Below are 1,116,120 nucleotides of genomic sequence, written 5' to 3'. Positions count from 1 at the left end.
AGGCTTAATGTTAAAAATGCAAAGAAGTGCCCTTGAACACTTAAAAAAGTGTTGTCTTTACCAAAACAAAGAACTCTGCTTAGAGAGTGTGTGGGTATTGGGGGGGGAATATTTCTTCAAAAGTAGAGAAAAATTCTCAAAGACAGAGAGCAAATTTCTGCTGAAAATGAGTAATGATGATGTTGAAATAGAAGCCCTTCATAGAGAGACCTTGAGCACACAGGGAAGATTCAGCACTAGGACAGTCCAAGCAACCCCTGCCAGTGGATTTACAGCGGTCCATTTTGAAGTGTTTAACCTCGGGCCTGGGGAAGGCTGGCTCCGGGGCAGCGGGAGCCGGGGGTGCGCTGGGTGCCGTGGGAAGCCGCGGGGCTCAGCGGGGGCAGCAGTTTCCCCAACATGGAGGCAGGCGCTCGGGGTTGTGCAATTGCCCGTACCTCCCGCAGCCCCCCGCCCGCGGGTACCGTTTCTCCCAACCGCTCCCGAGAGGAGGGCATTTTTGCACTGGAAGAAATTCCCCCTGTGCCCCTTCCCTCCCCCACCGTGCCGGCGCCTCGCTGTTTTAGACAGGCTGAGAGTTGATCCTAGTACGGGGGGGGGTGTGGGGGTGAGAATTGCAATGAAAGAGCGGGGGGAGGCCGGTGTGCTCTGCAGCCCCTGGCCCCTCTGGGATCGGCTCTTCCCAGGCGAGGCGAGGAGGTGGGGGCCGCTCTGCGCCTCTGCAGCTCCGGGAGGGGTTTGCATTGGACGCCTGGGGAGGGGGGGAGGTTGCCTGCAGCCCCCCCCGCCGGCCCCTCCTCCTCTCTCCGGCGGGAGGGGGGCTTGGGGGGCGAGCTGCAGCCCGGATATTTGGGGGAGGGGGCGAGCGCAGCCCCACCACCCCCGTGTGCCGCGGGCGGGGGCCTCGCTGCCGGCTCGGCATTGGAGGATCGGTGCTGGGGAAGGGGGGGACTGCAGCCCCCAGCCCCCGCGGGCGGGCGGGGTGGGGGCCGGCCTGCTGGCTCTGGCTGCTCTTGCATTGGCGGATGCGGGGAGGGAGGGGGGCAGGAAGCGGGGGGGCAGGGGGAGCCCGAGTGGCTGGAGGGGGGGGGGGGTCTCTATGAATAGGGTGGGGGTCTTCACGGCCAAAGAAGAGAGGAAAGTTTGCGGCGTCGGTGGCGCGGGTGCAGCGAAGCGGGCGGGGCCCGGACCGGAGCCGGCGGCGGCGGCGGCGCTTGGTGGGGGAGCAGCAGCCGGGGGGCCCCCGCTGGATTTTTGTAGGGGGGGTGGTATCGCCCCCTCCTTCTCCTCCCCCCAGGGGTGAAAGTGCAAGAGGAAGTGCAGCCGCTGCCATCTTTCCTCCGCTCCAAACACACAGGGACGGACGGAGCCGGCAGCCCCGGAGCCGCCGCCGCCGGAGCCCCCCTCCCTCCCGGCTCGCTGCAGCCGCGCCGCGCACGCCCCTTCCCGCGGCGGCCTCCGCGGCCGCAGCGCCTCGTGGCGGCCGGGCCCGGGCGGAGCTCGCGCGGTCGCGGCGGCCCCGCGCGGCGCGCGCCCCTCGGCCGCCCGAGCCTTTTGTCTCGCCCCCCCCCGCCATCCCCTCGCGCTGTGCAGGGAGCGCAGCGCGCGCCGCCGCCGTCGGCCCGGGCAGGGGCGGGGAAGGAGGAGGCGGCGCGCGCCGCCCGGCGGCCGGAGAGCGCGCGCCCCCTGCGGGCGCCAGCGGGGCGGCGCAGCCCCATGGAGCGGGTGAGCGAGGCCGCCGCCTGCGGCCCCTCGTCGGGCTGCTACACCTACCAGGTGAGCCGGCACAGCGCCGACATGCTGCACAGCCTCAACCAGCAGCGCAAGAACGGCGGCCGCTTCTGCGACGTGCTCCTCCGCGTGGGCGACGAGAGCTTCCCGGCGCACCGGGCGGTGCTGGCCGCTTGCAGCGAGTACTTCGAGTCGGTGTTCAGCGCGCAGCTCGGCGACGGGGCAGGTGGCGGCGGCGCGGAGGGGGGCGCGGCGGAGGCGGCAGCGACCGGCGGGGCTGCGGCGGCGGCCGGCGGGGCCCCCGGGGGCGGGCGGGAGCTGGAGATGCACACCATCAGCTCCAAGGTGTTCGGAGACATCCTGGACTTCGCCTACACGTCGCGCATCGTGGTGCGGCTGGAGAGCTTCCCGGAGCTCATGACGGCCGCCAAGTTCTTGCTGATGCGCTCCGTGATTGACATATGCCAGGAGGTGATCAAGCAGTCCAATGTGCAGATCCTGGTGCCCCCCGCACGCCCTGACATTATGCTTTTCCGTCCGGGGGCTACGGACCTTGGCTTCCCTCTTGACATGACCAACGGTACCGCTTTGGCACCCAATGGCAACGGCATTGCTGGTATGCCTGAAGATGAGGCCACGCGGGCTGCGCTCACGGCTGCACAGTCCTCCCTACCTGTCCTGCAGGGTGTGGACCGCCTGCCCATGGTGGCAGGACCTCTGTCCCCACCGCTGCTGGCCTCGCCCTTCCAGAACGTTGCTGCTAGTGCCCCCACTTTAAGCACCAAGAGGGGCAGAGGGCGTCCCCGTAAAGCCAATCTCTTGGACTCCATGATGTTTGGTGCCCCGGGGGGCCTGCGAGAGGCTGGTATCCTGCCTTGTGGCCTCTGTGGGAAAGTATTCACGGATGCTAATCGTCTTCGTCAGCATGAGGCTCAACACGGGGTGACAAGCTTACAGCTGGGCTACATAGACATCCCACCCCCAAGACTGGGTGAAAATGGTGTCCCTGGTCCGGATGACCCCGATGCACCCCGGAAAAGAAGCAGGACGAGGAAACAGGTGGCCTGTGAGATCTGTGGCAAGATTTTTCGGGACGTGTACCACCTGAATCGGCACAAGCTGTCGCACTCTGGCGAAAAGCCTTACTCTTGTCCTGTGTGTGGCTTACGGTTCAAGCGGAAAGACAGGATGTCCTATCACGTTCGATCTCACGATGGCTCTGTGGGAAAGCCCTACATCTGCCAGAGCTGTGGAAAAGGCTTTTCCAGGTAAGAGAGTGCTTATAGGGACCCATAGAGACAAACTGAGACCTAGGAAGTTGTCTTTCCTATCCCTTGGGAAAGAAGAATGATTTGTACTTAGACATAGTTTGACTGTTCCATTTTAAAACGTCTCGAGAAATGAGACTTCCATCATTTCCGCTGGGATGCTATTCTACAATCTCTTGCAAGGGTTTAAAAGTAATTAAGACAGAGGACTGGGAGTCAGCTGGCTTCTGGGTAACATTCCCAGCTTTGTCCCAGGCTTGGTGTATGCGTGTCCTTGGGCAAATCAGTTAGTCTCTCCCTCAAATGACTCTTCTGTGAAATGGGTATTGAAATAATTACCTGCCTCACACAAGTGTCTTGAGACTACTGATTTGTTAGGTAGTTGGAAGGTGCTGTTGAAGTGCAAAATATTAATACATCTCAAGATTATTATTTTTCTCGTATCCATTTTAAATTTTCTTTTTCTTAACTTCCCTTCATTTCTCTTAGTTCGTAATGTTTTTTATCACCCAAATGTGAAGGAAGAGGTGAGATTTCAAAGGCTGCAGCATCAAGTGTCTTTTAATACATGATCTTTGTGTCCTTTGGGTTTACATCCTTCTGAAGGGGATCCTGTTTCTGCCCTGCAACATACGTAAGATCCGTGCATTTAATGTTGCTGATTTTTTGTTTTTGCTGTTTGTGGGAGTTTATAAGTAGTTTGATACACGTAGTCGTGTTAGCAGTATCTTATAGTCTGAGTTTATGAATTTGAAACTTTTTTGGAGGTTTGATGCTCGCTTTGAGACTAGAAGTAGTGGGGGGAGGGGGATGCACTACGGGTTCCTTTTGTAGCAGCAGTCGGTTTTCTACAGCAGTTGGTGTGCTCTAACAGGAGGAAAGGAATTGAGACAGGGAAAGAAATCAAAAGGCTACTAGGGCTGGAATTGTCCCAGATACAGAAGTGTAGGAATTGCACCCCTGGTAGCTCTCCTTTTGATAAAGGGACTTGTTACTGGAATACATTAAGAAAATCTCCTTTTTTTTTTTTTTTTAATCAGCATTATTAGGGATTAATCTACATAAGGACTGCACGTTTAGTGATGGAAAGTCATAAAATATTTCAGCTGTAATTAGAAGTGGAACTGTTTTTCTTATTACAGTACTACCTGGAATTGTCTGCCAATTTTTCTTATTTTTACTCACCCTCAAAGATTTCTGCTGTTGCTCATGCAAGGTTTTTGTCAACAAGGGAAAGTGAAAGATATATACTGAGATCTCATTTTTCCCAGCGGGTTACTCTGAAAAGGCAGGGATGCTGTTACAAAAGTAAACAAAACAATGTCTACACATCTTTGTAACGTCCAAGTATGAATGAAAAGTAGCGACGCTTTAACTTGCAGTGTTCAGTCGTAGGAGCAGCCAAAGGAAGCTGGAAGCGCGATGTCGAATTTTAGTATCCTTTCCTTCACTCAATGGCGCAGCACGTGAGGTTGCTAGGCTTGAGGTACCTGGAAAGACCCCCAACCAGTCTTTCCGGTTACACCGCTCCAGCCCACTTGCTGAAGCATCAGGTTTAACAGCCTGACTGCAAAGTTCAGTCTATTTTCTCCCTGCCGTGCGTGAATTCCATCCCGCGCCCTCTCATTGGCGCAGCTGGAAGGTTGGGGGAGGAGAGGGTGGGGAACTTGTTTCCAAGCAGTTTTGGCCTCATACAATGAAAAGCTTTCTTCCCACTAGGAGAAACTCCCACCAGGAAAATCTGCAGCTATTCAGTCCTCTCTTTTTCAAAGTAGGCTTTACTGATTGTGAAGAATGGTCTAACTTTTCTCTTCAGTAATAATTTGCTCTTCCATTGCACCTTCTAGTGGAGACCTTCAGAGCACTTTATTTGTATTGATGCAGTCTCCCCACCAAGCTGTGAGTTAGGACAGTATTTTTTCATCTGGCTGGTGGAAAATATGTCACCGCAAGAGTTTAGTCAGTCTTTTTGCACAGAGGTGCTTAAAGTTGGCTGCTTACATCCATGTTTGGGACATAAACAAAAAGGGTCTGAATTTTCAAATATTCAGCAACTGTAAATTAAAGTGCCCTGACTGTCAAGATCTAAATAGGATTTTGGAAGGAGGACGTGCAGGCTTGTAAATTGTAGCTTATATTTCCTGTTTTCTCTGATCATTCAGTCATAATTTCTTCTTGAGAAAATGCTGCCTTTTTAGCAAGTTGGAGAGGGTGCTTATCAAGGTAGGGTCCCAGCTGTTGGTAATCTGGTTCTTGGCAAGTTAATATTGCTACATTTGTAATAGATCCACCATTGGGATTTTTTTTTTTTCTTGTTAAAATGGTGAGTTTATTTTTAGTATTTGTTTTAAGTGTACTTATGTGTATTTTCTTTTAAGGCCAGACCACTTGAATGGACACATCAAACAGGTGCATACCTCAGAGAGACCTCACAAATGTCAGGTAGGAGCTGGAGGGGTTTAGAGTGATGTGTGGGGAATCTTTGGCATTGCATTTATGTGTGCAGACAATTTTGAAGCATCGGTAAAAATGCCATGTATGTATGAATTGGGATAAATATTTGTAAATATCAGGGTTCAACAGTGACAGCTGCTTTACATCCTTCCTGTCCCCATCCCCTAGTGTCATCTGCAGCTTTGGTCCTCTTACCTCCCTCCCCTTCTGCCAGATGTTCTTCCCTACTGCTCTATTCCAGCCTCACCCTGGATCTCTTACCCAGCCACCTTGTCCCTGGGTTAAGAATCAACTCTAAGCCTTTTCCTCTCCCCCCCCCCCCTTTTTTTTTTTTTTAATTGCAGTTGTTGCCAACCAGAGGCTCCAATGCTGACTTCATTTTTTTTCAGAATAGTTTCAAATAAAATTGGTAAATTACCATTACTTGCCAACATACTATTTTTTTATGATATAGCCTTTAGAACATTGCCCTGAGCAAAACTGGAAGCTTTCTTTAATCCCAGGGACAGTGTAAATAACAGCATCACTGTATCCTTTGCAATAAAATGTCATAACATTGCATATAGTTTTTCACAGTTAATAAATTATTCATTAGGGTTTAAAATATAAAATCAGGAAATATAGTTTGCAATTCATTTGTAGAGAGATTTAAAAAGTGCCTGGAAGTATTAATTAAAATCAAAGTTGAGAAGCAGCTTCCACGATCATCCACTGCCTTCACATAGTTGTTGGGCAGACTTCTAAAACATTTCCTGGGCTAACATGCTTGGAGACCATGCTTGATCTGTGAAGAAAGATTTCTTTATTTATTTTAAGAAAGTTGGAGCAAGATCATTTTCAGTTTCTTTAAAGGCAGTGAAAGTTAGAGGTTTTTTTTTTCTTCTAAAATTGTTAAACACATTTCATGACCGTAGTGTGTCTTACATGACTGCTGCCTCCTGATTGCATTTTTCTCCCTCGTATCTTGACACACCTCTCCCATGTTTCCTCCAAATTCTGAGTTTTGAAACATTTTGTAACTTTAATAATCCAGTGAACAGTTTTTCCAGACATTCAGAGCCATCTAAAGGTATCTGTTGACCTCCATGTGATCTGTGAAAGCCCAGCACCTTTGAAAAACAGGCTGTAGAGCCTTCACATTGACTTAACTGTATATCCTAAATACAGCCTTAGATTGGTTTTAAGTTTCTTAAGATGATTTGGGGGTTACAAATTTATATAAATTGGAAAATTCCACTCATAAAAAGACTTCACAATTTGGGGATAACAGGGTCTGGTTGGATGAACTGAAGCTAACTAAATTTTTTTTCCATGAGCTTGTATTTGTGTGGAAGTACAAAAATTAGTAAGTCCTGAAATGAACAAAACTCATCAGTCTTTTGCCAGTTGATACCAAGGTTACTGAGTGAACACAGTTTATGAATAATGGTGATAGATATGAATTGTTCTTTGCCAGCTGATACCTGATATTTTTTTATAGTTTTTGGATTGATTTAAGATTAACATAAACTCTGTAAATGTGACTCAGAGGATACAGTAAGAGGGAGAAAGTCAAGAAACATGGAAGCTAAGATTGTATAACCAAGCTCAACTTCTGCCTCCTTGCACACGTTTTGTGATTGCAATTTCTAAGGAGTCTTCCTCATTGTATGTTGAAATGCTGTAACACTGTGTGCACAGTTCATTTCAGTTAAAATGTATAGGCTGTTGGTCACAAGCATCAGCCAGAGTTGAGGTTATCTTTCAGGACTGGTTTCTTCGTGGTTAACCTGATTTTTATTAAGTTTGTTCTTGTCTTTGCTTAACCCTGCAAAGTTAATTTTTTGTGAATCTTGATGTAGAAATTTTATTCAAGAGCTGTTGTGTGTCTTTGCAAAAAATGCTTCATAATATCCTGTCAGATTTAGAAAGTCTTGTTAAATATGCACAAGTCTGAGATACGTGACACAGACCACTCATGCTGTCACACTGAGAATGTGTTTCAGATCTGAAAGTTGAAGCATAAATGGATAAAGTTTTCCTTGTGGTTATCTCATAACCAGTAGCACTTCTGTTCCATTACATGTATCGAAACACAGAATCTGGCCACTAACAAGGAAAATAGCTTAATATTGACATGTTGTTTCCCCATTTTCCATTATCTTTTTCCATTAATTGTGTTTGGCAAATTGGCTCCTTGTGAGAGCAGTCTGAACAGCATTCAGCATCCTTTTTGAATCTGTTGAGAAAATTCCTGTTATTGTCATGCTTTATGTTTACTGCAAAAGAGAAATACTCTGTCAGTAAACAGAAAAGCTTTCCAGAATCCTCTATTGTAATGGCATTCTTGGAAGCAGTGCTCTGTTATGATTTTAAAGAAATTCACTGGCCATTTACCTGAGCCCTCGTGTCTTGGTAAACCAGTGTATATCTACTGTTTTGCTGATGTGGCATCATGGTACAATTTTGGCCTAACAAAATAAAAGTGTGAAGGTGTCAACCCAACTTCAGAATAAATAAAATGAAGCTATGAGGAGCAGGGCAATGGTAGGCTGAACATCACTGCAACAACTATAGTTTTCAGTGCTCAGCATGTAATCCTGCACTCATCCCCTAAAATAATGGTTGTGCTTCACAACCACTTTGTTGAAAGCCTCCTAAGTTCCAGCACCTGTAGCACCTGATGCCAGACAAAGACCTGATTCCAGCTTTTTCATTACTGTTAAAATAGACTCAGAATAGGGAAAGCTTCCATAAAGCCAAAGCAGCTGAGAAATCGGATCAAAGAAGTTTCTTTGGTCTCTGGATCTTTTCCCTGGATTGTTGCACTGGTGATTTTTCATTATTATTATTTTTAATGACAGTTGAGTTCTAGTGGTAAGAGAAAAGTAGTTCTCTGTCCATAATGGTATAGTTTAGCCAGGGGAAGGGGTGAAACTGGGTTGTTGGGTTTTTGAGCGTGAATGGTATGAAAGTTAGGCTGCAGTTTGGAAGGAAATGGTGATCTGAAAATCTGTGGATGTGAAAGAACAAGGGGAGAAAACAGAAGTTTGCTCCTTCTCAGAGACCAGAGACGTGTTCTTCTGGCAACTTAAATAAAAAAGAGAAAAATGCAGGTTAAATTAAAGCACAACTTTTGACAAGGAAAAAGATATCTTTATTTAAGTAAACCTAAAATTGGCATCCCCAGTCCAGTGCTTTTCCCATTTATTTCAATGCAGAATGAGTTTCTTCCTGTCCTAATTTCTCTTACTTCCTGCCTATTAGCAGGAAAATGGCAGCCACCATGGAATAAGCTCAGAGACATCCACATCCATAGAAAAGTTGAAACTTCAAGAGGTATTTCTTAAACAATGTTTTTTAAACTTTATATATATTCTTTTTGATCTATTTATATACCTGTGCAATGTTGATAGGAAAGCACTGGAGAGTTTTCTTCTACAATTAACAATTAATGATAAATACTTAGCACTCATTTAGCACTTCACGTCTTTTGTAAAATAAATCTTTTTTTTAGCTCTATACCTTTTATAAATATTAACTATTTGAATATTAACTTTGGGGTTTTCTTTAAATCTAGTCCTGTCTCCCATTGTTATGATTCAGCTAAACTGGTTCTTGCTTTCTCCACTGGACTTTTTTTTTCTTTTTTTTTAAGCTTCTTTGCAGTTATATTTACTATATGGCTTATCCAGAGGTGAACTTTGCACAACTCTGCAGCAAGAGTGAGAAATCAAACACAGCAGCTATTATATTGCCTTTCCCTAAGCTTTTAACTTGATAAGTTCCATATGGGACAGATAATAGTTTTACTTCTGGCATCCTTTTACTTAGGTGGTTTGTCTCTGGTCTGCTTCATCAACTAATGCCCTCCTAATGCTTTTGTATGGACGCTCACTGTGGCTCAGTGTTTTTAAACTTATTGATGATGGATCTCTTCGCTGTCGCCTTTGATTGTCCAGTTATGTATCTTTAATTGATATCCAGCAGATTGATAAGTATCAGTGCTGGAATCCTGCCTTCTATGAGTGTTTACCTCTAATTACATTTTAGTAAGTGAAAGCTGCATCTGGTTTGCTCAGCACTGTGTACTGAGATTCAAATTAAGAGAAATCCTTCATGCTCAAGGATTTGCCTCTTAATCTTCACTACTTGTGATTTATGAATCCTTGTCTGGTGAGCTTAGTTAAACTGTATCACAGGAATCCAGATAATTTTACTGTTATCTTTTTAAGTTCATGAAGTCCTGATCCTCTGAGGTGCCAAGTCTTGTGCTCACTGCAGAGTAGCCTCAGCTCTGTGGGAGTTTACCATGTTTAAGCATCTCACAGGACTGAAGGAGTGTAAAGCCTGTTGAAATTCATAGGTACTTTTCAGCTGCCTTCAGTGTTTTTTTGATTAAGCTCTTGATTAACTGAATTATATAAAATTATATGGTTTATCCTTTTCTGTATTATCACTTTCACTTATTTGAAGTTATAATTTTGTAATTTTACTAGGATTGTTACTATAGCAAGTCTATCTCTTAAAACAGTTTTTTACTTACATACTGATGGTTGAAAACACATGATATATCCAGTTCCCAAGTCACTTAATAGTCTCATATTATCTCTTAGGGGGTTCTGGTTGTACATCTTAGCTGCATTATTTTCTCTGAAGGTGGTATAAACAAAACACTGTACACTCTTGAATGCCACTGTTGCCCACTTGGCCTGATCATTCTGTTGTATGTTTGCATTTGTTTTTCCTCTTGAACTTGTGAGCAATGGTTTCAGACTATATCTTTAATGACTTTTACAGTGTATTGCTGGTGATTTATTTTCCTTCACGTGTTGGACATAAAGCAAGTCTTTGAGAACTTCCAGGCTGTTGTAGCAGGCTATACACCTGCATGCCTGCCAGTTGGTATTATTAAAAACATGGGAGGGAGCCTTCACTCATGGATTATGTCTGGGGAATGGGGAAGTAGAATCAATATCATCTTATGCCAAGTCAAGCTTCTTTCACAGTATTAAGTGGAATATGATACCTTGATCAGGGAGGGGTGAGTTATAAACAGATTACAGTGTCATGCAGTTATTTTGATACCTGCTCAGTTCTGAGGCTTCACTTCTGCTGTTTGTTTGCACTGCAACTGTGGATGGCTTCTTTACTGCCTTTTGTCATATGCTCATCCCAGACAGTTCTCTGATGCTTTGTTTGTATATCATCCTGCTCCTAAGGGATTCTGTGTGCTGAAGTTAGATTGATCAAAGAGTGAAATTTAGGAAGATAGGAGAGAGGATGTTTTGAGTGGCCTAAAGTGTTTGTAATGACTCAATGAAATTGCAGAATTTACTGTAAATGGAATAAAAGTGGTTTGTGCTATTTCTTTAAATATTACATAAAGTTTTAGTATCTTCATCCTTAGAGAGAAGCTAAGGCATTACAGCTCTATCTTGATTTAAGCTTTACTGTCTGTAGTATATTAGAGTTGCTTTCTTTCTTAATTCTTTTGAATAGTAATATCAATCACATCTTGTGCAGTATGTTGGTAATTGGAATGTTTTATTTGTGGGAAAATGGCTCATGCATCATGTCATTTGTGTGTTTGTCCAGAGTCTAAGGTATTTACTCTAAAGAATACTACAAATATTCAACAATATCAGTGCTTTTAGCAGAGTTGATGAGTCACATGGTTCTCATTATACCTGCAGACTTGTAATGCTTCCTTTGCCACTCGTGACCGACTGCGCTCACACCTAGCATGTCATGAAGACAAAGTTCCATGCCAGGTGTGTGGGAAGTACTTGCGAGCAGCATATATGGCAGATCATTTGAAGAAGCATAGTGAAGGACCAAGCAATTTCTGCACTATCTGTAACCGAGGTAATGAAGAAACTATTTTTTTATTTCAGTGGGCTGGGACAACGCTTGAGGGAAGCTGTAAGGCTCTGTGACTGTCTGCAACAGGAGGAGGTTACACCACATGCGTGTTCATATTCTTTGCTTTTCTTATTTAAGGCTTAACCTTGAAACTGATGGAGCTGTAGGTCTGCCTTTTTCCAAGGCTGATAATTCCTGAAGAAACTCAGTTTAAATGTGAAGCAAATTAGTTCTAGACAGCTTTAAGTTATTTGCGAAATAGCCAGATCCCTACAAAATAATCGTGATATGTTGCCTTGCTGCTATTTGACATACATTTTTTTTGTTTTCTATGCCTGGTTAGACTTGCATTCAGTTTGAAAGAGGAATCTTTGAAATATACACCAAACTGAAAATTATACACTGTACCACAAATAAAAGAATTCTACTATACTACATCAATCTTGCTTAACCTCCTGGTGCAGCAGTAGAGTCAAGATGCTTCTTCCTCTTAACCCTCTCTGTATTAAGTTACATTTCTAAAACAAATTTTTTGAAGAGCATTAGAAACGTACTTTACCTTTATTTGTACAAATCCATTTTATCATAGAATACTCTGAGTTGGAATTAACCCATAATGATTATTGATTCCAACTCCCTGCTCCTTGCAGGACTACCTAAAACTAAACCATGTGACTTAAGAGCTTTTGAAGCTTTTCCATTTGTTTGTGGTACTCTTCAATTGAAGAGAGTGGTAAATTTAGGATTTGTGGCATGTAAGGCAAGCTCAAAACCTGATTTTTATTAGTGTATTTGTTTTGAATGATTAATACACAACTTCAGAATACATTGTTGGCTCACACTGCAAGTGTAGGAAGAGGTCGCTGCTGTGTTTTGAGATCTTGTTTTTTCTGATGAGTTGCTTGTTTATGATGTGTGTTTCCTTTTATAATTTAAGAGAAGTGAAATCTTTTGAAAGAATGAATCTGTTTTATATTTAATGTGAGGATTTTCCAGGGAGCTTTTGGATGATAAGGAGTTGATCAGTAATGAGAGACATTAAATTGCAAAGGAAGTATTTCCAGTAGTTGAACAGTCTGTGAGGTCTTGAGAGTGATGTTAACAGTTTGAATGGAAAAGGCGTCTAGGTTGAAAAGCTTCAGATTCTGAAGCTCCAGGTAGATGGTGCAAAATGGAAGTTTGGCCTCCTTTTCAGCTGAAGGCTCATCTTCTGAAAAATTGCTTAAGCTTATCCTGATTCTTTTTGTGGTAACAACATGGAAGACACTATTCAAGATCGAGGTGCTATCCTGCTCTCCTTCAGTTGAACGTGATGCCAATCAGAAACTCATGTTGGTCGGGAGGAATTGTCTTATTTCCAAGATTTACAAGCTTGAGTTTCAACTTAACTACCACTGGATGTCACTGCAGCTCTTTCGAAATTCAGCCAGCATGACAAAGATCGATCTGGCATTTAAACAATAAAATGACTAAATGGTTTACTCACACTTTACAGTTTTAAATGTACAATGGAAATTTAAATAAAATACACGCCTCTCTATAGAAGGAGGGGGGACCTGTAGTACCACAACCTTTAAGAAACTACTTTCTTCTTATAATTTTGTGTATTTCATATGTGTTGTCAGAATTTAGTCTGTTATAAATTTCAGTTTACATCAGCACTTAGAAAACATAGTTAATCTGCTGAATTATTCTTAACTATCTACCTAGTGTTAAAATGCATAGGAAAGCGAAGTTACAGACTGGATTTGTCAAACAACTGTGTGATTAATTCATTGTTATATGTTGTGAATTTTGATTGTAGATTCATGTAGATTCATCCATGACAGCATAATTTTTAATCCAAAGTGTTCTAGAGTCAAATTACAATATTCAGTGTTGTAAATAGGTATCTTTTAAAGGGTAGAGCCTGGTAAGATGAAGTCTAGTGGAAAATTTCTGGATTAGAAACATTTATTTAATAGGCTTTGGTGCAGTCAGAAACTACCCACCATCCCCCTGACTGTGACTGTCCCGTGGTTACGGTGCTTGTGCAGTGGGATTTTGTTTAATTCTGCCCTCAGCTAACAGGCTGGTGTGTTTTTGAACTGGAATTTGACTAGTTCTGATATAGTGATTGTCAAGAATACTTAGGCTGCTTGTAGAGAGAATTTTGGTCCTTGGCCTACCAAAAAAACAAAGGACTGGATGAAAAGGTGACTCTTACCCAGGTGAACGTTCCTAGTGTTAAAGATGGAGTTTAGAATCCCTCAATTTATGCCATCAGAATGAGGGCTCTTCCATGGAACTTCAAGTGTCTCATGTTCCAAGAGTTTAATCTATTTAGAAGGTGGCAAACTCAGTACCTGGCTGAGAGCAGTAGGCACTGGTTTACCACATCATACATGTACCTGTTTGCTGATTTTATTTATTTATTTACTCTACAAAATGATAGTATAATGTCCAAAAATTACTATCTGTCATTTGTTTTTTTCCAGGTTATTTTCTTACTTACAATCTTTACGCTTAGCATATTTATGGAAGCAATTAAATCTTGTTTAATAAGGGAAGCTGTACAATGTTGAGGGTTTTTTCTGCCATTTTCTGAGTTTGTTTAGGATTTGTTTTTTTTAAAAGAATTCATCTAAAATGTGCTTAGGAAAACGAATCCTCAATCCTCACTTTTTAAGACAAATTCTCTTTAATCAGTTCATATAAAAAAGACCTGCTCCTGCTTTATTGTTACATAAGCTAGTACCGTCGTTAGGAACTTTATTTGCTTGTGTGGGCTTTTTCAAAGAATTTAAGAGATTAATGACTATGGCAAGTCTGGAACTGGTATTTTGTAATAACATCTGCAACTTGGAAGATTCATTTTCTGTTTCAGATGCATAAGCATTGTTTGTTTCACAGAAATCTAATTAGTTAGGAAAAGGGTAAATATTCCAATCACAAGTTAGATTTTTTTTTTTTAACAATAAGATGAATTCTTGGATATTCCATGGTGAATACAGAGTTGTTTAAAGAAAGACACACTCTCCAGATGTTCCAGTGAAATCTAAATCAGAATTTTGTTAAAAGGAGCATCCTGCAATTATTTCTATAGTCTGTCTCCTTATCTATGTTATCTAAGAGATCAAGGAATAGGTTCCATTTATATAGAGCAGGTAATTTCCTCTCTATGCATATTTTTTAATCTTAGTTCCTCTAGTGTGAAGAAATAATCTGCTTTGCAAAGCTGATAAAAACGTATGGGTAAAACAATAAATACATTCCCTGTTTGAAAAACACTGCCACTTTATCCGCTGCATTAGCCTGACTCTGTTTTTAAAGAGATTTTTTAAAAGTGAAGGATTATTGTCTGTGTATCCCCCATCTTCTTAGGACAGGCATTAATAATTAAGGTCTGGTGGAAAAAAAAAATGGCCAGTGCTGAGTCGTTCAGAAAAAAAAAAATAGGATCAAAACAAACCAGAAAAATCTCACTTTAAACAGTTTCCTATGAAACAGTTGGCATTCTTACTGCTTTGATGGAAGTTGATGACTCACATGTTCCTCTGCCAAGTGCATAAAGGGGAGCTAACACACTTTGCAGGCAGTTTTTGTTATATAAAAAGATACACTCTACAAGTAGAATTGCAGAGTTCACAAAAAGCACTGTAAAGCAGAGATTACAACTTCAGTTTTTCCGGTGTCAGTTGCAGTACAGAAAAACACTGAATTCCTCTGTGTAGTCCTTTTTTACCAGTTGGCAGTGAGATTTTAATGCATTGCCACATAAAGAGGCTCATCTCAGCATGCATGTGGTTATTAGACACATTATGACATAAGAGAAGTACGTTCTAGTTGGAAGTTCACCATTATATCTGTACATTGGGTCCTTTTCTCTACCAAACACTGGTTCTTTCCATGTGTACAGTGAATTTTTGGTACTTGGAAAAAATATATATTGTGACCCAGTGAAGTATTCAGTCCAACATTTTGTGTCTGAGGGTAGGTATTGCATTATTTCAGAGGATAATATCCTTACATTAATTCTCTGGATGACTTGACCTGGGTGATTCTGCTCCATTGTATTTTGAGAATTACATGTTCTTGTTTTCTTCAGTTGTAATGTATCTACTTTTCTGTACTTTTCAACTCAGTTCTACAATTCTACAGTTACTCTCTCATGTTCATTCTCAGCAACCTGCCCTTTTTCCCTTTCAGCAGGTTGCTGTGGAATTGTCTTGCTCTGAAGATCCTATATGTATAGTTCTTAATAATCCCTGAATACACTTCGATCCTGACTTCTAAGAAAAGTCTGGGTAGAGTGATATTCTGTTGGATAGGCACAGGGAATTCCAGTGTAAAGCCACTTCTGTTATTAAATTCAACACCTGAAACTAACAGCTGCTGTCAGAAAATCCACCCCAGAGAGCTGTGCCAGTATTGGTTTTGCATCCTTCCTAATATATTATTATATATCATCAAATGTAAATGCAGTATATCACTATAGAAATGGCTTTACAGTAGTGTATCTATTCCTATTTAAAGTGAAGCATTGGTATGAAAGTTCTCTTCCAAGGGTTTGTGCTGTAAATGCTGTATTGGTTTTAAAAAAAACCTGAGGTCTTGGGTTTTCTCTATCCAGAAAGGGAATCTGGAGCTCTGTGTCTGTGATGGTGAAACTTGTGTTCTCAGTTGTTAAAATGTTTCTAACATGAAAGTGCCATAATATTGATTTCAAAATATGACAAAATTAAGAGGGTTGTTGGTAGGCTTACCTGTGTAGGAAGTCTTTCAAACACTGTCCTCCTTGTGCCTTGTATGTGGTCCAAATGTACTAGTACTAATTGCAAATGTTATTCAAGTCTGAATTTAGAAATATTACAAAATATATGTGAGATAATTTATTGCATTAAAGAAAAAGGCTGTATTTGTGAGACTTCAAAAACAATTTTAAAAAGCTCATGAAAAAATGTAAAAAACTGTTTTGTTCAGAAATCAGTTGTTTGAAATACGTTTTTAATTTCAGTGAGTTTGGCTTAGAGGTCAGAACTAACAGAAATATTGAAATTTAATTTACTTTTTTTTTTTAATATCAGACAATATATGAGTTTTAATATGTTTTTTAAAAGTCAGGATGAGCTGAATGAAGGAGATACTTTCAAAAAATTACTGTAGAATAAAACTGTATACCTTAAAAACTCAATACTTTTTGTTTTCTGCCTTCTAGTAGCCACTGTAGATGCTAGAAACCGAAGGGGAAAGCACACTAAATATCAAAGAGGGGTGTTACTAAATGGCATTCCTTCAAAACTTAACAGTGTAAAATAAACTCATTTGAACTGTCTTTCGAAATATTAGCAGATGATGAAGGGCTTTTTAATTAATGTAACTAAAATAGCACAAAAATGGTGACAAGACCTGGGTGCCCTTTTGTATCATGTCTCTTCTGCCTTTTCCAGAAAGCTTTGTGTCATCTGCTAATTTTGCTTACATGGGATTTGTTTCTCAAGGAGGCTGTTCTTTCATCATGGCTTCCAAAAAGCAAATGAAGTCTAATGAAAAGTATGCTTTGCATTCATTGTCTGACAATGTCTAGGAGTCCTACCTGAGCATGTTGTAGGTAACCAGAAATCAGGGTAACATAATGGCACCTTTGTAATAGGGAGCAGGAACAAGGGAAAGATTAAAAGAACAGGGAAGGCAGATGTGTGTCTTTGCTGGTGGCAGGATCTCATCTCCTTTTATCTTGTTTAGGTTTCTCCTCTGCCTCCTACTTAAAGGTCCATGTTAAAACCCACCACGGTGTTCCCCTTCCCCAGGTCTCCAGGCACCAGGAGTCCATCCCGAATGGGGGAGCAGCATTCCACTGCGTCAGGACCTATGGCATCAAAGGTAAGAGACTCACTGCTCTGCAGCTTGCTGCTTTGTGCAAAACTTTGTGTTGTGGGAGACTGGGCTGGGCATGAGAAAGGGGAGGGAAGAAGGTCAGCAAAACCACTGGAGAGATTCTTAGGGAGATGCTTAGGGGAGAAATCACACATCATGGCATAGTATGCAATACCTGTCTTTAGATAGCAGACTTGAGAAGTCTGAGGGAAGGAGATGGGCATATAAGGGTACGTGAATTTTTGGCAACTTCTTTGATTTTAGAGATTGAAAAAGCCACATTTAGTATATCTTGACCATCTTCCCCGTAACAGCCAGTGTTTGAATTTTGCCTGAGGGGTGCAGATTCTTGGCAGTTCCGCAGTCTTGCTATGTTTAAATCTCATGTCAACCAAACCATGTTCCTGATTTTCCATGAAGGAGAAGGGAGCCACAGAATTCAGTTCATAAAGGTTCTTGAGTGGTGAAAGCAATATTCATCCTCAGGCTGTTGAGCAGACATAATTAATCTGTAGTTAAACTTACACTTTTTAATGCTGTTATTGGGGAGGAGAGGTAGGGGGTGATAATAGTACTGTTACTTTTTTTGGTTTTTAACTTGGATTTAACTTCTGGGGAAGAACAAAACCAGAAAAGAGATATTGTAAGAACAGCTAAAGAGTATTTAGATTCTGAGTATGTAAAGCTGTGTGTTAATCTATGCAGAATAGCTTGCTTTTTGTTTCTTGGTTTGAGCTGTCAGTATTTCTGGTGAAGCTGAAACATCAGAAAATTCTTCAAAACCATGTTTGTCCCCAAAAGTCAGATTTTTTCCTTCCCAGGAGAACACAGCAAGTTGGATTAAACAAAGTCTTTGCCAGCAGAAAGCTACAGTTGTGTAGTTTTTTTTCTGTTGAAGTCGTAATAGAGTTATTACAGAAGCCCTTTGGTTTTGGGTGGTGTGCTGACTTAACAAGAGATTTGCTCCAGCTCAGTGGTGTATTGATTTCATGCATATCCTGTTTGGTTTGTAATGCCCAGCCCAGAGCAAATCTGTCTTTTGGGTTGTGCCAAGTGGTTCTTTGGTCTTTTAGAGTTAATAGTAGATACAGCTTATTTGTATTCACAGACTTGTTTAGGGAGTGAGCCTGGGTTTCCCACGCTCATTCATATGCGCTGAGCAAAAAGTGTGGACAAACTTTCTTGGCTTACTGCCAGGGGAGAGTGGAGAGCACTTCCAAACATACCAATGGCTTTGCCAGGATATGTATCCAAATGACTTAAAATAGTGTCCCTAACCTCTCTTCTGTTTCACACTACAGTATTTACAGATGGAACAATTTCAGATGGTGAAGTTAACTCCTAACAGCATTGCACTTAGGCTGTAAAAAAGAGTTCCTCAGAACTAGTTGCAGTAGCTCACTGCTCTTTTTGCTGAGTATTTCCAGGTTTCTTCACATCTTGCCGCAGCATGTAACACTTAATTAGGTTTCTAGAGTCTCTTCCAAAAGTATCAACAATGTTTCAGAAGAGTGGGAGGGACTTAAAAATTGTCATTAAGTCTATCCTTTAAGTCTATCCTTTATAGTGCTTGAGGTATAAATGTTGCGAGACATGTTTGGGGTTCAAGAAAGTATTATATAAACCAGAGACCCACTATGGATGCATTCAGTATCATGACAAATCCATAATAAAAACCTGGATGTTGCTCTAATAGCAGCCTGGTGGTTTGTAAACAGGACCTATGGTCAAGGGCATTAGAATATGAGGGATTGTGATGTTAAGTGTGTATCATTCTGTCATGACAGGCATTAATTAAATCAAGTAGGAACCAGTGTCATCTATTTGAATGCACATTAAGTAATTTTTTTAGGAGATAAGATTCTGAAAGCTTCTCTCTTTTCTTTTTCCTGTAGAAGGCCAGAAATGTTCACATTCGGACCCGATTGAGAGTTCTGATTCATACGGAGACCTCTCTGACACCAGTGACCTCAAGACTCCTGAGAAACAGAGCACCAATGGGTCCTTCTCGTGTGACATGGCAGTCAGCAAAAACAAAATGGAGACAGAAGGAGAGAAGAAGTACCCTTGTCCTGAGTGTGGCAGCTTTTTCAGATCCAAGTCTTATCTGAACAAACACATACAGAAAGTTCACGTCAGGGCCCTTGGTGGCCCATTAGGGGACCTAGGTCCTGCTCTAGGATCCCCCTTTTCACCCCAACAGAACATGTCTCTCCTGGAGTCGTTTGGGTTTCAGATCGTCCAGTCAGCATTTGCATCATCCCTAGTGGATCCAGAGGTCGACCAGCAACCGATGGGGCCAGAGGGGAAATGAGATCGGTCTGATCCTAACAAAGCAAAGCAGCAGTCTGGCTATAATGATGAGATGCTGTGAATGAAAGAGGAAATAATGAAATTGGGTTCTATAGCTGAGGATTTTTTATTCATTTTAGCTTCCTTCTTTGTCTCATGCCCTACCCCACCTTTAAACCTTCACTGGGGAGAGGGAGAAAATGCTTCTTAGCTGATAAATTACAGAAGATGGTGACCTTGAAAAGAAGACATGACCTAAAACACCAAATGGAGCTTTAGAAGCTGCTGCTGGCTTTTTGTCATGATCTTCTAGAATAAACAGAAGTTGCCAGCAGTGATGTGAAAATTAGACAGTCCTGGTGACTGAGGCACCTGGGGAGCTACAGCTACAGGGAGCTATGCTTTTGTTCTCTCTCTATTCCCCATCTTCCCTAACCTACCCCAGAAAAACAGTAAGTTTTAAAAACAGACCCATTATTGACCCATTATTGAATATAATATTAAGCAAAATGCCCCATGGTACCTAGCAGGTCACAATGCAGTTGTCCTTTTAAAACCAGAAAATGTAAAGAAGGTGAGAGAATTTGAACCCCTTCTGCTATTTGTGAGGCTGTGAGTGCTGCAGCAGGACTGAACTGCTGAGGAAAATCACCACTCAGAACAGGTTTTTTTGTTACTTTTAACCATTAAACTTGTTGTCAGGTTTTAATTCTCTATTATTATTATTTTAGGACCTGTTGTAGTGAATTGCTACTGAAAAGCCAGTCTAAGGCAATACACAGAGCACTCTTAAAGCAGCAGTCACATTAGGGTTAGTATTATTTTTTTTTTTTAGATGTACCATAATTAATAACTTGGCTAGTTGATTGTTTTAAGTCGATGAAATACATAGTTTTATGAAAAAAAAAAAAAAGGAAAAAAAAAAAGGAAGGAAAAAAATACCATTGCAGTCTGGTTGACTGGTGCTCATTTTTCATGTGGGGACCTAGGGTATAAACACAATCAGCCTTCGGGTTAACACTATGTACCACTGACTTGTTTAGTGTGAATAAACCCAGGGGTTCACAGAGTGATTTTGGTTTAATTGGATTGGACTCTATTAAAGAAGTTAGTATGTTACTTTGCATCCCCTCGTTTTGTCTGGTTTTTGAGCAATTTAGCCACCTGTCCAAGAGGTGTGCAAATGAGAGCCAGTAATTAAGACATTAATCCCTCTCTGCACTGTACTGTATTCTCAGTGATCTGGGCTTTTTGGCTACAGTCGTGCTCTCCTGATCTGCCTCTAGTCAGGTTTGCAAAAGCCAGTCTAACTCCTTTCTTGTCCAAAAAGAAGGGTTTCTACTGTAAGAGATGGGAATTGCAAGCAACATATTTCTAAGGAAGAATTGATTGCAAAATGCAAAGAAGCTGGGCTCTAGGATGTTGGGAGGTTCCTCTTAATCTGAAAATACCACTTGTACAGAAATTATGCCCTTTCTTGGCCCTCCCTTTCCTCCCTTATAACTTGTCATGGTCTTTATGTACCAAATCCAGGTATAAATGTTGTTTAACACAGGGTTAGGAGTTAGGAATATTCTGAGTTATAATTATGGTTCTGCTGTTGATGCTCAAGGTCACACTGGACAGGTCACTGAATTTACTCCTTAGTTTCCTATCTGTAAAGAGCTTTCTCTGCATCACAATTGTTGTGAGGGTTAACAACCAATGGTTTAAGCAGTGATTTGGTAAGCTAAGTTGCTCCGTGTACTGAATGTTTCTAGAAGGGCCACTTGGAAGAGCCCAAGACCCACACCAAATGTGCATTCTGTGAAACAATAGCTGTCTCCATCACTATTGCAGTGCTGGAACAGGATAGGCTACCTCAGGGCAGGACCTCCATCCTCTGCAGGAGTTACATCTGTATCAAACATGAGGGTAGCCACACACTGCTGTTGTGCCACAACTTGCTTTGCCCAGGTGCTCCTAATCAAAACCCTGCAGCTAGTCCGTAACTGAAATAAGACACATTCCTGTTTTTTTTTTTAATGTTAGAATTATAAAGCCTTTTGTAAATATAAGGATTTTTTGAACGATGTTCTAAATTCTGCAGACTTAGAAGCCCCAGTTTCTCTCTTCTGAGAAGCTACTTTTGTACTTGCTCTCGAGTGTTATAAACCAAGGGTGAATAATCAGTGGCTTTCTCTTTATAGCACCAGCACTTTCTAAATTTGAGAGCGTGTTGCAGTGGACTTGATGTTTTGCTATTAATCTATGTTGGGAGACTGAAGAACATATTCTTCTCCATTCATCTTCCCCCAGAATCCCTGGAATAGGTGTGAGTCTCATTTAGAAGGGGAAAAAAAGAGCAACAACCAACCCACTTTCCAAGTAAAGCTTCATGGAATTGCTATTGCTGTACTGGTAAGCTTAGTTAACAAGTAGAAACAGGACATTTCAGAAAGGTAACAAAACACTTTAAAATACCTCACAAATCTAGACCGTGATGAGGCAACCTGGTAAACTGCCAAGCAAGTTGAGATAGAGCAGGCTTTCCAGTCAACATAACTCATTGGGATTAGCAAATGCAACTGCAGTCACTCTGATTTAATAACAGCTTGTATTTAAGCCACCAGGAAAATTTGGGTTGAATTGAGAATGTATTCAGAAAGAGAAGTTTGTGTCCCTAATATTCCTACATGCACTCAAGGACGGTGCACTAGTCATAAAATTCAACTCCAAAAAACAAGTCTAGAGTATAGGATATTTTCATCCTACATTTATCTCCACTGGCTGTGTTACTAGTGGGTTGAATTTTGGCCATGTGTATCTGGGTTTAAAACTGAATGCTACAGAATCTGACCTGATGAAACAAATGAAAAAAAGCCTTGAACTAAAAAAAAAGCCTACTAAAACACTAACTGTGCATTTTGCTTGTCAAAGAAAATGCTTACTAAGTTGTCATGAACACATTGAATGAAAGCTACTTACTTCTCAGTCTAGTGGACAGAGAAACAATTAGGCAGGAAGTTAATCCTGAAATGGCAGTTCTAGATCATCCTGGTGTAAATGGGAGAGATTTGCACCAACACAAGAGATTGGTGCAGACTAGTGCCAGCAGTAGATTGGGCAGATCTTTGGCAGTGGTGTGTTTTCAGAACTTTTTGCTTCTTTGGGGCTATATTGTTTTGTTTGTATAGTAATTTAATCTACATGCAAATTCTTTATATTCTGTACTTTGGGAAATGTCTGCTTCTTATAGAAGAGAAGGCAGTTCCAAACAGAAAACTCAGCCTCACAAGTTCAGAGTTCAGAGGGAAATACTTAACATGCCCTGAGCTGCAACCTCACTTAACTTGTTTCCATGACTTTTTTTATTGACATGTAAGTGTATAGATAATGGTTCTCTGTTTTGGCCAGCCCTCCTTTCCTTGTCATCTGCTTTGGCAGAACTGCAGTCCAATGTTTGAGTCAGTGCATTTCTCTGCCAAGAAGGGAACTTAAGTTCATACACATTTTGATAATCAGAGCTGTAGTCTTTCCTTGTATTACAGGAGTCCTGAAGCCCCTCCACTGAGGCTCATACTCCTTTGTATTAGGTATGATGAAAACATCTTCAGCCATTTATAATCTAAACATTAAAGATAGACAAAATAATCAATGCTTTTAGGTAAACGAGTGAAATAAAGATGGACTAAAAACCTCTTTGCATGCATGCTTAAGTGTTGTGTTGAAAGTAGGGCCACAGACTTATCATCAGGCTTCTTTTGCTGCCTGAAGTAATTTCTTTATGTACTGTTAATCCTCAAGAAATGCAAGGCAGAGCAATTTATTGTGAATGTACTCCATACTGAGTTAGATGAAGTGACATTACCTTGCATTTGTCATGTGCTAGATGTGTGCAAACAGGCTTATTAGTGTGGCTCACCTAATGCATGGTAACATGGTCTGTGTGAGCCCTCAATCTGAAGTGATTTGCCCATGATGACGTGGGAAATTGATAGCAGAACCAGAAATTGAACGCAGATTTTTCCTTCTCTCAATCCAGTGCCTTAACTATAGTAGGGCAAAGTATTATATGTTGGGGAAAATTATTGTTTTGTTTGGTTTTTAAAGCCTAGAACTAGAAGATGGTGTGGAGTTGGTCTTCCTGCCAATCTTTTCAATAATTGTAAATGCCCAGTCACAATTTTAGACCTGTTTGAGTGCCAGTGACTTAGGGAATATTTGTTATTTCCCATATATTCCCTGAATTATTGTTCCTCCCTCAACTGCTGTCAGCAGTAAGGAATGACTTGAATAGAAGAGTTGTGTAACTGAATGTCTAACTCAACTAATTGAATTGATAGTATGAAAGCTAACCTAGATTTTGTAGGCTCTGTTGTAATTTTAGTGTCTTGTTTTTTCACTAAATCTTTGTTCCTAGAAATCAGTATCTGAATTTATGTCTTGAGTCTGGAGTGGGGTACCACTTTCAGCTTTAATTTTTTTTTAAGGTGCTTGCTTGAGGAAGTAGATGCCAAAGTAAACTGCAAAGAAACTCCAGACTTCAGTGTTGGAAGAATGAATGGGGAGCAAGAGCTCTCTTTGGGTTTCATGAGAGATAAATGGACAAAGTAAAAAACAGCTACCAAAATTTTAAGTAATTAAACAGGAAAGGTTTTTATAACCCACAAAAAGGATCAAATATTTTCAATTGTTCAGCATGGCAGAAACTCTGAGAGCAAGTGCCAAACAAACCCATGAAATGTGTTGGCTTTTTCAGCATTATGAATATACCTTAACAGCATTATGAATATTTTAATGTAAATTAAGCCAGCTTTCTACCATTCACCTTTTGCCTGGGCACAGTACCTGAGTTTTAATTGAATAGAACATAAGCTCACAGTGAATCTTTGAGCTTATGCTCTCAGTTCTACCCCGAGAGACAAAAAAAAAAAAGAGTAAAGAGGGAAAATAAAACAAACAAGAAACAACAACATAGGAAAACTTAAAAGGGAAAACTGATTCTGGAAGATTCCCATGTCTCCTGAGAGAGTCCTGTTTTTTATCCTGAACATCCTTTTCAAAACAAGATCCTTCAGCAGTTGTGAACGAGCCTTTGGGACCAGATTTGGCTTTCAGCCCAATCTGCTGCTCCGTGTCCCTGGAAGAAGGCAGAGTGTTCTGGAGCACTGAGCCTGGGACCCAGAGGGAGGCAGCTCCTGAGCTGCAGCCTGAGTCCATACTTACTGTTGCAGTCAGCAGCAGCAGCACTGGCAGAATTTCTTCCTGCCTGCTCCCTTGATGTGTTCACCCTCCATACATTCCTGTCCTAGTGTGGTACCTACTCAGATGTGTGCAGCTCTGCAAATAACTGTTAGCTATAAAACAAACTAGAGAACTATTTGGCTGACAAGAAAACAAACAAACAAATAAACAAAAAAACCCAAACAAACAAAAAAACACAACAACCCAACTTAAATATATGCAGTGACATAACTGCAAAGTGGTGCAGTAGAGGAGCAGGAAGCCTGGCTGTAAGGGGTTGTGGTGATGGCTGGAATGGTTACAGCATGTTTGTGAAAAACCACAGCAGTTTGCTCTGTGGCAGCAGATACTGACTGGCTGGCTGTAAAGAATTAACACCTTGTGCCATCTCTAGCCTCTTCCTGTGTTTTGTTCCCATCTATAAAATTGAGATTATAACCATTGGGTAAGAACCTTTCAAGATTTGATTGACGTGCCGAATTATGTTGCACAATTGTGCTGCTGAGCTCTGCTACAAATGTTTGGCGTCACTGATTTCAGGTGCAGTGCAAAGTTAAACATTTGGCCACATTTCTCCTAAAAGATGAAATATTTAAATTAATTTGAAGACTGCTTGGCACTATTGATCTGCTCTCAAGGTTTATGTAGCTTTTCCTGGGTGGCCTCTCTACTTGTATTGCCATTTTGGAGACCTGGAAGTGCTCTGAGCTGAGATGTGCTGAAGGAAGGAGGTAACTGGTGTCTCACTAATGTTCCAGTGACTCAATCCCAGCTCCTGGGTTCCATGTGGACCATGGAGTCACTTCATGCAGCCACTGGCAGCCATAAATGCTCTTGACCTTCCTGCAGTCACATAGTGAGCTTGGTAAGTGCTTTTATAATAAATCAGTCTCATGCTTGCTAATAGCTTTTTGGCTGCTGTGTCTGCAAACTGGTGCCTTCTCCAGGCAACTTTTACATGTCCTCTGCAAAGTTGTCAGACTGACTGCTGGCTCTTAAAGAATCAAACAAGCCTTGCTCTTGGGCTCAGAATTTCTCTTCAGTACTGTTGTAATCTGAAAGTTTGCTGCAATTAGTGTAAGAGAAAATAAAAGGCTGTTCTCAGATGTCCTGTAGAAGTGAACAACTGAAACATGAGTGTGGGATGAGCCAGAAAAACTGGCATTTTTCCCTGGCTGCACGCCATGTGGAAGAGACAGTGCCTTGGAAAGGAAGGAGCAGAAAAGTTTGCCATTGGCTCTGATGAATCCCAATCCTGCTTCTACTGAAGTTGTTGGGAATCTTCCCATTGTCTTCAGTGTGAGCAAGAAAGGATCTTAGGTGAGGTTGGATGACTCTTTCCTTACTTGAATGAAGTCTCTTGCCTATTTATGGGCCTGCTTCTATTGAAACCGAGCCTGTTTTAGCCTTTTTGGGTTCTTAGGGACCTGTTTGTATAAAGCAACTTACCTACCTATCTTTTTTTTTTTTTTTTTTTCTATTGTGTGTATTTTTTGTATGTTCTGTTGGAAGGTGAAGCCTCTGTAGAAGGGGATACAAAAACTGATTTTTAAATAGTAATAAACCAAAAGAGAATTAAACTCTGCAGGCTGCATGCATTCATTTCCTGGAGACAGAGAGCAGAAGCCATGAGTGACCAGAGACAGCCTGTGTTTCTCCTATCTCAAAATCTTGCTCTTTACAGAGAGAGTTCCTGCCTTTGCTCATCTCCACAGCAGGATATGAAAACCCATAGTGTCATGTGCAAGTTGAAATGTTGTGTATCAGGATGGCCTTATTTTGAGTAGAAAATCCTTTATCTGGGGCTGTGCAATGCGATTTTTGTTTACATTATTTTAATATAAGTGGATGAAGCAACAAGTATCTACGTAAAATTTGGTTTTCTGATCATTGAATACCTAGAAGGCAGTGAAAAAACCAACAAACCAGGATATATAAATACATTTTTGCAGTGTTTCTGCCCTGGCTACCGGTACTAGGTCAGTAGAAAAATGCACTGTGATCTAACTCCATTATATTCTAAAGAAATAAGTGAAGTATGAGTGAACCTTTGTTCCTTCCTGGGCTAGTTGCATCCCTCTTGTGTTTGAGCCCTGACTATCTAAAAGAATGGCAAACTCAGGACCAAAATAACAACAGAGGTTTGCCCTATTCTGTAAACATACTTAAGGAACAGAGTCTTTGCTTTTGTCAATAGATGTAAAAAAGTCCAGGTGCATACAGGAATCATGGAAAAGGCCATGTCTGCATGTCTATGGCATGTGTGCAACCCAAAGAGAAAATACAGAGGTTTGTCTTTCTACACAGGAAAGAAAGAGTGGCTTCCCAGAATAAACAACTCCTCCCACAGCCTTCAGGCAAACACCTGTGGAGGGAGAGTTCTTTCACAGTACCTGTGCGCCAATGGTTTTATCTGCTTTCAGGTCAGCTAAGAAAATAAAATCCAGAGGTGAGAGCTCTGCATTGTAAATGTCTGTGAGTCCTGCGCTGTTATGAGGAAACACTAGTAGCTCTACTGAAAGGTTTGGTCTCTGCTTCTCTGCTCACATGTTGAATTACAAAGAGGTCCATTACAAGATGAGTTTCTGCTCTGCTTTTGTGTTGATGACTGCAGTCCTAGTCCCCAAGCCCTGGAGAGATAAGAAAATACATGTTTGGGGTTTTTTTTATGTGTCAAGTTTATAACCTTATTGCCTTGCTGTTGGCATGGGGTATGGGTTGCTTGCTTATAAAGAGTGGTTGTGCTGTTTAGACATGGTGTGTTTTCCACAGGAACTGGAAGTTTGCATATTGAAGTGCAACTCTGTAACCTCATGCTTTCCACAATGGAATCTAACTCTACCTTTGATAATATTCCACAATTATTGAAGTCCTAAGAGCAGAATTGTGGGCTATCACTTCAGTTTGACTGTGAAATCTGCTTCCATGGTGAGTGAAAGGTTGGTAGAAAATTAATAGTCCATCCAATTCACTGGAAGTTAATATGAACATATATCAGAACAGAAGTATTTATTCCCTTAGACTCAAACCCCAGGTGTTTTGGTGCAGCCTTCTTCATGTTTCTCATGTTCAGATAAACCATTATTTTTAGATAGACATTTTCTAGCAGGAATGAATGTTGGTTTATCTGGCTGCTTAGCTTTGCTAGTTACTGTTGTGCACAACAGTGACTTAAGAAAGATACAAAGGTATCTTATACCTTAAAAAAGCAAACAATCAACACAATGCATTCTATTTTTCTTCCTGCATCAGTGGTTATTTGTGCTTTTCATCCAAGTCAGCACTGCACATGTGGAATGAGAACACCTTCCATGCACATCCCTCTTCATAATTCCTTCCCCTTGAATACCTTTTAATAAGGTATGTATTGCATGTCTGCAGCTTTCAAAACACTTGCCAGACATGTAATCCTTTCTGCATCTGTGACATCAGTAGTATTGTCATAGGAAGCTGGGGCAGAATCTTGCCTAAGATCAAATAACAAATCAGTGAAAGAATTTAGTATAAGGCTTTAATTCTTGACTCAAAGACCTATGTCTTCTCTGAGTACTTCACAGTATCTTTCAAAACAACTTCCCTTCCTCCACCCTTAACAATGCTTGCTCTGTTTTTTGTCAACAGCAGCCTCCCTCTGTAGAAAAAAAAATAACAAAAAAAAACACAACAGTGCAAGTGGGGCCTGAAACATCTTTAGACAGCTGTACCTTTTCCCTAACAATATTGCTGCAGTTTTGTAGTATCCTTGCCAGGAGACACACCCATTGGATAGCAGGTAAAAGCAGTTGTGGTCTAGATACTCATTTCAGAAGACTCCAGCAGGGAAAAGAACTAAGGGCCACGATCCAAGCCAAGGTCCATTACAACAGCCACAGTGGGCCAGTGTGAACACAAATGTCTGTGGGCTGATGGGCCCATTGAAGGCCCATCTGAGGGAATTGCAACAAGGCACAAGGCAGTTTGTGACAAAAACGACAAAGGAGTGTTGCTGTTAGAGAGGACTCCGCGTGTGAAATGTTTTAAGTTAGTGATTGCTGAGAGTATTCAGTGCTAATCTCTTAATTCGAGAAAAGTGTAGCTGCAGTGCCTCTTCCCCCGTAAACAATAGGACCCAGATTGCCCTCCTGAGGCCTCTATCCTTTTATTACAGCCCACACAGAAAGCTCATATGAGAAAGCACTCTGAGTTAGTAGAGCAAACTCTGAACCAGTCTGAACCAGTTCAAGTATCACATATGTTCGTTTTGCTTTTGCAGACTTCCTTCTTAGTCCTTGGAGGCTGTGGCTGGCATTTACTCGGCAATAGCTCATGCTGTCAGATTGAAGGGGGAGGGGAAGCCTCTCCTTGAACATGTCAGCAGGGGGGTGCAACAGTGCACACTGACTCCTTTGTAGTGACTGTCACTGTCTTGATTTTTGGTTATACTCTGCTCAGCTTCATAAACTCAACATCTGATCCTTTTATTCCAGCCCTGATGTTTTTCTTTTATTTGGATTGTTTCTAGGTTATTGTTACTTACAGAAGGCTTTTTACAGGTGAGACCCCCAGTTATTTTCATGATACAGACAGAGGCAGCAAAGGAGTAAAAACACCTGCTTTTGTTGGACTTGCAGGTACTTAACAGTGTTTCGCAGCCCTTGATGCTTTGGGTTTTTTAAGCCTTATGCACAAATTGCTCTAATATTCTGTTCATGGTGGAGGAGCCCTCAGAGTGTGCTGTCTTCATTTTCAGGCACCACAATTTATGAAGGAAGCACAAAATGGTTTAGAAAAAATAGTTTTACCAGAAAAAAAGAAATTGAATAATTATTTTGGTTTGTCTAGAAAGATGAAAGGGGAAATTATTGGAGCATGACACATGCCCTTGTACAAGAAGGGCAATGGTGAACTTTTTCCATTTTAAGCCATCCATGTTAATTTGGCTAGGAAAGGACACTTAGATTATAAAATTGATTTTGTTTACTCCCCTCAGTATCTTGTTTAGTAAGCATTAAGTATAAAGGGTGTTAGTTCTTCCATAGGAGAGCTTAGATGAACTTCTGCCTGGGAACTCTGAACATACTTGGTTGTGGCCAGAGTACAGTGGGTTTGGTGATGACCTGTGGAGTCCTTCCAGAGCTGTAGGTCTGTGGTTGTCTCCCTTTGCACAGCTGTACTGTATGTTAGTTTCCTTGTATTTTTTTTTTCTTTTAAAAAAACCCTCTCCATACACTTTGAATTTTTCCACAGGTGAAAAAGTAGAACAAACAAACGAGAAACAGCAGTTGACAGACAGGAGAGAGAAAAAGCAGACGTTCATTCTGGAACCTGTATAAAGTAAACAGCAGAAAGGTACCAGCTCACAGCTGAAACTGGTTCACACTGAGTTTAGGGAGGACACTTAACATCCCCTTTTCCTAAAAATAGTGTATATTTCCTCCTGTTAAGTATCTGTGGATGTGTCTATTTGCTGTGGTACTTGTATGTGTATCTACATGTAAACTATGTGCGGTTGTAGTTGAAGAGCTAATAATTTACTTACAGTTTGGGTAGTTACTTTAAAATGAAGTTCTAGGAAGTAATGTCAGGTTTAGTCTCTAAAAGTGTAGCAAGAAGAGCAAACCTGTTCCCAAACAGCAGAAAGAGCAATTGAATCTGCCTTTGACAGCTGCTACCTGGCATCCTATTTAACTTAACTCTGTGCAACTGCCAGGCATAAATCTTCCCTCATCCTGGAGAAAGCTAGAGATGAAAGAGAAAAAATTATGCTTAGAAGTCAGTCATGAAAAATACTTTGATCTTTACCATTAATATGAAAGTTTGTGCATTTCTCCCACATTCCCCATTGTCCTTCTGTGGACTAGAAATTCCGATTGTTTGCTGGAACTTGGCTGGGTGTAATGAAAAGCGCAAATTTATCTTGTTATATAACAGGAGAGAGAGAGAGAAAGAGAGAGAGAGAGAGACAGAGAGAGAGAGATAGGAAGGTCTGAGGTTTGTTTCCACAGAGATTACTGCCCAGCCTTCAGTTCTTGGATCGGTATGTACAGGAGGAGGTGCTTTCTGTGCAAGATGACATGGAAGTCTTAGTTAGTCTCATGAAATGAGCTAAAATAAATTAATGGTACAGCTTGATAGCCCTCTGCAAACTGTTTTGGCCAGACTGTGCCTCTGGATGCATGTATGGCTCTGCAGCTTCTGACTGAATGGAATTTGTCACATAACATCTCTTATGAAGAGCTATGACAAGCAGAAGGCCTGATTCAATAGCCCTTATTAACAATTCTTTCTCACGCCAGTTAGCCTTGCCTTCACAGAGAGTAACTGAAGAGCAGTAGGAGGAATGCAGTAATTGAGTATCAGTGCAGACAATGAGCATAATGCCAGAAAGCAGACAGCTGATGTTGGGCAGGACGGACACACACAGTTGGGTTTTTTTTTGGCTTTTTGGTTGTTTTGTTTTGTTTTGTTTTGTTGCTGTTGTTTTGTGGGTTTGTTGGGGTTTGTTTGGTTTGTTTTTTTGTTTTTTTGTTCCAACCTGCTGCAGTTTTTTTAATCTGACATTATTAAACTAAATTTACTGTAGTGGTAAATCATATTGTTAAAGCATGAATCACAAGTGCTTAGGCTTATGGTTTCGTTTTCAGTGGTAGTGCTGCTTAATTTACTTGTTTTCCTCATTACTTCTCTGTCATGCTGGTACATCTGTCTATCTGTGGCTGTGTTGTGGACTGGATGCAGCAGGTGACCTGGCAGTAAAGGGTTAAAGTGTGCATGACCTGGTAAGAAAAGGGCAAAAGTTGGGCTGGATCAGCACCTTGAGCCTGCTTGTCACACAAGTACCTGTAGCAGCCTGAGAGAGGAGTGCCAAGATGGAAACATCTGAGAGGGGAAGGGAAGGACTGCTGCTCCAGCCAGCACTGCCCCAAAAAATGATTCATCAAACACTGAATACAACGTTCAGCTTCCTGGCATAGAAATACTTTTTATGTGTTTAATGGTTTCCATGTGATTTCAAAGCACTTTTAAGAGAAGGGAGCTCCCCTGTCCTCTTCTGAGAAGGAAGGTTTGATTGTACCCCATGTAACAGAAAGGAAAGGAAAGCGCACAGAAGGGAAGCAGGCAGATTGGCCAAGGTCAGAAGGAGCTCTGTGGGAAAGCCAGAAATAGCATCCAGTGCTGCAGGCCTGTGCCTTGGCTACAAACCCATCAGTTGGCCCAGGCTATCTTTGAGAGCTTGTTTGCAACCAGACCAAGTATTCAGCTGCTTGTTTTTCACTGGTGTCAAACAGAAACGTTGCACTCCAGCAGCTTGTGTAGTCCCTGGCATTGCAGTGTTGGGATACCTCTGCCTGTTTGGAAACATAAGTACCTATTGTAGCCCCTCTGAATGTCTGCAGGGAGGCTTTATCAGGTGGCTGCGTGCCTGCAGTCTAACTCTGTGAAGCATTTTCGGGCTGTTTACTTTGTTTTTCTCTAAGCAGGCACAGCTTTTAGAGAACGTGGAGTAGAAGGAAAGCAATCGATTAGCAGGGGCGAGAATGTAAACCCGTACTGGGGAGGTTCTCAGCTCCCGTGGTAGCCTGTGTCCCCCCCCAGGCACGGTCCGTGCATAAAGCTAAGGGAACCCCCCAAGGAGAATCAGGACAGGGATTTCAGTCCTTTGTGGTGTTTCTGTAGGGGCGACAGCAATTTTAGGTCCCTGAAGACAAACGCTTTCCCTGCCACAGACAGAGGTTCAAGCCTGGTTTCGTGTCGGGATTCTCTTCTGGCTTTAGGGGCCGGGAACACGGAGCTACGCTTGGGGAGCGTTTCCCCGTGTTTCTCTGCAGCCCAACGGCCCCGCGGTACCGCGCACCCATTGCTGCGCCCTGTCCCGGGGTTCCGGGGGGGACGGGATCCTCCGCAGCCGCGGCAAAGCAGCGGCAGGTTCCGCGCTGCTCCCAACCCTGCCCCGCGGAGGCCGCCCCTTCCTCTGCCGGGGCTCCCTGGCGAGGTCGGGAGCCGCCCGGGGGCGGGCAGCGGCAGCGTGAGGTCCCGGCGGCGGCTGCGAGGCGAGGGCGGGGGGGTGAAGCGCAGCCCGGCGGTTGTTTACTGCGGAGGGGGGAGCCGGGGCAGGGCTCGTCGCGGCGCCGAGCGGAGCTGAGCCGGGCTGAGCTGCGCGGCCGGGCTGGCGGCTGCTCTTCGTCTTCCGCGCCGAGGATGCTGCGCTGGGGCCCGCGGTGGGCGGCGGGGCTGGGGGCCGTGCTGCTGGGCTCGCTGCTGCTGGCGGCCGCCCGCGGCGCTGAGGGTGAGTGCTTTGTTGTGGGGGACAAAGGCCGGTCTCCGGGGGACTGGAGACCCTCTGGGGAGAGCGGGGCGGATCGGCCCCGCATCCGCGGAGGTTACGCTGGGGAGCGGCGGGGGCTGCCCAGCACGCCCGCATGGCCTGGCCTCGTCTCTCCGCAGAGTGCCTCCGCGGCAACGGCGCGTCCTACCGCGGGAGCCGGCGAGTGGCCTCCGGCGGTGCCCCGTGCCTCAACTGGCTGGCGGTGCGGAGCGGGCCCGGCGCCGCGCTCCCGGCAGGTGGGTCCGGGGGCCCAGGAGGGAGCGGGGGGTGCCGGGGGCGCCGAGGCCGCGGTGGTCCCGGCGCTGACGGCCCGGTACCCTCCAGCAGTCGCCGAGGATCACAACAGCTGCAGAAACCCGGACGGCGACGCCGCGCCCTGGTGCTACATCCGAGGCGCCTCCGGGGACCCCGAGCGCAGACCCTGCGACATCGTCCAGTGCTCAGGTAGGAGCGGCCGCAGCGGTCACCCTTGTCCTGCTCCCGGGACACTGCCTCCTGGGGCTGGGTTTGTCACCAGGGTGGGGTCCCCCCATGGCACAAACAACCCCAGGCTATGGCAGCACGTACTGTTCCCCTCTTCCCCCAGGAACGGAGTCTATCCTCCAGCCCTCGCCTGTGTGTGCACATCTGCCTCCCAGCTGTGCCTTGCTTTGCCCCAAGAGTTATTCCAATAGTAAGAGGAAAGGCCTGTGCAAAGCCTTGCCCCCCTGCCCCATTTCACTACTCACTCTAGGGCTCTAATCTGTGTTGCAAAAGGCTGAGGTCTGGACATGTAGAAACTGCAGAGGTGTTGGTAGACTGGGGGCATGTTTCAGCTGTCTAAACAAGTGTCCTGCTGATAAACAAGTGCTGGGGTGAATTTGGGTACAGGTGGGGGGAAAGAACTTGGAGAAAATGAGAATTGAAGGGAGGACAGTAAGAAACAGAAAACCCCAAACACTGGATTCCTCTTGGTTAGTCAGGATGAGGAACAGATTGCCAAGAGAAGAACTGTAGCTGAAGCCTGTTTCAGGGTGAGGAGATGTCAGAACTGACTGAGGCTAAAATAACTACTTGTTTTTTTTGAACTGTTTAATTATTTCTGAGCCCCTCAAGATTTATGCACTCCACTGTCCTTGCATGTAAGCACTTCTCCCCACACATACACCCTCCCCTTTTCTTCACTCATTTTTTTTACTTGCTTTTCCCTAAACATGAAGCAAAGCAAATGTTCTGCTACCAGGATCCTCACTCAAAAGGGTTCTGCATCTTTGGGATCAGGAGTTACCTGACCTTTCAGCCAGTGCACCACTTGCATGTTTAAGGGGTTTGGCTGGTTTTGTGTCTGAAAGCAGGCACCTTTTTACTGTAGTTGTGTCCTGCAGCTCCCCTTAGTTCAGCCTTTCTGGCTGACCCTAATGAAGTCACTGTGCAGTGCAGGAGACCCTGATTTCCTGTCTCTAACCCCCCTTCTGTACTGCCATTTCACATTCCACTGGGGACTCAAAATGGCTGCAGATAAAAAATCCACACTGAGTTATTGCCAGCTGTGGGGCCAGATCCAGGTGGAGAGTTTTCAGGTGTGGATGCATATGGTCCATAGCATTACCGAAAAGTAGATGTTTTGTCTGGAAGAGGTAATAGAGGTCTCCTTTACACTGTCATAGCTTCTACTGTGCTACAGCTTTCATTTTAACTTTGTCATGAAAGAAGGAACTACCTTGAAAATCTTTCAGCGCTGTTGATAAAAAATCCATAGGGCTGGGAAGGTGTCTGTGCTCTGAGCATCCATCCCTATGCAGCTTTGTTTGGGCTCTGGCTGAGGGGGAACTTGCTGAACTTCAGTCAGTAGCTGTGCTGCATGAGGGGTTGCTCTTACTTAGCCTGTGCATCATGCTGGAGGAATTTGTTACATGGCTGCAAAGAGGGGCTGGGTAAGAAGAATGTCCCCAGGTTGTTTTCACACCACCTGGAGTCTCCTTCTGTCAAACCTTCCTGTGTCAGGAAGATTGAGGCAGAAGAGAGATAAACAGGCTCCTGGGAGATCTGGGATGGAGATTTTCATCATCTCGTTTATGTCTGTTCAGCATGATTGAAGCTGCAGCCTGTATATTGATCTGCACACTAAATGAAGTCATTGTGCATCCCCTGGACTCATGCCCTGAACCTGGGTTTTGTTCTACTGTCAGACTTCTGTCTTGTCTCTGGAGGTGCCTTGCACTCTTAGTTAAATAGGTTCACATCAAAGGAAAGTGAGGGGAGGAATAAATTTCTTATTTGCCTTGGTAGGATTTCGGGCAACAGCTTGAAAAGGAGCAAGTGTTTGTCAGTGTACTTTGAAGGCAGTTCAGTGATGCCAGTCTGGTTCTGTCCCACTCACAAGGCACGTGTTGTTTAGAAGTAGTCATCAGTGCTTCATATTTTCTGTGTCTCTTTTCTCTCAACAGATGTTGCAGCTGCCACAGCCCCAGGTCCTACAGCAGAAGCTGGTGTTTCTGAGGAGGTCGACCAAGTGTTTGAACCGGCTGATACCTTGCCCTCCCGGAGCGAGGCAGCTGCTGTACAGCCTGCCATTGGGATCAGTCAGAGAGTGCAGATGAACTCCAAAGAAAAGAAGGACTTGGGGACACTAGGTACAAACCCAGGATCATGTGCAGGATCATGTGATGGATCTATTTCTATAATTCTGGCAGGATGGATTTGTTTTGAGGCTCTGAAAGCAATGCTATAGCTGGATCCGCAGCCTCTGATTTTGCCTCTTTCTTTTCTCACAGGGTATGTGCTGGGACTGATCATGATGGTGATAATCATTGCCATTGGAGCTGGCATTGTCCTGGGGTACATCTATAAGAGGTCAGTGGTAATTCTCCTTTGTCCAAAAGCTGATGTGGGCATGAAGCAACATGTATAGGGCAAGAATGTCTGAGCACCTGTAGACCCAACCAGATCCCAGTGAAAAGGCAGATAGAAACACGTGTCTGGATGTTGTGCAAGAGTTTTGCTTGTTGCACTGAAGAAAGAAGTATTTAAGAGTTAATCCCATTCTTCTCCACTTCACCCATCAATGTGGTATTACATCCCATCTACAGTTTCAGGCTGCCCTCTTTGTTTTTCCTTTGTGTATGTGTGTGCATGCGTGGCTTGATGTGGCTTCCTCAGATGCATCCAGGAGAGCAGAGTTTTACATAAAAGCTGGAGAGTGCAGATCCTTGCTGCCCTCACAGGAAGTTTATTTCTTGATCAGAAGGAGAACAAGCCTTCTGGTAGACCACCTGTTCCCCTGGTTTCTCTAGTCTAGCTAGCTTTAGAAGAAAAACACTTGGCAGATTCTTTGCCACTTCTGCATTGTATCCTATGAAGCTGATCGAATAGCAGTACTATTTTGTTACGAGCAAAGTTCATTTTACCAAAGCTCCTGTATGCTTCAAGGTCAGTTTTGATTCACAGTTTGGTTCTGATTTGTTTTGCCACTTCACTGTCTTGTGCAGAAATGTTTCTGTAGCTCAGCAGTGTTTGAGGTTAGTGGTAATAGCAAGCAGCTTAGTTGTGACAGACAGGGCAGGATTAACAAACAGCAGTGAATGTTGCTGCAGCAAGTGAAGGCCCAGGCTTCTTCCTCTGGGAAGGTTTGTTCTGTATTTTGGCTGTTGGACAGCAGTTGGACACAACCAAGCAGAAGGAGCTCTTTCCCAAGTTGGGACATGTCCTTATGTAAGTGTTTATAATAAATGCTGACAGGAAAAAAAAAAAAAAAAAAAGAGGGAGGAGTGTTACATAAGGGGCAAAACACAGAACGCTGCTTGTCGAGGAATCTGATTCGAGGTGTCACTTCAGAGAATGCTGCCTTGTGTGCTGGCAGCAACAGCAGCCACTGCTGCACGTTTGTAGGCAGCTTTGAAAAGCAGCCAAAATGCTTAGGAGCTGACAGGAAACCCCAGCAGCTCTGCCTGGTCAGGATCACAAGCCTCAGGAGCAGTGAGTGGTGCCTGTCCCACCTCTCTCCTGTCTTTGGAGCAACAGACCAATGTAGAGCTTTGTCCAAATGCAGCTTTGCTTCTTCCATGCCAGAGACTCACAGCAGGGCTGCAGTGCAGGTTTACTGTCTCTGTCTCCTTGCCTTGCTGACAAACATGCCTTGTATGTGCAAGCTGGCATGTTTGGGTAGGTGTGGTGAGAAACCTTTAATGGCTTTAGGAGCTTTTGGTATACACAGCTTTTCTGGAGACAACATGCTATTAATGTCATTAATTTTTAAAGCCAGGCAGTTGTTCCTTAGTACAAATTACAGAGGTGTTGCTTCCCTTGGTAACAGGCTGAAGAGTGAGGTAGGTTTGAGGAGCTGGTTGTGGTGTGAAGCTGTGAGCTGCCATGGCAGAAGGCAGGGCCAGCTCTGACGTAAGCTTTAATACTTCAGGCCTGACTTAATTTGCTGCACAGGTTTGTTTGCTGCAACCCAAGGCAGAATCTTTCACCACCTCTGGTATTTGTTTCTATCAGATGAAGCAGCTTCTGGAAGCTCCTTTCCACAGCAGTGGGCTACACCAGGCCATGCTGTGGGACTATAAGGTATAAGGAAACATTTATCAACTCCATGGTTTGAAGAAGCCTGACTTTACAGCCCTTATTTAGCTGTAGCAATGTCAGTGAATAAGCCAGTTTATGAGGGAGGGACATACTTCACTTGGCTGCTTGTTTATAAAGATGCTCACATGGGGTCCTCTCTTTACAGTAGGGAGTGTTTCTGGCCTTTTGTGTGTAGCTGAAATACCTGTTTCTTACAGACCAGAGTCCCTCTTTACTATATCACCTTCACTGGGACTCTGCCTCCAAGCAGTGGCACTCAGCTCATGCACATGTATGTGTTATGTTTTTTTTTTTTAATCTAGGGGAAAAGACCTGAAGGAAAAGCATGAACAGAAAGTTTATGAGCGTGAAATGCAGCGCATCACACTGCCACTCTCAGCATTCAGCAATCCTGCCTGTGAGCTTGTAGATGAGAACACAATCGTGGTGCACACCAACCAGACACCAGTGGAGGACACACGTGATGGCAGTGGCCCCCTCATGGGGCAGGCGGGTACTCCTGGTGCCTGAGCAGCTCGGGCAGGAGTGATACAGGCTGAGCAAAGCCTCCAGCTTCCCACTGTGAGTGCAGGGGTTGTGTGTGTTCATTTCTATTTTGTTTTCTTTTTGATGAAAGCCAGGTGAAAGTGATGCAGAGAGACAGCAATGGGCTATTCATCATGATCTGTTTGAGGGGCACTGTTCAGTGCATGACCAGCTGGGGACTGGTGTGGTGGACCCTGCTGCTTTCTCCCACCTATCTCCATGGTGTGCCAAGGAGCTGGGAGGGATGATGGGCCAGGCTCACAACTGGACACAGATCCCATAGTCTGGAGTGTGGTCTTGGCTTCCTCTTCTTTTGTTCCTTTCCTATTTAATGGTGTGCACTGTTACTTAATTTTCAGCCTGGAACCCCAGGAGGGAGCAGTACTGCAGGGACTGAGGGGAGCTTTATGTCAGACTTAGCTAGATAATTACACTCTGATTATAGTTCCTGTCTTTCTGCATTAGTGGCTGAGAGCTGGATACGCTGTCCAGAATCCTGCTACTGGATAAGTTTATTTCCAAGGAAGAGTTTACTGAGGTATGGCTTTAGTCAGGAACAGTATGTTAACCCCAGTGTAAATTTGGAAAAACTCTTAAGCTCTTGACAAATCTAGGTCTTCCAGGACTGAGGCCGCATCTCCATTCCCCTGTGGTGCTACATGCACAGCCACAGTTGTAGGTGTCCAGGTGGTCTGTGCCTCCTGCTCACTTACACAGATCAGGAGACCAAAGGCCAGCAGTAGATGGTTGTGGAGGGAAGGAAACAAACTGCCCTTCAGTTACCTACAGCAGGTTGAGCTCTGAGGACAGGTAACATCCTCTTCAGAATTCCCATGGCTTTCTAAAGAGCCATCTCTGGACAGAGTAGCCAAGCCAGCTGTGGAGGTCACTCTGGCCGTGATGCAGCAGCTCGGAGCCAAGGGCAGGACAAGGCAGCTGCTCGTGCAAGATCTCAGAGTTCCATCATGGCTCTTGGCCGAACCTCCTTCACACACACACTCAGCTTGTGCAGCAAGACTGCTTGCTTACACAGCCTGGCCCTATTAGAGAGGTTTTGTAACAACTTTTATTAGCATTTCAGGGAGTTTGGAAGGGATGGTTGCTGCAGTGTCTCCCAACTGGCACCGAGGCAAGGCTAGTTCAGGGAAACATCCATCCCCACCTCTGGGGGTTCAAGCCATTCAAAGATGTTTTTTAGCCATCTGCTTTATAGCTGTGGGCCTAACAGGGAGCAGCACTTGGCAGCAGGGGTTTTAGTGTTAACGTTTGATTCAGAAAAGGGAAATGTTTTATTTTTAAATGCCTTTGAATACCATTTCTTTGTAAAATGTTTTAAATACCTCATTATGAGAAGGTGCAGATTGTGCTACCTTATATTAAAGCTTAAAAGACAAATGCTCTGTACACCTGTGTGGACTGTGGCTCATCTGTATGTTCCTCCTGCCAGAGCAGCATCCTTTTTGCCAGAGCAGCATCCTTTTGCTTGTGGCAGACTTCGAACTGAGAAGGGAAGATGCTTCAGTTTGCCAAGCCCAAAGGTAAATCCCTACAAGCAGTGCCTCCACTCACCAGCACAAACAAGGGGCACAGAACTTCTCTTCTTGCAGCCAGCAGGTAGTCTTGGACTGGGACAGTGTTCCTAAGCAGCTATAGGCTGTGCTACCCAAGCAGGCTGGCCCATGGGAAGAGGCTCTCAGTCACAGCCCCTTCCTGCACTGACACAGGTCAGTGCTGCTCAGCAGCAGCTTCCTCCCCTGGGACTTTGCTTGGGAAAATGTCATGCAGACAGAGCACACCAGGTTACAGGAGGCACTGACAGAGCTAGTATTTTCATTCAGTTGTTAACCTTACACGCCCCTTGAACTACGTATTTCAGAATACAAGGTTTCCAAGAACAGGCTTTATTTTTATCCTGGTTCAGAAAAGGAAAATGGAGAAAGACCCCATGTTGTGCTGACTCCTGTCCACCCTTTAGAAAAAACAACAACCAAACAAAAACAACCAACACGACAACTTCTTCCCTTTCCATCACTTCAGGTACGTAGTACTATAAGAGTACTTGCACTGTGTCTCTGTAGTTCTGTTAACTGTGGGAGGGCCCTCTGGCTCAAGAAAGGGAGTTGTAGATGTTGCTGTTTTGTGGCACAACAGAAACCCGAGAAAGTGACAGCTTCCTGCTTTCTGTAACACAGAAACAACAAAATCTTGTTTCCATAGCATGTATTTACTGCTTTTTAATTTAGTTAGAACATGGAGCTGTGCAAATCACAGTTCATAAAACCCACACACCACCCAGGACTTTCCCTTTCAAGGGTCCCCTCACAAACCAGCGTGGGAGGGGAAAAGAAAGGGCAAATCCTATTAACAATCCTGAATCCACTGGACCCAGTTTAGAGAGGCTCCTCCACTGAGTCACAGCACAGGGAGTCCCCAGTGTTTCTAAAACACCACCACACAGACTAAAACCACCCCACACACACCTTTCTCAGGTGATGGCTGGTCCCGTGTTATTTTACATAATACTTGAAACTCATGGGTAGGGGGAAGAAATCAAAGTAACAGCAAAGACTAACACCCATTCCCCACCATTCAGTACTGAAGGGAGGAAGAGGAGAAAGAGCACACTAAAAATCCAGTTAAACCAAGATGTTTGAGCCAGCTTTTTCAGTTCTGCCAACCACATGAACTACTGCAGCAGTAGCTTTCTTCCTTCTACTGCTGAGGGAGGAAGAGAAGTGCTGGAAGAAAATACACCCTCACCCACCTCCCAATGACTCCAAGCCCTTTTTTCTCCCCAAAAGCAGGGAATGACCCTGAGGAAAGTTTCTGCTTGGAGAATCAGCTCAGGTGCTGCAGCAGCAGCTGCAAGAAGGACCTTCAAAGGAAGCAACTTGCACAGCCTGCAAGAAAGGATGAGGTAATGGCAACTGAATTATTACTTCTCCAGCTGCCACTCCTGGGAGGATGGGGCATTCCCCAGCACTTTTCTGTTCATGACCAAGTCCAGCCTTTAGGCAACCATGGGTATATTGCCCTTTGCCATTGTCCATGCACAAAGTCCTTTGGCTTTCTTAAGAGCACCTTCTGCCACCCTTTTTATAACCTTACATCCACAGGCCAAGAGCTTAAGCAGCTTCAGCACTCTAGGGGTGTCCACAGCCAGTGCCTAGTGCAGTTCTACACATTCAGGTTCAAATACTTTCAACTAGGTTAAGGTTTTTGGGCAGGCAAATCTCACTGCAGGCTCAGGGTCTGAAGATGCTTAAGTGGCTCATTTGCTGCCTGCTTTGTTTACCATCAGGAGGGGCAAGCAGAGCTCAGTCTTAGTGTTTCTAGGCAGGCTTTTGGAGGTATTCAGAGACAGAGGAGGAAAAAAAACCCACAAAAACAAACCAAAACAGAAATTTATACACTCTTCCCCACAGATAAGGTATTTCAGGAGAGCTGCCCAATTCCTGGGGCTTTTCACTCCCTCCTCTGATGCACATTGGAGGCCAAAATCTCAGTGGGTTGTTCTGAAAAACACATGCACAAACATACACACACACGCTGTCCTGGTGGGGCCTTCTGCCAGATGTCCAATTTCCCCAGCTTTCTGAGCAGGGCAGTCGCTGGGAGAAGCAGTTCCAGAAGTGCTGGTCCTTGCTGAGGAGAGTCTCCTATAGCAATTCCCTCCCTGGCAGGCAGGCCAGGGTGGCTTCACAGCTTGCAACCAAGTTCTAAGGCACCACAGTAAAGAAGCCTGAAAAGGCCAGAGAAACATTTCTCTAGCTAAAAAAAATAGTGTTGAGCAGCTTTCCTAGGTGCAGTTGGCAAGAAACAGCCCTTTTTGCTTCTGAAACATGCCAGAAATCCACAGTGGATCAGGATGTCCAAGAGGAGGGGTGCTGGGTGGGGAGAGAGAGGCAATGCAGCAAATGCACAGCATGGTGCCCCATTAATGCCCTGGAAGTGGCTGAAGTGCATCTCCCTCCCTGTCACTCATCTCAGCTCCAATGGGATTGGTGCAGGCAGCAGGATGGGCTGACTAGGTTGTGTTTTCAGGTAGCTTGTCACGGTTCAGTCCATACTGCACACTCACGTTGTGGTCCAGCTCCTCCAGCTCAGATGGAAGGGGGATGGCAAGTTCTCCCAGGTAGAGAGAGAGAGCTTCAAAGGAATCTTCCAGCTTGGAAAAAGGGGGCCTAGAAGCAGTAGAGAGGAAATGTGAGTGGGAAAGAGGAAGCAGAATAGCTAAGCCAGTTGTCTCTCCAGGCCACTGTCCCATGTACAGAGCTGTGAGCAGGGACATGATCCCTCTGCATTCAACTTCCAATATTGCCAAGTTCCCTTCTGTCTGGGCTGCCCATTTTTACAGGAATGACCATGCAGGTCCAGCTCTTCTGGAACCCACTTGGCATCAACACTGTTCTGAAGCTACAAGTTTCACAACTGAAATAAAATTAAGTTTTCACCTTTCAAAGCTGCTGCCAAGGTCTGCCCCTACTTCTTCTATGTAAGAAGCCCTGAGCAATCACTCCTCCTTTGCCCTGTCTCAGAAATGGCTTCAGAGACCTCCACCATATACAGTAGTCTCTCTTCCAAGCTGATGACTCTTGTGTCATGTGGAAGCCTTTGAGCATTCCCACAGAAGGCTGGACTATAGCCCTCTTCTACCCTCTGTGCAGACCAACCCTTCCACTAAAGGGATACAGACAGATCCCCCAGGTTTACAAAAAGGGACCCCAGACACACCTGCTCTCTGGTTCCAGTCTGCAGCAAATAGCAGCCAGAGGGAAAAAGGCTGGAGGACAGTCAGCAGGAACAAACTTCTCCCAGAACAGCTTGACATTAAGGCCAAAATCCAGTGTGCGTGGGAGACAGTCAGGATCAGCATAAACCTGGCCTATGATCTAGGGAAAAATGAGAGGAGCACTCAAGTACAGCAACAGTTCCAGAGTGTTAACAAACAGCTTCAGCATTGGGCAGAGGCTCCTTCAGTGTAGCAAGGTGAAAGGGAAAGAACAGAAACACTGTTCCTCCTTCCCAATCGGGCTGGTTGCACAAGGGAATAAAAAAGACAAACTTCACATGAAAATTCCAAGACCTGGTATGGGGCTCCTACTGTGAAGGAAGGCCCAGATGCCTTTTCTTTCTCCCCAGGGTCTCCTTGCTAGAAGATACAGGATGACGTGCACCTCCCAGAGAGCTCACCAGTGTCTCACTGCAGGGTCAGCTACAGTGCTTTATATGCTGCTGGAGATGCTGCAGCCCCACTTGATTGCAGGTAATCACCACTACCTGCATCACCATCCCATCTCTCCCCTCTCACACAATCTTACCACACCACCAGCAAAGCTCCTCTGTCTACAAAGCCTGTCCTAAACAATGCTGTGAAGTCAATAGCATCACAAATTCCGAGTTGTTCTGTTACTGGCAGATGCAGCCCTACCCACAGCCAAAGGGCAGGGGTGGAGAGAACCACCATAACCAATGCCCAGGACATGTCAGGTGAGAACTGGTAGCAGAAAGGGCTGGGTGGAACAGAGAGAAGCCCTGGCCCAGCACTCCTAAGTCCCAGTGCTCCCCACCCACCCCGCTGAGGTGCACTCACCCGCTCCAGCAGTAGGGGACTCCCAAGTGTAGTAAGAGGGAAGGAACCGACAGCAGAGAGCTTTGGGGTGATGTGGACTCAGATAAGGTCAATATCAATTCAGACTCTCACACGGGGAAGAGTATTAGGTTTAAAGCCTCATTGGGTGTCACAAAAAGGCTGTTATTTATAACCACCCAGGCTTTTCTATGCCAGTAACTCAGCAGGACAACCACATCCTGAAACCAGACAGTGGAACGCCCATTATGTATTTTGGCAGGGTAGTTTTCTTATCTGAGTGTGTAGCTTCTTTTGTTAACATCTTTATTTTGCTAACAAGGAAAATGTTCATATGCTACTACTCCTTTGTGTTTTTTCTAGATGAAACAGTTGGTTCAATCATGCACACAGATTTTTCAAGTTCCTAAATCTATCACTCACAACCACAATGTTCTCTGAGAGAAGGGCCCAGTGTAAACAGAGCTCCAGATGAGGCCACAAAGAGTTATGCACAGATATCTTTTTTGTCCTCTTAATCAAAACTTTGAAGATTAAATTGTGCTGGTCTCCCCTGGTGTTCCTGTAACTGCTGCATTGTATGTACACAGAACACCTCTATTCATCTCTATTTCCACTGTCTTACACACCTTTTAAGCTGAAAATACCTCCAGCTTTTGAGTGGTGCTCTTTGTTCTGCAGATGGAAGAGCCTGACAGGATGGTAAGACCGTGCATTGGCTCAGAGATAAACTAAGCCAACAGACTTAGGGTGCAAGCTTCATTAATCGACCTGCAAAGAGGTTTCAGTTTTTCCTTTGAAGTGCCCTCCACAGAGGAGGCCCTGAATTTGCTGAGATTATACAGCTTATTGTTCTTTTAATGAGGTATTGGAGAAAGAAAAAAGTATCACAGTTCTAGGGAATATGTCTAGTTTCAATCAGAATTCAAAGGACTTTTGTAAAGATTCTCTCAGTCCAGGAGGAGCCTCTGTATTTCTTTCAGTCCAGGAAGAAACTCTCTCCAGGACCAAAAAGTTACAAGACAGTTACCTTCCTTAAAGGAACAGAGGCAGGGTAAGCTTGTTAGTCACAGGCTGCACACTCAAGCCACAGAGAACTGGCTGATACACTGTGCAAGGAGATGGCAATGGGGAAGAAATCCATTAAAGATGCCATGAAATGTCCTGGTCTTACCTCACAGAGAACAATCCCAAATGAAAAGATGTCCACTGTCTCATCATAGCTCTGTCCTGCAAGAAACAAGCCATTCAGGTCTGTGAAAGACAGTTCCATATCCAGCTATTCCAGGAGCTGCCAGTCCAAAGCTTATCTAATCCTGCTCCCTGGCAGGTTCTAAAACAGAAGACAAAGAAAAGCTTAAATCTGAGCAGGGTCAGTTGTCCCAAGATGTAAACCAACTGCATCTTCCTATACACTGCCATCACATATTTTAACCCTGCTTCTTTCTTCTGCTGGGGGATTAAAGGACAACACACAGAAGAAGCCTTGTGTATGAGAGGTCTGAGCAAATTCTAGGGATAACTATGGAAAGCTTCTGCCCATTCCCATCAGCTGCTGTTCTAGTGCATCTCTACAGTGCACTGAGTCAGTGCTCAGCTTCCCCAGCAGCCAACAAATGCCCAGTCCTTGCTGCAGTGACTGCAGGGATAATAAATTACACACTAGCAGCACTTTCCATCTGGGAAAGCAGCCTGGCTCCAGCATGCCATTATCGGCTTACAGACACACCCCTCCCCAGCCAGTATCTGGTAAACAGCCTTGCTCTCAGAGGTGATGTCAGACTATGCTCGTGCTGTTCTCCTGACAAGTGCCAGGACTAAGACAGGCTCTGAGGAGCTGCCTCAGACTCCAGAAGGGCCTGTAAGCCTTGAGAGAAGGAAAACTGAACAGCACACAAGAAAGCAACATGGAGAAGAAATGAGATGGGGGAGAGAAGCCAAGTACTCCCTTCCCTGGTGGACTATGTTGGACAATACTGATATCATAGCCAGCCAAACTGCCCAACCTGGTCAGACAGACCTACCCATTAAGAGGAAAGTGTATCTATTGTATTTCACCCTCACCAACTCCTGCAGGCTCAGTTTTTCCCCTAAGGGACACAGCTCATCCTTAATGCAATTGAGGGCTGCATACCTAAAACCAGATTTCCTTGTACTTGGACAAGTCCCACCCCACTCCTGAGGCTGCAGCAAACCTGGCAGCAGCTGGCTTTCCCTGGATCTACACAACAGCACACATAAGCCTTACCCTGTAGTTTAACAATGCCCTGTCTCAAGGGGCAGTTCCAAAGCATGAGGCTATAACAGAAATTGATCTCAGGTTCAGTCTTATTTCAGGCTTCTTTTGTCTTCCCTGTTACTGAATCACAGCAAGTTTAGGTCTATTGCCCTCATGAAGAATACTGTTACGAAGCCCAAAAACATCATGTGGACTGTCCTTCTTTGGAGACTTTCAAAACCCATCAGTATGCACTTCTGTGTGACCTGCCCTAGGTGGGTGATCCTGCTCTGGCATTGGGGTTGGATTAGATGATCTCTAGAGGTCCCTTCCAACCCCTAACATTCTATGATTCTATGATCACCTCAGCTGGCACAAAGGCTTATCAGCTCAGGTACTGCAAGAGAAGTGCAGCTAGGGTGCCTGTGTGTATAAATAAGCTTGCATGTTAGCAGGTCTAAAACCACGGGCTCTAATAGGTTTGATTGTTCCTAGGGCCCAGCAGCTTTCAGTAATCCCATCATCCCTGCACCTCGTCTCCTCACCCTCACCCTGGCATCGGTGTCTCACCATTCAGCATCTCTGGGGCCATCCAGTAGGGGTTGCCAACCACCGTGTAGCGCTTCTTCCTGTCACTCTTGCGTAGGGTTCGTTTCTTGGCCGATGGCTTCTCCAAAGTGGGCTTTTTTCTCTCCTCCACAATCAGCCGAGACAGCCCGAAGTCAGCCACCACCACCGTCCTGTCCTGCACACGGGAGTCAGTACGAGCTGCTGATTCCTCTCAGCTCCCTCCAGGAGCCAAGAGGCTGCAATTCCTGTTCACTGCCAACTACACTGTAAGGGCAACTACCAAGGGTTTCCTGCAGCTAGAAGGGTGTAGCAAGCTGCCTAGACAGGTGTAAGACTTCCAATTCATGATCCCAAGTCATAATTTCCTCTCTTTACTGTCTTATTTCCTGTGTGATCTCTAACACTGATCAATTGGGCTACACTTGCCAGAGCAAACCTGGACCTTTTCTTTCAGACATTCCTATTCTTCTCCCTGGCTGGAAGCTAAATTGGACTTTCACCCTGGGTCGTTTGAAGCCTACATGTTCATCTCATACAAACAAGGGCAAGGCTTGAGGAAGTGAAGCTACAGAAAAATCTTGTGACCTAGCATTTAAAAAAGAGCACACACATTTGCACACACCTGCACACTTGTCTGAATCCTGAGTGCCAATTAAAGAGAGTCACCAAGTGGTTAAAAGAATAGAAGCAGCAGTAGAGAACATTTCATAGTTGAGATAAAACAGAGCTGTACTAACTCTCTTAACAACAGTTGTTAACAGGAGATGCTACCACAGGAAAGGGGGTTAGACAACAGAAATAAGAAACAGTGAAAGCTACATCAGTCTGGAAAATCCTATGTGAAGATGAATCTCCCTTGTTTAGGGCACTAAAACCCTCTCTGAAATCAGATCCACCCTGACAGAAGAGGGAACATCATGTGGAGAAAACCAAGGGAGGCAGATGACAGGGAGGGGAGCAGCATGCTGCAGGGAGAGGTGTAGCTCACCAACTTGATTAGGCAATTGTGTGAATTCAGGTCTCTGTGAATGATGCACATGGAGTGCAAGTAAGCCTGGAACAGAGGGAGAAAATGTGGTGTTAGGGGTTCTCAGGTGACTATGTCCCTTCACATTTACCAACCTCAACAACCAGTTGCTAATAGTCAGGGAGCATCCACAACACCCCTCATACACCACCCTGCTGAAGCAGCTAACCCTGGAGGTTTGCTCTGTGATGAAGGGACAGTCCAACTCACCATTCCAGAGGCAATTCCTTTGGCAAAGCTGACCTTCTGCTGCCAGGGAAACGGGTCCTGAAAGACAAGTCCTCAATGGTCAGGGACTACTTACCAGTCAGCTGGTGACAGCAATTGCTCTGCAACAGGGACTCTTGCAGCCATCAGAGAAAGATGATACAGCCCCAGGAAAAAGGCGCTTCCTGCCTCAGGCAGCAAAGAAGCAGCTTTTCCACACAGCTCCGAAGGAGAAGACTGACAAAAAGCCCCATAAAGGCTGATACAACAAACAACAGTCAACCTTGTTGAGTGGAAGCCTGCCAGGCTTCCATACTCACTGCATTGCGGAGGAAGTCCTTCAGGGTGCCTCCCTCAATGTACTCTGTGAGGAGATTCAGCTTCTTGTCTTTGTACAGTACACCAATGAACTTCAGCACATTGGGGTGATCCAGACTGCGCATCACTTTCACCTGGGAAACAGAGACATCCCGCCCCAAAGAGAATGGAACAAGTCCTGACAGATCTGCTCTGTGGTGACAAGCACTCCAATGCTGGAGGTCCCCTCCAGGGATCACCGAGTACACTCAAACTCCGACCTTAGGGCAGTCAATCAACTGTTGCCTCTTCATTTTCACACTGTGCAATTAAACTGATCTTAGCTTTCAAGAAGCACACCCTTGAGTTTTGATGGATTTTAAGAGACAGGAGCTCTCCAGGGCAGCTATCTGGTCTGTACTGCATGTGTCAGGGCTGCACAGCAGTGTCAGGTGTTCATGGAGCTGCCTTAGGCAGCCACCAAGAACATAATTCATCTTAAATACGGTAGGAGTCTCAAATATCTTACTGATATTGGCCCTCGTCACTTGTATTTATGCACAAGGCTCAAGGGATAAATCCTTGCACAGCTTAATTTGTCTCAGACTTAGACTGCTTTTTGTCATTGAAAAATTAATGAACTGGGAGCTGAAGCCACGTTTATTGCTCAGTGTGAGTGAGTCACACTTCACTGCAGCAAACATTCAGTTTGTGTCAGCTTTTCCCCATGTGATGTCTCCCTCCTCAGTGCCTTGATTCTTGCCAGGTTGCTGGCATGATCACTGTCTCTCTGGAGAAGATGGAAGAGAGTTCCACCACACTGCTGGCTCAGAAGCTTTTTGAAATCTTGCTCTTACCTCTGTCAAGAAAGTCTTCTGTGTTTCCTCATCACAGCGAATCAGCTCCTTCATCACCATCACCTTTCCTGTTGCTTTGTGAGTCACCTGGTGGAAACAGACACCACAACTACAGGCAAGGTTCAAGAATACATAGCTCCAATGCTCTTGCAACTCCTCTGAAAGAGAGGGTAACATTCCTGTCCATCCAGAGAGGAATACAGATGGGAGAAAATTCAGACCCCAGGGATCTCTAGAAAACTGCAAAAAATTTCTCCTCTCAGAATTCAGCAAAGATTCTGTATGCAAAACAGCAGCTATGCAAACCTGACAGAGGAACATACCAAGAGATCAACAGCATCCCAAGAACCAGAGCTGAAGTCTCCCTTTTAGGTAGTGTAGGGCTGAGCATGCACACAGGCTGTCAAAGCCTCTGAAGGCATCAGTTCCATAATTGTGCATGCCTCAGTTTTCCTTACAGAAAGTATTGTCCCAGCATGATGCTCACATTTTGTACACCATACCAAATAACTACACTCTGTATCAGCAGAGGAATCAATGTTCCCTTGCATCAGAAACCAAACCACCCAAAACTACATTACTACATGCTTTGGTTATATGGGGACTCTGAAGCCTGATGGCTTCTGATGAGCTTTTCAAACTTACTCATGTGCAAGTGGAACTGGGACATACAGGCTGTTCAGTTAAGGCAGCAAGCAGTTGTTTTACCATGCTCCTTGGGAGCAGTGCATTGCTACCTGCAAGGAATATCCCAGAATGGTGGCTAACACACAGAAATACCCCATAAACATCAAATAGTAAAGTTCCTGGATCTTGACATGGAAAGAATTTCCAGTTCCTGAAGAGCTGTTTGCCTGTATTCAACTAGTTCCTGGCATTTTGCTGTGTTCTAGAGGTTTCTTTTAACCAGCTCTGCCTTGCTTGCATGAGTGAGTAGAAGGGGTCTAAATTCTGATGAGCAGGTTTTCCTAGAAATAATCTCTCCTTCAGTTGCTTAACTCGGACAGCTCAGTCTTCCTAAGATTTCCAAGTAAGTAAATAACTACCTTCTCTCTAGGAATAGAAGGGAGCTATTTTGACCAAATACAATACTTGTTGCATTAAAAACAATCTGAAGCTCAAGAAAGGTGTCACTTTTGTGCTTCATACCCTTTAAAATAAAAGGCCTTTCAGAAAACCTCCAGAACTTCAATCCAGAGCACAAGACCCAATTATAGCATTTAGGAAGCTTATGAACTCTTGCAAATACTAGTTCTGTTTGGAACCATGGGACACAGCAAGGCTGATATAGGTAGAATACAAATGCATGGAATAACACAACAGAAGCAACAGTATAATACTCTTCTGCTCCCATCTGAAATCAAGCACCCATATACAGTAGCGAGCCAGGGAACACTAGACATTTCAGCCAGGGACATGAAAGCCAGGGACATCTAATACCCAATGACAGAGGGAAGTGAAGAGGCAAAGACAAGACAAGGCTAAGTGGAATTCTTAAGCTGACATAGCAGCAAAACTGATACAAGTGTCATCATGAAACTCTAAGAGGGCAATTAAAACTCCCAGAGCATGCACCAGAACAGGATGGCTATGGGGTACTTGGAGCAGAAAAGAAACGCCTTTGTGCCATTAACTGTGGGGACGCAGATGACAAAAGCATGCGACAGAGGAAAGGTTCTGCTTACCTGGACCTGTTATTTCTCTATGAGCAGAGGAGAAGAGAAATATGCTCATTAGTATAGATCAAAAGCATTGGATTTGTAGTACTGGCTTCACCACCTCCCATGGAAGCATGAGATGAATATGGTGGCTGGATGCCTGAAGTTTACACAGGTGTAAGGAGAGAAGTCCTATCACACATGGTGGATGGCAGCCTGAGGATTTGAGACTACACTGCACTGAGGAGGTCACAGCACCTTGGTAAGGCAGGGGAAGCTTCCCCTTTGATGCTGTCAGGGATGCCAGGACAGGAGCTGCTGAAGCACCCCCAGTGAAGACATACAAGAGAATTGCTGTTAATGGAGATTTTAATTGTGAAAGCCATGCAAGACTTGACCACTACCACCACACTGGCAAGCCATTTAGGCTCTGCTGGGGATTCAGAGATGGTCACTACATGAGCCTGGCAAACCCCCAAGCATGCCATACTAAGTGGGTGAGAAATGCTGTACTGGGGAGATGAAGGCACCTCTTCTTAAGAAAGATGCCTGTTAGAGCAGCATAGCTTTTTCCTCATTCTCCCCACCTCATCCAGGTGCTTGCTGTGACACAGGCACTATGGAGCTCTAAATCTAATTCAGGAGATGAGTATGTATGGCCAAGGTCGACATTCAAAGGGGACAAAGTCAAAATCACCTGCAGCCAGAGACACTCATGCTCAGGACATGGAGCAGAGAAATGGATCTCACTGAGCAAACCAGGTGAGTTCCAAGACAGATCACTATCAGCAGGGCAAAGGCCACCAAGGCAGCGGCAAAGGATCATGAGATAGGCAGACCGTGCTGTAATCAAAGTAAACAATGATTGTTTGGGAACCTCTCTCACCTTGATTGCTTGTCCAAAAAATCCTTTTCCTAGTACTTCACCATGGATTAGGTCACAGGGCCGGAAGATTTGCTGGGAGCAGCTAGAAGAGGAACGTAGGGATTCAGAACGACTGATGTCACGGCTCAGAAGGAGAGGTTCCTTTGGAGAACTGGGGCCAGGAGACTTAGAAATGCTGTTACTTCGCCTACGAAACAAAGGAGACAGGAAGATCAGGGAAGCTGCTAGGAAACTTTTGGTCTAACGTGTCCCATCCTCAGCTCCTAAGGGACTTGCTTCTAGATGTGCTTCAGTTCTCTTAATATTTCAAAAGCCAGGTGCTCTCCCAGAACCATGGAAGCTCTTTACAAACCTAGAGCAGCTTCCAAGTCAGAGCTGCCCAACACCACCACTGAAAGTGCAGGACCACTTTCAGCCAGAGATGGAGGTCTGCAAACAGGAGGAGGAAGCGTGAAGATGCAGCACCTGCTATCTCCAAAGACTAAAATACTGGTAAATTACTAACTGAGCAGCTGAGTGCCCCAGTCTAGGAAGATAAGATTGCTCCCAAATCCCAGGTCTCAGCCATATTCCCCTTAAGGACGCATTCTTCCCCAGCCATTAAAGGCTGGTAAAAATCTGACCTTTACATTTTCTAACTGTAAAACTTGGTAGCTTTTCTATGTTGAAAGTAGAGCTCCTTATTTTCATTAAGGGCAGTTTACCATCCTGAAAGGGAATGGAGAGTACCTGGCAACAGCAGAATCTAAAGCTCTCCGCTGCTTTCCAATGGTTTAGACCAAGGCTACCTCAGAGCTGAGCCATGTCTTTCTGCTCACTTGCAATCCCAGGGCCCAGGCACAGAACAGCCCAGCCAGGTAGCACAGGGCAAAGACAAGCTAGGGCAGAGGCTTCCAAGCCTTTACCTGAGGGAGCGCCGCCGGAGCGTTCCTTCCAGGTTCTCCTTGATGTCCAGAGGAGAGAGGGAGCGTGGGGAGATGGGTGGCTTGATGTGAGTGGGAAGGCGGGAGTCCAAACGCAGCCGGTCCAAGCGCTGCGAGACGGGGTCGTGCTCTATCAGCAGCTGAAGCGTCTGGCTTGTCTTGCGAATCAAGTCCTCCACCTGCCACCAAACCAAAGGACAGGATGAGAGCAGGCAGGAGGAACACAAAGGACAGGAGATAGAGGAGAAACAGCAGAATGCCCCTCAGGAATCAGAGTAGGGAGTTCAGTGAGATCAATCCATAGCTGTGGTTTAGTGACATGCACCACAGCTCTCTACCAGACAAACAAAGCTAGCAACACAGTTCCTCATGCTACCCAAATCCTCTTATTTCTGGTCAGCTACAAATGACCACTTTTCCTCTGAGAAAACTCTAAAAACTTCACAAGCTGCCATCCTGAACTGTGCTGCAAAAAGCAGCTTTGCAAAAAGCAACATGGAGATTTATCCATCTATTGTGCTTCTAATGTTCTCCTCAGCACCAACAGTAAAACCCTAGCATACTGAAGGCAATGGTGGTCTCACTACACTCTTGCAGCATCACCCAATCTCTGTATAAGGCATTTACTTGTAAATACAGACATCAGATACATTTTTTGCAATACATGAGAAGTCCACACAGCCTCCCTGTCCTCTGTACACAGATGCACAGTTTTCTTTTCACCTCCCTTCATGCTTGCCACAAAATCAGAACTGCATCCTAATTGTGTTTCCATCTGTTACGCTTTCCCCTTCAGCTGGAAGGGGTAGCAAAGCTTGTCTTCATGTTTATTCCTACCATCAGCATGAGTACAACGGGTGTATACACACTGTGTGTAGGGTGGGAGAACAAGTGCCATGAAACAGAAAAGCTGTAGGAAGGCAGATGAGAAGGAGGCTTCAAAACAGAACTCTACCCACCTCCTCCACCTGTAACGTACGAATAGGAGCTCCATTGATCTCCAGGATACGATCAGCAGGGTGGATGGCATTTCGGACATCTGGGCTGATGTGCATCCTGTTAACTCTAAACATGGGAATTATAGTGTGTGTGGGAAGTCAGTTTAGCCCAAAATTATAAAAAAACCATTTGATCTCTGATGCATCCCTTCATATCAGCACTCTGAAAAATGCTAATCTACCAACACAGGGAGCTACCATTAGACCAAGTGCTGAGCTGGTTTGGGGAGAGCTCTTCATTTGCCCAATGGCAAAAATTGTTAGTCCATTACAATTCACCAAATGTTTTCTGTTCAGTGAAGGAGTCAACACTCAGAAATAAAGTTATCAATTAAGGTCATCACAAGAGCCAAATGGAGACAAACACAAATGGCTATAAACCAACATATGTCCTTGTGCTGAGACAGATCCCTCCAGCTGACAGAGCAGCTGACAGAACAGCAGCACCGTGGAATTTTTACCAGCTCCCTCTGCACAGACATATACTTTGCACACAATCTTGTCATACTCACTCTTTCACCTGGACACCAGTGGCATAGCTGGAGCAGCCACCTTCAACAGACACAGAGAACCCTCTCTTGCCATCAGTAGCTGCTGGCATGGAGATGAGGGTCAGTGTATAAGGCAGCTGCTCACGCAGAGACTCGGTGGAGTGTTTTTCTATCATCGGTGTCAGCACTATCTGGTTATGGCATTTTCCACTAGAAGAAGAGAAGAAAGACATGATGGCAGTGTCCTATCCCTCCCTGCCAAACTCACACTTCTAAAGTTCACTCACTGACCACAAGCTATCATTTTTAGTGCATACTCCTTTCCTCCCTCCCTCAAAAGGCAGTTTCCTGGCATTCCTTAGTGTAGCATTCAGCTGAACCGCACTGAGCCAGCTCAACACAGCTTAGACACCCAGCAGGGAGCAGCTCTGTGGCAAAGCAGGCAGCTCCCTCTTACCAGTAGAGAGTGGAATGTTGCACCAGAGCGTAAGTGTCCCCATCTTCAATGATCACTTTGCAGCTCATACAAGCAAAGCACTCGGGGTGATACTTGTATTCACCAGCCACCTACAGAGAGAAAGGGGAGTAGCTTAGCAGGGCCAAAATCCATCATCAGAGGCAGCTACTGCTTTCTTCTCAAATTAATATACTAAGTCAGATCACAAAGTGGCAGCTTTATACCTGAAAGTTAAATTAGCCCCATTCTGAACCATACCTTTCCTGAACCCCATCCTTGGTACCTTGTTCACAAAACTTCTCTGAAACAAGTATGTCAACATGCAAAGCAAAGCTTGTGTCCCAGGAACCTCTGCTATATTTGGCAGCTGCTCAGCTATCCAAAATAGTTAATAGTCTGCTGCAGACTAGTAAACAAGATATTAAACCTTCCTGTTTGGTTGCTCTTGGCAAGATAACTAACTTTACGCCTGAATTAATAAAGCTGAAAGAGCTTTTTTTTTTTTTTCTTTTGGCAGACAGGCAATGCACAAATTCAGATACTTTACCAGCCAGCTGACAGGAAAAAAAAACAACAGCGAGCTGAGATTGAGGCAACAAAATACCTTTAGAGAATATTTTTATGCATGGATCTCTTTTTCTGTTTTCCTTTTAAGAACTTCCCTTACCAATGGTATTTTGCAAAGACTTCTGCAGGGAATGAGATATTGTCTGCACTTTGCTCATTATTCCCTTTGAGGTAGCAATCATATTACTGAGTACCACGCTGCTTTTCTTTAGGCACTAGAAAAACAATGGTTGTGTTTCATTCTTGACAGTTTTAAAGGTTAAATATTTGCAAGGCTGTGACAAGAAGGGTAACATTTAGGTGAGCCCCATATTGTGCAGGCAGTGTTCAATGTTGCAAAGAAATGGGAGCTAAAACTACTTCAAGACACCATCAGCCAGAAAATCACTCTGGCCACAGTCCATGTGGGATGTGAATGGCAACCTTCCCCAAGCCAGAACCTGCTGCTTATCCTGAGCTGAGAGGTTTGACTCTGCAGTGCAGTGGAAAATCACCCCATGGAGACACAGGCACTGTGCTACAGAAACTGAACAATGTCCCCTTAACCACCTTCCTCTTTCTCATGCCTGTACATTTCAGCACCTTACTTTCTTTGTTCATATGCTTCAGATCCTCACAACCCTCTCCTTTAAGAGTTATCCCCATTCAAAATTAGCCTCTTATCTCGAAGATGTGCACATTAGGTTCCTTTCTAATCTCTGATTAGAGATTAGAGTAGCAAAAAGACAATTACCTTCAGTTTATTTGGTTATCTGAATAGCTAGGGCAACTCCCAACTGAGTTCAAGGAGCTGAAGACAGCCATGTCCTGTCTTTAGAGTCCTTACCATTACAGGTCCAGTCATCAGCAGAGAGCAGCCATGGCAGGATTCCCCAAACTTCCCCCAGTAGTCTTTGTGACAGTACAACTTTCCATCCTTCTCATAGTACCAGTTAGTGAGGGGATCCTGACATTCAGAGCACCTTGAAGGAAACGAAGGAACAAGGCTCTGGTTGGCAACAAGTCACAGATCAATGGAAAAGCTCCTCTTCCACATGGAGAAAACAGATGTTCAGCAGAAGCTCACCACCAGCTCTTCTAGCTATGGATGTACTAAACCTCCCAATTTTGCAATGCTTTTTCAGCAGAGAATTAGCACCAAATCCAAGGGTTTTAAGGAGAGGTGGTATCAACCGATACAAAGGAAAAGACAGGCTTCCAAAGCGTAAAATAAATCCATTGGTAAGTTTATAAATTCTGCCTTATAAATTTTGCTCCTCTGCTTTCTTCCTCTTCCTGGACACAAGTTTCCCACTGCAGAGTTTCCCAGCACAGACAGCTCAGTTACTTTCCTTTTCAGTGTTCCTATAGCATCACACCATTGTGCCAGAGCACCTATCTCCTCAGCCACTTTAGGAAAAGGGATGAAGAGGCAGGATCCACTTCACTATGCAACACAAAGCCAGTTTTGCACCACCCTTTGTGGAAGGACTTTATAGTCTTCTATAAGTAGACCTCTCTCCCAAAAGGTCAACTGCAGCATTTGAGGGAGAGTTTTCAAAGCAGTTCATCTTTTGAGCTCCCAATACTGCATCCACCAATTAACTGTAATGAAAGTCTTCCACCTCTCCCCACCAACTGCTCTTCCTTTCCTTCTGCTGATGACAGCACATGAGGAAAAAAACCCAACCAATCAACCAAAAAAACCCCAAACTGTTTCTTGAATTTCATGAAGGGAGTCTCAATATATTTTACCTATTAGTGCCAGTTTCAATTTCAACAAGCAACCTTTATTAATCCTCTATCCACACCCCTCCAAGAAACAACACCCCTTAAAAAAATAGAAAAAAAAAAATGCAGCAGTTCTATAGCAGGTATTATTGTAACAAATCACAAGCAACAAGCAGAACCCAGATCTTCAGGCTTCCTGAACACAAAATACTCCTGCCTCAGCAGGATGCACTGGGCAAGGGAGTTTAACATCTGCAGCGTGAAGGTGTGACTGATGGAGAGGTAAGACACAGAGAGCACAGTTGCATCACCAAAGACTATTCCATTAGCCCTGGGCAGCATGTTCTCAGACTTGAAGAGGAAAATTAGTCTGGTATTGACCATTTCTAAGTGCAGAATCCAAGGCAGGTTAGTCACCAATAACTGGTTCAAAGAAGCACCTCAAGGATCAACGCCATGTATGCCATCAATGCCGTTCCCAAAGGTAGAAGGAAGAGTTTGTCCTGACCCTGACCCGAAAAACTGCCCATTACCACACTGGTGGGGAACCAATTGCACCAGGGTGGGGGTTTAGGTGGGCATGTGCCTTCCTGGACCACAGGCCTCTCCACAGCCCCAAAGGCACTCAAGTCAGCTTGTGGCAGCGGAGGTGCACTTTTTACATGCTCCCAGGTCTAAGGTGAGAGCTACTGTTGACTTCACCTTTCACAAGCTTCCCAAAAGTGTGTTTGTGCCAAAGACATTCCTTGTAAACTCCATCAGCATGTAACGAGAGTGATGATATGTTAAGCTGGTCGTGCTCCAACATGGAGAGTTATTTGCTCCATCTCAAGAGACTGCAAAGCAACAAGGTGAAGTTGCTTGTAAGCAGCGTATGGTTTTAGGGGAAAACACACCTCATGAGGTATTTAGTGCCATACCCTTCCCTCAGGAAAGTTACTCCTTCTAATGTACTTGGCTTTTGTAGTGTTTGTTCTCCCAGCTGGAGAGCTTCAAATCCTGCTGCTCCCCCCTCCCCCTCTTTTCCTCAGTGACAGGAAAGAACTCTAGCACGTGCAACAAGTTCTGCCAATTTTGTCTGAGGCAGAGGGAGCAGTAATTTAACATTGCTATTCGTGGTACCTGCATCATTACAGCTTCAGCCTTGGGGCAGTGTGATGGTTACACCCTGCTCATGGTATGCAAGAGACCTAGAGGGCATTGCAATGAATTCTGCCTTCAACCACTGGCCTTTGGCTTTCATTTGCAGTAAATACCCCATGCTGGATGATCAAGTAGGTGAGTGGGAGAAAAGAGCAAGTGGAGACTAACAGCAAAGATTTCTATCACCTTGTGGCAGGAACATCTGGCTCAGCATGGGCAAATCAGATCCCTCAGACTTATCCAACTTCTGCCTGCATGCCTGTACCAGTGTGTGCTCCAAGAGTGATTACATCTTCAAACAGGGAGTTGTGACCAGACCTGCACTTGGGATACAGACAGCAACACTGGAGACTGCTCCACTAGGACTTCAAGACTTGGCTTTTTCTCCAAATTCTCTCCAATCAGGTAGGTTATTTTATATATTTAACATTTTTAAGCACAACGCCTTCCCTTCCTCACCCCTCTTCAATTTCACCTTCAACCACTCCTTTTTCTCCCTAAAAAAATTTAAAATTTCTGTAAGAGCAAGACAACAGTAGCCCTGCTTAGATAGGCTCCAGAGGATCATGTACACTTGCCTTTCCTTTGCCTTTCCCCTGCTTATTCATGGTCTGATTCCAACCTTACTTTGATTAGTTTGCTTCCATCCGGAAATAAGCAATGGTATCTAATTTGCAACACACCCATAGCAAAATGAAGGTAAGGGGGTGGAGCCAGCAAGCAGTCAGTTCTTTGCTATGCAGTTAAACAAATCTGGGCAGGACAAGTCTACAGCTTAAGGCTCAGAACCCCACCCTGGGCAGTGAGGCAACAGGAACAAAGCAACCAGCCCCAAAGAGGCCAGATGCTGCTAATGGGTCTAACTGGCCAGTAAGAGGACATGGCTGTGGCTCACACTGCCAAGCAGGACCTTCTGTTACTTACCACGCATTCTGGAATGTAGAAAAAGGCTTTAGCTCTGCCAGGCATGGAAAACTGACAGCCCACAGGTATAGTTTTAAGACTGTTTCAACAGTTTCACCCTAATGATAAAGGCGCCACATGATTGTTCCACGTGCCTTTATCATTGAAGAGCTGTGTCAGAATTTTATCACAGAAGATGCAAGAGTTACCACTCCTTCCTTCCCCTCCTCACCAGAGCATGTGCCATTGCAGCACTGCCATTGATTGTCAGGGCTCACAGCAGCTGAGACAGGAATACAACCACTTCTAGAGGTATTAAGCAAGCTAATCTGTCAGTAACCACAACCAAAAGAAAGGAAGACTTCTTGCTCCTCTGCCTTTTATAGATTAGAAACCACTAATCTTCTCCTCCATGATTTGCTATTCTTATTACAGAGTAACAAAGCATGGTAATCAAGTTTCGTGGAGGACTGGTAACAGCCATGCTCAATGTGCTTCCTCTTGCTGCCCAGCCAACATTTTCAGAGCTGCAGAGCCCTGCTCTGATTATACAGTCCCATACTTTATGATTCTTCACTTCCCAGCCTTGCTTATAAAGAATAAAATAATCTGCCTCCCATAGCCATCCTCCAGGAGCTGCAGGCAGCATCTGGGTGCAGTGTTCAGCCCTGATGTTCTGTAGCACAGCAGGTGAAGAAAGGGTTCACAAATCGCTGCTTGATGGCTATTTGGTTTTGTGGGGGGTGGTAGGAGGATCAGGTCACAACAGGTAACCAGCCTGGTTTTCATCGAGATGGAGATTCAATTGATGTGGCATCTCTTTTACATCTAAATGAAAGCCAATACCCTCATGGAAGCAAAGACTTCCCTGGCACAGAGGAGACAGATTCCTTTGAGAAGGGCTCATTAATAAAATCCACCCCCCACACACACTGTCAGGCTAGATCAGTTAACGCTAGACAGGCTCAAAAGAGCTGTGGTTCCAATTCTGCAGGCAGAGCAGGGGAGAGGACAGTCACGCAGACAGAGCTGCAGAATAAAACATAACCCAGCCTGTAGCTAACCCAAAGGCTTCTCACCCCAACTTAGCAGAAGGGTGTGGATTGCCAAGAGAAGAGACACTAGACAAGGAAGAAATGCTAGAAGACAGACTAAGTACTAGAAGACAGTGTTTAAGCTCTGATTATGCAAAACCATTTCCACACAATTAGGAGAAGGTGTATCTATGGCTTAGCATGATGTCCTACAAATACTAGAATGAAAGCCTGCTCACATTCCTTCTTCTGAAGGCAGATGCTGTTTCAGAAAGTAGCCTAAAGAAGCTTAGCAATTGCACAGCAGTATTTATTCCTATCCTGGATTGTTTTTACAAAAGACTCCTTCCTCCCAAATCAGTACAACAGTGTGTTTGCAGGAACAGGATCAATACTGAGCAAATCTGAGTGGAGGGGAAGAGGAGGGAGACAATGAAACTGCAAGCCTTGCCTTTCCCCATCCATTCACTGTATCAGCACATCAGCATCAGTCACCATCCTGGCTGTGTTCACCCCCACTAAGAATTTTCGCTATGGAGCTGTAATGCACTCAAAGCCTTATTCTGTAGCTTTCATCTTTCTCAAGCCTCATTTGTTTCATTAGAGCAAGAATGGTTGTTAATATAAACAAAAATATCACAGGAAAAGAATCCTTTCCATGTTAGGGGAAGTGTGCTGCTTGTCTCTAGTTACCTACAAAGTACCTGATTTCTTTTCTCAAACAAGATTAAGCCCTGCCTTACTGCAGTGCCTCACCTTCCTGAGCTCAGAACAGCACACCTCACCTGCCTCACCCTGCCCCGTGCATAAGCACAAGCAGCTTTGGAAGAGACAGAAGCAAAGCAACCTTAGCAACCTCATTCCTCTGGCAGTGGAGCAAAGCACAGGGGCACAGGGTGAAGTGGCATGTGTAGGTTGCTCTGGAAGCGAGCCGGCTTGCCTGGGCTATGCAGACACTGCCTCACAACACAGGTGCTGTTCCCTCATACCAGAGAGCTGCAAAGAGGCTGGTAATAAGAACCTTCCCTGTCTCCTCCTCAGAACAAGACAGGATCCCAGTTTGAGGCCGGCTGTTCCTGGCACACAGGCACTGTACCTCATTCTTCCTGGCTTGCACAATAACTACTTAGGACACCATCACAGGGGGAAACAACACTTTAAAGATCCACTGCTAATCCTGCACAACACTTACCGAAAGGGATCCTTGGGAGCGAAGTAAGCTGGGGCAGACAAGTAACTTCCCATCTTCAACACTGGATAAACCGGCTCAGCCACAAACTTGTCCAACTGCCTCTGAACAGCTCTGTTCTGCCAACATGGCAGCAGCCAGTGCTCATTTACTCTTGCGCTGATTCAGACACTTTACCTCTCTTTGAAGCTGCCCAAGGAACGCCAGGTCTCGAGGCTGCTCATTGCTTTTCGGATTTTTCCTGGCTCCCATGGCTATCACCATCTTCTCCTGCACTCAGCAACAGCAGCACCCTCGGGAAGGACAGAAGAGCTGCCCACCGGGCTAGCTGGACATGCTTCTGCAATAGTTCTTGTGAGCTCTGCTGCCTGCTAACTATTGTCAAGTTTTCCCTTCTCTGGTTCCACCCAAGGGTGGGAGGGGAGGAGGAGCCATTGCAGGAGGACAGCGTGTGGCTGTAGAGGTTGAATAAGCTCTACTTCTTCACGAGGGGTGGAGCTTTGATCCAAAGAGGGGTTGCGTTAGGAAGTGCTGAAAGATAGCAGCTATTACTAAAGCAAAACCCATGGGCATAAACGTGAAACTGTTCCTTGCTGCAGTGGCACATTCTGATGAAGATAAGGAAGGCACAGACTGCCAAAGACAGCAAGACACATCAAATTAAGATTTACTACATACCTTCCAGACTCCCTCAGTGAGCAGGGTTATACTACTGTCACAGTGCCTACAATCTGTTCATCCTCTTGCAGGAGGTAACTCAGTGTGCTTCATCCAAGGAAAAATCACTTTCTTTCCAACACTGTTTTAACAGAGATCATTGCAATAATTTAACCTAATCTTCATATCCTGAGTGGAAGCTGAGACATAAATCAGCACAGACAAGTACTCTCTCCTGCTTGCAGCACATGTAGTTATATCATTTTGCTTGCTCTGAAGCCAAGCATGATCTCTAGTGGCCTAATCAGCTAAAGCTGTTCGCAAGACACTCATAAATGCAACAAACATATGCTGCTGCACTGAGTCCTCCCATTTTTTGTACAGTCAGCAAAGCCTGGCATGCCTGAACACAGCCTGAAAATCATGCTATGTTCCAGAGGCAAGAGTACTCAAATGTGCTTTTCCTGGAGATGCTCGTCTCAGCTGGCACGTTGTTCAAGGGACGCTTGGGGCTGGGACAAGGCAGTCTTGGCTGCTAGTCTGACAGCTGCTGTTGAAGCAAGCAGAAAGCCAGGCAGCCCTTTAGGTTGTTTTTGGTTGTGTTTTTTTTATTTAGTTATTTTTTATTATTTTTTTACTTCTAATAAGCAGCAACCTTTCTGAAAAAAAATATTAAAAATCATCATTTTCACCCCATTCAGTGCAGTTCCTAAGCCTGGCTGTAAAAGTGCAGTGAAGCTTAATGCTGCAGAGCCCGATGTGGTTGTCAGTTCCAGCACGGGTCTAATTCCTTCTGACATTTCACACAGCTCTACTGGAAGCAGCAACACGGTGAGTCTGTGTCTAGGAATGCACTCTGGTCTCCCACATTCTCTATGTGTTGCGTGCTGAACATGGGCCAGCGCTCATAATCCAAGGCTTCCCTGGCTATCAGCACCACCCCACAACACAGACACACCACCAGTGCATGGCAGAGCCCCTCCCCTGACCAGTATCACCTACAGACAAAAGCTTTTCCCCACAATTCTGCTGCCATGGGCTGAACTCCCTCCAAGGTGATTCCACGTGACCTCATAAATCCCAGCGCTTCAGACAAAACCTTTGAAGATTTGATCCACAGATGCGATAAGCAGCCAGCTAGTCTGTGAATGAAGCCAGCAGATAAAGCCCAACTTCAAAGTAATAAAAACCACCCAGACAGCAAAGCAACTGGGAAGGGATTTTGTTTGAGACTTCCTTAAGGCTAAAGGACACATAGTCAAATGTCTATTTAAACAGGAAACATCAAAATGATTTTGCTTTTGCAGCAAGCCCCAGCAGCAGCCAATAAGTTACTTTTTCCTACACACAATTCTCTTGTTACTTCTTGCCTTTTTTATTGTCTCTATGACCTTTTTGAAAACACAAGTGCTCTGATAAAAAGGCTCTGGAAAAGGTGTTAATGTGTTCGTACATTCTAGGTCTGAATTCCTGCCAGAATGACTGTACTTCAAAAATGCTGATAAACAGGTGTGTGTGGGGGGAACCTTTTCTATGGCATTTTTATTATACCATCTCTGAGGGCCAAAATGCACTGCAGCATATTTGTTTTTCACCAACTTAAGCCAGATATTAACACCTTCTCTCCTGCAAATGCTGGCAGCATTTCCACTACAAACACGTAGCTATCACAGGGGTTGCTTTCCTCACTATGGCTTAGAATTGCATAAGTAATTTTTTCCAGAAATAAGCCTGAAAAATATAACTAGCAAATAAAAAGGAACAAACTCATAACCTCGATAATAACTTCCCATGAAATTTATTGCAAATTGAGTCTCAGACATTACAGGTTTATCCCCACAAAAATGCATCCCACAGCTCCTGTGATACCCAGGTGATCAATATCCTAAAGCAGCTGGGGTTAGGCTGGACACCCTCACTGTCACATAGGCCATGGTGTCCAACAGCATGGCTACAGAGAGGTGCATTGCTCAGCATATCTACCAGCCCCAAGACACACAGATTTATGATGGCAGAGAGAGGCACTGGGGTATTTTTGGGACTGGTACAAGCTGGGGAAGAGGCATCTGCTTCATGCCTGAAGAATCTGCAGCCAGTCTTTGTTTCGGCATGGGCGCAGTTTGGAGGCTTTCCAAATACTTCAGTACAATCCCAACACCTCCTTGTATTTCCAGGGCACTTACATGTAACACGTGCTTTGCTGCTGTTGAAAGACAGAGTCAGCTCCTGACATCAGCTACTGAAACTAATACTGTTTTGATATGCACATACCTCTGAGTGAAAGCTCTTGAGTAAACTAAAACGGGCAGTGAAGCTCATCTCCATTACTGTCCAAGCAGCAGCAGAACTTCTGACTAACAGTGTTGCTTCCTCTGTACCTAACACCACTAAGCACAACATGAGGACTGAAACAGAATTTTTATCTCCACCATACTTGCCTGAATGGCTGCAAACCTCCCGAGTATGTGCAGGCTGAAAAGTAAACCAAAGAAATGCAACCTATTGAAACTTCGTAGATTACACAGTTTTAGAAGCAGTGAGTTCTGATCTGTAAATGCAGCACAGATGGCAATAAGACTAGCACTTAGACCTCTGCATCTTCACTCACTTCCTAACTAGCTGCTTTTAGTCTGTGCAGATCACTAAACACCTCAGGGAAGGATCCTGTCTCACTCATGTGGAAAGGCTACCACACACTGGGCTGTGTGAGTAATTCTAATTACCTTGATATCAAAATGCTCTGATAACAATGCCCTAAAGGACAAGCTGTGCAAGTCTGCAAGTCACCAAAAAAAAAAAAAAATTTTTTTACTGGAATGCCCAACTCCTCCTTAAACATAAACAGTCTTCATCTATGTCCTGCAGCTGATAGATTTCCCTGAGGAATGTGGCCACATCAACCTGCACAGTGTTTCTTTGTTCCTCTGGATTTTTAAACTCCTGAACAGTCATGGTGATCTGCATACAAACAGGCACTTAGCAACTATTTCTCCCATAGCATGCTGGTGAATTTCAATGCTGATGGGTACACCATCAAAGAGACATTCCCAGGAGTCTGCAGGATTAGTGGAAAGAGCTCTCACCTCTGAGGCCCCATCATTAGCTTTCTCTAACTGCCAGAAACTGAAGAAGACTGTGAAGAGGAGATTCTTGTCTTCCTGCTTCTACTATAATTCAGCTACCTTCTGTTACCAAATTCTTCTGCTCTCAAATTCAGCTGCTGTGTGTACAAGCCTGGCTGTGTTAGCAGCTGAAAAGCTAAAGCAAGATTTAAGGCATCAAACATCCACACCTCTGCTTACATTTCTATTTGTCAACGTTTGTACATTTGAGCTTCATATCCTGTCACTGTAGCTCTATTTGTCCCCTTGTCCATGGGGAGGAAGCATTTCTGGAAAATCAAGGCCTATGCCAACAGTTTGAACCAAAATAAGTGATTGAAAGTCTAAAAAATAGTCTACGAGAAAAAGCTAGAGCCAGGCTTGCTTCAGTTTAGGACAGACTGATGAAAGACGAGATTGCTGCTTTCAAACAGGAAAAGGTTACTTGACTAACAGAAGGGGGAAAATGCTTGTTTTCCATGTCCATTGCAAACTTGATTAGAAGAAATGGATTTAAATTTCAACAAGGGGAATTTCTGAAGATAGCAGGCAGAAGCTTCTAACACTAAGGGTAATTCAGTGCTTCCTGACATAGTCTGGGAGACTGAAAACCTACAGTGCTAGGAGATTGTTAGGTGACCACTTTCTTGATCATTGCTAAGCCATGGAAATTATTTTCAAACATAAGATGAAGTTTACTAGATATCCTAACAACGACAGAAAAAAGATTTAGAAACCACCCACAGTCATTGAGTTTATCCTGCAACCCTCAAACCAGGTTTAACTATGCACACTCTTCACACAAGTGTGCCTGGCTTGCCTTCCCCTGCCCCCCAATCAAAAAAGAACCAAAGTGATTCACTAAGTTTTGATGAGCAAAAAATATTTCTATAGCACCCAAGATATGCCATTAAATACAGAAAAATTACATCTTTGTAAGACAACCACATCACAAGAGCTGGCAAATTAATTGTGTGTCTCTTTCTGTTCAGTAGCCTGGAGCTTAGGGCATCCCATCGGAGAGCTAATCCAGGTCTGGTTTGCAACTATGGACAACTGTCACACTGCAGAGAGTGCACAATGGCCAGGAGACAAGGGAGGCTGGTAAGAGTCTACTTTTAACCTTGTTCTGCTACTAGGAAACAGTCAGGAGGAGAATTTGTTTCAAATTCACTTCAGAACACCAGCAGGAGACAGAGCCAGGAGCTCCACACTCTGCCAAAATGGTTCCATTTTTTCAAAGTGTTCATTTAGAGGAACCCACCTTCTGGTGGTTACAACACTCCTTGTGTTTTAGTTTCTAGCTCCAGTAAAGGTTAACAGAAATTGAAATGGAGTAACACATTCAAAAATAGTGCAACCACCTGAGCCCTACACAGTCTGGCAGGTGAACTGATTTAATTCTATATAAGGCAGTTTTTATTGTGGTTAAACAAATACATTTTGGTTTATTAGTTTAGATTTTTTTTTACAAGTATAAACAGCTTCTGAACTACTTCAAGACTGCATTTAATTTTAGCCAGTATATTTTACTGAAAAGTAAACTAACTGCTTCAGTTACTTAAACATAATAACATAATTCCTGATCAATATAGAAAAATGTAGCATGTATTTAGTCAGGTATCAAGAGCTTACACTTTTTAGTCATACATTACTTATATTATTAAGTCAGCAACAAATTATTTCATAATATGATTTTAAAAAAACAAACACAACAGAAAGCCATGAGAATTTTCCCTGAGGTCAAGATGCATTGCATATGCTTAAAAATCTGGTGTATTAAGCAAAAAGGAGGTATTTGTCCAAACTGAATTGATACTTTCTGGTCACCACCATCCCCAGTGGTTTAGACCTGCTAATGAAAAATTTTGGAGTCATACAAAATTTCTCCAATTTCCTTTTCCCTTCCTGAAAAAAAAACAAGATGAACTTTTCTGCTCTTCAAACTCCTGATGATTTTCCAGCTTTTTATTAACGGGTTTTGTATAAACGAAATAGTATCTTTTAAAATCTGTACCTGTAAAATCATCAGTAATCCAGCCCCTTCAGTAACTCCCGTTGAAGTTTTTCTCTGATGTGGTGGGTTTGGCTTTTGTTTGAGATTTCTGCAGCAAACCCATGTTGCTTGACTACTTAAATTAGATTCACTTCATAGACCATAGTAATATACATCCTCTGTTATTTCATGGTTAGGAAGGAACTGGACCTCAGCTGTCTTCCTTCCTAAAAAGTTCTTAAGCAGCCCACTACAGAAGGAATTCATACCACTGTTTCCAATTTTTTTTTTTTTTCATATGGATCCAAATGCATTTTCCACCTGGATGTTTTCAACAGGCTTAATCTGAATCCATGGCTTTCAAATAATCAAAACTGGATTTTTAACAAATACTGTGTCCACGAGATTAAACCTGCAGCTGTATCTGGGTCTTCTCATCCCATCCTACTCCAATTCAAACATGCAACATCTCTACAAAAAGAGGGAATTGTCTTTAATTTCATTTATCAGTGGGGGAAAAAAACAAAACCACAAAAAACCCACAAACAATGGACATCAAAATACCAGGTATCAATACTTTATTCAAATGTGTAATTCAAGGCAGTATCTTCTATTTTGTAATATGGACAAAAGTTGGACTGAAAGCAGTAAGAACTGAATGCCATAGGTCAAAAAAAGCTCCTCCAATAGTCCCCTTAGGTAAAAGTGATCCAGACCTAATAAAAAGGTATTTTGCCACTTTTCTGTTTCCCTTTCTTGATTTAGTGTTTGAAGGTCTGTGCAATCTGAGTTTCAAATCTAGTGGAACTGTGTATGAGTGAAAAGCAATGACCTTTGGAAGCATATGTGATCTCAACAGAATCCAGAGGCACAAAAGTACATTCAGAGTTAATTCACAACAGACATTATGACACAAACATCTAAGAAACTTCCTCAGCCAGATCCAACCCATCCGATTCAAGCCTAAGGACCAGCTGGCCAAAGAACAGTTTAAAATATCCAAGATGCACTAAGAGGGATTTGCTTGTCCCTCCAAGCACAGCAAAGACAGGTTTCAGAGACAAAGCTCCTGTACATGCAGTTTGAGGAAGGAGGGAAGTGACCAAAAAACTTAAATCCTCAGAGACATGCATGTACGTCAGCTGCTGCCAGTGCCAAGCATGATCAGCAGCCTAGCCTGACCAAGAATAAACAGAGCTAACGAGCCTGGAGGGGTGCCAAGCAGCATTACAGAAATTATGTGCCAGGCCAGGGAGTCAGCTAATCCACAGGAAGACTGTAAAAAACACTCCACAAGAGCTGCCGGAACTCACAGCTACCAGCTGCCAAAGGCTCTTACCCTCAGAGCCTTTTTAAAGTTTGGCTTTGGGACATGAAGCACAAGACTGCTGCTCAGCATGGTTTAGGGATAACAGAAAAGGAGGAACAGAGTGCAAACTGGAAATTTGTTTTCATGTACAGTCCTACTCTGGAACTGGGAAAAAGGGAAGGGCAGCTTCCTTTACTGCAGGTTCCAATTGTTCATTCAGCATGGCAGCCCAGCTGGGTGCCAGAGCTCGCCAAAAGCACAGCCTGAGAGAAGCTCATGAGCAAATGCAGTTATTACACAGCTCAGGAGAAGCTGGTATCTTTGGTTGTATAAACAAAAAAACGGAAAAAAGCCACCAAACTTACATTAAACAATATAAGCTATCACATCAAATTCTCTGTAAAGCATCATGAGGGCAGGATTTACCCCCCTCAGCTGTTACCCACCTTGACAGCCCCAACAGCAAGAAGCACCAAGATATTTGCAAATCAAGACCCACAACAGAAATACATTCAAAGGCAAGAAAGGAAGACTTGCTAGCACACACATCTTTGGGTTTGGTTACTGGCAGAATCTAGGGAAGCTTAACAACAGGATACTAGCTCTTTAAGGAGGAGAGAAAAATAAGATTAAGCCAAACTGACCCAACATAGGTAAACATGAATACTCAAACCAACAGAAACCCAAAAGACTGGGCTTTTTAGTGATATAAAGCTACAACTGTGATTATCAACATGTCATTGTAACTAGCAGCATTTTCCTAATCAAAAGAGCTAGCACTGCTTTGACAGCATGACATGATTTAATTTTTTTTTATTTCACCAATAACCACAACCTTCAAGAAAGTTGGGGGATTTGGTTAGGTTGTTTTGGGTCTTTAAATAAAGGCAGTACATGCCTATCTCAGCACAACAAACATTCCTCCAAAGCCACACTTTGGTTTTCTTTTCCCCCATTTGCACTGACAGGATCCAAAACATTAGCTTCTCTAAATCCAGGGCTACACAGAGCCCAGTATATGCTGCAGGTACTCAACACTTCTCAAAAACACAGGCCCCTTCAGGATCATGATTCTGGGGCATGAAAACTGGAGCAAGTATTCATGAAACACCAACAAGAGGCAACACTGCTACTACCAGGAGGAAAAACATCAGAGATCCTTTTTGTCCTAACCAATACTATCATCATGCAACAGATTTCATAAGTTTGTACGTCTTAGTTGTCTGAAAAGGAGAAAAAGCAGAAGGCAAGATCTCCCTCCCCCACATCAGCAGCTTTCTGCAACATCCTGGTATCTCCCTTGTTCCCATCACATTTGGAAAAAGCAAGAGGCTATCCAAATTGCCTGGGCACCACTTTGGAATGCAGCTGAAGACAAACACGCAACCCCTGGCTTCTGCCACCAGCAGTCAGAGCTTTCACGTGTGCTTCTCTGCAGCCCCGTGTGCATCAGCCCTGCCGGGCAGTGCCAGCAAACCAGGGCACACAGAGATGTCAGCAAGAACACCCTGTTAATGCTGGTACTTATCCACCAGGTTTCAAGTCAGTTGAACAACCCAGGGGGGGCTTAACGAGCTAAAGTTTTACCTACCGGAAACAGGAGACGTGCCAAGCTTCGTTAACCGTCTTGTAGAGGCGCTGACCAGCAGCGATGCTGTCCCCGCATCCCTGACATCTCCAGACCTCTTCACCTGCACGCAGGAATAAAGTGACATATAGCAACCATTTTACAGAGAAAACACAGATTGCTGCATCCCAGGTAAAGAACAACCTTCAATTATACCGGAGAGTTCAGGCAATCCCAGGAAGACTGCGACCCCCGAGAGCAGAGTTCCCAAACTGAACTCTGACATCTTATATATAATTTCTTTTTTCTCCAGACATAACATCACCATCTGCTCCTTCTCATTCTGCAGAAGAAAACAATACGGCTTTGCACAGAGAACAGCTCAGTGACAGCTATGCTAGTCTTCAGGGCAGAGATTTCAGGAAGGATGATTGGTCTAGTGTCACAATTCCCACGGAGACCCACGCGAGCCCAGGAAGCCTGGCTGCTATTTCCCCCATGCCACTGACTCAGCACATAACGTTTGCACTCCTTTGTATCATTAACTGGATTTCCCAGAACTGAAAGAAAGGAAAGGCAAACTTTATTCAGTAGAGAACAAACTTGACTTCCAGGAATTACACACTTGGATGAATATTCCTGTAGAGACTCTGCAACCAACACCAGATTACCATCAGATTTCAGAAGAGGGGTCGATGCTACTGGCCTATTGGCCTACCAGAAAATACTTGTAATAGTTATAATTCAGTTATAATAGTTTGTGCTAGAACTGCCATAAAGCCCCAGAGAGAGCTAGTTATTTAGATGCACGCAAGCTAGGAAGAACAGGATGCAAATTCATGCACAAAGAGCATTTGGCACACAGATAAATGCTATCCAAGATCCAAACAGCTGTGTGGACGTATTAAAGAGTCCTGGATCTGGATGAGCACAGGATGGCGTAAGGAAAATGTCACATAGCTGGTCAGACCTCAAAACTGTTTCTTCCTGCTACCAAAAGTTTACATGCAACAAGGTTGCATAAGGAAAGAAGTGCTCTTAGAGAAGGAAAACCACTAACCACGGACTTCCATTTTCCAAAGAAGGTTAAAATTCAGTAGTTGCTCAGGCAAGTTGTTACTAGAGTTAAGTTCCTTGAAGTTACACAAACCAGAAGGTGTCAGCTTTCTATGCACTTTTAGCCCACCGTGTAAGTCAGTGACAACATTTAAAAATAAACAAGGTGAAGACATCTCCTTGAAGGTTTTACACTAACAGCTATTTTGGAGAAAGAAACCTGTTGCTCAGCCACAAGCAAGCACCACCCTCACCAGCAGACTGGCAGTACCCACAAAGGTCTCCATGCAGGCTCCAGGGCTAGAACAGAAGCCATTCAAATGTGACATCTGGTGTAAGTAGGAGTGGGAGTGTGTCTGGGCCTTCCAGATACCTGGAACACCAAGAACTGCACCTGACCTCAGATCTGCACAAGACAGGAAGAGTTAGGAGAGTCTTGGCAAAAGCTGGCACTACCCATACAGCAACATGCTTTTCGGCACAGCAAAGAGGCTTGGGAATAACGGGCAGCCACACGTGCCTGTGCCTCCAAGCACAGGCAGCTGACAATCCCTTCTCCATGCAGCCCCAGCCCTAGAAGTCAGCTGGACTTCGAGAAAACAGCCTGCAAACCAGACTCCCTGCAGCTCCACCTCCCCGATCAGTGCCACAAGCACAGGATGCCAACGTGAACACAGACCGCGGAGCCTCTGTAAGGAATTTAATGACCACAGCTGACGAAAAGCCACAGTTTTTCCTCCAGGACCGCGGCACGGAGCTCTGCCCGCTGGCTCGGAGCTGCGGGCACTTCCCGCTGCGGAGCTGCAGAAGTTGAACTGTTCCCAGAAAGGCCGATCGGCTCTCGGACGGAAACGGACAGACCTATATTCCCCCGAAACCGCTCGAGCGTCCAGGAGGAATGACGGAAATGAAAAAAACAGAGCAGGAAACGGTGTGAAGGAAAAGCAAACGGACGCGATCAATGTAAGAGGTCTGTCCCGTCCCCCAGGACGGCTGGAATGCTAGAGGCGGGCAGCGGGGAGCGGCGGCAGCAGCGCCCGCGGCGGGAGCGCGGGACCCCGGGACGGGGCCACGGACCGGCCCAGCCCGCCAGGCGGCCGCGCTAACGGACCCGCGCGGCGGAGCCCGGCGAACTCGCGCCCATCCCCGCGGGGCTGCCGGGGCCGCAGACCGGCGGAGGCCGCCCGCCCGCCCGCCGCTCGGCTCCCCGGGACACGGGGTCGTGCTCAGCCAAGCGGCGGGCTCGGAGCCAGCGGCCCCGCACCTGCCGCCCGCGGAGAAGCCCCCGCGGCCTCACCTGGCGGCGCCTCCATCCCGCGCCGGCCCCCCCGGGGCTCTCCCGCGCCGCCGCCGCGGAGCGCGCGCCGGGTCCCGCCGCACCTGGCCCGGGAGCGCGCCCAGCACGCGCCCCCCGCCCTCTTCCCCTCGCCGCTCTCCCAGCGCCGCCCCGCCCCGCGGGCAGCCCCGCGCCCCGCCCCTTTTCCTCGCCGCCGGCCAATCGGCACTCCGCCCCCCTCACGGCCGCAGGCCAATCGCCGTGCCGCTCTGCCGCGGCCGTCCCGCCTCTTCCGCGGGGAGGACCAATGACGATGTGGCCCCGGCCCCGGCCCCGCCCCTCACGTGCCGCGGCGGGCAGCGGGCGGGCGGGCGCGGTGAGTCCCGCCGGGTCCCGCCGCCGGGCCCGGCCCCGCCACGCCGGCTGCCGCCCCCAGAACGGCCCCGCTGAGGGAGAAGCGCGGCCTCCTCCCTCCCTCCCGCTGCCTGCGGCCCGGACCAGCAGCGGGCTGCTGCAGGTAGGGCTCGGGCAAACACCTCATCACCTCCGCCCCGCTGCGAAGCGCAAAGAAAGGGCAAAGCTCTCCGGTCAATGTAAAACCATTTCTTTTAATTCTAAATCACTTTCACAACAGTGAAAATTAGTGAACGGTAATGGTAACGCACGGAACAAGCCATCACGGGCCGTGTGCAGTCTCGAGTACAAGGGGGGAGGTGGTACGATACAAAAAGCACACCAAGAAAAAGGCAGGAACGGAAGCGTTAACACTGTCACGTTTCTGCAGCCATCTCCGTCTAAATCCATTGTGTCTCTCACCAGTAGATGGGGAAAAAAAACCAACCTATTAACATTCTGTATTTTAAAACGTGTTAGTTAAATCAGTTTCAATACCTCTTGAACCTATTACAGTCACTTTTCTGTCCTCTTTATCGGAAAAAAAGGCTTTAAAGGGAAACCCTGCTCCTCCCTGCATAGCCTCTGCTCTTAGCAACGGAGTTTCTCAATACAAAAAAGAAGGAAAACTACCCCTTTTGCTATCACATGAAGTCTGCCTTTCCATCAGCAGGTGGTGCTGCCTGCTCAATTAACTGAAGTCAAAACTCGCTGCACTAATGCCAGTCGCTTAGCAGAACGCAATCAGTAGCCTCTCCTAGGAAGGGTCCCAGTTACCCACTTCAGCATTTGAGAAGAACCATATTCAGAAGAAGTTAAGCTCCTCAAAAGCGGCACACAACAACCGTTGAAGCACCAGTTCAACTGTTTATAGTTGAAGCAAAAATTTCTGCCAGATTATCTTTGAGTCAGGTGTAAGTTTGACTAGATGTGGCAAAACACTGCAGCAGCTTTGCAACACTCTACTTGCCAGATGGAATTTTGGAGGTAGGCAAGTTAAACTTCAGTCATCCTCTGTCTTGATACTAGAAGTGAAGAGTTCATAATTACAACAATTAAATAAGGTGTCCAGCCCAGGAACCTCATCCATACACTAGAAAAACCCTAACTATTGAAACAGGATTTCTATGAGTTGATTTGTTTTGTCAGTTGTCTATTGCCAGGGATGTCAGAATATTCATCTTGCAGAAAGTCATTATGACTACCAGTGATCTGAATACAAATAAATCTAAAAACAGTAAGAAAAAGTGGAATTACCCAGAGGAATAGGAAAACTTTCGTTTTGCTAGGGAATCTTTCCTCTCTGCTGTTCGGAAGGAATCTACACAAAACATCAGGTGTACTCTTTAAAGCTGTAACCCAACAGAATTCCAAAATGGCTACAGAGTGCCCACCTGCTGAAATATTTCCTTCTCAGCACATAAATGGTTGCAGTCTCCAGCACTTCAAATTAATATCTTTGGTAGACACTGTAGAGACTCTGGCTATAGTCCTTCCACTGTGGCATTGGGGTAACTGCATCTGCAGTTGAGAAACTCAACCAAATGTTCCCTACTGTGCCATGTGCTAGCAAAGACAGGATCTCATTTTTCCTCCTGTGTAATTTTCCGGTATGACAATTTTAACCTCAAAACTCAGGTGCCTTTTGTTCCTATCCCCATACAAGCTGATCTCAGATCTGTAATAGGATTTTATTTGGAGTACATGACCTTGCGGAGAAAGTCTCGAAGCCTTGGGGAGAATAAATGTAGCTACAGTGACAAGGCTGTGAGGGGATTTTCCATGAGTGCAGCCACAGGCTGCTGCACAGACCCGAGGAAGACAACACTGTTTTGTCAGTGAGGAAAAGGGCTGGGTGAGGCCAAGAGGGGCCTTGTACTGTTCAGCAACCCACCCAGATCCGCAGCAGAAGAATCTTCTAGTGTCTGGCTCCAGCAAATTCAGGCTTTAAAAAAAAAAATGCAGCATAAATTTGTATCCCTTCTTCTAACAGCCATTAGAGCTGCTGCAGGAGGGGTTTTCCATCACGCCGGGAAATAACAGGAAGAAAATAAACCAGTCTCCAAACCTGGTTCTGTTTGCATCACGTGCTGTGCCCAAGGAGTCTCATCAGGGCTGCAGATGACTCCCTGAAGAAGGCTCGATGTTGATGTGAAGACATCAAATACCATCCGCAGCTCTGGCAGATCCATCGTGGTTGCCAAGCATGAGATACTGATCACACTGCACAAGTTTCCTTACCTGCCCGGCCTGCCTTGGGGCAGCTGTGTGTCACATAAGCCTGGTGTCACTGATTGGCACAGGATTCCCAAGCAGCACTCCTTTCAGGAGCAGAGCTCAAGGCTAGGCCCCCCATGGTTTGTGGCAGGACAAGACCGCTGAGCTGAAATACGCTTTTGAACCAATGTTTAATTTCCAACTCTGGTGCAAAATGTGAGACTCCTCGTCGTGCGGTGGCACCACCAATTCCTGAAGCCCACAGTTAGCTATGGAACCAGACACCAAGAGGTTTAAAATGGGATGGGGATGCAGTTTGTAACTGTTTCAGTGGCCCTGTTGGCCATGAATATACAGAATAATGGAAAAGATTTATGCAATCAACAGCCAGAACATTATCACCAGAGCCACAAACAGGAAGAGACGGGATAGGAACTGCTCATCCACATATTGAGGAGTCCCTGGAACAGCTGGAAAACAGGAAGCAAAAGAAAAAAAACAACAGTTCAGCTCCTTCCTCTTTTCCAGAATCATGTATATTCTGAACATAGTACATTCACAAATTGAAAGATAAACAAGGAATCTTCTTGGTGATAAACTGTTGCTATTTCCTACCCTCAGACTGGCCAGCCATACTGGAAAATCAGAAGGAAGACTTCCTGAAGCAGGACTTGTGGTAAGCCTGCTCATGACTAATAGCAGCAGGCAGCTCCAAGTGCTAGAGTACACACAGGTCTGCTCAGAGCACTTATGGGGATGGTGCTGAGCCAAGTTCACAGCTTCCTTCACTGTTGACTGCTGAGCTAAGTTCACCGTTGTCATCCTAAAGGAACTTCACCACCACTACCTGAGAGCTCCTCCCCATAAAGTTGAGACATCTCTGAATCAGGAAATGGTAAAACAGTCAAATCTGCATGTGTAACCTCAACCAAGAAAATAATTAAAAGCACACAAGCTCTAAAGCTCAAGCTTTGCCTCTATGGAACTGCTGTATTGAATCCACAGATGAAAAACAGATAAAGGAGTTGGTTAAATTACAGCTGTTACAACAGCATATATTTACATACTCCTTAGCTCAGTCACACCTCTGCACAAATTTTCAGTGGACAGTGAAGTATAGATCACAGGCAAGGTAATTTGAGCTAAGGGCAGCACAGGTCTTTGGCACGCAGGTGTGAGATGAAGGATATGTTTCTGTTTCTCATCATTCCTGTGCCATATGACAGTGAAGATGATGTGCCAGGCACAACCTTTCACAGAGGAAGCTCAGAAAATCCTGGGCAGTAGGTTTTCTTGTTCAAAACAGGTAGACTCAGTTTGTGGATGGGGAGGAGGTTTTCTGGGGATTACTTAATTTTAGGAGAGCGAGGCCACTACGTGAAGTAACCCAACTATTTTGTCTTTAAAACACTGAAATTATTTCACCAGCAGGTTACTTCCTGTGAAATATAGATACCGTCTCCAAGATAAATTTCTGAAAAAGGAACCATCTCTCAGTATTTTGTGGTACAGAGCACCAATTTAAATTTTTCCTTCTCATCTTTCAGGAAATGGCCCTTTCCTAGTGTTTTCAAAATATGGGTTTCCTTCATACTGACTCATTTATTATTGTTATTATTATTATAAACTGCAGTCCAACTTGTCCCATTTTTCAGAGGGAGTCCACTGGAGTAGTAGAGCCGACATTTGAATTAAAGGGAAGAAGTCTCCAGTGCCACTAGTACAACAGCTGTAAGCCACAGACTATGTTCTCTACTGGGTGTTGTCCCTCATTCTGTGGCTCTATTTACAGTACTGATTTACTTTACTCTTCAGAAAGTTTTGTCATTTAGCAGGGTGCTTGTTTAAAAGCTACAAGGGAATTTGTAATACATTTGTTTGTGACAGGACTCATGGAGAAGACAGGACACATGGTACCTGGAGGAGGTCGCCCGTCGTTTATGTTGAATGCTGTTGCAAATATACCAAAGGGAAATGCCCCAATTCCAAAGGACATTTGAAATCCACCATCGCCAAACCCAAAGCCTTGGAATCCCTGGAGAGAACAAAGCAGAAGAGAAAAAAGGTACCAATTATTTAAAGCCTATTTCAGAGTATTTTTATAAAAGTGCAGCCTTTCCTTCTTACTGGCTTTCCTGTGGCTGAAGGAGCATCATGCTTCCTGGCAACTTCCAGTCTACCACACTATTGATAACTACCTCCTTAGTTCTCCTGGTTTTAAAATGTTTCACACAGCAGCAAACTTGCCAGAGAAACTCAGAAATGAGAGAAAATAAGAACTAGGAATGACAGTTTTTGCTTAAAGGCCAGAAATTAACAAAAGCATTTCTGTAACGTTTCTCAGCTTAGAGTAGTATACATCTGACAATATATCAAAATCAACATTACCAATTCTTTTGACAATGTCTTAACAATGTATTAGTAATTCTGTATTAATAGCTATTAGCCATATAACTGTAAGATGTACATTGTAAAAAAATAATCTGCGTGGATTTTCATTATACATGTGCATCATTTAAACCTTCAGTGAAGTGCTAAATTGGCAGATACAGTAATCTTGGGCAGGAATGAAAGACATAAGGAAAGGAGGAAAAAATTAAGAATTACAATGCAACAACATTGACCCCTATGGGATCCAGACTGAAATACCACATCAAGTCAAAAGAAGTCTGAATCTAGATGTATCCTATGGAATAAAAGCTGTGTTCTATTGGAGAACCAGCTGTGTATCATTCTAAGTAGCTGCACTGTATTTAAAAACTGGAGAGCTCACAGTTGTCATGTTCTGTGACCCAGCAAACTGTCCTCTCATCTAAGAATTAAAACAGTGACACCAATTCTGAAAAACCCTCTGGGTTTTCAATGGGAGGACAAAGATTATTTCACTCAGATAATAAAACCCAGACATTTCTGGGTTGATCCTTGGTTTGAGGAGTTAATCTTTTGACTATGACTCTTCTCCAGCATTTTGCCATTAACCATCAGGGACAGAAAAGCATGTGCATGGCTGGTCCTGCACCTGTAGGAAACAGGAGGGCAGCACCACTGCTGCTGTGTCTTCACACCAGGCTCCTCTGACTTAAGGCAGCATCAGCTAAAAGGTTTAACCAAGGTAGAGCAGCTGATTTAATAAGAAGGCAACTCCCTAGTGAGACAGAAGAACTGAGCTCCCAATACATTTAATAGAGAAATGTTCCTTAATCACACCCAGCAGAGTTGTTTGCTTGAACCATGAGGTACACAAATGCTCTCCAAGGGCCCTACGCTGAGTTACATGGAAAGATGCAACTGTTTCATCAGGCCACGCTCACTGCCATCATGCTGAGGAACACTGGGGTCTGTCCTACTGGCTATTCCCATGGCTGTTCAACCTATGCCAGCTGCTGTTTACATTCACTATATGTAATCTCAAAAAAAACCACAGATCCCTCTTCAAATTAACATGTGTGCAAGAGATACCTACACTCTTTTGCTTGTAATGCCATGGTACACTAATATCTCACAGAAATGCTAGAAGCATGTGTCAGTGCCAAAAAAGTAAGTTTCCACATGGATTATATATTTCCATGGCAGGTATCGTTTGATGGAAATAACTTCCACAACGAATTTTCAAAGGAAAGTGCTTCTTATATGGAGAACGTTCAAGTACGAAGAACATTTCCAATGATGCCACACGGGTCTTTTTTCATGAAGCACTATTCAAGTTAGCCCCTTCTTTGAGATGCTGAACAGCACTATAGGAAAGGAGTTTTCTGCCACACTGCAGCTATCAATTATTCATGAGCAACCTACTGGGGATGAGCAAGAAATACAAGTGACAGATCCTCACACAGATCTCATGCACACATTATGTCCTCCAGGATGAATAAATGCCACCATTAATAAAACCAACTTATCTGCTGGGGTTTTATCACTCACCCCTCTGTTCTCTGGCTCAGGTCTCTGTCCTTGGGGTCGTGGTGGAGTTTTCTCTCTGCAGGAAGTTGTGAAATTAGCTCAAGTGCAAGAAAACATGACAACAGTATCTGCAATAGCCTGGTTCACAAGACGGAGCAAACAGAGCAACTGCAGCAGAGCTGGAGGTAGATGACCCAGCTGATGAGCCTTCCACATCACGTGGCTGAATTCAGATACTGCACTTCTGCATAACGAAGTCCCACTGCAAAGGCTAGAAACTGAGGGCATCAACATTTTATATAAGCTTCTCCAGCCAGGCAACATTCATTGCCACCTGCCACTTGTAACTGATAATTAATCCACAGTTCAAATTAAAATAATTTGCCAGTTGAACAAGAAATAAGGTGTGCAAACCCAGGCCCTGGAAAAGCCAGAAATATTGGGCAGAAATGTCAGTTTTATTTGTCTTTTGACAAAGTATTTCCAATTGTGAATGCAGCACTTTGATAGTTTCAGCTTAAGACCTTAAACTAAAGTTTCATATTTAGCTTTCATTAAAAAATAGTCATATTTAGGTGTCTTACCTGGGGTCCTGTTGCCCAGTGCTACCTCTTCCATACAGAGGAATAACTTTATCTCGACTGATTCCTGCTTTGCATACAGGACACACTTGCCTGTTTGGTCTGGTCTCTAGCCACTAAAAGAAACAAAATTGTAAGAAAAGTAGTAAAAGACCATGAAAACAACAACATGCAAACCTCATCTGCAGCCAGGCAGAGAGACTTTGGCAATTTCTCAGCCATGGAGCAAAACATTTTACTAAGTGTCAAGCAGTCTCCGAAGTGGACTTAGCATTCTGGATGTTGTTCTGGTATGATCCACTTACTGATGTGCACACAGTCAGAATGGCACTGGAGTAATATATGAAGAAATGAACTGTCTGGTGTAGAGAACCTCTTTTCATCTATCTCTTCTGTAATGGTACCACAATGTAAAACATTACATATGCAAAAAGAACTCTACTCTGCACTTAAGCCTGCAGACTAGACCCCTATGAACTGCTGACAGTAATTCTACCAAAAGTAGGAACATTTAGTGTTTAAGAAATTCCAAAGTGGGAGGCAAGTGGAATAGAAGCTAAGTTTTGGTTTTGCTGAAGGAGCAGATTGCAAGGTGTTGCACGTGGAGTTGCATTAGCAGGTTGTGATTGCTCTGGAGAGGAAGGAGCACAGCTGAGAAGGGTGGGATACTCCAGAGAACCAAAGGCTTTATTGAGCAACAGGAGCTGATGAAAGAGGAAGTAAAAGGAAACATATCTTACCTGGTGTAAACAAGGCCAACTGTGAGCATTCCCAGGACAATTTGTTCACAGAGCAGAAAAAGAAAAAGAAAATAGAGTTAGTTACTGACAATTCAATCTGACAAATGTAGAACACAGCTTGGAGACAACAGAATCCTGGAATCCAGCTAGGCCAGTTCCATAACCTCCCATTAAAATAATTTTTGGAAGCACAGCCCAAGCCTCATCTCCACAGGTCTTTTCAGGTTATGCAATCTAACAAAGTTGCTAATGTGATTCTCTGCATATCACCTTTGATTCCTGGGTCCTCATCCACACCAAAGGCCCATACAGAGGCTTAATTAATCTCAGCGTTTACTATACTGATTTTCTCTTATAGCATGAAAAGATAGCCCTGAACTAAGCTGCAAATGAGGAATATGTTAGTAATGAGACTTCAGGATCTTGAAATAAGTCACACAAAGGACATTTAGCTAAAACATCAGCCACATTCACAGAATCATGGAATAACTCAAGGTGGACAGTATATCAGGTGGCTTCTAGGTATGCACAATTTAGAAAAGAATTTAGGTCTGCACAAGATACCTACGCTAGACCAGACAGGACAAATAAAATAACACACATAACCAAGCAGTATCAATGAACTGTCTGTGCAGAGCAGCCTGTTTGTTTGCTTTTACAAAATAATCCAGAAGTACAGGAAGTTTAAGATGCAAGAAACTGACTCCCTGGAACACAACCAAAGGAAAACAGTTGAGAAGCAAAACCAAACTGCTCCTGAACCAAAACATGGTCCTTACTCATTTTATACAAGACATTTTACTATACATCTAGGACTATGAAAATCATAGTGTTTTATGTGATCAGAGATACACAGTGTTCTGGTCTATCTGGGGGGGGCGTGAGTACCTACCAGAAGAGATGTCCACACAAGCTGATAACTGCATCCTTGGCAGTGTCTAAACAGATGTTACATTCAAAAGTGTTGTCCTGATTAGTATTGTCCCCAGCACCATTACTGCTACTGCTGCCACTGGTCCCTCCAGTACTGGAGTTCTTTGTTGATGTAGAAGTTGTGGGTCCTTTGCTTGCCATCCTCAAGAGCCACCCAGACACAATGTCAAGAAAATGTTCCTGTTGGAAGCCTAGCAGTGAGAAAGGAAAAAAACCCAACAAACCAAAACAACTTATTGGCATGATAGCATTGCATTCTTGTCCTGTTCCAATCTGGTAGTGATTTATCTAAGCAGCACTTGAATCCTATTGTTGATGGTTTTAGTTTAACATAGCCAAGAGGGATCTTTTTTTAGAAACTAAGCTACTTTACAGTCCCGTAGTGTGACCTGGCTGATTATGTGACCTGTATTTTTAAGTTACTGATAAGGAACTGAGATCTACAGCCAAGATAAAAAACATTGGGTTTTCTCATAAAAGTCATGAGCTATAGGAAAAGAAGGAGCTCACTCAGTCATACATGCTCTTCTAAAAATTCAAGGCAAGTTGTTAAATAGGATTTAATCAAGAAGCAAATCGCAGCTTGGACAGATTGACTTAGTGCACAGTTTTAAGTTCAATGTTCATTAGCTTGGAATATTAATGATAATAATGACAAGCAAAGGTGGCTTAGTTCTTGATTTGTCTCCCTCAGCAATATATCACTGCTGTCACAGCAGTGTGTTGATATGACTATCAAACATTTCTAGTACTTTCAAACGATCAAATATTTCTAATCTAGTAGTAATGCACAAGTACTAAATTTTTTCTTTAAAGCGATTTAATTTTACTTACTTCTACATCTGTAACATCATCATATTTATTAAAGAGCACAATTTTATTTCAGTAGCAACAACTACATTCTAATTCTTTGTTATGCAGATTCCACGGTACCTAAAACTGAGACTCAGCACAAAGCATTTACATTTCTAGAAACAAATACTTTTACCAGTACAAGATTTTAAAGGCAAGAACTAAGAGGGTTTCAGCAGTTACAGAAATCAATTTACCAGAACAAAAATGTTTAAGATATTCCACTGTGCTTTCCATGAGATTCTAACATCACATTGCTGCTGGAGGGATAGGAATACTTAGATAAGGTTGTGAGAAAGAAACAGGTGATATTAACTTTTTGCAAGTGTACAAACAGTTAAGCATTTTTAGAAGTCAACCTGAATTTTTAAGAAGCTAATTTCTTTGCAGACTTACCCCACAAGCATTAAGGGCTTTCCTTAGTGTTCCCTCTCTGTAGCAGTGCTGAAGCACAGGAGCAGGGCAGCAAAATAAAACCTCAGTATCTCTAGCTGTTATTGTCAACAGATTTTTTCATACAATCCCACTGCACGGTCAAGAAAGCATCACACTCAAGCCTCATGAAGGTTTTGCAGTAAAGACACTCACTTAACAGCAAGTGAAATAGATTTTTGCAGAGCTTTTTCACTCAGTTACATCATTTTTCACAGTGTCCCAGAAGGGCAGCTTTGTATTCAGATGCTGTACTTCACCATACATTGCTTCAGCACTGCTGACTCTTAGCATTTCACACCATGACTTCATTTGCACTCAGCCACAACGCAGTTCATTGTACAAAATTAAAATTCCTGTTAGTTCAAGGCAGATGGAAATGCTGCCAGCCCACAAACTGTACACTAAAGACACTGATTTTTCACACGTCCTTTCTACCAGAATCTTCAGCCTATCTTGCTTAGTGGTTTAATGCTTGAAAACTTACCAACTTGGACCTATATATATATTTGCTGGGAATAATATTAACAACAAGAAAACTTTCTTAAAACTAGGGAGGTCAACACACTGTAAAAAACACTAGCATAATTTTCTAGAATGGGCATAAGAAACATCTGGCTCTTCTATCTTAGCACATAACACAGGAAAAACATGTCGAAGAGGCAAATAAATTAATTTGTGTGTCCCTAAAACCAATGTGGGAAAAAGATTGTTTTTTTTCCAAATTACATTCTGTGGATTTAACACCAGTAATCTAGAGACTCATCAAAAAGATAAAATCTGTATCTTCACAAACACCTACTTAAAAACCCCTTAGCTTTTAGTACCCATGAAAAATAAATAAATCATTAAGTTATGAAGAGAGATGATAGAGAAATCTATAGGAATATCAGTCATGTAATAGAATAAAGATGACTGAGACAGAAGAAAGATCAAAATGATGTAATGCGACAGGCACTCAATCTGTTCTCCTAGAAGAAGGACATTCCTTAGTCTGTACTGGGACACTCTCCTAATTATTTCTCCATAGGCTAATTTGGCCTGATGACCTATTAGATATAACCAATTTCAAATATCAAAACACAACAATAAAAATGATAAATCTTATCCTGAAAAGCCTTCTCAAAACACTTGCTCCTGTCCATGGAATACTGTTGAACACAACTAGGTCTACAACAAGCACTACTGGGGTCTGTGCATCTGCAAACCACATTGTCCACAGACAAAGAAGAAAGCATGAAACAGCATCCAGTGACTAAACTTACATTTGGTAATTATACCTTGTGTCATTTGTGAGCATAGCCTGTGAAGTTTAACTGTAAATTCAACTTGTTCTAAGCGTAGAACAAGCTCAAAATTGTTAAAATGTCACTTGAACTACTTAAATTCTACGACAAAACTTTTTAGAGGGGAAAAAACCTAAAAAACACCCAACCACATGCTAAAACAAACAAACAAACAAAAAACTACCAACACAACAGGCCAAACCAACCCCATCTTCATTTTGACTTAGAGTTCAGAAGGAAGACAGTGAGTGCACTGGGATATAGCAGGACTTCTGAGGTTAAGTGAAACAACTTTGAGATGCCAGTCCAGGTTTGCTAAACCCTTATCATTTAGAGCAGGTCTCCAAATCAACCCTACACAAGAGTAGCAAACAATATGTGAGAAAGGATATTGAAATCAGCTGCAATCTAACTGCAGCATTCAAAGATTGCATCTTTTTTCTTGCTTGCTTCTTTGCTCTCTAGATATTTACAGGAAAACAGTTATCTTTGTTAAGTAAAAATGTTTATATTAGCTGCTTACTTCTTTTAAATCACTACCACTATGATATCCCAACAGGTTGTCCTGAAACTGAATGAATCACTGGCATTTACTACATCCACAAATCAAGAGTGGCAACAGATGAACGGTTAAGAAACAAAAAACCCATTTTCAAGTAGTGTTCCTAAATAAAAGAAGTCTGGTGGAGCATGAAGACAACATGCAAGTGAAGATCCATGTTTAGGGATCCAGCACAAATCCCACTGGGCTGTGTAAAAGACTAAGCATGGCTGAAAGTGGACCTCCCAGAAGCAGATAGCACACAGGGACCTGAAAAGCTTCATGACGACTGATAGTACAGGAGGTCCATGAAAGAAGTCCAGGTAACTTCTATGTACTGTGTGTAAATACTCTGTATAAGTCTCACCAACAGGCAATAAGAAATTAATTTTACTCAAATACTTTAAATACTAAACCTATAAATCTAGTGGGAGAAACTGCACACCAGGAAAATGCAAGCCCAGTGGTGATCGTAAATGATCACGTTTCTGAACTCAGCAAATTAAAAATGACTGCATTTGCCAAAGTACACTGACCTAACAATACAAGAGAAACACTTTGAGACACACAGGGAGTGTTTCCACCATAAATGAAAGCATACAAAAATATCCATTGGAAACACAGCAGGTGAACAATAATTCAACCTAAGACAGAGAGGGAATATAAATTAGAAGCTAATGTCATCTGTATGAAACAGTTGTAGAATACATGTTCACAGCACTACAACATTAGGATGCTTAAAGTATTTACTTTTTAATCTTCTTTCATGAGCAATTAGAAGAATTTCTAGTGAGGATATGGGATTCTGGCTAGTTTCTTAATGAACCTCAGTTTATTCCTCTTTGTGGTATCTAGCACATGAAATAAAAAGAAGAGCATTGTTGGCTGAAAAATTCCACTAGAGACACTTTTCCATATATCTTTCCTAATGAATATTATTTTATCTATGATATTTTTGTCTACTGAAACAAAGAATCCCAACCTGGTTTGATTCTGAAACAAGTTCTGATTTAGTTTCTCAACCTCCCACTCTTTAAATCAAAAGGAAAACTTGTCAGGTTTCTTTTCTTATCACAACAGTGACAATGTCATTTTCAGACACATATGACAAATGTTATAAACATTAGAAATTCTATTTAAATCTAAAAATATTACTCAGAGTTTATATAAATAGGCCCACTCATTAGCTTAACAAAAATCTGATTCTCAACCTATTACAATTGCCTGGACTTCAAGTAAAACTAGCAGGTAACCTTAGTTGGTAACTGTTAACAGTGTCTAGAAGAACAACATTTACTTCTTGACAGTCACTTTTAGATAGTCTTAGCAAATCCACAACTAAAGTCCTACTGTTAATCATTAAATACACATTTATCTCTCACTACCTTTCCACTCTATTCTGTCCCTCAAACATGTTACATTTTAACGCCTCAGGAACATCTTCTGAGTTAATGTTTTGCCTTCCTGTACCCCGGACAGCATCGTGCACCTGCTTTTTAGCATGAACATGAAACGTTCCCAACATACAAGCTGGTATAACCACTTGGTCTTGCAAAAGCAGCCATTTGCCTTACAGACACACGTGCCCTTGCTTGGCCTCATTTCAGTAATTGGGATGCTGCAACATGTGTCTGTGTTGCTGCTGTCAGGATCAGAGAGCCCTGCTGAAAGGCTGGCCTGGCAACTCCAAGGATTCAATGTACCTCACAATTGCAAGACATGGTTACAAACTATCCAAAAAAAAAAAAAAAAAAAGGAAGCGGTTAAAGTAAATATTATTGGTTTTTAACCCTTCTGTAAATGTATAATAGAGACTCTGAGAAAATGCTGCACAAATCTTTAGACAAAGATTTTATCCTCTTACCTCATAAAGTCCAAAAGAAAAAAAAAAAAAACAACCAAGAAAGAAAAGTGATGCAAGTTGGGTAATAACTGCCTGAGCATTTTCCTGGTTTGAAGTGTTATGTAAAGGTTAAATGCCCTTTATGTGGCTAACCAGGTTAGCAGCAAAATGTAAAAATGAAATTAAACAGGCGAGTTATGACGTGGTTTTAAAAAGTAATAAGCAATTGCCAGGAGAAAAAAATACTAATGGCATGTACCAGGAGCTAAAGCTTTGCGGCCAAACCTACAGCCAGACATTTACCTAACGCGAAACAGGCGCTTCTCCTCGCACCGGGTTCAGCTCCGCCGCGGGGCGCGGGGGGCCGGGCACCAGCGGGCCCCGAAAAACGGGGATTTCGGCGAAAATCCCCTGGCAGGCGGCGCCGGGCCCTGCGCGCCGCGGCCAAGCCCGGGCCGGAGCTCCGGCAGCGGGGCCCGCACGCACCGGGCCTGCCGGGGCGGAGCGCGGCGGGACCGGGACCGGGACCAGGACCGGGGCCGGGCTGTCCGGGGCTCCCGCCGGGCCCCCGCCCCCGCCTCGCTCGTTTCGAACGGCGGCTCCGGCCCTTCCAGCGGCCCCCGGCCCGGCCCGCTCCTTTCGTGCCTCGGGCCCGGCCTCGGCTCCCCCCACCCCCGCCACCAGCCGGGATCCGCTCGGCTCGGCTCACCGGCGGGTCTCGCTGCTCCGCCGCGGCAGCCCCGAGCCGCTCCCTGCCAGCGGCCGCCGTCACCTGACCGCCCGGAAGCCCGGCCCCGGCGGAAGGGACCGGCCTCCCCGCCGCCGCGCCGGGCCGCGGGGCCGCGTTCCGCCTCCCGGGGCCCCGTGGGAGCGGGGCGCTGCGTCCGGGGGGCGGCGGTTGGCGCTGCCGGGCTGCCCTCCCGGGCACGTCCCGCCGGTTGCCTCGGCGGGGGGGGAACCGGTTCGCTGCGAACGGCCCGGGCTGTCCCCGCACCCTGCCTGCGCGCTCCCGGGGACTGTCGGCTCCGTTCCCGTTGCAGTTTTATTGCCTCTGATCGCCGTGAGGTGTTGCGGGGGCCGTGCCCAAACACCTGCCTCTGAAGAGAGCAAAAGCTTCAAGTTCTCACCGGCAGCAAATGTTCGGCCCAGGCAGGGGAAGAAGGAAGGCGACAGCTTTGAGGGAAACAGATTGTTCAAGTGCGTGTGCAGAACGCTGGGATCTGAGCAAAGGAGCATCCCCAGGATGGGAACAGAGCTCTAGGAAGGTGTTTACAGCGCCGTGGGAAATCACAGTGATGGAGAAAGGGACAGAAGGGAGGGAGAGGAGAGGACATGGTACTTGAAGGAGAGGTCAGAGCTGAGAAAGGTGACTGGTGAGTCACCTTTGAAGGGTTTTGTCTTTGCTCTGAGGACATGGAGGCAGAGGACAGTGCAGAAGTGCTTGTTTTGTGCAGTGGAGAATGGGTGAATCCTAAACCAAGGCCTTTCACTAAAGGCAAGTCTTAAGAGGGAGTAATTAAGGTAAGAAGGGGAGGGAGGCTAGTGCTAAGGGAGCCTGTTAGAAAGAGACCAAGGATATTGTGAGGCCTGTCTGCTGACTGAGGTGGCCTGAGACTACACAGCTCTAGTGTGAAGGGTTGAATGCAAGCCAGGAACTGCTTAGCAGTGTAAAAACCCTGCTGTACTGAACCTTCATACAGTACCATGCAGCCTTGGTGAAAACAGGTCAAAGGGGCTGTCCAGCAGCCCTGTTGGAATTGCCATAAGGGTTGATACATCACGCTGGAAAATTTGTAGTTAAGGTGAAGATGAAGATGGTATCTGAAAATGATAGGGCTTATGGCATCAGAACACATGTTGAAAAGCTGTCCTGCCCACACCAGCAGTGTGTTTTCTAGCAGTGAAAATGTCTCTGACAAAGCAGGCTGTCTTATTTTCAACAAGACAGTAAAACAGCACAGCTTGGCACAGCTTCAGCATTCAAGCAAAAATTTGACATCCTAGAGTAGTATCAGATTAACACGAAGTTAACAAGGCCCCAGAGGTATAAATGGTGTCCTCCGGGTGCTGATTTAGGACAAAGATAACCTGAAATTTGTACCAACTTGGACTAATCACCATGTATGTCTACAGTGAAAAGAATTTCAGTATGAAAAGTAAAAAAAGGTTGATTTCTGGCATTATAATAATGGGAATGAGTAATGCTCAGAACAGCCTTTATTGTTTGGGTATCATGCAATAACTAAATCAATCTAAAAAGAAATACAGTGACTGGCATAGACAACATAGCCAGAGAATATTTTCACTGCTCAGTGATAATGTTTTATTTATGTTTTAAGTCTCAGAAGAATGTAATGACAGGATTGTGCATTTCTATAATGACTTATTTACACTATTGCTGTTCCACTTCTGGCAAGTGTTTTCTTTTTAAAATGAAAAAAAATCCAGAGACAGGCAATTAATAAGATTGCATTAATTGAAAGGGTGGCCTACAAGAATAGAATGAAATTTTTAATCTGGTTTACAGCTAAGGTTAATAGGAGGGGAACAGACTTACTTAACACAGTAGGTCAGCTGGAGATTACACATGGAACACTCAGATTTACTCCTGCTGGCAAAGAATAACTACATTGAATAGCAATAATGAGTGATGCAAGAGAATACTTTCCTTACCAAAGTTAAGAAATTAGCTTTCAAAGAGCTATAAATCACATGCATAGTGAGGATTGAAATATAATTTATATTATGTATATTCTAATGGTGATACATGGACTATTCTTCAGTGCAGCTGGTAGCCAGTAATAGCTAAGAGTCAGAAAAACTTTGTGCCCTGGTTGTCAGTTAATTCTTGTGGTATGCATGAGAATAAATCACTTCCATTTAGTCACTTTTTCATTATCTAAGTCATAAGATTGTCAAGCATGATGTTGATATTTATGGTACACACAAACCCCCTCCTAAAATTCTTAATTACAAAAGTCATACATATACCAACAATCCAAATCCTTGAACCTCTTATCAGTATTTTGTTCATCAGTTTTCCCTGGTTTACTTACATTTTCAACCCATTGGTATCTTAACTCTATATTAAATCATTAAATTCCCAAACAAAATTTGGGAATAATCTTCCTTCCTTGAAATTTCCACGCAAAAGAGTTCCTATCTGTCTGTGGCCTTTTGCCTTTCTTTGCAAGATTGCCTTTTTGATGGCAAGATCCATTTCCAAGAGCTGCTGCTCATTTCCCTTCTCTGTTTGGAAAGCACACCCAACAGCTATTTCTGGCACATGACATGTTTTTGTCTGTTGTTTTTTTTTTCTGGATCGTATCTCTGGAAACTGCCATATTTCAAAGAGCAGGCCCGTAAGCACACTGAACTTTGCCTGATCTGCTTCACTAAAACGTGCTTTGAAGCATCTGGTGCTTGACATCTGTGGAGGCAAGTAATCAAGATGAAACACGGTTGCAATCTGTTCTAGAAATCCCTGTGCCTCCAACAGCCCGTTAGAGGGAAATGGCCAGAAGAGTGTTGTGAAAACCGAGATGAAAGATCTTTCAGGGCGAGTTGGTTAAGAGCTCTAAACAGAACATCACCCATCCAATCTTCAGCTTGTTTTGAGTGGAAGATTTAATGGCTTTTTGGACGTCAGTTTGTTATCCTTGGAGCTTGTCATTCCTTATATATGGACAGAGCAGTTGTTCAGTTTTGGGCACAGGAAAGACATTGAGGTGCTGGAGGGGGTGTGGAGAAAAGCAACTAGGCTGGTGAAAAGCCTGGAGAACCAAGTCTTATGAAGAGCAGCTGAGGGAACTGGGGCTGTTTAATCTGAAGAAAAGGAGGCTGTGGGGAGACCTCATCACCCTCTCATCTCACAAGTAAATAGTGATGAGACAAGAGGGAATGGCCTAAAGCTCCACCAGGTGAGGTTTAGGCTGGACATTAGGATTTTTTTCTCTCTGTAAGGGTTGTCAGGCATAGGAACAGGCTGCCCAGGCAAGTGGTAGAGTCACCATTCCTGGATGTGTTTAGAAGTCGTGTAGATGTGGTGCTTGGGGGTGAACGTGGTGGAGCAGGGTTTAAGGTTGGACTCGGTGATCTTGAAGGTCTTTCCCAACCTAAATGATTCAGCGATTCTCTCGTTCTTTGCAAACACCAAGCGATACGGGCTCTTTCACGGAGAAGCGGAGCAGCCGCCGTGGGAAAGCCCGGGGGGTGCCCGGGGCTCGTGCCGCGGACACCTTGGGGGGGCGGCCCGGCCGGACTACAGCCCCCAGCATGCCCCGCGGCCGCCCGCCGGACTACAGCCCCCAGCGTGCCCCGCGCGCCTGCCGCGCCTTCAAGATGGCGGCGCCCGGGGGCAGCTCGGGCCCGGACACCGACACCGACTCGGACGGCAGCGGCGGGGCGGCAGCGCGGTTCCGGGAGGCCGCCTGGGACTGCGCTGCGCAGGCGGGGCCGCGCGGCGGTGAGGGGCGGCGGCCGGTTAGGCTCTGCTGGCGGCGTGTGCTGCCCGGTGCGGGCCGGGCCGTCCCGGGCCTGTCCCGGGGCAGGCGGGGCGGCCCCTGGCGCGGTGCCGGTGTCAGAGCCGGAGCGCTTCGGGAGCCGCGGCGCGGGGTCTGGGGCTGGGCCCGGCCGTGGTGTCGTGCGGGGCCTGCCCCGGGCAGGGGGTCTGTGCTGCGGCCTGGCCGCTGGGAAGGCTCTTTCCCCTCGTAACTGTTGTCCCTCGAAGGTGGGCGTGGATTGTCTTTCAGGCATGATTCTGTGTGCTGTAAAAGTACCTTAAGGAGGAGGGATGAAGGAGGACCTGGTCACAGGTTTTTTTTAAACTTGCCTGTACTTTTTCCTTTGTCAGGTGGCTTGAAAAAGGATGAGTTACAGCCTGCTCAGCCTAGCCTGAGGTATTTCTGCTTCTGGTTTCAGACTTACATTTCACTGAAATAAAAAATAATGCATATTCTATTGTTCTGCTTAAGTTAATGCCTTGTGATACTTCCTACTTGACGGGCCTGTTCTGTTTTAGGAAGCAGTACAACCAAAATCTGAAATTATGCTTAAATCTGAATAAAAACTAATAAGTTCTTAAAGTACATTTCTCATCCCTCATGTGACAGGGGAATACAGAAGTTGAAAACTTACTGCTGCTGCCAGTTACAGCATTAGTTCCAAAGTGTTGGAAATCTCCTAGCTCTGCAAGTGTCTCATAAAAGAATTAGTACAGTTACATACAAAAATAATTATTCAACAAATGTTGCAATTGCAAAGCCAAGCACTAGTCAGCTGGGAAGCAACACCTGGATTGGGAGCCTTGCATTGAGCTGATGCTGACCTTCCTAAGTTTGCAGCATTTCTGTAGGTTCAGTTTCAAAGGCTGCCAAGCAGGCAGCTTAATAAAATCCTCTCTCCTGGGACAGGTTTTGTGGCAACATGCACAGGAACTACATGCAGGAGAAGGGATGTCCTGACACAATTTATTTGCTTTTGTAGGGAGAAAATTAATCCAATTACTAACAATGAGATGGCTAAATAATGTTTAGATCTCTCTTGGGAACTGAACTGTTACTACTGAGCTGTGTTCTGTCTTTCTTAGCAGTCTTCCCTATCAAGTATGAATTGATTACTAGAGGGTAGGAGATTTTACAGTCCTTAATCTCCTGTTTGGGCAAGAGCACCAGATGTTACTGGCCTTCAAAGAAATAATAATTATTCTCATTTTAAACAGGCATGAGGTGAATGGTCACAGTGAGGATGGAAATGAGCTACAGACAACCCCAGAGTTCAGAGCACATGTTGCCAAGAAACTGGGAGCAATGCTGGACAGGTATTGGCAAGCAATACTAGAAAAGTTTGCTCTCTGGGTCAAGTACACTGAGGCTTTTGTGAGCTAAACCCAGGAAATTCTAGATCTGAGCAGAACCTGGATATGGGAGAGGAGTTGTTTCTCTTCTTATCTCCTTCGTTTCTGTATTTCATGCAAACTTCCAGTATTCTGTGAACTAACCTGGCCCATGTGCTGTGCCCCTGTGGTGAAAGCTCCCTGTGCAGCACGACCTGTTTCCATTTACCTCTGTGGTGAATGGGTTTTGGGAAGGAAAGTAGAATTTGGATGCCTGGCACTTCCATCATTTAAAGGTTGGCATGAGAATCTTTTACTTACTCTTACAACCTAAGCCAACACCTGATTGAGGGTTGTGGTGGAGTGTGCCTCTGATGGTGTCTTTATTGTGTAAATGTGGCCCTGGACAACTAGAATTCCTTGTGTTTAGAGTTATCTTTAGAAATGCTGCTTTTAGGTCATTCTAGTGGCATTCTTGCCAAGGAGAGAAGGCAATGGTCTGCTCTGAAAGCAGGGAGATAAAGCAGCTTCACCAAGAAAAAAGTAACAGTTCCCTGCAGTCTTGTTTCCCAGAAATACCCCACTCTAGCTCAGTTTGCATAAACCTTGTCTTAAGGTCTGACTGAGGCTTTCTGTTTAGTTTCATCACTGTCTTGAAGGACTCATCAGAACCTTCACAAACGTCTGTGCAGCACTCTGACTCTGGAGAGGATGGTGAGTTCTAGTAACAGCCGCTTTGTGTGTTAGTTAGATGAGGATGGTTGGGATGGATCCTGCCTGTTGCTTTGTACACCCAACTGACTCATGAGCACTTGCAATAGATTGATTTCTGTTAAGAGCCTGTAAAGGCTGTTACTTTGAAGCTGTGACCTCAGCGCCCTAACTCCTCTCAGTCCCAAATAATTGCTGACAAGCACTATAGCAATCCTGTTACAGCACTGAGGCTTCCCAGGGAGACTGCTGTTGATTGCTTTCAGCTCTCTGTTATATTGGGGCTAAAAAACTCCCTTTTACATGTTTTAGGTTTTCGCCTCTTCTCTTCCTCTGTCCCGGGAGACACTGGGAAACCAGAGCCTGGCCCTGCGAGAAGGAGGAGACAGCCATCCAGCTCCAGGTGAGGTGTTGTCAGCTGCTTTGCTCCTGAAGTACTATTGCACCCCACATTTCAGAGGCAGCTGGGACTCTTGCAAGGGAAGAGGAAGCTGGAGAGCTTGAGAAGTGTGTATTTATGACTCCTGTGTTTGACTAGGACAGATTTTTGGGGGGGGTGTTGTGTTTTGTTTTGTTTTTTTTTAGTGCTGGGAAACTAAAAATGTTTATGGGAGATTTCTTTCTCCTCCTGCGTAAAGAACACCTCAGCCTTTAAACTGGTTAAATGGTAACTTGTACAGGAGTCCCAGAGTTACTGGGTGTTTATCAGAAGGTCTCATCTCATATCACTCTTCTGTTTGTGTTTTGGGTGAATTGAAGGCAAAAGTGTAACATAATTTCCTTCCCTTATGTTACCTTTCCAGTGACACAGACAGTGACCAAGAGTGGCAAAGGTACCAGGAGGCTGCTGTGTCAGCCACAGACATTCTGAAGCAAAGTGCTTTTCCTGCACTGTCCCAGGATTCTAGCCAGGATCCGAGTCAGGGTTACGTAGAGCACCACCATAAAAAAAAGAAAAAGAAAATCAGGGGAGAGAATAAAATTCAAGAGAAAATAATAGACCCAGCAGAGTGTGACCAAATCAGCAGAGATTTGCCGCGGTCGGTGTCTGCAAATGGACAGTATGAGAGACAGGACAGCAGTGAAACAGAGGACTCAGTTGTACCAGCAGCTGTGAAGAAGAAAAAGAAGAAGAAAAGAGAATGAAGATTTTACTCTGAAAATGACAGGTGATTATGATGGATGAAGGATGCTGGAAAAAAAAACAAAAACAAAAACCAACAAACAACTACCAAAAGAGTTGTTGCAGATGAGGGAAAATTAATTGGCGAAGCTTCTGTTCTAAAAGCTCAGTGGCCTGAGAATCTAATAAGTGATTTCCTGTGTTGCTGGTGTCCCTTGGGGAAGGGAATGTTCTTCTGGCACAGCAGTTATCTATGCTGCTGCTTATGCAAACCTAGGGTAAAAGGATTAACTGCTGCACACAGACTTGGTGGCAGAGGGATATACTCAGAGCTGCAGCCCTCCTGATCTGTTCCTTCACATCAGGAAACCAAATCTTGTGTCCTGGAGAAAATGTATGATTAATTGAATTTGGTTTACATAGCAACAGGTGATCAACTCCTCTTCTTCACCTCCTCCTAGATGTCTACTAAGAATAACTCCAGCCTGTGGGAGACTTATTTATCAAAAGCATCCTGTCAGATACCAGGGCCCCTTTATTTTTTTTCCTGTGATCATAACAATCTGTTGTTGAGACCTGCTATGTTACTAATCCCTCAGTAATCTGCATCTCTCCTGGGCCTCTGCATATAAACTGTGTGCAGTGAGCTTATTTCAGAGTTGTTATCAATAGGTAGTTCTGTTCAACTTGATGCCCTTTTAATTTTTTTAATGTATAGTTATTTTATGGCATTTGTTGCTATTAAATTCTACTACACTATCAGTCTTAATTTAATTTAATTTGGCAGGTTTTATACAGCAGTGCCTTCCTTGCTGCTCTCAGATGGCTCCCCCAGCAGGGGTAATGGTGGCTGAAAATGGCTCTTTAGTTGCTTGGTGATTAATGCTATGATTGCTACAGGGAGGACTTACTATCATTTACTATGACTTTTGTCTCTATGAAATGAAGTGGGTTTGGTAGTTTTCAGTGTGACACTTAATCTATTTATACTTTAGCTCCAACATTTGAGGAAAGTACTCGTTACTGGATAAATGCTCTCTTTCTGTCTCTTAGATTGTTGGATTTCAGTAGCTCTAACTCATTTTCCCTGTTCAGGAGACCAGAAGGCTAGACTGGAGAAACTGACATAGTGAACCGTTGGTCTTTTAGTGTGGGAAAGCCTAAGATGTTTTCTTCACTACTGGAAGATCCTTCCTGTTTTTTAATAAAGAAAACACATTTGGCATCCAAAAATGGAAAGGCTAAGTAGAAAATTGGCTTGTAACCTAAGTGGATGTGCCAGCAGAAGTGACTTCTCTTATGGCCAGTTAAAACTTGAGTGTACTGAAGCTAGCACCTGGAGTTTCAAATTCATAATGGTCTAAAAATTATCTTTTGACTTGTTTTATGATGATGTATGCTAACTGGAAGTTATATGTATTGGCAAATGATGCACATGGGAGAATAGGAAAGAAATCTATGATAAAATTCCTCTGAGAATCTAGTTACTGAAATTAGACTCTGAGGGTTGATAGTATTTAGAGGAAGATCTTATCAATGCAAACTTAATGGACGTGTATAATTTTGAAATTTCTAGATAAGATAACTGAAGAGTTTGCTGTTGGGCTTCTTTCTAATTCTCCTTTTATATCTTAACCTTCTAAGAGTCTTGAGCATTTTCTAGTAACAAGGATTTTCGTCCATTTCACAGTTGAAAGAATAGCTCTGTTTTGGCCACAATGACAAACATTTGTCAATTAGGGTTTTTTAATGACTGGCTGGTGTTGTATCAGTGATGTGAAGGTTGAGAGTAAGTAGAGAAGAGAGGAATAATTAGAAAAGGAATTGTGTAAATAGATCTTTAGGGCTACAACCTTCACTTAGTGCACTTAAGATTCTTAGACCCCAGGGTAATCATTTGCATATCAAGAACTACAGAATCTAGCCTACAGGGAAGCAAGAATGAACCTTGTTCTGTAAGAGGAATGCAAGGTGACATCTTTATAGAGAGCAGCTAAAGGAACTGCTGCTCTGTGTGGAGCATGGGACCCTCCTAGGTGCTGTGCAGTGGCAGGGACTGGTGGCAATGCCATCCCCAGGCTTGTTAGGCAAGATGCACATGGTGAATGCAGAGATCTGGAATCATCTTGCTGCTGTTAAACTTTAATTTCTGCATTTAAAACAAAGCAGACCTATATAAAAAATAACCAAACCATTTCCTCTAGGATACCATGATTTTAGAACAGGTCATTTTTAACTGAGAATGTTTGGTATTTTTGTAGTGAATTAATGGATTTGTAGCTTGTAGTCAGTGATCCCATACTGACAGGTTTGTGCCAAGCCATTCCTGAATCTGTTTCATGGTGATTTTCACTGCAGTCAGGAACCAGGTTCTCTTACTCTTGCCTCCAAGATACTATTATTCCTCATAGCTACCACTGGAGTTTCTTTAAAGCAAAGGAGGTGAAGTGCTTTAAAGAGGGTGTCCCTTCTTTGCCCACTCAGCTTTGTTCTTTCCTGCATGGTTTAGTCTGGTGTTGCCAGGTTTGTAGAGACACAGCTTGGTGAAGGCTGAGCAGAATGAATGTCCCACCCATGCATTTTTGTCATATTGCATTCAGAATGCTGTCCTGATGAGATTCCTTCTTGGGCAGCCACAAAAGGAAGTCTGGCCATTCTAGGCTGGCTTGTGGGGTTTGGGTTTGCTTGGCTTTTTTGAGGGCAGTGGATTTTAGCAGTGCCAACATCATCTTTCCACAGCTTCTGTCTTGAGCCTGAGACATCTTCCCTCATGGAGGCAGCTGAGCAGGGGATTTGTAGGAGGCAGCAGGGGCTGGAGGTCAGCTGAGCTCAGCAGCCTTTCCTTCCGATGGAAGGCAGTGGTGACAATGATGGCAAAGACAGTTGGAGTGGCACCTGACAGGTTGGTCATGGCAGTCACCCTTGAGCTAGCTCTCTGGATTACTGAGTAGAGGATGCCATCTGCGTGGAGATGAAGGTCTCGATGACATTGTGAGTGGATGGCAGCAGCTGACTGTGGCTGTTGGCGGAGTCAGAGCTTTGGTACAGCACCAGGCTGCTGGAGGACACTGTCAAAGGCACAGACAGAAGTTAAATACAGATTTTTCACTGCAGTCTCCTTATCATATGTGCACAACCTAGCATTTTCAGCATGACTAAAACCTCCTGGCACAGGGGCATGACTCCTCTTTCTATTTTGTGTGCCATTATATACCTAGCTCAAGGGCAAAGCTAGACTGAAAGCATTGATGGCATCAGGGAGTTCAGATTTGAGGATTCTACTGAATTGTTAATGTCCTGGGAACATTAGAACTGGGAAGATCCAACTAGAGTCTCTTAACGAGGGAGTCTTGGGCTTTTCAACCCTGAACATTGCCTGCAGGGTTGGTAATGCATGGACAGTGATTTTTGTCAGTATTACCAGGATATTTTCCTCTCTAGATTCTGTAGAAGAGTACCATTTCCATAGTCTGACCTTGCACAGCTTGCACAGCCTGTGCTCTGAATATTTTCCTTGTGTCAGATTTTCAAACACAGTGGTAGAGAATGGTGAGCCCCAGTTGCCATTTTCTGTCTGGCTTTTACAGTGATGGCAAGAGAAACAAGCAACATGTGGTTTAAGATAGTGGTGGCTGCTGCTCTTACCAGCAGGGCTTGAGGTGAGGCGAGGGCCTGGCTGAAGGTGCTGGATGGTTGTGTCTTGGTTCTGTAGATGGATTGTTGGTGCCTGTGACACTGGTGTATGCATCCCAGACTCTGTGTGAGTCTCTGAGTCAGATGTGAATGCCTAGAGAAAAGAAAGTTAACAGTGCCTGGTTTCTACATCCCTTCTAACAGGCATGAGAGAAGCGTGACCAGGTGCTGTGTCCAAGGAGATTAAATCCTCCTTGATAATGCAGTGAAGCACTTGCTCTAATGCCTCCAGTATTACAGCTGGTACCAGCAAGATGAGGAGATAAGAAAGATCATCCTGCTGGGATGGCATAGACCACACATCCAAAAACTCTTGACAAGCAGGCAGACTGGTGCAGTTCTAAAGTGGGGGAACAAAGGCATGTGCTAAAGGCCATTACCTGTTTAGTTGGTGTCAGGTTGGTCAGGGCGCTGAGATTGGCTGTATCTGTTATCACCATGGTTTGTGGTAAGAGGCCTGTATGTGTGTATTGGGCCACTTCAGACTTGGGGCCGTAGAGAGCTGTGCATGAAAGAAAAAAAGATCATGTGGATGCTGGAGCTTTGCATGAGACTAGTTTGGCTGAGTTTTCTCATGCACATGGACCTGCTGCCTGTCTCTGAAACAGTGGGAGTGGAGGGACAGGGAGATGAATGCAAGACAAAAATAATCTCATAATGAAAGCAACAATAATAGAAGAGGAAAATGGAGTGTTGCAAGTCCAAGGACCCAGCAAGTGCCCCAGAACAGAGTCTTTATTTTTTTGTTTGCCTGGACAAATGAGTTCATGTTCTTACCGTGAGGGCTTTGTATCTGGGCCATGGTAGCCATGAAAGGGCTCTGGTTGATGTGGCTCTGGACCTGCTGCATGAGGGGCTGCTGGTAGGATGGGTGCAGTTGCTGGGAGAACTGGACGGGCTGCAGGGTAGTGAGGCTGCTCCCCATGCTGTTTATGACAGGTACACTCTGGGGCTGGGTTGAGGCCAGGCCTGAAAAACAAGGGCTGATGACAGCAGTGTCACACACTATGGGAGGAGTGTGACTGCTCTCCGCTAGGGGTGTCTGAAATAGTCATCGTGGCAGGCCTGTTGCTGCAGGGTGATTTCAGGTCCTGCTTTTCAGGTGTTTCTTTTGCTATCTGTGGATACGAACAGATTTAATGCCTGTGAAAACAAAGTGGGAGTGTGCAAAATGTACAATGCAGCCAGGTACCCTAAAACTGCCTCTGACTCCCAGTGTTTGTTCTGTGCATATCCTTGTGTACCACTATAGACCACTTTCCAGTTTAGTGATAACCTGATACCGAGTTCCACTGGGGAGGCCATGCTCAGATGTAAACTCAGAGCATCATCTCATGTTCATTTTAGTTTGTTATGAAGCTGTTTGCAACAGAGAGAATTATGCTATGTCTGCCCAGCCATGGGGAACAGAGTTTAAGCTCATTTTGCTTGGGCTGCCAAATTATGAATTTTGGACCAGTGAGAAAGGTAGAAGGTTTCACACTTTCCTACTCATTTCCCATGGCTGTCCAGACCCTGTTCCTGTAAACTGGCAAGTGTCTCCATCACTCTCAGTATTTTTTTTGTTTGCACAAAATTACAATCCATATAATGATCTTGAGTATAAAGGAGGGAATGGAAACTAGTCTACATCTATCATCATGGAACAACATATGGCCTCTTTTCTCCTGGGAAGAAAGTGTAAAAGGAGAGTATACATTTTATTTTCCTTTAACTAATGAGATGCACTTTGGCAGTAGACTAGTCTTGAAAGGAATCTCATACAAGTCCAGAAAAGCTGTCCAAGTGAAAAATATTAAAAAATAGTAGTTTCTGCTGCCATTTCCAGAGGCATATGGTGCTCTTTGCAGGAAGTTAGAACAGGATGTTTTGTCTTTCAAGTACCATGAACATGGTCCAATTTTCATAGTTTTAAGGAAGTATTAAATTTATATTTGGGAGGATCCAGAGCAGCAAAACAAAACATTGGCACAGGAATAGATTGCAGAAGTCTGTTGCTCTTAAGATGTGGGTTTGTGTGCAACTTAATTCTAACATGAATAAGGAACATCTGCCTCTCGATTCCAATGGCACCTGTAAGTAGTGCTGCTGAATATTCTTAGTGTTTGTGACAATTTCCCCCAGTGTGTATCACTGCCAACTTAGTACTTTTGTCTCTGAAAATGAGGCAGGTAATTCTAACAGTTACAGGTAGCTCTTTATCAGAATCCTGGTCAAGCAGAGTTGTTACAGAACACTACTCACCTATCACCAGGGTGGAGGCACCGGTGTTGGTGAATGCTGGTGCTAGGGATGAGGTCTCACCAGCTCCAATTGCCATGACACCTGGCAGTGATGCCATGATGAGGTTCTGAGTTTGCTGGCTCAGTGGGTGTGGATTTTGCTCTAGGCTGTGCAAGGCAGTCAAGGTGCTGACAGGAGGGAGAGTTCCTCCAGAAGCTGAGACCTGTATGAAGTGGAGACCATGAAAATACCACATGCAGAAGGTTGAGTGTGGTGAACCCTGAAGTTGTGATAAACATCCTTCTCCTTCCTGCCTGCTTTGGCCATTCACTAACTAGACAGACATTGTCTTGTCTGCAGTTTCCCTGTGCTCATCAATTAACTGACAAAGGTCAGCTGCTGAAACACTAAGAGTAAATCGCTGCTGTTTTAATTCTTTCATATTTAAGAAATCATAAGGGCTTTAAAAACAAGAAAGAGGTTAGTCGCACTGCATTCTCTATGGCAAAAGTTTATCTTTCTGAGTGTAGAAGACACTGCTCAGTGAAATTAAGAGGCTTAGGTAATTTTACATAGTAATGTTAGCTGCAGGATTCAGGACAGAATCCAGGAGTTCCTCTTTTCTAGTTCACCTTCTCTTTTGAGAACTGCCTGTAATTTCCCTTTTGCCCCACAAGTCTTTTTAGTGGCCAGTGAGCTTTCAGACTGCAATTTTAGAGTTGCTGAAAAGTTTCTTCAGACTTTTTTCCTCACGCAGTATGTTCCTCAGGCCACATTACCTGGCATTTCCCTGCTGTTAGAAAGGAAATGTTCCTTTTAGATAGAACAGGACTGTTCTCTGCTTGGGTGTCTTGCTGATTCAATCTGTCATTGAGAAATGTATTAACTTGACTGCTTTCTCAGCCTCTAAAATGAGCCATGTAACCTGTGTCTGTGCTCTCATGGGGTTCTGAGTTTGCATGGCCCTCTGGAGACCTGTGGTTGGAGTACTATGGAACAGCAAAAGAGCATTCTAATAATTTGGCTGATTGAGAAAGTTCAATGTTTTATACTTTTTTTTTTTTTTCTCCCCTCAGAGAGAAAGCTGTAAGGAATCTTTAGTAAGAGTAAGCATCCCAACAAGGTGGGACAAATCACCTTGATACCAATTTTAGAAGACAGCTGTAGAAGATTTTCAGCACCTCATGAAAGATTTTTTTCTTCAGGAAGAGACCAGAAAGCCAGCAAAGTGAGTGACTGACAGGATTTAAATCATACCAGTTTATAGTGAACTTAACTTTGGCTCAGAGCAGTTTGCATTAATGCAAACTTCTGCCAACTGTTTCCCTGTAAGCAAGGGAGCCTGTGCAAACTGAATATGGACAGTCATGTAGTTCTAGTGCTTCATTACTAATGATGTGGGAAAAGGTGTAGTCAAATCTCAAAAGGAAATTTGCTTTGAGAAGGCAGATTGGTGTGTAATCTAGACATCCAGTACATGTCTCCATGGAATGTGCTGCATATGGGCTGCTGGGCTTAATTTTTACAGGCAAGATAGATGTAAGTACAGGTCTCTGTTCTGTTAATCCCACTGGTGTCTGATCAACTATCTTGAGATGTGTAGAGCTCAAATGACAGTTAAAGATGAGATTATGAGAATCTCATTGGGGAAAGGAGAACAGAGTTTCCTGGGAAGAAGGAAAGAATGTCACAGCTTGAGCTCTGTTTTTTCAGCGTAGACTGTTCTGATCGATTTTAAGGAAATGGCTGTCCTTTTGCTTTCATGCTCTAATCCCTGCCCTCACCAGCAGTCTGGAGGGCACATGTATCTCAGGACTGCTCATGTTACGTTGTAAGTGCAAAGTTAGTTCTGTAGTATCTCTAGAAGAAAGTGGCTTTAAGAGTACTCTAGGAAAAACTATTTCCACATAGTCCACAGACTTCCACATGTGACCACAGGCAGAGGGCCTGTTGTCCTCCAGTCACCAGAACTTAAGTATACATCACTTACCAGCTTAGTGTCTGTGCTCAGTAGATTCTGGCTGGGCTCCAGTCCAGGGGGAGAAACCTGATGTAGGATGGTTTGGGTGGTCACCATTGAGCTGTTCGCATGGTGGTTGCTGCTGGAGGACTCTGCCTCACTGGCTGGCTGCTGGTTGTACCTCACCCCTGCATCACAACAGGAGGGAAACTGATTGTCAGAACAGATAAACTGAGAAACTTTGGCAGGTGCTAAATTCAGTTTCCTTTACGGGCACCTTTTGATGTTTGAGGCAGAGACAAGGTGGGCAGTAGGGGAACCAGGAGAAAAGGCATTCCTGCCACCCTGCCCTGGCTTTCCTCTGTAACTTGGCACAACTTCTTCCTCAAATACTGACTTAAAGTTGTGTGTGCTCTGCAGGGAGCGAGCAGGGTTTGCTAGAAACACCTCTGTATATAAGGTGTAGAGAGCAGAGAGTCTTGGCAAGATCATCTCTTCCCAGAGTGAGAACAATTACCAGCTCTGGCTTATGAAGCTGGAAAAGCTCTGCTCTTTTTGGATGGAGAATGACGTTTCCTGTTGCCTGAAAACACAGTGACAGAGTCTGATCGTGCTGATGTGTATTGGAAAGGGTAGGAGGCACACACATGAGTGGAAGGACACAGAACCTGCTCATGATGCCAGGCAGTGGATGGCTCCTTGGAAGGGATTACTGTGCCAGCTGTGAGGGAGTGCAGGATGTCATAGATTAAGGAATGAGATTTAGCAAAAGTTTGGTTACTGAACTCTGTCACCTTTGCTATTCTAGCCACTCTACTCACGCTGGAGAATGGTCTCTTTGTCACCAGTAGCTTGCCTTGTAGCAAGTCTGCTTTTTCTACCTGTAGATTCACCTCCTAAAAGGCTGGACATGGAAGGTAGTTTTGGTGTCTGAGTCTGGGCAGATTCACTGGTGTCTCTTTCAAATCTCCCTTCAGTTGTTTCTTACCGTGAACTTTGCTGGGTGAGAGAGCAGATGGTGGCTGGAGGGAGGAGGAGTTGTGAGGAGTTAGAGGAGGGGCAGAGGTGGGCTGTGGCCCGCTGAAGGTGTCCATGGCCAGCTTGTGCCGGAAAGCCTCCTCCTTCCTGCGGTTGGCAAACCAGTTGTAAACTCTGACCTCTGTCACCAAGTTCGAGCCCAGTCCCTGGGCCTGCGATGGGGAGACACCTCTCTGGATACACTCTGCTCTGTGGGGGAAAGCACAAGGAGAACCTTGCTGAGCTGGGCTGAGTCAGGAGGAGCGAGTCAGTGCACAGCCCCAAAGGTGCTGTGGTCCGGCACACTGTGTGGAAGGGCCGTGCCAGGTAGAGCAAGACCTGAGGCCTTCTTGATCCTCTGTAGCCAGTGAATGCTCAGCTGTGGTGTTTCCTTCAAATGTGGCTGGTGTCAATGGTGTCATCCACTGCTCTGCTGTTGGCCTGCCTCTCAGGTGCTAGCAAACACCAAGAGCACAGAGAGGCCGTGCTGTCCCCCTCTTCCAAAGACACCCATTTTTACCTGTTGCACTCTTCCACCAGTGCCTCTCTCTCTTCTTTGCTGGGGTTTTTCTGTCTCTCATAGGCTTGGAACAGGATCTGTTGTGAGGCAGGACCCCACTTAAAGCGGTTTCTTCTTCCCTTCTTGGTGGGCAGGTCATCTCCCATGGGCTCTTCTGTCAGGATACCCTGGCCAGCATGTGTGAATTCTGCAGGCACAAAGGGGCAAGGGAATTTGCTTTCTGGAAGCATTTCTAATATTTCTGTCTCCTTGGTTGCCTAGCAGGCCCAATGCAGCTTAGCCTTGGAGAATATCTCCTACAAGACAGAGGGTTGAATCTAAACGGGGTGGAAATAAAGCTCCATAATCTGCAAAAACTGATAAGATGTTCCTAGCAGGACCATATTTACCTGTCCTTTCTCTTGGATTTCTGCTCCTACCATGAAAGCAAATGCAGGAGAGTACAGAGTAAGCACAACTGGAGTCCTGCTTTCCAAAACCAGCCAAAGGCCAAATGTCTCATTTTACTTGCAACTCACCAATACAAAATTAAGACAGACTCCAGATGGGCCTATGAATGTAGAAGTGCATGCTGCAGGGGTGGGTTCCTGGTGGGTGCCTGCAATGAAGGGGCTTACAGGACACGAGGTGATAGCCCACACTAGTTTTTTGCAGTGAATGCAGCAACTTGCAGCTTTTTGCAGCTAGAGGAACTGTTGCTTTAGCTGAAATTGCAAAAGTACAGTTCTTGGGCAGAAATTCTCTGTCATCTGTCCACTACACTGCTTTAGTCTAAGGCTGAGAAAACTCCCAATTGTAAATGGAGATCATTAGTTTCTCTTTATCCAAACAGAGGGTGGGGTGGGTGGCTGCAGGCTGCTTCACAAGGGTGTTTTTCCATGGTACCTGGTTCACCTCACCACTGAAGAGTGGCCCAGACTTCTCTAAGCTTCCTGCTAAACATGGCTTTTCCTTCCATTTTCACTTGATAAAAATGGGGATTTAAGGACTTGCAAGGGGGAGCAGAAGCCTTTCTAAAACTGAGACAGGAGAACAGTTGTTGCCATACTTACGCTGGGCCACCTCTCGCTGCTTGCGGACGTACCAGGTGTAGAGGGCTGCCCTTTTCTGGGTCTTCATGGGAGTGCCCTTGTTGAGGTGTTGTGAGAGGTGAGACTGGTTCAGACCAGTAGTGTCCACCACCTCACGCTGAGGGATGTTGTGCTGCTGGAGGTAGGATTTCACCATCTTGGCTACTCGCCAGGGATCCTCTCTGGAAGGAGCAGAAAACACTTCTCAGAAGAGAGAGATCTAACACCTGGACTCAGCAGACTTGGATGCCAAGGAAGTACACCAGTACCTCCTGAGGTGTGCCTTGCATGTCAGTCATCACCATTGCCTTTGGTGAGGCTGGAGTGTTAACTGCCTGCAAAAGGAAAAGCTGTTCCTCAGTGTGGTACCTTGTTCAGTTTTGACTCTGCATTCAGGGTTTAAACTGCCTGGTATTAGTGCTACATCTTTTGCATTTTGTTTCTATCTTCCTTTAAACTGTACTCTGTATGTACTTTGATCACCCTGTGGAAGGGGACTCTTGTTATCAGGGGAACTTCCCAGTACATTCCTGGTCTTTACTGTCTGTGCTCATTTGTACACAAGGTTTTGGGCTGTTCTGTCTAGCAATTGTCATCTCTAAGTGACAGAGTGCTGACCAGTGATGTGAGCAAGACATGGACCTTTCTGCTGGGCAGCAGTGTGAATGTAATGCATTTCTGCTTCTAGTGAGAAAGGGTACAAGGAGGGAAGTGATGTTGCATTTCAGTATCCAGTTGGATGTTCTGTGATTACAGATCTCTCAGAGTTTCTCTCTCTCTTCCCTTTCCCTACATAACTTTTTTTTTTTTTTTTTTTTTTTTTCTCTATCCCCCTTTTTTTAAAGGCATGGGTGCTTTGGATAGGTCTCTTTAACTTTCCAGGAGAAATTCATTGTGATGTTAGGCTGAACCTAGCTCATGCCCTGATTCTGGTTCAGGTTGGGTTGCCTTGCAATGATTCAGGAAATGGAAACAGCCTTTCATTATACTGTGATATGACAGTGATGTAGGCCTGTGTATACACCAAACCATCCAGGGTTATGTTCTTGCACATCTGCCACATGTAATCCAAATGCATCCAGATCCACTCAAAGCTTCTAAATGCAATAAAGAACAACAGGCAAACCACTGATTTTTCCTGTTGCCACCCTTCTTTGAGGTAACAACTGAAGGAATAGACCTATTTGAGACCTACTCTCAGAACTCAAAGCTAATCTGATTCAGGATTTCATAATGAACACGAATCTCTGATTTTTAGGATCTCCAATTAGAATACCCATTAAGGTTCCTAAGGAAAATAGAGAAAACACAACTCTGACTTCTTTGTATGTATTGATTTCACCAGAGCTGAAAATCACAGTAGAAATAAAGGTACGGAACAAGACAGTCTAGATACAAACAGTGCAGGAGCCTCTCTACAGAACCCCCCCCTGGTTCCATTCTAACAAAGAGCATCCTTCTGCCTTTTCTATGTGGCATGTCTGGTGGAAGTGGTTTGCATGCTGTAGAAATATACTGGTGACACATCCAGTACCAGCATCAAAGGAGCAATGCGGGGGGAAAAGGTACATAGGATTGAGCAGAAACTGTCACAAGAGCACACAGGTCTGAGCTGCAGGCAACAAGCTGCTGTTCATAGCTTTGTTGACTCAGGAGGTTGCCAGAGACTGCAAAGTGATAAGGAGGACAAAGTCCACACCTGTTCTCTCAGTACAAACACCCTTATCTCTTCCCCTGCAGCCTCTCTCCCAGTGGCTGGGTAGTCCAAGGAGCAAGCTTTGCTGCAGTTAAAGTGTGACAGAAGCAGTGTCAGTTACAGCTTTCTGAAGGACCTGCTTTCTTAAAATGGGAACATTGTTTCTCTTTCGTAACTGGATGCTTGCTATAGGGGTTTCTGTTTTCTGGCTTTTTTGCCTTAACCATCCTTGTTTTGCAAAAGCCTCAGATTGGTCTGAACTTACAAAATATTTTCTTTCCTCTGTGTTTTTTCCTTTTTCTTCTCCTGCTGTCCAAACCAAGAACCAATCTCCTCTCTGCGAATTGTGATAGTCTAGCCAGCACTTGTACACTGAATTCATGACACAAGTTCCTATACAAAGGAAGAAAGGCTCAGACTTGGAACATCTCATCTCAGTTTTGAGTTCTGGCTCAGGTGGGAAGAGGAAGGACTATGTTATCACTGATGGAAACCTCTGTTACATGTTGATATCCTTCCTGCACCCCAATCATGAGGCACTTTTTTTCCCCCTGTTGAGATCCTGACTTCTTTGTGGTAGGTGTAAAATAGGAAGTGCCTGTGAGTTTCTTTTCACAGTGGTCAAAGCACTTTGGGTTTTCTGTATTATTTTGAGACAAAGAGCTTTGTGAGGCAAAACAGTGCAGGGGAATCTTAGTACAGGATGATTTCATAGGGCAGTTGTATGAAATCCTAGCTGCTCTGTATATTGCCAGAGCACCGGCTGCAGTGTCAATGCAGCAATTCCTTTTGGCCTGAGTCTACATCACAGAGCAGGTGAGGGCAGGTGGGCAGCTGAACCCTCACATGAACCATTGCCCAAATACATAGTTCCACCTGCAGAGCCTTCACTGTTGACTAAGACATGATAAGTTGAATCCTTCACTCTCTCACTGATGGTAAGACCATCATTGACTCTCAGAGGGTAGGATTTCACCCTAAACCTAGTTGTTCTGGTTGCAGTTTCGCTAAAATCTCAATTGCTTCAGGGAGTCTAAACTGCAGAGATGGGTCTGTTTTGCTTGAGATGTCTTTCTCAATCTCTTAAGCCTGTTTTCTGCTTTTTAGCTTCCCTTTCTCCTCAGATGCAAGCTGTCTCCCCATTCCTCTTGTTCTTCATGGTCTACGCTCTGTCTCCAAATTCTTCTCACACAGTTTTGCTTCCTTCTTCCCAAGTCTTGCTCTTCTGCTGTCAGTTGATTCTTGCCATCTGAGCATAGCCCCTCTCCCTGGCTCATCTCAACCCCAGAGGCCTGGGTCCTCTCTCCAAGCCAGCTTCCCATTTTCTTAGTTCTAAGGTCATTTTTTAAGGGCGTTTTCACCTCCCTTTTGTTACCTGAACAATAAGTAACCCAGGTAGTTAGTTATAAACTCAAAGGGAACAAGAGGCTAGTTGATAATTTATAGCAACATCTCAAATTTAAATGGAAAGTAAATATCAAGTTGTTAGCATTAAAGAAAACCCATTCCAGAGAGCTAGAGATGTAACATTCAGGGGACCTTCTCCCTCCTTCACTCTTCCTGACTTTTCTCTTTCTTTTTCCTTTGTTCCTTTCTTTCCCCTCCTCTTCCTCATTCTCTCTGTCTCTCCTTTCCTCCTTCCCTGTTCTCAGATCCTCAGACAAGAGAAGCCTTCACTTCCTTGAGGTGGGTTCTGAATTGCTGCTTTGGACCAGACCTTACTTAAACAGAGGTTCAGAGCTGTGAAGTACTCAGGACCATCCTCTGGCCCTTTCCTCTGGAGCCTGATGTCAGTGCACAGCCTGGAGCCGGGCTAGGCAGAGAGCAGGGAAGGTAAGACCATCCTGGCAGGGTTCCTTTCCATTGAACTTGGCCTGGTTTGCACATCTTGGCTTATATGTGGAAATGAAAGGGGTGTGGCAGCTTCATCTCCAGATTCCCCAGCTAGAGCCCTTCTAAGACACCGTTTACTTGGGGAAAAGACTGAACCTTTATCATGACATCTTTGTTTTCTTATTTCCTCACGGAAAACATGCTTTTATCCCTGCCTTCAGGGGAAATCTGTTGCTTATCTCGATTTCTCTCTTTCCTAATGGAATTTCACCCCTTGCCCTGCAGGCGAATTGTTGCTTTGCCTCTCTCCATTTGCTGTACCTGCAGGAGTATGATCTCTCCCTTCCCCCAAGGTAGCCTCTCTCTTGCCTTCTGCTCTGGGGAATATTTGGGAATTACTCCACACAGCTCCATCTCCCTAGTGTGCTATTTATACTTGATACGAGATGCAATTCATTTTCTGTGTGGAGTGATCTGGAAAGAATGTTGTTACTCAAATTGTAAATTTATGGAAGATCAGTGAGACAGACTGAGGGACAGAAAGGAAACCGTGTTAATTCCTCACCAGAGAAACCTTTGTCTGAACTGGCTTTATCAGGAGGCTTTTTTCTGTAGGGGCAAAAATATAATCAATGGCCACAGGTACACCCAGTCATGTGGGTGTATCTTGGCTGCATCCTGTTTTACTCAGCTTTAACTAGTGCTTTCCAAGTGGTTTCAACTTAAGTGGACCTGTGAGGACACTTCAGTCTCTTGGTGCTGTCATTTTTTTTTACCCCTCCTGGAAAGCCTAGCAAGGGGCACTTTCCTGATTCTACTTTATAAATAATGGCTGCAGTTACCACGAAGACTTTCTTGTATCATTAATAGTTGCCCACAAGTAAATCTGTCTGTTAAAATGTGGTCTACAGTATTAGACCAGGAATTGCTAATAATTCCCAAAGAGACTCCGGCCTATGCAGAAGGGCCTCCATTTGGCTTCTGGATTTGAAATCCTTGTGTAGATGCTGAAATAGCTTTGCAAGCATTTAAGTTTTACTGTGAATCCCTGGGCATGGAAATTCCTGCCTGCCTTCCTTTTATCTGTTCCAAGGAGTGACTCCTATTATAGACTGTTCTGCCCTGTCTTACAATACTTATAGTACTATTTTAAGGACATTGCCTTTAGGCATCTATTAATGGAAAAGTTTGTTCTTAGAAAAAGTTTCTTAGTAGGTAACAACCTGTTTCAACCCCTGTTAAGTGGTTCAAATGCTTAGAATAGATTCTCAGATGTACAGTTGTGGTGTTTTGTTTTTTTGGTTTTTTTTTTAAATCTTTGACCAGAAACTTGCAGCATGTCAATACAGGCTTCCTACTATTTTAATTTTACCTTGACTAATTTTAACTATTATATTCCTCTAAGTACCCTCATAATTTTTGGCTGAAACCAAGGCTTCTGGTCCCCTTCATACTGTCCTGAATAGCAGAGGTGAATTGCTCTGCCCTGTAGTACAAGGGATTGATGAAAGAAAACTCTGAAGTTTCAGAACAAAACGTTGCAATTTAGACCCTGTACGAGGCTTAGGAGATCCTAGTTCTTTCCCAGTCCTTTCTGTGCTATCTTAGAGTTTTAGGTAGATCACAGAATCTCTCTGTACCTCAGTTTCTGTTTGTGGAATGGGAATGTTGTTCAACTGACTGTCTAGAGAGAGATGTGAAACAGTTCAACAGAAAGCATTAATGTCCTAGGTTTTCAAGAGAAAGGTTGTTGTGCTGAGACAGGGTAGTAAGCACAGGGAAGATTAGCAGCAAGCTCCTAGAAGGGCAAGGAGGATCTGAAACCAGAATTCCTGCTGAAGTGAGGGTGGCAGGAAGGAATTCCCTTCATCCGTGTGTCTGTTCTTAGATCACAGCGGATGGCACCTCAGTCCTGTTGCACCCATTCATTACAGAAAATGGGACAAAGCCAGCTGCTCGTCTTCAGCTTCCATGGCTTCCTTTCTGGAGAGATACTTGATAAACCATCAGAAGTTAATGATCAAAAAGCTTATCAGGGTCTTTTCATCTATAAATTTATAAGACAAAAGAGAAATAATAAAGCCATTGGATAATTAGTAACTAGCCAGGGCCCGCCCGGTGCCACTGGGCTCAAACTACCCCAAGACCTGTACGCAGACTCAGGAAGATGAGAAGGAGACAAGGATGAAGGGAAGAAAAAAGTGGAAGCAAGAGAGAGAACTGGCCAAGAAGATAACAAAATGGGAAGAACAGCAGCAGAGACCAAAGTGAGGAGAGAAGGGAAATATGTAAAAAGAATAGGAAAGAGATAAAGGCAAGAGAAGAGGCTAAAAGATATGACAGAGCTGGAAGTGGGGAAGAGATGAAAGAGCCTTACTGGGCCGGAAAGAAGACTGAATTATTGGGAATGCTTTCCACACCCAGGTAAGAGCTGATCCAGTGAATTTTCCTCCATCTGGTGCTGCGGAGTCATCAACTCCTGATCTGTTAGGGAGCTTACTTCTCCAAAGTATTTACAGTGAATGCTACCTCTTGTCATGGGATTTTTTTAGCTCTCACCTTTCATGGTTAGGATTTGAAGTTTTCTTCTTGGTGTTACACTTTATTAATTTCCTTTGCATATAAAGGGGAATGATCAGAAAGCCTGAGAAATTATCTAGATGGATTTTAGCTTTAGTGAAGATGTTAAGTGCAGATGTTGCTGCTTCTTTTTGTTGTCTGTCAGCTTGTCGTTTCAAAATACCCCTGAAACAGATGGGCAAGAATCTGTTTCTGGTGTGATAGGCAGGATGGACCTGATCCTTTCTTGGACAAACCTCTTAGGCTGCTCACGGAACTTGTATCCCAGCAAGAATCCCAAATGGGAATCCTGGTGAATGTTTCTTTGAGTCTATGATGAGGCTTACTGGTTCAGGGAACTTTTCCTGTCTTTTGATCTCAAAATTGCTTCTATGCAAAGGCAAATTTGTGTGGCAGTGAAACCTGTCATTGTTGCTGCATAGGTACTTGGTAGTTGTGACATGGAGTGGATGGCAGAAGCAGTGTTCTGCCCAGGTTTTAACCTCTGCATATATTTGGTGTGTGCTCTTTTCTACAAGAAAAATCCCCACTGAAGTCAGGAGAACTTTGCACTCATGAGAATGTGAAGAACAAGTTCTCTTGGTTTGTCTTTGACCAATAATCTGTAGCAAAACCCAGTGAAAATAACAATATTATTCTCCATAAATATAGCAGGGAAGCATTACAGCTTCACTTCACCATATGTCCTCAGGCAAATATAGCACCAATTCAGAGTGACCAGGGATTTATTTATTTTTTTTTCTTTTCTGATGACTGAAATAGTGAATCCTATTAAAAAATTAAATCCTAAAAACTAACATTCAGTCAGAGAGATAAAAGTTGTAAAGGCCTCAGTCTATTCTGAAGCCTGATGATATAAGCACTTCAAATATGTAATCAGGCTGCATGGCTCCCTTTATGCATTTTCAGTGAGATAAAAAAGAAGATTTGAGCGTTTATGAAGAATTTGGGGAGTGCTTTGGGAGGCTGCTAACCCTGGCATGGATGAAGACTCTGCAGCTAGATCAACTGGGATTACCGGGGACACTGAGTGTAAGGTGAAAGGAAAAGAGATTTAGAGGGAAGAGTTGCAAGAAAGCAGCAAAGAGGAGCAGCAAATCTGTCCTTACTGTAATAGTCTTTCCACCACAGCCTTCTGGTGAGCAGCCTCTTCAGGGCTCAAGTTTTCCAGCTCCTTCATTATTGGAGGGGTAAATTCCTCCCCGTCATCAGAGGTTTCATCTTCCGACAACCTGGACTCCCCCATTCCATTGGGGAGGTTGGGGATGTCAGGACAGGGCTCCCCTTTCTCTGTCTGGAGGGCATTGATAGCTCGCTGACTTTCACTCTGGAGCACGTAGGGTTCCACTTCGCTCAGCGCCTTGATCAGGGTCTCCTTGGTTAGCCCAGACTCCAGCAGTGCTCCCAGCAGCTCCACTTGAAGATGACTCAGCTTCGAGACCATGGTCTTCAGGCTGGTGTCTCTTGGATTTGAATTTCGGGTTATCCTGCTTCCAGCTTCCCTACACCATGTTCCTGAGGTAACACGCCCGACTGTCAGGAGAGTGGGCACAGCACAGCCTCCCGCCTTTACACCCCCAAAAAAAAAAAACAAAATACAAAATTGAGCCACTTCAGACCCCCCACGACTGTCCTGAGCCAGTGCTGATAAAGGGACCCTTGGCTATCTGTTTACATTGGAGCAATGTAAATTCTCCAAGGTTCATATTTATCTGTGTGCTTAGCAAGTTACTGAACTTTGGACTTCAGCACTGCAGCAGCAGTTCACAAAGTGCAGAGGGAGAAAAAGCAGGGGGAGGGGGAAAGGGAGGGAAGCAGCAGAGAGAAGGAGAGTAAAATGAAGGGGTAGAAGGTCTGCAGCATGGAAAAATAGGCTGTGGAAAAAAAAGAGGAAAATTAGGATGGAGAAATGTGGCTTATTTCTGGCTGCATTAATTTTAGAGGAGACAGGTGGTGGAGTAGCCATAAGGAAGAGGTGTGCTTGGCTGTACGTGGTTCAGAAGGTGCTGCCATTGGAAGGTTGCTGAGCTTCTCAGAGCTCTGGCAGTGGTGAGATTCAGCCAGACTCAGCCCTTGCCAAAGGCTTTGGGCTGAGAGAAAGCTCTACTGGCAGCTTCACTAGTCTATTTGCAACCACCCAGCAGAGAAGTGTGACCACTGGGTGTGTTATCAGTGTTCCCAAGACTCACAGGATGTTCTGGAGTTCCAGTTGACTTCTGTGGCAGAGCATCAAGTATTAAATTACTTTTTCACTTCTGACTTTGGCTTGTTGGGTGTCTTGATATGCAAATACTAGGACCTCCATTATAACTTGCTATGTTTGTTGCTTAATTGATGCGCAGGAGCAGTGCACCCACATAATTTTGGGGCTTAAAGGGCTTGGGCCACTGAGTGTGTGCTTTAAGGATATGGTAAGGCATAGCCCTGGGTGTTGGTTCATGCTGAAAGTCCCTGCTCTATCATCAATTGCCCTGCTGCTTCAGAGAAGTGCTCTGGGCAGGCTTGTGGTTCCATTGATCACCTACATCCAACCCATCTTCATACCAGCCCTGCTCTAAGGTTCTGCTCCCATCTGTTGGGTGACCTCATAAAACACACTTCCTAGCTCAGCTGGAGTCATTTAGTGCCATTCTTAGGGATTCCTTATGACTAAATTGTCTTTTCTGGTCTGAAAATGTATAACTGAGTCTCTCTACTTTTAGTGGCTAAATCAGGGAATAACTTGATATGCATGTGTGGACTTGATGATCCATGAGCATCTCATGAAAATTATTCCTCTTGTGTTATCAACAGGAGAAGGATTTAAAACTGTTGTCTCAGTGGAGGTTTCCTGGGAGCAGTTACTTGTCTCTCTTTTTACACTCCCATTAAGCCCAAGCTAGGAGGAGCCTAACAGGACTGAGACAATGTCCCAACTGTCCCAAGACTGCTGCAGAGTGACCTTGGCCCCTGTTTTCCCTTCGTGGGCACCATTAGCCATGCTCCCTGGGCCCATGCGACAACATGCCAAGTCAGCAGATAAAGGACAGAGCTCCTTTGCAGACTGGACCTTCTCCTCCCTCCAGCCACAGGGACCTGCAGGGCTGCTGGGCTGACCCTTTCCACTAGGACTGGTTTTAACTGCAAGGTTTTGTTTCAGGTGGTGGCTGCACCCAGTGCACCAGGTCCCCTCGCTGCTTTCAGTTAAAAAAGCTCAGGTGGATACAGAAGACTCTCTTTGTATGGCTAAAAAGAAGTAATGATGTGGATACCACATAAAAACATTGAATGTAAGACATTTTATTGTGAACATTAATGTAAGACATCTTTAGTTTCTAAAGATTTTTCTTTTCCCACACTCTTAAAGGGTATTTAAAGAATAGCAAGCATTTTTTTGGGCATTGTTCTATTAATGTTTGGATGCAATTTCCATGCATTTTATTTTTTTATTAGTTTTCCTAATTTCCCCTCCCCTAGGTGGACATGCCAACAATACTGGCTGATGACAGTAACTGTCAATTGTAATTACAGAATCCAACCATAACATGTAGTGTCTGCATGATATGTCCTTATAACTCAAGGACTTTGCAAAGAAAGACAACAGGTTGTGGATCTTCTGCAATATATGACAAAGAAGATTCTGTCATACTGTTGTTTACTTGTGTCTGTCTTTGACATTGTGATTTATTTTACCTAAACTAAGATGGAACCATGGTTTTTACCTAAAAATATTATCCAATCTGTGTTCTGTTAGTATATACACCTGTTGAATGTTTAAAGGAGGGTGGGGACACAGACTATTGAGTTGAGACAAAGAACAGCAATATTTGTGAGGGGAAACTGTAAAGAGAAGAAAATATAGCAACAAATTATCTGTCTCTATTATGTGGTTTCAAAGATTCTTTATTCACCCAGAAGTCCTGTTGCTGTTGCTTTTGCTTGCCTTGAAGACCTTCAGCTGCAGAGGCTTTCAAAACAGCCTGTCTTGAAACCAGTGAACTCTCAAGTCCATAAAACAAACAGATGTTCATTTCTGTTATGTTAGGACCTCACTGAATGCTGCAATTGGATGCCATGTGGAGAATCCTTAGATGAATATGGAAACCTTTCAAATACAGAGGAGGTAAATATTCTCTACTGCTTTATCCTGAGAGACTTTTTCCCTTGGTCTGTTAGAATTGTCCATTTTAAACTAGAGGAGCCTGGACAATTAGCAAAAGGAGAAGTAAACTTCGACACTGTCAACTTTACCTTCACTCCCAGCTTGTGCTGGTGAATGATTCAGCCCTCCCTTCAGTATTCCAGAGTCTTAGTGCAGGAAAACCAATGAGCTTTTCAGTGTTTCTTAAATGCTGTAAGATCCTCGCACTCAGACTGAACTTTTGGGAAGCAAAATTGAATTAACCAGCACTCCTATTTTATACCCTGGCACTAAGGATTGCAGGGTATTTCTTAGATAATTACAAGTGCCACAATATACAGTTGTGAAGTACTAAGAATAGCAGAGGTCAGGGGTGGAAGTTGCAAAGATTAACCAGCTAGATTATAGTTCTAGTAGTACAGCAAGAGCTAAACTGTAGAGTGCCATAATACAGACCACATTTTTCTGCACTTGGGTTTTGCCTGGAGCATAGATCTTTGAAAGAAAAGGATTTGGTTTTGCTTAGGTGTAACAAATGTGGGTGAGGCCTCTTAAATTCAGTGCTTCGCTAACAAGACATGAGCAGCTTTAAAACACTGAATTCTTCAGTTTAATAGCAGGTGTGCAAACAATGTTACATTAAGAGATCAGTTTGGATGCAGTAATCAGAAGAAATTAAATTTTTATTTTAATGGCAAGCTTAATAAAGATGTTTAAACATATTCAACTACTTTGCATTGTCCTGTGTACACTAAGATGCAACTTCTGTTGCTTGACCTTTGCATTTACCAACTAACCCTACTTCTTTTATTAATTTATTCCTTTCTCCTGAAGTAGCCTATGGTCTGGTAACACTGTGTGACAGCTATCTTATAAAACTGGGTTTCTGGCATTCTCCAGCATCCTTCCAGGCAAGGATGTCTTTAATGGAATTCTATTTTATTGGTAAATAATAGTCTGTCTTGATGAACCCTTCTGATGTAAACCCTTCACTATTACATGTGATAAAGTAGTTGAACTGTAGATTACTTAACACTGAGAATAAATGCATGAAAGTGTCAATGGGTACATAATAGGAATGTTGTTATTATATGAGACTTAGTGGTCTGTGTTCTGCTTATTACACTAGGACAAAACCAAAGTAATGGACAGCAGTCCTGTAAATAGAGTGGAAGGCAGAATAGACTCCCAAAGCCTGACTTCTTGTATCAACACCATTTTAACCTTTGATGTTTCCATCATTATATCCATTATTAAGTGTACATAGTGAAAAATAATTTGCTGGGATAAAACCAGTCTAATGTGGCTTGAAGGAGCATAGAGAGAAGGAAAAAAACCTAAATATATTTATGATAAAAGTGATATCAGAGGGAGTCTGTATAGTTCCATTAATACAGTGATAAAATTTCCATTGGCAAAAGAAACAGAGAAATGGTTATTTTAGTAATTCTTTACCATTTGACTGTTCTTCCTGCTGAGACTGTTAAATGCTTTATTGGCCTGAATGATATTAACATCATCCCTTCCTTGAAATGCTAGAGCTATTATTACAACATTCACCCTTATTTCTGAGGTTGGGGAAAAAAAAAGCTACATGAGTACCAAAAGTGATATTATCTGTGCATTGGGAGATTGGTCCCAAATGGCACATTGGGAGTGTGAAAAATGTGAGATAATTGTGATTTATATATTGTTTTCAGAGGGTTGGATTTCAGTTATTTGTACAAACCCCAGGCATCTCAGTGGGAAAGGACTCACTTAAATACAGTTTTAATGTTCCAAATATATACCTATTTACATTTTAGTTTAGTAGTGTTTATTGAAAATGCGTGAGTATAATAGAAAATGTGTGATTTTACAGAGAAGGAAGCTGGGTTTTGATTTTTTTTTTTTCTGGTGGTGCCTCCTTCCCTGTTTTCAGTAGTACAATCAGAAGCAGAACAACCAGAACTTTCAGAGCCAAGGGAGCAAGGTTACCTTTGACTGAGACACTGGAGTAACTTGACAAGTTTCTTCTTACCACTGTTTGTAGGAGTCAGTTGCATTCAGAAGAACAAATGTTTTATCTCTAAAGACAACATTAGTTAAGCTTTGGGATCCTCAGTGAAACTCAGGCTAAGGTGTAACAACCATTAAGAACTGGCCTGGATGCAGAACTAGGAGACATGGTGTGATAATGCCACAGGGCATGATGGATTTGAATTATAGGTGGTCTCTCTACATTCCTTTTCCTGTGTGGGGAAACAGGACTGCATCCTTCTTCATGGTCATCCATCTGTCTCCCCCTTCACTTACTCACTGTTTCTACCATCAGGGTGAGGATGAGATTGGAGAGCAGGAGCAGCTCTGCAGTTCAGTTAATGAAGGAGTTTCCCACTAGGTGGTAGTGAAGAGAACCGTGTCACACTTACTGGTCAGTTCACATTTTAATTATTTTTATCGAGGGGACTCCCACAAGAATCTTCCAAGCAGAACAGCCTAGCAAAGCTCTGAACTATACTGTAAAAACCTAATTAAAAATGTTTTTGGTTTTGCCTTCCCTTTCTGCTCATTTCCATGCTATTTGTTCCTCCCAAACCCAAGCAGGGTTGACAACTATACCTGTCACATCCCTTCCTGAAAGGTGATTTGACTACATGAAGCTATTTGGGTTCTCTTTCCACCTCCATTACAGCAGAACCAAGACATGGTTAGCTAAATGTCATCTACTGACATTTAAGCAAGCTGGAGATGAGGACTCTTTGTAGCCAGTACTTTTATCTGATTTTTCTCCACCACACTTGGCTCTGGGAACTACCCTTCCAAACATAAGAAGAACAAAATACTTTATTTTTGTTTACTGCTAGTTTTGAAATACCTTGACAGGTCTAAGTAATGCATCAGTCTACATCAAAGGTTCCAGACAGAACAGGTATTTTGGAAGGACTTTGTAATGTCAAAGCAAACCACCAGTGAAATTCAGAGTAAAGCTCTCTTGCAGGTCCAAACAAAGACTGTACAAAAGATATGCTGAGAAAATTATCTGGGGAATACAAGCAGTGCTCCAATTTGCTGTGAGAGCAGATGCTGGGTCTGCAAGGAGGAATGAATTTCTCCTGTGAATTCATCCCACCACTATCCTGTAATGATAGAGCAAGCTTGTGAAATAATTTAGGAGTCTAATCACAAAGCCTGAGATGCTGAAAAAATGTATGCTTTAATTGCTCATCAACTATAAATCATTTATGCCAAATTAATGTGCTGGAAATTCTGCAAGACTGAGAAATTGGAAGCTATTTCAATAAGGACACAAAGCAGGGATATAATTTCATAGATACCAATATCAGTTTAACATCCTATTATCAGGAGAAAAAATAAATTAAGAAAACTTTTTAGTACCAAGACAAGGCTGAAGCACTGATTTATCTTTCCCTGCACTGATTCAAAAGGATGGAGAGGTTTGTTTTTCCTCTTACATTTGCTCTATCATAATCTGTGAAAAGAGGAGAATAATCAGGCATCCCAAAGGCACTGGTGTTGCACCACAGGAGAGGGAGGATTCCCAATGATTTGTCCATTTTGTAATTGTTACTGTAGATTTTTCTGCTGTGCTGAGAGAGAATAAAGGCGGGGAACCTGTGCAAGTCCCACCAGGAACTCTGAGCAATTTCTAACAGGATATATATGTGGGAACACTGGTATTTCCACCAAAAGTGATCAGTTATGCTGTGGACCCCAAAGCTCAAGCTTTTGAGTATGACTTGCTCCTCTCTCCTTGCATCGTATCCACCAAAGCTTTCCACACCTGCTGAGGTGGGCACCAGTCCTGCACATGGGGTACAAGTTGGAGGGAAAAGAGCTGTATGGTCAAACAGGGGAGGAAGTTTTTCAAGGTAGCCCAGCCTCAGCTGGATAAGACAGTCCACCTGGCTGCCATGACTGACCCCAGCAGGGATCCCAGTAAGCTAGTCAGTCACAGTACTTTCAGTATTTCCACCTCAACAGTTGATAAATCCGATTCTCAAAGAGATTTTAGTAAGTGGGTAGAGGGGTGATTATGTCAGGAGCTCTAAGGTCATTCCTGTCCACAAGGCCAAAGGGCTGTGGAAAGCAGGATTTGGATCCTGAGGTGTAACAACCACCCTAATCACTGGTTTTCAATGCATAAAGACAGATGCACATGGGGGTAGAACCTTAAAATTCCAGCACCATCATACTAAAAGCAGCATTTAACTGAAGCACCAGAATCCCAGGCGTTCCCTCTGCAGTGCCCCAAGACTTCAGGAACATGCTGCAGTTTCCTCTTTATGGATGAAGGAACCAAGCTATCAGAGATGAAGTGAGCCACCCGAGGCTACACAGCCAACTGGTCACAGACCTGAGAAGAAATGAACCATTCCTCACTCAGAATTCTGTGTCGTGACTACACACCAGCCCAAGTTCTTTTCCATTTATGAAAATAAACAAGATGGACAAAAAGGGAGTAATTTATTCAATCCACTAATAGAAATAAACTAGAGAGGGCTCCAAATGCCATTATAGAGGCATCTGGCATCTCTGTAGATGCAATGAGAATGTCCCATTAATTTTTTGAAAACTGTAGCAAAATTACATTAAGGCATAGAATTTCTCCATGGTGTTTTTTTTTTTTTTTAAAAACAAATACCTATTTTTACCAGACCCGGGCATTGTTCTTCTGTTTATATTTAATGCAGTTACATCATCTCCAACTGTACATTAAAACTGGCTCTTCTCCCTCCCACACCAAAAGGAACAATGAACTAGGCAGCACAGCTGGGCTGGAACAATAGCTCTGAAGACCACAAAGCCCCACTCGCACAAATTGCTACAAGTGAAGTAACAGGAGGTCAGGGTTACTCAAGTGAACAAACCCACGGCACCAGTTCTGCTTTGGCAGAGCTATAATCAAGGACTGAGGATTTGGCAGCAGCACCAAAGAGCCCAGAGAGGAGAGACAAGGCAGGATCGACAGCCACCAGCCCCTCTGCCTGGGGCTTGCACCGTTTGAGTTGGTAATAGCAGGAAGAATATTAGTATTTGGTCAAAGTATCTTGAAAGTTATTTTCCTTCCTTAAAAAATATCTCGAGCATTTGATCGCATTTATTTTACTGGCTGTATTTAAAAAATAACCCACTCAAAGACACAGCAATCTCCAGAAACGCGCTGTGAATGTAAACACTGGAATTTACGAATTATCCTGCTTGACCTTTGCATTTACCAACTAACCCTACTTCGTCAGGAAAACCCACCACAGCAGCAGCCCAGCGGGGCCGTGCTCGGACAGTCCCACATTCCTGCGGGATGGCAGGAGCCAGCGGCCGCTTTCCCGGCCCCGCCGGCCGGAGCAGCCCCGGCGGGCAGCGCTGCGCCCAGCCCGGCTCCCGCTGGGGTCCCCCGGGCCGAGCTCCTCACCCAGAAGCGCAGCCCCTGCCCTGCCCTGCCCACCCGGCGCTGCCCGGAGCGCGGCCCGAGGGACGCGGCTTCTGCCGCTCGCCGCAAAGGACCGGCCGGTTCGGGAGCCGCGCCTCCCCGCCTGCAGCCCGGAGCAGCTCTAACCACCCGCCCGCAGCTCGGCTGTTACCGGCGGGGAAGCCCCGGCCGCCCCGCTCGCTCCTCCAGCGGCCGCTCCCGGCGGGGGGGAAAGCGGCTCCGAACCCACCCGCCCGCCCGCGGGGCTGCGGCGCGAGGCGCGGCCGGGCCCGACAACCAGCGCCGCCGCCGCCGCCGCCTCCCTCCCCCGCAGCGCCTGCGCGCGGCCGGCAGGGCGGCACGTGAGGGTGTTGTGGGCACGTGATCCCGCGCGCCGCCCGGCTCCGCCTCCCGCCGTCCGCGAGCGCGGGGACGCGGCGCCGCCTGGCCCGGCCCGGTGCCCGCCCGGCGCCTCCGCCCCGCCCCGCCCGCCATGAGGCCCGGCCGCCGCGGGCGCCCCAGCGCGGCCCTGCCTCGCGGCTGCTGAGCCTCCGCCACCACCATCGCCCTCTCCGCCATCCGCTCCCCGCCCGGGCGGGGACCCCCCCTGCGCTCCCCTCCCTCCTCACAGCCGCCGCCATGTTGGGCCGCGAGCCGCAGCGGGGCCGCCACTGAGCCCCGGAGCCTGCCAGGCGGAGGAGGAGGCGGAGGAGGAGGCGGAGGAGGAGCCCGGGGCCCGGCCGCCCCGCACAGCCCAGCCGGCCGGCCGCCCAGCCGCAGCCATGGCGGAGCAGACCTACTCCTGGTGAGCGGCGGGGCTGAGGCGCTGCGGGCCGCGGGGAGCGGGCCGGGGCCGGGTGGGCCGCGGGGGGGTCCGGCCTGGCTGCCTGCCGCCGGGCCGGGGGCCGGATCCGCAGCGGGGAGGGGGCGCGGCGGGGCTGCTGCGGGGGCTGGGGCCGAGCAGGGGCCGAGGGGCTGGGGCCGGGGGTTTGAGCGCGGCCGAGCGGGAGGGATTAAGGGGGAGGGAGCGGGGAGGCGGTGTGAGTGAGGGGTGGCTGGTGTGTGAGGATCCCCTCGGCTGGCGGGCGGGGAGCGGGAGAGGATCCTGGGGAGCGGCTGTCATCCTCCTCCGTCCCGAGGGCTCCTCAGGTGAGCTGGGTTTCTGCGGGGCTGGAGCTGCTGCCCCGCCATCCGCCGGGCCCGCGGCGGGGCCGGTGCGTGCTCTGGGGCTGTGAGGCGGCAGGTGATCCTGCCTCCAGGGAGAGTCGTGTCGGGGGATCGGCGGCATGTGTGTGTGTTTTCACCTAGTGACAATAGGCTGGGTGTGTGTACAGGAAATAGAATGAGGAGGAAGAGACCAGTTCCTGTGGGAAGACATGAAGTGCAGCAAATGAAAGTCGAGGGCATTTTTTTCTGTGTCCTGACACTGTCTCGGGCCTAGCTGGCAGTGGATCAAGTTTGGTTCCTTAATGTGATTCTGGGTTGTTTTTTTTTTTTTGTATTGTCACGAATCACAACCAAAATATCTCACATAGTTTACCTGCATCAGTTCTATTGACCTGGCCACTGCAGCAATTTAATTGTGAGACTGCATTTTAAATCCATTCCAGTGATACCATCCGGAGTTGTTTCTCTAGATTATTGGTTTTTTTTAAGTTATGATATCCTTATTAAAAAAGGCATTAAACCTCAGCTTTTATCTTGGTGTGTGCTGAATGTGGAGAAGGAATTGAATATGCAAGAAATATTCCTATTCTGAATGTTTCTGGAAATCTTCCCTGTTAGTTTTTCAAAACTTGGAACTTGGAGCTTTCTGTTCTGCCACATGTTGAGGCTATGACAGCCCCTTTTCCCATCTTCTCTCACTTCTCCATAAAAAACCAATATGTTGTTCATCTTCTGCTTTTTAGATGTTCTTACTGTGTTCCAGGAGCTCGGTTCAGGCAGTGGTCTTCTCTGCTTTAAAGCAACAGCAAAAAGACAACTTAGCTGTGTGTTGGTAAAGATTTAGGCAGCTTTATGTAGTTCAATTAGGTGTGTCTAGTGAGCGCTTGTCTTGGTGTGTTTTAATTGCAGAATTAAATAATACATTCATAAACTATTCTGGGATGTGCCAGCTTTCTTTACAAAAATAAAACAAAATATCAGTTGTACATTATTTTGATCTTTAACTCTCTTGTATTTTTTAATGTCTTTGCCAGAGTATTCTAAGGGGAAGGTTCTTAAGAGAGGCTGGAGCATTAACTCTTCTTTAGGTTGGGTGTTTTAGGGGAGTGAAGTTGGGATTTAAGTTGTTCTTCACTGCTTGCTGGGTGGATCACAAGAACAGTGGTTCTTTCTTACAGTCTTGAGGCTGTAACAGAACAAGGATATAAAGCTTAGGTCTCTGTATTTTTGCGTGTCTGATTTTGTGTTGTATTCACTGATGTAAAACCCTCAGATTTTCAAGGTTTCTGTCACTTTGCATTTTGACCCGTGATCAGCATTGTCTGGGAGCTATGGGAAGGGCAGAAATCCAGTTTCAGACTAAGGAGTCCAATAATTTATGTGCCCTTCTCTGTGGATGCATGTTCAATTACTTATATTTCTAGCAACGATCTTGCAATTATTTATTTTTAGCTATGGTAATGCAGCCCAGCATAAAATTGGCTAGAGCTTTAGTGCTTTTAGGAAAAATGCACACGTTGTCCACTGAGGAAATGGGTACTTCTGTACAGAAGAGTTGTACAGAATTGTGTCCAGCAATTAGTGCAGCAGCAGGGTTTGGAAGCTGGCAGGTCACATCCTGCCTGTTTGCTGGACCTGGTCCTTCTCCTCTGTTGCAAAGGCTGCTTTCTCAGAACAAGTGCTTTCTGTGTTCCTTGCTACAGTGTCTAGCTGCTGTGCAGGTACCTTATTTGACATCATGTAATTTGACATTATGAGAGAGCCTTTCACCTACCTATTTTTGTATAGATAAGGGTTGGTTCCAGACCCCAGCAGTGCTTCCCTTTTGTTTGGGAGTGTAAGGCTTGACTGTGCCTCTTTTTGTGCATGACTCTCATTAGAGAATCACTGTAACTTCATAAGATATAATCAAAATTTGGGTTTGATTTTTTAAAAATTGTCTTGGATGAGTTAGAAATACCTTGTAAAAATGTACCTAGAAGCTGGGATTACTGGACATTAGTGTTGTCAAATGTTTAAACAAAATAGGGCTTTTTTCAGTAATTGACATCCCGGTTATGATGGTATTTTAAAGAGATTAAAATAAATTATCAATTTGCTTTATTTATTGTTTTGTAAATACAAGTCTGAGATTTAAGAGTGAGTTTATATTTTTCTTTTAATTACTAAATGAAATTGATAGCAGTTACTTTCTTTTATCAAGATACTGAGGATGTACTGGGAATTTTGCTGGTGAAACTGAAGACTGTAATCCTGTAAAAACTAATTTTAATGTGAAATATGGGATAAGCGCCAGATGGAGATGCTCTTTCAAAGCATATGCACTTTTTTAAAAAAAGAGTGTTTGAATAAAATGCTTGTCAGTAGTGAGCAGAGAAACTTTCTGTCAAGTACCCGCAGCAACAGAAGGAAGGGATGAGCACTGTGTATTCTGCTGCTCCAGTCTGTGAGCCACACAGGAGCACGACTGCTGCATCACAAGGTTGCTCAGGATTTTCTAGATTAAATGAGAGCTGAAATTACTTTTCTGAGAGTGGACTGGATTGGGAGAGGAAAGAGGTTGGGGGATGCCTGTTTTCCCATTGCTTCTTATCTGTGCTCCAGCAAGGAAAGGGGACTGGATAGGGACACAAGTTCCTGCTACAACAGAGGAGGGAATAAATATGGGAAGAGCTGTTTGCCCATCACCAACGTATACATGAGTAAGAGGTTAGTAAATGCCAAGGATTCTATCTTTAGGCACCAAGCTGTTTGAAGTATTACAGCAGATGCATATGGAAGCACCAGGACCTACATCATGGCTTCATGAAGTCCTTGGTCTTTCCTTAATTTCTAGCACCTTGTGCTGAGATTTTTTGCCCTGGATCCTATTGAGAGAGCACAGCAGCATGCATATCTTGTTTATCTTCAGCTAGTAGGTGTTTAGTGTTTTTCAAGGCCTGATGTAACACCCCCTCCCTTTTTACTGCTGTCCAGTCTGCAATAGAGGTTGCTTTGTTCTTTTTTTGCCCTTTGAATGCACAAAAAGATTTTCACAGCTTCCTTCATATGTGAAGAGAGAAGGAGATTTCTACACCAAAACCAAATGTATTTTAATTTTTTCCTTTCCCAGAGCATTGTATAAGAATAATATAGATTGCAATGCACGTGTGTGTTGTTAGGGTGGTGATTAGGACACAGACTGGGAGGGTAAGCTAAGAACAAAAAAAAAGAAGACTCTGTATTGAGTCACTAATCTTAAAACCAGCTGAACTCCCTGTTAAATGTTTTAATCAGCAGAGTGAGTCTTGTATTAGACATCAAACGTTTGATGAGTGAAATGATGGTATATTTAGAAACCTCTATGTTATGCAAAGGGTGTGGAAGTGAAGTCTAATGATGTGTCAGAGTAATCAATAAAGCTACTGGGCTCTGGAATATGTGTCAATGTACCATGCTATGTTATCTTTGCTCCTGAGAGAATTCAGATTGGTTGGTGTTAAAAGTCTTTCTAGATTCAGAGGTCTGAGGATTTCCTTTCATTGCATTTAAGCATTTAATTCCATGAATTCAAATACAGTCTCATCCAGAAGATTTGGGGAAGTGCTTTTAAATCTTAGTTGGCTGGATTAGATGTGTATGTGGGAGGGCAGGGAGTAAGAGAAGCTACAGCTTGTTGATAGAACTTGTCAAGTACTAGTAAAATAATATTTTGCATTCAAGATTTTTTAAATGGCTTTGCTCAGTTTAGGTTGAGAGACCTTAACTGACTAATTAAGGTGTTTTGAGGATGGGAGGCAGTTACAGCAGAGAAAAACAAATAATTCACCTAAATTTTAGAAGAATTGTACTTTTTAGGTGACAGATTGCAAACCATGTAGATAAAATTCTGTTGTGAGTACTGTCTAAAATATTTTCTGAAAGCTTGGCTTGCAAACCTGGAGTTTGGCCTTTAATCTTACATTTTTCAGGAACTGAAATTACCAGCCATATTCCGTTTTTTTGAGTGTTAGAAGCCTCCTAAGGACAAAGATGAATGTGTGTGAGTATCTGGCATCAGAAAAGTGACCTAAACCTCAGTAAATTTGACAATATCAGGTTTATAGTTAATTTGTTTGTATTTCAGTACCAGTCTCACTTCACTTGTTTGTTATCCTCCCTCTGGCCTTTGCTATCTCAGGCAGTGTGTCATGTAGGCAGGAACTCTGTCTACAGACTGGACTGAAAGACAAATAAGGCAAAGAGCACAGGATTAGTTGAAGTTTATAGTTACTTGAATGTGTATATATATATATATATATAATGACTCTGATTAGCAAAGGGGAAAAAAATTCCTGCTTCAATGCAAAGGCTGCACTTACTGATATATTAATAATTCTGTAAGAAAAATTTTAAAGTGAAGAACATAAATCAGTGTTTTCTTGGAGCTAGTGTGCAGTACCTATTTTAATTAAGATTTCTATCAGTTCTGTTAGCCTTTTCAGGATGTTGTGGCAGCAGAAGTCAGTGGTTCCTTCCTTTTAACCCAGTGATTAGAGAACTCCACCAGGATATAAGAGATCAGTTCCATCCCCCAGGGTTTCTGACCTTGCATCTCTCCCAACTTCCAGGGGAGTGCTCTCATCACCAAACTGTGTTATTTGGAGGCTGAGTTTTGTGTGTCCATTTAAATCTGTTTCACTTCATATAGAGTACTGTAAATATTTGCTGGGCCAGGAAGCAGTCCTGCTTTTCTGCCTGAATGGTCAAAATACTCACTTGGGATGGGCAGAGACCTGGGCTCCACTTCCTGCTGGGATAAAAATGTCATTCTGAAGACTGAAGGGGCTGTAGTCTGTGGGGGGAGTTCAGGCTGGTTGTCTGGAGATGAAAGTCTAAATTCCCAAAACTGGAGGTAGACCTGCATATGATTTCCTGTGTCTTAGGTGAGCCAGCTGTCAGGTGTGTGGATCTGCCTTTTCTTGTGTTTTGTGTCAGGCTCAAGGAACCTGAGAGCATCTCTTTCCTTTATTGAAGGATGTGATGGCTTATTTTGTACACTATGGGATTTTGGTATGGGTTTAGCAACCTCATGCTGTTGGAATTTGAGGACTTGTGTGTGGACCATCAGACAGACCCAATTATTTGGCGATAGTAAGTTTTTCTCAGATGTATTTTGCTGAATACCATAGTTTTGCCTATTGGATTCACATGCTGAAATCTCTGTCAATAATTGTTTATCACTGAAACGCAGTGCCAATAGTGTGTACTTACGAAACCTTCCTAGAATAAGTACTTTGAAACATATCATGCTTTTTAAAATGCAGTTATTTTGATTTCCTAAAATTTGGAAGAAGAGCAAAACAGGTTCTGTTCTGGTATTTTCTTTTTATTTAATTATTTGGGTGTTATGATGTATCAACATCTCTGGCATAAATGCCACCTTTGTTGTAATCTTTATTGCCCTCTGACATTTTATGTCTAAGATTATAATATACTAATATACTCCAAGATTATAATATACTCTAAAAGCAAATAAATGACACAGGCCATCTAGACAGTCTCATTTAATTCCGGTGACATCTGAGTAAAGTTTCCAGGAAGAAACAAGGCTGGAATTGGCATAAAAAATAATCATTGTGCACATTTACTTTTTGGTGCTACACTTCTTTGGTGTAAATGATTAAGATAAAAATTTGAAGTGATTCAGCCAGTTACGTGAGTTGAGTGAAACACAGGCTAGTGTGCTAGCTGAACTGGATCCAGGCAATCAAACTGACTTTGAAAGGTGATGATTTAATAAGATAAATGGAGCATACGTGTCATTGCAACACTTTCTGATCCCCTTTTTTCCTCTTTATTTCTTCCAAGGATGCTGACACTGATGATATTTTCTCCTGCATCTTTCACAAGGGGTGTCTGTGCTTGAAGTACTCTGATCTACCAGACCAGGGTTCTGCTCTTCTGCCTCCCTACAGAAACTCAGCTCTAATGATAAATTAAATGTTTTTGTCTCCACCAGAACCACCAGGATGAGATTATCCTGGAACTGATTAATTGTATACCTGTTGGGGTGTCATTTTCATTATTAGATTCTGTTGAGTATTTCTTTTTAGGGCCGGATCTAAGCCCCAGGTCCCAAATGTCCTTGGGTAACCTCCATATCTGCATGTCACATTAAGTGGCATGGCATAGACAGGGGTGTTAGAAAGTAAGAATGTTCTGCTGTCTTTTTGGAAAGATATTCTGCAACTGATAACTAATCAATGAAAACATTTTTAATATCCTATGACAACAAGTATTCAAAATAATAAATATATTTAATGAGACTGTGCTTATGCTCAGCTTGTGTGGGAACAGGGTTTAAAGACAGAATGACTTTCAGGATGTCAGAACAGAGGTTCTTTAAGATCATCACAGCTGATGTCCTGAAGTAGAGGAGAACACACAAAGAAAGATTTTCTGTGTTGCACAGTCTTATGCCTGACATGCCTCCCTTATTAATTACTGAAGTTGGAGAGATACAGTAAAAACTTGCTGTTTGTATATGGTAGCGTTTTCCCTAACCAGAGGCATCTGAAGAGAAAATTATTGTGTTTGACTCTCATTTCTTCTCTCCTTCCTTTAGAAAATGGTCTTTTCTTCTGTGTCTGTCAGGTTTGGATGTTTTTCCTTTACTTCCTGTAGCTAGTTCATAGGCTTTTGACCCAACAAAGTATTTTCCCATGCAACTCAAGACTGTGAAATTATTCTGTTCCATTTTTACAACTTAGACACGTTCCTGCAGGCGTCTCCACAACAGAAGAGGTGTGGGGGAAGCGGAAGGAACCCACGAGGTTCCACCCTCTGTTCACACACACAGTCTCTAGCTTTAGGAACCAGTTGGCAAACCTACCTACAGGAGTAGGTTTGAATCTAGATTATTCTTCAGTCCAGCTGCTGAAAGGAAAAAAAAACAATGAACACAAATGTGCTGTCCATTATGAAATACTGGCTTTTAAAGCTGAGCCCCCTCTGGTCCTTTGTGTTATAAATCAGTTCTACCTGGTCAGTGCCGCTTTCTGTCTTGAAAGCCCAAATTTACTTCTTAATTCCGATGGACTCTGCTGGTTTTGGACAGTGGTATCTTTAAAAAGTCCTTTGGTTCCTCTGGTAACTGGCCAGAAGATAACTTCTAATAAATTGGCAATGATACATAATTTTGAATAGCTTTAAAAGTTTGGCAGAAGTTTACAGAGACCAATAGAAATGTTGAGAGTTGATAGTGTTCCACAGAATCATAAAAGTTGGGGAACTTTTTGCTTATGCCTTTTTCTTATGACAGTTGTACCACAAATAGCAACTTCTTGCTAGGATAGCAAAAGCACCATACAGGTGGTCTCAGCATGTAAACTTGGTGCGCCTGTCTGTACAGCAGTGATGCACAGATAGTTTTGCAGGGGGTTTCTCCACAAAGGTCACACTAATAGCAACCGTATAGCCTCAGGGTTTATTTTAATTTCAGAACTGACTTGTATTAATAAGTCCAGTTTACTCCACTTGAGATAGCCTAGCTTGGGCAAGAGTGAGCATTACAAAATGCTTGAGCTCTGCAGAGGTGCCAGGGGCAGGTTGGAGGTGAAGGCAGCAGCTGAGCTATGGCTGTCTCTGCTGCTGGTTGGTTCTGGTGTCTGTGGCACTGAGCAGTCTGCCTGCCCTTCTGTTGGATAGTTGGCCCCAATTTAAAACTCGATTTAAAATGATTTAGGAACTTCTTCAGTGATTAGAAATTCAACAACAAATTCTGAGTAATTATAGTCAGAATCAACCAGCTGTTACTACAGATAGTTGGATGGATGACACCAAAGCTGAATGGTAGGTTGTTATACCAAAGACTATGATCTGTGTCAGACCCATTTGGCAAGATAAAAAAGGTGTAGCATGACTTTGACTTATTTAGTCAATGGGAAGTCCGTTCTCCAGGTGGCTGTTAGCTAAAGGTGAGGTTGGTGAAATAGCAGGAGGCAAAGAGAGCAAACAGAGCTGGATCATATGGATTTCTGTAGCCTATATTGCAGAGTGGGGAGGTGAGGTTTGTCTGGGGCTTGCTTTCTAGGTTTGGTGGCACAAGGTCATTCTGGTCCTTTTTGGAAGTTCGAATTGATGGTCTGTTCACTGGAGGAAACATGATCTGCTGTGTGAGCTCTTTTCTTGAGGTGGCTGATCCTGTACCTTCACCTGAATAGCTGCTCTGAGAAGTTATCACAAAGAGCTGAAAGCTCTCGTGGGGAATATTATGATCTCTGCAGGGTTTTAAAGATGAAGAGTGGAATCTAATTAAGCTTTATGTTGAAAATAGTTTAAAGAATGCTTTTTTTTTTTTCTTCCCCTCTTGAAAAAGGAAACTTTAAAGCTAGATAGTGGAGAGCTGGTGGACTTTTTTTTTTTTTCCTGCTAACTTGATGCCTTCTAAAGCAGATGCAGCTGTAAGCAGTTACAGATGGTACAGAACAGAAAGAACCTCTTCATCATACTTAAGAGCCTTACAAGAACCCGAATGTTAGTTTTCCAACTAGTTATCTGTATCTTTTTTTTTAATGTTTTTGCAGATGGAACATAAAGAGCTACCTTAAAGCTAAATCAAAAGATTAAAAGTATGTGCCATAAAACAGAAATACATCTCTGCAGGGTGCTTTACTGGAAGAATTTCACAAGATTCCCAAAGCACCCTCTCTGAAGAACGTTCCTAGTTTTTGTTGTTGTCAAAACCAAAGGTTTTTAGATATTGGGGCTAGAATTTGTTGAAAACAGTCTCCATCTGTCCTTCTGCTGCCTGCTTTTTGCACATGGAACTGAAACTGCTGCCTTAAGCCTGACACTCAAGTGTACTAATGAACTGTGCTTCTCTAGCAGGCAGGGTGTGAGGCAGAGATCAGCCCCTTCCCACTGTCCCAGGACATCTTCTCCATCTGTGTTTATCGTGGTGTCTTTAGCTGTAACGTGCCCATGTTTCTTACTGTTCAGACCTTTCTTTGAGTTTGCTTCTCTCTTCATTGGAGGAAGCAAAACCAGGGAGCCTCTTTGGATGGGCTGTATTTTGTAGTTTCATGTGAGCTGAATCCCCTCTCTTCGCTTTGTGCAGTTTTTATTAGTCACATTCAGTTCAGAATCTAACCAGCCATCATCTGACGCATTAATATGTCTTGATACAGACCTGGTGTGATGAAAGCTGCTTAAATCTGGCTGGACAGACTGGCTGCTCTCTTGCTTTGACTCATACAGAAATGTTCTTTTAACGTTGTCACTGAAGGTTCGTAGTTTGGTGCTGATGGTGTTAACTCATCTTTTTATGGAATTTTGATGAAAATAGTGTTTAATTCCACCCAGGTATGTCATAATGAAGTGCATATCATAATGCTCTTCTGTGCAGCTATGTCAGCTCAGCAATAGCTCTCAGAGCTGCCCTTTCTGTATGACAAGGTCGTATTGATCAATTTGACTTTGATTTTGGCTTGTTGGTTATAAGGCCTGATTGTTAAATGCTTTGATTAAACTATTAGTTGTTAGTTTTATTTTTGGATCTGACTTCTGAATATGTTGCTAAAAAGAGTTTGGATTTCCAAGCACATAACCAATAAAATACTGGCCTAAGTGTCAGAGGTGGGAGATGTGGTTTTGTTTTTAAAGTAAACAGAAGAGTCAATAGAGATGAAATAACATCGTCTTTTCTGATTTTAGTGATGTAAACAAAGAAACATTTGCCTCATTAGGGAGCCTACTACATTTTGTTACATTAAAAAAAACATTAGAGACAACTAAGGTATTCTGCATATTTGTAACTTAAGTATGGGAATTGCAGAAGTTAAGCCTCAAAATGAGGAAAAAAAAAAACAAACAACTGAGATGGAAAGCTGCATTTTGTGTAGGAAGCAATGCAGTGTTCATTCACATCAGTGTCCTCAATACCTAAGAGGGTTTTGTAGTGTCTTTGTACATTAAGTTTTTCATGAATGTTCTTCCATCAGTTTGGCCAGCTGTGTTGATACCTAGTTGTTGGAAAAGGTAGAGACCCTGGGGTCTCTGCTAGGATATCTTCCTGGGACCTATTCTAGGATTTAATTTAGTTTAATGAATTCTTCCTAGTGTAGTGCCTGTGGATGTGCATGTTAACCTTTTCTGTAGCACTCGTGGCCGAAACACCTGTATCTCACATCTCACAGATAAACCCGTTTTGTATTTCTAGTAAAAGTATTCTGGAACTTTCTCGATCTCTGCATGACTCTGGAGCTTCAGGTGTTGCATTTCCTTTAGAAGGAGACAGTGACTTGCCAAAAAGGTGGGATTTGCAGCATGCTCTGCTGACCAAGTTCTGTTCTGCTTGATCAGCTCTGTCACTTATAGAACAAAACTTTATGAATGTGAATAAACACCTTTTATTAGGTCTTGACTCCACTATTATACTCCAGATAGAACAAAGTTAGTGGAAGTCCAGAACTGGGCAGACTTTATAGTGCTCCGGGGCAGTTTGCTTTCCTGGAGTGAAAGCTGTCCTTAGAACCTTGGGATGCCCAAGAAAGACAAGGAGCAGGCATGGAGTGAGAGCCACAAGGCAAGTAAGTTAAGGAGGAATACGCACAGAATGTTTTTAGGTAATACCTAGTGAGTTAGGCCACTCAAGATGGGCTCTCTAGTATTATGTATGTGTCTCGAGTGAAACTGTATACAGAGAAGAGGATGAACTTTTATCTTCTGGTTTTGGCTTCTGGCTGAGATCAAACATAGCACTGAGTACTGGCATTCCTTTGTGTGCTGGTTGGGAAACCTGCAGTACTTCTCTGTGTTATTTGTGTTGCTTTGGGTGGAGATACTTACTTTGGTCTGGACATTTTTTATTTAATCTGGTACCTGCCACTCTGCATCCCATAAGTCATATTACAGGTTTTTTTAAGATGTATTGTCTTTAATATTTAAGTATACTTTTTGTTCAGTGTATTGTTTCCTGTCCAGACAAAGCTGCCAGAATGGTAACACATTTGTCTTACAGTGCTTTACAATATGATTTTCAAGGTGAAGTCATTTATTAGGTCCTCAGAGGCAATAAACCCATCCTGTCTCCAGTGCTGGATTACTCATGCTTTTCAGCTGTGGGCTGCCTGGTTGGCTTTTGGTGGAGCAGACTGAGCAGTCACTTCAGCTCACACAGCTGAGACACTTTGGCAGGTGTCTGTCTGGCCACCGTGGCTGTGCAAATTCTGCACTTGCTGGGGGGGGCGAAGGACACTCAACACAGCAGGGCTGGTGTGGGGCTCTTCCCTTGGCACTGGGATTTCTCTTGCAGGATGTTGCAGGCTAAATGTACAGGAATTTCCGTGCGCATCCTGAGAGTCCTCTCTTTCTGCCACATAATCTGTTTTCTTTTTTCCTTGCCCTTTTAAACTTCTTGCCTGGCACTGTCACAGCCACAATATGCTGCATATGATTGAATGTTGATAAATATGGCTGGGATGATGTGCCTGGGTTGAGCTGCTGTTTACATGAACTGAGCCCTGGATCTTAAGTCTGGTCCTTGGGTAATAAGGCTGGAGAAGGGTGATACTGATCTATTGGTTGTACAGGGTGTTTATCTTGAGCAACCTTACCCAGAAAAATGCCTTTTCTGGACCAGGATGACTTGACACTGCCTGGGATGAGGTTGAATTGCATTACTAGAAGACAGGATGTGTTTTCTTAAGTTGAAGACTCAATTTTCTGGAACCTTGTTCAGAAAGCTTATTGCTTCAGTTCTGGAAGGCACTAATATAGTTTATTTTCACTATGGTGAAGTGTCAACACTTGTTATCCCTTGTTAAAATAGTAGCCTTGAATTTACTGTTTATAGTTCAATGATTGGAAGTTTTTTTGTGATAGAATTTTTCTGTGCTATTAGGAGACGTGTTGTTGAATATCCTGTATCTTGGTACTGCTAGAAAAGGGACAGCTTTGGATGAAGAAGATTCCAGAACTCCATAGCAATTTATTAATAGGATTTATATAACTAATTTGGAAAGGCTGGAGTGCCATGGTCTTTCAAAATTTAAACCTCTTTGTTGAAGTGAGATAACAGAATCTCCTGACCCCACTGGACACTGAACAATGTCCCCGATCATCTGAAGAGATCCAATGATTTCTCTGGCTTGAATTAATACATTTGCTGGGAATTTATGCAAGAGAGAGGAAAAAAATTAATAATTTAAAAATAGGTTTAGGAATTACGTGAATTCATGATTCTTGGAAGGTATGGTGCCTTATCAAGGGAGTGATGTCCCATATTATTTCAATGCAAACTATTCAACACTTTAAGCAAGTATTTAGGTTTTCTTAAGGGTGTAGACATCTGAGGACAGGAACTGCAAAATGCTCCCTAATGGAAATTCAGAGTGCTCTGATTTGGGGCACAAATATTGCTTTGAGTAGTTGATGTTTTGTACATCAAAGTGTCTTTGGTATATAGTATGTTGTGATATTTTTAGAAATCAATTATAAGTGGATGTTTTCTTCATGGTTGGAGCTCCTCAATCTTTTCCCATGTTTGTAAGTAAGCTTTTTTTTCTCCCCCCCCTTCTTTTTTGGTAATAAAAATCCTACACAACTCTGTAATACCATTTGCAGTTTTCATCATAAAAGTCATTATTTCAAATCTTCATATTATGGTATAAGTGTACTAGAGGTGTACTAGAACTTGCTTTTCATTTTGCAAGTAGGGAGGTGACTAACCTGTGTTGGGTTCCTCTCTTCCCAAGAGGAAAGATCACGTGAATGTGAAGGTGTGCAGGGTAAGGTTCAAAGAATGTGTTGTATTTCTGCTCCCACGTGATTAATGGTGTGGTTCCTGATTCCTCCTACAAAATATCTGCCTTAGCCAAGCTGTGCTTTCCCAGCTGGGAAGTAACAAAAACTCTCTTAAACAGAGAAGAGAGCAGCTGAGAAGCCCTGAACATAAAACTGTGTTGGTCAGATTTAAGATCCGTGTTGTTGGTTTCATGACACAAGGAGAGAATTGGAAGTTCATGATCAGCAGTTTAATGGCAGGGTAATCACTTATCTGCTTTGCTTATTAATAAGCCGTTGTGTTCTGTACCAAGTGTCATTTTCACACTAAGACATACTCCATCCCTGGAGTTGAAATGGGAGTTATGAAGCCAATGTGTGCTCCTGAGCCTAGATCCTCCATTCAGTGTGGGGTGTAGCCATCAGACTGGCATTTTGTCTAAGCAGCAGCTTTGCATTGCTGTGCTGGAGCTGAAAATAGTTCTGTTATATCGTGTCTTGGGCTCGTTACTGTCTCAGAAAACACAGGCAGTGTTACCAGTCACTAGTCTTAGCAAAATAATCCCAATATTAAAGGACTCTGCTAAAAAAGAAATTCCGTGTTAACTAGTTATTAAAGTTGTTGGACAGTTAGCTCTGGCAATTCTGTGATGCTTTTTCTGGCTTATTTGTTTATTCTGACACTTCACATTGTTTGGTTTATTTGCTAATTATAAAGAGAAATACTTCTGCTGTTCTAGAACATCTTCTGTTTTAAGATGCCAGAAACTTGAGCTGTCTCTTGTAGTGTCACTTGACTATTCCAAGCTGGTTTGAAGGAAGAATGACTCTGGAAGCATGAAACCTAAGTTGATTTTAGATTAAATAGCCTGATTGCACAAAGTTTAGGAAGAACTTCTATGCTTTGAGGCATTCACTTGGACTGTTTTTTGTTTGTTTTAGGAATTTGTAGTTGTTTGAATTCATAGTTCCATCATGTGACTGATGCTATGGGATGGGAAATATGTAATCAAATGCTGCAGACACCACTGGTTTGCACAACTTGCCTATGACAGTTGTCTGAGCATTAAGCAAGGGACTGTCATGGATGTGCCTGAACATTTCCAGTTACTTATATTTCTCATAGTTCACCATGAGGAGCATCACAGCATTCATGTAGCTGTGTTATATTTTTCACTATTTTTCAATATTATCGCTATTTCTCTATTACCACAGCAAATAATCAGTGCTGCTAATTAAGGCACTGTTAAAATTGCACAGAAAGGTGGGCAGGGAAAGAAAACAACCTACTTATGCTCACAGGGTCTGTCTCACAAATCTATAGAGCAGTTCTTGCTAAGGGAGCTCACAGTTTACAAACGGAAGCATATAACCTTCTCCTTGATGGTAGCTGTCTATGGAAGGTAGAAAGCAAGAGCCATGTCTTTTGAGGATCCTGGCTTTGTCTGGGGCATATGGAGAGATGTGGTTAGGAGAAACGTTTTGTCCCAAACTCTATTTGTGTTCCCCTAGAAATGCATTCAGAGAGTCCCCTCAGTTCAGTGGTGAGGGCCCAGGTGTTCCCTAGGACTGAGCCCTGGCAGTCCCGTGCTCAGCAGGGTCTTACACAGGTCTAAGAAACCAAAAGGAGACATCTTTGGAATGGTAAAATGAATGGGGAGCTATTGTGGAGTCTGGGAAGTAGGTAATCAATCCAGAAGAGTTCAGAGAGGAATTAGGAGGCCTATTTGAGGTATGTGTTAAACACAAGAGAAATAACAACACTCAAGAAAACTGGTTGCCCATGTCTATTAATGACGAGTCCAAAACTAATGGTGGTTCTGTGGCTGCGTCTCACAAGCCAGATGTGCTACTTCTGCCTCTCTTCCTCCGGTTACAAACCATAGGAATTCAATTCCATCTTGTCTGCATTGTGGTGGATATTTTGTATGCTTTTTCCTGTCTTCAGAAAAACTTATTAGTAATTAATGTTTAATACAAAACATTGTTGTCGACATCAGAGTGAAGGATGTCTCCTCTGTGGTAGCTCATACTGCACCATGTCTGTGTCTGGGTAGTGTTGCCATTGCACACCTCCTGCAGGACAAAACGAGATGCCTTATGGTACAAGTGAAAGTGCTTTACTAGTGTGGCTTCTTAGTAAAAGACACTGTTAGCCAAGGACCTGTGTGAGTAGATATTTATCCTCCTTCATTCCTGGGAGAGCAGACACTGTGGTTGATAGTTCCAGTTATGTGAAACAAGATTTCATGTAGATTATTTTGTCTCTGGAATCTGTCATTCCCCTGCTAAAAGGAATTGATAAGCAAATAGGCTTTCTAAAATGTGAAAGAAGCCTAGAGCAAACTCTTTGTCATCACATTCCTGTTCACATCCAGCATTTGCCTTCCACAGAGCTCCCAATATTCAGTGCTGTCTGTGGTTTCCCACGGGGTTGCTTGGGTGAACACAGTGAGAGCTGTTGAAAGAGAAAAGAATGAAGACTCACTTAATCATCACTGGGTGAAAACTATTTTGGGCTGTATTTGTGTTTTGTGTGTAGTTTTCCAAAATCATACTGGTGTCATTCCAGTTTCTTACTGTCCCAGTAAGTTATTTGTCAGAGAAAGAAAATACCAACTATTAAACAAAATGTATGGTGATTAATTGAATTCTTACTCATGTATGTTTCAGAAATTATGGGGTTGTTATTCACATGTTAATTTTAAACTCCAAATTTAGGACTGCATAAATAGCTGAACAAAATGGAGAGACCAGAGGGTAATTGCAGCCCCTCAGCAGAAGCCTACCTCTCTGCACTGACTGCATAGGGAGGGTGGTCTTGCAGGTTACGTGCTTGAGGTGCCCTTGGTAGCAGGACTCCAGTAACCTCTGTGTTTGCTACACCACCATTTAACTGAACATCTCAAACACATCTGTAGAGAGCTCAACAGCTGGGGGCAAAGAAAAAGGAAGTGTTCCCATTCATCTGCAGAGGTGCCTGAAACCTCTACCCTGACTGGCACGGTCTCTGAAGCATCTCCTGCAGCATCACAAATGAGTGTGAGCCCTAGGATGTGTGCCCTGAGCTCAGCTCTGTGTGTGCTTAGTATCTTTAGCACTAGTTTGTGGTTGAAAATCTGCTTTCCAAGAGTTGTACTGTTATAGTAACTTCTGGAATGATTAGAGGAAAACATTTGGACAAACCACTGCACTTTGCTCCTTGTGAAGTGTCAGAGCAGTTTATGCCTTGTCATCAGGCTCTGCTCGTTTCCAGAGTAGAAAACAGAGAAGCCTGAAGGATGAGATGGGACTTCAGGTGTGGTTCATGCCTGCACTTGGGGCAGCTCCTCTAGGCACACTTTAGTCCATCCCTGGAACAGCATCCTTCTGGGCTGGACAGAATCTGGTCTGGATGGTCTGGGATCTCTGATGTAAGTCTCCAGCAGACACCTGGATCTTCACGGTTGGAATCTGGGGAAGAACAATATTTAATAGATATAAATTCCAAACTCCCTTCCTTTTTTTTTAACCAGAGGGTTTTGATACTTTCATACAGTAGCAGCTGTGCAAAAGGGACAGTTGAATGTCTGGATAGTAGGTGTTGGTACTTGTATGTTGGCTGAAATCACTTACGAGAGTGTTGTGGGTTTTTCCCTAGCTTGGGATGAATTTGAGCAAAGCTGTTTTTTCAGGTTTTTTTCCTAATAATTTACCACACAGAGCATGAGTTTTTTCCAGCTAGATGTTACTTATTAACTTCAAATATTAAAATTACTTTTTGTAAGTCTGGAAGCAGCAGCACATTTCTTCTGCATTCTGTAAACTTTTGGAACTGGTGTCTGTGAGTGAAATGTATTTAATTTGCTTTTCTGTCTGTGATGGCTGATGAAAGTTAATAACACATCAGTTAAGATAATTTTCTCTCTTTTGTATTTCAAAAATACAAGACGCAGTTGCTTATGCATAAAATCCTAACTTAAAAAGTTCCCCAAACACCAAGAAGTAATGAATTAGTGTTTTAAAAATAGCTTAACATTTTGGTAGCTACATCCTTACTGTACTTTGCTTCTTATGCAAAAGTAGTTTTCAAATAAAATATTAAGATGATGAAGTGATGTTTTAAAATTGTCAGTTTTACTTTGTTCAACGCTGTATATTCAAACCTGAATAATACTGTGCAAATGAAATGCCAGTTTAATATTGTTATGGACTCAAGATTGCATATAGTTTTCAGTTACAGGAATCCAAGTGACAAACTGAATGTGATTTATGTCTAAATTTAGCAGGTTGTTTATATGTAATACTTAAAAAACGCAAATATGTTTGAGTCAGCTGTGTCATCTTGCCACTGTGTTTTTTAGAGGATTTTTTTCAACTTTTTCTGGAATTGAGTTTCTCTTCCTCTAGTTCTGCTCCGAGTGCTTTTGCATGTTGGGTGCTTTGGGATTAAAAGAGCTTTCCAGCTTTTTTTTTAACTCGATTATTTTTGGGAAGGTTAAACATCTGGATGTTAACTACAAAACCTTTTCCAGGAAAGCATGTTGTTCCTGAGCAAGAAATACCAGCACAAATATAAATGCAGCACAACAGAGTGTAATCTCTGGCTTTCCAGGGGGCTCTGGTATTTTCAGACTGGTCTGTTGCTTAAAGTAACTCTGAGGATTACAGGAGGATATTGGGAGGATTTACCTCTGCAGTATTTTTGTAGTTGTCTTTGAGACATGGGATGAACAGAGCAGGGATGAAACCAAGCAGGGGTGCTGAGCCAGAAAGGAAAGAATGGTTATGGGGGACATAAGAAATAAGTTGGTGATGTTTCCAAGATGCTGGGTGTTTGCATTCTCACTGAAAAACAAGTAGATTTTTGGCTGAGAAAGGTTAATTAGTAGAAAAGTGTTCTCTATCAGTGAGAAACATTTTTCTGGATTCAGAAAACACAAAAATGTTGCAGATACAGGTAGGATTTGGAGAAGAAAACTTAGGTTGTATGTAATGGTTTTAGGTGTCCTTACACATTGTGTATGGAAAAAAGCTCAGAAATGTTCTGAAAGTTAAATTAATTGTGTTTGACTGAAATAACTTTGTACAGAGCTAGACTTAGGTTTTACTTGAGCTGTCTTACAGCCTGGGTTATACAGAATACTGCTTTAAAAATGTATCCTGGCTACCTGGCTTGAAACTTGGATGGCTGGAACAATAGCCTTGTGCAAATATGCTAATGTGTTTTGAAATTCTAAATTTCAGCAATATTGATTGATGAAAAATGGCATTTGCAGCTGAGGGCTATTTCCTTCCCATACCAGTTTCCAGGTGATGCTTGGACAAAAGCAACATTCCCTTTTAATTTTCTTAATGCATTTTTACTGTGATTTGCTCTACACTTTTTTCCCCTCAAGCAAGAAAACTTAAAGATGTTCAGATTTTATTTAGTTACTGTACTGATTTTCTAATATTGTTGATATGATGGTAAATGTGCTTGTGGTGAGAGACTTTTTTTTCTTTTTTTAACTGAGAGATGGGTGTTTTATGTACTGCATGAGGATTAAAAAACCTCTCGTTTGTGTCTTGAAAAGCTGACGTCTCCACAGTTGTATATTAACTGGTTTAATAAGAGATGGCTCCTCTCCACAAATAACTGTTTCATTTTAGTTGTGTGTGTTACGATAGCATGAGGCTGTTGCTGAGTTGAAAAGACTTTGTTCATTTGAAATGCTCAAATCTGATCATTCACTTTAATTTGTATTTTGTTACTTGTTACATATCTTACATGAAAATGTGAATTGAAGTAGGTGCTGAAGGATCAGCATTTAGCCTTCCAGCATGGAAAATTTCCTGGAAGGCTAAGTCCTCTCCTATAGCATCAGCAGCATGTCTTCAAAACCACATAGTGTTTGTTTCTCAGTAGTTGCAAGATGCCAGGCACATATTAAGTCATTCTGAGCCTGCTGGTACACGGACATTCATTCTTATCAAGCCAAGTGGTTCTGTATTTTTCCTGAAAGTATTCAGCTGTTAATTCCCTAATCCTTACAGAAATTATTTTAACTTATTGTAAAAAATAGAGACTGTTATTTCAGTGGGTTTCAGGATTCATACAGAAGTGTCAATTCACACTTTTCAAAGCAATTCTGTTAAAGATGGGACAACCAGAAGTTAGTCTGACCTGTGTTTGAGTTTTCTTTTCGTCCATGTGGTTGGAAGTGTAGTGATTTTTAATAACACCTGAAAAATCTGATGTGGCTGCTCCTGGCAGTGCTGGATTGGACTTCTGTCTGGGTTAGAGTTCTGTTGAAGATTTAATCTGACTCTGCTGTAATATTTAATGAATACCTAAGTAAAAATGTTGTTTTAGAAGTGGATCAGTGCTCTGATGTGTTCCAGTTTGTCTAGGGTACCAGCCATTAAAGGAATACAGATTGAATTAATGAAATAAAATGTTACACTAAGTGGGAGATGTGAAGTTACCATCTTGGGTCCTTTTGCTACAGTGTGTCAGTTGTATATTTAGGATGACCATTCCAAATTAATTTATGTGCTGTGAATAGGAGAGAACTTACCTTCCTGTGTAATGTTATTTTGATGCCTTTGCATAGAAGCTTTATTTTTAAAAGGCAAACATTTTGACCAATAAAAATAATATTTTTTGTTTAATTTGAGATATCTAGTAACTTTTGAACCTATTTACCCCTGGGTTTGTGGAAATATTACAGACTCATCCTCTGTGTTGTCTGACACTGGATTTGGGGTGTGTGTGTGTTTCACTTCTATTTGTAGAAGGATGGTACATAATTAAATTACTATACTATCTCTGATAGAACTAGTTAGATTTTCAGTTGGGCATAATTTGATACTGGTCGAATACAAATGTCACTTGGTCCTGTACAGGAGGCTGTATGTGCTTCAGTTTGTCCAGAAGGTTTATGTGGTGCAATATTGAAGCCATGACAGCTGCTGTTGTCAAAGTTTGCTGTTAATAAGCCTGGCAACATTCCGAGGCTCAGCATGTGAGGTGTCTGTAATCATCTGTCTGAACATTATCGTTTAATTTCACTTCTTCTGTTTAGAATGAGTACAAAAGAGCAGTAGGACACGTTCTCCTTCTTTTTCTTGTTTCTCGGGACTGAAAAGAACGTGTTGGATAATATGTTTGGAACAAGTCTGTCTGTTTGGGTTTTTGTCCCCACCTCCCACAGAAAGCACAATGCATGGAAGTGGAAGAACTGCCATCTCTTGTGCTGTCACCAGCCTTCATCTGGCTGTGGGGACATTAAGCTGAAAACCAACTTGGATTTCAGAGGGAAAAAATTATCCAAAAAATGGATCAGTTTACTGCTTGGTGTTGGGAAAGAATGTGAATTGCCCTTTTGCTAGTAACACAGTTTTAGGACATTTTAATCTCATAGTTCCCCCATTTGGTGTTTCCTTTTGCCTTTGTGCTGGCTTCCCCCCTTGCAGTGTATTTTTCTAGGCTAAATAAACTCAGTTCTTATCTCTCCTAGTCATCTTAGAAGCTCTTTTCTACACTCTTTCCAGTGACAGGCTGATAATTCTGCTCACACTAAAGCTAAATTCACACTTAAATACCAGTACCTGCCTTCCCCTATAATAGTCCTCCCTCCTTCTGGTGCTGTATTTACTGTGTGTTCTTAGAAAATAGGATTAAAAAGAAGAGAAATGAAGAGAAGGCCTCAGGAAAAATGTGACTACAGAAGTGTCTATCCAAAATACCTAGTATTAGTAGGCTCAGTAGTATGGGAGAATCATAGTGCTCATAATGTAAAACCTTAACTGACTTCTGTTCTAAATCATATGCAGTTTTAACAAGTTAATTGCATTATAGTCTGTTGATATGCATTTAGTGCCATGGAAACAATTGAAGCTGAAGTTGTTTCCTGGCTTCACACTACCCTGAGTCACTGAGCCTTTGGCACAGGTACCTGGAGACACGCAGCACTGAGTGTTTGTGTTTCTTTGTAGTGTGTCATTTTGGTGCTTTCTGCTAAGAAATCTTCCTGTCATAAATACATGTAGTGCTCTGGTTCACTTGTTTCTGGTTTTTTCTGTGTTAAGTAAAGTAGCCATTGATGCCCTTTGATTAAGAGACTGTGGAGTGTGTGGTGTGCTTGTGGGTGTGAGAATTTTAATAAAGAGTCAGTGGCTTGTATCAGAACAGGAGCAAAATCCCAGTTTTAAGCTTCATTTCCCCCCATCACCACCTCAGTTGTAACTGAACTGGGATAATGGGAAATGTGTGTTCAGATACAGCTTTGTGCCTTTTCTGTGGGTGGGATCTGTTCAGCAGCACATACCAGTAATGTAGAGCCTAATGATATTTGATACTTGAGGTTTTTTGCCTGTTTAAAGGAGTTTACCCTTTGTAAAGAAGTTTCCTTGCGTTTGCTTTCTGAAAAGCAAAACATGGTGCTGTTCGGTTCTTTAGAACTGTACTTCTGGTTTTGTGAGCAGCAGTGCATTATTCTTCTACAAATAAAGTACTAGAACCATGAAATGTTACGTTGCAGTAGTACGGAAAACCTGGTGTGAGATTTTACTTAAAGCTTTTCTTTCTAACTACATGTAAGGTTTGGGGGTTTTTTTGGGTTTTAAAAAATGTTTTCAACTCCTTCCTTTTCACTTAAAGTAGAAGGGGTGTTATTTTCAGTCAGTGCTTCTGCTTCAATGAAGAAATTAGACATACTTTACATTTTCTGGGTTCAGCTGCTGGTCATTTCTTAACCCACTTGCAGCTCATTTTTTGCCCACTAGCACTTTTTTTTCTTCTATTATCAGGAATAACCGTGATACTTTCTGCTTCTGTTAATGTGTCTTTTGATCTTATTTGTATGTTTGGAGGATGGAACAGTTCATCTTACGTGTTTGACTTTTGTGTGTGTCTGCCAAAGTAATCTGATACTGTTGTAGAGTTTTCAGTCTACTACAGGCCTGAGAAGTGTTTTGTTGTTCTCCAGATGAACCAGTGTGGAGCTGAAGACTCACCATCCCCCACTTTTCTAAATTTAGAAAAACTTTAAGTCTGTGTGGCACAGTTTCAAAGTACTTGTATGTCCAGTATGACCTGGGATTGTTTTGGTGCTGTGGGAATATGTGGGAAAGAAGGCTGCTTGGGGGTGGGGGGGTTGGTGGGTTCTTGTTTTTCTTTTAGTGAAAACATAAATTGTGTGTGTGTGCAAGATGCTTTTACAGGACATATTATTGTCAGTGGTTGTATGTTAATTGTTTGGTAACAGCTTGCAAAGTCAATATGAATCTCTTAATTGTGAGACAGTGATGAGATACTTGCTCACCACTCTTCCTGGTCCAGATGGAGCAGCAGTGAAGATCAGGACAAATGTTTCATTCCAAATAATGAAAACTTCTGCATTTTATCAGCTCGGCCAACTTTCAGTTATGGCTTAGAGTCCTCTGAGATGCTGTTGGCTGAAAGTAATAACTTGTGCTGTAGTGCCTGTGTTAACAATGTTGAGTCATAATATGTTAACAATGTTGAGTCATAATATAAATTGCTTGTCAGCATTTTCACTGCCGTGGCATCTGACCCTCCCCAGAACAGACCTTCCTGCTCCTGTGAGAGCAGAGCACCCACACTGGGCTCATACCCAGCCTGCTGTGGCTGCTCCCTGCCCAGCTGTGCCCGTGGGGTTGTGGACATCTCCCTGCAGGGCTTCGGCAGGGCTTTGCTGCTGAACAGGGATTATTGTGCAGAGACTCTCCTCGTTCTTCAAGCAGTAAATGCATCCTTTTAGATTATTCTAGTCGGTGAGCTTTTCTGTTAAGTAGCAAAAGGCTCACAGAGATCAAACATAGATGGGAGCCAAAGTGAAGACTTTGGGGAAGTTTTTGTCTTCTTCCTCTAACTAGAGTAAGTGCCATAAAATGAAACCTAGCACTGAGCAGGCTTGTGTCTAATGCAGAACTGTACTGCCAAGTGATTGCAAACTCTGGGTTGCATGTAGGACTGGGATATAAACCAATCTCTTTATAACCCAAGAAGGTCTTAACTGTCAAAATTGCAGAAAACTTTCCTGTGCCAGGGATAACCACTGACATTTCCAGAAGGCCCTTCCTGAAAGCACGGTGTTGTTCGGATCACGATGAAACTGTCTAGCATAAAACTGCAGACAGCTTGCACAGTGGTATTCTGTAGACTTAAATTACAGTAACCACACCCTTTTTTTTCTGATGTGAAAAATGCTATTTTTGGAAAATTCATACAGTTGAAAGTGGCAATTTAGATAGAAGAGCTGTTTCAGCAAAGCTTTGGAGTAGGCTAAATATTGGACTGACCTTTGCAGAGTTCACTGGTTTGCTGGAATCTGAGAATTTCCATGAAGAAATATGCTTGTGGCTCTGGCGAGAGAGGATCGTGCATAATAGATCTTGATTTGACCTCCTCTCTTCTCTGTCCTTCCCATCCTCCTCTTGATTATTTGTGTAAGGTGGAAACTTTTTCAGATGAGGAAAGTCTTCCTGTGTGGTCAGTTAGTTCTTTCGGCTAAGCAGCAACCTCCTTGCTTTGTCAGATTCCTCATACCTATTTGTATGTATATTTTCGTGGCTTTATGTTTGTATGTTGTTCTGATATCTGCTGATCTTAATTCTCTCACAAAAGCATTATAGTCCTGTTGTTTGGCAGTTGATATGGTACTACAGCAAACCTTGAATCTGTCCTCTACAGTGCACTGCAGTCTGCTTTCCATTTATAAACTGTGAAGACAGTTACAGACCAGACAATGCTCTACTTCGTTCAGCAAATGACTCCTACCTCTTTCTTTCATTCTCATGAAACATATTTTTAACATTCCGGTATTTTGGCCCTTGCAAATGCAGTAGGGCTACTTTTTGTACCTCCCTGAACAGCCTAATATTGCATGTTAATGATACTGGGGCTTACACGACAGTCTCATCAGGGGCTGGCCTGAGCCTCAAGATGTGCTGTGGTCAGACCGTGCAGCTGTAGCAAAGCATCTGGAGAACTGGGGGTTATAAAAGGGCACAGGTGCTCTAAGGGCTCATGTGGACAGATAACTTCATTGTAGTTGTCAAGAGATGGATTCTGCTGCATGCTGCAGATGTAGAGATTACTAGTGACAGCCAGTCTGGAAGGACTGAAATAGCACAAAATCCTGTGGGATGTTGTCAGAGATCACAGCAACTACAGTACTTGTGGTCTGTTTTGAAAACGAACTTTGGAAAATCAGTGCTAACCTGTGTAGAAGGTTAGTTAGAGGGAAACAGTTTTCTTTATATTATCTCCATAAAGCTCCTGGAAGGGTCCCACCTTGTCCCTGGCCAAATGTTGGCTCCTTTTGTCTGTCACACCTGGTAATTGTGCAGCTGCTGACTGGGATGAAAACCCACTTCATAGAAACAGTAATTTGGCCAGGTCACCTTGCTAGTTTGCTGGGGTAATTTTTCCACCTTTCTTCTATTCCTGCCCATGAATAAAATAAGTTTTATTAGCAAAACCCAAGCTAATTGTAATAGCAAATGTTTGAAAAAGGAGGTTTTGTTGGCAGAGCCCTATTAATGCTGCTGAAGTCTGGGTTGAGCTAACTTGAAGTGCCTAAAATTGACAGTGGAGGGCTGGCCTGCTAGTCTCTCTTGCCTTAGAGTTTTGATTTTCAAACCAACATAGGCAAACCCCATCTTAAGCTGGAGTCCTTTAGATTTATTTGTCAAGAAGGAATAAAAGTAATACTTGTTTTAAAAAGTAAAACCAGGGCCGTGCCTTGGCTCAGCAGTGAGCTGGGCTGGGCTGGGCTGTAGTGGGATGCCAGTGTTCTGGAACAAGTTAGCTGATCTGCAGCAGCTCAGTTAAAATAAACATGGCACGATTAAAATACAAAGTTGAGTAAAACATTCACTACTAACAGGGTCTGTGTTTTGATATCAGATGTGTTTTTCCATATATTCTTTTTCAGTTTAACTCATTGAAATTATAGCTGCTAGCTTTTCTTCTATGGGAATTCATCATTGCAGACATTATTGTATGGATATTCTGTTCACATTTAAAAAATAGTAATTGCAGTTTTTTATACTCGTGATACAGTTTCAAAATCTACTGGAGAGGATTCTTTGGCTGGTGGTGACATATATTTGGCAGTAAAGGCATATTCTGTTCTTCATGACAACTGGTGTTTTCTTCCATTCTTTGATTCTTTGAGAAAGAAAGAAAGAAAGAAGGGGAGGTTCCCAGGTCTTGGTTTGTTTGTTTAGGGTAAAAACTCAAGCCCAAACCAAGTCAACCAGCCAACCCTCCTTAATACAACAAAGAAAAAAAAAAAAATTGTGTTTAGGTAAGAGGTGAAAATTCTGTATCCAGGCTCCCATTCAGTCTATGAATGGATAGTATGAAATAAAAAAGCTTGTATTTTCTGCTCCAGTGGTGTCAAAGACATTGGATATATTTTTTGTTATTTCTTTTGGTTCTGGCTACTTAATACTCAGACAGATATGTGTGTCCAGTACAAGGTATCTGAAGATGTAATTTTCACTGATTGCAGATTTTGCTCCCAAGTATCCTGTTTAGCTCCAGCAGAGTGGTGGGGAGGTCAGGAGCTGAGGATGCTGTTGGCTTAGGGGCTGTTCTCTCTTGGTTGCTGCTTTGACTGAGCAAGGTGCTGCTGTGCTTCCCTGCAGGCTCTGCACTTGTGCTCCTGCTCCTGCTAGGGAGTGAGTTGTGTGCTCCAAGCTGAGTGGGAAATCTGGAAGTCTTCCAGTTACTGTGATTCTTAAACACTGTGAAACATGTAATTCTTTGTTCTGTTGGCAAGCAGTGGGATGAACCAAAAGAGTAGCTCAGATAATGTTATTAACAGAAAATTGCTTTGTTTTTGCAAGATTGTGTCTCCTGGTGCTTTACTGGGCCTATGCTGCAATTTCATCTCAGAATGAGGTCAGTGGAATGTTTTCTCTTAGCATTTTAGTTGTGAGCTTAGAATTTGGATGTTTGGGAGAGTTTTAGGAAAGTAGCTTTCTGAAAAGGATAGAAGAGGGAACTGAGCTTTTACACTGGATGTGTGTGTATGTTTATATATATCTATATATGGTATCTAATAGTGTGAAAATGTTCTGAGACCTCTGGTTACAACTTTGAAATGCTGCCTGAGCCCTAACCAAGTCTGCATAGGATAATCTGGTTTTCCTGGGACATCTCAAATTATTCTTTTATTCACTTTAGAGTTGCTTGAAGCTGTTGTTGTTTTTTTTCTGGTATGATCCATGTTTCCACACATTACTCTGACCTTATCTGCACGTGACAATGAGATGAAATTGTAAGCTTACTTTAGAAAACATGCTATTCCTTTAACACAAGTGAATTCATAGCAATTTGCTTGTTTTTCCTATGAATCACACTAAAGAATGTGTGGAGATGTTTACAGCTGTGGGTGCCATGACTTGACGCTTAAAATTATACCTTTAACTGTTACACTCAGATTTAACTTTGGTCTGGCAGCAAGCCTAATGGGGGCTCTTAAATATGTATATATCTTGCACATGTAAGGCAGTTGAAAGAGGCTTTTTAGTTATACCCTTGACCTGGAATCCAGTAAAGGAAAAAAACAGTATTGGTTTTACCTAGGGAGTGAGTCTGCCCCCCAACCAAAATGAATATTTACACAATTAACTGTAATTGATCTTTGTGTACATAGTGTTGCTCTTCTTCCATTGGCCCTAGGGCTGTGCTCTGCAGTCCTGCAGTTTGATTTGTTCATCCTAATAAAGGATGCTACAGTGATAGTTCACAAATGCCTTGCACTGTAGCATCAGAAATGAATTGCTCTTAGCAAGAAATTGTCCTGATCACTGTGTTCTCTCACACTTCTTTTAAGGCATAAAATAGTAGCACATTTGGAAAGTGCAAGAGGCAGAGTCAGGAAGACACCTTCCACCCGAGTAAAATACTTTTGTGTGATCAAAAGCAAACAGATGCGTAGGGTCACTGTGGTGAACGTTGGTTTCTGTCTACAGCAGAGCTCAAAAATACAGGGATGGGGCAGGGGAAGTGAGCTGCAAAATATTCTTAAACTTGCCTTGGATTTACCAACCAGTGTTTCTTGACTTGCTGATTTTCTGTTGTGATAGCAATCACTGATGTAATAAACACTAAAAAGCTTTTGAAATGTATTAAAATACTGAAGAAGGGGAAGGTAGAAACTTCTTCCATCCTTGATTTTGACATTTAACACCAGATTTCCAGCAGAAGTTGATTGTGTGTTGTTTGTTGTTTTTTTCTGTTTCCCTTTGAAATAATTGACTGCTGAGACAGGACCCTCAAATGAATGTTTGCATTCAGCAAGATTTGAAAAGGAAAGTAATAGGGCAGGGAAGGAGATGCTTCCTTGTCACCTTTCCTAGTACCTACTTATGAGGAGTTTTCTTCTGAATACAATGCAAATTGGGAAGATGGGATACATGTTTTGGTGGGCATGGGTTATTGTCAGTTACCTTATTGAGGAGGCAGTGGTCATTAGATAAAAGTGATATTTGAAATGTAGATGAAGAGTACCATATTTATCAAATAAATAGTAATGGCTTTTAATGTGGGCTGAAGAGTATTTGAAGTTTACTTTGGTCACTTCTCAAGCAACCACATCTTTCAGAAACTGAAATATGCAAGTAAATTCACATGTGGATCCGGTTTACCCCAGTTATCTCTGGCATGAGGCTCCCCATGAGTTTTGAAGGACTTGTTGTATAGGAGAAAATGTATGGACTAAAATTGTAGTCAGAAGGACTTACATTCAGATGCCAAGGAAAGTCCTCTAATTTCACCAATGAGTGTTTTGAACAACAGGTGAGGTAAACATCTCTCATGACTGATGGATTGCCTTTCACCAAACTCAGATAAAATTATAACTCTGTGAATTAAATAATCTCCTTACATTTCTGTAAGTATGAATTTCTGTGATTCTGTGCTAGAAGTCTGCAAGTTGTAGATTTGGTCCCATTAAACACAGTAAAAGCTCTTCTATTTTAATCCATCCTTACCCTGGCCTATCTAGCATGCTTGCCTTCCCTGTAGAGTTTTATTTTCCTCAATCTTGAAAGCACTTGGGTATGTTGGTCACTGATAAAGAAAAATACCTGATGAAATGCAACCTTCTCTCATTGTGTGAACTTCAGTGAAGTTAGTTCATCAACTGCACTTTTCAAGTTGATGTGATTTATTTGTTGCTCTAATGTTTGCATTCTTGTATATGTTCAGCAGATGCAGGGGGAGTTTATCTTGCTGCTATTGTAGCAGCTTTTGTACGAGAGTTATTCATGTCCGAGGCCCTCAGTGTGCATTGCTGTGGAGACTTCAGTGCACAGGCTTCTCAATTCCACTCGACGGGTTTCTACACAATAATTTATCTTGCACCTGGAAGTCAGGGGGGTGGTACTTGCTACTGAAACATGGAGGGGCTGAATTTCTTTGATCATACATTTAGTAGGCATCTGGTGCAAGCAGAAAGAGGTTTTTATTTCAATTACATAAAACTTCCCTTGTCTCTTAGGCAATAGTTTTGGGGTACTTAAGGCAATGGTGCCACTGAACAGTCTTTCCATTTTGTTTTTATGCCCAGAAACAGGCCAGATCAGGAATCTGAATTGCTTGAGAAACCTTCCCATTCATTTTCCATTACCATTCAAGCAGACAGGTCCCAAATCAAGTTTTCCATGTGGTTTTCCAAAGGGTTGTACTGGCACGGAATGAAGAAAGAGAATAGAGGGTGGCAGAAGGCAAGAAGTTGCTTCTGTAATGGCAGTGTTGGCTTGTGGTCCATGGCAAGTTGGTGATGCAGAGAGGAATGCTCTGCACTGTCATTGGGAGATGGGTTTTGGTTCTGAGTTTTGTTGTTCTCCGAGTCTGCACTGAACACGGTGACTTGTAGATACTTACGGCTCAAGCCGGAGGGCAAAAAGAAGTTCCTCCTGCTGGTTTGGAAGGACAGTTGAAACTCTTCTCAAGAAACTGCTTATCTTTGGTGAGAAGGAAGAGCTGGAGCATGAAAACCAGTGCTTGAGTTGTCTGGGTGATTTTCTTGAATGGAAGTGCAAAAGAAATAACAAAAACAGAGAAACTAAAAAGTAAGTAAATAATAGGAAAACAGTAGGACTAAAAGAGGGGGATTTACAGAAATGTATAAGCAGGCAGAGGTAGGGCGAATGTTCACAAAGACAGGTGGGCTTGGACCTGTCATGACAAGGGAAAAGAGAGCTTGACCTGCAGCTACTGATACAGAGACAAGCGTCTGATGCAGTTGCAAGTGTCTCTAATGTAACACCATTACTGTTGTTGTTGCAGCCTTCCATAGCTGGCTACCATCTTCTCTAGCTGGAAATGAAGTGGGTCTCTGTTCCCTTGGGAATACAGAAGTTATTCATGTTTTCCCAGAAGGGAGAGTGCTGCTTGGAACGCCAGCTGTGACTGGAGTGGTGTGTTTTGCAGCGTTAGGGTTTGGGAGGCGTGGAAGTGGTTGTGTGTCACAGTGGCTGGGCATCCCTGGAATTGTTCTGTAGGTAAAGGTCCATGGAGCAGTCTGTGCCAGGCTGGAGAGCTCGCTGCTTGGATTGTTGTCTGGACAATACTTTCACTGTATAGCTGTAGGGCTGACACACAGAGTATGTTATAGAACAGTGCTGGCTGTGTCTCTGTCTTGGCATGTCTCAGCAGGCTCTGTGTTGTAAGCACTTGCTCATGAAGCTGCCAGAAATAGATGCCTAATGGCAGAGAATTTACTAAAATTGATCTCAGCCCTGTCAAGATGCAGGTTCAGAGAGATCTTGAGTTGTAGAGAAGGCGTTGGGGAAGTTACCTCTCACTGGCTGCTGAGAAAAGGAGCTTACACAGAAAAGTAAGGCATTGGTGTGTTTGGTTTTATGAAGTGCTTGGGTCTAGTTATTAGTTTCAGTTACTTCTTGACTGAGTTAACAAGAGTCTGTCTGATAGCCCTATTAAATAACTAACTTCTAAACCAGCTTGCTTACATGGATGTTGAATTTCAGGTGTGGTAGAGTAAGAATTCTAAGAAAATATACTTCCCTGAGAAAATAATTGGTGTCTGTGTTTTGAGCAGTGTTGTGCATATATACTGGAGTTTAGGAATGGGCTGGCAGTTGTTCTTATAGCACAGAGAGGAACTGCACTAAAGTCCCTCAAGACAGCAGTCTCTAGCCTGGCCTCATCCAGTATTCATTTTCAGAATGAGAATGAAGAATAACAATTTTTTCTTAATGGCTTGCCATGGAGTAAGTACTGAGAATTGCTTCTAAAATCAGTATTTAAGTCAAAGGACAATTATGCATGGGCTTGTGACAGGCATTGTCTGTGCATAAAATATTTCATTTGACAAAAGCACTTGGTACCATCTTGGTAGAAGCAAGATGGTTTCAATTTTACATGTGCAGTAGAAGGCTGGTTACATGTGACTGAACAAAGTCTGCTCCACCTTCTGAGAAATGCCATTAGTGTGGGGCTTTGTTTCTGTGGTGGCTGATCCCATTTCAGGTTTGGCTGTGGCAGAGTGCACTCTTGCATACATGAAATATGGTTACAGGAGAAGCCAGTTGTATGCATATGGGCTCTGCTGGACTTGCAGAAGGTCATTTACATTTCAGTTAAACCTACAAATGGGCTTGGAGATGACTGTCTGGCATTTAGAATAGTACTGAAAACTTTGAAGTAGTCATACTGCTTGATCCTTCTGTGGGATGCTGTCATTTCCTCATTATCTCTAGTCTGGATTAATGCATTAGAAAGTGTTTATTTGGGATCAAGGGTTTTTAGCCTCTTAATGCAATGTCCAGTGGTTAGGATTTCAGGAAGCAATTCTGTTTTCAGGTTTTATGCAGTAGCTTATAAAATGTAACATGTTAAAAAGATGCAGGCTTTCATTACAATGAGATTCACTGCAGCATTATGAAGTTATTCTTGGAAGTTTGTCTTTGGGCTACTTGTGTTGGAAACTTGGGATGGAATCTGGACGCGCTGGAGCTGCTTGCACGATTCCTGCATCCAGTTAGTCATCCTGTGTGTGTTTTGCATTGCTCTTTTTCCAGCTGCCTCAGGAAGAAGGAAAGTGTGACTATTTGTTTCCCCAGACCATCAGTGTGATAGCAACACTGAGGATTTTAGCATGTCCTGCTGTAAGATCTCTATGGGGAGAAGTCAGGAAACCCCACAGGTCTGCCATGAGTTTATAATTACACCATTGCCCTTTTCTTGTGCTGGATGGAAGGACTTTAATTCTCATTCCTCCCTTGCATGGAATCAGCAGAGAGCTGTCCTGATCGTTGCTGCAGCCTGGCAGGAGGGTTAATGGCCTATTAGATCATCATTTAGAAGGGGTTTGTATGTATGCAGTTTCTTTTCTCAGTCTTTAATACAAAACTTAATGGATTAGTACAGAGCTTCCCCAGGATCTGCATATCATCCTTATTTTATCTGTTTTATAAATCATTCTAACATTTACAACCTTGTTTTGGCTAATGTTTATTAACTATGATGAAATGGCATTTTAATTATCATAGCTTCCAAAGTTGTCATTGAATGATTAATTATGTAGAAAACATTGTTCATCTCAAAAGTGTTTGCCAATTTACGAAGATATAATTTTATGAACATCAGTTAATAAATTTTAGTGCAATAACCCTGGACATATTTAATCTCAGTTGGAATTCCATTAAATCATTTTGCTTTTCTTATAAATTGGGAGTTCCCAAATATTCTTTTAATAGATCAATTCTGCTATTTATTCTCAAATCCAAACAGGATACAAAGTATCCCTTTCCCTTTGTGAGGGAATGCTTCTCTCTGAAATTGAAGCTAGTAGCAGGACATAAAACTAATATGCTGATCCTTAAGCTGTTTCTTTGTGGTGTGTGCTTAGCTGTAATCATTGGCTAAAAATAGTCTGCTGTGAGCTGTGATGTGTAGAGCCTGAACAGCGTTTATATAGACACTGATTGCAGGTGCTTCCTTACATACTGCATGTATTTGCAATCCTGTAGATTGATCTGTGTGGATGCTTTTAAGAACTCTGTGCCAGAGCCTGGAAACTAAAGGCCAAACATGACTGGAAAACAAACAAATAAACAAATAAATAAAAAGCTTAAGAGCGTATTTGTGTTGGCCAACCTTGTGAGCAAATATGACGGGTTTTTTTCATTTTAATGTGGGGCTATGTTGAAGTTATTTATGGTAATTAGGCAAAGTAGTTTCTCATTTCTTAAGAGCTTATTCCACAAGTATAGAATTTAATCTAGAAGAGGCAGTCTGTTTTTCAGTGATGTTTAACACTGAATTTCCATCGTACAAGGTTCACATTTGTGTTTATATATTTTAAAAAGCATTTTTAAGTGTGTGTCTAATGATTTTGGTAATTATATAGTAAATTTCATAATCTTCTCTAAATTGCTTTTAAATTGGGAATGGGATGAGTGATTCTGTAACTGTCTTGTATAGTTTTTATTTGTTCAGCGATATTTAATTTGTAGCCATCATGTAATTCAATTATCTTCATTCCATCTCCACAGCCTTGCTGAAATGAGGCTTTGCGGTTGGTGTTCAGAAATGTTTTGTTATCTTTTTTGTAGCATGAGATGAACACAGTTAACATTGGGCAGTATTCCTTTCCTTTTCCATTACTTTAGCACAAGTTGTGGAAAAACTGTTGGGAGCTGTAGCGTGACCCCCAGAGCCTCTCCATGTCTGTTGTCCCCAGCCAGCCTGGTGTCCCTCTGCTTGGCTCACTCCACTGTGCCAGCTGTTTTCTCCTTTGGGCTCCCCAAAACTGTTGGCAGGATTTGAAACATGGCTTCAGGAGGGATCAGTTTTGGCAGTGATCATTTCTCTTGACTTGCAACCTGTCATCTTCTTGTTGGTCCATCGCTCAAGGTCCCCCCTGAAGGTTTTTCTCTCCTCTGGTATATCAGCCCCACTCTCCAGCTGGCTCTCAGCTGGGAACTTGCTTGGGTTGCCTTTGATCCCTATGGCCAGAGCAGAAGAGGTTTCAGTGTAAGCTACAGAGTAGGGTTTGGTCTGTCAGGGATGGGAAAAAAATCAGCAAATACTAATATTTATATTTTGGTGCTTTAAACACAAAGGTATGTTGCTTCAGGAAATCAATCTACATCTGATTTTTAAGCCTCCTGCTGAAATGTCTATTGAGAATCCTGTGTCAAATGGTCTGCAATATGTAAAAAGGCAGAATTGTGTGTGGTTTAATAAATACATATTGCAGTTTGTTGTGAGATTTGGGGGTTGTTTTGCTTTGTCTTGTTTTTCCCTGAACTAAGTGAACCTTGATGGCCATAGTGCAACTTCACTTCTATCAGTTAAGATGTGAGAGGTCTTACAGAAAACAGGTTAGTGCAAGGTTGTATTAATTGCAATTGAAGGAGTTTTAATGTGGCTGAGGGAAAAAAAAACCTTGACTGCAGTGAGTTCAGGATAAATTACCATGAGGCTTTTGAATTGTCCTGTGGAGGTTGTGCAGGTTTTGCAAGCTGTGGTCTTGAATATAAAAAGTTAATTTACAAGCTACTGGTTTGATATTCCTTGATGATGTGAGAATTTTGGAGAAAGCTGCCATAAAGATTTGTCATCCAGTTCTCTATTTGTATTGTAATAAGAAAAAGATTTAGCAAATGGCACTGGAGAAATGGACACTCGTGATCACACACCCACTTTCTTTCTCCTAATTCCAGGGCATATTCCCTTGTGGATTCCAGTCAAGTGTCTACCTTCCTGATTTCTATCCTCCTCATAGTCTACGGCAGTTTCAGGTAAGATTTTCCTTTAAGGTTCTGCAAAATTTTTATTTTTTTGAAAATGTGGCAACTGACTGAATGCAGTTTTGTTTCACTTTTGTTTCACTTTTATCAGACTGATGACTAATGTACATGAATTATTTCTTGCTTCTGAAAGAAAATGGAAAAAGAAGAAGAAGCAGCTTGCAGGGGTTTCTGAGAGACATAATTGCATGTCAAGTTACAAGGACGTATAAGATAATTTAGAAGTTAGTCCTTGAAGACAGCTCTGTTTGGGGGGTATATAAGGAGAGAGAGGCAGGAATGGAATGTTATTGATAGTAGAATTTTCTATATAATGTTTCAGAGCTGGCTGATTCAGCATGTTGTCATTGTGGCTACAAACAAGTCCAGTAAAACTGACTCCCGAGTCCCCGTGCTGTTCACTTGAGCGTGAGGAACAGCGCGGTCAAGAAGCGGGAAACACAGACAGAGCTGATCCCAGCAAACTGTCTGGGAACTGCTGCAGGATACACTGGAGATAAAAAATCACATTTGCTCCATTTTAGGAGATTTGAGTATAGTCTAGAGAGAAAACAGTTGTCCCTGTCCCTTTGGTCTTGGATCTTTTACTACATAGTTTGTTTTAATGTAGTGGCACCTACAGAATGAGGTTCATACTGACACATGAAAAAATAGTTAATCACAGCATGAAAGTATAATTTTCTTCAAACTTTAAGTACAGCATCCTTTTCTTTCTGGTTCTTGAAGAACACTGCTTCATTTAAGAAGTCTATCATAAAAGGCCATACGTGCACTATGAAGTCTCTGAACCCCTATGAGTATTCCTGAAATAGATGGTGGCCAGGGTCATACAGATGATGTAAGTTGCAGCTGTAAGGATAAGAGGTGTTAAATTGCCATCATAAGTTAATAAAGTCATATAGCGAAAGATCCAGTTTCTGGTAAAACTGTCTGTTGTTGCTAGCAAATATTAGGTAACAGCACTGCTGATGGAATTAAGATAGAAGGCTTAAGGAATTTAGAGGTGATGAAAATAAAAATTAAAAGTTTGTATTTGCTCAGCTTTTTTCTTGAAGTTTTTAGTCAGTTTAGCGTATAAAGAACTAATGCAATTTTAAACTATTTTAATTTCTGCAAATTTATATTAAATATGTACTTTTTAGTTGTGTAAGAAGTAACTATGCATCTAGCTGCAAGAAGCCCTAACATTTATTAAAACTCAGTTGTGAAAGCATAATGCAATATAAAACAGCAGGAGTGCTTGAACTTAAATTACCTGCTCTTCTCAAAGCTCCTTGCTCTGATAAATCTTCCCCTGCTGTTTGCCATCCTGTTCCTGTCTACACATGCTCTTTTGCCATCTTGTCCTACATCTGACATTTAAAACTGCTCATGAAGCAAGGACTGCAAACTTCAGAACAATCTGACTGGGTGAAGTGGTGGTGTGGTGATGGATATAAATCAGTTGAGGAAATGCCCTGTTCAGTCCACTTCTTTCCATGAATCCTGAGGACCCTAAGATGCAGGCTATTACAGACCAAGATGGGGTCCCACAGTTTTATAGTTAATTTCCTAATTAATTTCCTATATGTAGTTTTCTTTAGCAGATGTCTGAGCTGAAACCTGCCATTACAATGGTGACTTTGACAAACTCCCATTCTGTTAGGTCTGCAAATGAGCTCAAAAGCAGTTTTTTTACAGAGAATTATGCAGTGGTACAAAGGGGTCTAAGATACAATTAAGTTATTTAAGAAATTCAAGTGTGGTAGTAAGTTGCAAAACTATATAAATCTGGAAATTCCTAAAGTAGTGAAATCAAAATTTCTGGCAAAGTGGGTGGATTTTCTTAGAAAAGTGACTTGCCAGAAAGATGAAAGTTGTGGCTTAAAGAGCTCGTGCTCAAATGACAACAATGATGTCTTCACTGAGATATGAGTGGTTCATCTCAAATGGAGCTGTTATGAGACAAGAAGAAAGCAGCACTCCTTAGCTAACCTTCATGTTGCAGAAAGTGGGCTTGGTTTCTGATGTTCAGTCTGAAAAGAAGCCAGAAGAGTTATTGTGAATGTGACTTAAACAGGAGTGCAGTAATAGGATCAGAAAGAATTGGGTGGGTGAGTCATTAGGATAAAATCCATGTGTGTGGTGGATCTAATCTAATGCAGGAGGTTTCAGGGAAGCAAAGGAAACCCTTGGTCCACTGTCATTATTCTTAAAAGCAGCAGTTGGCAAAAACCAAACCAAACAAAAAGACCCCAAACCTTTGAGATATATGCCCATGGGTGAAGTCTGCATCCAGAAGGAAGTACAGCTTATAGAGTTCAGTTCCCATGTCTCTTAAGATGAACGAGCATTTCCTTCCTGCATTTGTGCTGGGTCAGGAGTTTAAGCTTCAAGCCCTTCTGAACATCTCTCCTATACACATTCTGACAGTCTCTCCGTCCTTGAACTGGATAGCCTTTATTATTCGCTCCTAAAGGGGCAGCTGTAATCCTTTAAACTGTGAGAAGCTGTAAGCTGGAGCATGCAAGTGTATGTGTTAGTTATGGGTTCTTAAAGAGGTGAGCGAGCTTGGTTTGAAACAGGTTGTTTTCTATGGGTTCTTGCAAGACAACCACCTATTCTTGTCCTAGTGCTTCTCTGTGAGTTACATGTTGGAGTTACTCTGGAGGCAGGTAACAGTTAAATCTTCTTCTATCCCATCACATATCCAGATAAGGCCTGTCAGCTTATGTAAAGCCAGATTTAACCCAGAATCTACCTGTTCAAGTATTTGCTTTTAAACCAAACCAAGAAGCATGGGATGAAACTGGTGTCTTCTGTCTCTAGGCTTTGGATTCCTACGTGTGGAAATAGAAAAAGTTCAAATTGTGTCCTTTATGACTTGACATTTTCAGAAATCAGGGTACATATTTCACAGTAAAAAGACTCTGCTTAGAGTTCCTAAGCGCCTACAGCTGCAGCGCGGCAGGGTGGAACCTTCTCACGGAATGTTACAAAGGTTGTCTGCATGTGCACACCAAATTAATGTGCATGGAAAATACCTGCTGAAGGTGAGATCTTCTTATCAGAGGTGTGGGACTCAGGCACTCTTGCACCATAGAAGAAGTGAAAACATTTTTACATGCACTTTCTGCTGTTGTTTCCCCTGTTCTTACACCCACTCCAGGTCTGCATTGGAACTTACCTTTTAATCTCACAGGAACATTTTATAAGCAACCATAGCAATGTTAGAGCACACAACATGTTGTAGGCTGTCTACAATATGCAATGAGATTTGGTTGAATTTGACTATCTCAGGTCAATGACTGATTCTGATTGTAATGTTTTATTTAGAGCAACTGAAATCTGGCAGTGCTGTGGGAACCCACAATTCTCATAGTCCCAGGGCTGTTAAGATGGGTGACTGTCTTCACTAAGTAGAGCAAGAAGGAACTTCTGCATCTGCAGGCAGCTCTGCAGATACATGCTTGCTTTCATACCTCCTCCGTATTCTCCTGCATAGTTTCCTCAAAGTGTTCCTGCAGTGGAAGTGATCCATCACTGAATCTGAACTTCCAGGATAGTCATGTGCCAGCAGCTTACTCATCCTTTGGTCTTGCTGTAATACCAAGTGGTTCCGTATGGGAAGCTGATCCAAGTTGCTTTGGAACACTGTGTTAGAAATCCTACCAACTTCAACTGTGAGGACCTACAGGAGAAGCAACTTGTAGTTTATTGCCCAGTGGGAGGTGCTGGCTTAATTTTGCCTCTGGAAGCACAGGAAAAACAAAAGCAAATGTTTCTCAGCCTGTGATTTCTTTACAGTCCAGTAGTTTTGAGCATATCATGTTTTACAATATAATTTTTAAATTTCTTGGAGAATGTTTTCTTGGAGGATGTTTTAGTGATCACTTCTCAATTGTTTTATTATGTTACTGATAATACGTAGCAGAGAGAAGAGCCAAATCATAAAACAAGTGGAGATTATTCAAAAGTTGTCTTGGATCAGCAGCTGTGTTGCTAAGTGAAAGTAATTTCTTAATTTATTCTTACTTTGGAGAAAGGATGTTTATAGGTAATAACTTTGTACTTGCAGTGAAAGGAGAGGGGCTGAAGTTGTTGATGAGCAGCAGATCTAACTTTCTCTCCAGTTTTATATGCTGGTAGTCATTGAAGGATGAGTTGCCTGATACCACTGGGAGAAAAATGGTGTGAAGTTCTTGCTAAACTGCACTAATTCAGAGAGGAAGGAAATGCTGCACTGAGAAAACTATTATCTTCTTTGGGTGAACCTTGGATCAAGTCCTAGAGGCTTCTCAGCCTTATCTTGCATTTTTATAGCTTGAGAGGAGGCTACAATACATTATGGGAAAAAGGAGGTGTGAATGAAAGATAAAGCATCCCAAATGAGATGCAGAGCAGGGACATCTTTAGAAGAACACAATAAGAACAGATTAATTTGTTAGAACTTCATTGTTCTCCGTTATCCTTGCATATGTGATATCTTTTTAGTTGATGATCCATAATCCGCATAGAAGTACTTTATGTCTAAGGTTGAAGTTTCTTCATATTTTGCCTGAGCCCAAAAGCTTTAATATCATACCACTATTTGGGAGCACTTGGATAACAGAAGCAGAAGAAATAAACTTGTTTTCTACTGGAAGAGCCTTTTTCTTGTTTTTGTTTTATGCAGTGGAACTGCTTAAGCCCTCTTTCTGTAACACACCAGACATCTCTTGATACTATAGACCTGTACGTGCTTGATTTCAGGTGCTATGAGTGCAGCACAAAATTGCTTACCTGTGCCTCACACCTATATGCTAAAGTGAGCAGGGAACTTTAGTACTTAGGATTTGTGGAGAAGATTGTGGTGTATCTTTTCCTTGTCTGATAAATGAATAGAATTTGTTTACTTTGCAAAGTTCAGTTACAGCTCAACTTGAAAAGGAGGTTAATGCCTGTTGACTTGGAAGTTGTATTGAAATACCTGGATGCTGCTGCAGACTTAAGCCAGGAGCTGTACACTGGGAGCTGTACAGTGCTTCTGGTGGTTCTCTATAGCTTATTTGAATAAAGAAATATGCAGCTAAATCATAGATAACATGCATGTATCAGAATGAGAAACTACCATGGTAAACCTGATTGCTAGTATTTTTATGAAAAACAATGTAGCATTTAATGATAGAAACGTTTTCTAGCCAAAACAGACCTTAAGTAAAATCCCCCTGTTTCAGAAGGTGAGGCCAAAATTTGTTAAAATATAATTTAGAAGTTGCATTAAAGTCAAAGACAGTAATGGCAAAAGGGGTTGAATATTGTGCTATTTTGGAACCTTTTTCAAGTGTATGTATCAAAATGAAAAGATGAGTCAATTACAGCTGAGCTGGGAACATTGGGGAATACTGTAATCTCCTGTGGATTAATTAAATTGTATCCATTTGTGCTATTTATTTGGAGTTTCCTGTAGTCATCTGTTCTGCCTTTATAAAAATACACTTACAGTTACTTTCTAGGCTTTGCTGAAACTTTCAATGAAGCAAGACATTCAGCAGACATTTACTTCTAAGCTAGTTTTGGCCATCGTTCATAACAAGATTTAGAGGAAGGAAAAAAATGAAACCAAATAGTGCAATTTGAATGAAAAAGATCAAAATGAGAACTTGGAAAGAGTTCAAATACATTAGAGTATTGAAACGTTTGTTGCATTTCCATCATGTTCTACACTTCCCAGTAATGCAGCTGAATATCTTTGTTGTGGTTGGTTGTTAACACCTACCAGTTCACACTATGGTGACCAGTCTCACTGTATCATCTGAGTGATTTGGTGCCTCATCTCTACCTGATGTAATGTATGTATGGTGTTTTTTCTCTAATAACCATGATTAAAGGCCTTTTCAGGGAGAGGGTGCAGTGGTAGCATGGTAATGAAGCTGTAGCTGATGAGCCAAAATAGGAGTTCAAACCTTGCCTGTTAAGTTTGCTTTGTTTCCTGCAGGTCTCTCAACATGGACTTTGAAAATCAAGACAAAGAGAAAGACAATAGCAGCACAGCTGGGTCTTTTAACGGCAACAGCACCAATAACAGTAAGGGTTAGCTGTACTTCTTACCTTTCTTTCCTCACCTTGATGTGCTCCATCTTCTGCTTCATTTGTCTGTGTGTTTCAGCTACATGTGTTGTAGGTCCACCTGGTACGGTGGAACTATTCTGTCTACACGCTTACCCTCCTGCTGTGCACTAATCCTGCTCTCTAGTTCATGCCAGTGGGAGCTAAATTTAAAACATCAGTGTAACATTCCAATAATGCATAGAAACTGCATGCTGCACCCTTTGCCAGGTTTTACACTAAATGGCAACAGCTTAATATTTTTTAAAAACACTACACAGTTATGAGATGGGAGTGTAATTTCTTTTTGTCTGGAGTTTATCACTAGGACATATTAGCCAGCCTGTGAGAAGTGAGAGATCTCGGGGGATGCCAGCAAGGGTATAAGGATGATTCAGCTTTATCAATAGAGAAACTGAAGTCTACAATTCACATGGATTTGGGCAACTCATTTGTAATGGAAAAGAAAGTATGTGTTTACACACAGTCTGTTCAGAATGGGGTGTAACATGTCAGCTCCTACGTGGTCATTATCCCCTCTGTAACCTATAAATAGGTTCCAGGTTTGGCCATTTGAGACGCAGTGATTTGCAGGTAAAAATGTGTAAGTGAACAGTTAGACTGGAATGTGTTGTACACAATGTGCTGTCAATTCATACCTAGGTTCATTTTTAGCAATATATATGGCCATATTCTGAGAAAAGGCTCTAGAATGAATAGTTTCCAGAAGTTTATAAGACAAGAGTGAGATATGAGCAGCCCTGTGCATGAAATGCTGAATGCTAAGGTTGCTTCTCTTAAAGTAAGAAATACAGCTTAAAAATTATAAAACAATAATATGTAGTATGTCTTTTCCTTTTATGCCTTCTTTTTTTAATACAGACTCTGGAAATATACACAGTAGTCAGAGCACTGTTTCTGCTGACAACACAGAGCAAAGAGGTTGCTATGCTTGGTGATTCAGCAATGAACAGTTGAGGCTTTTGGCATCTGGGAAGTAAGAGAAGACAGTTTGGGGATGGGGAATAAGCACATTAAGGGGATTAGCTGTCAAAACGATCAGAAATGAAATTAAGAACTCTGACATTTAACACTCCAGGCACTAATTCCCATCTGCCAAGGTGGTTTGTAGTGTGTTGTTTCTGGGGTTTTGTTTTGTTTGTTTTTTCCCTTGGGAAGCTGAAGGGCATGTGAACAAATGCTCTTTCTCAAAGCAGGAGGAACTAGATCCAAGTTACAGATTAGAACACAGGAATTTCTGTGTCTTTGCACTAACACTTGACTATCTATATTGTACTTTACCCTTTTGTACCAGACCTCAGTAACAGAAATGCTAAGTGACTTGATTCTTCTGGTTTTTACTTTTAAATTGGACTGTGCTACTTATGTTTTAAGAATAATAGATCTGTGACCTGAACTAAAAAATGATCACACAGTGCAAGAGGCAGGGCTTCCATGCTCATTGTTAGCTTTTCTTTTGTGAAAATGGTTAAAATAATTACGACAGATACTAAGTTGTAGTGAGTGTATTTCACATATGTTTGAAGTTTTTTGACATACTCAGATACACTGATAACTATGAGCTTGTGTAGGTAACCTGTTATTTAGACAACTTGCCACTCTTCCACAGAAAAAACAAAATAGACATTCTCACACAAACACAGGATGTATGTATATATTTACTTGTGTGTGTCTGTGTATATGTGTGTACAAACATATGCACAGATGTTCTGCTTGATAATCTAAAACCTTATCCTTAAAATCTTGGGACTGGTAAAACCTTTTTTATACAGCAGCGTCTTAATTGCTAGGTCTGAGTCTTGTAATAATTTTTCATTAGAGACATTTTGGATACTTCTTATCAAGTGACCACTAGATGTTACTCTTATTTTAATGCTCTGCAAGTATGTTGTGTATTTCAAATTGGTTTACTGTTTATGGTTTCGTTCCCCCTCCACTTATGATCAAATGAAAACACAGCTACAGAGACTGGTTAAGTATTAGAATTTGTGGGGATAGGTGGGCTTTTCAAAGCCTTATCCTTGTCAATTTTGTTAATAATTCTAAAATCTCATGGTAGAATATAGTAAAAAAATATCCTGTCCCGTTATTAATACCCCTAGGAGTCACACTGCATGGTTGAGGTGAGGGAAATAATCAGAATAAAATACTTCAGTGTCATTTTACTGTTTAAAATGGCTTCCAGCTATAAAATATGAGCGTGAATTTCTGTTGTTTTTTTTAGCATAAAAGACTGTAGTGCATGCTGAACTGAGCTGGTAGTTTCATAAACAGGTAAATGGCTTGGGTGGATTTTGAAAACTGCCCTTTATTGTTAGGCTTGGTGTTATCTGGTGATTGCAATCAGTGATACCATTTAAGTGCAGGGTGGCCTTCACCCAAGTGGAATTTGAGGCTGTGGCACCCTTTGTATGAGCTTGGTCAGCCTAACACCGTCTGCAGCTCTGCTGCTGATCAGGCTCTCTTTACCTTGGGCTGAGAGGTTAAATACAAACTTTTATATGCTCTGTTGAACATGTTGCTCAGGGTAAAATTAAGCAAATATACAATTTCTATCTGATTCCTAATCCCTAAATACTGTTCATTTTTGTAACTTGTTATTCATTCTATCTATGACACAAGAAAAAAATCATACATTTTCTTTCAGCTTTCAGTTGCTGGATTCTGCACAGCAGAGCTGCTGTTGCACGCACCCAGGCACTGTGACCTGCAGTTTCCCTGGAGTGTTTCTGCACAGGCTGCTCTGCTTGGTTATGAGAGTGCAGGAGGATCTTGGAGTGAACATCTGTTGTACCAGCATTGAAATCGAATGTATTGTCAGAGTCCTCAATTGTGTTGGTGAGGACTGGCTGTCAATATGTGTGTGGTAAGAAATAGCAAAAGTTAAATGTCACTTACTTTCTCCTGCAGGTATTCAAACCATTGATTCCACCCAGGCGTTGTTCCTGCCGATTGGAGCGTCTGTGTCTCTCCTAGTTATGTTCTTCTTCTTTGATTCAGTTCAGGTTGTCTTCACAATATGCACAGCAGGTGACTAAGTTTTCCTCTCTTTATAAGAACTGGAATAGAACAGAAAACATGGCTATAGTTAAAAATTGTTGATAAGAACTATAGTACACATCACAGTACATTTAAAATAAAACCTCATTGGGTTTCTCAGTTGTATTTACATGTCTCTGTAGATATTAATAAGTGACAAGTATTATTTGATAAGCATTTTCCACGTAGAGATTTGCTAAACCTACTGAACTATAAATTGCCAGAGATTTGAAAGATGCTGGATATATTGTTTTACATGAAGTTCACTCATTTATAAATCAGTGCTCAGAGCTCTACATGGTATTTCGTAACTCAGGTACTTTGCAGGAGCACAGCATAACTGGAGCTGCTATCCAGAGACTTCTTTTTCTAGTTTAATTTTTGGTTTTACTGTTAGTTTTTCTTTGTTTCAAGGCTACTTCTGGTCTCACTAGCATTTTGAGTATTATTATTTTGCACTGCTTGAATTTAGAACAAAAATGAAACTGCTGTCTGCAAATAAATTTTAAGTCCTCTGATTCTGTTTATTATTTTTTACATCTTTTTGTTTAAGTAAATATGAGGACTTTGATTTTTAGAAATTTTGGCCTTTTGACCTTTTTACAGTTCTTCAAGAGATCAGCTGCTGTTCTGGCTAGCAAGATTCTTCCTACTGCTCCAAATATGCAGCAGCTTCTAAAAATTGTACTCCTCAGTTCACACACTGAGTCTGTGGAGATTTTTAAACCCCTAAATACCTCCCATCCTCTCCTAATTCATGTATATGCAATGCAGGCTTTTCATTCATGATTTAACTCCTGAGCTATGCATCCTCTCCAGCCTCTTAAGCAGGGCTGATGTTGATGGATGAAACCTAAATCTCTGCTTTTGACATGAGTTTTGAGACTGCAGTCTCTGATTCTGTAGGCACAGCCCCATAGAGGTCTGTTGAACACTGCTTTTAGAACTTTGACCTATGACATGTATGTTCTTTCCTATTAAAAAGCGCTATTACTTCAGAGAAATTCAACTGTATTCTAGGTATATACATGTTAGAAGGGAGGATTTCTGACAAAAGACAGATCAACATTTGTAACTTTATTTGTAACACACATTTGTGGTGTGTAATTAGACAATATTGTGTCAGCTGGGACTTGCTGCAGGTTCAGGGGGACTGAGTCTGTCTGGATCGGGGCACTTGGGTATCATCACTCTTGGGCCTGGTTTCATGATACTTCTGTGTTTTTCCTTGGGCTGGCACCCAGGGTGTCATTAAGCACAGGGGACTGATCCCAGAGCCTCTATAATGCAAAGCTTTGTTAGAGGCTGTACAGCAGGGTGTGGATCCCTGCTGGATTTGGGGACTGGGGGACTTGGTCCCTCTGTCCCCTGAAGCTCAGTCTTTTTAATAGATTTTAGAAGCTGATATGGGGGGGATTTCTACATTACAGCTGATGTCTGGTTTCTTAAAGCCCTTTTAAATCTTCCTCCCTCAAAGATCTGTCTTTCAGGGAAGAGTCAGGAGCAAGGGTAGGTACAGCAAACAGCCAAGGCCAGGACCAGCTGCTGAGCAGAGGGCAGAGCTGCAGAGTTGGCGCGTTGCCTGCAGACAGGAGTTAAGCCAAAGGATTTGCCAATTGAATAATAGGTATTGAGACTAGAGGGAAGAGGATATTCATGACTGGCAGCCTGGACAGTCTGGAGCGAGTTTGAGAGTGGGTACTTGTGGGCACTGTATGAGTGTGACTACAGTTGAATTATTCTACTCTTTGAATTAACCCAGCTTTGGGGTGGTGGTGGTTGGGGATCCCAGGAGAGGAGATGCAGGGTTCCTGCTGAGAAGAGCTGGAGGGGAGGAAGGGGAAGGAGAGATCCCAAGGGCAAAGAGGCTCAGTTTGGGATGAGGAAGGGTCAGTCCCACTATGTTGGAGGCAGAGTAGAGAGCAGGGCAGGCAGGCAGCGAGGCTGGCAGAGCTTGGGGCAGCAGGGGACAGGTTTTGCTGGGCAGCATTCTTGGCCAAGCACAGCTGAAAAGGTTCCTAATTCAACGTGTGCAGAGTTGCCACATGTAAAAAAGTAAAAAAAAACCTGGAAGGAAAAATTATAAATACCAGCAGTTACTAAATATTTTTACAAATGTGTGGGTGGGATAAGTATGCTTGTTAAAAAAGAAAATGTTTATGGAAATTGTCTATTTGGATATTTATGTAGTTTTATTGTCCTGTTTTCAAAAGCTTGAAACACTTGATACTTTAAAAAATTTAAGTTGGCAGCTAGTGAATATAACTTAAGTTGTACTGTGTTTCAGTAATGAATAAAGGGTTTTGAGTGAGATGGAGGAAAAAACTGAGCTAAAAAAATATCCTTTATTATGCTGACTTAGTCTGTGTCATATGTTGAAGATTGTTAAAAGAATCTTGGAACCAACCAGGCTGCAGTAAATTATTTTCAAAGACTTTTTCTTGTTGACCTGATGATGAATAGCTTTAAGACTTTTTTTTTTTTTTTTAAGGTTTAGGAATGGGGTGTTGCATTCCTCAGAGCTTTTGTTTTGATTGAAGTTTGAAAGGTACTAACAATAGAAGGTCTGCAGCAAACCTTGGAGCCTTTAGCTGCTCTTGCTTCAATAATACTACAGCTTATAATAATAGGACATTGTTGCAAGAGCTTTTTCAAATTGGAGAAGCTTGTTTGTGTACTGTAGAAAGTAGGTTTGAAGATACTAATATTACCTTTTCTTCTTTTTCTAGTCCTTGCCACAATAGCTTTTGCTTTCCTTCTGCTCCCGATGTGCCAGTACTTAACACGGCCTTGTTCACCTCAAAACAAGTAAGGGCTTGAGAAATCTTTTCCTTCTCTTCTTGTATGTTATTTTATTCCTTCTAATGAGAATTCTTAAACAGAGTCTTTGGTTACAAGCATTAACCTCAGGGTTTCAGGGCTGATGTTTGTGCATATTTTTTGTGCCAGCACCATGTTTCCATTTGAAACTAGGAAGCACAATTTCTGCAAGTCACGCAGGCGTGCCAGCCTGGGAACTGGGGTACCATGGCAAGGGACTAGATTTCCCAGCAGTGGTTTTTAAAGAAGTTTTGCTTATTGTGGCTGAAATTTCAGAGTTTGGGATTTGGTATCAGATTTTACTGTTTGTTAACACTGGACTATGGATTTTAATGGTGTCTCTTTCAGAGAGTGTAGTGACACTGGTAAAAATTAATGTTGCAAAAAGCACTATCTTAGGTGGCACTAGGAAACAGCATTCATGGTAATAGTTTCAAGATTGCTGCCAGGATTTGCAGGGTTGTTTCCATCTCCGTAGTTCAGGCTTTACACACATTACTGGAATGTAAGGAAAGCTTTTATTTTGTTGCTCTTTTGGTACCTATTTGTGGCAAAGGAACTTCCTTTCAGTTGTTCTTGGCATCTTTCATCAGCAGTTGAGCCTTGTTCCAACAGTGTCCGTTTTCTGTTCTTTAAATGGAAACATAAAGTCTTCTAGCTAATGTTTATGTGTTGTTCCTAGGATTTCCTTTGGCTGTTGTGGGCGTTTCACTGCTGCTGAGTTGCTCTCATTCTCTCTGTCTGTGATGCTTGTCCTTATCTGGGTCCTAACTGGCCACTGGCTCCTTATGGATGGTGAGTATGTGAATTAAGGGATTATACTGCTGGTTTGTGCCTGTTCTGACATGTCCAGTCACCTGGTGATGATTGGTGAAATTTGCTAATATTAATGGCTGGCTGAGTTGTAATACTATGTGGTAGACTCTTTGAAAACAACTGCTGTCAGGAACATGCCAGGGTAGTGGCTTGGATGCCTGTTTTTCTGGTTTGTGAAAGCTTCTAAGGAAGTGCCAGAACACTCATGATACTCTGCACCTCTGTGGCATAGGGTGAATCGCCAGTTTTTGTTAAAGATGTGTGGAGACAGTGGTTGTTTATGAATCAGAACTTGATCTTAACAACCTGGTTAATTTTTGCTGTGCATCTTCTTGGGTTTTGGTTCAGATGATCAAATAATTTGTTGTAAGACAATTCACAGTAGCTGGTAGTCTTTGATCTCTTTGATGCTTGCTAGTTAGGGTGGTGAGATGGGTGAAGCTGGCAGGCATCCAGCTGGCTTGAAGGTGTGATTTATTTATTTTTTTCATGTGGGTTGAGCTGAATTCACAGCTTACTCTTCCAAAAAGGAGCTTTCCTCCTCTCCTCCTGCCTTCCAGACCTCTTTTGCTAGCTCTGGCACTCAGTTCATCACATGGTAAACTGATTCAGCTCACTAGAATGGCAGCACACTTTTTTGCCAGGCTATTTTTCTGCTGCTGCAGTGAGATGAATCGGATTATTGTGCAGTCAGGTACGTGCAAAATTTGGCAAAAGGTAAGAGGCAGCATGGTGGGATCTGAGAGGATGGGGTGGATATCATAGTAAAGGGATGAAGAGGCAGCCAGGAACATGACCTCTGTTTCCCAGTAGTGTGGGGCAGCTAAATTGGCTTAGAACATCTCATGAAATGGCAACTTGAGGTTGTGATTGCTGGAGGGAAAATAGCTGGGACAATATTACCTGCCCCCAGATGGTTTGTTGCAACAGAAAGCATACGTCCCATCAGCTTTCCATCTCCTCCTAAATGAGAGACCAGCAGTTGAAAGCCCTTAGCACTAAAACCTCTCAGGGCACCTTGATTAATTATTTTGTATACAGGCATTATGTTTCATGGATTATTTTTATTGCTTTAGAAGTTCCTACTTTTCATACTTGTTGTATGTTAGGGAAAACCTTTTAAAGTACCCAGATACTACATTAAAAAACACAATGTTGTTTGCTTTATGTTAAGCAGAGTAGCTCACCATAAAATCAGGGGTGATTTTTGATCTGCAGTAGCTACGAAGCTAAGTAGAGTGTAAAGTGTGGATTTTGGGGCAAAATCTGAAAAGACTTGTCTACACTTATTGACAGAAGCATTTAGTTAAAAATAACTATTTTGGTGAGCACTTCAGTGTGAAATAGTGGGCTTTGAGGTAATGAATCTGCTGAGTACAGAACTGTGGTTTTGGGTTTTATTTCTCTTGGTGTTTGTTTATGATTTACTGAATTGTGTTGATACTGTCTAGCTTTGGAGTATTTTATGTAGTTTATATTAAGGGAGCTTGTGCTATATCAGTAGGCCTCCTGTTGTCTGTTCAAATCCAATTAAATCAACATTTGTCAGTGACATTGAACAGGGAACAGCATTTATTTGCCTTCATCAGGGAAAAAGACTGCAGTTTTAGTCCTTGGGCTGTACTGCTGCCAGTGGGATCACTTCATCTCTGCCTTTACCTTTTGCTTCTCTGTAACTGAATACTTGAGACCTCAATTAATCTTGTTTTGAGGGAAATGTGGGCAGTTAAGTACTGCTCGGTAATATATGCAAGTGGAGCACTTGCTTCTTTTAAGCCAGTGCCTGCCAGCTGCTGGATGTGCGGAGATCTAGCTCCTCCTCCTCGCTCCTGTGGGATGATCTTCTGTTTCACTGTTGGCAGAAAATGAAACAGATGTTGTGAAGGTGCTTCCCATCGCCTGGGCCGGCAGTTGGAGGGCAGATGTTGCTTCTCAACAGTACACCTCGATTTTGTGTGTATGGTTCGTTGTTGTGCAGTTGATTCTCTTAATGAGACACTATTTCTACTTTAGAGGTGAGAAAAAGGAGGGGAAGTACCTTATAGTAATTTCCAGTCCTTACAAAACCGAGGTATGGCAGTTCCTACCAGAACAGTCTTCATTGCTCAAACACTGCAATTATCCTGTGCACAGTAGTTAGTTGAACTGTTTCTAAAGCCAGAGACATTCTGCAGGATAGAAGGGCAGATACTGTCACCATGGGGTGGTTCTGGCATGTGCTGATGTACATTTCTAGGTCTTGAAATGCATATTTCTCAGAGTGGATTGTTTGATGACAGAATAATCAAGAATGGTCACTGCCCCCTGGTAAAGCCTGCTAAAAGGTTTCCTAATTAGTGGACATAGCTGGAGATGTACAGTGGGAATGCCACAGATGTATGCAGTCTCTGTAGCTGCAGACTGAACTGGATGGTCATGGATAACCCAGGAACTGCTGCAGACCTTAACTCCTGCGGCAATCAGCAGAGGCTACTTCATGACTTGTATTCATACACCCACTCTTGAAAATACACTTTTGAGAGTTTTATAGGAACATGGTTAGATGAGAACTTCAGTACCTGTTTCTTTCAAAGGTCAACCAGCAGCCTCTGGGGGAAGTTTAAGCCTTGCCAGCTTTGTGAATCGGACAGGGCACCACCAGCACCTTGGTGGGTTCATCTCTTCTGGGCACAGCAGTGCAGTAAAGCTGGAAAATGCACTGTGTCCTGAGAGACTAATCACATATGCAAGCATATTCTTAATCCTCAGAATATCCTTATTCCATAGTGAACATGCTTGCAGGAACTGCAGAGTTAATTTGTTCTGTTTGAAGGTTAACTCTTCCAGTTAGCTCCTTCTTATCCAGCTCTGTGGACCCTCTACCCAGTAGTTCCAATCCAGAGCTACTGTTTGTGTGGCTGTTTTGCCTTTTTTCCCCTTTTCCTCTTTTTTTGTTTTGTTTTGTTGTGTTTTTTGGTTTTGTTTGTTTGTTTGTTTTTAATGATTTGGGAGTATATTTCAGTGGAGATCTGCCTTATCTAGTGTGTGAACACCATCCATGAGCTTTGATATGGGTGACTTTATTTCTCATATGATTTCTGGACTTTTTCATTGGGTGAGGAAGCTGGCCTCCATTCAGAGAAGCCTATTGGTTTGACTGCCCTTTGGCCTGTATTACTCATACTTGCTCTCAGGCATTCTTGCTTCCCTTCTGTTTCTAAAATTGACCAGTATTTCTTAAAACTGCATAATTACTATCATGTGTATTTCACTGTCATCTGAAGGAATTCTTCCCATCTCCTTTTCCACCTGGTATTTGCTTAGTTTGATGAAAGTGTCTTGCCCATCTGCCTGTGTTCGTTTCAGCGACAGAGAAATGGAGGATGTGAAAAATAGACAAAACTTCATGCTGGTTAAACTATTTCCACTTCTACTTAATTATAACCTGGAAATCCTCTCCTATATATAGTCTTGCTTGAGCTATTATTAACACTGGCTTTGGAGAAAGCTCTTTGATATAAGACAGACTGTTCCCTTGTATTTGCTCTTCTGCCAGAGGAAGTCTGTAACTGAAGGTTATATTGAATTACTGAATGTATTTCTCACTGCTTTGCTGCGTCAAATTATTTAAACCTCAGTAATTTGCTTACATTTTATAGCTAGTTACAGTTATGCAGCATGATTTAAGGTACATTTTAATCTGAGTAATCCCATTACTTTGTTAAAACTGGCAGCTGTGACACTTAGTGTTGTGCCATACTTGTCAGTACTCAAAAGATGAGGTGGGTTTGACAGAGTTGCTGCTGGGACAGGACCCCCAGGCATGACAAGCTGCTGCCTTCTCCCTTGAACCTGCATGGAAATGCTTCCTTAGTGTTTTGATGGAAGAATTCCACATCTTTCTGCTGCAATGCAAGTGTTAAGGTGATTTTAGAGTTGCATATTTATAGTGTGAGAATGAAAAGTTATCTTGTAAGTTTTGGCCTGTTTTAAGTTGTAGTGCTGGTGAGCATATACATAATGAATCCATTTTCCCTGCAGTTTCAAGTCAGTCAAAATAGGGTTGTAACTTTATTCATTCTGTGTCATTAGAGAAATACATTTTGTTTGCAAATGTCTGCATACTGAAGTGAAATCTGGTCCCAACAGGGCTCCATTATTGCTTGTAAATATGCTGATGTCATACATGAAAGTTGATTTACTTTTAAACTGGTTTTTTTGCTTTGGTTTTTTTTTTACAGTATCTCTTTAGGTATTTGCTTAGAACCAGTTGAAATATATTTCACTGTCAGTTGAGTATCTGTAGTAGCTAAGACTAGGCTTAAAGAAGCAGGAAATCACACAACTGTGAAGACTGGGAATTTTTTGTTGTTTGTTTTTTTTTTTTAGTGTAACATTTTAGTTTTCTACTGTAACAAGATTCCCCTTGGAGCAGAACTAACATCTGAGCTGCAGCTTGTGCAGCTTATTGATCTGGCTGAAAACTTACCCATATTTTTTTCCTGTTGGTAGGTGGTCTTTCACATAGATTTTGTTATTGGGAAATCCCTGTACACCTAAATGATGGATACATCATAGAGTTTGAGCAGTCTTACACAATCTTGCTTAAGCAGAGAATTATTTTGAGTGGGTTTTTGTCACGCCGTGTTCTAACATGTCACGTACCCATGAGTGAAGAGTCCAGGATTTAATTATTTCATGCATTTACTACAAAACCTCCTAATAGTAGAAAAGGAGAGGTTTTGTGTCTGGGGTACAAAGACTTGAAAGTTATCTTGTTGCTTCTGCTTTCATCTGGGTAGTCAGTGTTTTATAGGGGAGACAGAGTCTCTAGGACACAACACATGGAAACATTTCTTTGTGGTGGGTAGCGGAAGTTGAATGGAAAGGGGAATTGTGCCTGAACAAGCATTTCTGCTTCAGTGGGGCATGGGTTGCAGTTGGCTACTAAATGTATTTTGGCTTTTCTTAACTCTGATAAGAAGAAATTCACTATCTGGAAATAGCAGACAGTCATCTAGTGCATGCAGTGCTGCACAGGTACAAACAGAGGCTTCTTTGGGATGTTTGAGGGGGGGTGTTGACTTGGGTATTTTTGTTTCTTTTTGTTTTGCTATTCTTAATGAACTAATTATGTGCTTGCATTTTGTAGCTCTGGCTATGGGCCTGTGTGTTGCAATGATAGCCTTTGTTCGGCTGCCGAGCCTGAAGGTTTCCTGCTTGCTACTCTCTGGGTTACTAATTTATGATGTCTTTTGGGTAAGTGTTTGGTTTGGTTTTGCTAAAACTGTTTTTATCCTTTGGATTTGTTAATTGGCCTTGGGCCATTTTTACATGAAATGTACTAGTATGAAGTTGATGAAATCTGGCAAAGCCAGAAGATCAGCTTCATTGCTCCATCCTGAGTCCTTAAAGTCTGCAGCAGGATACAGAATGATTTCCAGGCTAATCAGTTGACAAAAGTAGAAACGTGCTTGGATTATTTCAATTTTGGGATATTATTTAAGAAAATAAATTGGACCTCCAATTTTGAAAGCCTCACTGAAGATCAGAACAAGCATTTCCTTGTAAACACAAAGCTTTATCCACACTTGCACAGGCCGCACATGCCGACTTCTGATTGGCAGTGAAATCCACAAAATAGGAATGCAGACTGATTTACAGGCAGTAAGGCTGGCCTAAAACCTTACCACACTTTTACAAAAAAACAGACAGAATATATATTTTTTTCCCTTTTTATAACACTGAGCACAGATTTATAGTACTGCTTGCTGATACCTCTGCCAGCCAGTTTCCCAGAGCGATGAGCTGTAGTGTAGGAGCCTGTGTAAACCAAGTGTTGCATCATTCCACTGTGAGTGAGCATCGTACTTACCTCTTCTCTGCTTTCAAGCATTCTTATATTTTCAGTATCCTGTTACCTGCCTTTGTAGTCTTGGACCACCTACTTGTAGTCCAGACTAATCCTTTGCCAAAGGATCACTATCTATTATCAATATCTTGATATAAGAAAGTATATTCCAGTTATTATTGAAGATTAATAGTGTTAAAAAAACCCTATCTGAATTTTTGAAATACATTTTGCCTTAGCATCATATATACAACCATATGTATATGGAAAATGTGGACAATATATTTTCTCTTCTTGAATAAGCAAAGGAAAAACACATGTATAGCTTTGAGTTGCTATATAATTGCAGTCTTTAATTTCTGATCATTTCCTTGCTCCACAGGTCTTTTTTTCTGCCTACATTTTTAACAGCAATGTTATGGTGAAAGTGGCCACACAACCAGCTGATAACCCCCTTGATGTTTTATCCCGGAAACTTCACCTGGGACCAAATGTGGGTAGAGATGTTCCCCGTCTGTCGCTGCCTGGTAAACTTGTATTTCCAAGGTAAAATCAACTGTTCTTCTACTGTATTATGTAAGAAAAAATTTCCCTCCCAATACTTTTCAGTAGCACTGATTTTATTGAAAATTATCACCTTAGTTCCTTGTTGAGTCACTCCCTCTTCATGATACAAAGATACATAATGAATAGTCAGGATTGGGCACTTTGCATTTGCTGACTCATAGCATGCAGAAATTAGCCTAATTAGGTTAAAAGTGGCCTGTTAAGAACAGGATATGCTTTTCAACATATGTGTGAGTTCCACAGTTTAATGAGTTATATTGTAGGATTTATGACTTAATGCTTAAAAGCAGGAGACATGAGGTTTATTATAGATCAGAATAGTCTTGATTACTGCATAATTCCAAGTGACTGGGAAGGTAGTTAGAAAGTGATCCGAGCAAGGCTTACCAGGTAGGTGCTGTGTTGGAGGGAGAGGATTCCACATCTCTCTCCTGCAGGGATTCCTTGATGTCTCAGATTTTGAACCAGATGTGCATAGGCCTGGTGGGGCTCCACGGGGTCAGCAGTTATGCAGCAGGTTATGTTGGCATATTTACTTGATTCTTGTTTCTTTATTCATTCTGTTTCATTCTGTTGGGATGCTGAAATTACAGAGATTAGGAGTTACTTGTCGGCAATGATAAAAACAAAATCGCTCACTTAATCAACTTTATGATAACTTGATTTGGCTTTGTTTTCCTGAAAAATAGCTTGGATTTAAGATAATGGACAATTTTAGTTCTTAACCTACTTAACAGTTGGCTCTTTTTGGGAATCTGGCAAGACTATAGTTTGTATGTGTTTTGTCTGAATAAGGCAAAAGATCTGAGGAGTCTATAAATTTATAAACTTACTGCCTTGTAGTAGTGATCTATGTACATGGGAATGAAGGTGCAGTGTCTGTCTATGTTAATCAAACAGTTTGATAAAACAGTCAGGTGGTACCTCCCATCAAAGCTTAGAAAAGATTGGAGATTGAAATACTGAGTTGATGGAAAGAAAAAATCTTCAGTAGCCAGCATTTAGCTTCCACTACATAAAAGTTGACCAGTAGAAAAAAGGGATGTGCAAAATGAAGCTGAAAACCAAACTAGAGGAGTCTAGAGCTTGTCACATTGTGTCTTGGGTGTGAATCTAATTTCAGTTCCTTTCTAGTTCCACAGGCAGCCACTTCTCTATGCTAGGAATTGGAGATATTGTGATGCCAGGTCTTCTGCTGTGCTTTGTCCTGCGTTATGATAATTACAAAAAGCAAGCCAACAGTGATTCCTGTGGTGCCCCAGGACCAGGGAACATCTCTGGACGGATGCAGAAGGTCTCTTACTTTCACTGCACACTTATTGGATATTTTGTAGGTGAGTAATTAGTTTAATATGGATAGCTGCTTAGTGAGCAGGAGTGGGATTATTGTAGTAGGTTTAAGAGATGATGAAAGCAAGTGTAAAGAGGCTTTGAGAGAATGCTTGATTATGTTATTTTTTAATCCTCCTCTCTTTGGGTTTCATTGGCACGGCCTAGGGAGAAAAAACCCTCCTACAGTCTTCTTTCTAGGATTCTTTGTTTGCTTGTGTTTTATTTAAAGAATGAAAAATATTATCGGTGTATTTTTGTTAGCAACTTTATGCTTTGCTTTACTAGCATAGGTGGTGTCATAGCTCATACCTGGGTTAAGGGAAAAATACAGGAGTTTCTAAATGGATAATGCTGTGCACAAGTACATCTAGGTACTTCATCTAGATAATTCCTGCATTTTTGTATTCTACTGTTAATGCGTAGGATCCTGTGACATTTTAGTACATACAGAAAAACATAAGTAGTAACAATTGGAATGCTCCTCCCTAACATGAAATAGGTTTTTCCCTAAGGTTAGGACATGGGTGTGCATAACCTAATCTCCTACAGTCATTCTGAGGATGAAAAGGGAAGATAATTTCCTACCAGAAGCCTTTCTGCTCCCCTGCTGTCCTCTTTCTCCCTACATTCCCTTTGGGCAAGTATCCAGGAAAAGCACTTCTGGTGTGTACAGTCCTTCCTCTTGGGCGGCTGCTTCTCATGCAAGCGCCTCAGACTGACAGTCTCAAGAGGTACCAGGACTGGAGCAGCACTTCAGTGTGGTGCATTCCACTTCCTCCCCTTAACCTTTTGTTGTGTTTGAGTTCTTCTTAGCTTGGTCTTCGGGATTCAAAAGTGGAGCAAGTGGCTCAACACAGCCTAATACTAAAAGAGAGCAATTTTTCACTCTTTGGCTTGTTTCAAATGTTTCCAGGGAAAGCAAAGCACAGATAAGTGACTTTTCCACTGCTTATCTCTTAAAATGGTAGGAAAGGAGACACATGTGGATTGAATTATTAGAATATCCATACGCAACCTAAAGATAGTAACTTTTTTTCTTTTACAGGTCTATTAACAGCAACAGTAGCTTCTCGTATTCACCGGGCAGCCCAGCCTGCCCTACTCTATTTGGTACCATTTACTTTATTGCCACTCCTCACCATGGCCTATTTAAAGGTAAGCAGGGATTATACCTTCCCAGCAGGAAGCTCTGGGCTCAGCTGGAGACGGGTGCAGTGTTCTTGCACTGGGCAGCAGTTCTCTGGGATGATGTGTGTCCTTAACTGCCCTGGCCCAGCATTAAGGTACTGCTGCTGTAGGGGTGAATCTTCATTATGGAGGGCTGAGTAGCCAGGAGAGGAGTTCCTAAAATAGAAGATAATTCATGTACATAAAGTACCAGTAATTATAAACTAACCAGATTCTGAAGTATTAAATGGCGTTTTCATTAAATGAGTGAATTTGTTCCCATTCTTTCATGAAAGAATGCATGTACAAATGCATTATTTGAACAGAGGTTGGAGGGGCAGATTCTTGCAAATCTCTTTCCAGCCACTTGTTCTGAACGGAAATCTTAGAATGTAACATTTCCTGCTACAGGGCTGTTGCTGAAGCATTCATCTAGCATTCTGCAGAGCAGAGTGTAAGGAAGGACAAGATTTTCCACCTGCATAAATATTTCCTTCCCATTTTAGGTACAGCTGCTACAAAAATAGGACATTCTGGCCTGAAAGGGAAAGGGGTTTGTTTTTTTTTTAACTGCCTCTATTGTAATTTGCAAAACAGTTGAATAGATTTGCTTTAAGACACACTTGGAATTATATATGCATTTTAAAATCTGAATTGCAAATGGTCTTTCAAGTTTCTGAGGACATGGTTCTTCTTCTGTTTTCCTGCCTAGGGTGACCTACGTCGCATGTGGTCTGAGCCTTTCCACTCTAAGTCCAGCAGCTCCCGTTTCCTGGAAGTATGATGGAACAGATAGAAAGTGACCTGAACTTCTGCCTTGGTCCTTTTCACTTTAACTTGTGGCTTTGTCGTCTCCTAAAGCTGGACTGGCTGGTACTTGGGAAGGTACCAGTTATGGGACTTCTATGAAAGGACTTAGTATTAAAAGGAGGAAAAGGAAAAAAGCTAAGATCTTGGAGCTCTGTGTGACTCCGTGTCTCCCTGCAGATGTGGAATTGGGGACCCTTTGTGCAACTGCAGTCACTTTCCTCTTTTCCTCACTCGGATGGATTAGTACCAGACTATTACCTTTGTGAGAGAGGAAGAGACAGACTTGAAACTGAAAACGGCTTGAAGTCGTTCAAAAACTTATGAACACTAAAAGAATAAACGGTTAAGCAAACTGAAGCTTCTTCAGAGAACCCCTTGTGGACATTGGGACCAGTTTCCTGCTGGACTTCAGTTTTGAAAAGAACTGAGACAGAAGGTCTTCTGTCACAATATTGGGTTTTTTTGATTTATTAAATATTTCCTGTGGTGTGAGGTTACTTATTAAATCCACAGACATTGAGTGACTTCTTGCAGTATACATATAAAAATTTGTTGTAACAAGTTACATTTCCACCCAGATGTCATGTTGCAGTGAAAAAGGGCACGATTTTTATACATATATATATACACATATATAGATATATATATGAATAAATAAAAAAGGAAAACCTGCTAAGATCATGCTGTGTAGCAGACAGGGGCTTGCTGTAATTTTTAGCATGTAGAGCAGTTTACTATGGCTTTCTTGTATATGGATCTACAATGAGCTGCTGTTTCCCCCCCCCTCCTACAACTGAACCTGCAGTTTAAAAAACAAGTCTAGTATTTGTACTGATTACACTCATGGACTTCAGGGTTTGATTTTGATCAATGTAGCAAACTAGGGAAGAAAAAAGTTCAAACCCAACCCTGTTTGTTTGAGGGGGGGGAGGGGGGTGTATTTTCTTATTTTTGTTGTTTTTTTCCTTTTTAAAATTTTCTTTTTTTACAAACAGCTCCCTTGCAGGTTTTTAGTAGTTTCTTCTTGACCCAGTGCATGTATTATAGCAGCAATTGTCTTTGTGCTTTCTGATCATAGTAATGTATCACTTGTAAATACATTTTTTCTATTTTCTATTTTTTTGTATTTTTGGCATTTTGTTCCATTAGTGTGCTGTATTTTTTCCATGCCCCTGCCCCTTGGAGAAAAAAAAAAAAAAAAGGAAAAAAGAAAAAGAAAACTGTCCTTGACTGTCGTGACTGGTTGGAGTTTGTGTTGACTGTTTTGTACCTGTAGCATGTTAAAATGTGAATTTTTCACTTTTTTTTTTTTTTAAACAAGAAGTTCCAGTTCTGTTATTTTATTGACTGAAAGGCTCCCCTGAGGTAACTAGAACCTTAGTCCTTTAAAATACTCTGCTAGATTGGGTTTGGGGAACTGTCCTGAAAGCTCATAGCTCTTGTTAGTTGGTTAGATGTTGGTAAGAGGTAGTTGAGTGGAAGGAAAACAGGAATGTTTAAGAATGAACCTGACTGAACAGTAACATTCCTCTGAGGTACAATTTCATGACAACAGGTAAGGATCCTTCAGAGAAACATCTTTTCTGCTCTGCCAGATGTTACAAGAGCGTATTTTAGTGCAGTAGAAAATTTGATCCAGCCATGTGTGTAGTGTCATTAATTAACATCTCCCTCTGTTCTCAGGCAGGTCTGTCCCTGCTCCCAGGCAGAGGGGCTGATGAGGCTGACACCTCTGAGCTGGCTGTAACAGATCCAAGACAGGAAAAACACCTGAAGAAGCTGCAAGGAACAGCACAGCCCTTGGGGGTGGGAGGCTCTAAGATTTTTCAAGTGTGCATGGATGGGTGTGGCAAGGGGGATATTGTGACTATTTTTTATTTCCCCCCTAGTTAACTATCTTTCACTTAGTTGAAGGCATTTCCTCCAACATGTGCCTGCAATGCTCATCAGCAGGAAACTGTCACTTTTTAACAAAAAATCTGTTTTTCTATACATAGCAGGTGCTAGGTCCCAGACTTGCAGTCAGCTTGGTACAATAGGAGGGCATCAGTTTTCAGCTACATACCTCAAACTTGAGGTGAATAAAATATTGAGGAGGGTATTCAGAGAAAGAAAAAAGACAGTTTTCTGTGGTGTGGGGTTTGTTTGTTTTGTTTTTTTCCCCAAAAAGGTTCCAAGGAGTGGAATAATATATTTAGATCCAGTTTGCTCCCACTTCCATCTAATAGTAATGCCCAGCTCAGGTGCTTTTGGCTTCCTGGCAGTTCCCTCCTGCCTTTGGGAATAAAATAAAATTACTTTCTGTTTGGCAGTGGCATTGTTCAGTCCCTGCTGGGAAGGTGTGCCTGTGAATGATCTTCTAAGCTTAAAAAGGATTCTGAAAAAAGTTCTAGAAGTGCTAATTGACAAATGCTTAGTGAGAACTAATTTAGCCTTCCAGAAAAAAATCCTAGCCTTTCTTTCTAAGCTGTATTGCCCTTCTGCACACTGTGTGACCTTCTGACTTAAAATGAGGTAGGAAACTGAGCTGTAACTGCAACATTTTTTTTCTGAACCCACAGGTAGTGCCTGCTGCAGAGCTGAGTGCCCCGCTTCCCCAGTGGAATCTTGCATCTGCCAGGTGAGCAACAGTTACCTGAAAGTTGTTTGCTGCCCCTTCAGTGTGGAACAGCAGCTGCCACTTGCAGGAAAAGGATTCCAGTGCTTGCAGAGGTTAACTGAAGTGTAACTGTTCTAATTACAATGCTATTACCATTTGCAGAAGGAGAAGCATTCTCCCACTTTAAGTTAAAGCTGTAAAGCTTTATCCCACAGCTCTCCCATCTAGAACAACCTCAGCATTCAGGGGATTAGAAACAAATTCCTACCTTGCTACTCAACTGCTGGGCCCTCTGTGCAGATGCACCTTTTGTCCTTGTTTCTTCAGTCTGGCCAACTACATGTCCTCTCAGCTTGAGGATGAACCTGTACAAGCTGCTTTGGGTCCTTTGGATTTCCAGAGGCCATCAAGGGCCCAGGGTCTCCTGTGCCTGTTTGGTCTGGTCTGGTTGTTCATACCTTCTTAATGTTTTGTTAACTCCTTAATAAACCAGTTGGCACAAAGACCTGCAGTGAGACCGCCAAAACCCTTTCTTCTGAAAAGTAGTCAGAAAAAAATATTTTTAGTAATTGTTTGGCTAACATAAGCCTTCTTACAGGAAGGTAAAAATATACTGGCAAAAATATGATGTACTAGAGCATGTTTCCAGCAAAGTTACCAGGACAGGGACCAGAATTGTAATGTACAAACCTGTTAACAACTCAGGAGTTGGTTTTTGGCTGTGTCTTTGGGAGTAGTCAGCTCAGAAATTGTACTGTTTGTATTTTGTAATTTCCCTAAGGTCACACTTGTGTCTTGCAAATATGAGTTCAGAAATGACCAGGGGTTGTCTGGCCAGCCAATATGGGTTAAGTGTAACAGAAATGCAAGCTGGTCATTCTGTGTCTGCCTTGGAAGCTGTCCAACCTGTGCCCAGCCTTGCTGCAAGGCCATCCCCTGATGCCTGAAGGCTCAAGAGCACACCAGGGTGGCCAGCACTGCCCCTGCCCACTGTGTGACGTTCATAAGCCTTTTGCTGAGATCAGTGTTTCTTGTCTTGAGTAGGGAAGTATGGGATGTTCTGTGAGGGAAGGGGAAGAAGGTATTGAGGCAATTAGGAAACATCTGAAGTGGCTTCCCATGCTCAGTACTGACCTCCATGGAAGGGGAAGTGGAAGGAGGGCTCCCAAGTATTTTTCTTTTTATACAAGTAGCAAGTGGGTGGAATTTGAAATTAATTTTTAGCTAAACAGTACTAAATTACATTATTCATTCAAGTTAAAACACTGCCACCTTTTTTTGCCTCTATTTCATGTCTTCTTCCTGTTGTTCCTATAGGCACTTTGCATTTTTACTTCAGGATGTCTTTCAAATTTTGCATTTTTCATGCTTTCCAAGATCCCCAACATAACCTGAATGTGTGGCTGTTGACAGGTCTGTGTGCCAGGCTCTCAACTCAGGTGAAACAATTTTAAATAATTTGTCCTATTTTTCTTAACTAACAGAAAAGATGGGTAGAGGAGAATACTCTGGTGTGAAAACACTACTACAACAATTTCAGCTGATTCCTGCAAAACATTTTATACACTGCTTGAACTTGGGAGGCTGAGCTAGTACATCTGTTTTTTTCAAAATGGTGTGAAATTGGTTGTGAGCCCTGTCCTGCTGTGCTCCAAGAAAGGCAGATGCTTCAGAAAGTGATCCAGACTCCAGGCAGCTCCTAATTCTTGGTGGGGGACAGGCCAAAAAGGATGTGGGCTCACGTCTTTGTTCCCAGGAAGGTTAAGTATATCTCACCTGTGTGCATTGAACTGTGACAGCCTAGAACAGCTCTTCTCTTCCAGTCTACAGATGGAGAAGTAACTTATCCTTACTCTGTTTCCTAAGAAAGGATTCTAGTTAGAATTTCCCCTGCCTCATTCCCAATAGTCTGCCTCATAACCAGTTTTACCGTACACTTGGAGCATTGAGGGCAAAAAAGATGTCCTTGAAAAATGTGGCTGTGGCTTATCTCCTTCCCTGCTTCTTGATGTATGATCTGATTTCCCTGCTCAGTGGTACGACTTTGCAATGGTTGAATTTGTAAACTGATAAAAACTTTTGGGTTCACCTGTAAATAGACCCTTTCTCAAAGGACAGCCTGACCCTACCCATGCCTAGCCAGGTTAGTACAGTCTGGGGGTGGCTTGTGGTTAAGAGCTCCCTGTTTAATGCTGCAAAACTTGTTTGTGTTCTGCGCTTTCAGCAGTTCTCTTCTGCAGCAGCCCTGAGGAGCAGAAGTACATGCTTTACAGCCAAAATTCTCTCAGCCAGCAGCAGTGAGGAGTTAGTATCTTGCTGCAAAAAGCCACTCTGTGCTCTAAGAGCTTTCGGGCAGGCTTAGTGCACAGCTGTGCTGTTTACCCCAAAGCAGTGCTGTGTGACAGGTTACTGCTTCTCTGGTTACTCCTCCTCTGGACCTGTGACAGCAAGAAAGTTATTGGAAAGCTTTTGTTTGAAAGACTTTGCACCGCTAAAGCATGTTTTTAGGTAACAGCAAAATGAAACTCCATTAGAGTATCTTCAGATGTTCCTAGGCTCAGGAATCTGGCTGGCATGCTGAACCCATGGTTTCCTTACCAGCTCCACCCTTTCTGTAATTTGATGATGTGCAGTGTGATTTGCTACAGACTATGGCAGAGGTGCAGCATTCAGCAAGTTAGCAGCAAGTATGCAGTTGCAAGCCAGGTAAGCTTGTACCGATGGCAGAACTAGCAAGAAACTTCTTAAGGAGGCACATAGTGCATGATCCAGGCATTCCCAAAAGCAGGCTTGGGTCACAGGTGCAGCAGCAGGGCTCCCCCAAGAGCAGGTAGTTACTTGATGATGCACCCCCTCCCCATATTCTCTGAAGGTCCACAGGGGACTTGGTACATCTAGTTTGTAGGTTCTTCAGGTGTGTTCTCTGGCAGCTGATGCCTTCATGACTATTCTGTCCCTTAGGTCAGCCATGGTGCATGTATCTGGAGAGGAGAAGCTGCAGTCATTCAGAGTTGGTAAATTAAGGAGCTGTGATGTTGCAGAGGCACAGTCTGAAAGCACTGAAGATCCAGTAAAGCAGAGCTAAGAGCAGCAGCTAAAGGAAGAGGGGAAATACTGCAGCTACATGACTGACTGCTCTGGGTCACTGGGGAGTCAGCTGGACCTCAGCATACAAGCTCAGTGAAGATGAGCACTGAACAGGAACTCTGCATTCCTGAAGTCCTCACTTCCTTGCAGCTAGTGGCCCTACAGCTCTTGTTCTAGCTGAGTGGTTGCAAGAATTAGCTGTAAAATAGTATCACTTCCTCCTACACAATCATAGAAACCAGCCTTCAACAATCATCACAGCAGTGCTATGGCTGAAATCAAGCTAGAACGTGTCTCTCACCCCTACAGAGGTCCTCCATAATTTACATTCACGGCCTTTAGAATGGATTTCCAGTAGAAATACTCCTGTTGAATTCACTGCCTGGCTGTTTCTGTTAATCATTAAGCTTGTAAGAGGAGCAAGGAGAAATTTCAAGTCTGGAAGGCTTTGCCCTGATACGCAGTTGCCCTCCAGTGCCCTGCAAAGGGATTATTTCTGTTGCTGGGATGAACACCCACTGTGCCTCAAAGCGCTGTCTGACTGGTGAGTGCAGGTCCTGCTGGTTTATGCTGCTATACTGTGACTGGAAAAAATATTCTAAATTAATTGACATTTGCATAGGAAAAAAAAAAAAAAGGACTGGTGGTCCTTTTAAAATCAGGTTTTATTTGTCTTCTCTGTTTTCTTATGTGTAGTAGAATCCTCTTGGTTTTTCTTTCCACAGAAATTGAAATAAATGGCACCACAGTAAAAATAATCTTTAGTGTACTCATCATTTGGACGAGAGGGCAGGCCACACAGGCTGTAGCCTTAATTCTCTCCATCTTTTCCTGAGCTTGGAGCTTTTCTTTTGGCTGTTGAATCTTCTACAAGTTAATTTACTGCCGAAGGTAACTGACTGAGGCTATGTGCTACTGCTAAATCTTCTGGTAAGGTTTTTTGATGTCATCTGTTCATTGCCTAGTTGCTGCCCAAAACATGTAGATTAAAGGCTGTTACTGCCATTTCATGCACTCTTTCCTGTTGGGTAGTTGTTGATATAGTAAAAGCAGCTTTGGGAGCAGAGGTTTTGTGGTGGTGGGTTGTTTTTTTTTAATCAAGTCTCAGGCATTGTAGATTTTCTGTCCTTTGCTTTTACACCTACATTTTTTTAAGTGCATGAGCAGGCAGGCTGCTGGGCTCTACTGGCCAAGACTGAGAGGGTTTTCCTGACCTTTGTACATCTACATAGACAGCCTGTACAACATTCCCTTTGTGCATAATTAGTACCTGCATTCTCCCGCCTGGCTCCTCTCCTGCTGGAAGTGGGGAAATGTGCACTGCTGCAAGGACTACCTCAGCACAGCCTGTGTCCAACTGGGAGCATCTCACACCTGAAATTCATTGACATCTGATCAGCAGAGGCAGTGTAACCTCCAGCCTGGAACAGAGCACAGGGGTCAAGTGTCTCAGCACCTCTAATTCTGGCACTGGTCATCAAGTACCATGTAGTGACAAATCCTTGCAAAACAAGCAGTAGCTAGGAAGTGCGCAAGGATAGCTGCTGACTTCACCAAACAGCAAAGTCATTTTTGCTGCTGCCAAACCAAAACAACACTCTGGTTTAGGAAAAGACCTACACTCCCCTACAAGGACAGGGTGCCTCCTCCTACCTGCACTTACAGCCATCACTTACTAACCTAGATACGGCCTTCCAAGCACTGTACTTTGTCCAAAGAAGAATCAGCACATTTTTAACAAGAGGGTTACTCATTGGTGAGGAAATCTTCCATCATTAGCCTTGTTTGAGAGGGCCAAGATTCCATCGCTGGTGTTCTCTGTTTCAAGGCACTCTAGGGCAGTGTCTGGCACTACTCGGCCTCCTCAGCCACGGTAGGCCTTCAGCAATTGACCTGCTATCACCAGTCTTTGGATCTCACTGGTGCCCTCATAGATCTCAGTGATGCGAGCGTCGCGGTAATGGCGTTCTGCTGGCATCTCTGTCACGTAGCCCATCCCGCCCAGGATCTGGATGGCCTGAAACAAAGGCAGCAGGTTAGAAAGGGAGCAGGGTCAAGGAGTTTGTTTTCCACAGCCACCTTAAAAGGAGCTAAGCCCACTGCAAGCATAATTCGGGTAGGGGAAACACCACCTGCGGACAGAAAACTGCAGTCCATTTGCAGGGAAATAAACAGGATTTGAGCTGGGTCAGAGCAATACTGATGTCCCAGACAAGGAAGACTTTAATACAGCTGCCAGAGGCCAGCATAAACTCCTGCCCACCTCCCCCTACCACCACCCACACACCCCCACCCCAGTCCAGGAAGATGGCTGTGCTAACCAGTCTCTGCCATAGAGGGTTTGTTTGTTTTAAAAAATATAATTCTAATAAATTCCATCACACCTTCCCCAAGCATTTCTTGTATGCCAACACAAACTCCCTTTCAGCATGCTGTATATCAGAAACATCAACTGAAATAGTTACCTGATGAGCAATGGCTGTTGCAGCTTCTGATGCAGCCAGCTTAGCCATCGCTGCTTCCTTTAGGGAAGAAAAACATCACTGAGGGTGCAGCTATCACATAAAGGAACACCTCACCTGCATGAAGAGCTAGAACACTCACAGACCAGCTGTGTGGAGAGACAAGCCTAATCAGGGGTGCCAGCTGAGAGCAGCTACCCCTCTCCCCTGTGGCTAAAACCAAGACTGGGCTCAGCAGGCTGCCTGAACATAGACGAGCACAGCTGTGCTGTACTAGCAGTTTTCCTGCCTTGGGCCTGTGCCCTGTGGTATCACTGCTAAACAAATGCAAGGTTGGAAATACCTTTGTGAAGGGCTTCCCATTGTCTTTCAGCATAGCAGCTCTCCAGGTCAGCAAGCGCGCACCCTCCAATGCCACAGCCATATCTGCTAGCTTGAACTGCAACGACAAACACAGCTTCTGTTCCAGGTGGCTGCCTCTCTCCCACCCCTGAGGCCAGTATTGCTAGAAACAAGCACCTCCATCCCAACAATCAATTTTAACCATGTTTGAAAACAAAAATTATCACCCAATTTATACCAGACAGTGCAAAGGATGCTGCATGCCTGAAGCCATGCCCAACAGCTCAACACCTTTCCGCCAGCTATGTCCAGAGCTGCCTCGTCTGCCTAGCTCATACCTGCACTGCCTGTAGCTTTGTGATGGGTGACCCAAAGGCCATTCTCTTCTCAGCATAATCCACAGCACAGTCCAGAGCTGCCTGTGCTATGCCAAGAGCCTGTGAGGCGATACCAATCCTTCCTGCATCCAGAGTTTGCTGCAAAAGACACAAAATAGGTGTGTTAAGTCAAGTCACACTTGATGAAAAGCAGTTCAGCTGCAGGTCTGCACCTGCTGGGAAGCTGCTGTACCCTTAGTGTCCTCTTGTAAAAACCTCCTTGATTCAGAATATTCCCAGTTTCGCAGGAATAGAAAGCTATAAAATTTACTAGGCACTGCAGAGAGGCATGGGGTACAAGAAGGAAAGCAGAAAGAGGTACTGCTTCTGGCAGGGTTGGAAAAGAGGGGATGCAAAATAAGGGAAACAGCACAGTGAGGAGCACCTGCTCTGGAAGGGGCTGAAAAGAACCTTTCAGCTACACCCCTGGCTCACAGCACAGCTGATTTTACTTTAACTGGAAAAAACATGGAAATCCGGTCAGTTTTCCTCTTTGCCCTCCTAATTAGCACAGGCACTGAAGCAAGCATTTTCAAAATTACTAGTGTATTGAGTCAATAACCTGACTTACCTCAAACACCTGCCCATTAGGCTTTTAACTGCCTCCCTGTTTCACTATGCACAGGAAGAATTTACAGAGAGTGAGAAAAACCTTCATCTTCTCAGTCCTGGGCTGAGTGTCTTAAAAAAGTGGCTGGTGACAGGTGGGTTCTCCTACTTGTGGTATCCACAGAGCTCAGCCATTTTCATAAAGCTAGGCCAACAAAAGGTGTTTTGCCACCCCCCACCCCAAGAGAGCAATGAGCACTTCCAAGGGGGAAGCACAGCACTGCAGGGAACCTGCTGTTCCACAGCTGCCTGGCTCCTCCTCAGAAGTCACACATGTGTCCTAACTCAGATTTCTCCTTTAGACATTACCCAGAGGTTGTCCTAGGCCTCCAGGACAGCTTTCCTCTAACAAAGTATTTAGGGAAAAATGCCATATTTTCGCTCTATCTGGGGTTACAAAATGGAGAAAAAAGAGAGCTGGAAAATGAGAAAAAATCACAATACATGATCCCTGTCGACACCACCTCAGCAGCATCAGCATTCCATCACCTGAGAACCACCATTAAGTCTACAATAAAAGTGCTGTCAAGGATCTATGGTAAATTAACCATCTAACTTTATGAATGATTTCTCCCACACTGGCAAGAACGGTCAACTGCTTAATGTCACACAGCACAGTTTGTGCTAGCAGTTCTAACCAAAGTGATCCTAAGTCTGAAAATGGCTGCAAAAATGGCAGGCTTGGGAACTAGTGCTTTACACAACCACCGCTGCACCTTGATCCAGCTCTTACCATGGCAATCTTGAAGCCCATTCCTGGCTGCCCCAGTAGGTTTGCCTTGGGTATCCGACAGTCCTCAAATATCAGGTTGGCAGTGGAAGAGGCTCGGATTCCCAGCTTGTCTTCTTTCTTCCCTAGTGACAGCCCAGGAGTTGGCATGGGAACCAGGAACGCACTAATGCCCTGCAACAAGACCCAAACTCTTAGGAATGGTGCCAACTTTCCACTTAACTGTCAACAGGCTTCCAAACATTCTTCATAGAAGCCACATGTGTAGGTACCAGAAGGGAGGGGAGAGCTGCAGCATTACAAAGCCAGCACACATCAGCTTCTCTGCTCATTGCCTACACAGCTCTAAATAAGAGTCCCCAGAGCCTTTTCAGAGTGTCCCCTGCACAGCTCCTTTACTCCTGGCCCTTTTTTCCTGACTGACCCAGATGAACGCACCTTGTGCTTCAGGGATTTATCCGTAGTAGCAAACACCACACTGGCCGAAGCGTCCCAAGCGTTGGTGATCCAGGCCTTGGTGCCATTCAGAACCCACTGGTCACCCTCCAGGCGTGCCACCGTGGATGCCGCCCCTGCGTCACTGCCATTTCCTGAGCAAGGCACCAGAAAACAAAACTCCCATCAGTGGCAGCCTGCCATCAGCTCACAGCACCTCTTGCAACTGCAGTAGTGCCAGCAATGTCCCTCCCAGAGGGCCCAAAACAGGAAGGGGAAAGGCTCATGTGTCTACCATGTGGCCATCTCCAGAGCTCTGCTCACAGAGGGGATGAATATTTTCAACATGGTCCATGGAGATGGCAGTTGATACCATAGACATTGTGACTTCATTTACACAGAATTGCCATAAACCACCCTTATGAAAACTGTTGGGAGTTTGAGTGCCCTGAAGTCCATTCTAAACCTAAGGAAAGAAGCTACCCTAGGTTCTCTGCAACTGGAATAGTCACATCACCTGGTTCACTAAGGGCAAAACAGCCAATTTTCTCTCCACTGGTGAAGGGCGCAATCCACTTGTGCTTCTGTTCCTCAGAGCCAAACTTGAGTATTGGCCCTAGATACAGAGACTACAAGAATGGAGAGTTGAGTTAATGCCTCTTGAAAGTACAACCAATCTAGTAACATCCAAGTGCTCTACAACACACCAGAACTCCCCACAGGAACAGATCCCATTTCTCCCATACGCCCCTCTCCAATGACCTTGTGCCAGCCTTGGGTCCACACCCATCCCTCACACACAACCTGAGACACTTACATTATTGACGCTGACAATGACACCCGTGGATGCGCAGCCCCTGCTGATCTCCTCCACGGCAATGGAATAAGCCAGGTAGTCAAGGCCTGCTCCTTTGTACTCCTCAGGCACATCCACAGCCAGCAGCCCTAAGCCACCCATCTTCTTCACCTGCACAGAGGGAACAGAGCAGTAAGATCCTCTGCCACCACCAGTGTCCCAGCAAATACACACAGACACATGGAGACAAAGGTAGGTCATAGCAGGGCTACACACTGGAAAAGATGCACACTACTCCTGGTGAAATGGGAATCTGACTATACAAACTGGTTAAGTGTCCCTAGGTCCCAATGATGTGAACAAGAGCTGGACGCAGTCACTGCTGCCCAAGACAAAGCTCTAGCTTATCTAAAGAACTCTCTTCAGTACCAGGAAGGAGGGAGCCTTTTGATGGTGAAATAGGGAGATGCTGATAAAAAACATTAGAGCTTTACCTTTGAGTCTGCTGAGCTTCAGCCTAGGACTGCACAAGGAAAGAATTTTACAGCATGAATGACCCACAAAACAGTTTGCAAGAAGGTGATTTTTCATTCCCATTGAAGCTAGGTCTTGCTTCCCACAGAATTTAACTGTTGGTTACATTCCATATTCCACCCCACGTTCCTCAACTGGACCCCTGGCTTCTTAACTGTAAGCTCTTCAGAGCACTGACTGTTGCATTCTGTTTTTCTTGTTAACATTTGGCAACGTACAAGGGAAAAAACAAACTTTCCTCTGCACTTGTATTTAAGATGTCAAGCTTTTGGCTTGCAGAAATAAGGGTATTACTAGCCTCTGCTTGCTTTAAGCAGAACCAAAAGGAATTTTCAAACAAATATTTTCCCTCCTGTATGGGCACCCAAAACACCAGTCTTGCACATCAAATCCAGAGGATGAACAAAAGGCACCAAAAAGTTCTATGTGTGTTGCTTACTAAATGCTTCACATTTTTAGCTTCACACACACAAACCTCCATCTGAAAATACTCAAAATCAAATGTTACATTCTCAGGACAGTGAAGTAAAAAGGACAGTGTTTTCTTCCTTAGCATATGACTTTCCTGGCTATCTTCCTTACTCCTTAATAGAAAGAGGGGCATATGACAAAACCCGCATGGCTCTGACTGTGCTTACTTGGAGCCTTTTGGCTAATATAACAGTATTCATCTTTCTAGAGCTTAGTATTTCATTGCAATGAAACAAGTCAGTCTACTCAACACAGCAGAGACTATACTGCTGTGTCTGGTCTGCTTTCCACAAGTCACAGGTTTGACTGGAATCTCAGTTTCTTCACAGCCCTAGAGAATAACCAACAGGCACCTCCTGTCTCCTGATCACTTCACCATCTGAAACACACTCCGGTCATTTACACTTCCTCACTAAAAACCATTTTTATGGTTATGTGCAGTCTATAAAACTGTTTCATTGATTTTATAAGTCAGTTGTATTAAAAGCCCACAGGAAAGTCAGCAAGAGACCTGAAAATTCAATAGTTCTAGAGCCAGATACAGAGATACACAAGTAATGGTAACGAGCACAAAATGTCCTGTGGCCATTACAACCTCCACACTCAAAGAACTCTCCCACCAGTTGGTCTAAACTTCCATTTTCTGCTAAGCCAGAGCTTAATGGACATTTTGTTTCAGGCCCAGGTGGTGCTGCCCCTGCAGCAGAGGGAAATCAGGCTCCAAACGAGCCAATATGGCTCTCTCGTACACACCTGCTCGGCTGGGAAGCGGTGTTCTTTATCCAGCTGAGCTGCGAGAGGCATTAGCTCCTTTTCTGCGAAGTCCCTGCACGTTTGACGAAGCATCTGGTGTGTTTCTGGCAGCTCCACTGACTGGTACACCGTGTGCAGTCTGCGGAGGCACCCAAAGGCCAGTGCTGAAAGGAAGGAGAGGAATTAAGGGTCACGGTTTCCCTTCGCGCCTGAGAGAGGGGACACCCGCAATGGGGCTGGGGGCCTTCCCGGAGGGATGTTCTTCCCCCGGCACCGGGCTCGCGGGACCGCAGCTGGTGCACAAGCGGGCCGGGGGCTCAGCTTCAGGGCGGCACCGCGCCTGAGGAGACCCACCTCAGGCCCTGAAGGACACAGGGCCGCGGCCCCCCCGGCGCAGGCCGCAGTCCCTTCCCACCCCCATGGCGTGCCCCGCGGCCCTCCCCACCCCGAGGAGCCGCAGCGGAGCGAGCCCGAGCCCGGCGCCCTCACCCCTGGCGGCTCCAGCGCCCCGGGCCAGCAGAGCCGCCGCTCTTCCCGCCGCCATTCCCGCCGCCGTCGCCTGAGGGGAGCGAAGAAACAGCGCACGCGCCAGCCCCGCGGCCAGCGCCCCCCGCGGGCCCCGCCCCCCCGCGCGCGGGCCCCGCCCCCCGAGCGGCAGCGCCGGTGCGAAAAGGGGGTTCCTTTATTTATTGCTGGTGACAAAATAACCTGGGTACAAATACAGCGGCACCCGGCAGCCAGAGAGGGAGCTGGCCAGCCCGGGGCTGAAGGGCAGCGCCAGCCCGGCGGCCACGGCCCCGAGCCCGTGACATGAGGAGCGCCCGGCGGGGCAGCAGGGAGCCCAAAGGCCACACGGTGAGGGAGAGAAACTGTCCTGTGTCAGCGCGGAGAGCCAGGCAGGCGGAGCTGGCGTCTGCTGGTGCTTGTAGTGCCTGTGCTGCGGGGAGAAAGGCGGTGACTCGGCCAGGCAGCCGTCCCTCAGCCGTGTCCTCAGGGTCCAGCTCCGGGGAGAGGGCAGTGTTGGAGTCCGAGGGCTGCACCCCACACCAGGACACTCTGGGAGAGGGTAGGGCACGGTGGCTGGATGGGACAGGGCAGCCGGGCAGAAGGCAAACTCTGGGAAGCAGCTGAAGAGGACATCATGAAGCACAGAGATGAGAAGTAGAGCTACCATGTTTGGACCCTTCTGCTTCATCATCACCACCTCCCTCATTCACTTCTGCCTCCTTAACACTTGTTTTATTCTTCCTGAACACTCAGAAAAGCAGAATAAACATCCTCAAGCACCAGAATGGAGGCTGCTGCTGCTTCTCTGCAGCAAGAGACACTGAAAATCCTAAGGAAAATACACAAAGGAAGACACTTGCTAACAAAAACAGGACAGGGAAAGAGGTACCCAGTCCATGCAACAAGAGATGACCTTCCTTCACAAGGTGCAATATGTATCCCTCAGTCAATCATGGAAATAGCTGTCTGGGAAGCTTGCTTGCATGGATTCAAAGCACTTGCCTCAAAAATGTGAAAAAGAGGTCCTGGTCCTAAAAGGACAAATACTGGAAAGATTTAACAGGAGTTTGTGGGCTTGGTCCCTTTTTTGTTATAACAGAACACAGTAGGATCCATCCCAGCTCTCTTTCCAACTCAGCACATGACCTGAGAGAAGCTGTCTGTGCAGATCCCTCTTCCCTTGCCCACACTTTCAACAACACTGAAAGCATCTCCGTTGTGTTCAGCACCAAGCAAGGATGGAGCATCCACGCCACGAGGATGAGATCCCATTGGAATTTCTTCCTAACTCACTGATACGGGTAGATTTGACCCATGATTAAAGCAGCAGAGCACACAATCCACATTTACCAATGACATCATCCCTGCCACATAGAGACAACACTTTATAAAAAGCATCTAAGAGAAAAGGAATCTTAGGGAAGCGGCCAAAGTGGGGACAGGAGTTTGGAAATCCCTGACTTTTTGGATTACAATCAACTTTTTCAGTGCTGCATTGCCCTCTTGTAAGGCTTGTTTTTTTTTTCCCCCTGCAGCATGCTTTTTGGGCAAAGACCTTCTAATCTAGCAAACAAACTCAGCTAGAAACTGAGGGGTGCTGCCTGCAAGCCTTTCAAATCTGCCTCCAGTTTTTCTTGTTGCTGAAGAGCTGATACATTCACCGATGGGAAAGCAATTGCTTCAAGGCTTTCTCCTCATGACTCCTGGCAGAGGTAAGGCTGGAATCCACCTTCCCGTAAGCACCAGATGCCTGACACTGGGCTGCGTTCTGCCAAGCAGCTGCTAGATGGCACCCGCAGCCCTAAACACACCCCAGCCAAGCAGAGCTGCTCGCCGGCTGCTGCCAAAGGCTCACACAAGCTGTTATTTGCCCATACAGTAATTTCTGTTGCTCATTCTGGCAACAGTATCTTCCTTTTAAGAATCTATGCAGTGACATGGAAAACAGATGGGAATCACTATGCTCTTAAGACAAGCAAGAGCTTGCTTCATACAGAAAATGTGAGAACAGGAATATTTAAAAGGCACCTGGATTTATACTACGTAAATTCAGCTCAATATGCTAAAATTTCCCAGGGAATCACTAGCAGGCTCTTCAGACACTATGCTGAGCATCTCGGAACACTTTAGGATTAAAAACAAACTTCCAGGAAGTTCTGCCTTGGCCCAAACAACTATGTGTTATTCCATCAAAATAAATGCTTCCCACCTCACCATCATGGCACAAGGCCTTCTGACAATCAATGCATGAGACATCTCAAGCTCCACCTTAGCAGCTTTAACTAATTTTGAGATATAAACAAATTTGCCTTTGGAGATGCTGGAGGGGACTGATGGTGGCAGAATTGTCCTTCATTTTTCAACCAGGCAGACCTTGCCCCTCCACATTCCCAAGACATTTGTTGTGGTTGGCTCAAGATTAATGCTCCACCCAGAACAGGTCATTTGTTGTGGTTAATCATAATTAAATATCTTCCCAAGAGCTGGAAATTCTTTCAGGGCTGCCACCCCACATACTCTCACTGCTTGCCCTGATGCCAGCTGATCTTCTATGCCAAAGTTAACATCATTAATCTGTGAGGTAAGGGCAGTGGTTTCTATTGCTGTCTGTGCATGAACTGCCTCCAGGCTGTGATCCCCACTGCACTTTATCTTGCTAAAACATAAACTACACCAAATCTTACTTAATGCAGCAGGTAACCAGCTGTATCCACCAAGGAGCTGGACTGCAACTGTTGCAAGGAACAAGTGGAACCAATACTAGCACATCTCTAGTCTAGACACTACTGGTCAGTGAGGGGGCAGGAAATATGCCAGTCTTGGGAGCCAGTGAAATAAGACAGAAAAAGGTTTTTTTAGCTGAGATTTTGCATGGTCAGGAGCTGGAAAGACATGGGTCTCCCCTTCCCTCTGCATGACGCTATTTCCTATCGCCAGATCCCAAACCCAGCTCTGAAATACACCCTCTGGTCTGGCAGTGACTAACTCAGCAGAACTTCCTAAACCATAAACAAGCAGCTAAGTAGGCAAAGCAGTGAAGGGAGCTCAACTAAAAAACTCTGTCAATTCTCATGCTGTGAGAGTCTCACTCTGTAACAATGAGTGATTTGACCTGGGAAACTTTTAGCTACTAATACCTCAACAGAAAAAAAGCAAATGAGCTGATAATGCCACTGTCTCTTCTTCCAGCACCTCTGACAGATCATTCAGGTGTAAAAGTATAAAGAGATTGAAGCCTAGGAAGCTCTGCTTCCTACACATTTTTTAAAGTGATTTTCCACATTCTGCCTTTTTAGTCTAAGCCCCACTAGACCGATGCCTCTGCTCCACCCCAGCCAGACTGACAATACAGTCAACCTAAAAAGCAATACATTCTCCAGCAAGAGCCAAAATTCCTATATAAAAGGAAGGAGGAGAAATGGGAAATATAGCAAGATTAACTTCAGCTCTAAGGTTGACCACTCAGCTCCAAAATTTGACATTTTGCTCTCATAAGCTCAGAAATACTATCAGACTGACTCAATGACCAACCTGGATAAAGCCACTTTTTTCCCCGTCTTGTATCTCCAGTGAAATCTCTGGCTAGACACACATCAAGCCGTTCTCGGGGGCAGCTCAGGCCCCTGGACGCAGAAGGAAGGTTCCTGCATTGCTTAGAAGTTGAATTAGTCCCTTATTTTATCTTATCTTTCCCCCTGGAGAATATTGAGATGCACCCTAAAAAGCAAGGTCAGCCATACTACAAACTAAATCACTGTGCACTAAAAAGATGATCTATCCAACTGAAGAAGAGATCTGCTCTTTGGGCTTCACTGGCTACCTGAAGGGGGAAAATTTCCTGCTAAGATATAGCCTACCCAAACAATCTGACCTCTTGAAAGAGGGTAGTCACCCAACAGGTGAAACATCAGAGGCACTAAAAGTGCAACCTAACTATAAAGACTGTAACAGCAAGAATTTACTAGCAGTGCCTCTGATCCATGACCTAACCAAGGTACCAGAAGGTGATCAGAAACAGAGAATGAGAGGCAGTATATGTTGAGTGTCAGAAAAGCGTTGCAGGGAGATTTCCTTTGCTGCCATGAGCTGTCGTCTTTGCTTCGTTTTCAGCTTCATGCAAGGAGAAAAGGTTTGGCAAGAAGCCTTGTTGCACGAGACAGCAACTCCAGTCCTCCCCTGGAATGGGTAACAGCATCACAGCATCCAACAGACACAGAATGGTTACTGTCCTCCATTGTAGGCATAGTCGGCCTTGTTGTGCATAATCAACTTGTTGTCCACAAAGTAAAAGCTGTCTGAGCGGGTCTCGTATGGATTTTCAACCATCAGACGGACTGTGGAAGAGAAAGCTCAATTACATTCCAGAGCCTGCCACACTGCACTGGCCAGCACAGAGAGTGGAAAGGACTCTGCCGGGTTTACCAGGCTGGTGGCCTGTCCTCCCCAAGTAAGAGAAGCAAGCCACTCAGCTGAGCATGATCCAAAAGCTCTGGTCTGCCCCACCCTGCTCTTCCTATTCACAGGACAAATGGTGTCAAAAGCAAACAAACAGGGATGGAGTGATCTCACACAAAACAACCTCAGAAACTGTCAGAGCCACCACTAGAGCAGAGCAGCAATCACATCTGTAAGCAGAGAGGTAGCAATTTGCAAATGAAAAAGTGGTGGCACTCCTCACAAGTACACAGGCAGGGTACAAACTCTGCACCTCCTCCTGCACCCAGGCAGCCACATGGGCAAGCCCACATGTTCCTGCTCTATCCATCCCGAGGTCAAACATACCCTGTGCAATGTGTATTTGCAGAGATCTTGGTTGGCTCAAAAACATACCTCTCTGAGAAGAGCCAGCTCTGTTCCAAAGCAGGAGGCTCAGGCCATAACAAGCAAGTGCTGAAAAGAGATTTGTGGCTACCAAGAGAGCCCTTTTTCAGAGTTTTATTATCTTCTGAGATACACTGTTAGGCATCAGGCTTGTCAGCCTTGTGACCCTGATCAGCTCTTGCAGCCTGTGACTTGGCAACACAGGTTGTCTTAGGCTTTCATTTTCAAAGAAGAATTTGCAGCACAAAGCTGTAGTTCAGTCAAGATTACATGCAGCTTAAACAAGGAACCTGTTATCTATCTATTCTTGCCCCCTTCATCCCAGTCACAGCTTCTTTCACAAGTAGAGAGAGGGAGAAAATGAGCATATGCAGACACACAAACAAATATAACTCAGTGTGGGGAAAGGAAACACTTACTAAGGTCTTCTGAGAGCTGAGGGAATTCATAGATGTGTTCACACGTGTTCCTGCTACTGGGGATGCAAAAGCCAAAATCAAAGTCGAAGTTCTTCAGCAAGCGATCTCTGAAGTAATGCCTCTCGATCATCCGGAAGTTTGATACTGGCTTTTCTCCCACTGTGAATTCCACTCTGTATGCAAAAAGCAGGAAAATACAGTTAAAACAAACCTCTCTTCCTATTGGGAAAAACAATGCCTTGGACCCAGGGCTACACAAGAATCCAACAGATATTCCAGACAGACTGGTATTTGTTCTGTAAGATGGGTTCTCTGTAGTCTTGGACTCAGATTTGTTATAAACTGTCAAGCGACACTTTGTAAACACCTGATTCTCCCTTCCTTCTATGAAATCATACTCACGTTGCACCCACAGTCCGAAGTCGGAGAAACGCTGGGGTGAACTGGTAGCGAACAAAGCGGCCTGCACTCGTGTCCAGCTCACTGCTGTCATCTTCATCCTCCTCGTTGTGCTCTACAAAACACAACAGCCCAGAGTCATTCTGCTAACAGTGTACACCTAAGGTGCTAGTGGGTGTATCAGGACAAGCTGGCTATGCCTTGAGTTGAAAGGTGGGACTGAGCTGAAAGGAGTTTAGTAATTGGTCTGAGGCTTATACTGGCACTAAGTAATAAAGATCTGCTAGGGCAGGTGTCCCTGCCTTGGTGGCTCTGGAGCTGAAACCACCCTCAACCTCACAGGATATCCCCCCTTGCAATTGCCAAAGCACGTGAAAGAAACTCTGTACCATAACCAGCCAGCAAAGGAAGATCTGCCATTGATAGTCCTTCCTCATCTCACAATAATCACACTTTTATGACAAGCTTCTCAGCATAGGTAAACTCAGTCCTACGCTTGAAGGAGAGGAATTTAGTCACCAGGACATACTGAAAGACCTTTCTGCTTGGTTTGCACGGGTCCTGCAGTGCAACTTCTCAGCTCCCTGGGTTTCTCTACCCTCCCTCCAATGTTAGCATGACATACCTGAAGCAGATGGCTTTGCAATTTCAAACAGCACTGTTCCAGTTTCAAGGTCCCGGATCTTAAACCTTGTGAAGTCGATGTTGTAAACGTTGTCTTCAGGTTTGCATAAATAATCTAGAAGGGAAAAAAAAAACCAACATAGTAGCATTTTTTTCAAAATATCACTGAGCAATTACCACAGTAACTTCTTGTTTTGCTAACCCCAGACTGTTAACATACATACTGCAAGTTGTTTTGCAGAAGCTTCAGGAAAGCGAGGCAAAATTGAGGCTCCAAGAAACAAAGGCACACTAGGTGCCAGGTAGCACAGCAAGAAAGGGAAGGGACGGGGCCAGAAAAGCAGGGATGAGCAACTCAAGAGTAAAAACAAACAAAGCAAAAAATTAAGAAAACAATGATGATTTAAAAGCAAACAACCAAACAAAAAAACCCCACAACACCCAACAACATCTCAAACTTTCTGGAAGTTGTAACAAAGCTGCCGGCCGCGGCACAGGGCGCTGCGCAGCCCGCCCGGCGCGCACTGCCCGCCCGCCTCCACCGCCGGGGCACCGGCCGCCGGCGCCCACCGGGCCGCTGCAGCCCCGCCGCCCCCGGGGCACGGCCAGCCCGGCCCCGCCGCCCCTCCGCCGCGGCCCGAGGGGGAGGGATGAAGCAGCGCCGGGCCGCGCGCTCCCCCGGGGCCCGCCGAACGCCCCCATCCCCGGCCCGCACTCACTCTCCGTCACCCGGCACAGCCCCAGGACGTGCTCGGGCCGGACCGTCTCCAGCGCCAGCAGCTCGGACTCAGTCCACGGTGGCAACGGCGCCGCGTCGGCCGAACCGCGCCGCCCCCGCAAGCGACTCAGGGCCCCCCCGGTCCCCGGCGGCGGCTTCTTCTCCGGCCCCGCCGCCCTCGCCTTCGAGCCGCTCATCGCCCCGCCGCGCCAAGATGGCCGCCGCCTCCCTCGGTAGCTATGGGAGCGCGGGGCGGGCCGCGGCGGGGCGGGGGCGCTGCCTGGCAACGCGGGGCGGCCCCCGAGCTGCGCCGGGCCCAGCGGCTGGGGCGGGACCGGGCACCGCGGAGCCCCGGGAGGCCCCGGGCACCGAGCACCCACCTGGCCGGCGTCCTCGGGCCGGGGCGGCAGCGCCTCCCTGCCGGGGGTGGAGGCAGCGGGCGGACGGCAGCCGGGCAGAAGCGCTGGGAGTCACCTGGGGAAAAGAAACACAACACCCAGACAAAACCACCCACCCCTGCTGCTGCCCCCGGCGCCGGCAGCACCCCGGAAAGCAGGAGATCAGCCCCGCGCTGCGCAGCAGGGGCACCTGGGTCTCCCGTTAATTAAATCACGGCCAGAATCCCGCAGCGCAGCAGGTTAATTACAGAGAGCAGGTGTCCCCCAGAGAGCCCTGGTCTTTTTAGAGAATGGTGACAGGCACTATTCAGGAAGCAGCCACGAGCCAGCGAGGTATCAGCAAGGGGATGCAATGGAGAGCACACCCCAACTGCTGTCCCTGGGGAGCTGGGACCCTGACCCGGGCAGGGGCAGTGACAGGACTGTGTGCCCCGAGGAGGGATGCCCAAGGAGCACCTGTACCCTGCCCGGCTCTCCCAGCTGTGCCACTGTCACCCCCACCCCGGGCCCCCTGTGAGCACACAGCAGGGGGACAGTGGCAGATGTCAGATGAATCTCCCGACCCTGGCAGGAGGGACTGGGGAGGTCCCATGGGAGCATCACAACGAGGAAAGGACACAATTCTTCCCAGAAGCGGGGCAGCCCACCAGCCTGCAGTAGGCACTGAAGAGCTGCTAAGAGTCACCTCCAGCCATTCAGGGAAGTGGAACAAGAACAAGAAACATTTACATCCTCTTTTCAGACTCCAGCCAACATTCAACAAGCTCAAGATGACTGGAAGCAGATCCAAAGCAGTGCTTAGTAAAGTCTGCTGCTGCTTGTAAGCAGCATGTGCCTGCTACTGCCAACCAAATGCTATTTCAAACAAGCCTGCCCGTGCCAGTGCTCCCAAATCCTCCATGGTGCATCACGTTCAGCCCTCTAGCCTGTGCCCTCAGAAAGACAGACCAAGGATCCAGGCTGTCCAAGGTGCCTTGTCCCCCAAGAGCAGGCACCTAGAGGAGGAAGGTGCCACTTTCTCCGGGCTCCAGCTACAGCCCCTTCTAACCGCCTCTGACGCCATGTCAAGCCGAAATCGGGGCAGCCTGCAAAACCTCACAAGGTAGATAAGATCTCTGGTCTTCCTGATCCGAGCAGCAAGCATCAACAAGGTCCACATCAGCACTTTTAAGAGGATGTTGAACCCTTCAGCTTGCACATAATCACCCAAAACAACCGGCCAGAGAACAGCAGAGCCATGCGGGAAGCAAGCAGCAGCAGGGAGAGGCTCCGGGCTGCAGCCGCGGTGGGATGTTCAGCTGCATCTGGGCACAGGCTGCAGCCCCTGCAGTGCGGGCAGGAAGGCAGAGGGGGCTCCTCCACCGCCAGAAAAGAGGGACCACCTCATCCAAGTGACAATATAGTTTTGTTTATTTTCCTTTAACACACTGCTGGTTAAAACTGCCAGACAGTAGATTTCAGAACATTCCCTCAACCAAGCATCCTGGGGAAATTAAAAAATAAAACCGCTACTGTGTACCAAAAATAAAATAACCCACCCCCACACACATCTTTTCCCCCAAACTAGTCCCTGCAAAGCCAATGCAATCAGAAATAGGCATCTGTGCTTTTCACCCAGGGCCCAAGCTTGCTGCAAAACAAACAGAAAAAATGTCACTGCAAGTTGTTAAAACACAAAGCAATGGACAGTAAAATAAAAAGTCCTCCTGAAAAACTCTTTGTACTGGCAGCAAGTACAGATGGAGATTTCCCCCCACACTGTTTAGCCTTTACAGACAACTTAGACCTGCAGCGTACAGTAGTCTGTGACACGCCCTTAATGCAAGCAGCACAGGTCACTTCCACACATCCCAGCACTAAGGAGTACTGGGACCATCTGCCAATGCTAAAAGCTGCTACAACCATGGGATTCAAACATCACTGTCACCTGCCCAGCAACTTGCAGTTCTAGCTACTGCCTCCTGGCACAAAGCACAAATCCTTCCTCTGCTCTGGGACTGCTTCACTAACCTGGCTGTTTCTCAAGGGGGAAAGCCCTAAGCACACAAAAACCCCATAGAAACCATGACAAAAAATCAAGACCCCCCACTTGGCAGCAAGTTTCCAGACGCAGCTCCACTCAAGTGCCCTAGCTGAGGAGCTGTTAAGTGTGACAGAACAGCCATTGTAGCAGAGGCAAGCACACCCGCACTGCATGTGACTGGGAACAACTCCGGGGCAGAGATCCCACATTTCCTAGGTTCACACTCTCCCCAGTCAAACTGGTTCAAGCTGTACTTCGCCCCTTGCCTTGAAATCTCCATCACACAAACTCTTTAGCTGAGACCTTTGATGTTTGCAAAAGATTATTCACATTTTCTAATCATCCAGCACTGTTGCTAGGAGGGAGAAAAGCACTTCTGTCTTGTTGATTATTTTTTCCCTTTTTTTTCTTTTTTTTTAATAGAGCACTTTTTGGGGAAAAAAAAATCAAAACCTATCCATAACTTGCAGTAGTGTTCCACTGATCAGCCTGGGGACAGTGCCACAACATCCCTCCCCCTCCCACATCTTCCCCCCAACCTAGTCTCCAAAAATAGTATTTAATATACAGCAATAAACTCTGAGCAAGCCAGAGTCCCGGAAGACATGGACCTGCTTTCACCTCTCCCATCCAGCCCAGCACCACTTCCCTGTGGGTGCTACTATACTCCTGGGACAAATCCATTTGGGATCCAAGGTGAAACACACGAGCCCCAGCCCCGCTGGGCAGCGTGTGAAGCAGGGGTGTAGCACAGGAGGCCTGTTAATGGAATCACGTCTCTGAGCCTTCACAGCTCCAGCCTGGTGTTGTGTTTGTGCCATCAAGAATACTTGTCTGAGCCTATTTGAGACTAGCCAGTGAGGACAGACTGGTGGAACCAGGCTGATGTTCAAAAAAGCATCCTTGAATTGTATTAGACTTTGGCATTTGTTGTGGAGATGCAGAAGAGCCAGTAGGTAAATTATCTCACTGCTGGCCCAGCTCCCACTTCTCTTGGATTCTCAGCAAGGATATTTCCCTCCCTGCCACGTAAGTGCAAGAAGCAGACAGATCTCTCCCACATTGGAGCACCAAACACAGCCTGAAACACTTGGTGCTTCACAGCTGTTCAGAATCTGTCTCACATCAAGGGCTGAAGCTGCTCTGCTGGTCCTCTCCCCCCTCCTGCTGTTTTCTGTCCAAGACAGGCCTGTTCAGCCCAGGCTTTGTTTCTGTGACTGTTGCAATCCCATTTCGATTTATAAGGAAGACCAAGCAACAAAGCACAGGTTTCTCCTCCCTGATCAGACCTAAAAGGTGTGGGGCAAGCCCTTGGTGAGTTGGGGGGCAGGACCCCCCAGGCCACACACTGCACACAGAAGCTGTAAACATCACACAGCTACTAGGACCCAGCCATGACTCATTCAGCTCTGAACTGCAGACACACAGGCACCAGACTGTCTGGAAGTTCTTCATTCTGCCTTTGGGAGATTTCTGGGGGGGGACTGGACCTGAAGGAGCTCTTCCAGTTCTTCTATGCCCTGCTGGGCCTTTTTCCCATTGGTCTCCAGGGCTGGAACCAAAGATACTTGCTCAAAGTTCAGCTTTGACCTCCAGAGCTGGCATCCAGGGACAGTGATACAGTCCCCAGTTGATCACAAGGGCAGGGAATGCCTGTCCCTTGGGGAAAAAGAAAAACAATTCTGAAGCTCCTTAAAAAAAAAGAAGCTTCTTCAAATAAGACTTTTATTCAAAGCCTATGAGGAAGGCACCAAAAAGAGACAGGAATTAATTTGGCTTACTGCCACCTGGGACACTCAAAAGGGTCAGAGCTGTTGTTTTAGTCACACACACACACAGAAGGGGAAAATGGCTTGGCTAAAAGGTACAGAAAGGAGGAGCTGATGAGGGGGTAATTAAAATAGGTTTTGGAACCACTACCCTGAGGCTGGATCCAGGCCCAAAACAAGATCAATGGTGTAATCTTCCTTTTATGAAGTGGGAGCTTTAATAAATTGCCTTATCTTCCCTCTCTGCACAACTGCTCCATGAATCAAGCCAGGGTCTGCTCTGACCCAGCTCCCCATAGGCTGCACAGGGACACACACCTCATCTGCCTGCTGCTGGCTGCATACACCAAAGCACAAACAGGCTGCCTCTGCTCTCTGTTAAACACTGTCTTGGATATTTCCCCAAAAACCTGTGCTGGAAAGCTACAGCCAACCCAAACTCTCCCTGGTCATGACCAGGTACCTCATTACACCCATCTAGCTGGCTTGCAGATGCTAGACAGATGACAAGGGGGCCAGCCTGAATATGCAACTTCCAGTGAGGTGCTAACTCCTTATCCCTTAACATCCTCTGGTGTTCTCACATACTTTGTTTGAAGGGTCCTTCCAAGGCAAACCTGGATCAACATGGAAAACTGTTCATAGCACCATGACAGGGTCAGGAACCCCTCAACCACCAGCTTTGTAGTGACAGAGATGCATAAAAACAGAGCCAAAACAACTAAACTGTAACCACAAAGGAGGAACTATTCCTCCTCCCTATTCTTATTCAAATAAGACCAATCCATCTGAACCCAACAACTGGAACACAACAGATGACACCCTGCACTGCTTTGCTTTAGGGTGGATAATGGCACCAAATGGGTGGCCTGGCTGCCAGGAGAAGCAGGGGTAAACTATCCTAGAAGTCTTGCCTCCAACATCTAAATGCACACCCTTTTTCTCATGCTATCCAAGGTGCAGAGATTACTGGGTGAGCCACAAGAAGCCGAGTGATTCCTTGCTCCAAGGATGCTCAAATAAAAGGCCTGGAGGAAAACGGCTCCTGACAGAGAAGCCTACTTTCAAGCTCAGGTTTTTGCTTAACAAATCAGCAGTTTATGCTTCTCAAAACTGATAAGATCTAAATGTCTCTATGCTCCAGTTAAAGCAATCCCAAAAATACTGGAGAATCTCTGCAGGCACTGCCACCAAACAAAACAGAGCTCGTTTTATAAGAGTTTTTTAAGTACTAGGATTTTAACAGCAGCTAAAAGATGAAGGAGACAACTTCAAGCTCACCACCTTTTCATCCTAAGGTTTGTTCTTAAGATCTGCTTCCCCTCCTTCTGGTGTGGCTGGGGCCCTCTTGTTTCTCACAAACTGGCTGTTACCACTCATGGAACTGGAGCGGAGGTAATTAAGGTCCTACTTTTTAGCTCACAGAATTGAGGTCAGGCCTATAGCAGTGATGTATGTGATCAGAGAGGTGAGGCTCAGTGCCACTGCTGCAGAGAGCAGTGCTTTGTCACCTGCCTCCAGCCCCTGTTCTGGAGCTGAGGAGCTGACAGCTCCTTTCACAGCTTGAAGGTTTGGAGAAAGTGAAGGCTTCAGCTTTTTGGGCAGAGTAGAAAGGCTGTTCCTTCAATTTCCTTTCCAGAAACTAGGGAATTCTCCTGATCTTTTTCAGACAGGCAGAGCCACTGCAAGGGATCAAACACAAAAACAACCACTTGGAAAACTTGGGCCCAGGGACCAGCAGCTCTGGATCAGCAGGCACAGTGAGGGCTTTTGCTCTGCTCAGCCTGTCAGGCTGGCATGGGCTCTGCCTGTGGAAACAGAAACCTCCTGCAGAAATACCCCTGGGGAAAGAGGATGACCTTGTCTCCAGCATTCTGCTCACTTCCAGATCTCTGGAGGACAACAAACCACCTTACTCTACCATACTGACATGATGGACATCTGCCTCTTCACCACAGTGCCTTGACACCCAAAAGGCTGAGCTAACTGCAGACACCAACCAACTCCACTGCACTTCCCATTGCTGGCAGGCCTGGATCCTGCAACAGGGAAGAAGAGCTCACAGGGAGCATCCACTCTGTTCTACAGCACAGGTTGTTCACATTCCCAGTGCAGGGAGGGAAGCTAACCATTGGGAAAGCCAAAGAACAAGTCCAGAATCATCTAATTCTCAGCTTCTTCCAAAGGAGAGGTCACTTGCTACAAAGGGCAAAACAAGGAACTGGGCTTAACATTATACCTTTGAAAAGGAGATCAAAGGAAACAAAAGCCATAATCAATACAGAAAACAAGTGCATCTGATCAGATGCTAACAACATCAGCCTTTCACAGGCTACAGCAGAATCCCTCTGCAATGGATCCAACATTACAATTGCCAAACTAGGAAAGTCTCTCCCAACTGGTGCAGCAAATCAGGCCAGATAAATGCCTCTGCTCCTGGCACAGCTGGCACTCTTAGGAGGGGAAAGTCTCCACAGAGGCTGAGCAGCTAGCTGGAGTCTTGGTATCTTTATGCAGCAAGTACCACACATTGTGTTGCACACATTCAGGGAGATGCAGAGCCAGGCTCCATCCTCCATAGTCATTAGTCACCCAATGGCACCACAACACCTCCAAGCTCCTGGACAAAATGTGTACCCAGGCCTGTTTTTAGGAGCTGGTTCCCTGCTTAAGGAACTGTATTCCATCCAGCAAAGGCAGAGATCTTGCAGCACATGACTTTCTCTCAGTGTGGGATATGGCCCAGGACTGCTAACATCAGCTTCCAACAGCCCCATACACTGAGAGCCAGGACTCAGTTTACTCTTGGATGCCCCAGGGAGGACTGGAGGCTGCACATGGTGCGAAGGGGAAGGCAAGGGCCTCGCTGCTTGCTGGCAGGGGGAAGGTAAGCTCCCTCTTACCTGGACCTGCTATTCATTTCAAATGAATCATCTTTCTTTTTTTTTTTTTCTTTTTTTTTTTTTTCCTTAAATTATGAACATAATGGAGAAATTGAAAGCAACTGTGTTTGGTCCAACTCCTTCCCTCCCAGCCCCTTGGCTGATGCTCTGTGGGGCTTGCTCTCACAATCGGCAGAGGCAGAAGAGGGTAGGAATGAAGACACCAAAGGCCACCAATATAGGAAACATGAGGCTGCTGTTGTCCGAGGCATAGGGGTTTGGTGTGCGTGGGCCTGACTGAACCCGGTTCTTATTTGCCTGTTTTTTAACACTGGAGCCATCATCATATTCATCTTCATCATCATCTTCCTCTTTTTTCTCCAGACCCGGGTGCGGCTGCAGCTTTGGAACATCTGTTGGATGAGACAAAAGGTTGCAAGGAAGCAGGATGTAACCTGGGTAATCACCCAAGCCACTCCATCCCTCTCTCCCAGGTCTGACATGTGCACCAGCAACAGGGCACCTGACACCTGATCAACACCATGGCCAGAGCACCCCAGGAAACAGGAGCAGCCTGGCCACAAGTAAAGCAAATTGATGCTTTGGTCAGAGAGGGGACCTGAACCTCCCTTGTTCAGGAGCTAGAGGGGCTCTAACTCCAGCACACAGGGTGATGAAAGAGCAAGGACTTTACTAGCACTCCCCACTGCTATCCAAAGGAACTACCTTGTCCTCGAGCTGAGGAGGCAAAACAAAGCTCCAGGTAACAAACACTTAACTACTAGCTAAAAGATCTCTATGAAGTACTTGTCTCTAGGGCTGCTGCTCACATCCAAGGCCAGAGGGAATTTATCTATAGCTTGTAGCTGTAGCTAAAAGCTAAGATGGACCAGACATGTTCCCTTCTTCTCTACCTGTATGCAGGAAGTCCTGAATCAAACTGATTTTTCTTATTCCAAAAATAATGCAACTTCATGCACTTGGAGGAGTAGGAGGACACTACACACCTACTTCACTCTGTGGGAACTTGCTGAGAAAGAATTTTGGCAGAGGTGGGTCAGCAAAAGCTATGATCTCATGGTCTGAGAAGCAACAGGCTGCTCTCCAAGGGGGAAGAGCCTTCTGGCTCAAAAACTGTGCTTACCTTCCACTGTTCCTTGCAAGATGTATAGGGCACAGATTTTTGGATTGTCATAGTAGCCCTAGAGAAAGCAAAGAAGGAACTCAGTGCTGCAGCTCTGAGACAAGAAATATTCCCCTCACCTCTCCTCCCCCAGCACACAGCTGCATCACATGGCTGGGGAAGAAGGGGAAGAAGTGCATTACCTTTACAAACTCAATGTGGAGCTTCCCTGTGAATGTGGAGACCTCTCCCTGGACACTCAGTTTCCCCTTTTTGATACTCATGGGAATGATTTCATCATGAGCTGTGCTGTGTCCAACTCTGTCAAAAATGTCCAAGTCCTTCACCACCACGTGGCCATTCAAGCGAACATCAAACACCTTCAGGGTGGAAGAAACGTCAGTGTGTCAGAACAGATTCAAGCATGTGACAGTTGAAAGGGGAACAGAACAGGAAAGGTCTCTGTTATGAACCCAGGACCAGAAAGCATCGCAGCAGGCACTGTCCCACCACACACACTGCACTCCCTTGGGAAGGATTCAAAGTCCAAAAGCAGCCAAGTAAAGACACTGAAGCATTAATATTGCTTTCAAATACCCCAAAATCTGACTTCAGCTTTTAAAATAACCCCTACATCTGCTGTTCAGAACTGGGGACAGCACAATTTTATTCTGGTTTACTCATACTTTTCTTTCACAGCTTTCTTCCACCTGCTGGCCGAAGAGCTGCTCCTGCCACCCCAGGGTGGCTGTGGCACACCACACCCTAGGGAGTTCAGCCATTTCTAACTAAGAGCCTGCAGCAGAGAAGAGGAAACAAGCTGGTGAGGTACACAGGGTTTGAAGGAGGTAAAATGTTGAACTGCTAACCACATCTGTGAATTCAGAGTGAAAGTCCTCCTCAGGCTGTAATGACTCAAACTTCACTCAGCACCTGGGAAATCCCAGCAGAACCACATGAAAGAAGAGGAACCAAGGATGCCTCAGCCCTTCAGTTTAATCTGAGGCTGCTTTTTGCATCCATTCTGTAAGCCAGCTCCACCAGTTCTGCTCCCTGAAATACTTCACTGGCAGGAAGGCAGCACAGTGCTTAAGGAGCAGGGCTCTAAAGAAGTCAATGGAATCAGAGGAAAGCCAGACTAAAACACTTCTCCCCCAATTTATCACAGGGCTTTGAGTTCTTTGTGATTCTGCTTCCACATCTGTACATGAGGGATTTCAGAAATGGACAAGGATTATTCTTCTCTAAAGAGCAGTAAAGAGGGCTGAATTTAACTCTGTGCTTTCAGGATCAGTTTGAACCAGTAGCAAGTCTTATTACATTTGTAAAAATTGTTTTGAGTAGGTTACTTAACCCAGATCACTTCCCTGATTCAATCTGTACAACACTTCCTCCAGCACAAGCATGCTGTGAGACAGGGAACAAGCATTCAGGAAAAAGACAAAAGCACTTCTCAAAGCCAGCCCAGCCTAAACAGATCATAAAATTCTAGTGCTAGTTATGTTTAGCTGCACATTTGCTTGAATACTTTGTAATGCAATTTTCCAGGCCAACTGTGTATCTGGAAGAGAGCTCGAAGTGTCAGAGCCCATGGGAGCTCCAGGAACAAAGTTAAGCACTAGTGCCCTGCTTCACTCCCTTCTCCAGCATGCAAAGCAGCAGAGGCAACCTGGACATGAACAGGCTTAGCCAGGAACTCGCATCAAAGAGACAAGCAAGGAGTTGCTGCTTACCTTCTGTTGTGACTGTGCAAAATAGACCTCTGCAAACTTCAACACCAGCACATAGTCACCCTCCTCTTTGATGGGAACTTCATAGCCAAAGGTTTCCTCATTGTAGCGCTCAGTCTGGTACAGAATCTGATCCTCCGCGTTGGACCGCAAGATCGGCAGCTTCATCCCGTAGTCAGAAGCTGGGTTTCAAGCAGAAAGCAGAGGAAGGGTTAATTTCTGAGGCACACGGAAGAGACACTTCAGGTGCTTAACCCCCTAAGTGGCACTTAGGCCCTGATCAGACCTGACTCCTTTCCTTGCTCTGACCAGGAGGAGGCACTACTGGAGCAGAAGCAGAGGCAGCCAAAGCCCCAGAACCCAAGTCCTGTAGAAAACCGGGTCTGCACCTGATGCAGCCTAAGACACAGTAAACTCACTCGCACGGTTTCAGAAAAAAGAGTCTGTTTCACAAACAGGGCACAGAGTGAAAGGGTTTGGCCGTTGACTCCTGCTTCAAAGATGAAAAACACCAAGAAAATTTTTACATTTTCAAATTACAAACTCTCTGAGTACAAAACCAAACAGTGTGGGACTGACTTGACTCATTCATTCAACAGATTTGAACTTTGCCATTGATGGCATCGGGCTATAGAGACTCACCCTCCTCAAATGAAAACCTGGGGAATGGCAGAAGGATGAAAAGCATTTGACATATTACAAAACCCTTTCTTCTCACCACAGCCACACAATACCTGCTAGCTTGAAGACAGGAAGAAGGAAGCAAGAAAGATACACAAGGGTCTCAAGAGCATCAGCAGCTCCATCAGCTGCTGTTCTCACAATCACCCAGCTGAAATGGGCACTGTTTGCAGGCATCTGAACAGCCCCCTGGGAAGGGCCCAAACAACATTCCCAAACAGGACAACACCTGAGAAAAAAACAGAAATCATAAAATTTTGCCTCTTCTCAGTCATTGTTTCACTACCTCTACAGCAGCCCCTCAGAACATCTTGACTTGACATTTTATTGCATCAGGTTTACTGTACAAATGCAATCTGATGCCTCCAGAGCTCTGAACCAAGGAACTCTCCAGCTAGGCTGGAGCAGGAGGGAAGACTGTGGCCAGCATCTTCCCACTGGCACTGCAGTCTGGAGAAGTTGATCCAGGCAAAGTTCTTTGCTGACATTTGCCACTTCCACCCCCATTTCCATGGGAACAGACACTGCATTGGCCAAGACAAAGCAAGAACTAACCCGGCGCACGTTGCCAAAGATGGAGCCAATGCAAACGAGCTAGGGGAAATTAATGCCACTGCTTAGGCTCCTGTTTCACACACAGATATTAAGGCAATCTTCTGCTTCTCTTTACCACTCAAATCCAGGTGCAAAGGCTAAAGACTCTAATCACCAGAAATACAGAGGGTGAAAAGTTTAACCTGTCCTCCCACACAAATATTTCTGGCCAGTTACAGATGACAATGACAGCAAACCCAGGACTCCATGGAAGTCAGCTCCTCTTAGAGGAAAACTTGCATATAAAGAAAGGTCTTTAATAGCCAAGAAGGTAATGTGAGAGGGAGATCTGTCACCTGCTGACATAGGTGTAGAAGTGAACTTGATTTCATGGAGCACTGAGAGGCAGCTCACCCAGAGATGAGCACTGTGCATTAAGATGTGACTCAAGCCTGTTTGGCACCTGGCTATTCTGTAATTGCCATCAGCACATTTTGTCCTTTAGGGCACAGCACCTGAACTGAGGCTTGGGGGGGGAAAAAAAAAAAAAAGTTTTAATTTGCCCAACAGCAGTACAGCCCAGAAACACTATCCCTAGGTCATTTCCTCCCAGTCAGCCACATATTTCTGCTGTAGACATTACATGCCTGTCTACACAGAGGGGAGCCCAGAGTAAAGCGTAACAATGGTGCAATAAAAAGCCATTGATGGAAAAGCAGCTGAGAGCTCAAAGGGGTAAAGTCTCCTCTGCTGTGCCTGGCACTGCTGGCTGAAGCAGGATTACTGGAACAGCCTGCTGTTCAGAGGAGACACCACAGGCTTTCCCCAAAGGAAAAACATGTCGCAGTATACTCAAAAAAAGACCCTTTTTTCTCCTTAGCTCAAAAATAAATTGTTCAAGTCTACAAGGACATTGTCCTTCAAGTCACACATGAGAGGTCTGTGAAGGGAAGCTGACCTACAGCAATCACTGCACCTTGTGTGACAGGGGTACCCACTTCCATGGAGGTGAAAAACACCTAACAAACAGCAATAATATTTAAATGTGACACCCTCTGTATCCATTGTGCCCAAATGGCTCTCCATTCCAGATGGCACTCACACAGGCTGAGCAATGGCAGTAGTAGCTGAATGGCACAAGACAATCCTCACCATCCTACATAGAAATAGTGAAGGTTAGACAGAAAAGTTAACAGACCACTCATCTCTGCCCTCCACCACTTGCTTGTAACTGACAGGAGTAGCTCAGCAGAGCTCACTTTTCAGTGTCTGCAAAGCAACTAAGTTTTGGTACACCAATTATCAGAAACAGGCAAAATTCATACAACCCAAGTGCTTCAATGAAAGCAGGAAAAGGCAACCTAAGTGCAGGTGTACCGTTAGTTCTCCATCCTGCCTCACTGGCAGACAGAACCTTTGATTTAGTAGTTATAGCACCTGATCATATCCTATCTGCCTCTACTTCTGCTTCTGTCCCTGCCCTGCTCCTCTGCCAGGACTGGAGCAGACCAGCCTGCTCCGTCTTCCTCCTGCCCAGCCCCAGCACCGGGGCTCCCTGCAACCGCCTCTCCCTGCTGGGACCGGGCTGCCGGTCACGGGAATCACGGGAATCACAGGAATCACACCGCACGGGGAGCGATTCCGCTGCGCAGAGCAGGCAAAGCGTGTCCTCACGTCACGGAGAGCACGGCAGCCTGGGCTTCAAACTGGCAGATCTTGCTGTGGAAACTGGGGTCTTCCAACGGAAAACGGGAAAAGAGGAGCCAGGCGGCTGCATGCGGCCGGTTTGGCAGCCTGACCGCTCCCGTCGCCTTTCCAGCCGAAATTCCACGCCAAACCCTGGAGGAGCGACTTTCCCTCCGGCATTACACAACCCCGCAGCCCGAGGCCGGGAAAACCCGCCCGGAGCCCGCAGGGCTCGTCCTGCCGCCACCGGGGCCCAGGGCCCGCTCCGCCGCGGGGACGGGGCTGCAGCCCCCGGCGGGGGGACGGCTGTGGCCAGGGTCCCGCAGGTGACAAGTGCCGCGCGGGGGGCTGGGCCGGCGCTCCCCGCGGGCCCTCACTGTCCCCCGGGAGGCTGAGGGAGAGGAGATCTCGCCTGCGGGCCTGCCCGGGCCGCCGCAGCCCTGCGGGGAGACCCGCGGACCGTTGGCGGCGGGGCTGGCGGAGGCGGGACAGCGCCAGGGAGACGCGGGTCCCGGACCCCCGCCGACACGGGCGGGCCCCGCCGACCCCGACGGAGCTGAGAGGGCCCCGGGGGCGTCCACCCCGGCAAACCCCCGGCGGGCCGACCGCGCGGCACCGGCGTGTCCTCCGCCCTCACCTCGGCCCACGCGGCCCTCCAGCGGGTCCTTGCGGAAGTGGATGCCGTTCACGTCCACATGGGCATCGCCGCCTGCATTGACGGCCCAGATGACGCTGTCGGCGAGGCCGCCCGCCGCGCCCCGCAGCAGCAGCAGCAGGAGCAGGAGCAGCGAGGGCGGCAGCAGCAGCGGCGCCCCGCGCGCCCCGGCGCCCACCATCTCGGGCTCCCGGCGCCGCGCCCGCCCCTTCCTGCCGCCGCCAGGGGGCAGCCCACCCCGCTGCCGGGGCGGGGCGCGCCTCAGCCAATCGGCGCGCCGGAAAGCGAATATTAATTATCTCCCCGCCTGCCATTAGGCACCCGTGGCCCTTCATCTGCATATTCATAACGCGCCGAGCCAATGGGCGGCGGGAGCGGCTGAGCAGGCTCGGTTGAGAGGCGAGGGGACGGCGGAGCGCTGCGGCGCGAGGCGTGTCGGCGGGAGCGGGTCCCCGCCAGCCGGGAGTGCCCGGGGCCGGTACCACCCGCTCGGGGGGGGGAGCGAGGACAGAAACCGGCTGCCCCAGGACGGAGCAGCGGGGAGGGACGGGACTTCCCGCCGCGCCTGCAGAGCGGGGACGCAGCCCGGCGAGCAGCCTCCGCGCCGGAGAGAACAGCCCCGCCCCCCCCGCTGCCCGGCCAATCAGAGAGCTCCAGCGCGGCCGGTACGCAAAGCACTGTGGGAAGGCGGCGGGAAGCGGGAAGGCCGCCGGGTTGCCGGGGCAACGGGCAGCGCTGCTGCAGCACCGGGGCGAGCGGCTCCGGGACCGGGCCGGGCCGGGCCGGGCCGGGCCGGGCGGGAGGGGCAGGTCGGGCACGGCGCGGCTTTCGGGGGAGCGGCTGGGAGTGGAGCCATCGGAGTGGGAGCGCCGCTGCCACGGGGGACGGCGCCTCGCTACATCCCCGTCGTTTTGTGTCCGCCGCGCTCTGAACAGCAGCTCCCGGTACCGATTCCCAGCCTTATCAAAACCCGCTGTTTCCCGTTCGACCCTGCCGTAGCGTACGGGAGAAGGCAGCTACCGGCCTGCCCGGTAAGGGGTGAGACAGTGACTGCAGCAGCTTCGGACCACAATAATCTGCTCGAACAGTAAAACAGCCAACGAAAGAGGCAGGCTGGGAGGGAACCCTCACACTGCCGGGGCTTCACGCTGTGCTGCATTGTACAGGAGTACAAAAGATCCTGGTTTGTTGTGTTTTGTTTTTTTTTTTCTGGAGGACCCTGGTGAGGTCTTGGGAGTGCTGGAGTGAGATACCACAAAATGGAGATGGATGAAACTCACTCACTACGAGGGGGGGAGGAAATAACTTAATGTTTGCCTCCATGTGTGCCCTTCTGTCTCATGCTGGTGTTCCTCAAAGCCTCAGGTGGCAGCCAAGCCTTGTGTCTGCACTTCAGTCACCAACTGCATTAGCAGGGGCTGTTCCTAAGTACCAATGATGCTTTCTTTGGTAAAGGCCTCTTAACCAGACACAGCCTTGGAGAAGTGATGGGCCATTAACCACCCTGCTTCTTGACCTTCTCTGCCCAGGTTAGAATGGCCCCAGAGCACGTCCCTGCTCACATCGTGGTATAACCAAGCCAGGGCAGATGTGGCATTGCTGTGTTCCCACACCAGCAGTGCTGCCAGGAAGGGCTTCCTGAAGCTGCATGGTGGCTTAGGGAACCACATTCAGAAAAGCAGTGTGAAACACACACACTTAGCACCTCTCCAGATTAAACCACCTCATGCTGGTTCCTGGCGAATGGTCTCAGTGTTACAGAGCCCAGCCCTGGCAGCAACTGATCAAATCCAGACTAATCTCCCATACCCCTGCTGTGTTTGTGACCTATTGGGTGTCCCCCAGGTTCAGTTAGCAAAGGAGTGCAAGCAGCCATGGCCAGAACAATGCTGTCCAGTTGGCAAGGCTGAGGGAGGCCTCGTTAGAGCTCATTTGTACTGATTCCAGATGATCCTCCCTAATCTGTCAAGATTTCTCAGCTTAAACTGAGATGTGCTTGGGTCAGAAGCACAACTTCAAAGCACATAAACAATTTGTGTGTCACCAGGTTATGGCCGTGAGTTACAGAAGTGAAGTGTGAAGAGGAACAGTGTGAATCATCCACAGGCCAAAGAGACTGCAGGGTTGATGCTATGAACAGCAATGTCTGTGAGTGAAAATCCTTGTATTTCTAGTCCAGAGACCCACCAGGGCAGCAAAGGTCCTGCTGAGGGCCACAAACAGCCCTTTGAGTGTCCAAGTGGGCTGAGGCAACTGGCTCCATTGGCTGTGGGTCAGCAGAGCCCTCACAGGTCTCACACACACACAAAATGGCAGCAGTGAGCTGCCCATGAGCAGGAATTCAGACATGAAGGGATTTGATAGCTAACATTTAGGTATAACCAAGACAGGTCCCTCAGCCAAAGTGGCCTCTTTGGCCCCAGACATGTATAAGGGCAGCTGGGACCTAACCCTGCTCATCCCCTGCTGTGGGAGTATCACCAGGGGCTCTCGTGGCTGTGCCAAGACTGGGGTTCCTGTCAAGGGCTCCTGGGACTCCTGCACATCTCACAGCAAAACACCAGCAACTCTTCATTGAAAATAAAGGGTTTCCTTGAAGAGTTCCCCTCCTCGAACAGAGGGCACAACCCCTCTTTTTCCCCTCTGTCTGAGGACTTGGCCTTTCTAGCAGGCAACACACCAAGCACTTTTGTACCTCCTCTGCCTCCCTAGTCAAAGTATCTTCTAATAAGTACCCTGGATGATTATTTCTCAAGAATCAGCAGCCCATCGTGAAGCAAGAGGGATTAACTGAGCTGCAGTGAGTGAGGAGGGATAGTGGCTGTGCTCATCTGTGTGCAGAAGGAGCACTCCCCTGGCTCATGGTCTGGCCACAGCTGCTGGCAGAGGATGGCAGATGAGCTGCGATGGCCTGTGTCCATCGTGTCCTACACTGCTGCCCCTGGATCACTGAATTGTCACCAACAACTTGATGCCAGCTTGTGCTCCAGATGCCAAAGGCTCTGTGTCCTGTTACTAATCCACTGAGCCATCAGTCCCTTGATGCAGGCTGGATTTACACCAGTAACCTACAAGTGAAAGGCTCAAGGCTGTCTTCTCAATCCCTTGATCTCTCCCTGTCCCTTGGCAGCTGTGACCAAATGACTCTTGGTCTTGAGTCAGTCCTGCCTGGTCTACAGCCCTGATCATTCCCAAATGGTGTGGAGCACATGTTTTGAATATCGGGATTTGAGATGTCCAAAAAGAGCAACGAAGACATGTGGGTCAGAAGCAGACCTCATGGCTAATGAGACCTCTAAGAAGTCAAAGTGAGCCACCCCCACTGCCTGGGCCAGCTTCTGAACCACACAGGGCTATGGGGATCAGGTGCCCAGAGGGGACCAGCTCTGCCCTGCCATGTGGAGCCATTTGGAAGCCTCCCTAGTACTGGACTGGAGATGAGGGCAAAAGGATTATCTCTGGAATTAGATTATTTAGATTGGAGCTTTAATCTCTGACCCTGTCTGCACAAGAAAATAGTAAAACTCTCGGATTATTTGGGGTTTGTTGTGCAAGTTAAAACCAGCAAGACATCCTGCTGGAAGAAAAAAGAATTAATGCTTTGGAGACCTGCCCTGTCTGACCTGTTCACTGTATCATGGTGAGACCTGGCAGAAAAGAGCTACAGGTCATTTGGCAGAGACCCAGCTTTCCTTGGAAGTAGCTGTGGCTCCAGGGCTGCCTCTGCAATGACACAAAGCTGTCCTGCAGCTGCCCTTCCCATAGCACCGGTGTCCCTGCACTTCCTGGGAAGACAAACACAGCTCTGCCATGGTACAAGCACAGGGCCCCACCCAAGTGAAAATGGCAGTAGTTTGCAGAGATCATCCCCAGCTGCTGTGACGCTGCGCTGCGGATCAGTGCAGCCTCTAGAAATGGGTTTACAATTTACAATAAATTAAGGCCATGTCCTGCCATCTGCCACTGTGGGCAAATGATGCAGCTGCTCGGCGCAGGACCCGGGAGGGAGCAGGCAGAGGCAGCCACCGTGCCTGTTGCCACTGACTGTCCCTCAGGCTTGTGCCTGCTGGCTACAGCACAAGGCGTGTGCCCCAAGTCCCCACCGGCCCCTGCAGCAGGCACGGCCGCTCTGCTGCACACAGGCAAGCAGGGCAGCTCCCCTGCTCTGTGCACACATACCCTTCTTCCTCAACAGGCTCCACTGGAAGTGAAGCACGTTTGTGTACAAACGCTCCCTTTGCCAGACACAAGCCTGCACAGGTCTCTCCCTCCCCAGTATTATCCTAAGTATCACTTACCAAGACTCTGGACTCTGTTCAGTTTATCACCCTCATCTCCTAAGCACAATACAGCTGATGTACCAGTAAATATGGAGATCTCTAAATGTCCTTTTTCCAATTTCTTGGCTCACACCCACGTTACTAAGACTGGACCAGCTCCATAGATACACACACCTAGTTTACATAAACCTACTTGCAAACAAACTCCAGTGCTGCTGCACTCCCAGGTACCTATCTGCACTCCCTGCTTTTATGTGTGCACACACAAACCTTCCCTAGTGCACACACCTGTGCAAACACAAGTAAACACACACAAATACCAGGAGAAATAGAGTTTTGCCATTGCAGGGATGTCAGCCATCACTGAAGCTATGCTGGTTGGCACAGCAACAGGAAAGCAGAGAGAAAATCCTCCTTTGGGACATGGATCTGTGAACCCCGAGAATTTGAAATGGAACCTGGGAAATGAAAGATTTGAGATAGAGGAAGCAGGAGGATGTTGGTCTCTAATCTCCCAGCTGGAGTAACAGGGCTATGAGGAAAACAGCTCCCAGTCATTCTGAGAAACACACAGCAATGATGAAACCAAGAAGAAATCAGTCCTGACAATTGTAGGTCTGGCAGAGTAAAGGAAGGGAGCAGGAGGTTGGGAGGATCTTGGGGAAAGGGAAAAGACGATGAGCATCTGATGTGTCTGGAAGCAGCTCGTAGTGCCCAGAGGCTGCTGTTGTCACCGCTGCAGACGTGCAGCATTTTGGTTGTGAACAAGCTGGAGAGCAGGGCACTGCTGCACAAGGAGGCTCCCGGCCAATCCTCAGCACCAACAGTGTTACAGCTCAGCTCCCACAGCACAGCCCCCACTGTGCATACGCTCACAGTTGTGTTTGAAATGGTCTGAAAAAGGGGAAGTTGGCTATTGCTGCCTATCCCCCTCCCACCCAGCTCCCCTCTGTGCCCTCTCTCCTATTGCTCATTGACACTTTCCTGCCCCCCTGCAAGGCAGGGGGATGTGGAGGTGGGGACCCGTCACACTGCCCTCACCCAGAGGCACCTCCAGGCCCCTTTTCCAGGAGGACAGCAGGAGGGAGGGCAGAGCCCTGCACAGGCTTAGTGGGCAGCAGTGACTCTCCTTCCCGCAGCAAGGACTTGGCTCTGGACCCTGGTACAGACACTGTGGTGGCCTCAGCCCTTCTCCCCCAGCCCAGCCACCACCTCTCACAGGGACATCCAGGCTTCACATCATTTCAGCGTGCATATTTATCGCTTTCCCCCGCAAGACATGTATTTGAATTTACTCTTGGTAAACATAACCACAGGAGATGCATAAATAACTCCACACAGATAGACACACACACACAGACAGCAAACACGGACACAGTTCACCAAGGGAAACCAAGAAGTGCAGAGCACGCCCTGAGGCTGCCACCAGTCCCAACAGCTTTGTTCTCATCCACCAAGCCAAGAGGGTTTCTCCTGCTCTTGCTTTGCAGCAGCTGATGGGAGAACAAAGCTGGGGAGGAGGAGTCTAAAGTTGCAAATATCCCATGAAAGCATCATGGCAAGTCTTGGCTCTGCAGTTTCCTGCAATCATTTCCAAGGAATGGTTCCAGTTGTAGGAAGCTGCAAGTCTTTCACAGTGTGAAAGGGTGGAGGGGCAAAGGGGACCACCATGAGGGAGGAGCAGCAGGTCATCTTGTAATGTCCCAATTGCAGCCAGCCGATAAACCTTCATGTGGGAACATCGGGGCTAGATGCTCCATCTAGGTCCTCTTTTGCCCTCTCTAAGGTGCTGATTCTTCTTTAGCTGAGAATTGTTTTCAACGAGACATCATGCGAACAAACTCTGCAACCAATGAGAAAAAAGATCCGTGAAGCAGAAGGCATCCATGGTCCCTATCCCAGCTCTCTGGGATAGCATGCAGCCAGGGTGAAACTGAGAGCCCACACGCTGCCAGCAGGTCTGTGCTGCTCTGTGACTGGCCCTGGAGAGCTCACACAAAATGAGCTTTAATCCTTGCATTAGATATGGTGACATGATCCCACTAGCAGGTCAATTAATTGCCTCAGACTCCTTCCCAGCCAGTGTTCAGTCTTTTTTGCACAAGCAAGTCCTTGTGAGACACTACAGCTGAGCACAGTGTGATTTCTTAAGTCAGCTTGCCACTTCACAGAGACACTAGTGTGGGACAGCACTAGTGGTTTGGTAGGTACCAGCATTTTTGGAAAGAAGAGTTTAATTTGCTGAACTTCTTGTTTATAAAGATACAGGTTAACTGGATCCCTGGATCCAGGATACCCTGGATCTATTTCTTCACCACTCTGCAGCTTGTGAAGTCAATTACAATTGTTCAAATTGAGTGTAAATGCCATCGAATATAAACATGTTTTCATTCTGCACTTGAATTGCTAAGGAACTAATAACTGCAAAGAAGAGGGCAGTGTAAATTATCCCCTTGGCTTCTCCTCTCCTGTTGTTGGAGCTGTCCTTTGACAATGAATGCAGTAACTCACAGAGAAAATGATACTGGGATAGCATTTCATGTATTTTAGCTGTCTAACATAATTCAGTTGTGGGAAACAAGGAGAGCTACTGTCATGTAATCAGCCAGTGCATTAGAACAATTGCAGCTACCAAATACTTTCTAGGGAGACACTTCACTATTTTTAGCATTTTCAAAGCTCTCAGAAGCTTCAGTAATCCTGAGGACTGAGATTCCTTGTCATGCACGAGACCAAGGAATGCCATTGAGCAAAAAAAATTCTGTAAATTTTATTTTAATTCCACAGCTCCTGTGTTTCATTCACCCTTTGGATTTGCCCTAGGAAAGCAAGCAGTCTGCCATGCTCTCACACCTTCCAGCTCTTATATCCTCTTAGCTGTCTGATATCAACGGCTTCCCTTGCCAGAAACCAGGAGATCCATTAATATTGCTCCTGTCACAGCTAATGGCTAGGATAGCAGCCTCAACACTCTTATTTTTCCAAGTCCTTCTGGCATGAAAAGTGGGAAAAGAAATTAATTACCCTCTAGGATTTAACATGACACCTCTAGATCAGATATCTGCAGTCCTAGTGAGCACATCTGGCTCGTGCCCATCTTCTGGCAAAATGGCAGAGAGATTCTCTATAAATGCAGATAATAAGGTGGGCCAGAGGACACGGATGGTGCAATGCATTCTCCACACCAATCTAGCCTCTTCACAGCTCTTGTAATAGATTTAATATAAAGGAAAATGCCCTATAAAAAGGATGCTGGCGTAATATGTGTATACCAGAGTCTGCTTCACTGTGACAGGGCATATCTTGTACCATGCTAGAGTTATGGAGACCCAGCTGAAAATGAGACGTAGCAAGAGATGATACACAAATGAACACTTCAGCTGAGAAATTCCCTGTGGGGGCCAATGTTCTCCATTTTCCTCAGCTGACTAGGTTAAGAAAAAAGTCTTGTTTGCTTTTTTCTCCATACTTCAGATGCCAGGGCCCCAAGCATGCAAATCTTCCCTTCCGCTTCCACCTCTGAGCCGAAACTCTGACTCATCCCAGAGCAGATGGACAGGGAGTGTTCATCCCCTCTCACCTTCAAAATCCACACGCCCATCTCCATTCAGATCCACATCCCGGATGATCTCCTCAATATCCCGATGGCCCACCTGCTGCCCTAGAAGCTTTTTCATGGCTTCTCGCAGCTCACTGGTGCTGATCTCCCCATCACCATTGGTGTCAAACTGCAAGTACATTAAAAATACCAGCAGGGGAAATGCAGTTAATGGAAATGGATCTTGCTCTGGGTTGGATTTTGTATTGTCCTGCTTCTGAGTGCTCTATTTTTCATGCAAGTGTTTTGTGTCCCTCCTTCTACTCCTTTGGGTGCCTTTTGGATCCAGTCTGTCTTTTCTCCTCAGAAATCCCTCGTAACTGCTCTCTCTGCATCAGCTTTCCTCTTCCTTGGCTTAGGGTTCCCTTATCTTAGTGACTTTCTCTGCTCCTCCCTTGTTTCATGCCTCTCTTGGCTTTCTCTCTGTCTTCCACTGTGCTGCTCTCTCCTCCTCCTCTTCTCTTCCCCAGTGGGTCTTCTCTCTTTCCTGTCTCCTGCTGCTCACCTTTCTGGGGGGCACGCGGTAGGGAGCACTCACCTCTCTGAAGGCATCACGGAGCTCTTTGACACCAATCATGTCTGCAGTTTCTGCTAGAAGCTTTGGTCCCATCAGCTCAACAAAATCTTCAAAATCCACATGGCCACCCACTTGGGACAAGATGAAAGATTGTGTGTAAGAACTCCATATGTTACCTAAGACCAGCACTCACTCTGCACTTCTGTGTGCCCCAGAGAGTGCTTGGATCTCCAGGAAGCAAACCACAGAAGGTGCAGGATAGTGGAAGGAAAAGCAGAGGTAGTTTTACACTGACTCTCTATTTTCTGGATTGTGGGCCAGGCAGAATGAGGCCAAGCTATTCCACCCTAGGCTGCCGTGGACTGTCACACCCTTATGGAGTCATGTACTAGGTATTAGAAGCTTGATCACTCTAGTGCTTAGAGCAACCTCTGCTGTGCCTGTGCCAAAGTGCATGGCAAGGGCACAGCATGATGTTCCTGCATGGCCTGGGCAGTGCCCTGCAGCAGTGACAGCCTTGCTCCATTAGCAGTGGCTAATATATGTCCAACTGTTTATTCATTGTACTAGTCCTTTTTCTTGTTTGTCCCCTATCTGAAAGCTGGCAGTCACACTCTCAAATTCCTACACACTTGTGTGCCAGGGTTATCAGCTGCTTTTGTGCGTGACTGGTTGCATCTGTCACAACTGTTTTCCTTCCCTTGACCAAGTAACTTGTCCTTTTTACATCATCATGTGTCAGAAATAATGTGCACTAAATATCCTTTTTTCGACCTGGCTGAGAGTAATACCCTGCAGCGCCACAGACAAGAGAGCAACAAAAAATGATGGTGAAAGACATGGGGGACAAACACAGTTGCAGTGAATTGGAATTGTCACATTTTTCCATGACTCCAGCAGATGCCTCTATTTGACACTGCCAGCACAGCTCGCTCACAGCCCATCCCCAGGCACACAGCAGATCTATGTACATCCACAGCAGAGGGAACAGCCCATCCATCACCCACTCTGACCAAAGCATCTCCACCTTCCCAGGCTTGCTCTTCAGTCTGACACCAGCTTCAATATGACAACATTCACAACCTGTCTACCTGCCCGCAGCAATTTTATACCTGACAGCATAAGCACAAAGGACAACCCTTACACACACTGTTCCCGGACAGCACAGTGCACACAGTCCCTTTGTCTGATAAGCAAGAAACAAAGGCATCAACTGCTAAGGACCACAGATGAAAAGGACATAATATGGACCAAAAATGAGAACAACAAAAAAAGCAACCAAGGAAAAGAGACAGCAGGAGCCTGAGAGAGCCCGAGAGAGCCTGAGGCAGTGATGCAAGGCAGAGCAGCAACAGGGAGGCACAGCAAGGTGGACATTACTCACGGTTCATGTTGATCTGCTGGGAGAGCTCTATTAGCTCCATCTCAGTAGGCATGTAGCCCATGGTTCGCATGCAGTTCCCCAGGTCCCTGCAGTTAATAAACCCATCCTTGTCTTTATCAAATTCTTTAAAGGCTTCTCTTAATTCTGTGGGATTAGATTAAAAAAAGAACAATATTGTCAGTGACAGCTTGAAATACCTTTTCCAGGAAACCACCCCAGAATCAGCAGCCCTTTATGAGGCCAGACTCCTTAAGATACTCTGTATTTTCCCAGCAGATCTCCCTGCAAAGAGGCAATTACTGGAGAAACATCAAGCTCTCAAGCAGCACTGCTGACCTTTGCCTTACAGGAAAGCTTTCTTGGACTACAAGTGCCAGGGATTGATTGTTTCTAAACCACGCTCCCTAAAGAAACTGGACGCAGTAAGTGTTCCCAGCTTTTACCCCTGCACTATAAGATACAGCACTCGTTGTAGGGATTAGCACATAAAACAGCTTCCCTGGAGCTCAGTGCTCTGTGACGCTTTCTGTGGGAGCTGGGGTGGACAGCAGTTCCCTGACAGCTAACATCCCATTGCTTTACTTATCCTCCCACCCTGAAGCACCTGGAGTGGATGCAAATTCCTTCACAGTCAGTACTCTTGCAGTTTTATGTTTGTTTTTTTTTTTTTTTGCTGGCGTTGCCAGCAATTATTCCAGTAATTGTCTCCCTTGATTTGCCCCAAATTATTTTGCCCCATAGGGATTAAACTGGAAGGGCCAGCCAGCAGGCTTTTGTTGGGCAAGGAGAAAGCTGACACAGAAGGAGCAACAAGTTTTACCTTCAATTTCTTCTGGACGCAGCTCTCTATCCTGCAAAAAGAGAAAATACTATGTTAGAGCTTGGCACAAACATAGGTTCAGAATAGCACTTGTTGGTGCAAACAGTTCTGGGACAAGTCAGAAGGTGAGAGAAGAAACAAGAAGGTGATGACATGTTTAATACCATCTAGCTAGCAAGGCTTCCCAGCTCTTGTCCCCAAGAGGGCTGGGTGGCAGCCTGCACACTTCCCTGTGGAAGCTCCTCTCCATCTCATCTGCTGGGCAGGGGGTGACAGGTGCTCCTCCAAAACAGAAGAGATCTGGGCCAGCACAGCCATATGTGTGGCCTCCCCACCTGATTTTACTATGACCTTCATGAAGCTCCGACATCATTCTCCAGCACCAAGTCCTGGAGCAGAGACTGGCCCTGCAGCAGTTGTGATCTCCTCTAGAGCTCTGATTCTATTTCCTACTGCAGCTCCCGCTGACACAGACAGATCAAAACAGCTGGAAGCAGTCCCTGTAACCAGCAGGTCTGTGCCATCATCTGCTTGGATCGCTGCTTGATCCTTGCCTTCTGGCAGGACAGACACAGCCACGAGCTCTCTCACAACCCACATCCCAGTGCCATCTCCTACAGTCAGTCCCCCATTCCCCCAGCCTCAACTCCTTCTACAAGCATTTTGAAACCAGGCATGGGGGCAGACACAAAACACAGACATCATCAAGGTAATGTACAAACAAAACAGGACAAGGATTCACCATGTTCAGGAAAGACTGCAACTTCAAACATCCAATATGAATTTCCTGGAAGAAGGGGAGGGTATAGAAGAATATAGGAAAACTCCAGCACTGCACCAAGAAGAAAAGATGAGCATGGAAATGCACTGCTTCCTGGTTTAAATGCCCTTTCTAATTCCTCTCATGGCTCCCAGGCAAATCCAAAACATCTGAAAATTTGGAAATAGAAATGAGATCTCTTTTGCTGTCTCACTCTTGGCTTTTCCCCTCAACCACAGGGAGGTTCTCCTTGCCTTCCAGGTGTCCTCCAGCCCCACCACACATCCCTGCAGACAGTGCCCTTGATCAGTTTGGGAAGGATGATCCTTTGCTATTTAACCACAGGCTCCTCTGGAAACTAATGGTGGCTGCTCAGAGTGCATAACAAACTAGGACACACACTGATTTATGTCTGTGCAAAAGTGGGCTGTGCCAGAGAAATGACCAGCTTGCCACTCATAACCTTCCCAGAGGCATCTCTGTGCTGGATGGAGCTGTTGGAGCACACTGGCTCTGCCATTTCATCCTTCACAGACCTGGTATTTTCAAACATGTCATCCCATTTGTTCTGCTTTCATCAACACCAAGTAATAAAACAATTCAAACTCCTTAGACCGGATGCAGGAGGCAGTAATTCCCTCCTGCCTTAGATAAAGTAGCAGATGGAAACCACCCCTGGTCAGTACCAACACCTTGTGCACTTCCTTCCAGAGCTCACAACCATTAACCCCCGGGTAGCGCGGGCAGCTGGGTGGTGATCAGCACCGCACTGAGCAAAGGGCACCGTGACTCACCCCTGGTAACTGCTGTCTTGTCAGAGGGGCTGGGGTAGGACCCAGGCCTTCCTCCAGCACATTGCCATGAGACCCTCCTCCTCCTCACTCCCTGAAGACTCCATTGCAACTGACATGACTGACACATGTCAGAAATGGGGGCTTCAGCACCAATTTTGCACACCAAGGCATTTGCGTTTGCAGGGCTCTTATCTTTGCATATGCAGATTCTACCACCAGGGAGCCACAGACTGTGAATGCAAAAGGAGGAGGAGGGTTTACGTCCCTCCAAAAATCTGACTCAGGCCATAACTAATGTCATGAAGAGGTTTTCTGTTTTAAATTTGAAAGAAGATCTCCTAAAATGATAAAGGAGGAAAACTGCTTGGGAAAAAAATGTGCTGAATCACTCTAGAGCTTTTGGAGAACATATGGAAAGAGGAATAAAACTGTTCAGAGACTTTAGATACGAGCAGAGGTGACCCTCAGAGAGTCCATTATATGTAATGGTCTTACTCTCATTTCTATCTGTTCTATGTACAATAAATCCTGTTGGTCTAGAGAGTCAGTAAAAGTAAAGCTGTTTATGAGATACAGTTACTCTACATCAGGGTAGTTAAAGACATCACTAATCCTATTTTGGAGACTTCTGAGGGTACTGTGATTTCCCAGGGCCTCAGCAGGTTGGACACCTGTCCAGCTGTAAGCCTCTCACTAGGGAGATGGACCTATCTCCTATGACAGGTAGCTCTGTGCATGCCAAAGTGTGCTTGTGTAAGAGTGTTGTTTTGTGTTTTAGTGAACTGGTACAAGGAATATGTGGTCACTTAGTGGATGAAGGTTAGAAAGAATAAAAGCCCTTTAATCAATAATGACAAATAATGACTCTTTCATGGGTTGCTGGTTGAAGAAGAGGCTTCAGTAATAAAGATTTAAGTGTTTCCTACAGCTATAAATAACCATATCAATGCACAAGTAAGACAGAGATTTCTTAGGGAAGGCAAGAAAGCTCTGACTCAGGTAATTCGGGTGAGTTTTATTTCACCAGAAGAATATGGAACACACTGGGTGAATATCTGACAATGCTCATATTCACTCATACATATCTATTAAATATCGGTTAATCACATTTTTATGCATAACTTTAAATTAATTTTATTGTAGGAACCAAATGTTTATGTGCAAAAACGTGTTTTACTTCTTATAAAGATACAATACTGCAGTGTGTACTTATGTATATTTAACATGTCCAGGTGTGTATCTTTGAATTTACATACAAACACCTATTTTTATTGTTTGTATATAAATGCATACCTTAGATGCATATGAACACACAGGCACAAATAGGTGTGACTGAATGGAGAGATGCTTCTGCTATTTATCTCCATGTGTGTGGGGGCATTTGGTAGCCTGAAACTATTTGCAAATATGAGGACAGACTGATGTGCTTTGGTTTATCTGGCTGGGATTGCTGCAGTGTCAGGCTGTGTACAACAGCGTATAAGAGACTGTGTTTGGGTATCTGAGGAGGCAGACGTGTGCTTCTTTCTGCTGGTACTAGCGTGCTCACTGTGAGCTGACAGGAACAGTATCAAATATGGGCAACTCTGGGGGACAGCTCGTTCCCAATATGGATGCCTTGATTTGCATTTAAGTGACTATTTAGGCCTTAAATGCTAATCAGAGCCTCTGGGAATGAGATGCGGATGTCTTGCTGGAATAACATCTTAGAGCACTGGACTCCTCCTGAGTCCACATAATTATGTCAGTCCTGAAGTCCTAAGTCCTGCTCTTGAGTCCTTCTGATTATGCCTACTTGAGTGTAGGCTTGGATCTATCTTCCATAGCTGCATTTGTAGACTTCCCCTTTCTCAGTGGTTAGGCATGGGGATATCTCTGCACATCCTTTGGATCAGATATTTCCCTGTGATTGTATTTGCACTTGGAGCTGGAGTCAGGATGCTCCAGGCCCAGGGCTGGTGCTTACAGAGCTCCATGCAGATGGAGCACATGGGCAGCTCTGCACTCCCGGCTCACATCCACGTGGCTTTGTGCGTATCTCACCCAGCTGGGTGTAACTTACGTACAGGCTGCCTGTTTTCTGCGAAGCCCTTCCTCAGGAAGATGCATGCTGGCCCCAGCAGGTTGTGCATGACGGCGCAGTTCTGGGCCAGCACCATGAGAGGACCCTGGTACTCGCAGGCCGACGGCCCCTCTTCGCTGGTCTGGACAGCCTTATAGCACGTCTTCTCCTCATGGCGGATCTTCCCAGCCAACGAGCAGCAAGCAAACAACACAACAGAGGATGTTACCTCCCCATCTTGCCCAGCCGTTCCTCTGAAGATTTACTGAACCGCCTCGCAGAGACTTTACTGCTAAATTTCCTTCATCTGGTCCACGTTGCGTCCCCCCTACCGGCCTATTAGGATTTGTACAGAAGCAGTAAGTCCAGGAGTTCGCTTTCAAAGGCTGACAGAAGTACAACCAACCAGGAGAATTTTGCTTTGAAATGACATCAAACCCTCAGCACTGCTCACATCTCCCCAGACACAGCCCAGAGGGCTCCCACTATCAGCCCCAGAGTTAAACCATCCCTTGAGTGAGCTGCAAAGGAGGAGCAGGTCCTGCCCCAGCAGTACCTGTGCCAGCCTGTGGCCAGGGCACAGCTGCTGGCAGGGCCCTGCAGCCAGGGCATCCCCAGGATGCCAGGCAGAGCCTGCACAAAACCCGCCCTTAGGTTCAGCTCTGCATTATGTTACAGCAACACAGCAGCACATGCTTTATATTATTATTAGAAGGCCACTTACAGCATCGGATGGCTCTGCCAACTGCAGGCTCACACTCCCCATGCCACTTCTAATTAGTTACATCCTCAGGGTCTCAGGCAGTTACTGCACTGGCCCTTTCTAATCACTGACAGTCCCAAAGCACAGATCATTTTTGTCCATTTGCATTCACACATTTTCCTAAGTGTACATGTCCTGCTAAGCTAGGGCTCCAGAACAGAATCCAGCACTGGATTTTATAAGGAGGCACTGCTTTCCTTTTATAGACGTGCATTTCCCTGGCTCTGCAAGAAAACTCTTATCCTGATATTCCCATGCAGCTATAAAAAGCCAGCACAACCCACAGGACCCTTAATTTTATAGAATAAACATTAATCATGCATCAGATTCCTCTTCAGGAATGATTCTACTTTTACAGACAGTGCTCCCAGGGGTGATCAGAGAAGTCTGTCAATTGTCATTGTCTCTATTAACCCTTTCCTTAAAGCCCAAGGTGCTTTTCCAGGCTAAAAGACCACAAATACACGCACTCCCCATTCACGCTTATCCAAGTCTATTGTATCTACTTGCTGTGTCTGCCATGTGCTATATTATCACACACTTGGTTTGTAGCTCACATTTTTGTACACAGTCTTACACTAATCTGCTCAGGTATAATGTCATATGAATATCAAGCATCAAAACAAAAACAACTCAAAAAGCAAGCCATGGAGAAAGAAAATGATAAAGCAGAAAATAATTCTCATTGCAGTCATGGATGAGGAAGAAATACATCTGATTAAATGTGACACATGGGGCGCTTGTCCTTAAAAACCTGAAAGATGAGCAACCATCCACAAATGGCATATTACTAGCTCAGCTAAATGCCAAGGCATCTGTGTTGAACTGCACAGCTTCATGGTATCAGTGCAATGTAATTTCAAAATTAGCAGCTTTATTCCTTGGCACGTTTTCCAGTTTAATATACTGAATAATATGAACCGCTTAAAATAGCCCACATCAGTTCTGTGTTTAATTCCACTGAAGCCACATGAAAGATCAAAGGCCCCACAGCCCCTAATCCCTGTCTGCTGACCCTTCCAGTCAATAGCATTTACTAGCAAGCCACGCAGCAGTTCCACAGAATGGTCATCCCTTTCTTTTCCTGTGTGGACAGAGATTGCCAGTTTGAGGAAACAGTTGCCAAAGGGCCACCAAGGATCCTGACCAGACAACCCGATGCAGCACCAAGACAAAAGGTGCACGTTTCAGCTAGACCCCACAGGGGATCCCTGCCCCACTCCGCTGCTGCGGGCAGGATTTATGGCATTTGATGTTCCCTCTGCCTGCACCCGTCCAGGTCTCTCTTGCAACGACCTGCACAAGGTCCTTCCATCACATTCCTCCTACATCCTGGCAGAGCCAGAAAGGGAGCTGTGATATGGGTACAGGGTAAATTGCCTGCCCGTTACAGAGAAAACGGCAATGTGCACGGCAAGGAAAGGCAAGGACAGGAATGGGGAGCTCAGGCTTTCCCTCTCCCTTCCCCAAGAAAAGGACCACTACTCTCCCTGGCTGACACTGGCTGTGTCAGACCAGCCAGCTGTTCAGAGTGAAAAGACTGGGCTGATTTAGAGATGTCTGTAGTGATGGTATGGGGTGGAAAAGCCAGAGACCTGGATGCCAAAGCTTTCTCTTTCTGCATAGCAGAAGTGCAACAAGATTCATGTCATTTTCCTGCCTGCATGTCAGAGGGACTTTGCAGAGCAACAAGCCCAGAGGGGCCTCTTCACCCCAACAGCAGTGCCTCTCAGAGGGAAAGGCAGCCAGGGTGGCCACTGGGATCATGGGGGTACTCTGTGACAGTGGGGAAGTGAAGCTGCCAACAACAGACATGGAGACAAAGCCTGAGCATTGCCACTGGAACAGGCAAGGTACCCCGGTGTCAGCTAGTCCCAGACCAAACCAGCCGGTACCTGGGAGTGACTCCCAAATTTTGGGTCGAAATCAGGTATTCGAGAGCTCAATCTGTCACCCAAGAGCAGCTTCCACATGTATCGTCTACAGTCTCTCTACCATTTCAGCAAAAGGAGTCTGCCCAAGGTAAAACCTGAGAAGACAGACCAGAATGATAAAACAGCCAAGTGAAGTTGTGCAATGTTAAGAATGACCTGCAAAGTCTCCACTATAATCATGTGTGTTGTGATCAAAAGAACGGCAGAGCCCCAGGATCTGTCAGGATGAGTGTTCAAGGCCTTAATTCATGGCTTCCTGCATCAATGTCTGCAAAATTCTCTAATTCAGCTTTGCAAATTTCTCTTTTTAGTCCTGCCATCCTAGCCCTTCTAACTAGGAACAAAGTGCATATTTCTAAGCAGCTTTTAGGAGTGAAAGTATAAACTACCTAAAAGATTGATGACACAGAGCTTATAAGTTCTTGAATTCATTTTGATTCAAGCAGCTTGGCCACACATCAGACTTTTATTGCAATTGCCTTGATCATGTTGAGCACAGCTCCAGCCAGCTCCTTGTACTGCAAGTTGGAGGTGACATATGAGCAACAAGGTTGTTTTTTTGTATGTGCACATTTGGGTAAACCTGAGATACTTCTAGCTCTCCCTGAAGGTCACCCTGACCTAGGGCTCAGCACTGCCTTCCCTCCTTGAGTAGCCCAGCTCCCCCGCAGCAGCTCTGTGCCATTACTGGTTTTGTTTACAGCACGTGAGATAAGAAGAAAACTGTGTTTCTACACAGAAGAGGCAAATCTCTGTCCAAAAGAAAATCCCTGCTAGTGAGGTACTCTCCCCAACAGCTCCCTGCCAGGGGAACTTTCCTGGGTGGCAAGGTCTCCCGGGTGAAGCATCCTGATGGCAGTGCCATTTCACTGTCAGACAGGTCTCCACAGAGATAGCTCCTCATTGCAATACTTCTGATGCTTAGCATAACTTTGTCACTTATGAGGAGTGAGTTGCATAGCTTTTTGCTGAGTTATTAGATTTGCAGCAATGCTAAGTGTGAGCCGTGTGGCTGACAGATACACAGTGCTGCAAGACCTTCCTCTGTCAAACAAGAAGTATTTCTGAGGCACGTCATTCCCATTTCATCCTTGTCATTAACAGCAGAATTGCTCCCAAATCTAATTTGTCCTGGGAACATTGTAAAACCTCAGAACAAAGCAGACTGCAGGTTGAAGCCTAACAGACCACCCATGGCAGCTTGCAGATGAACTCCAGCTGGGCCCAAGCATATAGACACATGGGTTGTGCTGACGTGTGGCATGATGCACGAACACGCAGCCAGGGCCTAATGTATCCACTCACAGAGGCACGGATAAACAGCTCACTGAGAAAACCACACTTCTACACCCAAACACATGCCAACAAACCAGATGTGTAGATATGTAAGATGGAAATACATAAAAATACACGCATTTCTACATATAGACTTCTCTGGGGACATCCACCAGCAGGTACACACACAGCACCACAGAAGCAGGGAGATGGGTGTGATACAAAGTCCTCCCCTAGACACTCACAACCAACACTGCACACTTGCTCATGCACCTCAGCACGTGTATCTAGAGACAGAACAAGCTAAGGACACACACACACTTCAGGTGGGCTCATGAGGTGTGCGTATAGTTACACGCCAACACGAACATGTACAGACACACGCCCACTCACATGTACGTGAATATATTGTCCCTCCAGAAATGACACGCGGCTGCACTGATGAAGATACCTCTCGACTGAAGCACACGCACAAACTCACACATATAAACACGCATTCAGATGCCTGTACAGACCATGTGTGCCAGCACACTGTGCACATCGACCAGCACCAGCTTCCATGTACCCAGCTCTACACACACGCACACGGAGCAGGACACAAGCCTGCTCCTGTGCATGCATCCACACACGTTTAATTACAGGCATGCTGTGGCACCCAACATCCCATGCATGAGCAGCACTTACAAAAAAAGTCTGGAGAAGAGAGCTGAACCTTTCATACACATCTCTGTGTTTCTCCCACCTCCCATTCCCATCTGCCCACAACATCACCCCTCCCAAGAAGCAGGGCTGGAAATGCACAGTGCACTTTGATTCAGGGAACATACCTTTTTTGAGAGGTTTCTCAGTGGAGACTTCACACAGTTGCCCATAATATGTTGAGTCTGCCTTTCCGGTGGACTTGGTTATAAAGGAACTGAAGCAATTGATCCCATTAAAGGTATTCCTTGGGAGCAAAGCAAGAAAGGCAGCGCCAGGCAAATCCAAACAGCTACTGCCTGCTGGGGCTTCCCTCTTCAGGGAGCTTTTTCTCTCTCTGCCTCTCTCTCCGTGTTTTTACTTTATGTTCACTTTCTTGAAGAGATGAAGCAGGAAGGAGAGGGAGGGGAGAGAAACAGACAGAAAGAAAGGGAGAGGGAAAGGGGGAGAGAGAGAGTGAGAAGGGGAGAGAGAGGGAGGCGGATGTATAATCTACATCAGATTAATGTTCAAATCCCTCCCACCCTCCTCAATCTGCAGGCAAGATTGTTTCACTCATGGTAGAGGGCTGGTTCAGGAAGAATTAAACAGAGAGGCACGGCAAGAAGTGATTTCAGTGATGAGTTCCGTGAATCCAGCTAGTTTGGGTCCCCTGTCGCATCCCTACTTGCCCCCCTTCTAACTCCTCTCAGCTTTTCAATCACCAGAGAGCTAGACTGGCCAGAAGGCAATCCACTTAGGGGCTTGAAGCTGAGTCCAGAGCTTGTTTCAGAGCAGAAATGGACCATTTATCTGAGTGGGACCCATTTTAGCTTATAAATGCCAGCAGACCTAGAAGTTCCCTATGCTTTTCCTGCCACAGTGGAAGCAAGCCTGCAGCAGCAGTCCAGGGACCCCACAACACTCTCAGCCCCAGGATAGTAATTTTTAACCACAAGGGAGAGACCTTGAGCCAGTTTTGAAATAAAGTTTTTCCAGCTTTCTGCAAGTAGAAATCAACTGGAGGTTTACCTGCTCAAGTCTGCCAAAGATGGGCTCACACATGAATCCTAATCTGAACAGGCCCAGGCCAGATAACGTGAAGCAAAGAATTTGGATGTCAGATCCATCCATTCCACTTCCAAGGATCCCAGTCCTGGAATACGTAAGAGGTTCCTAAATGTAGAGCCAGCTCTGAATTCTGGACTTTAGACCTGTTGTAGTAACAGAATAACCTATGACAGAAAAGGGATGAGTACCCAGTACATGCTCCTCTGATCTCAGGCTGAAGAGCATTCAGTTTGAAAAGAGATTTAAATTGCATTAGAAATTCACCATCACATCCAATAGGATCTGAACAGGACAGTGAATGCACTCTTAGCTATAAAGCCTCCACAGCTCCATCTCCACAGTGATAAGAAGCCATGGTATGATGAGCTATCTCCTTCAAGAACTGTGAAGACCAAGATGACACAGATCCTACACGCTGCCTATGCAGCAGGCTGGTTGGACACTCAGGTGTTCAGCTGAAAGATTTCACAACTTTCCTTGTGAGGGTGGTTCCAAACAAAAAGCTTTTCAAAGACATAACCCATGGGCTGAGTATTTGCACCACATGGGAGTTTTTTTGTGCAGGAGCCAAGGACTCACTCTTCTGGCAGCTTTAGGGTTGTAGGACAAAGAAGGATGAACAAGCAGTGTCAGAACAAAGCAGGGATTTCTCTGCTTCCACCCTAATGGTGCTGTGGCAAACTAAGTATGATTGCAAGGTGAATCAACAGTTTCTTTAGAGCTTAGTGTCTTCTTCTACCTGAGGAGATGAGTTTAGGCTTCCAAGCATAACAAGAGCCAACAGCTTCTCCAGTTGCAGCCAGAAGTGCATGACCAAATGGGAGGGTGTTTTCTTGCTCTTCCTTATACCAATCACTTCCCAAAAGTGAAGGCAGTGGAACAGCCTCCTCTCAGATTCCCTCAATGCCTTCTTCACTGCATAGGCTGGGAAGTAGCAGCACAAAGGCCAACCGGTCTGCCAAAGCAAGAAGCTACAGTAGTAGATACTGGAAGACACCATTTGTACCCAGGACTGAGAGGGACAGAGGGGATAGTGAAGATCTGGTCTGGAAGATCTCTGTAGCAAAGTCCATCTGTGATGGGCTGGGAAGTGAAACTGTTCCTAAACTGGGCCTATCTCCTGCTGTCACAGTTTGAAGACCCCTGACACTAGGGAAATACACAGTCATGTCCTGGGGGCTGTGCCACCCCTGAGCCTTGCAGCAGGGCACTTTGCAGGAGGATACTGAAACTCCCAGCTCCTCTCAAGGCTCTTTAGCTCTATTTCTCTTTCCTCTCTTAAAGCAGCTAATGGGAGGATGATCTACCAAAAGTGCTGGTCATTAATAATGATCTCTGTCAGCTGGAGCCATTCTCCAGGCTCCTTGTTTGTTGACAAAGTGCCTTGTCTCCCTTGAGCAGAAGCTGCAACACAGTGAGCAAGGTGCCCGGGCTCCTTCCTGAGACAAACTACTCCAATTCCAGAGCAAAGAGGAGAGAGAATCACTGTCCTGCTGCTAATGAATCACCCCTTGACTGGCAGCACAGAGGCCAGGAACGCCCTGCAATTAAGAAGTGCCCATCTCATGCATCCTCCCAGAGACAGGGAGGGGAGCAAGGGAGTCAGGCTTCTCCTGCCAGGATAATCCATCACAGCTTCCAGACTGCCATGGGATAGCTTTTAAAGATGGCTGTTGAGCGTGTCTTACAGAGCTCTAAAAGCCTCTCAATAAAAGTTGAGATAGTGACACTCTAAATATTAGCTTGTGCTGGAGCACTCATAGCCAGCCACCATGGCACCCTGCCATGTTTGCCTGCTCTTGCTTTTCTGCCCTGCAGTTGCAGGCAGCTGTAGGAAACATGCAGGGTGAAGTGAGAGGGCTGAAATCTGCTGCCAGACTTGGCAGAGAACTTGCAGTCCAGGAAATGAAGACGTGATAGGAGCACACTTGCACCAGGCTTGCAGTACACAGTCCTTCAACTCAGCAAGAACTTTGGCAGAGCCGCAAGGGGCCCTAGAGACACAATCATAATCAATTTCCTTATCTCCTTATTTACCTTGAATCTCTTAAGAGCAACTGAGAAGCACATCACAATGTAGCATACAGACTCTGCAGACCTCTGAGGAGGAAAATCACTCTCTACATTGAGATCTTGCTCCCATCACCACCACAGGCAGCTTTGAGACAGGCAGGAAAGTGGAGCTGGCAGAAAGGTCATTAGAAGATTAGGTTAGAAGGAACATATTTTCTCCCTTCCTCCAACTGAGGCTGCTGTAAGAGAACAGGATGCTGAGAATAAGTGTGTCAAAAACATTTGTGTGTAGGTGCTGATCTGTGGGTATGCCTATATCTGGGGTAGTCAGTGTGCATGTGGGAGGGCTGCACATGCATGTATACTGGTTTTCCCACACTGTTCTTTGTGGCAATCACACTGTTCTTTTAAGGTCTGGGGCTCTGTTGTAAACTTTCTAAAAATCAGTAAGAGTAAGAATTTTGTGTAATGTTACTCTTGCCTATGTGCCCACATCCCTTCCTCTCCCCAGAGGTCCAAGGTGGAGAGACCTCAGTGGATGAGGTTTGGCACAGAACAAGGTCTCAGCTCATGGGAAACAAGCGTTTGGCACATTGACCTGAGCACAGAGCCGGGGGGGAGACTGGGTGACTTGGCATTGAACAGGGAGTGATTTAGGTAGTTTAGAATGTCTGTATTTTTTAAAAAGCAAAAGTATTGTGCTTTGGGCTGGCACCTTTGGCAGAAATGCTCATTTCATAGGAAAATGTTGGATCCCACCATAGCTAATCACTTGGCAGTTGCCAGAAACTTTATCCAGTGGCAGCAAATACCCAAGAGCCACAACAGAAACAATAAAAGTCAATCCAATACTTCAGATTGCTTATCAGACTGTAGCTTTGCTTGGCAAAAACTCCGAGTAGAAGTATGGATTTGTACAGGGAGACGGTTCACAGGCCAGTCCTTCAATTGCTGGAACATTGTATCAGGTGGTTGTTCTCAGCATAAAACAAACACTACAACAGAGCACTGTCCAGTAGTTTTGGGGGTTAACCTCTGTCAAGGGCCTCATTTCAAAGCTCCGCACTGCTGGAACATGCACTGGCACTCTGAACTTTTGGGACTGGCTTCCCTCTCTTCTTCTGCATCAGGCTCCCAAGTGCTTTTGCTGCACTTTGAGTTGTGTGTTCTGACCTCAAATGAACCTTGCATGGTTCCATATTCCAGTCAGAAATGTACAGGTTCATCTTAAGGGGAAGCACCAGCAGGTATTGGGGATGCAGTCCAGATCCTTCTCTGGGGGAAGGAATATTTCTGCAGAGACTTTGGGAACTTTCTTTGCTGTCAGCTGTTCCAGGAAGAAAGTGTTGCTGACTCATGCTGTGCATAATATTCTCCTCCATTAGAGCAATTGGATCATACTCAATCACAAACAACAGAAAGGTTATTAAAAAGACCAAGAATATTTTCCATCCCTCTCAAGGTAACAAGGCCTGGACTGTCAACTTCTGTTTAGAACAGCTTTGCCTGTAATTAGCTAGCTTTATTCTGCTTTAGATGAAAAGAGATGGGAATGTGCCATCTCCTGACACCTTCCATGCAGATCTGGTCCATGTATTGTGCACTAGAACATCCAAGTACCTGCACTAGAGATGTGTTGGCCAGAACATGTGTTGTGGATATGTTCTGCTTTCAAGATCATTAAGGGGCTACAAAAAGACAAATACAAGCTTGACAGCCCAGAAGCTGCTGTGACAATGCATGCACAGTACAAAGATCATTTAAAATGAACCTTAAGTGGTCCCTTCACTTTGCTCAAGAGTATGGGAATTGTGAATCACTCTCTGTCCGTCTGGGAATACTGCAAAAGCAGCTAATTCTGTCCTGGCTCCCTCAGCTCCTTCAAAGTAAAAGGGACAAGAGGTGAGTACTTGGCTGGCACGCGGAGGTGCTACAGAAAGTGTGGCTCATTATTAGTTGAGCAGAGGCCTGGCAACCAGTACATACCAAATACTCCAACCCTGCAGCACTACACGAGACACACCACCGTAAAAAAGAAGTCTGCCTCACTCCTGTGTTAAGCGAGGATATGACAGCACCTTTCAAAAGCTCAAACTGCATATCTCAATATGACACCTCTGGCTATATCTCAGCACAGGTGGTAACAAACTACCTAAACCCTTATTTCCGCAGAACACAGAGGGACTGCTGATGGTTTTCTAATTCCTTTTTTCTGCCATTGAGATGTGATGCCTCACAATGTTACATGGTTGCTTGTTGCCTTCCAAAAGCAAAGAGTGTATTTAATCTCTGTGGAATGAAGCAATGCTATACATTCTTTCCAAAGATGGTTGCATGGAGAAATGGGTGGAAGAAACATTAGAATATTGCTAATTACTTTATTCATAGATAGTACTAAGTTCATGGTCTTACGCTGGTGCAGAAAGCTACTAAAAAACTAAATATGACCATACAAGCTACAATAGCTGTTTGACATTATTTCTAAGCAGGCATTTGATTGAAATTGGAGAATTACTCAAGTTCATTGGCACTGCTGTTGCTCTCTAAGGTCACAGGAATGTCAGAGGATTATTGAAAGGGAGCCCAAAGTTAGCAGGGCATCCTTTACTGGATGCACACCATCTAGCTGCTTATTACTGGAAATCAATACCACTCATGGACTCATCAGGGAAAAAACAGTCACTGAAGCTGCGATGCTACAAAGAACCACAGCTAATTCAGCTGACAAACCTGCAGCCCAGCCACTACATCTAAAACTAAACTCCTCCCTGACACTTTGTTCAAACTCAATATTGCACGAAACAAAAATCAAGGCAGTATAGGTTGATGGAATGCACAGTGGAGTCATTTAAGTGATGATTGATTAATTAATTATTGAAATATTTTCTTCTCTCAAAAGGTAAGTGGAATGTAACCAGGTTTGTGTATTTCAGTGCAGTAGATCTGTGTATTTCATGAACAGAATATTTAATAGATGTTGGTTTATCTTGGTTTTATTTTTATGTCTTTCCATATCCTTTTAAAACAGATTTGTTTAAAAAGTAAATCACTGACAAAGATCAATGCTTGCTGGTAGACCCACTGCAGGCAGGAAGCTCATCCACTGCCCCTCAGTGGTTTTGTATGTCTGGCTCCCACCCCTCAAGCTCTTTACAAGCAATAAAAAGTGATAATTTTTCCTCCAAGCTGAGAAAGGGGGGAGCTGAGTGGATATGCTCAAGAGGAACAATGTTTTTCTGTGTTTGTTACATACAGAAAACACATCAGATGCACCTTGGAAGGCATGGCAGGTGTCAGCAGGCAGGGTTGTACAACTATGAAGACTGCTTTAAGCACAGGCACACATATGCATGTTCAGAGGTGGCTGCATAGCCACACAGAACACTCAGCAGAGGCTGCAGGTGTACAGGCTGTGTGTATACAGACAAGACGTTCATACGAAGGCTCTTTATGCCAGGATATATGCATGGACATGGGCTGTGCCAACACATGCAGGGATGCAAGCTGTAGGAGCCCCACACAGGTACCTGTGAACACACACCTGGCAATCAGCGGGAGGCCTAGACCGCCTGTACCTCGGGAACCGCGGGGCTGCCCTCGGCGCTGACACACCCACCGGGAGGCCCGGGCACCGGGCAGAAAGGCCAAGCCCCGGCGGCTTGGGCAGAGGAGTGCGCCGGGGAGGGCCCGGCCGGGAAGGGCAGCGGGACCGGGGCGGGCCGGGCCGGTAGGGGGCGACCCCAGGCCGCGAGCGTGAAGGGACGGGACGGGACAGAACGGAACGGGGCCGCGGGGGCACCTGAACGAGCCGCTGTAGCCCCGCTGTCCCGGGAGAGCCCCGCAGCTGGCCCCAGCACGGGACAGCGGCGGAGGGAAGGGGTGCGAACGGCTGCCCCGACCCCAGTCGGCCGTGGCAGCAGCTCGGAGGGTATCGCTGGCTTGCAGGAAGGTCACCTGCAGCCTCCGGGACATCCTTCCCACGTCGTGCCCGTTGAAATCCCCTTTTGGGGTCAGAACAAGCCTTCAGAGGTACCGTTAAAAGAGCAGAAAAAGTCGGGGGAGGATACAGTGTTTCTTCTGTTTTTCTTGCCCTCCCAACCTGTGCACCCCCGCATCCCACCAGGGAGCTAAGACTATGCAACAGGGTCAGCACCACTGCGGCAGGTGGTCCTTTTGAGCCACAAGTCTCCTCATTACTGTGCCGATTTTACATGGTAATTGAGTATCTGTTAGAGCCTGTCCTCAGTGTACCACAAGCCCTGACACGCCACTGCGTCACTCCCTCTACAGCACGGTACGAGAACCTGCAAACCCAGACTTTCACCTTCACCTTTGCCAACCCGCCGTGTGACACCTGAAAGTTTCAGTTGCTGGCATCACAGCTCCAGCGCAGCCCAGCATGCTGCAGCCTCCCACTAGTACACGAGGGCAAATGAAAACTGCCCTTGCTAAGCCATTAACCACTCTCCCTTGGCCAGGCTGGCCAGGGCTCCTCAGCTCTCCACTGGCAGAGCCCCAAGTGTCGCCCTGATGTAGTGACTGCTCTTGGGCAAAGCTCCCATTAAAATCAGCTGAAGCCAAAGCCATTGGAGGAAACAAGGTCACCCCGCAGATGAGGAGACCAGAAGGGTGAGAGGCTGGACAAGGTGCTTTTACTGTACTTATTCCTGCCTGATTTAGAGGAGAATGTTTTAGACACCTGCTTCCCACACAGGCAGCCTTGGGACACATTCTACCCCAAAACAGCACCACTTCTGTCATCCTGATTTGCTGTAAGGTCCATTCAGACCTCTTACGAAGAACTGAAGCCCATCAGGAAAGGAGGATGGAGCAGGACAAGAAAAGGAAAATTATACAGGAAATGCAGAAATATCCCTTCCCTATTTTAACGGTAATGTGGATGCTGACACTAAAGCAGGAAGAGGAGATGGTACAGATAGGAGAGGCTTTTAACTCCCTGTACAAATAGAAATACAAAAGCCCCTTTGGCCACAGTGCTAACAGCAGAAGCCTGTAAATACTTAATGATTCCCTACAGCATTGTTTGTCCCCTCTGATCCCATTGCTACCAGAGGCAATTGACAGGAAACTGTTGGGGAATCACTTCACTGAAAAATTAAACAGACCGGCAGGGTGTGAAAGCTAAACGGCTCTGAAAACAGTCAGGTCTCACATGGCAGGATCACTTGCAAATTAATATTGCATAGCAAAGGCCTGGAAAAAGCTCTTCTTAAAGATGCCAGCTAGGCCAAAGCTATGGCACAGGAGGAATGATGCGAGAAGAATGGGCGGGTTTCTGCGCCGCAGTGCCCGTACAGCGCTGTGCCCTGAGCCCAGTGCGAAGCTGCTGCTGCTGCTGCATCACTGCTGCCCAGGGATCCTGTGGCCACAGAACTGTTGCGTCGCCATCCCTGCTGCCACCACACTGCTGCCCCGGTCTCTGTGTTGCTGTTGCTATTGTCGTTGCATTAATAAACTGTCCTGCTGCCACCTCCCCGCCATCCCAGCTGCCAAGGGATCACTGCTGCTCTGCGGAGATGGACGTGCAACTGCTCGATTCTGCGCTGCTGCTAAACTGTATCCTGTAGCCACACTATAGGCACCACAGGACCATCCTGCTATTGTGCTCTGAGGGGGTGAGAGCGTGCTCCTTTTTGCTCCACTGCACTTCTTTACCACTTGACCACTCCATCACTATCCTGCTGCCAGGCCAAAATTAAATGAAACATCCTCCCCACGCTCCCCTCTCTTGCCACTTTCCCACTTTGCTGCATTATCACACACACATCTCCTGCCAACTACACCCGTGAGTCACTGCACTGCTCTCACAGTGTGCACTGAGCTACCCCCGCTGCAGGGCCACTTCAAAACACTGCTGTCCCACCACCACAGGCATCACGTAACCAGCCAGTACTTTCACTGCACTTGGTAAGTCTGTGGTGTTGCCCTCATGCTAGCTCATGGCCGAGCTTCCCAAACTGCAGCATACTGCTAACTCCTCCCTGGCTGCCTCCTGCTACAACGGGACGGTGCTCTTGGATCAGCACAGCCCTTTGCTAATATCACACCATAAGTAATCACTGCTGTGTAGAATAGCTCCCATCTGGAATATTGTATTACTACATCATTAGACTGCTAAACTCTTCTGTCGGGCTACACCACTACACTATTATCACACCCGTGCACTGCCAAACTCCTACCACATGGCACCAGTATCACGTCTCCGTTCTGCCACGGGATTGCGTTACCACAGCACCGCAGTGCCAGGGCTGTGTTCCCCAGGCACTCGGCACTGTGCAGCACTGCATGCAGCCCAGCATAAACTCCCCAGCACAGTGCTCTGCTGCTGCCTTGCTGACCCAGCGTGCAAAGATGTCATTAGACTAAGATGACATCCTGGCTTATATGTCATTACACTACCCTACATTTATTAATTCATGTACCACTCAATTACAAAATGGTAAAATGCCCTAAAAGGCTATCATTGCTTTATTGTATTAGAACATTATTGCACCATAAGCCTAATTAATAAAATATCACTGCATCCTGTATCCTGGCAGTATCTTAGCATTCTCTTGGTGTACACACCCACAGTGCACTATATTGCTGTGCTGGTTATATAAACACGGCACTTCTGCTTTCACTCTGTCTTTTTTTTTTCTGCACAGCTACAAATCTGTCTCCCTCAGACACAACCCTGTAGTCCTGGGCTGCTCCTTTTTGCTGTTACTGCAATAATGACACCCTCTGTGAAGTCATCCCTGCAATTTTTTCTGTGTATCTGATTGTACCACTGTAGTGTCTGCATTTGTGACCACATCACTGCACCACAACAGGGTGATGATGTTCCACATCTGTAGAGCTGGGACAAGATATACTGGTGTGGCTGGACCACCATGCTGTGCTGCTGTGGTTATGCTTCACTGTGCTCCTCTCTTTCTATGTACTGCAAAATTACTGTTTTAACTGTTCCACAGTGGGCTGTGTGGGTTGGAGAGAAGTTCTTGTATTAAATAGTCTGCTGAGCTGTTGCTCTCTTCTAATTACAGTGTGGAGCATACTGGAGTTACAGCACTTGCAGCCTTACACTGCAATCCTGGATACTTCTGCATCTATGACCCTGCCTCAGCCCAGGCTGCAGCTTGGGCTCCTGCAGGTTTAAGTTCTTGTCTGTCTCAAAATAGCACTCACATTTTTACACAATGCCTAGCATTTCTTCCTTCACTCACAGAAACAAAATTTTCATAATTCAGTTCCATGACAGAATTTACAATTTTTATCCTTGGGCCTTTATTAATCTCAAAATGCTTACAGCACTACAAAAAATCTTCATATCTCTCTTATTGTAACCAGGTGTGTATCCTACATTATAGTTTCCCTTCGTGTATCCACAAATCCCCTGCACAGCCCTAAAAACCTGTCCTAAAATCTCAACTACAGGGTTGTTCTCTCATAGTTACTTCAAACAAAGCAAGTGAGAGATTAATACAGATAAAAATAGGAATAAATAATACTGTGCACTAAAAGAAAGATGTTGCTGTTTGTTTATAAGCACTGGTGCAATGTACCCAGTGAAAAGATGAAAACTACACTTGTGCCTGTCTCTTTTCTGTAAGAGCCATTGTTCAGTAGTGCAATTAAATTTTACTATGCTTATGGCTTTCAGAAGTGTCCTACACTGGAAGGCAAGCAGCAGAGTGGGCACAGTAATGATGCCATTCAGGTAAGGACCAAGTTCAAAACCAGAGAGGTTCTGCAAGTAGGAGCCTTGCCATGGATCTGTTTCCATTTCTGGCACTTTGGGGACACACAGCTCCATTGAATTAAAATCTTGTCTCAGATACATCTTCTCTTTCCTCAGAACTACAGGTATAGCACAAGTCAGAGCTGAGCCTATGGATTTCAAAGACTGGTGCTGGAATATTGCTTTTTATAACCCGGCAGAGCACCAAGCCGCTCACTAGGCCCTTCCTTATTACTACTACAAAATTCTAATCTAGACTTCTGCTACACTGTTGGCAAAGGGAGGGTAACACTTCTTCGGAGTTAAACAAACCCGTAACATTGATAACTAACAGACTGTCAGTGAGGATGCAAAATTGTTGAGGAGAACAGATGTGCTTTGATTTTTCTCTGGAGAAGTTGGGAGATGTAGACAACACTTCCTCATTAAACAGGTATGAGTGCATCACCTCCTTCCACCCAATTACATAAATTCTCCTAATTCTCTCCATAATCTTAATTTGAATGGGCACCCTGAAAAGCCTCCTAAACCTGCTTTAAATAAATAAATAAATAAATAAAATCCAACCAAGAACAACTAACCCCCAGAATAATGATTCAGTTTTAACAGATCACTTCCAGGGTTGGAACTTAGCTGCCCAGGCTAGTGGCTTATATCTATAATTGTGCTTCTGGGAGATTGCAGCCACATTAATCTTCCTGGAGACTACATCTCCCAGTAACATCCCTAAACGGCTTTAAAAGAAAATTTTGAGCCTGTCTCCCTCTGCCTTTTCGTTTTTAGAGGGTAGCCCTGTTGGATAATTTCACTACCAGAAGCAGTTAAAAGCGACAGCTTTGTACCAAAAGAGCTTGCAAACACTGAAAGCATCTGTTCCATCCTAACATAGTGACTGGGAAGGCTTCGGAATTGGGTCAGGATTTTTTTTTTGTCGTTCTCCCCACTACCTTCTCCTGATGGCTTCTGCCATCAGAAACGATTCATATGCTGATTGTACAGAAACGTACCATAAGGAGATGTAAACAAATAGAGCAAAGCAAGGCGGGGAGCCAGAGATATGGAATCTAATAAATAAATACATTTTAAAAATCCGCTTCTCTGACTCTCACCCTCAGCAGGCAGAGCCACAACTTCCCCCGGCGGCAGGGAAAGCACCGGCGCTTCCCCCGCCAGCGCCCCCGAGAGCAGCACCCGGCGCGGCGGGCGAGGGGGTTGGTGGCCCGGGGGCTGCAGACAGCCCCGACCCGCACCTCCGACCCGCCGCGAAGTCCCGCTCGGGGCCGGCCCCGCAGCGCCCCGGCGGTGCCGCAGCACCGGGAGAAGTTCGGCAGTGCGGCCAGGAAGCAGTGCATTTACAGCTGCGGGGAGCTCCGGTCCGTGAGCTGCAAGAGGAGTGGGCGCGGGGGGGCAGCAGGAAGGGAGGGGGCGAGAGGAGGTTTGCCCCTTACCTGGCCAAAGACCGAGCTGAGCATGGGGTGCAGCTGGTGGAAAAGGGGGTCCGCTTCCACCGACCGATCGCTGCCGCTGGACTTGGTGGAGTACTTGCTGCTGGATTTGGACAGAGGTGAAGCGCCCTCCGAGAGCTTCAGGGACTCTCTGCTGGACCCCTGCCTGTGACTGAGGAAAAAGTCCTCCTCTGCCTCCTCCCCATCCCTGTCTGAGAGCTGATGCTGGTCCTGGGGGTGACTGTGGCTGGCGTGCGGCGGGAGGTGGTGGTGATGCCGGGATGTCCGCACCGGTTCCTTGCCGCTGCCTCTCCTTAGACCTCCTTCCGCCGGCTCCGGCTGGCTCTCCCCTCGTCCATGTGACAGCTTCCCCGCGCCCCTCGCTCCGTCCTCCCCGCCGCCCGGGTGGCAGAGCGGCCTGCGGGCACTGGGCTCCCCGGGGAGCGGCTCCTGGCTCTGCTCCCTCCCTGCCTGCCCGCCTTGTCCTCTGCCGTCCCGGACGCGGCTGCCTCGGGGCTGGGGCTGGCCGCCTGCTGCCCGCCGGCTCCCTGTCGCCTTCAGCAGCGAAGTGCGGGACTCGCTCTTCGCCATGGAGGAGCCGCTCATCGCGGGGCCGCTAGAGCCGCATCCCCGGCCGGGCGGAGCGCTGCCGCTGCGGGCAGGGCTGCGGCGCGCCGCTCACGGCATGTCCTGCGGAGACCCGCTTAAATCCCGCACCGCGGCCCATGTGACAGCGCAGACAAAGGCCGCGGAAGGGGCGCTTCGGCGGGGGCTGGCAGGCACCGTCCCCCCGCCGGGGCTCCCCCCGCGTCGCCGCCGCCTCTCCAGGTGAGCCGGGGCCTCCCCCCCCGGGGGCCGGCTCAGGCCGGGGCGCGCCGGCAGCCGAAGCGCCGCCGCCGGGAGGTGCGGGCGGGCAGGGCCCGGTGGCCCCGGGCCCGGCTGGGAGGGGGACGGCGGAGCCGCAGCCCCCGGCGCGGCGGCGGATCGGAGCCGCGGGAGCATCGCCCCCGGCGGCGGCGCGGACGGGGAGGGCGGGGGCCGTGTCCCGGGGGCGGTGGGGTCGAGGCCGGACCCCTGAGGCTCCCGCATCTCCCCAGGAAGGAGGCTGGTGCCTCCGAGGGCAGAGCCGGGAAGGCGAGCACCCCTTCCCCGCGGGGGGACCCACAAGCACCACGCCTGCCCTTCAGAAGATGCCTCCTCTCCAGCTCCGGGACCAGCACGCTCCGGGTCCGGGGCCCAGCGGGGCGCTGCCCCTGGTGCTCAGCCTGCCGGAACGGGGACCACGGTGCCCACCGGCTCCATAGATCAGGACCTATACGTCTTGCCGTTATAACTGAGAGAATTCAAAGGCTTGTTCCAAATCCCAGATTTCCCAAAGTTCAGGACAGGGGGATTGACACTTAGTCACTGCCGACATAGCCCACAGGGTAAGTTTTGATCCAGCCTTTGAAATGGACATAAGAGATTTTTTAGGGAACATCATAACAGGATCTAAAAACAAGGGAGTTTTTACCTAAAAAGCTGATTACTTAATTATCTGTGTTTGATTACAGAGATGTTAAGTGGCAACAGGTGGTTCAATAATGATGTTCTGTTTAAAAACAGTAAAAGATAATGGTGTCAAATCAGACATATGTTCCCAATGAGGAAAGGGCCTGGCTCCTTCTTGCTCATCTTCAGACAGTGATTGTGCCTCACTGCCAGACTTGGATATCTCAGCAGTTTACGTACCCAGAAAGATGAAGGTGTGATTATCACATAATAAGCTTACTCATGCTCACTCTGCTCTTGCTGGCACATGCACAGCAGTTACTATGTGATGACACAGTCTTCTCTGCAATAACCCAAGTGCAACTTCCCTCTGCAGCCCAGGGTGCCACTGCAGCAGTGCTGCTGTGCCCCCAGCACTACAGTCACACATGCTGGTCAGGGCAAAGCTGCCACGGAAAGAGAATCACACTGCAGCCCTGGCTCGGTGCACTCTGTGCCCTCGGCTGCGTTATAAGCACCAGATGTGCAGCAGCTGTGTGCAGTTCCTGCACAAGGTGCCCTCCATCCATCCTCAGGGTGGCAGAGAGGAAAAGAGGCTGGTCCCTCTGCACCTTTTCTGCTTTGGATGCTTGGCAACACCTGTAATGGGGGCTAAATGGGCTGTTGAAGGGGATTGTGGTGGGGATATTTTTCAGCAACAATTTCTTGTTCATATCAGCAGTGTCATATCAGCTCCTAATTATAGCCACGGTACCTTTTTGAATTGTTTTGTTGTTTGATTGTGGATTTTTTTTTCAGAAGAGGTTGCTCCTGTTTGATGTCAGCAGTGCAGAACCACTGCTCATGGCTGGATGAACACAAGCCCTGGCTTTCCCTGCTGCAGCTCCATTGCTAGAACAGTGGCTGCTGCAGGGGTCCCGCTCCCAGGAAACCTGGAGGTAGTAGGAAGCTAAAATGAACATTTCTCAGAACCTTTCTGTCCTGAGGAAGTTAATTCTGTCAGGATGTAATACTGCTGCTTAGAGAAGTTGCCATTTTTGGAGTTGCAGCTGGTGCTGACAAGGCATTGCTGTGAGGAAGTTCACACAGATAAGATTATTCCTGTCTAGCCTAACCAAAAGGGTCCTCATCCTCCTTGGGGTCTTTTGAGCTGTTCCTGAGAACTGTAGTGACACTGCTGTCTACAGGTTGTAACTCCTTGCATCCATCAACTGAGCACTGCAGAATTTGGAGCAGATGCTTTGTGAGAATGGACTCACTAGCACACGTGTGATTCATCACTTTGGAGACCACTTCAGGGATCAGGGCAAGAGATGGCTTGACTAACAGAGGCATTAACAACACAGGCAGGGGCCATGTTACAGAACGAAGCAACAAAGCAGCAGCTGAAGAAACTATGAAATGGGACAGAGTGAGAGCAGAAACCAGAAACCTGGCTGTCCCTGACACCTGTATTTGGGTTTCAGCTGGTAACAAACGCTGGCTGCTCAGAGTATCTGGAGCGCATCCTCCTCGCAAATTAATTTTGGAGATTCTTCATGTATCTCCTTTTCTAGACAAATTAATCTTGGGACCACAGTGGCTGCACAGCATCCACTGCATACTAACGAGCTAGCTATTATGGAGCCAAATGCCAGGGAAAAACAGTGCCTGGCTGAAGAGAGAAGCACATAATTCCAGCACGGCTGAGCAGTGAGATGCACAGGGACTTCTCTCCAGAGAGAACATGGCTCCTCTTCCATCTGGCAGCACAAAAGAGGACAGGCCCGAATCCTCGAGACACAAAGATTGTATTACATAATATGCACGCTTGCTGCCTCCCGAGATGGAGCTAAGTCAAAACTACCTGTGTAATTCAGTCAAAGGCCAAGCCAGAGGGGAGCTGTGCTTCCCTCCCCAAACCCAGAGGATTCTGGAGCAAGTGAGTAGCCTGGGGCTGGCGGGAGAAGGTGGATCCAATTCCAGCTTGCAATGACAAATACAGCTCTGCCTGCAAGTGTAAAATTCTGTCTTTCCTTAAAAGTGCTATCAGAAACCATGTGTGTCAGCACGAGCATTTTCAGGGGAAGGGTTTGTTAGATTATTTTTTTACTTAATTTATGTGGAAAAAATTTTTGGAAAAAATTGAGAACACTGCTTCAACAAACAGGGGGCTGCATTGCCTGCCCTGAACTTGGAATAATGTATTTCAATTTCAGCTAGAGGCAACAGCCCAGAAAAGGAGTCTGAGAGTGAAATGAATATGAACTGCCTGTAAAAAAAAATCTCCATCAAGTTGTTGATGGGAAGGCACAAAGAGTCTGTAAAAATTTTTGAGCAGTTTTCTTGGGTGCTAGTTTCTTAGTCTTTATTATTTCTCTCAACTGCATTTGCAAGAACAACACTGTCTGGGGTAAGTGTGATATCATATAAACAATCTGCCAAAGCAAAAGCACAGTAAAACCTAAGCTGGACTGGCTGAGAATTGGGATACTAATCAGGAATCTGTACCATAAGAAATGAACTAGTTTATGGCCTCACCTTTCCCTTCACTATGTTTCTATCACTTTTAAAGGGTTTCAGAAACATGGCATGTTTCAATAGTCATAAAGATGCCAAGTATCAGTCTTCTGGCATATTGCATTTGGACAGGCATGTGTCTGCCTCCTGAGGAAGCAAAAGCACTGACAGCTGGAGATTCTGTTTGCTTGAAGACTTGGTATTGCTCTTCAGGTTTTACTCCACGGGAGAGGAATAATCCCAACAGCATTACAAAGGCATTATTGTTCTGGCTGTAATCCCCGTGCTCAAATCCACCCTGGTTACTTGCATCTTGATTGCAAACAGAGAACTTCTCTTTGTATTTGCCAGGATCAGACTGGCAGATGCACTCTAAGTCACTGTTTTCTATGGTAAGCAGGGAAAGGCTGCAGTCTGTTATAAGCCCATAGGAATGGGAAAGGAGGATGAAGGGAATGGAATAAAAATAACAGTCCACAAGAGGAATGTATGAATTACAGGAAAAACACAGTTGGAGGAAAGAAAGACAACAGAGGTAAGGGGGTGAAAAAAATGTGTAGGGACAAAGGTGAAACTCCCCATACACTATCACATAAATACACAGGGCTGAGCCCACAAAGCTGGCAGTGGGAAAACAGTTAAGAGCAGTCACCAGTGTGGAAGAGGGGAAGTATTTCCAAACAGAAACAACAATCCTTTTCACTATGACACTCTGTGAGGGCACAGACCTTGGCTTGACTCTACAGCTTTATGTTGCGGGCATACTAGAAGCCAGTCAGAGCAGAAGACCACACAGAGATGATGCCCCCAACTCTTTCTTAGCTTGTTAAACCAATGTGAAAGAAGATTCAACAGGAACTCTGCTACTCAACAGGACAAATATATCTGAGGTCCCTGAGCTTTCATGTGTGGCCCACCTTTAGCCAGACTCCTGAGCAGAGGCCCAACCTTACCTTCTCCAAGCATGTAACAGAAGTAAATAATTTTCCTGGAATTACTCCTCACCCTCCCTCCCACAGACCCTTTTTGATTCTCAGTTTTCCAGTTCACACGGCTAAGAATACAATTAATTAAGCTGATATAGCTGGCTCAGCATTGCAGTTTTAGTGCCCATGGCTGGCAAACGTCACCTCTTTCATATCACACATCTCTGTTGCCAAACTACAACCAACTTCACCGTTACATCTATGTAGAAGGTACTGCTCTACAAGAGGTGAACCACAAGGCAGGCAGGAAGCACATTGGAGATCTGAGTACAAGTTCTACGAAAAAAAACACCTCTTAACATAACTGAAGCAAAACTGACATGGTTTTCACAGTGACAGTGGTCCCTCTCTCCATTTGACAGTCTTAAGGCATAAAATGCTAATGTGCCAAATAGTAAGTAGCAAAGGAATGCTCAATTGGTTGGCTTACATTCAGCTTACATTGAGAGCAGCAATTACTACATGAAGGAAAAATTAAATCACTTCATAATTTTCCACTTTCAGATAACCTGAGCTCTCTTAGATAAGAGCAAAGCTTTTCATGAGCCCATGCAGATGTTTTACAGTCACAAAAAACTTAGGAATGTGATGGAGTGATGTCTTTCTGACATAAGATCTGGACCACAGGATTATGGCTGCTTTTTTAGAGGCAGGTGGACTCTTCAGCCTCATTAAAAAGAATCCCTGATTATCAGGTAAAAAGCCTGCCTTTTTTTTTTTCCCAACTTGAAACATTTAATCTTTGTGAGATTAAAAAAAAAAACACCAAAAACAAAACAAACCAACATTCATTTATCATCTGCCTAAAGAATTAGTTCAGGGAATAGGAGGGAAAGAGCAGCACTGAAGGCCAGATACTTGTGGTTTGAGTTAGAAATAGTCTGGGGAACGTAGTTGAATAAATTGCTATTGATTGCTCACTGCCTGGTAGCCTGATCTCTGGTCAGTCTCCTGGCAAAGAAAACTTCTGTATATTTTGGGAGAGTGTTACTTTCCAATGGGTAGTTGAGTATTAACGTGTATCGGGATGATGATACATCAGTTCTCATATTCTATCCTGCCACTACTGATGCACCTGGAAAATCAGAATAAAAGTAGCTGCTGCTTTTAATCCTTTGACATCTTCACTACCACCAACTAAAATATGAGCTATGTCACGGAACAACTCAGTTATACAATATAAACTCAGTTATACAACAAACAGGCCAGAGTATGAAATAGCTACAGTGAGTAGAAATTCATTTGGGATCAGCTGGAGTGAATCACTCAGTTATCTCCAGGGCAGCTGTTCTCTCTCCATAGAGCTGCTTTCTCTCAAATAGTTTATATAATGAACACTGATACTGGTATATAACCAGTACAGTTCTGGTAGCAGATAGCTCCAGGGAGAGGGTGGGTTTGGACATCTGGCTTGTAACCAGAAAGGAAGCTGTATGAATTGCAAAATATGGTCAAGTTTCTATTAGCAGCCAGTAGTTCCTTTCAGATGAAAAATTATAGCCCTAGAACTGACACAAGAGAAGAAGGTCAGGAACATGTGGTCAGTGGAGAGAGGACACCTTGTTTCAGTAGCAGAGCTGCTCAGAATTCCTGTGCAAGCATTACCACCTTCCTGCTCAGTCAGCAGGCTGGCAGAGGGAGTGGGGGCAAGATGCTGCCAATGACCAGTGTCATTGGCACAAGAAACTTAACAAAGACACTGAGGATTCCTAATCTTGAGAATTTTTAAAAATCTTTTTGCAGGAATTTAATAAAAGAACTGGCATCCTGAACAAATTACAGTTTAGGTAGTTACATTCTGCCTAAATTAACTTTTGCATAAAATAATTTGTCAATTCTACAAATAAGTTAGTTGCAAAATGCTCTTATATCTCATTTCAGAGGGGTGCTACATTTTGCTAGTTGATCTAACAACACCTCATTAGAACAGTTATCAAGTTATATTGAATAATGTAGGGTTTTAGTCATTTCCAACCAATCCTGTTAAACAACTAGAGAAGCATTTCTATTTAATAGTTATTAAAGGATCACATTAACTCGTATGGAATGAGTAGCTTTATCTCATGCAGTGGCAAAAACCAGCTTTGCAGTTTTCAGGCAGGCAGCAAACACTAGTGGATGAGCAGGGAGCTGGGTATCAAAGTAGGAGCTACTGACCACTCTCACTGCCTGGGATTTGGTTTGAGTCACTGAATGCTACATTCTGACATCTTCTCCCACAGTGAAAAGTACCTGCAGGGGCTTGAGGTTTAATGCACTAGGCCTTAGTTTCTTTCCATGTGAAGTGCAGGCAGTAATGCCTGGTATCCAAAGGTGTTCTCAAGTCTTTGGATTTAAGAATTTCTGTTCAGATGCACAGTAGAAAGTGTTGTGGGCTTCTGAGAATCATTTAATGTAGGGAAGCTGGAGAAAACAGATTTTCTGTTTCTGGATGTGATTTCTAAATGCACGTGCTGGTATATCCTTGATCTTTTGAAGTGGGATTTAAGAAGAGGTTCATATTTGCTGTCTCAAGCTTAAGTTCACATCTCTTCTTTATCTGCTTGTTAATAACATCAGACTCTACTAAAACTGTTTGTTTCCTGCATCAGTTTACTAGGAAGGCTCTCTTTTTACTCTCTGAACTTGTTCAGTCTGAACAATTTGTCTAAGCTGAATCAATCTCCTGAAGAAAATCTCCTTAAGACAAGCAAACATGACGGTGCATATTCTAAACATGCCACTTTGTAAGTTTTAAGGTTCACACCTAGTGAAATATATAAACATTGGGAAAAGCTGGCAATTGCCTGAAATAGCTGAAACAGTGTAAGAGGAAAATAGATAATTATCTGCAATGAGTTAAAATCTTAGGAACCACACTTCAGAAAGGCTTACTATTGATTAGTAGTAAAGTTGCCCCCTCTTCCTTTTCAGTGACTTTCTGGGATATTCACAGTGAAGAAACAATTCCCAGCTTCACAGATTCCAAGTGCTCTCATCTATTTACCTGGCTCAAAACCAGCTTTTTCATAGTAGGATCTTACCAGCACTGGCAATTTACAAAATATCTAAGTTCTCTCCATTTCCTATAGCTTCTTTCACTTTCCAGGTGATTGAAAGCTGCAAACAAGGCTCCTAGAAGACTTAATAGAGACTTTGCAAACTACATCATTTAAATCTGTACATGAGAGCAAGTCATACTCTTTCTAATAATATCAAATATTTTAAAATACACATTGACTGAGCTTAGACATTTGAAAAGTATTGTTAATTTCTAATGAGTCTGTGCATTAAAGGCATGAGCACTGATAACAGAGTAGGAAGATCAAACAGAGGTTTTTCTTGACACTCCAGCTCTGAAGGACTCAAGTGTGGATAAGTCTGTTATATAAGACAGGCTTCTGAATATCACTGAAGTGCTTCACAATTAAAGTGGAATATTAATAAAAGACTTAAACTGAAAACCTGCAGCTATTAGAAGGATTAGGACTTTGCAGTGGGCTAGGGGACTACATACAATGTCAAAGCCATCTTCTTGGCTGTGATCAAAGGCAGAAAAGGCTCTGGCAGAAACAGCATTTTGGAGGGAGGAGAACAGATCTGCAGTGTCACATCATCATGGCCATTATTATTGTTGCAGTTGTTGTTATTATTATTGTTATTATTAATTATATTAATAATTAATTATATTTTACACAATTAATTGTATTAATAATTATTAATTATAATTAATATATAATCTAATAATAATAATGATAATAATAATAATGATAATAATAATAATAGCAGCAGCAGCAGCAGCAGCAACGCCAACAACTCATAGAGAGATTACAATCCACAGCAGCAAAATACAAGAAACCAGGGTGCAGCCTAGAGCTTCTCTGGCCCAGCAATGTGACCCCTGGCAGTGGGTGTCCCTACAAGAAGGGAAAGACCCCTGCTCATGTACCCCCTGTGGCTGTGCTGGCTTTCCTGGGAAGAGCACTGAGAACAGAATTCACACTCAGTGCATTTGGCTCCTTATATCTGTGCACTGGTCAAGAATTGGCACAAAAGTTCAGATGGCTCAATGCTACATAAACAAACTGGGGTTTACTAGATTTATTTTGTAGAGATTGCTTTTGGGGGAAAAAAAAAAAAAAATCAGTCTCTTCAAGGAAGTTCCCTACAGGGTATTTCCTTTGAGACCCCAGGCCATTTTCCTGTGACTCTCATGGGAATAATTACTCTGATAACTTTAATTGTGTTCTACAGAAATATCATTTTGTAATATACTGTAATTAGGTAAAGAGTCTCAACTGCATTCTGAATATGCTTCTTATGAGGCAGCCTCCATTTGGAAGAACCTAGGGACTGACCCCTCTGCTAAAGTACCATTCCCACACTGTGCCTTCTACAGCAGGGACTGCACTTGGAGCATGTTCTATCTCAAGCCATAGATAGGGCAACTGTAAATTGTTCAGTTGCCCAGGCTCAGAAACAGGGACTAGGCAAAAGCTTTCATTCTGTTAAGTAGGGACAGCTGGAAATGTGTGATTAGTAAGGAATAACTTTTAAAGCAGTTTGAGTGGAGAGGGATTAAGGAATGCCATATGGTATCCAGAGTAAAAAGATGCCAAAGAGTGTAACTTTAATGGAAAATAAGAAGTTACCAAGATGCCCAGAAGAGCTGAAAGTCTGGAAATACATGTGTATGTGCTAGAAATCTATGTTTATCTAAAAGCCATGTATGCCAGTAAAAAGGAAGACAATCAGAAGCTTTATTTCTTTTAATACTAAATGTTAATGCATTTGAAATATTTAAGAGGTTTCAGTCAACTCTGGCAGTGAAAACCCCTTAAAAATCCATATACATTATGAGATACTGCACTTCACGTAACAACAACATGTAAAGATTTGGGTGGGGTTTTTTTAGGCAAATATAAAAAAGGAAAGTGGAACTGAATACATACATGTACCTGGCTGATTCTTACCTTTTAAAAGATTCCAAAGGGGTGTCTGTCCTGAGATTTTTTCTGAAAATTCAAATTACGGTCTGTACCCTTATTAGGGAATTTGCTTTCTCTCAAAATGTTCAAGACCGATAGAAGGTCAAAGAACCACCCTATGGCAAACATCCAGGCCAGAATTAAGTGTAAGTCAGATCTAAACACAATGAAAACACAAAACGTACCACACAAGAGATCTGAGAGAGAAAAGCATATTAAGCTCAAAGATAAAATAACTTAGAATCATACACACACTACGACAACCAAGATGGACCAAGAAAATATTTGGCATATGCAAGAAGACACAAGAAATGTCATGGAACAGCTTGGCAAGTCTTGCAAGCAGCAGCAGAGCTTGCACAGCATGGACAAGGTCACTGCATTGCTACCTCAGGTAAACTGTATAGGGGGAGAGCTCAGCATTGCAGTGACAGATGAATATGCTATCAGCTGGAAAGGAAATGAACCATTTATTAAATTGGATAATGGCACACAAGTGAGTCTGAGGCTAGAAGCAGTCATATGTGCTATAAAAAAATCCCAAACCAAACAAAACCAACAACCAACAACAACAAAAAACCTCAAACCAAAACAAAAAAACAACAGAGAGAACAAGGGATATCCAGGTAAAATTTAGAGATTACACTGATTAGCTTGTAACCATTAAAGGATTATAGAGACTAGGAAGATGAGTAAATAGGAGACTGCCAAACATTTAAGGGTAGTGGCTACAAGCACTATTTACTGTGACAGGGACACAGCAAACCTGAGACTAGAGCAAACGGCAGCACATGTAGCAAGGCTGGTACAACATGAAATGCAAAGAAAAGCTTGATTCTGATTTTCCACCTGAAAGATGCCAGCTGTATCCCTAGGTTTCCAATGCAGGAAGGTTTATTGGTGCAAGGGCCACCAACTAAGTAAAAGACACATGAAGTGAAAGAAAAAACCCAACATGATGCTTTCTCAGTGACAGTTTTCTGTCACTATAGAAAACTTCTACTCCCCATTATCCTCACTCCAACAAGGTGGTGGAAACCAGTATTAAAATAAGTTAGCAGTTATTGGCAAATGTTGTTGATAAAACTAGTGCAGTCAGATATTAATATGTATGTAACATTAGATAACTTGATCTGCAGCAAGTAAATCCAATGGGTATCCAGCTGCATTCACAACTCATGCCTTTAGCAAAAGGAACACTGGTGACTTAGGAAAATGTCCAACCAAAATATTAATAAACAGTATTAATAACACATAAGTGATCCAGAACATTGGCTGAAAATATAAAGCATTTTAAAAACACATTTACCAAGTATCTGTCTACTACATTTCTGTGGTGACAAAGCACGCAGTTAATTAATCAGTTGCTTCTGCTGTAAAATCTCCACATTTTCTGGCAGAAAGACAATACAGAAATTTAGGAACTGTTTTTTCTCACTTCTGATTCAATTTCTTATTGATCCTTTGGACAATGTCAAATATATTTATTTGTTTTACAATCTAAAGATATGTAAAAGGAGACTTGTCTGTACTACTGCTGTAACAATTAGCTGAAGCTTTCAGGCTAGTCAGTTCTTAAATTAGTGCCCTCTTCTATCTTGCATAATTTTATCAATGAAGTTCAAAATTCATTAACATTTCAGTTTACTGTCCCTGGTTCAAAAGCTTGGGGATTATTTAAAAGGTTGAAATAAATATGCTTGTTTATTATATGTATACATAACAAGCAATAATATATTAACTAGGTAAATAAATAGTCCCTGAAATGCTACTACTGTATTTACAACTAAAAGTTCAACATATGCTTATGTATAATTTTGAGTATTTATAACGTAAGCTAATAGTCTCTCATGCAACATATTAGAAAACCACACTAATAAAACAGGTCTTCTCACTTGTAGAGAATGTATTTAACAAAAAAAAAATGAGAAATCAGAGAATCAGAATAGGGAAAAAAGCTGAAGTTTAACAAACTGGGATTTTGAAATAATAAAAAGAGACAGATAAAATGGAACGAATGTGCAAGTTGCACTTCGTAGTCCCTGGATCCACTGGCTTTATAAGTATGACACAACACACATTTATGCTGAAAATCAATAGCTCTAAACAAATATTCACAGGAGGCTGCGGACACAGGAGGTTGACCTAGGATACAGGCAAATGCTGAAGAGAAACACACAATACATTTCCAACTCCAGGAGCAAGATTTTTTCCTTGCCTGAGCAAGTGACAGCTTGGTAGCAGTTATAATAAGTTGAAAACTTAATCTAGATATGGTATCACCATGTGGGTTTAGCACACCCTAACAACAGTAGTTTTATACATTGAGAGACATCATCATCAACTTCATGCCACACTCCAAATCTTTCAGAGAACAATGAGGATCTTTAGCATGGTTATAAGTATTTGTTAGAGCCACGTATCATAAAATGATTGCTCTGTTAATTTTGATGATGATGATGATGATTTGGCTTGGATAGAAGAGTGACATATTGAGCATTTAAATAATTTAGCCTCCCAGAAATAGGAACTCTATGGGAAAAGCCCAGCAGAAGCACATGGTGGGTGAGCAGCTGAAATTCTCACTGATTGCTGAATGTTATGCAAGCAGAGCCCTTGCACAGTTCCCTGCAGTGATCTCTGCTGGCAGGAGAGGCTGGAAATTGTAATAAAAAGCAATACTTGTGCATTACAACAGCAGTACAGTGCATTATACACATGTTCAAACAAGATGTCAATGTAAGAGAGTGCTGATTACACAGACAACACTTCAGTCACTAACCCCATCTCTGCCTGTGGTGTTGTTTCCCAGCTAGGGCTGGGGAATATGAAAGTTTTCCTACAGTTATTCCCCTCAATTTAATGCTATTCCTGGAAACACAGTCTGATCATATTATTTGAATCCCCACTTGCAGCAGAAGCACTGATCTAGTACATTGCATCCTGTACCCCTCAGAACATCAAATCTTTTATGGGTCCTCCTGTGACCCAAGAGCCAGGAGGGAAGCATGGGAGGAACCATCAGCAAGAAAGCCCTAAATGAAGAAATTAAATACGTTTCCCCTGGAGAGGAGGCTTACTGGAGTGTAACGAAAACAAGCCCCAACCCTCCTCCTCTGCATGCGCACACACACACCCTAGAGGCTTTTGCAAAGCCACAGGAACGGAAATAATTTCGTTTGAATCCATCAAGCATTAAAATCCGTTCGCTGAGGGATTGAAGTGAAAAATGAGCTGGAGACAGGAATTAGAAGCTCACCGCCTGGGCTGTCAAACAGGATTTTCCCCAGATAGAAAATAAGCAATTGCAAATACAGGGAGGTAAATCCTTCCAGTCTCTGGCATGTATGCACACTCTTGGGTTTTCCCTCCTGGCCCTCTCAGTTCTGGGTTCATGCAGCCACACTTGGACACATCTCCTTGTGCACTCTCTGGCCACGGCACCCACCCTTAAAACCCCTTTCCAGGGGTCTCCTCAAGAATGTCACAAGCCTTGGGCAAAGGGGAGTGGTGAGACATGCAGGAAAGTTGGCTGCACTACCTATCATATACTCATGGGTGCCTGAGGCAGCTACTGAAAGGATAAACCAACAGTTCTAAGAACCACTTTATCCACTGTGCAAAATTTGCTGAAGAAAGAGACAAGGAGCAAAACTGACATATAGTTATAATCACTGCACATCTTATTTGACCACTCAAAAAAAAAAATTTACCCTCCATGCCCCTGAAATATGGTCTCTTTCAATACCAATACAAATATCTCTGCACCAGCTACATTTTGTTGCTGTTTCAGAGGCTTATTTGCAACCATAAGAGCCAGAGGTCTACTTTTTCAAAATGAGACTGAGATTCAGGAAAATAATGTGGCAGCTAGGGAGAGTTGGGGCTACTGTGCAGAGGCCACCTCCAGCCCAGATTATGAGCTAAAGCACATTCACAAATCTCTGTAGTCTTATAACTGAACTTGGAGAAAGAAATTATCATCACAACATTGGTTTTATGCAGGGTAGAATTTCCCTTCAGTTGGTTGCCAGAACTGAAGGCAAAAATTACTGATAGTACTGCTTCTGTATGAAGATAATAAACACAACCCACTCTAAAAAATGGCCATTATACCTGAGTGCATAGCACAGTGACACAGGAAAACCAAGAGAAAGAACACCAGAAAACCTACAGATCTACCAAAATGGCCTTAACAATGTGCTGAGACTTCATACTCATCAAACTGTACACTGGGGAGCCAAGTGTCTACTTAATGAAGAAGGGGAAGCAAGAAATAGTTAGAGAGAAGAAAAAGAGAAGATGAAGAGCCAAATATGTAGCATTTAAGCTACGAGAAGAAGAGACAGAATTACAGGAGCCAAGGAGCCATCTAACTGCAGCCCACAAGACACACAAATTGGTTTAAGGACAGGGCATAGGTGGAGCAAGAACAAGGTAAGCATTTATGCAACAGGATCCCTGGAGCTGTGTGGCTTTGAATTCAAAAGCCACTTAAGAGAACAGAACTTGAAGAAATTTAGTTTAACATAAAATTCAATAATTTTAATGTATGTTAATGTGCTTCAAGACAAAGGCCTCTGTTACCTAGATACAAAGATGTATTTGTTCATAGTAAATATTTTCTGTAACGCATGCTGTCCTCTACTGTTGTGTACTATACTTTCCTAGTGTTCTGTGACTCTCTGGTAATAATACTACCACTTAGGTGGTGTTTCATAGCTATAGATCACACTGTGCTTAATCCAGGGGGTATCATTATGTCTGTTTCACATGTGGAGTCATGAAAGCACCTAAAGATTAAATGAGTACATGGAAAGATTGGAAAAAACAACTAGTTTTATAAATTATAGTGTTGCATATAAGAGAGACCTCAGGAGGTTTAAAAAGGACTTGCTGGCAGGAAAAAGACCGTTTGAAAACACTCATTAAAGTAGTTCATGTTAATGGCAAGTTAGGGACAAAAATGGACAAAGAAAAGACAATGTGACAATGCTATGGCCACAGCTCAGAAAGAATCAGTAAGAGCCAGCTCAGCAGCTACAGTCAAAAAAGTTTTTTTCTTCACACTGATGATATCCATTGTTGTCTCCCTACTCTTTGAGGAGCTGATGAGTTATCAACAGTATCCTACATCAGGACCAGAGCACTGAGCGGAGCAATAGGCTTGGGAAAAAGGGCTAGCTGAAGTCAGGGGACTTCAGCTGGCTACAACATTGGGGTGAGGGTTGATCTATATCTGGAAAGTCTTATGTGCCATCCCCATTCTGTCCCCCTCCTCCTGCTTGAACATGCTGCTGCACTGAACCTGAAAGGTCTGGTTATAAATAGCTTCTCCCTGCAGCTCCTCAACAAGCCACTGAGGCGGAATGAGTCATCTCTGCCGGCTCCATGGCCCCCCCAAACCAACTGCGTCAGGTTGGGAGCAGGGCTGCCAAAATCAGTGGCACACACTGTTCCCTCTCAAAGGGCAGTGGCCTTGGGGGACAGGGCCACTGAACAAACTAGCTCTACTCATTACTCATAAGAACCCAAAAGCCTCATCACTTTGTGAGTAAGAATAATGTAAAATCCATTGAGTGTTGAGAAACTGACACTGGCATGTCAGCCCCCTCTGTCCACACCATTATCCATTACTCCCTGGTTTTCAGCTGGAGCTTCTAACCCATTAATTGGTTTGTTATGGAAACAATTGAGGGGATCTCTGAAAATGAACTTCTCATTCTACTTAGAAAGAACTTCTCCTTACCAAGACTTGCTGACACTGTTCAGTGAATGGACCCAACAAGAAGTAGGCAAGCTGACAAAGCCTCACCTCTAGGAGAGGAGAGCTACCAGGCACAGCTCTATTTCCTAGGAGGAAAGATGATGAAAATTTTCACACAAAAAGTCAGACTTAAATTTGCTTGTTCCATTGTGAGAGAAACTCACCCAGGAACTGCATCCTCCTCTAAAGACAATGCACAGAGCTGTAGAAAACTTCTAATCCAATCGCAGGAAAACAGAGTTTGATTTCCTGAACTTGCATAGGGCTTCAGGTGTCCTAAAGGTTATTCTAGTGATTTTTTGGGTTTTTTTTTTCATGTGGGCTTTATTCAGAGGCAAATGGAGCTCTCCTGAAACATGTCCTTTCTCAAGCCTAAGACCATAAAGATAGGTGTTTCATGAACTTCAGAACAAACACCTCTGTAGGTATTTATTAAGTTAAGTTCTAGTCAAGATAAACACACCAATTTGCTGGGATTAGCAGTGATTGGAGAGGTTGGGAGTGAGTATTTATGGTGGGGAAAACAAGGGAAACCAATGCTGGGTTAAAAGGAAGGAAAATAATAACAGGTATGGGGGAAAATACAAAGTTGATTCCAAAAGCAGGGTCTGGAAATGAGCACCACAGTTATTAAAAAAAAAAAAAAAAGGCAAGACTTGGAGATAGAAAGTGAGGAAGTCTCCTAGTGCCACATTTCTTCAAAATAGGGAGTTTAAGATAATGTGATCAAAGTGATTCTGTTATGTTTTCTGTAAACTAAGTTTAATGGCTCAAGTCTTGTGTGAGAAAGGAAGCTCTGGACAACAGGACACAAGAACATCTGACACTTCAGCTGAAGCCAAACCTTAGCAAGTAGAACACTGAAAAATAAAATTCAGACATAGCTGTTACTGTAACAAAAAACTGGAAAGGCTGATGAAGTTCCCCACAGAATAAAAAGAGTATATTTCGTTTCCCTCCATTTGTCAGTGTTCAGTAGTGCTGACAAGAGCCACAGTCTTCAGCTATAGTGCCTGTAGTTCTGCAAGTGCTCCCAATCACTGCACTATATGACAGCACAGGGTGTGTTTTCTTTTGGGTCATGCTGTGATGCAAAACAACATCAAAGCCTGGCAGAGGTTTTGCTACCAGCAGAGGTGATACAGCATTGTCTCAATGGAGGCAAAGTGTGATGCAGTTTTACATGAGCTGCCTTTTCATTTTCCCTCCAGTTTTTAATTAATCATCAAATAAACAAAGTACATCCTGTTAAAAGTTAATAAGTTTGTTCTGATAGAGCTTTAAAACTAACCTACTTCAGAATTTTTTAAGTTCATCATGTGTAACCTCATCATTTCTATATTCACGTTGTGTGGGGATATTTTCTCTTTGATGAATTTTTTTTTCCCCAAACAGTAAGAAGAAAATTAGGCACATGGGAGGCAAGAGCCTTAGTGAGGGTTAAGGCTCTGATGGGAGCAGGGAAAATACAGACAAAATACAATTTCTTGCTTTAATTATTTGTCAAGGCCAACACATCCCAAAACAGCCTTTCAGGACCTGAAAACAACAACAAAAAAAACAAAACAATTCCACCAACAGGTGTCTGGATTGTCCCAACACTGTAAGGCATCCTCTTGTTACTACACACAGTGAACTTGGAAATTAAAAGATACTGAAACCAATGCAAATTAAATCACTACTGATGGGAAGGGATGAGAACACACACACACACATATATATAGATATATATATATATAGTTATATATATATATAGCTATATAGCTGCTAATAGCTGGAAAAGCCTGCCATTTGCAATAGTCAAGAAATGAAAGGGAGAAAGTATCTCTGAAAGTAGGTCCTTCTGTTATTTGCAGGATCTTATCTATAACCTTTCTCACCTGAAATCAGGTACCTCTCCAACATCCAGGTCTGTTTCATCCTCATCTATGGCATTCTTTGGCTGCTCTAAGCACAGGGAATTCTAGCTCCTAAAGACAAAAAGTGAAGAAACAATTAGCCCAAGTGCATCCATGCTACCAACTACAATTGGTGGGTTATCTGTCTTTTAGACTAGGATCGTTCGAAGTATTATACTATTTCCCTAAAAAAGCAGGTCTTTTCAAGGCTCTAGAGGCTTCCTGCCAAACTCTCCAAACATTTATACAGACTTTCCTTAAGCATCCCAAGGGAGTAGATTTTCTGTGGGACTTAAACTTCTCACTCAGGTTGTGCTTTTTCCCAGGTCATCCCATGAAAAGCATGGTATACAAAGTGAACAGAGATCAACAGATGCTTTTCATAAGCAAAATGCCCTTGCAACAGACAGAAATTCATGCTAGTCAAGTCCCAAATGGACACTTCACTTGAAAACTGATGAAGGAAATATTTTAATGGAAACTTCAAGTAATAGGGGAAACAGTTAAAAAAAACCAAATTAACTTGAAGCAGTTTTGGATCAGAATAATGCAGGACTCATAATTCAACTCTATTTTCCTTCCTTTCTCATTTCTGACCCACTGGATCCATCCCTTTTTCCCTTCTGCCTCATTAAGCAGACATGTAGATGAAGTGGCATTTTTCTTAAATTGCCAAGTAGCAGGATTAAGTTGTGTATATGAATAGAAGAAAAATTCTCTGATGGAACTAAAAAGTTAAGCACGGTAGTCAGCTGCTGATGCCCAATGGCACATCCAGTTGCTTGGCCATGCTGTACAGGAAAATCCATGGTTGAGGCACGGTATCAGCCTACCCAGTTACCAGCAGGATTTTAGATAACAACAGGGACACAAGCATTCCTATCTGCTGTCATTGTTGCTTAGCAGAAAAAAATGTATTCCTTTTAGGCTGTCCCAACATTTCAGTTTCTCTTAGGACTCAGTTTAAAAAAAAAGAAAAAAAAGAAAAAAATTACTATTCCACTGTGGATAGGAATATGGAGGAGGTCACCATATGCATAGGATAAATAATCCTCCAGTTGCAAACTTTTATCAGTCAGTCACCATCATCTGGTCTGTGGGATAAAAATGTCTCAGGTACTGTGCACTCAAACATTAGAATTGTCCATCTCATTTACAGTGTTTACTGCTGTTTAGCATGATCAGCCATGAATTATAAGGTGATTTTTTTTTTTTTTAATTCAGCCAATTGTCCTTTCCTTTTTTTTTTTCCTCTTTTTCTTTCTTTCTTTTTTTTTTTTTTTTTGCACTGAAGCTGACCCTCCTGTCCTGTCCCCCAAGCAGTCTGCAGTACTGTGCATAGATGTGGCATTAAACTGAAACCGAGTCCAAACTTGACTTTTCAATTTCTAGAGCTCTGGAAGGGAATGGGCAGGAGGTAAGAGCATCCCTGAGGAAGCAAGCCTCCTCCAGCAGAGCTGCTGCAACAGCAAAGCTATTAATAAATGTTTGCAATCTTTTAATCATTCTGCTAAATTGCCATCATGTTCTTGCAAACCCGTAGTGTGTCAGTGCAGCTGCCTCCTCCTGCCTGCTTCCCCGTGTTCGTGCATGTGAGTGAGGGGGAACATCAGGAACATGCTCAGATCTGAGGGCTGCTGCAGCGTTAGAGGGAAAACTATTTTGACAAGTGACTTTTTAAAATCTTCCCTATTCCAAAGAAAGCAGCCCTATTAGTTACAGCTCTAAACCATACTTTCACCTGGTTTTCCTTCTCCAGCAAATCCTGCCTGCTCAATCCAGACACTAAATTCTTCTTCATGAAAATGCCACGTGACCTGCCATGGCTTGGGACCCGCTACCCAAGAGGCCAGGTCTCTTGTGACAAGTTGGCACTGTGCTCACAATCAGCTAGCAGTCCCTCTGGCTTAAACAAAGATTTTCTCAACAAAAGAACATTTTTGTCTGCTTTATCCCACCCACTATGGAGTTGATAGCCACTAGGATACAAGACAAATGTGTACTGCTTTTCAGGCTCTTTCTACAGGGTCAGTTATTCAGAATGTAAGTGGACTGGAAAGCTGTGATCCTATTTATGGCACGAGATAACACTCCAGGATAAAAAGGATTAATACTTTCAAATAAATTGTCTATTTGCCTCTTCATGTGCCTAAAATGTATTCATAATTGTCCAAACTAGGATATAACAGACAAAGCCACCAACTAATGTCATGGTGGAGATCAGCTTAATCCTTTGTCTGTTCCCTCCTCCAGCTCAAACTCTCATCTTCATCCTAATTATAATAGCATTTGAAATTATCATGGTTTAAAAAAAAGATGCCAGCTTATATAATAATCTTATTGCTTATTAATGATTTCAGAAGGGAGAGCAAGTTGCCTTGCATTCTGGGAATTATGCAAACTAAGGCTGAGCCATACCTTGCTGGGTTCCACCAGTTTCTTATTTGGAAGCCTGATGCGTGAGGATTACCATGTAATAACAGATGTTAAGGCTTTTAGTGAATGACAGGCCTGCCGCACATACTTGAACAAGAAGACATGACAGGCATCACATTTCACAGTGGTTAGCCTTGGGCACTTTTCAGAGGCAGAAGCCTCGAGGCACAGCGACTTTAACCACCCCGCAAGTGTGATAATCCCCAGGACAGCACAGCCCGAAGTGTGATTGCTGTGCAGCATGGGAGTTTATGAATAATAATAAAGAAAACATCAGGCTGGATATTGGTGACATGGCACTGACAGCCAGAAAGACAGTCTGTTGCATATACGATCCTTAAGTCCATTACTTAATCTAAAGTTACTTATACCCTGTCCTCTAAATATCACCTCCTCTATAAAGCTATAATGTGTGAAAGACACTAAAGAACTGAACTGGAGATTTAGTATCTGCCCTTCAGTTTCCTGTATTTGTCATCAGCATCTTTCTGTTGGAGAATACAGGGTAGAGTAGGAGGGAATGTGAATGGGAGCAGGAGCTCTGTGTGCATGCTATAAACTGCTGCATTTTTATTGAAAAATGAGCTTCAATTTAAGGTGACACCATCAGTCTCTGACACTAAGAGACTATTAAAAGACTAATGAAGCTGCTTGCCCCCACACTTACAGAGAAACACCTGCACTTCCCAAAAATAAAAGAGCTCAGTGTGTATAATTTAAGTAAATTAATTAAATAAAATTATTTTTAAATTATTTTGTTAATATCTGTCATCTGACTCACAGATGCTGATCTTACAATACTGGGTAACATAATAATAGAGAAATATAATACGCTTTTTCAAGCAATAAGTTAATCTATGTAGCAATATACACTAAAATGTTGAGAGCTGAAATTGAAAGTATGTTTTAGGGGAACCTAATAAACACTCAATAATAATTTGATGCTTTCTAAAAATCCTTCATCTTACAAAAAATAATTACATAATTATTGCTTAAATAGCTGTCCCTCTGCCACAAGCAAAGCTGAGGGAGTTTTGTTTTGGCCAAGTGGCTGGGGTGGGGAGAAGGATGGAGATGAGAGTCCAAGTTAAAAGAATCAGTCCATCTCCTAGAGACTAACCATCCCATGTAGAAAATTTTCCATGTCAGCACATTTAGAAATAAATGGGGATGTCATGCAGCCAGCGCTGGGCATTAAGTCATGATGCTGGGAGTACCATGTCCTCTGCTAGCCCATCAGCAGTGTCTGATCTTGCTGTTTACCCTGAGAAGTCCCTTAGGTGCCTGTCATGTTGTCAACAAAGAGAAGCCATGCTGTGCAAAAACACTGGCTCCTGTGATACCACAGGATGAATATCTTGCTACCTCTACACATCCTACACAGTCAAAAAAACAAATCATGCTTAACTGGCTCCAGCTTTGTTTTCTGACACACAAGCAGGTACTGGGTTTAAGTCCCAGTCCACAACACCACTTACTGATGCATCTCACATTCTGTCTCTGTGCCGTCTTGTACCTTGCTGGCTGGAAGAGTGGCACCTGGCTTGGCACCGAGACACAGGCAGCCCAGGCTGCTGACATACAACAGGCATATGCTGAAATGTGGGGAAAAGTGAGCTCCCTTAGGAAAGATGGAAAATGAAACCAGATGCCACCAGTACTGAGAGAGAAGAAACCAGATCTGATCCTTTAGATGACTTGATGGAACCTGCTCATGTTCAGAGGCAGTAGGACCAAATTCAGCTCTAATTAAGTCACTAAGGTTACAGCACGATAAACATGATCTTTTAAGCATCACAGGTATGAAACAAGGACAGAGAAGGTCACATAGCAACAAGAGCCTAAGTTCCAGCATGAGTACTATGGAATTTTACTGAGGTGGCCTGAGGGACATTCCCCAGGTCAGTTGCCCCCACATCCTGTCACTGTGGCAGATGCCATCAAGCACTGCAAGAAGGTTGCTACGTTCATCACCAGGACCTTTAGCTTGGGACCAACCAGCAGCAGGCTGAAGTTAAGTCGCAGCTCAAAACCCCGTGCCCTCAGGGCAACTGGCAGGATCAGCCCAGCAAATGCAGCAAGGTATTTTTTAGTTTGCTTCTGTCTTTATGATGCAAAGTGACAAATATTTACAGTCTCTTTGAGTCAGGTACAAGAACATCTTTAGAAAAAAAAATCAACAACAACAACAAAATAAAAGCAGAAAGCCCCAGCAAGGTTCCCGTAATAGGTCAGATGCTTCCAGTGCTTTTTGTCATCTTCAATCTATAACAACCCCTGCCTCTGGAAATCTGTTTGTATTTACTGGTCTTTGTGAGCACCCCCAGTCAGCACAGCAGAAAGAGAGTTGCTGTTGATTCTCCTCACCCGAAACTGCACTCATACATAGCACCCTGCTCTGCTTTTGAGGGACTCTCACTTACTGTGCTGGGCAGTGGGATGCTGCAGCTAAAACTGGACCTAGGCAAGATCAGGCAGGTGGGGAGGTCTCTGCCAGAGTGGGTCTGGCAAAGAGTTGAGACCCATGTGCTCCAACTAGGCAGTGACTGGCATTCTCTTTGCACCGAGCTGACACCAGTACAAGCCGAGACCCTGCAGCTGCCAGGGGGAGCCCGGGCCATACCGCGCGGCTCCACCACTCCCCCCTTCCTCCCTGCACGGCTCATGTAAGGTTGCTCCAGGACGGCTGTCCTCTCTCCTCAGTGCCACAGCTGCTGAGTGACGGATGCACTGGGAAATGTTTTTCATTGCCTCCCTCATTAGGGAGACAAGTGTTCTGTGAAGACATCTCTGATCCTATGCTGCTCTAGGCCTCTGGAACTACACTTAAAGTCTGCAAAGAAAGGACTGTTCAGGATATGGCAACACAAGCAGATACATCTTACTGTAAAACAGGACCCTGTCTTGATCTGCACATTGGGAATTCAGTGGAAAGAAAAAGCAGAGAGCAATGATCTGCAAGACAAGCAACACTAGGCACATCATTTTTGTTTCAGAGTAGCCTCTACATTGACTCATAAATGAAGAAGGCCACTCAGGGGTAGTCTACTTTTATGCTCTAAAAGCTGCTATTATCTTTATTATATTATTTAAGTGCTTAATAACTCCATAATTTATTTGTAACACTCTTTGAAGTAGAAAAATATTATCCTAATTTTGTCAAAGTGAAACTGAGAGCTTAAGGGCCAGACTGATAAGCACATAAAGGCACCCAACTCCCACTGACATCAAAGGAAGTTATGCACCTAAATATTTTCAGGATTTTTAATTAACAACAGAAATCAGTGGAGCAATTAGGAATTTTAGGTCTCAGACTAACCCATCTACTGATCTTTATATCTGAAAGTGCTCTGTCCTTGTAAAAACTTTTTTTTTCTTTTTCACCTTAATTCAAGTATTTCAGCATAGCCTCCACTCTGTTAGACAGCTCTACTGTCTGTACTGACCCACAGATGATGTACTGGTTATGAAAGAGTCACAGGTTGTTTTTTCTCTTTTCCAAAAGCTTCCTTCCCAAATAGGCAAGCTCAAGGATTTGTTTTGGTTTTGTCTTGTTTGTTTCTAAAACATTCCCCTTGTTTTACCCCTGGTTGTTCCAGAGGTTTCTGGAAGAAAAGCCTTGCAGCAGCATCAATGACAACCAGCCTTACAAATCCTATCTTCTGTTTAAGTGCCATTCAGCACAGCACAACACACTTTGTCCTGTCTCACCAGCATGCTCTGAGATCTGTTATGTCCAAAAACCCAAGTCTCAAGTGCTGGCTGGACAGTGAGCGAGACTGAGGCCATTCCTGAGTTTATGGCAGTCTGTGCCATAACGTTATAGAATATTGTATCCCTCCCTCTAGGCAGCAAGAAGTTAAAATCCCATTAATCCTATTGGATTATTTGCAAAGAAGCAATTTTTCAATTACACATAATTAATAGTAATTATCTTTATCTTCAGAGACCAGAACAAAGAATAATTAATCCATTTTAACATCCCCATTAATGAGGTATTAAGTATGTTTTTTTTTACACAGCAGATTACATAGTAACTTATGTGGCCTACCATTCAGCCCGTGTTCCCTAATGCAGAAAGGAAAGAGAAAAGAGGCTCCTGAAATAACTAGTTTTTGCCATAATTCAATTAACTAGTTTGGAAACAGCTGTTTGTTTCTTGCAGCAGCTTGCTGCAAATTAAGTGTGCTGCCCACAGATCTCCTGCACATAGAAGCAGTTTTACTATATTTGATAATTAACAATGTTCAAGTGGACATTTTACTGTTTTTTTTTAACACATATCTGTGAGCAAAGTATTTGTAATTATTTCCATTGCAGAGAAGGAGAAAATGAAGCTCAGAAGTTTGGGGCCAGCTTCTCACTTGGCACAACACCTTTTTGCACTGCCCTTCTCTCACACTGGTTTTTGCTGCACAGGAAGAGATGACTCCTGGTTCCATGCTTATTCTCAACAGCACATGTCAAACTCATAGACACTCGTGCCCTTTATCAGATCTTTAGATCTGGCTTCAATCTTCCAAAATGGCTTCCAATTTTGATATCTTACTGAAAGCTCACCTTACAACACTTTAGATGTCTCTCAGAGCACAGTCACTATTAATGTAAGCTGAAATTTCCTGTTCTTGAATGTTAAAAAAAATAATCAAAGAAATGTGAATTTACTATGTTGATCTTAAGTGAGTAGTCCAAGATCACACTGCAAGTCACTGAAAGATGCAGAAACAGAATCTGTTTCAAACACGTGGTTTTGCAAGACAAATATTCCACATGGCAGAATGTCAGCAAAGATGAGGGCAGTGCTGCAGGCAGCACACGAGGCAGTCTCTGGCTTATGACAGCTTGGGTGTCCAGAAAGCTTATAATTAGAGATTACATGTTCAGGTGATAAAAAGGAGAGCATTTATTCCTATATGCATTGATCTGAGAGATCCTGAGCCCAAAAGGGGGGGAGCAGACAAAGACAGAAAATGGGAGAGTAAAAAGCAAGGGACTGAAGGGAGAAGGAAAATGTCCCAAATGTTAAATTAAAGCATCTGCTTGAAAGGCTCCAGGCCAACATGCTCAGAGAATGCACTCTTCTGTTTCAGTGACCCTGTGAAGATAAACTGCACAAAAAGCTTCAGGCAATATCAGACAGAGGATTTAAGAAGCCATTTTAATTTTAGCCAGATTGTTTTGTATTTTCAACTGTGGGGTTATCTGGGGATGCAATGTGCTTACAGTGGAACAAATTGTAGTTGTCACCCCAACTCTGCCACCACACCTGGTGGCAAATCCAGTTCTGTGCTTCCAGGGGGAAGCAAAAAACATGGTTTTGGCTACACAGGGAAGATCAAATCGCAGTATCATAAGGATGGAGTACCAGTGCATCCTAATTTTACTCCAAAATGTAATTACTTGGCTGCTTTATGCATGAGCAACAACCTATACTCCAACACAATATGCATTAATACCCTGGTTCCCTCTACTCTCGTTATGTTTTTGCTCTGTATCTCCAAAATGACAGCTATTTACTATGAAAAAATTGTTTAATCCCCCTGTGCCTCAGGTTCCTCATCTATAAAATGGAAACATCCAACTTAAAAGGAGTGCAAGGAATCACTAACTGATGTATATTTTTTCAGTGAACACATTTGCTGGTAATTTTAATTATAGCAAATACATACAGACTCTAAGAGCTGGCTGCATACAATAAAACATATGCATTAATTACAATGCCTATTGCAGCTTATTAGCACAGTTAGTTCTATACAACACAAATGCAATCTAACCTACAATCTGGAGAATATGAATGCCATATAAATCCAAAATGAGAACCTAGATCTTCAAGCCTGTAGTAAAATGTCCAATCATAAAATAAAATGGTAATAAAACCAACCTGGACTGATTGGGAATAACCCCCCCACATGCACACTAACACATGTAACAAACACAAGCTGATAAAATGAGACCTCAGTATTCCTCCTGCACCTCCCTAGCATCACCACTTTATTGGACAATCATTGATGAACTCTCACACTGATAAAGAATCTTCTATCCAAAATCCTCAAATTGCTTTACAAATTGTCTCTGATGTGTATAGACAGTGCACGTTATTTCTCCCTGTCCTACTATACTCTGTCCTCCATAATTTCTATTTTATAAGCTATTCCGAGGCCACATTGTCTCTCTGAGCCTGCAGGAGAGAGATCCATCCTCTCTCTTGGCAGCTCCCTTGACCCCCTCTTCAATCTCAATGGCATTTTCTGATTTTTTTTTCTCCCTCCAATCTTTTCTTAGAAGACAGTTCTTTCCCACCTTGCCTGTATAACTCACCATCACTTGCGACAGTTCCTTGAATCACTGACACTGGAATCAATACAGCAGAGCTGGCAGAGGACGCTTGAGAGGACGTGGGAAAACAAATGCGAAGATGTTGTAACCTTTTAGTCCTGTGCTGCCAGCTCAGCACACTGTGTCGCCTGACTGGACTCACACAGCTTGTACTAACAAGCATTCCCCTACAGGGAGCTGTAGTGGCTCAGGGCTGTTCTGTGCATCCTCCAAACCAGTAACAGGGAACTAAAGGCAATATCCTACATGAAATTAAGCAGGATAGGGCTCTCTCATAACACTACTCTCTCTTTGCACTGTGTCTCTCCTAATCAGTCTTCTGAACCAAAAACTGAGGCCTTTGCTATACAGAGGGCCCAGCCTGTAGGATGCACAGTGCACATGTCCTATTGGATTACCAGGCAGAGTGCACTCGCATGGCCTGCTTGTCAGACACCCAGCTGCAAAGGAAAGGAAACGAGGGAGGGCATGAAGGAAGGCAGCCAGAGCAGCACAGGACAACCTGAGCCCAGTCAGAGGGCAGGATGGAGGATGCCACTAGAAAGACAGGGGCAGCAGGCAAATAAATATATCTTGGCAGGCACTCTGGGAGGCTAAGAGGCACCTCACTGCACAAAGAAAACCCATGGCAGTATGTTTGATGTTGCTCAAAAATGTAAGAATAGCTCATCACCTAGGAGCTCACTCTATTGACAAGTGGAACAGATGACAGCTAGATCCCAGTTTGGATATTAAACCACAAAGCAATACAGCAAAGATCAATGCAGTCTCTCTCACAGAGAAAATGCTTCTGTCTGCATCAGAAGCTTTCAAACTTTCCCCAGTTGCTGTGTTCATGGCCCAAAAGAAAGGTCTCTTAGAAAGACCATACTAGACTTTGTTACTTTTTTCTCCCGAGGCAACGAATACACTGCAGTTCTCAGGAAAACATGACTCAAAAATGTGATCACAGTTGAAAGAGAGAAGAGTTAACAGAGAAAGGGAGAGAGCAGCGCAGCAGGCATCTATTTCAGAGGGCAGAAGTTTATCACCTAGGACAGGCTTTCCACCCGGTTTATCATTGTTTTCTTTGTCTAGAATGAAGGCTATTGAAGAAGAGGTTTCCACTCTGAATTAGCAATGAGTTCCCACTTAATTTAGAGTGCCTCAGCCCTCCTGTGTGATTTGGCTCCAGGGACCTTGGTGAAAGTGCTTCTCCTGTGAGCTACCTGCTGCTGGGCACTCACCTCGCATTCAGGTGCCCATCCCACGTCTGTTCCCTCAGCCCCACCTTCCCCTCCACCTAGTTTATTCTTGTACCAGAGAACTCTCTGCTTCCCCAGATCACCTGTCAGAGATCACAGCTTTGAGAACGACTACGGAAATTATTTTAAGAGGTGGCTCAGCTTGGCAGTTTTCTCAGCTGTTGTAACTTGCTGGACAGTTAGTACACACCCCAAAAAGCCCCACACCCGGAGCACGTGGAGCTGTAAACACTGGAGCTCAGTTTTATGAGGCAACCAAGGCAGAGAGAGCCTTTCCAGGAGCACAGGAGGGACACTAGACACTACCAAAGCCCTCAGACCGGGCTGTCCTTACCCGCGGCTCCAGTCAGACGAAACAGCGGGGCGCCCCGCCTCCATCACTTGGAGTTTTTGGCACTGGGCAAAGCGGGCTTAGCCAAGGTTGCTGGAAGCAGCAGGTCGGAAAGAGCTGATGCCAACTGAACTAGAACGTCAGGGCCGCCCGGGCCGCCCCCTCAGCCGCCCCCTCAGGGAAGCGACGAGCCGCGCGCGCCCCCCGGCGGAAAGCGCGGGAAAGCGGCGGGGTGGCCGGGGAGGGGGGGAAGTGCGCATGCGCACCGCCCGCTGCTGAAGGGATGGGACCGCGCTCCAGCTTGAGGCCGGAAAGTCCTTCCTCTGTCCCCGCCCCGCACGGCGCCCATTGGCTGCGGTGCCGGGGAGCGCCGCGCCCATTGGCTGAGCGCAACGTCCGTCCGGAGGGGCCACCGCCGCCGCCATGGTTCGCTTCAAGAACAGGTGAGGCCGGCGGGGCGGCCGCGGGTTCGGGTCCTTCCCGGTCCCGCAGCGCCGACTCCGCGCTCTCCCGCAGGTACGTGCTGTGCGAGGTGGTTTCGGAGGACCCGCGGTGCCGGCAGTGTATCGAGGACCGCGCGGTGGGCCTCGCCGTCAGAGAGGCCATAGGGCGGGTTCACGGGGACTACGGCCTGGCCTGCTGCTCCATCTCCTTCACAGGTGCCGGCGGGAGGCCCGGGGGGTGAGGGGGCTCCTCCCGAGGGCCGCGGCTGAGCGCTGCGTGTGTGTCCCCGCAGTGAAGTACCTGAACGCCTACACCGGGACCGTGCTGCTGCGGTGCCGCAAGGACTCGCACCAGCTGCTCTGCTCCGCGCTGCCCTTCGTCAGGCACCTGGAGAGCCGCAGCCAGCGCTACCCCTGCGCCCTCCGCACCCTGCACGTCGGAGGTCGGCTGTCCCGGGGCGGGTGGGGGGCTCTGGGGCCCGGGGGGAGGCAGCGGAGCTAAGTCCCACCCTCCGGGCCTCGTCTGACCGCCTCGGGTGCGGGACACGGCTCTTGTGCCACCAACCGAGCAGCTTCCAACAGCTCTAATGAAGAAAAGTGCACCAGCCCTCATTAATTCTCCTTGAGTCTTCATCACATTTAACACAAAACTAGAGCAGCAAACATTATCTTACATTATTTTCTTTTAAAAATATATTTTCAAAGTATAGTATCATCCCCTGTCCTGAAAATTAACCAATTGGGGCCAAGAATGGGCACTACATGTTAGAAATTACCATTCCATGTGGGGACATGAAGCCTACAGGCCCTTAGCACTTACAGTAATAAAGTTGTTGTCTGGGGCTTTTGTCATTTGATGCAATGGTCTTCAAAAACATACAGTAGCACCTTGGAAACACTTGGTTCTGTAGATTGTTACATACTGTTCTTGTGACTCCTACAGGTACTATAAGAACATGTCAGAAATTTCTAATTCAGTATAACAGAAGGCAGCTGCTGATGTTGTTGCAAAACTGTACAAATGAAGGTGAGTTCCTCCAGCTGCTCTCCTAAAACTTGGCCTCAGTTCCTGGGGGTTTTGTAGGATATGCTGGGCCACTTCTGAATTCTGAGAAATGTTCCTTTCTTTAGAAGTTGAGGATATTCCAGCATATGTGAAGGGATCAAGTAATGACTCTGTTGCTCTTCATTGCAGAGGAAAGACGGTGTGTACAGAAGTCCTTGTTGAGCTGTTGCCTTACAGAAGAGCAGTCTCAAAGTGGTGATGAAGAAGATGATGATGGCACAGAGACAGACTGAAGGTTACTAGTTAGTGTTCATCCCTGTCCTGTACTTGTGTAATCAAGATGCTACCAGTTGTCTTCCATGCTAAGCAAAGCAGGGGACAGAAAAAGCATCTGCTCAAGTTTAGAATTCATTCCTCAATTCCAAGTGTTCTCAAATATATTTAAATATGAAATAAAAACCCCACTGTTTTAATTAAGGAGGTAAATTGTCTGTTTCACTCTAGAAATCAAAACCACCTGCACTCCTTGGGAGTGTAGCAGCTCAATGTGATCTTTGTGCTGAGAAGTGATCTTAAGCTGTTGGCATGGACAAGGAATGTAGTTGTATTCCTTCAGTACAGAAAAAAGCCTGTTACTGTTTTTTACACTTTGTTTTTTGCACCTGTGATCCATCTGGGCTATCCATTGGTTTTGAGTCACAAAAGCACCAGTTATGTACACAGGAGCAGAGGTTATCAGGAATGCAAGGCAGCAAGGCTCAACTCCATCCAACTCATAAAACTCATAGGTACAAGTACTGCTTAGATATTTATTAAGTTTACACTGATCAGTTACAGGAAAGTAGCATTGCTGGTATTATCTCCTGAATCCATAGGGAACCAAGATACAACCTGGACATGCTGTCCTGTGGAGACTGCCCCTGCAGAAGGGACAGTCCTTGCCCACATCACTTCCCCTGTTCTAGTGCCTGTGAGGTGAGTTACCAGCTCCAGATTTTCTGTCTCTCTTCCCAATGCAAAGAAAGGTTGATTATAAACATGTAGAGATAATAGAACACAATGGGTGCTGGTTAGACACTAGTCACTCCTGTTCCATGGCTTTAAATGACTGTAACAAACAGGAAACAATACTACTGTGAGTGCAGGTAACTACATACTTAACTCTTTGTTTCTTAGTTGCTTTCTCTGCCCTCACCAATAATTTTCCAGTGTGTGTGTAAAGCATTAACAGCAAGATATGTTACTACCTTCAGGCATCTTGACTTAAGTTTCTTTGCACTCTCTTGACAAGCTGCACTGTCTTTCCATCAAGTGTAGTTAATTGTGACCAAGTGTGAAGTCAAGCTGCCTAAAAGGATGTTTTGCAAGTGTTCCCTCTATCCTCCTGTAGCAGTTGAAGCATTCTATCCCTCTCCTTCTTCCTGGTGTGTGAGGTGCACTCTGGTGCTAGCTTCCCATGTGCACACTGCAGTGCTTTGAGGAAGCACTTGGACACTATGGAGCCTGTTACTTTGAAATCAAGCACCAATGTGACCAACACAAACAATTTCACTAGGGACCCAAGCAGTGACTTCACCAATGGTGCAGGAATCCCTGGCTCCAGTCTCAAACACAGCTTCCATGGTCAGACCAGTCAGTGTCAAAGGGGGAGAGCACAGCCACTTTCTGAGCCTTTGCAAATGCAGGCAGAGCAAAGGTGCAGGTGGGGCTGCAGATCACAGCAGACACCCCTCAGTCTGGCACTGTTAGTGCCAGCTCCCTGGCATGAATTCTGTCAGTAGGAAGGTAAGAATTGAATCTGTGCAACTAAGTGGTATGTGCTGATATGACAGTCCAGGAAGTGTGCAGTACTGTAAGTGCATGTGCATACCATTTATTGCAACTGTTGGCCTTGACTGGTACATTACACCTAGAGTTCATTTATTCAAAAAAATCCACACCACTTAACTCATTAGCTCAAATCAAACCACAAGCAGTGCAGAATGTGACCACCCAAAGAAAGAGCAGGGAGGGGTCCAGAAGAGGCATGTCCATAGCCAGAGGTGCTTAGTGCAGATCAGCTTACATCCCAGAACCAAGCAGATACAGGCCCTTAGCCCAGTACAAGAGAACCCCCTTTCTCACTGGGGATAAAAGTTATCTATAGACTCCAGCTATCAGTTGTTCTTCAAATTCCAGAGCAGCCAAAGTCAAAACATCATTCAGGTAGCTACCAAGAGCCCTAGGGTGGAGTGTTAATTCTACATAATCGGGTTACAAAGAATGTGTAGCCCATAAGTGGCAAAGAAATAGTAATTAAAAAAAATAGCAGCCTCACTCACCCACATTAAAACATATTTGAACAACTGAGAAGCCAGGAGGTTCCTTCTACCACTAGTGCCAGTATGCATTTTGAAATACACTAATTCAAGAGTCACTTCAAAACCCAAGTAGCCAATTTCTGCTTTACACTCACCTCAGCTTTGTTTCTTTCCAAACCAGGAGAACAGGAGGAATTCTTGCTCTTTAGAAAAAGAACAGATATAGCAGATAACACTCTAAAGCCAGGAAGCTCTTTTGCCCACTTCCAGTGCAGTGGAAACCAGCTTCACAAGAGAGCAGTTTGACAGCTTTACTGAAACAACACTACAGTCACAGTTGGGTGGATTTCTGCTCATGAATACTTCTGGGAAATAAGGGCTCTCTGCCCCTTCACTTAAGTGATATTGCAGTATTCAGGCAGTGCCACACAGCTGTGAAGACTTTCATACTGTTTATTAAGCCAAAAGAACTGACTTGGCACAGACTAGAAGCCTTGGCTGATTTGTCTCTGGGTTGTTTCTTTCAAAACTTTGTTTCAGTATAAACTGATTAAGCAGTTGGAATTAAAAGATCTTACTTCAACATATATGGTCATGGTTTCCTCCTGAACCCCCTAGAAGCCCTGGAAACACAAGTTTAATCTGTTCAAATTTAAATACTTAAACTATAGCAGCAAAACAAAGCAAAATGAAAAGAAAACCAGGAGAGGAAACTTGTCTTGAATAGCAGAATCACTTTGTGTGAACAACAGAGGTGCTGAACAACAGCTTCTGCTTCTGTTTCTTTCTTTTCTTGCCTCCCTTTTCCTCTGTGAAGAATTAAAATGATACTGTCATTTCTTCCCATGGAACAGGAATATCACACAGAAATTATAAATGCTCGTCCCTAGCCTTAATGACTTCTACAGGTCTGTGACACTTCCTATCAACTCACTGAGCACCAGGTAATTAAATTTAACATAAAAACTACTGCAGATAAACTCAGGGAGACTCCATCACATCTAAACCACACCTACAAACATGCCCAAGTGATTCTAAAGTTGGTGTTACAACTGCAGATCCTAGGACTGCAAACATGCAGCACTTTGCCTTTCAGGCAAGTATTGCTTTCATCTATGACCAAAACCCACTACCCACTGGAGCTGAAGCACTACAACCTCAATTTCACTGAACATCCCAAGCCCTCCCATCCAACTCTCTCCATCATTCAGTGCAGAAGCCAAAGCTAAAAGTCAGAACTGAGCATTATAAATTAGTTTCATCAGACACCATCAGATTTGAAATTTCACCTTGACATTTTGGTCAGTCTCAAGTGGTAGTTCAGCAGCTCAGGTATTTTTAGTTTAAAAGTGCATAACCTGAACTTCTTTGAGATAAAACTTAAATTAAGCTCCAGCAGAGATATGGCAAACATTTTTCAAAACCCATCTTTGTCCTAACAGGATTCTTTGCTAGTTGGAGATCATCTCAGCTCCCACTAAGAGCTGCTTTAAGCTAATAGAAGCCCTGGTCAAGCTGTTCAGAAACCACAACCTGACAATTTTCAGAACTGTTCTACAGCCAATTTTTGGTCCCCAAAACTGCTCTCTCACTTCTCCCAGAGGAAGAAGGGGAAAGACTTTACTTTTTCACTTCAGGAACTGTCGATGCCTCCCCCTTTACCTGCTAAAGGGTCAGCTGTGGACGGTTTGTCCAGTTTCAGGAGGGCTGCCTCGATAGCCTGGCTAAAGGAATTCTGGAAGCTGGGCACAGGGATTCGGTCAGAGCTGTCACTTTCTCCATCACTATCCACTGGCACAGGGAGTGCCAAGGTGCTCTCATCTGAAAGAAGGAAAGGGTCTTGAGAACCAGAAGGCTGTATGAAACTTTTGCAGTGCAAATGCCTCTCTACACTACAAGTGTTTCTTGGGACATTACAAGATTTCTTAGATTTAGATGCATGGTAAAGAACTTGAAGTAATACCAAATTTTCTTACCTCTTGTCTTTGGAGCAGGTTTGGGCCATGTTTCTGGTTTTGCCTTTCCAACTCTCAACATCTATCAAAAGAATTGTAAGATATGATTAAATCCCATGTACTAGAACAATCCTACATAGCCCCTAAGTGGCAAGAAAACCTAAGAACCCCTGCAAACACTCAGTGTTGTCTCCGTAAGATTTATCCAACATTGTTTTTGTGGAGGAAGCAATTGTGTTCTTGGACTAATCCCCAACTAAGACACAAGTAATTCTGACAAGACTTACTCTGCTATGTGGCTTACCTGGGCAAACGAAGGGAAGGGAGACTCTTCTTCTAAACTCCCACAGAGCAATGGGCTGGCCTGGCTGGCTGCAGGTGACACTGGAGTTGGAATAGACTCTACAGAGAAAGCAGCAGGTAATTAGAGCCAGCTACATTTGGCAGAGACACTCATTATATTGCTTATTAGGATGAAATAAAGTTTTATTATTTTATGCAATTTACCATTTTTATCTCATCAGTTCCATCCATTAATCACATAGAGAGACCTCTCAAACTCACTCAACCTTTTCATTTAAGGACAATTTAAGTTTGGGGGTTTGGGGCTTTTTTGTTTATTTTGGGATGTGTAGGGTTCTTTTGGGAGAGGGTTGGTATTTTTTGAGAAAAAAATTAATAATTTCTATTTCATATTTTTATGAACTGCAAGATAAAACATTTGGTAAAGCATCACTGGACAACAATGTCACTGAGTACTCTTTTAGTATAACATGGTGGGGAAGATGGAGAGGGTATAAAGAAAAAAATGCCAGTATCATCTTCCTGGCATACAGACTCTTCTCTTTTGGGGGATTTTTTTTCCTTTTTTCTGCCTTAACAAAGATTAAAAAGATGGTGTAATTACAGTGCAAATCTCATATTGTCAAGTAAATCTTGCATTGTGAAGCGGAGGTAGTAAAAAGCAAACAAAGGACCAGAATGTTTCTTAGCCATGACAGCCTTTTGTGTATGTGCTGTGTTTTTCCAGATGCTCACCTGTCTGGAACACAGGGCTTCTGCCAAGAGGAGACAGACAGAAGCTCTGATGATCAATGCTGGTAGTTTCTCCAGGGCAAGAGGTAAAAGCAGGAAACTGCTGCAGATTCTCCAAAGCAATATGGACCTCTGGATCTAGAAAGAGGTTTCAAATTAAAGCACTACACAATGTGGGGGAGGACTGTCAATATGCAAGTTGTTTCAGAGTCTAGGAGGTGCCAACTCAACATGCTTTCCACTCTCTCTTTCACAGACCAGTACAAGCCCTGCTGCTGGATGGAAGCAGTTCCTAGGCTTTTTTTTTTTTTTTTGCTTCTTCACTTTTCACTCTATATAGTGATTACTATAAAAACAGAAACTAAGAAACTTGAGGCCTGTATACACCACAGAGATAGCTGTGCCCTAAAATGCCCTCTGTCTCTCCCATAACATGCGAGTCTGAAGCAATTGTGTAACATCATTGAATATCCTGACCAAAACAGCTTATATTTTTCACTCCACAGAGGTTGTTTCTAATACCTTGTAATCTTTCTCTAAGTGCACGCTGCAAACTAAAGGCTTTAGAGCTCATCCTGTAGCTCAAGGCATCAGCTCAGCAACTGCAGATGACTGGAAACCCACCAGTTATGCTCAGTCATGACTTACACTTGCCCTGTTTCTTGTTTTCCTCCATCTCAATCCTGCGCTCACGTCGTCGTTCATCACGCGCTTTCTTCTGCCGCAGACGTCTCCTCTTTTCAAGGTCATCTAGGAGCAATGCAGCATTGGATGTGTAAAAAAGCCACACCAAGATTTAGGCAATGTTTTCTCCAGCTTTGAGAGCAACATACTCAGTTCTAACGCATTAGTAACAAAACATGCTTAGCAAACAACATAAGCCCTTTTAAACAGCCAGGCTTTTTTATTCTGTGTGTAATTGTTGTCTATAAGAGAGTGAACTGGGGTTGTTCTGTCATCAGGCAGCTGGTGCAAGAGAAGCAAAGCTGCTCCGTGTGTTCTTTCTTCTGCCATTATGGGGTAAAAATGACTTCTCCTTCACCCTCAGGGATATGTGACTAGAAAGGCAAAACCCACCTGAAAACAACTCTAAAGTCTCCTTAGAGATGATGGGTGGCTTCAGAGCCAGTTCACAAATGCTGAACTCGCAGGTCAGGGGCAGATGACAGAGGTAGCGGTGACGCTGTCTTATATCCTGATAAAAGAGCAGATATGTCATCACAACAAGGCCTAAAGGCTGTCACAGTGAGGAACAGCTTATGGAGACAGAACGCCAACCATTTCAAGCAGAATACTTCTTCAGGTTAAGATGACCATCAGTCTAGTTCAAGCTACTGTCTTACATGATAAAAGAATTTACTTTTTTTAAGACAGCTTTAAAAACAAACCAATCTTAAGCTCCCAATTCTCTTACTTCTAGACTTACTACCTTTAAAAAAACAAACAAACAAACAACAAAGCTGGACTGCAGCCTGTTTACCAAAAGCAGCACAAGGTGCTGCACCTTGCACAGATTAGCACACCTACCCATGATAGTAATGACTTCCTGTTACTAAAGAGAAACGAGTCTCATCTGTCTGCTACAATGATCAATCTGCTAAAATAAGGGCCCTTAATGAATAAAAAGCTAAAGTAACTACCTCTGTCATGGAGTAGCCAGTTATCTCCACTACAGCTGCAGTTATCTTCTCTGGACTCTTCTCCAAGCTGCCGTATTCACGAACAAGGCATCGAACGTTCACAGGGTGAAGATACATACACTGTCCGTCCTCCGCTGTAAGATAAGATACCATCACCTGTTCTTTGTCTGTTAATTTCTAATACCCTTCTCCCCACCTCAGTATGTTCTCCAGTAATAAAATTAACCCTCCTTTCTGAGTTTCCGTGGGACTTCTATTTCACAGGGGTTAGCTGCACCTAATGAAGTGACAAACATCTTCCTCAAAAAGGATGCCAATTGCTGCCCCTGTATTTCTAGGATTTCATTGCACCAACCTTGATAGAAATAGTAAAAAGGAGAGCTGCTAAGATGTCCGCTGCTAGTTGTATCTTTAGATTCCTGGTAGCTTGTTTCAGCTGGATGTGATTCTTCTGTCATGTTCATATCAGGTTCTGCTATGGTGTCCACCTCAGGTACTTCCTCTTCATCCAGCACTGCCTCTTCTGCTTCCACAGGAGGTGAAAAGGAACTTGCCATATCTGAGCCAGGCTCCACAAGCTCCTCATCAAATGCAGAGAGATATTCCACACCACACTATCACAGCAGAAAGCATACAGTTAGTACCACACCAGCTCCTTCAAAAGATCTCTGCAAAAATCTTTGGCATCAGTGCACCATAATCATGCCACTTGGCACCACAGCATCAGTATTAACAAGAGCTGCCAGAGTTGTCACCCACCTTTTTTTCTTGGGCAACTACAGGCTCCACAGCCTTGGAGCTTTCTAGGACCAATTGTTCCACAGCTGCATTGATTCCAGCAATGTCATTTTTTTTATCCTGGTCAGTAGAGAGTCTTGTTTCTCGCTCCTACAGGCCATCCAAAAAGAAGAAGTTTCAATTTTCTATTCAAACCAGGAGACTATCACCACAGTTATTTTTAACCTTAAAGTATACTTCAGGTTTCCCTAGTTCTGTAATTCAACTTTGACAAAGAGTGAACCTTGAACAGAGGCAAACTCTTTCTTGTTACTGGAAAGCACACCCATTGTAGAATGCCTAAAGGCTTTGAAAAGGAATGTTCTACAGGTTTGCTGATACAAGTCATCCCAGAAATTGCTGGGCCTGAAAGGGAAGCACATTCTCCTTTGAAAGCAAAACTCCTCTACATTTACAGAAGGAACACCATTCAGTAAAAAGCATTCTATTCTGTTATCCTGAACATCATGCCAGAGACTTAAGAGTCCAAAAACTGTAGTTTCCTCCAAGATTCACAATGCTATTCTAGCAACAAACATCATCACCTTGCATATGTGTATGTCCTGGAGACCAGAATAATCACACACAACCACTTTTAGCAGCAGAACACAGATGCAGAACAGTCAGCACACTCCAAGCTACTAAAAACCACCAAAGAGGTTCTCACCTTCAGTTCCTGGATAGCTGCCTCAATAAAGCAAGCCTCTGGGGTGTGTTTCTCTTCCTCATACTGTTTTAGTAATGCTGCTTTCTCCTCCAGTATCACCAGCTGCAAGACCTGCTCCCTGGATGCCAGAAGCAGCTTTGAATACTGACTGTGCAGGTCATCTGAACAGAAGGAGCACCAAATCATTAATATCCACTGGTAGAAGCACCAGTTTGGACTGCTGATTCTTCTGAAGTTTCATTACTGCTCAATTTTGGGAGTTAGTCCACCCAGGGCAGACAATACTTAGAAAGAGTTTGATACAGACTCCACAAGTGACCATTGTATCATTGATGACACAAGCTGGTGCCACATGCCTGCTTTGATACACACATCACAGTTTGTAACAATCAGTTTGTAAGCCCATATGTATTAAAAATCTATAAAAAAATTATTATGAGGTTATTACAAGAAGCACAGCAGAAACAGTAAGCTAAAGAACTGCAAGTTTAGCAAAAGGCAGTCATCTTTGTTACTAGACAGCTTATCTTAATTATAAACCTCACAGCATCACATACTAGTACAGTCCCTATACTCACTGTTCCCCAAGGGTCCAACCTTGTCTGTAGAACACCAAGTTAATGCTGAATTTCCTGGGTTTAAAATGATCTCAAATGCCATATTTGTTTATTTTGTTTCATGAAAGGATTTAAAGTCCTTCCCTTTCAAATACTGAGGAACATATGAGCACCCCAGCTACATGCTGGCCACCTTTCTTGTATTAGGAGACTTGACTTTTTACAGAGAGCTTAAATGCATGAAGCCTTTCCTAAATGTGACTGCAAAATTATGTGAGCCAAGACAGCCCACAAAACAGCAATGTTAAGTAAAATTATTTCTTTAGTCACAAAATTATGATGTGTTAGTCACATTACTTGACTGGAGAGAACTGAAGAAGTCAGGCAACAGATGTTTGGAATAGGTTTGCAGTAACTTTGATTATTTTCCCATATCATTCACAGATTTTAGTTGGTAAGTGAAGATGATTAAAACCTTCCTGAAGATTGCATCCTTGGAATAGTTTAAACACAGAGAGAGTTATTTTTGCTAAGCTGTACAGTGAGAAGCCAGGAGGAAAAAAAAAGTGAAGGACACTGAGGAGCCAACAAAAGCAGCAAGAGTCACACCAATGACTGTAGGATACAACACACATCACATGAATACCAGTGATTGAGAAGGCAGGAGTTTACAGTGCAAGGGAAACAGCACACAGGTTAAAGCCTTTCAAAGACCAAAAGTGTGGGTAGAAAGGTTATTATTATGTGGTGATTAAGGTTTTCAGGGGCTAAACCTCATGCTTTGAAGTCTGGTGTATTTTAAGGTGACAACATGACATTGCAATGGTAAATCCTCCCCACGCCGGCCGTCGTCCCAGCTCAGAGCAGGATTCCAGCCACCAGTGCTCAGACCCACTCACCTCCAATGCAAACAGGCTGCACCACGTTCATCCACTGAGATTTGGGCAGTGCTGTCAGAACACCCTTCTCTCTTCTCATCAGCTGCATTGTAATGATATCACCAATTGCATACTGACGTGTTTCCATAGCAACGACACTGCAACGTATGGAGGAGGTTAGCAGGGCAAAAGCAACATTACAAAAATATGCATCATTTAATAAACACCAAATCTCACCTCTTGAGGTCCTTCTTGTGAACAGAGCTGTAACAAATAGGACATTTACTCCAGGTCTTTTCACTCAAGGAGAGATAGTGAAGGATACATGCCCAACAGAAGATGTGCCCACAGCGGGTGATCTTTGCTGCGGTTGGTGGGTACAGACAGATTGGGCAGGAGGGCACTTCATGGCTACAGATTCGCTGAAATGGCACATCAGAACAGCACAAGTTTTAGATTTGGAAATCAGTTCCTGTGCTACAGAATAAGCCAACTGTAAGATCTACTCTAACATGCTAATCTTCCAGCTCTTTAGGCTCCGCTTATTCACCAAGAAATTAAGTGTTCATAGTGTGAACTAAGGACACTTTCAGACTGCACCTTCAAAGCCACCCATCTGGTATTTCTACTCTAATGATAGTGATTCTTCTCATGTTTCCTATCACGTATTTGAGTTCTTATATTCCCGTAAGAGTTAGCAGCATCCTCATCATCCCAATTCAGACACTTAAGACAGCAAACAAGCTCTGTCACCTCCCTTACACAAGCAGACTTTTGCAGCCCTGTTTAACTGCCAGACTGAACTTACCTATTTCCATGAACATGCTAGTTTAGTCAGACACTTTGTTAGCATCTGTATGTTGCAGAGACAGAGCTGCCACACAAGATGTAGACTTTCCAGCTCTCTTGCAGGGCCAGGCAACAGTAAAGCCTCCCTCCACTCCAGCTACAACACGCACCAAGACTAGTCTTGCCTGATAATAAGTTTCTACCTGAGGCAACTCAAACTTCTGACCACAGTTCTCAAAAGATTTTTCATTTTGTTGCTAGGCAAGATGGACCACCTATGCACAGAATTATTCTTCAAAACTCTACACTCCAGCCCTCTTCCATGGACTCGTGCCCAGGTTTTGTGTTAATATCTCGATCACAAGGACTCTGTCTACAGAATGTCAGATACTATTTTTGATGAGCTCCCATCTGCGAAAGCAAGAAGAAGCTGCTAATTTTCCTAATAGATTTTAGCACTTCTCTTTTCCTGTCATGAAAGCATTTCATAATATATTCCATGACAGATCTTTCCCAGTATTGTGGGAGTGACAGAAGAGGCCTCAACTCAAAAAACAGCCGAGTTTTACGTAACATCACAGAGATAAAGAGGCAGTTAAAGACAGGTTGAGCTTCTTAAGAAGAATAATTAAAAAAAAAAATCTAGCCCATCACAACTGACCACTTGCTCCACATAGTCCCAGTTGACCAAGGTATCTGGATCAGCAAAGTGGACTGTGTAGTCCTGTTCTTCAGAGACAACAAACTGGCAGCTGGGGAAAGGCAAAGAGACAGATGATCTACTCAGTTGTTTCTAAAAATTATTTGAGAACAATCCTATAGGATTCTCTGAGCTTCTTCTTTGTCCAGCAGAAAACTACTGGAAGCAATCAGTAAACAAGAGAGTTTGATTCACAAGCAGATTTCCAGAATGCAGGTGTGTCTATTTTCAGTTAGACACAATATCACATACTAACTACAGCATGAGCCAGATTGAGTGGTTTTCCAGAAACATGTATGGAATAGATCCACTGGGGATCTATTAAAAAACAGGGAAACCACAATTGGAAAAAAATATGGTCACAAAAACTGGAACCACTGGGGTTCCTGTGAATAGGCTTCACTACAAAAAGGCACTAAAAAAAACAGGGAAAAATCAAAAGCATCAATGCTGAAAACAGTTTTTATTATCTTTAACATGATCAAATACTGAACACACTGCAAAACCTGGTGAAAGTGACTAGTATTTCCAGTCAAAAGCAATTCTGCTGCTGGATTACTACACCAATCATCATCTGGGTTATACTCCATACCTAGGGGGCTGTAAAATAAACTGCAGCTTAAGAACTAGGACTCATATGAGTAACTGCTTCAGGGACTTTTAAATTCAGATTAGCTTTCATCCAGCAACTGCTACCCCTACTATCTCAATGTACTATTTTTTGGAAACAACAACTGTCTTCTCTAAGGCAACTGCACAGGTCTTCCCAAGTGGAGTGTCATATGCCACAAGTGATGCCAGAAAATTAGAGCAGAAGACTAACTGGTTTGTAACTAAAGGACTCACTCCATCAGGTATCTTGGAAACAGGTAAAGACAACAACTTGATATATTTTTATCCCTTTCAAGTTTGGTCATTGCCACCAGAAACACTACGGAGAGACAACTTCACCCTGGAAAAGTCAATAGCTCAGTGTCTCTGTAGAAGTCTAAGAGCCCTGCTGGTCTTCCACTCACTTGGCCTGTAGGAAGAGCTCCTTGTTGAAAGGCTTATGTCCCCACTTGTTCCTTTTCCCCCAGTTGCCATGTCCATTCCCATCAAAATGGCCTGCTTGGCCACGGGGTTCAAAAGTGAAATTCAGTAAGTGGTTGAGATTAATCTTCTTGGGACCAGAGAATTGGGCAGGGCTGAACTCTGCCCGTCGAGCCTCTGCTACCTAAGAGACAACAGCACTTGTTAGAAATCGCTAGAATTTACTGCAAAAGCATCAGTACAAGTTGACACCCAGACCCCACCAGTGATTATATACAGAATATGCAGCATCCACTCACTCACCTTCTCCCATTCCAGTTCTGCAAATCAAGCAGTGCAGCGTTAGAAGTGCATGAGAACCTGAAAGTTAGAACTGAGTGGTCTTACCCCACACTGAGCAAAAGGAGGAGAGCATAAAACCAACTTGCATAAGGATAAGTAAAAGCTGGCAAAACCTAGTAGTCAAGGTTAATAACAGAAGAATGCTGATCAAATCCTGACAATATTCTTGACAGACAGTAATACAAGTCTTATTGCTGTTTGCACAGGTTGTACTTGTTTGGGTTAGTTTTCATATAATAAAGCAAGGAATGAGAGTTCAACCGAGACAGCAGGCGAGTTTTGACAAGAGTCAGCAATTTGGGCAAGTATCAATCAGTATTAGTCTACAGTATTTAGACCCACATCAGTATAAAAGCCTCATTCTGGCTTTACTCCGCCTCAATGTCACCAAGGCTAATAGGATTACTTTCCCAATACCACTATTACAGGCAAATTTGTACACAGAAGCGTTTAGACACAGTCACCTTAGACTTAAAAGCTAGAAACTGAATCACTAGGTATTTTCATGAAGGACCTCTCTGTTTCATGAGGTCTGTACATGGCCTGTCTAGGTACCCATTCCTCAAACGGTATTTTTAATTGCAAGTCTCTCAGAGCAGAGAGCACTCCTCTTCTGTTGTTGCCAAGTTGATCTGCACAGACTCACTCTGGCATCTCAGCGATGTTAGCACCTCTTATCGCTCTTTCCCTTCCCAGCCCAGGAGCTGAGCACAGCAGACCTATCTAGGCAGGTCAGAGTGATCCTCTCGTCCCAAGAAAGAAGGCCTCGGAGGCAGGGCATTACAATTCTCACCTCATCTCGTCTTCCACCATTACAAGAGCTAAAAAGTTTGCCACTTCCGCCACTGCCTCCCCTTTGAGGGGGCATCTTGTTAAAAGCTTTGCTTTTCTGTGAATTGGAGCGACGGGACTGACTGGAAAAGTTCTCATTTTTTGAATATGAAGTTTCTCTTTTACGATTATAGCGCTGTTTGGATCCATTCCCATTCTTTCCATCTGAAAGAAAAAGAAAACAAACAAGCCAAGAATCAGAACAGCAGCCTCAGAGTTGTCCACACACACTGCACCTCAGCTGGCTTCGCCTCAGAGCCCTGCTCACCTCCGCCACTGCCCTAAGCCCTGGGTGTTTATCAGGACACAACACAAATAGATCCATTGGGGATCTATTAAAAAACAGGGAAACCACAACTGGAAAAAAATATGGTCACAAAAACTGGAACCCAGTTTTTCAGCTCAGTTTTTCAGTTCAGCAACACAAATTGTTTCATCCCTATCACTGCCCAAAGAACTGGTCAAAGAGTACAAAAGGAAGATGTATTCACTCTGCTTTATCATTTATTAGAATGGCTGCATTTTCTTCATCCAGATTTGGAATGGCCATCACCAGACACTGGTGTGTTGCCTGGCACCTTAAGTGATACATCAATACCACATCTTCATGTCCCATTACAAAACAACAACTAGTTCATTTTTTAAATTCAATTTTCTGAAAACATGAAATTTATCATACATTGTTTCCTTATACAAATATCCTGCAGACTGCACTTGTCTGGAAGTCTCCCATTTTCCAAGACCCCATTCCCTGTTTTCACTCAGTTCTGCTCCCTATGCTTAAAAGACCCCATCAGATCCAATTCTGTTTTTAGAAGACTCTTTTCTTTCACAAGGCCAGCAAATGCTCATCGATTTTGAAGCACAAATCCAATGCTTTGGCCTTGCAGGACACATACCTAATATCTGAGTACTAAGTCCACCAACCTATGACACATGAACTGTTCACCTGAGAGCACGGTGAGCGCACCACTGACCCTAGTACAGGACAGAGCAGTGAAGCACAAAGCAAAATACTGCAGGAATAAAGCTCACAAGAGCAGAGCAATCAGACAGGCTCTTAAGAGAGGTTTCCTGTGTCTAAACAGCTGCATGATTAGACTGCTAGAATGGAAAATTCATACTATGAAGGTATTTCTAATAGTCTTAACACAAAATCATGGATGCCAAGGACACAAAAGACTGCTTACCTGCCACCTGTCCTAGCATTTCCACCAACTGCCCTAAGGTTTATCTGTAGAAGTGATATGTTGATAAGCTTGGAAGCAAAACTCTGCAGGCCCAGTGAAATGTCCATCCACTCCAACCAGCCCCAAAGTCACCCTGGAGACTCAATAAACCCTATACAAACAGTAACACCCCATACAATATCTAGATCCATTTTATAAGAGCCTATTAGTTTCCCTTTTCCCACTTTGTAGTCCTCCCCACCCCTTAGTATAAATCTGACCTTTTCTCATATGGGCAGCTCTCAATGCCACTGTGTCTTATTTTCCCCTTCCCTGGCACTACTTCCAGTCTACTCGAGCATTTAAAACTGCTGGAATGGAATCTTTCACACCAAGGCTAACTTTTTAATTTTTTTCTCTCCCACCTGCACCCCCAAAAAGAGAGGTGCAGTGGACTGGAAGGTCTGTGTGTTATACATTACAGTACATTATCTTGCTTCTTAAAAATAAGTAATAGAAGTGGCTTGACTGGGTTTTGTGGTGGTCTGCTCTTTCTTGCACATGGCAGACTTCAGTCTTTGCCTGCAACTTCAGCTATAGAAGTAAAATGACACTATCATTACTTTCACACAATGTGACAGAGCCATTCTGCAGACAAACTCCATCACCAAAACGGGTCATTTACTCTGCTATTCAAAAGGCTGATCCTTCAATTCAGAATTAAGCCAACTCCATCAGAACCACAGATGTGTAACTCAAACACATGCTCACATAGCTTCCAATGTTATAAGGCACATCAGGCTAGAAAGACAGGGGCTGAGTGTTATCAGGAAAAAAACAGACCAGAAGCTGCCAAGCACTGAGGGTGTGACCACCTCTGGCTGAGTGATTACTCAGATAGACCTTTTTCTGAGAGTGCTTCTAGGGAAAAGGCTGTAATCAACACCATGGAGTCTCTGGTAAAAATATAAGTCATTTTGAAGAGTTCTGGACTGCTACTTCAGTTATTCAGGAGCAGAGAGCATCTAGTTTAGAGCTCAACCACCCTCTTCAATCTGCAATTTCAGTGAAAGTGCTAGAGGGGCACATGTCCATTTTGTCTATAGCAATTTTGCAGTTTCTCTGCAATCATCAAGTGTGGAAAATAAACAACTCAAGCGGAGAAGTTCAGCCTAAAGTGGATCACAACAAGGGCCAGGAACAAGGAACTGTTTGTACCTGCAGCTGACAGAAGTGTTTCCTACTACTTATGAGTTTTAATCAAGTTAGTCACCATCAAATTTGTCAGCCAGCTGGTTTTTACACATTCCTGTCACACTACAGGTCCTTTCAAACAAACTCCTGGAGCCTTTGGGAGTCAGTATAATGACTCTTCCCTTGTGGAGCAGCAAGCCCTGATATCTGTGGTTTCTCCACTGGATGCCATGTTCTGTTAGAGTACCTTGATCACCAAAGATCCAGAGAGAGGAAATAAAGTTCACAGGACTAAAGGCAGCTCTAGACAACCACTTTGCTCCTGGATCTGCAGCACTGGTTTGCTGCTGGGGTGAGACCTACAGTTTCCTTCCATCTTTGTCTGCCTCGTTTCAGCCGAGCTGTGCTGAAGCCATATTGCACAAGGGATGAAGGTGGTGGCACCACATTTAGGCCACAGGGTGATTTCATGAAAACAGACTGAAACTCTTGCTGCTGTGAAGGCAAACACCCCAGTGAGCAAGAGGTGACGGAGCAGTCACACGCCCCAGCTGGGCACGCTCACACTGCGGTAAGGAGGCGACCCAGGAATGTTTGCCAGAACTAATGTCCTGCAGGTCTCCAGGACTGCAGAGAAACCCAACACAAGCCTCTTCTCCCCGAGCTACTTCACTCCATCCTAATGGGATGTGGCTCCTGTTGGTGGGCTAATATAACACAACTAAATTTTTCTGGGGGAAACTTCCAAGTCTAATTTAGTTCCTAAGGTCAAGATTGGAAGACAGCTGGAATCCAACCTCCACAAGTACAAGAGCTCACAGTATCCTGTTTAGCCCTTGGTCTTCAAGAAAGATTGATTTCTTTTAATTAAAAGTTAGCCTACTGTATCAGAGTATAAGTGTATGGTGCATCAGGATTTTCCTCCTCAGTGTTCCTCTGCTAGAAGTAACATACCTTCAAGCCTGTAATAGGTTGTTTTCCACAAAAATCACTTCATGCTTTTATTCCAGGCTGGAATGACAGGCCTTTTATTTCCTGCCTTACTGAAGACACTGTTTCTTCTACATGAAGGCATAATAGCCAAAGGACAGGCCATCTTAACTCCTTACTGAAGGATATTTACATTCTGTGAACAATTCTCCATGCAACATCACACATCACCAGAAAAGAAGCTGTAGTGATGAGGTATCTCTCAGTAAGAAAAGGACAGAAACCACTTCTCCACAACAGGGAAAACTGCAGGTCTGGTAATCACTTCTATTCCACCAGAAGCCAAAGATCTGGTTCTAAAACTCTTGTTGCATACCTAGCATGTGATGTTGCCTGCTTCCAGAAGCCTGCCTGCCCATGAGAGGGGAAAAAAAATATGTAAGAGACTGAAAAGTAACAACAGTAGTGAGGGCTAATAGGGCTGTCAGATAAAATCCTGTTGCCAAGGAAAAAAAATCAACTTTCCAAATCAGGTGTTCTTCTGCAAATGACTGCCTACAAAGTTCTTTTTAAGACTTTCCTGTGTTTGGATTCAAAGTTAAGATATCACAACAATCACATGGTTACACCACAAGCTGGGGAGCTGTGGGTGAGCCCCCTCCTCTATCCCTCACCACAGCCTGTCCTGGAAAGTTCAATTAATACAGCTGAAAAGCAGGCAGTATTTGGTTACCCAGGATCCAACCACACTCAAAAGGTTCAAAAAGCAGTCAACATCTTCAATTTACTATTTTGTTAACCCTCTGGAACACACTGCTGCTTCCTCAGAGACCTGAAGTAATGCAGCAGAAACAAACCACTGAGGAAGAAGGAAATTGGTACATTGACAGTGTAGCAACCTGTTGACACTCTCAAATGTACTTCCAGGACTAAAAACATTAATTTTAATCACGACTGCCCCATTTCTAGGTTTTAGAAAAAGATGAAGGTTGCCAGGAACACTCTGCTCACAAAGAGGTTAAGCAAACTGGAGGTGGCTCAGGTCTTACCTCAAAGAGAGGTGACAGGAACCATAATGGCTCCTCCTGCACTGCTGTGTCAGCAAACCAGCTGCTTGCAGTGACTGACCTGACACTGTGGTTTAGATGCCAGACGGGCAAACAACATGTAACTAACTCTGAGCTGGCTCCAAAGGAGGTTACTGAAACAGCCAGGGAGGGGGACACTGGGTGTGGACACAAGACCTCCCTGGGCAAGATGTAACAAGCACAGAATAAAGTTAAGGTTTATTTTACAAACACTAGCAAACATATGTTCTTATGACAAAAGCAAACCTTTGGCTCTCAAGCTGATTATTCCAGTGCTAATGGAGATAAAGCATTAATCCCTAAAGGATGAGGAGAACACCTAACAGGTGAGCCGGAAGGAAAAAGAAAACAAAACCAAGCAGTGACCTGAAAGGAAGCCAATTAGAACCCAGCTGAGAGACAAACAACCCGACAGGGGGAAGTTCAGCTCCACCGCAACCCCGACCCGGGCACAGGCCCCCGCAGCCTCACCCTCTCCCGGTTACCCGCTTCCTCCCTCCCCAGCCACCACCGCTCCGACCCGCCAGCGAGACCCAGACCCGGCCGAGCGGCCGGAACCCGCCGGGACTACCGGCCCGCGGCCAGAACCCGCTCCCGCAGCGCCCGGGCCCGCTCCTCCCGCCCCGACTCTTACCGCCTTTGGGCTTAGACTCCCCCGCGGCGGGCCCGGCCGAGGAGGACCGCGGCTGTTGCCCTTTGCTGCCGGCCGAGGAGCCGGGCGCACCGGAGCCGCAGGGGCTGCTCTTGTCCATGGCGGAGGCTGAGGCGGGGGCCGCACCGGGCGGGCTCTGCAGCATCGACGGGCGCCCCGGCGGGCGAGCGGCGGCCCGGGGCGGGGGGGCACGACGGGCGCTGGCGGAGCCGGCGGGGGCCCAGGCTCATGGCCCGCGGGGGCGACCGGCGGGGGCGGCGCAGCGCGGACTCGGGCTCCTTCATGGCGACATCTTCTCGCTGCTCAGCTCGAACCGGGGAAGGCCGCGGAAGGCCGGGCCGGGCCTGCGGGGCTCCGGGCGAGAAGGGAGGGAGCTGTTCACAGAGCCCCGCGGGGCCCGGCGCTGCCTACCGCCCGAGTGGTCGGGACCACCCAGGCACCCACCGGCTCCTCGGCGCCGCCCCGCCTCGGCCGCCGCTGCCCCGTAATGGCGCCCAGCCGCCCGCAGCAGCGCCCGGGACCCGGATGGAGCCGCCCCCGCGGGCACCGCGGGACTCGCGCGCCGCGGAGCACGCCGGGAACTGTAGTCCCTCCGCCCCGAGCCCCGCCCCGACACCAGGCCCCGCCCCCGAGCCCCGCCCCCCAAGCCCCGCCCCCAGGGGCGACCGCCACAAACCGCTGGGGCAGCACAGCCAGCAACACTGCAGGGGTAATTATAGTAAAAAAAAAAACCCGAATCCGAGAAGCTGGGAACAGAGGGAATCTGACAGTTCTAGGGTTCGGCTTATGGCCTGCGAGGACATCAAGAACCAAGTGTCTCCACTGAGTGGTAGCACACAACTGGGACATTAAAAAGTAATGCTTAATTTAAGTGATACTTTTTAAACTTTAAAGCAGAAGGGGGAAAAACACAAGGCAACAGAGGTTCTAAAGGCATGCTAATTAACCCTGAAAATAACATTAAAAGATCTTAGGCACACCTGCTGATTCCTTTCACGTTATTTTAGGGATGGGAGCTTCAAGTTCACTGGGAGAGCAGTTTATTACAAGAAAAGCAGGATGGAGTGCAAAAGGGCAGAGCTAGTAAAGAATATTTTAGGAGAAGTTCCCCAAAAGACCCTATTTTAACTCCTATTTGATCCCTATTAGAGTCTATTAGACTTTAGAGTCTATTAGAATTACTGATCAAATTATGAGGGTGGTTACCACAGTGTTTAGAAGTTTTGGGTGTAAGAAACTCTCTAACACTCAAACATCCACATTTACAGGGAAATAAACAGCACCAGCAACACTACAAAAAGAGAATACATAACCATACAACTTTGAAAGGCAGAACACAACACTTTTATTAGCAAAGAAGCTGGCTCTGGAAAGAAAGCAAAGGAAGTAGGATTTTTGGGGGGTTTGTTTCATGGGGTTTTTTCTATTTTTCCCTTAACTACAATAAAAATATGGTAGCAAAATCCCTGCCATTGCCCTTTAATGCCAAGGTCTGCTTCTTTAGGAAGGCTGAAGGCATCAGGCTTTTTGCTGTTAGCACACAATTGAGTAATGAGATCAGAGTCCATGTCTCTAAGCACGCTTGAGGAGAAAAACAGGACCCTGACAGATGAGGATGAAATGACCAGTCTCATAAATCACAAAAATTCCTCCCCACACACACTGTGAGGCAGGATTATATTTCTTGTAAAACTCCTGCAGAAGAGACCTCTAGGAACTCAGTATTGCTATTCAAGTGCTGTCTTTGGAGAGTAGAAGGATATAAATGGAAGGAACTATGAAAGGGGAAAAACAGGAAGAGTTCACATAAGGGGGATAGAAAGAAACATAAGGACCCTGGTCTGCAAAGTCTGACTGGATTACCTGGTGTCCACAGAACTTGCTTCTCTAGAAATACTTACCCACCAACATTTTAGCTTCATTTTTGAAGTCCATATAGCATTCAGTAGGAAGACATTATGAGCAAACACTTATCCCCTTTATTAGGAGCTGCCACACCATGCTCAGCCTTCCGCTGCTGCAGAGATCGTGCTGCATCTCTTCGGACGTGCCCGTATCCATTGCCACAGCCGCCTGATCACCCATAGTTACCTGCAACCAACAAAGAAACGCCTTCAGAGCTGCGGGATCACCGGCCATTCCCGCCGGTTCCAGCATTCCCACCGAGGATCCCGGGCCCGCTCCAAGCCCCGCCCCCCGCGCAAGGGCCGCCAGCCATTGGTCAGCGCCGCCGCTCCCCCGGCCGCTCATTGGCCAGGGCCGGCCCGCACGCGTTGCCATAGCGACAGGGAGGCGCGGGGCCGCGCAGCGCCCCCGGGCGGCGGCGGGAGCGGTGGGGCCTGAAGGCGACGCACGAGCCGCTGGAGTACGGGGGCCCTGCGGAGAGGGCAGGAGGAAGAGGCTCGAGTAAGAGCCCCCGGTGCTCTTCGGCAGATGATCTGCTGCACCACCAGCTCGGCCGAGCGCTCCCCGTTACCTCCAATCGCACTGAGCTCTCTGCACACTGGAGAAGCAGCTTCCGAGCTGCTCTCAGCAGCGACCTCGGGTGCCACCAACACGCAGGACGCTGAGCTTCTTATCTTCGAGGCTCCACACGCCCACCAGCGCAGTCCTTAGGAGTTAGCCCCTGGCCGAGGACTTGCTGTCACTCCTCCACGTCCCCGGCCACCCGCAGGGCTCCCCCGTGCAGCCCCGGGGGGATATATAACCCCAGATATTCGGGATCAGAGAAAAGATTCCTTCAAAAGGTGGTTGTTCACAAGGACACAAGGAGGACCACAAGCAACGTTAGGAAAAAAATAAAACAGCCGTGAAACTCTTAAAAGCGGAGCACATGTGACATTTTTATTAGCAAAGAAGCTGACTTGGGAAAGAAAATAAATACAAGGCATTTTTTCTTTTTTCTCCTAAACACCACAAAACCACCAAGCACTCCAGAAAAATCCCTGCCAACCAAGATCTGCTTTCTCAGGAAGGCTGAAGGCACTAAGCTGCTGCTGTTCCTGTGCAATCCTGTAAACACAGAAAACTCTGAACAATGACCCATTGCTTCAACCAGCCTTTAACAGAAGAGGATTTGATAGAAAACGCAGTGCTTGGTCTCTTGAGACATTTAGCTGCCAAATTTCCTACAATGCAGTGCCAAGTGGGACTGTATTTCTTCTCAGACTCCTGCAGAAGATAGCACTAGGAACTTAGCACAGTTTTCACCCAAAAAATTGACTAAAGGCTTTCTGTCATTAATCTGCCATCTCTTAACAGGTGTCACTTTTTGAAAATGCAATTGAGAAGCAACATAAGCTTTTAAGTGTAAGGATTGTATTAGTTACCTCTTATATATCACCTGTTATTTACACACACATGAAAAAAGCACACAGTTCTTCCTGGCTGAGCAGGAATAAGCCCAGGGACTGCAATTTTCCCCAAAAAAAGTCACACCATATTCACAATTACACCATTGAAGTATGAGGTCATGCAATCATGTTCCCCCAGGATACTCAGAAGCCTACAGACTGGTCAAAAACCAAGATACAGAGCTCTGCTAAAACCAGAACATTCCAGTCGGTGATGATATGCCATCTTATCCAAGAGTTCTCAAATGAGGAAACATTCCATCAGAGCATGCAAGCATTTCTGAGCAGTTATCACAACTCTGGATAAATTCACCACAATTTCTCAGGTTTCCAATGAGGAGCCTCAAGGAAAATCTGATGAGCTCAAACCCTCTGCTCTATACCAACATTAAATGTCATTCTTAGAAGTGGAAAAAAAAAAGCCTGACTACACCTCTATCAGGGTGACAGGAAAGGAAGCAATTGTACCACTTAGTTAAAAGACTTTTCAAACAGGTCTTCCACTCAGATTCATGCAATATTTAGCCTTCACTGGCACCCTTAGATTTCTTTATTCTTCTGAAATGGCAAAATAGAAAGTGTATCAGAACTAGATCTTTTGCAAACCCATTATTCTGCATCATGTGTAATTAAAAACAAGTATTCTATGGACACCATATAAACCATGCTCCAAAGCTTGGGATTTTAGCATGGTTTAGCACCTAAGAAGGTGTATGCAAAAGATGTGCAAAAAATTACTTTTACCTGCAAATTTTGAACCAGCTAGCCAGTCCTGCACAGCTATAAAAGAACTATGAACGAAATGTAGGCCTAATTTGAACGTAATTTAAGTCAAGGACTAAGTTTAAAAAAATGCCATTCCCTCAGTGGAAAATTACAACAGACAAAGGGCAGTATTTTTTACCATCTAATCAGTCACACCAGGGAAGGCCAGCAGATGCTCTCCTAATGTGATAGTGAATAAACAAATAAGAGGGCACTGCAAAACAAAAACTAGGAAAGGCACATGTAGGACCTGGGAAAAGAAACAGTGATAATCCACAGGAAAAGTCCTGTGTATCTGTGTCCACAGAACTTGCTTTTCCAGTAAGTGTATCAACACTCTCCCTCCTTGACTTCTGCTGTGAATAGTGTTCAACAAAGGGATATTACAAGCAAACATTTCCTCTCTTTATAAAGTCTGCGTTTTCTCTTTCAACATTAGATTTCTCTGTGGCCAGGCTGGGACACTGCACCGCACGTTGCTGCATCTCCTCAGCCATGTCCGGGTCCTTTATCAGGACCGTTGGATCACCCACCGAGCTACACCGAACAATCAAAAAACACACACCGACACAAGCGCTGCCGGGGCCGCCCGGAGCCCCGGGGCAGGGCGCAGCCGCTCCCGTGCCCGGCGCCCACGGCCTCTCCCTGCCCCCGCGGCCCGGCCCAGCCCCGCCGGTCGCGCCCCTCACGCCCCTCCCCGCTCCGCCCGGCGCGGGAGCTCTGTGCAACTCGGCCTCGGCGGCCGCTTACCGGGTCCCTGAGCGCCGCGGCCGCCTCCAGCACCGGGAGAGCCCGAAGCCCCAGCCACGGCCGCCAACCGGTGGCCCCGCCGCTCCTCCCGCCTCAGCTCTTACCGCCTTCGGGCTCACGCTCCCCGCGGCGCGGCCGGCGAGGGCGGATCGCGGCTGCTCTCCTCCGCTGCCGGGCACACCGGAGCCGCGGGGACAGCCCCAGCCCCCGGCGGAGGTGACACGGGCTGAGCGCTCCCGCACCAACGGCAGCGCCGGCCGCGGCAGCGCCGGCCGCCGCTGCCCCGTCATGGCGCCCCGCCGCCCGCAGCACCGCGCGGGACCCGGATGGAGCCGCCCCCGCGGGCACCGCGCGCCGCGGAGCACGCTGGGAACTATAGTCCCGCCCCGGGCCCCGCCCCCCGGCAGCCAGGCCCGCCCCGCGCCGCGGGACCCGCGGCCTCCGCCGGGCCGGGCGGCACCGGGCGGCCGAAAGAACGAGCAGGCGCGGGGGGGGGCGATCGTGTCCTTTATTCTGCAGAGCCCCGCCCCCAGGGGCGGCAGCGACTAACAGCTCAGGCGCTGGGGCAGCACAGCCAGCAACACTGCAGGGGAAATTATAGTAAAAAAAAAAACCAAACCAGAAAAGAACTAAACACCATCAGTACTTACAGAGCACAAACAGTAATTAGGCAATACTGTAGATTGGTACCAAACTCTCAAAGGCAAAACTGCTCCAAGAGCTCTACTAGCAAAGAAGCTGCCTTCTGAAAAAAAATAAATACAAGGAAGACTGTTTTGGTATTTTTCCTTTTTATATCCACAATGTAACATCATCTGCTATAGCATAATCCCTGCCATCGGCCTTGAAGATCAAGGTCTGTGTCCTCAGAAAGGCTGCAGTAACTAGTCAGGAGTCAGCACACAGTCCTGTAACCAGATGCAAGGTTCTGTAACAGTCCTTGGTTCTACCCAGACTTGAAAAGAAGAATAGCGACTTGGCCGAGGTAGAAGTAGATGAAGTGCTTGGTCTCATGAGTCACATAGCTGCCAAAGTTCCTTCCCACGATGCAGTGCCAAGTGGGATTGTATTTCTTGTCAAACTCCTGTGAAACAGATAGCTAGAAATTAAGAACTCTTCTAAACAGCTATTCACTTTCTGAGCAAGGCAATCAGAGGAGCAGATGCTCGTAAATACTAGGATAATCTTATTTACATCTCATTGTTCATCTGCTGCTTAGACAAAAAAAATCCACAAAAACAACCCCAAATCCCCTCAGTGCTTCCCATCTCAAGCATGGTAAGTTTAAAATATTACTTTTGTTCAGGCAGAGTCATCTTTCTCCCTCTGTAATTCATACCATGAACTGAAACTACAGCCCTCGAGTAAAACCTTCACCACTAATCTTATACTCACAGACATTAAGCTATAATTTATATTTCATTGTTCAGCTGCAGTATGGTGCTGAAGGGACTCAGTGGAAAACTCTGCCACATGCTCTGTCACACCAGTACTATCAACAAATCTAACAATTTGTGTTTTACACATTTGAAACAAATCCTCTACAAATTCCCACAAGTTGCTAGAAAGAGTACCTGAAAAATACTAGAATAAACTCTCTTTTCCAGTATCATAGATATTTTCTGCATCTGGCAAAAATAAAAAATGCCTGTTTTGTGGGCATAACAAACCAATATTTCTCTACTGGAAGCAATCTGCTTAGCTGAATTACTTTTTCAACAGCTCTTCCACTCAGACCAGTTTAACTTTCATTGTCCCTCTTTTGATTTCTCCATTCTCCTGAGTTGATGAAGCAGGAAATATCATTAGAACGAGATCTTTCCCATGTTCAGTGTTGTTAATCCTACATAAAGAACGACACAGACTCTGCAAACAACAGATAATCAGTGCCACCAGCATCTTTTGTGGTTTGTTTTTTTTTCTTTTTCCCCTTCTGTAGGGACACACTGACTTGCAGGAAACTACCTTTCCCTGCATTTTTTGACCCAGCTGGACAGAACTGAAAACAGATCCTTAAGACTGAGTTCAATAAACCTGAAACCAAAGATTATGTAAAACAGGCTTTCTCTCAGAGGAAAAACTTGGGAGAGCTCAATGGAGCCCCTGTGCTTTGTACCAGCTCACCAGTCACAGGGACAGTCAGCTGCCACCCTGTTCACCTCGACAGTGGGACAGCAGCAGCAAAGGGTTAAGTAGAAGGTCCTGCAAAACTGCAGAAGGACCTGGAAAACTCCACATAAAGGGTGGGGAAAGGAACATAAGGACACCAGCCAACAGAGAAGGTCCAACTTGATTATCTAGTGTCTCTAGAACTTGTTACTCTAGAGCTACTTGCCCAGCAGCATTCTCCCTGCTTGATTTTTCATGTGCATAGATTGCAAGGAGACATGACAAGTAAGCACTTCACTTACCTTCTTAATGTGAGCAGCAATGTCCTTCTCGATGTTGTACTTCTCCAAGGCCTGAGTAGCACACTCTACAGCGTCTTGCTGCATCTCTTCTGACATGTCCGCATTCTTAATCACTGCCTTTCGATCACTCATGATTGCCTCTATTGAGCAAAGCAGCAAAAAATTCACAGTGCAGGAGCAGCCACCTGCCAGGACCCCCGCCCGGCCCTGTCGCAGCTCCCAGCAGGTCTCAGGCCGGGGGCACAGCCTGTGCTCGGAGCCAAAGCAGCGGCGGCTCAGAAGCCGCTCACACCAGGCACCCGCTCTCCGGGCGCTCCAGCGGGCACCGACAAAAGCGCTGCCGGGGCCGCCCCCGCCCTCCCAGCCCCCCTGCCGCCCCGAGCCCCGCGGGAGGGCGCAGCCGCTGCGGTGCCCGGCTCCCACGGCCTTTGCCCTGTCAAGGAAGTCGAAGGCTCCAGGGAAAGTCCCGCCTGCAGCTGCCGCTGCCGCGGGAAAGGGGAGGCAGCCGCTGGGGAAGGGCCCTGGCGCGGGGGAGCCGCCGGGACACCGGCTGTCCGGCCCCGGCCGCCCCGCCTCCCAGACGGGACCCAGGCCCTCTCGGGAGTTGCCCCCCGCACGCCCCGCGCCCGCGGCGCCGCTGCCCTCACCGTCCGGCGGGTGCCGCGGCACAGGCCCGGTGCGGAGCGGGGCGGGCGGGGCTCACGGGAGGCCGAAGACGCAGCTCGTGCCGCCGCCGCCTCGGTTTAACCGGCCCGCGCGCGCCGCCGGCGCTCCAAGCGCCCCCATCCCCACCCCCTCCCGCCGGCCTCCAGCCATTGGCCGCCGCCACCGGCCCCCCGAGCGCTCATTGGTCAGCGGCCGCGGCTCTCGGGGCGCTTTGCTGCAGCGCTTTGTTTCAGACCGGCATGCCTTGCGCCGGCAGCCGTTCCCATGGCGACGGGCGGCAGCGGCGATGCGGGCTGAGCCCCGGGCGGGGCCTGCGGGGCGGGAGCGGTGCTGCGGGGCGGGAGCGGGGCTGCGGGGCGGGAACGGGGCCTGCGGGGCGGGAGCGGGGCCTGCGGGGCCGGAGCGGGGCTGCGGGGCGGGAACGGGGCCTGCGGGGCGGGAACGGGGCCTGCGGGGCGGCCCCGCATCCTCTGAGGCGAGCCGGGGGGCCATGGCGTGTCCGCAACATCCTGCTTGCAGGTGTGCCTGCTGTGGTTGCGTGCAGCCTCTGCTCGCCTTTCTCCTTTCTTTCCTCGTGTCTGAGATGCCTGGACGTGGCTGGTCGCTGGGGTCTGTACACAGCGCGAGAGGCTCTCCTGTCACTGCTCTGGTAGGCAAAGATCGTCTTTACCTGTAGCTGAGGCAGACAAAAAAAATCCTCAGAGCCCCCAGATATGTGCCGTGCTTTGCAAGGCATCCTGGCACGCAGAACACAGAGCAGAAATTAAAAGCCGTAGCTTTTTCCTAGTGTTGTAGATAAGATATCAGAAAATCCAAGTGAGGTCTAAGGGTGATGCAGCCTCGACACGGCAGGAAGGTCGCGGCGAGGGGGGGCAGCTGGGGCTTGGGGGGTGCCGTCTGGCCTCGGGGTGAAGCAACTTCTTTGCACTCACAGAGCTGACAGAATTTCTAGATTTTCCAAACAATGTGATAAGCAGGGGAGCTTTTGGGAAAAAAAAAAAAAAAACACAAAAAAACCAAAACCAAATCAGAGCAGTTCTGTCATTGGTGCTCGAGTTCCCCCCAGGAAGCCCGGGCAGCCTTTCACTCCTCCCCTCAGAACCCGCACACCCTCCTGTCCCCTGCGGGGTTTTACTTTAGCCAGGGAACTGAAAAGTTACAAAGCTAAAGAAATCAGGGGAAATTACTAGTAAAATTACTGAATTGCTCTGTGCGAAGTGTTCCGATGGGGGGCTTGGTTGGGTTTGTTTTTCCCCCCCTGTCGTGTCCCCTAACCAGAGGGATTCAGCCGGTGGCCCTGGGCTGTCTGGCGGCTGCGGGTCCCCGGCGCGGGGCTGCGGGGTGCGGGCCCTGACCCCGCGTTTGACGGAGCCGAGGCCGAAGGCGGAGCCGCCCCCCCGGGCTCCTCCCGAGGCCGCGCCCCCCGCCCGGGCCGCGGCGGCTCCGGCGAGATGGCGGCCGCGGGGCTGTGCCGGTGCCGGGCGCTGCTGGCCCGCCCTGCCCCGCCTCTGCGGGCGCTGGGCGCCGTGCGGGGCCTCGCCGCGGGGCCGGAGACACACTTCGGTTTCCAGACCGTCAGCGAGGAGGAGAGGAGGGAGAAAAGTGAGGGGCAGTGGCGGGGTCCGCTGTGGAGCCCCGGGGGAGGGCGGGCTACGCCGAGCTGGAACTTAACGGGGCTTATCGCTGCGGCGGGAAGGGGTGCTGGGCTGAGGGGTGCTGGGCTGAGGGGTGCTGGGCTGAGGGGTGCTGGGGACGGCCTTTTAGAGCCGAGCCGTTCGTTTGAGACGATACCGAAAGTCTCCAATAGTGTCAGGCCAGCGCGAATCTTCCCCTCTGCTCCGGAAGGGTTCCGGGAAGGAGCTGCGTGTCCCCAAAGAGACCTTTGCCAGGCTCAGCAGGACTCGATCGTGTGTTTATAAGTAGTTTTCAGGTGTTTTTCAGTTCCACATGGTTGGCAGGCCTTCATGAGGGAGTAAAGGGCACGTTTTACTTCCACAGGAGCATTTTAAAGTAAATTGTACCTCATTCTCGTGTACTTCCCTTGCAGTTTACCAGGTCTTCGAAAGCGTGGCCAAAAAATATGATGTAATGAACGATTCAATGACTCTAGGGATTCATCGAGTGTGGAAGGATATCCTCGTGCATAAAATGAACCCTTCCCCAGGAACACTTCTTCTTGATGTTGCTGGAGGAACAGGTAAATTAATTTTGGTGGGTTCCACATGACAGAGTCTGGTCAGAATTAAGTTGCCTAGCCTTTATTCCCCCCCCCCTCAGTTCCTTGCCTGTTTTTAAATCTGGTGAAGCTTCTGCTTGGTTTTCCTAGAGAAGGGCTTGTGTTTTGTAGTATCTTACTCCAAGGCTCTGAAAGTGTTATAGCACTGCCAAGGTACCTTATGGAAAACTGCTTCCACTTTTGGGAAGTCAAGGACTTTGTGCTTTATATTTTTATACACACACACTCTTTGTCTCCTGCGTGTGTGGGGTTTTTATCTGTATCTAGGTAAAAAAAATGAGCTCAGTTTGATGTTCAAAGTCTTATGCTTGAATTTCCTGGGGTCAGAAAACATTCCAAACCATGTCTCTTTTTTCAAAACAAATGCAGGTGACATTGCCTTTCGCTTCATTAACTACGTCCGCTCTGCACGAGAGCGCCAGCTCCAGCGGAAGCTCAGACACCAGCAGAATTTATCGTGGCAGGAGATTTCTGAGAGTTACCAGGAAGACAAATCTAATTCACTCGGGGATTCCCAAGTGGTGGTCTGTGACATTAACAGAGAAATGCTAAAAGTTGGGAAGCAGAAAGCACAGCGTCTTGGCTACTCTGAAGGTAAGTCATGCGTTGTACCATTTTGTTAGCATGCCTGATAGCAAGGATGTGATGCATGGTGGCCACCAGGTGATCACCACCTCAGGATTACAATATGCATTATACAGCCATGGTGCATACTGCAGCTGTGCTTGCATATCTGCCAGTGTTGAGTTACTTTCAAGTGAGCATGTATGTAGTGATCCTCTTGAATAGCACTTGAACTTTCAGGAGTACATGTGTGGAAGTGCCTACGAGGTCTGATGCCTAGCTATCCTTCCAGGTTGCTTAAATTACCTAAACCTGCTGTTTGCATCTGTGCAGTTGAATCTCATTTTACTCAGGCAGATGATGCAAGAGCTCAGCCCTAGAATGATTAGACTAAAGATCTTATAATGGATATTTCAGGAATCAAGGCAGCAAATGAAAAATGCAAGAACTGAAGTGCATTGTGAACCTATAAAATTTTCCACAGTTAGAACATATGCTAATGATACTCAGAGAAACTGAATTATATTAAATGTTAGTTTGCAGGTCAATGGATTTATTCACTGGTATCTAAAGTTTGTTGGGGACTACGCCAATCCTGCTTGAAAAGCCTGATTTTAAGAAGTAAGACATAGAGAAAGAAGTCCTGCTTGTGGCTCAGCGTTTGTATAATAGTTGTTTACCTCTCTTTGTTTTTGGATATTTGACAAATATTTTAGCAATGTAAGGTATACCAGGAGGTTCCCAAACTGTTCACCTGGGTACCACCATTAGCTATGCCCTGGGCAGCCTCTGCATAAGTGTTACAAGATCTCCTGCCTGTCCTTTCACTGTGTCCTGCTCCCACACCCCCATTGGAACTTCAGCTGAAAAACTGTGTATGACATTCAGAAGAGCTTAGTAGCACAAAGGGGCTGAAAGATAAGTTGCTGGCATGAGTTCTGCAGCTGCTCTTGGTCCCTGCTGGTGGTTTACACCAGGCTGTTGCCTGCCTGCCTTTTCCTTCTCTTTAAAAAATTAACTATTGTGAAAGCATTGGTTCTTTGGCTCCAGCAGACTGTTTGCATTGTGCTTCTCTGAGCAGCTTGCCAGTATATCTAGAGCTCTTTTTATGCATCACAGTCCGGGAGCTCTAACAACATTTTAGGTATAAAAGCTTTATGACAGTAGCTGAGGACCTGAAATAAAGCTTGATGCTGCTTCCCAGCTACCATAAATGAAGTATTTTGTTTAATTGGCTGCACTTTTAAGTATTTTTGTGACTTAACCAAATTCTCAAAATTAGTATTAAGATTGTTTTTTAATTTCTTCCCCTGTACATTGTTGCTGTAGAAGTCCAACTGTCTTGTTGCCTGGGTTGCCTTATGCCCCACTGTGCACAATCCTGACTTCTTACTCCTTTTCACTCCCTTGTTCAGCTCATGTCCATTTAATACGTCCTGCCTTCTGTTTTACCTGCCATTCTTCCCTGTTGTAGTAAACTAATTTCTGACCTTGCTTATGTGTTGATTGTCTGAGGTCTAAAACTTTTTTTTTCTTAAATTGTAAGGAGCAATGTTTTCTATCACTGTGTTCCTATGTATGTTCACCGGCAGTGGGGACTGTGCGTGCCAAAATGAAATATGTGTGTTGCACAATCAGCAGAGGTGGTAGGCTGCCCCACCTGTGCCCCAGCTCCTCTTGTTGGACACCAACAACCCCTTTTTATGTACCCATTTCCAAACTCCCAGCCTGTGATTTCACCACAGCGTATTCACAGGGGCAGTTTTCTTGCTGCTCAAAAACCTTTTCTTGATGCTCACTTCTCAGGTGTCTCTTCAAGCCTTTAAATAACACTAATAATTGCTGCTTTAATAATGTTACGTTCTGCTTTGCATACAATGCTTTCTACAATTATAAATATGTATGTATGTTGTAAAAATGAAATTTGGATGTCTCTGGCAGCAGCTGTTGTGTTCTGCTGTATTTTCCCCTCCTCCATGTCACTTTCTAGCATACTGCTCTTTGAAACTGTTGATTTCTGTTGCAGAAGACTCCTAGGTTTTTTGTGTTGTTGGTTTTTTCTTTGGTTTGGTTTTGATTTTGTTGTTTTGTATTTGAGTCACCAAAACCTGCAACTTTAGGAACTATTTATTGTAAATTGAGCAGGCTTATTTTTGGTGTCAATAACCTGGACGTTGATGCTCACAGATAGATGTGGCCTTGATCCATTGGGGTTTTAGGAAACAACCTATTGCAACAGGATCAGGTACTGATATTGCTGATGGAGGGAGTGTGGCTTTTCACATTCCTCAATCTATGGAAGCTTTCTACTAAATTATTTAAGTGTTTAGACCATAGTTGCATGGCAAGACATTAATTGTTGTTTATAGTTATTCTCTGACCAGAAACTCTTTTTTTTTTTTTGCAACTTTGCTACAGACAAATGGCAGCCAGTTTCTGGAAAGCTAGCTGCTTTCCACTACCATGCAAAATTTAGGTGAAATCTTTTTTGGCAGAATAAGGCACTGTGTGTGTATATGCAGAAGAATGTTTGGGCTGATCTGCAAGATTAACTACTTCATCTGAAGACAGCTGCATCATACAGGGCCTTGAAAGGTTTATGAGTCTAGACCTAGTCTTTCCTCCAACAAAAATGCAAAATTGAAATAGTAAACATCACTTTTATTAATAACCATTTCCTTCTGGGATAGACAAGTTCTAGTCTTTCTGGAGCAGTCTGAGTTAGATAAGGTCTGCCTAATATCATGTCCTTGGTTTTTACTACAGGTTTGTCCTGGGTGCTTGGAAATGCTGAAGAGTTGCCCTTTGATGATGATAAGTTTGATGTTTACACAATTGCCTTTGGAATCCGAAATGTAACTCGTATTGATTTGGTAAGTTGCTGTCGTGTATTCTGGCATGGAGTCCTTACACTTCACCTGAGGTTTTTTATTCTAGTGGAGGAAAAAAAGGGGGAGTTATTTTGGATAAAGGAACATCTTTGACTACTGAAGCATTTAAAATAAGTGGCATGTAGCATGCAACTTGTTTAAATGAAGAATGCGATTAAATGCCCCACCTTTGTCATAAAAAGTTAGATTTATAGTAGTTGTGCCCAACCTTTCCAGCTTGGCAAGTCACACAATCTCTTCATAAGGCAAAAAGGGCTGAATACTACAGTCATTCCCCACCTTCTCCTGACCTATGATGTTACTGGATCTACATCTGCACAGTGCAGTCAGCCTGCATGGCTCACATCTTCCTGAAGCACCTGATGTAAGTCCCACCTGCAGTGGGTCCATTCTGTTTGCCTGCCTGAGCCTGCAGAGCTCCCAGAGCAGAGGGTGCTGCCACCACTGCTGTTGAAGTGACCTGTTCAGCCCAGTCCTGCTCAGAGTCTTTACACTGAGTGGGTAGAGCTTTCTGTGAAGAGTGAGGATGATCTTAACTGGGGTAAGTAGTACCCTTTGTTCTAAACAGTATCTGTCCTTTGAGAAGGAGCCTCATGTGTGAAGATAGGTTAGATCACCTGTCTAGCTGGACTAGTTGTCTGTTTTGGAGGTGTGTGTTCCAACCTTGGCAATGCTCCTTCTGTGGAAGGTGTAGCATGTGGATCCAAACCACCTTGAACTGCATGTCTTTGAACTTCTCTTAATGCTGATGGCCTAGCACAACTCTTTGTCTTGCACCCTTTCAAAGCACAGGCCCTTTGCCTTCATGGATGCAGCAGTCTGGTAGCATAGCTCACTGGAGACCTGATACAAAACACATCCAAGCCAACAATTCCTTTGCAGAGCTCCCATCATGGATGTGTATTGTTTATATTTTATCCCTTAGGAACATGACAGCTGAAGCCAAGCAGTTGTAGAACCTGTAGAGCTGCTTGAGTACAACTCTGCTGTGTGTGAAAAAAGCATACAGCTGTAAACAGAATTCTGTCATGGTGGTTCTTAGATGTTTTATTTTGGATACAGGATGGAATTTCAAAGCAGCCAAAGATTTTCTTCTTCCCTCTCCCTCCTCCCTGTTTTAACACATTGCTCATCCAAAACCCAGTAGCATTTCTTCTGTGATCCCTCACATGTGCCTCTCAGTTCAGTAAAATCTTTGGATTAAAAAAAAAAAAATCCTGACCTCTTTTCATTTTCAGCTTCTTGTAGCTGAGTCACCCTCTCCCTTTTGGGTTTGGTCTGTAATTATAAGAGTTCTGCTGGCAAACGTTCATCAACTAACAGCAGGGAAAAAGAAGAAAAACTGCCAACCTGACATCACAGTTTTGACACAAAGCATGTAAATCTCTTTATGTAACAGCAAGAGTTTTTGTGGTTTGTTTTTTTTTATTTGTTTGGGGTTTTTGTTCGGGTTTTTTTGTTTGGGTTTTGTTTTTTAATTGTCTGGGGATGCTTCTCCACCAGTAAACACTGGAGACTGCCAGTCAGGTTTCTCTTTCTCCCCTCTATTCATCACTGAGTTGCCATCACATGGCATGATAATAGGCAGGTGCTGTTCTACAGAAACAAACTTATGGCACCTGCTTTGTCTCAGGCACTTCAGGAGGCCCATCGTGTGCTGAAACCAGGAGGAAGATTTCTCTGCCTTGAATTTAGTCATGTCAGCAACCCCCTTCTTTCCAGGTAGGAACATGGTGGCACTGTGCTTGTCACATGTTTATATAAACATTGTTTACACTCAGAATAAGAGACAGAGGCACTTTGAGGCCACCTCATTGTGCACTTTTAAAATCAGATGCAGACTTCATAGTATAGTGGTACAGAGATGAACTTGTGTTGGAGAGGGTTGGTTGTAAACTTGTTTGTATTAATCTGTACCTCCTGTGTGTCTGTGCAGGCTCTACGATCTGTACAGTTTCCAGGTTATCCCTGTTCTGGGTGAGGTTATTGCTGGTGACTGGAAGTCTTACCAGTATCTCGTGGAGAGCATCCGACGTTTCCCCCCTCAGGTGAGACAGTATTTTTCTGAATGCACTAACACACAAGACACAGTCCAAACTTAATCTTGCAGGCAGCTGGTTGATAGGCCTTCAGCTTGTTGTAATTATGGAACTGTTATTTTTCAGGAGGAGCTGAAAGCAATGATAGAAGATGCAGGGTTTTTTAAAGTGGATTATGAGAATTTAAACTTGGGCATTGTTGCCATTCACTCAGGTTTCAAACTGTGACTCTGCTTTGCAGCAAAGCACAAGAAGTGTGCTTTTCCTGAGGATATTTAAACTCCATCAAGATCGAAAAGGAGTTTTAAGGACTTGTACAACAGATACTTAATCAGCAGTCAGACCCACAACATCAGCTACCTTTTTCCCCAGAAGAAACCTGTTGATGCAGTGATGCCTGTGGCATTTATTGTACTTAACACTTGCACTTCTCTTCAATGTAAAGGATGGGGCTGAAACAGCCATGCTCACAAATGAAGAAACCTCAGTTACCAGAGGTGTAGATAGACTGACTAGTCTTCAAAGTAGCTGCCTCCTCTCTTTTTTTTTTTTACTAAGCTTTAAGGAGGATATCATACCAGTGAGAAGTAGCTTGGATTTATTTATTTTTATTAAGCTGATAATATCTATGTCATTTGGACTCTAAAGGATTTTTTTTCCATTATTCCTTTACTTCTTTGAAAGGCAAATGTAAGGCTTGTGAAAGAAAACAGCTCTGCATCAATTTTTTCCACTTCAGTCAATATTTTAACATTCATTAAAAAGAATCTGCATAACTATTCTGGGATGAGATTACATGTTTCCACCTCTGTGAAAATCTGTTTTATTAGTCAGTCCTAGATGCAGAACCTCCATGTAAAAATTCTGTGTATTTCCTTCTGTTCTTTAAAGGGTAAAAGAACAGATGCTTCTGTAGCAGGACACAGGGATAGAGAAAAAAAATCTACTGAAGGTATAATTTACATTTTAAAGTGACGGCAGTGTCATGAACTATGAAAATTTGTCTCCTGAAAACTGGGAGAGAAATGGGATTGTTGCTTTTAGCTCACCAGTTCACTTGAACTCATAAAAGCAACAGCATGTATCTAAACTCCAGAATTTGCACTGGAGGTTGCACATGGCTGCAAATATGCTTATCAAGAACTAAAAAAGAGTCTCTTCTCTCTCAAAGAAAATACCTCCTGTGGTTCTCAGTTACTGACTGACAGCACGTTTGCAGATTAGCTCAGGCTTCAGATGCTGTGGATTCAGGGGTGTGAAATGGATGTTCCTCCTTTATTCACAGTGGAAGAAAAAGGGTAATGCAAGCACTACGAGGGCAGAAGGGCAGAGAAATGTTTTACAGAATAAACTCATTCCAAGAGTTGATTAGCAAATAAGCAGTCTTTTCAAAGAAAATAAATACAAGGAAGACACTTCAGCCTTTTTTATAGCCACAATGAAAACACCAACTGACCGTTAACAATACAAGACCTGATGATCAAGGTTTGTTACCTCAGGAAGGCTGAAGGTAGGAGGCTGTTTACAGTCAGTGTGCAGGCCTGTAACCAGTACAGTAACACTCCTTGGTTCTACCCAGACTGGAAAGGGAGAACAGCAACTTTGCCAAAGTCTCATGAGTCAAGTAGCTGCCAAATTCCTTCCCACGATGCAGTGCCAAGTGGGATTGTATCTCTTGTCAAACTCCTGCAAAGAGAGACTTCTGAATTCAGTATTTTTGAGAGAATTGGACTAATATTGTCCAACAGGAGTTTTATGCACTTTTTAGCAAGGATCACTTTTAAAAGCAAACAATTAAGGAGCAGCATATGCTCTTCTGTGCAAGGATCATCTATCACTTTATAGCTCATCTGCTGCTCAGATAAAAAAGAAAATGCTTCCAAAACAAGCAGGAATATGCTTAAAACATTGGTTTGGGGAAGTAACTTTTCCCCTGAAGTCACACCATGATCCCAAACCCTTTTTTAAGTTTTTAAGAACTTCACTGTTTGTTTGGAATCTATCTAGATTAAGCTATTGTCTTGGCTTCTTTATCTGCCTTCAACAAGAATGCTGAAAGGACTCTAAATGGAAAATTCTCTGCTACTTTTGCTACCAAGTCATGAGACTGTATGTTCTTCCTACACACAGTAGTCAGGAGTCTGCTGTGACATTCCAATAAACTTGTGTGTGCAAGTCTACTATGAGCAAAACTGTGCAGGCAGTGGTTACACACTGCAGTATCTAACAGCCAGCATTTGTGAGAGCATGCAAGAGTTTTGTGTTCTGCTTAACCAAAGCTTTCAACTACTTGCAGCTCAATCAGGCTCAAAGTAGGAGTCAGAGAGAAAATCTGACACACTGGAAGCTATGAACCATCTGTTCTGAGCACAAACATTTCATCTTGCATGTGGGAGGGGGAAAGCCACCCAAAGCCACTTCTTCAATAGAGCCCCTGTGCTTTGTACCAGCTCACCAGTCACAGGGACAGTCAGCTGCCACCCTGTTCACCTCAACAGTGGGACAGCAGCAGCAAAGGGTTAAGTAGAAGGTCCTGCAAAACTGCAGAAGGACCTGGAAAACTCCACATAAAGGGTGGGGAAAGGAACATAAGGACACCAGCCAACAGAGAAGGTCCAACTTGATTATCTAGTGTCTCTAGAACTTGTTACTCTAGAGCTACTTGCCCAGCAGCATTCTCCCTGCTTGATTCTTCATGTACATAGATTGCAAGGAGACATGACAAGCACTTGCCTTCTTTATGTGAGCAGCAACGTTGCTCTCAATGTCATACTTCACAAACACACTGTTTAGCCCACTCCACAGCACCTTGACGTGTCGGCATCCTTGCTCACTGCCCCTTGCTCACTCGTGACTGCCTGCATTGAGCACGGCAGCAAAAAATTCACAGTGCAGGAGCAGCCCCTGCCAGGACCCCAGCCCAGCCCTCGCAGCTCCCAGCAGGTCCATCTCTCAAACCCTTCAGCCAAAACACCCCTGATTCATTTTAGCCCCCGGACGTTGTAATTTCATCTTCACCTGGAGCGTATAAATATTCCCTGTGTTACTGTGGGCTGCCGGTTCCCCGGCAGGAGCACTCGATCCTGTCCGTGTTTGTGACCAACTTGGCCCCTCGCGGACCGGACTTTGCACACCGGGCAGAGGATCCGTTTCCGGGCCTCCCTCGGGAGCTGCCCCGCGGCGCCGCTGCCCTCACCGTCCGGCGGGTGCCGCGGCACAGGCCCGGTGCGGAGCGGGGCGGGCGGGGCTCACGGGAGGCCGAAGACGCAGCTCGTGCCGCCGCCGCCTCGGTTTAACCGGCCCGCGCGCGCCGCCGGCGCTCCAAGCGCCCCCATCCCCACCCCCTCCCGCCGGCCTCCAGCCATTGGCCGCCGCCACCGGCCCCCCGAGCGCTCATTGGTCAGCGGCCGCGGCTCTCGGGGCGCTTTGCTGCAGCGCTTTGTTTCAGACCGGCATGCCTTGCGCCGGCAGCCGTTCCCATGGCGACGGGCGGCAGCGGCGATGCGGGCTGAGCCCCGGGCGGGGCCTGCGGGGCCGGAGCGGGGCTGCGGGGCGGGAACGGGGCTGCGGGGCGGCCCCCAGCCTTCTCACAGGTCCCAGCAGGTCTCAGGCTGGGCAGCGTTTTTGTCAGAGCCGGGGACACAGCCTGTGCTCGGAGCCAAAGCAACAAGGGCTCAGAAGCCGCTCACACCAGGCACGGCCGCCGCCGCCCTCCCAGCCCCTCTCCAGCCCCGGCACAGCGGGGAGCCCGACGTCCTTTCTCTGCCGAGGGAGGCGAAAGGAGCCCCGTGCGGCTCTAGGGAAGATCCCGGGGCTGGCGGAGCCACGGACGGACCCCGCACCTGGACCCGCGCCCCAGGCTGCAGGCGAGGTACGGGAGAGCGGATGCTCCTGGGGATGATAATGTGCACGGAAAGCTTGTCCAGCTTGTCCTGCTTCCCCCTCTACCGCCTCTGGCATCCTCTAGTGATCCTGGGCCAGAACACTTGTTCCTTAAAGTGCACTGTCTCCCGGGCATCTTAATGTGTCCACCAGAGCCTGTAAAACACCTTTCCATAGGGGATATTTGGGGCCCAAAGGCCATTTTGTTACTCACCCCAACCCAAATCACAAGAGACAGTGAATTTAACCTGGGAACCCCTGCACCAGGCCCTAGTTTCTCCTTGAACTGGGACTGCTCTTACAGAGGGGTCCACCCATGTTGGAGGAAGCAGTTCCATATCTTACAAACTGCACTTGATCATCTTTACTATTCCTGTCTCTGTTATCAATTTGTCTTTGTCTTTCAGATTAAGTGACCTCTGATAGAAATCTTTCACCCATGTTTACCAAGTATGATTAAGTCACCTCTAAACTTTGTTCCTCCAATAAGCTGAATCCCTCAGTCTTCTTACATCTCATTTAAGGCACTTTTTTTTTTTTTTTTTACTTTTTTTTTTATGAAGCAAGATGTTTTGGGAGATCCCCAGTGCTCTGTTTTGTGTAGTTTCACTTTCCCTGGGGCACTTTCTGCTTATACTCTTGTAAAAAACTGCTATTGAGTCTTCCATAGCTGCTGAGCTGTTAATAACAGACTCTGAACTGTGCCTATAACAAACAGCACAGGATGACTTAAAAGAAAGGTTTTCAAATCCTGGATTGGTGGGACTGCCTTTTCCCTGTAGAAATAAAAAAATGCAAGAGCAGTCCTCCACCTCACTTGAAATGCAAATATTTGTCATGTTAGTACATTATAGTGACTTGCTCAGCATCACTTGTAGCAAAAGTAGCAAAACTGCAAGCAACCTTTTGCTTTTGCAAGCTTTGAGGCAAACTCAGATGAGTATATGGTCCCCAAAATACTAAAACTGGATCATGCAGTACTTTTGTTACTCTAAAGTATCTCAGAAATCACTTCTGACTGGAGCTCCCAGGTTTTATCATGCCAATTACAAGAGATGCAATTCACAGCTTTGCTTTCTGTCTTGCCATCAGGAGTCTGTGTTAGGGACAACTCTGAAAGTTATTAAATTGAGGGAATTTATCTGGTTGAATGCAGCAGATAAGTAGGCATAAGAAACCTTGTGTGCTAGCACCTGGAAGAAGCTTTGGAAAGTGTCAAGGCCACTGTAAGCAATTAATTCACAGATCTGTGTAATATCTGCAGCACCAGCATCAGTTCTGAGCACTCGACAGGTTTGTGCTAACAGAACTGAAGCATTTTACAGTCTTCCCAGTTCTTGTAATGAACTTCAGATACACCCATGAATCTCTGAGGAGGTGGCTGTGTTTGGTATCTGCAGGAAAATTTCTGTGCATTTATTAAGATCTGGTTAGCTAAAGGAACAGATGTGATGACAGCTGCAGGAAATGTCAGTGTGGGTGAGATACAAGTCGTTAAGGACAGACATTAAAGCCTGAGATACGTGGCTTTAAAGAGAAACATTAGAGCCTTACTTGTTAATCTAGAAGTATAACTTCCCTCAGGACAGAGCTGCAGGGGAAGGCAGAATAAATACACATAGGAGATGATAGCTGGAGTAGAGGAGATACTAAAGAAAACTGGGTAATGGATAAGGTGTATCATGAGATTCCCTTGCAGATGGAGGTTGGATTGTAGGCATTTTCAGTTGAGGCTTTTTTGTTGTTGTTCTGTGTTGAATACAGTATCACTAGATCTAACAGAGATTTTTCCTGGGGCTCCTAGTCATATCAAAACATAATCATTATTCGCAATAAAACAACTTCAATTCCCTTTTTTCCATAAAACTGAAGAAACGTCCACCTTGACATTTTGTTTGTAAACCTGGAATCTATGTGCTGGGGTTTCTAATCCAATTGTGTATCTTACAGATCTATATTGTAGTGGAAAAACTTTAGCAGGTGTATGTCAGGTTATCTCCACAGTCCCCAGAGAAACTAGATACATTTACATCACCTCAGGATCTGGCCCTATTTTGCTCTTTTGTTTTAACCAGATTTATTTCTTCTTCTTTTCGCTGTATCTATTAACCACAGTGAAAAGAAACAAAGTGATTTCAGAATATACATGATGTTTGCCACACTGCAGTTAGAAGGCATTTGCAGGTAGCCATCTTATCACACAGGTCCTTAACTGTATTTGTTCACTTGCCTGGGTTTATAAACTGCTTTGTGGCAGAACCCTGTAAAGAGCTGACCCACAACCAGACCCACTTGGACGCCGAGGCTGTGGTTTCTGTTTTGGTGGTTGCTGGTGTCTGAGTCAGGGCTGTCATTGCCTTATTAGTGGTGAAGTTGCAGCAACCCCCTTCATTATGGGAATGTGTGTTTTCCACTTTAAATGCAGTTTGGGCTGCAGGCAACAAGCCTCGGGCAGTCTGCTCTCTCCCTGGAGTGTGTGGGTAGGGGAGCAGCAGTGAATTGGCAGCTTGAATCTGAGCCTGTGCTGCACTGGGAATGTGGGATCATCTTTGTCCAACTTAGTGGTTTGGTTGTTGCTTTTAAACAGCTACTTGATGATGTTTTGGGCTGGAAGCTCCTGTGGCCATGCAGTTCACTCTCTTCCTTTCTCTATGTAAATAATATTGTCCCCATTCTCTCTGATGCTGACAGGAGGCAGCCAAAATAGGCAGAATAAGTGGGAATTTCTCAAACTGGGAATTCTTTGCTAACATACTTGTATGGCATGACTTGAGGTCTTTCCCTGTCACTTTTAAGCTTCAGCATTTGCAGGATCTGAATCTTTAAAAGTCTGAGTCTAAAGGATAATACAGTGTAACAGCTTTGCAGATAATTGGATTAGTGGGATTAAATAGAGACTTTAGTTCAACAACAACCCTTGGAAGAATTCGGGTATCATAATTACATGTTTTGTGTGCATGCATATATGTATATATATATGTATGTGTATGTATTATGGAAGCTTAAACAACTAATGAAGTAACTACACAAGAGTGAGACAAGTCTTTCACTTTCTGCCAGAAAAATATAAAGGCAAAAAATGAGTTCCAGAAAGAAAACAGTTCAAAACCTAGCAAACCTTTGATGGTAGTGAGCAGAAGTGTATCCTACCCAGTGGCTGTGATTTCTGACACCAGCAAAGGCAGCTGTAGTCCTTTCCCTCAGCCTGGGTTTTCCATTAAATACATGGCACATAATTAATGGCCCAAGGGGGAGCTTGTCAAAGCAGTTTGTACACACAGTATTAAGAGCAAGCCACTCATGGCTGAACCTCATGCCAGGACTGTTCACACTCCTAAGGATTTTTCTCAGTGTTTTTCAAATTATGATACTTCTAATAAGCTGGGTGGCCTTTTGAGTGTTAAGAAACAACCCGTGTATCATTAATCTCAGTATTACCTGTTGTTTGCAGGGATGTAGTATATGCAGTCCATGGGAGAAATAATTATGGCCATGCTCAGGACTTGGTCAGACAGATGGTGGGGTTTGTTCTGCAGATGGACAGTCAGGAGTAGTGGCTTTTCTCTGCAAAAAAATACAGAACATGCACTGTGTAAGGTGGGTGACATCAAGTTATGATCTCCTGAGATGAGTTTCTGCCCTCAAAGGGAAGCATGTGCCTGCACTTTTCTCTCCTGTCAGGCTCTCAGGAGCCACAAGAGCAGACAGCCTGTGAGGAGTAGTATCCTACGACAGTAACTTCAGGGGTCTTTTCTAGCACTTCTGAAGAAAATTCCACTGTGGCTCAAGATGTAACTCTATGCACTAGGAAAGATCATGAACATTGGAATAAATAATTCTGGATTCTTAAATCTTTATGAAAACAGGGCACATATTGATGCTGCTGCTTCTAGTAAGGCTGTTGGTACCCTCCTGCTAGCAATGCCTGTCTGCAGCACTGAAGAGTCCTGGGGTTCTTGTATTTCTAAAACCTGTTCCAACAAAAAAATTACTTGTTACAATGTGCCAACAGAACAAATATGCCAAGTTTGCAAGTAATTACATTCTTTATTTACAACAAGCTTAGCAGCACAATACTTGAAATAACACAAACAACTACAATGCTTTGTTTGAAACAGAGAAATTGTTGAATCCAGGAATTATTGCCAGTATCATTAGAGATACATGTCTGATGTACAGAAATATTTATGGCAAAGGTTTTGTATTGTAGGGTCACTCTTTCTGCGTATGAAAAGTTCTTTCTCAAATTAAGTACAACTCCTGATATTTAATATGTGAGAATAAAAGTACAAAGTGGGAAATAGAAGGCAATCCAGACAGACATGGAGCACAGAGATAAAAGAAGAAATATTTTAGTAAATCATCTTCTCAAAGTGCTTTTTCTTCCGTAATTAAAATCTGAGTTCTGTCTGCACATGACAGAGCTATCAGCCATCGTATGGACTCCTTCTTCATACCAGACTTGGTTACTTCTGACAGGGTCAGAACCAGAGTCAAGCTAAAGCTGAGAAGTAGGCAAATACAGCCTTCCAACCACTCTTGTTTTCCTGACAAACTAGTTGAGGGAAAATATAGTGCTCTGGGTTTTTAAATCATAACCTTTTGATATTCTCTTTGAAGCCTCTAAATCATTATCTTAAAAGAACAGCCTTGAATTCACTTTACTAAATAAAAGCACTAAAGTAATGTCATGCTGCCTTCCTGCTTCACAAACAGTGACACTTCTATAGCACTACTGAACTTCTTTCTCCTGTGAATTGTCTTCCAAGTTCTCTTGATTAAAATCCATGCCTGGGTACTTCAGCTGTGGCTGCACAAACCTTAGTTTTCCCAAATAAAATGCTGAGAATGTGTTTGGGTTCTGGGCTTTCACTAAGAGCCCTGCAGAAAAGTCTCTCCTTCTCCTACCGTTGGTAAAGGGATGTTACCTGAATGAAGACAAAAAGAAACAATGTGAGAGCAGCTGTAGGACACCCTCTGGGTAGTGCAGTTTAGTTTCTCCAGTTTATTCCTATGCACATACATGCAGGTTAAATTTCCAGAGCAAGCACAGAACACAAGCAAGTCCTGTCTGACTTCCTGTAAATAATCATTCAACATGTGCAGTGACTTTAGAGCAAGGTCAGCTTCTGTATTTTTGGAAAACCAAACTGCAGTGTATTTTTTTCAGATGGCTTCAGTTACTAAAGTACTTCTTTATTACCAGTTAGGATTTCTGACAGTGAATGCAGCTGTGGCAGGTTACATTTCTCAGGTTAACTTGAGTAAAATTAAAAGGTTTTCATAAGCAAGACAATACCTGGTGGGGCTACAAAATATTCCTCTACTTTCTCTCTGGCATTTTTCAGCAGCTCTTTTGTGCAGTTGCCTTCTGTGACATCATCTTCTCTGAGATACAGGCACCTGAAGAGCAAAGATTACTAGTGTGTTTTTAAGCTATTCTATGAAGTGTGGCTTGTCCCTAAGCCAGGTTTTGGTCTTAAGTGGTAAGACAAGTCCTGGAATATTCTGAAGTGACCAAGGGAGCAGTGTATGCAGATCACTTGTGGCAAGGAAGATGCTCCAAGGAATTGAAGTGCACCCTTGCTGTGCTTACAGACAGAGCTCAGGGCTGCCAACATCTTCCTTCTGCACAAAACCATGGAAGACTTTTCAGGAAAGGGACTGAGTGCATAACCAGGGTGATTCCCAAGAAAAAAAAAAAAAAAAAAGGAGTTACAGAAGCAAGTATTTGTATGTATTAGCAGGTAAAGGAGGCTGCTGCGATTCATCACCTGTCCTCCAGGACCGAATCCATCGGTTCCACACCGTCGGTGTTCACTTCATGAAGCCGGTCAGCAAACCGGATCGCCTTCCGCAGCCGCTCCACGCCCTCCGCATCGCGGAAATCAACCAAGGCCAGGTGCTCCAGGTGCTCCAGCACCTCCACCGTCACCGTCTGCTGTTCGGAGGGACAAACACGGACAAAACCGGCCGAGATAAGCGAGTTTAATATAGCGCTGCTTGTCTTTTTTTAAACCAAAACCTGGTCACACGGCAAATCCCGAGTGCCCATCTGCTGGGACACGCTGATTCCTTGCAAAGTTAACTTTAATCATGTCCTGTTTTCTCCTCCTTCTGACCTCCCGCCCAGGGAACAGCAAACCGGAGCTGGCGGTCGTTCCGGTAACTCCGCCCGAGCAAGAGGGGCCCGGGAGAGAACGCGGAGCCGCGTTCCGGGGCTGCGCGGGGCCCTCCCGCCCGCCTACCTGCGGCTGGTCCCGCGGCCAGGCCGGGCGCGGGGGCTCGGTCAGCACCGCCCGGGCCGGGGGGACGCTCCGCGGGAGCCCCCGCACCCACCGCCCCAGCCGCAGCGCCCGCATCGCGCGTTACCGGCGGCGTCCGGTGCGGCCCCCGCGCGTCATCGCCCCGCGCCGGAAGCGCCGCAGAGCGGCCCGGCGGGCAGCGGGAGCGGGCACGGGCCGGTGCTCGTCCGGCGCCATGAACAGCGTGGGCGAGGCGTGCACCGAGCTGAAGCGAGAGTACGACCAGTGCTTCAACCGCTGGTTCGCCGAGAAGTTCCTCAAGGGCGAGAGCGACGGGGACCCCTGCGGGCAGCTCTTCAAGCACTACCAGCTCTGCGTGCAGGTGCGGGCGCTGCCCGGTGCGCTGCCCCGCTGCCCCCCGCAGCCCCCCGCCCCGCTGCCCGGTGCGCTGCCCCTCGCCCCGCTGCCCCCCGCAGCCCCCCGCCCCGCTGCCCCGTGCGCTGCCCCTCGCCCCGCTGCCCCCCGCAGCCCCCCGCCCCGCTGCGCTGCCCCGCTGCCCCCCGCCCCGCCGCCCCCCACCCCGCTGCCCCTCGCCCCCCGCCCGAGTCCTTACTACATGCTTGTACATCTAATAGTGTCACTTTATCCCAACTGCTCTTACGGCTCCTTTTCTCGATGGTGTTTTGTACTAATTCCATCACTTAGCACTGTAAAGACACATTGAGTTTAATTTTTCTTATTTTTTTTTGCTTTGCTTCTTTTCAGAAAGCAATCAAGGAAAAAGACATACCCATTGAAGGGCTGGAGTTCATGGGCCGAAGCAAAGGGAAGACAGAAAACTCCTCCTGACCTCGGCCGTGTGGATGGAATCCCTAACACGAGCCCTTGGACTAAGCAGAACCACCAGGCATGACACGAGGTGCCACCTGGATGAGACCTTTAAGCTGCTTCTTAGGAAGTGAGGAGTCTTCTCTGCTTGTTAAAAACAGACACAACAACAACAGACCGGATCAGGTGGTAACTACTGCCTCCTTTTCAATGAATTCAACATCTGGCAGCATGAAAAGCCACTGGAACCAACTTCCTATTGAATGTACCATATAATGGGAGAATGCTTATTGGAGTGAGCTGAAATAGTAGTTGCTTTAAGACTAATTTCTCTTGCTTATTTATATTACACTTGAAAAAGTTTAAAAAGGGTACGAAGCGGTTGATTTACTTTGTCTCTGTGCTGCTGGATTTTGGTAGAAGAAGTTTGTTGTATTGATCCTGTATGCCAAGGGGCTAAAGCCTTGTTCTGTATCAGCAACAAAGATGGTACAAAGCACTCTGTTGGGCCTGCAGTAACTTAGCTAAAATAAATATAACCAGGTTATATTTTCTTGAAGTAGAAAACCAATCTAGCAGAATCTGGCTGTGACCTCTAGGAGGATGGAGGTGGCCTGCAACAGAAGCTGAAGAGGACATTTTTAATGCAGAGGCTGCTTCTTCAGCCTTCCCTGAGGTACTGCAACCATCCTGGGCTTGAATTCTCTCTCCTTCAGCATCACACATTCATTCCTGCAGTAAAACTGCAGGCAGCCCTGGCCATCCCTTCCCACGCTGCCAGAAAGCACTGGGCTGGCTACCAGCAGCATTGTCATCACTGTGATCCAGCCATGACTAACATTTACTGTGACACAGGGTGTGTTACACAGACATACAGGGGAGCAAAAATTGTTTTCATTTGTAATACTTATATGGTACAACCAGCCTGCAGCTTTGTGGAAACAGAGTTGTGAGCAACATACATGTTGATATACTAGAAAATCCTGGGAGTGGAAGATTAACATTGTGAAAGCACACAGAGCTTAATTACACATCTCTGCCACCACTCCTCCTCCAGAAGGGGCTAAGAGAAAATTGCCTTCATGACTGTTAATAAATATTGCAGTAGCTGATTATAGAGAATGTGCTTCACTATTTACTGAATTTTAATCTACAGTATTTTCTTACTAACTGTTCATCAGGCTGTGGGTTTACAGTGATCAGTGAAACCAGACATGCATATGAAATTGAGTCATGTCCTATGCTGAATGTGTTCCTCTTAGCCTTATCATACAGCAGCAGGTATTGACAGTCAGGCAGTTGAACTCCTTTGCTCCTGCACTGTATCCTTTGGGAAGCTGTCTTGTCCCACTTGGTGGGTTTCAAGGGGTGGGGGGGCTTTTTCCAAGGTGAGCCCTGGTGGTCAGCACACAGAGCAGTGGCTGGAAGTTTACCAGGGGAAGCAGCTGGAGAGGAGCAGTGGAGAGGGACAGCCTGCCATCCCACCTGCACTGCTCCTGCTTGCCTACCACAGGGCTCTGACCCAAGCTGTTTGAGACACAACAAGGGATGTTCCACATACCCTTACAGGTCACTGAACCGAGTCCAACACAAGCCTCAGTGTTGTAGGCAAACACTGAACTAAAGAACTTCTAAGGACTCAGATTAACAAAAAAGTCAGATCCTAAATTCAAGGTCAGAGTTGTTTATTTAAAGGACCTCTACACCAGTACAGAGGCCAGAACACCATTCAGCTCCATTGCAGAAGGAATGTAGTTTTTTTAATTATGGTTCCTTTAAGGATGGTTCCCACACAACATTCTGGTCCAAGACAGGAAGAGCCAAAGTTCTGGCTGTGGTCAGGGTCTCAATTTTCATCTTCATAACCGGTTGGGAGAGCATTAACATGGGGGTTGTGGAAGAGAGTTTTGTTCCCATCACCCCAGGGGAAACGCTGTTGAAGGAAGAAAGAAAATAAGCCCGTGGCAGCAAAGTGACAATCTGTACAGCACAGGAAATCAACAGCAAAATGGACTCCTGGGCACCAGGAAGCAAGAGCTGGGAAACAGTCTCCCTTAGCTGGAAGCCACCATTTCTAGACAAGATCTTTGCTCTTGCTTAAACATCAGCTGTGCTACACTATGGGACCCAAGGTCTGAAAATCTGGGATCACCTCTGCTAGCTTTTAGAACTTTTTTTAGTTTAAGGTCAGTACATCAGCTCTAGGACTGAAATGTTTTTAAGCAAGACATTAGCAAGGGGGTGGTAAGGCCTGGGAATAGCATGGGTGCTTCATCTGAGCTGGCAGAAACTCCTTTGCTGCCTCAGAAACCAAGCCATGGGTTAGGATCACGGCTACATATGCAGCACCTCACACAGCAGAGAAGAAAGCAAAAGACACTGGTTAGCTCAGATTAAGCTCTGCAATAATGGAAAATAAAGAGGGCCTTTAAGCAGAGCAGAAGGTACCTTGGTCCTGATCCGGAGGTGAGCGTAAGGAATAAACTCAGGTCTCTCGTGCTCCTGCTGTGCTTTCAGGTAGCAGTTCAGCATGCAAACAGCAACCCCGGGCAGAGCCACCACGAAGGTCAGGGTCCTCCACAGGCGGGCTAGGAGAAAGGTTATCATGACTAGAGCAATAATCACCACTTCCCTTACTGCGAGTGACCCGAGCGCATGTTCGATACAATTACTATGCAGACGAGGAGTGCCCCTCCGTGTCCCTCACCAGACCGTGGGTTTAACAGCGAGAAGAGGGCCCCTCTCCTCCCTTGGAGGGTCCTGAGCCCACGGGTCGAGCCGCAGCTCTCCCGGGGAGGCCGCGGCGCCTCGCCAGGCCCGCCGGGCGCCCTAAGCAGCGGCCGTCAAGGACACCGCTGCGCCGCCCGCGGGCCCCGGCCATGCCCTCTCCCCGAAGAGCCCCCGTTACCTCCACCGCCCTCGTGGGCCGCAGCCGCCATGCCCCGGGCGGGCGGGGAGCGCGAGGCGGCGGGGCCGAGCAGCAGCCGCGGCAGCCTCCCGAGCGCCATGGCCGCAGCGCCACGCCGCTCTGCGCATGCGCGCCCTGCCGGCTGACCTTGGCCGGGCGCGGGCTGGGGGCGCCGCGCTGCGCATGCGCTGCCAGCCGGGGCGCGGGAGGCGGGAGGGGCAGTGACGTCACGGCGCGGTGCCTCTTGAAAGGGAGGGGTCGGCGCCATCTTGGGCTGAGGGGCTGGAGGGTTTGGGGGTTGGATGGTGGGTGTGTCGGTGTCCTCAGGGGTGAGGGGGCCGGTCTGGGGACGGGGGTCGTCAGCCTGGGGACGGGGCAGCCCCGAGGGGAGAGAAGGAGCGCGGCCGCCCTGCAGAGGGGTACGCTCGGTGCTGAAGGGCAGCGCTGGGTGAAGCCCCGCAGCTCTCCAGAGCAGAAGGAAACACACTAATTTATGGCCTTTCATACAGAGAGAGTTGGGGAGGGGTGTGAGCCGGTGCGGTGTCCAGGGGTGAGTTTCAGGGGCTGTATGGTCATTGTAGGTGGCCTTGGAGGCAGCCCTTGAATGTTGAGTTTCCTGTCAGTGAAGCAATTGCACAGCTGTATTTTGAGTTTTCTTTTATGCAATAGCATAACAGGGCTATTCCGTTCGTTAGTGGGACTTTTTCACATTACAGACCAATTCCATTGCTGGGATATAAAAATGGTTTGGAATATGACAGTAAAAAGATATTAACGAAATGCCATTTTGTAACCACTGATGTGTTTTTAGTTATGTGGATTCCTGGGATGGTTCTGCAAAAGTAGTAATATTGCTGGAATAAGCATAAGATCTCCAGGGGGAAAAAATAACAATAAAAGGTGCAGATATTTAGATTGTATTTTATTATAATTCCATATCAGAGCTTCATTGTTGCTGTTTAAGCTTTGGTACAAGTCTTGCTGGTTTAAGAGTATGTTTTCAAACACCTAAAACCCTGCAGTAAAATGAGAGGACTCCCCTAGTGTGTGTGGAGTCTGAAACAGTGGGAATGCAGGCAAATGGGCTTCAGGAAGGGGTGTGGCAAGGTCTTGTCTGTGAGAGAATGATATGAAGTAAATTTCTTTTCCTCCTAGCAAGATATATTTGTTCATAGAAGGAGGAGGTTTGTCATTTGAATCAGGAATCATAGATTTTGCCTTTCTCCATCTGCATCCTTTATATTCAGGCTTATGAGATGTGTAATATCTGACTTTTTTAAAGGAGTTTGCATGTGACTTTTCTTGGGAACAGAGATACAAGAGTTATTTTGTGTAATATTTAAGCAATAAAACCGATGTAAGTTTTGTATCTTAAAGCAAACTAAACAAAACTTCACTTGTTTGTAGCAAAAAGAACTGTAAGTAACAGACACTAATGTTTACACAGGAGAGAAAACCAAAGGATTGTCAAAATAAGAAGCAAACCTGTGTCTAGGATGAGGAAAGAAGCATAAAGTGGTACTCTCTGAAATGAAAAGAATTTGTGAGCTGTGCTTGCTGCAGTAACCCCAAAGGCAAAGTCCAAGCATTGAGCAGGAGGTGAGAGCAGCCAAGGTGAGCTGCTTCCTAATTCTCCCTGACACCTTCTCTCCTGTGACAGGCTTAAAAATACTCATGGGGAGCAGTACATAGTAGTGGTAACTTGTAGCACAGCTGCCCCAAGTTCAAAGAAGTTCCTTCTGAGAACTTTTACCCATGGAGCTCCAGGGGGCTCAGGGAGAGGAACTAAAAATAGGGTTCAGGTGTGTCCTGAACCCAACTGTGATGGCAGTGGTGTTACAGTCAGAGTTATGCTGATTTAAAGTGGAACATTCTTAGGCTTTATCATCTCAATAGCTGCAATTAATCTCTGTATTTGGTGTGTCAGGAGTCTTAGTGGGTCTGATTCACCTCTTCTTTAAATGTCATGTAAAGTGGGAGTGACTGTGGGAAGACACAAAAGATTCTGTGTGAAAAACTTCTCATTTTGGTAAGACAGGTCTTTGAAGAAACCTACATCTTTTTAAAAGTATTGAGAAGAATGTTTTGATATAGTTGTATGAAATATGTGTAACTGTTTGATATGTAATGATGTGGGAAATGGTGCTTTATCTTCCCCACGTAAGTATAAACAAATTTAAACCAACAAGTCTAAACAAAAAACTAAAAAAGTGGTTATTGTCACTGTGATGGTTACACTCCTCCTGACAGCATGTGCTTTTACAAAGGTGTGGGGAAAATAGTGGTGAATGAACAGTCAGCTCTGAGTGGTTCTGCCTTGGATTACTGACCTGTGGTGTGGGATCCTCCTCTTGCTCTCACTGCTATGCACTGTGACCTTGCAGGAGGGACTTAATATGAGGTTTTCCAGAGCTGATGTATTTGAGGGCCTATAGCTTGACTTAGAAACTAGCCTATCACCTTTAAAATCCAGTCATAAACCCAGCATTTTGAGAAAGTTTCAACACATGTTTTTCCAAAAGACCCAGGGAGCCTTCTGAGTGCAGAAATGCTAAGAATTATATTTTAAAAAAGCAGTACTGGTAGCCAGTAATGTAAAGAAAGCTGTTTCCAGTGTGATGGTGGGACAGAAGTCTTGTAATCTGACATGGCTACCCAGTAAATGTCTCCTGTTGGATATGCAGTGATGTGCAGCACCTGAACTGAACATTTTGAATTGTATCACAGTTCAGTTTAGCAAAAGTTGAACAACTGCAGCAAGATGGTGTTCAACAGAGTTAACTCGCTGAGCTGAAATATAATGGTTTTAGCACCCCATAAAGCTTGGCTGTGTGTGTACTAGGCACAGAAATGCTTGTGGAGGCAGGAAGCTTTAGCCTTCAGGTAATGGCCCTAAAAGTTACTCAGTGTTGAGATAAGGAGATTCTGTTGTAATGTGGAATCAAAGGCCATTTTCCACAGACCTGTCTTTCATTTTTGTTGTTTTTCCTAGGTGCAGTGGTAGCTGGCAGAGAGGAGAGGGCACGGACAGGAGCAGGAATCCCCGGCGAGATGCGGTGTAACAGCCTTCCGTACCGCCAGCTGGGGCTGCAGGCTCTCGGCAATGCCGGCCTGGCCCGTCGGGTGGCAAACTGCTTTCACGGGAAGCGCCTCTGCGTTCAGGAGGTTTGGGAACAACAGACTGCTGGCTGGGATTTCAGACTGTAATCTCTGTGCGTTTCCAAATTTTCAGGGACCTGCTCATCCCTCCCGAATAGCAGTGTTTGCTCCGTCAGATACGGTCCTAACAGACGCCGAGTCCGTGCTGCAGAGAGAGTGCCTGTGTCTCAAACTTCACAGAGTTTCTGGGGGGTTCTTCATCTTCTCCCTGTAGTCCTGAAGCTGCAGAAATCAATATTCTGCCATCTGTAAATCCTTTGTTCCTCTTTTCACCAGGGTTTTATCAGCTTTGTAAGTGAAGAAGGGAGGGGGGAAGAGGGCGTTGAGAGAGCCATTGTCCCTTCTCTCGGGAATGGTCTGGAAGCACTATGCAAATCTTCATTTGAAGACCCTGGGAACTGGGGGAGGGCTTTAGCTGCGGGCTCAGTAGGAGGGGAGCTCTGCATCCCTGCTCACGAACTCCTGCCTAGTGCGAGGAGCTGGGAAGAGTTTTTTGAACTGGCAGAAGAGACGCTTTGCGCTTTGTGAGTTTCTGTGAGGCTTCGCGCTCCTTATGTCTCCTGCTTTGTGCCTTTCTCTGCCCTCTTCTCACAAATGTTTGCATGAGAATTGGGTATGGGAGAGATCTAAGGGCTGTGATTAGCAGGGATGAAGTCAGAAGGGTGCAGGCTGCATCACCCTTCCTGCCCGGCACCTTGGAGTCTCCCACCAAGCAGTAGTGCAAGAGCACCTATAGCCTGACTGCTGGTGTTAAAGCAAAGGATTCAGCTGGTAATAATGGAGTAAAAGAGTTCACAGTTCTCAAATTATCACGTTGTAGCCAGGTCTTAAAAAGCCTTGTCTTACAGGTGCAAAGACTCGCAGCCCAGGACCTGCTGCATGAAACCCTGCAGTCTGTCCTGGCTTGGCTCAGAGCTCAGTGTCACCTGTTTTGTGTTAGGGCAGGGTCACACTAACTGCCAGTTTCCTGTAAGCTGTGTAGGGTCCTTCTTAGGCCTCACAGAAGGGGAAACATCCTGACTGCATAGACACATTCATGTGAATCTGCACAGGACAGATTCATACTGAGGCAATGTGTTTATATGCTGCTGGAGAGGCAGTCAGTCTTTATGATTTTCTCATCTTCATTTTCATGGCGTCAGTCCCATTGTTTAATTTTCAAACTGTGAGGGGTTTTATGTTCCAGCAAAGCAAAAATTACTTTACAATGAGAGCCCTGGAAAATGCATCACTACTCTCTGCTGGGCTGCTGAGAAGATGCAGCCTTTTAAAAAATCTCACCTTCTGTCAAAAGCCATAGGAACACGTGCCATGAGACCTGATTCTCTGTTGCCTCCTACATTATATCCAAAGCAACGTAACACACTAGTGTGTTGTTCTGCAAGTACTTCGCTGCTTTGTAGAGGGAAAGTGGATTGTGAGCATGCTCTCATATGCACAATGGGATCTAAATCTGCTCTCCCTTTTTTCATGTGTAACTCCAGAGTGACTCAGCTGACTTGGGTGAATATCCCTTGGAACTGTGCTAGCTGGAAACCCGCCTGGACATGCCCTCTCGCTCCTGTAAGTGCTCCCACTACCTGTGCACGCAGGGATGCTTTGCCGAGTACACTTGTTTGCACGGGGGCTGGTGTGTGAATACACATTCTTCTCACCCGCTCTTCGCATACACATGCAAACACACACATTCTCAAGTGCACACATCCATTCCCTTTCTCTCCTATACATTTGTGCACATACACAGACCTTTTTGAAAGCTCCTGTTTTCAGAAAGGTTTTATTTATAGGTCCTGCCTGGTTGAGAATGTGAAAGGGAGAAAGCCCCTCAGAGGGTTCCTTTCATGTGTAAATCAGCCTAGGCTGAGAGCATTGGGGTCACAGAGAGGAGGATTTCACTCTTAATTACTCGGAGAGAAAGCAGGCAGGGGACTTTCTCAAACTAATAGGGTTGTTCTCTGCTGGGGAAAGCAGCTTGAGATGCCCAAGTTTCTCTTGCATCAGACTTCGGGCTGTGATTCACAGGCCTCTTCTGCCAGTAGCAAGAGCTGGTGTGTATGTGGCACTTGGAACAAAACAGTTCAGCATCCAAACTGGCTTAGTTGTTAAAGATCGTTATGTTCATCCTGAAAATTTGGTGTTCTTTGGAGACCGATGGAAGAACTGACCTAGTTTGCTTTATTTTTATGCTGCTTTTATTGAAAAATTGTTAGTCTATGCTGCATGTATCTGTGACTTCATCTGAGGACCTCAGTATTCTTCCAGACATACCTGAAAGCTCCCATCACTCTGCCAAGCAGAAAAATGTTATTGTCTAGAGATTAGTCTAGTGAGCAGGATGCTGAACTTGGACTTAAAACGAGCACAGAATTCCCAGTTCAGCCACTAAATGCCTTTGACCTTTGACAAGAGACTCACTACCCTGTGCCTAGCTGCCAAATGGTGTAATCTTCTCCCTAGAATGGGGCTGTTAAGAAGAAAAGTCAATATGGATTGTGATACTCTTGGTAACATGGCCACGAATGGGTGGGTGTGGATTCCCCTGCTGAAGTATCATTGTCACCTTTCATCCCTCCACACAAAACCGAATCTGGAACTTCTGCAGAGACAGAAACACAAGCCACTCAATTCTCTACAGGAACCACAGGACCTGCTTGTGAAAAGTGCAGCTGTCAGTAGGCATGGGGAAGAGATTTGTGTCATCAAGTGCACACACACAAGCCAGTATATTTTAATGTGGCTTATGCTTTTCTGGATAGGAAATTCTCAGCCTGTGCACAAACAGGCTCCTGGAAGTCCTGGTATGGAATTCTTGAAGCTGTGTTAGTTCAACTTGCCTGGGAAGGCAGAGGTTTTAGTCCAGGAGCACCTGTTTGAGGAACTTCATGGTAGTGGTGGGGCCACTGGCAGATGAGGTCAGCAGTCTGAAGCCTCTGCAGAGGTCAGATAGAAATGAATGGGTCATTTCTTTTGCAAATGAAGAGCTGCAGCCTTAGCAGAGCCCAGCATGTGGGTCCAGGCTGTTCCTTTTATGAGCTGATGGAAATGGGGCCCAAAAGGACTTTCCTGATGGAGTTCTGTCACACCCTTTGTTATCTGTGCCTCCCACAGCATGCACTGGGCATAGACTATGGATTGGGGGTTATTCTGGCTACCAGGATGAAGGCTTTATGGCTGCTGAGAAAACCTAAGGCTGCAGGGTATCCTTATTGCCATTCCACAAGGAAAATCTTGTTTTTAAATGTAGAACACACATTTGTTTCTGCTTTAATGCTCCTTTTTACCCAACATACACTTAAGTGAGTAAATCCAAGGGCTGTTTTAAAATAATGCACATAACTGAGTAACAGGGATTAAAAATTCTGGATTCTAGTCTCCATTCTGGTGGTAAATTGTCGATTACTTTGACAAAGTTCCTGTGCCTCCCTCCTTCTGTAAAACACTGAAGAGCAGTAGTGTATTCCTTTTTCTAAAACATTTTCTGGATTTGGGGAGTAGAGTACTTTGTATATGCAAAATATTGCTGTTTGTTAGTAGCACCATCTGTCAGTGAAATAACCATGTTTGTCTACTTTTTATGCAACAATGTTGCTTTCTTTGACTTGTTGATTTAGAATTAATTTTATATTACATAAGCAATGTCAGCTCTGTCTTCCCATTTGTTCCTTTTGCTTCTTTGCAGACAACCAGGGAACTTCTTTTGCTGTGACATTGTAATGGGAAGTGGAGACACCTCGAGGAGAAGGTCGAAACAGGCAGCAGCAATTACAGTCAATAACATCTATGACTTGAGAAAAATCTTGCCTCAGTTAGAGGTTTGTTTGTGATCTGTGCATGCCATCTTTCCTAGGTACAGGTATTTAAAATAAGGCAGGACATGGAAATTACTCTTTCCCTTGTAGGAGCTCTAGGAAGAGCTTCCTATTATTAGCCTTTTCACAGCCTCAGCCGGAGTATGGCAGGGTAGGAATTTCAAGGGAAAGGCAGCTAAGGTTGGAGTAACAGTGTTCAGGGTTCTTCCTTACTGCTGTGATGCTACAGCCATGGCAAGCAGCTATAAGTTGGAACAGTCCTGGGACTGCCAGAACTTGCACTAAAGAGGAAAATAAACTTAGGTTTAGATGTTATTTTTCAACCTCTGTTATGTGTGAAGGATTGTTTTTGATGGCTTTTATCTGCATTTTCCTTTAGAAATCTCAGGAGGACAGTCCACCCTTCAAATCTGTTTTGATGTGTTTTAAGCCCATGATAGGGCACACAGCCACTCAGTAGGTTGCAGAAGGAGACAGAAAATCATAATATGTCTTTGGAGGGGTGTGTTCTTTATTTCTTAGCAGCACTTGCCAGGCTTACACCACTTTGTAGAAGAGCTGCAAGAGAAGAGAAGAAGAATGTTTCTGAGGGCTCGGGGACGGTTTTGTGTTTGGGGTAAGGCTGAGGTTAGCCATGGAGCCTGTGTCCAGGCAGTAATTTGACAGCAGACAGGGGCACACAGTAATGCAGTCTCTGAAAATCACAGAAGCCTGCTGAGTTATTGTGAGCTGGAAGAGCTTTTCTGTTTGTGGGCACACGGGTCTGCCTTCCTCACATTGTGAAGATATAACTGAGACATAAAGGAGGCTGGCAAATTGCAGCCTCCTTGTTGGAGGGGGGGTACAGGGGGCAGAAGAAAAGTTAAGAGTTTGCAGACAAAGGGCTCAAGCCTAGTTGTGAATTCCTAGCAGGTAGCTGGTCTTTAAATGAAAGCATTTGTCAAGTACTGATTTAACGTGGGAACTGGATAGGTATCTGCAAAGGTTTTTGCACCCTATTTGCAGTGTGATTACAGATGGTAACGGAGAAAGTTGTTTTACTTTCTTCCAAAGTGTGTACACTGTATAGAGCAGGCACTATAGATTACATCATAGAAAGTGAGATGTAGATGACTCTGTGGGTTAGGGGCGTATAATATCCCTACAGATGGGGACTGGTTACAACTAAGACGTGTAACTTGCTTTCCTTCAGTTAGCACCCCACCACTCTGTGAGCCTTATTGCTGGATTATCCAGGGCCTTGCCTCAGCAGGACTTTGCTGTACCTGGCCGATGGTCCGTGTCCTCTGTCCCACTGACCTGGTCCTGTTCCACCTGGGCACCACACTCAGCATTTCCATGACGAGTAGTGGCTTTCTTGGACCTGCATTATCTCCTTTCACTGCACTGGGACCTCAGCGCCTCAATGTCATGTTGCTTGGTTGTACTCAGCAGTGGCTGTGATCAGACTGCAGGTCCATGCTGTGCCCCACCTGAGCTGATGGAACAGATGCATTCCACAGGGCACAGCCAGCAGCTCCTCTCTGGTCAGTGAGGAGCTAACCAGGTGACTTCCTGTGCCTGCCAGGACTCAGCTATGGAATATAACAGGCTCTACATGGCAGGTTGGTGGGCAGTTCCCTCTGCACTTCCCCCACAGCTCTAGCTGATGCACAGAGTTGTAGTATTTTGAGATTTGTGTCTCATTTCAGACCCTGTTCTTGAGCCTTGAACTACTCCCATGCTGGAGCCCTGTGAATTAATTGCCAAGGACTCACAAGTTACTGATAGTTGCGTGCAGAAACTAGCTACATGGTAGGCCATTCCTGTAAATCATTGGACTCTTCATAAATTTCATTCTGGGCTTTTCCTTAAAGGCCCTCTCCCAGACTGGACACAAGACAATGGACACCAGCAGGCACAGCTCCCAGTGACTAGGATATTGTCACACATCCAAAAGCCTGGTGGGAGGAGCAGACATTAGGTCTGAATTCATCCTGGCGGGGAGATTCGGCTGAGAGGAGGAAAAGAAGGTCAGAGGCAGTTCCAAGGAAACGGCTTTGGTTTAAAATGTTTCATTAGAGTTTTCACACTGGAAATATAAAGTATGGGAATACAATTGCTTGGCAGAGGAACCACATTTAGTAATAATAATCCTGTATACATTCAGTGATCTATACAGAAGGATACAAAATATATCCCTGGCCAACTTAGAAAAATTACAGATCTCTCTTGTAAATGTGACTTTTTTCCAAAATAGCTCAGATAGTCTGCAGATATTTTTTTATCAATATTGGTAAAAGTTGTGGGTTGTTGTGTTGTGTTTTTTTTTTTTTTTCCCAGCAGACCATTGCTTTCTGCTGTAGAGCTAAGCAGCCTTTGCAGGGCAGACCAGCTTTACCTAAGCAGTGTATCAGTGTCAGTCCAGCTGGGAGCACTATTGGGATATTCACCTCATACTGTCTCCCCTTTTGTGTCTTTGTTTCTTTTTTCTGTTGAAACCCAACAAGATAACCGTTGTCACCCTTTTCCAAAGGGCTAATCTTCCCCTGTTGATTTCACAAGCTCCTGTTTTGAAGATAGCTCTCACCACCTGAACTTTCTTGTCTCAGGATGTTTTACTTCCTCACGGTTGGGTGTTTGGACAGAGAACTGCAGGACTGAGCCAATGCAAGGTTATGGCAAGTGCTACCAGTGAGGAGATAGGATATGGAGTGCCAGTATGTCTGGTCTGGTTTTTATTTTTTTGAACATAGCTTCACCAAGGAACTGAGCTGTTGTCATGTCACAGAGGAGTATGTGATGTGGATGGATTTTTTAATGGGAAGCCAGGATTAGTTTACATTTGTTCCGTTTAAAGTTATAGGTGAAAAACTTGGAGGAGCTTTGTCATTACCTCCCAGTGACAGTTTTAAATTTACTCTGGCTTAGAAAGCAGTGCTTCCCAGCAGACTGGCAAAACAAAAGCACACGTAGCCATGCTCTGCAAAGGTCATTCCTGACCAGAGCCTGAACAGCTGAAGTACAGATTGTCAATCTTTCACACTGCCAGCCCTCATGGCATGCTTACACCCAGGTTCTTTTGTCAGCACTTCAAGTAATATTTACATTCTTCACTGTGCTGGGCAGTGTGTTGTCAGGGCACTAGGTGCACCAGCTGACTCTGCAACCTCTTCCCCCATCTTACAGGTTTGGCTGCCTGTGTTCAAGGTCTACCCTGATGGTGGAGTGCAACCTGGGTTCAGAGTGCTGTGAAAAGAGCTGTGTGCCAAAGATCTGAGAGAAGCCTGCTGGGGCCTCCCTGCTTCCCTTGGGAGCTGCAGCACAGAGCTGCCCTTGTCCTCACTCTCGTCTGGGGTAGGCTGCAGGGGTGTCTGTGCCTGGCTGTGGACCTCACCGATCCTGGCCCTGATTTGCTGACTTGAATTTCTGGCTTGGCCTGAGACCTGGCTCATCCCTGTGGGCTTGTTTGACAGTCGTCAGGCTCCTGGCTAAATGATACTGTCACCAGATGTGCTCTGCTCTTCTGGCTTGGTCAGCGTGGCACTGTGCCCCTTTACACTGAGGTCCTGTCCCTGCCGCTGTGCTGTCAGCCCACTCTGCCTTTGCTCTTCTGCAGCTGCTGTGCTGCCCTGCCCCTGCCATTGACCAAAGCCCTTTAGACACAGCATCTCCATCTGTCTGGGAAGTCACAGAGTAAAGGCGTAGTGATATGGGGAGACTTGGGGATCATGCTGGTTTATTGCTACGACAAATAAGAAAGGTGTGGCATTAGCTTTGCCTCCCTTCATTTCCAACTTGCTGAAAAGACAAACTGAACATCGAGTGCATTGCCAAGAGCTTGGTCCGCCAAGAAAGCAGCCGGCAGGAGGAGCCCTGTAGACATTTCGCTGGATTCTTTTCCGACAGGCATAGCTGTGTGTTTCAAGGGCATCACTTTAGATCTACTTTCTTGGGACTTCCTTGTAGACAACCAGCAGCAGCAGAAGACACAGGTGTCTTCGTGATGTTGCAACTGAGCAGCTCCAGTGATTTTTATTTTGAGGGGACTTCTCAGGTTCCTTCTCCCATAGTGATGTCTTTAAACTCTGTTTCAGAAGCTTCAAGTGTTCCTGTAGATGATAGGGATTCTTTTTGGTCCCTGGAAGGGAACAATTGTTTTATCTTCCAGAAAAGTTAATGTAAGATTTTATGGAGAGCATCCTAACCAGACAGTAAAGAATTCTAAAACAGTGATTGTCTTTGCATAGAAAGATACCCTTCTGGATTCCTCCTGACCTCCAAGTGCCTCTGCACTGCCTTTAAAAAAGAATTTATTTATTTTATATATATATTTTTAAAATCTGGTGAATTCTCTACTTTTTAAAGTCTGGCCCTCAGTTATTTAAATGGAAACTAGGTACCTTCTAGTCTTGAATGTTGCTGTAATAATTATTTTGATTCTGAATGTGCCAGAAACTATTCTAATGCATATCAGTGTAAATTAAGTCAATAGAGATTCTTCAAATTTATCCTGGTGTTCAAGAGAATGGAATTCATGCACTTCAATTTACAGCTTATTAAGTGATCAGAATTAATGAACTCGCAACAACCTTTTCTGTTCTTGTTTACACGTTTTCTTCCTATTCACTCATAATGTACATGATTTAGAGAAAGCAGAGAGCTGAAAAGGCAGCTTGTGGGTTAGATATGTCCCATGGAGCACAGCATTGTGCTGCAGACTTTAATCATATTTGCAAAGCTACTATGCAGAAATGGCACCTTCTGATGCACAGAAACCCAGCTCTCTTTTCAGAACCCTTTCCACATTAGGAAAGCTAGAAAAATATTTGTGCTGAAGAACAGAAAAGGTGTTCTCCAGAGTCACTGGAGAATCATAGTTACAAACCAATTCCTCCTTTTTTTGAGTAATTTTTCAGTGTAGTAGCATATTTCAGTCTGGAGGTTTAGAATTGGATCCACCTTTCCTTTTGTTCTGAGATTTGGGAGGCACTTGGGGTATCACCAAAACCCCACATGAACTCTTTTTTCCAAGACCTCAAGGTGCCAACTGAAGGTTATCCCACTGTGGTTCATTCAGTTCAAGGTGGAAATAACAAAAAGATCCCTTTGATTTTCATAATGTTTAAGGCTAAACTTGTGAGGTTGCACATTCATCTGGTCATGGTTTCTCTTTGGCTTCATAGAACAGGACAACTTTAAATGCTTCATCTGATAATTACAAAAGTTTCAGAGGCTTTCCTCTTATTACTGGGAGAGAGGGAGCACCACAAGTTTGTGAAAATACTAGGAAATCAAAAAGGGAAAAATAGGGGAGCAGTGATAATTTAGACACTGCTGCATTTGTAGATGAAGCAACTGAGTGATACCACTCGCATACCAATATCTTTAACTCCTCTGTCCCTCTAGAAAAATTCTCACGTGAGCACATTGAAAGATCTGTCACCAGATAAATAATAATACAGGGCTTGTATGCAGCCTCTGCAGAACTGAAGGAGAATGAAGATCCAAAGTCAGAAGGAGAAAGGATGAGGGACTTGAGGATACCCTGCTACAGTGATAGTGTATGTGTGTGCAGGAACCCTGACAGTGACATTGAGAGGACACCTTTTCTCAGAGAAAGGAGGTAGATGGACATTAAGCTGCTATTGAAGGAGTGAAGGAGGAATTCCTGAAGATGAAAACATTGGGATCCCAGCAACCCTTACACAGCCTGTCTGGGCTGTGAGCATGTGAGCATGCCCCAGGCATTTCAGGGGGAGCTGAGAGCTTTGGAAAAGTGGCATATGTGGCATGTTAGTGGTATATGGTGGTGGGGGGCAGTGTCTCTTATGGTGTAAATCCCTGTACGAGAGAGCAAAATCTTCAGAGGGATGGCTGTGATAGTGAAGTTCCCTCAAGGAATGAGAAGCAGAGGGCAGGGCAGCCATCTCGCAGGGAACTGCTATGCTGGCAGAGCTGCTGAGAGGCAGGGGCGCCAAGGCAGCAAATGGTAAAGGTTCTTTCAAACCTTGCGGGCTGGTTCTGGCCGAGGTGCGGCTCGCTGAAAACCAGAGGAACGAGTTAGTAACTCAGGCAGGCTAGAGTGGAGCCCGGGGCTGGACAGAGCTCCGAGCAGAGCCACGGCAGCAGCTAACTGTGAACTTGGTCCCTGCAGAGCAGCTGCAGCCACGTGCCTGGCTGCCTCTCTCTGTCCTGGTGCAGAGGTGGTGCATCTTGGGGTGCTGGGCAGCCCCTGAGTGTGAAAGTACCATGCAGAGACTGGTAATCTCTGGAGGCTGATGTATGGCAAATCCCTAGTTCTTTTTACCTCTTTACCTGCTTATGTACTTGCATACCGATATTAAAAGATGAGAGAGACCCTCAGAGAAAAGAGTAGTGAAGTGATACTGGCCTCACTCTGAGGACTTGTAGAATGAGGGGAGGAGAGCCCATGGTTGCATTTAAGGAAGGCAGAGCATGCTGGATCCACAGGACTCAGCTCTAAGTACAACTGACTTAATATTCTGGGTGAAAACCAAGTGTGTCTTAATACAAGTTTCAAGTACTGCTCTGTTTTCTGAATTTATTAGCTTTTTTTCTTCTTCCCTTAGTGCTGAGTGTTCAAGCCCACAAGGCAATAACATCACTGCTAGTATTTCCAAGTTCTGTTTCTTTAAGAAGTTCATAAAACTTGTCACAATACCCCAGTAAAGCTCTTTCTGCTGTGCTATCTAATCCAAAGTAGTTTGTATCAGATTTATGTTTTGGCAGCTCTGATAAACTTGGACTCTACCACATTACAAACACAAAAGATTACTTAAGCTTGTTGTTACTGAATTTGAAGGACTCTTTTGTTTCATGGAGTCCTGCAGCCCTATACCAGAGTTGTGGTCTTCAATGGCCCTGCATGTCATACATTTACAAACTTAGGCAGCCTGCAATAAAGACATTTCTATCAGTGATAATTTAATATTTTGGTAGATGTACCTGTTATTTGTGCTAAAATTGTGCATGTCAAAAGAACAGTAGAAGACATAAAGCACTGGAGAATTCAGTGAGGTCTGGTATTTTGACCAAAGGATCCTTGAGATGTAAATGCCAGGTTTCTCTTCTCTGAACCCCTTAAACCTGATGTCTCAGTTCCCTGAAACCCTGGATCAACCTTGTGAAGTTCCTAGAAAAAGACAATTATGCAGAAAATTATCAAACTCTGTTCCCTTGCAAACTTGAGCCTGAAAACATAAAAGACTGAAGCTATGATGTCAGTCACACCCTCAAAATAAAGTTTATAGGTGTAACCAGAGGAGGAATTAATTGCAAAATCTCTCTGATCTGAAATCAAGCAGAACTCTGGAAACAGCTGCCAAAGACCCAAGGCCAGAGACCTCTCATCCTGGGGCCAATTCTTATGTTATCCTGTGCTCTAAAGCTTGTTCTATCCCAAATTTCTGGAAAGAGGAAAGATTACTGACATCCATTATAGAACTTGGAATGTTTTATGTGTTATTTTTGTTAAAATCAATTTACATTTGGCTGAAGGAATAATAGTTTTTCTTACTACTACTCCAGGAGAAAGAGACATCTATCTCCACACTTCCAAATCAGAAGTTCACCTTATAACATCAGGTTTATCCTTAGGGTACAAGTAACAGTGACTACCATCATTAATAGTAAAATGGTCTGTACTGTCTCACTGGCCTTGGGGCAAAAGATCTGCATAATCATTAATTAATTCATCTTTAAATTACTTGTCTTGAAATGTTACAGATTACTTGTGTGGGACCATGCAACCTGGCCTCTATATTGTTTCTATGTTCACAAGCATCACCATCTATTTGACCTGTTCATTGTCTGGTTCTGCAGATATTTGTCAAGCATTCCCTGATTTTTGAGGTTTTTTCTCTAATGTTAGGTCCCAAACACATGACTCTCTAGCTGTGTGGGATTCTGGTGGAGGGTCATTCTGCTTTGCTCCAAGATCTATTAGAAGTCCAGGTGTGCAAAGGCAGCAGCTGAACAGGGACAGGCAGAGGACATGGTGAACTTCTCAGCTGGCTTCTTGTTTCCAGCTCCATTCTCTGTGCTGTTGTGTTCTGCTCTGAGAATCCTTCAGTTCTTCTTCCCTTTGGGTCTTTAATGCTACCAGATGGAAATCCAGCTCAACTTTCAAAAACTCTGAATAATTTATTAGGAACAAAATTGTTGGGTCTGAGAGCTAGTTCCTTCTCTCTCTTTCTCCTTTTCTCCCTGCAAACTGCCTTTCAGAGGCAAAGTTTCTAATTACAGGTCAGGGAAGCAGGTTTAATCACACAGCAGAGCCCTTGATGCAGCATTAGAGAGTGTTATTTATACACCTGAATTAATAGGGATGCAGCATTTCAGTTGAGAAGAATAAGGTGGTTTTCAATTTCACTCTTTTTATGTGAAACAAACCACATCAGATTCACCGGCTTTTTGTCCTAGATTATTAGGAGTCTGAGTAACTAGCAAATAAGTGCTGTGCAGAACTAGAGCAAAAAGTAGCAAGAATAGACAGAGAACTGCTTACATAGCAGGGAACAACTGAAGCAGGATGTATCAGAAAGAGAGGGTAGAATGAGGAAGTCATTGGGAAAACTGGACAGGGTAAAAATACACATATTGCAGCTGTTTGTCCTAAGGGAGACTTTTGGAGAGTGGCAGCGTCCACAGACACTGAAGGGCAGTCTGCAGTGTGTTGGCATGCAGCCAGCTACCTCAAAATATTGTTCTTCATTTAAGGCCAAGAATAGGAGAGGTGGAAATGAAACCTGAAGTGTGTGAGGAGTCCCTTGTACTCCATACTGCAGGGAATGGGATCCCTGCACCATCAGCACTTAGAGTCACCATCAGCTTTTGCTGGAGGTGTTGGTTCTGTAGCACTGAAAAGAAGTGGTCGGGTTTATTCCTGCAGTGGTGTGAGCTCCAATGTGGCTTATTTACAGCAGTGCAGGGATGAATTTTCTCTGTTGTTTTGGATATTAAGCTCAAATTCCTGTGGACTTTCATCCAGTTTTTTTCTCTGTCTCTAACTTGTGGTAGTTTGGCTTCATGTTTGGTTTTCGCTTAGAAAGTCTGAAAATTTCTAGGAGCTTTCTGGACTTTTTCCAGGAATAAAAAATGGGAGACCTGTGCCTATGATTCTGATTCTCTAAGTTATGGAATACACTGAATTGGCTGGGATCCTGATGCCTGGAGTCATTGTTTGGGCTCTGTGACAGGCTCGTGTATCTCCCATCAGGTAGATGTGCTGGGCCATATGATGGAAAAGGACCCCCAACAGTAGGATATTCCTTCTAGTAATGGTTCTTCTGGTTGTGATTCATGGATAAGACACCTCTCCCATTGTATCCAGGTACCTGGCACAGCTATGAAGCTCACCATGACCTGCCAGACCAATATCTCTGCCACCTGATAATCCCAAAGCAATAAAGAGAGAGGGATGCTTTGCTTCAAAATAACTAAAATGCAGGTTCTGTGGGAACAGAGCAAAGTGTAGCAGCCAGAATACCAGGTTTTATGTTCAGTATGTTAGATTTGGCATGGCCTTGAGCTCCTCAAAGCTGCATTTTGCTGTGAGTGGTCAATTTCTAGAAGCTGTACTCAGCAGTCTCTAAGCTAAACTAAGAGACAGATGAATGCAATGCAGTCAGTACCCATATGATATATTACTTAAGGAAGAAAAGGTTATCTACTTGCGTAAATTTACTTTTAATCCCAAGATAATTTTTTTGTTTAGATTACCTACACTGTGAACCTTGTTCTCATGTATGTCTGCAAATCATTACCACATTGCTGGAGCAGTATGTGCAGGAAATAGAGCCTGATTCACCAGGTACAGAGTGTCACAGTGCTCTGGTCCCTGGATCTGTCAGGCTGGGTCTCCAGGAGTGTGTCAGGATCCAAAACTGGGTTGCAAGCTGGATAGAAACTCAGTTGCAGAAAAGAGGTCAGGAGCCTGCAAAAGTAAGCAGAAGAGGAGTCTTCAGCAGAAGAAAGATGGAAAATACTGCTCCCCAGGATGCAGCCCTGCTATGCTTCCTAGGCTTTGCGTTGCCAACAGCAGGTTTTCTACCAGGCTGCAGGGGAGGAGGATGCGAGGTCTGTGCGTTCTCTCTCTGTGACATCCCTGGTATTACTGTCACATGCAAATGGCTGACACCTGCCATGACAGAGGCAGCTGAGGGTTTGGTGTCATGCTGTACTAGACAACTTGTCAGGTGTGTGATAGTAGACTGCCCTTCCTGTGGGAGGAAATTTAGAGGGAGCTGTTGCTTTTTGGTATGTATGTGGTTTTCTCTTCCAAAAATAGCTATCTGTCGAAGTGGGAGGATTTCAGAGATGGGAGAGGATTAGCAGTCATGACATGGATGGTCATATTTCAGGGCAAACACCTGTAAATCAGTCTAAGCCTGTAAGTAGCAACCTATTAAAGTGAGTTCACCTCAGAAGCACTCACCCTGTGCCTGTTCAGGAAGGCTGGAGCCAGCTACCCAGCCCTGAGAATACAGCTGGTGCTACAAGCTCAGCCTTTTCCCATCTTCTGCACTAGTGCAAATGGAGCCACTATGGATGTTTACAGCTGACAAGACAAAACACATTAAAGAGGTGATGACATCTTTTTAATACATCTTCTGTATTTCTACTTCTCTCTTATGCCACTTCTAACTCTCAGAGCTCTGAAATGTTTTTTCTTTTTCTGTTTTTAGGGGCTTTTTAGTGGCTAAATTTTTTTTAACACAAGAGATCAGTTAAGTCTTCCAGTGCTGCCCCTTCCCTTTAACAGAAGAGCTACTAGCAGGGATGTGTTGCCTGGTTTTCTAGAGGTGAAACATGCAGCTCATCTAACATCCTCTGTCCTGTCCAACCTGTAGGCATGCAGTGAGAAATCAGGTTATTAACTTGAATCCTCTGTTATTGCCACTGGCTTCTCCTTTTTCAAAAAGGACTTTGCCATGTGGAATTTCTGAATGACCTGCTGCCAACTCCTGTTTAATGAACTTTGCATAACAAAGTGTTTGGAAAACATTTCCTAAAGATACATGGTTTAACCACAAAGTATTAATGATTGTTGAGTTACTCTGTAAGGAAACACCCTGTACCTGTGCTGTGGTGCTGAAAATGCTATAGGGTCACAGAGCTCAATCCAGTTCTCCCATCAACTTCCAGAATGGTTTCTGACATTATAGTACTTTCATGCCTGGGTTCCACTATTCCATTATCCTGGGTTTCTAGAAAAATAGTATCAACCTTACTTGTGAAGATATATGAGATCTTTGGCTAGTTCATGCTTGTAACTGAGATTGCACAGAGAAAGCATCCTTATATTTTCTGATATTTAATTTTTCTCTTAGCTGCTCTCCCTTTTATATAACATAAGTGTATATATATATATATACACACACACACTTATATAACTTACTGTATATAACTTAACTTATAATTTACGGTGGATATTGCTGTGAAAGAAGATCCAGTAGTTTCAAATATTAGGTTTTAATAGTAGTTTATAAGTTGTCTTCCTTTTTAAAGGAAGCCAGAAAAGTTTCATCATTCTTATTAGCTTGTCACCACTAGATTGGAGTACAGGTTTATATAACATTTTCTTTGTTACAGGGATCAGTAGCAGATACTTCAGAGAAAGTATCTAGTATAAGAAGATGTACAATAGAGAGTCACTTGTTTTTTTACCTGTAAAGAAATTTTCTTCTGTAGGTGAGGCAGGAAATACCCAGTAGGAACTGAGGTTCCAGCTCTCACCTCAGCACGTGAGCTGGTCCCATAGGGTCTAATAAACCACTGGTTCCATGAGGACTGAATCCTCCCTTCAAGCTAAGCATGTGTTCTAGTTGTCAGCTAACTGAAGATCTGTTAAATCTGTTAAATTGTCTTCTATTTAATGTAACTAGCTGTTCCAATTAATGACATAAATGTCTCTCTCTGTCATGTGACTACTAATATGCAGGTGCCTGCCTGGGCATTGTTCAGAGCACAGCAGAGCCTTTAGGTCTGCTGAAGAGCAGCAGGTTGTGTTTAATACCTACATGATATATGGTGCACAGGGCAGGACTAGACATGCGTTTGGTGCTCATCTACCCCTCTTTCCCTTAGGTTTGGTTTCCTGAAGGAACAAGCCTGCCTCACCTGACCATGGGAGTCGAGAACTTCAACAAATTATGGAGCTATTTTATTTTCTCACATGTTCTCATCATCCTGCAGACATTGCAAGTGATTTCTTTGCTTCAGGCTGGCTGCTTCTGGCCACTCTGCCAGGTAAATACAGTGTCAAAGTCCAGAGCATCCTGTTGTGAATGATGAAGAGCTGTTGTTTTCTACTGTTGCTTTGTATTCACAAATAGTAAGTTGTGCTGTAAAGACTTGAGAAATATGCCCAAGTAGGCCCAGGGAGCAATTAAGAGTTCTAGATGGGCAATACAAATCTCTCTGCACATCTTGTAACAGGTGCTGTGGCTGCCCTGCCTGTGAGCATGGGAATGCCAGTGATGGTCATACTGGATTTTCCAGAAGGGACATGGAATAAAGAAAAGGGACAGGTTTGACAAGGCAAGTGCATTTCTACTGTTTCCGTATGAGCTCAGTAAGATAACTGCTGCAGTTCTAAAAGGCTCTTAGGTCACTTCTTGTTCAGGCCAGTTACATATATTGTTCTCCCAAGAAAATAAAAATTTGGCATCTCAACAATTTGCATCCACAGAAATCAAAGTTAAACTCATCATTCCTGTTTTAAGATTCAGAAACTAAGATTTCAGCAAGGAGTTAGAAAGGTGAGAGAAAAATAAGAGTAAAATCTTGTATAAGGATGCTCTTGTAAATATGATTCCTGTGTTTTCACTAATAAGTGTCCAGAGTTCCTTCTGGCTTTGGAGTTTGGGAATTACTCAAAACAATTGGTGTGCCTCTGAGATGCTGCATTAGTCACTTCAGGATTGTGCTGATACACATCACCCTAGCTTCATTCCAGGAACTAGGGGTGTTAATTTCTTAAGAAACTTTTGTTAATTGTAATGTAGGCAGTTTTGGGGAAGGGGGAGAATCAGCTGTATCAGAAAGAAGATCCAGTTCTGCATGTACGGAGCAATAAAGATCTGGCTGTGGCAAAACTCTCTTCCCAAATTTTCTTGAATGCTTTTGGGAAATGCTGCACCTGTGTAGGAAACATGATTGGCCTGGGTGAGTTGCTGGCACACAGATGTTGATAAAAAAATGCAGTCTATGGCGTTGCCTGAGTAAAGAACATTTCATTTTCTCATAGGCATAAGGAGTTGCCAGTGTCATTGAAATTTTGTAGCTCTGAATAATTGCTGTAAATTTAATCTGGGCAATATCCCCAATTGTGTTAGATATAATTACATTCAAAGTTCTTTTTAATCATTTATTTGGAACATGTCCCAAGATTCAGCAGTTTTGGATTGGGACAGAAATTGAATTATTTATTATCAATTAGAGGTTGTCAGAGCCTTTGACACCATGTCGAGCTGGCATTGTTTGGTATCTGTATTAATAATCGTATAGATAAAAGCATGAAATTATTGGTTAGGAAGCTTTTATGCCAGGCCGAGAAAGCTAGTTTGCATACTTGGCTGGGTGCTTCCTACACTCACTGTCATTATGGCTCTGTTTAATCAAGTCGTTGTTGCCTGTGGAATTGCTTGCCCATAAATTGATGAATTGAGTGTAAGAATAATTCCCCCTAGATGAAACCCAGTTGTGACTTCCCCTTGCCATCCCAGCCCAGCACATTTAGACTCTTCTGCCTTGGCTGTGGTCTGCTATAGACCCTGGAACAATCTTTGTCACATCTGTTCTTTTCTTACCAGAGCAATTTATTGATGGCTGTTGGTGCTATGGTAATGCTGGATGCTGAGCTTTTGTTCCCCCAGGTGAGGGGATGGAGATGAACCTCACGGGTGTTCTGGAGCTCTCTTGACAGCTCTCTTCTGCATCCTCCTCTCAACAGTGTGGGTCTGAAAAATAATTTTTCTTCTTGTGTTTCTGGCACTTTGCAAGAAACCTCAGCTCAAGAGGAAGGTTGTGTAACAGAAGACTGCAGAGGGCAATCCCAGATACGTTGCTGCAGAAAGGGAAACTGTCAGGAAATGAGAGGAAAGGAGCATGGAGAAGATGCCACTCATCTCCTTGAGTAGCAAAGGAGTGGCTGAGAAGAAAGGATGCTCATGTGATGTTATCTCATCCTGTGTCCTCTGGATTTGGCTGTTGCCAGGGCTAGGAAAGGCTAAATGGAAGAAAGAGGGGGGAAAAAACCCAACCCTTCTGAGTACATCCTTGCACAATTTTTTGTAGCAAATACCTTTTTTTCCTCCTGCACTCCAAGCTGCTGGAAGCAACATGCACCAACCCAGTCCAGGGGCTGATCCAGTGTGTTGCCAGATATGATTTGAACAAGGTTATAAGAAGTTACATGACAGAGCCAAGGAGAGATCAGGAATTTCTCATAAGACAGATACAATAATTCATGTTACTCCCTCACCAGGTCTACTCCCCACTGGAGTCAGTTTCCCTCATATCAATCTTCTGTGAATTCCAGTATCATTTCTTGAAATTTCTGTAAATCTCTCAGTGAGATTACTGACCTGTTAGGGCTTTTCTTCTTATTTTTTTCCCCTGTATCACACACACTTATCAAATGCAGGATTGTCCTGCTATCACAAGGAAGTTATCACATACACCACTTTTCCGATTATTTCATCACAGCAAAGGAAACTGGAACTAGTGAAAGACAGAAGTTCTCACTACACTGGAAAATACTGAGATTTCTAATTCTTTTCCATTCCAGAATGAATCAAATCTTAAATAAAACTTTGTTACGAAATTAAACTCTGAAAACATAGTTTTGTTTTGATCAGAACAGTTCCTCTGATCTCAGTGTCTTTAAACTGAAAAAAAAATTCTTATATAGCTTTATATAACTTTGTATATTTTTTTTGTTTGTTTTGAACAGCTTTTCTCAACAACATCCAATACATTGGAAATGCCAAAATGGGCCTTTTTGATTATACTGAAATACCTCATTTATTTTGTTGAACAGAAAAATTGCCACATTTTTCAAAACAGTTGGGCTTCAACAAACATTTTTCCTTCAGCATTCCTCCACGCACAAGCACTCATTATCTACACAAATATTTTAATACTACCTAATTCTCGTTCATTTCAAACTGGTGCCTGTATGGTAAGGACCTCTTCCAGTGAGTTCATTTGGAAAAGCTGAAGCTGCATGTATCCAACCTCTCAGGCTCTGTACTGACTTCCACAAAGGCAAGTATGCAACTGGAATTCCTGGAACAGACCCCTCTTGAATTATGTGCTTTGTAGCAAAGACACTATTTCTTAAGGAAAAAAAAAAAAAAAGCAAAACAAAACTCAAGCCAACTAAAGTGCAGCCTGTAACAACAAATCAACAAAAATAAACCCACTTTTGTTACAAATCAGCTTTTGTCTTGACTTGCAGAAGGTGCAACGGCCCCTTCATCCGCTCAAATCCTTCTACTTAGGAAAAAAAAAAATGAGTGGCAATGGAGAATGTGGCATGTCGAGCTGCGGTACAAACGCTCCTCAAACCCTATGAGCAACTTTTCTTTCCCAATCCGGTTGTGATGTTTCTCATTCCCGACCTCCCCCTTCAGAAGCTGACAAGCAGCAGCAACTCTCAACTGAGGCCGACTTGGGAAATGACTAATTAAACGGTGATTGCAGGATTGCTTCCTGACCTGGGTATCAGACCACAAGGGTGAAGCTTCATAAAGATAGAGTGAATGCAGGAAGCAGTCCTGCATATTTCCACAATAGGGGCATTATGGAGACAGGCCCCGGAGGCTGCTTGAGACCTCGCTGAATGGATCCTGATACCATCGGGGAATGGAGTACCTGCTAGTTCAAAGCAAGCCTGAATGCAGGTTTTAATCCCTTCTGACAATTGTTGAGAGGAAATGGCCTTTCCTCTGACCTTATCGTTGTAAACAACAACTAGTCATCAGGTTTGTCCTGCTAAGGGAATAGTCAAGGTCTATGCAAGGATTTTACTTCGGATTTTTTTTTTTCCCTCTGATTACAATGGTTTAATTCTCTGGACATGAAATGCATTCTCACCCCTTAATATACTGGCTTCAGGTACATTTGGTACATTCTTTGTTAATTATTGAGTCCATACAGCTCAGCCTGGTTCAAATTAGCTTCTGGGAGCTGCAGGCAGAAATCTTGTAGCCAGTTTCGGTGCTCGGCCCTGTGGTTGTTTTTGTCTTGGGTGTTGTGAGATGCCTTTTGAATACCCCGGTATCCCCAGAACTGGGTGTGAGACAAGCTGACAAACTCTTCTAGCACGACAGAGAATCACTAAGAGCTATAATGGCCAACAGACAGGATGGAGGACTTGCTGCTAGGCACCATTAGGGTGGCAGTTTTAATATGACAGAAGGATGCACACACTTCTGGAATTGCAGGAGTGGGTGGATTTAGCTCTGTGGATTCATATGGCTTTTAGTGCTAAGGCAATACAGATGACAGAAGAAATGAGACAGTAGCTTTTGCTACTCCTGGAGTTAGTGATGATGCAGAGGAGGTCTGACCTGCTGTACAGGAAGAATTTCAGGGTGATTAAATTGACTTTCCCCCAGATCTTTGCAGGACTGTGCCACTGACAGGCCCCCAGTATTGGGAAGCATGTTGCTGTGGCCACCTGTGAGCATCCCCTTCCCAGTTGCTTCTCATCAGGTGCTAAGTGGTGTAACAGGGATCAGCTGTCACAGCCTGTCTAAAAGGGAATTTGCAGGGCTATTAGGAGGGCATTTCTGTGTCTGGCTGTGGGTCTTGGCTTTGTAAGAATGGCTTTTTAACTCCAATGGAGTTAGGAGTAGCACTCAGGTGTCTGCTGTTTGGTCTTCCACACTAAGATGGCAAGCCAGAAGAGATTTCTCCTTTGTGCTGCACAGCCTGGTTGATCACTGCAAAATGAGGAATGAGCTGTAGAAGTTGGTGTGCCTGAGCTTTCTGGAAGTCACAGCTTTTTCCCTGGAGTGAAGGAATGTTTCTTCTCTAGGTAAAGACAATGAAGTGTAATTTTTTTCTTGTTATCCTGGTTGACCCAGCTTAGTATCTGCTTCTCTACCTTGTGAGGATACTTACTACATGCCTTGATGAGAGAAATATGATGTATTTTCAGTAAGCTGAAGTTCACTATATATAGGTCCATATTTCCAGTGAAAAACTTGTAAATGAGAAAAAGTTAAAAGCCACTTTCCCTGGCTTTGTTGGAATGTCTCAATGTGCAGTGGCATGCTAAGGGGGGGAACTGGTGGATTTTAATGGGAAAGATGGCTTGTTTTTCACAATTATGTACTACCTGTGGTATGTTTGGGCTATGTTTTGTGTAACATACCTGTGAGGAAACAGAAAAAAGCCTGAACACTGGGGGGAGTGATCTCTGAACACATGCATCCTGTGCCAAGTGGATGGTCAAGGTCAGGGTCTCAAGTGGTAAAGGGGGTTGGATCTGCCTTGTGGTTTGTCTCTGGCACCCACACATGCTGAGGCCATGAATGGACTGTGCCCAAGAGGGTGGTGTCACTGATTTTCATTAGGGATCTATGGCTGTGGGTGAAGAGGATGTTCTAATGAGTATTTACAGTCTGTCCTGCGACCACAATAAGTTGTTTTGCTTGATCCATACTGAAATGAGTTGGGGTCACTTTGCTTCTGGTTTTGTTTAGAAAACAACTATAGAAGTCTGTGGCCCACGTGTGCCTGTGGGACTGAGGCATGAGTAAGTGGGAAGGACCTCAAGCTCTGATGTGATCTGCCTGAAAGGATTTCCTTTCCTCCTGCCTTGGGGGTTGACCCATGTGGCAAGGTCATGGTAATTAGGCTGTTTGGAGATCTGGTCCCTGGGTTTGGTGTGTGTTCTGTACCTTGCAGGACAGCAGCAGGAGGCGGGGGCAGTACCACCATCCCAGCTGCCCTCTGTGTGCTGTCTGCTTCATCTGTGCACTGGCTGTTTTGGGGTCACATTGTCAGGAGATTGAAAGGAAGGATACTAGAGGAAGTATTCCCCTTTCAATTTGGATTAGCACAGTATTTCCTGAAAGAAATGCTCTCTTTCCACCCCATGCCTTCTCCCCTCTGAGGTTTACTTGTTTATATATTTGCAGGTGGTAGCTCTTTACATCTTGAGGCATTACCTGTGCTAAGGAGAATCATAAAAAGCTCAAGCACTTATTGATTCAGTAATGTGAGTTACTTCTACAGTGATAAAATGCTGCTTTCCCTCAGTTATGAAATACCTCTCATGCTTTCTTTTCCCAATCTGAGGTTCCCTTTAAGAGTTTTGGAATTACTTCCTCTACTTTCTAGAGCTGTAACAAAGGATAGGTGGGTGGATCACTGTGCCAGCTTTACCTGAGTAAAAGGGGCCACAGAGAGGCTGAAAGGTAGCCTGTCGGCAGGCTACTAATTGCATGTGTCCATCAGCAGGTTGTCCTTCTACTGAAGACTGTTATCTTGAGATGAATCCATAGGCAGCACAGAAAGGTCTTGTTGAGAGAGGCAGACTGGGGAGCCATAGAGTGCTGCTACTTATCAGGACAGTGTCTTCACAGCAGGTGCAAGAGTGAAAGAAGAGCACTAGCTATGTGAGAACTCCTTTGCCTTGCAGTGATTGTGTTAACAGGGAGTACACTTTGCTTTTCTTTCTCCTAAGGGACCACTGGTGTTGCATTTTGCTCTACTCTGCAAGATTTCTGGAAGTCTGCAGTAACTGGTTAGCATTCTGTGGTGCTTGTTTGTGGTGAGTGGATGCTGCTTTTCCTGCTTGTTTTGTTCCATTGCATGAGAGGCTGTGACACTTCAAATGCACTGCTTGTAAGAAGAGCAACTTTTTTGTTTAATTCAGAGCTTTGTGAGTACTGCAATGGATGGTCTTGGTATCTGAAGTTTTAATTTTTTTTCTGTATAGGAGCAGCACATTTTGCTGTTCTGCACAACCCAAGCTCTGAAAGTGCCTAAATGTTCTTGTACAGTTCAAACATTCCCTGTGGCCTGTCTTGGAAGCTTTTCACTGAGGCCAGGGAAAAGGACAGTTACTTAAAGATATTCACATGTGGTTAGACTGTTTCCTGATCTACTGAGAAATAATCACAATCACTTCCAGATTGTTTCTTTGACTCAAATGAAGTGTCACTGGAGCTGACAAGGTCTCATTCTCAATATGGTATATATTGTAATTAGGACATATATTGCCATCAGCACCCTGAGAGCCCAAGAGAACATGAGCTGAAGATTTTGTTTGTCTGCCCTTACTGAATGCATGTGAAAGTCTCATGAATATTTTTGAAGCAGGTCAAATACTTGACATCTCAAATCTATAGAGGGCTTAATGAAAGCAAGCCTTTGAGCAGGAGTGAAGGTGGATTTCTCCTTCTTTACAGGAAGGCTCAAGGAGCACTGGAATAACTTTGAAGCAGTAGGTAGTGCCTGTGGAGTGAGTTCTCGCTCTGAAGTTGGGAAGGGGAGGTTCCTGATTTTCATTCAGCTGCAGGCTGGCACTTAGCACATGTCTGGGGGCAGTGGAAGAGACAGGTAGGACTGTGGGATGGCAGTGATATACTCAATATGGAAATGGAGACGCTTCCCAAAAGCAAGTTTGCTGATTGTATGGCAGCAAACAACTTGGTGTTAAGGAGTCTTCTGGGGTATGGTAGAATCCTTTTCTTTAGAAACTGTAATTATTTGGAGACACACTGTTAAATGAACACCTCACAAACACCATTACCCAGCAAAAGGTCACACATGATGCTGTTGGGAGCTAGGGGAAACAGTGAAACTGTGGCATCGTGTCACCTCCTTGATGCCTTCAGAGTGAGGCAGAAGAAGCTCCAATACTGCTAGAATTCAGCTTTCATGGGATCCTCTTTTACCTGACCAGGCAACAGGGATGTGCCTGAGCCCTCAAAGGTGAGGGCTGGATGGAGGTGGACGGTGTGAAGTGCAATTCAGATGAGGTGACATTGGAAGCTAGTAAGACTACACATCCTTATCACCTCAGAGCCTGACTGCCAAAATGTCTGGTACAATATTAACCCCACTGACTGGGAAACAGGACTCCTGAGGAGCCAAAAGGCTGAGCTCAGTGGCAGTCCTGGGAATAGAAACAGGTATTGGCAGAAGAACTTGCTGTCTGTCTGGAGAGTCTGAAACACCTGGCCATGAGGACTGAGCAGCTTGTATTTAGCCATTTGTGTGCTTGGCTGTTGGAAGTGGGCAAGAATTTTCCTGTGCTGTTGAGCCAGTGCTACATCTGTGATTAGGACCAAGTTTCATTCTGCCTCCTTGAAATCACACTGCCATTCACTGTCTCGTGTTACTGGAACTGCCTTTCATGATGTGGTCACATCCTGAACCTATAACTGTGAGCAAAAGACTGGTAAGATCCTAAACATTGCCATGTTCATTACTGAAAGCTCCTTCCTCCTAAGGCACATGCAGGATCACTAATCCTCTTCCTGCACTCATGATGCCCAGGGGGCTGGAGCTGAGCTTCTGCAGGTTGGGCTGCTTGGGGATGGAGTTGGTCACAGGAGAGGAAGCCTGCATTTTGGTGGAGGTGTGGAGGAGGCAGGTGTCCTGCCTCCTGCTTCTCTGCAGCCAGCAAGTTTTTCTGTTCTTCAGGGCTGCATGCATCCAAGTAGACAGCATAGTCTCTGGTCTGGCCTCAGTGCAGGAAAGCTTGCCACCAAACTGTCTGCTCTTAGTGTACCTGGTGTTGCCCTAGAGCCAGGGAGGACCTTTCTTGTAACTCTTGTACACAGGAGGCCTGTTTGCTGTGAACTCTCGCATAGTAATTAGAGGAAACAACTTTGGTCTCCCACCACTGGTTACGCAACAGGGCTGGATTTGGCTGCTCTGTGTCACCATACAGCCCAGCACCAACAAGCTGGTGCCTCTGGCCAGAAACCCCTCCCTTGCCTCCATCCCAACCCGGGGCAGCGGCTTTGCAGTTTGCAGGAGTTTCTGTCCCATGGTGAGCTCCCAGGTAAATCCTGTCTGGGACCTACTGAGGGAAATTATAGCCCCTCTGCAGGAATGGTCCAAGTTTCCAAGGCAACTCTCCTCTAACCCTATTTTGAATGCTGCCTGGTTCCCATACAAAGTTGCCCGTTAGTCTCGTCAACAGCTGCTGTGGGGAGCTCACCACCTCCAGAGAAGTTGTCCTTTGCTGGGCTTTTTATTCCTGTAATGAGCAGCTGTGGAGGGGGACACCCACAGGTGGCATGTGCTGCTGGCCCTGCTGGCCCCCCGGGCAGAGCCCTGCCCCAGGTGCAGCCCAGGAGACACCTCTGAGCCAGCCAGGGGGTGGTTGTGCCTTTCTGCCTTCCCAGGGAGAAAGAGGTAGCTGGGGCTCCTGGGAGGTGTGTGGAGCAGGAGGCCTGAGTGCAGATGGGGCTGCTCGTAGGGTTTTTTTGGCGAGCGGGAGGGTGACAAGTGAAGAAAAAGGACATGGCGTTTTATTTAATTAGAAAAACCAAACTCCCTAAAACTAGCCTCCGAAGGGCCTCCGTTGTCATCAGCTGCACAAAGAGCTGTGACAAATGAAAGGAACTGAGCAGAGAAAAGGCTGCTTTCTCTTTGTGTCTCTTTCCCAGCTTCTGTTTGCTTTGCTGTCTCCCTTGCTCCCATTGATCAGGCATGTGGAAACATTCCTCCTCCTGCGCTCCCATTGTGGCCGCCCGGTTGCCAGGCTGCCGTTGGCTTGAATAACTTCACTAAGCCAGGCCTCTCCAAAACCATGCCATCCGGCACGCTGGGTGCAGGGCCAGACACTGCCCTCCCCCTCCCCGGCAGCACAGGGGTGCAGTGAAAAAATGCACCAAAGAACAAGGGAGGTAACGTGGAGCCCCAGCTGGCCCAAGGAGGGGGAGAGGCGTGAGCTCTCCCTAAGAAAATAGGGGCAGCAAGGAGGGGACAATGGCCAGCCTGGGCTGCTGCCTTCGAAAGAAGGTGGGTGGTGGTGTTGACGGCTGCGAGCCCAAAGTTTCTGAGCGTAGAGAGGACAAAAAGGCACGTTTCCAGGGAACTCGAGCTAGTAAAGCACAGTGAGGTAAAGCCCAGCCTTGCTTCCCGTGGCGGGGAGAGGCCGCGAGAACAAAACAGGAGGCAGCAGGCAGCCGGCTGTGACTAGGAGCACTTCGTGGCCAGCTCTTGCTGGCTGTGCCACAGGCGTGTCCCTTCAGCAAACAGGGCACCTCGGGCCAAGCTCACCACCACTGCTGGCTTGTGCAGCACCTCTTGTTTTGGTGGCATCACATGAACTGGTGCTGGAGGTGACACTGGTGCAGGTTGATGGCTCTGGTGCAGGCACAACTGCACTCCTGGGGGAAGTACAGGTGTAGGCTGGGGTGCTTTACCCCCAGGACTTGCTCCTGGGATTGAGGTAGCTCTGGTGCTGAAGATGCTGGGCTTGAGCATGAACCAGTGTACCAGGGACTGAGGGGGCTGGTGTTGTCACTGCAGAGGGGCTGGCACCTGCCTGCAGCTCCACTGCCTACAGCTGCTGTTATGCTGGATATGAACTGGGCCTATTGTTCTTAATGCTATTTTTCATTGGTGAAATAGCAGTAAGCAATCTGTGCTCTCAGACATGCTTATTGACTCGGCATGGCCAGGGCTGGATCCTCAGCTGGTGTAAAGCAGCCCTGGCCCATCAGCTCGCAGTGTCACCCATGACCCTCATTTTGTCTTGGCCCCTCTGGCAGCTGTGGCCCTGTGCAGTGGATCAGAGGAGCTCTGTGACTGCGGGCTGTGACTGTGACCGGGCAGAGGGTCCCCTCCCAATGCCCCAGGTTTGTCTGCAAGGGTGGCCCCTGCATCCCAGGACGGGGAGAGAGAAGTCCTAGGGCAGCTGGAGCCTAAGCCATGCTGGGCTTGCTCTGCAGTGGGGTCCTGAGTTTGTACCGGTTTGAAGGGCAGGGACTGCTGAGCTCAGGTGATTAACATAACAATCCTGGGGCTCTGCCTTCATCCTAGGGCTAAAGCCTGGTTTGCTCAATCCAATTTCCAGCCTCTGCCCTTTCTTTAGCCGGCTAATTACACCAGCAGGACAGTGGAAATGACCTTCTTAAAGCCACAGTGCCCCTCTCGTACTTACCTGTCAAAACACAGGAGCTGGAGCACTGATACAATTCAGAGAAAATAACATGTTTAGGTACAACGGGCAAACATACTGAAGTAGCAGAGCACTCCCCTGAAGTTCTCAGTGGTAACTTTGTGTTGTTTATCAGTAGCCATGTGCACTTGTAAAGATCTTTCCAAGCAAGGTCCACTGGCTAGTGTGGTCATGGAGATGTGGACTTGTGCAAGTTTAAGGACAGTAAGGGTGCAGTATTACACCAATAAATGTGCAAAGTATTACCATCTCACAGAAACCTGTGAGGACACTGAGTTGGAAAGCTTTTGCAGTGTTGGCTTCTCTCATTAGTCATCCCAGCCTCATTCTGTCTCTGTAATGCTTAGTGCCCAGCTCCAGTGCAGCTCTATCCTCCCCCAGCATGAACTTGAATGTGCTCTTTAGGCCCAGAGAAGCTGTGAATGCTCTGATGTCCAGTCTTACAGCAGCTATGGCCATGCTGTTGGCTGGGGCTGGAGCTTCAGGTGAAGCAGCATGGAAGCTGCAAGCTGCAGGAAACCCTTGGGCTATGCAGAGGCTGCTGATGTGGCCATCCACAGAGCAAATGATGGGTGCTCCCAAAGTCTCTACAAGGGCTTGGCCACTGGAGCAGAAATGGGTGATTTCCAAGGAGGGTACATCACGTTTTTGCACTAGCATTCTGACCAGTTTTATAGAGAGCTGTGGTGTAGGTGGTCTTCATATTATAACACTTGAAACTATTTCAGCAGCTGTGTAAATCTGCTCCTTCACAGAGAATAACAGAAAGTAAAACCTTGTGCCTCACCAGTAGCTTGGCACAGGACATATCTGTTGTGGACCTGTTGAAATTGGCAGCCTTGTTAGGGCTGAATTGCTGAATTTTGCTTAAGGTTGTCTTTGTTGGTGTGATGTTAAAAGGGGCAATCTCCTGGCTACAGGGGAACCTGAGAGGTGAAGTCTGATTGGTGGAATAGCCATAGCTGAACTTCTTGTGGAGCTGAAAGGATGGTTTTGCTATCTCTCCTGCTTGGAAAGGAGGAAATATGGTGAACATCTTGAGGTTTAATGTCACAAAACAGGCTGGGAATAAAATTAACTGGAGAGCTGATACAGATGTGTCAGTCACACTTTGCCCCAAAGCCACTGCTGATTGCTGAGATACCTGTTCTGTCAGGCATTGAGAAGAGGTAGGAAAACAATTTTCAATTCATGGCAGCCTTAAAGAGACCTGCTGCACACAGCAAATTTGATGCTGTGATAACTGACACTGTTTGTGACAGACAAATCTGTGGCTTGTGTAGTGAAGCAGTTCAGAAGTGCCTGCTGTCGCATACCAAAAGGCTGTGGAAATGGTCCTTGTTAGGAAAAATGTTGCAAGAGGATCCCAGATACCAAAGGCATCTACAGAAAACCATAGGAGAGCAGCAAGACTTCTGGGCTTCGTGGGAGGAGGTTTTAATTATTTTTCTTTCCAAAGACACAAATGGCATTTGGTCTGATGCTATTGGAAGCTACAGAATGGGTAACTGTTGGGAAACAAAAGGGTATCAGGAAAGCCAATAGTCCTGCACAGAAGTATAAAGATAAACTGAACATATCTGAAGGAGAAGGAAACAATTACAGGAAAGGCTGTTGCTAGAAGGCTGCTGGGAGGAGGGCAAATACATCCAGGGCAACAAGCCTAGGATAAATACAGGGAACAATCTTGGAGGCATAAACTTGCCCATCCCTACCATGTCAGCCTTTTAATACATTTTATTACTGGGAATATAGGAGTTGCTCACAGGAGTTGCTCTGTCTCCAGCATTTAATGCAGGGCTGTGGGAACCTGTGTGAGAGCTTAGTCCTCTGCAGAGCAGTGTGGCTTTCTGACCAGGGATGGTCTTTAGAGCTGTGCACAGTAAGATGGACTACAAATGGTAACCTTGATCATGAAGGGCAGCTAGTTGCTTCAAGAGAGTCGGATAGTATTTGAAATTATGCTTGTGGATTAGTTAAAGGTAGAAAATGAGTGCAGGTCCACTCCTCCGGTAGTGCAGGTCCACTGTGAGAAAGACAAACTGAAGCTCACAAAAAACACTGCTTAGAAGGGGAAAAAATGTATCTGTAATATGATTTGTAGGGCTTTTTGCTTGTTTTGTTTTTTTCCTACATGAGCCTTTCGGGGAGAATTCCTTGTTGGAGGAAAGCCCTGCTGCTCCTGAATTGGCAGGGCTCTTGGGGGTTGTCACTAGGTCAAGCAGTGACAACAGGCAGCTTGGCAGAGGGTGGACTTTGCAGCCTTAAAAATCAAGACAAGTAGCGTTAGCTCTTCTCCGTGTGTGGTTAAACCTTTTCTGTGTAGTTGGTGCCAGGCACTGTTGCAGCCCACTGCTCACAAATGCCTTTGCCAGGTGGAGACCACGTCTTCTTTTAGTTGGAGTTAAGGACCAAATGAGGCTTCAGTCTCTGTGTCACTTCTAAATGAGACTTAGGCTCATATTTCAGGGAGGGGGTTTGGAAAACTGGATCCTGTGACACTTTCAATGGGTGAATTCACTGATCTCTTTTTTTCTTTTCTGTGCTCTGAAATACATGATTAACCCACGTGTATGTGAGAGCTACCCCGTACCACAGCTGTGTCACTGGAGGATCTTGTGTTCCCTCAGATTTCGCATCACAGTAAGTGACTCGGATCAGACAGTCTCTTAGAAGCCACCATGGGGGTGCTGTTTTCAGCATCCCACACTGTCCTTGAATAGAAGTTGGAGACCTCCCATTTGGGTCCTTATAGTGACTGGTTGCAGTGCCTCTGTTTTCAGGGAGATTAGTGCCATGGTGAAGTCTACAAGTGGAGGCTGTGCAGTCTAACTTTGTAATAAAGAATTACAGTGAAACACTGGGCAACACTTCCTGCAAAGAATTTCTGTTGTATGTAGCTTTGTACAGGATAAACTGTCTAGCTTAAAATACAGAAGCAGCTTTCTTCAGTCAGGAACTCTACAAGAAAATGCATTTGAGCTGCTGTTTGCTGGCAGTGTTTTTGGTATGTCATTCACTTACCTATTTAAATTCCAAATGTCATAGTTAAAGCAACATGATTTCATTCTCCTGTGATGGATTGTGCTGATGGAAATCACCATACGTTTGAGATGTGTGTCCCCCATCAGAGTGTGGCAGTTGTCTGTTAGGGTCTGGCTTGCAGGTACCAGGGTCCCTTTTGTAAGCTGGGCAGTGTGCTGTGCCTCCTGCAGTGCCCACTCTGCGCTCTCCTTAGCTCCCAATCACTGCCTTTCTCTTTCACTCACACGGCCCTCGGTGCAGCTCTGGCTGTGGCAGGCTCTCAGTAACAGAACTTCTGTCTGAAACGTGCTGTGTCTGGCAAAACTAGTGGCAGCTCTTGCGAGGTTCTTCCAAGCAGGTTTCTCTCACTGATGTTGTTCCCCAAGGATGCACACCCCAGTGCCCATCCCAGGATTTGCTTCCTTCATTGTGGTCATCGACTCTTATTTTGGAGCATAGGCTCACAGAGCCAAGCTAGAGGATCTCCAAGGGAAGTTTTAAGTGTTCAATAAAAGAAGGAATGCAGGGAGAAAAGAAAGCCCTGACTCAAATGGCATCATTCTCTTTCCCTCATCCCTTTGAGGTTCTCCTGCCTTCCATGCCTGTGTGTGACCTCCCTCCTCTCCCAAACAGCCTCTTTCTTTTTTTCAGTCTTCCTCCTGCCCCTCACCCTCCTCGTTCATTGATCTCCTTCTAGGCTTTATTAGTGACTCCCCCTCCCACCCTTTCTCTCCCTCATTTTTTTCTGATTCTCTAATGTAAGACAATTGAATGAGGCCAGACTCCTAAGCTGAAGCTGGGGGTGAGAGGGAAGAGGCGTTAAGATTTAATGATATTGCCTCTTTAAGGAATCCCTAATTCCTAACACCCATCTCCTCCCCCACCTGAGAACCAATTAAAACTCAATGAATTCAAGTGGAGGCTTTTGTGCATCACATGTGCTTGACTAACAAAGCCTTCTCCATGCTGGAATAAAAGCTTCTATTCAGCAGCCGGTTTGTTCTAATTCAAATCACTTCCACTCCAGCATCCTCTCCTTCCTTGCTGCTCCTGAGTTCCCAGGCCAGGCTGCCTCCCTCACAGCCCTGCCCAGAGTTCCACACTCCACCTTGCAGAGCTCAACCTCGGCAGCGGTGGAGCATAGGAGAGGACATGACCTCTGTGTGGTTACCTGGGCAGCCACAGTCATGATGGCCCCATCCCCAGAAGCTTGCTGGGCTGGAGGGTGAGGCCACTTCATGCCCTGCCACACAGGAGCTCCAGCCTTGGGAGCTGCTTCCAAAAGGGCTCTGCTGCGTCCTTGGGAAACAAACAGCTCTGTGCAGAGTCCTCTGTGACTAGACAGAAAATTAACTTCTCTGTGGGCAGAGCTCAGCCTTCCTTGAAACCAGTGAAAACCCTCTCCTTTCCCCTTTGCTGTAGGGGTTATGCAGGTGGGGTGACACCTGAAGTAGCAGGGGAGTCCAAAAGCACACAAAGTCTAAGTGACTCTCTAGTTTGTGCTTTCATCTGCCTCAGGTATAAATTGCACTACCTGGGAACCTGAGGGTAGTTCTGTCCTCTCGCATGCCTGGAAAATAAAAAAAGAGGCTTGAATAAGGTTGTCTGGGGGATAGAATACATTTCATGCTATTCAACTTCCAAGTTTAAAAACCTCAGTTGAAAGCTTTGCAGCTGCAGATCTGGGTTTTGGGTGACTTTGTGTAGGGAGGCAATTCTCCATCAAGATGTTGGTCAGGTAATCTTCCCTGTGTATAACAGGCCCTGCTCAGAGCTTCTGTCCTTTACTGATGGATGTTACCTGAGCTGTTCACAAAGCTGTATGCATGATATCAACTGGGTTACCTCTTCTCTGTTCCTGCAGCCTCCTATCTGTAGAGACACTTCAGGATTTTTTGTTCTGGTGAGAAATCTCTAGTAGAAGCAGGTTGAGTGCTTTGCTCTGGTAACAATGAGGTTTTTACTCCCTCTCATTTCTCCTGGGAGTGAGCTCCAGTGCCATGGGCCAGCTGCAAAGGAAGCTGTCTGCTCCAGAGCCTTGTTCTGGTACATGGCAATTACATTGCTTCTGAAACACGGGGCTTTCTTGGGGAGTCACAAAACAGGTACCCAGCTCTTGGGTAGCTGAGGACCTGTCCCATAGAGAGCTCTGGTCATTAAAATAAGCTCTTGGAAACTGGTTTGATATTTGCAGAGGCCCCATTGGTGAGGGGAGAGATTTGGGTTTACATGTAGTTAGGGACCTGTGGTGTTTGACAATGGGGGTATTACATTTTTAACTCATCTGAAAATCTGTAAGGCTGGTAATTCTTTCTACCACACTGCCTTGCAGCTGTCAGGCATGGCAGGGAACAAGTGTTAATGCACATCAGGGTGTGCTGCAGTCTTCTAGTCAACCTTCATAAAAGAAGATTTGAACATCCCTTAGCAGTTCTGTTTCTGACTGTAGCTGTGGTCTCTCACATCTGATCACCAACCCCATCTGTGGCCAGCATCTAGAGCTGAAGATGTTTTAGTGTTCCCAAAGAGCATGTTTGGGTCTATACCTGTCTGTCTCATTTGTGTGTTTATAGATTTGGACATGGAACACTCCTTTGCTGTCAAAAGACTTTTAATGTTTAGTAAATTGGCAGAAATTCTTCATCCGGCTTTTTCCCTCTAAGTGCAAGCTGGCCTCTTGTCATAGTGATGTGCAGAGTTGAAAAAAAAATTGTGCTCTGGGTAGGTTTTTCTTTAGCAAACCGAGTCCTGTGTCTGCACAAACACGAGAGCAGGGACTCTGAAAATACGCAAAATGCACTGGGCTCTCAGACTAACCCACAAATCGTAAAAACTGTTCTTTAAGTGACAAGTTAATTTCAGGTGATGCTGTGCAGTATCATGACAGCATCATCTCTGTCCATGAATGTGGTGAGGGGGAAGAACATTGAATCAAAATCTGTGCATCTGAAAAAATACTTCATTCGCTTTGAGTTGAGAGTGCTGATAATTTGGAGGAAGTAGAAAAGAATTTTGGGTTATTTTCTGCAGTATGTTCTCTCTGAAGATCTCAAAACTTTTTTTTTTTTTGGGGGGGTGGGATTTGGGAAGAAAAACTTCAGTTTTTGATTAGAAAAACAGAGTTTCTTGCCCAAGTCACCCAGCCAATCTGTTAGAAGGGGCAGGAGCAGCACCAACAACTCTGAAGCTCAGTCCTCTTTCTCAAACCTCCTGTGAAACCCAGCAACTGTGTTGTAAACCCCATAAGGGTGGGGGGCTGGCACAGCTCAGTTGGTCCCTAGGTTTTTAGGTAATAAATATGCTTAATTAAAGGGAGCAGAAGATGTGAGCTCCTGTGCTGGGCTGGCTCTGGCAGCACAGCCCCTTCCCTCACCGGGCAGCTGAGCTCGCCTGGTGTCGAGCACTGACCTTCGTCTCTGGGGCTCTGCACTTCAGTCCTGTTTCTTGTTAGTGAAATGAGTTTGATAGTCTCAGACTTGCTAGTAAATGGTTTCTACTTCAAAACAAAGTGCAGTTAGTTTGGCAGGAGAGTCCCAGGTCTGACCTAAAACTAAATTACAGCTGACCCTGAGACAGTGAGGCCCCTCCAGGTCAGGGACAAGGGCATTGTCAGGACACTGGGAGCTTGCACTGTAATTAGCAGCAAAGGTATCAAATACCTCTGTTTCCAGCATTCCTGTTCTTAAAGCAACACAACCATAAAAATCCCAAAATTTTTCTCACTGCAGCTTCACTAAAAAAAACCCCAAAGCCAAAAGGGAAGTAAGGCTGCACAAACTTTCATTTATTTGCTTTTTCTCTGTTCTGCAGTAAATCCCTCCCCATCTTACACTGTCTCCCACAATTCCTTGTTCCCCCAGCATCTGGGAATGAATTTACCAGACACTGCATTGCTTTCAAGGCTCCAGAATGACCAACACACTGGAGCACGTTTTGTTTGACTAACAGGAGTATGTAAGAGGAGCTTTTCTAATTCAAAAACTTGCTTGGCTCCAGAGCTGCTCTCCCAGCAAACACCTCTCCTATCCCCAAGTTTCTGCAAACACCAGAGAGGCTCTTTTAGATTCACCCTCCAAAATGTGATTTGTTGTGAAAACATTTTATGTCACAGGGACATGATAAATTTTGACATAGGAAAAGGCTTGTACTAGCTTTCTTGGTGTGTAGCAGAATGCCAGTGAGCAGGATGCTATTGCAGCTAAAAACAGAGGAGGTGTAGATTATCCAAGTACTATGCTTTTGATCTAGTCACCTATGCCACTACATATAGAAACAGGGATCTTGGGTGCACACCTTGAGACACCACATGCTTGTTTTGCAGAAAATGCTGCATGCCCACAGCTTCCCCAGGCCTTATTTGCAAAGAGGAAGTTTTAATCTAAATCTACTGGAAGTCCAGTAAAAGGCTCAAAATCAATGGGAAGTCTGGGAAGACTCATCACTGTTTCCATCTGTCCCAAGTGGGCAGTTTCCAAACCCCAACAGTGTCGATGAAGCAGCCAACTTGGTAATCCCCAGAGGGCAAATGCTGGAGCAGGGCAGGATGCACTACACAGGGTTTCCAAAAACACCCATATAATCAGATTATGAACTCAGGATGTCACAAGTCTGAGTATGATCCTACAATTCCCAGTGTAACTCATGAGATTCCTCTCTTCTGGTGTCTCCAGAGCTGCACCAGTCATTCCTGCAAATAGGAGAGCAGCACCTTCTCATTGATTAATCAGGAATGTGGCAGGTGTATGAAACTAAAATCTTAAAAACATGTAACTAGATTAAATTTTTGTAGGAACCTTAAGTGGTTATTTTATGTTAATGCTCCCCATTTTGATATGTGTCCTACAGAAACTTTGAAGTACAGAGGTTGCTGTTTCCTTCCTACTTTACTAGAGGCATGGTTCCAATATGTATGTTGTGCACCTCCTCTGTGAGAGAGGTTTCTTGCTACTCCTCTGCATCTCCCTTTTTTTGTTGAAACATCTGCACACTGTTTGTCTCTCAGCTTTGTGCTGAAGAATGCCTTGGACAGCTACTTTGGAGGGAGCTGGTCCTTAGCTGGTGTGGCAGCTTGGCCACCAGCCAGCTGGGACCTCTGAGGAATATAGTTTGTGAATTACTTCTTACTTCTGGTGGGAAAAGGGTCAGTGACTCGGTTTACTTCAGCTCATGGAACTGTATGGGCATGAGGTAGGTGGGAAAGTTCTGCCTGGGACCAAAAAAAACCCACCCAAAAACAACCAAGAAGAAAAAAGAAAATGGCATAAGGATCCTGATGTAGGAAAAGCAGCCTTGAGGGAAATCCAGAGCAGGCAAAGGCGTGAAAAGATAAATGCTTAAAGGCTGTGAAAAGTGAGTGAAAGATACAAGGGCAAGAATGGACAAGTAGCAGCAGGAGCAAACTATTTCCCACTATTCCATGAGCAGTGCAGAATGAGAGCTTGTCTTCAGTGAGAGGTTAGCTCTGTGGGCAGGGGGAATTGCTGTGTCTTGGGACCAAATAATGGATTTGAAATCTTTTCCAGTTCCAAACAGAACATACTGAAAAGCTGGTGTAGGTTCTGCAGCTGAAATCTGTAGGAACAGCTGCCTTGCTTTGCATTCCCTAGCCTGGGAGGATGGGGAGCCTGTAAGCCTGAGCAAAGATGCTGTGCCCTGGGGTGGGGGAAACCCTTCCTCTCTGGAGGATACCACTTCTGGCCCCAGAGCATCTGTTCCAGGTGCACTGCTGTAGAAAACCAGGAGTTCCTTTAAGTACAACACCAGCTGAGCAAGCTTGTGCCTTGCCATAGATTGTTCTCTACAGCAAACAGAAGAGCAACCAGAGATGGCTGCAAGTTCCCCTGGACCTTTGCAGATTTTCTTGCCTCCCTTTCCTGATCAGCAGGGAGGAGGCTCAGACAGGGGTTACGTGTACAAAGCAGCTAAGCTGCTCCTGCAAGCTGAGGATGGGAGCTTTGCCTGGGAAGACACTGGTGTCCGTCTTGATTAGGATGTGATGCCTGATGTAAGTCATGTGACAAGTACAAACAAAATACCTTGGCAAAACCTTGAGGAACCAGGACAAGCTGAGCTGCTTAAGGAGATTTACAGCGTGTATTTCTGTCCTGTAAACTTCCCTTGGTTTGAACCTTGCCCATCTTGGGAGCTCCAGCATGTACCCAGGATTTAAAATATGCTATTTTCTGTTCATTCCTCCAAATAATCTGTAAACCTTCTCAATTTTGCTGTTAACAGTGTAGTCCCAGGTACTTTATACCACCACAGTACCAGAGTGCTGTAAAGTTGTCTTCTGAGAAGTGCTGTTGGGATTTGTGGAGCGAAGGTCCTGTCAGCTTAGATTAGAAAATATGTCTTGAAGAAATGGGAGAGTTAAAAGCCAGTGTGAGCGTTACAGCAGAGGTAGGAAATCGATTACATCCTGAAAGCGGGGATGAAGAAACGGCTTCTGCTTGCTCGGCTTCTGTTTGTGTGTTGAGCCAAAAGTTCTCTGTTTGCTCCTGTAAGCGCCTCTTCCTTGTGGTGCTGCTCTGGGACAGTGGCAGTACCCAGGTTTTCTGCCTCCTACAAGCATCTCAGGGTAGGATCCAGTCCTCTTTCCCATGAGCCCTGTTCTCGCGTCACTCCCCAGTTCCCTTGAACTTGGCTATCTTTAAGGTGGATTTTAGAGGTCCTTGACATGGTGCTGGCTTCAGCCCTGGATGAATAATTCAGAGATGCATCAGCCCTGCAGAGGATGTGCAGATCAACCAACAGGGCAGCATCACTGGTCCCTCCTGAGAAGTTGGTTGCTGGAGGCCCAGCAGACTGGGCTGCAGGCACCCAGCAGTGTCACTGTCCTGACACTGGAAAAGTTGCATCCAGTGTCGTGTTGTTTTTTTTGTTTTATTTATTTATTTATTTTATATATATATATTTATTTATTTATTTATTTATATATATGTGTATATATTTTATTTATTTATTTATTTATTTATTGAATTACCAAATTCAATAATTCTTTTTACACATTACGGCAGAAACACATTTTGTCTGATACCTGGCAGCCATTGCACTGGCTGGTGCTCTCAAACCTGACCTAGACCTTTTTCTGTTACCCCTATTTGCCCCAGACCTTTTCTCCAGTCCTGGCAGAGTTCAGTGCAGCCTGGCCCCATGCTGCACATTTCTTTGCCCTGACACATGCCAGTGGGCCACAGCCCTTCATTTTCTGTGTTAGTCCTCTCTTCTCTAGCCTCCATCTGTGTTGCAACAAACTCAGAGCTCCTCTTTCTAATAGACAAGCCCTCACTTTTGCCTCCTTTACTCCCAACTCTGTCCTTTCACCTCACATGATGAAGAAACTGTAGAAACTGAGGACTGAAAGCAGTGCCAAGAGGTCACCTCTGCAATAAGCAAGGGCAAAATAGCATCTGATCACCAGACTGATGTTTGCTCTTAAACATCTCCATGGATGAGGATTTCTTGGCCTTCCTGGCTGACCTTTCCCATCTTTAGCAATCCTTATAGTTGCTAAGTTTCTCATCATACCTAACCTTTATCTCCTTCAGAGCCAACTGAGCCAATTGCCTTATCCCCATGAGCATGAGGAACAGTTTAATCAATGGCTTCTTTAAAACAGTCTAGCCCATCTGGTGGATTTCTGTCTCATCCATCCTTGTCTCTCTTCCCTGACAATTGGGAAATGGATCCCTCTGTATCACCCCATGGGAAGTGCTGAGCTTCCAGATGAGGAGGGGAAGAGTAGGAGGCAGGGTCCTGCACCTGGGCTGGAGAACAGCCTGTTAACAGAGGATGCTATGGAAGGTCCCTTTTACATGGTTTCCTGGAGGGAGGACCGGGGAGAGGTTAGGAAGGAGCAAGGATAGAGCAGAAAACAGCAACTAATGAAAGTCTGTGACAAATGGTAACTCAGAGGTTAGAGGGAAGGTGGAGCTTGGGGCACGTTTGAGGAGAGGTGTCTCATTTTTCAAATCTGTTGTTGCACAGAGAATGACAGAAAGCAAGCAATCTTTGGAGTGTTAAGGGGGAAAAAAAAATAAAAATGGGAAGAAAAATGTTTTCAGCCCCTCTTTGGGGAAGGGGACCCCTTGCAGGCTCCTGCAGAGAGCTGGCACCTGCTGGGCTGGGTGCTGTGGGTGCACAGAGCAGCTCTGGTGACAGAACTGAGCAGTCAGTGCTTCCTCCCGTGTTTGCTGGACTGCTTTAGATAGGATCATGGAGGTTAGACACCATGTAGTAGTTTTTAGAGCTTGTAGAGAGGGAGAATAGCAGGAAGGGCTCTCTGATTTATTTTATTTTTTTCCCTTAGCCATCATTTCCAGCACAGCAAGTGGAATCTCCTACTGTCCCTCAGAGACATCTCATTTTTGGCTGTTTTGTGCTGAATCCCTGTTCACTGTGCTTCAAGTTATCTTGATGCTTTACTTTTATTTTCCATCCTGTGCAGACCCCTCCCTTTTAGTTTGAGGCTCCAGTTCCTCATGCTGTTTTTGTGGTTGTTAGGGTGGTCTCTTCTTTCCTCCTTCACTCCTTCTAATTATGTAAGTTGTCTTTATTTACTCCTCATACTTTTCCCCTGTTCTTTATTCACCTACGTTTCTCTTCTCTCTTCCTATTTTGCATGCAGCCCCTTTCCTCTTCTCTATTCTTTCCCACCCTGATCTTCAGTGCCCTGCACCAGGTAGCCTGTGTTCCTATTGCAAATCTTGCTCTGTGAGGTTTCTTGCATGAAGCCAAGACATCCTTGGTGCATTTTCAGCCATTCCTCTCTTCCTGTTCTGGACTGTCTCTCGCTGCCACCTGAGTGGAGTCTAAATAATTAAATTTATCCAGATAGCTCTTCTCCCCCCATGTGCCTGACTCTTGTCCCAAGCCAGCTACCAGGCAGGAGGTGGCTGAGCAGTGGCTTCCCTTTGAGGCAGACATCCCTGGGCTGAGAGGGGGGTCTTGCCATCAGCCTTTCCAGGGGGTCAACATCCCTTCCAAAGCAGGCAGGCACCACCAGAATGCCAGAGGCTGGCATTGCCCCCAGGCTGCCTGCAGAGCTGCTGTCAGTGTCTTGCAGGTTTGCATGTTCAGCATCATAATCCAAATATTATAAAAATTATGTGGATTCCAGCTCGTTTATCAACTGTCTGAACTAAATGAAAAGCCAAATTTCTCATAGAACCCGACTGCCAAAACCTCCTGGCTAGAGACAGGTCTCCAAGACATGATCTCTCCTCAAGCCTCACATGAGGGAGGAAAAGGAGGTGGCTGCTGCCCTGCTCCTCCCCTTACCTCCACTTTTTGGAACCTCCCTCTTGCTATGAATAACTTCAGTGTCTGCCACTGGTGCCGGGCAGAGCTTTGCCAATCATCCTCCTCAGCAGGAAATGGACATGATTTTGATAGTGTCACTCTACCACACACGAGATGCTGAATAGCAGCAAGAAAACTGAGCAGTTTTGTTAATCTCGCTGGTGTTTGGCAACCTCTCAGCAGCAGCCACAGAGGCACTACAGCTGTCTGTCTGCAGCCCCAGGAATACAATGCTGCATTATTTTATATTCGGCAGATCATCTTTCCAATCATAAGGTCTGGAATGTTTTATATATTTACTTCTTCGTGAGGAAAGCTTCCTACTGTCACTAATCAACAGATTTTTCAAGACCCGCTGTCTTGTGTGTTACAAAGGTAAATGAATTGATACTTACAAACCACTTTGGGGTCCTAAGGAGGAAATAGAAAATATTGTGTGTGTGTTTTGGAAAGGGCCTTGGAATAAGTGACATGGTATGGTGTCAGTCTCAGTGATGCAAGTCCAACCACATCCTCCATCCAAATCCTCCTGAAGGCTCACTTTTTTTCCATCTGATGTTCATGAATGTTAACTCATATTGATCCTGTTCTCTTTTCTCCAATGTTATTTTGCTGGAGAAAAAGAGAATAATAAGCATAATGCAGAAAAGATGAGACGAAAAATTCTAGCACTGTGTCCCTTAGAGTGCTTTACTTTATCTGTCTCATAAATAACCACATTTGAAATTATAGCAACGTACTGGAGTTGTTATCCTTTAATGTGTCCAGCACTGAGCTCTTGTTTCTTTTCTATCTTCTTGTGTTTATTTAGCATTAGTACTGTGCCTAAGTTGGGTGATTAAGGAGCATAAATCCTGTGCCAGGTGACTTGAAAACATTAGTTCCCCCTCTGGAGTGTTTGCCATCCAAATCAGAGAGAGCAGGTGCCACGAGGCAGAGCAGCAGCAGTGAGTTTGGGCAGTATGGCAGATGACAGCGGTGGCTTTCTGACAGCCCAGCTCGTGTCCAGGTTCCTCAGGACATAAAGAGGAGATGGTCAGGATGCTGTGTCTGCTGGCAGTGCAGCCCTTCCCCATTGCTGCCAGCAGCAGCAGCACTTCTGCATGTTGTTATATTCTGCTCCTGCACCAGCCTGGCTGCCCCTCAGGGCACCTCCACCCAAAGTGGTGACTCCAGCCCCATGGAATGGTGAGTGGGTTATTCTGGAGAAGCAGCTCAGCCTGGACTGGTGGCAGTGGGAGCAGAAGCTGCTCTGTGGCTACAGCTGGGATGCTGTGTAGCTCATTGCCCAGTGGTGGCTACCAAGTCTGTAGTACTGGATGTGTTGCTGTGCCCAGGTAGAGCCAGGACATGGGATGATGTCACTGACCCAGCTCAGGAAACAGAGTGGGTGAATGGTGGTTTGGCAGAGAATGGGCAGAGGATGAATTTAACTCAGAATTGCAGCTACTGGCCTCAGGATGAGCCCATGTAATGAAAGACACTATTACAAAATACTGTTAAAACAAAGGTCTCCTGGTTCCTTTTCAGGAGGGAAATGAGGTGTGAGGTATGTTGGCACATGGAGAAGCAGTTGTGAGAGAAGGGGAAGAAAAAGCCAAATGAGGATGGCACTGACCTGAGAGCTGCTAATACCTCACTGTAGGCAGTAAGAGGGTACAGGGAATACTTGTGCTGGAAGGAGTGGAGACAGGTGTGTGTGGGGAAGAGTTGGCAGCACAGTGGCACATGCCTGGGACCCTGTGATACCCTTCTGGAATCAGGGGACTTGTAGAAACTGCCACCAGAGTTTTTGTGCACTGCACTGTTCTGATACACCACAGATGCAAACAAGTGCCTTCTCTCAGAGCGATGCACAGTGCTGTCAGAAGAGGCTACAACTCTCCTCTGACTCCAGCTTTACAGGTATTTCATTTGTTCCTCGCAGTTTCTCCAGCCACCGGGGCCAGATTGCCCAAGAGCAGAGGCAGAGAGTGCAGACCTGCTCCAGGAGCCATCAGTAGGTGGATGAACTTGTGTGGCAGTGGAGAGAGGCTGGAGGTTGGCAGGACTCTGTCCATCTGGATGAGCAAGAAACCGCGCGGTGACTTGGGGGCCAGCCCGGCCACCCTCCGCGGTGAGTGGCAGGCAGAGGCGAGAGCAGGCTGGGCTGTGCGTCCCGGGGCTCTGCCGCCGTGCCCAGGAGGCAGCTTTGCTCGGGGCCCGCCGGCCGGTGCAGCCCGGGCAGGGCAGCGGCGAGGCCGGGCGGCCCCTGACCCCCGCAGGGTCCCCGCGGGGGCACGGAGGGAGCAGGGCTCCGGGAAAGTGCCTCGTGGGCAGGCGCCGGGGCTCCCCGCTGCCCGGCTGGGATACCGGGGCGAAGAGGGCAGCCCCGGTCCGACCCTGGAAGCGACCTCGGCTGGGAGGGCGGCGGCGGCGGCGGCCGGTCCCGGGCCCTCCCCGCGCCGGCTTTAACCCGCCCGGTGCCAGCTCCCGCTCGGCGGCGGTGAGACCCCGGAGGTAGCCGGGCCGGGGTCTGCGGGATCCGCCGCGGCGAGCCCAGGCGCAGCGCGTCAGGCCGGGCCCCGCCGCCCTTTGTCCGCGGCCCCGAGGCAGGTGCGGGCGGCGCGGCCGGGGACAAAGCAGCTGCGGGGTCCTGTGCTGCTCCCTCCGCCGTGCCCAGGGCCGGGCGGGATCCCCCGGCGCGGTGCGGGCGCGGCTGCCGGTGCTCGGCCCCGCTGCCGCCGGCGGGTTTTATGCGCAGGGCGGCCGGCGGGCCGGCGGGGGTGGGAGGAGCCGGGCAGGTTGTGCCCGCCGGGCCCTCCTCCCTCGCTCCCTCCCCGCCCGGCGGAGAGGGGTCGGGGGAGGGGGCAGCATGGCCTGTCCGTCCGGCCCCTTTTCCAGCGCTCATCTGCCCCGGGAGTGCGGCGCCGCTCCTCGCAGGGAGAAGAGGTCCGAATGGAGACAGACGGCAGCCAGCCCGGCCTCGCCTCCCCGGACTCCCCGCACGACCCCTGGTACCTCCGCGGCTGCCGCCGCCGGCTGGCCCCCCCCCGCCCCCCTGGTCCCGGCCCCGGCCGCCCCCTCCCCCCGGCCCCGGCCGCCCGGCCCGGGCAGGCGCGGCGGCGGCGGCGGTGCCGCTGCCAACATGGCCGATCCGCGCCCTCCCCGCCCGGCCCCGCCGCCGCCGCCACCCCCGCGGGGCGCCGCGGCCCCCCGGCGCGGCCCCGCTCACGGCTCTCCCCTTCTTCCCGCAGCAAAATGTTCATCGGGGGACTGAGCTGGCAGACCACGCAAGGTGAGCGCCGCGGCGGCCCCGCACCTGCCGCTGGGGCCGGGGGTGGCGGGGCCGGGGCCGAGCCCCGGTGGGGGCGGCGGGGCCGGGCCGGGCTGGGACACCCACGGTGGGCGCTGTGCTTGCAGAGGGCTTGCGGGAGTACTTCAGCCAGTTCGGCGAGGTGAAGGAGTGCCTGGTGATGCGGGACCCGCTGACAAAGAGATCCAGGTGAGAGGCCGGGCCCGCGCCTCCCTTCGCCCCCGCCGCGGCCCGGCCGTCACTTTAACCAACTTTCTCTCTTCTCTCCGCATCCCCTCTCCTGCCCGGGCTGCGGGGCTCAGGGGCTTCGGGTTCGTCACGTTCATGGACCAGGCTGGCGTCGACAAGGTCCTGGCCCAATCCAGACATGAACTGGACTCCAAGACGGTGAGATGACTTCTCTCATCTCAGGGGTGCATTTGCCGTTGAAGTGGCTGTGCTCAGAGCAGCTGTCGATTGCTGTGTTTGGTTTCCAGTTAGAGGTTGTAAACTATCGATTCCTGATACGGATCAATCGGCCCCTTCTCTGCCCCAGCAGGTAGCCTAGCTGCTACCCGGTGCTGTTGTCCTGGCATGGGTCTGCAGGTCCTGGTGATGCTTTTCCACCCACCCATGGGGGTTGTAAGACCCCTCCAAGGAGTGACTGACATTCTTGGAGGAGGGACACCTGAGCACGTTTAGGGCGAGGATTCACATCAGGAAATGGCTGTGTTCGTGGAGATGGGAGCCACCTCTTTACCCCCCCCTCCCCCGCCCCCCATTCCCCAGCTCCCAGACCCCGTGTCCCTGGGCCATGGTGGCCAGTGCCCTCCCCTCAGCAGAGAGCCTGTGTGCTGCATGCCCCGGAGACTCCCATGGTTTCCCTGGGTGAAGTTTTTGTAACGGTCATGGAGGTTCAAGACTATTGTCTCCGAGCACGGCCAGCGCCCACCCATGTGGGCCACCACTGGTTCCTCAGAGTGGTTGTGGCTCCAGCCCTCGCTCTGCGTGCAAGGGCTGATTAGAAGCCCCCACTGGACCAGCAGGAAGATTCCGGTGGCTCTCTGGGTCGGTGTGTATCGTGCCCAGTCCTGCCTTGCAAATCTGTGGTGCTCAGGAGATGTGCATGCTGTTTCAGGGGGTGGGGGTGAGGTGTCTGAGTGGGAGGTCCCTTCTCCTTAGTTTTAGTGACTTCCCCTGAATTCCTTTTCCTTATTGCTGCCCCGGGGTGAAGGTGATGGTAGGGATGGGGGAGTGGTGGGGACTGAGAGGGGGTGGCATGGTGAGGAGAGACGTTCTGGCTCCCGGCACGGGCTGCTGAGGGCTCCAAATGCACAACTTTATTTCTTGCAGCGCGTGGCTTGGGCATCCTGGCCTTTATCTTGGCAGAAGAGTGAGGGCGGGAGAGCGAGACCCCCTTTCTTAGGGTTTACGGCAGGAGTTGCAGTGAGATTTATGTCTGTTCCTGCTTAACTGCCTGGATCGCTCCCTTTGATGTGCACAGGTCCTTCTTCCCCACGGGAGCTCCCAGTTAAACCTACCCCAGCCTTCCTGGCCAAGGCTGGGTCCCCAGGACTCCCACAGCCCTCCTTCTTTCAGGAGTGATGTGAAGTGAGTTTTGCTCTGGGGGAGGGTTGCGATAAAGTCTTTTGAGGAGGGTCCAGGGCTTTCTTTTTTTCTTTCTTTCTTTATTTTTTTTTTTACTAGCCTTTGTAAACACAGTGTCTGCTCAGCTAGTCCTGTCATGAGTCTGTGGGCTGGCATAGACCCCTCTTGGAAAGGCAAGTGATGAATGTCTGTTAACAGCCCTAATTCTGAAAGTGTTTTGGGGCTAGGAGAGAGCTGAAACCGGGCGCTCCATTCTTCTCCTGAGCTGCCGCTGCCGCCTGTGTGAAGCTGCTCCGCAGCCCGCCGTGCGACCCAGGAGGGCAGGGAAGGGACAGCAGGGAGGGAAGGCAGGGAAGGGCAGGGGCGGACAGGCGGGCGCTGCAGGAGAACAGAAGGGCCTCGTGGCGCAGGGCGCGTGGGGACCGGCCAGCCATTGAAATTCCCGGCTGCATCTGCTCCGCTCGCCCTGCGCCGCAAAGAGAACGGGGGCAGTTTTGCTGGGGCCCTTCCTTTGTTCGGAACGTTGATCCTCTCCCCCCTTCCTTTGTATTTTTTACTTAGTGTGATTTTCAGCTGGGTCAGATGTTTTGGGGTGTTTTGCCTGGTAGCTGCTGGGTGAGAGGTTGGTCTTGTGGTACTGCATGGAGCTTCCGTATGCCTTTTTCCTGCTGAGCCGAAAGGTTCTGCTGTGAGTCATGGGTTAAATGGCACAAACTCATCTGAATCCTAATTTAGGGTTTCATGAAACTTTGCAGGAAAAGGCCTGGTGTCCTGAAGGGACAGCCTTTTCTCGAGGCTCAGTGTCTCCTGGCAAGCAGCACTTGATAGACAGTGTCTACCCAACTTGTTGCTTCATTGTTTTCTGATTCTTCCTACCCTAACGTGGGCTGTTGGTCCAATTCTCTGGGGAAACCTTGTGCTTTTCAGACTCTTCTTTGTTTGTAAGCTAGATAGCAGCAGCCTACAGGGTTATTTATGGAAATGCTTGATATGAGAATTGGCTTTGCAGTCTCAAGGTAGAAGATTTGTGTGACTTTGTAAAGCTGCAGCTGGCGGCTGTCTTGGAGAGCGGGCTTGGTGATGCTGGGTTGCCCTGTTGTTTCTTTGTTGCTGTTCCTGAGTTTTTGCTGGGTATGTCTTTTGTGGAGGAGGGAATGATGTGTAGCTCTCAGGCAGCGCTGACTGATGGAGCAAAGGTAGCCAAGGAGGTGTGATGAACAAACAAACCCCGCCCAGAGGTCTTGCCGGTCCTTCCATGCCCTCCCCCTGCTTTGGGGCACCGACACCTGTGGGGTTATGGCAGGAGTGACGTGACCTGAGCTATTAAATGATGCTGTAGATGGCCTAAAGAGCATTACTGAAGAGCCTGGCTGGCCCACTGGTGCACCTGCGACGTCAGTGGGATTCCTCTCCAAAGCTTTGCATAGTGAAGTGGAAGCGGTTTGTGCTCAAGTGCCTTCCACTCATTACAGCCTGATCCCGGGGTTTCGTTTTTTTGGATACAATCTGAGCAGTTCTGAATGCTCTTAGCAGATTTCTATCTGGATTTGTAAAAAGGATCCCTTACGTCAGTGGGTGATACTGAAACACAACTCCTCCAGGGCTATTTGTTTTAACACCAGAAATGAGGGAATAAGGTACCAGCACTTTTGCTTCAATTAGAAAGATTCCAGCCACCAAGGAGCAGGCCAGTTGGAGTCACTTGAGTCCAGCACTGAACTTGCTCCCCTCTGTATGTTCCCAGGGCTGTCCCTGCAGTCCGTTGCCCTGGCCTCCCTCTACCTGCAACAATAGCTGGTTGTGCAGAAGAATTTGTGAAATGACTGCCTGCTCCCTCCAGCCAGGAGGACGCGTTATCTCTGCCTAGTTGATCACACTCAGGGTAATGAGAAAATGAGGCCGAGCTTAGCATTGCTGAGTATGAAAGCATCTTCTTGGCAGGAGCTGAATGACACTGGCTGAGAAGTAAAAGACAGTAGATTATTGTTTTTGCTTATTATCTGCCATCAACCTCCTGGTCTCCTGCCGTCCCCTGTCCTCAGAATTCGCTGTGGGTGTCTGCACCAGCCAGGAAGCGGTGAAGGGGGGTGTGCGTGCGGGGAGGGGAGGGAGGGTTCAGATGCCCCAGGGAGGCACCAGAGGGTATGCTAATCTGCCGGCGCTTGGAGCTTGGGGAGTGAGGTTTATTTTTGAGTTTATTTGTGCTCTTCACTTTTGCCTCTGTTTACTTACGTGCTGAGTTTATTTATGTTGTAGCCTGTGAGTCAGGATGGAGGTGGGGAAGGCAGGGAGAGGAGCTGGTGGAAGGGTGCAGGGAGGCCGAGCTGTGGGGCTGTGTGACAAGTGAAAGGACGTGGGATGGGAGGGCGGCCAGGCTGGAAAGCTGAACAAAGCAGCGAGAGGAGCTGGAGAAACACAGCTTCCTTTTGGGCTGTTTGAGCTGCCGGGCTGATGGGACGACGCTGCAGGCTGCCCTCCCAGTTGCAGCCTGTCCAAGTGCAGGGATGAGCCAGACCTGCCTTTACCACAGGTCTTTGTAAGCTGATTTGTAGGCCTGGATCATCCCTGATGTGATGTAACTTTTCAGGAGTTGCTTTAAAAATAGGCTATAAAGAAAGAGGTGGTGGCTGAGGAGGAGAAGAGGCTTCATGGGTGTTTGGCTTGTAGCTCCATTAGTGTTGTCCCAGCTTTTGTGGTGGTGTGAGGCCAAGGCAGCCACACGCTCGTGCGTGCTGAGCCCAGCAGAACGTGTGGCACCTGGATGGCGGTGCGGGGCCCGGCAGCTCTGGCCGGCAGCAGGTTCCAGAGGAGCTGAACAGGCACAATGGAGGGCTCAGCCTGCCCAGGGGAGGCATCACTCATTGTGTGCAGCGTGGCTGGGGAGAGGGGCAGCACAGCACGCTGCCCTGGGCCCCAGCCTCTGCAGCCTGGGGGGCTTTGGACTCCCTGGTTTAATTTATGCCCTCCTGTGGGCTTTTTTTATTTCTTCACCCTGTGTTTTGTGGGGTGAAATGTTGGACATCTTGTGCTCTGCCTCTTTTCTATCTTGTTATTACCCAGGTGAGCTCTGTACTTGCAGGTAGAGTGAAGGGGGAGAGCAAAAAGGCAAAAGAAAGCACTTCTAATGTGAGGCTGGTGATGCAGGGCACCCAGAGGCAGGCTGAGCAGGAGGGTGCAGCCCAGCGTGTTAATCCCAGCATGTGATGGGCTCCCGGTGCGTATGAGCCAGCGCTCAGCTGGAGATGGACCACTGCATGCTGGGACTTGTAGTCTCCCTGGATTTCACCTTACCTAGAGGGAAAGATGTCTGCAGCCAGCTTCATTTTATGCACCTTGGGTAGATTCTTTGGGTTTGTAGCAAGGTGCCACATGGGCAGAGACAGCTGTGCACATGGAGGAAACCCTGCCTTGGTAAAAAGGCAGCAAAAGCGTGTTCACCTGTTCTTCCCCACATCTCTTTCAGATCGACCCGAAGGTAGCGTTCCCCCGCCGAGCACAGCCCAAGGTAAGCACTGCGGGCAGCCCTTGCCACTCCACAGGGTGAAATTTATGCTGGGGAATCTTGTCCCTCCATGCAAGGTTGCCAGTGCACACAACAGAGTCGCTCCCTGGGGTCTGCAGCACAGCACTGGGGTTTGCCTGGCCTTGGAGGCACCAGGAGGTCCCTCAGCTGTGCTTTAGGATGCACTAGTTAGAGCTGGGGAAGTAAATGCTGTCCAGAGTGAACTTAGTCCTTCCAAGGTTGCAGCCAATGTCTGGAAGTTTTGGGCTTAAGGAAATACAGGAGAACAGCTCCATACTGTGATGTGATACAGATGGAAAGAGGGTTGTGGGTATGAATAGGTTTATGGCAGAGGGGGAGAAGGATTTTATTTTGTGAAATGGCCTTGTGTGCTTCAGCACTGGAAAAGGCAGAAGGTGTTGGACTTTATCTACAAGAGGTTCTGGCATTGAAATGTGTAATTGCAGGAACGTTTTCCAGGTGCAGCTAGAAACTTTTGACTGAGGAGCCAGCAGGAGGCTGAAGATTGCTTTTAGACTTTGGGTCTCCCTTTAACTTTACTCTTGGATGGGAGTTTTAAAGTTCAGAATTTGAATTCCAAGTGCTGTCAGGGGATAAAGAGCTGGGCAGAAGTAGTGTTGAGAAGCAGAGGGGGAAGAGGAGGCTGGTGCTGGGAGGGAAGTAAGGGAGATCAGGCACTGAGAACAATTGGTGAGCAGGTATCCCGAGTAACTGGAGCCAGGAAGCACATGGTAGGAATTGGGTTAATTCCATTAAGCAGTTTGGTGACAGAAGGTGCTTTAGTGTTAGAACGGGCTGCTCTCCAAGCCAGGGAATTGCTGCGGATTAGCCCTATGCTCCTTGGGGTAATTAGGACCATGTGTTCCTCTGAGAGCCGGGGTGTAGCCAAGCAGCTAAGGGAAGGATGCAGCTGGAGAGCTGGTTCAAAGGATGTTGGTGTGCCTCAAGCATGGCAGCCATGGCCTCTCTCAGGGTAGCTAGTTTTCTTCCTTGTCCCAGTTGCACGAGTGACAAGTGGTAAAGGGATCCTCTCTTTGCCCTCTTGCAAAGGCAAAAGAGATTTAATTGTGAGTTGACTGGGCTCTGTTTATGGGACTGGGGAATGGGTGTGAAATGAGGCTTGTTTCATGCAACACTGGATGGCTTGCAATTTGGGAGCTATGGGGGCAAAACTTGGGGAGTCTACCTGTGCTGGCAGGCCTCCTGCCCGTCCTTCTGCTCTGGGATGCAGCATAGGGATTTTTAGGGAGCCTGCAGGAGGCTGGCTGTGCAAAGTGGCAGGGCCATGGGAAGAGCTGGTGGGCTGGTGAGGGGGCAGCCATGGGTTGTGTTTTCAGGGCAGTGTGAAGGTGCCAAGAAAGCAGAAGCAGATTGGAGAGGGGAGAGGCTGCTAACCTGCTCCCCCGTGAGGATGTGGAGGTTGGGCACAACTAGGAGTGATGGGGCAGTGCAAGGGTGAGAGCGTGCCCTGGGCTCCAGCGTGGCACAGACCCACTGGCCACATTTGGCCAGAAGACCTTGAGAAGGTGGTAGCTTGGCTGCAGCACAGGGGCAGGCACTCCCCAGCACAGAGGGACCTAGTGGCCTTTTGAGTCTCGTTCTCTGCTTGCTCTGGGTTTATTTGGTGAATTCCTGTCCTTCCCTTTTCCAGATGGTGACCCGAACAAAGAAGATATTTGTGGGTGGTCTGTCCGTGAACACTACTGTGGAGGATGTGAAACAGTACTTTGAGCAGTTTGGGAAGGTAAGTCTCTTGAGTGGTGTTGGATCAAAGCTGTTGCTTCTGGGGCAAAATGGAGCTTTCTGAACTTCTGTGGAGGCGGGATTAGGAGCTTGTGAGTCTTTTGCGTGGGGTTAAGTAGATTGAAGGTCAATTACAGACGCTGCGTGGCTGTAATGTCTTTTTAAGGGACTACAGCCAGTGACTGCTGCTCTGTGATGATTTGAAACAAAGAGTTTGTGCTTTTACCTGGAGTTGGTAGGACCTAGGTTAAGAGAAATGGTTTTCCAGTTTTTCCCTATCCAGAGGCCTCTGGTGGCCTGCAGCTTTGCAGTTTGTTCTAATGCTGGAGGAAAGTTTGCAGACACTCCCTAAGAGAGCAGCTGCAGCATCAAACCTGTCATTTTGGTCTGTTTGTAACTCGTAAGCCTTGAGATTGATGTTTTGGTAGTTCTTTATTAAAAAGAAGCTTTTTGGTCCTGAAACAACTTCTGCTGAGTCTTGGGCAAGTGTTGATGTTGGTTTTGGATGTTTGAAGAAAATTTGGCACTGTGGTTGTCCCCTGTGGTCTGGCTCTTCTGTGCCAGCTGGTGGCTCAAGGAAGGGTGGGCTTCTGTGGATGGAAGTCACTTGTGCCATAGTCTGTGAAAGCCAGGTGTGCAAACTGAGTGGGGGGATAGAAAGGGGCTCAGTCTTGGCCCTTTAGTCCCCTGTCAGGAGGCTGTGAGCATCCCCAGGGGTGGTTTCAGTAGTATTAGACTGAGGGATCCCAAGATTTTTAATGGGATTAGGACCTGAAGGGGATCATTGTACCCAAATGCTGAATGCGGTCACCTCTGGGGCTGGGCACTGTGACTGACTGTTGTTTGATGGTGTTGTGCATGGGTTTGCCATTTGGGGCTAGAAGTGTTGGGATTCTGGAGCTCTTGGGACCCTCCTGCCTCGCTGCAGGAGTGGAACACAGCTTGCTGGCCATTAATCTGACCAGGGTGTTGCTGGTAGCATCATGGATGTAGAGGAAAGTACTAGAGGAACTGCAGAGTGTGAAGGATGAACGCTTTGGTATTAATTTTCTTCTGAAAGATCCTGCAAAAGGGTGTTGTTATGTTCAGGCATGGTAATTGGTGAAAGGAAAGGGAGCTGTGTAACAATTTTTGCCATATTATTGAAGTTTTGGGCAGAAACTTGGAACAAGTGCTTGGTACCTTCAGCTTCTGAAGCCAAATCTGCATGTCCTGGAATGCTATCATGACTGCAAAGTGGGACTTTGTGTTTCTGTTCAGTCCTAAGAGAAAGTGGCAATAGCAGAAGGGGTCAGATGTCCCGGTGTTTGTTAGTTGTTGGCTCTACACTGTTTTATTTTCTATTAGAAATGAGCAAAATCTGTTGTGTCCCCAAGAGCCTTTACATGGTGTCACTGAAGGTGACCACATAAGGTGGCGTTGTCCATGTATCTGTGTAATCTGAAGGTTATTAGTTTGACTTGCATGTGCTTCTGGGCTGCTGATGGATGCATTTGATAGGAAAACAAAATATCTTGTGTGTGATTCCCCTTTAACCTCAGCTAACTTGGAGCAGAAGCATGCCATGTTACAGTCACTCTAGTTGGAGAAGAACTTTCCAGTTCTTTTGGGGTGCTCTTCTGTTATGCTCCTCTTGCTTAATGGTCATGTGCTGAAAGGTGTCCGGATGTCAGGAGACTGGCAAGAACTAGTTGTGTCAGATTGTTTTCTTAGGATTGGGCAGAAGGGAGAGTTCTGTGTAGCTCAGTGCGATTCATTTCCAAAGAGCCAGCATCCCAGACAGCATTCAGTGCTCAGAATCTGGATGAGGCCGAAGCAGCTGGCCTCTTGGCTCTGGGGAGGTTCTGTGGGGAGAGGTCAGGGTTGGTCAGTTTGACTCTCCAATTTTGGAGCAGTTTTCTGACTCCTCTGGGCCATTTCAGCTGGAGAAACCCCTCAGAGCTCTTGCATAAAGCCTGTAACCATCCTCCAGGCTAAGCCTCGCATAGTTGACCAAAGGCTAGAGCTGTTTTCAGAGAAATTCGCTCCAGTTGGTAGCTCCCTATGGCTGATGAGCAGGATCAGAGGGAAAGGGTATTTTGGAAGAAGAGCCTCTGTGGCCAACAACTCTGGGCTTCTGAGCTCTGAGTGCACCGCTCTGTGGTTTCTAGGGCTATGAAAAGCCTGTTGCCTTCAGTTTCAGATGTGACTCATGGAGAACATGATTGAGGTACACAAGTTCTTTTGGTGTTTGTTTATGATTCTCTGAGGCCTCCTAGATTTCAGTGGTGTCCTAGGATCTCTTCTTCAGAGGTACTCTTGGCACCTGACTCTGTGCTCTTCCATCTCCCCAGGGTATGGTATCTTTAAGTAAGAGGTGGTGAAGCTTCAGTTCTGTTAACCTCATCTTGAAAAGCCTCTGGAAAAATATTTTCTAAGTCATTTGGGTCAGTACCTCTTCAGGAACTGGATGGGGACTGTCTGAAAAGGAATTGCTAGTAATGCCCTTGGAAAGCATTTCCTTGGAGAACTTAACTTGCTGAGGAAATGGCTTTGTCTGTGTCCCTCTTTCTCTGAGCAACCCCAGAGTTTTCTAGGATCTGGTACAAGAAAAATGCCTCCTTTTTCCTCCTGCCTGTCCAGGGAGGCATGAGAGCACTTAGGATCTAGAGAAAAGGGAGTGGAGAATAAGTCAACCTGCCTGATTCCTCAAGATCAAGCAAGGTACCAGGTTCCCAGGGGTGATTTTTAGTCGATCTTTGAGAAGCCAGTAGTGAGGTCAGTTTGGATCTCAGCTTGACAGAGAGATCATCTCCTGCCTGTGAGGACAAGGGAGTACAGAGTGCTGAATGGGGTTTGCATGAAGGTTATCTTCTGGGTAACCCTCAGGCCCCAAGCCTAAGTGTGTGTTAAATTTGCCACCACTTCAGGCCTTTAAATGAGGATGGATGGTTTTTGAAAAATACTTGAAAACTTATTTGAAAAATAAGTTCTAGACCAGCCAGAAAGCACCCACATGCTGCAGGAATTACCAGAGGAAGTGCCATGACCTGTAGTACAGACAAGGTCAAATTAGATTTTCATAATGTTCTCTCCAGTCCAAATCCTTGACATGCAGTTTGCAAGTCTACCAGGGTAGCTGGCATTCGTGCACCTCGGGTCAGAAACAACACACCTCCTGTGTCCATTAGCAGGAGAAGGATGGAAGTCTGGTTGGGCTGGAGGTGAAATGGTTTCCTGTTTCACAGAACAAAATTCCCAAGCCTGATTTTTCCATGTTGGCTTTTCTGCTTACTCTCCTGTTTTGTTTTGTTTTTCCTTGTTGTGTCCAAAGCCTTCTCTCAGCTTTGTAAAAATGGCAAAAGAAAAGTGAAAATGTGTGAGGAGGAAATCCCATGAGCATTGCTTAGGGATAAAGGAAGAAAGGGAGACACTGGCACTGCAGTTCTTCATGTCAAAATACTTGGTTTTAACAGGCACAAAAGGTGAAGCTTCAAAGAGGATCCCAAATACAGTGTTTCTTTGCTTCAAAGAAGGATCACTTTATTTATTTATTTTTCCTTCCAAAACTGTGAATGAAAAATATGGACTGCTGTTTTTCTGAGGAAGAAAATACAAAGGTGGTTTTTTTTTTAGTAGAGTGAGAAAGGCTGAGAAGTGCTCTCAAGCTGGCTGTGGTTTGTCAGGTGCAGCTGCTGGGGCTTTGAACATAGCAGGATCTCTAGGAACACTTCTGGCTCCAAAGCCTGAATCTCTCAGAGATGCAAGCTGAGGCCATGGACATATTTTCTGAAGGAGATTTTTTTTTTTACTGTAGGATAGAAGTCCTGGAAAGAATTGCATTCACAGTATATGTAGCCAAGTGTCTTGGCTTAAGTTGATGGAGTTGGAGATCTTTAGGCTGCACAAGGAAGTATTTCAACAGTCTCTCAATTCAGGCTACCGCCCTCACTGAAACCTGAAACAGAGAGGAGGACAAGATCTTGCACCTACCACCCCAGGCATAGCTAGGCCTCTGTCTAGTTCAACATGTATGAGGATGCCTCAGAGAAGCTTGAGTACCAACCTCCTCCTTTCCTACTTTAACCTGTGGGAACATCTTGTTCTGTATTTTTGTTTTTTTTGAGGAAAAGGTGTTGTCCATCAGAGCAGTTTCTTTGGACCACTGGGTCTCTGATCTTGTAAGTAAGGTTGTTTCAAATAATAAGTGAAAAAACTCAGATTATCTTCCTTTTTCAAGGGTTGATCTGATGAGGTTTTGGAGTAGAGAAAGTCCAATAGATTGCAAGATAGGAGGCTCAGAACAAAAGGTCTTTTTGTCATTGAGCTTATCTAAGGTGTCAAATTTGTGTTCCAGGATGTCATTGCTAAAATTTGCACAGGTTTCAAAAAGATTGGACAAATTAATGGGAGGTCTTTTAAATACACAGACAACCCTCTGAGTTCAGGAAATCCCCCAATCAGAAATGGCTGGAAGATGGAGTATTCTGTGGTCTATTGTAATATCCTTGCTTTGTCTTAATGTTCTTCTGGAGGTGGTGTTAGTTGGTGTTGGGTAAGGTGGACCTCTACTCTAATTTGGTGCAGCCAGTCTTTTTTGTTTGTCCTTAGGAGAAGCTGGTCCTTTCAGAAGGCAGGGATAGTGGAAGAAATGGGGGCATGGATCCCATTCAGGTGTTTGAACTCATGGTTTCCTTGTGTGCTTTTGCAATTCATGAAGCAGAAGTGCAAGAAATATATTTACAATGACGTCTTTGCATGACTCACTAATCAGTTGTGGCTCCAAGGGTGCTTGAAAAATGTTTTAAAACAGTCTGCATCCCTCCCTGGGCCTGCAGGTGATCTGTCTACGTGGATGAGTCGGACATGGAAGCTTGGCCTCTCTGTGAAGCAGATTGTGCCCAGAGAGAGATCTGCTCTCTAAAAATATCCTGGAAGCAAACATGAAAAAAGATTTGCTGAGGTCTGAGGATGATTCTGACCTTTAGGCTGCCAAATTCTGGACTGTTTGCCTCAGACAGGTTCTAAGTTCTCACTCAGGCAATGACTCTAGTCCTGTCCCGACCAAGAGAAAACCCTTGTATTTGGGTGCTGGATTTGGTGATGATGTGTGTTTGTCACAAATGCATATTTATGCACACCTGCCAGGAAACTGGTGTGGTTGACTTGGGTATATGAAATGAGTTTTCCTTGCTGACTAATTGGAAAACCTTTAGATACCGATGGGGATTTTTTTTTAAAGAAGACTTGCTCCTGTGCTTTTGGTGGGCATGATTTCTCTCACTTTGGATTGGGAGAATGTTAATTAATTAATTCTTAATCTGCTGCTCTCTGGAAATTTCAGGGATCAAAGCTACTTGTCAACCTGATGTGGATTTCCAAACTGGATTTTCTTTCCACAGATCAGAGGGGGCAATTTATGCAAATTCTCACGCGTAACATGGTTGCAACGAACAGATGGGGAGGGGAGGAGAAGGGGAATCTGATCACCTCTCTTGCAGCAGTAGGCAGTTTGGCTTGTGGTAACAATGCCTCCGAACAAAGGGTTCTCTGTGCTCCGCATCTGGTAGGCAGATAGCCAAAAATGCTGTAGCAGTAATGGTCATTCAGGTCTTCAGTGGTTCATCTGATATTTGCCAGGTGCCCGCGGTGTGAGAGTGGGCAGGAACACCTGGACAGGCTCTCCTGCTCACCTGTGGCACAGAGCGGGCACTGTCCCTTGGCCAAGTCTCATTCCCAGAGTTTTGAGAATGGCTCTGAAGAGCGGGGTGAGAAAGGGTCCTGGTGCTGTGTGGGTGGCTCTGGGTTGGTGCATCCTCTTGCCCTGTTTCAGCAGCTGGCAGAACCTCGCAGGGTTGCCAGTGTCCTCTCTTGGCAGGATGGCCAACTGGTTTCTAGATTGCTGGGTATGTGTTTCCTTTGTTGAAGCTGTCTCAGCAGCTATTCTTCTTCTACCTGAATTTGCTACAAATATGTTGCCATGGTTCCTTCTAGGACCAGCTGAGCCATCTTTAGTTCAGGTGGAAGATCCTGCAGTTGCAAAGCCTTTGACTGAATATTTATGACTTTATCTGAGATCTGTCCATTTACAAGTCACACAGCATTTCTCATGAAACTTGTGTTGGAAATTCTACTATATTTTTAAAATCTGCACGAGGCTGTCATTGGCTTCCTTCTTTGCAGACTTCTGTGACTGTCCCAGGAAGACTGAAAGATACTAGAGTGGGACTAGGCCATAGGAAAAAAAACCAAAACAAAACAGACTTTTCAGCCTGATTTGGATGCTGTGCTCCATTTTGCTATGAAATGCCTCTTATTTGTGCACTTGAATATTTTAGCTAGGCTGAGGGCTGCTTTGGTGGAGAGTCTGTGAAACCCGTGACTGTGACTTTCCCTTACTGTCACCACCACAATGTTCCTATCAAAACCATGTGCTGGTTCGAGAAGGACTTGTCTCCTCCTTCTGGGAAGGTGCTGCCCTCCTGCAGGAGGTCTCAGCAGTGGCAGATCTATGGAGGATTAGACGAGCTTCCTCCTGAGGAACAAATATTTTTTCACTTTATGAATGTGCTACCTCTACTGAGCCAAAACCTTTATCTTCCTTTTGCTCCCATTTGGTTTTCAAAAGCAAGAGAGCTGCTGGAGACAGAGAGGAGGTGTGATGTTGGACAGCTTGGTTGTAAGGCTTGGGGGCGTTGCTACCTACCCCCAAACTGCCAAGAACCTGCCAAAGTAGCTGTCTCCTGTGGTAGGGTTCCTTGGGAATGAAACATTTAGGGTGCAAGAGTCAGAGCTCTTGGGACCCTTTTTTTTATTCCTTGACATTTTTGACCCTCGTGGCTAAACATGGGGAGAGACATCATTCCTCAAAAGTAACAAACCTTGAACTTCTAACCTCCAATGTTGGATAACTGCAGCCTGGACCAGCAAGTTAAATCGTTCCCTGGGAGAGAGCCTTGACCACTAAGCTAAACAGTTTTCTAGTAAAGTGATCTGCTTCTTTGGCTATGTTTAAAGAATTGAAACAAATATTTATTTAAGGGAGGGGGGGAGAATGGGGAGAAAGACAATTCAACCAGCAAAAACCCCCCTTTGTTAAAGTAGTTATGATTATAGATTATTTCCACACCCTATTAAAAATGAACTTAGGAGTGTTCCTGAAACTCCTCCAAGTGCTGTTTTCCACACATTTCTCCTACGTCCAGTTCTGGGGTAGTTGACCTGTTGTGTCTCCTCCAGCTGTTGGGGACTGGAGGTGCCACCTCCATTCCTACTGGAGGGCCTAGCCCCTCTTCCCCAGCCCCTCACAGCCCCTCCGTCTCCCCTCAGCCCCTCACAGCCCCTCCGTGTCCCCTCAGCCCCTCACAACCCGCCGCCTCCCGCCGAGGGCAGAGGAGGGGAGATGAGGCAAGATGGCGCCTCTCCCCCACCAGAAGGCGGGCCGGCGTGAGGAGAAAGCCGGTGCAGGAGGGGTCTGGGCGACTTCACTCCTTGCCGTGTGAACCTCTTGGCGTGTGACCGACGGTCCGCCTGTGCTGGCCTGCGGGAGGGCACCCGAGGGGCCCGGGCGGTGCCATGGCGGGCCGCGGGGTGAGGGCGCCGCTGCCGGGGCTTTGTGCGCGGCCGCTAATCCGGGCGGCAGCTGCCATTGGAGGCCGCGTTGTCATGGCGACGGCCCCGCCGGCGGCCGCCTTTGTTGGGGCCCGGCGCGGCCCAGCCGGGAAGGGCCCTGAGCGGGGTGGGGTGTGGTGAGGAGGGGGGGAGATGTTTTGTCGGTTCCCCGCCACAATAGCTGCCCGTCAGGGGGCTGCCACTGACGGTTGCGCCTTGTCTGGGGGTCTGGCTTTTGGTGGGAGTTGGTGGTGGTAATTCCATCCCCTCAGGGCTTCTTCCTGTGAGGGTGTTTGGGGGGTGCTGGGCATTGGGGAGTGATGAGGCAGCTGGCTCCCAGTCACCTATTCTAGCTCCAGACCAAGGGAGGTGATGGCAAGAGGGATCTGGCGTGGAGCCTGGTGCCCTGGGCGAGGTGCTGGAAATGGCCATTCCCTGTGGATGTAGGTGAGGCCTTTCTCCTGGCTCTGCAGGGCGCCCCAGCCCTCAGCTCATCCCGCAGGCCTTTGTAGGCTCTAGCACTCCCTTGGCACCCCTTTGGTGTTGTGGGGCCCTGCTTTATCTCACAGCACTGGCTGAGTGCTGTCTGAGACCACCCAGCTCATCTCACCTGTTGCCTTGGAAAAAGATTTGAAGATGCTCATGTTATAGGTTTTGCTGGCAATGAAAAACACCAGTTGTAGCCATGCACAGAGTTCAAGCCCTAGAGTTGAGGGGAGTGAGACTAATTGTGTGCACATACACATAGATAGATATCTATCTTATGCTCAGTCCATGGCAAGAAATAGCTTTCCAATAGAGTACATGTGTTATTGTTAAGATGTTTTTTCAGTATGAGTACATTTTGGCGTGCTGGGTAGAGACCTGATCTCAAAACACCAGCAGAGACTTAAAAAAAAGCTCAGATGGAGGAAGGCTGCAGCTTTCCTCTCAGTGTACGGAGTGTGGTTTGGGATGAAGTGGTCGCATGTCTCCCAGGGTGCCAAGGGAGCACCCGGCCATTGCCCAGGATGTTGCTGTGAGGTGATTTTGTGTGTGGATGTGCACTGGGCTCTGCTGTTTGTGGCTGTCCAGGCTCTGGGAAGAGGAGGTTGTTGCTGGGGCTGTTTGGGCAGAGCTGGCTGGCTGGACAGCTGGGCTGGGCTTGTCCCTGCTGGGTTTTTTCTTTCTCATGCGCCTCTCATTGCCATGGGTTTGTGGGCTCCAGCTACCTGAGCCTTTGGGAGTGGCACCACAGTGTTTACTGGGGAAGAGGACAGTTACATGCTCAGTCTTTCTGCAGACTGGATGAACTGTTCTAGCTTAAAAAATGAACAAAAGCAGACAGTAAACCCTCTTGAAATGTTTTTAAGCTGTGTCAGGTTATCACAGTTGTGCTGGCACCATGAAGGGAAATGGTGCAAGGGCAGGACTCAGCAGTGGTGGGGAATGGCAGCTCTGTGAGTTACCATCAGAGCCCAGCTCCCTGGATGTGCCTTGGGAAGCTGTTAAGGAGTTGCTTCAGGTCTGTGTTAAGTCTTGTGTCCCCCATGGCTCCCACTGGATGCCTGGCACGTTTCTCAGGTTTGTTGACTTGGCTGAGGGAGGCTGAGCTGGAATGGGAAGAGCACGGGTTGAGCAGGAGCCACATCATCACCTGGCTCTTGCGGGGTGGACAAGCTAGACAAGCCCAAGGGCATCAGAGATGATCTCTGTCTGCTTGTGGCAGCACCAGAAATGTTAGCAAGAGCTCCTTCCATCCTCGTGGCACTGAGGTGGAGCCAGGTATCCCGTTTTGTCCTGGGGGTCTGAGGCTAGGAGCCCTTTCTCTTCCCTAGCCAGTGCTGTTGGCTTTCCATGAGCAAAGCCAGTGGCTACCTGTGCTGGGGTAGGGGGGGTGCTCTGCCCACACCAGCAAGCTGTTCTGGAGAAGGCAGCAATGCAGATGCTTCCTGGGAACAAGGCAAAGGAGTAATCCTTCCACAGAGTCAGGGGCATGTGGGGCTTGCTGCTTGGGAAGCAGTGGTCTCACATGGAGGAGGAGGAGGGCTGGGGCAGCTGCTGGCCGGAGCCTGCCACCGCCTCCCCTGAGCGCTTGCATGTCCAGTTTTCATAATCGGATTAAAGCAGTGGTATTAGAGAGGAGGGATGGGTCAGTGGGACAGGTTTACACCAGGGCTTACATGGAGGGGATTGAAGTGTATTTTTTAACCCTGCTCGGCCTGACCTGCAGAGGCTGCAGATGCGTCTCTGTGAGGCAACACCCGGCGGGAAGATGGGGGCGAAAAGTGGCACCAGGCGGTGATGTGCTCGGGGAGGAGAGCAGCCCCAGGCCGGCTGGGGGATGGGACCTGCCTGCCCCTCCCCCCGGGAAGGCAGCCCTGCTCAGGCCTTGCAGTAAATTTGCTCTAATTACAGCCTCCAGCAGTGGGAAACCTCACTTAGAGGAAAGGCTCCTCTGGGGTGGGGGCGGGGGTGCTTCCCAGCTTTCCCAGGCAGGCTCTGTTGTCTGAGGCCTCCACTTCCCCTGTCGCTGGGAGGCCCCTTATTCCTCTCCAGCTTTGCTTCTCTCCCCCCCTTTAATTCTCCTCTCCTTTTGAGGCTGGGATTTGGGAACAATGCCTTCCCTGCTCCTTGCCCCCCGGCTGGAGCTGCAGGCAAACAATCGGGGTCGCTTGCTGCCAGGGGCCGGGCTGAGGGGGCTCAGCTCGGCAGCACCTGCCCCGGGCTGGTGGAGGGACCGTGCTGGTTGTGGCCTGGGGATGTTCCTGGTGCAGTAGCTGGTGTGTGTGTGCACCCAATTTCCTTCGTAGGGATGGGAGGTCTTGTCTTGAGCCCTTGTGGTTTGGGGAGGTCTGGGAACCTCTGTGCAAATGTGTCAGGGGATGCTGGTGGCGAGGGCAGTAACGTGATCTGGAGCTCTTCTCTTTGCAGGTGGACGACGCGATGCTGATGTTTGACAAGACAACCAACCGACACCGAGGTGAGAGCAGTCTTCTGGCTGTAGGAGAGGGAGCTGTGGAGGGTCTGCCTCTTGCTTTGCCTGGGGAGGGGTTAGTATCCCAGCAGCAGGGCATGCAGGTCGCAGCTGCTCTTTATCTTGCCTCCAGTCACCCCATCCTTTTGCATCTGCATCCTTTACCAGCGTCCCTTGCAGCACAGAGGGCTTTTGTCCAGTGCGTTTCCTGTGCTGTAAACTCGCCGAGTTGCAGATATGTGAGAGGAGGCAGCCCCTTCCCCTGCCCACTTACCTCCCTGGCTCCAGCCGCAGTGTGTCTTACCTTGTCCTGAGTAATCTGAGCTCTGGGAAAGCTGACACGAGAGAGAGCCTGAAGAGTGCCTGCCTCTCACCCCTTCCTCGGCCCAGAGCCCGCTTGTGCTCCCAGGTCACCTTTTCTTACCTGAGTCTTGCTGGTGGAGTCCAGTTACAGAAGGGGAGCAAGGCTGTAATATCTGTGCTGCCTGGACCCAGCCTGTCCCTGCCTCCTGCTCTCCCAGGAAGCCTTCAAACTGACTGCCCTGGAGTGTGGCAGGGCTCAACACCAGCATTGCACCAGCTCGGAGATGTACTAGCAACAACTTAACCTGCAAACTTGGCTTTGGTGGCTTCCAAATCAGGGCCAGTAACAGGCCTCCTCTGGGCCACCCTTGTGTCCCTGTGGTGTTTGAAGCACTTCCAAGCACCTCTGCCCATGGAGCAGTGAGGGAACGCTCCCTTCTGCTCTCAGTACACTGTGTGCCCTTCAGGTTTTTGCTGTTCTTTAAAGCCATTAAATATATTCTGGTTGCCTGATCTAGGATGTTGCTTCAGCTTAATCTTTGAAGAAGTGTTAACCCCTGTTCCTTCATGAGTGCCTCCCAGTCCGTTAAAGAGTTGTTGGGTGTTTCAGAAGGAGCAGGGAGAGCTGCCAGGTGCTGTGTGGCAGCATGGGACTCTGCCCAGGGTGCAGCAGGCCTAGTGGGGCTCTGAGAGGGCTCAGGACTGGTTTCAGTATCAGGATTTTGCTCTTGAATTACCAAGCTCCTCTGCTCGTGCGTGTTGAGGTAAATGGTGTGAAACTACCTGGGCACAGGCAGACAGGAGTCTATGGAGAGACTTTCCTGGCAGTATGGAGAAGTGTGGTTCTGGGCAGCAGATTCCCATCTATTTTTAAAAGTTAATTTAAAGCACCATGGAATTAGCCTGTTCTGGAAAGTGGAAAGTTCTGCTTAATCCCAGCTTGCTTGTAAGGTAAGCTTAAAGACATCCTCCCACCTGCCTTGGTTTTCCGGAAACGGCTGCAGTCAGCTGAGAGGAGTTTAAGTCTGCCCACCCAAGCTGGTCTTTGCCAAAACTGTCAGCAAAGGGGTTGGTGAGAGAAAGGAGGTGTGAGTGTGGGCCAGGGGCCAGGAACACGCTGTCCTGTCTTACCCCAGATACTTTGGGGGAACTGCAAATCGCTTTGCTTGTGTCTGTCTTGCTCTGTACAGCTGCATTGCTGGTATTTGCCAGCTTGTGCAAGGCTTTATGAGGGGTGACTGAGGAGGAAACGTGCAAGGTGTTATTGCTGGTGGGGTGTGTTCAAGCAAGGATGGGGAAGTCCTGGCATTCAGCTGTTCATTTCTCCTCTGACTCTCTCTTTGTGTGAGTGTCTGTCTGCTGGGATCCTCCCCAGCATTATCAGCCATGTGGTTTGCCTTGCAAATAGCAAAGTTTAAAAAAATGTTCTTGGTTTTGAGAGCAGTTGGGTTCAGAGGGTGTGGGAGGTATAGGATGAGGAGGAAAAGGAAATCTATAAGGGGATGCTCCTCTTTTTGTGCATAAAAGCAGGATTTGCTGGAGAGGAAAGATGCATGACAGCTGTTTTAGGAAGGGCTGATTATACTGTCCTACAAGCCTGTGGCTCCTTCTCATGCCAATAAAAGGATGTGGATAGTGGGTGGAAACTGTGCAGAGCTCTGACCTGATCAAGGAGTTTTGCCTTTTCTTCAGGTTTTGGGTTTGTCACATTTGAAAGTGAAGACATTGTTGAAAAAGTGTGTGAAATCCACTTCCATGAGATCAACAACAAAATGGTGAGTGTCTGGGGCAAAACCCTGAGGGAGAAGGCACAGAGACATGGGATGGAGAAGAAGGCAATGGCACAGAGGCAGGGTGTAAGGTCCTTAGGTCCTTATGCACTTTCTCTGTGGTGGGGAATTTAATTGAGTCTTTTCCCCAGAATCACAGCAGCCAGTCTGGCGAAGAAACTTGCAGTGTGCAGGTGAACCAGCACAATAGTGAGCTTTCAAGGAGAAGGAGTTGTGCAGTACATGAAACCTTCTGGTATTCTGGGAAGGGGTCAGATTTTACCTTTATTCAGAAATTAGGAAAATGAGGCTTTGAGGCCCTGGTGCAGGGCCATGCAGAGCATCGAGGGCAGCTCCAGGTAGAGAAAAGCAGTATTTGAGCTCCCCCTTGCCTGTGGTGGCTGCAGAGGGAGGGGGAAGGCTGCCAGCATGCAAGCCCAGAGGCAGGGGTGCTGGGGAATGCCGTGGTGGTGGGCAGCCCTGCCTGGCCTGCAGCCCACTGCTGGCTGTGCTCTGCCGCAGCACACTGTGCCGGTGGTGGCTGAGCCTGATCTTGACTTTCTCGTGGCAGGTGGAGTGTAAAAAAGCCCAGCCGAAGGAGGTGATGTCCCCAACGGGCTCGGCACGAGGGCGGTCCCGAGTCATGCCTTATGGGATGGATGCCTTCATGCTGGGGATCGGCATGCTGGGTAAGCCCAAGGACAGATCTCCTCCCCAGCGCCCGGTCGTGCCAGGCAGCAGCTTAGAGGTTTTACTCCAAGCAGGCAGGGCGGCCAAGGGCAGCTCTCCCTGGTGCAAGGCTGGGGACGCTGAGGGGTTGCCGGGACCTGTTTGCGATCACAACTTGCCCTCTGGTGGCACGTGGAAAAACTGCAAACTTGTCGCTGCTGCCCTGCCACATCTGGGCGGGCACAGCCATGTGCTGGGCAGCTCTGCCCCTCTGCAACTCACTTCACCCGCCCACAGTGCCATAGCATAAAGTCTAGTTTGTTAATAACTCTCGTGGAATTGCGTGTAGCTGAATCGAGTGTGGAGTAATCTGTGTCCAGACATCTTCCTCCCACACTTCTACAGGCTTTCTGATGAAGTAGTTAATTAAAGAGCCCCCAAATTTCCACGGTGGACCATATAAATGTGCTCACTGCCATTTGAAGACTATTAAAATGTCCTTAAAGTTCTAGGTAAGCTGCCTTGCTTTGTTCCCTAGCTCTGAGGGACAGCAAGGATCAAGTATTGTAAGGAAAACCATACCTGTACTGTGTCTTGCAAGGAGAAATTGGTGGCTAGCAGGCTGAGTTTGATGCCTATCAGTGTTTCTAAAGCAAATATGCTCAGATAAAAGATTAGAAAAATGTCCTTTGTAGCCTCCACTTCTAGGTCTATAAACCCTTGTGCCTGGATCTGAGTGTCAAGCATGATCTTTCCAGTGTGGGTGTTGTTCCTGTCATCTTTCCCTCTATTCATGGTCGCTAGGCCTGACCTGAACCAGGAGTACACTGTTTGCTCAACATCATCCCTGATATTGCTGGGCAGGGTGTACTCAGCCTGGCTTTCCTTGCTAAGCCTGCTGAGTAGCAGTTAGTCACTGAACAAAACCCCAAAAAGGGCATTTTTCTCCCAATGTTTTCCCTTGGCTTATTGAAGGGAAAATAAATCTCCAGCCTGTGGTTTTGGGTTTTGCCTTTTCTAAGCCATCTGAATTTTAAAGCAGCAAGGCTCAAGCTGAGTCACTGGGAAATCCTAATACTCACGTCTTGAGAGATCTCAAATCAAATATTCATTTCTGAGTCAATGTCTTGTGTTCTCACAGGCCTGTTCTGTAGAGGTGGTCAGCTTCCCAGGGAATGGCAGGAACTGTCCTCCTGCCTGGCGCCAGGAAGAAGCGCTCTGCCTGCATTCGCCAGCACTTCTAGTTCAAAAGTGACTCAGAGCCATTCAGCCGTTCAAATGCCCCCACCTCCCTGATCTCCTATTTGTAATCCAGCTGATGCATCAGAAAACCTTAGTCTGCAGAGCTATGAGTTTCTGAGAAAGAAACCTCCATGTCCTTACACGTTTGGAGTGAGGAAAAAATTAAACGGGCCTGCTAAAACTCTTCTGCAGACCTGCGTGTGTGCAGACTCTGCCCAGCTATTTCCTGGGGTTTCTGCTATTGGCTCTACTCATGCTCACCAGCACTAATGGTCATGCTGCTCATGAGCAGCCAGGCACTGAGAACAAGGACCCTGTAAGCTTGCTGTAACAGCCCTTTTCACTTCCTCCAGGTTATCCAGGCTTCCAAGCTGCCACCTACGCAAGTCGAAGTTACACTGGCATTGCACCTGGCTACACTTACCAGTTCCCTGGTAAGTGCTGCTCCCTGCCTGTTTTTGGGCTTTTTTTTTGTCTGCTTTCAGGTGACTGGAGCCCCTGGCATGATCTGTGACCCAGGCTCTCCCCCTTTCATCCTTTCCCCTGTTTGGTCTTATTTAAATTGGAGACGGATGTGGAAGGGGGAGGGGTAAAGCCCTGGAATAGGTGGGAACAGCCTGTCCTTCATTAGGATTATCCTCACACTCCAGTGGCAGGAAAAGCCCAAGGCTGCTCTGATGCCCTTTATGTTTAGCCTCCTGCACAGGGCTGCTGCTGTGACACAGAAGGGCCCCTGCAGCTCTGCCTGTCTTGCTGCCTTTGTGTGTGTCTGTCTCTCTTTACCAGAGTTGTCACTGCTCTGAAAGTAGCAGAAGATTTTAAAACTTGGCTTTCCATGGACCAGGGAACTCCTAGGCACCTGAAATACCTGGCTCCTGCCATGCTACAGTTGTGTTCTGAACAGTGCCTGGACCACTCTCAGCCTCCAGAAAACATCTGCTGGGGCAGTGGGCTGCAGATCCCCCACAAACTGGGTGGTTTCAAGTTCCCAGCCCCACCATGTGCTCGGAACATGGCCTCTGCGATCAATGGCTGGAACCTGCTGTGCTGCAGCTGCTCAGAGCTTTCTGCGGCCTCTTCTCCCTCCTGTTCCCTGCGAGGCAAGGGAATGAGGCAGAGCACACTGTGGGAAAGAACTGCCTTGCTGTTTTCTAGAGAATTGGCAACTCTGAGCATCCCTTCCTTTCTCCATCCCTCAGTGTGATGGTTTATATATGCAGTCTTCATGTTAGGGGCTGTTCCTCTTTGCCTGAGGTGAGCCCAGGCTGGCTGAAAGTTGCTGTTGCCTCCTAGCTGTCTGGAAGTTCTCTGTGAACCCACTTTATGGGTCTCAGTCTTAGTGGCTTTGAGCACCTCATTGTAAACTCGTGCCCAGATGTGGCATGTACTGAGCACCTCTGGCACTGCAGCAAGAGGTCGGATTGGATGGGTCATGGTGCAGTGCTCCAGGGCTGACCTGAGGCCACACACTTACTTGTCCTGCCTTGGCCAGATTTATTCTAAGGATAAATGGATCCTTTGACTCCCCAGGGCAGGAGTCTAGCACCTTTCAGCACCAGCTATAAATTGGTTTAAAGAAGACACTGGTTTGGTCACAGTCTGGCTGCAGGCTGCTCCCCCAGCAGGCTCTGCTGCTGTCTCTCTGCGGGGTCTCCCTCAGGGTGTTGACGAGTTCCTAAGCTGTCTTGCATTTCGTTTTTAGAGTTCCGTGTAGAGCGGACCCCTCTCCCGAGTGCCCCCGTCCTCCCTGAGCTCACAGGTCAGTCCCACTCATTTCCTAACCTCACAAGCTGGAAGGGGAGAAGGGGGATTTGGGCTGTGCCAGTCGTGTTGCTGCTCCACAGCTTGGTGCAGTTAGACTGGAAACAGTCCTTTTTTCCTCTTCCATCTGTATGAGCTCCCTTCAAAGCTGGGCCTGGAAAGATGGGGAGGCAATCAGAGCCATGTTAAGTGCCTCTGAGAAGGGCAGTGCAGCTCATACCAAATGAAGGCATGTAATCCTTAGATGGCATTTCTTGCTGCTTGCCTCCTTTTTAGCTCCTCACCGCAGGCTGGGTGTGAACCAGATATGGAAAACTGCAGAGAGCAGGGTGACTTCTCAAAGATGTCCAAATGGCCTTAACCTGAGCTGCTACAAGGATGAGATTTGGAGTACTGGGAGGAGGGAGAGGGTGTGGGGGCACTCCTGGTTAATCTAATGCCATTTCCCTGTGCAGGAGGGGCTGCAGGGAATGCTCTCCCCACTCCAGGTGGTGCAGCTGCCCAGCTACTCCTGGGCAGAACCAAGTGTGTTGGGATCTACAAAGTTCTGCAGTGCTCATAGGGAATTGTGGAGTGAAATGAGGGCAGAGGACTATTCTCCAGGGACTAGTCCTGGCTCAGTGTCCTCACAGTGCAAATACCCTCTGGATCCTCAGCTCTCGGTAGTGTGCAGTGTGTTCTCCCTAGGTGGTGCTCCTTCTGTCTACTCTCCCTTCCATGGCCATGTTTTCCCCAGCTCTGTTGTGTCTATGGTTTTTGTCATAGAAAAGCAGCTTTGTGTAGCACCCCGCTCCCTGTGTGCCATCCTGTTTCTGTGGTGTTCCTCCTTCCCAGCGCTTCCTTGCCCCTATCTGTTTCAGGGTTTCAATTACTCTGCAATGGGGCTGTGGAAAAGCTTCCCAAGAAGCTCTCCTGGAATTATCAGTACCAATAGGCTTGAAAGGGTGTTTCTGTGGCATAGAACTGTGTCAATCCTCAGGGAGTCTCTGTTCCTGAGAATGCTGAGGTTGGCAGCCACCAATGCACAAACTGCCCCAAGAAGGGAGGAGACCAAATCCTAGCTCCCTCTTAGTAAAACCCTTCCCTGAGACCCACCTCTGAGCCTTTTGCTTGCCAAGCAAAGGAGATGTGTGTCCAGATGTTTACATATATGTTCTTCAGCAAAACCTGCAACATTTGTAGAGGAACATGAGTGACTTGGCAAAAGTGCTTTTCCCTCCAAGGTCCACCCTGGGCTGCACCGTGCCTTTTCCTAGTGGAGGTGAATCCCCCAGGGCATGGCTGTCACGGGTGCCTGGGCTGCACCAGGGCTCTGTACAACAAGTCGTTATTAATGCTGCTGTCCTGGCTGGGTGCCACGTTAGCTTCCAGTCCTGAGTGTCTCTCTGAAGTACCAGCTGGGGATGGTGGCATTCTTCCCTTCCCGTTACGCTTACCTACTGCTAAACAGTCGCTGTGCAGCCTCTTGGCTGGGCCAGGAGCTGCGATTCCCAGGCACAGGCTGGAGTGGGTCCCATGAAGGGCAGGGCCCCCTTCACTCCCACAAAGGCCCGGCGAGCTGCACAGGGCTCGAGGGCTCTTGTGCCTTGGAGTGGCAGTGTGCCTGTGAAAGGGCTGCGCTGGATGGGCTTGGCAAGGGGCATGAGAGGAGGGGATGGCACAAGGGGGGATGATTGATTGATTGCTCCAGCACGCAGGGAGCGACAGTGCAGGTGCTCTGTCATCACCACACAAATGTGGTGTCTCAGTAGACAGACTGCAAAGGCAAGAAGGCTTTTTCCTGGAAAAAGAATGGGAATCTTTCTGAGAAGACTTGCTCTCCGTTCTCAGTAAAACTACATTTGTTCGGGTGTGTGTTAGGGACTTGAAGCACTGATGGGGCAGAGGATGGCTGCCAGCAGCATTTCTGCCCTGGAACAGCATCTTTGGGGGTGATGTGAAGCAGCAACATGCTCCTGTTGGCCCAGGGCCTGTAATGAGCGGCTAACCCAGATATCTGCTTTGTGTGACGTTGGCTCGAAACAGGCTGGTGCCTGCTACTGAATATTCCCTTATAAGCTGGTCTGGGTTTCAGCCTTAACGCGATTGATTTGTTCTGACCTCTTTTTATGGTGCTCTCAACAGAATCACAGTGAATTTCACATTCAAGCATGAAATGCTGACCCAGTCATTTTAAGGGCAAAGAGAAACATACTGGCTAGATGCCTCCTGCCCTGAGGGCTGGATGCCTGTGGCAGTAGAGTTGGGAATTGGAACTGCTACATATAAATTAAGACTTACTGTTTTAATTAAGCCATTTCTAGTTCCTGCTCTCTAGGTACATGTTTCCTGCTCTTCTGTGATGAACAGCAAGGGGTTGAGCTGTTCAGGAACAAAACTCAGAGTAGGGAGAATGGTGTGTCTTGAGCAGAGTAGAGAAATGGGGAGAAAGAGGCTATTTCACTGTTATTCAAGAATAGTACCAAGGAACAGAGAGGAAGGGCTGAGCCTCAGGACACTGAGCTGCCAGCTGCTGTTTCTCTACATTTACAGCCAAAGTCTGGATCTGTAGCTTCAGGTTAACTGCATCTCACAAGCTGAGTAGTGACAGGATACATCTGAAATCGCCCACTTTTGGTTCGGCTGTTTCATGTCGCACTCTCAGCTGTGGGCTTAGCACAGCATGGCCAGTGGCTTCCCTGGGACATCTGCTGTGCAAAGGGACACCAATCAATGCAGAGCTGTGCACTCCCCTGTTCTCATCGTTGGAAGTCCTGTGTGTTGCACTGAGCCGATAATGCCTGTGTGGGCCCGGAATTTTGCAGCAGGAAATGAAAGATTCTGTTGAGTTTCCTATGTAGGCACAGATCTCCTGAGATGCCTGTCCCTTCTTTTCCAGCAATCCCCCTCACTGCGTATGGACCGATGGCAGCAGCAGCAGCCGCGGCGGCCGTGGTGCGAGGGACAGGTAACTGCCACTTTCCTCCCCGGCGCGGTGTCCGGTCACGGAGGTTTGCCACGGGCTGTGGGAGGGGGGTGGGATGGGCTTGCATTTTTGGGATCTTCACTCTGTAGTTTTGCTGCCTCTCGTAGGTTCCACCCCCAGCCGCACCGGTGGATTTCTGGGCACCACCAGCCCAGGGCCGATGGCAGAGCTTTATGGAGCCGCCAACCAGGACTCAGGGGTCAGCAGTTACATCAGCGCTGCCAGCCCGGCCCCGAGCACCGGCTTCGGCCACAGCCTAGGGGTGAGTGTTCCCTACACAACCAGCGGAAGGGGCTGCATCTCCCCCTGGTGATGGAGGAGAGCAGCGGTGGGCGGGCCCCTTAGTCCACAGCCTGCCTTCTGGCGTCTGCCGTGCCTCCACTGAGCCTCAGGCCGCAGGTGGCAGGTGCAGGATGCAGCAGCTGACTTGGAGCCTGCATCCCTGGGCTCTGCTGGTTCTCCCTGGCTACCACTCAAGGTCCTGATCTTCAGACCTTTTCCTCATCTGCCCCAGACTTCCTAAGACCCTATTTTGGCCCTGACAGTGTCCTGTGGGGTAATGTGCTCTTTAGATCTGGCACCTCCAACTGAAACTGGCTTTTGCAGCATCTGGGCCGTGACTGAATTTGCTGTGGTAGTAATTCTCCTTCATTCTTCTTTTGTTTAAGAGTGGGGGTTTAAATGTTTGGGTTTCTTTCACAGGGTCCCTTGATTGCAACAGCTTTTACCAATGGGTATCACTGAAGCTGGGGACCAAGGAGGCAGGAGGTAAGAGAGTCTTGAACAGGAATGGGTAATGAGTGAAGTTCTGAGCTGGAGTCTGTGCTCGGGCTCTGGTCAGGAGCTGTGGATGCCACCATAAGGCTTGCTGGCCTGACTCAGCCTGCAGGAGGAGTCCTGCCACCAGCCTGGAGTTCCCTTTTGCACCAGAGGCTGGGCAGCTTGGGTTCCTACCTTTATGGTCCCCAGGCTGGGAGTGCTGTGGAGACAGGTATTTGTGTCTGGGTGCAAAGGGGAAGGAAATGGGAGCCCTGACAGAGGAAAGTTCTGCAGGGTTCACCAGAATCACAACCCAGTGGTGATCCTGAGAGGCAGGCTTGGCTGGGGAAACCTCCTCTGAGCAGTTGTTTTTTCTCAGTGCTGCTGAGACCACTGTCTCTGGAGACAGTCTCTGGTTTACCTGTTTTGTCTGGGATAAGAAGTCTCATTGGTTCTGTTCCTGGTCCTCAGATGGACCTGAGAGGGAACTGCTGGGTGCTGTGTGTTTTGCAAACCTGGCTGAAGTTAGTTGGCTTAAAAATAAAATAAGAAAAAAATAAAGAAAAAAATCAGTTTTTCAAAAAGGAGGGCAAAATCTTGCAAGGAAGAGTGTCCAGGCATGTGGCAGCTTGGCAGGGCTGAGCTGAGTGCTGGAGAAACAGCTGCACCCCCTATGTCACCACCCTCCTGGGGTCCAGGAGCACCACAGGTCAGGGCAGGCAGGCTGTGGTGGCTGGGGCCTTGCTTCCCATTAAAGATGGAATCACCCCTGTTGTGCCAGCGAGATGCAGAGCGAGTCTGTGCTGGGCATGGCTGGGTATCGAGTGTTCCTGTCAGACCGCACGGAAAGCAAACCCCAAGAGAGGAGCTGTTGGTTGTTCTAGATCCTGTCCTTCCCTCCCCTGCTGTGTCCCGCAGATTCCCCAGTGACCTGATGGAGGACAGCGGCTGGAGGATCTGGTGAGCCTCGGGGGATGAGCCAAGGTTCCCTTTCTCTGGAATCAACCTGCACACTGCCGGCTGGCTGCCAGGCTCCTGCCGCCCTGCCCTGATCTCTCCCTTTGACCAGACCACACTGGACTGAACCCGAGGAGATCATCTCGCTTTCTTACTAACCACCGACGGTTTACGCTTCCCCCTCCCTGTCCCCCGCCCACCGAGTCTTCTTTTATTTATTTTAGTAGCTGTTAGTTTTATTTTTTTATTTTATTTTTTTATCTTTTTTTGGGGGCTACCCCTTCTTTTTTTGTTGTTTTGCTCTTTCCCGAGCTAGTAGACATATTTTATGAATTGGCTTTGTGATTGTGTTAGGTAGTTTTTATTGAGGAGTATTTTTATTTGGCTTTGAAACTGTTTTGAATATTTTCAACTCTGTTGTTGTCGTCAGTGTTTTTAAAGCACGGTATGTAATAAGAATGCAGTTCTGAAGGGAAGAAAGAGACACAGAGAGCAAAGGCTGAGAGGAACTGATGTATTTCTATTTTTTTTAAAGAAACTGTTTTTAATTGTTTCTGTTTTGTAAATGTGAGGCTTTGAAAAGTGTGAAACTCCAAGGATCCGAAAACGTTGGACATCGCTATGGAACAAAACAAATGTATATTTTGCTAAGTGAAAAACACTATCCTTACAGCTGAAAGATTTTTTTTTTTTCCCTTAGATTTAGTTTTATGTGGGGTTTTCTTTTTCCTCCTGTATAATATGTAAATATTGTGAGCTGAACCTGGCTGCCTCCTGCAGCCTGGCTCCAAGGAGCAGCTCCAGGTCCTGGACTTGGTGCCGCAATGTGAGCAATACTCTCCAGCAGAATCCTGACAGGACTCCGTTCTTTTTTTGTACACCTTTTACTGTAAGATTTTAAGACCTCTGATGAGATGAAAGGGGGGTGGGGTGGGGGTGAGATGTCCCAGCCACTGGCTGTCTTGCTGAGCGGGTTAAAGCTGCTTCCAATCGCTCGATGTACAGACTCCATCGCTGGGCTCCGTAGTGCCAGCCTCTGGCTGGGCTGTAGGTCAAGGGCTTTACTGCCACTGCTTGTCTTGGTTACTTTGAAAGGAATTCACTCTCCAAACACTGTCGCTCGTGTCAAGATTTCCTGGGAAAAGGGGGGTCCTCCTCTGGAGGCGAGGGTATCTGAGGGGGTGTTGGCCAGGGCCAGGGGGAGGTTTGGGTGGTTGTTCTCTGAAGGGCAGGGCGTAGGGTTGGGGAGTCATTAACGGGGGAGAAAAGCATTAGGGTGGTGATTTGGGGGCGGGTTAAGGGCTTCTCAGGGATTATATGAATTATAGAATTGCAGCTTCCCATTTGCTTTACTCTGTGTTCTGAAGACTGTGGGAATTTGTCCATTGTCCTGTGTGGGGTTGGTCTGGTCCCTTCTCCAGAACCTGCTGGGGCTTCCCCTGGCATGATCCAGGCCCTGCTAACAAGCCCCTGCCAGGGGAGGCCTCCAGCAGGAGCACACGGGGCAGGTTTGGGTCCGGATTTCAGTGAACCAAAGACCTTGTTAAGGGGGTGATTAAGCCTTTCATTAAGATGCAGCCAAACTCTTTTCCCAGGGAAATAACAGCTTCATCTTAAGTTTTAAAAATCATTCCCTCTCTTCCCCCAAACTAAGCCCCCTGTAAGGGAGAAGGGCATTTAGAAAAGGACTGGGAGGGCCACAGTGCTCAAAGGGCCCTTCTTCCATCCCTCCCTCCCCCATCTGCCAGAGCTTGTCCTGACCTGGGCGATGTGTTTGGAGAGTTCTGTTTAGGTAAGAGGGTACTTAACAGATTCGTACTGAAAACACAAAGCAATAATTTTTGTTACTGAGACAAGAGTCTGTATGTCTGTTTTTTTAAATATTTCCTAATTAAAGAAGAGCTGCATTTTATTGGGTTTATTTTTATTCTATATACTTCAAATTTGGGTCTGCGGCCAGCGCTTTCCTCCCTCTTGGTGTATGCGCTGAGCTGCTGCCGTGCCCCCTCCAGACACCCGAGGCCAGCTGTGCTGCTGCTGGGCTGGGATTCACTCCCTGCCCAGTGCTGCCACTGCCTGGAGACTGGGGCTCCGGTTTCAGGGTGGGCATTTTTTTTTAAAAGAAATAAAGCTGTGTTTTTAAGCCAGTAAGTTATTACACTCCAATGTTTGTTCTCTCCACACCTGTAACCCTTTTTCCAGATTTCAGTTTTAAATTCCTAATAAATTATTTGAAAACTGTCCTTTTCTGTTTTTATTTGGGGGCGGGACGTTTTCAGATGGAGGTGATTTCAGGTGAACTTGAACCTGGCAGGAGTCACATCCTGCCATTAGGATAAAAGCCCCAAGCAGTGCTTGGACTCTGTGTTCTGCTTCCAGACCTTGGCAGTGTCCCAGTTTATGATGTGAGGCAGATCTGATTTTAACAGAGGTTGTGTCTCTTCTCTACATTATAGATCATTTGTATAGATACATGTAGATTCAAGACAGGAGGTGGTGGTGTGGTGCTTAGAAGTTTGGCTCAGATGCTATGGATTCAATGATATGGTGGTCCTAAGAGGCTAGATGTAAAAAAGTAAAATACGGAGATGGAAAGGGAAGAAAAGTCCTTAATAGACAACACTATGAGAGAAAGGTGAATTCTAACAGTGTAAAATAGTCAGGAATTATGTGCAGCAAGTCTTAATTACAGAGAATTCTTAACAACTACCTAAGGCTCAAGCCTGTACGTTTAGGAACTGGTTGTAAGTTGGGATGTCTTCACAAGCACACTGAGGACCCGTGGCTTTTGTATGCAGCACAGGTTGGGGGAAACTAAAAATAGCATTGGTGGAGAAATCTTTACCCTGCTGGGATTTTTCTCATGAGGCAATCTCATAATGCTCACATGATTACTTTCCCACACTTGGTGATTCTCTTGTTGAATTAAAATGTACAAAATCCAAGATACGATGGTATTTTTGATTTATGACTTAAAAGACTTATTGGAAGTTTTCTTGGCAACATCAATAATAAATCAGACATTGAGAAGTGAGGAAAAAGGACCACAGAGTCTTAAGGTTCACTGGTAAGAGAACAGAGAAATAATAATTAAAAAAGAGTAAAGGTGGCAAAAGTAGCAAAGGAGAAAGGAGTTAAATGGATACTGGAGGGAAAGTCAGCAGAGTGATCTGCGGGCAAAAGATGAAATCCTTGTTTCTGAGGTAACTGTGGTACAGACTGTCCCTTACTGATGTCAGCCTTTAGTGTTTGTTCCATGTTCTCACCATTAGGACATGAGAGTCTTGAATCTGTAATGCAGCATGTTTGCTTCCCCTGAGAGTGGGGAATCCCAGAGAATCAGGGCTCTTGTGAGAGATCAAAAACATGGGAGCAGGTCTGGTTGTTGGTCAGCATCTCTACCTTCAGCTGTGTGTCCTGTGGGGTTGTCATAATCCTATGGATACTATGGGCACCATGGCATAGTTTCAGCCACCATGAGGGGGAAGATGTCCCATTGTCCTCTATGAAAACATGCATTTGAACCTGCTGAAGGAAGGGTGGTGAACCCTCAGCTTCTTCAACCAGCACTCTGGTATATTAGGCTATTGTGGAAAGGTGGGCTTTGCCTTTTCCTCTGCTCTTTAAACCAAAGGCTTCCTTGGTGCTTTAGAAAGAAATGCTCTCTGTGTGTTAGAAAGAGAAGCCTCTCACTGTGAAGTGAGCAGTCTAGGATCTATATCTTGAGCATGGAAAAATGTCAGACCTGTAGCCCTGACAGTGTGAGAGCCTCTCAAGTCTGAATAAAAGTGCAGTATTTTGGACTTAGCCCTGGCAGGAAAGTTTTTCTTACCCATTTTTTTCATCTTATTTCATGGTTCCAACCTCTCCTCATACTTTGGCATAGAGAACCAAAAGGCCTAACTGGGTTCTGCTTTGGTGCTGGAGAAACTGCTGTTTCTGAGCTACTGAAGTGTGCTCTGTGTGTTGAAACTTCCATAGCCAGTTCATTTCCACTCCCTTAAGGTTATGTAAAACCAGATGCTATTCCTTGACTAAGCCAGATAGAGCAGCTTTCCAGGTTGCTTGGCTCCTGTTTCTTGCCTGGTGGTACCAATTCCTCTTCTATGGTTTAAAAGTGAATAACAGCTTGAATTTTTTTCGTTTCAGCTCATGCCAAATGGCCATTTGGGAAGAGTGGCCTGTACCTGTATAATTCTCTGAATTAGGCCAGGAGAGTACATGGAGAGATACAGGATTAATGATAAGTGGGATAGCATTAAAAGAGGATGCCAGTATTAGTAGGATGGATATTAGTGTGCCACCAGTTTCCAATGTAACTGCCATGCTGCTGCTGTTTCTTAAAATACTGCTTTAAAATGTCCAGATCTTTCAGGCTGGCTTGTAATAGCAGCATTAAAAGAATTTAGTAGCAAAAATCTAGAGAGTAAATATTTGCCTTCCTAGCTTTCAAATATTGAACTCTGCTGGCCTTCAGCTGGTCATGTCACAGTCTGCTTCCAACAGCCTCCAATGGAAGAAGTCTGCATTTAGTAACATAAATATTGGCTTGTTTATCTCATACCCATGTCAAGGTGAGTTTGTTCTATAAAGAGCTGCATTTTTGCTAGCATCAGTCTCTCTCAAATCCTCAAGAATGAAGTCCCTGTCCCTGCTTTTCCTGCTGTTGGGTGTGTAGCTGGTCGCCCCGGCACCCTCCTGGATTGGTAACTCCATGCCTGGCTCTAACCTTTGCCTCTCTTCTCAGCAGGTGCAGCCAGTGCTGCTGTCTCACCCCGGGCCGTGTGGGAGCTCCGCAAGATGATCAAGTGCACCATCCCAGGCAGCCATCCTCTGCTGGACTTTGCTGACTACGGCTGCTACTGTGGTCTGGGAGGCAGTGGGACTCCAGTGGATGAGCTGGACAGGTTGGTAAGACTCTGCTTTTACAAACCTCTTCCTTTGCTTGTGCTTTCACTGTTCTGCACGCCAGCTTTGTCACAGCTGGCCCTGCCTTTAAGTGTTCACAACATTCTCTGGCTGCTGTGGATGAAGCTTTCTCTGAAAGACTGATTCAAGGAAAAAAGGGTGTTTATTATCACACCTGGATGCCTTATTACTAAGATCTAATCCCAACAACTGTTTCCAGTGGCAGCTGCACTGCACTCATTCCAGCACTGTTTCTTGCAGCAGTGCTGTGCCAGCAGCCCAGACAAAGCTCTGTGCACACTGCCCAGTGCAGGACCATCAGCATGTGCACGGCTGAGCTGCTAATACACTTGTGCTACTGTGTTTATGTGTTTTACAGGTCAGCCGAGTTTGCATTTATCCTATTTTCTGATCTTTTCCTCCTTGTTTCCCAGGTGCTGTCAAGTACATGATCACTGCTACTCACAGGCAATGAAATTAGACTCATGCAAACACATCTGGGACAGCCCCTACACAGAGGTGTACAAATTCAGCTGCTCCAAGGGGGAGATTACCTGTCACAGTACGTCTGCTTCCATGTCACTTTGTTTCACACATTGCTCCAGTCCTGGAGGAATGGGGCTGTGTTACACCTGGGAATTCTGTGGCAGGAAGGCGCAGTGCGAGTTCCTGCTGGGGGGGCTAATTGTTGAAACAGGGCACCTCACATGGGTCCATATAGCATGTAATTTCAGTTTATGGAAGATTTATGGTACCTCAGTATTTAAGGAAGTCTCTCCCCTCTTCAGGGGATTGCTTCCCTGAGGTACTTCTCTGGGAGTGCCTTTACTGGCAGGATTTAGGAGAGCAGCACACTAACCGGGAGGCGTTATGCAGCTTCTGCCACATCCCCCACATCCCCCAGCGTGACGGTGCTTTTACAAGGCTCTCGAATGCAGATAAATTGCAGTTAGGCTGGCAAACAGAACTGCAGGGAAGGAAGGTGCAAGGAGACGGCTGGCCCCAGAGCACACAGCTTTGGGACCAGAGTTGTAGCAGGGAGATGCACGTACACCCCCAAAACCACAGCAGCAGGGACACCCTAGCAGCAGCAACTCTTGCCTGAGTCGCTGCCAGGCTTGGTGAAGGAGACGCCAGGTCTGACTGCTCCTGCTCTCTCCTCCAGGCAAAAACGACGAGTGCGAGATGTTCGTCTGCAACTGCGACCGCGCCGCTGCCATGTGCTTCGCCAAGGCGCCCTACAATCCCGAGTACAAGAAGCTGGACACCCATAAATACTGCAGATAGCCCCCCCACGCCTGTCACTAATAAACGCCTTGTCTCACCGGCCCCGCCGCCCTCCCGCTCCCTGCGCCGCGCGGGGGACACCGAGCGCCCGCGGCGGGAAGGGAGGCCCCGCCCCCCGGCAGGCCCCGCCCCCCGGCCGCCGGGCGGTGCCACCGCGTGCTGTGATTGGCTCCGGGGAGCGGCGCGTGCGGCGCCTCCGCGTGCTGTGATTGGCCCCGGGGAGCGGCGCGGGCGCGAGGCCGCTACAGGCGCGCGGGGACCCCGCCCGGCTGCCCGCTCCCCTCAGGGCCGGCTCCCCTCAGGGCCGGCTCCCCTCACGGCCGCGTCTCCTCACGGCCTCCCGCCGAGCCTCCGGCTGCCCGCGCCTTGGCTGCAGCACAGCTGCCCCTCTCCTGGGTGCGTACCTCGGGGTGTGGGGGCGTGAGGGGCTTGAGCCGTTTGTCTGTGCAGCGCTCTGCGAGGCCTGTCTGTGCTTGCCCGGGGAGGCTGCCTCCTGCTCGGCGCTGTTCCTGGTCAGGAGCTGTAGGGGAAGAGGTCGTGTTGGTCTGCAAGTCAGGGGAGGGCAGGGAGCCCTTCTGAAGGACAGTATCTGCCCCAGCTTTCTGTCCTGACAAGGCCCTGCCCCAGAGCTTCCACCCAGACTTGCTGCCATCGTGCTACAGAGGTAGTTTTACTGGCAGAGGCTGTCGGGGAGCTCCTGTGTCAGGGGCTGCTGGCAGGGCATGAGGAAGGCCCCGCTTCATCACCAGGAAGCAGGCTCCTAGCTGGAGGAGAGCCTGCAGCCAGACCTGCTATCTTTGATCAGGTGTGGCATGGGGATCTTGCATGAGTTTGACAACGAGTATCCCCTCAGTACATAATTTTGCAAGCTGAATTTCTCAGGGGATTTTGAGGAGCAGTCTTTGTCCTACACTCAGCAATGCTTGTGTGAACTGTACTTCAACATGGAGCAGAACCCAAGGATTTGCAAGGAGGGTTTGATAATGCAGGAACAGATGGAGAAGGAAGCAGCTGGCTTGGTATCTTATTTGAAGGTACTTGAAATGCCTTCCTATTGAAGGTCACTGGATCTTTTAGGGTATTAGGATGATAAAGAGGTAGGATAGTGAAGTACATTTTTGGTCTTTTTTAACAAAAATGTATGTGTGTCTTAGCATCTTAAGGCAGAATAGTTTTGTTCCAATATTAATTGCTTTTCCTTGGGTGATTGTGTACATGAGTTTTCTGGAAACATTGACCTCTTGGAGTCCACAGAAACCCAGAGGATGCTGGATGCACTCCCTCCATACAGCTGAGTCATTAGGGCCAGAAGTGCAAGATGAGGTCTCCTGTCCTCACATACTAGCTTTGATTCTGAAATTACTGTATGTAGAGCAGTAAAGGCCCTAAGTAAATGGAAATATTCCTGAAATCCTTTGTAGTGATAAATTATAAATCCTGTTGTAGAGAAAAAAGTGAAATGCTGTCACTAGAAGAAACACTGTATTTTTGAGCTTACCATTACAAGTAGGGAAGAGAGCTGGGGTACAGTTGGAAGCATTTCAGAAATGGCTGGTGTGAATGTTCCCTGTGGCAGGAGCTCTCTAGATTTGTGTTGAGCAGTACGTCTACTCCTGGCATCCAGCATTTGTAGGGGTGGTGGCTCTGTGGGCTTGCATCACCCAAGTGAAGTCTTGGGGTCTTCTTCCTTTTCTCTGTTGTTGTTTTCTAGCTAAGGAAAGTTATTTCTAAGTTTTTTCAGGCTCTTCAGGGAGAGCTGAATTACTCTTAGCTATATGGGCACTGCAGAGGTTGAAGGAGATAGTACACCAGCTGAGAGGAGACATGCAGAGAGCAAACAGCAGTGTTGTGGCAATGACTGTTCCAGTTGCCATTTGGGCCTGGAGACCCATACTAGACACTTGTACTGTTGCTCTTCCTGTTAGTCTCAGCTTTTCTTCTTTGCAGAAGAGAAAATGTGGTATTTGGATCTTTCCTGGCTGGGAAGGGAGAGGGCAGGGGGGTGTGCACAAACTTGCAGGTATCAGCTGTAGCTGGAAGAAGTGGTTTTAAATACCAGCTGGCTTGGCTCTGCTGTTCACTTCTCTAAAGCAATTTTGTTCCTGATTATCCAGGAAAGATCTTGGGGTGAACAGTGATACTGTTTCTCTGTTACCTTTTCCATGCTTTTTCTCAGTAGACCTCAGAATACCTTACAAAAAGGCATGGGCCACAGTATTATGTTTATTGCATTATAGAAAACAGATGCAGAGAGGCAAAGTGGCTTTCTGAATGTCACAGTGTGACTTCTGAATTGATCAAAGGACCGAGAACTCTCTGGTCTCATCCTCCTAAGCCTAGAGTCCTGTCCCCTGGGCAACACTACCAAAGTTTTCCTCACTGCTTTGAATCCAGTGTGTGGCTGTTGACTATCCTGTTGCTTCTGGGGCTGGCTGCCCCAGAAAATGAGACATGGAGTGAACTTGTAGGTTGTTTGCTCCCTGGCCTTTAGCCTGTGAGTAGCACGTGCTTCCTTCCCCTGTATCTGCTTGGGGAAGGTGGGTGAAAGGCTGTTGAGAGGGGCTTCTGCTCCCTTCTTCCCCAGTGCACTGAGCACTAGTGTTGCTGCAGCCAACTGCTGCTGGCTGCGGTTCTCCTGCATCCCAGTAGGATGTGCCATGGTGGGAGCTGAAGGCTCTCTCTGTCTGTTATGGGGAGCTCTGTCTCGATCCCTACAAAATGATTGAGATGATTAATCTGCTAAATGCTGCGTGGAAACTCTTCTGTTTGTGTAACTGCGAAGTAGTGGTGGTGTGGGTTTGGTAGCAGCCCGAGGCTATTTAGCAGACTACTGACCTGAGCAGAGGGTTGAGTGTAACGAGGCAAGCTGGAGAGGAAGGGCCCTGCAGTGGTGCCGGGTTCTGGTCACTGGAGGGTGCTGGTGGGAGGAGTGGTTCAGCCCTGCCTTTCTGAAATGCTCCTGCCTTGCTGGCTGCTCACACGTGGCGAGAGCTGCCAGCCTGACTTGCAGAAGGAGCTCACTGGAGGCTCTAGAAAGGTAGCTGGTGTTCTGTAGTCGTTTTTAGAAGATACTACCCCACATCATGTTTTCCTGCTGGACACAGTATCATATGTCCCTCTTTATTATCACCATCTGAGCAGAAACCACCTGCTGCAACTGCAAGTTCTTACAGGAAAGATATGTTCACTTGCTTTGCAAGACTTTTGATTTATCTTCCATTTTTCAAAGCACCATTAAAACTTATTTCCTGGATTTTTGTGGTGGTTCTTGTGAGCCACAAGCTCCATGATTCATCACACTCTTTAAAACAAGCTTTCTTCTTTGGTCAGCTCTTCACAGCTCTAAACTTCTCTCTGACTGGAAGGGCCAATCACTATGAATCTGGCAGATCTTTGGGAATTGCCTTCAGCCCATTTGCCTGTGTGCAACTCAGTAAATTAAGGTTATTATTCTCCTTCATGCTAAGCTGTGAAAATGCATCAAAAAGTGTTTGCTTCTTGTCTCAGCTGCAATGCTGTTTTCCCCAAGAATCAAAAGGACTCATTTTAGTGAGAAGGCAGCCTTAATCCCACTTGTGTGGTGGCCTCAGTGTCCTGAGGATCCTACCTTTCCTTACCTGCAGGCACAGCTTCTGTCTTGTTGAAGGTGCTCAGAGAGACAAGGAGCTGCAGCCAGGGTCAGGTCTGTGCACAGACACAGGAGCTGAGTGTTAAATCCTGTTAAATTCTGTCATGCCAAGTGCTAAGCAGGCGAGGGTCATAATCTGATTTTTGCCATATTCCACTTGCTTGAGTGAGGAGCCAAGCACTGCTGCCCTCCCACCAGCAGCACTTTCTGTCAAGCAGTGAGCTCTGGGGCACAGATTGACTTGTTGCAAATATTCAGTCTTTAGAATTCGAGTCCACTTTGAATTTCTTCTCCTTGGCCCTTGCCAATGTGAAGATGTGGGATCACACTGGAAATCTGGATGCAGCATGTATCTAATTTTTTTTTTTCAAGAGTCTTCTGATAAAAGGAATAGCAGAACATCCCAGAAATCCTCTTTTATTACCAAAAAGGCACCATTTCTGATTTGCATATGCTGAAGCTGCATATGTTGTCTGGGTCTCAGCAAGGGCAAACAGCACTTTGCTCATTCACTCAAAACTGCCAGCCTGTAGTGTGTCCAGGTCACAGCTGTATATTGTGACTTCTTCTAGCACTGTTTCTTTTTTTCCCTTTATTCTTCTTTCCTCTTATTTTTAGCCTTAGTAATTGTTACCTGCTTGCCTAATTGTATGATCGGGGTGAGCAGGTATGAATTTCTGATTGTCTGTCTGTGTCCACTGTGTCACTCCCTCTGTCTGTCAGGACTTGGGTGCATAGGTGACAGAGCACTCAGCTGTGCGGTCCCTACTGGGGACCCTTGCAGTTAGAAAAGTTCACAGAACTGATATGATAAGAGAAAAAGGATTAATGGGCTCCTTCATGGTGTTAAATGCATCATCCACCTTTTTCTTAAGACTCCAAACAAATAAATCAAGGCTGTTTAACAGCCCATGTACCAGAATTTCCTCTCCCTACAGAAGAAATCAGCTAGGAGGCATCTGGCATCTGAAAGATATTTTCACAGTATCTATCAGAAAATGGCCAAACCAGTAGGACTGGAGAGGCAAAGTTCTTAGTTGTAAATATACTCTCTCATCACTGTGGTCTTTTACAGAAAAGTCTAAAACCACAATTGCTAAGGCCAGGTTAACTCAGATCTCAAAAACCCTGCACTGAGACACCACAGAGGATGGCTGGGTGTAGTGAGAAGAAACTCTGACTTCAGGCATTTGGCAGAAACCCTCCTCATTCCTTTTCCATTGACTCCAGACACCCTCCTGGATCAGTTGCTTTCAGTTGCTATTTACCTGGGGCTTCCTGAGGACAGGTGATGTGAGAGGAAGACTTCATCTGTCCTGCCCAAGCCCCAGGTTTCAAACAGACTGAGGAAACCAGTAAATTGGCACTGATCTGAAATACCAGTGGACTTGTCTAACAACAGGGAGCAAAAAAATGTAGGAGAATCATATGCAGGGTAAGGCTGGCTTAAAGCAGACAAGGAAGATAGAAATAATCCATGTTTCCTTCCTGGTGCTGGGAACAGAGAACACTGCTGAAGCTCTGGAACACTTTTTCTGTTAGTTTCAGTCAGTAACACAAAGATTACCATCCCTTTGTTTAGTCTTTTAGGAACAATATTTCTCCCCCTTTAAAAACCCTCCTCCCTTGCAAATTCTGCATAGGCTGGGAGAAAAATGCTGAACGTTAGGTCAGTTCTTTTACTGAATTTAATTGTTTTCTCACAGCGTGGCTGATTCTCATCCCCTAGTGTTGAGCTGGAGGTTTCTGTAACTCCCCCTCCAGGCGGGTAGCTGCATCTGTAAGCTGAGAAACGAACTTCTCAGGATAGGTCTTTGCTAGCTACCTGCAGTGACAGCTATCTTCTGATAGCTGTTACGTCTCTGCATTACATCTTCCCACACAAGCAGTCCCCAGGGAGTGACAAGGGAAGGTGTCAGTCAGCATTAGAGTGATGCAGATCTGGCTTTTGGTGTAGGAACTTTAGGCTTTTCCTGGCATTTCTCAGTTGAGCAAACTCGCTTCTCAGTGGTGTGCTGAGAACCCAGTTAAGAGGTGCAGTGCTCTGCTCCTGCTCTAAAATAAGTCAATTTTAATAGTGCTGGATCAGCTTAGCAGAAAAAAAAAAAGGAACATCTTTGTCTCAGCCTCATACAGCTGTATATATGCTCATTAACATATAGTAATAAACCATGCATAGGAAATTTACTGTTAATTTACTGTAAGTCATTGTCCTAGTGACTTAAAAGTGTATAGTATAATCAGTGGAAGGTCAGAATAATGTGACTTGTTTATTGGTGCTGCCAGAGGGACACCCTGACTCCTCTCCCACAGGCTGAGCTGCTGAACTGGAGAAGAGGCAGAGATAAATGTGGAAGGCTTAGTTACCTGGCACATAGCTAATGCCAAGGCCTCACTGGGAATGTTCCCTTGTTTTAGACTCTTTGGTAATGCTCCCACACCTTCTCAAAATGCTGGCTCTACTGGCACTAAACCTGCAGCCTCTGTTTTTAACACACGCATGTTAGGCAAGTTTCAAGGTGGTGCAGAAGATGACACAGATAGTGAGAAACACCAGTTCCTCTGCTAAGGAAGCATAAATGTCCCTTCTTACAGGGAAAAGCCAATGCAAATAAACACTGTGCAGGCTCCCTGGCTATGTATGGGGACTCTCTTATGCCTTGGCAATGATTTCTGCAAAAGCTTTGGCTAGCAGGACAGCTGTACTCTGCTGAAGATGAAGTGACATCTGTGAGCTTTCTTCACTACCAAAGAGCAGGCATCTGACTTGCTGGAAAGTGGATCCATTAAATGAGAGCAGAATGCAGGTAGGGGTCCTGACCTTATCTCACTTGCCTTCTAAGTGAAGCAGTCTCTCCTAGGACCCTTTATAGCCATGTTAGAAGTGGCTATATAAGATACTTAATGTGAAACTATTTAAGTAACTTAATTCCCTCTACCTTCTGCAGAGATGGGGTGCCTAAGTATCCCTTAGATTCTCTGCTTTTCTGGATCCTGCCTGGCATGGATTTGAATCAACAACAGAGCAAAAAAGAACTTGGCATCACCTGGTCAATTGTCCTTGCTTTGCTACTTAAATTTTGAGCAGAGGACTCTGGCATCCTTGCTTCCAACTGCTCCTTATGGCTCTTGTCAAAATATTAATACAGGACATGTTATGTGGAGAGTAGGATTGGGGCATTTGGAAGACCTCAACAATTAATCTCCCTTGCAGCCAGAAGGGAAGTGGTAGATTCATGCAAAGGTCAGGTAAAAAATTTAGTGTTGTAGTCTGGGCAAGATTCTGTCCTTTTTTTAATTCCATAAATAGTTGAATATGTCCTGCTTTACCACCCTAAGGATGAACAAAAATGGCTACCCAGCAGTGATGAGTCTTCTGTTAGGAGTGTGGAAAATTACATCTATTAATAGCTTGAGATTACCTCCTGAGGGAGACCTATTGTACAGATTTAATTGTATTTCTCTCTTAATTAATCAGCTGTTAGTAATTACATCCTGCATCTTTGCAATGAAAAAAAATTAATCTAAACTGGTTATTGAGACTGTACTTAAATCATAGGAAGGAGAGGAAATTATAATGCAAATAGTACTGGGCTTGTAAACAATTTTAATTCACTTCTTAGCTATTCATTAATTAAATAACATTTCCCAAAAAAATGCATTCTGGAAAACACAGCAGCCAGCCAGACAGCAGTGCTGGCCAGATTAGCATAAAGTAACTCCTCTGGCATCTCAACAATATATAATTTTTAAAGGGTTCACATAGTAAGCAGTTTAGCTTGTCAAATGACACTTGAGAGAAATGCTGACTTCTCCCCCTTGCTAGAAGCTGTCAGCCTTACAGTCTGTGCTTTCCAGTGATCTCTTACAAGAACAGTTCAGCTTCTATTTTGAACCTTTTTTTTTTTTTTCCACTTAAATGACAACTGCAGCTCCTTGTGCCTCTGGCATTGGCACTGGATCTCCCAACAGATCCTGTGGTTTTCCACATCCTCCTCCTGTGCTAGTGTCAGGTTACTCAGTCCTCCCTTCTTCTCTAGGGACACTTACAAGAAAGGTACTCTGTTCTCAGGTGCGGCAGCCCAATAATCCTGCCCCAGTGAAAGAAAAGAAAAGGCACTGTTAACAATAGCAAGGTAAGGCAGAAAAGTACTTTTATCATCATCATCCTGATTCCGGGTAAGTGGAGAAAGATTTCAGTGGAGAAAACTGGTCAGGTTGACATGTGCGAGGCTTGCTGCCCTCTCCTGGTGTCATCAGGGACCGTGCATCAGATCTCACAGCTGCCTCTAGATTGAGATTTGACCCATTTAGGAGGATGAGTCCTGCAGGAGTGGAGGGAAGAAGCTGCTTTACAGATGGAATTGGTTCTTTTAACCAGCAGTGTTTTGATGAGGATGGATCAATTCAACCAGGCACAGCTTTTGAATTGTTAGTTGCAAAGGCAACCATGTTGATCAGGTTCTCTGAATGTGGAGGTCATCCCCTGCAGTTTCCTGATAGTGACAAATGGACTGGAACCCAACACTACTGAGTCTTCTGGCTGCTCTAGCAGTGTTAGCACTTGCATGCTTTTTGTTTATGATCATGGCAAACAGTCTCATGGCCCATCAGAGCATACCAGTTGCAGATGAACATTTACAGCCACTGATTCGGTGCACACTGTGGGAACATACTTTTAGTCAATCCCATCTGATGGGAACCCATCTTCTTACCCTATAAGTGACTGACCAGGGAAGGTACTCACCTTGAAGATATAATTTTACTCCTGATAGCTACTAAAGCTCAGCTTGTTGAGTCATGTACAACAATCAAAGGCAGCAGCTCCCCACAGCGGGAATTCAGTTTTAAGGATGCAAAGTGATCCAGCCTTGTGGGCCCAATGTTAAGGACTGCAATGGGCAGCTTCTTCTCCCAAGCAGCAAGAGCAAACCTGTAACCAGAGTACACCTGTAGGAATACCAGAAGACAAAGTTATTGGCAGCTTAAGGAAAAGAAGAGTAAAGGAAGAGAAAGGAGTAAGAGAGGTAAAATAGTTGCTGTGGGCAGTAGGAAAAGGAAACGTATGTCCACTCTGTGTCAGGCAACTGCACTTAATTCAGGTAGGAAATGTCTTAATTCAGGAGTGCATGGAAAAGACCAGCTTTTAACCTCTGTTGGTGAAGGATTTGCAATTTCATAGAAACTGAAACTTCGTAGTACGTTGAAGGGAAATGCCCTTATCTTTTAGTAAATCTCAGCAGCTGTTTTTATTAGTTATCATAGTTACTTAAACACTTCTACTTTGAGGTTTCTCACATGACCCAGCTTAGTTGGAACAAGAATGAACAGAAGGCATTTGAATCCTTCCTGTACAAAGGATTATAAGCTTCAGAAGTGCAAGCTGAAGGAATTTATTTCAGTACCCAGAAGCCAAGAGAATCACAATCAGGCAGCTTTGGTTTTATCTCTTTCTGGATGTTAGAATAGTTTATTTTGATGTTCCTAGAAAAATTTCTGTTGTACATGCTCTGTTCGAAAAGCTTCCATGGATTAAACAACAGTTTTCTAAACTACCTTACCTTGTAGATAAGAGACTATGGGAGAAAACATAATGTGGTACAATCCTAAGCAGCAAACACAGATATTTTTGTTATCTTCTTGGGAATTTCATTAGGAATTAGAGATCCTAAGATGTGGTATTTCATGCAGTGTGCCATGAGGCCTAGAAAGCTGCCAAAGGCTAAAACATTGAAGCAAAAAAAAAAAAAAAAAGTGGGGTGGTGATCTCTATAGGACTGAATTGTATCAGGTATTTTGGCCTTATGGCCAGTTGTGAACCTACCATGTAGTGAGGAGGAGGCAGCAGAGAGAGGTCCAAACGTGTGAATGGAGTTATTTATAGCAGCATGACTAGACAGGCAAGAGAGTGACAGGGGAGCCCAAACAAACCAACTGTGAAGCCAGATTCCAACCAGAGTAAAAATAAAATACAAAGAAGCTCTGGAGAGGCCATCGTGATCCACAAGCAATTAGTAGCCCTAAATTGTGGGACCCGGGATTGTTGCAGGCAGAGTAGCACAGAAATAGGAATGCAGTGTGGGGAGGAAGACCTGCTTACCTGCATAGAGGATCCTGCCACCAGCATGGAGTCTGATTCTGCCAGGCGCTGGTGCACAAAATCCACTTTTTCCCGGCTCACTGTGTCTCCAAAGAAGGTCACATCAGGCTTCAGGATTCCACCACATTTCCGGCAGGCTGGGACTTGGAAGTTACACACCTGCTCATCTGTCAGGAAGACATCCCCATCCGGAGCCACACCAAATGCTTCAGCTTTCCAGGTAGGATTCAGAGCTTCAAAGTGCTCCTGAAGCTCAGAACGCAAGATTTGGTCTCCACAGGCCAGGCAGAAAACCCTGAAATTAGGAGCAAAGTCTCAATGAAGAGTTTCATGTCAGCTGAAGAGCTGGAGTCTTTAAATTGTTCCTTAGGAGGCCTGGAATGTCTGTTATCATTATCCACACTTATTTAACAAATCATACAAGTTAAGGAGCTGTCTTTCTACCTCTGATAGTTGCTTTGTATGAATGGTCTAGAGGAAGCACCTTTAACCCTACCACACATTCTCTCTCCCAGCTTTTCCTCTGGAAACTTTGTGTGACCTCAGCCAGGCTGTGATGGCCACTCTGCAGTCCAGGATCCCCTTGTCCTCTTCACTAAGAGGATAAGGCAAGGGGAAGTTCTGACTGATGCAGGCTCCATGGGAAGTGATCCAAATGGTGCTCCAAGTAATGGAGTGGTGTTCATGTTTCTTAAATACTGTGTCACTAACAGCACTATTTTGTGATCTTTTTCTCCACCCAAGCCCAGCAACACCTTTGAGCATGTCATCTCCAATAGCATTGAGATTCTGGCTCCTTTCTCAGCAGCCAGCAGGGCACCTGCTTGTCAGTCACCCTGAAGAGAGACCATTGGAGGAGCTGTCCTCCCCCTGCCTCCGAGGGTACCTGTGTGTGCAGCCGTGCAGCTCTGTCATGCGCTGGCTCCCGGCTTTGCTGTGAAGGGCGTCCACATTCTGGGTCACCAGCCAGTGCAGCTTCCCCAGCTTCTCCCAGTCTCTTAGTACCAGGTGTGCTGTGTTGGGCTGGTGGGAGGAGAACTGGGGCCAGCCCACAAAGTTCCTTGCCCAGTACCTCTGCCGGGCGCTGGCGCTGCGCACGAACTCGGTGTGTTGGACGGGCCGTCTGTCTGTCCGGGCGTAGAGCCCCACGCCTTCAGAGCGGTAATCCGGGATCCCCGATTCAGTCGAGATGCCAGCTCCAGTCATCACAAACAGTCTCTTGGAGTTGGAAATAAAGCATTGCAGCTTCTCTACTTCCACAGGATCTGGGGGAAGACAGGCTGGCACGAAAGCCAAGTTTGGAGAGGTCCTGGATACAGAATGGGATCTGAAATGATGGCATCTGATGGCTCTGCAGACTCCGGACAACTTCCTGGTAGAGAACATGTTCAACTAAAACCAAGAACACAAAACAGGTAAAAGAAAGCAAAGAGCATGTCCCTAATTTTGTTTTCTTGGGATTATCTGGAAAGTGATGGTAAGTATTCTTTGATCTTTTTTCTTTTTAGTAAAGAAACACAAACTATTTTGGAGATGTTAACTAAAGCTCACTGAGGACAGTGTTTGTGTGTCCCTATGACAGAGGGTAACACTGAGGACTGCAGAAAGTATGAGGACAAAGTTACTACCCCTGACTTGCAAGAGTCTTGCCCTTCTCTCCTAGTGTGAAGGACAGCTGCCTAAGAGGACTTGCAAAGAGCCCAGAAAGACCTGAGCATGCAGAGTATTTTGCAGATATGTGCAACAGGGCAGGGAAGAACTGGCAGGGAGGCCAAGCACCTCGCTGGCAAGATACTGTTCAGCTGCTGTCTGATTCCTCCCCAGAGGAGATCCTTGCTCTGCTTTCTTTAAAGTTCTGCCTGCCCCAAATCAGTCCTTTCTATCTGCCCTATCCTTTGCACACATTGTGGGGAGGGAGAGAAAAACAACCTTGAAACATTGTTCTTCCAGGACAAAGACCTTCACTGGAGTTACTCCTGGTTTTTTATAAAGGCCTTGTGCAGAACAGGCCTTGAAATGGGACTGAAGATGGTCACTACACTGCCTGACTGCCTCTGGCACCTCCTTCTTTGGGGGTGCCACCTCCCCAGAGTCAGTAGGAGGTGGAGGGGAAGAGGGGGCCGAGAGAGGAGGGATCACCCAAAGGTGTGCGGGGCAGCCTGGTGGGTGGGAACGGGAGGGATATCCTGCTTTAGGGGAGGAGCATGCACTGCTGGGGACAGGCAGGATAGCTTTGCTAAGAGGTAGCCTGGAATTGTGGCCAGGACTTGTTGTGACAGGAGCGGATTAATTTGGACCTTGATTTTGTTTGGTCTTTCTAGCAGTCTGTAGTTCTTTCTCCATTTCAGTATTTTAAAACTATTTTTTTTTCTGGGTCTCTCTATGGTTTTGCATGCAAAGTACAAAAAGTTTTGAAAGAAACAGTACCAAAAAGAGACTGGTATTTCTCCCTCCCACCATCTCTTTTAGCAAGGGGGCTGGTATGAGATCTGGACAATGAAGAATGTTAATTACTCCAGGTCTCAAGGCTTTCCTTCATCATCAGTTGAATTACAGGGAAAACTGGACTTCCTCCATAGTCCTGTATTATTTTATAATGTAAACAGTGGATTCTGTTAACAATTGTTTTTGCCTTGTTTTGTTGTGTAGCAGCAGTTGTGTTGGGCCTTCCTTCTGAAGAGGTTTAATTTTCCATATGAATTAATTAGAAGGGAGAAAGCCTCCCAAAAAAGTGTAATTTGCTTGGAGAAAAACGTTAGTCATGATGCTCTCCAAAGGCTGTTAAGTCAGTTTGACAGTGTTTAAATTGCTTTAACTGATGAATTCTCCATTCCTGTCCCTTACCATCCAAAGTTCCTTCAGAAGGAAATGTTTTGAGGCGAAATGTGATGGAGATATAATATGGGTTGGTCCATAAGAGAGGGGAGGAATGGTAGGCTCAGCAGCAAAAATGAGATTCAATTGAGAGCTGCTGTGAATCATAGGACAGTGTAGGAGAGAATTTCCTGTGACATGCAAAGCTGCTTTTAAAATGTAAAGTGCTCAGATTTAAAAATAGCAACTACTATACATAAGTGAAACTCCTTAAACGCACCCATTGAGATCCAAGGCTAGAGATTGTTTTTAACGTGCACCCAAGATGCTCCCCGGAAAGAGATCAGACAGGTTTAAGTTAGAAGAGAAGCAGGATTCTACAAACGGTTACAGGCCAGAAATCCAGAGGGACACCCACGTCATCCGAATCTCTTCTGCTGTAATAATGACGGGGAAAGGGGAAGGGCGGGGGTGGTGGCAGCGCGGCTGAACCCAGCGCATCTAATGAAATAAGAGTGAAACGGTGAATAATGCCTGAAAACTTACCTCTCATCGTGCTGCCCTGCGCGACCGCGGGAGGAAGGGGCTGGGCTGCCGGGAGGAGCTTGCTGGGAAGTGTAGTTCACGAAGAAATTAAGCCCTAAGCACAAAGACTACAATTCCCATCCTTCAAGGAAGGGGCAAAAAAACCCCACAAACTTCGGGTGCCTGACACCTGGTAAAGTCAATTTGAAAACGCCAAGAGCTTCATAGGTGCCCTCAAGGAAACATATGGGAATAAAATCAGATTGGATTTGATACAAACATGACTAATAGCTTTGATAACGTGTTACAGCTGCTTGTCTGTACAAAAGGATCTATTTTTTTTTTTACTGATACCGACAGGTTTTAGGTTTAGAATGTGACCAAACAAATAGCGAGAAAGGGGTTTCTTTGGGTTTTTTTTTCCAAAGGAGTCTTTATTTTTTTTGAAAAGCAAATAAACAGGAGGAGGTCCAGACTGCTGGTAGCAGATGCTCACCTGTTTGACACACAACAGGCTCTTTCTAATCATTTGGACTGCTTTTCAAATGTGTTCTCCGAGCAGCTCTTACGCATTAGTTCAAGACATTGCAGGAATTTTTAATCCATTATTCTTGCCTTTTGCAGTGATTTCAAAGCCCAGAAGAGCCTGAGCCTGCATGTAGCAGTGTGGAATTCGGCAGTCACAAGGAAGGACGGGTGTCCTGACGCTCGGAGCCCCCTCTGCCCATCCCTGCAGAGCACGAACCACCCCCCCATCTTGGCAGGTCCGTGAGTCTAAATGACCCTTGAGCTGTTGGTGCCTGTTTTAACCGAGCCCCATTTCACCCCGGCAGGTGCGGGGAAGGTTTTTGGGGCAGCCGCTCCCGCTGCTCATTACCATCCCGCCCTCCCGGCACCCCCCGCGCGCGCCGCCGCCGCGGGTCCGCGACCCCCGCACCTCCCGCTTCCTGACCCCCCCCCCACGACCCCCGACGGGAGCGCGGGGGGCGCGCGGGCCGGGGGGGCGCGCGGGGTCGCGGCGGCGCGCTCTGAGCTCGGCGGCGGGGCCGCGGCCCCGGGCCCGGGGGGGCGGGAGAAGGGGTCAGCTTTGCGCAGTGGCAGTATCGTAGCCCATGAGGTGTATCCGAGGCGCGATTATTGCTAGTTGAAAACTTTTCCCAATACCCCGCCGTGACGACTTGAAATACAGTCGGCTCTGGCAATTTTTGAGAGCCTCTTCGGAGGCTGAGATGAAATGGTTAAAAGACAGAGATGGGACAGAGATGGTTGAACAGCGGGAGCGGTGATGATCGGGGAATGAATGGGGCTGGGTTTGCTGCTTAGGGCGTTTCTAGGCTGGGGTGTCTGCTCTGCGCCAGCGGTGTGGGGTCCCTGAATTAGGGAGGGGGCTGCGGGGAGCCCCTAATTCCGCGGGCAGGGGGCGGGAAGCGCCTAATTCCGCGGGCAGGGGGCGATGGGGAGCCCCTCACTGCGGGGGAGCTGCCGGTCTGACGCCCGTGTCATTTGCATACTCCTTCCCAGCAAGCTCCGCGGTCGCGCCGCCGCTCGGCGCGGAGGGGGAACGCGGGGTACCCCGCTGCGGGCGGCGGGGCGGGGGCGCGGCGGGAGGCGGCGAGCGGGGCCGGGAGGGGCGCGGGGGGCGCGGGCGGGGGGCGCGGGCGGGCGGCGGGGCTCGCCCCGAGCGAAGCGGCGGCCCCGGGGCGAGGGCCGTTGGCGGCGGGAGAAGGGGGTCAGCTTTGCGCAGTGGCAGTATCGTAGCCAATGAGGTTAATCCGAGGCGCGATTATTGCTAATTGAAAACTTTTCCCAATACCCCGCCATGACGACTTGAAATATAGTCGGCATTGGCAATTTTTGACAGTCTCTACGGAGACTGAATATTTGGGTAAAAAATAGATTCAAAAATAGAGACTAGAAAAAGCGGTTGAGCTTGTTGTGAAATGTTATTAAATCGGAGAAGGCCGTCGTTTCCGAAGCTGCAGCTGTTGTCTTAATGCAAACGCAGACCCCGTGAAGGAGAACTAATGACCATTGCACGGCAGCTCACTGGGCGGAATCTCGGCTGGAGCTGGAGACAGCTGCTTTCTGGCCCTTTGTGTGAATTAGATGTAGCTTATGTTGCTGACCAGTTAGCTCTGCGGTTCTCTGTGCGGTTGTGTGCGCCATCTGGATGTTCCTACCCTGCCCATAAGACCCCTGAGTTTGGCAGCTGTTGTAAACTATAACTAGGCAGACCAGAAAACTTAGTAGCCAACATTACCATTCCCTCATCATCAGGTTTATTTGTAACATTCAGCTATGCTGGGGTATCCTACACACAGTGACCAAAGACTTGACCGTGAAACCTCCTGGGCTGCTTTTCCCCCCATTTGTACTTTGTTGCTAGCAATATCAGTTTGAAATCAAAACCTGAATTGTAGGGATGGCATTACCCTTGAGCAGAATGCACGTTGCGATTTACTGCCATTGTCTTAACCCTAAAGCTCTGCCTGAATTTGTCTTTTACTTGAAGAAAGAGCTCCATCCCCTTGCATGATGTCCATGTGGCACAGCACAGAGGACACATTCTGCAATGAAGTCATTGTCACCACTCTGCAGTTTCAAGTCACTCTCTGCAAAGTGCACAGGTAAGTCCTAAACTTGCCTTACGAGTCAGTGTAGCTTCGTATCTGTTCTTCTCTGACATAAATTTAGTCTGCTGTAAATAATGGTGCATTTCATAAAGAGGTACTGTGGAATGAGCTTGGATCACTCCTCTGTGTGGCAGCCAGTCTGAGATGACAGCCCTGAAGGGGACAGGTGGACAGTTAATCTGTCCAGTCTCTGAGTGCCAGGTGTGTGGAGGTTGGTAGGTTTAAGCCACCCTTTTGTGGACCTGGTTCCTAACTGGTAAAAAATGCTTTGACAAGAGGGAAAGATCCCTGGAGCAGGCACTGAACACTTGGGTTATGTGGAGCCTGGAAGTCCTGAAGTCCAACATTAGATTGATATTGACTCAGTGTCTGACTTTATTTCCAGCTCCTAGCCTGGTTACCCGTCTGTAAATGGGGGCAATAACTTCTTATCATTCCTTCTGTGAAAGATAAGTCAAGTCATAACGTGTCTTAGTCACAGGGCACAATGTGAGAGTAGGTCCTGTGTATTTCTTCCATGCACTACCTGCCTGCCTTCCCTAGTGCTTCCCAGTCAGCACCAGTTTGAGGGGTGTAGCTGCTTTCAGCAGCACTGCCCCCACAGTTGTGCCAGCCTCTGGACACACCTTGGGTATGCTGCTCTGGTGGGAAGGAGTTTGCTGGAGGTGGCCATCACCAGGCAACTGCAGCTGCATAAGAATGGCACTTGAGCAGTGAGCAGGTGTTCATGGGTCAGTAAGAGCTTCAGAGGCAGAGAGCAGGTAAATGATGGGAAAACAGGAGTTCCAGGGCATCAGGAAGGACAAGAGAGGGTGAACACTGTTTGGGCAAGTGTGGCTTGAGCCCCCAGCAGTGAGCAGTTGTTTTAGCAGCTTGTGTTTTAACCTACCCCTGCTCCTTAGACTATCATGGGGTGGTTAAGGACTGATAATTTCCATAAGAAGTGTTAGTGTGTGAAGAAGAATTAAATTATGAACAACACCTGCCTATGAGGAGTGCAGTAAGAATAAGACTGGTTTTAAAAGCCATACTACTAGAGGATTGTATCATTCATGTGACAGCCCTGCCTTTCCACCTCACTTACCCTTTCATAGCAGTGCTGAAGCCATCAGCAGTGACTTTTTTTTTTCTTTTTACACTGATGAGCTTAGACACAACCTATTTCTTTTGGGTGCAGCCCTAACTGGTGCTCTGAGCTGTTAATTTCATCCCTGCTGTAGAACAGAAACTGCCTTCTTGAATTGCACTCACTTCCAGACCGCCAAAGGATCCTGTAGGAAGCTGAAGATAGAGATTGCATACCAGGCTGCAGTATGAACAGAGCACAGTGGGCACTTTATTTATGCAGACATAAAAATACAACCCAAGTCAAGACTGTCATTTGTTGCTAGAAGAAACATACAGATCCCAGGAAAGGATGTGTTTCTGATGAACCTTAGGTCCACTGTGCTACCAGTGCTTTATGTTGCTCCACCTGAGGGGACACATCCCAAAATCATCACTGTACAGTGATAGGTTTTGAGATAATGTAACAATTCCTTCAGAAAATGTTTTAAATTTTGCTCAAGGACTGGCAAGGTTGTCAGACAAGATCCTTGACACTGGTCGTGAAGCACACAGTGGATATTGTACTTATATATAAGTAAGATGTCATTTTCTGGGAAATCCTGAATCTGGAGTAAAACCTGGAATGAATTTCCTGGAGGCTGTTGGTTATTTACAAGCATTGGCTGGAACTAGGGAGGGGGTGTTTCCATGCCCCTCTAGTGATTGTTCTCATTGTAGCATGTCTTAACACAGGAAATAATGATGGCTGTTGAATTGTGTTAGCTGGGGAAACTGGGTGTGTTTGTGCCTAGAGAGTGACAAATAAAGCATCAGGGATTGCTAGTGGCTGACCTCATAGTCGCTGTTTTTATGAAAATGCAATCCTGTAATCTCAGCTCGACAACAGGACATGTGCTGTTCAGCTCTGAGAACATTCTTGGCCTTGGTAGTAATTTTGCAAGGAAAAGTGCTACAAGAGTCATGTTTCCTGGTTCCTTAGCTGTTCCCACACTGATAGTTTTCGGGGTATCTCACATCAGATTAGGAGCTGAGCAACTGTTTTTGCTGCTGTGTTGACTTGGCCAGAGCACGATGGTAGAATAAACACAGGAGCTGTGATGAGGGTGGAGCTGCTCTGCGGTTTGGGCAAGGCTGAGGACTCTGCTGCGTTGAGAGTGGTTTGAAAGGAAAAGCAAGTGGGAAATGGTGGCATGAGACACGCTATCACATGCTGAATCCAGACGGGTTGTTCCTGTGTTTAAACAGAGCAAAGGAGAAGTGGTTGGTGGCTTTCCCTTCTAGTGCAAACAGCTTGTGGAAAACTGTTCAGGAAAAGTTTCACCTGCCTAAGCTTTCCTGGGGAGGGGGTAAATCGTCTGGAGCTCAGAAATGTCAACGTGTTCCAAGGCTTTTGGGGCACAGAGTGTCAAGTGTGCAGGGCCCCTCCTGGGCAGCAGCCCGCCCGCCCAGCCTGGCACGAATGCATCGCTGCTCTCGGGGAACGTGCCCCGGGGGGGGGTCCGGCTCATCGAGGGGACAGGGCTCGGGATTGCGTTCCTCGGACGGGCTGGGGTGGCGGCCGCTGCCGCGCCGGGGGAGGGGGACGGACGCGGTGGCTCCGTGCGGCCGGGCGGGCTCTGCCCCGGGGACGGAGCCGCGCCATGAGGCCCGGGGCGCTGCTGTCCCCGCCCGGCCTTCCTTTCCCGGCACCGTTCTCGCCGTCGGGCCCGCGCCCCGGCCCCGCCGAGAGCCCCGCCGGCCGCTCCCGCTGCCGCCGCCAGGGGGCGGTGCCCGGCGCGGCGGGGGCGCGCGGGCCGCGGGCGCGCGCGGGGGCGGGCCGGGAAAGTTGCGAGGCGCGGCGGCGGCGGCACCGGCGGCGGGGCGGGCGCGGCGGCACCATGGACGACTTGGGTGAGTTCCGAGACCCACCGCACCCCCGCGGCGGGGGGTCGCCTCCCCGCAGCGCTCCGGGCAGCGGCCCGCCCGGCCACGCTGCGCCCCTCGGCGCCGCCGGCGGTTCCGCGCCCCGGGGCTCGGGCTGGGCCTGCCGGCGCCCGGGGACGTGTCGCTCCCCGCAGGCCCTCCCGGCTGCCTGCGCCGCCGCCCATCGCCAGGCCCTTCGGCCGGGCTGCCCTGGGGCTGCCGCAGCCCGCCCCGCCCGTCGTCCCGGCAGCGTCCCGGCCGGGAAAGGCGCCCTCCGGTCCCGTGCCTCGGGAGCAGCGTGGTCGGGTTTCAGCAGACGCCTCCTCCCCTGCCGCCGCAGGAGCCCTCGGGTCTATTCTTGGGCGAGATGTGTGACTTCGCCCGGGTGCAGAGCGGTCAGTGGGAGCCCTCGGGGCTGAGCGGAGCGCAGCCCCTGCCCAGCCAGCCCTGCTGCCGGGCTCAGGGCTCGCCCTTCTCCCTTGGCTTCCCCCAGGTGTGCCGAAGCCTTTCAGAACCTGGAGCAGGGAAATGTCAGGCAACTGGTCTCACTGGAAAGATCTAGAGAGTTTGAGTTCCTTTGGTACCACGCCGGAAAGGGGTGGATCTGCCACCCTTGTGCTCTGGGAGACATTAGGGTAACTGAGTTCCGCTTATGAAACTGATTAAATCAGACACTGGGGAGGGGCTGCGATCCCTTACTTCCATCCTACCTTTAATAGAAACCAGACGTTCTGTCAAAATGTGCTGCAGTTTTATTACTGGACCTGGAAGCTCACATTACAGTGCTGGCATAAAGCTGGTGGTCACACCTTCAGAAAACAGACTCTGAATTGGGCTGGTGAGAAAACTTAAAGGCCAAGGAGTCCCATCAGGTGCATGGCCTCCTAGTGAAAGGTGCACCATGAAGGATTGGTTCTTAGGGAGTGGAACCTCACCCTTTGCACTGGTGAAGTAGCTGGTGGTGCAGATGGAATTAATTTCTGCTGCAGTGTCTTCTCACAGTTGTTTCTTCAAGTGGAGACAGTTCTGTTTACTGTTTCTCATATCCCTCAGCCTGGTTATCTCTTGGAGATTTGGTGCTGCTCCTGCAGCAAGTTCCTAGCGTGTTCAGGAATGCGTTGCTAGTCAGAACAGGATTCACCCAGTCTGTGTATTGACTTGCTGAGTGGCCCTTCAAGGTGAGCATACAGATAGCAGTGTGCAGGGCCAGGTCAGTGTCTCATCAGCATGCTCTACAACGTACCATGGGAGCTGTACTGTGCCCACTGCAATTGTCTCATTCCTTGAACAATGATAGTGTCACTTTCCAGTTGTCTCAATAGCCTAATCCAGTTTCAACGCATTTTTCCTCTGGAGGAGGATTAGAGGTGAACTACAAAGAAATTCTGAAAAAGATCTCAATTTGTGGCTTGTTTTGTCCTTCTGAGGTGTTAAATGTATTGGCACAACTAAAAGTTAGAAGTTGTGTTCTGGTTTTTAAAATAGAACCTTTTGTCTCAGCAGTTCAATTTCATCATGTCTTAATGACACCATGGCTTTCTCAATTTCTGTGCAGTCTTTCAGACTGGACAGGATCTGATAATCTAACAGTAAGCAGCAGAGCAAAAAAAAGTGGGACCTTTTCTTTCTCTAAGCTTTTCTTTGGTGTACAGAATTCACTCTGGAAAGGCAGACCAGCTCTTTTCCCTCTGCAAACTGCTGTTAGCCCCAGGATTGCTCAATTCATTTTCTAAAGCCATTTACCTTGGGATGCATACGTAAGGGAACAATGCTGTGCTGATACAACTGCCCTGAAACAAGTCAAACTTTTGAACTGAAGTGAGAGTTGTTTGTTTTCCTTTCCTCATTATCTATGGGTGGATTATCTGAGTTGTGGATTAACTGTGCCATGGATGCAGACGTCTGTGCTGGCTCTGTCCAGAGAGTCAAGCTGGTCCGGCAGGACTTGTTGGTTCAGGCACAATGCCGTGTGCACATAGCTGCACTGCTTCCAGGGCCAGTTTTGGCCCAAAAGTAATTTAGCATTGAGCCTGAGCTGATGCTCCTTGGAGGTTCAGAGTTGATGTCACGTAAAATTGCTTAGTTTTTTCCAAACTGAGCTTCTGAATTTGTGGTGCAGAATGTGCTAGTGACTGGTGGGCCTTGCTGAGTTCATTAGTGTCTGTTCCTCGCTCCCTGAATTTATCAAAAACCTTCTCACTTTTTACAGAGGCAGTGGAGTTGGTCAGTGTGTACTTGTGTTCTGTAAAATGGAGGTCCAGAGGTATCTCTGTTCCAGGCTGCTTGGGCTGGAGAGGTTACGAAACATCTGTAAGAACGGATTTGTGTTGCTTTGGGGATTCATTTGGAGTCGGAAAAAACTTTGTTCCCTTTTTTTTCCCCCCTCAGTGTTGAAGAAGTGTTACCATGCACAGCTGACACAGGAAGCTGTTTCAGAGCTTTGCAGGTGGATCTGGTGCACCCCATTGAGCTGGGGAAGCCTTGGTGCTGGGTCTGGGTGTAAGCTGGAATAGCAGACTGTGGGAAGTGGGGAAGAGACTTTGAATTTGAGCAGCTGACCAGGCTTGTCCAGATTGTCTTCCTCCAGTCTCTCTCTGAGGAAGCATATTTTGCGGATGTGCTTGGAGTTTGACAGGAAGCTTGCTGAATGAGTTTGCTGTTCTGCAGTGTTGTAAATTGGCACAGAGAGGAAAACTTAGTCCTAAAGGGTGAGAATCCTAACCTGGAGCTGTTGTCCCTTTCAGGGGATTACCAGAGTGCAGGATGTTGTTGTTACATGCTGTGCTTCCAGCACACGGGTGACCAATGACACATACTTGCTTCAGTTAATTTGAGATGTTGAATTATTCTTGATTCTGTCGTGCTACCTTGTATGTGTGAACAGATCCATTAGGATTTGTTGCTTGTGGAAGAAGACACCTAATTGGTTAGTGTGTCATGTATTTCATGGTGAGGAGGGTGCCTTACTCAGGTACTGTTTGATTTTGACTCTGGTTTTTTACAGCCTTTTTCTGACAGGACTTGTTTGCAAACACTACTGTGAAACTTTATTTTTGAGCTTTGGTAACTCTGAACGCAAATGGCATTGCTTTTCAAAGCTTTCTTTTGATTGCTTTGAAATTCTTGCTTCTCTACTCCTGGACTTTGTGGGTTTTTTTGGTTTTTTTGTTTGTTTGTTTGTTTTTTTAAAGGCTTCAGATTCTTTTAAACTGGATTTTGCAATCAAAAACAAACCAACAGTCACTAAAGCTTGCAAAAGATGTTTTACAAATAAGTTATTTCTGTTTAATAAGAGCATATTTATGATAGTGTTTTGACAGTTCGTGTAAACTACACCGTAAGCTTATTTTAGGTGTGTTTGCTCACTTCTTCTAGAAGGTTTTTTCTTTTGCAGAAGGCTTCTCTAGCAGTGTGACTTCAAAGTTCAGGGTGCAAAGGTTCAGTGGCACAAGATATTTTACTTTGAAAGTTGCTTCCCTCTGTTTTAGGAACTCTAACCCACCCTCCCTTTAGGGCTTAATCCTCTCAAGATTGACTTGAAAGGGAGGAATCTTACCACTGATTTTTCATGGGATTGTGGAGGGGGCTGCATGTGTTTCCATTTGTCATCTCTCTGGAAGATTGCTGTACTCTGCAGGGCTATGCAGCCCCCCCTTTTGAGGGGGGGGGGGGGTGTTCCTGCCTCTGTCTGACTCGGTTCCTTTACTTTGGAAGTCATATGCAGTGGGTTTTGGTCTTCTTTGACTGAAAGTTTAGTGTGAAATTGCTCATGGTGAGCTATGCCCAGGAAATGGTATTGGGGGGAAATGCTGGTAAAGTAATTTGGTCCCTTGGCTTTCTACTGGCTCAGGTTTCTGAGTCATTCCTGCTGCTGGGCGAGAAGACTGTAAACAGAACTAATACTCTGCACAATGGGGTTCTGACTTGTTTCAGCTTCTTAGCTGTTCTGACCCCTTGTAAAACAGGGACTTCATTGTCCTGAGCGACTCAGACAGGGAGTCCTCTGCCTCGAGCAGTGTGCGATGCAGAGAGAGACTTCTTTTCTTGTTGCTCTAATTCCATGGAAAGGCTGGACTCTGTTCTGTCTTTAGCTCCTTTGTCCTTCACTGGGAGAGGTCAGCTTGTCCCAAGTGTTCAGCTGCCCTCCTGGTTAAAATTTATCCTCTGACACCATCTCTACCACTAGTGAAAGAAACGGGTAGCTTCCTATACATCATATTTAATTCTGTTTCTCTACTTGCTCTTACTTTCTCAGGGAATCACAATACTTAAATTTCTCCAGACCCTTTTTGCTTCCCCTTGTTCCCCTTGAAATGTACAAAAGTTGTGAAGCAGCAGAAATGATGGGTAGAATTTTAAAGTCTGGCAGCAGAAGCAGCAGTAACAATGCACTTCTGCTTTGACCAGAGTTGTTTTTCTGATCTGCTAAGACAGACATATATAAATTCCTTAAGTGCAGCTGGAGGAGAGGGACAGTAAAGCCTGTCCATGGCCACAAACCAGATCTGTTTGATTCAGACTAATGTGTTACTTTTGATATCCAGGATCTGCTGAAACTTTGGAGAAAGCTAGAACAGATTCTGAATTCAGTTGTGTTGTGCTAGTGGAGAATCAGAGTGAATGAATAGGATCTCTGGTCCCAGTTTCCTGCTCTGTGGCTCAGGCTACGCCTCCCTCCCTTTGTGTGCTGATCTTCTGTGTCCCTTTTTGTCTGATGCGGAAGCTGTTAATGAAGATGCTCTTCTGCTCCAGCTGCCTGAAAATGAGACATTGTCTGTGGAAGCTTCCTCAGGTTATGGCAAGAAGATGGAGTTTAGAGAATGAGTTTCTTGCTCACTTAACCTGTCCTAACTAACTTGAGTTTAATAACAAGCCCTGGAAGTACATAGTGTCATGACTACTAGGTTATTATATTTTGAAATGCTAGGTAGGGAACTGTGGAGAGCTTTGAGTCCTTGTTCTTGTTTTGGTGTTTGCAGGATCTCACCTTGCACCTCATTCAGTTTCAGATCGCAGTCAAAAATGGTAATTCCAGCTTCCCCATCTCTCACTTAGTGAGCATCAGGCTCTAGAGTGAATTGCTTCAAATTGCTGGTCTTTTAAAAACCAGCCCTTTCCCCAAACTGACCAAATGATTGCCATTGGATCAGTAAGGGAAGTTGTCTAACCCTATGGCAAAATAGCTAGATCCAGTGCAGTGTAGGAGCAAGGAGTAGCACCATTTCTTTCCATTTGGGGCTGAAGTTAAATGGATTGGAGAGAAAGTGGAAGTTGTGATTTCAGATTGGTTTAATCTGATTACCTCCTGGCTGCTGTAAGGTGTGTTGCGGGTTTTTTGTTTGTGGGTTGTTTTTTTTTGTTTTTTTTCTCCATCTCTACTCCCTATGTGCAGAATAACTGTTGGACATTTAGCTGGATCAGCAAGCTGATTCTTCTAAAAGGAATTTATTTTTTTTTTACATGGGAGTTAGGTGAAGCCACCTCTTTTAGCTGTGGCTTGAATTTAATCTAGCATAGGGTAACTATTTATGTACAGCTTCCAAAACTTGTCTTGAGTTTAGGCATATTTATATTAATTTAGGCATATGATACTGTTTCTTCATCTGCAAAATAGGGATAGTATCTCCTTACCTGCAAGGTATGGTTAATGTCCATTGAGGTCTTTGTGTTTCTGAAACAGCCTCAAGCTGAGTTTATCAGAATAGTAATTATTTCAAGCTTCTCCAGTCACCATTGCTGGAAAATTTCCAGTGGCAGGTTTGAATTAGATTTATGTTTTTGTTCTCAGCCCTGTTCAATGCTCTCTCTCTGCCCTTCTGATTGCTCATCCTTTCTTCATCCTCTGTTATGACAGGCTGTGAGTAGGGAGGAAAAATTTCCTTTCTAGGTTCCCCACAGTAGTTCTACTCCAGTCTTTCCCTTTACCACAGAGCATTGTGAAGTCATTCAAAGAATGTTGTGTGCTAAAGATACACCAGAAAAATAGGAGGTGGGTGATGACTTTGTCATATCATGCTTAGCTGTTTTTCCCATTTGTGCTTATTCTCATTGCAAATGGTCCCAGAGGAGCAGAAACCAGCTGTCTGGGGACAATCTCCCTGCATTGACTGATGTAAAAAAACATGCTTTCTTTTCTGTGTATGTGTGTTTTTAAATCCTAATGAAGCAAACAAAGTGGAACTGGCAACTGGAGTGCAGTGGAACAAGTTTGGTGTTGGTGTTTCAGTTATAGGAACTTAAGTTCCTGAGGTTATGCTTAGGAGTCTGGTAAGCTCTTTCTGCTTTTGTAAGTACAGTTTTTTCTCACAGCAGATGGTAATTGTTCTGAATTTACATGAGAAATTTATCTAAGCAGTTAGGCAACTACAAGCTGAGGATCCAAGAGAAGTTATGGCAGGCCACAGGGGGAGGCAGCCTGCATGGTTATTTCTTGTCTCCTCTTTCTCTGTGCTGGACTGTCTCTGCATTGTGAGTTTAGGTCAAGTTATTTAAATGATGAGGGGGTTGTCTGAAGTCTTCAAACACACTTTGTTGTGAACTTCTCACAGTGTTCCTGCTATCATATGCAAGTTCAGTGTAGATGGCCTTGCTGGGTGAGCTATGGAGTACATCTGGCTGGCAGCATGCACTGGAGTGTAGCTTGATTTCTTGTTTTTTACTGTTTATGGCACATGTTAAAACCTCTAATATTTTGCAAATTATGTGAAGAACATCAAAAAAAGTAAATGGCACTCCAGGGAATAAACTTTCTGAATTACACTTTGCATGGGGAATTGTGCTTTAAATGGCTCAGCTATAAATCAAACTGTATGGGGTCTCCAGGAATAAACCAGTCCCATGTTTTTGTCACAAAATTGAGCTGGCAGACAGAATTAATCCTGTGTCTGTCTAGACGCCTGATGTGATCTTGCTTTATTTCCATCCCTGAAGAGCAAGGTGAGCAGATAATTTAACTTTGTGCTATAGGGAAGTTTATGTTGTTCAGGAACTGTGATTAGGCTGGGTTTTTCGAAGAGCAGGAGTGGGCAGAAAAAGCCAGAAGTAGGAAAGGTTACAGGCAGGAGGGGTGTAAATGATTTGCCATGGATTAGGGGCTTAATGTTCCCTTGTTCTATCCTCTTTCATGGTTCTAAACAAGTTCAAGGCTTCTCTCTGAGAAGATTTTGAGTTGGAGCCACTAATTTCAGCGGGGTCAGACAAAAGAGCCTAAGACTAACTGCGTGTCAGTTGAGGTTACTGATGCCCCACAAGTTGGAATAAGATGATGGCCTGGCTGTTCTTTGCTGCTGCTCATCTTGTTTGGCCTTTAGTTATGTCTGCTGCTCCCCATTCGTCAGCACAAGCAGCTGCCTTGGGACTGGGGTGTTCCATTGCTGCTGGCAGATCACCCCTTTTGGGCAGAGGTGCTCCACAAGAGTAAGATGCCTAGAGACAGTACTTCTGGTTTGCAGCTCTTCCTCTTGCTTATTATGGTTTTAAGTGGGAGACTTGTCCTGGGCTGTGTAGGTCTGGTGAGGCAGCATGATACACAGCTGGAACTATTCTGCCTGGTTGTGAGCAGCTCCAGCAGTTAGACAGGATCCCTGCAGAGAGCTGGAGCACTGGGGGAGGGAACGAAATGCCATTTCATCCACGTCATGAAAGCTCTTATCAGTGGCCAACTCAGTGTTGTGGGTGGGTGAGCCCTGTTTGCCAGAAGAAGCTGCCTTTTATTTCTGCTGTGAAATGTGAGGAGCTCAGTGCTGTCAGTCAGGCAGGGGGCTGTGGAGTGGCTGTGTGGAGTTTGGGATGAATTTGTCAGTCAGTTTCTTATAACCCTAAGTTTGTAGTTTTTAGTCTTAACCTACTGGTGCTTAATCTGAGATTTGCTGCTTAGCTGTCCTGAGCAGTTCCCTTGGGAGTGCCTCACAAGTGCAGCTGCTCTGGCATGCTGCTCCTGAACCTCTTAATTGCTTAAATCTGGCGCCTCCAGCACCTTCTGCCTTGGGTTCATGCTTAACCCTGTGAGTTTGAGATAAAATCTGTTAGGTTATCATTCATTTTTTCTGTAGGACTTGGTTAAGGGCTTAATTTGTTGGATGCTAATTTACCATCCCATGTGAGGGAGAAAAACCACACAAAATGGATCACGATGGCTTACAGTGGTGTGAAACTCAGAGAGCTTCTGGGGGTCTGGATCTGCCAGAGTCCTCTGATTGAACTAGTTCAGTGCTGCTTTCTCCAGGATGGGGTGGATCTGGTGTGACCCTGGCTTTGCAGAGCTGGGAAGCTCTACATGTTGGGGAGGAGGGTTGAGGAGAAGGGGCTGGGGGTGGTGCAGGGAGGAAGCTTTATGTAATTCTTGGCTGGCTTCTGAGTAATTGTTTTAATGAAATGGAATGCAGTGTATTCAGTGCTTGCTTGGCAGAAACAGCTATTTTTTTAATTTTCTGTGTATTTTTTTTTTTCCTCGGGGTGGGGGTTGGAATTAGTCTATTTTCCAGCTGCTTGAAGGCCTGGATTTGTCAGAGAGCCTGGTCCCTCTCTTTCCCTGTGGGTTGTGAAATGCTGGTGTGGTTCTGAAGTGGATTAGCTTAATTTTAAAGTACCCAACAGTAATGGGATGACAGTGATGTGAGTAGCTACATGTCTCTAAAATATATATGCATCTAGGCATAGGGATTTTAATCCGTTTTCCACTATGCCCTAGTTCAGTGAATAGTAGGGAAGAATATGATGAGTTGAGACAAACAAGTCAACTTAATTTTCAGCAAAGGTGAAAAGTAGGGGCTGAGAATCTTGACTTGTGTAGACTAATGCAAAATACTCTCTCCAGCTATTGCAGATGATTGCTGACTTACCATAGGATTGGTGGAGGAACAGAGACCGTGGTGAAAACCCTTTTTTAGAAAGTAATTTGAAGATTTATTTCATGTACCTTTGAAAGGGAAGTTTATTCTCATGCTGCTTCTATTTCAGTATTGCTGGCATTTCCATTTTTGGTCAGTGCTGGAGATTCATTTTTCATACTCATCTTTACCTCTCAAAACTCTAGGTTTTTTTTGGTTTTTTTTGTAATTTTTCAGTGGTAATGAGTTCTCTTGTAGATAAACCAGCCTTCAGTTCATAGAATAACATTTTTCTTTGATAACAAAACAACAGCTTCTCTGCAGTGCACTGAGATTAAGAGGCTGCCGTGCATTTAATTGCTCTCTTAATACTGCTCTTGCTATAAATAAATCCTCACTATTTCTCTTGCTAGTGATGAAACAAGCAAGAAACTTGTGACTAATAACTTCTGTCATGATGCCAGATGATAGGTAGAATCCTAGGTCATCTACCTTCTCACAGTAGGAAGAGGTAAGAAAACACTGAACATTCTCCAGCTCTTCTCCCTCCACTGACTACAATATATTAAAAAAAATTGTATATTCTAAAAATGTTAGTTTTCTGTCTGGCTTGAAACAATTTCCTTTCATTCAGTGGGCCTCTGTCATGACATTGTGAAACTCTTGGACCACATTCTTCCACCAAGGCCAAAAAAAAAAAAAAAAAAGAGCTCTAGAGCTGTAGAGCCATCAGCAATCTCCATCAAATTACCACCCACATCTTCTCCTAAAGTAGACCAGGGGACCGGTTCCCACATTAATTTCTGGAACATTGTCCTCTTTTCATTCCCAGAAGCTGCTTTTAACGTGAAAAGAAGCTGCTTTAATTAGATTTTTAACCATGTGCTTCTTGGCCCCTTGTAATCTGTTTCAAAGATTTTGCTTGCCCACTCTCTGTGATTACTTGGGTTATCTTTAAGTTATAGTAGAAAGCTCATCAGAGGGAAAGCTTAATTTTAAAACTTTCTACCTATTATAAGTAGCACTACGATCCACATGACTGAAAAATGTTAAATATTTTGTTGTCATTTCCCCCTGCCCTGCTTTGTGAGTTTACATTGTGCTTTTGGCAGGGCTTTGTATAAAGTCAGTTGCTGATGATGACTTATACTTTTTTGGCTTAAAAAGAGTTCAGTGTTGCTTCCAAGTGTGCTCCTACTCTCTTGTTGCAGGGAACCCTTGCAGACACACAAACATCTTACAAGGAAAAATCCACCATTTTGAGAGTACTTTCTTAGTAGTTAGATTTTTAATGAGCCAGTTAACATACCACATTTGACAGAAGTTCCTTTTATTAAAAAAAGGGAAACAACTCACCTCAGAGTGGTTGGCAGGTCAAGCCAGCAAGTCTTTTTAACTTGTCTTAATTTGTATCTTGATATACTAACCTTTTATTTGGCATCCCTTGTATTTGGGTGAGATGTCTTGAGAGTTTATTTCTCCTTGTAGGCACAGGCTTTTTGGACTTGAGGTACCTTGGGTTTTAAATGGTAGATTTGCATTTGTTTAATGTTCTTTGCATTTAAGCTCTTGGGAGATATGCTTGTTACTGAGTGGGAAGCTGGTGGACTGAATGAAAAAAATACTCTCTTCAAGGACTAAAATCTCTCAAGTTTGCATTCTGATATCCCATTTAAGAGCCTTCAGGATAGGAATGTCTCAATAAGAATGTACTAAATGTGGGTGTGATTGCAGTGTCTTTCTAGTGTCCCCATTCTCTCTTGCTGGCATGCTCCTTTTGCTGGTAGCCAGGACATTCTACATCTCATGGGCAGAATTTGTGCTTCTAATGCTTTTAATGAATTCAGAATTTATACTAATATTTCTGTCTTTCATTTCATCCTCTTTAAGTGTGTCTCAAATTTTGTAACTGGCACTTTGCCTGGACGGGTCTATATTCAGATCTGTTTATGCTGCTTGAATAGGACTTCCACTGTTTAAAAGATGCTATTTTTTTCCTCCCTTAAGCTTCATATCTATTCTTGCATAACCATGCAAATCTTACCCTTCCCTTTATTGGTTATAAGGTCCACATGCTCTCCTGTTTCTATTACTTTTTAAAAGGTAGATAATTAACTTGGAAGGTGCACGCTCTGTCAGTATTTTGTCTCTGGCCACATCCAGAACGATTTTTACATATACAGATGGAAAGGATTCCAGCAATGTTTAGCAATCTTATTACTGACCATGGTTATCTGTGTGGCAAAGGAAAGATGCTGGGGTCTCTGAGGTGCTGGGCCTGCTGGCAGTTGAGTCAATATAACAGCTTGCTGCTGCTGAAATGGGGATGGCTTTACTTTCACTCATCCTTACCCCTTTTCTGCTCCCTCATCTGGCTGTTTGGACATAACTCTTTCCTTCTTGCTGACTGCTGTGTTTATCTCTCTTTTCTAACCCAAAACAAAACAGTAAGGTTTTTTTATTTGGCTGGGTGTGTATTGTGTTGAACTGGTTCAAAGGGGTCTTGTGAGAGCCAGAGCTAACATGAGGAAGTGGCAGCAATGCATGTCTGGAAGAGGAAGTAAAACCTCTCCATTTTTGGCAGTGGTGAACTCTTATTTCACTCCTCTGCACCTTGTGAAACTGTATCCTTCACTGTGCTCACTGTTGAACTGTGCTCCATTCCCATGTAAACCCTGATAGAACATGTTTTTCCTCCCCAGATGAGTTAGTCAGCAGTTCCCAAATGGTGAGCTCCAGTGGTAAGTGCTCTACAGCTGTTGTAAGGTGTCTTCTTAAGTAGTCAAACTTACATGGTTGTCATTTCCATCTAGAGGCTGTGGAGCACAAGCAAACAAGGGTTGCTGTTGCTCAGAGATTTGGAAACCACTGCTGTGTTCATGCTCTTCTGATCTGCCACTGCTCATGGCTCTAATCAGAAGCTGCTCAGAAGAGTTATCTAGTACTGGATTGATTAATGTGTGTTTTAACCTCAGTGGTGCTTATGACAGGCTTCAGTTCAAGTCAGGCCCAACTGCCTACAGTTATGGAAATCTCAACCAAATACAGTCCACCCAGGGCTTAAAAAATGCCCTTTCAGTGAGAATGTAAAGGGTTGCTTGGTAGCAGCAGGGTGCCACACACCTCTGCACTTGGCAGCTGTTGTCCACATCTGAGCAGGGTCTGGATCACAAATGATGGCAGTGTTTTTCCAGCTGGTCTACTGACCTTGTAGCTGTTACTGTTCTCTGCCTGTTCTCTTTCAGGAAGGCATGAGAACAGATTGCCCAGTTCAGGTCTCTGAAGAGCATCCTTTTGTACTTAAGGAAGAAAGCTAGTTTGCTGGAGGAGACAGCTGACTTTCTTTCCCATCAGCTCTGCATGCTGCTAGAGAAGAAGAAGAAGAATAGGTAGAGGGAGTCTTCCATTTCATTGCACAAGGAGGGCAAACTGACTTCTGGCAAGATATCATTTATATGGCGTCAACCTGACATTCCTGACTTGGAGAGAGCAGCAGGGGTTTGGAGTGGCATCCACTGTAGCCAGAATTGCAGGGCATGATAAATTCCCAGTGCTGTGATGCTCTTGATGCCCACTGACACTACTTCCATGAGCATTTGCTTGACTGATCAGCCAAAGGACTAGAAATTTCCTGAGCCCTGAGCTTCTATTTTATTCCCTTTACCAGAACTGTGGTTTCAGATCTATAATGTCTTGTTTCCTGCCATTTCTCTGCCCATCCTTGGACTCTGTGCTCTGCTTAATGGAGTTGTCCTTTGTACTAGAATTGTTAATGTTTGTAAAATGGCAGTGTGCTGTGTTTTGTCCTATTTCTTGTGGAGTAGCTGTGTGTTGATGTAGCAGGAAGGGTCTGGTTCCTCAGATAGCTGGCTTGGCTGAGCCCCTCTTCCTGTAGGAATGCAAGGGAGTTGGTATTTTGATCAGAGGCCTTGGCCCTGGGAAATTGTCCCTGAGGGGTCAATTCAGTGGCTGCTTGTTTGGTTTTCATGACATTTATTTATTTATTTATTATTTTGGCAGAGAATAGCAGATCTTGCTGGGCTTTTTTTGAACACTGATCCCAGTTTCAAGAAACTTTCTGAGGGAAGCCAGCAGCAAATAAGAATTATTGACATGCTTGGGGAGGGTTAGCTTATTATTTCACACATGTAGGGATAGACAGAGGACTAATATTAATTTTTTTTCCCCATCTAGAATATTGGCTGAAATCCAGCCCAAGTCAGTACTGAGGTGGTATTAACTGCTTAGTCTCTTGTGTAGAATGTTTATACTCCAATCTCTTCCTTCCACCAAACTCAGCCTGAGTGCCATTTCACTCTTGCTCAGTTTGGGAGTTCCTGTGTTTGAACAGAGCTAATGTCCTTTACTTTTATCTAAGCCAACTCACCTCCCTCCCAGAGACAGGTCTGTATTGGCCGTTTGGGACTTTCTGGAAGTGCCTGAATGTGCTGTCAGGTGAAGATCAGGAATAGATAAGAAGAGCCACTCTAGGAGAGGACTGTCTGAGGCTGTACTTACCCAAACAAACCAAAGTTGTTTCCAGTTTGACAGTTGGCACACAGGGAGAGAGATGAAGACTCTCTAATTTGTATAGATTGTTGCTCCTCATAATCTTTCATAGAGCTAACTATAACTGCTTGTGAGGAACACCAGTCTATTAGCTTCCAAAAGGAGAGGATTCTGACAAAAGACTTGGTAGCAGGTGGAGCTTACAGCAAGCTGCAGATTCAGACTGAGAAATTCCAACTTAAGTATTTTTAGTACAGGCCTGAGAGTCAGATTTGCTTTCTATTCTGATATAACGTGGACTTGCCATGTTCAAGGCATGTCAGTTTCCCTGTTTCTGAAAGGTAGATGACTGTTCATGCTATTCGGGGGGTGTGAATGTTAGAGTGAGAATTCTGATTTGTGATCCTCGTTGGAATTCAGGTGCAGTGGCTGCAGACTTTACTGGCCGTACTTGCTGCAGGTCACAGCCTGTTATATCAATTTCAAATGGAATATGTGATGGTGTCAACTGCTGTGACTGAAAAATGTGGCTGAAAATGGCTTCACTTCTGCTCTGAGTCCTTTAAGTTGTGGGTGGGACAGTCATCTGAGGACAGCAGCACTTAAGTCATGGTGGTCTGAATCACTGGAGGTCATGAGTTGGGAGTATTGAGTAAAGGCTAGTTAAGTCTGTGTGAAGCATTTTACATATCATGAACTTTTCTGTTGCAATTTCCAACTATTCTCCATCAGTAACCCAGAGCCTGGCTTTGTCCTCTGAAACATTGTACAAGTGATGGGATTAGCTCAGCTTCCTGCTCTTGCATGCACTGTGTCACAGGATGTGCTGGACCTATGATTTGCAAACCCTTTATAAACTTTTCCTCCTGAAGATTGTTCATAGAGCAGTGGAAGAATTCTTTAACTAAGCTGATCCATCTTTGGATCCATCTTTGGTAGTTGTTTCCTGTTGTTCAGGACTTGGTTTGAGAGTCCAGTGAATGTAGATAGAAAAAAAGCCACGCAAAGGATTATTTTCCCTTTTAGCTTCACACAACTGTGAGTTGTCTGGGAATAGCTCTAGAGACATTCAAGGCTTGTCTAACTGAGGATCTGGTGTTCTCAGAAAATTTTGGTAGCTGTGAAACTGAAAACTTTTATTTGTTTGGTAAGTTGGAACATGAATTCAGTTTCAGGCACCAGGTCTTAGCATAGGGTGGCTTTTTCCTGGCAGGAGCTGTTTGCTGCTCAAGACAATGAACAGAGGAAAGTAAATAAGTCTCTTTTCATGTCAAATGTGGAGAAAGCCATGCTATAAAAAAGAGGATGCTGTATAGGACAGGAAATAACACTTCCCTCCAGCCCTCCCCAGCCCTTTCTGGAAATGAGAAATAAATGGGAGGACACACCTTTGGGAGAGAGCAGAGTCTGAAACCAGACGTGTCATACTGCTGCTAGTGGGTTCAAATAGTCTTCTTGGAGTCAACATATTAAAAATACGACAGCCAATTTCAGATGGATCTGTATGGCCCTGCTTTGCTCTGTGTTGTCCTTAGATCTTCAATGCTAGTAAAAGTTTGTTCTTCCCAGTGTTTGTTTAGAGCTTCCAAATGTGATAGCCATGGCAGTGCAGTGAACATTTTAGGTTAATTCAAATAATTTTAAAAGGCTGTGCTTGGTTTAGCAGCTTGTTGGCTGAAAACCAAAAAAGCCATATTCAAACCTTATTTTCTTTGGAAAAATGGGCTAGTAAACTTACTGTGTTTTTTTTTTTTTTTCTGGAGCATCCTGTGCATCCCTCCTGAAAGAAGAATGGTACTTAAACCACAAATTACTTCTAGTGTGAGGATACTCAGCAAACCTATAACATATTGAGGAACATTTCTCTCTGACCATGTAAGGAGTTACATGCCTTGTGAGACTTCTGTTATTTCAGCCATCTAATGAACTGTTCTGAGGTAGTGGAAAGGGGATGAAATTTTTTCTAAGCTGGAAGAAGTCAGGGTGACTGTGCATTTCTCTTATTTTAGCTGGTGGTTCATTTCTCTCAGCCAGTTTGAGCTGGTGCCTAATTTAGTGTTCAAGAGCTAAGTTGAAAAACTCTGGTCCTACAGGAAAATCTTTTGGACTGCAGGCCAGAGAGTGCTGTGGATTTGTGTTGTTTCATCCAAGAAGCTGTGCTGACTCAGATGTTGAAGGCAGTTGCAGTGTGTCTCAGCCTGCATGCCTTGTTGATGATCCCATGCCCTGTGGGTCTGGTTAAGATCAGGTTGCCTTCCTGCCAGCTGGTGATACAAAGGATTTCCCAGCCTGTTGCATCAAAGGTGAGGAGAAGTGGGTCTGACATGCTCCCTCAAGGATGGGACTGTGCCTCCTAGGGCCTGAGAGCCTGCAAACTGGCCAGCCTGTTTCCTACAGAGTGCCTCTCTGTGCCCCTGAAAGCCTTGCTGCTGTGTTGCATGGAAGTTAGCTGACCCCTCACGATGCACTAGCACCCTCGTCATGCTAACCAGTACAGTTTTGCTGAGGTTACAGGGCAGGTCTGAATTTCATGCTGGTGTGAATTTGAATGGAAGCAATGTTGCCAGTTCCAGGAAGGATCTTGTGGCGACCTTTATGGTTGGTTTTTCAGCCCACCTTCATATAGCCCTCTTGCCCCTGAGAGGGATCCAGTGGAAGGTCTGAGCTCTTGTGATGGCTCCTGTTGGGTTTTTGTAGCATATAGAGTCAGCTCATCTTCAAAGTTTTATGGTCAGTAGTAGTCAGTGTCAAAAGCTAGCTCTTAAGCTTGGTGGCATAAATGAGGTAGCACCAGTAGGTACATAATGTGTCAGCCCTACTGATTGAGCCATGTCATAATTCTGAGGCTGCAAAGCCAAAATAAATTGTCAGTGTAGGTTCAGGTGGAAGTGGCTGGTAGTGGTGAGGGATCTCTCCAGAATTTAAGAACATTTCAGTTTGTGCTGTCTGCTGTTTGCTTCCTTTTCAGGCTGCAGTTTTTCTGGTCTGCATCTGAGGTGCAGATTAATTGTAAGAATCAGACAGGAGGATGGGTAATGTCTTTCAACTAATGGCTGGATAGGGCTAGATTGTACAGTTTGTGTCCTGGCCTGAGTTTTGGAGGTGGTATGTAGCTTCCTAGCCAAGCAGTTTTATTCACTGACTCTAGACAAGGACTAAATTCTGGCATTGTTCTCTTATAAAACGTTTTCTAAAAGCTGTGTAGAGTGGCCAGAGTTATGCTCTCAAGAAATGTAATGAGTTCATATAAAAAACCAAAGCAGCAACCCATCCAAATGTTACTGGATTAGTAAATTGAAATTAGTACAGAAAGCGTCTGGCGATCAGCAGGGCGGGTTCCAGGAACAGTGTGGGATTGCAGGCTGGGGGAAGGGGACATTGCTGGGCCCTTCCCTTACAGTGGCAGCGTGTGATGGTGTCAGCCCTGCTGAAACTGCAGCCACAGCACTTGAAGGGTTTGCATTTCATCCCCAAATGTGCAGTGAGTAGCCACTGATAAACAGGTTCGGAAATTGCTTTAAATGGGCTGTATTTGCACACTCTCTTATAACCCTGTGCTTGAGTAGTGGTGCATGTTAGTTGTGACCAGTTAGTTGGCCACAGTCTCTGGAATAAAGTCTCCAGCTTGGGTCTCAGTGGTTGGGACAGGAAGCCACAATCATTGCTGCAGCTGATCACAGACCACATCTCACAGCGCCGTGTCTTGTCGTTGTTTAGACATTGTTGATAGTGGTCAGAGCTGGGTGCATGGGCTGCTGTGCTGGGGGAAGCTGACTGGTTTGGCTCTCCCTCTTTGAGTTATGGCATCCATGGGATTCATGGTGGCTGCCATCACATGGTTTTGAAAGCAGTTCTGTCTGTCATGGCATGAATTCTAGTTTCTTTTGTCTCTGCAGCCTGGTCTAGCTAGGCATAACAGCTACTAGATGGTTGCCTTTGCTGTTAAGCTTTTCTGAAGCACCCACACAACTTGTAAATCAATGCCACAAAAGCAGTCTTGCTTATTCTAAGGGGCAGCATTGGCTTCAAAGAACAGAGAAGCTGCATATTGTCTCTGTCAAGAGTTCACTATTCCACATATTGTTACTAGTCTGGGCATTCTTTTTATCAAGCAGTGACACAAGGCATGACTTGCACCAGTACCTTGATAGCAAGAAAGCTCCAGGCTTTGAATAAACATCACTCCCTAGTAGACATTATAGAAATAGCTGAGTGATTTGAGAATGTCATCTGAACTTCCTCTGGGCAGGTCTAGACAATGTGAAGTAAAAATACCAAGGTCTCTGTACTGGTACACCAGCAGTTGTTAGGTCAGGCTTCACTTTTGTGCCTTGGTTATTTCTGTATCTCAAATACCAATCTGTCCCTGTTTCCCAAGAGAGCTGAGAGCTGTTACATGTCCTGTATTCTAACCACCTTCTCAACATGTTGGTTACATTTTGAAAAACTTCTAAATGTCTCCTTATCCAAATGATTTAGAAAGCAAGCCAAGCTATTTTACATGCTTCCTATATGCATGGATGAGAGAACTTCAGAATTTTAAGAGCATCTAATCATAATTTGAATTTTCAAAGTCTTATTTTGAATGTAGTCCTTGTATTTTATTGCTTTTGTAGTATTTGATCTTTTTGCATTTAAAAACATGTATTAGAATATAATGCCTTAAGAATCTGTTACTGCATTTCTTTCATCTGGAAGTCCATGCCTGCATTCACATGTTTGCTCATAGTTTTCCTATTTCTGGTCACACTCTTCCATTTTGCTGAGGAAAATCAAAGCTGCTGTTAAACAGGAAATTGCTGTTCTCAGTGTTGCTCTCTGGGGCTCCCCACCCCTTGTGGGCTCAAACTTGAGGGCAGTGAGAACCCCTGTAGCAAAGCTCTGGTAAGTCTTTTTGATGCAGCTCTTCTGGAGCATTGGAAATGTTTCTTTTGAAAGGTTATTTAATAGGATAAATATACCCAAGCTCCCCATTCCTCTGCAGTTACTCACAATGTAAAACTGTCTTGCCAAGGATTGGGTTACCACCCCTAGCTGTCTCCCTGTATGTGAACTGGAGTTGCATTTACTCCTGGAGGTTGGGGAGAGAAGACTTACTTGAACCTAATAAGATTTTTAAGGTTTGGATTCAGGGATTTTGCAAAGAGGCTGCTCAGGTGAGTTTGTGAGCTCAGGGTTCACTTCTGGAGATCCAATTCCCCGTGTTCTTTTAGGAGACAACAAAAATCAAGGATTTGAATTCAGCATCTTACAGGTTTTAAGAAAAAAGTAATGGAGAGTGGTGCATCATTCTGCAAGTGAGAGGTCTGCAGTTTGTCTTGTGTTGAGTGAGACAATTACAATTTAAAGTCTAGGTCCTCATTTAGACCTGTCCTCAGGGCTATCTCACTTTTTGTCTCCATGTGCCAGTTCTCTGAGAATCTTCTGCTATCTAAGCCAGGAAAACCTGTAGCAGTTCTAGTTCCTGGGTAAGCAGGGTTGTGGGTAAGAGCAGAGGAGGAGCAGACACCTGTTCTCTGCAGCTGCCTTAGAGGAAATCCTGTAGTTTGTGCTGAGACATCTCATCCTGATTACCCAGTGTGCTGTGACTGGGCTGTTAGGGACATGTGGCAGCAGAGATGCTGGGGGACACAGGGCTCTGTGGCTGAAGGCGTGTGCTCTGTGCGGTGGCTGGATGAAGAAGCCTGTCTCCAGTGTGGCTCCCTCTCCAGATGTCCCAGGCAAGAAGCAGAGCTGCAGGCACCATGCGGTTTGATGGATGTGCAGATGTGGCTTTCAGCTGTTGAAAATGAAAGGCTGATATCTGAGGCATTTGAAATATCTTGCCGGAGTTATGCTTCCATTTCCTCCCCAGCAGTAGATGAGATGTAGAAGAAATTTTAACCACCATCCTTTTGTTCCACTTTCTGTATTGACAATGCTCTGATTTGCAGTGTCAGCTCACCCTCAGTTGTTGAGAGAGATGAACTGCATATGGAAATCTGAGGGAGTCCCCATCTTCTGGCACTGACGCTGTCATCTTTGAGCTGACTGAGCATGCTGTGTGTCTCTGGCCCTCACACAGCCTGGAGTTATGCTGAACTCTTAGTAGTAGAAGGTATCTCCTTAACAGAGGAAAGCAATTTGTATTTCTCTAAATTACCTTGCTTAAAAAAATATATATATTTAAAAAGCTTAAACTGCTTATGCAGGGTGGAAAACTATTTACTGCTTGAGGAAAAATTAGCATTAAAAGCTCCTTGCAGCCATCAATGCCTTTTCAATGTAAGTTTTTCCAGAACTAGTTCATGATGTGTTCTGCTTCACTGTGGCACCTTAATGCAGGAGCATTTTTGAGATGCACAGAAGGCACAGGAAGAAGGGAGTGAACAAAAGAGTAAGATATGTGTAAATATATTATCTTTTTAATAATAGGGAGCTGAGTACAGCTCAGATTTCTAGAAAAGAGGGTTGATGTGGGCATCAGTACAAAGGGGCCCCCGTGTTATCCCTTCCTGTTCTGTACCTCGGAACCAGCCACGTTGGGATCCCTAGTCTGGTGTTGCTGCTCTCTATCAGACAAACCTGGGGTGTGGGAAGCTGAAGAATGTGGCTCTGGGGCTGCACGGGCCGTTCCTGCCCGAGGACACTGTGTTTGCAGGACAGCGAGTGCTGACTTGCTGCGGTGGAGAAGGGGCCTGTGCTGGAGCCCCTGGAATGTGTGAGCTGCTCCTCTGCCTGACAGAGGTGTGGGCTGGGGAGATAGTGCAGGAATGTGCAGTGTATTACTTGGAGATGATTAGTCTTTTCAGTGCAGCTTGAACTGGTAAATGGGACTTACCCTAAGGTGTTGTCCTGCTCTTTCATCTTGCTGATTATCTTGGTAAAAGGGATTTTTCTGAGTGCTCCAATGCACTGGACATCAGAGTTCTTGTCCCAAGCTGTCTCAATGACTAGCAGAGCTTTGGCAGATGCTGGGAACTGCCTTGAAGCAAAGCAGTTGGTACTAAGGACCACTTATACATATCTAATATTACATGCAGAGCTGTGTGTGGGATTTGAAGACCAGAATCCCAGGGATCTAATAATAAGTAACGACTTTTGGCAAAAGGGAAGGAGAGATGGGGGCAAACTAACGCACCTGGACCTCCAGATGTTTTGGAGTACTTTATGGCAGTAAAGGTATTAAACATGACATCATTCTTTACTGTCCCTCCTCCACAGGAAAATCTGTGTAGAAAAATCACTTGAATGTGAGCGCAGCTGTCCTCCCATACAGGGGAGGATGTGGTTTGAGTAGCCCTTTGGCCTGAACACTGATTTCACTTGAGCATGTAGTTTTTGGTTGCTCAGTGAAGGGAGGAGGACTTGGTCCTATGCCTCTCTTTCACATCTGCATGTAGCTTTGCCAGCTGCTTGGCCAAGCTGCCTGAGCTGGTGGAGTACCCAGGTGTGCACACCTTCAGATGCATTGTGCTGGAGTTTGGGTTCTGTCAGCTCTGTGTCTGAACCAGGATAGTAATGACAAGAGGAGTGTCTGGTTTGGTGGGTTTTTAGCAGGTATCTCTAGCTCTTCCACACCCCACTGAGCATCACGCTGTTAGCAGAGTGGAAAGTGCAGGTTTCTATATGCAGAGCCCATGTGTGTGGGTGAGCTGAGCCCTCCTGGGTCTTTGGAAATTGAACTGTGTGACTCCACCCTGTCCACACATCTGTGAGTTGACAGTTTGCAGGTTGTGTTGGTAGCTTCTTGTAGGGGTGATCCTGGAGGAGCAATGGCTTGAAGGTCTAGTGTCACCCTGCCCGTTTACTTTATTGCTACTAAATGCTTATCCTCTAGAGATATATTAATCTCTGATCTTTTAACGGTGGAGATTCTTTCTCTTAGAGCTGTGTCTGTAGAATTTTAGGGAGTATTTGGGGCAGCAGCAAAGCTGTTAAGGTCAGTGTATGTGATCCCTGAGATGCTGCAGCGTCTGGGGATGTGTCTCCGTGGGGAGGTGCCGCACACGTGGCGCCCACAGAAAGTTTCTGTCTGCCCAAAATAGGGACAGGTTCCCGTCTCTGCGGGGACGAACAAGTGAGGTGAGGTTGCTGCCAAGTTAGCCATTGCTGTCGGGTTTCATCTTTCCATGTAAGGATGTGGTGGTGCCCTCTGACGGCTGCGGGTTGTGCACTGCCCTGCGCCAGCGCCTCGGGAGGATCCAGTCAACTGCTGCCTACGGGTTGGGAGGGACTAACTGGGTGATTTACACCTCCTGCAGCAGTGTCCCTCAGGAGTCGCCTGGGGAAGAGAACACTTCATTACCCAATAAATCGATCAAACCTTTAATATTTGTATTTAAGTATTTAATATTTCTGGTTAAGGAGCAGTCACGGTAGTGAGCTCAGTGCTGTAGCACGAAGTGCAGTGCTGTGCAGTTCATCAGGTTACAGCTGTCTGGCCCCTTTTCTGAAAGAAAGATGGAGAGTGATGCATCTTTTTTTCACTAATCAATCTGCCTTCTTTCCCCCCACCTCTATTCTCTTCTGGTGGTGTTAAGTACATGCACAAATCCTAAGTGAATGCATAGTGCTTTGGGACATTTTGAGATGAGGTGCTGCTCGGGGTTTGTTGTTGGACCCTCTGAATGGGTCATAGAATCATAGAATCCTAGGGGTTGGATGTAACTGCTCAGTCCAGCAAAACTTCAAGAAACTGGTTTCTGATAGGATTGGGTTGGAGAACAGTTTGTGCGGCTGGAAGCAGCAAGGGGGACGGATGCAAACGGGGAAGACTGTTGTGGCAGTGAGCTTGGAGAGAGTGACTGCGGCGTGATGAAGGGTGTGCCGTGGGTTTGCAGGATATGGAGAAGAGCAAGCACAAGGAGAGGTCCTGTGCCACCCTTAAACTGGTGTGGGAGCGCCTGTCCTGCTCCTCTCTCTGCCCTGCTGGGTGCAGTGGTGTCTTCCTGCAGCTGCTTTGGTGTCTGCTGTAAAGTTGAAGCACAGTTAGAGTAACCGAGTGATTCCTCTCCAGCCTTTTCTCCTCCCTCCACTTCCTGTTCCTTCAGCTCTGCCTTGTTTGCTCAAGTCAGGAAGGGGGAGGGTATGGGGGAAGTTAATCATTAAACTGTAATGTCTTCTCCTTAACTCCTTCACAACCTGGGGGCAGAGTTCTCCTGGCACTTCCAGACCCCTCTTCTTCTGCAAACTTGTAAGACTAAACCAGTAAACCTACCCCAACTCCCTTCTGTGCTGTGAGTAAAAAGCAGTGGATTTCTGTCTGGTGGCTCATTCAGCAGAGTGCTGAGCTGAGTAGGAGGGTGTTGTGGCGAGATGGTTACATCTGCCTGTCCTGCAGCGAGGGTGGAGGGTGGAAAAATGGTTTGGGTCCCCAGTGCAGGGCTGGAGGAGCCCAATACCCTAATGGGATTTTCACTTCCTGGTGGAGTTTGATTTGCCTTTGTCATTGGTGGGGAGAAGCAAAAAACCACACCTTCTGGGATAGCACTTCTCTTGGAGGTTGTGTGCACGAAACCTCCAGTCATAGGACCTGCCTGGTTGGAGGAATTGCAGCTCTTCAGCAGTTCCCTTGAGGTATGTGCCTTTCACTCTGGAATCTACTAGCTGTTCTTTTGTTTAAAAAGAAGGTTAAGTTCATTTTTCCCCAGCTGCAGGAACCTTGTATCCTTTTGGAGAAACTGCTTTTGAGGTATTTTGGCCCCTGTAGGAAGATGCTTGTGGCTTAAATGATTTGGAGCATCTTTCTGGCTAAATGAAAGGTGTATAGAGTTAATTTAGCACAGTATTTAATTTGCTAATGGCTGTATTCTGTTCTCTGAGGGCAGGACTGCTTTTTTTGTGTGTGTGATGCTTTAGTCTGGGGAAGAGAGTCAATATAAAAGCAGCACCTTCCTCATTTTGTAATGCAATAATAATGTCCTCCATTTGACCCTTTATATATTTTCTGGAAGGGTTGCTAAGTGCACTGGCTGGTGTGGCCTGCAGTGCTCAGGAAGTGGCTTTGAGCTGGCAGGTGTTGCCCTCTGCCAGCCAGGGGTGGGCAGCCATGAGGGTCAGCAGTTGCTCTGTTACTATTCTGGTCCCACCTGGTAACTTCAGCTCCTTGTGACCCTGCTGGAGAATACTGCAGGATGGCTGCACTCAGGCTGAGCCCTCACACCCCAAACCTGTCAAGTACCTCTATGTGCGCGAGGAGGAAGATAAATGAGACTGCCTGAATCCAGCTGGGGCTGTGTGGAGGGGAGGGAGATCCAGGGGCTTTCTGAGAGTCTCCTCTCCTAATTCTGCTGAAGCTCTCTTGCTGCTGTCTGTCTGAATTCCACATCTCTGAAGGGACCTGCCAGGTATGTCCTGATGCTCTTCTAGTGAAGACTGCTGATGTCCCTAGTGAACTGGCTCCTCTCTAATAGCCTTGAAGGGGTGTGCACTGGAGCTTGCTGCCCCTGGAAAGCTGGGCACCCGGCCAGTGGGGCTTTCTTTAGAAAGTGAGTACAGTGCAGACCTGTGGTTGTTTGCTGGAGTGTCCTCCACCAGGGACTGCAGTGGGCTCTGCAGGGTGGATTCTCAGGACACAAAGTCCAACACGTCAGGATTTGCCTCTGAGTCACCATAGAGCAGGGTGAGATTGGGAAGGGGCAGAGGATAAATTGCAGGAGAAATGCAGAAGGGTGGGAATTGCCTTTTCATGCCCCATCTTTGAAGGGAGAGCATTTTTCCTGCTTAGAGATTTCTGAGAGGTGCTGACTGTGTGACTGTGTGTTCCTCTGCCTGGCATGAGTGATGGGGTTTCTAGCCTGTGGAAGTTTTTCTTCGCTTCAGGAATTTGTGAGCAGTCTCCACCCAGCAAGTGGAGGATTGTTTCCAGGAGAAGAAATGGCGTTTACCTCTGGAAACTAGTTAACTGTTTGTGTGATGTACTGGGAAACTGAATCACATACTCCTGCTGCGCTGATGGACTAATTTGAAAGTTTCATTCTTCTCCACTACCTTAGACTCTGGAGAAAACCCCTCCCGAGATCTTGTTTCCTGCAGAAAGCAGTGCCTGCGGCCACAGTAAATGACTCTGTGATGATGTGGGGCCTGTAATTAGTCTGTGTCAATATCCTGTTGTGAGTTGATCTCTGGGCAGGTTTCTCCTAGGTTGCTCTTCTGCAGGGTGCAGTGAGCCTACGGGTCCCTGTTGTTGGGGTGGTTTTCTGGTTAAGACAAAAAGCAGAGACTGACAGAGTTTTTCTGACTGCTTTGTTACCTCTTGGCATTTTCTTTGTACTAGAAGTTTGATTAACCCATTCAGTCCTGGGCTGCAGGAATGTTTTTCAAGGCATCTAGTAGATCATCCTAGGTGAAAAGTCTTCCCATAAACTTCAGATGTGGATATCCTGAACGAGACAAAAGAGAAAAAGCTGTAGTCCAGGATTTTACCATTTTGGTTGTTTATTTTTTTTCTCTCCTGCAGACGCCTTACTGGCAGACCTGGAATCCACCACTTCACATATCTCCAAACGACCAGTGTTTCTAACAGAGGAAACACCTTACTCCTATCCAACTGGAAACCACACGTACCAGGAGATTGCTGTGCCACCCCCAGTGCCTCCCCCACCTTCCAACGAGGCCTTGAATGGCTCTGTGATTGACCCTGTGGACCAGTGGCAACCCAGCACATCCAGATACGTCCACCAGCAAGTATGTGAATGGGTGTGGATGGGGAGGGGTGATGCTTATTTTGTTGCTGCAGTATCTCTCAAGGAAATAAGGATGAATTTGGCTATGAACAGAGTGGGGGAGAGGTGTGGGTTTTAAATAGCACTAACTGTTTGGAGCAAATGGCAGAAAAGAATTTGAGACCCATCGTCATTGTTCCGATAAAATGGTAATGTGATGAGATTAGTGTTAGTCATCTCTGTGTAGCCTGTGGAAAGCTCACTGGGGGTTTCCAGCACAGATCTGTAACTCATAGGCAAATCTGAAGCAAGTGGAGAACAGTTGTTCCTGGTGTAGCTCATCTGATAGAGGCTGGTTGTCTATGTAGCAGATCTATTTTTTTTCTTCTGCTGGGCTTTGTTCTGCCCTATCCATGGGAGGGGTTGCAATGCAGCCGTGTACATATTGGCTTTGTAGTCTGTTTCTAATGCAAATCTCATTTCCACAGCCTCAGTCCCAGTCTCCTATATACAGCTCTAGTGCCAAAAGCTCCAGTGCCTCAGTTCCCAAGGACGGGCTCAGCTCTCCTCCCCGTGCCAGTGAAGAGGAACACGTCTACAGGTATCTGTTAAGAGATAAGCCTGACTCACAGCTTGAGCCTGCTGTGGCTCAAGCAGCCTGCTCTAAGTGGAAGCAAACACTCTTCCCTGTGTATGTTATGTTGCCCTGTGTTGGTTTTGATTACCTCTTTTGTCAGAGGCCACTGTAACTTTCATGCTCACTTCAAACATTTGACCTGGCCCTTTAGTTTGCTCAGCTGCAGCAGAGGTTAAGGATCCATCAGACAGAACAGGGATCTGGATTGTGTTGTGAACGATGCAACCCAGAGACAAGTGACAAATCCAGCTCCTTGTTAAGCAGCCCTAAAGTCATTAGGGAGGTAAGTGACCTTTGGGTCAGTTATCCAGGGAACTCAGTTACCTGTGGCCTAGCAGGATGTGCATTGACTTGAATTTTCAAGTGAATTAGAACTTAAAACTTCCATCTCAGTAGATGATAGATAGATAGATAACTAGTTTATACTAGCAGAGGCAGCTGCCCTTACACTGAGAGGCTGGAGGAGTAGCTTGTATGTTCTGCTGACGTGGAGATGAGTGAGAAAGAGGCTGTCAAACTCCATCTCTGATGGGCCTGCCCTCTGTCCTGGGCACCTTCTTACAGTGTGGAGAGTGGAGTTCTAACCATGCCTGGCACTTTCTGCAGAGCTGGAACTTGCTTTCAACCAGAACTAGTTCTGGGTAGAGGTAGACATATCTAGGGAGGGCCCAATGAAGGCAGAAATGGCAATTTTTTCAGATGGCTGCATGGAATTAGTACAAAATGGAAGTAATTGCAGCCATAAGTCCTCCTGTACAAGAGTCTGACATGTCTTGGTTCTGGTGTGAGTATCTTGTGTGCTTGAGTAGGGATGAAGTATGCCCTCCTCAGATTGCAGATGTGTTTTTTTTTTTCTTTCAGTCTTGAGAAAGATAATAACTGCCCTTAGGGAATTCAGAATTCTCAGGGGTGTTATAGGTGTCAGAGTCCTAAAGCCTGTTACATATTAACTTTCTGAGTATAAGATGGGAGTGTGCTCAAGATTAAGTTTCCATTTTGGACTTGGAAAGTATCTTTTTGATGAAATAAGAATATCTGAGGCATTAGAAGTTATTTCTCCTTTTGTAACACTAGGATAAAAGAATTTCCCTGCTATTGACAATGGGACAATGTTATGACAGTGCCATTACTGTAAAAATCACTGCATTGGTGTTGGGTTTTGCTTTGAAAGTTTGCAGTTGTGTGTGGTAAATGGGATCACCCATATAGGATAAGGAATAATTACACCCAGTGTTTTATACACATTTGTGCATTTATGAAGTTCTTTCAAGGCTTGTGTATTTAAGTCAGGAAAAAATAGTTTAAAATTAATTTAATTTATTATGAATTGATTAGAGTTCCCCAAATGAAAGATTTGAGGACTTGAAAAGGGACCTTTGAGTGCTACAGGAGGCTATCACATAACCTGCTGCTTTAGACTTTCTGTTCATATCTTGAGGTTTGTACTTTGCCTCTTTCTCCAGGCTGTGCTGGCCCTGCATTCCCTCACTTCAGGGGGGAGGCTTTTGCTGCTTGAGGTGATGTCAGCAGAAACAAGTAATTTTCCTGTATGCCAGCTAATGGTTCTGCTGCTGTTCTGTGCATCTTGGATCTGCAGACAGTTAACTCTTTGCTGCAGGGCTAAAAACCTGAGGCCCTGTCCATTAGTGCTAATTCTTTGTACCTGACAACTGAAGATGTGTCTGAGCAGTGCCTGTGTTGTAGTCATTTCACAAAGCACATGTCATCTTTCTCCCAAAGCTAAAAGCATCAACTCAAAAAGAATACAATAAATGTGTCAACTTTGTGAACCTACTACAAGTTTCCAAGTGTTGTTCTGCTATATCCTGAGCTAGAAGTTTCACATTTCCCTTTTATCTTTAGTTTCCCCAACAAGCAGAAGTCTGCAGAACCGTCTCCCACAATGACCAGCTCCTCTCTGGGCAGCAACCTCTCAGAACTGGACAGACTTCTTCTGGAACTGAATGCTGTTCAACATAATCCTGCCAGTGGCTTCCCAGCAGGTAAGGAATAGAAAGACATTTGGTGTGACTGCGTAGTTTGATTCTCAAAACAGTAGCTGACTTATTCCTTCCAGTATCCTATTCAGAGAGATCCCTTCAGCTCCTGATCAAAAATTCATTTGGTACAGGTGGGATCTCTTGAGGCCTGTGGTGCGGCACCTTGCTCAAAGCAGGGCCAGCTTCAAACTTGGTTCTAATTAAAGTTTCAAAATTAGATGAGGTTTCTCAGGCCCTTGTGCATTAAGTTCTGAATATCCTCAAAGATGGATGTTCCGCAAGGTTTCTGGGCAATTTGTTGTTTGTGTCTGTGACGTACGTGTGGTCCTAGGGGTCTGATTGTCTCTTTTCTGCTTCTCCTTTCTAAAGATGAAGCCAGCAAAAGCCCATCACTGCCCAGTGTGATTGGACCTCACTATGTTGTCCCTGAGAGCAGCAGCCCTGTGGGAGGGAAGGCTGCACCCCCCACCAAAGAGAAGCCAAAGAGAAATGGTGCACGTGGAATTGAGGATGTGCGTCCCAGCGTGGAGAGCCTGCTGGATGAGCTGGAGAGCTCAGTGCCAAGCCCAGTGTGAGTAGTGTTTTGGTGGTTGCTGGCTTGGGTGGGTTTGGACAGGCTCTGGTGGGAATAGTGACTGTCACATAGGGGAAGATGCTGCAGGAGAGGGACAGGCAGTGATGGGCTTTGTCTGAAGGGTCAGACATCAAGCAGGACTGTGAGGAAGCTGGTGCTCTTTTAGCTATGCCTGGAAGAAAATTTACATCAGTCATGTTAGGGAAGGTTCATTGTTCAAAATCAGGTTGATAGCTGATCTGAAAGAACCACTGTCTGACAAAGTGGATGTTTGGTCATTGTCCATTTCCTAATGGCTGTGTGTGTGTGTGTGTGCTCACTCTTGTGTTAGTCTTGGCAGAGAGGCAGGGACTGCATCTGGTGTGGAAGCTGGGTCTGGGAGAGGGCTGAGCAGGGTGGGCAGAGCTGGTGAAACTCACACTGTGCTTCCTTGGGGGAGCATTAGAACACTCAGTCTTGGGGTGTTCTCCTAGGCTTAAACACACTTTTTTCTTTTTTTTTTTTTTTTTTCCTGGCCAGCCCTGCAATCACTGTGAGCCAGGGGGAGGTGAGCAGCCCCCAGCGCGTCACCGCCAGCCAGCAGCAGACCCGGATATCGGCTTCTTCAGCCACACGAGAACTGGATGAGCTGATGGCATCTCTCTCTGACTTTAAGGTACCTTATCATGTCAACTTTATGCTTGTACCTCCCCACCCTCAGACTCTATCAGCCACATCTGCTGAACTTTTTTGGTCTCCAGAATGTCATCTTTACCTCTCAGACCCTGTGGTGGTATTTGTGCTTTCTGAGTGCTGCTGTAGGTGTTCTCAACTGCTATAAATCTTCATCACTGTCAGGGGAAGGCATTTCTGGGGTCTGTTCTTCCTTTGGTTCTGCAGTTTGTCTGTTTGCCAAAGGTAATGAGCTTAGTTACTGCTCAGTGCAGGGTGAATTACTTTATGCTACAATTTCAGAAGTAGGGGAGCATGGGACACCAGTCTGCTTACCAACAGAAACCAGACTCTTCTGTTTTGTGGGATGATCCTCCTCTTTGGAGTGTGTTTTTACCCAGAATCTTGTTTGGAAATGAAACTATTGTATTGGAAGAGAACTGCTACTTCAGTCACAATTAGCGCATTAAAATCCCATAATAGGACAAGCTCAGGAGTAACTTGCCCATGGCAGTCTAGGTAGGTGAAGCATGTGGCATATGTACTTTATTCATATAGTTATGTTATCATTCTTGCACTAGATGATTAACTGTGGAGCTTATTTTAATGAGATTTCATATATCCATGATCATAGCAAAATGAAAAATGTTTTCTTACTTTCTACTTTCAGCTGCTTTGCTTATATATAGCTTCACTGAATTATTAGCTTGAATTTGTCCTGAGAGATGTGGAGAAAACAAATATCTAATATATTCCCTTTGTTGTCATTGTAGAGTTTGCCTTTCTTCCATACACATGCAAGGCTGCTTTCTAATCCTAAGGAAGTTCCTAATTCTCTGTTTTTTAACTCATGGAGGATTCTGATGCTGTGTCTTGTCTGTGCTGAATTCCATCTCCTCCTTCCATGCCTTTGAATGGGACAGCCAGAGCTGAGGGGTGTTTTGTGAGGAGAGGTAGACAGGACATTCAGTGACAGCTCTGCTGTTTGCTGTGCTCTCTGTGCCACTATTTGTGGAAGCACTTTTGGTATGGGCTGAGGGTTTCATGGAGGTCACTACAACTCGTGGAGCTGGTGAGTTCAGAACCCAGCAGCGACCATGCACCCTCTGTGGGACTTCACTTCTCTTGCACTTACCGGAATTGAACTCAGTCTGCCACTTCTGGCACATGTACTTCATTTTGTGAGAATCCAGAGTTATTCACTGTTTTTTCTAAGCTGACTGTAGTGTGTATTTAGTCAATTGCAAATATTGACACCTTAGTGTTGCCTTTTTTTCTCCATATTAGGTCCTAGAGTAGAGTGCAGGATATCCACAAGTATCTGGTTCAAAAACTGCTGTGAAGGTGGAGGACAACTGTGGCTGCTGGCAAGTCCTGCCTTGCTCCTTCCATGTGCTGTGGGACCTTGAGTGCTGTGGCCTTGGGCCCCACTGCTTTTATCAGGGCCCTGGGAAAAAAAAATCTTGGGGAGTGGTTGTTGCCACCAGCCTTTGCTCCTAGGTGAGCTATTGGCAACTGAGAATGACCTTGCCCAGCACAGGTTTTCCTTGCAGGATACAAGGAGGGGATATGTCTTAAGTGTGGGTGTTCGGATGCTTTGCAGTCTCGAGAAGAGGCCTGAGAATCTTTCTGCAACTCCAGGAAAACCTGCATGACAGAGATGAGCTGCTTTCTGTAATACTGCCCACCTGCCTGGCTTAGTTTCTGATTGAGCTCTGAGGGCAAACTGAAATGCAGCAAGACTGTAAGATATGGGCTTTATAAACACAGCATTAGTATTTTTGGGAGGCATTGAACTCATCAGTGTATACATGTTCTTCTGAAGCACAAAGAACATGGTTTCTGTGATCATGGATTGTCCTTTTGTTTTTAAGAGTTACTTTCCTTTTGCCTGTCCTCCAGGTTGCTTCATTTTTCCCCTCAATCCTTGTTTGGTTTTACCTTCTCTGTGCCAACTCGTGATGTTAGCATGGCTGTAAAAATGGATTTCTAGTCTGTACCAGTGGCAGGATGGGGGAGAAGTGGAGTCTTTGCAAAGTTGGAAGATGAAAGGCTGTTGTTCCAGAGTCAGACCTGTGTGTGGTTGCAAGGAGTAGGATGCAAAAACTAAATATGATGTGTAACTAGTGGAGTTGGTAGGTGGTACAGCTGGAAGTTGCAGTAGATAGGGATGGGAGAAGTGAAGGCACTGATGTTTAATTTCCCTTGTACCCTAGAGTAAAAGGTGTTATTCCAGACGGATACATTACCCCTTTATCATATTTTGCTTGCATTAATGAGTTGCTTATTATTTTTGCTTATGAAATGATTTGATTTTGGTTATCTTGCTCATCAGTCAATAGGCACTGAGATTACTTAATGCACTTGGTTCTTCAACCTCTGCCTTTTCTGTGTAACATGATGCCTGCTTGATGCATAGCTAGATGATGGTATTTAACTGTTTTCTTACTGTTTAGTGTTGGTGTTGAGTGCTCTTATTTTGGAGCTAGGATGTTCTTCATATGCTGGAAATACTTGAGCAAAATGGTAGTCTTGCCTTGGAAATGATGGCCTTCATTTTAGGAAGTCTGGAATCAAAGTGTGAACCATAGATAAATCCAGGTTACTTTTACAAGTGCTTTCAGCCTAGGCAAAATACAGGGAGAGGGCAATATTGGGAAATTCCCTCATTTTAACTACTGAGTGTACTTAATAGTTGTTTCTGCCTCTGCTGTGACTGTGATCTTGCTACCAGAGAGGAGGAGCAGTCTTTGGTGAATTGTGGTCTCCTAATGCTTTTTTCTTTCTGAGTGCAATGTCCCTGTAGAGTTACTGCTGTGACTTCCCAAAAGTGTGTGTGCCAGCTCCTGACCCCTCAGGGTGCTGGCTCAGCTGAAGGCATGTGTCTCTTCCATCTACTGGCAGATTTTATGGGTTAATTTTATCCTTTTATTAATAAGTATCCCAGAAAGGTAAGTAAAGACTGAGATACCACACATGGGCTTAGGGAGTTACGTGTCCTGCTGCCTTAGAGAATGAGCTTTTAATTTCTTGAGGCTTCTTTGGAAAACGTGACTAAGAATCAGAGCAGGTCTTGATAGCTCTTGGGTTTGGAAATCCTTTGTGGATACTTTTTTGAGACTGGGAGGGCTCAGCATTGCTATTAGGTTGACCCGCTGCACAAACTTGTCCAAGCCACTGTTCTGGTTTTTCCCTTTTAAGAAGAAGGATTCATGTCAGTTTGTTACCTACAACTCAGCCAGGAACCACTGAAAAAGGGGAAGGAGGAGCCATAATCTTTTGTTTTCAAAAGGCCCTGTAAGTCAAGGAGAACCAAAAATTTCTTTATCAGTTGCTCTTGTTAGTGTACTTTGGATCAAAATTAATACTGATTTCATTACCATGCAAATGTGGAGTCTTTAGCCTGGGGCAAAGAGGCTAATCTAGCCATCTAAGCAATGCTTACAAGGGCATGGAGTGACTGACAGACTCATAGGTTCAGTATGTGTCAGTCCAAGGTGAGATTAGTCATGTGGATAGAACAAAGCCCATGTCATCTGTTCTTGCTGTGAATGCCCTGAAGCTTTGTTTTCATTGCCATGTACTCAGCCAGCTGGAGTGTTTTATTAGTGTATCAAAAAGAAAATGTCATTCTTTGTTCTGTTCATTGATTGCTTTTTTTTCAGCTTTGAAGTGTAGAATGTACATCTCTGTATGAGTAAGTTACTAATGTTTAGACATTCCTGGCTTTGTAGCTGGCTTTCCAGCAGCTGCTTTGTGCCCCCATCACAGCTGCAGGTGAGCACATGAGCTGCCACTTGCAGGGCACATGAAAAGGATCTGGATGGCTGGAGAACTTGGTCTTCTGTAATCTCATGTGAAGATCAGCACAATGTCATACTGGTTCTGGTCTCTGTATCCCATTTTCGTTCCTTACTGTGGGAAGTAAGGCTTTGGATCAACATGGCTCTTGGATTTGGAGGTCATGATTGTTATAATGCTTAATTCTTTGCTTTTTTCCTTCTCCTGACCTCTGTCTTTAATTTTTTCTCTCCTTATTCCTCTGTCTCCTTTTTGCAGACTAGTTCCACTATGTCTCTGATTTCTGAACCTGCTCTAGAACCAGTTCCCAGTTCAGCAGATGCAGATTCCAACAACTCTTCTCACAGCTTAGCAGTGCAGTCCCATTCCAAACACCCTTCTGCAGTGCACAGTGAGGACTCAGCAGTGCCAGCTGCTGCCCCCTCAGCGGTCCTCTGTGTGGAGAAGGGCAGTAACACTGTAGTTCTGCCTGCTTCTGGGTATTCTGCTGCTCCTCCACGTATCCCCTCTTTGCCACAAATGGTCCCTGTGCCCCCACCACGAGTCTCTTCAGGTTCTGCTATTTGTGGGGAGCAGATGAGCTCTGCAAGTTTGGTTCAGCCGAGCAGGAAGTCTGACTCTTCTAGAGGTGTTTTCCAGGCTGTGCCAGCTTCTAGTGTGGAGCTTCTGAGTAGATCTGCACGAGGCCTAGAGAATGATTTGGCAAAGGAGCCTGAGAAGAAAGAGCAGAGAACTGACCCCAAAGTCTCCAGTGTACCCATTTCAAACACTTTAAATGGTCGAGGGAAAGGGCAGATACCTAAAGAGCTGAATCAGCAGAAAGCATTCAGAGACAGCTCAGCCCTTCCTTCTCAGGGCAGAAATGTGGAAACAGCTTTAGATGAGCTATGGGCCCTGGAGCTGCCTACAAATATGCCAGAGGTACATGCAATGAATGACAGCATTTTGAATCCTGTCTATGAACCTTCTGTTGTGGCCCTGGATCGGGGGCATGTCTTTCCAGACACTAAAAACCAGTTGGGCTTTGTAGCAAAGCAAGGACAGGAGCTAAAGGCTGAAGTACCACATGAAACCAAGGTAGATGATTGTCCTGATCTGGCCAAGAAGAGGCAGGGCAGGGAAAGAACTCCTAGGAAGGCTGGCGCTGCTGACAAGAACAAAACTGGAGGACACCAGGAAAATGAGCAGTTCAGAAGCTCTGCAGTTGCTCCAGAATCTCCAGAAAACGTTTGGAAAGCTGAATGGGATCTGCCATGCATCTCCAAACCACCCATTGAGAGGATTTCTGCATCAGGCCAGGCAGGCACTGAGTGAATGTAGGAGTAGGATGAGTCCTAGCTAGGACTGTTCTGACAGCACACTAATGTGTGTGTGGTGGGAGTGTGCCTAGACTCACCCACACTAACAGCACGTAGCACTGACAGCTGCATGTCACGGGGGTTTGAAATCCTCAGCTTCATCTTGTGGTCTCTTCTGCATGTTAGTCAGCAGCACAGAATGTGGCAGTGTGTAAGGACTTCCTCATGGAATGGACATTGATTCCCTCACTGGGGTAAGGCTCAGTCTGTAGAGGTGTCTGGAAAGTTAAAAGGCTGTTTCCCACCACTGAAGGATGTTCCTGAGTTGGGGTGGCAGCTTCTCTGCTCTGCTTGCCTTTTTAGGCCTCACTGCTGGAGTGGGGGTGTTCCCCCAAGCCCTGGAGGCACACTGTGCACCAGGTATCTCTGAGCAAGAGTCTTGTGCCTGTAAACAGAGGGCTGCTCCCTGCCCTTGTGATGCTGAGGTTTCTTTTATGCTCAGTGGAGTGGTCATGCTGCACCTCCTATCTTGGCTTCCTGCTGCTTAATCTTTCCCTTCTTTTTCTAGATGGTTATTTTTGGCTGCTGTGATTATCCTTACGGGGTTTTTCCTTATACTGAGTCACTGTTCTTGGCTGTGCCAAGAGGAATTTTGGCCTTGTGGGATAAATGTCATCACTCTTCCTGCTCACAGTTGTCACTAATGGCTTGAGTTTGCAGTGTTTGCATCTTAGGGCTTGCTCTGACATTGCTCTTCTCTGCTGATATTATTACCTTTGTCATTTAGATTAAATCTTTAATCAAGAGGACAAAAGAGACTGCAAATGTGCATCCAATGTATCGTGACCTCTCTCCAAGGTGTAAACGAGGTCCTGCCATATTTCACAAGACTGAGTCCCAGGATCGCTTGGTTGAAGAGCTGCAGGACAAACTGGGCATCACTAAACAGGAAGAGGAAAAATGGAAAAGCCAGGATGACTGGCTGACAGAGGGGGTCATTAGCACTGCCAGACCCCAGGGGGAAGAACAGAATGGTGAACAGCAAGTAGAGAAGGTAGATAGCAGAGATGTGCTGGGGAATTCCAGCATGTCCCTCTGTCCAGATAGCACTGAGTGGAGGTGCAGTTAGAGTGTCCTAAGCCACACGAAATTAAGAACTAACTCTTTCTACTCACCTTTGTCCAGCTTGAAAAGGGAACCAGCTCTCAGGTCCTAGTTCCTGATGTTTAAGAATTGGAGTGGGATCGCAGAGTGCTGGTGGTGGTATCTGGGCAGTCATACTGTCACATATCAAATGTCCATGAGGGGGTTATTTTTAAAGAGGTGTGCTTTATATTCCCCAGTACTGCACCTGTGCAGGACGTTCTGGGTCTAAGATGGTGCCCTCCCTTGAGCTAACACAGGGAAGCATGTTTTGTAGTTCCCTTCTCTTTCTTGCTGCTTTTTTCCCTTAGATAAACATAGTGGTAGCAACCAGCCTTCCTGTTGCAGGAAGTGCTTGTTGGTTCCTCTTTGGATTTATTCACCTTTCTTCTTTCCTCCCTGTCTTTCTAGGTCGTTTTTCCTCCAGAATCCCCACTCCCCCCCAGGAGGACGGTCTCTGTTCTAGCCTCTTCCCCACTCCAGCCTTCCAAAGAAACTGCAAAGACAGTCCCTGCCAATGCTGTTCCCTTTCACCTCTCTGACCCTGCACCTCTCCTCCCACCTCAGCCTTCCCATGTGCCATCTACCCCAGCTCCTAGTCCAGTCCCTTCTTCTTCCCTCAGCTTGGCTCCCCAGCCTCCCCTCCAGTGGGAAACTTCTAATGATGACTATCATGAACTTTCTGCTGTGGGCACCTCTCCTTCTGAAGATCCTGGGCATTCCTGTTCTCCCCAGACATGGACCCCTAGCACCAAGACAGTTGTTTCTGTTGGCTGTCAGACTGAAGATGATGCTTGCTTCCCACAAGTGCAGGCAGGCTTCTCTCTTGCTCAGGTACAATGTTCAGGTAAAGGCTGGTACTGAGCTGCTAGATAGGAGAGAGGACTTGCTGGCAGTATCTTAACCCCACCTGGGCCTGTCTAGCTCTGCAAAGTACACGTCCATGCAGTAACCTGCTGGTGTGTGAGGTTCCTGTCTGTCCTCATTATCACTTTGTGCAGCACAGATTCTGTTTCCCTCTGAGATGAAGAAGGTAGCTCTGAAAAACAGGCTGCAACAATCTGCAGGTGCTGGAGTTGGGGGAGTGAAAGATGGCAACACCACAGTATTGGAAGGAACAGATCAGCAGTCCTCCCTGTGTTTGCCTGTTTAGGCAGGTGTCCACAGTGCAAGTGGTTTTTGGAGAGGGGATGGTATGATCAAGAGTTGTGTTCTTCATCTGCTGTCAGGGAAGGGCTGCAGCTCCAGGGTGGTGGGGAGTCTAAATGTATATGAGCAGTGCAGTTGTGTGCAGTGTTATAGGTCAGGCAGCTCTAATGCAGTGAGCAAGGAAACACCTCTGCATTTTGAACTGCTGTACTTTGCAGGTGACCTCTGCTCCTCCCCTCGTCCGCAGTGCCAACCTGCTGGCTGCGCAGCCTCCCCTGGTGCCCCCCACCCCTGAGAAGGCAGGACCTCCTTTCTGTTTCCTCAGCATGGTGTGCTCTCCTGGTTGGGGACTGTGCTGCAGATGCTGCTGGGGTCTGCTCTGAGAGCTCCCAGCACTGTTAATGTGGTTCTGTCCTGTAGTGCATGGTTTGCTGCTTGTAGAGCTCCTAACTGAACTTGAGTGATGGCAGAACTTGTGGGTGAAGGGTGGGAATTTGAAGGGCCTTTGCATGAGGCATTTTTGTGGATGCAGTGCTGAGTGTCCCCTGAAAACAGCAGGCATTGTGTGCCTGAGGAGGTGGAAACAAACCTTTCAGGTGGGAACTCATCTGTGAGCTGCTAAGAGGGCTGGATCACCAGGCCAGGTAGACACTGTAGTGTGATCAGCTGTAGCTTGCAGGAGCACGTGGTCCCTGTGGGCAGGGGTGAAGTGCTCTGTTGCTGTGTGTTGAGTTCATCTCATCTCCCTTCTCTCCAGATAGCATTTATCACTTGTGTAGCATTTGTGCCTGCCTTGTCTGGTGGCCACAAACCTCTGGTTAGATTGAGAGGGGATATGATCCTCTAGACATGGCCCAGCCCTTTCCTCCTGCTGTGCCATGCAGGAAGCCCTGGCTTTGTTCTGGGACTCTGCCTTGGCTTTGTTTACGAGGGCCTGTTGTCCTTTTCCTGTGGGAAGGCTCCTTGCAGTGGGGTGCTTTGGAGACATGCACTGTAATTGGTAGGAAGTAACTGCTGCCTGGTGGAGGGTTTGTTTTAATCAGGACATTGGGGTGTGATGGGGCTGCTGGACCAGGAGAGGTTGCAAGTTATGGGTTGGCTGGGAGGAGAGGGGAAAAGCTGTATTAGGCTCCATTGGGAGTGATGCTGCATGCAAGGCTAATGAGCAGTGTTGTATATCTGTAAAAAAGCTAAAAATAAGTATTACATGAGAGTTTATAGGAACAAGTGGAAAACCACGGTTTGTCATTGAGTAAACTAGTCCACTACAAGTACAACCAGCTGCAGGACAGGGGGTAGAGCTCCTTCTGTAGCTGGAAGGGCAGCTTCTGCCAAGGCTGTGAAGCACTTCAGTGTGTCCCTGCTCTCCTGGCTGTGCTGGCAGCAGGCTGGTGGCTTGTTCTCAAGTGTATATTTTAGTCTGTTTTAATCTATCCTCTTAGTGAGAGAGAACATGCTCCAGACCAGTATGTCAGGGAGGGACTTCTTTGGGTCTCTCTAGACCTGACAGTAGCTATTGCAATGCAGTGTCAGCTAAAGTCATCTGTATTTCATTATTTCAGTTTGCATGCAAAGGGGACTTTGGTGGCCAAAGAGAACGAACTTAAGTAAAACGCTTCTCACCCTGCTCTGGGAAGCCTTTCCAAGCTGTGTGTACTGTGGTGGTGTGAGTTGCAAGAAATGGCCCCTGAGAGAAGTATCTTAACCCCTTTCTTCCCAGCATTTCCAGCAGCCCCACACCAGATGTGGCAATCTTTCTGTTGCTCTGGGTGCACTGCCCTCTCTGTAGGTAAACAGCAGGCAGCTTGAAGGCAGCTCTTTCCTTCCTGCTTCCACTTGCTTAGCTCAGCTATGGGGTGAGAGCCACCTGATGGGGACAAAGGAGATTTTGCAGAAAGATCTGTGCAGGGTGGTGCAAGGGGAGGGAGAGGAAAGGAGATATTCTAGCTGAAAGGTGAGGTGAGGAAGAGGAGAGGGATCTCTCAGAGAGGAGAAAGTGACAACTGAGACAGAGCAACAGCATAGAAGCAGAGAGAGGTCAAGGGGAAGGGGCCCTCTGGAGGGTCTCTGCTCTGTCAGCTGGCCAGGAGCTGATGAGGTAAAGGGAGATTTTTGGCAGAGGCTTAGGGAGCACTGTACTGACTGCTTGGGATCTGCTGGGGACTTCTGCTGTGTCCACAATGAAGAAAAAGTAAAATCCTCAGTTCACAGCTCTGCTGTTGTACATCCCAAGATCTCTGCATGGGCAGAATACATGTGTGTACTTGATACTGGCTTCTTCAGTGAAGGGTAATTGTCTTCTAGCTGTCTTCTATCTGTCCCTACAGAGGAACCACCGGCAGCAGCAGCAGGCACTTACCTTGTAAGTACAGCAGCACTCACAGTTTTTATTTTCTCTTCCCTGCAGTTCATGGCACAAGGGAAAGCTGGGAGCAGCTCCCCTCCATCCATAGCCTCCAAGCCTGGCAGCCAGCTGGATACCATGCTGGGAAGTCTCCAGTCTGACCTGAACAAACTGGGTGTAGCTACAGTTGCCAAAGGTGTCTGCGGAGCCTGCAAGAAGCCTATTGCTGGGCAGGTGAGTTGAAGGTGCTGCCTCATTGCTGGATCTTGGGCTGCAGCTGGGAGTAATGGGGAGGGCTGTTACGTGAGGCTGAAGAGACTGGAGATGCTGGAGAAACTGAAGTACTCTATTTATCCACTGGCTAGGTACGCTGTAAGCTCCTCCAGTGACCTCTACCCTGCCCTTGAGGGACTGCCCTCTCCTGAGATGATAGGTAATTCAGTTTTCATGCTACCCCAGTCCAGGGCTCACTTGAGTAGTAGAACTTGTCATTCTTGCTGCCCTCCAGCTGGTATCTTGTCATGTGGTCTAGGAGAGGGGGAGATAGAGTTGTCCTCCATAATTTGTCTTCCCAACAGGTAGTTACAGCCATGGGGAAAACCTGGCACCCTGAGCACTTCGTCTGCACCCACTGCCAGGAGGAGATTGGGTCCCGGAACTTCTTTGAGCGGGATGGTCAGCCCTACTGTGAGAAGGACTATCACAACCTCTTCTCCCCTCGCTGCTACTACTGCAACGGGCCCATCCTTGATGTGAGTTCCTTGTTGGGATTAAGGGTGCTGGCAAGGTGCTGTAGGCCTGGGTGTTAAAAACTCCACTTCACCCATATGTCCTGGGTGGAAGATTTTGTTTGGGGACTCCTGGTTTTCCTTTGTCCTGGCTCTGCAAGGAAAACATTTTGGCCCAGTCAAATTCTCCTGCTAGTGAGAGGAGTTAGTCCCTCTCACCTTCCCTGAAGTTCCTTCAGAGCACCACATGGCTCCATCACGACTCCTCAGCATTTGTCTGTTGGTAGCCTGTAGTAACAGGCACCAGTGCTGGTCCTGAGAGCTGGAGGGGGCCCTGTATAAGGCAGGAAGCTGTGCCTAAGATCCTTTTAGGGTAAAAAGCCTGAAGGAGCCAGAGGCGGGGGAGAGTTGAATGAGTTCTCTAAAGGACAGTCTGTTTTAATGCACACTCTTGTCAGTATCAACTTCGTGTTCTTTCCCCACCAAGTTCCCTTCACCTCCAAGCTGAAGCCATCAGTAAAATGACTTGCTCTTTGTCTTCCTCTGAACAGAAAGTGGTGACAGCTTTGGACAGGACATGGCACCCTGAACACTTTTTCTGTGCCCAGTGTGGAGCTTTCTTTGGACCTGAAGGTACTGCTGGTGTATGCAATCTCCTCCCTGAAGTGCAGAGCAGTGTGTAAGGCAGAGCTGCTGTTAGGGGGCAGCCTGAAAGGTGACAGGGGAACTACTGAAGATGGAAATTCCAAGGGTTATAGCTGTTTATGGGGGGGGATGCTAGCAGCTAGTCCTCCCTGGAGAGGAAGGGTGTACATGTGTGTGCATGGGACAGGAAGGGCAGCAGAACAAGGAGCAGCTGCCTGCTGTGGTGTGTTAGCAGGGGGAAGGATGATCCTGCCCACACCGGTTACCCCCCAGAGCTTGCCTGGCCAGAGTTGAAGATCAGGAGCTGATGCTCTCTGCCTCTCTTCTCCTTTGGCAGGATTTCATGAGAAGGATGGCAAAGCCTATTGCCGCAAGGACTACTTTGACATGTTTGCTCCCAAGTGTGGAGGCTGTGCTCGGGCTATCCTGGAAAACTACATTTCTGCCTTGAACACCCTGTGGCACCCTGAGTGCTTTGTCTGTCGGGTAAGAAACCCAAGGTCCTTCTCTGCTGCTGCACAACCCTCTCATTTCCACCCTGCAGGCATCTGGTCCCTTATCAGAAAAAGGTGTCTGTGGGGACTGAAGGGCAGTCAGGCCCACAAGCTAAACACATGTCAGCAACTAAACACCTTCTTGTTCCTCTGCCTGTTTACATTAAACTTTCTAGCTGCTTTGCTCTCTCTGTTCCAGCTGCAATTATGGGCTTCTGCAGCAGCTCACAGATAAACAGAGACATTTTCTGTGACCTTTAAATAATTATAAGCTGAGCTTCTTTCTAAGCACTTGCCTCAGCAGTCAGATTTTGAGGATCTTCCTCCCATGCTCCATCTGATGATGTAAACTAATGAGACTGACCTTGTTCAGGCAAACATGCAAGTCAGTGAAATGGTGGCAGGCTCCATACAACAGGCATAATAAACAGGAATACTGCAGATTAAATGTTTGGCACTCTTTCAGAGAGCCTTGGAAATATTAACTCTTACAGGCCCCAAGAGATGAGCAAAATCAGCCAGTGTTTCCTGGAGTGGGAAAGAAAGGCAGAGACCACTGATTCCTGGTTCAGAGCAGACTGTGCTGTTGGGGTTGCCTGCCTGGAACTATCTGTGGCTCCAAAAGGGGTGTGCAGAGTGTGGAGGCAGAAGATGGCAGTCCTGACTGTATGGGGCTGGGGAGGGGTGTGCATTTTTGTGCAGAGGTTGAGACTTGGATCAAGCAGTTCTGCTTTCCCCCTGCTGCCATGCCGCCTGTGTTAGTGGGGCCAGCACAGATGTCTTCCAGGATGTGAGATGAGATTCTCTTCCTGTTTTTGCTAAAGCAGAGCAGGCATTTCAGCTGTCCTGCTGACTGAGGGAGGACACTATTGAGCTAATTGTCAGCATTAGAGCAGTCTTGGACTTGCTGCAGGCAAACTGCATTTGCCCCAGTATTGTGTGCTGGTTGCTGGACTCCTGTGTAGGAGCTGGGGTCCAGCTGTGTGTGCTGCTGTGTGTCCTCCCTGTGGGGAATGTGATGGTGTTGGGGCTGAGGAAAACCAGGATTCTGGAAATCTGGCTTCTGCTCTGGGCCTTGCTGCTGCTCTGTCCTATAAATCTGGCAGTATCCTCAATTCTCCCCCACACTCTGCTGCCTCAGTTTCCCACTGGTATAAAGAGGGCAGTCTCCCCAGTCTTGTGGAGATGGTGGGGGCTTCTGTTGCAGGTTCTGAAGTGTAGCATCATCAGCTGCCTAACAAGGGGGTGAGGAGCTCTGAATGCTAACAAGAACTTACATAGCTGGTGTATCTTCTTTTCCTCATCTATTCAAAAACCATTAGCACTGTTGAACAGAGTTTCTCCCCGTAGTGCTGGATGTGTACCTGGGGGAGATGTTTCAGGGTGGATGATCCTGCTCAACATGTGCCTGCATGACGCTGGCCATTCTGGGGACATCACTTATAAAGATTAATTGTGCCTCATTTTCTCAGCTGGAACCAGTCCCACGTTCATCAAAATTCTGCTGCATGAAAGTCTGCTGCTGCCTGCCTTTGTGGGGGGAAGCTGGAGTGAGATTTAAAAAGTAAAATTAATAAAAAACTGGGGAAGGTGCTGCAGTGTTTCCCATCTCAGGGGAAGGAATGCTCTCCTTTCTCCTGGCTGGACACATCTGGTAGCTCACCTGTAGTATTTTCTACTACAGGTGGAGCATGGTTAATTCCCTTGCTTGTGGCTGTATCTGTCTATCAGCCTTTCCTTGGAAGCTCTTCTTGATGGACAGAGTTTGGCTCTTTGCACAACAGGGCGATGCTGGAAGGCAGCAGTTCACCCTGCTCCCAGCACAGCTAAGCTGTGCCACAGAGCAGAGGAGGCTCGTGGAGCTGCCTGTATTCCCAGCTTGTTACACAATCTCTCCCCTTCTCCTTTCTCCTCCTGCAGGAATGTTTCACACCCTTCATCAATGGCAGCTTCTTTGAGCACGATGGGCAGCCCTACTGCGAGGTGCATTACCACGAGCGTCGCGGCTCGCTCTGCTCCGGCTGCCAGAAGCCCATCACAGGACGCTGCATCACTGCTATGGGCAAGAAATTTCACCCCGAACACTTTGTCTGTGCCTTCTGCCTCAAGCAGCTCAACAAAGGAACCTTCAAAGAACAGAACGACAAGCCCTACTGCCAGAACTGCTTTCTCAAGCTCTTCTGTTAGAGGCATCCTAGATGGGCACTAAGCATCTTTCTGCCGCCCCCTTGGCAGTTCTGTCTCTCTGAACATTACTGTGATTCAGAAACCTTACCAGGCAGGGGAGGGGGGGGGGGGGGGGTTGGGGGGGTTGCTTTCTGCTGCTATGGAGAGGCAGTAGATTCAGAGATGAGACAGACCATTAAACTGGAAATGCCCTTGCTGTGTCTCAGTAGAGAGAGGCCGAGTCCCCTCATGACGGTGTGTGTGTGTCTGTGTGTATGACTGACAGCTGAGCTTCACTCCAGGGCTCCAACTGGGAGATTTACCCAGCCCCCTCTTGACAGAAGGAGTCTTTGCCAGTACTTTCAGCCTGTGTCAGCTCCCTGAGCGATTCCTGACACTTGGAGACAGCACAGCCCTCTACTTTGACACCTCAATCTCAGGCTTTTGTCTGCACACCTGCAGTCTGAGCAGTAGCACTGGCGAGGGCACCTGTGATCTCAGTGCCACCCTGTGATCTCAGTGCCACCTTGGCTCTCCTCACCAGAGCCCCGTGGCACGTGTGACTTTGAGATCAGAGCATCCACACAGGCAGCCAGAACCCTGCAAGGGTCTCTCCAGTTCCATTACACTGTAAGGAGATGATACCACTTACTTTTTTTTTCTTCTTTTTTTTTTTTTTTTTTTTTTAGAGGAATCAATATGTTGCTGTGCAGGGTGGTGTTTTGTTTTTTTTTTTCCTTAGTTTGTTATTCCCTGTCTCTTCTCAATGCGCTGGAGCAGGAGAATGGAGTAAGCCCTGACCATCCCTTAGCACTGATGTGTGCTCCTGTGGGTGACATCCTGTGCCAGGCACCTCCATCAGCACCTGCTCAGGGCATCTGCTCCCCTTGCCTGCTGCTCCTGGGAGGGAGGAGGAGACACTGTCCCTTCTTCAAAAGCAGGTGCAGAGAGGTTGGAGCACAGGCTTCTTCATCCACCCTTGTCTTGAGCGAATGTGACGTGTGTGTGTTCATCTGGCCTGAAACTCTCCCATCTATCAGGGCCTGAAACTGTCAGGAGAGTGGGGAGAAGTGGAGAGGTTTAAGAAGCCAGGAAAAAAAAAAAAAGATCCAAAGTTTATATCCTTTCTTCTTCCTCTCTTTGCTAATGAGACTTGTCAGCCCTTGGTATTTCCCTTTTCTGTGCTCTTGTTAAACATGTTCTACTGAGAGATGCTAGAGCAATAACCTTTTATATCGACTGTTACTGGTGTAACAAGTCCCTTGAGTCAGGTGTGTGTGGCACACTTGGGAGTTTTCCTATCAAAGCGAATACTGTATCCTGTCTTTGATAAGAACTGTAGATTTCTACACTGATTTTGAATTCATACGTAATTTACTTTTAATCCTCTTATACAGAAATTGGTTTTGAAGTGATTTTAAGGAAGCAACTTTTATATCAAGCTGTGCTGTTCTAGGCAGTATGCCAGTTGTGCTGGCTTACTGCATCTGTAACCTCAATGCTTTGTTAAGCCTAACTAACATGGAATATTTTCTTTTTATTGTGGGTTGGGAGGGGCTGGAATCTACGGGGAAGGGAACGTGACTTTTTGGTTTTGGGTTTTATTTTTCCTAACACAGGCAGGTGAACTGTGAATAGCTTTCCCCCCCCCCCCCTCCTTTGGGTCACCCAAAAGTGTGGGGTTTTTGGGTTTTATTGTAACCTGTAAACTGCTGTATTTGAATCACCTGCCGTTCTCCCAAAGCCAGCTTCCAGGGTGTTACAGTGAGTCTTAATATGAGTCTTAGGGCTGCAAGGTGGGAAAGCTGAGAGCTTCACCCTCAGTTTCTCCTCTTCAGCCACCTGAAACCAGAGCTGGGCTAGCTGGGGAAGAGGGGAGTTCTTTTCTCCTGTGACTAAGGAGAAGAAACTGGGAGAGACAGACTCTGTTCCTGACTAGCTGTGTAGCTTTGGGCCAGTTGCTAAACCTTACCGTGCCTCAGTTTCCCCATCTGTAAAATGGGGGCAGTTTAGCCTGGATTTGTGAGGTTATGATGAGGCTTAGTTCATGTGTGCTAAAGCACTTTTAGGTCTGGAGGGTGCTATGGAAGGGGAAATACTGCATTGAAAGAGCACTGCTTGGGATGGCTTCTCCAGTGCTACAGCAAATCCACCCCCCCTGGGCTGTGCTTTTCAGCTTGGCAGGTGCCTTAGGGGCTTGGAGGCAATCGTGTCAGAAACCAGCCCCACTTCAGGCTGGAATCTGCTGGTTGCTGTTTTGCTTGGGTCCCTGAAACTGTCACCGGTTTCCTGTCCAAGGGAGCTGCAGTTTGTGGTTGTGAGACCGAGGGGAGCTGTGGGAGCAGGAGAGCTGAGGCTGCATCAGCTGGGCTCTTGGAAGGTTTGTGAGGTGGGAAACCCCTGGGGTTTGTCTTTTCATCTTTGAAATTGGACTTAAAATGGACACTTCTAAGCTGCTGGAAAGGTCAGCTTCATTTGGCCCCGCTAAGAGGACGAAAAGCTGTTGTGTTGGGGGTGCTGGAGAGGGGTGAAAAGATGCTTCTGGCACTACCACTCGTTGTGTGGTGCCTGCAAACTGTGTAATCATGTGCCTCAGTTTCCTTGTCTGTGGAGTCTTTAACCTACCTCACTGCTAGTTGAGGCTTGTGGCACGTGTGGAAGACCCTGGGTGCAGGGTGCTGGGCATTCACAGCACCCGAGGAGGGGGCTTGTCTGCCCCTCGTGCTGAACAGATCATGACACACCTCCTCATGCCCTGGGTTTGTCTGGTTTCTGACTTGGGTGCTGCCCTGCCCAGGAGTGCCTGGTGGGTGCTGGAATTCATATGCAGTTCTGGGGTGGCACGGGCTGTGTGAGCAGCTGGGGAGGGGGCAGCTCCTGGGTGGGGGGGTCTGTCTGTAAAGACCTGAGCTCTGCACGGAGCCCCCTGGGGAAAGGATTCACACCAGCCCGGGCAGGGGCTGCTCTGCTGGGTCGACAGTTATTTGATGTCTTTCTCCCTTGTAAACTTATAATTCAGCTTTTTTTTCTTTTTTTTTTTTTGTTTTGGTGCCATTTACAATTCTTGCAGTTACGCTAATAAAATTTGTACCGTTATTTTCACGCGTGGGAGGATTTGTTTCAATGGGGGGGGGGAGGGCTCCCTGCGGTCCTCCGGCCGCCAGGGGGCGCCCTGCGCACGGCCGCGCCGCCTCTGCGCGCCGCCCGCGCCTTCCGCCGCCGGGCCTGGGAAGCGGCGGGCGCTGCCCAATGAGAAGCGCGGCCCGCCCTGATTGACAGGCAGCGGGTAGCCAATGGCGTGAGAGGGGAGAGCCCCGCGGCTCGCTGTGATTGGCCTTGAGGTGCGGTATAAAAGGAGGTGGGCCCGCCCTCCGGCCTTTCTTTCCCGGAGCCCTCGCGGAGGTGGGTGCGCGGCGCCGCGGCTGCCCGGGCCGGGCCGGGCCGGGCCGGGCTGGGCCGGGCTGGGGGTGTAGCCGGGCTGTACCCGGCACGGGTCCGGCGTGTGCTGCGGGCCCTGGGCCCGGCCAGGCTGCGGGCGTGGAGCGCAGAGCCTCGGGGCAGGGAAGGGCGCGGGCCCGCCTGAGTCGCGTTTCTTCCGGCAGGTCCCAGCTCGTCTTTAAACCCACCGGGCGATCCTTGGAGCACCGCTGCGATGCCCAGGGAAGACAGGGCTACGTGGAAATCCAACTATTTTCTGAAAATCATCGTGAGTGTCGGCGAGGCTCGGAGGGCCCAGGCCCACCCCTGAGGCCCGGCCCTAGTGGAGCGCAGCAGCCGCTTGGGCTGCGGGGGCGTTCCCGGCCCACGGGGAGCGGCCCTGGGGCGGCGGGAATCGGCCTGGCATGGCTGTGGGTTGGCTTTTTCAAAAAAAGAGATGAGATGCCGTAAATTGGCTGGTTGAGGAGTGATTATATGGCAATAGGAAGAGGTTAAAACAGTCCAGATCAGGCCGGTTTTAAGGCTACTCTGAGAATTTTGTGTGGCAGTTAGAGAAATCACTTGTTAATAAATGTAACCAGATTTGTCGAGTGAAAGGGGCAGCCCTGTGGTGCACCCGGTGTCAGCTAGAGCTGAGCACTGTCAGACTTAGGATTTTGTTTGTAGGTTTTAGCATATCGAGGCTTTAGTTCTGTGCACTGGTCCAGATTTCTGTGTATAGTTACAGTCTTTTTCTTGCTATAGCAACTCCTGGATGATTACCCAAAATGTTTCATTGTGGGAGCAGACAATGTGGGGTCCAAGCAGATGCAGCAGATCCGCATGTCCCTGCGTGGGAAGGCTGTGGTGCTGATGGGCAAGAACACCATGATGCGCAAAGCTATCCGTGGTCACCTGGAGAATAACCCTGCCTTGGAAAAGTGAGTGTTCTGCTGGATCCTCGGTCTGGGAGGAACAGACGTTGTTTGAGAAACAGAACTGAAGGTCTTCATCTTTTCCTTCAGGCTGCTGCCTCACATCCGTGGGAATGTGGGCTTTGTCTTCACCAAGGAGGATCTGACTGAGATCCGGGACATGCTGCTGGCTAACAAGGTAGGGCAGATCAGCCCATCCCGTGTCTTTGGGCTGGCAGATAGGGAAGTAAAAATAAAACTGGGCTTTCATGGGGAATACTTCATGATTAGGAGTCCTGAGGGGTTGGGAGCTAGGCTCCTGCAGCCTTAGCCAACTGCTCAAGTTCAACTTCTGTCTCATTTGTTTGTGCCTGGGTGCTGTCCATCCTGGAGAAACACTTCAGGAGGGAGCTGATGCCTCCTCACCAGATGTGAAGTGAGCATCCCTTCAGCTTCTGCTTTCCTCTCTCCCCAGGTGCCAGCAGCTGCTCGTGCTGGTGCTATTGCTCCTTGTGATGTGACCGTGCCGGCCCAAAACACTGGTCTTGGACCTGAGAAGACCTCATTTTTCCAGGCCTTGGGCATCACCACGAAGATTTCCAGAGGGACCATTGAAATTCTGGTTAGTGTGCAGTGTGCTGCTGTTGTTGGAGCTCTTCCTTCACTGGGGGGCCCCAATTGTGGCAGTTGAGAGAGCTGTGAAGATCAAAGCTCAGTGCTGAGATACTCTTTATCAGCAGTGGATCAGAGTGTCCTCAAATTGTGGAGCTGAACATAGAGCCTGTTTATGTGTTTCTTCAGTTCCATCTGTTGCCACTGGAAATCTGGATCTGTGCCCTGTTTCATCACTGTGTCTGAATTTCTTTGTGGGTCCTGGGCTCTTCCTGTGGGGTTCACTCCTTTTCCCCTTATTTCCTCAGAGCGATGTGCAGCTCATCAAGACTGGAGACAAAGTGGGTGCCAGCGAAGCCACCCTGCTGAACATGCTGAACATCTCCCCCTTCTCCTTCGGGCTGGTGATCCAGCAGGTCTTTGACAATGGCAGCATTTACAATCCTGAAGTGCTGGACATCACCGAGGAGACCTTGCACAAGCGCTTCCTGGAGGTGAGTGCCCCAGCTCTGTTCCAGCTCTGTGCTGGGGCAGCCAGCACTGCCCCAGAGTGAAGAACCACCTCTGGTGTTCTCCACTGGGTCCTGCACAGCCAGTTCTCCCCAGCGCCCTGCAGAAACTGTCAGGCATTACCTACTGAAGGCTTTTTGATCTAAAGCTACTTAAGAAAGTGTTGGAGGCTGTTAAAATCCTCATTCCCCTGGAGCTGTGGTACTTGCACGATGTCCCTCATTATGTTGGCTGAGCAGAAAGGTGCCATCACCTGCTGTGGTTTCTAGTCCAGGTTGTTCCTCAGAGCACAGACCCACGAGTCTCTCTCCTCACAGGGTGTCCGAAACGTGGCCAGCGTGTGTCTGCAGATTGGGTACCCGACTGTGGCCTCCGTGCCCCACTCCATCATCAACGGGTACAAGCGGGTCCTGGCGGTGGCTGTGGAGACCGACTACACCTTCCCCCTGGCTGAAAAGGTGAGGGCTGAGGGGTCTGCTGCCCAGCAGGGGCACTCGGAGCACTTCCACAGAACACCTGGCGTGTCACCTGGGTTGAAAGGGCTCAGACCTGCCCGCGTGTGAGGGACCTGCCCTGAGAAGGGGTGCTGGCTCCCATGTGTTGTGTGAATGGCAGGAGGAAGCTGGGGGCCCTGGGCTCCTCCCTGGGGCTGTTAGAGTTGAGTGTAGCTGAAATGTGTGGCAGTGATGAGTACACCTGTTTGGCTTCTGCCTAGAAAGGTTGGACCAGATGACCCTTCAGCTCCCTTCCAACCTGCCATTCTGGCAAGCTGCAAGTGTTGCCTTAATGACTAAAGGTTCAGTCCTTCAAAGTGTTTCGTTTCCTTTCGGTTTACAATTTCCCCCTCCCTTCTGCAGGTGAAGGCCTTCCTGGCAGACCCCTCTGCTTTTGTGGCAGCCCTGCCCGTGGTGGCCGAGGCAGCTGCTCCTGCTGCCGCCGCCGCTGCTGCTCCAGCCAAGGAGGCGGCCAAGGAGGAGTCCGAGGAGTCCGACGAGGACATGGGCTTTGGTCTGTTTGACTAACAGCAGCCGCCGCCTGTCTGTCTGTGTCAGAGTGGAAGAAATAAAAACCTATTTACATCTTCACGTGCGCCCGCATCCGTGGTGTGGCCCCTGCATCAGCGGGGGCTTGGGGAGGGTCTGATCCCCAGGCTGCCCGGTGTGGCAGAGCCCGCTGCTCCTCAGGGCCGGCCCTCCCGCCCGCTGCACTCGAGGCCTCGCCCGGCAGCGTGTCCGGGCTCTCCCGCTCCCTGCTGGGGCCGGTCCCGCCGTGCCCGGGGCCCGGGGCTCCGCGCGGCTCCGGCCGGACCAGGCCGCAGGGCCGTCGCCATGGAGACGGGTCCGTCCCGGCGGGCTCCGCGCGCGGCCCGCGCCGGAAGTCGCTATCACTTCCGAGGGCTCCGGCAGCGCCATGGCGGCCGACACGCAGGTAAGTGCGGGCCGGGCCCGCGGGGCGCGGGGAGGAACCGGCCGGTGCCGCCGCTGCCGCCCCGCTCGCTCCGCTGCCCCCGCGGCCCCTCTGTGGCGCGCGGCCCGGCGGGACGTGGCGCCGTCCCGGGGCGGGCGGGCCGGGGCGGCGCTGCCGCTGAGGCGCCTGAGGGGGAGGCCGCAGCGGCGCCGCGTTCCCGCCCTCGCTCCCTGAGCGGCTGCCGGGGGCGGCCGCGGCCTGCAGAGAAACGGGAGAGCGGCTGAGGTGAGTTCCCCATAAACCACCGGCCGCGTCCCGTGCGCGCTGCCGGGCCTGCCCCCGGCCCGGCGGGCCCGCGGCTGCCCGGAGCCCCGTCCCGAGAGGGAGCCCGAGCCGTGTCCCCGGCTCCGGGCTGCAGCCGCTCCCGGCCTGCCTGGGAATGCCGAGTGCTCCCCGGTGAGCTTCATCCTGCAGCTTGGTGCGCCCGGTTGGGCTGCTCCCAAGGCAAAGCCCAGTCTCGTGAGGGTCAGGTTCTTACTGGTACAAATACTGAGTGTGTTCCCTGCACTTGTTTGCAGGAGCGTTGTTTGTCTTCTGGCTGTGTAATGTGTGTACATGTACCTCCTAATAAAAAGCAAAGGGGTGCAGTCTGTCCTGGCAGCTCTTTTCTGGAGAGTACGAGTCCCAGATGTGCCATTTGTGTGAGTCACTGAACTGCTTGGGCAGTCCTGTGGTGTTATACATGATTTATATTTTCATTTTCTAGACTGTTGGGATAATTCTAATACGTTTTTCATGTCTGTACACCTTCCTGTTCATGATTATGCAGCATGAGTAAGTGCAGCTTGGTTTGAGTTTGCACATGATGAACTCATGTAATTGAAAGGTCTGAGGGCAGACGAGCTCGTTAATGGAGGCTTGTTCTGTCAGTTCAGCTGGGAACAGGGATGTTGGTTGTTGTCCCTGTGTCAATCCCTACCTGGGTGTCCAGAGCCCCACTTTCAGCCCATTTCTGAGGAGAGTTCAGAGTGTGAGTTGGTCAGAGGGCCAGGGAAGGCGTAGGTGGCCTCTCAATCCCAGGTATCCACTGCTCAGGATTATCCTTCCTGCCTGTCAGCAAAAAACCTTCCCTGGGAGCAGCACTGAGAAGGCCAGAGGCAGTTGCTGTTTCTCAGTTGCCAGGTTTCCTGTGCTTAAGAAAAGACTTGTGGCAAAACTGGTGTGGAATTTTGCCTGAAGAGGGAATGAACCAAGTTTTGATGAGCTTCTAAAGGCGTGTTTATTTCCTGCCCTTCCTAAAGCTGCTGCTGATTGTTATGATACAAAGTTGCTTGTTTTAAGAGCTGAATTTTAAAAGCCTTTCCTGGAGAGCTGTGGTTTGTTTTATGGAAGGGCAGAAAACCTGTAAGTGCAGACCTGGCTGAGCCCTGTTCAGCCCATGTGAAGTCTTTTATCCTGCAGGAGTTGGAAATGGTTTCAGTCCTTCCAGAAACTGGTTGCTGAGATCTTCAACTTCTTTCTGGTCTTTTCAGACAGTGTATCTCACCCTCTGGTGCCACTTGAAAATGGAAACAAAGTATTTACAGGGGTTAAATTCGGTGAAGGGCTGGCAGATCCAGGCACACGGTGGCACAGGAGTAAGAAAGCATTCCTTGTGTGAGGAGATTTGGGCTTTGCCTGGATAACCTTGGGTGCTGCTGATAGTGCACAGGAGTTTGCCAGCCAGGCACAACCTTTTGTCACCTGGAGAGTCCAGTTCACAAAATCTCTGCATTGTGTGGGTTAATTCTGGAAAAGACTCAAGGCTGAGGGGTTTATTGTTTTACTGGAAGTTATGGAATTTCACAGATCCTGTCAGCCTGGAACCACAGCTGGTTTCTCAGAACACACAGGTGCAGCGAGACCTGGGTGATCTGCAGTGGGAATCCCCCTTGGGGGCTGCCTGGGCTTTAGGAGATAATGCACACTGAAAGTACCTTGGCATTCTAAAGTGTGTTTTTTGGGGTGCTTTTAAAGGTCCTGTACTTGAGGCAATTGATGTTACCTCTTGCTCTGTCCTGCTTCTAGAGGAATAAGTGTGTCTTGCAGAGCGCGTGTGCCGTGACAGGGCCGCAGGGTAACAGCCAGAGCCCAGGCACCCCCCAGGCGTGAGCTTCATCTTGTGTGCTGTGCAGTGACCCTCTCCCCAGCTGATAAGACTGTCACATTTGGTCACTGACAGGTCGTGTGGTGGCAGGTGACATGTTCTGCCCACCCCTAGTGTTGTCTTCTGTGCAGCCTGATGTGTTTTCCTCTCCGTGGTTTCAGATTTCTGACACGCTGAAGCGGTTTGCAGTGAAAGTAACCACACCCAGCGTGAAGGAACGGAGAGAGATCCTCAGTGAGCTGGGAAAATGCATTTCTGGGAAAGGTAAAAGCTTTGGGGGTCTGTTCAAGTGACCAGGGTGGAGAAGAATGTGAAAATATTTCCTTTCAAAGGCTGTGTGAAACTTGTGAGGTAGTTTTCTGAAGCAGGGGCCTGGCAGGGTGTCTGCGCTTCCCCACAGCATTGATTTTAAGGATGGGTTTTGTAGGTAACACAGCTCTCCAGTTGCTAGTATGGGTGCTTTTCCAGTTAGTGGTGCATATTTATTTGTAGAGAGAGGGGTAGTATGAAAGATTGCTTTCATAAAACTGTTGAAAAAAATTGAAACAGGTTTTTGTTTCTCTCGTGGATCGCTGGGGAATCACGTGTTCCGATTTTGCCCTTATTTAAAAAAATATGCCTAAAACATATAAAAAGAGAGAACTCTGACTAAGATCCTTGCAAACAATGTCATAGATGTGGAGGGGCTGTGAGCAGTTCCCTGCTTTCAGTTGTGAAGTGAATGATCTTCATGTGAAAGATCAAGAGTGCAGTGATTGATGAAGAAATGTTATGAAACACAATGTGTTACAGATCTCCCAGAGGGTGCAGTGAAAGGCCTTTGCAAACTCTTCTGCCTTACCCTGCATCGATACCGGTGAGTAAACTGCTGTGGAAAGGCTGAGTTATTGAATCTGTCAGTATTTATGAATTTATTGAACTGATATGGATCATCTGGAAATGTTAGCTTGCAGTGTCACAGGTGCACATGACAGTGAAAAAATGCCATCTAGTAATCAGGCTCTCCATGTTTGGCATTAAAAAGTTTTACAGCACTTACCTTGTGTCTTATTGGTGATTTTTAAATTAAAACTTCGATCCTGTGGTTCATTTGGCAAGAATGGATGCTTGTGTCCTTGTGAAGCAAGACTAAGGTGTCTTTTAGACACTTTTAGAGTGGGTTTTGTTGTGGCCTGTTGTAGAGAAGTTGTTCAGAAGCTGTTTCATTCTGCACCCTGCTGGGGAGCCTTCCCCATAACTTCTTTTGGTTGAGGAAGAGAATGGAGCTTTCTGCCAGAAACTTCTCTTCTTGGAACAGCAAGGATTAAATGTTTATTAGCTCGACTGCTGAAATGAAAAAGCAGAGCCCTTTGTGTGGTGCAAGTGTAGTACAGTATGTGTGATGTTGGCAGGCTTTGGAATGTTCACAGGGCTGTGGTTTTCATTCCAGCGATGCAGCCTCCCGCAGAGCCCTGCAGCTGGCGCTGCAGCAGCTCGCAGAGTCCCAGCCAGAGGCAACAGCAAAAAACCTTCTGCAGTCACTTCAGTCTTCAGGAATCGGCAGCAAGGCTGGAGTTCCCAGGTGCTGGAGGAGTTGCTTTATGTGGAAGCAGTTCTGGGGTGCTGGTAGTTGCTTTTGTGTGCAGAATGATTCTTCTGCTACTGCTTGTCTAAAACATCTTGGTGGTGTTGCTGGTGTATTTGGTCTTTGTTACAGTTTTGCCATTCTTAACCTTCAAGTCATAGAATTGAATCACAGACTGGTTTGGGTTGGAAAGGACCTTAAAGGTGATTTAGTTCCAATCCCCCTGCATGGGCAGGAACACCTCCCACAATACCAGATTGCTCCAAGCCCCATCCAACCTGCCCTTGAACACTTCCAGGGAGGAGACATCCACAGCTTCCCTGGGCAACCTGGGCCAGGGTCTCACCACCCTCATAGTGAATAATTTTCTTCTAGATCTCCACTCTCTCAGTTTTAATCTGTTACCCCATGTCCTCTCACTGCATACTGGAGAGATAAGGAATAAACTTCTTTATCAAGAAATAGTCTCCAAAACAATTAGGAAGGACAATTTCCTTGCCCATTTGGTGTTCAGTTGGTGGAATTCAAGACCTCATCATAGATAGGAAGATAATGAAATCTGAAGCTGAATAATGCTGCTGTGCTATTGTGGTAGCATCTGGGAACACCAGTGGTCCCGAAAGGTGACTTAGGATATTGTTCAGCTGAATCAGGCCACAGAGTGCTGTCCTGCACTGCCTCCATGGCTGAATGGAAGTGTGGCTTTTAGAAGAGTATCTGTTGTTGGTTTAAAGACTTCCAGTGATATGACACTCTGCCTTCAGCCACAGGACCTGGCCTTGTGCACAAGGACATTTCCTACATTCTTTCACTTTGAGGGAGAGATGAAAATGGGGTGAAGATCCTGAGGGAGCTGCGAGGTGGGATGTGTTACCTGGAGTGGAGGGAGGAGGGGAGAGTTAGCAGAAACCAGAGTTGAGTAGTGTGCCAGTAGGGAAGGTGAGCTGGGAAGCTCTTGACATTAAAGATCAGCAGCAGTTGAGAAATCTTGAGTCACTTTGGTCTTTCTTCTACTAAGGTTTTTCATTCGCAGCAGGCAAAATTTAGCCTCTTTTGTGCCATTCAGAAGTCCTAAGTGTTAAGCAGGAGCTGGAACACACAGCTTAGGAGTAGGTTTTTCCCTTAAATGCTAAGACTTGAGCTATATTTTTCTGATAAAATTGCCTCACTGTTAAGGTGGTGTTTTCACTTGGGCAGAGATGAGTCTGTTACGGACTAATAGGTGCAAGTTCCACACTGAGAGCTGTAGGTTTACCTCCTTCTCCTGTTCGTACAACAGCAAGAGCAGTGGATCTGCAGCTCTGCTGGCCCTCTCCTGGACATGCCTGCTTGTACGCACAGTGTTTCCAACACCTGACAAGAGACAGGGAGAAACATGGAAAAAACTGGTAGGTTCTTTTTGGTTTGCAGAAATACCCATTTGTTGATAAGAACTTAAATATTTCTAATGTCTTTTAAGTTGCTGAGACATTGCAAGTAATTCTGAATGCAACTGATAATATCATGTTAAAATCCAGGTTTATGTGACAATCTTTTGCTTTCTGGTATATTTTGATCCCTCCTATTCTGCTGGAGAAAGCAGAGGGTGTAAAAGCTTGAGAGTGGGGCAGTCTTGTACCTGTGCAGATCTGCTCTGCATACTGTGGTATGTCCCAGTGTTTCTAGACTAGGTGTGCAGTCTGCAGCATGGCATGAGTTCCTTGTGCCCCCCTTGAAGTATTTGCATGTGATATCCTGTCATAAAGTGTCCAGTACCTTTTTACTTTCTTTTCCCTTACTTTCACAACCTGAACCTGCAACCATGTTCATGGCACCTTGGAATATAGTTGGGACACTATATAAAAAGAGGTGTAACATGACATAAATTGCTGTTTTAGAAGTCAGAGTTTCCTGAACTATTATACATGGTTCTGCAAAGTGGTGTGTGTGGGATGCGAACAATGGCAGCTTATTGGAAGAACTTACATGACCTGATGACTTTTTCTCAAGCAGAGTCAGCTAATCATTGGTATCTGACATGCCTTGTTGGGTATGAGCTCTCTGAGGAGCAGGTGCATAAAGGTTTTCTTGCCTGTTTCCCTTGGCAGGTGGAGGTTCAGTGCTTGCTCCTTTTGGAAGTCCTGGGAGGTTCTCATAAGCAGGCAGTGGATGGGGCCATGAAGAAATTGAACAGGCTATGGAAGGAGGTGAAGTGTACCTTACATGACCTTATTCCCTAGCTGTTCTTAGTTCTGTTGAGTTAATGTGCCTTGCTCTCTTCCTCTTCAGAACCAAGATCTGGTGGATCAGTACCTCTCTGTCATTCTTGGTCTGGAACCAAACCAGAGTTATGCTGCAATGCTGGGACTTCTGGTGCAGTTTTGCACAGCCCAGAAAGAGATGGATATTATTAAAGGATACAAGGTAAATGTGTCATACTGGGTTTGGTTTTTTTTGATCATACATTGTGTCACTTCTCATGGAGAAGGACACTGAACAGGTGTCTCAGTGAGGCTGGTACTTTGCGTCTGCCCTTGGCTTCATTATCTGTCAATTCAGGAGTCATGCATTTCTGACTGAAACCTTGGGTGGGGCTATAGAGGAGGTGCCAGGTGTGTGACTTTTTGCTGTGGCCTGTGCATTTTATGTGTATGGCCAACACAGGGCACTGACCTCTGCTTGACTGGCTTCAGTGAAGATGGAAGCAAAGGGGCTGCCTTGTGGATAGGGCTGCCTTCCAGAGGGGGATGAGGAGGGGCGTGAAGTCTGGCTTCCCAGTGGTGTGTTTGGAGTTGTGTGTAGGTTGTGATGTGCCTCTAATCTGCTGCTTCTGCTTGTTCAGAGTGCTCTTCTGGATTTCTACTTGAAGACCATCCTTATGAGCAAGACAAAGCCTCAGAAGCATGTGCTGGTGAGCTGTCCTGTCACAGGTGGTTGTGCTTTTGTCCTGTGCAGTGTCCCCTGCTGTGCTGAGCGCTGTGCTCCCTTTGCAGGACAGCTGCTCCCCGCTCCTGCGGTACACGTCTCACGCTGAGTTCAAGGACTTAGTTTTGCCAACTCTGCAGAAGTCCCTGCTGCGGAGCCCTGAGAATGTCATTGAAAGTGAGTCTGTTATCTCTCCTTGTTGCTCTGTCAAAGAGCACGAGCAGTTGTTCTGGGAGGTCTAGAGCTGCTGGGGAGTGTGTCTGTCTCTCTGGACTGTGCTTTCGGTCCTGTGAGCGCATGCAGTAGGATTGTCTGGCATCTAAGGGTTGGATGTGGAGAAGCAACATTTGTGGTGTGATCTCAAGTGTCTGAGTATGTGATAACTACTGTTTGCACTGGGGACAGAATTTCACAGCTGAGTGCTAAGAATAATCCTGCATTAATCTGTTCATTGGGAATCAATTTCAGTGTTTTTTCTTCCTACTCCTTACTGACCCTGTCTGCTCTTTGTGTGAACTGTGGGAAAGGGGATATAAAAAGCTAAAAGCAGTTACTTAACAAAATGTAATATGCCATTATCTCTTCTGCCTTCAGCAATCTCTTGCTTGCTGGTATCTGTGAACCTGGATCTCAGCCAGTATGCTCTGGACATTGTGAAAGGACTGGCCAGTAAGTACTCTGACTTCTGGAGGGATGATGAATTCAGAATAAAGCTTTCTTCCAACTCTCTGGCGGTACCTTTTAACAGTGTGATTACGGGTGAAGAGGTTGTTTTATGTGGGAGGGAGCGCGGTGCTGTATCTTGCATCTGGAATAGTTCACGTGACAGTTCTAGAAGCAGAGTCAAGCCACATGAAAAGAAAGCCATGTCATTGACTTGCTGATTTTACACAGTTTGTTGTAAGGAGTTTTTAGCTTGTGCATTATTTTCTAGGTCATCTGAAATCCAACAGTGTGCAGCTGATGGATGAAGCAGTTGTGGCATTAAAGAACCTGGCTCGGCAGTGCAGTGATCCCTCGGCTGTGGAGTCTCTGGGCAGACACCTGTTTGCCATCTTGGGGGGTGAGTAAGTTGTAGGATAAGGAGTGGAGATGAATAAAGGTTTGCTGGCTTCAGGCAGTTTTGTGTATTGTATTTTCTGTTGCCTTTAGCTGTCTGTATGGTAGAGGTGACTCAGCCTGGGTTGGGGGTAACAGGGCAAGCTTCTGTATTTTTAGGGAAGATTCTTGCTGTAGCATGTAGCTGTTGTCTGCAAGTCAACATCACCCATTTGTTTCTTGTTGGCAGGCTCAGAAGGGAAGCTGACAGTTGTTGCTCAGAAGATGAGTGTCCTTTCAGGTGAGGATCCTAGAAGAGGTGTGGAAATTCAGCAGAAGGCTGAGTGAAAGGGCTCTGTACTGCAGCCCTTAGGATTCCTCGTATGTCATTCCAAATTGGCTGTGGCTAATGTCATAGGGGGTGTGGGATACCATGTACTAGTTCTTGACTTTCTATTCAAAGGAAATAATTGGCTGGTGGACTAAAATGTTTCATGCAAGGAAGAAGATGACTGTATTCTGGGTAAGAATGAAGGCAGAGGTCCTGCAGTATAGGTACCTGGTGGTTGTGACATCTAGATGAAGTTGTGAGAGAGAGATGTCAGTGCAAGGATTGAAATGTGAAGGGTTGTTCTGGATTGTTTTTGGATTTTGCAGCAAGTGTTGGTAGTTTGGGAACTGATGGGGGAATTCTGTCCTTTCAGGGATTGGCAGCCTCAGCCACCATGCAGTTTCTGGATCATCTAGCCAAGCTCTGAGTGGAACTATGGCTGAGCTTTTCATCCCTTTCCTGCAGCAAGAAGGTGAGATCTCTTATCTTTGTTCTGGGTTAGCTAAGGTCCTTTCTTCTTGAGCAGGTTTTTCATATGACCTGTTATTCAAGATAAATCTGGATTCCCACCTGTTGTGTTATAAAAATCCATTGCCCTGTTTGATGAGCAGCCCCATGGAGACAGTGCTGTGTCTCAGAAGCGTGTGTTCTTTTCCTGCCTCCTCCTGACATTGTTACCCAGTTTCTTTTTTATCTTCCTGTGTTTTAAGCAATTGCTGCACTGACATAAGCTCTGTTTCTTCCTAGTCCACGAGGGCACCCTGGTTCATGCAGTCTCTGTCCTGGCTCTTTGGTGTGCTCGGTTCACCACAGAAGTTCCTAAGAAGCTGGTAGAATGGCTAAAGAAAGCCTTCAGCCTCAAAACCTCTACTTCTGCTGTGAGACATGCCTACCTGCAGTCCATGCTAGCCTCTTTCAAAGGTAAAACTGTGCAGTCTCTTGACTGTGTAGCTTAAGAGAAAATAATCAACTTTTGTACTTCCTGGTAAAAGTAGATAGCTGTGTGAATTAAGAAAGATTTTTTTTTTTTTTTAAAGACAGTATCTGTTCATTGACCTCCTTTGTGTTTCTCTTTAAAGTCTTTTCCCTTCAAGCCTCCAAAGATGGTATATCTTCTTGTACAGCTGGCATCACTGCCCATCGTGCCATCTTTTTGTATGCCCCCAGAGTAATTTTTGGTTGCTTTATTTTTGTCTTTCACTTGAATTGTAAGGTTTTTAGCACAAGGACTATGGTTTTGGTTTATGTAGCACCCAGCAACACTGGTATCCTGGTCTGTGGCTTTAGTTCTTTGAATCTTAAAAACAAAAAAAAACACACAAAAAAATTAAAATTAATGTGTTTGAAATTAGTATCTTCTAAACTTATGGTGACCCTTTTGACATTTGCTTCTGTTGGTCCAGTGCTCTTTAACTTCAGCATTTGATCTGCACGTCAGCAGATGATATCTTGTGCTTTTATGTGAGGTCTCCCTTTCTCTTTGATGCAGGGTGGATCAAAAGGATAGTAATGCCTTTGCTTAAGAGGCTCATAACTCAATCTGTTGTACAGGTTCAGTGGATGAGCCATCACTTGCTCAATATGAATACAAGTGAAAGCATAATTCTACAGTTTTATATTGTGGCTACCAGGGATTTCTGTGTATCATAGGGCTGAAAAAACAACTCTAGATGTCTCAGGATGGTGGTCCTTTCAGGCATATCAGTATGGCAAGCCTGAAGCTGCTCATGATTGCCACAGGCAAAGCTGTCTTCAAAGGATCAGGGCCAGAAGCATTCATATTCCAAAATCATTTACTCAGCACTGCAGTGCTGACTGCTATTTCTTTGGCCCACCCGCTGAAGCAGCCAACTGGGACATAAGGAAAATAAAGATTCTGCTCCTACAATTTTATAGTTTAAACACTACCTGTGCATATTTGGCATAGAAAATCAGAAGATCTTTTGTTTCCTTTTTCAGTATTGTGTGTGAGATGTGGCTTCTGGAAATACCAGGAGCACCTAGCTCAGTTTATGTGGTTCTAGACCAGTGGGATTCCTTGACTTGTGACTGTTTGAAGTGGAGCAGATGGTTGTAGCTTGCCAGGAATTTACTTTCACTCTCTTAGGGGAGCAATGTTTGAAGTCAGGCTTCCTGTGAGTTGAACCAATTCCTTTAATGTAGCTGAATTCCTATTTTCTTTTGCATCTCCGAAACAGAAAATTCATATTGAGATGGGACTATTTTATCTGTGAGCAAGGGACTAAAGAGGTTCTGAGCTAGCTTTTCCTAACTAAAGATTAATTACAGTAGTAATTGGCAAATACTCTGGTAGATGCAGTTTTCCCAGTGTGTGTCTGGTGTCTGGTTTGTTTCCTTCTCCCATGACAATAAAAGAACATTGAGACCTTGTGGTGAAAAACTGAAGGACCATGTTGTTTTGTAATGTGTGTCTTACTGTCTCCTCAGGTGACACTTTATTACAGGGAATGGACTTGCTGCCAATGCTGATCCAGACAGTAGAAAAAGCAGCATCTCAAAGTACTCAGGTTCCCCTGGTGACGGAAGGAGTTGCTGCAGCTCTGTTGATCTGCAGGATGTCTGTCATCGAGGGACAAGCTGGTACGTTCACAAACATCTAGTAGAGCCCAGTGTAAACAAGTTCTGAAGGTTAATGCTTTTTATTGACACAGTGCATGAGATACTGTTCCTTAATCTGTGTATTGATTCTGCACAGAGAATCACTGTCCTTTTGTAAACTAGGGGAAGATTTATTCCCATCTCTCTCAGTTATGCCAATGAAGAATTCTTGCTCTTCTGTGGCTTTGCAAATTCCAGTTTCCATTATCTTAGGGCAATATTCCTCTGTGTCCTGGCACGGAACATTCACCCTGACCTTACAGGTTAGGACTGGACCGATGCATTAAAATTATTACTTGCTTGTTGTTTATGTACTGTTTTTACAAACCATCTTTGGAAAGCCTGAGGACTGAAATTCTATCTTCTGCTGGAGGATATTATAAGAACTGTCTGAGTTCATATATCTGCCAGGGTCAAAAATGCAGGCGTGCTCTGTCTTATTAAAAGCAACATTGCAGTTTCCTCCTTTCTTGCATGTTTAGGAAGGGTTGCCCTGTGAAAGATTAAGGTGAAATAGACTTTACATTTCACAAGTGTAAGTCAGAGAAATACATTTTTTTTTCAGCAGGTGTTTTTTGGGCGTGCTCAGAGTTCTGAATGAGAGAGGTGAGAGGCTTTATAACTGAAGACAAGTAAAGCTAGAAATAACTGGAGTGATTTTAGGAGGCAGAGCTCTAGTGTATTTTATGTATGCTAGTGAGTTTTGACTCATTTTGAAACATCCTTGATAGAAATCTGTTATTTTCCTGTCAGAGTCTAAGCTGAGTGGTTTCTGGCAGCTAATTCTGGATGAGAAAAAACAAATTTTTACATCTGAGAAGTTCTTGCAGTCTGCATCAGAGGAAGGTAAATTATCAGTTATTTCTTGTTCAAATGCTGTTTAAGTCTATTACTTAGTACTTACAAGAGCTACTGTTGCTATTAGCCCTGTTCTGTCATCCTTGGAGGATCCAATTTCAGATTAAAATTAACAATGTGCTCTTCCAGAAGTACATCAAGACTAATTGTAGTCTGAATTCAGCAATCCATTAATTTATTTCTAATCAACCTGAGTTATCAAACATTTATAATTCTGTATCTGTATATTCTGTGAAAGTCTTTCCTGTACAAAATGTGTCTGTGGTGTTCCAAGATTATAAGTAAATATTTGCAGCCAATCTAAGGGATGTGGAGAAGCCTAAAATTAAGAGGAAGATGGGAAAAAGTAAGAGTGCTGGAGAAGAAAACATGTAGGTGAAAATCTTTAGATATATGAGGGAAGAGTAATATCAGATGGGAAATCAATTGGGTTATAAATTAGTCTATCTGTGCTTTGTTTTGTTCTCTTGTGTTTAAAGATTAATTGAAAAAAGTTAATGGAATAAGCCCTACAAAAACCATTACTGACTACTTTAAAACTGAAAGTTTTGAAAATGAGTTAATTAATCATTTTTCTGAAATGAATTAATTTGCCTTTGTTACTAAGCTTTGAAGAAGTAAAGTTTGATACATGGGAAAGAGCATCATTTCTCCTGTGCTTGATGTGATCCCTGTTTGCTGAAGGTGTTGTGTATATCCATTCATTTCCCTTCCCAAGTCTGCAAATGTTGCTCCCTTGTGATATTGTCTCCAAAATGTAGTGCTGATATTTTGAGAGTAAATATTGCCATGATTTGTTATTGGTTGTTTAAGCAAAATCATCCAGCTGACATGCTTAACATCCCCAAACTATCTGTGCCTTGAATGTCACAAGTCCCCCCTACCTTAGTTCCTGTGAGTTATAACACACCCCATGTTTCAGGGCTTTCTGCTCCTCCTTTTATGCTGTAGTTAAACACTGATAAACAATCCAAAGGGCCTGGTTGAAGCCACAAGATGTTGTGGGGTAAAATACCAAGGCTGCTATTCAAATAGCACTGTGCACTTGTGTGTGAGTCCAGTAGAGGTTTTACTGTCACTGAAGACATTTCTGCAGTTCTTAGGAATTAGCAGAGGTGATGCAGGAGAATTGTGGGTAGCATTTGGCTTGCTCTGTTGACTTGGGCAAAAATAGGTCACACACAGTGGTCAGGAAAATTCTGCTGAGATCCAGCTGACAACCTTGCTATGAAATCATGGTTCTGTTTCCAGCCTTGGCACATCTGAATCAGATTTGCCGCTAGCTTCACTGAGAAGATTATACAGAGGCTTAGTTTGAGTAGCTATTTCAGTGCATCCCACTTGTTGTTTGTTTGTTTTCAGGTAAAAAAAATAATCTGTTTCCTGATGAAGTCTCATGCTATTTTAAATATTTGTCTTTTCCCACAGCCCTGTGTACAGTGCTGCAGCTGACAGAGCGGCTCCTCTTGGACCACGCGCAGCGTCTGCCTGACAGCAAAGTCCAGTATGTAGAGGGCTCTTGCTGCCACCCCTCTGTGTCTGACCCCCTGTGCTCCTGAGGGCAGTGGAGAGGGTGGGCTTGGGACTTGGCACAAGGCCTTGAACTCTGTGCTGTTGTGTCCAGCGGGCTTGCAGAGCTGTCTCCTTTGCTCACCCTGCTTCTCGCCCCGTTCCCAGGCAGTACCACCGCGCCATTGTTGCGGTGCTGCTGAGCCGGACCTGGCACGTGCGCAGGCAGGCCCATCAGACGGTTAAGAAGCTCTTGTCCTCTCTGGGAGGGTACAAACTGGCCTATGGGCTCTTGGAGGAGCTGAAAGTGGTTCTTGGTTCTCATAAGGTAAGTAGTCAAGAAGCCTAAGCTCTGTTTAGCTAGTTTTTTTGTATGCTGCCAGTCACCTCCCTGTCCTAGAACTGCTGTTAGGACTGACATGCAGCCTAGTGGGAAGATGAGTCAGTTCCAGCTGTATGATCTCCTGGAATGCCACTTGTTACCAGATTACTGCATATTAGTGTCTGTGGTGTGCCCAGTCTTCCCTATATACACAGGGCACATACTCAGATTTTTTTCAGAAGGAAGTTGTGGTTTTCCATGTCTTTCTGTTATTTTAATCCAAAATCTTCCCTGCTTGAAGACCAAGTGCTTGGCTTCCTGTTTTGGTTCTTTGGCCCTGGCTAATAGCTCAGGCTGCCTATTTAAAACAAATGTAATAGAAATACTTTAGTAGCAACTATTATTAAACAGAAAAAGAAAATTAAAAAGGAAACAATGAGTGCTAATATTCTGGGATGTGCTGCTAAGCCAGTGCCATGTCAAGTTATGTAATAGATGAAGTTGCATTAATTAGGTACCAAGGCTGAGACTTTGTAAATAGTCTTCCCATGTCACAGGAGTACTTCATTCAGGTAGTATCTGAAAAGGTACTGGGTAAAATTAGATTGCAGAAGTTGAGCATACTATTCCCAGCCAGCTGGTTCAACCTTTTCCTAAGTTCTCTTTGCCAGAAATGCTCATTTTAGTTTTACTTCACCCCTGCTTGCCAAATCTGGTATAGATCTCCATTCTTAATCTTTCTGGCACTGTCATCTCTGTGCTTCAGTTCTAATCATTTTTTCTTTCCTTTGGAAACCTCAGTTTGTTGGTACTGACAGAGGGAGCTGATTGTTGCTGTTCAGTGTGGTGTTACTGTGGGGAAGTGTGCTTGGGGCTCAGGAAGGCTTCATGTGGTGTGGTAACCACAAGTTGTCCACTCAGGTTCTGCCTCATGAGGTTCTGGTGATGGAGTCGGGAGAGCTGTCGGAGCTAGGAAAGACATACATTCATCCCCGTGTCCTTCATGAGGCACTTTGTGTCATCTCAAGTGTGGCAGGGCTTGATGTGGATTCCTTTGAGCCAGAAAGGCTGGCTCTGGAGATGCTGCTGGTGAGCCACCATCCATCTGTGGGTAAGTGAAAGGATAAGACCCCTCTCACGGCCAATGTATGGATTCTTTGTCTTACTTTGTTGTTTCATTGTGTTGGCAGTCAGCTTCATACTTATGCTCATTTTTTCTTCATGCTAGTGGCAGTACAGCCAGGTCTCTGGCCAGCCCTCCTTGTCAAGATGAAGATAGATCCCAAGGAGTTCATTACCAAACACCTGGATGACATATTGCCCAGGATCACTGCCTACACTCCAGAGAACCAGGTGATGAACTTCTGCTTTCCATGCATTAGTTTTGGGAGATACTTTGGAACAGAGCAGTTTTCTGGAGGGGTTAAGTACTAACTGCTCTGTAAGGGAGGAGAGCTACCTCAAAGGTGTGGAGAAGGCAAGTTCAAAGAGAACATCTCTAATGAAAAGGAGCTGGGATTTAAGGGGGGAAAAGTATGTACCAACAACCCAGTGGAATTCTATGTAAGATTCAAGTACCTACTGGACAAAGAACTGGGAATTAGAACAAAACATGAGCTGCCTCAACAGGGCATGTTTTTTTAGACAAGTTCAAGGAATACTGATAATAATGTTTTTTTCCTTTGTTTTCTTGATAGTCATCCATGAATGCAGTGGGATCTCTCTCTCTGCTGTCACCTGGTCGGGTGCTCCCACAGCTCATCAGCACTATCTTGGCATCAATGGAAAATCCAGCTCTGTGCCAGGTTACTCGAGAGGAATTTGCCATCATGAAGACACCAGAGGGAGAACTGTATGACAAATCTATAATACAGAGGTAAGACTTTATGATTTCTTTTCTCTGATTGTCAGATGCTCTTTCTGGACAGGAGCTCCTGCATCAGTGAGCCTGGATCTTAGTCCAGAGCAGTGCTGATTCTGTTATCTGCTTTTCCTTCTCAGTGCTCAACAGGATAGTATGAAAAAGGCTAACATGAAGAGGGAGAACAAAGCTTATTCCTTCAAGGAACAGATCATTGAGCTGGAGCTGAAGGAGGTGAGTTGATGGGAACAGGAGAACCAACCTGGTGTCAGAACCTTCACTACTATCTCATGTTTTGTTGTGTGGCTTCTGGCATGTGTGTGTACACTGTTGGGAAAAAAATCTCTGGAATTCTTTTGAATACCAATATGTTGTTTTCTCTTACACCTGTATGTATCAGGTTTTTTTCTCTTCTGTCTGTATTTGATAGAATCATAGAATAGTTTGGCTTGGAAGGGGCCCTAAAGATCATCTAGTTCCAACCCCCTTGCATGGGCAGGGATTTGTATCAATGTATGTGGTATGCTACTTGTTTGTGAGTGTGCTCACTAGTTGGTAATACCTGGTTTTTCTCTTTATCTCTTGTTCCATGTATTTAATGTCACTTTTTCAGTAGGTAGTGTTAAATAGGTGCTTCCATCTTGTAAGACAGCCAGCAGTTCTGTTCAGTCTGGCCAGAGCAATGGATGTAGGTGGGGGGGAAGAGTTTGGTCAAAGGAAGAAAACATACCAGGTTGGCTGGAGCATTATTTTATTAACAGTTGGTGTCTGTTTGCTCTGGGGAGGATGACATGCCCATCCACTGTGGAAAGAACTGGATGGCTCTTTCTAGCAAGATCAAGTAATCTGTGACCAGTTTAAACCTGGGAGAAATTGATGTTGTGCTGCTGCTGGGACACTGCAGTGTTGTTAAGCTGCTGATTTCCATTGTGTGTCTTCACTGGAGAGGCAGGCTTGGAAGAAAAATTTTACAGTGTTTTAAAAGTAAATTGTGAAAAAAAAACAACGTGTCCAACTTTCTTCTCAGTCTCATTGAGGAGGTGGTGTTAATAGCTCCTGCATAATGATGTCCATGGCTCTCTACTGCAGGAAATAAAGAAGAAGAAAGGGATAAAGGATGAGGTGCAACTGACTAGCAAGCAGAAGGAGCTGATGCATGCACAGCTGGAAAGGGAGTCTCAAATAAGAAAACGGCTGAAGGAGGTAAGTTTTGATGGTCCTTTTTGACAGCTCTGCAGCTACCATGACCCAAATAGTTTTGATAAAATGAAAATGGAGTACCATAGAGAATATTTGGCAATAATCTATTTGTTTATTTCATTAGAAATCAAGTTCAACAACTTGATTGTTTTCCCAATGGAGTTCTTGTGGATAACCTTTTGAATTGTTTCTCTTACAGCTTGATAATGAGCTGGAAACAGCCCTAGGACTCCTGGATACTGTTATAAAGAGAAAGCCTCCTGGTCTAACTCAGTACATCCCTGGTCTTGTTAGTTCCTTCTTGCCACTTTTTCAATCACCTTTGGCTGCTCCAAGGATCAAGAAGCCTTTTCTTTCCTTAGCTTCCTGTGTCATGCCTGCTCGACTGAAAACCTTTGGTTAGTATTTGCAGTTGCTATTTAAAGGCAGGGTGCACTTTTTTATGGCAGTGTGGTGAAAATCCTTTCTCTTACAAGCTATGGATCAAAACTGTGCAACAAAACCCGCCCTGAAATGGTGCTTAGGGAGATGACTGTGACTTCCCAGAGCTCCTGCTGCTGAATAGACCTAGGTCTGAAGACATGGAGTTGTCTGGTCATTGTGACCACCTCTCAGAAGCAGTTGGTCACCATGGGGCTTGGGGGTTTTTCAGTCAAGAAATGTTTGAGTCTAATCCTCTCATGGCTTCTTTGTTCTCTCATGCCAGGCACTTTGGTGAGCCACGTGACCTTGCGCCTGATGAAACCTGAATGTGAATTAGATGAATCCTGGTGTCAGGAAGAGCTGCCCACTGCTCTGAACAGAGTTGTTAGCTTGCTGCATGCCCACACCATTCCTAGCAGAACAGGCAAGGGAGAGCCAGGTAAAAATCTTGTAGATCCCTCTGACACCCACCACCTCAGCAATAACTCTGGTTTTGCTGGTTTTTGTAATGGTTTATAGGTTGGACTTCACTTTTTTGATCAGATAAATCTTCATTGACATGAAAAACCTTAAGGGTGTTTTTTGTGTGTGTGTGTGCTGGTGGTAGCAGAAATCATCTAACAAGTGTAAGTGTATAAATGATATAACAGTATTTTTTCTTAAAATGGTTCATACAGAAATAATAGCAGTGAAATTAAGGCTCAACTTTGCCAAGGACAGTTCCTGCTTTTCAACACTACTTAGCATAAGTGATTCAGTGAGACTAAGTGGAAAGACAAAACAATTGCTTGTTATCTATGATCTCAGCAGTGAAGTGCCTGTGGCCTCTGCTTGTTTGCTCTGTAGTGCTGCAGTTCATGAATATTTCATTCTGGCACGCTTGTAGAAGCAGCAGTTCTTTCCCACTCTGTAACATGAAGGGAAGCACCAATATTTATACAGTGCAAGAATATGATCTGGGTTAAAATGAACCTTTTTATTTTTTTTCCCCACTGGTTTAGTTTAGATCACTTCCAGATTCTACTTTTATCTCTACATTGAAGATAATAGATTCATAGAATCATCAAGGTGGGAAAAGACCTTCTGGATCATGTCCAGCTGTCCTCCCTACAACCTCTAACTACTAGTACAGAAGAGGAAGGTTAGGTCTGCTGCCTTTGGAGGCAGACATGGCTGAGGCTGTCCTTAAGCACCTGGTGTGCTGTAGATAGAGGTGGTTCATCATCTAGCTTGATCAGAACCTGCTGAAGTGGATGGTTTGCAATTTTTTAAAGGAAATGTAGGATTCTGTTTGGACCCTTACCCCAGTAGTTCAGTTATTCTCTTACTGTCTGTTGCCAGTCAGATCCACAGTGATGTGGATCACTCCTCACAGCTGAGAAGTAGCAATTGACCGTGGTGAGCACCACTTCAGTGATGAACATCTTGATAACAACTCAGTGTCTCCACTGGATAGTTTGTTTCCATAGTAATTGCAAATTCACTAACATTTGAATCAGTGTTCAGGCTTATTTCCAGAAAGTAGTGGAAGTATTTGCAACCCTCCTTCTTCAGGATTTCCTACAGTTAAATTAATATTAAATTAATATCTGATTATTTTTCCCCGACTTCTCTTGTAAGTGGAAGTAGGATCCGTGTTGGACAAGTCAATTTACATTCTCAAAGATTTTTCTTCAAAGTTCCTTGTAGTCTTACAATATTATTTAACAGAGGATAGTTTTTTAGGTTACCATGTGACTTAAGAGAGACCATACTTCTTTATAATGTGGATGATGGAATTTATTATTCATTGCTGAAATGCCAAGACACATTTTATAATCTTTCTTATTGGTCGATACCAGCTACTGTGTTAATAGAGCATTTATCTTCTCTGATAAAGCTTTCTTCCTTCTGCTGCATATAGAGGGACAGTTTCTTAAGCTTAAAAATACCTGGCCCTTGATTAAAAAAAAAAAAAAAAAGCATAAGAGCAAACAGATACAGATCCCACATCAGAAATGCAGGGGCTGTTACCTAAGCTGTTCATGTCAAATAGTGAGGAGCTCACAGGGTATTTAATATTTCTCCCCTGAACTACTTTTGCAGTACCCATGCCCTACATAAGCTGACTAATACTGCAGTACTGGAGCTGCAGAGCTCTTCGTCTTCCTCTTAGGAGTTTAAAATCTTTCTCTGACAGCTCAGGATGTAGAAAGCAAATATTTTCCCTAGGTGTCTAGTGCTTGAAGTTTACCTGGACTAGCCAAAGGACTGCAAGAAGCATTTCTGTACCATGGCCAAGCCCCTGTGAGAAGGAAGGATCAAAACCTTTAACAACAGGAATCCAAAAGGTTTAATTTTTTTAAAGGGGGGCAGGGAGGAGACTTGCATCAGAGTTAGAGGAACTTCATTCTCAGGAACATTCTCAAGCTGCAGACTGGAATGAGAGGTTAAGTTGGTAGGAAGTGTTTAAAGGCCATATAGTTGGCACACGGGCCCCTACTTTGGGACAGATGAACTTTAAAAGTGGTTTAGTTAAATTGTATCAGATCCCTGTGTGGATTTTTGCTGCTCAGGAGTATAATTGACCTTATTTTTTTTTTTCCCCAGCTTTGTTTTCATTCTCAGTGTACACACAATCTTAATACACTTTAAAGTTTTTATTTCAATATTGGTTGTGTGATGGATTTGATTACCTCTTGCCCACAAATATTTCCAGGATAGGCAAAGCCTCAGCTTTGTCTTTGTTTTTCCTCTTCTGTCTGATTGTTTTTCTTTTTCACAGGTGCTGCCCCCTTATCAGCTCCAGCATTTTCCTTAGTCTTTCCTCTCCTAAAGACTGTTATGACTGAGACACCTCATGACAGTGAAGACAAGGAGGAGTTTCTGGTCAAGATTCTGCAGATCCTCACAGTCCATGCTCAGCTGAGATCATCAGCAAATGGCCAGACTTTGCTGGTGGATGAGGTGAGAGCTGGGGGGATTAGATGACCTCCTTCAGCGGTTGCTCAGATGAGTTGTGTGGGAACAAACAGCTAATGTGTAAACTGGACAAAACAGATTAATTCTACAAGTTAAAGTGCACAATGTGAGATTGTTTTGTGTCACAGGCTTTGGTTACCTGTCCATCTCTAGATTTTGGTTGTGATTTTTATAAGGAGTGTCATACACAGGTAAGGTACTTTGGAGTCACAGGACATAAGGCTGTTTCTCCTCTGCCTTTTTCCCCCCAACCCTTCAGAATGGCCCAGAGTTGCTGCCCCGGAGGGACATGCTGGTTCTGCTGACCAGGGTGATAGGAACGGGTTCTCCACGATTGCAGGTGAGTCCTTGGCTTCATAACCACAGTCAGGATTCTGCCTAAGCTTCATCAGCATCTAACTGACAGAAATACACTCACCTGGATTAAGTCTCTGAGGCTGGTGGTTGATGTGTTACCAATTTTATCCTATGTTTATGGTGTTCTTCTTGGGATACAAGTGCCTTTATCTTTTTTTTTTCCTGTGGATCTTATTGCACCAAACATGTTCTTCAGTTTCGATCAGTAACATTTTACTCCTTTGCTAAGGCCTGCTCTGTCAAGGAAGTTGACACTCCCCTGAGTGTTTGTTCTAAGGGGTGAGATGACAGAAAGGTCAATAACAAGGAGGCAAAGGGTTGGACAGAGCTCTTCAGTTCTTGTTTTTACCACAAGCCCTTGTCACTGTTCTTTGAGAGCACTCACCCCCCACCCTGTGCTTGCTTTGACCAAACACACAGAAGCAGAAGACAGTGGTGGAATCTCTAATACTTCCTCGTGGAATTATAGGTATTGGCTTCCAATGCCCTGACCACCCTGTGCACAAGCAGCAGCGGGGAGGATGGCTGTGCCTACGCAGAGCAGGAGGAGGTTGATGTGCTTCTTCAGGCCCTGCAGTCTCCATGCATGAATGTTCGAGATGCAGCTCTCAGGGTAGGTGGGAATCACTCAGTTCCTTCCTCTTTTAAGTGGTGAATCTTCTCCCACACTGATGAGGAGAGGCTTTAGCTGTGATGTCTCTTTGAGCAGTGTGTCTGCAGGATGAGGCAGTAGCTACTGAACAATAAAGCTTTAAGTGTAATGCTCTTTGTGCTAGATTTATGGTGCAGAAAGGAGTATTCTGGGTGTACCCACACTTTTGTTACAACAGGTGTAATTCCATCAACACCTTCTATTGACAACTGCATAGAGCTTAGTCTGAAAGAGAGAAGCTGTGAAAAAATTGCTATGTCTGTATTTGGTACAGTGCTTTTGGAAAGCTTCAAGCTTGGTTGCTTCTGAGAACATGAAAAAGAAATTAAAAAACCAGGCAGCTTTGTTTTCTTTGCCATGGAACAGATTTCATCTTAGTTCACCTGAGCTGGCTTGTCTGTACTTAGGAGCAGAAAAGACTGTAGTCACCAGCACACTACTGGGTGCCCAGTTGCCTCTGCAGCCTGCACAGGGAACACTGCCCTAGAGTTTCACCATCTCACCTATTAGCAACAGACAGTCCTTGATAAATACTGGCAGTGTGCTGCCCCAGCAAACGTGAATGGGGACAGCTCCCACCACTGAGAGAGTGACTTGGCAAAGGTTTGAAGTGTTTTAAAGTATTTTGTTTATAAAATCAGATCTTTGCACTGATTCTTCTGTAAACTGATTCAGGGACTGATGGAGCTACAGATGGTTCTACCAACCCCAGACAGCGATGAAAAGAACGGACTGAATCTGTTGCGTCGCCTTTGGGTGGTGAAGTTTGATGTGGAAGATGAGATTCAGAAGTTGGCAGAGAGGTAAGAGCCCTTCCTGGCTGACTGGATTGCGAGGGGACCTCTCTTCTCACCTGACAGGGGCTTTGCTGCCCAGAGGTGGAGGGCAGCTCTAGGTCACCCTGATATTTGCATGTAGCAGTAGCTTCTGTTGCTGAAGGGTGACCCTCACCTCTGTGTGCACTGCAGGTTGTGGGAGTCCATGGGTCTGGAGCTGCAGCCTGACCTCTGTTCTCTGCTAATCAAAGATGTCATCTACCATGAAGAAGCAGTGAGACAAGCAGGTGCTGAAGCTCTTTCCAGGGCTGTAGCTCAGTATCGAAACCAAGCAGCAGAGGTCATGAATAAACTTACAGAGATTTACCAGGAGAAGCTCTATGTAAGTCCTGTGGTGTTGGCAGGCACAAGCTTGTGCTGTATTTTTTATATTTTATTAAGCACTTTTCCATTTGTCAGTCTTGAGGACGTGCACAAAGCCTACTGCAGCTGGGTGTTTGCTTATCACAAACTTTAATGTCTTGATCCTCAACTTACCAGGCAGCAATGGCACCATTGTAGAGGTGCTGTACAGTGGCTTTAGGTGCTGCAGGAAGACTGGCAGAGCAGGGTCAGTAAATCTTTTTGGGCATAAGCTACCTCTCTGCTTTTTTTTTTTTTTTTTACCATGCTCTTCTACTAGTTCTCTCATACCTCTCTGCAGTATTATAAAATGGCACTGCAGGTTTGGCTGACAGTGTTTCCTGCGTGTATGTCCTTCCAAAAAAAATGGGGTTTATATTTTTTTGCCTTGCAGAGGCCACCTCCAGTTTTGGATGCTTTGGGACGAGTGATATCTGAATCACCACCTGACCAGTGGGAAGCAAGGTACAGTCATATTCAGCTTGATCTCATCACTTCCTGTGCATCCAAATGAGTTGTGCCAGATTTTTATTTAGAAGTTCAGGCAGCTGAGAAACAAGGGAGTGTTAAAGGAACAAAATACATGTGGTTGTATTGACTTGCTGGTTTTGTGCTTCCTTCAGGTAGAGAATATTTGTGCTCTTCAATTAGGCTGTTCAGGCCAAGCTGAAATGCTCTCAGTTCCATCAAAATATTGGATGCTATCTTCTGTGTCCTTCTGATAAAAACAGAGTCTTTCCCTCTCACACTATCTGATTTTTGTCTTATCTTGCTGTATTCCTACTTCAGTATAGGCAATCAATTGTTTTAAGAGCAGCAGCATGAGCATTAATGGACTGGACAAATTCCAGTTTGGATAATTACTTTTTTGTCTGCTTGTATGCCCTGTGCAGGTTTAATTGGGGATCATCTTGTTCACTACCTGTCTTAAGCTAATCTGTTCTTTAGGGCTTATGTACCTTGTTGTGAAGCAGTAGATTAAGTGATCCTGATGTCTGTCTTTGTTGGCCCAAGTATCTGCAATGCTTAGTTGAGATAAAAGTCACTATATGGCTGAAGGATTATTATCCTGTTGGGAACTTGCAGCATGGGGTTCTGTGAAGAAATGCTTGTAGGTTGGACACTCTGAAGCTCTTTGGTTTTGTAGTTTTTCCTCTCTCACAGTGTCTGGACCGCACTACTGATAGCAGATGAGATTGTCACATCAAGCAGACTCTGTCAAGAGTCAGTAAGCTCACAAGTTCACTGTTTTCACAGGTGTGGCATTGCTTTGGCCCTCAACAAGCTCTCCCAGCATCTGGACAGTTCTCAGGTGAAGCCTCTCTTCCAGTTTTTTGTGCCAGATGCCCTGAACGATCGCAGTCCTGAAGTCAGGAAGTGCATGTTGGATGCAGCTCTTTCCACGCTCAACACTCATGGCAAAGTAAGTCTGAAAACTTCTCTCTAGCAGTGGAAAAAAGTGGGGTGAAAATCTAGGCACTGTGTTGGAACCCATAGATTTCAATTTTTCTTCTTTCTTGGAGGTTGCTGTTACTAGTACTAGCCAAAAACTTCCATGTAGCAGGAATTTTTGTGTGTCTGGAATTGTCCTGTTAGTGACTAGTGTTGACTAAGTGTAGTTTTTCCCTGTCATGGCAGTAAAAAAGAAATAGTGCTGAATTAACTGGAGCTAAAATGGTGTAGAACTAGAGGAATAGAACTAAAATCAGACCACAGATCTTTTCATCCTGGGAAGGTGAGGTTTCCCTTTTTCCCTCATGCAAAGCAAAAAAAGAGAACATCCTGCTGGCGGGTTTGGGGTGTCTAATTTTAAAGAGCTAACTTCTCTCTAGCAGGAAATAATTGTTGCCTGTCGGGATGGCCCAAGGTTTTATGTGATGTGACACATGAAATGAACTGTAAATACAGTGTAATTGTTCAGTTTGTTGGCTCAGAGAAGAACAAAAAAGTCCACTGAGCATAGCAGATCTCATTCTGAGTGGACTCTAGTGGCAGGTTCTGTGGTTTTGTTTTTCAGGACAATGTTAACTCTCTCTTGCCAGTGTTTGAAGAATTCCTGAAAAACGCTCCTAATGATGCCAGTTATGATGCTGTCAGGCAGAGCGTGGTCATTCTGATGGGTTCACTGGCAAAACATCTGGACAAGAGTGACCCTAAAGTGAAACCAATTGTTGGCAAACTGATAGCAGCCTTGTCCACACCATCTCAGCAGGTAGGTGTCTTCTTGGAGGGGTTCCCATGGTTTGTGTAGAGGCAGGTTAACATTTTGATACTTTTAGGGGTGTCAGAGCAATGAAGAATGGCCCTGGTGACAGCTGTCATTGTGGGGGCATCTAGGGGAGGTTATGTTGGTGAGGAGTATCTTGTGGGTTGTTTTCCAGGTTCAGGAGTCAGTAGCAAGCTGTTTACCACCCCTGGTGCCTGCGATTAAGGAGGATGCAGGAGGAATGATACAGAAGCTGATGCAGCTGCTTTTAGAGTCTGACAAGTATGCTGAGCGCAAGGGTGCGGCCTATGGGCTGGCAGGCCTGGTGAAAGGCCTGGGCATCCTCTCTCTCAAGCAGCAGGAGATGATGACCACACTGACTGATGCTATCCAGGACAAGAAGAACTTCCGTCGGCGTGAGGGTAAGGGATGAGAGCTTTCCCCTCCAAATGCTCACAGCTGCTCTTGTTTCTACTACCACTGTGCTCAGATCAAACAGTATCTGAACCCCTGTGCTTGGTTTATCTACGTTTATTTTACTGAAGCTTGCAGAGAAGGAAATAGGGAACATCTCTCATGAGGCTGTTGTTTGTGTACAGTCTCCTACAACTGCTCTCTTTGCATTGTGGTGGAGGAAGGGTTTCTGGTCCTAGACAACATTCTGGGCACCTTTCCCTCCTGTTTTCAAAGACAGGTGTTACAGGGTGAGCTTCTGCTTCCTGGGAGACTGTACATATTCTGCTCCAGGTGGTCCAGAGGGGCTTTCACAGCCTACTTGTTCCTTTTGTTGTTTCCTATCATTATTTCTGCTTACCTGACCTGGGATTCAGAGGACTGTTAAATGTTCTTAATGCTACTGGGCTTCTTCTTGTTCATTCTGAGACCTGACATCCCAACTTCAGCACTAGCCATAATCCAGGAAGGCAAGAAACTTTCAGGTTTGAGGGCTTTTGGAGAAACTCTACATCTATTTGGAGAATTTTATCTTCTCTTTCCATCCCCTTTAAATGAAGATATATTTTCCTCTGACTGTTTTTTTGTTTGTTTGTTTTTTCAGGGGCTCTGTTTGCCTTCGAGATGCTCTGCAGCATGCTTGGAAAGCTCTTTGAGCCCTATGTGGTTCATGTGCTACCTCACTTGCTGCTTTGCTTTGGAGATGGGAACCAGTATGTGCGAGAGGTAAGATGCTTTGAATTCCTGAGAACACTGTTAAAGGAAGACTGGAATGGAATGGATATGAATATTGTTTAGGAAAATTGAGAAAGTGGATATATCTCTTGAGATACCACTAACACAATCTGATCTTAGTAACTGAAAGCATCTTAGTTCATTGGCCATTAATTACGATCAATTGGCTGTACTTAGACACTATTTCACGTGAAGGCTTTGTTCCCATTGAATCTCTGAAAAAGGAACAAATATGCATTGTGACACAGCTGGTAAATGTTCTTCTTTCCTTGGAGGCTGCAGATGACTGTGCCAAAGCTGTGATGAGCAACTTGAGTACTCATGGAGTGAAGCTGGTTTTGCCATCACTTCTTGCAGCACTAGAAGAGGAATCTTGGAGAACCAAGGCTGGTATGGATCAATATCTGACTGACATGATTGAGAGTAACCTGCTGTTCCCTTCCCTCTCATTCCCTTTATTTATTCCTTCATCCCTGCAGATGGCTGTGGTGGTTTATAGTCTCATAAGCAGACTGTGGAACTTACAGCTTCTGAGATATAAATCAGTTTGCTGACACAGTAGAACAACTTATTTTCCTCCAGCAGATTCAAGGGATGCTTTTTACCCCTCATGTCTCTAGAAGTACTCCAGAAACTGGAAGTTGTCCCCCCTCCCTTCCTTTCCCTGCTACAACAAAAAAGTAGTTTTTAGTGTCTTAAGCTGGCATAGGGTGGCTTCATGCATTTCATCCATTCTGTGTGTTCTCTGACTGGTCATACCCCTTGTAGATTTGAGTTTGAGGTAAATGTGATTACCTTCTCATACCTCTTAACGCTGTGTATTGTTTTGTCTTTTTTGCTTTCTTTCTTTTGGTGTACGCCATGCACAGGATCAGTGGAACTTCTGGGAGCTATGGCATACTGTGCTCCCAAACAGCTCTCTTCCTGCTTACCCAATATTGTGCCAAAACTTACTGAAGTGCTCACAGATTCCCACGTGAAGGTGCAGAATGCGGGTCAGCAAGCACTCCGGCAGATTGGGTCTGTCATCAGGAATCCAGAGATCCTGGGTAAGAGTTGTCTGCACCTCTAATGCACAAGAGTGGCCCTGGCATCACCATGCTTTATAATGGCAAAGCTTGTGTTCACTGTGTTTAGGATGAAATCCAAACCTCTGTAGAAATTAAACTGCTTCTAGGAAAGTATAATATAAAAGTGTAACAGCAGCTGCCTGCTTCAAGGCTTATTGAGGGCTCTGCTCCATTTTGACAGCTGGTGTTGACAGGGCTTTCTATGTTCCTGTGCTTTTAGTTGCTGTAAAAGGACCTAAAACATTCCCTGAGAGAACCCCAGCTCACCCTGACAAGCCTTTGTGTTTTACATACAAATAAAGTCTTTTCTCTGCTTCTTAAAAATGTTCAGCAATCGCTCCAGTTCTGTTGGATGCTCTCACTGACCCCTCCAGGAAGACCCAGAAGTGTCTGCAGACTCTCCTGGATACCAAATTTGTCCATTTCATTGATGCTCCATCCCTAGCACTGATCATGCCAATTGTCCAGAGAGCTTTTCAGGATCGTTCCACAGACACCAGGAAAATGGCAGCCCAGATCATTGGGAACATGTACTCCCTGACTGATCAGAAGGTGAGGTGCTATAAAAGCTCTCTCAACTGCCTGCTCTGTTTGCTGTGTAAGAGATAACAGAGCAAGCACTACAGAGAATTTATTTGCTTTTGGGATTTTGCTGTGAAGGCAGACAATATTAGAATCCACACAGCTTCTTTAATTAAATGTATGTAAATGAACAGATAATGGCTATAAAGACAGTGACAATTCTCAGGTGCTTAGACTGTCAGCTTTGTACTTTGATCATCCAGAGATGACCAGATTTATTACCAGATATTTATTTATTACTGGATTTATCCCTGCAAAAAGGTCTTGTAATTTTTACCGTATAAGAAATGCCTGAACAAAGAAGCAAAGCCAGTACCAGTGGAACAGAGATCAGCTGCTTACAAATGGATTCAGGGTTTGTTTAAAAAGTTTTTGTAGAACCCCACTGTGGGCTGAATATCTGTGTTGAATGAATTTTTGTGCTGGTAATCTCTACCTTTAAACCTTGTGTAAATGTTAGGAGGGTTGGATTTTCCTTAGATACAAAGTGCTGGGTTGTGGGTGGCATCCAAAAGGTTTCTTGGACTTGCAGAACTATTCAGGGTGCTTATTTGCAGGACTGTGAAAGCAACTGATTAAACTCTCAGGGTGTTATGGATAATTACTAATAATAAGGGGCTGAATGCCCTTTATATGAAGGTGACTTAGGTTTCTTTCTCCTTTTGAATCTAGTTGGTTACTCTTTGGGCTCTTTTTTTCAGGATCTGGCTCCTTACTTGCCCAGTGTGACTCCTGGCCTGAAGGCATCTCTGTTGGATCCTGTACCTGAGGTAAAGTCCTTTGTAGAAATACAATTTGTCTTTCAGTGCATTAGGTCAGACTTCACCCCAGTCTTCTACAGATGTGTAATCAGGCTGACACATCTATCTTGGCAACTGTGACTGGGTGTTTTGCAGCTGTTCCTCTTGTCTTTCAGGTGCGCACCGTGTCTGCCAAGGCGCTGGGAGCCATGGTGAAGGGCATGGGAGAATCCTGCTTTGAGGATTTGTTGCCGTGGCTGATGGAGACCCTGACATATGAACAGAGCTCAGTGGATAGATCTGGTGCTGCTCAAGGTGAGGGCAGCTCTGTCTCAATGCTGAGCTCAGAGTCTCTCCTGTTAAGTCAGATTAACTTGTTCCTTCTTGTGTTCTTCAGTTACATTACATGTTTTTTTCCCCAGGTCTGGCTGAAGTTATGGCTGGTTTGGGGGTAGAAAAGCTGGAGAAACTTATGCCAGAGATTGTAGCTACTGCCAGTAAAGTGGATATTGCTCCACATGTACGAGATGGTTATATCATGATGTTCAACTACCTGCCAATTACCTTTGGAGACAAGTTCACTCCCTATGTTGGTCCCATCATTCCTTGTATCCTTAAGGTATGTAGTAAAGGCTTGAAGAGTTTCAAGAAGAATTAAAAGAAGGCTCGTGATAATTTAATCATCATTTATAGTAATTTTGAGACATGCAGAGACTTGTCCAGCCTTGCTGGACTATGCAAAATACAAAAGAATTGAAATTATAAACGAGTTCTTCTTCCAAGTTATTTTCTTGCTGTCTTTTGTCAGTTCTAATTTCTTGAAATGACCTTTGCGTCTTCACAGCTCTTTAGTTCATTTACTTTCCGGGGCTGAGAGAGAAAATGTTTTGTTTCCCTCCTGTTGGTTTTTGTGCTGAAAAAACCCCAAACAAGCCAGGGTTCCACAAACCCTTTGCTCTCTCTGTCAGGCGCTGGCAGACGAGAACGAGTTTGTGCGGGACACGGCGCTGCGCGCGGGGCAGAGGATCATCAGCATGTACGCAGAGACGGCCATTGCGCTGCTCCTGCCGCAGCTGGAGGACGGCCTCTTCGATGACCTGTGGAGGATAAGGTGAGGGACAACCACTTCATCCACAGCTCTCTTCCCCATTTGGAGAACTGTTGCCGTTTTGACTCTATGTTGCTCCTCAAGCAAATGCAGAGACCTGCTGGGAAGGAAAAGCCAGTCTCTCGTTTTGCTTGTTGGTTGGAATGGGATGTCTTGTTATAGCAGTGAGTCTGCACAGCCCTGGGCCAGGTTCCTGGTGCCTGCAGAGCATTCCTACTGAAGTACTAATTCTGGTAGTGACTCTGAAAAATCAATTCCGAGGCAGTTGATGTGGCAATATTTCACAGAATCATGGAAATGGCAGAGTTGGAAGGTACCTCTAGAGATCATGCAGTCCAACTCCCCTGCTAAGGCACCTAGAGCACATTACTCAGGTCTGCATCCAGGCGGGTCTTTAATATCTTCAGAGAAGGAGACTCCACAACCTCCCTGGGCAGCCTGGTCCAGTGCTCATATAGCCCTCATACATATTAGCCCTCATATATTGCTTTTCATTTTTCAAAATGCTGAGTGGTGCCTGTTCTCCTGCTGTGGCAGTGGGGCACTCACAGCTCCTGGTGAGTGCTCAGAAATTAGTTGCACTAAAAGGCTTGAGTCAGCTGAGTGCTGATGAGTGCACGTACATCAATGTCTTTTGAGTTGAGATGGATACTGTCAATGTCTTTTTAGAGTTCAGGATATTCCCTAATTTATTGCTTTGATATGAGAGTTCTCTCAGACTCTTCCAGTTTGGACTCCATTCCTTCCCTTTCCTTTAGCAAGCTGCTTCTCAGTCATGTAGGCAGACTGATCTTGCACATCAGCCCATGCAGCATTTCTGTGCTGACCTGGCTCTTTGCTGTGCATTTTGCTCATGTCTGTATTTGATGTGTTGTCATACGTGGACAGGTACCACCTGAACACCCTCTTTGTAACACTTGGCTTCCTCCCGTTGCCAGGTTCAGCTCAGTTCAACTCCTTGGAGATCTTCTATTCCACATCTCAGGAGTCACTGGAAAAATGACCACAGAAACTGCCTCAGAGGACGACAACTTTGGAACAGCCCAGTCAAACAAGGTAAAGCTCTTTTTGTTGTGCCTTTATTATTATTTAATTTTTAAAATATTTTTTTAAACCAGCATGGGAAGCCCGCTGGAAAGATACATCGAGTAATCAATATCTTGTTGCAATTTACGTTTTGTTCTTCGTATAAATTTCAGGAGCGAGTCATCCAATTTTTGTGCTGTTTCTTTCCAGGCAATTATTAATGCCCTGGGTGTGGAGAGGAGGAACAGGGTGCTGGCAGGGCTGTACATGGGCCGCTCAGACACGCAGCTGGTGGTGCGTCAGGCCTCCTTGCACGTCTGGAAGATCGTGGTCTCAAACACTCCTCGCACGCTGCGGGAGATTTTGCCCACCCTCTTTGGGCTCCTGCTGAAGTTCTTGGCCAGCACCTGTGCTGATAAGCGAACGGTGAGAAACTGAGCAGGGCCTTCCTGGTCCTGCAGGTCACCCTGCAGACTAATCCCTGAAGAACACGGGATTATTCTTTTCTATAAATCACTCTAATGCTGTTAATTAATTTAACTGTTCTGAGCGTGGATATGTCTGAGCTCTCTCTTTGCTGAAAGCAACTGTGATGACAGAAAAGCTATTTTTCTATGGTTACTTATAATGGTTGTGTTTCCATTCCTCCTACTCTGTCTATACTGTGAGCAGTAGTTTATGGTCAAAAATTAACATTTGCTCACAGTTCACCTTCTCAAGTTTTACAAAACAGGAAAATAATGAATATATTTCTGGGGACAGGTTGCAGCACGGACATTAGGAGACCTTGTCCGAAAGTTAGGAGAGAAGATCCTTCCTGAAATCATTCCTATTCTGGAAGATGGACTCAGGTCAGACAAGAGTGATGAGAGGCAAGGAGTCTGCATTGGGTTGAGTGAGATAATGAAATCTACCAGCAGGGATGCGGTAAGTTAAACATGGAAGGTGAAAACTCCAGTTTCCTGGATATTTATGTTACGATGCAGGTTATTACAAGTGAGACAGGACAGCACAGCTAGTGCTGGGCTTGCATTATGGACTGAATTCAGGGCTTATAACTAACATGTTCAGGCAAACATTTGCTTTTGTGTCTGTCAGTAAATTTAAAACATTGCACAGTTCTGACTTTCATGAGCTATGTAAGATATAAAAATATAAATAACCCACTAGGTAGCCTTAGAGCACTGCAACTGTGCTGATCAATCCTGTTTTTCTTCCAATACACTTCAAGCAAACTGCAATTCAGTTTCAGTGCAAATTCTGCATTCCTTCCTTCTGTAATTTCATCTCTACATCTTTAGGTCCTGCTTTTTTCTGAGTCCTTGGTTCCTACAGTGAGAAAAGCACTCTGTGACCCTCTGGAGGAAGTCCGAGAGGCTGCAGCTAAAACATTTGAACAGTTGCACTCAACAATTGGACATCAAGCTCTTGAAGATATCCTGCCGTTTTTGCTGAAGCAGCTGGTAAGAATTGCTCATCGTTAGTCAACAACTTGATTAATGATGTTGTGGGACAGGTTTTGAATAATTAGCTTAAAGGAGATGCAGGATTGTAGTGGCAAACCTTGCAGGGAATGACAGCTTGGCTTTGTCTCCTGAATGGAGTCATCCTAGCTGTCAGTAGGGAAGGTCTTGTAGCATCTTGGGCCTGTGCTTTGGCCACATCTGACTCTGCTTGGGAATTGCCATTGTCACCTGCGTAAGTTTCTTGGTCACCAGTTCTGGTATGGAAAACCTTTCTGATGTCAAAGTTGGGTTTGTGAGGCTTGGTTTGGGTTTTTGCTATATAATATGGGAACAGTTACGGATAGAAGGATTTGTGTGTTGGTTATATGATCACATGGCAAACCGACACTTGAATTAGTGTGTCAGCTTGGTGTGTCACTGAGCAACTCTCAGGTTTGTAACTTGTTCTTTCCTTGTAGGATAATGAGGAGACAGCTGATTTTGCTGTGGATGGTCTTAAGCAAGTTATGGCTGTCAAGAGCCGTGTGGTGCTGCCTTATTTGGTGCCAAAGGTACAGCTGGAAACAATCTTTACGCTTCAGAACAGTGCTTTTTGCTCTGCTTGCTGCCATTTTTCTTTGGACCTGTATGCCAAAAGGAAGAGAGCATAGTTTGAAATTTTCCTCTGATTTCATGCTCAAGAGCTTGTCATTTGGATTATGATGTGTTGATACTTAGAAATTTTTCATGTTGTAAATGAAGAGAGGTTCTTCTAAAAAAGCTTTCTGCTGGTCTCATTTTATTTATTTCTTTTTTTTTTTAGCTGACTACTCCCCCTGTGAACACCCGTGTGCTGGCCTTCCTCTCCTCGGTGGCAGGGGACGCTCTGACACGGCACTTGGGTGTCATCCTGCCTGCTATGATGTCTGCACTGAAAGAGAAACTGGGAACCAGTGAGGAGCAATTGGCAAGTAGCACAGCTCAGCTCTTTGTTGTGACAGGTTGCCTGAAGACAGAGCTCTGGGTTTACTTCCTAGCTCAGTATCTGTGTGTTCTCTCAATTCACAGATTACATGTTTTAATTCAGTCCATTAGCTTCCTCAGGATGAGTCTTTTTGCCTGGTGGCATATTGTGAGTCAGAAAACGTATGCTTTCCAGAGCTGTTTGTATCCATAGCAAAGTCTCTTTGGCCTGCAACAAGATAGAATTCTCAGTTTACTTATTCTTGGAGAGCTGCCAGCATCTAGTTAACTTTATTTATTCTTGGTAAAGAAGACTGAGAGATTAAAGGGCTGGAGGGAGGAAATCTCCTATTTTGCATGCAGCACTCTTTCTTACTGCTTTCCAAAACATCTGGTATTTGGACTCCAGAGAACATCCTTGAGTTGTGATTGCAGAGACTTGCATAAGTTAGTGAGTTGGGAGTGTGACTCTGTCTGCTGTAGGTGCCTATTAGCTCAGCTTCTAGCCCCAAGTCTGCCTGGAGATCTCTAATGTACCCACAGACATGCTTGTAATTAGTATTATGACACACAGCATTGAACTACCTAAATAAAAAAAATGTTATCTGACAAAACTTACAGTCTCTGATGGGTGAGTAAGATGGAGGAGACTGAACTACTCTAATTGCTGTAAATTAGCCCTTCTGCAGCTGGAGAGCAACCTGGGCAGCAATCAGTTCAGCAGAGTTTGGTCACTTGTTACATTTTGAGAGCTGGTTGTATCCCTGTCTCTGCTCCAGGAAGGAATCGAGCCTTTAATAGTGATGTGACCTGCTATTTAATGAGAAACCATCAACAAATAGAACGTGTTGTAGTATTTTTCTAGGAGATAATGCTGTGGGTAACGTGGGGAAACCCAGGGCTAAATCTGGTGTTGTTCTACTTGAGAGCTAACGTAAAGTTAATTTGGACTCTTCAGGAGATGGCAAACTGCCAGTCTGTAATTCTCTCCGTGGAAGATGATGCTGGACAACGAATTATAACTGAAGATTTACTAGAAGCTACTCGCAGCCCTGAGCTGGGTATGAGACAGGCAGCAGCTGTCATGCTGAACATCTACTGCTCCAAGACAAAAGCAGACTATACTGGTCATCTGAAGAGCCTGGTCTCAGGCTTGATCCGTCTGTTTAACGACACCAACCCTGTAGTTCTGAATGAAAGCTGGGATGCACTGAATTCCATCACCAAGGTGAGAGGCAGCTTCAAAAGGTTGCAATGATAATGTCTGGCAAGGAGTAAAAGGGGACAGCTGGTAAAATACTGCCTAAATTGGGGCTTCTGTTTTGATGGTGAACTGAATTTCCATTTGCAAATGCTGCAAAGTTTTGAGAGTTGTAAGATAAGCTTGACTTCAGCTTTGTGTGAGTGAGGAGGCAGGAAACTGTTGTCTCTTCTTGACACACCTCAGAAGAGTTCACAAAGAGTTGCCATGTTGCCTCATCTTTGTCTCACCCCTCTCTCCTGCAGAAATTAGATGCTGGGAACCAGCTTGCTCTCATTGAAGACCTGCACAAGGATATCCGGATCGTAGGGAATGAGGCCAAAGGCGAGCACGTGCCAGGGTTCTGTATTCCTAAGAAGGTAAAGGCTCAGAATGAGCATGGATTCATCACAGCCATGATACCACCTTCTGGGGGAGCTGAGTGATGTGACTTTACAGTTATTAGCAGCAGTGACTATTGGGGCATTCCAAACCTGTACTTTGGAGAGACTTTTGGTAGGTTACTGCTGCCTTTGAGTTACCCTGCAGAACAAGAACGTTGACAGTTCTGATATGCATGTAAGTCATGGTTGCTGGCTGCTTTCTGCGGGGGAGTAAACTGGACTTCTGTGCCAGTTTCTCTGGTTTAAAAATTCCCTGAGCTGCCACCACTTTTCTCATAGCAACTGGCTTAGTAAGGCATGAAATCAAACCAAATAAAAGTAGCTCTCTAAATGTGGAAGCAGGCAGCTGAAGGTCAACAGGAAATTGAGAGAAACTCTGCAAGTTTTGCATCTGGTGTATAACAGGAGCAAAAATAAGAAATGCATTTTTTGCTTCTTAGCTTCTAAGTTTTCTTACTTGATTTTCATGACAGGGAGTGACTTCCATACTCCTGGTGCTGCGGGAAGGTGTTTTAACTGGTAATCCAGAGCAGAAGGAAGAGGCAGCAAAGGCCTTAGGGCTGGTTATTAAGCTGACTTCTGCTGAAGCTCTTAAACCATCTGTGGTGAGCATTACTGGGCCACTAATTCGGATCTTGGGAGATCGGTTCAGCTGGAATGTCAAGGTGGCTCTGCTTGAAACATTAAGCCTCCTTTTAGCCAAGGTAAGATTCAAATAATTGACTGTAGTTTGTGGACATTTTCTGTGGTAACATGCAGAAATACCTGTTGCTGTTCACGTACACAAAGCTGGAATGTCAGCTGCTGTGGGGCTGAACTTCAGAAATGGCACTATAACAGGATTGTATTCTTCAGCAGCTTCTGGCCTACCATAAAAGCCCCCAGTGCTTCAGCTTCTGGACCTCATATTGCTAAATGCTGATGACACTTTCAAATAATGAAAAACTGCCATGTAATTAATTTCTCTCCTGTGTCCACCATTTTTCTGAAACATTAACTACCAAGATTATAATCTTATGTATTTGAACTGCGCTGAGCTTTTATTTAGTGCTCTGTTTACAAAGACTGTTCATGATGATGTGAAGCCTTTCAGTGTTACCCTTGTATTTCAGTATACAGAAAATAAGCTGTGAAAGGGATAGAAGTTGTGTGGTAAAATGCTGTTTCATGGTTTTCCTATTTTAGTAAAGTGTTAGATCTCAATCAAGGCTATTTGTGATAACAAACTGCCATAGAAGAGGTCATGCTGTTTTCAGACTTTGATTTCTAGCCACCGTTTCAGCCCTGACTGCACCACTTTCCTTTCTTTCCTCTCTGCTGTAGGTTGAGATTGCCCTGAAACCCTTCCTGCCCCAGTTGCAAACAACCTTCACCAAAGCTCTGCAGGACTCAAACCGGGCTGTTCGCCTGAAAGCTGCTGATGCGCTCGGGAAACTCATCGTCATCCATGTGAAAGTGGATCCTCTCTTTACGGAGCTGCTGAATGGAATCCGATCCAGTGATGACTCTGCCATCAGGTGAGCTCTGGGGGATAGCTCAGACCTTCCTGCTCATCAAGGGTGAAATAATGAGGATGAATGAACAAAACTATTACAGTTATTTGTGTAGAATTGCTTCCCATCCCCCCATCCCCCAAATTCTGAGAGTAGGATTTAGTTATTAGTGAAAGCAGTTGACTGTTAATCAAGGGTTGTAGAACAAAGGATGTGGGTGATGGGGACTTCCTGGGTCAGAAGCTAAACTGTGACAGTCTGTCAGGGGAAGCATTGCTTGGTATCTGCCCAGTTCTCTCTCCTGCACACCCCTCAGCAACCCACTGCAGCCCACGTTCAGATACAAGACTATATCAATTGTCAGTCTGACCTGGAGTAATGCAGCTGTTCTTGTATCCTTAGAGCACAGATCCCTAAGAAATTAACTTCCTGATACAAGAATTTTTTAAATGTTTGAATGATCAGAAAACATTTAAGTTGTAAGAGACAGACACAAGTACACAAACGTGGAAGTGTTCTCTAGCATGGAGCTTTCAGTGGTGCAGAGAGAGTATCAGCCTCCTAACCTGTGAGGCACAGGTGTAACTGCTGTGGAATAAATGGTCACAGGTATCCAGAGAGGAATTCTTTTGGGTGAGGAGAGAGTCATTGACTGCACCTTGTGATCACTTCCAGGGACACGATGCTGCAGGCGCTGCGCTTTGTCACACGAGGAGCTGGTGCAAAAGTAGATGCTGCAATCAGGAAGAATATCAGCACGGTGCTTCTGGGGATGCTGGGACACGACGAGGTACAGCTGCCAAGGATCCCCCTGTGGGCAGGATTATTTTGAAATTTCAAATCTGAACTTTCTAACCGAATTATTTTCTAAAATCCAGGGGAAATTACTAATGATAGAAACTTAGAAGCATGAGCATTACTCACTAAACTGAAAACAATCTGTAAAATCGATCCTGTAGTGACTCAGCTGGGAGTCAGGTGCAAGAATTTGTATGCCAGTCACTGGTAACTCTGAAAATCTGTCAGTTTAATGTTTGCTTAGCAACCATATCTGTGGTTCTGACCTGCAACTCCTCACCAATGTGTTTGAGGCAGCTCTGAAGGCAGGATTTGCATTTTATCTTGAAGAAGACCTGTAATATTTTCACTATACGCACGTGTTGTGTGTTTGTGGGCTCTCAGGTGGAGCTTATAATTTAGTGTGAGAAATTTCTTGGATAATGGCAGTGTATTCTTCAGTGATAAAAAAGCTCTCTAAGTTCAATACAGGGTTCTCTGTATATGACAGATAGCAACAGTATAATCTGTGAGCTTGGAATTCATCATCTGGTAATTTCTGCCTTGTCTTAATCTGTGTAACACAGATGTGAAACTGTCGAGGTGCTAGAAATAGAAAAATTGAAAGATTGCCTCTGGGATATAAGTTTCACTGGGGAGAGGAGCAGTTTTGGGATGGCCACATAAGCAAGCCAGAACACCAAAAGCTGGAAGTTTTAAATTAGAAGCAGTAGGAGTTAATCACAGAGTTAAGCACTAGTTCTAGCCACCTCTAAGTTCTAGACTGGAGCTAGACTTCACTCTTGTGAACATGAGTTTTAAAACATTGACTCTCATCTTTGAATTTTCCATTTAACAAATCAGAATTGATATAGGGCTCTGGTTCTTCAGTCTCTGCTGCCTTTTTTGACTGTGGATTTGGCTTTAACTTCCATTCTGTACAAAAACCTTGCAAACTGACAGAAATCCACAGGCAGTAGGAATGAAATAGTATTTATTTCCTCCTTCTCTTTTTATTTCATATCATCTTCTGTCACTTGTTCTTCGTGCTGCTTATCTCTGATGTCTGCTGAGCTCTACCAGTGTGACTCTACTTCCTCTTCCTCTCCTCATTAGGATGCCACCCGCATGGCCTCGGCGGGCTGCTTGGCAGAGCTGTGTGCGTTCCTGTCAGAAGAGGAGCTCAGCACTGTCCTCCACCAGCACCTGCTGGGTATGTGAAGCTGTTCATGAGGACTGAACTGATCCTCAAAGCAGGGCAAGAGACCTCCATAGCCATTGGTTTGGGAAAACTTCATTATTTAGGTTCTTCCTCTTTATCTTAAACCTGACTCTAGATTCTCTTGTACTTTTTGCTCGTGGCTTTTTGTTTGTACACCCTGAGTACAGGGTGGTGGTTGTAGTTTTGGATTATCTGAACTTTTTCCTGGATTTGTTTTCAGATGAGTTGATCAAAGTATCAGCCTGGCTGAGTGGTTCTAGTGCTGACACAGAGAGGACGGGAAGTGATGGGATGTCCAGGCAGGGTGGATGGGAGGGGCCTTCCACCCTTTCTAATGACACTGTGATCTTATATTGGCTTATGTTCATTGCAAATCACATCTGATGGCTTCATATGCTTTTGGAGAATTAACTCTAAGTAGATAAAAGGATGAATATTGTAGGAACTCATAGTGGTTGGGATTGCTACAGTAGTGCTCCTTTATGGAGTTCAAAAGGGAATGTTAGCTGGTTTCAGATTACAGGTGACTTTTACACTTTTGTTAGAGTCAAAGCTTGTGCAATTCCAGTGCCAAGCTCCTTGATGCACTAAGTGAGGTGGGGCTAATTACATGTGGCAGTGACCACCACAAGTGACTGGGTTGAACAATCCGGAGTCACTTGTTTGCGTCTGGCTTCTCTGTCTGCCCAGATGTTCCTGTCTGGGAGAGGAGTTGTGTTTAGCACCGTTTGTAATGGCTTTTGGGGAGGAGTGCAGGAAGCAAGGGGCTGCTTTAGATGCTGCTGCTTATTTCATTTTATGGAAGTGAATGGACAAACTGACAAAAGCTTTCTTAGATGAGGAGGAATGGGTAGCAGGAGCCTTGCTATTGTTCTTCTCTTTCACTTGCAGCAGATGTCTCTGGCATTGACTGGATGGTGAGGCACGGACGAAGCCTGGCTCTTTCTGTGGCTGTGAATGTTGCTCCTGGCAGGCTGTGTTCCCCCAAGTACTACAACAGTGTCCAGGAGATGATCCTCAGCAACGCCACTGCTGACAGGGTAGGTGCCACCCAGGAGGGCGAGCTCTGCCACGGGCACTTCTGGGGAGTAGTTGTGAAGGTGTGCAGGTTCTGTGTGTTACCAAACAGAACCAGAATCCCCACAAGCAACTGGGAGAGTCTCCCATGGCTAGATGCTGGTTTTATAGTGAAATTGCATGGCTGTTCTTTTTATCTTTGAGTTCTGATCTCTGTGGAGTTGAAGATTAAATGATCTTCAACTGCAGAGTAGCTTTCACTGTACGTATGTGATGCTTCTGTTGCCCTATTAAAGTTCTCATCCTCAGGCCAGGTTTACAAGAAGTGCAAACACTTCATTTTAGGAGGAAGATTTTAAATCTGGGGTTGAATGAGTAATGTGGTGTAGGGAATGTGGGGGCTCTGTGGGGCCCATCACCTTATTTCACCTTATTTCATGTGGCTTGTAGTCACATGGTGATTTTTTTATCCTCTCAGTATTTTCCTGCTTTGCATGCTGCATTTTTGAGAGATCAGTTTATCCTTCTGCAAGGCTTCCCAGACCCTGAGCCTAATTCTAAAGGCTGTTGAACTCTGCTATAGTCAAACCAAGTTTTGTCTTCATGTTGAAGATTCCCATTGCAGTTAGTGGCATCAGAGGGATGGGCTTTCTTATGAAATACCACATGGAAGAAGGAGGGAACCTGCCTCCCAAACTTTCCAACCTGTTCATTAAGGTAAGTCTTTTGATGATAACTACATGATGTTGTTCTTCTGTCATCTGAATCTTTCTTTGAGCTATGGGTGGTTTTCTCTATCAAATTTCTGTGTGGTAACCCAGCATGAAAACTGAAAGCTTGGTTATCCTTACCTTGGGAAGCTCTAACTCTCCTGGTCCCGGAAAATCTAGGTGTTTCTTTTTGTGGCAGAGTAGGGACAGAATCACTTTATCAGCTTGATTTGCAGTTGTGAATTCAGTATTGCCATCCCTGCTGTAATATGGAAATGGGGCTTTTGATCTTTTTGTGGTAAACTTCAGTTTTTATTCTTAGGAATCAGTTTTTTCCTTTTCAGGAACAAACAGCTGGCAGAGAAGAGTTGAGAGGAGTTGTCAGCTTTTTAAGGTTGCTAAAGGCCTTTGTTAGAAATGCATCAAATACCAACTCTTACCTGGTTTTGCTGCAGTATTTTTTGACTTCTACTGTCTTGGAAGGGACTAAAGTTAACACTTTCTTAAAATAATATCTAATGATTTTACCTCAAAAAGATAAGGGGAAAGATAGAGTGAGGGGCAGTGCTGGAGCAGGAGAGCTGCTTTTGTCTGTCCTCTTAATTGTGAATAAAAACATGTTACATTTTCAGGTTTTTACATTTCTTTTCAGTTTACTTGAAAACCTAGCAAACATGAAAGTTGACATGATGCAGGTCATCATTCTTCAAAGCAGACTTTTTGTTTTAAATCCTACATTTATCTATTAATTTGTATCAGAGCATTGTATTAAAATATAAGTATCATATTTGTCACAATGCCTGTATCATAGTATTAACACAGCTGACATTCAGGTATTAGCTTTCCTGTGTTAAATGTGTTGAGATTAAATAGAAAATACAGAGCTCTAATTTTTTTAAAATTCATTTTAAAATTAAATCCACTGTTGAAATACACCTTATACTCCAACTTGGCTATTGCTGCTGACTGAGTGTATTTTAGAGTTGCTGAGACTATCAGCTTGTGCTACACTTAGTGGTCATTGTAATTTCCTGAGACAGATCAAGAGAAGCATGTGACCTTTTCAACCACCGTTTTAGAAGTGTTTTGTTTTTTTTTTAAAGTATCTTTATTTTCAAGGTTTGATCTTCTCTTACTGTTACACAATTTAGTCAGGCTTGTTGGTAACAAGTTTGTCTCTTCTTTACCTGTGAGTTGAAAACTGTTTGCTTTTCTTGTTAAAAGCTCAGAATACTTTAAATTAGGAAAAAGGTTCAACTACTGCTTTAAATACCTGTCCTTGGTGTATCTGAATGTAAGTCCATCTTTGTCTCCTTCAGTGTCTTCAGAACTCATCCAGTGACATAAAGTTAGTTGCAGAAAAGATGATTTGGTGGGCAAATAAAAACCATCTTCCCTCACTGGATCCTCAGACAATTAAACCAATTCTCAAAGCACTTCTGGACAACACAAAGGACAAAAACACCAGTGTAAGAGCCTACAGTGACCAGGCCATTGTCAACCTGCTGAAGATGAGAGTGGGTGAAGAGGTGCTTGAGGTATGAGAGAGGGGAAAATGTGACCAGGGGTAGGAGGCTGTCACAGGGCTCTGTGCATGGTGAGGTGTTGTGCCTGGAGCCTCGGAAAGTGCTGGCAGTCTCTTAGGACATGGGTGGAGTGGGACATTCCTGGTTGCATTTAAGCCTTTGCCAGTGTTCCCTGGAAGTGCAGTATAGCTAGTGACCTTGCTTTCCAAATGCCATATAACCCCTTACAGTGTTTTAGCTACCTTAGCTGGGACTGCTGGTGTTTTGCTTTTGTCCCCTGTAGAATCCTACTGCTGCAGTAGTGCTGCTAGAGAGAGTACTTTAGGATGGACTACTGTGTACAGCCACTTCCAGACATCTTTTTTAAGTCTTAGCTGCTTTTGGATAGTTCCTATGTCTGAAATCATAAAACCAGAATAAGAATTTTATATGTTTGCAGGATTCTTAGATAAATACAGGTTGTAACTCAAATTTATTCTCATTTTGAATGGTATGTCATGAGGAATTGGGAATTGGTGTTGTCTTCCTTCCACAGTCAGTTTCCAAGATTCTAGATGCTGCCAGCTTGGAGCTTCTCAACGAGAGCTGCAGGAGGTCTCTGAAGAAGCTGGCTGGCCAGGCTGACTCTGAGGAACAGATTGATGACACTATCCTGACGTGATGATGAAGCTCCAGGAGACAAGAGAACACTGAACCAACCGCTGCATCAGCATCGAGACTCCAACACCTTTATAAATGTTTTCATTTTTGAAAATGTTAATTCTGATGGGATTTCATGACAAGGACTCCCAGAGAGTATTTTAGTATCAAATATACCAGAATAGCCTTAATTAGACCCACGTTAGCTGAAAATTAAAAATTTGGTCCCCTTTTTGAAACAGATAATGCACAAGAAACAGATAAACTCATCAGTGCTGGTCAGTTGTGGCCAATTGTGAGATGTGGCTACAGCACATCAGGCTAAAACTCTGGTGACATCTATCTCCTTTCCAGGGTCTGTGCAAAAACCCCAGCACTGGAAATATTGCTGGTCTTTTCCACGGACCCTGGGAAGCAGGAATAGAGCTCAGTGAAAGTTCAAGTGTTTTGTTTCTGTGTCCTGCTGACCTGCTGCTCGTGACGGTTCTGAAGACTGAAAATCCCTGAAAAACCAAGTATTTAAAACAGCCTTAGAAGCCACGAATGCGAAAGGGGGGATTAAATGGAGTTGGTTTAAGGAAGGAACGTTTAATAAAGGCTCTGACTTTGATCCTTCTGGTGTAAACTGTTCTTTTTATAGATTCATTTGTCAACAAACTTAGGCTGTTGATTTCTTTTTGGACCTGATTTTTCTAGGGCATACAGTTTGTAGCGTGGGTAGTGCTGTAATCTGTAAAAACCTTTTGCAAAACTGAGGCAAGTCTAGGGTTTAAAACCAAGCCAGAACTGACATTTAATGAAATTTGTAAGTAATTACTCCTATTAATTTTTGAAGTATTTTTGACTACAAACAGCTTTTTAGATGGCCAACCTGTGAAAAATCTTCTAGTTTTATATTTCTAAGGCTTCACAAAATACTTGGCATTTCCAACAGACAGAGATTTTTTGGTCAATGAGTTGTGCTGTTCCAAGAAAACATTTTACCTGGCCACATGTGTACCTCTTCTTTTTTTTAATATTAATTTACCTTTTATGCTACTTGATTAAAATAGTCACAAATCTTGCTGCATAATTCAAATTTTAAGCAGGAAAAATGAGCTTTACATTCTGTGTAGAGTAAGTTAAGTGAGACGTATCTCTTTTATGAAACTACACAGAAGCTGGTTGCACCTGAGAAGTTGGAGCATTAAGATTTGTTGTTTCAGATGGGTGGGTGGTGGTGATGGTGGGGAATTTTCCTTGTGTGTACCCCTGCATGGCTCAAACCATGATGGAGGGAGCAGAACTCAGCACTACACATCATTTGAGAGCATAAAATATAACCACATGGGAACACATGTTCTGCTGGAACAAATTGCTGCTGGCTATGGCAGAAGAGCAGGTTACCTGCACCATACTCATGCCTCAAACAGCAAGATACAAGCTGGAGTAGATGTTTGGGAGTGCAGTGCTTTGTTCTGCTTAAAAGCACAAGAACCTGTCAAAATGTTCTTGATGTTCAATCGGCTCCCAAGCCTGTGGTGTAGGCTCCTGGCAGCAAAGATTTGCTGTTGGAGTCATTGGAATGCTGTTGGAATGGATTTGGGAAAGTCAGCTTAATTTACCCCTTACCTGAGATATGCTCAGCTCCCAGTGAACCATTCCTAGCTGATTTCCATAGAATTGTTTTTTATAGCTTTGTGTGATGGACACTCCATACCTTCTATTTCTTTATATAGTAACTTTTCAGACAGTCAGAACTCATTCTGTGTCTAAAAAACATAACCCTCCTTGCTGCTATTTAAGACCATTGCTGCTTGCCCTGTTCCTACAAGTGTTGAAAATAGTTCATTTTTGCAGCAACTGCATCATCACTTCACTGTTCTCAGCCCTGGATGAAACAAGTTTGGATTTTCTAAGTCTTTTCTCACAATGTTTTCTAAACTTACACTGCTGCCCTCAGTGTCTGTTCTGTTCTGATTCATATTTGCCTCATGGTGTCCACTGCTGCACCAGGGCTTTTAGGGGAGAATACGAATTTGCAAGCCCTATGTAACATCTGGTTGTCTATACTAACATTTTTGCAACAGCACAGTGTTAATAAGGGGTTTTGTTTGTGACCAGCTGGGAAGCAAAGCTACAAAATTGCTCTTTGGCTATTGGTTTCCAAGCTTGTATTCCTGCAGTTGGCCATTTCTACAAAACTGCAGTACTTTGCAGTTGGTCTTACTAAAATAATATTCTGTCAGCATTTATCTGTGTTCTCAAGGTTGTTTTTAATTCTGATTTTGCCTCCCAGAATATTTGCAAATCTGTTCTGCTTTCTGTTATTAAAAAGAAGTAAATGTATTCTCTATCTCTGCATGCAGATAATTACTGGAGATACTGAGCAGCACCAGTCCTGGAATAATTCACTGCAGAAAGCCACTTACTGCATATTGTTTGCCAGTGAGGTATAAGTAACTACAGTGAGTAGAAAACTTATGAGTACTGTTGGTGTGTAGCCCTCCAAGTAGCTTAATCTAGTGTGAATGTCACTGCTTTCTGGATCTGATGTCTGAACTTCAGAGCCTTCTCAACTGAAATATTTTGGTTTAGACATCAAAAGTTTTATTATTTCTTCTATCTCCTGCCCTCTTATCTTTTAGGTGGGAATAACTTATTTTAGTATCCTGAGAACCAACTAGTAATTCCAGAGTCCCTCCCTATAGAAAATTGTGCTATTTTCTAGGCTTCTGAATCTCAAGTTTTCATCCACAAAATCTCAAGGATGATTGCTAGATTGCTAGTATGTGTTAGGACTGAATTGGTGATAATCAAGGAGTAAAAACTCAACTAAATGCTCTTGAGGTTTTGGCAGTCTCAGGGCACTGGAATGAGCTGCACCTGCAATGAATTAGCTGTTTTGGGGGTAACAGGAGCAGCAGCAGTTAGGCCACGCAGTGCAGAGACACATGTACAAGATTGTACATCATTCCAAAACTGCTAAATAGATTGCAAAAAGCTCGGTGTTTGAATTGGAATCACTTCATCATTCCAGACAGGAAGGAAGAAAAAAGTTTCCAGGTTTCTCTGAAGAATGGCTGTTGGAGCTCTTGATGATGGACACCTTGGCTTGCTGATTTTATCTTGGATTCTGAGTGAGGCTCCACGTACACGTGGGAAAGAAAATTACAGTTAAATAGAAGCCTATTTTTAGTAACTTGTTAATTTTAGCCAACAAAATCTTTTGTTATTAAGGGTATTTTCATAATTTGTATTTCACCTTATGTAGCAGCAAGTGGAAAAACTGATTCATCCTTCCAAAGAGCAGCTGAATTTTGGCACTTGGTTGTTCCTGAGAGGGAGGAGTAAAAGGTAGGAGCTCACTTGCACTTGCTGAGAATATGTTGATTTTTCAATTACAGAGAAACACTGAATTTGGATTTTGATAGCTACTTTTCACTAAACTATTTATACACTGCAATATAATAGATCAAATACCCATAATTTTTGCCACAACATGAGCTCTGATAAATTGATTGTGCCAACTTGGAGACTAAATAATTTTTTTTTTTTCTCATTTTAAATGTCTTAAAAATACTGCTTGTCAGTAAAAGATAAATTTCCCCCACAACTGACTGTAATAACATCTTTGAACTGTCAAGCAACTTGTCTCTGAGTGACAGCTGAACTGTGTGTGTTTCAAGAAGATAAAAAAAATAATTTATGAGAGGTGTTTAAACTTAAAAGGTGTCTAAAAGTTTCAGTGGTAAAGAGACAAATGTGAAAGTGAAATACTTGAATATTTTGATTTTATTTTTGTTATATGACATACAGTTTGTACTGCCTGTTTTATTAGATAATATCAGGCACTCTCACTTTGGTTATAGGATGGGCTGCCTTACTGGGGTGGGTGGTATGTGCTGGGGGGGTTGGTTTAGCACTGGGCTACATTTGGGCTACCTGCAAACCCTTTTCTGTGAGTGTAAATCTGTTAATTAGCACCAGCTGTGTCTGGCAACACTCCAGCCTTTCTCCTGCTCTTCAGGTAGCTTGGTCATCCATCTTGTCTTAATGAGGAGAGGCTGAGAGACCTGGGGCTGTTCAGTCTGGACAAGGGAAGACAGAGGGGATCTTATTAATGCTTACAACTATCTGAAGGGTGGGTGTCAAGAAGTGGGCCAGTCTCTTTTCAGTGGTGTGATAGGACATGGGGCAAGGGACAGAAACTGCAACAGGGGAAGTTCCACCTCAACAAGAGGAAAAACCACTTTACTGTGAGGGTGACACGGAGAGGTTGTGGAGTCTCCTTCTCTGGAGACTTTCAGGACCCATCTGGGTGCCTTTCTGTGTGACCTGCTCTGGCAGGGGGCTGGACTCGATCTCCAGAGGACCCTTCCGTGGTGGAAATGCAGGATGACCTGCGGGGTGCCAGGGATGAGTGGCCGAAGGGAGGTGAGCTGGAGGTGATGCCGGTGCCCCCCAGGTGCGGGACGCGGGGCTGGGCTGCGAGCGTGTTGCGTGAGCAGCATTTGTAGGTGAGACCAAAGGCGTTAGCCACGTTGTTGATTACAAGTATTTAGAAAACGTAGTTTTATGTGCTTAAAAAAACCCCAAATAATCTTCAACCCAGACATGCTGGGTTAGTTTGTTTCCAGCTGCATGGGATACAAATTAAGACACGTGAGACTGCGGAACCAGCCCGTGCAGAAGAAACACGGAAATTAGAACTGGTGAGAGACAATTGCCTTAAAATACAGACGTACTTTAGAGCTGGTGAACCCGCTGCAGCGGCACCGCCCGCGGGCCGGGCCCTGCCCTCCCGGCGCTGTCATGGCGGCGCCACCCCGGGGGGGGGGGTGTTCCCGCGCATGCGCCGCGCCCCGCCCGCCGAGCGTCGTCGTGTGTCGTCCCCCTCCGGGCGCGCTGCGCATGCGCGGGCGCCGCTGTCAGTTCCGGCTGTTTGTTCGGGAAGTGGATCCGGAGCCGCCGCCGCCCCCTCCCCCCTCCCCGCTCGCTCCGCCGCCCCGGCCGCTCCCGCCGCCCCGGCCATGGCCAGGGACTACGATCACCTCTTCAAGCTGCTTATCATCGGGGATAGCGGTGAGAGCGGCGCGGCTCCGGGGCTGGGGCGTTAGGCCGCTGGTGGGGTGGCCGCCCCTCGCCGCCGTCTGGGCCCTGAGGCGCCTGAGGGGCGGGGGCGGCGCGGGGGGGGGCGGGGGGGTCCCGGGGCTCCCTCCCGGGTCCCGGGGCTCCCTCCCGGGGCTGGGGTGGCCGGTTTCCCGGCGTCGGGGCTCGGTGGAGGTGCTGCCGGTGCCGCGGCGCGGGCTGTGGCCGGGCGGGGGTCGGCGGCCCCCGCGCCGTGGCTGAGGGAGGGGGCGTGTGTGCTCGGGCTGGGCCGGGTTGTGTCTGGTGAACCTGCGGAACTGGCTGCCGCGGAATAGTATGGTAAATAGCTTGGCCGGGCTTAGGGAGAGGGAAGATCAGGCACGTCTGAGCGTTCGTGCAGCATCAGCCCGCGCCAGCCGCGTGTTCCCAGGCGCCCACCGACCTGGGGCTGGGATGGGGGGGGAATTCCCTGCCCTGTGACAGGCGGTTTAAGGCATCGCTGGGAAGGGCTGGCTGCTTCTCTGCCCTACGGGCCATTGTTTCCAGTGTGGCAACCACTACGTTTTAGTACTCTTTTTATTACCCTAATTATTATTTGAGACTCTCTTCATACTTTAACCTGAAGTCTCAGTTCCAGAGTTTGTCACTTTCTTTTTAAGAAATCCGTGAAGAGCCAGTAGCTTTGTGTATTTCTAGTTAAGGTGTAGGATGCAAATAGTTATAGATTTGGGGGTTTTGATAGGGTTTTTTGAAAACAGACCTATTGATACTGCTGCAGCAGTTCAGAAGCTTCTGGAGGGCCAGCATGTGAACTCAGCCTGTGTCTGGTGCTTTAGTCGTGGTACATAAGAGTTGTGACTGGGAAGGTTCCTGCCTTCAGTCCAGCTGGGTGTTGGTAACACTCCAGCAGCTTACAGTTTGATTTCCATAAAATGGAGAAGATGGCATCCACCCTCTTCTTTTAATAGAGGTGTGGTCCATAAGACAGCAGGTCCTGGCATGCAGCGAGGCATCGCTCTTGGGTGAAAATGCAGTGTTGCTTGATCTTGGCAGTTGTCAGTCACCTCCAGAAGCTTTAGATGTATGTAAAAATATTTTATTCTGTGTCTGCATGGAGGGATCTAAAGATCAGCTTCAGCTTCAAAAACAGCTTAAAACCCCTGGCACTTTCAGGAGCCTATGGGTTATTAAAACCAAATGCTGCATTCGGAGTAAAGAAGTAACTCTTGCTTGCTGATGAGTTTCAAAACTGTTCAGGCAAGATAAACGGGATGGTGAGGAGTCTGAGGAATACTTCTCATTTTGAACAATTAAATCAGATTTCTTGGCTGAGTCTTCTTGTGTCCCTGTAGTTTATCCAGAGAGAGGAAAGAAGCGCTGTGAGAACTATTGGGTTGCCTGTGGTTCTCTGTTGTTGTAATTAAATATCACTATGTAGTTTGAGTATTGATTTTTCTTTTTAGGCTTTGTTTTTGCTAACCCCAACCAGAAAGCTGTGTCCCTGCTTTCACAGAACACTTTGCTTGCCTTGTTTATTGGTGTTTATTCCTTGCAATAGGAAGTAGGACTGATACTGGATAGCATTATTATGTCTCATCTGCTTTCCTCTGTATGCAAATGTGTCAAGAGGATAGTAGGTTTGTGTGTTTTTAGAACAGGTCATCTTGAAAAGCTACTGGTGATCTCAGTTGTGCCAGATATTTAAAAATAATACAGCTGATCTGTGCTTTGCGTGTACTTTAATTAACTGTAACATGCAGTAAGATAAGGTTGTTAGAAACTGGTATGGCTCAGAAATTTGCTTTTAATTTTGGTTTTGCAAAGCCAGTAGGCCTTTGTTTTGTTTCATTTTGTTGCCTTCAACAACCAAAGAGGCTCTGCTAGCCTCCTCTTTGCAGCTCTCCAAATAACTCTGTGTAGGAAGTGGAGGGTCACACTGAGTGTGGTTTCTCTATAGATGAACTGTGCGGGTCAGAGGCAGTGTTTGTTTAGTGAGATCGTTGTCATCAGGAGCATGTAGAGCTTCCTGAGTTCAGGAGGTTTCTCTTCTCTAGAAGCTGCTGAGAGCAGTGTAGACAAGACATGTCTGTGCAGTGGTGGACAGACTGACGGAGCAGTGTTCCTGTGCAGCCCCTACAGCTCTGCAGTGTGGCCTGAGGCTGACTGAAGATTTAAGAAGGTGGTGTGGTCTGACAAGTGTGTGGGTTCCAGCACCTACTGTCTTTGGTTAAGCAGGAGGCCAAGGCTGTTTGATCAAGAAGTGTAACACTTGCTGAAACTTTTGTTAGTGTTTTTTAACCTTAGCCAACTGGCATTTTGCAGGCATTTAGCACTTGCTAAATAGTCTTCTCTTAAATTGTAGGAACTGCTCTGCTACCTTTTTTGAACTCAGAGGTATTCACAGTATGATGCTGTAACTTTGTATTTTGTAGTAGCATTCTTGTTTTTCTTTGAGATTTGTAATACTCAGTGAGAAGTGAGCATGGCTTCTCCAGAAGTCTAGTGATTTGAACTCTTTGCAAATGAGATCTGGTTTACTGAATAATTTTGGGTGGTGTTTCATTTGCTTGTTTGGTTTTTTATATTCTGGTAGCTATCTTCTGATGCCAGCAGCTGAGAACTATTGAAGTTCTGTACAGTGTTTGCCCATGCTTTTTGCACGGGTCTTCCATTAAGAAGAACTTTAAGGTTATACATCGTCAAAACAATTAGTTTAAATAACTTCTACCTGAAAAGATACAATACATAATCACCCCGGTCAAGTTGAATTTTCTCTTCGTGCCATAGCAGATTTTTTTTTTTTTGGGAGGGAGAGGAAGGGACATTAGCAGCAGAGATACTGTGCAGAGATAACAACTTGGAAGCTTTCTGATACTGAGATTGGGTGTGCAGGAATGAGTTTCTTACGATTCTTGTCTGAAGCACTGTGAAAAATGCTTCCCTGCAACAGGGTGTGATCAGGGTGCAAACAATCATACAAGGAAAACCTGGATGAAGTGCTACTCAAAGCACTTAGAGAAATGTTTTGTGGGACATTTTGGCAAAAGGTACAACTTCAGAAAGGTATGTGTCCTTCCTGTTGAATGTGGAACTGAGTCTGTTTTGGATGGCTGTACAGAACAATGGTTCCCAGCTCCCCTGTTTGGTTTAGGCTTCTGTTAAACTGTGGCCATGATAACATAAGCTTTGTAGTACCAAACCCTAGTCTGATTGTCTAAGTAGTCCAAATTCCACTGCCGTGCAGCGCGGCATAAATGAATGGGAGGTAGGCAGTGGTGTTCAGCCTGATGTGCAAGTGGAATTCAATAGAGACCTTTAGAGCAGGGTTCTGAGCACTTGTTAATTGGCACAACATACTCCTTTTTTGATCTTTCCTCAGCAAATCTACTGATTGATCATAAACCTGCTTTCAGTTATTACTTTTTTATGACTTCTTAGAAGTGACCAGAGTTCAAAAGATATTCTTGGGGAGTTTGGTGAGGGCTGGAGAAAGGAGGGGATGAAAAAAACCCAACCTTTTACTGCTACAAGAAGCACACCAATCATGGAGTGACTGCAGTGTGCCTAGTCAAATTTTCAAGGAGGATACTGAGATGAATAATCAAAGTGAATGGTACTAAATTATCTGCTGAGAAAAGAGCCTAGTTAGAGTTAAAAATGCAACGAATGGGTAAAATCCTGTTATGCTACCTGACACTCAAGATGACTGTATTCAAAGATCTTGCTGTCTTTGTTTGTCATAGGTGTGGGCAAGAGCAGTTTGCTGTTGCGTTTTGCAGATAATACATTCTCAGGTGAGTGCTTTGTTTACTCCAGTAACTGAAATGATCAAGGTCTGCCCAGTGCTGCTGGCTCTCAAGGAGTTGTTCTTCTGCCTTTATCTACCATGGCCTGTACCAGGGATACCTTCTGTTTCTAACTTTGCTTCCCTTGGCGTAAGCCTGTACAAGCCATCCCATCTGATCTTCCCTTGCAACTGAGAGTCCTGCAGTATTTAAATACTGTCATGGTTTCAGAAAAAGCTTTGGTTTTGTAGCTTATGCTGTGCAGGCTTCCTATTGGCCATTTGGGATCTAGATTGATAGAATGTTGTGGCTAAACCACTTATATTTGCATTTGTGGCACGGGTGGCTTTGTTGGGAGGAAACTCTTATAAGTGATTGCATGAGCATTTAAAGCAAACCTTTATCTCAGAATGTTCACAAGTGCATTATTGGCATAGTTACTGTCCATTTTTTGAGATATTTGGGTGCTCGCCCTTCACCACCACTGCGGTAGAAGAGTAATTTAATTTTGTAACACTGAGTTTTAAATTTTAAGGGTGGTACGGGAGAAATGGCTTGAAGGCTAGAAAAAAAAGCTGTTAGCTGCAGATAAAAATACATAGATCAGCATGAGCTGATAAGGCTTTTTTAAGTGATAAACAGATAGGGAGAACCTTGTTCTCCTGGCCAATCTGAGAGCTGCTGCCAAATAGCATCCAGAAGTGTGCTTTGGGATATCCAGAATGGATAAGACTTACGTTCTTACTTATCTCTGCTTTCCCTTCAGGCAGCTACATTACCACAATTGGAGTGGATTTTAAAATCCGGACTGTTGAGATCAATGGAGAGAAGGTGAAGCTACAGATCTGGGACACAGCTGGACAGGAGCGCTTCCGGACTATTACATCAACGTGAGTACAACTGGGCTTAGTGATATGCAGCTGTGTGCTGTGTGTGGATCTTGTAGTTCAGAGTTATAGTTTAGATAGTTCAGTGTTGCAGTTGATAAGCTAACAATAGCTTTGCTGTCTGTATAGTGGCACTTCTCTCAGCTGTTTTAGAACCAGTAGCAGTGGTGATACTTTGGTTAGTCTTGAAACTGGCATTTCAGGTTTCCTTACTCTTCTATGTATTTCCATGGTGGATTTGTCTTATTCCTCTGCTGCTGGTTTGTAAATGGTAGAACTGGAGTTATTTCACTGTTCTGCATATACTAGACAACATGTCTCTGAAGCCTGTCCAAGAAGGTCATCTTCTGATTCTGTGTGTTACAGAAGTATAGAGAGCAAACCCTCCCCTAGTGTCCCATAACTAATGAATAGCTTTGAGATCAACAAATAGGACTTAAAATATTTGGGTTGTTTTTTTTTAGGAAAAATGCATTTCAGCAGCTGTCTTTGTGTGGAGTTGTGTTGAAGTAGATGCCCACCTGATGTTAACCTTTTCCTTGATTTGAGTTCAGTTTCATTCTCATTGTCCTTTTGAACAGCATGTGCACAGCTTTTCCTGTTCCTGAAGAAACCACACCCAGCTGCAGTGGTGGGAGCGAAGAATAAAATATGGTTGTAAATTGGTTGTAGTACAGGTGGGACTGCTCTCCACGGCACTAGCGGAAGAGAAAAAAATACACTTGGAAATGGAACTTTTCCTTCCTTTGGGTATTAAAAAATAATAATTCTTGAAAGACTAGGTGTTTCACTTGTTTTTTCAGGACTGACTTTGGCTCTATCTGAGAGGAGGGTAATTTTCAGCTGATGTACTGGTTGACTTGTTCAGGCATAAAAATAATGAGATTGGGTGCATCTGTGTCTGAGCAGCTGGAAGTGGGAAAATTGAACCTGCTGTGTCCAATGCCCCTTTCCTCTACACTTCTACACGGATAGTTCTGGATTACTTCCATTGTTCCTGAAGCGTTTGGCTTGAAAAAGCTCAGCTGCCTCTGGTGGGGTTCCTGTGTGTGACATCACTTCTGGTTTCAGCTGGGGCAGGAAGCAGTGGGGGAGGCAGCACTGCCCTGCTGGGCTCGTCAGCTGTGCGCCCGGGCTAGTCACTGAGTGCCCCAATTAGTGCTGAGTCAGCAAAGGGCCTTCCTGTTTTCAGATTCCCTGTCACGACGCCGAGCTGCCGTAATGAGCGTTGGCTCATGGGGCTGATGCCAGCTAGTTCAAAAAGCCATGGGACCCAGCACTGAGCAGGGAATACCAGGAAGGGAGGCTTCGTTTTGTGAATGGGAATGACTGCAGATGGGACTTTGTGTAGTGCTTTATTGAAAGATTTTTCTTCGTCTAATGTTTAAAATGCAGAAGCTGAAGTGGGTTGAAGGCATTTGTGCCATGATCAGCTGCTACTCTCCTGCATAGCTTTTTATCAAAGGGAGGTATATTTTACTCTTGGGGAAGTGAAGGTCCCAGTTTTCCTGCCTGAATTCTGGCGAAGTAGTTACAGAATCTTCCATGACGAGAAATATTTTAATTTTGTGCAACTTTAAGCGAAGAAGTTATTGTGTCTGAGTGCATTTGAAGTGTTGAGGAAGAACTCTTTGGGAATGCTGGTTATGTTGTTGTGAGGACTCCTTGCTGCCAGGTCAGCTAGCTGTGGCAGTCTGGTATTCCCTGATACTTTTCAAGAGATGCTCTGGACCTAAACATACCATCTGTAAAAACAGGACATAACAAGAGCTGGATTTTGGAAATGGTTCTATCTTTTTGTATTGGCAAAGCAATACTGTAACTGATTTAATTATCCCAAACTGAGTGACAAATTGAGTTACCATGCTAATACTTATGAAAGGTCTTGGCTACCAAATCATGGGTGTGAAAGTGCAAGTGCACTGCCAACAGCAGAAAGTCTTTGCTTGGTCTTTGACTAGGCTGAGGTTTGGATTGAGGTTAAGAATACAAAGGTGTTCCATCAGTATTACTCTGGTCCAGGAAGGCCCTTTACAGTTAGAGTTCAGATTGACGGTGAGCCAAGCCTGGCAAGGAAGTCTGAAATCCTTGTCCAGCTAGTAATAGGTTGGGAGTACTGCTGTGCAGACCGAGAACTGCAAAATGGTACAGGTGATAGCAAATAAACAGTAGAAAATTGGAAACATTAAAAGGTTATATACTATTTTGATTTTACTTTGCTGTGGCTGCAGAAGCTGAAGAACAGAATAAAACTGTTAAGAAATCAAGTTGATCTGGAGTATTCCACTGAAACTCAGGAAAATAAACTAGATCAGAATTACAAACAGGGAAGTATAAGTGACAGAAGCTGTTTTTACTGTCTGTTAAATGTAGAAATACTGGGATAGCTGGTGGGAGGAGAAGAGGAAAAGTTGTGTGAATTTGTTTGGCAAGGAAAGTCATCCAAACTCTAAATTGTATTTAAATTCACCAGAGATATAGCATGCCAGGAGTCACCTGTATTAGCAAGAATACTTAAGATGCATGAACAACCAGTTCCTGTACTTGATTTTCTCTTGTGGATTGAACTGCTTTGTTGTGATTCAAGCCTGTGGTTTTAGGTTTTAAGCTTTAAATAGTCATTGTCAGGTGCTAGCTCAGGATGAATACCCATAGCAGAGGGACTTTCTGCCATGCATTTGTGTGGAATGGCATGTTCAAGAGAGGGATAAGCTTTTTGTGATTATAAAATTACTGTATCTTGTAAACCAGATACGGCTGAAAGACTAGTCAACTGCCCTGTGACAATAGATGTGCTTCCAGGAACCTGAAAAAAAAGATTATTAAAAGTCTCTGGAATTGGTTAGAATTCTAGAGGACCAAAAAACAAGATATATGTATACTACAAACTAGTGAAATATTAAAGAATACTAATGATTTAAACAATGATGTATCTTTCAAGTTGGCCACTTTTTTTCTGGAAAAATGAACCTACTGAACTGTGCAGTCAATACTCTTCTCTCTTCTACATCTGACTTAGCTACTGTCATGCTTCATGAAACTAATAATTAAAACTCCAGATACTAATCTTGGGAAGCATTTACTGGAGGAAATCTGAGAACTTTCTTTTTGGTATCTTATAGCAGGAAATACCACAATGAAGGGCAAAATGTTCTCTTCTGCTTAGAAAGGTAATGGTCAGAGCTGTGAGGGGAGAAGGTGGATGCCTGAAGGACACCACGACTTTGGTTAAACCATTCTGAAAATGTATCAAGTCTGCAGTATTAGTACATAATGTTTCAAAGGCAGTAAGCTTCTGTCTTTAAGCTTCTTTAAATCTGATTCTCTAGGTAGAACAAGCAACTTGGGTGGTACTGTGTTTATTTGAGCTTAAATGTGATAATTCTTAAGCCTTTTCCACATCAAAGCTAAATTTAAAGCCTTTAGATCTAGTCTTTCCAACTGTTTGGAAGATAGTTTGCTCCTACCTATCATCCAAGGGCACATACAGGTCAGGTTTGTTTGTCTTTCACCTCAGTGTGATACTTTCACAAACACTATTCTGTATTTCATTGATGTATTTATCAGTAGGAGTAGCAGCAGGTACTGGCTTTTGAGATTTGCAGGGTACATGGCAGAGCACACCTGCCATGTAGAGGACAGCTAACATCAGTCACTTAGCCCTGGAGGCTGAGATTGAGAACTTTATTTCTCTTCTGCTGTCAGTTCTATGGTCTCCATCTTCCCTAAAATGTGGATGGGAGGAAGATAAGGAATTCTTTCCCTAGTGTCAAAGCCTCAGCTACCTCCTGGTTGCCGAAAGCACAAAATTTACACCTACTCCTCCATGAATGCCAAAAGCCCCATCTGTTCTCTGCTCACCAAAGCCTACAACGTGTTATGAAAGCAATTCTGCACTGCATCATTCTGAAATTTTAAGTTTGGGGCAGGGTAAATCACATTTTGTTTTTTAGTACTGTCCTGCACTTGGGGTTAGAGAATCTTTTCTCTACTTGTTAAGCCTAAAATGTTATCTAGAACATAAGGCTGTATCCAACAAACAGAAAATAGCATGACAAGCTTTTTGAGAAAAATGTATATGCTGGGGCTTAAGAGTTAGATAAAAAAGATAGTCATGGCCTTACCTCTGAGGCTGCTTAAAACATAATGTCAGCCAATGGAAAAAGTGACATTTTAGTATAGATGAGGGGTTGGCAACCTTTTTAGAACAATGTGCCAGACAACTTTCCCTTCCAAAAATAGAAGCAGTGTATGCTGATAGGAACTAAGCAGGAGTCAGGGGCTGCTGTCTTGCACAAAGGAAGATACTTCTGATGAGGTAGTTGGCAATGTGAGTGTTATGTGGCAGGAACTTCCAGCTCTTGGAGAGTTTTGAATACCACAGTGGTCTGTGCTGCGTGGTCCAGCCCACAGTCCTCATCTCTAGGAGCAAACAAACAGTAACTGTGCTGGTGACATGTCAGGAATAGGATCTCTATGTGCAGAGAGCATGTTATTCCACTCCCTGACATCATATGCTTTGCTTAGAAGGAAGCCCAGCTGCGTGGTCAAGGTAAGGAGCAGAATGATGCTCTGTTGGGTCCTCTGGTTTGGATGCTTGGAATACAGGCATGGTTTGATGGTGTGCACAGCAGAACAAAACAGCTTGATGTAGGTGTAGCTGAAGCTTTGTGTTTCTGTACAAGCTGAGCATTGTCTTTGCAAATGTTAAGCTCAGTGGTGGGGAGGAAGTGGCAGGTCAGCCCGAGGGTTGCTGAATTAAAAGACTACTAGGTGATATGGAAGAGTTTGAAGACAAATAGTTAATTGTTCAGATGTAGAGAAATCCAGCATGTTGATAGGACTGGAGATCTTTCCCTTTCTGATGCTATCACACAAAACAGCATTCATCAAAAACTGCGGTACATGTTCGTGTCAAGAGAGGATGGGTTATTTTTGCAAAGTGTGGATTCAGGCTATGGAATACTTTTTCCTCTATAAGATCCAAGTTACAAAATAAAGTTGAGCTTGTAAAGAAGTAAAGCACAAATACAGTGTTGGAGCAAGCTTTAAAGCTGTTAAAGGAACTGATTGCAAATAGACTAGAATATTGGAAGGTGCGGGATCTCTTAGGGGCTGGGAATAAGTAATTCTTACCTTAGTTCTTGCCAAGGAAGGTTAATGTACAGCATAAATTACTGCTAAAACATGACTTAGAAGAAGCGTTTGTCTTCTGCAAGTGCTCAGATGAGCAGTAGGAAAAGGCTGTCCTACTTGTGGATTAGAGAGTATTGATACTCAGTGACCAACACTGCAAAGTGATCATGAGAGAAAAGTGTGCCTGTCTGTGGAAGCCTGTCCTGATGGTTTGTAAAGGCAGGTGCTGCTGTTAGAGAAGGGATGATGAGGCTGAAGGTGGGGAAGAGATAGTGACTTGCTAAAGCACATCACTAGCAGAAGTGAGCTGAAGCTCTGAGATCTTCTGAAGGGCATTTGGGTCAGATTAAAAGGCTTTGAAGGTCAAAGGTGTGTTTGCTGAGTTGAAATAAATTGTCAAAGAGAAGCAAAGTGGTTGCAGTGGGCATCTCCAAAGTCCAGTGGAAGGGAGGGTGCTGCAGGAGGTGCTTGTGGTAAGAGCTCAAGGTCTAGAAATGCTGTCACAATTGAAGAGAAAATCTTTGATTTTGGTATGTTGAATTCTTGAGTTTGTTCTATTAAAAATCTTAATATTGATCATAAGAAAAAGGAGGAAATTAAAGGGAAGAAGGCAAGCTACACAAAATATAAAAACTGGATGCTGGCAAAGACCTAGCTGTCAACTGTTTCAAATTTTTGGGTTTTTTGTGTTTTGTTTTGTTTTTTTGTCAAAGCTGCCTCATTTGCAGTAGGGAAAATACCTGGTAACCCTGTGAATGTGGCTGAAAACTGAGAAGGTGCAGCTTGCTTTTTTTTTTCTTTTTTTTTTTTTTTTTTACAGCATTCTCACTGTGCACATAGTGTCTGCCTTCAGTAGGTTTATGCAGGTGATAATGTTGGAACTTGAATTCAGATGTTTTTCTTGCATATCAGAATTGCTCATAATCTTTTAAAGGTGCTGGTTGACCAAGACTAATGGGAGCACAGTGAAATGAAGCTTATTTTTAATTGCTAAAGGTAGCAGAGCTCATTGAGTGCACATATGGAGTCGATCTGTTGAGTAGGAAGGTGTGATCAGAACACAGTCGCTCAACAAGACTGAAATTTTTGTGAGCTCAAGAGGACTGTGACTGAGGGTTGAGTATATTTGGACATCTGCTGAAATTTGAGTCTGTAAGTGATCTTTCACAGTTAAAAAATTACTGCAAAAATGTAATGTGGTCTGTACAAACCAAAGGTTCCCATCCAGTTCTGAGGCCATACTGGGGGCACTGCTATCTTTTGCTCACGTAGCTGGAAGACACTATTAATCTTTGAAGGTCTCAACAACCTGGACAAGGAAGTAAACTGCAATCTTTGGACTTTGAAACTACTTCTATAGATTAAATGAGCAGAGAACTCTGCAGATTTACAGGAATTGTATGTGTTCTAGTCGTTGTAAAATAATTAATTCCAGTGGAAAGAAAATGGGGGCACCTAGTTGCCCTAACTTTGGGATCTTATCAAAGCTATGTAAGAGAAAACTTTGATACCTGGCTTCAGTCAACATTTATTGTCTGTTCCTGCTCCATAGGTATTACAGAGGAACACATGGGGTCATTGTTGTCTATGATGTAACCAGTGCAGAATCTTTTGTGAATGTAAAACGATGGTTGCACGAAATTAATCAAAATTGTGATGATGTCTGCCGGATACTAGGTAAGTTTTAATCAGCCAGTTACAGCATCTTATTCAGACCTGCTGAAGTGCCAAACTGATGTTTTGTGTTTTGTTTTTTTTTCTTTTTTAGTGGGGAATAAGAATGATGACCCAGAACGAAAAGTGGTAGAAACAGAAGATGCTTATAAATTTGCTGGGCAGATGGAGATCCAGTTGTTTGAGACGAGCGCCAAAGAAAATATTAATGTGGAAGAGGTAATATAATATGCAGAAGAGAATCAATAAAATAGGGATAATGGTTTGGAAAAAAATAGGAATTACGTACTTAAGAAATATACAATACTTCGCACAAGTTGTGAGTAGCTAAAATGTCAAGAAGAGACATCCAGCTATGTTTGAAAGAGTTGCGGAAGCCAAGTGAAGGTGCCCAGGTTGCATTGTCACTGGCTTTACAGTATTAACATTAGGCATGGTCTAAGGAGCGACTTGGCACTTGAGAGAATGGTTCTGGGAGGTAGGACTGTCTGATCGTCACTCCTGGACTGGCCTGGTTTTATTTACTGGTTTGGGAAAGGGGTTAGAGGTGTTACTGATTTAGCTTGGGAGTGGGTTGGGAAGGTCCTGGATTTCTGCTCAGCCCATAGTAGGTTGGGGAAGATCTCTGAACCCTTACTGAAATATCAAGAGAAGTGGAATTGCTTCAAGAGAACAGCACCCCAGAAAAGCTAGCCTGAGTTCCTGGGTGGTCTGACCTTGCTTGTTTTTCTTGCAGATGTTTAATTGCATTACAGAGCTAGTCCTGCGAGCAAAGAAAGAAAACTTAGCAAAGCAGCAACAGCAGCAACAGAACGATGTGGTGAAGCTAACGAAGAACAGTAAAAGGAAGAAGCGGTGCTGCTAATGCCCTTTCCCTGCTGCAGAGACTCTGCTCTCAGACAGATCAGCCCCTCCAGCTAGACTCGGGCAATTCCACTGGGGCAGGCTTTGGGAGGACTTCCTCAGTTTTGTGCCGTTATTTAAAGATTATTTTTTCTCCATGTTTTCTATCAAGAGGCGCTGGCACCTTAACACTTCAGTGCCAAGAAGGTATCGGATGGAATCTTGCCCCCCTCTCCTCCCCTGCTCATTCCAGTGCGCCTTGTAGTCAAGAAGGACGTTGCCTACCAAGTGGACTAATTAACCCAAGAGTTTGTATATAATGTATATTGCTTTAACCAGCCTCACCTCCCTGTTGTCGCTTTGGCTTATGCCTTCTTAATGTCAACCAATCATGGACTGCAGAGTTCATCTTTTTAAAGAAATAGTACAAAGTTCTTAATTTGAGTTGGCCCCAGGCTGGCAGCAACTGCTTCCTGGGGCCTCTGGCTTCATTTCTGTCGGGCTCCAGGCTGGCAACTGGTGCTGCTGGGGCCTGTGGCTTCACCTGGAGCTCCAGGCTTTTACTGGGGCTCTGGCTTTGTTTTTCTAGGTACCAGGATTGCAGGTGTTGCTGCTGGAGCCTGGGGTGTCACTTCACCAGCCCCTAGGCTGGCAGCTGGTGCTGCTGTTGGGGCCTTGAAATTCAGTTTGCCATGATCCAGGCTTGTGGCTGGGTCCTTGGGTTTCACCTTCTTGTGCTGCAGCCCAGCTGTACCTGTGCTCTCCTTGAGTTTGTATCAAGACACTGAAAAACAAACTGACCATCAGAAGTGGGATTTATTTGGATAAAACCTTTTTTTTTTTAAAGGCAAAGTTTAACTCCTTTGACCTCTGCTTCTGGTTCTGCCAGGGTCCTAAGTGAGGGTCCACTTCTTTTGAGAACAACAAAAACCACGTGATTCTGCCAAAAAAACCCAAACATTTCCTCATTTCCCTGTCCACAAATAGATGATCTGAACTTGAATGTGAATTTTGGCGACAAAGTTTTTGAGAGAGAAAAGGCATGAAAATAAATCCAGCTGTTCTGGATTGATGTCTGACTGTGAAAGCTGCTGCAGGATCATTCCCAGGATTCTTCTGTTAGAGAGGACTGCTGTTCAATGTAAGGAAATTGAAAGTTTCTTACTTGGGTTATGTGGTGGTGGAGGATCACCCTTTGAACCAAACTGGTCTCACTATGCTCAGCAGTGTTTTCCTGGCCCTTGTTGGCTTTTCTGGGAAAACAAGGGCTTGGTTCATCAGGTGTCGTTAAAGGTGGAGAGTGTATGTGTGTGCAACTAAAATATCAAATGTCTGGGCTGAAAGTACATGCTCAGCACCTGAATAATTGCCTAATTAATAACAATTTTTTCCTTAAAATGACTAAAAGGCATGGAGGGTATGACTTCCTTTAAGACATTGAAGGTGGACATACAGTTTGTCAGTAAGTGGCCCTGTGGAAATGCTGGCCTTAGTTTTTGGTAGGATATGATTCACCAGTGTCCATGAGCTTTGAATCAGCCCACTTCTCTCCCTCCCTCCCACTCCCCCAGGAGAGGCTAAATTTTAGTCACTTATTTTGCCTGCATTTTTTTAGATTTTACGGGTTGTGAGCCCCAATGATACAATCACATCACAATCAATCACTTGAAAGACTTTAAAAAATGCAAACAATGAATGTGTAACACACTGGTTTTTTTAATCAGTTCAGGTGCTGGGATTATGTATCCAGCTGCCTTCACCCATCTCTTTTCTTCACATATCTTTCATTGATAACCCAAGACTAAGAATGAGCTGGGATGATATTGCCAGCGTGAGCTCTGATAATTTTAAGACTTGAGCAGCTATGGAGAGTGGCAGCTTAAGTGACACCAGTCCATCCTGTCTGCTTTCTGATGTTGAATGTGGTGTGTGCTCAGGGAGGGAGCTGGGTCAGTCCTCGAAGCCTTCCTGTTGAAATGAAGCTGTCCTGTGGTGGTTGTCTCTTTGAGATGAAAGGGCCCAGCTGCATCACTTTGGGACTCTTGTGGTAGCGTGTGTGCAGATCTAGGAGGGAGTAACTTCATATAGGCAGAAGTAAAGAAAATGTCTGAATTTACTGGAAATGATGCAATAAAATGAGGAAATGGTGCACCCAAGCCTGGAGTGTTCTCTTATATGGAAAGATTGATCCTCTTTGAGTCCAGGTCTTTGTGGCCATGGTTTGAACCCTGCCAATCCAGGTGTCCAACTTCTGGCTTGAAGTGGGATTTTGTTTTCTTTTTTCCTAGAGCTGGCTGTAGAGGAGCAGTTACCTCTGCTCTTGACACTGACTTTTCAATTGGAAGGGGTTGGGACACTGTCTCTAGTGGTGCTGATGTGAAGTTTCCTAAATGTTGAGCAATGGAATGTCTAACTGGTTTGCTAGGATTATTTCTGTAAAGAAAGTTTCTAATTATGCTTTTTAAATAATTTTAAAAAACTAAAAATAAAGGTTACAAGCTGCCAAATCTTTTTTGAGGCTCTGTTTCTTCTGCTGTCCAGCATCTGGAGGTGGAAGGTGGCAAGCCAGGGGTGAGCTCTTCTGCTGTACATAAGAGGGTTTTTTTTTCCCAGTTGTGGTATTGGCCAAACCACAATTCATGCTTTCAAATGTTTACTTCCTAGTCTGGTTTTTCAATGTGAAGGAAAGAGTGGGCTGGAACTGGTAACCTTATTTCTGCGTTTGACTGTGTAGAGAGAATCCTCAGGACATGTAGATGGTCTGAACTGCAACTGGCACTGGAGGTGTTTCATTGTTGGTCTGTGTTTTGTGTCTAAACTCATTAAAGTTGTAATATCATTCCATATAAAACCCAGTAAATTATACAAATGGCTGGAAGGTGGAGAAGATTGACAAGCTCACCTTTCTATTTTCCTGTGTGGCAGGAGATATAAATGCTTTAAATGTTCTTTCTCCAGGACCATTCTCTTCTGAACACATGCAAGTGATTTCTGCAGCTGAATTTCTTGGGATGATGAAGTGCTAAAGATGCTGTTAGGTGTTAAGATGTCAGTTCAGAAAGGGAGCTTGTTTGGCAGCTAGACAAGGTAAGCAGTGACTTGAGAGCTGAGACAGTATCATATAAATGATTGCTTTATTCTGAAGAGAACTATTTACAAAAGAAGTAGAGCATTGTTTTTACTAAAAATATGCCTTTATAGATTTTTATAATATGTATCTTATAAAAACCATACATTTATTTACATTACTGCTACATACAAAAATTACAGCACTGTGGTATATGTACATATCTATAGGTACATTCTTTCTGCTTGTCCCTGCTGTGTGCTTTTCCCCCTCTCAATCTGAGGGAATCGTTGCTGCAGCACCCAGACACTTCCTTTCTTGGCTTTTTGGTTAAAACAATCTTGCTTTTTATAGCCGAGTGGGGAGTGGAGTGTTTGCCTGATGGAGAGGCAGGCTGGAGTTTCACATCCTCAGTAGGACAAGTGCATACAGCCATCAAGTCCTTGTGCACACAGCGCTGCTTGTAACCTCATTTCTTGCTTCTCTGTGCAAAATCAGTCTGTTCTCAGTAATTGATCTGTTGTTCATCTCGATGGCAAGTTGCTGATCTAAGTTTGTATTAAGATAAAGTGCTAGTGACTTGCCTTTCATTTATACTTAATTGTTTCTTGTTTCCAGTTGCTTCCCTTGCAGTGTTTTCTAAAGGGAGATTGACCCCTTTTCCCTTAGGCTAAGCATAATAAACATTTGCTCAAACAGTCACCTGTTACTTAACTGTGAGAAAGTTCTTTGTAACCTTAATCTCAGCAGGCAATCTTCTTTGTGCAATATTTGAACAGTGACTGTGCAGCACTACTGTTTCATTTACCATTATCTCAAAAGCAAGGCTGAGTGTTGTATTTAGAGCTGCTGATCCCACTCCTTAAATCTGCTTAGGGGTCCTGAGTACCTGCTGGATTAATGTGCTTCCTCCATCTCATTCACTGGAGCAGATGTTTTCCTTACGCCATGTGTGTCCTAGAAGTATCAGTTATCACAAGTGGAGTGTCTTCTGACCCAGCACTGCAAGGATGATTCCAGGCTCCTGGCCATGACAGGATGGAGACGAGTGCTTTAATGACAGCCCAAGGTGAAATAGTCAGAACCCTATTAAAACATAACATGACAATTGAGATGTGAAGCACTGCGTTGATGAGGTTTTGGTAAATAACAACAAAACTTAGCTGCTCTGTTAAGGCAGTTTCTGTTTCTGTTGAGTAGCAGCTCAGCACAAGGAGGTCTCCTTTGGTGTGTTGTCCAGTTCGTTAAACCCAATTCTCTTGTATTTCTGGGTTTACTAGTGCAACTAAGTCTTTAGGGTTAAGGGACTAGTTTTGAGAAACCATACCAAACTGGTGCCTTGAAACATGCTGACTTTACTCTTGCAATCTCCTCCATCAATGTTAATGGGATTAAGGTAGGTTCCTCTTTAAATGAAGAGATGTGCTGTGCATTTCAGTTGCCTGCCCCTGCAACTGAATGAGTCACTTTCAGCAAACATGTAGCAGAAGGCACCTTTCTTCATCTCATTCCTCCATCTTCATTGGATAACTAAGGCCCTTGCCTTAGGGTTGCATACATACATCCTTGTGGGGGCAGAGTCCCATACAGCTGCTGGGCATGTGGCTTGAAGGGAGCTGTTGGGGCCTGGGAAATGACAACTGACAGCAGAAAAAAAGGTCTGATTTTACAGGTATCAGAGTTTTCGCTAATGCATGTGGGCATAACTGAGTCCTGGTGGCAGGAGATGCTGAGCACGTGCCTCATGTCTGCCCTGCTGAGAGTCACAGCATATGTAAGAGAGGAGGATGAGGACTTGCCATCCTGAGAGCACACTTGGCACTGCACTGAGTCCCTGTCCCTCACTTGCACAAGTGGATACAAGCAGGTACTCAACAGGTGAGCATTGCCTAGAAAGAGGAGGCCAAGGTTTAGTTCCTTCCCTCCCAGGTTCCTTTCCCTGTAAGCATCAAGCTGTATTGGTGGTGCTTTACCTAAGTATTTCCTGGAGCAGAATCTGCAATCCAGGTTTCATTGCTTTCAGGTAAATGGGTTTTACCACTCAGCTTTTTACCATAATTTTCAATCCCAAACAGTACTCTGCTCCTTGCAACACGGAGCTACCTCAGTGCAGGATGGTTTCATACCATGGTGGTAGTTTCATGCTAACAAGGAAATATGGGAATGCTCCAACATTTGTAGGCAGAAAGGTTATTTGTACTGAGGTATTATGGATGTCCTATCCCATAGATAAGTTGAATAATAATAAAAAAACCCAAGCCACCAACCTCTTACCTGCTTCTTAGAAGGTGTTTGGTACCTAATTCTAGCAGAAAGCTTGTTGCTGTAAATAGTGAGCAGAGACAGCAGCTCCCTGTAGGATGGTGTTTTAGCACCTAAGTTGCTGAGCAGGGCAGAGCTGAATGTGTACCTAGCTCCATCTCCTGTGGGACAGTGTAGGTGGTAGCCTCTTTCAACCAATGGGGAAACAAATTCGAGCCTGTGGGTATTGTGAGCTGGGAGAAGGTGTGAAAATTGCATGACAGCAGCAGGACATCTCTAAGCTCAGGCTGGCATTTCTCACTGGTTTATGATGATAGACTGTTAAAGAGAAGAGCTGTAAGGTGCCCATCCAGTGTGTAGGGAAGGTCCCTATTAGCATTGCAGGATTTCCAGCACTGCTGTGTGCACACACCCAATATGTTACATTCCTTTTGACTGATCAGGTCATGCTTACAGCAAAGCAGGGTCTGATCATCTCCAGTCAAGAGGACATTTGGCTACCTGTTCACCAAGGGGCTGAGTAGTAAATGACCCCCAGTAAACAGGACAAATACTCATCATAGCTAATGGTACTGTGTGAGGCAGACTAAGCTGCAGCCTTTCAGAGCTTTGTAGACAACTTAATTCCCTTTGGTAGATGCCTGCATGCTTTCTGAGGATCAAGTCTGCCAACCCAGCCTCTAAGACCTACTGACATCATTATGGGTAGGCTTTCAGTGAATTATTAGTTAGGCTTTTTGGGCCCTATTTGGTTAAATTGACAGGTTACTCTGGGAGGTGTACATGGCTTTGGGGAAAGGTATGTGACTTGCTGAAGAGCCACAAGTGCCCTTGGAGGGACAGCAGGTGCCCCAGGACTGACATCCACAACTTTTATCCAGTTTGTAATCTGTTGTAGATAGTCAGTCTCTTTTGGAGAAATCCCTAACATTCTGTGTAACTACAGATGCTGCAACTCTTACTTCTATAACAGGAGGGAGCTAGAGGAGACAGTAACATCAGCACTCTTAACAGCTGCCCTGATCTGTGAGGAGCCTGGATTCCCAGCGAGGGGTGAACAGCTACCTAGAGCTGCAGGGGAGATGGTGCCCAGGCAGGATCTGTAGTAGGGATTCAGCTTCCACCACGGAGAAAGCTACACTTGTCAAAACATGGCAATGGTGGGGCCAGAGTAACTGCAGTCTCAGTGGGATGAATGAAGGATATCTCAGCTGCCAGGACTGGAGGGTGGTAAGTGACTCCCCTCTCTTCTCTTGCAGTCAGCCCTCCTCTTCTCTCTGTGATGGCAGTTCCCAGTCCCCTGTGCTGCTTTGTCTTGGGGCTGCTTATTTCCTTCTCCAGCATGAGAATGCTTTTAAGACAATCAGATTATTCTTCACAGCAGAAACTGGACTGTGTCAAAGCTCCTAAAATATACCCTGAAGTTTATCACTTCACTTAAAGAATAAGAAAAGTTTCTTTCTATTAATATCATATTGTCAATTTGCAAATCTCCAATTCATGTAAACATTTGGTTCAGACCAGGTGCGGTGTAAATAGTGCAGAGTCTCAAGGGTTAACTCCTTTGCCCCCTTCTCTTATTCTTAGTGAATCAGAGTTGGGTCCATCAGCAAGCTGGGCAGCAGCTCCACACCCCATCTTGAAGCAGGAATTGTTGGAGAGGTTTCTCTTTTTCAAATCAATTTTTCTTGAAAAAGGAAAAGAGACGGTTCCCTTCTGCCCCAACGGGCTCGTCCCCCTGCTGCTCTGGCCTGATCACGGGGGAGGGTCTGGCGCTCCGCTTTGCGCCGTAGCCACTGGAGAAGGAATAAGCAAGCTGGCTCCATTCCTTCGGGTGTTTGTCCATCAGCTGCTGGTCAATGACCCTGTGCATGTCATCCTGCAGCAGAGGGAGAGGAGAGGGTTGTTAGTAGCAGCTGGTGCTCAAAGGCAGCTCATGCAGGGATGCAGATGAAATGGGTGCGCAACGTGCTGTGATGAGATGGAGGAGGGATGACGAGTGGGGACAGGCCTAGCTCCCCACCTGGCAGCAGGCTCAGCCTTGCTTGCTGCTGTGAGGCCTTTTAGTGAGTGAGGAAAGTAAATCATACAGTTCTGAGGGATAAATTGCTCAGGTGGTCTTGCAGAGGGGCATCATGTCTGCCTAGGACTTGGTGACACCTCTAAACTATGTTTCTCTGCAGGCTGCAGATGTCCCCTTTGGGGGGAGAAATAAATAAAAAAGAACAAATTGCAGCTGAAAGAAAATGTCAGAAAAAGTAAGGATATCTGTCCTGAGCAGACCTATGTGCTTGCCATGTGGAGCAGGCAGGTAGGCATGACAGAGCTGCCTGCACAGCCACTGTTAGTGGGGCTTCCTCAGGGAAGGTGCTGTTGGGAGCCAAGGGGCTGAGGCCAGGCATGGGCCCACCAGAGCCCACGTGGGTTCTGCACCAGACTTACCAGAGAGAGATGTGGCTTGTCCCTCAGACCCAGTCCTTCCCCTAGTACTGGCAGAGTGGTGGGAGCTCTCTGACAACTTAGCACGAACAGCTGCACTGTGGTTTTTCAGACGTACCAGAGATGCTCTGGTTTAATCTGTTTTTTGTAGGACAGTGAAATTGCTCTACACAAAATAATTAGTCGGTTCTGTTGTTGCTAATGACATGCTAATGTGTTCCTTGAAAACCTGGCTATCCATTCTACAAATTTTAAACCTTCAGATCAGTTATTTCTGCTATAATTGCATATTTAAACTGTAGCTTAGTGAAAATGTGTGTACACAGACTAGCCCTGGAGGAGACATCAGTCATTCTCCAGTGGTTTGGTCCCTGTTTAGGACTATTTGGTGAGAACAAGAATACTCTGGATAGGCTGTAGTGATGGAAGTGCTGTTCATTTGGCACTTCATGCAGGGCAGCCCATCAAGGTAGCACTGAGATGGAAAGGATGGTGCTTTCATTGCCCAGTGCCCCAGCTGCTCTGTAGCTTGATGTGGAATAAAACCAGCCAACTTGGACTGGAAACTTAAACAATGGCTAAACTCTTGTTGCAGCATTTTCTGCAGGGAAAAGGATTAATAGCCATGGCCTGGACCCAAACTTAGTATGGGGACTTTCCTTGGGGGAGCAGGAGGGTGCAAGAACTATGTGGACTGAGGAAGCTTTGGGTCTTTTTGGAGCAGGGCTGGAAAGGGGAAAGGCAGAGGGGACAATTGAAGAGGTTAAGGTAAACAGCAGCATTAAGGTTAAACAGGTTTCCAGAGGTGAAGCTGTCACGTGAAAATTTATAGCACTTGGATTTTGAAGGCACCTCTGCTAGCAAATGAGGTAGGGACTAAGGCTCCAGCATGGAAGATCTGTGTCCTTGGTTAACCATAGAATAAGAGATGAGTATGATTTATATATATATGTATAAATATATATATAAGAATAAAAACACAGTATGCACTGTTGAGAGTGCACTGCATTCAGGTCCCTGTCTGTCTGATGTGTTATTCAGGGAGCACAGCTCTTGGCTGTAGAGATTTGGAGGAGATGTGCACAGCAAGGCTGAGCTGTGGTCCCTGCCCCAGCAGTAGGGCACAGGAGTGTCTGTGGACACATAGGGAGGGCAAATACTAGTGATATGAGACCTGTCTGATAAAGCAGTCCCATAAAGCTGGATAACATGGTCCTGGCATGCTCTCGGTGCTCTGAGCAGGAGTTTCTGCTCTTTGCAGAGGGGGCGAGGCTGAAGGAGGTGGCTCGTATCTTCCTTGTGAGCTGCAGCTGGGATCCCTTGCATGAGGTGAGGGTTGAAGCTACCCAGGGGGACCTCAGAGGCTGGTGGCTGTGGCCATGCAGGCTGCAGCTCTCTGCTGGCACTGCAGCATTGTCTAACCTAACGTTGCCACTGTCACTGGTGTACTGAAGCCACTGAGCTCTGATATCAGAGCAGCAGCCCTCTTCACTTCGGAGTTTGCTCCATGTTCCTTCCCTACCCCCAGTAATATCCCCCTGCCCTCAATTAGGTAAGATTGGAGGTCAGATCAGGCATGGGGGCAAGGTGCACCTCCACATCCTGTGCTAGGCTCAAGTGTGCAGGATTTTGCTTGTGGAATATCTAATCAACTGTATGATGAAGTCCTTACAGAAAACTGTAATCTAGTTGATGGTCTTTGGCAGACTGTGGACTAGAAGTGTGTAAGCAAAATTTTACCAGATTAAAGCCTCCATTTATGCCCAGCTAAAATAGAGAATCTCATTCCATTTTATCAGAAGCATTCAGCTTTGCAAAATAGTCCCCAAAATACCTGTATCAGCTGATTTGTTTTGTACCTTTGTGATTGAACTTCTCTTCTGGGGCCATCAGCTGCTTGGAAACTTTTTGGCTACTGTGTAATAACACCCTAGGTCTGTGTGTTGGGAGACAGCCTTCTGGCCTGATCCGCTCATCTCAGAGAGCTGATGGGAGCGGGACTAGGATTGCTACAATTGGATGACACAGTGTGAAGTGAGAAAGCAAATGCCTGTTGTTAAACCCCTAAGTTGGGGATATTCCAGCACTAAATACCAATTGTAATTTATACCAAACTGAAACAGAATGTGGATACAGACAGCTCCTGTGCAGAGCACTGAATATCACTTACTAGATAATGAGGCTGAGAAGTAAAATCCCAGTTTGTATTTCAATAAATTTTCCAGATAATCAATATGTTGAATGCAGAGGATTAATGGGATGTGTATCTCAGCCTGGCTTTCCCTGTGGTGACCTATGGGGTAGAGCTTCACATGGGATATAGGATTCTGTTCCTTGTGCTCTGCCCTGATGCTGGGGTGGGGTGTGTGTGATGGAGGGCCCCTCCCCCCTCTGGCTTCTCTTGCCAGATGACAGAGACAGTTATGGGTGATGGTGGCAGCGAAAGGAGCAGGTGAGGGATGGCAGGTGCTTCGGGAGGATGCAGGGAGCTCACCTCAAAGGCAGGAGGGGTGTACGACTAAAGCTGTTGGTACAGGAACTGAGAAAGGCCACTAGATCAGAAACCAAAGGAGCCAGATAGTAAAAAGCCCTGAGGAAGCAAACTGTAAGCAGGAGAAAGAAAAGAAAAAGAGGAAAAAAAAAAAGGAAAAAAAGAAAAAGAGAGAAACGAAAACACAGTGGAGTTGAAACAGGAGCAAGGTTTTATGGGAGAGGTTTCTACTGGTCAGGCTGCTTGTTAGTAGAGTCAGGGTGTTGCATGGTCTGCAACAAATTACTATAATTGGCCCAGAATTTTTCTCTTGTGTCAGCTTATTTTCTATTAGAGTAGCCCTCTCTCAGTGCTAGTTTCTGGGAGGAGACAGCTTTGTCTGCCCTCAAAGGCTCTCTGCCTTCATGTGGGTTTTCCCCACTGCCCCCAGTAGAGCATCTTCAGGGCAGCCACTGAACTGCTGTGGGTTTGGGGTCTTTTACCTTGGTGATTTTAGCTTCTCCGTCTTGCTGGATCTTCTGAGTTGATGAAAACAGTGCAGCTATACCACAAAACAATCACCACAACCTCTCTGCTTCCCACCTTTCTGCTCCATTATAGAAATACAAGTACATGCTGTGCCCACATGTCCCCAAGGCTGTGCCTGCCCAGAGACATCTCTCACACAGACACCTTCCCTTCCCATGCCGCAACAGGTTACTCTGCAAAGTGTATGTTACCCACGCATGCAGCCATGAGATACAATTTGTTTCCCCATTTTAAACAGGTATTCCTTTATAATTAATTAGCAGCTGAAAGGCTGTGAGCAGGGAGGGGTGTTTCACCCCCTGAGCACTACAGCATCACTGGTTGCTGCAGAGCTAAAAGTAAAGGCTTTTATCTATGAATGCTTGGACTTGCGAGCACAGCAAGCCTGCAAGGAGGGGGGCAAAGTCACCCAAAGGTGCCTCCAGGGCCACATGCCACCCAGACCCTGCCCTGTGGTGATGGGGGCTGCTCACCTGCCAGGCCTCCAGCTGCTGTGAGAGGTTCACCTTCTGCTGGATGGCATCCAGCAGCTGGCTGTTGAGGGACATCATGTCGATCTTGCACTTGGCCAGCTCCACCTCCACTGCATTCTTCCTGGGGGGACAGTGAGAAATTGGGGTATGTGACTTTTTTTTTTTTTTAAAGGAAGCGTAAAACACATCCTTGAGGAGAAATCTCTCCCTGACAAGTCCCCAGATCCTAAGCTGTTCATCTCCATTGTATTCTGGACAATCTATTCATTTGAAGAGTGGGACAGAACTGTAGACTTCTTTACTAAAAATCCAGCAGATTTCTGGTAAGGAGACATGAAGAATAGAAAGAGACATGCAGATACACTCCTGTGCAAGATAATACGGTGTGCCTGGATAATGTGCAGGAGCTGCCATTAGAAATGGAGATCTAAAACAAGGTAGAATCTAAATATAAATATATTTTCTTTTTCTTCTGTTTACTAATGCATTGGAAAGGAAACGGTACATTCTAAAACCCAATTGATTTGTCTGTGATCACTTGATCAATTAGTTGCAATATAAAGCAAAGAAAAAAAAATCCTCTTAAAGACTACAACTATGAGTTTCTATAAATGAGACCTGGACAAAAGGAAGAAAGTTATCACAGCATATGCTTTTTAGGAATGACAAACTGCTAAAATTATCCTAATGAAATACTGTGCTTTAAGGAAAGCTCTCAATTTCAGTGGAGTTGTGCCAGTCTATGGGAACACCCCTGCTGCGTTTCTTGGCATTTGGTGGCCAATGGGCTTGTGACACCATGCCCAAGGTTGCCCAATAGGCTCTGAATGCTCAGTGGCTGAGATGCTCCATCTGATAGTGGAAAGGTGATGTCCTCTAGGAAGGAGCAATTTCCTAAGGTGCCCGAGCTGGGAAATGCTGCTCACCATGCTGGGAGCACACAGGTGAGCACAAACCTTCAGTTTTCAATTAACTGCTGTGTGATAGGAAACCACAGCATGACTTGCTGGGAACCATCTTCCCTTGCAAACATTTTCAGGAGAAATAATTGCATCTTATTAACTGTAGCTAATTCATTGCCTCCTAATAGCTCCCTTGTGCTCCCCTGTAGAAGAGCAATTTGGGAATCTGTGTTTATATTCCAGGTAACGGTTGCTTAACACCTCCCATTATAGGATCCTATTTTGCTATTGCTTCCCTTGTTGCCAGACTTCAGCTTCAAGCTAAAAATTTTCCATGCCAGATGTCTGCCTCAGGCTGTGATTTTATTTCTGTTCAGTTAGGACTTTTTTTTTTTTTGGGAGGTGGGAAAAGGGGTGACTTAACCCTTGAGGTGTGAGGTGGGAAGCACATCACCAGCCTCTGAGGCAGCTCACTGCCCTGGAGCAGCCTTCTCAGTGTGTGGTGGGACACTTTCATTTCTAGCAACAAGAGGCTTTTGTCTTCTTTCTGTTCATTAATCACCCTCCACTCACCCGTGCACCCTTGTCACGTCCCCTTTTCTCTGGGTTCCTGCTGCTGCAGCACAGTCAGTTGGAAATATTAGTGCTTTGTCCCAACAAGGTCATTAACCACCATGGAGAAGCTGTACCCTTCCACTCCTGGCTGTGGGTTGGAGCACCTTAAATAGCTTTTTTTGTTGTAAGGCTCCCCATCTTGCTGGGGGACTTATTGTGGCGGCAGCACGTTGCCATAGCCACAGCAGAACCAGCTACCCACACGCACTGGAAATGTCAGAACCATCTTTCTGCACCTGGCAGTACAGCTGGGATGCTCCTGATTTTTGCCAACAGATGTAGGTGTTACAGAGAACAGCAATGGGAATTTGATGGGCTGGCAACCCAGGAGGGAGCAGCACAGATGATTGGGTCATGTAAAAAAACCCCAAGGGATTCTGTATGCTGATTTATCTCCCTACATCCTCAGAGGTGCAATGGTCTTGTGTTCCTCCTCTTTGCTAAGGGCTTGAGTAATAGCTTTTCCATAAGGAGATAGACTGGTGGTGTCCTGGCCCAGGACATTATTAGATGTATCCTTTCTACTTAGAGCACAGGGGTTTGAATGTTTCTGTCCCTCTCCTTGGGGCAAAAAGTGCTGGGGCAGTGAGGCAAGGCTGAGCACAGAGAGCCAGGGAAGGGGGGCTATAGGGTATGGGGTAGAAAAACTGCAACAGTCTTCAAGGAGGATGGGGAAAATAGAGTCAAAACACTGGGAGAATCCTGAAAGGAGAAAAAGAGAATTACAGAACTGGATATGCAAAAAAGACCCTGGAACAGGAAAGGAGAGAGAGAAATGGTTTAGGGAAGAAGCAGCAGCAGACCTGTAATGGCGATGGGCAGAAAATTAGGGTTGTGTGTCTGGAAGAACAAAAGAATTAAAATACGACAAACAGGGCAGACTTAGTGTTTCCATTTGGTTCCCTGAAGTCAACTCCTTCTTGCTGTGACTCAGCCCAGCACTAGAGATGGCAAAAATGCGGTTCACAATAGCCTCCTAAGTGCCCCAAATCCTGCCACAGTGCAGCTCTGGAAATCAGCATCTCCTCCTAAGCTCCTGGCAGCATTTTCCAATGCCAGCAAACTGAGACTCCCTCCATCACTTTGTAACAGCTGCTGAAATTTGTGGAGGGTGGGAAGAAAAACCCTACCCTGGAAGCATCTCCTGCTAAGGTACTCCATAACCACTCACCCAGCCTGGCTTTGACTATTCACACCACTTACTTGGCAATGGCCTCATCTCTGTCCCTGATGGCTTGCAGGAGCTGTTCACTCGTCTCCTTGTCTTCAGCAGCACCTCGCAGCCGGTCCCGCTCCTCCTTCAGCGTCGTCATCTCCACGCTCAGCAGCGTGACCTGTGGGCAGAAGGAAGGTGTGAAACCCAAAGTTGCTCAGACAAACTCATCATGAGTGAGGGGAGAAAAAAGCCACATGGGCCGACTTGGAGGCTCCCCCTGCTTGTAGGAGAAACTGCGTCTGCTGGGAGGCTTTTGGTGCAACCCACCATGAAATGTGCCAGCTCAACTTTGGGATGCTAACAGTGCTGATCTGAGCAGGATGAGTCACCAGCATGGCCTCAGTAGTAACATGGAGCAATGGCACTGAAAGCTGTGCAGGGCAAGATGTGCCTGTGACTTCAAGACCTGCCTGTGACTTTGCTTTTGCAATGGCTTTAAACCCACGATGGGATCAGCACTGAAATTCCCCCTCTCCATATGTTTTTCCTGGTGCGTGCATCCTCTGTCTGTTGTATTTTCATCTTTCCAGGGTTACATTATTGCAAACATAACTTAGCAGCAAATAACTTTTTTTTTTTAATTATTTTTTGGGGAGTGTTATGTCTCTTGAAGTGTATGAAGCTGAAGACAAAGGATGTGAAAATTCCCTTTCACGCCATGGGTGGTGTTACTGGCACATCTTACAATTTTAATTAGACTTTAAAATATGTGCAGAGTCTTAAATAGTCTGAGAAATTATGTGACGTTTTGGTCCTGTGCAGAGTGAGTTAATAAGGTGTGAAATCATGCAAAGATTGCATTAGCACAGCTTTGCAATATTTCATACACGTTTAATTTCTTTGTCTGGGACATACACACATGCTCTGTTATGCTACTCCACCACCTGGAAACCCTGCCAGTGTTTGACCCACCTCCTTTCTCTAAATGCAGCTCAGTAGTACCTGAGTCCTCAAAAGAAGTCCTTAAATAGAGGGCAGACAGTCAAAAAGGGCTCATCACATCAGTGGCATGGGAGGCTCTGCCATGGCTGGGTTGGCAGGGGGGAGGGGGCCAACGTGCCCCTGCTGGGGCTGCCAGGAAAGGGGCAGCTCTGCCCCAGCTGTGCCCTCCCACAGCCCACCTGGGATGCACCTCAGAGCCATGATGTGATGGAGAGCACTGGTGGGAGCTCTGTGAAAGCTGCTGAGCACTTCTGCTGAAATCCCAGGGGACAGTGGGTCAAGAGGCCCAAAAAAACCTTTGCTGGGGGTTAGGTTTGGGGTTTTCAACTGGTTTTGTCTGCGTTTCAGGTAAAAATGGGATTCCACAGAAGGAGGAAAGAGACCAGGCAGAAGGTGTGAAACCACTTCCCAGTGTAGACAGAGGCAAGGCTGTCTCAGCCAGCTTGCCAGGAGCAATGAATGTGTTTGGTGCTATGAGGTCCCAAAAGCTGTTTAAGAGGAATTCTCCTTTTATTTTATCAATACCAGAGACAGCACAGAGGGATGCAGAGATGGACCAGATTTCCACGTGCATTGATTTTCTTTAACACTCAGCTGAAGACAAGGTCATCTCTTCTATGGAAGGTGAAAATAATTATTAACCTTGAACAAGTGTGAGGCTGGATTATGGGCAAAAGCTGTGGGAAATGTACTTGCTGTGTGAGGCTGAAGTGCTTCTGCTGCATTTATAGTTATGCCCCATCCTTCTCCATATAACACAAAGGTGTGAGAGGAAAGTAGGAGAACTGCAGTCTTCCTTATGCTCCCTAAATTTTCAGAGCTTTGGTAGTGATATGGCTCCAGACTTGCAGTCCAGGGTGAGTCCTCTTGTTTCTTCCTGGCTGGAGAGTTTAGGGAGACCAGCCACAGGAAAGAACAACGTGCTGCTCCCTCCTGGTGTCCTGTCAAGGCTTTGTGTGTAAGGAGTTGCTGCATCCGGACAAGCAGGTGGGTGTACAGATGGTCACTCACAATCTGTGAATAAGCAGTTGCTCCAAGTTGCAGTGGTCCAACTCTTGTCTCCTCCATCTCAGGTGTCTTTAAGGGCAAGGGGGACCTCTGGGTGGTGCACAGGACTGTGGAACAGCCATAGGAGCATCTGGGTTCATGTCTCACTGGGAGCAGAAGTCTTGACCCTCAAAGTTGTCTCTTGTGGTGGCTGCACTGCTGAAAGGAGCAGTCCTTCAGGAAGGATGGGTGCCAGGGCTGCTCCCTCGCTGCAGTCTGCCTCCCATCAGCTGCTTTGTCAGCAAGACTACTTCCCATCCTTGTACACATGCAGCCACCACTGCCAGGGGAATTACTGATGCTCTCACTCCTTTTTCTTTGGCCAATGGTGGGAGCTCCCATAGCCCTACACAAGGCTGCCAGACCCCAGGTTGTGCTGACTTTCTGAAGAGGAAGGTATTTTCTCCAAAGGGATATGGTGAAAGGGCAATACAGCACTGCTGGCAAGACCAGCCAAGGGCATTAATTCCATTCCCTGCTCCAATGCAGTGGGTGCTGCACAAGCAGCTGCAGTATAGACTGCTTCTGCTGCAGCCTCCAGATTCCTTCCAGCACTTGGAGACTTGTCCCATAGAGATGGGGATTGCAGAGCACCTCCTTGAGTACCTGTCTCTGTTTGTTGCTTTTGGCATAGGACCCGAGACAAAGATGATGCCACATTCAGTGCAGATGCAGGGTGATTCTGTGCTTTGGGTGCAGTGTTGCTTTTGAGGTAGGATCATTTGCTGCTGTTGAGTTTGCCTTAGCCAGTCCCTGTTGGCCCTGGGATGCTGCTTGGTGCCAGGCTGCCCATGATGACAATTCTCTAGGTGTGCATTTATGACGATTTTGTGATGCTCCTGTAGAAGGGGGAGAACCTTGTGCCATGCACAGCAGAGCAGCACTGTTTTGTCCATCCAGCAGTTGCATATACCCTTTACAAGGGCTCAGTGCAAGCAAGATGGGTCAGACTGGATACCTCTGTGTTTCCAGTACCCCATATCAAGCAGCCTTGTACTTTGGGGGTCTTCTGCTGAGAAGAATTTAAGTGATACAGGTTGGCTGAAAAGCAGATTGGCAGGAAAGTTTAAAGGAAATTTGGCTGCTTGAGATGTTGTCTGGGATGGGCCCCAGAAAACTGGTCAAAAACTGATCCTAAATGCATAAAGCCTCTGTACTGGGTTTAACACAGTCTCCCTCATCCAACCATAACTGCTTTTGGCCTAGATCCTCCTTGGTTATTTATCATGTTGATCTCTTCTATGGAAGTCTTGGAGGATGAACACTGGTGTTTACAAGACCACATGTAAAGTGTGGTAATTGCTAACCTGGCTGTGCAGTCGCTGCAGCTCCTCCAAACTCTGCCTCAGTTTCCCCCGTTCTCCCTCCATTAATTCCCTCAGGGCCCGTGAGTCCTCGCTTGTTCTCCTGATCTGTTCCTCCAAGGTGTCGTCGTCGCTTCGTCGAGAGCTCTGAGAGCGGGAGAGAAACCTCTTGCTCAGATTTCACTTTAAAAAAGGCAATTGCATTGAGTCAAGACTGGTTTGGGATGGAGGGTATGAAACAAGGAGGAAGAAAGTGTGAATGAAACAAGGAGGAAGAAAGTGTGAATGTGTCTTCCTGTGCCACCAACTTACCGTGGAGTCTGCCCCATCCAGCACATTTTGTATCAGTCTTTTCAGCTCACTGAGAGCTGCCCGTAGGCTGCCAGCTGGGACATCTTTGGCTGATGAGGTTTCTGAAGACTCATCCATGGAGGAGTCTGTAGAGACCGCTGAGTCTGCACTGTCGTTTCCTCTGAGGTGGGAGCAGAGATACCTCACTTGGCAATATGCTTCCCAGAGCTGCAGCCTCAGCTGGAATGAGAAAGCTTGACGTTAGCCTGGGACATCAAGGCCATGGAGATCCTTCTTCCATGGTGAAGTGAGGCATGTGATTGCTAGGTCTCACAAATATTTGTCTAGCTTGCTATGTTGGTTTTGAAATGAATGCAGAGATTTACTTTCATATGGTCAAAAGGGTGTTGATTACCAGAGCTGGGACCACAACCCCAGTTTTCTGACTCCAAATCCCAATCAAATGCATTAAACTCCCTCTCCCTCTGGTCACAGAGGTCCATGGGCTTTCCCAGGGGCTGGAGGGCAAGTACCTGTTCTCGTTCTTGTTCCAGCTCTTCTGCCTCCATGCTCTGCTCTATCTCAGATAGCAGGGATGTGCTGGTTGTGTTGACATTTTGGAGACTCCTCTCCTCACTGAGCTCTTCTACCTTCCCCTGTAGCTGCCGGTAGGACAGCCTCACCTCCTGGAGCTCCAGTTGGCTTTGGTGCAGCTTGAAAAGAAAGTAAAGGAAATTGTCAAGGAAGCAGGAAAAAAATATATATTAGTAAAGGTGATACAAACTGGATGAATCTCTGGATTTGTGAAGGAGCTGAGAGGGAGGAACTGATGTCACAAAAGAGGGTTTCCAGCCAGGAGGTAAGTACACTTGGCTGGTATTGCTATTTATTGGACCATAATAATCTCCAAATGTCATTACACATTGTTTAGACTCCAGAATATCCTGAAAGATAAAAATAGCAGGTTAGTCAGCACTAAATTGAGGAACATTGTGAAGAAGCTGGGACTCAGGTAAAAAAAATTGCTGAAAGCAACACAGCAGGAGGTGAATATAGAAAGAAAAGTAATATAGATGTGTTTAAAAAAAAAACTATACACATATAAAATATAATAATAGTATGAATATCTAATACTATATTCCTACAATAGTAATAATATATTAATAAATAATACCATAATAATAATATTAATAGTAAAGATTTTTTAAAGGGAAAAAATATTTAGGGCTGTTCAGTTGGGTATCCAGTGGTTGTCAACCCACAGAAGAGAAATGGAAAAAGTCTTCGTCTCCCCTAAGATGCCTGAAGCCACAGAGGTGCCAGCTTGTTCTCTGGGGAGGGATGTTTGGTGACACACAGCTGCAAACACCTTGGGGCTTTTTTGGGAAACCATCCGAGCAGTGAGAGGCACAAGGCCAGTTACTGCCCTCTGGGACAGTGGGATCTAATGAAGTCCCTTCTGAAGCCAATTCTACTATGAAAAAAAAATAGTAAAATAAACTGTAACCAGAGTTCTCTGCTTTCTTTTACATTTCTCATATTTCCCCAGCATCCTGTCCTACTCCCTTGCTCAGATCTCTCTCCCAAGCTGCAGTTTGTTGTCAAGATACCTCATTGTGGCTCCTGTTAATCTGTTCCTACAGGGAACGCCCAGGACCTTCTTTGCTCCCATGCTTACATGAGCTATTTTATTCTTCTAGTCGTTTTGTCTCCCGGTTCTCTTCCTGGTCAATTTTCCCCAAAACCATGGCTTTTACTGCATTTCCCCTCTCTTTCCCACCACTGCCTCCTCACCTGTAGGTCCTTGTCATGGCTTTGTCTCTCCAGGATGAGGACTCGGTCCTGCAGCTCCTCCACGGTGCCCTGGAGCAGGTCGTTCTCCTCCATCATGGCGCTGAGGCGATGCTCCAGCTCCCGCTTTCTGTCTGTCAGCATTTTGATCTGCGGGGGAAAGAGAAGCTGTGTTGGACCTCACACTTCCCAGGGAGCAGAGAGGAGGGAAATCACAATCCCAAGAGAGAAATGAAACAGCAAAAAGCAACCGTATGTACATACAGATTCTGTACCTGTACAGAGAAGCTGTATCTCCGTGAGTAGCTGAAAGCTTAGGAAGGTTCTGGGGCAGCTCCAAAGGGGCTGGGTGTGCATTGGCAGGAGGCCAGGGAGCAGGCAGGAATGTCCAAATGGATTAAGTGGAGACCAGTCCTGCCTACCCCTGGCACCTTAATGTTTTTAAGACTGGGCAAAACTAACTACTTCTCCTGCCTGGTCCCTGACTGAGCATGGTGGCATTTTCTCCTCTGTGGATGCTGGAGACCACAGGATGAGCTGTGGGATCCTGCTCCCTGCAGGGCTGTGCCACAGCACTGCCTATATGCTTTCCTTAATTGCTTCATGTTTGCCAGGTCCTCACCAGGGATTTTTCTGTCTTTTTACTTTTGAAGGCTCCTTTCTGTGCCATGCTTATTTTTAGTCTCCCAGTGATAGGTTGCCTTTAAAATTGGTTCATTTCTTTTAATTGTCAAGGGCAGTGATTTCAGGTGAAGAGGGACAATGTGCCAAGGAAAACCTTTATGATTCTGTTAGCTGGGAACAGTGCACAGGATGAATCAGCACTAGCCAAGGTCACTTTGTGTTTAACCAAGTAAAGGAGCCTTTTCCCAGATTAGTACACACAGGACCTTGGGGGACATGATATGCCACCTACCAGTCCAGTGTAACCTTAAGTGTTCCCTGGGGCCTCCTTGCAATTCATGGACCATAGGCAAATTCAGCAACTCCTCACTTCTTTCTTAGCCTCTTTGGGACCTTTTCTCTTTGCTGCTTTCCAGGTTGCTGGAAAGATTTGGCTGCACAAAGGAATATTAGCAAAGTGTGTGGACTTGCTATTTCTGTAGGGTAAAGGCTGCTGTAGGTATTGCAAAGCTGCTCTTAGGTGACTAATGGTTTCTGAAATGTCTCTTCCCACCACCATCATGATTTGCGTGGGCTGGAGAAAAGGATTGTGAGAAAAACAAGAGGGATAATACAGAGATTGTATCAAGAGTTGATATTTGGTATCCAAACCAGTAATGAACACCCTGTGACTGCAGCAGAAAAACATCACTCTGCTGTGGGTCCTAGGCCATTGAAAGGGCAGTGAGGGAGAGGGTTTTGGAAAGCAAGAGGCAGGAAGGAGGCAAGGTGAGGCATGCACAGTGACAGGCATGCATGATAACAGCGATGCACACGCAGGCAAACCCTTCGTGAGCCTCCATACTTACTTCAAGGACTTGCTGCTCCACACCAAAGGGAGGGGAAGAAAAGGTGAGGGACCAGCAGGGAGCAGGTGGGAGCAGGAGAAAAGAAGAAATTGAGAGATTTTAGGAAAAGCTCTTTCAGACAGCTTATAAGTAAAAGAAGTGGTAGGGTGGTATAGCTGGACATCTTCTGTCCCTTTAGTTTCTGCCTGCACAGTCAGCAGTGACTCCCACTAGGGAAGGGAAGAGGAAGGAAGGTAATACAATTCTTGCTAATACATCAGAGCTAAACCAGGCAGGGGGTCCTTGCTTTTCTATGTGCATAGCTCAGAGGCAGGAGAGGATTGCTGCTTTCTTTGCAAGCATGAGGAGCAAAAAAACCTCAAGAAACAACCCTTGCAGACTTTCCCAGAGTTTAATCTGTACTGGGCAGCAGCCCTGCAAGAGCACAGCAGTGGTTTAGCTCCTGGAAGATCCTTCTTATCCATTCATTTTGCAGGCTACTTGTGATGGAGGCAGTGGTGGAAGCTGCCCTTTGCTACCCCAGCCAGCCCTGGGCTGCAGCAAAAATTCTTACTTAGGGAGCCCTTTGCCCCACAGCTACCACCCTTCTCTTTGTTTGCTCCAAGCAGAGGATTTTGATTACTCAGTTCTGAGGGGTTCATTCTACAAGTTAAAACATCCCTGGCCACCTTTTGAAGGAGAGAGGTTAAGCATGGGTGACTCACCTCAGCCTGGAGGCTCTCGAGCCGCACGATGTGTTGGCTGCTGGAGGAGTTCTTCTCCCGAAAGTCCTCCCGGAGGGTGTGGACCTGCAGGGAGAGCTGTCGCTCCACCTCCGACGCCTGAAAGGAGACACCAGCTGGCATTACCCCAGGGGGTCATCCCGTAGCAGGAAAGGGGTTATCTCCTCCTGCCCACGGGAAGATCTGTCCCAGTATGACTTCTGCACAAGAGAAACTCTGAAGCCTGCAGATTTTGGATGAGAGAAAAGCTCACCCTGGATCAACATGGAGAAGAGCAGCCATGTAGACCATGTTGATTTTCCCTTGGGGCAGCCAAAGGGACATAGACCATAACTCTTCCATTGCAAAACAGCGTAACTCCCATGCCCTACAGGGAATTTAGTTTTCCTCAAAAATAATTGCCTGGTCAGGGTTGAGGAGGAGACCAGGCCACTCTCAAAGGCAGAGGGGAGGCAATCTCAGTAGAACCCAGGAAACACTGCTATTAAATTTACACTTCCTAAACCTCTGAACATCTTTGGCATAGCTCTAAAATAACAAGTGCTCTTTGTATCTGATTTCTGGCTCCCAGCGGGGCCAGACGGAGAAGCATCTGCTCCACATGACTGTGGTGCAGGATTGCTGGGCTTGGCCCTCTTTCCTGTTTCCAAGGAGGAAAGTCCCATTTATGCAGGGTGGTTTGAGGCCATTCCTACCTGCAGGATCCAGGCTGCAGACAGCCTGTATAAATGACAGCTTAGACATGTTAACTACTCTCCAGACAGCTTTATGGCTGTTTTTTACATGGTGAACACACTTGTTTAGGCTTGTAAGAGAACATAAGGTTTTTATGACAAATCCCTAATGGGACAACACAAATGAATGGTTTTCCATTTAATTAGCTTCCGTCAGGTCCCATTACACTTAGGCACAGACCTCCCTCTCCAGCATATTAACTGGAAGTGAACTGATCTCCCTCACTGACAGAGCTGGATGTCTGATGGCAAATGGCATCAGCAGCCACAATGCCTTAGACAAGGAGGAGAGGTGAGAGGGGAGGGATGGGGACAGAGAAGAAACCAGCATTGGGGTCAGCAGCTGTGGGCAGTGCACCCTTCTGTCTGGCAAACGTGGGTCAGGATTTGACCCAGGGTGCTCTGGCTGACAGGGAGCCTAAGGCAGCAGCTCCACCAAAGGGTGCAATGACTTTACTCTAGCAGTTTGTGTCCTGATGAATGAACACACAGACCCAAATTGAGCTGCCCACAAAGGCAACACTATCCCCTTTAAAAAATGGTCCTGTACTTTGCATAGTCTGCAGCAAAATAATCTAAATCCAGAAGCAAGAGGTGAAAGGCTGTTCCAGTTCCATAAAGTGGAGGAAACTGGTTGCCCTCAACACTGCCTGCTTGCAGGGCAGCAGAAGACAGAAGCATGGTCACCAAAATCAGCCAGGCTCAGATCACTGGCTGCTGGAATGAGAAGTAGTTTCCAATAATAAGAAATAATCTTGTCTACCAATTGGTTTATTAGTTCCCTTCTTACCCTGGATTAGCATGACTGGTCTTTTCTCCTTCTTTAAAGCCTCACTCACATCAGAGGCCTGTGTGTATCATCCTCTCCCCCTTTATTTAATAAAGCTGCCTTACACAGGCAGAGTGCACAAATTGTAGTGATAGCACAGCACTATAGGAAGGGGCTGGTTATTTTTCTTCTCTTAAGCAGCTATAGATTTCAAAGCATCCTGAGTAGCTATTAATTAGTGACACTAAAGAAGATGGATGGATTGTGCTTTTTTTGAGTGATTCACTTGCTTTTGTAAAGGCTGCTGAAACATCTTCATGCTGAAATACCCTGCAGGAGTTATCAAGTATGAAAAAGCACCAGATGAAAAGCACTGAAGGATTTTGCCTGCAAGATGCTGACCACACTCCCAAGGAGCACAAGTGGTACGTGAAGAGATGACACACCAGTATTTGATGATTAACTCCATAACCTAATTTATATGCTAGAGCAATTATATGTACAGACAGTGTAAATGTGCAATATAGTAGTAAGAAACAAGGGAGTGTTAATGGCATTGTAAAAGTCCCTGGTAAGACAACATAGAGTTGCTGTTGTGAGCTCTGGTCCCCATGCTCAGATCAGGGCAGGATGGGCTGCAAGGCTGATCCAGATCATGGAAAGTCTGTTATATGAAAGGAGATCAAAAAAGGATGGCTTGTTTTATCTCATCCAATGCATGCTGAGAGAGAACTCCCTATAAATACATCATGGATAAGGACGCAGAAGGGACAAGTGCTGTTTAAGCAGAAGCACAATTTGGGCAGAAAAAATTATGTGAATAAACTGGATAAGAGTATATTGAGGCTGGGAATAGGAAGATTTCTACATTTCCAAGGAGCTCCAGCAGGATTCCTCCTCCTGCACCAGTAAAGTAGGAGAAATGGTGGCAAGAATTAATTCTGTGGTGGAGCTGGATCACTTTATCATGCAGTTTCTTTCAGAGGGCTGCCTGTGACAGAAGGGGAATGAATTGACCTCAGAGGTCCTTTCCAGAACTAGACTGCTTGCAGGACTGCAAGGTTTGTATTCACCAGCTTTAAATCACCATCTGGAATTTATCTACTTGCTGCTCAGCTTACACACTCACACATCTCATTCCTGCAGTTACAGCTGCAGGAGGGAAGAAAGGAACTCACTTATTGCTAGTGTTTATTGCCCTAAAGCAGACAGGATGTTACAGGGTCATCTCAGGGTACACCAGGAGTATCCTATCTCATCAGCAGAGACAAGTAAAAATAATACCTGCTTAGGTTCATACAGTGCAGAACACTCTCTCCAACCAGCTGTAAACAGAAATTACTGTATCATGTTTCTCTCCATAGGAGAGTCAGAAAAAGTATTTATCCAGTTCTCCTAGACAAGGAAATGGCTGATACCTTTGGTCTCACGTTTGCCTAGATCTGATTTTTCAGAGACATGAGGCAAGTCTTCTGAGCTGAGTTCTGCTCATGGAAACCCCCTTTTCATGCTACATTTGTTTCAGAGTTTATTAACACTGCTATCAAGCTACTCTTTCTAATTGATTATAAAGTCTAGATTTTAACATCAATTTGCATTATATTATGGAAAGCCATCTTGCCAGTGTCCAGCATTTGTCAGGCTTTATGGTGTATTTTCATATGGTGCCTATTTGGGTTCTCCACACTGCTGTACATGTGCATGTGTGTGTTTTAAACCATGAACTCACTACTGATTAATTCTAACATGCTGTTTTACTTAAGAGTCGTCAGAAGTTGTAACCTTCTATCTACATTTTCCCTCAATTGAGGGGAATTTGAGCTCAAAGAAGCTATGGCTTTTTCTTGAATTGAAGTGAGTTTCTTTTGTCTCAGTCTGGCTCTACTCTCATTATGCAAACTGCAGGGCTTTCTCTTCCCCATCACTGTTTTGCTAAACATTAAATGCTAAAACCTTTTGTGGCTATGTCAGTCATGTAGCAATGCATTGATTTTGCTAGAGAGAAGTAATATTCTTTCCAGAAAGGCAGACATGTATCACCCAGTATCACAGCTTTGCTCTATAGTTAAGAAAGAATTAATTTCCTGGATATAGGCAAATTAGCTGACACAGCCACCAGGCAGAGTTTGAAAAACATGTACAAAAGCATAGACATCAATTTGCAATTAGATATATTCAATCAACTGTGAGATTTATTTTCTGGATTTCAGGCAAGGTTTAGATGAGATCTGGACAGGGCAAGAAGAAAGGAAGAGCAGGAGGACATTTTGGCCTCTGCTCTAATTAAGGTGTTTTTTTTTTCATTGAAAACCTGATTAAGTTTCTCTCATGATTAATTCTTAATTAATTAATTCTGAAGTGCTGAAATACACAAAACTGTTTAGTTATTTGGCAGAAAAATATGGCTTATCAGTTACAATAACTCTCTGAGGTTTGACATCATGTATATATGACCAATACATGTAAATAAATTTGGAGCACTGATGCTCCTGTGAAGAGAGGATCTTGGAAATGTTTGGGATTGACTGTGAGAAATGAATGGCCTGTATGTTAGTCTCATTAAAAAAAAGACCCTCTTTTGGGGGACGATTTGCTAAATAAAACTGACTGTATACAAAATATCCATCTATAAGCCACATCAGAAAGAAAGGGAGAATGGAAAAATTTAATAGACTCTAGATGGGTGAAGAAACCTGTATTTCCATATGATTTACTTCTACAAACAAGATGATTTGAATTTAACAAAGGATATTGAAAATTTTCTTGCCTAAAATAGGCAATCAAGAGAAGTCCTAATTAGTGCTAAATTTGTAACACTCAGGAGAGCATGCTACCCTTTTTATTAATTTGCTAATAGCTGAGGTCCAGGGACTCCCTGTTCCCACTGTGGTACCATTAACACTTCAAACCACTAATTGCTGCCTCCCTTGGCTTCAGGTTCCTGGATTCCCAGCTCTTCTCCAGGAGGAAAGTATGTTTGGCTACTGAAATGCAAGCAAAGGAGGAAACAAAAAACATCTTGCTTTAGAAGAATAATAAAAAAGCCCCAGATTAATCTGTCTAGGGAAGCTGGGAGGATTGGGATTGGTGCTGCACCACAGCAGCCAGTAGCTCTGCACCCCGGCGGCGGGAAATCTTGATTTTCTGGGCTAGCTGATCCGTGCCAAGGAAGCAGTGGGGCCATGGCAATTTTCCGGCCCTTGGCATCCATCTGTGTTTTGCATAGGTGGAGGTTGCTCAGTTGGGGAATGTCTGAGAGCTTTTTCCTGAAGCTTTCAAATCAGGTCAACTTTAAATTCTTGTTGAAAGCATTCTTCTATCCAGGAAAAAGTGCTGAGGTGATAGGGGGTGGTTTGCTGTTGGTCACCTTTTGAGGGCTCCAGTTTGCGTTTGCTGATTTCTGTGCACAGAAGAGGGATTCCCTGACGGAGGGGCCCAGGGATGTGGCACCTTCAGCTGCCACACGTGTGGAGAAGAGCAATGGCACAGTGGTGGGCTGGCCAGACACCCACCCAGCCATCCTCTCACTCCCCCTCCTCGACAAAAAGGAGGCGAAAATACGATTTCAAAGCTTGTGGGTTGAAATAAGTACAGGGAGATCACTTGCCGTTAGAGGAATGTAATGTAAAAACAGGCAAAGTTCTCACTGGCTATTGCTGGGGGACTGGGTTAAGAGCGGGGATGTTTCTGTTGCTGTGAAGGGGTGAGGCAGGGAGCTGTACCGAGCGCGTCGTTTGCAGCCTCGTGACAATAACACTTCGAGTTTGGTGCGAGGAGGCTTTTGTGGTTGATGTGAAGTTTGCGCATAGCGTGTATTTCAATGACAATTCTTAAATACCCGTTTCAAGGGGGTGAAATTTACACGGTCCCGTTGTCCAGGGGCTGCGGGGTCACCCCCCCCCCGCCCCGAGGCCAGGCTGGGGCTGCCCTGTGCCGGACACAGCCGGTTCCAGCCGGTTCTGCGGGCGCCCTGGGCAGAGCCGCGTCCCTGGAACCGAGCGGCTTCAGGGAGGACGCAACACTGCCCGGAACTGACAGCTGAGGTAAAAAGTGTGAGAAACAGCCCCGTGAGCGCCAAGGGTGAAGGAGGAGGACGAGGGGGATCCGGCTAAGCCTTCCTGGGATGATATTTTCCTGCCACTTCTCAGTGGCAGGGCATGGAAGCTGGGGAGGGCTGTGTATCTGCACTGCCCCCCTCTCCGGTGTGGTGGGGCCGAGTCTTCTCCTTCCCTCATCCCTCGCTCTGCTACTGCCCAGGTACGGGGAGATTTAACGACTGTAGCAGCTTGGTCCCTGCTGTGTGGAAAAATGAGCATTCAGGAAGCCTGCAACACTTCCAGAATATTTTTGTTGTCAACATCCAACGGAGACATTAACATTGATCCCCTGGGATATTTTTTGAAAAAAAAAAAATTTAAAAAATTTGTAAGATTGTAAAAGTGTTATGATAGTGCTATGTAATACATATACCTAGTAGCTATAAGCAGGCTGGCAGGTCAGGATTAAATACCAGTAGCCATAGTAATGTGTCTCAGCTTTTGAAGGTAAGCTTTACTTCCTCACACAGGTTTCTTTCTGCTCAGGAACCATCTCTGCAACCTGCCATGGCACCCATCACCCCGCTCCCCAGCCACGTTCTTGGTTTTGACCCCAGCTGGCTGCTGCTCCATTCAGGTAAGATCTGCGAGGTGGCCACGGTGGGGACATGCAGTGTCCAGCACCAGGTGTCCTTGCAGGGGCCTGGCACTGAAGTCATACACCAGTGTGAAATTGTGAGCTGGATGTGGCACATTGTCTCCCTGTCTCTGTCACCATTTTTCAGTGCAAGTCAGGCAAGTTACTTCAGGCCTGGCATTTGTGCCTTTGTGTCACACACCTTCACATTCGTCTACCTGCAATGGTCTTTACACTCCTGCAGGGCTCCTCTTGGTTATTCCTTCTCTTGTCATATTCAGAGGGTCCAATAAATCCATATCTGCTTAGACAAACGAGTTTGATTTTGTGGCATGCTGCCTGACCTCCTTTGTTACAGCTGTACAAGCTGATAAATAAGCCTTCCCTTCAGCCAGGCTGAAATGGCACAGGCCAGCTAGATTTGGGAGGGGATCCTATACTATATGGCCAACAAACCAGGTGGACAAGAGAGAAAACAAATGAGCATTTTTTTAGCACAAAATGGACCTTTCAAGAAAATGGGAATCAAAGATCTAAAGGATAAGGATCTTAACTGCTAAAGCAAGGAGCCTGAGTAATGGAGAAGAGGCACTGGAATTACTCTTTTATAAGCAGCAGGCTCAGGACACGTTACCGATGGGAAAAACCTCATGGGTGTAGCTTTAAACCTAGTCTGAGAGGATTCTATGAGCAAAGGACAGCAGTGGCACCTTATGCTAAGATCACATTCTGGAAATACGATACTTTATTGCTTGCATGAAAGTTAGAATTCTTTACTGCAGAGCTGTTCCCCTTCTGTAGGACAAGTAGGAAATGCTGAGCACATCCTTTGGCCTCACTCCTATTTACCTGAGTTTTAAAATAAAACAAGAATGTGAGCAGTTTTCTCTCAACACACCCCAGTCATGCAGTGGGCCCTTGAGGAGGTCAACGAGTTAATGCCACATCAGCTCAGATGCTTCACACCTGAGAGGCAGAGGCCAGTAAGGGAGCTGATTATAAGAGCAGGGAGCAGCTGAGCATTTTATTTTGTAGGGCTGGGCTTGCACCTGCTTATTGAGGTGGAGAAGTTTAGCTCCTTGCTGGAAACTTCTACAAAACCTGAACTTGCTTAGCCTGAAGCTGGTTGTGTCCCATGTTTCTCATGGCTGGAGGACTGAAAAAGTGTTGCTGGAGACAACTGCTGTTAATACTTGGGCATATGAAGGTACTGCTTCTTTTTTTTTTTTTTTCCAAGTGTCCTTGAAAAATCCTTTGAATGGGGATGGTGAACTTTTGCTGCATCACTAAGCAAAGCATGAAATAGTAGGTAGTTGGGGTTTTTCTGGTGATAGACTAGTTCTTGTTTTCCTTTCTGTAAGGCTAGCTAATACATGAGAACCAGTCTGCAAGCTAAACATCTGAATGCTGTGGCAAAGAGCTGCGGGGAATGAATGCAAAATGGTGGTTTTCATCTTGCTTTCAGTAAGTGCTTGGATAACTGTTTGACTGAGGCCAAAACCATTAGTTTAAATCGGATTAGGAGCTGCTTTTTAGAGCAGAAGCAAAGACACTTGTGTGCCATATGGGGCCAACTCTAGCTGGGTGTAATGCCTCTTAAGTTCATTGTTTGAATGAATAAAATAGCTTCACAATTGGTTGTGGGTTGTGCATGTGTTTTAGGAGGTGCTTAAACACGAGCCTCCCTTTTTTTATGGTTTATTCTTGACCTAAGCAATTGACTCTTGTGGAGAGAAAAATACAGTGTGTGGAAAAATGAGTCAGCCCCCTTCCTGTAGAAGGGACTGCCAGAAGCTGGCTGCTTTGAATGCTGCAATAAATTAGCACTGGAGATAATTCAGAGGACAAAGTGTGCCTGGAGGACACACAGTGCGAATAGTGCACATAGCTCTTGCTCTTTGGGTGCAACTTCTGCTTGTAGAAGAGATGTGGGAGATGAGACAACCTTGCACAGTGGCTCCCAAGGCTGTCTATTGTAGGACTCTGAATGGAAGGCTGAATGTAGGGCTTTGTGGCAGCAACTTCGCTCCTGGTTGTTGAGAAGAAATAGGGTAATAAACTGTAATACTAGCAGGCTCTTCCAGTTCTGTGTAGATGCTGCACATGACCTGGAATGAAGCACTTGTTGCTCTGCACTTTAGATACCTGTTTGTAAATGGAAGCAGAAGGACTTTTGGCTTAAGTAATCAAGTCTGCTGGTGCTAAAGCGGAGCTGAGAGGAATCACCATGTTAATTTCAGTGGAGCACAGCTTTGCTCAAGTGTGTTGCAAGGGACTTTGGGCCCTTCAGGTTAAGAAGTGTGCCATCCCCACACCTGTGTGTGAGACTGCAGATTCTCAAGTTTTGCCTTGGCCTAGCAGAGAACTGATACAGTTTGAAAGCTGGATGGTCCCTGTTTTTCATCTAAGTTCAGTCATTTGCTCTTCTAGATAAGTTCTAATGAATTTCTAATGCCTAATGTTCTAGTGGGAGGTGTCCCTGCCCATGCAGGCGAGTTGGAACTCGATGATCTTTAAGGTCCCTTCCAACAACAACAAAAAAATCTGTAATTCTGTAATGCTTAATTTCCATGAATAAGTTACTTATCTTGATATAGAGCATTTTGGCCAAGCTGCCTTTTATATGGGTTTTTAATTCAGATTTTTGGGCTCTGTGTGACTTTTCTACTTGAGCTAAATAAAGAAAAATATGTGTTCCAGTAAATTTCTAGTGAGTGTTAAGTGTGGGTCAGATAATTGCCAAATGAAATTAAAAAAATGTCTGCCTAGTCTGGAAATAGCTGAATTGGAACGATGAAGACTTAACATGGTCATTAAAGCCTTGTGAAAAAAAGCAGAAGCTTATAAGGGTGGGGGCAAAGAGAAATGGAACATACCCTCCTGCTCTGAGAGGCTTTGCTGTCTTCCCCTGGTAGTCAGAACAGCCAATCTCCATTCTTGCTTTATTCTTTCAGTGAAATTGTTTCAGTCTAAGATTTAAAACGTGGAGCTCTTAAAACTCAACTGTTTGTGCCTGAATGCAAGACACAGTAATTAAGCTTCTTGCAGTCTCTTACTTTGGCTTTAAGCACTCTGGCTTCTTTACTTCAAAGAAAACAAGCCGAGTTCTCTTGGGGTTATCTAATATGTGATGGCAGGCTAGCAGCTCTGCCTGCCCTTGAAATCTTCATCTATATACCCTGTTCAGCTCAAAATGTACTCTTTTAGGGTTAGTAAGTAATATACAAACCAAAGGCTTTCTAATGTATGTAGACCTGGTTCTCAAACTTGTACTTAAAAGCATATTTGAGTGCAGGAAAATAATGGTGTCCATTGCCATGCATGTGAAATGAGCAGATGCCAAAAAAAGATGGGGCAAAATTTAAGAAGTTGATTTAAAATATATTAATCTCTTTCAGGAAGCCTTCAGACTGGAAGAGAGAAAACATTTCTAAAATGTAGATGTATGTGTAAACCTTACGGCAGATTTACCTGAGAGATGTTTTATTAGCTTTTAAATGCCTGCCAAGTCTGACTCCCAGTAACTTCCATCAGGCTGTTTCTTAAAAACAGTACTGATGTGTTTGCTCATTTCTTTCATGACTTTGATATATTTATTTCAAAACCCAGAGGAGGAAGAGCTAAAAGTGTGGGGGTTTTTTGTTTGTTGTTTGTTTGTTTTTTTTTTTTGGTTTGCCTTCACTAAAACAAGATAGATGATGTTCTGTGCAGGTCATTTCTCATAGCCCATGCAGTAAAACTTGTGGCTGCTTACTGTAGAAAAATAAGGAGACCCAAACTCTGTAGTGGATATTGGCCAAGATGGGAGCTATAGCTTCAAACTATTCCATTAAAGCTTTCTCTTCACTAAATGTTTTTATCACTGATAGGTGCAGTAGGATCATAAATGAAAGTTGAGTGCCATAAAAATGAGCAAGTGCATCACAAAGTTGTTTTTTGTTTTTTTTTTTTTGGGGGGGGGGCGTGGTGGGAAGACAAACCCCATATAGCAATATGTCACAATTGCAGTGCTTAAATGAAATGGTCCAAATCTACTTTCCTTCTTGGAGGATTGTTCTGGAGCTGTTAGGTAACATTTTATTTTAAACTATTGGTCAGCTAGTATTTGTTCTGTCATTCTTAATAAAACAACTGTGCTGGATAGCTGCAGACAAAAAGCTTCTAGACACTATTTAACTTAGCAATACTCCTTCCTGTACTTCAAAAGCCTCCAGCAATTCCTGAATTGTTCTCCCTTGTTGGCAGCATGAAAAGATCTGTTTAGAGCATAAGGTCTTTGGAGCAGACTTTGAGCACAAGGCAGACCTTGCTCTTGGTGATTGCTGACAAAAGATAATTGCAACGTGTTAGTAATATCTGAGCACTCTGATCTGCTGAAGTCTAATACAGATCTATACTTTGTACATTATGTAGTAAGTACATGAACACTTGTCTCCTCTTAGCACAGCTTTGCTCTGTTCCCACTAAGGTTCAGTTTATGACTCAGATGCCTGAACACAGAAGCACTTGTTTACCTTCTTGTGCAGAGTGCCACAGATGTAAGCACTAAGGGGATTAGGTCTTTTAAGTCGTAGATCCTCATGGCAGAGGCTTGGCCTTCCCAGCGGTCTCCACCTGGATAGCAGTATGTAGTGACAAATACCTAACAGCAACTTCAGCATGAGCCAGAGCTGCTACGTGAAGCTGCATCAGGTGTATTCAAAGTTGAGGATAGGTTTTCGGAACAACACCTGTAACCCAGCCTTTCAGAACCAGCTGAGCACTTTAAGTGGCCAGATATTCTTACGCATATGTCAGCCTGGTACATGAGGTGTTGCCCTGGAGAGACTGCTCGTGTTGCTGTGGCCAGTCTCTGGATAATGGGTGTGTCCAGAAAGAAGCAAAAATGTGGAGACTTAGCCTCCTACAATCTAGCTTTTAAAAAGTTCTTGCACAAATATATTAAAGTAACAGCTTTTGGCAGTCTCACTGGCATTTTGGTACTTTTAAGTCCTGCAAAAAGCTGTGCTTGAAAATAAAAAAATAAAGCAAGTAGATGCAGACAGCAAACTGCAGAAAAACAAGGTGAGTGTGCAGCACGTACTGTAAAATGGTGTATAAATTACACTATGCTTTGCCAAATCATACACATGCAGGGGAATTGTTATCAGGGACTGGCAGGAGCCCCTCTCTGTGTGAGTTTCAGGCTTTGCTGCGTTGGTGAATATCATGTAAGGTACAGCACAGATGTTCTGGGTGGGGGATGCCACCCTAGTCACAAACCCTTCTTGTATTCAGTTATCTTTCTGATGGAGAAGAGGTGGAGTGCTGTCAGAAGAAAAAACACCTTATTGTAGTAACATGCCAACAGCTGTGTTAGAGCAGCTGCAGGTGAACTAGAGTCCCCTGAAAACAGTGTAGACAAAGGCTCTGTGCTTGGCTGGGGGCAGCACATTTTGTACACACATGCTATACTTAGACTTGCACCTGTAGCCAAGGTTTTGCAAATGTAGGTCAGACGTCACTGAATCGAAAGCCCTTTCCCTTACCATTTAAGATGCTGCTTAGAGGGATAAGAGTAATTCAGGCTGTGTGTTTGGTGTTTTTTTTGTTGGCCTTTTTTTTTTTTTTTTTTTTTCATTTTGGAAGTGAGGCTGTTGCTTTCTGACAGCTGACCTCATGCAGATACAGCAAGCCTGTGGTGAGCCTGGGCTGGGGTATACAGCAGGGAGCAGGTGCCAGGCAGCTGTGGGGACTGGGGTGATATGTAGCCCGAGTTTCTGTGCAGTCAAGCTGTGAGGCTGCCTGTAAGCACTGCACGAGACCTTAGACTGGAAAACATTTTACTGACAGATACAGTAAGAATTAGCAGCTTGCCTGGTGTGTCTGATGCTGAGAAAACATGGGTTTTCCCTCGTGGCCGAAGGTTTGGTAGGTGAGGGTTTGCCTGGAAAGAAATAGCATCCTTGATAAAGCTGTCCTGACAAGAGAAAGGGAAGCATGCTTCCTTCCTTCACCAAAATTCCCCATTTTACCCTCAGTTGATTGGAGGGGCAGAGTGTGTAAAGGCATATAGGTGCCCTATGGGGGACAGGGTGGTGGAAGTGGTGTTAGTTTTGGCTCTGGTGCTTTTAAGCAAATGTCAGGACTGATGAGTGCTATGCACCTTGTGTATGTGTTTTCTTGGCCCTAACTAGGTAACAGGAGACCTGCTAAAGTACACCAAGTGAAATACAGTAAAAGTGGTGTGGCAGTGACTATTCTTCAGCTTCAAAGTGTCCTTCACAAGTTACTGGGTTGTTGGAGTGCTTAATTTTGAAAGCCCTGTTTGAGTGTGCTCATACTTTACTGTGGCAGCTTTGATTGCTTTCCAGTCAGGTTCTTTTATCGCTTTATCTTCAGCAGAAAGGGCTGCCTCACGTGTGTGGATTATCTGGCATCTGAGCATGGGCTGATCTGCTGCTCCAGTTCTTATGCTACTACAGTAGGATTTTAAACTGGGATCTTCCCTAGCATCACTGTGTATAAATGATTAACTTTCTCTTCCTCTTGCCGTCTGAAAGCAAGAATAATGTGACAAGCAAGAATCAGTGACAGAAGAGATCATGGTGTTCAGCTCCCAGCAGTTTTTATTCCTCCTGCTGCTGTAGCAGAGTTTTCCTATGTGCACAAGCCCATGGTAGCAATGCTAAATCTACTGAGTGCTTTTTATGTGCTGGAGTGTTGAAAGTCATGTCACTTAAAACATGTGCCAGTACATAGGCATGTGAATTAGTTAGGAATACTTTTATCCTATCTGTGTTAAAAATCACTGCCTTAAGCCACTGTCCCCCCAGCCCCCTCTTGCCTTGCACGTGCTGAGGTGTGCACTGGAGTTTGCAGATGGCTGGGGAGCAAACAGCTCCACAGAAGCTTGCAAAGAAATCATGTTGCATCATTGCTAACTAGCTTGTGCCAAGACTTGGATTTTCTTTTGCCTGTCACTGCCCTGCCTACGCTAGCTTCCCCATCACCTCTTGGCTTTGCTGTTTTGTGACCTACCTCTTGGAGCAATCATGGAGACCTTATTTTTATATTTATTTTTCCTACTTAGCTCACGCTAGTTGATTAGTCTAATAGATACCAGCCATGGCACATTGTTGAATTAATATATAGACACAGTGCTGTGCCAGAGATTTGTTTAATTACAGAAATACTTTTATTCTGTAGTGTGTCTGATTTTGGTTTTGCTGTTGAGGCTGGTGCTTCTTTTAGCCTACTTTCCTTGGCTCTGCTCAAATATTTTTTTTAATTCTGTTGAATTAGAGCAAATCTCCTCAAGCTGGGACATTATAAAGACTCAAAGGAACTAAAGAAGGAACAAATAGTTTAACTGTGTCACCGCAGGCTGCTTATCGTTTAGATACCCCTGTCTTTAACAGATGGGGTACCAAGGGACAAGCAACTTACTTTCCTCATCAGTTGTAGATAAGGTGTGGAGCAGAGTAATGATGCATTTGCAGAAGTCCTGTGATGTTGGGGCTGGACCTCCTTGACTTGATGCTTTGGAGTGGGGCATGAGGATGCAGCCCATAGCTCCTTGCTCAGAGGCAGAAAGTCTCAGCACAGCTGGTGTCAGAGAGTTTATGCACATGGATTTTAAGTGTTGACCTGAATTCAGTCCAGTTTTCAGAAATTAACAGGTTAAAGCATAGCATCAGTTTGTTAAGCTCCTGTGGAGATACGGAATTTCCCAGCATGATCCCCACTGGCACCAAGGGACAAAGGAGATAAAGATATTAGAACCCAAATTTTCAGCACAAGCCTTTTCTTAAGTACTGATTGAAAATACAGCTTTACTTGTCAAGCTGTGAAACACCAAATATATCCACATGTCTCAGACTTATTTGTTTGGAGGATAAGACAAATGCTACCACTTAAAAAGCTCTATATTAGTTTTCATCCTTGCTCAGGTTTACTGAAAGGTTTTTGGATTTAATATTGTTTATGGCAACATTTTAACATTACAAGGAGAGAAGTGTGTTTGGCCAGGTCTCTTCATAGAGTAGGAATTTCCATGAGGGTTATAAGGCTCATTGGGGCTAATCCCTGCTAGCATTATACCTCCTCTGACAGTTGCCAAGGAGACAAGTATAATCTCAGTGAGACAAGGTATGCGAGAACAGAATTTATGGACATTTGCCTAATGATGCTGGTGGAATGCACTGAAAAGTGATTATCCACGAGCCTTTGAAGTACTGCCTCTTCTGTGATGGATGTGAGAGACTGTTGGTACAGAAGCAAAAAATATCCCTGTGATGTTAAGAGTAGCAGGAACTTGGCCTTGATGTTTCCACTTTATCCTGTAGTGGCCTCATCCACTCTTGCACAAAGGGGCAGACGAGACTTTTGCGTGTTGTGAGATGGCTGCCCATCTGCAATCTGCAGCGTCAGCAGACTGTGTGACTATAAACAAGCCATTTCAGGCTGTGGTGCTGACACAGGCTTAATGAAAACTGTCCACTTCATGTGCATGAAATGCTAGCAGATGCCTTGTGCAATTGTCTTATGTGCCAAGTGGTGTGAGGAGAGGGAAGAGTGGAGGGGGTAATACAGGCATAGATGTGTTCTTTGGCAGTGGTATTCCAGCATAACTAGCTCTTTCCTCCTTCCCTGTCACCAGGATGACCCCAGCTGCACCATGGCCAGCTGGCTGTGGGTGCTTATGTTGCATTCCCTGAGCTGTGGGAAGGGTTAACATCACAGGCCACTGGGTTTGTGAGTCTAAACAGGCATTTTGGTCAGATCAGGCTATTTTCCCTCACCTGGGTTGGCTTAGAGCTCTACTTAGGAAGATTAAAAGAAGCAGGAGAGCTAATATCTTCATTTGAACAAGTTCATGCCTGGAAAATCTTCTGCATAATTTGTTTCACATAGCAAACTATTTTCTTGGTGGTGTGCTCCTAGCCATGAGAAGGGGCAGAGATTGGAGGAGGCCCATATCTGGGACCAGGAACAGTACAGCTGTGTAGCGTGGAACTGTCCCACTCTAGGTAAATCTTGCCTTCCTGTGTTGAGGTGAGGCAGTGACCTGTAACAGAGGCAGAAAGTCTGCCTGTCTCCTTCCCTCTCCTCCAGCTTGACCTTCTTAGTCTGTGGTACTGTATATTGATGGAGGATTATGAAGGATGGGAAGATGGAAGGAATTTCCCAAGTTTTCAAAGCCTGATGCAAATGACTACTTTGAAAGGAAGGAGCTGCTGAGAGCCAGCCTGCAGCTGATGGGCTGTCTCATGGTGCCAGAGTTAATCTCTGTAAGCAGCTCTGAGCTGCTGAGTTAGATAATGCCTGGAATGGAGGAGACCTCTTTAAATGAAGTAAATCAACCTGTTAATCTTCTGAAGGTGGGTTTTGAGGAGTTGTTTTAGATTGTACAAATCAGTGGCTACAATCTCAGTAGAGGTTTCTGCAGTGGCACCTGCCTCCCCTCCAAGGGCTTCAAAGTAAAATGGTGCTTGGCCTGTCTGTTTTAACCAGTCAAGAACATGGCTTGTGAACAGTGTTTTTCCTGCCTCCAGACTTGCTTTTAAATGGCACCGTTCTGTGTTTGCATGCTTTGGAATCTGTGTCCAGCATGAGCTCCATTTGAAGGCAGGGTGGTTCCTGGGAGATCCAAGGTATGTTTGTTTACTTAGCTTTAAAAGCACCAGGGATATGTAATTGCATCTTGCAGGAAAAATATAAAATAATGCTGTTCCCAACTGTGCATTATCCTTTTCCACTTCTCCCTTGTTCCATCCTACCATGAAAACAAGCCAGACGAGCCTGAGCAGGTTTAATAGTGGCTTTTTGGGCTGTCTTGCTTTGACTGGTACACATATGGGGTAGCTCAGCAGATCTGGGGGTAATGGATGCTTGCAGCAGAAATTGACAAAGCAGCCCAAGACTGTAAGATTCCTCCTTGTCTGCAGCTCTGCAGGGTAAGGATCTGTGTGCCTGGCCCTAGTGCTTCAGGCACAGAAAGGCTCCAGGAAGAGGTAGTAGTATTAATGAAATCATCAATTTAATAAGCATTTGCCTTGAGCTTTAAAAGCTTTGAATATTTATTAGTCTTCACTAAGATGTCTGGTCCCTGTGCTAAGGTGAAGAGGGAAATAAAGAGCAAGAAGCACAACATTTAGGAAGAATTTGTGCACAAAGTGAAATAAAAGATCCAGTAAAGCCTGGGGAAATACATCTCTGTATTAGAGGCAAAAACTACAGAGAATTTGAGTTAGCAAATCCCTGTGCAACTTCATAGCTGATCAATAGATGTTATTTGGACAAATGTTACACTGCTAAGTTGAACAAACACGGTCATTTCAGGCTTTCTCATTTGGATTCATCTAAACGTGAATCTCCTGGAAAGCATAACTTCCCCAGTATCTGAATCTGTTCAAGAGCTCATTGAACATGAGCACAGGTTGGAAGCTACTTCTGAATAGTCCCCTGTTTACCTCTTTCAGACTGAACTTTGCCTAGTTCTTCTCAGGCCAAGACAAAAATTTGCCAGCCCTGCCTGACTGGTGACTCCTTGGCCACTTCCCTAAAGCTTCCTTTGATGGAGACCTTGTAGAATCTCTGGGCCATCTGTTCTCCTACTCAGCTAACCTTACAGCCTTCATATCCAGTCTAATTCTTACTCTGCAACTTATGCATATTGTTCTTTATATAAGGGATATGGAGAATAAAGCTTAAACTCTGTAAAGGAGTATGTCTGGACTACTAGCTTTTTGCTGGGGTGGTACACTTGCGGTATGGGACATAGCTCACTAAATTCCTAATCCACACTTTAAACAAAAAGAACAAAACAAAACACCAAAATGACAATACATCCCCATTCTGTAAGATCTAGAGTAAAACTCAAACTTTTGTGCTGTCTGCCTAAATGGAGATTTTTCCTAGGGTCTTGTTGGTTTACACTGACAATCATTGCCTCAACTCTCAGTGCCTCAGTTTTCTGGTGTTGGAATAAAATCTATGCAAAATGCTTGCTAATTAAGTAAAGAAACATCTCTCAGTACTTTTGAAAGGTCCCTATTCTGTTAAATCCTGGTCCTGAAACACTTCCCCTGCAAAAGCTAGTAGGACTATGGATCTCTTTTGTAAGTATAAACCCTTCCCTCTAGGAAGTCTTAAGGTTTATACCTGCCTCATGGCCCTGGTGTAAGCAACAAATCTGCTGGTCTATGCTTGAGTTGCAAAAGACTTCAGTTTTCCTTCACCTGAGGTTCTAGTCAACCAAATACAATGGTGCTTTATACAAAAAACAAACATTAACAACTTAGGCTAAATAGTTGCCAAGTATCTTCCTAAGAGCACCCGCGTTACTACAAAACTGTGCCAAGTCTGGACATGGATTCAGGAACAAATTTTCAAGGATGAAGAGAATAAGAAATCATAAGGCTAAATTTTCCCCTCTTGGTGTACAAAAAGTGGAGGTCAACCTAAGCCCAAGGAACTGAGGGATAACATGGTCTTTTATCAGCTTAAGAAACAAAACTGCAGAGACAATTGCCGGCCTGAGGCTGGTGGTAACTACCCCAGTAATTTTTCCTTTTAAAAATGTTCTTTACATGCTTCAACATTAGAACCTTCCAGGGAAGAACAGTTAGGAGATGATGAGAACAGTTAATGGAAGTGTTTCCAGCATTTCTTACCTGGGCAGACTCCCACCTCAGACACTGACAGGGAACCTATCCATGAAGGAAATCTGGTGCAAATCTCTAGAGTTACAGAACTGAGCTTCTACAGGAGGATACCTAATGAAATTGTTAGGCCAACCTGGTATGTCCTCCAAATGAAATGATCTCTTGGTCTACTTATGAGCAGCCTTTTATCCCAGTTGCTGTCTCATGCAGGTCACTGGATTTACATCCTACTCTGTTAGTTGTTTCCTGTTGTACTCTCACCTCTAGACAGCTTCTTGTTCCCATGAGTGCCCATGGGTGGTTCTGCCAAGCAGACGCCAGGTCTGTATTGCATTGCGGCTCAAAATAAAGTGGGGTTTGCTAAAAGCCATTCTAAACAAAATGTTGATTTAAGCTCTAGGCAGTTATGCAGGGGGCCTCTATGATTTCATGGGTAATCAAAGCACCTAATACAGCTGGCAAAAAAACCCTCAGTGTGGAAGAGACCTCCCTCTTGAGCTATTGTCTACTAAATTGCATTTAGAAAAAGCAATCCTACTTGAAAAAAAAAAAAGGGGAATTTAAAGACTTTCATTATAAGGTGTGCAAACTTTATAACCCAGAATGGCTCTTTAAAGATCAAATGCTTTTAATTGGGTTTTTCTTATGTAGATATTTGCAAAGCCTTCAATCATGTTTAGCTCTGGTTCTAGCTAGGAATGCAGTGGCTGCATGCAAGTACCTTCTGTGTCCTACTTTCTAGAATCTCCTGGAGGAAGTGTTTACAGCAAGTGTGAATAAGCAGAAATATTTTGAAGTAATCTTTTCTGCCCACATGTTCCTACCTTTGAGCTACTGCATATTAAAACAATTCCTGTAAACATAAAGATCCTGGACCCAAACAGAATAACGGCTTGAAATTTTTAGTGCAGTGCATGAGGGAAGGAAGGGATTAATTCAGATTTTTATCTTCTCACCCTGGAACAAGTTCAGTTTCATGTTGGCTTCTTGCTTTCAGATGTTCATGGTTTTGTGGTATTGCTAATATTTCATAGCAGAAGCCTTGCAGAAATTCCTGAAATCTGCTGCAGAACCAGTTGCTAGAGGTGAAAGCTGGGCTCAGCTGAAGTGCAGGGAAGAGCAACGCATGGCTCACTACCAAGTGGTTAACATTTCTGTTTATTTGTCCTAGATCATGCTCTGGGCACTCATTCCATGCTGATGTGCTGTCCAAGGTGTGTGTGGGGGCAGGGAGGAGATCTGGGCTGTGGGGATGTCTCATGGGGCCAGTCTTTGCTGCTCCATGCAGGCACCAGAAGCCTCTGAGGATGGGAGATGAGGTACACACAGCATGGGGGTTAAGTGGCTCTGGCAGATTATAATTTCTGTTGTATTGTGTTCCCTGAGCTGGACTCACAGGGGGAGATACATTGTGCCGAGCCCTGGCAAAGTGACCTTGTGTGGGCTGACTGACCTGCTCACAAGGGGCTCTTTTTTAAGGAAATAAAATGTTTACCTTCCCCCCCAGCAGGCTCAAAAACCCATTGTAGGTAGTGTGGACAACAGGCTGCATTAGGCTGTGAGATATCCAGGGTCATTTTGGGGAAAAAAATTGCTGTAAACCAGGGAGGAAATGGGGGGAAGAAGTGACAGATGCTGGAGGACACGTTCTGGCAGCGAGCTGAGCCCAGGGAGGCAGCAGACAGGCCTCGGACGTCACCCGTGCGTTCCCCTGCCTGCTGCCTGTTAGGCGTTAACGGCAGAGACATCACACCCGGTAGCCACAGCAACACCACCAGCTGGAACGTGGTGTGCTGTCACCTAGCAACTAGCAAGGGATCCCGGGGGATGGCAGGGTACCTCTTCCACTGCCCAGAGGGAGAATGAGGGTCCGAGCCAGCCCCTGGGACTGATGGATGCTATCCCCTTTCCCAGGAATTCGTGTAGTTCCACTGCCTTCATAGTAACAATTTTTTTTACCTTAATAGTAGTTTTTAAACCTTTTCCTTAGGGAGGGCTCTGTAGTGTGGTTCAAGAGCAGTGTGTGGTCCTGTTTTATTCTGTGTAGAGCTTTCTGCATATTCCCTCAGTGGTCAGCAGTATTTAAACCAAAGCAGACAAGCGTAAAAATCCTGGGTGAGTACAAAATCTTTGGGCAAACTCTGTAGAGGCACCTCTCCCCATCTTTGCTGAAATTACTTCTTTGGTGTTTGCTGCATTTATGTCTCGGTGTCTGGATGGCCCTGTTCCAGTTGGCTCCTGGAGCCCTGGGTGCCCTAAAATGGGATTCACGGGTGCTGCAGGCTTGGCAAGATTCTCAGCAGAGGGTTGAGTCTTTCTTCCTGTTTGTCTCCCTTCCCCCAGATGGATGGTGGGTGAGCACCACTCAGCAGTGACCTCAAAATGTTTCTTCATTACCTTCTAGGGCACTGAATCATTTCATTGAAGGACTTTGCAGAAGAACAGGCAGCTGCAGTCACATCCTATATTTACAGCTTTAGCATAGAAAGCCTCAGCACTCCAGTCCTGATGTGTCATGAAGCTGAATTATTAACATGTGCTCTCTGCTAGGGGAGAAATAGCTGGTGGTGAGGAGCCCTTCCTGCATGTGCACTTATCAGTATTCACTGTGTGATCTGGGATCTAGTTATGTGGTGCTAGAATCTGTTGATGCTCCAGAGGGGCAAGGAGCTGGAGGGTGCTTGATGTTGTTAATGGGAAATGTGCTGGCTTCACTGTTGGGCACTGTCTTGCACTGGTATCTGCTTTCCTCTCGCCCCACCATCTGTAACATGTGTGCTTCATGCCAAGCACAAAGCAATGCTGGAAAGGTTATCTGTCTACCCTAAGCCAAATGAAGCAGGTACTTCACCCTCTACAACAGGAGGGATGCTGCCTTTTCTCCCCCTCCATTGGATTTAGACTGCTCAGAGGTGATGCAGATCAAGATTTGCTATGCAGGACTCTTTACGCTATTAAGTAGCTCTGTGTGGAGCTCCTTACTGTAAGCTGCTCCTCCTCACAGTAAGCTACTCCTTTCTGAGTAGCTCCAGTAAACACTTTGAGACATGCCAAAAAACTACAGGCTGCTTATGAAAATAATTCAGTTTAGTGACTGATCTGCACCTTGAGATGGGGGCCTAGTGAAAGCAACTCTTGAGCCTAGGTCCACTTAGGATCCTCTTCTGTTTAAAAACAAACCTCCTGAAGCAGTGCTTACGTTCAGCCTGAATTACTTGCCTCTGGTATGTGTGGAGCTTCTCAGTATACCCCCCCCCCGGGCTATTGGAGACAGTAAGCAAGAAAGATAAGGAGGCTTGTATTAAGCATCTGTGCAGATAAAATAAGGCATTAAGGACAAGCTAGTTCAGAGTGTAATGGCTACAGATCTCTGGAAAGGCAAAAGCATGAACCTTGCCCAGCACACTTAGTACAGTAACTTTCTTCAATTTAAATCAAAAAAAGCTCTTCAGTAATTGACAGTAGAGTTGCCTCTCTACAAGTACATTATTGACCATGAAAGGATGTGTTTAAAGTAAAAGTGATTTGAAAAGGAGAATATTTTATGGTCATCTCATTCTTGAAAAAAACCATTGTTTTTCCAAAGCCAGGCATTGCCTGCCAGTCTGAAGCTATGTTGCATGTTATAGCATGAAGTTAGAAACAAAACTCCTTCAACTGAAATATTACTGAAACAAAGGGTTTGTGGCTAGCAAATAAAACCTCCTTTGGAGACTTGTATGCTGGCTGATCATTTTCTTGCTATACCAGAGGGATTGACTGAAACACCTCATTCTTTGTAGCAGTATGTTGGCACTAGATGCTGAGTGAATAAGAACTTGGTGATTGAGGGCCCCTTCGAGGGATGCCGCAGCCACCAAGCACTCCTCTCTAAACACAAAGAGCTATTTCAGCAGTGCAAGATGACCTGCTTCTTCCTGCCACTGAAAAGAGATTTTCATTGTAGAAACTACCTGAGCTTGACATTGTGAAATTACTTCCTTATGCTCTATGTACCATAAAAGAAGCCCAGCTGAACTGGGAAGGATACATCCTTACCCAAGCTACATTCAGAAAACAGATACAGGAGCCCAGAGCTCAGAAGCAGGAAATGTGTGGGAAAGCCATCTGGTGAAGCCACTTGGAAACAGTGTGAAAGTCTTTTTTCATTCAGTTCCTGACAAAGTAGTAATATGTTGCCTCATTATAGGAAGAGGGCTGCTTGTTATTATTTGCATTAGTATCTCCTAGAAGCCCAAAGGTGGGGACAGGACTTTTGCTGTGCTAGGTGCTGTGGGCACGTGTAAGACACTTTTCCCTATACTCACTCCTCCCAAATTTTATGACATAAAGGGGCAGAAAGCATGGGATATATTTTTTCCAAATGGGGAAATGAAACAGATGGGAGACTGAAGGAGCTGGAAACAGAACCACATAATAATTCCCAAGCATGGACTTCCTTGGCAAAACTGTACTTCGCCTCTTATATTTTATCTTTGGGCATCTCTAGTGAGTGGTATGTCCCTTGGCATACTGCTGGCAATGTGCTCTGCAGTTCTCCAAGGTAAAACTGGCTTTTAGCTTGGTGTGGACACACACTGCTGAGAATTACTACATGCTTTGCTGTGCTGAGGCAGGGGGAGGGAAATCAAATTGATGCGCAGAAGGGGTTTTAATCATCACTTAGCAAATTAAAAAATAAGGTTACTCTGGAGATCTTAAATTTGATCTTCAGCATCTGAATCATGTATTTGCCTATGAGCTCTCAGTCCAGCCCACCCAATTTCCCCATGATTCAATACTGTTGTAACCCAGGGCAGTGTCTCTGTTCTGCTAAATCAGAGAACCCCAACAAAAGCTGTATTTCGAGTGGTAAAGTTCCTTATAGCCTACTTACTGTTCTTAGATATGTAAAGTTCTCTTATATTATCAACTTATCTGAAGACCTCAAATCATTTTACGGACCTTATTTTAGCCTCTTGGCGACTTGGAGGCAAGACAGTTATTCCCATTTTTAGAGACTGGAACGGACTCTAAAATCCCTATCTTTTGAATTTTTCTTATCAGTCTTTGCCAGAACTGAGGATGGATATTTTTTTTTCAGTGCTATGCTTTAATTGCAAGATAGAGCTTTCCAGGTCCCTTTCATGTCCTTGTGTGGGTGTGCAGGACTGCATGCTCGGTCAGTTAGCATTTGTGCCAGGTTTAGATTGGGGAAAAAAAAAAGTCTATGCTTGCGTTGGCATTTCATCTTTGGGGAAGGAAGGGTTAAAAACTGTTCCACATCTGAAATAGTTGGTGAAAGAATATCATAGTAGGAAGGAGAAGGGGTAGGATGAAGGAGATGGTGGTTGCCACCTTGCTTGAGGTAAAAGAGGCTCAAATCCAAAAGGAGCAAGCAGGGCCATGTGGGCTGGTAGCTTGTGAGGCTGAGACTGTCATTTGACATACAGAGCCAAGTGTCAAGGGAGTACCTTCTCCACCAGAGACATGCTCAAGTACTGAGAAACTGAGCCATGAGGTGTTAATTGCTAAAAACTAGAAATTCAAATTTAAAGAGAGAGTACCTGCTACTGTAGAATCACTTGTACCAGAGAGCAACCTTTCTTTCTGTTCTGAGTGAAGCCTCCGGTAGGGTATATGGTGTTGGATGGGGCAGAGCTATTTGGCCTTTTTCTTTATTGAAAGCCTAAGTAGTAACAGGAGCCGGAACTATGGGTGCAGAGTTTAAGTGCTACTCCTGCCTCGAGGATTACATGCATAACCTCTTCAGAATAAGAGACCAGATAAGTAAGACTGTAATTGCACTAAGGAGCAGCAAACATGATATACTAAGCACCCAATAATAAAGTGCTAATATAATACTGAGATTTTTAAAAGGCTCAACTAAAGCCCGGGGTGCATGACAACAGACCATTACCACCTCTTTTTATTTGCCCAGATTCTCATGACTCTAGGAAGACTGTTTACCCCTTTGCTTTATCCATGGTTATATTTGAGCTACTAGCAAGTTTTGGCCAGGTGACAAACTTGATGGGCACCAAATTTGTGCCTTGGCAAGCATAAGCTGTCTCTATCAGTCTGCCTCATCTGTGATGGAGAACCAACAGTCATCCAAGCTGGGAGCAGGGCTGGACTGGAGCAGGGAAGGTAGATCCAAGACTCGGCTTTTTCCTAGGATTTGGCAATTCTGAAATGTATGGATGAAGACTATGGACACTGCATGGTGATAGATCTAACTTGGTGGTTCCTTTGCAGAAGGTTTAGCTGAGCAGCTCTCTGAGCATCTGGGCTGCAAGAGGCTCTTGTAGTGCAAGTGTCGTGTGAGGATAATCCCATGTGGTCTAAAGCCCAAGGCAAGCTGTCCAGTTTTCCTCTCCTGTCTTCTAGACTGATTTTTCAATTTGTGCTTATGCTGGGGCTGCAATAAATCTTACATTTCCTAGCCAATGAGGGAAATCATGCATACACAGGAAATCACTGAGGGTCACCAAATCAGATAGAACCCAAGTTCTTAGCCCAGAATAAGAAACCTGACAACACAGCTGTGCAAGGGCTTGGGTGGAATCTCTCCTCCATGTTGTATGTGAAATAGGCTCTGTTCAGAGGGGAGGTGAAAGATCTTCACTAGCTCATCTGCCACACTTGGGAGATACTGCTTTAAAAACACAGATGAACTCAGCAGTGTTTCTGAGTTATAGAAATTGAGGGGTGTGTTTGTGATTTTTAAACAAATCCACAGACTATGTGGCTTTTTTAATACTTGACAAGCAACTCTATAGCAGAATGAAGAATGATCTCAAGTGCTGCGTGCTGGTTTGGTTCTGCCAATGCCGAGTTTTATAGTTGAAGAATTGCTCCTCTCATCTCCAGAGGTGCAGGAAAACTGCATGCCCAGATGAAGACAAGTGAAGAGGCTTGTACACATGGCCTGTTTCAGAGTCTTCTGGTCCTGGTGTTGTGACCGAGGTTTCTATGCTCCCTTAGGCAATTCCTGTGTCAGCCCGAGACTCACCTCTGACAGAATCTCATCTGAAATTGCTCTTACACATCATTAGATGGGCCTCTTCAGCATGAGACTGTGGTGTATGCTTTTGTTCTATGCTATTCTGGGGATAAGCAACTGGTGAGAAGAAAATACTTTCCTCTGCTGGAGTAACTGTGTTCTCAGACATTAAAGTTACTGCTAGTACTAACTGCCCAGTGGGGAGAGAAAAAAAAAAGCAACAAAAAGCAAGGTTCTTAATTCTAGAAGACATGTTAACTTCTGGGAGAAGAGGCAGAAATTGTTAAGTCTTTTGCTGTCAGAAAGAAAACCATGCTGGAAGTATTCAGTCAATTAGGCTGATTTGTAGCAGCCTCACTATAAACCCTCTTTAGAGGCAAGCTAAGCTCTCTGCTGAAACATGCCATTCCAGTGAATTTCAGGAGATTGTTGCACATCCAACCATGGCAAAGTTCATCTGCAGGGACACACCTACGCATGCTACATTTGTTCAGCCTATTTGTAAATTAGAAACAGGTTTTCTAAATCAGTTTTAGAAACAAAGACAGTTCAGACATCTGTGCAATAAATGACCACCCAACCCAGAAATGTAACTGTTTTACCAATTAAATGCAGCACTCCTTGAAGGTGTAAAATTCATTTTAACAGCAGCATGTTTTATAGGGACACCTGTGTTATCTGACCAGATGCAGAACAATGTTTTTTTGTTTTGTTTCCTTAAAGAGGAAACTTTTCTGCTCATTTGCCTGGAAGGTGGTTTACAGGAGAGCTGTGAGGGTTTCCCATGACCAAGGTGGCCAGTTGCCTGCCCTCACTGTGCTGTGGGGACTCACCCTGCTGAGCTGGTCCAGGAGTCTTTGGTTCTGTTCGGATAGTTCCTGGACAGCCCGTGTCTTCTCACGGTCGGCTTCACGCAGATGAACCTGCTGCCTCTCCAGCTCGTCCTGCAGCTGCTTCACATCACTTTCCAGTTCAGACACCCTTCCTTCCCATTCTCCTTCTTTGTTCTCAAATCGCCTCCTCAGTTCATGTTTCTCTTGTTCTAAGTGCTGGATAACAGGGGGAAAAGGGGTTAGGAGAGGAGGAGAGAAAGTGAATGTTGCCATCTTTTCCTCCTCTATACTTAAGGCTGACACCATTTGTGCAGGATAAAAGAATTACACTAGAGCATGACAATGCCATGGAGGTGGCAATCCCATGTCAGGGGAGGTCACTGGCACTAAATTTGCTTTCCATTTCCAGCAATTGGCCTGTCCTTGGCCTCTGGAGATCAGCACATTGAATTTTTACTGAAACAACTGCCAAAAGAGTAAAGCAGGCTGCATGTCAATAGGAGGAATAGATAGGTCAGGCAGGCCAATTGATTGAGCAGAGCCTAGCTTAACTCCAAAGCAATGCCAGTGGGCAGTGGCACGATTAATTTTAAAATTGCCTTTATAACCAAAGCTACACAAACTGTATCCTTATTGCTGATGAGGAATCTAGATGAGGCATCTTTCTTGTCATATGGGTCTTATGAACAACAGTTGAATCATCTATCCATTTGCTCTTTCTATTCCTGACCTAATTAGTTGTCTGGTAGTTTGATAATAATACACAGTAACTCTATTGTTTGATGCAGCCTGCTCTGGAATGGCAATGGATGTGATGAAGTAGTTTCTATAGACATTATGTACATGCATGGTCTGGGTTGCAGGCTGACTCTCGGCTCAGGAGACTCTGCTCTTCTTAGGACTGGTTAGAAAATGAGGGACAGCACAAATCTGGTGGAAGTTTTGCATGTTTTACAGGCTCAGTTAAATGAGGGCTTGGCTGAAACTGAGCTGCAAATCAGGTCAAAACAGATTTATGTTGTGCCTGTTTGAAAGAATCTCATCTCTGAAACTTAAGTTTTAATTTCCCCTGGTGACCAAAGGCATGTGCATACTTGCAGAACAATCAGACTGGGGGACATGGCATGTCCCAGGATTAGCAAGGAAACCTGAAGAGTAGGACCCCTTTCCTTGTTTGTTGTCTTCTGTTAGAAGCAGCAGAATAACCTGCTGATAACTCTCTAATGGATTCACAAGCTTTTGAGGAATGTGGCTTAACAAAGAACAGAAACCACTGGGCCCAGCACTGGCAACACTTGCTCATTTCTCCCAGGGTATCATCCCCCAGTGAGCAATCCCTATGGCACTTATGATAGGAGAGGAAAATAAACCTGCCAGGAGGAAAAGAAAATTACACTGTTTCTGTGAAGTGGCTTTTTATTGCATGTTAGAAACACAGGCTGTGAGGCGGCTGTTTCCCATGGGTGCCTATTGCTGATGACACACAGCTTCCCTTGCAGGGTCACTGCCACCTTCCTAAGCAGGTCTGAATGTCAAAGTTCTCCAATTCTCCAGCAGCCCTCTGGCCTGTGTTATCACTAATCTTCCTCCTCTGCAGAAGCTCCCATGTTTTCTCTTTCTCGATCTTGCCTCCAAACCCTTTCCTGTTCTCCTCCAGTGCAGTGTAGCAGCACCCTGCTTGTGTTCTTCTAGATCTTTCTGCAAATTCAAGACTTTCTGGGAAACCCTCAAATGTGAGGGAAAGCTGATGAAAAACACTGGCCCAAAGCAGAAGTACTTCCTTGTGTTTCAGACACTGCAGGAGTGAGCACCCCTTGCAAAGAGTGCTAAATATTGTCACTATTTTTAATGCAACAGGTAGGCAGGAGATCTGAGAAGCAGGCCCATGACAAAGAAATCTTGTCGCCTAAGTGTGGCTGAGGCAGCCACAATTTCACTTTTAGCAGCACAGTGTAAGTGCTGTCTTTTATAGCTTTGTCGCCTTCACTGCTAGGCAACGTTTGGAAAGATTCAGGGCCTTCTCTAAATGGAAGATGAAACTTCAGCCTGCTGAAGGAGCAGCACTGCAGCCAGAGTTCCCCAGACGTACTCCATTGTGATTTAGAAGCCACAGATAAGCCTTCTCAATAATATAAAAAACACTTTAGTCCTTTACTACAAAAGCAAATCCACAACTACATATTGCCCCAATAAAGCCATCACAAAGGTTTGGAGTTAGAGGGAGGGAATGAATTTCAAGTTTGTTCTCCTGTGATGGAGAAACCACAACAGTGCAGTGGGGCATGCAGGGGCTGTGGCAAAGACGGGGTAAGCCAGATGGGACATGCTGACTGATTCCTCCTGCCTCTTCCTCTTTCAGCAGCTGTCTCCCCTCATCAGCCCTCTACCACCTGCATGGCTGCAGATCTGGATAGGTTTTTTTTGCATGTAGTGATTACCGGGAAAACTGCTGTCCTCTGTAGGGGAGTGTGTCTGCATCCGCCGTGCACTGATTTTTACACAGACCTGCTTTCTAGAAGACATTTCATTCTGAAAGCAGCTTCTCTTGAAGTTAACTGAGCAGGGCCAGTAGTAATTTAAAGAGATGACAGCAAGGGGGTTTCCAGCTGACAAAGAAGGTCTGTACTGTAAAATGGACCTTCTCTGTGTCAGAGGAGCAGAGGAATTAGCTGTTTTAATCCTTTGCAGAGGATAAAAATTACTAGGATCACAAATCAGAATTTATTACAGGACTTCAGTTCCATGATTAGGAATTAATTTTAATTCAGGCTGTTAAGTGAAAGACTTGCCAGAGTAGGTGTATGGTAGGATTGCTGCACTTCAGTAACGAACCCACAAAACTAGAACATACTTAGTCTTGAGGCAAAGCACCAGAGGAGCAGGCCAGCATTATGGCTGTTGGGAAACTTGAGAGGCTTCACTGAGCTCTTGTAACCAACTTTGAACTGTTACCTGGGAGAAAAGCTCTCCTCCTAAATGCTACTTCAACATCACTGTATCAGTTGTCACCAAGGATTCCATTTGAGACTTTGCTTCTGGTCATCATCAGAAAGTTCTCCACATAGGAAGGAGGTAACAGAATGTGGCTCCTTTGTCCCTGCTCTCTGAAACTAAAAAGCTTATTGTGGAATTTTGTTCACTTCAGTGGCAACAGGAGGAGGCCAACATTTAATCTGCAGAATCGAGGATTACCAGGCTTGTGTTGTAGAAGATTAATGTTCAAGTTTAATTTTTTTGTGTGAAGTAGCACTGTCTTAGATCTGCCCAACCCCGTGGAAAAAAATCTGACCTGTAAGTAGATAACACTAACTCCTATCAGATGGGCAGCCTGAAAAGCAGGAATCTGTTATTTAGCTGTAAAGTCAGAGCAATAGTAATGGAATGAAGCAGTATAAACAATTGGCTGTGTTTATCATCCCTTCATTCACCATCTGAATGGGTCCCTTGGAGCAGAGGTAAACATTTGGGGGATGTTATTTAAAGTTATATAAAGTAATACTTTTTCCCCTCTTCATTTTTTCATTTTGCAAATGGTGAGTGGTATTTGAGACTCCTGAGCTCCCTAACAGGCAGCTCAGCAAGTACTTAAACTCGTGCATCTTTCCTTTAACAATAAGAAAGGTTCTACTCCAACTCACTAGAAAAATCACATCAGCATAACACCACATATGTCTGTTCTTGCTTGAAGATCAACCTGAAAACATTTGCTCTGGCAAATTCTAATAATTGGGGAAACCTGCATCTGATACATTTGATCACTAAACTATTTAAGCAAGTGTCACCTTTGCTATTGCTTCTATCTGAGTAGTAGATGCAGAGAGATTTCCCTGCAAAGAGGAAGGGATGAGCTATGGTAAAGTGCTAATTTTAATAACAGAGGAAGTTTGTCAGGAGAACAAGGGCCATGCTATAATTTAATAAATTGAGAGCTGTAAGTCTTTGAGGATGGATATGCAGGACTGTGCAGAAGGAGCTGGTCTAGAGCTGTAAGCTGAAATTTGTATGTTAATCCAGCACTGCTCAAACTCTCCAGAAAGGCAAGAGAGGCCTTTTCTCAGCTCTCTAAACAGTATTACTTGTTGGGAGAATTAAAATTCCAAGAGTATTTCTGAGAAAAGGAGTGTAGGTAGCTGTGGCTCTCTTAGTTGTGCAACAGAGTTGTTCCAAAAGAAGCTGCCTGTGCAAGTCTTTTTTGTAATAGCTCTATTTTGTCCTCAGAAATCAATAAATATTTCAATCCGCTGAGTTCCTGGCAAACAGCTCTCTCCAGATACCTGTAGGTATTTTTCAGAGCAACCAGCTAACAGAGACCTGTCATTAGGGCTTATCTCCTGCCATGCATAATGCCTTAGCTGCAACAGCTTAAGCATAAGGGTTACAAATGCTCTGTAGCTCAGTATCTGCTGTATAAATTTAACTTCCAAGGCATTTCATTTCCGTGATGAGCCAAGCACAGTGCAGATCTCCTTGCCCAGGTGGTACCTGGATCCTGGGGTAAAACAGCACCCACGGGAGCCTCTCAAAGCAAGGTGCTGTAGCCCGTCCCCAGGCCGATACACCAGCTCGCAGCCGGGGAGGCGGAAGAACAGCAGATTTGCCTCCCCCGGGCCTAAGAGGGTTTTCTTAGACCCTTTCTTCCCCATCACGGCCACAGGGAGTTCCGTGGGCTGCCCGGCAGGGCCCGTTCCTGCTTGCCGCCCCTGGAATTTGGTGGGGAAGGGGGCCGCTTTCCGCGGGGAGACACCGCGAGGCTCCCGGGGGCCGCGGCCCTGAAGCGGGGGCCCTTATGGAGCGCTGCGGGCCGGGGGAGGGAGGAGTGCGGCGGGGCCTCACCTCCAGCTTGTCGGTGAGCTCCTTGTGCATCCTCTCGTACTGGCGGCTCATGTCCTGGTTGCGCTCCAGCAGCGCCTTGCCCAGCCGCGCCGCCAGCACCAGGTCCTTCTCCTTCTGCCGGATCAGCGACAGCAGCTCGGGGTCGCGGGCGGCGGCGGCGGGTGGCGGCTCCGGCGGCTCCCCGGCGGCGGCCAGCAGCGCCAGCTCCTCCTCCAGGGCCAGTTCCAGGGCGGCGGCCCCGGCGGCGGGCGGCTCCGTGCCGCCGGGCGGCTCCATGCCGCCGGCGCTGTCCGCCTCCGCCGGTGCTGACCCGGCGGCGGGCAGGCGCAGGCACGGCGCCGACATGGCCCTGCGCGCCGCCGCCGCTCCGCTGCGCCCCCCGCGCCCGGCCCGCGGCTGCGGCTGCTGGGCGGGGAGCGCCGCCGCCCCCGGCCCCCGCCCCCCGGCGCCGGGCCCCGCCGGCGGCAGCAGCAGCGCCCGCGCACCGCGGTCATGGGCGCGGGGCCGGGGCCGCTCGGAGCGCACGGCGCGGGGACGGTGTGTGCGTGTGCGCGCGCGTGTGGTTTGTGCTTCTCAACCGTGCGCGGATCCTGCTGGAACCGCCTGCTGCCATCGGGTCTCGCTGTTCGTGCTGCAGCCCAGGCCAGTCATCCCCCAGAAGGCTGGGGTGTCCCGAAAAGCCCGGGGCGGGAGCTCGGCACCCCTGAAGGGGCGCAGTGCTTTCTTCCTGCTCGTTACCTGCTTCTCCAGAGCTGGGCTGTTCTCTTTTTTAGCAGCTCTCAGGATCTTTCTACTCAGTAGTTCACCCCTGGAAAGCTGACTACAGCTTCCAACAACCACTGGGGCTTGCTTTCAATTTCAGATTGTTTAGGATGTTCCGGGATAAAATTTGTCTTCAAAGCAGCCTCAGTGAATGTTGGGAGTTGTAGTCAGTTCTGCTCACAGCACTTTCCTCTCTGAGAGGAAACTATTTGGGGCAGGACCGTTTGGGGTTTTGGTTTTGCTGAACCCCCTTTTTTGTTCTCCCCCCTTATATTCAAGCATCACTTTCCTTCTTGCTGTGGGAGGGAGGCTAAGGCAGAGTAAGGCAAGGTAAAACTGGATGATGTCACATTTGCTGGGACTCTTTACTCAATTTCTGATCATATTCTAATTTAAAGTGAGACTTTAATAGTGATTGAATAAAAGCATTTTTAAGGAAACCTGGGCTTTTGACTTCCAGATACTGCAGAAAGAAATTATTACTTTATAGCTTTTCTCTTTAGACCCTGCTTCCATGGGGCTTGCTTTCCTTCTTTTTACAGAAGATTCACATAGTCTGTGTTCATCTGTGTGCAGCTGCCCCAGGACATCAGTCCAAGCATTTTTTTGTCTGAGACAGTTGGTGGCTGATGCAGTTTTCTAGCAGGGCTGGCTCCTGCATCATATCAGACCCAAGGCCCTGGAGAGCTGCTGCTTATTTTAACAGTTAGAGCGTTAATTGTGGGGATGCAAACTTCCCTCCTGCCATCTGCCACTGGGACTTAGCCTTTCGTGGGGAATACATCCCAACTGCCCAGCTAGGAGGACTTGCTGATACTTGGCCTTTTTCCTGGCAGTGTCAGTTTATGCTTGTGGTGCTTTTTGTAGTGTGAGCACCTGCTCCCCAAAGACCAGGCAGAGACCTGGTGTCTCCTGCTGTGCAGCCTGCCAGCACCTGCCCCATAATGGTAACTGTTTGCTAGGATGACTCTGATTTCTTTTGCACTGGTGACTGAGAGGTGACACCCTCTTTATCTCATAGCAATTTCCCCAGGCACCAATTTTGCCAGAGTAATTGTCCTTGCAAGCGACGCCTACAGTGCTGGGAAGCAGGACTTGCCATAAAGCTAGATTTGAACAGCCCTTTGAAAAGAACCTCCCTGTCCTGACGCAGGAGCCCTGCTTTACTAGGTTTGATCATTGCTATTTAAACAGAGGAGGGCGTTTAATATTTAAACTGATTGTGAGCACCTTCTGCTGGATATGCCTACAACAGCAAACCAAGCCTTCTGGTGTGATTAATGAAATCCACTGTGGCATTAATTTTCATCTCTAATGCTTCTTTCAGTGTATAAAACAAAAAGAGATTATACTGAGATGGTTTTGATCCCACAAACAAAGCCTGAAACTGCATCTGTTAGGATAGTGAGGGGAAAAAAGCTATTGCCTGGATGGAGAGAAAAAGCATATACACATCAGTGCTATGTATTGTAGATATGACAACACCTCGGGGAGATACCAATAGAAGCTTAATGTTGTTTGGGACCTATTGACTGTAAAAGTCAATCCCTGGATTAAAGCTTTGTTCGCAGCATGGCCTGTTATTAAGTTCCTCTTTAAAGCGAACAAACAAAACAATCCATTGTCCTGTGAATTTGATTGATTTGACTTTTTAGAAATGTATTTTAGAAATATATTTTCATCTACCATGAAAAACTGTTAAGAATACAACAGCACGTTTCCTTTACAGTTATATGATGGCATTATCCATTAGGATCCTAAAATGTGTTTACACTGACAGCTGGGACAGTTGCTGTTCACAAGTGGACAGGTGATCCCCCTTTCTGCTCTTCTTCATCTAGTTAGGCTCGGTCATGTCCTTTGGATAACCTTAGCCTAGAAAAAAGAAGGGTAAGTTAAGTGAAATGAGTCAAACACCAGGTTTTTTTCTTTAATTGCACTGCTTAAGCCTGATATGAGACTTCAGTACTCAAGTACTGAGAACTGCAAATAGTGGGTACTTCTTGTGGAGATTTAGATCAAGCATTTCAGGAGCTGATACTCTCATGGAAGATTACTGTGTGTACAGCACGAATTATCTTTCAGGGTGGAAATCACCACAGGGATGACCCTTTCTGAAAATTTAAAAAGGCCAGACTGATTAAAGTATATAGAGAACTGAGAGCAAGTTACTGATGCAAATGATGTCATCACATAACAAAAAAAACACATAACCTTATCCAGAAGATAAAAAAACCTTCTCTGTGGATAAGGAAACAAGGGTGAAAATCAAGTATTGGTAGTAAAGAGTGGTATAAGATTATTTGTAAGTGGAGCAATCATTCTTTTCTTGCTGAGGTGAAAAACTTTTCAGGGCTGTGAAAGAAAAGCAAGTAGCTATATCCTGTGTGGGGGAAAAAGGACAGCACTGACTTTGTAACTGAGGAATTTCCCCTTCTTGCTTTTTCCCATCCCACAATTACCCAATTTGGTAAATAAGCCATGGGGATGGTTGGAGAACTTGAGGAGCTACTCAGGGCAATCTGCCAGTGCAATTCTCTCTGCTAAACAGATTCCTAAAGGAGCAAGATACTGAAAAAGGCAATCCAGCTTAAGCTATGGATATGGCAATGTGTATTGTCCTCCCAGAAGGTCAAGGAGAGGTGAACTCTAAGCTGTGCAGGCTCTTCAAGCTCAGTGTCAAGTGTATCTGATGCTTTGAAATTAGCATTCTGCCTTCCAGGGATTTCACCAGTTGGTTGCTTCACTAAGGAAGTGTGGCAGAGGGTCTGGACCTTTAGTGGTCACAACAACACATACTGTGTAGGATTGACTGTATGAGTTAAGCAGAACAAAACATTTTTCACACATCAGAAAAGCTACAAAGCCAATAAATGTCTAAGTGCTTCAATCAATACTTTCACCTCAGCTGTGAGAGCAGCACTCAGAAAACAAGTATTGTAAGGGATCATCCTTTTTATTTAGAGTAAGAGGAGAAAAAGATGTGTTTCAGGAAAGCCACAGCCAGACCTCAAAGTAGATAATTGTCCTCTGCTTTTAAAGCTGACTGTGGTGAGAGAGGAATTCCCATCAGCATCCTTAATCTTCCTGTCAGTCTTCCAGGGGAGGTGGCACAAGGTATCAGGTTTCTTTTGCCATGCTTTCTCATTTTTTTAAAATGATTAATTGCTTTATTTTTCTTTGCTTTGCTGCACTTTATTTCTGACAAATGTTTTGGTCATTCTGGTTGTTTGTGTACCTCTGTGCTGAGGTGTTTCAGTGTACCACAGCCTCCTGCTGCTGCAAGAAGGGCAGCAAGAGGTGTGGACAGCCTAAGAGGGTTTGCTCAGAGTTTGCAGTTACCCAAATGAATAATTAAAGGAAATACGTGCCTTGCTTTCAAAGCAGGCCAGAACTGCAAAGCCAGAGATAAGACTCGTGTGTGACCTTTTTTCTCTTTGCTCTGTAATGTCCAAAGCTATCCAGAAAGTGTGTGTCCAGGTTTTCCCTGGTGCTGGGTAGAGGAAATACAGGATTGGAACGTGTCTTTGCAGAGATTGGTAAAGGAGAAGAGAACAGAAATTTCTGATTAAACAGAAGGGAAAAGAAAACTGTTATGAGTGTTAGCCAAGCAACAAAAGACCATCCTGATTCTTCCCAAGGCTGAAAGTCCATAGAGAGTTCCCAGCAATTTTGTTGTTTCCCAGGGTTATCAACATTATGTCAATTAGAATAGAAAAAACACTTACCACCAAGATGACTCACAACATCAAGGTCAGGGGAAAAATGCCTAGACTGCTAAGGGCATGAAGTGACTCAGGACTGCCTGAGGACAGAGCTGACACCACACTGTGCTCACCCTACTGCGTGTGTGTAAGGAGCAAGGGGTGCAGAAGGAAAAGAACAGGTAATAGTTTGGCCTTGTTATATGGCACATGAGAGTATCATGCTGAGCCATCTGTGAGTTAGAGTCGTAATTACTTTGTGCTACAGCTTTTAGTCACTTTGAGGTATGAAGTTTGGAAGCATGCTGTAACAGTCGCTCCAGAACAAAGCTGACAGTGCTGGGAGCAAGGAGAGCTACTCTGAAGCTAGTGCAGTTGCATGGCCAGTATGTCAGGCCAGCTTGATTTGCTTGAGGTAGCACAATGACACTTTGTTTGATACCTGGCCCAGACCAGGTGCTGCTCTGCACCTATGGCTTCTCCTCAACTTACCATACTCCAGGTAGATTCTGGACACAGACAGGGTCCAAGCTGGCTCCCTCTTACTGGGACAATCCTCCAGCACTTACCCCAGGAGGGCTCCTATCCTCACATATTCCTGCACCAGCAGCAGGGATCCCCACAGTGGCCCTTCAGCAGTGTGTTACAGATGTGCTACTCAGAGCAGCTGCAGCACTGCTCCTAATTGCTCAAAGCTTTCACAGCTGGAGAAGCTGCAAAGGAGCAACAAACGTCCTGGGCACATAGTGAGCACAACAGGATCCAGATCAGATCTAGTATAGGGCTGTGCAGGGCGGCACTGCAGGCCCACTTGAGTGGTGTTAGGCCTGAGCACTTTCACTCAAGTCTGGCCCTGGGCTTGCTGCTTCTGCAGACCACAGGAGTAAAGATGTAATGGCTCCATGGGTAGATGTAGATCTACATCTAGACTAGGATGGCTCTTTTTAATGAAGTACGTGTTCTTGGCAGTGGGTGTGAGTTACTCCCTCTTGAATCGTACATGACCATGTTTGACAAGTCTTTGTGGAACAAACACTCCTTGTTACGTGAAGAGGTAAACTGAACGAGATGGTTTTGCTTGTATTTCTTTAGAGGAAACCATTAGGTCCTAAAATTACATGTCATAGTGTTGGCCCTGGAGTTCTGCAACTATTAACTGATTCGGTGTGACTTTGTGCTTTCTTGTGGGGAAAATATTTATTCACTACCATCTTGCTCTGCTTCTTCTGTATGTGCTGCAATTCTTTGTAACTCACATTAGGAACAATGGTCTTTGATGTAGCATTATTGGATTGTAATTGGCCATGTTGACATGAGGCAGTCGGGTTTAATACCAAACTTCCTTCACTCACTGTTGTGGTCAAATATTCCATTATAATGGCAACTCTGCCAGGTATCTTTGCTTCATTGAGCAATTATGCTGTTATGGAAACTGGCATTCTATAAATTATCTGATGAGAGGCCTGATTCGGTTCCTGGGAACAAGAAGTTTGAAAGTAAAAAGTAGAGGATAACAGTTTTTAAATTAGTTATGTATTTATTTGTGTGATTACTAATCCTTAGGGCCTGTTAACTATTTGGTGCGAATACCAGCACATTTGTATCTGTGCAGGATCCTGCATATTGGAGAATGTGTGATCAGTGGATGTGCATGACTGAAGATGAGCTTTTCCTGCCCATATTTAGGTGACTTCCTGCCAACCTTGACAGATTTGAACAATTCTGTGTTCCATCTACAGAGCTCATGAACTCCAAAAACCTTACCCTGGCTGTGCTGTGGCCAGTGCTGCATGTGGCTGTGACAGGAACGATGTGTCCTTTTGTCTTTGATACCAAGATTTATGGGGGACTGGACATTGCAAGAGATTGAGAATCTAATACAAGAACCTCTTGTTCCTGTTCAATCATTTAAACATTTCAGAGAGGCTGTGTGTGCAAGTTTTCTTCCATCTACTGCTAGTTTCTTGCTTTAAGATAAATGAATGGGCAGCCTTGAGGGGTTTTTGGCTTGAGGTAGTTTGTCTAAACAAAACCTACCCTTTAAACTGGTGCAAAGGGATCCATCCCCTTATTTACTAATCCCAAGCACTGGGAAAAGATCACATAGCCTAAACTATCACATCATTAGGAGCCAGACAGTCCTACCCAGATGGATGCATCCTAGATGTGTGCAGCACAAAAGCTTCAGAAGGAGTTTTTGCAGCACCCATTACCTATGAGAGGAGAGCAGCCTTTCATCCCCAGAGCTGTTTCATCAGCACTTTTCAAGAGCATGAACTACGATAAACGTGTAGGTGGAAAACCATTAAACAGAAGTAATTAAGTTGCTCCTGGTAAGCTGAAGCTCATTCTATATGGTTGAGGGACCCTGTATTAGCATCAGTTAGTCAGTGCTATTCCCCAGCGTCCTTCTCCTTTTTTGTGCTTTCAAAGTGTGGTTTCTTTACTTCTGTTTCTTTTAATCGAAAAAGAGCACTGTTGCCTTTGTGTTCATCTTAAGCCTGAAGTTAAATGCCTGATTTTTTTGGCGGCCAGGCAGGGCGAGGTGTCTATCAGTGTGTGTTCTGGTAACAGGATCATACTTGAAAACATTCTTGTTTTTCACCTTGCCCATATCAATTCAAGCTGGAAAAGCCAGGTATGGTTCTTAATACTGACTAAATACTACATTGCTTTGTAGTATTTGCTAAATACTCATGTGAAACAGAATACTCTGAGTTAAAACAGGTATTCAGAAAGAAACAAACACTAGAAAAGGAACAAAAGAAGTAACAAAGCTTCTTAATATTTAAGTCTGTGAAGTCCAACTATTCAAAATGCCCATTCCTCCTGAAATAGCTTTCAGAAAGTGAAGTAGTGTCTGTGAATACCACAGGACAGGGGCCACACAGGGACATCAGCCTCCCAGGCCCCAGGAAAAGTGGCTCTGTAGAGCAGTCTGGAGCAGGAACCTATCCTCTTGGCTCTGGAGGGCACCTGAAAATCTGTCTTTCGTCTGCTGGTCTGGCCATGGGGAACACTGTAAATACTAGAAAAAGAGCTTCCAGATGAATTAATACTGGGGTTTAATTTGGAGAATGTTATCAACCTTACCATAAAAATATCCAGGTCTTAATCTCTCCAGAAAAAGTGAAAATCCTGTTTCTTCTCATGCTAGTTGCTGGTTTCTGAATCCCCTTCAGTTTGTCAGTACCTTTTTGCTTCACAGAATGGAGAGTTGCCAGGCTGGTGTGTCAACTCTCTGGGGTCTGCTACCCATGTAACAGCACATTCAAATTCAAACCAGCAGACTCTGTAAGAGTGCAGGTCAGCTTCAGCTGGCAGTAACCAGAGCTTTGGTGTTTTTACAAATGTGGTTGCATATTGCTGTCAGAGAACAATTCACAATGAAATAAAAGTTGTTATGAGTAATTTCCATTTTAAGCTTATAATTATGTATACGAGTTCTGAAGAGAAAAAGAATTGCCAGGTAATAGCTATGACATACTATTGGATCATGGGTATTGGTTTCTTTTGTTTAATTACCTGCTGAATGCCCTGTCCTGCTGGAAAGACAAGGCAGAGCTTCCTATCCTACAGTTCAGCTTTCTTTCATCTGGCAAATGCCATTCTTCAGGATTAAAAAGTATATTATTTCCTATCATTTATACTGCTGAAAAAAAAAATAAATGCATCTTTCTCCCCACCTGGAGACTTGTATCACTAACAGAAGTACAACTTTGAAAGCTTTTTTATTTATCTGTTTTACTGCTAGCAGAAGAGCTTCTCTGTACAGTGCTATGCAAAGATCCCTGAATGTTACATGTGCAACATCATCTGCTTTTGAAGGCGCAGCAAACTCCAGCTTTTCCAAAAAATACATACCATGTCTTTTCATACTGTCTTCTTTCCAGGGAGTCCAAAGGTCTTCATAGACACTGTAATGAGGCAAGTCTTGGGGCAACACTGTCATGTAATCACTGTTCCTCTTTCACAGAGAAGAGAAGCCAGGGCAGTGACTAGCCAACAGTCCCCAATGCCAGGGCATGCACAGATCTGGTGGTGAAGTTGTCACCTACAGTCTTCACTCTTGGATGACAATTTCTCTTCAAGAGCCAAGTCGCAAGAGGAAAATCAGAGATCCTGTTAGTATCTTCCTGTAATGACTGCACTTCTTTGGCTTTTGAGGCAGGCTCTTGAGGATCAAGGAAGGAGATGCTGTGACACAGCTGAAGTCACAGATGTGTAACCTGATGGTATTAAAAAAGCTGTATAGAATGTGAGAGAGAGAAGGTCACAGCTCCAGAGAGCTTGAGATCAGAATATAAGAAACATGGAAAACATTAAAGGGATTAGTCTTAAATACCAGAATGAGGAAGGGGAGAGAATTAATTCATTTTTACAGTAATTTTACTGGTCAGTTTTTAAATTGTGGGATAAACTGTGCTTGTAATTTAAAAAAGAAAAGTATTTCTTTATTCCTGCTGGGAGGACCTAGTTCACACTAGCTGTGAATGTGTTAGGACAGAAAAATCAAAGTGTTTAACTGCTGTGAGGCACTCTCGTCATATCACCAGGCCTTTTGAAGCGGTAATTCAGTGATTGATCAGAGGAGATCTAATTAAGTAACCACGTTATATGAGAAAAACAACCATGGAGAAGGTTGTGATACTCACATTCATCAGAATCTTTACTCTGCTGCAGGGGTGTGGGTGGTCTATGGAGAAGCCAAATCTTAATTCAATATATGACCTAAAAATAAACCTTAAGATTAAAAGTTTCCTTTGTCTTTCTGTCTTGCCTTTCCCTTATTATTGCTTTGCATACTTCTAGACATTTTAGGAAGTGCTTAGACCATATTTGTCACTAACATATACAGCATTCAGTTCACTGCTTAAATCTAATATTCACCCACACATGATCTAGATGGGGGTGAAATTTAGATATGAACATTACCTTGATAAGGTATCTTCAATTTTTGTTTCCCATTTAAGAATTGTGCTTTATAGCATTCGGTGCCTGCAGAGGCCAGGCAAGCTCACTCTCATCAGAAATGGCATTTATGAACATTTAGTGCAGCCTCAGTCTGAGTTCAGTCAACTTCTCCCATGGGGTGTGTGAAAGCAATGTGACCTGCAACGTGACAAACAAGAGATGTGACAAACATGAAGCCAAATATTATTCATTGGGATTGATGAAGACTCTGACATGCTGTTGTAAAAGGGTACAGAGATCCTATGCATATTTTGCTTTCTTGACAGCCTTTCATCTTAGATGCAAAGACCATGATAAAACTCTACAGCAATTCAGGCTCTCCAGCAGAGCTTGGTTTGGCTGATTGCCCTTTCATACCTGTTGTGCTTTGGATTGTGATTCTCCTCTCTTTTGAAGGTCAGGTTGTTTTATAAAGCTTCCAGACCTTTGCCTAACAAGAGCTTTTAAGCCACACAAAATCAGCAGGTTGTTTTATAAAGTTTCCAGACCTGTGCCTAACAAGAGCTTTTGAGCCACACAAAATCAGCCTTGTTTAGCAGGAAGAGTCATCAAGAGTCTTCTGATGTGCCTCATTTCAGTGCTGTGGGCTAGCTTGTGTTATCTCCCACATAATTGGGTATCTGGTTTATTTGAGAAACACTTTACTATTAAAAGAATATCTTAGTTGAATGTAATTTTTCTCTATTTTAATAATCCTTTTTAATGTGTCAGATGTAGCCTTAAATGAAGAATTTAATTATTTTTTATACTTTCCCTCACTGTTTTAATTCAAGGACATTGCATAGATAGATTAATATTGCTTCCCCAAATTTACATTTAAGTGGAGACATTTCAGCAAAGACCAAAAGGGGAGGGAAGCAACTACTTTCCAAATCATTATTTGATATACTCCGAAAAGAGGCTATATGGTTTGCCCACCCCACACAGTCTGGCCCAGAGCTGGTAATCCTTGCTACTCCTTGAGTCAGTTTTGTGCTATTCAGTGGCAGTGACAGGCAAGATACACTCTGTGTCAGTTTTATTCTTTTTTTTTTTTTTTTTTTTTTTTTTTGTTATTCTCCAAAAGAATAGCCTATACACAAATAACTGACATGTTTATGGGTTTGCCCTTCAGGGGTTTTTCTTTGTTTCGTTTTCAGAAGTTACTCTGTGGAAAAAAGAAGATACTTCCACATAAAGTGATGTGTCTGTAGAGCTCATTAAATACTGTCTTGCTCTTCAGAGCATACCAACATCTCTCTCCTGTGCAGAAGCCTCCCTAGGACCTTGCTTTGGGTATCACTTTTGGGCAGCCTACTGTGATTTTTATTGTATCTGCACATGTCACCCTTGGTTGCTTCCGTTTTTCTCCTGATGACTTACTAGCTCAATAAGGTGTACAATAACCAGCCTTAAGTACTAGAACCATCAGAAATTGGAAAATCACTCAGCAGCACAGTCATGGTTAGCCTAAGAGCCTCCCCCCAGCTGATGGGGGGAAAAGGCTTATGGGTGAAGGAAGTTATTTATGGGAATAATTTGCTCAACCTCTATAGAATTAGGTCTTCCAGTTGGAAAGAAAATCTGTAATAAAGGAATCTACATCTTTGGAAAAGTGCCTTGCTCGGAGCTTGAAGTAATGCTTTGTTTAAAAAGCTGGTGTTTTCTTTGTACTTACAGAAAATTAAATCAGGATTTCCTTCTGATAGCAAATGCTCTGGGAATGATCTTCCAGCATTTTGTGTATAGTATTTTAGCATGCTTCTATTTAGCTTTGCCTGGCTTTCTCTTACCATTAATTACATCTGTTAGTCATTAGCCTGTTAAACTCTTTCTATTTCTCGTTTCTTTGGAGAATAAGAGTAATTCAGAATAGTTGGAGAATGCTGGCTAGGCAAGTGAATGTGTTTATAAACAGAAACATAATGTTCCTCTTTATTTACAATTATTGTGAATAGAAAATGCAATTGTTGGTTTGTTTCTCTGAAATTACATACCACTCTTTCAGACACCTGAAGACCCATTATCGCTTCCATAATGTCTGTGTTGCTTTGTCTGTGAGAGAAAATGTCCTTTATTGGCCTATCTCAGAAATAGCGTCTCATCAATTGGGAGCTGATTTACGGATCTTTTAATTCAGCAGATTGTTAGAATATATATGGCACTTCCAGGGAAAATCAAACCACATGGAAACAATAAAGACTGGCAATTATGTCTGATCATCAGTAATATTCCAGCATCTAGAGAAAAAAATAGGATGTATTTTTCTTCCACATTTAAGAAACCTGTTTTTTTTGTCTTTTTAGCCCATTATTAAAATACCAATAGTTGAGCTTCTGCTTTTTTTTGGAGGGGTGGGGCAGGAGGGCAGGAGAAAGATGGTGAAAAGACAGCTGCAAGGACTTGCAGCAGATTCTGATCCTCTATTTTATTTGACCAGATTTAACTAGATTCCTTTGTTGAAATATCATAGTCTATGTTGGGAATTATGTCAGGAAGCACAATATGTGCAGTGTGGGTGAGTGAGCTTGCATAAACTGTCAATGAAGATCAGTTATAGGAATTATTGAATTACACATTAGAGAAGAAGCAGATGACTTCTTTTTGCATGCAAGTGCGGTGTGAACTATTTTTGTCTGAATTAAAATATAGCCACAAAGGCAGTGAAAATCTGTCACTAAGCATCACAAGCTGCCCAGGCTTATTGATTATTTTTTTCTTTACGACTGAAGCCTTGTGGTTTTGGCATGGAGCACTGTGCAGATTAAGTGAGAGTGCCTCAGTCTACTAACAATGTACAATTTATATGCAGCTTGGGCAGAAATGGCCCCTTATAAAAGACTTGATAGGGATTAAAAGAAAAATGTTATTTAGCAGTTGCCATTTTCTGATGTACTGGTGCTCCCCATCCATGCTGTGAGAGCTGTGTATCCTCCTGCTCATACCAGAGCTGGGCAGTTGAGAACAGGGTGGGGAGACAGGCTTGTTCCTACACCTCCATCATGAAAAATAGTGTTAATCAGCCTGTTTATTGGACCTTTTTGAATGTCTAGATAGCATTTTTGCTCTGAGAGGCTACACGTAAGGTGGGAAGACTGGCTCTAGAATAGCCATCCTTCAGCAGACGCTACACAGCTGCTGAACACCACTGCTGGCATTGCCTGTCTGTGCCTCTGGCTCAGTTTGGTGCTGAAGAATCCCAGCTGGGCAAAGCAGAAAACCAGTAGGATTTAAAGGCCCTTTTCAAGAGAGAAATAGCTGTTCTTACTCACAGGATCTAGTTGATGGTATCATCTACTGATGCTCAGGTACTGAAAGACATCAGAATGAAACCCAGGAGAATACAGAGAGGACAGAGGTACAACAAACTATGCAGCCTGTGTGCAAATACTTGTTTATTCCAGTCTCCTGTGTCCTGAAATGTAAAACCTTTATTTCATAATATCTGTTCGTGTTGGATTGAGTTGATGCAGAAGCCAGCCTCCTCCACTGCTTTTCCTGCTGTCTTCCAGAGAATTTTAAGTGGTAGCTGGTGTTCAGCTTTGCAAAGTTTGTTAGCAAGTAAAAATGACTTAGCATAGATTTTTGTTCATTTTTTTTGCCAGTTTGAGGTTGGCTATTAGGCCTTTTCTGATAATTATTTGATGTGAAAAGCTGGCTACTTTCTGCTTCATGTTTAAAAGGTGTAAGAATTGTAATATTTACTTTGCCCCTACAAGTTTGCACCTCTTCCTTTGTTTCCAAGACAGTAATTGCCATTGGCTGTTTCCATCCACGGGCACAACTACTTAATGCTACATCTGATCCATTTCAAAATTTCAGAGGATCAGAGCACAAGACTGTTTGCTCTGAGGAAAACTGGCCAGCTGAATGATGGGAAGAGCAGAAAGTAGAAAATATTCTACCTTTATTACGGATGTAATTCATTAAATTACAGAGGAATCTGAAACAGCAGCATAAACCCACTTTTTATTAAAAATAATTTTTAAAATCTTTAAGTCCATCTGTAGTACTTAAAAAAATAAAAAAAAAAAAAAGAGAAAAGTAGATATAATCCCTTTTTTTTTGCAGGAGATGTTTATTCCACAGAACATCCAGCTTTCGGCTAAAAACGGCTACATGCAGTTCCTTGGCAGACATGAACATTGCATTGTTGCAACAACCTCCCACCATGCCTTTTTTTTTTCCTTTTCTTCTCCTGTTTGAGGAAGAATATACTGGTTTTGTAGCCTGTTCCTTCTTGGTAGGAAAGTAAATTTAAGAGTGTTAAGAAAACAACATGAGCCAGTCCAATAGCACATCAGGAATGGTGAATGGCACTCCAAATGAGTGATTGGACCATGCAGAGACCTCCAGAGCAGCCAGAAATTGTCACTCAGCCCTTGTGTAAACATTGTTACCTCACTGCTTGTCAGTATTATCTCTTAATCACTTATTCATCACGATTTTTAACATGGAAAAGCTGCTTAAAAATCAGAAGCCCACAGTAGTCACTGTGAAGTATTTCTTGGCCTCCAAGCAAACAGTATAGAACTAATTCTAGAAGAATTAAATAAAGTAACATGTAGGCTGTCATTGCTGAGTTCTTCAAGACAGGAATGAAGACACCCACTCAGAGCAAGAACATCTTAAAACTGTAAAGTACCAAAATCGTGATTCCAAATGAAAAAATAGGCAATCACTGAATTTTTTTTCAGTCTTACCTGGAAGAGTCCTGCTACATTAAAGCTGTCATTGCCTCATCTGATGCTTTTATTTATACTCTGAACAAAGTGCTACGATTATTCTTTTCTACCCTATTTGTTCTTGCCACCACACCTATAAGGCTGCAGTGCACAGGTTATTCTTACTGCTTTTTTTTTTTTAATAACTCTTCCAAAGAAAAAAGATACCATTTCTTTCAAGTTCAGTTATATCACAAAGCCAAGTCTGTCTCTGTATCTTAATTCACCAGAGCTAGCAAAAGGTTTTTGTTAAAAAAAAAAAAGAACTTAGATAACTTTAAACAGACATGTTTTGTTTAATTTTGAAACTTCAGTCTGACAGCATTTGTTTTACTAACCTGTAGGTAAGTGAGTGGATTTATTTGGCTTTTAGATAACAAATCTTGGATCTCTGTAGTACATTGTAGCTGCATTAATCAGCCAACACTGCGCTGCAGGAAAGCACTTTGTACTTCCCAATGACTTCTACAGCAAAGACAACTGAAGCAATTGCCTGAGTGTGGATTTGATATGAGCAAGCTCTTCCCAGCTGCAAAGTACTTTGCAACTGGCATTGAACTGACCTATTTAAAAAAACAAAAACCCAGCAAACTAACAAGCATCCCCGTTTCAAAGAGGGATATTTTCCACTCCACTGGAAAACTGATTATGGGATGCTTCCCTCCTCAGGTGGCTGCCTGCCATTTGTTACACAGTGTAGTTTCAAGATCAATCTAACCTTATTTATTCCAGAAAACTCCAAACAGTAATGAGACCTGTTCACCCCAAAATCTCAGTGGTAGAGTAATATATGGGTATCTTTCAATGCCATCTAGCTAACTCTTAAATTCATTCATATTCTTACACCTTTCTGGGAAGTCAGCCAAAAGATGGGTATGCACAGCTCTGCTGTTCATCCATGCTGGATAGAGAGATGTCTGTCTGGCACAGCTCTGTTCCTGGCTGGTCTCAGGGACACAGATCAACTAAGGGCTTACTCCTTATATTGAGACAGAATGAATCTTTTTTTGGCACTTTCCCTTGATGACAATCAGATTTCCAGTTTCCGAATATAGCGCATGGACTGGATTGAGTCAGAAATTCTTTTGCCACAAATCAGGATACACAATGTTCTGCAGCCCACAGGTGGGTGGGGAATGCCAGGTGTCTAAATGGAATTCCAACACATAGCAATGACGTGCAGATAACCATCCCACAAGCAAGTAACTTACTCTAGTAAACTGAAGGGTGTCTTTCCTGTGGATTTGTTGATTTAAGGCAAGGAAAAACTTCTCCTGTGAACACCTAGAATTCATTCATCCTAGGACAATGTAAGGTCAAATTAATAAGTTTTAACTATGTTCTCAAAAGAATTTTATATCTTCACTGTAACAGTTTTTGGAATCTAGGTAAAATACAGTTTGATATGGCCATCTTCTACATGATTACCATACCAAAATACCAAGAGTAAATGGGTATTTTGTCATATGCAATTTCCAGCTGATAATCTGAACCTGTTCCATTCTAGGTTTTATCTTCTAAAACAGAGTTCAACATTGCCTTCCTTTCCACAAAAGTCAAAACATGCAGGTAGTTCTTTAGCTACATTTATTGTCATTGCTCAGATACTTGTCAGTTTTGCTTTAATTAAGTCCCTGTCACTTGTTGCTCTGCAACATCTAATTCCCATTAAGTCATGACAAATTTAGTTTTCAGCAGGTCCAGGAGATGTTAATGTGAACACATCAATATTCATGTGTCTTGACAGATCATGAGGTTTAATAAATTGCTTTCTATGAAACAATCTTTGTGGGAGCAGGGGTGTTCCTGTGATAGCACAAAGGAAGCCTGAAGCTGAGATTTGTAAGATGATTTTTTTTTTTTTGCTGCTTCTAAAAGTTAATAAATTATTTCTCCAGTAAGTCATGAGGCATTTGTTTTAGGATAAATATATATTAAAAAAAACCCAACAAAACAACACATGGAAGACAAGATAAAAAAAGTGCTTCGCTTTCATGTGGTCTGAAGTGCAGCACGTGTGTCTGTTTGCATGTTTATAGATACAGAAAATGCCTACGTATCTAACAGGAAGGCTACCATGAGTATTTAAAACCCTATTTTAATGGATTTTACTTCTGCAAATATAAAGAAAACAAAAGCGAAGTGTTAAAAAAAACTCCAGTGAATGTTAGCTCTTATTAATGCTATTACTGGCATATTGCTAATACAAATAAAGTAGGGGTTTAATATTTCAATCAAAATAACATTGAGGAATATTATCAGCTGTAGTTCTGCACCAAACTTCTAGTGAGAGTCCATGGCTGAAGCACCCAACAGCCACTTAGGCCTTTTAAAGTTTAATTTCCTTTTTGCTTATCCTATGATTGCAGAGTGATCTTTCTCCCAAAATTCTGAGGAGGAAATTAAAAATACTGCAGAAATAAAGACAGTATAATTGTTTTCCTGGTAGTTACTTCTTTTTGCCTTCGTATCTTCTCTGAAAAGGAGTTTACTTACCTCTCCCATAAGTTTTGTTCCTGAAGATATTGCAAGATATCTTGAAGATTGTGTAAATACTTGGATACCCTGTAGTGTGCATGACTATTGCAGCTAAGTTGGGTATTTTCTGATAGTTGTGGAAAAAAAAAAAAAGTGAAAAATGTGGCTAGGATCTAAGGGGCTATTTAGGTCTCATTAAACAATTGGGAGAACTACTATTAGCAAGGGTTTATGATAGCATTAAGGTCAGCCAAGTTTAACCCTTTATTTTGATGTAGAAAGTGGTAGTTTGGTTATGATCAGGGTTAGGGCTAGGAAAAAATTAAAAAGGAAGAGCTTAGTTTATTACAGGATCTTTTAAATACTGGTGAGTTAGAGAAAGGAACAGAGCTGATAAGAGATCATTCATTTTTTTGTTTTTATTTTTGTTGAGATTAGCTATGGTAAAGGCAGCCATAGCATGCAACAACAGAATCACTGCAGAACACCATGTATTTCTGGGGTCTGCCTACTTTGGAAGCCTTGGTTCCAAACTGCTGCCAGTCTGCATGGATGGATTAGCATTTTAATTTGGAAACAGCAGAGTTGAAGACATTACCAAGGTAGGAAAAAAATAAAAACAGGATTATTTTGTTTAGCTCTTCGAATTGTGAGAACACTATCCTTTTTTATTACCTTCATATGTACATCTCGGGAAGGTCCTGGGAGCAGTCATGAGTGTCTTGCTGATATTTAAGTGATGCAGATATTTAAGTGATGCTGCTGTAAATACAGAAGTTCACAGCCAGATGGTGTTAGGGGGGGATTTGGCATCTCTCTGACCATTAAAACATGGCACTGTTAGTTTGGACGAGAATCTGAGCGCCAAGTTCTTGGCAAAACATTAGCATACCTGATCATTTCCTTCTATATTTCCTTAGTGTCTGAGGCCCCGAGCAAGCCTGAAGGGTGTTAGTGACAATCTTTGGAACATGGTCACTTTGGTGATTGCTTGTATACAACAGCATGAGGGAGGAGAATTCTGACCAAGGAAAGAAAGGGAACCCCCTACTCTTACAATAATAAAAAACCAAACAAATAGTAAGCAATGTTATGCTTTTGAATGACCTATCAATAGTAGGCAATAAACTCTTGTTTTGCACAATTGCAGGTTTGCTGTTGAACCTTCAAGTTGTGAGGTAATCACTGAAGCAGCTGCCAAGATCAAGAAGTGATACCTAATTTGATCATTAAAAAGACAAAGAACTAGTACTATGATTGCTCTTGGTAAAAGTATCAAAAGTTTGAAGGATTCATCAGTGTCACTCTGGAGACTTCAGACCACCAATTCAAAGAAAACTGAAACATGTTCTTCTGAAAAGGTATATTTTTACCTGAGAAATGGGTACTGAGTTTTATCACTGAAACAGCACAGCTTTTCTCTCTTTCCTCTCTTCCCTCCATCTGCCACTTTAGCTTCGTAACATTTGATAAGAGTTCTGGTGCAGCTGTATTTTTATGGTACTATTTCGTTTTGCTGGTAGACATTCTGGTTTATGAGAGTCTGTTGTTACGTGAGTCTCTTACGCAGCAACAAATAAGAAAAACCAGTAAGTGACGTTCTACCTCATGGCTGCTTCCAGCAAAATGGGTATTTAAGGGCCTTCTTAAAGGGAACTAATCTAGCTTGAGCCCTCACATAAATTATGAGGAAAACTGTATCTGTCCCAAACAATGCTTTTACCAGCCAGCTTCCTTGCTTGCAAGCATTCAACAGTATGCAAACAAAGAAGCCTTTATTTGGGAAAATCAAGTTATAAGCATGAAAATTGGAGCAACTGAACTCACACCATAGTTGAATGGGCTGGGCAGTTGAGAGGGCAATTCCCCAGGGCAGACTTGTTAGCCAAGCAGCTCACCTTGGCTGGGTAGATTTGGGGTACTATGTGGGAGATCTAGAGCTAGTATTCATGTTGTAGAAGGGAAAGGGTAGCCTAATGTGGGTGAGAGGAAACCCTTAATGACCATCTCTTCATCCAGCTTGTGGATCAGCTGTTCTACACCATCCTGCAGAGACAATGGAAAGAGACTCAGCCACACCTTGTTACTTGAGCACAATATGGAAATGAGCTGGCAGAACCCAGCTCTTCTGCTTCCCCGTTTTCTAAACCTAAAATATTGTACAGATATAGTGATTTCCCAAGTGGCATTAGAAACAGCATATTTAACATGGATTTTGGCAGTTAAGAGAGGGGGCTGATGGCATTTGCACAGGAGAATGCAGGTTGGAGAAAGACCAAGGAACCTAAAGGTCTCCTCTTGTTTTAGATGGCAGTGAGGCTTGTTTGCAACTAGGACAGAGGACCCCAAGACATGAGAGGGTCAAGGCAGGATGTGATATTTTACTAAAATGCACTAGCATGAAAATTGACCAGTTTATGAAGAGGAAGCTCTTTAATTGCTCTTCTTTGGCAGAGCCGATCTCTCCTATGCAGTGCAGTGGAGGATGAGGCCTAGACAATGACAGTGTCCTGAGTGGAATCCAGAAAGCACATTGGCAGTGCATGTAGTGGGCAATAAATTAGATTTAAAAACAATTCTTTCAGGCTTAGTCACTTTAAATTAACCCAGATATGTTAAGTCTGAGGCAAGAAATATACCAAAAATACTTGAGTATTCCAGGGGTGCACTGGAAGAAGTGAAGGAAGCACAAATCCATAAAATTATTTGTATAAACTCATACTACAGTAAATCCATCAGTGAATCATTTTATTATAGCTAGATGCCAAACCAGTATGAGCATAATTAAAACGACTGCTGGTTAGCAAAACATCTTCTTTTACGTCACTACACAGTAACATGATTATTTTTAAGGAACCTCATCACCGAGGTTTCCGTTACCAGTTTAAATCCTGCCCAGACTCTGTGTGACAAGGAACTCTGCTTGGAAATAGCAGCCTGTGCTTTGCAAAACCATGTTGTTTGCAGAGATCACTGATGCTTGTGCTGATGTTCTCCTTTGCCATCCCTGCCCTGATCCATTGTCAAACAAGGTCGTCCCAGGGAACATTTGGATGGAAGGCACGTAGGCACTTGGGAGGGGGTGCCAAGCTGGAACGTTTTCACCAGTGTTTCACTTGAAAGCTAATTACCCTATATAGGAATAAAATGGCCACACGTATCAGCAAAGTATAATTGGCACATAAAGGTCAAACAAGCATTTTACAGAAGATTTAAAGCTTTATTTCCCCTCTGGCTGTCCTACCCGGCAGCTGGCTGCTGCCAACCATGACGTCTGGTCTACAGTTGAACCAGCTCCTGTCAGATCTATGCAGAATGAGTCATTTTTGCCCTTTAAGATTTGGCAAAGGAAAAAAAAAAACACCAAAAAACGAGGTAAAACACAGGAGAAAAGGTGCGCGCTTTAGGGGCACAAGCCCCGGAGAGCAGCACAGCACCTCCGCGGCAGCGCGGGGCTCTGTCCCTCCGCGGTGCCCTCAGCGCGGGCCGGGCGGTTCCAGCCGTTCGTTCGTTCCGCGGCCGCGCAGCCACCCCCGGGCGGGCGGTGGCGCTTCCGCCAGGCCGGCCCCTGGGTTGGCTGCGGCGGGGCCGCGTCAGCGGAAGGGAGGGTGGCCGGGCCGCGCCCCGAGCCCCGTTCAAACGCGGATGGCGGTAACGCGGGAAAAGCGGCGGGGGGGGGGAGGGGTGGTCCGGGAGCCACCAACGGCACCGCTCGGGGGATCGGCACCGTCAGGGTTAATCTTCCGTCCGCAGCCTTTCCCAAAACCGCCTCAGTTGCGGTGACGCTCCGGACTTGGTCAAACTTGGTAGTTCTAACACATTCTGTCCCTAAGAAAGTACTAATGTTGCTGAAGTTCTATCCCCCGCATCCCCTTTTTCATTTAAAGTCACCCATTCACATACCTCTGCCTTTCTTTTTTCTTTTTCAGGTGATCTGTTGTACAAGATAATCGGTCAAGATGTTGAAGTTTAAATGTGGTGCCCGGAATCCGGCGGAGGCAGGACCCATGGAGCCCATCCCCAGCCGAATTTCTCGGCTAAATCTGCTCTTTCAGGTAAAGAGCTTCTGGCTGGGGCTTGGGATGACTTATTGAAGTTCAAAGTGTGCATCTAGTTTTCACGAAGCTCGGTAGGTTGTAGCCAGTGTTGTGTTCGTGTGCACCTGGCAGCGTTATAGTCTGAGTGGATTTTCCTACATCAGGACAGAACATTTTATTTTGTGTCCTGTCATCTGCAGTTTTTTCATGGGTGATGTAGCTGAGGGTTTGTCGTGAGATGGATTTGCCAAACCAGCTGCTGTTTGATCATCTGAGATTCAGCAGCTTTTCCTTCTAGAGCTCGTGTTGATGCTGATTGCATAAACTATTTTAACCATGAAGTAAACCCCATGACGTGAAGAAAAAAGCCAGTCAGATCAGAGCCGTCAGGAGGGTGTAGAAGCTGTCATTTGAACTTAAAAATCTCCAAAGGATTGTTTTGTCTAAAAGTAAAATACCTGCAGCAACTATTGCAGATAGCCATAGTGAGTTGATATGTTTATCTCACACTTCAGTATCATTTGTCTAATTTCTGAAGTAGTGGTTTTTAAATTGATAATATATAATCTGCTCTATACATATGTTATTGATTTGAGGCTTTTTATTGTTGTCTGAGACTCCATCTGCTGTTGCTTCTTTTTTTTCCAGGGGAAGCCACTCTTTGTGACTCAACAGCAGATGTCTCCTCTCTCCCGGGAAGGCATCCTTGATACTTTATTCCTTCTTTTTGAAGAATGCAGAAACCCTGCTTTAATGAAAATTAAACATGTTGCCAACTTTGTCAAGAAGTGTAAGTTCATTTAGTCTAATTTTCAGGTGTTATTTTAAAAGATCTTAAGAATCTGAGTCTTTAAATAAAGCTTTAGTTGCTTTGATTCATTAATGATTGTAGCCTGGGACTTCAAGCATGTGACTTTTCATGGGCATATTCCACATTGCAAAGGGGATCTTTGCAATCTTAGGCTTTGCTCAGGTCCAGAAGTGTCATAGACAAATGGCTTTTGAAGTGCTGTGTCTTGAATATGCATCCTTCTTAGTCTGTACTATAATATATTTGAGGAGACATTTTCTTTATAAGTGCCTGAGTACTGCACCCAGCAGAGCTCTGAGCACACACACAAGGATGACAGAAGCTGGGAGCAGGACAGTGACTTAGAGGTGTGAGGAAAAAAAAAAACAACACAACAAAAACTAACTTAGAAAGGAGCTTGGTAAGCTGTGGCTCTTTCAGCTTGAAGTGATTTTTTGGATTCCATGTGTTGTCTGAGTTTTCCACGTGTAACTTATACACAGTAATTCTGTGCTTCAGAAATGTAATTTCTGATGGAGGAAATACTTCACTGGTGATGTGCTCATCACTTTTTCTAGCGAGATACATTAGAAAGCCCTGTGGTTAAAAATAATTTCTCATACCCTCTATAGCAGTTTCATCCAACAGTTTCTAGATACTGTTAGTGGAGAGTAATTTTTTGCTAGTTTGAAGAATTTTTTAGAACAATCTACAGTGAGCAACTGATTATCACAGTGTGTACTGGGTGAAACCAGTTAGTGGAAAACTTGAACTGAGTATCTGGAATAAACGTCTATGCTTATTTGTTAGACAATAGACTAGTGCCTCCCACAGGCAGAGGAGAAAACCCTGAATCTGGCCTCGTAGAACTAGGCTCTCTTACTTAGAGAATACACTTTGTATTGGTAGAGGATAGTTGGAAAGAAATTAGAAACAAAAGAGGCTCTCAGCTTGTGGTGTTATGAATGGGACAGAGTTATGGTTGCTATGGGAACTGTCTTAACATTTCCTGTATATACCATATTTCAGACTTAACTGTGCATTAATACAGTCTTTTTCTAGTCCTTATGCATACTGTTTTTTTTTTAAGAAGCACATTCTGGAATGTTTTAACATTTCTTGAGAGTCTGGAACTAAATATTGGGGGTTTTTGTTCACCGTTTTTGATGTTGTGCTTGTTATGGAATGCCAGTTGGCTAATGTAAAAATTAAGTATACATAGTGTTTGTGGTTTTTTTGTAGATGCAGAGGCTATAACAGAATTAAGGGAACTGCAACCCAGCGTGAAGGATTTTGAAGTCAAGAGTGTGGTTGGCTGTGGTCACTTTGCAGATGTAAAAGTAGTAAGAGAGAAGGGTACTGGTGATGTATATGCTATGAAGGTGATGAGCAAGGAGTCCTTGTTGGCACAGGAGCATGTATGTGTTTTTTTTCTGTTATGACAGTAGAACAATCAATTATAATTTGTTGAACCTTTCCTTTTTGTCACTACTATTCAAATTAAGTTAAAAGTGTATCTTGAGAAAGTTCATCCTACATTTAAAAGCCATGTTCATAGATTGGGTGAGGTGCCATCCTACACAAAAAATGGCCCTTGTCTTAAAGAGAACTTACTAAGTTGTAAGACAAGGAAAAACAGATGAAGAAAATAGTTGGTCAGTATTGATCAGCTTGATGATGGCTGGAATTTTCTGGCAATCTATTCATTAAGGTGTTTTTTTTATTTCTTTTAAAGAGCAACGTAGAATGTCAAGAGTGGGTGTGAAGGCAAAATGTGGTGGCTGGATTTTTATGGAGACCCTCTCACTAGCTTGAGAAATGTGTTACTTGAAAATTTTAAAAAGGGATAATGAAGGTTGTTACCATAGTTTGGTGAGAAAAAGTTTATCTTTCACTGCCATGAGATGACAAATAGGACAGAGATACTCCATGACAGACCTCATGAATTTATGCAGCAATAGCTGCATCAGTTGTTCCCAACATACAGTGCACTTAGGTTGCTGCTGAGATTTCCTAGCATTGTTTGTGGCTATCAGAAATTAAGATAAACCAAAATTAATCTTACTATGGCATTGGTTGACAAAAAAAAAGGGGATGATAACTACCCTCAGCATGTCACTTGCTCAGTCTTGTTGAGTGCGGGTGAAAGTGGGGAATGTTCATCTAAATGAACTTTATAACTGTTACAAAATTAATTTCTTGTTGTCTGGCTGCACATCTGAATTATTGAACAGTTGCTAGAGGATGATTTCAAGAAAGCCTTGTATTTTAATACCTTACAATGAATTTATTGTTGAATTAACTGCAAGATGCTACCCCATAATCACTCTAGCTTCTTTTCTGCTTGTCTGATTCTTTTGAGATTTAAGGCCAGTCCAGATGAGGTCAACCAACACTGCACTCCAGGCTGGTAAATGCTTCACCAGGTTAAAATGGGAAGCTGGCCTTCCTTGCAGGGCCTATTCAGTTGAAAACCAGCTGGGCAACAGAAGGTGGGAGGGGAACGGAACACACAAGGGAGCAAAGTTGCTTTTTTAAAGGTGCACATCACAAGGAAATAGCATTTAATATTTTCTGTGTAATTTTTTTGTGATGTTTGCCTTTGGCACAGACTCAGTTCTTTCTAAAAGTGGGGGATTTTGATGTATTCTAACTCATGTTCTTCATGATAGAATTGAACACTTCCTTTTTTCGTAGGTGTCATTTTTTGAGGAAGAACGCAGTATATTATCCCAGAGCACCAGCCCATGGATTCCACAGTTGCAATATGCATTTCAAGACAAGAAAAATCTCTACTTGGTAATGCCTAGTCTTAGTTTCTTTTATGTTGAACACTATTGGCCATGTTTATGTTGAAGAAAATGTGGTGGTTGAAATATGCTCATCTTCTGTAAATATTAATAGAATCAGAAACATGGAATGGTTTGGGTTGGAAGGGATCCTAAAGATCATCCAATCCCCCTGCATGGGCAGGGACACCTCCCACTAGACCAGGTTGTTTAGAGTCCAATCTAACCTCACCTTGAACACTTCCAGGGGTGGGGCAGCTACAGCTTCCCTGAGGACTGGGCTAGTGTCTTACCACCCTCACACTAAAGAATTTCTTCCTAATATCCAATCTAAATCTCCCCTCTTCCAGTTTTAATCCATTCCCCCTTGTCCTCTCACTACAAGCCCTTGTCAAAAGTCCCTCCCCAGCTTTCCTGGAGCCCCTTCAGGCACTGGCAGGTGCTCTAAAGTCTTCCTGGAGCCTTCTCTTCCCCAGGCTGAACACTCCAACTCTCTCAGCCTGTCTCCAGAGGAGAGCTGCTCCAGCCCTCTGATCATCTTCGTGGTCTCCTCTGGACTTTCTCCAGGAACTCCATGTCCTTCTTATGTTGGGGGGTCCAGAATTACCCGCCACTGTTGTATCATTATATGTGTCCAGTGTTATATGGAGGAGCTGAACAAAATATTTTTATATGCATGAACTACATCTGTTCCTTTAAAATTGTATGTAGGTTATGGAGTATCAGCCTGGAGGGGACTTACTGTCACTCTTAAACCGATACGAGGACCAACTAGATGAGACTATGGTGCAGTTTTATCTTGCTGAGTTGGTTTTAGCCATTCACAGTGTCCATCAGATGGGTTACGTTCACCGGTAGGTAACGATTGCTTTGCATTGCACATCATATTTGATCACTGTCATTCCAGAAAAAGTGTTCTAAAACAATGCACTCTTGGCTTCCTCTCTCAAGGTGGTATTTTGCATACTGTATCAGAGGAGAAAATTAGAAAATTAATCAGACCCCAACTATAATTGTAGCTAAAGGCATTAACTTTGATGTAAAGTTCAAACATATATCAAGAAAGGATTGTTACATGTATTTTCTGGAGGCGTAGTGAAAAGAAGCTGTAATGTTGCCCTATAAAAAATTACAGTCTTTTGCAGAGATTGATGCTGTCCGCACCAAGTAGTACAGAAAATTATTGTAATTGTTAAAGCTTGTTGTGTGCTGATTGGTGAACAGGGCAGTATAGGATGTTGGAGTAGTTAAAAATCATGGTTTTCTAAAGATTGTATCAAGGCTGGAATAATTTCACTGCCTGCATTTTAAAATAATATTGGAGTTTAATAAATTTATCCCATTCCAGGGATGTTTTTATGCAATTGAGCACATGGTTGAGTGTAGCTGAACAGGGTTATCCTGTTATCAAGATGTGGCAGTGGGAAATGGCATGGGAAGGTGCTGATTGCTTCCTTCTTGCTTCCAGAGATATCAAGCCAGAGAATGTTCTTATTGACCGAACAGGACACATCAAACTGGTGGACTTTGGGTCAGCTGCCAAAATGACAGTAAACAAAATGGTAATAACGTAGATTTAAACTTTTTCTGTGGCTTGTTTAGATAGTCCAGTTAAAAAGGGAAAACTAACTTTGTATCTTCTTTGATTAAACCTTGTTCTTTTGCTTTCTTGTCCAATATGGAATCTATTCACAATTATATTTTTCCATTTATGAATGACTTTTAAAAGATGAGCTGGACTATCTTTTGCAGCTCTTGGTAGATATGTATTTGCTTATTAAGATTTTAATACACAAGTAAGGTAAAGGCCAGCCTGCTGCCCTGCAGTACAAAAATCATACTTTTAGAGATCCTTACAGCTGTTAGGTGCTGTGTTTAAAGAAGGATGTGGACTTTAAATTGTTCATAATTGGCCTGAAAATGGTGATTGCTGTAACTAAGGTGGCATAGTTTTGAAGACTGAAACGAGCCACATTCCAGTGTTCTGCACTGTACTCAGCAGAAAGCACTGTATTTTAAATATGTGAATCTGTTGCTTGTAAATTTAGGTAACTGCATACAATTCCAAGTGATAACTTGAAGTTAAAATATATCTAAGTGAGAATATGAAGTTCTGTACTAGATTCCTGCCTTGTTTTACACTTTCTATTTTTTTCCTAGCATTGGCTTAATTTTGTGACTCTTAGTATTTTGGTTTGCCTGTTCTTCCCTTTTCACTGCTTCTCTGCATTGCATTTTTCTTTCACGTTTTTTCTTCACATTATCTTTTCAGTCATCTTCAGGTTTTTGTATTAGTCTGCCTTCTGTTTTGTTTCATTCTTTATGCCAGTCAGTGTAAAAATGATGCAGTTTTTGGCTTCTGAATTACTTTTTCTTAGCACTCCAGAAATTCAAATACTAGTACTTTGCTGACCATGAGCACCAGGCAAAAAAGGTAGGGACAATACAGAATGGAATAAGGGCAGGGAATATTTATGTCTAAATTTGACTATTTTTGAAATTTCACCTAGGATATCCCTGCTAATACTAGTTGTAGCAGTAGTGCTAGAGTATGTATGCTGCTTAAAACATCAGTGTTTAGTAATCCTGTGCTTTCTAGAATACTGCTTTTCTACTTTAGCTGTTTGCTCTTTCTACTAACAGCTAGCTCTGATGATTTGACTCTTTATATCAAATAGGTTGCTTTCTGTTTATTGGCACTTTTCTTAGTCTTGCACTTTTTTATTGCTTACCAGCCTTGCTTAAAATTACTTGCTTAAAATTCACTAAAAATTGCATTCCAATAAGGAAAAAAAAAGAAAAAAAATACTAATTTTTTTTCATTACTAAGATTACAATGACCAGTAAGTGCTGTAATTTCCCTTGGTGTATCTTTGTTTCTAGGTAAATGCCAAGCTCCCTGTTGGCACACCTGACTATATGGCACCAGAAATGCTAATGGGGTTGAGTGGGGATGGCAAAGCGTCTTATGGTCCAGAATGTGACTGGTGGTCCCTGGGAGTCATTGCCTATGAAATGATTTATGGGAGATCTCCATTCACTGAAGGGACTTCAGCAAAAACTTTCAATAACATCATGAACTTCCAGGTAGAGAGAATTCCTTCCATGATCTTGAGTAAAAAGGCTGTAACTAAGGATTATGTTTTTATAGCTGAGACACCCATAAGATGTTTTTCTCTTAATTTGTTGTGTTCATCAAATCTTTAGAACATATGCTTTATATTGGTTTTGTATGTCTTTGTATTGTAGATAGCCAGTTATTTTTTATAACAGGTGTCTAAACGTAGCCATTTGCAGTGCATGAACTGAAAGAGATGTAGCTGTCTATCTTAGGCTACTATAATTGCAACATTTTACCAAAATAATATAGAAAAGGGATTGAAAGGATGAGTTGTGGATTGATAAAGTTTCTAAATCTAACTTTTTTCTGGACAGTGAAGATAAGGTCTAGCTATGAAGAGCTGCAGAAAGACTTGAAGATATTGAGTGTATGCAGGATTTAAAACATCATGTGAAATGTAGTGTAAATAAATTTTAAACAATTCATATAAAGGGAAAAGGACCCCAGCTTTTACTCAGAGGTGGGCTCAAGTAGAGTATCTTGATGTTACAATCTATGCAAATGTTAGTTTAGATCTTAGTAACAGGCCAAGAAGCAGCACATAGAATGGTAGTAGTAGGAAAGAAAAAGGAAAATGTGTAGCTGGGAGGAAGTAAGCAAAGAATGGCTGCCTGTAGCTTCTAATCTGGGAATTGAGGGCACCAAATGCAAGTAGGCAGCAGTCACTGTGATACTAACAAAAAGGGATACTTCATATTGTACATTCCTGTGCTGGGGAGCTCTGTGCCATAAGTTTGCAGGTCCTGAATGTCTATTTGTGTTCAAGGAGTGACTAGAAAAACTCATGTAAGAGGGTTCCATTGAGATCTGGCAATTACAAAGACATCATCTGTCCTGGTTCAGCCACAAGTCATTCGAAATTTGGCAGAATTTTCTGGGGAAATGTCTTGTTTTACTCTTCTGTATTTGTGTGTGTCATTGGCCGTTGTTCAGTGTAAGATGGTAATCTGGGTCTACCATCTGTCTCATTGGGAATGGTTGTTTCTGTATTCTTATCTTCAGTGCAGTGAATGCATATGAAAGTCTGTTTGGAAAAAATGCACTTTTATTTATATGCTATAAATATTCATCCTTTGTGCCTGACATACCTCCGAATAATGAAGCTTGATCAGACTCTTCTGAGACTGTTTTGCTACTGAGCAGAAATCCTTTTCTTTCTAATGCAGAGATTTCTGAAGTTCCCAGATGATGTGAAAGTTAGTAGCGAATTTCTTGATCTGGTCCAGAGCCTGCTTTGTGGGCAGAAGGAAAGGCTGGGTTATGAGGGACTCTGCTGCCACCCATTTTTCTCTAAAATTGACTGGAATAACATCCGTAACTGTAAGTAGAATAATACTGCATTTCTTAACAATTCCTGGTTTTTTTGGGATAACATGAAAATGTGTACAATATGAATATTTAAGTGTTTCATCTGAATAATTAATCATAATGAGAGAGGACTGTGTCCTGGATCAGGTGTTTTTAACAAATAACTAATTTTGGTTTTGGGATAGTATATGTTAACATCCCTTAGGTGCAGATGAAGTTTAATATACTTCAGTATGAATTTCTGATGCAATTGCTGTATTATTGCAGGCACTAGACTGGGCAATCAAATGGCCCGTTCTATGTCCTTCCCCAGATGGAAATGCATCAGTGTGTTCTTTCAGGCCTTTTCCAGCTCAATTTGCTTAATTTTTGCTTAATTTAATTCTTGTTATATCTTTAGCTTTCTTTCCTTGCTGGTGATTCAGTTTCATTTGTGGCCATGGGGGTTTTTTTAGCTCCTGGAGGTGATAAAATGTCAGCGGTGATAGGGGCATTGGAGTTTTCCTTACAGTTAATGTGGCTAAATATATAAATAATTTTTTGGTCCAAAATCTGTTAATTCCACAAGCAATAGAATAAAACCAGTGAAACAGGTAATAATAATTGTTTATAATACTATGGAAGCAATGGAATTTAGTACTTGGAAGTACTGATGCATCAGCTTCATGGTAAAAGTGAATATTTCATGGGTTATCAATGATCTGTGTATGAGTGCCTGGCTTGTGCTGGATGGTATATTAAATTATTTGGACTGTAGGATTATCTGGGCAAGGAACATATCTGCCTTATATTCTTTATCAAATATGCTGTAAGAGCAATGATTGTGCTCCATTTTCCATGATAAATTGCTAAGCCATACTTTTGATGAGTATCTCAGCACTTCAGCTGTCAGCTCCACAGAATGTTTACTCACTTTCCTGTTGATTCATTAATTTTCAACTTGTGGAGCTCCTATTCTGTTAAATTCCATTGTTCCTGCCCTTTGAGAGCCATTGAACCTTGAGTATTTCTTATCAATTTAGCATTTAGTTAGCATTCATTTCCCAGCTCGCTCAGCTTTCATTCCCTAGAGCCCTGCCTAAGCCACCAGTGTCCTTTCTGAAATATTTGTCTTGCATTTGTATCATAATATTTCAGAACTGGAAAAAAAAATATGGCATGTGAGTATATGTTTCTGTGGTGATTGTCTGTCCAGTATCCACAGAGCTACACAAGTTAATTGGATATTTTGCTACTTCATGTGACAACAGTGATACTGATGGACAAGCTGGTAGTCAGCCCTGATGTTGTTACAGTGTTGAAATAACCGTTCAGGATTTTTCAAGATCCCATTCTGCCTGCAGCTGGCCAGTGATTGCATCATCCCCTGGAATATCCAGCCTTGCCTACTGTGAAGATTCATGCAGTTTTGACCCCTGACTTGCTTGTTATGTCTCATACTCCATTAAAACCCACTGTAACTAGCACAAAACACAGCAGTCTTCTTGCTTTTAGTAGCAGATTCAATATGTCACTTACTGCTTTGCTCTCTGCAGTGGTTCTCCATTTGCTGGTTTATTCCGAGCAGTGTCACTGTCATTCTATTCAAAACTTGTTGGGTTTGACCTGGGCTATCTAAAAGCTAAAGGTTTCTTTCTTGTCTCGACCTCTGCTGGTAGTTGTGTTTAACTGGAGCAATGACAGCCTGAGAAAATTAAGAAACTAGTGAGTGCTGGAAGAGGTCACAGGATTTATATTAAAGAAACTCACTCCTTTAAGTTAACATGGTCAAAGATTTTGGGGGTATGAAAGGTGGGACTTGATAATCATAAAGGCATTTTCCAGCCTAAATGATTCTATGATTGTTAATTCTTTGTAAGCACAGTCAGATCTTCCTCTGTTCTATAAGAGCACTGATTTTGTTTCTATTTCAGTCTGAGAAAGGTAGGGAAAAATTGGTACCTTTGCCTTGCAGGTATTTAAATCATCATGCTGGGAGCTCCAGGATAACCATTCTTAATGTACCAATTTTGGTTAAGAATGTGTCATTAAAGAGTTTTTCAGTGTTACATTTTGTTGTTATGGTAACCTATGAAATACTTGCCTTTTCAGTAAACCCCTTCCCAAAAGAGATTTGCCTCTAAAAACGTTCCCAACTTCCTTGGGTTCAAGTGGCATCTGTCCTTAGAAGCAGCTCCAAAGTTACAGAAAAATAATCCAACTATTAAAACTAAGGTCAGGTTTGACTGAATGTGTCTCACTCGGTGATATTCCCCTTCCTTGGAGTATTGTACTGAAACTCATTTATAGATTCTGCTCTCTGTATTTTTTGATTTCTGCTATTTAATGACTTCCAAAGCTTCTAAACCAGCCACCCCTACCCCCCAGCCAGACACCCCCATGCTTCCCCACAAACAAGAGGAACACAAAAGACAGTGTTGTTGATTTACTTCACAGAATTTTATTAAAATATTCTGGAATTTATTTACCTAGAATAAACTTGCTTCTCTCTGTGTTTCAGCTAAATGGAAAGTTGGTAACAGAACTATTTGAGTCCTTGATAAGTATATACAATCAGAGGTAAAGAATGGAGGAATGAGCTTTTGGCAACAAGGTCTCTCTCTCTCTCTCCCTCTAATATATATGTATATAATTTGGGATTTTGTTTATCACCTTTTGTTATTTGAAATCCATAACTTATATCAGCTTTTTAATTTGGAACCAGAAGTTTGCCTGGTGAAGACAACTTTTCTTGTCATCTAAACCATACATATGCATAAAGCATAGAGGATCTTTCATTTTAAGAGTTGTTTTGTAACTGCAGTCTAAGAGGTCTTGAAAACGGAATGGCATATTTGGACTTGGATGAGGAAACTACATATATAGAATAATTAATGTCTTGTGCAAACAAGACTTGAGAAAGTTTTGAAGACTGATTTTAAAGCTGTCTTCTGCTATTAAACAAGAAGGAACCCAAATCTTGTTGTTCCTCAGTCCAAGACTAATCCTTATAAACCCAAAGTCAGTCAGTATGTTACTAGTTAAACACTGAGATGTTTAATTTCAATTCTTGCCTTCAGAAAAGCCTGTTGACTTCTTTCTCTTAATGGAGATCACTTTCATGTCAGCTTGAAGATCCCTTTTATTAACAGAAATGTATGTGTTGGATCATTGTCTTGACGGAACAGAAAAGAGGTTAAGATAATATGTAGGTTGGTTAGAAATAGTATAATGCCTTTTTTAAAGTGGTCTTAGAGAAAAGATCCTTAAATTACATCACTTGGGCTTTCTATTTTTCTTTTGTAACACTTTACTCAGATAGGCCTCTTAAAGCCTGAGGAAGAGTAATGCCTAACATACTAACAAGGCTGTGGGGATGCTTTTACTCTGAAAGCATATCTAGATCACCTTGTAGATAAAAAACTCCATGTTTTTGTTCTTAAGAGATGTTCTGTATTTCCTTTACGTTCCTTATTCCAGTTGTCTTTCTCTGTCCGAGGGAAATGCAGTTATGTCTTCTCTGAATTTGCATGAAAATATTTTGAAAGGATGGAGAGACCCAATAAGGCAATGTTCCTTCAGCTAGTGCAGAGTTTACAGAAAAAAAAAAAAGCGCTTCCTTCTCCAAGTGACATTTTATCTAATCTTAATGATAAACTGGTTAAAGTACTGCAGTGTGAGTGGTGGTTTTGGTGCTTGCTTTTTGCCTTTTTTTTTTAAACTTAGCAACCTACAACACCCCCTTTTCCTCTGAAAGTCATTCTTTGAAACAGATGGAAGAGGGTTACATCCTTCCACAAGTGGGGAGGTATCTAGGCAAGCAATTGGCTTTTTTAAAACATGCAGTTCTCTACAAGATACTTTAAATGGTAAACAGAATGGGTACCTTTGTGTGTAACATACCGAGGCAGAAAGAGGTCATTATATCCAACCAGTTTCTACAAGTAGAAGCACTGAGTTTAATGCCTTTTTGAGTAATAGTGTTGCCTCCCTTTTGGGTGAGCCTGAAAAAAGTGCAAATTTTTCACCTTGTCAGATACTATGGCAAGGTTTTAACATTTAGTTCTCAGAGGCTTATCTTGACCTCTACTGAAGGATTCTTCCCTTTAAAGAAGCAACTGATAAGCACAGAAATGAATTTGTATTCACCAGTCTTCATCCTGTTCTGAAAAACTGTATTTGTTTGACAGTCCTCTGATTTTAAGCAAGAAATAATAATTTAGCTACAGATTATGTCACCATGTGACCCACATTTGAGAACAAAATTGTTCATCTGTTTTTAGCATGCTTTTGCAAGACTGCTGCATTTATTCTATGAATATTTTGGAGATCCGATAAAGGACTCCATAGTCTTAAGAATAAATGACTATGAGAAATCTACCAAATAATTAACAAATCCAGACAGAGTGGATGTAACTTTTTTTTTTTTCTTGAAGATACTCTCTCATACTCCCAAGTGCGATTTTCTCCGGTGTCCTGACATTTCTGAAAGTTTTGCTTTGTTCAGAACTGCTTCACATCTAGAGGTGTTTTTGTTGAGTGACTGTTCTAAGTTACCTTTTTAGTTACTTTCTTGATACTAATGTTGTGACAAGGTTACACTGCAAAGTTGCAGAGTTTTTGAACTGTTAGTCATGGATTTTTAGTAAACTCAAAAGAGGGCAAATGATTTTTTTCATTAATTTTTAATCTAGTGTTCAGAACTTCTCTTCTTCATTCATATCTTTTATTAAAAATTAGAGGAAATTGTAGTGTAAAATATTGTGCTTTTTAAATTAGTTTCCCACCAGTCCCAAAGGTTTGCTGTGTCTCACATTCAGTTTTATCTTTTTGCATCCATTATTCCCCTGTTGAGTGCTTTTCATCTTTTTATGTGCATGCTGATCTTAGGCATGTTTAAATTATGCTTTCTTTTATGCATGTGGTTTGACTAGGAATTTTTATTGTTGGTAACAGGGAAGACTTTCTTTTTACTTGCAAGGGCTTGAAGATGACTCTTAGGATCTCAGCTAATTTCTGGTGAGAAGTAAGGCACTAGATCTCTCAAAGGTTAATTCATCTCAAACTCTGAGGAGTGTGTAACAGGGTTGTTTTACCATTATAAAAAGGCAGCTATGTAGGTTTTGTTACCTCTTTAAGAAAGATTCTAGACTTCCCCAGAGTGAGTAATTTGCTGTCTTCTCTATTGACTTTACCTCACGGACAGTGTCTGTCTTCAAAGACAGTGTTAAAAACCCCAGGAACAACCCCTTCCTGTAAGAGGATGAGCAAAAATTTTTCAGCAGAGATCCTAAACTAAAAAATATTAACTCTTGAAGCTATCCTCCTCTACTCCAAATTAACTAACTTTGGGCTTGTATTTGCATTGAAGATTATATACTTACAAACTGTTTAATCTTGTTTCTCTGTTTATAATGATTAAGGGCATATGAAAGAGTAGCTGGACATTATCCTGACATTAAGAGAATAATTAAAAAAATACAGATCCTAATGAACAATCTATTCCAAAATTATGTTTACAGTACATAAATGTCAGCATCATGTTGGATCTAAATTTATATTAGAACCAATAAAATAGCAAAAATTAATAAATCCATTATATTCACAGAAAACTTAAACGTTCTGGAGCCAGTCAGTAAAACTGCTTACTACAGATCCTATTTAATTTGTATATTTTCCCCATTTATCTCATTCTGATGTACTTGGAACTGCTATATATCAGCAGCATCCTATCTGTTTTCTGGAATTTCTTCTCACTTCCTTGCTTGGGAGCAGCGTCAGAATGGCTCCTTGGGGAGCTGCTCCCAGAGCCTGCAGCTGAGGTTGGGATTCAGCAGTTTATACAGACAGATCATTATTTTTTTTTTTTTTGGCTATTACTGTTCGTCTGGTGGGTAGTTTCAGCTTTCATTTGTCTAGAGAAAGAAGAGTTAAAAGCGAGCTGTGAAAAGCTTTGGCAACCTAGAGGGAGCTAGCAAGCTCCCGCCGTGACTCATTCTGCCTGTGTCAGATCAGCATCAGCATCTGTCACGACTGCAGGCAGGTAGGGTTAAACTCCGAGCATGCAGGGAGAGAGGAGCAGGGAGCCTGCACTGCAGGGGTTGTAATGTTCGTTCCCTGTTCTTCCGTTCTCATCAGCCCTTCAGCTACAGGAGATCCATACCGGATCCATGGTAACGTGTTTAGCACACTACACACTTCCATCAGCTTCTGACAATGGGCTGTGTTCTAGTTCTGACTGAAGAGCTGTCTCCTTTATAGACCAAAAAAGAGATTAGTAGTTTTGCAGTGAGTGAGGACCTAGGTGATGAATAAATAAATAAATAAGTATCTTAGGAAAAGTGATTTAATGAGGTTGGAATTGCACAGCAAGCTTTTGCATTCATTCCTTTCACACACGTAGCCAAGCCAGCAGGTACCTTGGGTGCTGCACATCATTGAGAAGAACTTGTTCTTTTGTTCTGTTGGCTAATTAAACTGAAGCCAATGTGAGAAAATCAGCTGAAATTAAACAACTGCTTAACAAGTTAAGTCATACCAATTTAGAAATTACAGTAAGAAATACATTGTAATTCCTGCTATTTATACCTCCCTTCAGAGCTGATTGTATCAGAGCCAGACTGCAGTGGTGTCCTGAGAAGAGTTCCAGATCTTTAGCAAGCTCTTTAAAGAAATAAAGCCTTATTGATATTTCTTCCCTTCCTAAAGATCAATTGGTTTCTAGTAGCTATATTTGATTAGCATCTTCCAGGAGAAAGATCAGTTTGGTGTTGATTAGAAGCCCATGCTGGGAAGACTCTGGGTGGTATTAATGGGTAGATATATCCCTCATCTGACTAGCAAAGGATCAGGCTACATTGTCATGTAGTGTCCCTGATTGGATATGTTGGACACATTTTCTTTTCTCATCAGAACTGAATTACTTTTAGCTGTATTACAGTAATTATTTTCTTAGTCTGGTGCTTTGATTTGATTCAGTGTATGTGTTAAAAACCCCTACATCCTAACCTGAAAAAAACCCACTCAAATAACCAACAATCTGAAATCTCCAACCTGCACCCCAGTTTGATCAGTGTGGAAGACATTCTGCCTGCAGAGTGGTAGCCATGTTGGTACCTTGAGGGTTAATCTCTTGTTGCTGTAAAAGATTTGAGAGCAGCAGCTCAGTCTGCTTGTGTTAGCAAGATTAAAAGCAGGAGCTGCAGTGCCATTGCAAGCACTGAATGAGCGGGACTGTTGCAGAGTGAACTGTAGCTGAATTTTGTCTTTTCTTCGTGCTTTTTTTCACCAGCTCCTCCCCCCTTCGTTCCTACTCTCAAGTCTGATGATGACACCTCAAATTTTGATGAACCTGAGAAGAATTCGCGGGTTTTATCCTCTACGCGCCAGTTGAACCCAGCAGGCTTCTCAGGGGAAGATCTGCCGTTTGTGGGGTTCTCATTCATCAAGGCATTAGGGATCCTCAGATCAGAGTAAGTAGGAATTATTGCCTAGGTGGATAGGACCATTGGAAAAATGGAAAGGTTTGTTACAGTGAGGATGTTGTGTTTATGTGTGGGGAAAAGCTGTTTTGACTGACCTGTACTCTGCTTCAGGGAAGCTGCCAGATTCTGGCTTGATCTGTTGCTGCTGTGGCTTGTGCATGTCCTGCTGTTCTATGATTATTTCTGGGATGGGGGGGGGGGAAAGAAATGGAAAGATTGATTCTAAAATGGTTATTTTTAAAATTGCTGTTCACATACTTTGAATTAGTTGTTGCTGTTAAGTAGGGAGCCCTAAGTGATTGCGTTTCTGGTACTGCAGATCCCTGAAAGAAGGAGAATACTGAGGAGTTCAGAGGTGGAAAAAGAGGGGGTGTTATCTTACTGGGTCAGAGAGTGGGCACCAAGTGCTGGGGACGTATGAGCCTGAACCAGTGATCCACAGAAATGGATCTCCACTTATGTGGGAATGTGCAGTGATGGGTCAGTGAACGAGAGAGGAGCTTCACAGCAGCTGTGTGCTGGTCAAGTTAAATACAAAGACTGCTGTATTGTGTTTGGAGAAACTGGAGATTCACATCAAGTATGCAGGGTATCTGTATATGGAGGGAGGTAAAGATCTAGAAAAAACGAGTTTTGGTTGAAAGAAAACATGCTTTCCATGAGAATAGAGTCAGAGAAATGGGAGAATATCAATAGTAGGGTATTAACCACTTGGTGTGGTGGGTGGTTAGCTTCTGATGACAGACCTATTGAAAAAGTATTAGTGCAGTCTGTTAAGTTGAGAAGTCCTTAGCTCAGTATCATGAGGCCTCTCAGGAGTGCGATGTCTTCAAGCTGGGTTAGTGACCCAGTGCACTAAGGCACTGTGGTTTTGTGTCAACCATTGTTCATTACTGCTAGTTAGTTCCCTTAAGGGACTTAATTCATAGAATCATAGAATCCTAGGGGTTGGAAGGGACCTCGAAAGATCATCTAGTCCAAATTGTCAACCTGTCTTAATGAAGTTATAATTTTTTGTGATAACTGGTTTTGATAGTTGCTCTGCAGTAAGTATGTAACCAAATCTGGTGCTCCTGTTGACATCTTTGATCTTGCCCACGCTGTGAATCAAGGTTATAGGATGGTAATGCCAGTAATAAAAAGGGAATCTTTGGTTGTTCCTCCTCAGCAGAGGTTTTTTTTTTTGCAAAAGAGGAAGGAAGGGAGAGGACATAACAACCAAAAAAGTATTATTTTGGTGAAATGATCTAATATTGTCAGCAGAATTAGAAAAATGGAATGTATCATTAGATACCTGGGGTTAAAATCTGTATTGAAGTGAAATAACTTATGGTGTTATCTTTTCTGCATGAGGAACTGCAATCCATCTATCAGGGCTACATGACTGTTCATGTAAGAGTCAGAAGAGGCTCAACAGTGGTCATAAATGTATGGTAAAAATGTGTTTGTAATTGAGGCCCAGGACTAGACCTGAAAAGGAGCATGAGGTAAAGTCTCAGGAACAGGGGTGTTATTGTGCTGGAGGCTGAAGGCTGAAAAGTAATATAGCTGTAGCAAAATGATTGATGTACTTTATTTGTGGAGCTGGTACTGAAAATGTGTACTGAAGTTATATTTGAATTTTAGTGATAGATGAGAAGGGGTATAGCAAAAGACGATGGAGATTAATGTTCTCTGGAGATATTTTGACTGAAGTAAAATTTGTTCTTCATCTTGCCCTTTTTTTTTCCTGATCTGGAGCAGAAAGACATCACATACTTTATTTTCCCAAAAATAACTTTAATATCAATACATCTTAGTGGTTTCTTTTTTTGAATGAGATCTTAATAAATGAACTTCGCTATTTTTAGTAGTAAATACTTGCATTTTGTTCTAAGAAGGTGATTTAAATATGGCAAGGAGTATATGGAGATTTGGAAATATCTGTATTTAAATAATGCAGTGGCTAGTTTATTCTCAATATCACTGCAACACTGAGTCATAAAGATAACTTCTTATTTATAAAATATTGTGTGGTGTATGTTTTACATGGGGAAATAAAGTATTCTTTCTGTCCACACTAGCTTGAATATAAAATTCTATATGGGGAAGAGAACAGTAAATGGGGGTAGGCTTATCTGTTACGTATCTTGGGATGTCTTGTTTGGAAGGACTGAAGTCATCCAGTTCATTGGTCCAGAATTTTTCTTCTTAAAATCTTCCCTCTGAAAGTCTAACCCTTATGGTTGCTAAGCAATGCAGATCTGTACTCCTGTGTCTGCAGCACGACAGCTCTAATGCCCCTAGTGCTGCTCATAGTTAGGCCAGGCAACTGCAGAGTGCCATTAACAAGGTCCTTGAAACTTTCATTACTTTTAATTTGAGGGCTGTCAAGCTATGAAGTTCAGGGTTATACTCCTGCCCTTGTTCCCTGGACTGTAGGAAGTCGAGGAAGTCATAGCTAGGAATTTCAAATACTTAAGAGAAAAGGCAGTTAAAAAAAATTGGATAGAAGAAACATAAACAAAATTCTCTTTTTCCATTCTCCTCTTTCTCCCAGCCAGTTAGGGCTAGAAGGGTTCACCCATGTCCCTTAGACCTGTTGCCAGAAAAGATCTAGTCGGTGTGTAGTTTAGAAGGGTCCATTGAATTAAAATGTTCTCTATGTTTCCCCATACCATGAGTTTTGGGAAGAATTTGTGACCCTATAACAAATATAAGATTTAACAAAAGAGAAAAGGCATGACAATAATGTGTCATAGAAAGCAGTGAGGAGAAATCAAGGGCATTGCTTATGTCACAGGTTCCTGTGATGGCAAAGTGTTGGTTAAATAAGTCTCCTGTATGATTCCAAGAACTGCAGTCAGGCTGCGGGGATGGGCCAGCTAACACTTTCTCCCATCATGGCCTCTGAATTCTTGAAATGGGGGAGAAATGCCTGTCCAACTGCAAACCTGGCTGCTGGTTTGGCTGCAAGTATGTGACTGTGACAAGGTAGCAGGCAACTAGAGTTTAATTCCATTAAAAGCCAGCCCCACCTTACTTCTGTCCCTAGCTGTGGCTGATCTCCAGTGCTTAGAACAAGTGAGAAAATTGCTTAGATGCCAGAAATATGCATCAAGTGGTGAGACAAAATTGTTCTTGTCCTTTGTAGGTCACTAGCAGAAACCCTAAGGCATAAGATAAATACATTATAAATCCAGGGCTAGCCAAATATACCAAAATACCTAATAAAAAAACCCACAAAACAAAACAACCCCACTAATAAAATATACCAAAATACCTAATAAAAATAAATACCTAATTAAAAATAGTTTATGGTGTACATTCTTGCCTGCCTCTGTCCTATCCTAAAGAGCTAAAGGGGCTTGCATACTTATGATGCAAAACCTAGGTTAATACAAAATACTTGCTAAACCAGAACCTAGAGATACAATCAAATTCACAGCAGACAGTGGGGGCTAGGACATGTTCTCACTTGTTGATACAGGTGTTTGTTGTTGTTGTTGTTTTTTTAATTATAATAATAAATGTAATCCTACTAATTATTGAATTTTGGTCTGTGAGGCTTTGATAGATGGTCCAGATCTTTTCTGTAAATTCCTAAGAAGTGGTATTTTTCATATTATTTCTTTTTTTATTATTTATTTAAAAATTTTAAATTTTTCTGTGGAATCATGATTGTCAGTATAAAATACTGAGAGTTCAAATGGGCTGTTCTTCCAAAAAGAAGGACTGCTGGTTTCTTCCAACAGTTTGTCGAGTTCCGGTAAACTCGTTCACCAAGGATAGCTGAAAGAGGAAGCAGAGGATGAGCACACCAAAAATATGCTGAGCTTCAACTAGCTCTATTCACAGATTGATGGTATCACTGTTTGGTTTTGGTTGGTTTTTTTTTAGGCCTGAGCAAGCACTTAGGAGGGGGCGGAAGGTACAGATGAGTATAATTCTAAAAAAATAGAGCATGAGGGACGGGGGATGAAATTAGAGGCATGTTGTGTGGGGGCCAGGATTAGGACAGATGGTGTCGATCCTTGTGAGAAGGAAGCAGCACAGGTGAGTTGGGGGTTTATGAGAGTGGCATAAAAGGACAAAGGCAGGTATGAGGTACAAGAGAGGTTAAGATATGAGTTCGATACACCAGAAACATCTTGCAGCTTTTCCCATATTGATACCTTTTTCTTCATCATCTCAGCCACCTTAAGAGTGGAGGAACTTTTTACACAACCAGCACCATTTCTGATAGTGCTGTTGGCTGAAGCTGTTGCTGATCTGTCTGTGAAATCACTAGATAGTCAGCTGTAGGTTAGCTTGTTTTTGAGTCATGCAGGCAGTGCTTCTTTTGAAAGTAAATTGGCACAGCTAGTGCTATCAGTGCTTAGTACTAGAGACTTGACTTTGGCTTTTTTAGTCTTTTATTGCAATTTCCTTGTTGATATATTCTGGTTACCTTTTGTTAATCTTATTTTCACACTTCAGAGGAAACAGCAGAAACTGCTCTGTTGTGCTAAGAGAATTGATCCAGATGTAGCAGTTAATTAAATGAAATACTCTGAGATGGAACCAACCTGAATGATAGCTTTGCATCATGGCTTTTGATGTTGGATTGTATGTTTTTAATTTCTGAGATGATGCTGACAGAGGAAGAATATAAGTGCCCCAGCAACATGGGTATTCTCCACCTTGTCATGCTGTGTTGAGAGCTTATATCACCATGACAAGACTTAGTGGAAATCAAGAGAAATTGAATACTGACTAATCCCGTGTCTGCCCCCTTTCTGTTACTCTGAATGTTGTATGGGTGTTCATGAAGTTGTTCTAATAGAATTTGTACCCAGGAAAGAATTACTGGGAAAGGATGTCTCTTAAAACTGTGTCCAGTGCCAACTGAAATCACCTCATTTGGGGATAAGATGTACTGTTTCCAAGACAAGAAAACCGTTGTGTCACCAGGACATATATTTTTAAGGAATTTCTTCATTCCTTTGGGCAGAGAGGAGGAAGAAAGATTGTAGTTCTAGTTCTGTTGGCTTTTGTTTCCTCACAAAACTGACACCGACCCTGAGGAGCTACTCCCTCTACAGTCACCTCATGAAATTCAAACTTGGGTCAGTGTGAGCCTCCTGTGCTCTGTCCCATCCCCATCCCAGCTCCTGGCTTTGCAGAGCTCTGGATCTTCTTGCCTGAATCCATCCTGTTAGTTGCTGTGTTGCAGTGCCTATGGATGCTCTAAGCTGGCTTGCTAGGAGAAATTTTTGAAATGCAAAATGGTGGCTGCAGTATTAGGCTCTGATTCTTTTCACAGCAAACAAATAAAGCACAAATAGCAAATAAAATCAGCCCCTTTGGGGAGGGGAAATACAAGCAGCAAATAAAAACAGGTCTGTGAGAACTGGCTAGAGTTTTCTTAGGTAATGCTACAGATTTGAAGAGAATGAAAGTAAAAAGGTGATGGGTAATGTTGAAGTTATCATTAAAGAAAAATAAAAGTAATTGCTTTAGCCAGTACAGTTCAGAGTTGTAAGGCTAAATTTTTTCTTACAAAAATATTTTCAGGCTTGTCTCAGAACACATTTGCAGCTATTCAGATATATTTGATTAACATTTTAAAGCAGATTCTGTAGTGTCTTTTTTAGTTAATGTGAGGTTTAATTTGTATTTTTAGACTGCTTTTCTCAACGATTCATTTTTAGCCTTGTTTGTACACCCAGCTGTTATGGGATTCAATATGCATCTTTCTCAGAGGGTTGCCTTTTCTCTGTAGGAGTGTAGACATGCTTCATAAATGGATTTTTAAATATGATAATCTGATGCATTGGATTGATTAGACCAGGACTAAAGGAATGCTTTAAAAAGCACTCACTTTTGACATTTGTTTTTTATTGAGCCCTGATCATATCTGTATTGCTGACAGGCAAGATTCTTTCTTCTAAGTTTTTCCATGTCAGGTTTCTGAAGAAATATTAATATTTGACCTTTCAAGGCAGAATGGATGGATTTTGCTCTGTTTGTTTGCTAACATCAAAACAGGGTCTCTTACTGACTGCTTAAGGTGATAATACTGCAGATCTGTTTTGACACATATATGTTGCTGCAGCATTTTTATGAAAATCCATGTCTTTTTTTTTTTTGTGACTATCTCCTGCATGTCTGTTTGGATTAAGGAGTAGTTTTTTCTCAGAAAATGGTGGTGATGGAATCAAACTTTCCTTGGTGTTAAGAAGAAACTGTGCTGCTGTGTGTGGGTGTGTGGCTATGTGCAGAGAGCTGCTCAGAGCTCATCTCTCTCCATGGGGATAACTGGCTGCATACCAAACTGTGGCCAGGAGAAGCAGAAAGCAATGTGTGGGCAGACTAGGATCTTTTATTAGCACCTTCATTGTACTTTTGTGTTTCCACCTATCAGTTAATACAAGTTCCCTCATTAACTGCTTAAATAACTAGTTTGAATCATTTTATGTGAGGAAGAAGGTGATTTTAGAAATTATGTTTTGATGCATGTACTTAATTTTTTGGTTGCAAATTACAGTTAAGGCTGCAAAGCACTAAAAATATGCTCCAAAACATTGAGTGGCTTCCTGTCCTTTTTTTAGACTGAATTTAGACTAACAGAAATAGTAATTTTAAATGTTAAGTCCCAATTAGATAGAAAGCTGAAGAACATGTAAATATTTTCCCCAGCTTTCTGGAGTCACTTTGGAATTAGTACAGTGAAGTTGTGTCTCACAAAAGAAATCACCTACAAGTGGAACTCTGAAGTTCTGCAGTGTGACTAATCATATTGCTATCGATTGAGTTTGTAGGGATTGTCTGAATTGGGTTAGGGAAGTTTCAGTTCAATTTTGATTCACAGAAGTTAACTAAGGATATTAATTTTTTTCTTCCCGTGGTGCAGATTGTGTCATGTTTAAGTTTTTAATGCTTTTGTACTTTGATGGTAATGTCAAAACCTGTATAAAAATTAAGTACAAAATAAAAAGCAACTCTGAAAATCTGTTACCATTCCAAATGTTTACTTATACTTTGTTTCACTTCTAAATCTGTACAAGTAATGCAGTAATGTTGCTGTCATTTACTGTTTTGCACTCTGACATAAAAGTCGCTGATGAAAAATATTGATATTGTAACTAAGAAGTACACATGGATTATTTAGTAATGAGATATTGTCATCAGTATGTTTGATCTGAAATGATGGCTGTTAGACTGGGATGGCTGCACCCTTCTTTTATCCTGGTATAATTAAGTACCCAGTGACTTTACCAAGGCTGCATAAAAGCAGATTTCTCTGCCTTTTGCCTATATTCACCTGCTGTTTGGCTTTGCTCTTTTAGATCTGTTTTTTCAAGTGTGGATTCTCCAGCCAAAGTCAGCTCCATGGAAAAGAAACTACTTCTCAAGAGCAAAGAGCTCCAAGAGGCCCAGGACAAGTGCCACAAGGTATTTATTTATGCGAGTGGCCATCTCCATTGCTCCAGGAATCTGCAACCACTCTATGTCCAGGGATCTGTCAGATGCTGCTGACCATCCAGACTCCTGGTGGGCAAAGTGCTTTTCCTTCAGTGAGGTGGCTTCCTGTCCAGTACAAAGGGAGATGAATTTAGGCCATTCTGTTGCTCTAGATACTTTTACCTTAACAAGACGTGGCTCTGGATTTTAAACAGTCCTTTTCTCAGCGTGACACAGACAACTGCTTCTCCTTCAGGCCCTGCCTCTTCACCATACCCACAGTTACAGCAGTACCGTTCTGAGCTTCTCTTCCTAAGTCATCAGCTTCTACTTACATAACTGTGGTCACGTCACTGCTTACGGTGAACATCTTTAAAACAGTTGCTGTGCTCCAATAAAGGGAACCTGGTGGTGTCTTTCAAAACTTAACTGCTTGTTTGAGACTTTTTTTGAGGGTTTGATTACTTTTCTCCCTGCTCTGTTCTGGATTTGACCATTTGCTCCTGACAAATGGGGGGAAATCGTCTTCTGGTCCAGCATGGATTTGGGATAAGGTTAAAGTGACCCTTCTCTGCAAGTCAGGTGAAAAATGGTTGTGTCTTCTTTGCTAACTGGGGTTCGAAGAATGACTGAATATGAACAAGCAGCTTGAATGAATGGGGTGACTTAGACTTACTACTGTCCTTAAGAAGAACTGTGCATTCCTGGACCAGAGACAATGGTATCGGAATTTAAACACCATTTGGAGAAATATAGCTAGAAGTCTCTTGGAGACAAATTCCTTGCAAACAGAGCTCTGAAAGTAGCAGTTAATGGAGCTTTTGAAGCCCCCTTTATAACCTCTTGATATTTATTGCAGATGGAGCAGGAAATGACGCGGTTGCACCGGAGAGTGTCAGAGGTGGAGGCTGTACTTAGCCAAAAGGAGGTGGAACTGAAAGCCTCTGAGACCCAGCGATCCCTCCTGGAGCAGGACCTGGCCACCTATATCACAGAATGCAGTGTGAGCCCTTAACCCCACTCATTTCAGATCTGAAGGCCTGAAATTTGGTGGTCTTTGCCTTTCTCCTCCATCATGGTTTCAGTGGGGCACCTGTTGGAGAGAAAATAATATGTGAGAGGATACCTGTTGAATAAGGAGCCCTGAGTTGTTTTCAGAGGCTTGCCTGATAGTTTTATTCAAACTTTGTTTCATGGTCATGTGCTTAGAACATACAAGAGTAACTACTGTCCTGGTCTTGCTGAAACTACCTGTGATGTTTGTCTTACTGGCTGGGCTAGAACATGCTTGGGTTTGACTTCTTGGGGTTTCTTAGCCAGAAGAGGAAGGGGCCTAATCAGTGCCTAGACGGAAATCTTCAATGACAAATAAGAGGATTAGGAAACAAAGGTGTTGCCTCCATCTGTGGTATTCTGAGTTCAGACTGATCCACTTCCCCAGTGTCATGTCAGGGATGATACTAGGACAGGTGCTATTTTTCAGATGGAATAGAAAAATGAGGCCTAAAAACCATGTCTTCAATGATAATTTGTCATTTTTCATGGGAGTTGGAATGTCTGCCCAGTTGTCCTGGCAAGATTCCAGTCAGGATATTTTCCTTCTAGTTAAGAGTCTCTCTATTTTCAGTTAGATAAAATATTCTGTTTCTGTATTTCTCTTGTACCAAGAACAAAAGTCCAGATAATACTCTTGTTTCAGAGAGTGGAAAAGCATTCCTGATGGGTTTGTTGGGAAGGATATCTTAAAAGGAGATGGGTGCTTTTCCTAAATCAGGTGCTTCTAGGGCAATACCTAAAATTCATTTTGTGTCTTTCTGTTGAAGAAAAATATACAGTGATAGGAGGACCACTGGTCTGTCAAAATTTGCAGGTAAGGCACGTGGTGAGATACAGAAGCAGCTATTCTGTTCTTTGTAGAAGTTTAACAGTGATTAAAGGATTTAACTCACTTCATAACAAGAAAAATGAATAGGCTTGTTAGTAAGATGAAGTTGAAGGATTGTACCTAGTTTATGAATTAATAGTGCTAGATGAAATATAGATAAATGCTGTCAATAATGGATGCCTTTTGTCATCTCTATTTTTTGTCTCTAAGCCTCATATGAGGAAGCAGAGATGTGAACTAAGATTGAAGTCAATTCAACCGTGTTTGTAGAACGGGCTGCTTCTTTCCAGGCAGAAGCAGCATTGGCCATGAATTTCTTTAGGGTTCCATTGGTACCTCAGTTTTTTAGATGCCTCACTGCAGTCAAGGAGGCATTTGTATAGCTAAAGGTCTTTATTATACAGCTATCTGAAACCCCAAAGACTATGTATTGAACATTTTGCTTTCTGCAGAGCTTAAAGCGAAGCCTGGAGCAGGCACGGATGGAGGTGTCTCAGGAAGATGATAAGGCACTGCAGCTACTTCATGATATCAGAGAGCAAAGCCGAAAACTGCAAGAGATCAAAGAACAGGTATACCTGCTTCTTTGGGGAGCAGAGTGGCTATCTACAAATAGGCATTCTTGGCATATTCTAGCTCTGTTGCCAGGATTCTGTTTTATGTTGGTGGGCTGTGGTGACTCCCAATTTGTGTGTTTTCCCATGGTTTCTGAAAGAAAATAGGAGGCAATAAAATTACACTTTTTTGTATATTGCAAGTAAGCAAAAACTCCAGACTTCAAGTTTTTCTTTTCCTTGTCCTGAAAATACTTTATCTATATAACCATCTTAAGAGAAAGTTGCAATGTTCTACTAATATGTTGCATTAGAAATGAGCTGTGGTTAAATGGTCAAGCTGTACAAATTTTACAAGTTCATGAATCTTCATCTGGGAGAGAACTGAACTAGCCATAATTTCATGGTTTGTTTTTTTTTCTTCTTATTTGAGCACCTAAGATGCTTGATAGTCTTTCAAGATAGAATCAGTGTTGCCTAACTGTTCTTTTCCTAATTTAATCTGTTTGCAAAGTAGATGCTGATAGTTTTTTTTTTTCACCAGAACAATGTTGCACTCATTAATCAATAGTTGTTTATAAGGGAAAAAAAAGTTTAAAATTAAATGATAAAAGATTACAAGTGGGGACATTTTTAGGATTTAAAATGGTCTACAAGACAGAACCCATTCCGTTTTATGCATTGATAGCAACACAAATTGAGGAAAAGAAATTGGACTTTGCTATGGTGTTCAAACATTTCTTTGCAATTAACTGTTGTTTTTCATCTTCAAAGCACTTTACAAACATTAACTGACTAATTTCATAGTGTTGAAGACAAGGAAACACAGAAACTTTGGTAGTAATTCTCCAGACATGATCAGCTCTTATGTAAAAAGTAATGAAATGCAAAAAAAATCCCTCTGGATGTTGCAGGCCTCCATAGAATTCTACAGCATTCTTCTGGATGGCTTTATGTAATACAAGGGATCTGATGCTTATTACTCTGTGTTCTGGTGCTTTGTTAGCAAAATTGCTTTAAATATTGAAATGTGGAACATTTTTGATGAGGATAAATATCAATCCAATATAAAAAACTGTTCTTAGGCAGATACATGTAACAGAGGAAAATAATGCAAGTATTTTTTAATCGGATATTTTGCCCCAGAATCTTTTAGTTTGTCTTGTGAAGACTCGTGATGACATAAAGATGCCGGTTAGGTCAACAAATGAATCTGTAGTAACCTGCAGAGTTTCATGTCTGGGGTGGTCTTCTGAGCTATCTGTAACCCATGTGCCAGAAGACCAGAATAAAATATGCAGAGATGGTTTTGCTGACTCATACCAGCAGATGGATCTTGGCCATTGAAGACTTAAAGACTTAAAGAACATTATTTATAAGTCAGAGTGAACTGGGAGGTGAGATGGAAGAGTCCCTTCGAGTTTTACTGTTGAAAACCTGAAGCTAGAGAGAGATCAAGTACAATTAACAGCAAATCATACTCTTCAATACCCAATAATTAGGCATGTGGTATTTTCAGAGCAAGACTGTAGGATCAGCTTAACCCTAGGTTCTTCAATTGAAGAGCATGGTGGGTTTGTGGTGTTTTTGTTGTTTGGAGTGTGTTTGGTTTTTGTTCAGTTTAGGGTTTTTTTAGCTAAAACTGTATTCTGGTCTTTACTTGATGAGGACCCATCTGAATGGGTGACCTTGCAACAAATCAGAATCTCTGTTTTTTGAAAGGCCCACTCATTTGTAGGTAGCTACCCTGGTGTGATTTGCTTCTGCCCTGAGCTTTGCCTGGCCATTAACGTGCACTTGAGTGCATCTTGGTAGTTTTTAAACAAGAGGTGTTGTTCTGTCTTGCCGTGAGTGATGTGGTCTGGTACTGTGACCTGACCATGAGCTTTAATCAGAGACAGTCTTGCAAATGTGAAGAAACAAGAAAAAATGCAATATTACTAATTATCTCCTCTTCTTCCTTCTTTTCTCCCTCCCCATTCTCCTCCCATCCCGAATCATTCATTTTCACAGAGGCAACTGTGGTCATACCAGTAATTCTTGGTTCAAGTGTTTGCTGGTATAAAAGCCAATTATTCTAGGAAGTCTTAACAAATTATAATTTATGAGTAGAACATGTACTTCTTCAAACCATTCTGGCTTTTTTATTCACAAATGTATTTGTGTGAAACTAAAATTTGCATTAATGTATGCTCACTTATTATAAAAAAGCTCTTATTCTTTCCAGTAAGAGAATAAGATCATCCATACAAAGACTAACTGGGAAGAGTAGGTCCCCTGTCTGCATTCCAAACTGGAGAACCAAACCAAAGAACCATTCTGCCATGTTCCCTATAATGGATACTAAAGCAATCTGTTAAAAGCCCAGCTTTTTTACATATCAGCTTAAGCTCTCCTTGTTGCTAGAGAACCAGAGACTGACATTAGGGTCAGTTTTTGTACAATCACTTGTCTAACTAAAGACAGCTGCCTGTCTGGGAGGAGTGATGACAAACCTGATTTTGTCATGAGACAGTCAGTCTTCTGAGTATGGGAGTAGTCAGGAGTACTGCAAGATATTAAAATGGAAAGAAAGACTCCCCCACTGTCAGTCCTTCATCGTCTTTTTGCTTAGCTCTTGATGTACATGTTTTCTTCTTGTTCTCAGCCTCATAAAAATACTTTGGTTTTGGGTTTTTTTTTGTTGTTGGTTTTTTTTTTGTTGTTGTTTTTTGTTTTGTTTTTTTGTGTTTTGGTTGCTTGTTTTTTTTAGCATAATTTTATAAAATGTATACTTACGGGACTTAGTAAATGCTAATTAAACAGAATTAAATATTTTTTTTTCCAGTGAAGATACAAGATGCCATCTCAGGAGCTAGTTTCAGTTTGAATACGTAGTCTCATTGAGACAGTCAATTCAAATGTTCTTTTCTACCTTCCCCATCCAAATGCCCTAGCTTCTAGTGTCCTGCATGGGGAATCATTAGTTCTGCCTATGTAGGCAGGTATCTTCTGTGAGCAATTTTTAGACAGTTTTTCTAAGTTAATCTTTGATTTTAGGTTGTCTCCCTTGCAGAGCAGTATAATCCTTTTTAACTCTATCCAAAGAAAATAACTGACAGCTAGAAGCCACAGTATGCTACCCCTTTGCTTTTCCTTCTTTCCTTTTACCCAAGCTGTGCAGATCTGTGGTAATTGTCATGTTATCAGCCTGAGAAAATAAATCTTGAGGGAGCATCTGGGCATATAGTAGAGACATCAACTCAAAGGCACATTTCTGTTTCAGAAATCAGAAATGTAAGTAATTTTTATCATTTGTTTGTAGATGTATGTATGTGTTTCTGCAATGAGGCCACTCTCAAAAAATCAGTGTTTTGACTTTATGAGGTATTGACTTGAAAATGGCAAGATTCAAACCAGGACACCATTAATATGTTAATTTATGTATCTCTTACAGTTTTATTCTGTACTTGATTTTTCTTCCCCATTTTCTTAAACATGCCTCTTGCCTCCAGTCAGTGCTGCTGCTCCAAGTATTTCCCCTGGTGCTTTTAAAATCTAATGCCTTTTCCTTCCCTTCTACCACAACGACAGGAATACCAAGCTCAAGTAGAAGAAATGAGGTTGATGATGAATCAATTAGAAGAGGATCTGATTTCAGCTCGCAGGCGCAGTGACCTTTATGAATCGGAGTTGAGAGAGTCCCGACTGGCAGCTGAGGAGTTCAAACGTAAAGCTGCTGAATGTCACAACAAATTGCAAAAGGTAGTTTAGGCTTTGTGGGACGGGGCTGATGCTTGCTTGAATTGCTAGTGCTGTTTTACACACACATTGTTTTAGCATGGTTTGTACAACTAATACAAAATGTCCTTCAATTGTGTACTTGAAATCGTGTAATTTATATTTTGTGTAAGTACTTGTGTTTAAATTGCATGAGGTGATGACTGGAGAGAAGACCAGTGTACTACAACTCTTCCTGAAACTTTGATATATTTTATGTTTAAGTTACAGGTTAAAGATCAAGGAAAAAATGAAGCAGGAGAGTTGTATTCCAAGTTGGAGAAGGTATGTTTCTTCAGTGTCCTGGAGTTTGCTTCCTGGATCTTTCATATTCTGCACAGAAACCAAGAGTGTCTTTGGCTAGTCAGTGGCATGTACAGCCTCATGTCACTCCTTGATTTATTTTAGTTTTTTTTATTTTAGTTTATTTTAGCTTATTTTATTAATTTTTTTTAGTTTCCTTTTCTTTTTCCCTTGGTGCAATTCACTCTTCTTTCTGATTTGATCTAAAGCTGTGCCTGGATATCTTGTTCTTAATGTTGTGTTCAGAAGCTGGGCAGAGACAAGCCATGATGTGTAATCTGAGCTTGGAGTTAGGCTAGTGATACATAAGAGTTTTCTTTGTGAATAAAGAACAGCAAATGAAAAATAAAAAGAATTCTGATATTCTCGCTGAACAATCTTCATGGTGACCAAAGGATGAAATCAACCAGATGTTAGTAAAATGGGAGTAGATTTGTCAAGGAGCATTTTGGTGAGTTGGAATTTATATGGAGAAACAAAGGTTCTTGGGAAGTGAATTAAAATAAACACAGTATCATTAGCAGAGCTCATTCTTTGCTTTCTAGTTTTATGACATGCTTTCCTCCCATCTTGTTATCTAACTGCAGATCAATATGGAGCAGCAGACCAAAATCCAGGAGCTGCAGGAAAAGCTGACAAAGGTAATGTCTGGGTAGTCCAAGTGAATTTTCCAAAGGATTTTCCAGTGAAACCTTAATGCAGAGGAGGGATACGCTTTGTTTTATCCTCAAAAATAGAATTAGTCATAGCATGGGGGATGATAAGTAAAAGGGCGTGGGAACTGGTATCTGAAATTATTTGCTTTCTCAGTACACTTTCAGCTCTTGAGACATGTCAGCAGTGTTTGTTTTTACAAATGAAGCTGAGTCAGAACTGGAGTAGTGTAGAGAAACTCTGAAAGGCCAGTTTGGGTGTGCTCTGTGCAGTGCACCAGTCCCTTGCTGCTGAAGACAGGGTTCAGATGCTTTGAGCTCACTGGTAAAATGCATGTTGGGCTTGCTTTAGTCTCCCAGTATACTCTGTTTTAATTGGAAAAATAACTTTCCAGTTCAGTTTTTCACAGAAAAAATGTTGAATGATAAGAGTTCACAACAGACTTAAAATACTTTAGCAGGTAAGCTGAAGTGCATAGTGTCTGCTGTGTGCAGTGCTGGTTAGTCTGTCACTTGAGAAGGCACTGTGAGAACAGTAGGGGAACTTCTCTGATGGGATCTTTCAGCAGAGAAGAAAGGAGTTGTCATAATAATCCAGAGAGAGCTTTTCAAACTCGGCATTGGCTCAGAAAGGGGCTTTTTCAAGGGTTGCTGATGCAGAATATGAATAAGAGGCCAAAACTATCTAGAAATAGTACTTCTAATATTTCAAACACGTTATGTTTTAATTGCCCTTCCTCTTTTCTCCTTTTTATTAATTCTAAGGAATTATGTGTAGACCAAGCAGTTATTCTCCTAGTGTTTTAGTAAGAGTATTTTGAGAGTTCTTTCCAAGAACTTGTGCTGAATTTGGGAGTAGACATTACTTTCAGTACATAGAGACAATTGCAAAGTTTCAAGATGAACATGTAGATCTCCTGGGTTTTCATTTTTTGTAAAATGAGAAGAATTATGTAACAGCAGTTAGAATTTGGGCACCTGCACATTTCAAAGTTGTCTTAATTTTAGACTGCTAAGCCAGTCCAATTAAAAACATGCAAAAGTCCTGTAGCAGTTTTATTTGGAATATTGGCCGGCTTGGGCTTCTGAACTTTTCACATACTGAATTTCTTTGTATGCGATTTTCTTGTAATATTTTCATGTTTTTGTTCCTTTGGACCTTCAGGCTGTGAAAGCTAGCTCAGAGGCAACAGAACTTCTTCAGAATATCCGTCAGGCAAAGGAGAGAGCTGAGAAGGAGTTGGAGAAACTGCAGAATCGGGAGGATTCTAATGAAAGCATGAAGAAGAAACTGCTGGAAGCGGAGGTGAGTGAAGTGTGTCTGTCTGGAGTAAATTGGTTATTAGTTTAGAGACCTGCATCTGGATGACTGTGAACAGCTTGTATTCCTGTAGTACCTTTTAATAGGAAAGAGACATTGGACATTAATCTGTCTTTAATTAAAAAGCATTTATTTATTTGAAGAAAACGAGAGGGTTTTTTCTTTTCAGTGAAGAGTCAATAAGGAGATGTGGTTAGCATGAGGCATTTGAGGCATGATGAGGGTTTAAAATATAAAAGACAACCATATATTAACTGCTTTAGCTGCCTTTTTCTAGGAACTACTCATTGCTTTGTGGTAATGGAGAGTTGATTAGACTAAATGATAGTTACTGATCACTTTACAGGAACGGCGCCATTCTCTGGAGAATCAAGTGAAGAGATTAGAGACTGTGGAAAGACGAGAAAACCGTCTGAAGGAAGATATCCAAACTAAATCTCAACAGATTCAACAGATGGCAGAAAAAATTCTGGTGAGCAGAGGTGAAAATGAAAGATAAAGGGTAAGAGTTTGTTAGAAAGGGGTAGGAAAGGAACAGAAGACATAATTGCCTTGAATAAGGTGGAAATTGTTGAATAAAGGGATTTATTTCTTGTATCAGTCGTCCTGGAGAAAGCTTAAGTGCTCAGATTCTGTTTGCACCTTTAGTTACAAACTCACTCCTGTACCTTTAGTCTTAATACTGCTTTAAAATTCTACTTGCCTAAGTGGGAGCACTTTTAAGTCAACTTGGTAATATTTAAATTAATTACCTAGTGACTGTTTCAGAAGTAAAACTTTCCCAGGACAGGATACTGCAACACTGAGAAAGTCATTGATATTTAACTTTTAAACTAAATTGGAAAGGGATTTAGAGGTCAGATCCACTTGAAATGCTTCATGTTTTGAAGCAGAGAGAAATTAGTCATCTCAACTGTTCATCTCCAAAGATAATATTTGTCAGAAATCCATTTTCACCCTCATGCTTTCTCTGTTGACAATTTCCTGTTTCTCCCCTATAAAATCTTTGTAGTGAGTAGGTATGTCAGTCTACAAGGAACCAAGCAGAGGGTGTTTTTAAGACTTTTACTTCCCTGGGCCAGCAAGCATAATTTTTTAATGGAATAATTCAATTTTGTGTTTCTCATGAGTTGTCATTCTGTGTTGCCAATATGACAAGGAAAAAAAGATTACGTTTATTTGTGGCAATCCTGAGCATACATGCACCTGAGGAAGGCTAGATGGAAATGTGTAAAAAACCACAGCTGGAGCCAACAGCTGACCCATCCTTGTTCTGGGTCATAGCTGTACGTGTAGGCTATAGCATCAGGATGCTTGAACCCTCTCAAGAAAGGGTAGAATCAGTTCTTTAGTAGTGCTGTTTCTTTCAAATTGTTTGGATAACATGAGTAAGTGAGAGACTGGTTTTGCTGGGCACAGAGCCAGCTTTATGTTTAGAAAGAGTGAAAAAACTTCCAATTGTTTTTTAAGCCTCCTGTGTGTATTTGGGGATTGTTCCTTGGTTTTGATTCCATGCTCTGGAGGAAAAACTGGAAAGGAATGCAGAAATACGGACTGATTGCTTTACACCATGGGATATGCTTAGCTCTGCTTATAGATAGTTTCTATGGAGCTCTGGAAGAATGTTGGAGAGACACAAAAGTATGTTATAAAAAAGCCAAACAGGTATTAAAGAAAATAATCCTACAGAGTCTTTCCTAGTCTCTTGCAGCTCTAATCTGGGAGGACAGGGTAATAGATTTCTTTTTTCTCCACTTCTACTCTGTTTGTTACCTCAAATTGATTTCTTCAAACATTTTAACTTCCTGATTTTGAAAGTATAGAAAGGTAAGAAGGGAGCTGGGGACACAGAATTGCATAGAATGAGCTGAAAATTGTTGAATAAAGGCTTTGGTTTCATGTACACTCATCCTGCAGTACCTGAGAGGTACCTGCTGATCTGCCTGTAGAGAATTGAATAAGTAGTAAGAAACAAGTTAGAGAAGATACTTATTGCTGCTTTAAAGTCTAGTTCATTGCTGTGATGCTAATAACGAAGTTAGTGCTACATACAGTGAGAACTGGCATGGTAAGAGATTACCTTTTTTTAAGCCCACACTGGCTGTTCAGTGCCACTGCAGAAACTGGTGGAGCTTCTGCTACAATATGAGCAGTCTGATGGTGGTAGCTTTGAAGCTGCTGCTGATCTGGTTGTCTGATTCCCTGCCAGGACCTGAAACACGTGGGCTTCTGGGGGAGGTGAGTTGTCCCTCTTGTTGCTGGGAGACATATTTCAATTGCAAAAAGCAGCAGTCTCCATTGCAGAAGTGTCGGGTACTAGGCACTGTACATGACCTACTTTTGGTGAACCTCCTCTTTTGAGTCTCACTTCTGTCTATTGCAATTACTGGGAAAAAACCACAATCCTTATGTTTTCAAGATGAGGAAAATCAGATTAAAAAAAAATATTAAAAGAGCTAAAGTAGAAGTATCAGGAAATTTTCCTGTGCTGTGCAGTAGTGAAGGCAGACAGACCTGGGTGCATCCCAAACCTGAGCTTGTCTAGACAAGAGTCAATCCAGTGCTAGTGAACTGCAGACCTGGATCTGGCTCTTGTTCTTAGGTAACTGCTGGAATGGCAAATATGACAGTGAAGGAGTTTGAAGTTCTAAGCTCAGCTGTTGCAAGGTGTCCTCTTGGAAAGTGATTATAGATATATCCAGAATAATACAGTCAGCAGAAATGGTTAACTTCTGAGATGCAACAGCATTGAACTCCTTCCTGTGCATGCCTCCAACTGTCTGATGTGAAGTAAAGCAATTAAAAATATTCTGGTATGTTCTACCATATATATTGCATTCTGCATTTTCCATTCTTAAAGCTATTTGTAAATAGTTATTCTGACAACATTTGTCTGAGGAATATAGCAAAATAAATGTTGTTCCCACTCTATGAATGTAAATGAAAAGCACAGGCAGCAGTGCCCCATTATTGAGATTTTCTGTAAGAAAATAAGTCATAGACCTTGTTAAAAATAGATCTGAACTTCTGGTGATGCCACCACAGCTATAAAGTGTTTATAACTGCTTGTTTCCACAAAACATCCTTAGCCCACCTTTGGAATATTTTACTGGGAAATGGAGATTCTTACTGTGAAAGTAGGAATCTTTGTCTTTAGGATGGGAGTGTATCTGCTCTATGGCAGAGGGATCAGCAGCAATATGCAAAGCTTGAAACTGATAACGTCCAGCTCTCATAATGTTTTTTACTGCAACAGACCTGACCTTGGGCTTTTTATAGTGTGAAGCCTTGAAAAGGAGAATGGATGGATGTGTGGTACCTGTGTAGCATGTGCACACAGCACCTATTCTATGTGTCTGAATACGAATCTCTGCTGCTTTTAGGAGCTGGAAGAAAAGCATCGTGAGGCTCAGATCGCAGCACAACATCTGGAGTTGCAGCTGAAACAGAAGGAACAATTCTATGAGGAAAAACTCAAAGTAAAAATATATTATCATCATCTTCCTGCACGCTTTTATGGGTAGAATGGGTTCAGGGAAAACAGTTGCCTTCAGGCTCTGATTGTTTTGTCTTATGGATTACCTTCTTGCTTACCACTACTGAAATGTTCTGAGAGCTTAGTGAAATCTAGTCCTGCATTTGTACCTTATCTGTCTTTAGCACTGCAGTAAAACAGGTGGCATTTGAAGTCAGAACTGTAGGAAGGAAGTTGTTGGTTGTAATTTGACTGTTGCTGCCTAATTCTTACTTCATGCCGTTGTATCTTAGATCCTGAAAAGCTTTCAGTTCCTCCTGATAATTTCCTAAGTGTTCAAACAGCCTACCTGCAAGTTTTAAATTCAGCAAATACTAGAGCACTTTTGAAATTCCATCTTCTTGGAACTGTAGCATCTACCAAGAAGCCACAGAAACCACCCACTTTGTTTTTGTCTTTTCCCAGGGTAGCATAAGACTTTAACAAACATTTTGAAATAGAATCCCAGACACCATCTAAAATTAAGAAAAACAAATTGGTAAATAGGAGCATGTGCACTGGCTAAGGATTTTTCTAAAGACCCTGCAGTATGTCAGCCAGTAAATGCATTTTATAAGGATCTTTGTTTCTATTAAGCATATTTTTTTTCAGCAATCTTTATCTAGTAATTTTACCTAGGACTTTAATTTTACATATCAGAAGCCAGTGTATTTCAGGGACATATGATACAGGGTTTAGCAGAAGCAGTCAGGAAGCCAGGTGAAAGAGGTTCAAAGAGATGAAAGAAGACATGGGATGTTTGCAAATAGAACAGGAATAAGTATCTTGTGGTGTCCAGACTTGGTATATTCCAACAAGCCCATAATATTTTTTTGTGCCTTTGAAAACTTGGCTTTGAAGGAAATAACCTTCAGTTTAACAACACATTTAAAGCTCTAAGAATACATTCATAATGTGCATTTAAAAAAAAAAAAAAGGTAACAGTTACTTTATCCCTGTTGTGAATGACAGATATTTGTGCCACAAAAAGAAGTCTTTTACTTAGCTCTTACATTTGGTGTCTTCAACTTAAAAAATTCATGAGGTCTCACTTGCCTTCTCATGCCTACTTATGGACCTCACAAATTATTTCTGAGCTGTATTGGTGGGGCAGCCAGAGAATGTGCACTTCCCTAGTTCCTCCTCTACCCATATTGGGATATAAAGGTTTTCTGTTGCATTAAGCTGGAATATTTCTTGAACAGAGTTTATATGACTGAAAATAATAATTTAGAAAGATTGGAAAAATGTCTCCATTTAGGTGCTGGAAAATCAGATGAAGAAAGATCTTGCAGATAAGGAAGCACTTGAGAATATGCTCAGAAGACATGAAGAAGAAGCACGTGAGAAGTGTAAAGTCCTGGCAGAACAGAAGGCGGTATGTGCAGCTGAATTGGAAGTCAAAGCCTTTTAAGAGTAGCTTTCTGAGACTGATTTCCAGCAAGATAGTCTTGTTGGAGGTTTTGTAGTGCTGCTGAGCTGCTTTGAAGGAAATCTACTGATGAATGCTAATTGCAAGATGTTTTTTAATTCAAGATATCTTCAAGAATATTTCCTTAGAAGTAGTGATGTAGCTTGCTCTGTACCCATCATTTAGTGCCCTGATAATATAATGGTTGCTTTCTCCCAGTATTAAAGCAGTTGAAAGTTTTTGTAAATGGCCCCAGTAATTGCAGCTGTGATGCCCTTTTGGCCATTTGATCGATTTTCCTTTACTACTTTTTGTTTCTGGAAAAAGTTGAGGCTTTTTAAACATTGTTTTTGTAATTACTTGTATTGTGCAGTCTGAAAGGCACACTGCTCTGTTTCAGATGATCAATGCAATGGACTCAAAGATTAGGTCACTGGAGCAGAGAATAGTGGAATTGTCTGAGGCCAATAAACTGGCAGCAAATAGCAGCCTTTTCACCCAGAGGAACATGTAAGTACAGCAACTGCTATCAAACTGGTCACTACTGAACAGTTCTCAGTAAGATCTATTCTCTTAGTGTAAAAGTGGTTCTTTTTTGCAAGCCTGCAGTGCTTCCTGCTTGTCCTTCAGGTATGCAAAAATACACTTCTTCAAATAGTTGTGGTTCACTCTGTGCTTTGTGTTTCTTCAAATATGACTTGGTTTACATTATAGTGTTTACTTTGAAGCCTTTCCTAAGCCTGGTGTTTTGTGCTGGTTTACCAAATATGCTAAATAAATACTAATAATTTTAATGTCTAAAGTACTTCTGGAGAAGCATATATTCCTTTTTTAAACACACATATTGCTAATAGATTTATATTTTCCCTGCTTCCTGTGACAGTTACATGTTGAAATTGAATTAAACACAGAGGAGATCTTCTGTGTCAGATCTTTTTGTCTGCCTGAACTTTATGTTGCTTAAGATTTTAGCTGACGTTCTTTTCCTTATAATGCTGTGTTTCCTTCAGAAATGACTCAAGGAATTCTACTTCAAGTATAGGAAAAAGCACAGATTGTTTGGTATGTCCTGCAAGGTAGGGCTAAAGTGGTATATGCTCTTACTGAGTTAAGAGATTCATCACCCTTGGGCTGTCTGCAGGAAGGTTTTCAGTGTCTGTCAATTGCTGGATGCAATGTCAGGTAGTGACTCTGTGGGAAGGACTTGGATAGATCCACCTATAATATGGAGTAGAATCAAGCAAGAATGAATTTTGGCAAGTTGCTTTGGATTTGTTTCCTTTTCAGTGGTGATTATGCCTCAGATATGTAATAGCTCCAATTTTGGTTGCATTCCAAGCATCTGGCCAAAATGCAGTTACTGAAATAACTGAGAAATTTAGTTTTGTTGCTTTATGCTCCATATGACCTCCAGTTAATCACCCAGAAGTTTGCTGAGGCAGCAAAAGCCATCCCTTACCTTCAGTCTGAAATAAATCAGAAGTACTTGGGAAGCACATGCAGGGTCTAGTGTCACAGTCATTGGTGCTGAACTGAGTGTAAAGACTCACCTGTGCCAAGTGTATCCTCTGAAAACAGGACACTTGCCTGGAGATCCATAGAAAACAAGAAAAAAATAGATTATTGGGAGACATATTGTCAAGTAATGTAATTTTGCAGGAGTGGTAGGAAGTAATACAGAATTAACAACATGTAAAGAGAAAATGGCTTTATTATGCATATAGATAGCTAATAAATTTGTGCTTATTTTGTGACTTGTGAAAATGCATAAATCTGTTGTTGGACTGTGTTTTGAATCCACAAAAGTTCCAGTGTATGTGAGCATTTTTGAAGAGGAGAACTAGTGATTAAACCCTTCAGAGAAGAGGGGAACTCTGCTAGCTTTTATTCCATCAGTATCTGAGGAAACTAATGATTATCAGGTTTCCTGAGAAGATAGCCCAGAAAACAACAGAAAGTGAAATCAGCATCTGACAGTTCTGACTGGCAATAATCTGTATAAGTAAATTAAAAAAAGAGAAAGGGTGAAAGGAGTTTTGTGTGCAATGCACAGAAATGTGAGTCATAGCCTTAAGTTCTATTTTTAGTTTTGTTAAGTCTTCCTATTTGATCTTGGGCAACCCACATAATTTATCTGGGATAGGATTAATAACAGCTTATCTCACAGGGAACTTCTAAAATATTAGTTCATTAAGACATGGAGAGCTTGGTGAGACTTCTCAGTGAAAAGCACACTATGAGGCAGAATTTTCAATGCATGATAAAATAATTCCAGAAATGGTAAATAATGTAGAAAGACCTTTTTTCCTTCCTTCTTTCTTTTTTTTTAATATATGAGAGTATCCATTTCAAATTCTTGTGATGATAATTAATCATTACCAGCTCTCAAAATTCTTATGAGCACGGGTCATTATTTTTGTTCACTTTGTAGATTAAGACTTTGATCAGAGACAACAAAGTTGTGCATCAGTGTAGGCTGAGTTCTAGGTCCATTGCAACTTGAAAAAAACCCAAACATAAAAGACAAGCCACAACACACTGCACTACAGCCCCCCCCCACCCTAAACCGTAGGGTCTTTCTTGTGGAAATCTATTGTGTGAAAACAACTGTTCCTAGCATTTATTTTTCCCATCTAGAAAAATATTTAACAAGGAACTGGTGAAATGAGAAGAATGAACTGTAGCTTCAATACGTTGTAGATTTCTGTGTTCAAGGTTGACTTTTCTGTGCAACTTACATGGAATTTTAGTGCTCTGGGCATATGGTTATTAATACACAAGTATGTGGATCTTTAGTAGGTGGGGTAAAGGGCTGACCTTTGTTTTTGTTGTTTTCTTTAGTTGAGATGTAGAATTTAAGCCATGAATTTAACTATTCTACTTAACAGGAACCTTGTATATTCTTCCTCACTTTACCCCAGTGAAAGGACATGTTAAGACATTTTGGGTTTATCACTTCTGCATTTCTCTGCATTTCCTATCAGGAAAGCTCAAGAGGAGATGATTTCAGAGCTCAGGCAACAGAAGTTCTATTTGGAAACACAAGCTGGAAAGTTAGAGGCCCAGAATCGGAAATTAGAAGAACAATTGGAAAAGATGAGTCACCAAGATCACACTGACAAGAACCGCCTGCTGGAGCTGGAGACTAGGCTGAGAGAGGTGAAAACTTGGGCTTAATCCCTCCAAACCAACTGGAATGTACTCCCATTTTGAGCATTATAGTGAGAACTAGTGTTAAGTTGGTTGAGTTCTGTATGTCATAAAAATTGTAATTTAAGGAGTATTAATTTAGTTTTTGTCTAGCATTACTTCCCCCACCAGGGGACTGAGATCTGTTCTACTGCTTGTCCCTTTCTTACCCATTTCTGGAAATGACCTGTTTATCTCTGAGTATACCTCAAGAAGACCTTTACCAGAAGCCATTCCAAGTCAACCCAGACCCAGATGATCTGGTTGGTTTCTTTAAAAAGAATCTGAAGGGAAGGTGAAATAGAAAGTCAATTGCAAAATGTATGTAATGTTTACATAGAGGTGAAGATCATTGTTGATGTTTATGCCTCAAAGTTCTCAAATAAACATTCTTAGATTGTCAGTTTCAGTGAGGGAAGTTAATCCCAAACTACTTCAACTTCTTTGTATCAAGGTTTTGATATGTGGTATTGGAGTCAAAGCTGGAACTATTTTGGTGCCTTTGTTGTTGTTTCAAAATGCCAGGTTGCTTATAGCCCTTTCCAAAGCAAACCAGTAGTTTTTAGGCAGCAGACAAAGCTGTGTCATTGACTTCTCAGAGATGTAAACAATCTGTCAAGATGTGATTTTTACACTGTCTGTACTTTTGCATACATGGCCTATATTTCCTTTGTTAGTAACTTATATTTGGGTGCTCCTTTCTTCAGGTTAGTCTAGAGCATGAAGAACAAAAGCTGGAACTGAAAAGGCAGTTGACAGAACTGCAGCTGACACTCCAGGAGAGGGAGTCTCAAATCACTGGGCTGCAGGCAGCACGGACAGCCCTGGAGAACCAGCTGCGTGAAGCCAAGACTGAACTGGAGGAGACTACAGCTGAGGCAGAGGAGGAGATTCAAGCTCTCACGGTGAGCCCTGAAGTTGATACTGTGAGCCATACAGACAGACTAACATTGTGTAGGTGCATGTTTCATAAAAAGGTTAAAATTCATTAATATTTTTTTTTATTTTCGGAACACAATAGTAATTGGGCGCTGTGTTGATAGGGGCAGGAATGGTTAAAATGTCAAATTTTGTCTGTCTTCTTATCTTTAATCAAAGGAATGCTTCCCACTAGTGTTTCATGGCTGCCAAAACTGATGGCTTGTAAGAGCATTACTACTTTTGTGATGAGGTGAAAGTTGCATATGAAATTGTTAGGAGTTTTACTCTGGGATTTACTTATATTAATAATATATCATGAGTTTGAAAGTACTTGATGATCAGAAATGTTTTATTTTAATTTTTTTTTAAGATCAGTTTTCCTACTTTGAGGATAGTTATTTGGGGAAAAAACCAACAACATAAAACAAACAAATTCCTAGGAAAATAGTGTTGTTAGCACACAGCTTTATTCTAGTGTTTATTACATTAAAATTACCACGTGTGTTCTGCAGTCCCTGGTGAGGTGTGATATAAAGGAGAAAAAAATTATGGATTCCTGCCCCCACCCTACTCCTCCCCATTAAATAGAATTCTAAATTCTATGCTGCTGATGGCTGTCTCTTGAGTACAAAAAGATTCCCAGGGCTGTGGGGGGAGAGAGTGAAGTGTATGACCTGCTACCTGCTAACCCCATTGAGCAGCAGCCTTTAATGACCATCAAATCAGTTATTTGGAAGTGTTGAAAATGTGCATTCTCTTGCTCCAGTGGCATTTCATCAAAGAACTGCTCGGAATATTTCTGCCATTGCTATTTTTCGGGAGGGGTGGTGGGCTCAGCTGAGGTAGGTGCTTGTATGATGTTGATGCTTTGGGTAGATGAATGGGAGAACCCTTCACTCTTGAGTTGTTCTGAAGTGGGTACGTGCTGGGAAAGTACAGCAGCAACACCAAGGCTCAAGGGTAACTGAACAGAACATGGCATCAGTTTCTTTTTGCTCAAAAGTGAGGCAGTTCCTTCCCAGCTGAAAGCTTTGCAGAACAACTAATCTCACTGCCAATGGGTTGGTGATGTGCTTTGATATCTTTACCCTGCACCACCACTGAAACAGATGAATGCTCAGCACTCTGTTCACTCAGTTATTGCTTCAGTCAATTTGGCAAAATGGTAGTGGTTTTGGACCAGCTGTGGTAAGATAGTGTGCAGTTTGGGGGGCTTGAGAGTATTTCTGCTATGGATTTTTAAGATACTTTTTTATTTTTCACATTGCCTGTTGTGGTAAGATAGCCTTTCAGTTCTCATATTTGACTTCTGCTGAACAGTTTTTCCTGTTTAGTCTCTTGGCTCTAAGGAAAATGTTCTGAATGAAGAAAGGTGGCTGGATGTGCTAGTGCACTAACCTTTCATTTGTTAAGTTTTCAGATAGCATATGGCATTAGACACTTGTTAAATCAGTTTGATGAATTTTGAGAGAGGCCATGAGGCTGAAACAAGAACTTTTGCTTTGTCATGCTTTGCTTGTAAATTAGGAGTGAAAATGGTGCATGCAGTACTGCATTCTTTAAAATAAGTGTTTGCACTTTCCATACTCTGGATGCTGTCTTCCAAAGAATTGGTTGTTTGGTTTCATCACTGCTTTTTAGAGAGGCTCGGGATTACATGGCACTTTATGGTAGGATTCAGGTAGATTGGCAGAACTGTTTGGGCTAGCTTGCCTAATACTTCATTATAGCTTTTCTTTGCAAGAGTTACATTGTATGCAGTGTTTATTTTATCTGAAATACCAATCTGGGTATTGAAGTAAAACCAACTCAGATTTAAATGTCAAGAATGTACAAACTTAAGATGGAACCGACATGTCTTCTGGTGACCATTTCAGATGGAACCTTTTACATAATGCAGTTCTGGAGTTTGTACATTTTTCTAAAGTGGTTCAGAATTGGAAGCAGAAGTGTCTTTTTGATTAAGTAGGATGTGGCTTTTGCTAATCAGTTCTTTGCCAATACAGAGTGCTTTCCTACCCTGCAGCACCTGCCTTCCAAACTTTGCTTAGTGGTAGATTGTTCTGCAGTTTGTTTAGCAAGAGCTGTTGGATTCGAATTCTAATGTATGAAAAATTGATGATTAACTTCTTACCTCCTTTAGGCACATAGAGATGAAATCCAGCGTAAATTTGAAGCCCTTCGTAATAGCTGCACAGTGAGTATTAAATACAGATCATTGAACTATTTTGAAATTAAGGCTAAGGAGACAAACAATCTACTCATTTAATCCTTGATGAGACTAGTTCCTAATGTGGACTTCTGCCTTCAAGGTGTTAGCAGGAGCTAGACGGATTGGATTTGATTTCTTTTAGGTTTCAGGTAAACCTCAATTTTGAGGTTTTAGTCTGATGATGAAATTGACACTATTCTTCTTTTTGGAGAAGAAAGTAAATTAAAATATCTCATTGCAGTGCAGCTAATAAGAATGGTGTAGCAGCTGCAAAAATGATTGTAGGTGAAGATCTTTTCTGTTTGCAAGAAGAAAAGATCTAATTGTCCACATCCTGAGGTGCATTTTAGAGTTAGGCCTGAGTGGAAGAGCCTTCATGCTAATCTGTGTTTTAAGGACTTTAACACTGTTTAAAAAGGCAGGATATGTTATGGTTCCAAATAATACATTGACATGTAGTCATCTGCTCAAAGAGCAGAGAGGACTGTAAGAGTCTTAATTTGTACCTTCGATTGCTTGAGATCTTCTGACATGTTTTTAGTTCCATTTCATCAGTCCAGGACAGACATCTGAGCATTTGTCAATCAATAGGGATTCTTGCAGATTAACAGCCTCCTCAGACTTCTCATCCTTGATGGAGAGCATCTGTCTTCCAATGACATGAATTACAAAAGGACTGTGGTCCTCTGGCAGTTTGGCAGTTATTGCCAGTCTTTCTAGGCTTTCTCTCCTTACTCCACACTGTAAGCAGGGCTTCATTGCAGGTTTTTTTATTCTTGATTATTTCCTTACTTCCAGTGATTTCCTCAAATTTTTTTCACGCTGTAGGATAAGTATCTAATGTTCAAGTTTTCATCTTTCAAACATTTCTTTTGGGATGAAAAAATACTCCCATACTCTGTTTTCCTCAGTTGCTCTTCAGCACTAAGCAAGGGAACAATTCTGTTCAGAGAGTATACTGATGTGAAGAAATGGGGAAGTAGAGCTTACTGAGTTCTGTTAAACTCTATCTGCAAGAGACCCTGCACAAGAAACTTTACTTTTCGTTCCCTTCTTCTTTTACTTAGATTGATCCTGTAGCTGCAGATGTTCTATCATGTATCCTACATCCATAGCTATCTTTTGTTCTGTCTTGCCCTTTGGACAGAATGACAGGTTCCTGTGAAAATGGTTATGTGATCTCCGTGAAGGCAAAAACCAGTTGTGGAAAATCTGTAGCTTCTTTTGAGTGCATGGTGGGCTGCTTTTCAGAGGTCATACCTCATTATCTAGTAACACTTTGGCTCTGTAAGTGTGGTGAACATCTCCAGCATTGAAGAGTTGACCCATAACATTTCAAGAATGTTGAGAGCTTCAAAGGTTCTGCATAAAAGGATTTGTAAAAGTGAACAACACTTTGTAAGGCTCTTCAGTGGGATAAGTGGGATCAGACAACTTCATCAATAAGAAATTAATGATATAGTTCCTAAATGAATAATACATGCTCATCATACATTCTGTTTCCAGCCCAGGAGAATGCATGTATAATTTAATTGACCATGGAAATAAGCTTTCTTGTCTGTGTTATGAGTAGTTCTAGCTGTCCATCCTGTCTGCTGAGGAGCACTGAGAGAAAACACAGGACAATCTTCTGCTGACAGTGAGGGAGCAGGGAACGTTTTATTATGGTGCCTTCACCAGATGTTTCGACCTCATTTTTGTCTGATTGTGACAAGTAGGATGCAGGCTTTGCTTTTTGGTGACCGTGTGATTCTACTTGAGGTGATTAGAATTTATGCTAATTTTAAAATAACACTTCAAGGGAATAATTGTAATATGCTGCTACTTACTCAGCAGGATAACAAGTGGTTTTATTCTTTTAGCAAGTTTTCAAAAGATGTTCTTTTTAATCTGAAACAAACTCCTTGAACTAGTCTGATATAAAATTTTTTTTTATTTATTGAGAAGTACAAACCAGCATAAGAATGATGAAAATAAGATTAGTCAGGGTGGAAGGGAAAAGATTTAATTACTTTAGTACTTTCCTAGTATTCAAAAGATAAATAAAAATACTTAATCTAGTTTCTTTAGTATTTCTTCTGTTTCTCTAGCTTCACAAAACTCACAGCTTCTGATTGTAGAGAAGGCTTCCACCTCAAATGTGTCTGCTTTCATTTTACTCTCATTGCACTCTTGTTCTTCTTTTTACTGAGGTCTCTGGCCAAGCAGGCATTTTTTAGGTTCTCCTATATTAAATTTGCTGTATTTTGGGGTGTATACATAGAGTCCATAGCTATGTTGTTGGTCATAATTTCTGCCTTGTTTGTCAGTTTATATTCAGTTGCTGTGATAGCTCTGCGTTGTTTCTTCTTATGACATCTCTTATTTATGGGGGTCAAAAAGAAAATGCTAGCCTTTGCTTTCTCTGTCTCTCAATTGTGAAAAAATTAATAGGATACATAATTATAATAAAACTGTAAATTGCAGTACCCACTGTACATACACAGGTGCATGTGGGCACACACAACCGTATTGTGTCTTCTCACAATGGTTGCTTATCTAGCAAACTTGTTAAGAGAGAAGGACTAGCTCCCTATATTTAAATAATTATTCTAGCAAAATATTACCCATCTGAGTGTTAAAAGCATTTTCCAGATGATCAGAAGAAGCTGTAGAAATAAAAAAGCATCTTCTTAAATAGGGAAATTTATGTTTTTGTCAGTCGTTCCCAACTGCCTCTTAATTATGGCTGCTTGTTGGATCATCAACACATTGGAAGTTAAAAATGCAACTAAGTTATCTGAATAATAGTAAAATTGTTCCAGAAACATTCAGTTAGCAGGCAGCAAAGCCTAGAAATATTTAGAATATAAGAATCCCTAAAGTATTTTCAGTCAGCTTAGTAAAATACTATTGCTATTCCAGGGAAGCACCATCGGAATTTTCTAGTTTCAGGTCCAGGCTCTTGCTTTGACTCTAGCAAGAAGTACTCTGGTGGCATTTTTTAAGGTTTCTCCAATAAAACAAGGTTGATCTCCCATCCTTCAGGTTTTTTTGTCAACATCTTGTGTCCCCATCTTAAGCATTAACAGGCTTGATTCTGTACTTGTCTTTGAGATAGGTTGGAGACTGAGGCATTAAACCTGAAAGCCTGTTAAGCACACATATCATTTTAATCATGCAAAAAGCCCTGCTGACTTTGGTTTAAGATCCTGATTCCACATTCAATGAGTTGGCATCCAAGAATAATCTGTGATACTGAGAAATTTCAAAATTATGTCTTCAGTTATTTTCTGTGTTTTGGAGTGAAGGGATCTTGCCCACTGTAACAAGGCTAATACCCAGGCAAAAACATTTCTATGGCTTTGGTAAATTTGTTAAATTTGTAAAAAAGAGAAGAAAAAAGGTTGGCTGTTGGGTGGGAGGGGTTATTCCTGATTCTTATCAGGATGCCAGTTATAGGCAAAAAAAGGAGCTTTGTAGTGTTTGTAGCCTGACTTCTAGGGTGTTGATGAGGTGTTGCTGTGAAGGAGCCTGATGGGACCTTCACCATCGATGAAGACGTTATCATTTGAGGATGAGGCTCATGGTTGGTAGAGGCAACTGTTCTTCTAGGAACTAAGATGGAAGAGCACAGGAGACTGTATGTTTTAATAATGTGTTGGTGTGGGAAGGAGAGAAATGTAGACTGTGCCATATCCTACTACTCTGCAGCTACTAATGAGAGCAACGTACCTCAAGCTAAGCCATGGTGAGTTCTGGGAGACCGAGATCTCCATGTGAGGTGTACTTCAGGTCAGAGAGGTTTTCTGACTATGGAAAGGGAAAGAAAGTGAGGAGTTAATTGTTCTGTATCGTTCAAAGAGGTAGAGCTCACAAGACAGGTATCTATCTGGAGCTGTGCTCATGAAGACCATGGTATTCTGTTCCAGGACAATGGTTGGTATTTCTGCACTAGAAAAGCTTTGCCTCTTAGATCCAAATGTGAAGGTTAGGACAAAATGAGTCTGATGCCTGCTCTTGCTTCTTCCTCACAGTAATTTGGGGCTGAGAGGTATCTTTTTTCTTTTTTTCCTATTTCTTTTTAACAGCTTTCTAGTAAAGAGTAGTGGGAGTAGCAGGGAGTGGAAATGAATAGAATAAAATATGCATTAGTTTGGAGGTTCTGGATTAAGGTTGTGCAAAAAATTGCATTAAACTCAAAGTGAGATGCTGCTGTTGGCATCCTGAGACAGTTACCCTTGCTGTGTCCTAAGCATTTTCCTGCATGTTTCTGCTGGCACCTGAGAACTGAGAAGGAATAAGGTTATGGAGAAGTTTGCAAACTGCAGTTAATAGTATTTTAAAACTCCTTCCTTTTCTCCTTTTCATCATTGTTTTGACTGTGGTTTTGATACTTGGAACATACGGATTAAATTTTGAACATTGTGTCTCATACCAGAACCGAATCATCATAGCCCTGAAGTGCTTGTTGCTATGATACTTAATGAGTGTCCATGGCTGGAGAAGTTCATAGGTATAATAGCTCTGAATCTTTCTCCCTTCACTTTTCTGAAAATGTGGAGTGGGGAGGCAATTGTGCTGAAAATGGTCACTGCTGAAGAAGTGTAATGTTTGGGTTGCTCTGTGACATTTAAAAATGAGATACAGTCTCCTGTATCAGTGTAAAGATAAGTTGTGTGCTTAGATGTGGCATGTAGTGAACAATCTGCCAAGATCAGGGTGGTGTAGTTAGATTATATCTGTATTTTGTGGATTAGTTGTGATGAAGATGTGCATAGATTGAAGAGAAAATTGCAGTTGCTGTGTGAATGATGATACAGTGGCACAGCTCAGGCTGCCTAGATTGTCTAGAATTGCTTTTCCAAGCTTTCAAGTGTTTGGTTGTTTTATAAACTTTAAATGTGAAGATTTTTGTAATTGTATTATGGGTTTAATAGTGTTTTCTTACTGACTGTCCTTTAATGTACTTAAAATTTAACTCCAGAATAGCTCAGGGTTGGTTGGTTTTTTAGTTGTTTGGGTTTTTTTGCCTGGGGATTTCCTTAAGAGAAAATAAAATTACCTAAAGCTATTAACTCTCTTCAGGTACAGGATTCTGGTGTAGGGATGTATATATGTATGTATAAGATAACATTTCCTATCAAGTGTGGTTTTTTGATCAGTGTTTTCTTTCTTATGGGTTCCCAGGACAGGCACATCACACCATGTCCCATTTTCCTGTGTCAGTATTAGCCAGTACTATTTAGGCATTAGAGCATTGATAAACTGTACATAGCTGCAGATAGCTTTTAAAAATTGGATTTGTCAAGAAATTTCCCCTCTCCCATGAAAAAAAAAGAAAATTGTACAAGAACAACAATTTTTCTCTCTTTAAAAAAACCTAAAAATCTATCAATCTATGTAGAGTACATTATATAGGCTATAATATAGTTGGAATTTTAAGCCAAGCCATTTTGGAATCATCAAAATACTGTTGGGAAAATAATCAAGAAGAGTCACAAACTGGCAGGTTGGAAGGAACCTCAAGGATCATCTGGTCCAACCTTTGTAGGTATTACTCAGTTTACATGAGATGGTTCAGCACCCTGTCAAGCTGAGACTTCAAACTGTCCAAAGAAGGGAGATCATGTCACTTCTCCCAGAACCCTTCTTTCTTAACTTCTTTGTTATTGTCCTAAGTTTTCCAGAAATATCCTACTAGATAAAATGTAATAGTGAATTTAAAATGTGCTGATTTAAAGAGAAAGAAGTAGAAATCTCAGAACAAAGAATAAAGATGAATGGGAGGTTAACTTCCAGCCCTTCAGGGATAAAATCACCTTGAAATATAGCCAGCTTTAAAAAATTAATTAAGTAGTTTAACATATTAACTCTGCATGTCACTGTATCAGTTTGTATTTCCCCCATCTCTGCTTTCTTGTATTTCAAAACTAGTTTAATAATTTTAATACAAAATTATTGTATTGATACATAAAATATATGTGAAAGCAACCTTGAATGTATAAAAGATATCTTAGAACTGCTTAGATATGGGGTGTGGTTAAACACAGAAATAAAAACAAGTAGGAAAAAAAAGAGAGATTATCTTACCTGGCAGTTAGTAGAAATCTCAAATCTTACTTGTAAGAACAGCAGGTAAAAGAACAAAACATATTTTGAACAGGGCAGTGCAAGTGCTCAAGAAACAACTGATCACATTTGCATTAGAAATATTGTGGTTTAGAGTATGAATAATTGTGATATGTCCCTAAACTATGGGTAGCAGGAACTCCCCTTCACCCAGCAGGGAGTATTTGTCAGTTGGACTTTTTTTGCTGACAGTTTAAAAATCAAAATACTGTTAATTTAGACCTAGGAGAGACATGGTAAAAGGCTGCCAATGTAAGTGCTACAGATTCTTCACAAAGAAATGGTTGTCATCTTTCCAGATAGCTGAGATGAGCTGGATGCACTGTGGTCTGTTGCTTTCGGTATTTTTAAGTTCTTGGCTTGTATGGGAAATTGGAACATTTAAATTTGGATGTGTAGCCAGCTGTGCTCTGGGATTTTAATTTTTCCCATTTAATGAAGTATCTTATTCACTTTTCTTTGGCATCTAGGGAAAAATTCCTCTAGAGCATATTTGTAAGAATTGAATATGAATTGTATAGAGCTTTCCAGTTTTGAAGATTCTTTTTATGAAGCTGATTTCAAGGTTATGCTGAGGTTCCTTTCTCTTCTGTTGTGATTACATTGTTTTTGAATTAGGAGGTGCAGGTATTAATCCAGCCAGTGTTTGTGGCCCTTTGATTCATAAAAATCAAATGGAACTCTGAAAATGGCCCACTATGGTTCACGTTATTCTTTAAATAAATGGGGAATGTGGTTTAAAGGGTATAGAATAATGCTATTCCGATTAAACAAGTGCACACTTCCACTCATTAAAGACAAGGTTATAGTCCTTGTTGATTTTTTGCTTTTAACTGATTTTCTGTTAGTCTGTTGTGCTGCTACACTTTTTCCTTTCTTCATGTCTCCTGTGCTGCCATCCAGAATGCTGGTATTTTGATAGAATGCATTTCTTAGCATTTTTCTGCTTTTCCTGGTTACACACATAAATAGAAACGATTGCTAGGCAGACTCATCAGATGGTGCTGCCTCCACTGCACCTCTTGGGCACTCCAAAAGCCTCTCTGAGAGGTATTAGCCTCCTTCCACTTGAGGGGAAATCGAGGCAAAAAAAGGTGAAGTGCTTTGGCAAAGGCAAACTAAGCAGTCAGCAGATCTGAGAATACAACCAGAACTCCTGACTCCCAGTCCTTTAGCTGTGACACTTGTCTGTCAAATAATGAATTGCATTGCAGCATATTTATACTCTAAACCAAATTTTTAAAAAATCAAGCTATTGTCTTTAACAACCAAAACTCTTATCCTAATCAAAATACACTCCTGTGCATCAAATCTATCATTACGTGTACTCACTGAAGTGTAATTTAATTTATTTTTCTTTCTAGGTGATTACAGATTTGGAAGAGCAGCTGAACCAACTCAGTGAAGACAATGCAGAACTGAATAATCAGAATTTCTTCCTGTCCAAACAACTTGATGAGGCCTCAGGGGCCAATGATGAGGTGGTGCAGTTGCGAAGCGAAGTTGACCATCTCCGTCGGGAGATCACTGAGAGGGAAATGCAGCTCACCAGTCAGAAACAAGTAAGGCTTTATAAGTCCGGATCACAGTCTCTTTGTGACAGCTAGCTAGTTATCTGAAAGGGAAAAAAAAAAATTTATATCTGGAAACCTATGAAGGATAAATATGCTTCCATTTAAGCCTTCCTTAGCTAAGTAAATGGAAATTTTTAGTATTTCTGATTGTGTTTTTATGCAATTTTGTTGAGAGATTTTGCACTCTGAGGATATTGTAACTTAAAATTAGTCATTTTGTGACCCTGGAAATTTCAAATTTTTCATAATGAGATAGAAGTGACATTAACAGTGATCACAAGTGAATGTATGGAAGCCTTGAAATAAATGGGTTGTGATTTTACCAGCTTATGTTTGCTGCCAATTTGCATGTACTGTAATCGAAATGGTAAGACTGAAGCTTGAAGTGTACGCTTGATGTGGGATGTGAGAATTGATAGGAGGATTTATTTTTAGACTATGGAGGCCTTGAAGACAACATGTACAATGCTGGAAGAGCAAGTAATGGACTTGGAGGCCCTGAATGATGAACTCTTGGAGAAGGAGCGTCAGTGGGAAGCATGGAGAAATGTTCTGGGAGATGAGAAGTCCCAGTTTGAATGTCGAGTTAGAGAGTTGCAGAGGATGCTGGATACTGAGAAACAGAGCAGGTCCCTCCCCCCTCCTCCTCCTCCTTCTTTTATATTAACTTTTATGAAAATGCTCTATAGAAGCTAGTACAAAAATTATATTTAGAACAGGATATGGGAGTTGGAACTAAATATAAATTCTTGTGAGGTAGTTCTAAAATTGGTTTATTAGTTAATAGTCATTCACCGGTGATATTGTTCCTTTTGTTTCTTTGTGAGAGATTCATGGGGAGTGGTATTTATCACTGTAATTTATAAAATATCTTGATGTATTCTCTTGTACTGTATTGTATAGAAAAATAGTCTTTGCTCCTTACTGCTTTTGTGGGGTCTGGAAATGTTCAGGCTGTAGTTCTAGCAGGGGCAGGAGCAGGGTTATATAATATGAAAGTGTTGCAGCAGTCTGGCTTTCTGAAGTAACATCTTGAATTTGAGGCAAACCCCTGAAAAAGTTTTGATGCCACTGCATGCCAGGAAGAGGTCAAGCCAGGAAGGAGGTAGGTAACATTATTTTCCATCTCAATACAGAGTGAGAGCAGATCAGCGCATCACTGAATCTCGCCAGGTGGTAGAACTGGCTGTCAAAGAGCACAAGGCAGAGATTCTAGCCCTCCAGCAAGCACTAAAGGAACAAAAGCTCAAAGCTGAGAGCCTTTCTGATAAGGTAAGTAATTTCCAACCCTAGACTTTCATAATTAGATGAGATGCTTCTCTAGAGATATTACTTGTAGAAATGTGGTCTTGAGCTGCTTTTTCAAGATGTTAGAGCAAATTTAATAGACTGGAGGCCACAGAATAGAATTCTGTCTTCAAGCCAAAGGCCTTGGATTTCCATTAGAAAGACTAAAGCAGAAGGCAGCCTTTGATGCCTGCAGCATGCAGTGACAGCTTCAATAACTTGACATCTGCAGTTGAGCAGTAGCATACCAAAATGTTGTTTGGTTGGTTTCCCCCTTAAAGCACGTGAAGGATAATTGTATCGTTTTTCTGTAGTGTGTGCTTGGTGAAGTTGGATTTTAAGATTGTGGAACGATACATTTATTACTGTTCAATGTTATTCTGACCATCTGTCCCACCTGCCTAGCTCAATGACCTGGAGAAGAAGCATGCTATGTTGGAGATGAATGCACGCAGCTTACAACAGAAGCTTGAGACTGAAAGGGAGCTTAAGCAGAGGCTTCTGGAGGAGGTAACCTTGGAAGTCCCTGTTATAATTTCAGAAGAAAGCTCCACCTCTTGAGGGGGGAAAGTTGTGAAAGAATTAGGAGTAGTTTATCACGTGCCCTTTTCTGTTATTAGTTTCAGACACAGATGTAAACAACTGGACATAATTATATGACTGTAAAGGAAGGTTTATAGGAAAGATCTTCTATTACAAAGTACTGAGATGGTTCTGGTGATGGTACAGAGAGCTTAACAAAGTGGCATCAATGAATTCATTTATGTGCAGTCTTATTAACAATGACAAGATTTTAAATGCTTAAAGAAGCAAGTAACTTGAACATGCAGTTGCAAGAAGGGGTGATGCTACAAATGCATACAAATACAGTAGGTAGAAATGCTTCTTCAGTCATAATGCATTCTGAAAGGAAGGAAAACTTCTAGAGCATTGTAATTTACTATCTTATAAACACTTGTCTGTTTGCTTTTAAGTTTGACAATCCTGCTTATTTTACAGGCAGTGATAACATTTGATAACTTTTATTTAAAAACAAGGAAACAACTGAACCAAAACACTGGCCTTTGTTTTCTTGTTATAATAGCAGGCAAAGCTGCAGCAGCAAATGGATCTGCAGAAGAATCACATCTTCCGCCTCACTCAAGGTCTGCAAGAGGCTCTAGATCGAGCAGATCTTCTGAAGACTGAAAGAAGTGACCTGGAATATCAGCTGGAAAACATTCAGGTGAGGGTGAGGCAACAGTGGGCAGGGCTCTGTGCTCCTGCTGCAATCTACTGGCTCTGTGGGACACTTCCCTTATACTGGTTTCTAGCTCTGTTCTGCTGTTGAGTTACCTGTTTGTTTCTTCTGTTAAGATGAAATTTCTTAAGTGTGTGTGTGGTTCACAGGTTCTTTATTCCCACGAAAAAGTGAAAATGGAGGGCACTATTTCTCAGCAAACCAAACTCATTGATTTCCTGCAGGCAAAGATGGACCAACCAGCAAAAAAGAAAAAGGTGGGTGAAAAAGGTTTGAGAGGCATGGAGTTAAATTATGGTTTTGTGACTAGTTACGTGCTGTGTATTCATAATATTCTGTTTTATCTTTCCTTGTGTAAGACAAATATGTCCTCATTTAAGAGCACTGTGAGTTGCTGAATGCAGACTTCCCCAGGCAGGATGTGTTCTTTGTGGCTTTTCCACTGTTCTGCTTTTCCTACAACACTTGGGTTACAACCCAGTGGCCACACCTCAGTGAGGCTGTAGGAATGTGGAATTCTAACCATGCTTTTGTTGTTTTTCCATGGTAAGTATGTATTGTGTGCATGAATTGTTTATCTAGAATGGTTGTCTTGCAGTTACAGCATAGGACTGACTAGTCAGGTGATGTGACACATCTTGTCATAAGTCGTTCTGTCAGTTTGAATTAAGTAATTAAATTTTAACCACGTGTTTTGAGATCCTCTGTTTAGATGCTTTCGGAAACTCAAGGTGTGGGTACTCACAGGTAATGTACGTCCCTCTTTAAATTAATCCATATCTCAATATTTTCTCTCCAGTGCCAATATGATCTAAGATCCATCCTTACGCATATCAGAATTACCTTTAGGCCCTCTGGCCAGTTTGCCACTAGCTAGTTTCACTTTGCCTAGCTTAAGCCATCTCTTACTAGGAGTTAGGAGTTGTCTGTGTGTTTCTGTTGCTAGGGCCTGTTTAGTCGGCGGAAAGAGGACCCTTCTTTACCCACACAGGTTCCCCTGCAATACAATGAGCTGAAAGTGGCACTGGAGAAGGAGAAGGCTCGCTCTGCTGAGCTGGAGGAGGCTCTACAGAAAACACGCATTGAACTCAGATCTGCTCGTGAAGAAGGTAGGGGCTAACAGAAAAGGTGAATCTGGAAGGAGGCGCACGTTTTTGGTCTGAGAACGTGCCTTTAATTGTGTGCCACTGTAGCAGTAACATCTGTTGTTTAATTTGTATCTGTTGCTGTGAAGGTGCAGTTAAGGCTACGCTTTTTGCTGCGGGTTGTAACCGCTGAAGGGTTGCACAGAACCACTGCTGTGAACTAGTGTTTCCTCTTGGTGATGTTAATGACTGGCATTTATCTCATCTGTAGCTGCCCACCGGAAAATATCAGACCACCCTCATCCATCTACTCCAGCCACAGCCAGGCAGCAGATCATCATGTCTGCCATAGTCCGCTCCCCAGAGCACCAGCCAACTCCCATCAGTTTGCTGGCTCCCCCCTCCAGCCGCAGGAAGGAGTCCTCCACACCAGAGGGTAGGTTCCTGGTGAACTTGCCTCTTGTCTGCTAGTATTTTTCTAATATTTCAGTGTTATCTCTTTCTTTTAAGTTTCAAACCCAGATTTTGGTCATGGTAGGAATATCAGATGATAAGTTTTGGTTTACATTTCTCTATTTGGATTATGTAATTTATGTCTGAGAACTTCAGCAATAAAGTAAGTATTAGCATTAATCTCAAAAGCATGTTTTTTCTGTAAGGATTTATGGCTGTTTCCCTGGCAGTTAACATTTTTACTTGTCTAAACTGCAGATTTGTTCTGCTGAGCAGAAAGTTTCTATCAACACCTTTTAGTAAAGGCAAAAGACTAGTGAGGAAGATGCCAGGTCAAAGATGATATTAATATCCTATTAACTAGAAAAAGAGGATGCCCTTCCATATGTTTGAGAAAGGAGGGAAGAGGACTGTCAGAAACAATTAAAGGATTGAGGGTTCTGCTCACTTATTCTTAGTTGACTAGTATTCCAAAGGGAGTGTTGAACCAAGAGACTCTGAACTAAAACCTCCAGCCTTTAGCTGGAAAAAGCCAGAACCCATAAACTGGCCCAGCCATCAGAGATAGGTGGGGTGGCAGAGGGTGCTCTGAGGATCAGGGAACGATGGCATAGGAAGATGTCCTCAGAGCAGACCATGGGCAGGGAGGAGAAGAGTATTCATCAGTCAAAGAACACGCCTTGAAAGATAAACTTTGTTCAATATAGATCCATCAGAGGTTTTAGGTTTGCTGTAAGATGTGCTGGCACTGGTGGTGACATGAAGGCTGTATGAAGGCCTGCTGTGTATTGACTACAGCAGGCTGGGGATTGGAGGGTTTGTTAACTGTGGGCAACACTGAGAGATTAGTTTAGCACATCCTAAGGACTGGAGCTAAGTGCAGACTTGAAATGTAGATAGTTTGATTGACAGAATGTTGCTACAGCAAACTGGCCAGCTCAGTTCTGCAGTCTGTTCTGTGTATCTGTACACGGTCATGCAACCTGAGGTGGTAACATAGCTTCAGATTTGCAGATTGTGAAGGAAAGTAGTGTCTGTGTGCAGCAGGGCCTTGACATGTGTAGTCATTGTTTATGACCTTGGCCTTAAAATGCTTGTCCCTTGCAGAGTACAGCCGGCGCCTGAAGGAGCGAATGCACCATAACATCCCCCATCGCTTCAACGTGGGGCTCAACATGAGGGCGACCAAATGCGCCGTGTGTCTGGACACGGTGCACTTCGGGAGACAGGCATCCAAGTGTCTTGGTAAGAGCAGAGGGTGCACAAAGTGAACTGGGCAGCAGAATGAAAAAGCATCAGCCTTCTTGAACTGGTTTTCAGTGAAAGCTGAAGGAATGACCAAGTATGAAGACTTGGAAGCTAGTTGGTACAAAGGTTCTGTGTTAGAAAACATCTGATGGCTTAGAGTAGAAGGAGATTCTTGGAAAAGCTAGGGGTTGTGGGTTACAAGTTGAGGCAGCTGTGTCATGAATTTTGTCATTTAACAGACATTTTTCTCTGTCCTTTTGTCAGAATGCCAGGTGATGTGTCACCCAAAATGCTCCACTTGCTTGCCAGCTACTTGTGGACTGCCAGCAGAATATGCCACACACTTCTCTGAAGCGTTCTGCAGGGATAAAATGAATTCTCCTGGCCTGCAGCTGAAGGAGCCAAGCAGCAGTCTGCGTCTCGAAGGATGGATGAAAGTGCCAAGGTATAAACATGAATCTTGCTGCCATATCAGGTGCTGAAATATTTGGAACAGTTCCTTAGATTATCCTGGCTCTTATGGTGGGATAATCTGTACATGCCCATTACACTTAACTGTCCCTGAGATTTGTCTTTCTAGGAGCTGCATGCTTGTTTTGTTCAGAATCTGAGCAAAAAATCTAACATGGCTTTGTGCTTATTTTCTTCAGGAATAATAAACGTGGGCAGCAGGGCTGGGACAGGAAGTATATAGTCCTGGAAGGAACAAAAGTGCTCATTTATGATGCAGAAGTAAGAGAAGGTAACTTAGCATTTTTAGGAAGAACACTTTTTATAACATAAGAACGTAAGACAACATTGTTGCTTTTCTAGATCCTTAACAGTTTTACTGGCTGGTATAATAATCCAGCTGTGAAACCTCCAGTGTGTATCCACTTCATTTTACTATCACAATTATTTTCTTGCTATTTACTCATTTGTTCTTTTTTCTTAATCTGTCTCCCACTCTCCCTGCAGCTGGACAGAGGCCTCTGGAGGAATTTGAGCTCTGCCTTCCCGATGGTGATGTAACTGTTCATGGAGCTGTGGGAGCTACTGAACTTACCAATACAGCAAAGACAGGTGAGAATCTTACGTAGATGAGGTCAAATGGATTTCCTCTGGCTTGCCCTCAGTGGGTTTTGTTTGGCTGCACAGAATTTCCTCCCTTTAACTTTCTCTCTGTAACTGTGTAATTTGGAGGATTCCTCTGAACTCTGTGATCACATCAGTCATCTAGAGCTGCCACACACAGGCAGCTGCTCCTGTCATGGTAGTGGAACTGCAACTAATACACTCATCAAGCCAAATGGAAGTAAATTTAAAGAGTTTTGCAACATACTCACAAACACCCTGTTTATTTAAATTTATTCTCTCAGTGCTCTCTATCAAGTGTGAAGTGTTATAATTCATGCCACCATTGTGCCCATTGTCACCATTGTGACCAGAAAGTCATTAACTTAGAAATACTGTGAGGTTTATACAGTCTCTTATTATGAAAAGATGTTGATGTTTTGATTTGTATGTACTGACTAGAACTGATGGAAAGATTATGTATGTCTTGACTTTAACATTAAAGGATACAGACTGTTAAAAACAAAGGTTTCCATAACCAATTTTTCTGATTTTTCCTGAATAGTACAGGGAAAACATTAGTTAAGTGGCTGGTTTTGTACTTTTTTCACAATGGAATTTCTTTCTTTTTTAATAAAAGGCAAGAAATTATTTGTATTTAGCTTTAAGTAGCTAGCCTGTGCAAGACCTCTAAAGGAGAAACCTGTGTATAAATTACCATGGTAACTTGTCATGATAAATACAACTTCTCTCAAAATGAGGCTGAAAGGTGTTGATTTTAAGTCCACTGACAATATTCCAAAAACTAATCTTATTCTATCTATATAACATCTCAGATGTGCCATATATCCTAAAATTGGAGTCTCATCCACACACCACTTGCTGGCCTGGTAGAACACTCTACCTGTTAGCACCCAGCTTCCCTGACAAACAGCGCTGGGTCACAGCACTGGAATCAATAGTGGCAGGTGGGAGAGTTTCCAGAGAAAAAGCTGAGGCTGATGCTGTGAGTATAAAAGTTTCATTTAATAATAAAATATTCTGGGAGGGAGCAGATTTTTGAAAATTATTTTTTTGGTGTTTGACATACTGAGGTTTAACTGAAGGTAAGTTACTGCTCCTGCCTTCTCATGTGCAATATGACGACCAGGAACTAGTGCATTGTGAGACTGATGTTTGATACTACAATTCCCTTCTTTAGGTCTGGGGAGGATCCCAAAATTACATCTAATTGCAACAAACAGAAAAGGAGGGAAGGGCAGTTAGGACATAGTTTAAATCCCATCTCAAAACGTACCACGTGGAAGGAAGAAACCTTAAAAGAAAGAAACAAGCTAAAAGCACCCTCCTCTCCCATTCTTACAGAGTTGGATCTTTTTGTGTCTTGGGGGGAATAGAAAGAAGGTGTTGTGGGTGTGTGGGTTAGTTTAAGTTTTATTCCTGATAGGAATAAGAGTTGAAATGAATTTGTTTTGGTTTCGGATAATCTTTTTCATCACTGTTGTACTGGTGACTCTCTTTTCTGATAAAGGGAGATTTGATTCTATGGCATTGCATATTATTTGACTAGCAGGAAATAGGACATCACCTCATTTCTTATACTAGCAATCCGTCTGTCTCTGAGAAAAACACAAGCTCCCACCAACAGCTGGACTTCTTTTTGTTTTTTTTTTTAAATCCTTCCCCTAGGAAAATTTCACTGCTGCATTGCAGGACATGGGGGTAAATGGAAAAATAGGGACAGCAACAGATTCTGTCTCAGATGTCTGAGTTTAGGTCATTCTGATGGGTTTGCCTGGCTGTGTTCCAGGTAGATAAAAGTTTACTAAGTCTTCTGTAGTCAACATCCCTGCAACTTTTAGCTTTATGAGAAAAAGAAATCTGTGCCAAGCTTTTTGCCTGTCTGAAATGATGACTTTACACTGTTAAAATACTAATAGAGACAAGAGGTAAAGATTAACTCAACAAGAAAAAAATATCTTCTTGTCATTTGCAGAAATTGCTGGGTAACTCCCTGCTGAAGCTGGAGGGTGAAGACCGTTTGGATATAAATTGCACAATGCCCTTCAGTGACCAGGTAATGATCATGTTCAGTTGGGCCTTCCTGAGTATTGGTTATTTCATGCATGGAAATGGCATTATAAGAGCACAAAGTGTAATTATAGACTTGTTTGTTGGCTTGTTTTTTCACTGGCAAGCAGTACTGTCCTTTGCTCTTGGGGCATTCCTTGTTCTCTCCTTGTTCACCCAGTGCTGTTTCTATTTTTCTCCTGTTGTCACTGTAGGTTGTTCTGGTGGGTGCAGAAGAAGGTCTCTATGCCCTGAATGTACTGAAGAATTCCTTAACACACATCCCAGGAATGGGTGCTGTCTTCCAAATTCACCTCATCAAGGATCTGGAGAAGCTGCTCATGATAGCAGGTGGGGCTGCAGTCACTGTGTGTCCCGCAGGGAATGAGGCCATGGCTGTGGAGCTAGGAGTGCTGCCTGCACAGGGGCCTGCCTTTCCTCTAGGTCCATTCCAGGCTTTTTCCTTGTTTTATCAGTATATTGTCAGGAAGCAGCAGCTGTGGTTAACACTGCAGTGTCTGGGGCTTCCTTGTGAATGAATGTGTGAACGAAGGACTCCATTAAATCACTTTCTTGTGAAGGTTTCTCAGTTTCCAAAGTTGAGAGGAACCAGAACAAAACATTCCCAGTTTTGGGTTTAATTTTAAATTTGGTGTAAAGTGTTGAGCTGATCAGTGAGCATTTCTCTCCCTAATCACTACATAACCTTTTTTTTTTTAATGTACTTAGCCATTTGAGGACACAGTGTGATCACTGTGGCCTAGGGCAGACAACTTTTAACCTCCCTTGCTCTAAACGCTAATCCATGTAACAAAATTGGGACTTCCGTCATGGTTTAAGATTCCCTTACAAAAGGAACACAAGCTTTAATCACTCCATCTGTGGTTTTCCAGAGATAATCCTTCCTACACGGATGTAGGCACACTGAGCATCAGGGCGTATCTGCATCTGAAAGCCCAAATTACCAAGTGTCTATATGACATTTGTAGGGAATGAAAAACAAATTCTCTCTCTGGTTCTGTTTGTTCTGCATTTTATCCCTTGTAAAGATTTAAGCTGCCCGTGCTTTACTTGTTTCGGGGGGGTAGAGAAAAAAGTAATTGGAAAAACAAATTTCACACAAAATTGGAGAAGACCTTGTTACTGTATTTCTGGACTTCTGAGAGGAACTGGGCTTGGTCTGTAATGCAATTTATTAGGGCACTTCACAGAAATCCACTGCCGGTTGTGTTGGCACAGAGAGGTTAGAGCACCTTTAAGCTGAAGTTCTGCAGGGTAAAATAAAACTTCCTGGTTAATTTAAAATAATGTCCCAGTGAGGTCACTGCTACTGTGATTTACTGGACCTTAGCAACACTAATAACCCACGGAAAGTGGTTGCTCTCCCAGTGGATTTACTGCCTATTGTGTGGTTGGGTTTTTGTGCATTTTCTTTTTTTCTTTAAATATGAATAATATGAATAATACGGAATGAGTTCTATGTGGTACCTTGTGACTGTTACCACAGTAACAGCTTGTAATGATGAGCTGCTGCTTAGGTAGCAGAACAGATTTTTTTAGAGAATAGGGAGTTTTCCCTTAATGAAATGTAACCATTTCTGTTTCCAGGAGAAGAAAGGGCTCTGTGTCTTGCTGATGTAAAGAAAGTGAAGCAATCTCTAGCTCAGTCTCACCTCCCAGCCCAGCCTGATGTCTCACCAAATGTCTTTGAGGCTGTCAAAGGATGTCACCTTTTTGCTGCTGGCAAGGTAGGATAAAGCTCCCTTGTGCCCCCAGGCCACTCTTTAGACTTCACTGAGCTTAATATTAAGGATATCAGCATCTTTATTTCACTGGCAACAAATCCAAGGTCTGTGTTCTTGTTATAAATCTTTTTCTTCAAGTAATAAGAGTTTAAGGGCTGAAGAGAGGCTGAGCTGGAAACAGTATGGAGGACTGACTACTAGTATGAGTACAATCAGCCAGGATGACATAGTATAGCCTAACCTGCTGCATAATAAGAAATGCAGCATCACATAACTGCCTCCTCACAAAACTTACTTCAATTTTGAGATTTATAAATAGTGAATTCCATCTACTGTTTGTTGTTGCATGTCACATCACAGATTCCAGCCTGGCAAATTTACTTAGGTACTTGTGTCACTTGATAACACTTGATATTTACCTTAATTCCCAGTTTTAGATGGAACATTTAGCCCCAGCAAAAATTCTCATTAACAATTATTTCTACAGACCACTCTGATACAAAACCTGAGCATCATTCATTTCAAAGTAACATTTAAAGTAACAGTTTCAGGGGTTAAAATTTAGACTTAGCCTATTTGAATTTCTTACCCCTTTGAATGAAACATTTTCCTGTAGAAAACCTGTGAATTTTCTATTATCTTCTTTCAAGTATAAGGGAAGTCACAGGCAGTTCAAATTCAAGTTCTCTTTTGAGAACGTGAAGAGGCTTTTCATTATTTCACTAGTTCACAGAAACTACCCTATTAAAAATGTACTTTCTTAGCTCTGCAAAGTTCTTTTTGTGGCAAGAGGCACCCAGACCTGTTTCACACACTGTATTGCCATCCTTAACTATGCTTGTAACCTTCCTTACAGGTTGAAAACAGTCTTTGTATCTGTGCAGCCATGCCCAATAAGGTGGTTGTTCTGCGATATAACGAGAGCTTGAGCAAGTTCTGTATCAGAAAGGTAAGCTTAGTAATTCCCTTCCACAGTCAGTGTAATTCACATACTGCACCAAGACTTGGCTTTGCAGCAAACACCTGACACCTTTTTGCATGCATAAGAACCTTTGTTTGTCAGCTAGAATGATAACACATTGCAACGTGCACTGACTAACACTGGAGTAGGCAGCAATTTCCTCTAATAAGAGCTGGTGTGTTTGAAGAGATGCAGGACAGAAATGTGGGTTTTTTGAGATACAGGACTCTGCTATAATCACACCCTTGCTTGTTTACCAAAAAAGGCTTTCTTTTAAAATATCCAGCCATGTTCACTCACCTCTATTGTCTTTGGAGATGACTCCTCTCTCCTTTACACTTAAGGAAGCAATGGGTATCTGAGTTTGTTTACTGTACCAGTGAAAGGGAAAGGGTATCTGGTGTAACTCCACCACAGGACAGGCAGCTGTCTCCTGTGCCTCCCCTGATCTACGTGTGCTTCCTCCTGGCCAGCAAACACAGCAGTAAGATGTGGATCTCACATGGCTGTTTAGGCATCTCCTGCATGTGTGACCCCATCTGCCCACAGCACCCACCTGCAGGACATGTCCTGCTTCTTCCTGCCACATGTGGGTATGAAGAGCAGAACTGGGCCACTCTCCTCCAGGCAGGCAGCTGCAGGCAGGTAACACTGAGCAGCGAATCCACCGGTCCTCTTGAAGACAAGTCCAATGAACTGTCATTAGTCATTTTTATATGCTCCTACAGATCCAGAAAAAGAAATAAAATATTTGGAATCTCTCCTCAGGACAGAGAGAGTTTAAACACTGCTCACCTTAACATGGGCCATTGCCCAGAAACTCACCTCCTCTCCAGTTCACAAATGAAGGGAAGTTCAGGCCAAACCGCCTATCCCTGTGAGCTCCTGCAGGTTACTCTAAAGGCACTGGATAAATTTACAGTGTGACTGAGGCTTTTATCCCCCCAGTGCTGCACTGGTGCTGCTGGGAGGCAGCACAGTAATTCAGATGCTGGCCTCCTTGGTAGAGATATGTTTGATGGAGAAGATCTTGGCACAAACAATGTGGATGCCAGCAAACCTGGAACACTGCAGCTGGTATCAGTTGTTGCTGATGATGGAGCAGCAGCTGGCAGGACACACTGGAGATGTGCAGGCACCATCCTCTGCTCATGCTGCCATTCACCTCCAGAGTGCCAAGTGTCTTCATGAGGACCTACATGCACAGGCATGTTTTAGAAGGCAGGTTTTCCTTATCTTCACTAATCCAGACAACTGAATTCAGATCCTAACAAGATGGCAGCAAGCCCAGAATATGCTCTTCTGTTGTGCCAACTAAATCTCCAGATAACTAGGAATTATGCAAGGAATCTTGTCCTCAAAAGATCTGAGGATCTGTGTGTTGTGTCAGGCTACACAGAAGAAAGGAAGATTGTGTGTCTTTGTCTTCCTTTTGCATGAGGAGCTATCAAGGTAATTTCTTCAGTGTTAACAGCAGAGATGCTTTAGCAAGCTTTTTCTTTCTGTTGGGAGAGTTGGTGGTGGAGATGCCTGCTGATGAGAGTTCTTCTCTGTGAGTTATGAAGAGTTGGAACTTGACTGGAACTTGTGAAACTTTGGAACTTGTCCATCCTGCTGCAGTTTTCTCAGGATCTTTTAGGTCTGCCTTTCTAGCAGCTGCCCTGGTTCTTGGTGACTTCCAGGCTAGGAACTGGGGCACTTCTGACTGACTGACTTCTTAGTGACAAGTCTGTTCTTCAACCCTAACTTCTCAGTCCTCGTCTTATGTCATCTCCAGACGCTGTTCAGATGTGCAGCCCTTGGCATGCTTGGGACCTGTTATAAGTAGGGAGCTACAGAGCAGAAGAATACCTTCCAGAATAGTGTATTTTTCCAAAAGGAGGAGGTTCTTATTAAGGTTAGCACCTGGAGTAGAGTTTATATGCAAGTCTGTATTCAAGCAGGCACACCTGCCAACAAAACCAAACCTTTTCTTCTAGCAAGAGTTCTTTTCCATATGCTTTTGGGACCATTAGTGACTTAGAAGTTGCCATCTCTCCCTTTTATAAAGATAAATGTGGCAATATATCATCTTCCATAATAAGCAAAATTGGTTACAGGGAACCAGTATCACTCCATACTTCCCTCTTTTCCAGGAGATCGAGACTTCTGAGCCTTGCAGCTGCATCCATTTGACCTCTTACAGCATCATCATTGGAACCAACAAGTTCTATGAAATTGAGATGAAGCAGTATACACTAGAGGGTAGGAGACATTGCGGGAGGAACACACCAAATGGCTCCACGGATTCTTCTGGTGGGGCTTCTCTACAGCAGTTTAGGAAAAAAAGTTGGTGCTATCAAGCTGTTTTTCTCCATTCTTTTTGCAGAATTTCTGGATAAAAATGACCACACTTTGGCCTCTGCTGTGTTTGCTGCTTCCACCAACAGCTTTCCAGTCAGTATCATCCAAGTGAATCCAACAGGGCAGAGGGAGGAGTATCTGCTGTGCTTCCATGGTAAGTCTCAGATGGTTGTGCAGTTGTTTGCACCACATCTGCCCTCTTGGTAGATGCCAAGAAGGTACCTAAATGCTGTTGTAAAGGAAAGTCAAACATAGCTGACTTTCTAGTACCTGTAACAAAGATTTGTTGCAGACTGAATCTGAAAGCCCTGGTGGTTTAAACAGTAAGGTGTCCAGGGCCTTGGTACTGGAGTGGCACTTGCTGCAGTGCTTTTGGTCAGCTTGCTGCTGGCCTAGAAGTTCTCCATGCCTGTGGGTCAGTTGGCACACTCAGGCCTCTGTGCCTAAAGGGATTGCAGTCGGTGTTAAGTGCAAAGAGGTGTTTGATCACCCTGATAAAATGTTAAGGGGTTTTAAAACTTTGGCACTTGTAGCTGGTTTCTGTAAGACAGGTGAGACTTTTAAATCTTCTTACGGAGAAGTAAGAGTGTTATTTTTGTATAGCTGCTTTTGTTGGCCCTCTAGGGTAGTGTTATGGAAGTGCAGAGGAAGTCTTCAGAAGCCCAGTAGCTGTAACTTTGGGCAGTAACAAGCTGTAACTTGGAGCAGCAGGAGTCTCACAGTCTTCCCAAGTGTAGATTAAATAACCTACCCCTAATTGGTATGGACAGACCTAGAATTGCAGTTCCTTTTGGTACTGAAAGTACTCCTACATTTAGCTAGTCCAAAGTCAGTTACAGTAATTCATGGCACCCTGGGATTTGCAGGAGTCAGCACTCTGTCCCTGCTAGAAACCCAGGTCAAGGGCCTTTGTCCCCTCAAAAATAAAGGAATAAAATTGAGGCATATGCTCATGACATGACAATGCCTTTCTTGGCAGAGTTTGGTGTCTTTGTGGATTCCTATGGAAGACGCAGTAGGACAGATGACCTGAAATGGAATCGCTTGCCCTTGGCTTTTGGTAGGTGCCGAGTGACATTCCCTTGGGTTATGGAAATTACTGAAACCAGGAAGCATCCCTGTGGGACAGGCATTCTTCTCAGTGCTTCTGTTTCCTCTTCCCTCTCAATTCTCCCAGCAACTATGGGGATTTTCCTATAAGATCATTAAAAATCCAGATGGCAGACCTTCTGAAGTACAAACAATTGGAGGGAAACTAAACCAAAGTTACATTCCCTTTATGTTCCCAGTTTGACAGTGATTCAACTGGATAGTGCAATTTTTAATGATGCTTGCAAGTTTCTGACACAGTTGAGAATCTGTAATGTCAGTGTGGTTCCCTCAGGCCTCTTGCACTGCCTAGTGGGATTTTCTTCAGTTAATAGGCTGGTTTTAATGCCTTTTTCATGATATTTTTGGTTAGTAAAATTCTTGAGATAACAGATAGCTTCAAAGCAACAATTCTTTAGGCTTGAATCTCCCTCTGCAGTAACAGTGTCTATGTCTTATTACAGAAAATATATTCCCTTGGTTTTCCCAAGGCACTGGGAGGCTCTGGTGTGCTGCTCCCTGATGCTTTTTAGTAGTTTTTTAACAGAGAATTTTATTTTGTGTTTTTCCTCCCCCTGTGATCCTCTTTCAGCCTACAGGGAGCCCTATCTCTTTGTGACCCACTTCAATTCCCTTGAAGTGATTGAGATTCAGGCACGAGCTGCTCTAGGGTAAGTAGTTCTCTTTTCAGTACTTTGCACAGCATGTGCAAAGAACATGTGTGCTTCCCAGGAAAGATCCAGTGTTGGCATTGTAAAGACTTTTCTTTGCCATTTTACCCAGAACTCCTGCACGAGCCCACTTGGAGATACCAAATCCACGGTATCTAGGGCCTGCAATTTCATCTGGAGCTATCTACTTGGCCTCCTCCTACCAAGACAAACTAAGGGTGATTTGCTGTAAAGGCAATTTAGTGAAGGAGACCAACAATGAGCCGCACCACAGAGGATCTTCTGCTACACGCAGGTATGATGAAATCCATGTGTTATGGTCCTTTGTGCCTCATAATCACACTTAGCTCCAGGTGGCTTTGCTTTCTCAGTGTTGTGGGATGCCCTTGTTCCATTCATAGCTAGAGGCTGGTGTTAGCCAGATATTGTCATGCTGGCATGGAACAAGGGGTAGTCAGTGATGCTTTAAAATCCAGAATGCAAAGAAACATTAGCTCTGCAGGAAGATGTGGGCAATCTCCTCCACCAATGCTTTGTGCTCTTCAGCTGGTTTATCTTGATGTTGATACAGCTGTGACTTCAAAGCACATGGAGAGCTTAGATGCCATTGATATGACACTGAACATGGATTGATTGTAACAGTCTCTAAAGCAAGAGCCTTGTCCTCTGAACTCATGAGCACACCTTAGGAAGGTGGCATTGAGAAGCTGTGATGTGACCTTGTCCTGTTCAGGACAGTGGTATTTCAGACAGGGGAAAAAAATACTGGGGCTGATCATGCCACTGGGGACTGAGAAATTCAGGCTTGTAACTCATCCTCCCCTGGAGCTAATGAAAATGGGGTATGTGAACAGGCATATAGCAAATGTTAGTGTGTTTTTATCTGGAAAAATATATGCTTAAATATATTAAAATGTGTAGTTTTGTGGCCTGTTACATAGACATGACTTCCATTAACAACTCCTTAAGGCACTTTACTAGTGTTGCTAATGCAGTGGATACCCAGCTTTCCAAATGTCATAGAATCGTAGCATGGCGACGGTTGGAAGGGACCTTAAAGACCATCAGCAGGTGCTGACCCATGTGCAGGATCCTGCACTTGGCCTTGTTCGGCTTCATGAGGTTGGCATTGCCCCACCTCTCCAGCCTGTCCAAGTCCCTCTGGATGGCTTCCCTTCCCTCTAGGGTGTCAGCTACTCCACACAGCTTGGTATTGTCAGCAAACCTGCTGAGGAGACACTTAACTCCCACTGTCCATGTCTCCAACAAAGATGTTAAACAGCACTGGTCCCAATATTGATGCCTGGCTCAGGGAGGTCTAATGCTTTTTCACCTCAACACTGCGGGTGTGTGGGAGAGGCTGAGTTTTTGCTAAAAGAAGATGTAACGTGAGGTTTTTGTCGCTCAGCTGTTCGCGTCCATTATTTTTGAATGACAGCAGCCCTAACAAGAGAGGCCCGCCCACATACAACGAGCACATCACCAAGCGCGTAGCGTCAAGCCCAGGACCCCCGGAAGGTCCTGGCCACCCTCGAGAGCCAAGCACACCACACCGGTACCGCGAGGGGAGGGCAGAGCTGCGGAGGGACAAGTCACCTGGGCGACCACTGGAGAGGGAGAAATCTCCAGGCCGGCTGCTGAGCACCCGCAGAGAAAGGTCCCCTGGGAGACTGTTTGACGAGAGCAGCCGAGGCCGACTGCCTGTGAGTGGTGCCAGAACTCCTCTTGCTCAAGTCAATAAGGTAAGTCAGGAGCCTGGAGAACTTTTCTGTCCTCGGGAGTTGCAGGCTGCGGAGAGGGGTGTTACTGTAAAGTACAAGAGCAAATCAAATCTTATCCTCCCAGCCCCCAGCTTCTATTAAGCAGAGCACATACAGTGTAACTCACTGGCCCTGTTAAGCACCTTCCCATGTGCTAGTTCTGTAACTGCAAAAGCAGCTTGATACTCAGACGGGCTAAAGTCCTCCAGATTTGAAAGCAAAGGTGCATTTACCCACAGAAATCAAATCATTGAGGACTCGAAGGGGAACAGTGTCTGGAGGAAGGAAGGTGGGAGCCTGTGTTCAGTGATGGTGGTAGATCTTGCCTTTGTCAGTGATGTAAGAACTGTGCCAGCCAGCAGCAGGGGTTAGTCAGGGGATATTGTGCTCCTGCCACCTGGGCCTGTGTAAGATAAATACATGTGATTTCTGTCATTTTATTTCCCTGCCAGGTCTGGGACCAGTCTTCAGTTTAAGTCTCAGCTAGATAAAGTTACTCATCTTGACCTGCAGGAAATAAAAGGAAATATACTGAGTATATGCACTCCATATGTCTGCTGCCCAGTTACCAAAACAACTCCTGGGCCAGAGCCACCTCCATCAGGAGATGTGACGCTTTTGAAGATTGTTTGCATCTCAGTTAATTTCTCTGCACTTTCCTGCACTCCTGTTTTTGCACTTTGTATCACTGTTACTCTTTCAAGCAGTTCATGAACTTTTTGTATTCACTTTAGTCCCTAGTAGTTCATCAAGGAAAGTAAATGGGACGAGAGTCCCACCCCAGGTCTTTAATGTGGTTAGCACCCCTTACCAGATAACTGATGATAGTTCTGAGACATGCTGGGAATTCCTGGTGGCCTGGAAACAGAAGGGCCAAGGTGAGTGAGTCTTTCAGTAGGTTTGATTGGATATTCTCTACAGAACACAAGAAAAAGTACTTCTGATTAGTCTGTTCACCTGCCACTTCTGAAAGTTATTTTGTTCTTACTAGAATTGCTCTAGAGCACCTCTGATGGGGAGGGAAGAACCCTGCTTTAAACAATCCATGTGCCCAGCCCTGAGACAAAATATATTACCTATAAGCTACTGGGGTGTAAGACTTTATCCAGGTCTTCTGCATGACAGTTCACTGCATGCTGCTGCACCATCACTGGCTGCTCTCTCCTTTTAGGTTGCTTTGCTGAGTAGTGTATTGTACCTCACTTGTAAATTAACCAAAACCTTTAGATTATGCTGCAAAATAACCGTTAATTAGTCTGGAAATTTGGCAATGAAGAGTTAACGAGCCTTACTCTATGACAAGCGTTACAGTCACGTCTCAGCATTGAGCACTGTCCATCCAGCAGGGACACTGTAGTCCTGGCAGGCTCATGTTCCCTGTGGTCTGTAACTTGTCATAGAGCAAGAACCAAGTGTCACGGCACAAGAGGATACTCACATGAACAGCTCCAGGTTACTGAACACACCTTTGCTCTGCTGCTGCGTCCCTAACTCCAGCCATTTATTGCTTTCTATTCTCTTTTGCTGTGAACATGAAGCAGAGAGCAAACGATTTTCAAAGCAGGTTTTGACCATTCAGTCTGCACGAGCAACATTATAAGTGAACAGCCATGTTCTTTACAACTGGAAAGAGCAAAACCGCATCCAATCTTCCCTTGCCCACACTCTTAAACTTCCGCTAGTCCCTCGCAAGCCTATGCTAACCTGTTCTAGAAACCCATAACACTTAATGCCTTGTCAGTGTCCTTTGGCGAGTTTCATGGATATTGTATTCCGTTCTCTTGTCTGTTGGGTTATTTTAGGTCAGATGCTTTGGCAGGAAACTTATTGAAAGTTTTTGTCTCCTAGTCTGACTATCTTGAAAGGTCGCTGAGATCGGTCTTTAAATCTTTGCGTCCCATGGAAGATCTTTGAGACCTCAGAAATGGGCTTGTTGAGTCCTGAAAGTGTGTATCTTGTGTCTTGTTTGTGAAATGCTTCCTGCTATAGAAATAGCTCAAAGGACTGTACATATTTACAAGAAACTTTATATTCGTAACAAAAGGGAATTGAATTGGTTTCTACTTTTTTATTGTAAACTGTGTGTTTTTCAACACTAGCTTTTTGTTTTACCGGTGGTTGTGGACAGCCATCTGCAGACACTGGAGGGGCCTCAGCTTAGTCCTCCTCGCGCCCATGAAGAAATATTGTAACATTAAATTGCAATTGAAGCTTGTTAGCATCAATGAGGTTTTAGGTCTCTAAAAGTACAGGATTTTTCTTCATTACCTTTTTATTATTGACAAGGGAGGGATCCAGAGGGACAGTTCAAAGCTCCACCTGGAACGTATTGAACTTTGCTGTTGAACAATAACCAAATAAAACAAATAACTATCTTGACTGGCATGGTGAAATGAACACTTCCTTCTCTATAGAGTAACACTGAGCCACCCTCCCATTGCAGCCCAGGTTAGAGGCTGTGTACCCTGTAGGAGTCCAAGCTTACCAAAGAGAGCAAACTGTGACAGCGTTTAGCATGTTAACAGTTGTTATTCCCTCAACAAGTAGCCTAAGTGGCTGCAAAAAAACTAAGCATGTTCGTATGAACTCAAACAGGTGGATTTGTCCAGATAGTTTACTATAGCAGCAGTCAGCTGCACCCACCTACAGCTAAATTCTGCCCTCACCTACTTAACTAATGATACAGGCAGAGGAAAGACAACTGTGAGTAGCTGGGAAAACAATCTCCCCCTGGTAAATGACCCACACATCTCGAGCTGGGAAAAGAAAAACATCTTGATTAACAATAGTGTGATCTAATGACAGGTTTGGGATTTATCCCAGCAGTGTACTGGTAGCAAAGCAGACAGAGATAGTTATCCATCCCACTGCTGTAATATGCTGGTGCTTTAAGGCCTAATAGCTGCAACTTAAAAAAAAAATTATAAAAATAATAAAAAAATCACAACTAGAGTCAGACCGAGTACAACCTGCAGTTACTGTACAGTTGAACTTACACCTGCTGGGAAAACTTGCTAGATCAGACTTAAATGTAAATACATCTATTTTTAACTGAACCAGTTTTTACAGGGTCTGAAGTATTCTTTCACAGGAAGAGGTTTTTAATATTCACACTGCTGCCTACAGTAACTTAATTTGTCCTCCTACTGTTCAGTGTTTTTGGTTTTGTGCACATACCCACCCCCGCACCCCCAATAAAGGGCTTGTTGGAGGGTGTGTGGGTGGGTTACTAATAGCTCCTCTTACATTTTGGTCTACATGACATTCTTCATGAAAATGCTCTACATAAAATCCAAGCTGCTTGATTTATCTATTGTGCCTACTATCTGATGTATATGATGAAATGCTAACTTGTTAAATGTTCCTTTATTTCTATTATACTGTGCACAAAGAATACTTATTTAAAGCTCATTGTTGCAGTCCTATGATGCATGATCAGAATTGTAACAAAACTAAAATAATCCAGAAAATGGTGGAGTAAAAAACAAATTATTTATTGAGCCTTTTGATTACCAAGAACCCTGCACAAATCCACTGTCAGCTTGGACCATCACACACTGTGCTGAAGTTTAAGGGGTTGGGGAGGGCAGGGAGCTCTTGTTATTGCTGCTGCTGCTGTAGACAGGGAATGGAACAACTTACTCAAGAGTCCCCAAAATGACTGTAACAAAAGCCTCTGCATCTACCTTAAAAAAAAAAAAGTGCTCTCCTAGCAACAGCCAAGAATAAACATAACAGCACAGACTGTGAGATGTGGGTGGGGAATGTAAGCGAGCTAATAAATCCAACTCTTGATCCAGCTTTTGCTTTTGGAGGGATTTGATTCATCCCATTGCAATAAGGGAACACAGAGTGATTAATCTAATTCATTCACCTGTCAAGCACAAAACAACACAGCAAGGGAAAAACAAACTGACCAGCTTACCTCTTCCTTCTTCAGTCCCTGCCCTGCCAGGGACCAGCCCTCCTGCTGAAGAGAAAGAGCCCCGGGGGACTGAGGTGGGTGGTGGCTTACCTGGAGGGAGGCTGTAGCTCCTGGGAGATGTCAGCTGAGGCCACAGGAGACACCACACTGTGGTCACCTGGCCGTGCCCCCTAGGGCCTGTGGGCAGCTGCACTCACTTGCTCCAACAAGCAGAGCAGGATGGAGGTGCTCACAGTGTAACTGATCCTGCCAGCCCTTTGGTGCTGTGCTGGTCAGAGCCTGGGCCCCTCACCCTGGTTTCTAACTGTGCAGTGCTGGCTGCACACCAGGTACCAAGTGCTCTACAGACTCAGACAGGGCCAGAGGCTGCAAAGTAAAAAAAAGAAAAGAAAAAAAAAAAAAGGGCAAAAAAAAAAAGCTTCTGTCCTGTGGTTCCACAATACCAGCACTAAAAGTCTGGAGAGAGCCATGCATAGATGGAGTTGGAAAAGAATCTGCAAACCTTAGCAAGAACTAAAGAGCCCTAAATACCGTTAGGTCTCGTGTACTTTTACCTTCCTCTCTCTTCTCCACTTCTGAAAGTTTCTGCTTCCTTAGGCTTTGGCTTATGAAAAAAAGAATCTGTTTTGCAACTGAAAAAAACCCCAACCAACCAGAAAAGCAAACCAAACTTCTTCAGCTACCTCTGAGCTCCTCTTTTTTTGTCTAGCAAATCAATTAATTCTAGGTCATTCAAATAAGAAACCTGTGTAGCATTTCCCTGCTGACAGTATAAGCATTGATGAGGACCCAGTGCATGCCTGGCTGCCAGGACACACTCACACCTACTGTACTTTGAACATAGGTGAAAAAAAAAATTCCTTCCAACACTTGCATCTCCTCTGCTGACGTTTCCTCCCAAACACTCAATTCTGCACAAATGCCCTCATCTACTTGGCTGTCACAGCGTGTAACCTGCACTCTGCCTCAGCAGCACCCACTGCTGGGGCCTTGGCCCAGGGTGTCCTTGGTGCCTGAGCCATGGCCAAGACAGCAGTACAGCCCAGTCCCACCAGGGCTCCTCCAGCCACAGACCCCAAGCCCTCCTTCAGCTCACGGAGCAGCTGATACCAGACCATGGCCACTTCCATTAAGCCAACAGCACAGAGCACAGAAGCCCCAACCATCCTGCTGCTGTGCACTAGTGCCATTGCCCTGCACAACATCAGGCAGTAGCACACCTGCTGATGCTGCCATGGAAGGAGAGACCATTATTGAACATCATTATTCAATATTATTTAAGTATCAGGTTTCTCTGTGGCAGGGAGGTGACAAAGAACACCTGTGGTCACACATTTTTCTACCAGCACATACTTCTGCATTTAAACTTGTAGGGGTTTTTACTGAGTTTACCTTTCAACAAAAGCAATTCTGTCAGCTTCACAGGAACTGTTCCAACCTCCTCTGCTATTGCTGCAGCTTTGTTTACTGCCCTGACAAAACCAGCTCAAGCTAAAAGGAACCTCTGCCTCCCTGACAAATCTCCCAGCCCTTCCTGCAGAACTCACCACTCTGCAGGTACCAGCACCAAACACACGTCCCACAGCTCTTCCCTGACTTCCTCACAAGTCAGCAGCTTCTGATGCCAATAAGTATGACAGAGGGCACAGACTCCCCTGCACAGCCCAATCCAATGTCCCACAGCCACGTCCAACCCACAATCACACACAGTCAAAGAGAACAGCTTGGGAAAAAAGGTCTGCTGGAAGAGCAGCAGCTGGAACAAAGCTGATGGGGGGACCCAGGGTCAATATTTCTCAGCCCCAAGGACCAGCATGATGCAGCTTGTAAGCAACTGGACTCATTACTTCTGCAAACTTTACAACACAAGCACAGACCTCCCTTCTCTACTGATTACCTACAAGTGGACAAAGTGTTTCAAGCTACACCTATGAATTAAAAACTTGCACAACCCAACAAGGGATGACACTGCAGTCAGGATATCACAGGGTATAAAAAAATAACTCAAGGCGGCAGAGGTTACCAGGAATGGGAAGGATAACAACAAAGCAAATCACCCACTTTTCTTGAAAATGTTTTATTTGTTTCTGAAGAGGCTGAAAACGAAAGCAATTCTCTATTTCAAAATACCAAATACTATCTGTAGCATGAATGAAGGAAGTTTTCAGAGAAAACTATTGCACTAGACCCAGATCTACTGAGCTACTCAGGACACTGTAACAAGGCTAGTGAACAGATCCAAGGATGGCAAAGCACCCTTCCTGTGGCTGGTTCCTGACTGCTGAGTGGCTGCTGCAGCTTTTGTCCCCTCTCCAACTCCTGACTGATTGGTACTATGTGCTCTTCCCACACAGTGGGACACAGCTGGTTATCATTGGCACAGTCACTGGCACTCTCAGGCACTAACAAACAGTGGGGAGGACCCAGCAGGTCACCCCCCCGAGCTGGTTTCCCCCAGGGCAGGCCCGAGGCACACTGGCAGGAGGTTTTGCATTAATGTTGCATTTCTTTTGGGATAAAACAGGCTGCCAGTACCACGTACAGGCAACCTGGTGTTACTATGAAGTCTTAGAAAATATAAACAGAGTAACAAGTTGCAGAGAGCTCCACAGCCCTGGCTGTGGAAGCACCAGGGGTTTTGCATCCCTGGCAGGAGGCCCAGCTCCAGCCGGGGCAGGGCAGGGTGCAGTGCTGCTGTACCCAGACACCAAGAGGCAAGTTTGGCCACTGGGACACAAATGACTTCAGGCTGTTCCTGAAGAACTAAATCCCTTAACCAATTTCCTTACAGTTCCCTGTCCCAGCTTAAGGAAGTCCTTATCAGCAACAGCAAGAGAAACTAGTTTCAAAAAACAGATTACAAGATGACACATTTATGATTCACAGAAACATCCAGCCGTTAAAAACAATTATCTTTACCAGAAATTCCACAGGGGAAAAGTTGTATTTCAGTTCTCATGAAGAGAAAAACTCCACAGCAGCACTGCACCCCAGTCTACTGTAAACTAAGAATGAGCTTGTAGATGATTGTGTCACTCATTTTGCCTAGAAAAGGTTGCTACTAGAAAGATCATCAATATTCACACTTAATTCAGCCATGCAAGTTTGGAACTTGCTCCTGAAATAATTGTGTTTGATGATATGAAAGCTGTAACAGGCTTGCTATTGCTGAGTGTTAAGCTTAAATAAGATTCCACAAGAATCCTCAACGTTCTAGACTTTGGGCTGGCTTGTTAAGTTACTTACAGTCTGGCTCACTGCTGAAGGTCTTTAATCTGTTGCTGCCTGCACAATGGTGGTTTTTTAACTGAGCTGACAACGGGCACTGACACCTTTGCCATCTGTCTAGTTGCCACAAAGCTGCTGTCTTCACGAACTTCCAAGGTGGGACTGGGACAATAAGGCAAATACAGGAAAACCTGGAAGTCTCAGAGACAATATTAAATCAGAGTTCATTTGCTACAGCACAGAGCAGGAGTACATTTGGTTAAGAGAAGAATTTTTTTTCTGAGACTGCACTGGCCCAGAACTATTGGTCACAAACTCCTATGACATTCATATTGGCTTGTACAGCAAAGTAGTCACGTATTTCTTCTTGTAACGATGTGTAGCACTAAGCACCATCACTCCATCCTACAGGAGATGGAAAACAAGTGAGAAACATGGTTATCTAAAAGCTCCAAGTGTGAAGAACATGTCCTGGCCTCTCACCTTGATAGAAAGTGCGTAGAGGTGGTTCAGCATGACATGGTTGGGTTCAGGGAGTAGAGCAGGATCGCACTGGTGGCAAAAAGAGAAAGTGAGACAGTGTGAAAATAACAAAGCACAGTTTGCTCATCACAGCTGATGGGTGACAAACACCATCTGTAACTACCTATGCTCACAAACACATCACACAGCTCCTTGCACTGAGTCCATCAAGGGATACAGGCAAAGGTTCAGATCCCTCCCATTCTCAATGCCATCATGAAACAGACCTCAACTACTTCTTACGTGCTCCTGACATTTTCATTGGTTTGCAGTGGGAAGCCTAGGGTTTCTGGGAGTAAAACAGCAATTTAGTTGTTTTTCTTTTTCCATTTTGAAGATCCATCTGGACATAAGTAATAAGGAATTTACCAACCCGACAACTATTCTAAGGTTTGTCCTCACCTGTCCGTGTCTGTACCCAGATTTTTTCCCAGTCTGTTCACACCCTGAAGGCCATTATTCAGCAAAACAAACAAATGTACTCACAGAAATGCCTGTGTCCTTGTTCAGGATGACCTGCAGCAGGTGGGGGGGGAGAATAGGTGGTGATTTAAAGCGCTCCTCTGCCTTCCAAACATAGGGCTCCTGGTGGTATGGTCCTGGGGGGGAACTTGACAATTCTGCCAGAAAGATGTTAAATATTTATTCTTCAATATTCTGTAAGAATATCTGCTCTTTATAGGTACATTTTTACTGGTACTCCAGGTCGATTTTCACATCCAGAAACACAGCCAAAAGAAATCAATGGCATGTAAGAGCTGCAGCAGCTGATGCAGTGCCAGAGGATCAGGGATTTAAGATATCCAAAAACTGTCTGACTCGAGACGAGCTGTGAAGATGTGGGAGGAGAAGTTCTGAGGGCCCTACTTAACTCCAGAACACTCCACTGTCATCTCTGCACAGCACTTCTCCAGCAAACACTTCACCATAAACACTGCTCCACAACACTGCCTCCAAAGGAAGCAGTACAAGCATGGTAGGCACATGTAAAGGGCAGGCACTACTCCTGTGCTGGGACAGGGCAATAGAAAGAGCTCTTCAGAATCTAAAGCAGTGTCAGGAAAGGATGTTACCACATCTACTAGAATCTCCTCCTGGCTTCTTGCACTATCCAAGTCTCACAAATCACACTTTTTTCAAAAAAGCTTTGTCCAGTGGAAATATGCATATAGCAAAACCTAACCAAACAGGTCTTCTGCCTCAGATTCAAAAGACAGGTCTTCTGAAGGAGGTTTTAAAGGTACTACTTCAGTCATGGTCTGAGCCTGTGTTAGCACTACTAAGATGCACCTAATTCCTACCTCTTAATGTGCAACTTCTGACCTCCTTAGCAGAGGAAGATGGAAGTAGGAGCAATGTAGGCTGTCAATATTGACTTGATGTTGCAGAGACTGATCCACTACTGAGTGCATTAAAGCCAGCCATTTCATATTGCACAGGCAAACAAATTGCTATTAAGCACCCATGACTTCCTCCTAATCAGATCTACAGTGACCTGTGTTGCTCTGTCAGGGGCTGCCTCCTTCATGCACTCCACATCCCTCCTCTGAGTGTTTGTGATTCCTGCACACGTCCACAGGACCTGACAAAAGTGGAGATTAATCTAGGCTGGAATTTTAACTCCAGATGAAAAGGAAGATGAAATTTTAACAGCTCTAAAAAGTGTGATATAAAATTACCAGTAGGCTCATACCAGACATGTCTGAACATTTTTGGGAGTCCACCATCAAAGCATCGAATACTTCAAAGTCAGTTTTCTTCACCTGTATGATGTTGTTGACAGTACCTAGCTGGCTGGTTACTACTGGCTGGGAAGAAACAAGATACACAAGTCAGAATAAAAAAGCTTGCAGGACTATTAGATTCTCAAAACAATACAGTCAGCCTTACCAAGAATGAGATATATTGCTTTTAAAATATGCTAGTACCAGATTAAGAAGATCTAATCACTGCTCAGTGTGAAGTTAAGAGCAAGTGCAGGATTTAGGGCTGGGGGATGGATGTCAGTTGAACCTGCTGGGTCCACAGCACTTGGTAAATTCATGGGCCACAGATAAGGCTAAGATCAGGTCTGGGCTGAAGTTCACAGTGATGACAGAGGAGCTAAGCTTTATTTCTGGCTTCTACAGGGCCTTCAGGGCCAGGCTAAGATCTGCATGGCCTGATGTAGGACAGAGTATGGCTGGTACTGTTGGTTTACCACCAAAACTAAGACTGGAGTCCAAGGCCAAGGGTTCAAATAGCTAAATTTACTGCAAGATAAATTCTGTGAGGTTCTGCAAGGTTTGCCAAGACAGCAAGAAGACTGGAACCAGCAGCTCTGAGTGATTAACTCTGAAGCAGGCAGGAACTGCTAGATAGCTCAGCATTTTACAGCACAGGAGGAAGAAAAGGCCTGGTAGGTTTTGGCACAACTACTGGACTATGAAAAGATGCAGAGCAGTGATGGCAACATTCTGGCACAGATGGCACGTACACTGCAGAAGAAATCTGGGCTGCCACCAATGCCACAGTGCTTTAAAAGACAGCCTGGCACTGGACAGGAAAAGCTCACCACCTCCTACAAGCCAACACCAGAGAGACCTTGTCACCTGTTACAAAATCTCCTGTCCTTTGAGGCTGACAGTCTGATGCTGTCACCAAGGCCAGCAGGGCTCAGAAATACCTCTCACCAGCTGAAACAGTCAGTTTCTGCTGTTAACCAATAAATACTTTCTCTCTGAAAAGGCCAGCTGTTGGTAGAGAAACCAGACAGTTTCTTCTCTTTGGTTGCCTCAATGAATACACCCAGTGAGTCAAAGAAAACATTACCTCTGAAGGATCGTGAGTCCACTGCCCATCCACAAAGAACTTGTATTGGTGCTCCCCTTCTGGCAGGTCCAGGATGGCCACAAAGTTATTGTGACTGGAATTTAAGGCAAACAATCAGCCCTGAGATATTCTGTAAAGTACCTCAATCTATAAACAGTGACAAAAACTGTAACACAGAACACAAGCCACCTCAGCATGCAAAAACTTAAAAAAGGCAGTGCCACATTTAAGAGAATCTCTGATGCAACCTAAAGCTAGAGCATCACACTAAGGTTAATGTTTGTTTTGTGACAGTAAGTCCCAACACATTCAAAATTAGTATCCACATCATCTTCACATTACTTGTTAGCACACGAGACCTCACTTTAGCTGTGAAACTCCTGCTGATGGAACAAAATCAGCTCACTCATGTTTCCTTGCCTATCAGTATTTGCCATCATAAACTGCCTTTCACAAATGCCTATGACATGAATGAACAACACTAGAAGATGAAAGCAGCCACTCAATCTCTCCGAGTTACTTTAGGTCTAAATTGCTGCTGCTTGGTAATTCTGATACTCCCATCCTGTGAACTTCCCAGTTCCTCAGAAGTCTTTACCAGCATCTTAAGGAAGATGAGAAACAGGTGATGCTATGATGCTATGTGAACAACTCAAACAGGTCACACAATGTCATTGTCTCTCTTCTTCTCAGGTAAGGAGCACAAGCATCACAGAGCTGGATTTCAAACTGCAGTTTGGAACAATTAACTCTTCTGCTTGAGCAGATTTGATTCAGTAACATGCTTTTACCCAGCCTCTAAGGGGGTCCAAATATCTCCCTTCCCAGAACACTTAATCTGACAAAAGACAAACGTGTCTTTCTGGGAATTTTTTTTGGTAAAGGGACATTTTATTCTTTCCTTCTTCCCAGATTAATTTTGCCATACCCCATCTGCCAGGCTTTCTACTGAGAGCACAACAGTAATACTGACGTTCCCCTGGCCTCTTTTGCAGGTCCTGTCTTGATAATTTATTTCACATTGTTAATGCACTGAACAATCCTTCCATACCTTTTCATCAGGCCACTATGCTCCTCCCTCAAGTTTCCTAAAAAAACCCCACACTTCTGCAACAGTGACAATGCAGGTACTCACTCACTGAGATGAGAAACACCAGAAACTGGCAGGAGACTAATCTTCCATGGATATGTCATCATTGACAGACAACAGACTCAGATCAACAGTTAAATTCAGACTTTCTGCCATCCATTAAGTCTTAAATTTTTGAAAAAAAACATTTGTCTAAATGAAATACTTACTGAGGTACAGAATTAAGCAGTGGTCCAGAGCTCTCTGGCAGGAAAAAGCACCTAACACAGATTTATTCTCTCATTCATGCAGTTTACCAGCAGGTATCCCAGGCTCAGAGTTTCCTAAGCAGAGTCTGGACCTTTTTGGGCAAAAGCCAATTCTATGGCCAAAGTACATGAGCCAGCAGAGACAATACACTTAAAACCAGCTTCATCTTACACACCCTGACCCCACCCCAGGTAGCAGGCTGCACAACAAGGATTGTTTTGGGTCATTCATGCGTGGTGTCTACTGAACAAATCACTCCTTCCAAAATGACCCACAGCTCAACTTTCATCCTCTGCCACCCAAGAATCAAAAAGTCAGATTCTCATCAAGGGCTTCAGAAGAGCAGCAGTAAAGTGTAACTCAAAGCACAACACCAACCTGTCAGCTGACCACCTTTCTCACTACACTGAGTAGCCACAGTCCCTGGGGAAAAATATCATTGATGCAGCAGCATCAGTTTATTACCTCCTTGTCAGAGGAATTTTACTCCAGTTGTTGAAGGACCCAGATAAATAGACTTCTTTTCCTCCCCCAGTCCAGCGAAAGACCGTTGGTCGAGCTTGAGTGGGAGTTTTATCATTCACTTCCAGATCTTGTTGCCAAGCTAGGAATTCTTCTTTCTCCAATGGAGCCTACAAACGCAGTATCTTAATCAAATGAATTCTTTCCTGGCACACTCAGACAACCTGTATTTTCCTAAAGGCATTTTTCTCTAAGGTACAAGACAACTGTGCATTTCTAGATGCTGTTCACAAGTTAATTTACACAAATTCTGCAAAGATGTTAAAGCCTTCCAAGTTTGCAGAAAGAGTGGAAGGCAGAATAATCCCCCTCTCTCCATTTTAGATCAGGTTAAAAAGAAATTACTTGAGCGCACAAGAATTTTCAAAATACACAGGTATAAGAAGAGGGAGAAAAATAATTAAGAAGAAATAAGCTTAAGAAGCATTTAGATTATACAGATACTGTAGGCACAAAATTTGTAGACAGCAGAAAGATTATAAGTTGTCTGTAGGAAACAGCTCTGTCCAACAGTCAAAATCTAAGTGTGGTTTTAAGTGTGGTTATCCTAAGTGTGATTATCCTAAGCAGGACACTCTTATGAAGCATGATACACAGCAAGATGTTTCTAAGAATCCATCTAATACTGATCAAAGATCTAGTTCATAGATCTTCTATTATGGAAAATAATAGATAAAACGTCGCTTGTGACTGCAAAGCATTAATGATCCAAAGGAAGCTGGGACACTGCCTAAAGATGGGGAAGAGCTCTGAGCCAGTGACAGTTTTTCTACAGTTAATTCTTGCTGGAAACCATGAGTTTACACTCATGATACCTGCTTGAACATCGATGCAGTATCTCTCCTTAGCATAAGGAAGCAAGGGACACAGCCAGTGCTGAGACAAAACTCGATGGCAGGATTACTGCAGGTGGCTACCAGCACCACAGCCAGACAGCATTCCCATGCTAGTACTGTCAGAAGGCAAGAACAAACCAGCAGTACCTTCATTTCCTCTGAATGGAACAAGTCTGTATCTTCAGGACTGTCCATTAAAATTTTTGGTCTATCACCCTCTTTGGTACTGATGACTCCTCCTGAGCTGTCACCTCGGGATGCCTTGTGCCCATGACGCTCTAGGCCAGCTCGCTCACTGCTTGTGTTCCCCATTTTTAAGGGCCTAGAAGAACAGAAAAAGGCAGGTTAGCATTAAGTTAGTACTTCTGAAGGCAGAACAGCAGTAGGTGGGAAAGCAGGTTCATTGGTAGACCTGGGCTCTGCTTCTGAGTTGAAAAATCTATGAAACTTGATTAACCCAGAAGAGTAGCATCTTAATGCTACATCACACTGAGATCAAAGACACTAAATGACAATGTTTAACTACGCTTGATAACGTGCTACAGTTCAACATCCTCGTGTCTCTGCAAGACTCAGCCACTCTTAGAAGTTGACTGAACAGTTCTCCTTCACTACAGCACACTGGTGTTCTGTCTTCTCAAAGTTCTTGTTCTTCTGTCTTCTGAATACTCACGCATATCATGTTCTACCACATAAGCTGAAACACCAGCAGAACTTCCTGCCAGAAGGTTTCAAAAACAGCCTAGCAGAACCATAACTTCACTAGAAAATAGTTAGCTCAAGGTGGCAACCTGCTGAGGATCCTTACAGCAGCTGGCTGTGGCTCTCAAGCACAGACAGGACAATTGTGCTGAGGCTCTGCTGGAGGCTTTCTCCAGTGTCTGCTCTTTTCTGAGAGGCAGGGGCCTGCTGTGCCAGAAACACGACGCTCCACAGCCCGTGTGGCCGTATTCACAGAAAGAGGGGATGAGACTAGATGCGTGTGTCGTATCTCATCCGAAAGAACTACCTACAGGTGAAGAGCAGCAGCGAAGAGGTGCCCGAGGGCGCCGTGCGGAACCAACAGGGCCCCGCCGAGCACCCAGCAGGGTACAACTGCACGTATAGGATACTGCTGTTCCCTGTAAGCACGGATGGCAGCCGGGTCCCCGTGCGGGGGGCAAACCCGGGCCTTGCAGCCCAGCGGCCCCGGCTCCCCACGCGGCCCCTCCGTCGCCATAGGAACCATCCCCGTAGCAACCGGCAACCCCCTGCCTGGATCCCCAACCCCGCTCCTCACCACTGCCCGGGGCTGCCCCCTGCCCTGCCCAAACAAGGGAACCCACCTCCCGCCTTCCGAGCCCGCCGCTCCCCACCGCCCAGAGCTTCCGCTTCCGTCCGGCCGCGCACCCGGGCTGCCGCCCCGGGACAACCAGAGCCCGGCGCGCAGGTTCCGGCACCGGGCGCTCGGTAACCGGCCGGGGCTGCTGCCGGGCCGCGCTCCGGCAGGGCCGTGGCGCCAGGCTCTTTGCCCACTGTCCCACCCCGTATCTACTTGATAGAGCTGCTAAACCGGGGCCGTAGGTATGAAGTCGGCAGCGAAGCGTGATGACTCTTTACCTGCCTCTGGGAGCAGTTTTCTTCAAATGACCACCACAAAGAGGTTTTGGATCTGCAGGAGAATTGCAGATGAGTGTGCACAGGGACACTGGAACTAGGCAATGAACACATTAGCCCTCTTCGTGAAACGGGAGCAAGAGCTGGCTGAATGGACGCTGCCTTTAGATGGTGAAAGCAGCCTATGAAACCACCAGTCCATGGCTCTTTCCTCTGAGGAAACAGATGGAAACTTAACTCCTTAACTGTTTCCCAAATTAAATTACACTCATATATTTCTCTTAACATATTTCTCTAAGCATTTCCAATTACACTATCTCGTTTTACCCTTTGCTCTTCCTCAGCTGTTGCTGTCTTTCTTCTACTTTTCTAACAGGCACAAAGCTGTAAGGACTGCAGGTTCCTGGCTGGGCAGTTCTCTTCACGAGGAAGGTGTTGTTTTTCTCTTAACCAGTCAAAGCAACCTGCAAACACACAGAAGGATTCCTGCCAAATCCAAGTCTATCCTTGTGGCATGCTGTGGGGAGAATTCTGCCAGGACAGACCGATTGTGCCTATTGGAGAGTGCACGGCTGGCTCCCACTGTGTTTTGAGGAACAGCTGCTCCCAGTTTGTCTTTCATGGGTAGAACAACTCAGCACGGGTCAGCCTGCCCAGGGGGTGTGAGGGGAATGCATGTGGGCAGCTCTTCCCCAGCCCTCAGAACAGTTACCCTGCTATAAAGTGCAGCTGTTGTTATTTTGATATTTCACACAGCTTAGCACTTCTAAATTCTTTGCCTCCAAACCCAATTATTTTGTTCTCCCCAGTTCTCTTTTGGCCAGCACCAGTGCACATGCCTATGCCTGCAGATACTACCATGTCTTGTCCATCACTTGCCCAGTAGGACCATTGTGATGGTCTACACAAGTCAGCCAGACTCATTGCAAGCAATGGTACCTTCACTTTGAGACCCATCCTCATTTATTTGCAATCATTTTCATTACTTCTAAGAACCACAGATAAGTGACAAATGGTAGGATAAGGACTAATAAGCTGTGGGAACTAATCTATGGTAGGTTCAAGCATTATGCAATTTAAAGTTCTGATACTAAATGGATGGTTCCTCCCTACTCAGTGAACCATACATACATACATGTACGCCACATGCCAAAACCTTTGGGAGTTACTGGCCTGTGGACAGGACAGAGGTGATAGACACAGCCTTTTTAGCCTCTGGTGGTTGGGCTTCACTGTTGCTGCCTTCTCTTTTCCCATGCCTGCTTCCTCTTCAACCCTGACTCCTGTCTTCCCTCACTGTCAGTCGTGACAGGTGGGTGTAGCACAGTCCTGGAGCAATCAGCCTGTACTGGTCCCCATGAATTAGGAGGCCTGGATGACATTACACCATGAACAACAGTCTTATGTGGGGGGCTTACCATTGCTGCCCACTAAATCATCACCTTGCCTCCTCATGGGCATGTCTGTATGCATGGTCATCACATGCACTGGAGTATTGTTTTGTCCTGTCAGCTTGAGTGGGAGCCCAATTCCCTTACATCTGTTAATGCAGGAGATGTGGGAAGCAGGAGATTAGCTAAGACATGCCACAAGGGCCTGGCAGAGCTCATCCACCCACTGATTTTATGGAACTCTGGAGTTTTGCTCCTCCCTTTAACAGCATCTGTGACATTTTGCCTCCCTTCAAGCTCTACAACTTGAAGGGTATAAAATCTCCCTTTCTTTCACTCCATCCAGCACCAGCCCTCACATTCCAAATACCTTTTCTACCCCCGCCCCTTTACATACCTGTCTTAACCTTCTTTTCCTTACTGCCAGAGGAGGATGTAACAGATCGGGAGCTGGTTCATGTTCTTCCATCAAGACTTCCATATGTGTCACAAATGAGGTTCCTGGTTCACTTTCCTAGTAAGAATGTCAGAGGTGTCACTTGCCACTGAAATAATCTATCATAACAACTCTCCCTAGTTTTCTAAGCTGCCTTTATGTCTCAGATGAGGACACAGCAACAGGCCACCCAGGCTTAGCCCTCACTAAGCACTCCCAGCTTTGGTATCAGAACAATCTGGTCCTTAGTTGTTTAGCTGTGCACATTGCCTTACAATTTTGGGGGATGCCCAGGAACAGTGACTGAAAGCATTTTCACTGAGAAGGAGAGAAACAATTAGGTTTAAATCTCCTTCTTGCCTCTGACACTAAATGCCAGCATGACCTTCTAGAATACTCTTAATCACTTCTGCCTTTAGTTATTAGCTTTCCTTGGTTGGGTGAATATGACAATCTTTTAGTTAAATACAAATTCAGGACTGCAAATTATTATGTTCTGGTGTATTGAGGACCCTGCTTGTGTTCACTACTTACATTTCCATGGAAAAATTACCTTAAAAAACCTTTAAATTTAGACATCCCCAAAACAAATACGAAATTTTGGTATTAGCAATCACACCACCAATGTGACTGCTCTAGGATTGATGGTTGTCTGCTCAGAAAAAAAAGTGGTACCATGGAAATCATGTGGCAATTCACAACAGCAGGTTGAATTGCAAATGGCAGAGCTGGAAGGTAGAAGGATCAGAGAGAAATGCAACTGAATACTTTGGAATAAGAAATTCCCTTGAAAGGGGGAAAAAAAAAAAAAGCACACTTCACTTTGAATGTTCACAACCCCTAAACCAAAGTAAAAGTAATGGATTAAATGTTTTATCAGGTGTCATACTGTTCTACACTGCCTCAATAAGGCAATGTGAGGTTTTAAGAAGAGATGCTTGTAAAGCACCTGCAAGATATGAAGAGTCACACAGTGTCTGTTCTTTACCATGTCACTAACCACAAGCAAAGGCCACCTCCTTTTTCCCTTACATCTAACTTCTTCAATAAACATGAAGTAGATGTGCCTGACTATAGAAATCCACAGAGAGCATCTTATTCAGAAATTAATTTGGAGGCATTTTGGTTCTTGGCTCATAAGATGATGAGACTCAGCAGATGTTGTTGAAGTTCTAAGAGTCATGACAGAGCCCTTTTGGAGGTGTACAGGCTGAGGGGTTAAGTGAAGTGATATCTTCACTACTGAGTCATTCTTCCCCCTTGGAGATATCATTTACTGGCTTTCTTCATCAGCTGACTCATTTTTAAAGAAAATAAGGACCAAACAGGATAGATCTGAGGTCAGGAGAGACCTGTGTTAAAGGAACATACGGCTTTGATCAAACGTGGTGAAGAACAGGATGAAGAATGGTCTTACAAACCTTTTGGGCACAAAAAAGTCAAAGGCAAACCCTTGTGCTACCCCCAAGGAAGGGATGGCACTCACCAACCACTTGTGCTCCAGGCCAGAATGTCATTTTCACTGTTTGGAATATCTCCTGCAGTTGGTTAAAAACACAAGGCAATTAAGCCCCCATTGGACACTGGCAGAGATACGTGTACACGAGGCTGCTGTGGCTCCCCATTACCACACATCCCTTAATTTCAGTGGAGATTCCCCTTCTCTTACCCCAGAGTATGTGTTGGAAAAGAAGTGCAGTGGCCTAAAGTCTCAGACTATGAAGCCCTGATGAATCTGTTGGTATCTGGCAGAGTTCCTTTTCCTTGACACGATGCAAGCTTATTTATCCAAAGAGAAGTCATTGTAAGCAGCATGGAAGTTGACTGAGCCCTACAGCTAGATTTGACAAAACCAGGAGAGCCAACCTCAGTCATGAGCTGGTAGATGGAATTCAAACATGCCATAAATCACATTATAAAAGACACATGAGCGAGTGTTTCTTGTAGCTTCTGTGCCATGGACATTGAGTTAGGTGGTAGCAGCAGAACTTATCCTGGGGTTCAAGACAGCATAAATCTAACTGCAGAAACCTTCCTGTTATATTTTTTAGTATAAACTTCCTTTTTACCTTGGGCTTCTGAGTTTGTTCCCACATCTTTACATTGGCTAGAGAGATCCGTTTCCAAACCTCCTCCTCCTTTTAGGTCATTTCTGAATTTAGACCATTTTGCCAGGCTGCCAAGGAGTGATGCAGAGGAAGCCGGGCTGCCTCCTTGAAGGTTCACTCACATTTCAGGGACACATGCCATTGCTGTGCATGCAGAACATGCTGATGTGCTTGGGAAACAAAACTGAGTGCACACAAAAATCACTCATAGACCACTGCATCCCTTTTCTGCATACCTTCAGACACCTAATAATTAAAAATGAGGTTGAAGATGAGAGCATAGTAAGAGGAAACCAACATTCAAGTAGTGTTTCAGCCTGAAGGCTTAGTCTCAGAGGAGCTGTGGGTTAGGCAGGAGCCATGCAGCCCACCCTGCACAGGCCTTCTGACCTCTTTGACTTTGCCTGGAGGTATCTTCTCCAAAGTCAGGGTAGGTTCCATGTGTATTAAATTTCCTTTTAGTTTACCTCATTACTAGAAGTGAAGGTCTGGTAATATGTACTCTTCCCTCCATGAAACAACACATTCTATAAATCAGGCTCCTGAACAGCTGTCAGGTAACCAGGACATGGCTTACCAGCTTGGCCCTGAATCACTCCAGTGAATTCCTTTGTATTTAAATCTTACAAGCCTCGGGGAATCCAGTCCTTCAAATGCATCCTCTTGCTCATGTGTGCACACACACTGCCCACAAAGTAAAAACTAACTGGGAAGATAGCCCAGTCTCTCTCCTGCTGATGCGAATCAGTAACGAAATCCATTTTAAATAACTGGTAGATGAAGTTAGAGTCCAGGTAAGGAAATGAGAGATGCTTGCACACTGTTCCAGCAGATGCATCTGGGCTGAATCTGAGAGTGATGGACACTGGTAGCAATCAGATACAACCTGTCTCCAGACTGAGAGGCAGAACACAGTTCTGTGAGCACATATCTGAAATACAGGTAACAAAAGCAACAGCTCCTGGAGCCTCAAGCCACACTGTTCCTGAATTGTGGTTGCAACCACATACATTGAAGAGCCAATGCTGATCTTCAGGTCACAAGCTGTGAGCTCCTGGGTGTGCCTGCAGGGAGGCACCCAAAGAATTTAATTTCATATTGTCCCCTTGGCTTCTTTTGCTGTGCAATCTGAAGAAACATACATGGCATGTTGCTGAAGCGTCTGGCTGCCCCCTTCATATGGCAGCACAGAAGCTCCTCTTATATTTAGAAGCCCTCTTCTAGGGTTACATATCAAGATACGTGCACGCTGCTGTTTTGCAGAATGCAGCTGCCCTGTAAGAAGTGAAAGACACTAACACGATCCAGGAGCTGAGGGCAGCAACTTCAAGTTTCCATCTGTCTCTGCCTGTAATACATGCAGGAAGGAAAAGAGAGCTGGACTTCAGGCATTAGCGGGTGCTTTCAGCATGCAGGAAGAGTGCATCAAAATATGGAAGCCTGGAGCAGGTTTGTGGAAAACTGTTCACCTGCCCAGGAGACATAAGTTGAGTTCAAATACGTTTTACCACTTTCCCCTCTGCCTATTTAATGAAATAACATCACTCAGTGCATACATATAACAGGTCTTTTTGTTTTCTTCACCAAAAAATGGTAGGTGCAAAGCAGAATAATAATGAGCCAAATCCAAATCTAGATGAATGACAATGAGAACAGGTAATTTCCAGAGCCTGTCAGAGATGATGAAAATTGTTTATATGCCCTTCAAATTATAAAACAGGCACTAATTCATCAGACAGCTGCATTCTGCCTTCTACACCCACTGCTATCACCAGGGGTCTTGCCAATTTGGGCAGTAAAATGTCATTTAGCAAATGTTTCCCTGTGTTTGACACTTGACTGCATATGGGTCTGTCACACCTGCAACAGCATGACTGGGTTCTACAAGGACCATATTCATTTCCAGCACATGCTGTGTTTGACTGCATTTCTCAAACATAGTTGGAAATTTATGTAAACATAAATAAATGAAAAGAACTGATAACAGTACATTAGCAGAGCAAAAATTAGATTACCTATGACATAGAAGCACTAGAGAACATTAGAGGAATTGCTGCATTTTCCTCTCTCTGTCACATTAAGTGGTTTAATATAAAGCCTTTATTTTTATACCAATCAATAGCACTGTAAGGTAGCAACATCTATCTTCAGAAGCACTGAAGATGCAATGGTTCAATTCTCAATTATATTAAGAACAAGACTTCAGAGATATTTATGAGCATCAAGATACGAGTTAGATTTCCAGTATGGTTTTCAGCTCCGATTGATCTAAAATCCTTGTTAGGCACTTTGAAAAAATACTTCAAGCTGTCTAGCCCTATCCTCTAGTGCCCATGAACTGTGGAAATCTCTCTCTCCTCTCACAACACGAGCTGTGGTTTAGTTGACAGCACTAGAGTTTAATATTTTGCAGAAGGATGTAACTTTTTGCACACACTTGGATTTTCAGTACACTGACATAGAGAACTCTTCCTACAGCAGTGCAATGGTGTTTGCTTTGATGCCAGCAACTCAAGGTGGTGGAAATCTGACCTCTGCTGAGACATCTCCTTCAAACTCTTTTCCCCTCACGGTAGAAAGCCCCGAAGAGACCACCGAGGGACCATTTTGAAAAGGCCTCAACATTCTTCCTGGATGCCATTCTGAAAACAAAGCACAGAGCCTACCTTGCAGTTTTTTAGCATATTTTGAGCATTAACTGATCTCTGACAACTTCTGAACATACTAACTACAGCACAGACTGGTAGCATAGCATCATGTAGGCCAGAAAGCCAGCTTTGATCCAATTTATTCTGAAACTGTCCAAGGGATCAGAAAAAGGGATGTTACTCTTTAAAACACAAGAGGCAACAAAACTTAGGAAAGAAACTTCCCACATACCAGAATGGACATGAATTAAAAGTAATTTTATTCCACTTCTCAATGACAGTTCTATCATATCTGATAATAAGGCAAGCTACTGAAAGTCCCACAAGACGTATCAGACCATTGAAATAGTATCCAAAAACCAAAGAGGAGTTCACAGAACAGCCAATTCTTGGGATCATCAAAATCAGTGGCAAGATTCCCACATGGATAAATTCATTCAGTGTAAATGCTGAAGAAACTGACTTCACCAGTGTTCATTAAGTTTTCTACTGGAGTAAGGATCAATGAAGGATAGGTGATGCATCACTGACTTAAATGAAAAACAGAATTTGGCAGAAAAAAAGGCAAAAAAGCACATTAAAAGTATAGTCTCAAGGCACAGAAAATACATGCTTCCAGGCATATGCTTTAACAGGCAAAAGCTTCTGGGAGACAATTGTTTGTTGTCTTGTTTGGTTTTTTAATAGGTAGTTGTACTGCTGCCAAGCATGATTCTTTTCTTACTTGCACCTGCAAGTAATTTCTGCATAGTGGGTCCAGATTTATGTTAGTGCAAGGAGAGTAAGTGTAAGTTGGCATAGCTTGCTTGAAGATGGAGTAACAATTAAAGCAAATGGAGCAACAACCACTGAAGATGCAGCCATCTGTCACCAGAGCTTACTCCTTTTAACATGGAATACTTGTGTGACAAAACACATATATTCTATCCAACAGTTATCAGCTAATAAGACACAGCTGTGCCATGCTAAAATTTTCATAAGGTACCAAGAAACTGCAGTAGAGGCCATCAATTCTGTAACCTCAGGCTGTTCACTGAGTAATATCTTAGGACCAGCAAGAGTCTATGTAACTGTATGAGGGTTCAAAAGTCTGTCCATCTCCAACTGCATTGATATATAGACTATTTATAGCAAGATGAGAGGATGAACTGAACAAAAAGAGACATGAACAAAGCAGAACATGATGAAACTATGTGACTTGCTGGAGGAACAATAACAAAGGGATGAAGAAGAACATCTATTTAAAAATCTTTTGTCAAGATAAAAAAAATAGGAAATTTTTTCATATGTGAAGTTTAAAGAGGAAAATATGATCATTGCAACTTTAAAGCAGAATTGGAGCTAAATCATGGAGTTCAACAATTAAAGACAACAAAACAAATAATTAAGGAAAACATGGATGCTATGGAAGAAGAGTGTCACTTAATAATCAAGTGTTTGGAATCGGTCCCAGGCAGTTAAAAATCCAAGGTAAAGACCTAAAAGCTGAGGATGACAGGAAAGCAGCCACTGAGTCAGAGTACGCCCACAGCATTAGAAAACCACATAGCAGGATAAAATCACAAACCCATGGTTATGATTGTTATGTCAAGACTATTTTAAAGGAATAAAAATATCCTTAATGGCCTGATCCAAAACCCACTGGAGGCAACAGGAGTTCTTACTAGCTTCAGCAGGCTGTGCAGCAGATCTTACATAGTGCACTATAAAACAGTCCGAATATGTAGGCTTTGTCTGGCTAGGGTCAGCCAGGGAACATCATGGATCCAGCACACATTCCATGTATATTAGAAAGAAAAAGGAGCTGTTAGGGCAAGATCTCATTATACATTCAGGTAAAAGAGAAAATTATGCTTTATACTGAGATTCCTTATAAATAAATGATTTGGAAAACCTGGTCACGCCATGCTGATTAACTAACTGGATTATCAGTTCATCCACCAGCAACATGCCTCTGCAGACTTGTAGGGTCAAATCTAACAGTCTGGAATGAAGGATCTCCTTCTCGTCTTCTTTTGTCCCTCCCAAGATATACATGATGATATCCTCCAAGTGCAGTCCTGGTCTTCAGATTGCATGCTGCAAGGACACAGAAATATGTATTTTTAAAGGAGGAAAAGACAGAGAGTTTGCCTTGTGAGTTTAAATTATTAATTCTAAAGATCTAATGGATACATTATGCCACATTAGTGGCATTTGCTCTCTTAACAAACATCCCTCTAGAGCAGTTGTTCAATACAGTTTTGAATCAAAGAGCTAAGCTGCTAATGGCACTGGTCATCTGTCAATCTGAATCAAGTTTTTAAACTGGGTTACCTGAATCAATGCAAGTTAGGATCTTTCATTGCCAGGAAATGGGCTTTTATGGGACAAAATTTCATGACGCGAACAACATCTCTGCTTTCTTGAAGTGGTACATAAAACAGTCAGGCAAGAAGAATACTTTCAGCAGTAGACAACTTGGTAAATACAACAGTAATAAAATACAGAGTTTTTAAAAGGACTGGGTAACCACTCATGTGCATCTGCACAAGGATAGATCTGAGAAGTCCCTCAAATTCTTGTGTTGGGGGCAGGTCTTGGACATTACCCACAGATGTACTGATCTTGCTGGCTTGTCCCTGGATGCTGGGCATTCTGCTGGCATCCTGAGATATCTTCTCCATCACCAGCTACCTTTTATCAGCTCCTTAAAGAGGGGTCTAGGGAACATGCACTAAATAGTAAAAATATCTGGCAGACAGCATTAACTCCTTTGTTGATTGTCTCTTGGATGCTACTCAGGGCTCCAGTGGGCAGACTCTATTATGAGAACATTTCCTCCATGCACAGATGAAAACAGACCAGAATTTTTCATGTGGTTTGCTAAGGAAATGAGGCTGATATAATCACATTGCCTTTGTACATGTACCTGTGTCTGCCCACTACTCAGCCTCTGAACTGACTATGTTTGACAGACAGGCAGAGGACTTTAGGCTCTTCCATTTTTACAAATCCAGTAGAAAGAGGTAGGGTATTGGAGATAATCAGTTGGCACCCTTACTGATAGAAAAACAGCAATATGAGCTCACTAGCTAGGTGGACACCAAGAATTAATGTGAATAAAATACAATAGGAATGCCCTGACTTCTGACTGTGGGTTCTATCAGTTAATGGCAGGTCAATGCCTGCAGCAAAAGGCAGGCAGTCTTCCTTGACTTTTTTTTCTATGGTAAGGTACAGAGAACAGGATTGGCGATGTAAGATCTGGAGGCTGGCTGTGTTAATTCCTGTCATCTTACTGGCCCTCAGTTTATTCTGTCTCTGAAACAGTCACTCAGTGAAATGACTGCAAAGGTGTTTGAATGTCTCAGTACAAGAAGAGCAGAGATATTAAAAATAATAATGCACACCTTTTCCTCCTGAAGAGTTGTTTCTGACTTAGTAAGAAAAAATGTATGTATACATCTGTCCCTGATGCCCAGTCTAAATACTTACTGCTTTTCCTTCTACCAGTAATCAACAATGTGGCATCACTGCTCATATGCTTAAGACCCTACTGATTATGAAACAGTATAAGACAGTACTTTCTGCACAGCCTGGCTGTGCCTTCCTTCGAAGCCATGCTGACAGGTGGTATTGCTTTCACTTCCTTGGGGTGAAGTTCTAGATCAAGTGCGATTAAAGAAGGGGTCAGAAGTTCACACTGCTCTATGAAAGCATTAAAATATCATAATGGTTTACATGAAAATACAAAGTTACCAAACACAACTATCCTTCTCACATAAGTTATGACCAGAAGATAATTCTACCCTGCCTGTGGCCCTGGGGTTCAAGATAAGCAAAAACAATTAACTTCTGTGAATTAAGAAAGTCTTGGGCAGTGGTCCATTGGCAAGAGTTTCTTGCATTCCTTTCTTCAGTACTTTGGCTACCCTTTCTCATACCAAAACTGTTGCTAGCTCGGCCAGAGCCCTACAGAAAAGCTTGTGTCTTTACTTCACTCTAACACCTCTAACTAGTTCTCCACATTTCTACTGGACTCACTGGTACTTGCCTAGACTGCAGAGAACTACTAGAGAGGTACACAAAAGACATGGGCTCTATATGATATGCTTTTCAGCTCAATTGGCAAGCAAACCAACTGTGAGCTCCAGTTTTGCCCTGAGCAGCATTGTCAAGTGCCACTCAGATACTAAAGATAGTCTAAAAACATGTGCTGTAAGAAGCTATGTATTATTTCAGACTAACAGGTTATGCAGCAAACCCAGCAATGCAATAAGAACACAATTCTCATGACAGCATGAAATAGAATATGACTTGTTGAGATCCAGTTAATAAAGGGTTCAGGACCTTGCCAGTGGGACTCAAATGAAATCCAAAGACACAAAACATCTTGTGTCTTGTATCAAAAAGCAGAACAAAACTGCTCCAAAAGTTTAGAGACTGCTCTGAAAGCACAGATCATGAACTACAGGAGCGCCCTTGATGAAGGGCTTCATGAAGGAGGATAGGACTAGTGGCACTGGGTCAGCACAAACAGCCATCTTTGCAGTGTCCCATCTCTGACAGTGACATCTTAAAAAGGCCTAAAGGGACTGTATAAAAAAAGGCTACATCCAGGATGCTATTTCTCCCTTTACTGCCTTCCAGCTCTGGCAGTCTACATCTTAGAAACTTTCTGAGACCACCATTATATCTGCATCTTTGCATTTAAGCTGCTTTTTTTTTTGTATCTTCACTCATTGCAGTTTAAATTAATTTATATATTTTGTATCCACAGCAACCAAAAGCACCAAGTCCCACAGCTGCATTCCATGTCACATGGCAAAGTATCTCCTACTAAGCTTCTTACCTCTCATCTTATCCATAACAGACAACAAATAATCACTCCTTATTTCACTGTCTTTAACTACTGATTCCTAGTCTAACCCAAGTCAAAGACATTGTGTCTGTTTTTCCCTGTCCACATATGAAGACTTTTTTGTACCTTGCATCCCTTCTGTTTTTTGGTTGTGTGTGGGTACACCATATCTTTCTTAAGACAAGGACATCAGAACTAGAGGCAGGACTCAGCTGAGAGTCATCTCGCTGTTCAGTCTCTACCCAGGCATGTTACAGCAGATGAAGGCCACATGCAGGCTGTGGCACACAGCTCTGCACTGTTCCAGTTTGCAGTGATGTCTCCCTGTGGAAGATAAACACCTCCCTTTTCTCACTGCAGTTCTTGATGGACAACATGCCTATGGGCACACATGCAGGGCTAGACTCAGCAGTGACACAAATACTGGTGTAAGTTTCATCTGAGCAAGCAGTGGAAGTGTAATTCAGCATTTAGAACTGGCAAAGGTAGGAGTGCAGGAGAGGCTGACAGGAGAGGGTGAAAGATACAGAATGGAGTAAGAATAAATCTGGCCTAGCGTAGAATGGGGACCGCTCAATGCTCAGTGATTGCTCAGCATAATGAGGAAAGCACTATTTACACTGATCATGACAGACAAGTTTTATTGCTGGGCTCTCAACTCCAGTGACACAACTGCTTCCCCTTGTCTACATTCAGGGTCATGACTGCAGAGGTGGATGGTTCCCAAGTGTTGAGTGGGCCCTATTCCTGGATATAAATATCTGTATATCACTGTATTTCTTAATACATTTGCTAAAGATAATGTGCCAGTATTAAAGTTTCTGTACCAAGAAGAAAAGTTTTGGATGTCTCAGGCTTGTTGCTTTCCAGAAGCTCAGACTTGGGACACTGTGGAAGAAATCCCAAGGCTCATACAGCCCTCAGACTCATTACACCTTGCATCTTTGGTACCATCAGCAGGACAATGGATAAAGTAGAATGAGCTACTGAAATTCATCAAAGGGTTTATGATGACCCAAGTAACACTCTGTGAGAAGCTCTAGCAGTCATGGGAGAACAGATAAAGTACTAATACAGATTAAAAAGGGGATGGTAGGATGATAAACAACAGGCTCTAGGGAGAGAGATACATAGGAATATGGAGGAAGAATACAAGGGAGTACTCCCAATGGTAATTTGCAATGAGACTCTTTATCCTTTGAAGACCAAAAGAAGCCACAAGAACATCAGCAGGAGCAACTGGGTAATATGTTAGTTGATGAATTTCATGTGGATAAAACACACAGTAACAAATCCTGGAAAGGTCAAACTTCTCATACATATTGCTGAAATCTAAATTAACTTTCAGGCACATGTATAAGTCATGGAAACATCAAATCTGTGCCCAATGGTAATCTAATAAATAAGTTACAGAGCCATCACATTATTCTATTAAGGCTATTCCATACCAATACTGAGGTGTATGTGTATTAAAGTTAGCAAAGAAATAATTTACAATCACTTCACATGAGCAGAGTGCAAAATAGCTGTTAGTACATAATGATGACAAAGATACAACTGGATGTGACAAAGCTTCATGCACTGCCATCCCCACCAATGGCATGACAAACTCAAAACCAATTAATTTAGTATAAAACCTAAATGTCCAAGAGTAAAGCAGCAAAAGGGACTCAGGTAATGGAAGATGGAAAGATCAGTTGGGTGACTCATTTTCACATCAGACAAATAAAAAAGAATAAAAAAGACTGTTTCTCCCATCAAACACTTCCTAAAAAGCAAGGGCTCTTTGGAGAGTAACAGGTGAGAGGAAGAAGGGCAACAGAAAAGAGAGAGAAAAGCCAGAGAGCAGGGTGAATCTAGTACACCTTGAGTCCTCACAAAATTCAGGATACCATTTGGCCACGGAACCTCTACAGGAGCTATTCATTGAATACAGAACTTAATATTCCAGGAAAGTGCTGAGGGTTCCCAGGCACCTGACAATGCTTCCATCAAACAGAGATTTTTATGTTTAAAAAAACCCCAACCCCCCAAATTTTAAAATTTGGCTTCCTTAAGGGTTAGAGGAGAGGGATGTGCTTACAAATACTGACTAGATGCCCACCTGGCAGTGGGCACAAAGCAGCCTTCACACACTGAGCACACAGGGTCCTTACTGTAGTGGAAGTGAAATGTAGCCCACAATGAAATGCAGGTAGTGTGCCCTGGTTAATGGGAGTGCTTCAGGGCAGTGCTGTCTGCCACTGCTCAGGCTCTCTTTCTCTCCTGCTACTTAGAAAAAACCCGAGCTACTATCCTTGTCTGAGAAATGATGAGTAAGTAGTAAAAGCAAACAGAGGAATTTACTGCTCCTGTCAATTACAAAACTTGGCACACACAGCCTGAAGTGACTCGGTTTTACATCTGTGAGGGCTGAACAAACTGGACACAAGCTGAACCAAAGAGAGGTTCATGCCTGCAAAATGCATGGAAAAATAATGAATTTACAGTTAGCTTCTGATTCTGTGGCATCGACCACCAATATCCTCCAGAAATGGACCCTGTCTCCACTAATTTCCCTGCAGTTCAATATGGCGATACTTAAAGTTTTTGTCTGAAAATGCTGTACATGTTTAACCAGCTACACCATCCCACTCCCTGGAAATGTTTGCATTTCAGTGGTGGATAAGGTGATCTCTGTTTATAGTTTATACATAAGCTTGTACAGTGCACTGAAAGGCTCTGCAACCAAAACAGCCAATAATAAATGAATTTAAAATCAGTTATTTTAAAAGAAAGTGCACGTTACTATGGAGAAAAGAACATATTGTTGCACAAGGATATTAATACCCTATTTACTTTTGTCCTCTTTTCTAAATAAGCTTATAATCCATCTGGGTAACCACTGTGTATAAAGATTCATTTGTTGAGCTTCTTCACTGTCTTTCCAGGTGTAAGGAGGCTGGTCAGTTACACAGCATTGAGTGAAGGACCTTAAGCCACAGCAAGCCAAGTCAAAACTAATTCGTGGTCACTTTTGATATAGTTATGGTCACTTTTGTATCAAATAGTAAAATAGTAATTGACTGTCTTCTCCTTGCAAAGTTAAAATATATGGACAGATTATGAGACAAAAAATTAGCACCTGGGGACTCTATTACCTGAAACCTAAGAATCTCTATTCACATGGTCTTACATAGTGAAACTAATGGGCAGAAAAAACAAAAAGCAACTGGCCTAAATGTGGAAAACCTATGGGAACTACAAGAGTGTCTAGAAAATCCACTGCTGCTAAGAGACTTGTTCACATTTACCCACAGACAGCAGAACTTCCTAAATTGCAAAACAAGTAGAAGTTGCCCTTTTAGAAAACATGCACGCACCTCTAAACTATAACATTATTAGATCATTCTTTAGTGTGTTATTCTGAAGCCTGTGCACAGAGAAGAACTGCCTGCATTGGAACCAGCAGTATTTTGCTTACCGTTGTGAAATGAACTACACAATAGATTCCAATGATGACAAGGCCAATGATAATCGATGCCACAGCCACCCAGAGCGCATTGCGACCCAGTCTTTTCGACCCTTCAATATCTCCTTGATTATAACTGTTTAAAGCCTGGAAAAGAGAGAGAATGTTTGTGAGATTTTTGTACACAGAAATCTGGACACAACCCAATGTGACTGCTTTGAACTAACGTTAGGTTCTTTGCACACTGGTAGTGTAGAAAGGACTTCAGAAAAGGGTTATTTGCTTTGTAAAAATACACATCCACTGCCAATAGTCCGAGGTAAGCAGGGCACCCAGTTTTCTGTTCCACTCAATTTCAGCACATTTCACTGCAACTATTGCTCTTTTCAGTGGTGAGGCTGTATGGCTGTGTTCATATGAGTAGTTTTCCTGTACACACCAGCAAAAAAGCTGTCAAACCAACTCTAATCCACCCACTTGCATAAATCAGTGGCTTTTATCTCTGCAAATATTTTTGCAGTATATGTGAACTGTTAGTTGGCCACTTCACCAGCAGTGAAAAAACTCTTAAGCTTTATAGGACCATAAGAATTAAAAGGAGCATAAACTGGCTGTGTTTTTACAGAGACCCTCAGGAAAATTTAAAAAAGCTTACTGATTTCCTATTTTTCCAATGTTTTGTTTCTCAAAACAAAGTTTGGAGAATTAATAGGTAGTTTGCTGGTGGTAGAAAAAATGCAAACTGAAGAAATACAAATCATCTGAACAAAACACCCGAGTGCCACCTTCATGGGTAGAAATTCTGTCCCTTTGCTTTTTTGGAACACACTGATAATTATCATCATATACAGCCTGAGGTATGCATTAGACATATGGATATTATCTCAACAGACTTGACTTTACCTCTGTCCACCCATGATTTAGCAGAATATCTCTATTCATTACATGCAGAGATTGCAAGGTGTGATAGGACCACTCTGATCTTCTAGTTCTTCATGAGACAGACTGTAGGATTTTCTGAATTAATTACTTTTAACCAGACCATATTTTAAAACAGAAGATTCAGTGAAGGACACTGAAATATTCTAGTACCTGGGTCTAACACAGGTTGTAGAAACTTTTCCCCAAGTATAAGATGCTATCAAAGAATTAAAAAAAGACAGTATTATTAATAAGAATTATTTCAAAAGATCAAGAGAGTTTGAGTTCATAAACCATGACACTGAGTCCAGATTTATCAGACTGCACTATTCAATGATCCCAGCATACTTCTCAGGGAATTAGTGTCTCCTATGTATTCCAGGAAGTATCCCAGAAATGGGAGGTGCAGGGGGAGAAAGATGGGGACCTGATCAAACAAACTGTTCTGTGGACTAAATAATTCAGATTGTCCTTAGAAAATGACTGGATGAAGTATCAACCAAGTGCTATTATAAAAGTGCTTTAGTTATGAATAATTTTTTTGTAGCAAAAACAGAACAACACCTAATTCAAAGTGAAAATCTGAGATTGTGGATAGCAAGAAATGAATGAACTTCAGAAGATATGAACCATTGTTGTAGAGCCTTTTTACCTAAGGAGAAAAGTAATTAGGGACATTATCTGTGTGTGTTCTGTCAATTAGTGAGCACACAGAAGTTAATGGGCTAGATGCATCCTTAGTGTTAGCACTGCAGTAAGATCACTCCTGCCAAGACAGTCCCAAAGCAATGAAGCCAATAATCCTAGAATTGCATCTCAAGGATAAGTGCAGGTTCTTATTCTCTGGTGTCTAAGGAAGGCTGAGCTGCTGATGCACTCTCGCCCTTAAAGAGGGCACTGATGCATTTCTTCTCTTCCTGGAAGCATACATGCCTCAATATTTCTCTATTTCATTTCCCTAAAGAATATCACATTCCCTAAAGAATACCTCTGCTCTGCTGTCAAATTTCGTTGAGGTTGCTAAGGGACTTAAAGGATATAGAGGGGAAAGAGGAAAGAGATGGAAATGAGAGATGGACAAAAACACGGCCAAGTAGGATTGTGTCACCTGATTCTCCACCAGTGCTGCCTCCTGTTACCAAGGGTGGTTGGCACAGTTCCTCTCACCTAAGTTACTCCACAGTTTTCAGCAGTCCTGTTCACAGGAGAAGCACTTTCTTAGGTTCTCTCAAAATATATTTGGGAAGGTCAATAGCAGAGGTATCAGCAGAAACATGGCTTGGTTTAGTCTTCTCCTCCTGCCTCTGTCAGCAACTATGAATGTGACAGTGGCTACAGGGAGCAACGTGGAGAAGCATCACTGACAATCCAGCCCTTCTCCCCACCCACAAAGGTCTCACTTTGCATGACATCTAGAGGGTGGCGCTACAAACACTCTAAACTCAGTTCCTCAAACACGTGGTCTCAAGACGGAGACAGAGTTGTAACCAGGACACAGCAGCACCAGCTTGCAGTTCTGTGCAATTTTACTAATGTGTTTAGGAAGTCTGGAGAATGTCCATGTGATTTCTGCAGGTACTGCATAAATTATTAACTCTGTGCACTTTAATAAATAACGTCATTTTAATACAAATCCACGATGAAGAGGAGGAAAACAGCATTAATGATAAAGAAGAGGATTTGGGAGAGACAGGAAGGAGACAAAAGTTTCTCTGTTAAGAGGTTTAAATTAAATGGCATAACTTAGCATTCATGAAAAAATAAGAGGTTTGGGGGAGTGGCTGTGGTCTGATGAAAAGCTCTTTGAAATTCATTTACTTCCATCTGCTTCAAAGGGCCCTTGGATCAAGCTTCCAGTTTTCAACATTAGACATAGACAACATTAACTGTTAAAGTCTTATATGTTACATCTGTTACCTCCAACGGCTAGGCAACGTATACAGAATAGAACATCTGTGTGTGACATTTGGTCTGTTCAACTTTTAAAATAAATTTCATCCATTTTCAACCTAATACCATATGATTTCTCATGTTTCTGCTACCTCACTCATTATAAAGTCAATAAACTAAATCAAAGATACAGTTCCACAGCTGCTTACTTACTTGAGCAATCTCAGTAACTTCGTTATGTTCACACACATCTAGTTATAAAATATATTCTCAATTCAACAATGATGCTACATAACCTCTTATGAACAGAAATTTATTGGATTAGCTACAAACTATTAATCCCTATCAACATGCATTTTCTGTTCCACATTCCTAGAGCACTGTTCATGGCAAAAACAGAAAGGATACTGAATTACTTCAGAAATCCTCCTCTACATGTCCTAGAAATCTGGGCAGACCAGACTGAGGTTCTCTGGTCAACATATTCTATGCTTTCCATGAGCCAGGCTGTACCAAAATTTATTCGGCTGGAACAGAGACACACTCTCTAGTTCAGACCAAAGGAAGAATGAGACATGCTGACTCAGTATGACTCCTCACTGTGAGGACAACTTAGAGGGAAAAGAAAGAGGAGAGGGGGGACTGAGGAAGCAATTCAGAACCAGGCTTGATCTCTGCTTTTTGGCAAATGAAACAGGCAGGTGATGAACAGAACACAACAAAAGGGGAGTCTGCTCTGCAGGATGGGTAGTGGCATGCAAACAAGTGCTGGACTTCTGTGTCTCTGGGGACAGTTTGAAAGTGTTGTTGCAGAGGAAAAGCTTAGCAGTTTGCAAACATAAGGGCCAGGCAATAATTTTAAAGAGCTGCTGAGCCTTATCTTTTAATAATCCTAAAGCAGGTACAGGCTGCCCCATATAGTATTAGATGTCTAGATACCTACAAGCTATTTAAAAAAGCTGTATAAATAACAAACTTTTCAAATAAACTTTCATGCTAAAGAGAAAGTACAGCTGTACAGGAACACTGGTCACTATGTTAGTCACTGACTTGATCAAAGCCAACACACTGGATATGGCTCATCAGCATCCCAATTTGAAGAGGTGACCCCTCAGAAAGCCAGTTCCATCCTTTGCTGTCCCCTGACTTCTGCCATCTTCTTGCTTGTTGTCTCTGCTTAGGGAAACTAATATCCAGACAAGGCATCTAAATCCAAGGGTAACAAATGCAGTCAAAGAACTTGCTACTATCAGAGGCAGATGAGCCAAGATTGTCACAGCTTTACCACATACGTTGTTTGAAACATTCAAATTATTAATCAGAAATGTGTCAACATAAAGAGGGAGTCAGGAGCAATCAATCAGGGAGAAATAACTTTTAAGAGACTGTTTTAAGTTGTTACAAATCCAAGACTCTATGAAATTACACGACTAATCTGGCATACAGATCTTTGAAATAAAGACAGTTGAAGGTAACATACTGAGGAAAGCCAAAAAAATTTGTTCAACTATCAGATTGTGGTGCTAGTAATTAGACATATAACTGATGGATTTTTCAGAGGTTTCCCACAGCCTCCCTCCAGCTCTGATGCCATGAGTCAGATACAGCCAGTTCACTCGAGCCAGTTCTCAGACACAACCTGCAGTTCACTGCCAGCTAAGTGCTCCTTGGGTTCAAAGCAGGGGGAAAAGATATGCCTGCAGCCAAGGAGCCAAAGAGCTCAGTGACAGACTGTCTAGCCAGAGCCTCACACCAAAGGCCTCTTCCATCACATGAGCCTACTGACTTGGTACCTGATGCCTGTGGTCTCATCCATGGGAGAAAGAACAAGGGAAGTCTGAGTGGGGCACCTCTTGGGTTGAGGGAGCCAACTGATCACACAGCAGCACAAGATACCTGCTAAAAGCAACAGGAAGCAGAGCCGGTGACATCTGCCTGGAACTGCAGAAGACTACTGAGGAGAACAGTAATCCTACAGGGAGGAATCCTGGCCAGGACCCTAGGGAAACAGATCTCCATTTGCTAAAACTGCCAAGCAACCCTGACACCAGCCAGTGACCAGCAAATAATTTGAGGGGACTGTTCCTGTAATGCCACACTGATGCCATTAATTGCCCATTCTAGTAGCTATCCTCCTATTCCTGTCATAGAATATTGATTTATTTCACCAAGGAGCTAAGTAACAAGAAAAGGTTATTATCACAACAGGGAAAACTTGGGAGAGATTTATTCTAAAAATATATTCAAGGAGGTAAGATCTGAAATGGTAAGGTTTATGCCCCCAAAAGTGAGAAAGAAGTGAGGAAACCAGTGCTGGAGTTGTAAGTGGGGCAGCAGAAGAGACAGAAGAGACTGAAGACAGATCTGTCATTTAATTTGGGGTGTGTTAGAGTGCACTCTACTTTTAGACTGAAAACATTTTCTGAATTGAGAGCATTTAAAGAGGTCATGACATAAGCAAACACCATGCCCCTCTTGAAACCAACAAGACTTCTCCTCCCAGGGCCATTCTAGACAGTGGAAGCATATTAAGAACTCCACTTTATGAGTCGATGTCTCTTCTGACACAAGATCTCAGGCAAGCTCTGTAGACTATAAAGGTACCTTCTGTAAGAACAGAAAATAACCCACTTTTGTACCTCAGTGTTAACCCTTAGTCACTCTAGGAAACAAGCTGAGAAAGAGAGGGAGGATGTAGATCCCAGGAGAAGCAGAAATAAACCCAGCATAGGTTACAATGCAGAACCTGGAGCTGAGGTGAGTGGAGCAGTCACAGATTGCAGCTCTAAAAGGCAGGGGAATAGGGCTGTGGAAAATAAGTTAGACATGCTATTTTCATAGTAAATAAGAAGGTTAAGGTAAGAATTATATCAAAACAGAAGGGATTCACATACAGTGCAGGTTATTGATTCAGGAGTGGGCAGCTGAGACCTGCACAGACTGTTTAGCATTCAGGAAGTGCTCTTCCCACCCTGGTTCCTACGTATCCCCTGGTGACAAGCTACTTAAGCCTGACTCCAAAAGCCTGCATGAACTCCAGCTAGGGTGTGGGTAGAGATTTCTCCATATGGGGTGCAAAAATCTTTAGAGGCCAAATTCTGTCCTTGACAGTTAACTTCTGCGCAGCCCTTGTGCTTTGGTAAAAGTAGTCACAGGGAGCAGATGCTCACAGCCCCCGATCATCAGCTCTCATTACTTTATATAGCACTATGAGTGTCCACAGACAGGAAGGATGCTGGGTATCAGCAGAACCAAATCTTCTCAAATCAAGGAAAAGAGTGTATTGCATAGCTAACAACTAAGAAAATAAATAGAAAAAAAATTACAGCTAATACTTATCTGGACAAAAAAGGCTGTGAAGATGGCTTTGGAAAAGCTCCTTTAAGTAATTTTCAAGCTTAAGCAATATGATTTCTGATAAATCTTACTAGTTTTAAAAGAGTGTGCTTTAGCATATTTTAGATATAGGTATTTTTTCTTATACTTAACTGGAAGAATAAACAACTATATATTTACTCACCTTTTTAGCCTGGCTGTCAGAGAAAAGGATGAAAATACACAACATGTTTTAAACCCTTGTCAGCTCCTAAACAACAGAAATACATTGCAGTATTACTGATCACACTGATCATGTATCCTATCAGAAAAGTCTGGATCTGACTCTGCAACTTTTAACTCAGAGGAGAAGAAGATTCTAACAGTTGTTTTGAAGTTAAGGGGATCACTGGATTATTAACAACTGTGCAAATCAATTACAGGTTGTAGGAGTAAGGCTGTTCTCTCAGGGTGCTTGATACTCAATATTATAAAGGTTTTTGTGTAAAACCTACAATCATTACTGATTTTTGTACTATTCTAGCAAATAGTACCAGGCTAAAAAACCTGTTCAGTAGATAAAAGGGCACTTCTATCACATTTGGCTAGCTGAAACAGAAACCATATTTCTTCCATCGCAAATCTGATTTCAGCTCCCCAACTGCTTCTTTCATACACAGATATTGTGTCTAATTCAGTGTGCAAGTTAGTTGATGCAATAAATCCCACTAATAGGATGAACCTCTCTCTCTTCTATAGCCTGAAATGGAAAACTTGATCTGAATTGCCTTTCACTCTGCATTTTATGAGTGCTGCTGAGATAGCCAAGTGGACCCCCTGCCTGAGCCTGCTGATGCTCTCTGGCTGGCTGTCTCACCGAACTTTGTCCACAGGCACCAGGGTAAGTGTTAAGAAGGCAGCTGGATGCCCATTACCCTGATGGCTCCTCCAGACTGCTTCGCCCCTGTAGGTCCCAGGCGGGACCAGCCGGAGCACTGCAGCTGGCCGCGGGAAGCTGGAGGTGGCCCCCCAAAACATCCAACCCGAAAGTGAAGGTCGCCTGGGCACCCGGCGAGGGGCTACTCACCATGACAGCAAAGACGAAGGCTACGATATTGACGGGATAGGCGGGACAGAAGCAAGAGAGGATGCTGAGGAGCAGGTAGTTCTTGGGCCGCGGCTGCGGCGGCCCGTCGGGCAACTCATCTTCGATGTTGGTCTCGGGGCTGTTCTCCAGAGCCCTCTTGATGTCGGCAGCGGCGGGGAGCGCGGACATGGGGCTGCGGCGCGGCGGGCGGGCGGCTGGGAAAGCCCAGCGCCGAGCTCCGGGCAGGCGTGACCCCGCCGCGGCACCGAGCCAGGGAGCCGCCCGCCTCCGGCACCGGCAGCGCCGCAGGGCGGTCCGCCCACAGCCAACCGTATGCTCGGGCTTTTAACCCCGGAGTGAATGCACGGGGAGAATCGGGTCAAGAAAGAAACCGAGCAAAAGCCGTCGAGGGTTCCCAGCGCCCTGCCCCGGCTGCGGACGGGCGGCCGGGGTTCCCTGCGCTAAGTCCCGGGAGCCTCCCCGGCCGCTGGCATGGCGGGTCCGAGGCACCCGACCTTTGGCGGGCCTGGTCTTTTCTGAAACTTTTTAACTTTCTGCAGTTAAACGAGTCCACTGAATTCGCATTACCCCCCAGAGAATTTTGCTAAGTTCTTAGACTCGTATTTTCTAGTGTCAGTGAGCTCCATCAGCCAGGGGTGTCAAGACATTTCCTTCCATCGGGCTGAATTTGGCATCTCCTAACGCCAGTCACTTGCTAATCTTAGCAAAAATATTAGAGATTAGCAGACAATAACCAACTTAAAGCATTTTGGTGGCCCAGAGTTATCTTCCCCAATTTTTAGCAAGTGATTCAGTCCTTAATGAACATAGCATCTGTAAGGTGAAATCCACTTTGGAGTATGCAGGAAGGGGAGCGGGGAAATGAATTATTATTTCCAAAAACCCACTGTATGGGAGAAAAAAAACCCAAAAAACAACCCACAAAACAAATAAAGATGTGCGTCCATTGCAGTTGTGAAGTTGATGAGGAAAAGTATGACAGCCAACATCCAGAAAGGAAAAGGGCTCCGATTCTGCCTTGTGATATAAGAAAAAAGAACTTTATACCTGAACAGAGCTTGAGCAAAAGCGAGCGAATTCTGATCAGAGGAAGGCTGGAGTTGAGGTTTTGTTCTGTCTGGCTCCTTCTGAAGAGCATTTAATCAATTAAAGTCACAGACTAAGGTGTGCTGAGAGTTCTATGAATGAGCTACTTCTGTCACTGGTAGTTTTGCCAGTTTTGACTTGAACAGAGCCAGTTTCCTGTTTCTGCATGTCAACCTACAAGATAAAATGCAGCCAATACAGTAAAGACGTAATAAATATAGGGGCAGTATTTTTACTTTCATAGACATGAGTAATCTCTCAGCTGCATACCTGGAATATAATATGGAATGAGAATCTGCTGATCTATCAAAATGTCAAAAGAAAATATTCTGTACCTTTAGCAAAGAGTAAGAAACACATCTGCTTGCCAATGTATCCATTAGTGTTCAGGCTCAAGCCTTTGTTGCTGTAAAATCTCTGATATGTTTGTTCTCCAGGGACTTCAAACACCATCACCAGACAAGCTCCAAAAACACAGTTTGCATAGCACCACACAATTACTTTTAGAATTTATTTCAGCAGGGATGGAGGCCATGGACTTACCCTCTGCAAGGGATCAGAATCTTCCAAGGCCACCCAAGTCTTAGATCCATGAGGAGGCTTTCAGAGAAACCTTGTCATGACTTAGTAAATTTGAGTTGGTCTGCTTGTAGCTGAAACACTTGCAGGTATGTAAGAACCTAGTACCAGGCACGTGAATGAAAACTTCAGGGCACATGGGGCAGTTTGAGCCACTAATGTTGAACATAAGCACCACAAAAATCTGCTCTGTAGAGAAGGTGAAGTTGTATTCAGAGCTTAGCCAGGGAGACATGAAACTGAGGTATGAAGGATGGCTGTAGATGCTTACATCTAATGTCAGACATTTAGTTTAAACACCTTTATGTGGGACCTCCAAGAGGGCAATTCAGAGACTGGTGGAGTAACCAGTGATGTCAGGTCCACACTAAATCTTTCTCCACAGACTATGAACTGTAGGAGGAATCTGGGCTCTGTTACATTGGGCCATGTGAATCCCTAATAGTAGAACCTGGGGTGATTCTAGAAACAGCCAAGTTTAATTGTTCAAATGAGGCTGCAAAGGGATGCTAATGGATTGTAAAGAAAGAAGGAGAGAGGAAGTGGTGAGATGTGTGGAGCTACAAAAGATGTTACAGATATTCAGGGGTAATTTGTGATAATGAGAGCTCATTAAGGGGTTATTGAAACAAAGTTTGTCATGAAGCAGTTATTGTAGCTGAATTCAGTGGTTTGTTTTATGTAGAAAATGGGTTAAAATCCAAGAAGTGTATCCTGTTAGGGACAACACTGATTAAATTTTAAATGTAACTGACTTGTAGCCATTTACTGAGGTAAAGAAAAAGGAGCTATTCAGCCAACAGCTTGGTTTCACAGACTGCAGTGATGGAGGGAAGTTATATTTCCAAGAACGTGGGGAATATTCTTCAGAGGGAAAAACCACTGTGCTGAGCTGGCTGAGCAGAAAGCTGTGAAAATTATTTAAGAACATTAACTGAGAGTTTTAAGATGTAGCTCCATGGAGAACAATCATAAAAATAGCCCTCCAAGATAATGAGTCAGAGTACCCAATATTCTTGCTTACAGCCTTCAAGCAGTCTTGGAAAAGAAGCTGATCACTCTGCACAGAGCAGAGATTTTCCCAGTGACATGAGTAAGGCAAGATGCTGGCTAAATTGCTTATCATGATGGGAGAAGCAGATGGGCTAGAGGTATGACAGTTACAAGATTATTTTTTAAAGGTCTTCTTCCCCTGATTTCAGAGGGTGCTATAGTCACACAGCAGGGTTTGTTGTAAGGCAGAGTATGGTCTCTCCAGCACACTTTGCTGTATTGCTGGCTGGTAGGACTCTCTTCAAAGACATGTTCACTGCTCACAGTGGTTCTGGAAAGGAGTTTCAGTGTCTGCATGCACAAGTCAATGTCCACAAGGATCAAAATGGGTAGTTTAGTGCTCAGACATTGTTTGGGACCAACATGTATGTCCAGGAAACATGACAGGAGCTTTCTCATTGGTGCTGCACAGCACCAACAGAGCAGAGTCTCTGCAAACCCTGAGCACTATGAAGTCTTATCAAGTGTAGAGTCATACCTGAAAGAGCTGGTGGGACCTTGTACTGGCCTGAGAGAGTGGTCAGATGGTGATTTCTCATGGAAGGCACAGTAATGGGTGGACTTATAAGGAAGAGACAACTTGTCTGAAAGTTATTTCTTTTCCAAGAGGAACAGGTAAGAGTCACTGTCTGTGCTTGGCACAAATGTTGAATCAAGAGATCTATCCGCCCTTTAACTCTCTGCCCTATATAAATAAGAACTTTCAGGAATCAAACGCTAAATTTCTGTTGGCTTTTTTTTTTGCCAGCTTCTATGAATTTGCATTACACTGCACTTCAGGAATGAATTTAGACCCTTCCTTAAGTCTGTTTGTGTCACTGTCATTATTTCTTCTAGTATGAAAGCAGTTAGGGCACAACAGGCACATGTCTCTTTTTTCCTGCTTTTGAAGTGGACAGAGTTTAATACATGGCATATTAAACAGCAGTGTAATGGCTGGAAGGATACATATTCCTCTCCTTAAAAACGATGGATGAGGATTCTTTTTGCTACTGTATTTTTGTGGATATTACTGAGTCAGCAGTGTCTGTGGGAATGATGCATTATTCTTCCACTGGGATTACTGTAGGCTGATGCTGTAATGGGTATGATGAAAGAAATGCATTTCTTAGTTTAAACATATCTTTTCAATTTTACCCTTCCAGCTGTATACTCTTATTTTTCATTGTGGACTATAACTGTGGGATGTGGCTTTGCAAACATCAAAGGTCTGTGATGAGCTGTTAGCTTTGGTAAATTATTCATGGTAAATAAATACATGAACAGACAAATGTTCAGATAAAAAGGGAAGTTTCTTTCACAGTTGGAGAGAATTTTTTCTTTCATTGATAACCTTCTGAATTACTATCCTAATTTCAACCAACACCATGCAAACCTTCTAGTGCTTGAACACATGTGAGAATATCTGTATTTTTCATTATCTATCCTTTTCCATTCTCCCTCCTGGCTTCTGACCTGTCTCATTTCATCACATATCAACTTTAAAGGATCTGTTAGGCCAGCTCAGACAGCAATGGGCATCTGCTCAGTGCTGTGGGTGACCTGTGTTGTGCTGTGAGGAGCCCCTGTTTTATCTCAGTGTTCCATTTCCCTGCAAACGAGTTCATGTTCTTGGAAGTTTTTCTTCTTGTGACTGACAGGACAGTCTGTTGTAGCAGTTCCTTTGTAGCACTGAAATAGCAGAATTTATCTTACCTCACTTTACCATCTGAAAACAGAGCATCACAGCTCAGCTGACTCAAATTTCCTTTAGAACCCATGTGGAAAAGAGTGCACTTGAAGTGAATTTGCATGCCTTAGGATTAATAATTAGAGGAGACGAATTCCAGGCAGAAATTTTCCCTGAGTCACTTCTAGGGCACATTTTTAGTCCATTACCATGCTAAGTGTTTTTAGCTGCTGCCTTCTGTATCACACCTAAAAAGCAAGAAAATGTAGGCTGTGCTGAACAGAAGCAGCTGCAGAGGCTAGGAGTCCTTGCAGAAGGAGCATTCAAGCCTCTCCTCTAACAAAACTGTCCAGCACACATGTGCTACGTGTCCTCACTACCTTTCTTCTTGGGCCAGGTGGTTATTCCTCAGCTATTGTTACTATTGGGATGTCTGGGATACAGGAAGACTGGGTGCAGCAGTCAGTACACTTGTACGTTGACTGACACCTGCTATTTGACAGCTAAGCAAAGACCCAAAGCATCACTGTACTGTTAACTTTGCTCATGGACTGGGACATGCTTTTTGTGCAGAGAGACACTAACCAGGGACATACCCAGTGGTGCACACACTCTGCTAGAATTAACTTCATTGCTCTTGTTGATTTAGTTGCTTTGACTCCAGTTCTCACCCTACCCTTTTCCTTACACATTGGCAATAGTGAGACTTCTGAAAAAAAATCTCACAGACCTCAGTGTGTCTTTCTTGCCTGACTGAACTCACATTTGGATTTGCTCCTCAGAGTTCCATTATTAAAACTTAGATATACTTAAGTTTGATTGCTCATATTTTGCAAGGGGCGGAAATATTAGCAGTTAATTTAAATGTATTTGGAATATGTCAAAATAGACTGATTGTTTTGAATTTTTTTCATGTTTTTCAAATTTAGACCTTCATCTACTAATAATGTTATCACATGCTGAGGTTCCAGTGCTGGTTTCTGGCAGACAGTCTCATTTATGTAATACAATTAAAACCAATGGCAACATAGCATTTACTTAAAACACATCATAAAGAAAACCTCTCTGTCACTGTGTGGACAGTCAATACTACGATAAATCTAATTCTACCCATTTTCTTCTCGGAATAGTTATTACTAGGGGGGTTTAACAGCAGACAATTTTTTTTTTTTTTTTAAACTAGGAACCTAATTTTTCAGATTTCCTGCTATTAGAATTAATTTCAGATGTTGCTGTGCAATGCAGTGCTGTAAAAAAATTAGTATTTATTTTCTAGGAGTTCCTGAAAACATTTTTAACAGACCTGTTAGTTTAAGAATTCAAACAATTTCACCAACTTGAATGGTAATTGTATTATAAAAGAAATTGCAAAATAATTTTAACTAGCAAATAACTAAAAATCACAGTTTAGAATAATTTCCATGAATTTAAGTGTATAGTAAAGTGTTTCAGGATTATTTAATGTTATTTACTCTCATTCTGTTAATTCAGGCATTTGATGCAGACAATTAATTTAATAATTTCTCATTCACTCCACAGTCAGTCTGGAATCTCTCCACAGACTTCACTGGATCAGCTCCATCAAACAAACAAGAGGAAAACCCAGGCATGGCTAAACTGTATTGCTCTGTGGTTGGACTAGGTCAGTTACTTAGAAGTAGGGTAGGGCTTGAACCAAAAGGCTAAATGCACCCATTAGGGAAAGTCTGGATCTGGACTCAGGTCTGAACTTGCAGGATAAGCTCAATACTAATTGTTCTATAAATAATTAATATACTTAGCACTTTCCCACTGTGTAGCATCCCATAGGAACCATCTCTACTTCTCTCACACATATACACACATACTCTTCTTTCATTAAGGATTTCCAAATACGATAATTAGAACAGACATCAAATTTGGAACTGATTGATCAATCCCTCCTCTCCAGCAGCTTTATTTCACTTTAATTGCAGTGACCTAGAGCTCACTGGTGAGCATTGCTCAGAACTCATTTAACTATTCCATCAGGAGATCATTTAATGGGAAAATAGCAACTGAGACACTGTTTCTGTGATACAAAACCCACCAGAAAATAAGCCGGACGCAGACATAAAGGGACAGGATTCTCTTTCCTCATATAGAAACTACATTTATGACCCTTGCAAAAAAACCCAAACCTGTTCAAATGTATGAACTCCATGTTCACTTTTGTTCTGTGATGTCCACTCAAGTTGCAGCACTGAAAAAGCTACTGATTGGGTAGACAGCAGCACATCAGACTGATAAATATGCAAATACTCTAATTTTGGGATAGAATTGCCACCTGATGCTCCACAGTTGTCAAAAATCCAGACACAATGCTGTCACAGAAAAGATGCCCCTTTCAAAATGCTCCTTGGAGGTACATCAGAAAACTGAGCTTTAGCCATATACCTACCTCTAGTCAGGTGATTTCTCTTAGCCCCGTCTCTAGCAAACAGCAAGAGAACTGCTCTCCAGAAGTGACCAGAATCCAGAGTACCTACCCTACCTCATGTGGGTGCAGGTACTTCTGGATTCTGAATTTGTGAGGATGAAGAGCTTCTCATGCCCTTCAGCTATAGAAGGGGCTGTAATTGTAGTGAACAACTAGGAAGCTAACATACCTCATCCCCACAGTTTCCATACTAAATGATTGTTTTGTCTGATAATTTCAGTATTTTCTTTTCACATTTAATGCATGAGGAAACCTGGGAACTCTCTTATGGAATTTTCAGAAAGTTGAACAATATTCAGTTCTTGCTTACATCCTGGATTCTTTTTACAGGGGTGCAGCAGGATGCACTGCAAGCCTGCAGTAATGAAGTACATTTTTTTTCCAAGGGCAAAAGCTTGCTTGCCATTTTTATCTCAACCATTTAGATTATGTGGGTTAGTTTGTCCTCTTTCTACAACAAAAGGGAACACAGTTGGACATTATCTTCTTCCCACATTTTTGTGTGAAGTTTTCATTATAGACCACTCACTCTACTTTGTAAATGTGGTTTGAAGAACCACAGGTAGGAAACAGCCTCTTAAAGGCAAGTATTTGCTAAAATATTTGGAGAAATGTTCTAATAAACTATCTGTGCAAGACAATGTTTTGATGGCTGTTAAACTAATCTGGCACTAGAAGTAAATTAGATGCCCCAGTTGTCCACTATGATGGGTTCTTTTAAAAATCCACTACAATTTATAGCACAAAGACTAAATCCATCACACATAGGTGGCTGTAATTTACAATATAAGAAAACATAGCCACTCTAATAAAAATCTATATAAATCACATAGAAAACATAATGATTTGCCAGGGAAAAAAAGGAAAGACATGTCAACAAAGAAAAAAATATTTTCTTTTTCAGCCTTTCCTTCCTTTGGGGTCTAATCCTGTGCATGGTAAAAGTCTAGTTCAACAATGGAAAATCAGAATCTTGAAAACTAACATTGTTAATCAGGATTGACACAATTGAAAATAATGTAATTGTGTGGGGCTGATGCAGTAATCAGTTTCAAGCCTGCAGGAGACTTGTGTAGCTATAGCATGCCAGATCCTTTGGAAGGAGTATTCTGATTGAAGAGTTAGCTTTGAGGTTGCTCTGCTTTGTGCAAGAGCAAAGTCTCCCCCTTTATTTCCCTTTTCAACTGCAGAATAATCTAGGATCTGTCTTTCATTCCTTGACACTGCACTTTAGTATCAAAATGGACACTTACTGTGAAGAGGAAGAGAGTCACAGTCAGCTGGCGGCATCCTCAAAACATGGAACTCAGTGGCTGGCTCAAAGGGATGAATGCTGCTGTCTCCCTGCCCTCCTGGAATAGCAGTGAAGAGCATTTCTCACTTCTCACTGTTGAAAAGGCTCCTCAGTGCCTTGAATAAAAGATTGATCTGCTGGTTACAAGATCAGCCTTTGCACTCGTCCCAACAACCTATTCTGATTTCACACTAATCAATACTCAACAGGGTCAAGTAAGATCCTTTCCAGTGACCTTCATAGGAGCTGCAGCAGGTCCCAAATATCCTGGGGTTTGTTAGCCTAAGCTAAGCAATGCTACAATAGTGATACTTATTACAATTTAGCAAAAAGAATCCCTGTTATTAATATGTGAGGCCAAATATAGTTGTATCTCTTTAACATGCTGGCATAGTACCATTCATTTACAAGACAGCACAATACAGTGGTGATACATAAAGCTGAACAGAATTAGAAATATATACCCTGATTTCTGAATACCCCTACAATGGTTGTGATATTTATTTACAATAGACCAGTCTATCTCCAAGAGAGATAGAGATGCTTATTTTATAATCCCTGTTTTTAAGGTGCTGCTTTTTATCTCCAATATAAAAGAGAGCAGGAGTATTGTTGTTGATACAAAAAGATGACTGGCTTCTTTTCTACCATGCTGAAATCTTTCCCATGAAAAGAGAGTAAAGATGAGAATATCAGAACCATTGTGAAGTGGAAGGGAAAAGTGAATGGTGAAAGAGGCATTACTTGTTATTTTAATTGATGAGTTTTCCTGTAACCTTTATCAGCCTAATGTCCCGCAGTAATTTTCTGCCCTGCCCCTAGGGAGACCCAGAAAATATTCTTAGTTAGTTTCACAGAGGTGTAATCTGAGGGGTTTGGATGACACTGGGAACACACCAGGCAGTAGCAAACAGGATTAAGGTTCTGTGATTTCAATGCCTGAATCCCCTAAACACCCCTCCAGTGCATTAAGTGACCAACTCAATCTTACAGTTTGCTTTGGCTAATGGAATTTGTGAATGATTGGCCCATTGGTTGAAATTGTAAAGGACCAGAACAGAATGGGAGGAAAGATGAGTGGACAGCACATCACCCAGCAGCTCCACTGCACGCTCTGTTGAGTGTGTAGCAAATCCGTAGCAAATCACTTGGACTCTTGGTGCATCCATCTCCCATGTGTTAAATGGGCTACTTTTGAGCCTACCTTGCAAGGCAGCAGTGAGTTGAAGACTGAGATGTTCACAGAAGTTTTTGGAAGAATCCAAGATATCTGCAGGGGAAAAAAAAACAACAAACAACTGTTTAAAGAACCCACGTCTTCTTTTTTTATCAGGGTATGGACCTCTAACCTCTTTGTATTGTTTCAGTTCTTTGAACCCGCAGACAAAGACTTGAGTAGGGTCAAGAATCTTTAATCAGGACATGAAGTTTGTCAGGAAGCAGGAAAAGGGAACCTGCTATTTTGCTCCAGAGGAACTCTTCTCCACCTTAAAGCAATAGAAGCAGAAAATTTTTCATTAAGCTGGTGCTGGAGGAGGAGAAAATATGATCTATTTTCTTTTTAGAGGAAGAGTCCCTTTTGTTACCTGGTGGCAGCAGGAAAGAGAAAAGCTATTGTCAAACATACATATTTCATAATCCAACAAAAACAGACTCACATTCACCATTGGCATTCTGGTTGGGAAGCTCAAAGAGCTGCTCAGACATTAGCTAATTACTTTTGGCACAAGTATGTTACCCGACACGCAGGAAGACACATTAGGTCACACGTTTGGCTGGTATAAAGTTTCTATCTTGGCAGCATGGCTTATGTACTCTAGCTGAAGACAAGCTCCTTTGTTTCCATTTCTTATATGTAAGGAAAAGTCACCACCTTATATATGCAGTTCCATCTAGTGAGGAAGGACCAAGATGCAGGTTTCACCTTGTGTGACCACACGCAACCAGGAGCTCCCAAGCTACTAAATTAAGATTTGTTTTTGTTGGCCACAGAGTAACACAACAGCACTGACAAAGAAACTTGAGTCAGATCAAGGTGAAATGCTCCCAAAAGAACAGCAGGACTGGGGTTTCTCAAAACCCACGGAAGGCTTCAGGAAAGTTAAAAGAAATGTAACAATACAGTAAACAGTGGAGTTGACGTCTCACAGGCATGAATGAGACCTCATCCCGCTCATCTGGCAGAAGCACTGCCACCTATGTCATTGGGTGACAGACCAGTCCACAGAGTTTTGGAGGAAAGTTTGCCAGTAGATTTTGAGATGGAGAGAAAGAAAAGCATAGACAGGGGAAAACATGCTTTCACTACCCATCCAAATGCTAGCTTATCACCACCACATATAGAATGAGAAAAGTGGGAGCACAAGAGAACTTACTTTTCTCTGATGGCTGGAAGAAAGAAATCTGTTCTTGGCTCTTTCCCTTGAAAAACATTTCTCTCTTGATAATGAGGAGGGGACAAAATAGACTGTTAATCAACACATCAAGTGGTCACTGTACTCACCTGGAACCCTAAGCTGGCCTTGTTTCCCCCCTTACTGCAGCTGAAGGATCAACAGCATTTCTGCCCAAAGCATCCTCCGAAAGCTTTGACAGGCAGGTAGGCAGCTCATTATGTTCATCAGCTTAGAAGGTCACTGATTCCATCACCAAGGAATTGTGACCCACCAGCTCTGACAGGAGAAGACCCAGATAGCTCTGTTTTTTCTTCCGAGAGTCTCAGAGGATTGGAAATTAAACAGACAGCCACATGTGGACATGGACAGGGAACATAATGTGCCAAGGACATGTTTTTTGGAGATCATTATCAACTTGCTAAAACATGCTGTTCGTTTCAGAAAGAGCAGTTACTGAGAAGAGACTTAACTGGAAAGTAAAATTACTATGAAGAAAATTGGTTCTGTCCTGGCTCAAACCAGGACAGAAATACATGGTTAAGCCCAGACAGGTCATGAATTTATTACTGTCTGTAAGTTCAGGGGTGTCATTCTGCTCTATTACCCAGCATAGTAATGGCAAACGTATGCTAAGGTAATCACAGGAAAACCATCTTCAGGTGGAAACCTGGGAAATGCATCTAAGGATGCTTGGTTTTTCAATATTAATTTTAATAAGGTAAGAATTAACCATTAATCACAGAACAACTACAGAATAAACTCAATGCAACAATTACATATCTTAATGACAAAAAATAATTATTGCAACAACAGCATTGTCTTAAAGCTTATAACTACCCTATGCTTGGGATATTATTTTAGGAAGGAGATCTAAAATGAAGAGCAGAGACAATGCTATTTAGTATGAATAGCATTTATATCTGTACTGAATAGATGCTTGTTATACTGCATGTATTGTTAAAGGAATGTCTGAAGAAGTGACCTGACCTGTGATTAGAACCTTGGTCTTCATCCTACATGGTTAGATGAGATTGAAATTTGACGGTGAGTCCAAGACATCATCAAGGAGGAATGAGCAACAGGATGTAGCTTTTATTTTCTATGGCCAGCTATGGTCAGCACTGTGGAGGGACAAATTTCAGTTGTGCAAGAGTGGTCAGTGGGACTTCCTGAAGTTAACCTTGAGGGGATCTCAACAGGCAGCAGTTCTCTGTTTTAACTCAGTTGCATCTGGAAAACCATCTCATCAGGCTGTTTGCTTAACAGCTGGAGGACTTTGCACTCAGGAAGTCAGTCGTGTCTGAAACCACTCTCTGAAATCCTCTTCTGGCATCTTCACAATACTTCCACGTACAAACTGAAACACAAAGGTCCCCTTTCTTGAGCTTTTGATTTATGTGTAAGAGGGACAACATGGGAAAATATGACTATTGTGACAGCAGAACAAATGTAATGGCTTCTGCAAAGTTAGTATAGTGCTTTATATCACCAAAACATTTTTAATACAACTTTCAGAACAGCTGGATATGCTCTATAATAAGTTAAAACTCAACCATCTTCACTGAAGTTTATATCCCAAACCTGTGCAAGTCAAGTCTTTGTGTTTTAAACTTGCAGCTGTCTCCTATCTATTGTTGCAGTGTACACATTAAAACAACTTGAAGTTAAATAGGAACCTCATCTGGATTCCCACCAGTATCAGCCAGGTCATACTCAGTGATGCTGGTCTTGCTGCTAAAATGTGAGCTTCCTGTATGTACACCAGTCAGAAGGACCACCAAGGTCCTCCTTCCTCTGTGGCTGTTTTTGAAAGATGTAGAAATAAGCAGACAGGAGATTCAACTATGCTAAAGATCTAAAAAAACATAAGCAACAGAGATTTAGATACTGAACTATAAGGCAAAGCTGTCTCTCTAGCTAGGGACTATGTTAATTAGGGCATAAGACAAAACGGCTCTTTTATAATGTATCAAGAAAATACAGGTAGCCTGATCTCAACACGTTGGATGCTAAATCTTTGCCTGTGTAAGGCATGATAACAATGTATTTAAGATGCACAGCAGTAACCTGCTGCCTCTCAGAGATTTCTGTTGGTCTTGTAAGAATAGGGGAAGTAACTGTGATGAGAACAAAAAACACAAGGTGGCATCATTGCCATTTCGTTAAAGTTAGTTACGTGGTTAGACTACATAGCAATGTACGTTCTAAAAGTATTCTCTTCCCTTTGTGTCCTTCCTCTTCCGCCAGTGGCTTCTAGAACTACAAGAGTTGAGCCTAACTTAAGATTTGAGAAGCAGATTTTTTTTTTGATGTTGCTGAAGCAAAACAAAGACATCTGCAGAGTTCCTGGGTCAGAGATGTAATATATTACTTGAGTAACTCATAGATGTAATACTGGGAATGACATGCCTTTTCAGGGCACAAAAAGTTCATGCTTCTCTTCAAGTATCCTAACAACTTATGACAGATGTCACTTTCACTGTGGCAGTAAACAAATCCAACAGTGACATAAAACCAAAATTATACTGATTAGTAATCCAATGCTTGTCATAACATCTATCTTCTGTGGAGTTTGAAGTGCCTTGTAAAAGGTGAATAGTAGCATCTTCATTGAGCAATACCCGTAATTATTTCATCTGGTAGCTTTCCACTACATGAATTTCACCCATAGGTTCCTGCTCTCTCCACCCTCATCACTCAGAGGATCAAGAAGTGGACTCAGCTCACCTCCACAGCTGCAGCAATTTCTGGACAACACAGCTCCCATTCCTGTAGATCACCCAGAGTCTTAAGAAAGATGTCTGGATCAATTTCCAAGTCAGGATTCATGCCAAATTTTTCCAGTTTCTTTAAGATTTTCTGTACATAACGGTCACTCTTCACAGACTCTGGGAGTCTGGCAAGCAATAAAGGAAACCTTTAGCAGAAAGAAGAACAACAGTAAAAGAGAAGCCATGGGAACAAAAGCCTGTCTGATTAATAACTCAGGGTTTGCCTGGCATTTCTGCCACTTCACCACCTCCACAGCTTCCACAGAAAAAACAGCTCTTTAGGGAATGCAATACCTGGTATAATCTTGAGTGAATAATGTGGAAGAGCTTCACTCTTCATTTAAAGATTGGATGACAAACTTGTGTATGAAAACAAATTATGATATCCTAACAAATGTTTCTATGTTTCACTACATATTTGTCCTCTTCATCTATATTTTATTTAGCCTCTATGGATTTTCAAGTGCAATCTGTGCAATCTGACACACTTTCTGATTCTCTTTACTATCTCTTTTCCCTGTGCTATCATCTCTCTATGTGCACACATAAATTTCATTAAGTGCACTGTAATGCACAGTCTTAAGCATTCACTTTGAATAGAGATTCAGAAGGAGAACGACACATTACAATAAATAAATGATATATAAACAAAACTCTTCTGAAAAGACTGCCTTTATTTTAAAAGATCTGTGTAAGTTTTCCAGTACTGCTTTGACAGTCCTGGAGACTAATGCTCCCATGTTCCCAAACCTTTCTAAACTGTGCATGCTATGGCTTCCATTGCAAAGTGCTGAGGATTTGGCAGCACATCAGCAGGAAGTGCTGCCTCCCTCCAATTTAGGATCTTACTGGGACAACAGGAGAAGGATGAGGAATTTTCACCTTAAACCAGTAAAAAGGAAAACATTTAAGGTCTCTTCTTCAGTAGGGCCACTTCCACACTCAGGAGTGCACTGCTAGTAAATAGCCAGCTCCTTATTAGCTAGATTACCCAGTTACCATGATTGTGTCACACAAAGGCCTTTCCATGCCTTAAGATGTTTGGTTTGTTGTTTTTCTTTTTTAAAGGAAAATGTGTTTACTGTATTCTTATATTGCACTGTTTAAATTTTATATTATTTTTGTTATTTCCTCACTTCATAAGGGAAGACAGCAGATGCTAGTAAAGGGTTCCTACTGTGATCCAGCTCTCTTGGCAAGGCAGTGTTTGCTAAAGTGTGGGAGAACACAGCCTATCACAACCGAAACAAGTGGTTTGGTGAAAGCAGCTTCTTTGTCATGACTTGTGTTTCCACAAGGGGGTTGTCCACCCTTGTCAGAGAATTCACTCTTCTCACACCTGGCACAGAAAGCTATACTGGTCTAACTGTGCTTGCATAGTCAAAGCAAGGCAGCCTCCTCACTATGAAAGCACAATTCTCCCATGATATAACAGTGGACTTCCACACTATCCTAGCATAGGGGGCAGAAGTAAAAAGCCATATTGGTGTAATCTCCTTTATAGTCATGGAGCTTTCTCCAAATTAAGGCTTCTTCTAGCAGAACTGTAAGTAGGGTGTGTATCTGGAGGCTGATCACTGGATATAGATAATTTCCTTTCAAACATAAAACATCAGCCATCTGCAGAATTGCTGTACTGGGGAGCATTTATATGATTGTTCTACTTGCCCTTCTATTATCCATGTGCAATTCAGAAATATTGTCAGGGAAATATTTTTAACATGGATGCCCAGCTAAAGTCTCCTTTGCCATCAGTTTTGGTACTGTGAAGGTTCACAGTACCTGTGAACTAACCCCTGCACACTTACACAGTACCTCGTATCTTTGGGATACAGTGTTTTACATACTTCCTGGCAGAATTCTTCTATAAAGCTGCACACTGGGGAAGGTATACAAATGCCAGGACTGTTTTTTGCCAGATATCACTGGAAAGGAACTCTTCTTTAACCCCTTTCTTACCATTTCAAATTAACCTGTTTGTTGAGCAGGCCAAGATCTGCTCCTAGAGATGATCTCTCTATTTTTGTTGCTACCTGTTTGAAAAGCCTTTCCAGCAACTGAGTCAATGCTTTCTAGTGATACTTTGCTTTCAGGAGAAAAAGAAAAAAATCTTTTTGTTCTAAAGACAGAATTCTGTAACCTTGACCATCTCACATGAACTAAGGGTTTCTGTGCATCCTTACCAGTTTACTTCATCTTCGTGTTCTTTTTCAGCTCTTTTGCCCACCTCTCTTACTCTTTCCATGTCTTTTCTAAAATCCATCAAGTGTTTCAAAGCCTCAAATTTTTCCCAACATCGTTCTTCCTGCGTCCTACAAAAAAAAAAAAAAAACACCAAAAAACAACCCCTAGAAGTTAAAGCTGTGTTTTAAACATTAGCATACTTCTGCATAGATGGATGAGGTTTTGTGCAACCTGATCTAGTGGTAGAGTTCCCTGCTCGTGGCAGAGGGGTTGGAACTTGATGATCTTTAAGGTCCCTTCCAACCTTAATGATTATATCTATTGGATATATTTACTTTAGACATTGTAGTCATTTTCACCAAAATAAGAGAACTCTGTGTTATTCAACATAAATTTGACTCTTCTCACAGTAACACTCGCAATGTCCTCTCTCAAGACCTTTTCCTAGATCAGTGACATTTCTACCTTGTTGACCAGCCAAAGCCTGCAATAGTCTTCCTTTCACCCAGAAACTTTAATCTGTGATGATTGTGCTCATTCTTTTGTTTCTGTAAGCACCAGACCTCAGATCCTTCTGTATATTGCTGCTCAGATGGGTGTTATAGGCACAGTTTTCTGTACCACACCCACTGCCTCTTCCTCCTTTTTTCCGTTCTTCAGTTCTGTTTTGTACTTTACATTTATTTTTTTCTTGTCCCCAGAGTTTTGCTTATCTGGAGCTGGGTCCTTATTTTCTTCCCTGACCAGCTACTGTGACTGCATAGGGAAGTAATCATTCCAGCATCTTGCAGTATGACAAGTCAGATAGAAACTTAATCCTTGCAGTTATTTTACCACTCTCCCTACAGCCACACAAGCATACTCTGTTTGAACAGCATTTTGGAGATGAAACCTCAGTTTGGCACAATGTATTTTAAGTAATTTATTGCAATGAAGAGCAGATGTTTTTGTTCTAGCACAGTAGTATGTCTTATAGGAATGCATTCAGAAGCCCAGTCTCTAGGTCAAAATTCTGGCTCAGGCACTCTGTTCTACCTCTCTTCTGTTGTATTTTAAATATTATTTTACCCTAAATAACTGCAGTTGTTCTGTTTGGTTTTAAGCAATGGATAACTGATAGATATGGAGGTTGAATTTCACTTTAAGCGTTTTGATTCTGAAGTCCAACCTGGCCTTAAGAACCTCCAGGGATGGGGCATCAACAACCTCCCTGGGCAACCCATTCCAGTTCCTCAACACTCTCAGAGTGAAGAATTTCTTCTTAACATCTAACTTCAACCTCCCCTCTTTCAGTTTAAAACCATTATCCCTTATCCTATCACTATCTTCTCTGATGAAAAGCCCCTCCCCAGCTTTCCTTTAGCCCCTTCAGGCACTGGAAGGTGCTCTAAGGTCTCCCCTGGAGCCTTCTCTTCTCTAGACTGAACAGCCCCAACTCTCTCAGCCCATCTTCACAGCAGAGGTGCTCCAGGCCTTTGATCATCTTGGTGGCCCTTCTCTGGACCCTTTCCAACAGGTCCATATCTTTCTTGTGCTGAGGGCACCAGAACTGTACACAGTATTCCAGGTGGGGCCTGGCCAAAGCAGAGGGGCAGAATCCCCTCCCTGGCCCTGCTGGCCACACTTCTTTTGATGCAGATTAGGACACATTTGGCCCTCTGGGCTCCAGCACACAGTGGTGGCTCATGCCAAATTTCTCATCTACTACCACCCCCAAGTCCTTCTCCTCAGGGCTGCTGAGGATGCTGCTGCATGTTTCAGCAAAACAATTTCTGAAAAGTCATTAAAAAATCCAGAAAACCGCTGCAAATATTGAATCTGCAAAATTTTTTGTACACTGGCAGTCATAAAACTTTTTCTCATCCTCCCTGTATAGTTATTTTCACTTCAGTCCATATAAATGCATCTTTAAAAGGCCTGAAGACAAGTTCTCAATCTGGTCAGCAGCAAGGTGTGTAGTGTTTTAAGAATATATGGTCTTCTCCTACCTCTCAAGACTCTCTAGAGTATCATGTAAACCAGCAGCTGCTTCTTCACTTACTTCTGTGAACTTCTGCCTCATATCGGCACACAAGTTTGATTTGCCTTTAATGAAAGAGCTGCAAATAGAACAGAGAAAACTGGAACTAGCATCCTATGGTGACCACTTTGTGGTAAGCACCTGTGGTGCTCAGAACATACAGCAATGTGAACCCACATAAATTTTGGGTTGTCCTTATTCCCACTAAAACTCAAATTTAATAAAATATACAATGTTTTTATTTACCAAGCTTATGAAAAAAATTGATGGATAAGAAATGATAGGTTATAACAAATTTGGATTTTTACCATCTTTCTTCCAATCATATCCTTCCAGGAAAGTGTCTTTGCATTGCGTTGGCATGTACTACAGGTTCTGCAAGGTTTCACTGGCTTGCTCTGGGCTCATGAAATAAAATTCTGACATTTGCATGCCAAATACTTTCCATACATAGAGTTTATAACAGCATATAATGTGCTTCAAAAGCAGATTTGTACCCTTACCTCTGATTTCCAGGCCTCTGCTTCCCTGATAGATTCTCTTGGTTGTTACTGAATGGCCCCTTTGCCTTGTAATTCCTCTGAACTGCTGGCAGACTGTAAGACACAACAAGATTTAAAATAATGTAAAAGATGCCTTCTCCAGAACATGAAAAAAATAAATAAATCTACAAGTGCTGATAAAACAGTCTTAATACTACAGACTTGCTGGAGCTATCCAGGTACAACATTTCCCTTGACCTCAACTCCAGGGAAGAAATGCTTCAGCAAAATCTAATTGTAAGAATGGTTGGTCGTGTTGGTCTTACAGCTGTGAAAACCATGACAGAACTGAGAAATGAGGGAACACAGCTACTGTAAGCTTAGCTGAAAAATCCAATGGTAGAAACAGAAACAATTCTACAGGAATAAGGTAGAACATTGTTTTTTTCTACAAAGCTGCTGAAGCATAAGATCTCTTCTGCTTCCAAAGGAAAAATTCATGAGGTATTTTCCAGAAAATACACACTGCTTGCACAGCAGTGAAATGGGCTATTCTGCCACCCATGCCAAAAAATGTAAATGTCATCTGAATTCATCGAATGGTGAATTCAGTTGTTCAGGGGAGGATAAAAGATTTAAAAAGCATAAACTCTGTGCTGATGAGCTGCTTCTGCCAGTCATTCAGAAACCCATCAGGTAACGTACCACTGCAGTTCAGTCTTCTTAACCGCATCATCTTGTCTATGGAAACCTTTTGACGCCTTTTGTATTATCTGTAGGGCTGATAAAAAAAATAAACTATAAAAGCATGTCAACTCAATAGCACATTCCTCCTCTGTGTGGAGAGGATTTCACAGATGCTGGCCTGAATGAGACATCCTAAAGAAACCTGGTGTTTACAAATCCTAAAGAGCAAAGTTTCTTCCAAAAAGCAGCTTTTTAAAGAGGTTTCAAGATAGGTACCCAAATACAAAAGCAACCCATTTATTAAATCACTTTTGAAAACATAAACTGCTCTTTCTGCAAAAATTTGGTGTGTCATTGATCTGGTGTCACAGGAACTTGTGACCAGCCCGTCTCTTATCACTTTTTCCTGTGCACTCCATGATATTACAGATCCTTGTATTCAGCTGTTTCTTTTCTGCACTGAAGAGATCTACTCTAATTAATTGGTTCTCACATAGAAGCTATTCTGCATCTCTAACATACTTCATCACCTTTTTTTTCCCCAGACTTTACTATTCCTAATATCAGTCTGTCTGAATTGGAAGGACTGGAACTGAAGAGGCACATACAAAACATTTGTATTTTTGCATAACATGTTTTCCTCTTTGTCTTCCACTTCATTCTTAGGGTGGTTCTTGCTTTTTTGATAGTTACTCAGCATTCACAAACTATCCCAAATTACTCCAAGAGCTCCTTCCGGAGTGGTAATTTCAAGTCTAGCAGAGCATGTCAGCCTAATAATGACAACATAAATATAAATTAAAAGGTAATTAGCAGTACTAAATGCTAATGTGCTTTTCTGGTCCAGCTTTACTTAGAAGGAAGGCAAAGAATTAAAATTACTTAGATTTGTACTGAAATGTATTGCAGAGCTAACAGATACACTATTCTATCAGTTCTATCAGGCACAGGTAATCACTGATGGATGAGCTGGAGAAATACAGAATAAGAAACCCCCAAGTTAAACACAACTCCCTAAATTAGACAGTTATATATTTAGTGGATCAGTTGGTTATGGCAGAACAGTTTCACTGTTCTCACCATCTGTTGAGCCTTATAGATGTGGATGACAGTCTGACTATACAACTGCTGTAACTGAATATTAATTAAAACTCTCAATATTCACATGGAATTATATTGTCTTTAAATCAATTTGATCATGAGGAGGGCACAGAGACTTGTACTAAGTTCCACATGCCTGAAGAGAAATACACTGGTAAATCTAGCAATGTCTTTGACATAGGTTCTCCCTAGCAACACAGAAAGTAAATCAAAATTGGCAGTCAAGAAAAGTAACTTACAGGGGAAAAGTTTTTGCTCTTTAGCTTGTACTGACTTAGTCATAAAATCAGCCTCATTAATCTCGGTATTGTCTTCAGAGCAAAATACAGTGGAAGTTTCACTGCCACAAAGGGATTTAGCACAGAGAGATGACCGACTGCTATGTGGAGAGATATCTTGAGTAGGTGTCCTCTTTATCTTCCTTTTAAGTGGACTGTATCGTGCCTTCCGGAGAAATTTCTGTGCATAGAAGAAAAAATTATTAGAAAGAAAGGCTTTCCACAGCAATTTGACAACGAAGAATCATATTTCTGTAACTAATTCTAAAATTAGATGTTTCTGGATCTCTTGTAACCTCAGAGATATTTTTCCAGTGACTTCAAACAAGCTAGTGATTCCTTAGGTATGACCTCCTTCATTTTGTTATTCTTCTCCAATACTCCTCTGCTCTAGTGTCAATGCCAGCAGATTAAGCTCATCTGTAAACACTGCAGCTGCAAAGAGGGTTGGGTTACAGAGCAGCCTTCTCATGTGCAGAGAAGAATAGGTCAAACAAGTCTGATAAATGTTCAGGTCTCCTCCTAGTACCCAATAACCTGGCAAATGAATTTCATGTGTCAGGAGTGTAAAGTCTGAAAGCAGACTGAATTCTGCAGGCTTGATAATCAGAACAATACCTAGTATAAAGCAAGAGTCCTTGAAGGGACTCAAAATTTTGACTAGAAGTTTCATATAAAATATGCAGAGTGGTGTTCAAGTACTATTAGGGTAAATGACAGAAAGGAAATTGTCACTAATTCATGGAGGGGAAAAAAATACCTCAACAGTGTAAATGCTAAAAGACACATCAAGACTGACATGTACTTCAATTTCTTCTGCTCATGTTCATTGACTTCAGAGAATTCGTCAGAGGTTATGGAAAAATCAGAAAGCCTTTTATTCAGAAAAAACACTCATTTATGACTTGCTAACTTTCCCTCCGTTTGCTAACAGCAGGAAGAATATTTGCATAAAACCACAATCTTTGTCATTTACAAGTTTCACAACTTTTGCTGCTTATTCCCCAACAGAAATCCGAATCTTCTATTGAACCACTTTATGATTACATCATGAGAGTATGAACTGCAGGTGTTGACACATAACAAGCAAATAGCCTGCCTTTAACAACAGCTCCTATTTCTATAAGTGCCCTACTTGGAGTTCTAAAAACACGTCACAAAACCTGTTTAATTTAGCCTTGTAGGGGGCAAAGCATGGAACAAAAAGCTTAAGCAAACTGCTGAAGATTAAAATGTAAGATGTGCTACAGAGTGAGAAACCCACTGGTTCTTTACTGAGTTCTCCTAGTTAACCTCTTAACCTTCACTCAATTCCCCTTCACTTTCATCCAGTCACTTCAGCAGTTTCAAAAAGAAAATCTTTCAGTGGTTTCAGGAAAGTAGTAAAAGAGTAACCAAGTGTTAGATAATTTTCCAGTGTCCAGTTTCCTCTCAGGTATTAACTTTATTTTTCTTTTAAAATGCTTTTATCTTAATTACTTGTTTTCTCCTTTCCTTGGCTTTACTTGGAATGCGGCAAGTGAATCCTGTTTTCTTACGGCATTTGTTTCCAAATTTAGTTTTAAATTCTGTGTAAAAAATTCAACCAAACAAATCATGACCAGAATAAGTTCTCCAGGATACCAGTCTGAAATCCACATTTGACTGAAAAAGACCTATTTGTGTGAACAAGTATTGCTACACGACTCTGGGTCATAAAAAGGGGGGCAAACGCAAACAAGATGCTAGTTGTGTTTTATCTGAATATTTAATTCTTCTCACATCAATACTTAGTAATAAGACCATGTCAAAGTTTCAATCAGCTATATCCTGCTCTTCCTATTTCCTAGTATCAAATTGTCATTATTCAAAACCTAAAGACAAGTACTCTGCAGTCACAAGATCCAGAGCAGAAAATGTGTATCACAGAGTTCAATTAAGCAACAAAAAGGAAGACATTTACAAGGAAGTTACCTTTGTGTTTGTAGTAAAGAGATCCCACAGGTATGTCGCTAACTTTTCCTCTTCCTTTTCTTCCACTGTTTTCTTATGACCACCAGGGTTCCTAATTGAAAACAATTTAATACGTTTTTCCATTTTGAGAGTCTGGATTTTATAGCAAGATTTCATGAATAGAAATAACAGCAGGTTCCTACAAGTTTGATTTGTTACACTATTGGCTAAACAAGGACCTACACTGGTCCAAAAATTTAGATTTTAGATCATGTTGACAAAGGTAAATGTGGAAGCTGCAGTACTGGCAGCTGTGGCATAACATGTCACTGCTGAGGTGGTCTCATTTATAATTTGATTTCTCACATAATCAAAGGTTTTACAAAGCATATTAGTGTTCTAAGTTTGCTTCCTTCAGCACATCAAAAACTCTTTTTGTTCAGATGGAGACCATGTATACCCAAATGTATGCCTAACTTTTCATGGTTGCTGTGTAAGGAAGTATGAGTGTATGCAGTTCAAATGACATTGAGGGGTGATGTTTAGAGACAGCAACAGAGAATTGAAGGAAGTACACAACAAGAGATTGCACTATGTTAGAACCTGGGAATGAATTCAGAGCCCTATGCATTTATACTCTACTGCATCTGTGAGACTTGCTGACAAACTGTTTCTTTTATCCCAGTCTATTGGTTGGTCCTTATATGTAAAGGGGTGAAAAACTCATCCACAGTACATACTGGATTGATTCTTCTCTCCAGTTTATCAGGCTAATTCTATATAATGCTACTCTGCCACCTCTGTTATACAGAGGCTCAGTGTGTATTGACTGAGAATACACAGAGAAAACAGAACAGCTTTGAAGAGCTCTGACCTGCAAGCCAGAGCATAAACTGTTTACCCTTTTACTAAACACTCATGAATAATTCAAACACATGTTATGTCAATGTGATTATATTGACTAAGAGTGTTGGAAACTTAAATTAATATTTACTTTAAACAGTATAGAAGTTCAAAAGCAATGTTTCTTTTACAAGTACCCATCACTGTCATCCATAATTGACAGAAAAAGCCAGCTACAAAATTCTGCTTAATAGCTGGCTTTGTTCTGTAATTACAATGTACATGGAATTCCTCTTGAGCTCGCTGGGATAACCCTCCAAGGGAAGGCCCTGCGAATATACACACATCTATTACTACATGTATTTAATTTGCATAATTATTAACAAGAAAAGAGAAGGAGGAAAGAAAACAAAATTTACTGGGGTAGCTCACTATTTTCTCCTGGTTCTGCAACTTGCAATAAGAGGACCATGCTGTGTTACTGATTCGACTGTACAACTCCCTGCTGACTGCATGGGGGCAAAGGCAGGGCAAAGTTTATGTTGCATGGAACAGAATTAATAACATTTCACTCAGATAGTTACTGCTTGAAAGAAGAGACACAATGACATAATAAAGGAGAAAAGATCCCAGACTTCTTATCCTGCATTGCACACATACGTTGGATTCCAACAGGTTGATATGGACTGCATTGAACAGCTGGATTCATTAGTCAGAGCTTCCAAAAGCCAGTGTATGGCACACAGTTGTCGGAAAAGAGGTTCACTGCAAAGAGAAGAAACAAATGAATTATACTCTAGAATTGGAGAAACAGTCAAACTGGCATCACCTTGGCTGAAATACATTCAAGCATTTCTGTAGCAGATTATTTTTCATTGTTGCAGGTTATTCCAAATTACAAAGCAGAGTACAAACAAGGTATACACAGTACAAGCACTGTCTTCTCCTCTTTCATAGGCATACTTTGTTAACTAGGCAAGTTAAATTGTGACAGCCTTTCCTTAAAATGAGCCTAATCTCAAAAGCTATGCCACATAAGCAAGTTTATACAACTTAGAACTCGGTGAGGAAAGAACTGCAAAGCAAATGATGTGCTTGTGTACACACACACACAAGGTTTTTCAGTAACACAGTGGAATTCAATCATTTCAAGTTAGAATTTAACAGCTGCTATTAGTAAAGACAGACAATTTCACCATAAACTCCAGAAACTCTCAGGATATGTGTTCACCAGTTAAACTGGATAGATGTGTCATGGGGTGTGTGACACTGAATTTTGCTTATGTGCCACTAAAGAGGGCAAGACATAAATTTGCCTTCAAATATACCTTTTTGTTCCAGGGGGACTTGTAATCAAGACACTGGTATGAACAGGAGTGAAAGACCATAACGTAATATTTTTTTTCTGCTTTCCCAGTGTCCTCAGGTGGCTGCCTTCTGTTAAAGAGAGACTGTGGGAGAGAAGAAAGACTGAAATTAAAAAAGGACTATGTGAAAACAAAGCCCATAAAACTGTTTATTGTGTTCACATCACTACACTCACCTCCTTTCCTCCTTACATGAAAAAAACACATTGATTTCTAAATTAATTACTGCATTTATTATAATTTAATACAATTACAAACCTGATATTGATGTTTATATTATTTTAAAATTATAAATATGGTATTATTTGTATTTATATACATATATACACTATATTATTAGCAATTAAGCATTTGTGAAATCAAGTTTGGGAGCAGACAAAATAACGACTGATTCATTTGAGAAAGGATGCTGAGATATTGCTTGCATTCAATTCCTTTTTTTTTCTGAAGAAGGTGGTAACTAATATGTCTGAACTAGGAAAGAAAGCCACCCTGCAACCTAAGCCACTTACTCTGCTGAATGCAATTCTTTATTATTGTTAATCCTGTGGTCCCATCATGGGAACAAAAGCATGGCACAAAGTCAGCAGGCACAAGCTCCTTTTCTTCTCAAAGAATCAGCTCCTGAGTTCACTAACCTTCTATCTTCTCAACTTCCTCCTTTTTAAACTGCACCCGAAGCATTTTTTTTATGCTTGCTAAATTTACAGCTGCTCACCTACCCATATTTTAAGCATTTTCTCTTTCTAGTTCACATAAGTAGTAATGTTCTCCCTCAATACCAAGTAATGACAGAAACTGAAAATGGTTGCTTTTTAAAACCCTGCCCTCAAACCACCAAATCCCCCTCAGTTGACTCACGTGTTTCTTTCATCCTCTGATCCTTGCACACCAGAATACATGGGTAGCTGAAACTCAGTTCTGCATCTCATGCTCCCACCCTGCTGATCTGCTTTGGGTATGTTGTCCCTCTCCAGTGATTCTTGGTGAAGTATTTGAAAGTATTCTCCCCCTTGCTTCACAGAACTGATATGACCCCTGCCAAAAATCAGAAGTTGATCATTATACTAAAGATACATTATCAGATTGATTCATTTCTCTATTGCCCACCAACTTAATTTTTAACAGATATTCATATTCTTCTGTATTCAAGAGCATTTAGCATTACCATTTCTGTCTGCAATATGATAACGAAAGACAATTCTCCATTATGAAATGGGAGATTTTTCCCTTATCTCTTTCAGCACCACACTGGTTGACTATTGGATGTCTCAAACTCAGCACCACTTTGTCCACTACTTGATTTAAAAATTCCCTAATTCTAATTTATAGCAGTCAATTGACCACTAGGCCCCTCAATGTCTTAACTCCGGTGTTACAGCCTGACAGACACTGCCCTGAAGCTACCTGCTAGCTTTTAAACTCCACTTGCTGTCAGAAGGCTGCATTGTCAGAAACAGGGAGTTGCCAGTGTAAGTGAGCTGAAGACAACAGGCAGGGTATTGCTGCAATAAAGAAACCATAATGCCCTGGAGGATGACAAGAGGTTAAAAAAAAAAAGGTGAGATAGGGCAGGGAAAGTGATACAGCACACAATTACTCTGTGTGCTAGATGTTTCCATACTAACTTTGGAAAAGGAAAAAAAAAGAAAATAAGATGTCCTTGATAAGAAATGCTGCATGCTTCAGAAAAACATAAGGATTGAGTCATGTCAGACTGCCTTTAATGTTTTTTTCCTGACAATCTAGTCTTTTGCATAACAGACTTCTCTTGGAATACTAGATAATATTTAATGGCATCGAATTCTTGCTTTATGTCCTTTTACAGTAGTTTTCTGTCTCCTTTCATCAACTGTCAAGATTATTTGTATGTAAAAATATTTTTCCCTTTCATAGTGCTTTTTTTACATTTCTTCACACACTAATGTAAGAATTCCTTCTTAATAACGAACAATGAGTTTGTTACATGAATCTTAAACAGGTGGTAGACAAAGATAATTATAAACTAGAAAGTTATTTTACACTAACAGCCATAACCAGTATTATTGGAGAAAGATGTATAATGGCCAGTACAATCAGTATATTTTTAAAGGTTTACCTAGTACAGAAGGCTTTAATATGTGTATACCAAAAATCAATGATCACTCTCATAGACCAATAGGAAATGTTATGCACACTTGTGCATGAATATTTTTAGTCTATGACTTCCTTCAAGTATTACAAAAAAAGTAGCTCTACAGTCTCCAAGTAAGGAAACACCACCCCCCAACCCCCCCCCTCCCCCCCCCCCCCCCAACAAACCTGAAACAGAAATGCAGTGTATAGGAAAGCTGTAATAATTACCCGATTTAAACAAAAAGCACTCTTGTAATTCCACATAATTATTTCTGGAATATTTATGAATGACCATGAAAGTTCATGGACTCTTGTCAGGAAAACAGTAGACCAAATCCAAACTTAAAATACAGAGGTGACCTTGTACTTTTCTGCACTATAGATGTATGGTATATAGCTGGAATAGGACAACAAGTATTTCTCCATTTAAATTCCAGCATCACGATACCCTGTTTATACAATAACTTAATAAATTTAGCCTGGTCTGACTACTTGACAATAGGTGAGAATCATTCATTAAAATGCAAATGTAACAGATTAAATTTGGAATGCATTTATTAGAGTAATTGAGCTTCAGTCAATTGTAGTCATAACACAGATTTTCAACTGCTGTTCAACTGAAGAATCCGTCTTAATTTTGTATGTTAATATCTTTGTCAGCATGAAAATTAAGAGCTTCTTGAAAAGTAATGATGTACCATGGAATATTGAAGTTTTCTCTACAGGAATGTATTATTATAGATCAGGGTCAATGACCTGCACAAAGGAGTGACCCAGTAGTCTACTACACACACAAAATTGGTTGCAAGCATATTTTCAGTGTTTGGTGTAACTACATACTTATGAAGTTACTCTTTAAATCATGTAGGGACTCATGGTTATCAGTTAATTGTAATACAAGGCCATTAAACTATTGGGGAATTGAACATTTACTGCTAAGATCTGTGATTCTTGATGCCTTTAAGAAATGTCTTGCAAAAATAAAATGAAATAATAAATTCGTCTTAATTATAACATAGGTGCTAGAAAAACATTAAGCAGTTATGACAATAATGCCAGAAACCTTTCCATTATGGGAAAGACAAGCTAGGTACTTCGCAGGGTTTTTTTTACATTGTTTTAATATACCTTGTTTAAGTGTGCTGGGTTAGCCACTGAATTCAAAGGAACCATTTTACATATACCACCCTCACATCTACTCTCTCTGCAAACAAATTGAGTGGGAGTTGGTTTACTAAAGGTTTACATGCACTCCTAACATATGATGCCAAATCCAAGCTCAGCTAAACCAGTATAACTCCAGCCTGAAGACAACGGCCAGGAAGATGGGCAGAAGGCTGCTCATCTATGTGGCTGTCCCTCTGCTAAGCAACTGTATTCAATGCAATGGGTGCTGCTACTGACTGGCTTCAGACTTATCAGCTCTTCCTGCTGATCTCCCTCTGTCCCATTCCCTGATCTGCAAAGAAGTCACAGTCTATTATGCCAGGTTGATTCTGTCTCTCTAAGGCCAAGCATTATGATAATGGTGAACAAATATTATGAGCTATAAGCAAAATAACTATGTATGTATCAGTTTACATACATATTTCTCTGACCATGGAAATTGTTTGCCACTGTTTCATAAAATGGCTTATTCAGTTTTCTTATCTTAATGGATATAGCCTTTACATCAATAAATCTAATGACAGAACATCTCCTGCTCCAGATGCTATACAGAAAGAATTCAGCCTTCTCCAGAGGCTTACAGCCAATTGTAAATATAAATGGAACCAATGTGGCATTGCTCTGAAAATGACTGAAAGCACAGGCTTTCTAAACACCATTTCCTGTATTTTCATAAAGGCAATTCAGTCTGCATCTGCAACACTCCCTCCTAGACCAATGTAAGCTCCTCTCTGGGCACAAGGCTGGACCTTGCTGAGGGTGTTGCACACTAAGGATCAGTTGGGCACTGCCTGACTTGTTGCACGAGTGACAAACTGAACAGTGTGTGAAGGCTTGCCAGGTCAAAGAGAAGTGCAATTTTATGCATCATGCCACTTAAAAGTATTCTGAGTAAATATTTTCTACTACAGAAAAAGTAAGAAAACAACAATCAATTTCTGAATAAAACAAAGCACAGAAAGCAATTACTTGGGAACTACAGTAAATACAACAAAACTATTTTTAACATTACAGACTAAAAATGTGTATTAAAAGCCAGTATAACTCTTCTAAACTAACACTTAGCATTATTTGCAGCCATGCCAGCATGATCTGTAATCCCATCACAAATCTCAAATGAGGCTGATGATTATCTGGATCCTGAAGAATTCAAAGAAATATCCAATGAAGGAAACAGTGAGAGCAGGGAGCTGTCTTTGGACTTGCAGTCTACACCCTTACTTAGACCCTCTGGTACTAAAGAGCCCCCTAAAACTGTCTTTTTGAACATATAATAAACTGGAAGTTCTGATAACCTGAAGTTATTAAGCATCCTATGATAATCTCTGCAGGAGCACAAGCCTTAATACCTGCATTCTCCTCAGATTTCAATTGAGTACCTGTTACTGCATTCTCCTCAGATTTCAATTGAGTACCTGTTACTGCCCTCACTGCTGTTTCAGTTGGAATAGGACACTTTATCACTCTAGTCCCCAAAACAACTTTGTGTGTTTATGTGCATTAACACACATCACACTCCATGTGAGCTGTTGCTGCATGCTGATAGCTCAAGTAATTCTTATATGTCCTTTCACTTTCTGACAAGGTGCTGTAACACCTAAACAACTAGTAATTGTGAAACAGCAGGAAATGCCAAGCCAAAAGAAAAATCCATATGCACACAGTGCTTTTTTTATTTAAAAAGCACATACAGAACAATAGGTAAGCAGACTCTGCATCTCTTGTAAATTGTCAAGTAATACCAACCTATACCAGTGGAGAATCTGTTCTGTTCTCTTATCCATAAATACTGGAGGTGCTCACCATTTCACTCAGTTTTTTAGTGCTTTACATTCAACACTAACATATACCTATGCCTGTATGTCTCAAGTTTATTTACTTTCAAACTGCTTCACACCTTTCCTGAATGATGTAAGGCAGTCTCATTGTAAATAAGAATTAGTGCATCGTTCACCTAAATACTCAGTGAGTTATTACAGGGTGCATATACTGTACACCTTCTGATATTACCAAAAGCCACAGAGGTAAGTTTACATGGTGTTGAGCCTGAGTAAGCAAGTCCTATTGCTGAGCTCCACATTCGGGTCATATCCTGAGAGCTTGACATGTGGACAGAAAAAGCTTGCAACTATTCACAATTAACACATAGATACTAATGTAAAATATGAATTCTGATTTGGTAGTGTTTACAGTCAAGTTAGAGATGCAAACTTTTACACATGAGGCAAGGGAGAATCAGGAACATGTTGGTTACTGCTCCTATTTAACGGTTGAGTACACATTAAGAACCAAGTGGGCAAATATTCATACATCTAGTAATCTTAAATTCAGTGAAGACCAGGTGGTAATGACGTTAAAATCTATTAAATGTAGTTAATAACCCATAGAAACTCAGGCATATGTGATCATTTACCATACTGAACCATTCAACATTCTGGCAAGGAACTGAAGTAGTGTCGTATCAACATCTGTCTTGAGTAGTTGAAGACACACAATCTGGAATACCCACATTACTTCAGATGTAGGTTCCCGTTTTATTCTCCTGCATGAGTAAAATATTCTGTACTCAAATGTCTCTTTTTGAAAAACAGAACCTGGATCTGCATATTATCACACAAAAATCTGACCATTAAATAAGCAAGGTTAAAATAAGACACCAGTAAATTTCTGGTATGTTCACAGAAGGTTGCGCAGCCAGAAACAAAGATTATCAACAGTCAAACCAACAGCCCACACTATTACAAAAGATGTCACCAGGTGAATGTATTAATATATTGCTGCATATTTAAAGATGTCTCAGGTTTTCAATTAACTACAAAGGCAACAAAATGGAGAAGATGCTGCTTTCATTGTGAAATTGTGGCAGAACCTCTACTTTGAAAATGCAGAGAAGTTCTCTAACATTGAGAAACACAAACATATTTGGCTACCTGGAGGTACTAAAAGCAATGTATGAAAAAAATGGCTTATTTTTAGTTGGACCTAGAAAGAATCAAGGGCAACAATTTCTCAACTAAGAAATCCCAGAACACAAGAACAGGTCCACCCACACGTCTCCCTCCACTTCTGCCATGCTGCAACTCCTATTCCTGTTATCTCCATATAAAAGTTTTCCTTGTGGGTAGGCACATGTAGGTTTCCAATTCTTGGTGTCTCTGGAGAAGTACATAAAGGTAAGGGGGGGGAAGTACTTTCAGAGCAGCACAGACAGCTTTGTACTGATAAAGGGCAGAAAAATCAATCTGTAATTTCAAGGCTTGGCTCTCCAAGAAAAAACAAAACAAAACCTGGGGAAATTATTACTAAAACTGCAAAAGAAAAAAATGATTAGGAGATTTCTGGGCTTTCTATTTGCTTGCTGTAAGAAAATACACCAATAACTTTATGTTATGTTATTAACAATAAAAATACACTGCTTGTCAAATGAAACTTCACTGAGGTCCCTGATCTTCTGCCAGGAAATACTGCTTGTTCAAGATTTTCCTGTGAAAGCAGAATCAACTCCTCAGAATCTAGTGTCTTGCCTTACCACATAAAGATATTCACAGAGCAATGACATGTTACTGCTAAATAATGGAAAACCCATTTTAAGTATTAGCTTTGTTCAAACACGCAGTGAAAATGTGTCATTGTGTATTATAATAGTGGGATTAGGCTGTTTAGATATTGAAATGTAATAAGCAATGAACTATTTCCACTTATGAAATTTCAAACAAACATTTTTGCACACAAGGAAAGGAGATGGAGACTCAAACAAATAGCCTGGAAAGGCAGAAATGTCGATGGGAGTAGCAGTCTTTCCAGTGATTGATGACCGAGATAATGATTCGTACATCCATACACTTAAATGGTTGTCCTTGCCCAGAACTGCTGTCTAATTAATGTAGGCCATCATTCATGTAACAGAAAATTTTTGCTTCTGGAAAAAAAAAAGCAGCAAACTGCCAGTGTCAGTGCTAGCAACATGCCAACTAGAGTGATTTCTGCCAAGTAGCAAAGGGCACAATAGACTGGTTTCCAAGCAACTGACATTATGAAGTATTAAATACATTGGAAACTAGTATTGGCAGACAAACATTTCACCTTCTCAGTTAGTACTGCCTCACTCTCCTGTTTAACTCTACGTTGCCTCTTCACCCTGCCCTTCAAAACTCCACTTATCTTCTAGTGAAAATTTTGCATTAAGGGATGCCAACTTATCACAGCCTCTAAACATGTCTTTTTGTTAGAACAGGACTGGCATAGATTCACAGGTATGGACAGACAAGACAACCAAAACTCCAAAAGTAACACCTCCCTTGCCATTTATAATCTTTTGGTAGTAGCTGCCATTTCAACCACTAAATTTAAACAGTTTTGAAGTCAGCTACACAGCCAGTAGCTGGAAAAGAAGCAGGAGAAACTTCTCCTCAGGTAACCGTCTTAACTGTTGCTGCAGGCATGAAGAATGCATTAGTAGAGGCTGGACTTTCTGCAGCAGAGTGACTTTTAAAGTTCTGCCCTCAGGAAACGTCAACCATTCTAAAGCGCCACCCAGCTTCTAATTTAAAACATAAAAAGCCACTTCAATACTATTAAACTGCCAGCAGTTTGACATTTAGTCTTATTTAACTAGCACAACAAAACAGGTGCACAATAGCCATTCTCTTCAAACTATGGGAAATGCAATGCAGAGGTTGAGCATGCCCTTTTGGCAAGTAGGGACTTGACTGGCTCATGGAATGACATGGACACGTTCCCTGTGGGCTTGCAGCTCAAAGCTGTCAATTCCTAGACCATTGGCTAAGGGTGACCACAACCTGTTATTTTACATGCACACCTATGCTTAGATGGCTATTACTGCACAGTGTTTCCAGGTTCTATCACCTTTCCTACCTCCTTTTTACACAAATATTTTCAAGATAGTCTTGTTTGAAGCAATACCCTTATTTCTAAGCACCATTTTTTGTGGCAATACTTAACAAGAGTACTTCCAGTACACTTGCACTGTCTCAGTGGCTGAGTTAGTCTACCAAAGTGATTTATGGCAATCTGCTTATACTATGGGATTAACAACTACAGGCTTCCAATGCTTTGGTAATCTCTTGCTGGGTAATTGTTCCCACATCTTTCTACAATTTATAGAATTTTATCTACAGAATTCCCACATGATTTTTCATTTTATGCTGCACAAAGATGAAAAAAATCCTTCCTACATATTAATGCTGTGTTTAGGTAAAACGATACTGGAGTGCTGACAGGTGTCTCCCTAAAGTGACTGGGTACAACTCATCAGTAGGAACCATTGGTATGACTTTGTACTTGAGACTGATATTTCTGAAGGATGAGCAACCTCTGCATTCTGTCATCATCTGCTTTTATATCATGAGGACCCAAGAAAGTATAAGGGAATATACTAAGAATAGGTATGAGGTCATAATTATGAGGTTTATCTGCAGTTTAATTATGCTTTTAACATGTAAGGTAGAATACTAAAGCATTATGAACGCAGTTAAGTCTGTTCTGGTAATGACTCTTCAAATATTTTTGAGATAATTTTAAAAATCATACTACCATGCTATGTCACTGTGATCATTAAAAAACTTCCTCAGTTTGTTCCATTATACTCTTTCATACAAACAAGCGGCAAGATCACAGACACCACTTCTTGTGAATATGTATCAATTAATATCCAATTAACACAACTGCTGGGTTTTGCTTTTCAATCAAGAGGAGGAAAAGCAGAAAAAAACTAAAATGTGTATTCACTGATTCCCTGTAGTATGTATTAGCATGCTGCTCTGCTAGCCTGACTGCTTTAATTGAAATTAAAAGTTGCTGCCCTGAAGAAGAAAACTCCAGTTTTACTCTATCTCTTACATTTGCCTTTTTTTTTTTCCCCTAAAATAGCTCCTTTCGTACAGCCTGAAATAGTTACTAAGTATTGCTGACATGTCTTTTGGTCCAAACCAGCAGAGCAGTCATTCTCACTTGAAATTATTTTTTCCTGCAACTTCACATGTCAGTATTTGGTTAAAAGTAGGTTTGATTTATTTGCTTTTTGTGCAACTGCTAAAAATGAATGGCTAGCACATCTTAATTGTTAAAAGGTCATACAAAGACACTTGAAAAGTTCCCAGGCTGACACAACACAAAAATTATTAGAAAAACCCTTAATGAATCCCTTTGTTTTCCAGATACTAAGTCTGATGGGTATTTTTCTGCATCCTAGGTCATTTGGCTACTGTTCATTTCAGAAAACATTACAGAAAGTGAGTTTATAGTCCATAGAATCTTAGAACAGTTAAATTTGGAAGAGACCTTAAAGATCATCAGGATCTAACCTCCCTGCTATGAGCTCACACATCTGATATTTCAAATATCTGCTTCCCTGACTTTTCCCAAAAGACTTTTTTCTTTCCCCCCCCTCACCATTTCTGACCTGCCTCTACAGCACTCAACACAGTGCTGTAACACTCAGTCTACTCAATATAATCTCAGAGATTATCTGGACTGTTATAAAATTAATTTTAATAGGTTTCTACAATTACAGGATAGAAACTCACTCTTAATTGGAAAGAATTTCAATGCCATGGAAAAGCTCAGCTGATCCTAAACTTATCTCCAGGTTGGCCAAGGTACATAAAAATACCATGTAGCTCCTAATGGCATTTCAAAAGCACGTACATAACATTTATTATTTTGTTTACAGTCTATTATTTTCAGCCAAGTTTATCAAGTGAAAATTCACTAAAAGTGAATTCATAAAGTAAGTGAATAACAAAAAAATTGGGGGCAGAGAAGGATAAAAGAATGTGACATTTAATGTTGAGTAACTATTATATAATTTAGAAATGGATGTAAAAATTCAGGGATACTTAGAAAACTACTTTATTGTGAAATGTAAAGTTCCGATTCCTCTACAGTAGTACGTGCAAAGGAGCTATTTTTTGCTAATTACCTTGACGTTTATGCAGTTAATCTCAGTTAAACAATACAAGAGATTAATTTGTCTTCAACATACCATAGTGATACAATATTATGTGTTCTCTTGAATGCTACATGTGCTTGGATTTAACTTAGTTATTAAGTTTTTATGTAGCTGTCTGTCTTACCGCTGGTTTGTTTTAATTCAACTATTTTTATCTAGTGAATGCTCTTCACAGGCTTGACATCTAGGAACCCTATAAACACTTGTGAAGTCTGTACCCTGCTGGGGCTGGTAGCAGTAATTTGTCAGTTTTATTTGCAGCAGGCTGTAACTAAACTTTGCCAGATGTAACTCATCTTTTTGTACTGCTGCTTGCTGTTTCAGTTGCAAATGAATCTCACTTCATAGCTTAGCACTCACATCAAGAAAGCTGGGAGGTTTCAGGAAAACTTAGAAAACCTTGGAGCCACCTACTGCAACGCTTATTATGCTGTTTAGCAACTGCTTAAGCTAATACTGAGCTAATAGAGTGAATGGTCTCTGTAGGCAAGTTTGGAGTGCAATCAGAATGCATGATTGCAACAGAAAAGCGTATTGAAACCTCTCACTTGTCAATTTAAGCACCACCTGCAGTGACAATGGGGACACATGGATGCAACACAGCTTAAGTACATTTAACAGTAAAACCTATTCCCAACAGGAGGACTCCTTGTTATTTATTTTTTCTGTTACTGTTTTTTAAACTTTAAGAGAGACCATAAGAAGTGCTCTGCTGGAAACAGCAGCTTACTGTGTCTAGTGGTAATATAAGATATTTCCAGAAAAACCATGCACACCAAGCTACTTTATTTGGTCAGTCCCACAATGCAAATAATGGTTGCTGTCCAAACTTAGCTGGCTAAAAGGTATTTAGGATCCCAAATCCATGTCCTATTATAACAGCTCGCTATCCATCAGGTAAGAGACACAGAAATCTATTCCTTCTATGTCAGCATCTCCGTGAGACTCAAGCTGGTATATCCCAAGTGAGTCCATGCTGATATTTCTTTAATAGTGGTAAATATTGTCACTATGATTTTCCATCTCATAATGGACTTACTGTCCTAACATTGCCCATTTTTACTACTTCATTCTGGCACAACACTGTGTCATGCAAAAGACTGTAAAAAAGACATAAAAGCACCTTTATAAAGAACACTAACAATATAGAATTGGTATCAAACAATCATTCATCATACAGCATTGGAAACATTTTGGATATACATGAAGCCTACAAAGGAAGAACTGCAAACCATCTTTTCTAAGCTGTTAGTATGGTTGATTATTTTGCCTGTAATCCAACTGCTGCCACAGCAGAACCAAAGATTTCTTTAGCCCTGACTTGCCCATTTCTGTGTGCTTTGGATTCCCTTACCTTGAGCGAGCAAGAGCTTTACCAAGAGTCTTCAGACCCTTTCCTGTTTCTCTAGATGGGGAGGGCCTCTTCACTGGTTCCAATGAATCAGACTGAAAGTGATCACATTGGATATTAATGCCTCAGTATTAATTAAGAAAAACTTAGCATAGAGAAGGTATGTGCAGTCTCAGGGTTCAGTTTTAATCAACACGTTTTCTGAGTTGGTCATCATCTGGGACATCATGGTGTCATTTCAAAAGCATGCAAACAAGCCTTATATGACACAGTTATGCATGCCTGTGTGTACATGTATTCTAACAGCTTTTAACTCAGTGGATGATTTCAAGTTTGACAGAGACCTGCCACTTGTGTTTTCTTCCTTAAAGAAAAACTTTACAAAAGGAATTAAAAAAAAAAATTGTCAGTCTTAGCTGTCAGTTTTCTTATTACTGGAAATGTACCATCCTCTTTGTTTACATTTTATTATACTTTTATTAAAAAAAACACTATTAAATCAGCTGCCTGGCATTCAGTTTTGTTCTAAAGGCAAAGGAGATGGATCAGATTTTAAATAAACTAACAAAAACAATGTGACAAAAATCAGATTTTTCTGCTGCATTGTTAAATAAAATTCAGGCAATTTATTAAATGCATACAGATAAATTAAAATGTGTTTAAATTCCAACTTTTTTTGTTTTTAAAATACCTGACTCGCTTTGGGACAGATAGCCACAGATTACATCGTAACTCAACATTTTTGCAAGACAGGCCTCAAAGACAACATATGCTTGGGTAGTCTTGGATTAAACTCACCACAGTAACTGTTCCCTACTGACCAAAGAGGTGGCATTTAAGAAATGATCGCCAAATATTTTCAATATTTAAAACTGTAGATTAAGGTCACACCAGACAAATGCTGAAAAACTGGGTATATGCTAGATCTTCAACAACTGTTAATTTGTGCAGCTCTACATAACACGCAAAGGAACCGCCCTTTCAGCTCAGGTTTTGGAAATCTAAGGATGTGCAATATTGACCCATGTACTTTAATAAAAATATGATTTTTTGAAAGAAAAAGTAGTTTTAATGTATTAGCTACTTCTGTCCTTAACTGTAATATAGTTTAAAGGTCAGTCTTCTAGAATCGATGCATGAAATAACTAACACAGCTAAACTGCATTTTCAGAACACTTTTACCATATTACAATAGAACCCTACATCTCACTCAGTGATTTTTTTTTTATACCGTCAGGAGGAGTTTTACTAAATAAAACATATGAGATGTAAATCAGTCAGCCAAAGGCTGGTTCCTTATGTAGAGTAAGGCTTTAAACCTTGAATTCAAGATATCCATATGAATAATTACAACATGATGTTTTTCTGTTGCCATCTTTAATGCCATCTTGAAGCAAAATTTCACCAGTCTTACCTCTGGATCCAAAGAGTTCTCGGTAGTAGTAACATCAGCCGCTTCTGTGGATGGTTCTTCCTGCACATAGTATTTCACTGGTTCCTAAAGAATACAAAAAAAAAACATGTAACCATATTTGAAATGCTGTTAGTTACCCATATGCTAGCAGATAATTTCAAAATTAGAGTGGTGCAAATATTTTTTCCTATGGAGATGCAAACCGAAGCCAAAATAACAGCTAGTCTCTGGCAGAAAAAAACATGACTAAGTCACTTCAGTGCACAAACCAATTCTCATATGAAGCACCTGCTGACAAGGTACTGTGCAAAATTAATATATGCTTTGCAAATTACTATGCTTAAATGCTTAGAAAACATGACTTTTTTTCTTGGAAAACTGCTATATAGACTGCTGCGTCTAACAGAAAGAAAATCCAATTTTTGAAACTAGGAATACAAGATTACTGTAATTGCTCTTTCCTGACATTACACACTGTGATAGACTACTCTTCTTGGATCTGCGCTTTGACCCAACAAGGCACAGACTCATGAAAAGCCCTGAAGTCAAACACAAACACATTTTTAGTCCTCCTTCAACCATCAGTTTATTTAAGTGGAAGGAAGACATATTCCTCCTATTAAAAAAATTACATAGGTAGATTAATAAAACCCTTTGGATCACTCAGCAGTGTATCATACTCAGGCTAAAAGGATATGAAAACAGTAATTCCTTCCAGCCCTAGTTGTAGATCAAAGAGCTCATTCATTGATTCCAAAAGAAGCAAAGCTGGAGGCCCTAGCAAGTTGTTGCATCCATACAGTCAGGGTAGAGCCAAGGTACAAAAAAAAGTTGAAAGATTGCACAGCAGACTCAAAGCTGCAGATTAAGTACTTGCTATGCTCTATAGCTTTTGCACAACAGAGCAAAGCTTGGAAGTACTAAGTATTAAAAAAAAAAAAAAGATGAAAGCATTTTGCCTGTTGGAATCTTGATTTGAGACGGTGCAAAATTAGTTTCAAATTTATGTTCCTATGTAACATTTCAGCAAAACAAAGGTTTAAAGTTTAAGGAACAGTATCTTCACCCACTGGAAAACTGCACACACCAATGTGCTAACACAATGACTGTGGCAGCCCACAAACAAACAAACTGGGGAGAAAAAATCCAAAGAAACCCAAACTCAAAAACATTAAGAGCGAAGTAGCTGGAATCTGCAGACAGATTAAAAGGAAGAACTAATGAAATGTCAAAGAGAAGTCTGAAGGCTCTGCTGTCACATACAGCCGGGGTGCACTTGACCAAGACTGAGCAGCAGCAGTCACAGATGGCAGACTGACACTGCTGAGGAGCACCAACCTTACAGAGGGCTGCCAAAGAACCTCAAAGTCCATCTCAGGGACTTAGAAAACCATATTCACACATTGAACAAGAGAAGAATAATTTTACAGCCTGAGTGGACACCCATACTGCGCCTACAGGAAATGCAAATCAGAGGAGCTAACTGGGCATTAGGGTAATTCAGTATGAAGAGACAGTTACACTGAACTTCAGGGAAAACAAAATTTAAGTATTTGTCGTTACATACATTTAATAATCAGTATTTGGTATATCTTTTTCTGAAGATCAAAGTTATTTATTTTAACCATGTGTAGTAAGAAGCAGATTGTGAACACTAAATGCCTTTATCTGTGAAAGCAGGCTTTCAAAAGTAGACTGGATTTTAGAAATAAGTTGCCAAACAAAACCCTTTAAAAAAATTTCCAACATAAGTCTAAAATACACAAGAACTACCTTCTTGTGTATTCAGGAACAAAAGATATCTAATTTCAGAGTACTCATAAAGGTAGAAAGATGCCAGATAGATGGAACAGAGGACTTTGTAGGTAAAACTTCTTCAGAGAAGCTTATCACTTTTCTCATTTTCTCTGCTACAGCAAGAGCATGCAGCAGACTGACACTGGTGGGACTTTTTTTTATTGCACACATCTATATTTAAAGAAAAAGCTAGAATAAATATGATTTGAACTTGGAGCAGAAGCATCTCCCACTCCAGGAGAAACAGAATTTTCAATATGTTTGGCTGCTGATATTTTATTATGTCTTTTCTCAGAAGCAGCAAAATGCCAATGGTCAGGTACCATCGCTTTTACAGCTGGTGATCCCCTGCATGACAGGATCAAAACCCATCACAGAATAACTTACTACTCAAGGGAGGAAAGAGTGCTGGAATGTAGCCCTAAGGTTTCAATGGCTTGAAGGCACCAGTACACTGACCACCAATATAGGGTCTGGAGCTATTTAGATGTATTAATTTCAAGTGTTTAATACCACAGAGCACTGACAAAAAGCTGAGATGCAATATTGGCCGGCATCCTACCTCTCACCAGCCAGCTTTGCCAGTTTGTGAGGAACGGAAAAAGAGCTGTGAACTTACCTTTGCACAGAGAGAGGCACCACGTACACACATGCCTCCCACCCCTCTCCAGGCACCGATAATGTGATTCAGTCAGCCTGATCATAGCAAATAAAAGGGAATAGCTTCCTTTTCTACAACATTATCTTTCATTACTATGTGATGTATTGAAAAGGTGCAATCTGAGCTTAAAATGGTAACAGTAGGTAATTAGAGAACAGTAGAAAACTGTATTTTTAATTTGCAATGCAGATATAAAAAAAACGAGGGAAAACTACTGCTATGGCTAATTTGTTAAACTCAGCAATATGTCATCATGACACTATGAACAATCTTTGGAGTTTGAGTGCTGTGTTATTTTTTTTTTTAGTGTTTCCAACTTATGAAGATTTTCATCATCATTCATCTAATTTGCTTTTAAGCCATCAAAAGGCCTGTTTCAATTTCCTGCTTTCATTATAATGAAGTAGCAAAATATCATACAACTCCATATGTAAGAAACTATTTTAAAAAACAAAAAAACACCATAAAGTAATATATTTTTTAAAAAAAATCTTAAAGTGAGATTGCATGAGGATATGACCAAAAAGTCTGCCATTAAAATGATTAGTCATTTTTCTTGACATCACCTCCAGCAGCCCCAGGTGAAATGAACTACAGAAATATTGCAGTAGGTGGAGCTCGATGCCATCTGATTGCTTCGTTCCTGGGGACCTGTAGGTGACCCTTTCAGTGGCACACAGGAAGCCCTGGCATTCCTGCTTACTGTCTCAGACAGTTCTTTGCGTGTCCTTTTCACCTTTAGAAAGACACTCGATGGCCCTTAAAGTATTTTTTTATTAATAAATTCTTTTGAATAGCTTGTTTGTCACAACCACTGCATGCAGACACTAGATTTTATCTTAACAATTCCCAAATACTTTGACTTTTTCTAAATAATTCTGCAGATTAAAAATTGTTCAACTCCAACAAATCCTTACTTTCATTAAACATTCTCTCAGTTTCACACGTGTCACCTGTAGATGTCATTCTCTAAGTTTTGAGAGTTTCCAGCTTTTTTCTCCAAATCTTACTGCAGAAATAGCCTGAGCTGGTGCTGTGCACGCAATCTACAGATAGAGTCGAGGTACAGGAAACATACTTTTAGGTCATGCATTTAAATTTTATCTTTTTTTCAAGCTGGTGAAATAATTTGTTTCCTTGGCAATTCTTGAAGTTTGTTCATTCTGGGTAACTCATTAAGTGTATGTGTTATTTTCCAAAATAGCAGATTGACACACCTATTGCATCCTTCTTCCTTTTAATATATCACTTGAATAGGAACATTACGATTACATTTGCAAACTGTGGATGTGTTTTGATGAAAATAAATCAGCAAAGCCTCATCACAAGCCAACATTTAGTCATCCAAACACAAGATCAATCTGGTGAAGTATATTTTTCAATTTTACAAAAATGTTTAGAAAGCTTTTGTGAAGCACTCCATATAGAGATGAATATTCCTGTTCTGCAGGTGGGATTCTAAATATTGAATTTTAAAGGCAATACTCTAGCCAAGTACTCAGGATTGTTTTGGTATTTTTTTCTATTTCTTCTACTGCTGCTGTTCAATAATGACCCTTTCTGCCCTTTCATTGCAACGTGGGAGCATGGAACAGACATCAGCAGCAAAAGAGAATCTTCAATTAAACACAAGAGACTGAGGCAAAGGACTTCACCAAGAATATATAGCAGAAAATTAAGACTTCTTTCAGAGTAATGCTATTCTAGTGTTTCAGCTTAAAAAAAAAACAAATACCACAACTAAATCTGCAGATATAAATATATATCAGAATCAAAGACAAGATACCAAATTTGTTAAGGTTGTGCTGTACTACATCAATAATGTAAAGTGCTTTGCAGTTGAGAATCTCTGTTGCCAAGGGGAGCATTTGATAAGAACTACTGCAGCAGCTTCCATTGCTTCATCTCTAAGTCAGAAATGGTCCTGATATTGACAGAAAGGGGCACTCAGCCCATTGTTTTACCATGGGTAGTTCTAATGGGCAAGAGGATTTCAGTCTTGCTCTGCAGTCTAATGAAGACATCACTGTCAATATAGAGATATCAAGAATATGGAAGGAGGCAGCTGAAAAGTAAGAGAAAGGTTTTCTGCTAGTGAATGAAATTTGAAGTGGATTCAATTTCACCTCTCAGAAATTTCCTCTGACATACTAGATAAAACATTTAACACCTTATCCCAGCTAGCAGAAGCCTTTTTTTTATTTTACTGCCATGAATTTTTGTACACACTCCACAGCTCATTATGCCTCTATTCCCTATGTCTGAAATGGGAAAAATAACACTTTTCTTTCATTAACATTTATGAAGTATTCAGACATTATAGGATGGAAAGCACATGTGCAGGAGGACTATTGTTTTCATAACAAAACCAGCTCAAATAGCTTGGTATTGTTTATTCTATTGATTTCCCTCCATTTATGCTATTCCTTGGGGAAATCTTCATTCTCTTGTCTCCAGAGAATACTTACTTAATTCTGTTAAGTTTGGTAAGTTTTGAAAAATAATGGGATCACATTAGTCTCTGTTTCAATGCCACTGCTGTCAAGTGCATTTACCTCAGCTACTTTTAACCCCTTAAGCAACCATGGTATTTGAGCTGCCACGCTTATAGTCTCCATAAACCCTTTTCATTAAGGTGATTTTAAAAAAATGTGTGATTTGAAAATTTTGAAATGTGCCCTTGGAAGACAATGCAAACAAAGACACTGAAAAAAGTTACCACTTCTTTGTGACATCTCTTTATACTGCTTATATTGCTGTCTTCTGTTTCTCTAACTTATATGGTCTCTGGGCAACAAGCCAGCAGTTTAGGTATATGCAGTACTCCCAAAGCCTTATTACATTTTTTTGATTGCATACTGGCAATTAAATTATTATTCAGCCTTAATGTTTTCTAGATATTTTACCCTACTGAAGTCAGAATTACATATTTCTCCCCAAATCATCTTCCAGAAAACCAAACATCCCAGTGACATCTGACATCGCAAAAAAATCCACTCTACTAGAAGGGATTGTAATGCATGTTAAACTGAAAAAGGAAAACTCTTGCACCCATAATAGTGCTCACTTCCTTCTTGCATTAATAGAGTTTAAAACAGATTATAAAGCACTGAAAAGAACCCTTTATGCACAAAGGACATTCAGAAAGCAGAAACATCTATCAACACCTCTAAAAAATTAGTTTCTTCTGCTGGTCTAACATGGGAGTTTTTATTGGAATGCTATGCTAAAACCAGGAAAGTTCATGAACTAAGGCAGGAGTACCTAATAAAATTATCAGATCGATATCTGCTACAGCACAGACTTTCTATTCAATCCAAAAGCAACAAACAAACAAAAGAACATGCTATTCCATTTTATTTCATAATGAGAACAAAGTTAATTTGAGAAGGAGTTGGGGGAGACACAGCTGGAGAGCAGAGTTACCAGCCTCAGGAAATTCAAAGAAACATAATTGAGAACAAATTATCTCTTTAATTACTTTTGACCAAATCAATAAAAAAGCATGGAATAAAAAGCATGATGACTGCCACCTGGCAGAGGACAAAGAACACCAAAGTTGAAAATTTCAACAAAACTATAAAACACAGCCGGGTTAAGAACAGGCAAAGCACTTCTCTTGTCTGAAAAAAAAACCACAAACAAAAACACCACAACAAAAAACAATAGGAGGGTGAAGGATACCAGTTCAATAAGCATACAGAAGTTAATGGTTGGTTTTGGCCACTGCTCATTGTTCTCAGCCTTGACGATTGTTAACCCTTTGCTATGTTTGAATTTCAAATATCTTGTCATTACTCAGGGATCAGAAAAAAAGAACAAACCCCACCATAAACAGAAAATCCCAAGACCTCCTGTTTCCTTGTAAACTGTCATGGTTTCTCCCATGCTGGCTTTTATTTACTAAATACCAATGGAGGAAATTTTTATCTTTTTAAGTTTAAGGCACAGCACTTACTCTTGTCAGTGTGTTAATAAAATAGAGCAAGATCTTACCTCTCCTTTGGCTCCATTCCCAGATATAATAAGAATATTATACATATTTTATATATAATATAATGTAATATTATGTATATTACTGTATTATAGTAATAATCACACCTGGAGGTCACAAATGCACAACTAAGCATGGCTGGCTCTGAGTGAGATGGATGGGACACAGTCTTCTGGCGAGGCAGAGAAGGAGGGACTATAAGGGCTACAATGACATCCATGAGCAGCGAAGACTTCAAAGCCTGTCTGTAATACCTCCATGGTCACCATCGCTGTAACACTTTAGCAGTTTGCCACATTTAAGACATTAATCCTTGCAAAATTTTTGTCAAGTAGGAGTGTGGCATTATCCTCTTTGCATATATGAAGAATGAAGGTAGAACAAGGTAAGTGACCTGTCCCTGGTCATATATAACATATAGAGGAAGAAAGACATTTTGAAAACAGGTTCATGAACCCAAAAGTTTGCATCTTAGTCTGGAAGTCCCAGAACCTCTCTCACAGTCTGACTGAATCTTACAGCATTTATTGTCATTGTAGAACATTAAAAGGGGAAAAATTCTGAACCCTCGACTTTGGTCTCAATCATGCTTTAGTTTAACATTCTGAAACTGTTCCTCATGTGGATGCTGAACATTGAAGTTCAAGTGGATTTCAAGTGTGCTTTTGACAGCTTGCCCTCTGCATTTTTCCTGTCTTATCACAAGCCCTCATGGACCTTTAAGGTCTTCAGAGTTTCAAACAGTTCCTTTAAAAGTCTTAGCACTTACATGTGAGCAGGACAATCTGTTTATTTTATGGACTGAGTAAAAGAAATTTCACCCTAATGTGACCTTTGCTTCGATTTATTCTTAAAAGGAAGGAGAGTGGCTGTTTTCCATCTTCAGAATTCTGTATCTAAATTCATAAATATATGCTGACTGGCTCAGCTGATTAGGTAGTAAATGCTTCACAGGGTCCCTGACAGTGATCATTTGCTTTATGCAGATTCACAGCAGAGCCAGTTTAGCTGAAGATTGACTTCTATTGCCTAGTAGAAACTAGATTTCACAGCACCAAGAAAGCAGCATCAAAGCTGCCTGTAGTTAAGCACAATTTTTTTCTAGGATGTTCTTCTGCTTCTTCTCACAGGTTCTGATAGTCCAGAAGTTACTTCATCTGGCAGTGACAAGGAACTGCAAAATGCTAAACTGGCTCAGGAGCCTGAGACAAATCACATGACTGTAATCATCTTCACACTACCCTGTGCTTGAATAGCTTAAACAAATGTTTTGCAGACACACAATTTGAATTAGCAAAATTAGATGCTTTAAAAACAAAAAAAATCTGTAAATTTGGCAGTTTTAAAATAGTAAACTGTATTTTTGAGATACACTCTTTCCCTAGCAGTAATTTGTTCCTTCTTTCCCACCCAGCTTATATTTTCAACTCATGCACAGAACAAGTCCTTCACACAGGTGTAAATACACCATTCCAGTTCCACCAACACCAATTATGTGTAACCTCTAAATATCAGACAAAAAACCAGGATGGCCTGTGCCTTTGTTCTCCAAAACCAGTCACATTGCCTAGAATTTCAAAATCATTGAAACTTCAATATTAAACATGGTATTTTCCCCCCAGGGAAATGTCATAGTTTTTGAATAGGTCTGATTAAAGTGCAGACATGCCTAAAAAGTGATTTATTTTTTCCAACAGAACAGATCTGACTTTGACTACAATAGAAAAAAATTTCAAGAGACAACGTAATGAAGACAATATAGGCAGCTATGCGATACAGCCTAAAGTAAAAGAAGCTGGCTTTGAACTCTTTTCTTGTAAGTTGCTGTAGTCCACTCAGTGAACAAACAGATTTGGGGGCAAACTTATTATCACCACAGCATCCATTACCACCAAAATGCATTCTCTGAAAGGTCCTGGGCACAAACATGCACCACTCCTTCTAGCTTGGTCAATAAATACAAAACCTGTTTCAGCAAAGACTATTAAGCAATCCTTTTTCATAAGATCTAAAATAATTTTAAATACCACCAAAAAAGAAAAACACATTGAAAATACACTATGACAGGATCCCTGGCACAATTCTCTTAAACAATAGCTGGCCAAGTACACCAGATTCACAGGAAAGAAAGAGCTGGCTGGGCCTTCTAAAAGACATTATTTCAAACAAGCTATATCTCAGAACTCCCTTAATCTTAAAGAAAGGACAAAAAACAACCAGGTCTTTTTAGTTGGCATAGGGACAGGGAAACCACTGGCAGAAGGAACAATTAATTATGGTTAAATTTACCACTGGAATGAATTGGGGATGTACAGGCTAGCCTGGCTTCACCTTGTAAACTGAATGCACAGTGGATCAGTCCCAAGAACTTCCATCTCAATCTCTGAGACAATTAATTTCGTAACTTCTTTCGGAAAACCTCTTTCATGCAGAAGTGTTCAAAATTATCAGCTTTACGTGGTTGATTTCACTTTCCTGATGTCTCAGAACACCTGAGAGTTTACATTACTAATATTTACTAGAATTCATTGCATCCACCTCTATCTAAGGTTTGCTTTCTTTAATAAACAAAATTTTTAAAATGAAGGAGACAGGGCTTAGAGAGTTTTCCTGGTACTTAGAATCAAATTACTGGATATTAAGTTCCTAATTATGTGAGCTGTCTGATGTGAACATTGATTTGTTGGAAGCCTCTTAATGGACTAAGCTCCGGTCTCTGGGCAGCCAAACCCAGAACTGGTTCATGCCCTGCATATCAGGACAAGGAGATTTTCAGGAACAGTTCATAAAGAGGATAGGCAGGACCAATAGAGGAGGTTAGGAACAGCAATGCCATGGAAAACTACAGGTTTATTGAATTACATGTCTTAGCTTCTAGAGCTCTATGACACCGGTTGCCCACAGGCAGCATCTGCAGAACTTCAAACTTTACAGTCAAACAAACATTTATTTTGATACAAAGTACTAAAGTGGAAGTGGAAAAGTTGGAAAGACTCCAGTATTGCAATTGGAAAAGAAAATGTTGAATGTATACGGAAAGATCAAGCCTGAACTTCTTAGAGCAATTGTATCACTTATCTTTCCAATTCACTAGTGGCACTCAGGCCAAACAGTAATCTAAACTAACCGTTTTTTTCCTAAGTGGTAGCTGTATCTGCAGATCTCAAGCTTTTGGCAAACCAACATTACATCCAGTTCAGGAAGGAGACAGGAACCTAGGGGTTTTGGTTTGGGTTTTGGTTTGTTTTGAAGGGTTTTGGTTAGTTGGTTTTTTGTGGGTTTCTGCCCCTCCCTGCAAAAAACCAAACCAAAACACAAAACTCCACAACAAAAAACAGGTAAGACTCAGTGATTAGGGAAAACAAATTCCTGCAAAGAAATGTCAGAGCAGTTTAGTACTAGTAATTCTCTTCCACCATCACAGCACTTTAAAGCATTTTTAGAAGGATGCAGTTTTCTAGCCACATTGAGACAGATACAATCCTAATGCACAAATTACTGCTATGGATTGTCTCCTCTAAGAATGCAGACAGATTAATCAGAATCTCTCAGCAGACTGGCAAATAGCAATTTTTTGTTTGACATTATGCTGCATGCAGTGATATACATAGGGTCAGAATGTAACTTTCCATATGGAGTAGCTAGACGATGAGAATAATATAGTGGGATCATTATGGAACTTTTTTTTCAAATTATGTTTTGTCTTTCAAAATCTAAACTTCTACATTTATCTTAGACACTGTCTAATTTTTGTGATATTCTAAATCATATTTTAAAAACTCAGATGACGGAGTTTGTATAATGAGAAATTTAATGACTTGTAAAATGAAAGAGTGCATCTGCCACCCCTCAAAAAAGTCTTATTTTCACAACATGCACGTCAGAATATGGGACTAATGGTTCCATTGTTATTTTTCCAGGCAGCCACTTCTTTTGCTTCCCTAAAACAAACACGCATTTTCAGATGCAAGTCGAAGAGCAAGAACATAAAAATGCTTCTATATTTATTAAAATATTTTTCCAACAACACTTTACATAAATAAATAAAGAGTCTACAATGGTTGCTATATAGGGTGTGGTTAGTAGGTCAAGAGAGGTTCTCCTCCCTCTCTATTCTGCATTGGTGAGGCCGCAACTGGAGTATTGTGTCCAGTTCTGGGCCTCTCAGTTCAAGGACAGGGAAGTGCTGGAGAGAGTCCAGCGCAGAGCCACAAAGATGATTAACGGAATGGAACATCTCCCTTATGAGGAAAGGCTGAGAGAGCTGGGTGTCTTTAGTTTGGAGAAAAGGAGACTGAGGGGTGACCTCATCAATGTTTACAAATACGTAAAGGGTGAGTGTCAAGATGATGGAGTTAAGCTTTTTTCAGTGATGACCAGTGATAGGACAAGGAGTAATGGATACAAATTGGAGCATAGGAGGTTTAAGGTGAAGATCAGAAAAAAATTTTTTATTGTGAGAGTGACAGAGCACTGGAACAGGCTGCCCAGAGAGGTTGTGGAGTCTCCTTCACTGGAGACATTCAAAACCCGCCTGGATGCCTTCCTGTGTGATGTACTCTAGGTGACCCTGCTCTGGCAGGGGGGTTGGACTAGATGATCTTTCGAGGTCCCTTCCAACCCCTAGGATTCTATGATTCTATAAATGCACATTCTCTGAAAGTAAACTGAAAATACAAAATGTTTACAAACAAAAATACAACCAAATATTGACTAGCTGTTTATTTTCACTCAAGCATATTTTTGACAAAGGACCACATCCTCCACTGGAATAAAGTTTCTAACTGAATCCATATTTTGACAGAAATTAATATGGTCCACACTGCAACAGCAGAATGTATCCACAGACTGGCTGACACTGAATTAATCCATGATAAACATGAGACAGATGAACATATGAAGAAAAGGATCTTAGTGGCTATGTTGTATGCAATCTTACAGAGCATCCTTTAATCCTGATATAAATCCAAAACACTCTTTATGTATACACACACACACACACATTAAGGTCCTTGCAAACAGCTCTGCATGGGTTTTAGATGTACCATACTGAACTTAAAGTGTCCTCTCTCTATTACCTATTTGTAATTTATACTAAAACTTAACCACACATCCCTCTTATTTGCACCTAGTGTAGGCTTGTTAATCAGAATAAGTAAACCAGCATTGTGGCATAGATTTGACTAGGTTATATGCAAATAAAGTCCTATAACATTTTATCTGTGAACTTAAAAAAAGTATCCAAACCTTTTAATATTTAGGAACTACTCTACACTTCTTGTAAAATAAATTATATCCAAATTGCTAAAATCTGACACCTGAATAAGGGAAGAAGCCACAGCTAAACTGTCAAAGCTTGATTTTCCAAAGTACAGCTATTTTCAGAAGCATTTTGCAATAGCCATGCCAGCTGCACACACAGACTGCATTACATCTCCTTAAGCATTGTCTTTGTTTCAATTTCCTATTTTGTATTTCATTAGTTTTAAGGCTGTGTGTCATACAACCATTAAATCACAGTTTTCAAGCAATAGTGTCTTCCAGCTAACCTCTGAGCAAAACAGCACAGACTTACATTCATACAATTTGCTGTTGCAACCAACAGCTGCTGGAAAAGCCTTACTCCAAAGCCTTTATCTTACACAGATAACTTGCTCTGACACACCAATTATTGCCACACACCAATTAAGATCTCTCAGAAATAATATAAGCTAACATTAATTTAGGAAAACAGCTGAAAATTAAATACCTGAAGGGAAAAAAAAAACAACAACCCACAGTATTTTACCAAAAGCAGCTTTTTTAAAAGGAAAGGATTCAAATATTTTGATGATCTAATGGGAATAGCAAACTGGAAAGGATTGTTGGTTTGTGGTGCTTTTTTTTTAATCTGTTTTTATCAGCTTTCACTAAAAGATTAGGTGAGGTCACTGTGAGCAAGAGTGATTTATGACTGTCAGACAGCAAAGCTGAATAGATTCCATGCTGCTGAACTTTTTCAAAAAGTCACAAGAAAAAAAAAATATTTTCATCTGATGAACCTGGAAAGGGATCACCAGGATCCTGCCAACATTGAATTTCTCATTTTTCATGGATTAACATAATTGTTTATAGTTCATGCTGTTGCATAGTGACACAGGGTGACAAGAAACAAACCCAAACAAACAAGTAATTCCAAGACACAGCAATGCCTATGATGGGGGCTTAAAATGAGCTTATTTTACAGAAATCCACCTATGAGGTTCACCAACAATGGCAGGATTTGTTGAGGCAGAGCTTGTGGCTGAAGTGCCTAAGAACCCTCCAGCGACAGTACAGCTGTCTGCACTGAGGATTCAGCTCCCTGAACTGTAATGAGCAATTTGTCTCACAGCTTTGATCCACTGTCAGTGTAGCTGACACTGACTCCAGGAATTAATTTCAGGGTAACCTAATAAAAAAAAAATGAAGCTGTGTGTGGTAGGTATTGGTAGACAACCTATCATCTGCTGCAGGTGTTAACAGAAAAGTTAAATGTATTTGTTGTAACGCAAAGGCTCTCAGTTGCTTGAATGTATAAATACTAATAACAGGGTAAAAACAGCATAAAGGACAAAATATTTTAACTATCCTCTAAGCTAAGAACCTGTGTACTTGAGAAGCTTCCTTAGAAAAAAGGCTTCATTTGTACAATTGAACAGATCATAATCGATCAACACTAAATAGAGCACCAAATACCATCTTCAGAAAACATTCAGGAAGGGAGTATAAACACTCTTTAAATTCAGTCCTATGGTTATTCTGTTATTATGCTGCATATTAATCACTATTAATCTTCTTCACTCTGTTCTGGGAAAAAAAAAAAATCTTTGTCAGTAGGAAACTGACACTAGGTTGTGGCTTAAGTTTGTCATACTTAATCATTGTGAACTGACGGTGCTCACACCACTCTTCACCAGCCAGCCAACAAACCTGCCAATATCATTATACCCGCATGAAAGTACTATCCCAGAGATAAAGTTTGTTCTTTATTTTTAGGCCATAATTATGAGAGAACTTAATTTATTCCTAAAATAAATAGCTCCCCAAACAGCATGGCAAGCAATTACATATAAGGATAATTTGTTATCTAATAAAGCTGTAAGTTTTTCACTATGGTAAGTAAGTGGTAGCTAACAGATTCAAGGGGTGCAAGCAGTTAAATGAATTTAAGGGGAGAGGAGGAATCAACTGAGAGCAGAGTTCAAAAGCACAAGAGCACTGATAGGGAAATGTTGACACACAGTAGGATCAAACGATGGCACCTAGGAATCCTCAGAAGACAAATGAGGCTATCTGATCAGTGGGAACCACTGGTTGTACCTGCAGGAGTGAAATGAAGCACTAAGGCAAAACTATCGAAGCAAATACATTTCAGACTGAAGTACTGCAATCCAAGGACAGATGAGGAATGACATTATTTCACCCTCCCAGAAGTGCCACAGGCTTTAGCTCAAGGTGAAAGACACAGCAGAGTGCACTTGCAGCAACTGGTACTGGCCAGAGGCTTCAGTGGGTTCTGTAATTTACTGCAATTGCAGCAGAGAAAATATTACAAATAACCCTAACAGCTCCGCAGCCTCTATTTCAAAAATATGGATTGTTATATGGAGGCTGATGTAATACAGCTAAATTAGCCTTTTATGAGGAAGCAAACTTACTAAAAAGTCAAAATCAATCTTAAAAGGAGAAGATTTGTAATGGATACAGTATATGAATGAGCAATTACAAAGTTCAATGTCACAACAGCTTTATGAAGCATCTTTTGACCTTTATATGAAATTGTGTAGGTGTGTATGAAGTGAAATGCTTGCAACCCAAAATCTAGCAGTATTTCACTTGATGAACTGTCTTACTCCATTACTACTCTACTGAGGTTGATAGACCGGTATCTGAAATACCCAAGTGTTCCACACAAATAAGAACTGTGGAATCTGTCTTTTGTGTCTATTAGATTAGCAGAGGACACAAAGCTTTTAGCAGTAAGCCATGGAGGAATTAAGTTAAACCTCCCCCTCTTAAACACACCACAAAGAGTTTCCAGGCTACAGCCCAGACTACCATACCCCAAACAACCTCACAGCCTAGTCTTCACGATTAACAAAGTTACTCCTTTTTCCAAATGAGCAGAACCCGAAGTAACATAGCTGTTACCTCCGTTCCCCATACTCTGCTTTTGAGCTTTTCATGTAAATAGTGACAGTTATACAGCTCCCTAATTAACTTGACTATTGTCCTCTAGAAATACTTTCTATCTTAGCTCTCCTTTTGTGCAAATAGCATAACATTAACGTAACAAAAAAGTCACATTACACTGCAAGGAATGTGGAGACTCCATTATGTCCTCCTCTCCCTGCTTACAGTTCTCCCCCCATTGTTGTATATTCAACACTTTCTATAGGCATTTCATGAATAATGAGAAGCTACTCTAGCTGTGGAAAGTGCAGCCTTCCCTTGCTTGCAATTTAAGACACATCATTCTACAGTCTCAAGGAAAGCAAAAATACCACCAATCTGATTTCACACATGGTTTTTCCTCTGCAAGCCAAACCCAAGCTTTAATTATTATGCTTTAATCCCTCACTGCTGAATGCCTTCATTCACTCTTCCCGCACAGGAAAATAGTCCAATTTAAGAACAGGCTTCAAAGTTATTGCATTCAGATCAGCTTAACCTGACACCGTTATTTTCTGTATGAGAAGAACGATTCATCTTCTGCTCTTCTTCTGTCATGCAATGTTTGGGAGAAATTAGCAAAGTGTTCTGGCTAAACTTCAACCTGCTTAAACTGCTGTTTGCTCACTTAAATTCTCTGCTTTTTCGGCTAGATACATCATTCTTCATCACTTTCTATCCTGAACTCTTACGTAGTATTGCTCTGCTCTGTTGACCACAGTCAACAAAGGGATGGCTGATACGACCTCTATATTCAGTCTGCAAAGTGCTTTTGGCATCATTTGGGGTAAAACAAATCGACATATTACCCTTCCTAGAAACAAGCACAACCCCACCTATCTACAAAATCTACTCCTGCATACCTACATCAGTTGTGATTGTTTTTTCCTCACGTGAATTAAAAAATTTCCACATTGTCCACGCACCCCTCACCCCTAATTCACTACCTGCCACTTCCTACTAGTGATTGCATACACAGAGAGGCCCTTAAGTTTCACATATGCAAAAGAACTCTGCTTTACCATCAGAAACATCTTCTTACATTTCTGATACACAGAGATTCATTCCTGACATAACTCCACTGAACGTGACATTAGAGAAAACCTCCACTGTCTGATGAGATTAGCATTAATGTTTCTTTGTGCTATCAAGAGCGACACAAAGAAACAGGAACCAGAAACCCATCCATGAATATGAAAACTGCAAACCTTTCTGGCCAGTGCAAGTTCTAAACGAACCATACCCATAAACAGTAATGAACATTTCTTACATTCTTTTCAGTCAAATCTCAAAACAGTTTTTCTCATTCTTTGCCAAAAGTAACCATTCAACAAAGTGTTACCAGTTAGCAAAAATAAGTAACTGACATATTGCAGCCAGGAGAGCACCAGGTTCTTCAAATACAAGGAATACCCTATTTCTTTCATTATGTTACCTACAGAGTATTTGAATGCATTATTAAGCAGATATTCAACCTGTTAAAACACTGGTATTTTGAATATTCACTGTAAAGTATAACCTTTTTAATGCACTCCTTTCCTGCCCCAGGCATGCTATGGCAGATCAATTCTCAAACCTAGGTGAGCAATGCAATTTGCTATAATGACAACTCAAGCTGTAATCACAGAAGTGTAATGCACCATGACTGTACCAGCAGCATGACATTTGGCAAGTTTACTAAAACCTTAATAACAATGCATTATTGCATTTGATATGCTTCCCTTAATTCTTTACGGAAGCAGCCTTTAGGAACAGAAATCAAACTTTTGAAATTGATTAGACTGTTTTGAACTCAATAGCATGGGGATTGTGTGGACCTTACCAGTTAACTGCTGTTCCAGAAGTATGTCAAACTAGTTTAGTGATCATAAAACCTTTATTTTTATAGAACATAACATTTTCATGTAGTTAGGCTCAGGTTAGGAGTACCACCTAACATTTAATATTTATGTTAGAAAGTAAAACTCCCACTCTTAACCAAAAGGCTCTATCTTAAAAACATATGCCCTGTCTCTAGTCTCAGTTTTGTCTCCATTTTTGTTTCACACTCTAAAAGACAAAGCAAGAGCTCACAATCAGAAAGTCCTTTATCCTAATACCAGGTTTATACTTTCCATATGCAACAGGCTAAGATAATTCACTTTTCTAAGTCGTTTTCTCCAAAGGTACAAGAAAAGTAATGATTACCAGTCTCAGTAGGCCACGAAGAGAAAAATTTCAGCAAAACTCTCAGTACATGAGTGTTTAAATGCTGTGGTTAACAGTAACAAAACCAACTACTTCAGCACTGAAGGAATGCTGCTCCTCTAAAATAGCCAAGAATTTCTAACAGACATCTGACTACAGTGGCAGAGTATCACAGGTAGGAACAAAATTTTACAACAACATATCAACAACAGCTTAACTATGCCTGCTAAATAATCTCAAATACTTGGTCGGCAACATTGAAACCTTGTTATAATTACTACAATATGGTGCACTATTTTGCTGTTTTGTCAGTTGACATGTACAAATAAGAATTTTACTTCCTCAAAAATTGTGTGCTTTACATTTTTCAACTTTTTAGTAAGGGTTTTTAAAAACTACGTCCAAGTTAAAAAAATATATTTATGGTTCAGGGTAACAAAGGGGAATGAGTTTAATTAACAGTCTGTACACCGGCAACTGTTGGTTCTAATGGCCTAATTTGAAGTAACATTTGTTGAAGGAGGCAGAAAACTATCTGCTGTTGCAATTTAGGAATATAACCACATTTGACAAAAATATAACTAAAATTTAACTTCCCTTATACATTCTGTAGTGTTCCAGTTCTATGACACCATTATCCAGCACCTCACTCCACAGCTTCCGTTTATCTTTCATTCTGCTCCTCCTTTTAGTACCACTTGCACATAACCAAACTGCTCCAGACCACTAGTTCAGCCACCTAAAGCTCTATACCCTTTTCTGTTATTCTGTAGCTAAATTATCCACAGTCTGCTTATTCACCCCTTTCTAATACGCCCTCAAGCCTTAAGCATTCAAGCTTACTAACATTTAATAACGTGTACATAAAAGCAGTGATACAACAGTACATTATCATTACATTGCAAATGGCTGAGGGTGAATGCCTCCTCGGATAGGTGAGAAGAAAGTCACATATGAGAGAGGAAGACAGATGCCATTAGGCTGCTTATTTCCAAACATCCTCCAAGTTTGTCTTTTGCAACAAGAAATGCATCTGTCACTATTTTTTAAATGGAAAAGTAGTGCAGTGTAATGCTTGCTAACATAGTTAAAGGCTAGAGAGATAGTTAAAAAAACATACTTGAGCAACTCACCCAATTTACTGGAAATCAACATTTTCCATAAAACATGTAAAACCAGGGTTTCACTTGTTTCTTGCTAGCAGTGACCCTGGTGAAAGCTGGAAGCATACATCAGCTTTCATCATGACAAGTGATGCAAAGACATCACTTCAGATGGATAACACACATGAATTCTGTTCTGCCTGACGATTACTGTGCTGAGAGCTTGCACACTTGAATTATTGGTAGAGGTTATGAAGGTTGTAGGAAAAGTCATTGGCACAATATCTGCAGTTATTTCCTCACACACACACTAAGCAGAGCAGCTACTTCCTTGTACGGTCATTTCAGAGAGAAGAAAAAAACCAAGCACCTCACAACTCGCTCGTGCTTAACACCAAAGGAAAAAAAAAACAAAACAACAAACAACCCACCAAAGCAAACAATTCCTACAATACCATTTTAGCTATTAAAAACAAGGAAATTAGTGAAGGTTAGCCAAATAAAAACTATCTGCTGAATCCACCTACGTTAGTTAGGAACAAGATCTGATTAACTTCTGATTAACATCCATCCCAGTGATAAATCACCTATATGTTCTACCTCGTATAGTTAATACGGAAAAAATACTCTAGAAAGTACTAGCATTTTGGAGCTTTTTACTTTCACAGCTGATTGAATAGTTAACAGAAATAATTACTTTACTATCCTCTTTCTCACCAGCATTTTGTTGAAATTTCACATTCTTCAAATAGGAAGTTTCAAGGTATTTCTGAAGCTTCTTCTAAATCTATATTGACTTTGCTTATTTTTTAAAGTACTCAGGCATAGCACTTCTTAAATGCCAGTGTGAGACCAGAGTTGATCAATGACCATATATTGGTTACTCCATTTGTAAAACAATAGGAATGTCACCACAGCAGTATGATCTGACCTGACCAATCTCACCATTTTGGAGATACTAGGAAGACAACCCACCACTAATGTTTTTCTACTTTTCCCAGAGCAATAAGGAATTACGAATGCCCTTCACATCAGAGAAAAAGGTTCTTAGTATTTAACTAAGTTCTGCCTTGAAATACATGGTTTTAGTCTTCTGGAAAGCAAGGTTTTAAATTGGAAACCCTGACAGATCTTTAACTGCAGCAATAACAAATAACATCAGTGTAATTTCTCTTGAAATAAATTGCTCTGTTTTCTCCTCCAGTTTCCAGCTTAAAGCCTTTCACTGTTGATACTGTTATCAGTCTTACCTAGTGATCTATTTACCTAAAGTACAGAATTACAGAACAGAATTTTATGACAAGTATAGAGCAGGCTTTGACACTAACAATACTCAAGATTTTGTAGACTTGGATTGGTTTTAGTGCTTGGTCAGAGAGGACACCTTTCTTTCATGTAAAAAGTCAACAAGCAACCTTAGAGGTTTTGCAAATGAATTAGTCATACCAATTAAGGGAAAGAAACTATGTAAGCATGATAAAAGGTGACTATCATCACCGTGTGCCTCCTGTTACATTAAGGAATAAGAAAGACCTTTAACACATTTCTCTGAACACTTAGGAAAACAAAAGTACCGTCTGGATAGTTACATTCTTTGACTTTCAATGAATCAGTATTGTCTGCAATACACACACGACCTTTGAGAACGAGGGGAAGAAAAAAAACCAACAACCCAGACTGAACAAAGTAACTTCCAATTACATGCAATTGAAGCTGGAAGGGCTCTATCTCATGGTATGGGTATGGACTGATGGTAGCACAACCTAGAACTAGGCAGCCCTGCAGGGAGTCCTCCTTCACCCTCTCTCCCTCCTCAACAAGTTTTGAAAAGGCAAGAATCTGAAATTCATTGAGAAGAGGCTTGGTGTATCTGCTCTCATTAAAATACATGGCCCGTGGAATTTTCAGGATTCCTCTCATAAAGACAGTGGCAGGGGGCACATGTAGAAAGCCACCACATAGAAAGCACATCTGAAAGCACAGATACTGCTGGGCTAACTGACAATCCAAACCCATAAGGGCCACAAAATCAACAGCACTGTGAAAGCTGCTCACTCAGTTACGCTTGGGTAAAAGAAGCATCCTTGTTGTGGGTTTTGGGTTTGTTTGGATTTTTTTTTTTTTTGGTCGGTTTTCTTAAACAAATGCTGTGCTTCCTGAACTTCTCCCTCCTTCGTCAGTATTGCTAGTAGTTTGGAAGGGGTTTATTTTGTGTCAGTGGTTGCAGTGGAATGCGATTCTTCCTCTGCATTGCCCCAGATGCACTTAGTGTTTTCACTGTAATGCAGATTCCACATTCTCGGTGGGACGACAGAACAGCAGCTAGAGCAGGCAAATACCAGCTCTATATTCAGATATCAATTTTTCTTAATGAAGATACAAAAAGCATCCATGAACTGCTTCTCCAAACCCATTTGTTGCTAGCAAGTACATAAACAACCAAAACATGCAATTATTATATATAATATCCTATGCCCATATAATTTTGCATAACCATCCCAGCACACTTACTCAAATGCTTTTAGCTCTTAATTTTTTTTTTTTTAATAATATCAGCTTAGAAAGCAGCAGTTGCCAGCAAATATTAGCATACTCAAGTCCTGTTGAATTCACACGGCTTTTATCATCATCTTGTTTGCAAATTTTACTGTCATTCATCATTGCAAATCATCAGCTGTACTTGTGGCTGAAGAAAATGCTAACTCTGAAGGCAGAGATGAGTGCAAATGCATTAATCAGAGATCATGATTTTTGCTACCAGGAATGTTATGCTCTCAGACACCTATAATTAGACATATCCAAGCATCTACAATCCTCTCAGTTACTCAAAACATTATGAGGACTGCTAGGTATGGGGTAAATAACCCACATAAAGCAAAAATACAGGTAATACAAAGTATGTTTAAAATTAGGCTTAAAATTCAGCTACAGAAATACATTTTTGTTCTATTATCTCTGAAAAACACACAAATAGCTCTCTGCAGAGCACATGCTGGCAGCTTAAATAAAGCTAGTGTGTGAGCAGCATTAAATTCCTTCCCCAGTTTGTGGGGATGGAGGGGAGCAAAGGACAGGTGAGATTCATTGCCAGGTTTTCAGTTTTTCAACTTAGCAACAATTAGCTCTTTGGAAAAGGAAAAAAAAAAAGGTCAGACTTTCCAGACTGTGTACTACTTTTAGGAATGCACTCCACAAAAAGAAATAGCAGGTGTGACTACATCCCCTCTGATAGCTTCGTTAATCTCAAGCATAAATCACAGCCACATCTTTAGTAACCTATGTACTGTATTAATTGTTTACTTTTAATTTGATTAAGTAGCTGAGTTCGAACTAGGTTTCAGAGCACCCTTAAGGATAAAATCCCAACATTTTTCAATACCAAAAGCAACAACCACCACAAATTAACCAACATTTTCAGGATTATCAGAATTTTAAAGAGTACATCTGCAGTTCAAAAATCTTTGAAGTAACCTTCTAATATTCAGAAGGAAAGATGGCTTAGAAGTTCAGTGTTCTTGTTTTAACCTTTGCAACACTTGCTGGATGTTAACCAATTTACATAAACAAGCCTCTGAATGAAGACAGCCAGCAAGATGCTGTGTTAGGTAGTACATAAAGTCAATGCCACCCATTGTCTATTTAGAGCATAAAACAATCTAAAACTTTAAGCTCTGAATGCAACACATACAATCAGAAAAGAAAATTAAGTAGTGGGTGGGCAGAATCTTTTCTGCCTACCCTGAACAATAATAACCACACTGCCTCTGCTGCAGCTGTCAGAGACCATGCCTTGGGCACTCCATTAGAAAAGCACAGAGCAAAGCACAGCTCAATGTCATAGAGACTGATATCATAGGTGGGCTGGACACACTTTGCTCTGTTTCGACAAGGAAAATTGCACAAAACAGTACAGAAAACTCAGCTTCAGATCTCCTTGTGTGAACCAACAGCACTGAGGAAAACAAAATAAGAGGCAGAACACTGCAGGCTCATCTCAAGCATCAGTGACTGAGTCTTGTCCCTGTGGTTTAATGACTCAAGGTTGACTTATTTAAAAACAACGTGAGTCAGTACAAGACCCACAAAGTTGGTGAGTATGCAACACTAAGGAGGCCAGGAGACCATAAAAACAATCCAGCTATCACAGATACTCCTGGCTAACCCCCTGCACCTTCCTGAAATCCAAATAACAAATGCAGACTAAAATGCAAAATAATTAATCCACTATCTCCAAAGCCATCCCTATCTGTGTAAAGTTGGCTTGCAAACCCTTTTTATACTCAACTTTCAAGCTCTCTGCCCACCCCTCAGCTGCCACCATTTATCACTCCTGCTTTTTAACCCATCCTTTACACTCATGCCTGCAGTGTGATTCCTCTCCTTTCCTTTTTGACTTGTTACCTTCCCCTGCTCACTTTCTCTTAAACACGTTTTTACTCTCTCTTGATATCCTTTCCATTCATTAGCCTGCTATTGTCTCTGCTCCATTTTAAGTGCTTCCATTACGAACTTTAAAGGTCAGTTTCAAAAGCCAAATCAAAATGTAAACATCAAAACAGTCCCAACTTTATTTACAAACACTGTACCATCCTAACAGGAAAGCATAGAATACTGTTTCAAATGTAACTTTATGCATAATAGTACTTTTCCCTGGAAACAAGGGCTTGCAATTTACTAAGAAGAAAAGCCTTCTTGCTTTTCCATTTAAAGCAGAACTGGGGAAACAAGGCCTACCTGTGCAAGTTGCCCCAAAGAGTAGAGGGTGAATTCCTTTGGATCTATGTAGACCATCTCTCCAATATCACGATATGGCTTCCCAGCCGGGGTGAAGTGTCCCTGAGTGAATTGCTTTTGCCTCCTATGGTAGTTTTCCCAGAACATTTGTTCTCTTGAAGGTTCACTGCTTTTGAAAACTGTTCTGCTTCTGGCCAAGACCCTTCCTTCATTCTGAGCAAAGCCAACTAAAGCCTGAATGCTCACAAAATCTCGAGGATTCAACACTTCTGTGGCTGCCAAGGTCTTGAGTCTGCTGGTTTTAGGAGGGTCTGATACCACAGGTGCCTTGACTTTACTTTTCTGAGGCGAGTCTGGTTCCACAGGTGCCTTGAGTTTGCTGCTCTTAATTGCATTTGCAGCCACAGGTGCCTCAACTCTGTGGTTTTTAGATGGACCTGGCAGTGGCATTGATCCAGAATGGGGTCCTCTCTGTTTTTACTCCCTAAGTTATTAAAAACTCATGCTTCCCAGACATGAAAACACACAATATGCTGCCCAAACCCCGAAACAACTCTTTTTAATTTCCTAAAGGGCAGCCCAGCAGAAGGATCCGTTGCTAACTAACACACCACGGGGCCTCATTCCCCTCAGCAGCTCCTCAAGCAACAGCAACAAATCCCAGGCCACCCGAAGAAAAAAAAAAAAAAAAAAAAAAAAGTCTCCACGGGAAGCGCCTCTCTCCGAAGGGTTTCCTTACAAGCGGAAAACCTCCTTTTTAGACCTGTTTTTAACAGCAGCGCAACCTCGCTTTCCCGGCAGCCCTCCCTCCGAGAGCCCCCAGACGCCGGGGATTTAGGGAATCGGCCCAAACATTCCCCCCATCCCCACACACACACACAAACAGACACACACACACAGAAACAGACACACACAAACACAAACAGACAAACACACACACCTCCGTCCCGAGGCGGCGGCGGGGCAGCCCGCTCGCCTCAGCGCCTCAGAGGACGGGCTAACGGCCGCCGCGCGCGACGCCAGGTTGCCGGGCCAACGCCGCGCGCGGGCACGGGGGGGGGGGGGGGAGGGGGCGGTGGTGCCGCGCGCGCGGGGAGCTGCGCGAGGAGCGTGCAAGGAGCCGTGCAAGGAGCCGTGCAAGGAGCCGTGCACCAGGGGCCGCTCACAAGAGCCCCTGTGGAAGGAGCCCAGCGAGTAAACGAGCCCCGCACAAGCGCCCAAGCCAGGAGCCCGGAATCGGGGCCGTTGCAGACGGGAGCGAGTGCGGAGCCTCGCCCGGCGCTGGTGCACGAGGAGCCGCGCGTCTGTGCGGGGAGCCCAAGGGACCCGCCGTGGAGCAGGGGCCGTCCCCGCGCCAGGGCCCAGGGATAAGCCTGGGATGGGGCTGCGCACCCAGCCTGGCTTGGGGTGGCTGAGGAGCGAGTCTTGCACCACGGGGCTGCTGGCTCACCACGGGGCTGTGCCACACCAGCGCCGTTCCAGCCTGGGGGGCACCAGAGCTCGTGGCCAAGGGAGGGCAAGGGCCCTAAATAACGCGGTTCCACCTTGAGGCAAACAAAATTTCACAACGTACTTAGAAGGCTCGGGGGTGAAAGCGCTGGGAAGCAGGAAACCTAAATGTCACCGTAACAGCGAAAATAATATTAATCAGTGCTTTAATTAGCTCCTTGGCTGCCCTCCCAGGCAGCAACACGGAGCACATGGCAGAGCACCTCAACCCCCTGTGCCTGCTCCACAGGCAGATGCTGTTCAGCCCTAGAGAAAACCCATCAGATCTCACTCCTCCTACCACCATTTTCAGTAAAAGCCTTTTCCAGTAAAAGCATTTTCAGTGAAATCCTCACTCCAACCTTGTCAAACAAGCAGCCACTGGTGGCGAATGAGAACTGAAGATGAGTTTCTTACTGCATCTATTCAGCCCTAAAATACACAGGCAGTCAGCAGCAATAGCACATTATTTGAGGTATATGATTTCCAGCAGATTGGGTTTTTAAGCCTGTCAACATCACTCCAACCATTCGAATCCTGCGAGCTCTCCAAAGGGCTGGGGTATCCAGAAACACCTCCTCCCTGCCCCCAAGTCTTTCAATCCTGAAAAAAAAACACCCTTGCTATTATTTCCCTGCATTTTAAACCCTCCAACACTTCCCTGCTATTACAACTTGTAATTTAGAGCGACGTGACCAGACAGGGGAGGACAAGAAGCTGTGACTCGCAGCCTGAGGCTGCAAGAGGACTCGAGGGCCATTTGCAGCTAGGAAGGATTTCCCCCCCCCCAACACCCCTCATTTTCCTACCTGGATTTTTATTTTCTGCAGCCTGGATGGTTCCCCAAAACCCAGGGTTTTGCACTCCTTTGTTTTTCAGGAGAAACTTCTCACCCACACACAGGTTGGGGCCGGAGGTGCTGATCTCCTGTTCTGCTAAATTGTGCAGCTGGAAATGCAATTTCTGCCACTTTTCTCATTGGCTGCAGCTTAATCATAGATGTTTCCAGCTGAAAAGAATATTCCCTGCACCCAGAGTTTGAGAGAGCCAGGAGAATTATCCCAATTTGGTAATGACCAATCTGAGCACCTGCTTTTGTTGCACAGGGCTGCAGGGACCTGTTTGCAGCTAAAGCACTTCAGAAAGTACTAGTTTCAGTGACTTCCCTAATACAAATGGTGACATCCCATCTAGCACTGGGATTTCAGCCTCGGGGACTGAAGGAAAATGTCTGCTAGACATGTGAAAAATACAAACGTGGGATTTTCAAGCAGCCTTCATACCTAAAGATGTGCTTCCTCATCCACACCGTGAGGCTTTTGCGTCTGGATGGGGTGCTTGCTTGGTTTTGCTGATGGCATTTGAAGAAGCCTCAGCTCAACCTTTGGCTGCAGCAGGTTGAGACCTGCCAGGGCCTTCAGATCCCAGAAGGACCCTGGCTGAGACACATCACCCCCAGCACCTTCTGCTTATCAGCTTGAGTCAGTCCGGATGCTGCCAGGGACCTGGCTGGGCAGAGGAGAGCCCAGAGGGCTTTAATGCTGTAATGCCTTGGAGTTGTGCCCAAAACACACTCTGCTTCCCTGCTGCATCCATTTTTTAATGGCCTTAAAACAGCCAAAGTGCTGTTTGGCTTCATCAGGGTGCTCAGGGGCTGGGAAGGGCCCAGGGGGGCTGGGTGCAGGGTGATGCCTGCTGCAGACACCCTGTCTCTCCTGGTCTCCCCACCCTGCTCCTGGCACCTGCACCCCATGGGTGGCTTGGGGCAAAGCTTTGGCAAGAGATCTTTTCACCCAGGTGGTTTCCACAAGGCCATCATGCCTTTCTCCTGCCTGTTTGCAATTCATTTCATCCTGCAAACTTCCATCCTGGAAAAAAAGTTCCCTCCAGAGCTGGGAGAGGAGCAAGCTGGGTGTTCCTGGCTCCTTTAGTGCCATTTCCTTATCAATAGGCTGCCTTCAAGAAAGAGGATGGATTAATCAGAAACAAACAACAAAGATGGATCTATGGGTTTGTGTTTTTGGAGACACACAAAACCATTTCCCTCTCACAGTCCACAGAGACTCCTGGGGGAAGCTCCTGTCTCCAACCAAGCCAGGTGTGTTGTCCTTGCTCTTCCCCTCCTCAGCCCCATTTCTCCTCCACCCTGTTCAGCATCTAGTCCCATTTCCAAGCAATACTCAAGGACCAGCAGGGATGCATTTGTTTCTTTTTCCCTTCTGTGACATTTCTCCATCCACCTTACATTTTTTTGGTGGCAATTTAACAGCTTTTACAAATTGCATTCCCATCTTTGTTTTGGTTATTGTTAGAGAGGAGAAAGTCCCATTTTTCACTGTGATCCTTCAGGTTTCTCTTGTCACTGTATATTTTATTTTTTTTGTCCTTAGCTTTTATTTTCTTATCCCTCAAGGGCAGTCTTGGAAATTCAAAGCTGTTCCCTGACTATCAGCAGATCCAGTGCTCTCTTTTGGCAGTTCTGCAGTGACTGTCTCTCTTCCTTCTGTCCTTCCACCTAAATGACACTCTTTTCTCGATAAATTACCCTTTGTCTTTCAAAGCAACATTTCCATTTGTGACAGTTTGGGTGTATAATAGTTGCATCCCAGCGGATACCTTCAAAAGCATCATCTAACTGGCCAATACAAACTCAGTGGTGCAGAAAATAAAGAAATTTATGTATTTTGGGCTTTATTTCCCCCCCAACAGTTGGGCTGTGCTCTGAATTTTCAAAATTTGAGTTTAAAGGTGTGATTTTTTTATCACCAAGAAAACATCTCCTGGAATGGAGGGATGACTGAACCTATGTCAGGATTCCCCTTTTTCAACATAACATCCCTGGGGGTCCCTGGAAAATGCCTCTGGGGCTGCCAAGTCCACCCAGCTGTGCCCCCTGGCATAGGGCTTGGTGATCCCGGTATGATGCCCACAATGCACAAAGCACCAAAACCTGCTGAAAACACAAATCCAGCTCTGCCAGCAGCACATTCCAAATCCCTCTACCCCATTTTGAGCATTTAGCAACATTCACACATGACAGGGAGGTGCAAGCAGAAGGCAAATAGAATTATCACCCACAGCAACACCCATGGGCACCTTGCATAGCCCCTAAGAACATGCAGGTGATCTGGGAAGGTTTGCCTGCTAGGAATGAGGAAATCTGTTTGCAGTTATCCAGCATTTTCCACTCTTTATGGCAGAGACATGCTGGAAAAACAGGTCACAAGTGAAAGCCCCTGATTGCTTTTGCTACAGAGAGAACATTGATTTTTGCAGACATTTCCTCGCAATTATGATGGTGATCGATTAAGTGCTGCTGTTGCTCATGGTCTTGCTAATGGGTGTGTGTGTGTGTGTGTGCAAATAAATGTGCAGTAGAGCTGGAGCAGGCTCGGCTGGAGCAGGGATTTGAGGTGTCCCAAGGGTCCCCATGGGCAGGAAGGGCTCCTGGGGACACCTGAGCCAGTTGGCACAGTGAGGGTGTCCTCAGGAGCCCTCCCTGCCCATAGGGACACACATGCACACAGAGGGGGGATGCAGGTGATAAAGCTCAATACATTTGGATGCTCACACCCCACTCCCATCAGATGCCCTGTGTGTGGGCACATCCCAGGGGATGAGGATGAAGATGTCAAAGCCAGGGCTGGTGACAAGAGCATCTCCCTCCCTCCCCACCCCTGCAAGCTGCCCAAAAGCAACAAATTGGGTGTTTTTGTAGAAGTTATCAGATCCAGACCTTGGCTTTAGCAGCCTGGGACTTTCCTCTTGCAGCCTTGCACCTTCTGTCTCCTTTCCAAACACCAGACAAGCTAAACATTATTTTACAGCCTTGGCATCTGGCACACAGCTCTGGGCAAGCCTCTCAGCCTGTCACTGCTGAGATAAATGAGCCCGTTTCAGTGGTCGACTTCATAAAAGTATATGAAAAGTAGTTAACAAAAGGGTATTTCACAAAGCCAGGAATGCAAATGCAACCTCTGAGATAACTAATTAACTGAAGCAGCCATTAAAAGGGGAAGCAGCTTCCCATCTGTGGAAATAGATGTCATTTTATAAAGGCTCTAATTAGTTATGCCCAGTCCTGCAGCCGTTTGGTTGATGATGCACGTGGGCTGCCTCCCACTCTGCAGCTCCTGGGGCTGTGGAGGTAAAGATGTTGGGGAAGAGCCACTTTATCTTACGAAAGTCCCCTATGAGGGTTGTGTTTTCAGCAGCAAACAAAACCAGGGTTGTTTTGTGGAGGTGGCCAGCGTGGCCATGCATAATTGCCTAGCACAGAACAGCGGCAGCACTCTGCCCCAGCAGCACCCCTGTCCTGACCCTGGGGAGATCTGTATTATCCAGCTCCTCCAGGCCCAGAAGAGCTCATGGGGAAGGTTTGCTGGGGCTGTGGCTTGATTCTACCCTGGGCTGTGTCCCTGCCTTTGCTCCAGAGCATGGCTCACACGGGAGCTCCGCAGGGAACACCAGCACCCAGATGGAGCGTGCGGGGATTTGTCCCCACCGTGCCACTGCTGCAGCCCCCACCAAACCCTTTCCAGCTCTTCCCATGCAACCTCCAGCTATGTCTTTGCTCCTCCACCTGGAAGGATTCATGCAAGCCTCCCAGCATGCAGTGAGCTCAGTGGGATTAATGCTGGAGTGGGATGTACCATGGGAATTAGTCACCACAGGGACTTCAGTCAAGTGTTTTGTTTAACGCCTGTTTTCAAAGACATTTGTACTTGGGGGGGAAAAAGAAAAAAAAAAAGAAAAGAAGAATTATGAGCTCTCTGCTCACAGTGTGACTCAGAGGAGCTGTGAGCAGGCACCATTTAAGTGAGATGTGTTTTCATGGCCCTGGTGAAACATGGGTGAGAAGGGGAGAGGGGCTGCTGCCATGCACTGAAACAGCTGAAACCTGCCTGTGCCTGCTTTCATAGAATCCCAGCCTGGTTTGGGTTGGGAGGGACCTTAAAGATCACCCAGTCCCACCCCCCTGCATGGGCAGGGACACCTCCCACCAGCCCAGGTTGCTCCAAGCCCCATCCAACCTGCCCTTCAACACTGCCAGGGATGGGGCAGCCACAGCTTCCCTGGGCAACCTGGGCCAGGGTCTCACCACCCTCACAGGGAAGAATTTCTTCCTATTGTCTGACCAAAATCTTCCCTCTTCCAGTAAAGCCATCACCCCTTGTCCTATCACTACATGCCTTTGTAAAAAGTCCCTCCGAAGGGACTTTTTCCTCCCTCCCTGGGGCAGGACTTCACCTTCTGCCATGGGAAAGGGAGCTGCTGAGAAACTGTTTTTTGCAAATCAAAACACCCAAATGACTGAAATTTGCTCTGCCAACAGCTTCACTACAGAGGGCACGGCGGGGAGAGGTCACCACCCAAACTGCAACCAGTGGCTTGGCCACAGCCTGACCTCCCCAGAAACAGCAACCAGAGCTGCTCCAGTCCAGAAGTGGCTCTGGCCTTTGGTGCACTGAGCAAATCTGTCCCCAGAACACAGAGCAGGGCAACGCTCTGCCCCCCAAGGCCACGCTGCCCCTCACTGTGCTGTCCTGCCTGCACAGCTGCCAGGAACTTGCTCAGCAAGAGCCTCATGGGACGTTGCCAACCCCCTCCTGGGAGCTGCTTTAAAAACAAAGTGCCTCTGCCAGACGTTGCCTCCAAACTGCCTGGGCCCAGGGCACAAACCTTTGCAGAAGACAGATTTTGAGCTGCGTGTCCTGCAGGACTTTGTCTCCTCCCGTCAGGAGGGGGACGGTGACTTTGCAGGACACTGCATCTTGGGGCCTGGTGGCCCTGCTGCCACCCAGGGGAGCTGGTTGCAGCCCAGGTATTATTAGACACAATGGTTTAATTCCTAGGAGCAGCACTTTGCCTCTAGTTCAGCTGGTGCAGTTTGAGGTCCAATGCCCTGGACAAACATCACTGTGCCCCATCCACCCCAGTGCCCAGCCACACAGCTTCCCACAGCAGAGGGCTTTGTAATCCCCCTTTTGTTGCCATTAAAAAAATAATAAATAAATAAGGCAAGCAATGATAATAAATGACCCTAAGCCAAGACATGCAGGACTGTGGGTTGTGTAGCACCAGCTTTGCCAGATCACATAACCCTCCCTGTTTTGCATTCCCTAGGGAAATATGCTCCCTTTGCAGAGCTCAAGCACTCAGAAATCTCTCCTTGCTGCTGTTCTACTTAAGAAAGGGAGAAAAAAAAAATTAAATAAGAGCCTACAGAACATCAGTATCAAGATGCATCATGCCCCCCTTCTCCTCCAGCATCACACAGCACCTCCCCAGCAATGGGCAGAGCAGGAGGCTTGGGGAGAGCAGCTGGGCTCTGTGGCCATAGAGGGAAAGGCAGGTGCTGCCACCAGCCCAGAGAGGCAGGGAGTTTCCCTGTGCCATCCCAGAGAGGCTGGGGAATCCTCCCGTGCTAGCCCAATGTCTACAGGGTAGGGGTCTTTTTTCCAAGCCCCTGAGCAGCAGTTCCCAGCACACTCACAGCTGGTTCCTCAGAACTTCCTCAAGTGCAACACTGAGTCTGCACTCTTGTCCACAGCAGGTTAGAATAAATTGAAACAGAGGGAAAGTCATTAACATCTCTTTCATTAACACCATTTCTCATAGGCCCAGAGAAGCTCAGGCTTTGTCAGATCATGTTCTCACCACGGCTTCACAGCTTCTGAACCTTGAAGAGATCCTTCCAAAAAGCACAACCACCCCCTCGCCCGTTCCCCTTTCAGTCTCCAGCTATTTTTGTTTCACTCCTCAAGATAAAAGTACGTGTGTGGGGGAGGTATTTACACACATGCAAGAAAATATAGATGCACATAAAAATAACCTGTGATGATTTGAGAGAGACATTTCATTTCTGCAGAGCTTTCCATTTCCCACTCCATTATAAAAAAAAAAAAGATAAAAAAAAAATATGAGGTTGTGGAAACTTGGGGAGGGTTTTGCTGTGGCTTTCGTTGGGATGCAGTGAGCATCCCAGCATCCCCCCACCTGCAGGAGGCCCTTGTCACACACAGGGGTGGAAGCCCCCAACAGACAGGGCAGCAGCTGGGGGAAACGTGCACTAGGTTAGCTTGGAAATTCTTCAAGAGAAAAACTAAAGAGGTTTTTGTGTCCCCAGAAAGTTTATGGCTTACTGTGGAGCAAACACAGCAGAGGTGAATTCCTGCAGAAACCTCTCATACTCTTATAACATTAGGGATTCATTTCCACACTCCTAACTGCCCATCTTCACATTGGTTTTACTTTTGAAATGTCTTTTTTAAAGGAAAGAGGGAGAAAAGTGAGTGCCTGGTACTACCAGCTGCAGGCTGCCCTGGGAGCCTGGGCATCAGGGTGATGCAGCATCTGCCCATCCTGTGGGGTGAACAGCCCCAGGGCTCACACACCCACTGCTCCCCCTGCACATCCCATGGGATGGAGTTAGGATCCGCTGACCCCAACAGAAACACAGGATCCATTGGGTAAGACTGGGCTGTGAGCAGCAGCTGGATTTGGGAGGGAGCTCAGGCAGGCAGCAGAGCTCAGCTCAGGGTGAGCATCTCCACCAAAAACAAGACATATCATGAACATCAGACCTAGGGCAGTGCTGCCCATGTCCCTGCAGCCACAGCGTGCCAGGACACCAGCACTGCCCTGCCAGGGGGCACCAGCCAAGGCAGCACAGCTCTGTGGTACAGAACATCCTCACTGGCTCTGGGAAGACAGGATTGTGCTGGCAGAGCCCTGGCAGTGCTGCCAGCCTGGCTTGGGCTTTCATTTCAGCAGGCTGCCACACACAGCATTCTTGGTGACAAGTGACAGCCTTGTTGCATGCACAGTGCTCCACCAAACAGTATCACTATTACCATCTTTTTTTTCTGAAGTATATTAGATAATATGACTGCCCCCCTCCACAATAACCTGGCATTTGAAGGGAGGATTCCAATTATTTGCTGAACATCTCAAGCTGCGATAACACGAGACAGTCCCGTGTCCTACCAGAAAGCACTGCTGTGTGTTACAGGCACTGTGACTGCCCGAAGCTGCTTGCATTGAACCACAGGAGAGCAGTCACAGGATCATTCTGTAATTGCAGGAAGAGATAAGGAGAAAAGGCAGAGCTCTGGCAAAGCCTGCCTGGCTGAGGTGGTTTAAAAATACCTCGCCCCAGCCCTCCTGGCTTCCTGCGGTGCTGCTGGGGGTTGGAAAGCCCAGACTGCTGGTGAGCAGGTGCTCCCTGCAGGCTCCTTCCACTGAAATAACTCGCAGGGTCTCTTCTCCCAAAACTCGAGCCAGATCCCAACAGGGAAGCGTTCTGCCACACTGGAAAAAGCCCAGCAATACACCCTGCCAGGGACCTCCATTGTGTGTTAAGCACAAAGACATCTCACCACCCGTGGGGAGCATCACCCTGCCTGCCAACAGGGAACTGTGCTGGGATGAATCTGAGCACAGTGGAAAATAATAATAATAACAATAATAACAACAACAACAATAGTAAAGTGTATGTATAAAAGCTTGCCCAGGGCCGAGCTGAAAGGGCAGCTGCCCCTCGTGGACCAAGCTTGGATGGGGCTTTAAGCAGCAGTCAGAGGATGCTGCTGGGTGCAGGGCATGGCCTGGGCACTGTGGCTGCTCAGCTCATCAGTGTTCACCTGCACAAGTGGGGAGGGAGGTATGGATGTGGGAAAGGCTTTCCTGGAGCCCCAGAGCTGCTCTCCCATCACCCTTGGCTCACCCTCCCGAGCAGCAACACAACCAGGACTTGGTATTTGCTGCTGGTGCTCTCCCCTCCCCCGAGCACCGCCCCGGGGAAGCGGGACCCGTCGGGGGAGACAAACCAGCCCGCACACGTTTCTTTTGCCATGACTAACAGCTTAAGTAAACGAGGGGGTAAACATGCTCATTTTGCTTTCAAAACAAAAACAAAAAAAGCCACAAAGCCCGGTCCCTGTTCTGCTTCCTTGAGTACAGACGGATGTGTAGCAATTGGCATTTGTCCTCCCGGTGCTTTCACAAGTTGCCAGCGTTAAAACCTGGCAGCCACCACAAGACAAAGTGACATATTTAGCTCAGGAGCAAAGCAGCTCCTTGCTTGTGGATGCCAAGGAGAGGGGGGTGGGAAAGGAAAAAAACCTGCTAGAGAATTACCCGCTGCCCCCAGAGTGATGCTGGGGAGGCTCTGCAGCATCATCTCAAAGCCAGAGCCCATCCCCAAAGCAGCAGAGCTCTGGGGATGGTTGGAATTGGGGACATTTATAACCAAATGCTCCATTCTTGCATTTGGGGTCTCTGCATCCCACAGCAGGTGGCTTTCCAAGGAGAAATACAGCTCCAGGCATTACATCTCACTCACGCTGCAAGTCCCAGGGCTGAGCCCTGACACCCAAAGGTTGCTGCTCCTCTTTGCTTAGAAATGGGTTTGGGCAAACCCCCCAGAAATCCCAGCCTTGGGAGCTGCCTTCCTGAGGAGTGGTCAGGAGGTTTGTTGGCACAAAGGTTGCCTGCATCCACCTGGGCCCTGATTTTATGGACAGTTTTCCTCCAGAGCTGGCTCTGAGGAGCAGCACCTCACCTGCACCCCCCGAGCCATCACCCCATCAGATCCAACAGCCTCTCCTCATCACTCTCTGCTCACATCGTGGTCACACAAAGGCCCTGAGAAACCCAAGTCCTGCAACCCCTCCTGCTCTACACGTGCATCCCAACCTCTGCCTTGGAGCCCAGACCTGACCCTGCTGTGTTCAGGGTCTGACAGTGTTAATTGCCACCAAATGCAGGACTGAGCTGAGGCCATCTCCTGAGCTGTGTGCCAGAAGGATCTCATTTGCTCTGTTTGATGATTCCTCTTGTGGCATTTCAGTAGCAGGTGGTGGAAGGGAGGGAGAAGAAAAAAAACCCACAAACCTATAAAATGTTTAACATCCCTTTATCTTCAATTTATCTGCAGAGAACCCGAACAGCACAATTTCCCCCCACCATCTGGGTGCCACTTTAAAAGACATTTTCTCATATCATTGCAATTTCAGAAAATCTTGTTGTATAGCTATGGAAATCAAGACACTTCACCTAAATTGTGCATCAGTGTGAAGCTTTTTAAACCTCAACTGTAGCTTATAATCTATTTTGACAGCTCACAGACAGCTCCTGAGAGACGTTCCCAGTTCCAACACCACCCGTGCAGGTGAGCCCAGCTTTGAGTGCTGCAGTCCACGAGGCAAACTCCTCTGCTTCCTTTTGTGCTGATTTCTGCTTGCTTTTGCCTTGTTTTGCTAAAGTCATGGAAAAAAAGATTCCCTTGCAGAGCTTTGAACCTGCTTGCCTAAACACTGGGAGCTGCAGGCTCTTGTATATGGGTGCACAGAGATGCACGTGTCCAGGTCTTGTGTTTCCCACTCAGGCACCCCAAAATAGCTTGGAAACACACTGAGCTACTCCAAAACCTTAGAGAAATCTGAAAGGTCCTTCTAGGCATCCTGCAAGCAGGCAGCCTGGGAGAGGAGAATCATAGAATCATTAAGGTTGGGAAACACCTCTAAGATCAAGTCCAACTGTCAACCCAACACCACCACACCTACTAAATCATGTCCTGAAGTGCCACATCTATACTTTTCTTAAACACCTCTGGGGATGGTGACTCCACCACTTCCCTGGGCAGCCTGTTCCAGTGCTTGACCACTCTTTCAGTAAATAAATTTTTCCAAATCTCCAATCTAAACCTCCCCTGGCTCAAACTTGAGGCCATTTCCACTCATCCTTCCCAGAGCAGGGCTCTGGGGGTGTCCCTGCTGCACTCAGCCCTTCTTAGACACCCCAAATGGCTGTGAGGAAAGCTGCTCCTTGCAGACAGCTCACCCCAAAACACAGCTTGGGAGGAGAAGGGCTTTGGTGGCAGGATGAGCTGTGTCCTTCAGCTCTCCAGCCCCCAGCCCTTGGCTTGGCTGAGCTGCAGCCAGAGCCTTAACCCCTGCCCACACAAGCACGTCCCCTAATCAAAGGGGTGATTTTTTCCCACATGATTCCACAGGCAAAGCCAGGACTCAAGCCCCTGTTACAGGAGGGCAAAGCTTTTGTCATCAAACACCCCCTGACTCTGGAGGGGTCTGGCAGCTCACTGAGGCCATGGGCTAAACTCAGGTTTAGTAAACCCAGGACTGGGTCTACACCTGCCAAATCAGGCCTGGATGAGGCAAAACTGTGGTGTTACCACCCTGTGAGACCTTAAAGCAAGAAGCCTGGTCTGGAGAAATTCACACTGTGTGCTGTTCAGAGGAGCCAGGGACATTTCCAGTGGAGAAACTGATGTCCACGAGGAGCCAAAAAGCCACCCAAGGGCTGAGGATCAACCTTACTACTCCACACACGTCACTTCACGTGTGCCTCAGTTTCCCCAGCGTACAGAGCAGGACATTTTCAGCCCTGGAAATGCAAGCTGCATCTTCCATGTTTGCACCAATACCATCAGACATCAGCCCTGGGGAACTCAGGTGGATGCTGGTCCTGTAGTGCTCTTCCCAAAGGTGGCTCCTGGTGGCTGGAGCTAGCTGGAATGCTGGGAGGACCTGGAATGCTGAGCATGCCTTCCCAGCCCTCCCCCTGCTTTTCAAAAGTTGCAGTAAATCAGCATCCCTGCAAATTGGCCTCTTTTTTTTTTTTTTCCTCTGGCTTGATGGAAAAAAAAAAAAAGAGGAATTTAAAAATGCAGCTCATCAGGGAGCTAAAGAGAGGTTAATCCTAATGGATTCATCAGCTTGCAGGGGGACAGGAAGGAGGAGCAGAGCAGCAGCCAAGCCTGGCAGCTCGTCCTGAGGGTGTTTTGGTCTTGCAGTAAGAGGCAGATCCCAGGCTTAGGTACACCTTCCCTGAGCTAACACAGAGTCCTCAGTGCAATTCTGATCACACCCTGGGAAGAGCAGAGAGCAGTGTTTGGCTTCACCACCCCACCAGCTGCTCATCATCTGCCTTCAGACACAGATAGGGGACAAAACCCAGGGTGTGGGGCAGTCCTGGCTCGTGTTAACTCCCCTGCAGAACTCAGGGGGTGACTAGGAAAGAGGTTTTGAGCCAAGCAGAACATCCCCAAGGCTTTCCACCACTTCCTGCCCAAAGCAGCACCCACCACGGTGCCCTGACCACCCTGCCAGGTCCAGCCCGTGGCTCCTGGGGCCAAATCCAAGCCCAGTAACCCAAGACATCAGCACCTGCCTCCTGGCAGAGCTGGGTGCTCTTCATGGGGTGAAACTTCTTTATAGGCAGCTAATTGAGCTTAGGCAGAAGGGCTTGAACATAATTAGTGACAGTGAAAGCAAGGAGGTTTAAAAAGGTTATTAATGAGAGACACCACTGTATACAACAGCATGACCACAGAAAAAAAAAAAAAAATTGGATCCATTAAGTATCATTATCAAGGCCTGGAGCTAATTATTTAAACTTAATGAAACTAATACATTTCTCCAGCACTGGCAGCAGTGCTCTTCTCATGGGGGAGCAGCACTGAGAAGGCTCAAGCCATGGTGTCCCAGCAGCAGCCCCACTGACCCTGGCCTCTGCTGCCTCTGGGCTCCACATTCCCCAGAGCTAAGCCCCCTTCCAGGTGCTTTTAGAAGAAATACACTCATTTTAGCAGGGAAACTTTCACTTCAGCAGCTCAAAGACCTTCTGGTCAATGATATCCTATGCAGGTCCCCCTCCTGCACCCATGTTTTGGGACTGCCTGGGTACAAAGCAGGGCACCCATCCCCCTGCCTCTCTCCCCACTCCTCCTCCTCTCCTTTGTTTTGAGCAGCTCTTTGGAAACTAGAGGAGAAATAACTCCGAGCCAAGGCAGTCATGATGATCTCACTGCTAATTATGCAGAGGAGTCATTTAGCTGTGGCTGCAAGTGATGAAGTGATATGAGAAAGAGGAACAAAACTCCACGACCACTTTGTGCAGTGAAAAAAAAAACCACAAAGTGAACAAACCAAAATGCCTCGACCTGTGCCTGCCCCTCTGCAAGCCACTGGGAATGCTGTGCTACCCCAAAACCCACTGCAATTAGGGACAGGCAGCTCTGATTGGGAAACAAAAATCCCACGAGCTCCATGTTCCCCTCACCTTTATCTGGGTCCATTTCCCACCCCAGTTCCAGCAACAGGATCATCCCTGCAGCAGGACTCACCATCATTGTAAAGAGGAGCCTGGGATTAGCACTAGCTTTATTAAAAACACTCACTCACACCTCATTTTACTTTCACACTGGAGATGATTTACCTTGATTTATTCTAATTAGTTGTAATTTATTGTTTTAATGAGCTCTTCTGCAGGCTTTTTTGTGCTTCATAACTGCCCTCCTCCTTGCTATAATATGTTTCAAGGAGGTCTTTTAATAAGGAGATTTTTTTCCAAGGCTGCCTCAGATAGAAAGCTTTTTGTTGCAATATGAAAGAAGAAAATTAAGGCAAAATTTGCCTTTCCTTCAGGATGGGTTTGCTGTGGAGCAGCTGACTGGGAGCAGGAGGCTGCACTTCAGCATGTCACTCAAAGGGCAAGAAAGCCCTTGATTACCAGCAGTGTTTGCAAGTGGGTTTAAAGACTGACAAAAGAAAACAAACAGGAGAAAATCTCCTTCCCTCCATCTCCTTCCATCACACAGCAAAGACTTCTCTTTGGACACATCCAAAATAAAGCAGCCAAGATTCACTTTGCAAGTAGAGACCAAAACTGCAACAGAGCAACATCTGCAACAGAAGAGAAACTCCCAAAGAGAAATGGGGGAAGACCCCAGATGATCCTGACTTTAGCAAACACCTGGGGGAACATCCTTTGGGGGAAAAGGGACTGTCCTGTATGGAAGGGGCTTGGGTTTGGGTGAGAAATAGTGAGAAACCCTCAGGAACCAAGAGATGCTGTGGAGGAGGAGCTCTGGGGAGGAGAAACAACTAAAGGTGTCATATCGAACCCTCTCTGCAAACCCAGGTGATCTGCAGGAATTAAAACCAGCTCCTGAGCCATGGGCACACACGGATGCAAAAGTGCTGCTTGCCCAGAGGAGGGCTGGACACAGCTTTGGGAGCTGCTGTGCCAGCCTTGGCCACGGCTCTGCCCAGGCACATGCTGGGGCTGAGGAGCGAGAAAATCAGACCAACCCAGCTCTTCTAGGAGTAGAAACAGGGCCTCTAGACATGCCTGGTTTATCTGGATGGATCTGGAACTTCTTGGGGATTATTTACCCTGCTCTGCATGCTGCCAACCAAAATAAATCAATTCGGCTTTTACTTCCATTTTAGGAAAATAAATCCTCTGGGACAGGCTGGGAGCCACGTGCTCACCCAGCCTGGCTCGGGTGGGGTGTAAACCAGACAAACTGCCTGTGCCCCTGCCCCAGCCTTGCCAGGGGCTGGTGGAGGTCCTGTGGCTTCCTCAGCAGCTCAGGATGGGCAGCAGGACATGGCCAAGAGGTTTATTCACCTCCTGAGAGCCAAACGTCCTGCCCCTGAGCTGCTGACAAGCTCTGCCAGGGCTCAGGTGACCTTATCCTTATCACTTCTGCAGCCACAGGCTCCCAAGGCTGGTTTCTCATGACTCAGCCCCCTTATCTCACAGCACTCTGTTCCCAGCCCCAAGCCCTCCCCATCAGCCCATCCCAGCTCCATGTCTGCAGCACTGGGAATCACCAGCTTGTGCTGCAGGAGGGATCAACCAAGAAGCTGGAAAAAACTTTCCCAAAACAAAATGGAAGCACAAAACACTTGCGCCTTCTTCCAGCTGCCCAGGAGAGCTTTGGTGGGGCTTAGAGCTGAGCTTGCAAGCTCATGGTCCTGAGAGGCTTCCAAGAGCTGCTGGATCTCCCAGCTCAGCCCCAGGCCCAGCATCTGTGCTCCCTTCTCCAGCTGCTGCCCAGCCACGTGCTGGCACCAGTGGCAACAAAGAGCCTAATGCTAATTGCCAAGCATCCAACTGCTTAATTACACCGGCCTCTTTCAGATACCATTGTTTATTTTACCAGAACTGACTTTTCAGAAAGGAAAAAATAAAATATTTCCAACACCTGCTCCCTTCCCCTCCTGGGGCAGGGCCCGTGCTGGCAGCAGGACTTGAAAGACTTGATTAGGATGGTTCCTCCACCTCTTTCAGCAGTAAAAATAATTTGGCTTTCAATGAATTGGATATTGATAAGTCTCATGCTGCTCCAGAAGGAAAAACAAGGGAGCACCAGCCTCTGAGTGACTTGGAGGGGGCCAGTAGTGAGGTGCTGCTGGGGCTGGGGTGCCCTGTGCAAGGTGAGTTGCTCACCCCATGTATGAGAGGGTCCCAAAATGCACAGCCCGGAGTCTCAGTGTCTCCCCAGCCCCCTCAGCCAGCCCGAGCTTGAACCTGCAGGGACCTTGCTCCTCCCTGCCAGGAGGGTCCTTGCCCAAAGCCTCATCCTGCCCTCAGCAACTCCCCGTTAGAGCTGGTATGAAGCCATAAACCATGAAGTGTTGTGACACCACCTCGTGCAGTGTCATCACTGGAAACCCATGAAATTGTATGTAATTGGCCAAGTGGCCATCACAGCATGGTGTCACAGCTCTGAGGGCTTCAAGCCGTTACCTCACGGGCAGGCTGAGGATGAGCAAACAGCTCCTGCTCCCTGCTGGCCCTGGGACCCCAGGAACACACATTTTCCCACCCCACCCTCCTCAGACACGGAGGCTGACGCACAAACACCCTTATATTTCTGCCTCCACATCAGCAGGGATGGCTCCTTTTTAAAAACCTCCTTCCCTTCAATAATCAAGTCATACTTTTAAAAAAAAAAGGAAAGAAAAGAAAAGAAGAGCAGATCTCCACTTACAATTATTTCATTAGTGTTTGATACTCCAGACAACCCAACAGCTTCAGACGCCGCTGGCTGGTGTGAGAGGTCCTTGGTGCTAATTGCTGATGCCAACCTCAGCCATTAAGAAGTTATTGCTTAATGCATCTGACAAAGACTGTTGGAAGATGTTATTAGGGAATTCATCAGAAAGCAGAACCAAATAAACCTGAGTGTGATTAAATCTTCCTCCCCCAAACTGCAGTGTAAAGGGGTTGGTGCTGGTGTCTTCTCACAGGTGTGACAGAACAAGAGGGAAGGGCTTCAAGCTGCACCAGGGCAGGTTTAGACTGGACGTTAGGAAGGATTTTTTCACAGGAAGAGTGGTTAGACACTGGAATAGGCTGCCCAGGGAGGTGCTGGAGTCACCGTCCCTGGATGTGTTTAAGGATCGTTTGGATGTGGTGTTGGTGGATATAGGGGAGAACTTTGTAAAGTAGGGATGATGGTTGGACTCGGTGATCCCAAGGGACTTTTCTAACCTGAATAGCTCTATGATTCTATGATCAGCAGGAAAACCAGGAGCTGCCACCAGGAGCTGTCACCAGGAGCTGTCACTGCAGCATCTCTTCCCTGAGCCTGGGGCTCGCTTGGCCCCATCCCTGGTGCAGCTGCAGCCCGGGGACCTGCCCATCCCCTCGGGGGTGGGAGCAGAGCTCAGCTGTGGCCAATCCCCCCCACAGCCCCCGTGGGGCCCCAGCTGGTCCCTGGAGCCCACAGCCCAGCCTGGGGCAGCCCTCAGGGTCAGGGCTGCTGGGGGGTCAAGTGCAGCCTCTGGCTGCAGGAGGCAGGGAGCCTGGGGGTGTTTTTAAAAAACAGACTGAAAAAAAAAATAAATTATTTGAAAGGGTGAGGAAGAGGAGGGGTGTTTTGTGCTGGAGAGGTGTCAGCCATGGGGCTCCGAGTGGCACAGGGACACAGGGCAGGAGCTGTGCCTCATGACTTTTTTGCTGTCCATCCTGGGGTGGGTGTTGCATTTCAGGAGTTACATTTTATTCATAAAAATTGCTGTGCTCACGGCTGGCCCTGGCAGAGCTGTCGTGGCTGAGCCTGGGGCTGCCTCCTGCTGACCAGTGTCGGGGTGTTGTCCACAACCTGGGGGTCCAGGTTCTGTAATAACTATTAAAAATCAAATATAATATATAAACGAAGGGCGAGAGCCCCCAAGCTCCCCTCTGTGACCTGGACTGTGGGTACCAGGGTGGCCCCCAAGCACCCAGGCTGGGGTTTACAGCATGTGGTGGGCTGTTGTTGGTAACCACATCCCAAATGAGCCAGAGCAGAGCATGTGAGGTTGTATTTTTAACTCCAAGGACCTGGTGACATGGAAAACTGGGTGCCCAGTCCAGGTGTCGCACAGATGGATGGAAAACTCCTGCCCATTGGCACCTCTGCTCTGCCAGCCCTGGGCATTGCAGCATGTTCATGAATCTTACCTGGTGCTTTGCCCCTGGAAACAATTTTAAGGCTGTTTCCAGACCCCAGCAGAAACCATTTGCTGGAATTAGCTGGGAGGTTCTTGCCTGTGAAGCTGTCAGGGAGGATCTGGCAGGGTGAAATGGAAAGGGGGATGGTGCAAACCCAGCCAGTTCAGTGGCTGATTTAGCATCCCCAGGCAGGAGAATCATTTGCAAACCCTCAAGGGGGTAACGAAAGGATGAGCCCATGGTCCTCACCAGGCTCAGTGTCTCCCCCAGCACCCTGAAGCTGGGACTCAGTATTCACAGAATGCAGAAAAAAACCCAAGCAAATGCTTCAGCTGCCCATCAGTGCAACCAACCCCACACATCTCTCTTCTCCTGTCCTCTATGAGGATGACCCCATGCTGGGCTAAGAGGTGGCACATGGTGACATGCCCCCCTCCTCCCCAGGGCCCTCCTGCAGCCTCACACCCGGCCCCCAGGCTCAACTGAGACGCACGGAGGCTAAGAACATCCATTGGGTTTTATTCCTCAGGTCTGACAAGTAAAAGCACAAATTCTCTTTGGAAAAAAAAAAAAAAAAGTAAAACAAAACAAAACCAACAACCAAACCCCAAAAGCAACGTTCAAGACACGTGGACAGTTTGTGTTTCTCAGGACGTGCCCTCAAGCTCCGCTGCTGGACACGCGTCCTTTGCAGAGATGTAGGTTTTTAAAAAAAAACAAACCAACAAACAACCCCCCCCCCAAAAAAAAAAAACAACCCACAGAAGAGGAAAAGACACAGGGCTACAGGATTCCACCTCAATTTTAGAGGAAAAAAAAGGGCCCTTTTTTTGCTATTGTCATAAATGTCCCATCCGAGCGACTCAGAGCAAAAAAACAACCTTCATGAGGACATCCATTCCGCTCGGCCCCAGGGGCACAGCATCTCTACTGGCACCTCAGACTGCTACAAGCCCTCGGGGGTGGTGGCCTGGTGCCCGGTGCGTGTGCCCAGCGCGCGTGCCCTGGCTCTCAGCTGATCCCCCTGGGAGAGGGGGTGGTGGGTGCTGCCGTCCCCCCAGCGCGGCACCCGTCACCCTCGCCAGAGGCTGCCCGGACACTGTGCTGCAGGGGACTGGGGAGCGGGGGTCCTGGGAGAGAGGGGAGAGAGGAGGAGGGGGTGCCGGGGCATGGGGGGAACACGGGTGGCTGGTCAGGCACAGGTGGCCTCCTGGCTCTCCACGGGGATCTCGCTGCCGCAGCCGCCCTCACCGTACTGCTGGTAGGGGGGGATCTGGGGCGCCTCAATGATCAGCAGCCCCTCCGGAGACAAGGAGGCAAAGACCGTGATGGGGTCCACCTCGTAGGGCAGCCTGCAGGAGGGGAGGAAAGGTGAGATGGTTTAAGAGCTGGGAGGCTGGGGTGGCCGCATCCCCCATCCCTGCTGGACAACAAACCTCGGGAAGCCCACACAGGACCCCCAGCGTGTGAGGAACCACAGATTCCAGACCAGGCAACTGGGATGGGCTGCCCAGGGCAGCAGTGGAGTCACCATGCCTGGTGGGATTTAATAAAAAGCGTGGATGTGGTGCTGAGGGATGTGGTTTAGCGGTGGCCTTGGCAGTGCTGGGTTAATGATTGGACTCCACGACCTTAAATCTCTTTTCCAACCCAAACGATTCCCTGACTCTGTGATGCCGAGCCCGGCGCGGGGCTCAGCAAAGCCCGCCTTGTTACCGTAGCACCCGGGAATGTGCTGGGATATTTCAAGAGGCTCCTGGCCAGCCTGGCCCCTCTGTTTAATCTCCCCAGCAGATGTGTTTGACGGGATGTCACCAGCCGCTTGTGCCGCCCGGGCTCCTGCCGAGCAGGAGTAAATCCCCGCCGGCCGCAGCCTTGCCCGTAAAAGGAGCCGCCGCAGCTGCCGAGCAGCAGGAAGCGTGGTGCTCGCCCCAGCTTTTCCCGTGGGAGTTTGGGATGCACGGGGCTGGAAAAGCAAAGCTGAGCTGCTGCCAGCTGAGGAAACCCTTCCCATGCCCCGGGCGTTGCTGCTTCTCCCATTTAACCCCACGAGCCCTGCGGGTGGGGGGTCTGCCCCCCGCTTTGCCAGGGTCCTGCCTCCGGACTCGCCTTTCCTCCCTGCCCTTGGCTGGTGTTGTTGCCAGAGTGAGCTGTGGTGGTGAGTCAACGAGATAGCAATCTGCCTGACATCACCGGGATAGATGGACAGATACACACCGGGATGTTCTCTGGGGATGGTGTCAGCCCATCATGCCCCGCTGAACCCCAGGGGATGTGCTGGCACCAGCAGCACAACTCCTCACACCCCTTCTGCTTCCCGGCACCCCAACAAGCTCCAAACGCAGCCCTGGGCCTGGAGGAGACTGACAAAGCTGGTACCTACTGGATTTTCTTGGTGAAGTTCTTGGAGACGATCCCTCCTTCCACCTGCTGCTCCTCGTGTTTGCCTGCAGGGAAGGGCAACACTCCATATCACCACCTCACTGGGAGATTATTTTTTTCCCCAACAAACAACAAAATCCCACAGGAAGGTTTCCAGAGGAGTTGTTTCCTTTCTACAGTGCAAACCCTTCCCTCTGGGAAGGGCTTGGGGAGCTTCTCCTAAGTGTGAAAGGAGATGCTGGACACAGCACACCCGTATTTCCAGTGAGATCCTGGGGTCTTGCAGGCTGCCATGAGCTTGGGCCCCCAGATGTAATAAAATCTTTGGAGGTGGCAGCATCCCCCCTTGTCCCACTCCCCTTGCTCCTGGCCTGGAGCTTCTCTGAAGTTAAAATCACACTGGTACCTGCCCCAACCCTCCCTGGCCTGCACATTTCCCCCTGCAATGCTGTGAACCCCAAATAAACCCCCAGGGCTGTGCTGCAGGATGTTGGTGCCAGGCTGAAGGGAGGTGGTGAAGCCCACACCCCCTCTCCCCATCTTTAGCTGAATTTTTAGGGAATTTTTTAGCTTCTGGCTGGCTCATCCCTAGGCTGAGGCTTCTCTCAGGGCTGGGGACTTGTGGGGTGACTACCCCCCACTTCCCTGCACCGGAGCTGCCTCTCGCTCGGCCCCTTTAAAGGGAATCTCCCTCCGTTCTGGCCTCACCCCGGCTATAATTAACCGAGCCCGGCTGGGGCCCCTCTTGGCAGCTCGGCAGGGCGCTGCCGCCGCAGTGCTGCCTCCCCTGCCAGCCGGGGCCAAAAGCAGGGAGATTTACCCCAAAGGAGGCTTTTCCTTCTCATTTTTAGCCACAAACCACCACGGCTTGTGAGCCCAGTCCCCTTGTGGGACCCCCAAACCACACAGGGGGCTGCCCAAAGCCTTCCCGCAGCCCTGGCCCTGCTCCCAAACACGGGGCTGCCGCCGCTGGCTTAAAATAAAGGTGATTTTTGCATTTTATGGCAATTTCTTGAGCCGGAACAGGCCGGGCTGCTTTTCATGCCCCGTTCTTCCCCAGTGCCTTCGCCCTCACCTGACACCTCGACGTAGCCATCCTTGGTTTTGACCGTCAGCTCCTCGGGCTTGAAGCTGTGCACGTTGACACACACCTTCCAGGGCTCGCGGGGAAAGGGCGCGGGGCTGCGGGGCTCGGGGTACCCCCCGAAGCGGGCGCCGTAGCCGGGGGCCATGGCGGAGGCTCGGGCCATGCCGGTGCGCAGGGGACCCGGCCAGGTGGTGGTGAGCCGGGGCCGAGCCCAGTCGGGCCAGTCCGCCGTCAGGTCCCCGGGGAAGGGGGACATGCCGAAGTCATCGTCCAGCAGGCGCGAGGTCAAGCCGGGCTCCCGGAACGGGTCACGGACACTGCGCCTGCCAGGGTAATGGCAGGAAAAGGGCATCTGGCTGTCAGCCATGGCTTGCAACGGAGGGGTCCGAGTGTGTCCCCGGGGCTCTCCCACGGAGCCTCAGCCCCTGCGCGGCTGCTCCTGCCTGTGAACTTCCCCGAGGAGCCTGTCCCGGAGGAGACGCATCCACCCCGGGCAGGACGCGCGGCTTGCGGGGGGATGCCGCGGGGACGGTCTCTTCCTTCCCCGGCACCAGGTGAAGGACGACAGAGAAAATCAATTCAGAGCTGAATCACCGGGAGCTGGAGGAGCGCAGGAAGGACGGAGGGAGGTCTCTGGCCGTGAGAAAATGCTTCCTGTCTGGCCGTGATCCCAGGGACCAGGGAGAGGAAAATAAAACTTCTCGTCAGGAGAGGGAGAAAAAAACCCAAACCAAACCAAATATCCCGAGATGAAGAAGTTAATCTCTCTCCTCTTGCTCCCCAGCACTTTATGGGTGACTTTCCCTGCTGCTCCTGTGCAAGAGCTGCAATAAATGCCTGAGCTCAGAGCCGAGAAACTTCTCTAACCTTCCAGCCGCCAGGCGAGTGCTATTTATGTGGATTTGGGAGGAGGGGGGTGTGTGTTTTGCAATTCCTGCCCTGTCAGCCGAGTATTTTGGAGAGGATGAAACAGCCGTGGAGAATCTGGGCTGTGGCAGCTGACCTCTCCCGTCGGCCCGAGGATCCCAGCTGCCACGGGGCCAGGGAGCTTCGGCAGCTGCCTGGGCCCTCACCTCCCCCTCCCAGGACCCTGCACCCAGCCAGCCTGCCCAAAATAGCCCCCGAGCTCAGGGCCAGCTGCTTTCCCCCCAGTGTCACCTGTTAAAAATACCCCCCCCCTTGGTGGGGTTGGGCCAAGCTGTTCCCTGCACTGTAAAGCCACGTGTCCCCATGGCACTGAGCAGTCCACTGTACCGGGAAATGGGTCACTGGTGGCACCCCCGGGGGGTGGCAGCACCCTGAGGGTGGCTATTTGGGGGATGCTGGGGCAGGAGATGGATCCCTGGTTGCGGCCAGCAGCCTGCAGGGTGTTGGCCAGCTGGGCTTGCCCACATGGGGTGGGTGCGAGCAGGACTGCAGGAGGGAAGCCGTGCGACATGGGATGCTCCTCTCCGGCCTCGTTTCCCCGGCCAGACGTGGAGGAATGTCCCCCAAGCCGGGAAGGAGAGGCACCAAGGGCCGGCCCTGGCGCTGCTGCTCAGCACCTGCCTCCTCCTCCTCCTGCCCCGCCGCGTGCCCGGGCTCTGCTGCAATCTCCGTGTGCGGGCAGGGCGAGGCGGGGTAATCACAGCCGCGCGGCGCTGGGGCTAATTACAGGGCAGCAGCGGGGAGGGGGCAGCAGCCGTGGGAAGAGGCGCGGCAGCGGTGGTGAGAGAGCCCTCGGCCAGCACCCAGCCCTGACAGCACCGCGGGGAGTACCTGGTGGCCACGAGGGGCTTTCCATGGAGGTGGTCCGTGCATGGCTCGGGTGGGTGATGGGCTGTGCTGGAGGATGGGATGTCATCAGTGAAGGTCATGCTGGATACGGGAGCACTTCCTCATGCTGCGTCCTCCCTTCTGGCTCTGCCTCATGCTCCTTCTCTCCAGCATCTGCAATTTCTTCTAATGGACTTGATGGAACTAATTACAGCAGGAAGACTTTAATGCGGCGCAGGCTGCGCAGCGATTCAGCCACTGGTCGCTCCAAGGGCGTTAATCACCCTGCACCGACGCGGCATCCCTGAGGGGGGGGAGCTGCCTCTCCCTGGAGCGGTGCAGGGCTGCTCCCCAGCACTCAGCTCCTTCCCTCCATGTGTGGGGACAGTCAGACATCAGGGGGGGTCTCCCAGAGACCAAGAGTGATGCCTGGAGAGGTCCCAGATGCTGGCTGAGCACCCCTGGGTGCAGGGAGGCAGCTGCCAATGGAGGGGCAGAGCAACCCACTCCATTCCCTTGTCCTGCCTAGGTGTGGGCTCCTGCTGCCCGGGGGTGACAGCAGAGTGCTCCAGGAGACATTGCCTCACAGCAAGCCTCTGGACACCTCTTACCTTGGCTGGGGAGTGGGATCACCTAACACCCAGCTCTGCACCTGCCCAGGCAAACACTGGCCCACAGCAAGAGGGGGACAAACTCCGAGGAGGTTTCAGGCAGCCTCAACATCCTGACATGTTTCCAGGAGCCTCCCAACATCTCCAGTCCTGCATTTCCCCACATAACTCTGGGCCATCCTCCCTCCCCAGCCAGGAATTCTCCCTGTCGCCTTGTTTATCCCAGTTAGTCACATGTCCCCTTCCGCCAGCTCTTGCCCTCTGAGCCATCCCAATTTAGCTCCTGTTGTCACTCCAAATCTCCCAGCTGCCTCCTGCCACCAAGCTGGCCCCACAACACAACTCTGGGGAGCACAAAGTGGCCTCACAAGTTCCCTTCTCCTCCAAGTGACCTCAGGATGCTCCCCCGTTTCCCCAGGATCTGTCTGTGCTGTGGCTGGGCCCTTGTGGGTGCCCATCTGAGCCCTACTGGGAACAGCACGGGGACCTGGTCCAGTGCTACTGCTCCCCTGTGCAGCTCCCTGTCAGCCTGCTGGAGCATCCCAGAGCAATGGGTGCAATTTGGGGTGCTGGAGAGTCCCCACCACCCTGTTGCTCACAGGGGAGCACCCTGGCTCCTGCTAAGACAGCCAATGAGGTGACTGCAGCAGGACGCTGAGGTGCAGGAGCATCATGCAGGGCTTGGAGTGAGGGCAGGGAAGGGCCCTAAGGAAAGCACCAGCAAACCCACACGGTGACCTCCATGGGGAGACGTGCTTCTGGCTTGGGCTACTGGTGCCTGAGCGAGGTGGGGGAACCCAAAATGCCTGGCAAAGGGCAGCGAGAGCCTGGCCCAGCAGGGAAGGGAGAGCTGCCAGAAATCCTAGCCCACATTTGTTTTTTTGCTTCAGCCAGTGCCCTGAGGAGCCAGTCCTCAGCTGCTGGGCATGGAGGCACATGCCCTTCCCTACACAGCAGCTGAAACAACCCAAAATATCCCACCGCACGCAGTTGGATCCGAAAGGAACATGACAAACAGGGCTGCAATGAGAAGGAAATACTGTCTGAACCTTTATTGTAACCCTTTTTCTAACCAGGCTAACAACTCAAATACCCCAGGAAGACTAAAGAATACAGCATGAGTTTCGATGGAGAGAAAAGCAGGGGTTTTACAGTGAAGTCAAATGAACAGCTGTGCCAGTGTCATTTGGTAAGAAATTGACCAACAGGTGAGGAAAAAAAAGAGACACTGTTTCCCTTGTGGCTTTTTTTCACATCTTGGCTTTTGTTCTAGATCTTCTCATTCCCTGGGTTTCGAAGTGGAGAGCTGCCCCCAGGCTGCTGAGGTTTGGGGTGTTGTTCTCTAGGCAGTAGCCCAAAATTCTGGATGCTGGACACGAAGCTGTTGCTAGAACAGCAGATGTACCAGTGCTGCGGGACCTTCCGGTCATGTGCAAACTTCCAGGTAGCAGCAAAAGTCATGAGAATTATTTATTCTCTGGTAAAGAGGTAATAAAACCCCACTGGACACTAAAGGGCAAAGTCTTCAATCAGGCACCTGAATCCATCCCTTTCTCAACTATCCCAACAGCCCCAGGGCTGAGCACCCTGCAGCTCCTGGCCCCAGTGGCCTGACAACACCAGAGCATGTCCACCCTCCACCAGCCTGGGCAGCTCTGCCCATAAGAGTGCAAAGACCTCCTGCTCAGGTGAAGAGGACAATAGATGTGGTGTTGGTGGTGGACTGACACTGGGGCAGGTTGGGATTTTTAGCACCTCCCATGCTTTCTTCAAACCTGGAGGAGGATGCCTGCAGCAGGCTCCAGCTTGTGTTGGAGAGACCTCCCCTGTCCTGACCACTTTTTCCAAGCTCACATCCCAGCAAAGCTACTAGTTCTGGCACAAAGCTTAGGGAAGGGGGCAAAGCAGGACATGGCATGAGGGCAAAGGTCTCAAGATGGGGCCAAGTGGACATCCTTGCTTCCTGGTAGAGACCACAGCAAGTCACTTTAACCTTATCCAAATGAGCCTAATTTGTCTGCCAGATGCCTCCACGCCAGCAGGTGCCAACCTCAGTAATTCACCTCTCTGATAACCTCTCTCCAACCTATATGGCAACACCTCAAAGGCTCCTACCTTCATGGACCCAACAGCAAGACCCAAATAGCTTTTCAAAAGTAATGCTCAATAAATAGAACAAATAAATATTAAATAGAGGCTGAGTCCTCTCAGCCTGTTCAATATATGTACAATGCATAGCAAAATAACAGTGATTGGCTGTTGCAGACAGGTTTGGTACAACTTCAGTCCCCCAAAACAACAAAAGCTTTGACAAAGGTTGCAGTCAACATAAAGTAAAGCTCAACAGAGTGCTATAACCCGTGAGGAAAAGAAAGAACATGACAGTGCTTTGAAATATCCCTTATCTTTGCTTTCCAGCAAACCTGCAGAGATTGTGCTGGGTTTTCCAGAGCCTGGCCCCAGTGCTGGGGTTAGAAGAGGAGGGAGAAGCCTTGTTTGGTGTGACAAGGCAGGTCCAAGGAGTGGGGAGAGCCAACAGCATGAGTCCAGGGTCAGGGAGATGTTTGCATCTCTTGTGCAGCCAGCTGCAGGTGAGCAGCAATTCACCTACACCAAAATGACCAAGCTGCCTTTCCACCAGGTGAATGCTGCTCTTTGCAGAGAGTGCCAGCAGCCATCCCAGATGCCAGACAGGGAGCAAAAATCCATAAAAGCAATGGATGTACAAAACAAACATTAAAAAAATCATAACAAAACAAACAGTGCTGGCAAAAGGCACAGAGACAGAAAAGCTCATGGGCTTCTTGCAAACCAATGGAAAACTCAGTAGTCCAATGACAAGAGGGCGATGCTCCTGGTTGTACTAAAAATCATAAATAAGTTAAAAAATAAATACCACCACTGAGGGAAATTCCTGTGTATATGCACACGTGCACATACACACACACACACGCACGCAGACTCGGTTAGGTCCTGTCACCAGAGGCTGGATGTTGCAAGCATCTTCAGCACGATTCACTCTCTCACGGTCCCATTTCCTTAGTTTTTTTCCATGGGTGGGTCACTGTGCGGCGATAAACACGGCAGGGGAGCCTTAGCGACCGCATCCTCCCCAGAGAGCAGCGCTGCCTCTGCACAGCAGCTCGGTTTCGGGTTGTGCGGCGGCTGCGGAGCCAAGGGAAGCTGCGGCGGCAGCCAGCTGGAACCCCGCCGGCACGGAGCGGGGCCACATCCCCCCGCAGCGCTGCAAACACCCCATCGCTCGGCTGGCAGAGAGCAGAGCCTCCCTGTCACCTCTGTGAGGTCCTAGACCCATTGCTCTGGTGACATCCATGGTGTTTTTTACACGGCTCTAGCGAGAAATCCTAGATTCTAACATGGAAACAGACCAGCTGCCCTGCATCCCTCTGTCCATCGCGCTGCCCTGCTCGGGAGAGCACGGCTGAAGGGACACGTTTGGCAGCAGGAGTGACAGCCACTCCTCCAGTCACCTCGCTGAGAGGGACCAGCACTGTAAACCTTCACACCAGAACAGTGACATGGATACATTCAAACAAACAAACAGATCAAAAAATAACTGACTGTTAAAAAAATAAGGAAAAAAAAAAAAAAAGAATAAATAAATACTGGTAAGGGTGACCACCTGCATCCATTCTGACATACCATTAAAAATAGAAGAATAAATAAATAAATACATCAATAAATAACAAAGGGGGTTACTCTGACACAATTCCACAGGGGAAACCCCAGGAGTGCTGAGCTGCCACGGGCTGTGCAAGGAGAGGCAGCCCTGGGAGCCACTGTCATCCCCTGCCACCTCAGAGCCACCTCCTGTCCCCACGATGCTGCCCTGATGTGCTGCTTTGATCATCCGTCCCCAGCCACAGGGAACTCAAGTCAGTGTTGTGGTTTGGTATTTACACCAGTTGCACCAAGTCCCTCTTCTTTTCTTTCCTAGTTTCTGAGCCCCCAGCTGGCTGCTTCCTTGATACAGAGGCGTGTGCTTTAGGGGGTGTTAAGGGGTGTGAGGCCACTCTCCGAACACTGGTGGATCTGGGGTTTGGGCTCCCATCACTGCCTTTGGGTCTTCCTGGGGAGCAGGAGGACAGGGAGTTTTAGCATCAAATTGGGAGAGACTCTTTGGGGCAGAAATGTGAGGTTTTCAGCCCTTTAAGAGAAGGGAGCTCAGTGCAGGAGATGGCTAAGGGGCTGCTGTCAGGGCCAGGGCAGGAGGGAAGGCAGGGGCACCCTGATTCTCACTCTGCTGAAAGAACAACCCATCCTGTATCCCTCAATCACAGACCTAAAGCCTCTGCTCAGCCCTGCCAGGAATGTTCTTCTCTATGTCCTAGGAAGTGGCCTCCCAAGAGATGGGTACATGTCCCCAGCAAGCCCCTGACCCCACCAGTGCCCAGCTCTCTGCTCCAGCCACCCTCATCCTCAAATAATCTACAGAGAGTGAGGCAGGGGATGAGGGACTGGGAAAAAGGGAGCTTTGGGGGTTGAAGGCACAGGATGAGGGGGACCAGCAGTAGGAAGGATACTGGAAAAAAAGGGACTCCTGGCATTAATCTTCCCTCTGTACCACCCAGGTGGAAACAGCCCCCACACTACTGTACTTTACAGCAGATAACAGGTTTATATGCTTGCTAAGGTACCACATGGCCCTGGCCTTACTCCACTCATGGCTTTACCCCTTCACCTGCTGCCAGAGGGACTAGGGGGCTGTAGGTACCTGGGGGGGTGCACTTCTTTCTACCCCCTCTCCTCCTCCAGCATATGCTGGTTCCACTTAGCCCTTTTCTGTGACACTTAAAGTGACACACCTCCTTGACTCATTAAGCCCAAACTTGTTAATAATCATACAGGATGGAAGGGGAGGGGATGGAAAAAGGGAGGGAAGTCTTAAGCCCAAATTAGCGTCTCTAAGCACCCAGGTGTTGTAAGAGAAAGAAACTCCTCAGCACCAGCTCAGCCTGTGCTGGGAGAAACCTTTGTTACCCTGCAAAACACAGTAATTGCACAGGCAGCTGGGCTGGCAGGGAGACAAAACCCCAGGGCTGCCTGGGCAGGCAGGGCCCTCTTGGCTGCCTGTAGCTGCCTGCACAAACATGCAATTGGGGGGTGGGCCCTCTCCCCCCTGCACAGCTCTGTTCTCCCAGCCACAAACTGGGGTGCGAGTGCATCTGCCCCAGCTTGGTGTGGGCCCTGTGAAGGGGCTGCTAGTCCTGCCTCAGGGGAACCTGAGGGTCTCGAGGAGAAATTACATCCTGAAATTCTGGCACTGCTCGAAAATTGCTGCCCCTGTTCCTCACCATATCTGCTGCAGACCTCAGCAGTTTGTTCACAAGCAGGTCACAGTGATGGGGGGGATAAGACAACCCTGTGAAAGATGATGCTTACCTGGTAGGAAAGGGCAGGAGAAAGAGAGAAAATGGCCTTCTTTTTTTTCCCTAGGAATTCTGTCAGGAAGGATTTCTAGCCTTCTATTTATAGCAGGGACTGGCTGACTGGCACTGCAGAGTGGTCAGAAACCCTGGAGGAGAGACCCAAGGGACCTGATATTTGCCTTGGTGGGGACAGGTCACCCCCACTCACCATCAGAGCTTCCCAGCAAATTCCTAACTGGATGTCTCCCTCTGACAGAAAATAATTTGCTGGCTCTTGTCATTGCAGACGAGCAAGGAGCTGAATTCTTTCCTTTGGACCAGCTGGTAGAGCTTTGGAGAGCAGCAGTGATGGGGAGACAGGGATGTCAGGGAGGATGGAGCAGACTGTCTGTCGTGACAAACCCTCTGGGAGGCACCGACGCATCTTCCAGCCCTGGCCTGGGGATCTGGGACGGATCCACTCACTCCACAGGTCGCAAAGGGGCCGCGCTGGGCGCACGAGGCAGGGAAGGGGGACCTGGCACTGCCACCACGTCGGTATCGAGGAGGATGATTGCTATCGATGGCCAGGCAGGTGGGAAGGATGCGGAGAATGCCAGGAATTTGGAGGAGCAGGCGGCACTCCCTAGCGACCCAGGCTGTCGGAGCTGCCTCCTGAGTCATAGCTCCTGCTCCTGCTGCGGCTGCTCCTGGGGCCCGAGCTCCGGCTGCGGCTCCTGCTCCCAGCGCTGCTGCTGCTCCAGCTTCGGCTCCGGCTTGTCCGGTAGCTGGAGTAGCTCCGGCTCCGGGAGCGGCTGAAGCTGCTGTACCAGGAGGAAAAGCTGCTGGCGCTGCTGGAGGAGGAGGGACTGGGACGGTAGTAGGGGATGGGGCGCTTGCGGGCGCTGTGAAGAGAGAGGTGTGTGTCAGCAGCAACACAAGGACCGATTTACCGCCACAGCATCCCAAATCACCACTGCTTGCTCTGCTCAACACTCTCCAGAAATGTCATTGTGTTTATTTAAAAGAAAAAAAATAAATAAAGAGATCAGGTAACTGACAGGCCTTGGGATTCAAACCACCCACCCTCAGGGCCTTGGGGAATGTCCCAGGCACCAAGTCTGAGACTCTCTGCCTGGTGTCCCAAAGAGCTCTCTCTGCGGTGTGGGATACCTACCACAGGAGAAGGTGAAACAAAAGGTCTGCAGGGGGGGTGATCCCAGTAACTGCTGGGAGAGTCCCTGCTCCTACTTCATCGGCCTTTTCTCTATGTTGTAAATGAGATGCCCCTTCCTCCATCCTCCCTTGGCCTCTAAGTCCCCAAGCCCTAGGAGGGGTGGAAGGACCTGCTGATCAAGCTTAGAGAAACGAGCCTTTTCCTGGAGCAACCTCCGCTGGTGAGGGCTGGGACCCAAGGGCTGCCCACGTCCCTCCAGGAAGCTCTGGCTGAGCTTGTCTGCAAAGGATGGGACCACATCCTCTTACCTTGTGATGCGCCGAGCTTCCAGGTGGCTGGGAGAGTCTCTCCTGCGCTTCCTCAGCGGGGAATAGGAGCGGCGCCGCCGGCGGTCGCGCTCCCTGTGGGACTCCTTCTCACTGGAGCCGTACTTGTGCTCTCGCTCGTGTTCTCTGGGGAAAGCACAGGTTGGGAACTGTCACTGCTGGCTTTTTTGTGGGGCGGGTTTTGGATGTGGAGGCCATGACCCACGAAGGCACAGACGAGCAGAGGGCACTTAGCTTTAAAAGGGACCACTGTAAGTAAAGTGCTCTGGGGGCATCAGCCACTGATTTAGCTGGACAGACAAGACACCCACAAATTGGGTCTGGGGTTTTCAGCAGTGTCTCCTGGTGGCCCCGTGCTGCCGAGTTAAGATGGCTCCCGTGTACCTGCGTCTGTGGTTGCACTCTGTATTTAGCTCTCTAAAATTGTTTTTGCTGGCCATGCTGCAGAAGCAGATGAGAACAACCCTGCCAGCAGGCCTCACGTGAGCAGAGGGCCCCGAGTACCCCTGCAGGGCCATGCAGCTCTGCACAGCTTGCCAGAGGGAGTGCCGGCGTTGCTATGGTTCTATCCTTTGTTAAATTCCCATACACGTCAGCACAGGCCCTTCTGTGGAGTGTAGCTGACTTCATCCCCCCTGCTCAATACCATCTGCAAAACAATATGTTACAGGTCAAGTGCCTGATCCTTGCACGCAGGAAATATTCTCCTACGCCAGTGCAGGGATTGTCACAGCCTGCAGGAATCAGACCACGGGAATGTTAAAATTTTAAGGGTGCAAAACGTTCACGGCAGCAGAGATGTTACCAGAAAAACCTGCCCAAAGGCATCTAGGACTGAGCTGTGAGATGGCTGTTTTCTGTGGGGTGTGGAGAGATTGCATCTTCCCCTGCAGGGCTGGCTGAGTGCCAGCATGAGGGTACCTGGCATCTGCCCATGCAGTAGGGATGCTTCCTGGGGCCTGACAACTCCGGAAGAACTGAAAAGCAGTGCCTTTCCCTACTGCAATGAGATCCCTCTCTGACAAGGGCTGCAGCCCTGCTGCAGTGGCTGCTGGCTGGGGTGGGCTTCTTGGGTGATGAACACTGTGGGCAGACCCAGCTGGAGCCTGGTGCTCTGCCCACCAGCATGACAGAGAGGGGCTCTCCCCGGGTTTTCCTGTGAGACATCTTCCCCTCACATCAGGCCCTGCCAGACACCACTGAGCAGCCATCTGTGCACTCTTGGCTCCATAGTGTCCCTCACAACAGCTTGGAGCAGAGGAACAGCCACTTTGCATGCCACACGCTCTGAGTGTGAGATGCCATGATGCTTCAAAGCCAGGGATAATCCAGATCTCCCTCCCAGCAACCAACTCCCAAAAGTGCTTTGTGTGAAATTGTCCCGAATCAGTGCAGGGCATCCTTGGCCATGAGTAATGTGGTTTTCCCCACAGAAAGTGAAAGGCTAATCTCTGGGCTCTTCCCTCTGCAGCCAGCACCTGCTCTGGGGCAACAAATGGCAAGGAACTTCCAGTGGACTGAGGGCCAACATAACAATACAGCCATACACCTTACCCTGTGTGCCCTGCTCCCTCTCACACTGGTGCTGAGGACCAAAGCACCCAGTGAGGAAGCTGAGGGAGCAGTCTGGGGCTGGCAGGAGCCAGCAAGTGTGCTGGAACCCAAGCAGGTGATGGAGGCAGTGGGAAAACCTGAGGCAGCAGGTATCACATGAGGAGAGAGCCATACCTGCTAGGGCTGTAGCGGGAGTAACTGGGGCTCCGACGAGGCCTTGAACTCCTGCTCCCAGGACTTTTTTTGCAGGATTTGGAGGAATAGCTGGGGGAACGTGAAGAAGACCTGGGAATAGACAAGAACCATAGAGAAGCTAAAGATTGGGGAGGGAGGGGCTGTACCAGTCTCCTCTGAATCTGGGCTCCTGTGAGGAAGAGATGCCCATTATTTTAAGGCCTGGGACCAGCTCTGTGTGGCCAGTTCACCCCAAGCCATGTGCATCCCTAGGCACCTCCCCAAACTCTTACACCTCCTCCTGCAAGGAGTCTGCAAGCCTGCAAGAGTTAAGACATTGGCCAGGATCACAGAGACAGCAGTATTAGCTGGCCTTACCTTTTCTCTGAAGAGCAGGACCTGCTTCGGGAGTACTTGGGAGAGTCCTTGTGGTGTGAGGAGCTGGAGTGGCTGGAACGGCTGGAGCCGGGGGAGGATCTGCCGGTGCTGGTGTAGGACCCGCTGCGGGAGCACGGCCGCAGAGGGGAGCTGTGGGCTGGGGACGGGAGGGCGTTTCCCTTCTTCTCCTCTGGACAGCTGAGACACAAGGACAGGCACCCTCTGTGAAGGTGTATTTGGACAGTCATTGGAGCTACGGCTGAACTGGGACTGGTCTCTGGCTGAGGGGAGCACCACACTCCAGCCAACAAGCACTCCCATCCTCCCATTTCCCACCTGGGGATAAAGATCTCTTGGCTTCCCAGGCTGCTGTTACAGAGACCCCACGTGTGTGGGTCAGAGCCCAGGAGCTCACCCTCTACACTGTGGAAGAGAGGGCAGAGCCTAGGACAGGCCAGTGAGGGAGCAAGGTGAGAAGAGCTGGAGGAAAGGAAAGCCAGAGCATGGCAAGCAAGGGCCTGTGCTCCAGCCTGGCCATGGAGCAGCATGAGCAGGCACGTCTTGTTGCCTTTGGACAGGGCTGTGTGAATTCCTCTGCTTCTAGAAGTGCCCTGGCTATGAATCAAGATTACAGCCTAGTAGTGAGGCATCCTCCCGACAGCCAGGGCCAGCTGCAATCCCAGCTCCACCCATGGGAAGGCAGAGTTATCCCACCGGAGTCACAATGTGGAAGTATAACACAACCCTGAACTTTCACACTGACTGAAAATCGAGGGCTTGTTCTTCCTAAGACCAATTCCTCTCTCTCTCGTCTCTCATTCGGTGCTCCCACCCCCACAACACATCCTGGCTCTAACTCCCAGCATTTAAGATGTGAAGGCCTGAGCTGGAAGAGCTCCCTAACTCCAATGCCCGAGCACAACCTGGGTAGCAGCCACCACATTCCAGTGCCTTCATCCTAACAGCACATGGCAAACCCCCAGGCCTGGGAGGCAGTGATGGAGGCTGCATCTGCTCCTCTCTCCTGATGGTGACCTGTGGCTCCTGGTGGTGGTTTGACTCCCAACCCCAGTGCCCCAGCACACAGGGCTGCTGCTGTGTTACCCCACAGCCAGTGAGGCACCTGCCCTTCCTTGTGCTCCCCAGCTGCAGGAGATGCTATCTTGTCACCCAGGGCCAGTCCTGAATGATCTGGGAAAGAGAAGGATGGATTTGGCTCATTGGACAGGTGAAAGAACAGCCCATAATTGTTTTAGCAAAAATGAACCCTGCTCCCCTTCCCCACAGTAAGAGAAGCACAACAATCCCTTGATGCACCTTTCCAGACTTTGCCTAGAGGGCCAGAGGCTCTTTTCTTTGACACTGTCATTCCCAGCAGAGCAGGGCTGTGTCAGGACACAGCTCAGCCCAGGGCCAAACCCTGCATTTAGCCACATTAATGCCAGAAGACCCAACACAGGCAATGCCCAGGGGTGTGATGGCTGGGTTTGCATCTTTCTCCTCAGGCTAGTGTTGGTCACTGTGGGGTTGTGGACTCCTGGCTAGCAACACTGGGTCTGATTTATATCTAACTGCCTCCAGACTACAAAAACCTCCTTGCCAGCTCACCACTGCTGCTGGTGAGTGGGCAGGAGATACAGAGAAACAACCTATTTGGCTGCCAGCAGCAGCTACTGGTAATTACTGACCTTCGGTCTTGTCCTTGGGCATCTGGAGACAGGTTTTCCAAAGCTGTTCCCTTGGTCTGGGAAAAGCAACTGGTGAAGGAATTTCCTGAATCAGAGCTGTTATCACTGTTGGCCAGTTTGGGCTTCCCAGATGAGAAGGCATGGCCAAAGCCATCATGGACTAGACTTCTTTTCTCCTGGCTGTCCTTTGACCTGGATGAGCTGGTTTGAGTGGAGGGAGGGGAGGAAGTATCGTTTCCTGAGTCATATTCATGATACTCTCCATTCTGCCTGGGTAGGTTGCCAGGCGAGCTGTCTGTTTTGGTTAAGAGGTCAGCAGAAGACCCTGACTGAGAGATCTGAAAGCAAAAAAGCCATTTGGCATTGTTTGAATGTGGTTTTTTTTTTTGGGGGGTGGGTGGTTTTTGGTTTTACTTTGCTTTTTCTTTTTTTTTTTTTTTTTAAATAAACTCAGAAATGTTACCATCATGATGCACTGAAACAAAAGGAAAGAAAGTAAGAAAGAAAGGAAAAAGAAGAAAGAGGAGAAGAAAAGAAAAGCACATAGCCCTAAAGAAATCCACAGTAAGAAGAAACTTCTTTTCCCCCTGCTATGATAATGGGAAGATTCAGAGATCATGCAAAGAGTATCAGCATGCAAATCATGTTAAACAAAGAGTTCAACAACATAAATGGGCAACCAAAGAATCAAAAGAACTAACTAAATAAAAAATGTGTAACAGAGGACAAAGCCCTTCTTTAACCTTAGAGGGGGAGGAAAAAAAGAAAAGGGAATATACATATAAAAACCCTACGTAATCCTTAGAAAGCAAACAAAAAGGAAACAAAATCTTAAATGAGTGAATTTTTTAAGCTGCCTTAATAAAGAGGCTGAATGAATGCCACTAAAAGAAGCAAAGAAAAAATCAAATCAAACCAAATTAAGGGCTTCTGTACAAAGTAAAAACTAGCAAATAAACAAGCTTATCATTTTGAAAAAAAGAAAAAAAAAAAAAAAGAAAAAGGGGGGAGGGGGAAAAAAAGAAAAATCCCTCTGGAAATAAAAGGTATAGAGATACTTCTTTGTGTGCTTTTTTCCCCCTGAAGAAGATACAGTTAATGCTCTCGAGTGACCTCTAATAAATTCCCTGGTGTCTTGTGGATCCACTTACCCATCAAGAACTCCTCCTTTAGTAGGTAAGGTGTAAGAAAAAAGGAAGAGCGGGCAACATAAGTCCATCATTAGAGTCTCAAATTACATGAAAAAAACATAACCCCTCTCTTCAATCCACACTGCCAACTGTTTCCTTGCCTCCTCTACGCAAATGTCATGCCTGCTTTTTCTCTGCTTGCTTGTCTCGCTTATTATTCATTTTTTGTTTCCTTCTTCTGCTTTAAATGAGGCTGATCCAGCCTGTTCCTGGAGGCTGATTGCTTGTGCTGAACAGTTGCAGCTTGCACTAAATCCCCTTGGGTTTCATGGAAGTGGAAGAGGGAACTCAAGTGAGGGAAGAAGTAAAAAAATAGAGGAGGAAAAATATTCCCCCCTCTGTGCCCTGTTGGAGAATTATTCTGTTGGAGACCTGATCACCCCTCTGTTGGGGAAGGGGATGAGAGCCCTGCTCCTGCCAGCCTCTGTGTGGGGGTTCAACCACACCCTGGCTGGGTCTTGGTGGGTTGCTGAACCTGAGGAGGACCCCAAACCCACACTAGCTGCCCTGGGCAGGGCTGTTGTCTGGGACCCCAAGCACTACCAAGGGGATTTACCTCATCTGAGTATTTTATAGTTCAGTTTTAACTCTAATAGCATTTGCCTGAGCCAGTCAGGAATGTCCTGGTGCTGGGAGTGAGGCTACATCAGTGCTAATGTCTGTCCTCAAAATGGGGTCAGAATTAGGGCCAAATGAGGACCCAGCACATCTGTACTCTGTGTGGCCTCATCCTCTTTCACTCAGATGCTCTGCTCTCCTCACTCCCACCTGTAAGGTTTGGTCCAGGGTCCTTAGAGTGTGGATACACATATTTGATTCTCCAGGCTCAGGACAGTCCTCCAATGCAATCTCAGCAAGCTCTGCTCCCTAAACAGCTGCCTCTGTCCTCATGCCCTGCTCTGGGACATGCAATGCCTTCCCTCTACACCACACTCTCCTGGAGACCTGGGCCATGCCCTCACACATCTGGGGAGTTCTGATCTGAGAAAACCTTATTGCAATGCTGGTAATATCTTAGGGAGCAGAGGAGATCAGTTGTCACACAGCAGGGCCAGGGTCAGCCCCTTTGGAGACCTTAGCCCTGGACTGACTGGCATGGGTAAGCAGCTCCTCATCCACAGAGGGACTACAGGCCCAGCCTAGGTCACTTTTTACCTGGAGCTCCTTCATCCATGGAGCTCCATCCCATCAGATGGTGCCTTCATATCCCCCCTCCTGCCTGTGGCATCTGCTCTGTGTCTTCACGAGGGGGTTGCTCTCAATCTAATTCAAGAGGTACTAACTGGGACAGCTGACTCAGACACATGTGCTGACCCAGCAGTGACTGAAACCAGAGCAGAGCTACCAGCACACAGAGCAGCTCCCAGCACACCATCCTTGGCATGATTACTGCCCACAACAAGCTCATGCTCTGAAAACACCTGGAATTGGAGGATCTCCAAGTACTTCCTATGTTGCCAGAGAAAGAGGCATTACTGCTCCTGGGATAATGGACAGAAGAACAGGAATTAGTTCAGCCCAGCAAATCCACACTGGAGGTGGAGACTCCCCCTTCCCTAGAAATACTGATTTCTAAGCCCTGTTCAATCCTAACTTGGAGGCATCAGGAGCTCCAACAGCAGACATGGAACATGAGGTGAAACTTGCACCTTCAACACAGAAGCCCTGGACAGAGCAATAACATCTCCCAGATGTTCCTAACTAGAAACAAGTGAAGACATACATCTCAAGTCCTCATTTCAGCACCTGGTGCTGCTCCTTGCTACTTCTCAGCTCTAGCACTTCTTTACATGCCCCTGTTTCCTGCAGTAGAAACTGGAATATCAAAGGAGCATAAGAGAGCCAGGTAACCAGCTCTGGTTTTCACCATTTCTGAAACTCTGATAGAACTGACCTTCTTGCTATGAACCACCATGCTCTCCCCAGCCACATCTCATAAGACACAGGTTTGCACTTTTAAGTATGGCATCAGATTATTTTTTTTAAAAGCTGGGTTATGGGTTGCATTAGATCTGAACCAGCTTTTGACCACTTTTCATTTACAGGCATAAGATCACCACATGAGAACCTCTGGCTACAGAGGTGAGAAAGGCCTGGAATGGGTACAGGGCTGCTCTGAGGGACACTGGCCCCAGCATCACACAAGCAAACACCTCACATCTGTTCCCTCCCCATCAAAACCAAAAGGCTTTTATTTCTGCCAAGAAATACAGCAGTTTCTTGGCTTTTCTACAACAACTTTTTAGACTGGTGCTGGGACCTGGGATGTTTGCTCTTGCTTCGCCTTCTCTGAAGTCTACCTGCAAAGCAGCAGCTGTTGTCAGCACATCACAGAATCTGTCAGATGATAGGGAGAGATCAGCAAGCTCAACACCTGTGGTAGCAGCACTCTAGGAAGAGGCAACATGTGGATCTTGGTGAAATATGGAGGAGCCCACAGCCCTTGTGAGGGCTGCAGGGTCTGGCCTGGGCAAGACAGGTGCCAAAGGGAGGGACAGCAGCTTCCCAGCCCCACCACCTCGAGGTACCAGGCTGTCACCAGAACCTTCCTGCAGGCTCCAAGGAGATTTGTGTCCTGGGACAAGAGCCAGGACAAATCTCAAGATGCTTGACTCACCTATCTGCTTGGAGACAATTTGCCCATCTGACAATCTTGGCTTTGCTTCTGAAAGACACACCAGCCACATGAGATGGCAACTGAGCATCACATCAGAAAACACTGTGCAGAGCTCCACTGAATTCTAATGGCTGGTTATTTTTCTAGGGTGCCTTAAAAAGAGTCTGCTCTTTCATGAATCTAATTTTCTCTATGCCAACATTTGGATTCCATCCCGCTCTAGTAAGTAATTAAATAATCTCAGTGAACTTTGCTTCCTCCAGCTTTCAGCAGGGGACCTACAGCTGCCCTCAAGGGAACCCAAGATATGTATTTATTGACTTTTTTTTTTGTTGTTTCAAATCATTATTTAATCAAGATGAAGGGAGAATAGAAATGAAGCCTTTGCTCCTACTCCAGACTGCAGTTTTGGGTGTGATCCTAGACCAAGAGGCAGTGTCATCTCATAGGTTACAAAAAACCAATCACTGCTCATCTTCCAATTAAACTGAACAAGTCTATTTACTCTGCTGCAAACAGCTTTGGGACAAAAGTTGTCTATACATTTTCTCAGCTATAAGGGGACCTAAACACAGCAATGAGCAGCTTGGCCAAGCCTCACTTGCAGTTACAGGTTTTATTTCTTGTTTCTTTGTTTGTTTTTTTTAAACTCTTGTTTTGCAAGTGACTTTGAAGTGGAGTTAACTTTTTTTTTTTCAGAGGTGCATGTCTCCCTTTCTCTCTTTTTCTGGGCATTGCAGTAATGAAAGGAATAAAATGGTTGTGTCAATAACCCCCACCAAGCCTTGCTCTCAGTGAGGGCTTGGCAGACAGCTGCTGAGGAGCTGCTGGGGTGGGGAGCAGCACCTGCTGAGAGGGGCTGCTCAGGGGAGGACTCCATCTCCCATATCTGGGGGGGGAAGCCTTTCCTGGGGGATTTGCCCGTGTTGAAAAAACAACCTTTTGGTAAGGGTGGACAAAAATAGTGGTGCTGGAGGAATAGAAATACCTTCCCCACACCCCCAATTATGAATCTCCAGTTTGAGGAAAATTGAGTGGAAAGTATCCTTTTGTTTGCTAGGTGGGCAGTTGAGGATGAGGGTCTCTCTACCACAAGGGGCTGACACAACTGTCCATGTAAGGTCAGAGCTTGGGTTATTTGGGGCTAGAGAAAACACTGCTGAGCAGCCTGGCTCACAGACCCATGACTGGGGGTAAATTCCTGACAATGCCAGGCTAAGGTCTGTTTCTGCAAAGATCTTTTCAGCCTGCTGGGGTGCAGCCAATATTGTGTGACAGGCCAGCATGTCCCCAGCTCAGCTCAGGCCAGGCTGGCACTGCTTTGGAGCAAGGTTTTGCTTCCCACCACCTCCCCTGGTACCTCGTGTACAGCACAGCTCTTCCATGGCTGCAGGCATCCCTCCCTCACCCCAGGCTGCTGGCCTCCCTGTGGTCCCAGCTCTGAGCTGCAAATCTATCAGACCAGGGGTAACTTCAGTCTCCTGGCTGAGAAGGGAGAAAAGGAAAAGCAAAAAGAAAAGACTTTCCATACTTATGGAAGGCTTTGCCTTTCTGCTCGTCGAGGTCTCTGTTGTTGTCAGAAAAACTGCTGCCTGACAGTGAAAATAACACCTTTTCCTATGTAAACCACAACCCTGGCTAGAAAAGAGAGCAACAGCAAGCCAATACCCAGATCTGCTATAAGGTTCCCTCCTGCACATGCTCTCCCAGCCCCCACACAGCATCTCCTCACTCCTGCTTCTCTGCAGACACATGAGCACAAACAGCATCATTTGGAACAACCATACCCCACTGAGCCTCACTGAAAATCTGGCTCAAGCCTTGTTAATTTGTGACATTGTAAACGAGCTTCAGTGGAATCAAAGGAGCTAGCAAGAAAAGTGTGCAGTGTGCAGTTATCTTCATCAGGTACAGCAAAGGCAATTAGATTCATACCCTGCGGTTACTTAGATTGCACAGTGGCCCAGAATACATCTGTATCTGTGTGGAACAAACTGTCTGTAGCAGGTTGGGGGTGTATTCTGTTCAAAAGCAGATGCTGCATATCACCCACAGTCTCTGCATGCTGAGGCACAGCCCCACAATCCTGTACTCAACAGGTGGCTATTGCAGCTGCATGGGCTAAAAGGGAAAATGAGAGGGAGCAGCTTGGAAATGTACTGCCAAAAAAGAAAAGTAGCAGGGAACTTTGGGGTGTTTCTGCACGTGTGCATGCGTGTGCGTGCACCAGCTGAGGCGTAAAGGCAAGGGGGAGAGAAGCAGCAAGGCAGATGCATGGGCAGGGTCTTCTTTTGGATGCTTTATCCCTCATAAGTTACAGGTAGACCTAGTTAGAAAATGTGGCTAGTTCCAGCAGAAAGGAAAATAAACTGGGTATGGCAGAATGTGCCACAAAATACTTTTCTCTGGGTCTTGTATGTACACTGGGATCCTCTCTGGACAATCCCTTTCCTCTGGAGATATGACAATGCATCTCTCCAGTTTGGCTTGGAAGCCCAGGACAGAAGGACACACCAGCCCCCACAGAAGACTGAAACATGGCATTTCTAAACCCAATTCTGGATTTTTCCACAAAAGCTGCTTTTTTCCAGTAATTTATTTTTAATAAGTGATCAACATTTTCAGGAAGAGCACATTTTTATTTCATAACATATCCAGGCTGCTCTCAAAGTAGGTTCTGACAGAACTAAGCTTATTTATAGAGCACCCATTTAACTCTAAAAAAAAGAGAGGCATCAAAGAGTTGTGTACAGTCATTAATAAATGAGTCTAGAAGTTCCCATTCCGTTTTTCCCTTGCCAGTTATGAGTACATGATATTTAATTACTTCATTCAAATCCAGGGGCAGCACTTAACTAGGGGCTTCCTTTTAAACAAGTGTTTAAATATGCTCTTGAATGATGTCCCAACAGAGTGTGCCTTTTTTTGGGAACAAAAGGACACGAGTGGATTGCGTAAGTACAGGTACTGATGCCTTTTAATAACTGAAATATTTGCCTGTGTTATAAACTCTTACTAGAAGCAGTGCAGCAGGGGTCTGATTACTTTTACTTTGCATCCATTCCCTCCATCTGTAACTGTAAAGCTCTGATTTTCCCTGCCCTGCAGCTTGTGTGCTCATTTACTTTGAGGGAAGCAAGTGGAAAGGGGAGTGCAGCATGCTTGAGTTTATCTAATTTTAAAGCTTTTACAATTTTAAATTAGAGTTTACTCTTGCTCAGGGAACAGAACAGCTGGCAGTCGGCCTCACAGGACTCAAGGAACCTGCTTTCAGAGAGAGGAAACCTAGTACCAATTACAAACCAGGCTTAGACTTGAAAACATTTGTGTAAATAATGTGGCTTGAATTAAAAACAAACAAACAAAAAACCCCAATCAACGAATCCTGGTGACACAATGCAGTCTTTGGCTGGTTGTTCTTTTGGGAGGAGCTCTGAACTCATTCCTACCTTCTCAAGTTGACAGAGGGCAACACCCCAGGCTTGTGGCAATAAAAGTTTCATAGCTTGTTATTCTTTCTTTGCATGAGCACACACACATCCAAGCCTGGTGTGCAGCTTCTGCTGTTCACCCTCTACCTTATATGGTTTTATAAGCAGTGACTCATGTGCACTACATGCTCAGGAGTTGTATATAGCAAGAACAAATATGCATATCTATCATGTTGAGAGACAGCTTGTGCCTGTCTGTACCCACGTATCATCTCTGTGTATTTTGATGGGAATGCTGTCTGCGTGGGTGTCTCCTCTTGCTGGCACTATCTCATATCTGATGCAGCTACTGTGTATGGCTGAGTATTTATGACTGATGCCTGAGCCTTTAACAGAAAATAATTTCCCTTTTACATATCACTTTGGGGCTTGGAGGACTCAAATGTTACACATCCACACGTGAGTGCCAGATTCTGCACTACCTTGAGTCCTATGTAGCAATTTATCTCCCCAGAATGCCTATCAGATACTAACACCATGATCAAAGAGCATCACACCACTGCTTTGCAGCTACTGGGAACAAAGGGGAAATGTGCCATGGAAAAGGAAGACTTCCTATCAATTTGTATCTAATATTCCCTTCCATCTTTTGCTCCCTCACTGCTAAGGCATGCATTGTATCATCTCTTTCCGTGTATATGGAAAAACATCCCAAGGCACTGAGCCTGATTTTACCCTCAGCTGCACATGCAGTTCCCATTAGCATCAATGAGAGCTGCTCATAAGTCCCAGCTTTGGCCCCTGGGCTTGTCAGTCCAGAGCACAGTGATCCTAGAAGGATCCCTATAGTCAGAAAACATTCCCTGCCAATAAATCACCAACTCATTCAATGTAAATGTTTCTTTTATATATGTTTGATTCCCTTTCTTCCCCTGAAGGGCTAAACTTTTTGGACATGAAGACCAGTGAATTAAGTTAACATCCAGCTGAGCAAAGACTGCATAACAAACACATCCCTGTAAAATATCATTGCTAGAGGCCACCTTTTTTGTTAAATGTCCTCAATTCATTATTAATAGGCTACAGCCTTTGCAAATTTTTCCCCTGTCCAGCCCCGCCCTTGATATGAAAGTGCTGAAGGAAGGAATGATTTTAAATACATTGGAGAACAGCACCATTAATAAATAACACAGTTTCAACCAACTTTGTCTAACGTTGCTATAATTGAGTTATAAAAATTTCATGTCAGATTTCTTGCCCAGATTCCTGTGGCTAGGTCAAGGAAAGAAACACAGTGTGTAATACTTACCACTTCCTTGGGAGACAGGAAGCTGTAGAATGGGAGGGTTTGGCTGGCTTTTTGGCTGGCCTGGTCCTCTGCAGAGGAGCTTCTCTTTGCTGTGATCTTTGAGCGGTGCCTGGAGTGTCTCTGCCGTGTTTTACGCCCTTCCTCCCGAGACCGGGCTCTGTGCCTCCAGAAGACATGAACAGCCCAGCTGTTATTCCTTGGTATTGCAGTAGGGCCCTTTCCCAGCTCCACACAAACCCTTGGCAGCTCAGTGCTGAGCCACTGTGTGTGGGAGAAGATCTTCCACATGACTGCTCTGTGGAGTCATGGTGCAGAGAAAAGAGGTGTTCTGCTTTTCGTTTTTTATTAAAAATATTTTGCATCCAGAGTTTGGAGCTTCACCTCAATTTCAGCTCCAATTCATTATTTTAGGGTGGCTCAAGGCAAACCATACTTTCACACAGTCTTGAACGTCCCTGTTTTAATACACCTCCAGGAGGAGACAGACTCTGCTTGTGCATGAACACCCCTCTAATGACTGACTGCATTCCTCCCCCCACTGATCGCATTAGCTTTTCGTAAGAGGAGTGATGTGGGAGAGTGAGGGTGGTTTGTTCATAACGTTAAGTGCTTTCAGAAAATGTGAAACATGAACTCCTGATGGGTATAAACTATATGACTTGCTATTGCAATGGAGCCTGGTTTAGCACCAGCATCCACTTAGGGGGCCCAGGATGCATCTGTCATACTCAGGACTGAGACTTTAATCAGGTCACAGACAGCGGCTATAAAATGCCGCAGGCAAATATATTTCCATTGCTAAGACCAAGTTTAAGGGTTTCCTGGGACATCAGCAGTACAAAGCCCTTGGGCTGGGGAAGGGAGACCAGGCTGGCATCAGCTGTCATGGGCTGATCAGCAGCCATGGGGATTAGAAGTGACTGCTGGCCCAAAAAGCTGCAACTACTGCTCCTTGAGCCAAAACCCTTCTGTGGCCAAGACCACCAGAAGCTCAACACCCGATATGTGACATGGCTGCCACCAGAATGGGAGGTAGCTCTGCACAGAGCTTGTGGGTCACACGGGCTATTGGAATCACATCCTTGAGCCCCCCAGGAAGTGCTGCAGGACACTCAGCTCAGGGAGCAGTGATGTTACCTGCTTCGGCAGCTGGGGGAGCGCGAGTCGGAGCTCTCGGAGCGGCGGTGGCGGCGAGACTTCCGCGTGCGCCCACGGGAGCTTTGGGAAGCAGAAAGGAAAACCACTGTTAGGACAGCAGGCTAAGGGGGGGGGGGTGGTGAGAGCCAGCAGCTGGCGGCTGAAATCAGTAACATTCAAATCAGAATGGAGATCTGTGTTTTAAACCAGAGATTGGCGTATGAAACATCGTGCAGGACACGAAGGCATGAGAGCCTCCACGTCTTCGTGCCTATGCTGACACCTCAGGCAGGCCATCTTGCCAAGATGCATCCTACCATTTTAACCACAAACTATCAGGATGGCTCTCCAGCCTGCTGGGGAAGGACTGCAGCAGACAGCACAAACCCTTTCTGCTTTCAAGACCTTAAAGAGCAACGTGCTCTCATCTGCTTGCCCTTCACCATGCAGCCTACCCTAACACAGCCAGGAAACAACCTGGGACCTGCCCATTGCTAAGACTTGTTGGGAAGCACCATCTCTCTGATCAACCCATCACAAAGCTCCTACCCTCCCATTTCTTGCTCCAGCCCTCTCTGTGGTGCAGGCTCCTTGTTAAAGAGCAGATGCAGAAGGACAGGCCCCAAGTAACATAGGACACTCTGTACCAGCCAGCCTTCCCCCATGCTCTGAGTGGGAGGATCTAGCCATACCTATGGGCAGCTGTATAACCATGAAGTGTAGCTTCCCTAACCACTGTCTGCTCTGTGCACCGTCCTGCCTGGGGGGCAGGACTTCACCTGGCTTCTTATAGGTGCCCAGCCACAGCTGCACCCTTTTCTGAGAGGCCCACAGGACAGTTACCAGCAAACTGTGTGCAGGGCCCCCTGGTGCACTTCCCTGTGCTCCATTTGGGCTACTACTGACAGATTACCTGGCCCTACAACTGCAGGGCCATGGGTGCCCAACACCAACAGCTTGAAGTCCTGCATGGAGACAGCAAGGTGATGTGTGTGGCAGGCTTCCTGTCCCCTCCTGTGCCCATTCCCTCTCACTGTTGCCCACCACAGCAGTTATTTTAGATCTAGGGACGTTACAGTCTGTCCAGGCTGGCATTGCTGTGCCAGCAGGCAAAGCTAGCAGTGGTTTAGCTTCTGGGAACACTCTGGTTCCACAGCCACCTGTACCAGCCACTGACAGCACTAGCACAACCTGTCTGGGCAGCATTTAACAATTTGCCACTTTAAAAACCTCAGCAGATCAATTGCTTGAGAAAAGCATCTCCTTTAAGACAAAAGGGGTGACCTCCAGGTCAATTGCTTGAATTCTGCCTGGCTGTTTTCACTGACATTTTCACACCCTACAATTAGATTTTTAAAAACTTCACATTTTAGGATCCTCCTTCCTCATTTTCATACAGCTGAAGTCAGCAACACTGAACATCTCTCCCTCACATGGTGTGTTCTTTGTGAAAATCCCCATGTTTGCTCTTCACCCTCTGCATCAGTCCCTCCAGTTCAAGAGCTCTCCCTTTCTGCAGGAGGAAAAACTGGTCTTGTGTGATTTAGATAAGCAGTCACTCAACACAAAGAGAAGCCAAAGCAACTTCCTGATAACCTGGGATGCCTGTGTTTTAACACTGAGACTTCTGGGTGCACAGCAGCTCAGTTTGGGGAAAAAAAAGGTGGCTGTGCTACTGAACATGCAGAAATCACAGAGAAAAGGAGTTGAGCTTTCTGCACACAATAGCAGCTAGGAAGCCAAAAGTTGCAATTCCCAGGAGAATACAGAAGAAGTGAACAACAGAGAAGGCTTAGAAGCCCTCCTGCCAGCCTTGAGGAACCACATTTTGTACCATACCCCTTGGTTGTCTGCTTCAAATGATTAGCCCTGTGCTCTGCTAACACTCCAGGGCAGATGGGAACCTCAACCCCAGAATTTTTACAACCTCTATCACTTCCAATCTCTTCTCTAGTCCCCACTACCCATCCCATTGGGATATTTGGTTGTATTGTATATCATGAGTAACCCCCACTGTAACATCCAAGAGCAGCAAACAAGGAGGAGCTACGTCCCTTCTCAGCAGGAGTGTGCCAGCCTGTCCTCTGGGCAGCAGAGGCTGTGGGGCACCACACTCCACAGGTCTGAGTTCATCCTCTCATGCTGGAGCCTCAGCTCAGAACTGGATGAACTGTACATCCCTATGAGATACAAAGGAAGTAATGAATGAGGAGGCACAGAAGAGAGGGAAAGATCTTCATTGCTCTACCAACCCTCTTCCATTCCAGCCAAATCAGAATTGCTGTTTTTAGCTGAGAAATAATCCGTAGAACTGTTTAGGGCTGTGCAGCCAGTGCTAGCTCCAGGGGACCCACCACATCAAGCACTTCACAGCCCCACAGCTCTACACAGGCAGGGCAGGAAACACCATTAATCTCTACTTACTGTTTTTTGTGTTTTCTTTCTTCCTTTCTCTTACTTTTGGGGCTGGAAGAACTAAATAAGAAATGGCTAATTAATTCAGAGATTTCTGTTCTGATAAAAAGCTGCATGATCACACAGTGTTACAGGTCTGAGAGCCTGCTGACAAATCTGGCTCGTGGGCTTTGCCAAAAAGTGATTTTGCATTTTCCCATAGAAAATATGAATACTTCTTGATACTGTACATACATGTACTGGAGTCAGGAGAGTTCTTCCAGTGCACTGACTCTGAATGTTTCAAAGGTGGGCACTGCTGGGAGATGCCATACTGTTTGCAGATAAACCACAAGAGAAATGAAGACTCGAGATGTAGGATGGATGTAACTTGAATGAGGTTGCCAGGGGCTAGGTCATACCAAGAGGTCTTTTCCAGTTATGTGCTTGATTGCACAGGTTGGGCTGATGACCTGATTCCTCTGGGGTTTGAGGAAGGTAAGGCTGAAAATGGAGAGGGTAGCCCCAGACTCAGAGGGAATGGGGGAGCCAGGGGGGTTCCACAAGAACACGCAAAAGTGTCTTTTCGCCCCCACCCAGTGAACATTAACTTTGTGAGATCTTGAAGAGCCCATTAAACTCCTATTTCTAAGGGACCACCCATACTTGCTCAGCTCTTACCTGTGTCTTCTCTTCTTTGAAGATAACCTGCAAGACACAAATACAGGCATTGAATGTAGGGTGTCACAAATTTGAATCAATGTGCTTAGGCCCAGTGTTAGACTGAGCACTGTGAGAAGATCTTATGTATAACCTGGGCAAAAGGTTCAAAGCCAAAAAGCATCTGACCCTGGACTTCTGTCAGGAGATGGCATCTGTTATTGGGAGTCAGGAGTCTGATGCCTCCCTCTGCCTCCTGGCGCTGGGTTTGAGCAGCTGCTCAACAGCAGTAACATCTTCTACCCCTTGTCCAACCCCCCCCAACAGCCACTGCCAGCAGGGAACTATATTTTTCGAGGGGAAAAAAAAAAACAAACACAAACCTGTTTCTTTTTCGCTTCTTTGAGCTTTTCTTCTTCTTCTTCTTCACGGGCGAGGGGCTGTAGGAGGGAGACCTGAGGAGGCAGAGGGGCATCAGGGACTGCAGAGCTCCCCACAGCCCTCCCTGGCCACCCCAACCCCTACCCCGTCACCAACAACATTCCCCAGGGCTGAGAGGGGCTGGGCGCACCCGGACCCCCACAGGATGGGTGGTGGGGTCAGCCCTGGCCTGGCCTCTGCTGCCCTGAGGGAAGGGTGGTGAGAAAATGGCAGCACCTCCCTGGGCCCTTGGAAACCCCAGCCCCTCACACCTCCCTGCGTCCAGCCCCCATTTTACACCAGCTTTTCCCCCTCACACCTCCCCATATCCAGCCCCCATTTTACACCAACATTTCCCCCTCACACCTCCCTGTATCCAGCCCCCATTTTACACCAACATTTCCCCCTCACACCTCCCGTATCCAGCCCCCATTTTACACCAACATTTCCCCCTCACACCCCCCATATGCAGCCCCCATTTTACACCAACATTTCCCCCTCACCTCCCCGCGTCCAGCCCCCATTTAACACTAACTCTTCCCCCTCACACCCCCTGTATCCAGCCCCCATTTCACACCAACATTTCCCCTCACACCCCCCGTATCCAGCCCCCATTTTACGCCGACATTTCCCCCTCACACCTCCCCATATCCAGCCCCCATTTTACACCAACATTTCCCCCTCACCTCCCCGTGTCCAGCCTCCATTTTACACCAACATTTCCCCCCTCACACCCCCCATATCCAGCCCCCATTTTACACCAACATTTCCCCCTCACACCCCCCATATCCAGCCCCCATTTCACACCAGCTTTTCCCGCCTCAGCCAGCCTGTCCCCCCCCTGCCCCACACACCACCACGGCCGCCCTCACCTCCTTCTCTTCTTGCGGCCCGATTTCTTCTTCTTCTTCTTCTTCCCCCGGGCCGGCGGGGGTGCGGGCGCCTCGTCACACGAGGGGCTGAGGAGGGCAGGAAAAAAAAAAACAACAAACAAAAATTAATGGAAACAGTAAAACGAAAGGCACTACCTGGATAAGATGGCACCGGACTGCTCTCCCCTCTCCGCCACCATCCTCACTCCAGGGACATCCAGGTCAGAGAGATTTGTCTTCACAGCGGACCTGAGGTGCAGGCGAGCACCTAATTACCCTCTAACGAATAATTTGGTCACAGTTTAAGAAGTGTCTCCTCCGTGGGTTTAATGGAGATATAACCAGACAGCTACTATATGCTGTGGTGATACTTGCTGCTTATTTAAAACGTGTTTGCCGAGGTTAATGACTCCGTAACAGATTTATAGGTTTTGTTGTTCTGTGTAAATATGCTTTAAATAATTAATTGGCATTTAATTTGCATACAATAATTATTGCAACCAGCTGTATCTATCTGTAATGAAAGACTTGACATACGTTAAATAGCAATTGATTAGAAATATATATATATATTTATTGAGATGCTGTGGTAATTTAATGAGATATGCATCTCTAACACAGTTGTTAAACCTTGAAAAAGCCTCCTGTAAATGAATTTCTTTTTTTCAACACACAAAGTACTGAATTGTGTTATTTTTCAATGAAAAGCAAATACCATGGTTAAATTAATTCAGAGCACCGGGCTAAAAAGGTAACAGATACTCTGTGACTACTCATTAACCAAAGCAAACACTCATTAAGATAGCGACAGCCTATGGATCCCCAGGTTAAGCCCCAAATCAGCCTGTGGAACCCTTAATTATTCCTCAGGTCTGTCTGTGGATCCCCAAATGGATCCCTGGATGAGGTTTATGAGGGGCACAGCCAGCTTCCCAAGGCCTCTGCAAAATCACTGTTGGAAATGAGGATACTGGGCTTGTGCCTCAGTTTCCCCACTTGTAGCCCTGGCTGGTGGGAGAAGCTGCTAGCAGGGAACATGCAACAGCAGCCCTGTGTTTGGAAAACTCTGTGGGATCCTCACTGCAGAAACCTGCTGAAAACTGAGCATTTTCTGCAGAAAGAACTAACGTGATTGTTATTTAGTGTCCTGATGCAGAGCAAATGCCACAGCACAGTGAGCTGTCAGAGATGGTGACACGGGGACGTGGTGGGGGTCTCAGGCTCCACAACCCCCTTACAGTTGCTCACAGGGGCTTGAATTGCTACCAAAGTTACACTCTGGTAAAAAGCCAATCGCTTAGTGCTTTTAATACATCTGCCCAAAGACACTCTTAGGGTCTGACCCAGAGCAGAGACCCAAGCACCCCTCTCAGCCCCCCAGGGTTTAGGGTGCTCAACACCAGCTCCCACCTGCTTTCTGGGCACAGCCAGGGGAGAGCAGGGAGGCACCTCTGCCTGTGCCAAGCGTGCAGTTTCCATAGAGCCCTTCTCCCTTTCACCAGATAAAGCCTTTTGTCTTTCATCTGGAAGCTTTCTCCCCGAGTTGATCTGATTTTAATTGTTTCGCCATGATTGTAATCAAAGGCTAATTAAAAATACACTTTAGATTAGTGTTCCGGTTAGCCTGAAGTCTGAATATATGAAATGTGCTTTCTTGCTCTTTCTTTCCAGCATCTTTAACCAAATGGAGAGGCTTTAATTTCAGAGACAGTTTAGCAGGCAGGGTTCAGAGATCCTAGCTGCTTCATTTAGAGTGTTTGATTCATTTCTCCACTCTCAAGTTGCCAGGGGGCAATGATAAACTGATAATGAAGCTGTCTCCACATGAAGCCAATGCTGCTAGTCTGACCTAGGTGTGAGGAGAGGGGAATTGCTGAGAGTGATGCCCAGCCAGGGGTACCCCATGGACCTGGTAGCACACAGGAACGCTGGCAGGGTGACAGCTTTCCAGCCAGGATTACTGGCAAGGGGGTTGTAAGAGCAAAATGTGGGGTGGGAGCCAACTACAGGTGCAACCACGCACAGGATTCCACGTGTAAGTTTGCTGTGCCTTCACGTGGTCATTCAATCCATCCCCAGCTCTCACAGGCCCTGAGAAGGGCTGGGTAAACAGTCCCTCTGGCACCTCCCTGCTTTCGGGGTGACCCACTCACAGCCCTGGCTCCTACCTGTGGTGAGCATGGTCTCTTCTCTCCTTCCCCTTGGCACAGCCGTTGGCGGTGGAAGCCTCCTTGAGCGCTCGGCCGCTCGGCTTTTCAGGATGTCTGTCCTCTGCAGGGTATGGCAGGCAGCTGAGTGTCCCACTGCAGGAGCAAGGGGAGAGAGAGAGCAATAAGGAGCTGCCCCTACTGCTGGGCTCCTTGGCTGAAGGCTTTCCATGGGGAATCCCCTTTCCTTTCCACAGGTAGGACTGGTGCTGCTGTGAAGGGCAGCTGTATGTTGCTCTCCGGCCTCCTGAGGCCACAGTGCCCAGCTCTGCAGTGGGAGCTGCTCCTGCAAGGCTCCAGAAAGCTCCCATTTCCAAGGCAAGCCGTGCCCCAGCCTCAGCTTTCAGGCAGAGGTGCCACAAGCATGGTGCAGCCAAGAAGCAGCCAGATGGCCCCATACAGCGGGGACAGCACAGGGTCCAGGTCCAATGCCTCAGCAAGGAGCAATGGTAGCTGATCAGACCAGCACTGCTGGACACCTTTGTCTATGTTGTGGGCTTTAGCTCAGCAGGTCTGCAGAAACAGCATTGGTCTGGCACTCTGGTAGAAAATAAAAAAAGCTTTTGCATTTCAAATGCTGCTCTCCAAATCTGCCCTTGTACGGCCAATGCCTTGCTGTGCATCCTCATCCTATCCCCCCTACCAGCACTCAGGGAGAAGCAAAGCCTCAGCAGCCATAGGACATCCCTCCTCCTCACTCCTACAAATAGGGGGCTGAGCCAGTAAACACACCTGGTCCTGCTGAAAGCCCAAACTGGACAACCTGGGAGAGTCCAGCATAGCTAAGGGGAACCACCTGGGCCAGGCAGGTACCTGCAAGAGCTCTGGGGAGACTGTGAAATTTGGTGAGGAAAAAAGCCAGGATGGGGCAAGCCTGAGGTGAGAGGTCTCCAAGAAACACTGGGGTTTGGACATGGGAAGCTCAAATGGAAAAAAATAAGCCAAATGGAGAAAAGAAACCCAGATCAGACACTTGGGAGGAAAGTGAATAGGTTTCCAGGCTCTTTATTTCAAAGAACAGAAAAAATAATGGAAAGCTATAAACCATACCCAGCAGGGGGGCCAAGAACACTATGTTTTTGGTGTCATCCAGAGTATTATTAAAATAAATAAAGCAAGCATTGGCATGTCCAAGCCTGTCCTGGCTGCAGAGACTGTCACAGCCATCACACATGGATAGGAATGAGGGGCCAGGTGCATGCTATACATCTGGGGGGTTAAACAGGGCTGGGGGTGGTTTAAAAAAACAATGTGACACTAAAATGGCACCTTAGCCCCAGTTAGGCATGGCCAGAGACTTGCATGCCCCAGGGAACATCCTGCTGCCTGCCCCAGCCATAAGCAACACTTTTCCAGGCTGGAGTTGGCACAGAAGTACCTGTAGAAGAAGGCTCACCTCTCTTTTTCTACCTGTGTTTTCTCACTCAACAAAATATCACTTTCTCTAATAGTTGACTCCTTCTTGGAGCCCATTTTGTAATGCCTGGACATTTAAGGATGTGCTTCAGCCAAATAAAAGCAACAGAGGTCAGTGGGGAGAAGCTGGGTGAAATATTTCTGACCCAGGACATGCAGGAGGCTGATGGTCCCTCTGGCTTTAAAAATCTGTTATTCTGCTTGTATTAAAATCTCCCAGCCACTTCCCAACATCTATGTTACTTTTAATCATCCAGGAAGCTACATGGTTAATTGCTTTCTTTGTTCAAACTAATTAGCTTGTGGCCTTTCCTGAGCCCCTTTTCAGAACAGTCTTCTGAGGCTCAATCATTAGGATCCATTAAAAATGTCCCCACATTAATGACCTGTGCAAAGACTGGGCTGGATCAGCTCCAAGAGTTGAGGTGGGAAGGATCCTTCTGGGGCTGACAGCACCAGAAGGGACCTGGGCACAGTGGGTGGTGTCCCTCTCACTCCAGCCCCTGCTTCCACTAATGGGATTTTCAGGTCCTGGGGTTAAATCCTATTGGCCTTGAGGCAACCAAGGACTCCTGTCCTGCAACGCACTGGGAACCATGTCTTCTGGGCTTGGAAGTAATTATTGATGGAAATAATTATTCTCCAATTCCATCAAAGGCTGGCTTTGATTCAACTAAATGTTCTCCTCTGATGAATGCTGAGAGTCACTAAGGTTCTAAACTGGCTGGTAATCTCCTTTTGTTAAGCTCCATAGACGTTGATTGGATATATATATATATAAAACCTACATGTATTTTTTTGTTGTTGTTGTCTTTCATGTCTTTCTGAACTGATAAAAATGTGCTTACAGTTTTTACTGTGGCCTCAAAGGAGAGGATTATCACACCTTGCCCTGCCTGCAGCAGAAAGGAGGAAGCCTCTCTGGGTGTTTTGCTGGGGCAGGGCAGTGAGGACACGGCTGGAAGTGCCGGGGCTCGCTCAGCACAGGGGATGTGCTGCCCACAGAGATGTGTGCTGGAACAGGCAGGAGGAAGAGGGGGCAGGAAGGATGCCCAAGGTTTGATCTGCTGAAGGGCAACACTGCTTCAGGCTCAGAGTCAGGACCACAGCTCGTCTGCCAATGTATGGGCCGTGTGTTTATTCCTAAGGATGCACTCCTGGCCTCAGGCAGCCAGGCCAGGACAAGGAAGCTGCCCAGCTGCTTTGCCCGCCCTGCAAGTTTCTCCATTTCTATTAGATGATTGCTTGCACTCGATTTTCTTTCTTCTATGCAAAAATCCATCAGGCCTGCCCAAAAGCAGTGTCCCTGCTCCTGACAGGGAGCCCCCAAGCAGGACAGCACCTGCCGGGCTGGTGCAGCAGCTCAGAGCACAGCACACCCCATGGACAGCTCGCCTTGTCCCTTCCCTTCGCAGTGTTCTTCAGTGCAGGAGGGGATTTTTGGGCTCATGGCAACTTTCACCAGCTTTTCAGCTGCTGGGAGGGAAGCAGCAGGCACACAGAGCTCTTGCCTTTCCCACCAGCCCAAACCTATCACCGCTTCTCTGCAGAGGCCACTTCTCCACAGAGGCCAATGCAAGACCAGCAGGGTCCCACAGAGTGCTTGCAAGACCTGGGGGATGTGCTGGGCCAGCAAAGACCCCTTGAAGGAAGTGGTTAAAGATGTGCTTTGGCCTCCAAAGCCAGGGGTGAGCCCCACGGGTGAGTCCTGGAGGCTTGAACCAGTCCAGCCATGGGGAAATATCCCCTCCCCTCTTAGTCCCCACAGGACTGCACTGCCCTTCCTGGGCAGATCCTGGCGTCCTTCACAGAGGATGGGCAAAGGCACAGGGTATTTGCTGCCTCCGGGAGCAGAGCTAACACACAAACCGTCCCTGCTCCTCCATCCCGTGGCTGCTGTGCTCAGTGCCACGGCCAAGTGCCGTCTCATCAGGCCACGAAATGTGGCCCCTGGTGACACACAGCCTCACCAGGAGCCGAGCCCAGTGACACCCATCCCCCCCGGCCCCGTGGTGACAGGCAGGCAGTGGCTTGGTGAGCACTTGAAGCCCTTGCGTGCTGGCATCCCAGCGCTGCTGGGGCCGGGCAGCCGCCCTCCCCTGCCCGCAGGCTGCCATGGTCCAGCCCAGCTCCTCTGCCCTGGCCCCCCAGCAGCCTCCTGCCACAAAGCTTTCATCAATCATCCTTTTCCCCCGTGGTAACTCAACTCCTAATCTCAAGAGGAGCAAAAAGCAGGAAAATTGCTATCCTAGTGCTCTTGCAGCTGCTGGAGCCTGTCACCAGGCCATCTCGCCTCCTGCAGGGGATTGTCCCTCACCTCCACAGGTCCAGCAGTCCCAGCCCTCGGTGGTCTTGCCACAGCCCCTCTGCCCTGGTCAGCTGCCTTGCACCAGCAGCACGAGCACACAGGAGCTGGATCATGCTACCCAAGCCTTTTCATTTTTTTTATCGTGTCTTTTCCTTCGCGCAGGCAGCTGGGTTGGGTGCTGGCTGCACAGCCCGGGCAGGAGTGTGGTGTGGAGGGCACCTGGCTGCACACATGGGCAAGTAGGAGACCCTGAGCACTGGCAACACCTGGCAGACCTGCACCAACAGCATTTCGAAGGACAGAGTATTTGGGAAAGTCAATATGGAAACTTTACTACCTTGCCCTTTCCAGCCCTGGCTGGGTCCATGTTCCCATCGTCTCTATTGTCCCTGGTGGAAAGTTAGGAGCAGCTTTAGCCAGCTGGAGCCCCCAAACTGAAAAAGGTTAAAACATTGTTTAATTGTTTAAAGTGATTGTTTCACTTGCATTAAACCAAGGATAGATGCACTGCCTGGGGACTGGGAACACCAGCCCATGGAAGGAGCCAGGTGCCCTCAGCAGGTCCATGGCTCCCAGGTGAAGCAGGAGAAACTCCTGCACCCGCAGCCACTCGCACCAAGTAACATGCAATAAGTCCATGGACCCATGACTGAATACCTCACCTTTCCTGTCCTACCCTCACCTGGAGCTCTTGGTGGTACAGGAGAGGGCAGGAGGCAGGTTGGGGTCCCCACTGTCCGGCACCTCCAATGTGCCTCTGCCCCGGTCTCTTGGCCCAGGAGAGGTTGGGCTGAGCTGCTCGCAGCGTTTCTAAAATCCACCACTTTTGGCTGAGAAGCCTTTCGGTGCTGGCAAAATGTCCTTTTTATGTTCTCTTTTGCTCCCTGGCTTTGCTCATCTGATTGTAAAAGAAAATGGTCGAACTGTTCCTTTGTCCCGGGTGACGGAGGGCACAGAAAAGAAGGTTTTAAAGACATTTCCAAGCAAAAACTCCAGCAGATGTGTTTACATAAAGCTCTTTGAAACACGCACTAAAAATACCTCTTCAGAATTAGGAGATGGGGAAAATTGTAAGTGCTTCCCACAAACACACACACACAAAGACCCCAAGGCAGGTTCTTTCCTCACCTCATTCAAACCATTATTATTAGTGCAGCAGGAGCCCTGCAGTTTGTTATTGAAAATTATAATAGCAAATCACTGAGATATTTTCCCTGATTACACAGACTCCAAGCCAGTTCAATTTTAATCTTCTCCTTGCTATTTTTTTTTCTGTGCATCAGCAGAGGCACCAGCTGCAGAAAAGCACATGGTTTTCTTGAGGCAGTTTAAACACAGGAGAGAAATACAATTCTATAAAATACATTTTTCATCCAGTTTTTTTTTGCCAGCTGTGACTCACCTCCCCCTCCTGGTCCTCGCAGGAACCCTGCTCCCTGCTGCCAGCCTGGATGCAGCAGCAGCTCTTTTTGCCTTTTGGGCTCCAGAAGCATTTAACGACCACTCTTAGCATATCCTAGGCCAAAAAAGCAGCTTGGCTCTTTATTTTTCAGCCGTTAATTTGCTATGCATGGTTGAATCAGAACAGAGGAGCTTCCCTGCTGGAAGAGGCCCCGGTAGTGAGGCAGGGTCAGTGCCAGATGCTCTGGGGGAAGCTGTGTGGTCACAGCCCACGGGGACAGCTCAGTCCCGGACACCAGCTGCCAGCAGCTCCCTAAAACTCCACAGGGGACAGCGATGCTCCCACGGACCATCTTTCTCAGGTAGGGTCAGGCATGATGGTGAGCACAGACCCTCCCTGCTCCTCACGGCTAGGTCTCCTTCTCCCTAGGGACACTTCCCATCCCTCTTCCCACCAGAGCACCTGGCCACCTTGCAGGCTTCTGCATCACTTTCCCTCGCTGCCAGCAATCCAGGATGGCTCTGCCTGCTGCCTGCCTGCCAGCGACAGCAGAGATCAGCCCCAGGAACACGACAGGGGCTGTACCATTTCTAAAGGAAACCTGGAGCACTGCCCTGCCTCCCACGCGGCCGGAGGTCCCTGCAGTGCTTTGTGCCCACCAGCACCTGCACACTGCCAGGCCAGGCTTGCTCTCAGGGGGACAATCTTGTGCCTTTCCTATCCTCAAATCCTGCTCCTTAGACAAATACCCTGCAGGCTCCCAAGAAGCCAGATTTCTCCTCAATCAGGGAAAAGGAAAGGAGGAGCTTTGCCTCTCCCTGGTGACCACAAGTGCAGCTGAAAGCGCCAGCAGGGCTGTGCTGCACCATGGCACAGCAATCCTGCACATCCCGGATCCGTATTTTGGGCTCCTGAGTGACCCTGGCATAGCATGAACTGGTCTTGGGAGGGACTGGGGGGATACAGATCCCTGCTGAGTTACTACAAGCAGCTCTCATAGAGCTTGTGATTGAGAGAAACCTGGATCTGAGTTCAAATTTCTCATTAAATGTTCTTCTACAAGCAGCATAAAGCAAACCCATGACAATCAAACCCAGGACCGTGGGCTGGGAGGGAGCCCAGCAACTGTGGTTGGACACTTCCCAACACAACACTGTGAGCTGGAAGCTGAGGAGCACCAGGAGATGGTGCTTAACCTTCCAGGAGGGTTTTAACAAAAAAGTGAACTGAAGGATGTCTCAGAAAGCTTGTTAAATTTTAATCAAATAGGGGATTGTAAGCACACAGTTACCACAAGCTCCTGGGAGTGCTGAGAGATCACTTTAAAAATGAATAAGTAACAAGATACATTGGAGACAGCAAGGAGAAGACAGCTGGAGAAGATCCACTTGGAGCAGGAATGCTCCATTTTCTGCTCACATAAAGCTTTTTCCACCTCTCCCTTAATTTGCTTTTTTTAATTGCTGCAGGAAGAAGAGGTGGAAACACACTGGAGGTCCCAACACTCAGCTAACTCCTAAAGAAACAACCTGTTCACCCAGCTGGTACAGAGCTGACCTGGGAATGACTCCAGTTGAGAGTTTCTGGGAGGGAAGACAGATCCTTTCCTCCTGCTGCACTCCAAGGAGGGAGAGGTTGATGTGGCCATGACAACCCTGCCACACAGGTGGCACTCAGGTGCTCAGCACATCCAGGGCTGTTTGGGAGTCAGAGCCAGAAAGAAACATCCCTCTTCACTCCCAGGTCTTGTCCTCAACCATCCACGCCACCCTACATCCCTGAATGTTGTTTTAAATCATCCCCCCCAAAAAAAAACCCAGGGTATTTATTGGGTTGCTCCTCCTTAAGAGGAAGGTTTGGAGGATACAGGCATAACTCTGGGCTCCTGGGCCCTGTTGCAGAACCTGCCAAGAAAAGCTGGCTGGAATAATTTCACTTTTAGGCACATCCATCTTTAATTGGGTGTAATAATAATTTTACTGCTTGCTGGGATTTGTGAGGCTGAACTAATATTTGTAAAATGCTTTGTGATCCTCAGCTGAAAGGCAATCCAGAACGACAAAGCCCCGGTGTCATTCATGTTTGGATAATCCAGAATTATTTATAAACAAAATCAAGATTATGCAAATATATTCATTAGTTCTCATAATACCTCCAGGAAAAGAGAGGAAATAGTCTTGTTAACAATGATACATTGTGTAAGTGTGTCTTAGCACACACAGGCTGACACGCTGTTGGTGCTGGGGCACATTCACCTGGGACCTGTCCCAGGAGCTCAGAGAACAAGGACTCAGGCTTTGCAAAGTGACCACCTCCATTTTGGGGTATCCCAATGCCCCATGGCAAGGGTCAGTGCCCAGGGCAGACCCCTGTGCCCCCCCCTCCCTCCCCAAGTCCTCACTGGCTGCTCTTCAGCTGAAACACAGAGACATCCCCAGCATCCCCTCCACACCCATCAGGGACAGAAAACCATCACCTTATTCTAGCCCAAAACAGCCTTTCCTACCAAAAGGAGGATTTTTACAGTACACACACGGCCAGGAGACTGTGGAGGTGGGATTTGGATGCAGCCCCCTCGCTCAGGACCTGCCGTTTTTTGCACAGCCCCTCTCCCCAACACAAGCTCACACTTGGCTTTCTGCAGAGCAACACCACGGTCTGCTCGGGGTGTGCTGGGGAAGGGGAGATGAAGGTGTGTTGAAAATACCTCCTGGTCTAATTAATGCCACATGCCTTTCACTCTATAGGTCGTGTGGATTGTTAATTATTTTTATAAAGAAAATAATTAGTCCCAATCAAGGCAGAACCTCTCCAGAATTACAGCTCATTAACTGCTCTCACATTTTCTGTTCTATAAAAAGTCGTGTGGTGCTGATGAAAATTACAGACCCTTGGAATCAGCATTAAATACAAATTCAGACAGTGTTACCATCCCATTACCATCAACTGCATCGACTTGGCTTCGGTAATTGCAGCTGGAGATGAAGTGCAGGGATTTCTGCTCTACACAACCTCTGAAAACAAGCACTCTGGCCATTAGTTTGCTGGAAACGATGTGACACCAAACCCTGGCTTGGCTAAGTGTGTCCCCGAGGAGGTGACAACCACCAAGGAGAAAGGGGAAAGCAAGGCAGCTTTGCCAGGGGTGGGAGGATGAGGTTTGGTTCAGCTGCATTTGGTGGTGGGGCTGCTCCTGCACAGAGCAGGGGGAGCCACGCAGGTCTGGTGCTGGTCTAAATTGGAAAGCTGAGCCAGCTAATGATGTGGAAAACCTGTCCTATGGGCTGGGGTAGCAAAGCCACCAGTCTGAGGGATGGAAAGAGCTAGGGAATTCAGAAGTGACAAGGAGCGGCCTTTAAGCAGCGGGATTATCCTCCTGGGGTGTGGGGAATACAGGATGCTCTTGTCAGGGATGGAGGAGCATCCCCAAGCATCCCTGTCTGGACCATCCTGGCCCAGGCCCCGTGCTGGGGCCAGAGCTATCGAACCCTCAGAGGCCTCGCTCAAAGCCTAATTGAAAGAAATCACAGCACATTAAAGGGAGTTCAGGGCAAATCAATAGAGACGTGGTGGGGAGGGTGAGAGGGGGAGCGGGTTGGTGGTTGTGTCCTGGCTCTGGCTTTGCAGAGCACAGGCTGCAGCCCCGGGCTTCACCGCCTGCTTTTCCCCAGGGAAGAGCAAGGTGAGACCTGCCATCCTCTGCTCCCTGCAGGACAAACCCGGGGACAGGGCAGAGCGAGGGCCGGCAGAGGCAGCCCGCTGCAGGGAGGGGGCAGGGGAGCCACGGGTCCTCGGGATCCTGCTTTCCAGCTTCCATGAATCAGGAATGACCACGCCTTGGGTGGCAGTGGCAGCCAAAAGGGATGAGGATGGAGGACTGGGGCTGTGGGTGGAAAAAAAACCACTTCTGTGGAGCCTCCACGGTTGATAGGGTAGTAACTACTGACACAAGGCAGCAGAGAGAGTCAAACCTGCTGCTGGTCTTGGGTCTTTAGCTCTGTCCCTGCAGTTGCTGAGGTGCTCTGTGCTCATGGCAAAGGCAGGGCTGGGGGCACAGCCAGCGCATCCAAAGGCAGGGACATGCCTGGAGCACCCTCCAAAACATCCAGAAGACATTGTTCACCTGAGCTGGCTCCTGAGCCACACGTAGGAAGTGTCTGGGAGAGCACAAGGACCAGTCCAAATCTGTGCCAGTGACATCTCCAGACATCCAACAAAGTGGACAACAGAGTCCCTGCATCCAGGGATGCCTGGGGGAGATGCAGCCAGCGTGTTCCCTGTCCTTCAGAGCTCAACCCCACACAGGGACCCCTGGGGCAGCCAAGGACATGGGGCCAGAGGAGGTCACCAGGAGATCACAGCCATCCTCAATTCAGAGGCACAGAGCAAAGCTCCCTCTCCCCGGCACACGTTACCCACCCACCTTTCTGCTCCACTGGCCCTGCACCATTGTCCCTCATTAACTCAGCCAACGCGTGGCTGATGGGCAGACAAAGGCAGGGACAAGGCAGGCAGATAACCACGGAGCCCGTCCCATGCAGCAGGGAAGGGCAGGCAAAACATGAACAATCTGCTGCCTTTTTTTTTTACCCTATATATTCCCAACTTTGGAGTTTTTTGGCCAATAAAACCCCATCTCTCGGAAGGATCAGCACTGAGACCACTTGCCTTGCTTCTCCCTGCTGTAACACGTCTGGCTGTGCTGATTGACAGGGGGAACTGAAGAGGACAAAGGCTTTACAGGCAATAGGCTCCCTGAGTTAAACCACCAGCCTTGGGGAAATCAGCCCAAGGCCCCAAAAACTCTCCCCTGCTCAACATGCCAGGGAGGGCTGCTCTGCTGGCTGCAGGTGACGGAGCAGCAGAGACTAAGTTCTGATACATTTTCATGGTATTATACCCTGTGTTATGTACACCCTGCTTCGGCGGTCGGTTGGTTCTACAGCAGCTCCAGCTGATCCACAGATTAATGCAGCAGGTGGTCTCCAACTGTGAAATCTCTCTTAATGCAAAAAAAATATTTCCCTTGCTGGGCAATAGCTACTTCTTCATCCCTACAGTCATGTAGCTAAAATCACAGCCTCCTGCCCTGCTCTCCTGCCCAACACACACACTCCCAAACACACACAGGCACTGAGACCAATCCAGTACAACCAGCCCACTGTCAAAGTGCTGTCAGGTTCCACCAGGATAATGTGCTGCTGGAATTTGGTGTTACCAGCAGAGAAAACCTGTTTTCTCAAGGTGGCCCGTGGATCCCAGAGCATTTTCAGCCCTCTGTGTATGAGACGGGCATTTGACCCCAGCCCCAATATCCAGCATGAAGGTCTTTGCAGCCCACACCAGCACCAGTACATCACAGCCTCCCCTGTTCCAGGGAGAAGAGAGCAGGAGCCAAGACAAGAGACCAGAGAACCCTGCAGGCAGCAGGGCCCTGCTCATATTGCCTCAGACCCTTCTGCCTGCCCACTGAGGGACAAATGAGGAGGTGCCCTCCCCTGTGGCCCTGATTCCACCTCTACCCCCTCTCCCTCTCAAGCTGGGGCTTGGCAGCAGCAGTTTCTTCTTTCATTAATGACAAGACATAAATTAACCATAAAGTGTTAAGTGGGTCATCAGTGAAACAGTCAGCCCCAACCTCACTGCCTCAGCCACGGTCTGGGAGACCCAGCTCAGCCAGCCCAAAACACCAACAGAGTTTTTAATTGAGGGTTTTTCCCCCCCACTTCTATTTTCTTTTTAAGCCCTTCCTGCAGTCCCTGCTGCACTGGCAGGGAAAGTGCTCCCGCCGAGTGCGAAAAAACCTGCTATTTTTAAACTCCCCGTGTTTGTCAGCACTTGCAGCTCGAGTGGCTGATGAAGAAGCCAGTTTTGCAGCACCCGGTGTCCTGCAGAGGGCTGCGTGGCCTTTGCCAGGTGATGCTGGCACCAAGACACAGGCTCTGTGCCCAACCATCAGGTGGTGATCCAGCCCACGCATCCCCTGGCATGGGCCAAATCCGTCCTATGGCAAAGTTCTGCTACGGATGCTGTATCATTGGGATCCACAGCCCTGCCAGATTTGGGGCATCACAACCTCTGCACCTTTGCACGCACCCAGAAAAATCAGCAAGAGGGGCTGCAAAAGCAAATCAGCTTCTGGAGTTTGGTGTTTCTCTCTCCTTTTTGCTGGGAGTGCCAAAAGGCTCCCATCTGGGCATCAAAACCAGCCCCATTTTCCAGCTGGTGGCACCACTGGAGATCCAGGCCAGAGGAGGAGCTGGGAACAAGGTGTGGGTCTCCAGTGGGGCAAGGAATGACCATGGGGCACAGTAGACTCACACTCTCCTAACAGAAAAGAGCCACCAGGGGCTGGAGCTGGACCAAAGCCCCAGCTCCACCTGCAGCCAAAACCTGGGTGGGCTTTGCCAGTTGGGACTTGGCTTTGCCATGATGAGGAGGTTTCAGTGTCTGCAGGGAGAAAGGGAGGGGGACAAAAAATAGAGAAAAGGAAAGGGTGGTCATGCACGAAATGACTTCATTTCAGTAACATGGGGTTTGCATTTGATAAGTTAATTTTACAAAAAAAAAGAAAAATATATGGATAGAAAATTCCAGCTGCCAGACACAGAGATGCAGGAAGGGATGGGGCCAAGCAGAGAAGGGCTCAGCTCCAGCCGTGGCCCTCTGGGAGGAGATGTCCACTGTGCCCAAGGACCCCAGGAGACTGTGGAGATCCCCACACACCGCAGGAGTGGTGCCTGCAGAGCCCTTTTCTAGGGACAAGCTACAACTGGGCCAGCTGACCTGGACAGTGGAGACAGAATGGTGACAGTATGGGGACAAGAGGACACACTGGTGGGGAAATGTTCCTTAGCAACCCCTGGCATTAGGTTCATCACTGCTTGTTTATTATTTAGGGCCTCATAGGCCTAAATATTAATTAGTTAGACCTTGATGGAGGATGTGAATGTGTGTGTGGGGACACATGAGATGCTGGGGACTTTGACTTGACAGCAGGGCCAGGTTGTGCCCGTGTTCCTGCTGGTTAGCATGGGAATTGGAGCCACGGGCCAGATTTGAGCTCAGCAAAGCTCTCAAATGAACTATTACAGGTAAGAAATTACCCATCCTCAAAACCACAGCATTTTTCCCTGCCCTCCTGGTTTCCAGACTTTGTGGTGTTGGTTTGGGGTCAGCCCTCAGCCCCACAGCCACTTCTGGGAGCTTTTGGGTGAAGGTGACAAAACACCACCTGACTGCAGCAGGGACACAGAAGGGAGAAGTGGCACTTCTGGGGGTGCCCCAGTGGCTCTAAGAAAACCTGATCCATGAGCTTGGGGTTCCTGCAGGGGCTTCCAAGGGCTCTTTCCCTAAACCCTTAGGTGCTTTTACATCCTCCCACACCGGGGCACAGCACTCCTGTCCAAGGCACCATGGGGTGGCCAGCATTCACTGCATCCCACCCTGGCAGAAACCTCCATCCCCATCTCCCTGACATGCTGGCAGAGCCACTGCTCTGGGGACTGAGGTGTCCCCCACCAGCGAAGCCAGCAGGGACACGGTCCCCAGCACCAGTCTAGCAGCAAGGCAGATGGACAGGGCCGGGGGGAAGGAGGAGGAGGAGCAGGGGATGAAGGCTCCACGAGCAGCAGGGAAGGGGTCCTGCGGGCATCCCCAGCTCATCCCCTCACTTGGCTGCCCCCAGCCGCCCAGCAGCTCCTGAGCTGCCTAATTAGCTCTCCCCGTTATCCAGCTGGAGCCGGAGGGCAGGGGCGGGGGGGCAAACAAAAGCCTCCCTATTGACAGCTCCTCCCAGGACGGGGCTTTTCTTCTCCCCCTCTGCTTTTCTTTTCAAGCCCCTCTCCCTCCCCCGCTTGGGCCGGGGCCATGGGCTCATTAGTGCTGGGGCTGGGTGGGAGCAGGAGGGAGCAGATGGCAGCCGGGCTGCTGGCGCGGCCAGCCCTGCCGCCGCCTCTCCCTGCGGAGCAGATGCCCGACCAGAGAAGGGGGGGGAAAATTAAGGGGAGCCGGGGACACGGCAGGGCCCCCCCGTAGCACATCCCTATGCCCCAGCTTGCTAGGGACAAACGAGTGATCGGAGCCACTGAAATGCGGCTGGGAAGCCTGAAGCTGGGGTAGGAGGGAGCTGGTGCTCAGCTCATCAAGGGCTCTCCTCTGGAGGAAAAAAGTCACTGCAAAGCCCACGGGGGGACTGCAGCCGCCTTCTGCCCTCGCTGGGGGTATTGTGGCTCCCTGGTGTTTCAGTGCCATGGCTGCTTCTACCTGGTGACCCACTGCCACCCTTGTCCCAGCAGGTTTGCAGCAGCAGTGCCCAGACCTATCACTGAGATGACGGGTGGTGATGGCAAAGCAGGCAGTGAAACCACACTTAATCCTGCCTCAGAAACGCAACCCTCCCTCCCCCTCCAAGCACAGCGCATCCCGGGGGATTAAGGGTTAAAGCACAAATCCCCTGCCTGCCCTGATGTGACCCACTTAGACCATCTGGCAGGGAGGGATGCAGGAGCCTGCTTTCTCCTGGCTCAGGCCAGAGCTCACCCGGCATCACCGGCTGCCCCGGGAGCCAATACTGGCACCCACAGCCCCAGCAGTGCCCTGGCTTCCCACCTGGAAGTGGATTTCTGCTGAGTTTGGGGGTGCTGGGACAGGGCAGCCTGTGCTGCACTGCCGTGGCTGGCAATGTGGGAGCAGGGAAACCAAACACCCCCAAAAGCATCCTGCAAACTCCCAGACTGCCACCAGCTCCGGGTCCCAAGGGGACCCTGGGACATCTCCTGGCCTGGCTGTCCCTGACACCAGTGGGATCCCCAGCAGTGGAGGGGCTTGGGGTAAAGTGAGGGGTCCCTGACCCCATCCTTCCCACCTCACAAGCCCTTCAGACCACCCCACGATTTCAATGTGCTGGAGCACCCCCACAAGAGCAAAGGCAAGCACAGGGCAGCCCCAGCCCTGCCCAGTCTCCCCACAGCACCCAGTCCCTCATGCCAAACACAAAAGCCTGGCCAAGCCCCTCAGGCTCTGTACGGGGAAAGGTTAATTGGAACTTTTTCCCATCGCCTCGGTTCTTCCTTTTACGCTGCAAACTGGTCAATAATCCATTTACTTTGGTAGAGCCCTGCTCTGGGCACGGAGCTGCATCAGGGGGCTAGAGTACAAACCCCTCCTCCCCTCCCCCCAGCAGGACCGGGAGGGAAGGGATTAATGTATTCTTTTGTTCCAGGATGAACCCTGGGGTTAGCAGAGCTTTAACCCTCCAAACCTCCCAGGAAATTTAGATGGAAGAGGCTTTATCCCCGGGACCAGCAGCAAGGGATGGGGCACGGGGAAGAGTCAGCTGGAAGGGAGAGGGGGAAAAAAGAAAACAAGACACCTTCTGCCCCAGGAAGCCCACTGCTGCCCCGAAAGGATGCCAGGTTGAGCCCCTAACCATGCCCAGCGCATCCTGCGGGGATGGATTTGGGCTGTGCCCATTGCAGGGGCTCCTGGAAGGACCCCAGTGCCACAGGTGAGCCCCCCAATACCCCACAAGGGCAGAGACTCAGGCAGCAGAACTGCTTGGGAGAGGGGCAGCCCGTGGAAACCCTGGCATCGCCGCCGCCGCTGCGGGAAGTGCGGGGCTGGATCCAGGGCAGAGAGCTCTGGTGTTTGCAGAGGAGCAGCTGTCAAGTGAGGGAGAAAGCAGGAATCCAGATGGTCGTCTTAATTTTTCATTTGGCTAACGAGTCTCCCCGCCTCCTCTCTGGCGTGCCCCGCTCACCGGCACCGCAGTCGTTTGCTCATAGATGAGCCGGGAGCACCGGCAGGGAAGGTCCGAGCAGCGGCGCGAGGCAAGGAAACCTTCAGGAAAAAACAAACCCCGAGCGGAGCCGGCCCCGCAGGGAGGGCTGGAGAGGAGCTGCCGCAAACCCCGGGGCTGATCTCCTGGCGGATGGGGAGCAGGAGCTCGGCTCTGGCTCTTGCTGGGCTGCAAACCTGGTGCCGGGTCGGGGTGCTGGGGACATTGCTGCGCACCCCGACAGGGACCCCGCAAGGCCCCAGAGATGCGAGATCTGGTGTCTCATGAGCACGATCCTGACAAGACAACAGCCTCAGGCTCCCGGCAGATCGCTGCAAGCCGAGCTGGCAGCCCTGGGAGAGAACCACAGGCTGCAGCTCTCCTGCTCCCCAGCCTGCAGCGTCGCCCCTCACCCCCAGGGCAGCAAAGCCCCCTCCCCATGGCACGGAGGCAGGAATGAGCACAAAACCCCCGCAGACCCCAGGGAGAGCCCCTCCAGGGCTGACCCCGCTCGACACTGGCAGCGAGGGCAGGGTGCAGATGGCTGCACCGCAGGGTGCATCCCGCGCCCGGCGGCACAAGCTGCAAGGAGACAAAAGGAGCCCAGGCTGCCCCGACACGGGGACCCTGCGGTTTCCTGGGGGGCTGCGGGGAGCACGTCCCGGCTCGGCCTTCCCATTGTGCAGGATCTGCCCGTGCCAGGACGCAAAATACAGCCAAGCCAGGCTGGCGGGTCCATTCTGCTGAGCGCTCCCAACCCCTGCACGGGCAGTTCCCCTCTTCCCAGGGCAGGCATTGCCAGTGAAACAGAAAGGCACGCGCCTTGATTAACTTTTTAGCGGAGCTGCAGACTCTCCCAGCTCTGCTCCCCAGCCCAGCCGGGCTGTCCGTGCCAATCCCAATTGCTGCGCAGAGCCACGCGTGGCTGCCGGTGCTCGGGCTCACTGTGTTTCCCGGATGCCCTAATTTGTTGCCGTCTCGCATCTCTGACTGCAAGATACTTAACAGCACGGCTCGCTCAGGCAGGAGAGAGCGAGTGTGTGTGTGAGCCAGCACCCAGCCCGCACTTTTGGGTACTGACTGTAGCCCGGCGCAGGGGAGGAGAAAGCCATGGTGGCTCCTCTCCCCGACAAAGGCTGAAGCCTTGCAAATGCTGCCCATGGAAGGGTGATTTGCCCTTCTTCTTTGGAAGCCTCAGCTGTGCCTTTCCCAATTTCCTACCCGGATTAATGGCAGTCAGGGAGGTTGGAGGCATTAACGCTGGGACAGATGGGCCACGGGGGCAGAAGTGACCCCCCCCCCCAGCCGCACGAGCAGCGGGACCACCGGCACAGAAAGCATCTGAAGCAGCTCGATCCCCGTGAGCTCCCTGCACAGGCTGAGCCCCCGACACCCAGCCCTGCAGACCAAGCCCCTCTCTTCTACCCCCCATCATCTTCATGAAACTTCGGGTTGTTCCCCACACCGGTGGGGAGCAGCCAGTTGTGGAAATACAGAGCAAAGAGAGAGGAGAACCCGAAAAATCCTCCTTTCCTCAGAAAAACAGGGCAATGAGGGGAATTTTGACCAACATAGAGATAAAACCAGTCTAAATCAGAGAGCACAATTGTTGAGATGAAGCCACACAGATTCTTGCCCACGCAATAGCCCAGCCGAGCAGCTTGGCGGGCACGAGAAGCCCCCTTGCCTCGTTTCACGGGTTTTAAGCACTAGCAAACACGGGGGGCAGGAGGAACAGGGCAGGCAGGCACCAGACCCACAGCACTGAGACCTGAGGGACCCCAGCCCCACAGCTGCCCCGCTCCAGGGCTGTGTGCTGTAGGCTCCAGGCTGCACATCCCTGGGATGCATCAACATCCCCCCTGTGCCAGGGTCCAGCTAGAAAGGGGGGGCTGCTGCCCTGCCAGGGCATCACCTTCCCAAGGGTCCTTGGTGAAGTGATGCAGAGACAAGACAACCAGCAGGACACACACCCTGGGAGGCAGCATGCTAGGCAGGGATGGAGATGACCACCCTTTCTGGCTGATGACCCCCACCACTCCCCACTCCCCATAGCCCAGCTACAGCTTTCCAGACCCCCACTCCAGGTCAACTCCTGGGCTCCAAGCATCACCAAGACAAAGTTTCCTGAGCATTGCTCCCCTCCGGAGCACAGCACCTACCTGGGGAGGGGACCCAGCCAGGCAATATCCCCCCACCCCAGGCAGGGAGGGGGGGAACCCCCTGTCCTCCAGCCCCTATCTGGGACTGGGGAGAGGAGACAGTCGAGACCCTTCTGATGGGTGGCTACTAATTGGGGATGGGGAGGAGGCTTGAGGCGGTGTAACCCCCAGCCAGAGGCGGGATGGGGGTCTCCCTCAGCCCCCCCATACGCCGGCAGCCCTTACCTGGGCAGTGGCTTGCGGGCTGTGATGCTGGCCACGATGATGCTCTCGGGTCGCGGCGTGGCCACGGCTTTGAATGTACCTCGCCAGAACTTCTCGAAGAGCTGCTTCTCGCCCTGCTGGACGCTGGCCATGGCCCCCCCCCCCAGCCCCCCGCCGTGCCCAGCGCTACATCCCCCGCCCAGCCCCGGGAGCCCGGCCCGGCGCTGCCCCGGCTTGCGGGGAGCTGTGAGGCCGCGGCCGCCCCCGCATCCCGTTTTGTGCCGGCGAGGCGGGAAGAGGGGCCGGGCCCGGCCACGTCCCCTCCCCGGCACCGCCTTCCCCGGCTGCAGCGCCCGGAGCCGCGGGGAGCCCGGAGCGGGGCCGCCCCCGCCGGCTGGGACAGCGGCTCCGGAGGGGACCCGGCTGCTCCTTAGGTTGGATTCACCCTTTCCCTTTGCCGAAAGCACGGGCAGCCTCGCTGGCCACCCCGGAGCAGGTGGCTCCCTGGGGGGCTCGGCTGGCTTTGGGTGCTCTGGGGGGCTCGGGTGGCTCCCTCCCCACAAGCAGATTTACCGCCCTCGCTCACAGCTCCGTCTCCACCCCCCAGTGTCTTTGCAGTCCCCAGGAGCCTCCTTGCTCCATCTCCATCACTACCTTCCCCAGGGAAAGAGCTGCTCCCAGCTCGCTGCTGGGCTGGGGGCACCCCCTTGCCTCCTCATTTTCAATGCACAAACCCTCCAGGGCAGAGCATCAGCCCTGGGCCCCCACAAAGTCCCTGTGTCCCCCCCAACACGGGCTACCAGTAGCCTTTGTGTTGCCCACTCCCAATTGTTTACCAGACACGGGTGAGGAAACAAGCAGAATCCAGAGCCACCAGCTCAGATGGCCAAGGGAGAAAGCTGCAGGAGGCCACGGAGATCACTCTGTAACTGGTCCATACTGGGACCCATATGCGGAGGAGATTTTGAAAAAAAAAACCACACCTTTTCTTTCCCCCTCCCCATTTAACAGGCGCTGGTGGAGGGGCAGGGACAGGTCATGTTGCTTCTTGGCCCTCGCAATTGGCTTCCTAACCATGTCAGAAAAGAAGGAGCTCATCTTGCAGGGCAGGATTTGACCCACCAGGACCAGGCACGTGGAGAGGGGGAGGGAAGGGCTGGGGACGCAAGTGCAGCGGTGCCGTTTCCCTTCGCCTCTGCACTGAGGACAACAAAAACATCTCTAGGAGAAAACGCTGCTTCTACCGGATGCTTTGAAGCACAAGTAAAAGCTGGTGACCTTGCATGAATGAGACTCTCTCTCTTGTGCCTTGGAAACCCACGATACGTTGATGTAAGCGACGGGGGGGATAACGGAGCCGGGAACAATAGGTGGTGGGAGCCGAGAAAGAATGAAAATCACGGGGAAACTTGATCGCTTTCTTGCCATAAACACAAAATCAGCTGTCAAAGTCCTCCTTTTTTTTTTTTTGCTCTCTACTCCCCGGTGCCAGGGCTCTGCCCCACAGTTCCCTGGGGACAGGTGGCCCCGGGCGCTGTCCCCACACAAAGGGACCCTCCTGGTGGCGGTGGCTTTTGTGCTGCCAGGCCAGGGGCGGCTGCGGAGGGAGGCTGGGGAAGCAGCGGGAGCAGGCACAGACCCAGCGGGGCTTCGTGGAAATGCAGCCAGCTCTGCCAGACCTCGCCGAAGGAGCCCGCCAGGGAAGGGCAACAGTGCTGCACGGCAGGGAGATGCTCCCTGGGAAGCTGCTCCCCTCGGGAAACGGCCACGGGGCAGCGAGGCTGGGAAATGCCGGCTGGGAGCCGTGGCTCTGCTCTAGCCCGGGACACAGCCACATGGCCAGGGCAGGAGATGTCACTGCGGGGACCCTCCAGGGGCTGCCAGGGCGTGGGGCAAAGCAGGAGGAGCAGGGGAAAGGGCTTGAGAGGTCCAGAGCAGCCCTGCTGCGAAGGCTGGGCAGGGTGCAGGCAGCACCCCGTGGGCACAGCAGAAACCCCCAGGACAGGCACCCATCACCCCTCTCCTGCAGATGGCAGGGACTCGCCTCCCAAGCACATCCGAGCCCAGATTTCCTCTGACCCTTCCAGCCATTCCCACATCACACAACCGCTCTTTAGGAGCCCGTTTCCCTCCAGAGCACATTAAACCCAGGGAGAGATCAGGTGTAACTAGACATGTACTCTGGTCTCACTCCGTTTTGTTGGCAAACAATCCAAAAGCCAGGTGGGGTGGAGGGGCATCCCCAGCCCTCTAATTGCAGCTCGTTAACCAAATACCCTGCAAGGCATCACCCTCAGGCTCTGCAGGACGAGACCAAGCACCCCGGTCTTTGCTGCACCCCAGGGCATTCCACCCCCTTCCACCAGCGATACTGAAATGGCGCTAAGCACCCCCAAATATAAAAGGAATAATAAATGTTTGCACTCTTAAATTAGCAGCACGGGTGGCGTGTGGGCAGGAGGAAGGATCATTAAAACAGGACCCCTCTTTCCTGGAGTATCTTGTGGAGACATCAGTGAGCCAATTAAGCGATTGGCTCAGTTAACAGAGGCTCCTCGGAATAGACTTCCCTGCTATAGAATAACTGCACTGTAATAAATTGTCTCATAAATAAGCAGCTTGGAAAAGCATTACAAGATACCCAGAAAAAGCAGAAATGAGACCTTCAATTTATTTCTAGGGTATCTGCTAAGCCCACGGCACTGCCAGCGCTTCCTCAAACACGGGTGGGTGCCCCTGCAAGGAGCCTTGGGGGTGGTGCCATGGGGAACGGGCTGCCCCCCAACCCCTTAGGGTGGCCATGGCTGTACTCTGGGAACAGCATTCCCAGAGCCCTGGCAGGTCCTGCCCATCCTGTGGGAGCTCTGGCAGCATCCGGCAGCATCCAGCTGGCAGGTCCCCACCCCACGGGCATGGCAATAAGTATCACCCGGGGTTCATTCCAGCCCCAGCGACCACACGGGGCTCTGCCAGCTTCAAACTTTTGCCCCCAAAGAGGTGCAATAAACTGTAGCAGAGAGAGCAAGTCCTGGGGTGGGAACAGGGAAAGCAGGACTGGGAGGATCGATGCATCATTTCCTCCAACGCAAATAAAATCTCTTCCTTGGAGAGCATTTCTTCCATTATATATATGGGGGTTTTTTTATTATTATTTTATTTTAAATGCCACGAAGGGCTGAGCCTGGGCTTCCCCAGCCCTGCACAGGGTTGCCCAAGGCTGCTGAGCCCCAGCACCACTTGCTGCATCCAGCTCTGCAGCCCCTGGTGCTGAGGGCAGAAGGGACGAGAGGGGCGAAGCTGTGTGTGCTCAAGAGGAACCCGAGGGGAAGGAAAGGAGAAAATGTGTTTAACTAGGATTAAATTTTAATCTGTTCCCCCTAGTAGAGAGAAGCTGGGTTTGTCCTGGAGCTGCACAAATATTTTTCTATAAATTGAATTTTATTCTATTCCTATTTGGCTTGCAGCCGGTGGGAAGAAACAGAGCCTGGTTTTGCCCAGATCACCCCATTCCCACCTCCTCATGGTGCTGCTGCTGCTCCTCCCATTCCTCAACCAAGCAGGTTTACTGCAAATGCAGGAAAATCAATGATTATCTTCGGAAGTATTCATTATCATTCGAGAGTCAATAAACAAAGGCTACAAGTGCCCTCTATTCATGGCACTTCAGAGGCACCTACCAATTATTCCCTTGACTGTGCCAGCCCTGCCTGGCAGGAGAGGGGTTCTCCACCGTTCTGCAACTCTGCTGCCTGCTGCCATGCCTGCCACTCTGGCCAGGGAGGAGGAGGAAGAAGGGCTCCTTGCTTAAATTAACCTTTGCAACTAAGATGCAGACCTGCAAGGTTATGCACAGCTCCGTTTCGGATGCTGAGCAGGTCTGGCCGTGGGGCTGCTTGGCTGGAGGGGCTGGATCTGAGCTGGTTTTCCCAAGAAAGGTGGCACCAAGAGGGCTGGGGGGCAGCCCCTGGGGCATGGGATGGTGGCAGTGGCTGCTGGGTCCTTTCCCTCTGTTCCTCTGCCCTGTGGCTCACTGGGCAATAAATAAGGGAGAGTCTGGGACATGGAGCTGCAGACATCCTTGAGGAACAGCGAAGCATCAGGCACTGGGGCACATCCATTGCCATCCATCAGCAGCCAGCTCAGCAGCTCTGGGGTGCTGGATGTGGGGTGGGAGGGAGGAGGGTGGAGTAGGCTGATGTTTGGGTTTGAGACGCTGGAGGACAAGGATGATCATGTCCCCTCTATCAGTGCTGGCTCTCCACATGAGCTGTCACCCCCAGACCACAGGACACCCCTGGCCAGGCTCCAGCGGCCTCTCAGCAGTTCCAAACCTCCTCTCCATCATCTCCAGATGAATCCTGGGGACCTGCCAAGCTCCGAGTCCCTCTCTCCAGGACCAGTGATGGCAGCACCACACATCTTCCCCCCCGGGCTTTCTGTGCCAGCCTCAGTGGAGGCAGCCGGCTTCTCCAGCGGGTTCTCCAGCCCACCTGCCGGCTCCAACAAAAGCACTTTCCCCTCCCCGCTCACCTGCCAGAGCCGCCCGGCCCCGATATTTAGGCAGCACAAGATGAAAAGGCTCCGGGACAGAGAAGTGCAGGCGCTGGCGAGCAAAGCCCTTTGCAGCTGCCGGAAAGCAGGGAATGAAAGGGCAGGAGCAGACGGGAGGCAGAAGGGCAGACCGCGGCCTTTTTCTTCCCTTTGGCTCTAAAAAAAGCTCCGTAGTGGGAAGGGGGATGGAGATGAAAATGTCATTTTTCTCTTCCGAGGCCCCCGGGGACCGTGCGGTGAAGCTGAGCAGCCGCTGCTGCTCCCCAGGGGCTGCTGCCCACAGGTCTGACACGGCTGGGGGAGGGGGCAGGGGGGGACAGAGCCAGGAGCAAATGAAGCGATGTCCCTCACTGGACAGCCCCCAGCTGCAGGCAGAGGGTCCCAGTGTCTCAAGATGCCCAAGAGATGGGGAGGGTGAAAGCAGAGCTCCCTCCTCTCCATCGCCTCCAATTAGCAGCCTCCAATCACACAAATGACACCCTCGTTGGGGTAATTATTAGCTAATGAACCGAGGCAACTGGGCTGGATCCCAGGCTCTGCTGTAGGGTCTGGCTGGAGTCTGAGCCCCCACCAGGTTCAGCACCCCTCACGTTTCTTTGGCCACCCCAGCTGCAAGAGAACATGTCCTCAGGTGAGCTGAGACCTGGATGAGCTGGCAGACAGACAAGGTACAATCCTCACCTTTTCTGTTTGGGTTCAGACCTCAAAACTCATTTCACATCATGACCCCCCCACACACATCCCAAGCCCACCAGGGATGGGGAAGATGATGCCCAAGTAACACAGAACCAGCCACAAACCTAAAGCCATTTAACCAAACCTGCCTGGTGTACAGTGGTGGGACAAGTGCTTGGACTCCAGGCAATCATCTCTCATTGAGTTTTTCCTCCTGCTTTTTATTTCCTCCTCTGGGTTATTGCCCAGGGGCAGCAGCAGCTGTGGGTAGAGGAGCCTGTTCTACCTCCTCAGCCCAGGGCTGCCCGGGCCACAGGAGAGGAAGCAGGAGGGAGCCAAGTGCCATGTTCCAGCTTTTATGGACTATTACTTATAATGGAGGGGAAGAAAAATACTGTAAAATAAAGCACTTGGGGGCGTCAGGCTGAGCATTAAATGGGTTTCTGCTGGAAAGCTGCTTTGACTGAAAAAGCTTCCTGGTTTGAATCGGAGGCAATTCTACCTCCTGAGAAAGCCAGAGCTTTGAGAAAGCCAGAGGACAAGCAGCACATTCTGGGAAAGGGGCGCTCACGCTCTTCCTGGGGGGTGAGATGCTCCCTCCCAGGATGCAGGATGCTCCCTGCTCAGCTCCCTCCCACCAGCCACTTACAGGTGCCTCAGGAGAGCACCCATCACCTGAATTCCCACCCCATCCCCACGGAGCAGCGCTGCCCCTGTGGAACCCGTGGAGCACTTTGCAATGTTAACGGGCAGCACAACTGCTGATGTGTAAACTTCTACTGCCAAGCAGAACAAACAGAGAGGCTGGAGAGCAGACACTTCCCATTAAGACACACTAATGAAATGTGAAAATGTTATAGTGTCCTGTAATTCTATATATTCTCGAATGCAGCCGCAGCTGCAGTGCTCTTCCACTCATGGCTAATTTAAGCACCAATTAAACTAGGTTAAATTGCAGCCAAATATGCTGTGGGAAGTGACGTGACAAAGGGACGTGTCCAGAAGCCCTGGATCTCACTGACCTTGCTGTCACCATTCAAGCTGGTTTGCAAGCCGGATCAAGAGCTGCTGCTTCTCCCTAAAACATGAGGACTTACAGGCATCCTCTGCTGCCCGTCCAACAGCTGAGGATGTGGGGGAAGGTGACCCCGTCCCCACCACCCAAAACACCCACCTGGCTCATGTCTAGGTCCCCCCCCTGGGCTGGATGCCCCCACCCAGCAAGACCCCTGTCTGGCAGCAGAGCCCACTACAGCCCCTCTGCTCCCACCACCTCCTATGAACTCCCCTTAATCAGGCCATCCCTCATCAAGTCCAATTAACGGGCAGGTCCTTTCCGTCAGCCCCAGGCAAGTGGTAGCCCCGGGCAAGCAGAGCTGGAGGCAGCAGCTCCTGGTGATGCTGATCCAGTGGGCACAGATCCCACCACTGGAGGAGGCTGCAGCCGGGGCCAGACCTCCCCAGGGCAGCCGTTAGCTCCTCTCTAATTAATCCAATTACAACATCGCGTTGGGGAAGCAACCAGTGGATTAATTGCAGTTTGCTCCAGGTACACGGCAGGCAGCAACGCTCCCGTGCTCAGGCAGGCGTGATGTTTGTCAGGACCTGCCAAGAGCTGCCTGGGGAGGGGGCAGCCCCACCGCCAGCCCCTCCACCAGCCCCAGCCTCCAACGTTTCGCTCCTCCCCAGGCTCCCCGGGCACCCACCGAGCCCCCGGTGAACAAATCCTCCCCTGAGACTGAAAAAACCCAAAAGATTAGAGGGAGCAAGGAGTGCAGGGCAGAGGGCTGCTTGCTCTCAGGTATTCTTTTAGGCTGTAACGAAAAGGAGATGATAAAAAACAATTAATTGTTCAGACTGACAAGAAGATGAAAGTGTCAGGAGTAAACAGATGCTGGTCACAATTCAGCACTCATGCGGGCAGGAGAAGGATTCATTTCGTATGCATTATTAACTCCTGGCCACCGATGATTTACGCAGCAGATGATCAGAAAGGCATTAATAATCCCGCAGCTCAGGCTGCCAGCCCGGCCCTGGTCCCTGCCGGTGGCACCTCCTGTGCCCCCCGCCGCTGCCCTGTGGCCATGCCCGGACCCAGCCGTGCCCTGCCTGCCCTTGCTCGGGGGTGTTTGTCCCCACAGCCCCCAGCCCACCACCACCCACCGTGTCTGCAGGCATCTCCACGGCTGTAGCCACCAGGCACCTCTGGCATCACCAGGTTCAACACCAAGGGGGTTTGTGCCGCCCGGAGCAGCCGCCGGGAGGTACCGGCTTCCCGACACCCGGGGGTATCGTCTTCCCGACGCTCGTCCCAATCATCTCCTCCTCCGTTAGCAGTAATTAACCCAGGGAAGGTTTCTCTCCACTTGACACCTCTTGTTTTTTTGATTTTTTTATTTCCCTTTGCGACTGATGGAGTCTCTCACCGTTACAAATCCACGCCGCAATTAAAGGAAGGAACTCCGCTCCTTCTACCTGATTTATTTTTTAATACAATCCCCTTTTGATCTCTCTTAATTAAATTACGAGCTGTGAATCAGCACCCCAGCGCTACAAAAGCTGCTCTGCCTCCCTCCCTTTTCCTCCACCGAGAGGGAAGGAAGAGTTTCCAGACCTTGGGGATGAGGAATCGTCAAGAGTCGCACAAAACCCCAGTTCTGCTTTTGCTCAGGTGTTATGGGGAGCACTGGGGCCCGATCCTGCGGGATGGCGGGTTCCCAGGGAGCAAACATGACCCCCCCTTCCCCGGGCTGGGGGTGCTGAGCAGGAAGGGACGTTTTGGGGTCATGTCTTTGCAGTTGCCCTGTGTCCCTGGTGGGTGCTGGGGCTGCAGGGGGGACTTGGTGCCACTGAGGGACATGAGGCTGCTGGAGAGGCTCTTCTCCCAGGCAACCGGTGACAGGGCAAGAGGGCCTGGCCTGAAGCTGCTGCAGGGGAGGGTTAGGTTGGAAGCACTTCCTCACGGAGAGGGTGATCATGATTAGACATTGGAATGGACTCCCCAGGGAAGCGGTGGAGTCACCATCCCTGGAGGTGTTTAAGGAGAGGCTGGAGGTGTCACTTAGGGCCACGGTCTGGCTGATGTGGTGGTGTGAGGTCATAGGCTGGGCTTGATGAGCTCAGAGGTCTTTTCCAGCCTCAGTAATTCCGTGAGACGGGGCAGCCGGGTTGCTGGTGTGACACTGGGAGCATGTTGGTGTCCCAGCTCTTCCCTGCGCAGCCTGGGGGGTACCAGAGCTTGAAACGAGGGGCGGCTGCTCCCCAGCCCCCCGCGCTGCCGGCTCCTGGATGCGGCAGCCCCCGGACAGGGGGATGATCCCGGAGCTCCCGGAGCCCCGGGTCCCGCTGGATGGGGACAGCTCCTCTGCACACCCCGGGATGCAGGAGAGAGACCCCCTCCCTCCGTCCCTCCGCCTCGTCCTTCTCGGCGAATGCAAATGAGCTTGATGCTAATTTAATGAAGTTCTGATGATTATCGCCTTTATTTTAAAATCTGAATTCCTGCAGGAGTCACCTTCAGCTGGGAGAGGCCCCTCCCGGGGCTTGGGGGGGGGGGGATGAGCTGATTGCCTGTGTCTGATTAGCAATTACACTCGGCGCACTTCAGCGGTAAATACTGTCACCCCGGGCTGGGGACCAGGTGATGGCAGATTGGGGGGCTCCCTGGGGAGGGTGCTTGGGGGGCTGGGAGCAGGCAGGGATGAGAGCAGCACTTGGGACGGTGCTGACCCCCCCACCCTGGGCTCTTGGTGGCAGCACAGGATGGAGCAGGAGGCCACAGGCACCCCCAGGGACAGTCCCTGCCATCACTTGGTTCCCAAAGATTTCCAAGGCTCCGGATGGAAGGCCTGGGGTGCCTCACTGCCCCTCCACTGGGATAACCATCTCCTGCTGCCCAAGCTGCTGGGCTGATGCTTATGGGCATTTATGAGTTGTGTGTTTAATATGGTGCTGGAATAATTTGCCCTATAAATTCTGAAGGAGAGACTTACAGATGAGCTATTGGTTCCATTGCAGACTATCAGTAAATCAGTTAAATCTACACTAAAAAATTGCATCCCCCCCCCCCATCATGTTGTCAAAATAAACATATAGGAAGGGACAGGAGGCAGAGTGTGGCAGCTGGGGACAGCAGGGCCATGTGCCTGTCTCTTAACTCAGGTGTAGTTCCCGTGCTGGGTGAGGGCTCCCCTGGGGGCTGCAGGCACAGAGGACCCAGGGGGACAAGGAATAAACACAAGAGGGGTGCAGACTGCTCCTCCTGATCCCACCCTGGCAGCTGCTGGGAAAAGAGCCCTGCTCTCCAAAATCCTTTCCATGGAGCCTCTTCCAACAGGCAGGCAGGAGGCTGCTGCACTGACACTCTCACTGCTTTGCCTCTTCCCTTTGGACGAGCTGGCTATTTAACCAGCACTTAAGTATTACAGCTGCTGGGCTGTAAAGTGTGTCTCTGTGACATGAGTCTCAGTTCCCAGGCAATTTAAAAGCCTCCATGTAAAAGAAATTAATAACAAAGTGAATTGTACTCGAATGCAGCTTCTAGAGAGAGGAAGCAGTGAGTGAGGGGAGCTGGGGAGGGTGAGGGCAAGGAGCTTAACCTCCCCTGCCCCTTCCCCACCTCTCCAGGCAGTGATGGATGGTGCCAACTTCAGGGCATCACAAGCTCAGGTCAGATTGAAACCAAACAGCACTGAGGTCTGCCAGGCTTTCTGCTGGGGGCTGTTCCTGGCAGTGATGGATGTCTGAAGTCCAATGGCACGGTGTCAAGTGATTGCTTTCCAAGCAGGCTGGTTTTCCTTCCCAGCCTAATGTGTGGAAGCCAGGAGGCATGGACCTGCCTCCTGCCACGCGTGGGGCTTTGCTCAGGTCTGGCCCAGCAGCCAGAGATCGATGCTCAACCCCTCTGCCAACCAACACCAGCTTCAAGCTGCTCCTGGCTATTCACTTTCTGATAGATTTTTGGGGAAAACAAACTAAGAAACCTCTACAGCCTCAGCTAGAGGCCACAGTTTCATCCCCAGCCTCCACCAAATCAATGCAGCAGCAGACAAACCCACCAGCCCTCCACGGAGCTGCCCTTGATCCCTCCAAGCAGGGAGAGGGAAACACATATTTTTAAAAGCTGCAGGTTCACACGGGCTGACCATAACTCACTGTGTGCCCTGTGGGCAGGAATAAGAGGCTGCCACAGAGAAAGAGCAACTGCAGTGGGCTTTGGTCCCAAGGGGGATGTGGTTTCTTCCCACTTTTCAGCTGGAGTTTCAGGGAAGCAGCACCACTTGTCTCCAAAATATCCCCAGCTGAAGAATGCCAGCATTTGGGAGCTCAGTGTCACAGCTCCACCAGACACAGCGTGGCCATCAGTGGTGATTAATGAGATGTCTGAGCTCTTGCTCAGGGCTCCAATGAGTCTGTAAGGGAGTAAGATGTATTAGGGGAAAACACTTGTGGGAGAAGGAAAGGGCTGGGCTGTTCACTCCAAACCTCACAGGTCCTGCAGGGAGACTCCCTTTGACATCCAACTGTTCTGACAGAGAGTATCCAGTTCCTAGCTGGATGTTACCTTGACTAGCATCCCTCCCAAGCACCACTTGCTCCCAGTTCCTGAGGGAATTTGTCTTGCAGGGGCCCTGCAGGTTCTGGGGACAGGAGCTGGTTCCACCTGCCTGGAGAGAGCAACTTAATGTCATTCAGAGCTGCTATCTCACCTCCAAATCCCTATTTCTTTGACAAGATCAGAAATCATCCACTCAATCTTCCAAAGAGCAGTTCAAAGCCTGTACATCACTCTCAAGATAAATTAGGAGTTAAATAATAATCCAGGATAAATCTTATGAAGCCATAAGAAGGGTGACATGGTCAGTCGGTGATGTGGGGGATCCAAGGCTGCAGAAAGCTTTATGTTCCAGGTTAAATCCAAGACCTCCCAGGAAAATGCAGGCTCTTCCCATAGCAAATAGCAAAGTCAGGAGTTAATCCTCACTAGAGGAACATGTCAAACAAAACCCAGGTCACACAGAAGGTCTGTTCACTTTGCAGGTGTTGACACAGGTGTGCTCGGGCAGGGAGCAGCAGAGCTCTGGTCACTGTTGGCCAACCCAAGTGCCCATCGAGGCTGATCCAGCAGAGGAGAGGTTATGGGTGGCACAGAGCTGATGCTGAGGCAGACCCTGGAGTGGGAAGCTCTGGAGACAGGCTGAAGATGGCCATAAAATATAGGGACACCATGTCAGACCTGGGACATCCTCAAACACAAAGAGCAGCAAGCAGAGAAGAGGCTCTGGCAGGTCCCTGCCTTGTTCTGCTCTTACACATCAGGGCCAGGCACTGAGCCCATGGACCTCCAAGGTGGTCCAGAAGAGCTGCCTGGCTTGCTCTGGACAACCTGGCAATCCTGTCCCACTACAGTGGCCATCCCTGCAGGATGTTCCTCAGGCCACAGCTGAAAGCCTCACAGCCCCACCTGCCTGGGGGGGCTGCTCCTTTACCTCCAAGCCCCCTTTGCCCAAATACTATGAAGAAAAATAAATAAATAACCAGCTGCAGCAAGGCAGCTGCACCAGGACATTTATTTCATATAATGCATCATTTATTTTCAATTATCATGGTACTTCCACCCCCCCTCTCCCCTTTCCTCCCTCCTTCCCAGCACACTTGGCAAATTGCTGGTGGGAAGTGCAGAGTTGCAGAAGAGCTGTGGCAGGAGCAGCAGCCCTGGCAGGAGAGACAGGGACAGACGTGATGGGGACAAGGCTGGCACCTCCGGAGCAGCGAGGGGCTGGGAGGGGACTGGGAAGGGGGCTGGCAGCCCGGAGGAAGGGCAGGGGGACGGACAGCTCCGTGGCTCAGCCCAGGAGAGATGTCCCCGCTGGCTCTGGAGGAGGGGACAGCATCAAAGCAGAGGTGGTGGTGGCAGGGACACTGCAGGCAGAGGCACGGAGAGGGGGGGAGAGCAGCGCTGGGGGCACCTTCCCTTCCTGACACAGTTTCCCCCTCCCAGCCCCAAGCACCGGGTTTCTCTCCCTTTCTCCCTCCTCTGCAACCTGCCCTCAAGGCCTTGACAAGGCAGAGGGTGGAGACAGAACCAAGCCAACCCCTCGGGGTGGCAGGAGGTGTCCAGACGTGACCTCGGGGATGCAGCTTCAGATGCAGTTTCCATAACTGGTGGTTAAAAACCCCAAGCCCCAGCACACCTCCAAGGGCTGGGGTGGCTCTGGGCAGGACCAGAGGTGCCTGTGTGACCCACACCACATCCCACACAGAGGTCTGGCACCCACCCTCTTCACCCTGTACTTGCACCTGGAACAGCTTTTTTTATTCCCAGGTCCAACTCAGTCAAAGCCATTTGAAGATCTCTAACACATCATGAAGGATTTTCTAATGGGGTTCAGCAGACTTTTAAGATTTATATCAAAAAGCCCCAATGTATTGAATTAATGCTGCAGAGCAAAACCATGGCTGCTTAACAACTGGAGTATCAGTATTTTACAGCAACATCACTAATAAGGCCATTAATACAAACTGGGCTCACTCCTGACATTTATATCACTGTAAATCTCTCTCTCAGCACTGGAATTATTTATGCCATCCCAGGCACTCCAGAACTGCTGTCGTCCTAGATCAGGCTGGAAAGATTTAAGCTAAGAGACAATGAATATAAACATAATTTTTAAAAAGGAGCTCAAGCAGAGCTGGGACAGCTTCCCCCAGGGCAAACGTGGGGCTGCCCCTTGCTTTCCAGCAGGGATGGGGGAACCAAACCCCAGCTGGGTCCCTTGGGATCAAACCCACGGGATGGACCTGATCACAGCTCCCCACGTGCACCAGGCTTGCCCTGAGCAAACTGGGATGATTTTAAAGCAGGGATCATGGAGGCAGCTGGTCCCCTTCTCCCCAGCTTCCCCTGCAGAGATTCTCCAGCACAGCCCCAAGCCTGGGGCAGCCAGGAAGGCTTAAAGCTCCACAAGGGGAGAAAAGTCTAAAATTCCACCCCCTCCCCAAAAAAAAAATAAAGCCACCACCCCCAGGACTAACCAAGCCCCCAGGAATCTGCAAATAGGAAGGAGATCAGGGGAGGGAGAAGAGAGGATCCTGACAGACCTCACTGAGCACTAATTATTTCTGGCATTATCTGCACAGGCAGATAAGGTTTTCATTAATAAACTTGAAGAAGGTGGAACAGGGAGGGCAGAGGGAGAAGCAGCAAGAGCTTGTGCCTGGCAAGAGCTGCCCATGAGCCACAACCACCAGCAATCAGGCCCAGGGAGCAATTAGGAGCCCAGCAAGCTGCAGTGGCAGGGTGGGGGACACGGGGGACAGTAATTAGCTGCCAAGCCTGTCCCAGCTCAGCTTTGTTTTGCAGCCTGACACATAATTCATGACAAGTTGGAAATAAAATCGTTAGTAATCCTTCATGGGCTGGGCCTGATTAAACCCTCTATCTGCACTTCTTTAATTGGAAGGAGATAAAGCCAGGGGGGGAAGCAAAGGGGGTATCAGCTCCTTACAGCCCTCACTGCTGAATAAATGCAGGGAGGCAGAGGAGGGTGGTGGGTGACCTGGGGTCCCTCACCCCTCATGGCACATCAGACATGAGCTCCAGCTGAGGTGGGAGCCCCCACAGCAGCTTCACTGTGGTTCTGCTTCCCTGCAGACTTCAGGTTCAAACCAGAGATCATTTTTGCCCTGCCCCAAGAAGGGTGAAGATGCTTGGCCCACCCAAATGAGGACAGTGTAGCAAATAGTTCAAATCAGGATAAAACAAACCCCCTTTCCCCAAGAGCTCAGGCTCTGAGTGATGGCTCCTTCCCAAACAGCCCCCCCCCCCCACACGTGACTGGTGACCCCACCAACAGCCCCCCAGCCCAACCCACTCCTCCCAGCTCCCCTCTCCATTTCTCCCCCAGCACCTGTGGATGCACAGGGTGACATTTCCACCTCCTCCCTCCCCAGGCAGCTCTGCTCGTTGATTGCTGGTGAAAGCAGATAGCATCCTACCTGATGGGGGGGACTTCCAGCCCCCCCTGCCAGAGCCCTTTCCAAGCAGCTGATGCTCCAGGGCCTCTAGCAAACTTTATTCACAGAGAGAGAAAATGGAGAGAGATTGGAAAGGTGGAGAGAGAATTGCTTTTCTTTGCTTTATTGGAGCTGAGTCTTCAACTGGCTCTCCTGAATCTGCAGGATTACAGAAGAGGAGAGAGCCACATGGAGGTGAAAGGAGGATATTTCTTCAGGCAGGGCAAGGTGCCATCTTGGCAAATATTTAATTAGGAGTCAAGGTCCTAGACCAAGGAATTTTGCCTGCAGAAATTTATCAGACACAAACATCATCTGTTTGAAAAAAGTAAGCAGCTCATCGGGATGTGTTTCTGCTTCAGCCTGAATCCACCCCAGGCTGCTTAAAGCCAGACTAACTGGATTGATCTCTTCATGCCACTCCAGCCCAGAGATGAACTGGGCTCAGGGGCTGGCAGGGGGGAATTTGGCCCCTCGCTCTGCCCCAGCCAAGGAAGGGGCTCTTCAACCCTGTCCTCATAATGGGAAGCATTTCCTCTCATCTTCCTCCCCTCCACAATTGAAGGAACATTGATACAAGCTACAAAAGCCCCAAGGACCCACCCATGTCCCCTCCTGGGCAAAACTTGCACTAAACTCTACTCAAGCCAGTACCTGGTTGCAGCCATGGTGCTGGAGATGTGTGGCCAGAGGTCCTCTCCTGCCTTGCCAGGCTTGCAGGGCTGTTCCACATGTCCATCAGCTGTGAAGAGCCAAAGGTGGGTGGCCACATCCACCTCCCATCTGGCTTTGCAGGCACCACAGGAGGGGAGGGTCCAAGATCCTCTTTGCTTCCTTCAAAGACAGAAGATGGGGAGGTTTGCCTGGCATGGGCACAGCACCAGGTTTCACAAGGGCACCAAGAATGGTCCATCAACAGCTGGGGATCCTAGGAAACCATTCAAAGCCCCATCAGAAGAGAGAAATGTTGGCTCTTTATACAACCACAGACAGAGTTTGCAAGTCAAGCCCATTATTTTAGAACTCACTAAGGCTTCAGGAGCTCAAGCCCCCATGTAGGACTGGTGGTGAACTGAGAACTGCTCCATGTCAAGCTGAGTTTGATCATGTCCTCCAGTGCCCCCCAGACACCTGCAGTGCAGCTCAGCTTGTGTTCCAGATAGGAAGGACTGCAAGGATTTATCCCAAGGTCCATTCTCCCCTCATACTGCCCATGCTGGCCCCAAGTAGATCCACTTCTGATTCCCATTTCACACGGCAGGGAATCACCAGTGTCTCCTTTCTGCTCATGTCCTCCCCTCTGGGCCACTTAAGCAGAGGGAAGGTTTCATCATTCCCTGTGCTCCTGCACTGCTGCTTATCCAGAGCAATCCATGTGCCACAGACTCAGCCAGATTGAACAAGAATGGCAGCAGACAGAGGTTTCCAGCTCCTCGTGCCATACCCCAAGGTCCCCAGTCCCCAGTCCAAGACACATGATGCCTCTGATAGTTTCCCAGCCCTCAGCCAGGTAAAGCCAGCCTGGAACCAAACAAGAGTTTGGCCCCAAGTCAAGATTAAACTGACCTGCTCCACCACTACCTCCAGCTTGGTGCCACCTCATGGGCTCCACTTTGCTGCACAGGTCTCTGCCACCACCCTGACAGCTCCAGGACATCCCACCATCCAGCATGCAAGAAGATCTGATCTGTGGTGGCAAGACAGAGGCCAGGATGAAACTCCCCAGCAGTCAAGCCCAGCCCCAGCACAGCAACACAGGGAATAAAAGTTCATGTTGCATCATGCAAGACTGGAAAGGGGGGAAGAAAAAAATCCCATCTTCTATCCTTCTAGAATCTCTTTTTCCACACCTTATCACCCAGCTTCTCTGTAAGCCAAATAAAACCCTTCTTCAGATCTAAAACCTTTCTTCAGATCCTCCTGGTAACAGCAGAGACTTGCCCTGCTTGGCTGTAACTAGCTGCAAAACCACATACAGAAAAAAAATTGCCCAGCTGAAGAACATTTAAGGGTTAAAAAAAAACAAAACAGACCTGAGCTGCAAGAAAGCAAGCAAAATCCATCCTGGCTAATTATTTGCTCTTAATTGTCAAAAACAAGATAGATCGATGGAAGGAGCTGGTGAGCAGGGTGATAGCAGGAGTGTTCTTGAAGACATGCACTGTAGTAGAATCCAAAAGCAAGACTTTCTATAACCCATGGGCTGTTAATTATCTAAACAGAGGTCCCCTGGAGCTGCCTGACTGAAGATTAATTAGTTTTTGAAATAATAGCTAAATTGATACTGGGAAGGAGTTTGGGTTCCAAAATAATGGCTGAAAATTAGCCAGCCTGTTCCTCCATTTCTCTTTGTCATGTTCAGGAGGACATTTGTCTCTGCTGCTTTTTCTGCAAAGGGCTATTAATCAAATCAGCAGATGGTCGTTCCCAACCCTGGGATGTTGCAGAAAGACAAAAGGGAGGAGGAGGAGGAAGTCATCACCCACAAGTGTTTGGGAACAACAAAAAAAAGCCCCTAATCCAGTGATCAGCAATTCCAGAAACAGCCTCCCCAGAGAGGGCTGGATGTGTTCAATTAGAGGAACTCTCCTGGAGATGAGGAATGTCTCCTGTGACAAGCAGGCACCTTCAGGAGAAGGATTTAACTGTTTTTAAAACAAGTGACCTGCTCTAATCCCAAATTCTGGGATCTACATCTCCTGGTTCACCCAAGCTTGCTGTCTATTTTGTCAGGGCCTGCCAAAGCTTTCCCCCAGGAGTGGGTCACACACGCGTGTGACTTGTTCTTGCTTGTCCTGGGGTGTGGGTGTGCTGGCTTGTCCCTCTGTGGTGATGCTCACTGTCACCTCTCCCCCCTGGCTGCATGTTTCACAGGACACACAGGAACATCTCCATGTAGGAACATCTCCCGACAGCACTAGTGACAGCTCTGCTGTCACACACCCCTGAGACCATCCAGGGGCCCCAGGAGCTGTCAGATGCACACACACACACACAAAGGGGTGATGGCACACGTCTTGTTCCCTGGGAAAAGCAACTAGCAGGAGCTCCCCAGTGCTCCCTGCCTCCCTGGGCATCCAACCCAGTCCTGGGGATGGTGTTGGCCATTGTCACACACAGGTGAGCAGCTCTGAGCACAGAGCATGCAAACCACACCCCCCCCAGCAGGTACCCAGGGAAGGCAGGAGCCCTCTACTGAGAGGGACCCCCCGACGGGGACAGGGTGCTCTGGGGAAGCAGCTCCTTGTTGCAGCCCAGTGAAGGAGCAGGCAGCTGAAGGCTGCCCCATCACTCACACCAGCCTCTGCTCCAGGAGCCCCTTGCCTTGAAAGAGCATCTGCTCCACCACGTGTGCACGGCTGACACGCATGGAACCCTCCACAGCATCTATTGATGTGGGTTACCTTGGATTTTATGGCATAATAAATAACAGGGGAGAGGCAGCCACCCCTCCCTTCAATGCTGTCTGCACCACATCCCCCACCCTTTGTGGCTCCTCAAATCCAGGACTGCCAACAGTGTCTCCCCTGGGATGCTGTTGCTCAGACATCCCCCAGCAACACGTGTCTGAGGAACAGAAGGTTGTGCTCCCAGACTGGGAGACCAAGACCTTGTTCAGCAGCCTTGAGTAAACTGGCGTCACCAGCTGCCAACAAAAATGTCCTTCCAAGCTGCTCATCATCTTTGGCATCAGTCACAGAGAAATGAGGAGGGCATATTGGCTGGGTACAGAGTGGTTCTCCTCCAACACCTGTTGGAGGCACAGAGCAAGGCTCAGACTCTCTCCATGAAGGGGACAGCCATGGCTCTGCAACCCAGGTGCCCAGCAGCCTCTTGCAGACCCTGCCCTGCTCCCACCTCGGGCAGAGACCACTAATGGTCAGATCCACCCTCACTTCACATCACCAGTCAGCAGGATGAGACCTCAGTGGTTTGTTATACCACAGAGGAGGCTTCAGCCACACTTGGAGGTGAGATCCTGTTAGACAAGAGGGAGCAGGCCCAGACCTAGAGCAGAAGGAAGTCACTCCATCTCCAGGAGGCTCAGTCCCTCCATGCAGGTCTCAGCCAGCATCAAGCTCCTACCACCATGTTAGCCAGCTTGCAGCAAGTGTCTCATTAGTTACAGTGGGGCTCCTGCTGCTCCTCCAGCCCAGCTTGAACCAGCTCCCAACAGGGAATAACTTCCCCCCACCCCTGGCAGCAAATCAAAGGCAAGGCAGGGAGAGGGAACACACCTTGTGGCTGCTGACCCAGCACCATCCTCAGCTCCTGGGCTCAGGCTCTGGGCTGCACAACCTTGTAGTCTTGCCCCTCTGCAATGCCCAAGATTAATCACTCCTGTCTGAGGCAAGAGAAGTCAAGTGGCTGCATCTCCTTGGACATTACTCTGATTGTGGTTCCTTCACTTACTGTGGGAAAAACAAAGAAATGACAGCAAAAGTGGCAGCCCCCATGGATAGTTTTCCATCTACTCTTACAAGGTGATTAAATGCTGCACTTGTAAAACACTTCTTTCTGGGAAGCAAATTATGCAAAACACACTCAGCAGGATCTAATACACACTGATACAATCAGCTAGCAGTGGGGACTCAGCTCCCAGGGTTGATTGTCCCAGGGCTGGAAGGAGCTGCCTGGACAGCTTGCTGGCCTGCTCCAGCCTAGCACAGGGTCCCTGCCAGGCACAGCACTGAGTTCTGGCTGATCTTGCTCCATCACAGCCTCCTGGGAACCTTGGAGCCTGCTCCTCCTCTGGAGAGGGCTGGATGGCACAGGGCCAGGCCAGTCTGGAGGAGGCTTGGGCACAGCACAGAGCAGCTCTGGATGTCCAGCAAATCTGGATCTCCTGATGTTGCTTATTTTAACACTCACATGAGTTTTTCAGAGCTCTTCTGTTGCTATCAGTCCTACAGCAGCACTCATACACCATACACCAGGCTGGACCTTCACTTGTATTTTCAAGCAGCTCCAAGGATGCTCTACCTGCCCACAGCCTCAACCAGCATGGGACAACCCCAACCAGACAGAATTTTCCATGCCTCAGACCATGAACAATGGGAAACAAAGCTGCTTGTCCATGGACAGGCTGCTCATCGTGGCAGGTATCAGAGAAAGGAGCTCTTACTTCTTCTGGACAGCCTGAAGGACACTCCAAGAGAAAGCACCATGGGAAGCTAATGTGCTGGATTAGGACAGAAACCAAGCCAACCTGGAGCCTGCCTGGGGTGCATCACTGCTGGCTTTTGTTTTGTTTTTTTTTTAAAAAATGAAGAAATTAAGATTTCCTGCCTCCAACTTGCTGACTCACTAATGACTCAAGGGGCTAAATTTAGTTATCGAAGCGCTCGGCAGCCGGGTGAGAGGCTGGTGGCCTCTCCTTAACCTTCTTGTCAGACCTTTTAAGTAAACCTTTCACCAGCTCAAGGGAGATTCTGCTCACGCCCCAAGGGGATTATAAACCACCTTTGAAAGCTGGAACAAAGCAGGTGTAGGTACAGAGGTACAGACACAGCTTTCTGGTGGCAACGCAAGACCTGGGAGCGGAGAAACAGAACTGGAGTGCTTGGTGAGTTGTCATAGCAACAGGGAATTTTGAAGGCAATTAGGGTCGGGTTCATCTGCATTGCTCGGAGGGATTGGAAAGAGCCTGGAGCTGCAGGCAGCCTGCCGGGGTGGCTGTGGGCAAGGGGCTCCTCTGGTTCAGAGAGATGTGGTGGCAATGACTAAACATCAGTGGGTGCACTTTGCAAAGCAGGCCGGTGCTGGTAGGACAGCTCAGCCCAGCCAGGGGAGAGGAGATGCCCTGGGGGGAAACATGGAGCTGTGACCCAGGCTTGGCTCTGCACCAGAGGGCAACAAGGCAGAGTCAAAGCCTTTCTGACCACAGAAAAGTATGAATTTCTAAACAGCAGCAACATCATCTGCAACACAGCTTGACCTGGCTGCGAGCCGAGCTGGCCCCCTGCTTTAGTAAGACTCATTTCTGCCAGGTCAGTCATGTAACCTCCCACAAAACCTCCACCGACTGCTTCCCAGACAAGCCCAGCCTGGAGAGCAGCTCACCTCCTGTGCTGCTCAGGGCCCCTGCCAGAGCAACACGTGATCCAGAGAGCAGATCCTCTCAGATCCAGAAAACATTCCTGCCCTGAGCTGCCCAGATGCTGCTGGCAGGACCCTTGGCTACAGCAGAGACAGATTCACACTCATACACCATCACATGGGCTGAAGGCATCATCCCTTTCCCACAGACACCACCACCACACACTTTGCTGTTCCAATTCCAAGCACATGGCTGAGAGCTTTTCTCTTCCCTCCCCCCACCCCTTTTTTTTTTCCCCCTATGTGCTAAAAATCAGGTCCTCCTCCTCACTGCTAGAAATTCCTCCAAAGTTTCTCATCACATCTTCTCACTTCCCTTGACAATTTCTCCATTGCCCAGGCTCTGTGCTGGATGAAGTGCTGTTGATTTCCAGCTTCCCCTTCCAGTTCTGTTTCCACATTTTATGCTCTCAGTGGCCACTCTGGCCAGGACACATGCTCTGGCACTCACTTCTCTGGCTGGGAATATTCTTCTTTGCATCAGACAGCTTCTAGGAGCCTCTGAGAGCTGCAGAAGTGTGGGTGATGCTGTGTTCATGCCCTGCTTTAGCATCCAACCTCCCCTTTTATTTATGGCCTAGAGAAGGGGCTGTAGGCTTTTACCAGAGGCTGGGCAACAGGGTTTTGGCTGCTTCCTCCCAGGCTGGCAAGCAAGGGGGGCACCATGCATCTGCAGAGGGGAGATAAGGTAATTGGGCCCCTCAAATGCCTGGGATCTTATTAAAGGAGAGCTGGTTGGTGAGATCCTATCGCTGCACAGAAATACCTGCGACTTCATCCTGGACTGTAACACAAACCAACACAAACTGAATGAGCAGGGTGGTGAGGCTGGGCTCTCCTGCAAGGCAGGAGGGGCAGGGAGGGTGGGGAGGCTGCCCCCCCTGCAGCTGGAGGCCCAGCAAGGGGCGCAGGTATCAAAGGGACATGGGAGCTCCCAATGCATGGTGGTGTTGGGCTGTCCCAGCAATGGGGCTGGAGGCTGCTGAGGGGTAAGTGCAGGACTAGGGAGACCTCATGAGGGGCAAGGGATGGGATTCAGCCTCACGTGCCAAAGGGTGCCCAGCCCAAGGGAACTCCTGAAGAAGCAGACAATGGGCAGCCAGCTTTCATCTGGCTCCCAGAAGTGCCTCTCTCCAAGGACCCCGTGTCACACTGTCCTGCCAGGGCTGGCTAGTGCTACTGCTGGGAGATAAACCTGCAGCAGCTCCAGCCACTCTGCTGATGCAGCCACAGAACTGACTTTAAAACCTCTGGGATCCACATTCATTTAGGCACATGGGGGACAGGGACAGCTCTTGGACAGCCAGCATCTTCCCTGCCATTGTACCACCTCCCAGCCAGGCTCAGCCAGTCCCACCTCCTCCCGAAGAGCTGTCAGCCCAGCAGGTACAGCTGGAGAACAAGTGCCCAAGTGCTTTTCCAGCCTGTGCTGTTTCCCTGGGGGACAGCATGGCTGGTTTGCCAAGGTTTGTTCCCACCTCCCTGTTCCAGCTCCAGCCACAGCAGAAAAGAGCAGGCTCTATAGGCAGCTGATAAGCAGTTGCACAGTGGCTGAGACAGGACCCTGGCTGCTCTCTGTGGTGTTCATGGACAACTGCACACAGCAGCACAGCTCCCACCCTGTCCACCTGAGCTGGCAGCCCAGGAGCCAAACACAGACACCTCACTGCTTGTGGGAATCAGGATTCTAACCTGCATCAAGCCCCCACAGCCAGGCGTGTGGGCAGAGCATGACAGCACTGCACCCATGGGTGGGCTCTGCTCTGAAAGGGAAGCTTTCCAGCTTTTGGGAACAAGGCTATTGAGCCTAAGGGAGCACAGGGAGAGGAGTGCTGGGCTTGTAGCACCAAAGATGGGAAAAAAGGGCAAGCAGCCAGCATGAGCATCAGTAGAAGGACCATCACATCCATGCAGGATGTGCTGCACATCACTTCAGGAAGAGGGGACAGACACAGCTGCCAAGAGCTAGCCAAGAGCAGAGATATTCAGGGAAAATGAGTAGCCATGGCCCAGATAGACCAAAGCTAGGGATGCTAAAAAGCTCCTGTCAGCTCCTCTCACCCTCTGTAAACACCACCTTGGTAGTACCATGCTCCCCTGCACACCATGCTGGGGATCACAGCCTGCCCAGCCCAGCTGGAGCACAGCAAGGAAGCATCCAACACAGGGGGCAAAGACAGATCTGGGATAGTGTGAAGCACCAAACCAGCCCAAGTGTGTTATCAGCTGGTGCCTCTGAGGCTGGCAGCCCAGACACTGGACAACTCCAAGAGAGCAAGGCCAGTGTTAACCAACCTAACATGAAAACCCTGCAGCTTGAGATCATGTCTTGTGCTCCTCCTGAAGAGAAGACCCTGTCTGGCAGCACTGACCTTAGGAGGAAGGGGAGACATCCAAGGCAGGAGCAGCACAAGACCATCACCCCATGCTGAGCCTCTTCAGCAGCAGAGAAGGGCACTCCAGGAGACTCATGTGGAAGAGCCTGTGGGTCTGGTCTCCTGGTCAGCAGGAAAGCAACATACAGGAGACCTGTATTCCAGTGAATTCAGAAGATGAGACTCTATCCCTCATCACACCCCCCTCTGCCTGCCTTCCCAGAGTGGTGTTCTCTCTTCTTGGGTTGTCTCACCTCCCTAACCATGGAACCCAGGCTGTGCAGGCAGGCAGCTTTTTGCCTTACAGCAGCACCCTGACAAGGCAGTGGTGGGGACAGATGCTCCTGCCTTCCCACAGTCAGTGGGAGCACCAGCTCCAGGACAGCAGCATCTGCAGCAGTGGCTCATATCAGTGCTGAAAGCCACCAGAGGCAGCAGGAGGCAACGGTGGAGGTGGAGGGAACCTGGGCAGGAAGTGCTGGGCAATGAGCTCCACATTCATTCCCATGGCTGTGGCTCCTTGAAATCAGTTCCCCTCTGCAGACCCTCAGCTGCCCTGATGCCCCAGCCCATGCCATAAGAGGGAACTGGGGACATCCAGGCACCCAGGGATGGCAGCAGGGTGGCAGCAGCACACAGGTTTGGCTTGGTAATGAGCTCTGCATTGTGCTGCATCAACCCAGACTAGATTATCTTTTATGCTGCTGTGCCCCAGCTAATGGAATAAATAATATAACGGGCACGAAGCAGCAGATCAGCCCTTCCCTTTGATACTCCTGATGGATGCCATGGGAAAACAGACCCTTCTGTTTCAGCCCCTCAGCTGCTGAGGCAAGGGCAGGTTTCCAGGCACCCCAGGTGCTTGGCACGTGTCATGAGCACCAGGACAACCATTCTGGCTGGGTGGAAAGGAACAACCAGTGCTCCCAATGGAGCACCTAGCTGGTTAAGGAGAGAGAATTCTATTTAGAGGAATCAGAGCCTTTTTAACCTACCTTCCTTGGAAAGGAAAAAGGCTCACCTAAATATATCTTCCCAGAATTAGAGCTTTTAACCTGTTTGCCTCCTGCAGGCCATTGTGCAGGGCACCAAGAGCTGTTTCTCTGGAAATGGCAATGTTAGCTAATTGCTGTTTGAAGTCTTTCTTCCTAGGGAGCAGAGCAGCAGACCAGGAATGCCTGCTCCCTCCCCTGACAGCAGAACAGGCTTTCCAAGCCATCCGCAGGCTGGGGGCCAGATCCTGCTCTCTGGAGCAAAGCACACACAGATGCTGAGGCAGAGCAGGGGCAGTTGGCCTTTCTCCATCACTGCCTGCTCACTCACCCTCCCCAGCAGCATGGGCACAGTGTGGAGACAGACACAAGGCCACACCAGCCCTGGGGTCAGGGTTGTGATGGGGGGCATCAGTGGGGCAACGAGGATGCCCAGGGCCATGTATCCCATGGGAACTGCCTTTTTGCTGCAGCAAAAGGCTGGTTCCCCTGCCTGGAGGGGATCTGCAGGGACAGGCAGTGCAGGCAGCAAAACCCATCCTCTCCCAGCACAGCAGGGCTAGCACGCTGCATTAACACAGCTCCCAGCACCCTGGGATGCCTACAGGACCCTCCTCGAGGAGGGAGAGGGTCTCATCCCCCTTCTCACAGCAACAGACAGGCCAACAAATTGCTGTTTGTCCACAGCTTTTGCTCTAGACAAGCAAGATTTAAACCAGAAGCATTTCCCTGCAGAAGCTGCCCTAGGGCAAGGGCAAAGGTGAAACTGCTGGGGACACACATGGAAACTAGCACAGCTCCAGCAAAGCTCTGGGGACTCTCTGACAGAGGGACAAGTCTGCAGCCTTTGTTGCAGATGAGGAGTCAAGGCAGCAAGTTGAAAAAGAAATGTAAATAGGAGGAAAAGCACATCTGACTTAATATTGGGCAAACATGCACCTCAAGAAAAAAAAAAAGCAACCCTTACCATGAGCCAATATCATTTTCCCTCAAGAAATCCTTGAGATTTGGTGCTTCCATTGAGCTCTGCAGAGGAGAGAGCCCTTCTCCCAAGACAACAGCCAAGGCTGAGGAAGCTACTTTCTGGAAAGCTGAGGAGGAAGGTGGCACGGCACTGCCGTCTCTGGGTACATCCACCCACTGATCCTCAGCTCAGTGTTGTGCCGGGCTCAGACCTGCTGCACAGCTGGATCTGTTCTTCATGCTCTGGAAAACACAAGTGACTTTGTTCCTCACCACAGCAGAGGTGAGGTGGGAGATGCACATGCACAGCAGGTGTTTGTTCCAGCAGCTTCACCCTTACTGGCAGCCCAGAGATCCTCTCCTCCTCCACAACTTGCCCAAACTCCACTTCCATCCAAGCTGCCATGCCAAGCCCCACCATCCCTGCTGCAGGGATCTGCTCCCAGTAGGAGAGTCCCCAGAGCAGAGCCAGGCTGCCTGCCTTCATTCCCTGACCTCAACTGGGACATGAGACCCCAGCATAAAAGCATGGGTCCCTTTTACTGGCCTCATGTACATGAAGAAGCTGGTGCTCTACTGAAATGGCTACTGAGGCTTGGGGTGACTGTACAGGAGATGCAAAGGACCACTCAGTGCAGAGCTACAAACACTGCAGCTATTTATAGTCACAAGAAAGACCCCAAATTACAGGCAGAATTGTTGTGAGACTGAGAGAAACAGCTCCAACACCAGCACATTTTCCTCGAGTCCAAGGGAAAGCTCAGTGCCTAGAGAACAAAAATATGAAGGAGGAAATAATCAATTTAGCAATTTAAGCAGAAAGCAACTGTCCAAACCCCAGACTCACCCCCTGGGACTCTGTCCTCTACCCCTTGGCTGCCTCAGACTCTTCACAAGTGGTCAGCAATGAGCACAAGCATCTGCCCCACTCTGCCAGGTTATTTGCTCAAGGCTTGAGTTCTGCTGCCAGTTGTTTGTGCCTGTAGCAAATTGTGGAGCTACTTGTCCTTTTTTTATTCCTCTCTATGAAAAGGATTTGGCAAACTGACTGCAAAAATGTGGAGTAGAAAGAACATCCTGGGGCACAGTAGAGACAAAAGTGGAAGATGGAGGAGAGACCAGGAGGTGGTTTGGTTGCTTCAGATCTCACCTTCATGTGGCCACCAGGAAGATGATGTGTTACGGTGGTGGGCAATGGTAATATTGGCACATCCTTATCTGGGAGGATGGGATTTGCAGAGTTATCTGTGAAGAAGCAAGCAAAAGCTTTCACTGAAAGGATTCCCTGAGGATTGGAAGGAATCATCCACCTCCCTTGCACAGGCTGATACCAGTGGGTCAGATCCACTGCCAGGGCACTGCTATTCACAAACCAGCCCCTTCAGCCTGCTCCAGGGCTTGGGGGTCCCACTGGGAGAAAAAGGATGCATCCCTAGGCAACAATGTCCTCGGAATGAAGTCAAACTTCTGGATGGGTAATGCCATTTCAGCCTTGCTCTGCTCCAGCCCTTCTGGGCTGCAGGTCTGGCAGGGCTTCCCAAGGAGGAAAGCCGCCTGCCTTCAAGTTGCATTTGGATGGAGGCTATTTTTAGGCTCTTTGCTGGCACTCACCACCACTGTAAGCAACCACCTCTGAGGTTAATTAGATGAGATTCTTTAGCAAGGTCTCTGGAGGAGCAGGATTTCCTTTTCTCTGCCTTAAGCCCTTTCATTAACACCCTGACAGATCTCGACATGGCACTGCTGCCCATCCCAGCTGGCAGTGATGACAGGGCTGTGGCAGGAGGAGAGGAGAGCCACGGAGAACTGCAAGCAGCAAAGCAGTAACAGCAGAACAAGCTTGGAAACTGTCAGCTGGAGCAAACCCCAGAGCCACAACCATGCCCCCAGCCCAGTGCTGCAGGAGCATCACACAATCCCAGAGCCACTGCTGCCCACATTTCATGGGGACTAGAGAGATCTTGGGAGCTCTAAAAGGCATCACACCCCCCAAAAAAAACCACACAAAAAAAAACCAAACCCAGTGTTCTCAGAATAATGCAATGTGACTATTTGCTTGCAAAAACGACTTGGCTCCTCTGTCCCCAAACCTTGCAGGTGTTTAACAGCCTGCATAAATTGAGGCTAATCACAGCCCCGCCAGCTGCCGAGGAGCACGGCAGCCCGGAGGACACGGCCCTGCTTATCTCGAGTGCAGGGTGAGGGAGCTGCTCCCGGGGGGAGGGCTCATCCAGTCAGCCCTAAGCCAGCCCTAAGCCAGCCAGCCACTCTCTCACACCAGGAACAAGCAGAGGACAGGGTCTGAATGGGATTAGTGTGGAGGATGAGAAGGGATGTTCAGGGCTGCGCCTTGGCTGCTGCCAGGGATGCGCCTGGGGATGGGTCTGCCTTGGCTGTACCTGGGATGCCAAGGGCCAGGCTGGAGGCCAGGGATGTCCCCTGGGACTGGTAGGGGAGGAAATGCATCTGCAGCCCCACATCCCTTCTGATCTCGCAGCACAATGCAGAGGGAGAGGGACATCAGAGCCAGGCAGCCAGCAAAGCCAGCATCCATCCCTTCACCTTGCTTCCATCCTGCTGTGGAGACATGCCATGGGGAGGGAAGGGACAGGGCACAGGAGAAGGGAACTGAGCACCACTAAGGAATAAACCATTCATCTCTGGCTTTATGCACCCCCACTGTGCATAAGGATATGAATTATGTATCTAACAAGCCAACAAAAGCAAAAAAGTCATCCTCTTTTTCCCCGTTGTGCTAAACAAGGTAGAGTCACTGAGCACCCTCCTTCCAGCCAACAGCTTGTCAGGACACAGGACAGAAACACAGCCCCAGCACTCACAGCCTGCTACTCCCTGAGGTGCCCGAGGTCCAGGCAGGGTGGACCCTGCCACCTCCTGAAACCACCTCCAGGTTCCCATCACAAACTGATGTGGGCAGGCAGCCTTAGCATCATCTGTTCTCCCTTTCGCCTGCTAGCCAGGACCTGTAAGACCTCCCAGCTCCTGAGCTCTGACCTGGGCAGCCCTGGCCTCCATGGCCTCTCATGAACATCCACACACCAGCCACTCTGCTCATTTCCATGCCATGAAGCACAGCCAGTAGCCAACACAGCGTGGGCTGGAGCTTAAAACCCCATCCTGCACACCTCAGTGAGCTCTGCAGGGGTCATCCCTACATGAGATCTGCTTCCCCCTGCACCCATATACCCAACAGCAGAAAAGCAGAAGTGATGGACTTGTACTCATGGCCTGGCAAGTGCTAATGACTTGGGGGCAGTGCTAATCATTTCTGATCAGACTGACATTCACAATGACTAACCCTGTAACAAGGCCATGGGGAGGTGGCTGTAAAATACTAATCATACACCCAGCCCACGTTAGCTAAGCCCAGACCTCCCACTAGCCAGTTTCCCAAGGAAGGAGTCCCACTGTGATACGAGGGACATCTCAGCACCATCAGAAACCACCCCCTTGATCCTCTCATTTCAATCTATTCCAACCTCATGCTTTCTTCTTATCTTAAGAGCCCAACTCCATTTCAGGGGTTTATTACACAGGTTGCTTAAGCTGCTGAAGAGCACAGCAGTTAGAGGTTTTAAAAGCAACCCTAACAGTGCAGGCACTTACTGGTAACAAAGCACAATGGTCTTCAGAGGAGCTTTTTCATTAACTACCCAATATTTAAAGCTGGGCTCCCTGCTGCTGTGTTAAGCAGCAGCAAAACAGCAGCCAGTGATCAGCCCTTTGCCAGGGAAACCTGCCCTCACTGGAACAGGCAGTACATCCCTCAAGCCCAGTCACCTTCACCAGGCTGGGAGGCACCACTTGCTGCCACCATTTCACAGGGGACCACGCTCTGCTTGGGTGCACAGGTAATAACCCAAACCAGCAGGAAAGAGGCAAACACCTGGCTCTGCACCCACCTGCTTAGACCCTGACATCCAACCTGATCTCCCTGCCAAGCCATTTGCATCCACAGCCCTTCCCCTTCAGCTGCCTGTGTGGGGTCCAGGAGCTGATAGAAAAGCCAGGACCCCATGCTGTGAGTCATTAACTCCACTTTCTAGTAGTTTTCTCAGCTCACTCCACCTGCTGAAGGCCAGTCCCGCTTCCCTGAGGGCTGGCAGGGTTATCTGCACAGCCCTGCAGCCCCTCAGCTCTGGCAGCCTGGGGCTGTTCCCTCCTCCCTTTTTGCTTCATGAAAATGCATAATAAGATCTCAGCACAAGCCGAGGAAATTGCCTTCCTTTATCTTGCCAGTGCATTGCCCAGGCTAACCAGGGAAGAAGAACACAAGCAACAGCCAGAATGCAATTCTTTTCCAGACTGAGGAGCTCAGTAGTGAAGTCATCCCCACCCCCTTTACCCCTCAGCTTTCCATTTCATTTGCATTTCATTTTCTGGAGCTGCCCAGCTCGATGTCTGAACACAAGGCCTGCAAAGAGCAGGTGATGCTCCAGGGCCATATTCCTGCTCCATAGCTCAGCCACAGAAAGAGGAGACATTCCCTGCAGCCCTTGCTCATGGAATCACGAGGCAGAAAAAAGAGGTCAGGCTTAGGAAAAACAACCAGAAGCCCCTCTGGCAGCATCCTAGCATGCTCAGCCTAGGAAGAAGCAGGTCACACTTCTCCATGGATGCATGGACCAGAATGCTCAAGAGGAACAACACAGGCAGGCACTTGCCCAAGCTCACTGATTTTAGCCACCTGAGAGGCCAGGACTCCCCTCCATGAGCTCCTAGGGATTATCCTCATTCTCCCTACAGCATAGAATTCACTGCAGCAGCAGAGGCACTTCCTGTAAGATCCTTGGTAACAAATGGCCCAGCAGCATGCCAGATGGCTAATAAATCCAGGCTTCACACACCACCCGCTCCTGCGGGCGCTGAACACTTCCTGTGCCTACAAACAGGCATTAGAGATCAAGCTCAACTGGAGATGATGGCTAAATCCATTGTGTTCAACAAGCACTTCATGAGCAGGCTGAGCTGGGTATGTGGTCAGGAAGATGGGGCCTGCCAGGAGACAAGGCTATTTGGCACTAATTTGTCTAAGTCTGTATGAAACATTAGGGTTACAGCAGCACCTCTGGAGCTGAACCAAGACGAGGACCTCACCATGGCTCCTGAACAAACACACACCCCCCCAGCAGCCCCCAGCCCTCTGCAAGGGGACAGGGAGCAGCTCTAATTTGGCCTTTCCGAATGGTCCTTGGGAAGCACAAGGTGAAGCCAGTGATTTGACTCCAAGTAAGGTACTTTGCCCAATCTCCAACTTCTTTCCCCAAGAGCCACCTGGGAGACTCTCCTAAAGATGCTGCTAATCTAGATGGCTAAAGACAATCCAGTGGTCCTGTGGCCAGAAGAAAGGAGAGCTTCCCCCTCTCCAAAACAGAGGAGGATGCTCCCCTCCCCTTCACAACCCAGCCCCAGTAGCCATAGGTTCTCAGAAGTGGATATAGGATGGGGATAGCAGCTGTTGAAGTCTCCTCTGTGTCTGCCTGGACACCGAGCACAGAGCTGTGGGGTAGAGCTGCCCCACAGTTCACCACATCTGGAGGAGCTGGTATCTCACAGGTAAATGGCACAGCCTGGTCTGGAGGAATTAGTCACAGAGCTTTGCAAGACAGCAAAGATTCAGTACAGCATCTCTGCAGCTCTGAGCAACAGCCTATGCCAGGGAGAAGAAAAACAAGTCAGCCTTGAGCCATCAGCGCTGCAAAGATGCCTTCCCTGGTGCTGGCAGCTTGAAGGACAAGCACATGGTACCTCATTTTATCTTGGCCCCATTGATTTTTTTTGCAGCTCTGCCTCCAGATCTACTCACAGAGGCAGCTCGTTTGTTCTTGCAGCAACACTGGTGCAGGATGGGGACACCTGCATCACACTGGAGGCAAACAAACCAAGCCAAAGAGCAGAGACAACAAGAGGCATCCCAGGAGAGCTGGGTTAATATAGCCATGAAGAGGGGACAGGCATTCCTGCTCCTTGGCCTGTTTCCATGCTCTGGGACAAGAGCTGTTTTGATCAAAAACTAACATGCCTGGGTCAGAGTCAGCTCCTCAACAAGTTCCTTGCATCCCTGGGTGGCAGGATCCCCCCTTCCAAGCCATCCCTGCCTGCCTGGCAGCCACATTCACAGGTTTTTTGAGTCTCCCAAATCCTAGGCTGGAGAGCAAACTACAGCAATTAACAGCACTTGCTGCTGTGAATGGGAACACTCTGTGAATAAACTACATCTTGTAAAGTAATAAGCGTTGCCTAATTGAGGTTTAACATCTTAAATTCCTAAAAATTCTTACAAGTAAACAGAAAATAAGGGAGGAAGGACATTTTCTTGGCTGGAGAGCCCTAATCCAGAACTAGCAGTAGGCAGGATGCCTGAGGAGACCTGCTATCAGGTTGCCCTGCTCCAGCACCAGGATGTGTACATCCTGAGGTCAGACTAATTTCTCCTGCCAGCACAACAGCAGTATTGTAAATGGCTTTTAAATATCAAGCCAGCACTTGAGTGCTTCTCAGACAATGCACAACATGCACCAGGGATGAAGAAAAATAACCAGATAGTATTAGTCAAACCTGGGCCTTAGAACAAGAGCCAGAGAAAACTCTGGCATTCAGCATTTACAGCAGATGAAGCTCAGCTCCTCTCCTCCTCCTGATGGCTGCCAGCTCTTTGGCTGCCCCACCACTGGTGAGAAGCTGGTATGGACATGCTTTGGTCACCTGGGAGCTCTCAGAACCTCTAGTGTACAGCGTGGGGAAAGAATTTTGTAGGCAAACTCCTGTGGCGTCACTGATTCCCAGGAGATGAGTCCCCTGCCACCATGCTGGCAGGCTCCTCCTGGCTCTCTCATACCAGCTCTGTGCTCCATCCAAGGCTCCAAGCAATCTGTCCCCATGAGGGAGCAATGTGTGTCCAGATCTTTCCCTTGCCTGGAGCAAGTGTGGACTCATGCCCCATGAGAATCAGGTCTGAATGCATCCTCCTGTGGAACAGTGATATTTTGGTCTACTTCAGATTACTCCCCACCCATCTCCCAGACACCCAAGGGACTCCACCTCCCAGCCTGTTAACAGGAGACCAGGAGACAGTCAACTGGGACAAGAGTGCTTCCACACCCCCAGGTTGCTGGGGCTTTTCCCCCAGTCCTCACCTAGCATCCCCTGCTGCAGGCTGATGGACACACACCCCAGCTTGCCATCAGTGGCACACAGAACTAGCACTGCTGTGGAGTCAGTGTCCTCCTTCCCCCTCCACATCATCTTGAAGGTTAAAGCAATAATCCCCTCTCCCTCTGCCCACACCATTAACACATCTAGGTGAGCAGGCAGACACAGCCTCCTGACACAGAGCACTGGTTCTTCTCTCCACTAACTCCTGGGGGGCTGGTGTGTAGAAACCTTTAATGAATTTGACATAACTCCTAGCACAGAGCAGCTCCACTATTTGATGCAAAGTTTAATTTGATTTCTCACTTGAATAGCTGAGACATCCTTGATATGCTTCCTTCAGCTCCTTCCAGATAAATCTGCTCCCTACAATTACACCAGGAGTCATCACCTACATCCAGTCCCCTGCATGGGCAGGGACACCTCCCACTAGACCAGGTTGCTCAGAGCACCACCCAGCCTGGCCTTCAACACTGCCAGGGATGGGGCTTCCACAACAGTGTTAAACAGTGGCAGCAAGGTGATGAAGCAGGCAGAGGCCAAGGCAGGAGCTGCAGCCAACTTTCCCAGCTGAAGTCACCACCAGCAAGCTCTGCAGGAGAGCAACCACAGGCAGCAGCAATCCCTTCTGCCCCAAGCTGTTGTGTTCCTCTACAGAAGCAGCTGCACATCAGCTACAAGGCTTGAATGCAGCTCTTGAAGGAAGAGCAGAATACAATGCTTCAGATACAGGAAGCACAGATGGAAATGTGGTGTTGAAAAAAAAAGTCTTCAGGTTTTTTTGGCATCTGTTGCCAGGACATACTACAAATTCAGTCTACAACCCACGAAGCCTGGGGACCACAGACCTGCTGAACCAGATTCACTGCTGGGACAGGAGGGAGACCCACTGGATCCCAAAGCCCAGTAGAGCAATGTTGTCCTACACCACAGGGCAAAGGTCTCAGCTGAGACTCGAGAGTCCCCCAGGGCTCTGTTGGGTTCAAAACCCACCTGTGAGCTAGCACAAGCAACACTGGCTTGATTGAACCCCTTCCCAAAGCTCTGAAGCACAACTGTCAATTTCAAAATCTTCAGGCAAACCACTGGGAAGTGCAAGATGGATTTGCAGGCATTAAAGCCACAGAGCAAGGAGCAAACAGACACCTTTGATTGAAAAATCAATGCTTGAGTTTCACAGCATTTCACACTAAGCAGCAGCAGAGTCCTGTGCACATCTAGTCCCCACACTGGGATACTTCCCATAGTCTTACCAAAGCCAGAACAGGCTTTGGGGACCTTCAATCCACAGGGTATAACATGCTTTCAAAATTGATCCCTCAGAATACAAACTGATGGGAAAAGGGCCCATACCATACTTACTTCAGAGAGGGCTTCACCTGGCTGTTCTCCTGCCCCTGCCCTGGGTACAGCTCAGGCACAGGTGACCTCTGGGCTGGTTGTCTCCAGGCTGGGGAGCACCTGAGCACAGCACCAAGGAGTGCCATGGCAAGGAGCCCGACTGACATGGCCCACTGCATCTGAAGGGGTGGGATGCACATCTCTTCCCACCAGTCACCATAAGGGTGGTATCCTGCTGGCTTCTGGATACATGGGGGCCAGCCAGAGCAGGATTGTGTATTTGGAGGTTTATTCCCAGCACACTGCTGCCATTGCTGGAGCCCAAGGGCTTGTCTCTCCTTGCCCCCCTCAAGGGGCTCAGCCATCTCTCCCAGCTCACCTCACCAGGTAATCCCTAAGCAGAGCAGCACAGAGGAGCTGCTGCTGGCTCTGCTGACTGTCCCTGGGTGCTAAAAGCTTGGCCTAGAAAGGAAAAAAAGAGGAGGAAAAAAAAAAATGATCCAAAGACTGGGATTGATGAAGATGCCAGAGGGAAGGAGCAAATCACAATGGGAAGAGAAGGAAAAGCCCTGCACCCAGTTGGGGTGTTACAAGCAAGAGAGACACGCTGACAAATTAAAACAGACGGCCAGACCCCCTGATACTTTTTTAAAGCCCTTTCTTTCTCTCAGCTTTCTTCTCCTTTGTATGTTGAAAATTCATCTTCAAAAGCAATCGCAATGTCCCCAGGGGGAAAAATACCCCAGCACAAGGCAGACATCCCTTTAGGCAATGTGAATCTGTATTACCCAAGTAAAAGGCCTTTCAACTCAAAAATCACTCATTTCCAGAGCACTTGACCCAAAAGGAAGTCTCCTTTATTTCTATAAAAGTCACTTTCTCTACCAAAGTCCCACAGCCTCAGCAGGGAGCTGTCAGGCAGCTTTCTGAGCTCACTGCTGCCTGCTCAGAGCTCTTCTGCCTGTGGCTACAGGCTATGCCCATGCTGTGCTCCTCAGCAGCCCCACCACTGCCCCAAGGAGGGCACAGGGCACTGATGGGGCAGAGACCAGCCCTGCTTCTGTGACACCAGGGAGGCAGCAGACCCCAGAACCAGGAGCTCAGAAACCCCTCTGCTCCCCAGAGAACTCCATTACCCCTGCCAGGCTTCACAAGACCTCCTGCCTGGAGATGGTGGCAAAGGGGGACTTTTCTCCAACTGTTTCTCTCCTGCAGCGAGAGCCAACACAGCAGTTGTTTCTCATCAGATGCTCTAAGCCAGAATCAACCTCCCTTTCCCAGAGGGACACCACAGCCAAGGCTGTGGGTGATTTTGGACAGCTCAGTGGTGCCACCAGACATGCCAGATAGAAACCAGCAGCAGAGCTGGGCTTGGGGACACAGCTCTGCCCAGGGAGCTGTCACAGCTCCAAGAGAAGCCAGCTGTGATCCACACCTCCAGGAGCTCACAGACCACAGCAATGTCCCCTTGAACCACTTACCCTCTAAATGGAGAGGAGAAGCAGTACTAGAATCCAGTGGGAGAAAGGCTGTTTGTCAGAGGCAGCTGGATTGGGTGAGACAAGAGCCCCCAGCTCCCACCACTGTCTGAGCTCTGGGGAAGACTGGGGAAGATGCTATTACTGCCAAAGCTGAACCAAAGCTCCCAGCCAAGTCCTGCTCAGATGCCACAGGCCAGTGCCCCGTGGGTGACAGGACAGGGGACCACCACATGCTGGGAACATGCACCCTGCTCTACCCTAAAGGGACAGTACCTCTGAGCATCAGGTGATCTTGCTCAGATGGGACACAGCCCAAGAAAGCAACCTTGTGCTTAGTGAAGTTTAGTTCATCAAAAGTCACCGTTGCACTTTGCAATCCCTGATGTGCAGCTTAACGACCTTGGGTCAGGGCAAGGACAACAAGACTCTCAGCTCACAAAATTACAGCAGATTCATATCCCTGCAAGCTGGGGAGAACTTGAACCCCAGCCCCCAGAAGTGCTGAAAAATCCCAGGGACTCCCAAGGCTGGTTGTATAGACCTCAGTTAATTCCATGGTTTTTAAGCAGCCCCTGGGTTTGTTTTGATCACCTGTTGATGAGCAGGTCCTGAGCACAAGCCCTGCTCTCTCCTGAACAGCACACCCAGCATAGACATGTAGCAAGCTCTGGCTTAATCACTGGGCTCAGCCATCCTGGAGGGAGCATATTTCTCAGGCAGGACTGGCAATAAAGATAACAGTGTTGGTGATGAGTCCTCAAGCTGAATTGCTCACCGTACACTGGGAGGTGGCACCCAACATAAGACACCTACAAAGCTTTATAGAATAATTACAACCTGCCCCAATTGACACAAACCATCCCTGCAGAAACATGAAAAACTAACAGTACAGCACAAACAGGGAGGAAACAGGAGGTGCCAGGATATCTGAACTGCCTTTCTTTCTCCCTGAGCTGGACAGGGGGTCTTACCTGCCTTGCTCTCCTCTTCTGGAAAGCAGGTACAACTGTGCTTTGACTACTCAAGGCTTGCCTTCTCCAGCCTTTCAACAGCAGCACTGAGAAACAAGGTGCTAACAGGCAGAGGTGATTTCTGAACCTGCTTGGGTGGTTGCTGCCTATTTCAAGTTGGGCTGATTTCTGTGTGCTTTTTGGCAGCCACTTTCTAGGGCCTTTCCTGTGGTTTGAAATTCTCCATTTCCCTCAATTGACAGTCTCCCTGGTCCCCCTTTTATGTACACCCCAAGGAAAAGGCAATTAAAATCTTTAAGGAAAATAACTTCCAAAGCTCTCAGAGATGAAGAGGTCCTATTAGACTAATTTTTAGCAGAGCATGGGATGCAGGGAGAAGAAAGCTTAAGCTAGACAAACTACAGTGAAAAAAATTGATCTATTAAAGCAGTGGATGCTATCAGGGAAGTGAGCAATTTCCTGCAAAGCAGCATAGCCAGACACTTTACTGCTAAAGCAGATCTGTCTTGACTTCTCCACAAGCTCTCCCCTCTACCTGCCTGGCTCCTGGCAGCCCAGCTCGACAGCTCTAATGGTGCAATTCACTTTATTGACCTATTAGCTGCCACCTGCTTGGGAAGCAGCCATGGCAGATTTGCCATTGTGTAAGCAGCAGCAGCAGCAGCAAACATAAAACCCTAAATAAATTTTCGGAGGCTGTGGAGCAGTATAATTAATCACAGGGTCCTTCACAAGGCAGCAGCAGCAGGAAGGCAGGTGGGGGAATGCAGAAGGCAAGGCTGTGGGATGGGGGGAAACATCAGGACCCCCTTCTGCTGCCTGCTCCCACCCTGTCCTGCAAGAGGTGCCACAGGACTTGAGGATCAACAGGCAAGGCAGTGGCTGGAGCTAAGGTCAAACTGTTTCACTGCTCAACCATTTCATGACCCCTCTCTCCCCAGGCTGCTTTGTTGGGGTACATCCTTGGTCAGCAAATAAGTAACACTCCCAGCCAATGTTTGCAGAGGTGTAAAGAGTGTGTCAGGTCCACTCCCTGCTACACTGAACTTGGGTCTTCTTCTTCCAAGTCTGGCCCACACCCACTAACACAGAGCAAGAGCAGAATAGAGAAGTCCAAGGCAGAAACAAAGAAAAGCTTTAAACACTCTGAATGTGGGTCCTTCCAGCTCCTCACTTGGCAAATGCACAGACCTCAGTTCTCCCTCCCTGCTGCATCTCTCCTCTTCCACTGCCCTGCCAGTGCATCCATTTGGGATGCTGGTTCCTGCTCCCCACCCAATTGCTGAACTGCTGCATGGGGGCACACAAAGCCTGGTGACTGCTTGGGGAAAAAATAAGAGGCCTGAAATTCCACTGAGTTTAGGACAAAGCCCATCTGTGTGTCAGCATGCCTTGTTTCCTGACAGCAAGGCTGTCAGGAAAGACTGACAGGGAGACTTCACAGCCTGCCCATCAGCAGAAGCGAAGGAAACAGCTTGTGCCCAAGAGAAACCTCAAACTGTGTCCATTTCAGAAAGTCAACAGGGACTCTGGGAGACACTTGGACTCACCAGGATGCCAGAAATGGCAAGATGGAAGGCAGCAGAACTTCTTTGGAGGTAGCTGATAGATGCCTTGGCTGAACCCTCTGCTCCTCCTGTCTTGCAGCCTCCCTAGTCCAAGGACAGGGGTCAACACGGTATCCTCCTGCTCCAGAGAGGCACTGCCCTCATCTGTAAAGAGGAGAAATTTGTCTTTCCTGCCACTGAACAGGTGCCAAACAAGACTACATCACAAGTCCTAAAGGCTGTGGTGGAGTTAGAGTGCCAGCCTTCACCCCAAGCCCTGAGATCACCCCAACTGAGATATGCCTCCTCTTCCTCCCTTAATTCAGCCCCACCTCCTGCTCCCCTCTGGATGGCTGCCATCCCTCCTGCTCTGCACAGCTGCTGTCTCTCTGAGCAACACTGAAGCACTGCGGAGCAGGAGCCCTCCTCAGAAAGAGGGGAAAAAAAAAATAACAATCCAGCCTTTCAGCCATACTTTTAATATTTCATCTTTCTTTTCCTGCCAGAAGAAAGTAAATTCCTTATGCCAGTTGGGCTGCAATCGCACCACATCCCTCTGCCTCAGCCAGTCCTGGCTGCCAGCCCCCCCAGGCAGATGGTGAGTGCAAGGCTCATATCCCCTCCACACAACACCTTCTGCTCCTCCACCCCTCAGCAGAGGTCAGGCAGTGGGGCAGCCACGGAGCCAGCACAAAGGGGACAAGGCACAAGGGGCTGGGGAGGGCTGGGCAGGATGCCTGGGAACAAGGAAATTCAAGAGAGAGGCAAGTCTTGCAGGGGAGCCCTGCACTGAGCTCCACAGGGCCATCCAGATGCCTAAATGGACCCACCCTGGTGGAAGAACTTGTTTGGAAAGATGGCAGCAGGTCAGCAGCTACCAGGTCTACCCTGAAGGGCATCTGTCAATCCCTGTCACCAAGCTCTGCCTCAAGAGCCTGCAGCCATCCCACCCCCACACAAACTATCCATCAAGCATCTTCTGTGTCAAGCCAGTTTTTATTTTAAATTTAAAGCCTGTAGAATATTTTGGCTTTAAATTATTTCAGAGACTCACTCAGTTCAGCAATGCTTCCCTGTCTAGACAGAACAATCTTGTTGTCAGTGAAACAGATTTGCCCTGACATCCCCGTGGCACGCAGGGATGCAGTTGCTATTTTGGAGAAAGGAAGAGAGCTAAAAAGCTCCCTCCTCTTTTCCAGTTTTGAAATGTGATTCCTGTCCATTCAACTTCAAACAAACACCTCAATAAATAAGCCTGCCATGTTTGATTTCATCTCTCTCTCCTTGTTAGGAGGAGGCATGGGTGGAAAAAAGGGGAATGGTTCAGCATTGGTGGGAACTGGCAGCTCCCAAGCACTGCTTCCAGCATGCCAGCCCTCCTGGAAGGGAGGGATTCCTTCCTCTCCTGCTGGGGCTTTTACACCCACCTGCTTTGACTCCCTCCTCCAGGCTGCAGACTGAGGACTGGAGTTTGGAGATCTCATGGTACCTCTCTGTGACACTGAGATCCCTGCTCCCAAACACAGACCCTGCCAGGTCCCCTGCAGCTGCAGGTCAAGCCTCAGCAGAGGGATGCAGGAGAGACATGAACAGCTTGAAAGAGACATTAAACCAAATCAAAATATATTTTGCATATCAGCTTTGTCCCCAGGTCTGTGCCAGCGTGGGAGAGGCTACAAACATTTCCTTTATAACTGAACAAGCACTTCCCTCCTCCTCATCAGGAACCTGCACAAAGGCAAAGGTAAATCAAAGGCAGTGTTCAGCAGCACTTTGTGTCTAGCCAGCCCTGCTGCAGCCTGGGGTACTTGGAGAGGGAAAACAGCCTCATCAAACCAAAAATAGCATTTTTCCCCCTTTTGCTCTGCATATCCTTGATGTCTGCTGTCAGAGGTGACAAATTCCATTTGGGGATCTTTTAATCTCTTCTGATAACACAGCCACCTGCCCATCCAACCCACAGCATGGCAGTGGGGAGGTGACCCCTCCTCCCCCCCACCAGACATCACCCCAGGGAAACACACAGTACCCAAAACTAAGCCCACAAGAAGCTGGACACAAACAATCACACAGGAACAGAGGGGTCCCCCATCACAGCAAGTTGAAGATCAAAAGCTGAGCCCTGAGGATGCCTCTTGAGGTGCCTGTGGCCAGGTGGGGATGGAGAAGAGTCAGAGTGCACCAAGAGGCACATCTCCAGGGTGGCAAGGGGCTGTATTACACAGCTGGTTTTATTCCCCAAATGCCTGCAGACCTCCAGGAGCTGCCTAGTTGGAAGCAGGCTGCATTAACATTGAATCCCAGTGCCCGAGCATCATGCAATAAATCAGCTGCACATGTTGTACAGAGAGAAAGAGACACTTGCCTTTAAATACTTCAGCAGAAAAATGCCTCTATATATTCAAATAGGGAAAATTAAATCAGGGAGCAAGGAGAACTTGCTTTTTGCAGAGGTACTGCCATCCAGCAGTGTAATGGACAGAGCTCCACGAGAGCAAGCTGCCTCAGGACACCTCTGCACACTGATGTCCCACCCTCCACATGATTTATAACCTTGTGGATTCACCTCTGTTCTGACCTCCATGGAGATATTAACCCACGTACAGGAGCAATCAGAAATCTATTTACCCCAGGAGCAAGCCAGCTATACCCTTTAGCAAACCCCTGCCTGTGTGATTGCTTCTACTGGTGCAAGCCAGCCTGGCTGTGTGACAACCAGCAAAGCTCCTCCTCTGGAGCAGCCCCCAGCACAGCCACCACCAGCCAGGAACTGTGGTGCAGCAGATGGCCCAGGGATCCAGAGAGGTAAAGCATAGTGGTGGAAGATTTCACCATCCAAGAGATGGGCTGTGCAGAATCAGGCCAAAGGACTGCCTGTACCAAGAAAAACAGCACTAGGAAATCATAGGAGATCCCATATGGAGAGTGGCCCTTTCCCAGGTGCACTGAGACCATCTTACACAAATTCTCTGCAAGAACACAATGTGATGCCCACAGCCAGCTGGAGAGAAACTGGCAGCAGCAGATTCCACCTTGTGTCTCTTCCTTTACCCAATACTACTATTTTACCAGCCCAAAAATTCAGCAAGAAGGTTTTGCCCCCGGTCTGGGGGACTGACAATTGCTCCTTTGATCAAACCTGTGTCTTGAGCATTGACTCTCTGTGGATGGAAAACTGAGCCAGCTTTCCGGGAAGGCACCTTCACTCCTCACCCCCTCCCGTGCCTGCACCAGCCCTGCTGATGCCCAGCTGCACAATAAATGGACTCACAGCACTAGCAGTGTTTCCTGTCCTCCTGGGATGGAGGGTGTTAATGGGCTGGCCTGGGGGGCAGGGAAGTGAAGTGCTGAAAAATGATGCTCACAACGCCTCATTATCACATCCTTAACAGCCCTGAAATTGCTGTGAGGGCCCTGTCATTCCTCCTCCCCTGGGTGGTGAGGAGCCATTCCCATCTGTCTCTGCAGCTGGGCCTGGTTCCTTCACCAGAGCTGCTGGCCATCCAAGCAGACAGGGCACCTCAACACCTGGAGCCAGAACCCCCACACAGAGCATTCCCAGCCATGCTGGTGCAGCTCAGCCCATCTGCTCCAAATCCTCTGACTCCAGGAAGGGCCACTGGCATCAGGCACCCAACTCTCACTCCTATGTAACAAGAGGCAGACAAGCACAAGTTAACCCATCATCCCAGGTGTTCCTATGCTCTTTCCAGTGGGAGAGGGGTGTGGACACCAACCACAGCTCTGGCCAGGTCTCCATCAATAGAGAGCAGATGCTGTAGGTACAGGTTTGATCAAAGGAGAAACTGCAGGTTCTCCAGACCTGGGGCAAATCCTTCTCACCAAATTAATGAGCTGGCAAAACAGGGTAAAGAAGGAAGCACAAGATATTAGCAGGTCCTGTGCCAGCAGGGAGGCATTCAGCTACCATGGAGCTTGTGGTTGTACTTTTCAGCATTGCACCTCAATTCCACTCTTCATGACACCTGTGCTGAAGGGACTTGATGACTCCCAAGAAATGCCAAGCCAAGAAGCTTTTAAAAATCACTGAACTGCCTTTTTAAGACATGTACACCTAATCCAGTCTTAAAACTAATGATTTAATTTACCTCAGGAGAAGCAAGCAAGCATAAATTATTATTTCCCAGTAGTGCAACATAAGCATGTTTTATCTGGAGATTATGTTGATTAAATCATCAAGTGCCATAATCTTCCCTTCCTACCTCAGTAAGATGAGGAAAGGAAAAAAAAATAAAAAGCCTAGAAATATAAATATAGCCTTCTAAGCCACAGAAGGGAACTGCACCTTCATCTCCAAGCACCCTCCTTGCTCAGCAAAGCAGGCACACCAGACTCCCCCATGCTGGAAGAAGCTGCTCCAGCTGGTGTGGTACCAAGAGTTAAAACAAAGGCAGGTGTTCAGAATTGAAGAGATGCCAGGAGATGGAAGCTGGAGGAGCTGAGAAGCAGCTCAGAAGCTACACTCTGCAAATGTAACTGAAGATCTGACTTCTCAAGGCTATTTATCTGCTTTCAGGATATAAGACACCAAGGCCATTAGTCACACAATCTGGAAATTCAAGTGGCTTGGATCCACCATGCAGGGAGACAAAGCCTTAGCTGAGGGGGGAAACACAGACACTCATTTAAAACATCTTCCTCCCACCTTCCTCATCTCATTTCCGCTCGTTCCTACCTCTTGTCCTCTACACTGAAGTGAAGGACTAAACCACCCACCTTGGTGAATCAACAAGACCCACCTTGACTTCTTCCAACAGGGTTACCACCTGCCCAGGCGAGGTTCAGACACAGCCTGTTTCCTGTGGGACTCAGCTGTACACACTCTCCTGCAGCTTTCCACCAGGTAATCATGCATGGGCACTTCACTTCACTGGCTTTGTCTGCTGGCTGTTTGGATTACTTGTGGAGTGCTCTGGAGCCCTTGGGCAGGGCACTTGAGAAGCACAGCACCTTTTATTTAAAGCCAATTCAGAACCACAGTTGTGAGTTTAAAAGCGTCCCTAGAGAATGACAAAGGATCTTGTTAAACTTGTGGCAGAAGAGAAGGGGTCCAGGTCCAAGAAAAAATAAATCATAAAAATCCCTACAACAACAAAAAGCTCCCTCTGAAAAAGCAAACTCTGAACACTCTATGCACTGACCTCAACACCTACAACAGGTCTCCAGCAGGCAATCTGTGTTTACAAGGCCAAACCTCAACAACAGCAACATTGACTCACCCTCTGAAGCCCATTGTTACACAACTCAGCGTTAGTCTTTCTGAAATAAATGGATTTTGTGAAGGAAAGGTGATTAACAGATGTTTTATTTGCTTATTGGGAAGTTGGGGCAAGGAGCAGGCTTCTGCCAGCAGTGCTGAGCGTGGGCTGTGGCAGCTGCTGTCCCCTGCCTCAATTTCCTCATAAATGGAGTAATTACCTTTGTAAAAGCTTAGAAGCCTTCAGAAGAGAAACAGCATTATCTGTAAAATTATTTTAATACCAAAATTAAGTTAAGAGGAATTCCATGCCCAGCCTTGTGCTAAGAACACATCTCCATCCAAATACCCTGTCCTTGTATAGATATAATTTTGTTTTCCTTGCACACATGATGTGGAGGAAGCAGTTTCAGGTTCTGCAGGGAGGCAGCTTCTCAGCAAGAGTTTTTGCAGAGAGGACAGTGTGCTGACTTCAGCTTGACAGATCTGGAAGCTGTAGGAAGTGTTCTGACATTTTTTTCATTTTTCATTTCTGTGGTGCTGTAAACCTGCACGATTCCCAGAGAAGAGCAAGTTCATTTCTTTCCTTGAACAGGTTTCAAAATAAAACTCAAGTCAAACCCCTTTCTCACCTAGAAGCAAACCACCTGTCTTACTACATAGAACTGACTTCCCTAAAATGATTCAGGTGGAAGAATGCTATTTCAGAACAATTCTTCACATCATCCTGATGTCATTTTACAGCAGAAATAACCTCTTCTGACCCTCTCCTTCTGCAAGTGTCTCTGCCTTTCCAGCTGTGAACAGCATCTCCCTTCTGGGCTTTGTAACCTTGTCAGTTCAATTAACAGGCCCCCCAAAAGGCTGGGGACTTCATTACTTCTAAATGAAACATCTTCAAACACACCAATACCACTTGTCCTCTGCAGGACCCTTATTCCAGACATGCCCAATATTTTGACAGGATCTTTAAACTCATTTTTCCTGAGCAACTGTACCATGACACAAAGTTTAATTTTCACGATGGCTAGAAAATCTCTCCCTCGAAGTAAACATTAAACAAGCATCTATACAGGCTGCAAGGAATTACATGTCAAAGCACTGGATAAAACCAACTTATCTGCAAGAAACAACCTTGACAAATCCCTGGCACAGATGCCTTTCTCCCCCCCACTTTAAATTGTACATGGAGTCCTCAAAGTCTAGAGGGAAGGGTGGGGTTTCCACTCACTGATCATCCTCATCCTGTCAGCACCACAACTACTTGTGCTTCACCCTCCCTGCTGAAGACAGCTGCCCTTAGAAAGGAGGATTTTGAGAAGATAGAGAAAAGCATTACAACAAAAACAGAGAGGTTGCTTAACTTCTGCTCTTACAGCCAGGGCTTCAGGTGTGCTGGGAGAGGGAGTGCTCTCTTCAAACACCACGTTTGTCTCCTCCTCTCAAAATATCAGGCAGCCCTGCAGGCAGCACAGACCTGGAGATGCTCAGCTCCTCAGTGACACCAGCCATCAGAGTCACATCATCCTGCTGCTGCTCACTCACAGCTCATTCTTTCCTAAGGAGAAAATCTGGTTGAGGAACTTGCTCCTTACTTCAACACTCCCAACAGACCAGAACTACAAACATTTGCCTTTTTTTTTTTTAACACATTCTCCCTCTCTCCAAGCTGGGGGCAGAAGGCCTTGACAGCAGATCAAAGCCTACAGATGTCAGCTGGATTTTCTTCCTTCCTTTTGCCAGCCTCCTGCTCCACAATGCCCTGGGAAAGGCAAAGGTGGCATGCAGAAAGCCCATGATCCCTAGGAAGATGGACTTGTCTCTAGTTAGTGAGTTCCACCTTGGAGGGGCAAATTCTCCTTTCCAGGGGGCTCAGGTCCTCTCTGAGCTGTCTCACACAAACCCCTTCTGCAAGGATCTTTACAGACACTGTTGTTCCATACTCAACATCCTGCACAAGCAAATGATTAATTATGCCCAGTGAGTTGCCATCTGTCAGCTGATCACAGACAGATCTGATTAACAGACCATCCTCATGTTCTTCACCTACTGCAAATGAAAACACTCTCTTCCAACGGTTTATGGTAACACATTTTTACTTTGGATTTGTAACCAGCTTCTCAGTCAACTACCAAATGTAGCTGATTAGCAGGAACTCATTATCCAGAAATCATCTGGTTACCTGCTCTGGGCTGAGCCTTCACCTGTTCAGCTGGATAGAGAAGAGACAAGAAGGTAAGACTGAAGAAGAGATTATGTGCTGAGAGGTGTAGATGAAGTTCTGACATAGCTGAAATCCTAGAGCAAAACCTTAATGAAGATTAATTTGCCCTTAAGTCTGGAATATAAAGAAAGTTAAGGAAGGAGAAAGGCATTTCTGGCTGTGAAGACACAGGTCTCAGCCTTTGGCAGGTCACTGCACTGCTGTGCATCAGCCTGCTGAGCTGAGTCACCAAGTATGTTCTTCATTCACTTCTCTCTGTAGAAACCTTTGAGATTCTTGTATCAAAACCACTCCAGAGGTAAAATCACTGCCAAGACAGCAGCAGGAACTGGATGCCCTTCACAGCACTGACCATGCAGGAAAGCTGGATGTCTCTGCACTGAGGCTGGCTTCTCCCACCTGTTCTGCTCAGCAGCAGTGAAGACTGCACAGCAACAGGAGATTGAGGAGAAAAATACTTCTCTAGAACACATTTGGCTGCTTTTTAGCAGATTGACAGTTCATTTATAAATACATCAAGAGCCTGTTGGTGTGAAATTGGAAACAACTGTGGATGGCAGCACAGTACATGGGGTGAGGAGAACAAACACACACGGGGTCACCTGAGCGAGGTGCAGATCCAGAGGACAGCGGGAGAACGCGGGATCTCGGCCCTAGTCAACTCCATGGGTTGAGCCAAGGAAACCCTTCTCCCTAATGCAAACAGCTTTGGGTTTACTCCCCTCCATGCTGCCAGGGGGTCTGAGAAGCCTCTGCCTCCAAACACCCACCACTGTGTGCAGACCCCAGGGCCAAGCTGCAGCCTTCTGCTCTCCCCTCAGGAAGGGGCTGGTCCGCTTCCAGCACCTCCACCAGCCAAGCCAGGTAAGGAGACAGTAAACAGGGACAATACGATCACACAGGAGACTGAGGTCTTCCCCAAAACCATTTAAGAGGCTCACTAAACCAGTTAATCGTGCAGGAGCAGCACTGACACCATGCTGTAGGACTCCCAGTTGCCTTCAAAGCAACTTCCACAGTGACTCCAGGTTTAGTTCAGGCACAAAGTAGCACCTCAAAGCCCAGCTGAAAGAGGCTTCTCAGGAGCTGGAGAGGTCAGCTCATCCTGGAAAAACAAGGAAGGTAACAACCCTCTTCTTGGAAGAGCAGTGAGGCTTTCCCCATGCTCTGATGATGATGATGGGTCGAGCACCCAGTGAGGAAGGAGGCAGGCACAGCTCCCCTCACCAGCACCCCACTGCAGCCAGTCCCTTGGTGGGCATTCCAGAGACAAACCTGCTCACTAAAGAACTCAGGGACATGAGGTGAGAGCTAAACGAGCTCAGACAAACAGCAACTGCATTTTTGGGATTCTGTTGGTAGCCCGTGAGAAGCACACTCAGCTTGCTGGAGTGAATACTGTGTCAAGATACAATCAAAGTACATGGTCACAGGACCAGGAAACCCCCTTGGTCAGAGGAATCATCACATCCTGCCATCTCCAGTGAGAAAACCAAGTATGCAGAACCTGCCTGGCCACACACCACATTCTTCTTCATCTGAGACACTACACTGATTCAACAAGGTATTTGGCAATAAAAAGACCCAGAAGCAGTGAAAAAATAGATGACTTTTTAAGAATGCAGTGATACTTCGGAATTTCAATAAATATGCAACAGCAACATTGAAACAGAGCGTTGTAAACAGGCACAGTGGGTTGGCTGAAAGAGTGTGTAGATAACTACCTCTTTTGGGCTTGTGCCTGGGCTGGGATGACTGTCTGTAGCCATTAATTAGATCCCCATTACACAGGTAGGAAATGCACCCACCCGAAGCACCTCACTGATTTGGCATTCAGCCCAGGAACATGACAGATAGAGCTGAGCAGAACAGAGATGGAGCACCTGTCAGGAGCTCTGATGGAAAGGGAAAAGCCCCTCGCTCAGAGGCTGGGCTGATTAATACCTCTAGTTACATCAACTGGTAAACACGAACTGGCACCCCCCGTGAAGGCTGCAGCCAGTATTTAAGGTTGTTCACATCCATTACAAGGCAAGTCTATTGATATGTTCCCCAAGGTCTTCAGCACTCGGGTAGCAGAGGGCAGCCAAGTGCAGAAGACACCGACAAGCCAGCGCAGAACATGCGCTGCTGCATCTTCCAAGCTCCTCGTGGCTCTTAAAAGCCCTTCAGAGCAAATGAAACCCTTAGACTTCTTGGAGAAAGTCAGCCTCAGAACAGAGAGGTGCCAAACCTTGCTAAATGCTCCAGAAACTCCTCACTACCCTCAGCCCAGCTGCTCCCTCCAAGGATGATTCAGCAATCATCACCTCCCCTGCCCAGACACACCAGAGCAGCGCGGCAGGGACCTGAGCACCCACCCTGCAGCTCTGCATCCCAGAGCAGCTGCCAAGTGCTCATCTTCACAGTGCCTGGAAGGACAAGCAAGCACCCGTGCCTCCTCTGATGGATGAAATCCTCAGTGAGCACAGCCCTGTGGTGGCAGAGCCACTCACTGGATTGCCAGTCCTTTCCTGGAGACAGTATTTTTCCATCTTCAGGCAGGGACTAGGGAACAGACATTTGTTTGATGGTCTTCAGGAGAATCTTCAGCCAAGGGGTTTAATAATCCCCAATTTCAATGGATTATTTTTTTCAGTACCATGGACATCCTTACCAGAATATTTGCCTTCTGCATTTATACTAATGTTGTGCAACTATATTACAGGATTTAGTAGCATTAGTATTCAGAGTCTTCCCCATTACCTAATGCCTCATGATGTACAAGGTTTGGAACATTTCCTCCTAATCAAATTAGGAAAAAAATATTCATGAGACTATTACATGCTGTAACTAAAATTCAGTTCATGGGCAAAAGGATATTTCTTCCACATAATAATTCTTCAGTATTCTGACATGATCATCAGCTACCTTCAACTCTTTGTTTCAAAATAAATCAATTATTTGTCAGACATCCTCTACTTCCCTGAAAAAAAACAAACTTCCACTTACCTTCTCATGTTATGAGGCAGGCACACACTGAGCTCCATCCATGTGTCCTCCAGCCAAGCACTCTCCAAACCCACAGTGTCCAGAGTCTGTTAATTTGGCACCTTCCAGTCACAGATTCCAAACAGGATTTAAACCATCCAGTAGAAAACCTTGATTTAAGACAACAATTTTCACCTTGATTTGCATTTGTATTTCTTTTCATTAAAGATAATTAGCTTTCATTAACTGGGATAGCCATTCAACCAGTCCTCACTGTCAAAGAATCCTAACTCCATAAAAATAAGGAATACTAATAAAGTGAAATAATAAAAAAAAAGTATGTTTCATCACTTCCTATTCTGATTTTTATTTCACCTCTCAGGATTTGGGGCAAAACACATGGAAGCAAATTAGAACTAATTGAAAAATGACAAAGCTACCTTAGGCATAAAGGGCAACTGAGAGGTTTCAAATTTAAGATTGATTAAATAAATCAGTAGCTGTTTCTAGGGAGTTAGATCTCTTGGTTCCAAAGCCCTAAAAATGACTGGCTTTGCTTGCAGCAGTGCTGGTTTAGAACCAAAGGCTTAAATAATCAGAGTCACAGAACACCAGGTTGGAAGGGACCTCAACAATCATCTGGTCCAACCTTTCTAGGTACTACTACAGTGTATATGAGGGGGCTCAGCACCCTGTCAAGCTGAGACTTCAAACTGTCCAATGTGGGGGAATCTACCACTTCCCTTGGGAGACTGTTCCAATGTTGGACTGTCCTCATGGTGAAAAATGTACCTTGTGACCAACTGGAACCTCCCCAGGAGCAACTTGTGCCCATGACCCCTTGTCTTCTCCACATGATTCCTTGTAACTAGGGAGTCTCCATCCTCTTGGTAGCCACCCTTTCAGTACTGGAATCAGGTAATAAGGTCTGCCCTGACCCTTCTTTTCTCACAGCTGAACAAACCCAGTTTTCTCAGCTTCTCCTCAATGGCAGGTCCTCCAGTCCTCTGATCATCCTTCTCTGGACCCTCTCCAGCCTGTCCCATCCTTTTTGTAGAGCAGGAACCAGAACTGAGGGCAACACACCAGGTGTGGTCTGACAAGTGCTGAGCAGAGTGGGACGATGACTTCTTTATCTATGCTGGTGAAGCCCTTGTTGATGCAGCCCAGCATCCTGGTGTGGCTTTCTTGCTGCTGCAGCAACTGTGCACTCATTACCCACCAAGACCCCCCCCCAAGTCCCTTTCCACAGGGCTGCTCTCCAGGCAGGTGGATGCCAATCTGAACTGTGCTCCTGGGTTGTGTGTTCCCAGGTGCAAGACTTTACACTTGCCCCTGCTGAACTTCATAAGGTTCCTGCTAGCCCACTCCTCCAGCCTGTCTAGGTCATCCCAACATGCAGGTCACTTCTGAAGATGTTAAACAGGATTGGGCCCAATATCAATCCCTGGGGGACACCCCCTTGTGTCTCATTGCCAGTCTGAGGAGGAACTATTTACTGTCACCCTCTGGGTAGGGTCTGTCAGTCAGTTCCCCACCCACCACACAGACCACTTGTCAAGGCTGTAACCAGTCAATTTATCCAGAAGGAGGCTGTGGGGACCATAACAAAAGCCTTCCCACCCCCCATCACCATCTAATGGCTGGGAGCAATTTGTTTTTCCCCTGATCATTTCACCATTTCTCAAGGCAATGAAAAAAAAAATCATGTTTAATGTGAGTCAACACCAAACTACAGTTTAACCTACAATAAAAATCTGGTTTTGGCAAAAGGTTCAACTTGCTCGGAAATGACTATAACCAAGACTTAAAATAATGTCTTAAATTTACTTTGAACACTGTTGATAACGAGAATGAAATCTTTTCATACCTGTTGCAAAGCCACTTCTGGTCACTGAGGGTTTGAATTCTTCAAAAGGCTGATGCTACACAGGCAAATAGCAGACAGAAAACCCAATATTCTCTTAGAATTTAAGCAAGACCTTGTCCATCTCCTCCAGTACTTGTCTCTATTTTTCCATCCAGTGGCAGCAAATCTTCATTTCTACAGCTAGTGTCTATACTTTTGATCTCCACATCTTCATCCTCGTCACAACACATTTTGAGCATCCTTCTAGGATTAAAATAAATGTGCAGCTTCCCTGAGTGCACAATAAGGCACTGCAGCATTAACAGCTCCAGCCTTGCAAATGGCACAGGCCATCACAGAACAGCCTGCTGGAAAAAACAGGATATAACATTCATGGACTTTGTTAGAGACAGATTTGCTTTTTATGCTGATCAACTAAAGCAAAAAAGACCTTCATTTCATTAAAACAGGCAAGCAAAAATGAAGTAGCCCTAAAACAAAATACCTTCAGTGTAGCAGTAAATTTGAGCAAATCCAGCCTGTAAGTGAGGACTGTCAGAAGCAGATATTATTGTTCAAATGTTGATCCAGAGGCACTGGGGAAACTGGCAGAGGACAAGGAGCTCTGAAAGACCTTATACAAACCTCATACATGCTTCCTGGAGATCCAAGACCAATATGAAGAGTGGAGGAAGAGACTGAGATGGAGTTTCGACCATTTCCATGCTGAAGCCCCCCCTGGAATGAGGATCAATTTATGCAACCCATCTCCCCAGCCAATGAACAGTGCACTTACACTTCTGCCTTCCCACCCTGACTGCTCACTGTCCTCAATCTGTTTGTTTTCCACCACTACAACTTGCAGTCCAAGGCTACACTCCTCAGTCACCTGCAACAACACAAGATGACTCCTTGTGACAACAGTAACATGCTCAGCACAGTGTGGTGACCGCAGGGGGGGGTCACAGAAAAGGGAAATTGTGCAACAGTTCCATAGGTGCTCAGTTCTAGAAGACTGCAAATTCTTTAGGGTATGAACTAGGAATGTGTCCCATCCCACCACCTTCCCCTACCCCTGGCAATATAAGACCACAGCTGATGGAAAGACAGGCTTTTGGCTGCAAGAGCAGCTCTTCTTACCCCCCTTCTGCCACGGAACAGGGATGGTGAGCAGATGATGAGTCAGATTAAGATGAGGTGTCAAAGTTATATAATTAAGCTTACACTATGTGCACCTCCACCATGCCTGGCTCTAAGGGAGCTGCTGCAGTTCCACACTTGCACCAATACCTTCAAAGTTACCCCAAACTAGATAAGCAGAGAGATCACCTGCTGTTAGCAGGTAAACAAAGTACCTCCTGAAAATGGAACCAAAGGTCTCAGCTATTTCCACAAACATATTGATGATACAGGTAAGAAATAAATCCTGCTATTTACTTAGCAGTTTTTATTGTCAGAACTATGATGTTCACTTTAAGGCTCAGTGAAGAATCCCATTTGGTACATCACCACCTTATTAAAAACCTGTCACACATGCAGAGAATGCTAAGTTATATTAAGTAAGCTATTAACCTGGCAAAATACAGCCTGCTGCTTTCCACCTGACTGACACTGCAGCAAAAATGGCACATTTTAAAAGGGTGGGGAACAGACACCCTTCTCCTTTCCTTGCCAAGGCTCCAGATCCAGCTGAAACTCTAAACTCATGAAAAATAGGTCAGGTGTCTCAGCCAAAATGGCAACACATCAGAAACCCAGCCACAACACTCCAGATCCCCATGCATACACCAGTTACTGGGATGTGACTGCCACCCAACTACAGCAAGGAAAATAAATGGAAACAGTCATTTAAAATACTCCATTTATCCAGATAGGAAAGAAAAGCTGGACTGATGCTGAACAACAAGGCAGTTCAAAAGCAAAAATAAGAGACACCTCAAAATGACAGATACTGGTAAAGGCAGAAATTACAACTTTTTTTTGTGTCCAGTAATCAAAAGGAGCACAAAATTCTTCTGCACAGAAGGCAGAGCTCAGAGAGCACTGCTAGTGCACTGTCACACATGGTACTGGTGGTTTCAGACATCAGCAAAAGACTGGGAATGATAAAGGAATGCCAGACTCAGATCTCTAAACACCTTGGAAGGGAGCATATTAATATCAGCACTTGAGAATTTTCACTTGTGCTACTGGAGGGCAAGTGTAAAAACCCAGTGTTGTCTCCAGTAATTAAAACACCCTTCAAAGGGAAGCCTTTGCATGACATTTTAGGGAATGAAAGTGTCAGCTGTACACTAAGAGCATGTCAATGCTGCTTTCTACTCTGTATCAGGTTCCTCTGGGAGATACAAGATTCAGTATCTTCTGGCAACAGGATTCCAGCAGTTACTCTAAGCATCAGTAAAGAAAGTGAAATTTACCTTTCATCTCTCTGCATGTATGAGTGGTTACACTCACACTATCACTCAGTCTCACTATCTGCAAACTCCAGTTAATTAATCCTTTGATTTATACTTATCCACCAACTTCAGGTAACTTCACCAAATAGATATAACTCTTCACTTGTTCATTGAAGGGTTTTTTAATGTAAAGAGAAACAAAACCTTCTAATTAACCACATGTGATTGCTTAACTACATTAATATCAACTGGATTTTCAGCAGTTTGAGCTGTTTACTTTCCTTAAAAAAGCCTCAGTGCTCAAGTCTTTAAAGAGTTCATCCAACAAAGCTGCTAAAGATGTATTACAGACATCTCTTGGCTGAAGCTGGAAGCTGGCAAGAGTCTTCTCCTTTTGCCCAACAACCTGAGCCTTGCAGGAAAACAAAACCAAAAAGAACAAATAACCTGAGGGCTTGACAACCAAAGCTTCTTCCATGGGTCTGATCCAAAACAGAAACGTTACTTTGTTTTCAACACACCAGTCCCACCTATGCACCATAAAACAAGGATGAAAAAATATGATGCAAAGTCTTCTTAAATAGTCACCCAAAATACAAAGCAAGCAGACAGAAGCTTGATGCAAAAAATCCAGGAATAGTCCAGGGCAGTGCTTGGGTGTCACTAAAGATTTAAGGACTACTGGGGATTATGTGGCCAGCCACAAACTGTCTCATAAGAGGTCATGACAGTGTTCTCTGCTGCTGAGTGAACAGGCTGCCATTACCCCCATTAGAGGTTTGTCTATTGGTTTAAAAATAAAGACCATCATGCAGCCGATCGCCGGCGGATCACGAAGACACCTCGCTGCAGCTGCCCCAGGTAGATCCTCATCTTCGTGCTGTCGCTGGTTTTCCTCACCCAAATCTGTGTGAAAGAAAAAAAACAAACAGAAAGGGACAGGGAGATATATCAGGGAGAAAAAGGGAACACCCAGAGTAAGCAACAAACCAAGCCCAGGTGCTCTTATTGTTAAATCAGAACACCTCAGTTACTCAAGGTGCACAAGTGATTTAGCTCCCAGCATGAGGGATCTGTTTCAGAAGGGAAGCTGAGGTGTGAAATGAAGGTTAAACCAGCTGAACATCTAGATCTTCATGTGCAATATGGGACACGTAGATCTGATTTAGGAAGAAATTCTTCAGCATGAGGGTGGTGAGACCCTGGCCCAGGTTGCCCAGGGAAGCTGTGGCTGCCCCATCCCTGGCAGTGTTGAAGGGCAGGTTGGATGGGGCTTGGAGCAACCTGGGCTGGTGGGAGGTGTCCCTGCCCATGCTGGGGGGTTGGAAGTGGATGATCTTTAAGGTCCCTTCCAACCCAAACCACCTGTGATTTTATGATTAATTAAATATGAAACCTTCAGGTTTCTGGTGAGATGCTCCCAAAATATTAAGTTTTAATACTCTAAGTTAACAGTAATAACTTTAATCAAATTAGCAGTACTGTATTTTTAACACATGCTACTACTGCTTTAGACAAATAACCAATCCTTAAGCATAACAACTGTTATTGCAAGGAGAACAGTTGTGATACAAAGCACACCCCCTCACACAATTCATTTTGTTGAAAACAAAATGTTTCTCTTAGCTGCCAAAACAAGTTAAAGTAACTTCTTTGGCTGATTGAAGAGAGGTGCATCCAAGTCTACCATTTCTTCCCTGAAGTGTCTGGAACCTGTAACTAGAGAATAAGTGCTCCCCCCTTGCCTGACTGATGCACTCCTTGAGCACTAAGTTTGCAGCAAGATTCTCATCACTCTTAGGCATGTTCCTCTCCTCACTTAATTCCTTCTAAGCCTTAATCATGAGCCACAAGGAAATTGTCTCAGACAAACAGGTGACTCACATGCCCCATCTCCCAGGCAGGTGATGAATGCTGCCAGCTTCCTTCCCAACACTGGTTAGCAGGAAGAATTTTCTCCCCTTTAAGCAATTAAATTTGGTGGCAAAATAAACCTTCATTCTTGAGGATCATTGTTGAAAAAAGCAGCAAGTCTCTTCCCATCTCAGATCTCTCTCAAAAAGAGATCTCTCAACTCAGTTTTACCTTGGATCCAGCTTCTTTAGACACCAGACAACTACATCTTATCTGAAAGTAATGTTGATTTTCTCTTAGTCCTTCCTAGCCAGCCAGACACCTGCCTACCCATGGCTTTCCCCACTCCCTGGAAAAACAAAGGCCAGTACCTCGTTGGCACCCACAGAGCTGATCACACAGCTGATCTTGGTGTTGTCTTTCGACTCCAGGTAAATAGCCTGGCTCTTGTGGTACCTGCAGAAATAACAATAAACACACACATGAAACCATCAGCTGTCCAAAGACTGAGGAAAGAAAAAGCAATAAGACTGATAAAATCAGGATTCTACAATAATTTGGGTAAATATGAAGTCTGTCTCTCTTTCCACACCACTTTTCCCCTCTTCACCAACACTGCAAGTTGTCTGACTCTAGACACAAACACTTGGCATTTAAATGATGCTTCAGAATGCATGAAGCTCCTCTCAAGTCACATCCAATCCTGTACACAGATTACTGAACACAGAATTCACAGCTGAAGGAAGGAGGGACAGAGCACCAGGCCACAGGAGGACACTGACAATAAGCCCATGTTTCAGGAGGTCAAAGTAGCCTGTCACACTGCAGACACAGGATGGATTTTAGGAGGAAGCTCCATGTCATGCCTGATCAAATGTGACAGAGCAAATCACAGACACTAAAAAGTTATTCACATTCCCCAATTTAAAATTACTAGTGCACCAACAATGTGAACTGTACTCAGTCAGCACAGCCTGTGTTATTTAAAGTGACCTTACATTCCTAACACTTTGTGTCAATAACCAAAATGGTGACTCTCTAAGAAGCTGCATATACCTGCTGTAAGGAAGCCCTGTCTAAGCATATCCTTCCTCCCCCCCTTTATTTTATGTTTTAGTCATGCTACATATTTTTCTTAGTGTATTTTGCAAAAACAAAATAAAAACTTGGAAGCTTGCAAAGTCTTCCCTTCTTTACAGACCATGTTTCTGTTGAGTTCTGTAAATTGTGCTAGACAAAACTCCCCAGTTTCCCTTTATTCTGCCTGGGAGAACAGGCAGAACTAATTATACTGAAACAGATTATTTGTAAGTAAATTATCTTAATCAATAGAACACCAAAATGCTTTATAGTTCTAAAAGCACCACTATAATTCCACTTTACTCTAATCATGATGTGCTTCATATTTAACCAGGCAATCCAAGTGGCAGAATCACTGCAGAGATATTCCCTCAGTAACTACTCAGCATGTAACTCCGTGCAGTCTGATTGGAGGGCAGCTATTTGTCCATATGCATGGATTTCCATAATCTTTACAGCTATTTCTACAATAACCATACTGTAAACATGGAATTTTTCCAATAGTTTATTCCATAATCTCTTTCTAATGGCTCAAGTACTCAGAATTTTCACACTGCTTGCCAGTAACAAAGTGACAGTGTCAGCTTTCAGCCTTCCAAACATAATTACCAATGGGCTGGGTAAGGCAATAAAAAAAAATCCCCTCAAATTCTGCAACCTTTAGACATTTGTACTCAACCATTATCCTCTCTCCCTCTTTTAACAGAAAGGATGTCAGAGGGTGCAGGGCACTGCAATAGAAGCAATGATCTGAGCCAAAAGTCTCAGTTTACTGAGCTCAGGTGATCATTAATTGATATAAAGGATCAGTATAAGCCACTACAAAACCCAGACCTCACTAAGATGAAGACCTCAGTCCAGCAGTGTCCTGCCATGTCCTGCTGTGAGTGCCTAAGCAAGGAGAGCTGATGATCTTGATAGAACCATTGCACAAGCTTCTGAGTGCAAGAGAGGCAAATAACCACCCCTTTTGATATCTGTGCCTGCAGATAATGAAATGTTTTTTCCCCTTAAAACCTGTTTATTCCCTTTTTTTTTTTTACTATCAGTGAATTCCAAAGCTTATGACAAACAAAGCTGGCTTCAGCCCCTGGGTTTCACACCACAGGTTACCATCCATCAGTAAATGTCTGTTACCTGCGGCCAGAAAAAGCAAGGTAAGAAGTTGTCAGCTCAGCACTTTTTCACTGAAGAGCTGTCTGAGCTGTCTGATGCTCCCTGCAGGCAGAGCCAGGTCAGCTGAAGGCACAGCAGCCTGGTCCATCTCACTTACATCTTCATCTCTCAGCCTTTTGCTGAGTTTATACACCCACAGGGAAACAGAAGAGTAGAACTGAGGAAAATACTTTAGATAAAAAAATGCAATGGAATTTAAGTTGGCTTTCAGGAGATGGAAAGTGCCAAACAACTCTTGCTTTTGTGGTAGATAAAATACACCACGACACCAACAAGAGAGGCAGGCAGAAATAATTCCACTTTCTGCTACAAAATATTTTGCTGAAAGGCCAAGATGTTTCAAGTGCATCTCCATCAGAAGATGGAAAGATGCATTACTGTATGCAGACAAAGCTAAAAGCAGAGGTGGCTCTTACAGTGAACTCAACTTCAGGCTCTGGTGGGGAGGTGTGGAGCAAATTGACTGAGGATAAAAAGAAAACCCAAAGTCTTAATCCACATTCACCTGAAACTCCCTACACAAAGTCTCCACTTTGGAGCCATGTTGGTGAAAGACCTCGGGGAGTCCATTACTAGCCTTAAACATTCACTATTTTGGGATAACGGTCCTTCACAGCTGCTGTCAGGAAACAGAACAGTCACTCCCAAGCTGTCAGCTTTACTCCTGGTGCACGAAGCAGCTACAGCCCTAATACACCTTGGAAAAATCTACCCTGCCACTACAAAGAGTTACTTCATCATTTTAAAATACCACCTACTTTGCACAAGTACTATTACTATCAACCAAAAAACCTAGGCAGGACTATTACAGCCAAAAAAATGTAAAAAGCTTATCTTAAAAAAGCAAAAGAACAAGGAAGACAAGAAAGGCAACAGCTGGAATTCCTGACAGTGAGACCCCCATGACAACTGAATTCACTGTGATGAAAATATCTGCTAGTGTTTTATGTCCCAACCTTTCAGAAAGAGATGCTGCTTTCAAGAGACTCATCTGGGCTCACTGAAGCTCTCCCAGGTTTAAATCTGGTGGCAGCTTGGGAGCTTTACTGACAGATTACTCCAGATTCCATCTTTCCTTTTATTTAACTTATGCAACACTTTACAGTTCTCCACATGCTAAAAAATTCTGAAGAACAGTTTATTCATCCAAGTATATCCCACAGGACAGTCACTTTACTCCAAAAAATAAATGATGAAAGGTAAAAAAAGAACTTCATGAATTTATAAAGTGACAAGTAACCTGTTCAGTTCATGCCTGCTTTACACTTCAGGGAGGTTTAAGCTCCAGGCAGCAGCTTTTATCAAAGCTGTGTACATTGAACCCTCAATGAAACCTCACTGTCAGAAGACTAGCAGAAGGGAAAACTGATCAGCTGTACAAGATGCCTGTTGTGTAGAAAACAAGCTTCATAGCTATCATTGTAGTGATGAAATTACCACCTCATCACTTGTTATTCTGAGCCAGCAGAACACCAAAGCAAATAAGCATATGACTTGCAAATTGCTTTCTGCTCAAGGAGTACTTGATTGTCCACTTGATTATGCATGTCTCATGGATTAAGAACTACTAAAATCTCTGCAAAATTTAAGCAACCTGGTCTAGTGGGAGGTGTCCCTGCCCATGCAGGGGGGTTGGAACTAGATGATCATCAAGGTCACTTGCAACCCCAACCAGTCTATGATTCTATTATTTAATATTTTCTCTTTTTTTCTGTGAGGCTTGCACAGCTACATGCCCATAAAACTTACCAGAGCTAAATTCAACCAGCAATTCTGAAGCTGCTTCTCCCATGCGGGTTTGATCTTTAAAGGTTATTTGAATTTATTAGAAACGTTTTTCATTCTGCTCAGCTGGTGCACAACATTTCTTCCACCACCTTGTGGAATGATGGGCTAATGCTCTACAAAGCTGAAGAGCAGGGCTGTGAATCCTGCCAACTCCACCCTCCCTGCCTGGCTCTGTGTCCTAGCTGACTGGCTTCACAAGCTACGTGACATGTCTGCTGGTGGCTCTCTTCCTCAGAAGGTTTGACAAAAGTGTTTCTCAAGCATCACAGTGTGCACAACTGACTCCATGGAAAAAGATTTAAGTCTTCTTTTATTTGAACCAGTAGTTACTTCTGAAAGTCTATGATGTCTAAACACTCTGCTCCCACTTTGATTGACCCAGGTTGCAATGATTGGAGGAAGTGGCTAACCTCTCCCCAAAACCTTTCTGACCCCAAATTCCAACACCAAAGCAATTTCTCACGGCAGGCTTTGTCTCCTCACTACACAAGGCTCAGACTGATTAAACCAGGAATGTAGCAGAACTTACCATCTCTTATCATAGTACAGTTTTCCATCCTCTATCCGGGCTTCAAACCGCTGTGCTGGAGACTCTGCTGGTGTGGTTGGGAGGTGCTCAGGAGAGGAGGGAGAGGCTGAGAACAGGAGAGACTGTGTTTAATACCAGGATACATTCACCACACAGAACACCTGAGTGCAGGATTGCAATTAGTAAGGTCACATTAAGCAGAAATAATAAGCACAGAAAGCTACACACTCAGATTTCCAAATATTCTCTACTGGGACAAATAAATCAGCCTCTGTCTTGAGTATATAAATCGTAACATTCACTGGAATAGAATATTTATTGGAAAAAATGCTGGCAGGCAGGTGACAGACAGTATGTCCTTGATTTTAATTCTACTCTAAAGTCATTAAACAGAGTCAGAAACATTTAGGCAAGTTAGTACCACTCTGTCTTGAAATAAAAGTGTACAGACACATCTAGGGCTGAAGGCATAAAACTGAGTTTTCAGCCCCTCCAAATCCCTGACGAGCAGGCAAGGCCCAGATGTGTCTGCATTTAATGCAAAACCCTCTTAAGACCAGTTGGATTGTCCCATGCCCCAGTGTTTCAGCCAGAGATGCCTCCCTTCCCACCCCTGATGAGCTCCAGAACAGACAGTCTCCACACAGCACCCATTGGTCACAGCAGCTTCCCAAAGAACAGCAATTACACATTCAAAATGTTTACACAGTCACACTGCACAGCCAGCAACTTAGTCAAGAAGGCTGCAACATCATTCTCTGCTCAAAACAGCACCACTGTGAACAAGTTCCAATGCAGCTGTTAACTCACCTGGTCTCTTGGGTGATTTAAGCTATATGGAAAGAGAGCAAAGAAGCATTAGAGATCTGACATGAGGCACAGAAATCTGCAGTAATCATTTTAGTCCTACCTTCCATACTCCAAAGGTTCTTTTTTTAAATGTACTGTTAAGTGGCTATCCTGGTTTGAGCCAAGATGAAGCCAGTTTTCCTTTTACTGATGTGTTGTTTTTTTTTTTAACCCACACCCAGAACAGAATGCTATAAACAGCCTAAGGTGCAGATAATCAGCACCATGATACAAGAAGTTCTACTGAACTCAACTTCAGAGTATTCAAATAATCCACAAAAACAAATGATAACCAAACCCAACTAACACACTGTATTTTTGAACACAATCCAACATTTCTCAGGGTACAGAAAATACAGAAGATGAATCATTAGAGACACCTCAACAGCTGGCACAAAAAAGCAGGCTCCACTACCACCCTCAAGTGCCTTAATGAGCAGCTTCTCTTTTAAGAAATTAGACAAGCCTTAAAGCATTTAGCCAGAAAGCAATAGGTTAATCAGCTCTGGAAGAACTACACACACACACAGCCCCTGCATCCCATGCAGTCTGCTGATAGATTGTGACAGTGGGGGGAAAAAAGCCACCACCCCATCTTAAGGCCTAAATTAGAGGCAGCCTGTGGCCTCACAGAAAGACTTAACATCTACCCTGTGAGGATGAAAGAAACTCCTTAAGATAGCTCAGCACTTGGTTCAGACAAAAGGTAACATTTTCAGATGACAGCCATTTTAATCAGGTTAATTAAACCTATTAAAATCTAAGGGAGGAGATACCATCTTGCTAAATCTTTTATGGTGTTAATTCAGAAAGCCTACTGGGAGGAAACAGTCCTGCATCTCAAAAAGGAACATACAACAGAGAGCTCTGTTCTTCATCAGCTTTTTCTTGAAACTAAAGAAATACAACTCAAAGGACAATTCCTACCTTATTTAGTGTTCTCAGGTCCTCCATTATTTGCTCATCAGTCAACAAATAATTTAGCTGAGGTATTCAGAATTAAGGTTCCCATCAACTCTTGACAATCAAGGCTAAAAATTAAAGGTCAACGACATTTCACTTGACTAAAGGTAAGCCAAAAGGTTGCTGTAAAGCTGCATAAGATTTTATTAAGTGTCATATTTGAGCTTTGTCATATGAATTAGTACAAGACCATCTCCACAGAGCCTCATATTTAGCAGCAAGTAAGAGTGCAAAATCATTTTAACTTGCTTAGACATAACCAGCAATGAAAAACCTTTAGTGCATTGACATTTACTTCATGGAGGCAGCAAAAACCAGTGTTTTCAGTGGTTTTCATCTCACATTTCTGTGGAAAACAACCTGAGAGCTGAAAAACAAGAGACTCGCTTCGGATTTTGTACAATGAAGCAAAATCCCACCCAAACCTAGAAAAAAGAAAACAGCACCTCAGAACATTTAGTGTATTTTAACCTTATTAGAGCTCCTCTGGCATTTTGTTTAGCTTCACAAGCACATCTTCCTGCTTCCCTTTTCTACTGCTCCTCTGTCATCGCCACACAAGAAAAACATAAATGCACAGGAGGAAAACACCACCCAAGGCAGTGGGGCCTCCCTCCAGCTGTAACCTGCAGTGCTGCTTCAAAACAGCTCTCAAGCCAAAACTATCCAAAGCACTGAACTGAACAATTGCTAAGCTGCATTTCAAGGATTTTGGTTCTGAAGGACTTCAATCCTCTCCCTAATGAGGAAAGGCAGATTGAGGTTCCTCCTGTGGCTGATGCATTATGCTCAATTAGCAGGTCATGTCCATGACAAAACTAATTTATTTTGGATGAGATAAGGGCACTAATAAAGAGGTGTTTTCCCTTAAAGAGTCAACAGAAGGTCCAACCAGAAAGAGGTTAATTAAAAATGGAGGTGCTTGTGACCATCCCACATGAACTCCAGAAGTTCCAGGTTTGATGTTGCCTTCAGAAAATGTGAGTTACTCAGAAGTCACAAGGTAAGTTTTTTCTAATCAGATTTAAGTTTGGAATCTGATCACAAGCCTCTGCAAGGCAAATATAATTGCCTTCCCTTCCAGGTGAATTTAATATACAAAAAGCACCTATCATCACAGAGGAGCTAAAACCATATTTCCAATGCTAGGGAGTATCTTAATTATAAGATCCAAGGCAGAAGGATTACACAGACATGTTCTTCTCTCTCTCATGATATAGAAAAACAAGATGGATTTTCATCCCTTTTATTTATTCAAAGAACAAATCCAGCACTCCTTGCTTTTGCTGTGCATCTTTCTGGATTAGAGAGCTGAAGCCTTTATCAGAAATGGAAAATCTAGTTTGATGTGACAAACACAACCTTCCTGGCAAATGTTTTGTCACATCTTGAAAGGAGAGAAGCTCATGTAAGAAGCCATTTACTACCTATGGAATCAATTACCTCTGCTTTTATATGTAATGTCCTTTTAAAATTTTTCCTCTGTGAAAAAAATTGCCTGAACAATCTAAACTATTCTTGCTGAAAAAATAAGTTCTCATAACACTGTAGTTTAGGTTAGAACATGGAGGGCTCTCCAGAGACTGGTTGTGTTATATCAGTTTATCACACATTATACATGACAAATAGTATTTCAGTATCTCCTAGATTAAAATCTGATCCTAGCACCTCATTTCATTTCCCTTCCTGTACAAAAGACCACAGATGCAGGCAGCATGCTGGCCTCAAACACAACACCCCTCCAACAACTCTGTGAAAGGATATCAGGGGCAGGTTTCCTCCTCTTGTCTGGGATGGGAACAGGATCGTTGGGTCGTCGCCTCAGTTTCCTTGTCATAATGGGCTTCACTTCCATTGAATCTGCAGAGCAATGAGGTTGGAGAGCTCATAAGACCAGAGGAAAAGGAGTAAGAAGCAGCAGCTTTCTAAACAGGGCACAAGGGAAATCATCTCTCCTTTTTCACAAAGAAAATTGGATTTATTTATTTTTTATGATAGCTGCCAGCATCCAAGCTGGATCTGCTGACAGTGAACACAAGGTCTCTTTCATCCCAGGTCACTGTTCCACAACAGCACTGGGATGCCATTGCTACAGCTTTCCTTGGCTGGAAGGGGCTCAGTTGGTTTGGGGACACTTTAGAGCTCCTTCAGGTAGAGATCACAAGCACAATGATGCTACAAGGGCTCAGGGCAATTTCTTCCATGCTCTCTGCTTTTGAACAGATCATTTCAAATGCAAACTTTGGTAGTTAACAGCATGTAGAACATCAGCTACAAATCAGTTGCTCTCTTTTTCTTGTCTTCAAGCTGGAAAAACAGCTTTGTCAAAGGAATACAGATAATTACTGCATTCAAGACTGATACAAGTCTGCTGGAGTAATTTTCAACACAAATAGTACTTAAATTCAGATTATCTAAAAATGTTTCAAATTATGATTAATGAAATGAACCTAATTAATAACATGCAGAGCAGCAGTTGACAGGAAATAAATTGTAGCATATGCACTGGGGAAAAAGAAAAACATCTGCTCAAAATTGAAACAAGTCTCATCACCAAGTAATTACCTGAAATTACAGTTTGTCCAAATGTCTACAGGTAATCTTAACTACTTCACTGAAGCCCTCACAAATCATTCCTTAATTTATGAAGATATCTTGAACTGGCAAGCAAAATGCCACATCTTAAATGCTAAACACATCATCTCATCTCTTATCTATGTGCTGAGAATTATTTGCTCATCTTTAAGTACACCTGAATCACATCCTGGGTAGCCCTGAAGTCTGTGAAGCTGCTTTGGCTCCCTCTAGATGCCAAAACCTTGAGCACCTACACCTGCTCAAAACACACCAAGTGACTTCTCCAGGGGGAACAAGGATGACCAGGCTGCACATCAAGGGAATATTAAAAAAAGACTCTGAAAAACAACAAACAATGAAGTGCCACCCACCAACTGCCTGCAAAGGAAATGGGGCTCTAGGACTCAAAGCTGAATTTGGAAAACACTGAACATCAATAATCCTGGAGGCATTAAAGATGAAACTTACTGTGCTGCATGTAAGCAATTCTTCTCATTTAAGACTAATTTACAAGAGGCTCAGAAGAGGGATTTGAAGCACTTACTCAAGGCAATATGCAGCTAAATCAGAAAGGCCTTTTCTCCTTTCTAAAAATTAGTGTCAAATGAGTTGTCACAAAGCTGTTATCTATATTGTTTCAAATGTGACCAAGGCAGAGAGAGAATTTTCTTCTTCATCTCAGCATCCTGTATCTTAAATTGTGACAAGTCAGCACCAAACAAATGTTCAGAAAAAAATAACCAAGAGTTTGAGAGCCTTACATTCACTGTGAAATACCTTTGAGATTCATGAAAACTTTATAAAGGAAAATCTGAAGAACTGCTAGAACACAAAGAGATTTAATCTCAAACAAGGTCTTGCATGAGGCTTAACATTCAAGAACCAGACTATACAAAGCCCAAGAAGAGGAGGGAAATGTTTCCACCTAATGAAACTGCAACACACTCCCAAAACTCACAGGCAAGGCTGCTAACTTGCATCTGCTGAACTTTCACAGGTTTTGAAACCATCAGGTCCACATCACTGCCAGTATTTGTACTTCTCAGCCTCCAATGTGTGCTCACACCAAAACTGCTTCCTTCTAAAGAAGTCACATTGCACTTCTGCTAGTTTGGAGGGCAGGAGTTAACGGAGGGATAACACAGAGTGGATCTCTTCTCCACAGTTCCCTAGAGCTGTGCTTGATGGAACAGCTCATCTCTTCAGGACACACAGCAATGGAGACACATCTCCCTGAAGAGGATTAATCTGGTCTTCAAACCAGACTATTAAATACTTCTTTTGGCCCTTCCACAGGCTCCCTTCAACCCCACAAATCCAAATCTGGATGTTAACAGCTGTCCCTCTGACAGAGATTGGATTCCTCCAGACTCCTACACCCCTGGCATGCAGATTCCCAAAGGTAAGAGCCAGTCAGATCCTGATCCACTGATGAAAATCTGCTTACAAGATTAGTGCTGTATCCCAACTTAATAGTGACAGACAGAGACACAGGACAACAACAGGAAAGTTAAGACTAAGGCACAGTTTGTAAGACCACAGGAGAATTCATGAATAGAAGTAAAAAAAAAAAACAACAGCACAACTCAGGCTGTTTTTCCAGACTTAACACTTGGTACAAGGCCAAGAGCACTCCTGAACACGTCCAATCAGGTTTTACTTCTCATTTCTGAACACTAAGCAAATTATTAGCTTACCTGACTTCTGCAGATACTATGCAAGAAAGATCTAAAAGGCCTAACTCAGGGACAGGCCTGACCAACACAACCAACATTATCTATGAAGTGAGGAAGTTGTTTAAAAAAAGAAATCAGACTTTTGGTTCAGTATTACAGCAACACAATTTGTGAAGGAGGCTAATTACCCTCTACTTAACTCCACTGTGTTAATTACTGCAAAGAACACTGCCAAGGCACCAAGGGTACCAATTGGTCTCATGAAAGAAATCTGTTTTTCAGAGTCCAGACAAATATAGCTCACAAATCTGTTTTTCTGGCTCTGAGAAGCACATTTCAACCTTTATTGTTTGCCTTTCTTCAGCTTCTTGACCAGCTATTACTGGGGAAGAAAAGGACACAGCTCACAACCTGGCACAGCCAGTGAGGCCAATATTGTGGCTTATCTCAACAGTTTTAATGCCAGATCACAGGCATTAAATGCAGCCTCATTCCCTGCATACAAACCAAATCCATCCACTCTGCTGCTTCACTGGCACTGTTTTGATTCACCTGTTTGTGATTCAGGTCACTCCATTTTATTATGGATTGCTTTCTCCACTAAAAGACCACCAATTTGTGCTGGCATTTGGAAAGCTTTAAAGCCTTCACACCAGCTGTCTGTAGAAAACAGCACTGGTACCTTAGTACCTTTTTTTCCTCAGCAGTAGGAGAGTGCCTATGAGCAAGGCCAGCTGCCAATCTTGTTTTTACCTCCTGTTAATTCCATGGTTAGCTTTTCATTCTCAATCATCTTCTTCTTCTCTTCCAACTCCGCAATCAAGTTTTCCTTAAGCTCAATTTTCTTATCTTCAAACTCCTTTGCTGCTGCCTTCTTTTCCTTGACATAATTTTTTTCCACCTGATCTGTCTAATGCAAACCCAAAGAACAGAAATATTAACTCAGGAACCCATGACTCAAGTTAATGACATGACAATAGCTTCTTCCAACTGCTGTATTGATCAGCTCTTCAGTTCAAAACTAGCCAGTTCTAAAGATTATCAATATTCATAATCAACAGAAAACCATCTAAAAATGACTAAGCAGGACTATATTGGCAAAAGAATTATTTTTTAAAAACATTTTAATGTTGCAAGCCTCTACCAGGGAGATTTATAAACAGCACTATCACTTACCACCTTCAACAAGCTTTTTAAACAAGGCAAATGCACAGCCAGACACAGCAGTCCAAGAGCAAATATTTCTGTTAATTCTATTCTAATGACAAAGTCCAGAATTAATTTGATGTAGTACCAAAAGTGGGCTGTTTTGCATGTACAACAGAATTTCTGTAAGCCTTCTGGGAAAGCACTACTGGATGAAACAGGAAATTTATACCTCTTCCATCTGGTTAATAGATATTTTGAAATATTAAGAGTACTTACTTCCAGCTGGAGGAACAGTTCTGAAAGAAAAGAAAGGCTTAATTTATTATCTTTAAAGATGCACAAAATGAATTCCCTCATATTTTAAGTCACTGACTATTGCAGCCAAGAGAGGCAGTGAAGTAAATAGTGTGTGTGCACATTCCACCTCTACTCTTGCTTCAGTTTTATGCTGAAAATGCTGTAACTATGAAAAAATTCCACACAAACATACTGTTAACTGAAGTTTTCTGCACATTTTCCCAAGCAGATTTGCCAAGCTTATACAGCAGCATTCCATCTTGCTTCCAGATTCATTACAATCAATTAATGCTAGGTACAAACTTCCCAGACAGAAGCTTGAAACACGTGGCTGAATGTATGTCTGGCAAAAAAAGACAGCACAGCTTAAACCAACTTCATGAATTTCAGCAATGAAAAAATTCTGCAGCTGTTAAAAGATTCATTTGCCCAACTCACATGTGTCTGATTTCAGGCTGTTTATGCCTGAGAAAAACAAGCCAGGAAATGCTGATGTATCAGCACATGGCAGTGATTAGTTCAACTCGGACCTATGGAGGAGGCAAATGGATCCTGCTGCAGGTGTTTGTACAATTCCTAACAACTTGAAATTAAGCAAGATGGGAACCTTCTGGTGTTCCCTGGAGGACATAAGGCTCAAAACAAAACTCCTTCTCAAGGTAGGGGCAAGAAAAGCCAAGTAAGGCACCTGATCAGACCTCAAGTCACCACATTTCACCAGCATATTAAGATGTGGCAATACCTGAAATGGTAAAAAGTTGTGTAAAGATCACAGGCTTCAAGCATGTTTCAGAGAAGACTGTAGTAACAACATTGTCCTACTGTCTCTTTTTTAAAAAAGCAAAAAAAGGAACCAGTTATAATGGCCCAATAAAAACCAAACCTTTTGTGCTTGCAAACCAACTGGGCATGGAAGTAGGATTACTGAGATAATAAAAGCCAGGTGCATCTAAACTGTTGCTTTGATATCTGTGAATTCTCAAAAGAAAAAACAAACCCCAAACCTCAACGTGGGAAGGATCAAGGATCATTCTTCCTGTACTATTAGGCACTTGGATTTTTTTTTTTTAATCATAAAATTAAAAGTTATCATCATCTGCCCTCCTGTGGAAGAAACATGTTGCTGCAGCACAGGCCTTTGCCAGTCAGAAATACAGATTTTGCAATTACTCTTTAATTATATCAAAATAACCCAGTATTACCAGAATGCAGCTCTAGTGTACATGAAATTCATCTCAGAAGACAGACTCCTGTTAACAAGAAGTAGTTAAATTCACTTAAATTCCTGACGAAATTCTTCAGCATCCCAAACACTTTTAGAAAGACCAGGTTTGTCCTGTTCAAAGGTTGGAGTCAGATCACACATCTGCCACTGCCTCTCTCACGCTTCCCAGAGTAACAGCCCAGGGATGACAGGATTCATCCAACTTTTCTACAGGAGGAACAGCTACATTTCCCATTTCCACAGAACAGCAGCTAAAAAAGGTCCTGTTTCAGTATCAAAAGTAAGAACCTATTGGAAAGACAACAAACCAGAGGGAGGGGAAGCAAACAGATCTCCTCCTCTGCAGTAACACACAAAGGGTGTTCCAGAGGGCTGAGTGAGGCAGTTCAACCTGAGCCTTTGCTCCCCAAACAGAGCCCCAGAACACCAAGTGCAAAGAATGATCATTATTTCTCTTCAGGTGTTTTAAAAAATATTCATTTAAGTTGCATGCAGCACCTTGGAAAGAAATTCAGCTTACCTGCATTTCTTATCCTTTCTTTGTACTGCTGGTCCAGCTTCTTCATTCTTTTCTGATACTCCTGAAGGGTACCTAGTTGAAATAAATTGTGGATCCCCACTGGAATTTTATTTTTTCAAAGTATTCATTTTTCCCAAGGAGCCATACACCACTTGAAACATCAATACTAATATCTGAAATCAGAAAACTGCAGTTTGGGTTTGCTTATTTTGACAAGCACTACTCCTTTTAAGAAATTATTTGTACACAGGGGCTTAGCTACATGTTTAGAGGGAAAAGGATGGCAAGTGGCTGATATTCTTCTCTCAGCAGCATGACTGAGAGCCCACCTCCCTCCAGTGAAGGATGCTGTTTACATCCTTCAGAGCCCTCATCCTTCTACTACCACCCTTGAAGAGTGCTGAAAATTGTTTAGAAGAAAAAAAGCTCCCTCCCTTCAAAGCTCACCTTCCTGCAACTGTTGCAGCTGCCTCTTCAGAGATGCCAGTTTGTCCTGATACATCCTGCGAAGACAGAGTGAGCAACTTTACCACAGAACACAAACACACAACCTTTATTTCACCAGCTGTTTAGGGTACAACGTGTTTACATGGAACTAAAAGCTTTTCAGAAGAACTTCCAGAAACAAATCAACAACAACTGAAAGAATATTATTGAAATGAAAAGTTATTGCTCTAAAAAACCTGCCACCCCTTTGGTTTTACCATGTAGCCAAAGCAATTATCTCAGGAGCAGTTCAGGGCAAAACAGGATTTAGATTTCAACATTCCAAACAGAAAGTGACATTTAGACCTACAGACCTCTACAACAGAATCATTCTGCCACTTTGACAAGACAATGTTTGTGTCTCAGTTCCCTACTTCTAAACCAGAAGGCATTTTCTCACCTAGACTTTGACTTTACAAAAAAACCCAAAGTCTGTTGCTGGTGCAAAAGTGCACTTCCCTTCTCATATATCCATGGTGCAACACAGCCCAAGTATAAAAACATGTTTCTGCCAGCAAGCAAGGACACAAAGTACTGCAAATACACCCAAACATCAAGGGAAGCTATTCCAAGCCTCCAAAAAGCCTGTCCTCTTGGACAGGACTAGTGTGCTATTGTTGAAGGGATTTTAATAGACATCTTGCTTTTTTTGTTTGGCTTATATAAAGTAGATCCTTTATTTTAAGGAACTGTCTGCAGCTGGATTCATTTGCAGCAAAGCTCAGCTGCTCCCAGGAACTCATACCTGTTCCTTTGCTCCAAACAGCAGAAGTGCCCAGTTCCTTGAATACATACAGAACAGAGGGAGAAACTGAGGCCAGAAGAAATACAAGGACTCATTATGGAAATACATGGACTCATTAGCTATTACATCAGTCTAGGCACTTAAAAACACCAATCTTGGCCCAGAACACTGCAAAGTTTTACACAAAAAATCCCCAAGTAGGCAAGATACCATTATTTTTTACTAGAAAGGGTTACTTACTGCTCTTTCATTTCTACAAAGTCCTCATCCTCATGTTTTGCCAGGTCAGTTTCACTGGCATCCTCAGTGTCTAGATGAGGTAAAGAAGGACCTGTTAATACTGAAGCAGTATTTCAAAAAGCCAAAGTAGTAAATTATTTAAAAAACAAAACAAAAAAAAAAGAAACAAACCAAATGCCCAAGCCTCAGGCAAACACACAGCCAGGCCTCTGGAGAGATGAACTCAGAAGTGAAATGAACCATCTCACCCCTTCCCTGCAACTGCAAATTAACCTCTGTAAACCCTCTGGTAGTTCTGCAGTGAAGCTCACATCAAATCTAAGCAACTTCCACTTCAGAGAGTGGGGTAAATTCTCCCCAGTTTCAGAGGAGAGGTTCTCCATTAACACTCACACACACAGAGGTGAGGCAGAAACAGTCTAAAGGCTCTGAAAAACATCTCCCAGGCTTCTTCCATGACATAACTGACTGTGTGGAAGGCAATGACTGAAACAGCTGTAACTGCTTCTGCATCTTGGCCTGAAACACCCCCAAAATACCATCACCAGATGCTGTTAGGGTTGACCACAAACTTCTCACTGCAGATAACAAAGTTACTTGCTGTGATCTGGCCTTCTCAGCTACATGTCTCACTGAAGTACTGCAACCTTTATACATAACAGAGGTACCCCCAATGTTATGAATAGATAATATAAACTACAAACAAATTAAATCATTGTGGGACTGTCAGTTTTCTGCTGTGCCTTTTCAGCCTTCTATTTCTAAGACATGGGTAGACAAGAATGAACTTCCTTTCCTCCTCAAGGAGAGGTCAGTACCTCCAGGAGGTGGGCAGGGCACAGCTATGAAGCCTGAACTCCAGCTGCATTCCCTACACCCCTTCAACCAAACCTTCCTCAGGTTTTTCCTCTGATTCTCCTCAGTGTCTGATGCTGTAGGTCTGAGCACAAGCTCCTATGAAACAGAGCTCATGAGAGCTGTTATCACACAGCTAATAATTCCCTCCTGTTTCAGTAAGTAACAGCTAATTGCCTCCTTCCCCCTTCACACCACAGAAAGACAACCAGCACTACATTTCTCCACTGCTTCCACCTTGCTGGCCCACACACTCCATCTCCAACCTCCACAGTGCCCCCCCCCCTTCTCTCACCGCCTCTTTTCCACCTCGGCGACCACTCGAATTCCACCCCTCCAGCAGCTTTGCTCTCCTACTCTCCCTCAGGGAACCCCCCCCAATCTAACAGACTCTTGTTGACTTCCCGTTGTTCCTGCTGCCCCGGCCCCCTCCTCCCCCAACCCCGACCCAAGCCCTTCCTCCCCACTCTCCCCCAAACCCCCCCACCCCCCGGTCCAGAGCAGCCCCCTTCTTCAGCCCACCGCCCTGTGGGGGGACCTCCCGAGGAAATCCCGCTTCCCCAAGCCCCCCCAAGCCCCCCCCGCTTCCCCAAGCCCCCCCAAGGCCCTCCCGGCCCAGCCCGCCCCGTCACCAACCCTCATCGGAGTCTCGGGCCCGAGCGCTCCGCTCGCCGTCCTCCTCCTCGGCGCTCTCCAGCTCCTCCTCTTCGTAGTACTCGGGAGCGGGGGCCATGGCGGCGGCCCCAGGCGGGGTGGGGGCGGGCGGCGTGGCAGACACCAGCCCGGCCGCGCTCATAGCGACGGGACGGCCCCGCCGCGGGCCCGCGCCTCCGCCCGCCGCTCGGCAACGGCGCCACGGCCCGCCCGCCGCTTCCGCTTCCGCCTGCCCGCCGGGGCGGCTGCGCCCGGCTGCTCGCGGGTTCGAGTCCCGCTGCCGCCCTTCGCCTCAGCGCGTCCCGAGCCGCCTGGCCGGGCTTTGCTCTGCAAGAGGGGGGGGGGAGATGAGGGGCTCTGAGTGGGCCTCCGGGCACCCGCGTTCTCCCTTTGTCCCCCCATCTGTCACGGCTGTACCACAGCACACGGACGCACGGTCTCGCCAACGTCCCGCCCGGGGCGGGGAGACAAAAACGGGGCAGTTTGATCTAAAGGAGGAGCTCAACCGAAAAAAAATAACCAAAACACAACATCGCAGCGCTTCTTCAAACTCGCCCAGCCGGGTGTTTCAGCAGCCGAGAGGAGCAGCAAGTCACGCTCTTTGTTCTGAAATGAACTGTAACAAGGCAGCGTGTGCACTTCGCCTTCCCGGAGCTCACCCCAGTGACGCGTTTGCCCTCACTGGCCATTTTTAACTCGCAGCACCCACACAAGGTACACCCGACACTTTCCTGCGTGTGTCCGCGCTCCCTTTGACAGGAGATGAGGCTCAGACACAGCTAAAAGCCAACGCTTCGGAGAGCAGCTGCCAGAGCTCGGTGTCCCGTGGGGCTGGGTGCAGGCAATGCCAGCGCTGCTCACCACCCTTCCGTGCCCGAGCAGTGCAGGCTGCTGGGGTTACCAACACCCCTGAAAGCAATCCTTTACTGCCCTCCTTGCCCAGGGCTGCTGGTGGCCACAGGGCCACCGGGAAGGGGTGCAGTGGCAGCTGCCACACAGCGTGTGCCAGCCGGGTGCCACGCTGCTCCAGTAACTTTCCCAAAGTCACACAAACAGAGGTGGGACTGGCTTCAGCCTTTCCACAGAACTAACCAGAGCCACCGCAAAGCTTTATAAACAGTATTTCTCCCTCCTGTTTTTCCTGCCTGCACCTCTTCCACCTGCCCACACATCCAGCCCACCAGTGTGCCCGGCCCGTACTGCTGCGGCCAGCACACCCCTTGGAAACGTGTCTGGACAAAGGGCAATTCATCCTGTGTTACTGCCCCTCGGTCTGCAGGTCCCCCTGCCACCCCCACATGAAGGGCAGGTGCAGTTCCCACCACGAGGGCACCCAGGGACCCTTTGAACAGCAGGACCTGAGCACAGCCCGTAACAAGCTGCACACAGCTGCTGACGCAACACATTTTTTTTTTTTAGCTCGTTCTGTGGTCAGAACTGGAACCTCACTTGCTCCCTCTGTACTAATTCCTTGTGTTTAATATTAGCCTTCTGGAGCCACCCTCTGCTGTCATCTCCCAGGCATCCAGCGGGAACCCACTGGGAGCAGGCTCAGCTCTCAGGAATGCCAGTGTTTCCCTTCCCTGCCGACGCCCCAAGGAGCTGTCAGGGAAAGCTCCACCTTCTCCTGTCAAGCTGTTGCTCTTGGCTCCATCCAAACTGTTTATCTCATCACCCTTCGCTTGGCGTTTTACACACATTCACTCACTTTTAGGGCAAGTTTTTTGCCTCCTGCTCTCTCAGCACCAGCTGATCACAGAAGTCACACTTAGTGTGTTTTTCTTTCCATTTGTACAAAAGAGGGAAGAAAAAAAATCAAGTTTACAAAGCCCATCTCATAAACAAAGGTCACAGCAACCCATTTATTGCACAAATTAGATGCCTGCAATGAGAAAACCTGTAAAATGGTACCTTTGAAGAACGTAAAGCAAAACACCCTGAGTCTGGAACACACACAGCTTTCAAGTTTCTGCACCTTTTGTTTCAAAGGGCCATGTGATGATGGTCCTAGAAGAAAGCCCAGGAGCAAAACAGCTGTCAGAAACAATGAGGCAGAATGAGGCTGCACAAGGCAAAAAAATAAAGCTCTACTCCTTCAGCTTTGTTTAGCAGGAAAGTACTCAAAAACTTGCCAAGGAAAAGCCACTGTGGGGCTCTGCAGCTACAAAGAAGCATTTGCCTCTAGATTCAGAGCCCCTAGGGAACCACAAAGTGCAGCAATACTAGTGTTGTATCCCCTCACCCTGTGTCTCTGCTCGGTGCTCTTCCTAATCCAGACCTCTTAGCCACTGATAAAGCTCCTTCTCGCTTCTTCGAGGCCTCTCCTCCTCCAGGCAGAGCACAGCTAAACCAAACCTTCTTTCTTTCTTAGCTACCAGCCCGCCCTTCCTGACGAAACCTCCCCACAAGACACACTCCTCGACAAAACTCCCTCGCTACTGAAAGCAGCTACTTAAAGACTCCCTTTCATGAGGCCCTGACACTGCCCCTCTCACACACCTGAGCCCACTAGAGACCCCGGTTCCTCACACACCTGAAGCCTCTAGAGACCCCGGTTCCTCACACACCTGAAGCCTTTAGAGACCCCGGCCCCTCACGCACCTGAAGCCTTTAGAGACCCCGGCCCCTCACGCACCTGAAGCCTTTAGAGACCCCGGCCCCTCACGCACCTGAGGCCTTTAGAGACCCCGGTTCCTCACACACCTGAAGCCTTTAGAGACCCCGGCCCCTCACACACCTGAAGCCTTTAGAGACCCCGGTTCCTCACACACGTGAAGCCCCTAGAGACCCCGGTTCCTCACACACCTGAGGCCACTAGAGACCCCGGCCCCTCACACACCTGAAGCCTGTAGAGACCCCGGTTCCTCACACACCTGAGGCCTGTAGAGACCCCGGTTCCTCACACACCTGAAGCCTGTAGAGACCCCGGCCCCTCACACACCTGAAGCCCCTAGAGACCCCGGTTCCTCACGCACCTGAAGCCTTTAGAGACCCCGGCCCCTCACACACCCGAGGCCTCTAGAGACCCCGGCCCCTCACGCACCTGACCCTGCCCCAGGTCCCCATCCCCGCCCCCCCGCAGCAGCTCCGGGCAGGCCCCTCTCGCCCCTCTCGCCGCTCCCCGCGGGGGCCATGGCCGGGGCGGGGCTGCCCAGGCCGCGCGGCCGAGCGCCGATCCCCGTCCCCTCCCGGGGCGGGCAGGCCGCGGAGCCGAGCGCCGAGCGCCTGGCAGGGGCAGCCGCACCTCGGGCGGCGGCGGGGCCGTGGCAGGAAGCGGCGGGGCCGGGCCCGGGCCGGCGGACACCTTCCTCCTGCCCTCCTCCTGCCCTCCTCCTGCCCTCCTTCCCCCCTCCCGGGCGCCGCGGACGTGTCCCGCCGGCCGGCACCAGGTGAGGCGCGGCGGCTTCTCCTCTGACAGGCGGGTCCCGGCAGCGGGTTTGGGGGGGTTTTCACAAGAAAAACAAACAAACGGGCACTTTTCCGCTGTTCTGGTAGAGCTGGGGCGGGGGGAGGGGGGGTGCCGGGTGTCCCGGGGCTGGTTGTTGGGGTCCGAGGGGTGTGCGAGCCCCCCCCCCCCCCAGGCCAGCTCCGCTCTTCGCGTGGTGCTGCCGGGGGGGGGGGGGGGAGACACACAAGGTGCATTTTTGGGGGGCGAAGGGGGTGGGAGCGCGTCCTGGGGTCGGTAGGATTCCTGGCACCGTGTCCCGAGCCCGCTGGAGGAGCTCGGCGGGAAGTTGGAGCTGGAGGACGGCAGCGTTTCAGGCACCTGTGCCAGGGAAGGCGGCTGCTTTTCCTTCACCTGCGAGCTGGGGACGCTTCCAGCTCGGGGAAAAAGACCTTTATCCGTCAAGGTTTACCCCTCGGGTCTGTTTGTCAGCCGGTGGTTTGAGCTGGCGTTCGTACCGGCCTGGTGAAACGGCAGTGGAAAGGGGGGCTGAGGCACTGTCAGCTTTCCTCAGGGACGAGCTGGGTGTAATTACGTGGTTCTGGTTTTAGGAGATGTGTCTGTGCTTTTAATGACATCGAGGCATGATTTACTGTAGGTGCTGAATGTCATCTGGCAGTGCTCGTGTTTGCATGGGAAGGAGAGAGGAGCAGGACACTAGGCAAGTACTGAGCCCTTAGAATTTTGTTTTCTATCTATATATCTCTATATATCTCCTTATGCCTTTTTTTTCTTCCCAAGAAAGTAGGTAGGATTAATCCCCTAATCCTCATGACTCTGATACTTCTAACACTGAATAGCTATCGAGTAGCCCTGGCAGCTTCCAAGTTTTCTTCTGGGAGCAGCTGGGGTTGCTGTCTGCAGGCAGGGAGTTCTCCTCAGGGCTGTGCCCCAGCCCCTGAGCCCTGCTCCTGGAGGTGTGTGCAGTGCTCGCACAGGCTGGTGGCAGCTGCCATGTTTGTTTAAAGACAGCCAGACTGGTGGTGCTGGTAGGGCCTCCCTGCTCTGCGGGAGGATTTCCCCAGGTTGTGGGAGAGCTGTGCTCGGCTCCCTGCTCTCGTTTCCAGTCGCGGTGCCCGCTGTTCCGCCGCACACAACGTGGTTAAAAGTTAACTGGGAGGGGTATGATGCTGTGCAGCTCCTCTTTGGGTGAGCATACGTGGGCTCCAGTCTGTTCTCCAAGGTCTTCTTACATATTTTCAACAGATATTTAGAATAATAACGATTGGTGTGATGCAACTTGTTTTGCTAGTGGTCGTTAGATTAATGTATTTTGTACTGGATTTATTAGGGTACAAGTGTTGTTGTTTCTACACTGATAATGGATTGTTTGTGGAAGTAACACACCATGCATGTTCCTCTCTGTTTATGTCTTTAAAACTGTATTACTTCTGGTAGCCAGCTAATTCTGAGTTCACAGGGAGTGGTGTAACAATATAGGCAGTGTTTTAAATGTGAATACCTGCTCACAAACTCTCTTTTAACATTGAAAAGCATACAAAAAACCTGACAGGTTAATTCTTTTATGCACTCACGGTGAGGCTGCAAACTGTTCATATCTGCATTCATGTGTAGGTTTTTTAAGGTTTGGTTGAATTAAGGTGTCTTATTTACCCTGTAATTCATCATGTAACTTCCTCTGGCATCTGACTCAAGCCAGGTTGTTTCCATATTCCCTTCCCAATACGAGGGTTTTGGGATTGGAAACTAATTATTTGGTAGGTGCATTACTGACAGTGATTCTCTGTACTTCCCTTTTGCTTTCTTGTATGCATTATCAGTTAAAAAGGATCCTGGCGACTCAAAACTTCTTCAAATGAGATATTCTAAAGATGGATCTTGTATCAACAGGCTTTTGCTGTTAAATTTCTTGTTAGGAATGTGTTGCAGGATGGGGTGGTCTTTTCACAGAGCTGGGCTCTGTCCCTGCTGACCAATCATCTGTCTTGGGAAAACCCTGTTTGGATGCAGTGAGCCTGGAGTTTGCTGGGCTGAGCAGGGATGTTCAGGAAGCCCTGCAGGGGGACAGCAGCACTGCTGAAGTTCGATGCACAAAAGGTGGGGGCAGTGAGTTTGGACCAGGAACATAAAATATTTACAAGTCTTTTGTCCCAGGTCTTCTGCTGCCTTGTGAAATGCTGCTGCAATCAGGTTATGGGAAATGGTAGGGGTGGAGGTGTTCATGTAATACATTCAATTGTATTTACTTGTTGGTTTTATAGGCAAAAAAAAAAATCCCTTAGTGTATCACATCAGTGATTTTAAATAGAAAACAGACCTTTTGTTTTGAGACGGAGTCCAGATTCTTTTAACAGCACCTCTCTAGGGTTCAGTCACAGCATTTACAGTAAACTGAGTTTGAAAAACAAGTGCAATTTTGGTATGACAGATATTCGAGAAGTAGATTTTAATAAAATTCTATTTCTGTGCACTCAGCTCTTTTTATTAGAGGTACTTCTACACAACAGGAAAAAAAACAAAGTAGGAGACCCAAAAGAGTGTTTTATACTTACTATTTTCAAACTACTTCCTTGTTTTGAAGGCCATTGATTAAACCAGAACTGTTTGATTGCCTTTGGTTTAGTGCTGTGTAATAAACATTATGCAATTGCACTGCTCCTGCTTGTTCATTACTTCTTTCAAGGGTAGCTCAGGGAGTTTTCCTGACACCATCTTGTTATCACTCTTTGCAATCACCAGGGTAGGTTTCTTTTAATTTATTGAGTGAGGCATATCATCGAAGGGTTAGAGTTGGAAGGGACCTTTAAGATCATCGAGTTCCAACTCCCTTGCATGGGCAGGGACACCTCCCATTAGATCAGAAAATATTGATCTGATAGATGTAGGGTTCCTTAGATGTTTTGGGTAGAAAGAAGGAAAGATCTCTTCCTGTTTGCACACCTCTAGCACACATTCTGACTTTCCATGTTGATCTGCTGCCTGTCTTAACAGCACATGAAGCACGATCACAGTGTCCACCACTTAAAATTGTCATTGGTATTGCATGCCAAGAGCTGTAATCTATGTGAACCTCAGTTCCTAATTAATGAGGAAGAAAGCTGAAATAGAAATTAAAGTAAATTAACTGGGTGTGGTCATCCATGTCCTGAGTTAGTGAAGGATATTGGAAACCCAAGTGTCCTCCTAGTTAGTTATGATATTGTGGCAGCTTCTGTTCAACTTCTATAAAGCCCCACTGCACATCAAAAAGCAATGCCTCTGAAGTGCCCTGTGGTCTTTATTCTCTTGAGCTGTATCCTGGGTATTTAATTCTTGCTGCCTGTTAAAAATGTGAAAACATATATTTGTAAAGATCAGTAGATTTTTGCTCATATTGAAGAGACTTGAAGTATTGCTGGTATTTTTTGAAAGCAGCTGTTGAAGTGAATTCAAAGAAATTGTTGGAGTTAGGTTGTCTAGGTGGCTTGGGTAAACTTGTTCTTTTTGAGTATGACAAAGAATGTGTTTTATTTCAGCAGTCTGGAAGTTTTCTTGTTTATATCCTTGTGTTTGTGTTGTCTTACTGGACTTTCTCTTTGTGTAAGAAATTTAGCTTAATTTGTAAGGGCAGGGAAATTTCAAGTTTAATATAGGGAGCTTACAAAACAAGTTTGTCTGAGTTGTTAATGAAGTAAGCACTTATGCCCTTCAACAGGTAATAGCTTGATGTTGATGTAATTACTATTTTTTTTCCCCACCCTGATTATTAGGTCAAAATGGACTCTGGTTGATTTTGAATTTAATAAAACCAATAGTTCTGTGGGAAGACACAATTCCATGCCTTCCTCCTCAGCTATAAAAGGCTTTCAAATCAGGACATTCTCACAGCTTGTTCCATGCATTGATTTCAGTCTGTCTTTCTGGATATTAGTATTATTAGGCATGGTTGGATCAGGGGGGTTAACTGGGCAAAGCTAGAGAATCTGGCTCATGCAGATCAACTCATCTTCATCAGGCTGCCTGTAAATGAAGTTCCTCCCTGTTTGCACCCCCTTCTGCTGTCTTTTAATCAGGATGCTGGGTTACCTGAGAGACCAAGTAATTCCTCAAAAGAAGGGCAGTCAGTGACCTGGCTGTGCCATGTTTTCAGGCCCTCACAACTTTGCTTCAATGCAAGCAGCTTCTGTACTGCTGGTTGAACTGTCTTTGAGAAGAAGAGGGGAACCTACATACTTAATCTGAGAAACTGTCACTTCAGGAGTGGAGATAATAACCCCAAAGTCCTGGATAAACTCCCATCTAGGAACCTACACACTGCTGACTGCATTTCCCTATTGCCAAAAAAGCACACCTGGGTTTGCTTTGGTTTGGTTTTATTGTTTGTTCGGGTTTTTTTACTTTAAAACTACTCTCCAGGATTACTGTGGTGTAGAAAGTGGCAGATGCCATGTCCCAGAGTAACTGCTTTTCAGCACTGAGAGGGATGAATCTCCTATGTAGTATGTTTTCACCTACATTAAGCAGCTTAGGATGAAAGGTGTTATGACTATCAGATACTATAATCATTTAATGAGCGTTTATTAGATTGGATTTGATGCATGTGTGCCAGATACTGTGTGTTTGCTTCTGGAGGGATGCACAGTGTGCTCACTTCCTACACTAAAACACTTCTTTCCTTAGTTTTAAGTGATCTGTGATTCTGTTGCCCAGAATCTGGCATAAAATGGAGCAGATTTATATAAGGGTTGCCCTTGAACATTTTGAGTATTTAAGCCATATTTACAAGAATATACTCACTGATGATTCATGTTGAGATGGTGTTTTGCTTCCTTGTAATGGAACATATGGGAGTCTGTAGCATATGGTACTGCTGAAAATTCTTAGATGCTGAGACCTGATTTATTACACAGCAAAAAGAGTTTGGGTTTTTAGTCTAACCCTTTTAAACAGCTCTGGCTGCTGCTTGGCATTGCTTGCACTGCTGTGTTGTGGTGGCAAACTTTTGAAGAATTCCTTTAAATGGAGACAGCATTCTTCCAACAGTTCTGTGTGTGCCTGTTGCACTGGAGTGAATATAGGAACTTGCTGAATGTCTGTTTAAAGGAGGTGGGATTGTTGGGTTTTTAAAGGACTGTCTGAAGCAGGTTTGAGCACCTTGCCTCAGCAGCTCTGCCTGGACAGCCTGCCCAGCCTTTTAGCCAGGCAGAGGAATGTTTCTTGTCTCCTGGTTCAGTCTCTTTCTATGGGATAACAACTTAAAACTGAAATCCTTTCCATCTTGTATGAGAAGTAGGGGTATTTATAATGTCTAAATATACAGCTGTCTTCCAGTTTTCCTAGCCAGAACATCTTCATTCTGGGTTTTGGGTTTTTTTTGTCTTCACATGACTTCTGAAGGTTGATTTATTTTTTTTTCTCTTGTGGGTGGAGGAAGAACATGCACACCTTGATCCTTCCAGTGCACAAGGGAAAGTGTACTAAAGTGCAGGTATGGAGATCATAAATTCCAGCTGAGTATTTCCTTGTGCTCCCCTGTGTTTCTTAACTATTCATCTTTCAGATGATTATAATCTCTTCAGAGCAGGCACACTTCTGCTGTGGCTTTGCAGGTCTTGCTGCAGAGTAACTGAAGCTCACAGGTGCCGTAGTAATATAGGTGATAAATAATTGGTCACAAGAGTACATGGATTATGCTTTTTCAAAAATTATTTAAGCAGGAAGCTTAATCTAATCCTTAGAATATTGTTTGCTTTTAATGAAAACTTGATGCCATTTGTTAATACTAAAGTGCTGTTTAAAACAAACTTTATGCCAAATTTGGTACTACTTTTGTTAGGCCAAAGGGACATATCTGTAGGAAATAATATATATGCTCAAATTTGTGTGTTTTTTTACATAAGGATCAGATGAGCCTTATTTACTTGTTTATGACAATCTGCCTTTCAGTTCAGGGTTTCTTGTGTTTTCTGCTTTTTTGACTGGTTCAGATAAAGTTTAAGTATTCTGTATCCTTAAAAAAAAAAAATCTGACATTAAAAACTGATGTTATTTAATAAAAGGAACTTAATATCTATCGTTGAGGGAATTAACTAGTGACCTCTTGTTACCATTGCCTTCAGGATCTTAGATCCTCCCTTTGCTTGCCTCATTCTTAGTCATAGATTGGAAAAGGAAAACAGGCTTTCCCCCCCTCCTCCCAACTCTGGAGCAGTTTCTCAACTTCAGATGAACTGATCGTTGACCTAAACCATGTGAATGAAATGAAGTCAAGAAAATTCTTCCTTTCCACTTGCAGAATGCACTACTGTTATTAACTTACATGGCATGCCAATTAACACTAGTTCCCAGATTGAACCTGTACATGGAATGTTTTTTAAAAAGCGTTCGCCTCGGATGAATTCTAATTTATACCATTTTTAAGCTTACCATTGGTTGTGGCTTCAGTTTTAACTCTAAGCTTCTTTCAGAAGAGTGAGGGGAAAACATTTCTTATCTGGAAAGTATGCGAGTGGCAGAGCAGATAAGATAATTGAGACCTAAATGTGAGCTGGGATGGAAACAGTCTCTGTTAAGAGTCAGGTCTCATCCGCTTTGCCCGAGTCAGCCAGTGCTTTAATGCATACTAATGTACTGAGGTTTGTCATCCTGTGGAGAACAGGGGGGACTGGGACTCTGCTGCTGCTTTTGCATTAAGAGACAAGAACCTTTAGCTGGTTTCCTAGTCAGGACTCTAACTTTCATTTGGGAAGCAGCCAAAAATAGGAGAATTTGATGGCTCTTCTGCCTGTAACCACATTTTGCTCTTCAAGTGAGGAATAGAAATAAACGAGAAATAAGCTTTTCAATTTGTTGTTCCAACCAGGCAGTTGCTTCTCAGTGTTACTTGTGGATGTTTCTGTGTGGTGTCTGTCCTCTGTGGAGGGTCCCCATGGAAAATAAACTGTCCGTTTTCAACTATTCCCATAGAGGAGAAGCTCCTGTTATGGTTGTAAAGTTTGTGTTCAGCACTTGGTGGCCCAGGTGGGTAGGAGGTGGTAATGCAGGTATCTAAACCTGGAATAATTAACTACTGGAATTACTTTTTTACTACTCAGTCTTACTTTGTTTACTTTGACTCTGCTTTTGCAATTTTCAACTTTGTATTTTAGGGTTGCTTGATCAGAAAGTAGCGTCAAGTGAAGTTATACTGTTATGGAAGCAGACGTTAGAGGATTTGGGGTACAAAATCAATGTAGGGCTTAGCATCATGCTGCAGGAAATGTGGTCTAGGAATTAGACCTGCTGCAGGTACTGGAAGCTGTAATCCAGAGAAGGACCCTGTTCTTTGTGTGTTCACCGTATGAACATGACAGAAATCAAAATATACTTAAATGAAGCATTTGAGAGCTGCAGAAACTGCAAGTCAGTACACAACAGGAGCAGTTCAAATCCTAAAGGCTGACTGAATATTAACTCGGGCAAATTTCAGATGCGTTTTGGACTTTTTCCATGTTTCAGGTTTCCAACTGAATGTAGTAGTGAGATTTCTGCCAGTCTGCCCATGATCACTTAGTGCCTTAGAATTCATAGCAGAAAGCTGCTGACTAAGGCTTGTTTATTTTCTTTCTCCTGACTACCTGAGTGGTTTAGAACACCCTTGCTTATACTTTTGAGCAGTCTTACTGTTTCTTGATGTGCTCGGCCCAAACCAGCCAGAGGTGGTCGAATGAGATTGTGATCTGATCTGTTACACAGGTTGTGTTGGATCCAGGTTCTGGAGAGATACATGGAAGCAGAGGGACAAGAACCTGGATCTACTGACATGCAAACTGCTGACGGGAGCCTCAGGCTACCAGTGCAGCTCTGCTGATGTTTAAGGTCAACTCCTTGCAAATACTTTAGGAAGGCTTATATTCAAATGCTATTTATAAGACCAGACTAATTTCTTTCTTCATAATGATGGCCTTTTGGCTGATGACGGGGCTGGAATCTGGAAGATCTGGATTCTGTGTGCCACTAGTCAGCTGCCTAAGTGGTTTGCTAGCTTTCTGCCTCCGTTTTTTTATCTGTATTTAAATGAAAAGGAAAAAAAAAGAGGTTGACTAATACCTGTCTCACAAGGCTGTCAGAGCACAGTTAGTAGCCTCATGCTGTGAGATCTTTGGAAAACACTATAGGAATGTTCAAGGGGCTTATTATGGGTAAGGCCCTTGCAGTGAGAGAACTGGTTAAGCCTGGGTTATTGTTAGACCATTCATTAAGGAGTCCTCACAGCTGAAGCTATGATAGTAGCTGTTCCCAGCTTCACCTTCAATTACCCTGGGCAGATCCAGCCTGCTGCAGTGATCTGGAGAACTCGAGCAGATGCAGTTGTGTTCTGGTCTGCCCTGAGCACTTCATTTCTGCTTCACGGCTGGTTTTGCAGGCAGGTCATGCCATAGCCTAAGTGAACGTTGGCAGTTTAACATTGTGATGATTACTTATTCTGCCACTATTGAGCCCTTGGCACCTTCTTGCCAAAAGAATACTATATATTCAACTGAATGTTTCCTGTGTATCTGCCTAGCTCTCAATCTGTCATGTTTTTGCTTTGTAGATGAAACAAAACATTAAAAAATATATCAGGCAATGGAAATTTTATACTTAGTACTAAAAGGTGTAAACCAAATATTAAAACCCTCTAAGATTTGGCAGCCTTCAAGCTGAGGTTGTCTTTAGACAAGCTGTTAAGCTTTTTTTGTGATGGCTTATGTTGTAGTTATGAAAAATGTTTGATAGTATATTTATATACTGTCAATATTTTATCCCTTCTGGCCAGCAGTATAAAGCAACTTTGCAAGAAAAGGAGAAAAGCTCATATTAGGAAAGACTAGATGTTAGTGCTTTTTCCAAAACCAAATAATCTTGTCATTAGCAATGGTATCTTAATAATCTTTTAACTTTCTGAAACCTCAGCAGTGTCACATTCAGGTGCTTGAAAGTCAAGATACAGCCTTGACAGCTGAGATCTAAATCCAGACATTTTTGGAGTTTCATGTGTTAATGATTATATAGGTAAGATGTTTCCCATGTCTTGACTTGAAATGTATTGACTGAAAGAAAAAGAAAAATACAAACAGATTCTTATTGAAACACAAGGTTTGAGGAGATAGGGAACAGGGGTTTGGGAGCATGAAACTGTGAATTTAAAATCCTGAGTTAACAAGAATTTTAAGCTGTTACTGCTGAATTAAAACCACCTCTGACTCTAGCCTGTCCTTATTCCCATTGAGTTGTGCTGGCACAAACCTGGGTGTGATAGAGATTAGGAAACTGCTGCAAAATAACCACATGTGGCGAAGCCAGTGGTCTGGGGGTAGGAATGGACAGATGGGGAATGAGGATGGGACTGGAGGGTAGAAACTTCCCCCCGGGGAAGTAGGGGCAGTACTGCTAAATTATACTGTCAGTTACCTTTCTTAAAGTAATAACAAAGAACCTCTGTACCACTGTTGAGCTTGTTAATGAGTGAGTTTCACTTTCTGTTTCTAGTGCATTAGCTGGGTCTAGCAGCATGTGTGTTGTCTTGGGCTGTGAACTGCAGGGGAAGAATGGAATGGGAATTAACACACCCTCCTTACAATGTGTTTTACCATGTTTTTTTAAATGCTCTTTTAGGAAACTCAAGTTCAATGCTTTATATTGCACCTGCTCTTTTTAAGAAAAGGTTGTGTGCAGATATGTGATATAAAGAAGGAAAGGCTTCTTTGAAAGGCTGGCACATTTTGCTGCGTGTTGGGTGGTCAGTGTTTTCTAGTCTACAGTGAAAAATATCCCTGTCTTAAAAAGTGGGAGAAAGTCCCAAGGGGAGTGGTTGTCTTGTAGGCACTGAGAATATTGACCTGAAGATAATGACATGTAAGCAAACAGCTACTGCCAAACAGTTTTTATTTCACACTTCAGGTATACAATGGCTTTAAAATTATCAGCTCCTGGCACCTGCAATCATGTGAAGGTGAAAAGTTACTTCTTAATATTAAGCCCTATTTGTTCTTGAAGAGTGAAAATTGCTTGCAGTCTATAACCAAGAACCTAAAACGAGGAAAGGAAGCACCAATGCATATTGATTTTCTTCAGATAGTTTGTTTCATTAGCACAAGTGAGGATGGTTTCTGTTTGCTGTCTGGTTTTTTTTCTTTAGGAAGGTCTTTAGTTGAGGTGAGCAGTGCAGCACAGCAGAAATCTTTCTGAGCGTTGCAGGCAGTGAACGTGTCAGGGATAAAACACCTCAGGTAAAGAACACTTGGCTTCTGGCAGGGCCTCTCCATCCAAAGAGGGTTTGCAGCTGCTGTCTGTGAAGTTGTGGGCAAGAGTCTCAAGGGTGGAGGGGGAGGAAGTCAGAGAACTTTCATATTTCTCATCTCTGTCTTCCCGGTTGCCTTAAGCAAAGAGGAGAGCTTAGTTTGTGTCATCGTTCATAAACGAGGAACTCTTGCGACGTCCAGCTGAAGGCTGAGTGTCTGGGTGAAGCTCCCTCTGCCTCCTGTGCTTTTGTGTTCCTGTGGCTGGGAAGCTGGGCAGGAATGGTGGGGTTGTGTACAGGAGGAGTTACCGCTCTCATCTCTGCTGCCTGGCAGGAGGAACTTCCTAGTGCTGACGCTAAGGTCGCAGAACCACAAGTGTTTGCTACTACTATTAGTAGCAGGGGAGGTGGGGTGGAATCTACCTCCTCCCAGCTGAGGACTGACTCAAGGGAGCTGTTGCAAAGCTCAGGCTGATGAGTGAAGCTGATGGCTGTCCTTCAGTCACCAGGGCTCTGGCCTGCTGGGGCCAGCAGCTAGAAGGAGGTTTGGTGGTTGGTTTGTTTTGGTTGTGCTGGTTTTTTTTAAAAAACAGGGTATTTGAAACCAGGCTTTTTGCATTTTGGTGGTTAGCTGGTGGCCAGGGAGCTGCATTTATATGCAGGAGGGGGGATTTTGGTGACTGGTTATGTGGCACACCCTGCCCAGGCTGCTGAGCCCGAGAGGTTGTGTTCCCTCTGGGGGGGCTTCATAAGAGCTGCATGACCTGGAGCCATCTCCTGGTTTAGGTGGGTTTTTAATTGCTTTTTTAGTGTTGAGACACCAGTTGAGCACACATTTTAAAAAAAAAAACAACTGTCATGCAGTTCATTCTATCTTCCCAGGGAAAAAACTGTATGCAATCACGTGGGGGTTTTCTGCTTGTGAACTTGAGTGTGCTTGACTCTTTCTTAGGGAGGACAGATGAGGGAGGAACGTGTTGCCTTTTTACTGGAAGCTTGAAGAGTTTTTGGAGGCTTTTTGCTGCTATTGTATATTACTGTGATGTCTGGATGAGTGGGAGATGTGCATAATTGAGTTTTATGTTATCCTAGGTTGCCTTTGTTTTTTCTGTCACCCTCTGCCATTATCCTCTCTTATATTTTATGTATAAAAAATAAAGATCAGATACACTTAAAATGTTAGGTTCTCCTTAAAAGGTTGCATATTTATGGAGGTTGCTCCCTATATTGACATAGCAGTAAGATAAATGAACATGCTGGTGTTCTACAGTGAGATATATGTATATATATATAAGAATGGGGACCTCTGGCTGTAGGTAACAAACCTCAGAAATGAAAATTGTTTTTTTTATTTTATGACCAGTCAAAATATTTTTGGAATTAAAATGAAAATTGAAGTTGAGGAAATTTATTTTTTTTATTTTCACCACTTGTACTAAGACCTCGTTTTGTGTAATTACTGAGGTGTGACTTTAAATTCTGGGCAGGATTTTGTGGCTTGTTAGTGTCGAGTTCAGCTTCTGATGTTGCAATGAAGAAGGAAGTGAGCGTGTGTGCTTGGGGAGGGGGAGAAGGAAGCACTTCTGCCTAGCCACATAAGGTGGGAATTGCAACTGGCTGGTTATTTTTAGTTTCTATCTCTTTGTGAATGTGAATCTTTTCTTTTTATTTCTTTCTAATCAGAATGTTTGGTAAATTGACAGTTATTGTTTTGAATATTTTTTTTCCTACCAAAAGGCACTAAGTATCATTTACTTCTTCACCCCAGTGGTGTTCATTACACCTTACATCTTTTTTTAAGCCTCCAAAGCTGCAGGGCTGGCTGTGATAGTTTTCACAAGTATCTCTGCTGTTGGTTTTTTGCACTTGCACATCCATAGGTAAGGCTCTAGGTGTAGTAGGGGATGCAAAGAAAAGGTGAGACCTTACAGATCAGCCTCTGCTGCTTGAGAAACACTGAAGCTTAATTAAAGAAAAAAAGTGGATCTAATTTTCCTCCCTCCTTATAAAAACGGGCAACCATGTGTTCATAAGGACTTTGTAAGGGTAGGAGGCAAAAGATACCATCAGTTTCCATCAGTGTGTTTTCCAGTCACACTGGCTTTGTAGTGATTAATTTTTGTTCAGTTGTTCATCCTGGCCTGAAAAGAGACATATAGAATGTTTCCATTTTAAGCTCTTCAGCCTAATGGATGAATAAACTTAGCCTTCCTATGATGATTTTTGCCACAGTGGGTGAGCTTGCCTTCCTGGCATCAGTCTGTTTTGCTGCACTGGCCTAAAATATCCACCCTCTGAACACTCTTGGTGTGCTATCAGGACACCAGTGGAAGAAAATGTTCTAACCATTCAGCTTCAGGGTTACTGGTCTTCAAACACACTGTTAAAAATAACAAGTTTTCTAAACGTGTACAGCAATGTTTTCCTGGCTGCCTGCCTCTTCCCCCCCTTTTTAGATGCCACTAAAGGCCACCAAAACTCAGCAGTCCCTGAGTCAAGTGCATAGCCATGTGCATTTGCTGCAGCATTACAGGGGTTTATTGCAGGCTTTCTTAAAGAAAATTAAGGAAGTTTTGCAGAGCTGGAAGCCCTCTGCCTGTCCCAGGAAGCACAACACAAGCAGCAGTAGTGCATGGATGCTTTTTCCACACCAGGTAGTATCCTTCAGCCCCTGGGGCTCCTGAGTTATGTCCTGGCCTTTGGTTAGATTGCCAGCTGCACAAGTTGAGTTGCTGCCCTTTGTGAGGAGTAGCTGTGAAACCATGTGCTCATTTCAGAAAGGCCAGTGAGCAGAGGTTGGAGTTAAAGTACTGTCCCTGTCTGCCGACCTGTCACAACAGCTCTTCAAGCCAGTGATGATCAGAAGAGACAAAAAGCTTTCTGTGTGCCAGGGAAGGTACCCTGCTGGGATTTGGGGAGTGAAAGAGCAGAGATAGGTATGGCTCATGGTAACCTTTAATAAACAGTGTGGTGCTCACATGGCAGTGAAATGCTGCCCTACTGGGGCACCAGGATATATTGTTTCTGTCCTCATTTACTCCTAATGAGTATATTTTTGTACTGCTTTAAACTGTGTTATGCTGACTCAGTTTGGCTGTGAAAGTCTGAAGACTTCTACTCTAGAACAAGATTTCCTCTGTCTGCAGAACAGGTGTATCATAGACCTCAGTTTTCCCTCTTACCAAAACGTCTCTTTTCATGTTGATCCTGAAGGATCTGCTGCTCTTGCTGTCTCTTTCTTTTTCCCATGTCCAGGTCATTTCTCAAGCTCCTATTAGGCTCTGCCTACCTTGGCAAATACCTTTGCAGATGCTCTTTAGCATTTTCTGCCTAAGAAGCTGCATGGAAATCTAAATTTCATCATGAAACCTATCAGAATGTTAAATAAGAAAGACCTGGTTGTGTAAATCAACTGTAGAAGGAAGTACATGGCTAAGAAGCATTTCCAGGGCAATAGAGGCAGCAGTGTATGTAAGAGGAGCTAAATTCCTTGCACTTTTCCAGAATCTTTATGTAGTAATCTGGGCATTTTCTGCTATTTTCAGAAGCAGCTTTAACTTTTTACTCTCCATCCTGAACTACGTGCCAAATGATGCATTTGCTGACTTGAGTCAAGACACTGCTGATGGTTCAGATGGAAATCTGGAACCCGTGTGTAATGCTGCCAAATATATCTGCTGAAGTGTGTCACTTACAGCAGGTAGTTAAGAAGCTTTCCTGTCTGAGTTGGGATTGACTTAAACCCAGATCCCAAATCCCCAAAATTTCCAAGAACAAATGCATAGCAGGAAGTAGATAAAATTCTGTTTTGAAATATGTGTGAATAGCTTCTGAGCATTAGATCATTTGCTGGCCTGCAGTTGATTTTAATTATGCTATATTTTGATTGGCTGTCAAAAATGTGCTTCAGATAAATTTGCCCTTCTCTTTTTGTGCTGGTCATCTTGTTCCTCATCCTTGAAGTGCTTGTGCTCTGTCTGTCCCTTTTGAAGGACACTTTCCCTTCTATGTAGCCTTTAAAGTCTACCAGGTTTGTTTAGCAGTTGGGTTATCATTTACATGAGATTTACAGAGCACTTTGTTTTGACTGTTAATTTATCTCCCTTTCTCAGTAAGTCCAGTCTCTTCTGGCAGTGGGTGTTAGGATGGCAGAATTAGGATGCTCTTGGAGCCTGTGTTTGGAGGACTGCACTTTCGAGTGCACATGTGGTCTTTTTTCCCTTAGTCTGTGTTGACTGTGTGATTGAAAAGGATTTTAGATGGATGTTACGATAGAAATGAAATAAATGGTTAAATGTCTTCATCCTTCAGACATGAAATGGCCTTGCTGCTTGTACTTCCCTTAGTGCTTCTAGGGTATTGGTCCATCTTTGGTGACAAAATACTCCAGTATTTTGTCTGTCTGCCCTTACAGAGTGGTGAGACTTCCTCAGCTCATACATGAGTTCTGAAAACTATTTTTCACTGCAGATGTGCACGTCACTGGTCATGTTTACAGTAGAGTGGTGGGTTAATAAAATACACACATGGCAACCCCTGCTTTGATTGCCTGCTGGGTTATTCTTAGCATGCCATGGAAATGGTTCTGTCTTCCTGAGGAGCACTCACATAGCAATAATGTACATTAAGTGTTTTTTAAAACACTATTTTGAAATGCCAGTGCTCGTAGTCAGCTGGTGACCGGAGGTGTGAGTGATGCAGTGCTGAGGTGGAGGCCTTTAAAATGAAGAATGTTTGCAGGTGTCCTTCAGGGGTTTTTCTAAGAAGCATTTTGAAGCTCTACGTGTTCTACCTGTGTATAGTAGTTAAGCTACTTACAAGCCACTGTTCTATTCTTTATAGAGAGGGAAATAAAGCAGAGTGGTGCAAGCACACCTTTAAAATATACAGAATTGAGCAGGTGTCCTGGAACCTGTGAACTCTTCTTCAGCCTCCCAGAGGTCTGCTTGACAAATTTGTCTTGTGCTTTGATGGTGCTTCCTGTAGCATGACTGAAAATATGTCAGGGCAGATTGTATGCATAGGCCTCCCTATCTAATGCATCTCCCTGTTGCTGCAGGGAATTGGGATTTATGTTTTTTTGGGAAGCAGGAGAGAGCTGGGCTTTAATTAGATTTACATATGTAGAAATTTTGGTTAAAGTATTCAGATTTTGTATCTTCATCTCATCTATGTAGCATAGATTGCAGCTAGAAACAAGATACTGGATATATGAATGTGAGTTTGTTGACATCTTTTGATTCTGCTTTGGGATTAATTGAATGCTGCTTTGCAATTAAAGGCCACATGACATCTGAAAAGAGAAGAAATGCTGATAATTGACTTTCTCCTTTGGAACTAAAACCAGCTACAGACTGCAGCAGTGCAGCTCTAGCTTTAGTTTGTTGCTACCAACTGCAGTGATCTGGTACTCTAGTACAAACCCTTAATTTATTGTACATATTTGCAAAGAAATCCAGCTACTTTACATCAGGTGATACCTAAATATCCCCTGGTCAGAGGTGTTTTTTAAAAAAATAAAAATTCTGCTGGAAAGCAATAAAATTGACCTAGGCTGCATCTGATGCTGGTGAGGGGGTTCTGTGAGTGCTGGGGAGAAGTGTGTGTGTTTTTGTCAGCTTTTGTGACACAGGAGACTTGTTTACACCCCTGGTGTCAGAATTGGCAACTTTCAGAATGGAATGACAGTTTCCAGTTGCTTCTTGGAACTTGCTCCTTCACCTCTGGTGACAATGTTGCTGTGGTAATTACGGACTCATCAACAGCCAAGTACTAAGTATTAGTCCTTATCTTAGTCCTTTTTTACATAGTCCTGCTAATTTATTAAAATAGCATTAAAGGCTATTCCAGTCTAGTGCCGCATGTAGCTCAGCTCTGTTGAAATAGATATTTAAGGTTGTGCTCAGATAATTTAATATTCAGTATAAATACTGCAAATAATTGAGGTGAGGGAGTTGTCATTTCACGGAAGGTGGCTTCAAGAGCTAATGGCTGGTCTGTGGTTTTAGGAGAGAGCCTGTATGAGCCTGGGAATTAATTCTCAGCAAGACCAAACTTCCTCTTATGCTGTTGGGATAGCAAATAGGTTTTTTTGTACTGCAATAGTAGGGCTTGTAACTCTCTTTGCAGTCACTTTCATGGTGAAAAGTAGGGAATCTTACTCTGTCAGTGAGCTTGTTTCCTGCCAAAGAGTTCAGCCTCTTGGGAAGAGGTGTTGCTGCTTCTGTGGTGGATTTGTTGACAGATGAGGATGTAACTTTCAGGTATTCAAAAGTGAGGTGGAATTTCTCTTTTGTCCTACTGGATTTTTATCAAGAGTCCTGGTAATTCAAGAAGGCCATCTTGTACTCTCTTAAGGTGAGACTAGAACTGTGCAGTAACTCTAGGAGCCTGAGGGCTTATTTGGAAGTGTTATTAGTTTGCTACTTGCACACAAATGTTTGAGCTGTCATTATCAGATTAGCAGTAAAAAAAAAAGTGTCATAGCTTAAAGTACACAACTAATGCTTCAGGACTCTGTCAATCTTCATGGAGATCCTGTATCCTCCCACTTGCCTTGCAGCTGTATTGATCATGGAGTAAAAATGCTGAAATGAGTCAAAACGATGTAAAACAGCTTCATAAAAGTTTGGCTTGGATTGTGAATTTGTGCCAAGCAAAAGATCAATCTCCTCAGTACCTACTGAAGGAAAAAAAGGAATTTGACCTTTTTGGTGAATTTGCATTCCTTCATTAGAAGGTCTTCTAGTAATTTGACCTGGTTTTTAAAATCCATCCTGTTCCCACTGACTAACCTGGAGCCCAGAATGCCGGAAAATGTAGATTTTGCACATTGCAGTCCCTCTCTTGCAGAAGGTAGTAGCAGGCATGGAAGGAAGAGAGGTGAGCATAACCAGGGTGCTTTTAAGTTCAGGAGAGATCAGGGTTTACTCCTGAGGCCAATGTAGAAGTTGCTGCAGATGCGTCCTCTTAGAGGTATTTGTGGGACTGACAAGCATCTGAGAGGAGGAACAGGATGAACTGACTGGGCAGTGTGAAGGATCTCACTGTCAGCAGAGTAAATGTGAAGTGTCTCCATGATAAGGACCATCTGGGGAGTTGGGGCAGGAGTGTGTGTGCCTGCTGAAAACGAGGCATTCCTAGTGCAGACTTTTGGGGTGGAGAGAGATCAGAAGGTGAGAGGTAGTGTTTAGGTAAGACAGAAGCTGGGTGCAGGAAGCTGAGATGATTTAAAGTTTAGGGAAGCACAGATGTGGTGAGAGATGATACAGTTAGTAATGCAGCCCTTGAAAATGCAGGCAAGTGCTATGGAGTGTTGAGGTTTTGTTGTGTATTTACTTTTCTCCTTTGAAAAGCCCTCAAATTTATTAAGTTTATTTAAATTAGTTTCTCTGTTCTTCCAGTCTATTCTGTCCTTAATATATCTTGACAAAATTTATATTGCATTCAAATTAAACTGTGGAATGTTTTCCCAAAATAATGTTTCTGGTTGTCATCTGTTGTTTGAAATCTGCAGTCAGTATGTCAAATATAATGTGGATTTATTGATAGCAGTTATTTCTTCTCATTTGTGTGGGTGTCTACATAGATCCCTGCTTCAATCATTGGCTGCCTAACTGGTTCCTAGAAAATACAGGGGAATTTCCTACAGTGACTGATCTTAGAAGTAGCAGATGCTGCTTGTTCCTCTAACTGTTTAGTTTCTGAAGTCTCAATAAATAGAATTAAGTGTTGGGGATTCAAAAATGTATTGGATGAGCTTAATGATAACACACTGCTACTCTTTCTTTTTAATGAAGGCACTTAAGTGAAATCTTAACTAAGGGTGCTTCCTTCCATTCCTGATCTTTAGTGCTACTATGGAAATGTGTTTCCACTTTGAAATTCCCTTTTCATCCTGCTGTCACCAGGGAAGGGCTCTAGTTATCATATGTAATAGGTCTGAGACACCTTTAACCTCAGGAGTTAGTGACTCTTGAGGCACATGCTGCTCACAAGCAATTCAAGCCTAAGTCCCTTATCAGCAGTAGGTCATGTCACTGCAGTGTGTCTGTGCTGCTGGGGAGTTTCTGGGGAGCTGCAACTCTCTGATACAGAAGTGAGTCTGCAAGTGCTGTGCAATTTGCCAGCAGGCTCCCAACTAACTGCCTTTGGAGGGCTGGAGAATGTTACAGGGCAGCTTCCCCTTCAGTGTGGTCATGATAGGGTGTGCAGCAGCATGAGGGTGGAGAGAAAGGTGCCATGGGACTGTGCTCAACTGGGATGTCCATCTGCAGCTGGCATTTCCCTGCAAGCTGGGAACTGAAGAGACAAGGAGCTGCTTGGGCTGTAGGTGTGTGCCTGCCCTGGCACACAGCTCCTCCTGGTCTGCCGTCTGAGGAGGCAGAGGGAGAGAGGAGGGTGGAGGAGGAGAGGACAGAGGTGGTTTGAAAGGATATCTAAGGGAGTGGCTCTCCTGCAAGATGAACGTGCAAGATACAGAGTTCTGGCTTGCAGAGTCTAAGAAGCAGTTATTGTTCCAGCTTTGTCCAAATAAAACCAACCTCCTGTGTCAGAAGCTGATGGGCCTGTTTCTTTCAATGTGGAGGTCTGGGCTACCATGCGGGAGAAGGTCTTGTCTGGAGGCACACAAGGTGCTCCAGAGAAACCCCAGAGTGTCAGTGGGATGCTGTCATGTCCAGACCCACTTTTCAAACCCGAGGGAGACATGAGGTTTGCTGTGTTTGGTGGTTAAGGGAGAGTTGTCTTGCTGAGGATACAACAGAAAGCTCTGGGAAGCAGTGGAGCAGCAGGCTGGGCTCTTCGGATGCAGGGCTCTGTGCTGATGCCTTACCCAGCTCCTCTCTGTGGTACAAGCTGTGGTCATCTGCTTGGGGGATATTCCCTGGATTTGCTGTCTTGGTCATCCAGGACGTGTAATGTTTTCCTTCCTGCTGCATCTTATGAATATATTTTCAAGTGAGGCCTGTCAGGTCAGAAAAGTTGCCCATCCTGGTGTTGGTAGCCACATGGAAGTGAACAGGAGGATACTGGCTGGGCTTTCCCAGTCCCTGATCCTAGGTGCAGTGTTGTTGGGAAGGCAGCTCTTTGGCTTAGAAACATGAAATGAGCAGTGAGTACCTTACCTTCTTGGACACAGGGCAAGATACCTAAGGAAGGGTGGGATTACATTGTTACTTGAGGTTTTGGTGGGAAAAGGGCAAGTCCTTTAAGTGCTTTTCCTACCACCAGTCCTACCGGCTGCTGCCTCCTCTCGATTGCAGAAATGGGCTTTTCCTGTAGCGACAGAGCGAACAAGCAGCAGCTCTCAGTGGAAAACTGCAGGGTTGCGTTTGTAACAGGAGCCAATTTTGCAAAGCGAGACCCAAGCAGCCGTTCCCGGCCCATTATTGCTGCGGTAAGTGGAGCAGGGAGGGGTTCTTGGTCCCTGCTGTGCTGTGGAAAAGGGGAAGCCTGGAGCTGAACCTCGTACTGCACTTCCTCAGCAGAGCCAGCTGAGGAGAAGACAGTTCCTTTGTGCAGCTTCATCTATGTTTAATAGAGACTTTAAGCACAGTATAGGTTTGCTCCGTGAGCTCTTTGTGCTCTCTCAAATTCTCTGGGAAAGTTTGTTTCAAAGGAAGGAAAAACGTAGTTAGGTTTTTTTTCCATCATTTCAAATGGTTTGGAGCTTCTGTGTACATGCAAGATAACTTCTGTGGTTATTTATTTCAGTGGGAATTTTTTTCAAGTCACAGGGTCCTGAAACTTGGCTACATTAGAAATGTTCAGCCCTGGTGCATGTTGTTTGTATACAGATATTTGGTGTCTTTCTCCTGTAGTTCCATTTCCAAAAGTGTTGATTTTTTTTTTTTTTTCCATATTATGAACATTGTGAAGATAAACATCACAAAAGTATTGGTATTTGATAAAACAGGGATGATCAGAAGAGTTCAGTGCATCTTTCCCTGAATGGTTTCTGTCCTTGAAGGCAACTGCTTTAAAATTGTAAAATATGTGTAAAATTCATGGTAGATCTGGTTATCCTTGTAAGGCCTTTGTTCTTGTCATAGTAGATCTAGTTATACGTTTGTACTATAAATAGGTTAGTTAGGAAGACCCAAAAAGGAGGGTTTTTTCCCAGTTCTTCCTGCTTCAAGTGTCCCCTCCTAATGGCAGGCATGACTCCAGATACTCCTGGACAGTGGTGACCTGCTACAGTTGACTTTCTGAAGTCCTCTGAGCTGCTGTAGGAGTTTGGGCTGATGTGACCATCCAGTAAAATATTGAACTATCATTAATTTATTAGTTAAGGCTAGATTGTTTTCATTCTTTTAATGAGTGGTAACATGCCCCAGTCTGCAGGAAAACCCACTTCCTTCAGGCTCAGAAGGCTGTGCATAATATTAATGAGAACAAAATAATGGGTCCTTCAAGCTAACCTGGGATTGAGAAGCTTTCCTCAACTAAAAACATAAATCGCTTAGACACTGTAGTGTGTAGAAAATGTAGAATTGTCTTTAAGTCTTCCAGTCAGCTTTTAGTTTCTTGCTAAATATTTTTTTTTAAAATTAAGTGTCATCTTCTGGCTAAGGTACAGGATTGGATTCTTTCACAGTTTTCCTACCAGTGTCCCCTTTGGTTCATGGTGCCTTAGATGCTTAAGCCACAAAATAGGGCTGCTAATATGTACATGAGGCACCAAGAGATAAAATAGTGCCCCAGACTTTCAAAACCTGATAATTCCTTGATTTATTCATAAAGTAGGGAGCATAACTCTTGAAAATTTTATCAGATGCCAGTTCCTTCAGTAGCCACTTGATTCCAAAACCTTTTTATAGCTGTGCTAACGTCTCTGAAGACTTAATGTTTAAGACTCTTGAACAGAACATGTCATGAAAGGGGAAGCTTTTCTAAGGGAGCTTAGGGAGACAGGCAGGAGTTTTGCTTCAGGGAATGGGAAGGCAAAGGACATACCAGCATTGGAGTTGAGTAAGTTTCTGTCTGTTCTTTCCCTGAAAAATATCCTCTTTGTGTTTTTTTAGAGAATTCCTGTTGTTCGGTGTGTTGGATTGACAGGCGTGTGTGTAGAACCCTTCAGAACAGGCTTTCTCCGAAATACCTAAAGGCAATTCTAGTCTATAAAAAATTAGAATGGCCTTGTTAAAAGTATATACCTCTCTCAAAAGTGTTTCTGTGGTATGAGTATGTCTAAGCTGGGTAAAATGGTCATGGAGATGTTCTCAGTCAAGCAAAACATCTGCATTTCTCCCATCTGCGAAACAAAATACTTATATTTTCTCAAGGGTCAAGCGTGGGGACCCTTCCTCTGGAAAAAGAAGCATCTTTTGCATGTGCAGAAAAATGTTATAGATCCTAAAGTGAATGTTTATATCATGAACGTTGGCATTTCCCTGCACAAATGCCTTCAGAACCACGCAGAGCATCTCTCAAGCACCAGAAAACTTTCATCCTGTGGGCATGTTGAGTGCTGCTGCTGTAGTAAGGTTGTGTGATACTCTTTATCAGCAGAATGTTGTTTTAATGTATTGAAAACCTGCTTAACAAATCTTATCTTTCTCTGCCCTCCCTCCTCAGCACATACTTCCCCAAGGTCTAAATTATTAATGGTAAATTATTAAGTGGAGAAGAAATGGCAATCACGGGAGAGGAATGGTCGCATAGATGTTTGTATAAATTTATCTGAGCCAAAATGATTGGATTATTTCTGAAGAATTTGACTTAATATTGTGAAGGGTGTAGTTCTGTGGCTGTTTGAGATCCCTGTTACTCTCATAGGTACGTTTCTTAGAGGAGCTTGGACTGAATATCCCTACCATAGACCTATGAAGGTCTGGCATGGTAAACAGAGGAGAATGAAATGGTGGAAAGCAGGCATTTTACTCAGCACTTGGGAGAGGAAAAGGACTCAGGATCTCTTAATAGAAAGCAGAACTGGAATAGACTGACATAAATGACCGACTTTTTCTGATTTAAGTCCAACAATGTTGCCTGCAGGGGAAAATACTCTTGGCAAAGATGTTACTAGTGATGAAAGCTTTACTGTAGCAGTTGAGCTTAGTTGTCTTTACATAAAAACCTCGTGTGTTATTTAATCTGCATTCAGGCTTTATTTTCCCACCCCTGGTTAAAAAGGTAACAAGTAGGGCACCAAGATTATATCAGTGAATGAACTTTAGATGTTTTAATCAGCAGAAAGGCCATTTTGGTTTCTGTTAGAAAAGGTTAATGGCTTAATTGCCTGAGATGTAAGATTATTCTATTATGCTGAAATTCTACTACGGTCTTCAAGGGCTGCCTTGTTTGCTGTTGCTGCCAGAGCAAAGTTTGCAGAAGAACATAGTGGAGGGTTTTCTAGTAGAAAATGGGGAGTTTCTGTCAAAAATCAAGCTCTCTAGTGTGGAGTTAAAATTAAGGATACCCACCTGTACCTGGTGGTCTTGATCTGCAAAGGCAGAAGGACAGAAATAAGCAATTTACTAGGGCTTTGCTCACACAGTAGTGTTAACTTGTAGCTATTTTATCTCAATATCTGTCCAAACAAACAAAGCTTTAAGTGGTCAAGTGATGCCTAAACAGCTGTCTCTGGAAATCACTAGGCCATAGCTGCTCCAGCAGCTGTGCTTTCATCCAGCACGAGGGCAGAGCTGGATCTGTTTGGTTTGTGTTGTGGGGAACCCTGTGGTGTGTCTGCTCTTAGTCGAGCAAATCTTACGAAGTGTTGAAGGGCAGGTTGGATGGGGCTTGGAGCAACCTGGTCTAGTGGGAGGTGTCCCTGCTCATGCAGGGGGTGGAACTGGGTGATCTTGAAGGCCCTTTCCAACCTCAGACCATTCTATGATTTAATGCTGGAGGATGAGGAGGTCCTGTCCCTGCTGGGTGTAGCTGCTGTAACACATTGTCAGTGTTGCAGTTCCTCTCTGCTCCAAAGCAAGCATTAGCTGGCAGAAAGTTTAGATCAAATGAGGGAACTGTGGAGCACTGGGATGCTAAATGTCAATATTTCTGTTGTTTTAGCTTTGGTGATGGTCAAATGTAACTGTTTGCCAGTGGGAACCAGTAAGTATGGACCAGTACTGAGCTGCAGCCTTGTAGGTGACAGGATCCCTGGAATGCTGGCTTGTGTGTTGTACTTTTACTTGGTATTTTGGTTAATGTATTATCCATAGTAACCAAACTTGAAATAGTAACTCTTACTCCCAGAACATCCTTGGAAGAAGTTTGACAGCTTCAAGAAGCTTTAGGAAGTGTAACTGGAATTTGTCTGTTTGACAAAAACAAATCTACAGAAGGAAAAAGTGACTTTTCCTGGCATATGAAAAAGCTGCTGCCCCAGGAATATGCCACAGAAATAATGAATAAAAAGACTCCTGAACTATTTCCTATTTTCAGCTATTATTCATGCTCAGCATAGTTGGAATATACTGAAGTAACTTATCAAATAGATCTACAATATTTGGCAAGGATAATTTCTTATCAAGTACAATAAACAGGGCATAAAGCAGTTTTCATTACTGGTCAGGTTAATAGCAAGTCTGGAGTCAGATGGTACAAGCAGGTGTATTTTTTTTAAGGAAAGATAGGTTAGTTGATGAGGTGATACATGCTGGGAGTCTGACAGTAATTTACTGTCCAACTCTGGATTAAGAAAAACCTCCTGAAGTAAATCTATAGGGAAGCTGTTACAGAGTACAGGTGCTAGGAGCAGGGAGACTGTGTGTGTGTGTGTGACAAACTTGTATCTCACTGTGAAAGATGCTGAACTTGATCTTCAAGATGAGAACAAAAGCCCACTGAGTGGAAAAAAAAAAAAAGTAAATAACCTACCTACAGAGGAGGTGATTCAGGGTTCTTGCTTTCACACTGGTCTCATCAGTCCCTGCTTGTCTTCTGACTGAGGTGGAAGTGTTCTCTGCTTCCCACTGCAATTATCTGAGCCTTGCATTCAACGTTACCCAGTGAGTTTGTTAATTGAGAAGGTTTTGTTTCTCTATTCAGTACAGAAGCACATGATATTTTTGTCCATCTCTCTGAATTAGCTGTTGTATTTTTGAGCTGAAACTTGTTACCTTCTGGCAATGTTCCTTGCTCTGCCTCTTCTCAGAGGGGAGCAGAAAGAGCAGCCTTGTGTGCTCTTTCCCCCTTTTATTTAATGCATCATTACCTTTTCTATTTATCCCCTGTGTAAGCTGGCTTCATTTTTAGTGTGCCTTCATGTTCATATCTTCCCCTACATCTAATGTGTTTCTTTTTCTGCTTTGTTTCTGCTGCATTTTTCATGTATCTGATGTGGGATATTGTAACGGGGTAATATGGTATCTTTCATCCTTCGTTTCTGTAGTGACACTAGTACTTTTGACATGGCTTTTTCTCATTGCATTTATGCATCCCAGCAACTCCCATTTTTTGCCTTTTTGACTGCCTTTGCTCACTGAGCAGATGTTTCCAGAGAGCTGTCTACAGCAACCCCCAGGTCTTTTTCCTGTGTGGTTACAATTAATTTAAAATTCAGCAGTGTGTGTGAGTAGCTGAAAATTATTACTACTACTACTGCTGTATGTTACCCACTGTAACATCAGCCACTACTCTGCTCCTGACTGTTCTCAGGTCTGGGCCACTCATGGTGGACCTTACTGTGTTTTAACATAATGATTTCATCACCTCTGCTTTAAATGAATGGCTGTTATCTGCAAGGTAAGTAACTGAAGCCTATTTGGTGGGGTTAAATTTAATATATACACATGTATGTCATTACTCTAAATGCCTTCTCAAAACCAGCAAGCAACAAAATGGTTATCTTGGTGGTGATTCCAAGACTAAAACTCGATCCATTACAGCTGCCTCTAAATGGTCTCTTATTGCTATGCAGTGTTTACCAACAGGCCTGGATTTTGTTGCTTCTTAGCCATTGAACTCACATTTAAAATCAGCTGCCAGTTCCTTGGCTGCTGCTCATACAGAAATATAGATCTTTCTAAATTATTCTTTAGGGTATGATCTTTCATTTTCTTTGAAATCCTTTTTGTTTTCTTGCTTTAGTGATGTTTCTGATCTGAATTTCTCTTGCCCTCTCTTGCTTTCAAATGCCAGTGTAAATGTCTGCCACTGCCACCCATGGGAGACACCTTTACCAAGCACCCCTTTGTCCCTGCAGCTGCCCTCCTGAATTCTGTCACTCTTTATTTTTGTGCAGTTATGCAGTTATCTGGTGGCATTAAGGGACTTTGCATAGAAGTTGGGCCTCCCCTGATAAGAGCTTTCTTTCATTGACTGTGTAAGTCTTTACATGCTTTCACCAGGTAGCCCAACGACCAGAGGATTTCATTTAAGGTTTGATAATAGTTCTTGTTGCTGATATCCATAGTGTCTTCTGCAGCATCTGTTTTTCATTACTGGAAATCCCAGCACACAGAAATACACTCCATGTTTTTCCTAAAAGCTTTTCTATTTGGTTGGAAGAGGACTGCTGCTCCCCTCATCTGTTACATTCATAGCACAGCATATTGCACTGCTAAAGTAGCTCATAAAATACTCCGTTGCCATGGTGATCTACCTTCCCCTTTTCCTAAAAGGACCCACTAGGTCCTGGGAGACCAAGGCTGCTTGCTTTGCCTCTGAGAAGATTAGTCCCATCCCTTATTTTACCCTTATTTATATCTTGTTTTCTTGAGGACACCAAGTAAGTTTTGTTTACTGATAATTTCTTTTTCTCCCTGGGTTTAACATCCTGAAATATTAAATCTTAATAGTTTAAAGCTTATTTGAGGGTATGCAGTAAGGATGCAGAACTGAAACTTGCATTTTGAATTTCAAGTGGAAACATTAAATTTAACCATAGATTATTTAAAAGCAATGTTAGTTTAGACTGTGTATTGATTCTTCATTATTTAAATGCTGATTTTTAAAAACGTGTTCTGAGGGGACAGGTACTTGAGTTTGCATATCCTAACCCAGGTGGTTATTACTCTTCTTCACCATCTGCCTCTGCTGATCTCCCTTGGGTTGGAACCAAAACTGTGTGTGTCTGAAGAAGGCTCTGAGCTGCCCTGAGGAGCCCTGGCTCTTCACGAGCTCAGTTAATCTTAAACATCTGATTCCAGTGCTCAGTGAAGCAGACTTTTTTCCCCTCCAGTTCTAATTTAAACCTTTTTTTTTTTTCTTCTTGTATCCTGGTGTCTTGTACACTAGCATATTAGCAATAATACTTGTCAGGCACAGGGAATTACCAAAACGTGGTACCAAGATGTTGATTACAGGAAAATAGTTGTCTTCTGAAGGGGCAGCTGCAGCATTCTGCTGCTGGGCTGCCAGAGTCCTCTATAATCAGCCAGGAGCCTCCTCGTGGAGAGAAAATAAGTGTGTGCAGACTTCAGGATGAATAATTGTCTTTTGATAAATGTGGAGCCCAAAACTGCCACTTTTCTTGAAACTCTTGGTGACTGAAACTCCCATGGCGCTGGTCCCATGGCCTCACTTCAGGGTGTGTAAGCAGTTCCTGCCCTTGGTTGTTTATTCCTGTTTGCCAGGATAGACAGGGAGTGAGGTCTGGGAACAAACGTGGTCCAAAAATGACCTGTTTTGGCTTAGTAGTTACTTGTCTGGATCAGGGTCTTGCTGGAGTGAGTGTGAGGCTGTAAGGTGGCTGTGCTGGCAGGATGGAGAGGGAGGCTGCTGTTGGGAGCAAGTCAGGAAATGCAGGTAGAAATTTTCTCTTGAAATCCTGCATGTTTTTCATGCCTTGCTAAATGAAGATGGAATTATCCGAAGCTTCACAGACAAGCATGGATGTGTAATGCAGTTAGGTGACAGTTAGGTTTTATCAGAGTTACTCAAAACTGTTGTGTGCTCTAGAATCTCAAACTTCAGTTTGCAGAGTGAATACAGGAAAAGCCTGGGGCCTTACCAAAAAGTTTATTGCAAAACACTGGAGTAATCTGATGCAGTGATGCTTGCAGGGCCTTGCAGGAGGTCTGAAGCAGTTTCAGGAAAGGGAGTGGTGGTCAGAAACATGTTAGTGGTGCAAGATGCCTCGGATCTGGATTAACATGCACATAATGAAATGGCAGTGGAAGCAGCTTCTGTGGTGTCTTAAAGTCCTGAAAAGAGAGTTGAAGGAAACAAGGACAGCCTCCTGCACCTGTGACAGTGTCTGTGCTCCTTCTCCATTCATCCAGCCAGTATTACATTTTATTCCTGCCCCTTCTTGAAATAACCTGTGCACAATGCTTGGCTTTGAAGAGGTAGGATGATATTCTAGGTGAATTATGCTGTAATTAGTGAACTTATTTAACATGACATTTTTTTTTTTTCAACTAGTAAGCATCAGGCTGTTAATCACATTGTTTGTTTCTTTTCTGACCTGATATTCAGATGGCTGATTTGAAAGAATAAAAGTCAAATGTGAAGCCTTTCCTGAACCTCTTCAGGTGATGGAAGAAATGTGTACTTTTCTGAAAATAAACAACAGTGACAGTGGAACAACACTTCCTGCCTTCTGTATATATAAATCATATGTTTACCCATATACATTTTTTAGTGGCATTATTGAGGGAGAGACTGAATCGAGTAATTCCTTTTTAACCTTTCTTCAAATGCTATGATTTTTTTTTTAAACAAGTAAATTTGTGGATGTATGTTTTAAAATGGAACATATATTTTAAACTGCATTCAGAAAAGAGCTGCTGGAGGTGCCAGGAGAGAAGTGAATATGAATGTGACCTTAATATATAAATGTTCCTCCAAGCGTAGCAGGAGTATTTGTGGCCCAGCTCTCTCTAAAGCAGAATTGCCAAAGTCAAGCTGTGAGACAACTGCAGTATTTGTGCTTTTCTTGAAGTGAGCTTGGGAGAGGATGGAGGAAACTTGTGTCTGTATATTTGTTCCTAAAACAGACAAAGCTTGGTGATGAGGAAATCACTCCTGCTCGTAGCGTTGAGGCACAGCAGGAGTGCACACCTTGGAAAAGTTGCATGTATTTGGAAACTTGATACATTTGCTTGCTTTTACTCAGGTCTTTGAGATCTTGGGTGATTTATTTCATGAATGTTCAGTTGGCCAGAAAAGCAGCTTCCCATGTCAGTGTGTGTAGTGGGGCAATCAGCCAAAACCTGAAAATTATGCAGCAGATGATCATTCAGTGAGATTCCCCCCCCCTCCAGTTCTTTCTAATCTGAAAACCTCAGATTTATTTGTAGTTGCTTATTCTTTGCGTGACCTTGAACAGGTTTTGTTTCTCCTTTTATCAGCTTCTGTGTTTCATAAGGCATGGACAGTCTGGCCTTGAAACCTCAGAGACAAAAGTACATGGACACTCTTAGAGGGTTACAGGTAACAGCAGCTCCCCCCCATGCTGTGTGGTGCCCCCTGATGTGTCCTTCTGTGCTGCAGAGCTTCATCCCTGCCTTATGCACCAACTAACCTCTAGTTTATCTGGGGCTGCCTGGGAAAATTTAGTGCCTACAGTTGTAAAACAGGCTACTGGACCATTTAATGAGTGCATTGTGCAAGGCTGGAGGCTGCCATGGTGCAGGGTGCTGTTCCTGGATGGTTACTGCCTGATGCAGGATAAAAATACATTTGGTACTTTCATGATTCTCTGATAGCTGCTGCATGTAAAATAACTGCTGTGATTTTCTTAAGGATGTTAAAATGATCCTGAAGAAGAGGTATCCACAAGAGGGCCATCTCCTAAGGACATATAATGGCTGATACAGCAAACTTTCAGTTCTTCGTGGGTGTTGAATACCAGCAACACAATATCTTTCTTTCTTTCTTTCCAGATGTTCAGCCACCCAGTGCTCTTTTCATAGAGGATAAACACTCTTCTTGCATGCAGTTATGAGATTATAATAAGCATGGTTTGGACATCAGACGTCCATATTTCACTTCTGTGTCTTTTATTGCTAGCAATAGAAAAAATGGATATACTAGAAAAGAATAAACTTAGAAAGCCAGTGAGTAGGTTGTGTAATAGTAATGACTGATTCTGTCTTGGCTGGTACATGCTAGATTAAGTTTGTCTTCCTTTAGTAATAGTATTCCCAAATGAAATGGAAATTGTGTGGATTTTTTCAAAATAAGCTTTTCCATGTAGAATTCCACTCCTGTAGCAGACTTTGAACACCTGAGGGAAACAGATGTAGCCAGTTTTAATCATATGAGTGTGGAAAAAGTTCCTGTTATGTATGTTAATGGTTGCAGTCATGCCTGTAAATAGGTCAGGAGGAGAGCTGGATGTGTAGGAGTCAGTCACTGAGGGTGGACAGAGCTAAAATGATAAACCCAAGTAGTCAAAAAGGCTGTTTCCTGAAGTGTTATCTCTGGCTGGCACAGAGGAGGCAGGCAGGAAGGAGACCTAGAAAAGGAGAAGCGTGTGGCTGGGAGAGATTCATGGGGCAGAGAAAGGGGGGGATGCAAGGGGAAGTGTAATACAGCATGGATGTCTTCGGGGAAATATATTGGAATGCTGGGGCTTTTCTCTGCTGCTGCTCACACCAGCAGCAAGGGAAGGTTGGGATTCAGAAGCCTTTCCCTCTAAACTTGATCACTGGGGATGATGAACCACAAGCTGCACTGTGCAATTCTCTTTAGAAAGTAAGGATTTGGAGGGGGGGTGGTTATTAAGAATAAGCTCATAATGAAAATCCAGGGATGTTCTTGGAATCATGGAGGGGTTCTCTGGCCCTCTGTGACCAGAGAAGTCTCTCTTCTTTCCCCTCCATGACTACAGTCAGCATCTGTTTTCACTTTCTGTGAAGATCAGTTGTACTGGGGTACAGCTTCCAGAAAATTACTGTTTGAGTTTTATTTTCTTGCAAATGGAGAATAAACAATCTTTTAAAGAGAAACTTTTTTGAAGTCAGCTGCTTTTATGACAGAAGCTACACAGCTACCCCAAGCACTGTTACATTGAAGGATCTTATTCATTGTCTTGCACTTGCATAACCAAATCACTTTTTGTCCCAAATGATTTTTCATATATATATATATATATATATATATACACACACACACACGTCCCTCCACTCAAAACCACTTTTTCCTTGGGTATCACAAAGTAACTGTTCAGCAGGGTAATTATATGTTGCCCTTGGTTAAATCTAAACATTCTCTGCAGCTTCTGACTTTCTCTAAGGGCAAATCAAAGTCATCTGAGCTAATGGTTTTAGTTTTAAAACTCATGGAATTTCTTCATGTCCAGAGTAACAATAATAGTGTCTTCCTACATTTCTGAAAAACTGAGCTTGAAATGCAGATGGAGATATGCTTTGCAGCCTCATTACATGTTTACTCTTTAAATGATCTGATGATCACTGTGATTGCTTCACCATCAAAGGTGTTGGTCCTAGAGTTTTGACTTGTAATGCAGGTGAGCAGGTCAGTTCTCACTACAGCAGCATCCTGGACAATCTGGAGTTGCTGTCTTTTTGGTTTGATTACACAGTGGTCAAAATATCTATCTTTAATAATAATAATCTAAAAATAGCTTTACACAGAAGATGGATGTGGCGACTTGGAAGCCATTACACTAATAGGTAGGAAACTCTGAGTGTGCTGGTGTCTCTTCAGGCTTCCATAAACAAATGTGATGACTTATCTTTGCCTCTGAGCAGCACACAGCATATACTCATGAATTTATAATTGTCTAGAGTTCGCTGTCTTTTAAGGAACATGATGAAAAGCCTGATAAACTACAGAAAAAATTGGCTGAAAATAAGCAATTTCCTCAATTTCATGTCCTATATGTGATGATTTAGAGACTTTTTGATGAGTAGTTCTGGGGAAATGTTTATTCCTCTCTGTGATGCTATTTGGGCTTCTGTACATTAGTATTTGGAATGATTCATGTATCTTCCCTCCCCTCCAGATGTGCCACTAAATTATTTCAAGGGTGCCATGATGAAATACTATAAAATGTTGGTGTTCAAAACAAGAAGCCTTTTTTTTTTTTTTAACTCCAAGAAGTTTATTTAATGATAAACCTGCAAAACCCTAATAATGCATTCAGTTTTCTTAAGAATCAAATACAGGTTCTGGGCCAAGAAATGTGAGTGTTAAATTGCCCCCAAACAAAATAAAGGCATGCATATTTTTATCACATTGTTTGAAAAACAACTGGAAAATTATTGGGAAGCATCACCTGGTGTCCCTTGCTGTGGAGTTTTGTTTTTTTTCATTGCACAAGCTGTTTCAAAGAATGATGTTTGACTTTTTAAATAAAGCCCAGGCTTTGGTTTTAGAGGGGTTTTTCTTTGTATAGTAGACCTGCAAGTGGTTAGTTTAATTTCATATCCTAGGGGCACTGTGCACCTTAGTAAAGTTTTGATTCAGGATTTTTATTAGCATGAGTAATCTTGTTAACTCTAAATGACCTGATGAGCACTGGAGAGAACTGAATCCAAGTGTGGATGTGGCAGGAGGGTATTTGAAGTGGATTGCTGAGCTGAATACTTGGTGAAGATAAATTCTCACAGTTCTTTTTAGAAGTTGTAAGTAGTGAAGAGCTGTGATTGCATCCAAATATTATGCAAACATTAATAAAAATCATGTGTGTGATTGACCTGAGTGTTCTGGGAAGTGATTTATTTGAAAAACAGAGAAGAAAAGGGAGTGTTTGAGGAACCAGCCTGTCTCAGCTGCTAGCTGGATGCCCGGGCACCTTTTGTGCCTATCTTCTGGTTACATTACCCAGCTTTCCTAGCAGACTGTGTCCTGATTCCTGAACCTGGTCCTTCTCCCACCTCCTAATCATCTCCAGAGCATTTTCAAAGCCTCAAAAGCACTTTACTTTGCTACTGAAGGTCACTGGGTACCTTCAATTTCTATAATGTACAAATGGGATCATTTCGCTGCTTAGAAATTTGCAGGAAGGACAAGAGAGGACTTGCTGCTTCTAGACCAGTGTGAAATTTTCTTAGAATCTTGGGACTGATTAATTTAAGCAAACTAAGTCTGTAGTACAGTTGCTTTTTGTATACACTTACACAAGCAAACTTGTAAGGAGCTTGAATTTATGTACCAGAAATGTGTATCTGGCTGTTCTAAGCATTAAAATAAACTAAGTGCTAATATACTAGGAAAAACCAGGTATGATGCTTTTCATAGCGTTAGCTGGAAATATAATTCTTAACAATCAAAGAAATGACACAGAAAAGCTTAAAATATGGAGGTTTATGAGCTTTTCTCAGAAAGCCAAAGTACCTGGTTCTGTAAAGGGATGGACTGTTCAGCCTAGATTATAATCTGGGTGTGAGGGAATTCACTGCAAAAGCACTGGATGAAATATTTGTGTAGTAGTCATTAAAGGGAAGAAAAAAGCTCCTAGTTTTTAAAAAACAAGGCAAAAAAAAACCAACCCTCAAGAAAATCCTCAAAACTGAAATCAAACAAAACAAAATTTAAGTGTGAGGACTGCAGTGGAACTTGAACATGGGCCTACTTTGAGCTCAAAAGTTTTCTTATTTGGGACAGGTTTTATTAGCTGAATTGAGCTGAGAATTTCCTTCTAAATGTTGTCTTCCAGATTTGTGGAGATTTTGGAGAGACTGAATTGAAGAAAGGGGGCTCTGTGTGGTTGTCATTCTTGGAAGAAGAATTCTGATGTAAAATTATTCCACCAAAAATATTCATCTAAAAATGAATGTATGAGCCATGTCATGTTGCTCCTCCTATGAGTGGAATCTGCTGCTGTTCCACCCTGTTTCCTGTAGCTTGTTTTTCTGCATGAAGTGGAAAACTTTGTCCTTGTTTTGGGAAGTACCATGGTGTAGTGAGGGACTAAAATGAGTGTTATTTATTTCTGTACAGGCCCATAGTGTTGGGAGATGCAGTTCAAGGTGTGTTCCACAAGCCACACGCTTGTGCTTGGTGGGACTGAAGCTGAGATGCTTGTAGGGTGTGAAGACTGTGCTGTGAGCCAAGGATGCTGGGCAGGTTGCTGGGGACTTAGTGAACTTGTTAAAGAAGGAAGCAAATATCTTAACTCTTCTGATGCTGTGAAGACATCTCATTAGTTAGAGAATTTGAATGCACAAGTGTGTCTTACACATGGGTGTCTTTTTAATTCTGTGGAATATTTGGAAATGTGGGTGATTTAGCTCTTAAAGGCACTTCCAGTTGTGTTGTTGCTTCTTTTATATTCAGGTCAAGGTCTTTTCTCTTGTTTAATCACAAAGTGGTGAAGGTTGGGAGGGACCTTAAAGACCATCAGTTTCCAACCTCCCTGCTATGAGCAGGGACACCTCACACTAGACCAGGCTGCACAAGCCTCATCCAGCTTGGCCTTGAACACCATCCACAACCTCCCTGAGCAACCTATTCCATCTCCTTACTACCCTCATGGTGAAGAATTTCTTCCTGATGTCTAACCTAAATCTCCCCTCTTTCAGTTTAAAACCATTCCCCCTTGTCCTATCACTGCCCTCTCTAGTGAAAAGCCCCTCCCCAGCTTTCCTGGAGCCCCTTCAGGCACTGGAAGGTGCTTTGAGGTCTCCCTGGAGCCTTCTCTTCTCCAGGCTGAACACCCCAACTCTCTGTTGTTACTTATGATTGAGGAAATTCTGCTTCTCTTTAAAATGTTGAAAATGGATCTTGTTTCCAATTAGCAAGACTCGTTACAGCATTAACCAGGGCCCAGTCTGAGTAGTCTGCAGGTTGTGCCACTGGTGTGGGGCACAAGGAGTCTTTCTTCCAAGACAGGGATTTTTTGCTAGTAACTGTTGATGGAGAGAGCTTCAGTTTCTCGTCTGAGCAAAGTGCTGATCTCACTCTGGGAAGTCTTGAGTCACTCGTTGCTTCCATAAGTGGCTGCTAGTGTGATTAATGCTGCTTTCATTTGAGATGTTCAGAACATGCAGAGTCTCCAATGCTGCCTCAGGTGTGCTTTTTGGAGGATGAAAATCAGGCTTCCAGTAGAAATTATTTCTTCCTGTGTCAGTTCAGTAGTTTGTAAACTGAAAGAACTCACTTCAGTTGACCATACCTTCAGCTTGAGTTTTCTACTGATGGCACTTGACTCCTGTAATGCTTTGCTAGTGTTTAAACCATTTTGATTTGTCTTGGGTCTTCAAGAGAGTTGTAGTAGTAAGGATTTGTAACCTGGCCAGCTTAGCTTGAAATGGAGTGATTGGTATTTTTTCTGTCTTATAGAGTTGTGTGGGGCTTGTAGTGAGAGGACAAGGGGGAATGGATTAAAACTGAAGGAGGGGAGATTGAGGTGAGACATGAGGAGGAAATTCTTGGCTGTGAGGGTGGTGAGAGCCTGGCCCAGGTTGCCCAGGGAAGCTGTGGCTGCCCCATCCCTGGCAGTGTTGAAGGGCAGGTTGGATGGGGCTTGGAGCAGCCTGGGCTGGTGGGAGGTGTCCCTGCCCATGCAGGGGGGTTGGGACTGGATGATCTTTAAGGCTCCTTCCAACCCAAACCAGGCTGGGGTTCTATTATTTCAGCGGCCGTGTGAAGGGTTCCCAAAGTTCTTATCAAGAGGCACTGCAGGTTCATATGAAGCAGTTGATCATCATGTTAAAATCAGCAGTACTCAAGTTACTCTTCAGACACTTTCCATCCTAAGTTTTTCAGGCAGTCATTACTGGAAAAATGATAGTCCTGCTGAAAAGACCAATTCTGCAGCCCTGCTGTGTGTCTGTCTCAACTGGAGGATGACACTATTACTTAAGGCTTAACTTTAAGTATTAACATGTAATTTCCCATTTGAAATACTAATTTATCCTGAGTATTAGAGCTGCACACATTTTGTTTATGGCAGAGAAAGTTCATTTGCCTGGAGATGGATAAAACGGTTTGGTTTTATTGTTCTAAAGCCACATGGATTTTTCATTTGGCTGAAGAATGCCAGACCTGAAATGCTGCATTCTTTGCCCCTGTCTGCAGGCACGTAGTAAATACAGCACCTTTGGGTGAGGCCAATCAGCTGAGAATGAATAATCATTTCATTCATCTGGCTTTTGTCATTAGTTTGTTCTTGGGATTTTCTCAAATTATTTTTTTTATTAAAGTAAACATTGCAGATCCTCTTTCTGGATCTCTTCAAATAGCTTGTTAACAGCTTAGTATCGTTGCCCTGTGTTGAGAACAGTAGGCAAAAATACCATTTTTGGTAATGTTAGCTACCAGCTCATGTTTTTTCCTTAAAAAATGAGAAGATGAGTTAGCTTGTTTGTCATTAACTCAAGATGTGTATGAATTAAGATTTTGGCAGTATGACTATTGCATTTTGCTTTGCTTGTGAAACATTTTTCCTGTGGATATAGCTGCATGAAAATCTTTCCTGGGAGGGAAACATAATTCCAAGCTCTGTGTCTTGGACTGGACTGAGAGGATGGCTGTGACTGTTGGGGTGTTGCTGCCTGGGCAGGAGTGAGTGACTGCAGGCAATTGCATCCTGAGCTGGGAGCAAACTAGACTGATGGGTCTTAACTGGTTGCCTTCCTTTTTCATCTTTTCATTGCTTTTTCTCTCCCTCATGGAATCCAACAATGTTTGCCTTATGAGACTTCAAAGAAAGGCATTAGTATGTCATCAGGTACAACATCCTGAGTGAAATAATAGACTCAGCTTGGTGAGCTTTGTCCTTTTTACAGGCAATGTAAAAAATGTAGTCTGAGAGCAAACATCCATGCTCCTCCTATGCTCTAGTAAACTGAAGTGTCTTTAGAAAAGCCAAAGAGCATGATATTTAACCTGCCTTCCTGGTGTCCTGTCTTACAGTGATATATAGCAAACCCAAGGGCTGTAAGAACACAGGAAGTATCTTCAACTAAAGAAACACCTTTACCCTTCACAGCCAGTCCTGCCTTTAACTGTGCTTTCAAATGCTGCCTTGATAGTCAGTGCCCTTCTCTAGATATAGTAATGAATGTTATGAGGTAGAAAACTTAAAATACTTCTTCTAAATACTGGTATTTGTTTTCCTTTGCAGGATAAGAGAGCACGTGGAGTCTGGGAGGACGAGAGCACAAGACAATGCTGCTGAGGGGAGTCTGAGCCACAGAGCATGCTTTGTGCCACAGTGACCGAGGTACCCTCCAGCACAGCTCCTAGGGCACCTCTGGTGATCAGCACTTTCTTCTGCTTCCTGCCCCATTACTTCTCCTCAGCCAAGTCAACTCTCTCAGCCCCAGACCCAAATTGTGCTCTGCTTTCCTCAGGCAGCCTGGATGGTGCTTGCAGTCTGGAACCTACTAAAGCCTTTTGTGTGTGTTTTGTTTCATTTTGTCTGATTGCTAATTTTCAGCTGCTCTCTCTTTAAATGTTACACTGGTTTGTGTCGTGAGGGAGGCTGAAAATTTTAGTGTATGTTTTCAGAAGGCCTTTTTCTTTTATGCACAGAGAAGGTGTGGTCTTGATAAGTGAGGTATCTAGAAGTAGCTTTGAGACCTGCTCCAGACTTAGAAGCTGCTGGGTCTCAGAAGTCAGAAGCAGGTGGGTAGAAGCATCAGTCTTTGCTTTGCACACCAGAGCCTAATGACCCAATGCAAGTTTTTCAGGATGTTTACATGGAAAATGTAAAACTTTATGATGTTTCTTTTTTCTTGTTTTCTTCCCCATACGTTTTTGGAGATGAATATTGGAAATCTTCATTTAATTGCAGCTCAGTTCTGTGCTGTCTGATTATATGCTTAGGCTAAAGAAAGATGTTAAAGAGGTAAAGATCTGGCTCACGTGATGGGGTCTAGGATCTTTCAGAAGCAGTTCTGTGACATGGGAGCCATCACAATCCACACTAGCTGTCTTCTAGCTCTGAAAAATAATAACAAAAAAATAATAATCATGTGATTGTGAAGTGTCTCTGTGGCATAGAAGGTAACTTTTCTCCTAGCACCAGCTGGTAAGTGGGAGTAGAGAAACCAAGCAAACAAACAGCAGAGACAAGCAGGAGGAACAATGGTGATAGTCTAAAAACTGACACATGAGGAGACCAGCACGAAGAGTAACAAAATCACATCACGGGATGTTTTGCATAGCAACAGGATTGTTGTCTTCAAGTGGACTTCAGTGTAACTGCAGCATTTGCTTCCTGTATGAGATAAAGAGCTGCTGGACTCTGAATGTATTTTAATCTCTACATCTAAATTGGACTAATAATTAAAAAGAATTAGTTGAAGGAAACAATACTGAGGTCTATTGCTTCTGGAAGCATTTCCTCTTATTTTGCTGTCAGAGAAGTGAAAGCAGAAAAGTGCATAAAGGAAACAGATTAAAGAGAAACTTTTTCACCAGGTGCTGAATGCTGTCTGCAAACTGCTTTGTCGATGAAGGAAGAAATTGATTTGAAATTGGAAGCACAAACTAGTTCCTAACACTGTTCAACATGCGCAAAGGGGTGCCAAAGGACCCAGAGATAGCTGACCTGTTCTACAAAGATGATCCCGAGGAAATATTTGTGGGTTTACATGAAATTGGACATGGAAGTTTTGGAGCAGTTTACTTTGTAAGTATAGTTCTTCACCTCTTTCTTTTTTAGTTTTTTTGCAGTAGCAGTTGACTATAGTCTTCATTGTGCACCCAACCATTCAGGTTAAGTTAATGGTACCTTGTGCTGCCTGATGCTGTTGAAAGTTGAATTTAAGCAGCTGGAAATCAATTGACCAAACTGGCATTTCAAGATATGCTGCTTGGTGCTCAATATGTAAATTGTTGCAAATGAATAGATCTAGTGAATGAATGATTCAAAATGCACTTGGAGTTAAAAGCTACTGTTCTTAATTAATTGGCATTGTGGCTGCTTGGGTAGTGTGGAAGTCCCATCATTGCATTCAGGCTTTTGAATGATTCCTCTGCTGCTCTGATAATTTAGGAGTTTAAAATAGCTTTGAGAAATCATTCTGTTTTCCACCTCTTTGTCCCCCTGTTCATCTCACAAGATACTATCTTCAGTAGCAAAAGCGAAGTGGAAGTCTCAAGAGGAGTGGGAATTCAAGTGGGAAGGATGTTGTGTTCATTGATAACCAAGAGAATTTAATCTGGACAGCCACAAGAATAGTAACTTTACAAGTAGTATCAAGCAAAGACATCTAAAATACTCGATTTGGAAATAATTATAATCCAGTCACTAGCAGAGAAACTACAATTATTGCAGTATGGAAAAACAGTCAATGACAAATTAAAGCTTCTTGGTAGCAGGGCCTGCCACTCCAGAAGATGAAGTTCACTAGAACTGAGATTTCTGAAGATCAGACATTAGTTTTTAACTAAGCTCCTGTGCAGCTGTAGCTCCAGAACCTGGCAGTAACTAGCAGGAGGTATTTGCAATCACTCCAGTTCTCCATTTATGGTTGTGTTCAGTGATGGTGGAACTGTTGTGAGAACAGGAGAGGGGCCTGATATTTTGTCAGGGAAGCAGATAACAATGGAATAGCAGTGGAATTCCTCAATGTACAGTCTGGTAGCAATGATACAGGGGAGTTTCTGCCATGGGGGTTGTCAGCAGTGGGACAGAGACCCTTCTAGATGCTGGGGTAAGTGACAGGTTGTGGTGAAAGTATCATGTTAACTGTTCTACAGGCCTGAGAGGGTGAGGCTGTAAAACTTCAGATGCCTGTTGATCCACTCTGTAAGAAGAGCAAGCATTTTTTTAGGTGAGTGTAGGGAGGTCCCACCCAGTGCATTTCAACACCAAAGGGAAAGGATGCATGGAATGCTTTAGGGTAGAGATGGAGCAAGGAAGGTGCCACCTTTATCATTCAGCTCTGGTGTTCAGAAGTTCCTCATACTTCCAGGGAAAGAGGGTGAGGAGTGTTAGAGATCTAATCTACCAAGCAGGCTTACAGCTTGCATTTCCTGATGCTTCTCTTCTTCCTTGCTCTGGAGGCTTTAGGTAAATGGTCTGCACTTCACAAACCATGGAGGGGTTAGCCAGCCTGCAGCTTCTGGCAATATTCTTGCAGCAGCTGCATCCTCCAAGCTTGGTGATTGCAGTGATGCCTGTCCTACATCTGAATTCATGTGCATCTTGGAGTAAGGCAGGGCTGAGAACAAGATCTCAGATCATCACAGCAGGATTTCCAGGGATCTTGATGTGCTTGGTATCAAAAAATGATAATAACTCAAAAAAAACTTAGAAGGAACAGGACTTTCTAAATCATCTAAAAGAATGGAGAAGAGACTTGAGATACCTAAGAAGGAGCAGGACATGGATTATTGTGCTGTTACTGCATTTCTTTCACCTTTTTTATTTCAATTGGACCTGACATTACTATAAACAGCAAATACATTCATCCCTGCACTGTTGTTCTGGTGGATTAACCTGATTATTCTAGCATAAACTTGACTTTTTTTTTTCCCCAAGCTGTTTTGCTCTCCAGTGTATTATTGCCAAGGCTTGGCAAGATAATTTGCTTGAAAGAAAGGTGATGTCATATGTCAGAAGGGTAAGAAAAAAATACGTCACTTCTCAGCAGGTTTTAAAGTTGATGGTAACTCGACTTGAAAGCCACTAAGTTGATTTTGCACTTGACTTCAGAAGAATAGTTTTAATCAAAAACAATCTACTTGTACCCATGTTAGAAATATGGAGAAGTGATAAAGCAGCTGAGGGCAGTGCAAGGGAGGTCCTGCAAGCAAAATATGCTGCTTTTCTGCCAAGCTTTTCACTGAAGATCTCCAAGTATGGCCAAAACCACTTCAGCAAGTGGATATTTCTGTCAAGTGATCTTGTAGAGCCCTTGAAGTTATTTCAGCCAGGAGGATCCCAAGTGCTTGGTACAGGAAGAACTTCACCCACAGCTGTGAGAACACAGCAGGGTGCCATTTGGCAAAAAATTGGGGCTAAAATGAGAGATGGCATGTTCATCTGAAGATTCCTGGAGTTAGCGTAACAGGCAAGGAACACTTTGTAATTTCTTTACAACACCAGCATTAATTCATCTACTGGAGTAAAATACTCCTGATCTTCTGTGCTGAATCAGGATGGTGAAGGGTTGGGAAGGGTTTTGTCTCATCCAAAAGCTGTTTTCAGATTTCTCCAGCTTGTTTGAGGAGGAGTGTGAAGAGTCTGTCAACTCCCTCTAGAGATTCCTGTGGTCTTTTGGTTCACTCAACATAATTTTTCTTTGAAGTCCATGTATGGATCATGAAATGTCTTTCATTAATATGTTGCTTGAAAGTAGAGTATTTATCCTCTCAAGCAGCTGAAAGAAGGATTTACCACATTTAGCTTCTATTGTATTTTAAGCTTTTAACTCTCACTAATTTCTTGTCACAAAAATGGGAAATGGTTGGAGGTTCTGGGATTTCAGCAACTCTTAAGACTACAGCCTGCAAGTTTCCTGTCCTTTACATGCAGAAATGAGGGCAGTGCCAATCCAGGCAAATAGAACTTTTTTTTTTTAAAACTCAGTTTTCAGTCTTCAATCACCATCCCTGTACCATACAGGCTGCAGAAAAATACAGTTGTAATGATTGAGTAATATTCATTGCAAAACTGAGATCTGGTGCAGTAAAGGTTGCTTTTTAAAATGGAGATAAATTCCAGAATGAAGCATTTTCTTTAAACTAGAAATTGAAATAGCTATTTAAGAATATCACTGTTGTATAGAGGTTTTGGATGAAATTCTAGAGATTTCAATACACCTCTTTGTTTCTTTTCCAAAGGTTTCTCTAAAACTGTTTTTACTGCAGTTCCAATAAAACTGTATTTTGTATGTGGGTAGGTGCAATTTTGGGCCTTGCTTTGCAGTATCAGTGGAGGGGCAGCAAATGCAGTGAGGGTAAAGGAAGGAACAGTGGATATGAACAGATAAAGTCAGAAAATAATGTCAGAATAGTTGTCTGATAAATTTTGCCATGAGAAAGGTGATGAGTCTGAGGTGTAGGAGCTTGCCAGGATGTGATACAGGAGGAAACAAAGCCTGCATTTGCCAAAGGCACAGCTCACTCCATGGGAAGGGGAAAAAAAAAAAAAAGAAACTTCAGTTTGTTTCTTTCTCCCTACTCCAGGCTACAAATTCCCACACTAATGAGGTGGTGGCAGTCAAGAAAATGTCCTATAGTGGAAAGCAAACGAATGAGGTAAGATGAATAAAAAGCCAATTCTGGATGCAGAAGCTGTTACAACCATCATGTAAATCTGCCCAGGGAAATTACCTGCCTGTTTCATTTGACCCTGGCAGGGCAGCTTTTTAATGGGGCAGCTGTTGCTCACTTCCACCTGAAGCATTGAGGTTTGTGGAGGGAAAATGTGTTGATGCAAATTTTGACTTTGAACTTGGGTTGAATCTGCTCCTTTGGAATGGGGAGTCAATGTGCAACAGAGAGTGTGTTTGTCAGCTGGAGCCAAACAGGGGTGTTTTCAACTCATTTTTCCCTCCTTACCTGTTGGTCTCTCACGTGTGCTGAGGTCTGCTAAATGTCAGTGGCTTCGTGCTGTGTTACAGAAGGAGGTGAACAGCTACTATCTCTACAAATTCAATATGCAAAATAGCAGCAATGCTTTAAGAATTTGAGGCTTTGAACAACCTGGTCTAGTGGGAGGTGTCCCTGCCCATGCAGGGGGGTTGGGACTAGGTGATCTTCAAGGTCCTTTCCAACCCAAACCATTCTGTGAGTCTATGATAAATAAAAAGTATTGCAGTTAAAATGAGAAAATAATTTGTTGGCAATGCTCAAGCTTTAAGTACATCCAGGCAGGGTTTTGGTGCAACAGGGATCCAGACAACTGATGCACACTCGTGCTTTTGCAACTATGACTCTTACACTCTTTACATTGTAAAATAGCTTTATGGTTGCTTTTCAGACTGCACTGCAGTGTGTGGTGTATGAGAGTATGTAGGAGACTAAGCAGATACATGTATTTATACCTTTTTGCTTTTTGTTATTAGAAATGGCAGGATATCATCAAAGAAGTCAAGTTTCTCCAGCAGCTGAAGCACCCCAACACCATAGAATACAAGGGCTGTTACCTGAAGGAGCACACAGCATGGGTGAGTGAGGGACCTGGCATTCAGAGCTCCTCAGGAGCAGAAAATGTACAAAGGTTCAGTGCACACCATGTCTTTACATGCTGCTGCATTCATCCCATGCTGCCTCTAGTCCCTTTCATCTGAAGAAGCTTCCAGGAATAGTTGTTTAGGACACTGGAACAAATCCGTGCTTCTCTGAGACAGGCCCCTGTGTTCATAAAGATTAAACCCTTACTATGGAACTACCTCTCCAATATCTCCCCACAAACTTCTTAGTGCCTAAACCTTCTTCCCAGCAATGAGAGAGGTCTTCAGATTGCTGCAGTGCTCGGAGCATTTTGTTTTGTTGATATCTTCCTGCATTCTTGTAACTTCAGTTTTTGTTTCTGTTGTTTCTCAGCCATTCAAGTAGTAACTGTTTATGGGGCAGTTATTTAAAAGCATACTTTTTTCTTGCAGTTGGTTATGGAGTACTGCTTAGGATCAGCTTCTGACTTGCTAGAGGGTAAGTTTTATAAAGGCTTTGCTTTCATTTTTCCTAGTGTCCCTTCTAGGAGGCTGGTTCTCACAGACTGGTATTTTGCAGATGCTAGAGGTTGTCTTGTCTGTAATATCTCATACTGTTGTAGCTGGAATGTGCCTGTTTGTGATGAAAAGGGTAAGCTGAGACTTTCCCAGGAGGCCAGTGCTCCCTAGAGTTGGCATGCACATTTGTGTCATAAAACAAAGGTATAAATATGTATAACTGTGTTCCTGTAATTTGTGTCTTCTTGATGACTGCAGCAGACTGCCTGTTTTCTTAATATCCATAACAAACACCTGCAAAGATCACCTTTGCCCTTGCCCTGCAATTTGTAGGAGTAGTTATAGATGGTTTCACAGAACAAGAGGCTGGTAACACCTCAAAACTAGAACAGCACCTGCAGAGAAATGGGGAATCTAACCAAAGTTTGGAAAATCTAGTACTTCTTGTGGGCCATAGCTCTTGTATCTAAGCCACGGTCAGCCAAAGGTGTGTGCTGGCTGTGTTCAGGGATGTGTGGAAGGTGCTTTGGAGCATCTCTTTGTAGCTGGTATTCCTCACTTTCCTGTTGTGTTGTAGCTATTGGGGGAGGGGGGGAAGTGGGAAGTTTCACATCCAGTGATGTGACATGAATGCTCAAGCTGTGCATGGACTCAGAGGCAAGTAGGACAATGAAGGTGTTCACCTCAGAGCTGGCAGAATTGGTGGGGGTTCCTTCCCTTCAAGAACACTTTCTCAGGAAAAGATCACACTTCACCTTCTTAGGTTGTTTTGGTTTGATTTTAATTTATTTTTTCCCACAGTTCACAAGAAACCACTTCAGGAAGTGGAAATTGCTGCCATCACCCACGGTGCCTTGCAGGGGCTGGCCTACCTGCACTCTCACTGTAAGATCCATAGGTAAGGCTGGAGCTCAGTGCTGTCAAATGTCCTTCCATCTCCCCCTCTCTGGAGCCTGGCAATTGTTTCACTGTGTTTAAGTGACTTTGATAAATGTTATTCTACCAACATTTTCTCTGATGGACAGGTCAGTGCTCCTAATGTATAAATAAAAGCTGTTGGCAGTTAAGGAGTGCATTTTTTGTTGTTGTTGAAACAATGTGCCTTTAACCTGTGCTGAATTCTGTTCCATGTTAGAAATTTTTCTCTGCAGACACCTGAGCAACAAAGAATACACCTGAATAGTGGCAGAAAACACTGACAGGAAAAGATAATCCTAAATTTGCCAAGTAAAGTGGAGTGATAGAGCTGGCTTGAGACTAATTTATGGGGCTAAAAGCCTCTGTGTAGTTTACTGGCAAGCTTGAGACAGAAAGCTGGTGTATCTGAGGCTGAGACAGTGAGGGATTTCTACACATACAGGAATTGTCACCTGTTAGAATAACCATTTGGGGCAAATCTACACATGGTTCTTTAACCATATTTAAATTAAAAATGAATGTAAATTTATTAAGATTATTTTTTTCTCCTCCCTCTGCATGCCTGCCTTTATTTGAGCTTAAAAATACAAGTCTGAAATATTTTACATGTTTTCAAAGTGCATTGAATTCTTATTTATAGTAAATGACTTCCTGTCTGGACACTGCTGAGAATGAGGGGGGTTTTGACATTCATTAGGACTTGGTGATGTGCTGGAATTAGTGTTGTACATCCAGCAGTCTCACATGTTGAATGAGTACTGCTGCTGTAGTGGTGTCCTGCCCAGGGTGGTCCTGCAGTGTGGGAGCTTTCCATGAGCATGGAATGACTCCAAGTACCACTCTAGGTTTTCCTAACTAGCTAGTTTTCTTCTGAGGGATATTTGAACTTTTGGGGATGGGAAGGCAAGTCTTCTCTGAGACCATCAGGACATACCTAGTGTTCTGGGAGATGCTGTACCTTAAAAAGGAGGGGTGAGGAGTGCCATTCCCTGGCTGGCAGGCTCCAGCTGTCAGGAATGTGGTGCTGGTGCATCCAGAGGGGAGCTGCTCACCGGGAGGACAGATCCTGCTGGGAGGAGTAAAGCACAGGCTGGATGAGAAGGCAGCAGAGCTGGCAGGGGGACAGCGGGGTGTCCCTGCCCCAAGGCAGGGAAGGCAAAGCCAGCGTGCCTGGGAGTGCAGGGACACCTTGTGGGGATGCAGGGACAGAGCAAGGCTCCCGAGGTGTTGCTGCTACCTTCTCGTGGCGTGCTGTGAGGTGGCCAAGGATGGGATTTTCCTGTGGAATTGCAGGCAGGAGGCAAGTTTTAGTTAGCAGGTAGGTCTGCTGATCCCTAACGTGGTTGCTGAGTCCTCTGTGGATGGTTGTGCAGTGGAGATGGCAGCAGTGAGGACAGCTCTCTTTTGTGCTTTTGGGGTGTTTGTTCTTCCGCATACAAGGTGATTTTAGCACTTGTCCTCCAGCAGAAGTGACAGATGCATAGACCCAAAAGGTGGTGACCTGTTGACCTTTAAAGGTCTCTTTGAACCCACTCCATGATTCTGAGTAGCACTTGTGTGTGAAAAGTTCCATAGCTCTAGTTTTGAAGCAAGTGCTGTCCTGGGAATGGGAGAAGAGAGGGTCTGACTCCAGCTCTAAAGTACTGTGAGTAAATTCCTGTCCCTCCCAGCCTTGCCTATCCTGTGTGCTGGAGACAAATGCATCTCACCAACGTTGGTATCAAATGAAAAGGGTTGTTCAGTTTGCCCTGTTCTCTGGGTCTGCAGTGAGACTGGATTTGCATTTGATGCCAAATCATTATGCTTCAGCTGTTGTGTGATGATTCAGTGGGTGCTGTTCCTCTGTAGCAAATCAAGATGGCTTTGTCTCCCCTCCCATTTATCTAATTAGCCTGATTTTCACAGAGTCAGAGTATGAGCATGTTTGACAATACACAGTAACTTGTTTGTTTTGGAGCTCTGCTCCTCCTGATAAGCAGTTTTGATGTCACAGATGTCTATGAGGATACATCTATCCTGGATCTCTATTTGGGGCCTTAGTCTTGCAACCATGGCACATCTCTCACCCTCTGCCCTTTTTGGGAGAAGCCAGGCTTTCCAAAAAAGAAAAGCCCTGTCTCTGATTTCTCTTTCTGTAATTGTAGATTTCTAAATATCCTCAGTTTTTAATGAATGTTAAATTGAGAAAAAGTGTGTTTACATTGTTGGAAGTTATTCTACTATAACCAGACGTATACTTTTCTTCTCTTCTATTTAAAGGGATATTAAAGCTGGAAATATTCTTCTCACAGAACCAGGTCAAGTGAAACTAGCTGACTTTGGGTCTGCATCCATAGTCTCCCCTGCCAATTCTTTCGTGGGAACGCCTTACTGGTGAGTAAAGCCTGCAACACTTCAGTCCTTCCATAAGCCTCCTCTCTTCCAGTTCCAGCATTTCACAGTCTGAAAATAATCCCTGGCATAAAAACTTTGTTAACCAAGCAGTCTTCTTAAAATCCCTGTGTCCAGCTCTTCAGGAAGTGTGTTCTTGGTGCCCATGAGCAGAGGTGGGCAGTGCAGCACTTCGAAGTGGCACCAGTTAATGTTTTGACTTGTGTAATGCCATTGGCTTAAAAATTATTAACAGTTGCCACAGGTAACAGAACCAATACAACCACGTGGACAAAGGGAATCCTGTTAACCTGGCCACACAGCTCTTTAAATTCTGTTTTGAATAAGCTTGCTTAAGGGTCACTTGTGTTGCTTGGCATTCTTAACATAGTGGACCAGCATAGCTTTATGCTCCACTTATTTTGTGGCAGACACCCCAGGCATTGATGGGAGGTCACCTCCCACAGCCCAACCTCTGAACAAGTCCCTTTGGCAAGAGGCCTGCTTCATCTTTGAAGAATAAAAGTTGAGGCTGCATTTTTGCAAGCTGGGGCCACTGCTGCTTTTCCCCCTACTCCCCTACTCATCCCTTTATCCCAGACCACCACGTTTCCCCTCTGTTCTGGATTTCCCTGTTCCTTTCCTAGCTACACTCACAGGCTGCATATATCTGCTGGAAAATTCTCCTGGTGCACCAATGGAAAACCCACCAGCTCTGGTGAGAGTGAAAATGATGCCTTTAGGACTCTCCCAGCCCTTGCTGTCTGCCCCTGAGATGGGTGTGGGTCCCCCATGTGCCAGCATGTTATGCTAACAGCAAGATGATCAGGTTGGCCTCTTATTTACTTTCCTTTCTCAAACTGCCTCTTGGAAGAGTTGCTAGTGCAGGCAAGCATTCTTTCATTTCAGCATGGCTTGACTCAGCTCCATGCTGGCTTTTTTAAGTTCTGGTCTGCTGCTGAAGATACTGAAGCCATCTCATTTGAAGCTCTGTGCTGGGAGTCCCAGTTTGTGTCCCCTAACCTGCATGTTTTGCCCTGTGGTTGGTAGGATGGCACCAGAGGTGATCCTTGCTATGGACGAGGGACAGTATGATGGGAAGGTGGATGTCTGGTCTCTTGGGATCACATGTATTGAGTTAGGTGAGTAAATATTTGGCAGCTGAGATGAATCATTAACTGTCTGCAATATTTATTAGGAAGTCCTGAAAATACGGAAGATTCTTATTCCTCATAAGCTTTTTTCTTTGAGAAGCCTGACTTGGAAATCTTTTACTCACTGGCAAATCAAGAGTTAGCTATTAATGCTGCTGTGCCTTAATCTGGTGTGCTCAGTTATTCCCTTAATAACTGGAGGATTCTGGTCTTGTGTGAGAAGAAGGAATGGTTTGTAGTCTGTACTTTTCAAGCTGGGTTTTGAGAAAGTTGTTCCAGCTGTTGTGCCAAGGTAACTGATGTCCTAAAACTGTGTGTCAGAAGGGACCTACATTTAATCTTCAATTCTGCTTACTTCCCCACTCTCTGAAACAAAAAATCTTCATTTTCAGCTGAGAGTTTGTGACAGAAATCATCGTGGACAGGTTCTTTACATGAGAAGAAAAGGGTTTGCACTGCAAAGGGCAAATGCTACCCATCCACACAACCTGAAGCAGGTGTAGGTGTGATGGCAGGTACACAGAGCAAACGTGTGCACTTCAAGTTTGAATATTGACATTGCATGTGCTGAGTAGCTCCTTTTCAAAGATAACTCCTGATAGGGCTTATACTTAACAGCAATACATCAAGAACTTATTGTTCTTGATGAAGAACTATAGATCACTGAAAATATGATTTATAAATGTGAGATAACAAGGAGGGGGACATAAAGAAGGGGAAGAAATGTTGACCCCAGTATGGAGACAGCAATGTGAATGACTAGTGTAAATGACTAGTAACTTCCAGTGTTGTATTACATGTGTCAGTGCCAATGCCTTGCTGTGACAGTCTGTATTTTGAAATAAAGGATGCAAAAATCAGAAGTTCTAGACTTCTGCATGGCTTTTGTTTTTTCATGTGGAGTTTAGACTAGCTATGACCTCTCAGGGAGTAAAATACAGGGTAGAATGGACAGGATGCTACCCTGTGTAGACACTGAGTCTTGATACTAGAATTTCTATTCAGCTTTTCAGTCAAGAACCTCCAGGTTCTATTTTACATAGTTGATGGGGTTGCTTTTTCAATATTATCCTTTGGAGAAGTATTAAACTTAAAAAAACCAAAACAAAACACAAAAACAAGCAAACAAAAAAACCACAAAAAACTTGTAGCTTTGCCTTTGCATGATTCCATACCTGAACACAGGGTCAGGTCGTGGTGGGAGAACATTTCTTGTTGAGCTTTCTTTGAATGCTGAGGTCTGAATTTCTTGTGGAGCCAGAAGTCAGTGTTTAGAGAAAAGAAAATGCAGTGGTTTGCATGCATGCTGCATGCCAAGGAAAAGTGGTGGTTCTGACCTGACTTGATGATCCTAGCATCAGTGGCTGATTGGTAGGACTGACCTTAGATGGTGGGGAGAAAGGGCCCTTCTCCATTGCTGGGTGAGATCAGAAAGCTCAGGGGCTGGTAGGTGTCTGCTCAGTGCAAGGAGCAGTGAAGAGGAGTTAACAACACATCTGGCAATTGAATTTGGCAAACTGTCCCACTTGTAGGTGACTGCCAGTGAGAAATGGAACAGGCAGCCACTCCTTTTCCCTCACACAGATGCTGTGTCAGTGCATCAGAGATCCCCAGGGATGGAGACATGCATCTCCTGGCCCTGACATGCTGTGTGACTAAGCATGTTTCAGTCAGCTTCTGCTGAGCTCGGCATGGCAGGGCAGGTGTGAAACATTGCAGTTCAGGTAAAATTTACTGGAAACTTCCCTTATCATTTGCATCCTGTCCTCTCTGGATTTTGTCATCCCCTCTTCAAGTGAATAACAGCTTTCCTGGAGTGGTTGTCCTGGTCTAACCTAAAACATGAAAATAATTAGCTGAAATGTGATGATGGCAGCAATGAGCTCTTGGTTCAGTGGTGATACCCTGCTTGTGCTTTTCATATCTTTCACTTTTTCCTTCCAGACTGCCTCATCACACCTTTCTCTTCTCTTTCTAGCTGAAAGGAAGCCTCCACTTTTCAACATGAATGCAATGAGTGCCTTATATCACATAGCCCAGAATGATTCCCCTACGTTACAGTCAAATGAATGGTAAGAGAACTATTACCAGCTCCTTTTATTCCTCTGAAAATGCTCTGCCACACTCCCTGCATGGTTAAAGTCTGACAAGAAAAGTGTTTGTGCAGCCTAGTGATTTGACTGAGTTCTCAAATAATGCTCCTGTGTAGGCAGGCTCAATTTTGACCTTCTGTCACTTTGGCTGTGCTACAATCTAAATGTATGGAGGTGTTAATTATGGGGCTGTAGATGCTGTAGGAATTAAAGTGTTCTTTGGTGCATTAAGCAGAGCCTCAGCAAAATTTCCAGCTGCAGAAGATCCCTGACAGAGTAATTGTTAGCATTGTAGTGCTGCTGAAATGTGGAGAAGGGGAGGGGAGAGGTACACAGAGTATAGAGGTAATTAGATTTGTTTTCAGTGACTGACTTCAGAAGGCATCAGAGCTCTGTGGGCAGTAAATGCTGCCTATGTGACAGGCTTGTTCCAGAATCCAACTTTTGATACAGGAATGCCTTGTTATTCTGTGGGAGCAAAGGGGTTACCCTGTTTTCTGAGCTCTGTGCCCAAGAGAGGAAATGGAGCCATGGAATAAAGCTTGGCAGAGTCTGCAGAGGGCTTCAGTCACTGCTGGAGAGGTGTGAAGTTCCCCCAGTTACACTGTTAGGCATTTCAGTAGCAGAATTGTTTAATTACTGATCATTTTATCAAATCCATTTCCTTATTTCAGCAGCTTTGCTTTGTCAGTTTTTCAAGATGGAAAGAACTTGGTCTCCTCTCTGCACACTGATAATCCAAATGCAGTGGTAGAATTTGCAATGCAGAGTAGAGGCAACTTGTGACTACAGTGTAAGAATCAGTGTTCTTGATTGCAAGCAGTTTGTTTACAGTCACCTGTTTGCTCTGTGGCTTTGAGAACACAGGGAGTAGTAAGCAAGGTGCCTTTTATGCTGCTTTTGAGTTCAGTGACACTTAAAAGATCAGTTTTGTCCTTTTCAGATGTGTTACAAGCTCATATATAGTTAGTTGAACTAAGCATTGTAACAAGAGGTGCTTTAGTCAGTGATACAAATGATGGGAAGGTTCTAGAAAGCCATTTCATCAGCTAACTTAGAGGCCATTTCTGGACTTAGAAGAATTTAATTGTCATCTATTTTTAAGTAGTTGAAGTAAAATTGAAGCCAGTGGCTGGTACACAGAGTTCTTGCTTGGTTTTCAGTTTGGGGTTGGTTATAATTGTGTCCATGTTTGTTACAGCGGTTTTTAATTGTTGAAAGAACTGGTGGGATCAACTTAATCAGCATTGGAAAAAGCTCAGTCAATTTCTTGGCCCTAGAACTTAAGAACAAATTAGTCAAGGTTGTTTTTGTTTTGTTTTGTTTTTTTGCTTTGCACTAATGAGCCTGTATATTCCAGATCCAAAGCTTCTTTTTCATTTAGAACTTTCTTTATTCATTTACAGGTCAGACTCCTTTAGGGGATTTGTTGATTACTGCTTACAGAAAATACCTCAGGAAAGGCCATCATCCACAGATCTGTTACGGGTAATTTCTCAAATCTTTTCCAGAAATTTGGGAAAAAAAGTTACTTTAAAGATGGTGAACAAATATTTGCCTTTTCTAAGAAAAAAAAAAAGCTGTTTTTGGATTTGCTGGAATCAAGAGTTTCAGGGTCTTCTAAAGAGTATTTTAGGCTGGAATATTTTTGGCTGCTGAACTCTTCTTGACTTTGCCTGTTGTGTCACTCACATTTCTCTTTATAACATGATGCTCAAGAGTCAAACTGCTGGAGTAAAGCAGAGGTAGGCTGTGTGGTCAAGCAGTTCTAGTGTTGAGTGAGGAGTTATTTGGGTGAGCAGCTCAGCACCCTGCTGCTCTTACACCCCAGAGCTCTGCAGAGGTTACATTTGTGTTAGAGAAGGACCTGTAGAGGAATTTAATCTTGATTTTGATTTTTTTTTTCAAGAATTTTTCCAAGACAATGCTGAACATACTTAAAGTATTATCAAGGACCAGCAGGTCCAGAGCTGGATCAGTTAAATCTGTGCTGCAGAAGTGATTCCAACCACTAGTTTTCTGTGGAGGGAGGACTTAGGAGGGTGTTTCCTACTGCTTTGATGAAGAAGGGATTTTCAGCAGCCCCTCTGCTATGCTGTGCTGTCAGTAACATGCCCTGAGTTGTCACCATGCTGTGCTGTCTGGTCTCTGAAAGAGCAGACAGAAACGAGGGAGGAAACTGGAGGCAACCCTGTTTGCCCTCCAAATAGAGTAGAGAAACTGTTACTTGGTGCAGCTGGTGTGAAAGCAAAGACCTTTTTGGAGCAGATATGCAGGTTTTATGTGAAGTAATGTAACTGTTAATCATAGAATCTTGGAATGGTTTGGGTGGGAAGGGACCTTAAAGATCATCTAGATCCAACCCCCTGCATGGGCAGGGACACCTCCCACCAGCCCAGGTTGCTCCAAGCCCCATCCAACCTGCCCTTCAACACTGCCAGGGATGGGGCAGCCATAACCTTGCTCCTTTTTTTCCTCTGCTTACCTTCTTCAGTAAGGAAAAGTGTCTTTTCTGTTGTGTGCAGGCCGTGCTTGCTGCTAAGCTTATAAGCAATTTCACTAAGATTTAAGGCTAGTGACTTGCTACAGGCTTTCTCCGTGGAAGTGATAGAAAACCTAAAAAGCCATATTAATTGCTACTTAAAATCTCAACTTAGTCTTCATAAGATGCACAGGCAAGAGCAAAGCTTTTGCAGAGCTGATAGTACTTGGAGAATTATACTCCACATGATCAGAGGACTGAGCTCTTAATAAAGACTCACAGATAGTGGCTGATTATTTAAAGGAACATGAGCATTAGAGATGGAAAGAGACTGGATGACCTATGTTTATCTCCTCATCAGAGCAGGGTGGTTCTGTGAGGGTGCCCTGAACTATCCTGTCTTGTCTTTGCTTTGGACAGATGCAGATAAAAGTTCAGGAAGGTTATTTTGACCTTTTTCTCTAGTAATGCTAATATGAGCATGATTCATTCGTACCTTTTGAATATGTCTTCTAATGATCTTTCTGCTTGATCTCAGTTCAGCCTTGGTTTTATGGCTTCTCTTGTTGCTCTTTCAGCACAGTAAAATGTGTTCTCATGAATGTTGCTGAGCTTCTTGGCTCCTGAAGAGAGCAATCAAACCCTTGCACTCTTCACTGAGCTTTGCCCTTCCCTCTGTCCTTTAAGCCTGGGCTATGTAGGATGTTTAACCTTCCCTCTCCAGCTAAAGGCTGATGGAGGAGCTTGTTTGTGCTCTCTCTTTGGCACCTGGTCTATTTTTTCCTGCAACACATTTGTGCTGGGGCACGTAACCAGTGTGGTGTTCTCTGGTTCTGCTTGCTGCACCCTGACAATCCTTTGACCAGCTAATAGGTTTATGTTGTGGGTTTTGGAATGATTCATTCATGTGGATTGGCAGCCTTTCTGCTCTCTAGGAATAGCTAAGTTCATTGGAGGATAAGATTTCATGAGGCCCTTCAGTTGGAGTCTGCAAACAGTTGGTGCCAAGATCATAAGAATTCTGAAGTCATGTATATCTAGTCTTTTTAATTTGGTTTTAGACTTTCAGAACAGAGCCCTCAATGTTCCCTCCTGCAGTAGCTCTCCCTAAAGCTTGTTATCTTACAAGAATGAAGATATTTTTTATTTTTGAGGGTTTTTCACTTGGGTACAGTGAACAGAGCAGATGTTTGTAGTCATGTTTCTTCTGCAGCACTTCCACAGAGACAGGCTGGGAGAGTTGGGGTGTTGAGCCTGGAGAAGAGAAGGCTCCAGGGAGACCTTAGAGCACCTTCCAGTGCCTGAAGGGGCTCCAGGAAAGCTGGGGAGGGGCTTGGGACAAGGGCAGGGAGGGATGGGAGGAGGGGGAATGGATGAAAACTGGAAGAAGGGAGACTGAGGTGAGACATGAGAAGGAAATTCTTGGCTGTGAGGGTGGTGAGAGCCTGGCCCAGGTTGCCCAGGGAAGCTGTGGCTGCCCCATCCCTGGCAGTGTTGAAGGGCAGGTTGGATGGGGCTTGGAGCAACCTGGGCTGGTGGGAGGTGTCCCTGCCCATGCAGGGGGGTTGGAACTAGATGATCTTTAGGGTCCCTTCCAACTCAAACCAGTCTATGATTTCATAGATAACTGAACTTTAAATGAGGTGTTTGAGAATTAATTCAGTTTTCATTCATAATCTCGGATGAAAATAGCCAAATGACTGTAGTGATACTAAAATGCAGTTTAAATTCAATTAATAAACTCTCAAAACGATCTCACTAACATTTTTTTCAGTTTAAAAATTAAAAGTAGCAATAGAACTTGTTTAAAACAAGTTTTTCCCTTATTTTTCTCAGCTTACATGATGTTCCCAGGAGATTTGAGTTCTGTTAGCCACTCTTCCAGCCAACTTGGTACATGCCTGTTGAGTAACCCCTTTGAGTCTGGTTTGGATTTGTTCTTTATGTGGTGTGGGGTTTTTTTTGTAATTTGGGGGAAGACAAATTAAGTCCTGCCAGCCATCATTTCTTAGAGTTGCACAGTAGCTAGCAGAGGGGTGCCTGCATCTCTCTCTGTGCAAATGAGCAGTCAGAATTGTATTCTGTTTTCATTAAGAGCCTTTTGGTTTTCACTTGTGTTCCTCTGCCCTACAGCTTCCCTGTGTTTGCATTCTGATATCTGAGTAGTGCTTGAACATAAATGATTCTGTGATGATCTTCCCAGTGAAATGAGAATTTGCACTGCTAATGAATATGCATGAACATGGAGGCACTGGATTGAAGTTCACAACCGTGGTTCCAGATGCATGACTGCTTTCTCAAAATAATTTACAATGAGATCAAAATGGTTACTTGTTCATCATGGATAAGCTGCAGAATGTTGCTGTTTGCAGAAAGAGTGGTTATCTGCACTGAGGAGCAGAAATGCTTCATTTTCCTTGTGTGTGAGATGATGTTTGGAACATTTAGCCACACTAAAAAATGAACACCATCACTACTAGCAAAAAATGGATAGTGAAGTGACTAGCTGTCCCCCTTAGTAGAATTCCAATACACAACAGTTTGAATTCAATTAAAAACAAGAAATAAGCCTGTGGCATGATATTAAGAGGAGATTGGTGTATACTTTCAACTTGGTACATCAGACTCCTGTTGTGAGGACTGGGTTTCATGTACCAGTTACTCCAGCTACAGTTGAGGCTCTTAGTGGCATTTGCAATGCAGGGTAAAGAGCAACTTTTCCCCCCTTTCTCTTTTTCATTGTTGTTATTTCTAGGAATAGAAGATGCAGAAGATGTTTGTGCCTCCAGGCCATCTCCTGTGATGCATGTGAAGCAACACAGTGAACCATAGAGATTCCATGTAGAATTTTGGCAGGTGTATACACAGATTGTCTGCTTTAGTCAAAGGTTAAATGGGAAAGCTGCAAGGCTTTTGGAACCTGCTGCCAGCTGTACAGTTCAGGAGAACTTACCTGATAAATCAGAGAAGAGCCTTTAATCACATACTGAAATTTTATTGAATTATTTATTGTTAAGTCTGGACTTAAAACTTGTGCTTCTAGTACATCCTTAGCAGGAGTTGGTAAGAGCCTGATTTTACTTTAAATCTGACTGCAAATGCTTTGAGTATAAATAAACCTTGAAGTTGTTTACTTGTTTTGTATCAGAATCAGTAGATGCAGGAGAAACCTTTGCATGTATCTTAGGTGATCTTGCACAGTCAGGATTGAGTCTTCTTTGTCCTTCATGCATTTTCCTCCTTTCACTGTGAGGCTTGAAGTGTCCTCGTCTTGTACCTTGTACGCGTCAAGTGAACAAGCCTGGGAAAGGACAAGTTAGTTGTGTTGCCTGGAGAGCTCAGAAAACCTGTTCCAAACTCAGTCCAAACTATTTAACTTCAGGCAGAGAAGTGGCTCAGAGTCAGGGCTAAACAGAGCTTGTGAAGGGTCAGCCAGGTCTCACACCTCTCCAGCCACTACTCAGCTTCTTCTGCTACTGCCGTGCCTGTGAACCTGCCTACACACACACACACACGAGTTTCAAGTGGTGAAGTGATTCTTGCCTCACTTCTCTCTGCTTTTAGCTGAGTTCTGTGCAGCTCTTCTAGCTGCTGAGCAAAACATTTAGCAGCCTGCTCTGCAAAACTCAGTGTCTGGTGTGACCAGTTTGGTTATTGGAGGTGGTGCTGAGCACAGCCAGTGCCTGTGGTGCTGAGTGTGTTTGGAGTCTGTCATAGTGGGTGTTAATTACTGAATACGAGCAGAACAGTTCCTGAACATGATCTGTCATTCCAGGTGTCTCTCCAGACGAGCCACCATGTCCCTGTTTTAACATCAAACACACTGGTGGTGTGTCTGAAGCTGTTGTATTTCCTCTCCTCTAGCACGACTTTGTTCGCCGGGACCGCCCCCCAAGGGTACTAATAGACCTCATCCAGAGGACAAAGGATGCAGTCCGGGAGCTGGATAACCTGCAGTACAGGAAAATGAAGAAAATCCTCTTCCAAGAGACACGGAATGGCCCCCTGACTGAGTCTCAGGAAGAGGAGGAGGTACTTTTATTTTGTTACCCCATTGGCACTGTCACAAATAAGCTTAGGGCAAGCGAGATGTTTCCCCTGCTGAAGGGGGCAGAACAGGCACAGCCCCAGGTGAGGGTGCAATCCATGTTGTTGGAATGTCATCTGGATCAGCAGAGATACAGGGCAGGTTGATGACTGACAGTTGCCTTTACTTGGTGCTGGATGTGCATTTATTGGCAGCTTCAAAACTTTAGGGTTGTTTTCCACATGGTGGCCTTTCTTCTGAAAGCTTTAGGGAAGGAATTCTTTTGGAAAGATATTCTCAGTGAGAAGAAAGTGGCTTACAGCCTGTGGGGAGGAGGGTCTGTTGACAGTCCAAGCTTTTCAGTCTTGAAGGTACAGTCAAGACCCCTTGATTGATGTTAATATTTTTTTCAAGTACCATAACTTTAAAATAAAGTGATTGGCCTATCATGAGCTGAAAGCAAATCATCAAATTAGTAAGACTTTTAAAAAATTGTATGAAAGAAAAAAACAACATAAAGACATAAAATCAGCTTCAGTCTAAATCTTATCATAAACAAGCCACTTAATCATGGTATGATAATTGACACTAACTGTGGCTTAGAGATGGAAACCAGTCATTTTTCAATTGATGAGATTAGATGGAAGTTAATAGCATTTAGTGCAGGCACATTGGGTAAATAAATCCATGACTGGTTCTCAACAACAACAAAAAAATGATGGGCTAATTGATGTTTGCTGTGGTCTAGCAAGATAAAATACGCATGAGATGCCCAAGCTCAGCATAGATTCAGGGACTTGGTTTTGAGGTTTGTGTATATCAAATGTTTCCTTTAAGGCTGAACTAGAGCTTGGGTTTAAGAAAAAAGTGAGCCTGGGTGACAGGAGAGCCTAGAGGAGGAGGGGAGTGGCACTTAGCACTGTCCTTGACATTGGGGAAGACCCACAGGAGGAGCAAGGATAGCAGCCACTGGGATTAAAACTAGGAAGGGTTCTGTTCCAGCCATCCTGCCAGTCAACTTCTAAACCTCCAGCTTCCTTGTTGAGGTGTGGAGAAAGGGGGATTTGTCAGTTTTTTTGCACTGAAAACCTTCAAGCTTTGTTTCCATAGGTGTGAAAAGCTGTGAGGAGAGTGACAGGGGTAGGAAAGAGCAAGGGAATCTTTCCCACTTGCCTGTTCAGCTCAACAGCTAAGTGAGATACACATGGAAGTAGTTGACTCCAAGATGTATGTTCTGTTCCTCCTATCCCCACCTCGAAAAAGAGAGAGAAAGAGATTGCATCTCTAAGAATTAACACTCTGCATGTGCACAGCATGTTCTGCACTGCCTTTTACCACTGAGCTTGTGTGCCACAAAAGGAGGTCATAGCACTAACTTGGCAGTGAAAGGAAATCATGGCACTTGCCTCAGTTCCTGCTTAACTGGTTAACAGAAACTGCACAACTGTAAATGCCACAAGACTTTCTAAGGTGGAAAAGGAGCATGACAAATCTTTAACATCAAAAATAACATTAATGCTTTCCTCAGAGCTCTTCCAAGAAAGTTAAGGACATCTGGAAAGTACTCAAGTCAGGAAATCAATGTTAAGGTTGCATATGCAATCTCATCTGTCCTTTGTGCATATACATTTATTAGTTACGTGACCATATTCTTAACTCAGATGCTTCATTATGTTATTTCCTCTGCAACTTTATGGAAGCCTCCTGGAAATACTTTCATTCTCATGTGCATCTGTTCTCTGTGAAATAGTATTCTTTTGTATTTTTAATTTGAAGTGCTCTCACACAGACTCTGAATGATCTGCTATTGCTTAAAAAATAATCACACAATCAAATACAAATTGTCAAGTCTGTCAATTTTATCTTTGTCTCCAACAAAATGAGTACCCTGTTAATTGATTTGTAATGTAATTCTCCCCAAGATCATTTAGAAGGCCAGGACAAGCTGGGTGCAGTAGCAAGCACACTCATTTTGGTGAATCAGGGCTATTTTGGGCCAGGAGCTGAAGGATATTTGGAGTTCTTGGTCCTCACTGAACTCCTTGCAAGCCTCTTCAGTGCTACTAGTTAATTACAAAGTACTCCATCAGTTCTCCAAAACCCATAAAGTCAGTCCAGACTGAGCACATACCCTGAAATTATTGAGCTGGTGTGAGTTTGCAACAAGAGAGAAGGCTGCTGACTTCTTGATATTTGTAGAAACAAAAAAATGCCCTATATGAGGAATAATTATTTACCAATGTCTAAGGAGATTACAACAGTGTTAATTACTAATAATGCAGACTCTTCTGAGTCAGCTGCATAAAGGTGGATGAAGAATTTATCTTGGCTGAGAACACAACATTAGCTTGACAAAATGTAATTGGTCACTGCTTGGGACATGGAGGTTAAAACCTGTTAAGCACCATGTGATAGTTATCAAATCAGAACCAAATGGGTTACATCTTTTCTGATTCACAAAATGAGTTGTACATACCCTGACTTGGAACATAGTTTTACTGCAAACTTAGGTTGCTCCTTTTCATTATGAGCCTCCTTCCACCAGCCATCCAGTATTCCTGGATGTCTCAAGCCAAGAGCCACACCCAGACTTGCTGATAACGTGGAAAACAACTGGCTTGAAGCCTGGTGTAATAAGATTGCAGGAGAAGGGGCAAAAACTAACTGTCCCATTTCATAAACCAAGCAGCCTTGAGAAATGCAGCTGCCAAATAATGAGCAAAGAACCTTTAACTCTGCAGCGTGGCCTTTAAAACAAACTCTGAGCACTGCAGGCACGTGCTGGGCAGATGATCTCCTGCAGTATTTGTAACGGATGCCCCTTGTTTTATAGGACAGTGAGCATGGATCAAACCTGAGTAGGAAGATGGACAGTCTGGGCAGCAACCATTCCATCCCAAGCATGTCTGTGAGCACAGGCAGTCAGAGCAGCAGTGTGAGCAGCATGCAGGAGGTCCTGGATGAGAGCAGCCCTGAACTGGTCATGATGCACAGTGATGAGAGCACCATTAATTCCACTTCCTCCGTTGTCCATAAGAAGGTACGTTCTCTGGTGCTCTCCATAGCTTCCTGCTCTTGCTCTTGTTGGCTCCCCCATGAAGGGCCCAACCATCACTGTGCTGTGGTCTTGTGCTGAGCCATCTGCTGAGAGCAGGAGCTGGTGCTGGGCTTGCCAGACTCAAGTTCTGTGTTGTTTTTTTTTCTTTAAAAGCTGAACTGCATTTAGATAACCTCTGAAAAGAAAGAGGCTGCTAAGGAAAGGTAGTGTGGTCAGCGTCCAGGCAGGGGTCAAACAAACTTCCTGCATGCCTCCTTACCCAGCCCTGCATGTGCACTTCATCTCTGATTGTAACATCAGTCCTTGTTTCCTTGGGAATGATGAGTCCTCTGTCCTGCAGTGTGGTGATAAGTGGTCACAGCAGCTAAGCTAACCATTTCCCAGTCACACTGTATGGTTAAAATCTGCTTGCACTTGGATTTCCCTCGTGAGAAGCGGAAATGTGCACAACTTTGGACCCTTCCCACGAGGTATGTTTTGAGTCAAGTCCCACTTGATGCTTTGCTGCTCTTTGCCCGCATGTTGTGATCTGTTGCCTTTTGTTTTCCTAGTGCTGGAGAGCAAGCTAAAGTCTAAGATTGTCTGATGAGAATAGTCTTGACTTGGCCTTAGCAGTGTCATTTGCTGGTGGGCGGTCAAATGGTGGTGGTTAGTGTGATTGTCTTTGCAAAGAGCTTCAAAGTGTATGTGTGGTTTTTGCCAGAGGAGCTAAAATATTACAGCAGGATAAGAAGTAATAATTTCTCATTTGTAGGGTTCCAGCAAAGCCTGGTTCTAACTAGCAATACATTTAAAGCAGTTTTCCCCCAGAAATTCAGTGCTTGTGTCATTGAATATCGCACCACTTACAAAATGGAGCTCTCAAGAAATTTTCTCTTCAACTAAAGGCTGCCTTGCATATTTAAAGATACTGGCAGATAAGTTGCATAGATTTCAGGGGTTTACGTTCTCAAATACATTTTTGCAATAGCAGCTTTAGAGAAGATTTTTTTTTTTCTTCACCTTTTTGAAAAACCAGTGTTAAGTACAAAATGTCAGCCCAGGGAACCATCTTGAGTGAAGAGTCATGCAGCTGATTTTGTGTGCTGGGCTGTTACAGTGGGAGCTTTTCTTCATGTTCTGTAGGCTCCAGAAATGTGTATTAACTTGGATTTCACATTAAGTAGCCATATATATGTGTGTGTGTGAAAACAAAAGTCTGAGGGATTGGTTCACCCAGCAGTCATGCATTATAGTGTTGCTGACTGACCAGCACCATTTCAGTTGTTGAAAACAAAATGTGAGCCACTCCCATCAGGCATAAATTGCATTTGTGAAAGAAGTCAAGTTTCTGCTTGGTTCAAGAACAGGATTTTAGTTTACAGTGATTGAGTGGCCCTTCTAAAATTGAAGTACAGGAAGATTTGAGTCTGTTAATTCAGTCCTCTTAGACTTCTGTGTAGCTGGTGTTTTAAGACATCCTGTTGAGTAGAATGCATGAGCATGACACCACATGGAAGATCTTGTCATCTGGTTTGGAAAAACAAGGTCTCTTGCACACTTGTAACTGCACTATTGTAAAAAAAAAAAAATCACCTGTTGATCACAAAATCAGGGTGAATTTGGAAGCACACAAAACAGATCTTCACTGATGGTCTTTACAGCAGTTAACAACAGCCTGTGATTAGTGCTTAGTATAGAGAGTATCTTAATTGGCAAGTGTTCCCTTCATCTGTGTGTGTGTATAAGGTGAATTTAGATTGTGTAGCAGGACATATTCCTGCATGCTTTCATATGCAAATATACTGGTTTAATTTAGTACATTTTTTAAAATTCTCTTTTACTTCGGGGAGTGCAATTTTAAATAGAAAACTGCTTCACATTTATATTTTGTATATGTTATGTCTACTAAAATTGGAACAGGACATTTCGGGGGGATCGTGTACACATAGATCCCACTCTACCTTCAAGGTAAAGTTCCTTATTCTGAAGAAATTTCCATTTGTCTCTGTACTGGCTTTAACTGGATTTTGTAAGCTGTGATGGAGCTGATCCACACAACCTAGTGTTGTTCCAGCAAGTGAGAAACAGGGAGTGCTGTGAGTTCAGTAACACTCTGGAGCCTCATCACAAACCAAATGGAAAGAGCCTGGGGTTCAAGTTTAAATTAAGCTTTTGTTTTGCATTTAGTCAGCCTTTAAAGGCCAACAAGGAAATGCTGATGACCATAATTAGCCAGCTGTCTCCATTCTGTGGGCCTGGGGTCACACAGGAGATTGTTTTGACATGGGTCAAATCGAAGTGTTGTGTAAAATTATGGTATTCCACAAATGTGTTAATTAACAACTTCTAGATGTACCAGGATGTGTAAAGTGGCCAAGATGGCAAAATTGCCCAGAGTGTTGATATGTTTGGAGGCTCAAAGCCTTTTTTCCTTTGCACTATGTCCCCAGAAAGCCACGTGCAGTTGTAAAATGTAGGATGAAGGAGTCTGGTCATGTGCAAAATGTAATTCCCAGCTGCTGCTTGGTGTGAAGAGCCAGTCTGGAGTGGCAGCTACTTGGTGTAGATCAGGAGGAGTTCTCAGGCTCTGGCTGCATTACCTGCCTAGTGCTGGGCTGGGAGAAGCTTCCAGCATCCCCACCAAGCACTCTCAGCATCTCGACTGTGACCAGCTCCTCTGAGGCAGAGTGTAAGAAACAGCCTGGTTGTAGTAACAGCATTTATAGACAAGTCTTACTTTTAACAGCTGCTGCTTGGCTGTAACTTCAAAAAAGTTTTTGTGGTCACAGAGAAAGTGAAATTACCTGGTTTTTTTTCACTGGCTGTGCTAGTTGGTGATAGCAGAGATGCTTGGGTTTGGCCTGCTGGAGGGATAACATCTGTGATAAATCCTCTGAAAAGTGGCACAGCTTCACCCCTTCCACAACACAAAAGCTCTGGGGCAGTGGTAGAGCTCTGTGTTTGTGCTTAGAACAAAGGTGGCTCCCACCTACCAGCAAAGTAGAATTTGTAGATCAGAAGACAAGTCACTAGACAGGAAGAAAATAATAATAAAAAGCTCTAATTGAATGTGTGGCTTTCGATATAACTTAGCTTATAGCTGTGTCCTAAGCTCCTGGGAGGAGGAAAATTGCAATAAATTCTGCTACTCTGGCAGGAAGCCTGCATCCTCCCTTCCTGGGATTTCAGTCCATCATTAGGATCCAAGGCTGCTTCCTCAGGAGAATGCCTTAATCACTAGGAAATTCACATGTCCAGCTTGGATGAGCTGTCCTACTAGGAACTTTGCTTGTCCCTTTGCAGGTTGCACATTGACCTCCTCCAGCCAAGTCACAATATGATCAGTATAAGAGTTGTGGGTTCCTAATGTTCCTTTTTTAAAGACAACAGAACTGCTGCTCCATCCAAGGATGGTCATACCTGTGGATACACATTCTTGTGGCCATCTCCTGTTGGGAGCTAATTCAGTTGTTCAGCTGCACAGGTCGAGAAGTGAAGAGAAGATTACAGCTCTAATGCAAACTCTTGTATCTGAGAGCACAAAAGAAAAAAAGACAAAATGGGGCAGGGATTTGAACTCCAAATACACTGTGTTTCAAAGGCACAGAACCCAGATTTTAAGAGCAGATGGGTATTAGTTAATTCATCTTGAAATGAGGACAAAGATTTTGGCTTCCTAAGAATACAGGCATCAGTTGATGCATCATAGGTAGGTTGTCATCTGCTTTGTTCAACTGCTGGTGTATGTCAGTGTGTGTGCAGGTGGCTTCCCAGAAATGTTATTTTGTTGTCCTAAATGAGTATGCCAAGTGGCAGGATTTACATTGCTCCCACATGGTATTATTTCATTTCCATGAAACTTTGTAATAGTAAAAAAGGTTATTCTCTTTTAAATCTAAACAAAGAGCCAGTATGGCTGTTTTGTTCAGCTGCAGTACAGAGTTGCTGCTGTTACTTAATTCAACCTTAAAACCATCAGTAATTGGGAAGGTGAAACTTGGGCAATAAAAATGTCAGGGAAATCTTCTGATTAAAATCTAGTTTCTAACAAAAGGATGAAAAGAGGATGTTCATACTTGTTCATCACAAATTCTTGCCCAATGGCTGTAATAAAAACATACTTTGCAATAACTTGCAACTGGAGTGACTTCCCAAATGCATCAAATTAACCTGTACCCATCTCCTATCCCAGCATTCCTGCTGGATTCTGAGGATGGAGAGTGCTCTGGCAGGGGGTTACAGCTGAGGCAAAACTGAGGGTGTTTCTCTGCCTGTGATGCATACTTGTAAAAAGATGTTGGTTTTGAGATGTAAAGGATATTTAGGTAATGAATGACTGAGCGTTGGGCTGACGTGGAGCCTTTTCTTGGTTCTGAAGCCTCTCTAGATGATGGAGGCATTTAGTGCAACGTATTAAAATGACCTGGGGCACACTCCTGTTTCTGTTGCTCTTTAAATTCTTAGAAAGAAGGGATTTGCTGTAATTCCATGAAAGCCCTTACAGTGGCTCAGAGTTTGCCTTTCCTGTTGGTCTAGGAGAGGGGCAGCCCTTCCCAGCTAGTGTAGCCACTCGTGCAAACAGTGTTTGAGAAGGTTTTGGATTGGTGTGCAAGACTGAAGATGCAAGTGAGAATTCCTTTTGAGGCAAAGGTTTAGATGTTTCAGGCTAGTCCTTGTAAGCAGAGCTTGCAGTTGGGGCGTGTCTGAGTTTCTGAATCAGTTGCTGAAGATGCTGGGACCTTTTTCTCTGATGGATTTTGTTTATTCTTGTGTTTGCTTTGTCAGTGCAAGGGTTGCTCCAGCCATGTGACAATGTTTTATACTGGAAAAACTGTAAATATCACATGCAATGTATAGATCTGTCTGGTTTTGCTGTGATTAAAATCTGAGGCAAAATTCTCACTGACTTTTCAGTAGGAAAATAATCAACTCCTGTCTACCTGCTGAGATGTTTTCTGTTTGTTTCTGTAGCCTGTTCCAATTGTCTTCTGAGAAGGTATTTTGCTCTCCTAGGAAGTTTTATTACAGCAATGTGTTTCTGGGTGTTTTTTTTTCCCCCCTAGTGTTTCTTGGAACAAGCTACATCCTTCTCTAAAAACAACCAAAAATTTATCTGATCAGTGTCATTATTAAGTATTCCCAGGAAGGAGTCTAGTCAGAGTATCTTGAACACAAAATGCAGGTGCTGTTAGTGTTGCTCTTAAAAGTGCATGGCAGTGGTGTTCAGCAGGCCTTCCTGAAGTGCTGTGCTGGTGTTGGAGGGTGGGAAAGCCCTTTTTCCAGCAAGGAGGATGAAAAGACACTGTGGTAGGGCTGGCCTGGGGGACTCTAGGGAGCAAAATTTAGGTCCTGACTCTGTCGGGTGACCTTGCTCATTGGTCTGTCCAAGTCCCTCTGCAGAATCTCCCTCCTCTCAGGCAGATCAACACTCCCTCCCAAGTGGTGTTGTCTGCAGACTTACTGAGGGTGCATTCTGTCTCCTCATCAAGAGTGTTGGTAAAGATGTTAAAAAGAAGTGGTCTGAGCCCTGAGGAACCCCACTTGTGACCATCCACCAGCTGGATTTAACTCCATTTAACTGCATTATGTGCACTGAAGTAACTACAAGTCCCATAAAACAAGACCAGGTCAGCATTCTAACCTCTAAGAATCCACCTTTGAGATAACAGAGTATAACCCATGGATTAGTTTTCCCCTGTAAGAAGTAATTATAATTTGAACTTGTTATTTTAGGTAGTGTTTTGGAGCATTCTGAAAAACCTGAATGCCAATTTAAGTCTCTTCTTCAGTGATTTGCTGCCTGTCTGGTTTTAATATTTCACCTGCACCGTGGCATACAAATGGAATGGAGAGAGGGAAGATAGTCCAGGGACTGGGACATTGCTACTGGGATTGATAGTCTTCAGTGAGGCTATGAGTCCAGTTAAACTGAGTGATCCTGTTAAATATTAAATGTTTCATCAAGGCTTTTTTGCCATGACTGTTCCAGAGTCAAGGATGTACCTTTCTTAAAAGAACGTGCAAGTGTGAGAGCCCTGCCTGTCACCTGAACATGCACAAGTTGACAATGTAAGATCAGCCCAGTGGCCAGGAATTGCCCTTCTCTAACACTGCCCTCCCTGTTAAGACAGTGCAAGAAAAAGTCCAGCATAAGGTTAACCTATAAAATGAAACTGCAACTTTTTACTACACTCTTAGTCCTACTACAGATGGTTGGACTTCACCATCTTAAAAGTCTTTTCCAACCTTAAAGATTCTGTGATTCTGCATCTATGGAGGACTGTCCTTTTAAACTGTTTTAGCTTGTTCCACCTCTCTTGGGTGGGTGTGGAGGAGCAGGTGCAGGGGTTGTTCTGGGCTGGTCTTGGCTGTTGTGCTCCCTCCCTCCAAAGGAGAGTGAAAAGTGAGCATGGAGCTCAAAATGAAGGATAGGAGCAAAGGTGTGGGGCTGAAAGCACTTTAAACCAGCATGTCCCTCAGCATTTTTGTACCTGTTTGGCTTTTGCTTGAAGCAATTTACGGAATCATATTGAAGGTGGCTGGATGTGTGAGAGTCCAGACTGGAAGCTGAGGAGAGCAGAGAGGGAACCAAGTGTCTGCAGCCTGGGAGAGGAGTGTTGGTACCTTGGCAGCCTCGTGGTGGAGATGCTTCTCCATATCTGCTGGTTTCTCACCTTGGAGCTTTCTGACCTTGCTGGTGTCTGCTCAGGCGTGGCAGGGTGGCAAAGCTGCTTCTGCTCATCTCCAGACACTGGGTTCATGGAGGCAGCTGCTCCCTGCCAGGGTCGGTGCCTGTTGTTCACCTTTTGGCACAGGCACTTTGCAGCCTCGATTCTGCACCCCCGGCCGCTGGGAACTTCCTTGAAGTTGGGAAAGAATCTCTGTTTGCCTTTCAGAAGTTGTGTAGGAGCTGGAACTTGAGGCTGGGAGTTGTGAAGCAGGTGTGCCGAGGCAGCCTGCCACCCCTGCTGCCCGTGGAGCCCCAGGGTGCCGGGCGGGCTGCGCTGGGAGGCAGCGGGACGCGGTGTCCAGAGGCTGCTCCGTGCGGGAGGAGCTGCTGGCTTGGGCAGCTTCATCAGCAAGATTGTGAGGGTGGGTTTTGTCAGCCCCTCTGATTAGGGTCTCTCCTCTTGAGGACGGCTTTGTCCCATTGCAAACTTCGCAGGTGCTGAGGGGAAGGTGAAACCTCGACCAGGAGCAAGAGGTGGGGGGGGCTGTACCGGGAGCCATTTGTGGCAGAACCTGTGAGCTGTTGCTTTAAAAAGGAGAGGAGGGGGGGGGGTGGGTGGAAAAATCCTCTGTGGGCTGTGGAGAGAAAGTGCTAGAACTGTGCAGGATCATGACTGGAAAGCAGGATCCCGGAGTGGTCACAGAGGCTTTCCTGGTCCTCCCCAGCCTGCTGCGGTTGTAGCCAGGATGCTTGTCCTCCTCGGCAGATAGCAGCCAAGAGACAAAGAGACCCTACCGAGGACAAACCGCTCGGCGGAGGGGATGAGGAGGCAAAGCGTTGCTCTGGCGTTAAGAGGGCAGAGCAGCATCTTTGCTAGGCATGGCAATCACGTTTTCAAGGGGCTGGCTGGCTCGCAGTGCCTGAGCCCCGCCGTTCCGAGGAGTCCGATCGCGCCGCGTCCTGCTTCCCGCGCTTCGTGCACATCTGTAGTCCTGGAGGCTTAGAGGAGGGGGAAAGAAAAAAAAAACAACACCAAAACCACCACCAAAAACCACCGACCCACCCAGGGGCTGGGGGGGCATCCCGCTCGCCATCAGCTGGAGCAGCCCAGCCTGCCATGCGTTGCTCGTCCGTTCCGTGCGGCGGGAGCCCGGCAGAGAGCTGAACGATGCCTCTCCGACCGCCGCGCCTGTGCAGCCAGAGGGGTGAGGCAGAGGCAGCCGCCGCCGCCGCGGGAAGAGCGCAGCCGGACTTTCTCCCTGTTTCTGTCCCTTTCTGCAGGATCATGCATTTATAAGGGATGAGGTGGGCCACAGGGATCGCAGGCCTGAGGTGCGGCCTACCCAGTCGGTGCAGAATCAGGCCCTCCACTACCGGAACCGAGAGCGCTTTGCCACAATCAAATCAGCATCTTTGGTAAGCAGCCACCCCACCTTCCCCTCTCCCCCCCTTCCCCTCTGCAAAGGGCTCAGGAATTCATTTTATTTATTTATTTATTTATTTTCCCCCTTCTCTCCTAATGATTTCCCTCCCCCCCCATCCCCCTGTTGTTGGCATAGCAACTAGATATTGCACTGCAAGGTATTTTAGCTCTGTGTGTGTGTGTGCGAGATGTAAAAATGCAGGATGTGTTGGATTTCTGTGTGTGTTTCCAGTCTGTGTGAAATAAGCCACTTCCCTGGATGAAGTTAATACCATCTCGGATTTCTCTTCCTTCCCCCCCCTTTCCCGTTTGTTCTGTGAATATATTTATTTTGCATGTGCCTAAAGTATGTATCTGTTTGTGTGCAGTGTGCTTCAATGCCATGGGGCTGCAGATGGGGTTTGAAACAATAAGATTGCTGCTTGCTGGCTGGGGATATTTTTTTTTTTGTGGGTGGGTTTTTCCGTCTTCCTCCCCCCCCCCCCTCCCCATTCATTCATTTATTCCAAGCAGCTGGTACCGTGACTGCATTTTTTCAGCTTGATCCCTGGGAAGGATTGCTGGGTTGCGAGAAGGGAAGAGGGGCTGTGGGCTTACAAAGAGGAGGGGGATGGGATGAAGCCATCAAGGTTTGTACTATTGCAAATGTGATTGCTGTGGATGCCTTTGTAGTAGAGAAAAGGGGTGTGTGCAGGAAGAGTTAGTTGCCACCTCCCCCACCTGGCACGGGCTGCGGGCGGTGGCCACCTTTGGTGAGGGAAAGGAGTGGAAAAATGGCCTTTGAGAGCTAAAGAGAAAGGTGATGTGAAAGATTTCGGCCGGGTGGTGTTAGCGGTCAGACGGCCGGGGAGCGTTGGGAAGTACCCAGTGCCTGGCCATGGCACTTGCTCAGTGCTATGACATCATCCTAGACCAACCCCAACATGACACCAGGGAGCCCTCCCCTTCTGGTTGTACCCTGTCCAAATGGGGGGGGGGGCTTGCCTTCAATACCACCATTTCTTGATTCCCCTGAATCCTACACACACAGCCGTGTGTGTGTGTGTGACCGCGGCCAAAGGTGGTGAGTGGAGGGGAAAAAGCAGCAGCAGTGGCAGCAGTCAGAATGTGTGTGTGTGTGTGTGTGTGGTGGCTGCTGTGGAAATGTAAAATGATGCTGTGACATACAGACTTCTGGCCAGATGCTTCCTGGGATGACATTTTTGGGGGGGAATATCTGAGTTCCCTGTTTTGCAGGTGTGCTCCTGGGTAGACACAGCCCCAGTGCTCCTCAGGCCAGTGTCCCCTACTCCCCTTTCCTCCCCAGTTTAAAGAGTGACCTAGAAATGTGGGTATTGGAGGACTTCTGCAGCACAGCTGACACAGGCAGGGTCTCTGGTCTCCTGGAGACCCTCTGCCTTGTCAGTTTTTCTTTCTTGTATGTATTGTGTGTGTACAGGCACCCACGACAGTGCCAGCACTGTTGCCTGCACTGAGCAAATCCAAGTGGGATCAGGTTAGATTGGCTGGAGGGAAGAAATTATGAATGAAATAAATATCTTACTCCAACTGTCTATAGTTTGATTGATAAATAGATGTGTGTGCTGAATATATTCATGTTCTCCTGCTCCCTGTGGAAGGCTGCTGCATCTCCTGTCCTGCCTTCAGCAGCAGGGTCCATAACTCCTGTCTCCCTTGACTATGTCATTTCTGGGCTGGCTTGAAGGTACTGCATGGCAAGGTCCCCTTGGGAGGTGGTGGAAGATGTTGGCATGAAGGTGTGGACTGTGAGGGTCTTCCCAGCCCTCTAAGCTCTGGGGAAGACAGCTCATGTCCCAAGGTCACTCCTAAATTCCATGACAGCCTCCTGTGGGGCTGGGACTGGGTCTACCTGAATTCCCCAGTCACTTGGATTTGCTAAATCTCTTTGCTTCAGTTACCAAATGATGATAAAGATAAAATGAATACTGGGTGGGGAAGGTGGTAGGCTTTGTGGAGAACTTTTTTCTTAATTTATTTTCTGTGGCATGTGCCTTGATACAGAGTGTGCCTGGGAGGGCTTAGGGTGAGCAGGAGATCCACAGCACAGTGTGTTTTGGAGGGGAGGGAAGTCCCACCTTTAGCTCAGTTAGCCAGTAGGCTTTTGGAGAAGTGCAGGGTAGTATGTGTTCATTCAAAAGCTCTGTTGTCCCCATCATCTACACATCTATCCCCTTCCCAGTATAGAGAGGGAAGCTCCCAAAGCTCCACCTTGGTGCTACAGGAGGTGTTCTGAGGTTATGTGGTGGGGGAGAAGTTTCCCTCTCTTCAGCACTGCAACATTTTCTTTCAGTGCAGTTAATCTGGTGGTGGGGCTTTCCCTTGAGTCATCTTTCATTTCGACCTCTTCATGTTCCAAAATGGGAAGCTAGAATTGAAAAAAAAAAAAAAAAAAAAAGCCAAGTTGAAGCCCCCTGCACAGAAGATGAGGAATGCCAGTGGTGGTGCAGGTTGGAAGTGGCTGCCAGCTCACTTGTGTGCCACTGTGTCCTCAGCCACGGTGGGGTGATGGCAGGGGCTGCTGGTGCTGGAGGCTGCTGCTCTTCTGCCTGAGGGAAAACTTCTGCCTGCCCCTTCTCCCCTCCCTAGGGCAAGGTCAGCCCATGGAGCTGATGAGGGGAGAATGACCTAAACAGGCCTGAGATTTGTAGTGTGAAAGCAGGAATTCACACTCCATTCATCTGTGTTCATCTACCCTTTCAGTGGCATCTTGAAAAAATTAAGCATAGAATCATATAATGGTTTGAGTTGGGAGGGACCTTAAAGAACATCTAGTTCCTACCTCTCTGCATGGGAAATAAGGCTCCTGAAGGTTTTGGGGAGGGACTTTTGACAAGGGCTTGTAGTGAGAGGACAAGGGGCAACAGTTTTAAACTGAAAGAAGAGAGATTCAGGTTAGAGATCAGGAGGAAATTCTTTGCTATGTGTGTGGTGAGACACTGGGAACAGGTTGCCCAGGGAAGCTGTGGCTGCCCCATCCCTGGCAGTGTTGAAGGGCAGGTTGGATGGGGCTTGGAGCAACCTGGGCTGGTGGGAGGTGTCTTATATGAATGTCCCCCAACATGAGAGGAGGGCAGCATTATAGAGGAAAAGCACTGGGGCTGGGGGCTGTTCCTACTGGTGGAGTCCAAGCTCATGGGTTCTCAAGTCCTTTTCTTCCACCTTCAGATCAGGATATAGCAGACAGGAAGGACTGGCATTTCTGAAAGAAAGCTTGGAAGCTGCATCTCTTTGCAAGAACAAGCTCAAGTAGTTTCAGCAAGTGCAGGGGTTGCAGACAGGACATGATCCAGCTCTATCCTCCAAATGTCCCAGTGATTTCAGGAGTGATTCCCCTTCCCCCTTGCTCTCTAAAAGCATCATGTGAATTACAAGGAAACTGAACAGATTTCCAGGTGACACAGTGAAATGAGCTGTCCATAAAACCAGGGTGTGAATAAATCTGATGCTTTGATATTACTCAGGTTAAAAAATTAATGAAAAATGAGCAAATGTGGTTAGGAAATCTGAAGGACCTTTGGTCAAGCAACACTTGTAATAGTCCAGCTTTCCTAGACCACTTTTTTCTTTGGCCATTGTGTAGACCCTTTTTTTCCCCCCTCATGACACTTGTGGCAACAGTAACCACCACTCACTTGGACCAGTGGTGGAAAATAACTGCATATTCCTTGTCTAAAATGGAGATCAACACCTGCTACACTTCCATATTATTTTGCAGACTATCAGTGATCCATCCATTAAAAAATACAACTAGAAATTTAAGCCTTGAAGCTCAAAGCTGAGTTTAAAAAGAAGGGTAGAGGTTGAGTGTGTGTTGGTAAGACCACACCCTACACCTACCAACATATTCAAGTGAAAGGGGCTTTAAAATGTGTGCAGAGATGCACTGATCTGCATTTTGAGATGTCTTTCATGCTTGACCCCTCAGCTCCCCAGGGCCTCCTGCAATTCCTCGACAGCTTCAAGTGAAATGATCCAATAGTTAAAATTTCATAGTCAGGTCAGACAGTGTGAACTCAACTGAAGGCCTTGGCATTCACTTTGAAATCCAAATGGCAGCAAAAGAACTGTGATCTCATCCTGGGCCTGCAAAGCCAAGTATCTAGGTAGGTGTGAGCAGTCTGCTTGGGATGTGGCCACTGGAATGACCAGGGCAGTCTGACTCCAAAACCAGGAATGTTTACATGGTGACTGTTCTGCTGCTGCTGAAGCAATGACATTTTCTTCCAGGTGGTTGAGTTTCTCCTAATGGACTCATCTGCCTGTTTAGATCTTTGCTCTAAAGATACTTAGCTTGTTCTTTCTCACCCCAAAATTCTTCTCTTCATACTCTGCCTTGTTCATAGATTAAGCACAGAATGCCAGGTTGCAAGGGACCTCCAGGATCATCTGGTCCAGCCTTTCTAGGTAGGAACATGGTTTAGATGAGATGGCCCAACAACTTGTCAAGCTGAGCTTTAAAAGTGCCCAGTGTTGGGAAATCCACCACTTCCCTAGGGAGATTATTCTGATGTCTGACTATTCTCATAGTGAAAATTTTTATTCTGATGTCCCATAGGGATCAACCCAGGAGTAATTTGTACCCATTGCCCCTCATCTTTTCCGTGGGACTCCTTGTAAAAAGGGTGTCTCCATCTTCTTGGTAGACACCCCTTCAGTCCTGGAAGATGGCAATAAGGACTCCCCTGAGTCTTCTTTTCTCCACACTTTTCTCAGCTTTCCCTCATGCAGCAGGATTCCCAGTCCTTCCCAGTCTTTGCTCAGGGTTTTAGTTACCAAGAGGTGGGATTAACTGTCCTTTAGGAGGGTGTTTGGTACCTTGGTTAAACAGTTTAGCAAAAGGACCTTTAAGCTGTTGGTTTGGAGAAGTTGTGAGCCCAACTTTCTTGAGTAAAGCAAAAATCTTGGAGGGGTGAAAGAGGGAGAGCTTGGATTTTAGGGCACATGAGCTGCCCGTGGGAGTGGTTGGAAAAGGCATCTCCAGTTCTGTGTGTGCTAAAGACAGAGAGAGGTAAGGAACTGAGAAAATGTCATGCCTTGATAAAAGCTGTTCTGTTTATACAGCCCTTTTTGGTTCTGCTGATGACCTGGTTGATTCCTACATTCTTCCAATGTAAGAATTCTTCAGGAAAGTGCAGTTTTCTGCTTTAAAGGATTCTGATATTTTCTGGTTACGTGGAGAACAGGTTTTGCAATGAGCAATTCAGTTGTCTTCTTTTTTCCCCCCATCATAATCCATGAGATTGTTTGTGAAATACTTTGTAACATTCCAAGAGCCTTTGTCTAAGGATCAGCAGAAAGGTGATGACTAGAACTTCCCCATATTTTATTTAAAATGGTCACTCAAGGTGTTCAGTAATTAGGGCCTTTTTCTTTAAATCCATAATCATGCTTAGTCTGAAGTACTTTTCTGGGGCTAAACTCCTCACTTTCAGTCCCTAATGTTTATTTCTTCCCATTTCATCCATGCTCTGAGATATCACCCTTTGGAGACCTTGTCTTCAAACCCAGAATTCTAGAGCATGTTGGTCTTGATGAGAGATGAGGAGGATAAATGAGGTCTTCAGCATGTGCATGCAGACATGAAATCCACAGAACGTCCAGCTACCATTCTCCTTTGCTCTTGTCTTCAGGAGTGAAATGCTGCTTTTTGTTGTCCTCTGACCTTTTCATGTCTCGTTTTCTGCTGTGACTGGAAGGCTTTGTCACACCTAGTGTTGTGCTTAGGAACTGCAGCCTATTGTCGGGGATAAATATCCCAGACCTAGTGTGAAATCTTTCAGAGATGGAATTCCTGCCCTGATAGAGACAAGCAGAGCAAAACTGAAAGTGGGATGCACAGGAGCAGCAAAAAAAAAAAAAATAGGATACAAACGTAATGATTTTTGCTGTAAGTTAAGTGCATGTTGTAAATCTCTTTAGAGAGGAGACCAAAAGGGGGGCTGGCAAAGTTGCTCCAGTGGCTTTTTGGATTCTTTTTTTTCTTCTGCTCTTGCTGGTTGCTTTGTTCTGCCAACTTCTTGGAACGGATCGTGCTGTGCGGAATGTCCCACTGTTCACAGAAAGGACCTCAAAAACAGCACAGCAGGAAGATCTGGTGCTGCTGCATGGTTGTCACCTCTGTGAGGCCCTGACCACGTCTGTTCCCTGCAAGTCATGTTGCATCTAACCTGGCAAGTGGCATCTCTGGAGTGGTGAGGTTTTGCCTGTCTCATCTGACATCTGCCTCTATCGTTATCTTGGATGATTTCTCAGAGAAACTTTGATTACCTGGAAGCTTCTGTCACAGATCTTGTTCTTGCTGAGCTTGCAAGTTCCTACAAAGATTGACCACCTCGTGCAAGGTACAGCAGCTGTTGTTGCCCTTGGAGGGGGAAAGAAAAGCTTTTTGAGCTGCAGCAATCCAGAGGGCTAACACTGTGTGTGTGTCTGTGGTCACTGCTACAGTCTCACATCTTCCTGGGCTCTGGCTTGGCCTGTTCCATTCCTTAGCCTCAAGCATTTGAAGGCTTTTGAGTTACACCAGTTGCTGAGGTGTAAGTGTGCATTTAATCTAGTCAGCTTCAAAATAACATCCCAAAAGTCCTGGTACAAGGAGGATGTGATTTGTGCACCAGCCTTGCAGTTGATGTTTGGCTTCCCACCATCACCCCTTCGTGGCAGTGAGTCTGGGGCAGCTCTGTAGTCAGACCAGTTCTCTGCTTTCTTTGCAATCAGATGTTTCATTTCCTCTCTGGGGGGGATCTTTGAAGGGGGTGAGGGGAAAACAGAGGCTGTTCACTTCAGAAGCTTCGTCCTTTTGCCTTCCTTCTGTCCTGCGATACTGGCTATAATTTTCTTGGTAACTCTTTCCTGAAGAGGTGGTTAATCTGTTTTAAGGAGAGGGAGGTTTGAGGCTCTTCCTGTCCTCTTCACCGCCCTCCCAAGTGTTGGTAGTCATTTGAGCTGAGGTTCAACCCTGCTGGCTGCCTTGGGTGACACCTCAGTCGTGGTGTTCAACTTGCTGGTTGATTTTGGAGCTCTTGCTTCATCCCTGAGGGCTCCAGCTTTTGGCTCCCAGGTCTGTCATAAAATATCAGCCACAACTTTACACATTAAGTTCCTGGGACTGCATGAGAAATAAAAATATCAGTCTTGGACATTTTTTTCTTTGGAAATGGGAGCATTACCATTTGCATTTTCTTCTCAAAAATGTTGGCACACCTTACTGGAGTTCTTTTCCCTCCTTTCACATGGATGCACTTAGGCACGGAAATGAATGTGGAACTTGTGAGTTTGTTTCAGGGTTTGTTTGAGCAGGGTTTCAAATCTGTTTGGACCATCTGATCGATCTTGTTAAGAAGAGCACATGGCTCCAGAAGAGTGTTCCCCTGTTAGAAACCTTCCAGTTCTGGGAGAGGATGATCTCAGTCTGCCATCCTCTTGCATTTTAAGAAGCAATGTTGAAGGAGGCTACTCGTTGCAGGTAGTAGGTATTGAAGGACTGAATTTAAACTTGAAGGGGGGAAGGGAAGGATGTATGGGTTGAGGTTTTCTTAAAATGGTTGCCATCCTGTGAGTCTGTGGATATCATCCTGCAAGTCCATGTCACCCTCAGGGTCTGGGTGCTGTGCCTGAAGAGGCTTGTCCAGCCTTTGTTTCCAGAAGTAACCTGCTGTTTCCTTTATTTGTAACCTGAGGATTTTCTGCTGTGTCACTGAAAACACACATAAAATTCTCATTAAAGATGGGGGGTCAAAATCAGGAGAGAGAAAAGTTACGTCTGGGTTTGACCAGCTCTGAAACCTGGAACAGCATTCCTGGGAAGCTGACGTCTTAAGAGTACAGCAAAGCAGGGTTAAGCAGCTAAGGTGGAGACAGGTGGTGTGTGGAGAAGGCCACGTAGCATTTCTTCCCCTTTTCCCTGCCACCAGGTTACAAGACAGATCCATGAGCATGAGCAGGAGAACGAGTTGCGGGAACAGATGTCAGGATATAAGCGGATGCGGCGCCAGCACCAGAAGCAGCTGATCGCCCTGGAGAACAAGTTGAAGGCCGAGATGGACGAGCACCGCCTCAAGCTGCAGAAGGAGGTGGAGACACATGCCAACAACTCGTCCATCGAGCTGGAGAAGCTGGCCAAGAAGCAAGTGGCTGTGATGGAGAAAGAGGTGAGTGGAGTTCTAGGTTCCCGAGGTGAGTGCCAAGAGGATCGGAGGGAGGGCTGTGGAAGTATTGCTTGAAACTCCTGCTCTTCAGTGCACTGCATGGGTACAGTATGGTTATAATGTTTGGTTTGGAGCTGCCACAGCCAGTTTGGTGAAATAGCTTCACAGCTACAAGGCCTTCTTCTGGATGATGGGCACTCTATTGGGTCCACCAACATGGTAGCTACCAACAACCAGCTAAAAGAAACAGACTCGGTGGAGGCCTTGGATGGCGCTTCTCCTTCGTGGCTGAGGCAGTGGCAAGGCTTGCTGCTGCTTCTCAGCCTGTTTAAAAATCGACATCCTGATCCTTATGGTGAACTAGTGGGGTATGACCCTCTGGAGTGTTTTTAGTGGAGAAGCCAGAAAGTATGAGGAAATGGCACGTGGGCATTATGGGTGTTGTGTGCAAGCAGCTTTCGTGTGGCTGAACACTCACAGCTTTGGCTTGCCTGGTGATCAGAGAATGACAGACCAAAAAAAGTGCACAACAGGAGACTGGTCTGTGCTGGATTCAGTACCTGCTCCCTCACCCTTTGGGGTTTTTCCTCTTCTCTTTTCCCCTCTCTGCCTTGCAGGCAAAGGCAGCTGCAGCAGATGAAAAGAAATTCCAGCAACAGATTTCGGCTCAGCAAAAGAAAGACCTGGCGACCTTTTTAGAAAGTCAGAAGAAACAATACAAGCTTTGCAAGGAGAAGATTAAAGAGGCAAGAAACCATCCTTTTCAGGGCTGAAGGGGTGTGGAGTGAGCATGACTAGACTTTCATTTTGATAAACCTGGCCCAGCCCAGGGGTTTAAGGGATACTGTCATGCCTGGAAGCAAATTCAGATTCTCAGCAAGTAAACTTCCAGGAGCTGGGAGCACTTCCAGAATAATCTCTACAGGTGCTAGAGGTGCCTTCACAATTTGCTGTAGAGCAGAACCTTTCAAACCAAGGGTGACGAGGGGAAATGGGGCTTCATAGAGAATTCATCTTCCCCTTTATCTGTTGGGTTTTTTTGGCTAAAGCTGTAAACAATCAGAGCAGCCATTTAGATGTCACTTGACTGAAACCCCTGTGATGGCTAATAGGAACCTGAAAAAGAAGTAACTTAATATATAGCTTATCTATCCCAAACTGCACTGCTGAAGCACAGCATCCCCACCACATCCCTTGCTGCTAAGAATGTAGAGGTGAGAAAATGAGCAGCCAGGAGCCCTGTTGGGTGTCTGATTTGATAGAGAATGGGGCACGAGTCCTCTGGAAATAAAACTCCAAGCCCAGGCTGGACTCCTTTGGGAAGCTTGATCCAGTCTTTCCTGGACAGCTGGAGCCCCCCCTGCTGTGCTGGGTTGTTGTCAGTTCATTGCTCTGCTGTCCAGCCCCTGAGGTGTGTGTGTTTATTGGCTGCTTTTTCCTCCTCCTCTTGGTGGGTCCTACTACAGCTCTAGAGGGCTGGGCATGGCCAGGTGACCAGTCTGGTTCTGGTGGTACCTGGTGGTGTAGTTGGGATTTTGGTTGTCCTTTCATGAAGTGAATGGTAGAGTAGCCAGTGACTCAAGGTCCTCCAAGTCTTGTGTCCCTGTGATCCTAAGGGAAGTCTTGGTTTTGACCTCGTATGCGTGCAGGAAATGAATGAGGACCACAGCACACCGAAGAAAGAGAAGCAAGAAAGAATATCCAAACATAAAGAGAACCTGCAGCACACACAGGCTGAAGAGGAGGCCCATCTTCTCAGCCAGCAGAGACTCTACTACGACAAAAACTGCCGTTCCTTCAAGAGAAAAACGATGATCAAGAGGCATGAGATGGAGCAGCAGAACATCCGGGAGGTAAGGGACTGCCCTCTCCCTTCCCCAGGCTCTGCTTCATCTCTATAAAATGGTTTGACTGATGTTAGAACTTCATGGTTCCAGCTGCTAAACAGAACTGAGAAAAATGCAGGAAGCTCATTTTGGGGAACAGTTTTCCACATAGACATGGCTGCTTTTATTAACTGAGGAGGGGGTGGCATAGCTGGCTTGCAGGCTGAACATTGAGGGCCACCTGCTCTGAGTCAGGTGCTTCATCTGAGCTCCTGGGTGTTACTTTTTGGGGAACCCACTGAGCTGCTTTCCTCAGCAGAGGGCAGGATGTGCCCTGGTGGGTGCCAGGACCACCTGTGGGAGAGCTGTGGGGTGGCTGGAGGCACCGCACAAAGAATTCTCCACATTGGCTAAAGAAAAACTCACACAGCTGAAATGTGTAAGAAACCAGTCAGTCACCTTAAAAGACCAATATTAAGGCTGCAGAATGAAATGCTGGTCTTGTGTCTGCGTTCTGGTTGTCTTCAAGTACTCAGATGTTGCTTTTCCACTGGGCTCTGCTCCAGCCAGAGCACAGGATGGCAGGTAGTTTGTTGGTGGGAAGCTGCTGAGCATCTTGCTTTCCTCATTCCTTAGGGACCCCTGCCTCTTGGGCTGCCTGCAGCCACGTGCTGCTTGGAAAAATCATTGTACAGTTTTCTGTGGTGGTCACTGTAGCTTCTGAATTCTTCATGAGTGTGATTTTTGGATAAAGACTTACTGGATGAGAGGGTGTTTCAGTGAAGGCTGAGAGAGAGTGAGTGATGAAAAATTTCTAATCATCATGTACTTTATCTGCTACTACCAGATTTTCCAGTGTCCTTAACACTGCCCTGTGTTTCACCTGCTCAGAGCTTTGCTGCCCTTGACTTCAGATGTGCCTGGGGCTGCTCAGCTGCTTTGCAGCTCTGGTCCAGACATCTCAGCTCAGACTGACTGAAAAATCAAATTTGGGTACCCTTTTATCACAGAGTAAAAGCTCCCTGGCAGGGGTGAGGGCAGAATTCAGTTACCTGACATGGTATTTTAGCCACTCTTCTGAGCTCCTGCATTTAAGCTGTTAAGAGGTCTAATTTTCAGAGTGATCTAAGTGTTTATTTGCTGGAAATGATGCCCCTACCAGTTCAAAGTCACTGGATCAGGCAGCTGAAGTAGAAAGTGTTTTCTTGGTGTTACATGTAACCAAGAGGTGGTTCTTGTACAAATGAGTGTTGAGGAGAAGCAGAGTGTCTCTGGTAGTTCACTCTGGGACCTGAAATCCAGTGTGGAATGGGCGAAGGCACAAGTGCCACAGCTCCCTGTGCCTGTCCAGTGTGCCACCCACCTTGGTGCAGGTGGGAAGAGTCTCCAGCACACCAGCAGATCCAGTTCTTCATCTTGGCTGTCAGGGTGCAAGTTTTGCCTCAGTGTAAATACATCTTTATGGCCAAGAGTGCAGACACAAGGCCTGGCCCTGTTCCTTCCCCCTTCTCCTGGCTTAAACCTGTCACAGCTCTAGCAGCCAAGGGGGCAGAAGTGCCAGTTTGCAGGGGCTGATGTTGAGGGTTGATTACAACCTGCAACCAAGAATTCTGAATAATTAGGGTTTTCTGCTTCTACTTCAGAAGCTTGTTAGGGCTGAGCCACCACTGGGTCCTCCCTGTGCCCTGCAGCCCCTGCTGTGCATGCCTTGGCCTGAAGCACAGCAGGGAGCTTGTAAACCTGAGAGATGAGACCCACCAGCAGGTTATTTGTGAAGGTCACCCAGTACCGGCGAGGGGTACAGCCATAATCCCTGCCTGCCTGAGCTGGATCCAGCTCCCTGCTCCACAGGTTGTGGCTGATAATCTGAGACAGAAATATTAGCAGTAATCAGGGAGGGAACCTGGTGCTTTCTTGGTTTGTAACTCAGGGAAGGTTTTCCTGGACTGCAGGGCACCGTGTGCAGGAGCTGCACATGCAAGATCACGTGAGGCTTGAGCTGTAAAATCATCTCACAGAACGTGCTGTGCCTGGGGCCAAAACCCACCTGCTCACGGTGGCAGATGAAATTCTTTGTGTTACCTGGTGTTGGAGCTGTTCAGCTCTGCTTTGGCCAGCCTAGTATTGGTGAAAGGTGAGGTGCCTCATCTCCCAGGGTCTAGCAGGGGCTCAGGGTAATGGAAAACAACTCGGACCCAGGATGAATTGTGAAAAACTTCAGTGAGTCTCAGCAGTCAGAGGACTTGTGTGGTCCCAGTGCCACCTGCTGGAGGCTCCCTGGTGCTTTAGGAGCTGCCAGAGGAGCAGGTTACAGGGGGAGGGATGGAGGGAGGGAAGGATGGATGGAGGGTGGGAAGGAGGGATGGAGGGAGGGATGGATGGATGGAGGGTGGGAAGGATGGATGGAGGGAGGGATGGCTGCTTGGTCAGCATTCCCATCGTGCTGCTGGGCAGACGGGATGTCCAGAGGAGCGACCAGCACGCTCAGCTCCACAAGTTCCAGTGCTGCAGCTCGGGGCAGGGAGACCCGCCCCTCAGCCTCTGCCCCTGTCCCCGCGCAGGAGCTGAACAAGAAGCGGACGCAGAAGGAGATGGAGCACGCCATGCTGATCCGGCACGACGAGTCGACGCGCGAGCTGGAGTATCGGCAGCTGCACACGCTGCAGAAGCTGCGGATGGACCTGATCCGGCTGCAGCACCAGACTGAGCTGGAGAACCAGCTGGAGTACAACAAGCGGCGGGAGCGGGAGCTGCACAGGAAGCATTTCATGGAGCTCCGGCAGCAACCAAAGAACCTGAAGGTGCTGGGAGTTTCCCTTCCTCCCCTTCCACCCCCTGTCCTGCTGGGCAGGCCTTGCTGCCTCCTCCCTGCAGCCTCCTGCTGCAGAGCCACCCTTCTCCACCTGCACCCTGTGCTCTCCCTGGATCCCTCCCTTTGCTCAGGGCTGCTCTGGCACAGAAAGCTGCAGGCTGATCAAACAAGGAGCTCACTGATCTATTTTTTAAGCTAATTGAGGATGCTGGCTAAAAATAGGCTAGTCCTTAGCTAAGTATTAGAGAGTTTGCTTCTGATGAGCTGTGCTTTCTTCAGGCCCTCTCTCAACCTTGATCTGGAAGGGGGTTGGGTGATGGCTCCTCACTTCCAAAGTCACCAGAGGGAAGGAGAGGGTGTGCTGAGCACTGTGCCCTGTCCCAGTTTGGCTGCAGGTCGATTAGAAACCTCTCAGCAGGGGTGGGTGATTGCTGCTGCTCCTCTGAACCTCCAAAAAGGCCTGTTGCTTTTATTGCCTGCGTGACACCCTCCCCAGCTCTGCAGTCCCTGCCTAGCACAGGGTCAGGGTGGGGGAGGCAGGTCCTGAGGGCCTTGGGAGGCCTTGAAAAAGCCAGTGCTTTTTGGGAGGCAGGCAGCAGGGTGATGGGCTGGGCAACCTGCAGGGAGCAGGAGTAGGAGATGGAGATGCCTGGGGCTGAGGAGGGCCTAGTGGATCCCATTCCTGGCTGGAGACAGCACAGAGCACGGGGGAACTCTGGTTGTCTCTCACCAACCCACCCATTTGGATCTACTCTAACCTCTCCGTTCCCAAAGCTCTTCGTGCTCTTCACGTCGTTCCTTCCTTGGCAGGCTATGGAAATGCAGATCAAAAAGCAGTTCCAGGACACGTGCAAAGTGCAAACTAAGCAGTACAAAGCACTGAAGAATCACCAGCTGGAAGTAACTCCAAAGAGTGAGCACAAGACAATTCTGAAGAGTCTGAAGGACGAGCAGACGAGGAAGCTCGCCATCCTGGCCGAGCAGTACGAGCAGAGCATCAACGAGATGATGGCCTCGCAGGCGGTGGGTCGAGCCCCTGTCCCTGGCTGGGGTGTGTGGAGGGGGGTACAGGTGGGCTCTCAGTCCTGGTGGCACCCTGTGTGCCCCCTGCCCGAGCCTCTGGGTGGTGAGCCATGGGTTGGCTTCACGGCAGGGCTGTAAAGCGGTCTCTGGGGCGGCACTTTCCCTCTTGCAAGGAGCAGCCCCCAGAACACAAAGCTTTCCCTGCTGCCCCTCATCTGCTGGGATTTTGGAACTGGATCTTCCCTGAGGCTGCTGGCTCAGTGGGAGTGAGGAAGCAGGGAACAACACAACCCACCTAATCAAAGTCACACAGACCCCACAAAACCCCACCATACCCACTCAAGCGTTCCCTGCAGTGCCACATCTACACATTTCTTGAACATCTCCAGGGATGGTGACTCCACCACCTCCCTGGGCAGCTTGTTCCACTGCCTGACTGCTCTCCCCTTCCTAATATCCAGTCTAAACCTCCCCTGGCACAACTTGAGGCCCTTTCCTTTAGTCCTGTCGTTACTCACTAGGGAGAAGAGGCCAATGCCTGCCTCACCACAGCCTCCTTCCAGGGAGCTGTAGAGAGCAATGAGGTCTCCCCTCAGCCTCCTCTTCTCCAAACTAAACAATCCCAGTTCCCTCAGCCTCTCTTCATAGGATTTGCCCTATGAAGCCCTTCATGCTTTCTCATTCTGCCACCACCAGCTTTGGGAAGGATGAGCAGTCACCAGCATCAGAGCAGAGAAGTTCCTAGCGGGGGTCTAGAATGTTCCTTTCCCAATCATCTTACAGCTAAGGCTGGATGAGGCCCAAGAAGCAGAATGCCAAGCCCTGAGACTGCAGCTCCAGCAGGAGATGGAGCTGCTCAACGCTTACCAGAGCAAAATAAAGATGCAGACAGAAGCACAGCACGAAAGGGAACTCCAGAAGCTGGAGCAACGGGTGTCGCTGCGCAGGGCACACCTTGAGCAAAAGGTCAGCTTGGGGTGGGCTGCCCGGGGTGGGGGGGACACACCTGGTGTGTGAGGCTGGGCTGGGGGCTCAGGGGTGGTTGTGCTCTGCTGACTCTGCTTCTTCCAGATTGAAGAGGAACTTGCTGCCCTCCAGAAGGAACGCAGCGAGAGGATTAAGTTTCTGTTGGAAAGGCAGGAGCGAGAGATCGAGACGTTTGACATGGAGAGCTTGAGAATGGGCTTTGGGAATTTGGTCACGTTAGAATATCCCAAGGAGGACTATAGATGAGATTAGATTCCTTTTGCCATTTAAAAAAACAAAAAACAAAACCAACAAAAAAAAAAAAAAAAGCAAACAAAATAATGACAAAAACTTGCAAACCCAACATTCCCCATGTGACCGGGCGTGCTCTCTCTCTTTCTGTCTCTCTTACTGACATCGTGTCGGACCAGTGCCTGTCTATCCTGACTCCATCAGGGGCCCCTTTCCCCCTGTCTCACGTCCCGGTGCAGGACACAACTCCTGGAGGTCTTTTCCATAAGTATGTTCACAGTATTGGTGTCTCTGTGCGATGATTTCAAAACAAAAGCAGATGTTGCAAGTGAAAACTTTGGAGACAATTTGAAGGGAGTTAAAAACCAGAAGTGGATGTATTGTTGCTTTTCAGCAATCACTCATTTTTGCCACCAATCGATGAAAAAGTACAAGCAAAAAAGATATAAATACTAATATAATAATAATCAAAGGATAAAATACAAACCCAGGGGGAGAGAGACTAAATCCGCAGCCTTACCTTAACTAGCTGCTGCATAATTTTATTTTATTTTTTATTTTTTTTGGTATTTATTCATCAGGAATAATTAAATAATAAAAAGTTTTATTAAAGATTGAAAAAAAAAATAAAAATTTGATACATTTTACAGAGGAAGAAAAAAAAAAAACACAACCTTAATTGTGCTGTACATATCAGTGGTGACATATTATTACTTTTTTGGGGGGGTGGGGTGGGGCAGAAGATCTGGTGATTTTTAGAAGAACCATGCCAGGGGGGGGAGGTGTTGGGGATAAGACCCTCCCTCCTCAGCATCTTCTTGATTGTATCATAAATCATTTTCTGCTGTCGCAGAGAATGGGAATACACTTAAAAAAAAATGAGCCCACAGGATCCCAGTAGCACAAATTGGGCTTTGTCAAATCGTGTATTTTGTGTATAGAAGGAATTTAAGGAGAGCTTTTACTTATTTTCATATTGTATTTTAACTGTTTCTCTGATCAGAAATTTTTTTACTTCTTCCCCCCCACCCCCCCCCAACTTCCAAACCCCCTTTCCCAACTCTCTGGTTCCATACTTGGAGTCCAACACTGTCAGATCATCCTCAGCCCCCCCCTCCCTTTTTATTTTTGTTTCCTTTGTTTTGTTTCCCAACCCCATGATCTTGGTCATAAATATTGCATTATTCACACTTTCAAACTGTGTATTTTCTTACAATAAAAAAAGATGAAAAAAAAAAAAAGGCTTAACTTCTTTTGCATGCACTTTAACATAAAAACAAAAAGACAAAAAAAACCCCACCCAACCAAAAAATACAACAAAAAAAAACCCAATGCAAACATTTTTCAGGTTCCAAGGAAGAGCATGAATAACTGTCAGAGCTTTTAATTATATTTGTAAATAAAAGTGTTCATCACAATGTGTGGCTGTCTCATTGTGGGAAGGGGGGAGTGACCCCTCTGCTCCCCCCCTGCACCTCTGGAGGGGGGAAGATGTCCCTGCTGGGGCTCTCCTGGCAGGGCAGGAAGAACCTCTGGGGCTTTATTCCAGACCTGGTTTTCTTGCTAGTGCAGGTTTTTTAGGTTAATGGGTTGTGGTTTATTTTTTCTGTCCTGCTTCCAGCCTGAGAAGGCCCAAGAGGGATGAGCCCTGGCTGAGCAGAGGGAGGTACAGCTGTCCAAGTGATGTGCTTCATCTTCTGGATCTTGAGGAACTTGGGGATGTTTTCCTGAAAAAGCAGCAGTCCTGTTGTTTTAATGGCTGGGTTGAAAAGCTACCTTGGGGCAGAACCCAACTACCTTGCTCAGTTAGGGGGAGACTTACAGGGTTCCTGAGGTTTCTGATCCCTCAGCCCACTTGGGTGCAGACCTGTGAGAAAAGCAGTTCCCTGAATGATACTGGCTTCATCTTTTTTAACCTTCTGAAGATGTCAGACTGGCCCAAAGGTTCATTTTCTGCTTTTAAGCACTTAGGAGACACCACCAGGTCTCAGTGTGAGCTGCTGGAAGAGCAGGAGAACAATGGGGACAGCTTGGCTGGGGTGGCTTCAGGTCAGTAAAGCTGGTGGTGCCTCTCACAGGAGCTGAAATGGGCTCAGGTGGGTGGGCTCCTGCAGAACAGCAGCTGCAGGGAAGGGAGATCCCAGGGGACAGGTGGGGACCAGCTCATCTGCCAGCTGCCCAACCAGGGACAGGAGGTTTTCAGGGGATCATTTACCCTGTTGTTGATGAGTGATAGTGGCTCCAGAGAAACACCCTGGAAAAGAAATGTGTCCCCTCTCCACTTCCAAATCCAGACTCTGTTCACCATCAACCTCCACTGGACAGCACCTGCACCTCAAGGCCAGCAGGTGTTAACTTGTACATGGCAGGTTGGACCAAACAACAGAACTGAAGTGTCTTGGGTAGCACTGCCAGGAGGTGGGGGCTCCTGTCAGAGGGTCCAGCCTCTTCACAGGAAGAGGAGGAAAGGAACCTGATGACCCCACACCTGCTCCTCTAAGAGCTTCCCTTCCTCCCCCAAGAAGACAACCACACCATCCACCTTGGTAAGTTTTTAATTGCACTGTGAGCAAAGAGCAAACAGATCAGGTCACAACAAAACAAAGTGGTGTCTCAGCTTTGAGTGGCAACAGAGAACAGAAAGTAGTGCTACAGACCAGCTTCCCTGCCTCCTCCTACCTCCTACCCCTTCACTACTCTAGTGGTTCACTTCAGTGAAATGGAGGCTCTGGCCAAGTACTTGAGGGCAAAAAGAAAAAAAAGTGGGAGCTTCCCTTAAATTGCCATCCCTTCTTCTGGAAAGGGGAGACTACAGAGCCAGCACCACCCCAGCAGTGGTTCTGTACCCACAGCACTAGCACACAACACCCAACACCAATTGACAAAGGCTCTGGTTTCCCTTAAGCAGGTCAGCCTGGAGGGGTGGCCCTTAGTGTGACACTGTCAGAAGCTTGTCTAGCACTGCCCTGCAAAGCACAGCACAGGTCTGGATCACGCAGGGATAGGTTCCAGTGTGGGAGCAGTTGGGTTCAACTCATGGACAAAACTAGAGGGACATGGTCTGCAGGGGGTGTGACACAGTGCTCCACCACCTCCCCTCGCCCTACTTCCCTGACAGCTGCTCGTAGAGCTTCGGCACGTAGTCATCCCACTCTGCCTGGTAGCACGTGCCAGCCACTGGCACCCCCAGCTCGTACTTGCTGCGGAATGAAGCCACCTTGAACTTCCCTCGTTTGTCCCCAGAGCGATTGGAGAGGATGGGCTCGTTGCAGCTCAGCTGCTTGGGCTGCTCGTACACCAGCCACACGTAGCGGTGCAGCCCTGCGGGGAGGAGAGCAACACCAGCACCTGTCACTTGGAGGTTTGCCCTGCAGGGGCCCTGGGAGCACAGGGAAACGTGCCTGTGCTCACCTGGGATGTGCTGGTGCCTGCTTGTTGTTCTCAGGGATAAGGAGGCTAAGGATGATTCAGCTACAAGCTTAGGACAAGGCACTAGATGTGCTTGACTCTCGCCTCCCAGGCAGCACCAACCTGGCACCACACACAGGGACAGGGGCAAACGTGTCCCTGCTGGCCGTGGCTACAGGCAGCCCCCTGCGTGGGCCACTGCTGCAGCACAGCACACTGAGTGCTCAGCCAGGCAGCACGGGGCAAGCAGGCAGGTTTCTGCAGGCCTCCCCACCCTCCCCGTGGCACCACCTTTGATCAGCTGCACCCAGGTACAGACCTGTTCCCTTGGGAGGGCCGGACCCGACGTAATCTGACAGCACAGTCCCACTCCCCACATCGTTGCCTTTCATGTTGGTCACCAGGAAGTGGTGCCATTCCCTGAAAGGAGGCAAAACCCAATCAGACTGCATCACAGTCCCAGCTGAGACCCTTCATTACCACAAGCTGCTGCTTTTCCATAAGGCCGTCCTGGGGAAACTCTCTAACAGCTGCCACTCCAACTCCTGCAGCAGGTACTGTCTCCTTCAGGATGCAGAGCCCATCAAAACCAGCTCTGTCATCTTGCCCTGCAGCTTTCAGAAGCCCAGAGCCTGACCCTAAGACTAGGTACTCCACAAACTTCCCAGCCTGCTGAGCTGGTTCCAAGTTAAAGACTCCACCACTAGCACAGACAGATCCAACTTCAACTCACATCTGTGCCTAATTAGAGTGAGCAGCAGATACTGTGCTTCTCCCAGCCACAACAGACCTCCAAACACCCCTGGCAAAAGCAGCTGATTCTTGCTCCTCTCCATGCTGTCCTTGCCTCAAGGAGAGATGCAAGGACACTGCTTCTCTCCCAAGCCACAGGCTCATTGCTGCACCTCAGGCAGAGCACAGTCCTGACCTCCTCCTTTTAAGCCTGAGCACAGAACAAGAGGGATGCTCCATTTTCCCCGGGCACCACAGGGAGCTGCCCACCCCCATTACCTGAACTTCGGGTCCTTCCTGCTGGGAGCATCCGGGTCCGTGAGCACCAGGGTGTAAAGCTTCTGGGGATCACAGCCATCCCACTCGATGCTGGTGGGGCGATGCTGCACCTGGAGGGGTGACAGCCTGAGCGCCACGCAGCGGCAACCGCCGGGATTTCTTCCCACAAGCCCGGAGCCAGGCCTGACCGCCTCCCTCCTCCCTTCCCCCGTGCAAGAGTCGGCAGCAAAGCGGGTCACCCCTCTCACCCACCCGCTCCGGGGGAGGCTCCGGCGGGAGAAGACGCAAGAGGCCTGCCTGCCTCCCGCCATTTTGCCGGCCCCCCCCACTCACCCCCTCCCCAGAGCGCGGGCCTCGGGCTCTGCTCACCTGAGTGGGCGTGAGCACCTTGCCCAGCTCGTCTATCTCCACGGAGCCATACTTGACGCGCAGCGGGTGCGCCGGCTTCTGCTCCACCTCGGTGAGGCCGAGCGGCCCGCTCCACAGCCCCAGGTCCACCGGCATGGCCGCCGCGCCGCGCGCTCCGCCCGCGCCCCGCCCCCCGCGCCCATTGGCGGAGGCGCCGCCACGCTCCGCTCCCATTGGTGGAGGCGCAGCCCAGCTCCGCTCCCATTGGCGGAGACGCGCCGCCCGCCTTTCCCCCGCTCCCGCTGTTATGGCGCCCCCAGGCGGAGGGCGCGGGGCTTGCCCCACGTCTTCACCCAGGGCTGGCAGAACGGTGAACCTGCTTAACCACCCGGGTCCTGCCATTAATTAGGTTATTATTCACATGCCAGGGCAGTCCTGTGAATCTCAGCACTCTTGTTTCACGGACGCCTTAAAGCGTGTGATGGCTGCTGAGGAGTTGGCCATGCTGCGCCTTTCCCAAGCGGTAGGGTGTCCTGGAGGCACCCGAGACTCCCACACGCTTTACAGCCCTTGTTGTGAAGCGATGCGAAGAACTAATCTGTGTATGACCACATACAACACACCAGCCTGGAGCTTGCTCTCTGCCATGGCGGCCAACACAGGCCCGCTGGGTGCTGGCATCAGTCAGCAGAAACACCTGCTCTCGGGACAGCTTCTAACACAGCTGCTGCTGAAATCCAACAGCAAACTGGCCGTGCGTTGTTATGCTCACCCCTTTAAAGAAATGGAAAACATTGGTACCTTTCTCCCTCTGCGCCGTTCCCTCAGGACCCCTCCAGCTGCGGAGCAGCTCATCATCCTTCATCCTCCCTACCTGCTGCCTCCTCCCCGTCCCTCTCTGCTTCTTTCCTCTCAAGCTTCGCTTAAAGCTGCTGCCTGGTTGGGTTTGTTGTTTTTTTATCCCTCCATATCCAAGATTGGGCCCCTCAGTTCAAGAAGGACAGGTAACTGCTGGAAAGAGTCCAGCGCAGAGCTACTAAGATGATTAAGGGAGTGGAACATCTCCCTTATGAAGAGAGGTTGAGGGAGCTGGGTCTCTTTAGTTTGGAGAAAAGGAGGCTGAGGGGTGACCTCATCAATGTTTACAAATACGTAAGGGGTGAGTGTCAGGGAGGTGGAGTTAGGCTCTTCTCAGTGATGACCAGTGATAGGACAAGGGGTAATGGGTGTAAATTGGAGCATAGGAGGTTCAAGGTGAATATCCGAAAAAATTTTTTTACTGTGAGAGTGACAGAGCCCTGGGACAGGCTGCCCAGGGAGGTTGTGGAGTCTCCTTCACTGGAGACATTCAAACCCACCTGGACACGTTCCTGTGTGATGTGCTCTAGGTGACCCTGCTCTGGCAGGGGGGTTGGACTAGATGATCTTTCGAGGTCCCTTCCAACCCCTAGGATTCTATGATTCTATGATTCTAAGGTTGGCACAGCTCGGGTGAATCCATCACAGCAGATCCTCCAGGTTGGGGGGGGTGGGTGGGTTTGCTTACTACCTTCACTCAAGTTTTTATTGTGTTTGGGTTTGTTTGGTTTTTTTGCCTTCAGGAAACAAGGTTCCCCATCCTGAGGCGAGCACCAACATTCCCGGGGCAGGGAAAAGCGCCCTGAGGGAGCCCCCAAAATGGCGGGGGGGGGGCGCCCAAGATGGCGGCCGCCCAAGATGGCGGGTGCGAGGCCGAGGGGCCTGAGGCGCGACCCCCTTGGCGGGCCCCGGGAACGGGGCTGGGGAGGGAGGGAGGCGGGTCGGGACGGGCCCGCCCGCCTCACCTGCCCGGCTGTGCGGGGCGGAGGCCGCCCGGTCCCCGCCTCCCCGCAGCGGGAGGCTGTGTGTGGCAGCGGCTGCCCGGCGATGCGGCTGCCCGGCGGGACGCCGCCGGCCCGCTTCTTTCTCGCCTTCTTCGTCTGGCGGCTGGTGCCGCGCCGGGAGGCCGCAGGTCAGCCCGGGGAGAGAGAGGGAGGGTGGGGATATGAGGGGAAGGGAGCGGAGAGCGGGCGTGTGGGGCTTGCTGGAGCCGGACCTCGGTGCCTCCTGCTCCTGAGGGCCGCTCCCAGGCCGGCCCCCAGGCTGGTCGCGCTTCTACCATCTCAGTTTTTAATTTGTTTTCCCTGCCGAAACGAACACACTTCCCCCGGAGGTAGGAAGGGGAGGGGGGGAAGCCTGTCCCTGCTTTCCTGATGAGCTTTTAATGCGTCCCTCCCTCTTCCTGATCCTATGCCTGACCGTGTTTGATCACTGAGTGTATCTCGGCCATCCTTTGATAGCAGCCAACCCCCCAACAAGCACCCCCAGGTGTGCATCAGGTATCCAGGTCTTTGCCGAGGGTGCTTCGCCGGTTCCTCGCATCCCTAACGCTGTCCCTTTTGGTTGTGCAGGAACGGAGGAAGTGGTCTTTGGGCAGGTTGGAGGAAGCATCCTCCTCTTATGCCGGAATGTCTCCGAAGAAGCCGCCGAGGTGGTCTGGTTTCAAGGGGATCCCCAGGCGTTCCCCCCGCTCTTCTCCTCGAGGGTGACGTTCCCCCCGGACGTCCGTTTCTCCCTGGTTGGCAACAGCTCCCTCCGCATCACCCAGCTGCGTCTGCAGGACGAAGGCAACTACACCTGCAAGGAAGTGCTGAACAAGACGGACCACGAGCACAGGGTCCAGCTCCTGGTAGGCAGTAAGTCTGTCCCACATCTGTGAGTTTCCTCCCCTCGGTCTCGCAGGTCCCCGGATGCATTATGGCACTGGTGGAAAAAATCATTTTAAAAAAAAGGGCAAAGTGGCTTTATTGTGCAAAATCTGTCCACTCACAAGCACCAGGGTGTGTGTCTAAGGTCTGTCAAGGATCAGTTTTGTGTGATGCAGAGGACAAAATGCTAACTGTTAAGTCCTCACAATGTCTCTTCAGTGCCTTCCTCCTTGGTGATGATAAACTTGGGTTTTGGGCAGATCTTTCATGGCTTTTAGCTGTTCCAGGTTGGCACTTTGCCTCAGAACCTGGCTGACTAGAACCTTAATAAATCTTAGGGTGGAGACTGTTGCTCACTATTTTTTTCCCCTTGTTTGAAGTACATGTTTGAGATAAATGTGCTGTGCCATCCCTTGTTGCTGTCCTTTTGGTGTAGGGATGAAGGGCCTGTGCCAATCTTACAGTGCAGCCTTCTATTGTGATGGAAGCACCACATTCCTCAAAACTTACTGTTGGGAGCACTGTCCTGGGAGTGTGCCTGTTGTCGTGGGCTGTGCTTTCAGCCTTTTTGTCCTGTTGTGCCTTTTGGTGCTCTCTCCCTTTCCCATCATTATTCATTCATTTATTCTCTTAGAAATCTTAACAGCCCGGGTGGAAGATTGGGCTGAAGAGCACTGAAGTCAACTACTTTGCCCACTGCTGGCACAGGTCCTTCCTGCTTCTGGTGGGCAGATTCTGGTTCCCCACCAGAATCTGTCCCCTCACACCTGGGCTGTGACCTGCTGGCCTTTATGCCAGCCAAGCCCATATTACAGGGTTAAGAAGAGGGAAGTACTGCTGCCAGCTTGCCTGAGTGACACTCTGTGCTCTGTTGGCACCTTCCTTTCTTGCTGGTCTTTCCATCAACACCTCTCATGCATGAGACCTGCTTTCTGTTTGCCTTCAGGGTGTTCCTTCTCAGTGGTGAAGGGTGCGTGGTGTCAAAGTTATACCTGAGATCTGTACACATGAAATCTGTGAAAGTTCACACAAATAAAAATGCCCTTCCTGGGGCAAGGAACCTGCAGATGGGGTTTGGAGGGTCATGGAGGGCTGGAGTGAAGGGATTGAACTCCAAGCTTCTTCAGGGAAGATACATGTAGACTTAGGAGGGGGGAGCCCAAAATCTGGAGCACTGGTGCAAAACATTTGTGAGCAAAAGGTATTGATAGCATGCCACGTGTTGGTGCTGCACTCTGGACTTTATTTATTAGCATGGAATTAATATATCAATTAATTTCCAAAGGTTACAGAGGTGATACTGGGAGACTGGCGTGGCCTTAAATAGGCGAGAGAGAGAGATTTCTGCTGGTGCTTTTAGATCAGCAGAAGAAGCATCAGCAAAGTTGAAGCTTCTCAACTTCAGACTAGAAGCAGGTGCCCTGATTTTTCACAGTCAGTTACTGGAGCAACTTAACCTGGGCTGGAGAGAACCTCTGCAACAGAGACTTGGCACCAGTGTAAAAGAGTCACCCAGGATCTGCAGGCTTCATGTGAGAGTTACCAGTTGACAGTCTTCAACCCATCTGATGGGTTGTACCAAGAAAGTTCTCTTTTTGCTTAAAGCTGCATTTAAAAAACCCCTCGAGCAGTAGAGGAAATATTGTCGCAACACAGCGAAGGTGCAGCCCTGGCTGGAGCTGCTGCTCTGTGTTTGCTTTGGGTAGGAAGCACAGAGTGTGAAGGAAATGCTCAGTTGCACAAATCCAAGGGAATTTTTTCTGTGTTGGTGTGGAATTTGATATAAGCCACTCTTGGCTCTTTGAGGGGCACAGGGTCCTTTTTGCTGATGTTTTGTGAGGGTTTTTGGTGGCAGGGAGTGGGAGCTTTTTAGGTTATGGGGTTTTTAACATCTTTGGGAACAAATCTATTAGCATTTAGACAGAAGAACAGAAATGTATTGGGGGAGCCCAGGACTTCAGGATGTGAAGCTGTTGGCTACAGGAGGCAGGTTCATGGAACCAGCTCAACAAGTACAGCTCTCTGGCTGGACATCTGGACAGGCTGTGTCTACCTCTCCACAGAGGGCAGTTCCTGGTGAGTCAGGCTGACAGGTTGCTCCTATCAACCACAGCCAGGATTTGGGGATCAGAATTCCCCAGAGCTGGGACAGAGGGAGTGTTGTAGAGAAGTTTCTTGCCAGAGCTGGGTGATTTCAAAGATCATACGAGACGTGTGTATGTAGTTCCTGAAAAGCCAAGCCCCAAGAAGGTATGTTTGTGTGGCTCACGTGGGGTTTTGCCATCAGGTTTTGTTGGATATTTTTTTTTTTTCTTAACTCATGTCATTTAAAAGCCACAGGAATAAAATGCTCTGCAGAATGACCATCAGGCATCCCCCTGACACCTCCTGTGTGGGGTTTCCTTTGGCAGCAGCTGATCTTGTTCAGCCCTGGATTAGCCAGGCCAGCCACAGGTCTCACGGTGTGTTAATTCTGCCTGGATCAGAGTCCAGAATCCCTTTGGCTGTTAAATGTGTGTCTACCTGTGCATGGGTGTGGGTGTGTGAAGCCAGGTGATGGGAGAGAGGCAGGATCTCCTGAGCCCTGCTCTGCCCAAAGAGATTGCTCTTGGGTTTCTGTTGGCTTCTGACCCGCCCCTGCCATCATGTCCTTGTTTCTGTATTTAAATAACAAACATAGTCGTGATGGTTATGAAGTGGCCCTGGCACGAGGCCAGTGGTGACTTACCTATGTTCTCTGCTGGAATTTGTCCCCACAGCTGCAGTGTGGTGTGGACACAGAGTGGTGTGTGGCTCAGGAACACCACAGGGCAGTGACAGGGGCGCTGGGAAGGAGGAGAGCAGAGCACGCCTGGCTTGGCTGCAGTGGCACGTCTCTGTGGCCCTGATCCTGCCAGCTGGAGTCACCAGGACTCCCTGTGGGCAGAGCATCTTGTTCACCAGGAGCAGCCTCCTCCTTCAACAGTGTGCTGGGCTTGATGGGGAGGTGCTCCAGCTTTGAGCTGGTGGCTCTGAGAAGCTGGTTACTTGTCGCTGGGCAAGAGCCCTGATGCTTTGCATGTTCCCCTGGTAAATCTGAGTGCCTGTACCAAGGAGAAGCAGAGCCTTGTTCTCAAGTCATGTGGATCAGTGTCACCCCCTTGTAGCTGTGGCATGAGGACCAAGGGTGCTGTGGAGATTTTGTTCCCCCTCTGTGTTTTTAGGTGCTTATCATCTCCATTGGATAAAGCTGTTGCAATACTTTTTTTCCTTCTTGTCCCTCAAGGCTTGGCTGTGGCTGCACCACAGGCAGAGCTTGGTCCCTCTTGGCTGTCATGCAGAACTGTGCTCCCCTGGGGCTGTGGGACACAGGTCAAGGAGCAAGATAGGCAGAGAAAATGGGAAGATTTTTTTTCAAGGGGAATGGTGGCAAACATGAGCACTTGGGGGTTTCCAGCCCTGAGATGCTGAGAGCTGTGATCTGGAAGTGTTTCTGACCATGTGCTCTTGCTGATAGACCCACCACAGTCAAACCCAAAGTGCAGGGCTGAGACCTCCTCATCAGGGCTGATGCTGCAGCTGTTTTGCAGCTGGCCTGGGGGGTATCCCCACCCCACCCTGCACTGGAGAGAAGAGGGACACGATCTGGAGAACTCAAGCTGGGTCATCAGCTCCATGAGCTCCTGGGACACCCATGTGGAAACTGAACAGCTCCCACCTCTCCCACTGAAAACTGTTCAAGTGTGTGGGGAGCCATGTCATCAAGCAGGAGGAGCCTGTGTGCATAGTGGGGATGAGTTGACTTGCCTACCTTATTAACAGGCTCGTTAATAGTTAATGGTGAGGCAGACCAGTGCTCCTGTCATTCTCTGCCCTCTTGAGCACTAAGGCAGTGGTCAGGCAAGCCAGGCTTGGGTGTGTTTGCCACAGGGGGAGATGCTAACAAGCTAGCATGGCAGGGCTTGGCCTGTGCAGGGCACAAGGCACAGAAGTCCTGCAGCTGAGATCCATCAAGGTGTAGCTGCAGGTGGGTTGTGTTTTGGGAACATCTCCAAGGGCTGACAAATGTCCTTGCACCAAGCACCCAGCTGTGCTTGTGTGAAAGGGAGAGGTGGCTTTAGTGCCTTGCTCAGCTTGAGATTAAGTTTGGCAGAGCTGGGTTTATAGCAGAAGGATGGTCTGTGCTCCCAGGCCCCCTTCAAGCATCTAAGGGATCTGACTAAAGTGGCTTTTGAAAACCTGAGCTGTATTTATCCTCTGAGGGTTGTCAGGGCTACAGAAGAGCTCTGCTGATCCCAAGGAAAAGGCTGCTGTTTTCCTCTCTGCCATCTTCCCACTGGTACCCTCCAGCCGTTCTTCCTAGGGATGTGAAGACAGGTGCCACAGAAAGGACTGAGCAATGTGAGAGTTGCTGGGATTGCTCCTTGCTGAGGTCTGGGGAGTGAGCTGAATGCCAAACCCACAGTGCTCAAGTTCCAGCTGCCTGTCTGACTTCCCTCTGTTAATGATTACTAATCAGTCAGATGGCTGATTGCTTGTTATGTTCAATTTCTCCATTCCCTTCCTGACTTTTTTTTTTTTTCCCTCCCCATCTTGGGCTGTTCAGAAACCCCTTCCCTGGAAACAGAGCCTCCAAAGACATGCTTTGTGGGTGACAGCGTGACTCTGACCTGCCGTGTGTCCGAGAGCACCCCTGAAGCCAGGCTCACCTGGCTGCGAGGCATCGCCCAGCCTGAGGTGGAGATCCAGCCTGGAGGGAGGTACCTGATCACCCAGGAGGGCAACGTGTCCCAGCTCACCATCCAGAACTGCTCCCAGGGCACTGACGGGGGCTGCTACGTCTGCAAGGCACAGAACCCCCTGGGGCTGAGGGAGCTGTTTGTCTGCCTGACCGTGAAGCGTGAGTGGGGCTGCCCGGGCTTGCTGTGGCAGGGATTGAGGAGGGGACACAGCTCATGGGGACCACTGGGGAGCACCCAAGGGGCTCCACTTGCCACTAAGAATCTCTTTGCCTGGTGACACTTCCCATACTCTTGTGGCAAGCATCAATGCAGGACTGGCTCCCTTCAACTCTGGGTGAAAAAGGCCTGTTTCCCTCGGCCCAGCATAATGGGTCTGAGAGAGGAGCAGCCTTGGTCCTTCCTGTAGGTTGTGGGCACAGAGGAGCACCTCCAAAGCTCAAGCTGCTCAAGATGCAACAGGCAGGGGTCAATCTGCTTTGGCTAAATGCACATGGGCACAAAAATAGAGACCTTAGATTTCCATGTCAATGAAGTACCTGAAAGTCTCTGCCCTTGGGATGGTGGGACTGTTGCACTGATGGGAAATGGGAACTGAGACAGCACTGGAACTTGCTCTATTGCTTGTACTGAGATTTCCTCATCCATCTGTGTCCCAGTGACAAGCTGGCCTCCTGTGTCTCCTCTTCTCTCCACAGAGCCAGTGAACATTGTAGGGGTTGTGGGTGCAGTGGTGGTCCTGTCCCTGCTGGCTGTTCTCACCATCACTGGGCTTGTCCTGTACTACAATCCCCTCCTGTGCCTGAGAGGTAGGAGCTCACCTCTGCACAAGCCAGAGAAGGGTTTACTCCTGGCCTGGTTTCACCTCTATCCTGCTTGTCCTATCTGGTGTGCTGTGACAATCACCCCAGCCCTTAGGCCTTATCCTGTTCCTGGGCAAAACTCTGTCAGCCCTGGAGGCAGATGGGTTGGAATCACAAGGCCATTCCCCAGCTGAGTGCTTCAGGCACCTTCCCCTCACCTTCTCCCGGAAGCTGTGCCATGATGGGCCTCCTCCCCTTCCCTTGGGACCTTTCTGGTGCCCCAGGGACTGCTCTGGGGCTGGTTTCTAATACTGTCTTTTCTCTTCCTTCCCTTCAGGTGCTGCATTCAGGTGAGTGTTGATTTTCCTCAGCCCAGTCCTGCATGACCTCCCTTTGTGTGGGGTAGGGAATCCACCTCGGAGGCAGGAGCTGCTCTTACATGGGAGCTGTGCCTCCTGTGGGAAGGGAGGGTGGTGCTGGGTGAGGCTTGGCATGGGGGCAGGAGGATGAGGGGAGAAGGGAGCCCTTGGCCTCAGAGCAGGAGCTGCATTGCTTTGGGATGCACAGGGGCTGGCAAGGCACCTGTTGGTGCAGGAAGAAGCTGGGCAGGAGAGCCTGAAGATTTCGGAGTAACTAGAAATTATGATCTGCCCCTCAGCGTGGGTGTTTGCCTCTGTCCTTCCCCCTCAGGAGGGGTGTCCCATAGCTGTGCATGAACAAGTGCCTTCCCTGGTGTTCAGGTGCACTGCATTTCTTCTCTGCTTCCTGCTCTTGCCCCTCCTGGCCCTGCTTCCTTGCCCTTGGTTCTGTTCCCACAGTTGCGGTGCCGCAGCGTGGGAAGGCTCTGTCCTGGGAGCCTCCAGTTCCTTATCTGTGTGGGAGGGGAGAATAACTCCACCTGGGAGGGGCTCATGCAGTTTAGTATGGGATGGTTGGAGGACTTTGGAAGGCAAGTGGAAAGCAGTGCAGAATGCTGATGGTGCTGCCAGCAGGGTCTGAAACCTGCTCTTCATTGAACATGGTTAGTGCAGGATTGGAGAAGTCAAAGCCTGGGGAGGTGCTGGCTGGAGGCAGGAGTTGGGACAGGCTCTCCTCAGCCTTTCAGCCCACTTCTGCCTGCTCTGCTGTTCACAGGAGCCAGGACTCAGGTGATGTCTTAGTGCTGGTGGACTCAGAAGATGATGATGAGGGGAAGGAAGAAGAGGAGACGCTGAGCAGCACCAAACAGGAGGTGATGGCGCTGGTCAATGGGAGCAGCATCCAGGCTGCTTACCAAAACTGCCTTACAGGTGAGCCCTGGTGCCTGCCTGCTGGCCAAGTTTTGGGGCAGGAGCTCATCTGTGGGTCTGCCAGGAGCAGCTCCAGGGAGGGAGGAATTCCTGTTGTCTGGCTCGTTGGCTCTTGCTGAGATGCTGCTGCTCTGTGCCCTGCCTAGGTGACGATGGTGAGCAGCACGGCGGGGTCTCTCTGTGGGAAACAAGGGGAGAAGAGATGCAAGGTTCATAGCTTCCATCCCTCCATGGGGAAGCACGTGGAGCTCCAGCTGGAAACCTGGCATCCAGCACATCCTCCTTGCTGTGTGGCTGAGCACAGGCCACTGGTGTCTTGCAGCAGCTGGTTCCATTGGAGCACTCCTCCTCTGCTCGGCTGTTCCCCAGCTTTTACTCTGTCCTTCCCCAGCCATGTTTTCCTGTTTCCTCTCTCCTCCCTTTGTGGTTCCTCTTGATTTCAGGTGTCCCTTTTAACAAGGTGGCACCCAATGCAGGCAGAGCTTGGGAGGTGCGTCCCAGTAGCCCGCTCATCTTGATGCCTGTGATAGACTCAAATGCTGGTGCTGGGGTTGTGGGGAGTGGGATGGAGAATGTCACTATGGGGACACAGTGGTCCCAGGGTAATGGAGAGCACAACTGGTGCATGGGCAGGACACAGGCCATGCTGACTCTAGGAGGGCTTCATTGTTTTTTTTTTTGTTATAAATCTTTTTTTCCCCCCAAGACCATCTGAAATGTTGCTCCATATCTAAAATATCTAAAGTCTGGAGTTAATGGGTACCTTGTGGTGTGGTTTTGAGGGGATGGATGGCTGAGGTGGAAAGCACAGAGGGAACTTGCACATGGAAGGGATGAGGGGAGCAGGATCTGCAGGGAGGGGGCTGCTGTGGTGGGGAACTGTAGGGTGGGTGACAAGGGGGAGGAGAGGGTGCAGGAGGGGATGGAGGGACAGGTCAAATCTGGGCACCCTGCAGGGGTGAAGGGAGGGATGGAAAAGCCACAGATGGGCAATGGAGATGAGCAGAGTCTTCAGAGGGGAGCAGGAGGGATCTGAGCTTGCCTGGGAGGAGAGGATCAGTGCATGTGCCTGGGAATGGCCAGACAGAGCAGGATGGGATCAGGGTGTAACAGAGGCTGGAGCAGCACAGAGGGCTCTGGGTGTTCTGGAGGGGAACAGGAATAAACTCTGTGAAGTGAGGAGTGAAATAGTGTACAGAGGGTGATGGAGAAGTGAGTGCAGGAGGGATCTGAGTGTGTGTGGAGGGTAAGGGGGGGGGTGTGAACACACACGGGTGGAATGAGGGGGACCTAAGGGCACGTGGAGGGAAAAGGAGGCGCTCCTGGGGCATGTAGAGCGTGGTTAGAGAGCTGTGAGTGGGACTGACCTGTCCCCAGGGGCCCTTCGTGCAGTCCCTGTGCCCAGCACCCCACCTGCTCGGGCAGTGCTTGGAGGAAAATCCCAGGGCTCTGCGGGAGCCTCCGGCTGCCCCCGGCAACGGTATTTGTGCTGCTGCCATGGAAGCAACTCGTGCCGGCCCCTCGGGGAGGAGGAGGAGGCACCCGGCAAGATGTCCTCCCGGCTGGAGGAGCATTTGTGCACGGCTGTGCGGGAGAAGCTGCGGCTGCTGTGAGTGAAGATCCCCCCCGTCCTCCCCACGGGGAGAGCAAGGGCTAAACCGCAGGGCCAGCACATCCTGTGTCCCTGGGGTTCTGTTGGTTTGTGCTCCTGTTGTCAGGTCCCCAGGCTGTCACTGGGTGGGTGCTGGGTTCCTTGGGGTGCCACTGCTGGGGTGGGTGTCCCTGGGTGGGTGTTGGGTCCCCAGCTGGGGCACCCTGGTAAGTATCCAGGCTCCATCTCTCCCTGCACCCCATCCAGAGATGCCAGGACGCTTGGGTGCCCACATGGGTGGCTTTCACATGGGTCCCCCCCCCTTGGAAATGGGGATCTGCAGAGTCTGTTGCCCCCACGGTGGGCTGGGGGGAGGCAGGGGGATTCCTTGGGGTCTAAGCAGAAAGCTGGGGTTGTACCATGACCTGTCCTTTCCCCAGGACATTGGGGTGGTGCTGGGGGCCTCAGGTGGAGGAGGCAGGAGGGAGATGGGGTGAGTGGAGAGCAGGCCCCCCATGCTGAGCCCCAGCCAGCAGCAGGGGTCCCTGGGGGTCTCAGCCCTGCCATGTTGGTGGGTGCTCTCCCCACCCAGCTGTGATGAGCTCCACAGCACCCATGGCAGGACGGTGCTGGTGTGGGATAGCACTGCACTGCTGCCCTCCACGCGCTTGCTGCTGAGGAGACGGGAGGTGGCAGAGGTGGAGAAGGCCCTGCAGAAGCAGCGGGAGGTAGGGGCAGTCCCCAGCCCCCCCATGTGCCCTCTCCCCGGGGGCTGCAGCGTGCCACGGGAGCCGAGCAGCCAGCGGGCACTTCCCAGCCTTGCCTGGGGCGATGCTCTCAGCAGCCGGTGATCCCGCAGGATTTTCAGCAGAGGATGGAGCACCTGGAGCAGCGCCGGCAGCAGCTGGGACGGCGGAAGGAGGAGCTCCGGGATGTCACCCTCCGATTTGACGCCTTCTTCAAGGTGCCAAGGTGGGTGGTGGGGCTGGGCTGGTCCTCGGGGCCCCGCTGACCCTGTCACCACAGGCTTCGGCGGCCAGGCAGGAGCGGGAGCTGCGGCGGGCAGAGGAGGAGCAGGCACGGGTGGCAGGGCAGGAGGCTGAGGCTGCCCGACTGCACCAGGAGCAGGAGGAGCTGCTGCAGCACAGGGAGAACCTGGCCCGGCACCTGCGGAGCCTCTGCCGCTTCAGGGACTGCCTGAGGGATGTGCTGTCCAGCACCGGGCAGGTGAGCATGGAGGTCCTCACCCTGCATGTCCCCACACCCCTAATGGGGGGCCAGCCCTCTCCAGGGCAGCAGCTCCCCTATCCCTGCAGCCTCTCAGCCCTTTCTTATTGCCCAGTTCCAGGACATGCAGAGCATGCTGGCCCATTTCAGGGTGCTGGTGGGAATGCAGGCAGCCCTGGCACAGCAGACAGCAGCCGGGCAGGAGCGGGTGGCACAGAGCTGGGCACGGCTCCAGCAGCACCAGCAGGAGGTCAGCAGGGAGCTCCTGCACACCAGCAACCAGCTGGCCCAGCTCCACACACGCCTGAAGGACGCCCGCCGTGATGTGCTCCAGGAGGTAAGGGGGGGGGAGGTGTGGGGTGCCCCAGGATTACCCCCACCCCAGGGAGAGGGGCAGTAGTATGGACCCTAAGCATGTTGCAGAGGGGAGGTGCCCGATGTGGCAGCGGTGGGAAGCTGAGCTGGGGGCCCCCATGTGCCCAGAAAGCATCACCAGCAACTGTGCATGGGGAAGACATAGCAAGGACTCCTGGGTCCCCCTGTCCCAGCTGGGTGGGCTGCAGGGGACATGAGGCAGTGGCTGCAGCAGGGACCCAGGGCTCTCTGTCACTCTGTCCCCCAGGAGTCCCGCTGGGCTCGCATCCAGAGTGTGGCCACCCAGAAGACCCTGCTGCTGGGGCAGATCAAGCTGGCAGTGCTGAACCTCTTCAAGCTCGCCACCACGAGGCTCAAGGTCCCTGTGGACGTGGCCATGGAAGACACCAAGGCCCAGCTGGACATGGTCAGCACAGTCCTCTCCCCTGGGCGGTGGGGCTGGTGGGGACACAGGGACATTCATGTCCCTGGGTGGCTGTGGCATCAGGCTCCCCGCTCTGCAGGTGCTGCTCTGCATGCAGGACATGGCTGCCAGCTGTGCCAAGTCACTCCCCAGGGAGCCGGGGCCGTGTCCCCCACACTTGCCTCCAGCCCCCAGCACACCCCCACTGTGCCAAGGGGGTGCCAGGCTGCCTCCAATCCAGGAACAGCCCCCAGGAACAACTGCCTGCTCCCGGGGCTGAGCCTGACCCCCCTGGGTACCCTCCTGCAACAGGCACCCCAGGCAGTGGGACCCGGCTGCCACAGAGGAAGGGGGAGCTGCCAGTCGTGTCCAGGCTGCTGGTATCTCCAAAAAAAGTGCCTCCTGTCAAAATACAACCCTGCTGTGGACCTGCAGCACCTGCTTGTTTTAGGACTGCGCCTGGGGGCGGGGGAGGAATTACCCTGTAGCAGGGACAGAGCCAGGGTGCAAAACCAGCCAAAATATTTAATGTCTCCTTCCCTGGCGCCGAAGCCCAGACGGTGGGGAAGTAGGGAGGAAGTCAGGTGGGGCACAGCCCCCTCCCCTAGACCCTCTTCCGCAGCTTGCCCTTCTTGGCGCCCGCCACCCTGCGCCCAAAGGCCATCTGCCGCAGCTGCTGCACCCGCTGCCGGTTCCGCGCCCGCAGGCGCTTCAGCCCCCCGCTCTGCAGGAACCGCTGCTTGGCCGCCTTCTTGCGCTGCTTCAGGATCTGCTGCTTGTTCTTCAGCTCCGAGCGCACCCTGCCCTGGGCGGGGGGCTGTCCCTGCCCTGCTGGGACACAAACACACACACAGAGCTCACGAGGTGGCAGGGGTGTGAAGGTGGGGCTGCGCTGCTCGCCCCGGGGACTCACCGTGCTTGTGCTTCCCTCGGAACTGCTGCCTGCCTCGGTTGTCTTCCTCGCCCTCATCCCGCTCATCGACCTTGTATTTCTGCTTCCACTTCTCGTAGCTGGGCCGGGGTGGGTTAAGGGAAATGTGTGGTGACCCAAAATCACTTGACCCCCCTTCAATCAGTTCATCCATTGTGGGCTCTGAGCAGCCTCCCTTCCTCAGGGCCCTCTGGCAGGGGATGGACCCCCAGGCCAGGAGCAGGGCCAGCTCCAGGGCTGCTGGTGGGCCCAGCCCTGCTCCCCCCCAGCCCTCGCTGTGGCACAGGCAGGATACAGGTTGTTCTTGTAGGAGCTGCTGATGTAGCGCCCGCTCTCTGTTCGCACCTTCTTCTTGTCCTCCTGGCCCGTCTGCCCCACAAACCGCTTCTTCTTGCGGTCCCTGTCAGAATGGGGAGGGCAGTGGGACCGGGTGGTGGGACCCCCAGCTCCAACTCCCCCCCCCAAGCCTATGGCCAGACCCCACTCACCACTTCAGCAGCTGCTTGTTCTTGTTGAGGTTGTGGTTTTCATCGCCCATGAGATCCAGGACAGCTCCAGCTGCCTGCTGCTCGAAGGGGCTGCCCTCGCCCACGCTCAGCCTGCAAAGGGTGGGTGGTGAGAGCAGCCCCTGGGGCAGGAGGGCAGGGGGAGCCCCCCCAGACTTACCCCCTCTCGCTCTCAAAGTCCTTGGGCCGGTAAGGGATGTAGAAGTCCTGATCCTGCTGTGCCGGCTGCTGCGGCTTTTTCCTGGCACCGTCTTCTCCCCCTCGGCCCCGCTTTCGCTTCTGGCCCACCACGTTGGAGAACACGTCCTGGAAGGGGATGGTGGATGGGATGGAAGAGCTGTTTCCCCCCACCAGTCACTGCACCAGCCCCTGTGCCCTGGCACAGCCCAGGGGCCCAGGCCGAAGCTGCCTTGCAGCAGCTCCAGCGTGCCTGGCAAACCCTACCCTGTTACCTGGAGGTCTTCCTCCTCTCCTCCTCCTCCTCCCTCCTGGGGTCTGGGGGGGTCTGGGCACAGCCCCTGCCCTTTGAGAGCTGCTGCCCGTTTCTCCTGCTGCCCACGCTGGAACTTCTCGATCAGGGCACGGTCGTGGCGCCGCTTGGAGCGCATCACGGAGCTGGCCAGCGTGCGGGAGGTGGCGTTGATCTCAAAGATGGTCTGTGCCAGGGGTGGGAGCCCAGGTGAGCTCACGGCCAGCGGCAGGGGCCTTCCTCCCACCCCAGGGACCTCGTGTCTGAGGACAGGTCTCAACTCACCGCCTTGGACTTGTAGGTTTTAATGCTGTCCACGAACTTCAGCCTCTCCAGCTCCGTGTCTTCGAAGCGAGCACCTGGGGAAGGCAGACACGGAGAGGGGCACGGATCAGCTCCTTGGTGAGGGGGATAGGGTCCCCTCCATTGGTGTCCCCGAGGCACTTACTGAAGAGCGGGTGGATGCCCAGCTGGGACACATCCAGGTCCTTTGCCCTCTTGATGGACTCGGGCGAGGGGCCGGGCCGGGAGCGCAGGTACTGCTTCTGGGCGTTGTCGGCGACGCGGCGCAGGCTGCTCAGCTCCAGGGAACCCTCGTGGTCCGTCAGCAGCAGGCACTCCTCGTCATCCACCAGGCTCTGGGGGACACGGCCCAGGACCCCACCAGCATCTGCAGCTCAGGGGGACACCGTGTCACCTCACTGGCAGCACCCACCCTGCAATTGCTGCAGTGGGTGCAGCAGCTGCAGCCCTGGGGCCAGAGGGAGCAGAGCCAACAGCTACAGGGAACTTGGTGGTGTTGAACCAGCCCCCATTTTCTCCAGCTGCACCCCAGGAAGGAGAGCACATCACCCCTCTGCATGAATGCCAACCACCGACTCCAGCCAAGGATAAAAGCCCAGTGGCCACACAGCCAGTGTCCCAGCTTGGACATGCCTGTGGCAAGGTCTGTTGTACCTGCGGGCAACTCCTGGGCACCAGCGAGGACCAGCGGGTGCCCCAGGAAGAGATGGAGGTCAAAGACGTAGGGCATCTCATCAGGAGCCACCAGGGAATAGGCAGTGCCACTCCGGCCAGCCCGGGCCACACGACCTGGCAAGGGGAGGAGGAGAGTGGGAAACCAGACCCAGAGCCAGCCCAGCCCCTCCCCACACAGGCAGGGACCCACAGGTGTCCCCGGGAGCCCCTTGCAGGTGACATTCACCAGGTGGGCATGGCTGGCGAGGGCTGTGGGTGGCTGGGAAAGGAGGCAAAGGGGAACCCACCACATCCCATCCTGCAGGGAAGGCACCAGCCCTGTCCCCAAGAGACCCCACAGCTGGGGAATGGAGGACATTTTGGCCCCCACTTTGTCCCCAGCCCATCTCCTGCTGTCACAACACAGTGACCTGCCCCAGAGATATCACCCCCAACTCGGGAGCATCAGCACCAGCCCAGCAGGGTACAGGGATGGGGAAAAACAGGAGACAAGAGCCAACCCGCTCCCACCCTGTCACCCTGAAGCACCCCGAGGTTGTCAGAACCCTGCAGGGGGGCAGCAGCACCCACCAACACGATGCAGGAAGAGCTTGGCCTTGGCAGGGAAGCTGTAGTTGATGACATTATCCAGCATGGGGATGTCCAGCCCACGGGCGGCCACGTCAGTGACCAGCAGCACCGGGCACTTGCCCTGGGAGAACTTGGCAATGTTGATCTTGCGGGCGGTCTGGTCCAGCGAGCTGTAGATGTGGGTGCAGCGGATGCCCTGAGCTGTCAGCAGCTGGGGAGAGGGAAACAGAGATGGTCAGATGCACCCTCAGATGGCTGGGCACGCACCCACGCAACCATCACCACAGGGTGCCCAACCAGATCCCATCGGGTACGCTGGGATTTCTCCCTCCACTTGGGAAACAAAAAGAGATGGAAACTCCAGCAGGGATGTGCCCCACAGATGCAGACCCCACGTTTGTCTGGAAAGGAGCCCACCCGGTGCCTCCCCTTTAACAGGGGTACATGCTGGGCACCCCCAAATGCCACCTGCCTCCTTGAGATACTCCGTGTGGTGCTTGGTGGCCACAAAGACAACGGTCTGGTCCTGGGGCTTCACCACACTCCGGAGCAGGTGGAGCAGCACGGCAGGTTTGTCGTCCCCACGCACGTGGAAGAAAGCCAGCTGTGAAGGAGGGCAGAGCTCAGCTCCTCTGTGTCCCCACGCCAGGCACTGCCACCCTCTCTGTCCCCTCCTTGTGAGCCTGGAGCCACCACAGGGTGGCTTGCTGAGGTGGGGGTGGTAGGGGGTGCAAAGCCCATCCCAAGTGCCCTCAGCCCCTCTCACCTTGAGCTGCTCGCTGAGCTTGGACTCCACATCCAGACGGATCAGCATCGGCTCGGTGAGCCCTGCGGGATGTGGTGACATGTGGGTCACATGTGGGAGGTGCCACTGGGACCCTCGGCCTGGGCACACCCGCTTGGCCCAGCTCAGTTTCAGCAGACCTGCAGGACCACCGTGCTATGTCCCCATCCCCAGGCTCCCCCTCCAGCTCCAGCCCCATCTCACCAGCCCGGGCAAACTCCACGAGCAGCTTGGGCAGCGTGGCGGAGAAAAGGACAGTCTGGTGACAGTCTGGGAGCCGGGCGATGATCTCCTGGAGCTGCTCAGCAAAGCCCATCTCAAAGAGCCTGCAGGGGAGGGGACAGGGGGACATGGCAGGGCCATTCGGTCCCTCCGTGCCCAGCCCTGCCACCTCCCGGGGCACCTCACTCCCCCATGGGGACACTGGGGTCCCCCCACACCCCGCTGACCTGTCGGCCTCGTCAAACACCACGTACTCCACCGTGTGCAGCTTCAGCTTCATCTCCACTGCCACGTGCACCAGGCGCCCGGGGGTGGCAATGATTCTGTGGGGACAGAGCTGGTGACAGGACCAGGTAGTGGGGAACAGTGTCCCCACACCTTCCCGGTTGCAGGTCCCAAATCCGACCCAAAGAAGACAACAGAGACCACCCCCTTGTCCCCCCATGGGGAGCACGGGAAGATGCTCCAAGGGAACAGTCCATTGGGCTGCAGACACCAGTGATGTCCCCCAATGGTGGGTGGCTCTCGGGGGCCATTTCCCCACCAGGTCCCCTTCCCATGTCCCCACTCACATGTCGGGGTTCTCATGCAGGGCAGCAAACTGGTCCTCCATCCTGCAAGAAGTAGGCAGAGAGGCTGGAGTGGCACTGGGCATGCAGGCCAGCTCAGCCCCTCGCCAGGTTTTGGAGAGGCTTGAGGGAAGAGGGGACCCGTGGGGACATCTTACTTGTCTCCTCCCAGGATCAGGGCTGTCTTCAAGCCTGTGAACTTGCCCAGCTGAGAAAAAACAAACAAACAAGTCAAGGGGGGGTGTTAAAAACCAAACCCCTCGTTCCTCGTTGTCCCCACTCGCCCCTGTTGTCCACGTACCTCCTTGGTGAACTTGAGGGTCTGCAGGGCCAGCTCTCGGGTGGGCGAGAGGACGAGGGCACGTGCCCCGGCCTGGCTGGGCGCCTTCAGCCTCTCGAACATGGGGATGAGGAAGCAGGCCGTCTTCCCGCTGCCCGTCCGCGCCATGGCCACCACGTCCCTCCCGCGCAGGATGGGGGGGATGCTCTGCCCAGACACCCCCTCGTGTCACTGCCGCCCGCACCGTCCCACCGCCCCCGGGACAGACCCCCCCCCCCCTCCCCGCTCACCTTCCTCTGGATGGGGGTGGGCACCTTGTACCCCTTCTTCATGATGCCCCTGAAGACAGGGTAGCTGAGGCCTGCGGGGACAGGGAGAGTGACGGGGGTGGGCGGAGGGGACGGTGTGTCCCCCCACCCCGGGGCGGCCGCCCCCTTCCTCACACGCACCCATGGACTGGAAGCCCCCGGATTTCTTCTTCTTCTGGTTCTGGGCCCGCACCATGGCCCGGGTGTCGGGCTCTGCCTCGGCGCCATCCCCCTCCTCCTCCTGGGGGGCTGGGAAGGGGGGCAGGGGGGGCGGGGACACCTGGGGACAGCGGGGGGGACACGGCTGAGGTGGGACAGGTGTCCTGGTGGTGCTGGGGCACCGCGGGCTGCCCTGCCGGCGGGACCTGGGGAAGCGGGGCTGGGACACTGGGACAGCAGGGCTGGGGATACTGGGGACAGGAGGAGTGGGGACACTGGGACAGCAGGACTGGGGATACTGGGGACAGGAGGAGTGGGGACACTGGGGACAGCAGGGCTGGGACACTGGGACAGCAGGGCTGGGGACACTGGGACAGCAGGGCTGGGACACTGGGACAGCAGAACTGGGGACACTGGGACAGCAGGACTGGGGACACTGGGACAGCAGGACTGGGGACACTGGGGACAGCAGGGCTGGGACACTGGGGACAGTGGGGCTGGGACACTGCACCAGGGACACTGGCATTAAGGTACTGGGACTGGGGACACTGGGGACACTGGGGACAGCGGTACTGGGGACACTGGCACTGGGGACACTGGGGACACTGGTTTTGGGGACAGCAGCACAGGGAGAAGCGGGGACGCTGATCCCGAAGGGTACCGGCACAGGGGACAGCGGCCCAAGGGGACCGGACACACCGGTACCGGACACGGGGGGCCCGGGCACGTGGGGACAGGGACACAGCGGTACCGGGGGCACCGGCACTGCTGGCAGCGGGGGCCGCGGCACACGGGGACACGGCGTGGCCTCCGTGCCCTCCACCCCCCCCCCCCGCTCCTACCGGCGCTCCCCGGGGCTGGCGGCGGGCGCGCGCCGGCGCCATGTCGGTACCGGCGGAAGCACGTGGGGTGGGCGGGGCCGGAAGCGGCGGGTCCCGGTGGCGGGGCCGGAAGCGGCGGGTCCCGGTGGCGGGGCCATGCGGGCGGCCCCGGGCTCCGCTCCCCCCGCGCTGCCGGGGGGCACCCGGGGCAGCCGGAGGCTCCGCCGCGCCCGGGCCTCCTTCGTGGACGAGTCGCTGTTCGGCAGCCCCGGGGGGGCCCGCCCGCCGCCTCCCGCCTTCCCGCCTCCCTGGGCCGTGGCTCCCGCGGGCTGCGGCCCCCGGCCCGGCAGCAAGAGCAGGTGAGCGGCGGCACCGGGCGCTGCCCGCGGCTTGGCCGAGTTGTCGGGGCTCCCTGGGCGCCGGTAGCGCCGGTAGCCCCGGGCGGTGCCGGTGCTGCTGGAGGAGGAGGGCCCTGCTCCCCGTTCCCCGCCCGGCCGGGTTGTTCCCGGGAGGGTTCGGGGCTCCGGGCCCCCCCGGTACCGACCCCGCCCGTCCCCTCGCCCCGCGCAGGATGACGAGTCCCGCTCCCTCCTTCTGCGACGAGTCGCTGTTCGGTGCCGCGGGTCCCGCCCGGGGCGGGAAGGAGGATGTCAGCAAACTGCAGCCGCTGCTCTGGAGCCCCCCGCCCGCCCCCCGGGACCGGCCCAGCGGGACCCCCCGCGGAGCAGCGGAGCCGGGCCGGGAGGGCACGTCCTGCGGCGGGCAGCGGTCCCGGAGCCAGGGGGGATCCCGAGGTCGGGGATCTCCGGGCAGGGGACCTTCCCAGCCCCTCAGCAGGGTGAGCACCCCCTCCGAGGGGCTCTGCCTGGCTTCGGAGAGGTGTCAGGCCCGGAGCCCCGCAGCCCCCCGGGGCCCTGCGAGGAGGGACAGGTTGAAAAGTGTGTCTGGAGCCCCCCCGGGCAGGAGCCCCCAGGCCGTGGGTGGCTGCAACCCCAGACCTCCCTGGAAGTGAAGCCACGTGTCCCTCTGGATGGAACAACCTACCTGAGACCTCCTGGTGACCAAGTCCCTGAGGAGCCTGGGACCTCCCGTGGCTGAGAACAAAGGATGGGGATGCTGCTCCATGTGGGAGGAGAAGCTGGGAGCTGAGGATGGCCCCAGGCAGGCTTGGTGACAACAGCAGCTCCCCTCGACTGTCCAGTGGGTCACCAGCTGAGGCACAGTCATCAGTCAGGTTCCTGCTTTCCAGGAGGAGACAGGACTGCCTGCCATGTATCTCCAGGGCCCATCCAGGAGAAGGAGCAGGCACAGGTACACCCACAGCATGGCTGGGGGGGGGACAGGCAGGGCCTGAGCTCGGGTGGAGCCCCCAGACCCAGGAGCAGAGGGTGCCCCCTGGGGTGGAGGCCCCTGAGGGGAGCTCTGCTGACCAGTTTTTGGGGAGAGGGGAGTCCTGCCCCCCTTCCTGCCTGTTCAGTCACAGGGTCCTGGGGCTCAAGGGGACTGCAGGGGGTCTCTAGCTCAGCTTCCTGCTTGAGGCAGATGAGCTGCGGGCTCTGCCAGGGCTGCTCAGGGCTTTGTCCAGTTGGGTGGTGGAAACCCTGAAGAACAGAGGCTGCCCAGCCTCACTGACCTCCCCTCCCACTGCTCGGGGTGTAAAGTTGCCCCTTATATCCAGTCAGAGCCTTCCTGGTTTGTGCCTGTTGTGCTGTGCCCCTGAGCACAGAGCTGGGCTCAGTCCTTACCATCACCTCCTCTTCACAGGTGCTGGGGGGCTGCTCTGAGGCCCCCTGAAACCTTCCCTTTTCCCAGCCCAGTTCCTCAGGCTCTGCTCATGGGATGTGTGCTCCAGCCCTGACGGCCTTGGTGGCTTCCTGCTGGCCTGGCTCCATTTCATCAGCCCTGTGAGGGTCTCCTTTGGAAGGAGGGAGAAGGGAGGACGAGCAGAGAGGTGAGGAACAGCATCTCCCTGCATCCTGCTGCTGGTGGGATGCTCCGAGCTGGATGGGGTTTGTGGAGGATCTGCCACAGGGATCTCGGTGGCTTCTGGTGAGGAGGACGTGCTGAGGGGTTGTGTGATCCTGTGGGTTGTGGCTGAGGGTGGTGAGGAGCTCTCACAGCATCACCACCACGCTCGTCAGCAAATAAATGATCCAAGGGAAGTCTGCTGAGTGTTTGGTCCGTGGGACACTGCTGTGGGATCTTGGCACAGCACCTCCTCAGGTCTGAGCAAAGCTCCTCCTCAGCGTTTGTTCCTGAGGTGGGAGAGAGCAGATCAGCCTGTAGGAACACAGGCAGGGAGGCAGATGAAGGGCACGGGCTGGTGGCTGGGGGTTTGCAGGCAGTGTCACTGCTCCCCCGGGCAGGGAGGCTGCAGTGACAAGCTGCTGAGATCAGGGGGTTGGATCTAGATGACCTTTGAGGTCCCTTCTAGCCCAAACCGGTCTGTGATTCTATGAATCTGAGCCTGTTCAGCTGAACTGGGCTGTCAGCACAGCGACATTCTATGGCAGAGAAGCTGGAGTGTGATTTGGACACTAGATGGAGACAAGAGGGTTAAGGATTGCCGGGAAAACAGAGCCGGGAAAACAGAGCCCTCTTCCCTCGCAGCAGGTGGAGGAGTCAGAGCCAGGAGTCACCAGCACAGGGAGTCAACTGCTCAGACTCTGGGCAGCTGCTCGGGGCAGGGCTGGAGTGCTTCAAAGATGAAGCCTCTGAAAGTGAAGAAGAGATTTTTGTCTGAAAAACAAGTGGGCAGTGGCTTGTGTGGCCAGTTCATCCCCACTGCAGTGTTCAGGCTCCGAGGAATGGAGGGGGAAGCTGGAGCCCATCACATCAGCCACACACTTTCCTGTCCCACCCTGGCCCAGGGTGTCCCTGAGGCCTTTCAGGAGGTCAGAACTGGCACTTCTTTGATGTTTACACCACAAAGACAGTGTTGGTTCTCATACAAATGTGTTGCTTGGATTTCACACTTGGGTTCTCACTTGAATTTGAGGCTTTCCTGCTGTCCTGTTCTCCAAGAGCTGTGCAGTCCATGCTGTGCTGCTGCTCTGGGCTCTGCCTCTGGGTGCAAGTCACACTTCCCACCTTTGACTCAACCCTGACTCCTTCTCTTGTGTCTCTCAGCCAATCTGGAAACTGCTCAGCTTCCAAAACCAGCTGTGCCCAGCCCTGAGTGCTACCAGCAACTAGGAAAGCTGGTTTTACGTGTGGGCAACATTATGTTTGTTGAGTCCACACCAGCTCCCTTGTTTGTCAGCTTTCTGAGAGCCAGTGCTGGTTCTCAGTGCTCCAGTACCAGTGTATTGAGTTGTGTCCTTTGGTGCTGAGCATCCTGTCCTGCTGTAGCTCCCTGGGGAACCCTGCAGCTCCTGGTTCTGCTGTTTCACTGTTCCCTGATTGCCTGTGGGTCTTTTAAAGCCTTTTGGCTAGCTCTTGTTTGAGATGTCCCATCACATTGTCCTTGCAAATCCCACCCTGGAGGGTGGCACAGAAGTACCACGGAGAAGGGGAGGCCACAGGGAGGCAGAAGAAAGGCTCTTTTGCAAAAACGTTGGTAATCTGAGACTGGATATTTCTGCTCAGCTGGCAAGGGGGATGCTCCAGCTGGACAGAGGCCTCGGCTACCTGAGCCCTGCTGGTGGCAAAGTCAGTCAGAGCCACCGGGCAGAGCTCGGTGGCTTCACCAGGCTTAGAGGGACTGTCCCGGGAGCTGCCTCAGCGAGAGAAACGCTCAGCCTTGACCCAGGATTTAGCCCCTACACGCTGGGCTGCTTGCTTCCCGCTTGAGAGGCCTCACCTCAGCGACGGACGCGGTCCGGGTTCTCGGGAGCACCGACAGGACAGGGCGGCCCCTCACGGCACCGGCTGGACCCGCCGCTCGCCGGGCCCAGCTCTTCCCTGCGGCCACCGACGCCCGGCTGGAGCGCGGTGGGCCCGGGGAACAGCCCCCCGGGCCGGGGAACAGCCCCCCAGGGCCAGGGAACAGCCCCCCGGGCCGGGCCGGGGTCTCCCCGGGACAGGCCCCGGCGGGCCGGCAGCTTCCGGTGTCCCGCCGTTGCTAGGTAACCGCTCTGCTCCCCTCAGACCCGGTGGGCGGGGCCTCGGCGCAGCCAATCGCAGCCCGCGCTCCTTTCCCCGAGAGCCCGCCCCTTCCTCCGCCCGCTTGAGGCGCGCTGGCGCTTAGCGCCGGGACCAATCAGCATCCGCGCCTCGATTGAGAGGCAGCTCCGCCGCCCAATGAGAGGCGGGAGGGAGGGGGGGCGGGAATAATCGGGACGGGTGGGCGGGGGCAAGAGCGAGAGCGGGTCGCGGATTGGTGGGAGGGGAGGCGGGTTTGGCCAATGAGGGGAGGCGGGGCGGGCGCTGGGTTCAGGTGCGGCGGCGGCGGGGCCGGTTCGGGGGGTCCGGGGGGGTCCGGGCCTGGGGGGGTCCGGGCCTGGGGGGGGCGGACGGACGGACGGACGGACGGACTCGTCCGCCCTAGGGCTGCGTGGAACCCGTGTTTGGGGGTTTGGGGGTTTGGGGGGGGTGGGGGCAGCGGGGCCGGTTTGCGCGGGAGCCCCGGGGAGGCCGCGGTGACAGCCCCGTCTCGGTGTCCCCTCTCTCCTAGGCCGAGGGAAGAGCCCGGTCCCGGCCGCGGTGCCGGCTGCCCAGCCGTGAAGTGTCCGCCGCCCCGGTTCGACCCCCGGTTCGACCCCCGGTTCGGGCCCCGGTTCGGCCCCGGTTGCCGCGGGAGATGCGGCCCCCGCCGTGACTGCTCCCTGCCCTCCGCAAGGAGCGGGGAGAGAGCTGCGTCTGGCACCGGCTGCCCAGCGACCCCTCCGGCCTCGTCCAGGCCCGGCGCCGTTTGGTTTTTGTCCCTCCAGCTTTTAAAGAAACCGGTGACTTTGCGGCGGTGCCGTCACCCCCGGGGGGGGGGAACAAACAGCTTGATGTGTGCAGCCTCCGCTCGGCCTCTTTTTTCTGCTTCTTTCCTCTCCCCACGTGAAATCCAGGCGCGTTGGCATGAGCGGGGGCAGAGCCCGGTGTGGCAGGGACGCTTAGCATCATGCTGGCTGGGGATGGGTCAGCTCTGCCTGCCCCTCCTGCTGCGTGCTCAGGAGCTTGTCAGGAAGCTCTTCCTTGGCTCTGGCCTCTGAGCTGTGCCCTGGCTGGAACAGGCAGCCCAGCCTGGACTTTTTGAGTTTGAACTTCTGCGTTAAACCCGGCCAGTGAGCCCAGAATCCTGCCAGTGCCCTTTGCAAGGCAGCCACTAGGTCCTGTCTGAACTGTGACCTCCAGAGATGGGCACACGCGTCTTCACCTTCTCCTATCCAGAAGACACTCCCCATGGAAGACTTTCTGGGGAGAGCTTTTGACACCAGCCCTTTCACAAGTGGAGCTGAAAAAGGAGTTCTTCGAAGTTCCTGGAGTTAGGAGCCCCTGAAGGGACAGGATGGCTGTGAGCTTGGATGATGATGTTCCCCTCATCCTCACCCTGGATGAAGGAGGAAGTGGCTCCTCGGCCCCCCTTGGTGACCTGGATCGGGAGGAGCTGCCTGATGAAAGTAAGAGATTGCTTTGTCCTTGTTTCCTGCCCCCTGTGCTGGCCTCCCTGGTGTTTCTCTCCGTGGTGGCTGCTCTTTCTTGCCCTTGCCAGGACCCAAAGCTCTGTCAGGCAGCGTCCTGGCCTGAGAAAAGCAGATCAGGAAGGTGCTTCTTGGGATACTTGTTTACTGGCAGCACCCGTGGGACACGGGGAGGGCAGAGGACACTGGATGGATGGGTTCTGCTGTTGCTTCTTTGTGGTTTCTGTGTACTAACCTGTGACCTTGCTGTCCTTAAGCTCAGCTCCCTTTCCCACTGGCATTTCCAGAGTGTCTCCTTCTCCTGGCAGTGCTCAGCTCAGCAGCAGCAGCTGCAGTGGTGTCATGTAGTGGTTTGTTTGCACCATAAAGCCTCTGTCCTTTGCAACTGTTGTTTGGCCCCTTTCTAGTTTACATTCTGATTTTTGCAATGAGGAAAGTGTTGATAAATCCCTTTAACATCTTTATTGTATTCTTACTAAAGAGCCTGGAGTACTTTGAGATAATTGATCCATACTCTTGGTAACCCTGGGTGCTCAGTGGGACAGAGCCAGCCTGTGAGTGTTGGGAGGGAGAAAACCAGCATCTCCATCTCTGAGCAGAGGTGCTGTCTCCTCAGGAGATCTCTGTTGAAGCCATCACCCTGCAGCAGATGTGTCAGTGAGCTTCTGGTTGGTGTTACTCCTCACAGAAGGTGTTGGAGCAGTCTTGCTCAACACGCCCCTGACTTCCAGCTGACATTGCAGGTGGATGCCCAGGCCCTGGGAGCCTGTTCAAGGCCTTCCTGCCACAAGCTCAAGTAACAAATAAATAATTTCCTGGCCTGGCACCTGGGTTTTGTTTTGTTTTTGTTTTCCTACATTATACCTCTCTCCCATGCTGCTTTTGTGATTTGATTTCTCTCTTGCAATCATTTGGGTCCTCTTAATTTTCTCCTTCTGTGACTCCTGAGCCAGTAGCTAGTTCCTGACAGTCAGGATTCCTCCTCCTCTTCCTCTCCCAGCCCTGCCACACACATTCCTGCCTAAATTGCCCAGCTGAGGTTATCTAAGCTTTGCTGCATTGTTGCTCCACCACATCTGCTCTGTTGCATCTGTTTCTCTTTTCAAGTATAGCTCTCTGTTGTCAAGTTAAATAGAAGAGAGAATGCTTCCTCTGCCTGGGAATGTATTAATGGGCTTTCTTGTGACTAATTTTAATTGCTCTTCTCCCCATCTTTTTCTTCCACCAATCTCCCATCCCTTTAAAGAAGTTATGTGAGGTTTGGCATTTGGTTAAAGCCAACATGATTATGTCAGAGCACAAGCATGAGGTTGAACGTATTAATAAATAAAAATATTCCACAATTTGCTACAGGGAAATTGTTGAGGGACCAATTTTGTGCTTCTTTATGAGATTGCTGTGTGGCTTTTGAGCACGAGTTTCTTGGGATTCCTGGAATGAAGTGTCTGTTGGTGTGGAAGAACAGTTATTTTGGCTTAGATGTTTTAAAGCTGAATTGGCTGAAGAAAGATAAAGCTTATTCTGTGTGAGTGATACTGAATGATACGGAGGCTTCTGAATCAGGGGGTGCTGAGACTTGGCTTGAAGGATTAGGGAGGGAAGGCAGGAATAAACAACTTGAAAGGCACGTTGATCTCTGGAAGTGGGAAGCTTAAATGAGGCAGGGAGCAGCCTCACCCCGTGGCTTGTTACAACAACAGAATGCGTGGCCCAGCTTTCCTCCCTGCCTGCAAGAAACATCTGCTGTGAAATGCTGCAAAGTTGTGTCTCCCAGAGGCTTGAGGGACTCGAGTGTTTCTTCTCTGCCTCCACTGAAGTGGCATCAGCAGAACTGTGTAATTTTGTGGTTCTTTTTAGAGGCTTTGTCCTTTTTTTTGCAGGGAAAAAGAGTATGTGAGCAGTCCCTTTCAGGAGAGGGAGAACCTGCCAGGGTGGTGATGAGGGCAAGGAGACAGGGAAGGTCTGGAGGCTGGTTCCTTCAGGTTTGGTCTGCCTTGTGCCTAAATTCTTGGAAGAGAATATTCAGCCAGAATTTGGAGGAATGGCTCCCTTGCTACTGCACCTCACCACCCACTCCTGGGCATTTAGTGGCAGGTTTAACATGAAGTTTTATTGACCTGTGACCCCCAGATACCAGCTGGGACTGCAGGGAAAGGCCCATCCTCCTCTTCCCAGGTGACACCAAGGGAAAGACAAAGTGAGTGTAACCACCCTCATGCCAAATTAAAACCTCAGAGGTTGATCAGAATTAAGTCACACCCCAGTTCTGTGTTGCCACATCATGAACCTCTCTAAATTATAATCCCTATTCCAGTCTCTCTGAGCACTGTGTATTGGTGTGGTTCTCATGGTTTTTTCAGGAACTTCTTGAGTCAACCAAACTTGATCCATCTGGCTTTGTTATATCCAGGTCCTTGGACAAAAGAATTGGTGGGTTTGGGGCTCTTGGTGTTGATTGTCTGGAGATTCAAGGCCAGGTTGGATGGGCAACCTGGGCTGGTGGGAGGTGTCCCTGCCCACACAGGGGGGCTGGATCTAGATGATCTTGAAGGTCCCTTCCAACCCAAACCATGCCATGATTCTATGAAATACAAATTCCTGGGTTGAAATAAGCAGTACCAGGGTTTTCTGAAAGCAGCCCTGTTGCAGGTGTAGGAAGAAAGGGCTGAAGTGCAGGGATAGATTCCTTTCCAAATCTGGCAGAAGGGTTGTCTTCTGGGTGAGTGAGTGCCTGGGGGTTAGGGTAAAAGAAAGCTAAAGGAGAAAACTGTCTGGCAAATGACATTCTTAAAGAAAATGCCCAGCTGCAAAAATTAATCTCCCTCATCATACAACCCTTAAGCACTTGATGGCAGAAAGTACTTGCACAGGGAGGCAAATTAAGGCTCTGCCTTCCTGCTGCTGGGAGACACATCCTTCAGGGAGCTCCTGTTTCCAGCCCCTGTGGAAGGTCAGAGTCCTGTGAAGTTGACAGGAATTCAGACCACATTCAGAAAAGTGTGGTTCCTGTGGTGCTGTTGTTTCTCTGGCTACAACATGAAGCACTCGGGGTGGTTTTTCTCACAGACTCCAGCAGCTGGAGGAGGCAGAAGTGCTTTCATGACTTGAATCCACGCTAATTGATAGGAGGCTGCCCTTCCCTCGTGCATCTTACCTGAGGATCTGAGTGCTGTGCACCCTCTAATTACAATTCCCAGCACCTGTCTGAGGTGAATGACTAATGTGCACTGAATTTCTGTAGAAAGCAAAAATGGGGGTGCAGTCCTTGCCTGAAATTTCCCCCAACTGCATGCTGAAACTGGTGAGAAGCAGCTGGGGTTTAGTGATTTCCTGTCCCTCATCCAGACTTGTGGGAAGCCTTCAAACAGGCTCCTCAAGATATCTCAAAATGGGAGGTATGTTTTCCATACACAAAGGCAGCCTGGATAGCCTTGAAACTCTAGGACAGTGTCTCTCCTTGAGCTGATGGGAACTGTAAGCAATAAATGAGTGTACATTGATTTATCCTGTATTAGATCAGATACAAGATTCTCCTTTGCCTCCTGCATGGAAATTGCTGCAGCTTCAAGTGGAGTTTCAGTGTGTTCAGAGCAGAAAGTACAGCTCCAAGTGTTGTGTGGGGAACAATATTGATATTGTGTGTCTGTTTCTCCCACACAATGGGTTATGGCAAGTGGAAGAAGTCATCTTTAAACTCTGGGTTTTTACAAGAAAGGAACTGCATCCACTATTGAAATAAAAATTAATTACTGTGTACGTGTTGGGGGGGGAACAACTGCAACAGCCCAGTGCAATGTTTTCTGGAAGGATTGTTGGCAAATGGGAAGTTCTAGCTTGGAATGTTGGTGTTTTCAGCTGAGCCTTTGCTATTCTGGTTTCTGCTGCCTGAAGAGTCAGGAAGACCAGAGCCAGCCTGGCCTCTTGGGTAGGAGAATTGTTGAGGTATGTGCTGTGAAGGAGAAGGTGGCCCAAAGTGCCTAAAGAAGGTGACATTTCATTGTGGGTGAGGATGGAGGGGCTTGCTCAAAGTGTGAATGAGGAGGAGTGGGACTTTGGTCAAGGAAAGCAGTGACTGCCTCCCAGCCTGTTGGTTGTGCCTCTCAAATGGGGTGTGGGGTTTTCTGGGGGGTTGTGCCTCTTCTCTGGCCTTGCTGCTGCAGGTTGGCCCCATTCCTTGGTGGTGAAAGGTGTGGAGAGGCTTCCAGCAGAGCTGTTGTTCTGGTGATTGGCTGCTGGGAACTCAGGTGGTGGTTCTGAAAACCATTATGGCATTAATGGGTGTTGTATACAACAAGCTCATATTTTATTTTATTTTTTAAATAAATAATTTCTTAGACCACAGGTAGACAGGTGCTTTTGGGAGTGGCCCAGGAAAGTTGTTCTTTTGAGACATACGAGTCTCCTGGATTGGGATGTGTTCAGGAAGTGATACAATTCTCTCCTGTGTTGGATCTGGTTCCAGAATGTGTTTGTATCAGCAGGGAAAGAAATTCAGTCCCTCTGCTTGGTCCAAAATGCAGCTCACGGGGTCAGTGAGTCCCTACTCTTCAAACACCTCTGTTACCTTCTTCCTTCTGCCACTTGCTTTGGTGCCATCTGTGGATGAAAGAGATTTCCAGGTGTAAAACAAGTGTGTGCTCTCTGGTGGGCTGAGGGAGAGAGCAGAGAATAAATAAGTTATAGATAAAATACCTGGCCTTTGGGGAAAGGCTGTAGCCTCACAATCTCTTGGTAGCTGTGCTTCTTGGGGAGCTACTTCAGTTGCTGTGAATGCATCCTGGCTTTGCTACCTCTGAAGGAAAACAGGCAACTTGAAATGTAGTCAGTCTGGTAGATGTAAGAAATCCTTCAGGATCTGTAGGTTTTTAGATGTGTGAAGGTAAGGGTTTCAAAAAGGGTTATTTGGACTTGGGCACTGGTGATGAAATGCTGCAGCTAATTGATCTGAAGAAATAGGGGATGAGGGAACAAGCAAATCCTTGCAACAGACCTGGCAGATCCTGAGATCTCTGGCAGCCAAGCTCTGAAGCAGCCTTTTTGGATTATCTGGTGCCTTTCTTGGCTGCTGTGCAGGAGGTTTCCTCGCCTCGTGGCTCCTCATCCTGCCAGTTTGCCTTTCATTAGTTCCAGCAGCACTGCTTCCTCTGCCACATCCAGAGGTGAAGCACGGCCAGGGTGCGGGGCTGGGAGCTCATTTTCAGGAGCAATCCAGTGCTGCTTGAAGCTGCTCCTCCTCATAGCCTGGGCAGGTCAGTTAACATCCCTGTGGTGGATGTTTCCCATCTGCAAAGCACAGATCACACCTTTTGTGGGCATGGACAGGTAGGTTTCCTTCCTTTGTTCTGAAGAGGTGCTGGTTTGCATTGCTCTGCATGATTCCTTTTCCTTGGGAGGTACCTGCTTAACATTTATAGAGGGAGGCTTTTTGTTTTTCTGAAGCACAAGTGGTGGTTCAGTGCTGGGCTGTTGTTTATGCCTCTGAAAGTCTCCTGTCTCCAACCTGACATTGCCTTGCATTTTGCAACTCCTGCCAGTGCTTCTCTAATCCTTTCCTGGCCTAGATGATTTATAATGAATGTTTTAAGCAAGCAAAGCGAAGCAAAACTGCCTCCGAGATGAGTGAGGGGTGAAAATCTTGGAAGGGGAAATGAGCACCCAAAACATAAGGAGATTATTGTTTTCTCCTTCAGTACAATTCGTTTCCCTGGGTGATGAGCTCTGTAAACTCAGAGGAAGGAGGTGAACGCTGCTTTTTAGGAGTGTCTTTCGAGATGGTGTTGGAAATAGTGGAAAATGTATTTCTGCTCTTCAGTTCCAAATGCATCATCCCCTGGAATCTCATTTATCCTGAGAATTCAGGTTTTTAAGGCAGGACTGACTGCCTTGGCTGTGCTTAAATATTAACAGTGCTGGGAGGGCAGAGCTGGTACCTTAGATTCAAGCAGCACTCTTGTCCACAACTCCCCAAAACCATTTCGATCAAGACGTTTCCAGCATCACTCAGTGAATGTGATACCTAGAGAAGAAAAACCAGGAGCAGAGAGGGAAGTACCAGGAGGAACTGGGAGCTGCAGTTATCTTTTTTTTTTTTCTTTTTCCAGCCTGCCTTGTTTTCTTAGCCCTGCAGGAGATGGGTTTGCACAATGCACACATTGTGTGTTTCACAGTAGGATGCTTTGTCAAACAGAATCTCTGCACTGTTGACTCTTTCCAGCAGTAAAATAAAATACATTAAAAAAAAAACCAACAAAAACCCACCCAGTGATTTGGTCTTGAATGCCCCATGCTGTTCACATCTGAGTGAGTACAAGCCTGTACAAGGTAAAGAAGACTTGGGTTAGTGTTCCCATTATCCTGGAGTCAAATGGTTCTTTCTCCTTTGTCACCTCCCAGGGCTCTGGTGCTGGGTATCATCTTTCATGGACACTCCTTGGAAATTAGGGAGGATGCAGCAGAGGGGGTCAAGGAGTCTGGAAGCTTCTTCTCCCTTATTTTGTGGAGATGGGAGTAATGACCTTGATCTTTGAGGGAGGGAGCCCATTCCCTTTGTGTGCCTCTTTCTACCTCATCTTTTTTGGGGCGAGGGCAGCAGAAGGGGCTGGGCTACGTGTTCTCTTGCTGGTTGCTGTTGGGGTGAGGGCAGGTGCTGTGGCACCAGAGGGCTCTGCTTTTCAAACAGGTGCTCCTGGAGCTCCAAAAGATGGTGAGGAGTTTGAATGTGCTCAAGCTGCCGTTTCCCATCGACGACTTTCCGGCTCTAACCGGTCACTCAGCCACGGCAGCCGAGTTGGGAACATTTGGCTCAGGAAGCGGAACAACAGTTGGAAGCAAATAGTGATTAGTTTTTTCATGACTTCCCAGGGAACGCGTTGGTTTGTTCAGTTTTTCCCCCTTATTTTTGTGGTTCCTGCGGATTTTTAAGGCACTGTCGGTGCAGGATGTTCCGTTTAGCCAAGCTTGCTTACTGGCAGATTAAAATGAGCAAAGGCTGGGCATGCTGAGTTCACTCATCATAACCAATATGATGCTTCTCAGAACTTCCTTTGCCCTTGGTGTCTTCACCGAGGAATCCTGCCTGCTGCTGTCAGCCCCCCTGCCTTGAAATCCCATTTTACCCATTTGAATGCTGTAAGAAGTGCTGTATAAACTAAACAGGAGCATCTGTGAAGTGGTTAGAGTTGTTGTTGATTGCCTTTTCCTTATTGCCTTCAGGGGATTTAAGCTTGAATTTGCTGGAAGTAGAATTTATGAGCCAGAACACTCCATTTCTGATCCTTAAGCTGGGAAAAGTGTGGTGAATTTGATAGGTCTTTCTCCTGCCCCCGATGTGTCTGGCTTTTGATCTGGACCTTGCAGGGCTCTCCCCGTGTCTTTAGCATCGTTGCTTTTTGCATGTTGAGGGGCTGCCTGGTTTTTACAAGGCTGCTTTCTTAATGGGGAGCTGTAGGAGCAGCTTTTAGGATGTCTTCATCCATCTGCTCCAAGTGAGCAGTTCAGCAGGAAGCTGGTGCCACCTGTGCTGCTGGTCTTGGCAGCTGGGAGAGGGGGAGGCAGCAAAGGTGTGTTGGTGGTGATCCGCCACCAGTGTGGGGGATGAAGGATCCTGAGGGTGACAAGAGGAAACTGCTGCGACTTGAGTCATAGCGTGAGGGGGGTTGAAGCTTCTATCCAGTGCTGCTTTTATAATCACGACCTGTTTGGAACAAAAGGTTTCTCTTTTCCTGCTTACACTGAGGGATAAAACTTAGGAGGTGTCTGTGCACAGCCACGTTAAACCCTCTGATTCTGGGGGGGCTGATCCCCTTAGCTACTCTCTTGTGTTTCCTCTGTGACTGCCTAGCACACACTTATATGTGTTGTCATCTGGGAATTTCTGATCATCTGCCTTTTATTCCAGCTATAACCATTTTTCTGAGAACACTTTTCACTACTCTCAACGGATCCGGGCAAGTATATTGTAGAAAAGTAATGTAGCCTGCTAAAGGATTTCACTGGAATGCACAAATATGGTCCTGCTCTTCGTTAACTAAATGAAGAAATGCCTGTAGAATTAAAACTAAGTGATCAATCCTGCAAGTGGGAGCACTAAAAACTCCCCGGGGTCAAATTGTACTGGTGAGTCAGGCTGTGTCATTTACAGGATAATCAGATGTGGGAGGAGGAAGGCAGGGATGCCATCCTCCACAGCCTGGGCTTCTGGCTCTTCATGTGGGGCTCCAAAGCAAGAGTGTAAGTGCAGAAGTTTGACTAGTTCAGTATTTCCGTGGTCTGTCCCCTTTTTTTCTGGGGCACAATCACCCTGGCTGGGGAGGATCCGTGCCTGGTGAGAGGCACAGGAGCTGTAGTCGAATCCGTCCTGGAAAAACAGTGCTCCCACCACACAGACCAGCAGTGTCCAGCTGGCTGTTTGGTTAGGTGGTGGTGAGTCACTGCAGAAACAGGAAAAGGCTGCTGTTTGTTGCCCAGTTGCTTGTTTTTCATGGTGTAGAAGGGAACATTGGATGCTAACTAAGACCAGAAGTACTGGAAACGTGATGGAAAAGAGGAACATGTGCTGAGACTGGTTTGCTCTGTGGCTCTGCCTTACTACCTGCAAGTCGTAGTAAATGTTCTGCATCTTTTAAACTTCTGGCAGGGGCAAAAAGAGACCATTTTGGTCCTGCCTGTCTTAAGTAAATGCTCACGAGCAGCTCACTAAGGAGAGTTTTGGCATCAGGGTTGAGAGGGCAGTGGCCAAGGCAAAGCCCCTTTCATATACAAGGCTGGTGGCAGGGCCTTATCTCTGGTGGCTGCACAGGGGCAGACTTCAAAATGTGGAAAGTGTATCACATCCTTGGAGAGAGCACAAATGCATACAAGACAAGAACACTCATGGGAGCTCCAAAGCTGTTGGAGAGGCAGCAAAAAGGCGCAGACAGGCCTGTGCTGACCAAAGTGGCGGCAGCTGCCCTGCTGGATAGCAAAAGGAGGAATAGAAACTGGGAGTGGAGGATAAATCACAAAGAGAAACGTGGTCAGCAGAGCTAAAGATACTCTGTAGGACATGAGAAATGAAAAGACACGTGAAGTGATACCAGCCTGTTAGGAATTCAGGGTTGAACACTGGTCAGTAATGCTGTGGGGAAGCTCAAGAAAGACTCTGTGTCTTCTGTATTTGATGAAAAGCCAGGTGACCTGGTCATCATATCATCTATTCTTCTATCCCCACAGTAAATAGAGAATAAAAAGCTGATTCTAAAGGTAGGCTTTTAAAAATCAGCAGAGGACCTTTTCTTTTTCCCTCGGGCTGCAGCTGAGACACTGAATATTGCTGTGATAGTGGCTTTTTTCCAGCCCCCAAAAACATTTTGCACCAAACAGGTGATTGCAGGCCAGCCAGCCAGCCATGTTTTGCAGGCAAAATGATGGGAAACCAGCAGTAGCTCTTCTGAAATCTGGGTTTAAAGGATAGTTTTTCATGTCAATCAGTGTGAGTTTATAACAAAGTGAGTGTCATAGGACCCTGACTCCTGCCTTGACTTATTTTGTGAGGTTACAAGATAGACTGACAGTGTTCAGAGAAGATATTTGCCAGCCACGTGGCTTGTTGATTGTGGAAATAAACAATATGAGTCAACACTGTGTAGCTAATGGCTCTGTGAAATGGCTGGTGGTTGGATCTCAAAAGCTAACTGGTTATTGGGACTGGTTAGTGATCAGCAGAGACTGTCACAGGGTCAGATTTTGTCCCTCTGTCAGCTTTTTTCTGAACTGCAAGGGTAAACCAAAACAAAACAAAAAAAGGAAAAGCAGCAATTTCTGGTCAAGTTAGGGGCTGCCATAGGTTGAGGGTATAGTAAGAGTGAGGAGAGCTTACTAGTTAGTAAGGTGGGTGCAGACAAGCTGCCTGCATGTTGCTTTGACCAGCCAAGGGTGCAGAGGGCTCCATGCTTGACGTGCTCCTAGTGCCCTTGCTCCAGCTCATCCAAGATCCAAGTGGCCTGAAGGTAGCTTCAGTGCTACAGTAGCTGGGTAACAGTGGACTGTGGTCTGTTGGTTGAAGCTGGGGAAATTCAGAGAAGGAATAAGGCTTTTTGACAGCGTGGTTCGTGTTTGGAACCACTTTGTAGGAGCTGGAGTTCTGCAGCGCTGCGAGACTTCAGGAGTCAAACCTGTCCCGTTTCTGAAGATGTGGTTCTGCATGAGGACTATAGGGCTTGAAGTAAGGACCAGCTGAGGGGAAAACCCTCTGGCAGCTGGTTTGCAGATGTCAAAGGAATGGTTGAACTCCTCCCTTCCTCTCCAGCACTGACATGTAACCTCTTCAGCTCCTGCCAGCAGCAATTTCCACCAAATGTATAGAAGTCTTGTTTGTTTTTTCTTAACAGAGGGCAGTTAGGCAGCACTGGGGTTTTCCCCATTCCTTTCCATCCTCCCAACTTGGCAGCTTCTCTTTCCTGGCTGGGACACAGTGAGGAGGCAGAGGAGACGTGGCAGTGTTGTATTTCAAAAGAACTGATGTGGTGGAGTCTTGTTCTGACACCACAAAACACAATTACCCACTTCTTACTACTTTACCACAATAAAGAACATTCATCTGTCTCAGCCTGTCATGGTAAGACATTAGAGTTTTGCCATGATGCTGTTATTTAATGTAATTTATCTCATTTCCTTGCTCTCTTTAGGGCAGAAAGGTCAGTATGGCCCATACCTTGTTGCTGCCCACTCCATTCTAGTCCTTCTCCAGCTCTGGGTGGCCACATGGGAAGTTTGCTGCCCAAACTGATGCTGGTTTCTCACATAAGGGGAGTTCTTCCTCTCAGCTTCCCACTGTGAACTTTGTGGCTTCACTGGAGAGCTGCTGGTGGCTGGAGCTGGTGGCTGGAGCTGGTGGCTGGAACTGGCAGCACTCTGCTTTGGGTAAAAAAGGCCAGATTGCAGCTTAAACATCTTTCCAAACTGCAGCAGGAAGATCCAAAGGCTCTGCTTTGGAGAATGGAAATGAGGAACATGCTCTTAAAATGCTGACGTTGTGTTGTTACCAACGTTCAAGCAGATCTTTTATATGTTCAAACCATGAAGCATTGGCTTCCCTTTTTGGGTCACAATGAGGAAATTCCTCCGCTTAACAGGATGTGTTAAAGAAATTCTGAGATTGTCTCTTGCCCTTTCTCTTATTTCCTCAAAAATGATGAATTATAAATGTGTGTGTGTGTGTGTTTAAATTCCACGTCTGGCCTCTCATGAGCCGGAGCCTGAGGCAGAGCTTGTCTCTTGTTGTTGTTGTGTTCAGCAAGAAACTTTATTAGTTCCAATGTTTTTTTCCACTCAGGACCAGTTGTTTCACAGAGCCCCTCCATGGCTCAGATATTTCATTCCAGTTACAGAACCATTTTATCTTTGTGTCTGTAAAGTCCTCCTTGCTGTGATGTGATCAGCCCGACAAGATGATAAAGGGTATTAGTTGCTAAAGGGATGGTTAATTTAAGGCTGTAGATAATCCTTCTGTTGTGGCTTTGACTTCTCCTTTTTGTGGTATGGAGGTTCATTGGTTAAGGTCAGAAATAAAGGATATGAAACAGCAGTTTGGCTTAACAGACAAGTGAGATTCTCAATTATATTTTCCTGCTGCAACTTTTAAGTGAGTTTCACTGGTTATCAATGCCTTTGTTTTGACTTAGCAGCAGGTGCTGCTGTTCTGCCCTCTCAGCTTGTGGGATTGTCTGGTTCTGGCTCTCCTGGTGGTATTTTCGTGGACTTTCTCATGCAGGAGGATTTAGTCACATGTCTGTCAGAAAGCAGCTTTGTGGAAGAGGACGTAGGTTTGTGGTGGGTTTGCCTGAGCTGCTGGAAGCTGGGGCAGCTGAGCAGCAAGAGCTGGTGGGCAGGTCATGTTATTTTCAGAGGATGCAGCTCTGGGAATCAAGGAGAAATGCTCCTCTGTTTCACTGTGCCTGCTGCAGCAGCTCAGGAGCTGTGTGCTCTGGTGGACTAGTGAGCTGTGGGAGGCTGTTGGGGGTCAGGGCAAGGTGGGCTCTCTGAGGGTGACAGTTTGTCTTCAGCCACTTAAGCCTCTTGCCAACCTAATTGTGGATCCCAGCCACCCCGAAGGAGAGGGATCTGCCCCTCTGCCTCTTGCTGCTACATATCCAGCAGTGAACACTGTCCAATGGCCAAACATCATCTGGTCAAAACTTCCCACATAACATTGCAAGGGATAAAAAACCAAAAACAATCGAGTCCCAGAGTGACTCAGAGTTGAAGACCAAAGGAGAGCGGGTGCCCTGAAGAGAGACAAGGCAGTGGACTGCACAGATGAGGATCTCCAACCATCCAATCCTGGTTGGCACAGTAAAATTATCCTCATCCTTATTTTCTTGGAAGCCTTTGACTTTTTTTTATTTCTTTTTCCTTACAAATGTCTCATTTTGCCCCTTGCAGGAAGGTGCAGGGGGTAAATGTCCGACTGAATGGTCATAGCCCAGCCCCTGGTAGCAAGCTGCAGAGCAAAGGGTTAAGGAGATCCTGGCTCTGACCCACCCAGCAGGAGCTAGCTGGAGACAGGGCTTCCACTGAGACAAAACCATTTCCTACCATGCTTTAGCTCCTCTGTCATTGTCTTTAGCTTGTGCATCAGGGTTTTCACATGTGTGCAGTGCAGATGTTAGCAAGGGTACCGTGCTCCTCTAATTAAACGATGCAGGGCTTAAGTTGTCTTCAATATCAGCACAGTTGAGAAGAGGCAGTAATACAGAAAAAGTGGCTTACCGTGCTGAGGGACATCTGCTCATCCTTCCTGTGGATTCAGCTCCCTGCAGTGTGGTGGGTGATGGTGTGAAGCGAGCTGGTGTGGATGCTGTAGGAACTCCCTGGATCCTCAAAGAAGGGCGAGGGCTTTGGTGGCCTCATCCCGCTGACGGGAAGTGGCAACATCCATATTTTTCTTAAAAAAAAAAAAGCTTCTCTGCGTTAAATAGGAAGCTGAAGTGACTTTATTTGTTGAGCTTCACAGCGAGCAAGTGCTGTGAAGATACAGTAGGACAAAGAGCCCTGAGGCCTTCACATATGTTTCTGCTGTGCCGTGGCCTCGGAGGAAGAGCACGACTCGGTGAGGCTGGTTTGAAATATTCAGGAGTGCGTTATTTCTCTTGCAACAGAAGGGCTTGGCACTGCACTCTGCTGGAAATGCCCTGTTTTTCCTAGGCAATAAACGGATAGTAAATTGTTTAGACTTCCTCACGGCGGTTAAATTCCTTCCCATAACGTCCCCTGAAAGCAGGACTAGGATAGTTTTGGGCTGCAAAAGATCAGTCCCGCGATGCTCCCGTTGGCGCGGCGCTGCTCTGGCAGGCGGGCATTAAAATTAAAAGCAGTGATTTCACTCTCTGTCTCTCCCACCTCTGAGATGTGTGGCTGAGTGCCAAACCAGCTGTGCTTTCCAGGCAGCTTCCAGCTTGCTTTCTCCCGGGTAGGTGAGCCTGGCCTTGAAGAGACAAATGCATGTGTGTTCATGCCTCAGCTCTCGGAAAGAAAAGGAGCGGTTCCTTATCAGCTGCATTGGAGCAGGGAGAGGAGATAAATCCTCTGGAGGTGAAGTTACATGGCATGTAAGCACTTGGAAGGGAAAATGCCATGATTGGTGCTGGTACAACTCCAGCATACTTGACACTTTTCCTGGCCAGAGCTGCTTCTGGGCTTTGCCTGGATGGTGTTGTCGTGCTGCTAAAATCTTAACTTAGGGACTGAAGGCACCTGTTCAGCTTGTGTTGGGGAAGGGAACCCATCTACTTTGTTTCCTCTTTTTTTTCATCTTTTGTAGTGGGTGCTCTGTGTCCTTCAGCTGATCAGGGCTTTCTGGAAGAGAGGAATAATACTTCTGGTTGTCTCCCTCTGCTGTCCTCCCTCTGCAGCTGTGTTCATCCTCACTGCAGCCTGAGGGCGCGGAGCTGCCCAGGGCCAGCACAGGCATCCCTACTTCTCTCTCCTTGCCACCCTATTTGGTGCATCCACTTGCAGGAACCTTGTCAAACAATGTGACTGAAGATGTGTCCTGTCTCTGAAGTCAGGAGTCCTTGCCATTTGTTTTTTCACCTCTTGAGGAATATTATTCATGAGATGAGGAGGTGACATTCTTGCTGTCTTACACAGACTGCTCACGTGGAGGAAATTCTTTGCTTTGAGGGTGGTGAGACCCTGGCCCAGGTTGCCCAGAGAAGCTGTGGCTGCCCTGGAAGTGTCCAAGGGCAGGTTGGATGGGGCTTGGAGCAGCCTGGTCTGGTGGGAGGTCTCCCTGCCCATGCAGGGGGTTTGAATCTAGATGATCTTGAAGGTCCCTCCCAACCCAAACCACTCTATGACAGGTAAACACTATGAACGGCAGGTTTAACTATAAGAATATTTTTGCTGAATTATGTCATTTTCCCTGCCTTCCACACGGTTTGCAGAGTACTGTCATCACAGGTATGCTTGTTAAAATTGCATCATCTGGACAGGATGGCAACTACCAGCTTCATCAAGACCTTCCTTTTTAGAAGAAAGCCCTGGTACGTCCGGTAAAGGCACATGGCTTTGCAGTCAGTCGAGGAGCTAATGAGAGGCATCTCAGTCTGTTTCAGTGTAATGCCATAAAAAGTGTGTGCTCTCTAGAAAGCAGAACATCTGGCAAACAGGCTAATGAGAGCCAGACTGGGGGAGCTCTGAGAGAAAGGTACGAGATACCCTGTAGAGTTTGTGTAGAGCTCTGACTTTGTAGGAGGTTAATCGTTTGTTGGGGTTTTAAAATTGTTATTATTTATTAAAACAGACACCAGAGATCAAACAATGCAAGTGCAAATTTACTTCAGCCTGGCTGGGAGGAGTGTTTTATCACTGGTTCCTGTGAATGTTTTCTGTCCCTTATTCCCCTTTCAGCTCTGCCCTCGAGATCCCCTGTGAGCTCCTCGGAATGAGAGGAGTTTGTTTGCTCTGTCAGCCAATGGAGAGTTTTTCCTTCCCCTAAGCAGGGAATTTGTTTTGCAAAGGGAGAGGTTTGGGCTCTGGAAAGTTTATGCTCCTTCTCTTTCTTTCTTTTTTTTTTGTTTTTTTTATTGTAATGATGACATATGGAAACTATTTACACAGGAGCATGCTCTGCTGCACTGAATGGAAGTGCTGGAGTCCCGGCAGTATCGTTCCGGATGCCTTGTGTAAGCAGCCAGCTGGTTTTGCTTTTTCTTTTATTTTTCCCCCCCCCTCTCTCCTACTTTTTTTTTTTTTTCTTTTTCCCCCCCCTCCCTCTCTCCCTTTTTCAGGGAACGTCTGGGATAAGTTACACAAGTGTGGAAGGAAGCTTTGCCATCTGTGAGCAGCTCGGTTCGTTGATTCTGTCACGCCCCTTGTACCGTGAACTTCACAAATATCTATTTTCTGGGTTTTTGGCTGGGTGGGAGGGGGAAGACTCCTTGCTGTCACCAGTCAGCACTCTGACTCCTCTCCCATGAGCTATTCTTGTTTGCTGGTGAGCAAATTCTGCTCTATGCCAAAATAAAGAGAGCATGGCACATGAGGGTGGTGGTAAAAAAGCAGGGTGTCGTGCTCGGAAGCTCCTTGTCCCCCAGCTTAAACCTTCCAACGACTTGCACTTTGAGACATCCTGCTGCTACCACAGCCATAGGGAAACGATTTTGCTGAAGTCTGAGCCACCTTCCTCAGAGGGGAGGGGAGAAAAACGTTCAGTTCTGCAGAGAGCAGAGGAAAGAAAAAAAAATAAATCAGTGCGTGGCTTTCCCTTGAGGAACTGAGGATCGGCTTTCAGAGAGGAGGGGAGGGAGGAACTTCAGCTCTGACTTGTCTCCTTCTCCCCAACTCCAAAGACACGAGCGTGTGGCTGCCATGAGGTGGAGAGAGCCTTCTGCCATCTACTTGGAGGATGATGGGAGTCCTGTGGAGAGATCCTCCTATCTCATTGAGCGGGATACTAATGGTAAATGCCGTCGGGGATGTTCTGCAGCACGAGCTGAGCCAGGGCTGCATTAGTCTGTGTCATTGTTATCATGGGAGCAGCTGAGGAAATTAGCTAGCTGGAGGGCTGCCAAGCAAACAGGCAGAGGGTTGCTTTTCAAATTTATTATTATTTTTTATTATTATTATTATTATTTATTACCCAGATGATGCTGTTGCCTCGGGGATGCTAGATCAACCTTCTGGTACCTGATGGGGAAGGAGCTGATCCACAAAACGCAGCTCCCCACTGGGATGCCTCACTGGGACATCTTCTGTAGCCTGTGCCTAGAAAGATGATGTCTGGTTTAGACAGGAGGAAAACATCTTGGTTTCTAGAGTTTTATATTTGTTTCTAATTTGCATCTTGGAGGGCTGTTTTGCATTCCCAACCTTCATTTCACTGGGACATCTCATCTCGTTCAGCTGCGAGTCCCCTTGTGTGAAGTGCAGGGAGGGGTCCTGGGTGGTGGATCTTTCATTGTGGTGTCTCTTTCCCTAGTGCTGATCCTTGTCAAAGAGAGGCTGGTCTTTGTGAAAGAACTAATTCAAGGTTAAAGGTAGTTTTGGCATCTTTTGGTTGCGTACACTGTTGTGTTTTTTTTTTTTAAGGCTACAAACCTTTGCTGGTTTGACCACAGCATATTCTGATGTTCTTTAATTGTATATGTGCTGTAATGCCCCTATACCATGGTCATATTGTAAACAACCTGCTGAAAATATCCCTCTTCCCCAAAAGAGCTAGTGCAGCCAAGGTGTTGATTCTCTGCTTTTCCAGTCCCCTGAACTGTGTGAGATAAATCACTGGGATGTTTCTCTGAACGTTTGCTGTGTTTTGAAGGTGAGTTCTGGAAAGGCCTGAAACTCTGGCTCCTGTCAGAGCCTTCCCAGTCCTTGCTGGTTTGAGCAAGGCCTCCTGCAGCCTCACCCCAGCCACCAGGTAAGGAAGGAGCTGGTGTAGCTCTAGAGCTGTTCAGGCAGCATTGTGGATGGCACAGAAGGCTCTGGGCATCTTCAGAAGATGAGGTTACACTCTGCTCCCATGTGCCAGTCACTTGTGCCCCTCAGCAAAGCTGGGGGGTGTCTGACAGCTCTGTGCCTGTCTCTGGTAATGCTTGAGGTCTCTGGGGCTGGGGACTGGGGGCCACTTTGTCCTCTGCTCCAGCTCAGTGCCCCATGGAGGGGAAGGTGGGCAGGATGGGGCTGCAGTGTTTTGTCTGGCAGCAAACAACCTGTTAGGATGGGAATGAGGATTGGAAAACACTTCCCTTCTCAGCAGTGAAGGTCTTCAGCAGTGAGTCCAGGTTCTGATGAACTTACAGTCCTTCTGCAACTCATGTTAAGCATGAAATGCAAAAAGGTCTTTGCTGTCAGGCTGCAGTTGGAGGGAGTCTGTCTCTTTGAAACACACACAGTAAATGCTTCATAAATAACCTTTAAGAATTTATTTAGGGCAATGTGAAGCTGCTGATTTTTGCACATTGCTGTCATCTTTTAGTTAAAATGCAAACCCAGAAGACTTGCCATCCAGTCCTGTGGATAAATAAAATTATCCTTCAATCTTTTCAAGAACTGTGCCCATTTGAGGTGTAAAAGGGGTGTGGGGGAGGAATCAGCCTCATCCAAACATTTAGCCAGATTTTGAGTGGTATTTTAAGGGTATGGGGGAAGCAAGGGAGAGAAACAGGTTTCAATGCTGCAGGATTCTCAGCAGTCTGAGTATGCAATCTGGAAAATCTTCACAAATCCCAGATAAATGTTATCTTAATTTGATTTGAGGGTGGAAAAGGCAGCTGTGGCTCTGCACTGGTGAAGGGTTTTCTGCTTCTAGCAGGAGCAGGCAGTGCTGTTTCTCTTGGTGGGTGCAGTTTTTGGCATGGACTCTCCCCCCCACTCCTGAGGGTGTTCTGGAATAACTGAATCAGTAATTTAACCAGGGTTATTTTGTCGTAGCAAAGAGATGCAGCAAATCTCCATCCTGCTCTCATGAGAGAAGAAAAGAACCTAACTGTAATTTTTTCCCCCCCTCACTCTCTCATAACTTCTCATAAGAGAGAGAGAACAAGCTACCACATCACGGGTGGGGGGGAAATAAAAGGGGGAAATCAGCACTTTTGCACTGGCAAGATCCATTTTACATGTACTCTCTTTGGGAACATGAGGCACTGGAGGTGGGAAGTGTCTGTTGAGAGCAGGAACAGCCATGTGGTTTGGGTAATGATTGAAACTCCAGACACCTGAGCTTGTGGATGGCTCCAGCACAGGTTTCATGCATGGCCCTAAGCAGGTCTTGCTTCTCTGGGGTCTCTGCTCAGTATTCTTTGTTGAAGGCACAAAATAAAGAAGATGATACCAAGGCACTTTCCCTTTTTGAACACTAATTGTCTTCATGCATGTTTTTCTTGTGTCTTAGTAGCACTGAGGCTCTAGAATGCAAAAAAATGACAAGTCTTGTAGGGTTTATATACATGCCCTGCATAGCTTTCCCATGGGAAGGGCCCTGTGTGTGTGGAGCTAAGCTTGGGAGTTCCTTCTTGGTATAGAATTGTATTTATAATGACATTTTTAGTTACAAAACCTGGTGCAGATGTTTTATAGTGCTTTCCTGATGAGACAGACACACTCCTAGAAGTTTCAAAATCAATCACTGGGATATGAACAGCAAATTACTCTTGCTGTAGGTTTTCATCAGAGGAGTGTTGGTTCTTACCTGCACTAAAAAAGGGTGTGTTGAAGATAGGTTGTTTAATGCCTCTGCAGAGCTCTGAGAAATGAGACTTTCTACTAAAAAAGACTGCTACTGTTAGTGTACTATACAGCTGGTGTCCTTAGGCTGGTCTCCCTTGCCTGTGGTAGTTCTGGACTCATTCTTTGTGGGCTCTCCTACCATCAAGTGGGAAAAGGCAGAGTTCCTTCAGCAAGCCCCCTTTGATTTTGGTTGGACATCCCTGGAGTCTTTGAGCTGTTAGCTGCCTGTTTCTAGTGGATGGCTGCTGATAGTATGCTGTGAACATGACAGCACACATCTCCTGAGCCAGGAGACCTGCTTCTTGTATTAAATAGGATGCTGTCTCTTTTGAGGATCTTCTGGGAGCATTCCTGTGTTGAAGTGCTGAGTTTGAGTTTGTCTCTTAAAAACTCCTCCATGGGAAGAGTCAATTTGTCAGTGTACGAGCTGCCAGTTTCCCGAGTACTCTGCCACCTCTTGATGTTTGTCTCTGGTCCCAGTGCCTGGCTGGTTTGCCTGCCTCCTGATCAATCTCAGCTTGTTTAATTGTAAATCAATTTTTCTCTTGATGTTGCAGATGGAGGTAGCTATGATGTTATTAATGATGCATCCAGCCCTGCTGCGGGGGACTGCTGTGCACAGCAAAGCTCTGCCCGGCACAACTGGGAAATGAACTACCAAGAGGCAGCAATCTACCTCCAGGTGAGCCCCGCTGTTGGCTGGGTTGGGTGAAAAATGGGCTTCTGGAAATCTGGCAGTTCTTGGTTGTAAGAAACAGCTTCAGTTTTGAGGTTAAAAAACCCGGTGCTTTGCAAACGAGCTCACCCGAAGAGTGGGGAGATGGTGGAAGTGCCTTCAGGTGGGCAAGTCACTTGGGAGCAACTGAATGAGCTACCCTTCCTCTCCCATCTCTCCCAGGCTGTAGTAGATGAGGGATTTGTCACATGTTCAGTTCTGCCACTTTATCATGGAGATTTCCATAACTTGTCATCGATCATCATTTCATCTCTTCGGTCGCTCTGGGGTGAAGGGTCAGTGCTCTCCTGGAGACATCTCATGTTCTGCAGCTGCAGGTCCTAATCCTTGGCCACAGATTTGGTGAGTGGCCTTGGGATGCTGACTTAGCATCAGTCAAGCCCCCCAGGTCATGTAAGACACAAGAGAAGACAGAGATTCCTACAAGAAAGCATGCTGAGATGAGGCCAAGAGTGAAATTTATCCTATTTAAAAAGCAAAAAAAACCCACCCATGCTGCAGTTACAGGAAGCACCATTGTTTCCTCAACAAAGGTATAGTATTTTAAGGTCACCACACAGTCTGGTGTGATGAATTAGGTACCAAAACAGAGTTCCTCCCAGAGCTGTCCAGTCTGAAGTGGTTGCTGGTTCCCTCACTGCCCTTCCTTCCTCCTTCTCCTTGTTCCCTTCAAGGCTCTGTATTGCAGCTGGAGATGCTTTGGACCCAGTTAGGTTTTTAGCTCAAGTCACTGCAAGGTGATGGAAACCGTTTGTTCCTTCCTGCCCCCACCCCACAGGACTGAGAAATTTAAGACCCAAATATGCTTGGACCTTGGTAATACTTCAGCTTGGTGGTGTGTTAGAGCAGCACTGACAATACAGTGGTAGCTCCAGCCCCTCCTGGGCCTTTGTTTAACCTCATGATTATTGGAGATGCTCTGCAAAGGGTCATTGAGCTGCTGCAGAGTCTGCTGGTGATGCACACAGCAGGCTCAGCCCTTCAGATGCAGATTATTCTTGCTGCTGCCTTGACCAGTGCCCGTAATGACAGTGTCCTTGAAACGAGGTAGACACAACTTAAAAGCACATGCAGATTGTTTATGTGAGCCAGTAGCTGCAGGCAAGGGTGTCTTATCTGAACAAGAGGACTTTGCTGTCCAGCAAGGTTTGGAATTGCTTGGCTACCAAGAGGCAGAATCCAGGCCATCTTTCATTCTGCAAGTGTGTTTTGTCAGGCGTGAATAAGAGTGCCCTGCTGATCTAAGCTAGTGCTCTCTTTCAGGAGGGGGGAGAAACTGTGCTTTATGGAGCTGGCTGCTGGGTTTTGTCCTGCTCACAATCTGGCTCACTGACCCGGCAGTTTGTCTGTGTGTTTGTTCTTAAACAGAATGTGAGCTTGCCTGGGAGATGAGTAAATGAGAAACATTTGAAACCCTCTTCTGAATTAGTCTCGAGAATGCTTCACTTCCTAAAGGAGATCCTGTTTCCTGACCTTGTTACCCATTTGCAATCAGAGTTATTCTGCTTGGAGAGTAATACTCACTGTCCTTACAGTAATTGCTTACTTGGAAAGATGTTGATTTAAAAAAGACAAACCACAAACAGCTCCTTGTGCATCTGAATGTCCCAGCTAAGGAAAATGATCTCTTGTGTCAGTTTCCAAGAGGCAGCAAGTTACCAGTGATCAACTAAAGCTCCCTTGCTTAAACCACTGACTCAGGAAAGAGAAGAAGCTGTTGGGTGGTTCTGCAGCAAAAAAATCCTTCTTAATTCTCCCCAAATTAAGTTTTGTCCTAGAGGTAAAAATAGTAATGAGGTGGCTCTTTAAAAATCAGTTACAGGCAAACTGTGAAGATGGACTATCTGACCTTTTAATGTTAATTAAGCTTTCTAGTTAAGAGGGAATAACAAATCAGCATAGAGACCTGTTAATTTTTCATGGATTCTTGTCTTCTCCCGTTCCTGAAGCAGAAAACACTGTGTGTGCTTCAGTGTTTTCTCCCAGACATTTTGCAAGGCCAAGATAAGGAGGAGCAACTGTCAGCCAGGTGCCCTGGAGCTTATCTGTGTACTTTCTTGTTCTGTCCTGCAGAAGTTTAATCAGAGAAGTCTGTAAACATGTGGAAGTGGTTGCAAAGAAGTGAAGTGCTGTGCTTATGTTGGGATGTTGACTGAAGTTTCTTTGCCTACTTTTGTAAACTCTTCCTCACGTTGAAAAGGCTCAAGGGATTCTGAAGCAGGAGTTTGTGGTTATTAATGAGTTTCATTACTGAAATATGCTGATAAGCAGAACTCTACCCTGCGTGTAGAGTTCATTTCTCCAGAAACAGCTCAATGTCAGGCCATAAAGTTGGAACAGTCTGTTGGGAGTTGTATCTAACCCTTACAAAAGTCTGTGTTCTTCACGTGCTCCGTTACAGTGCCCAGAGACACTAATACTGTTCTTTATCCCTGCTGCCTTAGGAAGGAGAAAATAATGATAAGTTCTTCACTCACCCCAAAAATGCCAAAGCACTTGCTGCCTACCTCTTTGTACACAATCACCTTTTCTACCTGATGGAGCTGAGCACAGCTCTGCTGCTCCTGTTGCTGTCCCTCTGCGAGGCACCAGCCGTCCCCATGCTCCGCCTGGGCATCTTTGTGAGTACTTTGGGGTAAAATGAAGAACTCTGCCTCTTCTGCATGGGTGGGTTAGGGGAAAAAGAAGGCTAAACACAGAGGAAGAAGGTGGCAATAGTAGGAAAAAGCCACCTGGCTTGTTCTGTAAACGGGTTGGCAGCAGATATGTCAACTAGTAGAACATCCTTTTTTCATCCGAGGTGCACAGACCACAATGAAAGGGACACTTCATATTATTGTGCAAGACCCTGTCTGTGCTTGTCCAGAACATCTCTTTCAAGGGAAAACCCTTCTCTGGGTAATTTTTCTCTGCCCAGCAGCTTTTCTTCCTGCACTTCACTAAAAAAAATGGGAGTCTCCAACTTTTTTTAAAGGCTTTTTTGCTCGAGTTGCTGCTCTCTTGCCCTTTGTGTTTCAAATGCATCAATACGTTTTTTGGTGTGTTATTCATCTCCAAAAGGAATGTGAATTCCCAGGAGATTTTTGGGCTGATACTGAATAGAGGAAAGTTCTACAGGCTTTAATAAAAGCATGAAGTAATAAATATAGAAACTTTGGAAAACAGAGTGCTGTGCTAGCTTTAAGAGTGCCCTTGGGGGTTTTTTTTTTCGTGTCAGAGAGCTGTGCTCAGGTTGTTGTCAAACCCACGTGCTACTTGGAAGAGGACAGGCAGAAATGTGGGCTCTGCTGTGCTGCTGTTTGCAATCTGCAGCACTGGTTTGGGCTTTGCTGTGTTGTAACAGGTCCATGCAACCCTGGAGCTCTTTGCGTTAATTGTGGTAGTCTTTGAACTCTCCATGAAGATGAGGTGGCTGGGCTTCCAAACCTTTATCAGGCACAAAAGGACTATGGTGAAGGTAAGTTGTCTGCCTGTGTTTCTCCTTCAGAAACCAAAGAATGAGATAATAATCCCTGCACTGTAGCAGGGATGACTTCATCATGAGTTCAGCTGCCAAAGGGAGATCTCTGAGCTCTCAGAGACACCTCCCATCCTTCAAGTGTCGAAATAAATGGGTGGCCAGTGAGAGCTTTGCCTTTCCCAAGAAGAAACTGGAGCTGTGCCTCTCACTACACCCCCTTTTTTTTTTTTTTTTCTTCTTCTTTTTGCAGACTTGTGTGCTGTTTGTGCAGTTCATAGAGGCCATCGTGGTGCTGGTGCGCCAGACCTCGCACGTCCGGATCACCAGAGCTCTGCGCTGCATCTTCCTGGTGGACTGTCGGTACTGCGGGGCTGTCAGGAGGTGAGGCAGCCTCCTGGGGCTGCTCCTGTCACCCCTGGGGCTGCTCCTGTCACCCCTGGGGCTGGGCTGCAGGAACAGCACTCTGACTCTGGCTTTCATGGGCATCTCGGGTCTTCCGTACTTGTGACTGAAGCGTGAGGCTCGTGTTGGCCTCGGTAGGGAAGTGTCATAGAATCATGGAATGGTTTGTGTTGGAAGGGACCTTAAAGGTCATCTAGATCCAACCCCCCTGCATGGGCAGGGACACTAGACCAGATTGCTCAGAGCCCCATCCAACCTGCCCTTCAACACTGCCAGGGATGGGGCAGCCTCAGCGTCTCTGGCCAACCTGTTCCAAGGTCTCATCACCCTCACAGCAAAGAATTTCCTCCTCATGTCTCACCTAAATCTCTCCTCTTCCAGTTTTAATCTGTTTCCCCTTGTCCTCTCACTCCCTGCTTTTCTTCAAAGTCCCTCCCCAGCTTTTCTGTAACCCCTTCAGGCACTGGAAGGTGCTCTAAGGTCTCCCTGGAGCTTTCTCTTCCCCAGGCTGAACACCCTCAGCTCTCTCAGCCTGTCTCCAGAGCAGAGCTGCTCCAGCCCAAGGATCATCCTTGTGGCCTCCTCTGGACTCTCTCCAGGAGCTCCATGTCCTTTCTTATATTGGGAGCTCCAGAACTGGACACAGTAATCCATGTAGGGCCTCAGGACAGCCAAGTAAAGGGGCAGAATCTCCTCCCTTGACCTGCTGGCCATGCTGCTTTTGATGCAGCCCAGGGCACGGGTGGTTTCTGGGCTCTGGCACGTGGTGCCTGCTCATGTTGAGCTTCTCATCCACCATCACCCCCAAGACCTTCTCCTCAGACTCTTTTCAATCCATTCTCCACCCAACCTGTTCCCTTTCACAGGTAGTATCTTTGGAGGTGCTTGTGTACTGCCCTGTGTATTCTGCCTCAGAGAGCACAACACCTGGACATGGCTGTGTTGTTTCTAGGTTTGCCTCTCAACTGCACAAGGAGTCCCAGAGCTGGTTTTCAGGCTGGAGAAGAAAAGTTCACAGGGTGACATTAGTATTGTTTGCAGTACCTGAGAGCTGACTGCAAAGGACAGATGGGTAGTTTGGAAGCAATTTTACTAGCTTTCTACTTTTAATCCTTGGAGGGAGTGGGAAGAAAGTCCTCAACTATGGTGTGTTGTTGGGTTTTTTCCCCTGCCAACCTGGAGGAGAAAACATGCAGGGTTTAGTTCATTCATGTTTTTTCTTCTTTTCCAGAAATCTGCGACAGATCTTCCAGTCCCTCCCACCATTTATTGACATTCTTCTCCTCCTGCTTTTCTTCATGGTGATTTTTGCCATCCTAGGTGAGTTGTATTTATGGAAGGTGAAGTGATGCTCTTAACCAGTTATTGTCCAAAAGCTACACAACCAAGGGGGGGGTGAATATAAAGCTGATCAGATTTTGAGTCCTGCCAGGATCTTCCGTTTATCCCATTTCATCAGGAAGGCAGAATCCAAGCTCCAAAACAAAATCCAGAAGCTGGGTATTTGATTTTGAAACACAAGTCATTCGTACCCCTTCCAGATGATAGATGTTTGTGGTTTCCAAGTTCTGTTTCCATCAGCTCTTCCTCCATCTGGTCAGTTCAGCCTACATTCCCACAAAGGCTTGTGTCTGCAGTGCAACTGCTACAGTCCTGTACTCAAGCCATCCCCTGGAAGTTGCATTTCCAGAAGGATCAGTGCAATGTCAGTGACCTGCATTGGCAAATCTGTGTGGAGATGGCCTTCCAGATACTCACCTCTTCCCAGTGTCACAAGGGGCTTATTCTTAGTGTCACCTTCTCTTTGGGCACAGGGACTCACTGCTCTGCTGCTTGACACGAAACAGACTTGAATTTTGTTTGTTCTTTCCCCCTTTGTCTCCTCTGCCTCCTCTGTTGCTTCTCTAGGTTTTTACTTGTTTTCTCCTAACCACTCGGATCCGGTGAGTATCACTGCTTCTTTCAGCTGAGTCTTCAGCCCCATTTTGACATGCTTAAGAACCAAACATCTCTGTGTAGATGTAGCTAATTCCTGGGAGGCCAGTTGCTGGCTGGTCAGGGGCTGCTTGCCACTGTTACTCTGCTTTACCCCCTGCTGGGAAGGAATACAGTGCAGAGAACTTCCACAGAGACAGGATGTCCCAAAGGGAACATTCAGAGAGAGTTGGTTCTTGTTCTTGGTGTCTTACTTCAGTCACACAGGCCACCTGCCTCTGTGAAAGCTCAGCCACCTCAGGCTGTGGCTCTCAGAGTCCACCAGCCACTAGTTCCTGCTGCTGCCCAGTCTGCAGCTTGCTGGAAGTTAACAACTACAAAACTGCAGAAGAGCTTTTAATTGTTTTAACTCTCCACATCTCTTGGGGAACCTTTAAAAAGGTGAAGCTGAAGTGCCCTTTCCCTGGGGAAGGCATCAGGGAATTGCAGAAGTGCCTGTGTTTCAAGTGGGTGGGTGAGTTGATGGGGTTTTAATGTAATGTCCCTGTGAAATTCTGCTTGCCTTTTGCCATGGGGTTTTTCTTTTCTTCCAGTACTTCAACACTTTAGAGAACAGCCTCGTGAATCTCTTCGTCCTACTGACCACTTCCAAGTAAGTCCATTCTTTTTTCTAGCTCAGTCTTTTTCTTTGTCCCCAAAGAAGCATAGCAGAGCCAAGGGCTTCTGTGTGGAAATGCTCTGTCTCCAATTGTGACCCTTTTCCTCTGCATGAGAGTTCCTGGTTTGGCCTGCATGGGAAGAAAGGGCATTTCATTTTGCTTTAGGACACTGTGACCTCAGATGCAGAGTTACCTCTAAGCAGCTCAGACCACTTCATTACTGGGAGGGCAAAAAGGGTGTGGAAGAGCTTCATTCAGCCTTGGTCCCAAAAGGGAGAGTTTCTGTTTGTGCTCCTTTGTCAGCCAACAGTTTGCTGGTGTGAAGTAACTTCCTGCTGCTCTGCTGTGGTTCACCTGTCTGCTGGGAAAGGGGAATAACCACAGTGGGTAGATCCTGATCTGCTGTCAGGGAGAGCTCTGAGGAGTAGGAAATTAGCAAAGGATGGAGTAAATCTCAGCTTGTAACACTTAGCCCAATTGCTGTCCTATCAAAGCACAACCCTCAGCCACGTAACAAATCCCCTCTGCCCATTTGGTTTTTGGGATGTGCAGGGAATGTGCTTTGGATACTTGTTTTTGATGCCAAGCCTGCATGTTGTTGCTGCTGGTTGCTCAGCACAGACTTGCGTGTCATGAGCAACCACAGGTTTTGCAGAGCTGTGCAGCCCTTTGGGTGTGAGTTGACACACAAACCTGTGTCCTGTGCCCTCCTGCCTTCGTGTAGTGGGAAGTGTAGCTTGAGTTATTTGGTGCTTAAACTTGGGTCTCTTTTGGATGCAGTTTTCCTGATGTGATGATGCCATCTTATGCCCGAAACCCCTGGTCCTGTGTCTTCTTCATAGTGTATCTCTCCATTGAGCTGTATTTCATCATGAACTTGGTAAGTCTCCTGCCAGCACTTGTCATTGCCCAGCAGCTTCCTCCCCTTTCCCAGGAGTCCTCTGGAATAATGTGAGACCCTTTGGCAGAATATGTCTAGAAATGGCAGCTTTGCTTGCACGTAGGAGTCTTTTAATGTTTAACCACAAGGAGTTGAACTAAATCACAGCAACCAGAACGACATGAGTATCCTTCAACTTCTCCCACATTAATACCATGCTTGGAGTGACATACTCAGTTGCCTGAGATTTATTGTCCTTTCCTGTCTTAATTATTTATCATAAAATGGCATTTTATTATCTGGGCTTGCCTGAAATACTTTGTAAATCAGTTTAAAGAGGCTGGAATTACTAATTATGACAGGACTTGAAGAGTGCTGGTGACTGCAGCCTTGAGAGCATGGTTGCTGTGCTGGCTCTGCTTCTTGCAGCATCTAGGGCAGGGTGAGGATGTGAGCAGTGGAAAAGGAGTTGAGGAATTCTGTAACCAGGCTGAGTGATTGGATGCTTGTAGTGGGCTTGGATCTTGCTGCTGCTGTCTTAGTTGGAGGGTTAGTTTTGACATGTGTTTGCCAAAGCTCCCTGGAAGGGTGAGTCCAGAAAGCAGCCCTCAAAACCCACTTTCCAGGAAGAGATCAAGGCATTGTAAGAAACCTTTTGATGCCGTTTTATGTTGGCATGTGTGGGGTTTATCCTTAGATCTTAAAACCACACATGAGTGTTAGGAGGCCAGAAACATCTGGACCACTTCCAAAAGGCAGATCAGTGTGTGTGCAGTGGGCTTGGTGACCCTTTTGTGGGACCCTTCATGGCCAGCAGGCATTCTGCCTCCCTCAGAGTAGTGCTCAGTAAATTCCTCCTGCAGGCAATGCCTGTCCTTGCCTCTGGGTGATCCTGCCTGCTTGAGAAGCACTGGCTCAGGTGGCTGCAGAGTGTAAGGAAGATGATCCAAGGGCTGGAGCATCTCTCCTATGAGGACAGGCTGAGAGAGTTGGGGTGTTCAGCCTGGAGAAGAGGAGGCTCCAGGGAGACCTTAGAGCACCTTCCAGTGCCTGAAGGGGCTCCAGGAAAGCTGGGGAGGGGCTTGGGACAAGGGCAGGGAGTGAGAGGACAAGGGGAAATGGATTAAAACTGGAAGAGGAGAGATTTAGGTGAGACATGAGGAAGAAATTCTTTGCTGTGAGGGTGGTGAGACCCTGGCCCAGGTTGCCCAGGGAAGCTGTGGCTGCCCCATCCCTGGCAGTGTTGAAGGGCAGGTTGGATGGGGCTTGGTGCAGCCTGGGCTGGTGGGAGGTGTCCCTGCCCATGCAGGGGGGTTGGAACTAGATGATCTTGAAGGTCCCTTCCAACTCAAACCATGCCATGATTCTGTGTTCTCTCCTGCCTTCTCTCTGCAGCTTCTCGCTGTCGTGTTCGACACTTTCAACGACATTGAGAAGAGGAAGTTCAAGTCCTTGCTGCTGCACAAGCGCACGGCCATCCAGCACGCCTACCACCTGCTGGTCACCAAGCAGGTACAGGGCCCTGGCTGGGCAGGAGGGGCCATCAGCCACGTGGTAACAACACCAGTGGTCTGGAGTGCTGGTTCCAGAAAAGATGAGTTGTGTCGTGTCGACTGTAATCACAGTCCTAAGGGCGACCGGTTTGTTTTTTCATTTGTGGAACTCTTTTTTTTTATCTCTTTCTGGAGAAAACCCCAAGTAGTTTGAATTTCAGCCCCCTGTGAGGTTATGGAAGTGTGTTGATGAAATGAGTGGAGTTTGTTCTGGAGAGCATGCAAGCATTGATTTCTCTCTGATTCAGTGTGGGTCACTTGAGAACCTGCTTCTCAAGCAGCAGTACTTGGAGGAGTGGGTTATCCATGGGAAAGTACAGTGCAGTAGCTACAAGCTGCAGGAGTAAATGGTGCAGAAACAGAAGTAATTCACCTCTTTATGGGGACAGGGCACTTGGGGAGTGGGTTGGTTTCTTGCTTGACTTGTGAAGCAGAGAGAGAAATAGGGCCCAAAAATAACTAACCCACTTCTAGTAGATTAGTTGACGTTTAGGGCATGTTCATTACAGGAACAGTTCCCGAGGAATAGCTGGTAGTCTTTACAAAGTGCCAGTAATGGGATCTGTTAGGCTGACTACTAATTTCCCAAGAAGTTGCTCGGGGTGCCTGGTTGGGCAATTTTCCCATGATAGGGCAAGAGGGAACAGCTCTGCATTTGCTGGAGGGCCTGGCTGCCAGGAGAGCCTCCCGGTCTCCGTGCTCTGGGAGAAGCTCCGCACGTTACAGTAAATAGCTCAGGGGGCTTAGCTGGAATGGCATTTCATCATCATGTGGGAATCCTGCTTAAAACCAATCCAGAGAATGAAATACTCCAGGCTCTGTGTGCTTCTGCCTGATGTCCCTGCTTATGCCAACGTTCCCTTGTTCCTAGAGGCCGTCTGGAATTTCCTTCAAGCACTTGGAAGGGCTGCTGCGGTTCTACCGGCCTCGGATGGGTGCCAGGGAGCACTATCTCACTTTCAAAGCACTGAATCAAAGCAATACTCCTTTGCTCAGGTAGGAGGGTCTTCCTGCTGCCCCCAGAGCAGGGAGGTTTGCTTTGCTGTCTGAAGCTAAGCTGTGCTTCAGTGAGGATGGTTGGGCTGATGGCAGGAAACCACCGCTGGGATGTGGGAATGGAGTTACGTGGTTGGAAAGGCTTTGTCTGGGAAGCAGGGAGTGGGAGGGGTGGGTACCCTGGGAGCTGAGGTTTTTCTGTGGAGGTGCTGGGAGTTCCTGCGTGCCCTCTTGTGGATACAGAGCTCTGCTGGCAGGCACCAGGCAGCCTCAGCTTGTCACCTCCCCTGCCAGAAGAGAGGAGCCAGAAACTGAGGAGCAGCACTGGAGCCTGCAAGGAGCTCTTCTTCTCACACTGCAGCCTTGCAGCTTGAACAAGTTTTTTGTTGTTTGTTTTGGTTTTTTTTTTTCCAGCAACTGGCTGTGTCCCCCAGGGTTTTGTTAATTAAAATCTGGTACTTTCAGGACTCTCATCCTCTGTGTTATGAGGCAGAGTATTACCATTCTGGTGGGTGGGTGCAGCTGACTCCAGCCAGCTTGGAGGTAGAGGGAATTACAGCAGGAGACCTTCTCTTCCTTCTCCTTTGTTCTGGCCACAGACAGGCTCAGAGTGAGTCTCCCATGAAACTAGTGCTGATGCTTCTCCTTAAAGTCAAAGGCCACAGAGAAATATTGAAAATGGCATAGGGACAAAGACTGAGTTCTTAAGTTTAGGCACTTAGTGACACCAGTAAGAGTCTGAGAAGTTCAGCATCTTCACTTTCAGACACCTAGAAGCTGTTAGAGGCCTGACCCCAAGCACCTAGACAGGCACTCATGTTTTATGAGTTCCTTTGCTTTCATGTCCTTTGTCAAATTTCATTATTACCTTGAAAAGAAAATGTGCAAAGATGTTAGAAAAGGACTGTGCAAGTAATTAAGACAGTCCAAGACTACTTCATGAAGGGCAGAACAATCTCTGTCCCTTGGACTTTGCTATCTAAGTCTGAAGTTTTTCCTCTCAGTGGTAAAATTCTGGAGTTCAGCAGAGTTGGAGGTTCCTCTGAGGGCTTCAGCACTACAGAAGGTCCTGGCTATTGTCAGTCCCCTTCAGTCAGACTGGAGAGGTCACTGTTGAGTTCTATCAACTGTGGTTGCAGTCCTAATAAGGAGTTAACCACTTCCAGGGACTCTCTGCTGATGGTGCCTGACAAGGACAGTTAAGGATCTAATCAACTCCAAGGCTCTGATCAGATCCTTCTTTCTGTTTTTCAGTCTGAAGGATTTTTACAATTTCTATGAAGTTGTTGGCTTGAAATGGAAGGTAAGTGTTTATTGGGTGGAGAAGAGGGAAAGTGTGTGTCTGGGGGGGGGTAGCAAGAGAGGCCAGTGGTTGAAGAGAAGGTGGGGAAGAAGCAAAAGCAATCCCAAAGAAGCAGATGATGGGGATGAGGTGTTCACCATCACTGCAGATTTTTGGAAGGGAGCATTTCTGATTGTGGCTGTTTTGCTTCCAGGCAAAACGGAATCGTGAGCACTGGTTTGATGACCTTCCCCGGACAGCATTCCTTATTTTTAAAGGTAACAGCCTGTGTTTTCAGGACAGCATGTGTTCAGCTACCAGGAAAAGCATTTCTTTACAAAGACAGGGCCCTCTGAAGAGACATTCTCTTACATCTGGTAAACAGCTAAGAGAAGGTCTCCTGTTCAAAGCCTCCAAGGCCAGAGCCTTGTATTCAGAGTCTCCAAGGAAGATTTCTGTCATGTAAATATTCCCTGTGCTCTGACCCAAACCCTGGCTTCCTTAAAATAAGAGACTTCTTAGAATCATAGAGTGGTTTGGGTTGAAAGGGACCTTAAAGATCATCTAGAAGTCACCTGCAGTTCTTTTTCAGTGTTGTGTGCTAGTGGGGAACAGTTGAGACCATCTTGATCCAAACATGCAGCTGCCATGGGAGTCCTGCAGATCTCTGCTCATGCCCTCAGCCCTCCTTGACAGCACATCTGTTGGTCCAAACATAGACAGTGCTTCAGCAGCTGCATTTACCTCTGTCCACACCACAGAATTAATACATAGGGGGGAAACAAGTCATCTTGGGGGTTAACTGTAGTAACTTCATTGCTGCGAAAATTCTAGAGGGGATTTTGAAACTTGGTGCCAAGAAGTAAAAGTTAATAATCTGCTAATCTCTTTAGCTTCTGTGCTGAGGATTAGTGTGAAAAAATGTCTCTAAGGAGAAGGTGGAGAATTCTGTAAGGTATGGAGGATGGCAACAGTTGGTGTGTCATACTTTCCTTCCTGCAGGCATCAACATCCTTGTGAAGTCCCGTGCGTTCCAGTACACCATGTGTAAGTAGCAGTGAGGAGCTGTCTCTGCTTGGCTCCTGTGTCTTTGGTCTGAGCTGGACACATCTTGGAGCTTTGGCAGAGTGAGAGGGAACTGCACACTTGTACCAACCAGTGCTGCAGCCTGGGTTCTTGGCTCTTGCTGTCTTCTGGAGAGGCTCCTGGGTCACTGCTTCATCACATACCTGTGGGTCTGGCTCTGTAGGGGTTAGCTGGGTAGGTTGGTGATCAGCCTTCACAGGCCTTGAGGTTCTTGTCTCGCAGCTGAAGGATGCTGGGTAAGGAACTGCCTTGCCACCTTCTGTTTGCACTTGAGAAGGTGCAAGCATCCTCCTTGCTGGAGGGATTGGTTGGCTGTACTGTCTGTGAGGCTGCTTCTGTGCTCTTCTAGAGAAGGAGTGCTTGCTCGTGGTGCTGCTTGCTGTGTTCTAAATGATCTGTTCCTACCCAGTAGTTTGGAGGTTTGAATGTTGGAGAAGTTCTTTGTCAATTGTGATGCTAAACTCAAGAGGGTGGGGTGAGGAGATCTGAGTGAAAACTGCACCTTCAGTTCTCAGGATCAGGATACTGGGGAGCAGTGGTAGATCCAAGTCAGCAGGGCCTTGTCCTGCACTGTGAGGACCCAGTGGTTCTTGAGATCTTGCTCCAGAACCAGGAGGAAGCTGAAACATGCAGGTGGTAGCATGGCAGAAGGTAAGATATGTGTGAATAAAAACAATGGAGTGTGATTCAAACCATAGATTTTTAGCTTTGTTTCCTTCTGAAGAGAAAGAAACTGTTAAAGGTTTGGGAAAAGTCAGGGTAGAAGACTCTCCCAAGTTAAGAGTTCAATTTGTTCTTTGGATTGGAAATGGTGACCCTGCCACTTGTCCTGTATTGTACTCTTTGTCAGTCTAGGCAATGGAAGTCCTTTGGTCCAGGCGTGGTTTTGCTATGGGTTTCTACTTTGTTTTTCAGATACTGTGGTGGCTGTGAATGGAATTTGGATTCTTGTTGAAACCTTCATGCTGCAAGGTAGGAAGCACCACAGCTTGCTTCTTGGCTGTGATGCTGGGAGACTGAAAAATGGTAAAGCTAGAAGAAGTTCTTCTTGTATCTTGCAGGAGGGAATTTCTTCTCCAGAAATGTCCCGTGGAGCTACATAGTCTTCCTCACAAGTAAGCTGATGCTTCCCAACAGAGCTGTCTCATTTCATAAGGAGCTGGAAGGATTAACAGGCAGCTCTAATCCCAGAAGATGATTCAGTCTGAAGTTAATACAGAGTCCATCTAGAGCAATGCTGTGCCTGGCAGGGATGGGCAGCACTCACACAGCCCCACGTGAGCAGTGCTGCACCATTGCATGGCCCTGCCCTCTGGGGAGCCTCTTGTCTCTGGTGCCACTCTGCAGAAGCTGCTGCATTACTCTTGGAGCTGGCTTCAGCCCTGAGAGCAGGACAGCCTCGTTTGTCAGGCACAGTGTGCAAGGGGAGAAGCTCCTCCAGGGCTGGTGTTGGCTCTGTGAGGAGCTGCTCACGTTGTTCTGTGCTGGCTGTTCCAGGAGGCATGAGCAGCTCTGGTCTGGTGACAGCTGTGAGCTGGCTCTCTGCCACACAAAGCAGGACAGTCCTGTGGGAGGGCAGAGTGCAGGGACATGCTGAGGAGGAGACTGAAAGGACTAGAGGATCTGGTTGACAAGCTGAGTTTCCTGATTGCACATCATCCCCTCCATCAACATGCACCTCAGTCTTCCTTTTCAGCCCATGTATCTTCACGTGCTGGTTCCCTGTTCTTCCGTGATGTGAATTCACTTCCCTTCTCCTGCCAGTGTCTTTTGCTCAAGGGGAAGCAAAGTCTAGCTCCATGGAATCAAAATAGTGTGGAAAACTGCAGCAGGAGGTTCTTGGAAGAATCTAGGAGAGATTGCTAACCTCTTCTGTGACTGCTGACTAGTCCTAGTGCTTCCCTGCTCTAGCAGGGGGGGTTGGACTAGATGATCTTTCGAGGTCCCTTCCAACCCCTAAGATTCTATGATTCTATGATTCCCTGGCCATTAGTCTTCAAAACACTTGTTATAAAAGTTTGGAGGCAGAGACATTCCTCAACTCTTCTTTCCACAAGGATATTGTCAGCCAGCTCTCTGCTTCACTCCCCCCTCTGTCCTTGGAACCCAGAAAGCAAGATTTCTGTGTGACAAACAGGGGATCACCACGATGACCATGGTTCTTTCAGGGAAATTGGCTTCATCCTGGCTCAAACCAGGACAAACCTACAGGCCCACAAGGTGAGAGTGGGTGGTTTTCTTTGGAAGGATCTTCCCCTGCAGGTCGAGGCCAGATGATGGGATGTGGATTTGTTCCACTGAGATAGAAGGAGACAAACAGGCAGGACTGAATTCCCTACACCACTTCCTGGCCTTTCCTATGGGAGCTTGTGCCTCAACATTGATTGTGTGTTACCCAACAAAGTGGGTTGTGGGCTGCTCTGGAGAGAAGCCGCCACGAACACAGGGAAATGTGTTGATTTGGAGGGAAAATGTCTCTCTGGCATCTCACTGAGACTAAGGAGGATGGGTCTGCAGCCTCTATATGTTCAGAAGTTCTGTTCTTACAGCAGCACTGAGGGCAAGCCTTTGCATTAGCCCTCCTTGTGCTGCTGCTTCTTTGCTGACCGTGCTGTCCTCTGGTTTCACAGTCTACGGCGTGGAGCTGCTCCTGAAGACCACTGGGCTGGGGCCTGTTGAGTACCTGTCCTCAGGCTGGAATCTGTAAGTGCCCACTGATGTTTTTGAGAGAGAGGTGGTGAAAGTTGTTGGCTTATAAAGCCTGACTTTGAGATGAGTTTTTAGGCCTGTAGACAAGGCCATCAGCAGTCTATTAGAATTCTTCTGCCCTTGTGTATCCTGTTGGGCTGGAGAAGCACCAAGGACCTCTTCTCTGCTGAAGCTCTAGTGATAAATCATTGCTCTTACTTTATGTTTTTCTTTCCAGATTTGACTTCTCAGTCACCCTGTTTGCATTTCTGGGGCTCATGGCACTGGCATTCAACATGGAGCCCTTTTACTTCATCGTGGTCCTGCGGCCCCTCCAGCTGCTGAGGTGAGACAGGAGGGCTGGGGGGGGGTCACAGAGGGCAGGTGGGGAAGAAAACAGCCAGGCTTGTTTTCCATCAATCCAGTTGGGGACCAAGTTCCTCAGCAGGAGAGGCCAAGGATTGCTCTGTGGGTAGGTGACCATGGCAAACAGGAATTGTGTGGGGTAAGGAGATTAGCCAGAGTTATCAAAATGAATGATAACAAAAACTTGGGCTGGGATATGAAACCCTGGGCTTTGGAGCTTAAGCTGATCTCTAATAGAGATCAAGGGATTTACCAGGGGCAGATTATCCTGTGTCTGCCTTCGTGGGGTCCTTACACCTCCTCTAAATTGTCTGATGCTGCTCAGAGAAAAGCTCTTCTGTCAGGGTGAGCCAGTTTAATAATTTCCATTGAATTACCAGAAATTACAGTTTTCAAAGGATGCTGCTTTCTGGGGTGAAGTACAACCCTGCCCTAACTGTGTCTCACACGGTGACCTGTAACCTCTCTGCAGCTCAGTCAGATGGCTCTGATTAACCCTCTCATTTCGAGGCTGCTCTGGGGTACATTCACCTTTGCAGAACACTCGGAGAGCCACAGGGGGAAGGCATGTGAAGCAAAATGTTGTTTTGTTAAAAACAAGCTCACGTCACTGAGCTCTTCAGTGAGGATTTAGAGAACGTTTTATGACACTCGAGGGGGAAGGAAGAAAAAAAAAAAAAGATGTTTTCTCTGTTGCTCCCCTGCCAAAGCCTGTGTTTGGCAGCTGTGTTTCTCTGCAAAGGCTGATTGAGTTGCCAAAGCTTAAATTAGCAGGCACAATGTAGTTTCCTTTCATCCATTTTTCCTGGGTCATGGGGGAAATGCAGGCAAGCTTGTGTCTGAGGAAGAGAGTCATGAATCCTGACCCTGTCCATAGGACTAGTTGAAGTTCTTCTGATTTTATTTGGTTTGAAATAGCTGTTCATGCATCATGCTGCATAAAAAGAGACCAGACTTTTCCTTGAGGTTCCTCAGTCCTGTAAACACTGAGTTGGATGTGTCATAAACATTCAGATGGGACAGCAGGACATGGTGAGCAAGTGATTTTGGTGTCAGGAAACCTTCCTGTTCGTTGCCCTGGGAGCTACAGAGGACTGAGATACTCTCTTGCACTATTTCCAACCCCAACAGCAGGGAAGTTGCAGTGTGTAGTTAACTACTGGCTCCTCCTTTCAGGCTATTTAAGTTGAAGAAACGTTACAGAAACGTCCTGGACACTATGTTTGAGTTGTTCCCCAGGATGGCAAGGTACTGACTTCTCTTTGGTGATGGTGGGGAGAGGGGAGTCAAGGTTTGGAGTCTTGGGCTGGGGTCAGGATACCCTCTCAAGGTGTTCATGCTCTGATCTGTCAATAGACTGTTACTGATTCTTCAGTGTGCTGTTAATCTTCCCATTTCTTGGAGCACTGTGTGAGAAGCAACACTCCAGCACCCTGGGCCTCCTCCTGCTTTTCTGTTAGAAGGAAAACAGTCAATGCTTGTTCAATTTTTCTCCCCCACCTCAGCTTTTGGTGAGAGGGGAGAAGCCCATTTGGGAGAAACACTGGCATGAATATCCTCAGGCTCTGATGTTTCCCTGTCCTTAGTGCAGCCACTCGAGAGCTTTATTGTGAAATGGTGGGGCAGAAGGAGCTTGGTGTTTGAGTGGGGCATCCTCAGACCTTGTTCCCCTGAGGGAGGTCTGAGCAGAGCATGTCAGCTGGAGAGCCCTGTCCTTGGCACAGTCCCTGCACCCAAGGACATGGAGAGGGCAGAAACAGTGTCTGTTGTTCTTCATGAAAGAAACTGTGGAGAGACATTTGTTCACCAGAAAATGGCAGACTGGGAGGCAATCCAGCCTGCTCTTTAGTTTTTCTCCTCAGTGAGTTGCAAGCTCCTTGTCCAAGGACTTCTTGAGTGAGAGTTGGCAATGGACTGCAGGGGCAGGGAGGGTGGTCTGGGGTTTTCAGGGCTGCTTCCCATCCACGGGAAACTGCTTCCAGAGCAACCAGCCTGTCACTTTTGTGTTTCCCTGCCCTAGCAACTCTTCAGTAGCACAGTACTCTTTCTGTTTTTGCCTCCAGCCTGGGTTTAACCCTGCTGATCTTCTACTATTGCTTTGCCATCGTTGGCATGGAGTTCTTTGCTGGCGTGGTCTACCCAAACTGCTGCAAGTAAGTACCACAAATCCACCCCCCTCTGCAGTGGCTTTGGTGCACAGCCAGTAACAGGGAGCTCTGGCAGCTCCATCTCCCTGTGGAGAAGGGGCCAGAGGATGGGTCTGAATGGGGTTTTGCAGCTGAGGCAACATGCTGTGAAAATCTAGGAGGACTCTTCATTTCTTTTAGGTGAGATGGGATGAAATGGCTTTTGAGTTGCATTTGGAAAGGGAGAGGTTGGCTGGTTTTATGGAGCTCTGTAACTTGCCTCAGATTGCTGCACTGAGAGGACTTCTTCATGTTACCATGGCTGGAAACTCTTGTAGCATCTGCTCTAGAGTCAAGTTGAAGTTCTTATCTTGGTGATGTCCGAGTTGCTTGGCCAGACATGTTAGATATTTAGGCTTCACTTGGTACCAAGATAAATTCACTTGGTCTTGGAAGCTGAGCTGTTCTGTGCCCTTTTTTATCTTAAGTGGAACTTAAATTTGGAAATGCCAAGCTTTTGGTGTGAGCCAAGGAGTCTAACTCAAACACTTAGTTTCCCTGATGTAATATTTCCTGAATTATTAGACACACTCCGTGTGCTCCCTGGGCTTGTGCTGAGCTGTGAAGGAGGGAGGTTTTCTTTCAAAGAAGAATGCAAGTTTTGCTCAAGAGGCAGAAACTACCACCCTGCTCACCCTCTTCTAAGTGGTTTTGGCATTTATAACACCTTGAGATTGTCCTTGTCTCTGTCCTGCTTTCCCTGAGCAGCACAAGCACGGTCGCAGATTCCTACCGCTTCCTGAATCACACGGTTGGCAACAAGACGGTTGTGGAAGAAGGTTATTACTATCTCAACAACTTTGACAACATTCTGAACAGCTTTGGTAAGGGCAGTTTTGTCCAGAGCAAAGACTATTCCCTAGTCCATCCGTGTTCCTGCAGAGCTGGCTGGCAGGGCTGTGAGGCTCATGGAAGCCAGAGTCCTTCTAACGCACCTCAAACTGTTGGCATCCTCTTTGTATCTGGAGAGCTCCAGCTGACTCGTTGTGTCATGACTGGTTTGCAAGGTACACAGACATCTCTTCAAAGCCCATGTGAAGCCAGCAGATCTGTTCAGACTTCCCCAGGCGTTTGAGGAGGGCTTTAAGTCACTGCCCCTCTCCAAAACCCACAGTGATGCTAATACATTTCTTTAAACCACCTGATGAAGAATAATTTGAATGTGTTGATTGCTCTCCGTGATTCTTCTTCATGTGTGAGCAGAGGTGCTTATCTCCTGGAGATTTCAGAGGTCTCCATGCTCTCTGCTGGGAAGAATCAGATCTGTTTCACGTTGTTTTAAGAAATGCAGATTAAGCCATGCTCCTGGTGCTATGGGTCTAAGTGGTTTTTTTTCTCCCCTCGTGCACAGTGACACTGTTTGAGCTGACAGTCGTCAATGACTGGTACATCATCATGGTAAGTACACCTCAGCTCCCTTGGGTGTAGGGACACCATGGACTCTTTGCCAGTTGAGCTACATCTTCCACACCACCACTGCTTTCTTCTCCTGGTGACTGGAGATGGGCCCAAGTTGTCAGTTGCTGTTGCCAGGCTTCTTTTGGTCCTGATGGTTGGGTGGGATTTCACCCCTGGCGTGCTGCTGGACACGTCTTCTTGTGCATCTTCACCAGCCTTCAGGCCAGGTGTCACAATCAGGACAGAAGAAGTCACTCTGCATTCCAGCTTGTCACCCTGCTGTCCAGGCTGTGTTCTCCTTGCAGCAATGCAGCTGTAAGAGCAATGGCTCTTACAGCCACGAGCTTCAGCTGTTCTGTGTGCTTGTATGGAGGAACTGCTCATTTTAGCTTGGAGATGAGCTGCAAGGACTAGTTGGGATATTGGGCAGGCAGTCCCTGGAGCTAACTGTGGAGCCATGGGTGAGAGATGGTGTTCATGCTGCTTTTTCTGTTGGCAGGCAGTTGAAAGCAGACTCTCCCTTCTTCTGTGCACTACTGACTTCTTTCCTTTCCTCTTTAGGAAGGGGTGACATCCCAAACCACTCACTGGAGCCGTCTTTACTTCATGATCTTCTACATTGTGACCATGGTAGGTTTCTGGACACGCTTCGTGTGTCAAATAGTGGGGATGGGGAGGGGAGACAGATTTTACTGTGTTCCAAAGGGAGTTTCCCTCCCTAAATAAGGACGACTTTGCTCTTCTACACCAACATCTTCCAGAAAGAGGTGTGAGTTCACATCACTCACAGAAAGCTGAATTTATGGGCATTGACAAAGCTGATGCTGCACAAATCTGGGCCTGGGGTGAGGACTGGGGCAGCACATGAGTTCTGGTGTGTCCCTGCTGTGTTTGCCTGGGAGCAGCTCGCCCACAGGTAGATGTGCAACGTGGGCATCCCCTCTGCCACGGAGGAGCTGAGGGGCATGGAGCTGGAGCCACAGACCAGATGACCTGGTGAACTGGAAGAATGCCCCAGCAGCAGCCTCCTGATCTCTTCATGTCCTCTTCCAGGTGGTGATGACAATCATTGTGGCTTTTATTCTGGATGCTTTTGTCTTCCGGATGAACTACACTCGGAAGAACCAGGATTCAGAAGGTCAGAACTAAGGGCTGGTTGTGTCTTCTCTCCCTGGTGTCTCGTGTCTCTAAGAGAGAATGGGACTGGCCAGCAAAGTCCAGATTTGTTTTTCTCAGCCTGACTTCCTAAGCTTATTCTTGTGCTTTGGTGTGATATTTCTATCCAGCCTTTCTGCTCTGCCCCTCACCTCTCCCCCAGTGCTTCCCAAAACCTCTGTGTGTGTCTGTGTGGTTGGTTTTTTTACATGTATGTGCACACACACATAATGAACTTCAATTACTTGAGCCATTTCAACCAAAGATAGGAAGTACAGCAACCATGTAGCAAAGCTCAATGAGAGACCTTTCGGGGAGGGAAGGTGATTGTCCTTTGCAAACCAATTTCCCTTCCTCGCTAACATGCTCAGTGGCACCAACATGTGTCTCCAAGTCCAGCATCCAGGCACCAAAATGCCAGACCCAAGTGGTTTGCCAGCACTCCATGACATGGAGGACAACAGCTGCTTTCCACATCTTCCAGTTGGACTTAGACTGGTGACTACATGCTGGTCTTGGACATGCCTTCCTGTCCCCTCACCCCTGGGAGCCACCAGTTTTACTCACTGTCCTTTGCCTCCTGAGCTGAGTGTCTAAAACCACGTGTGACTTCACAACCTGCTCATTTAGGTGTCGTAAACACATTAATCTCTTACAGCCCTTTCCTGCTACCCCTTCAGGTCATCTACACCCAGAGTTTTCTGGTCATTCTCTGTGCAGACTCATCTAAATAATTCTTTACCCATTTTTGCAGGAAGGAGATGGAGCTCCTGCACTCTCACCTTTCATACCAGAGAATCCTCCCTGCAGAAACGTGATGAAGGCCCCAGCCAGGGCTGTAGCTTTCATCAGCCCCTCATCTTTCTTAGCTGCCAGAAGGTCACATTGGTGTGGTGTAGGCCTGTAGGAGCCAGGAGTGGTTAGTTACAGACACACTTTTCCTGGTGATCCCTCCTGCACCCAGTTTGGAGGGTGCAGTGGAAGATCTTTTTATAGCACTGAACTTCCAAGCCGTGTTAGGCAGCTGAAGGTCAAAAGGCAGCAATTCCTGTGTGGATTATTTGCTCTGCTAGTTAATTTACAAAAAGCTACAAGGGTTTTTTTTTGGTTTTTTTTTAAGATACTGAGGAGCCTGATGATTTAATAATCTTAGATGCTTCTTAACTTCTTCCCTGCCTTGTTGGGAGACAAGGACATGCACACTCTAGCAACAACAGGAGGTACAGACTGTGCTTGACATCTGCTTTGGTCCTGTGTGCCGTTAGGCTTTTCCTTCCAGGATTATCACAGTGGCTGATGGATCAATGATCATCTTGGAAACTTGTTTTTCTTTCCTCTCCAGAAGACAATGGCATTGTGCTGGAGAAGGAGATCTCCAAGGAGGAAGTCGTTGGCATCATTGAGCTCTACAAGCGGAGCTCGGCTGCCGTCGACACGTCTCAGCTGCAGAAGATCGTGCTGCAGATGGACAAATATGGGGTGAGAGGAAACCCTAAGCTGGAAGTTCTCAGCTTCAGAGGAGGGAGGTGTGCCAGGGCCACAAGTGCCTCTTTTTGCTGTCTTAAAAGAGAAGTTGCACATGTCTTTGTAGCGTTGAGGGCTGAGCTGCTGGAGGGACTCTGCAGCGTCGCCACAAAGTTTTGCTGCTCTGGGGCCCACAGGGAAGCTGGGGAGGGGCTTTTGACAAGGGTTTGTAGTGAGAGGACAGGGGGGAATGGATTAAAAACTGCAAGAGGGGAGAATTAGGGTAGTGACTAGGAAGGAGTTCTTTAGTGTGAGGGTGGTGAGACCCTGGCCCAGGTTGCCCAGGGAAGCTGTGGCTGCCCCATCCCTGGCAGTGTTGAAGGGCAGGTTGGATGGGGCTTGGAGCAACCTGGGTGGGTGGGAGGTGTCCCTGCCCATGCAGGGGGTTGGAACGAGATGATCTTGAAGGTCTCTTGCAACCCAAACCACTCCATGATTCTATGAAAAGTAGCAGCTGAATTTCCCCTGCAGTCTGACAAAGACTTGTTGCTGTTGCTGCAAACGTCACTTTCAGCTGTCCTGACCCTCTGCTGAGTGGAAAAAAAGTAGTTTATTTTTTCTCTAAGGAAGCCACTGTCTTGTAATTCTTCCACCTCTCTCTGTGCCATCGTACCCTTAGGCTTGGACAGTCCTGAAACATGATGCAGCAATCTGATGGTATTGATTCCAAACACCAGGCTTCCTTTCTCCATGGCATTGCTTACATTTCCATTCTAAAACAGGATGGATAATTGGAAAAATGAGCTGACCTGGGTAACTGCTCGTGTCTCAGAACTCTTGCCTCATGCATCTGGGAAGAGCTTAAGTGGTTGTTTTAATAATAGCCATTATATTCTTGTATCACCACTACAAAGTGCAGGCTGTAGAGTCTCTCAGACGACCTTTATTTGTTTTGGTTGGCTTGGTGGGCAAAGGCTGAGCTCCTGTTACACAAAATTCAGAATAGCAATGAGGGTACTGACCAGAAGCAGCTTTCAAGACAATAAACCAAAGGAGGGTGCTGTCCTCAGCCTTACAGTGAAGCACAGTGTGGTGATGCCAGACCTGAGGTTTCTCTTGATTCTCAATCTGTTTTAGTAACTCACGTGGTCAGAGAGTAACTCAGACTTCAGCTCTGCTGACAGGATTTGAGAACTCCAGGCCCGTGGAGTAAATGATGTGCTCTAGAGAAGTGGGACCTGAATTTTTTCTTAGATGAGAACTGATTTGGAAACCTGGGTGTGAGCCTTGTTCCAGGGACTGGTGTTTCATTTCATCTGGCTAAATGAAGCACCACTGACAGACACATCCATCCAAACTGCAGCTCCCTCTGTAGTCCTTGGGGATCTACTCCGGGTGATTTGTCTCAGCCTGCATTAGTTTGGGTGATGTGCACCTAATGCCTTCCTCCTGGGACAGTATAGCCCAGGATAGCCCAAGTTCATCAGTGTCAGCAGGAAGGCTGCCTGAAGTTCACAGGACTGATCCTGTGAGCTGCTCAGTGACTGATCAGTGTCTTTATTTGTTGTTTTTTTCCTCCTCCTTCCCCCAACTCTTTAGCAAATGTCAACAGTGTTTCTGGGACGCAGATCAAGGACCAAGAGTGATTTGAGTATGAAGATGTATGAGGAGGAGATCCAGGTATGTGGGCCTGAGCTGGAAATACCAGCAAGTCTCTGTGGAGGGCAGAATACTGCCTAGAACAACAAACCATCCTCTTAAAGACTGGAAGCTGCCTTCCTCCAAGACCCAGGCAGCTGTCAGCTCTGTGAGGAGGGTGGGCAGCAGATGAAGTGTGGATGAGATGGAGCTGCCCTTGCTCTTCTGAAGCCACAGGAGCCTCCTGGGTGGGTGCAGGTGCTTGGCTGTGCAAGTGTGTGTCAGCTGAGTCACACTCAGGGTGTTTGTAGGGACTCCAGCTGGGCTCAGCTCACCTGGCCTCACCAGGTGTTTGCTGGGCTCTGAGCACGTGCCTGGTGCATTCCAGAACACTGATTCCTTAAGCCAGTGGAATGTGGTTGTGTTTGAGTTTGGGTGTGTCTGTGTGACACAGGAACCAAGTGTTCTCCCAGGCTGAGTGCTCCTTGGTGTGAGCAGTTCTGCCTGGCTTTCCCTCAGATGGGAAACATGTCATCAGCTGATTCCCTGGATTGTTTAGGGCATTCCTGCTAGTGCCCTGCATGCTCAGGAGCTTAATGCCATGGATTTGGTCACTGTAGTGCCTGACAGACCTTCACCATGAAGGTGGTGGGCTAACATAGTGATTAGTACTGCAAGAATTAATCTTGTAGCTCTTGAATCTCTCCTTTGTCCCTTGGTCAGCTTAGTTTGGGGATGAACCTTCAGTCCCCCTAACAAAAATAATCTTGTTACTTTCCACGGAGCTGGGTGGGAACCTGCAGAAAAGCTCCTTCTCTGTTCTGCTTGGTCTCTGATTCAGGGATGTAATATGTTGTGGGTGCTGCCCAGGATTGGGAGCAACACTGCAAATCCCAAAGATGATGGGGACATCAGCACTAGAGTCCTAGACATTCAGGAGGGACATCCTTGCCCAGGTTGGTCCAGTTCAGCCAACTGGGGCTGAGCCACAGCTGCTACTTCTTGCTTGGACCACCAGTGGCAAGTTCTCCATGCATCCATCACTGCAGTGCTGCATCCAGCCAGGTTGTTCCAGGAGGTTAGGATCCATCCAGGGCTTTGGGAAGAGCCCCTCTGTCCCTGAGCAGATGTGCCCCCTTCCCAGGGGCAGAGCAGCCCAAGGGTCCTGCTGGGGGGCTGCGAGGCCGGCGTGGGGCACGGCCTGACCTTGATGTGTTTGATCTCCCCCTGTAGGAATGGTATGAGGAGCATTCCAGAAAAGAGGAAGCCCAGACACCATTGCAAGAGCCTGCAGCTGCTTCCAACAGCTCTCTGAAGCCCCTGAGCCTCCGACAGCGCTCCCAGACTGTCATTTAGGCCCAGCTAACACAGCCAAACCTTCTATGCAATAACCTAGAGTATAACTTCCCAGCTGCGTCTTGGGATGGCGTGTGTAGAGATCAGTGCACTGTTCAGCTTTAGGGTTTAAACCTTCTCCCCTAGGCAGTGAATTGCTGACAACCCAGAGGCCCAGGGGACTGGGTAGGGCTGCTACAAACAGGCTGAGCATGATGCCCGTGCTCTGCACGGAGACCTTCCTGGGAACCCCTTCCCAGGCTGAAGCCTGCTCTTTGTCTCACCACTAACAGACCCTGGGGAAAGGGAGGTGTCATCCATTAGCAGCAGGAAATGTGCTGAAGCCACCTGCTTGGTATGAAAACTTTTCCCCTTTTTGAAGATCTCTCTTGCTTAAAGGGTACCATTCACCTCGGAAGAAAAGATCAGGGAGTGAGTTTTTGTTTCTTCCCCACCTCCCTTATGCAAAGAAAAGGGAGGTGGTGTGAAATTTCAGCACTTTTGGAAGAGCAGTCTGCCTTTCCCCTCCTTTTTGGCACACCCAGATGCACTCCCTGCAGTAGATCCAGCTCTAATTATGGACTTTAGCTATTCCTGAGCAGTTCTGTGGCAGCTGGAGACAGAACTAAGGGCCAGCATCTCATCATCATTAGATCATAGGTGGGACAGGAGTCTGAGGAGATGACCTGTGTCTCTGCTGTCCAACGTTGGGACTGGGATTGTCTCTGTAAACTCCAAAGCTCCTGTCCCCCTTCAGTGAGAGGGAGACTCTGCAGGGTGACAGTGGCTGTTGACCTCTGCCACCTGCTCTGAAAATGTCAAATCTCTGTCCTTAGCTCAGACAGAGGACTAGGAAGAAGAAATAGAAGGTTTTGCAGCTCCAAGTATCACTTATTTCTGCCTGGCTCTGAGTTAAGGAGAGCTTATGGGCATCAAACAGTGCTGCTGGTTAGTCCTTAACCAGGGCAGTTTGTTCAGACAGGTGAGTCCCAGTGCACAATGTGGCTCTCCCTTGCTCACACCTGTGCAGGTATCTTCCTCAGGCTGGCAAATGCTGAGTCAGATCTTAAAGAGGATCCACTGAAGAGCTTTACTGTTCCCCTGAACTTTGGATGCAGGAGGGACGCGGAAGATGATGATTCTTCTCACCCATCCACTTTTCTGCAGCTGCCAGGGAGGCTGCTAGACCTGGTAGCTGGGGGATGGAAAGGAAGGGGAAAAGGGATCCCTTCCCAGCTCTGCCACGTGTATTCTCTCATCAGGGTAGGTTGTGCCATTGCATGTGTTTCATTGCCCACAACGTGATGAGAACCTGTCTCTGTAAGTCCCCTTTTTTCCCCCCTGTCAGCACAGAAGGTGCTGAGGGCTAGAAGTACCAGCCAGCTGGGAGGCTCCCCTCACCTCTTGCTGTTGGATCTTCTCTCAGGTTCAGACTAAGAGCAGAGCTTGCTGGAGAGGCCTTCTCTTTTCTCCAGCTAGATCAGGCAGTGGGAGACCTGTGTGCCCATTCCCTCTGTCCCACATACCTGGTTTTGCCTTGGTAGCCTCACTACATGACACAAGGACAGTGGGAAAGGACTGATCCTACCTGGGGCAGCTCAGGGGATTTTCCTGGATGGATGAGACTTTCAGAAGTAGACAAGACAGAGCTGCTGCTGAAAATCTCTCCTTAGAGAGCCTGCTGGGATGGAAAGAGTGGATGAGCAGCTTTCGGAGCAGCAAACACACCAGCCTCTGCTCCTGCCAAATTCCCTGGCTGCCTCAGGGCTACTCTTTGTTTCCTTTCAGGGTACTGCAGGTGTGAAACTCCTTCTGAGCTCTAACCGTGAAGGACCTTAAAGGGCTGTTTTCCAAACCATAAATTCGACCACAAATTAATGAGCAGTGTGGTTGTTGCTCCTGCAGTGGCTCTGCATGGAGCTGCAGCCTGGGAGATTCATCCAGATTAGTCCTGGGGCTGGAAGAGATGATGTTTATTCAGTTTTAAGTCGTGGGCAGGATGAATGAGCATTTTGAAGGTTAGAGGGGGAAAAAAATGTGGCTGTGTTTAAACTCCACGTTCCCCCATGGCCTATTGCTCCTTGCAGGGCTGTCAGTGACTTTTTTTGGGGTGTTTTCTAGGTGTGAAAGGAGCTGCAGCTTTCAGCTGTATCAAGGGGGGCACCAACCTGCTTAACATGCAATAATGGGGCCCTCCTGTCACAGAGACTGGAATGCTTGGGCTGGGGTGCAGGGCTCAGGTGCTGCTTCCATGGCTCCTGAGGTGTTGATCTGCCCCCCCCCATGTTCACACTGTCTTACTTATTTTTGTAAACCAAGGAAGGTTGCAGAAGTTTACTTCTTCCAGATGACTTTGGAAGGAAACAAAGTTTGGAGTACGGGGCATCCCCTTGTATTTATCCTCCTCCTCTCCCCCCCCACCTGACACACAGACTTAAGAAGAGAGACAATCATTTTGTAGGGAGCAAGGGAGGAAGCACTGCAGGATTTTGTATGCTGGCATTTTGTTTATCAAACAATTTTATGGACAAGTCTGTAAAACGTTCTCTAGGTTGTTTGTTCTGTTTGTGTTTTGTTTTCAAGCACACTAATAAAAAGCATCCTGGGCTTTGTAAAGGCAGCAGCTTCCTTTCCTGCTTCCAGTGTTATTCCAGAGGCAGGGCTTGGCCACAGCTGAAGCATTTCCACAAGGTCTGTAGAGAAGCAGTGCCCACCTCCCCCTTCAGATTTTCTATGTGTGCCCTGCTCAGAATTCTTGCTCTGGACATTGCAAAACCCCAGCTTCCCATCTGCCCTCCCCCCTGCCACATTTTTCCCTACGTGTTAAGTTAATGCTTTTAAATTTCTGTTTTTTTTCAAGCTACCCCATGCAATGTTTGAGGTTAGAAGGAAGTGTTTTTTTGACCCTGTAGCAGCTCTGTGTGAGTACGTTGGCTGTGGTTTTGATTGCTTTAACCCTGCTGGGTGTAAGGAAGTGTCTTGTCTCCCCAGATAATTCTGGCAGCTGCCTGTCAAATGACTGTGCAGATTCAGGGCAGAGCCCAGAGCTGCAGGCACAGGGAGCTTTAGCCTCTCTCTGGTTAGAAAAAGGAGAAATTCTCTGAGCCCAGGAAGCTGTTGGTGCCCCGAGAAGGGAGCAGGAACCAGGTCAGGCCGTTGTGCTTCTTGCAAAACAGCCCCTTGCTCAGCAGAAACAGGTTTGTCCATCCCTAACAGCCGTTTGCTCTCCAGCCTGGTTCCTGCAGGCTCTGCCCCGGGAGCACCAGCTCACCCTCTCCACTTCCCTGGGGACCCAGGGCTTGCCCCATGGCCCCAGGGAGCTGAATCATGCCCGTGCTGGCCCAGCCCTGACGCTGCAGTTCCCAACCAGAAGGGCTGAGTCAGGCCCCTGTGATTCCTGCTGGGAACCCAGCTGCTGGGGAACCCTGAGCAAACCACTTCCCCCAACCCCTGGGGTCAACAGCCAGGGGGGGTCAGGCCCCTCTGCTCGCCTCCCACTGCTGCTGGCTCAGCACAGGGTGCTCCCTCTCCTCCTCCAAGCAAGCCCAGAGCCACCCTGCTGGGGCCAGAGGAGGAGAAAACACCCTTGGCAGCAAACACAAGTCAAGGTGGGGTTTGTGTTGGGGTCTTTTATTGCCATTTTTAAAAATTATTCTATTTATTTTTTTTTTAGCCTAAACCTAGTCTCCTGCCAGAGGTTCACACTGTGTGTGGGAAACCTCCTGGTCCTTTCCTACAGCTCTGTACCCCTGAGGAGGAGAAAAGCAGGCTCTGAAACCCACCTGGAAAAACAGCTTAAAAAAAAAAAGGAGGGGAAATGCACTTCCCTTGGTTCGTTGGGGTTTTTTGTCTTTTCCTCCAGCTTTGCTTGGGTTAAAACCAGGCACTGCCCTGGAGCTTTGTCTCACCTTAACCCCATCTGGCTTTGCCTGGGCTGCTGTTTCAAACCCCCAGGGTGGAGGTGTTGTGTCCTCTGCCGTGAGAAACTCGTGCTCAGTAGTGTGACCACTTCAGCCCTGTCCTGGAGCAGCTGGGATGGAGGCAGGGAGGGGAAAGTGAAGTGGTTGAAGAGGTAAAAACCTCTCCTGTTGTGACCTTGGGCTGGAGCTGCCCTCCCCTCTGCCCCAGCCACCAGGACAGGAGGAAGCTGAGGTCTTAACCTCCTCCCTGCTCAGTGAGTTAAACAGGATTAAACGGAGCGGGGAGAGGAGGCAGCTAATGACTAACAGCTCCTTGTCCTTTCCCGAAGCACAACCAACCAAACCACCCCCCCAGCAGCCAAGGGCTGGGCTGGCACGTGATGCCTCCAGCATGTGGCAAGGGTCAAGGTGCCCTTGTCCCCCTGGCAGGGACAGGGAGAGGGGACAGCGAGGCCCTGATCCAGCAGGGAGGCAGAGGGACAAGCCAGGGCTGGACGTGCATCTCCTGAGGCAGTGGGGCTGGTCAGATGGCAGAGAGATGGATCACCCTGAACTCCGTGAGCAGGGCCAGGCAGAGGAAGGCCAGGTAGTAGAGGATGAGGCAGATGCCATAGGCCTTGCCCAGCTGGAAGCACTGTGCTGGCACCGACACGAAGGAGAAGACCAAGCTCAGCCCCAGGGCTCCGGCCAGGATCCAGACCAGGAGGTTGTCAGGGTCAGGTTCCAGCTGCCAGGGAGATGTGGAGTGATGTGGAGGTGACACCAGGGTCCTGCTGCCAGCCTGACCTGTGCCACCGTGTCCTTACCTTCACCACCAGCTGGCTGCTGGTCATCTGCAGCAGGCAGCCGAGTCCCACGCCGACCAGGATGTCTGGGGCACGTTCAGGATGCAGATGCAGCACAGGGGACCTCAGGGGAGCAACTGAGCCAGCCATGTCCCTCCTGCCCCCAGGAGGGGACAGCACCAGCCCCCTTCCTCCTCCCTGCACCCCGTGGCTTATTGGCTTGGTCAAAGCATGGCCTGTTTGTGGTGAGCACAGCCTGGAGAACCCAAGGAGGGGGATTTGGGGACCACCTAAAGCCTGCTGGCGAGGGGCACAGCCCTCTTTTTCCCTCCCTTCCCTTTGGTAGATCCCAAATCCACCAGGCTCTGGCCCAAACCCCAACCCTGCTGGGGCTGGGCCAGCAGTGGGGACAGGGGGGTGCTGCTGGCTCCATCCCTGCAGCTCCCCAATACCACCCCAGTCCCTCCACATGCTGCGTGGGCACCAGGGATGTCACCCACATCCCAGGGACTCTGGACCCCATCCTGCTCCTTCCCAGCAGTCCCCCAAGAGCGGGGCCCTCTCCCTGGACCGCAGGCAGGGAAAGTGAGGCAGCCCCTGCCCCAAGTACCACCCCTGGCAGCCCAAAGGATACTGAAGATGATGCCCCCGAAGCAGGCAGAGAAGGCCATGCGGGGGTAGCCCTGCCGGGCCATGGTGAGGTCGGAGAAAGTGTCTGCAGGGGGAGAAGGGGAGACTTTGGAGGGTGCCAGGCAGGTGGGTGGTGGCCCTGGCGTGGCACTGGGGCACAGCAGAGCCCTCACCACCGATGCTGTTGCCCCAGGCCAGCAGTGTCAAGCCCAGCACGGTGTTGCTCAGCTGGAAGATGACCCCCAGGGTCCGGAGGATGTTCACCAGCTCGGTGGCTGCAGCATTGATCCACATGGCGCTGGCTAGAAACCCCAGGAAGGCAAATACCTGCCAGGAAGAGGGACAGGTTGGTCCCTGGGTGCATCCCTGAACACCTCCAGCCTGCCACGTCCCTCCTGGGGACGTTGGGAGACTGGGAAGGAGTTCCTGCTCTGCCCCCAGGATCCTCAGCCCGGTCCAGAGCAGGGTAGGCTGGTCCCAGGTGGGTGTTCAGGGCTTGGGGACACCTTACACAGTGGTACTTGGGTGGCTCCTCGTTGCTTGTGGTGAGGAAGATGATGATGGCCAGGACAGAGCCAACCAGTGTGACCAGTGCCCAGACTGGGAAGATGCCCTGGATCTGGTATAGCCCGTCTGCACGTGGTGGAGAAAGGGAACATCAGAGCAGCTCTGCAGGCACCAGAGCTGGGGCAGGATCTCACCAGGTATGAGGTAAAGCCCTGTCCCCTAACGCCACCTCCACCCTAAGCCCACCTGGCACTGCTCCCCTCGATGCCTCAGTTTCCCCAGATAGCCTGGGCCTGTCCCATTTTTTCCCCCAAAACTGGGATGCTGAGGATCCCAAACCCCAGCCCTGGGGGGAGGATGGAGCCATCCAGCTGCAAGCCCTGCCCCCCCAGCTTGGCTCTTGGTTGGCCTGTCCTGCTCCTCCAGGATGGGGTGACAGCTCCAAAGGGCTCCCCTGATCCCCATCTCAATCCCCTCCTGGGTGTCCAAGGCTCTTACAGCTGCCCGACTTCAGGGTGAGGACACAGAGCAAGGGGCTGGTGAGGATGTGCAGGCAGTTGAGGGGTCTCTTCCAGTTCAGGTCATCCTTGTCAGGGTCCACGACAGGGACAGTGAGCAGCAGCACCAGCTCCACTGGCACCTGGAGGGAGCGGGTGTGAGCAGGGACCCCCCCCAAGATGGGACACCCCAGGAGGTGCCCCATGACCTGTCCCCCAACCCAGCTCCCCGTGTCCCTGTTGCAAAGCCCAGGGGTGAGACAGCCCCAGGGGCTGGCAGGGAGGGGGATGCCTGGTTGGCAGGGGGTGGGGGGGAAAAGCTCGTGTTTCCCCCCACGACTCACCTTGAAGACCTTGAAGAGCCGCCAGTACCAGGGCTTCCTCCTCCACCTCTGGTAGTCCAAGGGGCTGAGGGACCTGGTGAGGATGCGCAGGGAGGTCTCCTGGGAGGGCAGCAGGGGCCGGTACTCCTCACCTGTGAGGGGTCTTGGTGGCTGAGCAGGGTGGGGGGGGGCTCTGAGGTCCCCCCCCCCCCGCTGGTCCTTCCAACGTGGGGCTGTGGTCACCTGCACCTCTCCCCAGGGAGCTCCCCCTGCCCCCAGGGCAGCACCCAGCCACGGCCACCCCATGGGCTCAGCCACACGTGGTCCCTGGGACCCCCAAGGAGACAGCAGAGCCATCCCTGAGCCCCCCCCGAGAATGACATACCATAGTCCCCACTGTTTGTGCCCAACGACTCCTGCTCCTCAGCATCTGTTGGCATCTCTGGGGAGGAAGAGGAGAGGAGGGGGTTGGTGGAGGGAGACCCCAGGATACTGGGGGTCCCATGAACACAGCTAGGTGGCCCTTACCTGGCTCCCAGGGCCTGGGGGGGGCCAGGCCTTCCTGCCTCTGCCGCCGGTGGATCCAGGTGCAGAGCACCACGGCCAAGACGTAGAAGACATAGAGGCCCAGGTAACCTGGGGTGGTGACACCAAAGGGGGGGGAGTTATGGCACCCCAGGCTGCTCCCACCAACCCCCTCCAGCCCCATCCCTCCCCCTGTGCCCCTCACCCAGAGCCTCTCCCAGCGTGATCCTGCCGAAGTAGAGGACCATGAAGGTGAGGAAGACGGCCACCATGTAGAAGATGACATCCCTGAGGAAGGGTCTGGAGGCAGCTGTGAAGGGCTTGACCAGGGCGATGCCCCCGGCCACCACCGTGGTGACAAACACACCAGCACCTGCCAGTGCAATGAGTCCTTCTCAGGGAGGAACATCCCGTTGCCCCACAGTGTCCCCACACACCTGTTGCCCCCTCCTCCCCCCCCAGTGTGTGTGTGGGGGTCTCCTTACCAAAGACAGCCCCAACAGCCAGCCCGGCGGTCCGGGGGTCAGAGAAGGCCACCACAGCACTGAAGACATCTGGTGCCCCGTTGCCAAAGGCCAGGAAGGTGACACCATGGAGAGGGGGACGTCAAGGAAAAGACCTGGTGGCCCTCCTCCCCAGGGGGGGGGCAGGGGGAGCCTGCCCACTCCAGCCACCCCAGGACCCCCTCCTGGTGCCAGCTCGTCCCAACCACCCCCTCCAGCTCACCCTGCCACAGCCAGTGCCCGATGGCACAGTGCCAAAGGGACACCAAGTGACCCTTGTCACGGCCACCTCCCCTTGCACCATCCCTACACGCCCCCCCTTCCCCAGCTGAGGTTCCCTCCCACCCCTCCCCGTGACCCTCCAAGGATACTGCCACGTTGTGGGACAGCTTCAGGTTGGTGGAGATGGCCGATAAGTTGGGGCAGAAGCTGGGAAGGGCAGAGAAAGGAGGTGGGGAGGGGGTGACGGGGCTGCTCGGGGGGGGGGACCACGGGGGCCACCCCCCCAGCTCACCCCAGGGAACCTCCCCAGGGGGGCTACTCACAACTTCTCTGCTGTCACACCGAGGATGATGAACAGGTAGAGGAGCCAGAGAGCCTGCGGGATGGTGGAGAGAGGGGTCGGTGGGGTCTCCAGCCCCGAGCGTCCCCCGGGAATATCCTCCCCCACCCCCAAACTTCCTGTCCTTACGTAGAGGGTGACGGCCAAGGGGAGCAGCCGGGGGGGGGAAGACACAGAAGACCCCCTGGAGGTAGTCGAGGAACCCGCCCTCCAGCCGGCAGTCGGGGTTGCTCCGGATGAAGTGGCACCAGTCGGAGCTGTTGCGGTTCCGAACCTCCCAGCACTGCGGGGCAGAGCCGGGGGGGGGTCCTCAGCCAAGGCACCCCAGATCCCACCCCCCCACCCACCCTCCCCCCCAGGGAGGGCTGCCCCGGGTGACCGTGCCCCTCTGCTGGGCTGCTCACTGTAACCCTGCCTCAGTTTCCCCATCTGTACTATATGCGTGGGGGTCAATGGCCGTGCCAGGGCCAGCGGGGGGGCAAACCCGTGTCCCAGTCCTTGTCGCCATCTCCAGAAGCACAAGACCCCCCCACACACCCAGCCCCGGCCGTGGGAAAGCGCCAGCCTGGCAAGCAGGGAGGTTTTCGGAGGAGAAAACCAGCAGCGGAGGAAATCCTGGTGAGATCCCCGCGGGGGGGGGGGGGGGGGGGGGGGGAGCAGAGACGGGACCCCACCTTCCCACCCCTCCCCTCCCTCCCTCTCCGCATCCCTCCCACTGCCCCCCCCCCTCCCCCAAACCCCACCGCAGCCCCCACACTCACGTCCAGGCCCCGGCCGTGCCTCAGAGCATCCCCCCCGGGGGGCACCGTGCGCCCCAGGTCCAACAGCAGCGGGGTCACCCCCATGTCCCCTGCCAGCGCCCCGGCCAGGCCGAGGGGCCCGGACGACCCCATGGTACCCTGCCCCGTAGCACCCTGCCCCATAGCGGGGTGGGGGGGGGGCACCTACGGCTGGCGGTGACCCCCGGGGAGGGGGAGTAGGGACAGAGCCGGGACCCCCATCCCGCAACTCCCCGGGCAGGGTGGAGGAGAGGGGCGCGGGGTTGGGGGTTGGAAGAAGAGTTAAAAATAAATAATGCCAAATAAAACTAAGAATAAAAATAACGAGGAAAGAGCAGAGAAAACACGCTCCGCGCCGGGGGAAGAGCTCGGCTCCCGGGGCCGCTCCCAGCGCCGGCGGGACGAGGGGAAAAGGGGGATATCGCGTGGGGGGGGTGGCAGCACAGATTCCCCCCCCCCCCAACGCAGGACCCCCAGGGATACCCCCCTCCCCCGATAAGCCGAGGAGAGGACGTGGAAGACCCCGATGGGGATGGGGACCCTGGGGTGGGTGGGTGGGAGGTGCCGGGGAAGGGGGTACCGGGGGGATGCTCGGGGGTGCCGGGGGGACCCCACCCGCCCCGCCGACCCACCGTGGCTGCGCGGCCCCGCTGCTGTGCGCGGGCAGCTGATCCCCCCCCCCGCGTCTTAAAGGGGCCGCCACCCTCCGCTCTTAAAGCGACAGCGCCACTTTTTACACGTGGCTGCCGCGGGGAGGGAAAGCCTCCCCACCATCCCCGCTTTTTGCCCCCACCCTCCCCATCCCGGTGCCCGCGGGTGTCTTGACAGCCCCCCCTGGGTGCTGCAACCCCCCCCCCCCCCCCCGCCCCTGTTTGAGGTGACCCCTCTGAGACCGGACGAGCTCATCACATGCACGGCCGAGGATGTTGTCCCAGAGGAGGCAGCAGGATGTGCCCCTCGGGGGGGGGGGGGAGGGGCTGGGGGCTGTGGGGGGCACAGAGCTGCACAACCCCCCCGTGCTGGTGACCCAGGGACCCCTCAGGGGGGTCCCTCTCCTCACCGGGCTGTGTCCTGCTCCAGGACACCCTTGGGCCCCCAGCCCACCACGCTGCCCTCCCCTCAGCCCAGGCAAGCCCCCACGGCCAGAGCTGACAAGGGGAGTGTGACTGTTCATGTGGCCCCTAAGAGCGTTTTGGGGTGAAAGAGCCCATTTCCCACCCTGGCCAGTTTCTCCCTGAAGTGACACGCTGCTCTTCCCTCCCATGTGGCCGGGAAAAGGGCCAAGGGAGGAAAATAAGGACCCAAAGGCAGCACCAAGCTCTGAGGGTCTCCAACAGGAGCCCGGATCCAAGCCTGGCACCCAAAGACCAGTAGCACCCACTGGGTGCAGGCCTGTTGCTGGGGGCCAGACTGGGGTGCATGGCAGAGCTGCTGCTCTCTGCTCAGTGTGGTGGGTTTTTTTTTGGGGGGGGGGTTAGGCCAAATGTTGGTGCTCCCTGCATGGCCCAGGTCCTGTACTTTAGGGGTGCTCCCCTGCCCAGAAGGACTCCAGGCATATGGCACCTATTCCAGGTCCATTCCATTATGGAATCGTTTGGGTTGGAAAAGACCAAGTCCAACCGTTGTCCCTCAGGGGGACACCTCGGCAGGATGCCCCAGCAGCACCCCCACCCCGGGGGGGCTCCTGGCCCAGCCCCCCCAGCCCTCGCTGGGTGTCCTGGTTCAACTCTGGGGTAGAGCTCGGTCCCTCCTCGGTGGGACCTGGCACCTTGCTGTGGCATGACACGAGCGTGCCCGGCCTCAGGCGGGAGGCTGCGGGGGTGTTAGGGGTGAAGCCAAGCCCGGGAGGGGCTATAGAGGGAAATTAAGGCATCCCAGGGTGTATTCGGCACGGCAGGCGGGGGGAGCTCCGATCCCTCTGCCCCCGCCCCGCCGGGACATCCCGGCCTCGGGGGACTTTGCCCGCCGGCGGAGCGGGGAGGGCAATAAACAGGCTCCGGCCGGGATTGCGCAAGGCTGGTGGGGGCTGAGGGGGGGGGACAGGGACCGGCACCTCAGTGTCACCCCCGGCCCAAAACCCCAGAGGGGGCACAACCCCTCCTTTCCTCCCCCGGCCCCTCTTTTCCTGGCCAGGCTTTCACTGAGACCCCCCCCCCGCCCCCGCCGCGGGCCGCTCCGGCTGGGGATGGACCCGACGGGGGGTCCCCACGGCGAGGGGGGTCCAGGGGTTGTACCCAGTGTTGGGGCACGGCTGGAAGGGGGGGGTGGGGGGGGTGGGAAACACCTGCATCCCCTGGGGATGTGGGGCTGGGGGCTTGGGTGTGCGGGCAGTCGGTGATGGGGGGGGGGGTGGTGTTTGGGGTTAGAGGGTCAGGATGAAGGGGCAAGGAGACCCCCCCCCAAAACCTCACGCCGGGGGCGAAGCCATCTCCCCCAGCCCCGCCCCGGGCCCGCCCCCCGGTCCCACCCCCCCCTGGCCCCGGTGTCCATCCCCGCCATGTCGGGCCTGCGGGCGCTGCTCGGGGTCGCGCTGGTCGCCGTCCTGGCCGGGGGGACCCCCGATGCTACCGCCCCCCGGAACGTGTCGGTGGTGCTGGAGCCCGGCTCGGGGCGGCTCCGCGTCCTGCCCGGCCGCCTCCCCGCGGCTGTAGCCTGGGCCAGCCTCGACGACCGCATCCCGGCCGTGGGGTAAGGGCGGGCCGGGGGCTCCTCGGGGGGCTCCTCGGGGCGGCTGAAGCGCCTTGTCCCTTCCTCGTGTGCCCCCCCCCCGTGTCCTTCCTGTCACCGCCGAATCCACAGCCCTCCCCCGGCTCGGTGTTTTCCCCCCCCCCACCCCGTCTCCTTGTCCACCCCCATGTCTGTGTCATCTCCCTGCGTCCGTGACCTCCTGCCGTGCCTCTGGGCCGTCCCTGGCCTCTGCCATCACCGTGTCCCCCCCCGTGTTTGTGTCCCGACCCCCCCCACCCATGCCCGTGATCCCCGCTATCACCGTGTCCCCCCCCGTGTTTGTGTCCCGTGTCCCCCCCATGTCCATAACCACCACTGTGACCATGTCCCCATCCCTCCCCATGCCCGTGACCCCTGCCATGACCATGTCCCCCCCGTATTTGTGTCCCATGTCCCCCCACCATGCCCATGCCCCTCACTGTCACCATGTCCCCCCTGTGTTTGTGTCCCATCCCTCCCCATGCCCATGACCTCTGCCATCACCATGTCCCCCCCGTGTTTGTGTCCTGGCCCACCCCCCGTGTCCATGACCCCCACAGTGACCATGTGTCCGTCCCCCCCCATGCCCATGACCCCCCCTCATGCCCATGTCCCCCCATGCCCATGACCCCCACAGTGACCATGTCCCCCCCCATGCCCATGTCCCCCCTCATGCCCATGTTCCCCCATGTCCATGACCCCCACAGTGACCATGTCCCCCCCCATGCCCATGTCCCCCCTCATGCCCATGTTCCCCCATGTCCATGACCCCCCCCTCATGTCCATGACCCCCACAGTGACCATGTTCCCCCCCCCATGCCCATGGCCCCCCTCATGCCTGTATCCCCCCCCAGCTGGGCCTTCCTGGAGGTGACCACCAATGCCTCCTACAACGACAGCCTGCAGGCTTACGCTGCCGGGCTGGCCGAGGCCACCGTCTCCGAGCAGGTAAAGGGGGGGACCCCTCCAAAACCAGGGTCCCCAGGGGTGCGAGGGGGTCCCTGCCCTATCCCCTGTCTGACCCCCCCCCGCCGTGTCCCCCAGCTGATGTACATGCACTGGATGAACACCATGGTGGGCTACTGCGGCCCCTTCAAGTACCAGAGCGAGTACTGCGAGAAGCTGCGGAGCTACCTGGAGGCCAACCTGGCCTGGATGGAGGAGCAGATGGGGCAGGGGCAGGACCCTGAGTACTGGCACCAGGTGAGGATGGGGTACCCCCACCCGGGGTGAACCTCCCCCCCCAACACCCTGCTGGGCTCACTGGGGCTTTCTGAGGGATGCTCAAGGTCCTGGTCGGGCTCCAGGTGGGGCGACAGGGAGGTGCAACCTCCTCCCCTGGGTGAGCAGAGGTGACTTGTGGTTTCTTCCATGCTGGAGCCTCAGGTGCTGCTGTTGGGGTGCACAGGGGTGGCTCAGCCCCCCTCGGCCACCAGCGCTGAGTCAGGGCCCTGCTGACAGCACCGGGACCCACCGGCTCTGCTGGATCCCCTGAGGGAAGGGGGGCACCCAATCCCCCGAATCCCTAACCCCTCTTCCCTGGAGTGCCAGCTCCGTCCCTGTCCCCACAGGTGCGCCTGGCCCTGCTGCAGCTGAAGGGGCTGGAGGACAGCTACAATGGGCTCCTGGACTTCCCTCAGGGCAGGTTCACCCTGTCACCCTTTGGCTTCCTGTAAGCTCCCTCTCACAGGTGGTGGGGGGGGTTGGGGTTCTGCTGCTGGGGGAGGACATGGGGACGATTCCTGGAGGTCCAGGGACACCCAGTTCTGCTCCCAATCCCCCTCACCCACTTTCTCTGGGTGTTTGTCGTCTGCTGCTGGGGTGGGATGGAGCCAAGGCAGGTTCTCTTCCTCCCCGGCACCACGGGTTGGGTGGTGGGTGCCTCCCGTGCCCCCTGCAGCTCCCTGCCTCAGTTTCCCCGCTGCTTTGCTCACCCTTCCTTCCCTGCTCAGGTTGCTGGGGTACTTGCCCCTGTACCAGGATGGGATGGAGAAACACCCTCCAGCCCAGACAGACGGACAGAGAGCTCTTGAGCCAGCCTGGCTCCTGGACCAAGCCGTCCCCCACCTGATCCCCCTTTTCACACTTCCCCCCAGCCTGCTGCAATTAGGGGGTGACCTGGAGGACCTGGAGTCTGCCCTGAACCGCTCTTCTCCACGTCGCGTCCTGGGCTCGGGCTCCTGCTCTGCTCTCCTCAAGCTGCTGCCGGCCCATCAGGATCTCCTGGTCGCCCACGACACCTGGACCTCCTACCAGTCCATGCTGCGCCTGATCAAGAAGTACACGCTGCCCTTCCGCGCCTCGGCCCGCGGTGCGTGGGCTGGGCTGGGGGGCTGCACCGCACACCCCCTTTCTCATCCTCCCCTGATGTCACCTCCCCCCCCACCTCCTCCAGGCAATTCTCAGATCCCCGGCAGCGTCCAGGTCTTTTCCTCCTACCCTGGCACCATCTTCTCCGGGGATGACTTCTACATCCTCAGCAGTGGGTTGGTGAGTGGGGGTCCGGTCTTGAGGGACTACCCTGACCCCCCCCCCCCCTGCACTGAGCTCTGCTGCCCACCCCATCGCTCCTTTCCCTGCAGGTAGCACTGGAGACCACCATTGGCAACAACAACCCGGCGCTGTGGAAGTACCTGGACCCACGGGGCAGCGTCCTGGAGTGGCTGAGGAACATCGTGGCCAACCGGCTGGCCCGCAGTGGCGCCGAGTGGGCCACCATCTTCCGACGGTTCAACAGCGGCACGTGAGCAGCCTGGGAACCCCCCCCGAGGAGCTGGGAAGCGGGGAGTGGACGGAGGGATGGTCCCCGCAGGCAGCAGGAACGTCCCCCCTGGGAGAGGTGGGCTGCTGGAGGGACAGTGTCCCCCTTCTCCATGCCAGGTACAACAACCAGTGGATGGTGGTGGACTACAAGGTCTTCAGGCCGGGGAGGACGAGCCCGCCGCCCGGGCTGCTCACCGTGCTGGAGCAGATCCCGTGAGTAGCTCCCTCTGTCCCTGGGAACCACCTCCTGTGCTGAGCCATGGGGGTTGCCTTTCTTCCCGGGATTCCGACCCCGCGAATTTGGGAAAGCCCCAAGAGAGGGTGGGAGCTGGGTGGTGATGGGGATGCAGGCGCGGGCAGGGGCTGCCCGTGCTGCCCACCTGCAGCTGAAGCCTCTCCGGGGCTGCTGGTGCACGGGTGGTGGGTGCCCAGCAGCGGGGACCTCCAGCAGGGCTGCCCCCTTTTCCCAGCACACCCCCCCATCCCGGCTTCATTTTTGTCATCTATTCCAACGGATGCTTTTCCCTCCCCCACAGGGGCCTGGTGGTGGTGGCTGATCGGACAGAGCTGCTGTACCAGCAGGGCTACTGGGCCAGCTACAACCTGCCGTGAGCTGCCTCCATCCCACCCCAACAACGTCCCGTAAAGGGGGCAACTGATGCTGGCACCCATCGGGTGCTGACTCCCTGGGTTTTCCCCCCCTCCTCACCCCAGGTACTTCGAGGAGATCTTCAATGCCAGTGGGACCCTGGAGCTGGTGAAGAAATACGGCGACTGGTTCAGCTACGACAAGAACCCGCGCGCCCAGATCTTCCGCCGGAACCAGACCCTGGTCCACGACCTGGATTCCATGATCCGCCTGATGAGGTGGGTGCTGGGGATCCCCACCCAACCTGGGCGTCCCCCAAGGATCCCCGCAGCTTCTTAAAATCCTACATTGGTGAAGGTTGGAAGGGACCGTCAAGATCATCAGGTTCCAGCCTCAGGGACACCTCACGCCACAAGCCTCATCCAACCTGCCCTTGAGCATCTCCAGGGAGGGAGCAGCCACCACCTCCATGGGCAACCTGTCCCAGTGCTTTTCTGCCCTCATGGTGAAGAGTTTCTTCCTGATGTCTCACCTCAATCTCCCCTCCTGCAGTTTAAAACCATGAGCCCTTGCAAAGGGGGTTGGTGGGACGAGGGGTGATGGTTTTAAACTGCAAGAGGGGAGATTGAGGTGAGACATGAGGAGGAAATTCTTGGCTGTGAGGGTGGGGAGACCCTGGCCCAGGTTGCCCAGGGAAGCTGTGGCTGCCCCATCCCTGGCAGTGTTGAAGGGCAGGTTGGATGGGGCTTGGAGCAACCTGGGCTGGTGGGAGGTGTCCCTGCCCGTGCAGGGGGGGGGGTTGGAACGAGATGATCTTGAAGACCCTTTCCAACCCAAACCAGGCTGAGATTCCGATTATGTTTTTTTCTCTTTTTTTCCCCCCACGGACTCTCCCCGGCGGCCCCTTCTCAGGTCCAACAACTACCTGCGGGACCCTCTGTCGAGGTGCGAGGGCTGTGACCCCCCCCAGAACGCCGAGAACGCCATTTCTGCCCGCTCTGACCTCAACCCCCCCAACGGGACCTACCCCTTCCCCGCCCTGCGCCAGCGCTGCCACGGCGGCACCGACACCAAGGTGGGGCAGCACAGCGGGCAGAAACGGACCTCCCCTCTTTTTTGGGGGTCCTCCTTCCCTCCCCGGGGAGGGGGGGCTGCCTTCCCACCTTGATTTGCACCCTTCTTGTTGTTTTTTCTTTCTCTGCCCCTCCAGGTCACCACCTCGGGGATGGTCCCCACCTTGGGGCTGGTGGCCGCCAGCGGCCCGGCGTGGGGGGATGTGCCCCCCTTCCGCTGGAGCACGTCCCCCTGCAGCTCCCTCCTGCACATGGGGCACCCCGACCTCTGGACCTTCCCCCCTGTCAAGGTCCACTGGGACTGAGCTGCTGGACCACCGGGCTGGACCATCCATCCATCTGTTCTGTGTGTGTGTGGGGGGGTGGACTTCTTTTAGGGGGTGGGGGTCTCAGCGCACCCCGGCTCTCCCCTATCCCCAGGGTTGGGGTGCAGGGTCGTGTGGCCCCCCCCTCCCTCAGCTCTTTCTGCTTCTGCCCTCACTGCTGTGCAAGGGGCTGTGCCCCCCCCGCCCCCCCCCCATCCTCCCACCACCGGGGGGCTCCGGCCTCGCCGCGTTTCCCTGCGTGCTGCGGGCACCTGGTTTTGGGGAGGGAAGTTCCCAGGAAACGGGAGGAGGTTCCTGGGAGGGGCGGAGAAGGAGGGAAGTGAGCTGGTTTGGCGGTGAGAAATAAAAGCGGTCTGTGTGCGGTAGGCGGGGGGCGGGTTGTGCGTTCTCTGTGCTCTGCGGAGCTTCTCTGGTGTCTTGTATAAGGGTTGGGCTCATATACTGTGGTCTTCTTCCTTCCCCTTCCCCAAACTCAGGGGGTACTCCCTGCTTCTCCATTCCTTCCTGACCCCCGTGGGAGGGTGTGCAGCCAGCCAAGCTGGGCTTTTTTTTTGGGGGTACAGGGTGCTAAGGTGCTTCTGCAGCTGTGGCAGGCTGGGTACCTGGTGTGGGGGCAGAGCTGCCGAAACGGGGGGAACCCGGGCTTGGGGCTGGAAGGGGGAGGCCCCACTGCTCGCCCCCCAGGATGGGGTGACTGTCCTCATCTCTTTTGTCTTCCCCTCCTCTGCGACCTGTGTCCCCCCAGCCCTGAAACCCCCGTTGCAAAATCCTCTTACGCAGCTCCCTTGATCCGCTCCGCCTCGTTAGGAATAACGAGGTCATTACTGGGGGATTAATGAGCTGGTGCTCGGCAGTGCTTTGAAGGCACCAGGTTCCCACCGGCGCTGGGGGACATGGTGGGGGGGTCTGGGGCTCCTAGAGGGGCTGCAAAGGTCTGGGATGCAGCAGGTCTGGGCTATTGGGGTGCTGGGATGAGTGTCCTGGAGAGGGTGGGGTGTCCAAAACCTGTTGTGCTGGGGGGTGGCAGAGCTTGTGCCCGTGTCCCCTGGGGTTCTTGTGGTGTGAGAGTTCTCAGGGCTGCTTGGGGAAGTGGGAAAGTCTCTGTGCCTCAGTTTCCCTGGGCAGGAGGAGGTCACTACCACTGAGAGACAGGGCAATGAGGAGGGGCAGGGACATTGATGCCAAGGATGTGGGATGCTGGAAGTGCAGAGGTGGCTGCGTTGCTGCTTCCCTCATTTTTTATTGTTTAAAATTTTTCTTCCAAGTGGAAAACCAAACAGAAGTGGTTAAATGTCTCTCCAGCTGCATCGGCTGGTGGCTGAGGCTGAGGTGTCACCCGGGGATCCTGCCCAGGGGCTGTGACCAGGTGACAGCCTGGCATTGCCTTTCCTGGGGCAGGGATGGAGATGGGGATATGGGGTGGGAAAGGACCTCAGAGGGAGGTGAAATGTACTTTCCCCCCCGCCCCATTAGGTGCCTCAGTTCCAGAAATCCTCCTCATCCCCCACATTTCCAGCCCCACATGTCCCCAGAGCAGGACTCAGTGCAGAGGCACCTGCTCTCTGTCTCTCCCTGCCCACGCTGCATGTTCACTCTGAAGCCTAATGATGGTGTGAGCAGCAGGGCAGGGTTAGTTAATTCATTGCCACCAAAAGCCAGGTCTGTGAGGGACAGGACTGTCCTGGAGCTCATGCCCTGCTTGGTGCCTGTCCTCAGTGGTGCTCCCAGGGGGGGCTTTGCAGCTTTGGGTCAGGGGACTGAAATCCCGTGTTCCAGGGTCTGTTTCACTCCTCAGCAGTGGGGCAGAGCTGGGGCAGGGGGGGATGTGGGAGGGTTCCCAGTGCACCCCACGTGTCACAGCATCAGGGCTGTGTCATGTGAATGTGGCAGCTCGTGTGTGATAGCCCCCCCCTTGGGACCCCCCTGAGGCCACCAGGGAAGAGGATGGGACTAACCTCGTGCCAAAGTGCTTCTGCTTTCAGACACTGCCAAGGAGAAACCCTGAACTCCTCCGTGCAGGGAGGAGCTGGACTGATCTTCCTCCTGAGCCCACCTTCCTCCTCCTTGCCTGCCAGGACAGAGGCAGAGGTAGGGCATGTGCTAGGGGGACCCTTACCCTGGGAGGTATCACCCGGGCTGGGTCACAAGCACTGGGGAAAGTGTGGGGGCTCTGCCTGCTTTGCCTGGGGACCCCCGGGTGCTGCTGGACCCTAGGGCTTGGCCAGGCTCTGGCTGGGTCCCTCTGGGCAGCCCTGTCTCCAAGGGATGCTCATGGGGCACCAGGCTGTGCAGGGACTGTCCTGTCCCATGTCCCCCCTGTTCAGTGTGCCCGGTTTGGCCCACCAGGAGCTGTGAGGGGCTCATCCTGGGGGGTTTCTCCACCTGGCAGGGCCAATCCCCATCTGGGGACATGCAGCTTGGAGGGGGGCCTGGGGTGGGGGACTTGGCAGGGTGTGATGGCTCGTTTGGTGGTGATGGTGGGTCCCTGTTGGGTATCTGGGGTGCTCAGGCTGCCCTCACTACACCGGGAGTCGGGGTCAAATGGGCGAAGTCCCCAAATCTGCTGGGACGTGTTTCTGGATGGAGCCAAGGAGAGCCAGTGCTTGTGCCCAGCTGGTGGGGGAAAACCCTTGGGGACCCCCAGAGTCATTTGGGAGCTGCCTCTCCTCATCCTGCCTCCTGGCCACCCAGGCATGCCGGGATATGACTTGGCTGCCGGGGACAGACGTGGCTGTCCCTGCACAGGACAGCGGGCGCCGTGCCCGGGTCACGGCTGGGTGCTTTCGGCACGGGTCCAGCTTGGAAAAACCTGCCTGGAGCTCAGCAAACAGGCGGGGCCAGGACAGTCTTTAACCCCTGCCCCTTGCCCCGCTAGACATGGGCACCCGGGGACACTGGCACGGCCAACGTCACCTCTCCCTCCTCTCTGTCCCCCAAACTCCTGGGCGGCTGCGGGCGAGGAGCTGGGGACAGGCAGTGAAGCCCCACGGGACGCCAGGTAAACCCCACCGTGGGGTGGCCCTGGCTCAGTCAGGGGACAAGGTGTGCAGGGGGAACCTGGTGACACCGGGGGCTTGGGGACCAGCAGGAGACAGTGGCCCAGCTTGTCCTGGGGTTCCAGCAGGGAGAGTCTAGAGCTCGGTGCTGCTGTATCCTATGGCTGGGAGTGGACACTGGGGACAGCTTTGTCCCTCCTGAGGGGCTCCTGTGCCCTGTACTAAGCCTGGGGTGGGCAGCAGGGGGGTCCTGGCAGGGAACAGCCAGTGCCTCCCCCACCTCTCCCTGGCAGAGCACCCGGTGGCAGGGCCATGGCAGCCCAGCTCGGCGGGGGAGAGAAGCCCTTCCACATCGTCTCGCCCCTCCTGGAGAGCCTGCCCTTGTCCAAGGTGGCAGGGACCAAGGTCTACATGAAGCTGGAGAACGTGCAGCCTAGTGGCTCCTTCAAGATCCGGGGTATCGGCCACCTCTGCCAGGAGGTGAGCATGGGCATGGGCACCCTGCTTGGAGCCCTTATGGGGGGACATGGTGAGGGGACACGGCTGAAACCCCCTCCCTCCCTTCTGCCTTTCTCAGGCTGCCAAGAAGGGCTGTCGCCACTTCGTTTGCTCCTCTGGTAATTGGGCTTGGATTTGGGGGTGGGAGCTCAGGGTGGGGGGGGAAGGTCAGGGGTGGGGAGCCCTGCCTGACCCCCCGCTTTCCACAGGGGGGAATGCAGGTCTGGCAGCAGCATATGCAGCCAAGAAGCTGGGGCTGCCAGTCACTGTGGTGGTCCCCAGCACCACCGGCGCGGCCACCGTGCGCAAGCTGGAGGAGCTGGGGGCAGAGGTGGAGGTCTCTGGCCAGGTATGTCTGTGACAGCCCCTGCCCCCCTAAACCTGGCTCTGGGGAGAGCCTGGGGAGGGGCTGAGCCCCCCCCCCCCTGCGATCTGCATGGCAAACCCCATCCTGAATCATCTCCCTTCTGTATTACCTTCCCCCTGGCATCATGGCAAGGTCACCCCGGGGGGGGGGGGTTCTGATGTCCCCCGGCCCTGTGGTCAGAAGGGACCCACCTCCGGGCTGGCTCTGCCCCCACTGAACCCCTGTTGCCACCCCCTCCAGGTGTGGGATGAAGCCAACCAGAGAGCCCTGGAGCTGGCCAAGACAGAGGGCTGGGTCAGCATCCACCCCTTCGACCACCCCTTGGTGTGGTGAGTGCTGCCAGGCCTCAGCTCCTGCCCCCTCTGTCCCCAGCCCCCAGATCCGGGTCGCCCCCTCCCCTAAGCCTCATCCTCCACCCCCTCCCTCACCCCGCAGGCAGGGTCACGCCAGCCTGGTCCAGGAGCTGAAGGACTCTCTGGACACCAAACCCGACGCCATCCTGCTGTCGGTGGGGGGCGGGGGGCTGCTGGCGGGCGTGGTGGCCGGGCTGCAGCAGGTGGGCTGGCAGGATGTCCCCATCGTCGCCGCTGAGACCCGGGGGGCTCACAGCTTCCACACGGCGCTGGCCGCCGGCAGGCTGGTCTCCCTGCCCGACATCACCAGGTGAGCCGGGCTGGCTGGGACTGGCCATGCCTGCAACGAGTTGGGCCGGTCTCAGCTCACCTGGTCTCCCAGGACCACCCTGATTTCTTTTCCTCCTTCCCTCCCGTCCCAGCGTGGCCAAGTGCCTGGGAGCCAAGCAGGTGGCAGCGCGGGCGCTGGAGTGTGCCCAGGAGTGCCAGGTGATCTCCCAGGTGCTGGAGGACGCGGAGGCTGTGCGAGCCGTGGAGCGGTTCCTGGGTGAGCAGGGACCAGCCGGGCACGGCCAGGGGGGGGACGGGGAGACACCCCGGGGGCTTGGGAGGTGGCAGAGTCAGGCTGCTGGCTCGGCAAGGGGTGGGGGGGAGCTGATGGATGGGGGCAGGCGGGTGGTTTCAGGGGGTGTGTGTGTCCCCTCCCTTACTCTTGTCCCCGCAGATGACGAGAGGATGCTGGTGCAGCCGGCGTGCGGGGCCGCCCTGGCCCTGCTCTACACGGGGCGGTTGCAGCGGCTGCAGCGGGAGGGGCGGCTGCGGACCCCCCTGGCCTCCGTGGCCCTGGTGGTGTGCGGGGGCAGCAGCATCCAGCTGGCCCAGCTGCGGGCCCTGAAGAGCCAGCTGGGGCTGGAGTGACGCCCACCCCCGGCAGGGGAGGTGACAAAGCCCGGCCGGCCCCCCCCGGGCTCATCCCACCTCCTCTGTCCCCAGCGTCCGTGCGGGGATGGGGAAACTGAGGCACGCGGGTGAGCCCGGGTCTGACGCTGCAGGCAGGGCTGGGCCCGGGGCTCTGCCTGTGCCTCTCCTGCCTGTCCCTGAGGCTCACACATCCCGCTCTGCCCCTCGGACACATCAGGCACCCCCCTCTGTGTCCTCCATCCCCCAGGTCCCCTCCCCAGACTCCCTGCCTCAATTAGCAAGCGCTCCCTCTCTGACTAATTCCTTTGCTACTGTCTTTCTGCATTATTATTCTAATGATTATTAATTATTACCCTCTCCTCCCGTTCCTGCCGTGCCCTTCCCTTAAAACCACGCACGGACCCGCTTGTTCTGGGGATTTACCAGAGCTCCCCGGTTCTGTTCAGCACCCACAGGTTCCCAGGTGCACCCACACCTCTCTCTGTGTGCCCACCCTGCGGCCCCACTCATCCCCCTTTCTCCCCCATCCTACTCTTTTCCCCATTCCCCCTGTTCCTCCAGGCTTTCCTGCTCTCCCCCACTCCCACTCCCTCCTGCTGCATTTGCTTTTTGCCCTTTGCTGTTGCACCTCCTGGGGTTGTTGTTGTTTCTTTTTTACATCCCCCCCAACAACTTTTCTCTCCCTTCTTTCCTCCCGTCCCGGTGATGTGAGGATTTGCTCCCACTGGGACTCACCAGGCATCACCTGGTGACATCGGGCAGGGTGACGAACCCTTTCCTGCCCCCAAATCCTTCTTCAGCCTCCTCCCCCCGCCCCCTTTTTTTTTTTTTTTTGATGGAAAACATCAAAACATTCCTGTTTTCCCGGGTGCAGCCCCAGGACCAGCTCAGCCCCCCAGATCACAGCCTCTTTCCCCTGGGACCCACCTGTGAACCCCAATAAACACCCCCCCCTGCCTTCCAACCTTTCCCCCTCTCCCCCTAAGACCTCCCACTGGCCAGGCCAGACCCCCAGATACTTCTTGGAGGCCAAAAACCCCATAAATCAAAACTCCACCACTCCATGGTGAACAATATCTTATGTAAAAAGGTGTTTCCAGGGAGAACCAAAGTCTGGAGAATCCTATTAGGAGGGACACGATTAATTATAACGAGTCAGCACAACCTACTCCAGCCATTTTTTATCCCAGGACCAAAACCTGATTACTCTCCACCTTCTGCAGACCTTCCCTTTCTGGAAAAAAAACACAACAAAACACCAAAAAAACAAGGGAAAAAGGTCAGGCAAAAAAATAGAATAGCATTGATGTTTGCCCAACAGCTTTTGAAGTTTGTTCCCAGGGGGGATGCTGCTCTGCTGGGGGCCTGGGAGCTCATGTGTCCCCAACACTGTCCCATGGGGGTTCTTTGCTGGTGGTGACAAGGGCACGAGGGTTTGGGGTGACACCCCTGAGCACCCCAGCAGTGAGCTTTGTCTCCTCCTTGCCTTGATGAGGGTATGCTCAGGCTTTGGGTGCTGCCAGCTGTGGGTGTAGAACTGGGTTTTGGATGGCCCTGGCAGGGACATGGGGGTGCAGGGTACCCGGGGCGGGGGGGACACCCTGCCAGGGTTGGGCATGGTGGGACACTACCCTGCAGCTGGAAGCCAGGGGTGAGCCCAGGGTGCTGGTGGCATCCCGGGACTGCTGGGGTGATGGGAACCCAGCCTGCCATGGGGATCCCAGTCTCAGCTGTGGTCCTGTACCCCACCCTGGTTGTGATGGGGACCCATCGGGTCCCTTCTGCCAGAGCCAAGCCCCAGGTGGGTGTTTGCAGGGACAGGGAGCAGCAGCCCCCAGATGGTGACCTGGGGGAAGAATTGACTCCTGCACCCAATGGTGGGATGGGTCCTCCAAGAGAGCCCTGTCCTCCTGGACACAGCCCCCTAGGCTTTGTGTGGAAGGTGGCAGCTTGGAGGACACCAGTGCCATCCCAAATCCCTCCTGCAGCCTGTGCCCTGCCAAGGGCCTGTGGCTGGGGTGCCCCAGCAGGCTGGAAATGGCCCTCAGGTGTGTGCCTGGGGAGTAATAATAATAATAATAATAATAATAATAATAATAATAATAATAATAATAATAATAATAATAATGGCAGCAGCCAGTGACCTAGTCATCCATTTCATAACACTCAAAATGATGCTGGGAGGATGTTATTTAGCACCACACTGCCCTGCCTTCATGAGAAGCACCCGTTACCTCCCAACCCCCACAAGCCTGGAAGGGCTGGAGCAGAAGGCAGCAGCTGGCTGCACTCCTGCCTCAGTTTCCCCACCTGTTAAAAGAGGAGAAGGTGCTTTGCTGGGTGAGTGGGGAGATTTTTGGTGTCTCTGTGGTGGCCCCAGGTTCCCTTGGGGCTTGGCCCAGCCCAGCTCGTTTACCACCCTGTTATTAATGTTGGTAATGGTGTAGGAAGGATAAATTCCACCACTTGGCTGAACTGAGAAAATATGCAGAGAAGTGGCTGGCTTTTCATAAATCATTGGTGCTCTGTGCTACAACCAAGCCCGGACTTAAAATTCAGGTCAGGAGAGAGGGACTCTCGTAAGCTAGAGAGGGAAGGTAATTTATTCTGTTTATATCTTTTTACTGCAAGACAAGGAGATGGGGAGGGAAGTGTGGGGGGGGAAACTCTGCCATGATTTTGCATTTTAAATATTAGTTCGGAGCTCCAGCCTGTCTTGGACTTTATTTGGTTTTGTATCTCAGCAAGCAAGGGAGGGAAAGCAAGAGGGAGTGGGGAGGCAGCCTGGGGTGATGGGGGGGTTACCCCCCCTGCCTGCCCTTGGTGCCCACCAGGGCAGATGGGGCAAAAACTGCTGCTGGTGTTCATGCCCCCCCGCCTTGGTTTGTCCTCCCTGGTGTCCCTCCAACAGCTCTAATTGACCCCCTTGGCCCTCCCATGGCTCCCCCCAACAGGCATTCTCTGCCAGCAGGTCTGTGGGTGCCTCTGGGGGGGGGATTTTTGGGGGATACACACACACAACACCTCCCCCACCCCATGAAGAGGTGATGCACCAGCTGTGGGGAAAGGTGCTGAGCTGGGTCATGTCCCCCATTTTCAGTGCTGGTGATGGGAGTGGTGGTGGTGGGAGGGGGTTCCCAGGGTCTCAGGTGGGTTGTGCAAGGGTCGTGGCACCCATCCCACCCTAAGGGACCAAGGGAGATTCAGCCAGGGAAGCAAAAGGGGGGGACTGTTCCCCAAAAACCCTGCTCAGGGCTGTGGGGACCGGGTGGGGAGGAGGGGGAGCAGGGCAGCCCCGCTGGCTTCTCTTGTGGTCTTAATAAGAAATCAAATTAATAATAATAATAATAATAATAATAATAATAATAATAATAATAATAATAATAATAATAATAATAATAATAAAAACCCACCCCAAACCACCAAATGAAAGGGACCAGGTGACTGAACAGCAGGTAACTAAAAGGTTTTTTTATTCACATTGAACAACAAGAGCCATTCACACCAACAGCCTCCGCAAGAGGCAGCGGGGACAGGAAACCCACGACGCTTTCAGAAAACAACTTCTTTTTTTCCCCTTCTTTTTCCTTTTCCATTCTCCTTCCCTCCCTCCCCCTCTATCCTCTCGCCCCCCCCGCCCCCCACCTCCATGGAGCCACCCCCCCCTCCCAAATAGAAAAAAAAAAATCGGAGCCTCCGATGACTAAAAGTACAATAAATAATCAGTAAACACAAAAACATACTTTATTTGTTTCTCCTTTATACAAAATAAAGAAACTAGAAGCAAAAACTATTATACATCCTTAAATTGGTGGAGCCTCCGGGAAACGTTGACCTGGGAGAGGAGGGGGGGGTGGGGGGGTGGGAGGAAATGGGGGGGGGGGAACTCGGTGTCGAGGCTCGGGTTTAATTTCTGCCGTTGTGGTGGTTGGGTTGGTTTTGTTCTGTGGGGTGTGTGGGGGCTGGTTTTTTTGTTGGTGGTTCTTGGGTTTTGTTGTATTTTTATTGATTTCTTTTCACCTCTTTCCGGTGTCTTTTCTACCCGAACTCAGTCCATCACTGGGGCAGCCCTGACACTTCCCCCCCCCCTCCCCACCTTCCCCACCCCCCTCATCCCAAAAAAAACCTGGGTCCAAACCCACCTTCTCCTTGGGGATAAAAAAGGGGAACAACAAAAAAAACCAGGGTGAGGGAGAGGCCGGGGTGGGGTGGTTATTCCTGCTATTCCCCATTTGCCCCCCCCCCCCCCCATCTCCTCTTCCTCCATGGTGTGGTGAGGGGTAATTAAAAAGGATGCTAATTAGCTCCAGCCCGCCCCCGCCCCCCCTCCAGTTCCCAGGTGGTGCTGGGGCGGTGGGACCTGTGTCCAGGCGAGTTCAGCTTTGGTCCGAGAGGTGGTGGTCCCGATGCCAGCGGTAAGGGGGGGTCTTCAGGGCTGGGCACCATTTAACCCCCCCCTCCCAGTGCTCGGGGGGGAAGGTGCCAGGAGAGGGAGGTAGCGAGGGGGGGGGGTGTCAAGGTCCGGGGTTGGTGGGGGGGGGTCTCTGCAGTGATGGGGAAGATGCAGGGGTGTGTTTTGGCATCGGAGGGGTGTTGGGGGGGTCTTTATCCGGTGTCGCGAGACGCCCGGGATGTTGGGGAGGGAGGGGGGGGGACACGCGTGGGTTGGGGGAAGGCGGGGGAGGGGTGTGTGTTTTCTTGGGGGGTGGGTTTCCCCCTCCACGCGTGCCCACCCCAAGCCTACCACACCGCCGCCTCGCTGAGCTCCGGGTTGGGGTGCGGGAGCCCCCCGCTGTAGCCGCTATTGCTGGACATGGAGAAAGGGGGGCTGGGCCCCCCGCTGAAGACCTCCCCAGGGATGGGGTGAAGCGAACCGGTCACCCCCGGCTCGGGGCTGGGAGTGTCGGGATGTGAGATCATATCCGTGTACCTTTGGTTTTCTGAGGAGTGGTGTCCGCTTAGGGGGGGCTCCAAGGGTCCCAGGGGTGTGGAGCCGGGTCCTGAGTTCTGAAGGTAGCTGGAATCGGCCGGGGATTGGGCTTGGGAGGGCGGCCCGTGGGGGAAAAAGTCATAATTGCCTCCCGGTCCGTAGTAGTCACCTTGGTAATCTGTGGGAGAGGGGAGAAAAAATGATGGGGAGGAAAAAAAAACACCTTCCAGAATCCTTCTTGCATCCCATACCCAGCCTTGTCCCCCCCCTCCCAAATACTCTGCTGGCTCCTGGGTGCGGGGTCCAAAGTACCCGCTGTAAATTTGAGCCCAGAGAGGGAAATTAGCCCGTTTTCTCCCTGCCTGGTCTGGGGGAAAGGGAGGATTTGGGAGGGCAAGGAGCCCGGGCTGGGGCAGCTGGGTGGGGAAAACGGGAAGAGATTTAATTCTTAGTTAATGGGGAGAAATAACTAACTCACTGACTGACTAACTAACTAAAAATAAATATCTGTAAAGGGCATGAGGAGGGAATTGTGTATATAAAGGGGTGGGGGAAATTACAAGGGGAATGGGGGAAAAAATTATATATATATATATATATATGGGGAATGGGAGGAGAAACATATATAATGAAGAATATATAGAGAATGGGGGAAAATACATAAAGAGAATGGGGGAAAAATGTAGAGAATGGGGGGAAATATGTATTATGAGGAATATGTATATAGTGGGGAAATAAATATATAGATATGTATATAACAAGGAAAAATTATATAGCTAATTGGGGAAAATATATGCATATATAAAGGGAATGGGGGAAATATATATTGTGAGGAATATGTATATAATGGGGAAATAAATATATAGGTATATATAATGGGGGGAAATTATACAGGTAATGGGAAAATTCTGTGTATGTTGACGAGTCTGGAAGGGCTCGAGGGCAGCGAGGGGTGCCTGGAAAGCCCCGCGTCAGGGGGTAGGATTTGAAAATGCAGGTGATGGGGGGCTCTGCACAGGGCGGGGGGTGAGGGGAGGCGGCAGGGACCCCCGCTGTGCCCATCCCGTCCCGTCGGGGCGGCGGGGCCCGTCCATATGCTGCGGGCCCGGGGGGGCGGAACAAATGCTGCCTGAAAGGGGCACAGAAGCCCCGCAGCTGGGGCTGTGCTGGAGGGGGTGAGTGGCAGGGACAGGTGTGCAAACGTGCGTGTGCACGGGAGTGAGCACGCGTGGGGGTGAGCAGCTGTGCGCGGGTGTGCACAAGCGTGTGTGTGTGTGTGCGTGGCACGGCTCCGCGAGGGGTGTGCACACGCGTGTCTCTGCACACACAGATGCCGTGGGCACCTGTGGCCTCGGGCACCGTCCCCTCGGGTCCCCGGCGGTTCCGCTCCCCGCGGACGGGGGAGAGAGAGCGGGGGAGGGGAAAAACCCGCGGAGGAGGAGGGAATAGGGCAGGAACAAAGGGGAATGGGCGGCGGCCGGTCCCTCACCTCCGTAGTAAGTGTAGGGGGTCGAGCCGAGCATCTCGGACTCGTCGAGGCGGCCGCCGAGGGGCCGCATCCTGCGCGGGCTGCGGAAGAAAGCGTGTCGGCGGGCACCCAGGGCGCTCAGCTGCTTCATCCGTCGCTCCTTGGACCGGCGGTTCTGGAACCAGACCTGCGACAGGGCCGGTGTCATCATGGGGGACACACACACACACACACACAGCAGGGACGCCCCTAGGGGAGGACCCCCCCGTCCCTTCCCCAAAGTCTGGGTGGGGAATGGGATGGAAATCTTGCACCCGTCTGGGAGGGGAAGGGGTTTCCCGTCTCTGGGTGGTTTTTAATGACACACACGCACACAGTGCTGATAGCCCCAGAAAGGTGCGTGAGGGGAACGGGGGTGACACGGCGAATAATTAGACCTTAAAATGTTGCCCCTCTGGCTGCATCCCCCTGTGCTCGTCCTCAGCGTCCCTGGGAGGGAAGGGGCAGCCAGGAAATACAAGAGGGAGAATTGTCTCTTATAGGGGGGTAAGAAGGGAGGTGGGGGGGCGGAAAAAGGAAAGAAAAAGTGAGGGAAGAGTTCTGGATCGTGACAGAAAGCGGGGAGGAAGGAGACGAGCACCTGCTGCAGGGGCGGGGGGGTCAGCAAAGCCGGGTGGTGAGGATGGAGATCAAGGGAAAGGCAAGACGCAGCCGCCTCCCTGCGGGGCATCGCCCCGTCCAAACCACGCGGGGTCTGCCTGGTGGGGTGTCTGGGTTATTGCCCCACTCTCCCCCCCCCCGTTCCCTCCCCTCCCGCGTGGACGGGGCAGCTCAGGGGAAGAAGCACATCTCGTTCCTCCGGGGACTCGTGCTCCTCTGCCGGAGCCGCGGCTCTCGCAGCCCCGCGGCCGGCAAAGCCGGCGAGTCCTTCCCTATTAATGCCTCTATTAAAGCCCATTAATCCCTCCGTTTCCGCAGGGATTTTCTTCACGGGATCAGTGTAGTAAGAAAGTGCCGGGCTGCCTGCAGAGCTGCTTGCTTTCAGCATCCGTCTCCCGGGTTTACCGGGGGATCCCGCTCTGCCCCGGGGGGAAGCCAAGGCGGGGGTCTTGGGGGGGATGCTGCGGAGGAGCCTCACATTCCGGGGTTGGTTTTTGTTCTTCCCATGGGATCGGTGCATTAAGGCACGGGGTAGGGGATCCCCGGTAGCCCACAGGAGCAGGGGGGGGAGGCAGTGCTGGGTGACACTGGCAGGGGACGGATGGGGTTTGTCTACCCCCTTTTCCCCGGCTCATGGTGAGCGGCCTCAGTGTCCCAGCCCCTCTCTAGCACCCGGGGTTTGGGGGGGTCATCACAGCCTTGGGTCCCCACCAGTACCCCTTCTACTTCCCTCCCCAGGTGGGTCTTTTCCCCGCCTCTGCTCCACGAGAGGAAATCGACCCCCTGAAGCTCTGATGTCACAGGAACCTGGTCCTGCGGTGGGGAATGACGTGGGCGGCCAGCCCCGTGACATCACGCTGCCAGGTGAGGGGACAAGGGGGGGGGGGCTGGGGCTGCCCTACCTGGATGACTCTCATGTTGAGGCCGGTCTCCTGGGCCAGCTGCTCTCGGATGTGGCGGGTGGGTTTGGGGGTGGCGGCGAAGGCAGCTTTGAGGGTCTCCAGCTGCTTGGCTTTAATGGTGGTGCGGGGCCCCCTCCGCTTGGTGCCCGAGTTCTGCTCCTCGTTCTCGTTGTTGGTGGTCTCCTTGTCCGAGGAGGTCGAGTTGTCCGTCTCCTTGGTGTCGTCCTGCATGGGGTCCTGGAGATCCGGGGACAAACTCCTGTCTGTACATGAGGACACTGTAAAGGAGACCCAGAGAGGAAAGGGGGGAGGAGGGGGGGGGAGGGGGTGACTTAGGGGAGAGATCGGCCCCCCCTTTCCTCTGCCCTTCTCGGCCCACCCGCTTCCCAGGAGAGGAGCTGGGGGGGGCGGTGCTGGGAAGCAGCAAGGGATGCAGATCGTCTCTGCCTCCCCGGCACCCCTAAACCATCATCCCCTCAACACCACGCAGAACTCCAGGCAAGCACTGCCCAGTCCAGCCGGCGGGGGGGGGGGAACCTGAGGAGGGGGAGATCCCCCAGGCCCACCGTAGCCCCCGACTCTCCCCCTATTCCCTCCTCCCTCTCAGCGCCTTTCACACCGGGAAGCGGGATGCGCCGCTGGGAAAAAACGCAACCGGTCCCTGTCGGGGTTTGTGGGGGGTGGTGGGTTCAGTCTCTGCTTTGAACCTGGCTCACACCCCCCCGCCCCCAGCCACCACCCCAGGGGACCCTGATGCCAGCATCCCCCCCAAGGCCAAGCTCTACTCGCCTCGCTCACAGCAGCGGCCCCACTGACTGGCGTGGCAGGATCCGGCCCCGGGTGCTGGACGGAGAGAGAGCCCACGGAAGGGGGTGAGCGGGGGGGCCCGGCACGGCGGGGGCGGGCCTGATCCTGCTCTCCTGACGCAGAGACAGCTTCCAAGGAAGTCAAATGGGAGCTTTGCCTCTGGGTGAAAGGAGGCGAAGGATCAGGCCCGTGGCGCGTGGGGGGGAGCGGGCACGCTAGTAGGAAGGGGGCTCCGGGGTGTTGGGGGTCCCAGCTCCCCACTGCCTCACATCCCCGCTTGCCGTAAGGGCCACGCGTGGGGCAGGAGCCGGGGGTGGGGGACACAGGGGACGATGCTGAGGGGCTGCAGCTCGGCCACCCGCTCGTGTCCGCGTCGCAGAAGCTTCCACCCGGTTGGAAAGCTTTCGCCCCAAATCCCTCCCTCTCCTGCACGGATTAACGGGGGGTGGGGTAGGGTCGGGCTGGCTGGGGGTGCAGCCCCTCACCCCACAAAGCCAAACCTCCATCCCCAGCCGGCGGGAGGTGCCGGCAGCACCGGAGGGGTCGAGCGCTGCCCGTTCCTGCCGGCACCAGCGGCAGGGATGCGTTCCCCAGGCGCTGAGCCGCTCGTACCTGAGTTGAGGCTGCCTTCCTTCAGCGTGGGAGAGTTCAAATAATCCTCTTTGCAAACAAATTTGTTCTCGTCTATGATATAGAGTTCCTCGCCCGTGGAAAGCTGTTTGTTGCAGACCATGCAGGTGAAACAGTTCAGGTGAAACACTTTATTCCGGGCTTTCCGGACCAGGTCGCTGGGGGAGATGCCTTGGGAACAGCCGGCGCATTTGGTACCAAACCTCCTGGAAAAGGGGAAAAAAGGCGAGAGCTGCGAACCCCGGAGGCGATGGGCTGATCCCCACCCCTTCCCCATCCCACCGCGGGAGCCTGATCCTCCAGCATCTCACGCTGGGAGATTTTAGGGGAGTGGGCGATTGGCATCTTCCTTTAGGAGGAAGAGGATGAGAACCTTCATAGAGGGAGCTCGGGTTTGGGGTGTCTCCACCCCGGGATTACACACACACGCATGAGCATCCTCGACAGGATTTGGGAGCAGGATGGGAGGGAAGGAAGGGGTGGGTGGTGGGGGGTTCCCCTCCTCGCTCCACGGGGGGCGATTTCGTTTCAGCCGGTGTGGAATGGAGGGGAGGGGGGGAACTGGGCTCCAGCCGGAAAATCCCGGGATGAAAATGGGCAAATTGAGGCCAGAACGGAGAAAAACAAAAAGATTTTTTTTTTTAAAAAAGGAGCGGTGGGTGCGGGGAGCACCGTGCAGCCCCAACAGAACCGGGGGGGGGGGGGGGGGGGGGGGGGCGAGGAGGTAGCTCAGCTCCCCGAAATATCCTGGGGGTTTCCAGCCCGGCACAGGGAAGGATTTTTCCTGGTTGGAAACAGCGCTTTGGAAATCTCTGGTTTTCCTTCCTTTCGCTGGAGGTAGAGCGTTTTTTGTGTTTTGTTTTGTTTTGGTTTTGGTTTTTTTTGTGATTCCCCCCCCGGAGATGTCTTTTTATTGTGGGGGTTTTTTTCCCCCCCCTCACGAAATCCCAATCTGCTGGCAAAGATCTCCCCGAGAAAAAACAAACTGAAATCAAACCCAACCCAAAATCCGAATCGAAATCAACAAAAAAAAAACCAAACCAAACAAAAAAAAGAGCCAGAACCCCCAAAACAAAACAATAAAAAAAACACAACCCAACATAAAAAAAAATAACAAAAAAAAAAAAACCCGAAACAACCCAAACAAACAAAAAAAACCCCCAATCTAAAACCCAACACCTGCTCGGAAAAAAAAATGTCCCAAATCCTGGGAGCGGGGGCTGCGTTGCCGTGTCCCCCGGGGGTTGCCAGGCCCGGGGGGTGCCCATGCAGGGTCCCCCCCCTTTTTTTTCCCCCTTCGTTGGCGGCACAACTTCTGCCTTCCTCGCTGCTCCCCGTGACGTTGATGTAGTGAGGGCATTAGGAGTCATAAGTCATCGACCCCCCCCCCTCTTCTCATCCCGGCCCCTAATTTCCTCATCGGCACCTTATCGCCCTCATTAGGGGCGTTTAAAGAGAGGCAGAGCGCGGGGCCCCCCCCTCCTTGGAGGGGACGAGGTTTTGGCCACCGTCTTCATTAAGGGTCTGTGATCCCGGGAAAGGGGGTGAGGGGCTCCAGGCCGTGCCCCCCGAGGGGGTGACACACACACACACCGGGGTTGTCCCCGAGGTGCCCACCCGGGCCTGTCGCGACGGGGCGGGCGGTGACACCGGCGGATCTGGGCCCGGTGTTGATGGAGGGAAGGTCGTGGGGAGACTCGAGAAGGTGGGGACACCAATTTCGTTGCCCTCACCTCAGGTTGCAGCAGCCACCGAACCCCCCATTCCCCCTGGGGGGCTACCCCGGTCTCGGGGGGCTGCTTCCCCAGCCGGAGCAGCTGGGGGAGGGTGGGCAGGGAAGCGGGTACCCCCCCTCTGAAACGTTTCCTAAAGCTGTGGAGAAGACCCCAGGAAAGCAGCAGGGGCCGGGGCGCGGTGTGGAACCTCCGCAGCTTCTCGTTGGCGGCGACGAACGGCGACTCACCTGAAAAAGTCGTTTTTGCAGTAGAGTTTGCCTTCCCTGGAGAAGCATTTCTCGGTCAGGTTGCATTTGCACTCGCAGCACTGGACGCATTTGATGTGCCAAGCCCTGTCCAAGACGTTGAGGAGGAACCGGTCCAAAATCGGCCTCTCGCAGCCCGCACAATGCACCATCATCACCTCCGCCGGGGTGTGGGGGGGGGGGGCGGGGGTCAGGATTGGAGACGAACAAACGAGAAGTCAGCCCCGCGCCAGGCACACGGAGGAGGCTCAAAAATGCAGGAGGGGAAAAAAATAATAATATAGAGAATAATAGAGTAAAATTAAAAATTAGGAAAAAAAAAAAAAGGAGGAAAATAAGGAAAAATTCAGGGGGAGGGGAGCCACCGTCAAGTTCTTCCCCCCTTCTTCTTCTTCTTCTTCTCTCCGGAGCTTCGGAGAAAGAAAAAAAAATAAATATATATGTATATATAAAAAATGATGTCCCCCCCGCCAAAAAAAAAAAAATTAAAAAATAAAATAATAATTAAAAAATAATTAAAAAAAAAAATCAATCCGAAGCACCCCAGAGAAATAGGGATAATAATTAAAAAGCCACCCCGGTCCCCTCCTGCTCCGGTCCCTCCGGAGCGGCCCGGGAAGCGGCGGAGCGGCGGCCGCGCTGCTGGCGGGCTGTGCGGCAGCGGGAGCGGCGGGAGGGGTGCATGAACCCCCCCCGGCAGCCCCGGTGCCTCGCTGTGCTCCGCCGCACCGCCACTCTCATGCTGTCCCCATCGCCAGCTTTGTCCCCCGCCTTAGTAATTCGCGCATCCTTATTCAGATTTGGTGACGTCGGGCCCCGCGTCGCGCGGGTGGCGGCCAATGGGAGGGTGGTCGTCATGGCAACCTCTTAATTTATAGCATATCTAAATTGGCTCCAGCCTTGTGCTTGGCACAGAGGGGGAAAAAAACAACGCGACTCTATTGTTGAGGGTGGCTTGTACCTGTGCCGCGAAGTGAGTATGTACCTGGCTGGGGGGGGGGGGGCAGGGAGAAGGGGACACACACTCACACACGTCCCCCACACTCCGCCAAAAAACTGCTTCTCCCCCACTTCTCCTTTCGTTTTGATGGGTTTCTTTTAAAGGGATGTGTTGTTGTTTTGTTTGGGGTTGTTTTTATTAATATATTTTTTTTTTTGGGGGGGGGGGGGTGGTGGTCCCGAGTTGAGTTGAGGGGAGGGGGGAGAATCACCTGGTTTAGGGTTGGGTTTGTGGTCCTGGCGTGGGGAGATGTTGTTTGTTTGGAGGAGCAACAAGCGGGAAAAGCCGGAGTTTGGCGGGGGGGGGGGGGGATGTGGAATTTTAAGGCGGGGGGCGGGGAGGGGGGGGGGCCGGCCCCTCCGCGCAGTGTGGCGGGATGAAAAGTTCCCCCTGTGCGGAGGTATGCGGACCCCCCCCCCCCCCCCCCCCCTGGGCACCCCCTCCTCACCCCCAGGCCTTTGTCCCACGGGCCTGTCTCCTTCCCGCCCCTTCCCCGTTCCTGTAACTCACTGGTAACCCCCAGGGGGGATAAAGGCGGCAGGGGGCTGCTCGGTGGGGGGGTGGGCTACCCGGGGTTGGTGGAGGAGGGGGAGGGGGGGGCGTTGCCCCCCTCGGACACTGTGTTTTGTTTTTTTTTTTTCTCTTTAATTCCAGGTGCGAGGGAGCTGCAAATCGCTGTGCGGGAGGGGACGCAGCACAGGATCGGACCCAGGGCTTGGGGGTTATTTTGGGGGGCGATGAGGGGGTTATTCTGTTCTGGGGGGCAGGGGGTCGCTGCCCCAACCCTGAGCTCTCAGCCGGGAGGTGTGTGGGGCAGCCCCGCAGCCTCTCCGTCCCGTTTTCCCGGGATTTGGGAAAGGGATGGAGCTGCCCTGGGGTCCGGCCGTGAGAAGGAGGTGGAAGGAGACAGGGCAGGTGAAGACCTCCTCCCCCCCCCCAACTCCCCCTTTCCCCTCTCGTTTTTCTAGCCCAAATATCTACATTTATAAATTTAAATGTAATTCGGTTTATTTCCGGGGTTAAAAGGTTCCCTCAAAGCTCGCTCCGGCTCCCGGTAACCGCGGAACATCCCGCGGGGCGCGGAAACGCTGCCGAGGAAAGCAAGAAAAAACAACAAAAGCAGCAACAAAACCCCCCCTAAAGCCCCAAACCTGGCACAAAGTCATCAGCGGGGAAGTGGGAGTGGGTTTTTTTTTGTGTGCCCTCGGGTAGGGTTGTCGGTGGTAAGAGAGGGAATCGAAATAAGAAAATACGGAGAGAGGGATTAAGGGACAAGAGAGAGGAAGGACAGGGAAATAAAGAGAGAAAAAGCACGGGGGAAAAGAGGGAAAACGTGTTAAGGGAAAACAAAAATAGAAGAGAAAAGGAAAAGAGTAAGGAGGGGAAAAAAAGGGAGAGTGAGGAAAAAGAAATTAACGGAAACGAAAATGAAAAAAGAATGAAATAAGGAGAGATCGCAGGAGAAACGAAAGAAAAGCGCAGAAAGAATCAGAGGAGGAAAGGAAGGAGAGAATGAATAAAGGAGCGGATAAAGAAATCAAAATTAAAAAGGCAGGAAATGAGACAGAAAAAAAAAAAAACAAACCCAAGAAGGAAAAATGAAGGGAAGTGGGAAAATGATCGGAGGGAAGAAATAAAAGGGAAGAACGGCGAGAGTGGAAAAGAAAGAAAATGAAAAGGAAACGGTGAAAGAAAAGCGCCGAAGCGAGCGAGCGAGAGGAGGGAAGAGAAGAAAACAAAGAGAGAGGGGAAAAAAAGGAAGGGAAGAGAGAAGGAAAGAAATATAAAAGGCAATAAATTAACCAGGACAGAAATGGGGAAGGGAAGGAAGAGGACGAGGGACCGGCCCGGCTGCCGATCGCTCCCGCTCTGGCTCTGCCCGAATTTCCCGGGGGCTCCGCTGGTTCTGCCGGGGGTTCGGGGCGCGGAGCGGTGCGGAGAGGTGCGGAGCAGGGCCCTGCCCACCCGCCGGGTCGCTGCCCTGCAGCCCCCGAGGCTCCGCGGCTGGGGCTGGGGAAGGAATGCGGGGGAAGGGGCCGAGGGCAGCGGGGCTGGCCCCGCATCCCGCCGGGCTCTCCTAAAACCCATCGCTACGGGAGTATTCGGGGAGGTACATCCCGGCGGTGCGCGTGTGTGTGGAGAGGATGTACACCCACACCTCCCCGGGCACACGCGTGTCCGCGGGATGAGCGGGGGGCGGCTGGGGCAGGGCCCCCCCCCCCCAGCTCCGATTGCGGGTCCTGGGGCTGCGGGGTGGGGGGTAGAGGGTGGGATGCGACGGGCTGACAGGCTCCCATGGATAACCCTATGGATAAACCAGTGCGTGTGAGCAACCTGGGAGCCAGCAGCACAGGGTGCGGGAGCAGCGCTCCCGACTTTGCCCGGATCCACGCACACTGGTTCCTCTCCCGCTGCCTTGCACACCCGCACAGCCCGGTTCTACGGCCTTGCACACCCGCACAGCTCCGTCCCGCTGCTTTGCACACCCGCACAGCCCGGTCCCACCGCCTTGCACACCCTCACAGCCCGGTCCAGCTGCCTTGCACACCCTCAGAGCACGGTCCCACCGCCTTGCACACCCTCACAGCACGGTCCCACCGCCTTGCACACCCGCACAGCCCGGTCCCACCGCCTTGCACACCCCCGTGGCCCTCGTTACCGGGCCGGTTCCCCTCCGCGATGCTGCTCTGCAGCCGGTACCCGCAGCCGGGGACCCCCTCGCTGTCCCGGTGGCGGAGGGGAGGTAATTCCAGCTGGGGGGAATCCCGCTCCCCACCGGCGCCCTTGCCTCCCCTTTTAATTTTGTTTTTATTTTTTTAGTTTTCGTTTGAAATTAAAGGAATAAAGAAAGCCAAGGGGAAGGAGAAAGGGAAAAAACCCACCCCCCAGCCCACCCCTTCAGCCACATTCCCCTATGGTAACAGATGGTAATTCAGGCCCCATAATATCCTCCTATATGTAACTAATAAACCTATTGTGTTTTAACAGGGTAATGCATGGAGGAGCAGCAGCGCTTACACAAGATGTTGATGGAATTTAAGACATATATATATGTATAAATAAAATCCCCTTTCAAGAATAAAGTGTATCAACTTACAACACAACAGACGGCAGAGGGATAAGTGAAACAGACAAAAGACAAACAAGATAATAATCTGTTTCCAATCAGTTAAGCCCTGTAGAATTTGTAATACGCGGTTTGCATATTCCCCCTGTGTTTTGTAATTAATTATCTGACTGTTCGGATGCTCCGACGACGACTTGGTTGATATTTCCAACTATTTTTGGTTGTAGGCGGTGGCCACGCCGAGGAACGCGGAGCGGGGTCCGACTCCGCGGCTCTGCCCGGCGAAACCCAGCTCGGTTCCGCGCCTCTCCGCGCTCCTCCGCGGGGCTTCTGCTGGTTTAGGGGCGGGCGAGGCTTCTCCTCCCCGCGTTTCCCCTCTTCTCCCCCTGGTAAGAGGGGGGACGGTGCAGGTTTTAACATTAAACAAACCCAGCAAGCATCTCCTCGCCGGGCCATAGGCGTTTCTGAGTGACTGCGTTACAAATTGTAAATTTAAATAGCTCACAGGATTCATTACCTCCCGCGTCTGATTTCACCCAGCCGTGAAAAATTGTCCTGGTGTACCACTGAGAAAGGGTTTGCTGCAAAGAGCCACAGCCTAATCACCAGCTTTTTCTCTCCAACAAAAGTGTAATTATTTTGTTTGGGGTGTAAATATAACCCACGGTACAAAAAAAAAAAAAAAAAGAATAAAGAAAGAAAGAAAAAAAAAGAGATAAACCTCCAGCAGCGTCTGAACGCATTACAGGGCCGCTTAAAAAGATCCGTCCTAAATTAATACCAAGGTTAAAAGGGGAAGGCAGCTGGGACATGGAAATTTCTGTATTATGGGGGTGCAGGAGAGTGTCTGTGCGTTCACACCACCGGCAAACCAAGAGACCCCCCCCCCCAGCTCCGAGGAGCCCCCCGCATCCCCTACGCTGCCACCCGCACCCCCCGCGCTTTATCTTCTCCCCCGCTCCTCAAAGGGGCCCCCGAGGAAAAAACCGGGGGTCCTTGTGTGTGTGTGTGTGTGTGTGTCCCCACCCCGCTGGTTCTTTGCTCCCCTCGGGTGTTTCTGTAAACGGCGGGGGGAGGTTTGAAAAAGAAAACAAACAACCGACCCCCCCCCCCCCCCCCCCCCCGCATCCCACCGCGGCCCAATTGCAAACGAAGAAGCGGGGGATTTTTAGTTTTATTTATCCCCCTTTTCTTATTTTAACGAATTTATTGTTTCTTGCTCTCCGAGCTCCAGCGCGGGGTTTCGGGGAGGGGGGAAGAAACGGCACAAAACGAAAAGCGGTGCCGATGCTGGCGGCAGGGAAAAGCAGCGGGAGAGGGAGAAAGGCGGCGGGATCGGGCTCGGTCCGGGCGCCTTACATGGAAAAAAATAAACGCAACAAAATGAGACAAAATAATATATATTAAAAAAAAAAGGGGGGGAAAAAAGGGGGAAAAAAAAAAGGGGGAAAAAAAAAAGGGGGAAAAAAAAAAGGGGGGAAAAAAAAGGGGGAAAAAAAAAGGGGGAAAAAAAAAGGGGGGATGAAAAAAAAGGGGGGGGAATAAAGGGGGGGGAAATAAAGGGGGGGGAAATAAAGGGGGGGGAAATAAAGGGGGGGGGAAATAAAGGGGGGGGGAAATAAAGGGGGGGAAAAAATGGGGGATGAAAAAAGGGGGGGCGAAAAAAAGGGGGGGCGAAAAAAAGGGGGGGAGAAAAAAGTGTGAGAAAAAAAAGGGGGAGAAAAAAAAAAAAGGAGAAAAAAAATTCTCAAATCAAAATGAAAACACGAAAAAGATCAGGCGAGGTCAGCCGGGCTGAGCGGCCCGTCGGTGCCCGCCCGGGCTCGGGAGGGTCCCGGTTCCCCCGCGGTACTGCTGGGGCTCCCGGGACCCCCCGGTTTTTGGGGCTGCCAGCGTCGAGCGAGATGTCGCTTCTGTCACCTCCCCACTCCCGTCCCCCTTTCCCCGGCCGCGGTTTCCCAGCCCCGCTCCCTCCCCGCAGTTTTAATCAGGGTTTGTTGTGTTGGTTTTTTTCTTTCCGTGGGCGGCGGTAATTGGCGAAGATTTAATTGTTCCCCCCCCCCCCCCGCCACCCGAGCACTTCCTAGCCCCGGCACCATCCCGGGACCCCCTTTCCATCTCCTCGACGGTTCTTCGGGGCTATCCCGGACCCGCCGGGACCCCCGCGGCTGCCGCTCCCCGCGATACCGGATGATGGGGCGGGGGTCGTGGGGGGGTGGGGGGGCTTTGTGAGCAGCGTGTGTCGCGCTCAACTGAACCGGAGACAGCCGGGAAACTTAGTGACTTTGAGAGGGGGATGCTGTGAAGAACTCGCTCCAAATTTCCTCCCTCCCGTCGATGCCACCGCCCCCCCCCCCCCCCCCCCCCCCCCCCCCCCCTTTACGCCCCCCGGAGGGGCTGCTCGGGCCGTTCCCACCCGCTCCCCCCGCCGCCTTTCCCGCTAATGAGCGTGTGTGTTGACACGACGAGGCGATGCCCCCGTTTGCCTTTGTTTGGGAGGTGTGAAAGAGGGAACGAATCTGCATGAGAAAAGCCGGCGGCAAAGCGCGGAGCTGCGCGGCGGCGGGACGGAGCGAGCCGGTGCGTGGGGAGCCCACCTTGGAGGGGAAAGAAGCCCCGGAGCTTGGGGGGGGGGGGGGCGGGGGATGAGGGGACAGGACGGAGATGTTGGGGCAGGGCTGAAGATGGGGGGGGAGGTCGCGGTGCTGTTCTCAAGGCAAAGAGGGGAAGGGAGCTCGCCCCGCTGCTCCCGTCGGGGCTGGGGAGGGGTGTAACCCCCCCGCCTCCGGCAGCCCTTGAACATGGGACTTCCCCCCCCCAAGCTGGCGGGGACGTTCAGCTTTGCCCCCCACTCTCCAGCCCCTTTCCCCTCCTTTCATTTTTCTTGGGAAATAGAGGGCGGGGGGGGGGGGGAACATACGGCCCGCACCTGCGGGCAGGATTACAGCGCTCCCCCCCCCCCGCTTTTCTTGCTCATGGGTCCTGTGGGCTACTCGGGGCGGGGGGGAACACACACACACACACACTCAGGGGAGTTATTTTGGGAACCCCTTCAAATTCACGAGTCCCGTGGAGCCAATGGGAGCAGCCAGGACGGCGGGGGCAGCTCCGGCGGGGAGGGGGTGGTCTTGGGGTGGGGAGCTGATGGTCTTGGGGGGGGGGGGGCTGGTGGCTGAGCAGGGTCCCTGCTCCCCCCTCACACCTCCCGGCTGGGCACGGAACCATCCCCCCCCCCCCGTGCCCCCGGGATGGCGGAACCCCGCCAGCTGCGGCCCCGAGCCCTGCCCGGCCCTGTCCCCCCGTGTGTCCCCCCGTGTGTCCCCCCGTGTGTCCCCCCGTGTCCCCACACGTGTCCCCGCAGTCGCGCGGGGCCGGTGGCTCGGAGCTCTCCAGGGTGCTGAACCTCTCGGCCCCACCGCCCGTCCCGCCCCCCCCCCACCTCTCCCCTCCGCCTTTATTCGTTCCTGCTCGTTCTTCCTCTCTCTTCTTTTTCCTCCTTTTCCTTTTTTCCCCTTTATTTTTCTTCTCCTCGTTTCCCCCTTTTTTCTTTCCTTCTGATTCTCTTTCTTGTGGTTTTAAAAACTCTTTATCTTTTTTTCCACTCTGTTTTTCTCCTTTTCTGTCTCTCTGTCCCCCTGTCCCTCTGTCCCTCTCCCTACTTCTCCTTTTTCCCTCTCATTACTCACACATTCCTTACTCATCTCTCCGTCTTTCCCTGGTTTCCCCTTCCTTTCCCGTTTCTCTCCCTCCCACAGAAAACCGCGCTTTCCAGAAAGACTGGAAATTTGGCAAACACGAGGGGATCATTTGCAGACCCTCCTGGGAGCCCCCCCCCAGCTCCTCCATCCCGAGGGGAGCGGGGCTGCCCACGGAACCCCCCAGCTCCGGGGACCCTCTCCCCCCGGGGGTGGGACTCGCGGAGTCTCAGCTCGATTTGTTTGGTTTGGTTGGTTGTGTTTTTTTTTTTTTACTGTTCCAGGGGCTGCGATTAAAACCCGAAGGGCAGAGAGGGAGGAAGCCCCGCGGGGCAGCCAGCTGGCCGAGAAGAAGTGACGAGCCCCCAGTGGCAGGGAGAGGGGGGGATGCTCAGACACCTCCTGCCTCTCCTCTTGCACAAACACCGAGTCATCCCCCTCCCCAGTCTGGGGACAGGGAACCGGCCAGACCTCCGGCTCCTCCCCGGGACCCTGCCAGGGGCTGGTCTGGCTTCCTCCAGCCCTGACACCCCGGAGAGGGGCCCGGGCTCTGCCCCTGCCAGGCTCTTTGTCTGCCTCGTCCTCTCCCGCAGCCCCCAGCTGGCATGTTCCCTTCCGTTCTTCATGTGTGTTCATCTATGTGCACGTAGCTCACACACACCACGCGTGACGTGCACACACCAGCCTGAACACACACACACATTCCCCCTGCAACACCCGCCTGGGTGGCCCTGCCTTCTCTGACGTACCCAGGCTCGGGGGTTGGTGACACTGTCCCCCAGCCCCACCATTTAGCACCAGGAGATGAGGTTTTTTTTTTTCCTCTCTGTGCAGACCAGAGCAGAGAGCCCTTCCTGGGGTTTCCTCGGGACCAGGAGGGGCGCTGAGTGCTTGGCCTGGACCTCTCCAACGCCTGTTCCACAGCCTGGGTGAGGAGCAGGGCCAGAAGCACCTCAGGCTGGGCAGGGATCTGCAAAAAGCCTCCATGGCCTCAGGGAAGGGACCTCTCCAACCTCATCAGCTGCTGAACGTGCTGTGCTGCTCTGGTGAGCCTGGCTGGATTGTCACTGTCACCTGGGCACATGGCCACCGTGCTTTTTTTTTTTCCCTCCTGCCTTGCCCTCTCCTCTGTCCCCAGAGGAAATACACAACCCCAAAGCAGCCCCACCTGCTCTGGTCAAGGGAGTGTCCCATCAAGTCTCTTGGACTTCCCAAGGTGCCCAAGAATTAGGAGAGGAAAACCTGGCAGCAGGGCACTGTGGGGAGGGATGAAGTGGGAGCAGAGTCCCTGCAGGCTTGGGAAGCTGTTGGTTTTCTTTCCATTTTTCTTTCAGTGCTACTCATGCTCTTTTAAGTTTTATTTGAATTTTTGGTGCAGGCAAAAATCACCGTGGGAGTGGTGGGGGGAACACAGGTTTAATGTGTCTGTTCAAAGCAGCTTCCCATGGCTGGAGGTGGGGATGGAAAAGGGGCAGACCTCAGAAGGTCTCTTCCCCACAGCCAGAGTGTGGGATGGGGCCCCAAAAAGGCATTGCAGGGCTCCTGAGGAGACCTCCATCCACCCAGGCCTTGCTGCAGGTGAGTCCCCAAGCAACCTTCACCCTTGCAGCACCTGAGGGGTGACAAAACCCTCTTGTCCCCAGCCCTGGGGCTGATTTATCAGACTAGCTGAGGGAACAAGGAGCATTCAAACCAGTGGGGATGTGCTGGGATGTGCTCTGTTCTCCTGGGTCACCATAAAGCAATGACATTTGAGGCAGCTTCCCCGGGGGAGGGGGGCCCTGTAGGTGGGTGCAGGGGGTGGGAGTGTGTTCCTCCTGTGTTCCCCACCATCCCAAGCCAAAGCAGCATTTTCAAGGGGCCATTTTCTCTTTGCAGAACCTGAACCTGACGCTGCACTTGCAAGCCAAGGGCGGAATGAAACCTGGCTCAGGTCTGTGGCTCACAAATGCTTGGTGCAACCTCTCTGGCCTTCAGCAGGGACAGGAGGCACAGAGCTGAGAGCAGCCTCTGGCTCTTCGTTTCTGTGCACCAGTGCATGGGAGGAGATGAACAGAGAGAGCAGAAGGCTGCACCTCTGAACTCTTTGGTCCCTCCTCGTGCAGCTTCTTTGTTTCCCTTCCCATCCACATCTCTAACCCTGAGGAAACCAGGCTGCAGCTCACTACCAACCCCAGACACCAGTTCTGCCGTGGGCCTGGTACCATTTCTTGATTCTTTTTTATTTTCCCCTGCAGAAAACATAAAGGGTAAACATCAGCATCTCAAAGAACCGAAAGCTTCCTGCTGGAGAAGCCAACAGGGACCTGCCATGAAGTCCTGGTATGGTGTGTCACTGACACTGATTCAATCTGACACCCGGGTGTCTCCAAAGCCATCACATTGTGTGCTGCAAATGTATATTAACATTAGTATGCATTGGCACAATATGGATCCATTATTCCAAATGCTTATGAGAACTAGGTGCTGCCTAGGAGCAGCTGCTGCTTTTTAAGCCTCAGAGCATCAATGGATTCATAGATTTTAGGGCCAGAAGGGACCCTGATGTTCATGGAGCTTGACCTCCCACAGAGCTGTGGAGACTCTCCTGGTAATTCCTGCCCCGTGCCTCCTGGTTAAGCAGGAGCAGCTTCCCCAGCTCCTAAGCAAAGGAGAAGTTGATGTCTCCTTCTGTGAATTTGTTCCCTTGTTTTATCCCTCTCTGCTTTAATTCTAAAAGGGCATGGCTTTCTTTTGAGGCTCAGCTTTTGCAGGTCCATCTTCCCACCACTTGGTCCTCTTGGGTTCCCTCTTCTGAACCAGAAAAGAAAATGTCTTTCTCCCTTCCATTGAGAAAAAGAGAATTCAGCCCTGGAATGTCATCTGAAAAAGGACTGGTACTTCTGGCTGGAAATGGGATCTGGCCACTGCTTGAATGGTGGGTGGCTCCCTGACTGCAATCATTTAGCCTTTAGTCTTTGTTTTTTTTTAAAAAAAAACCCAAATAATATCTGTATAAATATATTTTGCAGTGAAGGGCTGATGCTGTAGAAGGGCTTTGGTTTGTATCACTTTTCTCCCTTCCAGAAAAGAAAAGGAAGAGAGAATGAGAATCCACTAAATCAATGAAATAAAAGGAGTGGAAAGTCCTACATGATGGTGACAACTTTTTTTTTTTTTTCACCTCCTGGGTGGCAGCTGAAGATGGGTAATTTTTCCAACCACCCCTGATCCCCAAACCCCTGACAAAAACTCACTGGTAAATGAGCTGGGATCAGATGCAGAGTTTGCTTTTCCACAGGGGGGGTTGTCCCTTTGGTTCCTCTTCATTTTGGGGACAGCAGCTGTTGCCATCAGGGCAGTGGGTGCCAGGCTGGCTGTAAAGGATCCCCTGAAGCACATTTGCTCCCCAGCCTTCCTGCAAATTATCTGATGTGAGCATGTGCCCACCCTCAACTTTTAAAGCAGAAACTGGTTGGAAAAGAGGTTGTTTTCCATCAATGTCACCCTGTGTTTGCTGCTGAGCACGTGGGACAGGAAGGATTAGCCAGTGGGATGGTTCACAAGGTATTGATACCCTTGGTAGCATTTCCTTCCTGGAACTGCTAGTAGGAGACCAACATGAAACTAAAAAGCCTCTCACATCCTCAGGAGAAGGTGATAGGAGCAGGATTGAAGCTGAACTTCTTGCCATGAGTTATCCATGGAACTCCTCGCTGCAGGAGCTGGATGGGTTAAGAGGAAACTGAACGAGCTCATAGGAGAGAAATGTCTTGAAGGCTGTTAAGAACAATGAACCTAGAGCTGGCTCTGGTGATCCCCAAGAGCATCCTGGCCTACATGCTGGCCCTGCTCTGCTGCCCTTTCCCTGACAATGGCTCCTTGTCCCTCCTGGGGACAACAGCCCGAGAGATCCTCACCTTGGTTGGGATGTAGCCACTCCTGTGTTCTCAGAAGATGTTTCTTTTTCCCCAGCCTAGTATTTCCTCAAGATCTGAGAAAGTAAGGAACAATTTGCCTTCCTGGAAAGGATGTCTCCAACAGGTCACCTCCTGTCCCACCTTGTGTGGTGAATAACTTCTTTCTTGGCTGCTAAGCTGCAGCCTGGTTTGCCTTTTCTGTTCCATTGCCTGGTGAATGTCACAGCAGCCAGATCCCTCACCTCTCATAATCTCTGACAATGATGAGAGGAAATGGAAAAAGATTATTTAGTATCATTTTTTTCCTCTTCTACTAGACGTTTCATGTAGGAAACACTTTCAAAGAAGAGGGATGAATCACACAACCACAGAAATTAGAGATGGAAAAGACCTTTTAGGTCAGCCAGTCCATTTCCCTGTGAATGCAGAAAAGCTTCTGAGTACAGTTAGATTGCTCAAGGACTTTGTCCAGTCTAAACCAACTTCAGCAAGGAAGCTTCAACTGAAGTCAGTTCCAAGATGCCTGTAGCTGGGAGAGGGGTGGTTGGCTCCCAGACTTTCTTCCAAGGGAGGTGTGAACCTCTGCCAAGGTTTCCTGAGGAGATGGTGCAGAGCTGGGCACTTGGAGCAGCTGGGTGGTCTTTGATAGCTCAGTGGCTGGGGACTGGCCCCTTCCCCAGCCCAGCAGCAAAGCCACGGGTGATTGCAGGATGCAGATCTGCTGTGGCTTGCAAGGGTTGGAAGCCAAGGGCCCAAGCTGGGTGGCCAGGGACCCACCTTGGGCACTTCTCAGTAGCTCTGTTCCTCAGTTTCCCTTCGCCTTTTTGTGCTGGCTGGGCTCTCAGCTCCTCAGGCCAGCCCAATTCATGCTCTGAATGCCAAATAAACCCCACTCCAGGCTCTGAATTCAGTATCCTAGGCCACCTCCCCAGCCATGGAAAACCTTCCCAGAGGTCAAGCTACAATTAACTAACAATACAGCTGGGAAAAGCAAAGAAAAGAGGGAAAAAGAAAAAGATATGCTCAGACATGTCATCTTCAAGTGGAGTCACCTCATGCACAGCCTCAGGGCTGTCAGCCCAGCTCATCTGCTCCCAAACCACCCCCCCATGTGTGAGCTGGGGGGAGGTGGGACACTGGCACCCAAATCAAGAGCTACAGAAAACTGCTTCCCTCTTCCCAGGGAAGGAAAAATGGAGGAACAGAAGAAGCAGGGAAGGGAAAGGGACATCGACTCGTAAGGAGGTTCACGTTCCAAGAAATCCAGAGGTTTGGTGCTGAACACAGAGCTGTGGCTGTGGGAACTTTCCCCCAGTGACTCTGCAAATCCTTATACTTACTTTTTGTGAGGTCGTTTTCAAAAGCCAGGGCGGGTCTGAGCACGGGATGCGGGCGAGAGGGGCCTTTCTAATTAACCCAGGAGAGGGGGAAACATCCCTCTTGCCTGCTCTGACCCGGCGCCGGTAGGGATGGAGCAGGATCGGTAGGGATGGAGCAGGATCGGTAGGGATGGAGCAGGGTTGTTGCAGCTCACCTAGAAAACGGTGCCTTAATCCCCCCTCCCCAAAACCCCCAGCCCCTGATCCTCACAGAGACAGCAAGTTTAAAGAGACAGCGTCACCACGGGCCACCTCCTTCTCATAAGTGGTCACCTGCCAGCTTCCACTGGAGGTGTAATTACCCTCCTCCAGGCCTGATCCATCTTATTCCCCTTGAAGTCGAGGAAGAAACCTCCCAGACTCTGCTGGGCGCAGTATTAAGCGCCTGTCCCCCCCCCTCCCCATATCTCTTTCCCCAGGATTTATCTCCTTGCAAGGCTGAAGGATCCACCCAGAGCTGGGGCTGGGCTGGAAGGGGCTGGAGGGAGGAATCGCCTGGGGGAGCAGAGGAGGGGGGGGAGAGAGAAAGAAGAGCAAACACAGGTCCATTAATCCGCAGTTAGTCTGCCTTTTTTGTTAGGAAGATGAACTTGATGAGTTAATTAAGCCACAGCCTGTAAAACCAGTTTATTTGCATAGCAAACTCCTGGGCCAGTGTGCTGTGAGCGGGCATAGACGTGCAGGCAATTCCGGGGGAAATTACAGCCTCATTAATATGCTAATCTGGTTGCAGGCCTGGAACGAGTTTTGGGTTTGCGGTGCTTGTTGAGGGGGTGGGGGGGGTGGGGGGGGGTCGTCGGGGGGGTTGTTGCTTAGCAACCCTTTCCTCCAGGTAACCCTTCTCTTGCTTGCCCTTGATATCCCCCAAGGATTGGCAGGGAGGGAGGGGGGCTCCACTGTCATGCAAGAGCAAGCCAAGCCAGAGGCAAAGCAGAGGGAGGGGGGCTAAGGGGGGTGCATTGCTCCCTTGGCACAGCATCCAGGCTGCACCCCCCAGCTGTGCTGGGCAGCTCCCTCCCCCTCCCCAAATCGGGGTATGGAGGTGATGGGTGTGTAGGTGTGGGCAAGAGTATCCAGAGGTGGGCAGGGTGGAGGGGTGAGGAGCACCCACAGCCTCTGGGCATCCAGCTCCTGGGCACCCAACCCTCCTGGGCACTCAATCTGGCCACCCAATCTCCTGAGCACCCAACCTTCCTGGGCACCCAATCTCCTGAGCACCCAACCTTCCTGGGCACTCAATCTCCTGGGCACCCAATCTTCTGGCCATCCAATCTCCTGGCCAACAAATCTCCTTGCCACCCAGCCTTCCTGGCCACCCAATCTCCAGGGCACCCAATTTCCTGGCCAGCAGTGCTCCTCAGGCATGGGTTGGCAGGGGTTGCTCCCTGCTGGGGGTCCCAGAGACCCCCATTCTTCACCCTTTGGCCCACACTACCCAGCCCTGGGCACACAGCTCCCAGTGGATCAGCCCTCTCCATTCCTTCCCGTGTCTCCTGCTGGGTTCAAGCTGCTCCATCTCCCTGACTGTCCTGCTGGAGTGGGACATTCCCAGTGCTCCTTTTCTGTGCCAGCTTCTTGCAGCACTGGTCAGGATGGGAGGATCAGGCAACTGCAGGGGGGATGCAGCATCTCTGCCCCCACCAGCTCCTGCAGCTCCTGGACCACCCCATCAGGGACATGGAGGAGTCTCTGCCCCAGGCTGGTTGCACAGTCAAGACCTTCCTCCTGCACTCTCTCCTCCAGTGGCACATTGTGACAGCAGAGCCTCCATCACTGGCTGCCAGGGGTAGGGACAAGCCCTGGGTGCCCCAGTGTCCCACAGCACTGGTGTCCATCAGCCTTGGCCCACGGTGGCAGTCCAGCATCTTCTGTGCCACCAGGGCTGTCCCACCAAGGGCTTGTGCCCAGCAGAAGGGGCAGTCCCAGGGGGGAACCGTAGTGCTTAAGTCAAGAGGACAAAGTGCCCACCACCAAGGTCTAATAGCAGAGCAAATCTGGGCAAGCCCTACATCCTCCACCCCAGAGGACACTCAACCCAAGCCCTTTTCTCCCAGCAAGTGCTACATCCTTCCAGTTCTCTGGGACAGGTGAGCAATGGGAACTCCCATGCCCTGGTGCCTGTTCTCCTAGCACAGAGTTCAGATCCTTTAAGTCCTTGAAGTTAGACCCAGCACCTGCAAAACTAGGCCAGGTCAGGAGCACCAGGGCTGATGAGGGTCAGATACACCCACTGCCTCTGCCTCTAGACCAGCCCTCCAGTGACAGGAAAGTCAACTGGAGTGAAAAACTGGAGCTGTGTGCTCAGCTCCCCTGCTCCACCACTGAATTCTCAATCCAGGTGGATCTAGATCTGGTTGCAGTGGGACCTGGATGCCTAAACACCTTTGGGGCCTGGGGGCCCTTTGCTGACCAGACCTGGCTCCTGTTCAGTGGATCCTGAAGGCTCGTGCTGGGATGGAGGAGGCTCTTCTCTCATGGAATCATAGGATCATTTGGGTTGGAGAAGACCCTTAAGATCATCAAGTTAACCACTGCTCCTTCCACCACTTTTGCCCCCACCTCTGCTGACTCACCAGCCCAAACTCTCTTCTTTGAATGGGAACCAGTACTCCAAGCAGCAAGTTTTTTTGCACCAGATGTTTCCCTGCCAAGAAGCACCTCTGACTTCTCTGGAGAACTCTGATTCCCTGGGTCCCTGCTGGAGCCAACGGATCCATGGAAGGGAGCTGCTGCCTTCCTACCTGGGGAGTGCCAGTCTCCAGGGCTCTCCATCCCTTAACCTTCCCGAGCTCAAATATTTATTATTCATATTACCCTGAAATGTGCTAAAAAGAGGGAAAAAAGGAATTAATGTGCCAGATCTTGCATCCACCTTTCAGCTTATTACAGTGCTAAAGCAGTATTAACATTTACAGTATCTCAGCTCTGCTTTCCCTGTGCCTGGGGCCAGGGGATTTAAGCCAGTGCTGGAGTTAATAGCAAACGTGGGTTAGAAAAAGCCCATTATGTCATAAAGTTGGAATTTCACTTGGGCAGTGGCCACTGGCTGGTTCCAATCGGGATGCAATGTCACCCTCTCAAGGCGTTTCTGCTCCCCCTCTCACCTCCAGACAAAACCAGAAGGGAGGATTTGGGGAGGGAGGTTCTGGGGGGGGAAATGGTGTTTTTCTTCTCAGCGCTGGTGAATCAAGGAGGATCACGTTTGCCAAGAGATAATTGGTTCAGAGTCTGGCCAAGAAGCTTTGTCCCCTCCTGGAGGGATGCTGGGAGGTGCCATGTGGTGGGAGATGTTCCTGGGCCCACGTTCCATCTGTCGTGCTGGAGGTGCTGGGCTCCTGGGTCTCTCCTCCTTTACAGCTTCAACGTATGGATTCAACCAACGTGTCCTGCTCGAGGTTGACTCGATGAGCATCTTCTGCCTCCCAGCAGGAAGGATGTGCCTGTGGAAGTGTGTGAGGGGTCTGGTTGGTGGGGTGGCTGAGGGGTGCTGCCACGCCAGCCCCTGCTCTGGGGACAGCAAAAGGACACTCTACCAGCCATGGAGGTGGCTGTGGGTGCTCCTCGTGGCTCTGCTTGGGACAGTCTCTGTGCTCTCCTCCAACCTGGGCAGGGCAGGGGTTGTTGGGGGTCTTGCTGGGGGGATTTGTGTCACGCAGGGGGTGGTGAGCAGGCAAACAGGTCCCCACTGGCTCCACACCCTCTGCCCTCTCCCCATACACCTCAAAACCCTGCAGAGCTCTGGGGCTTGCAACCCTTTCCTGTCCTCCACTGAGAGGGCACCTGGGCCAGGCCTGTGGCTGTTGACTCACTTGATTCTGCCCGTGCCAGGACCTGCCACAGACAAATGGTCCTGGCTTCAACCTAACCCAAAGGGTCGAAGCCCACCAGAGATCCAAGCTCTTTGTTCACACCTCTTGGTTGCAGGGGGATGCTGGGCAGCCCAGGGAGTTGGAACTCGTCTCCTTTGGTGCACCCACACCCCTCAAAGCTCCCAGCCCTGAAGCCAATAGGGGTTGGGACCACGTGGCTGCTAATTGGCCTTAATTACAACAACCAGGGCATCCACCCACACCCTCTGCCCACAGGTGGGAGGTCTATTTAAGCTCAGGCCTGGGGCTTTGCTCTTCTCCCGAGCTTTGCTGTGGGTGTTCCTCTTCCAGCCTGACTCTGAACCCTCTTGGTATGGACCTCAACCTGTGGGCTGACTTCCCAGCTTGGAGCTAGCTTGTTGCCATGGACCTGTTTGCTGATCACTGGCCTGTTCCACTCGACCTGACCTTCATTTGTGTTTCCAGCTCCATTTCAAGCCTGCTTCGTGACCATGGACTTTCTGCTGGCAGGGGACTCCTGACTGAACCCATCCCTTGGTTCACCTTTCTTGGAGAGGGTGGGGCTTGTTGGGTCCTGACCATGGAGCACCTTCAGCTCTGACACCAGGGAGAGTCCTCCATGGAGCCTCTGCTGATGTGAAGGTGAGTTTGACACAACTGAGTTGCTCTTTACTGTATTTGGGGCTCAGCTGATTTTCTTCCAAGCACAACAAGCATTAAGGTTATTGCTGCTTTCACAATTTCATGTTCCCCCAACATTCCCAGGCATGGGAAACCTGCTTAGGTGATCCATTGGGGAAGAGTTTGTACAAGAGGAGAGAGTTTTCCCATTTAGGGAATCAAATGTTGCTTCTAGCTCTCCTCATCCTCAATGCTTGCAAACCAGTTGTGGTAAACTGGGGGGACAGGGTGTCCAGCAGGATGAGGGACAAACTGACAGCACGAGGTACTGAAGAGCTAGTTTTTTGGAAGGTTTGCTGCCAGCTTTTCTTAGCAGGCAGCTGGTTCTGAAGATGGGTAGATGTGGGGTGGAGGTGCTTGGAGAGCCTGGTTGCACTGGGAGATGGAGCCCTCCCAGCAGGGGGGGGGGGCTCACACCAACCTGAGCACCTCCTGCATCTCCTTCTAGCCTGGGGCCTCTTTGTCTTCTGCAGTTGGAGCTCTGGTGATGACAAGCCCTTTGCAGCAGGTCCCTAGTGCTGGTATCCTTGGAGCTGGTAGAGTTGGGTTAATGGTTGGTAGAGTTAGGATTTGGTTGGACTCCGTGATCTTTAAAGGTCTTTTCCACCAGCACAGTTCTGTGGTTCTAACCAGCTGAGGGCTTGGGTGGCCACTAGAGCCCTGAGGTGTGTTGCTGAAGCCCCTCTGCAGGGTGCTAGCACCACCCAGGTGGGCTCCAGGAGTTGCCCTTGGATCTGGGGAGCTGCAGGCCCTTTCCAAGTGTTGAAATCAGGTCTCAGCTTCTTGGGGCTCTTTCCTCTCTGGCTGTTCTCCTGCAGAGCCTCCCACACCATCAAAGCAGCCAAGTCCTAGTTGAAATTCAGAGGGCACCATCAGTCCATGTCCTTGGCAGGGAATAAATAAAAGTCTCCTTTGAACCAGCCAGGGGTGATGTGTTGCTGGGCTCCTTCAAGGTCACCTCTGTAACCACGTGATGGGGGCAGGAAGCAAATCCAAACGGGATCAGATCTCAGCCTTGGATTTTCTGCAGGCCAAAAGTCTTCCCTGCTGCAGGAGTGCCTGGGAGCCATGGGGCAGAGTTGGGGAGGTGACAGTCCTGTCACCCATGGGTGACTGAATGGGGCTGTCTGTGTGGGCCAGCCCAGCACTGGGCTGAGAGGGTGGGTTCTGGGGGGGGGGGTCTGATGTTGTGGCATAGCCTGTGACATCCAGCATGGGGGAATTTTTCTGGTGCTGGGTCCTCAGCACCCTTGGTACAAGGTGACTGTGGAGGATCTTGGTTTGTCTGCTCCTGGGACAACCCCTCCCTGGGGAAGGAGCTCTGTTTCTGGCACAGCAGGCAGAAGCAGGACTCCATGGATGTGTCCCCCTGCTTGGCCATGCACTGCTCATCCCTTCCAGGCCCTTGGGAGACCTGCTCCTCCCCTCCCCTCCTGAGTATGAAGTTCCTTCAGCTGATCCCCACTGCCCCTTTCTCCAACCTTGGCTCAACCAATGGGAGGAGCAACCAAAGAAGGGAGAAACCACCAGAACCTCCCACCTTGTTCTGGCCAGAGCCCTTTGCTCCATGCCCAGACCCCAAGTCCCAGGCTGCTCAGTCCTGTGCCTCAGCCATGCTCCTCACCCTTTGACAAATCCTGGCATTTGCCAAGTTATTATACCTCATTATGGATTGGATTTTAATCTACTGTAAATAGTCCTACCATTATAGTGTCATAAGAAGCAATTAGCCCCCCTGCTTGCTTCTATGCATGAGGGGAAAGCTTTAATATCATGGAACTGTGAGGGCTTGATGGGGCTTCAGCCTCCACTCACCCAGGCTGCTGGAGGCTCTTGTGGCATTAACCTGTTCAGTGCATGCCCAAGATGTCCCCTCTGTGTCCCCAGGTCTCCAAAGTGACCACCTCCTGAGCTCCAGGGTTGGTTCCAGGCTGGGATCTCTGCCTGGCAACCTTCTTCCACAGGATGTTAAATGGTGGGTTCCTCACCTTGCCCATAGCCCCCCCACAGGGGGGTTTATCACCCATGGGGGTGGGTGGCCAGAGTCCCCTCCCTGCCTTGCCCCTGGGTGATTATTTCCAATCCTGGCAAAGCTTCCCTCCTCCTCCTTGTGGAGGAAACGAATTGCCTGGCACTTGCAGGGTTAGAACTGGATCCTATCTCCTGTGTCACCTGGAGCTGGGACTGGGGACACTGGCAGGAGCTTGGGCACTTGGGTGTCAGGGCTGTCCCCACTGGGCAACCTCGAGTGATTAATGACAAGCCCAGGTTCATGGGGTTTTGATGCTCCAGCAGCAGAGGCAGGGGGTGTGTTTGTGTGTGTGTGTGTGTCCTCAGCTCTGGGCTGGCCTGGGGTGGAGCAGAAGTTTAGAGCTTTGGTTCTGGGAGGGGGAATGAGGGTGTCTTTGTGCTCGGAGCTGGGGGCAACCACGGCGCGTGTGGGTTGAACCAGAGGGAACCAGAAGTGTGCCCTGGGGTGGGGAGTCATGCTCAAGTGCCCGTGGTGCAGTGTGTGATGGGCAGGGGCAGGAAATACTGTCCCCAGTGATATGAGGGGGGGGTCCCCCAGCCTGTGGTGGGGGTTGCACAGAGCAGGGTGGGAGAGCATCCTGCTGCTCAGCCCAAGGAGCATCGAGATCCACCCTTCTGCTATTTCCAGCAAAGAGGGGCTTTGCTGGAGAGATCCCTGCACTGGGGGTCTAGCAAGGAAAAGGCTTTTCTTTCCTCTCCCCAGGAGTGGGAAGGACCCAGCTTGCACATGGAGGGGCAGCAGGGCTGGGCAAAGGGGCCTATGACCTGTTCCTCCTTCTCCCTGGGATTCTGCTCCCAGACCCTGTTGTGCTCCCTGCTCCAACAAGCTGTCCTGCAGAAACCTTCTTGCAGAGGGTCTGGAAAAATATTCTTTCCCCCTCCCCTTTTCCTCCTCCCCATCCTTTCTTTGCCACATGAAAGGGAAGCTGGCTGCCTGTTAATTACACAGACCTTCTCATGGGCAACTGAGCTGGCTGTGTGTCTATTCAAGCTGCCTGCAAGTTCTTGTCTGATTCCTGCTCACAGGTGACTGAAGTGAAGCCAAATTTTGCAACAAAGAGAGGTGCTGCTGGCTGTGTCCAGCTGCATCCAGGCCCTGTTCCCCCCCAGCAAGGCAGCATCTCCCTCTCCCAGGGCAGCAAGAGTGGCCAACTCCAGCCCAAAGTCAGGTTTGGAGTCCTGTGAGGGCTTGTCCTCATGGCCAAGGGGTTTCTGAGCTCCAAAGGGGTGGGCATCCCTCTGCCTGCTGCCTCCCTTCCCTCTGTGTTTCCTGGGTAGGTCCTTCAGGATGAGCTTGTGCAGAACACCATGCTCCTTCTCTGGGGAATGAGATGGACTTGAATCTCTGCCCTGGGAGCTCGGGGAGGTGCTGGTCCCTGGCTCTGTGTGGTGTGCAACCAGGTGCTCCCCAGGGAACTTTGCTGGGGGGGTTGGCCAAAAGGGCTCCTGAAGGCCTCCTCTCTACCTCCCTAGGGCACAGAGCAGAGTGCTGGCCACCCCTGTGCATGTGGCAGGGCATGATTTGGTCCGTGCCCACCAGCACCCCCCGCTCAGCACCCGGGCAGGGGTTGGGGTAGGACACGGGGGACGTGCCACAGACCTCTCTGCAGCTCCTCTCCTTCCCACCAGACCCACTCCAACTGCTTCCACTCTTCGTTTCCAGGCCTTCATTTTCGGTGCTCATTGCTATTCATGGACGCATCTGAATATTTTAATCCCTGGGGAGCTGCAGACCAGCATGTTCCCCCCCTTTCCCAGCCACCTTCCTTGCTTATCTGCTCAAACCAGGGCCAAACCCTTCCCGGCCTCGGTGGGTGAGACAAATTGTGGAAGAAGCTTAAAGCAAGACCAGCATCTCCCACCTTGTGCTTGGAAGGGAGCTGGGGGAGAGGAGGAGGAGGAGGAGGAGAAGGGGGGCTGAGGAAAGCAGCTTGTAATTACAGAGTAAGAGGCAGAGATAAAATGATAATGGAAGGGTTCTGACCTGGCTGAGCCCGTTCTGCAAAGCTGTGAAATAAATTTAGCAAAAGAGTGAGGGCACTGGGGGGGGGGTGTGTGTGGGGGGTTCCCAGGCTGGGTTACAGCTGAAATGCTGTTTTCCCAAACAAGACGTAAATTGGATTGCAAACATCTAATTAACCTCTTTGCTTCTTCCTCTTTTTTTTTTTTTTTGTCATCCTTGGTGGTGGTGGGAAAGGAGGCAGGTTCCAGGCCAAGCTGGCCCTGCAGCTTGGTGTCCCCTTGCAGGGGGATCTGGAGGAGATGGGGAGGGGGGGGGGGGAGGGAAAGGGTTTGGTGTTTTCACCTGCTGGCTCCTTCCTTGTGGTGCAGGCATCGGGGAGAGGGGAATTTCAAGCTCTTCTGGCCCCTTTGCCCCGTGCTGGGAGCTGTGCCTGGTGGTTGTGATGTCCTCG

General features: G+C 46.3%; 45 protein-coding genes, 3 long non-coding RNA genes and 2 other non-coding genes across 107 annotated transcripts; 24 read left to right on the top strand and 26 right to left on the bottom strand.

Moving 5' to 3' along the window:
• Window positions 1-1,716: 1,716 nt before the first annotated feature.
• Window positions 1,717-24,848, top strand: PATZ1 (POZ/BTB and AT hook containing zinc finger 1). Of its 3 annotated transcripts, XM_051634232.1 has the most exons (6): window positions 1,717-2,999; window positions 5,378-5,441; window positions 8,700-8,771; window positions 11,129-11,300; window positions 17,022-17,159; window positions 19,049-24,848. In XM_051634232.1, exons 1-6 carry the CDS (start codon window positions 1,717-1,719, stop codon window positions 19,465-19,467), a joined length of 2,148 nt encoding a protein of 715 aa, XP_051490192.1. In that variant the 3' UTR covers window positions 19,468-24,848. The 3 variants fall into 3 exon arrangements, with proteins under 3 accessions (XP_051490192.1, XP_051490193.1, XP_051490194.1); XM_051634233.1 differs by lacking the exon at window positions 8,700-8,771; XM_051634234.1 differs by lacking the exon at window positions 8,700-8,771 and having other exon boundaries at window positions 17,087-17,159; window positions 19,049-19,151.
• A 7,917-nt stretch (window positions 24,849-32,765) lies between these two features.
• PIK3IP1 (phosphoinositide-3-kinase interacting protein 1) lies at window positions 32,766-39,468 on the top strand. Of its 2 annotated transcripts, none has more exons than XM_051634242.1 (6): window positions 32,766-32,937; window positions 33,096-33,212; window positions 33,304-33,420; window positions 35,403-35,588; window positions 35,730-35,808; window positions 37,842-39,468. In XM_051634242.1, exons 1-6 carry the CDS (start codon window positions 32,850-32,852, stop codon window positions 38,047-38,049), a joined length of 795 nt encoding a protein of 264 aa, XP_051490202.1. In that variant the 5' UTR covers window positions 32,766-32,849; the 3' UTR covers window positions 38,050-39,468. The 2 variants fall into 2 exon arrangements, with proteins under 2 accessions (XP_051490202.1, XP_051490201.1); XM_051634241.1 differs by having other exon boundaries at window positions 33,301-33,420.
• A 1,982-nt stretch (window positions 39,469-41,450) lies between these two features.
• On the bottom strand, window positions 41,451-71,900 carry LIMK2 (LIM domain kinase 2). 4 transcript variants are annotated; one of them, XM_051634237.1, is made up of 16 exons: window positions 71,773-71,900; window positions 69,444-69,543; window positions 55,637-55,772; window positions 54,244-54,353; window positions 53,808-53,996; window positions 53,257-53,362; window positions 52,280-52,476; window positions 51,375-51,561; window positions 48,831-48,917; window positions 47,997-48,128; window positions 47,680-47,736; window positions 47,431-47,496; window positions 46,443-46,617; window positions 44,829-44,884; window positions 42,799-42,956; window positions 41,451-42,248 (listed from the first exon to the last, which is right to left on the bottom strand). In XM_051634237.1, the coding sequence occupies exons 1-16, from the start codon at window positions 71,786-71,788 to the stop codon at window positions 42,092-42,094; spliced, it is 1,929 nt and encodes a 642-aa protein (XP_051490197.1). In that variant the 5' UTR covers window positions 71,789-71,900; the 3' UTR covers window positions 41,451-42,091. The 4 variants fall into 4 exon arrangements, with proteins under 4 accessions (XP_051490197.1, XP_051490195.1, XP_051490196.1 ...); XM_051634235.1 differs by lacking the exon at window positions 71,773-71,900 and adding an exon at window positions 69,624-70,028; XM_051634236.1 differs by lacking the exon at window positions 71,773-71,900 and adding an exon at window positions 69,636-70,028.
• A 439-nt stretch (window positions 71,901-72,339) lies between these two features.
• On the bottom strand, window positions 72,340-86,252 carry RNF185 (ring finger protein 185). Of its 3 annotated transcripts, none has more exons than XM_051634245.1 (7): window positions 86,176-86,252; window positions 80,472-80,703; window positions 79,580-79,598; window positions 78,843-78,955; window positions 78,280-78,334; window positions 76,279-76,396; window positions 72,340-74,831 (listed from the first exon to the last, which is right to left on the bottom strand). In XM_051634245.1, exons 2-7 carry the CDS (start codon window positions 80,651-80,653, stop codon window positions 74,734-74,736), a joined length of 585 nt encoding a protein of 194 aa, XP_051490205.1. In that variant the 5' UTR covers window positions 80,654-80,703; window positions 86,176-86,252; the 3' UTR covers window positions 72,340-74,733. The 3 variants fall into 3 exon arrangements, with proteins under 3 accessions (XP_051490205.1, XP_051490204.1, XP_051490203.1); XM_051634244.1 differs by lacking the exon at window positions 86,176-86,252 and adding an exon at window positions 85,770-86,161; XM_051634243.1 differs by lacking the exon at window positions 86,176-86,252 and having other exon boundaries at window positions 80,472-83,672.
• Window positions 86,253-89,801: 3,549 nt separating this feature from the next.
• On the top strand, window positions 89,802-93,892 carry C16H12orf43 (chromosome 16 C12orf43 homolog). The gene is made up of 6 exons (XM_051633844.1): window positions 89,802-89,931; window positions 90,319-90,364; window positions 91,186-91,284; window positions 91,940-92,013; window positions 92,323-92,413; window positions 92,814-93,892. The coding sequence occupies exons 1-6, from the start codon at window positions 89,808-89,810 to the stop codon at window positions 93,154-93,156; spliced, it is 777 nt and encodes a 258-aa protein (XP_051489804.1). The 5' UTR covers window positions 89,802-89,807; the 3' UTR covers window positions 93,157-93,892.
• Window positions 93,893-95,259: 1,367 nt separating this feature from the next.
• HNF1A (HNF1 homeobox A) lies at window positions 95,260-111,484 on the bottom strand. Its single transcript, XM_051633829.1, has 10 exons — window positions 110,835-111,484; window positions 103,599-103,798; window positions 102,547-102,733; window positions 101,998-102,236; window positions 101,040-101,197; window positions 99,071-99,272; window positions 97,604-97,795; window positions 97,207-97,328; window positions 96,779-96,920; window positions 95,260-96,201 (listed from the first exon to the last, which is right to left on the bottom strand). The coding sequence occupies exons 1-10, from the start codon at window positions 111,167-111,169 to the stop codon at window positions 96,074-96,076; spliced, it is 1,905 nt and encodes a 634-aa protein (XP_051489789.1). The 5' UTR covers window positions 111,170-111,484; the 3' UTR covers window positions 95,260-96,073.
• On the top strand, window positions 106,779-177,534 carry SPPL3 (signal peptide peptidase like 3). 7 transcript variants are annotated; one of them, XM_051633833.1, is made up of 14 exons: window positions 106,780-107,145; window positions 109,034-109,569; window positions 112,865-112,994; window positions 113,750-113,827; window positions 153,864-153,941; window positions 159,907-160,001; window positions 162,948-163,067; window positions 165,806-165,884; window positions 166,579-166,691; window positions 171,844-171,950; window positions 172,925-173,088; window positions 174,244-174,443; window positions 175,487-175,596; window positions 176,321-177,534. In XM_051633833.1, exons 4-14 carry the CDS (start codon window positions 113,796-113,798, stop codon window positions 176,390-176,392), a joined length of 1,170 nt encoding a protein of 389 aa, XP_051489793.1. In that variant the 5' UTR covers window positions 106,780-107,145; window positions 109,034-109,569; window positions 112,865-112,994; window positions 113,750-113,795; the 3' UTR covers window positions 176,393-177,534. The 7 variants fall into 7 exon arrangements, with proteins under 7 accessions (XP_051489794.1, XP_051489795.1, XP_051489793.1 ...); XM_051633834.1 differs by lacking the exon at window positions 112,865-112,994 and having other exon boundaries at window positions 106,779-107,145; XM_051633832.1 differs by lacking the exon at window positions 109,034-109,569.
• LOC127391286 (uncharacterized) lies at window positions 173,395-180,832 on the bottom strand. The gene is made up of 3 exons (XR_007891026.1): window positions 179,286-180,832; window positions 175,614-175,785; window positions 173,395-173,690 (listed from the first exon to the last, which is right to left on the bottom strand). It is a non-coding gene; the product is annotated as an uncharacterized LOC127391286 (long non-coding RNA).
• A 1,919-nt stretch (window positions 180,833-182,751) lies between these two features.
• Window positions 182,752-190,199, bottom strand: ACADS (acyl-CoA dehydrogenase short chain). Its single transcript, XM_051633838.1, has 10 exons — window positions 190,103-190,199; window positions 189,614-189,777; window positions 187,877-188,026; window positions 187,577-187,688; window positions 187,063-187,214; window positions 186,628-186,798; window positions 185,247-185,384; window positions 184,910-185,005; window positions 184,570-184,626; window positions 182,752-184,121 (listed from the first exon to the last, which is right to left on the bottom strand). Exons 1-10 carry the CDS (start codon window positions 190,155-190,157, stop codon window positions 183,969-183,971), a joined length of 1,248 nt encoding a protein of 415 aa, XP_051489798.1. The 5' UTR covers window positions 190,158-190,199; the 3' UTR covers window positions 182,752-183,968.
• Window positions 190,200-190,277: 78 nt separating this feature from the next.
• Window positions 190,278-197,333, bottom strand: UNC119B (unc-119 lipid binding chaperone B). Its single transcript, XM_051633845.1, has 5 exons — window positions 197,103-197,333; window positions 196,385-196,498; window positions 195,763-195,874; window positions 195,361-195,533; window positions 190,278-194,454 (listed from the first exon to the last, which is right to left on the bottom strand). The coding sequence occupies exons 1-5, from the start codon at window positions 197,296-197,298 to the stop codon at window positions 194,342-194,344; spliced, it is 708 nt and encodes a 235-aa protein (XP_051489805.1). The 5' UTR covers window positions 197,299-197,333; the 3' UTR covers window positions 190,278-194,341.
• Window positions 197,334-198,891: 1,558 nt separating this feature from the next.
• Window positions 198,892-210,792, bottom strand: MLEC (malectin). The gene is made up of 5 exons (XM_051633843.1): window positions 210,565-210,792; window positions 207,030-207,208; window positions 205,500-205,676; window positions 205,318-205,375; window positions 198,892-204,586 (listed from the first exon to the last, which is right to left on the bottom strand). Exons 1-5 carry the CDS (start codon window positions 210,761-210,763, stop codon window positions 204,357-204,359), a joined length of 843 nt encoding a protein of 280 aa, XP_051489803.1. The 5' UTR covers window positions 210,764-210,792; the 3' UTR covers window positions 198,892-204,356.
• A 5,309-nt stretch (window positions 210,793-216,101) lies between these two features.
• CABP1 (calcium binding protein 1) lies at window positions 216,102-268,200 on the bottom strand. Of its 4 annotated transcripts, XM_051633841.1 has the most exons (9): window positions 268,083-268,200; window positions 259,311-259,400; window positions 229,597-229,843; window positions 224,802-224,978; window positions 221,182-221,212; window positions 220,362-220,505; window positions 218,999-219,108; window positions 218,443-218,590; window positions 216,102-216,705 (listed from the first exon to the last, which is right to left on the bottom strand). In XM_051633841.1, exons 3-9 carry the CDS (start codon window positions 229,639-229,641, stop codon window positions 216,680-216,682), a joined length of 681 nt encoding a protein of 226 aa, XP_051489801.1. In that variant the 5' UTR covers window positions 229,642-229,843; window positions 259,311-259,400; window positions 268,083-268,200; the 3' UTR covers window positions 216,102-216,679. The 4 variants fall into 4 exon arrangements, with proteins under 4 accessions (XP_051489801.1, XP_051489800.1, XP_051489802.1 ...); XM_051633840.1 differs by lacking the exons at window positions 259,311-259,400; window positions 268,083-268,200 and adding an exon at window positions 241,724-241,761; XM_051633842.1 differs by lacking the exons at window positions 229,597-229,843; window positions 259,311-259,400; window positions 268,083-268,200 and adding an exon at window positions 241,724-242,017.
• A 1,870-nt stretch (window positions 268,201-270,070) lies between these two features.
• On the top strand, window positions 270,071-271,597 carry POP5 (POP5 homolog, ribonuclease P/MRP subunit). Its single transcript, XM_051633847.1, has 5 exons — window positions 270,071-270,118; window positions 270,192-270,334; window positions 270,412-270,561; window positions 271,062-271,145; window positions 271,314-271,597. Exons 1-5 carry the CDS (start codon window positions 270,099-270,101, stop codon window positions 271,415-271,417), a joined length of 501 nt encoding a protein of 166 aa, XP_051489807.1. The 5' UTR covers window positions 270,071-270,098; the 3' UTR covers window positions 271,418-271,597.
• Window positions 271,598-271,913: 316 nt separating this feature from the next.
• Window positions 271,914-290,194, bottom strand: RNF10 (ring finger protein 10). Its single transcript, XM_051633828.1, has 17 exons — window positions 289,643-290,194; window positions 284,590-284,792; window positions 283,439-283,638; window positions 282,384-282,474; window positions 281,171-281,355; window positions 280,955-281,091; window positions 279,499-279,659; window positions 278,814-278,942; window positions 278,410-278,668; window positions 278,055-278,188; window positions 277,492-277,609; window positions 277,063-277,164; window positions 276,418-276,552; window positions 275,684-275,781; window positions 275,401-275,461; window positions 275,087-275,245; window positions 271,914-274,233 (listed from the first exon to the last, which is right to left on the bottom strand). Exons 1-17 carry the CDS (start codon window positions 289,803-289,805, stop codon window positions 274,157-274,159), a joined length of 2,412 nt encoding a protein of 803 aa, XP_051489788.1. The 5' UTR covers window positions 289,806-290,194; the 3' UTR covers window positions 271,914-274,156.
• A 2,284-nt stretch (window positions 290,195-292,478) lies between these two features.
• On the bottom strand, window positions 292,479-294,818 carry LOC127391480 (translation initiation factor IF-2-like). Its single transcript, XM_051634280.1, is given in 4 exon segments — window positions 292,479-292,792; window positions 292,795-292,831; window positions 294,174-294,524; window positions 294,633-294,818. Coding segments are annotated over 4 exon segments (645 nt in total). The 3' UTR covers window positions 292,479-292,721.
• A 484-nt stretch (window positions 294,819-295,302) lies between these two features.
• Window positions 295,303-308,668, bottom strand: DYNLL1 (dynein light chain LC8-type 1). 2 transcript variants are annotated; one of them, XM_051633694.1, is made up of 3 exons: window positions 308,532-308,668; window positions 296,940-297,079; window positions 295,303-295,612 (listed from the first exon to the last, which is right to left on the bottom strand). In XM_051633694.1, the coding sequence occupies exons 2-3, from the start codon at window positions 297,069-297,071 to the stop codon at window positions 295,475-295,477; spliced, it is 270 nt and encodes an 89-aa protein (XP_051489654.1). In that variant the 5' UTR covers window positions 297,072-297,079; window positions 308,532-308,668; the 3' UTR covers window positions 295,303-295,474. The 2 variants fall into 2 exon arrangements, with proteins under 2 accessions (XP_051489654.1, XP_051489653.1); XM_051633693.1 differs by lacking the exon at window positions 308,532-308,668 and adding an exon at window positions 297,587-297,723.
• COQ5 (coenzyme Q5, methyltransferase) lies at window positions 299,030-306,114 on the top strand. Its single transcript, XM_051633690.1, has 7 exons — window positions 299,030-299,207; window positions 299,653-299,802; window positions 300,211-300,435; window positions 303,172-303,278; window positions 304,930-305,018; window positions 305,233-305,344; window positions 305,462-306,114. Exons 1-7 carry the CDS (start codon window positions 299,057-299,059, stop codon window positions 305,561-305,563), a joined length of 936 nt encoding a protein of 311 aa, XP_051489650.1. The 5' UTR covers window positions 299,030-299,056; the 3' UTR covers window positions 305,564-306,114.
• Window positions 308,669-313,244: 4,576 nt separating the features above from the next.
• On the bottom strand, window positions 313,245-315,610 carry GATC (glutamyl-tRNA amidotransferase subunit C). 2 transcript variants are annotated; one of them, XM_051633691.1, is made up of 4 exons: window positions 315,466-315,610; window positions 314,992-315,158; window positions 314,517-314,620; window positions 313,245-314,145 (listed from the first exon to the last, which is right to left on the bottom strand). In XM_051633691.1, the coding sequence occupies exons 1-4, from the start codon at window positions 315,577-315,579 to the stop codon at window positions 314,090-314,092; spliced, it is 441 nt and encodes a 146-aa protein (XP_051489651.1). In that variant the 5' UTR covers window positions 315,580-315,610; the 3' UTR covers window positions 313,245-314,089. The 2 variants fall into 2 exon arrangements, with proteins under 2 accessions (XP_051489651.1, XP_051489652.1); XM_051633692.1 differs by having other exon boundaries at window positions 314,992-315,155.
• Window positions 315,611-315,638: 28 nt separating this feature from the next.
• Window positions 315,639-317,402, top strand: TRIAP1 (TP53 regulated inhibitor of apoptosis 1). Its single transcript, XM_051633688.1, has 2 exons — window positions 315,639-315,844; window positions 316,228-317,402. Exons 1-2 carry the CDS (start codon window positions 315,698-315,700, stop codon window positions 316,309-316,311), a joined length of 231 nt encoding a protein of 76 aa, XP_051489648.1. The 5' UTR covers window positions 315,639-315,697; the 3' UTR covers window positions 316,312-317,402.
• Window positions 317,403-317,958: 556 nt separating this feature from the next.
• On the bottom strand, window positions 317,959-319,337 carry LOC127391539 (cytochrome c oxidase subunit 6A1, mitochondrial). The gene is made up of 3 exons (XM_051634408.1): window positions 319,199-319,337; window positions 318,739-318,878; window positions 317,959-318,223 (listed from the first exon to the last, which is right to left on the bottom strand). The coding sequence occupies exons 1-3, from the start codon at window positions 319,296-319,298 to the stop codon at window positions 318,137-318,139; spliced, it is 327 nt and encodes a 108-aa protein (XP_051490368.1). The 5' UTR covers window positions 319,299-319,337; the 3' UTR covers window positions 317,959-318,136.
• A 242-nt stretch (window positions 319,338-319,579) lies between these two features.
• On the top strand, window positions 319,580-395,019 carry MSI1 (musashi RNA binding protein 1). Of its 7 annotated transcripts, none has more exons than XM_051633929.1 (21): window positions 319,581-319,748; window positions 320,646-320,797; window positions 322,191-322,648; window positions 323,842-323,920; window positions 326,037-326,169; window positions 338,257-338,418; window positions 363,585-364,653; window positions 364,894-364,934; window positions 365,060-365,141; window positions 365,255-365,339; window positions 370,003-370,044; window positions 371,714-371,806; window positions 382,309-382,357; window positions 384,347-384,429; window positions 384,995-385,112; window positions 386,688-386,768; window positions 388,037-388,093; window positions 390,974-391,042; window positions 391,168-391,322; window positions 391,763-391,828; window positions 392,738-395,019. In XM_051633929.1, exons 7-20 carry the CDS (start codon window positions 364,595-364,597, stop codon window positions 391,802-391,804), a joined length of 1,056 nt encoding a protein of 351 aa, XP_051489889.1. In that variant the 5' UTR covers window positions 319,581-319,748; window positions 320,646-320,797; window positions 322,191-322,648; window positions 323,842-323,920; window positions 326,037-326,169; window positions 338,257-338,418; window positions 363,585-364,594; the 3' UTR covers window positions 391,805-391,828; window positions 392,738-395,019. The 7 variants fall into 7 exon arrangements, with proteins under 7 accessions (XP_051489891.1, XP_051489889.1, XP_051489890.1 ...); XM_051633930.1 differs by having other exon boundaries at window positions 320,646-320,812; window positions 322,191-322,363; XM_051633928.1 differs by having other exon boundaries at window positions 320,646-320,812; window positions 322,191-322,410.
• Window positions 395,020-397,339: 2,320 nt separating this feature from the next.
• On the top strand, window positions 397,340-399,013 carry PLA2G1B (phospholipase A2 group IB). Of its 2 annotated transcripts, none has more exons than XM_051634083.1 (4): window positions 397,340-397,446; window positions 397,524-397,683; window positions 398,119-398,246; window positions 398,850-399,013. In XM_051634083.1, exons 1-4 carry the CDS (start codon window positions 397,413-397,415, stop codon window positions 398,969-398,971), a joined length of 444 nt encoding a protein of 147 aa, XP_051490043.1. In that variant the 5' UTR covers window positions 397,340-397,412; the 3' UTR covers window positions 398,972-399,013. The 2 variants fall into 2 exon arrangements, with proteins under 2 accessions (XP_051490043.1, XP_051490044.1); XM_051634084.1 differs by having other exon boundaries at window positions 397,381-397,446; window positions 397,527-397,683.
• Window positions 399,014-406,186: 7,173 nt separating this feature from the next.
• Window positions 406,187-412,102, bottom strand: SIRT4 (sirtuin 4). 3 transcript variants are annotated; one of them, XM_051634364.1, is made up of 5 exons: window positions 412,060-412,102; window positions 409,586-410,091; window positions 408,700-408,994; window positions 407,347-407,549; window positions 406,187-406,690 (listed from the first exon to the last, which is right to left on the bottom strand). In XM_051634364.1, exons 2-4 carry the CDS (start codon window positions 410,083-410,085, stop codon window positions 407,385-407,387), a joined length of 960 nt encoding a protein of 319 aa, XP_051490324.1. In that variant the 5' UTR covers window positions 410,086-410,091; window positions 412,060-412,102; the 3' UTR covers window positions 406,187-406,690; window positions 407,347-407,384. The 3 variants fall into 3 exon arrangements, with proteins under 3 accessions (XP_051490324.1, XP_051490327.1, XP_051490326.1); XM_051634367.1 differs by having other exon boundaries at window positions 406,685-406,924; XM_051634366.1 differs by lacking the exon at window positions 406,187-406,690 and adding an exon at window positions 406,931-407,261.
• Window positions 412,103-412,711: 609 nt separating this feature from the next.
• PXN (paxillin) lies at window positions 412,712-463,349 on the top strand. 12 transcript variants are annotated; one of them, XM_051634047.1, is made up of 16 exons: window positions 412,712-412,802; window positions 414,551-414,665; window positions 442,419-442,645; window positions 443,112-443,224; window positions 445,124-445,263; window positions 445,630-445,831; window positions 446,354-446,489; window positions 450,545-451,585; window positions 452,372-452,638; window positions 453,139-453,561; window positions 454,095-454,175; window positions 456,284-456,454; window positions 456,799-456,972; window positions 457,500-457,581; window positions 457,931-458,079; window positions 460,008-463,349. In XM_051634047.1, the coding sequence occupies exons 2-16, from the start codon at window positions 414,611-414,613 to the stop codon at window positions 460,272-460,274; spliced, it is 3,528 nt and encodes a 1,175-aa protein (XP_051490007.1). In that variant the 5' UTR covers window positions 412,712-412,802; window positions 414,551-414,610; the 3' UTR covers window positions 460,275-463,349. The 12 variants fall into 12 exon arrangements, 10 of the variants coding, with proteins under 10 accessions (XP_051490007.1, XP_051490009.1, XP_051490014.1 ...); XM_051634049.1 differs by lacking the exon at window positions 454,095-454,175; XM_051634048.1 differs by lacking the exons at window positions 412,712-412,802; window positions 414,551-414,665 and adding an exon at window positions 417,548-417,629.
• Window positions 413,122-413,262, top strand: LOC127391593 (U4 spliceosomal RNA). The gene has a single exon (XR_007891082.1). It is a non-coding gene; the product is annotated as a U4 spliceosomal RNA (small nuclear RNA).
• On the top strand, window positions 413,771-413,911 carry LOC127391592 (U4 spliceosomal RNA). Its single transcript, XR_007891081.1, has one exon. It is a non-coding gene; the product is annotated as a U4 spliceosomal RNA (small nuclear RNA).
• A 267-nt stretch (window positions 463,350-463,616) lies between the features above and the next one.
• Window positions 463,617-466,791, top strand: RPLP0 (ribosomal protein lateral stalk subunit P0). Its single transcript, XM_051633942.1, has 8 exons — window positions 463,617-463,655; window positions 463,856-463,959; window positions 464,436-464,611; window positions 464,696-464,783; window positions 465,060-465,206; window positions 465,505-465,690; window positions 466,024-466,164; window positions 466,564-466,791. The coding sequence occupies exons 2-8, from the start codon at window positions 463,906-463,908 to the stop codon at window positions 466,726-466,728; spliced, it is 957 nt and encodes a 318-aa protein (XP_051489902.1). The 5' UTR covers window positions 463,617-463,655; window positions 463,856-463,905; the 3' UTR covers window positions 466,729-466,791.
• Window positions 466,792-467,057: 266 nt separating this feature from the next.
• On the top strand, window positions 467,058-509,002 carry GCN1 (GCN1 activator of EIF2AK4). 2 transcript variants are annotated; one of them, XM_051633888.1, is made up of 58 exons: window positions 467,058-467,134; window positions 469,421-469,523; window positions 470,052-470,115; window positions 470,689-470,820; window positions 472,103-472,211; window positions 472,911-473,009; window positions 473,092-473,226; window positions 473,645-473,713; window positions 473,796-473,904; window positions 474,322-474,396; window positions 474,662-474,790; window positions 475,016-475,066; window positions 475,470-475,568; window positions 475,844-476,017; window positions 477,545-477,697; window positions 478,469-478,561; window positions 480,002-480,077; window positions 480,251-480,410; window positions 481,326-481,515; window positions 481,633-481,757; window positions 482,102-482,280; window positions 482,406-482,499; window positions 483,355-483,468; window positions 483,665-483,863; window positions 484,172-484,327; window positions 486,653-486,834; window positions 487,109-487,189; window positions 487,676-487,819; window positions 488,534-488,661; window positions 488,827-489,016; window positions 489,431-489,501; window positions 490,294-490,459; window positions 491,054-491,248; window positions 491,418-491,664; window positions 492,300-492,421; window positions 492,706-492,820; window positions 493,300-493,479; window positions 493,832-494,052; window positions 494,784-494,852; window positions 494,999-495,137; window positions 495,245-495,441; window positions 495,791-495,933; window positions 496,869-496,986; window positions 497,167-497,382; window positions 497,719-497,883; window positions 498,258-498,419; window positions 498,881-498,973; window positions 499,225-499,368; window positions 500,323-500,592; window positions 500,871-500,984; window positions 501,482-501,712; window positions 502,332-502,525; window positions 503,177-503,291; window positions 504,395-504,491; window positions 505,395-505,540; window positions 506,130-506,234; window positions 507,547-507,765; window positions 508,289-509,002. In XM_051633888.1, exons 1-58 carry the CDS (start codon window positions 467,117-467,119, stop codon window positions 508,412-508,414), a joined length of 8,010 nt encoding a protein of 2,669 aa, XP_051489848.1. In that variant the 5' UTR covers window positions 467,058-467,116; the 3' UTR covers window positions 508,415-509,002. The 2 variants fall into 2 exon arrangements, with proteins under 2 accessions (XP_051489848.1, XP_051489847.1); XM_051633887.1 differs by having other exon boundaries at window positions 505,392-505,540.
• Window positions 509,003-513,292: 4,290 nt separating this feature from the next.
• On the top strand, window positions 513,293-528,294 carry RAB35 (RAB35, member RAS oncogene family). The gene is made up of 6 exons (XM_051634087.1): window positions 513,293-513,456; window positions 517,206-517,256; window positions 518,014-518,137; window positions 524,823-524,947; window positions 525,039-525,163; window positions 525,681-528,294. Exons 1-6 carry the CDS (start codon window positions 513,405-513,407, stop codon window positions 525,807-525,809), a joined length of 606 nt encoding a protein of 201 aa, XP_051490047.1. The 5' UTR covers window positions 513,293-513,404; the 3' UTR covers window positions 525,810-528,294.
• Window positions 528,295-532,775: 4,481 nt separating this feature from the next.
• Window positions 532,776-578,185, bottom strand: BICDL1 (BICD family like cargo adaptor 1). Its single transcript, XM_051634086.1, has 11 exons — window positions 577,826-578,185; window positions 572,993-573,208; window positions 547,332-547,448; window positions 546,628-546,639; window positions 545,159-545,305; window positions 543,898-544,077; window positions 543,386-543,604; window positions 543,077-543,220; window positions 539,768-539,898; window positions 537,048-537,168; window positions 532,776-532,995 (listed from the first exon to the last, which is right to left on the bottom strand). The coding sequence occupies exons 1-11, from the start codon at window positions 578,168-578,170 to the stop codon at window positions 532,795-532,797; spliced, it is 1,833 nt and encodes a 610-aa protein (XP_051490046.1). The 5' UTR covers window positions 578,171-578,185; the 3' UTR covers window positions 532,776-532,794.
• Window positions 578,186-598,405: 20,220 nt separating this feature from the next.
• On the top strand, window positions 598,406-668,170 carry CIT (citron rho-interacting serine/threonine kinase). The gene is made up of 47 exons (XM_051634069.1): window positions 598,406-598,501; window positions 599,132-599,273; window positions 600,516-600,691; window positions 601,971-602,072; window positions 602,774-602,916; window positions 603,531-603,624; window positions 604,946-605,149; window positions 606,350-606,503; window positions 613,762-613,942; window positions 621,265-621,370; window positions 622,239-622,382; window positions 623,717-623,836; window positions 627,392-627,562; window positions 627,809-627,862; window positions 628,468-628,521; window positions 629,699-629,839; window positions 630,201-630,326; window positions 633,238-633,333; window positions 634,630-634,746; window positions 635,180-635,289; window positions 637,764-637,938; window positions 638,676-638,873; window positions 641,033-641,086; window positions 648,577-648,774; window positions 649,222-649,415; window positions 649,923-650,058; window positions 650,479-650,583; window positions 651,158-651,298; window positions 651,463-651,570; window positions 652,260-652,422; window positions 652,670-652,834; window positions 653,959-654,096; window positions 654,364-654,544; window positions 654,750-654,841; window positions 655,057-655,161; window positions 655,989-656,158; window positions 657,149-657,229; window positions 657,438-657,573; window positions 658,831-658,970; window positions 659,824-659,916; window positions 662,064-662,172; window positions 662,297-662,425; window positions 663,251-663,331; window positions 663,953-664,031; window positions 664,144-664,326; window positions 665,470-665,773; window positions 666,244-668,170. Exons 1-47 carry the CDS (start codon window positions 598,406-598,408, stop codon window positions 666,265-666,267), a joined length of 6,213 nt encoding a protein of 2,070 aa, XP_051490029.1. The 3' UTR covers window positions 666,268-668,170.
• Window positions 668,171-671,755: 3,585 nt separating this feature from the next.
• Window positions 671,756-680,344, bottom strand: PRKAB1 (protein kinase AMP-activated non-catalytic subunit beta 1). Its single transcript, XM_051634250.1, has 8 exons — window positions 680,300-680,344; window positions 679,122-679,296; window positions 678,082-678,248; window positions 676,278-676,371; window positions 675,160-675,274; window positions 673,953-674,086; window positions 673,428-673,496; window positions 671,756-673,349 (listed from the first exon to the last, which is right to left on the bottom strand). Exons 2-8 carry the CDS (start codon window positions 679,284-679,286, stop codon window positions 673,272-673,274), a joined length of 822 nt encoding a protein of 273 aa, XP_051490210.1. The 5' UTR covers window positions 679,287-679,296; window positions 680,300-680,344; the 3' UTR covers window positions 671,756-673,271.
• Window positions 680,345-687,392: 7,048 nt separating this feature from the next.
• Window positions 687,393-702,933, bottom strand: TMEM233 (transmembrane protein 233). Its single transcript, XM_051634264.1, has 3 exons — window positions 702,661-702,933; window positions 695,460-695,594; window positions 687,393-689,232 (listed from the first exon to the last, which is right to left on the bottom strand). Exons 1-3 carry the CDS (start codon window positions 702,847-702,849, stop codon window positions 689,221-689,223), a joined length of 336 nt encoding a protein of 111 aa, XP_051490224.1. The 5' UTR covers window positions 702,850-702,933; the 3' UTR covers window positions 687,393-689,220.
• A 10,928-nt stretch (window positions 702,934-713,861) lies between these two features.
• Window positions 713,862-763,017, bottom strand: CCDC60 (coiled-coil domain containing 60). The gene is made up of 14 exons (XM_051634279.1): window positions 762,568-763,017; window positions 739,899-739,982; window positions 738,488-738,579; window positions 727,743-727,919; window positions 726,843-726,965; window positions 726,175-726,279; window positions 724,693-724,783; window positions 722,701-722,920; window positions 721,379-721,454; window positions 720,695-720,787; window positions 720,160-720,270; window positions 718,171-718,299; window positions 715,944-716,133; window positions 713,862-714,573 (listed from the first exon to the last, which is right to left on the bottom strand). The coding sequence occupies exons 1-14, from the start codon at window positions 763,015-763,017 to the stop codon at window positions 714,499-714,501; spliced, it is 2,016 nt and encodes a 671-aa protein (XP_051490239.1). The 3' UTR covers window positions 713,862-714,498.
• Window positions 763,018-781,810: 18,793 nt separating this feature from the next.
• Window positions 781,811-785,612, bottom strand: HSPB8 (heat shock protein family B (small) member 8). The gene is made up of 3 exons (XM_051634333.1): window positions 784,769-785,612; window positions 783,695-783,758; window positions 781,811-782,663 (listed from the first exon to the last, which is right to left on the bottom strand). The coding sequence occupies exons 1-3, from the start codon at window positions 785,145-785,147 to the stop codon at window positions 782,504-782,506; spliced, it is 603 nt and encodes a 200-aa protein (XP_051490293.1). The 5' UTR covers window positions 785,148-785,612; the 3' UTR covers window positions 781,811-782,503.
• A 7,390-nt stretch (window positions 785,613-793,002) lies between these two features.
• Window positions 793,003-831,475, bottom strand: SRRM4 (serine/arginine repetitive matrix 4). Of its 3 annotated transcripts, none has more exons than XM_051634102.1 (13): window positions 831,341-831,475; window positions 814,011-814,145; window positions 811,843-811,929; window positions 810,934-811,005; window positions 810,572-810,598; window positions 809,921-809,971; window positions 807,497-807,577; window positions 806,360-806,522; window positions 797,813-798,150; window positions 796,125-796,346; window positions 795,747-795,857; window positions 794,001-794,144; window positions 793,003-793,420 (listed from the first exon to the last, which is right to left on the bottom strand). In XM_051634102.1, the coding sequence occupies exons 1-13, from the start codon at window positions 831,469-831,471 to the stop codon at window positions 793,162-793,164; spliced, it is 1,821 nt and encodes a 606-aa protein (XP_051490062.1). In that variant the 5' UTR covers window positions 831,472-831,475; the 3' UTR covers window positions 793,003-793,161. The 3 variants fall into 3 exon arrangements, with proteins under 3 accessions (XP_051490062.1, XP_051490064.1, XP_051490063.1); XM_051634104.1 differs by having other exon boundaries at window positions 796,125-796,322; XM_051634103.1 differs by having other exon boundaries at window positions 806,360-806,516.
• Window positions 831,476-845,668: 14,193 nt separating this feature from the next.
• On the bottom strand, window positions 845,669-879,190 carry LOC127391209 (uncharacterized). Its single transcript, XR_007891016.1, has 2 exons — window positions 878,936-879,190; window positions 845,669-846,488 (listed from the first exon to the last, which is right to left on the bottom strand). It is a non-coding gene; the product is annotated as an uncharacterized LOC127391209 (long non-coding RNA).
• Window positions 879,191-883,325: 4,135 nt separating this feature from the next.
• Window positions 883,326-902,046, bottom strand: SUDS3 (SDS3 homolog, SIN3A corepressor complex component). Its single transcript, XM_051633627.1, has 12 exons — window positions 901,808-902,046; window positions 900,317-900,386; window positions 899,293-899,348; window positions 898,846-898,917; window positions 897,080-897,099; window positions 896,408-896,564; window positions 893,166-893,261; window positions 891,366-891,427; window positions 890,400-890,421; window positions 889,590-889,695; window positions 885,388-885,472; window positions 883,326-884,068 (listed from the first exon to the last, which is right to left on the bottom strand). Exons 1-12 carry the CDS (start codon window positions 901,965-901,967, stop codon window positions 883,970-883,972), a joined length of 1,005 nt encoding a protein of 334 aa, XP_051489587.1. The 5' UTR covers window positions 901,968-902,046; the 3' UTR covers window positions 883,326-883,969.
• Window positions 902,047-905,066: 3,020 nt separating this feature from the next.
• On the top strand, window positions 905,067-988,318 carry TAOK3 (TAO kinase 3). Of its 6 annotated transcripts, XM_051633606.1 has the most exons (21): window positions 905,067-905,214; window positions 941,405-941,503; window positions 942,706-942,916; window positions 946,423-946,494; window positions 947,304-947,405; window positions 947,844-947,889; window positions 948,711-948,807; window positions 951,087-951,200; window positions 952,248-952,339; window positions 954,330-954,423; window positions 955,851-955,932; window positions 960,791-960,958; window positions 963,787-963,993; window positions 971,945-972,079; window positions 980,018-980,254; window positions 980,869-980,997; window positions 981,901-982,104; window positions 984,639-984,878; window positions 985,700-985,912; window positions 986,696-986,878; window positions 986,984-988,318. In XM_051633606.1, exons 3-21 carry the CDS (start codon window positions 942,797-942,799, stop codon window positions 987,143-987,145), a joined length of 2,697 nt encoding a protein of 898 aa, XP_051489566.1. In that variant the 5' UTR covers window positions 905,067-905,214; window positions 941,405-941,503; window positions 942,706-942,796; the 3' UTR covers window positions 987,146-988,318. The 6 variants fall into 6 exon arrangements, with proteins under 6 accessions (XP_051489566.1, XP_051489569.1, XP_051489568.1 ...); XM_051633609.1 differs by lacking the exon at window positions 963,787-963,993; XM_051633608.1 differs by lacking the exons at window positions 905,067-905,214; window positions 941,405-941,503 and adding an exon at window positions 941,515-941,678.
• A 1,351-nt stretch (window positions 988,319-989,669) lies between these two features.
• Window positions 989,670-992,091, bottom strand: PEBP1 (phosphatidylethanolamine binding protein 1). Its single transcript, XM_051633635.1, has 4 exons — window positions 991,919-992,091; window positions 991,550-991,659; window positions 990,858-990,958; window positions 989,670-990,451 (listed from the first exon to the last, which is right to left on the bottom strand). Exons 1-4 carry the CDS (start codon window positions 992,051-992,053, stop codon window positions 990,234-990,236), a joined length of 564 nt encoding a protein of 187 aa, XP_051489595.1. The 5' UTR covers window positions 992,054-992,091; the 3' UTR covers window positions 989,670-990,233.
• A 1,644-nt stretch (window positions 992,092-993,735) lies between these two features.
• VSIG10 (V-set and immunoglobulin domain containing 10) lies at window positions 993,736-1,002,195 on the top strand. Its single transcript, XM_051633626.1, has 7 exons — window positions 993,736-993,887; window positions 994,327-994,611; window positions 999,209-999,502; window positions 1,000,040-1,000,150; window positions 1,000,482-1,000,494; window positions 1,001,279-1,001,433; window positions 1,001,580-1,002,195. The coding sequence occupies exons 1-7, from the start codon at window positions 993,803-993,805 to the stop codon at window positions 1,001,648-1,001,650; spliced, it is 1,014 nt and encodes a 337-aa protein (XP_051489586.1). The 5' UTR covers window positions 993,736-993,802; the 3' UTR covers window positions 1,001,651-1,002,195.
• A 768-nt stretch (window positions 1,002,196-1,002,963) lies between these two features.
• On the top strand, window positions 1,002,964-1,005,396 carry CFAP73 (cilia and flagella associated protein 73). Its single transcript, XM_051633625.1, has 6 exons — window positions 1,002,964-1,003,752; window positions 1,003,884-1,003,988; window positions 1,004,051-1,004,251; window positions 1,004,367-1,004,588; window positions 1,004,874-1,005,032; window positions 1,005,130-1,005,396. The coding sequence occupies exons 1-6, from the start codon at window positions 1,003,540-1,003,542 to the stop codon at window positions 1,005,307-1,005,309; spliced, it is 1,080 nt and encodes a 359-aa protein (XP_051489585.1). The 5' UTR covers window positions 1,002,964-1,003,539; the 3' UTR covers window positions 1,005,310-1,005,396.
• A 138-nt stretch (window positions 1,005,397-1,005,534) lies between these two features.
• DDX54 (DEAD-box helicase 54) lies at window positions 1,005,535-1,012,853 on the bottom strand. 2 transcript variants are annotated; one of them, XM_051633613.1, is made up of 20 exons: window positions 1,012,671-1,012,853; window positions 1,010,788-1,010,926; window positions 1,010,629-1,010,699; window positions 1,010,360-1,010,545; window positions 1,010,217-1,010,266; window positions 1,010,062-1,010,103; window positions 1,009,717-1,009,812; window positions 1,009,472-1,009,593; window positions 1,009,250-1,009,311; window positions 1,008,956-1,009,087; window positions 1,008,484-1,008,694; window positions 1,007,893-1,008,027; window positions 1,007,384-1,007,605; window positions 1,007,221-1,007,294; window positions 1,006,919-1,007,122; window positions 1,006,627-1,006,772; window positions 1,006,449-1,006,559; window positions 1,006,256-1,006,360; window positions 1,005,943-1,006,040; window positions 1,005,535-1,005,857 (listed from the first exon to the last, which is right to left on the bottom strand). In XM_051633613.1, exons 1-20 carry the CDS (start codon window positions 1,012,851-1,012,853, stop codon window positions 1,005,634-1,005,636), a joined length of 2,613 nt encoding a protein of 870 aa, XP_051489573.1. In that variant the 3' UTR covers window positions 1,005,535-1,005,633. The 2 variants fall into 2 exon arrangements, with proteins under 2 accessions (XP_051489573.1, XP_051489574.1); XM_051633614.1 differs by lacking the exon at window positions 1,012,671-1,012,853 and adding an exon at window positions 1,011,648-1,011,709.
• Window positions 1,011,758-1,013,788, top strand: RITA1 (RBPJ interacting and tubulin associated 1). 4 transcript variants are annotated; one of them, XM_051633632.1, is made up of 3 exons: window positions 1,011,758-1,011,985; window positions 1,012,876-1,012,937; window positions 1,013,439-1,013,788. In XM_051633632.1, the coding sequence occupies exons 1-3, from the start codon at window positions 1,011,783-1,011,785 to the stop codon at window positions 1,013,579-1,013,581; spliced, it is 408 nt and encodes a 135-aa protein (XP_051489592.1). In that variant the 5' UTR covers window positions 1,011,758-1,011,782; the 3' UTR covers window positions 1,013,582-1,013,788. The 4 variants fall into 4 exon arrangements, with proteins under 4 accessions (XP_051489592.1, XP_051489593.1, XP_051489594.1 ...); XM_051633633.1 differs by having other exon boundaries at window positions 1,013,391-1,013,527; XM_051633634.1 differs by lacking the exon at window positions 1,012,876-1,012,937 and having other exon boundaries at window positions 1,013,439-1,013,578.
• A 2,195-nt stretch (window positions 1,013,789-1,015,983) lies between these two features.
• On the top strand, window positions 1,015,984-1,063,743 carry TPCN1 (two pore segment channel 1). 3 transcript variants are annotated; one of them, XM_051633615.1, is made up of 28 exons: window positions 1,015,984-1,016,004; window positions 1,016,242-1,017,178; window positions 1,036,462-1,036,586; window positions 1,039,085-1,039,261; window positions 1,039,984-1,040,097; window positions 1,040,351-1,040,481; window positions 1,041,734-1,041,822; window positions 1,042,411-1,042,445; window positions 1,043,031-1,043,089; window positions 1,043,877-1,043,976; window positions 1,045,372-1,045,488; window positions 1,046,401-1,046,525; window positions 1,047,780-1,047,828; window positions 1,048,022-1,048,085; window positions 1,048,810-1,048,854; window positions 1,049,809-1,049,865; window positions 1,049,955-1,050,008; window positions 1,051,524-1,051,596; window positions 1,051,820-1,051,927; window positions 1,053,124-1,053,195; window positions 1,054,011-1,054,100; window positions 1,054,842-1,054,957; window positions 1,055,485-1,055,531; window positions 1,056,093-1,056,161; window positions 1,056,585-1,056,669; window positions 1,058,029-1,058,165; window positions 1,059,750-1,059,830; window positions 1,061,022-1,063,743. In XM_051633615.1, the coding sequence occupies exons 2-28, from the start codon at window positions 1,017,067-1,017,069 to the stop codon at window positions 1,061,142-1,061,144; spliced, it is 2,454 nt and encodes an 817-aa protein (XP_051489575.1). In that variant the 5' UTR covers window positions 1,015,984-1,016,004; window positions 1,016,242-1,017,066; the 3' UTR covers window positions 1,061,145-1,063,743. The 3 variants fall into 3 exon arrangements, with proteins under 3 accessions (XP_051489575.1, XP_051489577.1, XP_051489576.1); XM_051633617.1 differs by lacking the exon at window positions 1,015,984-1,016,004 and adding an exon at window positions 1,016,012-1,016,024; XM_051633616.1 differs by lacking the exon at window positions 1,015,984-1,016,004 and having other exon boundaries at window positions 1,016,189-1,017,178.
• Window positions 1,063,744-1,064,737: 994 nt separating this feature from the next.
• SLC8B1 (solute carrier family 8 member B1) lies at window positions 1,064,738-1,070,816 on the bottom strand. Its single transcript, XM_051633620.1, is given in 16 exon segments — window positions 1,064,738-1,065,770; window positions 1,065,850-1,065,914; window positions 1,066,463-1,066,543; window positions 1,066,632-1,066,785; window positions 1,066,970-1,067,091; window positions 1,067,464-1,067,605; window positions 1,067,807-1,067,937; window positions 1,068,171-1,068,227; window positions 1,068,314-1,068,421; window positions 1,068,516-1,068,683; window positions 1,068,796-1,068,901; window positions 1,069,185-1,069,242; window positions 1,069,359-1,069,411; window positions 1,069,505-1,069,540; window positions 1,069,542-1,069,658; window positions 1,070,137-1,070,816. Coding segments are annotated over 16 exon segments (1,764 nt in total). The 5' UTR covers window positions 1,070,299-1,070,816; the 3' UTR covers window positions 1,064,738-1,065,566.
• Window positions 1,070,817-1,072,625: 1,809 nt separating this feature from the next.
• Window positions 1,072,626-1,077,974, top strand: PLBD2 (phospholipase B domain containing 2). The gene is made up of 12 exons (XM_051633621.1): window positions 1,072,626-1,072,842; window positions 1,073,715-1,073,808; window positions 1,073,905-1,074,063; window positions 1,074,432-1,074,532; window positions 1,074,957-1,075,171; window positions 1,075,256-1,075,350; window positions 1,075,443-1,075,603; window positions 1,075,741-1,075,836; window positions 1,076,160-1,076,231; window positions 1,076,338-1,076,490; window positions 1,077,125-1,077,287; window positions 1,077,423-1,077,974. Exons 1-12 carry the CDS (start codon window positions 1,072,652-1,072,654, stop codon window positions 1,077,588-1,077,590), a joined length of 1,668 nt encoding a protein of 555 aa, XP_051489581.1. The 5' UTR covers window positions 1,072,626-1,072,651; the 3' UTR covers window positions 1,077,591-1,077,974.
• A 1,455-nt stretch (window positions 1,077,975-1,079,429) lies between these two features.
• On the top strand, window positions 1,079,430-1,084,064 carry SDSL (serine dehydratase like). Of its 2 annotated transcripts, XM_051633628.1 has the most exons (9): window positions 1,079,430-1,079,699; window positions 1,080,487-1,080,609; window positions 1,080,901-1,081,087; window positions 1,081,185-1,081,224; window positions 1,081,315-1,081,454; window positions 1,081,713-1,081,801; window positions 1,081,908-1,082,135; window positions 1,082,248-1,082,372; window positions 1,082,550-1,084,064. In XM_051633628.1, exons 3-9 carry the CDS (start codon window positions 1,080,920-1,080,922, stop codon window positions 1,082,741-1,082,743), a joined length of 984 nt encoding a protein of 327 aa, XP_051489588.1. In that variant the 5' UTR covers window positions 1,079,430-1,079,699; window positions 1,080,487-1,080,609; window positions 1,080,901-1,080,919; the 3' UTR covers window positions 1,082,744-1,084,064. The 2 variants fall into 2 exon arrangements, with proteins under 2 accessions (XP_051489588.1, XP_051489589.1); XM_051633629.1 differs by lacking the exon at window positions 1,080,487-1,080,609.
• A 3,371-nt stretch (window positions 1,084,065-1,087,435) lies between these two features.
• LHX5 (LIM homeobox 5) lies at window positions 1,087,436-1,094,299 on the bottom strand. 2 transcript variants are annotated; one of them, XM_051633623.1, is made up of 6 exons: window positions 1,094,107-1,094,299; window positions 1,092,126-1,092,349; window positions 1,091,496-1,091,549; window positions 1,090,707-1,090,984; window positions 1,089,166-1,089,331; window positions 1,087,436-1,087,854 (listed from the first exon to the last, which is right to left on the bottom strand). In XM_051633623.1, the coding sequence occupies exons 1-6, from the start codon at window positions 1,094,277-1,094,279 to the stop codon at window positions 1,087,487-1,087,489; spliced, it is 1,263 nt and encodes a 420-aa protein (XP_051489583.1). In that variant the 5' UTR covers window positions 1,094,280-1,094,299; the 3' UTR covers window positions 1,087,436-1,087,486. The 2 variants fall into 2 exon arrangements, with proteins under 2 accessions (XP_051489583.1, XP_051489584.1); XM_051633624.1 differs by lacking the exon at window positions 1,091,496-1,091,549.
• A 6,311-nt stretch (window positions 1,094,300-1,100,610) lies between these two features.
• On the top strand, window positions 1,100,611-1,104,803 carry LOC127391208 (uncharacterized). 3 transcript variants are annotated; one of them, XR_007891015.1, is made up of 3 exons: window positions 1,100,611-1,100,771; window positions 1,102,721-1,102,815; window positions 1,103,765-1,104,803. It is a non-coding gene; the product is annotated as an uncharacterized LOC127391208 (long non-coding RNA). The 3 variants fall into 3 exon arrangements; XR_007891013.1 differs by lacking the exon at window positions 1,100,611-1,100,771 and having other exon boundaries at window positions 1,101,644-1,102,815; window positions 1,103,765-1,103,819; window positions 1,104,124-1,104,803; XR_007891014.1 differs by lacking the exon at window positions 1,100,611-1,100,771 and having other exon boundaries at window positions 1,101,644-1,102,815; window positions 1,103,765-1,104,208; window positions 1,104,640-1,104,803.
• Window positions 1,104,804-1,116,120: the final 11,317 nt, after the last annotated feature.

The sequence above is a fragment of the Apus apus genome, chromosome 16 (genome assembly GCF_020740795.1).
Source record: "Apus apus isolate bApuApu2 chromosome 16, bApuApu2.pri.cur, whole genome shotgun sequence".
Classification (NCBI taxonomy): Eukaryota; Metazoa; Chordata; class Aves; order Apodiformes; family Apodidae; genus Apus; species Apus apus.
This window is presented reverse-complemented; position numbering and strand designations above follow the sequence as displayed.

Coding starts and splice junctions, on each gene's coding strand:
- PRKAB1 (XM_051634250.1), bottom strand. CDS start 679,286: ATGGGGAACACAAGCAGTGAGCGAGCTGGCCTAGAGCGTCATGGGCAC. Junction 673,497..673,952: donor ACAAGGACACAGGCATTTCT/GTGAGTACATTT, acceptor TTTTGCCACCAG/TGCGATCCTGCTCTACTCCC. Junction 673,350..673,427: donor TCTACGCACTTTCTATCAAG/GTGAGAGGCCAG, acceptor CATCTCCTGTAG/GATGGAGTGATGGTGCTTAG.
- GCN1 (XM_051633887.1), top strand. Junction 480,078..480,250: donor CTGCCTGACAGCAAAGTCCA/GTATGTAGAGGG, acceptor CCCCGTTCCCAG/GCAGTACCACCGCGCCATTG. Junction 499,369..500,322: donor GAACCAGTGAGGAGCAATTG/GCAAGTAGCACA, acceptor TGGACTCTTCAG/GAGATGGCAAACTGCCAGTC.
- GATC (XM_051633691.1), bottom strand. CDS start 315,579: ATGCGGGCGCTGCGGCTGGGGCGGTGGGTGCGGGGGCTCCCGCGGAGC. Junction 315,159..315,465: donor GGCCGCGGGACCAGCCGCAG/GTAGGCGGGCGG, acceptor CCCTCCGAACAG/CAGACGGTGACGGTGGAGGT. Junction 314,621..314,991: donor GATTCGGTCCTGGAGGACAG/GTGATGAATCGC, acceptor TTTGCTCTTCAG/GTGCCTGTATCTCAGAGAAG.
- VSIG10 (XM_051633626.1), top strand. CDS start 993,803: ATGCGGCTGCCCGGCGGGACGCCGCCGGCCCGCTTCTTTCTCGCCTTC. Junction 994,612..999,208: donor GGTCCAGCTCCTGGTAGGCA/GTAAGTCTGTCC, acceptor TGGGCTGTTCAG/AAACCCCTTCCCTGGAAACA. Junction 1,001,434..1,001,579: donor TTACCAAAACTGCCTTACAG/GTGAGCCCTGGT, acceptor TGCCCTGCCTAG/GTGACGATGGTGAGCAGCAC.
- POP5 (XM_051633847.1), top strand. CDS start 270,099: ATGGTTCGCTTCAAGAACAG. Junction 270,119..270,191: donor ATGGTTCGCTTCAAGAACAG/GTGAGGCCGGCG, acceptor GCTCTCCCGCAG/GTACGTGCTGTGCGAGGTGG. Junction 270,562..271,061: donor CCGCACCCTGCACGTCGGAG/GTCGGCTGTCCC, acceptor TGACTCCTACAG/GTACTATAAGAACATGTCAG.
- TRIAP1 (XM_051633688.1), top strand. CDS start 315,698: ATGAACAGCGTGGGCGAGGCGTGCACCGAGCTGAAGCGAGAGTACGAC. Junction 315,845..316,227: donor ACTACCAGCTCTGCGTGCAG/GTGCGGGCGCTG, acceptor GCTTCTTTTCAG/AAAGCAATCAAGGAAAAAGA.
- CFAP73 (XM_051633625.1), top strand. CDS start 1,003,540: ATGCTGAGCCCCAGCCAGCAGCAGGGGTCCCTGGGGGTCTCAGCCCTG. Junction 1,003,989..1,004,050: donor GATTTGACGCCTTCTTCAAG/GTGCCAAGGTGG, acceptor CTGTCACCACAG/GCTTCGGCGGCCAGGCAGGA. Junction 1,005,033..1,005,129: donor CCAAGGCCCAGCTGGACATG/GTCAGCACAGTC, acceptor CCCGCTCTGCAG/GTGCTGCTCTGCATGCAGGA.
- UNC119B (XM_051633845.1), bottom strand. CDS start 197,298: ATGAGCGGCTCGAAGGCGAGGGCGGCGGGGCCGGAGAAGAAGCCGCCG. Junction 196,499..197,102: donor GCTGTGCCGGGTGACGGAGA/GTGAGTGCGGGC, acceptor TTTCCCTTCTAG/ATTATTTATGCAAACCTGAA. Junction 194,455..195,360: donor TCAGCTCTCAGAAGACCTTA/GTAAGTGTTTCC, acceptor TCTCTTCCACAG/TCCGTCTGATGGTTGAAAAT.
- COQ5 (XM_051633690.1), top strand. CDS start 299,057: ATGGCGGCCGCGGGGCTGTGCCGGTGCCGGGCGCTGCTGGCCCGCCCT. Junction 303,279..304,929: donor ATGTAACTCGTATTGATTTG/GTAAGTTGCTGT, acceptor GCTTTGTCTCAG/GCACTTCAGGAGGCCCATCG. Junction 305,019..305,232: donor AGCAACCCCCTTCTTTCCAG/GTAGGAACATGG, acceptor GTGTCTGTGCAG/GCTCTACGATCTGTACAGTT.
- CCDC60 (XM_051634279.1), bottom strand. CDS start 763,017: ATGCCACTGCCAGGTCCATCTAAAAACCACAGAGTTGAGGCACCTGTG. Junction 726,966..727,742: donor TCAGAGGATGAAAGAAACAC/GTGAGTCAACTG, acceptor TCTCTCCCACAG/TCTCTCTTTAACAGAAGGCA. Junction 726,280..726,842: donor AGTCCCCCTGGAACAAAAAG/GTATATTTGAAG, acceptor TTCTCTTTGCAG/TGAACCTCTTTTCCGACAAC.
- RPLP0 (XM_051633942.1), top strand. CDS start 463,906: ATGCCCAGGGAAGACAGGGCTACGTGGAAATCCAACTATTTTCTGAAA. Junction 465,691..466,023: donor TGCACAAGCGCTTCCTGGAG/GTGAGTGCCCCA, acceptor CTCTCCTCACAG/GGTGTCCGAAACGTGGCCAG. Junction 466,165..466,563: donor CCTTCCCCCTGGCTGAAAAG/GTGAGGGCTGAG, acceptor TCCCTTCTGCAG/GTGAAGGCCTTCCTGGCAGA.
- HNF1A (XM_051633829.1), bottom strand. CDS start 111,169: ATGGTCTCGAAGCTGAGTCATCTTCAAGTGGAGCTGCTGGGAGCACTG. Junction 99,273..101,039: donor TGAGCACAGACACTAAGCTG/GTAAGTGATGTA, acceptor CACTTCATACAG/GTCTCAGCTTCTGGAGGAAC. Junction 97,329..97,603: donor CCAGATACAAAGCCCTCACG/GTAAGAACATGA, acceptor TTTCATGCACAG/CTCTCTACGGCCCCAAGTCT.
- RNF185 (XM_051634243.1), bottom strand. CDS start 80,755: ATGCCAATAAGTTGTTTTGGTTTGTTGGGTTTTTTTCCTTTCTCACTG. Junction 78,335..78,842: donor ACTGGGCAACAGGACCCCAG/GTAAGACACCTA, acceptor AACTTCCTGCAG/AGAGAAAACTCCACCACGAC. Junction 76,397..78,279: donor CTGAGCCAGAGAACAGAGGG/GTGAGTGATAAA, acceptor TGTTCTCTCCAG/GGATTCCAAGGCTTTGGGTT.
- PLA2G1B (XM_051634083.1), top strand. CDS start 397,413: ATGAAGTCCCTGTCCCTGCTTTTCCTGCTGTTGG. Junction 397,684..398,118: donor CCAGTGGATGAGCTGGACAG/GTTGGTAAGACT, acceptor CTTGTTTCCCAG/GTGCTGTCAAGTACATGATC. Junction 398,247..398,849: donor GGGGGAGATTACCTGTCACA/GTACGTCTGCTT, acceptor TCTCTCCTCCAG/GCAAAAACGACGAGTGCGAG.
- SDSL (XM_051633629.1), top strand. CDS start 1,080,920: ATGGCAGCCCAGCTCGGCGGGGGAGAGAAGCCCTTCCACATCGTCTCG. Junction 1,081,802..1,081,907: donor TTCGACCACCCCTTGGTGTG/GTGAGTGCTGCC, acceptor CTCACCCCGCAG/GCAGGGTCACGCCAGCCTGG. Junction 1,082,373..1,082,549: donor AGCCGTGGAGCGGTTCCTGG/GTGAGCAGGGAC, acceptor TTGTCCCCGCAG/ATGACGAGAGGATGCTGGTG.
- RITA1 (XM_051633630.1), top strand. CDS start 1,011,783: ATGCGGGCGGCCCCGGGCTCCGCTCCCCCCGCGCTGCCGGGGGGCACC. Junction 1,011,986..1,012,196: donor CGGCCCGGCAGCAAGAGCAG/GTGAGCGGCGGC, acceptor CGCCCCGCGCAG/GATGACGAGTCCCGCTCCCT.
- SUDS3 (XM_051633627.1), bottom strand. CDS start 901,967: ATGAGCGCGGCCGGGCTGGTGTCTGCCACGCCGCCCGCCCCCACCCCG. Junction 899,349..900,316: donor TTTGTAGAAATGAAAGAGCA/GTAAGTAACCCT, acceptor CTGTCTTCGCAG/GATGTATCAGGACAAACTGG. Junction 897,100..898,845: donor AGAAAGGATAAGAAATGCAG/GTAAGCTGAATT, acceptor CTTTTCTTTCAG/AACTGTTCCTCCAGCTGGAA.
- CIT (XM_051634069.1), top strand. CDS start 598,406: ATGTTGAAGTTTAAATGTGGTGCCCGGAATCCGGCGGAGGCAGGACCC. Junction 630,327..633,237: donor AGATGGCAGAAAAAATTCTG/GTGAGCAGAGGT, acceptor TGCTGCTTTTAG/GAGCTGGAAGAAAAGCATCG. Junction 652,835..653,958: donor GGAGTCCTCCACACCAGAGG/GTAGGTTCCTGG, acceptor TGTCCCTTGCAG/AGTACAGCCGGCGCCTGAAG.
- LOC127391539 (XM_051634408.1), bottom strand. CDS start 319,298: ATGGCGCTCGGGAGGCTGCCGCGGCTGCTGCTCGGCCCCGCCGCCTCG. Junction 318,879..319,198: donor GGCCCACGAGGGCGGTGGAG/GTAACGGGGGCT, acceptor CCTTTCTCCTAG/CCCGCCTGTGGAGGACCCTG. Junction 318,224..318,738: donor ACCTCCGGATCAGGACCAAG/GTACCTTCTGCT, acceptor TTCCTTCAACAG/CGTTTCCCCTGGGGTGATGG.
- TPCN1 (XM_051633615.1), top strand. CDS start 1,017,067: ATGGCTGTGAGCTTGGATGATGATGTTCCCCTCATCCTCACCCTGGAT. Junction 1,043,977..1,045,371: donor TGTATTTCATCATGAACTTG/GTAAGTCTCCTG, acceptor TTCTCTCTGCAG/CTTCTCGCTGTCGTGTTCGA. Junction 1,055,532..1,056,092: donor ATGACTGGTACATCATCATG/GTAAGTACACCT, acceptor TTTCCTCTTTAG/GAAGGGGTGACATCCCAAAC.
- ACADS (XM_051633838.1), bottom strand. CDS start 190,157: ATGGCGGCGGGAAGAGCGGCGGCTCTGCTGGCCCGGGGCGCTGGAGCC. Junction 184,627..184,909: donor ATGGGAAGCCCTTCACAAAG/GTATTTCCAACC, acceptor TCTTCCCTAAAG/GAAGCAGCGATGGCTAAGCT. Junction 184,122..184,569: donor CAACAGCCATTGCTCATCAG/GTAACTATTTCA, acceptor CCTTTGTTTCAG/GCCATCCAGATCCTGGGCGG.
- MSI1 (XM_051633929.1), top strand. CDS start 364,595: ATGGAGACAGACGGCAGCCAGCCCGGCCTCGCCTCCCCGGACTCCCCG. Junction 364,935..365,059: donor GAGCTGGCAGACCACGCAAG/GTGAGCGCCGCG, acceptor CTGTGCTTGCAG/AGGGCTTGCGGGAGTACTTC. Junction 365,142..365,254: donor CCGCTGACAAAGAGATCCAG/GTGAGAGGCCGG, acceptor TGCGGGGCTCAG/GGGCTTCGGGTTCGTCACGT.
- MLEC (XM_051633843.1), bottom strand. CDS start 210,763: ATGGTGGGCGCCGGGGCGCGCGGGGCGCCGCTGCTGCTGCCGCCCTCG. Junction 205,677..207,029: donor TTGCACAGTCACAACAGAAG/GTAAGCAGCAAC, acceptor TCCACCCTGAAG/GTGTTTGATGTTCGCTTGAA. Junction 204,587..205,317: donor CTTGCAAGGAACAGTGGAAG/GTAAGCACAGTT, acceptor CTCATCCAACAG/ATGTTCCAAAGCTGCAGCCG.
- PLBD2 (XM_051633621.1), top strand. CDS start 1,072,652: ATGTCGGGCCTGCGGGCGCTGCTCGGGGTCGCGCTGGTCGCCGTCCTG. Junction 1,074,533..1,074,956: donor CTGTCACCCTTTGGCTTCCT/GTAAGCTCCCTC, acceptor ACTTCCCCCCAG/CCTGCTGCAATTAGGGGGTG. Junction 1,077,288..1,077,422: donor ACGGCGGCACCGACACCAAG/GTGGGGCAGCAC, acceptor CTGCCCCTCCAG/GTCACCACCTCGGGGATGGT.
- C16H12orf43 (XM_051633844.1), top strand. CDS start 89,808: ATGGCGGCGCCCGGGGGCAGCTCGGGCCCGGACACCGACACCGACTCG. Junction 89,932..90,318: donor GCAGGCGGGGCCGCGCGGCG/GTGAGGGGCGGC, acceptor TTCCTTTGTCAG/GTGGCTTGAAAAAGGATGAG. Junction 92,414..92,813: donor AGACAGCCATCCAGCTCCAG/GTGAGGTGTTGT, acceptor TTACCTTTCCAG/TGACACAGACAGTGACCAAG.
- RNF10 (XM_051633828.1), bottom strand. CDS start 289,805: ATGCTGCAGAGCCCGCCCGGTGCGGCCCCCGCCTCAGCCTCCGCCATG. Junction 279,660..280,954: donor GCAGCCTGTTTGCATTGGAG/GTGAGTGGGTCT, acceptor CCTTCTGTTCAG/ATGACCTGCACAGTCAGTAT. Junction 274,234..275,086: donor CACAGCTGACCCTTTAGCAG/GTAAAGGGGGAG, acceptor AATTCTTCACAG/AGGAAAAGGGAGGCAAGAAA.
- DDX54 (XM_051633613.1), bottom strand. CDS start 1,012,853: ATGACTGTGCCTCAGCTGGTGACCCACTGGACAGTCGAGGGGAGCTGC. Junction 1,009,594..1,009,716: donor GTGTTTGACGAGGCCGACAG/GTCAGCGGGGTG, acceptor CCTCCCCTGCAG/GCTCTTTGAGATGGGCTTTG. Junction 1,009,088..1,009,249: donor AGCTCAGCGAGCAGCTCAAG/GTGAGAGGGGCT, acceptor CCTCCTTCACAG/CTGGCTTTCTTCCACGTGCG.
- PXN (XM_051634047.1), top strand. CDS start 414,611: ATGAAGTCATTGTCACCACTCTGCAGTTTCAAGTCACTCTCTGCAAAG. Junction 443,225..445,123: donor GAAGAGGAACACGTCTACAG/GTATCTGTTAAG, acceptor TTTTATCTTTAG/TTTCCCCAACAAGCAGAAGT. Junction 454,176..456,283: donor TGCCCCCCACCCCTGAGAAG/GCAGGACCTCCT, acceptor TCTTCCCTGCAG/TTCATGGCACAAGGGAAAGC.
- DYNLL1 (XM_051633694.1), bottom strand. CDS start 297,071: ATGAGTGATCGAAAGGCAGTGATTAAGAATGCGGACATGTCAGAAGAG. Junction 295,613..296,939: donor TTGCTGCTCACATTAAGAAG/GTAAGTGAAGTG, acceptor TCTGTTTCACAG/GAGTTTGACAAGAAATACAA.
- SRRM4 (XM_051634102.1), bottom strand. CDS start 831,471: ATGGCCAGCGTCCAGCAGGGCGAGAAGCAGCTCTTCGAGAAGTTCTGG. Junction 811,930..814,010: donor AGAGACCATGCTCACCACAG/GTAGGAGCCAGG, acceptor TGCCCTCCTCAG/CCCCTCGTGTGACGAGGCGC. Junction 806,523..807,496: donor TCCCCCAGCTGCCGAAGCAG/GTAACATCACTG, acceptor TGTCTTCTGGAG/GCACAGAGCCCGGTCTCGGG.
- BICDL1 (XM_051634086.1), bottom strand. CDS start 578,170: ATGTCGGCGCCGTGCCTGCGCCTGCCCGCCGCCGGGTCAGCACCGGCG. Junction 573,209..577,825: donor AGCTCACCGACAAGCTGGAG/GTGAGGCCCCGC, acceptor CCTGTTATCCAG/CACTTAGAACAAGAGAAACA. Junction 532,996..537,047: donor AGCAGCTGGAGGCCTGGCAG/GTGAGCAGCCCC, acceptor CCTCTGCTGCAG/GATGACATGCACAGGGTCAT.
- TAOK3 (XM_051633606.1), top strand. CDS start 942,797: ATGCGCAAAGGGGTGCCAAAGGACCCAGAGATAGCTGACCTGTTCTAC. Junction 972,080..980,017: donor CAATCAAATCAGCATCTTTG/GTAAGCAGCCAC, acceptor CCCTGCCACCAG/GTTACAAGACAGATCCATGA. Junction 980,998..981,900: donor GCAAGGAGAAGATTAAAGAG/GCAAGAAACCAT, acceptor GTATGCGTGCAG/GAAATGAATGAGGACCACAG.
- PEBP1 (XM_051633635.1), bottom strand. CDS start 992,053: ATGCCGGTGGACCTGGGGCTGTGGAGCGGGCCGCTCGGCCTCACCGAG. Junction 991,660..991,918: donor AGGTGCTCACGCCCACTCAG/GTGAGCAGAGCC, acceptor TCACCCCTCCAG/GTGCAGCATCGCCCCACCAG. Junction 990,452..990,857: donor CGGCCCTCCCAAGGGAACAG/GTCTGTACCTGG, acceptor TCCTCCCCGCAG/GGCTGCACCGCTACGTGTGG.
- PIK3IP1 (XM_051634241.1), top strand. CDS start 32,850: ATGCTGCGCTGGGGCCCGCGGTGGGCGGCGGGGCTGGGGGCCGTGCTG. Junction 33,421..35,402: donor CGACATCGTCCAGTGCTCAG/GTAGGAGCGGCC, acceptor TTCTCTCAACAG/ATGTTGCAGCTGCCACAGCC. Junction 35,589..35,729: donor GAAGGACTTGGGGACACTAG/GTACAAACCCAG, acceptor CTTTTCTCACAG/GGTATGTGCTGGGACTGATC.
- SPPL3 (XM_051633830.1), top strand. CDS start 149,880: ATGGCAGAGAATTTACTAAAATTGATCTCAGCCCTGTCAAGATGCAGG. Junction 153,942..159,906: donor ATAGTCTACGGCAGTTTCAG/GTAAGATTTTCC, acceptor TGTTTCCTGCAG/GTCTCTCAACATGGACTTTG. Junction 166,692..171,843: donor CCACTGGCTCCTTATGGATG/GTGAGTATGTGA, acceptor TGCATTTTGTAG/CTCTGGCTATGGGCCTGTGT.
- HSPB8 (XM_051634333.1), bottom strand. CDS start 785,147: ATGGCTGACAGCCAGATGCCCTTTTCCTGCCATTACCCTGGCAGGCGC. Junction 783,759..784,768: donor TGGCTACGTCGAGGTGTCAG/GTGAGGGCGAAG, acceptor CCTTCCCTGCAG/GCAAACACGAGGAGCAGCAG. Junction 782,664..783,694: donor AACTTCACCAAGAAAATCCA/GTAGGTACCAGC, acceptor CCCCTCCTGCAG/GCTGCCCTACGAGGTGGACC.
- TMEM233 (XM_051634264.1), bottom strand. CDS start 702,849: ATGTCCGCGCTCCCCGCCGCTGCCGACATCAAGAGGGCTCTGGAGAAC. Junction 695,595..702,660: donor CCTTCGTCTTTGCTGTCATG/GTGAGTAGCCCC, acceptor TCTCTTTTCCAG/GCTTTAAACAGTTATAATCA.
- LHX5 (XM_051633623.1), bottom strand. CDS start 1,094,279: ATGATGGTGCATTGTGCGGGCTGCGAGAGGCCGATTTTGGACCGGTTC. Junction 1,092,350..1,094,106: donor TGCAAAAACGACTTTTTCAG/GTGAGTCGCCGT, acceptor CCCCTTTTCCAG/GAGGTTTGGTACCAAATGCG. Junction 1,089,332..1,090,706: donor TCAACATGAGAGTCATCCAG/GTAGGGCAGCCC, acceptor GCCCTGTCGCAG/GTCTGGTTCCAGAACCGCCG.
- PATZ1 (XM_051634232.1), top strand. CDS start 1,717: ATGGAGCGGGTGAGCGAGGCCGCCGCCTGCGGCCCCTCGTCGGGCTGC. Junction 8,772..11,128: donor AAAAGTTGAAACTTCAAGAG/GTATTTCTTAAA, acceptor TTATACCTGCAG/ACTTGTAATGCTTCCTTTGC. Junction 11,301..17,021: donor CTGCACTATCTGTAACCGAG/GTAATGAAGAAA, acceptor TATCTTGTTTAG/GTTTCTCCTCTGCCTCCTAC.
- SIRT4 (XM_051634364.1), bottom strand. CDS start 410,085: ATGTTCTCTACCAGGAAGTTGTCCGGAGTCTGCAGAGCCATCAGATGC. Junction 408,995..409,585: donor CTGCACGGCTGCACACACAG/GTACCCTCGGAG, acceptor TCCTAATTTCAG/GGTTTTCTGCCTGGCCTGTG. Junction 407,550..408,699: donor TGGCAGGATCCTCTATGCAG/GTAAGCAGGTCT, acceptor GTATTCCTACAG/GTGTACTCTGGTTACAGGTT.
- LIMK2 (XM_051634235.1), bottom strand. CDS start 69,747: ATGGTGATGTTATGTCTGGAGAAAAAAGAAATTATATATAAGATGTCA. Junction 53,363..53,807: donor ACTGGTGTCCAGGTGAAAGA/GTGAGTATGACA, acceptor TCCCATGTTTAG/AGTTAACAGGATGCACATCA. Junction 42,249..42,798: donor AGACTGGAACCAGAGAGCAG/GTGTGTCTGGGG, acceptor TACTGCTTCTAG/GCCCCCTTTTTCCAAGCTGG.
- RAB35 (XM_051634087.1), top strand. CDS start 513,405: ATGGCCAGGGACTACGATCACCTCTTCAAGCTGCTTATCATCGGGGAT. Junction 517,257..518,013: donor TGCAGATAATACATTCTCAG/GTGAGTGCTTTG, acceptor CTTTCCCTTCAG/GCAGCTACATTACCACAATT. Junction 525,164..525,680: donor AAAATATTAATGTGGAAGAG/GTAATATAATAT, acceptor TTTTTCTTGCAG/ATGTTTAATTGCATTACAGA.
- CABP1 (XM_051633839.1), bottom strand. CDS start 242,326: ATGAGCGGCTCCTCCATGGCGAAGAGCGAGTCCCGCACTTCGCTGCTG. Junction 221,213..241,723: donor TCAGCTCGGTCTTTGGCCAG/GTAAGGGGCAAA, acceptor CTCTTTTTGCAG/GATAGAGAGCTGCGTCCAGA. Junction 220,506..221,181: donor GCGTCCAGAAGAAATTGAAG/GTAAAACTTGTT, acceptor CTAATCCCACAG/AATTAAGAGAAGCCTTTAAA.